At 46.3% G+C, this 1,072,893-nt stretch overlaps 7 protein-coding genes and 2 long non-coding RNA genes across 22 annotated transcripts; 5 read left to right on the top strand and 4 right to left on the bottom strand.

Annotated features, from left to right (window-relative positions):
- Window positions 1–67,669: 67,669 nt before the first annotated feature.
- LOC147732512 (palmitoyl-protein thioesterase ABHD10, mitochondrial-like) lies at window positions 67,670–149,423 on the bottom strand. Of its 3 annotated transcripts, none has more exons than XM_086957045.1 (5): window positions 149,349–149,423; window positions 127,691–127,885; window positions 109,308–109,419; window positions 106,057–106,194; window positions 67,670–68,043 (listed from the first exon to the last, which is right to left on the bottom strand). In XM_086957045.1, exons 2-5 carry the CDS (start codon window positions 127,861–127,863, stop codon window positions 67,687–67,689), a joined length of 780 nt encoding a protein of 259 aa, XP_086813171.1. In that variant the 5' UTR covers window positions 127,864–127,885; window positions 149,349–149,423; the 3' UTR covers window positions 67,670–67,686. The 3 variants fall into 3 exon arrangements, with proteins under 3 accessions (XP_086813171.1, XP_086813173.1, XP_086813172.1); XM_086957047.1 differs by lacking the exon at window positions 149,349–149,423 and adding an exon at window positions 149,251–149,340; XM_086957046.1 differs by lacking the exons at window positions 106,057–106,194; window positions 149,349–149,423 and adding an exon at window positions 149,251–149,334.
- Window positions 87,221–89,290, top strand: LOC147732513 (zinc finger protein 862-like). Its single transcript, XM_086957044.1, has one exon. The coding sequence runs from the start codon at window positions 87,221–87,223 to the stop codon at window positions 89,288–89,290; it is 2,070 nt and encodes a 689-aa protein (XP_086813170.1).
- Window positions 149,424–244,472: 95,049 nt separating the features above from the next.
- Window positions 244,473–287,981, top strand: TAGLN (transgelin). The gene is made up of 5 exons (XM_086957043.1): window positions 244,473–244,533; window positions 276,339–276,538; window positions 278,034–278,211; window positions 278,663–278,765; window positions 286,242–287,981. The coding sequence occupies exons 2-5, from the start codon at window positions 276,359–276,361 to the stop codon at window positions 286,384–286,386; spliced, it is 606 nt and encodes a 201-aa protein (XP_086813169.1). The 5' UTR covers window positions 244,473–244,533; window positions 276,339–276,358; the 3' UTR covers window positions 286,387–287,981.
- A 2,469-nt stretch (window positions 287,982–290,450) lies between these two features.
- On the bottom strand, window positions 290,451–595,979 carry PCSK7 (proprotein convertase subtilisin/kexin type 7). Of its 6 annotated transcripts, none has more exons than XM_086957038.1 (18): window positions 595,924–595,979; window positions 554,319–554,395; window positions 548,062–548,120; window positions 484,011–484,490; window positions 478,214–478,348; window positions 473,219–473,384; window positions 439,383–439,473; window positions 432,420–432,474; window positions 424,860–424,998; window positions 423,822–423,922; window positions 415,079–415,246; window positions 407,613–407,720; window positions 406,891–406,984; window positions 396,059–396,215; window positions 392,378–392,472; window positions 303,995–304,088; window positions 303,135–303,252; window positions 290,451–292,220 (listed from the first exon to the last, which is right to left on the bottom strand). In XM_086957038.1, the coding sequence occupies exons 3-18, from the start codon at window positions 548,077–548,079 to the stop codon at window positions 291,831–291,833; spliced, it is 2,409 nt and encodes an 802-aa protein (XP_086813164.1). In that variant the 5' UTR covers window positions 548,080–548,120; window positions 554,319–554,395; window positions 595,924–595,979; the 3' UTR covers window positions 290,451–291,830. The 6 variants fall into 6 exon arrangements, with proteins under 6 accessions (XP_086813164.1, XP_086813163.1, XP_086813167.1 ...); XM_086957037.1 differs by lacking the exon at window positions 595,924–595,979 and adding an exon at window positions 595,613–595,771; XM_086957041.1 differs by lacking the exon at window positions 548,062–548,120 and having other exon boundaries at window positions 595,924–595,951.
- On the bottom strand, window positions 375,518–377,158 carry LOC147732510 (uncharacterized). Of its 4 annotated transcripts, XR_015308671.1 has the most exons (4): window positions 376,912–377,155; window positions 376,674–376,805; window positions 376,452–376,542; window positions 375,518–376,348 (listed from the first exon to the last, which is right to left on the bottom strand). It is a non-coding gene; the product is annotated as an uncharacterized LOC147732510 (long non-coding RNA). The 4 variants fall into 4 exon arrangements; XR_015308669.1 differs by having other exon boundaries at window positions 375,518–376,805; window positions 376,912–376,969; window positions 377,104–377,158; XR_015308672.1 differs by having other exon boundaries at window positions 375,518–375,758; window positions 376,246–376,805.
- On the top strand, window positions 377,279–378,895 carry LOC147732509 (uncharacterized). 2 transcript variants are annotated; one of them, XR_015308666.1, is made up of 3 exons: window positions 377,279–377,372; window positions 377,479–377,610; window positions 377,742–378,895. It is a non-coding gene; the product is annotated as an uncharacterized LOC147732509 (long non-coding RNA). The 2 variants fall into 2 exon arrangements; XR_015308667.1 differs by having other exon boundaries at window positions 377,479–378,038; window positions 378,526–378,895.
- Window positions 595,980–596,275: 296 nt separating the features above from the next.
- RNF214 (ring finger protein 214) lies at window positions 596,276–829,148 on the top strand. 3 transcript variants are annotated; one of them, XM_086957033.1, is made up of 16 exons: window positions 596,276–596,433; window positions 603,338–603,461; window positions 604,424–604,859; window positions 605,974–606,033; window positions 608,460–608,600; window positions 678,814–678,953; window positions 679,631–679,699; window positions 695,367–695,463; window positions 696,018–696,106; window positions 703,515–703,608; window positions 721,272–721,379; window positions 722,890–723,200; window positions 813,793–813,928; window positions 815,198–815,305; window positions 816,293–816,388; window positions 828,912–829,148. In XM_086957033.1, exons 2-16 carry the CDS (start codon window positions 603,352–603,354, stop codon window positions 828,975–828,977), a joined length of 2,061 nt encoding a protein of 686 aa, XP_086813159.1. In that variant the 5' UTR covers window positions 596,276–596,433; window positions 603,338–603,351; the 3' UTR covers window positions 828,978–829,148. The 3 variants fall into 3 exon arrangements, with proteins under 3 accessions (XP_086813159.1, XP_086813161.1, XP_086813160.1); XM_086957035.1 differs by having other exon boundaries at window positions 596,301–596,433; window positions 703,518–703,608; XM_086957034.1 differs by having other exon boundaries at window positions 596,321–596,433; window positions 603,315–603,461.
- A 108,311-nt stretch (window positions 829,149–937,459) lies between these two features.
- On the bottom strand, window positions 937,460–1,072,299 carry BACE1 (beta-secretase 1). Its single transcript, XM_086957032.1, has 10 exons — window positions 1,070,718–1,072,299; window positions 1,054,281–1,054,369; window positions 1,019,373–1,019,589; window positions 1,018,071–1,018,208; window positions 1,017,791–1,017,925; window positions 1,008,415–1,008,516; window positions 1,007,404–1,007,553; window positions 985,012–985,183; window positions 940,009–946,404; window positions 937,460–938,470 (listed from the first exon to the last, which is right to left on the bottom strand). Exons 1-9 carry the CDS (start codon window positions 1,070,994–1,070,996, stop codon window positions 946,163–946,165), a joined length of 1,524 nt encoding a protein of 507 aa, XP_086813158.1. The 5' UTR covers window positions 1,070,997–1,072,299; the 3' UTR covers window positions 937,460–938,470; window positions 940,009–946,162.
- Window positions 1,034,495–1,052,040, top strand: LOC147732506 (uncharacterized). The gene is made up of 3 exons (XM_086958993.1): window positions 1,034,495–1,035,287; window positions 1,035,832–1,036,310; window positions 1,052,023–1,052,040. Exons 1-3 carry the CDS (start codon window positions 1,034,495–1,034,497, stop codon window positions 1,052,038–1,052,040), a joined length of 1,290 nt encoding a protein of 429 aa, XP_086815119.1.
- Window positions 1,072,300–1,072,893: the final 594 nt, after the last annotated feature.

The raw sequence follows: 1,072,893 nt of genomic DNA, 5'->3' as shown, positions 1-1,072,893 counted from the left end.
TGGAGCGTGCCCATTGCGTTCCGAGTGGACGGCCGAAACCGGGCGCCCCTCCAAGGCCTATCATCGCCAAACTTTTTCACTTCAGAGACCGGGATGTTATCCTGCAGGCCTAGAGGGTGAGCGGCCCGGTTAAATTTGAAAACTCCACTGTCAACTTCTACCCAGACTTCACTCAACTTGTCCAGAGACAGAGGATTGGTTTTCAGGGTGTTAAGCGCAGACTCCGAGACTTGGCATTGAAATATGCGATGCTGTTTCCCACCAGGCTTCGTGTGGAGTACAATGACCGGAAATTTTTCTTTGACCGACCAGAGAACGTGAGCGACTGGCTGGATTCTCTGCCTGCCCGGAACAACAGATCTGAGCGCCCTGGTGGTGCCGAGGGTGGTGAGCCGGAACAGAAACGATGACTTGGCCCCTGAACTCCGAACATTTTACTTTGCGCAGCTGGGTTCTATAAGCTCCTTATTTTTGTAGTTCATTATCGTGTGCCCGAGGGTGGTGGGTCTCTTTCCTCCTCCAGGGTCTTCTTGTAGATTGGGTAATGGTAAGGCGACAGGCACACTGCAAGTTGGGGTGGCTTTCTAGTCTAATGCAGGGGTGCAGGGAGGGGGGAGTTGTAACGGGATTTGGTCGGGGGTGGGGAGGGTTGTTTGTAAGTTTGTTTTTCTTTTTCAAGGCAACGTAATGTTATTCTCTACGACTCAAAGGTTGTACTCTTTGTGGGGCGAGTTCTGTATCGCTAGTTGGGATGGGGGGTAGTGGGTTGAGGTTAATATCGTGGAATGTTAACGGGTTGGGTGACAGGATAAAACGTGGTGTAGTGCTACAATTTTTGCGTCGCCTGTCCCCCGATGTAGTTCTTTTACAGGAGACGCATCTAGTAGGCAACACGTGTCACGCTATGAATAGGTGGGGTTATCGCCTTGCCGCACACTCTGGTTTCACCACTGGCTCTAGGGCGGTGGGCATTCTCATTCGGTCCTCTCTCCCCCTGGAGATAGACGATGTAATTCTTGACAACAGGGGGCGCTACGACGCCCTCACTGGCAGATGGGAGGGTAGGACCATTTCGTTGCTCACAATATATGTTCCCCCGGGCTTCCAGACCTCCACTTTTTCTGATATTGGGCAAGTAGTGCTGAGAATTCCTGAGAGTATTTTGGTTATGGGCGGGGATTTTAACTCTGTTGTCTCTGGTACCATAGATCGTCACCCCCCAGGGATCTTCTCAAATCCCAGTCATGGCTTAGTGGGTTTTTGGACACTTTTGGTCTGGTGGACGGCTGGAGGTTGATGCATCCAACGCAGAGTCAGTACACTTTTCACTCTGGGGCTCATGGGAGTCTCTCTAGACTCGATTACATCCTCATGCCTGCTGCCCAGTCCCCTTCCATTAGAGAGATTTGACATCTTGCCCGGGGCATTTCGCACCATTCCCCAGTGTGGCTTTGTATGGATGCTGGACTGAGTAGCGCGGGGCGAGTCGCTCCCATAAACCCTTGGAACTTGCGGAATCCCAAAACCCGCGCCAGTTTGGTAAAGTCCCTAGATCAATACTTCCTTGAAAACGAGGGGTCTGTGTCTTCATCTGTGTCCCTATGGGAAGCTTTCAAGACTGTCATTCGTGGGCAGGCATTATCCTTGATCTCTGAAGCTAAGAAAATTAAGAATCAAGAAGTTGTGCGTCTTGAGGCCAAAATAATCGAACTGGAGAATGACTTAGAATCAGGTGTTACCCATGATAGACTCCACGCCCTTGGTCTAAAGCAGTTGGATTATAAGTCCCTTGTCACGGATGCTGCCAAAACAATGTACAGGGAGCAACAGGGCAGGTTGTATGATGTCGGGGACGAGGCTGGTAAATTGATTGCGTGGCTGGACAAGAAAGAAAGGGTGAATCTTGTGGTCCCCGTTATTCGGAGTTTGAATGACGAATGTGTGACTGAACCGAGTGAGATTGTTGAGTGTTTTGCGGACTATTTTTGTACGGTGTATTCCCCTGTGTCTGATAGGGATGAGGAAGACTCCCATTAGTTGCTACGTGATATTACGTTGCCGTACTTATCGGAGGTGGACCGTGACCTGATGGAAGCTCCTTTGTCCGCGGATGAGATTGCGGTCGCTATTCGCTCTGTTCGCTCTGGCAAGGCCATGGGCCCGAATGGTTTGCCCATTGAATTATATAAATTGCGCCCTGATAAAATTGCACCATAACTCCGGGATATGTTCATGGAATCACGAGACCTTGGCACCCTCCTTTGTGATCAGCGCTTGGCTACAATTGTGGTAATTCCCAAAGAGGGTAAGCCTCGGGATCGTTGCTCCTCGTACTGGCCCATCTCTTTGTTGAACGCTGAACCCAAAATTCTAGCTAAAGTTCTGGCCAACCGGTTGATCACGGTGATTGCTGACCTGATCCATCCTGATCAGTCTGGTTTTATCCCGCACCGTAACACCGCACTCAACTTGCGGCGCTTGCATGGTGTTCTCGCGAGGGCGGGGTCACTTCAAGAGTCGGCCATCTTGGCTTCCTTGGACGCCACGATGGCCTTTGATACTATCAAATGGCCTTATCTCTGGGCCGCCCTCGCGAAATTCGGTTTCGGTTCAGAGTTTATCGGGTGGGTGCAATTGCTATACAAGGACCCTCTGGCTCAGGTGGTCGTTAACGGCCGGGTATCTAATTCCTTCACGTTGGGGAGGGGTATAAGACAGGGGTGCCCGCTGTCTCCCTTGCTCTTTGCGCTAGTCTTGGAGCCCCTCGCAGTTTGGCTCCGCTGGGAGCCTTCGATAAAAGGTATTCAGTGGACACCCGATTATGAAGACCGGATCTCGCTTTACGCGGATGACATCCTTTTATACCTCACTTCCCCCCGAAAATCGCTTAACGCCTTGTTCGATGTTCTTACCTCGTTTGGCAAGAACTCAGGCCTAGTGATCAACTGGACCAAATCCTGTGTTTATGTGATTTCGGGTGGTCTTTTCCCCCTGCCGCGTAGATTTCCCATTCAGGTTTCACACACGGGATTCAAATATCTGGGGATCTTAATATCATTGGACCCTGTTGCTCGTTATGAGCGTAATTTGCTCCCCCCTCTCCAGAGGCTGAAGCTTGACGTGATTCGTTGGCTTAAATTGCCATTGTCGCCGCTCGGTCGTGCTGCACTCTTTAAAATGATGTCCCTCCCACGGTTTTTGTACGCACTCCAGAACCTTGCTCGACACCATCCCGACGAGTTACTTCCGGGAGGTGGAAAGCTTACAGAGGCGGCTTATCTGGGATGGGTGCGCAAGAATCGCTCTCGCTAGGCTAACCCTCCCCTGGTATGACGGGGGCATGGCGCTCCAGGATATCAGGCGCTATTACTGGGCCTCCCAGTTGAGCGCGATGAATCACGCGACGTATGCACCTAGCCCAAACCCGGCATTTGAAATGGATAAGCATCAGTTGCCGAGTGGGAATTACAACAGGGTGCTCTATTCTAAGGGTGCAGGGAAACATTTAACAGGACCTACTAAAATTGCTGTGCGAGTCTCGTGTAACGCAACTGCTGCTTTAGGTTGGAAGGATCGATTGACACGTGCGACTCCATTGTATGCGTCGGAGAGATTGGGATGCCTCTGGACAACGAAAGGTTTTGAGAAATGGGACATGATCGGAATTAGTAGAGTGGGTGAACTTTGGGCTAAGGGTGCGGTCAAGACTTTTGAGACATTGAAGACTGAATATGACCTGAGTGACAGGGAGTTTTTTCGGTATGCGCAGGTTCGTCATGCTTTGACCGCAGTCTTCGCCTCCGATCCTAACATCCCGGAGTCCTCCCCGTTGGAAGATCGTATACTCGATGGTCATCTGCCTGATAGTACGATCTCACTAATATATAAAAAATTGATTAACAATCGGGCGGATCTCCTCGTACGCCTCAGGGAGGCATGGACCGAAGACGGGCTGAAACTGGATGATGAAGACTGACAGTCTGCACTATCCTCCCCTAACGAGGTGGCCATTCCCGCCCGTCTCCGCCTTGTACAGCTTAAGATTCTTCATTGTGTGTATGTCACTGGTCCTCGGTTGATCACCATGGGTTTTTCTGCGGATGGGTTATGCAAGCGTGGCTGTGGATTGAGTGCTACCTTCCTCCATATCATTTGGGAATGCCGGGAGGTGGCCGCATTTTGGAATCTAGTGCATGCTGTGATGGAATGTGTCACCGGGATTGCTTTGCTGCCTGAGGCCCGGAGATGTGTGTTGAATGTGTGGGAGCCGAATGATTACAACGTTGCCCAGACTCGATGGGCGGCCCTTGGAAACATGATTGCAAAGAGAGATATTGAGCAGCTGGCAGGTTCCTGACGGACGCCCACCGTGTCAGTATGGAAGGAAAATATGGATTGGTGTATGTTCAGGGAGAAGACTGTGTATTTGGCTAGGGGCAGGCCTAAGGCGTGGACTGCAATTTGAGTCAGTGGAACACCTATCGAGGGAACATATGTACAACCCCGTTCGAGGACACTCCAGACACCTCCTTCTCCCCCTGATCCGGCATTCCTTGTCTAATTCTTATTTACTATTGCTTTTTGATCTCCCCCACTGTCCCCCCCTGACCAACTCCACCGCTTGCAAAATTTCTTCATCTAGCAATTGAGGCTCCCCCCCCCCCGTATAAGCGCAACTTCATGTTCAATGTCTTTTTCCTTGAGACTTGTTTCGTTCCTTTTCTTTGTTCTTTTTATAAAACACAAAATACTACTGTATCCTGGCTTCATCCTGAGTTGCTACGAGCATTATCCAGCACCGCTGCCGTACCTCTGGGTGCCGGCGATGGAATTGTGGTGAATGTTAATTGCTATTGCCTTGTCTAGCGGCCGGCCCCTGTGGTTGTAGACCCATAAGTGTAACTATATTTATGTGCACAATAAAGCTTTTATAAAAATAAAAATTAAAAAAATAGACAACACCAAAGCCAGACTCTCATCATGCGCCTTCTCATCCACACCAAAAATTGATGTCATCCTGGAGGCATCTCACCTTGTTGATGCATTTGAGCATGGCCTCAGTCACATGCTAGAACACTGATGAGGCCAAAGCCAACCCAATGGGCATTCGCTTAAATCTGAATGCTCCATTAGGTGTAACGAAGGATTTTAGATGGCATGAGTTTCTATGCAACGCAAACTGATGGTAGGCAGAGGACATATCCAGAGTTCTTCAAACTCTTGCCCCTTTTAGCACTGTCAACATTTCGGTAATGTTGGGTAGAGGATGCCTATCGGCCCATATTCTCATTAAGGTCTCAAGTAGGTACACATCCTCAATGTACCATTTGGCTTCTAGTCAGCATCACTTGCGAAAGCCACTTTGATCTTTCTATCGGCTCAATAATATTTTGTTGACATAATTTCTCAAGTTCTCCTTCCAACTCCTACCTCATAGCAATTGGAATATGTCTAGCCTTATGTTCTACAGGTTCCTTTTTTTTCAAATATTTTTATTGGGATTTTCTGGTGCATTATAAAAAAAAACATAGCAATTCATTAAGCCAAAAAAAAAACAGTAGACAGGGCTGATGCCCGGCATTTGAGACATACAAAAAATACAAACTCATTGCAGATAAATACACTAATATACATAGGAAGGATACACAATTAATAATAAGAGCCTTAATGATAAAAACATTATACACCCTCCTAACTGGAGATGCGGATTTAAGCATGGCATACTATGCCCTCAGATCATAGTCTGGCCTCCCTCCATTTTGTGATAGGGGCCCAAATACGTCTTCCGATATCCAGAGTTTTCAAACCCTTCTGTTCATATAGACAGGACTCTATATTATGTATGCCCAGAAATCTAGAGAGCCACATTTGAAAGGAGGGGGCAGTAGCATCTTTCCACCCTGCCGAAATTAGGATCCGGAATACCGCCACTGAGATAAAGATCAAAGCTTCCTCATCTTTCCCCAGTTTCAACTTAACATCTGTACCCAATAAAATCAGGGTAGGGGATAGATTGATCTTATGACATAGCAGCCCCTCCCAAAATTGTTCTATCTCGTACCTAACTGGGGCTAGCAGACTACAATAGAAAACATATGCATTAGGTCTGCTTGTCCAACATTACATCTGGGGCACCTATCGTCCTCCCTAACCCCCAAGCAAATAACTTTACCGGCGTGTGGTAGAGATTATACACCGTTTTGTAATGCTGGGCCCGCAGATTTGAGGACCGAAATATCTTTTTGTTTAAACATAGGGCGAGATCAAGGTCAGCATCGGGATTGCCAAATTTCATGGCCAAAGCAAATTCGGTCTTTTCCATATCGTCTTGGGTACCCATTAAAAGAAGATTATACACTCCTTATATCTTCTTGCACCCCTTACTTCATAATTCAATCAAGGGGATATCCACCGTAGGCGGCGGTTTAGGTCTTAATGCCTTCAGGGTTCGCACAATTTGGCCATACAAAAGCCAATGGTTAGATGGAATACCAAACCTACTCTGCAAGACATCAAACCCCACCACACCATCACCCTCCATAATATCCCCAAGTGTCTTAATCCCCATCCCCTTCCAAGCCTGAAGGTTCCTATCTGCGCCCAACTGTGGAAAGAGGCTAGAGTTGCACAAATGAAGGTATGGGTGTACTACAGGTTCCACTACTGCTTTTAATCGAATCTAGTGTGTGAAGCCTTTAATTTTTCCTAATCCACCATCAGACTTCCAGAAATGCTTCTGACCAGGCACATTTCCCAACAGACATCACACCCACCATTTCCTTAAGTAACGCGACCTGTTCTGGGCTTTTGGTATCCAACATAATCCCAAAGTTTTTCTGGTCCACCCAACCCAGAAAATGTGACCCTGCTACAGCCGCATACACGGTGCCATCTGCCACATTTTCTCTAAAGTTGAATCTTGCATCAAATTCAATCATCAATTCAATGGGTTTGCCTCCATACGCTACTAGTTTTACCTTGGACTTTCTTAATTGCACATTCTGCAATTTTTCCCCAATCTTCCACACTTATCAATGTAAACAAAGAACCAGTATCTGCCTTCATATTGATCCCATTGGCTTCAATTATGCAAGAAGGCTTCCTAATGATAGATTCACTCATTAGAGAGACTTATTCACTCTCACCCGCGGGCTGGCTCAGTTCCTTTTATTTTTTTTTTGCCCCTCACCCACCATTAATGCCACACTCTTCATCAGAATCCGTTTCACTACTCATGTCGAGACTAATTCCCACTGTATTCACACTCCTAGACAGTTGTGACTCTTTACTCCACTCTACAAAAAAGATGATAAAAACTATTTTTGCCTTTTTATAGAAAGAGTCTGTGTGAGACATGGCTAAAATTCTGAATGATCTTCTATAGGAAGCAAAGATTTTATTGCAGTCATACATTTCACAAAACAGGCAGCCAAGTGGGCAGAGTCACCCTTCATGCACTCCTCCAGGGCCTCTTGGCATGTTTGTACATTGAGATTGCGCCAGATAGGGCGCAGCCAGAAAATTCGGAGGGGACACAGGTTCTTGCAGATACATAGAACGTGAATTAGGGGTTCTTCTCCTTTACCACAGAAGCGGCACTGGGTGGCTGTGCCTTCCCTGTACCTCTAACCATACTTGTATGCCGTCAGAGGGATTAGTCCAAATCGTAATCTCATTAAGTGGCGTTTCATTGTTGGCTTAAGGGGGGGATGTTGTATAGTGAGTTAATCTTCCACAGTAATAAAGTTTTGACACCCACCTGCTGTGGGAAATAATTTTCATAGCTAATGCATAGTGTTCAGCTGAGATTATGTTTGCTTGTTTAATTAATAGTTTTGGAGCCACATCTATGGGTAGCGAGCTTGACCAAATTTCATGGGCTTCCAGTACTTCTAGACCGTGCATTAAAAATGTGTTCCAGGTGGACGCTGAGTTGTTGATCAGTGACCAAATATGGCTCTTTAAAGTATGGTCTAGGGCATTTCTAGTTTTTAAGCAGGAAGCACAAATCTTGCTTTCAAAATCCAATGTTGAGATGATAGGTTGAATTCCATACGGATTTGAGCACGTAAGGTCGAGTTTGGGAGTCAGAGCACTCTGCGGAAGCAGGCTGGTTGCACCTTGTCTAACCATGTGAACATTTTGTCTTTAAAAATCATCGCTTCTGTAGGCCGCTGTCTTCAATAATTTGGCACCCATTACGCAGATTAACAGTGATAAGCCCACCATACTCAAGGCTGAGAATGCCCCATCTAGGCAGTAGACCACTCCCTGCATTGCAGTGATGTGCTGTGCTAATCTCCCTCTGTAGTCTATCCAGACTCACAAATACTTGTATGCTGCCAAAATCCTTTTCTTGCGTGTTGTCTTAAGACCATCATCGCCTTGGTTTTTGCAATTTATTTGTAAAGTTTTATATAGCGCGAAAATGACCACCGAGGGTATCCGAGCGCTTTACAGATTATGCAGCAAGGAAGGGTAAAGGCAAACATACAAAGTCAACAAAGGGAAAAGTGCAAATTTGAAAAATGTCCAACAATCACGCGAGCAAAGCCTCTGGGCTACAAAACAGCGGCCATGGACCCTGAGTCAAGTGGGGCAGGCGGACTGGAGCAGATATTTCTTAATCAAGAGTCCTTTAACTTCCATTTTCAAGCGGACAGTGGAAAGGATCACCTTGACTTCAGGGGGGGAGAGCATTCTAGATCCTCAGCGCAATGCCTGAGAAGGCTCGATTGTAAGTCTTTTTTTTTTTCTTGAATTTTTGTGGTTTGAGTAAAAGGGTTCAGGCACTTCTGGAGGCTCTTGTACCACATGAGAGCTCCAGTGTCTGAGCAAGGTACAACAGGGTCTTGAAGTGGATGGCTTTGTGTGCCATGCAAGCAATTTTTAACTGTATCCGAGCGTCATATGGGAGCCATTTCAGGGCAAGCAGGTCGGGAGGGATGTGGTTGTATTTTTTATTACCCGTTAAGAGCCTAGCAGCAGAATTGAGAGCCACCCTAAGAGTAGCCGTTTTCACTCTGGGCAAGCCACAAAGTGTTGCACTGCCATAGTCCAGCTTTGCGATCACTAATGCTTGCACTGCAAACTTTAGGTCATGAGCTGGGAGAAACGGTTTGAGCTTCCTTAGGATGCTGAGTGGGGAATTCGCTCGTGTGGTGAGGGAGCTGATGTGCTTTTGCATGTTCAGACTATTGTCTAATATAATACCCAGCAAGGATGCCTAGTCCACGAGGTGAGGTCTACAGTTTAAAGCAGTAAGCTGATTCAGCCATTGTTCCATGAGCGGGGATTGCTTCTGGGGTGAGATTAGGAGGAATTCTGTTTTTAGAGCATTTAGCTTCAGGTGGTTCCTTGTCAGCCAGCTTTGTGTTTCCAGCAGGACTGAATTGAGGGACTGAATGTTCTCATGGGAGGCGATCTTCAAATATAGTTGGGTGTCATCCACATACATGTGATAGTGAATGCTGGATGATTTCAGATTTTCTATTAGAGGCCCCATGAATAAGTTAAAGAGCGTGGGAGAGAGTGCTGAACCTTGTGGAACCCCCATCGTAACCGGTGCAGGATGGGACAGGGATTGGTTCACCTTGAAACTTTGAGATCTATTTAGGAGGGAGGAAGTGAACCAATTAAGCACCAGCCCAGACAACCCTATCCTGTGTTCCAGGAGGCCAATTAGGTTATCATTTTTGACAGTATCAAATGCTGACGAGAGGTCAAGAAGGATCAGTAGGCATGACTCGTTGTGGTCTAGCATTCTTAGCGCATCATCGACAATGTGCATCTGATAGAGACTACTAGCCCCAGATTCCTTAACGTAGAATATCCCCCAGGCGTGAGACTGGACCTGGAAAACTTTCTTGCCCAGCATCCCTCGCCACTGGGGGGGGGGGGGAGGTTTGGGGGGGGGGGGGAGGTTTGGGGGGGAAAGGGGGTTCGGGGGCGGTGCCGGTGCCACGCAACTCCGCCCACGTCCTCAGCGGGCGTAATGTCAGCGAGGTCCCATAAGCCCCACCCCAGCGCGCTGACATCACTTTTCTTCTTTTCCGCGTGCAACGCGGACCCGGATAGTGTTACTGGCCGTTCAGGCCTTTCCCTTTTTGCTCTTGAGCGTTTTATCTGGGTACAGTGTGTGAATGCCTTTGGGTTTTAAAGAGTGCTCGTCTTGTGCACGCCTGATGTCGGCGATGGATCCCCATTCAATCTGCATGTGGTGTTTGGGGGAGCACCACGACTCCATGGGCTGTGAGGCGTGTCAGCAGTTGAAGCTGAAGTCCTGGCAGGAGCGTCAGATGAAGCTCCTCTCGGCTCGCATGTCCAGGTTGGCGTCGTCACAGCGGCCGTCCCTGGCGGACGGCTTCAAGAACTGCTGCTTACGCCTCCAACATCGTTCGTCACCCGTGCTGTAGGAGCGTCGCTCACCTATTGGTAAGTGTTGCAGTTTGAAACTGCGGACCAGGTTCCGGCCTGCTGGGTGCATGGGCTCTCCGTGGGTGGTGCGGCCCGTGCGTCGTCCCCCTATCTGCTGTTCCCCGGCGCGGGGGCGACTAGAGCCCAGATGGAGGCCTATGTGGCAACCTTGCAGGCCATGTTGGCTCCTCCATCTCCTCATTCACCTCCTGGGACATCTGCGGATCCCTTGACGTGTGCAGGGCCCTCCGCAGCGTCGCCAGAGGCTCCGGCGCTGGCGGGTTCGGCTTCAGGTTCGGAGAATGTGGTGTCGTCTGGGTGCGGCCCTTCGGTGTTCCCTCCTTCGGGCCACGGCGCTTCTGCTTCTCCACAAACCTCCGCGGGGGTCCCTGTGGTGTTAGGAGAGGTTGCCGGGGATTGGGCGTGTCCCCGAGTCCTTCTTGGTCCTCTGGACAGACAGCGGCCTTGTCCGAGGCCGAGGCAACGCTGCTCAGGTCCCGCCGGCTACTGGCCCGTGCGTTGCTGCAAGAGCTGGCTAGGGACCGGGGCATGTCCACAGGCCCCCCTCGTCCCTTTACGTAGGCGGCTGCCTCGTGGGAGGTCGAGTCAGCGCCTTTTCGGCACCGGCCCGCCCTCGGTCTACTACACCGAGCGGTGTGGCGGAGGTCGTTCCAGCGTCTCCTTCGGTGCAGGTCGACTTTGACCAAACTCCGGTTGAGGACTCTACGGTGCCGGGTCATCAATTCCTCTTCAGACGCCTCTTCGTCGCCAGAGGTTCGGCGGTTGATGGTGTCATTCTCCCCGGAGACGAGTCGCCGAGTTGTGGTTTTTTCCCTGGCGTCGTCTAAGGATGGTTCTTCGCCGTCGCCAAGGCCGCAGTCTTCACCAGAGGCGCCTCAGGTTCCTCATTCTTCAGCCCCCTTTCCCCTTTCCGGACTTGGCCTTTCCTTCCCCTGGTTGGCCTGGGGGACGGCTGTCTTAGTCTGCAGCCGTCACCCATAGCTGCTTTCCCCACTGCGGGGCCCTATCGAGGCAGGTGCGGTCTTCGCTTGTGCTGTCTCCACGGCTGGGGGGATCTTGCGCATAGGACATCCAGCGGCCAACTTCCCCACGTATCCTCTTCTGGAGGTCCTCCATCAGAGCTCTGGTGGTCAGGAGCTGCTTTTGCCGTTCGAGGCTTCACTCCAAACTTCCCACCTGGGGGATTGGGGTCGACATGCCACGGGGCACCCAGTGCCGCAGCACCTTCTGCACCGCCACCGTCCTGAACCTCATGATCCTATCTGTATTTCTCTTCACCCCTCGACCAGGGGCAGTCTTTTGCAGGCGGCTTTTCCCTCTCTGTCAACGGTGTACCCCCCCCCCCCGTCACGGGAGGCGCGCTGGTTGGAGTCCTGGGGGCGGAATATCTTTGCCTCCACCAGTGCGGCATTGAGTGCCCTTAACACTCTGTGTTCTGGCAAGGGCCACTTCTTGCTTGTGGTATTCGGCTGAGTCCCTTCTGTCTGCCGCTTCTAGTGAGGGTGCCAGGGTTGATATTCGGCACCATGTGTTAGATAGCCGGAGCTGGCGGCCTTCATTCTTCACTCCGCTCTGGATGTGTTGGAGGTGCTTGGTCATGCCATGGCCTCTTCTGTGGACCTTAGTCGCCATGCATGGCTCCGGCATGGTGTGTTCCCGGAGAATGTTCGGAAATGCTTGGTGGACCTTTCCTTTGATGGCACCCTTTTATTTCACGCCCCTGCGGACTCTGCCATTCAGAGGTTTCTGGCGGGGCTCCGCCCTCCTCCTCCTCCTCCTCCTCCTCCTCCTCCTCCTCCTCCTCCTCCTCCTCCTCCTCCTCCTTCTCCCCCTCCCTGACTGGGGAGCCGGTCAAATTTTGGGAGGTGTTCTTCCATTGTTTTCTGGGGCCTTGCTGCGAGTGGATGTTCTGTGTGATTGCTGTATCTTCCAGTCCCTTGTTGGACTTTGGTACTATTAGCTGCTGGTCCAGCCCTTTTTTGATTGTGGTTTTGGCTGTTGGTCAGCCGTGTTGGCCTGAGATTATGCCTTCTGTGTATTCTTTCTGGCTCATTGGCAAGCCGTTTGCGGTTTAGCGGCAAGTCTTTTTGGTTGTTGTCCTCTGATGCGGATACTTTTTCCTAAGAGGGGTTCCCATGTTCTTGGGACGTAACTTGCCCGATGTGTGGCAGTGGTAGCTATTACATAGCTCTCTCCTGTGCTAGGGAGGTGTGGTCGTCCTTCGGGCCTCTGCTCTCCGTGGCGTTACGGTATGTCGAAGGTGCGAACATTCTCTTCTTCTTCTTCTTCTTCCATCAGCACTTTTAGTGGTGCAGCCGTCCCTGTCTTGTCCTCTGCCTATGGCCGGGGACCCACTACTAGTGGATTGGTTCCATCCGAGGCGATCCCCCTTGGGGCAATTCGAGACGTTTACTAGCCTTGCCCTTGTTCTGAGCCTGACATGGTCTGGGTGTTTAGTTTTGTGACATTGTCAGCAGCTGGCTGCCCCCGCCTGCTCTTCTGTTCTGTGGCGGCGGCCTTGGCTTGAGCCCTGGCACTCCTGTTCTTGTGCCTTATTGCTGAGGCACTGGTCAGTTTTGACTTCAAACTGTGAGGGGCTCGGCTGCACTTTTCACTGGGTTGTTTACTGGTGGAGGGCTTTGCTGTACTTGTACCCCTCCTCCTTCTTCTTCTTCCGCCTGCCTTATTGCTGAGGCGTTGGTCAGTCTTGACTTCGAGCTGTGAGGTGCTCGGCTGCCCTTTTCACTGGGTTGTTTCCCAGTGGAGGGCTTTTCGGTACTTCAACCCCTTCTCCTTGGAGTCTGTAGGTGGCTCTTCTTCCTCTGCTTTGTCTGTACCTTGGAGCTTCCGGTGGAGGTCCTTGGTATGTGGATGGGCTTGGGTATTCTGGCCTCCTTCGTTTGACCCTTGCTTCTCCAGTTGGTGGAAACTGGGTTGCCTCTTTGTCGTTATGGCACATCCCCTGTGGGGCTGGTGTTCCTCCTCAATGCTGAGGTGTTCTTCAGTTCAGGACCTGTGACTCATTCCCTGTTGCGGTGGACAGGGCTATTTTTCCCTGTCCCCGTGACTGGTCCCCTGTTGGGGGTCTTGTGCTCGTCTGAAGTGGGAGACCCTCCTCCCCTTTGGGTATGGCTAGGGTATCTAGTCTACGTTAAGGAACCTACGGCTAGTAGTCTCTATCAGATGTATGAGTTACTTACCTTTGGTAACACTGTATCTGGTAGAGATGCACATCCCTTCATGACCCACCCTTCCTCCCCGTTCTACGAGGACCTTTTGCTTGGGTTTACTGCAATCGACTCCCCTTCGGTGTCTTGTCTTCCTTAGGTGTCTTCCTTTTCTTCTGGTCAGGCGTCTCTCCTGCTGGTTTTTCTCTAGCGTGAGGGCCTACTTGACTCTTTTCTCTGTTTTGGAGTTCTGCTCCCCTGCTGGTCTTCCTCGTTGGGGGTTCTTTTACCTGTCCTTGACCTCCTCCTTCTTTCAGGAGGTATGGCCGCCATTGGCAGTATAGTCCGGGACGGTTTACCGTTGCTCCTCTGTTCTGGGCTTGTGGCCCTTATCCTTGTGGTTGTAGTTGTCAATTTTCTCTCTCTCTTCTTTCTGTCACAGCGCTCTCTCCTGCTTGTGCCTCCAGGATGGCTCTCGCCTTGGCTTGCCAGGTGGTTCCAAGGAGTGGTGCTTTACGCTTTTCTTGCTATGGCTTGCTGCTCTGGCCTTCTGGTGTTTTACTGCCACTTGGTGCTCTCGCCTTGGTTGCACCAGCTGTTCCTCACAGTGGTGCTCTGTCCCCTTTTTTTTTTTCTTGCTCTGGGCTGCTGTTGGCGCCTTTTGGTGCCTTTGTGCCACCTGGCAGTGTTGTTTCACCATTTGTTTCTCTCTCTTTTTTGTCTGTCTGGTTTTTTCACACACTGTTCCCATGCTCTCCTCAGTTTTGTTGTGATGGCTCCGCGTTGTGGCGCGGAAAAGTTCTCCGAAGCAAACTGATGTCAGCACGCCAGGGTGGGGCTTATGTGACACCGCTGACGTCACGCCCCTAGAGGACGTCGGGCGAAGTCACGTGGCACACACCGCCCGCCGCGGTGAACAGGGATGCTGGGCAAGAAAGTTTTCCGGGTCCAGTCTCACGCCTAGTGGATATTCTACGTTAAGGAATCTGCAGCTAGAATCTTCTCTACCAGATACATCGTTACCGAAGGTAAGTAACTTGTACGTTAGTGCCGACTCTGGGCTATGGCCCGGGCAGAAACCAGATTGGCATTGGTCCAGGAGTTGGAAATGGTCGATGTGGTTGCAGAGATGGGCAAGCACACATTTCTCTAGGAGCTTTGCCAGGGTGGGGATGTTGGAGATTGGGCGAAAGGCATGCAGGTCCGTAGGATCAGCAGTTGGTTTCTTTAGAATCAGGGTAACTTGCCCCGATTTTAGGCAGTCTGGAATATCTCCCTACTGAAGTGATGCATTGACGATCTTAGTCAACAATGTTAGTAAGGAGGATCTAACTTCCGGGAATAGATTTGATGGCAGAGGGTCATTGTTATGATTGGAACGTTTCAGAGGCGACAGTGTTTTGCGTATAGTGCACTCATCCAGGGTTTGGAACACACTCCCAGATGCATTGTTTTAAGGGGGGTCGGGTTGCACAGGGTCAGAGATAACCACACCTAGTGGACCTAGGGAGGTCAGTGGACTGATCGACAGTTGGTCCCAGGCAGATTGTAATTCAGTTTCAATCTTACTTGACTTAGCAGTGAAGAAGTCTGCAAATTCTTCACAATTAGGCAGTGCCCCTTGACCCAGTGATGCGGAGTTCGGATGACTATTGGCTTGGGACTTGATGAGTTCAAACTGGTTTTTTGGACCTTTTTTTGCTTGGTCTAGTTTAGTTCTGAAAAAGGGGGCCTTCAAGCATCTGATGTGTTTATTATATATGCTTCTCAGGAATCTCAGGTGGTAGAGATGCTCAAGGGAGGGATAGGACCCGCCATTGCCTTTCGGCAAGCATTACGTGTCTTATTTCAGAATGTAGACTATCACTAAACCATGGTTTGGAGCGTTTAGGGGACATTCTTTTAAGCTGTGGTGGTGCAACAGAGTCTAGTACGTTCAGCATTGCGTGGTTATAGTGGGCCATAAGGTCGTGAACATAAGACCTGTTCGGTGGGGAGGGGGCAAGATGTTCTCTCAGAGAGCAGTCAGATCATTCCGGTTGATGTTGCATAGGCATCTATTCAGCTGTTTTGGGTTCTTAGCCTGCGCTCTGCTTGCTCTTACCGAATCAAGGATGCGGAAGGAAATGCAATAATGGTCTGTCTAATCACCTGGGAGGATCGAGCCCAGGAGGATGGAGTTGGGCTTACCAATAATAAGATCTAAGGTAGCTCCTTTGATATGAATGGGGCTGTCACATATTTGGGTTAGGTTGAGGTCAAGAAGCAAGGATTTAAGGCTATTGAACACCACATCATTTACATCGTCCCAGTGGAGGTTGAAATCTCCCAGGAAGATCTGAGTGCCCTGGGAGTCTGCATGGCCAAGATAATGTCCATGATCAGTTCTGAGAAGGGAAGGTTGTCGCGAGGGGGTTGGTAAAATGTGTGCAGTTTGCAGGAGTGATTATTGCCACCAGACACTTCAATGCCTAGGTATTCAAAAGACGGCAGGGGGTCAGTCTTTAGTACTTTCACTGTAGGATTGGTACGATGTAAACATGCTATGGCTCCACCTTGACCAATGGATCTGTCCAGCCTAATGATATCATAATTGGGAGGTATTAAAAAGTCCAGGATGGGGGCAGCTGAGTCATTTCGTCAGGTTTCAGTCAACATTACAAGATCAAGATCCTGCGCCAGGGTGAGGTCGGCAATATCCGCAGTGTGCTTAGCCGCCGATCTACAATTTAGGAGCACACATTTGAGACTTATGCTGGTGTCTGTTAGTGCCGGAAGAGTGGTGGTGACTCTCATGAGGTTGTTCTTATTTAAGGTTCTGGTGTTTGATCTAGGTTCCCTGAAGGGGTCAGTGGGTATGGATTCAGTTTGTTGGAAATTTGCTATGGTGGGGGGATGTGATGGAACATAAGAATGTAGGAGAGAATGAGTATCCATATCAGACAGAGTCTCTGCATCTGGAGGGGCGAGCAGGGTTGTTAGGGAGCGGAACAGTGGACCACCTATAGAGGTGTGTGGGTGATGTGAGAAGGTGACCGCCGAGCATAGTGGGTGGAAGGGGGCCTGGTACACCTGCAACCTGGGAGCGAGCGAAGATGGTGATTTTTCTTGGTGGAGCCGCTTAGTCTGGAGTTAGGTGACAAAGCCTCCGTGATATGTAGTAGACTGCGAACCTCTGTCGTAAGTTGTAGGCAGAGTGATATCTCGCTCAGATGGCCTTCTAGTGAGGTGTGAAGATGAGATTGGGAGGCTAGGTCCCGGGGACCTTGGAGCTGGTGAGAGCAAGGGAGGTCAGGGGAAAGTGGGGCGGGTGGCGACTGAATGTGCCCTGAGGCAAGAGATTCTGGGGAATGGAGCTGCACACTCAGAAGGATGGGTAGGATGGGGGGGGCCTTGTGGGGTTGGGGGAAGTTAGGGCAGTTGGCGAATTAATGTGCCCCGAGGGAAGGGGTTCCTGCAATGGAGTGGCAAGCACAGCGGGATGGGTAAGTAAGGGGAGGATAGGACTGACGGATAGAGACCCTTGAAGGCCGGTGGGAGCCTGATGGGCTTATGTGTTGGACTGAAGGAAGGTGTCTTGAGGAGAATCAGGGCGGTGCTGTATCAATGGCGTTAGTGGAGTTGGGGCTTTCTAATAATGCGGGGAGCAAGAAGCTTAGCGTGATGACTGTGCTGCAGCTTCTCACACATTGCATGTATGGCAGGTGAGTTGTTATTAAGAGTTAGGGTAGGTAGAAGGTGCCCTTTGAAGAGGATGTAGGATCAGAGGATGGAGATGGAGAAGTAGGAGATAGAGATTGCGAGGGTTGGGGTGGAGAGGTAGGAGAGGTAGGAGAAAGAGATTGCGAGGGCTGGGGGACAACTGGGGGTCCCGCCCTTCAGAGAGGGGCGGAATTGGCGTTAGCCACTGTATACATGATGGGGGGAAAAAGTTTGTCAAATAACACTAGATTGCGGTATGAGGCGTGTGTAAGGATGATTCCGCTTTTGTAGAGGGAGATGATGGCTTCAGCTCTGAAATCCAAAGAAGGCACCACTATCCATCTAAGACCATGTGGCGTTTTCAGAGAAGTGGAAATTTTGAGCAGAGAGTAAATGGCCTTAAATGGCGGTGTTTGTTTAGAGAGTTTATCCTGCAATATGAGGTATACAGACAAAATATCGATTCCAAAATATAGAATTGCAGTAATATCCAAGTGAAAATCTAGAATGGACAAAATATCGAATGGACAGAATATAGTCAACAAAAATATCGAATTTAAGGTAAGTAATTTAATATCGATGTTCATAAATATAGAAAGTCAAAATATCGAAGTATATAATATAGGTCTTAAATAAATCGAATTTTTAATAATATCGCATTTTTAAAGTGTTTTGTATGTTACTATATGTGTGAAAAGTGTAAAATAATATTATAATTTATTTTAAGTAATGAATTTTATGTTATTTAATTTTTGCGTAATTTAATTCTGTAGCGGGTTTTGAGTTTAAAGGGGAATAGGGTGGGAAGTAATTTAATTATAATTACTTAAATATCTAAATTTATTTATTGGTATTTATTTTGAATTAATTGTTAATTAATTTTTAATTGGTAATTAATTAAATTTAAAATGGAAATTAATTTTACTTAATTGATTAATTGATAATTATGTTAATTTTATTAATTTATTTTCTGTAGCGGGTTTTGGGTTTATAGGGGAATAGGTTGGGAAGTAATTTAATTATAATTAATTAAATATTATAATTTATTTAATGGTATATATCTTAAATTAATTGTTAATTAATTTGTAATTGCTAATTAATTAATTGGTAATTAATTTGTATGTAATGCATTTTAATAATTCATTTTTATTTGTATTTTTAATTGATTAATTATTATATTATATTAAATTGGTAATTACTTGTAATTAATTTTTTATTGGTAATAATATTTATTTTTATTAATATATGCAGTATTTACTTTCCATACTGTGGCACTCACTGGAGTGGGAATAGTAATTTGTACCCCTACGCTATCCAACGCTTTCCCTACTGTTGCACTTCCTATAGTGGGAATAGTAATTTTTACCCCGACACTATCCAACGCTTTCCCTACTGTTGCACTCACTGGAGTGGGAATAGTAATTTTTACCCCTAAGCTATCCAACGTTTACCCTACTGTTGCAGTTGCTGGAGTGGTAATAGTAAATGTTACCCTCCCGCTATCCTACAGTAAAAATATTGTATATTATTAATAAATATTATGTTAAGATATATATATGTGTTAAAAAATTTAATTGTATGTTTATGTTTTTTTAATTTAAAGTAATTATTTAATACTTTTAAAGTTATTTAAGTATTTTTAAGAACATTTAAGTTAATTAGTTATTTCATTAATTTTAAATTACCTTTAAGACATTTAAAAAAATTCGAGATTTTGACTAACTATATCTTTTTTTCTGATTTTTTGATTCGATATTTTTGTACTTACCTGTTTGTAGATAGGACTTCGATATTTTTGCTTTCTATATTTTTACTTCGATATTTTTAGTATTCTATATTTTTGTATTCTATATTTTTTCAGTGATCCCAATATGAGGCCAATGAGTGAGAAGCCTCTGGAGGCACACTGAGGTTCGGTCGAAGAGGATCGTATCGTCCGCATATTGCATTGATTGAGCCGGCAAGTTTGGGGAGAAATGCCTGAGTATCTGCCAGCCACTCTGCCAGGTTTGCTAGATACAAATTAAAAAGTAATGAGCCAATATGCACCCTTGCTTTAGCCCTCTATTGGTCATGAATTTGTTGGTCGTAGACCTTCCAGTGGAAACTCTTATTTTCACCCAGGTATCAGATGACAAGGTGATGAGAGTGTTTAATAAGGTTTGCGGAGTGCCCCAATTGTTTAGTTATTCCCATAATCTCAGGCGAGCCACACTGTCAAATCCTGTTTGGAAGTCAATAAACCGCAATTACAAAGACATTCCTTTTATTAAAAGCGTATCCATGATCATGTGGGTTAGGTAAACCAGGTTATCTTCAATGTGACAGCCCTTTTGAAAACCAGTTTGGGTATATGGGATCAATTTACACTCTCCCACCCAGATGGTCAGTTCTTGAAGTAAGGTGCTAGCATAGCCCTTCCCCTCCAGATCAAGGAGTGCAATCATCCAGTAGTTTTCAGGATTGGATCAAGTGCCTTTTTTGTGGATTGGGACGAGCAGGGAGCCTCGCCAAGAGTCCGAAATAGATACACCCATTCTGCATTCCCAGAATAGGAGAGTCATAATTGAGGCCCATTTTTGCACCGGGCCTTTGTACTCCTTTGTCAGGATGCCATTTGGGCCGGGCGCCCCCCTGGGCGTATTTTTTCATTGATATGAGCGGCTTGAGTAGATGTTATGTTTACGGTGGACTCTGTTCCTATGTTAAAGTTGACACGCTTTGACCTCTGGCTTCCGATCTGTTTATCACTGAGGGGCTCTACATAGAGTGTTTGAATGTGAGCCTCCCATTCGGTGGGAGCAATGTTTGCGGCAGTTGATGGTTGGTCCGGTCTGACACATTTGTTCATACAAATCTAAAATTTCCTTTGGTCTTTTGATTTTATAATTTTATGTACAATTTCCCAATGATGCTCTTCCTTCAACTTCTTGTAGGTGAATCTTGCTTTCCTGTTCTACTTGCGAGTAGTCAATTCCTTCCCTTGTAGCATTTGTATTCGATGTTATCATGGGTGTGTCTACGCTGTATGTTATTTAATTTGCATTTTATTTTCACTATTGTTTGTTTGTATTTGTTAAGACGTTGGGTTTTTGGCGAAGGTTTATATGGTCCAGGTATTGTCCTGGTAGCTAGGGTTTTCTTAGATCTTCCACTACAGTTTCCATTGCGGTCAGTGAATTGCTTTGTTCTTGTATTCATTTATCCAGGAAATGGTCCACCATCTTGTTGATCATTCCCTGGTTATGCATTGTCCACCGTACTTTTTTTTACTGGTTCTAAGTTGTCTTCTTTCTCAGCCAGAAGGGTTGCTGAGCAAAGGCATTGTGAGAGGGGCACTTTGCACGTGAGGATAGCGTGGTCACTTGCCAATGAAAGTATTACTGCAAATTTCTGGACAGAATGGAAGTGAGTGGTCGAGACCCAAATACAGTCCAATGTGACCATTCTGGAGCACAAAACATGCATGTAGGTGGTAGTCAAGTCAGATTGTGATCTTCCGTTCAAAATGCAAAAGCCTAATTGGTTTAGATAAGCTGCTAGTTTTGTAATTTTACAATCTTTCTGTTGATAATGACAACTTGTTTCCGGAATGGCCCTCATTTGGCCATCCATTGAAGTTAAAGGAGACTCCAAATCTGGTTCAAATAGGTTGGCATTAAAATCTTCCATTATTAACCACATATTATTTGGGAACTGAGAGAGAAGGTCCCTCATAGCTGGGAGCATTTTACTCAAAGTTGCTTCACGTTTGATTCTAGATGGATGAAGGTAAATGCTGCAGAGGATCACTTTTTGTTGTTACGGGCAGCAAACTTTCGCTTGCTGAGTCTGGGCCTTGAGGATTATATAATCTCTCTGCCCTTTGCATAATAGAGTAACGTGTAGGGCCAGGTTGTTCTTCACATAAATTGACACACCTCCCGAGAGTGGCCTCTGCTTGGGACGCTATTGCAAATGATTCATAAACCACGTAGTCCTGCCATGGAATAGTCTGCAGAGCCCAGGTTTCTTGTAAAGCAACAATGTCGTAGCTTCATCTTTGGTAAGGCCTCGACTGTTCCATGAACAGGCATTTAAATTAAAGGTAGCATCCTTATTGACTTTGTTTTTTAATGGAATGTTAGGGGGTTCGTCTGAGGGCCTGTGAAACTCAGGTCCAGTCTTTGGAATATCCCTGTTGAATGGCATTCTGACGTGGACCTTCTTCTTTACTCAGTGATTTGTAGCATGCCATCTCTCCTAGGCATATGTTTTGGTCCTTCTAGGGTGCCATACAAGACTGAGCCGGAAGGGGGTGTGATCATATTACTATTGTTCGCCTTTTTTTTATCTGTCAAAGTAGTATCAATTCTTTCTTTTAGGATTGCCGGGTACTTTGCTGAGGCAGCGTGTCTGACCTGAATTCCCTAATCACCCAAATGATTTTTATTTTTCATCAAGGCAGCGGTGGCCATGTCTTTACTATAGAAGGTTACTTCCATGGCCTTGTTTATCTCACCCTGTTCTGGGGCAATAAATGCCACACTTTCAATGTCTGTTGTTTTAATTTTCTCTAGACCCGGCAATTGCAAGCAAAGCTTCAAGATGTTTCCTCTGTTGAGGGGGTCCCATTTAACTTGAGACACGCACTCTGGATATAATTTCAGTTTTAGCCTTCCTGGTTCGATTGTGCATTCTTTGTGAAGTTCGTTTTTTGCTTTGCTCTGTTGTGAGAATTTTGCGGGTGAGCCGTCATTAAGCTCCCTAGATACAGGAGACAGGCTTCGCTGGTCTGATGCTACTTCTTGTGAGCAGTTTGGTAGAGCATTTCTTAGTGGGTACTGCAAGCTGTCATGGGCTATTCCAAAGGGATTTTATGCTTTCTCGTTTTGATTTATTTCCAATCAGTCCTTATGATTTACTTGGGTTGCAGTCTTTTGAGTGACTATTTTCGATTTTCCGCCTTCACCATCTGCTTGAAGTGGCTGCGATATCTCTTGGCAGATGGTGTTTTTATGTTGAGTGCCCCTATAGAACCTGACTTTGGCATTGTACGGAGTATGAACCCTACCTTTTAGCAATTCAATAGGCTTTTCAAGAACCAGGAAGATCTCTTTGGAGTCCTCAGGTCTATTGCATTTCTTTGGTAATTAGTTCGCCTTTACTTTTTCACAGTTCTTTACCGTTCCGGGGTAGGTATTCATTCAATACCTTCAGGTTTTTGGCATACTCCTTGCTCTTTGATATTGTGCTCTGGAGCATGGGTTGTTGTGGAGCATTTGTCTTGTGATGCCCATTTGGGTTCTGCCAGTTCCTCTGTTGTTTTGGTTAGAAGGGGGCTCTAATTGAGCTTTAGATACCTTCTCTTCCCCCTGGAGCCAGCACAATAGAGCGCCTTTCTTGTTTAATTTTGTTAGTTTCTTCTTGTTTTTCCTGGATAAATAATGGCCTTCTCTGGGAGTTATTTTTGTCGTATTTATTACTTCAACACAGAGTCAAATTGCTTGCATCTCTTTCAGTGTTTAGGTGTACAGGTTTGTCTAAGTCTTTTATTATTATCTTTGGGTTAGGACCATATTCTCGTTTGTCATCTGCGTTCAAGGTGCCGGCCTGATCCTGCTGCTTATCTATAATCCTTTGAACTAGGACCTCGAAAGACTCATGGCTGGACGACTTAGTTCTTGCCATGGCTCCGGTTGTGTAGCCTCCTGGACACATCCTCTGATGAAGATGTTCTCTATTTGACTTAGACTATGATTGGTGTTGGTTGTGTGGCTGCAGGAGCGGAGGGGGGTTGTGTGTGACCGTCTGTGTGCCACTCTCTTTTGGTCCTCAGTTAGGCTGGTCATTAGATCCGGAAGCATTTCTAGTTTCTTTAGTATGGGGCTGCAACTACATTCCTTGTGCGTTTGAGGTTGTGCTGAACTGGTATGATCTCTGCGTATCAGGGAGTTTAATGGATCAAGGTTGGTGTCAATTCCAGTTATTAGGCTTGCTACCAGATGGAGGATATTTATTTGGACATCTAACTTGTCAGCATGCATGTAGACTGCTTTAGCCATTGAACTCAGTACTTTATTGATGGTTATGAGAAGGGTCTCGACCTTCTGGACCGATGAGGCGTGGGTCTCCTTCCTGTGAAGAGATTCTATTTTCGAGGATTCATTATCCAGGATTTGGGAGCATGAGTGTATCAGGTTTGAACACCAGCTTGCTAGCTAGCATCGTTCCCCTTGCGCATTTTTCAATGGCTCTTGTTGTGGCTTAGTTACTTTGTGGTTGTCACTTGTATTATTTGTTCGTGTCTGAAGATTAAGGACCCCAACGAGGAGTTAGCTATAGAGCTTGTGGGTTCAGGGTGGCGCAGTGCCTCAAAGCTGTTATTGTAGATTTGCCTGCAAATGGGCTGTGGGGACAGGGATAGGGGTAAAGGCAAGTCAAACCTATATTCTTGAGTGCAAGATTTCAGTTGGCCACTATTTGCTTTGCTACTTTTGTGGGAGGCATCTGGCTTGATGAGCTGTTAGGTGAGCTTCCTGGGCTCTTTGGGCTGGTAGAAGAGATCCATATTGGCGATATCTGGCTTGTATGCTGGTTTAAGGGGAGGTCCCAGCCATCTCGAGAATCTTGAAGTTCCAAGTTCGACCAGGCCTGTTGGCAGTCCTCTCTGGGTTTCTTGTTGCTAGAGCTTCTGGCTATGTCCATGGATAATTCTTCCTTTAAGGATTCGTTGAGTCGGCTTTCTCTGGTTTCCCTTAGAGACATAGTATGGGCGGATCATGGTGCTATTGGGTCTTTTCCTAAAATAATTATTTCTGGGGACAGGGGAATTGGAGGATATGTTCTTGTTTGGTTTTCCTCACTCTGGTTGCAGCTGCTGAGGGCCAAGACTCCCATAAAAGAGAGACTGCTTGAATAGGTGTTTGTGTATTCTTAGTTGCCAAGTCAAGATAGTTCCTGATATCTCTGTTGTTGTTTTTGTTGTTATTTTAATTTTTAGGCACGGTTGGAGTATTTCCTGGTTGGGGCTCCTCTTGCTTTCCTTCAGTTGGGGATGTCAGCTGATTTCCTCGCCTTCCTCCTTGAAGGGTACAACATCTTAGTTTTTTCTCTTTTGGCAGTCTTGTGTGGGCGTTGGGAATTTTGTAGCTGCATAGAATTTCTTGTTTGCATTGTTTTCCTGCCCTTAACTGATGATTTTTATGTGAGGTTAACTTTCTCTCGGGGCAGGTTGCAAATGATTGTTGCGGGTGGCAAGCGGTGAACAACTGGCTAGACAGCGCAAGAGCGAGAGCAGGTTGCAGTGGGTGAGTGAGCCCTACCCAATCCAGGGGCCCTCCTCAGTCTACAGACTCAAAACAGCCAACACACTCCTTCCTCACCTCAGGTACTCCTTGGTCTGCTCACTCAGCTCAGCTCCTTCGCTCCTCAACTCTGCTGGGCACTCCGCTGGACCCTCGGGCGTGCAATCTTTTCTCTCTCCTCCTCGCTCTACTTCGGTGCCACAGCCAAACACCGGTGGAGGTCAGGTTCTGTTCACGGGTCAGGATTCCTCCAGCCCTCACTTACCCACAGTTTATGTCCCAGGGGGTCTGGTTAGTTGTTTATCGAGGTATATAGGAGGGATTGTGTAGTGCAATTGTGCAGCGCGACTCCCCCGTCGCAACAGTCTTAACTCAAATTGGGGCGCGTCCCAGCCGTCTCACTTACAAACTCTCTGGGTCAGTGCTGTGTGGTGAGGTCTGCGGAAGTAATTGGGGTTTCACACTATGCGGCTGGTAGCTACAATACTGCTGCTGCTTGGTCATCCCTCCTCCTCACCTCACCAGTTTGCCACACCTCCCATGCCTCTTCTGGCTCTTAGCTGGGGCCTGGTATAAGCCAGGAAAGCCTGGTAAGCACCAGGTGGGAACCTAATGGGAGCTGGGAACCGGCAGCTGGGAGCTATGAGTGGGTGGGGCAGGGAGCAACACTGCTTTGCAGAGGGAGTTGGGGACGAGTCATTCAAGTGCAGTCAGGAGCAATTCGCAGGTCAGGAGCGCAGGGTGTCCTACAGGTGAGAAACAACCTTTACAACACAGTCATTATACTGCAATACCTTTACAGCGTGGTTGTTACAACGACGCGTTGTTAGTATGCAATGCATTTACATTGCAAGTCTTTACAACGCATAGTAAAGTGCTATATACCCCACAGGTCCACCGGTAATGTTGGGGTCCTTCGTTCAATACCTAACTACTGCCTGAGGAGCTCATATGCTTTCCCTGCTCCACTCCACGCCACCTCCACCACTATCTGCTCCTCTCTCCTCGCCTCTCTGTGCTCTACACTCCTCTGCTTTCTGCACAAATCAGTGGACAGGCTACCAGGTAAGGAAAGCATAATGTAATTAACGGAAACAACCATTCTGAGGAAAATTGGAGAATCGACCAAAACCTGAGTATTTTCCTGGTTGTCCTCGTAGAGCTGTGATGCAGATGTCACAACATAAAGCCCTAATGCTGTTGCAGGATATGTAGGCGAATTCCCTAAATTATTTTTACACCCACACTGATGACACTCGTGTTTTGTTTACCTCAGATTTTGGCACTTTTTCATTGCCTTGTCTTGAGACTGCAGCTCATGCACTTGTACACTCATGGACATCTGTTTGATTAATTTTGTTGTCTTCTCTAGACCACTCATTATTTCAATAGCTTAGACTAATGTGAGTATTTCTACTATTAACAACTTTTTCTGTGCCTTTTTACTGCTGGACTTCTCCACCACCTGGTGTTTTGAATGTGGCTTCTCACCAATAAGCCACACCCAATCACTGCACTCCCACCTGGGAGGAAAATATATCATTACACCTTTGAATAGTATACACTTTTAGCATGTCTTACCAACCCCTGGCACAGCAAGACTACAACACAAAACAAACAGCACCTTTCACTTTTAGAATAAGACTTGGGGTTTATTACATAAAACTCTGTAAACAAAGGCTGTCTCAGATACCAAACACATAAGATTGAAATATATGTGGCAAACCTATAATCTACAGGCATGAATCAATAACTGAGGAAACTTATAATACTGATTGTTAAACAAGCAATAACTGATATAAGATACACTGGACGTCCTGCAAGAGATCAGAAAGATATATATACAGTCAAAGTCAAAGTCAATTTTATTGTATAAAATTATTAAAAATCATTACAAAAATGCATATTGACCATCATAGGAAATAAAACACTTTTTAAAAAAAAATTTTTTAGCAGTTAAAACGGTTTGTCAAGTGGCAAAGTAAGTGTCAACATTTCAGTTTGGAGGTATAGTTCCATGGTCAGCTTGCTGTAAGAGAGATTCGGCTTTCATCATAAATTTGACCCCCCTGCAGGCCAACATAGGACATGATCCATCTAGCCATCGAATTACGGCTTGCCTGCAAGTCCGAATGTTCAATTTGTTAAAAATGTTCTTTAAAAGACGTCTCCTCAGGTCCTTAAGTGCCGGACACACACATAGTAAGTGCGTTAGGGTTTCGTTTTGGTATCCACATAGACGACAATGGGGGTCAGTATGACAATTTTTCCAGGCTGGTAGCAAGTCCTTTGAGAACTGTAGACCTAGTCGGTGTTTTATATATCTTTGTTTTAACAAACTGTTAAAGTGACTTTCTAAGTAGGTCTGTGGTTTTATCCAGGAATATGAATTAATCACAGTCCACCCGTGTCGTCTTTTTGCGATATTTATCTTGTCTTCGAGGTAGGATTCCCATTTTACCGCATTGTTTACAATTTTATCAAAGGTGGATCTATCTGGCTTCGTGTCCCAAGTTTCTTCAATTCCTATGCAATTTAGAGATTGAGACAAGTAACCTCCCCAACTGTTTGAAACTTGCTGTTTCTGCTGGGTTTCAATTTCTTTCCAGCACAGATTGTCCAATGAGTTGGCTTCCGACAAACGTATTTTATGGCAGAGTTTCACAAAGGTTCCCATATTGCGAAACTTCTGATTTAGAAGGCCAAATTCTAGACGGACCTGTGCCGGAGCCGACGAATTTGGTAGGTTTAGGACTGCCTTGTATACCTTTGTTTGTAGGCTGTTTAGCAGCCCTGCTTCTTTGCCACACCAGGTGGCCAATGCGTATGACAAGGTTGGTAAGGTTTGAGCTTTTATTACTTTCAGCAGGTGTGTATAATTTGGACAACTTAGTTTCTTTTGTAGTTGCCGGTATGCATAGATCAAAGACTGTGTTTTTGCTTTTAGCTCGGTTTTATGTTCTTTGTTCGTCGGACCTCGCCCCAGTTTCAACCCTAAGTATTTGTATGATGTTTCCTCCTTTATTGGAGAACTATTTGCATACCATTTGAATATTTGCTTTTTTGGGTCCACAATGCGAACAACTTTAGTTTTATCTTTATTCAGTTCCAGGCTTTCGTGCTCCAAATAAGTTGTCAAGTTGTTGATCGATCTTTGCAACCCTATCGGTGTTTGGCTCAGAACAACAATATCATCTGCATACTGCAGGAAGGGGATAGGGATTTTTGACATATGGGGTGGATGACATTCCCCGATCTCCATGTGGTTGACTATATCTGCCATGTACAGGTTGAATAAACTTGGGGCCAGTACGCAGCCTTGTTTTAGGCCCTGTTGAGTTCTTATTTCGGCCGTTACGCTGCTACCGTCTCCCAGTTTTACTCGAGCCCAGGTGTTGCTGTGCAGGACTATAATAGCCTCCAATAACTTCTTCGGGATACCCCATGATCTTAATTTTTCCCATAGCCGGGCTCTGTTCACTTTATCAAAGGCTGCTCGCAGGTCTATAAAGCAAGCATACAGTCTTGTTCCCCTTTTTGCAGCTTTTTCTTTCAAGAGCGCCAGGGTTGTCAAGTTTGTCAGAGTACCCGTTCTTGGCCGGAAACCAGTTTGGAACATCGGTATTATGTTCGTGTCTTCCATCCAGTCCTGGAGGAGTGATAATAGGCATGATCCATATAGTTTTGCCTCGACATCCATTAGCGATATCAGCCTGTAATTCCCTGGCTCGTTGTGGTCACCTTGTTTAAAAATGGGGTGAATTATGCTCCCGGTCCAGGATCTTGGTGGTTTGTTCTGATTGTAGATTGCATTAAAGAGTGGAGTTAAATATTCTGCCCAAAATTCAGGTGAATATTTAAAGATAGCATTTGGAAGCCCGTTTGGACCCGCCGCACCCTCTTTTTTCAGGCGAGTTATCTTATCTTTGAGCTGGGCTGTTGTTACTAGGGTGTCGGTCACAGCATTCTGTAGATTTTCTGATTTGCTGAGCTGTGAGTGTTCAGGATTGTTCTCATTTCCACTACCCATCGATTGCTTTAGCTTGTCTCCTAGTGCATTATCTCGTTTTCCTTTTAAGTTTCCTGCATGTTCGCTGTTTCTAATGCATACTTTGCACTCCAATTTGCAGTATCTTTTCTTACCTCCCGACCTGTCGCTGAACATCTTTTCGACATGCTGGGTCCATATACTTTCTCCGATACCTGCCTCCTGTTTTAGGGTGTTCCCCCTTGTCAGTTTGTTGATAATACCCCAAAAGGATCTGGCATTTTTGTGTTTGCTAGCGATTAGTAGGTTAGTCCACATTTCCTCTTGGTACAGTGTTTTTGCGCTACTCAGCATTATCTTATATTTCTTCCGCATAGCTTTCAATTCCGATTTGTTTGTTTTTTTACCATTTTTTATCAATCGTGCCTGCTTGCGGACTTCTCGTGCAATTTTTCTTTTTTCTTCCCTCAGGGTAGTTGTGTACCAAGGCTTTTTGCCAGTTTTAAATCTTATGGAATTTTGATCTTTTCGTGGTGGGTTTCTTGTTACTGCTTCACATAGATGTTCCCAAGTTTTTACCAGGTTTTCTTTTACTTCCGGTGTTAAACTAAGCAGTTTGTTTTTGAGTTTATCCATTATTGGTTTTAAATCCTTTCCTCTCCATTTTAGTTTACGTAGGTTGAATTTTTCAGTATACTGGATGACGGTGTTTTGTTTTTCCGTCTTAGTAACCATTATTAACATTTTGGTAATTAGAGGGAAGTGGTCGCTTTCCACACGTTGCTCCACTGAAAATGCACACACCGTTGATAACAAGTTGTTACTCAGTATTGTGAAGTCTATTGATGACTTTCGGTTACCGCTTAAGAAGGTCATAGGTATACCATGATCCCCACTGACTTTCTTATTTAGGATAAAAAGGCCCAGTTCTTCAAGAGCTTGCATTGTTTTCTCCTCTTTTGTTAGATTGCTATTAAAGTCACCTGATATAATCATGGAGAACGCTTCATGAGTGATTTGCAAAGCCCTGATTAAAGTTAGTAAAGTAATCAGTTTTTCATTTTTCTCCTTCTTTTCCGGATGAACATAAACATTAAGCAATAGAAGATTACAGGAACCTGAACCGGTGACCAACTTTCCCGTGAGTTTTATTACTTGTATCCAATTTACCATAGAGTCTACTTTTTCCGTGTGCCATCTGTGTTGTTGGGTGATGTACGTCGATAGGCCTCCTCTAGGGTGACCAAAGTTAGAAGGTTTTTCGGCGAGGACGTGAAATTCGATATATCCCGGGATGGAGATTTGGCGCAGGTTCCAGGTTTCTTGTAGCAGTATTAAGTCATGTTGATCCAAGAAGTTTGCAGTTTCGTGGTCGTGACACAAGCTGTTGAAACCGTGGACGTTCCAGGAACAGAGGCTGATCGTATGCGGTTTCGCTGTAATGGATTCCACTTGATTATCAACTATTATCCGTTGGTTTAACGTGGTGTCTTTTTCTAAGTGACTCGTCGTGTTAGGAGCATTTTTTGCTCAAGGCCGAAGCCACCCAGGTCCAGTCAATTGCCTGTTCATGGGCGCCTCCTTGAGCCACTGCAATTTCGTGTCTACTTTGTGATGTATTTTTTTGCGGAGATACCGCACACGCTCCTCTTAAACATGATTTTTGGCTATTCCCCTCTGTCTTTGACTTTTTACATATAGTTAGATTTTTTAAAAGTGGAAATGGATATTTTTTCCGATCGTCTCGCCTCAGTTTGATACCCCAGGCTTCAAATGACAGACTCCTTTCACATATTCTATCAACTATTTCTTTGGTTGACCAGGTGGTTAATGACTCTTCCACCTCTGACATGTTTTTGGTGCATCTAAATTCTACTGACAAAAGATCTTGAGATTCTATGTCATTTAATTCTGGGATTTCTCTTAATAGCCTCATTATATTGCCTCTATTAAGAAAATCTTGGGGTCCTGATGTCTGATATTCCGGTATAAATGTCAGTTTGTTTTTTATTTCTGCTTGTAGTTGTGAACTCATTTTAACTTGTGTCTCTTGTTCTAGGTTTATATTTTTTGTTGGTTCCTGTATTGTGATTGTTCTTTTCCCTTGGCTTAGTGTTTTTATTATTAGATCTTCGTAAGTACCGTCCATTCTTTTCAGATAGGTGGTTGGATCATTAGTCCTGTCCGTATTTTTATCGATGTTCGAATTTTGTGGTATGTGTGTGCTTCTTATTTGTTTGTTTGTTTGATCAGTACTGCAGGTTCGTCCATCTTCGTTTAAGTTTATTTTTATTGGTGATCTTTTATATACCTTTTCATCTGCTCTTTTTATGGATTGACTTTGATTATATGTATCTGTTATGTTTTGTTCAGTATCTACGAAGATTGGGCCATTTTGGTGCATTGATTCCTGGTTTGTTGATTTGACCTGAAGTGATTGCGTTTCGTCTGTCTGGTGGATCATTACTATCTTGTTTACATTAACTTCTTTATTTAAGACCCTTTCACCAGACTCATCTTGCGTCTTGTCTTTCTCCTGTGTTCCTGGAGGTTTTTTTTGATTCTTTGTCTGAATTTTCAGTTGTGTGATCCCTTGTATCTGGCTTGGTTTTGGGGAGGTTTGAAGGGGTGAGGATTCAGTACTCGGGCTAGTCCCTTTCACTGCGTTTGACTGGTTTGTTTGAACCGGGGGCGTGTTGATATGTTTTGAGACAATTACTTCAGGTGTTGGTTTAATTTTCCTATTAGCCATGTGATGAAAGATGGGATAGGTGTGTGTATCTGTTGAAGGTTGAAATTTAAGTTGAACCCTCCCTTTTCTTGCGCGCTTCCTTTGTCTTTTTGTTAACTTGATTTTAGACTGGGTTATTGCGTGTTGTACTTCCTCTTTTTGACCTTGTTCGTAGTCGGATTTTTCTATATATATACAGAGTAGAGGATCACTCTGGATGTGCACCTCTCACACCACAAAGAAAACACCTCAAAAGATCACAGCCACTGGCTCACATCACAATGGCAATAATCACAAAACTCAATACATCACCTGATGCATACACTGCCCACTTCTGGCCGGGGGAAGTCTTCACGCAGCCGGGGATCAGAGCTCCGCAATCAGGGTTCAAACCGAGATGGACACGTCTACCCTCACTCGGAATCCAAACTCCCAAAACTTCAACTTCCACCAGAGCAGTGGAGACTCCCCTCTAAAATACAAGTGAAATCATTGGTCGAAGCTTCTAGCAAGCCCTGCCTCCTTTCCCATCAAATTCCTGTACCATTTCGTACCAAGGTCACACCTCCGGTTTCTACTAGCACACAGAGTGCAGAAAACAAATGAAAGCAAAACATCACTTCTCACCTAGAAAGGCTCAGAAGATGGAGTTGCTTAAGCATAATGCAAGATGGCATAAGATTATGCCAAAGCCAATAGGCAAGCCTGCCTTTAAGCAAGATAAAGCCAGAAAACAGAATGGTCAAAGCCAATAGTAAGAACTCCTAATTCTCACCACTGACACATTCCTACACAACTGCACACCTTCAAATGCACATCCCACACGCTCTGCTCTTGGCAAGACTGTTCCACTCAGTAACAGCTCCCACTGAAAGACAGCAAGATTACAAAACAGAAGAGAAACAGGCAAAAGCAGGACCATCCTACATTAAGGCTAGGGTAAAATAACACGCTAAAATCAATTAAAATGGTGATAGTTGGAGGTCATCGTAATGTGCCAGACTACAAAAGTGGCTCTTTCACTACACCTGGTCCCGTATCACTTCATCCTTCAACATCTTAAAGTCACACAAAGCAGCTAAAAGTCTTAGAATACTTACAACATTTTCAAATGACTCATCAGTCAGTTGATGCCTCCTGTAAAATTTGGCGCTCCATTATGATTTTTTTTTTTAAACATAAGTCCAACAATTTTATGGCTGAATCATACTCAATTCAATCAAGCTTTATTCAGTATATAATATGCAACCATACGCATTAAAAAATGTCTCCATTATTAATCACAATAATCATGTAAACAAATTAAAAACAATTCGGTGCATTGTAATTCTCAATCTAAAAGATTTCTCAGCCTATAACTTCTCCATTATTAATCACAATAATTATGTAAATGAATTGAAATCAATTCAGTGCACAGTATTACTTAATCTTAAAAGTTTCTTGGCTTATAATTACAATAATTATATGTAAACATGAACTCACAAACACAGTACAAAGTGCAGTGCATAATAATACTTAATTCCAAAAAGTTTCTCAGTTATTAATCGCAATAGTTATGTAAAGAAAGCTCAGGGATACGGGAGTCAAAAGTACAGTGCAGTTGCTATGCTCCAGCGAAAAAAATTTCGGGCCTTAACAAGTATAGAGAGCCTAGGTGTTTTGTATGTTAAAGCTTCCACACGGGAATTATCTTTCCTTTTCCTAATTGCCATTTGTATAAATACAATAACTGCATTACAAACTTTTTCATTTTCCAGGCTACAGATCTAATTAAAAGCGGATTTATAAAAATAAAATTTGTTAACAATAAATAAAGGTTGTAAAACAAGTTTCCTAATGTCTCGATAAAAGTTACAGAAGAATATAAAGTGCAGTGCGGTCTGTAATGACTGTCCATCACTAGGGCAGTTTGGAAGATTATGATTCCACTTGCCCATTGTGGGGAATGCAATTTGGTAATGTAGGATGCCCATCCTTAACCTTGCTAAATAAAATCTATGTTGCAAATTTTGTTATCGAAATAAGGTGTGGTTGGGTACCCGACAAAAGCAGACTTTCACAAAATGTTCTAACAGTCGATTTTGAGCTTATTCCTACACCTCTTGCAGATTCCCTTGAATTAGCTATCCTCATTTTTAGATCCCCTTTACTATAATTCCGAATTAACTTTGGATCATAGAAGTCAACACCCACCTTCCACTCTATTAAAAGTTTGTAAATATACTGTAGCAAAGGAATTCTATTGCAGTAATCAAGGAAGGGCAAGGCAATCCATTACTATTTCCTTAGTAAATTTGGTCTCTTCCTTGGTCCGAATCCCATACTAGATCAAAAGGGCTGCCGTACTGATATAATCACTAATATAAGGTGCGGACAGCTCTTTGTGAACTATATATGATGCAGTTGAGTTAGGGACTGCTAGGACCCTCCTTAGGAACTTGTTTTTGTGAATCTGCAGCAAAGTAGTATTTGCCCTCCCCCATAGCTCTGCTCCATAACATGTACCTGTGATGCACTTACTCCTATATAGTGTAAGGATTTCCTGTACTGGCTTGTTCCCAATTGTTTTCTGAAAATCAAAAAATACCCTCACTCAATTGTATGCATAAGTCAGTGTGTGCACCCCAAGTTCCATTCCCGTTAAAAAGGAGTCCTAAATGTTATTATTATTATTTTAAAGCTTATAAAGCGCATGGTTACTCCAATGGATTGTCCCCGCACTAAGACATCACAGTCTATGACAGCCGAACCCTATCCTTCCCCAAGGGACCACAGGCCCCAGCATACGCGGTAACTTCACAACTGGTGTGCTTAACACCAGGGGTGACTGGAAAAAACAGGTTTTAAATTTTTTACGAAACATTGCTTCAGATGGATTTATCCTCAATTCCAAAAGTAGGTTATTCCAGGCCTTAGCTGCGAGAAAAACAAAGGATCTACCTCCTGAGCATGCCTTTTGAACTATTGGCACTACCAACTTAGCAGTGCCCATAGACCTAAAATTCCGGGTGGGTCTGTAAGCAGTAAGTAGCAGGCGCAGGTACCTCAGCCCTTTTTCATTGAAAATCCTGTGGCAGAAACACAGAGCCTTGAAGGTAATTCTGGCCTGTACTGGAAGCCAGTGTAATTCCCTCAAGGCTGCCCCCACCGATGCACACCTCGGAATATTGAATATCATCCGGGCAGCTGCATTTTGGAACTTTTGTAAAATATTCAAGTTACTTTTTGCGACCCCCAAATAGAGGACGTTGCAGTGGTCCAGCCGAGATGTGACCAGGGCTTGCACAATGGTCTTTTCGGCATCTAATGGAAGTATATCCAAGATTTTGCACAACTTTTTTAGAATGATAAAGCATGCTCCTGCCACAGCTGATATCTGCTCTGCAAACAATAAGGTGTTGTCAAACTAGACTCCCAAATTTTTTAGCTTAAACTTGGGAGTCTGGGTTGGTCCTAATTCCTCCAGCCATCACAAGTGTGACCATATGGAGGGCTGTTTGCCAACCACCATCACCTCCGTCTTACCTGCATTTATTTGCAGACAGCTGAACTTCATCCAGTTCACAAGATCACTCAGGAAGGCTTTGAATTTAGGCGCAGCCTCTTCCTCCTGTTGCTCCAATGTGACAATCAACTGGGTGTCATTAGCATATGACACCAGTTTCACCCCATGTTTCAGTAAAATGTTTGCCAGAGGGCGCATGCACACATTAAATAGAGTTGGACTGAGGGCAGAGCTGTGTGGTACCCCTTGAGACAGAGGACATATCTCGGACTTGAAAGGACGTTATAAGACCTGGAAGGATCTATTCTCCAGGAAGTACTGGATCCATTCCCATGTGTTACCTCTGAAACCGGCCCCCACAGATGCTTCAAAAGAAGGCCATGGGAGACCGTATCAAACGCCTCAATCAAGTCCAGCAAAATCAACGCTGCCATCCTTCCATCGCTCGCTGCTATTTTTAGCGCCTCAGAAGCCAGGAGTAAGGCTGATTCAGTGCTGTGAAGCACTATGAAGCCAGATTGAGTCTCGTGGAGAACCTGTTTTTCTTTTCAATTGAATATTTAGAAATTTCTCTGCAAGTTTTGCAAAATAAGGAAGGAGAGCTTCAGGTCTCAGATTTTCTGTTAGCGCTGGATCTAAATATGGGTTCTTCAGTAATGACACGAGCATGCGTGTTTCCAATTGCTTGGAACCTGCCCTGAGCAGAAGGACATCTTCAGCAAATTAGTAAGTACAGGTACAATAGCTTCCTTCCCTCGCAGTAACATATTTGGAGGAACCATATCCAAGGGGGAGCCTGATTTGACTACTGTCATACGTTTTAATATGTAATTTTCCTCAGGAGAACGAAAAACAAAGCTTCCCTTATCCAGTGTTACATTTTTTTGGTGGAGCAAAGATATAGTTCCTGCTGTTTTCAGGGAAGGTGGCATATATTTTCTCTCACTATCCCAAGAATAAATCAGCTACTTTATTACAGTAGTCTGCAGATGCAGGCGCTACTGCTGTGAGGCGCTCTAAGGAAGTGAGTTGTTTAACAATAATAAAGATGTTCTTTGAGGTATGTAGAACTCCCTCTGCGCTCTCCTAATTTGTTGGTGATAGAGCTTGAGTGCGTCTGAATATTTTAGCTTATTCTCAGTCTGATAATCCTCTAATGGTGTTCAAGGCATTTGCATTCTGTTCTAAGCAATGCCAGTTCCTCTGAGAAGCATTCTGCTGACGGAGTTTGGCGGGCACTCTTACAGGGTTTCAGAGGTATTAAAGAGTCCACTACCTCCTTAATCTAACGAGAAACTTGTTTATCTGCTATCTGGGTGTTGGCCATTAAATCCGGTGCGCTAGAGGTCAAATTATCCATGAAAGAGTTGTGAGTAAGTAGCGCCCATTTCCGGGTCATTATGGACTCTGGACGCTTTGTGGCGTTCTAATCTAGGATCCTGATCGATACTGTGACCTTATGCCCCTATTCGGCTATAAATCCATTTATTCCCTGTATTGGCATAACCGTTCGAGTGCAATATTCAGTAACTCATCTCTGGCCTCACACGAACAGAGCCACATTCCAGAATAGCTTTCTCTGCCACTTCCTTTGCAACCAATTAGTGCAATGACAGAGCAGAAGTCACTATCTGAGATTCCTAGATTAACACTGAGTTCTTCAACAAGATAAAAACTCAGCAAACCTGGAAATCCCCGCTTGCTGTGTTTTGATTAGTAATAGCACTCTAATGAGCACTGATAGACGATCACTTCCTAGTGACATCTTATTGACGTCTTATGTCCAGCAAACTTACGTCAAACAAGGCACCTTTCAGGTATAAATATTACCAACATGGCCTTAAGCAAACGCTGCTGTCTCGTTGCTGTTGGTGAAGCAACCCCTCTGTTGCCCGTCGCCTGAAGCTGCTGTTATGCTGAAGGTATCATAGCTGCTATCGCTACTGCTATCGCTGCTAACTAGCGAACGATGGTGTGGTGAACCTAGGAGCTGAACAGCCGTCCCCCTGCAAGAGCCCAGCAGATGTAAGCTGCCCGCGGACGCTGTCCCCCCTCCTTCTCCTCCTCGACGCGCTGAAGAAGAGACGCTGCCTTTCTCCTGCCGAGAAATCCAGCTCCAGCGTTTCTGGTCTACCCTTGCGGGTGACTGGGATATCGAGCCCTGAGGGAGATACCAGACCTCCATCATTCTATTCCAGAGTTATGGTGTTGACTAAACCCTTGAGAGAGAATTCTTGAAGCAAACCTTGGCAAAACCAACTTAACTTGAAGCTACTTACTTACTCCCCTCCCAAGTATTAGACTTAGGTCAGGTACACTGGGGTAGGCGTAGTTAGAAGCACCAGTTGAGTATTTTAGCCTAATGTATATATGAATGTATATATGTTTTATTACTTTTAAACCATTGTATGGCTAAGAAACCATATCAATGCTTTTACAGTATTATTTCGCAATACTTATCTTACTGTACGTACTTTTTAAAATAACAAGTCTTGCAATTGTGGCAATTCATTTCTCTTGTACGAGAAGAAAGACTGTTCAATAAATGTTAACCCTTTATTGACAAACGCCCGTCTCTCTGTTCTCTACATATTGTGAAAGTAAACTGCACCAACCTGACTGAGTAAAATAACTGTCTATTGTTTCACACGACCCTAGAGATTGACTCTTGATCTGAGGAGCAAAGTTGTCATGTTGCACGGTTGTTGGAAAACTGAATCCCTTCTTGTCTGTGCCAGGGAAGCTGATCACTTCCTATTTCAGTCAAGAAAGTTTCCAGTGACCTCTGAGCTAGTTGGTAACAAACCCAATTACGTTTAGCATAGTCAGTAGAGGCCTGGAAGATCCGCACTTCTACGTCGATACTACTGTTTATGTTATTCCAATGCGCAGGGCCTATTGGGAAAATAGGAACTACGCTACATGGCGCCCAACGTTTGGTAAGGCGATAAACTAACGCAAGACGTTAGAGTAACTCAGTCGTGCATATTTCACACAGACCCCTTTCTCCCGTAAATACTCCAATAGACGTCTGGAGTGGGTGAAAGGTTAAAATCTGCCCGAACTCAGTAGGAAGAGATTCCTATGTAAAGCTCTGGTTTATTCAACGTTGAAGGATACAGTGTTCCAAAATATTGTGCACCTAATCTTTGTCTCCTTGGAGACCTACTCTGCAAAGCCTGCATTTATAAAATGTCAGACAGTGAAGAAGAAAGGGAAGCAGCTAGGCTGGCAACCCTACTAATAGAGGAAGACTCGAGTCTCCTACAGACTGACCCGGATGCCATCGACATCCCGGTCCACTTAAGAAAATCTATAACTTTAAAACTTATAGAAAACGGAATGACACCACAAGGTGGTACAGTAATTTTCGTGATAGAGGCTCACGAGTATCGGCAGACAGAGGTATTCTATTCATGGATAAACTTTCCAGCGGCAAACGCTAGAACAAAAGAGTTTCACTATTACAAAATAGAGAAACCTCCGGAAGTGCACGCTCCTTTCGAGGAGACTGAAATCCCACTAAAATTCCAAGAGCACCTGCTCTGGTTTAATGGCGCCCTAAAACATAATGATCATATTACCAGGCTCGGTCCACTAGGTAGACCAGGAGCAACGTGGCCGGTTCTAGCCAGCTACACACCACATCCGGACATTGCAAAAATGTCTAGAGAAGAGCTGTTTGTACAGCTAAAAACATTAATAAAAATACATAGGCAATTAGTCCAATATGTAATGCGGACTGCAACAGTCCAGCCAGCATGATAACGTACCACAGCTGACCCCTCATCAGGGGAACACTAATAAAATTACACCACAGAACATACAGTCATGTCTTGGTAAAATGGGAACAAATTCCTTTCTGTCTAGCACAGAAAATCACTCAAATAGAGGCAGTATTTCCTGATACTACCCCTATAGAGAAACACAGAATCTTGACCATCTGCCTTCCTATGGGAATCGCACCACACGTGGAGGACTGTGACACTTGGGGTACAGTCTTTGCTTCCATTTACACAAAAACACACGGTGTTCCGTCTATGGCGGTAATACCAGAAGTGCTAAAACAGATTCAAAATGAATACGGTCCACAGCCCGCTTTAAATCTTGGTATGAAATTACTGAAAGACTTCAAGCAGGTCTCGGCTATATTATTAGCCAATGTAAAAGGAGAAGCAGCATCTGTGGCGATCCGCCAGAAGTTGAAGGAAACAGATATAACAGAGCAGCCAGTTGAGCTTGCCAGAATCATAGAAAAATGCTATGAAGAATTAGGTAGAGACAGCTTGGGTGGGAAACCAGTTAAGCCCCAACTGCTCGAAAATCCTGAAAAATTATTTATTAAAAATAATTCAAATACTCCTAAAAAGAGCTGGGATGGAAATAAACAATCCACTCCCAAGGAAAAAGTTTTCCAGTCCAGAGGAAGGTCTCCTCGACGGAGGGAAAGAACTCCGACTCGAGAACACCTGTCTCCCCAGAGGGAGCCCTCTGAGAAAAAATATAACCTTAGAAATAGGGATAATTTGAAAAAACCTGATAGATATCAAAGTATTGATACACGTCCCTCTCGATCTTTTTCGCAGAAATCGGAAAGAAGAGGACGGTCAGACCCAGGAGAGCATACGAAGTCCAAAGACAAGGAACCTGCTCAGAGTAAAAAAATCTCAATTTCCAAAAAAGAAGGTAGCCAGTATTAGAGTAATCAACCATGCCGAGAATACTGAGGACACAGTTGAAAAACAGGGAGTGGGCATTGACAATGTTGGACAGTGCAGCAGAAATCAGTATAGCCCGCAAGATCTTGATGAGTCATCTGGAGACAGAGGACACGAATAAATACATTCAGGTTGAAACTGCCGACACCAGACTTAGCGAGCCCCATAAGATATACAAAATAACATTGCGTATAGAGGGTGATAAGACTAGGAAAATAAAGGGTCTATTTTGGTATAAACTCTCAAAAGGCTATGATATTCTGTTAGCTGAAAAAGATTGGCCCCCAGAGTTTGTCAGGGAGGGCCCTCGGGGCGAAGAAATGATTATGCCTGCCTTCTCGAATCACATTCCGATTCACAAAAAATATACTTATGCAAGGAAATGGGCAGTAGCTCAGGCACCGGCATTATATAAAAATCATGTAGGATGGGATGAGGATTCTCCTCCTCACAAAATCCAGTTACAAAATTAACCAACTGCCCAACGGCAGTATCCCATTAAGCAAGAAGCTAAAAAACAAGTCAGGGAGATCTTAGATCAACTTGAATACCAGGGGTGATTGAAACATGCACCTCTCAAATGAACAATCCTTTGTTTCCTGTCTCCAAGCCAGACAATTCATATTGTCTAGTTTTGGACTACAGACACCTTAATACATGTTGTAAAACATTTGCAGTACAAAGCTCGCACAGTGCAGCCCTAATGAATAACATAGTTAGAAAAAAATATAAAACAACATTAGACATATCTAATGGTTTCTTTTGTCAAAACATTGCACCAGAAAGCAGATATTTGACCGCTTTCTCAGCATTTGGGTCGCAGAAAAAATTCTGTCGACTCCCACAGGGGTTCAAGAACAGCCCAGGACTAATCTCAGCTAGGGTAACAGAGTTACTACAAATATATGATGATGAGGCATTATCGTACGTAGATGATATTTATCTCACAGACGACGACTTGGATACTCACTTGAAAATAGTGAACACCATTATACTTGGGTTCGCAGCAGAGGGTTACAAATTCAACTTTAAAAAGTCTCGAATTGCCCATCTGACAGTACTATTCTTAGGGTACGAATTATCAAGTGAAGGAAAAAGCCTAGCGGACAACTTCTTAGAGAAGTGCGCTGTACTCCAAGCTCCAAAAACGCTGAAGAATTTACAATCCATACTAGGTTTTCTGAATTTCGGAAGAACTTACATTCTAAATTACGCGGAGAGGGTTAAACCTCTCTACGAACTAATTAAACCTGATTTTAAACAAATCAATTGGACTCAAAAACACACAGAAATTTTGAGATCACTGCAAACAGACATGTTAGCTAAAACAAAATTAGATACACGTGACAATACACATGGTCTTGTAATCCGAGTCATCCCAGGAAGATGCGGATTCACGTACCTAACCTCTAATGAGGGAGAAAAGGTACCAATTTCAATTAAATCTCACTTGTACACACAAGTAGAAAAAGCATTCAGTCTCACAGAAAGAACTTTGAAAGCAGTGCAGATCGCATTAGCAAATGAAAGAGAACTAGCACACGGCAAACGGATTAATATCCTCACAGCGAAATCCGCCTTCGAGGCGCTATTCAGCCCAGTAAACCTGCCTACAGTATCACTGCATCCGAAATGGATACAGTGTGTAGATTCTCTAGGAGCGGAAGATGTGAAATACTATTTCGCTCCGCAATTCGAAGAACTGAATGATTTAGAATATGAAGAAGAATATCCTCTGCCAATCGAAATTCTGCCTCTCCCACAATATGCCTGTATAATCTATACAGATAGATTTGTACAGCATTTCAACGTAGAGAGCAAATCCTACGATGCAGCCTGTGCGATTGTTAAAGGTCGTTGGCTGTGCAGTAAATTCAGACCGAAAGTAACAAAAACTGAATCATTGAGAAACTGTTCGGCTCGGAGAGCTGAAATCAGATGTTTGAAGATGGCGCTCGAAAATGCAGAACGTGAATTCCCGACACTTATCGTGTGCGATTCTCATTTTTGCGCCAACTCTTACAATAATAAACTGCAGAGGTGGATTGAAAACGACTACAAAGATGACACAGGTGCCACAATAAAGCATAAATTGCTCTGGAAACAGGTAGCTCTTTTACACAAAGAACTACAAAAGACTCACGTGATTCACGCACAGAGTCTTCAACGTGATGGCGTTCACGTTGCAGGGAATTCATTGGCTAATGCAGCCATAGCGGAAGCAACTAAACCGGCTTCCGTAGCCACAAAAAAGCGTTCAGAAAAATACATGGACGGGGAAACCATGCTGGCGGTAAAAACAACCGTAAAAGGCGACTGTGCAGCACTACCCGTGAACTATCCACTCAATTATGCATACGTAATTGATGCAAACTCCGTTCCTTTTGCTCGAATCCCTGGAGTGGGGGATAGGGTAATTCCAAACAGGGACCGGAGGGGCTTCCTATTACAGGAAGCACATATGGGATTGGGTCTGAGACACCAAACAATCAGGAACTCTCTGAGAGAATTGGAATCAGAGTACTGGTGGCCGGAAATGAGTGAAGGCATTCATAAGTTTGCAAAAAACTGTGAAGACTGCAATAGAGATTGCAGTGGAGAACCGGCCAGTGTAGTGTCAGAAGCCATGATAAAAAGCATCAGGCAATCTATCTGCGCTATCAAAAAAGAGAAGCGCGTCCCATTGTACATCATAAAGGCTAAACACACTTAAAAAATGTGGCCTCCAGCGCTCGGCTGACGCTAGAACGATTATAAAAGATCTGCGAGTCTTTATCGGCACATATGCAATTACCACGTTCCATTCTGACCAGGGTCCTGCTTTCAGCTCTCGAGCGTATAAGGAGGCCATGGCCAGCATGGGAATTGGGTTGCGGTATTCTTGTCCGTCGCACCCCGAAGGGAATAGTGTGGTTGAAAGAAAAAACCGGGACATAAAGCGATCTATAACAGTGAAGGTATTAGGTTCAGGCGCTGGGTGGGTCAAACATTTAATAAGTGTCCAGTCCAGTCTTAACAATTTGCCAAGAAAATCTCTAAAAGGTTTCAGCCCATACGAGCTATTGTTCGGAATTAGAATGAGAATTCAGGACTTAGATAGTCAGGTATCAGTGGTACAAGATAAGAAAACAGACTTTGACATCAAAGATCATTTGGCTGTTTTACAGGAACTGAATGAAACAAGAAAATCCTTAAGCAACATCAAGTTAAAGCAACAGCCAGATACCACTGACGAGGCACCACAAGCAACAGCCCCAGCAAGGCCTGTCTGGATTCCAAAGATTGGGGATCTAGTCAGAGAAAAAATCGCGGTGAAGAAGGAATTTGGGCCTTCTTACAGAAAAGCAGTACCTGTCTTGGCAGTCACCGGAACAAGATCAGTAGTACTACCGCCACTTGCTGGTAAAAAGGAGAACAGAGTCGTGTCCATCGACCTGGTAAAACCACAACCATGTGGCCTATAATCAACAGTAGGCCCAGTGGACTCCCAAGAAACAACAGAATACCCAAACTTGCAACAATCCAAGAGGTTCAAACTGAAAGACTAATCACATTCGATCAGCTTGCAGTGCACAGAGAAGGACTATGCAATAATGCCATGGAACTCGTGCCTCTTGAGACACAGATTGAAACAGTTTGTCAAGAAACACCAGTCTACAATAATGTGGCATCAGAAAATGCTACCGAGAGACAGATTGAACAAACAATCCCAACATTTGACAGAACTGACTCTGGTTATTTTATCAACTTCGACAACTTCTCTGAAGATCAAAACAACCCCGAAGTGATGCCAGAAACAAAAAAGACATTTAAAGAAAAAGCAACGGAACTCTTTCATCAACTGAAGGAAATCTACCTGATTTCCCCTTGGATAGAGTTCTGGTTCGGTCTAGGTGTATTTTTCCTCCTGCTTTGGCTCATCATGGTACTTTGTTTGGGAAAATTCATTGAGGGAAAATATAGTATAATGGACACAGCAAGTCAGAACATCAACTTAGTCCTCAAACCACACAGATCATCACACGTGAAGAAAAGAGAACTGTCAACAGTAAATGTCACAGCAATTCCAATACCTGGTGGGGTAGTATGGGAGAAAACTGACTATGAGATCTATGGTCCGGTCGAGATCCTGAAGTATCCTCATCAACTGAAGGTTTCCTTAAGTGACTTTGTAAAACCTAGCACATTCTCTGATGATTGGGACTTTAACAGTATTAATGACATGATGTCTGATTTAGTAATGTCAGCTAGATTCACAGAACATGATTATTTACAAGGTTCGTCTAGTTATAAGCAAACATTCTGCTACACACATTATGGCGATCATTATTTGCATAAATCTGCACAGCCTAGAAATGTTTTTAAGTATAATCAATGGGAACATTGTTCTGCACCACCTAAAAGCAGTTCTAAAGCATTTTTTGAGAAATTCAAATACTTCTCAGGGTTTAACACCAGTGATGCAGAAACGTTTTATTAGAAACTGTTAGATAAAACAGGAATGAAAACAATGCTGACAAATTCTAAATTGATATATTCAGAAGCATTTTATGAAAAAATGATGACATTTGATTTTGATTATTGGAAAAATAACATTGAAACAAAAACCATTTGGGGTACAAAAGATTGGCAGGTACTAGGTCTTGAAGCACTATTCAGAACCTGCATGATACCAGAACAAATTATGTTTTTAAATGACAAAATACACCAAACATCCTGTCTTGGCCTAGCTAAGATCAAAGACCTTAACAAACCGTCTATTCCAAAGCCAATACCTGAGAATGCAACAACAGATACTGAAATAGACGTATCACAAATTTTACATTTTAACAGAACACATCCTGATTGGAAAAATTAATCTGGCCTACTGACACAAACAGCTGTCAAGATAGATTCCTGAACAAAACACAGGGGTTAAAAATGACCAGACAAGACCCTAGATACTCCCAGAGACAACATCTAGGGATAGTAACAACATACAGTGTAGGGAAACTCTGCCTTGAATGGCTAGGAACATCCACACTGGCTGAAATTAAGCAACACTTGTCTTTACTAAAAGATGGTGCTGATTTGCACGATTTCATTCTTGGACCACGCAAACAGCGTCAAAAGCGTTTCATAGCGACCGGTATCTATGCTGCGTACAACGAGGCTTGGAAAGTCACACAAATTGAAACAGCAGAAAAAATACGAGAAATTGATCGTATTAATTTGGAGAAATCACTTTCTGTAGTGGACAATGGGTTAATGACTCTGTCCTCCAGAATATATTCGTTGGACAATATTGTATCTTCTGCCTTTGACATAATAGACAGAGACTTGCTAATGTTACAGCATGGCCAATCTCAATTACGTTCTATTGTACAATTAGGCTGGACGCTGCAAAATCTTCGTTCAGGCTATGTGCCTTGGCGTTTAATCAACACAACATCATTATTTTCCATTTTTAACCTTACTGATAAACAAATCAGTTTGGTACAGAAAGGAGCAGACTATACAATCCTGAGCATCGAAAAACTTGAGAGATTACCATTGACAATGTCAGAGAGTCCTGTCATTGAATGGATAATACACGGAATTATCACAATTCCGATAACAACTTTCCGATTTAAAAAGTGCCTTGAGTACATACCTACTGGCCAGTATGAACGATTGGGTAAAGGTTATGTAAAATCAGAATGGAAATTACCATACACACATTCATGCTACAGTGACAGCGACAAAAATGTATTTCTTAGTGGTGAAAATTGTAAACATTCACTAAGCGGTATACTTTTGTGCCAGGGTATTAATTTACACGTAGCATGTGAAGGAAATTCGAACAACCTTTCATGCCACCAGCTAGTCACACCTACAACTCAGATAGAGCCCTTCTTTATGCAACTTGCTAACGGGAGTTACATTCTTAGAACGGATCACAGATGTTGTGGCCTTGTGCCAGGGAAAAGTTATCTAGTAAGCGTAACATCCATGGTCAAATGCTGTATGCAAACATTGTTTCCGAGTGGGCCTGTAGACACAGAGACTCCCATTTGGCCTCGTCTGAATCTCTATTCTATACGAATTGATACTTTAAGCAAAATGAAGTCTGTGCTTTTACAGACAACAGTGCCCATAACGTCATCAAAAGAGACGTATGATCTTCTAGTTGCAAGGACAGCTACGGAGGTTCATGACCTTTTATCAACAAATTGCCCCGTGCATTTCGTAGAAATGCTTAGCCAACTCCTTAACATGTCTAGTGCCACAGGCATCCCAGGCATATTTAAGACGATTTTTATGGGACTGCTAACACCGTTTCAAGCAATTCTGGGAATATTTCCAAATTTTGTCTACTCTGTTTTTGGCTGCATACCCCTATTTTTGGGACTTGTAGCAGGGATTTTGTTTTTGACCCTTCTGCTTCGTTATGGCAAGCCAAAGCTCAGACATAGCTCCTATGGGAATGGAAGAGACAATCCTAGCAATCCGCTACCGGGACAGAATAACTAGAGTCCTTGGATTGGCCAGGCTGAGAGATCTAAACATGACCTGGTTCCTTTCATTCAGACCTATATGGCAGAACTGTGTCTTACCGGTACTTCGATGTATGCTATGCGGAGATGAGTGCGTGTTGGACATCTGTCTTTCACTTCCATCAGCAGTACCAATGGACGTCGATACTTTGCTCAGTCCGATAACGGCTCACACATTGTGTTGTCCCCAGTGGCTACCAATCCTGATGACGGCATTCGTTGAGACTCCTGTGCTACGACTAGGTGGTAACAGTGGAGCGAGTGACAAAAGCAGCATCAACCAGGTACGACCTTCTGTGAGCATTGCTGATCCCGACTATGATGACGGCAATCATTCTCACACTTGCCAAGTTACAGCACTATCGAATTTGGTCGAACTGTCACCTGATTTTGTAGACCAATTCTTTGAGAGCCTGTCTGATATGATGTTCTCACCCGAACAGAAATAATAACTTTGGAGAAGCTTTCCGACACACAGCGTTCCCATGAACTCTGAATTCGGCCTTCAGTTTTGATCAACAAAAACTGCTAAAAGCGTTGGAACTCTATTTCCCTGTTCAAGCAATAATTCTTTTGAATTGAACACTTTTTAATATTCACCCTTTTTTTTGGCACGAAAAATTCTTTGCTTAAAGTAAAAACTATTCTTAGAGAACAGAAGCTTCAACTTCTATTTCTAAACACATCTAGAGACATAACAACTTACACCAGCCTCTAGCACATTTATTGCAATGCATTTATATGTGATGATTTATCTCGCCCTTCTTCTGTTTCAGAGATATTTCATGTGTAATTCTTTTTGCATAATCGTTCATTGATTTCATATGCAATAATTTTTGAATGATTTCTATGCTTCAAAAACGTACAGTACCTAAATTTTCACGTATTACAATATACGCCTATTTCAAATGCATTTATGTATTTTGGGGTGGGCAATGTTACACATGCATCTTATTGCTCTAGTTTTAGTAATTTGATGGACATGAATTCGTGGAGTGGGTGTGGCGTTCTAATCTAGGATCCTGATCGATACTGTGACCTTATGCCCCTATTCGGCTATAAATCCATTTATTCCCTATATTGGCATAACCGTTCGAGTGCAATATTCAGTAACTCATCTCTGGCCTCACACGAACAGAGCCACATTCCAGAATAGCTTTCTCTGCCACTTCCTTTGCAACCAATTAGTGCAATGACAGAGCAGAAGTCACTATCTGAGATTCCTAGATTAACACTCCGAGTTCTTCAACAAGATAAAAACTCAGCAAACCTGGAAATCCCCGCTTGCTGTGTTTTGATTAGTAATAGAACTCTAATGAGCACTGATAGACGATCACTTCCTAGTGACATCCTATTGACGTCTTATGTCCAGCAAACTTACGTCAAACAAGGCACCTTTCAAGTATAAATATTACCAACATGGCCTTAAGCAAATGCAGCTGTCTCGTTGCTGTTGGTGAAGCAACCCCTCTGTTGCCCGTCGCCTGAAGCTGCTGTTATGCTGAAGATATCATAGCTGCTATCGCTACTGCTATCGCTGCTAACTAGCGAACGATGGTGTGGTGAACCTAGGAGCTGAACAGCCGTCCCCCTGCAAGAGCCCAGCAGATGCAAGCTGCCCGCGGACGCTTTCCCCCCTCCTTCTCCTCCTCGACGCGCTGAAGAAGAGACGCTGCCTTTCTCCTGCCGAGAAATCCAGCTCCAGCGTTTCTGGTCTACCCTTGCGGGTGACTGGGATATCGAGCCCTGAGGGAGATACCAGACCTCCATCATTCTATTCCAGAGGTATGGTGTTGACTAAACCCTTGAGAGAGAATTCTTGAAGCAAACCTTGGCAAAACCAACTTAACTTGAAGCTACTTACTTACTCCCCTCCCAAGTATTAGACTTAGGTCAGGTACACTGGGGTAGGCGTAGTTAGAAGCACCAGTTGAGTATTTTAGCCTAATGTATATATGAATGTATATATGTTTTATTACTTTTAAACCATTGTATGGCTAAGAAACCATATCAATGCTTTTACAGTATTATTTCGCTATACTTATCTTACTGTACGTACTTTTTATAATAACAAGTCTTGCAATTGTGGCAATTCATTTCTCTTGTACGAGAAGAAAGACTGTTCAATAAATGTTAACCCTTTATTGACAAACGCCCGTCTCTCTGTTCTCTACATATTGTGAAAGTAAACTGTACCAACCTGACTGAGTAAAATAACTGTCTATTGTTTCACACGACCCTAGAGATTGACTCTTGATCTGAGGAGCTTGTCATGTTGCACGGTTGTTGGAAAACTGAATCCCTTCTTGTCTGTGCCAGGGAAGCTGATCACTTCCTATTTCAGTCAAGAAAGTTTCCAGTGACCTCTGAGCTAGTTGGTAACAAACCCAATTAAGTTTAGCATAGTCAGTAGAGGCCTGGAAGATCCGCACTTCTACGTCGATACTACTGTTTATGTTATTCCAATGCGCAGGGCCTATTGGGAAAATAGGAACTACGCTACAGCTTTTTCAGACCGCAGGAGACCTTTCTCGGATTCACAATCCTAAATGGGAGAATCGAATGGTCAGACCAGACTATGTGCACAGATGGCAGCGCTTCTACTTGAGTACTGTTGGAGAAAATATTATCTAAAATATGGCCCTTAATGTGCGTAGAGGTGTGAACCAGCTGTTCTAAGCCCAGGGCTTGTAGTCCCATTGTCATTTTACCATGTTCTCGATTTTCTTTATTGTCCAAGTGTACGTTCAAGTCCCCCAAAATTACAAAATTGGGGTAGCGGATGGCATAAGGTGGCACTGTCTCAGCTAACTCATTAATAAATACTCTAGCCGGGCCCAGAGGTCTATAAATAAAGAGACCAACAACTGACCACTCGCTATTAAGAGTCATGTTAAAAAGGGCAACTTTGCAACCAGACATCGGCAGTTTAGACATTTTTATCTGGTATTCTGTTTTAAAAATCATCGCTAGCACCCCCCCTCCTACCCGGATCAGTCGACCCTAAAAATAGCATATCCTTCAGGCAATGCTTCCAGAATATTGGGTGCTGATTGTTCATGGAGCAATTTTTCCACTAAAAATAACCCTGCTGTCTTTTGATCGTTTAATAAGTCATGAATTTCATGGTTATGTTTACTAAGAGACCTGCAGTTCAGAGACAGGCAGAATATGGTGTCTTTCGCAGATTCCAATGCCCCCCCTCTTCCTTTCCTCTGTGACTGCCGTCAACAAAAAGTTACTTTTCCTACAACCCTTCATCCTGAACCCACAGCGATGGAATGTAAACAGTCTTTATCAACTGTATTCCTAAAAGCCAGAATCTCTATTGAGGAGTAGTGAACTGTGTCCCTTGTGAAAGAACCAGGGGTCAAGGCGCCGTCCAAGCACGGACGGGCGTGGACGGGCTTGCCTTTGACACACCTTCGGCATGGCTGCAGTGTGCCCGCTGCGCGTGTCCGGTGTGCACCCGCCTTCGCATGAGATTAAATAGTGTGTAGGCTGGGAGAACTCCACCGCTCCACCAGCACTACACACACTACGGATGGAAGTGAGGTGGCCGGAAGTGACGCCAGGACCTGAGGGTACTTAGGAAAATCAAGGGTCTGGGAGAGGCCACTTTAGTCCTCGTGTAGCCTAGGCTACTAAGTATTTTAGAAAGCGCTAGTCAGGTAAAACAAAGTAAAGTAGTCCAGGTGGGACTGAACTATGCAGTATATGCTGGGCCACAAAGAGTGGTATGACATCACGTTCATTAACAGCATAAATGGAGTATCATAGTATAATTCTAGTAAAAGTTTTGGTGCTCTTGCAAGAAGTGAAAGTGCGTGAAGTGAGGGGTGTTTGTAACATTAAAATTTACATCGCATTGACAACAATATTGCACAAAACTCGAAAGTAATTAGATGCAGTAATAGAGTTTTGGTTATAAGGGTCATCGGCGTTTCGATCTCATTAGTGTGAGATCATCATCAGGACGAGACAAGTGTGAGCAGGTAGAATCTATTAAGAGGAAAACCAGAAACCAAACAATGTTCCTGAGAAGCACAAGTAAAATCAACAGTTTGTCCAAACAATTCTAGTAATTAATACCTATGCGTTAATCCTTATAAGAGACAGTACTGATTGCTTACTGGTGATTTTGAACCATTAATTTATAGAAAAAAGGAAAGCAACGGTAGCTAGCTATTAATTGGATAATTAGGAAAGTGTTCAATCAAGCCATGAGCCAGGACTGGTTGCTAAACACTGAATTTAAAACATTAAATTAAAGAAAATTAACAACAATTGCTAGCTATTGAGAGGAAGGATACAACTTAGGAAGAAGAGCTCACGCAGGGACTGACAGTAACTCCACGGTGGGGGTGTGCACGGAAAGTGCCAGTAACTACAAGGTGAAGGTTTGCACAAGAAAGGAGCAGCCCTTGCGGTGAAATTAGGGCTAAAATGCAGCTATTGCGAATTAATTAAATGCTGGTAAGGCTAGGTCTCCAGTGAAAGTGTTTCACTCAAAACAAGCACAGGAATGGAATGACGGTACCACTATGGTAAACTGACGAGCCCTTAAGCTGGAATCGAGGCTGGCATGCGACTGTAGAAGATTAAGGGGAACGCGCATAAGTCAGGGTGGCCGGAGGACAAGGGCTGGGCTGATACTTGCCGGAGTGGGCTACGGTGCCAGTATGTAGAACCACAATTCAACCACAAGCGAGCGTTCAGATTACTCCGAGTGTGCGGTGGTAGCTGAGGGGGCCTTTAAGAGAGGCATAGAGTCAATGCTAGATCAGCTCCATACATTTGGTGCTCTATATGGGCTTTTGGTAACTGAGAAAAAATGTACCTTACCCCCACTCCCTAGACATAGGACACAAAGTGCTGCTGATTAAATTCTCTTGAATTTGGGATGAGAGCTGCATAATTTAGGGTACATGAAAGTACAAATTTACCACCTAACGGAAGACATTATAGTGTGTTAAGTTATCAAAGTTCTAGCTGCAGATCATGCTTCTGTTAATTTTTGAAAATACCTTCCTTTGCCCAAAATTGTGAGGAAGCCTTGATGAAGTTGGTATTTCTCCCAAGAATGCTGTGCCTCCTTGTTAATATACTAGTGGTCCTTGGGCAGCATTATTTTCCATGGTGATAGATGAAGGTGTTCTGAGTGCACTGAATTTTGAGTCCTATTACCTGGCAGCGTAACTTTAGTGGGTGACAAGATAGTTGCAGTAGCCACGTTTTTGTGGACCTGTACAGCATTGAGCATGCAGACTGGGGCAGACGACCTAATTGTAGGCATCAAGTTTGATTCTCCTTGTCCTGATTTATAAGGCTTTGATATTTAATGTTGGAGAAGATACCTCCTCAGTGCTTGTCCCAAGGAGAAATATGACCTGAATTGCTTCATTGGGCTTCACTAAGTTTTGCGAGCTTGCCGGAAATGCCCATGTGGAGCCTTGTAAACCGAAGGCCAAATTCAAGTGAAGGCCTTATGTAACTCTGAATATTTATGAAACATCTCCAGATCGTAGAGGAATGTATGCTATCCTAGTGGAGCAATTTCTGACTCAAGCATCATTAACTTCAGCACCTGACACAAATGTAGTGCTCCATGCATTGTTCAATATGAAAGGGAGAAAAAACGGATCCCGCCTCTATATTAGACCATCAGAAGGACCATTAGGCGATACATGGGAATGCTGAAGGTGAAATATGACAGATTGAGGTGGAAAGCTCTGGTATAAGGAATGGGGTGCAGTGCTGGGGTACATATCTAAAGTTTCAAGAAGTGCAAGATTCAAGCCACTTCAGTTTGACTATACGCACCATATCTATTTAATGTCTACATTTGTTTTGCAGTTTCTGCCCACAGGTCCTCACATTTGCCCACAATCCACTGCTCAGGTAGCTAAATTCTTATACCGTGGACATGCCGTCCGCTCTGTACATTCTGGACAGTTGTGACCTGTCAAATATTGGATTTCAGACACGTTGGGATTTATGCAGTCCTGAGATGTATCTTAGGATTGATGCACCTTCCACTGTGGGTTTGCTGATTTAACCATCTTAAGAGCAAAGAGGCTAATATCAATAAACTTATACTCCCCTTGACATCCTTTGGGGGCAGTCTAGAAGTCAGAGACACATAACTGGGCATTCATGGAGAATGAGGACCGTATGCTGCAGCACGGGCTGGTGGTATAAGCTAACAATCATGAGCTGGGACTCCATAGACCTTCTCGCTAAATCAGTTGTAAATCGCCCACAAATAGGTTTTTAACGCTGTAAGCACCCATATTTAGTAACAAAAATAACGTATGGCGGGTGATTTTAGTCACAATATAAATCATTTGTTGATGGTGTTATATTCATTTTAGGAATTCCAGTGAGTTCTTATGTGAATGTTCTGTGTAGAAAATGCTCACTCTCTGCTGAGAATTGATGAATTATGTTTCAGAGAATACAGTTTTCTCTCATGGTTTTCTCATTGAGGTTATGGAAGGTGCCCAGATGCTAAAATAACATCATATTTTTTGTTCATTCTATCTACCGCAGGCATGTGGGAATAAGATCTGATATTCTGAATAAAACAAGAACTTCCAACAGAAGTAGCAGGGTGCAAGTTGATTCCCTGTGTTCTTCTGCAAAAATTCACAGTGTCCTTCTGAACTACTGAACAACTAGAGCACTATCAAACCTTATTTTTGACATAATTGTGGCACACCTGAACACAATTGTGATGGAATCAAACCTGTAAAACTTCAAACATTTCCTACAGAGGCTACTGCAGTACATGAACAGAATAAGGGGCTTATTTTAGTCATAGAGATTATGGTTAGTGCTGTAGAAAGCGAATATTAGGACAATTTTGCTGTGAGTTCTCAATCATCTTCCTCATCCATTTCAGTAAAACATTCTGACATGCAGAGTGAAACATGAATTTGGAACAACAGCAGCAGTCTCTTAGGTAACTGGACAACTGGAGCTTCACCACAAAGTTTGTAAGGAACAACTAGAATGTTTGTTTTAGAGACCTCTAGTCGCTGATTCCTTATTTTAGAATTATCTTGAGGCACCAGCTGGACCTGGAATTTTTTTGTGAGCAGTCCCCTTGGGAGCGGGTATGTGGTAGTGTTTGGCTCCATGTGGATTTGTTGGCTCCGTCCGCACCGGAAGTGAAGTGGTGGTGCCTATATAGATGCCACCCCAGTGCACTGACTTCAGTTCTTTTCTTTGTGCACCAGTCAGAGCAGCTCTGGAGAGAGCTACCCCCTGATTTCTTTTGACTCACCTTTCTTGGCTTATTTGTTGAAGTTTTTTTTTTTTTTTAGATCTTTCTCCAGGTGTGACAGGGATGTCACCTCTGAAAGCTGGCTTCAAGCCCTGCAGCGCCTGTCGCCAACAGATGTCGATGATGGACACTCATTTTGTTTGCCTCTTGTGTCTTGAGCGTGACCATGACACGAAGACCTACCTCTGCTGCTTTGCTATGAACCACAAGGCCTTGAGGGTGCAGTCCCTCAAGTTCCTTGCCACCCGACATGCGGCCCTGCAATGGTCTCGATCCCAGTCAAGAGGAAGGTTACAGGATCGGTCGTGGAGCCTTCGATCTTCATCACAAGTTGTCTGGGTAAGTTCCATAAGAAGAAACAAAATAAGAAGTTAAAGAGGTCTTCAGCTTCCCCCCATCTGTCAAAGTCATCCAATGAGACAAGGGAGTGTCATCATTCGAGGTCTGATTCTGCGGTTGAGCCAGCCCCTATGCAGGTGCCGCGCCTTCCCAAGATTCGGGAGCTGGAGTGCCCCCGCCCAACTCCACGAATTTTATGAGGCCATGAACCTCACATTTGTGAGGCCCATCCCCACGAGCACGGTGTTGGGCCATGCAGGTTCAGGAGGGGCCCACTGGTTATCCGCCGACGGGTCCACCACCCGCACCAGTCGGGCCCCTTGGATCCACGGATGGATCCGTTCTGGCACCGGTAGAAACCACCTCGACCTTCCCTGACGCCGTTCCTGATGTAGACGCTCCTGATACCGCTGGCACCATCTCCATTCTCATCCCTGATTCCGACACTGAGCTGGAGCAGCGTTGTCCGACACCAACAGGAGCCATACCCTCCAGACCATAGCCTGATCACTATTCCTATGGGCTAGGACTTGGGGAATAATGGGAGGGACCACTGGACCCTGAAGGATACCAGCTCCTAGACCCTAACATAGACTGGTGTGAGGGCATGACAGATTCCAGTGGCCTGGACACCCCACCAGATACTAGCATGGTATCTCCTCCTACCATAGCAACGGATGAGGGAGCCTATTTTGCTATGGACCTTCAGCAGGGAGTGAACTGCTTCTCACATTTATTGAAGCCCTCGCGGATGTCCTTCTCGGGCCTGTTTCAAGCCCTGCACAGGGGCTCCAGTGGACAGGACAATTGTCCACCACCCTAACCCAGGGGACCCCAGTTTACTCACACAACACCCTACCCCAGAGAGCTTGGTGGTCCAAGTCCCCACCTGCTGGGTAAATCCTGGTGTGGAATCAAGAGGCTGGACACCCAAGTCAAGAAAATGTTTTTTCCACCAGCCTGGCACTGTGGTCAGTGAACACCTCGTACCTTTTGGGCCATTACTCCCATGCACTTTGGGATTCAATAGTGCAGGTGCTGCTCATGGTCCCAGAGGAGGACCGAGCCATACTCTCTGAAGCTATGGCAGATGGGAGAGATGCAGCTAAGTTTATGATCCAAAATGGGCTGGACACAACTGATTCGCTGGGCAAAGTGGTTTCCTTGTCAGTGGCCTCAAGATACTACGCCTGGTTGAGGACAACTGGCTTTTCAGGGGAAGTCGAAGCTTCTCATATGGGCATGTCCTTTGATGGCTCCTGTCTCTTTGGAGACAAGGTGGACTCAGCAGTGGAGCACTTCAATGATAGCATAACTACGGCCAGGTCCTTGGGCCTTCCCGTGTCCCCTGCCAACCCCAGTCTGCCTTTTCTGGCCATAGAAGAGGCTTTCAGCTCCATGTTTACCCACCCAGCCACCACACCACGCAATCTCCCCAGCCTCTGAATGGCCCAGGATGTGGTACCCCTAGACCCTGTGGGTCAGGCAGCCAAAGGTTTGGCCAGTTCACCGCTCCGGCAGATACAGCCTCCCAACTTCTTTAGTTTGTAATGCAACTATCATAGGCAACCAAGGGGAGGCAGTATACATCATCACCTGCATCTCTGGAGGGCGATAACATCAGAACGCTGGGTTCTCCAGATTTTCTGAAGAGGCTACTCCCTCCTCTTTGTGACTACCCGTCCACCCATGCCACCCCTTGCAACAGGTTAATGGAGGACCATCTCTCCTTACTCTACCAGGAAGTGGCGGTTTTCTTGGCCAAGTGAGCCATAGGGAGGGTGCCGATGCCACAAGTAGGTTGTGTTTGTTACTCCCGCTACTTTCTGATGCCCAAAAAGGACGGAGGCCTTCTTTCTAACCTAGACCTGCACCCTCTCAATTTCTTCCTCAAAAAGGAGAAATAAAAATGCTCACTCTCGCTCAAGTCCTGTCTGTCCTGCACCCAGGAGACTGGATAGTAGCTTTGGACTTGCAGGACTCCTACATCCACATTCCCATCCTGACCACCCACAGATGTTACCTGTGGTTCATGATGGGCCACTAGCACTTTCAGTTTGCATTGCTCCCTTTTGACCTGACTGGCGCCTCTCGTGTTCACCAAGGTGATGGTGATGGTTGCAGCTTATCTGCCGAGATCAGGGGTACCAGTCTTACCCTATCTCAACTACTGGCTGTTGAAGGTGGGCTCGCCCCAGGCAGTCGTCTCCTACCTCCAGACTACAGTGGACCTCCTGCTCTCACTGGGGTTCACTGTCAATGTGCCAAAATCACACCTGACTCCCACTCAGATGCTCCTTTTAATCAGAACTGTTCTGGACACTGTTCAGTTTCGAGCTTCTCTCCCTAAAAAGGCTATGATACAGATTTTTCAGTCTCTATCCTGGATTTTTGGGAGACTTACTCTAAGGCTGCTGTGCCGAATGTCCTCCTGCATCCTGCTGGTGACACATGCCTGCTAGCATATGTGGGCTCTGCAGTAGCACCTGAAGTTCCAGTAGTCACAGCATTAAGGGAATCTCTCCAACATGCTCCAGATCCCGGAGGGAACTGCAAAAAATCTGACGTCTTGGTTAACAAACTGCTATTGGGTCAGCGTCAAACCCTTCTCCCTTCTCCAACCTAATCTGACAGTAGTGACAGATTCAACACCTGGCGGGATCTCTGAATGCCAAGGCAGATGAACTTAGCCAACCATGCCCAGTGGATTGCGAATGGCTTCTCCAGCCAGAGGTGGTGCAAGGTCTCTTTCAGAAGTAGGGAGAGCCTTGGTTAGCTATGTTTGCCACCGCTGAGAATGTGCAATGTCAGTACTTCTGCATTCTGGAGTTTCCAAGGCTGCTCTTGCTTTTCATCTCAAGTGGAGCTCAGGCCTCCAGCATGCCTTTTGGCCCAAACCACTCCTGCCTAGAGTTCACAAGAAGATTAGGATTGACCCAGCCCAAGTCATCCTTTTGGTTCAGGGCTGGGTTCGGAGGGCTTGGTATCCTGAGCTATTAAGGTAAGCTATCCATCCTCAAATTTGGCTGCCAATTCAGGAGAATCTTCAGCAGGGAAGGGTTCTCCACCCAAACCTGTCAACACTCCACCTTCGTGCATGGAAGTTGAGCAGTGACAGTTGACCACTTTCAACCTTCCTCCTGAAGTCTGCAATGTTACCTTGGCAGCCGGGTGTTCCTCCACCAAGATAGTATACGCCTGCCCCTGGGGCAAGTTTGTGGCACTATAGACAGCAAAGCAAGCTGACCCCCTTTCTGCTCCCCTTTCTCAGGTCCTTCTATTTATTCTTACTCTTGCCTGGCAGGGCTCTGATGTGGGCACCTTAAAGGGCTATCTTCCTGCCATCTCAGCCTTTCTGCTGTTGCCAGATAAACCATCCCTGTTCAAATCCTGTGTTTTAAATAGATTTTTGAAAGGTCTGCAACTCATTTCCACCTTCATCATGCCTGTGTGGAACCTCAATCTTGTACTTACATTTCTTATGTGCGCTCCTAAGGAGCCACCACACTACTGTCCTCTCAGGTTTCTTACCATCAAGACAGCCTTCCTAGTGGCAATAACATCTGCCCGGAGGGCGAGTGGGCTCCAGGTTTTGTCATCTAAGCCTCCGTACCTAAACATCTTCCCAGACAGGATAGTTCTTTGCACTAGAGCGTCCTTTCTGATGAAAGTTGTCACTCCCTCTTATGTAGGCCAGTCCATCACCCTGCCTACCTTTTATGCTCCACCGAATACCTCTAAGGAAGAGGAACAACTCCACTGACTAGACCAAAAAGAGCACTGTTGTTCTACCTTGACCACACAAAAGATTTTTGGGTAAACAACCAACTATTCGTGGGGTATGTTAGAACCAAGAACGGAAAGGCTTTGCAGAAACAGGACATCTCCTGATGAATCGTGATCTGCAATAAAATCTGCTACGCACTGGCCAAGAAGCAACCACCTGAAAGTTTACATGCTCATTCCAGCAGAGCTAAGGTCCTGGACAACTGCCAGGCAGCAACGCGGACTTCTCTGCACATGTTCACCAAGCACTATTGCCTGGACAGTTATGTAATTCGGGATGGTAACTTTGCCAGTTCGGTCCTGCAGGACGTTAGTGTGAAATTGCTTTGCAGACCCATCTCCAGGGAGCTATTGCTTGAGTTTCTATTCTAAGGTAAGGAATCTGCACCTAGAAGTCACTATCAGATGTACAAATTACTTACCTGCGGTAACGCCTTATCTGGTAGAGACTTTATCTTTCAAAGGCTGAGAAAGCACCATTCGTAGGAACATCCAGAGAAAATTCAAATACTACCAACATCCTGTCTACTACAGACTGACCAAACCAAGAAACTAGACAAGGACCACATGCAAAAATAGAAAGGACAGAAGATCTCAGTCACTGGTCTAGACCTCTCGAATGCCCTTCCAAAAAACAGATTAGGGCAAAGCTGAAAAGTCACTTGTTCCGGCTACATCTCTCACTTACTTTGCACTTATTGACAATACATATCTAAAATCCATTTGATGTACTCTAATCATTTATTTACAATCGTCTCCTTTCATAGCAAGAAAAAAACATAAAAAACACAACTTTGGCTCTGTTAGGGCTCTGACATGCAACTCACCCAGGAGCCGTGGGTCAGCAACACTTTATTTTGAACAAAAGGAACTTTATACCTGTGCCTTTTTGATCGATAATCTCATTTAATCCTAGACCGTGCACACATACATTTCAAATAGTTTTCATTGGAATGAAACTACTGAAATAAGTTACACTTGGATCTGTGATTTATAGTGTTTGTCGCTGCTTTGATAATCTGAGGTGATACTCCATTCTTACCGCTAGCCTCCTGCTCATCACTGTTCTTCCCAAACGTGGTGCCATTTTCCAACATGCCGCTTTCAGAGAAAGTGGGATGGGTAAATTTGCCTCCAAAGGAGTTTGTTTTAAAAGTTGTATTTAGTTAGTTATGCAAATAAATTGGATTCAGGTAGATTAATAATCCTGAGTGAGATTAATTTCAATGAATCAGATAAACAAACATATAATTAAAACTGAATAAACATGACAATACTTAACATTAAACAATAACCAGTAGACATGTGTATAGGCAAAACAGTAGATTTTATCAAAATTGAATCATAGAGGGAAAAAATACAATACAGATAAATATATGTACAAACAGGAATACAGGAAAAATATCTGAAAACAAATCAAATTCTCTGTAAAGCCTGTAAACCGCCTATCCAAAATACAGATGTATAAATTCTTCTTTGGATAAAGCTGAAAGTCGACGTTTCGGTCTTTATGGGCAACTCTTTAAGACCATCATCAGGACAGAAGAAAATTAATATTGTAACTCCCTTACTTCAACAACCACCAATTGATACAATGAAAGAGGAGACAATTTGTAAAAGGACTCAGGAGGTGGACAGAGGTTAATCTTGAGAATAGCGAAATGGTAGGCAATTAAAGCTCTCCACCTGGTTAGTCGCGCCTCACACACTCGTCAAAGAGATCGCAATGTGTTTTGGAATCGTCAAACTGAACGATCTGTAGGAATCCTGAAAGTCCGAATAGCGGGGTGTGCCAGCCGTCACTCTGCAAGCAAGACTTGCTTGCAGAGTGACGACTAACCAGGTGGAGAGCTTTAATTGCCTACCATTTCGACTTGCGCGCGGAAAGCTGATTGGCTCTCGGGTGTCTGTAAACATTCTAAACAGTCCGGATCGGCCGCCATCTTGTCTCTCGGTGAAATCGAGACACAAGAGGTGGCAAAAATAAAGGGGGGAATTGATCATAAGGGGGCAGGGTAGACCCCCCCTGACCCCCTAGGTTTGATGTGGGGGCCATAAAAGGGCCTCCCGGGGCAATACATTTTTTTTTTCGATTTGCGCCGGGGGAGCGCCCGGTACGCGCACCGGGGAGCGGACCGAGGAGCGTACCATGGGAAAAAAAGAATGACAGAGTTTTAAAAAAATTTAGCATTTTTTTATAAATTGGAGGTAGTTCTAAAATGAACTGTTTTTTTGCTTTAGTTTTTAATTTTTTTTACTTTTTCCGAATGTTTTAAAAAAAAATTGGTATTTTTTTCACAACAAAAACAAAACTAGGGAATGCAAAACTGCTCAACAGGAGCAAAAAAAAAGGGGAAAAATTAGGGCTGAGGGGCGCAGCGGTGTTCCTCCCTCTTTCGAACAATCAGGTCAACGCTCTGCTCTCCATAACATAGCAGTTGGTCACACTGCTTACAACGAAATGTAATATCAGCAAAAACAGGCTGAATATTTTGGGTCATCACTGCTGGTCTTCCTCTCACCGATGATGTTGATGTTCCGGTGGAAGTGGAGGGGCAATCGGGTGGTGGATTGCGAGCCAGGGCCCTGGTGCTCTCCCGTGCAAAATTAATCGGGTGCTTCCTCTCAACAGGCCTGAGTAATGTTGCATTGCCAAAACTATATTTCCGGGTGGGATTTCCACGTGAGAGAACAGTGTCACAAATTTTACACGTGACTTTTGCTGCATTGCATTTTTTCTCCCCCTCCGGAAAAGAGAAAAACTTCCAAATGAAGTGGTCCTTCACTTTTCTCTGTGGGCGGACCTCAGGCAGGAATCCATCTGAAGAGTCTGAGGACTGGTCCTGGGAAGGGTTCTGGGAACCAGACATGGTTAAATTTGTTTTTTTGGAAGGAACAGACAAGAGGTGTTGTCTCAGCAAAAGCAAACAGGTTGTGAGGGAAATGGGTGGGGTGTTTCCCTACTTGTGAAAAAAAACTGTTATTAACCAATGAAAAGTGTTATTTTCAGGTCACATGACCCGACGCGCTTACGCGGCGCGCCCAGGGGCGCGTCGCGTAAGCACATTGCGCGATCGTATTCGCTCGAGTGCTTCCGGGTGCGCTTACGCCGTGCGTATCACACGGACGCGGCTACGCGATACGTCACGATCATGAGATTGGCGCTTACGGGACGCTCTCCGGTGCGCGCCCCGGGGCGCTTCATAGAACTACGCTTTCCGGGGCGCGCACCGTGAGCGCTCCTAGGCAAAAAAAAAAATGAAAAAAAAAAATCTGCCTTTGCTATGTCTCAAGATATATGCACAAGTGGTTTTTACAAATGTAGCCCAATGTAGCCCAAATATCAGCCAGATGTAGCCCAAATATAGCCCAATGACAGAATGCCCCAGTGTTCTAAAGAACAACTAGAGCGCTAACAGTCTTACATATAAACTGAGACTTATAGTTAGGAATTAGCATTTAAAAAACCTTTGAAATTCACTGAAAAAAACATAGGTTTCACACCAGTTATAGTTAGGAATTAGCATTTAAAAAACCTATTAAATTTACAGAAAAAAACATAGGTTTCACACCAGTTATAGTTAGCTGGAAATTTTACTGACATAAAACCATTGAAATTCCCACGTTATAGTTAGTTGGGCTCACTATAACTTGCGCGTGTAATGCCTGCTGATGACATCACATATTACATCACTCATGACATGGTCAGTGACATCACTCATGACATCACTGATGACACCATCCAGTGAATGTGTGTCTTTCTGAAAAATATACATGTTTTATATATGTAAATGTAAAGGTCAATGTAAGAATAAATGTTTAAATAAGTGTCTAAATTGATGTTTTTTTTAAAAAAAAATGATTGGTTAACTAGCTTATTAAGTGTTTCTTAGTGAATACATATATTAGCGAGTAATGTTTAAATATTTAAATATATGTATCAGTGTTTCACTTTGTGTATAAGTGGCTGCATGGGTTGGTGAGTAGCTACATGTGTGTTTATATGGGTTATTAGATTTTTTTTAGTATCTTTATAATTGTCTGTTTGATTTGTTGGGGGTGTTACTTAGCACATAGACGCATCAATGACTGAATCACTGTTTGTATGTGTTTTGAAGACAGCATATGTGTCGGACTGTATGGGTGAATGAGTGTGTATATGTATGTGTTAGTAAGTGAATGACTGTCTCACTAGTGTCTTTATCAGTAACTACATATGTTTTAATCTAGTATATGTGAGTATTGATGTATATAAGTGAGTATATGTGAGAGTGAGAGATTGAAAGAGTTCTTGTTTTTATAAGTATGTGTTTCTATAAGTGATTGTTTAAGAGAGTAAGTATGTGTAAGTTTCCTTAGAAGTAAGGTGGTAGTGTGTGTATAGCTGTATATGCAAACAAATGGATGTTCAATAGTTTATTTGCATGTGTGAGTATGTGTGTGAGCAAGTTTTGGAAGACTGTCGGTGTGTTAATGGATGTAAAGGTGTCTCACTACATATGATAAGTGAGTATATGTATGAATGACTATATAGAACTGTTGGTGAATGAGCGGATGTTTATATAGATGGTGGAATTACTGAATTGGTTGTTGTAACTGGTATAGGTATCTCCACTTTTTTGTAAATGTTAGTTTCTATTTTTGAATATGTGTTTCAAGGGTTACTTTACAGTGAAAGGAGGTCAGTCACTCTGTCACAAGGATGGTGTCATCAGTGATGTCATGAGTGATGTCACTGACCATGTCATGAGTGATGTCATCAGCAGTGCATTACACGCGCAGGTTATAGTGAGTCCAACTAACTATAACGTGGGAATTTCATTGGTTTTATGTCAGTAAATTTTCCAGCTAATTATAACTGGTGTGAAACCTATGTTTTTTTCTGTGAATATATATATATATATACACACACACACACACACACACACACACACACACACACACACACACACACACACACACACACACACCTCCCCCCACCCTCTGGCAAAAGCAATGCTGCACATACACGTGCTTTCACAAACATACAGACACACACACACACACACACACATATCAGGTACAGTACAGCAATATCAGAACAAGCTTCACACGCTCGCTCGCTCACTTACATATGACATGTACAGTCAGGCAACAGCAGCACAAGCTTTACACACACACACATAGCAGGTACAGTACAGCAGCTCATGCTTCATACACACTACATGTACAGTACTACCACAGCAGTGCAAGGTTCACACACACAGAATGGTCACAGAATTGTCTCAGTAAAAGAAGCGGCAATGCAACCTACACACAATCATAATTACATATACTGATTATAAAAGGTACAGTTGTGCACACCGTTCGTTCAGTTTAAGGAGGCAGTTGCTAGAACTTTTTTTAATTTTAGACCCCATGTCTAATTGCATGTAAAATAATTTTGTATTAAAGTGCACTCTTTGAGTATATGTATGAATGACTATATAGAACTGTTGGTGAATGAGCGGATGTTTATATAGATGGTGGAATTACTGAATTGGTTGTTGTAACTGGTATAGGTATCTCCACTTTTTTGTAAATGTTAGTTTCTATTTTTGAATATGTGTTTCAAGGGTTACTTTACAGTGAAAGGAGGTCAGTCACTCTGTCACAAGGATGGTGTCATCAGTGATGTCATGAGTGATGTCACTGACCATGTCATGAGTGATGTAATATGTGATGTCATCAGCAGTGCATTACACGCGCAAGTTATAGTGAGTCCAACTAACTATAACGTGGGAATTTCATTGGTTTTATGTCAGTAAATTTTCCAGCTAACTATAACTGGTGTGAAACCTATGTTTTTTTCTGTGAATATATATATATATATACACACACACACACACACACACACACACCCTCCCCCCACCCCCCACCCTCTGGCAAAAGCAGTGCTGCACATACACGTGCTTTCACAAACATACAGACACACACACACACACACACACACACACACATCAGGTACAGTACATATCCAGCTTTGCCCGATATTATTTACACCCTTCAACAATGGCGCCGGTTTACGATAGACAAATACATGCATACACGCATGCGCGACAATTCCAGCGTTCTAAGGTGAATATAATCGCTTATCTACACCTTTTAACAATGGCGCCCACGTCCGCCAGGAAATCAAATGCTTCTACGCATGCGCGTCTTCCCCCTAAAAAAACGCAGCTGTAAACAATTACCAGAAAGGGCGTTTTTATCCACATATAGACGGCTACGCTACAGCCTCACTCCAGCAGAGAGGTAACAGAGGACTGGACGTACCCGTGGCTGCGCGTCACAGCACAAGACCGAAGGTAAGCGAAAAGAACGTTCCGTTTTCGCTTTCATGGCGTGTAGAACAGGTCCCTTTGCCCCGTATTATTTTCACGAGGCGCGCAATATAGCGTCTGTGGTTCTTTCCTGATAGTCCCAAAGGGTAAATCCTTTTGCCAATGGGAGGACTGCCTATTAGCAGGGGACACGTGGGATATTTTCAATTCAAACCCCAAAACGAGCGGCAGTACGAGAGTGCTGAAGAGGCTGAATAGAATAACGGTGGATGCGCCACCTCTGATATCAACGGGGATTTTACAAGACTTAACCCTTTGACAATACTAGACAACCTAAAATACGTAGAGGATAAGACCAGCAACACTTAAGCCAGAAAAGGGAGTTAGTAATAGGATGTCATTAGTAGATAGAATTAAATAGTGAAACTTACCCAGAATTCTGGCTGTTTAATAAGGGGGTAACAGGTATTAATGAATATACAGTCTGAAATAAAAAAAATAAATACAATAAACTAGAACTAAAATCTAAAAACTAATCAGAGGTAACATTTGAAAATTTGGGTTATAAATTGCAATTTGCTCCCCATACAGATTAAACTAGTGCTACTACATATCCCGTTACCATTATCCAGAGTGGAATGGGAGTGAAATAAAGAAAAGTAAACCACGGGAAGGAGGAAACCCCTGACCTTTGTAGGTATGTATACACCTACTGGGTGATAACGGGGCAGAAATGACTATAGGTCATACTTACTCCAAAGTAAATGTCGGTATTATCATATATAGGGGCTCCATTGGACTAAGCAATACAAGGAACACATGCAAGTCCTATGATCCAGAAGGCCTGAAACAGCGCCAAATATTCTAGACAACGTTCCATCGAGAAGCAAGGGAAAGCTAAACTTCTTAAGGTAACAGGAAGACCGTATCCCTTTAGCCAGAAATGTTTTCATATTATGAGGGATTGATTCAAAGGAACATATAGAATCCTCATAGTGATAATACTATCCCATGTGCATTTTACCATCAGATTTTACTCCTCAAAGAGAAGATCAAGTATAATATCCAACACTACGTGGATACGACTCTCATATTAGATATATGAGCCTTTCTAGTCAAGGTCAGTAACTATGGTGTGAATGGTGGGATTTAGTTCATCTATGCAAAAACTGGTCACAAACTAGGTTATAACGGAGGTTGTAACACAAAAGCTAGAAAGCAACTTTAAAGGCAAGTCTAGCTTCACGGGAGGGTTGACAATAAATGGAAGGAAATGGAGGATTTATATAGACCCAGAATGTTTGTTAGAATGGTGTATACATGGTACGAATAGAACCCTAGATGTTATAAATGTACTTAAATAAGACAATTCCAATGTACTGATTAATCCTTTTCTATACACAGGAAGGATACCACATTTTAAACCCCTAGCCATCTTGAACTGTCTTGAAGAAGGTGTGCCAATATCCAAGGGCAATACACCGAAACGCGTCGACGCATTTCTTGTCTTGTAGAATTCAAGCCCAGGAAATTCCTAACATCAGGCGTACTGCCATATAGGATATATATGAATATGTAAATAGGGCTTTTGAATCTTATGATCATTAACAGACATAGATACTTTGCTTACATTAGGGGTTTCAGTTTCTGTTTTGGTTCATAGGAAACATCTCTTGCCTTAGATTAATATATTGTTCCCACTTATTATTGAATATGTTGACACTTTTGCATTTGTAAAAAATTGTTTCTCTCCCTGCCTCATCTGTATATGTTTATGAATACTTTTTAATGTTGCCTTTTATTGTGTGCACAAATTGATTTTATTTATGAATTGTATTGTGTAATGAATTTTCTCTATATGTATGTTTTTAATAAAAGTCTGTGAACGGTATAAAATAGTTTCTGACCAGTTACTTAGAATAGGGAGTGTGAGTGAATGTAACAGTTTTCCAGGGATTATCTTTAGACTTTACAGTACAGCAATATCAGAACAAGCTTCACACGCTCGCTCGCTCACTTACATATGACATGTACAGTCAGGCAACAGCAGCACAAGCTTTACACACACACACACACACATAGCAGGTACAGTACAGCAGCTCATGCTTCATACACACTACATGTACAGTACTACCACAGCAGTGCAAGGTTCACACACACAGAATGGTCACAGAATTGTCTCAGTAAAAGAAGCGGCAATGCAACCTACACACAATCATAATTACATATACTGATTATAAAAGGTACAGTTGTGCACACCGTTCGTTCAGTTTAAGGAGGCAGTTGCTAGAACTTTTTTTAATTTTAGACCCCATGTCTAATTGCATGTAAAATAATTTTGTATTAAAGTGCACTCTTTTTAAACATTTTCACAGAGGGGACAACCTCCAAATCCCCTTTTGTTGATCGGGCTTGCTTGCTTTGCTTGGTTCCGATGTAACACTCATCCCCAACTTTTACGCCTCACTACTTTCAAAAGTCACCAGCCGCCCCTGCTCCATTGCCTAGCTGTAAAGAGGCGTGTGTTGACGTGATAGTGTGGCTGTGTGTGTGCAATTCCCTCAGCAAAAGAACAGTCACTTTGCTGAAGTTACCCCTTATACCTGGAACAAGCCAGCGCCAAATTTACTCTGCGGATCGGCTGTGCAAGTGCCGCGCGTGGCAAAGGGAACGAGGCTGCGCACACATGTTTGCCTAGCGGTCTCCATCTCCTTTCTCTGTATACTGCGTCACAAACGGTGAATAGACCGCACATCGTCGCGTGACACACCCACACATGGCAGGCGACACAGTACTGTGTCGCGACACAGAGTTTGGAAAGCTCTGCTCTACCAGATAAGGCATTACCAATGGTAAGTAACTTGTTCTTTAAGGCACCCATGTATACAATTTTGTTGAAATGGGAGCTGTTCAATTTGAAGCCGTTTCTGAGGAGCAGGCTGAAATGAATGAACATTAAAATGTTAATGCATGTATTAAACCAATTGGTTAAAATATGAGGGGAAATATGTGTTTTTAGTCATCTGAGGCATTATGTATATTTAAAGGGGCCAAAAATAGCTTAAGAAAGAGCTGCCTGCAAAAGTGCAGCTTTCCACATCTGTTTACACACACTACCCATCTTCTCAGTCACTTAACAGCTCCCTAATTTTATAATGGTAACTTATATATAGTAATAGTACATGTTGGTAGACCAGGTTTGTGCACATCAGGAGTTGGCCATCCGTGCAGTGATAGGTGCTGGGTCAATTTAAAATATGATTAAAAAAACAGGAATTCACTGAAAAACAAAGCTCAAAGTGATACTATAGTTATGTTGGATACTAAGGGCCTAATTTAGAGTTCACTGGACTGGCTTTACTCAGACAGGGCAACGGAGTAAAGTATGCTGTTGTCCTGAGGGAGTACTCCCCACCAAGTTTAGAGATGTCTGTCACCACAGCGGATATCTCTTGCATTGGCCGGAACCACAATCATTGCAGTTCATGTAATTGCACTTAAGGTTTGAAGGGCGTCTCTGTCAACATGGTGGAGTCGTATTTTTTTTATTTTCATTTAAAAGGTTTTATATAGCGCTGGCTAGATCCGGAGGTATCAGAGCGCTTTACATGGCTATCACACAATAAATTGCAGGTTACAGCTTTACAAAGGTTACACAGATATTAGAGCATAGCAATTTTAGTTACAAGTAGTAAGGTTGAGACAAACAAAAAGCAACATATAGGTAGGGGAAAAAGCTGGCAAAGGGAGATAATCCGGGGAGTGGGGGGGGGGAGGGGAAGTAGACAGAGAGTGGAGGAGGGAAAGAAAAGGGGAGGTTTAGAGACACGGCATGGCAAGAGGGGGGGAGGGTGACAAGGACACAAACCAGTAGAGTCCCTGCCACCAAATGATCCCCACAGACATGGTGTTTTTAGCTCTTTTATTCAACTAGAGGTCTCTTGCTGGTGGCTATGGTCTGTGTGAGCTCCTGGACAATGGCTATCAGTTGCCTCAGGCTGTCATCATCTGTTAGAGCATGGCCACCATGAGTGCGTAAGACAACAGAGACATCCTGACTCTCAAGATTTTCTGCCAACTGTACAGCTTTGCTCCATGGGGCAGAGGTGTCATCCATTCCATGCAGCATCCTGATTGGGCATGTGATTGGGATGGGGCGCTGTTTGATGGTGTGCTTTTGCGCCTCCTGGAGGAAGCTGTATTGTATCCTGTAGTAGCCCGTGGTGCTGAGTGGTGTAGGTAATCTGTAGAAACCTTTCCTTGCAGTTTCTTCCTTCACCTAATGGGGAAAGAATGAGCACAGGCGTTACATATGGAAGGAGTTAGTGACCTCATCGCGTCTTAAGAAATCGTGGCAAAGGACTCCTTCCCATTCCCCTCCCCACCCCTCCCTTTTATGGCCTCAATATTATGGGGCTTATTTATAAGCCTGTTGCTCCATCGGTAGGCCACTTTTCCCCATATTAAAAATGATGCACCGGCAGTGCAAAGGGCTTGTAAATATGCTCCTGTACGCATAAGGTCTGTGAGGAAAAAGCTCACAGCCCTCTCAATAATGGAGGGTTGTCAAAAATGCAACCAAAGAATTACAGACAGACAACATCTCCATAGCTTTTGCCCTTCCTCCTTACTTTACCCTGGCCATTCTGCCCCCTCTTTAATTTCTGTTCTCTCCTCCACTCATACCTAGTTGCTTCCTTCCTTTTTGGTTGTGATTCTTCTTCCCCAGCCATTCCAGATACATTTAGGTGCCTGGGAATATTCAAATGGTGAGGAAACCTACACTGAGAATATCCACCAGAAAGAGTGTTACTAATGGTAAGTAACTTGTTCGTATATTTTTTTCATTTTTTCATAAAGTTCTTTAGTCTGTTTAGTAGAATGCTGTCAGTAGTACTTCCTTGAATGTTGAAATTTTCAAGAAGTTGGATCTGGGAGTATCAGCAGGACTGTTTGAACTTTTTTACACATGATAGTATTTTCTTTGGATCACACTTTGGCCACTTGATTCCAAAGACCTGTTACAAGTCCAACTAGTCCATTGGCTGCAGACTGGAGACAGCGGAAAAGAGTGTGCCAGCTTCCACTGGGTTTCCACATTGTGTCTTCAAACTTTAGGTGCCTCTAACTTGAAATCTTCGCTGTCGTAGAAAATAGCACCCACTACTCACCAGACTGACACAATGAGTTTGGTGAATCCAGATGAAGATGTGTGAGAAAGACTATCTTTTTGAGTGTCATCAAAGAGAACTAGTCTATTTTTATGTGATACAGAACTCAGAACTGTATGATGGGTAATAATAAAAACTCGAATTTCTTTTTATGAAGCCCTCCCCCACCAACCTAGTTGGTGGCATGCTTCATCATCGGGCCCACCCGGTGACACCGAATGTGTTCAGAGTGAGCTACAACGCCTGTATTACAGCAGACCAGGTATATTGCTGAGTGTGCAGTGATGGTGAAGTGCAAGTGAAGTTTAAAAACTGTCCAGTGCTCCCATTACCCAGAGCGTTTACTTTTAATATTTGGGCCTAAAATGTGTTGCACGCGCTAAAGGGCACTATGTGCGAGAAGGTGATTCCCTCTCAGAGCATTCCTGTACACAAAACATACAAGACGAATAGACATACAGATAATTGTTTCTTAGCATGGTTAGCATATACATATTGGCCAATTGTGTCCCTGAGGGTATCGGAAAAAGCGGCTAAGTAAGACCGTGGTGGTGGTACAATGTGGTGATTCTTCCAATCTTAGGGGCGGCGAGGCAGCTGATAACAAAGTCCCTGATCTTGATACTGTCCCAGCTTCTATCAGAACATCCAGGATCAAGGAAACACACACCATCAGGGATAAGCAAACTGCCCAGCCACCAGTAATATGTGATTCTGGTTCAGACATGCTTCCTGTGATTGACTTGCCCCCCATCTCTTCCCCTACGTTATTCTCCTGGCAAATGTTTCCAGACTCACAGTTGGCAATCTCGAAAATACAAGGGAACTTATGACTAAAACTATCTACTGCTTGAACACGAACGTGCCCAGCCACTGGGACATATCTAAAGAGATACTGTTGGCAAGACATGGTTGAGGGGTTGGCAGGTTGGAAAAAGGGTGCAAGGGGGATGATATTGTGGTTAACTTTCGTAACTCTTGGTTGTAATGGAGATCCTGAGGCAGGCCAAGGCCGGACTGGTTAAAATCAATTCTGTCAAGATTCTGCCACTTGGTTATTTTTATAGGCACTTCTCAAGCTCATACTGTAATGTTGATGGGTTAGTTGGCACAAAGTGTGTTTTTCCTAGGTTTCCCTCCAAACCCTCCCATCCATTTGTACCTCTTAATAACAGATTTGCAGTTTTGGGTGGGCTACAGGACAATGATTGACGTGCAAGCGAGGAGTGCGTGGTAGGCGAATGCTCGGGCTCCTCGGTTGATGGTGTTTCTTTTAGGTTTATTCCTGTTGCACAACTGATTACTAATGCAGCCCAGACTAATCCTCCAAAAGGTTCAGAAGCGATTGTCCCAATGGCAGAAGGAGGCCTAGATCAAGCCTGTATTACATTTTTAAGTTGAAATGTGGCAGGACTAGCTTCCAAAATCTTGATTGAAGACAGGCAAATTTTCATCTCGAAGCATGATATAGTCTTTATGCATGAAACATGGGACTAGAAAGAGACAGCATTTGATGGTTTTCTTTGTTTTAGTCTGCCAGCGATACCATCTCCTGCGGGTAGAGCCAAATGGAGGTTGACAGCTTGGTTCAAGGAAAATATTGGCTGTTCTATCTTTCCAAAGTTGTGGGTCTAAAGGATCTCTAGAACCATCCCTTCGTAGGCACTCACAATATTGTCTTCATAATGATAAGAAGACTTCCACACGCACTTCAATTCATTCATTGATCATTTTATTTGTAATCATTGAGTATGATTCATATCATTTTTCTTGTTTCATTTAACTGATTATTGGCATTTTCATCATCGAGTCAAACATTGTCATCTTAGTGCATCCAATGCATTTCGGGCATGCAAATATGCCCTTCATCAGGGACAACGACACTGTTAAAAATAATAATTGTAATCAATAATATATATCATATTCTGATGTACATAAACAGTCATATTGCAGTGAAAAAACGTGATTAAAAAGAGGGGGGTTAGGTGCAGTACGTGAACGCATAGTGAAAACGTGACGACCTGTATAACATGCATTGTATCTAACCAGTCAATGTGGGTAAACAAGGGGGTTTGTATGGACTCACATGTCAGAGGTTTCCAAAGGTGGGGAAACCTGTAAAAAGATAAAGAAAGAACCAAGTTCTGGTATCTGTACACCATGTTCGTATCTAGAGTGAAGTTCGCACTGCTCTAGACAAACGTCTCAGTAACTAACCTTCTTAGCGATGGGAATGCCGGTTCACTGTGGGTCCTCTCGGAGTTCGAGCTGGTACACGGAACAGCCGCGTTAGCAATGTTTTCAAGGGAGTTCCGGTCATGTGACAAATGACGTGTCACAAACATGAAAAAAAGACTATGAGCACGACGATTCACCGGTAATCGCGTGCAAAATAGATATACACGTCGAAATAGTGTTCTGGCCAGAGCGAAATGTATCACTCAGTAAACAGTGATATTTAGACAAAATAACTTGAGAATTCAAAGAATAAGTTGCCGCAAAACGAAAAAACGGGATTCGAACTCATTTGGTTCACAATGGTATTTAAGGGGATTAATGTTGTGAGCCATGGGTGAAGTTAATAAAGAATGAAAATAATATGTGAGTATGAGTGTCTATAGAGTATGTGAACACCACACAGTATATACAAGATACAGTCAAATAAGAGCAATTGATGTAATTTTATAGGTAACATGCAAATTCGATTCTATCATTTAGTCCCATTGGTTTCTGGGTAGACAGTTTATAAATCCAGTAGTTCTCTCTCATGAGTAGATATTTGTTGTTGTTTCTCCCTTCAACTTTTTGAACTGTTTCCAAGATTATGAATTTGATTTGTGAAACATTGTGACTTTCTTCTGTGTAATGGAGTGATAATGCTGATTTGGTGTTCTTTAATTTTATGTTAGATCTGTGTTCCGTTAATCGCACTTTGATGCGTCTTTCGGTTTTACCCACGTAGATCTTGCCACAAGGGCATCTAATTCCATAAATCAAATTGCTGGATTCACAGGTCGCATTGACTCTCAATTTTATTGGGTATCCTTTGGAGGGATGATTGATTGTGTTGCCTCGAATCACACTGTTACAATTCCCACAGCTTAAACAGGGTTTTGTTCCTGTATATGATGAATTATCCATGGTTTTCTGTTGTAGAATCTCTCCTAGGTTTTTAGCCCTTGTAAATGCAAAGATGGGAGGTTCCCTGAAGGATTGATTAAAATCAGGTTCCATATTTAGAATTGACCAGTGCTTCATAATTGCTTGTTTGTATTTCTTACTCACTGTAGAATATTTAGATACTACAACTGTTCTTGTCTGTTCTGGTTTGGTTTTGCTGGTTAGTAACTGTTGTCTTCCAATTTGATCAATCTTCTTTTTGGATTCATCTAGTAGAGATAGGGGGTAACCTCTGGATGTGAACTTGTTTGTCATTTCATCAAGTCTAATATTCAGTGTGTTTTTGTCAGAAGTGATTCGTTTTACTCTAGCCATCTGTGAGAATGGTAGGTTTTTGATTAGATTTGGTTGATGAAAACTTGAGTATAGCAACATGTTGTTTCGGTCTGTTGGTTTGACGTATAAGTCAGTCGCGAGTCCCTCAGTGGTAATGGTCACCTTGACATCAAGAAAATTTACAGAAGTATCTGACATATTCCATGTCAGTTGTATTCTTTGGTCATGATCATTGAATTTGGTTAATTCCATCTGTAGTTTTTCTTGTGTGTTTGTCCATACAATGAAATAGTCGTCAATGTATCTAATCAACAGTTTTAAGTTTTTCGTCCATTCGTTGTTGGAGAATATGTGTCGGTTTTCATACCACTGCATGAAAATGTTCGCATACACAGGGGCTGCTGAATTGCCCATAGCCATTCCTGATAGCTGTTGATACCATGTTTCGTCAACTTTAAAATAGCTATGGTATAAAGTAAAATACATCAGTTCCATCAAGAAAGTTTGAAAATCATGATCTAATTCTGAATTCAGAAGGGCTGCTTCCATCGCTTCAATGCCCATGTCATGGGGGATACTGGTGTATAGGCTGCAAACGTCAGCTGTGCATAGTATACTTTTTGTGTTGAATCTAATTGAAGTTGTTGCAGAATTTGTAAAAATTGAGATGTATCTTTGACATACGTACGCATAGATTGTACTATTGGTTGAAAGTACCGGTCAATCAGTTGGCCTACTGGTTCATGCAGGCTTCCTCTCGTGGATACGATTGGTCGCATTGGTGGGTCGTTGATGTTTTTGTGTATTTTTGGTTGCATTCTTAGTGTTGGGCTTTTTGGATCAGACGTCAGTAAAAAGTTCTTTGTTCTTTCTAGAATGATACCCTGTTGTATTGAACCATCAATAATGTTTTTTAGTGTTTTGGCATATTCCAATGTAGGGTTTCTATCCAGTTTGCAATAAGTTTTGTCGTCTGAAATATGTTCTTTAACTTTTCGATTATACATTTCTGTATTCATGATGACGATAGCGCCACCTTTGTCCGCTTTGGTGTATGTTACTTTGTCGTTCCTTGCCAGCTGGTATAAGGTGTCAAGATCCTTTTGTGTGATGTTTCTATTTTTCGGTTTAACATGTTTGATTTTCTTTATTTCTTGTTTTACTAGGTTTTCAAATAGATCAAGCGTCTTGTGACTGGTTGGAGCTTGGAAGGTACTGTGAGGCCTTAACCCTGCTAATTGATCTTTTTCTTGTGGTGGTCTCTCCGGTAATGTATTGTCAAAGAAATGTCGTAACTTGAGTTTTCGCATCAGTTTAAAAAAACTGACTTCAAGTTCTAGATTGTCAGATGTAGTGGTCGGTATGAATGATGTTCCTTTTTGTAGTAAGCCCAATTCATATGGGTTAAAGTGATGGTCACTAATGTTAATGACTAGATGTTTTGTGGTTGGTTCTTTTTGGATTTCTTCTCCTTCTCTTTCTCTTTGGCGGTCATGGTTGTACTTCTTGTGTTCGGTGGATCCCTTTCTTTGTCCTTTGCCTGATCCTCTCCTGGGTCTCCTTTTTGTGCTTGGCCTTGGTCTAAAAAAGGACTAGTTTCAGGGACTTTACTGGTAGTCGGTTCTTCTGCAGGTGGTTTATCATGGGTGGCAGGAGTGGGTTGTGTCTTGCGTGCTCTTTGACTCGTATCACTGTCTGATGAAGATGTTTCTGTGTTAGAATTGTATGGACGGGTTCTGCGTTTCTGGGCATATACTTCTGCCCACGTATATACTTCCCCTAAACGATAATCTAATGTATCTCTTCTAAATTTGCGAATTTTTCGCTCATTTATTTCTTTATGATGTCGATCAATCTGACTCTTGATGTCATTTAGGGTAGTATTTAATTCGTCCTCTGTCATCATTTTCGATAACTCAGTTTTTGTTTCTTCAATTTCTGCGGTTAGTTCATCTAAGATGGTCGATAATTCTTGAATTATTAAGAGGATTAAGTCCAAAGAACATTTGTTAAGAATTTCGTACCAGCGCTCCTGAAACTTTTTAGAATGTTTACACAAGGATGGTTTGAGTGCAATTCTAAGTCCACGTGGTATGCGTAAGTTCCGATGGTATCTGATGAGAGTACTTGCATGTAATTGTTGATTCGTTCTCCTTTTGGATAAATATAATAATTGTTTGATATTTTGCTCTTTCGACCGTCCTGTAGTTTCCTGGGTGAGTTCTTCCCTGATTAAAGAGTAAATTTGATCTGCATCTTTGGATTCGAATGCAAAGGTTGAAGCTCTGGCTTCAGTGCTTTTTGAGATTTCTTCATAGTTGCTCATCTTGTGAGTTGCAATTTATTTCCTTGATTGCGTGCTATTCACCCACGGGACACTGTGAGCACATAAATTGATTGGGATGGGATGAATGCACTGCTATAGTTTTAATTTTCTTGTCTCTCAGTTGTTTTCTTTTTTTGGTGCTCTAGAAGGTAATATCGTTGTCCCTGATGAAGGGCATATTTGCATGCCCGAAATGCATTGGATGCACTAAGATGACAATGTTTGACTCGATGATGAAAATGCCAATAATCAGTTAAATGAAACAAGAAAAATGATATGAATCATACTCAATGATTACAAATAAAATGATCAATGAATGAATTGAAGTGCGTGTGGAAGTCTTCTTATCATTATGAAGACAATATTGTGAGTGCCTACGAAGGGATGGTTCTAGAGATCCTTTAGACCCACAACTTTGGCAATATATTGAATACCGTTGGACCCTCGGTATTACCTTCTAGAGCACCAAAAAAAGAAAACAACTGAGAGACAAGAAAATTAAAACTATAGCAGTGCATTCATCCCATCCCAATCAATTTATCTGTTCTATCTTTCCCCATTTTTTGGACCAGGGGGAGGTGCAAGTTTTCTGCCTTAGCTGGAATAATATATTTACGATTTACATGGTGAATTTTTATAATAATCATTTTTCCAGCAAGGGCAAGTGTAATTTTCAGGGCCTTTTTGCAGTTATTGATATGCTGATGGAAAAAGAGGTTCGGGCAGACCGTCCCCTCAATCTGTTGGTGGCTGGGGATTGCAACGCCAAATTAGAGGTTTCACCTTTCTTATCCCCAATTATTCTTGATTCCTTTATTTGTGAAGCAGATTGCAATACGATGGGCACCAGGGGGCGAGTCCTATTTCCCTACTGGCTGAACGGGGTACGGTCAATATAACTGCTAACCCCTCTGGCTGTGACATTGTAACTTTTACAGGGAGGGGGGCAGGGAGCACCATAGATTACATCTTCACTTATAGGTGCATGTCTTCATGTATAAAAAACAGTGAAGTCATAGATCAGATCCACAGTGACCAAAATCTGATTGTTACACAAATATTGACCCCATTTACAAATCATAAGCCTAAGCTACTATCGCCCCAGGGCTTAAACATAAAGGATGCAGGGTGCAAATTGGTCTGGGGTACTGTGAACGTTTGAAGCACATCATGGCCCAGGTAGTTTGTAATAGTATAGCTTTGGTGAATAGCTGCTACATGGCAAGTCGCAATCATGCCATTATCCTAGCCCATTTTACAAACCTTTTGCTTTGGATAAAAGACAAATTGTCTAGACCCTATGAACAGCCATGCCACCAGGTTAACTCTTGGTTCGATAAAGAATGCAGATCAGCCAATGTTTCCCTACATAGGGCTTTAAAGCAATCCCCTATAGATCAGAAAGTCATTACAGCTAGCAGGAAAATCTACCAACAAGCAGCAAAGAGAAGGAGAGGAGACATGCCATAATGGAGGAGAAAGGGGAATCTGTTGTTTGTGCTTGTTAACTAAAAGACCCACAGGCTTTCTGGAAAGCCGTGCAATCTGTATTATCTCCCTCATTTCAGAAAGATAAAGTTACGGTTCACATCCCAGGGGAGGCTTGGGTGGTGCATTTTTCTGGGATGTATTCCATTGACAGTGGGTCCGACGATGTACCCCAGCCGCTGGTCCAACTGGGGCTAAACCTGAAGTTCAATGAGGAAGAGATTCTAAAAGCAATTGTTGATAGCAGGTGCAAGAAGGCTCCAGGACCAGATGGTGTCCCGCTTGATCGGTTTATGGATGACCCAGAGTTCTGGAATCCTGTCCTCATCTCTGTATTCAACTCTGTTTGCAGCTTGGGCGCTCCCAGGTCTTAGTGTTTATCCATAATAGTGCCTATTTTAAAAAAAGGTAATGTGCATGACGTTAAATGTTATCGCCCAATATCCCTTTTGGACTCCACAGCCAAAATTATCGGGAGGGTAGTCCTGGATTGCTTACTTGACTGGATTAATAAAAATAGAATACTCGCCCCAAGTCAGTATGGGTTCAGAAAGCAGCTTGGGACTATTGAGCAGTGCCTCAACCTTCACTTAATTGTAGCTAAGTACAAGGAGGCTAAAGGTGTTTCAACCCACTTGGCATTTATGGGCATGTCAAGTACCTTTGATTACGTAGCTAGAATAAAGCTGTGGTCTATTTTAGAGAATATGGGCATCAGAGGGGCTAGTGAAATTTTTAAGACTTCTTCACCATGATCTCACGGCAACCGTCAGGTATGGTAGTGTTGGTGAACATACAGAATCGTTTAGTATTAAGCAGGGAGTATTCCAGGCATGCGAGCTTGCTCCAATTCTTTTTCTCCTTTACGCAAATGATCTGGAAAAAACTCTGGTACACATTGGGCCAGACGTGCTGTGTGTGGAGAAAAAGCCTGTACCAGCACTTCTATATGCTGATGATGCGGTGCTTCTGGCAAGGACAGCCAACAACCTTAAGAGGCTCACTTTTAGTTATGTTAGCTTCACGAAAGAGCTTGGTTTGGAGACTAATCTTAGGAAACCTTTTTCCATGTTCTTTGGACGGAGAAATACGAAAACACGCACCTTCAACATCGCTGGCAAAACATTAGACAGGGTTAGTTGCTTCCCTTATTTGGGCTTGGACTTTGATAATGGCTGTACTTGGTCTACCTGTATCAAAAATAGGATAATGTGTTTTACTCAAGCTGTTGGTACCACCTCTTTGCTTGCCATGTCCATCGGCAAAACACCCATTGCGCCGAGTTTAGAGATCTATAATCGGAAATGCTTGTCAATTTTGACATATAGAATGGGTACTTTGGGATATAGGGATGCTCTTGAAGAAAGATAGAAACTGGATCTTGGACTGTTTTCTTAAGCATAAGCAAGCAACTAGAGAACTAACGGAAGTGGCCAAACTTGCAGCTAGAGATTATTGCATCATTCAAATGGTTCCAACTACTGCCCCATACTTATTATACGTGATTAATGTGTACGAGAGAACACTACTGGCAAGGTTCAGGCTATGCTCCTTGCGCTGGCTAATTTGTTTTACCCCGGGCCAGTATTCTTCAGATTCTATTTGCACTTGTTCACCTGATGAACATTCGAGCCAAACCATCGAACACTGTTTTCTTTTGTCAATTTTATTTGCCATTCACAAGGAAATTCTTACTACCCTTATTACGTAGACATACATTTTCTAAATGTAAAGCCGCCCTATTTTACCTGTTGCAACTTAATGACCACTTTGTATGTTTTGCAGTTGATAGCGTCTTAAAGTTTGTTTCAGCTAAAAGAAGGTGGATGTTGTTTTGACGAAATTACTTTTATTTCTAATTCTAAAAAGTGTTGTGGGCCTTTTATTGTAAAGCGTACGTTTGTCTCTTGGCACCTTATTTTCTATCCATTTTATCCTATTTTTAGCTTGGCTGTCCTTGGATTTATAATGTAGCACTGTCACTTTACATATTTCATTATATAATTTTTAGCTCTTTTAACATATGTGTCTAATATTGCATGATTCTTTTTATTGTATGTATCTTTTGTGATCTGCCTCCATGAGATCGAATAAAGACTAATGTGACTCTGGCAAAGGCCGAGCAGCCACCCAATGGATGACTCTCACCCCAAAAAGGTGGTGAAAGATTGTCTAACCCTAAATTGCATAAATTATAAAGTCATAGAAAGATGGCACAGATATTGTACCCATGGCATGAACATTAAATGTCCCATGTGGGTTGCAGTGTACACTTACACTTCTGCCCCACATAAGCGACATTCTAAACATGTCTGTCGGTGCAAAAGCAGCCCTGGGGACTGCAACAGCACATCAAAACAAATCATTTTTAACATGAAGATTTGTTTTTATATATATAAATAGTGCCTTGAGGCCTTAAGGGCATGGTGCTTATGTGTAAAAGGCTGACATATGCAGTATGAAATTGGCATATCCGTGCAAAGACGAGCCTCTTGGAAGAATGAATAGCTAACCAGTTGGCACAGAGATCCCAGTTTGAACCCTTGCTGGAGTGAGTGCTTACGCCTGTCTTCCACTGTTGTCTGCGACTAGCTACCTTAGAATCGTCCCATGAAAGTCTGGGGTGGTAGGGAGGAAGCTCCTTAGCAGCCTCAGAAATCAGGAAGCAGCTTAATGCACCAGCCCAGGTCCCGACTGTTAAGTCCAGGCACCGGGCAATCCCCCGGTAGGCCGGTTTTGTGGCAAGGGGCCGGTTCTGTTGCTGGGGCCGATTTGGCCGTGTGGAACCGACCTCTGCGTGAGTCAGAGTTAGTCATTACATTAAGAACAGTCAGGCATTACCTTCTTTTTCCTCCTTTCGTTTATTTGCTTCCCTGTGAAATGGATCCAAAAAAGAAAAACACGTTTGTATGGAAACGTCTCTTTTTCTGGCACATTTCAATTTCTGTGTGGAGCCTTGGGGTGGAGTGAAAAAAAAATTTAGAATATGAAAAATACCTAACTAACAAACTAAAGCCAGACAGGGAGGTTGTAAGGTGTCCAGTTTGATTTATTCACACCTAAACCCATTAGCGCCACTTTACAGTGTATGCCAATGAAGCACTACTTTTGTTTTCTCATCTCTCAACATTGCTTATCCTGGGTGGGAAAGTGCAATATTTCTGGAGGTACTGAAATACCTGCTTGATGGGTGAATTGGAAAACAAAATATGTGCAGCGGCTATCTGTTCAGGAAGGGGGTCTTTTTAAACCATACTGCTTATGTTTTGTAAGGATATTAGCAATGGGCATTGAAACGGATCCTTTCTACGCCCTGTAGTCATGGCCTTAACTTTTCAGGCAAAAACATTCACTCATTTCTGAATAATGAGTGTAAAAAGAAAACGGTAACCATGTTGTTTCCTGCATACATTTCACATGCTTTACTTAATCTTGTATTCCCTAGGAGTGTTTGTCCTTTCTAGAATGTTGTTAATTTTTTTATTTAGGCAGTGTATTGCTCTTGTCAGTCTGCGATTTGAATTGAGTACATCCAGGTGTTTATAGCGGGTCAGTGCAGTGCAAGTTTCTCTCAGTGGGGCAGTATGATGTTCAGTGGGGGAGAGTAGGAGGCACTATGGTCAGAACTGCTGAATTTGGAACTGGAGAACTAGGTTCAGCCTTCATGACCAGTCCACCAGACCACTCTCCTGAGGGAGCACATTCACAGGCTAGACCTTAGAAGCCCTGGTGTCTTAGCACCATCAGGTGGACCCTAGCAGTGGCAAGTGTGGGTTAACCTGGAAGGCCTGTCCTCCACAATTCATTCATTCTAAAGTTCACCTTCAGTCTTCCAGGCAGGCCTATGAAGCAGCACACCATAGAGTGACAGTGACTCTGTCACTGAGGTCACAGGACCCTTGAGCAGGGTGGCTCTTGGGCAGTGCGACTGCACCAGGCGCTGACCAGCTGCGGTCCGTGCAGGTAAGAGCAGTGGGCAGAGGGGCCGATTAAAGGGGGATTTCGAGGGATGATGCAGAGGGAAAATTAAATAAATAATTAATTTTCTCCCTGCATTGCCCCTCAAAATCCCCCTTTACCCGACCCCACCACCCACCGCTCTTACATGCACGGATCGCGGCTGGCACTGACTTCAGGTGGGGGCGTCTTGTTTGCAAGTATAATATGGTTTTAAAAGCACTTGCTGCCTCCTTCCAGGCCACCAACAATTTTCGGCAACAATAACAATGTCATGATAACTCCAGTGATTCATGTTCTTAGTAGAGACAGAAGGTGTTTAGTCTAGTAGACTTTTTGACTCGTGGAAAGAGGGTTAATGTGCCTGCTGCTAAGAACATGTACCATACTGATCACAAAGTGCACATAATGTAAATAATGTAACTGCAACAAATTATACTGGTCGTAGGATGCTTGTTTCCAGTTCAGGGAGGGCCTGGCCTGGCAGTTCGGGCTGGACTGTTCCCATTGGGCACAGGGTCAAGACTGATTTGCATATGTCTGGGTTCAAACAGGAATTGCATGGTGAGCAAAAAAACAATGGATTTAGGCCCAGATCAGGGGCGTAACACAGGCCCCCGCGGTGCGGGGGGGGGCCCCTAGCTCCAAGAGGCCCCTTAGGCACTGAACTCTGGCCGGGAGAGCTCCTAATTGAGCCTGGACGGGGCCCCCCTAAGTTTCGTGCAGGGAGGCCCCCTCACTTTTCGTTACGCCAGTGGCCCAGATCTCTGTTCTGGGGTGAATGCATGGCATTGGTTTGCATTCTGTTCATCAATTGTTGTTTTTGCATAATGTAAATAGGTCAGTGGGTTCCTGCTTTTGTCAGAGAGGCCCTATTGTAACTTGCAGTTAATAAGTTAAAATCCTAACATAGAACAGTGAGCTATTAACTGTCATGTTAGAGCTGCATGCAAACTGCAAGGCATAAATGAAAGTGTTATGGTTTTTTCCCCAGTCTTTGATTATCCTAATGTTACAAAAAGGGTTCATTTGGGTAGAAGCCAATTCTGATTATTTAAGAGAAGCCCCAACCATGGTATTACGTTTTAAATTCTGAGTTTGTTTTTCTCCAGACCAATCACTATTAAGCGATGCTGTTTACCAGAATGGTTGCCATGTGACTCCCACACCTTGCTGTCCTTTTTCTTATGTAAATTTCCTATACAGTGATTTGCACACGTATGATTGATTGTCTCTGTGTAATATGTGTGATGTAAAGCGCTCTGACACCCTACACAGGTATAAGTGGTGCTGTAAATTTTCTGATACTTAATTATTTTGACATTTTTACACATGCTAATAGCCTCTGCAAACATTTTTACTTATTAGTACCAGTGGAACATACAACTGCAGCAGTGAGTAAGGTTACTAGTCAATCTTTTCATGGGGCCCTCCACTTCACGTTTCTTAGTAACTTTTGATACGTTTGAGGTATAAACAATTTATTAGTTAAAATCGTCCGATTATTCAGCAGATGATGTATTATGTGTCAAATATGACAGAGCCTTAATTATGTGGAAAACATTTGCAAACTAGGATATTTTGCCATTCATGTTTGAACTGCTCTTGTGGAAAAGGTAGGAAAAGTTCTGATGATAGAAACGACATGGCAGGGAGACAAAAGGCTTGCGATTCCACTTGTAAGGATATTTGGGACATTCTATGATTGGAAACGTATCCCACTTTGTGAATGTATTTTAATGTCAATAACTAATATTAAACCTTAAATAAACATGTGTATCCATTGGTTAAATTAAATAAGGTAATAAGCTGTAACCGGTTAGTGAAATGAGAAACAAATACTAAAAATTGGGATATTTTGCTCTTTCTGCCACACCTCTGACTCCCCCCACTGACCCAATCCAGAGGTTATTCCTGCCCTCTGATTCTCCACCCACAGTTCCCCTACTTTTTTCCCCCCACTTCAACCACTGGGTGGTGAGCGTTGGGTGGCGCTACATAGGGGCGTCGCGGCCAGGCCAGAGAAATGAATTAAAAGCTAAAGGGGCAAGGGGCAGCAGAGCTAGGCCCCGGCCTGATTCCGCAGCATAGTGGTTTTGTTTGTTGTGAGCAGGGGCGGAGCGAGGTGGTGGCTGGCCGCAGGCTCTAGGCCAGGTAGGTTCTGATTGATGAGCGGTTATCCTTCCCAGACCCCATAGCTCCATGTAACTTAGCCAGCCTTGAGCCATGACCAAGGCTCAGAGGTCGAAACCTGCTACATGCATCAACCTTGAATTCAGGAGGACCTCGAGGGCATGTGGTGAGCGGGGGGCAGGAGGATGCGGAGAGCCTTTGCTATATTTAGGCTAAGGCATCACTCGGGCCTTTTCCAGAACTCATTAGAGAATACATACACAGCAAAACTAATTGGCAAAACGTACATTGCCTCACTCAGGGGAAACCTAACTGGTCTTCTGTTACTTTTTAAAAAAATTATTATTATTATGGTCCTTTTTTCCCTCAATGAACTGAGAAATTCAGACACTTCCCTTTTCAAGAACTATTCAGTGAGTGCACCCTGAACAACTCACCCCAAAGGGCACCCAAATCTTACAGTTGCACAAGACCACTACAAAGATCAGTCATTCTGTATAAAAAGCAAACAAAAAATTCCTCAGCCCACACACAGCATTGCTGCCAACGGGTTAGAAAAGGTTTAAAATAAATAAAGTGGGTGCTCACTGTCCCATATTGCTGCATTCACCTAAGAAGTGCAGTCACTGACCTATCACATTTATTACACCCTGCGAGTGACGTGCTGCAACAAGAAAGGAAATCAGTCCTCTTTAGAAGTGTTACTTCTGGTCGCACTAAAGAGTAGCAGCTCTTTGCAAAAGCGTTGGTACCACAAGGGTTGAAGTACACATTGTCTTGTACACTTTTTACTATGAACCTTTACACAATTGTTTGAAGTCAAGTGCGTTTTAAATGACTTCATGCAATTTTATATGAAGAATAAATTGGTTATATTTAAATTCATATTTTGTGCTCGACATTTCATTTTTTAGTGTTCTCTGTAGGAATGTCTGATTTATGACTGGGTATTCTGGTGCTCCATAAGGTATTCATTAACTATGCTTTAAAAGTTAATGCAATCTAATATGTAATGAAAAATGTGTTGAAAAATGCTTTGTTTTGGCCTTTCTGTTTCAAGTTTTCTTGGGGAAACAACCCCCCAAACTCCCCCTAGTAGTGGTTGCTCACTACACACAATGTGGGGCTGGTCTCACTTTTACTTTGTTCTCTCTGATTCACTACTTGTGTTTATTTTTAGTGCTCTCTGAAAGAAGGTCTACGGGTGCATATGACTCAGTGGGTAACCTGGTGCTCTTTAAGGTCATCATCTACTATTTACTGTGCTTTGAAATTTGATACAATTGAATATGTAATGAAAAATGTGCTGTAAAATTCACCACTTTGGTCTGTCTTTTTCCAAACCCCTCTAGTAGCGGTTGGGCTCGCTCGCTGCACTCGCTCGCTACGGGCCAGCCGGGGGCTGGTCCTGAAAAACTTGCCACGGCTGCTTTCAGTTCCCAGTCCGGCCCTGCACCAGCCAGCAGGTAACTGACACTGCTTTACAGTGGCAGCAGGACAGGGCAGTTGGCCTGTGACTCCTTTTCATTTCCGGTGCAAGAGTGGCCACAGGTGACCTACATTGACACGTTTCAGCTTCTCTATGCTTTTTGAATTACACTTTAAAAAAACATATGTTTGATTCCCTAATCAGAATATGACCATTCTTCTGTTAGTTTCCCTGTTCATTTTTAACCTTTTAACTCAAGTGGTTTGGGACTTTTACTGCATTGTATCCTAACTTTAATCAGATACATTTTAAGGCTTGGGCAAAGTGGGCTGTGGCCTAGGGGCCCAGCCTTTCAGGGCCCCCCCCCCCCCAATATAGCCAGAGAGTTTTGCCCGGATGACCTTGAAAAATTGTTAAACACATTATTTTAAATACCGTTTCCTTTTAATTAATTTTTGATGTGTGTGATGTGGGAGAGTCTATTAGAGACATTTTGCAGAGGAATGTTGTGTTTACGTTTCATGATTAACCATAAAAAAAGTTTCTTTTAGATCCGAACCTCACATATGAGAAATCGGAGGGTGTCACAGAGATTACTTGCAGTGATATTAGTGAGCTCCTATGTCACAATATTGAAAACTCACCTCGCTATCCTTGAATATTAAATGAAAACACATTTAGAATTTGGACGAGTGTGCCTGTACACTGTCAGTGAAATGGCCAAAGAACGCATGAAAGGGCTGAAGTTGTATAATAAATTCAAAACTGTTCCAGACAGTGGACCCCAAAATACGTTTGGCCCTGGGCCCCCAAAATCACCGACTTTAACCCCTCTCGTGCTCATGACGAGCTGAGCTCGTCATGAGCCACGATTGCCGTGTGCTCATGACGAGCTCAGCTTGTCATAACGGCTCCAACGCTCGCACCCGGGGCTAATTCCCCCGTTGTCCTGAGCGTTCTAAGAAAACGGGTGTGGCCATGACGAGCTCAGTTCATCATGAGCACATGGCCACCGTGGCTCATGATGAGCTGAGCTCGTCACGAGCACCGGGGCGCTGTGCGCGCCCCGCGCCCCCCAGCACAGGAATTACCCCCGCGACCAAGGGGTTAAGGCTATTTTGTCGTGGCTTAAATACCTACCACTCATTTTTCTGGGGGAAAGACTGCTGCTCTGTACCATACCATTGCCATCATAGGTTAAGTTAAAATGTTCTTATTGAAGCAACTATTTTCCTAAAAAAGGCCTTGTATTTCTAGTTTAGGGGGGAGTCTTCCTGCAAGCTAATATGAAATGATTTTACAAGTTGGACTACAATTTCAACCTATGATATCTCCAGTACCTAAAAGGGTCTAGAATCATGGGTCAACCTCCTACAGCATTCAAAGTCAGTGCCATGCCTTCTGTTAGGTAAGTACAGACACTCTACCTAGTTCAGGCTCCCTCTGGCATCGCTCGGAGGCTTGGCAAGCTCAACCTTCTGGATCCTGGCAGGTGATGAAGCAGCTCCTCGACTCATATCCTTCCTACTGTTTCTGGACACTTGAGCTGTGGTGACCACAGGGCCGCTGGCCCGCAAGCAAACATCATGATGTTCTTGGGCACATACTGCCAGTCAGCTGGTCCTGGTGCAGGACTTACCAGAAATCACTCCTCCAGTCAGGCCTAGTCCAGCTAGTTATGCAGGCAGGTAGGTGACGCCCCAGGTATTTCCGGGCCTAGGCCCATTTTTGAGGTGGCAATCTGGCATAGATTCAGTTATGCTAGTACAGCTGTCACCAACCTTTTCCGTAACAAGAGCTACTTATGTTCAATGAAAATCATATCGAGCTGCTAATATTTTTAGTGTGGTATTAGTGGTCTTGTCAGAAAAGATTACATAAGTGCACACTCCATGCAAGATTACCCACAGTATCACTTCAGTACATCAGACATGGTTGCCATCAGTTAATGTAAACAAGGCGTTATCTGTTTGGACTACTTCTACATGGGTAACTCAGGACAGGCGTAGCTGCAATGCCCTGGCTCCAAGGGTTTTAACATTAGTAAAAAGTCTCTCTAATGCCCCATGATTTTTTACTCAAACATCACCTTATCAAATATGTTTGAGAAATCCAACACATTTTCTCCAAATATCAGTTTTAAGTTATGAAAATACACACAATTTCATCCTAAATACACACTTTTAAATTTTGTGACATATATTAATTTAACTAATTCAAGTAGGCGGGCTACTTATACATAGTTAGAGAGCTACCAGTAGCTCACAGGATACTAGTTGGAGATGCCTGTGCTAGTATATGACAAGGGATCACACAATTCTTTCCAGAAACATTTTGGTAGTAGAATGATCAACTTATAAAGTTAAAGTGTGGGGTTTTAGTTGCTACATATTTTGACTCACAAACTCACCAGCGATACCTGGTTTATTACTGCTTGTTAGGCAAGTAGTTCATTAGCGTACATTTTCAGCTCCTACAAATATTGCAGGTAATCGGGCAATGCTGGTATAATGATAGTAGGATCTTTATTTATTGGCAGCCTTTCACGGTTTAAAATCACCGTATGATATATTATTATTTTTTAATCGTTTTTCATGAAAAGCTACATAAGGCACAGTAAGGATGGTGTGTGAGACAACTGCCAGAAACCAAACCAAATTTTTACCGGGTGGTAAGCTTTTGTAATATTGCTCTTAGGAAATGCTTTCATTGGAAATGTAGAAGTGCAGGTGCTCGCTACTCAGAGTATCTTTTTGCTCCTAACTGAGTGCAGGCAGAAGAGGTAATTGTTGGGTTGAGTTAAACTGTGGTGCGTCTTGAACATTGTAGTACCATATATACTTACCGATGTTTTCTTCTGTTGCAGGTTTAACAGCCAGAACCCCATACATTTAAAGAGGCGCACGTGAGTGCAGGCAGAAGAGGTAATTGTTGGGTTGAGTTAAACTGTGGTGCGTCTTGAACATTGTAGTACCATATATACTTACCGATGTTTTCTTCTGTTTCAGGTTTCACAGCAAGAACCCCATACATTTAAAGAGGCGCACGTGAGTGCAGGCAGAAGAGGTAATTGTTGGGTTGAGTTAAACTGTGGTGCGTCTTGAACATTGTAGTACCATATATACTTACCGATGTTTTCTTCTGTTTCAGGTTTCACAGCAAGAACCCCATACATTTAAAGAGGCGCACGTGAGTGCAGGCAGAAGAGGTAATTGTTGGGTTGAGTTAAACTGTGGTGCGTCTTGAACATTGTAGTACCATATATACTTACCGATGTTTTCTTCTGTTGCAGGTTTAACAGCCAGAACCCCATACATTTAAAAAGGCGCACGTGAGTGCAGGCAGAAGAGGTAATTGTTGGGTTGAGTTAAACTGTGGTGCATCTTGAACATTGTAGTATAACAGTTTGCATTCATGAGCTAGGCGTCAACGTAAGCCATGTTTCCTTATTTTGCAGGCTTTGTGGGACAGCAGGCTCAAACCGGCGGGTACGGAAATGTTCAAGCGCAAAGCTGTAACTTTGGGAGAGTGCAGTGCTTCACCACAAAGGAAGAAATGTTGCCTTGTATTCAAGGAAGAGTGGATGAAGGAAATTGTGGAGGCTGAGACACAGAAGTCACGAAGCAAGGTCCGCATGCAACTCGGGGAACTATTTCAATACAGTCCGGATGTGGGCTTGATTTGCAAAGCATGTGCCGAAGCCAAGATTGTTGGGGACTTTTCCACAGGGAAGAAATGGAGTGATGGCTGGAAACTGGACTACATGAAACGCCATCTACTTAGCAAAGTACACGAGTCTGCCATGGTGATATTGAGAAACAGAAGTGCTGCTGCGAGGTTTGGTTTTGGAGTACGGGCAATGCTGACAGAAACTGCCACAGACAAAGCAAATAGAATGGAAGTAGTTGAACGCCAAAGATCTATGCCTGAGGAGATAAAGATTCTCATCAACAACGTGTTGCTGGCAGTCAAGATGAACACTTCAATGTTATCTGTACAAGACATCCATGACCACTTAGCTTTGTATGTGAAGATACCAGACAGCTGGAGGAGCAAGAACTATGCCTTTGAGTTCCTTGAGGCCATCAATAGCGTGATACACTGTGAAGCTATGACAGAACTTCGGCAAGCTTTGTATCACACCTTGATAATTGATGAGAGCACAGATATTTCTGTTTCAAAAATGCTCATCCTGTATTTCAAGTTCCGCCCTGTAACATCAACTGAGCATAAAACGCAGTTTGGGGGCATAGTGAAGCTGACTAGCTGTAATGCTGAGGCTATCACTACTGCCGTGAAAGAATTCTACACTGCCAATGAACTGGACCTCATGAAAATGGTCATGTTCACATCTGATGGTGCATCTGTGATGCTGGGGAAGAATAATGGTGTTGCTACTCGCCTTAAACAATCCATTCCTCATCTAGTTGAGCAGCATTGTGTCACCCATCGAGAAGATTTGGGAGTTGATGATGCCTGGAAGAGGGTTCCAATGATTAAAGAGATGGAGACATTATTGAGGACTGTCTACACTGTGTTCTCCAGATCTCCTGCAAGGAAGTCCAAGCTGGATGAAATTGCATCGGTCACTGAATGTGAAGTTGTCTCTTTTCGACCACTGAATGAAGTCCGGTGGCTTTCAAGGCATTTTGCTGTTGGTGCACTAATTCGTAATTACGAAACTGTTCTTAAGTACTTTGAGCATGAGAAAGTTGAGGAGAATGATCCAATTGCTAAATATTGTTATGAAAAGCTATCGGACTCCAACTACCATATTTCCCTTGCAGTACTTAATGACATTCTGGGTGAATTTGCATCTTTGTGCAAACTATTCCAAAAAAGTTCTTTAACTACTGTTGAAGCCGTACAGTATGCAAGAGCAAAGATTGGCCAAATTAAGCAACAGTATTTGGGGGACACTGTCTTTTGGAGCAGCAATGTAAGAGAGCTGATGGTTTTGTACAAGGATAGGCAAGAGTTTGACAGTGGGCCTATTTTGTCTTTTGTTTCCCTTCTTTGTGAGCACATGCAAAAAAGGTTCCCTGAAGGTGAGCTAAAAGAATGGGCAAGTTTTGAGATCCAGGCAATAGCCACACAATCTCATTTTGATTTTGGGACTGAGAATATTGAAAGACTTGTTGAAAAGTATAAAAATGTCTTGGCCCTGGGTGATTGTGAAACACCAGAAGATGTTGTTCGACAGTACAGAGACTATAAATATGTGGTGGCAGAACATGTTAAGGGTGGGTTATTTACCACCTTTCAAGACATGGTGACTTTCACTGTACGCAATGCTGCTCAGTTTAGTGTCGTGTCTCAGCTTGTTGATGTCTGCGCAACATTTCAAGCATCTAGTGCAGACTGTGAACGAGGATTCAGCCTCATGAATACTATCAAGAGCAAATTGAGGAATAGACTAGAGCAGAAGCATTTGGACATGCTGATGAGGACAAAGGCCTACCTCCTGAACGGGAAAGTTGACCTAGACAGAGTTTATCAGCACTGGAAAAATGGCAAGGATCGCCGTGAGAAGCAACCCTGTCACCCATCTAGTGACGCCACTTGACTTGTCTGAACAGCCCTCTACCTTCTTGTGTATATGTGATATTGTATAGGCTCGCAGCATTTCCCCACCCAATGAACTGTGCTCCAGTTAAGAATATTTATTAAAATCTAATGATGGTACCACCATTGAAGTCTTGTGCTTTTGTAAACTTGAAGTGTACTTGCCAGTGTAACCAGTTCATGTCATGGCGTGCTTATCCAATATTGCAAACTGCCCTTAAGACCCTTATTGTGGCGCTGTATGTGTGAAAACGCACTTTTCGCTTTTTAAAGAAAAATTTTGGAGTGCCATTTGGCGCCGCAGACGCGCGCGGTTTGGTTCCTGGCGCACATAGCCATGGTTGCAGCGCACAGAGACCCTCCACTGCCGCACACAGAGGAAAAAAATTAGAGGGAACATTGCTCCTAAGAAGTGCTGGTGGTACTGTACCATTAAATGTATTGCAGGAGTGCTGAGTTGTGCAGGTACTCAGTACCGGATAGTACCTGCCCATTTAAAGCACTGCTCTTGCGTCATCGAGGACTGCCACCCGACAGAATTACACTGCCCTAACTAACCAATGTTTTAGATTCTGTTAATTGCCCGTTTTGGTTAATAAATCATGGCATGATACTTGAATTCATTTTAGTGATTTTCACACTGGGATATCAAGATGTGGACTTTTTTTCTTCTTGCTATGCTACTATTAGCAGCAGTTGCGTTTATAGTATGTTATAGTGAAATATATATTTGTTTTGACTAGCAAAGGACTGCTCCCAGATACCAGTACCTAGTAATTGACAGAAGACTGGTGTCCAATCAAATGTCATACTCAGAGTTTCTAACCAAAACAAATTGGCCACTTTCAACCCCTTCTTCCCGGGCAAGCTAATGGGAGTATATAAATTATGATTTTAAAAGAAAACATCATGGGTATACACCGCTTTCACCAGAGCAGTTGGGCACAAGCAGGTGTAATGTAGAAATACTGGGGATCTACATCCCATTGGTTCGGTAGGCTCCTACTTTAAGGGATCCTGATATGAACAGTGTTGTCTTTAATGTGCATAACCTCCCAGAAGGATGAGCAGGGCCCATATTGCTGTTGAGAGCCTGATGGGTTGGAGTTGGGTAGTTGTTTATACTAAGGAGGTTCAGAGAAACAGGTGGCCTCAGATCATAGGAAAGCGGTAGGACAATTTGTAACCAGCTCTAGGGGTACCAACAGGCAGTGGCAGCGAACAACTGCCTTGCGCAATTTGCAGGAGGAGATTGGTAGAACAGCTTGGGTCCATCAAGCTACAATAGAGTGTAACGTGCACAGCCATAACCCTACTGGCTGTGGGAGGCACGGTACCCCACCTGGTAATAGGATCAATTAAAAGAGTGAGCATGTAGGTCAGAGCTAATTAAAGATACCTTTAACCCTGTATTTGACTGGCACAGGTAATTTTAATATGGTTGAACAAAGCAAGGAATTTACTTGGTGATGCACAAAAGACAATTATCTACTGGAACTGGATTATAGCACAATATGGGTTCAAGAGATTTGCATCTGTAAAACGATGAGAGGTGCAAACTTAGTGGCCAGTCAATGGACATGTGCTCTCAGCAAAACCAGTCAAATAACAGTGTATGCCTCGAGATGCCTCACTTAAGTTAGAGACTGCTGGCCCCATGACTAGCACAGCTAGGTGGTGTAGGAACAGTTGTCCTAGAAAGGGTAAATATTGTTAACCACGAAGGTTTAACAACGCGGTACCTTTAGCACGCATCCCTTACAACGCAAGTCGTTACCACGACTTGCGCTGGAGGGCACTAAAGGATTACAAATAGTAAATTTACTATCCTAACACCTTCCCTAGGGTCCACGGGGACTGGTGTTAGAATAGTAAATTATACTATTCGAAATCCGTTGCGTTGTAAGGGATGCGTGGTAAAGGGATGCGTTGTGACGGTACGCGTTGTACCGTCATACATCCCCTAGAAAGAGGGGCACAGTTCTCAAGGTTTTGGGAAAACAGGTTGAGAGGAGAACGCCTGACAAAGTATTAAAGCAATTTCAATAATTTAGGAGAGGGCAGGCAAGATCTGAGCATCCTTTTACCCAATGTTTTTATCAAGCACAAAGCATTCCCACTTGACTGTATCCAGGCAATATCTGTATCAGAATGTTGGTGCTGCTGTGCCAACTATTCTAGGGTTGTTGCATCAGCACAGCAACTCCGCATCAAAAGACAGTAGTTAGACTGGGGTTTGATTCCAGGCAATGTAAGAAGCTGGCTCTGTACATGCTATACCAAAATGAGATATAGTGGACAGAGAGTCCAGCGAGTCCCCAAGGGTATAGCAGAGGCCAAAGTAGAATACACCTCATTCTGTTTTGTGGTAGTGTGGTTGAGCAGACAGGCTTATCAGAGGGTAGTGTAAGCAATTGTGTACATACTCATGCAAGAATGATCTCACAGACCCAAAGATTGCTTCCAGATCAATTGTTTGCCCTACTGAATGAGAACATGAAATGAAGCAGAGCGCTTGAGGTGCATTTATGGGAACCTCTGGTTACACCCCTATTTCAGGTGCACCCTTGACTTATGTTAGGTCGTAGAGGCCCACTAGTTGTCCATGAAAGGGCGGGATACATCCCCAACACCTGGGGACCTGCTAACAATTGGCTGGGTGTTGTGAGGCCTAGACCTTTTGACCCAGCACGAGTGATGCAACTGTATGATCTGGCAAAACAACCTACTCTATCGTAGTCATGACAAGCAAATATCATCCTTGGAGGTCTAATTTTTTCCAGTGCTGTACTAAAATACAAACGGAGGTAAGTGGGTAAAGATAAGTGTATTGTGTTGGCCACAAACAATAACTTATTAACAAATATACTCATGGCCTTGGAGGCGAATACCAAAATGCTTACCAGCGAATCCCGAATTTGGGGCCTGGGCATTGAGGGGTAATTACAGGGCACAAAGAACCCCTAATCAGAAGGCACAAATCGGCACAGAGGGCACTATAGGGACATCACTCGGAACTGTGGTTATAGAAGGGAAGAGTAGTTCCCTACTTCCAGGGAAGCCATCGAACATTCCTACTGAAGGGCAAATAAAACCATGTGGAAGCCCACCAAGCAGATGGGCTTGGTTCAAATCGCATTCAAAATCAAATAAAATATGAAGGGCTTGGTACATTAGGTGTGGCCTCATTAGTGCAAACACCACATGGTACCTCAATAGAGAAGGGGCACACCTGCCAGAGGTATATAGGGAGTTTGTCTGACTAGAAGGACTGGTAACTGCAGTTTGCAGGAAGTTCTGGAACCTGCCATGGTGGGGGGGGGGGGGGGCCCGGATCCGACGGTGACCCCATCAGGGCATTGGCAGAGTTACAGCGCGATACGGAGGCTGAATGGTACATAGGGGTACCCTCTTCAGGAGCAAGCACGGATGCCAAATGCCAAACCTCAGGAGTCTTTAGGGCAGGACCCTGGATGAAAAAGTCAGCACCCTGCTAGTCCTTCAGACGGTTGTAAGCCTGAGCAACCAGGGGCTTTCCTTGCAATGGTCTACCCCTAAAAAGGTGTGGGTAAAGTCATGGACTGGTGGTCCACGGTAATGAAGGGGATAATCCCCCATGAAAGGGTAGCACTGATTGGGTTGGCCAAGGTGATGTTTGGCTCATCAAGCAGACAGGCAGCTTAGGTTACCACTGCCTGTTATTGGATCACCGCAAGTTAACCCACCACGTTGGCATACTTCATATATGAAAATAAACCTGCAGCAAACTTTTCCCCAAAAACTGGTGTTGGCTGGGAGGCGTGGCCAGCAACATGGCCGAGTGAGCCGCACTTCGCCGCAGCTCCGGCCAGCCGACATCATCCGACAGCACTTATCCCATCCAGCAGACCCTAAAACGTACAGTACTGGTAGTGGGCAGAATATAGACCCCAGAGGCCGCTTCTGACGTCTCCCGGGGGCCGAATTGGGGACAGAACACATCGGAAACCTCCGACCGCACGGAGCCGCAGCCGGATCCAAAATGGCGGCACCCTCGGCAGAGTAATCGGAGTTGGAGGCCGGGACAGACGAAAGTCCGGAGGAGATAGAAACAGCGGTTACACGCGGCCTGGACCCTTCCTAATAGCGAGTGCACCTCGGGGAGCCTGGCCTGGGACTCCGGGAGGGTGCGCCTAACGAAAAGAAGTAGCTGGGCTGAACCGTGCGCACCCTCCACGGCAGGCCTCGGACAGCAGGGTGCAGGGTCCCGAAGACAACGCCCGTGTGAGGAGGGAGCACCTGGTTTGGCTCCCCCCCCCCTGCCCCTGAGGGCATAGCGGCACACCAGAGGAGCAACGAAGCTGGTGAGGCGGCGCGGATCGGCCGCTGCTATTCTCCCCCTCCGCCCCCCGCCCGACACCAGCGGTAAGTGTGAACAGACGAGACCACGCCATAGGAACCATGAGGTAGCCGAGGCCACGCACGGGGGAGATTGACCCCAATTACATCCCGGGCGCTTGGGGGGTGAGGAGAGTGAACAGTGAGCGGTGTGGCGGTCCCCCCCCCCCCACGCCTTCCCCGACCCTCATGCAAAACAGACAGTCCTCATACTGATATAACGCCAGGGACAGGCTCGCATAAGTCAGACCACAACGACATGGCGCTGGACCTGGATTAGGCCGTGAAGGAACACACAGGCACCTGTAACACCGGGACAATTGGCAACACCAGGTTAGGAATGAGCTACGGTCCTAATCGCGCTGCTCATTCTCCCTACACTGGGGTACCCTAACCACGAGTCGGTCCCGCCATTCCTCGTGCCCTTGATGCAGCGGAGAGCCCTATAACGCCGAGGGAGACCCCAGAAGTGTGGAACCCTAGACACCCACAACTACAGTGTACGGAGGGCAGGGTTGGCACCTATAACACCGGACGGGGCCCGCTGAGAAGCGGCGCGGTGGAGGGTCGGAGTGGAGGCCGGAACGCCGCGAAGACCACAGACCCCACCCTCCCTCTCCTCCGGCTGCGCGATCGGGCCGGCATGGGGAAGAAAGACACGGTCCCTAAGGCCCCGAAGCATGGGCCCATAGACAAATTCACAGTGGCGCCACACACCAGCACTATGGAGGGAACAGGAGCGAGCTCAGACACGGCCCTTCTGATGGGAGCGATAGAGGCGTCTAGGGAAAATATTCAGGCCTCTCGAGCAGCCCTAGAGGTGAAGATAGGAGAGGTGGGAGTGGAGGTCAACCTTCTACGACAGGACTTCTGTAACCTCACGGAGCGAGTCACCACGGCGGAAACGAGGCTGAGCGAAGCGGAGGATGTCATACATGCCCTACAGAAAGATGTTACAAACTAACGGACTCCCACAAACAATTGCAGTGGAAGGTGGACGATGCAGAAAATAGGGCGCGACGCATCAACCTCCACTTTGTGGGATTTAGGGAAGGAATCGAAGGGTCCAACACGGCGGAGTTCCTGCGCACATGGCTAATCGGAACGCTGCCCCAAGCGACATTCTCCAATTGCTTTATCATTGAGAGGGCCCACAGAGCACTCATGGCCAAACCGCTAGTGGGGGGACGGCCTAGGCCGATCATTGCGAGGTTCCTCAACTTCGCCGATTGAGACCTAATCTTGCGAGAAGCCAGGAAGCTGGGCGAGATACGAGTCGAAAACTCGCAAATAAAGATTTTCCCGGATTACAGCCAAGAGCTGCAGTAGATGAGGCGCTCCTACGACACGGTAAAGGCTAAACTCAGAGACCTAAAGATACAATATATACTCCTCTTCCCAGCTAACCTCAAAGTAATATATAAAGACAAGACGTACTTCTTCATCCATCTGGATGATGCATGGCAGTGGCTAGAGGAACGCCCGCCAACCCGGAGACACGAGGAGTGTGCGCTGAATACGGCAACGGAGGGCCCCCCTACTGGCAACCTCTGGGAGATGGCGAAGCCACAGAGAAGACGCAGATTAAGGGGGACGAGGAAGACACAAACGACGCCGTACCCCCTGCAGAACAGGACCCCTAGGAGGCAACAGGACCCGCCCTCCCCAGGACAGGAAAGTCAAGCAGGACCTAGATTTCGCGCCCTTGCTGCCAAGAAATGCTCGGAGGAGGAGGAAGACACCGGAGGTGGCACGACAGGGAGCATCCGTTGGTGGCTGCCATCAATGAACTGGAGAATGACCCCGCTACATACAGTGCCCCAGTACAGGGCGAGAGCAAGGACCTCAATACCTTAGCAAGAAAGTAGCTGGATGGACGAGATATCAGCTGGACCAACTGGCGGCACGCAAGTGACTCACACGCCACCTAATGTTTATTTTTATACAAGTGCTCTTTGATTGCTATTGTATCTTCTTTTTCTAATAACGAACCACCACACAGAACTGTGGACTTTGTGAGAACGTATCTTTACTAGTTATTGTTCGACTGACTGGTTCGGGTAGGTCAGTAGAGAAGAGGGACACTAGGGGGGACAACAGACCTTTTCCTGCCAATAAGTCCTATCACAGAGGGAGGTAGATGGTGGGACTGAAGGGGGAGGAAGGTGGGAGGGGGAGCGGGGAAAAGTTGGGGCTGTTCAACGAATCTGAATGGAAGGGAAGTAGACGGAAGAGGGGGGAAGGGTTGGGGAGTTGGGGGAGGGGGGGGAGGGGGGGAGTTGGGGAGGAGAGGAGGGTGAAATCTTGTCATGCTAGCCGCACACTCAAGTATTCCAGAATACACCTTCTGGCAGGAGACCGACTATACTATGCACCACGTACATCAGACTGTCCGGTGACCACATGAGAAATCACAGCGACCAAGGGGGATTCAGTGTCTTAACATGGAATGTAAACAGGCTTGGTACTAAGATTAAGAGAGGGCTGGTGAACTCTTATATTAAACGGCTGAGCCCTGATATAACACTACTGCAGGAAACGCATCTCAAGGGGACGAATTGTGCCTTCCTGGCTAGGGGACAGTGCAAGGTATTGGCACATGCAGGATACGCCACGGGCTTGAGAGGGGTGCCCATAATTGTAAAGAAGACTACACCGTTCCACATTGCTCAAGCATGGACAGATACACAGGGGATGTATGTGGGGGTGAAGGGGACGTGGAATAGACGTGAGTACACAATACTTTCAGTGTATGCCCCCCCAAAACTGCAGGCCAACACACTTAAGAGAGTAGTAGATATACTCCTAGACACAGCTGACACTATACAGATCCTCGGGGGGATTTTAATGATGTTATGGACCCAGGGCTGGACCGGACAGGAACGGCGTCCAGGGATCTGACCCAGACCCCCCTATCCCAAATGATTACAAACATGGGACTCACAGATGTGTGGCGGTGGCTACACCCCGATCAGAAGTTCTACTCCTTCTTCTCGGGCTCACATAGAGTATTCTCGAGGCTGGATTACATCTTTATGTCCAGGCAGAACTTGACAGTAGACGACACTGCGGAATATAAAGCAAGAGGGATCTCTGATCACTCCCCACTCGTAGCAAGAGTGGGATTGGGAAGGGGTAGGAGCAGAGGGTCCTGGAGACTGACGGCATGGGATCTACAAAATGTGAGTGTATTGAAGGGTCTGAGAGCAGACGTGAAGGTTTATGTGGCCGAAAATGAAAGGGCGGTCCACTCCAAGGTAACATTCTGGGAGGCACTAAAAACGGTAATGCCAGATAGGGCACAAAACAGACTAGCGTACGAAAGGAGAAAGCTCCATGCTGACACAGTGGCACTGGAGGCAAACATTTTGGATCTAGAGAGGAAATACCAGACCTCGAAGGAGACGGGGACTCTCAGGAGACTCACAGACATGCAGAAACAATATCGAGAGTTGGTCACGGGAGAGGCCAAAACCCAGGCATTTGCTACGTTGCACCGACTATATGATGTGGGGGATAAGACGGGCAAATTAATGGCGTGGCTAAGTAAAAAGGAGCGCGCAGCCAGATGGGTGGAGCAAATCAGAGACCCCAAGGGGTCACTGATTAGGTCAGATGCACACATAGCAGAGACGTTTGCTGACCATTATGAACTCTTCTACCGGGCTAGAGATTTAGGGACCTGTGAGGAGGCGTTATAGTACATGGAAACAATTGAACTACCGACCCTGACCTCTGAGGCCCATCAAGGCCTGGAGGCTGACATCACTCTAGACGATATCTCTGAGGCTCTGGCTAGGATGAGACCGGGTAAAACCCCGGGCCAAAACGGGTTCCCGGCTGAGTTTTTTAAGCGCACGGCGGATCTCTTGACACGCCATCTGAAGGGACTATTCGAGGAGGTGTTACAAGAGGGGAGGCTTCCCCCAGATTTAAGTATGACGATAATAATTCCAATACATAAGGAGGGGAACCGCAAGACGACTGTGCGTCGTACCGCCCCATCTCCCTTTTGAATATAGAGGCGAAACTCCTAGCAACTATCCTAGCACTACGAATTCGGTCGGTGATATCGTATCTAATACATCTAGACCAAATAGGGTTCCTTCCGAATAGGGCCACCAGGTAAAATCTCCGGCGCACTCACAATTGGCTGCAAGAAGTATGAGGGATGGAGGATCCACATTGGTTTCTATCCCTTGACGCTGAGAAAGCATTCAAAGCTGTCCATTGGCCATTCCTTGAGGGTGCCCTGCAGAAATTCGGTTTCGGCCCCAAATTCCGGAAGTGGGTTCAGTTGCTCTACACAGAACCCAGAGCCAAAGGTGAGAGTGAATGGGACTCTGTCGTGGGAATTTTCAGTCCGGAGGGGGACCCGACAGGGTTGCCCGTTGTCTCCCGTCCTGTTCGCTCTCACGTTAAAGTGTGGCCATTAAGGGATTCAGACGGGGGCGATAGACTCCGCAGAGGAAAAAATATCGCTCTACGCGGATGACATCCTACTATATATCACACAGCCAGATACCACGATACCGGAGATGTTTTTGGAACTGGAACGGTACAGCAGGTATGCAGGTTACCAGATAAACTGGCACAAGTCGATCCTCTATGATCCGAAGGGGCAGGGAAGCTGGCCGGACCTCCCGGGACGGTTGTTGACGACAGGGGCGGGATCTAAATATCTCGGAGTGTACGTCACCCTGGATCGCAAACAGTCCTACCAACATAATTTAGAACGAATTATATTGAACTTCATATAGGACGCGACCCACTGGAGGCAGCTCCCACTCACCATATTGGGTCGGGAGGCTATGTTCAAGATGATCACATTACCCAAATTTCTATACGCCTTACAGAATGAGTACTACCCACTCCCAAAAAAAGTATTTGAGAGAATACATGCGGAACTTAGGTCCTTCCTATGGCTGGGTAAACAATCCAGAGTTGCACTAAACACACTCCAACGCCATCAATATAGCGGAGTGATCTCGCTCCCGGATCTAGAGGCATACTATTGGGCGGAACATATGGCCCCAATCAATGATTGACTACACGCGCAGGCAGATCACCACACATATGCTCTTGAGAGACATAGGATGTCCACCAAGCCGTTACTGTACTACCTATACAGGGGTGCTAGGCGGGGACAGCTTCTCCCTGCTACGGGTATCACTCTACAGCTGTGGAACAAGGCGACGAGCCGCACGGGCTGGGGAAAGAAACCCACTCGACAGACGCCGATCTGGCACCGTGTGTAGCTAACAGAATTGCATACGTTGAAAGGCTTCCAGAGATGGGATGATATAGGTATCTCCACCTTGGGAGACATAGTGGCCAAGGGAGACCTGAAATCATTTGCGGCCCCGAGGTCGGATTTCGGACTGCACCGCACACAGTTTTTCAAATATGCGCAGTTAAGACATGCCTGGCGAGCAGAAAAGATCCAGTTAGATGAGCTCCCGGATTATGCACCCCTAGAGGGAAGGCTGTTACAGGAACAGATACAGGAAAAAGCGGTATCACTTACATATAGAACACTAACAAACAATATGCTCGGGGACTTGGGTAAACTTAGGGGAACATGGGAGAATGAGGTGGGCGACATGGAAGATATTGATTGGGATATTGTGTTAATGCACCCCAGGGAAGTGGCCATTAAGTCCCGGCTGCGACTCATCCAGTTCAATGTGCTACATAGAACATTCTATGACAGAGTGCGGCTACATAAAATGGGACGGACGGAAGACACAAGGTGCCTTAGATGCAAGGAGACGGGAGGGGACTTCTACCACATCATATGGACATGCCGTACGATCCAAGATTATTGGGGAAAGGTATTTTCAGAGTTGAGCGAGGTGCTGGAGACCTCTCTCTGCCCGGAGCCCAAGCTGGCCCTTCTAGGCATGACAAATGACGTAGACCTAGCATGCTCCCTACTGACCTTTCTGGTTTTGGCGCTGTTGATGGCAAAAAGGGACATAGCTAAGTACTGGGGTGCGCCAGAATCACCAGGCTTGGAAGAATGGAGGCGAGGGCTAGACCTTTACATGGCCGCTGAAAGGGTCACTTACAAAGCGAGGGGATGCCCGAAGAAGTTCCGTAAGGTCTGGGGAAAATGGAGAACGTATCAGGCTGGATGGTGGGCTATGAAGGTTGCATGAGTAGAAGAGAGTTAAAACAGTGTATACGTCCATTCCGGAGAAATCAAAGGCTTGAACCAAGAGACTATTCCACCATAGCACTTTGGACTCTGGGTCAGATTGGCATGGAACTTACCAGAGAAATACGGGGGAGGGTGGAGAGTTGGAGAGTGGGAAGTGCATGCAGATGATGATATGATTGTATTGTTGAGTTATAATAAAATGCAAATAAAAATGTTTTTAAAAAAAATGGGTGGACTAATTATTTATTGCAGCAGGACCAATTACTGCTAAGCAGGGGGGTGGGGGGGTTTGCTGATATCGGCACTATGTGGCTGTCCACGACGCAAGCAGTGTGCCTCTTAAGAGGGCAGCCACCTTAGTGCCGCATTCAGGCACATCTCCGCACACCATTCTCTGGGACACCACGGGAGTCCCCAATATCCGGTGCCTTGGTGTTAGACCTGGCATCATTGGCGTGAGTCTCCCTTCCATTTTTAGTGATTGCCTCCTCTGTTTTTGATATGTTTTTTCTGGTTATATGATTTGGGCACTGTGCCACTGCTATTCAGTGCCACAGTGCAAGTGCTCCCTATGTTAAATTGATGTACTGATTAGTGATTTCATGATTGGGTTATTTGATTTACTTGTTAGACCCTAGTACAGTGCACCATGTGTGCCCAGGGCTTTTAAATCAAATGCTGCTGGTGGCCTTGCAGCACTGGATGTGCCACCCACAGAATCAGCTTGTAAAGTGTGACTCAGGCCTGCCATTGCAAGGCCTGTGTGCAGTCTGTGACTGCCATGTCGATTTGGCAACTGCGCCCACTTACCAGTCCTTAAACCTTCCCCTTGCATCATATCAGACACCCCTATGGTAGGCCCAAGGGCAGGGTGCATTGTAAGTATAAGGTTGGTGGTGTGTGTAGCATGTCCTAATAGTGAATTACAGGCATTTTCGTTTTTCACTATTGCAAGGCTACCTGTTCTCCATAGGCTAGAATGGGCAGTTAGATTATTACAGTTTATAATCCTAACTGACTCAGTGAACATGGTAGAAATTCGAATTTAATATGCCTGAACGTAGAATAATAAAAATACATCTTTTAGTAACGTTGGTTTTAATATTCTGTGTTTCAAAATACCACTTTTTGAAAGTAGGTATTTTCTTGCCTAATTGTCCAGGCCTGCCTCTGCTAGGTTGTTTATTCCTTGTCTGGGTTTGTGAGTGACAGGGCTGGGGGATTCCAGGAGACAGGCTGGGGCAGCCCAGTGGTGAATAGAGAGATCTGCATCTTAGATGGGAGGGAGGAGTTGCTCCTGGGACCTGAATAGGGCTGGGCCTTCCCTCCACAATACTGGCTCCACCTCCTGTAGCTTGTCTGATGTCTCTGCCCTGCACTGTGAAAGGAGAGAAGGAATCTTGTCAACAATTGCTCCAGGGCTGTGCCTTCCCTCCCCTGTGCTGGCTACACCTCCTGTGGGGTGTCTGATGCCTCTGCCCTGCACAGTGATTGGAAGGGAAGAGTCCTGTAAACAAAGTGATCAGGAACTGGTTTGGACCAGGCAGAGGACTCTTTGCCTTCAGAGAACACAGGATTTTGGGGTATAAATATTGGGACTCGTTCCCAAGAACTTTAGATCACTTCTGGAACAAGAAACCTTTTGCCAAGGAGAAGAATCAAGGAAGCTGCAGGAGGACTATCCCTCCTCTACCAGTGTGCTGTTTGCTGGGTTGGACTGCAGTGGTGCTTCATTTCCAAGGAAAGGAGAAGAAACTTTTTAAGGACTTTCATCATCTACAGAATATTCTCCAAGGGCCTGAACTGTGCTTGCCTCCTGCTGAAGTCTCAGAGACAAAAGATTTCACCTCCAGCTCCCCCTGTGAATGTCCTTGCTGAGAATTCTATCTACAGACATTTGCGTGTTGCTGGGAACTGGCAGTGTGACGCACTGAGAGGAAGCGTGCTGCCACTGCATCTCCCAGGAAGCGTGTGTTCATCGAAGCTGCCTGCTGTCGCATCACCGGAGAAGCATGATGCCATTGAGAGAGCGCCATTGCATCAACCGGAGGAGCGTGTCGCAGGGCCTGTCGTGGCTCAAAAGTACAAAGTTGTTGCAAGGCTGCCAGGGCGTCTATGCATCATCATCGCATCGTCGCATCAAGGGCGCCATCTTCTTGCATCGCAACCGGATGTTCGCATCGCATCAAGATGCCATCTTGCGCAACGCAATGGGCCCGCAGGCCGAGAATGTACGCATCACCTCCACACCGGTAAGGATCAAGAGCCTTTTCTTCACTTTGCGTTACGCATCCAGGTACTTTGTTGAGAACTTTGTCGCATTTATCATCAACTTGAATTAAGCAACTTTTATCATCTTTAAGTCAACTTTAAGTATAGTGTTGTGGATTTTTGTCTTTGTGGTCTTGTGTTAAGTCTATATAAAGAATACTTATTTTTTATAAAACCTGTGTTGTGTCCATCTGTAGTGTTTTCACTGTATTCCTGTGTATATTCACAAATGCTTAACACAATCCCTCTGAGATAAGCCTGTCTGCTCGTGCCAAACTACCAAGGAGGTTAGCAGGGGTTATTTAGGAGTGTAATAACCTTATCCTGACTTAGAAGTAAGGGTCCCTGTTTGGACAAAGGTGAATACCATTGCCAGCTAGAGACCCCCAGATCTAACACTTGGCATCATCATTTCGGGAGCTCGGTGGGCTGCCGCCAGGTACTTATACCTGCCCCCACCCACTGGCCACCTCTTTGTTCCACGCTGGGCACACAGACACCCTCCTAACCGCATACCCTGCATGCCGGCAGGATGGTGGGGAAATGGATCTGAACATTTTAATATATTATTTGTGTTTCGGCGGAGTTACAGGTGATCTGGAGGCAGATTGGTACATAGAGGTACCCTCTTCAGGAGCACAACAGGGGTGCCCTATCCCAAACCCCAGGAGTCTTTACAGCCGGACCCTGGATGAAAACGTCGATACCCCGCTAGTCCTTCGGGCGGTTGTAAGCCTGAGCAACTTGGAACTGTAAAGTCATTGACTGGTGGTCCATGGTAATTAGGTGGGAAATCCCCCAGAAAAGGTTAGCACTGATTGGGTTGGCCAAGGTGCTGTTTGGCTCATCAGGCGGGCAGGCAGCTTAGGTTACTCACCGCTGCCTGCCCTTAGATCACCCGTAAGTTAACCCACCACGTTGGCATACTTCATGTATAAAAATAAACCTGCAGCAAACTTTTCCCAAAAATCTGGTGTGGACTGATTATCTATTGCAGCGCAACCAATTACTGCTAAGCAGGGGAGGGTTGCCGATATCGACGCTAGACATAAGGTCCTGTAAGGATGGTGTGTTATAGTAGCCAGAGACCAAACCGAATTTTTCACAGGATGGTAAGCTTTTGTGGTAATGCTCTTATGAAGTGCTTGAAATGGAAATGTTGAAAGGCAGGTGCTCGCTATTCAGACTATCTTTTTGCTCCTAAGAAGTGCCAGTGGTACTCTCCCATTAAATGTATTGCAGGAGTGCTAAGAAGTGCCGGTACTCATTACGGTATAGAACCCGCCCATTTAAAGTACTGCTCTTACGTCATCGAGCAATGCCACCCAGCAGAAATAGTTTGCACACACGTTCACCGTCTTTGACTGTCTCGTTCAAGTTGAGCTTACTTCTCGTTCGAATTGAGCTGTGTATCAATTTTAGGGGAAGTTTACGATATTGAAGGACATTGCCGATGACTAACTGATGTTTTAGATTCTGTTTAATCCCTGCTTTGGTTAATAAATCATGGTATGATCCTTGAATTTATTTTTGTGGTTTTAATATGGTGACATCAAGATGTAGACTTTTTTTTAAATCTTGCTATGCTACTGTTATCAGTTGTTTTTATTGTATGTTATAGTGAAACAGGTAATACATATTTGGTTTGATAGCAAAGAACTGCTCCCCGAGCACCTGTACCTCTCTAAAGTTTGTGTAATTGACAGAAGATTGGTGCCCAATCAAATATCATACTCTGGTAGGATTCTGAGTTTCTAACCAATCTGGCCACTTTCAACCCCTTCATCCAGGAGCTTTCTATATCATGAAGGAGGGGAGATCAATAGATATATTGAGTAAGACGTGCATTTGGTATCCCAACCCAGACTTCTGAAACCAAGTGGAAGATAGTTTGGTGACGTTCTCTGGTCTGTTGTTGTTCTTCAAGTTAGCAGGTATGCAGATACCAGGGACCATAAAGAATTTTCTGTCGGGATAACTATGTTGTCGCAAAGTACACCATTTGCAAAATACACAAATACAACAAGGAACCCTTACACTTGATGGGGGGGACTGAAATACATTGTATCCAGGGTACAGGTCAAGTGGACACGGGTGTACGGAGTAGCCTCCCCACAATTTTTTTAGAGCAGAGACTCTGTTCCTCGTATCAGAGGCTGAAGGAGGTGAGAGGTGTCACTTTGTATCCCAGCTGCTTGCATGTATAAGCACTGCATGTGGGTATTAGGGTTACCACTGTTCCCAGAGAAAAACACCAGACATATGTTCTCACAAAGACCCAAACAAGATACTTAAATAGAACTTTCTATAAAATCACCTATAATCATTTCTACCATGGTTTTTCTGTCGTTGTTTACTTTAATTATCAGTCAGGGATCGTTAAGGCAGGGATTGTTAAGGTGCTTATCAATGAATCACCTTAACAATCCCTGACTAATTATTACATTATCAGTGGTTCTCCCACTAAGATTTTGAGGTCCAAACCTTGCCGGGGTCCCATAAAAAGATGCCCTTATCAGATCTGCATGACATATGTCAGGTGGTCCCTGGGTTCTGAAAACAACCCTGTGCTGTGGGCCTCAATTTCATTGATGCAGCTGAATACCGTCAGAGAGCTGAGGGCCAGACAAGATACTGAAATAGAGCTTTGTATAAAATCGCCTATATTCAATTTTAACATGGATTTTCTGTCTTTTTTACTTTAAATATCAGTCAGGGATCATTAAGGCAGCTGTAGCCATTGCTTCATTGAGCGGTGGTTGATGGTGAGGGACACCAGCTCTTATTTCCCTGCAACCGATATTTACAGAGTGCAAGATAGGGAGAAACACATATATTGGAAAGACAGAGGAAGAGAAAACAGGAAAAACCATAACAAAGAGATGAATCAGGAACCTGCAAGAAAAAGGAACAAGGGGTGTCTGGAAGTGGATTAAATACTACTCAGCCTTGGTATTGGATGCCCCGACATTTAATTGTACCGGCGCCGGCTTCTGAGCAGAGTTTCAGGCACCAGTACTATTTCTTTCATAAATTAAGCACTGGGAACAACACATTTTAAAGTAATTTTGTCTAATGCTGACCGTTTGAAGTATGTACTGATAAGGGGAAAATTACTGACTTTAGATGATTTTTGCAATCAGCCGGAACACAAAAACATACTGGTCATGCCTTTAAAAAACAAACTGCTGGCAACCCTAGTGGGAAACCTGGTCTCAGGGGTTTTTAAATACCTTTTGCCATTAGCAGCATCCTTTCATTTGTGAGAAAGACTCAGTAGGGGTCATCTTTGAATACGTTATTTGAGGAAGAACAGAGAACTTCACAACATAAACACTTCATTAACAGTAAGATTGACAGTTCAAAAATGCACCCAGCACATTTTGTTTACTCTCTCTACGTATTTAAAGATGTTATACCAGGTTCAACTCAAAAAGAACAATTGATGGACAGAATGCAGATCAACGTCATACATTCACCCCAGTACAGAGATCTGGGCCTTAATCCATCGTTTTTTTTGCTCCCCATGCCATTCCAATTTCAACCCAGCCATATGCAAATCAGTCTTGACTTTGCTCCCCATCCCCTTAGCTGCTTCTGTCGGCTCCGCCCACCTAATTAAACAGCCGCACCGCGGCGAAATTCGCGCTGCGGTCAAGCGGCTAAGGGAACAATCCAGCCCAAGCTGGCAGGCCAGGTTCTCCCTGACTGGAAACAAGCATCCTGAGAGCGGTTTGGGGGTAACACCCATCATCAGCCAGGCTAGCTTGACTCCAGTGGCATGGACAGCACAGGACCAACGTCTGGGCATACCAATCCTACTCGGAGTGACAAATGCAAAAAGATCAATTGATGGACAGAATGCAGAACAAGGTTCAACACCTCATCTTGGTTTAAAAGAAAAATTGACATGCAGACGGTACAGTGAAGAGGTCTGTGAAAAATGCAGTTCTTACCTCTGCCGACATGGACTCATACATGTTCACAAAGGGATCAAAAATAGTCCCAGTGCAGGCCAGTCCAGCAACCCTCTGTGGCCGATCCAAAGTGACTAAGACCATTAGCCATGAACCCATACTGCTGCCAACGAGCATCTGTAAATGAGGAGAACTGCAGTGACCTCATTTTACTAAAATGAGAAAAGTGGAAGTGACATCACACCAATACCGTCACAGTATATGATATTTCGTGACCATTGAAAGATGACTTCATAAAGAAGTGATTTTACAGGCACTATATCGCCCACTTTTTGACATCATGGAAAGTGACATGACAGATCCTCTGCACCATGATGACATCACAGGAAGTAACATTCTGTGAACATTGACTCCTAGTGATTGGCCATTGTAACCTGTAACTCATGCCCCTGAGAAATATTGCAACAACAGAGAAGTGACAATGAAGAAGTTGTAGATAGTAGAGGATGGGAAGGAAGATGACCAGAACAGGAGAGGAAACGAACTGTGAGGTGATAAAAAAGACAATTGAAAAAGGAACAAATATGTGAGTAGCTGCCTCAATTCTACAACAGCACGAGACCAGAGGCTAGGATTATGCATTGTATCCTTCAGTAGTAATTATAACAGCCTCAGCAGCAACTAAACCACAACACACATAAATTCATGGAGTGAAAACTGCAGAAATCATGGTGAAAACTAGACCAATTGACTCAACTTCAGCCTACAAAATGGCTGCATATTTTCCTCTTTGGTTGCTGCTTGTGGCCGCCAAGATATAAACTATTTTTATCTTTTAAAACGTTCTTCTTTTGTATGATGATGTGCATTAACGTTCGATGACTCTGACTGTATACTTATTCCTGCAGATTTCTCGCCATATGAATACTCTCCAGGAGTCAGACTGGATCTAGAAACCTTATCTCCAGCAATAGCTCCTGAGCATTACTAGGTGGCGCCAAATGGCTCCAGCCACGACTCTGCCTGGCTGGAGCCATTTGGATTAAATCAAATCCCAGATTATAAGCACCAACTGGAACACTGACAATGTATGTTTTTCTTGACCTCTTCTACTACATAATAAATCATCAAACATATTTCAGCTTTCAACAATGCTCGAAGTCAAATGTCTCCCCCTAAGATCTTGAGGTTCAAACCTTATCGCATGTGCCACAAAAAGATGCCCCTCTCAGATCCGCATGACATATGCAGGTGGTACCTGGGCTCTGAAAACGACCCTGTGGCATTTTCATTGATGCACCTGAAGGCTGTCGGAGAGTTGAGAACCAAATTATCTTTGGCCAAGACCGACAGGTATATTGAAAGCATCCTATTGAGAGATCTGTTGTACCTCGGCACTCTAATGTTTGTTTCTCATAGAAGCAAGTGCTTCTAAGGAAGTTAGTTTCCTATCATGACCTGCTTAAGGAATCACAACTACCAATTACTCATTTGAACAACACCAATATTTAACCGTATGAAGAGAACATCAAAAACGTAAGATTCCTTTGATGTTTTAATCTTATTTCACACAAATATTGTCTGTACAGTGTTTTTTAACAGTACATGATACAAAGATCGTTGTTTAAATGTTCTTCTGTATTTGGATCCCAAAGAAAATGAAACAGGCAGCCGACAAGTGTTTCGTTACTGGAACGTAACTTCCTCAAGGTTTATATGTCACGTGGTTGGGAAACATCAAAACAGGGAAAATATTTCTCAAGAACGAACTACTGTAGAACCTTAATTAAAAGGATGAGTTGCCTCCCAATTCTGTAAGTAAAACTGCTGTACCCCCAAACGTCACACGAATAAAGTTCTTTCCTCGAAAATTCGCTCATCTGTGTGGAATTTTATTTGTCCACAACCAAAAGGTACATAGTCAGAACGATCATTGGGTAGACATATGTGTGAAAACTGTAAAAGCGACGGCGTATGAAGTATGTATCTCCAAAGTTAAGATTCCAATCAGTTCTATGTGCATATATGAAAGCACATTGCCAAGTATGAGGTCTCAGTATGTGTATCCTTCGGCGAAGTTGTGGGAACTATAATATGCCCTGAGAGAGCCGCCGCGCGATACGGAGATCCAGGTGGTTCGGAGGAAGGTAATTGCTACTATGATAAACAAACATTAGAGTGCCTAGGTACAACAGATCTCTCAATAGTTTCTTATACCTGATCCCTTCTGGGACTTTAGTTGAAGTCGACATCTGTGGTAGTGGGATGTCAATGCTACCTCGAGGGGCACCGTTATTACACAGAAAACAATCTGCACAGATATAATCAGTTACAACAAAAAAACAAATTCTAGGATTGGCAGTGCGACAGTCTAAACCACCACTACCTTCGCCTTATTATATTGAAAGCATCCTATTTTCCCCTTGATAAGACCCCTGACAGGGAACAATCTCCCAAAAAGTGTTTCCACAAAAACTCCAAAAGCACCAAAGAAAGCAGAAATCCTCTTCTTCTTTAAGGAAAAGGTGATGTTAGTGGGCCATTCTGAGCCTTAATACCATCCCCCAACACTGGGATTGCCCTCGTCTTTGGGGCGAATTTAGATGCTGAAAAGGATGAAGCCAAGATTTCTGACCTAATCCACTGACAAGGTGCAGCTCGAGGCAGTAAGGCAGGCTGTGCTGTTGATTTTTAGCACTACTTCCCAAGAAGGAGTCCCTTCCTGCGGGCTCGGAAATTCCAGCAGCCTCTACCCCGACTCCACACCTCCATGGGCCTTTGCTTCGTCTCTTATGATGCCTACACCCTCCAAGGATCCAACCACTGCATGTTCAGCACGCAATGTCGACAGATATCCGGTCCGCTGAAATATAAATCCTATGATATCCTACGGGATTTATATTTTGACGGACGGGATATCCATCACCATTGTGACAGAGTAACCCGTCCATCAAGATCTAAATCAGGCGCTCCGTGTTGACAAGTAGAATGCCATCTGCACATTACATAAAATACTCCAACAATCACATGATGTGAAGCCATTTTGAGGATAGATTTTGTTTTGATTGCTCTAATGTCTACCAAGTGTTATGCAGTTTTCAGCCGATGTTTTTATGTTTTTTTTGTTACTTTGGTAACTCTAATCAGTAATGAAGGATACTCCCTGCCTCTATGTCCTTACAAGAATTTTATCTGTCATTTACATTAGCTTGAAAATGATTCAGTCTCATCTCAATGTTAGTGTTTGTCAGTGATTGAGTCACACATGCTGAAACAGCCCTATTCCATACCTGCGGGCCAGTGGTGAGTTCATCCAACACTGCTAAGACGTCATCTTTCCACTCCCCTAACAGGGAATCCTCAAAGTTTCCTTCTGATTGTCCACACCCCGTATAATCAAACCTGCATTAGAAGAGAGAAATTTCTCACTTTATTTATTGACTAGCAGCCCGTCCAGACGTTGTCCGGGTATGAATTGCTGCCGACCAGTAGTATATTGTTTTGTAGGATTTTGTTTTGATAGCATTTCTTATCTGTGACAGGCCTGTGAAACGCTCTGATTCACAGTGCACTGCTGATGCACTTAAGAGTGCGCGTTCAGTAGTGTGTGAACTCGAGTTTCCCTGCTTTATTTTTCCTTGCAATATTATTTAGCACGAACTCGACAACATGGCATGAGCACAATTTACATTACAGAAGAACACATTCATTTGTGGTAGGCACGGGGAGACAAAGCGATTTGCCTGGAATCACAGGATGTTGAGCTGATGCCGAGGTTCGAACGTAGCTCCCCAGCTCTAAAGTTCGCAATTCTAGAACTTGTGGCGGGAGGTGTGTCTAAAAGTGTATGCCGGTGCTGGCCATCAATGAGAGAGACCTGTGCATTTTTCAAATGGGTGGTGAAAAAATATGAGTATGTTGCTGGAGATGTGGGCCGCCGTGCCACCAATGTACTTACCGGGGGAGGGTAAACACCCATTATTCTGCAACTTTCTTTCCGCATACCATCATTCTGCATACTTTCATTACGAAAGTACCATGACTCCGCAATGCCATTATAACGCATGGCATTACATTTTATCTGCTTTTACCACGCATACATTTACAACGAAATTCGCTGTAAATGCATGAATGGTGAAAGCGTGTTTTTTAAAATGTTTGGATAAGGTAAGTATGGGTATATGTTTTGGGGTACTGAGGTATATGTTTTGGGATGTTTGGGTATTTTAAGGGTTCAGATATAGTTTTGGGTTATGGGGTACAGGGGTAGTTTTAGGGTTTAGGGATAGGTATGGGTTTTGGGGTAAAGGGGTATTTTTAGGGTTCAGGGCTAGGTTTGGGTTTTGGGGTATTGGGGTATTTTTAGGGTTCAGGGGTAGGTTTGGGTTTTGGGGTACAGGGGTATTTTAAGGGTTCAGGGCTAGGTTTGGGTTTTGGGGTACAGGGGTATTTTTAGGGTTCATGGCTAGGTTTGGGTTTTGAGGTATAGGGGTATTTTAAGGTTCAGGGTAGGTTTGGGTTTTGGGGTACAGGGTTATTTTTAGGATTCAGGGCTAGGTTTGGGTTTTGGGGTACAGGGGTATTTTTAGGGTTCAGGGGTAGGTTTGGGTGTTGGGGTACAGTGATATTTTAAGGGTTCAGGGCTAGGTTAGGGTTTTGGGGTACAGGGGTATTTTAGGGTTCAGGGGTAGGTTTGGGTTTTGGGATACAGTGGAATTTTTAGGGTTCAGGGCTAGGTTTGGGTTTTGGGGTACAGGGGTATTTTTGGGGTTCGGGGTAGGTTTGGGTTTTGAGGTACAGGGGTATTTATAGGGTTCAGGGCCAGGTTTGGGTTTTGGGGTACAGGGGTATTTTTAGGGTTTAGGGATAGGTTTGGGTTTTGGGGTACAGGGTATATTTATAGGGTTAAGATGGGTTAGTGTTTAAGGGTGTAGGGGTATTTTAAGAAGTAAGGGTGGGTTATGATTATGGGGTGCAGGGGTATTTAAAGGGAGCAGGGTGGGATTAGCACACGATATGAGACATGGCATGAAGGGCGGAAGGTACCACACGCCCCCAGCGTTTGTCACGCCCCCAACACACACCCACAGCACAACACAGACACGCCCACAAGGGACTACTTTGCTGGCACGGTTCTTTTACCTTTTAAATGTATATGGTGGGCGTCTGCATAGCCTATGTCCTTCTGCTGCAACTGCCCTTTCCAACGCTGTATTGGGTGTTGTGATTGGTGCTGTGGTTCCTGAGATTACCCGCCTCAAAGGTTTGGGCTCTCTCTTTATTATATTAGTATAGATATAGATAGATAAGGTGATTGTTTATTTGGGAATATGGGTCAATACCATCACAATGAAAGTACCAGACAGAGTAAGGAGATGCCAAGGAAACACTGAAGCTATTTTAGGAATGGTGTGCCCATGCTGTGAGTTAGTAGATCATCATTTAGGAAATATGAAATTTTCTAAACATAGCTCATGAGTTCAGGGTATTATAACTGCTTAAATGCGATACATCTTTTAACCTTCATCATGTTCGGACAAATGAGAAGGTAGCTCAGCGGCGGCTCCTCTGCATTGGTAGAGGAGCTTTGCCCGACTGGTTCAGAGACAGCAGCTGAAAAATAAAACAATATTTTACTATTGTTGAATTTTTCAGCTGCTGGCTCTAAGCCAGGGTTTGCAGGGAGGACTATGGGAGGTGGGACGAGGCGTGGTAGATGTGCACTTTTAAGTGCGCATGTCTTTTTGTCGGGCATCTCAGGCGACCAAACTGGCATTGTACACTTAGGTTTCTCCAAACAAGCTGTATTCCAGAGCACGTTGGAGAAACAACGCAGACTCCCTGTGCCTGAGTTAGTATTAATCCAGCCCACTTAGGCCAATCCAAACGCTGCTCTCATGCTTGGGAGCAGCACGGGGATTCAATGGGGAGTCCATGATGCTGTCCGAGGGACTGCTGGGACCAGGAACTGAGATGGCCAACAGCACCAGGTAAGTCTTATTTTTTTAAATTAATTTTAATCCCCCTCCCACGTGCTCCCCCCGGCCCCCTCCACCTGCTTCACCACCCATCTGTGTCGGCCGCCATTGCGGTTGCTTAGCCTATGGTTGTTTTCAGTGGCATCTTTGAGATGAGAGCTGCAAGTTAATCAAAGAGTGCCCCGGTAGACAGACCCACAGCAAGCAAGTGAGTAGAGCTATTGTGACTATTCTATTGTTTAGTGTGTGTTTTCCTGACCTCTGCTCTAGACCTTTAGTTTGTTCACAGTTATAGAATGGCACAACTGGTAGAAAGCAAGACTAGGCAGCATTGTTTGATTACAATAATTGGATTGTGAAGTGACGCTGATGTGTTGAAACAATTCGAGAAATATTCCAAAACTCTCTCCCACTTTATGAATGTCCTCTATGATATTCTGAATCGCATGGCACAGCATTCCTCCTTCCCTCTGGCTGAAGGTCTTGTGTTTTCCCAAGTCCAGTCTTGTGGTAGACCATATCACTTTGCATGGTAGTAGGTCCAGCTGAGGGAATTGCTGGTCAGCCATTTCTAGCAAGCATTAACACACCAATGAAAGAAAACAGACACTTAGGAAAGCTCTTAGAAGTCCTACACGTTTAGCGAAAAAATAGCCAGCTAGCACCAAAATATTTTAAAAGCACTTTGTCATTTCAACCGGTCAGTTTGATCCTGTCATGATAAAGTCTATACATTTCAGCATTACATTGATATACTTTTCTCTCAGGAAAGAACTTGTAATACAACTAAAACTACAGGTGGGCACTACAGAGCAGGTGTCTGGCTCTTCTCCTGGGAAGAATGCGAGAAGACTATGACGAGGGATAAAGTAAGCTAGGGTAAAATCTTCAGGTCTTGCTTCGTTGCCAACTTCAGAACGAGGCTATGCTAACTAGAAGAGCTAGGCTAAATGTGCATTGTACATGATGGGCCCTATACCTAGAAATAAAAACAAATTCGAAATGTCTAATTGACACAAAACAATATGAAAGTATATGAACAATTAAGTCCTCACACCAAATGTTGGCAATCTTGTGCCCAGTGATTGTGTGACCTTTCAGTCTCTTACTTAGGCGACTATACTTTAACATAACAGCTGTGCATTTTAGTGCATCCTCATGACGAATGAATTTGGAGACCATGACATTTTAACTATGATGCTATACTATTTGATTTAGAATAACTCCTCATTCTTTCACATGTATACATTTCAGATCAAAACTCCAACAGTTGTAACGTACATTGAACATATTTTCTGACTTTTTTCAGCTGTCATATAGCTTGCCATCACTACATAGAATGATTCGAATGGGACATATCTCTTTTTCAGTGCAAAAAGAGATATCAGTCATCAAGGCAACATAAAATGTGTTTGCATAATCCGTTTGAGGAGAAGATATGGTCTGTAAACTGGACTATTTTTTCTCCATGGTGTCAATGAAAAAACAGTAACTTAATGGCCTGTCTTGAGTTACAACTTTGGGCCTCATTTACGAGGACCTAGCGGCACTTTTGCGCCTCCAGAGCATCACTTTTTTGATGCTCAGGAGGTGCAGTGTGCCTCAGTAAATTTACCAGGTCACGCAAAGCCACCCTGCATGGATTTTCATGGCCTTGCAAATATGCACCCCTTTCATGCAGAACAATGGTTGAAAGAGGCATTCCATGGGTGTTGCTGTGGGTGTTCCCACGCAACACCCCTTGGAATCTGAAGTATTCCCAGATTTAAAAGGAATCGTAAACCTAGGAATGCGTCAGATTCCTACACCTCCCCAGGTGATGGCACAACAAGGAGAAATACTTTTATTTCTCCTTGTATTTTCCTCTTTCTATGAGTGCTGCGTTGTGCAGCACCCATAGAAAAATGAAAATGCCATTAATTATTATTTTTGCGCAGGAAGGTGTCCCTTCCTGCACAAAAACAATCTTCCCCGCAGCGCAGGCACCCTTGCAAAATGACGCAAAAGTGCCTGCGCTGGCGAATGGCAGACAATTGTACACCAGCGCAGTGGAAAGCACAGGAATGCATTGTGGTGTTGCTAATAATATGCATCCCTGTGCTTTTAAAATGGCACAGCATGGTGCAGCTAATTGGCTTGCGGGACAGCTCTGCATCATTTTCTTGTAATGAGGCCCTTTGTTCCTAGCCTTTCTGAAGATGCTATAAATGAAATGTGTTATTGTGAGCCAAAACACAGTTGACACTTTTTTCTGTGAACGTTTGTATTGAGTTCAATTAATCATTAGAATACTTGACTACCAGGTTCTGATTGATACATCTAATCATATAATCCTTGTAAATCCTCTCCAGGCACTAGACTAGAGGCCTGATTAACAAAGGTAACTTACACTTTAGAGTAATTTACAATTATGAGTAAGTTTACTACTTTTTGCTTATTCAAAATATCTGTTTCTAAGTTTCTACAAAAAAACAGTAGTAGGTCCAGCACCACATATGGCCAACCTCTGGTTCTGGAACACTCTCCAATAGAAAGCAATGGCGAAGGGAATTAAAATAAAACCCTCTAGAAAATATAATCAAATTAAATTAAATAGCTTAAAGCAGTTGGTAATGTAAATAACCATAGTTTACTGTAAACAAATACATACAAATAGTACTCTCACCTGCCCCAATGGACACAACATGCATTTAAACTCATGTTATTTAACTTGCCTCTTTGTCAGTGAATCTCCTGTTACATCTCATGTGCTCCGTTTGTACAGATAATATAATCTATTATACATTATTGATATAATAATAAAAATGGACAGAAAACAAGAAGGGAGGAGCCCTCACGCCCACAAGGGTGACTGCTCTGAGTTCTTGCCACTAATGTAACCACTTCAGAGACCAGGGAATAGCAAAAGCAGTGCCAGGAGTTGCAAAGGGCAATAGAGGACTTGCAACTGCGACCAGTGAGAACCCCTAATCAATGTCCATTTGTCCAGTCCCGACCTCTCAGCTATTCTTTCAATCCTGTTTATCTTGTACTCTCCTCCCTGTCTTTCAAGTGTATCCTCCCCTCTCTTTCTCTCTGAGTTATCCCACACCATTGCTTCTCTAATACCTGTCTCATACTCTCTCCTCGGGGAGAGGTGCTAACCCCAATTAACATCAAATACATTAAGAGGAGAACTCAAAGCATGAAGAGCATTGTAATGCAGGTATTTTTCTATATTTTTATGGGTATATTATACCCCATTACGTCAGACACATGTTCTTTTTTTAAAACACCCCTTTATTTTTAGAGTGTATTACAACCGTCCAGCTGTTGTCATTCATATTAATCATCTTTTCTGTTTTTCACTGACTCTTCCAAATGATTTCCCCTTTTCATCTCCATCCCCTCTCTCTTACTCGCGCATTGACACACTATACAAGTAATGACTTAATTGGCAGGTACTGGTTCACATTTGCAATCTGTGCCCCACTGATGGCCTTACTAGCTTTCTCTTTCTTCAGCCGCTCGTGCGGCGCTTATGAGGTTAGTCCGTTCTCCTCGATTCTCTGGTGTCCTTGATCAGCATCCATTTGGCCATATGCCTACTCATCTGGTGCTATTCCTTTTGCTCTTATTATCGTATGTCGCTTCTTGGTCATTGTGCTTGTACATACGGGGCCAGATTTACGAAATTCCATTTGTGCATTTCCTAAATAGCGAATCCTAGGAAATCACTAGTTAGGAAATACAAAATGGAATGGACAAAAATAGAGATTTCCCAATACCGATTCCTACTATATTGGAATCGCTATTAGAAAATCGCAGATTTGGAAATGCAACACCATTCGTACCCATGGGGATGCCCCCCCAAAAAAAAGATACGCATGTAAAGCGCACAACTGCCCTAAGGGCAAGTGTCGTCTTTATGTCAGTTTAAACACGCGTTTTAAGGGGGTATTTTTCTCAAATTGCACATGGTTAACATCGGCCTTCAGTCAATGGTAATGGCATTTCCTAAATTCCCATTTTGCATTTAGGAAATGCTTTGTACATGTGCTTGGGAAGTCGCTAATACGAAATCCCTCTTTGCAATTTCTTACGTGCCTTTGTACGTATGGAAAGGCAATTTAGCATTTATTAACTGACCGAAATGGCGATCTGGTCCATTGACAAATAGTAAATCGTTTCATTCATCTGGCCCTAGTTGTTTATATACTGGCGCTTTCGTCATTTTCTCTGGAAATCTGTGTATTTGGAAACCTAGCAGCCCTTCCACTGGCAAGTTGTCACTCGCTTTTTGGCTGTCAAGACTTCGGAGGGTGATTTGTTGTTTCAACAGCTCCTAAGATAGCTCATGGCCACTTTTGCTATGTCCTCTATTTGCTTCCTTATTGGGGTGCCCTAAAGTAGAGTGCATGTAAAAAGCCTTGTTCCTGCGCAAATGTTTTTGAGGACCACTTATTCTGACTTAGTCTGTTTCCCACAATGTAACACTTGCACCTCTTCACTAAAAGAATAAAACCTAGACCCGCTTGATCTTACTATAGAAAGTTTTTGATTTGAGTCTTAATGTGTGTGATGTTCCTTCCATAGTGGAGCTCCTCTCTTGGGCAACTGTCAGAGGAAACTTCTACGCAAAATGTATGATTTATGCTGGGTTTTTTTTTAAATAAAATTATTTTGCAGACTCATCCAAGCACAGAATGCAAAGTTGTCTTCAATAGGAGTTAGCCAATATGAACTGTGTACAAACACAGCTTGATTTAGAGGATTGCGGACAGGTTATTTCCTCACAATGGTGATGGGTATCCCATTCGCCGAAATATAAATCCCATAGGATATAATGGGATTTATATTTCGAGAGGCAGAATATCTATCACCCTTGTGACGGAGTAACCCATCCGCCAAGATCTAAATCAGGCCCACAATCTCTTTCTGTATTTTGATGTTAGTTAGGTTTCTGTACCTTGACACTGTACCCCTTCTCCATGCCTTAAGAGAACTAATACAATGTGAGAGGACACTCTTAACGAAAGAATTGTACAACCTTATAGCCAGTCTAAGGAGGAAGTGAAAATCCCTTAAACACTTTGAATAAGGAAAAACTATTGATACTATGCATGGTACTATCCAGTCCGGGATTTGCGAGCTGTTGCCAGACGCTGCAAGCAAGCGTTGAGCAGTGCGAGGAGGCGAAGGACGCCGCGCCGCTCCTCGCTGCTTTAACTTACTTTAACTTACTTTAACTTACTTGCCGGAGCCGCCAAAACATTTCTATTTTGCGGTAGGCCGGAGCCACTAAAAAACTTTGCCGCTAAACATTTCTCTTTGCCTAACGCGGACGAAGCTGCTAAACAATTCCCTTTGCGGCCTGAGCAGAGCACGGGAAAGCACGAGAGTACAGGAGCACAGGAGAGCACAAACCTCGCTGACGGGAGAGTCGGGAGAGCCAGGGCAACTTGATCGAGGCGGGGAGGCGGAGAGTGCTGAGAGTGCTGAGCCCCACCCCTGACGCCCTGACGCCCAGACCTCGAGTCTCCGCAACCTCACACGGCAGGCTGCTCCGGCGTCGGCAGACCCACCCCACCTCTCTGGAAAGCTCGACTTACAGAGTACAGCGGAGGAGAAGGGGCGGACAGCAACGGCGTGCCAAATGTGACCTCAAGCGTGAAGCGTGAGCACTCGAGTTGAGTTAAGCCCGGGAGAGCGGAAGACCACGGGAGACCGCGGACCTGGGCGGATCCGAGGACCTGAGTGGATCTGAGAGGATTTTTGGAGATTGACGGCGGCGGTGGATTTTGGTACATTAGCCGCGGCCACCCATCCCCGCTGCAAAAAGCCCGACTGACAGAGCTCACCGGAATAGACCTGAGTCTTAACAGCAAACGGAGCAGAGCTGAGGAGCAGGTCTTGACAGCCCTTCCCTGCCCTGGCTTCCCTGTATTGGAGTGGAGGAAGAAATGGAGCAGCTAGGGTGAGTCTTGATTTGCGAGTGGTAAACCCCTGTAGGAGCACCGGATCTGGTCAAAAAAGGGAAGGAAATAAAAGGGATATAAGGATTGGAATACCTAAAAGGGGGTGAAGAGACAACTTGTGATTGACTATCTTGACTGTGTTCCTTTGCCCGGTTAACTGCACAGCACCTAAAGCCCTCCATTATCAGTCTCCGACGGCAGGTGCTTTATACCCCTGTAATAGCCCTTATTGCCCCGGAGCAGAGTGATTTGCCTACTTGCCTATCTGCCAACTGATTATCAAATGACTGCTTGTTTCATTCTGTGCTGTGTTGAGCTGTGCTGATCTTGGTAACGATTCTGGGTAACCTGGTGACAGCGACACTAGCGGCATTGATTCTGGAATAGGCATTGGCGAGAAATTGTGTGACGGGATTCGGGCTCACAGAGGATAGGAGCACACGGGCTGGAGCAAGTGGAGGGTGTGTCACGACGGGACCACGGCAGAGTGGGCCCAGGGGGAAACAAGATCCAATTGAGGAACTATACCCTTTGGATGACTCCCTCCCGGGTACAAATTGAATAAACAGGGCATTGGTCAATAGTCATGAAAAGAGCGCAGGGGAGAGGTTAAGGAGTTACCACTATTATAAAAACGGCTTTCTATTGAAACAATCATCTTGTGTTGTGACAAACCAACTACTACACTAGCGGTATAAAATTCTGGGCAAGTGTATCAATAAAAAGTTAACTGGGGGGACGTTCTGGGAAGGAAAGAACATCAGGTCCCCAGATAAAGAGGGGAACAGAAAACCCAAGCACCTAAGGTTCAAAAAAAGGTAAAAGCACAGGTGATCTCACCAATTGCTCGGATGTTCGAAAGATCGACAAAAATACCACAGAAATTCAACTTCCTGGTAGATTCGACCGGAGTACTCATGTCAATGGAATCAGACACAACCAAAAATCGATTACAGACCCCAATTGAACCGTTAAACATCCTGGAAGGAAACAAAAGGGAAATATCAGAATCAGGCGACGAAAAAAACGTCATAAGTGAGGTGAAACAAAAGGACTTATTATGTGAAATTTTGGATCTAAGAAGGGAACTAATAGATAATACCCCAGTGCAGCTAGGACATGCAGAAGGAATAAATATGGACAAAAGTGAGATAGAAGAGTTAACACAAAACTTGCAACTACAAGAACACTTTACAGAACACCTTACAGGAGTAGCAACACGGGATACTCCAATACCATTAGACGTTAAATTTGAGATAACGAAAAAGCGGAAACTAGTAGATGTAACTAATATCGACACAATGAATGCGCTTGTAGCGGAATCTACACCATTAAAAAAACTTGGAAATATGGAAAAAATCAACACTGTGTCATCCCAAAACTTCTCAATTTCTCAGAAAAAAATGGGGATGTGAATTATGTAAAAGCAGACTGTATCACCTTAAGGGATACAAATGTTGAAATTGAAGGCCAAGGTGTACACACAGCATATGGTATAGGCAATTATGATCACTCAGCAAAAAAGAAAAAGTTGGAAGGAGATCATCACATTGATGAAATGGACAATAAAAACCAGCCTACTAAGACATATTTCGATCAAAAACCAAAAAAAAAAAATAAGTCAAGATCTAGGAGCCACATGGGATATATTTTATCAAACATCAACTTTAACATTAGAGGCATTGACATATCAGTCAAACAAAATAGATACACAAATTGAAATACTGGTTTAACAACTTAATCAACAAAGCCCAAAAAAATGCAGCCTCTAATTACTTTTAATGCGCTTGGGAACCAATTATAAACAAACTTTCAACTATCCCAGAAGTAGTAAACACCATACTGGAGGATGTCAAAGACTTAGTATACAAAAAATATGACAATAAAAAGAGGAGGTAGGTCAATCTCTGGAGAGCAATTATGACCATATTAATAATTCAGGAAGAAACCAATTGGAACTTGTGGAAGTCAATGAAGCGAAGCAAACGGAAAAAAGAATAGTCCAGAATGTGGAAATTGAATTGATAACTAAATCTATGCAAGAGGCACACGGAAAAATAAATACAGAAAAGGAAAATTATTAAGTTCAAAAAATATCAAAGAGGCAAAGGAAAAAAATTTGTAAGTCTAGAAATAAGGTAAAAAATGAAAATATAGTAAAAGTATATCCAAATTTGGAGAAATCAGTAGAAATGAACAAGGAAGGATCTATGCAAGAAGAATCAGAAATAGAAAATAGTGAGGTAGTGGGGACCCAGTCCGTAACGGCAGAAAGTAAGGAAAAATACTATGACATCTTTTCTAAGTCGACAAAAGTCCAGATAGAAAATAAACTACAGGCAATCAATACAACTACGTTAGTAGGCACTACGGATCAACAACAACTTGGCCAAAGGCAAACTAATGATAATAAAAAACAACATCAAGATGAAGAAAAATTCAAGATGGAAAAGTAACATACACTCAAAAAGGAAATGGATGTATATTTTGGAGCCATGCAAGTGATATCCAAAGTAACCCGAAGGGAAAAAAGAACGAGTTGACTTCAGTAGAGTCTAACACATTATTAAATGGGGATAAAAATCACTTAGATTTAAGACTTCAGCAAACAATTCGACAAGATCAAAATATTTCACTGAAACCAACCGTAAATCTCTCGCAACAACGAAAACATTCAGATCCTACAGAACAACAGTTATGTGAGTCCTTGACTAACTCAGTTCCACCAAAAAAAAAGATGGACATTAGAGACTGTAAATGTAACCAGGAAGAACTAATTATTAGAAAAGTTGGTCAAGAAAAGCAAATCATCCATAAAAACTATCACAATGGTAACGAAAAAAAGACAGACTTGTTACCTTCAAAGATAATGGCTCAAATAATTCTTACACCATTATACGATTCAAGAGGCAACAGCGACATTCTGAATAGAAGTAATATTCTACAACTAATGAAATCTATACCTTCATTAGAAAAAGTAACAACAAAAGATATTGAATCGGTGGGCTTTGTACAAAATCTGGAAGGCATTCAACCAATCACACTCCTAACGGTAAATACAGTCTCCAAAGTGGGGGATAGTTGGGGGATAAAAATTAGTCAACCTGTGTCTAAGCCATATCCGAGTCCATTTATAAAGGAAGAACTTCCAACAAAAAAACCTAAGGAGATAAAGAACAACCCAGTGTATTCAATAAAAAAAAAAACCTTGGGTAGTACACATCAGGATGAAGAAAAATGCATGGAAGAAATAAAGGCTGTAGAAACTAAACAAATACACGAAAACTGGATTAGGACAGCACTACATGAGCACTGACAGAACGCAATACAAATTAGAAGAAGGGAAGGACGATCAGCGACCAATAGGTATATGCTCCTGGAACATAAATGGATTATGTAAAAAAATAAAAAATGCTGTAATTCCTTGTCAAATCTCTACCAAATCATATGCCTACAGGAGACATGGGAAACGGACCCTTTCTTTCTGCAAGGGTACAAAGGGTACTATGCGCCCACAATCAGATACTGCAAATTCGGACGTCCATGTGGAAGATTGGCAATATTTAATATGATTGATTTGCAAATTGAACATGAACAGTTGGATACTAATAACGCAAATATTCAAGCAGTTAAGATAACATATGTAACCAGTGAGCAAAAAAAAAGGAATACGTTAATAGTACTCAATATATATATTCCACCAAAGCATTCATCGCGGAAGAACATAAGTGTCGACTTAGTAGGATTTCTATTGGAGCAAATAATACTTGATCCGACTGTTAGCTTTCTAGCTACAGGGGACTTTAATATAAACTTGCTAATTCAATTGGCATGGGATGATTTTATCCAGTCCCAAAATTACGAATGGTCCATCCCGGAACAAACGCTCAACTTTAGCATAAATACTAAACAAAATCCAATCGGGAAAAAACGTTTGATGGATGTCGAACCAATGGGACTAAAGGTACTAAATGGCAGGTTCCCAACCGATCAACCGGCTGGTTGGTCATTTCAAACTGAAAAATCAAAATCAAGAATAGATTTTACATTGTTATCAATTAATATTTTTGATAAAATTGGCTCCTATAGATTAAAAAAAGTGAACGAGAGTGACCATAGCCAGCAAATATTAGAAATGGACTTGGGCCTTTCAAAACGCCAAAATTATCTAACTACACATGGCCAGATCAGTACGATCAACCATAGAAAACTTATTTGGAAACCGGATAAAAAAGATGATATGGAAAAAAAGGCACAAAAATTAGTACAAGAGTGTTTTAAAGAACATCCTACCCAGTCTGCACTTAAACAATGGGAATTGTTATGGAATGAAAAAAATATTATTCAGCAAGAGCTATGGACAAAAATCTTTCACGCAAGTAATCAAGCAAACTCCAGGGAATTTTGGAAAATGATTAATGGTTTGAAGAGACCTAATAAATTTGTGGTAGGTTCGCCAATAACGGAAGAGGATTGGCTAAAATTCCTCAAAAAGACCCTATATGCTGAACCAGAACTCCGCCCTCAGGGTGACAATCAGACAATGAAGGTCGAAAAAGAACAAGAAATTGATCTGGTAAATGCTTTTTCGGACACCGAAGTAGCTAATTTAATAAAGGAACAAAAGGATGGAGCACCGGGACCCAATGGAATTCCGTTTACACTGTATAAAGAAGATCCTGATCTATGAGCTACCTATTTGACAAAGGTGTTTAATGTAGTGGTCCGAACAGGGCAAATACGGGAATCCTGGAGAGGATCATTGATATCGCCCATCTACAAAAAGGGTAACTGGCAACTACCTGAGAACTACCGCTTGATCACTCTCCAAGACACGAATGCAAAGTTATTTGCGGGTCTTTTATTAGCAATTTTATCAGATTGGGTCAAAGTAAAACAAATATTACCACCAAACCGGGTTCATCAAAGGCTTAGGAACTTCAACAAACATATTATCTCTATCAGTGTTAACGGATAAAGCACTCTTAGCGAAACAGTCCCTCTATTTTTGTTTCGCCGATTTTAAATCAGCATTTGATCTCGTAAACAGGAATTTTCTATGGAAAAAACTTAACAATTATGGAATTCCGGACTCACTACTAAACCTTATCCAATTATTGTATTCCGAAAACTGGGTCAGGGTGAGGATTGGTGATGACCGAACATTATCTAATAAAATACCAGTGACACGAGGACTAAAGCAGGGTTGCATCCTTGCCCCATTACTTTTTAACTTATTTGTAGCCGACCTCACCATTGCACTAAATGAAGTTAACTCACATCCACCGAGGCTAGCAGGAAAACAAATGTCAAATTTGCTGTATGCAGATGACGTGGTGCTGCTGAGTCAGACCAAAGTGGGGCTGCAAAGATTAATTGATCGAACATCGAGGTATGCAAAAGATAATCAAATGGTAATAAACGAGGCAAAGACAAAAATAATGGTAGTCACAAAGAACAGAAAACAGAAAAATAAATGGATGTTGGAACAAACTCAGCTAGAGCAGGTTGATAATTACCGGTATCTCGGTGTCTTATTTAATGATAGTGGAATTTTTCTCCCTCAGAGCAAAGATATTACAAGGAAAGCAAATAGTTTGGTGGCTGCATTTCGAACCATACAAAAGAAACTAACTACACTGTCATATGGTCCTCTATTAAAGATCATATCTGCTAAATTATTACCAACCTTGACATATGGCTCTGAAGTCCTAAACGGTAAGGATGCAGAGTTAATTAACAACGCAGTGGCGAAAACCTACAAGATACTATTCCAGCTACCATGTAATGCCTCACAAGCACAGGTATGGCTGGAGTTTGGGATAAATAATCAGCAATATGCCCGGCAAGGTCAAATCCTGAAAGTCTGGAATCGTGTAAAAAATGACCTGGACAATCAATTGTCTCAAACATTATGGCAAGAAGTAAGAGACAATCGGAGGCTGCAAGCTTGGGCATATTTAAATAAAGCAAAGGAAGAATTTGGAATAATACCGATTTGGGAAAACACAATTACACAGGAAAGTTTAAAAAAAACAATTAATAAGCTGACTATTCATCTTTCGCTGGTAAAAGATAAAGAACTATTGGTAAAAAGAAGGCACACATGGCCAATTATAAATGATTACAAAAAAAAGCAAGTCCAAAAATATCTTGAAACTCCTTGGTCACAGCAAAGTGAGCAAACTTTTATAAAAGTACGTTTTGGACTCTGGCCAGGTTTGTGCCATTTGCCACCATGAAAGACTATTGAGGACAATACGATATGTAGGTTATGTAGATGTGGTCAAGAAGATATTTTGCATCTGCTATGTCTGTGTCCTGCAATAGAGGTAGAAAAGAAAGTTACCCTTAAGAGATTATTTAATGCTAGAGGTATAAGAACATGCACACAAGCGCTAATGGCATGTCTAAATCCGAATGGTGTATTAATTAATTCTACATTTATAAAATTTGTATCTGTGATTGGTAAAAACCTTAAGGAAAACATCATTTAGATTTCGTTTAAATTATGTAATATTAGAATAACTACGTGCACAGTGTTTTTAAACTTTTTACTGCTTGAAGATATTTTAAAATGCATTTTTGTAAGATTTTAATTAATCAAACAAATAAACTTGACTTTGAATTTGATACTTTAGAAACAGTTTGGGAAAAGGAAGGGTATCAATTTTTACTTTGTCCGTTAACCCCGCATTAATTCTAATTGCTGCACTCGGGTCTCTATATAATGTCTTTATCGCTGTCAGAAAGCCACCGCCAAATCCCATTTTTTCCAGAACGTTCCATAGATATACCCACGATACACAGTCGAAAGCTTTTTCTGCGTCCAGTAGTAATACCGCAAATGGATCTCCATTAGCCTCTGTCATATCCATGAGGGTAATTAATTTCCTTACATGGTGCGTAGTTCCCCGACCTGGTATAAAACCATGCTGAGTGGTAGTAACTAATGGTGTTATTACACTGGCAAATCTAATTGCCAGTGCCTTTGAATAAATCTTTGTGTCCGTGTTCATGAGAGTGATTGGCCTATATGACCCCGGGTCAGTCTGTGTTTTCCCTTTTTTAAGAATGACCACAATTTCAGCCTCAGACCAGGTATTCGGTATTGAACATCCCTTCTGTGCCTGTTTAAGAGTGTAGAGCATGTCTCCTGCTAACTCCTCCCAGAACACCTTATAGAACTCTAGCGGGATTTTATCTGGGCCGGCAGCCTTTCCTGATGGTAAACTCTTCATAGCTGCTTTTACTTCCTCTAATTCTAACAATGTGTCTATCCTCTGCTTCTCTGTTTCATCCAGTTGTCCCCCATCATAGTGGTTCAGATACTCCATTATGTCTACCCGAGTGCAGCAATTAGAATTAATGCAGGGTTAACGGACAAAGTAAAAATTGATAGGGGTACAAGGCAGGGCTGCCCATGCTCCCCGCTCTTGTTTGCTATATATTTAGATCCGTTAATTAGAAAACTGCAGTTAAACAGGCATATCCCCCCAATTGTCACACTCATGGGGGAGTGTAAGATTCTGGCATATGCTGATGACGTGGCGGTTATAACATCTTCACCCACAGAGGCTATAAGATACGTGGAACAAGAGGCAAAAGAATTTGGGAAAGTGTCTGGGTACTCCTTGAATACTGGAAAAACACAAATTATTAAAAATAATAAGGCTGTTTGTCAAGATTCTAGGGTGGCGCTGACGGGAACGTATCTGGGAATAACTATAACCTCAGCTCTAGAAAAAATAGTAGAACTAAATATTGACCCTATTATACAGAAAGTAGGGGGAGAGCTAGACAGATTGAACAACCTCCATCTTACGTTGGTTGGAAGAGTAAACATTGTAAAAATGTTAATTATGCCAAAAATTTTGTACCTCTTCCGAACAATTCCCCTATGGTTTGACAATGTCTGGTTTAAAAAGATTGAGAATATGATCAACAAGTTTATATGGGCCAAAGGTAAAACTAGAAGGGCGGCGAGATTCCTGGCACTTCCGCGTGAAAGAAGAGGCTGGGCATTACCAGATGTCAAGCTTTATTACTGGGCCGCTGCTTTGCAGTATATGATGGGATTAATAGGGGGTGCCGAAGCAGAAGGAGAGGATCATCTGGGGTCATTAGCAATTTACGGTATTTTAATGGGTGAAGAAACCAAAAACATTTTTTTGAAAAATTTTGACACGGCATACTTTAAAAGAACACGCTTTAAGACTATAATGGGAGCTTATAATTTATGGAAGGCTTTTATGAAAAAGTTCGGTTTGGGAAAACTCAATAGATATACGAGGATATATGAGAATAAGGCATTTCCGGGAGATATATTTTCTGACCCAGTATACAGAGAGTGGTATAGAAAAGGAGTAATAAAATTGGGGGACATTATGGGGACACAAGGGGTGAAACAATTTGGAATAATACAGAAGAAATTTAATTTGCCAAGTAGTCAATTCTATAAATACTTACAAGTAAGAAGTTTTCTACAAAATAAAAGAGGGGGGACGGGAGGATTTGGAAAAAACAATATTCTCGAAATAATAGAGAGTGGAGTAGATTGCACTATTAAAAGGTTTTACGCAGAGCTAAATGAACACAGATCAGATGACATGGCAAAATGGGGGGAAACTTGGTCAACAAAGCTGGGTATAGAACAAGAATGTTTTAAAAATTCATTAGACTTAGGGATAAATATTCTTTGTTCCGCATCACTACAGGCACAGCAATATAAGACTTTGTATTGGCTTTATTATACCCCGGCTAAATTAGCACAATGGGGAGCGACAACTGGTATATATTGCCCTAGGTGTATGAGTGTAAATGCAGATGCTATTCATATGTTTGCAACATGCCCAAGCTTAGCCACACTACTTAAGGAAATAGAAATGTTCTTACAAAGGGCATTAAAATTAGTTGCTAACTTAACACCTGTGACTATTTTACTAGGGGTAGATGATTGTAATGAAGGCGAAGCAGGGAAATACTGTATTTTTATTGCTATGGCAGTGTACAGACTATGTATTGCATCTGCATGGTTAGATCAAATGGCACCATCATTTCAGCAATGGCTAGCCAAGTTGCTGAGTATTTATAATTTAGAAAGAGCAATCTACTCTAGAAGGGGGAAAAACCCGAGGAAACTAGGTTTGAAAATATGGGAGGCAATAACGAAATGGAAGGAAGAAGGATGATGTATATAGAATATGTTTATAATCTGTATTTTTATATAAATTGTATATAATTGATAGTAATACCTAGTGTATATATAATGTATATAATGGATATCGTTTTCAATATATAAGGTTTAGGATGTTGAGCCTATCCCAAAAGCGATTGTTGTATTATTTTGCATCGAAGAAAAAGGTTTATTATAATTATTTTTATCTCTTTTTTCTTTTTTTTCTTTTTCTGTTTCTGCCTATGGTATATGGAGATGTGTTGTATGATTATTTCATGGTTATGCAGTACTGTTTACTTGTTCCACGCCCCCTCTGTGTTCCAGAGGGTGGAAAATATTCAAAATCTTTTAATAAAAAGAATTTTAAAAAAAAGGGAAAAGGAAGGGTAATTCCAGTGAAATGCTCCAAATAAAAGAAAGGCAATACAATATAAATAGAGAAACTCTCAGAATAAAAGTGATGCTAATTTTCATCAATCAATTAAAAATAGTGTAATAACTTAGGATCACCCAAAATTAAAGAAATAGATATTATAATAACCTTGTGGAAGCATAAATACCTGACAAAGGCACGCCCAATTGAGCAGCAGTATTTCTCTAAAGCCAGACATTTCTCGTTGTTCATATCAGACTTGTACCCAGGTAGGTATATGATGCCAGGGCCACACCCAGTAAGCTTGTGGTAGGCCAATCGAGGTAGTCCATCCCTAGAGAGGAACTGCATCTGAGACATGGTTGAACAGGATTCAACTGGGCTGTGTGAGATTAAGAAAGAAAGCAGGCCTTTAGAATATACGCAGGATTATTTACCAAAAGCAGCTGAGGTGAATGTCTTGTAAGTTTGACGTATGACTCGGTCAAACATGGCACAGCCATATACAGCAAGGCTGCACAGATTTTTTTTTAATGTTTTTTATTTTCAAAAACAAAACCCAAAAGTAGGATTTTGTTTTCGAAAATAAAACAAAACATTGCCCCCATCGCCAGGGGCGCCATCTCTTATGGCAAGGTTGGGCATTTTTTTTTGTTTTTATTACCCCCGACAGCCAGGACATTCCTGGCTGTGGCAGGCAGTAAAAAACAGCCATATGTCCTCCCATCTAAAATGGGCAGGTGGACATATAGCCAATCTTCTGATGGTCCTTCAACTGGGCATGTTTGACTTTGGCGGTCCTGGAGTGGGCCGCCATGCTGCTGCCCCGCTCCAGGACCGGCAAAGCCATCCGCCCACCGCCCACCAGTGTATAAGTCAAAAACCAGCAAGCGGTCCTGTGGTGGCTGGCCCATGGCACTGCCTTTCAAAGGCTCATAGGAGAGCCTTAGAAAGGCAGTGCCTTGGGCAGCCACAGGGGGTTCCAGTACGGCATGGGCTGTAAAGTCCATGCTGAGTGTGGCTCACCCCATCATATCTTTTTTTTTAAAAAAAGGTTAATATTGTGAGATTTGAAAGAATACAAAATATTTGGTGGATTTATTTACAGTATTCTCCCATAACAGCTACTTGTGAGACGTAGTAGGAAATTGTGCCAGTAAGAAAAAAACATTGGGACATTTTTCTGACATGTTTGTTATTTTTAAAAACATTTCTCAACAATAAAATTGATGAGAACTGAAGAGAATAGAAATGCAATTATACATGGGGTGTGTATTCTCCATCGAGGCACCTTTGTGGAAATGTGTGCAAATGCTGGATTTCTGCCCAGATTAAAAAGAAAAAGCAAAAGAACAATTGATTTAACCCAGATCTCTTGATTGGTGGTGAATGATTTATTCAGGATTCCATCCATCATTTGATGCTGCAGCACTTTTTGCCCTAAGTGAGAAGGGTATGCCCAGACGTGGTCCCTTGCTCGCTGTCAAGTCAAGTCAAGTTTAAATTTGTATAGCGCACTACTCACCCAGAGGGTCTCAAGGCGCTTGAGGGAGGGGGGAGCTTTACTTATCAAATAACCAGGTTTTTAGTTGTTTTCTGAAGGAGAGGTGGTTCTGAGTGAGGCGGAGGTGAGTGGGGAGAGAATTCCCGGTCTTGGCCGCTAAGTAGGAGAAGGATCTTCCTCCCATGGTGGATCTTTGGATGCGTGGAATTGCGGCGAGGGCTTGATTGGACGATCGGAGTTGGCGGGTGGGGGTGTAAAAGGACAGGCGCATGTTGAGGTATTCGGGTCCTAGGTCGTAGAGGGCTTTGTGTGCGTGGGTGAGGAGGCGGAACGTTATTCTCTTGTTGACGGGGAGCCAGTGGAGGTCTTTCAGGTGACTGGAAATGTGAGCTTGGCGGGGGATGTCTAGGATGAGTCTGGCTGAGGCATTTTGGATGCGTTGGAGTTTTTTCTGTAGTTTGGCTGTGGTTCCGGCGTAAAGGGTGTTTCCGTAGTCCAGTCTGCTTGTGACCAGTGCATGTGTGACCGTCTTTCTTGTTTCGGTGGGGATCCAACTGAAGATTTTTTTGAGCATGCGTAGGATGTTGAAGCATGATGATAAGACGGCGTGGACTTGTTTGGTCATCAAGAGGGAGGAGTCCATGATGAAGCCCAGGTTACGTGCGTGGTCCGTTGGTATGGGTGCGGTTCCCAGGGCCGGTGGCCACCATGAGTCGTCCCAGGCGGAGGGGGATGATCCTAAGATGAGGACTTCCGTTTCGTCCGAGTTCAGTTTTAAACGGCTGTTCTTCATCCACTCGGCTACTTCTTTCATCCCTTCGTGTAGGTGGGTTTTGGCGGTGTTTGGGTCTTTGGTGAGGGAGAAGATCAGCTGGGTGTCGTCTGCATAGGAGATAATGTTGAGGTTGTTTTGGCGCGCAATGGATGCGAGTGGACTCATGTATACGTTGAAGAGAGTGGGACTGAGGGAAGATCCTTGGGGTACGCAGCAGATGACTTCGGTGGCCTCTGATCTAAAAGGGGGGAGGCGGACTCTCTGGGTTCTTCCGGCAAGGAACGAGATTATCCAGTCCAGTGCTTTTCCTTGTAGTCCGACGTTGCTGAGGCGTTGTATAAGGGTGCTATGACAAACTGTGTCGAAGGCTGCGGAGAGGTCAAGTAGGATGAGGGCAGCAGTTTCTCCGTTGTCCAGTAGAGTTCGAATGTCGTCTGTTGCTGCGATGAGGGCGGTCTCGGTGCTGTGTTTGGCTCGGAAGCCGGACTGTGAAGGGTCGAGGGATTTGTTGGATTCGAGGAAGGCGGCGAGTTGACTGTTGACGGCTTTCTCAATGACTTTGGCAGGGAATGGGAGGAGCCAAATGGGGTGGTAGTTCAGTGGGGTCTGCTGTAGGTTTCTTCAGGAGGGCACTGAGTTCGGCATGTTTCCAGCTTTCCGGGAAGGTGGCGGAGTTGAGGGAGCAGTTGATGACGTCTCGGAGATGGGGTGCGATAATGGAGTCTGCTTTGTTGGAAATGTGGTGGGGACATGGGTCGGTTGGCGATCCTGAGTGAATGGTGTTCATCAGGTGAATGGTGTCTTCAGTGGTAATTGGGTTCCAGGCGCAAAGGTTGTTAGAGGGGGTTTTTAGTTCGGAGGTAGGTGGGGTGGGCTGGTCTCCAAAGCTGTTATGCATGTCAGCGATTTTGTTGTGGAAGAACGAGGCTAGAGAGTCGCAGAGGTCTTGGGAGGGAGTGATGTCGTTGGTGCCGGCGGTGGGGTTGGTAAACTCTTTGACGATGTTGAATAGTTCTTTGCTGTTGTGGGCGTTGTTGTCGAGTCGATCCTTGAATGCTGATTTCTTGGTGGATCGGATTAGTTGGTGGTGTTTGCGGGTGGCGTTCTTGAAGCTAGCCTGGCTGACGAGGGGTGATACCTCAAAACCGGTCCCAGGATGCTTGTTTCCAGTCCAGGGAGGACCTGGCTTGGCAGTTCGGGCAGGATTGTTTCCATGAGGAGCAGGGTCAAGACTGGTTTGCATATAGCTGGTTCCAAACTGCGAGTATGTAGTGAGCGAAAGAACAATGGATTTAACCCAGATCTCTTAACTGGGGGTGAATAGTTGATCTATGCAGCATTCTATCCATCATTGTTGCTGCAGCGCAGATTAAAAATATGGCAAAGGGTGCAATTTTTGTTCCAAACATTACTAATCTTTATATGGCAGCTTTCAGGTACACAACAATTTATACTGACTCCAATTCATACAAGACACATATTATAATATAGCTCTGTTACTTCGATGATGAACTATTGATTTGGAGAGGTTCACTAATGAATCTTAAACTGTTCCACAATTAGCTCAATAGTCAGAATATGCAGTTACAGTTTACTTTGGATTACAACATCAATCAGATACATTTTCTAGGCCTTAAAATTACAAATGATTCAGGTATTTCATACACATTTGTATACACTAAGCCCACTGCACACAATACTTTACTCAAAAACAATAGCCACCATTCTAGTACCCTCAGGAATAACCTGCCCTTTCCGTAATTCCCATCTATTAGTGGAATTACACAAACAAATGATTATTTCAACGAAGAAAAATCATGCATCTAAGTTAAATGCAATGGTCTACCCTTACAGGATAGAAAAACACGTTGAAAAGGGCTTAGTGCACCAACAGTGGACTACACAAGGTTAAACAAAGAAAAATGGGCACCTGTCTAGTCTGCGTCTAATGGTATCAAGAAAATCCTCTTTACAAAATTGGCATCTATTACACACATTTAGTATTGAAAAATGTTTGTTTACATTTAAAAGGGCTAGGAACCTTAGACACAGATTCATAAAAGCATACAAGGAACCACAAAAAGTGTCTCCTTCCTAGCTGTGGCGTCCTGATCCTATTACGGGTCATCATCTACTAACAAATGTATGGTATGCAGTATTATGTGAACTGTAAAAACATCTAATCTCAATGGCAGAGAATGGAAACTCAAACTGTGCTTCTAAAAATGTAATACATTATACTGAATATCTGTATAACCCCAAATACATTGGAAAAACATAACAAGAGGGACGATGCCACAATCTAACATTTTATGTAATATACAAAATGCCCCCTTAGTGAAACAATGTAAAACTTTAAATCACTCTGGAAATTAAATTAAATGGTTTGTGTTGAAAACAGTGGCAAAGCGGGCGGATGCCCTGGGTGCAAAATTCTTGCAGGCATTTTTAGGGGCGCACAATTTGGCTTGCCCCGGGCGCTGGCAACCCACGCTACCCCACTGGTTCAAATTATCCACAAGTTCTACTAGAAGACATGATGTTGATCGGTTACTCGCAATGAAAGAAAACAGATGAATATGCCAAACTGACACTGTTAGAAAAGACCTTAAGTAAGCCCTACCAAGGGGCACGCTCCCCTGTTCACCCTGGGTGTCCTCCCCACAAGCGTCCTTTCCTACCCCCATTAATTATTCCAGTGACTACATGATATGGTGCATAGAAAGGCCACAGTTTTATTTCACACATGAATTATACATATCCCAACTTACTGGTTGGTCATTCATATCCTCTATGTCAATATACATCCTACATTACTTTCTGTTTGGTTCAGTCTTTTGTGACAGCACTAACCTTGTCCAATGTGCCCCTTACGCAAGTTTTCAGCATTCATGGTTTCAGGCTTCCCTTGCTACCGATTATTGTGGGTGTCCGTTAGGACCGGCCCGGGCTGCAAGTGCCGTTGTGCTTGCTTGAACCCTTTGCTGGACACTCGCCCGCTCCCAAGTGTCCCTGCAGTGTGGCATCCCAAGGACACTGTGCGAGCAACATCTACTCTGCCTGTGGCTGCGTACTAAAACTTTAGGGGGGCGGGGCTAATTCTTCAAGCAATAAGCAGAGTGGAGATGCAGGAGCTCTAAGAAGGGGTGAAAAACAACAAAGCGTAGCTAACAAGTAAATGGTCTTTTAAAGACCTGTGAAGTACTCGGGTGCGGCTGCAATAAGACGGGCGCCAGACTAGCCAGCCTACAGCAGCTCAAAAACGGTGTGTGTATGTGCCCGGGAAGCTGTCTCAGCGGAAGCCCTTTGAACCCTATGGGCGTTGCGCACCTGACTAAAACTGATATTGAAATGATTGATTTATTCTCCTAGACAGTCAAGTACAATAATCAGTTTCCTTGTGATTTTTCTGTTTCATGATGGTGGGTCCCATTGCATTATTCCGAGCCAGGTTTCTGCCCAATTTAAGATGAAGACTGTGACACACGTTATTTAGGCATCTCTCACCCTCTGACCTTAAACTTCATATTTGTTCATGCTTTGGGCTTTTGGTGGCTGATTAATTCTGTGTTAATCTCAGTCACTGATAATTGCTCGGGCCAGATCCCAATCCCAAAATGATGGACTGAAGTGCAGCCCCAAGTGATTGCCAGTGGCTGAGATTAATTAAAGCATTCCATCCATCACCTTGTTGTTGTTACTGTTGCCACCTTAAGCATGACGGTATGCCCAGACGTGGGTCCTATGCTCACTGTGCCACTGGAACCAAGCTACGCTCAACTGAGGAACCCCAATCAGAGCAAAACCAATCTTGGGTTGCTTGTGTTCCAGTTCAGTGAGGATTTAACCCTGACAGTTTGGGCTGGACTGTTCCCATTCGAGCAGGTACAAGACTGATTTCCAAATGGTTGAGTCCTAACTGTGGTGCAATGGGGCGCAAAAAATTATGGACTGAAGTGTGGCCCTAGGCAATTACCAGTGGCTGAGATTAATTCAAACATTCAATACATCATCATCTTGTTGTTGCAGTATTTTCATCCTGGGCATTGTTTTTTTTCCTTAATAGAGACGGAAAGTATTTGTCTCTTGTGGAAGTATGCATATGGCTAATTTTTGGTATTAGCTTCACTCTTTGTGGTTAAGGTCCCTCACACAGTATTTTACCCTACAGGAGGACTAAGCGACTCTGATCATATCTTCTAAAGTTTCACTTCTACCTTGAGTACCCAGTGAGCTAAATACATTTCTTTACATTATTGTCTCCTGGGATTTTGTTCTTAATTAATAGATCTTTGTGTATACCCAGTTTCCTGGGGGATTATTGACTTGGCCTATGATATATACTACATTTCGTGGTTCATTTTAATAACAGCCCTTGATAATAATTGAATAGCTTTCAAAGGCAGTTCTAAACACATTGGAATAGTTGTGAGTACACAGACATGATGTATACAAAGATATAGTTCCGCTGTCTGTCAGCGCTGTGATGACGGTACCTGGCTCCTGCGGGGGAGACCTTAATGGAACAGTCACCAAGACTGAAAGATGAGGTAGCGGTACACAGGGGGTGGTAATGGATGGAGCATCTGAACCAATCAAACACTCACACACAGTCAAAAAATCTGGGTTTAATCCATCACCGTTCTTTAGCCCACTCTGCCACCCCAGTTCAGACATGGCTATATGCAAATCAGTCTGACCCTGTGCCTCATGGGAACAGTCCAGCCCGAACTGCCAAGCCATGCCTTCCCTGGACCGGAAACAAGCTTCCGAGGACCGGTTTCTGGCATTCCAGCCGTCTGGACTGTTCCCATGAGGCACAGGGTCAGACTGATTTGGATATAGCTATGTCTGAACTGGGGTGGCAGAGTGGGCTAAAGAACGGTGATGGATTAAACCCAGATCTATTGACTGGGTGTGAGTGTTTGATTGATTCAGATGCTCCGTCCATCACCACCCTCTTTTGTACCGAAAGATGAGGTAGGCACAGGTTATTTGGGGAACACGTGCTCAGCTGAGAGAGTAACTGTCGTAAAGTGACAACTTTCACTACTCAAACGGAGCTAGAACTAGCCAGACAGCCACCCATCCATCGTGCCAGAGCCTTGGGCGTGTGTGTGATTTTTGTGGATGGTTGGAGGTGGATGGGGATGGCAAGCACTCGTTTTTGGATATCCACATTTAAGTTTCATCATCAAACTTTGACCCAGACCAAAAGAGGGCAAGCGATACCATAGCCAATAGAGGAAAATAGGGAAACGGTGACAAAGAGTAAGAAAAGAGACAGGAAGTGCATGGTAGTGGAAGGAAGGGGCATGAGTTGGAAAAAAAAAAGCAGTCTAGGTATTTGGTAGTGCTGGCATTCAGTAACACTGTGATGGCCTCCTAGTAAAACACATCCGGACCCTGTGCCAATATCTTTACAAATTAAGCACTGCTTGGATCCCAAACCACTGACAGGGCATGACAGTGATACATTTTGAGTCTAGATCCTCATTCTGTACTAGAATCTTTCTCTTTAGTTCAGTAGCGGCTGCTACCAGACCCAGATGGTGGGGGATAGGTGGGGGAAATTAAAAATATAAAAAATAAAATAACACTTACCTAGCTATGGATGGTGTTGCAGCCCACTCTCCTCTGATCCTCTTCATTTTCTTGTCTGCTTCCTGTCTGGAGTCCGGCAGCAGGAAGGACCTGGGTTCCCAAGTCTTGCCCAATCACAGCGTTGTGATTGGTCTGAGCACCATAGTTCGGCGCTCAGACCAGGGGCATGTTCTCCACCAAGGCTGTAAAGCAGCCTGGATGGAGAACTTGGCAAGTGGGCATGACTGTTTTGGACGGCCCGAGCGGGCCATTCAAAATGTCATGCGCACTTGGAGTGTCACCACTCTGCCCCCTGCAGTGCTCTGGCGTCATGGGGCCAAGTCCTGCCCCCTGGAGCCTCGGCAGTAGGAAAAAGAAAATGCTAATAACGTTATGTTATCATAATGTTTTCCTCTTTTCACTGCTCGGAGAGCAGTGGGGTGACGCTCCTCCGCCTCAGCGGAGGAGCCACCACTGCTTTAGGTGGCTGCCTGCAGAATGCTACGTTATTGACTGGCAGTCTGCAGGCATTCTAATTTAAATGATGGAGAAAGCTCAAACAACAAGGGAAAGAGTACCCCTTCTCCTCTTTCAAGGGCAGCATGCCTGGCCGGATTGAAGCCCCTTTTCTTTTCTTAGTCGCAAAAAGCATGTGGCCTTCTCGCTGTGCTCGAAACCGACCAGGTGCATTCTGGGAACCTAACTTGGCATAAGGAAGGATTTGCGTTATTTTGTGCAGGAATGAGGCGTCATTGTATTTGGAAGATGCTAGCCTGCTTTTTTTGTATAGGAATAAAAAATTAAGAAGTATTGCTGATGAACAGCATTTGCTAGGATTTTTGCTTTCTTGGTCCTATGGGTTGTTAAATAACAATGTTTAGTGGGTACCATAGACTTGTTTGCTCTTATGTCATTGACCCAAGTGGCCATGGTCTCCTGGTCTATTTCACATGTCTAGTCATTTTGTCCACACGTTTGTGTCCCTTTGGTATCCTGTCCCAGTGCCAGTGACTTTGTGTAACTTTCAGTGACCTTGTTAGGGACACTGAGAACCCCCATGTCTTAATATCAGCGTCACAGTGTGCCTCCCAATGGCAGTGTCAGTGACAATATCTGTGTGATCAGTGTTCCCACATCATTGCCAAAATGTCACATTTCCTGTAAGAGTGCCAGTGTCTCCATATCATCGTGTCCCTGTGCAGTTTGTGCCTCGTCAGTGTCCCAGTGCCAGTAGTCTCACATCAGTGTCTTTGACAGTGTCCCAGTGTCCTATGAAACTTTAATTGTCCCAGTGTCAGTATCACACACAGCGGCGGTTTCTTTATGAGGGTTTTGGGGCTATGCCCACCTATTCTCGGCCTTTTATTACCAGTAAAAAGTTAGATGCTTGTGCAAGCCTGATTGAGCCTCTGCACTATGCCATGGAAACCAGCCAGCCCTGCCGATCCACCTTCACTGCGACATGTGTGGAGAAAGGCAGAGATTAAGCTTTTTCAGCCCTCCATTCCACAAAGAAACGGCCAAGCGAGCAGTTAGAAAACTCTACTTTAAAACCCCTCTGGGCGCAGGGATCACCAGCCCTGTCGGGGTCCCTAGGAGACATGTCACAAATCTGCCTTTCAGGGCAGGCTTTAGGGCAGTGCGACTGGTGCGCTCACAATGGACGCTGACCTGTGGAATGGGCGCTGACTTCAAGGGGGAGGAGGGGCTATATTTAGCAATAACTTACGATTGGAGAGATGAGGGGCACTTTTGCCCGGTGGTGGTGAGAGAATCCGAGGAGGCGGTCATGGGTTGTTGGGGGCGCCAAAAATTATTGTATCACTGGGCGCAACCAGCGCTAAAGCCGGTCCTGCTGCCTTGCACTTCACCTTTTCTTCTTCCGTCAAAGGTCGGGGTGCGGTCAGATTATGATAGCCCCACCAGAGCCTTTGATGAAATAAGAGATGGTGGAGTAGGAGAAATGGCTGCCCTTTCTGATCTTGCTACTGTCTAGTCAAGTCAAGTCAAGTCAAAAATTTGTATAGCGCGCTACATACTCAGAGGGTCTCAAGGCGCTTGAAGAAGGGTGGGAAATTATTTGTCAAATATCCACGTTTTAAGTTGTTTTCTAAATGCTAGGTGGTTCTGAGTGAGGCGAAGGTGAGTGGGAAGTGAGTTCCAGGTTTTTGCTGCCAGGTAGGAGAAGGATCTACCTCCCATGGTAGTTTTGTTGATGCGAGGTACAGTGGCAAGGGCTTGGTTGGAGGATCGTAGCTGGCGGGAGGGGGTGTAGAAGGACAGTCGTGTGTTGAGGCATTCGGGTCCGATTCCGTAGAGTGCTTTGTGTGCGTGGGTTAGGAGCCGGAAAGTAATCCTCTTATTGATAGGGAGCCAGTGGAGGTTTTTCAGGTGACCAGAGATGTGTTCTTTACGCGGGATGTTTAGTATGAGCCTGGCTGAAGCGTTCTGGATGCGTTGGAGTTTTTTCTGGAGTTTTGCGGTGGTACCGGCGTAAAGGGTGTTTCCGTAGTCCAGTCTGCTTGTGATCAGAGCGTGGGTGACCGTTTTTCTAGTTTCGGTGGAGATCCAACGAAATGTTTTTTTGAGCATGCAAAGAATGTTGAAACAAGATGAAGAGACGGCGTTGACTTGTCTGTTCATCGAGAGGGAGGAATCCAGGATGACGCCTAGGTTCCGTGCGTGGTCTGTCGGGATGGGTGCTTTTCCAAGGGCCTCAGGCCACCAAGAGTCATCCCAGGCGGAGGGGGAGGTGCCTAGGATGAGGACTTCTGTTTTGTCTGAGTTCAGTTTCAGACGGCTGTGTTTCATCCAGTCGGCTACTTCTTTCATTCCGTCATGCAGGTTGGTTTTGGCAGTGTTAGGGTCTCTGGTGAGAGATAGGATCAGTTGAGTGTCGTCGGCGTAGGAGATGATGTTGAGGTTGTGTTGGCGTGCGATGGCCGCGAGGGGGCTCATGTATACGTTGAAGAGGGTGGGGCTGAGTGAGGATCCTTGTGGTACGCCGCAGATGACTTTCGTGGCCTCTGATTTGAATGGTGGGAGGCGGACTCTCTGGGTTCTTCCGGCAAGGAACGAGGTGATCCAGTCCAGTGCTTTTCCTTGGATTCCGATGTTTCTGAGGCGTTGTAGTAGGAATTGCAGTGTCTGAAGGTGGACACTGCAATTCTGACATCACCCGAACCTGTGACATACAGAGAAAGGGTTGGATGAAAGCAGTGCTTCATTTGTAAAAAGCATAAGTGCCAGGACCCTTGGCAGGAGGCCTCTGCACCTTGCACCACCCATTGCCGCTACAAACAAGAGTACCAGCACAACCACTAGCCATCACACTCCTACAAGTGTTACAATTCAGATTATTCCAGACCTCCAAAGCTATAAGAATGGTCTGGAGGGCAGATAGTAGTCATTTTTAGGGCTCGGCCTACGTCAACCCTGCGTCAGCAGTGGAGGCGGAGCTCCGAGCTCTTATGTTATCAAAAAAAAAAAAAGTTTCTTTAGGGGTCCGGGCTGCCACATTCCTTAGTGCGCACGCGTTTTTTTTGGCATCTGCATAGTGATTCGTCTTCGCTGTGCTGTGTTTTTATTATCCTTGACGCTATAGGCTTAATGTAATTTGTCGGTCGCCATGTTGGCATTTTCTGTGTGGTTACACGCACAGCAGTGCATTAATTTCAATTAGGAGCTGTCAGGGTGCCGAGATAATGTAATGCAGATGTTGTGGGCGCGTTCACCAGTCTGCAGTGAATGGCGCGCGTTCGTGCTTTTCTTGTGTTTTCTTTCCGTGTAGGGCAGACGTGAAAGGCTTGGTCTTAAGAGCAGAAGGCCATATATCTTGAATTATCTCGTCATCACGGCGGAGATAATTGAAAACATATGCCTGGAGTGGCGCGCTCGCGAGGCCGAGAGCTGAGCAGGATGACTCCATGCCACAGTGTAAGCAGTGCTTAATTTGTAGAAAAATAAGTCCCGGTGCTCAAAATCTTTCTTATGCGGCGCCCGCAACTTTTCACAGTTATTCACCTGGTTAAATTACTACGCAACCCAATTGTACCATTGTTATGGCCACTGCCTACACTGACAACTCGGAAGCAGCCAGAATCAAAAATAAACTACTGCTTGAGCATCACGACATCGATTATAACAGTCTACTTATTTCACAACTGCATTCATTCAAACAAAATGCATTTGAAAGTGCGTTCCTGGGCAAATTGCTTTCATGTGCCGAGCATTACGATCCGCTTCAATAAAGAGGTGTTTTTTAGAAACAAAGTTGGGTAGACTGTTAGTTGCTATATGTAACAAAATCAGACCATTCAGTTCAGCGTGTAGAAGCAATTTACTTGAGAATGTTTTTGCATGAAAGTATAGCCATTCAAACATGTCAAGGCACTGGATTGTCCAGAGGGGATTAAACAGTCCACCTAAATACCTTTTTATTTATTTTGTAGTGAATTTATGAGCGTTTATGTAGTGAATGCCACCTGGTAGGCATATGCCTTTTGGTGCAAGAGCTTTACATTCTTAAAATGTATTAGTTTGTAAGGGTAGTCCACTGTGCCTCGCAGCGCTTTGGTCGCCTTTGACTATAAACATGAAGCAGCTTTGGAAAAGTGCGTTTTGCCTACTAGCCCCGAACTAGTTATAAGTACAGGGCCAGTGTAATGCCCCCAATAAGTAGCGGGTGCTGGTAAAAGGTAGCAGTGGGCATTCTTGGCACAGTGGTGCAGTGTGCAGCCTGCAGTGGAAGGTAACCATGAGCTCAGGCAAGTGAGTGTGCCCAGCACCTGTCAAAGACTTTAATGCCTCTGGGCACAGCCCGGGTAACTTGCCGTTATCGTGTGTGTAGTGAGTGCAGAGTGCAGAGTGCAGAGTAGTGAGTGCAGAGTAGTGAGTGCAGAGTAGTGAGTGCAGAGTGGGGAGTGCAGAGTGGGGAGTGCAGAGTGGGGAGTGCAGAGTGGTGAGTGCAGAGTGGTGAGGGAAGAGTGGTGAGGGCAGAGTAGTGAGGGCAGAGTAGTGAGTAGTGAGGGCAGAGTAGTGAGGGCAGAGTAGTGAGTAGTGAGGGCAGAGTAGTGAGGGCAGAGTGCAGAGTAGTGAGTGCAGAGTAGTGAGGGCAGAGTAGTGAGGGCAGAGTAGTGAGGGCAATGTAGTGAGGGCAGAGTAGTGAGGGCATAGTAGTGAGGGCAGAGTGCAGAGTAGTAAGGGCAGAGTAGTGAGGGCAGAGTAGTGAGGGCAGAGTAGTGAGGGAGAGTAGTGAGGGCAGACTAGTGAGGGCAGAGTGCAGAGTAGGGAGGGCACAGTAGTGAGGGCAGAGTAGTGAGGGCACAGTAGTGAGGGCAGAGTGCAGAGTAGTGAGGGCAGAGTAGTGAGGGCTGAGTGCAGAGTAGTGAGTGCAGAGTAGTGAGGGCAGAGTAGTGAGGGCAGAGTGCAGAGTAGTGAGGGCAGAGTAGTGAGGGCAGAATAGTGAGGGCAGAGTAGTGAGGGCAGAGTAGTGAGGGCAGAGTGCAGAGTAGTGAAGGCAGAGTGCAGAGTAGTGAGGGCAGAGTAGTGAGGGCAGAGTAGTGAGGGCAGAGTAGTGAGGGCGGAGTAGTGAGGGTAGAGTGCAGAGTAGTGAGTGCAGAGTAGTGAGGGCAGAGGGCAGAGTAGTGAGGGCAGAGGGCAGAGTAGTGAGGGCAGAGTAGTGAGGGCAGAGTAGTGAGGGCAGAGTAGTGAGGGCAGACTGCAGAGTAGTGAGGGCAGAGTAGTGAGGGCAGAGTAGTGAGGGGAGAGTGCAGAGTAGTGAGTGCAGAGTAGTGAGGGCAGAGTGCAGAGTAGTGAGGGCAGAGTAGTGAGGGCAGAGTAGTGAGGGGAGAGTGCAGAGTAGTGAGGGCAGAGTAGTGAGGGCAGAGTGCAGAGTAGTGAGGGCAGAGTAGTGAGGGCAGAGTAGTGAGGGCAGAGTAGTGAGGGCAGAGTAGTGAGTGCAGAGTAGTGAGTGCAGAGTAGTGAGTGCAGAGTAGTGGGTGCAGAGTAGTGAGTGCAGAGTAGTGAGGGCAGAGTGCAGAGTAGTGAGGGCAGAGTAGTGAGGGCAGAGTAGTGAGGGCAGAGTAGTGAGGGCAGAGTAGTGAGTAGTGAGGACAGAGTAGTGAGGGCAGAGTAGTGAGTGCAGAGTAGTGAGGGCAGAGTAGTGAGGGCAGAGTAGTGGGGGCATAGTAGTGAGGGCAGAGTGCAGAGTAGTGAGGGCAGAGTAGTGAGGGCAGAGTAGTGAGGGCAGAGTGCAGAGTAGTGAGGGCAGAGTAGTGAGGGCAGAGTAGTGAGGGCAGAGTAGTGAGGGCAGAGTAGTGAGTGCAGAGTAGTGAGGGCAGAGTAGTGAGTGCAGAGTAGTGGGTGCAGAGTAGTGAGTGCAGAGTAGTGAGGGCAGAGTGCAGAGTAGTGAGGGCAGAGTAGTGAGGGCAGAGTAGTGAGGGCAGAGTAGTGAGGGCAGAGTAGTGAGGGCAGAGTAGTGAGGGCAGAGTAGTGAGGGCAGAGTGCAGAGTAGTGAGGGCAGAGTAGTGAGGGCATAGTAGTGAGGGCAGAGTGCAGAGTAGTGAGGGCAGAGTAGTGGGGGCAGAGTAGTGAGGGCAGAGTGCAGAGTAGTGAGGGCAGAGTAGTGAGGGCAGAGTAGTGAGGGCACAGTAGTGAGGGCAGAGTAGTGAGTGCAGAGTAGTGAGGGCAGAGTAGGGAGGGCTGAGTGCAGAGTAGTGAGTGCAGAGTAGTGAGTGCAGAGTAGTGAGTGCAGAGTAGTGAGGGCAGAGTAGTGAGGGCAGAGTAGTGAGGGCAGAGTGCAGAGTAGTGAGGGCAGAGTGCAGAGTAGTGAGGGCAGAGTAGTGAGGGCAGAGTAGTGAGGGCAGAGTAGTGAGGGCAGAGTGCAGAGTAGTGAGGGCAGAGTGCAGAGTAGTGAGGGCAGAGTAGTGAGGGCAGAGTAGTGAGGGAAGAGTAGTGAGGGCAGAGTAGTGAGGGCAGAGTGCAGAGTAGTGAGGGCAGAGTAGTGAGGGCAGAGTGCAAAGTAGTGAGGGCAGAGTAGGGAGTGCAGAGTAGTGAGTGCAGGCGCAGAGTGGTGTGTGCTGTTGAGTTCAGAGTGGTGTGTGCTGTTGAGTGCAGAGTGCTGTGTATTGACAATGTAAATGACAATGCCATTTATTTATGATTCAAAGAAAAAAAAAGAAATGTCATGAGCAATGCCAATAGCTCTACCTTTAATGATGCCGAGACCATTGCATTGTAAATGCTTGTTTAATGTGTATTGAATTAATACACAACGTTGTGCTCATCTCTAAGTTAGATAAGCAGTGGCACCATGTGGCAGACTGTCATAAGTGCAGGTGTTGAAAATTAAGTGCCGGTGCCGATTACCGGAAACTACCGGCTCACTGCTCAAATTAAACACTGGATGAAACGCTGTTCCAGTCTCCCCATATGCCGAGTCCTACTTTTTCAGAGAATAAGACAGATGACAACACGCTAGAGAAAAGATGATGGCAGCATTGGGTTGCTGTACAGCGGTCTCCGCACGTTTTTCACAACTTCTGGCTGAGCTTATCAGCTAAACTGCAAGCCTTCGAACAGCTGCAGCACTCACAATCCCGTGCTCGTCTTTCAATAAGGAATCTGCATGCCACTGCCGCCATGTTCTTTATCAGGAGGAACCAGATAGGATTGCGTATGAAGGACTAAACGGGTTGACTACGGCTACAGTCTTTTTAACTGAAGAATAAATAAAGAATGAGCTACAAACAACACCACTGATTCTGCTACCGCTGATTTATATCTTTGCATAATAATTGCGGTTACTGTTGAAAACTTGTGATATAATTTGTGTGCTGGACCAAGTTGTGTTATATGTGTGAGTAAGACAGTTTCTGTCTTAGGAGATTTAGGGGCTTTTGAAAGGAGATTTAGGGGCTTTTGAATCTCCGATCCGTGGCACCTAAAAGATTATATAAAACAGTACTTAGGATAGGTGCAATTGTGCTTAACCCCATTCCCCGGCCTCTTTTTTCAATTGGATTGCGTATGAAGGAACTGGTGGTTGTCGAAGGGCATACGAGACACGTTGAAAAGGCATCTAGTCAGAAAAGTTTCTGGCAAAAAACAGGGACATCTTAAGGATTTTGGGGGCCCTGGACCAAACGTATTTTGGGGGTCTCTGTTCGGAACAGCTTTGAATTGATGATGCAGTTTCAGCTTTTTCATGCCCTCTTTGGCCAAGTCGCTGACAGTGGACAGGCACAGTAGCCTATATTCTAAATGCGTTTACATCTAATATTTATGGATAGTGAGGTGTGTTTTCAATATTGTAACACAGCGGCAGCTCACTAAAATGACTGCAAATAATCTCTGTGGCATACGAATATGTGAGGTCCTGCTTTGATCTGAAACAATGAAGCATAAACGCAACATTTCTCTGCAAAATGTCTGTTTCAAATACCATTTTCCTTTAATTTATTTTGAATATGGGTGAATCGTGAGAGTCTATTACAATCTGTTTAAGAATTATTTAAGGTCATCAGGACAAGACTATCTGCAGAACAGAGGTGTCTCTATTAGGGGGCCGGCGGGCCCCCTGAAAGGCTGGGCCCTGGGTCAGAGCCCACTTTGCCTTAAAACGTCTCTGCAAAAAACAGAAAGCATCTCTTATGGTGCTCGTTACGGCTCACCGTTTATGGCCCAGACGGGTTAGATAAAAACAACCTTTTCAGGCTGTTTTACTTTAAACTTCTGGAAAACAAAGACAGCAGCAACACAGCTCCCTGCACCTTGCTCTCTTCTAATTCTAAACAGCTCTGAATAGGAACTGGCGGCATTCAGCCCATTCACAGGAAGAGGGAGTATGGATAAGGGTGGAAGAATATGTACTCGGGACAGAGAGGAAAGGGGTAAGAAGAAAGAAGCCCTCTGAGGGGAATTTAAACAATGACAGAAAAGTTGAGAAGGAAAATTGGGAGAAATAGAAAAGATCATGTTAACAGAAAAGAGAGAGAGGAGGAGGAAACAAAGGGAAAGTGTATCAAGAGACAGGAAAATAGATGGTGAGATTGAGAGGTAGATGATGAGCGAAGGGGAAGCAAGAGCCCGAGTGTAAAAGCGTGAGTGATTTAAACGAGTAGAAGCTACATGGCAGAGCATATGGTAAATACAGCAAGAAAATAAACATGAACAAGAGAGTGGTGAGAGAGAGGTAGTTCACCCCAGATAAAGGGGGGAAAAGATGGAAGACAGGATTGAGAGAAAGCCATGGTGAGAGGAAGGGAGTGAGAGATGAAAAGGAGACAGGGAGAGAGAGTGAGATAAAGGCGAGGAGGAGTGTGGCAGTGGCAGTCAGGCAGAGGGTGGCAACCACCTGCAGGCAAAGTCCTCTAGCAGACGTTTGTTTGACATGCTGTCCATGGTGAGACAGGCTTTGTGCGCTAATCAAGCTTCCAAAGCATGATGAGCAGGGCTGGCTTTAGCGCTGGTGGCACCCAGTGCTACAATATTTGTTGGTGCCCCCCAATGACGATCTCCACCACGGATTCCCTCTCTAGCACCCTTTAACAGTGCTCCTAAAGTCTCCATAAGCACACCCCCGCAGATGCATTTAATTAGTTATATAGCGCCCCTACTATCAGTGTAGGGTGTCAAAGCACTTTGCATCAAACATACATTACACAGAGACAAACAATCATACATTTGTAATTCAGCGTATAGGAAATGTTACATAAACCAGAGGGATACAAGGTGTAGGAGTGAGGACATCCATACTGGTGAGCAGAATAGTTTAAGAGTGCTTGTATAAACTCTAGAGAAGCACAAACTCAGAATTTAAAAAGGAACACCATAGTTGGGTTTCTCTTTAATATTAAGAATCGATTTCTACCCAAATTAACCCTTTTTGAAACATTAATCTGTGCTCCAATCTAAACTTTCCAGTGTGCATGTAGTTCTTTGATGCAAGCTAATAGCTCACTATTCTATATTAGGATTTTAACTTCTAAATTGCAAGAAACGAAAGGATATCTATTTTAATAGCAATAACCCACTGACTTTATAACATTACTAGCAGCCCGTCCTGACGTTGTATGGGTATGAATTGCTGCCGGCCAGTAGTATATGGTTTTGTAGGATTTCGTTTGATAGCATTTCTTATCTGTGACAGGCCTGTGAAACGCTCCGATTCACAGTGTACTGCTGATGCACTTAAGACTGCGCGTTCAGTAGTGTGTGAACTCGAGTTTCCCTACTTTATTTTTCCTTGCAATATTATATAGCACAAACTCGAAAACATGGCATGAGCACAATTTACATTACAGAAGAACACATTCATTTGTGGTAGGCACGGGGAGACAAAGCGATTTGCCTGGAATCACAGGATGTTGAGCTGATGCCAAGATTCGAACGTAGCTCCCCAGCTCTAAAGTTCGCAATTCTAGAACTTGTGGCGGGAGTTGTGTCTAAAAGTGTATGTCGGTGCTGGCCATCAATGAGAGAGACCTGTGCATTTTTCAAATTGGTGGTGAAAAAATATGAGTATGTTGCTGGAGATGTGGGCCGCCGTGCCACCAATGTACTTACCGGGGGAGGGTAAACACCCATTATTCCGCAACTTAGAATGTTTTTATCAATGCCCCAGTGTCAGCATCCCTAGTCATAGTTCCCCATTCATCCCTCATGTGCAAGTGTTGGTGCCTCAATATGTGTCTCCACTGTTAGTTTAAACACACAAAAGGTGTCATGAGACTGCTTTCAATAACAATAGCTCCTGGACATCCCCCGTCGCAGCCACATCTCCGGACACCTGAGAGATCTGCATTGGCTCCCGGTCAACAAGAGAATCATCTTCCGTCTCCTCACCCACGCACACAAAGCCCTACACAGCCAAGGCCCAGGATACCTCAACAGCCGCCTCAACTTCTACGCTCCCAAACGCCAGCTTCGTTCGACCAGCCACGCCCCCGCCGCCGTCCCCCGCATCCGCAGAGCCACCACAGGGGGACGGTCCTTCTCCTACCTCGCCGCCAAGACATGGAACTCCCTCCCCACCCACCTCCGCCTGACCCAGGACCACCTCGCCTTCAGAAAGCAACTCAAGACCTGGTTGTTCGAGCAGTAGCGGATCCCCCCCCCCCCCCCAGCGCCTTGAGACCCTCTGGGTAAGTAGTACGCTATATAAATACGATGATTGATTGATTGATTGATAGCTCGGGGTACCACTCCAACCCATCGTTCTTTTGCTCACCGTGCCACCTCAGTTTGGAAGCAGCTATATGCTAATCAGTCCTGACCCTGCTCCTCATGGGCATTAACTGTGATGGGGTAACCCTGTGTCCCTCAGAACCTGGACATTTACACAACACACTACAATTGGTTCTGTCAGATGAAAAATTTCTTAGCAGCAGGCCATAATTGATATGTACCAAGAAACATACCGAGAATGTTATTGTATGATTTAAACAAACAGTATAATATTCTTTTTTATTTTTATATATGAGGCTGTCACATAAATAATTCAAACAATAAAGAGTAACTAGTGAGTGACTTGTGGTGAATAAGTGAAAAAGGTGACAAAGTGATAAAGTGTATGAAAGGAAAAATTGCAACAGAATAAAATGTATGAATCAAGGAACGTCTATCCTTGTACAAATTAACATCAAACCCCTAGACTAAATCATATTCCAACTTGGGGGTGATTAAAACTATAGGACATGGATTGATAAGAGGTGTTGACATTTCAACCCATGAATCGGTGTTACTCAACAAATGTCACAGTGGGTCTTTTTCAGGACAATGAGGAGGAAAAGGACAACCTAAAATGGGCCCAATGATTTATAGAATCAATCAGGAAACACACAAAAGGTGACAGGAGACTGCGTGCAATAACAATTGCACAGGGTACCACTCCAACCCATCGTACTTTTGCTCATCATGCCACCTCAGTTTGGAAGCAGCCATATGCTAATCAGTCCTCATCCTGCTCCTCATGGGAGCAGTCCAGCCTGAACAGCCAAGCCAGTTCCTCCCTGAACTGGAACACAAGCAATGCAGGACCAGTTTTACCTTAGTTATGGGCTCATCAGCCGAGTACAGCTTTGTTCTAGTGACACAGTGAGCATGGGACCCAAGCCTGGGTATATCCATGCAATGAAACACACGAAAGGTGATGAAAGGCAGCTTGCAATAAGTCTTACCACGGGCAATATCCTTAGGTAGCACTCCAACCCATTGTTCTTTTGCTCACCATGCCATCTCAGTTTGGACCCAGCCATATGCAAATCAGTGTTGACCCTGCTCCTTACGGAAACAATCCAGCTAGAAATGCCAAGCTAGATCTTCCCGGAACACAAGCAACCCAGGACCGGTTTCACTCTAGTGATGGGTACAGCTTGTTCCAGTGACATAGTGAGCAGGGGCCCACGTCTGGGAATACCCATGCTACTTAGGGCGGTACATGAAACACACAAAAGGTGATGAAAGGCAGCCTGCAATAAGTCTAACCACTGACAATAGCCCTGGGTAGATCTGTAACCCATCGTTCCTTTGCTCACCATGCCACCTCAGTTTGGACACAGCTATATGCAAATCCGTCTTGACCCTGTTCCTCATAGGAACAGTCCAGCCTGAGCTGCCAAGCCAGATTCTTCTTAAACCAGAACATGAGCAATTTAGGACTCGTTTCGCCCTAGTTGTGGGCTCATCAGGTGGGTACAGCTTGGTTGCAGTGGCACAGTGAGCATGGGACTCACTTGTGGGCATACCCATGCTACTTAGGGCAGGCAGTACATCAAACACACAAAAGGTGATGGGGGGCTGCTTGCAATAAGTCTAGCCACTGGCACTAGCTCAGTTTAGCACTACAGCCTATCATTCTTTTGCTGACCAGGCCACCTCAGTTTGGACCCAGCCAAATGAAAATCAGTCTTGACCCTGTTCCTCATGGGAACAGTCCAGCCCGAACTGGCAAGGCAGGTCTTCCCTGAACCAGAGCATAAGCAACCTAGGACCGTTTTCCCCCTAATTATGAGGTCATCAGCTGGGTACAGCTTGGTTCCAGTGACATAGTGAGCATGGGGCCCACGTCTGGGCATACCCATGCCACTTAGAGGGGTTCATGAAGCATGCCAAAGTTGATAGGAGGCTGCTTGCAATAAATGTATCAATGTTTTCTAAACAAACCTTGAAAACAAGCACTATCAAAGCAAATACTTTGGCACTGCTTTGCAGAGGTGAGACCGGATGGCTTTGAAAATGCTTGTTTTTTTTAAGCAAACAATTTGACAGTACCACAAAGCAAATAAGACAGCTATAGCTATAGCTAAAAACAACACTCCAGTATAGTTCACTAGGCGTCATGTATTACAGCAACACCAGCCCTAAATACAGTGCACGTGACAAATTAATACCTTTCTTAGCTGATTGATAGCAGTGGTATCGGAGCACAGAGGTTTTCTTGAAGATTTCCGAATTTGTGTTTAGAAGCAAATATTTTTATTAAATGTAACGCAGGACACAAATTAAATTGAAAACCTTCAAAGGGTAGAAGAAATAATCTTTCTTTGATTTCAAAGCATTTTTTTTTTAATTCTGCACATTACATTTGTGATGTCTCGACTTGTGCTTTGGCAGTGAGGGCTGAGCCAGACCCCCTGCTGGCCTCTGGCTTGGCTTTCTCTATGAATGTGGCTGTTGGTCCATCTCCGTGCACCACAATGCAACAATACTTTACTGCGCCTGACCTGGGGCGGGGCCATGCCCACCCTCAAATCCGCTTCGCCCAGAAGCTCTTCTTTATAGAACAACATAACATAAAAACAGTAAATTGCTTTGCTTGGTCTGGAGGCAGGGCTTGATCATCCACAAAAACACTCCCACCCCAGATCAATATGGAATACTTTACGGAGGCAGTGAAAGGATGACACAAATCGGGGGTGGTCCATCGGTGCACCGCCAAGACCCTGCCTCAGACCTGGCCCAGTTTGAAGCTCGCTCACTCACCTCAGATCGGATTTCTGCTTTTAAAAGCAATTGTAGAGGGATGAGTGTGATTGTGCAGGGACGGGAAGAATGTCGTACCCTGAACCTTGACGCACTCTGGTGCAGAGCCAGCAGTTGAATATTAACACAAGTAATCTGTGTGCTGGACACACACACTTTATGGGAGAGGAAATCATAAAATCGTAAGCCTAAAATGTTGGAAATTAAATAGCACTTGATTTTACATTGCTGCCAAATTTTGAGCTTGGCGATGTGTAACATTTCGATGTCTACATTGTGATTGTGTATGACACTTCAGTGCTTTCCATGTTCCCCTGTGAGTGACACATTTATGCATATAAAATGAAGCAGTTATGTTCTTATAGTTAAATAGATATCCGATACGACTCTATTAGCACTCAGTGTTCACACAGTCCCTGTGCTGTTGGATTTCCTGGGCTTCTCAACTGCAGTTATTATTTTTGCTATAATGTAAGTTTTGAATTAAAGACCAGCTTCAGGTCAAGGGTTCTAAAGTCTTAGGGATGGACAGGAGCTCCCACTCTTTCCAATAGAAGGGAAGTGGAAAAAGTAGGGCCTGATTCATATCTTAGTGGGATAGATAGATTGGTGGAAGAGGTGTGGTGCAGTGGCCAGGGTGGCTGACTCAGCAACGCTGGGACTCACGGTTCAATCACCGGCCCTGGTGGCAGGTTAGCCCAGCACCCTGTGACTCTGGGCAATAGTTCACTTAATCTTCCCGACCGCCCCCAGCGCTGGGACACCTCTCCGGAGGTAGCTGTGCGCTTTACAAATGCTGGTATTTCATTTCATATTTCATATTCAGTTGCAAGGGCAACAGAGTTTCCATACCACCAAGACTATGGTTCACCCACCAGATTTAAATATGGGTGGAGAGTTGGTTCCATTACGGCAGAGTCTACCCTGTCTCCACCATGATTAAACCCCTCTGACGGACCAACAGAGTAAGGGACGCCGAGTTTTACCTTTAGCTTTGTTCACCAAATTTAGATTTAGAGTTTCATTTTCACTGCACGCTACCTCCAGGAAGACTGTGGTGGTAAGGCGCATTGAAAATTACAAAATGCTCCCCTCGCCATGGGAGAGGACTCCTATAATGAGGGGAGCATTTTTTTTTTCTTTTCAAAAAGAAAATCCTACTTCAGTATTTTCTTTTTGAAAATACAAAAGAAAACAGTTTGCCGTACAACGCCATCATACTTGGCAGATTCATACAGCAAACTGTAAAAAGCATTCACAGGAACCACAGTGAAGTCGTTTCCTGTCGCTACTTTAAGAAACGACTGTCAGTTTGGCGGTCATTTCATAATTTGGTGGGTGGAGGTGCAGTGCAGTCAAAGCAATGGAGTAAATTACTCCTTTATCTTAACTATCAAACCTCTATCCGCCATATTATAAATCGGCCCATAGTTCCTGGATGAGTGCATTTTCAATGCCTGGTATCGTTAATGGTGAGATATGCTCCAAAGAGCAGAGCCGCCCTAAAGCCCAGCACCCACTGAGCCTGAAGTGCCCCATAAAGAGCCCTTAACATGCAGAAAAGTCCTAACCCCAGAACCACTCCTGACAGCTTTGCATAGCTAAGAGTGCTGCTGTCTTGCTGGATCAGTGCTACTGCTTGTGCAGTGCTTCTGAAGAGCAGTCAGAGGAGGTTAAATCGTGACGGGGGCAAAGGGGTACGGTAGCAGGGCAGGGCAAAAATTGAAAATTTCATGTGATATCACTTACCTTGATGTCACATGGGTGAAAGGTGGTCTCTTACTGTTCAACTCCACTTTTGGAGAAATCTGGATATTGGCTCCTTTCAACCTAGCCATATGGTCAATGCTATTGACATTAACTAAACACTATTGCTTTGGAGAGTTAGGCCTAAGCGCTAAGGATTAGCCTCACAGTGCCAGAATGATTAGAAGAGGTAAGTAGTGTTCTCAAACACAATATCAAATATAATTACGCTTGTGCATGAAATACTTGCAATGCATGCCATACATCCACTGGCCGAACATTTCATTATAAAGGGTTGATAAAGTGACAAACATTGTGCGGCCAACCTTTTATTATTAACCATTCATGGTAAGATCAAAAGACCGCTAGCTTTCAAACTAAGCAAGCATACATGGCCGTCTCTAAAATTCTGGGAAAGCATGGCTTTGCAAGCCATGCTTCGTTAGACAAATAGTTCATTGTGTTGTGTTTGAAACGTTTAATTTTTCAAAGGTAGAGAGACAATGGAGAATAAGAAATAATTGCTACTTAATTGCTGTTTGAAAGCGGAGCGGGGTTGAGACATTTGTGTTGTTAATTAGATCGGTGGCTTGCTGGGATAGCGCCCTGGGCAGAAAGAAATCATTTGCAGAGGCCTGTACAAGCCGTGTACGAGCTATATCGAAAGGTAATGTAGCAGTGTGGAATAGGTAGGTTGGGGGAGGTAGTGATTGAGTTGCAAAATGACACTAAAGTAATACTAGAGTCTCGCCTTTTGAAAATATTGATGTTACATGCAGTGGCGTCACGAAACTTGAGCCCCCCCCCCCCCCCTGCAAAGCACATGGAGCATCCCCCCGCCCCCCGGCGTGGCCCACCATGTACCACTTTGCCCTACCATGTCACAACGTACTAGCGCCCTTAGCATCCAGCAGGCACATGCATGCTTGATGACTTGATTGTACACATGCATAAACACCATGCGCGTGCCTACTAAATGATGCGGGAGACATTTTATTTATCTTTTTATTTACTGATCCAAGATGTGTAAATAAAAAATAACAAAAATCAACTGCGCAACAGGGCTTTTCTGCAAGCGGAGTGACCCCGCAACAGTGCGACGGTCCTCCTCGCCCCCATCCGAACCACTCCTGCCTAGGCTGGGTCAGATGCAGACACTCACTCACCTGACGTCCTGACCTGTGACTGTGAGGGCTGGGGGGGCCTCCAGCTCAGAGTTAGGGCGGCGCCAGTGGATGGGCAGAAGGCAGGCAGGGGCTGAGGGGGGGTAGCGCAAGGTTAGCCAGGTGGGGGCCGGGGCCGGGCAATTTAAATTATGGCAAATAAAGGCCCCGCGCTTTATAAGTCCTGTTTGATCGATTGAGTGATTGAACTCAATCATGTTCAGAACAGTCAACCGTTGAAATAGATTATGACTCTTCTTTACAAAGCTGTACGACGGTTGGCCTCAGATCAGCTCTCTAACATCTTATCCCAAAATACATCTATTATAAATCTATGATTCATTAACTCAGCCTTGTAATCACACTCAGGTCATCTTGTGGCATATCAAAATTCTGGACCTTGCACATTCACAGCACTTTACATTGGAACTTCCTGCCACCAAACATTCATGCTACTTCCACTTTACAAGCATTCCAAATAGTGCTAAAAGACCACCTTCTGAAACCTAAAACCGAGGTATGATTCCGCTCTGCATTTTGCTGCAAATGTGCACATTTCACACCTATATGTTCCATTAGTTAGAAATGCGTTTTGGCATTAGTTATGTGCTGTCCAGCACATCTACACACTGGTGTAACTCATCCGTTTAAGCGGTTCCACTTGTCTAGATTATGTTAAGAACCCTACCTTCGTTGATAAATGTACTGTGTTCGCTGTTATGTAAAACATTTCTCTTCAAACGCTAACATTGCTAAATAAAATATTCAGTTCAGAGGCATTTCAGACCTGCCCCTCCAAATTCCTTGTGGGCCCAAAAGTATGTATTACTTATTGAACCTGCACACATATGGAAGATTACCCTGCAATGAAAGCGCCATAATTACTTGCCAACTAAAGCATCTTTCGAACCGGCAAATGAATGGATGTTCACTTAGCCCTTCCCAGATAAATCAATCGATCAATCATTCCACCCATCACTGAAAAAAGGAAGCCAACAGCACTGACACAAGCTAAAAAGACCGTAAATGAAAATGTACTCTAGTTGTAATACTTGTTTTGCTTCTTAATATCTGGGTCACATATCCGTCTCAAATCTATTCTCTATTTACAAGATGCTTTTGAAGTAATTTCTGATTTAGAAATAACACTGTAATGGTCGTTATGAAAAAAACAACAAGCATAAAATACTGCTGGTCACATGAAACCTACATTATATATGTTTACAGTGTAGACAGCAAAACAACAGCCTTAAATTGCGCTTTACCTTTAGGCCAAGTTTCTGCAAGAAAGGAAAGCATTCAGATGTTAGGTAAAGATGTTTTATAACAATGCCAACATGAAAAGAATGAGAGCGCTTAATTTGAGCCGGTGGTTGCCAGTGGGTACCCACCAGCACTCATTTATGGAGACTGGCACTGATTTTATCTTCTCAAACATTTCCTGAGAGCACAATGAGAATAGAAGGAGGAAGAGAAAGGCAGAAAACAGTACAAAGGGAAAAAAAAGGAACCCACAAGAGTGAGATAAAGGTGAATGGAGAGCCTGGCAATGGATTAAAGACGCCTGGGGCATGGACTTCATTTAGGGGTTGCAGCTGGGACAAACTCCTTAACTGGCAATTTCTACACCTTAGACAGAAATGCGGCAATGTTAGTGACTATGATTTACAGGCCAGGCCACTGAACTTAACACCAATCTCAGAGCGCGCAACTAACCCCCCAGGGCCATGACCAAGGTACGCAAGAGAGCTAGAAACAGGTCCTGGGCAGCAATATTAGAACCCAAAACCAGGCCCAATGATGATATTATCACATCTTCACTTTCACTCCCAACTTGAAGCGTTTACAAAGGATTGTACAAAAACACTGGCTGATACTGCACTCTGGTTCCTTCAACACCCTCCTTCCACGGTTTGCGTTTAAACAGACACAGCAACTAATGTTGATACATGCAAGACCCCGGGCAATTCCCAGGTCAGAATAACGCCCACTTTGGACCCGCCATCCAGTTACTGACACTCCCCCTGTGGGTTATGTGGTGTATGCCATCTCACCAAAACAACAAAAGAAATCAGGCTAGATCATTCATATATATGGACGAAGAAACAGGCGTGGTTTGTCCATTGGGGCGTGGGGGCGTAGCCCCCCCTGCCCGAAGCCGCCCGCAGCTCCCTCAGCGTTTGTGATAATCATGTCAATGAATCAACATGACGTCAGACCGCCCTGCCATGGCGGTCTGGCGTCATGTTGATTAATTGACATGATTGTACAGGCGGCAACACAAGTGCGCATGAGTGGGGACGAAGGGTGAATTTTTATCCGTGCCCACGCATGCGCACTTGTTTTTTTGCGACGTTGCGCATGCCCATTAGGAGCCCTAATGGGCATGCTGCGGGCGAGAAGGTACCTGTGCCCCTGGCGCCAGGATTGGCCAGAGGCGCTGTGAGCCTGTGACATGTGGGGAGCAGAGCCCAGAGGTGGCGCGGACCGGGACCGGCAGCAAGGTAAGAGTGTTTGTTTTTCTTTTATTTTAAAGTGTTTGGTGCGAGCGTGCGTGTATGCATGAATGTTTGGTGGAGAGTGTTGCGAATGGATGTGTTTGTGTGTATGCCTGAGTGAATACATTTCTTTGAGTGTTGTGTACGTGGGGGGGGGGGTCGCCGCCGGCCTGAGTGGCCTGGTGCCCGCACTCGCTAATCAGTTTGCGCCCCACCACTTTAAAATGTCACCAGCCGCCCCTGCACAGAAATGCCATACCAACTGCAACACAAAGAACTGCGCACATCACATCACCTGTCCTTGGATGCTTGGATACATTGGATGACAAGCAATGACAAGACAAGCAGAAACTGGGGTCACAGAGCACCGCTGCACATGCAGTGCAAAAACGAAGCACCACCATGATGAGCGCACATTTCCTGGCCAACAACTACACCCCTGATGGCAGGGCTTTAAGTGGAATGAAAAAACTGGGGGGGTCTCTCAAATGGGCGTGGTCAGTGTAATTAGGGGCGTGGCTTTAAAACACGCTAAAAATCTGTGTTTAGCATAGTTTGCCATCCAACTGGCATTTTGCTGTTTCTGTCATTGTATCCAGATATATGATACAACAAGTAACATCATACCTACAAGTAAGGACTATTGGCTTTGCCAATGGTTGTTAGTTGCATAAGATAAATAAGCTGCAACTATGGCTTGTTACATATAATATTGAAAAAGCTTCCAATTTAAGCCCTGGTGACACTACCACAATGTTGCTGCTCCTGAATTTCAAAAAGAGAAGGGACCAGAGAGAGAATGACTCTCTTTAAGGGATTTCCCTTCCCCCACAATACTCACCTGGCATGACGTCATGCCGTTACTTCTCCACTAGTGAGAAGTGAGCAGTGTGAGCATCGATGTGCTTGCTGTCTCGAAACGGGTCTCTATCGGGCTGTTTTGCGCCCTGGCACTTTTTTCGGGACTGCAGTGACACCCTAGGCTGGGTCAGACTCAGAGACTCGCTCACCTGACCTGTGAGGGCTGGGGGGCCTGCTGGGCCTCGCCTGCAGCTCAGAGTTAGGGCGGCGGGAGTGCCGAGGATGGGCAGAAGGCAGGCAGGGGCTGAGGGGGCGCAACGCTCAAGGCTAACTAGATAGAGGTCGGGGCCGGGCAATTTAAATTATGGCAAATAAAGGCCCCGCTGGTGACGAAAATTCGGACAGTACTGAGCGTGCCGTGGTTTTGTCTTCTCTTGGCTATGCGCGCCCCTGATGCCACACCTTAATCGAACGCGCATTTTTTATTGCGTGTGCGCATGTGTTGTTCCTGTCCCGACAAATGTAATGAGGGCATTGAAAACCAGCCAGCCCTGCCCCCCGCCCCGCGCGCATACGCGTCACAGAAGGCGGAAAGTTAGGACTGTCAGGACTCGTCTCGGAGTAAACAAGTGCGCGCCGCGCCAGCGCGCACCCACCCCGCCGCCATTGATTGATATAAAGAGAGAGAGCCTGCTCAGGGGCGGCCCGGCACCATTTCTGAAGAGCCTCAGGGCCCTGGCCGGAGCCCATGCACCATTTATAATTGCCTCAGGGCCCCGGCCGGGGTCCCCGCGGCCCCGCACCGTCCACTCCATTGAAGAGTCTCGAGACTCGGGCGCCCGCAGTCAGTCCTGCTCGCAGTCGCACCATTAAGAGCCTTAGTCAGTTCTCAGTTAGTAGTCACACCCGGGCCCCGCCTACCATTGGTATCAATTTCAGTGGCCCGGCCGGGGCCCCCGCACCATTCCTGCATCAAGAGCCTCAGGGCCCAGGCCGGAATAACCATTTACAACTGCCACCCTCACGGGCCCCGGCCGGGGCCCGCCTATCATTGTGTCAATTTCAGGGGCCCCGGCCGGGGCCCCCCGCACCATTCTTCAAGAGCCGCTGCCAGCCTCACCGGCCCCGGCCGGTGCCCCGCACCATTTAACAATTTCAGGGGCCCCGACCAGGGCCCTCGCAGCCCGCACCAGTCCTCAAGAGCCCTTATAACATTTATAAGTTGCAAGTGCCTCACGCATGGGCCCCGGCCGGGGCCCCCGCACCATTTCTAAGACCCTCAGGGACCCCGGTCGAGGCCCGCACCATGTCTAAGACTCGCAGGGGCCCCGGCCAGGGCCCCTGCTGCTGCAGTGCGCACAGCGCACGGTCCATTACATCAATGATGTATTTACAGTGAGGGAGGGGCCCGGGGCCCCCTGGAGCACGGGGCCCCCGCAACGGGGGGGCTGCAGAGGCTTGTGTTACGCCCCTGGTCACATGTCCTTAATATCTGAGAAAACACTCGCCAAATTGCAAAGGGACCAGGACCATACAGCTCAACTCATATTTAGCGTAAGAAGTAATAACCAAGTTGTGCCTGTCCTCAGGGAAATCTACGGGATCTTCGTTAAAGAGATACATTAATGCAAGACCATTTCCATTATCCACAAGTCAATCCAGCCACTCCTCAGGTACTTAACCAAACCCTTTTGGTCTTCCAACCACCAATGCAAGATCTCTCTCCCTGAACTTACTGGCTACCTACTCGCAGAGGCTCAGTGTTTGGTAGATCACTCCAAGTGCATTATTGCCAGCAGGCTAGCTCTAAAATATTTTTCATAAAACTATGCCTAAATTGCAGTCTTTTGGGATACGCAATAAGTGTTTCTTGCAGACATACATTATGGGCTGCATATCTATTCATCTCACTCTTTACCAACCTTTGCTTGTGTCTTCAATTTGAACCATTGACATTCCGGCTAAAAAATATATAATTTTCAATTTTAATGTTTCTATTACCCATAATGTGTAAAATCCTTAAATGCTAACTCTTGATTCCCCTTTTATAGCCCTCATTTCATATAACCAACCGGTCACTATCACATTTTTCCTCAAGCCATTGACGCGTTACGCTCTTCCCCTCTAGAACTCCCATGTATACCCGCACTCTCCCTTGACTGTTGGTGACTTCCTACCAGCGGGCTAACTAATAGTCAATCCCCTCCTCCTCTTCTTTGACAAATACGTTGGTATGTATCCTGCTCTGTACTTGAAGGAGGATCAACGATCACTTTCTACCACTATCTCCTCCTCCTCCTCCTCCTTACAAGCAATACTTAAAGAAGACCCCAAAAATTCTTATGAGCTACACTTTTGAATATTTCTTCACTTTTTGAGATAAAAGCCAAAGCCTCTTCGACATCCTGCACCAATGTATATACGCCCCACCTGCCTTAATTTCAGGAATTGGTGCCCACATATGCCGTAGCGTTGTGCAATCTTAAAAAGTAAGTCTGGGTATAACACTAAATGAGAAAACTGTTTTAGTTCTAAAGTTTCGTTTTTCTCTAGCTATGCTAAGCATTCTCTCCTTCATTAGGTAATCTGCAAAGCAAACCAGTATCATACGAGTATCAAATGAGGTTTTAGATTTAATTGAAAGGATACCTATTGAGCCCCTATTATGACAAATCTTGCTTAGTCTGGGTAACCAGACCTCTTCATTTATCAAATCCTTTGGAATGTCAATGAATGTGCTCCTCCGCTCTGTTCCATTAGGGACTCCAACCATCCACAGGCTACATCTTCTAGATCTTTTTTTCCAAATCCTTGTTTTCCCCTTTCGGCTTGTTTATAGCTAGCAGTGTACGTTGTGCTAGTTCTTACAGTCACATTATCTTTAACAGACCCTCTAAAACATTCCAGATGATTTGAAAATGAGGCAGTCTTCTTAGCTACCTCTTCCAACTTACTCTATATGTAGTTGCTGTCTTTCCCCAAAATCTTGCTGGTCCAGTCTTGTATCTTCAATATCAGGTGCAGCAAGGTATTCTTACTCTGGCTGAAGGTACTTGATGTATTACTTGGTCTGTTACTTGCAGCTTTGCTTTTCTCTTCCTCATTCTCCTCCGCCTTGTGCCCAGACACTCTCTGTCCTACTGACTCATTCTTCGACCCCCTGGTTCTGTTCAAAGTATTCTGTCTGGAGTCCTGCTTCACTTCGTATCTCCTTGATAGCATGCATGTGTGGTACATCTGAATGCAAGTATGATGGAATCAAAGCTGTAAATCATACAGCACTTACCTTAGAAATCAACAAAACGAGTGAGTCTCTCAAACATTCTAAAATGGTGACTGAAATATGTGCTTTCAGCACCTGCAGCGTTCTGTCAGTTAACTTCCTAGTGAGCAACAGCAGCTTTAGCTCTGAATTTGAATAAACAACCGGTGTGCTAACATTCTGTATTTATGACAAAAGTGAAGACATTGAACGCCATGTTAATGTAACCAAAACTGTCAAACTGTCAGCATTGCCTACAGAGGAGACTGCAGTAAAGAAACACCATGAGGGGAACTCTTTTTGTCATAGAAATTATGGATAGTGCTCTAGAAAGCAAAAATGAGGACCCATTTTACAATGAGTTCTCAAATATCTTCCTGTTCAATGTCACTAAAACATCCTGAAATGTAGAGAGAAATGTATACTTCCAAAACGAGCAGCATTTTCTACATTAATTCCATAATATTCAACTAGATCAGCACCAACTAGAAAACTAACTAACATTGTATATTCAAGACAGTTGTGAGACGCTCTTGAACGCTATTGAACGAAATAGGAACTGAAACTGTTGAAATTAGGGTTGCCACTGTTCCAAGAGAAAAATACCAGCCATCTATTCACATTTTAAGATTCTGCAAAGGGTTGAATATTATTCTTAAGTAGAACTTCATGTGAAATAGTGTTCAATTTTAACATGCCTTTCTGTCTTTGGTTACCTTAACTGTCCTTCAGAGTTCATTAAGGTTGCTGAAGAACACATTTACACATTTTCTTACATGTACTCTTTAAAGTATGTGCTGATAAGGGTAAAAAATACCAGCATTAGGTGACTTCCTTAATTTTTGCCCTGGCAGGAACACTAAATTACAGGTCATTCTGGTATAAAAACATCTGGGTGGGAGCCCTAATTGAGATATTAATGCAGGCATGAAACCAGTGGGAGATATGAGTTTTTAGTAATTGTAGACACCATGCATTTTAAAGGGGTTAAAAGTAGTTATTATATATATAAATTATTGATATTATAATGCATAACGGTTAACCCATGTATAACTGTTCTCTTTTGCTGGTTCTGGTGACAATATAAACCACAAGACTGAAGGCCGAGGGATTAGGTCTTGTCTATGCAGCACACAAGCGCTTCTTAGGAGGTGACCTTTCGCAAACGCTCAAGACTTTTGTTTAAACGCATGCATGTTTTGCACTGGTCTTTATTGGCACTCGTGCACGCTTGGTGTTTCCCTTGGGGTAGTGAGCAGCGGCGCCATCTGTTAGCAATTATTGCGCCTGCCGCTGCTCACTCCCATAAGCGAAATGCCAAACGTGCATGAGTTAAACTTTTGCGGCCACTGTCCGTGCTTTTTTCACCAGGTAAGTGTTATGCTTATATAGTTTCTGGATGTTTTGTAGGTATAATGATGGACTTGTCCCCGTCTGTTGGACTGGTAGTTGCTGAATAAGGTCTGCTTGTGTGTGTGTTTCTCAGCGCCAAGTTGCGGGCAGGCATCAATCACAGGCACAGAGAGGGCTTCAAGGTTGGCAGAGGTGTTTCGATGTTGCCAGGCTAGAGATGTTTAGGGGGCAGTAGATATTGATTGATGCAGATGTCACTCGAGGACCACAGGCTGAGTGCGGTGGGGTTGACGACGATGGATACCATCGATCCGTTCACTCGTCCTCCTGTACATGGTTTGGTACTTGTAGTTCTGCGCGTGGATTTGACAAAGATGGGTTGAGGCGCGCGCTTGCATTGTAACTGGTGGTTTGGATTTGGTGTGACGTGGCTTGCGACATCAAGCTTTTTAAGGCTGCATGTCTCAGTACTGTACGGGTTTTGCATAAATCCTGGAAGGATGTGTTCATGGGTTTCGCCCCCCCCCCCCTTACTAGTGCGCCTCCCTCGGATTAGACACTAACCGGGCCTTTCAGTGAAATGCTACGGAAGACAAAGGGTCAGCGTGGGTGGTAGCAGTTGTAAACATGAAGTGTGAAACCCTCATCTCCTCTAGAATGCAAGGCCTCCTTGTCGCATGTGACCGTGCCCTCCAAGGTCTCCACTGTGGCAGTGGCCTTCGAGGTCTCACCCTCTTGCACATTGAAGGTGCCCTCCAAGGTCTCCCCCTCATGCACATTGACAATGGCAGTTACCTCCAAGGCTTCCCTTGTACATTCACGGTGGCAATGCCCTCCCAGCCCCCCTGGTACATAGACAGTGCCCTCCAAGGTCTCCTATTCTCGCACATTGACGTTGGCGATGACCTCTGGAGTCACCCGTCTCATACACTGAAGTGACAGTGCACTTCGAGGTACCCCTCTTGTACATTTACAGTGACCTCCCAGGCCACCCTCTTGCACATTGACAGGGCAGTGCCCTCCGAGGTCTCCTCTTACACCCTGATGGTGGCAGTGCCCTCTGAGGTCTCCCCTCTCGCACATTGACGTTGATCGGTCACAGGTGCCCTCCATGGTGTCCCTGCCCCCTGCTTACCCCGCTCAAGGCAGCCTGCGTGCACCTGCCAACCCCCGCACTGGTGGATTAAGGTATCCCCACTTCCCCTCTCTGCCCATGATCTTCTGTGGCCCACCCAAGTTCAACTCTTTGCATCTTTTACAGTGGAGCACCGACCAGAAACAAACCTGCTTGCTGAACAGCCCCTGTCCAGCCGGGCCCCCATCACACACAAACACACACCTGATGCGACTGCAGTTCCCCGGTACAGAAAACGAAAGTCCCTACTGTACACACTGTGCCTAGAGCCGAGGCTTGGACCCGACATTTATCCTGAATCCCCATTCTAATCAAATCAAATCAGGAATATTTATTTAGCGCAAACATATCACCCGAAGGTCTCATGGAGCTTTGCAGAGGCTCAAAAGTATGGTTGGGCAGGAGCTGGTTAGGTGTCAAATAACCAGGTTTTCAATTCCTTTAGAAAACTATGATGGTCCGAGATAATGCGCAAATGTAAGGGTAATTTATTCCATAGGGCAGGTGCAAGAAAAGAGAAAGATCTCCCTCCCATTCTCATGGCCCGGATTTTGATAGGTGTTAGAAGGAATTTACTACTAGATCTTTGAGTCCTGCAAGGGAGATACCAGGTGAGTTTCTTTTTCCAGTATCCGGGGCCCTTGCCGTGTGGATTCTTGTGAGTTAGGTAGAGAATTTTAAAATGGGTCCGTTTCTCCATGGGAAGCCAGTGAAGAAGTCTCAAGCAGGGGGCTGAAGGGGGTCTTGGAGGTAGATTCAACACCATTCTGGCGGCAGTATTCTGCAGAACCTGAAGTTGAGTAAGAAGTTCTTCATTTATTGAAGACAGCAAAGCATTACCGTAATCCATACGGTTAATAATTAGGCCTTGGACTAGTGGCTTCCTGGCTTCCAACGGAAGCCATGTAAAAACTTTGCATAGATTTCGCATAATGCCAAAACAGGAGCTAATTAGATGGTTAACCTGATCTTTCATAGACAATTGATTGTCTATTTGAATGCCCAGATTCCGAACTGATTGTTTTGGCACTGGACAAAGTCCCAGGGATTGAGGCCACCAGTCATTTGACCAGTGTTCATGAGCTTTGCCAAAAATGACTATTTCAGATTTTCCTCCATTTAATTGTAGATGATTTAAATTCATCCACTTGTCAATGTGGGTCATGCAATTTTGGAAACGTATCATGGTGTCTGCTGGATCTGGGCCTAAGGTGATCAAGATCTGAGTATCATGGACGTATGACACTACATCAAAGCCGTAGGATCTGATCACCTTGGCCAGCGGAATTACGTAGAGATTGAAAAGCGTAGGGCTCAAAATAGAGCCTTGCGGCACTTCCATCTTTACCGGTCTGTTATTAGAGACAATGTCATCGATCTGGATAGCTGTAACTCAATCGGTTAGGTAGCTCCTCGGCCATTTAAGGGCATTCCTTCAGACACCAATCTCCCAGAGTCTTAGATCTAAAATACTGTGGGAGATTGTGTTGAAAGCAGCGGATAGGTCTAGTAGGACAAGGATGGATGATAGGCCTCTGTCCAATGCTAGCCTAATGTTATCAGTGACTTCAACCAGTGCAGTTTCAGTGCTGTGAGCAGCCCTAAAACCTGAATGGGATGTGTCCAGAAGACCATGGCTTTTCAGGTGAGCAACGAGCTGCCTATTGACCAGTAACTCAAGCATCTTCCCAAAATATGGGAGGAGCGAGATGGGGTGATACTTTATTGGGAGGTTGGGATCTGCTCAGGATTTTGTCAGGATAGGCCTCACTCTAACGGCCTTCCATATCTTAGGAACCACTGCTTGTGATAATGAACAGTTAAACAGATTAGTAAGATGATCCACAAGTACAGGTGCGATATTTGGAAGAAAACATGGTGATATGGGCTCCACAGGTGAGCCGGATTTATTTTTTTTCATTGCTCCCAGCACGTCTTCCAGCTTACATGGAGAGAACTCTTCTAGAATAGGAGGGGAACTGGTAGGAGAGGAAAGATGACTCAGTGAGATGATTGTATTCTCTTTAGATGGAAAGGAGCTATGAATTGCATTTATTTTGTCATCAAAATATTCTGAGAGAGAATCCACCCAGTTTTGTGAGATGGATATAGGTGTCTATACTGGGGATGACGTAAACTCTTTTAAGATGTTATAAAGCTCCTTATTAGAGTTCACTGCAATTCACTACACTTTCTAACTCTGATCATACCCCCAGTCCCTAACAATACCCCAACAGTTGTACGTTTGAGTGCATATTCTACCTATGGCATGTACAGACATATAACCCTAGCACCTTGTAAACCCCGAAGCTGCCCTTGGGCGCTAGGTTCTTGGAATGTAAGTGCCCCAATAAAAGTAAAATAAGGTCCCATTGGCACAGATTCCCTCGAGCGCCGAGGTGTATTTTAAGATTTTAGAAGGCCAGTGTGCATCGTACTTGAGGCTGGCGCCCCCATATCCTCATATGTGAACGCCCCTGGCATCGGTCACAGTTTATTACACCCCAGTCAGGTACCGTTCCAGCCTCGAGTACATTCTGGTGGTCCTGCTGTTGTTGGCGCTAGGTGATTTTGTGAAGCGCTATTGCTGGTTTTGTGACCGTTGTATTTGCTCTGTTCACATTGGTTCAACCTTGGAAGGCGGATGATGCAACCGCTGCACCAGCCTTCAGCCATTGAAGTCCACAGCCGAATGGGCCAGCCCTCCAACCTTGATGTGGCCTTTGTCTCCTCTTCTTAGTTTTGGGAATGTCCTGGTGACCCCCTAATGTAACAAGCGCCCAGACAGTGGCTTCTGCGCTCTGTGGCAGACTCCAAAGCTGCCTTGAGCCCCTCTGGAGTGTGTTCACATCTCGACACCTTCGCTGCTGGCCTACTGCCTGGTGCCAATGGTCAATCCTTTTGGTGAGTGCAGTGTGGCTGCACCCCAAAAATGCCTTAATGTGATATATTGGCTTGGAACTCCCTTGTAAAGCAGATCCTTGGTGCTCCCTCACCCAAGTGTTGGAGGACCCTGTGTGGGTGGTCTCTGCATACTTGCTGACTGCAGGTGGGACTTGAGAGGAGTCCGAACCAGCCCAAAGAGTGGTGGGGGCTACTGCAGGGCGCCCTGACACCGTGGTGGCCCTGTGACAGAAGCCACTGAGAGGGACTGCAAGTGCAAAGTGCAGAGTGCAGGGAGCTGCCCAGGAGGTGGGACTCTGAGCGCTATATACTAGTCGCTGCACCATCAAGTGATCTTTCACTTAGTCTTCACCGTAGTCTGGACCCCTTGCCTGACTCTGCTGCGCCCGTTGCCTTACTCAGCTGCACCCGTTGCCTGACTCCGCTGTGCCCCTGTCCTGACTCCGCTGCCCCCCTGGCCTGGCTCCGCTGTGCCCCTGGCCTGGCTCCGCTGCGCTCCTGGCCTGGTTCCGCTGTGTCCCTGGCCTGGCTCTGCTGTGCCCCTTGCCTGACTTTGATACGCCCCCTGCCACCCATGTAGCTGGGCTGTACTCCGTCATTGCCTGACTTCACTAGCCATGCAACGGTTGATGTTGTTGCACCAAAATATTGTGCTGCATAACTAAATACTTATAAGGTCCCAAAAGCGAGACCTATTGGCTATGCCAATGCTTGTTTTTATGTGTCACCTGATCCCCATGATTGCAATTGAGGAACATATTACAAATATTACTCATTATGTGATTCATATTCCATGATTTAGTAATTGATTGTAGTTATCCTTAGAAAGATTTGAAGAATTTAAATGACACCCTCCGTTTGATTTTCAGTATTCATTGTTTACGTGAGTCTGTAGATAAGTCCCTGTGGAAAGGGACCATGTCTCGCAAGATGCAAAGCCTCGAGTGGGTCAGGATGCTCCTCCTATCCCATAACAATGGCAATAAATAGCATATCACACTCTAAGCATCTGTATATATGGCTCATGGCATGGCATTTTGTAATGTTTATTTCTTAAAATTTTTTTTTTAACCAAAACCTGGAATCAAGTGGTTTAAATTGAGCAGTAAGGTAAAATCTTAACACATAGGAATCCTTTTGACGATTACGAGAAATGTTTTCTTGTGCTATGCAATCCATGAGACAGTAAACAATGTTTTTCTAAGGTGAATTTTGCTCTACTCTGGTAAAAACTGCAATGTCACATTTGTACTTTGGTAATAAGTGTGTGAGTGTGAGTTCATTAGTCCAGTTGCATACATAAAGCTAATTGCTGAGTGATAATCACCACTGAAGTCTGATACACCAGCCTGTATGGCTGGTATCACCTGCCTGCTGCCCAAATCTGTGAGGGACAGCACTGATTTATCCACATGTAAAATCTGTGCCTGCTGTCTATGGCATGAGATTGTGAGATGTAGGTATTTTTTTTATTTTGCCATCATTCTTCTCCCAGGATCATGAAACAATGCTGACGCAAGATGGAAAAATTGTAAAAAAATAAATTAAAAAAATTAAATATTGAAGTGCAGAGAAATGAAAAGCCAAGTGAAATAGCACTTTATAAACTGACTATCACTCAACTCAACAGATTAACTAACTTCTCAAGCAACGTAGCACAGCAACTACATTTGCTGTGCTGCTTGGGGGTGGAATAGGGCAGAGCCATATCCACTAAACCGGAGTCATCCCCTGCACCAGGCTGCATTGCATGATGCAAAGCCTCACACCGTGCTGCAGAGCTGAAAGTACACTGTATTGCATAGGGTTTGTACTGGAAGCATGCTCTTATACTACAAATTCCTATGCCTAGACAAACTCAGGAGGACAACACACATTGGATTTGTGCTGTGTACTGAAGCGTGCGTGCATTTCTTAGAGCTAACGCCTGCTTAAAGAAGGTGTTGGCTTTTGACGCTCGAAGTCGATTGAACTTTGCATCAAAACCTGGTGTAAAACGATCCAAACAGCTTAAAGCAGGGTTTGCACTTCGAAAATTGCACCTTTTCCACTGGATAGTAAATACGCTAGTGAGACTTAGGGAGGCTTTATTAATATTTTGTGCCGTGTTTGCGTAACAAAAGTGACGCAAATCAGTGCAAAAACTTTTTTTATAGCTTACTTTCCAGCACTAAACTTAGCTCTGGAAATAACATGAAAGTAACATGAACCAGCGCATAGCGCTGCTTTGCATTAGTTAGCGCCAAGTGGGCATACCTTGGGTGGTGCATTCGCAACCACCCAAGTTTCTGACGCTAAACCCAATGTACTAAGCAAAGTATACTGATTTTAGCTTCAGAAAACTGAGCTCTTTTAACCCCGTCCATGCTCATGACAAGGCCAGCTCGTCATGAGGCACGGTTGAGCTGTGCTTATGACGAGTTGACCTTGTCATGAACAATGATAAATACCACTTTCAGCACAGGAGGGGGAAACCCCCTAGCAGCCATAGGCGCAAGGAAGGAGACATGCTTTCATTTCTCCTTCCTTTTCCGACATTGTTGGGTGCTGCACTGTGCAGCACACATACAAAGTCGGAAAAGGGTTCAAGTCAGTCTATGTATGGTATTTTGTATTGGACGGGTTCCCTTCCAGTACGGAATATATGCTAGACTCATGGAGACACCCTTGCACCCTGGTGTAAAGGTGTCTCGGTGGCATACGTAAGCTGATTTCAGCGCCGGCACTAGGAAGAGAGGAAAAGAGTGCCATATTTCAATTAATTTAGCGCTTTCCTACTCTCTCATCACACAGCACATCATTTACAGTTGCTGCACTTTGCTGCATGAGAACTTAGTAAATCTGGCCCTTTGGGTCAATTTTCACTGCTTTGTGCCGGTGCAGAGTTATAGTAAATCTGAGACAAATGTTAGGTAGTACTTTCATGAGACAAGTGTGCTGAAAACGTCACAATGTTGCCACCATTTTCTGGATAGTCTGAGCAGCAGCTCAATAACAGATACAATCCCAAGCATACAATTTTGGGAGTTGAGACACATTTAGGAGTTTAAAATGTTTGCAAGCTTCAAATTTTGGTAAGATCATTATTCCAGCACTACATAGAGGCAGCGACTCTGGGGCTTAATGTGCTGAATAGAGCCTTCTCTATGCAAGATGTTGCTGTTTCCCATTTTTCTTATTTTTCGTTCCTAAAGAAACTTTCATCCTGATATTTCTGTATCACTCCTGGATCCCCCCTTCCATCTACACACTGAGAGGCAGGTTTATGTTAACTGGCGCATCCCCAGGGATGCGCCAGTTAACGTGCGCCACAGCTCCGCCACCCATGGTGCGCCGCATTTATAATGCGGCGCACCATGGTGCAAAAACGGCACAGATGTGTGACGCATCTGTGCCGGAAATGTGGTGCATTGCTGGAGTTATGTCGCAAGCGCGACGCAGCTCCAGCAAGGCTCGGGGGTGCCCCATCTTTACAATGCTGCGTCAAGACCTACGCCTGCTTCAAGCAGGCGCAGGGTTTTGACGCAGCATTGGCCTGAAAGTGACTGAGTGAAATTTCATAGATTTCACTCAGCCACTTTCAGGAGGCGTTCCTGCGCAGGAACACCCCCCCCCCCCTCTGCGCAGGAACGCCTCCTTATGGCGCAGGGCTTTACAACGTGACGCATCTCCTAGATGCGTCACGTTGTAAATAGGGCGCATTGTTTGCGCCGCAGTTGCGTCAAATAAAGTGACGCAATTGCGGCGCAAGGGCATCATAAATCTGCCCCTTAGCGTTCAGCCGACTTACTCGCTCCCTGTGTGACAAACTTGCTGTACAATAATTCAATGTGACATACATCACATTCCCTTCTTCTGTCTTCCGTTTTAGGTCTTGCATATCAGACAGCTTTTAGCTTCACAATAAATGTGCAGTGGGCTTTGTGTTCACCCATTTATTATCGCTGGTAATATTTTGACAGTAAAGAGCTAGGTATTACATTTAAATATATACTGTGGGGCACATTTATCAAGAAACTGCACAGAGCAGCAAGCCACCTTGCTGTACTACGTGATAGGGAACAGGCAGGAATGCACTGTATTTAACGTTATATGGCACATTGCTGTCCTTTCCTTGTGTTTGCGCACTAACTGCTGCTTAGTGCTGACGCAGGCACCCTTGCGCCATGACTCAAGGGTGGCTGAGTTGTGGACAGGATTGATTTTGTGTACCTTCCTGGGCAAAAACAATCCTGAGAGGCATATTCCTCTTTCTATGTGTACTGCAAAATGCAGCACACATAGAAAAGGGAAAAACGAGGAGAAATAAAGATATGACTTGGGAAGGTGTAGCATTTTAACACATTCCCAGGTCTACCAGTAATAGTAAATCTAGAAATGTGCCAAAAATCAGTGGGTGGATGTGTGGGAATAGACACTCTCCACCCATGGAACGCCTCCTGCTTCAACAATGAACAAAAACTAGATATCATGATGCTAACTAAAACCTGGTGCTCAACCTCTTTTGGAAATAATTTCCCCCATTTGATAGGAGCACTTTAGATTAGGCTGAACTGGACATGTGTGGGGTGTGAGGAGGGCAGACACTTTAATTCATAAAATCTCACTAGAAAGTACTAAAACAAATAGCAGAGCCTCCATTGGTTTCACTTCCTTCCAGTGGAAATTCTTATAAAAATGCGTAAGCCTCCCATACCAGGTGGCATAGCAAAATTTATCGACAACTGCCATAAGTAGATGACACATCAACTAATGATGCAAAATGATAATTTCATTCCCTGTTGGGGTTTATCGCTCCTTTGATAATCAGAAAGGCACAGCTACCCTAATCCCAGCTATGTTTGTGATTGATTTACCTCTGAGTAGTCATATCACCCTGTGATCCATTTTTTCCTCCTGCAAATACCTGCCAAACCTTCTGCCCAACTAATGATAAACAATTAGTTGGACCACAGCTCTATGAAAACCAGAGGGGCAGAATTTACAAGAGATGATTGGACCACTGTGTTTTACCCTTCAAGACTTCTGGAAAGGAGGCCTTCAGTGAGTTCAACTCCCTTCTTTCTCGCGGCACCGGATTTGCAGCATCCTCGCTTGACAAGGTAGCTCCACTGAAGCTAAACAATACTTCCTGGCGCTTTGCCAATCGAAATAATGAAAGAGGAGTATACAAGGTAGAAAGTGGAGAAAACTCCCATCTACCTTTAACAGACATCTATCAAAATCAAAATAAGCAGTCTATACAATGTTCTAACAGCCAAAGGAATACCTTTTAGCAAATTATTATACCAAATAAAGAGAATATACCCAAAAGGCCATTTCAAATGTTGGAAGTCTACTGCATTAAATTCAGTAAAACAGAGATCAGGATAAACAAATGTAATGAATTTGCCAATTTCTCCGGAAACAAAATATTTTTGTCAGGCAAAAATATTTTCGTCAGGCATGAAGTTGACACATCGGCTATGAAAATTGGGCATAGCTCAGACCGAAAAAAAGTCAACACCACTTGGATACATTTCAAATAATTATTAGAGGACTGTTAACTTTACAAACCCCTACTGTTACGAGGTTAACAAACTCCCTCTAGGTCTAGCTTAAAAAGAAATCATTCGTACACTGATTCCAAACTGACAAGAAATCGTAAACTCTTCCCTTAGAAATGATGCTCTTGCTGACTCCTGAAAAACTGAATATGCCATACCCCTACTCAAAATAAACAACATTGGATCCAGACCCCCTCAAAATTTCTCACACAGTCACAATGCTTCCATTTTACATGAAAAACTCTGTTGTCTCGCGACACAAGAAATTTTGAGAAGTAAGCAAGCGCCTAGAGGGCTTTCGATTACAAATTCTCCTATGTAAATGTAAATGTAAATGAATTTATATAGCGCAAATCACTGAGCGGTTTCTAAGCGCTTGCTTAGGGAACCCGTCCTGGTATTCCCCTGTGAGATAACCCCAGCAGGGTATCCGCAAGGTGAAAGCCAGGCATCCCGCCGCGAGGGGCCGTTGTGGAGATTAATCAAGCTATTGCCCAGAGTCGCAGAGTGTGAACCCGTGAATCGAGTAGGCACCGGAGCTAGAATTGTCGAGTCCATGGACATTTTAGGACTCAAGACCCCGCCGAGCCGGGAATTGAACCCTGGTCCCGGGCTGACCTCTGCTTCCAGGTCTGCCTCTTCTAACCAGTGAGCCACACTTCTCCACATGCTATAGCCCCACACTTGTGCTGATAGTGGCGGCTCCCTCTCTGAAAATGGTCAACAAATATCAAAACTGGCTTTTAATTCTACAATTCTTCTTCTTGTTCTTTGACACATTTGGCCATGAAATTTTACTCCCACTCAAAGAAAGGTTCTGAGTTCAAACAAGGGGGTAGCCAGAAAATTATAATACCTCCCACTTTAAATCAAAGCTCTTATTACACCAAACAAGTGAAGTAACGAATCACAACCCTCCCCAAATGAGTTTGCTTGTCTCTTCCATTCAAGCATCTATTTATTCATCTTTTCATCCTTCCATCCACCCACTGATAATCACCATTTCACCTTTATGTTCTGTCATCCATTCATCTTTTATCCAACATTCAGTCTGTGACCATTCCGTCCATCCACCTGCTGATCCATATCCAAATCTATCCACCTAGCTTCAAACCTATCCATCAAACATATCCATCCTTTCACTCAGTCATCCATTCTTTCACGTATCCATGCCCTTTTCATCCATTCTTGCATCAGTCCTTTTAGTAGTCCATCCATCTTTTCGCTCATTCATCCTTCCTTTTACTCATCCACCCATCCCTTCACCCTTTCACTCATCCATCCACCTTTTGACCCATCCACCCACTCATTTATTTACCATTTACCCTTTCAATCATCCATCCTTTCACTCACTCATCCAACCATACTTTTACTCATTCCTCCATCAGTTCACCATTTCACTCATCCATCCATCCTCCCCTCCATCCAGCCATCAATCTACCATCCATTTCACCCATCCATCGATTCTTTCACACATCCATCCTTACATCCACCCTTTCACTCAGTCCATCCATCATCCACTCATCAATCTATCCATTTTCCTTTTCACTCATCGATCTATCCTTTCACTCACTCATCCATCCATCCTTTCTCTAATCATCCTTCCATTCACCCTTTCACTCATCCATTCACCCTTTCACTCATTCATTCACCCTTTCACTCATCCATCCTTACACCTATCCTTTCACTCATTTATTCATGCATCTATCTACCTTTTCACTCAGCTATTCAACCACCATTTCACTCACTCATCCATTCATCCATCTCACCCATCCATCATTTCACTCATTCATTTATTCATCCACCCTTTCACTCATCCATCAATCCACCCATTCATCCAGCTATCCATCTATACTCCCTTTCACTCATTCATCCATTCTTTCACTCATCCGTCCTTACATCCATGCTTTCACTCATCCATCCATGCATCCTTTCACTCATCCAACCGCCCTTTCAAACCTGTCCCTCCATCCAGCCTTTCACTCCCTCCATTCATCCACTCAGTTTTAATTTCAGTTTTAATTCACGTTTATTTGGACCATTGGTCCTCAAACATTACATATATTTGATAAAAAATACCTTTAAAATAACACATCCTTAAATACACCCAAACGCATCTTAAAACACATACAGTTATGAAACCCTCCATTAATTAAATCAGTATGAATTATTTGCTAAAACTTATTTAAAAATACATCAGAAGAAGTGTCTTCACTCTTTGCATGAATTTCACAATATCAACAGCAATATCTAAATGGCTCATTTCAGTCACCAACCTTACAGCCTGGGCCCTATTTTTAATCTCATATTTCTTAAATATCGGTCTTAAAAACAGAATTCGAATATCGAGAAACTTCTGACAATCTATTAAAGTATATAAAAATTCACAAGCGGTGCCCCTGGTGCAAGTACATCTTCCTGTTTCATCAATCATTGAACTTTTTACCACTTTATTTACATAACAATGGTTCACCCCAATTCTTACCCTTAAAACCTCTCTTCGTAAATGGCAATCGGGTAACCTATCCACGTAGGGAAAGCATTGATCATTTTTCCATGCAGTTGTCATAAAGCGTACTGAGATTTTGTTTGCAAGGTAGTTTTGATCCTGTGCCTGCGATATTTCTTTGCCCTGCGTCCTAAGTACCTTTTTATCAATATTAATCATGTAAGTAATGGGGCACGATTTAACCTTCATCCTACAACACAGCTTTGTCATAATAGCTCTAGTCTCTCTTGTCCATTTGAATTTGCTAGTCAGAATTTCGTTTTTACACCATTGTGATATTTTGGTATTCTCGCCTGCTCCTAAGCGTTGCCAGAATCGGAGTGGGGCCATACCAGCTAAAATACCCCATGAGGTCAGTCCTAATTCAAGTCTTACTGCCTGTACCATTGCCGACAAAGAGAGTGGGAATAGGTTCATCCACTCATCCACCATCAATTTCCCTTTCACTCATCGCCATCCTTTCACTCACCCATCCATCCTTCCATCATCATCCATCCACCCTTTCCCACATTCATTCATTCATCCATCAATTCATTTTTGGTTTCACTCATCCATCCTTTTACTCATTCATGCAGCTATCCATCCACCCCTTTACTGACCCATCCATCCACCATTTCCCTCACCCATCCATCCATCCTTTCACACACTCACCTTTCCACCCATTTGTGTTGCCTTTGTCTGCCCAGCTGCAGACATAACAGGCCCATCAAAAACCCCCTGACGCGCTTTAGGGGGGTTGAGGACCCCCTATGTTCAAACCTATTTCATAGTGCGATAATTGATGAAGCACTCTAAACCTGGTCTACATCAAAGTTACCTCTAACTCCAATCATAACTAACTAAATAAAGTCGGAAAAGTAGACATCGGAACTATAATGCGGTTAAAATGAATTTCTCCTATTCTCATCCAAACTTCCCCATATATGAGAACTGGACTAATACACTCCAATCCGTTGGGTTCCGACCTCAGCTTGTACAATCAGCCACTCTTGTTGGCTGCTTCAAACCAAACAAAAGCTTCATCCCGAAGCCTACATTAAAAGAATGACAATGAAACACATTGTTAACCAAACTACTTTGTAACTGTAAACCTTTGCTACAATCTGAAGAACTCAAAACAGGTGCACTTGCTTATAATGCAACAAAGTCCAGGGTCGGATTGGGACAGAAAATAGGCCAGGGCACCAAAAATAGAAGTTGTCACCTTAAAGCCAGTCCATATTAAAGGAATTTTGAGGCCCTGGGCAAGACATACTTTGGGGACCCATCATCATAACAACTTTAAAATTATTACACGTTTTAAGGTAATTCAGGCACTCATTGGGGTAAACAATATGGAATGGTGGCATACAAAAACAGAAAAATCCCAGGATGTTGGTGTCCATCCGCCAAACGGTACTAGAAGAAAGTTGGAATAAGCATCAATAAACTCATTTATTGTTTTGCTTTTATGTCGTTTTTTTAGATCCGAGCTAGAGGCAGCTCTAGCTGATTTTCCAGACCTATTACTATCAAGTACATCAACACAGAACATAAAACATAAAGAGGACTCTGGATCCGCCCCCTTCAGGCATTGGTTGATGGCATAGCTATACACTTTCAGGTTAAGTCCACAGTTGGCATACATGGACTGGAGGCCATGGGCAGCCAATTCTCAGTTGGACTTAGTAACCTTTTGGATCATCCCACAGGACAGCTATTTCGTGTGTCGCTGTCAGTTATCCTGAGTGATAGTGTTTTGCCCCATTACATCAGAGTTTGCATTTCTTGGAAGGAAAAGAGTACATTTCCCTGTGAATTGCATATTGGCTCTCGAAGGAGCTCTTTTGTATAGAACAAGTGACGTAGTAGGATTGAGCAGCTCAGAACACGGGCACAAAGTACTACTAAAAAAACACAAGACCACGGTGCCTCAAACTGAATAGTATTAAATAACCTTATGTCCAAAGTAACATAGCTGCTGTAATTGGAAATACCACTTCACTGTGGTCACCTTCTCAGACAGAGCATAGCCTGGAGTGTTGGCTTAGGAACAGCTGGAATGAAATAAACATTGGCAAAGCCTGATTTAATTGATTCTATACATGGTGGAGAATTATGTATATTTCTGCGAAATGGTATAATTGTTTCTTATACCATACACAACACTTTTGTTTACTATTTTTCATAGCAATAAATTACAAAGCTTCACAACCTAATGCGTACTGTAAGATTCTCTCAGGTTTTCTCCAACCACGAATGACTCCTCCAGTCCAGGTTTACGTTACAGTGCATATAATGAGCACCTCCATGTATTGCATGTTTTCCTTTAAACTCTGTAGTTATAAACTGTTAATAGAATTCTAGAATTGAGATCATGGTGAGGTAAGGCTGGTCTGTGGCATTATCTCCTGGGACTAGTACTGTTCTGCACCTAATAAAGTTCATTCTGAACTATTTGCATTGTGGAGCTTCCTGTGTTACCCAAAAGTGGCGATGAGCTGGAGAAGCACGTGTTACTTTGCAGCACAGGAGCGTTGCATTCTACATTGAACCCTGAAATATGGAGCCTACCTTTGTTGGAAGGAGGATTACTAAACGAACATACCGGAGTATACAGGAAGAGCATACACAACTGAGGAGCAAGGAACTGTGATTTTGGGTGATTTTACAGTATTTACTGCTTACATTCGATACCTTCACCCAATTGGGATATGGTAACCTACTATTTGTATTTGCAGTTATGGCACAGCATTTTTTAAACTTACTGCGCTCTCTTTTTTGCTATGCGAGAGTTTTGCCCTCTGAATTCCCTGTAACACATCATTGTGAACGCCTGTACGAGCTTTGTGAACATCAGCTTGGTTCTGCCAGCTTCATCCCCCAATTGTGCGTCATCACATGAGGATGCTCATGCGGCGCAGCCATATTGGAAGTGCCTAAAGTGTCCCCGTTACTAACCAGGCATTCAGCTGTGTTGATGGCACATTTGATACAGAAAAGGTGTTGCAGGAGTATCCGAACCTGGGACAGGACTATATTATACCTTATCCTTTCACATCGTTACCTTTTGAAAAGGTACCATGATCTAGACAAATTTGTTTATGCTATAATACCGGCACCTGTGACAGTAATATATCATGCCTCATCGTTTCACATTGTTTCCTGTGTTTTATACTATACATTTTCATGACTGTGTTATTTGGAAAAAATATGTAGTTTGATCCACCAGCAAATTTTCTACAACAAAGGGTGATCTACCAGTTCCATGGATGCATTGGAAGGAAGAGTTTTTGACGTCCATGAAGGCAATTGAAGGTGATGATATGTCTCAAGAGCGACAAAATGTTGCTGCATTGTTTGGGTTCGGAAGGCCAATTAGTGTTCCAGACATTACCACAAGTAGCAACTCAAGAAGATCAAGGAGACATACATATTTTCCAAGTGGCCCTGATGAGGATTGAAAATTGGTTCAAGCTCACCTTGTGTGTAGCTTTAAATAGATTGAAATTCTATACCAGGGCCCAGAGAAATGTAGAAACATTTGATGAATTTCTCACCTCTTTACGGGTACTTTCAATGCATTGTAATGTTGGTGCAATGTCAGGTGAGATGATTTGACATCGGATAATTGTGCATGTAAGGAATATGAAGATTCAGGAGCAACTGTGGTTAATGGGGGGTCCTAAGCTACAGGATGTCATAACCACTGCCAAGGTTCTGGAGAAATCTGAGAAGTGGATGAAATCTGCATATGATACCGATAAAGTGAATGAGGGTGCGTGTAAGAATGTGTGGGCGTTAGCTGGTAGCCACTCCTGTAGTACACAACAAGAAAGTATGACAAGTATGATAAACCCTCATGTTTTTGTTGTGGGAATAGCAGTCATTTTGCTTATTCGCCTCAGTGTCCTGCCGTAAGGAAGGCGAGTAAAAAATGTGGTAGGATTGAACATTTTACCCGCGTATGCAAAGATTTGAAGAACGATAGTACAAATGTGAAAACTAAAGTGTTGTATGTGAATAAAGTGAGACTGCCGTAAAAAGTGAAATGCAAGTGGGAGTATGATTGCAGTGTGGAAAGTGAGAGTGGAAGAGGTGTGGTGTTATCTCTTAAGAATCTGGAAGAGGAGGAACAGAGTATTGAACTGCATAATCCTCCAAAGTGTAAAGTGAGTATAATGGGTAAAGAGCTTGAACATATGGCCGATTTGAGGTCTACGTGGACTATCATTACCCGTGAGTGTTTTCTGGAGAAGTTCAAGAGTATATGGAGTGCGCAGGATTTGAGAGAGTTTAACATAATGACTGAAAGCTTTGATGGTACCCCATAGACATTCTGTGGTACAATGAAGTTGACATAAAGGTAAAAGAGAGGTTTGCAAGGATAAATTTGTTCCTTGTGCCTAAAGTAGTAAATGTGGAAATTGGAGATAATGCTAAATCCTAGAAGCAGAGAGCCAGTATTAGTGATTGAGAACTGATGGGAGAAAGAATGGATGGTATCTCAGTTCCCGGAGGTATGTGCTGAGAAATTTGATAAATTGCAAGGATATTCTCATACAATGAAGTGAAGCAAATACTAAACCAGTGGTGCAAAAATGTAGGAATGTGCCCATCAATTTAAGGGAACAGTTGAAGTAACTGTTATTGGAGAAGGTGCATAAAGGAGTCATCGATGAGGTTGAATTGTCTGAGTGAGTATCTCCGATAGTCTTGAACCACAAGACTGATGATTCCTTCAAACTGTGTGTGGACCTCAGGGCTGTTAATGCTAATATTATGGTAGATTGTCTTCCTCTACCTAATATAAGTGAGGTGGTATACATGCAGGATGTAGCAAAGATTTTCTATATCCTAGATTTAAGGATGGCGTACCACCATATAGAATTTACTGACGACTCCTGCCACCTTAGAGCATTTCTCATACCGTGAGGGCTAATTTAATATAAGAGGATGCCATTTGGATTAGCCTCTGCGGCGTCTGTGTTCCAGAGAGCTATGTTTCTTCTATTTAAGGATATGAAGACATTTGTAAAATGCTTCCAAGATTATGTGCTTATCTTCTCTAGGAACTAATATAAACATATGGAACATCTTAGAAAGTTTTGTGAGGTGATGAAAAAGAATGGGTTAACCCTGAAGGAGAAAATACTGCCATTTTATTTCCATATCAGTGGAGTATCTAGAATATACCTTGACTGGGAAAGGAGTTGTACCAAAGAAATTGTTGGTAGATGTTATTATTAAAGCTCCTGCTCCTGATAATTGTGAGATGTTGCTATCATTTGCAGAGCTATGTGAATACGAAAGCAAATTTATAAAGGCTTTCGCTACAAATATGGACCTCTCAGAGAGCTTACACGGAAAAATGGTGAGTTTGTATGGAGTGAAATGCAGCAAACTGCTTTTGAGTTGTTAAAAACGAAAATTGCCAGGGCACCCACGTTAAAACCTTTTTCCTTGGGTGTGGAATGCATTGTCACTGTAGATGCTAGCATGTATGGCATTGGAGGGGTTTTATCCCAAAGGTGTGGAAATGAAATGTGACTTCTGCTACTTCTACGCTCACTGACACTGAGAGAAGGTATACAGTAATAAAAAAAGAGTTAAAGGCATCTAGCTGGGAAATTTAGCACTTTTTCTGTCTGTAATAACATGGGGGTTTCATGCTTTGTAATTAGGATGGACTGTAAACTCTTGGTTGGGATTCTCTCTCCAGGTAGTGGTTGGAATGCCACTGTGCATATTGCAAGACTTCTATCGAGATTACATGAGTACTGTTTCACGGTTGAGCATGTGCCAGGCAAAAGCAATCGTATGGCTGACTGCTTACCACGTTTCCCTCATGAAGAACCCAAGGACTAACTTAAAGGGGTTGGGGTTGATAGTGTTGCTACTGTGTCAGAATTTGTTGCAGATCAGTTTAGAGGTATTGAGGAGGAGAAATAGTAGGAGTGTGAGGAAAGTGACACGTTATTGCAAACTGTAAGAAAGTATGTTATGGAAGGATGTCCTTGCAAAAAAACCATGCCAGCAGAGTTTCTGGCTTTCTAGAGAGTGGCTGAAGAATTGGATTTGGAAGGAAATTTCATTTTTAACAATGGAAAAGGTGTTCCACCTAAAGGCATGCAGGATGTAATTTTGTGGTTGGCTCACAAAGGGCATCCTGGAATGTTCCCCATGAAAAGACTTTTCCGCACATGTTTTTGGTGGCCAGGTCTTGATAGGATGGCAGACAGGGTGGTGACAGAGTGTGAAGTTCGTGCCAACAGTGAAAAAAATGTTAAAACCTGCTCCTGCTCCCCTTCAACCGGTACCATGGCCAGATTTGCATAGCAGAAGGTTGGATTTGATGTTTATGGACCATATTATGCTCCACCATGTGATTCTCAGTTTGCATTAGTTCTTGTGGACTACCATTCGAAGTGGCCAGAAGTGAAATTAGTATTCCAAGCTACAACTAGTACTATTGTTAAGTTCTTCAAGGAGGCCTTTGCAAGAGAAGCTTACCCAGAAGTGTTGATATTCGACAATGGGCTGCAATTGAAGTCTAATGAAATGCAGAGTTTTCTCAAGTACCGCAATATTCGTCATGCCCCCATGGCACAGTATGAACCAAAGGTAATGGATAGGTTAAGAGGTTTAACTGTGTATTAAAGGAGAGTATTGTCTGGGCATGTGGTTTTGGTGGAAGTTGGAGGGACAGATTGAGGGAGAAACTGTGGTGGTATTGCATCACCTCTCAGAGTAAAACTGAGGTTAGTCCTTTTAGGTTGTTGTGGGGGAGACATCCAGTGTCGGAATTGTATCCATGGTGGTTCAGAAAGCAACACAGTAAAGGTCAAGAGGAGTTGAGTGGAAAGGAAATTAGTGACAGAGTGAGGAGGAAGCAAAACAAAGTCAAAGAGGTCCATGACCTCAAATGGAGGGTCAAAGTACATTCTTTTGCAATTGGTGACAGTTGGCCACGGTTTGTAACCAAGGGTACACCCAAATTTGGTAAAGCCATGAAGGTGATTAAAGTACACAACAAGAGTGTTGTTACTCTGCATGGTAAGGTCTGGAATGTGAGAAGACTGGCCAAGTGTGGTAAACAAGGGGAAGAGAACACCAAACAAGGACAAGAAGGACAGTTGGTGAAAATATATGGGAGCCCTCAATGCACGCTTGTTGTCACAATATGCCTATGTCGGTGACTCTCAGAACTGCACCTAGTTCTGAAAGAGGATAAAGAGAAGAGGTTGAGGACAGTGGTGCTATGGTGTCAAGGAATGAGGATTCAATACCTTCAAGAGTAATGGTTGATGGTCGTGTGAGACGCCCTTCCACTAAGTTTGGAGACTTTGTATGAAGGTCATGTGAGATGCCCTCCCACTAAGTTCGGAGACTTTGTATAGTCCATTATTCATCTTTATTGTATTGATGGAGAAGCGACTTGCTTGAATTCATGAACCTCGACTAACCCTAACTATGTAATCAACCTGTTTGTCTTACTAATTTACCCCTTTTTTTCGTTATTGGGTATCCAAGTGAAGCTTGCTTATGTGTTTACTAATCCTAATACACTTGCAATTAAAATGGCTGCTGCTACGCAGGAAGTTCTACTGCGCATGGGTCTGTCATACCCACGTGACATGACGTACTCGCAGCTTTGGAGGGAACTCTGTCGCATCTGCGCACTAGTGCTAATATGGCTGCTCTGTGTTCTCACATGCGAGAGGCTTGCACTGCTGCTTTTGCTAAGCTGTTCGTTCTGCCTAATCCTAATGCTATAGTTTATTATAAAGTAATGGGTATAGTGTAGAGATTCATGGTATACAGTGTATTCATTTTGTTCTGTGTTCTAAAATTGTTTCCTTTACTTTGCATGTATCGTAATCTTTGGGCCTGGGAGGTGCTTATTACTCCATCTTGGAAGTCCTTTCACTGCATGACAGTCTGCAGCGAGAAGATGAACTCTGTGTTATTGAATCCAAGCCGGATAGCAGTCACAGCCAAGATGTGCCTGGGAATTCATGTCTGACCCTACTAGAAGAAGCCAAATTGCATACAATGTATTTGTCAATAGAACAACCATTGTTAGGGGAAAATGCAGATGTCATGTGAGAGAAATTGATGAGGGCGGGAACGAAAGAAATTAACATTCAACACTGAAGTCTAAATTTTAGGTGGTGTGATGACCTGTCCTCCTCCTTTGTCCAATTGAAATTGGGGATCCTTACACTTGCAACATTTGGGGGTGGTACACTGACCTGGAAAGCAGTATAACTAGCGTAGGTTTAGCTAGAGAAATTGTCCGACTTGTCCGAATAGCTGATCTGTCACTGACCCAACGCACTCAATAGGTGATAAAGAGCAGAGGGCTGCGGAGCACTCTGTCGGGAGGTTCGAGGACCCAATCGAGGTTCTGGAAAGTTGAAGTGCTGGCGCAGCACTTTGCTGGTGATTGCTGTAACCCAATCAGGGTTTCGGCTGATTCCTTGCAGAGAGGGAGTAGCACAGGCGTTGCAACCGAAACTGCGGGTGCTGGTCTTAATCTTTGGTGGTCCGGTCCTGGTCAAAATCCTGGGGTTATCCTGTCCTGATTTTCTGATCTGCACCTACTGGCACTGAAATATTTTGGGTTCTTCTGTCCTTTTCAACTGACCCGTGGCCAGGGTTGCTCTTCACACCATTCTAGGTAAATATAAATCTGTGTGGGTAATTGTCATTCTAATTTGCGTCCTTTTCTTTACCTTCCCTGATTTGCAAAGCTTTGATTGCATATGTTCCTTTTCTTACCCTTCCCATTGTAAATGATAAAGTCATGTTTTGCTGTTTATTAGCGTGTTCCATTTTCTTACCCACCTTTTAGTCAAATGCTATGTTGGTGTTTTTCATGATAGATTAATTGTTCCTTCTCTTGACCCTCCCTTTCAGGAGTTAAACTTGATTAACTGAATTTATAGCATGTTTCAATTTTTACCTTCCCTATAGTTATGTGCCAAAATTGAGTTTCAATATTGCATATTAGGTTCTCTTTTTCCAAACTGTCAATAATTGTGAAAGCGGTTTGTTTAGTATGTTCCTTTTCTTTACCCTCCTTTAGTCAAGTTGCAAAACTGTGTTTATCTCAAAATAGCATGTTCCTTGTTTCTTACCTTCCCTTTATTTCGTGATTCCTAAATGGTTGGCATAATAAATCTTTTGCATAGTTATACACTGTTTCTAATCTTGGTTATTGATAGTTTAATCGCTTTTAATTTGTGGATCATGACTTTGATGATGATTAGATAAAGAGTTTAAACCTTTCCAGAGTCTGTGGTTATTGTATGAGTGCAAATGTTATTGTATTTTGACTGCCTACCTTACATCTAACTCCCTGATCCATGTGGTCATAGGTATCAGTGACAAGGATTGGTAAATCAATGGTATAGGAATTAGTGGAAATTAAAATAGACTGGTAGTAGAGTGTGGGTTACCTGATTGAATAAATGTGTAATTGAACTATGGGCCCAGGTGAGTATTGGTAGAATTATAGTCGGGTGACCTGTGCCGCGCGCTCTATCAGTGTGATTAATACAAATCTTTACCATAGGTGAGTATTGGTAGAATTATAGTCGGGTGACGTGCGCGCTCTATCAGTATGATTAATAAAAATCTTTACAATATAGGTAAAACATTATGCATAAAAATAATATAACCCCTAAAGGTAAATTAAAAGAGAAAAACTGTCTCAGTGTGATAAATACTGGGTGAAAAGCTAAGATCAACGAGTGATAGCAGCATCTAAGTTCACAATAAATAAGTGCATATTTTTCGCCACTTTAGAGCAGTTAATTATAAGCCAAGCAGGTATCCCAGATGATGCGATCCAGCCCATTCTTAGTCTTTCACTTCTGCGTGGGGGTATTTGAGTTTTGCTAGTTCTTACCTTTTTTTTTTGTTTAACGTTTGGTTTTACAGGAGGGAAATTTATTACATTGCTTATATTGTGCCCCTCCATTTATTGCATGTTTTCCTTTAAATTCTGTAGCCATAGCGGCTTATTTATGAGCCCTTTGTGACACTTTTGCGCCACTGTTGCGTCACTTTTCGTGATGCAGAAGCGGTGTAAATAATGAGCCGCATTGCAGCATATTTACAAAGTGACGATTCTAGGCAGATGTGTCACTGTGTAAACCCATGCGCCACAGTACACCTGTGTCAGGTATAATGTATGCAGGGTGGGCCTTCCCCTGCAAGAAAGCCTCATAGAAGTGTTGCAGTGAAATCGATCGGATTTCACTGCACCACTTCTGGGATGCCACTGCGAAAAAACCTTACGCCTACCTCATAGCATGCGTAAGGGTGACACAATGCAATAGGTACAGGCCTCCCTCATGTATTGCTGGAGTTGTGCTATGCTTACGATACAACTCCAGCAATGCGTGAGTTTTGCGCTGACAGATATGTCAGGATTCCTGACACATCTGTCATTCCTTGCGACATGGAGCGTCGTACAGTAAATACAGAGCATCCATGGTGTCTCAAGGAGGGCGCAGTGAAAAGTGTTGCATCGCTGTTTTACCGCAGCTATGCAACACTTTTCATAAATGAGGCCCATAGACTGTTAATAGATTTCTAGAATTGAGAGCCTGGTGATGTAACACTGGTATGTGGCATTATCTCCTTGGACTAATACTGTGCTTCACCTAATAAAGTTCCCTCTGAAATATTTGCGTTGTGGACCTTTCTGTGTTACCAAGCAGTTTATTCTTTCAATTCTGAGACATGCTGTCCTGATTTTCTAATTAATCAAGTTGGACTATACATCCCAGAATGCAAAGGAAACATCTGGACCGGATGAGTTATTCACGGAAGGCCCTCGGAAAGTTGAAGGCCCTGCATTTTTCTGGAAATGTGGTGGAACAAGGACACAATTTCTGTACACTCTAAGTAATCTTGCATTGTGGGAAGTGACTTTGAGGCCTAAACAATTTTAAAAAGGTGTTTATTGAGGTTATATTTAATGTGATTTCAGACACGAGGGTGAGTACTGCACCTTCTCTACACAGGGTGTACAAACAGATTTGAAGACAGGGCAAATAGCAGAAGCGTCTAAAATGTCTAAACTCGTTACCAGTCCCCAGGAGAGGTTATTACCTACTGCCTACCAAAGAACAATTTCAGAGCTTTGAAGTTTCCTAGGTCCCTGCATGGGTGTCTTAGAGAGCTCTTGGTTTTGCTCTGCATTCTGGGACTTTTAGTCTTGCTTCTGGTTGTATGATGAGTTACACCGGACTACAAGCCTCAGAATGCAAATTAATAACCTGGGGGCATATCAGCAACAAACAGCGATAATTATTCATAAATGTGCTTAGCGAATTTTTTTTAATCGCCGGCTATCACCGGATATTATCGCAGACATAACGTGCTCTTAGCAACATTTATCTTCAAAGCAATAAAATATCCGGCGATAGTGGCTCAATGCGTGAATATCGCTGGAAATTCAGCGATATTCAGGCATCATCGCTAATGGGTACTTAACCTGAATATCCACCTCCCATTGGATATACAGGTTAAGAAGTGGTCTGAGCAGGCATTAGGTTTTGGCGATAATCGCGCATAGTGCGAGTTTTTTTATCGCTTCGCCTGGCTTGCTTATAGGCGATAGCTGTGTTAGTGACTGCTTTCAGTCGCTAACAGGTTGGGTACGCCCACTTTGCATGTCATTAGCGATAAATATCGCTGACATGCATATAAAACTTTATAATTAAAATAAATAAAGCGGGCCCCAAACCTGTAGCTATCGCCTACAAGCTGTCGCTAACTGCTGTTAGCGACAGCTTGCTAATAGGGCGATAAAAAAAGTCTGATAAGTTACACAAGCTCCTTGGAACTTTAAGAGTTGTATTTTCACAAGCCATGGCAATTAGGTCAAAAAAGCAATTCAGCTACGGGTGGACGGAGGGAGCTCCTTGATTAGGGTTGTTTGGAAATCACACTAGTCTTTCTCAAAGTAGCTGCCCAGACCTATCTCCACTAAGGAACCACTTCAAGCACAATTCAAGAGGCCATCACACCATTTGTGGACTTCCACAGATATGTGGTTAGTACCTCTCAACACCATTCGCTTCCGAGAGGAAGAGGTAGGTACAGAGAGATGGGTGAGGCGGAGAGGTAGAGACAGAAGTGGGTACAGGGAGATGATGAGATAGGGAGCGGATGATGACAGAGAAGATGTGCAGAGAAATTATATAGAATGTAAATGATAAAGACAAGGAGGTAGAGAAAGAGAGGCAGTGAGAAAGGTGAAAGGTCATGAGAGAACAGCAGTGAGATGGAAGAGATAGAAAGAGAAAATGGGGTGAGGTGAGGTAGCAAACGAATTGCGAGCTAAACTTAAAGATTGTATAGTGAGAGAGAAGGGGGGGTAGAGAGTGATGTGAGCTAGAGAGATCAATGGGTAAGAGGTGAGGTATAGAGTGATGCGGGTAAAAGGGGAGAAGTTACGGTGAGGTATAGACAGATGTAAAGAGGGACAGAGAAGTGAAGTAAGGAGGTGGGATGGAAGGGGTGAAGCACACGGAGGTGAAATACAGGGAGGTCAGCTGAAAAGAGCTCTGAGGTATAGAAGCGCACGGTGGTGAGAGGGGAGGAAAAGGTTTTTTGAAGCGAGGTGTGGTGGAAATGATGGAGCAAGTATTCGCACGATTACGCGACTTGCTTGTATTCAAGAACCTCAAATAACCTTAACTTTGTAATCAATCTGTTTGTCTTACTAATATTGCACATTTAACACTACACGGGGTGTCACAGTGAAGCTTGCCTATGTGTTTACTAACACTAATACGCTTGCCTCTAAAATGGCTGCTGCTTGGCAGAAAATTAGTCTGCGCATGCGTCGGTCATACCCATGTGATGTGACGCACTCGCAGTTCTGGTGGGAATTTATTGCTCATGCGCAATGCACTTAAAGATGGCTGCTTTGTTTTCTCATATGCTCCGAGCTTGCATTGCCGCTTTCGCAAAGCTGTTTGTTCTGCACTTACCCTAATGCAATAGTTATTATAAAGTAAGGAGTATAGTAAAGCCATTTCATGGTATACAGTGTAACCTTTTATTTTGTGTTTCTAAATTGTTTTTGCTTACTTTTCATGTATCGTATTCTTTGGGCCTGGGAGGCGCTTGCTACTCCATCTTGAAGAGCCCGTATGGTACTTGTCATGTGATGAGGGAAATGAACCCTGCAGCAGTGGAACTCAGCCAGATGGCGGCCGAAGCCAAGATGCTCCTGGGAATCGACCTGTTACCCAGCAAGACGAAGCTGACTTGTACCTGAATTCGCAACATTTGTAATACACTGCTGTGTACCCTATTGTTCTCTGTAAAACATATGCCATGGGAAGTTAGAATTTAAGGGGTGGGCACGAAAATGAATATTAAGCCTGCGAAAGTCTAAAATGAAGGTGGTGTGATGACTTAACCTCCTTCTCTGTCCAATCAGAATTTGGGGATCCTTTCAATTGCAACATTGGTCGGTGGTACACTGACCCGAAAACAGTATAACTAGCCTAGGTTTAGCTAGAGAAATTGTCCGACTTGTCCGAATAGCTGACCTGTCACTGACCCAACGAACTCTATAGGTGATTGATACAGAGTGCTGCGGAGCACTCTGTCCGTATTTCCACAGACTCAGTCTTGGGTTTGGGAAACCTTAAGTGCTGGCGAAACCCTTTGCTGGGAGATTTGAGAACCCAATCGGGGTTATTGGCAGATTCCTTGCAGAGAGGGATTAGCGCAGGCGTTGCAACCGAAGCTGCGGGTGTTGGTCGTACCCTTTGGTGAACCCGGTCCTGATCCAAATCCTGGGGTTATCCTGTCCTGACTGTCCATGAGCTGTACCTGCTCGCCTACTGGCAACCTAAGTCCTTGAGGGTCCTTTCCCGCCTTTCCCAACTGACCCGTGGCCAGGGTTAGTCTTGAATCTATCCTAGGTAAATATAATTCTGTGTGGGTGTTCGTTTTTCTAAAACTTTCCTTCCTATTGTCCTAAATAAAGCATAATTGCATACGTCCTTTTTCTCTGTCTATCCATAAATGAGGTTTTCATGTTTTCCTGTCTATTAGCATGTTCCACTTTCTACCTACCTTTAATCAAATGCAGAATCGTTTGCATATATAGTTTGTTCCATTCTTACCCTCCCTATAGAGAATAAGCACATCTGGATAAATCAATTTGCATAAGGTTCATTTCCTTGAACCGTTAGTGAATTTCGAAAGTCTACTTTGATTAGTATGTTCCTTTTCTTTACCCGCCTTTAGTGAAGTTGTGAAAGTCTGTTGATCTAAATTAGCGTTTTCCTTATTTTCCCTTCCCTTTTACTTTTCAATTTCTAAATGATTCTTACTCTCATTCATAGCTATATGACATTTCTAATTCTAGTTATAGATAGTTTGATCTGTGTAAATTTAATGCTCATGGCATATGATGATGATGATGATTAGATAAAGGTGTTTAAAACTTCTTGAGTCTGTGGACATTATAAGGAGTATAAACATTATTCAATGGTATATGGTATTGTGTTGTTTACTTACTCCCACAGCTAGCTCCCTGGTCCATTGTGATCATAGGTACCTGTTTCAAGGATTGGTAAGCCAGGTACACCAAAACAAACAGAAATGAACTGAATTACTGATATTAGTGTGTAGGTTACCTGATTAAAGTATAGTGAAATATTTTTATGGGCCCAAGTGTGCATATTTGGTAAACAAAGTTAGTCGGGTGACCTGCACGCTCTATCAGTAATTTTCTGGTAGCAGTAGTATGGTTAGGGACTAGTTAAGATAGGTAGATAGATTACTTGTTGATAAACTGTGAAAAATAAGATTGCTGCTAAAATTTTATTGCTGCTAAAAGTATCGATCGATCGAATATAAAATTGCTTTGAAATGTTATGAAATGTTTTTTGAAATGTTTTGATGAAATGCTGCTATATTGTTATATGTATTAACAAACTCGTTAGTGATTGTTTTATGTTTGTCTGGAATCCCCGGGGGCAGAATAGTGGGTGGTGAGGAGAATCCACCTCGCAGTGAGGCCAGTGGCTCGAGGAAAATGAGTGCATGGTTAGGCAGAACTGGAAGCGCTAATTAGGTTATCTGTATGAATAGTTGAATAAATGATAGCAAAGAGTTCGTTGGCAAAACTTCTATTGTGATATAACCTAGTAAGGGTCACACGGGAGGAGTAGCAGGTTCATCTAAGCTTGATTGATAGCAAAGGAGTTCGCTAGTGAAACTTTAGGCTTAGTATATATCCCGGAAAGAGTGGATGAGTCAAAGAAGTAGCAGGTTCTCTAATGCTTGTGTGAAGGATAGGCGGAAGGGATCTATCCGCAGTATATGAAAAGTAGACAGAAGAGGTTTACTTGCAGTGAAGCAAATCTTTCCTTTCTAGAGACTTGAGTACAGTGGCGAATGTTATACATTGTAAATTAAATAGAGCACTTGCACTTTAAGAAAGAAATCAAGTTTCTGTTACCTTGTGAAGGAGGGAGTCAGTCGCGGAGCTGCGCTGACGTCACTCTGTGCCAGTGGCGGCTGGTGACATTTGAAAGTGGCAGGGCGTAAAAGTTGCGTGAGTCTTACATTGCGAGCGTGCGAAGTGCGCAAGGGTGACCAACAGAAAGGGTGTTTGGAAGGCTGCTGAGAACCCCTTACCTTCAACCCGCCCATTTATATATTGCCATATAAGTGTTGGTGGAGATTCTGCCACAGAGCACAGGGTGCCAGCTACCCAGAAAGGGGTGTTGAGGGGTAAGGAAACTATCCTCACCTGGTCCCTGGTCACCTCTGCCCGCTGTTTGATCCTCAATGATTGGTGCCGGATGCTGCAAGAGAGGGCCAGCTCTCAGACACCCTCGTTCTTCCCTCTCTGGCCCGTCTTCGCCTCTGCCCTCCTCGTGGTTGTACCAGAGCACTCACTCTCCTGGGCGCACCTCCCCGCCGGCCCCACACTCCCTGTTCAGTACGACTTGTGGATAATGTAAATGTGGATTATGCAGTTCGATGTGTGCTGGTGACAAGCATGGAAGGGGTTAAAGAAACATAAACATTGTGAGACATTGAGGTGACCGCGTGAGGAAAGAGAACGGGGTGCCAGCGCGGACTCGCACCAGCTGATGTGTTCAAGTGATGGGAGCGTCGAGCGAATCACGGAAACAGAAACACTCGAGACACAGGCGGGACAGGAGCAGACACCCGTCCAACCGCCCAACGCATGGCAGTGTCATGTGAGGAGTGCGGGAAGGGGTGACTGCAAGAGACGCTGCAGTTTGAACTCTCTGAGTGGATTGGTGGTTGACAAATATGTGTCGTCTTCCGTAATCACAGAACAATACACATAATAAACGCATGCTCAATACTGTAACCAGCCTGCATTGAAACATAAGTGAGGAGACAATCCCAATAAAAGCGCGGTCAGGAGGAGGCACCAAGATCATTCACTCTCATTCCCTCACGGCGGAGGTCAGAGGTCAGCCCAAATGGCAAAGAAATATAAAAAACTTACCTTGGCTTCCCGACTCGAGTCCCGTCCCGAGCCTGCAGTGCAGACTCCCGCCTTCCTGGATTTAGAATGCCTGTGCCGCCGCTGCGTCTGACCTGGTCGTGTGGGCTCTCGTCGTCACTGGAGGCTGCAGGCAGCCTCCCTCCCCTCCATGGCAGCCGGCGCTGATTGGTTCTGCCGGCTGCCCTAACTGAGTCATTTCTCCGAGTCTGCATCCTGCAGAACGAAGAGTGGGAGGAGGCTTGGGGGAGCGGCTTGCCCACTGTTGCTAATACTGTCTGTTTGGACAGCCTCTCAGGCTGTCCAAACAGTCAGTATTAACCCCTTCGAGGCTATTGACGAGCTGGGCTCGTCATCGCGCTTACCTGTCCTGCGCGGATGACAAGGCCAGCTCGTCACGTAACGTGGTAATTTCGAATCTGCCGCGCACAGCGGGAAAAGCCGCCGCAGCGATGCGGTTAATAACAGTGGGCAAGCCACTCCCCCAAGCCACTCCCCCCTGCCCTGAGGCTCGAGTTAGTAACCAGGAAGTTCGCTGCTTTCTCGCCGTGCGAGAAGGGCAGGCAGAAACAAATGGTAGTTATAAATAAATAACTACAATTTGTTTCTGCCTTCTTCTCGCACGGCGAGAAATCAGGTGGGGCGGCGCCCAAACACCCCATGTAGAAACCGCCGCTGCTCTGTGCCGCACTGGTATGGGTCGAAACAGCGGGTGTTTAACGGAGCTGGTGTTGTAAAGGAGGGGTGAGCGCAGAAGCGTGAGAACCTGTCTCACGAAAAAGGCGCGCTCCCATTTGTTGAAATTATTTGCAACCACAGTGTTGATTGGTTGTTGAAATTTACAAGACGCGCTAGCATTGGAAGAAAAATAGTAAACAGAAGTACGTAATTCACGCACAAACTAGGTGTTACGAAGTATATGTGGTATCCAGAATTTTTACCTGATCCGAAATACTTAGGTTTTGGTAAGGAACAGATGTTAAAAGGCAGACCTTATAATATGTACGGAAGCAAGAGAAAAATGACTCTAGTAGACAAAGTTAAAAATTACTTCAAGAAGGATAAACCCATCAAAACTAGAGAGGGTATAATCATTCCACCACCTAATACTCCCGCATCATTCATGTTATTTGACAAAGGGTATCATACCTGTGTATGGTTGGAAAATTGGGTGGAATATACCAAAGATGACGGAGTTTTAGCATTCCCTCTAGACGGTACCTTTAATGGTAGAATTTTGTTTAATTTGAGGACCCAAATGAATGATTTACATCTCAGACCAACATTGACGCAATATGAGGCTTTAGAAGAATGGGAGATTGAGGCCTTTGAGCGAGATAGACCTAGAATTGACAAGGGAATAAGCAAATGGTATCCGAAAATGCATGGAGAAGCAAAAGAGAAAAAAATGAAGCAGTGGAGACAGAACATAATGATAGAAGGACTGTTCCCAGTACGTACTGTAGACAAACCTGTAGGAGGAAAAAGGACAGAGAAAACCAGACACTTAATGACTGCTGGTGATTCTGAGGATGAACACCTGGAGGATTTATTAATGAAAAGTCCACCGACATATGATGAGGAGTCTAGGTCCCTGAGTACGAAAAATCCATTCTTTAGGCCTCCCAGTAATAGAAGGGCAAGTGCATCTGATCCGACAGGTCCAGGTTATAGGCCTAGTGGTAATGAGGGGTCGAGCATGCCCGATCCGACTGTTCCATATTATAGGCCGTCTTCTGGTGAGGGACCAAGTATGACAATTCCAACTGCACCGAATCTTTACCCTCCTTTAATTCCACAAGTAATACATGAAACCTCCATGGAAAAGGTTTTACAGGAACGAGAAAGAGAAGCTCTAGTTAAACAGAGAACGGAACTTATTCAAAAAATATCCCGGTTAAATTCAAGTCCTGAAGCTCTGACAATTCCAGTAACTATTGGCCCAGTTGTTCCTCTTTACGGGGATAAACAGGCTAGTCCAAAGACTCCAGTTATTACTCCAGCTGTGGTGCAGCCAAGAAAAGAGCCCTTAATAGTTGATGATCAGGCAAGTGAATGCGATTCTGTAATTTCCCTGATGGATTTGCCTATAAGGGAACCAGAAGGCAGCTCACAGAGAAAGAGCACTCATATTGGTGCAAGAGAAGTCCAGATAGAGTCATCTACAGGTACTAGACGTGCCACAGTAGTAACTCCGGAAAAAATAGATCGATGGACCCGAGAACTAGAGAAAATAAATCCTCAGCCAAAACCATTAGATATTTACAAATTAAGAATAGATTTGGAAGAACTGATGGCTGGGAATGTGGGACTAGACAGGCTGAACACCCTTAGTGAGGAAGAATTACTATTCATTTGCAAAAGTATTACCAGAAACACCAGCGTGTTCCATGAGAAACTAATGGACACAGCAGCTAGCATGGGAATAGACGTCAGCAGATCTAGAGTGTGTTGCAAAAGCCCTACAGAGCAGAATTTTCGGACAAAGACTTAGAAAACATGAATGTGTCAGGGAAAAAGTTTCAGATAAGAGAATTATTGAATCTGTTACAGAAATGGGGAGACCTAGAAAAATGGAAAGCCAGGTGGGCAAAGAAAAAGGAAGACAGTAGATCCAGACAAGTGACTTCTGAATATCTCCCAAAAGAAGCTGACAAGGCAGAAACATTGTATCCTATGCGAGAAGTGCCAGGTGGAGGATATGTACATGTGCCATGGTCCCGACAGGATATTGTGTCATTCACAAATGATTTCCCAAAATTACGAGAAAAACCTGTAGAATGGTACAGACAGGTTGAGAGATTTATTAGGTTCAAAAATGTCTCCTGAAAGATCTAGATGGGTTCTTTAACATTGTAGTTCCCGTAGATTTATGGACAGAATATAAAATTGCTGTTGATTAGCCAAGTGAAGAATATGCCTGGGACCCAAAGACAGGAGCTCCTTCGGGAGAAGTAATGAGGAAATACAACCAGGTAATACTGTACTTGAAAGGAAAGGTGCCTGCTAAAGAAACTGATTGGACTCGCATAGATAGAACTACCCAAAATCGAGATGAAACTGTGCATTCATATTATGAACGTTTGTTACAAGTGTTCAAAACGTACAGTGGGCTAGATTACATTGAAATGAAGGACATGACTCACTTCATTTATCGGTTTGTGTTAGGGTTAAGACCTGAGATTTCTCAGTGGATCAAAGACAATAAAATCTGTTGGCAAGCTAAACCTATTGATGAAGTCCTGAAGTATGCCAAATATTGTGAAGATGAGCTGGAAAATAAACGAAAAGAATTAAAAGAAAAAGTTATGTGGGCACAAGTAAAATTAGCAGAGCGCCAAGAACAACAGTTAAGTAAAATGAATAATACCCTGGGGGTGGAGGAAAGCCCCGAGTAAAAATGAGCCGAGAAGAGGCTCGAAAAAAGTTCCCCTGCCACGGGTGCGGAAAGATAGGGCACTGGAGGGACGAGTGTAAGGCTGTGCAGAATGATAGTGTACAAATTAATGATTTAAATCCGCAGGTGCAGAATGAGGAACCACGAAAGACACAGCAACAGGTAAAACAGCAACAGTTGCCTCGTGCCCCTAGGCCAAACTATAGGAGCAAAGCACAACAGGGTGAGGAAGCAGAGGTTTGGGAAGGAAGGGAGGATAGAAATGCACCAACTTCGCAATTCCTGTTGAATTATACATTCCTCTGTGATGAACCTTACTGACGGTGCCTGAGGGGGAGGACGAGGAGTGCGTGCTTGGCGCCTCCTTGCCGGTGGACCAGTCAGGGCCATACAGTGAAGGTAAGGTTGAAGGAAATGATGTCACCTTTCTGTTGGACACTGGTGCTACCCGTTCTACTGTGAGAACAGCAGATGCTCCAAACCTACCCCTCTCGGGAGAAGCCATCCAAGTAGTGGGTGTTTCTAATCAATTAATTAGTACCCCAGTTACCGAGCCTATGGAGATTACAATAGGGAATTTTAAAGAAAAGCATAGATTCGTTGTCTGAGACTCAAGTCCTGTGAATTTACTAAGACGAGACTTGCTGTGCAAAATGAACTGCACCATCTTTTGCACACCAAAAGGCGTTGAAATTCAGACCCCAGATGAAGACGGAATTTACAAATTAATTTTAATAAGGCCTGACTCAGAAATCAAAAGACTGACAATACAAGACTTACCTGAAGAACTCCAACAGACAGTGAAACCAGAGGTATGGGATTTTACTGGAAAAGATGTGGGATTAATGGCAAATGTTGACCCAATTAAAATTTCCATAAAAGAAGATGCAGTTTACCCGAACACTAAACAGTATAAAATGAGTGCAGAAGTAAAAGCAGGGGTTGCCATTGAAATAAAAAGATTGCTAGAAGCAAACATTATACAAGAAGTGATGAGCAGTCCTTGTAATTCGCCTATAATTGGAATCAAGAAACCTAGTGGGAAGTACAGGGTAGTACAGGACCTGCGCAAGGTTAACAAAATTGTCGTTCCTTGTTGTCCTATTGTTCCAAACCCTGCAGTGATTTTGTACCAAATTCCATGGAATGCTGGATGGTTTACCGTCATTGACCTATGTCACGCATTCTTTTCAATTCCATTGCATCCAGACAGCAAATTTCTTTTCTCATTTGAATTTGATAGTCATGTGTATGTCTGGAATCGTGTCCCTCAGGGGTACACAGAGAGTCCTTCGATTTTCAATCAGATTCTGAAAAAGTGCCTTGAATCTTCGGCTGACTAAGTATGAGAGAATTCTAGTGGGTGCAGCAAATGTAACCATTACTCGATGTAACATACTGAATCCAGCTACTCTATTACCAAATTCAATCATGGCAGAAGTAAAGGGAGAGGTCGAGCATGATTGCCTTGACCTGACTGAATTTAGTACAAAACCACGCCCCAACATCAAGGAAATGCCCCTGGCTGTTGAAGATTTCGAGCTGTTTGTAGATGGCTCATGTCCGAGACATGTGGTTGGAGGCCTAAGTGCTGCCTATGCCGTGTGTACATTAAGAGGTCCAGTAGAAGCATCCTATTTGTTTGGAGTTAAGTCTGCACAAGTAGCCGAATTGGTTGCATTGGCAAAAGCCTGTAAAATTGGGAAAAATAAGAGAATAACCATATACACGGATAGCCAGTATGGTTATGGGGTTGTGCATGACTTCGGCCAATTGTGGCTCTAAAGAGAGTTCCTGACTTCTTCAGGTACTCCTATCAGAAACGGAAAAGTTGTACAAGAACTACTGGAAGCAATCCAGTTACCTAAAGAATTGGCAGTGGTCAAGTGTGCTGCTCACAAATCTGGCGATGACAATGTGACAGCAGGTAATCGATATGCTGACCAACTGGCCCAACATTGTGCAAAACATAGAATGTCGGTCAATATCAAATTGGGGGTCGGAAACAGCTGCCAACTTATGGTGTTTGAAGATGTACAAACATGGAAGAACTGAAAGAATTGCAGAATGCAGCAGGACCAAAGGAAAAGAAAAGGTGGAGAAAATTTGGTTGTCAGAGAAGGAATGAGGATGGTGTCATTGTTTCCAGTGATGATATGCCTGTGTTGCCAGACAGCTTGCTTGCTCCTATGGCTAGGTTAATACATGGAGATGCACATGCAGGAAGAGATGCAATGGTCCGTGTCTTTAGACAGACATGGTTCAATTCAAAGTTCAGAAACATAGCAGAGGCACTCTGCCAGAGGTGCTTGACCTGTCAGCAATTCAATCCCGGAAAGAAAACAGTAGTTTTACCAGGTAAAATTGGGAAAGCAGAAGGTCCTTTTATCAGATTACAAATTGACTTTATTCGGTTACCCCCCTGTTGAGGAATGAAGTACGTCCTTGTCATTGTTTGCCTATTTTCAAAGTGGGTAGAAGCTTATCCTGCAGAAAACCCGATAGCATCACTGTAGCCAAATTGTTACTGAGGGAACGAATACCTAGGTACGGTTTTCCAGTCACAATTGAATCAGACAGAGGTGGGCATTTTCAGAATGAAATAATAGGTCAAATCTGTGAAGCATTCAAAATTACACAAAAACTACACTGTGCATATTGCCCAGAGGCTTCTAGAGTGGTAGAACAACTGAATGGCACTATCAAGTCAAGATTGGGAAAAATGTGTGAATCTACTGGAATGCAATGGATAGACGCTTTGCCCCTTGTCTTGATGGGACTCAGAAGTATTCCAGATCAGAAGACAGGCTGAGCCCCCATGAAATTCTGATGGGAAGAGTAATGCGGCAAGCATGTGTACCAGGACACAAACTGATAAACATTTCTGATGATTTGGTGCTAGAGTACTGCAAGCAACTGGGTGACTAAGTGCGTTCTATCTCTCACCAGATTGGGGAAGACGCCGTCGCCAGGCCAGCAACTCCAGCCCATGATTTGAACCCTGGTGATTGGGTTGTAATTAAGAAACATACTCGGTCGAGTTGCCTTGCACCGAAGTGGGGAAAGAAAAGACAAGTGATTCTTGTTACCACAACTGTGGTGAAGTGTGCGGATGTGCCACGGTGGATCCATGCCAGCCATACGAAAAAGGTGACAGAAGACGAAGAAACTGAGGCTGAAGGTTGTGCAGCTGAGGGGTCTCCAGACGTTGGTCCTGAAGTAGCTGAAGAAGAACAACCGAGCACCAGTCAAGATGATTGGGTCCGAGTAATCGACCAAACACTCGACCCAATAAGAACCAGAAGACAAACCTACTTCGATAGAGAGTGGGATAGTGAGGATGAGACAGGAATAGAAGGAGATAATCAGATCATCGAAATCCACGTCAAAGCAGATGATGAAGGTCAGATAGGGACAGAACAGGTTATCCACACACCTCCAAGAACTCCTGAGACTGAAAAGGGACAGATAGAAAATAGGGCGGAAGTTCAAGCGGAAGAAGATCAAAAGTTCAAAGTGCTTGAACAGGATCAGATAGAGCTAGACGAATGTGTTCAGGAAATAGAAGTTGAAACAACCAAAAGTCAAAATCAGCATATGCCTGAACAATGCCAGTTTAGTAACCAGGCAGAAGAAACCGAAATAAGACCTGGGACTAGTCAGACAGAAAGGGAAGAAGACGACGTTGAAACAGATGTGCCACAACTGAATGAAAACAAAAGAACATTAGAAGAAAGCCAAATAACAGTGCCAGTTAAAAGATTAAAGAAAAAGAATAGAGAACTAAGGTTCGACAAAAGACTGAGACTAAGACTAAAGACTGTAGAGGAAAAACTTGAGCAAGAGAATCAAGACTACAGCGAAGCTGAGCAGTCTGGAGCAAAGCCTAAGAGAAGAAGTGCCCGAATAAAGAGACTGAACACTAAATGTCAGAATCCTGAATGGACTTATCTGGTGTTAGAGGAATTTGAAAATCTTGATATAAGTGACGAAAGTGATGAAGAATTGATTGCTGACCAGACTACCGAAGAAGAAGAACCAACCTGAACGTTGCCCTGTGTAAGCAACCTGTGCAAAGTTACAAAGAGGGGTTGAAAAACTTCTTTTGAGCCAAAATGTCTGATTCCAATGTGACTGATTCCAGGTGACTGCATCCAGACTCTGGAACACTCTCCCCATCGAGATTAGGGCCACTAATGAACTTATGCAGTTTAGGAAAAAGGTAAAAACTTGGCTTTTCCCTGGCTAGCCTTCGCTCCCCAGGCATACTTCGCTGCCTTCTGTAGTCTGGATTCTATTAGCGCCAGGATGCCTGCAACGGTGACAGTCGCGCTCTATAAATTCTTAAAATAAATAAATAAATGGAAGACCTAGACGCAATTGTTGTAAAACATGCTGTAAAGTATGTTTGTGTAGTATAGCATTAGTACTGATATTATGGATAGGACTAACAATTACTATTCCTTACATGATGAGTAAAGATACTAATTTGTATCCTACTAAACTAGTGACAAAAGACATAGAAGAGCTGCAAACGAAAGATACACCACAAAGAGTAGAGACACAAGAGAAAGCACTTAGCCTTAGACAAACTGGAATGGACTTTGATGCATCAGATGAGGAAGGACTACACAATCACAGAATCAAGAATAGAACTCACTTAAATGTATTTGCAAACCTGTTAGTACACTATGTAGAAGCAATGGAAATAGAAGACTGCTACGTCTGTATGAAGCTACCTACTTCAGTAGCTGAGGGTGTGACCTACCATCATTTACCACTAACCTATGGAATTTCTTATAGTATTTTAGCTAGTTTATTCTATAAAAGAGGACTGTTACAGTACTAATATTCTAACTCAGACGTAATATTTTCTGAACTTACTAAAATTGATGTAACATGTTATATGGGAGAATACTTTCTAACTGTAGGCACAATAGATTTAGGTGAAGCACATAGAGATAACTTAACATGTTCATTACATGAACAAGAGAAAATGTTTCTAAATATGGCAGAGAAAAGAAGAGAAAGTTTCCAATGAAAAGCGAATGATAAAAGACAGAAAACTCCTAAGTGGGCATAAAACATGGGAAGCACTGTGGTAAATTAATTCAATATTACCTCATCTCAGAATTTCTATACTTAATAATCATAATTTCAGTCAAAGCAAGGAGAGGAGTCCGTGGTGCTCGAGTACAAAAAAAAGGGTCCAGTAACTCGAGTTAAGGGGAGAGCTCCAGCACCAAGCGGGTACAGGAGTGGTCTGCAGCTTTATTCACACATCAGAATATTTATACAGTTTTCAGTCAATAGGCAAAAGAAGAAAAGAGAAGTGACAAGAAAAAGGGAAGTGACAAGCAGTAATTTCCAACAGATGTGTCAAGGTAGGGGCGTGTCTTGTGTCTCGTGAGAGAGCATGTGATGTGTGGAAATGTGTTCTCTTTCAGTTGAAGGCCCTTACTCATTCGGGGTTTATCTCTGGCTTAGAGTCAAGAACAGGAACCATCTTGTGTAAAACAGGAACTATCTTGCTGGTTCTGGGAATTGGCTGAACCACAAGAGTCAAAAAGAGGAACTATCTTGTGTAAAACAGAGACCATCTGCTCTCTGGCTTGCAGTCAAGGACAGGAACTATTTCTTGAGACAGGAATTGTCTGCTGGTTCCCAGAATTGGCTGAAGCACAGGAAGGGGTGGTCAATGAACTAAGATGCCAGGTGCAAGGTGTCTTACAGTTAAGAAAACAGGAACTATCTGCTGCTGGTTCCCAGAATTGGCAGAACCACAGAAATGTGTGGTCAATGAACGGGGGTGCCAGAGGCAGGGTGTCTTGCTTGTGGGTCTGAAGACAAAATGGATGTCACACAAAAATGGGTGCTTGTCTGAATAAAAAAATGACTGTCAGGCAGAAACAGGGAAATGATGGGGCACAAAACAGACATGCCTTCTCTCTGCTCAGCCCTGGCCAAAACCAGCCCTGATTTATCCGGCCTTGCAGCTACCTCTCAGCTGGCCGCTATTAACAACTGGCTTACTGAGGCGGGTGATAAATTCACCCCCTTAAGGCGGCTTACAGTCAAACGGGCCCACGCAACCAATCGCTGGTTCACTCCCGAACTCAAAGTGATGAAATTAGCTGCAAGGAGGGCCGAGCGAGTCTGGAGAAGCACTTACGACCCCGCACAAAAGGCTACTTATCTGTCTGTCTTGCAAATTTATAAAAAGGGCATTCTTGAAGCAAAAACCGAATATTATACCAACAGGATAATGACAGCTGAGTCCCAATCGAAGGAAATTTTCTCCACTGTCCACGAACTAGCATCTTCCAGCAGAGCCACGGTTACCATCCCCCCTTCCCAGCCCCTCTGTGACTCGCTCAATGAGTTCTTTATAGATAAGGTGGCCAAAATTAAACACAACATTCCCCTGCCCTCCCCCACTTTTGTCAACCCGTCCCCACCCACTACTACCGTTAAATTGACTAACTTTCCACTTTTAACTAATGACACTCTCCTTCCTCTGCTTCACCGGGTCAAATCAGGCTCTCCCCTGGATTTTGCCCCTGCTCGTATCCTTAAGGAAATTTACTCAGCCTGCCCTACACCACCTCTGACCCTTCTTAATGACTCACTTACACACGGTTCTGTCCCCAGTCCACACAAATCGGCGATTGTTATTCCAATTTTAAAAAAACCGGACGCCGACTCATCCTCCCTTTCCAATTACCGCCCCATTTCACTCCTGCCTTACCTTGCTAAAGTTCTCGAAACCCATATCACCACCACTCTGAGCACCCACATTGAGGCAAATCATTGCCTCTCCCCCTGTCAAGCCGGTTTCCGTCCCCTGCACTCTACAGAGAAAGTGGTCATCTCAGTAATGGACAAATTGCGTGAAGGTATCGACACCAACCTTCCGCAAGCCTTGATACTCCTAGACCTGTCCGCCGCTTTTGACACGGTGGACCACCCCATCCTTCTCAACCGTGTCAGGGCGGCGGGCATAGAAGGCTTGGCCTTCTCATGGCTTGAGTCTTTTCTCGCTGGGAGAACTCAAGCGGTCCGTTTGACTGGCTTCGCTGCGGCCTCCCGCAAGGTAGAGTGCGGGGTCCCCCAGGGCTCATCACTTCCCCTCTTTTGTTTAACCTATACATCTTTCCCCTCATTTTTATGTTACAGCAACTGGAGGTCACCGTGTTCAATTACGCGGATGACCTCCAGCTAATCTTCAACCTGTCTCATCCATCTTCATCCGCCCTGAACGTCCAGACAGTAATGACGTTCATTCAAGATTGGATGAACTGCAACCACCTCAAACTCAATCCGGACAAGACCGAGTTGGTCCTGACCGGAGGTGGTTGCAGTCCATGGTCCCCCTCTTTTTGGACCCCTTCCCTTGGTGTTCCCCCACTCCCTGTGTCCAAAGTAAAAACACTGGGGATCCTTCTTAATTCTCAACTCACTGTCCATTCACAAGTTAGTTCCGTGGTTTCCTCTTGTTTTTTTTTCCCTCAGAATAATCAGGAAAGTTTCCCGTTTTTTTTCTCCCTCTGCTTTAAAAGTAATTGTGCTGGCCATGGTACTGTCTCGTATAGACTATGGTAACATATTCTATAATGGGGCCCCCGCCTACGCGATCCATCATTTGCAATTGGTGCAGAATCAGGCGGCTCGCCTGATTCATGGCCTACCCAATTACCATCGGGTCACCCCACTGCTCAAAACATTACACTGGCTCCCAGTGAAAGAGCGTGCCCTTTTCAAACTCGGCTGCCTCACTTACCAGGCTAGATCGGGCACTGCTCCCGAATTCATTTGTTCTGCCATTAAGCCCTACTGCCCCGGCAGAGAACTTCGCTCCGCTCATTTGGCCCTCCTTACCATTCCTCGCTTTAAAAAACAGAGGTCGGGTGGAGCGAGATTCGCTGTCTTGGCTCCAACCTTTTGGAACTCCCTCCCGGCTACCCTGCGCACCTCACCTTCCTACCTCCTGTTTCGGAAGAATCTTAAAACCTTCCTCTTTACGCAAGCCTACCTGACTTAAATCCCTCTAGTTGCTGCCGTCCACTGTTCACCACTAGCGCCATGAAACCGCTAGGTAAACGAGCGCTGTACAAATGTTTTTAAATTCAAATTCAAATTGTCAATTTTATTTCCACATTCCCTCCTTGCCCCAGAGTGTACCTACATTATATCTCAATTTGCATGAGATCATCTATACATTCTTGTAGCATAATTCTTTCCCTTTCTCTCTGCTGGACAAGTGGTTTAGGAATGCAGATTGCAGCGCATAGACCGCACAGGGCAGGACCACATTGGATGCAAAGGCAGCATCCAGTTATTATCAGGAATATTATACCTGCTGCTGACAGCAATTAGCATCCCCAGGACGATATTATCTTCCAGAACCAATCAGACCACGTCCAAGTGCCAGGTTCTTGATGTAAACTTAAGGCTATCTTGTGTAATTTTGTTATGGCCGTGTATACAGATGGGGAATTATCAGGAATAAATATACAGCGGCTAGAGCCTATAATTTTACAGGCTCTGCCTCTGTCAGCCAGGATGATGTCAAGGACAAGGCGATTTTGGAGAGTAACCAATCGTATGGCGGACTGCTCCTGGGTTAAGCTCCCCAGGGCAGACGCCGTCTGGTTTACAACAGCCTCTAGGGTCCTTGTCAATCTGCGTATAAGCTTGCTGTTCTGTACAGGGCCAACAAAGAAGAAGAACCCTTTGTTAAAATCTGTATACTGTTCCCATGAGGTTTCTGTTTGGTCAACTAAGGAGGTATCGATCGTTCTTTTATGTCTGACATGGGGCACCAGGAGGTCTCAGTGGTAAGTGGATGGAGCCACAAAGACAGGGGGTAACAGGAATGCTATATAGCAAGTTCCCCCCCAGTTCAAGGGCAGCTGCACATAGGCCGTTTGGCGACAGATGAAATAAGTATGACGAGATGCTAGAAATGAGGACTTTCCTCTGTCTTCAAAACTTATAGTGGTATGACAGTCACTGTGCCCTAAAGGAACAGAGCCATTTTTCTGGATGCACAGGTGTCCTTTTACTGGTGAGACCGAGATGGAAGGGGGACCAGCATTCTTTTTAGGTTTGGTATTTAACATCTTGTAGGACATGGTCATGTTCCCTTGCTTGTATTCTTCACTTTCTAGGACTGTACCTGTCGCCTGAGGATTTACATTCTTATTTGGGTAACAGGCAGCATTAAGTACCTTGTTTAAGTCCCCCTAAGGCCACCCATTCTTGCATGAATTATTTCCGTCAGGGCAGGAGGTGGGGGTAGTATTGTCAGCTGTTATTAGGGCGAACCAGGCTTCACAAGTCCCATTATAGGAAAATGGAAAGGGGAAAAGAGGCATCCCTCCCTTTTTCTGATGAGGTGGGAGGCGGCCACATATCCAGCAATTTGTGTTATTGCTGGCCTGATGAGTGTAGTGTAACATCTGTATAAAGGTATTGTTTTGCAAGGCTAGTCTATGGGCTTGTTCATGAGGGGGTAGGTCATGATATGTGTGTTCCTGAGTGCTGTTGGGTGCATGAGAGGTGTGTGGTGTTGGAGGAAAAACAGTGTGGAGGATCCAACCAAAATACGTCATAATGGTTATGAAGAAAAACAATATCATTAAACATATGATAGAACCACTATGCAAGTTCTTAAAGTTCTTGTTTCTGCGTTTCATTCTATCTTTTTCCCACATAGTCAAGGTGTTTAAATCCATCCCCATGCTCCAACTGCTTCACCACTGGACCTGCGCCCAGTGGACTTAATTAGCCAGAGTCCGGATGGCAGACCTCAACTTTGATTTATATTCTTGTTGTGGGGTCAGTTCCAAGGGCACAAAAGATTTTTCTGTTACAATGTCACTAGGGTTGGCAGCGTCGCCAGCAACAGTGTCTCTTTGTCCAAAATATTTCCGGCAGTGGCTCGCGTGTAGCCAGCCCTTCCTGCCTTTGACCTTCACCGCCGTCCACGTGGTTAGGAGCGCGAGCTTCGGAGTCTTCCACCTGGGCTGAAGAGGACTGGTCCTGTCGAAGTTTCTTATCATCACCCAGTCGCCGGGTCGGATGGTGTGTTCTCCAGGGGCGGTTTTGTCAGGGAAGGCTGCAGCGACCTGTGAACGACAAGATTGGAGTGCAGACATCAAGGAAGCCAGGTAATCAGTCAATATTCTGCTGTCTACATCAGTAATTCTTTTAGGCATTGGCGTACCCCACATATTTGGTGGTCTGCCAAAGACCACCTCATACGGAGATAGACCAGTTCTGGAATGTGCTACCATACTCATGTAGAAAAGGGCAACCGGTAAGGCTACCATCCAGTCCACGCCTTTGTCTGTACATATCTTGGCCAATTTTGTCTTCAAAGTCTGGTTGTGTCTCTCTACTAGACCTGCTGCTTGAGGATGTCTTACATAGTGAAATTTCCAAGTGTACCCTAACAGAAGAGACACTTGCTTCATGAGTTCAGAGGAGAAGGGCTGGCTGTTGTCTGAGTAGATGACGCGGGGCAACCCATATCTCGGGAAATATTCTCTAACTAGTTGCTTAGCAGTTGTCGTTGCAGTGTAATCTGGGACGGGATAGGCTTCTGTCCATCTGGTCAGAGCACATACTACAACTAGCACATACTTGTGACCTCTACATCTCTCCATCTGGATATAGTCCATTTGGAGAACTTTAAATGGATGGTCAGAGGGTTGGAATCCACCCTGCTCCACCTTTGTGCCTTTACCTGGGTTGAACTGATTATAAATCATTCACGTTTTGACTTTTTGTTTGGCTGCAGCTGTCAAATGTTTGTTGTGCCATATGTTCTGTATGCTGTTTAACATTGCTTTTTCTCCCAGATGCGCTGGTCCATGTTTGGTGTTTATTATAACCTGTACCATAGCATCCGGCAGAAACCATACTGCTCTTTCAGGTGTCATCCAACCCTGATCTGTAAGGACCCCTCCTTTTTCCTTCCATTCTAGCAGTTCCTGTGGTGTGGTGTGACTTTGGACATCCTGGGTGTCAGAAAAGGGGTCTCGTATTGCGTATTGGCGGTGTAGTATATTCAATTCTGTGTTTGCTGCTAATTTGGCTGCACTGTCTTGCGAATCATTTCCTTTTGATATTTCATTGGTTCCTTTTGTGTGTGCTTTACACTTTAATACTGCAACTTTCGCTGGTAACTGACTGGCCTCTAAGAGGGCAGTGATGAGTGTAGCATGCTGTATTTTAGACCCATGTGATGTGAGGAATCCTCTCTCTTTCCATAATGTGCCGAAGTTGTGTACAACCCCGAAAGCGTACTGTGAATCAGTGTAAATGTTAACTGATTTTCCTTTTGCTAAGTGACATGCTCGTGTTAGTGCTATGAGTTCGGCTGCTTGTGCCGACAGTTTCTCTATCTTGTGTGCTTCCAAGGTATTTGTACCATTTGTGATGGCATAGGCTGCTGCTAGTTCTCCAGTGGGGAGTCTCATGCAAGAACCATCAACAAAAAGTGTCATTTCTGCCTTAGAAAGGGGAGTATCTTGTAAATCTGGTCTGGGTTTGGTCACTAAATCAATTATGTCAATACAATCGTGAAGTTGTTCAGTAGGAGAGGTCAGTGGCAACAGTGTTGCTGGGTTTAAAATGTTGCATCGTCTAATCTCAATATGTGGCTGAAAAAGCGTCATCTCATATCCGGTGAGTCTGGCTATTGTCAGATGCTGTGTTTGCATTCTGTTTAGCAGAAGTTCTACAGCGTGTGGGACCTGGACTATCAGATGATGTCCCAATGCAATAGCATCGCTTTGTCTAATAGCTTGTGCAGTAGCTGCTACTGATTTTAGACATGCAGGTAATGCTTGTGCTACTGGATCTAATGTACTTGAAAAATAACCACATGGTCTATGTCTGTCTGCTTGAAGTTGGGTCAGGACTGATCGTGCTGTACCTGAGTTTTCTGTTACAAACAAGGTAAAATCTTTGGTGTAATCAGGTGTTGCTAACACTGGGGCTTGACACATAGCCTTTTTAAGAGACTGAAAAGCTTGTGTGTGTTCATCTGTCCAGGGTAATTGTGGAGTAGCGCCAGCTTCTAGTGTTGTCAGCTGCACTAATGGTTTAGAAATGAGTGCAAATTGCGGGATCCACTGTCTACAATATGAGGTGAGACCAACAAAAGCCCGAACTTGTTTCTGTGTTGTTGGTTGTGGTATTTGTTGTATGAGCTGGATGCGTTCCTGTGTAAGCTGCCTACCCTCCTTTGACAGCAAGTGTCCTAAGTATGCCACTTGATGTAAACAAAATTGGAGCTTACCAGGGGAAACTTTATGGCCATTTGCAGCTAGGAATACTAGTACTAGTAGTGATGCTTCAGCACATGCTACGTCAGATCTGGCCGTAATGAGGATATCATCAACATATTGTAGTATGGCTGTATCCGTGGGCATTTGAATAGTATCCAATTGTCTTTTCAGCGCTTGGCTATATACACTTGGACTTTTGGTGAAACCTTGAGGAGCTCTTGTGAATTGGAAACTTCGTCCTTGTAAGGAGAAGCCGAAAAGGTATTGACTGTCTGGGTGAATGGGTATACTGAAGAATGCGTTTTTTAAGTCAATGACAGAAAAATGCGTTGCTTCTGCATCTATGGCTGTGAGTAAAGTGGAGATGTCTGGGACCACAGGGTGTTGTGGAATGACACATTTATTGAGCTCTCTCAAATCCACCACTAGTCTGTAGACAGGTGGTGTTCCTGGTTCCACTTTTTTATGAACTGGTAAAACAGGGGAATTGCAAATGTTCGAAGTTGTTTCTTTAATCACACCTGACTGTATTAGGTCCTGAATAATTAACATTAATGCTTGTTCAGCTTGAGGTGGAATTTTGTATTGTCTTATACGTGGTAGTTGGGCTCCCTCTTTCAGTGTAACCTTGTGGGGTGTTATTTCAATACATCCTACTGTGGTGGAATCAGTTGCCCAAAGGGTGTGTGGCAAATCTTTCAAACGCTCGTCTAATTCTCTACTTGTGTAGTGGCCCTTAAAATCTTGTAGAAATAATCTGACACCTTTAGGTGAGCAAACAATAACAGCTCCTAATTCTTTCAATGTTTTTATACCAAGCAAATTTTCTGGACATGATTTTGTCAATATAAGATCTGTAGTTGTCGTGAGGGGACCAACCTGCAAGGGCAGTGGTTTTGACGTGGCGTTTGTCCCAGGTTGTCCGGAGAAACCCAGAGAAATACTTTTTGAACCCGAGAGAGGAGCCTCTGGGACCTCTTGATGGCTTATTGTTGTTTTACTGGCCCCAGTGTCTAGTAGAAACTTTCTATCTTCCCCAAGAAGTCGGACCTCTATAAATGGGCCTTTCTGATCTACTGGGATGGGGATTAGGCGCAGTTTGTCCTCTGCTCTCCCTGGGCAACATCATGAAAAATCTGGGTAGTATTCAGTGTAGTCGCTGTCTATAATGTTCATTTGGGCCATTTGTGTTGTCGGTGGAACTGAAGGTGTTGAACTGCCTTGGGAAACATTCTGTTTTGGCTGATATGGACGAGGCTGTGTCTTACCAGTAGCCAAATTGTGCTTTAAGACAGGGCAGCCTTTAACGAAGTGTCGCGTCTTTTTGCAATAATTACAAGTGCTCTTCACGTTTGTCTGGCTACCTGTGTCTGTTGGCGCTGGGGTGCAGTTTGGGCTACTAATGCTTTCATCTTGGTGTCTTTCATGCGTTTCTTATCATTTTCTTTTTCATCCCTAATGCGATTTTGGTGATATTGTAGCATTTGTAACATCTGTGGTGGTGTATGTGCTTGCCAGGTATTTTCTACTTTTAGTACTCTTTCCTTAATAGCTGGCAAGGCGTTGCCTACTAATTTGGAAACAAACAGATGCGGGTAAGCTTCGCTTGTTGGCGTAAGGCCGCTATTTACCGCAAAACATTTTTCAAGTCTGGTGTAATAATCTCCTATGTCTTCACCATGTTTCTGTTTGCAGGAGGAAATGGTATCCCAGTCCTCCTTTTTCACTGTCAGTAACTGTGGTAGCACCTTTAAAATAGTGCCAGGAAGTGCTTTTAGTCTGTCTCCTATACCTTGACCTGCTACTCTAGTATTTTCGTCATTCTGAAGTTCGGTCCATCTAATGTGTTCACCTGCTACTTCCCAATCTTTTTCTCTTAGTTTGTCATATATACCTGATGGCAACAATAATTTCAGAATTGCTGTGATATCAGAAAGAGTATATGTTCCCATCATTAATACATCTCCTAATTCTTTAAAGAATCCAGCAGGATCCTTTGAGTGGGAGGGAACCATCTCTTTTATCCTTAGTAACTCAAGTTTTGTCAAGGGTACATAAATAAAAACGCGTTGTAGCGCGCCATTCGTGTCAGCTCTGGGGTGGACCTCTCTCATGGGGAACTGGCGTGTTTGAGGAAGTCTATTAATTGGTCCACAAGTATTATTGAAAGATTTCTATTCAGTCGTTTTCTGGTATTTCTGTCTAAAATCTATAAATGTGTTGAGAAAAACTGAACTATTGTGGAGGAACATGTTATCAGCGCAGTCAGACAGAAAATCTTCGAGTCTGGGATCATGTTTAAAATGAGTGTCATTGAGTGTGATGAGATGTTGTACCATGTAGAGAATTGCTAATCTTTGATGTGAGCGTGGTAATGCTAGAAAAAGTTGGGCTATGAGATCATTGTCATAGATCTTATATTGAGAGACCCACAGGGTCGCAGTTCTGGCTATTTACTCCTCCTCCGGTGTAAGCGGAGGTTCCTGGTCTAACCAGTAGTCTAATGCATTGGATGTTTTTTCAAATAACTCATCTGGAGATGACCGTTCAGAGTGACCTTGGAGGAATGTAGGCGGGGGTGTTCGTGAATTAGGGGCGGAAGAACGAACGGGTAGGACTTTTTCAGTAGGTTCAGTAATTTCCTCCTCAAGTTTCTTATTCTCTTCATTTGTTTGCAAGTTTTGCAGAATACGGGTCACCTTACGGGTGAACCTGTCTAGTGCATCATTTATAAGTTCTAGACTAGTATGGTCGGATGCGGAATCTAATAAGTCAAAAAGTGAAACTGGTACATTTCTTACCTCTGCTTGTATGTGTTTTATGTAACAGCAAAGTAGGAACCTATACATGTGCATTTTTACAGGGTGTGATCTTCTTGTAGTCATAGCGTTAATGGCTCGTGAGTTCTCTCCAGTACGAAGAAACTCAGAGGCCGCTTGAAGAAACGTGTCAATTGCTGGTAGATGTCTTATTTCTTCCCAGGAGTCATGAAGTATTTTACTTATTCGGGCCGCCTCCCCTGTGTTGCTCGAAGTCGGGTCATAGGGGCAGTCGGGAATTGTTTTACTTGGGTCTGGACCTACGGCACCCCCTTCTGGAGTGAGAGGTGGTGTGTTATGTTGTAAAAGGGGTGGCGGAGGCAGAGGGTGTTGAATTACTGGAACCTCATATGGAGGTGGAGTATCAAAGAGGAAATTGGTGAAAGTATCCTCTGGTGATGGGGCGGTAGGTTGTGTCTTAGGTGGTGCAATGTTAACGTTTTCAGGTGTAGATGGTAATACAGGATAAAAACCAGTAGAAATGGCTGATTGTTCCCTTTTATTCCTTTCACTAACTACCTCTTTCCCTATTTCTTGTAACTGTTCTTTCTTGGCCTGCTCTGACATTCTCTTACCCTTTTCAACTTCATGCAATTTCTTCTGTTGCCTCCTATGGGCTTCTTTTCTCCATAATTCCACTGAGTCACTTTGTGACTGGCGGACTCCCTTTTTCTTCCACAACTGTTCCTCTAATTTTATAATACATTCCATGTCAAAAGTACCATTTTCAGGCCATCTATATCGGTGTTCTAGGTCTTTAGTATAATCCACCCATAAATCACAATAAATAATTGCACCGACACCATGTTTTGCATACATGAAGTGTCCTGGAGTATCCCGAGGAGGAAGGGGAATTTCCTTCTCAAGAATACTCCTTTTGGTTGCTATCTTACGTATTTTCGAGAAAATAGGCATGATGGCAAGACTTTTCAAAGATTTAGAATTGAGAGAAAAAGAAAAACAAACAGAACATATATCTTTACCGTACCCACAAAACTGGTGAGTCCGTCTTTTATACTAGTTTAGCAGTCCTCACAAAATAAGTGAGAAACCAACAAAAACATGTATCTTTACCGCACCCACAAAGTGGTGAGTCCGTCTTTTATACTAGTTTAGCAGTCCTCACCAAAGATAGGTGAGAAACCAACAAAAACATGTATCTTTACCGCACCCACAAAAGCTGTGGGTTCGTCTTTATACTTTTCAGCAGTTCTCACCGAAAAAATAACTGGAAGGCCTCTTGAAGATCTTGAAATGCGCGCAGCTTCTAAGGTGGGACTCGCAGAACCTCGGACTCGTCTCTTCACAGGTTGGGCTCTGGTTCAGGACGTTCCGCAATTTTCCTCACCGCCTCGTGTGGATGCCGGGCCGCAGTTGGTCCCCCTCTTTGCCACGAGGGAGTTAGCAGGAATTCCCCGCGTTGTGCACTTTAAAGTCCGTCAAAGGTCAGGAGGGGACAGTACTGGGTCCAATATCACCGGCGCGTGGGGAAAAGGGAACGTTCCTGTTTGGGCGCCAATTAATGTGGTAAATTAATTCAATATTACCTCATCTCAGAATTTCTATACTTAATAATCATAATTTCAGTCAAAGCAAGGAGAGGAGTCCGTGGTGCTCGAGTACAAAAAAAAAGGGTCCAGTAACTCGAGTTAAGGGGAGAGCTCCAGCACCAAGCGGGTACAGGAGTGGTCTGCAGCTTTATTCACACATCAGAATATTTATACAGTTTTCAGTCAATAGGCAAAAGAAGAAAAGAGAAGTGACAAGAAAAAGGGAAGTGACAAGCAGTAATTTCCAACAGATGTGTCAAGGTAGGGGCGTGTCTTGTGTCTCGTGAGAGGGCATGTGATGTGTGGGAATGTGTTCTCTTTCAGTTAAAGGCCCTTACTCATTCGGGGGGTTATCTCTGGCTTAGAGTCAAGAACAGGAACCATCTTGTGTAAAACAGGAATTATCTTGCTGGTTCTGGGAATTGGCTGAACCACAAGAGTCAAAAAGAGGAACTATCTTGTGTAAAACAGAGACCATCTACTCTCTGGCTTGCAGTCAAGGACAGGAAATATTTCTTAAGACAGGAACTGTCTGCTGGTTCTGGGAATTGGCTGGAGCACAGGAAGGGGTGGTCAATGAACTAAGATGCCAGGTGCAGGGTGTCTTACAGTTAAGAAAACAGGAACTATCTGCTGCTGGTTCCCAGAATTGGCGGAACCACAGAAATGTGTGGTCAATGAACGGGGGTGCCAGAGGCAGGGTGTCTTGCTTGTGGGTCTGAAGACAAAATGGATGTCACACAAAAATGGGTGCTTGTCTGAATAACAAAATGGCTGTCAGGCAGAAACAGGGAAATGATGGGGCACAATTGTCAATTTTATTTCCACAGCACCTCAAATGGTGGAGCTAATCCTGCTTTGTTGCTGGTTTTCGAAAGGAAAGGGAAACTTTGTCTTCACAGAGAAAAGACTAGTTATTAAGTTAAATGGAGACAAGACCGAAATTGTGATCCTGGGCAAGGATAAAGATCTCTGGGGCCCTCAACATTGGCCCGAGGGTATGGGTCCTACCCCGCAACCCGCGACCCAGGTTTGCAATCTCAGATTTTTAATCAATGAAAAGCTTACAATGCGACAACAGGCAGTTATGGTGGCTTCTATTTGTTTTGCTACCTTAAAATGGCTTCAAAAATCTTGTGGATGCTCCCTGTCTCCACACAAAGGACGGTGGTCCAGGCTCTGATAACATGCCCGCCTGGACTACGGGAACGTCCTGTACCTTGGTGCCGATTTGACAACTTTGAACAAACTTCAGGTTGTTCAAAACGCGGCCGCACGGCTGTTATGCAATGTTCCTCGAAAAACATCTGCCTCTCTAGCCCTTCGTGATCTGCACTGGCTAAAAATAACGAACAGAATTAAATTCAAAGCCCTTTGTTACATCTTCAAGATAAAACAGGGCTCTGCTTCTAGGTATCTTCATAATCTCATTCATGCTTACATAACTAGTCGCAGTCTGAGATCCTCAGGAAAAGGAGATTTCATTGTTCCTAGATTTAGGCTAGTGAAGATGGGCGGCCGCTCATTTTCTCATCTGGGCACCAAATCCTGGAATGCCCTGCCTGTGAGGCTGATGTTGGAAACTAATCTTCTTCGGTTTCGCAAGGGTTTAACAAGCATTTACAATGCAATGGTTTTGCCTTTGTTAAAGTTAGAGCTATTGGCATTGCTCTTGACATTATTTTTATTAATGTTTTTTTAACATAAATAAATGGCATTGCCATTTACAATGCCACTAGCTTTATCTCTCGCAAATGACACACACAAACACACACAGAGCCCCCCCACACACACACCCACACAGAGCCCCCCACACACACACCCACACAGCCCCCCACACACACAGCCACACAAAGCTTCCCACACACACAGCTACACAGAGCCCTCCACACACACCCACACAGCACAAGCAGGCAACAGGGGCACACGGAGGCACAAGCAGGCAACAGGGGCACACGGAGGCACAAGCAGGCAACAGGGGCACACGGAGGCACAAGCAGGCAACAGGGGCACACGGAGGCACAAGCAGGCAACAGGGGCACAGGGAGGCACAAGCAGGCAACAGGGGCACGAAAACGGAGGCACAAGCAGGCAACGGGGGCACACGGAGGCACAAGCAGGCAACAGGAGCACACGGAGGCACAAGCAGGCAACAGGGGCACACGGAGGCACAAGCAGGCAACAGGGGCACACGGAGGCACAAGCAGGCAACAGGGGCACACAGAGGCACAAGCAGGCAACAGGGGCACACAGAGGCACAAGCAGGCAACAGGGGCACGAAAACGGATGCACATGCAGGCAACAGGGGCACGAAAAGTGAGGCACAAGCAGGCAACAGGGGCACAAAAACTGAGGCACAAGCAGGCAACAGGGGCACACGGAGGCACAAGCAGGCAACAGGGGCACAAGCAGGCAACAGGGGCACACAGAGGCACAAGCAGGCAACAGGGTCATGAAAACAAGCACAAGCAGGCAAAAGGGTCACAACCATGAATTGTAATTTAGACGGGGCTGAAGTGGAGAACGGTCAGTAGGAAAATCTGGAAAGGCTGTGATACTTTCACATGGTACTGTGAAACTTAAGATGTCTGGGTGACTTGGGATTAATTAACTAATAAGTTGGCAAACGGGATGCAAGTTTGTTTGGTGACCAAGTTAGTCTTTTTCCAGTATGAAAATCTAATTTCACAAAGAAAATAACTGTCACTCACCTTCAACATGACGTACACGTTCTCCAGGGGGGGCTTGGGGCCTTGTAAGGGACATGAACCCCTCTGGAAATGCACATTACAAGACTACTTGTTCACTACCACTCAGTGCTTTAATGGAAATATAGCTGTGCGGGTACTCACTCCTTAGAGTACCTGTTGTCTCCTGAGAAGTGCCTGTTCCCTCCCATTAAATGTATTGCAGCAGTGCTGAAAAGTGCAGGTACTCTCCCTTCCAAATTAAACAAGTGCAAGTACTCGGTACCGGACAGTACCTGCCCAGTTAAAGCACTGCTATCACTAAATTCTAAGGGGGGAGCTCAGCCCTACCAAGTTACCCAGGTCTGCTCATGACGTTCTGTTCCAGTCCAGGTTTTTTCTTTGACTTGTAATCTTGTTTATTCCATTCCATTATTAAACAGGACTACAAGTCCCAGACTTCAAAGGGGGAGCCCCTGAACTAGAACAGCACATCCTTCATGGACCTGTAAAACCTGTCTGCTATGGGATCCACGGTGGTAGAGAGGATGGCTTTGTTTGAAGACAGGTGTGACGCAAGCCCATCCTTTATTGTTGTAACTGTGGTTGCGGATTTCTTCCTGGACGTTGTCCTTATGGGACCCCTGCAGCAGACAGCTGTCTCATGGGACTGCTAGTCTCCAGACTGCTGGATGCTAGTACGTTTACCAGCTCCGTGTCGCCTAGTACACACTAACCCGTCCAGTCCTGGGTTTCCATTCTGCATTCTAGTGCTTTATGGTACTGGTAACGTTGATTCACTGTAGTTGCTTGCTATCGAAATAAGAAACCTGAAACGAATGACCTGCGAAAGAAAAACCCAGCACTGGGGCATGGCGGCCTCGCTGACATGGAGTCGTCTGGTAGACTTCTGTGTGAGGCAGTGCTTGTGATAGAGCGCGCAATTCTCCCGGGTCACCTGAGTTACCAATTCTTTACACGCACTGGGCCCTTGGCGTGCAAACCTTTACTACCACACTAATTAATTTGGGTGATCCGGGTGAGGATTTCTCCTCCTGCACGCTGCTATGAGTAATTAATGTTTGGTTTCACCTCTGCTTACCATGCACCTGACTTACCACAGGCACAATTCATATGACAGATCTGGAGCTAACAGGGAAAATAGTAGACAGGCCTAACATCAGATACTCTTTATAATCAGTAAAATACTTTCCACAATTCTGTAAAATGACCACAGACACCTGAGGAGTTTTAAAACTTTATATAAGTTTAGAGAGAATATGACAAGGCAATAAGTGATAGGCAGAATAATGCGTCTAACATCCAAATCAAAACCATAAAATAACTATATATTAATGCTAAGACCATTTGAGTATATGGAAAGACTAGAGGTAGGAATTCTAGAACAAACTAGCCACTGCAACTTTATACTAGAAACAGTAGGACGTGGATGGGACCTAGAACATGTACTTAACCTATGTGCACTAGGCTATTCCTGCTAAGATCACTGCAATCGGCTAAAAGGAAGGGAAAAATTGGAACATACTAATACAATATAACAATTGGAAATTCTCTAAGGGTAGGGAGAGAAGGGGAACAATTCTAATAAACAATAGCATATAACTTGTTCTCAATGTGATAGAGCAATCTCTCGGCAAGAGTGCTTTATTTAGAAAGTAGAGAATGAAGACGAGAAAGAGAGAGAGAGACGCAAACCCACAGGTTGATATTTACCTAGGTCTGAGAGAAGACTAACCCTGGCCACGGGTCAGTTGGAAGGACGGGGACAAGGACCCTCAGGAAGGAATGCCAGAATGCGAGCAGGTACAGCTCACGGACAGTAAGGACAGGATACCCCTCAGGATTTGGGATCAGGACTGGGCTCACCAAGGTACGACCAACACCCACAGTTTCAGAAGCAACGCCAGCGTTACCCCTCTCCGCAAGTAATCCGCCAGTAACCCCGATTTGGGTTTCGAATTTCCCAGCAAAGTGCCTTGCCAGCACTTAGGATTATTTCCACCCCTTAGGAGTTTGTGGAAAGTATGGACAGAGTGCTCCGCAGCACTTCAGATTGAGCACCTATAGAGTTCGTAGGGTCAGTGACAGGTCTGCTACTCGGACAAGTCGGACAATTTTCCTAAGCTAAACTAGGGCAGTTATACTGTTTTGGGGTCCCTCAGACCACCCACTAATGTTGCAAGTGACAGTTTCCCACATCATGATTGGTCAGGAGAGGTGGTGCGGTCATTACCACCTCCTAGAATTCACTGTTCCCATCATAATTATTCAATTTTGCACACCCGCCCCCCGGGTTCACGTTCCCAGGCATAGGAATACAGAAGACGATGCAAGAGTACAGCATATAGCAACAGTGTATGAAATTCAAGGTGCAATCTCGCATCTTCGGGATGGGTTCCCAGGCGCATCGGGCTTCAGGAGCCAGCTGGCTAGTTTTAGCTTCTGCGCAGTTAGGACTTTCCCCGGTCACCTGACAGGGTTCAGAGGAGCCTCATCATGGCGTCGCTCATGTATGCCCCAGCCCACAAAGACGCGGTACATGAAAAGTAAGCGAGAACAAATTAAAATCACATATAAAATGATCACACTGTATACCATGATAATATTCTAACCAACCCTTACTTTATAATGACTATAGCATTATGGTTTAGTGCGAAAAGATAGATAGGCTAAAGCAGCAGTAGCAAGCGGAGAGCGTGGTGAGAGACAAGCGGCCATGTTTGCAACAGTGCGCATGAGCACAGAATCCCTCCAGAATGCGAGTGCGTCACATCACATGGGTATGACCGACGCATGCGCAGACTGAATTTCGGCGAAGCAGCCGTTTTTAGTGCAAGCTTCGTTTAGTACGAGAAAAGACAAACAAGCAAGCATCCTGGGGACACCCGCGTGTTGGGAAAAACACTTTATGAATGACGAACAATGATGTTAATATTATTATGCAGTTTAGACAAGGGTTTTGCATACGAGCAAGGCGCGTCACGTGCGAATCCCAGCTCCATCAATCCCCTCTTTGATGATATTTACTATCATCACCACATAGAAGGAAACAGATGCCAACTTTTCTCATTCATCCACATCGTTCATTTCAATTTCAATAAACTTATTGTTTAGTTTTCTTTCAGCTTCCCTATGTGAGTGGTGATTTTTCGCCTTTTTGTAAATTGCACTCTTTAGCTCTTCTAGTTCTAATTCATCAATGTTTCTTTTCACCCCCCTCTGATTTACTGTATATTTCTTTTTGCACCTTTGGCATTTGCAGCAGATAAAAATGATCAAAACAATTACACCTATTACAACTATTGGCATCAGTATTTTCCACAAAAGATTTCTACCTAGGTTAGTAAACCAACTACCTATAGAGGAGAGACCTCCAGTCAGTCTCGTCCAGGCACTGTCAACCTCCAATGGTTTGAGTTCTTTTTCCAAATTAGTTATGTTCTTCACATATTGTTTTAGTTCGATACTTTTATCAGGAATGTAAGTGCAACAATGTTGCGCTTTCAGCATTCTACAGACCCCGCCCTCTTTTGCTAATAGGGTGTCAAGGGCAAGACGGTTTTGTAAAACCATTGATCTGATCGCAACCATTTCAGTATTGACCAGCAGGAAACCAGCAGCAGTGTCCGTTGATAACCGGTCCACTACTGTAGACAATTTGCAGATTCTATGAGTGTTCAGAACTACCCCCATTCCAGGTATCAGTGCACTAAAAATATCACCTATAATTTCACCTACACTTTCACGTCTACTACGCACTAAGCCATTAGTTTCTTCATCGCTTCCAGCTGCGTTACTCACATGGTATATTTTCGGGAAAACAATGCCAAAATAGCAGCTTCCATACCAGTGATCCGGCAATTTGAAATAGGCCTTGTTCCCACATATATAATATATTCCGGGAAACACAGGTTCTGACCCATTTTTGAAACCCCAACCTCCAATTACCTTGTAATTATGTTCACACTCGCTGGAACCGATGAATACATTGTTATAGTACTCTGTCTTCTCCCTATGGATACAAAGTTTCCCTTTTCGTTCAAAATCCAGCAACAAGGCAGGACTAGCTTCGCTTTGCGAGGTGTTTTCCAAGTGCCCAGCCCACCTAGGGACTCTATCCTTTTCGTCATTTGCCTTTTTCTGAAACTTTTCTCTCCTTCTGTCTGCCATCTTTATAAACATCTTTTCCTGCTCTTGCAGAGAACAGGTCAGATTATCTTCTCTTGCTTTATCTAAATCTATGTTACCTATAGTCAGGAAATATTCTCCCATATAGCGGGTCACGTCACTTGTAGTATGTACACGGTTCAAGTGTCCTCTAATAGGAAGTTCAGAAAATACTACGTCATCATTTGAATAATAGTACTGCAAGGTGCTTCTATAGAACAAGCTAGCTAATATACTACAGGAGATTCCATAGGTCAAAGGTAGATGGTGGTATGTCACACCTTCAGCCACTGAAGTTGGCAGCTTCATGCAGACGTAACAGTCCTCTATTTCCATAGCTTCTACGTAATGCACTAACAAGTTAGCAAAAACATTTAGATGCGTCCTGTTTCTCATTTTGTGGAAATGCAGGCCATCCTCATCTGGTGCTTCTAAATTAGGTCGTGTGTGGGTCAGTCCTACTCGTTTGTCGCGTCTTTCTAGGCTTCGTGGTGTTTCTGCAGTCTGCACAACCCCTACGTCTACTGCTTCGGGTTCAGTAGGGGACAAGTTAGGATTTTTACTTATCATAAAAGGTAGAAAAACGGTTAGTCCTATCCACATTACTATTAACATGGCTACACTACACAGGCATATTTTACAACAGGTTTTAAGACACCCACACCGGGATCTTCCAGAGACATTCGGATCAGACATTTTTAGCTTACGGGTGGTTTTTGCTACCCCTCTTCGTTTCTTTGCACCAAAGGCTCACTTCGGGGCTCTCTCAAGGAGGGTCTTCGTCCGAACTCCGATCAGCAATGGACTCGTCGTCACTGTTGCCACTGTGGTGTGGCTCGTCAATTTCCTCCAACACAAAGTACGTCCACTCAGGGCTCCGATACAGTCGGTTCTGTTTCTTTATTCTGTCGCTCTTTCTTAGTGATTTGCCTTGGGCTGAATTTCTTTCACTTTGAGCCCTTTTTCTGTCTTTCAGGTTTTCTTCGACTGTCTTTAGTCTGAGCCTCAGTCTCTTGACGTATCTGGGTGCACTTCTGCCCCCGTGCCTCCCAGTCGTTGAGGAAACTTGGCCTTCTTCGTGCACTCTCTTTACCTTTTGATGTGGCACCTCTATTTCCCTGCCTGTCTGACTTGTTCCAGGTCTTTCGTCTATTTCTTCTGCCTGGTCCCTAGTCTGTCCCTGCTCAGATTCAAATCGTACTCGCTTTTTATTTTTCGTTATCGTTGTTTCCGTTGTCTGAGCACTTTGATCTAGTTCTATCTGTTCCTGTTCATGCTCTTCGATCTCTTCGTTTTCTTCTGCATGAACGTCAGCTCTAATTTCTAACTGTCCCTTTCCCACTTCTGGAGTTTCAGGAGAAGTTTCGATGTCTTGATCTGTCCCTACTTGGCCTACGCCCTGATCAGGTGTGTTGTGGCTTTCGTTGACCTGACCTTCTTCTTCTATTTCTAACTCACCTGGACTATCCCACTCACTGTCTAAGTAGGAATATTTCCGGGTTCGTATTGGATCATGAACCTGGTCGTCGGCGGGGTACCATTCAACGTCTCGACTTGTGCTCGGCAGTTCAATGTCAGCTAGCTCCGGACTCTCCTCCTCGGAAGCTTCTTCAGCTGAGCTGCCTTCAGCTCCAGTCGCGTTTTCTCCAGATACCCGCTTTGTGTGGCTGGCGTGGATCCACTTCGGTACACCAGCGCACTTTACAGCAGTAGTAGTGACGAGGATCACTTGTCGTGGCTTTCCCCACCTTGGCTTCAGGCAACTGCTCCGGGTGTGTTTCTTTAACGCCACCCAATCTCCTGGTTGCAGTTTATGCGCTGGAGTCTTTGGCCATTCGTCTTCTGTCTCTCCAATCTGCTGAGAGAGAGAACGCACTTGGTCACCCAACTGCTTGCAGTACTCTAATACCATATCATCAGAAATGCTTAGCAGTTTGTGTCCGGGCACCCATACCTGTCGCATCACTCTTCCCATCAACACTTCATGGGGACTCAGGCCAGTTTTTCTGTTTGGGATACTTCTCAAACTCATCAGCACAAGGGGTAAAGCCTCTATCCAGTTCATCTTTGTGGAATCACACATTTTTCCCAATCTGGATTTCAGGGTGCCATTTATTTGTTCCACTACCCCAGAAGCCTCTGGATGGTAGGCACAGTGCAATCTTTGCTTCATTTTGAATGCTTTACAGAGTTCTTCTAAGACATCGTTGGCAAAATGCCCACCTTGGTCCGTTTCGATTGTCTCTGGAATTCCGTACCTAGGTATCAACTCCCTGAGCAATAACTTGGCTGTGGTGAGAGCATCATTTTTCTTAGCTGGATATGCTTCCACCCACCTGGAGAATAGACAAACTATGACTAAGATATATCTATATCCTTTGCATTTGGGCATGGTTATGAAGTCTGCCTGCATTCTAACAAAGGGACCTACTGCCTTTCCAATAGTACTCTGCTCCACTACAGTCCTCTTTCCTGCATTGAATTGCTGACACACTAGGCACCTCTGGCAAAGCCTTTCCGCCTGGTTCCTGAACTTCGAATTACAGAACACCTTGTCAAACACCCGACACATTGCGTCTCTTCCCATATGTGTTGGCTCATGTATCATTCTGATCATGGGGTCGACCAAGCTATCAGGCAGTACAGGCACTCCAGTCGAGTTTATCACCACACCATCATCTCTCAGTTTGCATCCATTTTCTGCCCACCTTCCTTTTTCTTTCCTGTCTGTGGCCTGTTGCAACTCTTTTAATTCTTCCCACGTTGACACATTCTCAAACAACATAAGTTGGCAGCTGGTTCCATCCCACAGTGCAATTTGTAGGGACATATGGTGTCGGGCACAAAACTGTGCATTTTGGTCAGCGTACCTATTACCGGCAGTCACATCATCATTTCCAGATTTGTGAGCCGCACACTTGACCACAGCCAATTCTTTGGGTAATTGGATAGCTTCCAGTAAGTCATGCACCACCTTCCCATTTCTGATGGGTGTGCCTGAGGAAGTCATGAATTCTCTTTGTAGCCACAACTGGCCGAAGTCATGAACGACCCCGAAACAGTACTGGCTGTCTGTGTAAACAGTTATTCTCTTGTTCTTACCCCTCTTACAAGCTCTGGTTAACGCGATGAGCTCTGCCACTTGTGCAGATTTCACCTCGCGCATGTAAGATGCTTCTATAGTTCCTGTCAGTGTTACCACAGCATAGGCAGCACTCAGACTCCCACTCTCATGTCTCAAACACGAGCCATCCACGAACATTGTTTTATCCCCATCAAGTAGTGCTATTTCACGGATGTCTGGACGGGGTTTTGTGCTAAATTCAGTTAGATCGATGCAATTATGTTCCCCTTCCTCTTCAGCTTCTACATCCAGAGGGATAGGTAACAGTGTCGCAGGGTTTAGGACATTGCACCGGGAAATAGTTACATTTTCAGCACCAATCAAAATTCTCTCATACTTAGTCAGCCGACTAGGTGTGAGGTACTGGGTCTTAGTTCTAGTCAGTAGGATGACAACAGAGTGAGGGACATATACAGTGACGTGATGTCCCATGACAATGTTCTCACTCTGTTCCAAACTGACGCAAGTAGCAGCAACTGCTTTCAAGCATCCAGGTAATCCAGCTGCCACCGGATCTAGGGTGGCCGAAAAGTAGGCCACTGGTCTTCTAACTAGTCCGTGCTCCTGGGTCAGGACTGAAAGAGCACAATTCTCTCTCGTGTCACAGAACAGCTCAAAGGGCTTAGTGTACTCAGGCATACCCAATGCAGGAGCGGTACATAGACAGTTTCTCAAAGCTACCCAAGCATTCATGCTTTCACTGTCCCAATGGACGGGGTCTTCTATTCCTTTCTTCGTCATATTTATCAGGGGTCTGGCTAGAGCCGCAAATCCTACAATCCATTGTCTGCAGTAACCCACAACTCCCAAGAACATTCTCACCTCCTTTTGAGTTCTGGGCAGTTCCATGGCTTTAATTATTTTTATTCTTTCGGTAGTAACTTTCCTGATTCCTTTTTCTATCTGGTGCCCCAGATACTTCACTGAATTTTTACAAAATTGCAACTTGTCAGGTGACACTTTATGTCCTCCTTTTCCTAAGTGATTCAGCAAGGCAATGGTGTCAGTGACACAGTCAGTCTGGGTTTTAGATGCCACTAACAGGTCATCTATGTACTGTACCAAAACAGACTCTCTTGGCAGCACTAGGGATTCAAGGCACTTTTTCAGTATCTGGTTGAAAATCGATGGACTTTCGGTGTACCCCTGGGGGACACGATTCCAGACATAGATATGGCTGTCAAATTCAAAACTGAAAAGGAATTTGCTTTCTGGATGCAATGGGATGGAAAAAAATGCGTGGCACAGGTCAATGACAGTGAACCATTCCGCATTCCAGGGAATCTGATATAGAATCACTGCAGGGTTGGGCACAATAGGACAGCAAGGCACAACAATTTGGTTTACCTTGCGCAAATCTTGAACCACCCGGTACTTTCCACTAGGCTTTTTGATCCCAATGATTGGCGAATTACAGGGACTGCTCAGCACTTCCTCTATTATTTCGGCTTCGAGCAGCCTGGTAATCTCCGTCGCTACTCCTGCTTTTACCTCTGCACTCATTTTGTACTGTCTGGTTTTTGGGTACATTGCATTAGTTTTTATTGCTATTTTAACTGGGTCCACATTTGCCATTAAGCCTACATCTTTTCCGGTGAAATCCCACACTTCTGGAACTACTCTTAACTGGAGCTCTTCAGGTAAATCTTCAATTGTCAAAGGCTTAATATCAGAATCTTGTCTGACTAACATCAGCTTGTACAAACCATCTTCATCTGGGGTCTGAACTTCGACGCCCTTTGGTGTGCAATAAATGGTACAATTCATCTTGCACAACAAATCACGTCCTAGCAGGTTCACAGGACTGGAATCACAGACCACAAATCTGTGCATTTCTTTAAATTTTCCTATAGAAATTTCCATTGGTTCAGTTACTGGAGTGCTTATTATCTGATTGGAGACACCCACTACTTGGATCGCTTCTCCCGGGAGGGGTAGGTTAGGAACATCCACTGTTCTTACAGTAGATCTGGTAGCACCAGTGTCCAACAGAAAGGTGACGTCTTTTCCCTCAACCTTTCCTTCAATGTATGGTCCAGTCTGGTCTACCGGTAAGGAGGCGCCAAGCACGCACTCCTCATCCTCCCCTCTCAGGCCCCGTCAATCTTGATCTTCACAGAGGAAGGTATCATTTAACAAATACTGTGGAATGACTGCGTTCCTTTCACTCTCGACTTCCCATACTTCTGCCCTTTCATTTTGCTGACCCTGACTCTTAAAATTCTGTCTTGGAGCGCGAGGTACTGGAGGTAATTTTACCTGTTGCTGGTTCTTTCTCGTCCCCTCTTTCGGTACCTGTGGATTTAAACCATTTACAGGGGCATTACCGGCCTGTAGGTGTGGACACTCGTCTCGCCAATGCCCTATCTGGCCGCACCCATGGCACGGAAACTTTTTCATGGCTTCTTCCCGACTCATTTTAGGTCTGGGCTTTCCTCCCCCCCCCGTAGTGGTTTTCTGAACATCATTATCAGAAGTCAATTTACTTAACTGTTTTTCTTGCTGCTCAGCTAATTTCACCTGTGCCCACATGACTTTCTCCTTGAGGGCTTTCCTTTTATTTTCGATTTCATCTTCGCAGTATTTAGCATATTTCAGGACATCATCTATGGGCTTTCCCTGCCAACTGATTTTGTTATCTCGAATCCATTGTGAGATTTCAGGTCTTAATCCTAGCACAAATCTATAACTGAAATGGGTCATGTCCTTCATGTCTACATTATCGATCCCACTGTAAGTTTTAAATACCTGCAGTAACCTTTCATAAAATGAATGCACCGTTTCATCACGTTCCTGGGTGGTTCTATCTATTCGGGTCCAATCTGTCTCCTTTGCTGGCACCTTTTTCTTAAGGTACTGTATGACCTGGTCATATTTCCTCATTACATCAGGTGAAGGGGCTCCCGTTTTCTCATCTCTGGGATATTCATCATTAGGCCAATCAATTTCTATCTTACATTCCGTCCACAGATCTACAGGGACCACAATGTCGAAAAACCCATCCAGGTCTTTCAGCAGACACTTCTGAACTTTTATGAAGCGTTCTACCTGCCTGTACCAGTCAACTGGCTTCTCACGTAATTTCGGGAAGTCGTTTGTAAATGACACAATGTCCTGTCTGGACCAAGGGACATGGACATATTTTCCTCCCGGGACCTCTCTCATGGGGCACAATTTTTCTGTTGGTGTTACTTCCTTTAATACGAATTCTGAAGTCAGTGACCCAGCCCTGCTGCTTTCCTTTTTCTTTGCCCACCTGGTTCTCCATTTCCCCACTTCGCCCCATTTCTGCAGGAGTTTCAACAATTCTTTTACTTGGATCTGTTTTCCCATCACATTCAGGCTTTCTAAATCCTTGTCTGAAAAATCCACTCTGTAGGGTTTCTGAAGAATTTTGGAGCGACTAACATCAATTCCCATTTCTGTTGCTGTATCCATTATCTTTTCATGGAGCAACCTAGCACTCCGGGTAAGACTTTTACTGATAAACAGTAACTCTTCTTCATTATACGAGCTTAGGCGCTCAACTCCTACGTTCCCAGCCATCATTTCTTCTATTTCTATTCTTAATTTATATATTTCCAATGCTCTGGGTTGGGGAGTGGTCTCCTTCTCCAGCTCTTTTGTCCATTTGTCTAATTCTTCTGGGGAAACTAAAGTGGCACTTCTAGCCCCAGTTGCACTTTCAATCAACACCTCTTTTGTTCTAGGCTGACTTCTTGCCCCTGCTATACTAGTCCTAGATTCTCTAATGGGCAGATCCATCAGAACCACAGATTCACACTCACTTTCCTGATCCTCATCTATGAATACTTCCTTCCTCGGGGTCGGGATGCTAGGAGTAGGCAGTATTGGGGTGATAACAGGAGGATGGGGACTAGTCAGGTCATTTCTATACAGTGGAATAGCTGGACCAATAGTTACTGGAATAGTCAGGGAATCAGGATGGGGATGCATCTGGGCAATGGTTCGAACTAAATCCTCTCGCTGTTTAGTCAGGGCTTCTTTCTCTTTTTCCTGCAACCCCCTTTCTGCAGAATTGCCATGCAATACCTGAGGTACTAAGGACGGATAAATACTTGGGGCAGTCGGAGCAATCAATCGAGGTGGACTTTCTCCGAATGGCTGATAATTCGGGACTGTGGATTTAGGTCTGCAAAACCCATCCCTTTCACTGGTTTTACTGCCTGTACCGGTTCCATCTGTATCACTGTCCCTCCTACATCGGGGATAATTTGAAAAGGGATTTCGAGAATGCACAGGCTCTGACTCTGCAACATAGGGAGGTGGATTTTTCATTAACAAGTCCTCCAGGTGCTCATCTTCTAAGTCCCCCATAGATTCTAGGTGATGGGTTTTTTCTTTACATTTTCCTCCCTTTTCTTCTGTTACCCCCATCATGGGAAACAATCCTTCAGTCAACATAGATTGCCTCCACTGTTTCATTTTCTGCTCTTTGGTCGGCGTTTGAAGCCTCGGATACCATTTACTCACTCCCTTATCCATCCGGGGTTTATCTCGCTCTGCAGCCTCAATCTCCCATTCCTCCAGAGCTTCGTACTGGGTCAACCTAGGTCTAGGGTGTAATTCATTCATGCGGGTCCTTAAGTTAAACAGGTTCCGACCATTAAATGTACCTTCAACGGGGAATGCTAGGACTCCGTCATCTACAGTATACTTTGCCCAATTTTCTAACCAGACACAAGTGTGATACCCTTTATCAAACAACATGAAAGAAGCAGGGGTATTTGGCGGGGGAATAAGTACGCCTTCCCTCGTTCTAATGGGTTTGTCAGTTTTGAAAAAATTCTTTATTTTATCAGAGAATGACAGTTTCCTCTTTACTCCATACATCATGTGCGGTCTACCTCGTAAAATCTGCTCCTTATGAAATCCTAGGTACTTTGGATTTGGTATGAAATCTGGATACCACATACAACTCTCCAGACTCGCTTCTAACTCGGCTTGATTAATTTTGTTTACCTTTGTGCTTCCAATGCTAGCGCGACTTATTTTTCGCACTACCCAATCAGGTCAGAGAATACAAATACTGTTAACCAATGGGTGCGCGGCCTTTTCGCAAGACAGAGTCTCACGCTTCGGCACTCACCCCTCCTTTACAAATTCAGCTCCACTACCCACCCGCTGTTTTGACCAATACCAGCGCGGCACGGAGTGACGTCAGAGCAGCTCTCCGACTGACTCCCTCCTTTACAAGGTAACGGAAACTTTTTACTCTCTCTAAAGTGCGAGTGCAAGTTTTAGTCAATAACACACAACGTTTGCCACTATGTCTGAGTGTTCTAAAAAGAGAAAAGACTTTTCTTTCACTACTAGTAAACCACTTCTGTCTACTTTTCATTCACTCTGGATAGACTTCTTTGCCTGTCCCTTCACACTAGTAACATAGAACCCGTTATTCTTCTGACTCATCCACCTTAGTCGGGGATATGTACTGAGCCAGGATTTCACCAGTGAACTATCTTTACTTACCAGACAAGCCTCGGAGACCCTACTACTCCTTTCTTATGCGACCCTTACTAGGTGATATCGCAATGAAAGTTTTATAAAGGACTCGTAGCTATCATTCACTCCAGAAAACAAAAGGTCCTAATTAGTGCTTCCAGTTATTCTTAACCCTGCACTAATGCCTCAAACCTAGTGACTTTCAACAGCTAACCGGATTCTGCTCACCGTTAGCTAAAATACTTCCCCGGGGATTCGGACTACACTGAACATTCACAAACAATTTTGCGTTAATATAACATTTATAGCAGCAATGCAAAAATCATATATTTTTCATATAAGTCTTTAAAACATTTCAAAAATATTTGACAAAATACAGTAGAAAATCAGCAGCACGTTTTATATTCTCGGTTTGTTTATGAACTATCCTGTCTACCTAATCTAACTAGTCCAAACCATCCTCTGGCTGCCAGAAAATTACTGATAGAGCGCGCAATTCTCCCGGGTCACCTGAGTTACCAATTCTTTACACGCACTGGGCCCTTGGCGTGCAAACCTTTACTACCACACTAATTAATTTGGGTGATCCGGGTGAGGATTTCTCCTCCTGCACGCTGCTATGAGTAATTAATGTTTGGTTTCACCTCTGCTTACCATGCACCTGACTTACCACAGGCACAATTCATATGACAGATCTAGAGCTAACAGGGAAAATAGTAGACAGGCCTAACATCAGATACTCTTTATAATCAGTAAAATACTTTCCACAATTCTGTAAAATGACCACAGACACCTGAGGAGTTTTAAAACTTTATATAAGTTTAGAGAGAATATGACAAGGCAATAAGTGATAGGCAGAATAATGCGTCTAACATCCAAATCAAAACCATAAAATAACTATATATTAATGCTAAGACCATTTGAGTATATGGAAAGACTAGAGGTAGGAATTCTAGAACAAACTAGCCACTGCAACTTTATACTAGAAACAGTAGGACGTGGATGGGACCTAGAACATGTACTTAACCTATGTGCACTAGGCTATTCCTGCTAAGATCACTGCAATCGGCTAAAAGGAAGGGAAAAATTGGAACATACTAATACAATATAACAATTGGAAATTCTCTAAGGGTAGGGAGAGAAGGGGAACAATTCTAATAAACAATAGCATATAACTTGTTCTCAATGTGATAGAGCAATCTCTCGGCAAGAGTGCTTTATTTAGAAAGTAGAGAATGAAGACGAGAAAGAGAGAGAGAGACGCAAACCCACAGGTTGATATTCACCTAGGTCTGAGAGAAGACTAACCCTGGCCACGGGTCAGTTGGAAGGACGGGGACAAGGACCCTCAGGAAGGAATGCCAGAATGCGAGCAGGTACAGCTCACGGACAGTAAGGACAGGATACCCCTCAGGATTTGGGATCAGGACTGGGCTCACCAAGGTACGACCAACACCCACAGTTTCAGAAGCAACGCCAGCGTTACCCCTCTCTGCAAGTAATCCGCCAGTAACCCCGATTTGGGTTTCGAATTTCCCAGCAAAGTGCCTTGCCAGCACTTAGGATTATTTCCACCCCTTAGGAGTTTGTGGAAAGTATGGACAGAGTGCTCCGCAGCACTTCAGATTGAGCACCTATAGAGTTCGTAGGGTCAGTGACAGGTCTGCTACTCGGACAAGTCGGACAATTTTCCTAAGCTAAACTAGGGCAGTTATACTGTTTTGGGGTCCCTCAGACCACCCACTAATGTTGCAAGTGACAGTTTCCCACATCATGATTGGTCAGGAGAGGTGGTGCGGTCATTACCACCTCCTAGAATTCACTGTTCCCATCATAATTATTCAATTTTGCACACCCGCCCCCCGGGTTCACGTTCCCAGGCATAGGAATACAGAAGACGATGCAAGAGTACAGCATATAGCAACAGTGTATGAAATTCAAGGTGCAATCTCGCATCTTCGGGATGGGTTCCCAGGCGCATCGGGCTTCAGGAGCCAGCTGGCTAGTTTTAGCTTCTGCGCAGTTAGGACTTTCCCCGGTCACCTGACAGGGTTCAGAGGAGCCTCATCATGGCGTCGCTCATGTATGCCCCAGCCCACAAAGACGCGGTACATGAAAAGTAAGCGAGAACAAATTAAAATCACATATAAAATGATCACACTGTATACCATGATAATATTCTAACCAACCCTTACTTTATAATGACTATAGCATTATGGTTTAGTGCGAAAAGATAGATAGGCTAAAGCAGCAGTAGCAAGCGGAGAGCGTGGTGAGAGACAAGCGGCCATGTTTGCAACAGTGCGCATGAGCACAGAATCCCTCCAGAATGCGAGTGCGTCACATCACATGGGTATGACCGACGCATGCGCAGACTGAATTTCGGCGAAGCAGCCGTTTTTAGTGCAAGCTTCGTTTAGTACGAGAAAAGACAAACAAGCAAGCATCCTGGGGACACCCGCGTGTTGGGAAAAACACTTTATGAATGACGAACAATGATGTTAATATTATTATGCAGTTTAGACAAGGGTTTTGCATACGAGCAAGGCGCGTCACGTGCGAATCCCAGCTCCATCACTTGCAATAAATGAAGAGTAGTGCAGGTAGTATGGTCCAAGAGTAGCCAAGCCACTTCCATCTGACAAGTGTGTGTAGAAATGCGCCCTCGGTCAGAAGTGCTGGGCCGGGAGATTTAATGAACTGAGTGCTGTGCAGGCACTGAGAGCCTGACGTTTAAAGAACCGACCCCGAGAGACTTGCACAAAGCTGAAAACCACTTCACTGCTAGGTTCCTTCAGTGCCTGCGCGTGCAGTTGCCAAACAGGAGCGTAGCCAGGACGCCATTTCTCCTGGTGCAAGCAAGAAGAGAGCTACTTTGACTGCTGTTGCGTTAGTAAAATGCAGCATAGCGAGGGCTCAGTGAGCCCGTGAGGCGTATGTGCCCAGTGCCGCTGCACCACAGCTACTCCCCTGTTGCCAAAGAAGACGAGCTGATATATATAAACTGTCAGGACGGAGTAAAAAAAAAAAAAACTTTGAATACCCGGAGTACAGCGAGTGACACAACAGGCATGGTGGCCGGCACACATCTGCTGTCCACAGATAAAGCAACCACCCCACCCCACACACCCTCCCCCTGGGTCCAGAGCATGTGGGGGAGGCGGGGGCCAGCGGTACATACAAAACAAACATTTTCTTAGGTAGATAGAGGAGCTTGTTACGGGGATCAGCTCGCTCTAGGCCACCGCACGTGGAGACATGGTTTTTAACCTGCAAGCAAAATGCACGCTGGGAGTTGTAGTTTGGCTTCATTTCAAGTTGAATGACGGGAGAAACACACCTGAATGATTGATGAAATGAAAGCCCGGGGCTGTCATCTAATCCTTCGGCGTGTTAAAAGCTAGGCTGCAAACGTCAACATTTTCGGCGCCATCTTGCCCCTTTATGAGCCCATTCGTGCGCGTAAGCGGCAGCCATTTCGAGCACCATGGCCTCCCTGCCCCTCGCTGATAGCCAGCGCGTCTCTCTCTCTCTCCTAACCTCGCAGGCATCCCCCACACGCTGACAACCCCCGCTCTCACATGCCTTGGGTCATAAACCCCTCTTCAGCGCAGCTCTGCCTCGGAATCCCATCCTGTTCCCAGCGCGACACCTCCCTTCATTCCTTTCATGGTCCCAGGTCCTTTGATACAACCCCCCCCCCCTTTTTTTTCCTGTGTGCCCGTTTGTCTTCCTCGTTCCCAGGCCACCACCTGGCCCTGCGGATACTGTTTATTGCCCCCCCGTACAGTAGGAAGCTTCCCCCCATTAAAGGACCCTCGAATTGATCAAAGCCCCCACCCTATGAGATCCGATCAACCCCACACATTCCCTGAATCGGCGGAATGTCCAGCTGCGTGATAATAATCACCTGTTGTGACCGGGGTGGGGACTTCAACTGTAAATGTGTGTGGGAATGGGCCTGAAGGGGAGATTCCGAGGATGTCCTTTCATGCTTCAAAGCATTGCAAGAATGTGTTACATGCAATAAAGATCATAAACTTGTGTATAAGAGGCCAGGCCTCAGAGATGCGGTGAGAGCACCTCGAGAAGATACCCTGTTGTCTGATTTGATGTGTTCTGCTCCGTCGGAATAAAACTTCTGTTTCCTGCCTTCCAGTCTCCAGCGCCTGCCTTTTTGTTTGGTAAACTTGAGTGGGTATAGAGGCGGCTAACGCCGGGCAACTTCGGAAAAGGTCTCCTGCCTGTACCTTTTTCAACAATTGGCGTCCCAAACGTGGGGCCCATCAGCGACCGGTGGATCCCGTGGGAGAGGTCCTGACGACAGAGTGAACGACTGCAACGATCGGGAGTGCACCTGTCCGATAGATCCTCGTCTGACAGCCGATCATCCGAACTTCACTGGTTCCGAACAGACCTCTCTCGAGTGATCTACGGTCCTGACTGGGAACCATCAGGAGTGCCGCGAGGAATACGAAGAATAGAGGACGATCGGGCGCTGGATTCGGAAGACAAGAAACTGTCCATGCGGTCCGGGTAAGGTCGTGTAAACACGACGAATTGCGAAATGATTGTTTGGAAAATACTAGTATTACTCTTTGATTGATTTATTTGGAGATTCACTGTCTGCAAACGGAGAAACAACAGGCTCTCTCTTTGCAAGCAGTGAAGGATAGGTAACGCAGCCGTCGTGTATATCTTTCTCCCCCACTGATTAATTGATTGAACCCGAACTACTGTTCGCGGATTGCTTTCTGGAGATTCTCTGTCTACAAACAGGAAAGAACAGGTTCCCGCTTTGCAGGTAGTGAAAAGGTAGGGAACGCAGACCTTTGCGTGCCTATTTATTCTCCCCACTGATTGTTTGATTGACCGAGCATTGACTGTTTGATATTGGTTCTTGAGGTATTCACCGCCTGCAAACAACGTAGAATAGAAATATTCTGTCTAGTCTTTGCACGCAGTGATAAGATAGGTAGTGCTGACTTTTGTCCCCATTGTGATTCGTCATGCCTGTCTTCTCCCCACTGATTAGTAGCCTGTTTAGCCCGGACCGCTTATTAGAGATGAACCATCCGGCTCCACTGGAGGGCACCCCTAATAAGGACATGTTCATGAAACATGGATTGATCGCTATAGCCTATAGCAAGCTGTGGCATAAATATACGAAAAAGGATCGAGAAAGTCAGTGGCCACTGATAGGATCCTTCGATGATGATAAAATGAACGCGCTAGAAACAGCCCTTGGTAAAAACAAGACAACGCCCACTATGCTCGATAGTTTCGGCATGTGGCGCAAAGAAACTGAACAACGTAAAAAGAAAACCGAGAGTAGGTTGGGAAAAGAGCTGCGAAAAGCAGCCCACCTAGCTGCTCAGAAACTAGAAGAAGAGATAAAGGAAAGAGAGGAAGCCAAACAGAAACTAGAAATAGAAACATCAAACCAGTGTCCGGTTAGAACGCCCCCTACGCTCTATCCTGAATTACCCTCGAAACAACGAGCCAACGATGATCTGCTGTTAGGTCCTCCGATCATCTACATGCCCCCTCCATATGCCCCTTCCCAACTCTTAGCACAGCACACACCACCCCCAGGTACAAACGAGAGTAGTGCCACAGCTTCGGCCCCCATGGCCTCTGTGCCGGCCGAACTCCTTGTATTAGATACTACACAAACAACAACGTTAGGCGACCCCGAGACCCGAAGGGCTGGTTCTGCAAGAACAAACAGATTAAGCAAAGATGAGTGAGCAGGGATTGACAAGATAGCAAGGGCACTGGTAGAAAGAAAGGAAGATGAAGAGTATATCACAGATATGTTTAACTCGTATACAGGAAGTCACAGACGACATTTTACCGTTCGACTGTGTTACCATGTCTTAAACGCATACGAGGACCGATATCGAGACAAAGGTCCCGGGAGCCTAATGACTCTGTACCGGAAGGTCGATATCGGGGGTGAGGGCGAGTGTGATGTGACGGACCTCCTTATGCGTACGTTTGAGGTTTTCCGCCACCTCACTGAACAAGAATCGGAAACTAAAACCACGACATCCGTAGTGACCGAACCACAAACTGGGTAATCTAACGCCATGATGCCGATACGAGAAGCTGCCCCTTACAGGGTTCCTCCACGAGGTGAAGGGACTAACGATGATGCAAATCACAAAGATGCAAAAGGAAGGGTAGTGTACAACTGGGTCTACCAGCCATGGGACCGGCAAGAGATTCTGACATTCCGGAAATCTCTGCCTGATCTACGTGAAAACCCCACTGCCTTCTATACTGAGTTAGTTACAGCCCTAGGTTCAACGATTATGACCCTGGCTGAATTCGACTTGTTTTTCGGGTTATGTCTACCAGCTGATGTGTGGAAGCAAATCCGGAAGGTCGACCACCTTGAGCTGTTTGGACATACCTGGTCACAACTCGATGGCATTGACAAACAACGAGAACCTGGACAAAAGCCTTTGAAACCCATTTTAGACCTACCAGATAAAATCGTCCAGAAATTAAAAACCCTAATTCCAGAAAAGAAAGTGGACTGGTCGATAGTAACGGCCTGTCGCCAGAAACCCCAGGAGGATGTATCGGACTACTTCTCCCGGTTCGAAACGGTGTTCTCCGATTACAGCGGCCAGGACATGACCACTGCAACCGGACACCATCTGTTTGTCCAGAATTATGTTAAGGGTCTGTCACCAGAGGTCTCCCAGAACTGCAGGCCAGCGAGAGTAGTTGGGCAGCCTCCAAACCTACGGCTATCCTCCAAATGGCCCAATATTACGAACATCAGAAAAATGAAAACGATAGAGCAACAGAGAAAAAGAAGAAAGACTTGAAAGAGAGGGTGATGATCGCACAACTGCAAGGGGTGACTATAGGACGTGACCAATACAGGGGAAACTATCAGATGAACGTCCCTAAGACTGCACCTCCCAAGGACCGTACTTCGACTCCCCACATTGGACGTACAGACATTAGAGAGGACCAGTGCGCTTTCTGTAAAGGAACTGGCCATTGGAAATCCCAATGCCCGATCCTTTTGGAAATAATCAGAAACAAAGACCCCAAGGACATAGCAAGTGGACCGAGAAATAAGGGACAGCAGCGAGGGCCCTCAAATGACACGACTAATGACAGATCAGGCAGACCAAATACATTTGATCGACCCAGACAGAACCAATGCCAGCAATCTGACTATGATGACGCCCACGACTTTGCATAGGACTGCCAAGGGCAAGGGAGGGATCCAGTCGAGCTCTATGTTGACCAGCAAGGCCCTTACGTCACTGCTAAGGTCTTGGGTACAAAGTCTCCATTTCTGGTAGACACTGGCGCAACACGTAGTGCGTTATCTAAACGACTGATTCCAAGGGCACCCTTGTCTGGCTCACTCATAACATCGACAGGTTTCGATGGAACGCCCTCCACTAACCCTTTGTCCGCCCCGATCCTCTTCGACTTAGAGAACAACACTACTGACACCACGTTTTTGCTTTCCTCCAATAGCCCTGACGCCATTATGGGACTTGACTTATTGAAACACTTCAGAGCGACAATTAGATGTTCTCAAGACGGAGTTCGAGTTTTCCTTTACGACAACCCCGTCCTGCTTAGACAGTGCCCTCCCCGACGCATGTTTTCCATCACTGACGCTGACACATCCCTGCTTGACACTCTGCCTCCGCATCTGTGGGACAAGACGGATTCGGACGTAGGGCGCATGATGATTGACCCAGTGCACATTACTGTCCGACCAGACGCAACACTCCCAAAACTTCCACAATATCGGATATCGCCCAAGGGCGAGAAGGCATTGGTAAAGATTATTCAGTCACTGATAGATGCAGGAGTGGTAGAGGAAGTGGTTAGCAACGTTTGCAACAGCCCTATCTTGCCCATCATCAAGAAACAGGGAGAGGGAGATGAGAAAGCATACCGCTTTATCATTGACCTTCGAGAGATCACAAAGTGGTGGTACCCCAGTACCCCGTGGTCTCAGACATCACCACCATCCTGACTTTGATTCCTTCTACTGCCACCACCTTCACTGTCATTGACCTCAAAAACGCATTCTTTTCCATTCCCATCCACCCAGACAGCCGATATCTCTTCGGCTTCACCCTAAAAGCCCGCTCATATAGGTTCTGCCGAGCACCCCAGGGCTACACAGAAAGCCCTAGCATCTACAGCCAGGCCCTCAAGAGACAACTGGATCAAATCCAGTTACCCGATGAAGTGGTGTTAGTGCAATATGTCGATGACATCCTTTTGGCAGCCGACACCACTCCATTAGCAGTTACAGCCACCATTCAACTCCTGCACTTCCTTGCGGAAAACGGCCACAAGGTCTCCAAGAAGAAGTTGCAATTCTGCCAACCCCAGGTCACTTACTTAGGCCACCTTTTGTCCAAAGACGGAAGGAAACTCACTCCCGACCGAATCCAAACCATTCTCGAAACACCTGTCCCTAAGACTCAGAAACAGGTTCGCTCCCTACTAGGCCTCACCTCCTTCTGCCGACAGTGGTTACCAAACTTTAGCCTCATTGTGAAACCGCTACTTTCTCTGCTAGCCAAAGACGTCCCCTTCCCACTCCCTTGGACCCCTGAATGCCAAACCTCCTTCACGGAACTACGAGATGCCCTTTGTTCGGCCCCTGTCCTAGGTACCCCCGATTACACAAAGCCCTTCTCCCTTTACACTCACGAAAGGGAGGGGTGCGCTTTATCTGTCCTGACCCAGTCCATTGGCCCAAAGCAACGACCGTGCGCTTACTTCTCTGCCACTCTTGACCCTGTAGCCAGAGCCTTGCCTGCCTGCCTTTGAGCTGTAGCTGCCGCTGCAATCTCTATCCGACAGAGTGAGGGGATCGTGCTCTCGAATTCCCTTACGGTACTGGTACCCCATGCAGTTGACACCCTCCTGAACCAAACCAAGATGCAACACCTGACGAGTGCACGACTGACTGGATACGAATTGACTTTGCTTGCACCCCACATCACCCTGAAAAGATGCACCACACTGAACCCGGCAACTCTGTTACCCTTACCAGAGAACGATCCCAACGTGCACCCTGTACATGACTGCGTGACTCTTACGGACGAACAGACTAGAAGTAGGGTTGACCTCAGAGACACGGCTTTTCCTGACCCTGACGGAGAGCTGTGGGTGGACGGTTCTTGCATCAAACTCCCCGATGGCACCACTTCAGCTGCCTATGCGGTCACCACGGCTCGAACTGTAGTCGAGACAGCCCGCATCACGCAACGATCTGCCCAGGCAGCTGAACTGATTGCCCTGACACGAGCCTGCATTCTAGCAGCAGGAACCACAGCGAACATTTACACTGACAGCCAGTACGCCTTCGGGGTGGTTCACCATTTTGGGCTCCTTTGGAGAGAAAGGGGATTCTTGACCTCACACGGCACCCCCATCTTGCATGGAGATCTAGTCTCCGCCTTGATCGAAGCTGTCCTTCTCCCCAAGAGGCTTGCGGTCATCAAATGCCAGGCACACAAGAAGGTGACGGACATTATTGGACAGGGAAATGCACTAGCCGACATCACTGCCCGAACGACAGCCGAAAATAGGACGACAACACGTATGTACGTGACCAGGTCACAAGCAGAAAAATGGACTGACGCTAGGGACACTATTAGAGACATTCAAATGGCTAGCACACAACACGAACCGACTGAATGGACACGGGTGGGATTAAAAGATGACGAAGGCTGCTGGCGGACAAAAGACACAAACAAATGGTTGTTACCTGACTCGTACCTGATTCCCATACTGACTATGGCACACTCCCCTGCTCACATAGGATCAGCCCCCATGATTGAACTTGTCTCCAGAGTTTGGCACAATGATAAAATCACAGACTCTGCCAAACGTCTGGTCCAACAATGCTTGATATGCCTGCAACACAACCCCGGGAAAGGAACTGTAGTACCCCGGGGAGGGTTTGGGGTCCCAAATCACCCGTTTGAAGTCCTGCAGATGGACTACATCCAGCTAGACAGATGCCAAGGCCTGAAATACGTACTTGTAGTAGTATGTGCATTTAGCAAGTGGGTGGAAGCATACCCAACCCGTGACAACACTGCTATGGCCACTGCAAAAGTACTATTAAAGGAATTTTTCCCCCGCTACGGCCTTTGTCGAATTTTATGGAGCGACAATGGCCCCCACTTCATAGTCGAAGTCATCCAGCTCATCATAAAGGGGCTGGGCATCAAGCAGAAGTTCCACGCAGTTTTCCACCCCCAGTCTGCGGGTCTCGTTGAGCGACACAATGCCACCCTAAAGCTCAAATTGGCCAAGATAGTGGCTACCACGGGTCTGAAATGGCCAGACGCCCTCCCACTGGCATTGCTATCGATGCGTTCCACCCCCACCAAACACCACTTGACACCTTACGAAGTTGTTTTTGGCCGACCTATGAGTGTCTGGTCTGCACCGAAACCAACTTCCATTCATGACGTCCCGGACGTCCTAATGTCTGATTACCTGTATAAATTGACTGAAACTCTGTCTGTCATTCATCAGCAGGTGCAGCAGGCCATCCCCGATGCTTCCAGGGGTCCGGGTCACGCCATCCAACCTGGAGATTTCGTGCTGATCCGAAATTTTCAGCGAACGAAAAGTCTGGAACCCAGGTGGACGGGCCCCTGGCAAGTGCTGCTCACCACCCGGACAGCTCTTCGTGTGGAGGGGAAACGGCACTGGCTGCACGCGCACCACTGCAAGAAGGTCTCCTCGACCCTGACCACGACAGAAAACATCGACAACCAAGAAGAGCTCCTGAACAAGGACCGACCATCTTTAGCCTGCTATCCTGATTCCGAAGCCCTTGAACTTGCAAATTTCTCTGATCCTACTGTGCCATCCAGAGAAGGGTATTTCCTGCGACGAAAGGAGGGAGCTTCGGCTAAGTAGACCACGGACTAAGTTAAATCTCAGAACGGTGACCTAAACACCACCAAGGGTCACCCGGAGAGACGCTAAACGAAGTCTGTGGTTCTGCCCGCTACCGAGCACCTTGAAGATGATGGAAGCGCCAAATAAGAAGATGATGGAAGCGCCAAATAAGAAGGTGATGGAAGCGCCAAATAAGAAGGTGATGGAAGCAACAGGAAATACCCACTACAGAAACCCGAGAGCAGACAAGCTCCACAGCTCAAAGACAATTGCACTTTTCATCACGATCCTTTTCTGCTTTCTCCTCATGACCACGCTCTGGATTGTGGAAGAAAATGCACCTGCTCACGAAACATTTCTGACCACTGCTCAGCCTACCACCATGAAGGAACATTACCTGATTTCGCTCTCTCCTCAACTCAGAGAGAGGCGAAAGGAATTTTGGAATAACTCCTTTGTACAGTTGCTGCACCAGCACAATCTTGCCACCAACGCCACCAACTGTTGGATCTGTGGGTTGCTACCTCACGCCACTGGACACTCGATACCATTCATCCCTTCACCCTTCTCAGTTCACGGCTCTTGCCTTGCTTGGCTGATCCTCTTGCAAGAAAGCTATAAGGACAATGCCACCTCCAGCAAAACTGTAACGCATTTCTTCCACGAGGTCTGGCGAAACAAAACAAAGACACACTTCTGCCCGCAGACCTCCAACGACTCAATCCACATGGACATCCCTGCTAAAGAACGAATTGAAATGCAGGTGTTCAACAATCCAACCAGACCCACCTTCTCCTACCTGCGGAAACGAACGGCTGCCACTCTGACTGTGGCGCTGTCAGTCATCAACGTCACAGGCCACATGTGCATAGAAGGGCTTGGGACACAGCTGGTAGGCCGCAGTGCTTGCCGTTTTACCAGAACTTTGGACTCCACTGATCCACCTTCCTTTGTGTCGTCCCCAAATATGTATTTCGTCTGCGGCACAAAAGCTTACACCTGCCTCCCCAAAGGCTGGGGGGGCACTTGTTTCATCTCCTTCATCCTTCCTCCGACTTATGTGGCTCCAGCGAATCATCATAGACAAAAACGAGCCAAGGACATTGAACAAGCCGACTCAACAGGAGCGCAGTTCCTCGATGCTATGAAGGGACTTGTTCCACTCTGGGGCCCGATGGCAAACAGCCGTGCCATCCGACATCTGACTCAGGCAGTTGAGACAACAATGAACATCACAGCTGGTATCCTTGCTAACAACACCGCCGAACTTCAAGCGGTCCGCTTGGTGGCCCTCCAGAACCGCCTTGTCCTAGATGTGGTTCTTGCGGACCGTGGTGGAGCATGCCGCATTATTGGGTCCAGCTGCTGTACATACATACCGGACAACTCACCTTCAGTGTATAAGGCCATCGAACATCTTCACAGACTCTCTTCAGAAGTCCACCAGGAACAGGAAGAATGGTCGCTTGGTGGTTGGTTCTGGAACACCATTAAGAACTGGGGCTGGAGACTGTTCACCATTATCCTGATTCCTGTAGTTGTAATATGCGGTCTATGCTTAGGAATTCAATGTCTGCCACCTCTGTGTTCATTATGTACAAATTGTATTTGCCCTAAGACTGTGGACTTTGGAAACGAACGCATGGGAGCATTATATGATGCCGAGGTTAGGAATTTGATGAAGATTGACATCGAGTAGGCAAGTTGGCTAGATATGTTGAAAAGGGAGGACTGTTAAAAGCTAGGCTGCAAACGTCAACATTATTGGCGCCATCTTGCCCCTTCTTGAGCCCATTCGTGCGCGTAAGCGGCAGCCATTTCGAGCACCATGGCCTCCCTGCCCCTCGCTGATAGCCAGCGCGTCTCTCTCTCTCTCCTAACCTCGCAGGCATCCCCCACACGCTGACAACCCCCGCTCTCACATGCCTTGGGTCATAAACCCCTCTTCAGCGCAGCTCTGCCTCGGAATCCCATCCTGTTCCCAGCGCGACACCTCCCTTCATTCCTTTCATGGTCCCAGGTCCTTTGATACAACCCCCCCCCCTTTTTTCCTGTGTGCCCGTTTGTCTTCCTCGTTCCCAGGCCACCACCTGGCCCTGCGGATACTGTTTATTGCCCCCCCGTACAGTAGGAAGCTTCCCCCCATTAAAGGACCCTCAAATTGATCAAAGCCCCCACCCTATGAGATTCGATCAACCCCACACATTCCGTGAATCGGCGGAATGTCCAGCTGCGTGATAATCATCACCTGTTGTGACCGGGGTGGGGACTTCAACTGTAAATGTGTGTGGGAATGGGCCTGAAGGGGAGATTCCGAGGATGTCCTTTCATGGTTCAAAGCATTGCAAGAATGTGTTACATGCAATAAAGATCATAAACTTGTGTATAAGAGGCCAGGCCTCAGAGATGCGGTGAGAGCACCTCGAGAAGATACCCTGTTGTCTGATTGGATGTGTTCTGCTCCGTCGGAATAAAACTTCTGTTTCCTGCCTTCCAGTCTCCAGCGCCTGCCTCTTTGTTTGGTAAACTTGAGTGGGTATAGAGGCGGCTAACGCCGGGCAACTTCGGAAAAGGTCTCCTGCCTGTACCTTTTTCAACAGGCGTTATGACTCTCCATCAAGGATTAGGGAGGGGGATGGGGGTCTTCTAGAGCACACCGAGACGCTCGGCGTTCTCTCTCTCTCTATGTGTGCAGCCGTCCCATCTGACAGTTCCGGGCAAAGTTTCCGGCAGCTGTCAGATGGCAGCTGCACTGCCCGGGCGAGGGAGGTTGAGCGGAAGAGGTCCCACCGCACACATGCAGTGAGTTGTCCTGTGTTTGCCACTGGAGGCTGACAGCTTTTTTGGGGCTGAGGCGCGCACTCACCTGCTCCTCCGGACCGCCGCTCGGCTCTCCTGTCCCGCTCCCCGTCGCTGTCTCAGTACTGGTGTCTCTCTGGCTGCTCTCATGCTCCGCTCTCGGCGAGCATCTCCCTCTGGGCTCGCGGGGAGGTTTCCCGAACTTCCTCTTCCTGTCCTCCCTGCCCCCGTCCCTTCTGCTCCTCTCCGGCGCCTCGCCCCTCTCTCTGCTCACTTTCCTCCTGTCATGCCGCGTCCTCCCCTCTTCCTGGCCGCAGAGCCAGTCTTCTCTCTCGCCCCGCTCTCCGATGGCATCGCTCTCGTTCTCGCTTTCTTCCAGTCTCTTTCCTTCACCAACCGGCCCACTTAAAGCCCTGCTCCTCCATCCACTACTATACCAAAAATTCACCCATTTCGCCTTTCATTTTCTCATGAACAATTAACTTTTGATTTAGCAACCCCAGAGGGCAGAAAACCCCGATGATCATCTGCTCATAACCTAGGAGCGTGTGCCTTGACGCTGCCTCCGGGCGCTATTCCTTCCGTGAAAACACAGTGCAACTTGCACGCGACGGGACAGGTTGTTTGGGAACTCCCGTGATACATCGCCTCTTCTTTTTTTATACGTTCGGGAAGTTCTGTTATCGAAACTGGAATGTAACACGATTGGCATTCAGGGCACGGTCTGAAGTAATGCGAGGGTTGCACAGGTCTCTAATATGGCTGGCGTGCTGCTGCTGCAGACTCTGCGATTGGCTGCTAGGACACAGTCCCATGACGCTAGGCTAGCAAAATAGGGTTTCATTTTTAGGCAGAGGCAAGTGCTGTGTAATGATGCATTTGAAGTGTACTGAGCTCAAAGGAGACGCAGGCGCAGTCAGAAACAAGCAACACAACAGCGCTCCAGAGAGCGAGCCACAAAGCCCGAAGAAACCCACGGGCGGGGATCGAGCAGGAAGGGGGTCGGGGGGGAAGGTCACTCACCTCCAGACCTGGGCAGCAAGGAACAAAAGAGGAGACCCGTCCCGAGCAGCAAGGGAGGTGCCGGCAATGCCGGACCAGATTCGGGGGCGTTCCCGGCTTTTGGCTGACGTCGCGTGACGTAGCCAAAAGCCAAAAATTCTCGGGAACGCCCCCGAATCTGGTCCGAGATTGACGGACGGAGCCCTCTCCCAATGGCTAGCCTCCATTTATGGAGCTAGCCAATTGGAGGAGGGGGCGTTTACCCGACCCACACACACAAACTCAAGAGGTTTTTTGGCGCATGCGCAAAGCGCATCGCCAGCCAAAACCTAAAAACGTGGCTTTTCCAGCAATAACTCTGTACAGTCTTCTGGCAGCTCCACTTACTGATGCCTGGTAGTTCTTTCTTCTCCAGTCTATCCCTTGGCGCCGGGAAACCCACTGCGGGTAGCTGTGCACCTTATAAGTTTAAATAAATAAATAAATTATATTAACATATTCATTGGTTCCAGTGAATGCGAACACAATTACAAGGTAATTGGAGGTTGGGGTTTCAAAAAAGGGTCAGAACCTGTGTTTCCCGGAATTTATTACATATGTGGAAACAAGGCTTATTTCAAATTGCCGGATCACTGGTATGGAAGCTGTTATTTTGGAATTGTCTTCCCAAAAATATACCATGTGAATGAAGTCGCTGGAAGCAATGAAAATACTAATGGATTAATGCGTAGTAAAAGAGAAAGTGTAGGAGAAATATTAGGTGATATATTTAGTGCATTGATACCTGCAGTGGGAGTGACTCTGAATACACACAGAATTTGCAAATTGTCTACAGTAGTAGATCGGTTATCAACTGACACTGCTGCAGGTTTCCTGATGGTAAATACCGAAATGGTTGCGATCAGATCTATGGTTTTACAGAATAGACTTGCTCTTGACACCTTACTGGCAAAAGAGCGCGGAGTCTGTAGAATTTTGAAAGCGCAACATTGTTGCACTTACATTCCTGACAAAAGTGTTGAAATTAAGAAATATGTGAGAAACATAACTAATATGGAAAAGGAGCTCAAACCACTGGAGGTTGACAGTGCCTGGAAGAGACTAACTGATGGTCTCTTCTCTGTAGGTAATTGGTTTTCTAACCTAGGTAAAAGTCTTGTGAGTAAAATACTGGTGCCAATAGCAGGAATAAGTTTAATTGTGCTGATCATAATAATTTGCTGTAAATGTTGAAAACACAAAAAGAAGTATGCTGTGAATAAGAGAGGAATGATACGAAATGTTGATGAACTCGAATTAGAAGAACTGAATAATCAGATTTACAAAAGAGCAAAGAATTTCCATCCTAATAAGGATGCAGGAAAAAGGCTGAACAAAAAGTTTGAAGAAATTGAATTGGGTGAAATGTGAAAAGTTGGCATCTGGTTCCATTAATAGTGATGATAGTAAATATCATCAAAGAGGGGATTGATGGAGCAAGTATTCGCACGATTACGCGACTTGCTTGTTTTCAAGAACCTCAAATAACCTTAACTTTGTAATCAATCTGTTTGTCTTACTAATATTGCACATTTTACACTACACGAGGTGTCACAGTGAAGCTTGCCTATGTGTTTACTAACACTAATACGCTTGCCTCTAAAATGGCTGCTGCTTGGCGGAAAATGAGTCTGCGCATGCGTCGGTCATACCCATGTGATGTGACGCACTCGCAGTTCTGGTGGGAATTTATTGCTCATGTGCAATGCACTTAAAGATGGCTGCTTTGTTTTCTCATATGCTCCGAGCTTGCATTGTCGCTTTCGCAAAGCTGTTTGTTCTGCACTTACCCTAATGCAATAGTTATTATAAAGTATGGGGTATAGTAATGCCATTTCATGGTATACAGTGTAACCTTTTATTCTGCGTTTCTAAATTGTTTTCGCTTACTTTTCATGTCTCGTATTCTTTGGGCCTGGGAGGCGCTTGATACTCCATCTTGAAGAGCCCGTATGGTACTTGTCATGTGATGAGGGAAATGAACCCTGCAGCAGAGGAACTCAGCCAGCTGGCGGCCGAAGCCAAGGTGCTCCTGGGAATCGACCCGTTACCCAGCAAGACGAGGCTGACTTGTACCTGAATTCGCAACATTTGTAATACACTGCTGTGTACCCTATTGTTCTCTGTAAAACATATGCCATGGGAAGTTAGAATTTAAGGGGTGGGCACGAAAATGAATATTAAGCCTGAGGAAGTCTAAAATGAAGGTGGTGTGATGACTTAACCTCTTCCTCTGTCCAATCAGAATTTGGGGATCCTTTCAATTGCAACATTGGTGGGTGGTACACTGACCCGAAAACAGTATAACTAGCCTAGGTTTAGCTAGAGAAATTGTCCGAATAGCTGACCTGTCACTGACCCAACAAACTCTATAGGTGATTGATACAGAGAGCTGCGGAGCACTCTGTCCGTATTTCCACAGACTCAGTCGGGGTTTGGGAAACCTTAAGTGCTGGCGAAGCACTTTGCTGGGAGATTCAAGAACCCAATCGGGGTTATTGGCAGATTCCTTGCAGAGAGGGAGTAGCGCAGGCGTTGCAACCGAAGCTGCGGGTGTTGGTCGTACCCTTTGGTGAACTTGGTCCTGATCCAAATCCTGGGGTTATCCTGTCCTGACTGTCCATGAGCTGTACCTGCTCGCCTACTGGCAACCTAAGTCCTTGAGGGTCCTTTCCCACCTTTCCCAACTGGCCCGTGGCCAGGGTTAGTCTTCAATCTATCCTAGGTAAATATAATTCTGTGTGGGTGTTCGTTTTTTCTAAAACTTTCCTTCTTGTCGTCCTAAATAAAGCATAATTGCATACGTCCTTTTTCTCTGTCCATCCATAAATGAGATTTTCATGTTTTCCTGTCTATTAGCATGTTCCACTTTCTACCTACCTTTAGTCAAATGCAGAATCGTTTGCATATATAGTTTGTTCCATTCTTACCCTCCCTATAGAGAATAAGCACATCTGGATAAATCAATTCGCATAAGTTTCATTTCCTTGAACCGTTAGTGAATTTCGAAAGTCTGCTTTGATTAGTATGTTCCTTTTCTTTACCCGCCTTTAGTGAAGTTGTGAAAGTCTGTTGATCTAAATTAGCGTGCTACTTATTTTCCCTTCCCTTTTACTTTTCAATTTCTAAATGATTCTTACTCTCATTCATAGCTATATGACATTTCTAATTCTAGTTATAGATAGTTTGATCTGTGTAAATTTTATGCTCATGGTATATGATGATGATGATGATTAGATAAAGGTGTTTAAAACTTCTTGAGTCTGTGGTCATTATAAGGAGTATAAACATTATTCAATAGTATATGGTATTGTGTTGTCTACTTACTCCCACAGCTAGCTCCCTGGTCCATTGTGATCATAGGTACCTGTTTCAAGGATTGGTAAGTCAGGTACACGGAAACAAACAGAAGTGAACTGAATTACTGATAATAGTGTGTAGGTTACCTGATTAAAGTATAGTGAAAATATTTTTATGGGCCCAAGTGTGCATATTTGGTAAACAAAGTTAGTCGGGTGACCTGCGCGCTCTATCAATAAGAGTAGTGATAGAGAGCTATGGCGCAGCCAGAGGTGGGTATAGCGGGAGGTAAAGACATGGGTCTCGGGTACCAGAGATGAGGTAAAGTATGGAGAGACCGGAGTCAGAAAATGAATGATAGTGGTAAACGAAGTATTAGATGGGAAGGGTAGATAGAAGTGAGGCTGGGAGAGGGGCGAGGATTTAGGGGTTGGTGCCAGACGAGAGGAACCAAGATAGAGAGGTAGAGACAGGCGAAGTAGAGAAAGAGATGTGAGGTAGAAAGAGGGCAGAGGTAAGCTAGATGTAGACAGGTAAGTAGAGAGAGGGGTAAAGTGAGAAGAGGTAGAACGAGGTAGGTGAGGTTGAGAAAGAGGTAGAAAGGTGAGGGGTACGGGTGGACACATAGTCAGCTGTAGATGTAAACAAAAAGAGGGCGAGGGACCTTCTCCAGGGTGGGACCTTGGAAGGCGGGGCCCTGGGCAGTGAGTTGCCCCGTTTGCCCGTGCCTTAGAAGGGCTCTGCGAGTTACTAGAGGCCCGGGGGTTCTGTGGGCGTAGAATACACATGGACAGGTCTGAGGGTCCTTCTGGGCTTACGTGCACATGTTACCTATGAGTTGATGCCCCGGGGTCCCAATGTCTTGGAATACGCGCCTTAAATGGCTTTTCCGGAGAGATACTGGATTGAAGCATTCCACGGGTATGAGGTCTTTATTTCTTGCCTTGGCTCAGACCCGCTTCCCCTCTTGGCCGAGTGAATAACAGCTTCGGCTGCGGTTTTCCTTTTGGGGGAAGCGCGGCACTGGGGTCTCTTCTGCAGTACAACAGGAGCCGAGTGTGAGCTCCCCCACCCCCAGGCGTCACTGTCCAAGCATCCCGTCCGCGAGGCACCTCTGTTCCTGTATGGCGTGCAGGGACACAGGGGCGGGGGAGGGCATCCTAGCCCTGGGATAGATGCGTCCCTTGGCATGGGATGCAGGGGCAGGAGGAAAATGTTTATGAGGTGGGAGGGGAATGCAGGGTCGGGGAAAGGAACCGTTCCAAACCGCAGGAAGGAAGAGAGGGGGCACCGCTGGCGATGCAGGGGATGGGACGGGGTGCAGGGCTGGCAGGACCTACCTGGCAGAGGTCACAGAAGTAGGGAGGAAGAGAAGTAACCCCTGGTCGAGGGTGTAGAAACAGAAAGGGGACCCCTGGCAGTTGATGGTGAAGCAGGGGGCATGGGAACTGGTAAAGACAAGACATTTCGACACACATCTGTTTTAATGACGACTGTCTCGGAGCTTGCGTGAATTATTTTGTCTTCTTTTCATCATAGCGCATGATGGCTATCTCAGAAGATTTTCTCACCCAAGTTTTGAGTGGACCTAATGAGTTTTTTACTGTGCGGTGTTTCTATAGCGCCACGAAGCCAAGTCATAAGTTCGCCTAAATGAGCATAACATACATTAACAGGGAGGGGTTTACGGCGGCTGGCGCGAGACCCCTGACAGGGGATGCTGAGGCTGGGAGCATATCAGCATCCCTTGGCAGGGCGCGCTGACACAGAGGCAGGGTGGAGACCCCTGGCACGGCCGGCAGAGTCGGAGTCGCGCCTCTGTCTATAAAAGGACTTGCCGCGGCGGATCGGGGCTCCTTGAGGCTGCCAGCAGCTCCTTCCTGCAAACATCTGGGGAATGTTCTAGCAGAGAGGGAATAACTGGCTTTTAGTCACTGTCTCCCAACTTCTTCCTTTCCCCAAATAAGGTGTCTGCCTCCAGAGCCACTGGCCCGAGAAGGCCCAGTCTCCTCCCTGCCAGGGGAGGAGTGGAGGGGGCAGGGTCGGGTGATGTCACCCCCAGAAGCCTCCATTTTAGCTGCCCATCCATCCTCAGACTGGGCACTTTGAGGAGTCCAGCGGCTGAGAGAGCATCCTTACCCAGACTGACCCACCCTCGCGTAAGTACCACCTGAACAGGGTTTTACTGTATGTGATGGGCCTTGGGGGCATGTAGCTGCCAGGGGGGCGCTGCGCAGAGCATCAAGCAGAAGCCACGGGCACCTTTGCCGAGTCCGTCAGTTGAGTTCTAAAAAAGACAAGGAGTGAACTGCGCACGCACAGACGGTGTCTTCTAACACGGCTTTAAGTGGGCCGGGTCTTGCCGGTGCTCAGCACCTACCGTTCTTAAAAGCAGGTGCTGGGACGGGTCCCTATCGGGCTCTCCCTTTTTGCCCTCAACGTGAAAAAAAACAAATCTTAACTCTGCAGCAGTGCCACCCTTCACTGCCTCTGATGTAATTTCAGAGAGACTTCTTATAGTTTGTTCACAGTCCCACCATTTACGAAACTGAAGCATTTCCTATATGCTATACGACGAAGGCATGGTCGTTGCTCATTTATTTTATGCAACTAACAACCATTGACAAAGCCAATAGTACTGGCTAGTTGTAAGTGTAATGTTACTTGCTGTATGATATATATGGATGTAATGACAAAAGTAGCAAAATCCCAGTGGGGCGACACAGTAAACTAAGCATAGATTTTCAGTTTACATCCTTTTAAACTGCACCTTTAATTACATCGGCCACGCCCCTTTGAGAGACCCTGCCGTTTTTTAATTCACTGCTTGTTGAAGGCTTTCACGGAAGGCATGCGGGGACTGGTGCGTTCTCCATAGCGGGCACGCGGCTTCTGTTAGTGCCTATTATAGAGGATTTAAGGTTCTCTTCTAATTAATTACCCAGATACTGAGACTGGGGGAATGTAATTGTCGAGCATCTGGGAGGGGTGGCAGAGGTGGGTGGGCGGAGTGCGGCGAGTACTTGTGGTAAACACTGTGCTGTGTGGGATTGGCCGTTTGGGGTTTTTCTAAGGACAGTGTAGACCGAGTGTACACGCTCCTCGAGGTACTGCCGCTGATGGTACCTCGGAGGCGGCCAGGTGAGATGGGGCTGTGAGAACAAGTGCTTCGAATCTACCTGGCACTAAAGCACTCTGCTTTTAGAATGCACGAGGCGGTGCAATGCTTCAGTCTGGAGGCCTCCATATTGCAAGAAGTCTTGGAGGTCGCTAGAGCTCGTGCCCTCGGCCTGCACGTGCGACTGCCATTGGCATGCAGAGCTGTGACTGGCAGTGATTCAAGGGCGAGGGAGCTTCTGGTGAGCCTGGAGAGCAGCAGGGGAGGCTAAATCACAACCTACTCTGGATACACTACAGTCGAGCCTATTTAAAGCAAGGTGGCTGTTTGTCCAGAGCCTAATCCGCCCTAAAGGAAGCGCCAAAGCACCGAGATTGAATAGTATCAGAAATAAAAGAGGCTATTGGGTGGTGGGCGTGGCTGCCGCGAGATGAGACGAGGAGACCCAACCACGGAGGTTGTTGATAGCATGGTATGATGTCTCACCGAAGGGCGCTTCAAAGCACTGAGGCGACAGAATGGACAACATGAGAGGCAAGAGGGAGGCGGGTACCAGATTATGCGGCAGGGCTGACTAAATTGTGCAGCACGAAAAGGCAAATCATGCGGCAGAATGTAGAGTATTTTGTGGTAGCATTACTTGATTACCTTGAAATGTTTACACTTAACATTTTCAGAGCAAAGGTTTCACTCAATTATATTCCACCCAAATACAACAATAAGCAAAAGAAGGGTGACCACTGACCAGTCCACATTTACAAACGGCCTTCCACTGCGCTGCAACACATCACCGCTTTTTTAGTAACCTTTGATCCGTTTGAGCTAGAAACCAACTATTTATTGTCAAAATCTGAAGATTATGCAGCAGCTGATGGATTCTGTGGTATATACGGCAAATCTATATTTATTGGAAAAGGCCTACACGCAAAATCACTTAATTCCAGTGGCCCTGCTCTTAGGCCAGGGGCTCCGTTGCATCCTCGATCTAGTCGCCAGAACATCGTCTTGTCCTCTGCCGCATAACTCGGGTAGCCCTGGATAAAAGCCTTGCACAAGAGTGGCCGTCGGAGATCAGAAAGACTGACAAACGGCCGACAGACAGCATGTAGAGACGTTTCAAGTGTACTTCATGCTCTTAGCAGTGGGAGGACAGGTTTAACTAACCCCCTGCATACCACCTGGGCCCCAGGCGAGCTGTCCCGGACAGAAGTTAAATCTACGCAATGAGACTCATGCAGGCTGTGGTGTCAGTGAAGCCCGAGTACTTTTGGGGATGCAACCCGAACATTTTGGAGTATCCAGGCAGTGCTTTAAATGGGGAAAAATAAGTGCAAGTACTCATTAAAATGAGCTAGAGGTGTAGTGAGGGGGCGGGGCTAAGGGCAAGACACGATGATGCTTAACAACTTCTATATTAGTTGCAGCACATACCAAAACACATGAGAAATGTGTTTATGTAAACAAAGCAGGTTAACTCATAGCACAAAATGAAAGAGAAATGCAATAATATGTTAACATTTCCTTTATTTGTAAAATGTAAATCCTTATTTGTAATGCGCGAACAACTCACCCTTACAGGTCTCAAGGCCCTGGGGGCCGTCTTGGAAATTAAGTGAGCTATTGCCCAGAGTCACATGGTGCAGAGCTGAGTTGCCGCCGGAGCCGGGGATTGAACCGTGAACCCTGTGCTCCAAGTCAGCTGCCCTGGCCGCTGCATCACACCTCTCCACTTAATGGTTGCACCTTCTTAATGTCGTACTGTTAATTGCTGTTTGGCACAATACTATATATTTTTGAGTACGCGAGTAGGAAGAAACGGAAAATAACCCCACGTCGCACAAAAGCTCTTATGGCACCAAGCAAATGTAGCAACTCATAATAACCCTCCCCAGAAGATATCTCTTGTCTCTTCCATCAATCTAGCCATTCATCCTTTCATCCTACCATTTACCTGCTGATGTCCACCATTTAACCTTTACATTCTATCGTCTCTTCAGTCTTTCATCAATCATTCCGTTTTTCACCATTCCGTCTGTCCACCCTTCATATACAAACCTATCCATCAATCCATCTCCAAACCTATCCATTCATCCTTTCCCTCATCCATCTCTTTATCGACCCTTTCCCTCATCCATCTATCCTTTCGCTTATCCATCTATCAACCCTTTCACTCCATTATTCCATCCACCCTTTCACTCCAATCCTCCTTTTACTTATCCATCATCTACCCTTTCATGCATCCTCCCTACCTTTCAGTCATCCATCCAATCTTTCACTTATCCACCCATCATCTGCCCCTTTATCCATTCATCCACCCTCTTTCACCCATGCATGCTTTCACTCATCCATCCATTTATCCATCTATCCATTAATACATCCACCTTTGCTCACTCATCCATCCACTCACTCATCCACTCCCCACCCACCCACCAACCCTCCCTGCTACTTTATTTATGAATTTTGGTAGCTGAGCAGACATGTACAAACAAAGTGCCACACATTTTCTTTAAAATAACTGCTGAGAGTGTCTTGATTCTCTCTTTCTTTCACCTTTTTCTTACAAAAACAGGCATACACACAAACATAGCAGACACACAAAAGACTCAGGTATGATAAAAGCAATCTTTTCTCTTCACCTACCATGGCTTTTTTAATTGCCATCAGGGCCGGACGGCCTTAGCCCGATTGCCACTGCCAGGGGAGTGACATGATTCCTGTGCTTGCACGAATGCACAGGATAGTGTGAATGTGATTGACAGCACAGGGCCTGAATTGACCCTGCTTTGCCAAGCACAGCGTGATGGTGAGCACCTGATATTATTCAAGTGAGCCCTGCTGAATAGCTCAGCTGGGTCTCAGATCGGGGCTACAGAAGCAGTGCTTTGGCTGCCAGTGACACCTTCCACTCCTGCTCACCAGCATAGCTAATGAGCCTACCTTTTCATGAGTATCGGTACTCTCCAGAGCAGTAGAGAAGAGCCGGTACTCAGAGTGATAAATGAAAGAAGTGCCTGTACTCAGTACCGGTGAGTACCAGCCCATTTAAAGCACTGATCCAGGCACATTATAATGGTTTTCAAGAGGTTTCTATACTGAAAATGAAGTAGCCATGCATAGATCAGCGGGTCTATGCACACGCGGCAGGTCAGTGTGCATTGCGCGCGGTGCAGCTTTAAATCCACGAAACAACAGAAACGTGTTATAGCTGCAATGGCAAAAAGACACACTACTGCAGCAGGAGACGCTGCATAAACAAACATGAAATCATTGCTTAGACTCGCTCACAAGTTCAGTAAGACTCACAAGGACGTTCTCAGGTGGGTGCTAATGTAGTTAGCAGGCAGAAGTGTAGCGCGCAGAGTTTTGCACATAGTGGGGGAGATTTTCATACCTTCTGCGCTGGTTTAGCGCTACAAAAGCGACGCAAACTAGCGCAATTTTTTTTCTCGATTTTCTTTCCAGCGCAAAACTTGTTCTGCACTGGAAAGTACCCTGTAAGTAGTACAAAGCAGCGCAAAGCACTGCTTTGCATTACTTTGTGGGGAGGGGGCGTTACATGGGGGGTACAAGGGCATTCCCATACAACCACCCATGCCTTTTGATGCAAAACCATATTTACAAAGATTTGTTATCATGGTTTTGAGCAAAAAGTTAACGCCCCTTCAAAGGAGGCGCTGACAGGAGAAATGCATTCATTTCTCCCTGCTTTTCCCACTTTCCATGCATGCTGCACTATGCAGTACTTATGCAAAGTGGAAAAAGCTTTGCATCGTGCCTAGCATACTATTTTGTACAGGAAGGGTACCCTTACTGTACAAAACCTATGCAACACTCATGCACACACCCTAGCGCAGCGACCCTAAGCTGAAATCAGCGCCGGAGCAAGGGAAAGGGGCGGAGAGAGCCATATCTGTGAAGATATGGTGCTCTCCTCCTCCCTCCATGTAGCACAATGCAGTGCAGCCTTGTGGGGAGGGGAGCGGGGGGGGCTGCGCTGCGTAACTTTAAAAAAAAAAACCCACTAAGGCTTATTTACAAGCCCCTTGCGATGCAGCTGTGCCACATTTTATATGGGGAAAGGTGACGCACCAGTGGCGCAAATGGCTTGTAAATAAGCCCCTATGCAGCAAATTTACATGGAAGTGCCTCAGAGCGGCAACGCAAGCCCTTTTGGCTGCGCCACGCTGCGGCACTTCCAAAGCACAGGAATGCACCATATTTACAATAATATGTCACATTCCTGTGCTCTACCCTGTGCTGGCGCACAAACTGCTGCCATGCGCCGATGCAGGCACCCTTGCACCATGGTGCAAGGATGCCTGCGTCATGGGGAGATTGTTTTTGTGCAGGAAGGGGCACCTTCCTGCACAAAAACAATTACTACAGGCATTTTCCTCTTTCAATGTGTGCTGTAGAATGCACCACACATTGAAAGAGGAAAGAACGGGGAGAAATGAAAACTTTTTTGCCTTGTTGCGCCTCGCTACGCCACCCCTAGGGTGACGTAGCATTCAGACGCATTTCGAGCTTCACAATTCCTCGTAACTCTGGACATATGTCTTGTTCCATGGGTGTTGCGTGGGAACACCCACAGCAACACCCATGGAACGCCCAGTTCACGCAAAGTGCTGCCTGTAAAGGGGCCATATTTACAAGGGCAGGAAAAGCCACGTAGGGTGGTTTTTCCTGTGCTTGTAAATATGGAGCAGTAACGTGCGCCACCCAGACGTCACAAAAAGTGACGTACTGGTGGCACAGGGGGCTTGTAAATATCCCCCTCTATGTTTTGAAGGCAGACTTTTAAAACAATGTAATGGGGGTCAGGATGAAGGCAACGAGAAAGTGGTGTGGAGGGACAGGAGACTTGTGGGGTGGGGTAGGGGGGTGCTATTTTTTGCAGAGGCCCTCGGTTGTAAGGATTTTAGGTGTAAGGGCCTCCTATTTATAAGGGGGACTGCGATTTCGCCTAGGAGAACGCCCCATAGTGGCAGAGCAGCTGGAAGGATCAGACCTTCACCCTTAAGGGGTCACCTGGGTCTCTAGTACCCTTAAGAGCTGGCGCTGGGTGCAGTGCGGGGGAACCGGTTGAACAATGCATGGGAGTGCTTTCCTTTGGACTCTGGACATTGTGGGTATTAACCTGTACTGTGCCTTGGCTGCAATTGACAGGTTAGAGATTGGCTTATATAGAAGCAGATGGTGGGAGATCTTGTGGGTAGGGCAAGTTCTACGGTGGCGGTGGCCTTGTGGCAAAGGAGATGATTTTGTCACGGGGAAAAGAAACGCACAGCCAGCAATCTGTCACAGTAATCCCTTGCATAATAAACCTTTTTTTTCTCCAAATATAAGCCATATCATCACATCACACAGTGCGCTTTGAAGAGGCATTTCAACAAGCACTAGCAAAGCCAATAAGTTTGGTGTGGGCCAAACCCCTTTTGGTTTAGCAATTGCTTTTTTGTTTTGTCATGCTTTTTGCTAAACTTCATAAACAGGCTGCTGTTTCTTTACCAATCTAAAAAGAATTGGCTAAAAGCAAAATTACTTTTCTTCTCAAAAGGCACACATTACCGTAGTAGTACCTGTCACTTCCTGGAACTACCTTGTGAGTGAATGTGCTTCTTGTGAAAGGCAGAATGGCTTCCCTCACCCTGAAGTTAGCAAATGTTTGAAGTGGCGTGATTCATTGCTGTGTGCTGTAATGGGCAGGATACACATGTGAATGACACAATAACACACCAATGGACGAAGAGGCCTGTCTGAAAGCTCCGCAAAGTATTTTACACAAATAATTGTAGAAAAATCAAAAGATCTTGGCTAAAACCAGACATAAAAAGATAAAATGGATATATACCTATGGATAATAAAAAACATCCTTTTATACTTGGTCCTAAATTAATTGTATGACATTTCAACAGCCTTCAGAGGAAGATCAGCAGCACTAAAGCCCCCATTACAGAGATGACCAACCCCTCAGCTCGTTCTAGCATTTTAAGAGCAACCCTAAAACTGGTGGTGCCAAGGCTCTTAGACAGAGACAAGCACCTTTAACTTCCTACGTTACAGGATTTTGTACAAAAGCTATAAAGTGCAGTTTAGCTTCTTTTCCACAGATCTCGCATTCACAACGGCCATTTCGTGTCACAGAAGAATTCCAATTTGCTGTGTAAGTTTGCAGAATATCCAATATAAATGTAACATGCATAGGATGGTAGTATGTTATATTTCTGGAGTAATCTCACCCAGAAATGCCTCATATCCATAATATCCTTTTACCTCTAAACAGCTGGATAACTTAATGCTTTGTAACATTTTCCTGTTTACTGCCCCAATATTTGTTTTGAAACTTGTATGATCTGATTAATCAGTGAAGAGGTTACCCATATGTCCTTACATCTTATTTCTTTAATAGCTCTCCTCAACATGATCTGTAATTATAGAATGATAATGCACTGAGGGAGGTCTTAAGGTAGATCTTCCTGTGCATATTTCGCTGTAATTTAACCCAGTGTAAGACAGGAAGTAAGGAACTCGTGGCAGAGATGAGGTGGGTACCCAGCTCCAGCCTCAAGACAGCTTAAGGCCTACATGGGTCCAGGCGTACAAATGACTCTAGAAAAGAGTCTACTTAACACTTGACCCATGTTTGGGCACGGAGACCCGCCCTGGTGATCATTTCTGACATATGTTATGTATTTTGTTGTTGTTGGTATTTCTAAAGCAGGAACCTATCTGGCTAGTAATGGGACTCTGGACGGGGGCAAGCCAGGGCCGGACTGGGAACCAAAACCGGCCCTGGCAAAGTGCTCGGCCGGCCCCCTACCCCGGAGTTGGGGGTGCCGCCGAGCTCTTTGCCAGGGCCGGTTTTCGGCCGATTTTGGTAAAGGGCCGATTTTGCAGCTATGCTGAAAAAAAGGCCCTGTTACAAAATCGGCCCCCAGGGACCCAAAACCGGCCCCCACCCGTGCGGCGCATCGGGGGATTGCCCGGTGCCCGCTACGGCCAGTCCGGCCCTGGGGCAAGCCCCAGTGGGTATAAACCGGGACAGGAGGTAGAGGAAGGGGATAGATGCAGCGTCTAGCACATTGAAGCTGGCAGCTTTGAATGTGCAGGTGTTCAAGGACCCCAGATGCACACAGGACTATAACTGTGCTCTAGATCTCCTGGGAGAGGGCGAAGTAGGCGGGGTGAAGATACTGAAATGAAAAGGGAGGGTGCAGGGGTCTGATGGGGCAGGCAATAGTGATTTCAGTGGAGAAGTGTGGCTCAATGGTTAGAAGAGGCAGACCATGAAGCAGCGGTCAGACCCGGGACCTGGGTTCAATTCCCGACACGGCAGGGTCTTGCGCCCAAAATGTCCACGGACTCGATAATTCTCGCTTTGGTGCCTGCTCGAATCACGGGTTCACACTCTGCAACTCCAGGCAATAGCTTGCTTAATCTCCACTATGGCCCCCCCGCGGCGGGATGCCTGGCTTTCACCTTGGGGGTGCCCTGTACGGGTTATCTCACAGGGAAAAACCAGGACGGGTTCCCAAAGCAAGCGCTTAGAGACCGTTGGTGATAATGCGCTATATAAATATAAATTACAATTTCTGGTTTAGGATTGAGCGTGAGGTGGCAGACACCCACCTAGTGTTGGATGGCTGTGAGAGAGAGTGATTTGTGTTTCAGGGCTGGGATGAAGCAGAAAATTTAAGCATCATCAGCTTACAAAGGCAACCAACCAGAGGCTACTCTCCTTCTGCTCTGAATTTGTCACAGGTGACACATGATCCCGGCATCCCAGTGAGAGAGTGAAGGTGGTTGGTGAATACTGCGCAGTCAAATGCCTGTCCTGAAATCAGACAGGCGGCTTGCGGCATTTGACTGCGGGAGTGTGAAAGGAAAGTCTGTAGGAGGCCAGTTTTTTTCTCTAACACACACTTAAATAACTGTAAAACAACTGTACAAATGTGTCAAAACATATCAGTAGTTAGGAAGTAAAAAACGAAACACTTTTTTTGTAATTCTGAAGTGTGATGGAAACAAATATTTTAATATGATCAAAACAAATCAAGGCACTTTACTTGTGATGTGAAAATGCTACATATTTGCTGAAACCTATTTGCAACATTATCGTTTGTGAGTTATATAGTTTTATCCGTTAAACTGCATGTCAGTGCAAATTTTGTAGACATATTATTGGAAAATGAGCTGTCTGTAAATGACAGTGCGTTACCACACCATGCTTAGTAATATATTTTTGACAGCGTGCTCCATATGCACCGGTGGCTGCTTGCCACTCTCCTGCTGAGAGGGCATGACTCATTTGCTACACTTGTTCTTTGTGTGATGCTTGGTTTTTTCACAATTCCTATGACTTCAGTGATTTAACATTGATGCCAGCACCCGTACTCCGAAAATAGTCCCAGCACCACTGGGACAGAGCCGCGTTGGCTGTAGGCTTTTTTAGAGGGCAGGTCTCTCCGAGGGATTTGTAACTACACTGTAAATCATTCTGGTAAATTGCGTCCTAATTTTCTCTTTAATTAGCAGGTTTATACACTCCTGCAGGTACTTGGCAGGAAGGTGGAAAGCTGGTCTTCGTCCTATTAACAAATTTGTCTGGATGGGACAGGTAGGAACAGGTGCCCCTGTTTGGCTTTGGCCTCTCCTGCTAACACCTGAAAGCCAGGGCGCAGTGTGTGGTCTCAAAGGAAGGAAAGATAGGCCTGGCCTCGAGCTGGAAGCCACCTTACATGACTGGCTGTCAGAAAGGACAACTGCGCACACTTCCGCACACTCCCCTGTCAGTACAATCCCGCAAGACTGGATGTGAATTCAGAGACATCTACCAACATGGCGGAGAATTAGGGTGGGTAAGTGACTGCTTTAACCTAGAAGGCTTCAAATCCATGGACTTCTGCAGGCCGTCTGTTTCTCAAAAGATTTGTTGTTCCCAGCAACATTGATTTAAGTGGCAATAACAGGAAGGGTTGGACTGGGTCAAAAAATTGTCTCCGGAACCAAAATAAAAGTAGTCCCCATTAACCAAGTGGATAGCTAAAAAAAAAAAAAAAATTGGTATTATTATGGCAGCTGTGAAAACCGGCCCACCTGGCCATAAAAACCAGCCAATTACTAAAAAAACAACGTTTGCAATGCAATACGCAAGTGTTTGAGCTATTGACCTTTTTAACCCGTTCGCTGCGGCGCAAATTTCCCCGCTGTGCAGGCGGACTTTTACGCGTGTGTGGAAATTGGACGGCCCCCAGCCGTCCGACGCACACTCCCACGTGACGTCAGACGTCCGGCGGCCGTCTGACGCATGGAAGGCGTTAATTATGTGTTGTTTTTAAAGTAGATAAATAAAAGGCATTGTCATTTACCATACCAATAGCCTAAACTCTCGCAAATGCGAGACCGACTGCATTGCAAATGCTTTTTTTTGTAAAAGCGCTCCATGCCGCGCTTTCACTTTAATGGTGACAGCATCCCTATCTTTAGATGTGGCTCATCTAAAAAAAGGGTTGTAGCCGCCCGTAAAGTGAAAGCGGGATATGGGGCACTTTTACACAAAAAAGCATCTGTTTGTCAAGTTGACAAACAAATGCTTATTTTTTGTAAAAGCACCCCATGCTGCGGTTCCACTTTAATAGAGGCCACGCACGTTTCTTTAGATGCAGCAAATCTAAAGAAAGGGTCGCGACCACCATTAACGTGAAAGCGTGGCATGGGGCGCTTGTAAATGGAAAAAAAGTGAAGAAATAGAAAGAAAAAAACCCATGGTGGCCACAAATAAACCAAATGTGCGGCTGCCACTGTATCAGTGTGGCGAATTGTGCTATAAAAAAAAACCTTGCAGGCGAGCGTGTCCTCCCTGCAACAGCAGGCATGTGAAAACAATTTAACAGAAGATATAGCCTGTGGCTAGGGTGGTAGCCTCGAAGCTGTGGAACCGGGTTCGAGAGCAGGCATGCCAACATACTGTGATTCTGGGCAAATCACTTAATCTCCCAAGCCTAACAAATAATAAAAACAAATATTCTGACTGTGTAACACAACTGGTGCTCATGTAAAGCGTTCTGATAGTTTGAGCTATATAAAACAAAAAACAAAAAATTGTGCTTGGAGGCTTTAATTGAAGCCTACAGAGTAACAACACATGCAACAGGGAGTGTCCTCATGGGAGGCTACAAAATGAGACAAGGCGGTACTAAGGAGGGACTACTAAGCCTATTGACCAATGAAAGGCCACAGTTTAGAAAGGACAATGAAACAAGCCGAAGAAAAATATGGGCGGAGAGTGGGCAGAGCTTTAAGTCCATACAGCATGCCTCCCAGAGCAGCGCATGTGCTGCCCATGCTTGACCTAAAAAATGGCACGCACACAGATCTTTCAGACCAGCCCATCGGGCACTGCCTGATTGCCCTGAAGGCCAGTCCAACCCTGATAACACACACTTTGTGTTCCATTATCCTTTTATAATGTTCCCTTCTCTGGCAGGTCTTTCTCAGAATAAAATCAGTTGCTTCAGGATAAAAATGACATTTATTGGGATTTGTCTTGCCATAATACAATTAAGTATAACGTTTCTTAAGCAAAGTGTGAGACCCTGATAAAGCACCATACATCTTTTATAAAGCACATCAGCTTCATTCAAAAACAGAAGAAAAGAAGCACAGTACCTCAAAGATCAGGCACAGCACTTTCTTACCATTTGCTACCTATGGGGACAGGTAGTCAATTAGACTTTCTGCTTTTGTTAAAGTGTTTTAGATCACTACTACACACAGCTTTCAGTGTCAGTTGTCAAAAGCCTTATTGCCTACCACGCCCCTAACTAAAGTGGATTTAGGGTCGGTCCACTGCTCATCATTTGTTGCCCTCCTTGTCAATCACATTTGCTTGCTTCTTGTGGCTTTCCTTCGTCTTTCTGTGTTTGCCCTGTCCTTGAAGCACAGATTCTTACAATCTTTTGAAAGGATGACTTGCATTCTTCCACTGCTTAGATTAATTTAACCACTTTTTTCTTTTCATCAATCCACAGTGAGCATGTGTTTTCTTGCTCTCTCGCCCTCGTCCCCGTGTTGAGGCTTCTCTTTCAGCTTCACATCCCTAGCCCCACGCTCTCCATGTTGCTTTCCCATCCCTATTTTTATACACTCTGCCCCACCCACCGCTTCTGTTGCTTCCCTGCACCTCCCAATCCTTTTTTTTAATGACTTTTTTTTTTACATTTTAGGAGGGCCCGGAAGCAGCAATTTGCTACCCAGCAGTTACATTTTCTATATGCTTTCATGCACTTTTTATTTTTTCTTAATTGACTGGTCCAGCATAGCCACCCGCCATCATGGAATGGTAAAGAATAAAACATGTCTGCCTCATTACGACATGTGCCTGGTGATGCATACCTGTGCACCTGTCATCGAGATGGAGCCCAATTTTGCCTTGTTAGGTTTTTTGATTATCCTCTCCAGCACTGACTACATGCAGTGGGGAATGCAATAGATTGGTTACTGCCTATTAGAGGTGAGGTGAGAACTGTTGGCTTTGCCAGTGCTTGATTAGTCCTAGCAAAAGATGTAGAAGGAGATGGATAGAGGGTGTGAAAGGCCCTAAATTTGACAGAATTGGCACTGAGTTGTGGGGAGGAAAAGCAATTTGCCAAAAGTTCCATAATTGGGTTAATTGGAGAGCCTGGAAAGACTCTAGTATGGCATGGGTTACATACCAGTCACCAACTTGAGTGTTTGGCTGTAGTTTAAGCACTAGCAAATCCAACAGCCTTGACATTGGCACTCACACACTAACTAAACTAACCAAACATTCCTGCTGCAGTCAAAAACAAAAAAAAGGTTACTTTGTGTAAGCAATAAATGGATGGGATGAAAAAAAAAGATTATGTGATGACAGAATGTACACCCAAACAGCCAACAGAAAATGCCAGCTAAAATTATTGCTTCAGGCTGATCCCAAATGTGATTGGCAATGTCTCATGCCAGGGGCTGGAAGTTCCTGAGTCAAAGAAGCCAATAACTGATGAGCCTGAAACAAAGCCTCTTAGTGTATGCACAGTATGTAGTTTGTTCACCAGCAATTACGCAAATGCCGTTACACGCCCCAACAGCTCTGGACCCCGGAAAGGCTGGAGGGCTGACATGGAGGGAGAGCCAGACACGTGTTCTTCGACACAAGGGCTGCAGCTGGCTCTTCCACCAGACGCATGATGCAGTGCCGACTTAACTAACAGGATCTCCTAGTCCTTACAGGCTTCCAACGAAATCTACAAGATTGTAACTTCCTTCTTGAAACCCAAAGTTGCCACCCCTCCAGGGAACGTTGAGAGGAACTTGCAAAGTTCTTTATTAACAAGGTCAGTCCTATTTATGACTCCCTGGAGGGGATTCGGTTCAGTACTCTGCCGCTAAAGGATGCGTACTGGAAAGTCATGCCACGCCTACCCTATCGACTTTCCTGCTGCTAAGCTGCAATGGCATCAGGGAAGTAGCAAATACTCTTAAATCCAGATTTCCCGTAGATCCAGCTTCCGTTGATGTTTTGCTGAAAGGAGGAGACATCATTTTACCAGTCTTGACCACCCTGTACAATCTGTCATTGGAAATGGGACAAATCCCTGACTGCTGAAAGTAAGCGATCATCAGCCCACTACTGAAGAAACCTTCCTTAGACCCTAATAAGGCACATCATTATATCCCTGCTCCCAGGGGTCAGTAAGATCATAGAGAAACTGGTCAATAGTTATTTGTCCATTTTTTGGGAAAAATACAATCTACTTCATTAGACCAAACCAGTTTCCTTCCGGGATACATTATGGAGATAGCCCTACTACTGGCCACTGAAGAACTTAAGAAAACATTAGATCCCAGTGGCTCAGCTGCACTCATTCTTCTTGATTTGAGTGCAGCCTGCGATACCGTCTCCCACTCTATCCTGGACACAGGCTAGAGGCGCTTGGAATCAAGGGCAATGCATTAAATTTCCTGACCTCTTTTCTGAACAAGAGAAGTTTCCAGATTAGGGAAGGGCCATGCCTGTCGGGGACTCATCAGCTCAAATACGGAGTACCTCAGGTCTCATCCTTGAGCCTTACTCTCTTTAAGGCATACATCCCTTAGCAGATATAATCTGCTCAGCTAACTTTACTATGGTTTCGTATGAAGATGACACACAGATCATCGTATCGTTGGCACCCAACACCAATCTCACTACCGCAAATCTATGTACCTGCTTGGAGCAAGTAAACAGCTGGATGACAGTTGTTTGCCTTTCATTAAATGGCAACAAGACAGAGGTTATGGTGGTTGGGAACAACCCATCATTCTGGGGGCATCATAGCTGGATCACATGTCCGAGGGACTACCCTTCCCCGTAAGTGAAAGTTAAGAGCCCGGGAGTTCTTTTCGATAAAGACCTAACCACTGCTATGGCCTTCTAAGACCATCAGATGACTCCCTGCAGAAACCTGCAGAATAGCGATACAATATCTAATTTTGTTGCGGTTAGATGGTGGCAATAGGCTATATCTCAGTAGCCCTGGGTATGTTACCAGGAGGTCGTAGATTATTCAGAATGCTGCACACAGAGTCCTGCCGAGCATTCCAAGACCACAGTCTGCACGCTCGGTCTTGGTTAGCCTCCACTGGCTACCAGTAAAGAAAAGGATAGAATTTAAAACACTCTGCATTGTACACAAAGTAAAACATGCTCAGACACCACATATCCTTAGTCATCTCATCATCCTGTACAATAAAGCACGAGATCGAAGGTTGAACAATCACATTCTTCTGGCTTCGACCAGAATCAATAGTGCCAGAAACAAGGGCGAGCTGTTGCATATTTAGCATCTCAGCCCTGAAACTGCCTCCCTATTCAACTAAGAGCTAACTGTAACTTGCTAAGTTTCAGAAGACAGCAAAAGACCCAAATGTTTGCATAAGCAGCGTATTTTCTCTGACAACTCCTGTTAGCACTGGTAAGCCCGTTTCTGGGTAGCCACATACTCTAGAAGAACCAATAACATATAATGACATAACATAACAGTGCAATACTTAAGATCGAATTCAAAACTAGATATACCCTGGCACTCATAGTGTTATGATGACTTAGTAATATTTATGGAATCAAAACTGGAACATTTTACAAGCACTCTAAACACAGGAAATACAGAGTATCTCGTTTCTCAATAATATTTGCTGATTTATTGACTTATATCATTGGTTTACTTAGGTAGGTTTAAAGATTGCACAAGTATATAACAAAATATATACAGCCTGGACATTTTTCACAAAAGTGATACATACAAAGTTTAAAACATCACAATGGAGTAATTATAGTCCAGTGCTTGATGAAGGAAACATGAAAACATCAAGAGCGTGTTTCGTCACATCCGTGACTTTTTCAAGGCTCATAAATGAGTATCGAGAGTTGTTAAGCTGCTTGTTCATTCAAAAGATCAATGGATTGGCGTAGGATCGTATGTTTCAGAACCTCATTGAGGAAAGTCGTATATTGGCTACCCTTCATATGGTATTCAGGAGAGGTTGCAGATCGATAGCTGATGATTACACAGCAAGTATTAGGATCTCAAAATGTACTTTTGAAAGGGCAGGAACATCAAAATGTTGAAAGCTGTAACACCAATTTAGAACGGATAGTGTGAGGACTATGATAAGTCCCTTTCTGTACTGTCGACTGCACAATGTCAGCGTCTTCTCTCGTCTGTATCGCTACAATTTTTTTTCCAGTTGTGATTCCATAAATATTACTAACTAAGTCATCATAACACTATGAGTGCCGGGGTATATCTAGTTTTGTAAGCTAGAACACAAATTACCCTTGTCACCTGTGTATACACACCCAATGTAGAGTGGCGCCAATACTATTTTTCTTAGATTGTTTGACTATTCTGACACTTTCCTACTCACCCACATTTTGTTGCTGGTATTGATGTGCGACCTTTCTTTCCACCACTACCTTCAGCCTGTTTTGTATACTTAAGATGGAATGTGGCCTGAGTTTGCAGTCATTAGTCTTCGGTTCTATATAGAGCAGAATGCAGCAACACTGGTTTCACATAGTAAACATGGGATAGATAGGCAATAGAAGAGTTCAGAGGATTTGAGTATTTCCTTCTAAGACCTATTTAAAGCTCACAGGTTGCATGTTTGAGTTCCAGTAACGTAAATTCAGTTTTGTATCCTTCAAAAGTAGCTACCACTGTACAGTAACAGCTACATTTGTAGTACCAGGATACTTCAGGACGAAAATGAATGTGTCATTTTGTAGTGCATCTGGTGTCCATATAAAGCGCTCCGGTACCTTCAGGGAGTGGTTAATTTGAGCCATTAGTTTCCAATACTCCGCACCAGCACTTGATTGTCAACACCAGGGCTTGTGACAGTCTGCCACAAGGTGGCGTTGTTTGAATAATTTCAGGATGACCACAACAACAGTTATTATTTAATTCAATATACATAAAAAATGACTATTACCTGCCGCCCAGGGCCTTCTTATAGCTTTGGGAAACCTGAAATAGTCCGAATTGTCTCACTTGTAGGGCTATCATGGTCAGAGTTGTGGTTTTACTATCACTGGCAAGACCAATGTCTGGTGCAAGCTGCAGTGGCCTCTTGATGAAAGCCCTGAATTATTATTATTTATTTATTTGCAAATTAAGCACTGTCAGGTTTCGGGTCGAGCTCGCGCTATATATAACTGGGAAAAATATATGACCTTGTGTGGAAATAGAGTCAGTCAGCATCTGGCCCCATCTAGTGGCATTTGCATGTTCGCAATTTCGTCATCATTAAGAAAGAGGACAGTTTTGCTCTTGAGTGTGTAAATAAAAGTTGCACGAGCGTAGGGGCACTCAAAAAGTGTGGAGGGGGGGGGGGGGAGAATGAGCCCCCCCGCACGCCAGTGCCTTATGATCAGGCTTTAAGGCGGTAGGGTCGAGGTGATGTCCTGCAGACAGACTTGAGATGATGACCAGCCATAGACCTCCCTGGCATTTGCATTGATTAACAATTGGCCGGAACTGAATCTGAGATACGTAAAGTCAACGAAAGCACTACACAGGACATATACTTCATAGTACAAGGTTCCATGAGACCAAACCCATTGCCGGGCATGTAAAGGGTTAGGGCCCTAGGCCCCCGTACAGTAATAAGTATCACACAGACACAGTGACTTGGTATCTGGAACTGGCCCAGAGCACGTGAGCCTGCCCCCTTGTATTGGAAGGGTCACATGTCCTGTGACATCTGTGATGGATGGGTGTGGGGTGGTAGTGTAAGCCAGCCCTTGGAGAGTGGCTGGTACATACATCCAATTCGGAACATTAGATACGTGACCAGCCGGTCACTACAGGGCACAACTAGGTCGAGTGGACTGGTGAACAGGTGCCCACAGAGCAGCTACGTTAAGGGCAACGTGGGCACAAGAAGGGACCTCCTACACTGTATGATTGATGACTGGTGACAGCCCAGCCACAAAGCAGCGTGGCAGATAAACCAAGGGGGAGATTCACTGTATGTTACATTTCAACTGTAACATAAACATAACATGAGTATTTGTAAAGCGCACGTTCACCACTACGGGCATCTTGGCGCTGAAATAACAGATGTTTGTTGTTACCCAACTCAATGGTACTCATTTTATCGACCCCAAATGGATGAAAGGCTGAGTGGACCCGCCGGGATTTGAACCTGTGACCATGAGGTCGAACACAGGCCCCTGCAGTAGACGCATTAGTCCACTGAGCCACCAGAACTGTACTTTGCTCTGTCTGGTATTTTTTAAGTGTCAGGGGACATTAAGTTAGTTGTCAGCAAACCCACGTACATCCGCGAATTAACAACAGAGGGCAAGGTGTACAAACGCACTCTGGGAATCTACGATTGCATTCAGAGGACATGATGAGTAAAAAGCATTCGTCCAGCAGCACCTACTGATTTCCACATGAACGTCTGTGTTCTCCTAAAATTTTACAAGTATGACTTTGCCTCGAACGAGCTACCCCAAGTTGGACAATCCTCAGCAGAACAGCGTCAAAAATACGTTGAAAGCAGACTTTGAAGACAAACACCAGAACCCAGGGCACACTCCTTCCAACGATGCAAAACTATCTGCACTATAGAGTACCATAGAAAATCAAACAAATTAAAAAAACCATGGGGGCATATTTATGAACCCCTTCAGCCACGCAGCATCACTTCTTGTGACACTCCAGTGGGCCAAACTAGCAAATCATATTTATGAGGCCACGCAAAGCCACTTTGGTGTGGCTTTCAATAGAGATGGCGTAAGGTCAGGCAGCGCAAATCGGAGTGGTGCCTTACTCTGCACTAAGGAGGCGTTTCATGGGAGTTGCAGTGGGTGCTCTCATGCAAAACCCATGGAGTTTGATGCTTCCCCAGAATTAAAAGACAATGTAAGCCCGGGGATGCGCCAAAACCTTACACCGCCTGAGGTGAGGTGTAACAAGAAGAAATAACTTTATTTCTCCTCGTTATTTTCCTTTTTCGCAGTGTGCTCCATTCTACAGTTCACATAGAAAGAGGAAAACACCTCTTCGGATTGTTTCTGTGCAGGAAGGTGCCCCTTCTTGAACAAAAACAATCCTGCCAACAACACAAGCACTATTTCACCATGATGCAAGGGTGCCTGCGTTGGCGCTAGGTTGCCGAAACAGCACCAGCACAGTGGGAAAGGGCAGGAATACACCATATTGGATAAATATGGTCCATTCCTGTCCTTTCACTTCGCCAGAGGGCAGCGCAGCAAGGTGACTTGCTGCTCTGCCCTGTACCAAATCCCCATAAATATGCCCCCAATTGTTTTCCTTTCTCTGAGTGATGACTTTTCCAGTCAGGATTCGTGCCATGGACCGTAAAACATATTCCCTACGGTGTATCCTTCCTGTGATACTACTGCATCCAACTTTTCTTCCTGGCAGAATGTCCTCTTAGTCCAGAAGTGTTCCGAAGGTATGGTGGAATAGCTCTAGAGGTCGGTCTGAGACATGGTTTCAAGGCTACTCGTGTGGGTGGCACAATCCGTGCTGCAGAACTGCTAGTAGCATTTGAATTATAGGCCCTGGGCACTTGCCATGCATTTTAATAGGGACTTACTAATAAATCACATATGCCAATCATGGATAAATCAATCACCAAGACATTTTACACAGGGAGCACTTGCACTTTGGGCACTTTACCACTGCTGACCAGTGCTAGAGTCCTAAAACCATAACTAAGTACAAAATGTCCCAATAGGAATTGTTCACACCATTAGTTTCAAATCATTGGTTCGCCGCCACAGCGGTCATTCGTTTCGTAGAAACAAGGAGAAAACAGAATTAAACTGTTCTTTATTTTTCTTTTATAAAAATGTTTTTTCTTCACACTCAGTGTATCATATGGCAACAAAAATACTACTAAATTTGTAAAATCAATTGACAGTAGTATATGACAACTTTTGCTGATGACATGGAGAAAACCAATACCATGATCTAGAAATTACTTTCCATGCTAAAAAAATAGACATTCAAATGATGATACATCCATAAGCAAAAAGATGTCGAGTGTCGACGTTTCGGTCCCCGGTGATTTACAAAATCCATAGGACCATCTTCAGGACCATACGTTGCACATATAAATCTAAAAATAAATGTATATATACATATAAATACAATAATAACCTTGTAAATTTGGTATCGTCTACTTAGCCAAAGAAAATGGAACTCTGACCCATCCACTACGTGTGCAGCAAGGATCAGCCACCACCAAAAGACACCAATAACTATGTGTATGCTAGCGAAAAAATACCATCAGTGTATTAATTCTATCTACCACCACCGGTCAAACAACAAAAAACACACTAATGTGCCTGCTATCTACAAATCAATAATTACAAGCCAAATTGGTTCTTACCAGAAAACCTCCAGCCGGAAGTCCTACGGTTTCCAAGAACTCTTGAAAAAATTCTATTTTCAGTATTCTAATAAAACGGAAAGAAACCAGCAACAGATGAATGACACCGACCTGTTGTCCATTTCTACATCATCACTGCCATACAGCATTTTAGCAGTACACATCACATAAAAGTCAGCACTTACAGATATAATAGAAGTGTCAATATCCAAAAACGTCCTGGTCGTCGGAAGTGCCCAAATGAAGGAGCTTTCCACGTTATCTATAAATCAAGGTATATACCCCCGTTAGTGTCAGACACGGCGAACACTATGTCGATACACTCAGTAACTCGTTGTCAACCCTAGCCGGTCGAAGCACTTACTTGATAACGTCCTGGAAGCCTCTCAGTTACCGCTCACTCGACTGCCCCTTCCAGGAAACCACAAACCGCCACTTCTGCGTATATACGTAGAAGGTGTGATGGCGTCAAACGTGTCTAAATTGCGCCATGTTGGAAAAGGTAGTAAAGTACTTTTACCGCTGGGCACCCGGTCTAGACCTACCACCGGTGCTCACCAGTGAATGTATGCCGCGACTCTACTTCGATATCTTAGAGCCTCATTTTATCATTACATTACAAACCGCCACTTCTGCGTATATACGTAGAAGGTGTGATGGCGTCAAACGTGTCTAAATTGCGCCATTTTGGAAAAGGTAGTAAAGTACTTCTACCGCTGGGCACCCGGTCTAGACCTACCACCGGTGCTCGCCAGTGGATGTATGCCGCGACTCTACTTCGATATCTTAGAGCCTCATTTTATCATTACAGTGGCCATCTTAGGACGGAGCCACGCTTATGCATATCTCTATCACAACCTCATGTAAACTTTTTAAACCATATAAAACATACTAGAGCCACACTCCACACGGTTCAAATCACCACTAAGAGCAGCAAGAGAGCGTCATTAGTAGCGTACTAGTGGACTCGGAACGAGGTTGTCCTCTCATATGTAAATAAAACATGCATAACAGCGTCGTCTCGGCGGCCATCTTAGAGCGGAGCCCCGCTCACACATATCTATGTAGGCGCTCCATTAAACATATTTGAGACAATTGGAATAACGTGATGCTACGCTCAATAATTAGTGACAGACGGTCAGAGGAAAGGACCAAAAATCTATATTCGCCGTATCATATGGTGGCCCCAGTATGCCACTCAATCAGGGAATTAAGGCCCTGATCAACTGTATTACACATCCAGATCCATTTATTTTCCCTTAGGGTAAGTAGACGATCCACATTATGGTAACGATTGTTATTCCTGATCACATCAATAACGAACCATTGCATTTCATTAGGCAAATGTGATTGTTGCTGGTAGTGTTCTACCAAAGGTGCAGTTGTAACATTACATCTTATACGGGACTGATGCTGTAATATCCGTTTTTTCACTTCTTGTTTCGTTTTGCCTATATATGATAGCATGCATGGACATTGTATACAATAGATTACATTTTTGGTGTTACAGTTTGAATGATGAAACAATTTAATATCTTTGTCATTCACTTTACAGTATTTTAATGATATTGTAGTAGCACATGCCGCACAATTACCGCAAGGGTAATGCCCCGTGACTGGTGGCAACCCCCACTGTGATTGTATCTTGTTCAATGCTGGCTCCTTGTATGCTTTCACCAAGAGGTCTCTTAAATTTCTGCCTCTTTTAAATGCAAATCGAGGTTGCGTCAAATGAGGTTTAACTTTCCTAATCAGATGCCAATTGTTGTTAATGATCCCCCTGATCTGGTGTGACTCAGAACCAAACATTTTGATGCCATATGATACACTGAGTGTGAAGAAAAAACATTTTTATAAAAGAAAAATAAAGAACAGTTTAATTCTGTTTTCTACTTGTTTCTACGAAACGAATGACCGCTGTGGCGGCGAACCAATGATTTGAAACTAATGGTGTGAACAATTCCTATTGGGACATTTTGTACTTAGTTATGGTATATACCCAGTCCCTGTGGGAATATTGGGTGGCTCTGTTTTGTAAAACGGAGTCCTAAAACCAGCAAAAACGAAATGCAGCACACAGTTAAAACAAGCACTGGAGTTGCCAATAGGTGTCGCAGTAGGAAAGTTGGAGCTATTGGTTTTGTAAATGACATTTTATATTTATGTTTTGTGATTTACAATGCCAATACTTTTAACTTTAGCATATGTGACACTTTTAGTATTTGTAATGTCACATGTTTTGTATTGCCTTTACTTAGATGTATTGATATTACAATTAACATTGGCTTTTAATTTTTTTAAATAATTAATACTTAAATAAAAGTGATTGTAATTTTTAATGGCAATAGCTTAAACTTTTGTAAATAACTGTTGTGAAGATTATGTTCAGTGACTAAAATCCAAGAACAGAAGTGAAATATTAACATTTTTTTGTGACATTTGCAATAAAGCTTCGAACATTGAGAGAACATATTTGAACCAGTGATGCTGTGGTAGTGCTGAGTGATGCTGTGGTAGTGCTGAGTGATGCTGTGGTGGTGCTGAGTGATGCTGTGGTGCCCCTGAGTGATGCTGTGGTGCCCCTGAGTGATGCTGTGGTGGAGCGATAGATAGAGGGCGATAGATAGACAGAGTGACGGCGATAGATAGATAGACAGAGTGAGGGCGATAGATAGAGTGAGGGCGATAGATAGAGTGAGGGTGATAGAGTGAGGGCGATAGATAGATTGATAGAGAGTGAGGGCGATAGAGTGAGGGCAATAGATAGATAGAGTGAGGGGAATAGATAGAGTGAGGGCGACAGATTGTGTGTGTGTGTGATGTTGTGTGTGTAGTTGTTTGAGTGGTTGTATGTGTGAGTGGTTGTATGTGTGGGTGGTTGTATGTGTGAGTGGTTGTATGTGTGAGTGGTTGTATGTGTGGGTGGTTGTATGTGTGAGTGGTTGTATGTGTGAGTGGTTGTATGTGTGAGTGGTTGTATGTGTGAGTGGTTGTATGCGTGTATGGTGGTGGGGTTGTGTGTGTGTGTTTGGGGTGTGTGTGGGTTTTTGGGGTTGTGTGTGGGGTTGTGTGTGTGGGGTTGCGTGTGTGTAGTTGTGTGTGGTTGTGTGTGTGGTTTGTTGTGTGGTTTGGTGTGTGTGGTTGTGTGTGAGATTGTGTGTGTGGTGTGGTTGGGTGTGTGGTTGTGTGTGTGGTTGTGTGGAGGCTAGCCAAAATGACTATGTGAAAGTTTTAGTGATGGGAAAACGACTTTAATAAATGGCCCAAAAATAAGCTATACAAATGACATAATTAGTTGGCCACAAACCAGCAAACCTTCTGAAGTGAGAAACCTCTAAAAAACTGCAAATTGTGTTCTGGCTTAGTTCAACTGCTGAGTGCCATCTAATAGTCTTTATTGATATTTGAGTGCCTTCTCGTTGCCCAGCAGCAGGCAGTCCCAAGGACTGATCCCAGCCTCTGCTCCTGCTGTGTGATGAGCACTGACACGAACTTCAAAGGACCTGGATATGCTTGCAACCATCATTTTCTTTGGTGGTTGCTGAGGTTGTGGCTTTCTGTTTGTTTGATGCTTATGGTCGTATTCAGTCAGTGTATTGGCCAACAACACCGTACTTGTTTCCACTGTTTGTGCATGTCTGTATAGGGAAAGATGCATGTTTAATAGTAACTATGGAAGGTTCACTGCATATCATAATATCCTTGCACATCACGCGCACCTATTAACGCTGTGTCTCATTGTAAGGATCTTCATGCGTTCCTGTTTCCGCGCATCTCTTGCACGTCCTCTGCATAGCCGCATGCGCGAGCATCCCTCACTGGGTATTAGCTGTATGAAATGATTACATCAATTCTTCTCAAGCATCTGAAGGGTTTAATGGAGTCGGTCCCAGCCCACTTTTGCTGGCGCTCAGTTAATTGAGGATTGTCTGTGTCTTGAGAGGAGGAAGCCTCTTCGGTCCCCAGCAGATGCTGACACCTCATTACCTCTCGGAGAAGCCCCGCACAACTTCAAGTAGATTAATACATTTCATAAAAAGGATAATGCTAATGGATAAAGTGGTTTGTATTCTGTCTTGGGTTTTGCTTTAATAAGCTCGGAAGTGAAAGAGTCAAGCAAATGCAGAAAACAGAAAAGAGAGCCACGAGGGGTGACATCCTGGCACATATGATGAAAGAAAACAAAGGGACGAATAAGACCGACAAACTGAAATGAAACAAACGGGTAGGCAAATAATCTGGAGAGAGACACAGTTGACACATAAAGATATAGAGAAAGAGGGAGCTGAGAGAGGAAACAGTACAAGAGAGGGCACGTGATAGCGTGAGAGATAATTAGGGAAACAAGAGCGGCCGGGAAACTGAAAGTACGGCCGGCCAGCCATGAATAACAAGCAAATGCAGAAAACAGAAAAGAGAGCGATGAGGGGTGACAGTCAGGCACATATGATGAAAGAAAACAAAGGGACGAATAAGACAGACAAACTGAAATGAAACAAACGGGTAGGCAAATAATCTGGAGAGAGACACAGTTGACACATAAAGATATAGAGAAAGAGGGAGCTGAGAGAGAAAACAGTACAAGAGAGGGCACGTGATAGCGTGAGAGAGAATTAGGGAAACAAGAGCGGCCGGGAAACTGAAAGTACGGCCGGACAGCCATGAATAATTATGGGAGGAGAAGCCGCAGAGCACACGCTGGGAGAAGCCCTTTGATGTGGTGGCGGCCGTGAAAAAATGCAATTAGGAGGGAGGGAGGGAGGCTGATGCGCGTGCTTGTTTGGTCACGTGATTCACGTGAACTCGAAGAAAACTGCACAGAAAAAAGCCTTAGTTTGACGAGTATTTTGAGCACTAGAATTCTCTCCATTTTCCATTCCTGCGGAATGGAAAAGGCGAGACCTAAAAACAAGAGGTCAGAAGCAACAAAAAAAAAGGGTAAAAGCACGCCAAAGATGCCAGGTCTACATCCCTGTAATAGACAAGCACAAGGTTTGTCTGCCTGCTTAATTCATGGCCCCAAGGTCCGCAATTCAATTAGTAAATTAATTGACTTAGCAGGGATCCATGAGTTGGAAGTCCCCCCACATACAAAACCCTCAGAGACGGAGGTCAGATCTATATATATTCGCTAAGGATGAGATGGCCACTATCAGGCGCCCAAAGTGAGTGCTAGGCACTATGAGTGTGGACTATGTGGTACTAAATTGGGGAATAGCACGGTTCTAGAGATGCTGTTTTTCCTGTGGGGGCATGCCTAGGCAGAATGTGGGTGGAATTCAGGAGATGTACATACACACACCTTCAGAATTTTTAATACTGCAACATCTTAGCACTATGTTGAGCTGTTAAAAGGGCATATTTGCAGAATTTTCAGTGCATTCGGTCTTTGTTTCTCTAGTATTACATTTCTTGTATTACTGCAGAATGATTGTCTTATATACTGTCTGTAACTCCTCAGATGTGCTCCTGGGGCCTAGCACTGACTTGAGGATTCCTGTTGCCATGTATGTGATATTTTGCTAATGTTAGCTTTAGGGGGGCCCTGACAGGAGATGCTTAAGTAGAATGTCTAACATGCCATCTTATGGTTGTGTATGCAGCACAAGCTGCCATCAGTGTGGTTTAGCGGTTATAACTGAGCCTGGGTACCTTCCATCCTTAGGTTGGAGGTATTCATCGCTGAACAGAATGATTTGTTGTGGGGGCTTTAACATCAGTGGTGTGTTTGTAGTTGTGTTACTGGTTCCATCAAGCATATCTTAGTTATTGTGATGCCAATGAGTTATAGTGCTCCATGGGGGCGGCTGGAGGGCTACCGCACAGCACCTGTCGAGGAGACTGTTGTTGAGTCTTCGTACACTTTAATCTTTTAACTTGGATTCGTCCTAGGGCTCAGACACAAAAACCACCACCCAAACAAGCTAGATGCTCACCCCTCATGGTCTTGGTGAAAGCTTAGTTGTGGATGAACGTCTCTCGGTCATTGTGGTACTCGTGGTTCTTCTTGTGAGAACTGAAAACTGTGGTCTGATCTTCCTTAGTGCTGCATGGCTTCTTGATGCTTTTCTTCTGCAACACACCTTGTAGGACACTAGATCCTCTGTACTCCCAATCTACGGGGTTCACATTTATACTCCACCTGTGGGGACTCTTTGGGATCCTGGACCTCATCCCTGTAGAGTGGTGAAGGTCCTTTCTTTTGCAGCAGTGGATATCTTCGGCACATCCCACCTCAACCCCATCATCCCCCCTTCTTCTGAGTAGCATCTTCCTCATGCAAGGACACCTCCAGTGCTCCTACTGAGCTGCTTGCCAGCTCTCTCAAGTTCAAGGTTAATCACGTTTATTTGGACCAAAGATCCTCAAACATTTTCAGCCAGCTCTCTCCTTGGATGCAGAGCCTAGACAGGCTCTTGCGGCTTTCTTAGATAAACTACCCAGATTTCTGGTCCCAAAACTGGCCAGGGGAGTTGATGGTGAATAATCCAGTTCTGAAGATCAGAGTTTCCCTGTTGTCACTGGCGTAGAGACCCCCGGTTCCTGATAGATAAATATTGGAATCGGCTGGCAGTCTCTGCCCCATCATTATACTGAACTGGCTGGCAGGATTTGTGCATTCCAATAGTTCAGTTCTGAGACCAGTTCTAAGCAGTTCTGCTCTTTTGCCTATTCCACTCAGACTGGTTCAGGCAAGGTCGTTGTCAGAAGGTGTGAGTAGGAAGGTGCTGTGGAGCTGGTAGTCTACAGACAGAAGAAACCAGAAACAAAGGCAAGAGTGACTGCCCCACCTACCTATATGTAAACCTATGAGGCGCAGCCTTTCCAGTCCAGAAAAGGACAGGGGGGGGGGGCTCCCTAACTTCAAAGGGGCCTGCTGTCTCCTTTCTAACAGTCATCAGTCCAACCCTCTAAAGGGATGGTTGCTATGTCCCAGGGGAGGCCTGCAACTCAAATTAGCTGTATGGGGTCCCACCCAACTGGAAATCTTAGGTACCACTTGAATGCAGAAAACACAAAATGGATACCAGTGCGGCTATAGCCACCTGTGTCATGCACACATCTTCTACACATGTCAATTGATGCAGGCGTGACATTCATGTTCCACATGGATGGGTGAAGGACCTGGTGGTAGGAGGCTGGAAGACTAATTTAAAACAAGTTAGAAGAGGCCAGTAGAGGACTCCCCCCGCATGGAGAGGGCAGAAGACCTGTTTTACCACTATAAACAATATCAATGCCACTGCTGTCAACTCTTTAAAGCCTGGCAAAGAGAGCAGTAATGCTCGATAAAGAGGGCCAATATGGTGTGCTCTTTGGACCACAGATCCCCACCTTAGGTCTCAATCTGCATCACAAAAGTACTTCCGGCACACATGTATGATCATCATGTGCACTGAGGTGTGGCTCAAACCTCAACAGATTGCTACAGTGAAATCAAGGCAGGGATGCATGACCCCTAAAATCATCGGGGTGACCTTTCTCTGTTCCAATACAGGGTGAGGGATCTTGGTAGGAACATCCAATGGGAGTGATTTGACCAAAGTGGGACCCAGACTGCATAGTGGACGTCCTCATTCCACGCTGCACTTTGCAGGGAGGCGAGAATCACTCTTCTGTCAAAGGGACAAAGCCCCTTTGAAGGCAAGTCATTTCGGGGTTTTATGGTGGATGCATTTGTGGTTAATACAAAGTTTCGGTTAAGGTTGGATGAGTTGCTTCTACTGCAGTTTCTCAGGGAGGGTGAAAGAGAGGCTGCATCAGAGAAAGGGAAGGCAATGGTGAAAGGTGCTGGTCATGGAAATTGTCTTATTGCCGAGTGCAGCTTCTCCCAGGTTTTCCTCATTGTGAAGGGGGGCTGACTCATACAGGCTAAGGGAGGCATTTGGTGTGTTTTGTGCTGAGGAAGAGTAATTTAGTGGTGCTTTCGACAAGTTTAAGGAGATTCCCTTCCACCTTTCAGTGTTTACTCAATTGCATAAAGTTGGTCTCCAGGCTAACTGGAAAGGAATTTAATGATTATGAAGCATAGGTATGAGCAATGTAACCTGAGGGCAGGAGTGGTATAAATAGTTATTAGTGCTTAATTTGAGCCGCTGGTTTCCGGTGCTCGGCACCAGCACTTAACTGTCAACACCGGGGCTTGTAACAGTCTGCCACATAGTGGCACTGTTCAGTCTACTTTAAAGATGAGGACAACAGTTGTTTTTTAATTCAATATACATTAAAAATGACTACTAACTGCCCACTGAAGACAGTCTTGTAACTCTGGGGGGCTGGAACAGGTTGAATTGTCACACTTGTAGGAGTGTGATGATTAGTAATTAAGCACTGATGGTCCTGCCGGTGGCGGGGGCAATGGGTGGTGCAAGCTGCAGTGGCCTCCTGACGAGGGCCCAGCACTGTTCTTCTCTCGAATTAATCACTGTGTTTGGTCACCCCTAATCATAACAAGGTGGTGGAGTATGGGCACCGAGGGATCCTCGGGGAACTCCGTACCAGACTTCTCCCAACTTAAAGAGGGGAGACATCGAGACTGGCTGAAGAGTGTGGAAGGGAGTGTCAAGAGACTCCTGCTGCATGTGAGGGGTGGTGGAGCAGATGGCCTGGTTTACACTGTCAAAGACCACAAAGCATGGGGAGACCTTTCATCTGTTGGCTCTTTAGTCCCAGTTTCTAGAGAGGCAGTCTCTTGTGATGTACCCTGGACACAAACCGAAGAGGCAATCCCAAACGTAGCTGCCTGGAGAAGGACGACAACTGAATTATCCAGGATCGTTGATGCCTTCAGGGAGGCTGCAATGGGCTATAGTTATTGGTGAAGGTTGATAGAGGGATCCTTTGTAGAGCAGGAACATGGTGATGATACACTTTTTTCACTTTGCTGGACCGGTTTCTTCTTTAAGGCACTAGACTATCCGATTGTTGAAGGGTGTGCTCCAAGTTCTCAGTCTTATCTTTGAATATTTTTTGGGCTTGGATGTCACTGGGTGAAACATTGTGATCTTTACTTCGAACAATGTCAAGAGGTGGTTATAGGAGTGGGAGGGAGACAGAAAGAGTGAATTGGGGAACAGTTCGTTTTCTTGGAATTTACTTGGTGCTTGTTTGGCATCAGCTTTGCCGCTTTTATGAACACTAACACATTTGTCGGATTTCTTTCAATGAATAGGTTGACAATTCATCACAGAATCACTGGGAATCATTTTATGCTCAGGCTGAACATGTGGGTTCCATGAACTGCTGGATGGTTTTGAACAGATGTGGGTATGATCTATGGCTGTAGGCAGCTTTCTGATATTCTTGTAATGTGTCCATTAAGATGAAGTAAGAATTATATAAAGCTGCTTTGCCATTCCTGCTTAATACTCACTAAAGTAGCTGTCATGTTTCCTACGGAGAGCTTTGAATGCTATGTTGAGGATTTAGTTCTTTGGAGAGCATAGATTGCTCTATGAGGAGGAGTAAAATTTAGTTTGGAATACTTTAGGTAGCTGGCCAAGCATGTGGCCGCTCTGGGAGTTGCTTGTTGAGGTTTGGCAGTATGATGGCTGTTGAGATCCCACACTTGCTATACCATGGAAGGGCTCTGCAGACCCAAGTCTTCTGAAGGGACCAAAGCTTGGGTGCCTCCATAGGTGTGAGCAGCTCCTCGTGCCTCAGGGTGCTTTGACGCAATATGAATCAGTGCTGACTGGCTTGGGGTTTTGATCATCAGTTGCAGCCTCCGAACTGCAGAATGTTTGCTTTCATTGAGTCCCTCCTGATTAAATTGGCAAATGCTTTTCAAATTGGGTTTAGTTCCTGTTGAGGTAGGTACCAGATGAACTTTTGTATGCTCCTACTACAAGGCAGGTAAGTACCACGCAGCCTATACTCAGCAGGTAAGCATCACAAGGATGGGTTTTTGGTACCTCAGAACATGCTAGTGTACTTCACAGATATGTAATTATTTGTAAGGATTTCAAGTCACTATATATATATATATATCATTTTAAAACTGATTAGAAATATTTGTGTTGTTTTATTTGAAGGTTATGCCCCTTAAAATGGCTAATAAGGCTTTTTAGACTCCATGGATAGGTAGCGTGAGGGGCAGTAAGGGTCTATTTTAAGGGTTAAGGGATCGGTAGTAAGGGGCTTTCAGAGTTCAGGGATGGGTAGCCTTAAGGGGTAGTAGGGTTTTTTAGGGATCATGGATGGATAGTATTAGTGGTAGAAGGGGATTTCAGGGATGGGTAGCTTTAAGGGGTAGTAGAGGTTTCTTATGGGATCAGGGATGGGTAGTGTATAAGGTTTGTAAGTTTTTTTAAAGGTTTAGGATTAGAGATAGTGAAAGGGCTTTTAGTATTTTGGGATTGGTAGGTTAAAACAGTGTTAAGTTTTTTTTCTATAGTTATAGGTAGTGATAGGGGTGTGTTTATTTTTGGTAAGGGATTTTTAGCTTTAAGCAATGGGTATCAGGAAATATAAAATTAACACAAAAAAAACCCTAGTAATTTATTAAAAGGGCTTTAGGGGGCTTACTGCCTCTGTTAAAAAAAGATAACAAGCATTGTCAAAGCCAATCAGCCTCGCCTTTGAGACCTATTGACTTTGCCAAAGGTTTTTGGTCAAGCTATAAAAAAACATCCCATATACTCTGCAGCATGACTAAATCAGAAAAAAAGTGTATCCCTCGGGCGGCTGCATCGTTTTACAGGCACATGCACCACGAACTATGAACGCATGAGTCTACAAAATGAAAGGGCTGTTTCCTTTTTCGGTTTTTTGTTAGCTGATCCAAGAGGGATCAGCAAATAAAAAGAAAACATGTGTGGAAGCATGTTTTTTGAAGTGCGAGTGGATGGGAGCAGTAGAGATGGTGCGAGTGAGGGGAGGAACCAGGGGATGGGGAGGAGAAGTAATGGGTGACAGAGAAGGAGAGCGAGGTGGGTCAAGCATCATGGAAGGTAGGGTGGGAAGGAGAAGCAACAGGCGACAGAGTAACATGGAGCTAGCATGGGCAGAAGCACAGGGGCAAGAAAAGAACACGGGAGGACGCATAACCAGGCATGTGCAACATGGTGGAGATGGGGAGAAGCACACTGTTTAGAGAGCAACACAGAGTGCAGAGGAAGAGAATTATACAAGGGAGACAGCAGGAAAACGCATGCACTCCAATGGAGTGCTTAACCCAAAAGAACAAAGTAGTGCTTGAAAAGCAAGCAGTGGAAGCACAGAAGGCAGGCAATCAAAAGAGATGGCAAAGAGGCTATGCTCCAAGGGAGGGACAAACATGTGATTGACAAGCATAGACACAAATAAGAAGCAGGCAAATGAGAGTGACAGAAAAGCCAATCAATGGTAAGCAATGGGTGGACTCCAAGCCCCTGTATATTCTTGATAATTTCACATTAGATCTTGCAACAGACCGAGAATACACGACCTAAAAAGGGTGGGTGGTATAATTTACCACTTGAGCTACAATATAAACATTCCACAAAGTAATACCACATGTTGGAGTTGTAAAGTACCAGATTGCAACGCATTGCATTGTAAAGACTGACATTCGAATATGTGGATGCTTCTGGACATATTGGGTTAAAGATGCAGGTGAAGAGTTTCCAGTAAGTGGAGCATTGACTTTTCAAGTACATTTACTGAGACTTGAAAAGAACTGCCGAGATACTGCAGCCCCCAATCAGAATCTGAGGTATGTCATCATGGACCAATGTCCTGGGGTTGGATCAACTCATGGGGTGTTCAGAGGAGCCATGATTCTGTGTCAACAAGATAGGTGAAAAAGTTACACAGTTTTGTACGCTTGTGATTTTCGGTCACTGTTAAGATAGAAGTATGACACCTTTTTGTGCAGTTTCAGGAGCCTTTATCTACGACTTTCCCTCAATTGAACTTTGCTTTCTCCAGGTCTCCTCTCAGAGTCAATCATGGCCAACGTTGGTCCTGCTTACGGTATGAGCCGGGATGTGCTAGCCAAGATCGACAAGAAGTATGACAGCGAGCTGGAGGGACGCTTGGTGGAATGGATTGTCGCTCAGGTGGGGGCCAAAGCCGGCAGGCCCGAGGAGGGCAAGCCTGGCTTCCAGGCCTGGCTGAAGAATGGCATAGTAAGTACACCTTATCACCCTGCAACCCACCTGCACTCATTTAGGCATTCCCTGATCATGCCTTACACTTAGTGTGATGACCTGGTCTACCTAGACTCCAAGGGTAATTTAGAAAAAGACTGAAAAGTAGGTCAGGTAGCCAGGTTAAAGCACAAGCTGCAGATATTGCCACATATCTGCAAGACTGTAACACAATGTAAAGGGCTTCGAGAAAATATTTTAATACGATACTTTTGCCCACCAGGTTCAGCTGAAGTGACTCAAGACTACAATTCTTACAATGCCTGAAGTTGTAAAATGAACGTCCATCACAAGCATACATTGCCCCCACTGCCATACAGTGGGCTTATATTGTATCCCTTTTGGAATGGGGAGTGGGACTGTGGCCTGAGAACAGGTCAGAGTTTCCAAAATCGAAATTCTTTCAAAATACCCCATGAAAGAGAGTGGCACAGTTTTAAAGAGGTGCTTCCACCACTGGCTCACAACATATTTGTTGAGAGGTTCCCACCTCTCGGTCGTTTCACACATACCCACTCCGACCCTTCATCATAATCAGGAACTTACACACTTCCCAATAGGCAGCCATCGTTCCACCAATGAGCAATTATCTCAACTATAAGAAGCTAGAATGTTCACAATACTTAAGAATTGAGAAATTGAAAGCCTCAGGGACCTTGTATGACTTAATGTCTAAGGAAAGTGACAAATACCAGAGATGTACCACAGATGTAAACCAGTCATTAAGCAGACCTGTTGTCAGCAGCCTGATCAAAGGTTTAAAAAGGTGATAACCGTGATTTAGACGGATTCTACGTGCCTCATTTTCCAGTCCTAATGGCACAAATCAGCCTTTACTCCCTACAATCAATAAAATTAAATGAGCTTCCATTACTCCTGCCGACTACAACATTTGAACATTATTGGGGTGGGGGGAATTTGACCTAGAACATTTAAACATTCGTCTCACAATTTTCTTCTGCCGTGGTTATCGGGATTAGATTCTTAAAGGGGCGGCTCCTCCATGCGGGCGGAGGTGCGTTGCCCCACTTCTTTCTCGCAGTATGAGAAGCAGAAACATAAAATAGTATTTTAAATACCATTTTATGTTTCTACTTCTCGCACTGCGAGAAAGCTGAAGCAGGGTTTGGTTGGGCGTGTCTGCTGGAGGGCAGGGGAGTAGCGGATTGTCCACAGTTGCGGGCGCTGACTGTTTGGTCAGACCCAGGGCTGACCAAACCAGTTATATGCACTCTGCATTTTCTCTATGTAGGCTGATTGTCCCCATAATATCATATTTCCTGGCACAGAACAAATGTTGAACGATAAAGTGCATTGATTGGGCAACACCATGTATGGCATTTGATGAGGGTCTCAACAAAATGGCACAATTGTCAATGTTTTCTTTTCTTTACACTTTACTAATGTTGTTGTTGATGCGTTCTAGTTTTGGGATATGAACTGGCTCTTGACTTTACAATTTACTCACCCACAGGTGCTGGGAAAGCTCATAAACAGCTTGTACCCCGAGGACACCAACCCAGTGAAAATCACAGAGCCGCCTCCCACTACGGTCTTTAAACAGATGGAGCAGGTCGCTCAGTTTCTGAAGGCAGCTGAGGGCTATGGTGTGGTCAAGACTGACATCTTCCAAACCGTAGACCTTTTTGAAGGTAATGAGGGTGTGGTGTTGGCAGAGTGAGGGAAATAGTGAAATGAGAGGAAGACTAGGCCTAGTCAGTACATAGAACACCATTGACTTGTTAAAATATAGTCATATTTAAGACAGACGGGGGGGGACTTGACAGATGGTAGGGTAAATTGGGGAAATCAACTGCTTCAAAACGGTTGACCTGCTTGAAAGTATTACACACCTAAACAGACAGGGGAGGGCCATAACATGGCCAAAGTCTTCAGATCACTGTGTTCCAAACCATGTACTTGTTCTACAGTGAAACGCTGAGATGGGGGTGAGTGAGATTTGAGACGGACAGGTGGGAGATGGGAAAGTATTAAGCAGTCTAAAAGAGAAAGCTGTTGGAGTGAGGCGAGGAGGGTTTAGAGAGGCTTAGGGCAGCGACGCTTCCTTCAGCACTGTAGAGCTAACCATCCCTTATCATTCAGGAAAAGACATGGCTGCTGTGCAGAGGACCCTGATGGCACTTGGCGGCATTGCAGTTACAAAGCAAGATGGCTGTTTCCATGGGGATCCCTCCTGGTTTACAAAGTGAGTAATGATGAATCTTTACTTAATTGATTCTCACCTCATACTATGCCACAGCACCACTATCCTATTCCGCAAAGGCATCCTTCTTCAGATAGCATATACAACCCGAGGCCCAAACAACGATACAACATAAATGCTTGCAGCATTCCAGGTCAGAAATTTGATGATAATGTGCAAGTGTTCAAAGGTGTTCAAGCTCATAATTGTGAGAGTTAACATGTTTTCACGTATACAAGCCCAGCCGCTTGACAAATTGAGAACTCATAAGTGTTCAATACCAGAAGCGTGATGCAACAAGTCAAACGCTATTTTCACAGGGCAGATAGGGACTACTAGGCCCCAACTACTAGTGCCATGTGATCAGTCCTACAATTGCTCTAAAACTGGGACACGTACATCTATTTCAGCACTTCACTCACATGGTGGCAAGGGCAAGCAGTCAAAGGCTTCTCATGGAGGTAGTCTGGGGTGGGTAAGCTCAAAACTAACCAGTGAACCCAGAGATACAATAATGTAATGCCCAGCCCAATGCTTATTGTTTATGGTAAAAGGAAGCACTTAACTCTCACAGCAGAAAAAAATACTACAAAATCCAATAAATACTTCATAAGCGTTGTTGCAAGCTGCACTTAACAGTGAGGCACAGCACACCTTTTCCTTCCCTTCCAGATAACCGTACTTGCTGCCGCTATTCTCAAGATCTAGCTGTTACCATCCCCAATGTGCAATAGGCATAGGCAACAGTAAGGCTCAGGTGCATATAACTCAAAAGGTTCTCAGGAGTTAAATGAGCAATTCAGTTCAATGTCTTTTGCAGTTCTTTTACAAAAAGTCTTAAGAGGGCACAATAGATATGCCTCCAGGGGTCACTCTCTCGTGACTAGGAGGTGCAGGCTAAGCCCCATGGTTTAGATGCTGGTAGTATGTGGAAATAATTTCTGTGCACTCAGTGCAGACTGTTTTACAGGGTACCACAGCATCTGCCTCACTCCGAATGGTCTTTGAGGGACAGACTCTGGGAGATGGGTCTGCGCAGAAGCACCAGTTTTCAGCAGCGATAGCCCTCTGGGGTAGGCTGTAGTTTGACACTCAACTTGTGGCAGTTGTGGTATCCACACCCACTTGTTACAGGGTGCTGTTTTTGAATTAGTTGCTTCCTCCAGACCAATCAGGACTTTCTACTTCGGGAGTGACTATCTTCTTGTCCTCGTCGGAAGCAGCCGCACCAGTCTCTCAAACCCTTGTTACGGCTCACTCAGGGACTGTGTGGAGAGACCCAGGTGACACCTTCTTAAGAGGAGGAGTCACCCCAGGATTGCACTTTTGTGGTCATTCGAGTACTCTGGGTGCTCTTCACACCAACACCATATTGGACCTCTGCTCCTACATGACCAGACACCTAATCCCTCTCTTAGCAGGCAGACTTCTAAGCTGTTATGCTATTTAGATAGATCCTAATCTCTTCCGGCAGTGTTAACTTTAGGGAATATCCTCTCTACTCTGAGATACAATACGTCAAGCAGACAGCAGCCTTGGTTGCACAACAGTCCTAAAATTACTCTGTGGAGCACTCCCTTCCGTGGTCAACAAAGTAGGGTCGTTTGAGCCCACTTTTATATCCATTCCCCAGACAGAGAATGTGGACCTACTATCTACAGTTTCAGAACTGGTTTGGGTTGGATTCTTTCAAACGTAATTTCCAGGCTACACTCCAAACACAGCTGTTGTGCAAAGTGATGTCTCTTAAAGCAGGTCGAATGGGACAGCTCCAAGCTGGAGTACCCAAAACACAGGCACAAGGAAGTGGGAGTGTTCTCCACCTCGCTGACAGCCTCACTAAAGCAGTAATCATTGATATACATAAAGGCATGCCCTGCCCAGTAACTTCTACATCTCAAACAGAATCTGCAGTCGCACCCCCAAGCATACACAAAACGGCACTGCTCAGGAAGAATTAATTAAAAAGAACAACTGATGGACAGAAAGCAGAACAAAGTCATACATTCATCCCAGGACAGAGATCTGGGCCTAAATCCATCGTTTTTTTGCTCCACCTGCAATTCCAGTTTTGACCCTGCGCCCAATGGGAACAGTCCAGCCCGAACTGCCAGGCCAGGTCCTCCCTGGACCGGAAACAAGCATCCTAGGGCCGGTTTCAGGGTTTCACCTCTCATCAACCAGGATAACTTGACTCCAGTGGCATGGAGAGCACGGGACACACATTTGGGCATACCCGTCCCACTCGGAGTGACAAATGCAAAAAGAACAATTGATGGACAGAATGCAGAACAATGTCATGCATTCACCCCAGTATAGAGATCTGGGCCTAAATCCATCGTTTTTTTGCTCCCCATGCCATTCCAGTTTGAACCCAGTCATATGCAAATAAGTTTTGACCCTGCGCCCAATGGGAATAGTCCAGCCTGAACTGCCAGGTCAGGTCCTCCCTGGACTGGAAACAAGCATCCTAGGACCGGTTTCAGGGCTTAACCCCTCATCATTCATCAGGATAGCTTGACTCCAGTGGCATGGAGAGCACAGGACCCACATCTGGGCATACCCGTCCCACTTAGGGTGACAAATGCAAAAAGAACAATTGATGGACAGAGTGCAGAACAATGTCATACATGAGGCACAGGGTCAAGACTGATTTGCATATGGCCAGGTCTAAACTGGGGTGGCATGGTGAGCAAAAGAATGATGGATTTAACCCAGATCTCTTGACTGGGCGTTAATGTTTTGATTTGTTCTGCATTCCGTCCATCAATTGTGTGCCTCTTGCAGGAAGAACTAATCAGGAGCTCTTTGCTCACAAGACCGTCAAGGAATTTCTAAAGGCAGCCCTGTCTTCGTCCTTCTCACTTCAGTTTCTAGGGCTCCAGCCACAGGAATGCAGGTAATGCACCTCCACTATCTGAGGAAGCTATCCTCGTCCTTCTTCTTGTACTATACTAAACCAATAGCATAAAGAATAGACCCCAATGGTACTAATGCTCAGACTTGTAAAACACAGTGCTACTACCTTATATGTGCTGCACACACGGTATAAATACACACTGAATCGACATACACGAAGAATGCTAGCACAAGGTTCTTGGTTTCACATAAAAGTGGAACTATACAACAGAGTGATCAGTAAATTGCATTCTCATTAACTCAGAGAAAAAGGCCTGGTCACGCTATAACATCACAAAACTCGGTATGCTGACATCACCACCTTAAGTGATGTTCCAAGGGCAAGGACAGTAGTCCATTGCCTACCATGATGGGACTCTAGGTGGATCGCTTCAGACCAATAGACAGGTCGTAGGTCTCAAATTGTTTGGGACAGGCACAGGCCTCCGTGACACCAGGATACCAATTTCGCATGCAGCTGAGCTCTCCGGGCAGAGGAACAAGCCAGTTTACCAGGCAGATGTACAATTAAAAAAGGGTGTCACAACATGATTGGTCTCAAGTGCTCGAACTCAGCATTGTGCCCAGTTCAATATCTCCTGGAATTATACAGAATAAGAGGGCGGACCACTTGTACGTGTTTTGTATGTTAGGGATAAGCACAGGTGGATGAGTCAAACATTTGTGATCAAGGTAGCGACAATGAGCTGGATAAATCAGGATGTGAAAGTAGGCATCCTTCAGGTCAAGTGTGGCCATGAAGTTGTCTTACTGAAGCAGAAGGATTACATCCTGTACGGTGACCATTTGGAGATGTTTTGACAGGATGTATCTGTTGAGAGGACAGAGATTGAGGAATGGTCTGAGGGAGCCGTCCTTTTTTGGGGATGAGGGAGTATAGGGAATACAAGTCTTTCCCCTGGTGTTGCGAGGGAACCAGCATTATGGCTCCTTTTGAAAGTAGAGCTATAACCTCCTCTTGGGGCTGAGGGTGTGGGTGTGACGGGGAATGTTTGGCGAGGTGGCTACGAATTCTAGGCAGCACACATGCTCTATGATATATAGGATCCATTTGTCCGTAGTGATCTCTTCCCAGAGAGAAAAAAAACTCAAAAGTTTAACCCCAACAGATGTTGTGTGATGGAAGGGGGATGCTGGGTAAGTCAGTTTTGGGAGTGGAGTTTTCCTTGCATGGGGTGTTTCTGCCTCTACCCTTTGAGTTGCCTGTAAAGGAGCTCCGAAAAGCCTCTACTTACTGTGCTGTTCATAGACCCGCTGCCTCCCTTGGTAGGAGTGGGTGGGTTCTGGGGAAGTGGTCTTTGAGATTCCTCTGAAGTGTTGCAGGTGAAAGGAGCCCAGTTCTGAGGAGGTCTGCACAGCGCCCATCGCCTTTGTGTCCTTTTTAATCTCTTCAAGGATTGTGTCCACCTGAAGTCTTAAAAAGTGATCCTTATTGAACAGCAGGTTGGCGAGGTGCTGTTGCTCCTTAGGCTTGAAACCGCTCATTCAGTGCCAAGAATGGCGCCGCAAGATGATTGAGGCGCTATCCATGCCTATCCAGGGCATACCAGATGTTGGCATTTGAGATGGCCTTCCTGTTCTATACTAGATGTCACCCCCCTTACTGGTTGAGGAGGTGCTGCAGGAGCCCCTCTATTTCCACCCAAAGGGCCCTGTCGTACCTAGACAGTAGGCCTACCGAGTTGGCAGTGTGCGAATGAGTAGCCACACCAACTGCAACTCTTGTCCCTGCAGCACTGTTTCACTTACCCTCCTTATTAGTCCCAAGTAATTTTTGTTGTTGCCCTTTTCCTAGCAGTGGTCACCACTACTGAATCAGGACAGACATGGCCTCTGATATAGAGAGGGCCTGAGGAAGCTACTCTACTTTATCTCAATGCGTTGCATAACCACACATGATTTCACATGTTCCTTAAATAGGTTGGGAGCAGATTTGACCATCCCCTTGAGTATAGGGAGGTACTGCATAGAGAGCTGTTTTTGAAAGAGACTAGCAGGAAATCTTCTTCATCCTAGGTAGTGTATAGGTGGTGTATGTACCTAATTTCTTCTTCATCCTAGGTAGTGTATAGGCGGTGGTGTATGTACCTCATTGTAGGCAGCCAAATGCTGGATAACACTATAGAACAATGAAATGCCCACAGCGGGTGAAGCCCTGGCCGGGATATGCTCCAAGTCTTGGTCTGGGGGGTGAGGTGTGCAGTCTTCAACATAATCCTCCCAGGGATCACCCGAGGCACTTGGGTATCCAGGTGCTAAATATTCGGCTATTTTCTCAGTTCGTAGATGGATAACATTTTCCGTTGTCTCACATCCAAAACCTCTCGAAAATGGGACATTCTTCAATGTCAAGGGCAATAGGCTTGGATGCCGAAGATGGCTTTGGAAGCACCTGGTGCTGGTACCCGGGAGTCAGTTTCGTGATGAGTTTTGGGGGTCAAGACCACTCAAGGATCTAGAGTTCTGACGGAGTCCAATTTCGGATCCGAGGCCTTACTTTTTTGTTGACCAGTGCTGAACAGCCGTGGTACCTGAAGGTAGCAGCAATTTCGACAAAGACCTCGACGCCCGTTCCCCAGAAGGGCAGTGATTGACTCAACCTGCCACCGCTTGTGATGGGTGAGTGAGATGGGAACATCAACAATACTGAGAGCACGGTGTGGTCTTGATATGTGGGCTGGAGCCAACCAAGGTCTATGGGGCATCTTCTTCCTCCTGGTAGAGTTCTCCACCAGAATCCGAGGCGAAGGAGTCGATGTATTCAGGGCTGGGCTAGTGGCCCACTTGCTCGGGTAACTCACCCAATGACTTTTCCTGTTCATCGGCACCCAGGGATCAGCTTCTCTGAAGAGGTTGGGCAACTCCGGAGTGGAATGGACCATTCTGCTGTGAGCCCATCATCGATCTTGACGTCCGCATAGGGTATTTTGATGCGGAATGCCGAGCAGCAGCCACAGTGGATCTTGTTGTGGTCCAGTGAGAGACAAAAATTGCAGACGGTGTGGAGGTCAGCTCAGGTATACTTGGTGACACTTGGGGCATCTCTTGAAGGGTGTTCATTCCTTTACCTCAAGAGCATCTTCATTCTCTAAAGGGGGAACAGCGTGTGTGGTGGCCCAAAAGGCCCCAAGGAGCGAGAGCCCTGGACACTTGTCAATGGAACTGATAGATGGAACCAGAACCAAAGTTGAAAACTGCACACTGAATATTGTTCTCATGATGAGGGGGAAGCCAGCGGAATCGCAGCCTTGACGGGAACTGATGGACTCACCGAGCCTGGGAGTACACTGGATCACGTTCAAACACGATGCTGGAGAAAAACAATTTAACAAGGGAGTCTGTGACCATCTCCACCTACATTCAAAGGTGGAGTCACTGACACCTTGTGATTTGAAAAATTCCTTCAAAGGAAAACAACTTCCAATGTCCAAGCCAAACACTTGATGGAGAGCATGCACAGCATGTGTATCCACAGTCACACACACATGCTACAACCAACAGGTTCTGGTTCCCGGTCCAACAGAAGGTGAGATCAATGTATTTTGTGAGCTAGAGTCTCTTTACATACTATTCATCTTCACAGTATCAAGTTTAAATCCTGGGTCTTCATTGGAGAACGCCTAACAACACTGATTATGATAACTATTCAGCAACAATTCTCTTGACCTCATAGTTAACAAACCCTTGCATGTCTTGCTGGACATGGTCTCTTATTTTCACTAAAGTAATAGGAGATAGAGGTATAGACTGTGGCAAGAGGGAAGTACTTTTTTGTTTTTGTTTGCTGAGACAATAATATCAACTGAAGCTTCTCTATGTTTGCCTTCTTAGGGGGACTTTAAGAGAAGTGTGAAGGTGGAATTCAAAATGAGAGGTGTTGTTAAAAAAGGGAATGAAGGTATAATTTGCTAAGGATAAAGTGAGAAAAAGTCCTCAGGACCCTGAAGAAAGCTTGCTTTATCACAATCTTGCGTTGTCCCTTCCTTAGAGGTACATTGGATGCAGGAAATAAGAATCTGGTACAGGCAATGTAGGAAAGGCGAGGTCCCACAGGGCCAGGGGCTCTGAAAGATGTCCAATTTTGGGACTAGAGGGATAGTATTCCTCTGGGAGCTGAAGCACACATCGACTATCTTTTTCACTTTGGATGGAGGTTGTGAAATAGTAGATGGTCTTCGGCCTAGCCATGCATGCATTAAGCAACCCGTTTTGCTACTCTGTGCCTGTATTGTTAGAGCAATGCCTCAACCCCTCATTGTTTTGCTTCAGGGTTTGCAGCCAATTCCATGGTGCAGAAGCTGAAATGATGCACATTCTCAGTAAAAGACTTTATTCTGGGAATTACCCTTTTTAAAACATAGACAAATTACAGTAAAGGACAGTTATACAAGCATATATTCTCAGGAATACACACAAAGGTCTACAAATAAGACATTTTGCAAACCTCAATCCAGTTCTGAACTAAAAGAATTATCCAAATTTAGGGTATTATGCGCTAAACAATTTCTCATAATTCAAATAACTCAAATGTACACTCTTGTTATCCTTTTCCTACTCTAGGAAAGCCCAAGAGCACAAGCGTGACTTCAGTGACCAACAGCTGAAAGACGGCAAGAATGTGATTGGGCTACAGATGGGCTCCAACAGGGGGGCCTCTCAAGCTGGCATGACAGGCTATGGGCGACCAAGGCAGATCATCAGCTAGATAGCCACAGTTCATCGACTGCTGCACCGCCTCCAGAACCAGAATGTGTCCTTCCACCCCTAACACAGCTTCGCGTAAAGAAACCAGAGTGTCCAGCAGAAATGGCAAGAGCTACACCAGATCGATGGCCATGGACTTTAAGAGCAGCGCCTCGTTCAATTAACTATTTGAGACATCATAATATTTTTGTAGGAGGGGGCTCCGGTGTTTTCAATGGTAGTTTAAGTCTAAGAAATCTGGAGAGAAAAAATTGAAGTTCAACCACATTGTGTAGGAAATCATACAACAAATGAGTGTACTTGCAAGTACACAAATAATTTGGACCGTTCCCCCAGACACCGCACATTCAACACCGCCCTACTTTATGCAATGTGCATTTGGATTTTCTAGCTAGAACTTCCCACAAATCCCCACCACCCAAGGTATACAAATCCGGCATTATAGTGAAAGATCACATGGCAACCCCAAAACTACTCACAATATTTTGGGCAATATCATCTTTATGAATACCCAAATACCACAAGAGGTTGATTGATGGGGTCTAGCCCAAATGTTTTTTTGCCAGGAAATTGTGTGACTAACAGCTAGCCACATGCCAGAACTTCAATGTGAACCAGGGGCCCTCATTGTGGGTTGATGTGACTTGGTGCTTTGGTCAGACTATCAAACATTTCTAACCTCAGTCCAATGTTGTAGTGTTCCTAAAGGCTTTCACAATACATGCAGTTAAGCTGAGCAAGACAAGCTGTGCTTTTGGTTCTCTAGCCCTCGTACAGTGTTGTTTCAGTAAGCGAAAACAATCCCCACAATTTCTCTGTTTTTCTTTTATTATCTTGGTGTTGAGACCAAGGACCGAACTGAAAAAGATACGACACCAGTTGAAAAGGGTGCATTAGCAGCCGGGCATAGCTCCAAGCCAAGGCACAGTGTTGGGGGAAGCTTGCAACTGAAGCTGCAGCTGTGCATGCTCTACCTCACCTGTGGTAGTTTCCAGTTCAGGCCAAGTTGTTGGTTTAGGAGTGACTAACAATAAGCCTTTGTTGCTAAGCGAACGTTTAAAAAAAAAAAAAAAAGCTGTCGGCAATCATGAACCTTTTTTAAAGGGGTGGCTAATCACATGATTTAACACCAAAACTAAATCTAACGAAGTACCGGCCAGACAGTAACAAAGGGTCTGTTTCTCAACGAGAGATAAATGGCCTGAGCTGATCAAGCAATTAATCTGTTCTAATCCGAGCAGTAAAAGGGAACATGTCAAATGTAACTCTCCAACCCAAATCACGTGTCCAGAGGCCACAGAGCTGTGCCACTCAAGCTCCTTTAACCAGGGTTAGATCATGGGACCTTTTGCAATTATACGTGTACTCTCTTGCCCCACCCACCTGTGCCCAAAACAATACATTTCCCTGCTCGGCCTGTCCCACTACTGCATGAACACAGTTTAGTCCCAGCATTCCTGGAACACAATGAAGCGGTCTCTCGGAGCCCCATGTAATCCCAGATTGCACAAATTTGTGTCAGAACTCCTGACAATTACATCTAAAATAATTAACATTTTGTACTTGATGTCCAAATAAAGAAAGAATTAATGATTCCATCTGGGTTTTGTCTGTTTTTGCTTCTCTAAGCATTTTCTTTCAGGAAAAATCATGTACTCCATTCTACCTTGATTAAAATATTTTTTATTTAATTTGTGTCATGTCAAGTCCAGACATCAATAAGTGGCTGTGAATCATGCATCAAGTGGACTCAAGCTAAGGACAAGTTCCCTCATGCTCTTATTGTCCTTAATTGACACAACTGAGGATAACTTCTGATTCATATTTATTAACTTTTTCTCTAATTTCAACACATGAGTTGACCTCTCTATCTACCATGCAAGGGAACTGCAGTACATGTCTCTTTGGCATCTTTATCAGGTTATAACCTAACTCTGCCACAATGACCTTCAGGAGCGAAAAAAACATTTGGTTCTTTTCCTTAAAAACCAGGGCAGGGTCTAGGAAAATTCGCGGTGGTAGGAAGAGATTTGACTCCAGCTCAAAGCCTAATTTCTAGAAAGAAGAGGGTGGAATCCTCGCAAATAACACGAGTTCAGGCCCCATCGGTGCCTGATCAGTGCAACCACTGTCTGGCAGTCAGTGCATCAAATGATCAGACAAAAGCCAGGGCTCCAAGCCTTGTCAGACCTACACCTATATCCAAGGGTCACCCTCTCAATGGAGAATCCCAGAGCTAGTCCTCCAATATCTCACCATATCCCAGGGTCAAAGGCTCAAAGGATGAGAGACAAGCTTGAACTTTAAGCTTTATCTTCCTTGCGGTATCCCCAAAGTCATCACCTCAGAAGACAAGAAAATAATCTGAACTTCAAGCGTCATCAATCTCCACCACATCACAGGATCAAATTCTGAAAGAATGTGAGAAAAGCTTGGGCTCCAATCTGTGTCAATCATCACAGCACCCTGAAGGGTCATCATCACAGAGGAGCCTCGTGCCAGTCAATCTTTAGATCAATTTTCGCCTAATGAATTTGCTTTAGTAACTGAGAGCAATAGCAGTGCTTTCATCTCTGGTTTCTAGGCTTCGGTTACAAACAAAGCTGTCTAGTTGCACTGATAATGCTGGAGTTCAGAGAAACGTCAGCATCAATGGACCTGCCGAGATGAACACAGGGACATAGAGATCACAAAGGCGCCAGTACAAAGGAACTTCAGGTTAGAGGGAGGTAAACAAAATGCAAAGGTAATCATTTCAGGAGAAGTGACAATTTTGTGGGATGAAAAGCTATAAACGACTGGGCTAAAGTTTTCAGACTGAAATAAATAAATGGAAGCTTACAACACATCAAGCATGGCAGAATTGGCAACAGGCTTCAGGTAGGTATAGGACAAGCAGGGGAGAATTAGGTGTTAGAAACCGTGACTGAACATATAATAGAGGGTGCACACTACAAAATACTAGGGATGAAGAGAGAAAATCCAGAAAAGTGGGTCTGAAAGTAAAGGACTTTGAGTCATTTGGTGATGGGGGATAACCTTACAAACACAACTCGGGCCATTCACCCTAAAGATAGAATTAAGTGGATTCTGTACAGTAACCCAACCACATTCACAACACAAAATAAGGTACAAGTGTCCAAGAAAACACATTTCACTGAAAGACCAGCTGACCAGATTTTGAAGTTTGGCAGACTGCCCCGCGCACTAGGAATTCCACCAAATCAAATGCCACTTGAGCACTGACACAAGCAAGGGCACAACAGACCACAAGACACATTCAAGACAAAACACACTGAAGCAGAACAGGTAAGCACTCTGTGAGCGCAATCACTAATCAGGGCCTGACTCAAATCCAAATACACAGCTTCTCAGAAAACAGATAACAATGAATGAATTGGAAGCAAAGAAAATAACACTGAAATGAGTAGACTTATATTATAAGGGTACACTTCTCTACCAAATCTACAAAGATGTGGAACGGGAACAAACCAGCTTGCAGCCAATACAGAAAATGCTTAGAAACAAGCACTACCAAGCCAACAAATGAATTTAGGAAGTGACAGGTGCAAGGGCAGCTCGGGAATTGGCAAATGCTTGTAACAATTAAAACACTGGACTATGGAAAAGGTGGTATTGGGATAACACTGTTATTAAGAGCACTGGGAAAACTTCACGTGTAACATACTGGCAAGATAAAGAGGTCTTCGGAAAGGCTATAGACATCCTCATTGACCCTGTAATATCATTCCTAACAAGCGGTACTTGACATCTGATGCAAAGCTTCCCGGCAGGAAGGCCAGTATTTTGGAAACTAAACAATTGATGCTATTTTTCGCAAACCAACCAGGAAAAACATTAGTTATCAGTTCTCTCTGGAAGTTATAAAACGATATGAAATTGAACCGACTACTGCCACAGAAATTTGTGAACACACGTGACTACTTCCCAATCTCACCAAAGACTCCGAAAAATTGATGGGAATAAGAAACAATATGAGATCAAATAAGAGAATTACATGAGAAGTGAAATAAATATGTTCTTCAAGAAGTCCAGGCAGACACGTTTGCAAATTAGAATCCATTTATTTATCATATATTTAAACACTTATTGTATTCACCAAGGTCCTGTCTAGGTGTCGTAGGTTTCCCCTACACCTCTGAATATCAGAGGTGGGCTTGCTCCCTTCCACTATCTATGTGTGCTCTATGCATGGGTACTGGTTCTCCCAATATTTTGATCAACTGAGGCCAACGAAAGCATGTGTCAAAGCTGGCATCCCTTACAACCCCGTGCATTAACATGCAGCACCCCCCGAACAGCTCTAACAAAGTTCTATCACTTGCTCCATAACCTATTAGTGTGCAGACAAGTTAAATCTCGCCTTGCATCAGCCCAGGTAATGTTCTCTCTCAGGGGAGATAAACTGGAGCTTCCAACTGTTGATCATTAAGGGTTCTAACACCTCCCAATTTAGAAAGGGCACTTGCGGCAAATGTGTCATACAGGCACTGCCCATCCACAGATCCAGGCGTTTCTAGGAAAATACTGCTGAGGTCTACAGAAACAAGACCTATTAAGTACCAACAACCGGAACAGTTCGCCAACTGTGCTGAGCACAATTACACATGATTAAATGTTTTTTCTTTACCCCTACCACACACCGCTCCTTGCTTCTCTGCCCTTGCTGGGTTAAGGCAGCGTTTCTTCATCAGATACAGAAGTTCTCCTTTCCCACCAAGCAGTGAAAGGCTGGGCCCGGATGGCTGTCCCGTCATGGAATGCTGGATGCCCGTAGAGGGAGCATAGTCAGTTGAAAGGTGGTTGTTCAGTTCTCACAACAATCTCAGTCATAACCACAGCAATTCCATGCAGAAATGAGGTACCATTGTAGAGAGTAGACGGAGAAGCCTTATTATCCTCGTACCACAGAGGTCATACAGATAAGGCTTTGAGCAAAGAGCCTACACTGTGTCCGCAGCAACAGGAACCAGGCTCCACCACTGAGGATATGAAAGCTGCTGCCAGTGACACCTGTGTCCTGACACAGCCATGAGCCACACTCCAAGAGAACTTCAGGGAGGGTTAACTTGTGGGGCCGTGCTGTAGTATATTCTGAGCTCCCACAGGAAGCAGCTGTATAGGTCTCCTGCACTTTTGTATAACTGATGTCCCATCTGTAGGGGACATGGAAGTTTCCTATCGAACATACCCTGTCTTTTTTGTCCAAAGGTCTCTTGCATGGCAGTGCACAGCACCGCTCTGCAACCATTGATTCTACAACACTCCATTTGAATTTTAAGAAAATGTAAGCAGCTTAATGTGGTTAGAGGAAGCTCCCAGACTGCAGGGCTCCCTGTACAGTTCTTCCTCAGATTATTGGAGAAGGAACGTCCAATACCGATTTCATCAACATTACAATTTTTGTACCCAGTGAGATCCCTGCTAGCACTCCCGGGAGCAGCTGTGTGCAATGAGTGGGGAAGAAGTTGGTATTGGCCCATTGGACCCCGAGACCTGTAAGCATGCTTCTTCACCACTTGTGCATTCCTCCTGGTTGCTGGAGCCCCCAAAGCCAGTAGAAGGTGGTGCATGCTCTGGGTTCTCATTGTGTAGATTGTCTTTGTCCATGCACAGGGGCAGAACCTCCATGTCGATGCCACTCTCCAGGTCTGTTCCGGAGTTTGCCAGGCGATAATCACCTCGACCCTTGACCCACCCACAGCCAGAACGGCGGCACGTCAGATCCAAATCCAGATTCTTCTGGGTCAAGAACACCTCCAGCATGTAGTATACAGACCAGAATATTGTGAAGCATCCAAGCAGTAACAGTGTCTAAAACGAGATAATAAAGAGTGAATAGCAGGTTGCATACTCAAAGCAATAAAATGCACAAGGCGCAAGTGTGTACCAGAGGGTATGTCATAACAAATGAGGCACAAGGCGGAAGCGTGTACTAGAGAACTAGCTAAAACAAATGAGGCACCTGGCAGAAGTGTGTACTAGAGAACTAGCTACAACAAATGAGGCACATGGCAGAAGTGTGTACTAGAGAACTAGCTACAACAAATGAGGCATTAGTGTGTAATAGAAAGTAGCTACAACAAATGAGGTACATGTCGAGCATATTTATATAAAGCACATTGAGAAGTAGAAGAGGGTCAGAGGCCTAGGCTTAACAACTCCACAGGATATATAGCCCCAAATTAACGTCACAATAAACAAAAGATATCCTGCAGTCGACAATTAACAAGACGAAAAAGAGACCGTGTAGATCCATGTACTGATCGGCCAAAAATACGCAAAATTTGTGCGGATTCCCATCACTCACCGAGCCCGGTGACATGCTTCATCATCTGGATCTCCTTTTTAGGGCTACAACTCCACCCTAATGATGGAGGAGCCCAAGGATGTTTTTTTGAGGTATAGTATCTTACAGATGTGAGCGAGTATAGTAAACAACAGGTATGGGAAATTAGTGCAGTGCAAAAAATACGTGATGTGAATTTAAAATTGAAGCAGAATCAGACTGTGATTTTATTCTTGTCTGACCCTGAACACATATTAAAAACAGTGCAGGGACGATTTTCAACAAATAATCGTCCATTAACAAGAATAGGTCGACATGTTTCAGCACCTACAGGTAAAGAAATAACCTAGTGCTTTCATCAGGACCTCTTGGATATAAAATGCTACTGCAATCAAGTGATGTGATAAAAATTAAAAGTGAAAGGATACACCGCGAGCTTGATTTCTCACAGATTCCGTTCCTCGCGCCTCTTGGACAAATCTAAAAGAAATATAAGAGGTGCATATAAACAGTTTAGGAGCACAGTCTATAATGGTCTTAAACCAATACATGTAGCGTAAAATAGCCATTGTATGTGTGCAGAAAATCTGCAAACCACTCCAATAAAGTCGTACCTCAAGAGATTGGAGGAAAAACCTCACCCCACCTGGCAACAGCTCAGGACAAAAGGAGGCACCGCTCTATAAGAGACAAAACAACCAGTCCTACTTCAGTCTGGTGTATAGGCTCTTCTACACGTTAAAAACACAACCAATGCCCACTTGCAAAGTGAGACCCTACCCTTTCCTTACCAAAAAACCTCTCATTCCTAAACCAATGGATAGACCACTTCAAATAATATGGTCATATGTCATCATGGTAAAACGATACTGTCAAACAAGTTGTTCCTTGATAGGACTTTATAGTCACCTATTTGATGGCCGAAATCCACATGTTTTGAAACAGATAGATCTGTATACTACATATGTTGTCATTGTACTGGTATATCAAAACGCCAGGATGTCCTAAAGTCTATTGGTGTAAATCTCCAAATGCTATTCGATTGTATATTCATGATTGTTGATGAATATACAATCTGGCCCATGTATATTGCCAAGCAGTGGTGCTTGCATGACAATGTCACAATGCTGTAATGTCCCTTGTTACCGAACAACCATGCCAGGCAAAACCCCTTTAAAAATATGCAAACGCGCGCTTTTCTACTCACCTAACCGTCGGTACCTCAGGCGTGCATCTCAACCGCCGGGGAGGTACCGCCCGGAGGTGTCTCTGTTGTTTATATGGAGCCTCGGATTATCACCGGGACTCCAAATTGCTTCCGCGTAAACTTGACAATCTCGCGAGACTACGATCGTAGTCACACGAGAACACATCGAGAACTACAAAACCACCCCAGACTCAAGGGATTTGTAGTTTATTCGTACATTTCTTGCGTTGGATGAACTTTAATCAACCAGTGGAAGCGACAACTAGCCATAAATACATAACAGCGGCCACTCGTAAATAATTTATATTTTACGAGGCCAAAATACACCTTGTGTTATGCATTCTGGTAAAACAAGATCGCGCAGTTAAAAAAAGCAAATGGGAGGCTAGGGAGTGTGGTCTGACACGCAATGGACAGGACATACTAGCGCTATAACACATGCTGTATTATATCGGACTGGGATCGCCACCCCTTTTGAGGGTTGGGAAACCATTAGGTTACATTCACTCCAACTTTTCTAGTATACAGCACTTGTTCGAATTAACTATGTATGACCTTTGAGTTAGTTCAAGTCTATAGGTCACACATGACTTGGTACTGAGTTAGTTCAAGTCTATAGGTCACATATGACTTGGTACTGGACTTGCAATTATCTATAAATAAGCGCTAGTAAAAGCGCAGCTAAAAGAGGACAATCCCATAGAATGTGCGTAAGCGTACCCCGATGTCCGCACCCTCGCCAGCACGGGTCTGCCTTACTATGGTCGAACTCGTGGATCCGCTCAGGCGTGTAGTACCAGTAAGTGGACACCTTGGTGAAGGTATCAGTGAGGCCCATATGGTATGCCGAGTGGCGCGCCCTATAAGAGATGTGGTCCCATTCCCTGGGGCTCAATGTTCTCCCAAGTTCTCGCTCCCATCTAGCCTTCCCGGGGTTATGAAAGTGTGTTGAGGGCAGTTATAAGAACCTATACAAATCCGAGATTAGTTTCGAGTCTGACGTACGTGACAGCAACCATCTCTCACACGGTGAGAACAATCTATCCGCCATGTCTCTCACTTGTGGCTGAAGAGCCCAATGTCGGGCCTGCATATAACGGTGCCTCTCAGTTTCGGGGAGAGAGAATTCCTGACGGAACTGCGTGAATGGGATGACCCCCTCGGGCCGTATAGATGACATAAAGCTCTGCACCCTGCTTGCCGCCAATGCGTAAAGGCTCCTTTCTCCATTCCGGGAGTAAAGGCCGGGTTGTCCACCAGCGGCGAGAGCGGCGACGGGAACGAGGTGAGGTCATACCGAAGGGAAGTAGCGTCCCAAACCCGCAAAGGCTCTCTAGTGATAAAAGAGGAGTAGAGATTCTTAGGCCGATGGGACCGGTGCAGAAACGGTATCTCCTGCAGAGGCCGACCCGCCACTGCCTGGTCCTGGAAAAGCCAATGCTTATCCGACTCCCATCTGCACCATTCTACTAAATACCTCAATTGCGTTGCTTGAAAGTATTTACGGAAGTCGGGAATGCCCAGACCTCCAGCATCAGGAGACAAAAGGGAGAGGGCCCTGCGCAACCTGGGCCTTTTCCCTTGCCAAATGAAGCGAGCCACATCTGACTGCAGCTGCGGGATCCACCCTGCTGGTGGTTGAAGCGGCAGGGCCCTGAACAGGTAGAGCACCTGCGGCAGGATCGTCATTTTAACGGCAGCAATCCTATCTAACCAGGAGAGGATGCCGCGATTCCAGCAGCCCAGTTCCTCTCTGATCTTAACTCCCAATGCCAAGTAATTAGCCGAGACCATAGCCGGCAATGTGGGCGCTATCTAAATCCCCAGATACGGTATCGCCTCCGAGGACCAAAGCAATGGGAATCTGTTCTGCAGATACGCCCTAGTGGCTGGTTCAAGGGAGATATCCAAAGCCACTGACTTCCCCATATTCATTTTAAAGCCCGAGACCGAACCGAACGCGGTCAGTTCCTCTATGCAGGCCGGCAGTGCTGTCCGGGGTGTAGCCAACGTGAAGATGACATTGTCAGCGTAGAGACTGATCGCATGAGTAAATCCACCCATCCGTATCCCTTCCACTGCCGGTTGAGTCCGCACCCTTTGGGCGAACGGCTCCATGTATAGAGCAAAGAGCAAGGTCGAGAGTGGGCAGCCTTGCCTAGTGCCTCTCTCAATGGTGAAGGCCGCGGAGGTGTATCCGTTCACTCGGACCACGGCCGATGGTTCTTTATCGCAGTTGAGGACCATGGAGCGAAACTTCTCCCCAATGCCCGCCTTCACCAACACCTGCTCCAAAAAGGGCCAGTGTACTCGGTCAAACGCCTTCTCTGCGTCAACCGCTAGCATCATTCTTTCACCAGGAATCCGGGAAGCCTTTTCCAACAGATGGACCACCCGCTTTGTATTATCAACTGTCTGCCTCCCCGGGACAAAGCCCGCCTGATCCGGGTCGATTAGACCGGGCAAGTGGGGCACCAAGCGACTTGCCAGGATCCCGGTATAGAGCTTCAAATCTACATTCAAGAGGGATATCGGTCTATAGGACCCACAATATTTAGGATCCTTCCCTGATTTGGGGATGACCGTGATGGAAGCCCTCAGGAGATCAGGCGGGATGGCACCAGGTTCCGCGAAAAAGTTGAAAAGGCAAGTGAGGTCTGGGGCTAACGACGTGCAGAATGTCTTATAAAAGAGGGCGGAGTAGCCGTCTGGACCTGGTGCCTTGCCATGTTGGAGTCTGGCAATGGCCGACACTACCTCCTCAATTCCAATATCCCTATTCAAGTGGTCCGCCTGTAGAGGCTCCAAGGATGGCAAGGTAACCGAGTCCAAATAAAAGGTCATAGCTGGTATGTCCGGTGGGTCGCCGGCGTAGAGGTTCTCATAGAACCCTCGGAACACGGCTGAGATACGGGCATCTTCCGTCGCCACACTTACCGTGGGGTCGGAGATTTCCTTCACCAGCTGGCTCTGCCTAGTGACCCGGAGTCTATTGGCCAGCAGCTTACCACAACGATCCCCCCCGGTAAAAAAGGCGTGGCGCAGCCGAAGGGCCGCGCATTCTGCCCGATCCATATCCAAGGCGGCCAGAAGTTTTCTTGCCTCTTTGAGCTGTCCTACGGTGGATCAACTCAAGCTCCCGGACTCTGTCAGTAAGCTCATCCCTCTTGACCTTTCGCTCTTTGTTTTCGGCTGCGGAGATCGACAAAAACTCCCCCCTAAGGACAGCCTTCAAAGCTGCCCATTGCGTGGCCCGGGTGGTATCGGTGTTGCCATTGTGAGCCAAATAGTCACGGAGCACCTTTTCAATACGGTCCACCACCACTTTCCTATGTAGCAGAGTATCCCGGAGGCGCCAAGTCCTCGTCGGAGAGGTGGAGGGGGGCAGGCAAAACGAAGCCTCAACCGGGGCATGGTCCGATAAGGATAGGACTTCCATGTCCACGGCAGAGACCAGTGCCTGCACTGGCGAAGTGACCAAAAGATGATCAAGCCTCGCGTAGGTTTTGTGCGCGTGTGAATAGTACGAGTAGTCCCTATCCGTGGGGTGCATATGACGCCAGAGGTCCAGAAGGTCAACCTCCGCAAGCCTTGCCTTACAACCGGCTGAGAATTCCCCGACCTGCAGGGAGCGCTGCGCTGATCTATCTACAACAGAATCGAAGACCATATTAAGATCTCCCCCGAGGATAATATGTCTGTCTGGCGAGGCAGTGATCTCCTCCACCGCGGACTGTAAGAAACGTTCCTGCTTGTCGCTGGGACTATAAAGGGAGCCAATCGTAAAAGTAAATCCCCCCACTCTGAACCTGTGTGCCAGCAACCTCCCCTTTACTTCAGTGAACTTGTGGATGTGTTCCCCTCTAAAGTGTCGGGCCACCAGAATCGCCACCCCAGCTGTCTTGGTGGCGCCAGAGGAAAAGAACTGTGTCGGAAATTTATGAGAGCGCAGCCTGTGTGTATCCTGTGGTAACAGGTGTGTTTCTTGAAGGAGGCATATGTCCGCTTGGGTATTTTCCAACAGGGAGAGTACTGCCCGTCGCTTGACGGGGTTGTTCAGACCCCGGACATTCAAGGTCACGACTTTAAAGGTGTAAGGAGGCATAATGGAAGGTGTATGTGAAGGCGTGGGCATCCTGTGTGGAGGTCATGGCAGGTATGTGTGCCCCCCCCCCCCCAGCTCAAGTAACAGAACGATTGGCCAAAAACAACAAGTAAAGCCACCTCTCCCTACGCTAGGTAACCCGCCACCAGCTACGAACCCCAATGTGTCCGTGGCTTTCCTCACACCCCGGCCAGCCCCCCTCTCCATCTCCGCACACGTTCCCCATGCCACTCTGGTCAAAACAAGGTGGAGAAAGACAGTTAAAGCAATAGATGCCTGCGTCGTGCACTGGACAACCCCTTCCCCCCCCACACCCAACTCCCGCCTCCCCTCCCAATTCCCCCACACCCCAACAAGACCCCCCCACCCCTCAAACCCCGTCCCCGCCCCCCAAAAACTGAGTCGAAGGAACCATTGTCCAAGCCCGGCCCAAAACAGGCAAGTCTATGGAAAGTCACAGAAGTGGACGTCCAGCCACCGCGCAACCCCTGCTCCCCCCCCCCACTCTCCCAGGCCCCCAAACCTGCAGTTCCAAGAAAGCGATGTCGATCTCCCCCCGGAGAACTTCTTGGGCGGTCAATGCAACCTCACCAGTCGCAGTTTCTCTAGCGACTCCTCTCACAGCACTATCCATTTCAGCCCGGATAGTAGGCGAGTAAGGTCTCGCTGAAGAAGTCGAAAGCCTGCGGCCAGGGACTGATTGCCAGCCATCTCTGGTGACGCGACGGCGGCGTGGAGTGGGTGCGTCCTCGTCGGTCGCTGTGATGCCCAGTACCACACAGGTGTCTTGGAGAGAGCGCAGCTGGTGCAACGTTCCGTTCCAGCGGAAGATGATGCGGAAAGGGTGACCCCAAGAGTACTGAGTGCCATGTTCCCGCAAGAAGTCGGTCGCAATTTTAAAGGACTTGCGTTTCTGTAGGGTGACCACCGATAGATCTTGAAAGAGGGTCACCCTACGGCCCCTGAACTCCAACGATGGCTTGGTGCGAGCCACCCGGAGAATTCTTTCTTTCAGGGGGTAATCCGGCAGGTAGGCCAGAAGGTCGGGAGGGGGCGCCGGGGATCTACTTCGCGGACCCACTCAATACCCCCTGTCGATCCTGACAAGAAAGTCAGTCGGTTCATCCAGGATGTCCCTGAACAGATCCTGCAGGTAGCCCGCCCCATCCTCCCCCTCTTCTCCGAGAGGAACACCCCGGACCCGGATGTTGTTCCTCCGGGAACGGTTCTCAAGGTCCTCCATGTGCGACTGGAGATCGATTTGTTGGTCTCGAAGTCTGATCACCTCCTGCTGAAGCTGCGCGAGTTCCTCATCTCAGGCATGACCAGGCTCCTCCACAGAGGTCACCCTCTCCCCCAGGCCATCAACCTCTCTCCGCACCTCTCTCACCTCTCCCGCCACCTCCTGCTTGAGTGTCTGGAAATCCTCTCGGAGGGAGCTGAAGAGCGACTCGAGAAAGGACCTGGTAACTGGCGGCTCCCCTCCGTTCGCACCCTGGGAGCCGCTCGACTGTCCCGGGGAGTGCTGTCCGCGATCTTGCCGTGCAGTGCCCCTGTTCAGCATTTCCGGCAGGGTGCGGTCACCTTTCCTATTCCCCTTGTTGCCGGCCATTTTGGGCAGTAGATGGAGTTTCCCAGTCACCACCAGCGACAGCAGCGCCCACTGCACCACCTAGCCACCAGCCGGCCGATCCGCCCTAGTAGGCTGAGCCTTCCGTGCGCTTACCCCGTCAGCTGCTATCTGTATTCTCCTGATCCAGGTGTCCCCCGGGGGCCCAGCGGTATGCGCCAGTCCTGGCCTCCAAGCAACAAGGGCGGGCCTAGACTCCCGGAGTGAGGCACCACTCTCCCAATGCGCCGAACTGCCCTCACGCACTCCAACCACGTCCAGGGCCACACCAAGAGCAATCACTCTTGCTCGGACCGGCCGGGAGCGAAAGCAAGACCTCGTGGTCCACGACCAGACAAGTCCCAAGGTCAGGCTGGGCCCACAGCAAACTCTCCAGTAGGCCAGGCACAGATCCCCAGTAGTTCGGGCCTACAGGCTTTCCGCCACTCCCAGGTACTGCCAAAGGTAGGGGTCGACCCCAGCCCTGCCACCAGACCCCGCTGGAAACCAATAGCACTGGGTCCACTTACTGCGGCTGCTGTGTTGTGCCAAGTCTTCCGCCAGCAGGCCACCTGGCCCTCCGCCACTCATTGAGGCGCTGCTTCCCACTTCTCCGACAGCACGAGGTCAGGGGGATGGGGTCTCGCTCCCCTGTTGTGGCCGCACACCACCGCCAATGGGCCCACGAGCCACCGGCCTCCCCAGCCACAGGGGTGCACACCGGGCACCTGCCCCTTTCCACCTCGACCTCCACGGGGCAAAGACTCCTGCCAATACGGCCCTTGTACCAGGCCTCCAGTGTCCCCAATCTAGGCGCGGTCGCCGGTCCCGGGGTAGTATCCCCAATCACAAGTGGGCCGGCGCCAGTGCACAGCGCGGGCAGCTCCCGGTCAGCTCCCTCCCGGCTCTCAGTAGGGAAGCCTGTGACCCGCAGGGATCGGCCACGTCAATGGCGCGCAGATACACAGCCGGACCCGAGACAAGTCACCTCGCTGGGCACACGCTGTCGTCTCTGTGGCCTGGGTGGGGGGGGGGGGAGGACGATTCCGCACCCCGCTCCGATCTGGGCAGGCCCCCGGGCCCTCTCCGCACCACTCAAGTCCCTCTCGCGGCCGCGACTCGGCCTCGCTCCGTTGTGGGACTCACCCACGCTGCTTCGTACACCTCCGATCCGTGCCGCAGCCAGTTGTGCCCTACCGCAGCAGCGGTCGGACTTGACCAAGGCCTCACCCCGCTCCAGGCAGTTCCGGCGGCCTCCGCGCAGCGCCCCAGGCTCGAGTAGTTTCACAGGGCGGGCCCAGCAGCACTTCCGGTCGGAGCCGTAGCCCTCGCAGATCACGGTCCGGCGTTCAGGGTTCGCCGATAGCGCCCTCCGGCTCTTAGATTTCCCTCGAAATGTGGTCTACTAGTCCCCCACCTCTTCCACCGCCGCCAGATAGCAACGGGAGGGGGTGGGGGGGGGGGGGGGGGTGGGTGGCGGAGATCGGCGATGAAGAAGCTGTTTAGGGGCCTGGGCCGGAGGAGATCGCCGAAGTCGCGTCCACCTACTCCGCCATCTTGGCCACGCCCCCCTTTGCATATTTTTAAAGGGGTTTTGCCTGGCATGGCTGTTCGGTAACAAGGGACATTACAGCATTGTGACATCGTCATGCAAGCACCACTGCTTGGCAATATACATGGGCCAGATTTTATATTCATCAACAATCATGAATATACAATCGAATAGCATTTGGAGATTTACACCAATAGACTTTAGGACATCCTGGCGTTTTGATATACCAGTACAATGACAACATATGTAGTATACAGATTTATTTGTTTCAAAACATGTGGATTTCGGCCATCAAATAGGTGACTATAAATTCCTATCAAGGAACAACTTGTTTGACAGTATCGTTTTACCATGATGACATATGACCATATTATTTGAAGTGGTCTATCCATTGGTTTAGGAATGAGAGGTTTTTTGGTAAGGAAAGGGTAGGGTCTCACTTTGCAATTGGGCATTGGTTGTGTTTTTAACGCGTAGAAGAGCCTATACACCAGACTGAAGTAGGACTGGTTGTTTTGTCTCTTTTAGAGCGGTGCCTCCTTTTGTCCTGAGCTGTTGCCAGGTGGGTTGAGGTTTTTCCTCCAATCTCTTGAGGTAAGACTTTATTGGAGTGATTTGCAGATTTTCTGCACACTTACGATGGCTATTTTACGCTACATATATTGGTTTAAGACAATTATAGACTGTGCTCCTAAACTGTTTATATGCACCTCTTATATTTCTTTTAGATTTGTCCAAGAGGCGCGAGGAACGGAATCTGTGAGAAATCAAGCTTGCAGCATATCCTTTCACTTTTTATTTTTATCACATCACTTGATTGCAGTAGCATTTTATATCCAAGAGGTCCTGATGAAAGCACTAGGTTATTTCTTTACCTGTAGGTGCTGAAACATGTCGACCTATTCTTGTTAATGGACGATTATTTGTTGAAAATCGCCAGTGCACTGTTTTTAATATTTGTTCAGGGTCAGACAAGAATAAAATCACAGTCCGATTCGGCTTCAATTTTAAATTCACATCACATATTTTTTGCACTGCACTAATTTCCCATACCTGTTGTTTACTATACTCGCTCACATCTGTAAGATACTATACCTCAAAAAAACATCCTTGGGCTCCTCCATCATTAGGGTGGAGTTGTAGCCCTAAAAAGGAGACCCAGATGATGAAGCATGTCACCAGGCTCGGTGAGTGATGGGAATTCGCACAAATTTTGCGTATTTTTGGCCTATCAGTACATGGATCTACACGGTATCTTTCTTGTCTTGTTAATTGTCGGCTGGAGCATATTTATATGACAGAATGCCTCAACCTATGTCGTGACAAAAAATTAAGTATACAAAAGTATACACCCTCAACCAGTGGCAAGCACAGGTCGAGCATGTTTATCAATAGGGCTTTCATCTACCAATTAGCAGCAAAGGGTAATATTGAATGCTGTCTCAAGAAAAGAGAGGTATGAATGGAGTGTGGGCATCCAAGCCATCTGAGAGGACAAACAGCATATGAGGGCTGAAGTGATAATCAGAGGACCTGGTTGGCACCAATTGGAGGTGCAGGGCTAACATATGTACCACAGGCTGACAGTGATCCTCCTCTGACAACTCCTTAACAAAGCAAATGAATCATATGTGGTCAAAACTGCTCATTCATCTGCCCCTGCCAAGTCAACTTGCTTATCTGCAAACAAGGCTAGAGCCGTTCTTTCTGTTCATTCTCTACCCAACACCAAGTTATTTTTCCATCTCAAAACTGCCATGACCTGACATTCTGATGTGTGCTCTTGAAGACTTGCAATGTCTTGCAATGATGTGGCATTGTAACACTGTGACCCATTAGCCTTGTCCACAGCACCTCTACGCCATACCACAAGTTCTCATCTGTCTCTTTTCTATTACAGTCATTCTAAGAGGTTCACTGTCCGAGGTGTTAATACAGTGAACAGTACAGTGAACAGATAACTCACCTTCAGGGTATTGCTTGTAATTCTGTATGTCTCTTGCTCCGAGATCTCAAGTCCCGGAGGACAAGTAAGAGAAAAGCTGTTGTCCAAATACTGACCACTCATGGCGTGCTCCACCAATCTGTCGACAAGTAGAAGATTTGCAATAAATATGGGGCGATTGTGGAAGAAAATCAGAGAGGAAGGAGGCAGCCCTAAGCCTGTGCGGGATACAAAGCAGAGATGCGAACTAATGCATGGGAAAAAGCAGAAGTGCAAAATAGGGGGTGTATGGTAAAATAAACAGTGTGTGAAGCAGAAACAGTAGATGCAGTAGCAAGATAGCAGTATCTGTGGAGAAAAAAATACAATTAGCCAGGGAGTGTGTGAAAATAGAAGAAGCTAGAGGTCAGCGGACAAAAAGAGAGAAGAACCAGGTAGGGACGAGCTAGGGAAAAACAGAGGAGAGACGAGTGCTATTTAGTCTTGTGGAGAAAGAGGTCATGGCCTGCAACTCAAAAGAGTGCTCTACTGTCTGAGTGTCCCAGTAGGTGGAATGGAAGGTCTTCTTTCTGGGGTGGATACTAGCTTTCTGTTACTACTAGAGCCAGACCACGGCAAATTTCAGAGTGAGAGTTAGAGTCCAAATTCGTGTCAGATTGCTCTACAGGTGTAAAATAGAGAATGCAGGAACAGTATTCGCCCCTCTAGGTGTGCGGGTCTAGCACAAGTGCATAAGGACTCATCTCTATATTAACAAGGAGCATGGATGTCATGTACCCACCCATATATTGATTTATGCGATGTGAGAGTGCCAAAGGAGGCACATCTTTCTCTTGGGTGGTGGTGTGGGGGGGGGGGGAGGGGAGTGCTACAACCCATACCTTTGCCTAGCTAGTACTTCATTCAAGGTCCATGAGGAGCCATAGAGTGTCAGATGCCACTGCTTCACTGTTCCTTTGGCCATCGACTTCTCCCCTGCACAAATAAAAAGCTATTACTTTAAAACACAAGTCAAGTCATGATTGAAAAACACAAGCCATGAATTAGAAACACGATCTGCAAGAAAGAAAAAACACACACCAGTCGAAAAACACAATAGCCCACAACTAAAAAGTATAACCCCTAGATCTTAAAAACATCAACCATACCATAAAATACAAAGCATGCACTAAAAACTAGAAGTATAAAAACAAGTCAATCTATACAAAATTCATGCAACAACATGAAAAAGCAAGTAGTATCTGAAAACTATAAGACAAACTAAAAAACACAAACATAACTGAAAAAACAGAAGTCTATTCATAAAGAACAGGACAAAATCTACCAAGTACAAACTAATTACTGAAGAAAATGCAATTAACAATGAAAAACAAAACAATAACTGCAATTGGCAAGCTGTAAAATACAAATATAAGAAATAAATGAAAACTGGAAGTAGTAAAGGAATAAGAAAACATAAGGCTTAACTGTGAAGGACAGGGAGTTTCTGAAATATAGGACCTCCGCTCATAGTAAAAGAGACAATTGGTAATTCGACTGCAGCCCCAAAAGGCCAGCGAGAAGGCTGTAATTACAGTCCAACACGCCAACTTACCACCCGACTGCCATCCATTTGTTGTTGTCCTAACGGGGGTACCCCCGCTTGCATCAGGCAAGCAGGAGTCTTATAACGAACTGAAAAATAAAACACTCTTTTGGCTTAAGGAAAATAGACCCTTACCTAACTTTCTGGATGGTCGGGTTATGCATGTGAGAAAGGTTAGCTGGGTAGGCACCAGGCCTAAAGATCTAAGAGGAGACTGTATTTTGGTTAATTTCAAAGACCCTAGGTTAGTTAGATTCATTTGTAATCCGGAATCTAGTGGTGGTCTCTGTAATTTTAAAATTGTGCACCTACCCCCAGCCACTGCAACCACTTCCCTCGCCAAGGCAGGCACCCACATTCAGCGGAACATAGCGCTGTTGGGAAAGGGAATCGGCTCACGGACGCCATCACTGGGAAACGAGAGGCCACGCCCACACGAGAGGCCACGCCCATTCCCCACTCTATGTAAGCGCTGATCCAGAGCGCCGGCTAGAGAATTACCTGACCTCTGAGGCGGAAGCCGGAGGTGCCCTCACACTCGTTTTTTTAAAGATTTAAAACTGTGATTTACTCTGTAATTTTAAAATTGTGCACCTACCCCCAGCCACTGCAACCACTTCCCTCGCCAAGGCAGGCACCCACATTCAGCGGAACATAGCGCTGTTGGGAAAGGGAATCGGCTCACGGACGCCATCACTGGGAAACGAGAGGCCACGCCCACCCTCTCTCCATAAATGTGTATCCCACGCAAGCGCAGCGGACGAGCGCAGCGGGAGCGCCTAAGGCAAGCCCGTCTGCGCCCGTCCGCGACCAGACGGGACCAGGGGCCACCCCCCCTGTCTATCCCGTCTTTCTTGCCAGGACTTACAGCCCCGCTGCTCTACGCCAAATAGGAAGCAGAGCCACCGCCCATTGTACCTGCACTTTTGCAGCCACATCTCTCCCTCCTCGTTGCTCCGAATGCAAACATTCCTTTCAAAACACCCTGGCAGCTCCCTCGACACAGAAATATTGCATGCTGGCTTTAAATTGTCGGTCACTGCCAAAGCATAGCATCCAAATGTCCATACTGCTAGAGGACCACAAGCCAGATGCTATGTTTCTAACAGAGACCTGGCTCTCCACCCACTCTGACCCAGACATAGTCGCAGCTCTACCCAGCGGATACCACATCGTTAGATCGGACAGACCAGTAGGAAGGGGCGGCGGTCTGGCTATTATTTACAAAAACCAGTACCGCTGTCGCATCACAGCAGAAAGTATCCCCGAGTGCGAAAGCATGGAATTTTGTATAGAGTTCAACGCCAACACCTCCTTCTCGGGCACGCTGATCTACCGTCCCCCTGATCCAACAAAACTGTTCCATAGGGTACTCCCGGAGATCATAGCAAAAAGAACTCTATCTGCGGCTAATTATATGGTCCTAGGAGACCTGAACCTCCATTTCAATTCCCCCGCTGATAATATTGCTAAGGAGCTAATAGACGACCTTGGAGCTCTTCAGCTGGCTCAGCTGGTTACAGCTCCAACCCATGAGAAGGGTAATCTGCTCGATCCTATTTTCAGCAGCTGTAGCGACCTGAATGTTGACTCTCCTATCCCCCTCCCATGGTCAGACCATTTTTTGATTCCGTTCTCTTGGGCTATCCACAAGGTCCCCCAGTAACCCCCCCGGACTACAATCAGGAGGAACTGGTCAAAACTCCAGCTGGATCCCTGGATACACAGCCTGGACTCCACCCGCCCGCCTCCCTGCTCAAACCCCAGTGTAGCAAACGAAAATTATGTCAGCTGGATCACTAACTCATTAGACACGATCCTTCCCCTCCGAAGATCCTCATCTAAGAGAATGCATAAATCCGCGCCCTGGTTCTCCAACTCCTTTAGAGAACTAAAACGCTGCTGTAGGCAACGAGAGAGAGCCTGTCGCCTAGACTTTCTCCCGGAAAAAAAGGTAGCCTACAAAGAGGCGATAAAAGCTTACAGAGACGGGATTAAGACGGCGAAAGCGACCTTTTACTCTGATAAAATCCTAGAGGCTAAATCCAAGCCCAGGGAAATTTTTCAGATAATAAAACACTGCTCAAGTGTCACTACCGCCCCCTCTCCGAGCAAAACTCAAGACCAATGCAACGAGATTGCAGACTTTTTCCACAACAAAGTCCTGAAAATATATTCCACCTTCCAAACGGGAGCCACAGCTCCGGAGACAATTGACCTACCCTCTCCCAAAATTCCCCCTTCCCCAGAACAAGCAACCCTCGAGCACTTCCCTCCCCTAGACCTCGACACCCTGGGCAAAATGGCACGCCAAGTTAAAATCGGGCTCACCGCGTGACCCAGCCCCACCAGAAGCTCTGATACAAGCACACGAAGCCACCCTGCCTGTTATTCTGGAACTTCTAAATACTTCCATAGCCTCATGCGCTGTTCCCACAGCATGGAAACAAGCCATGGTACGGGCGCTGCTGAAAAAGCCTACCCTGGACCCGGATGATTACTCCAACTATCGTCCCATTTCACTCCTCCCTTGGGCTGGCAAGGTGTTGGAAAAATACATAAATGCCCAGCTGGTCCAGTTTATTGAAAATCACTCCCTACTGGAGGTATCCCAGACAGGTTTCAGGCCGAAACATGGCACCGAAACTGCCTTACTAGCGGTCGCCGAGGAATCCCGAAGGGTCCTGGATCAGGGAGGATCAGTGGCAGTGATCCTCCTTGATCTAAGCGCCGCTTTCGATACGGTCAGCTATACCACCCTGCTGAACCGTTTCCGGGACATCGGAGTCTCAGGCGACGCTCTTAGGTGGTTCGACTCCTTCCTGTCCGATAGATCCTTCCAGATCTTCGAGGGCGACATAACATCTACAAGCAAGCCTCTTAGTTGCGGAGTACCACAGGGCTCCTCCTTAAGCCCTGTGCTATTCAATGTCTATATGAGACCACTGGCGGGGATCGTCGAACCGTACGGCATTAAAATAGTGTCGTACGCCGACGATACTCAGTTAGTTGTATCATTAACTCAAGATAACATCAGTCAACTTTATGGAGGCCTGCTGAGCTGCCTAGAAAATGTCAAGGAGTGGATGACCAGCTCCTCCCTCAAACTGAATGGAGACAAAACAGAGCTCCTGCTTCTAGGCCCAGCCTCGCCAACACCTTTTACTTCCTTGTGGCCCCAAACTCTAGGCACTCCCCCCACCCCCAAGGAAAGTGTCAAGAGCCTAGGAGTGTGGCTGGACAGGAAACTTTCCTTTGCCACCCAGGCTACCAAGCTATCCGCCACCTGCTTTGGCATCCTTAAATCTCTAAGGAAGGTCCTTCCACTTCTACCTCTAGAAGCCAGGAAAGTGGCAGTACAAGGCCTCATTCAGTCCCGCCTGGACTCAAATAACGCCCTATACGTAGGGGCCCCCGAGATGACTCTTCGGAAACTCCAGGTGGTGCAAAACTGCGCAGCACGCACCCTGCTACAGATTCCACGAGCCCAGTCAGCCAGACCTGCATTAAGAAGTCTTCACTGGCTACCAGTTAAGCACAGGGTGACATTCAAGGCACTGTGCATCGCGCACCGGGCCTTCTGGAAAACAGGACCCGCAATTAACAGCAACCTTGTCATCCCCTATTACCCAAATAGGAACCTCCGCTCCACAGAAGCCTTCCTGGCAGTGGTGCCTAGAGTGAAGAGAGCTAGATCCGGGGGCAGGCTGTTCTCACTGAACGCAGATAAACTTTGGAACACCCTCCCGCTCTCACTCCGTTCCAACCCGGACCTGCTCGCATTCCGCAAAAAGTTGAAAACCTTACTATTTGCCAAAGCCTCCGAGCTTTAATCTGCCATCCAGTACGTCTATCCAATTCTCACTTCAGCGCTTGGACGCCCTTGGGCAGCAACCGCGCTCAATAAATCTATTTCTATTCTATTCTATTTCTGGTCCCTCTGGTATTAGCACTCGTGACCTCAGCTACTCTAATCCATGTCCAATAACCCCTTGGCCAAGTGACTGGTTTTACGGGGAGGCAAGGAGAGGTGGGTATCCCCTTCACGACCCTGCTCCCTTTAGCTTGATGCATCAGAACACAGGCCCTAGTTCCCACTGGCCATGGTGGGGTTGCTGACCCGCTGGCCATAATTTGATTAGAACCTCACCTGCTTACACTAAATCAGCTACGAGTAGCGGTATGACCAGTCTTGTGGACATGGTCTCCTTTGGCCCACACGAGCCCTCTATTCTTCTTTCCCCTGGCCTTTCACACACGTCTGCTCTTGGTGGCCTAAGCTTGACTAATTCTAGTGTAGTTGTAGCGGCGGAGGCCGTAACAAAGGAACCTGGCCCTGAATCCAACTTGATTATGCCCCGACACCTAGATGAGCATGTGGCAAGGGACAATGAGCTAAAGATTGTCAGCTGGAACATAGCGGGCCTTTCCCATAACCTAGAGTCATCAGAGTGGAATACCTTTAAATAGTCCTTTGGGATATGTATCTTCCAGGAGACTTGGTGCCTGGAGCCACGTCATAAGGTCGGGTACACAACCTATTTTGTGCCCGCTACTGTTTCTCCGACAGGAAGGGGTCGCCCCTCTGGTGGCCTACTTGCTTGGGTCAGCATCTCACTGGGTTGTCAGATTAGGCATATAGATACCAGGTCTCCTGATTTACAGAGAATTGCTGTGAGAGGGCCCCATGGCGGGCGCACCCTAGAAATCTTTAACATATATGTAAGAGGCCCCAATGGGGGCTTGGCATCCCCGACTCTAGCGGCCCTCGAGGACGAACTTAGAACTTGTAGCCCTAACGGTTATCTTTTGGTTGCCGGTGACTTTAACTGCTCTTATGAGCCCCTGGCAGCAGATGATATTTTGGGTACCTTAGACGAGGACACCAGGAGAGGAATCCCACCTCTAACTGTAGCACCAATCAAGCGGTGGTCCAATCGGGTGGTGCAATTAAACGCCCTCACATCGCAATTTGGGCTAAGGGCGACTAACGGGAGTACAGTCTCTGACCCTGATGGCGCCCACACGTTCAACAGGATTGGCTACTCGTCCAGAATTGATTACATCTTGCTGGAATTTAAGCTTTGGACCTACCTGCTGGATATGGTAGTTCAACCATCTGTGGACAGTGACCATAATCCACTTATTCTATCCCTAAGCACCTTATGGAGGGCAAATAAAGCCAGTCAGGCGCCTCACATCTCGAGGTCGACAAATTTTGTCTGCCCCGCGAATTGCGGGAGACGCCTGAAATGGGCCAAGGTTGCCATCGACGAGGAGAAGGTTTTAGAAATAGGGTTAACTATGTTTGAGACCGCAAATAGGCTGCAGCTCACTAGTATGAATCCCCAGGAGAGATCATCTCTTTTTTGCCTTACCACTAAAACTTTAGGGGATCTTTTTATTATAGATAGTCGAGGTGGCAGAGCAGGCAAGCAGGGGCGTCCTAAGGGCAACCCAGGATGGTATTCTACCCCTTGCAGGAAGGCAAAAAAGGATCTAATTAACGCAGTTAAAACCAAGGAGATTGGGTCGATTGGTATTGCTAGCAAGAGGTATAGGGCCTCAATTAGTGAAGCTAGGAAGGGGTGGGAAAATCCGTTCTTGTGTGACCTGAAAGCAGCAAGTGCAGGGAGAGATTCTAGGGGTTTTTGGGACTTAGTGAGATCTAAGAATAGGCCCATTGACTCACTCATAACTTGTAATATCACCGAGGGGTCATGGTTTGAGCATTTTGCTCGCCTTTACACTATTACTGTGGAAGATGGGCCAGCCCCCCTCGAACCCTTTGAACTCTCAATGTCGGGTCCCCCTGGGTTGAGGGAGGGTATGGCATTCACTGCTAAGGAGGTGGAGAATGCCATTAAAACTCTTGTACCTAATAAAGCTGCAGGGCCGGATGGTTTACTGGGGGGATCTGCTTCGCCTCAACTTGTCGGAATGGGGGATTCTCATCGCCGCCCTGCTTAATGCAATCTACCTCGGTGCCACTCTCCCTGAATCCTGGATGGGCGCTGAGGTCGTCCCAATTTTTAAAAAAAGGGAAGCGGGACGACCCAGCTAACTATCGCCCCATAAGCTTAATTGATTCATCCCAGAAAGTTGCAGGGAAGGTGGTCCTTGGGAGGGTGCTCCAGTGGGCGGAAGAAAATAAGATTCTGTCCGACTTTCAAGCAGGATCTAGGTCCGGCATGGGGACTATCGAGCAGTCGTTCCGACTGCTGATGTTGTATTGGAAGGTGGTGGTACTGGGCAAAGGCAGTTTGTATCTTGCATTTATTGATCTGCGAACTGCCTTTGACCTAGTGCCCCGGGACCGCCTATGGAGGTTATTGTTCGATTTGGGAATGCCTCCGTATCTATTATCATTAATAACGAAGCTCCACGCTGAGAATTTTGCTCAGGTGCGGTAGGGCAATCAGGGCCAAAAGACTGCCCGGATAATAGTAAATAGAGGAGTTCGACAGGGGTGCGTCCTTGCCCCCACTCTGTTCTCATTATATGTGAACAGAGTGGTGGAGCATCTGTTAAAAAATTCTGCTGACGCACCATCCCTCGCTGAGAGGAGAGTTCCCCTTTTATTATTTGCAGACGATACCCTTCTAATTTCAAAATCCCCGGTTGGTCTTCAGATCCTTCTTGACAATTTTCAATCCTTCTGTGAGACTAGGGGGCTAAAGATCAACACAGATAAAACAAAATATTTGGTCTTGAATCCTCCTAAAAAACTTGGTCGGCCACCTGCATTAAATATGGTACCCTTGGATAGAGTCAAGGAGTTCCACTACCTTGGTATCCGCTTTTGCGATACTATGAGGTGGAATAGCCACCTCTTTAAATTGTTACTAAGTCACAAAAGGGTGGTGGGGCCCTCCTTAAGGAACAGAGGTTATTTACCCTTAAACCTATTGCCCCGGTGCTAGACATTTATATGGCAAGAGGCGTTAGTGCGGCGCTATACGGGGTGGAGCTTTGGGGAGCCCAGAATATAGATCACCTATCCTGCTCTGAAAATAAATTTCTGAAGGACTTGATGTCCCTTACCAATAGCACTCCCATCCTCCCATTGCTCTTGGATATGGGTTGTCGCCCCATCAAAGATTTGGCCCGACTAAGACCCCTCCTCCTTTGGGCTCCCATAAGGAGGGTACCTGAATTTGGTAGTTATGTAGAGGGGCTGAAGGAAATATTATCCATGTCCGGTTGGCCAAAAATAAGGTGGTTAGTGGACGTAAAAAACTTGTTAGAAGAGCTGGGCCTCGGAGAGGCCTGGCACTCTAGGTCCGCTCCTCCTAAGGTGGTTTTGAAAAGAGTGTACTGGAATTGGGTAATGAACAAGATAAATATTTACCCTAATCTATGTAAATCCTCTAGTGCTTTTTTTATGGTAAAGGACGTAGCCCATCGGAAACCCTATCTCGACATTATTTTAAAATCAAGAGATAGGGCCTTATATTTTAAATTTAGAGTAGGTGTGCTTCCTGTGGGTGAACTGACGGCACGCTGGAAGATTCCGGCCCAAACTGTCCCTTTTTGTCGCTTCTGCCCTTCCAGGATTGAGTCAGTGCCCCATTTTTTGTTCGAATGCCCTGCTTATAAAACGCCTCGAAACAAATGGTTAAAACCATTGTGTAAAGAGTTGGGTCCCAGACACTACAGTGTGGCTATGCGAATTTTAAAGTCTGACATGCGGCCCCTGTTTGTTTTTGGTATAGCGAAGTTCTTAGGCTGGGCATGGTTAAGTAGGTCAAAAAGGCTTTTGTACATTGTTTAATTTAGATCATCTGGTTTGATCGTTTTTAGATAATTTATTGCCGCTATTTTAATTGTATTATATTTGCATTTTGCCTAAATGTATTGTATGGCTATGCTTCTTACTTTTTATCATTATTGTAATATGTATGCACTGCTTTTTAAGATATTTTGCATATCGAAATAAAGCCAATTTGACTGACTGATTGACTGACTGAAATATAGGCATGCATTTGAAAAGCACAAAGCATAATTGAGCAGCAGAAACCAATAACTACACAAGGTAAGCAATAAAAAAAAAGAAGCTAAAGTGAACAAAAGCAGCATGTGAAAAAGCATCAACTGTTCAACAAAAGGTCACAAATTAAACTTTCATGCCAACAACAGAAAAACATAAGCAGCCAATAACTGAAAAACGTAAACAGCAGCTCAAAAACACAATGGAAAAACATAAGAGACAACTGAACAATACGCCCGGGCACAGCCTATAGGTTTGGATTTGGCTGTCAACTATTGGCTTTGACAATGTTTGTGATGTTTTTTTTTTAAGGGGACCACTTTTGTGTCAGTGCACATGGTGTAAGAGTAGAATACAGTCACTCACAGAGAGGTAAACCAGTGGCTGAAGCGGGTTAACTGTAAAGACTGCCACAACATGTGGGTATATTCTGTTATCTCCCTTTTATAACAATACTTTATCCATCTTCTCTCAAACGTTGTTCATAAAAATCCCACCAAAGTATCAGCATTTTTTAAGGGTAACATCCCTTTAGAACATACCACAATTCCTAAAATTAGTATGGTACCACCAACAAAAGATTTATATTATGAATACAATTAGATAATAAGATCATCTCAGATATTCAATATGGGTTCCGACCAGGGCACTCTACTATAGCCCAATGTCTCAACCTTTATCTGATCCTCGGGAAGGACACGGTTGCCCGAAAAGGGACAATCTACATGGCCTTCATGGATCTCTCCTCTGCTTTTGACTGTGTCAATTTGGGGAGAATGTGGCAATCCATGAGGGACATGGGGGGTGGGGGACAACCTGGTGGACTTCCTAAGGGATCTGCATAGTGATACGAGGGCAAATATTAGGTTTGCTCAGGACCTTGGGGTCTCCAGGGATTTCAGTATTGAAAGGGGTGTACGACAGGGGTGCATCCTTGCCCAGTTTCTTTTTAACCTTTATATCAACGACTTAGATAGGACTTTGTTAGAAATAGGGGCTGATTTTCCGTATGTGGGGCGAAGGGGTCTGCCCGTTCTGCTTTATGCGGACGACGCAGTTCTCCTAGCCCGTACCCCAAGAAGTCTGCAAACCTTGTTGGATACCTTTTGCAGTTTTATGGCAGACCGCGATTTGTCCGTAAATAATTCTAAATCATTTGTAATGCAAGTGGGGTCATGCCCTAAGAAGCAGTATTCCTTTAGGGTGAATGCAGCGAAGGTGCCTATAACCCCAACCTTCTCTTACTTGGGCGTCCTAATGGACGATTGTTTGGATTGGAGTGCCCTGGTTAGGAGAAGGAAGGGGGAAGCGACAAGAGTAAATACATCTATTCTCAACTTTGCCACAAAGATGGGCAAGCGCCCAATTACGGCATTACTGAAAATGTACCAGGCAAAAAGCGTAGCAACTGCCATCTAGGGAAGTGAATTATGGGGATATGAAACCTCGGAGGGAATTCATGTGGCTGAGAATAATTTCTTAAAACAACTGCTGGGGGTTCCCAAAGGTACTGCTAACCTAATAGTACATGAAGAGACTGGGACTGCATTTATTTCTGATACTCTGGCTATACGTCCATTGCTCTTCTGGCTCAATTGTTGGCTGAATAAAGACTTAAGCCTTAACCATTAGCTACTGAAAGAAGTAATGAGTCTGGACCATATGCTTGATATCCCATGGCCAAAATATATAATGAATATGCTACTTACCAGTATGCATCTGTTCTTGGCATGTAGGGCTGCTAACATTCATATCTTAGCATTAGATCGCCACCTAGTGTTGGGTCCGGATGATCGCACATTGTTGTCCTGGAAGAGTCTTCGAAGTATCCTGAGATGGGTGGCTCCTCCCCTGGACTACAGTGCGCATGGGCATCGGCTCCATCCCCAGATTGTTTTTCGCCATTGTGGCAGAGGATGGAGTGAAAAGTGTAAAGGATGTCCATGCTAATGATTGAATACAATAGTATATCTGCAGCTGCGACAGGCACCGGGGAGGAGGGTGGGCGATATGAATGTTAGCAGCCCTACATGCCAAGAACAGATGCATACTGGTAAGTAGCATATTCAGTTCGAGGCATGTGGGCTGCTAAATTCATATCTTAGCATAGAATACATAGCAGTCCCTCCATCAGCGGCGGTTGCCCGTGCCAGCTGCAGAAACCTGAAAAAGTGTCTTGAGAACAGCCTGCCCAACAGCCGCTTGCTGTTTGGAATGTACATCAACACAGTAGTGTTTTGTAAAGGTATGTGGTGTAATCCACGTGGCTGCTCTGCAAATGTCCTCTAGAGGAATGTTTCCTAGGAAAGCCATGGATGCCCCCAACTTGCGTGTGGAGTGTGCTTTTGGGGGTATTGTTAAAGTGCGCTTGGCTTTATGATAACAGATTTGAATGCACTTAACAATCCATCTGGCTATTCCAGCTTTGGAAATTGGGTTGCCTTTGTGTTGTGGTGAGAAGGCAACAAAGAGTTGTTTCGTCTTCCTAAAGTGTTGTGTCCTGTCTATGTAGTACATCAATGCCCTCCGTACGTCTAACGTATGGAGCATTCTTTCCGCCACCGTTTGTGGGTTTTGGAAGAATGCCGGCAAATCGATAGTTTGGTTGAGATGAAAATGTGACACCACCTTTGGAAGGAATTTGGGGTTAGTACGTAGCACTACCCTATTTGGATGAATCTGAATGAAAGGCTCTTGTATTGTGAGCGCTTGCAGCTCACTAACACGCCTTAGTGACGTAATAGCAATCAGGAAAGCAACTTTCCACGTTAGGAACTGCAGTTCACATGAGTGCATTGGCTCAAATGGTGGTCCCATCAGTCTGGTGAGGACCACATTGAGGTTCCACACCGGAGCTGGCGGTGTTCTTGGGGGAATGACTCGTTTCAGACCTTCAAGAAACGCTTTAATGGCAGGCACCCTGAAGACTGAGAGGTGCTGCCTATTTTGAAGGTAAGCTGCGATGGCGGATAGATGTATCCGAATAGAAGTGAACGCTAGCTTGCACTTATAAAGGTGTAACAGATAGCAAATGATGTTAGGGATAGATGCATCTAGCGGGTTTATGTCATTGTCTGCACAGTAAATGACAAAACGTTTCCATTTTGCGGCATAGCATGCCCTGGTTGACGGCTTCCTCGCCTCCTTGATGATGTTCATGCATTCAGGAGGTAGGTTGAGGTATCCAAACTCTAAGACTTCAGGAGCCAGATCGCTAGGTTGAGCTGTTGCGGATCTGGATGCTGAATTTCTCCATGGTTCTGCGTCAGAAGTCTGGGCGTGAGGCGCAGTCTTTGATGCGGCACCACTGAGAGTTCGAGGAACGTGGTGTACCAGGCTTGGCGCGCCCACGTTGGAGCAACTAGGATGAGTGTCATCGAGTGTTGCCTTAGTTTTCTCGCCACCAGTGGTATCAGAGGTGTCGGGGGAAAAGCGTAAGCAAATTTGCCTGACCAGTTCATCCATATCGCATTGCCCTGCGATTGGGTGTGTGGGAACCTGGCGGCGAAGCTTTGGCATTTTGCGTTCTCCCTTGTGGCGAACAGGTCTATGTCTGGACGACCCCACCTTTGGAAGTACGGCTGGAGTACCGATGGATGTATCTCCCACTCGTGCATTTGATGACTGTATCTGCTGAGCAGATCCGCCATCTGATTGTCCTTCCCTGGGAGGTGTTCTGCCATGAGGAAGATGTTCCTCTGAATGGCCCACTTCCACATGCTCTGAGCCAGGTGAGACAGCTGTGGTGAGTGGGTGCCTCCCTGCTTTTGGATGTAGTACATCGCGGTCATGTTGTCCGTCCGGACTAACACCACCTTGTTGCACAGATGTACAATGAAGGACTTGAGTGCCATGAAGATCGCCATCAGTTCTAGATAGTTGATGTGCATCTTCTGCTGCTGCGTCGTCCATAGTCCCTGCACCGTGTAAGTGAGCAGATGAGCTCCCCATCCCTGGAGAGATGCGTCCGTTGTCAGGATAACCTGTGGCACTGGCTCCTGGAACAGTCGGCCCTTGCAAAGGTTGTGTGGAGTCCACCAATGCAGAGAGTTGTATGCCCGACTGGTAACCAACACTAGGTCTGTTAATTGTCCCTGAGCCTGTGTCCACTGATTTGCTAAGCACTCCTGGAGCGGGCGCATATGCAACCGTGCGTGAGGGACTATGAAGATGCAGGAGGCCATCATGCCTATCAACTGCATGAACACTCTTGCTGGAAGTGAGTGTCCCGGTCTGAACTTCTGGATTAAAGACTGTATGCCGTCTATCCTGACCTGGTTTGGTTGCGCCTTGGCCGTCAGGGTATTGATTGTCGCACCCAGAAACTGCCGGACGTGTGCCGGCTGAAGGTGTGACTTTGGGTAATTCAACGAGAAACCCAGGTCGTGAAGGAGGTGAATGGTAGTCGACATGTCCGCGGCGCACTGCTGTTCCGACCTGGCTTGAACGAGCCAGTCGTCGAGGTAGGGGTAGACATGGATGTTCTGCCTCCTGAGGTGCGCTGCTACTGTCGCCAGACACTTGGTAAACACCCTTGGGGCAGTTGTGACTCCGAAGGGTAGGACTTTGAACTGATAATGCGTGCCCTGGATAGTGAACCTGAGGTACTTTCTGTGGGACGGATGTAGCGGGATGTGGACATAAGCATCCTTGAGATCTAAGGTTGCTAAGAAGTCTCCTTTGTTTAACATAGGAAGGATCTGTTGCAGTGTAAGCATGTGGAAATGCTCTGACAGTATGTACAGATTGAGGGGACGGAGATCCAGAATTGGTCTGAGAGATCCGTCCTTCTTTGGAATGAGGAAGTACAGGGAATAAACCCCTGTTCCTTCCTCCCCCACTGGCACGAGCTCGATTGCCCCTTTTTGCAGCATCACCAACACTTCCTGCTGCAATAAGTGCAAGTGCTCTGCGGACATAGGTCTTTGCCTTGGTGGAATGTTGGGTGGAGTGGACTTTAACTCTAGACAATAACCGTACTGGATAAGCTGTCGCACCCACCTGTCTGTGGTGATGTTGATCCAGACGGGCAGGAACTGCTGTATTCTCCCCCCGACAGGTGTTAAATGGTCGGGGGGCAGTGACAGAGAGTCACTGGTTGCTTGGGGCAGAGGAGCGTGAATTGTTGCCTCCTTTGCCACGTCCTTTGTTGCTGTTTCCCCTGTAGCCCCTCTTGTTTTGTTTGGGGTACGAGGACTGTGCTCCACCTCTAGGGAACTGTGACTGTTGACCCAACTGTCCTCTGGTGACTCCACGGGCACCTGAGCGACGAAAATTATTGCCACGAAACTGCTGTGATTGTAGGGCCCCCATAGATTTAGCAGTTTCAGTGTCTTTTTTAATTTTTTCCAGGGTGGTGTCAACATCTGGACCAAACAGTCTATCCGGATTGACTGGTTGATTAAGTATGGTTGTTTGAATGTCAGGTTTGAACCCCGATATGCGGAGCCAAGCCTGTCTTCTGAGCATGACACTGGTGTTAATGGCCCTAGCGGCTGTGTCCGCGGCATCAAGTGCACACTTTATGGCCGCGTTGGAGATCAGTTGTCCTTCTCGTATAATCATTTTGGTGCCCTCTTGAAACTGCGGAGGCAGGTGTTCCACAATCTGCTCTAGTGTGTCGTAATGTGATCTATCATAACGTGCCAGTAGTGCCTGTGTATTTGCAATACGCCAGAAATTGGCAGCCTGTGCAGCCACTCTTTTGCCTCCTGCCTCTAGCACTTTGGACTCCTTATCCGGGGGAGGAGCTTCACCCGTTGTTTGGGAGTTGGCCCTCTTGCGTGCGTTTGCTACCACCAGGGAGTCAAGCGGCAACTGTCCTCGAATGTATGCAGGGTCTGCAGGCGCTGGTCTGTACTTTTTTTCAATACGTGGGTTGACCACCCTCGCCCTGGTAGGCTCTTTAAAGATGTCCGCAGCATGCTTGAGGACCCCTTTGAGCATAGGCAGGGTCTTTACAGTTCTTTCCGAAACTGAAAAGGTGTCGAACAGAAAGCCTTCCTCAACTGGGTCAGCATGCATGTCCACATCATGATTAGCAGCTGCCCTCTCAATGAGTGCATGAAAACCTGCAGAATCCTCTGTAGGGGATGCAAGTGTACTGAAAGTCTGTGGGTCTTGTCCCACATCTTGGGTGCCTTGGTCCCCCATGACATAATAAGAATCTGGCTGTGCATCAGGTTCATTTACTGGGAACGTGTATTGTTCATCTTCGCCATAGCCCTCACTCTCCGAGTGGTCTGGAGACGGTGTTGGGCTCCTTCCCAGAGGAGGCTGGATAGGTTCCATGAGGCCTGAGGCGTCCTGTGGAAACTTCTTCTTCTTTAGGGGATGACATAGGATTCCACCGGCTGCGAAGTGATCTTCCTTTTGTAAAGGGTTAACTTCCCCGTGTCCGCGTCTATGAAACACTCCGAATCCTCTTCTGGGTCGAGCACTTGACCCGAAGATGCCCCTGCCGTAGAAGATTCCGACTTCTTTGGCGTCGATTTCGATGAAAAGGCCTTCGGCGCCACTTTTGGCGGTAGAAGGAAGAGGAGTTTACTTGCGGGCTTGACCGGGACGTCTGCCGCCTTCTGCGTCGATGGCGTTGGCGTCGACGAAGAGAAAGCCTTCTCCCTAATTCTTTGCAGTGAAGCAGCCACGAGAGATGCGTCGGTGACCGATGTCTTTGGCACCGACGAGGTGGCTTTGCCTTCGGATGCGACGCTCCGTTGGTCTTTTGGAGGGATGGACGGCGCCGACCCCGAGTCCTTGGAGCGATGCGCAGATGCCCCCGTTGGAGCCGGGGCTGTGTCTGTTGCCTTGGCTGGCTTTGCCTGCGCCGGCGCGCTTGTCTTGTGCGTGCCACCCTTCTTGGAGGATTTCTCCTCCGGCGCCGATTTTGACCCTGTGGAATCGCCGTGTTTCTTAGGCTTCTGCGAACCGGAGGTCGACGGAGTCGATGAGGGCGCCGGTTTATTTGTTTTTGCCGTTGCGACCGCCATCTTAGGGACGATTGAGTCCTTTACTTTCGGTTTCGGTTTCGGGTCGGCCATTTTAGGTGCAGTTGAGACCGTTGCTTTCAGTTTCGGTTTCGAAACCCTCGGCGCAGCAAGTATGTCCGTGGCCGGGCCAGCAGGCGGGGCCGTGGCTTGCGCTACAGGGTCTTGGGTAAGGCCGACAGGCGATCCCGCGACCCTCTCCAGATGTCCGCCAACTTCGGGGCATAGCTCGTCCCCTGAGCTATCTTCCGCGGCCCCATAAACCATATCGTCGTCCCCTACCTCGTCGACGTATTCAAGGCCTTGACCCACGACTCCGTCGTCGTCGTCATATTCCGGATCAGCCTCGACCTCCGTCTCAGGCGGGGAGATTTGAAGATGATGGCTCTGGTCCTCCTCTTCTTGGTCGTCGAAGATGTTCTCTGGATCCGGGGCCGCCTGTTTGGCCACAAGGCGCACCGCGCGCCGAATCGTGAGAGTTTTCTTCGACCTGAAACTCGCACAGGCCCTGCAACTTCCTTCGTCATGGTCTGGCGAAAGGCATTTATTACAGACCGGGTGCACGTCTATATGTGGGTATTTGGACCCACAGAGCGGACAGAGCTTAAACGGGCTCCGCTCCATGTTGGGAACTTAGTGTCGAGTCGCGATGAGAAGGCCTCGATGTCCGAAGAGTAGTAAAAACTCCGCTGATTCCGGCTCCGAGAGACGGAAGAACTCGAGACCGTACGCAAACAATACCGACGTAAAGAACCCAAAGCCTTTTGGCCGTTAAATTAGATGTTTATTCGGTTCCGACGGAGAGACGTCGAGACCGCATCCGAACCCAATGGCGGAAAAAAACAATCTGGGGATGGAGCCGATGCCCATGCGCACTGTAGTCCAGGGGAGGAGCCACCCATCTCAGGATACTTCGAAGACTCTTCCAGGACAACAATGTGCGATCATCTGGACCCAACACTAGGTGGCGATCTAATGCTAAGATATGAATTTAGCAGCCCACATGCCTCGAACAGGGTTGTTTTGGTGATCTGGGGCGCCCAGACTTGTTTTTAAGACCTGGTTTTATAACTGCAGAAGACGTGGCGTTTGAAAAGGAATCTTTTATCTTGCTAAAAAAAGCAAACAGAGATGGGGTAGAACTATCAAAAACTAGCGTCTGGAAATTCGTAATGCTAAAAACTATTCCGAGTACTGAGCCTTATCTTTTAATGCCCCTGTCGAACCACGAGCGGTTCTTATTGACCAGGTTTAGAATGGATTATTTCCATTTTTTACTTGCTGTTCCTCTGGGGTGCCATAGAGGACAAGTGCTAGCACCCTGTGGCTGCGACGGAGTGTCTCCACAGGACCTGCTGCACTTCATGTTTTTCTGTAGTTTCTATGATGCTCCCCAGAGGTTCTTTTTAACCCCATGGCTGCTAGGCGTTTTCCCGTCCTGCGCTGGGGATTATTGTTTTACATTATTTTATGACGAGCTGGCCTTGTCATCCGCGCACGGCAGGTAAGCGCCATGACGAGCCCAGCTCGTCATTAGCCTCGAAGGGGTTAAAATCACTTTAAAAAAAATAAAATTTTTAAAAAGTGCGCCCAGCCCTTTATTTTCTACAAATGTTAAAGCCTGAATGCATCCCATTTGTGGTTGGATTTTTGAAATGTTCATTGAAATATAGAAAATGTATGGAAAATTTATTTTTAACTGATGGCTGTTTTTCTGTAATACAGTGTTGAGGCCATATGGCCCATTCAACTGGTTAATTAATTCATCTGTAATGCTGGTATCTCATTTTATTAACTGGATGGCCCACCCATTCTGTTACAATAGTGTATTTTTAAAGATTTTTTATATACAGCGTTTATTTATCTTTATATATCTTATTATGTATACAATGGGATTGTCGTTTAATATGTACAGGATTTGGATATTTCAAACAAGAAAAAAGTGTAAAAACTCTAATTATAACAACAAGAGCAGGGAAAGTATGAATACACAACCCAGTTTGGTTTGTATAGAAAGCCCTCACTCACCAACCTGGTTGGTGACATGCTTCATCATAGGGCCCCACTGGGAGAGGCCGAATGCCTCCCCAGTGTGCTTCAACGCCAGGTAGTGTGAGTTGGTGATTGATAAGTGATAGTGGTGAAAGTGAAGTTTAAAAATGTCTAAGTTGTATCAAAAATTATTTATTGCTTGATCAATTGGACATATTAAAAACAATGTGTAGGACAGTAAACCAAATACATTGTTTGGTTGTTTCCAATAGCTTATAAGTGGGTCTACATGTTTCTGCCATAGGAGGTGTAATTTTACCAGGCATTCGTCAGGACCATGAGTGGACTAAACCCCGGCGGTATGAGCACGCTAAGGCCCACCCTAACCTAGGGACGTGAAAGTGAAAAAGTTGTAAAAAAGTGCATGTGAATGGAAAAATTCCTTCTCTGGCACTCTCGATTTGAGAAACCAAAAAATAAATGCACCTGTATAGGAAGTGACAAAGACGTACATAAAAGAGACAACAAACAATTAGTTTTCTCAAATCATGAGTATATCTATTGTAGTCTAATCTGTGAAAATAGAAAGGTGCTCTAGTTGCTAAATGGCTACCAGCCGGTATTTTAGCAGTATTGTTAACACCAAAAACCTGTCAGGAGGGTAGTTATCCGCGCCAGGGGTGGATCAGTGAAAATACACACAGCGATATTCACATGCTAGGTGACCCACACGCGTGTAGATGGAGGGATCCATGGACCAAAATGGCTAGTGACCCCAACAGAAAGTTATGGATACGTAAAAGATTAAAAATTATTCTCACTTGGGTGGTGAGAGGTAATCACACCATGGATCTCGGGAGGGGGGTGGTGGCGAAATCGGCACACACTTAAGGATAAAAAAACACACCATTCAGCACTGTTGACATGCATGCGGTACATAGCTCTCTGTATCAGCGATGATGGCGTATGACTTACGCCCTCAACGCTAGGCACCCACTGGAAACCTGCAATCGCCCTCAGTTACCGGATCCCGAAGATGGTGCCCGGTGCCGGTAGGAAAGTATATGTAGGCGAGTAGGAAGAGCCGCTCGGTTCCGGGGTGGGCGTGGTTACGGCAGGGACGTCTGCCCAGCCAATCTGGGAGCACGCTTCGGGCTATGGCTTGCGTGTGTGGGGATAAACAACTAGACCAGCAGAGGTCCGCGTTTGCTCAAAATAAAACTTTATTGATGTGAACGGAGTGGACCAGAGGACAAAGTGTGTACCTCGGACCCTAATGATAAAAGGAGCGTGCCTTAGGCGGGTGCATTTAGGAAGGGTTTATTTATAGTATTGACAGAGCTGTCAGGCAATTATGAATCGAGGGGTTAATAGGATTCATGTTAGCTTACAGGGACCCGACAGGTTCATGGCATTGGGAGCACGCTTTGGGCTATGGCTGGCGTGTTAAAATTAAAAATAACAGTTTATTGATGATAATGCAGTGGACCGGAGGACAGCGAAGTGTACCTCGGAGCCTAATGGTAACAAGTGTGGGCCTTATGCGGGCACAATTAAGAAGGGTTATATCTAGTATTGACAGAGTTGACTGTCAATTATGATTACTACTGTGAGGCTCATAGTACTTCTATCACAGACTAATAGTTATTGATACCGCCGTGCTTGATGGCTGGGACAAACTAGAACAGGTTTTATTTCAATATTGACGACCATGGGATTTCGTCATTCAGGCCTTGTTTATGAGTTCCAAGACGGTAAACCCATCTTTGCTCTTTCTCGAAGAGTCTCTGTGTGATATTTCTGCCCCCACTGATCTGCTCAATTACCGTCCACCTGCGATCATTGGTGGTATGGTTGATCTGGAGGAAGTGTTCGCTCATTTTCGTTGTTACTTTCCGACATCTTATATTGCTCCTGTGTTCACAGATTCTTTGTTTGGTCTTCCGGGTAGTCATTTCATTGTATCGTAAGTTACAGGGGCACGTGATCAAGCAGATAACGTTGGTGGAGTTACAGTTTGTATGGACTCTTTGTGTCCATATGTTCGAGGCATATGAGCTGCAGATCGTACACTTAGCATTAGATCGCCACCTGGTGTTGGGCTCGGATGATTGCAGGTTGTCGTCTTCTTGGAGAAGTCTTTGTAGTCACGATATAGGTGACTCCTCCCTTGGACAATACTGTGCACGGGCATCGGCTCCATCCTTAGATTGTTTTTTTCCGCCACTGAGTTCGGATGAAAGTTTCTCTGCTCCGGCTAGAATTTTTTTTCCAGCAACTTCAAAGCGAAAAACTTCCACAAACTTCAAAAAACTACCTTCGACATCGAAGACAAGGCTTTTCGACGACATAACTTCCATTCCGGTCATCGAAGTGGGCCGTTAGGCCTATCGACGCCGTGTGGCCTACACCACATGGAAAGAACTCAGTTCAAGAAATGCCCGAAATGCCAGGCAAAATTCCCGCATAGCGATCATCACGAGGTTTGCACCCTCTGTCTATCGTCCGACCATAACGAGTCGACCTGCACAGCTTGTGCGTCCTTCCGATCGAAGAAGACCATCCGGGATCGGAGGGCCCGTCGACACGAAATGAGATCAGCCCCAGCGCAGACAATATCTTCGACGACAAGGTTCCGCTCGTTCCAGAAGAAGATGACTCGCCGGATCTCCAGATTATATCAGAGGTAGAGGACTCGGACGACTCGATTCATCACGTCAACCCGTGAGTACCTCTGCCCCTGCACCTCATACACTGCCCAAGCCAAAGGCGAAGGTCAGCACTCCGCCCAAAGGGCCCAGTCGAGACCAAGCGCTCCCTCTTAAAGCCCAGACTTCGAGCTTGGCTCTGAGGAAGACAACTACGCCGTCAGGTGCTTCGGCACCGAGCTAGCTACACGTGCCGATCCCACCACTTCCAACGGCACCGAAACCGAAAGACTCTTCGGCACCGAAACCGAAAGACTCTTCGGCACCGAAACCAAAAGACTTTTCGGCACCGAAACCAAAAGACTCTTCGGCACCGAAACCAAAAGACTCTTCGGCACCGAAACCAAAAGACTCTTCGGCACCGAAACCAAAAGACTCTTCGGCACCGAAACCAAAAGACTCTTCGGCACCGAAACCAAAAGACTCTTCGGCACCGAAACCAAAAGACTCTTCGGCACCGAAACCAAAAGACTCTTCAGCACCGAAACCAAAAGACTCTTCGGCACCGAAACCAAAAGACTCTTCGGCACCGAAACCGAAAGACTCTTCGGCACCGAAACCGAAAGACTCTTCGGCACCAAAACCAAAAGACTCTTTGGCACCGAAACCAAAAGACTCTTTGGCACCGAAACCAAAAGACCCTTCAGTACCAAAATCAAAAGAAGCTTCGGCTCCAAAGCCGTCGACTTTTAAAGATAAAGATGGAAAGTCAGCTTCCACTCCGAAGACTGCCGTTCCGGTGACAACACCTGCAACGCAGGATCCAGAGGTCCCGAAGCCCTCGGACATGCCTGGCAAACCGAAACTAACACCTTCGGCACCAAGGACTTTGCCACAGGACACTGTAACACCTCCCAAGGCAAAACAACAAACACAACCTCGCCGAAGAGGGTTGTAGAGGAGGAGGAAAAATAATGGTTTAGACTAGACCCTAAACAGAAGAAAATCTACATAAATCCATGTGGGTGCTATACCTCTTAAGAAGAGACCAGCAGAAACGCCACCTACACCTGTGGTTCCTGCCAAAAAGAAGGACTGTGCAACTTCCCTTATGCACCCTCCCTCTCCTGTATCTCCTTCCTCTCCTATCCCTCCTTACATTTCACCTCAAATCTCTCCTGTAGCCTCTCCTGCATCCTCACATTCACCACAAACTGATGAGGAGTATGACCTAGGTGATGGGGAGGATCCGAATACAGACCCAAATACATATCCTTTAGATTAGGATGTCTATACCTTTCCACCTCATAATGTGCCTGATATCCTGGATCCCCCATTTATACCCATCAAAGCCCTCTCCTCCAGAGGACAGCATTGGCTTTAATCACACAGGGCTGCTATCTACCACAATGTTACAATGCACTCTGATGACATTGAGGAGGATTTTCTGTTGGTTACTTTTGAGCCATCACACAGATCCACTCACATTCTTCCCATGATCAAAGGAGTCATTAAGCACACTCCAGAAATATTCAAAGATCCTGTGCGTGCTAGGGTACTGAATCCAAGGATAGAAAAGAAATATAGGCCTGCACACTCGGACCCAACCTATATTAAGGGACATCCTCCATTACTCTTTAGTAGTGTCCAATGCAAGAAAAAGGGCGAATTCACAGACTTCTGGGGAAACGCCCCCACCTGACAAGGAATCCAAAGTTATTGATGCGCCAGGTAAAAGGATTGCTGCACAAGATACAAATATATGGCTCATTGCCAATACACAAGCCCTTCTCTCACGTTATGACAGGGCTCGTTACGACCAATTAGAAACACTAATGCAGCACCTCCCAGATCAGTATAAGGATCGAGCAACTGAGCTTATTCAAGAAGGCAAATTAATATCCAATGCCTCAATAAAATGTGCACTAGATATCGCAGATACAGCTGCTAGAGCTGTAAATAGTAGCGTGATACTCAGGAGATATGCATGGCTGCAAATTTCCGGCTTCAAACAAGAGGTGCAAACCACAATTTTGAACCAGCCCTTTAACCAGAACCAGCTATTCGGTCCAGAAGTAGACACTACACTGGAGAAAATGAAAAAAGACACGGGCACGGCAAAGTCAATGGGAGCCCTGCAGTCCAAACAAACTAGAGGTTCCTTTTGTCGCTCCTTTTATAGAGGAAGCTCCAAGCAGACTGGAGCAGACACAGCAACATCTTTCAAAACACAAACACAAACCTCCTCTAATAAGGGATATTTTAGAGGAGGATACAGGGGGGCAATAATAACAAGGGAAGAGGACGCTGTAACAACAGAAATCGCTCCTCCTCCACAACTAAACAGTCACTTCCCTCTGCTCCCCCAACAGCATTCCATTCTTGTGGGGGGCAGATTAACACAGTTCCTGTCTGTCTAAACTCCATAACAATGGACAGGTGGGTGAGACAGATTATCCAACATGGCTACTGCCTAGAACTTACAACAACCCCCCCCCAAACATACCACCCAGGCAGCGTCCTATGTCTACAGATCACCTGACTCTGCTTCAATAAGAAGTCCTAGCACTTCTACAAAAAGATGCTATTCAACTAGTCCCATTAGAGGAACAGGGGACGGGGGTTTACTCGCTGAATTTTCTAATTCCCAGCAAGCATTTGCAATGCAATAGGTCTCGCATTAGGAAAGTTTGAGCAATTGGTTTTGTAAATGACAATTTTTTTATTATGTGTTGATTTTGAAAATAGCTATATTAATCGCTTTGTTATTTACAATGCCAATAGTGATAACTTTCGCAAATGTGACACCTTTGGCATTTGAAATGCAACATGCTTTGTATTTACGTGACTTAGATGTATTGATATTACAAATGACAATGGCTTTAAATTTTTTTTAAATAATTAATACTTAAATAAAAGTGATTGCAATTTATGATGGCAATAGCTTAAACCTTTGTAAATAACTTTTGTGAAGATTATGTTCAGTGTATTTTATTGTGACGAAAATCCAAGAACAGAAGTGAAATATTAACATCTTTTTGTGACATTTGTAATAAAGCCTGAAACATTGAGAGAACACATTTGAACCAGTTGTTGTTGATTGGTTGCGCAGATTGATGCTGGGGTGGCGCTGAGTGGTGCTGTGGTGGTGCTGTGGTGATGTTGAGTGGTGCTGTGGTGATGCTGAGTGATACTGGGATGGTGCTGAGTGATACTGGGATGGTGCTGAGGGGTGCTGAGGGGTGCTGCTGAGTGGCGCTGTGGTGGTGCTGAGTGGTGCTGTGGTGGTGCTGAGTGGTGCTGAGTGATGCTGTGGTGGTGCGGAGTGATGCTGTGGTGGTGCTGAGTGATGCTGTGGTGGTGCTGAGTGATGCTGTTGTGGTGCTGAGTGATGCTGTTGTGGTGCTGAGTGATGCTGTTGTGGTGCTGAGTGACCATGTGGTGGTGCTGAGTGATGCTGGGGTAGCACTGAGTGATGATGTGGCGATGCAGAGGGCAGAAAGGCACAAAAAGCAGTCTAACAGAGGGCAGAAGGGCAGAAAAACAAGGAAAAACAAGTATAACAGAGGGCAGAAGGTCACAAAAAACGAGTCTAACAGAGGGCAGAAGGGCACAAAAAATGAGTCTAACAGAGGGCAGAAAAACAAGGGAAAAATGGGTCTAACAGAGGGCAGAATAATGAATAGCGGCCGGGAAATGCAAGCGGCCGGGAAATGCGCATTCCTTTGTCCACACTGTGCACCATCTACTCAGAAGGTACTAATGTGTATCCCTTAATGTTCTCAAACGGCAACCATAAAGTAAAAGAAGGATATTGTGCTGCATAACTAAATACTTATAAGGTCCCAAAAGCAAGACCTATTGGCTTTGCCGGGATAATTTGTAGTGGGTTTCAGTGACACATCAGGAAAACTTAGTAACCCTATCTTAACCTGAGTTAATCCTGTCCAGAGACACAAGTGCGCTGGACTCAGACCCCAGTCAAGGCAATCTTCTGTAAATGCCATAAATACGAAATATTGGTTTATTCTCTGTGTTAATGCCATTAACTCCTTTGATCAAAATATTTGACGTATATATTTCATTGCTGTGGCCCTGCTCCCCAAACTGCGCCTGTTCCTGCAGCACATTATGGTGTTTTAGTTGAGTATGAACAGATAGCGGGTAATTATTTTTAATGAAGTATGCACTTGATTGCTTACAGCACTGTGCAAAGTGCTTGAAAGGCTGCAAGTTAAGTGGCTCAGCTTGCAGATGACCAGGTTATGTTGAGAGTTCGGTTTATCAGCATTAGTTTCCAGGAGACAATCAAATTTGAAAGTTCACTTTCATAATTAGAATTCTTTTGAAGATTGGCGTGGTTTTAAGGGTATTTGATCGTTTGAGTAGTGATCACGTTCCTATCTGGTCTTTCCTTCAAGGAAAGATTTCAAATAGGCATAAAAGGTTTGTACTCATGGACTTTGGTTTGCTGCCAGTACGGCTTTCAGGAAATCTTAGATCGGAGTCGAAGATTGTGAGATTATATTCTTCATATTTTTAAAGGGTTTCTTTTGCCCGCCGTCTCGCTAGGTTGTTGGTGTTCTCTTTTAATCTACCTTTTGTGTCATCTCCTTTGGAAAGATCTAGCATTGAATGTTTAGAGTATGTTGATCTTAAAAAACGTACTCTTATGCTGTGCAGCATGGCTAAAGTAAAACAAAAAAATGTATGCAGCCGTCAGTGTTATTTTTCTAGGTGTGCACACCGTACATGAACCTGAAGCAGTTTTTAGTTTTTAGTTGCTGATCTGAGTCGGATTGGTAATTAAAAATGAAACAAAACATAGAAAAGCATGCAGGGGAAGGGAAATAACAGGGGGGCTAACAATAGCAGGATCATAGAAACAGCATGGGAGAGGGGAACGGGGGCACAGAAGCAATGCGGGTAGGGTTGGGGAATGCTGCACAGAGTAAGGAAGGGGATAGTGGGGGATGCAGAAGCAAACCTGGAAGGGCAGGGGGACTTGGAAGCATTATTGTGGAGGGCTGGGCGGATGCAGTACGGAGAGCACACAGGTAAGCACAACAGGGAAGTGGAAGGGAGAAGCACATGGAGACAGACCGCAGCATGCAGGGGTAGAGAAGCACACGAGGAAGACAGCTTTGAAAACACATGCTCTCTCTGTTAATGTACACCAAAAGAAACAAGCGCTTACCCTGTGCATCAGCCCACACGCTCGCCCCCGTCAACCTCCAACGCAGAGTCCAGACACGACTCCATCCCACCCCTCTGACGTATCGCGTCGTTTGAAGCGCGCACCTCACCCAAAGCCATCCGTTCCAATTCTGCCAGGGCCGAGCGCGCTCGGTGACGGCACAAAAGCCGCCAGGCGCGTGGCCCGGGCGTGCCCTTTTGCCTTGTCGGACTGTTTGGCGCAGGTTACGGGATATTTGGAGAAGCAAGTTTGTGCCTGGGGACTGTGTCACGAGAGCCTGTACGAGCTAACCAGGCAGCTGATCTCAGCCAATCGGAGTTGGAGTTGCAGACGAAGCCGGTAGTTGATTGTGTAGTTACAGGTGTGTGTGTGTGTGTGTGTGTGTGTGTGTGTGTGTGTGTGTCTGTCTGTCTGTCTGTCTGTCTGTCTGTCTGTCTGTCTGTCTGTCTGTCTGTCTGTCTGTCTGTCTGTCTGTCTGTCTGTCTGTCTGTCTGTCTGTCTGTCTGTCTGTCTGTCTGTCTGTCTGTCTGTCTGTCTGTCTGTCTGTCTGTCTGTCTGTCGACGTTCTCTATGTGTGTGGGTGTGTGCGTGTGTGTCTGCTTACAAGGTGCCAAGGGAGAAAGGAGATTGTGAACGCGCGCGCGACCTGATCCAATTCCGCAAGGTAGCGCGTGCACATCACTTGTCACCGGTCTCCCTTGACTCCTTGTAAGCAGAAATGATTACAAGAGTCTCGCAACGACGGTCGCTTCGCGATCGGTTCGCAGGTGCGAGACCTAAAAAGGACGGCACACAGACCAATTCTCGACCTCCGGCCCCTCAACCATTACATACAATCAGATCATTTTCATATGATCACTCTGCAACAAGTGCTCCCACTGCTGCAACAAGGCGATTTCCTTTCAACACTAGACTTAAAGGACGCCTACTTTCACATCCCAATACATACTGTTCACAGGAAGTACCTACGGTTTGTAATACAAGGACAGCACTATCAGTTCAAAGTCCTTCCATTTGGTGTCACAACAGCTCCAAGAGTGTTCACGTAGCGCTTAGCCGTGGTAGCAGCACATCTCAGAAGACAACAAATACACGTCTTCCCTTACCTGGACGATTGGCTCATAAAAGCCAAATCATTCCACCAATGTGTACAACACACTCAGCTGATAATTAAACTGTTGCACGACTTAAGAGTTTACGATCAACTACACAAAGTTGCACCTAGAGCCTTCGCACGTGCATCAGTATCTAGGAGCTACCATAAACACATCTACAGCTCTAGCGTATCCCAGTTCAACCAGGATACAGAGCATTCAAGCCCTAGTCTCAACTTTTCAACACCAGCAGTCTCTCCAAGCAAGAGTGTTCATGAGATTAATAGGCATGATGGCATCTTGCATCTTCATAGTGCCACACGCAAAACTGCAAATGCGTCCATTACAAGAGTGTCTAGCACGACAGTGGAATCAGGCTCTGTTAGAAATGGCTATTTCTGGTTGGCTATGGCTGACGCCAAAGCTAGGCAGAAACCACCATTCTAGTCAGGGCAAGGGAGTCACACGCCAAGATAACACCTGCTCACCCCCTGGTAGCTTGGCACGAGCAGTAAGGCTAAACTCGGAGGAAATGTGTAGAGTATTTGCGCCAGCGCACAACAGCAACAACATACTAGGCACACCACAAAAGGAACTCCACACAAGGTTATTATAAAATAACTTTTGTATTGTAAAAACACATCAGATAGTATCACACAAAATACATGGTGCCAACTGGCACGGGCAATATGCACAAGGGATTATTTATAGGACAGGGCCACACATGGGCCACTGTCAGAATCCACACTTTTAGAAATAGAATAAGTATAGCACAAAATAACAGTTATAAATCACAACCAGTAACTACTGGTAAAGGTAGGTACACACTACGCAATACTAATAACCATAGGCCTAGATCACGTATGGACACATAACCTCTCTAGTATAACTATACTAGGCAAAATACCACCACCTAAGAATAAAATACATTTAGGGGTATACACAAGAACAACTTACCCATGATGCATGAAACACATTCAGAGGAGTAGTAAAGGGAAAACACATGATGCCTAAAAACATTCAGAGGTGTAAGACAAGGGAAACACATGATGCATAAACCTACACATTCAGCGGTGTTCAGAACAAAGCACATGATGCCATAAAATACATTCAGAGGTGCAGCGCAAGAAGACACATGATGCCTAAAACATTCAGAGGTGCAGCGCAGGGAAAGAAAGACACATGATGCATAAAAACATTCAGAGGTGTAAGACAATACAATAGCGCAAAAATCACACGATGTCTAAAAACATTCAGAGGTGCAGGAATAACACATGATGCAAGAAAACACATTCAGAGGTGCAATAACCATACAATTGCGCAAAACTTACATAAGCCACCCTCTGTGGCAGTCACTAGGCCAACTGGCCTTGTTGGGGCTCGGACGCCCTGTGTCCAAATGTCAGGGCGCGCTGCCTGCAAAACCTAAACGTTGCAGGTGCCCACTACTTGCTGGGCACCTGAGGACAATCCCAAGCGCCTAAATGGTGCAGCTGCCCACTAATTGCTGGGCAGCTGGGAACTCCAAAACTGTGCCAGGGCCCTCACTGACCCTTAGGCGCAAACTGCGCCACTGCTGGAGCCACACAGGCTCTGAAACCAGACACTGCGCACGTTGGAGCCCCTCAGGCTCTAAAACCAATGGTGTGCCCAATCGTTGGGAGTCCCACTCGGGGGACTCAAGGGAAAATGGCCCCCAGAGCCTCTCTAGGCTCGACACACAAATGTGGGCATGGGAGCCTCTGGCTCCGTTAACACGTTGGGGCAGCCCACTGCCATCTGGGTCCGGCCTACCTCCACTAACGGTATGGTGCCGTCTCCCGGCACCAGCAGCAGTCCCTCTGGAGCCCCCCAACCCTCCCGCACTCACCGGCTGCGCAGAGACTCCTCCGGTGGCGGTCCTGGGCAGCGGGGCTCAGAGCGGCGGCACCTTCCCTCGGCGCCGGGCTTCCCTGGACTCCGGGAGCCCCGCCCAGCCGTTGGCGGCCTCAGCCGCCATTTCAGCTTCACCCGGGCCCCCTCCTGGGACCCTGGGCTTTGGGACATCACCGCGGGGTTCTCCTCTCGACATGGGAGCCCCTGCGGAAGCTCGCGCCACCTTCCTCCTCTTTTCCCGGGGCTCTCTCAGCACACGGGAGCCCCAGCAGCAGGCCACGCTTCTTCTCTCGGGGCTCCCTCTCGGTCACGGGAGCCCCGCAACGGCCGCCATCTTCTTCCTCCTTCACCGGGCGCTGGCCAATCCCAGCGCGGCTAGTCGGTGCAGCCTCCAGCGCTTCACCAACCACAGCGCGGCCTTCAGGGCGAGCCTCCCGCAGCCCGCCAATCACAGCGCGGCATTTGCTGAGGGGGCTCGTCCGTCTGGACCATTCAGGGCTCCGCTCCTTCGGTTCTCGGCGATCTCAAGCCCAGGGCAGCGGCGGTGAATGGGAATCAAATGCCGGGTGGGCTCCGGCTCCAAATAATTAAATAAAAACAGGGTGGCACCCGTAAATTAATTAAATAGACAAGAATAAAAGCGCTACCAAGCGCTAGAGGACCAACAAGGTCCCAGTGGAAATGAAAGCGCTCCCAGGCGCTTAGTGCAGGGATAAAGCCAATAAGAAGTCCTTCAGCAGTCCAGGACCTCAGCAGTCCAGGAGTAAGGGGAGGGAGCATCATAGCCCCCAGCAGGAAAAGTCCATCAGGTGTCCAGGGGCTGGGCGGGGCCCAGGGATTCCCCTGAGCCCAAGCAGCAGCACGCCCCTGGCAGATTCAAGTTAGAAACAAGAACAAATTGGAAGGGGACACAGACCCTTCTTACACAGGGAAAAGTCTTTGAAGTCTTTGTGCAGGCAGTGTGCCAACCAGCTAGTACTGATTATAGGAAAATCCCTTCAGTATCAGGGACAGAGGTGACAGATGCCCTGCGGGGGAGTGGAGCCAGCATTGTGGTCAGGCAGGCACAGCCCTTCACTATCAGGTGCCATCCCCTCCCACTTCCCTGGCAGCAGATGTTGACTTTCATCCACGGGCTAACTCCGACAACCACCTGGGCTCTCCAGCCCCTGTCACCCTCAAACCAGACAGTCAATTCACAAGCAGGCCCAGGCACTCCTGGACCAGGCTCACCAGCCAATCACACGCCAGACACAAATTACACAAATATGCCAACTTCTAAAAGTGGCACTTCTAGACTAGACACATTCATGCCGCATATATCATTACGCAGCATTCACTCTCACGAGTTTGTACATATCAAACTCGCCCCTGCACTCCCCACACATCAGGAACTACCATGGGCATACATAGTCCCCATTCATTCCTATGGGAGGGCAGGTCACTCACCACACATACACAGAGAGCTCAAGCACTTTACACTGTACCACAGTGAAAAAGTGCGCAGAGGCCTAAAATCACCACCACCAGGTTCCAGAAACAGGCTAGGAAAAAGCAAAAAGTCTCGGGTGAACCTGCCTAAAGGGCCGGGTCCAACAGGCTCAATGTCAGCTCACAGACCTGGTGTTGGTAGACAGCCGTACGCATCACTCTCTGCAATGGTGGAACACCAAAAACTTGACAAGAGGACGGCCGTTCCTCGAGCCTGTTCCACAAATAGCGCTCGCAACAGACGTATCCCTCATAGGATACACCACACAACTCAAGGTCGATGGAAGAACCAACAAAAGCTGTTGCATATCAACCATCTAGAGTTGCTAGCAATATTCTTAGCACTCAATACCATTCAACTTCAAGTACAGAACAAAGCTGTCTTAATCTGGACGGACAATATGACAGCAATGTACTATATACAAAAACAGGGGACACACTCTCTGCAACTGTCCCAGCTCGCACAGAACATTTGGATATGGGCCGTTCCTCAAGACATCTGTTAGCGGAACACCTTCCAGGAGTTCACAATCAGATAGCGCATCTGTTGAGTCGGCAGTCACAACAGATTCACGAATGGGAACTGCATCCACAAGCTCTTCAACCATTCTTCCAATAGTGGGGGCACCCACACAAACTTGTTTGCCACCCATGAAAATGCAAAATGCCCAGCCTTCGCTGCCAGGTTCCCACACTTAAGGTCAGAGGGCAATGCAATATGGATGAACTGGTCACGCAGATTTGCGTACTCTTTTCCGCCTCTCCCCCTCATTCCTCTAGTGGTGCCCAAGCTCAAACAACAGTCTCTCAAGCTAATTATAGTAGCTCCCACATGGGCACGCCAGCCGTGGTTCACCACACTATTAGATCTCTCCCTGGTTCAACATCAAAAGTTACAGCTCACACCCTCAATGTTAACACAGAACCATGGAGAAATCAGACACCCAGACCCGAACCAACTGAATTTGACGATCTGGCTCCTGAAGTCTTAAGAGTTTGGTTATCTTAATCTACCACCCGACTGCATGAATATCATTAAAAAGGCGAGAAGACCCACTACTAGAGCGTGTTATGCCGCCAAATGGAAAAGATTTGCAATATATTGCAAACATAATCACATTGATCCACTGGATGCTTCCATCCAAAATATAATTTGTTACCTGTTACATCTACAAAGGTCTAATTTGGCATACTCTTCCATACGCCTACATCTTGCAGCAATTGCAGCCTATTTACAAAACAGACAACACTTGTCTCTTTTTAGGGTACCTGCAATCAAAGAATTAATGGAAGGATTAAAAAGAATAATCCCTCCCAGGCTGCCACCTTCTCCTGTATGGAACCTAAATTTGGTCCTTACGAGACTCATGGGACCCCCTTTTGAGCCTCTGCATAAACGTGAACTGCAATTTCTCACATGGAAAACTTCTTTCCTGGTTGCCATCACCTCTCTCAGAAGAGTAAGTGAAATACAATTGTTCACTATACAAGAACCATTTTTTCAAATACATAATAATAAAGTGGTTCTCGGATCTAATCCAAAATTTCTTCCAAAGGTTATCACACCTTTTCATTTAAACCAATCTGTAGAGTTACCTGTGTTTTTCCAAAACCCAGACTTGACAGCAGAAAGGGCCTTACACACGTTAGATGTTAAAAGAGCTCTGCTATACTACATAGATAGAACTAAATCCTTTAGAAAGACAAAACAATTGTTTGTATATTTCTCTCCTCCACACAAAGGCAACCCTATCTCTAAGGGTGGGATTGCCAGATGGATTGTAAGTGCATACAGATATGCTATCAAAAAGCTAAACGCACACTAACAGTTCCTCCTAGAGCACACTCCACTCGCAAGCTAGGAGCCTCTATGGCATTTTTAGAATATACCATTAGAGGACATATGCAAGGCAGCAACATGGTCTACACCACTCACCTTCACTAAACACTATTGTGTTGATGTGCAAGCCAAGCAGCAAGCTGCAGTAGGCCAGGCTGTCCTTAGAACATTATTTCAGACTACTGCAATGGATACAGGCGACCACCGCTAGGGGAGACACTGCTGTACAATCAATGCTAAGTGTACGATCTGCAGCTCATATGCCTCGAACTGAAAATGCTACTTACCAGTATGCATCTGTTCTTGGCATGTAGAGCTGCAAATTCGTACACGCCCTCCCACTTCCCCGGACCTGTATCCATTCCAGTTCTCATCTTACTTAGATGCACATGCATGGACATCCCTTTTTAGGTCTCGTGGCGATTACCCCGCGAAAGCACGGTCTCGCCAGAGACCTATAGTCACCGGCTCAGCTTCCCAGGAGACAAGAGATGGCCACGCGCATCTTCAAAAATGGGATCGGAGAGGGCCGGGCGCATCTTCAAAAATGGTATCGAGAGGGCCGCGTGTGCACATCTCCTGTGACGCTCTAACACACACAGCCACACCTCCCCCTGCCTACACATGCGCGCACACACACACACGAGCGCACACACAGAGACACACACACGAGCGCACATACACGCACGCACACATACAGAGACACCCCCCGCCGCCGCACACACACACACACACGAGCGCACAGACAACCCCGCCGCCCCCCCTCCCCCCTCCAACTATACCCCACTCACCGCATCGGCGCCACTCCTCCCGGCCCAGGTGGGGCATCGGATTCCGCCCCACCAGCCACATCTCCTAGGTCCCGGCGCCCCGCCGGCGTTAGTCCGGCTTCTTGCCTGGAGACTGCTGGTCACACTGGCATTTCCTACCCAGGGGAGGGGCATCACGGGGGCGATACGGGCACCATGAGAGTCAAGACCGCACGAGAGAAGCAATACTGGAGGGAAAGGCACATGCGAGACGTACTGAAGTTCGCGCCAGGCGGGGGAAAGGGTCTCTTGCAGCCGGACTCTGTGTACTGCCCAGAGGCGGGACCGGCGCGCGCTTGTATTATTATTAGGTCTCGCCTATTGTTGCCGACTTGAAGTTAGAAGCGGGACAGGACCTGTGCACGCGCGTACCGCAAGACATGAGCTGTGCACAAGCGAACCGCTAGACATGAGCTGTGCACGCGTACTGCTCGCGATGCTCCTGCTGGCACCATACGCGTGCACATCTCCGGTCTATGTTTGGGGCGCGCTTATGTGAACACCCTCCGTTGTGCGCTCTACGCCGTGCTGGTTGTACTGCCTATTGCATAATCATCCCCACTGCCGACGCTGCCGCACTCAGCCGCTGATTGCAGTAAATTGCTGGCCGGATCCGGGATGCCCAGCAGCCCACCGCTCACCGGCACTCGGCCCGTCCTCCAGGCGGTCTCAGCCTGTATGGAGTCTTCAAGGCCCTGTGGGAGGCAAGGCACATGTACCGGGAGCCCCGCAGGCCACGAGATCTGCAGCTGGTCACCCCGGGCCTGCTGGGCCACCATTTGCGACCAGCTCCACAGGCCGCCGCAAGGCAATTCCGCAGGAAGGCTCCAGCGGCGTCCTCTTAATGCCCGGCCCTGGTGATCGCCAATCACTCTGCGGCCACAGTCAGGCCGCACCACATCTCTGAGCGCACAAGGTCGGCATGCACAACTCCACCAGCAAGGCGTCTACAGTGGTTTCGCGGTGGCAGGTCTCACAGCCGCCGTGACTCGATGTCGCTTTAAAGTTTCGGAAACAAATGTGGTTACACATTTTTTATTAACTTGTTTGTGTGCAGCGCCGTCCCACGCTTGTAATGACCGCTCGGACAGCCTCTCCTTGCTTCATCCCAGCAGCCCTCGCCTCGTATCACACCTCCACTCAGGGAGCCTCTCCTCACTTCAGCCCCCACCTCGGAGTACATATAACTTGTTTGTTTTTTCAAATGTAAACAAGCAGCTGTCTTTGTTTCATTAAAGTGAAAGCGCGATGGAGCCCTGTGGTTGTACTGCTTAGTCTGGTCGCCATGTGCTTTCAAGACCACTCATAGGAAGACCTTCGGTAAACGTGTGCACAGACCGCGCTCTCGCCTATAGATTACAGGGCTGAATACCCGGGCAGCGCTTCCCCCAGCCTTTAAATTACATGCCTGCCGGGCAGCGCTGCAGGTCCACACTGCTTCTACGGGGCAGAGTGAGCTTCCAGAGGCGACTGCCTTTAGCGCAGAGTTCCCCACAACGCAAAACCAACATCCGGGCTCGTCCCTCACACAAAATAAACCTAGCTTGCTGGTGATCAAAAACTATGACGTGATCATTAATAAAAGAGCCATTTAAATCTAAGAAGAAGCTGTTGATGTTTTCTTTTCATTTAAGGCCAGCATGTCAGTAACCATGTAGTTTTAGACACTAGGTCAACATCCTTCCCAAGTGTTAAGTTTTTTACTAATATCTTACAGTATTTCAGAAACACGCGTCACGCTAGCTGGTTGTGTCCGCCCCAGCTGTTCTTCGGGACCCAGCCGCCACCGAGTTTTCTCCCTTACCCGAGGCCATAGCTGACCTTCCTCCCATCTCTGCTGCCAGGTATAAGCTTCCTCCCACTCCGAGCCGTACAACCCGCAACTCTGCTTCCTTCCAGAGCTGGGATCCACGACTCTGCTGCCTGCTGGCCCTAGCCCCACTGAACATCCCACCAAACACAGGACCCGTCGCCAAGCAGCTCTTGGGCCCATTGGACTCCAGAGCTCGACTCTCTCCGGCAGCAGTGCAAAAGCCACGCATGCCGTCTTGGCAACATTTTTTCCTGCTGCTGGCCAGAGATATAGAAAATGGCCAGCCTGCGCTTGTGTGACAGGAAGGAAAGGGATTCGGGGAGGTGGGGGGGGGGGGGGGTCAGTAACTCCAGATACCGCTTCCAAAGGAAAGGGTACCCCACCCTCCCTCTAGAAACGACTCCATGGGCCCCCACCAAGAAACAGGAAAGATACAGCATGGGTGTGTAACAACATCAGTTCATTAGTTTGCTTCTCCGGTTTTTCTTTTCTTTTTTACATTTATTTTTGGGGGGGGGGATTGCTTGTTTGACTATTGAGATGGGCATAGTTTTAATATGGCTGGAATTGGAGTGGAAAGCAATAGTACTGCTCCTTGTACTCCTGTTTTCTCAGGCTCGGCATGAGTAAACAGATGCCTCTGTTTTCCACGATAAAAGAACCCGTAAAACGATGGGTAAGTGAGTGTTTATTTGACAGGTTCAGTGATAACGAGCCAACAATGGTCTTCCAAGGGTGCAGTCTGATGCATGCCCTGGACGCTCCATTATCGGGAGAGCTGGTAGCCTTACGTTAACTGAGACCATCAGACAATGTAGACATGAAGGAGGCAAACACTATGCAAGGGGTGCAAACAGACAACAGACACATGCATGTGATGAACGTGTTGATTCTGGGTGCCAGGTAGCTGATAGAAACTGTGTTTGTAGGCGCGCAGCACGGCAATCATTTGCAATGCAATAGGTCTCGCTTTTGCAAGAGTTTAAGCTATTAGCATTGTAGATGACTATGCCTTTTGTTTTAAAAAACAAAACATAAATGAAAGGCATTGTAATTTACAATGCCAATAGCTCAAACTTGTTTTTTACCTGTCGCCTGCCCAAGATCAGGAAGCAGGCATACCGAACCGGCACCTCCTCAACCACTTCCTGTCAGTCAACAGCAACCCCCATGCCCAGCCTGCACAGAGAACTACACTGCTATGGCACAGCACTACCAACTGCCTGCCTTCCTGCCCCTACACTGTTACCCCGCGGTGCAGCCACTGGACAGTGGCTACATTGCCCGTGTCTGCCCCGCAACACATTGTTCCTGCCATGGAGGTTTCCCACAGCCGGGTGCAGTTAATAAATACAGGGACCCAAAGATATGTGGCATCGCAGAATAAGAACCGACGTGGTACAGGTAGGCTTTTTAAACTTTATTTATTAGTTTTCACTTTTATATAGCGCAAACTTTACCCGCAGGTATCAGAGCGCTTTAAATCAGCATGCTTATAACAAGCAAGGCTAGCACTCTATATTACTGTCAACTTTGCTTTGCATAAGCAACAGTCAACCATACACAAACAATGTTTATATACCAATTGCAAATTAAAAACAAAAATTTATGCAAAGCATTGTCATTTACAATGCCGGTAACTCAAACTTTAATGCTGCGAGACCTATTGCATTGTAAATGCTTGTTTTCTTACTGTATCTTTACTAACTCCATCATTTCCCATCAAGGCGAAAACCAATCTAAGGATGGAGCCGATGCCCATGCGCAGTATTGTCCAAGGGAGGAGTCACCTATATCGTGACTACAAAGACTTCTCCAAGAAGACAACAACCTGCAATCATCCGAGCCCAACACCAGGTAGCGATCTAATGCGAAGTGTACAAATCTGCAGCTCTACATGCCAAGAACAGATGCATACTGGTAAATAGCATGTTCCTTTCCCTTTCCTGTCCATATTTTCCCTTGTTCCAGGACTAATTGCTTGGTATGAGTTGTTAAATGACAAACACTGCAGTCGGAGCAAGGGAAATGGCACACTATTCTTGGTAAGCCCCAAGTGTCAGTAATGGTGCGTGTAACTTGTAAAGTAGTTTCCTTCGGTCGAGTGTGGACTAGGGAGTCCTTTAGATTTGCCCTTGCTCCGACTGCAGTGTCTGTGATTTACCAACTCATACCAAGCAATTAGTCCTGGAACAAGGGAAAATATGGACGCAAAGAATCCATACAAACTGCAACTCCACCAACGTTATCTACTTGATCACGTGCCCCTGTAATTTACGATACATTGGAATGACTACCCGGAAGATCAAACAAAGAATCTGTGAACACAATATAAGATGTTGGAAAGTAACAACGAAAATGAGCGACCACTTCCTCCAGACCAACCATACCACCAATGATCTCATGTGGACGGTAATTGAGCTGATCAGTGGGGGCAGAAATATCACACAGAGACTCTTCGAGAAAGTACAACGATGGGTTTACCATCTTGGAACCCATAAACAAGGCCTGAATGACAAAATCCCATGGTCGTCAATATTGAAATAAAACCTGTTATAGTTTGTCCTAGCCATCAAGTACGGCGGTATCAATAACTATTACTCTGTATTGTTTGTTAGAATCAGTCAGTTGTATCCCCTGGAATACGCTTCACTGTGATATAAGTACTATGAGCCTCACGGTAGTAATCCCTCGTTTCATAATTGACCGTCCGCGCGTTACTAGATATAACCCTTCTTAATTGCGCCCGCATAAGGCCCACAAATGTTACCATTAGGCTCTGAGGTACACTTCGCTGTCCTCTGGTCCACTGCAATATCATCAATAAAGTGTTATTTTTAATTTTTCTTTTTGTGCTGAAATTCTTTATTAAAAGTTTTAGATGAAAATACAGAAATACGTACATATGTAAATGGATAATAAAATAAGATATTGATAAATGAATCATAATACAGGTATGAAAATAATAAGATTATACATAGGATATAATGGATGTGGAGAGGTAGGAATAGCAAATATCAGCCTCAGGGGGGACAGACTCTCTGTCCAGGTATTGCAGCTTGCCCAAGCAGTCCGTCAGAGGAGAACAGAGGAGTCAGGCTGCGAGCTGCGTGCAGGTGTGAGCGCTGAGTCCCGCGCTGTGAGAACAACACCGCCGCAAGCCCGCAGCCGCAGGGAGGAACTTTAACGCCAGGAAAAGCCACGGAAAAGTCGCCAGGGAAGCCGCAAACAGCAGCAGCAGCCGGTACTCGGTGAGTCTGGGTGGACGGCAGTGCTAGCGGTCGGCAGCACATACGTAGTTGTGCGCGCAGGCGTGTGATCCCAGGCTAATGCGGACATTGCACCAACACTGTGTGAATAGAACCAGGCCGTAGCCCAGCCCAGGCCGTTGCCCAGGAGTCCAGAGCACAGAGAGCACTGAGAGTGGAGTGCCAGTGAGGACGGAGGACTGGTGCCCGCTCCCATACCTGTGCTCCAGCGATCCTGCAACCTCCTGTAGCCGCGCATAGATTTCTGCCCCCGACCCCCCCCTCCATAAAAGTTGCGGGGCTCGGTGGGGGGGGGGGGGGCTCAACCAAAGGTGGGAACAGCATCAACTACAGCGGCCGAAGAGAGCAAAGAAAAAAGGGAAGGACGCGGGCTCTCCCAAAGAAACATCTGTACACTTCTTCACCACCATGAGATCCGGGAAAATTAGAACAGACCCCTTAATCAAGAAAATAAATCAATCACACTCGAGAAAAATGAGCGAAGGAACCCACGATTCCTCCGATGAAAACCCAGGAGAAGTGCAAGACACTATTCCAAACACCCGCATAGAAACAATATCACAACCAATTTCACATCTAAAAAATTCCAAGATCACAGACTTTTTAATCCTTCCTTCATCGCCATCAGTGCTGCAGAAGCCCACACTCGCTAACAGCAATAAGAGAACATCTCAGTCAGTGGGTTCGATGTCGTCAGTTTTGCAGCCTCTGAGCAACACCCCACGAAAGATCAGTTATAACCCTTGGAAAACTCCCAACAAACTCAGTCAAAGCACAAATTAACCTAACAGAAGCAGCAACCCATGCAAACGTCCATGCGGCGGCATCAACGGAAAAAACATCAAATCTGCCAACGAAGCATCGCTCACTAAGTCTGGGTTCCTACTTTTGTACGACAGAGACTGACCCTGGGACCGCAAACCCAGCCAGCCTCAAGAATGGACATTAGTAACATACTAGACAAGGACATAACCGGCACAGGAATGGTCGAAAGGCATCAAGACGACCAGGACTATCGGGACGAACACATAAAAGGCAATGTTCCCCCTAAACTGGAAGGAGTCACGGTTCAGCAGGGACGACAATGCACAGACGGCCTCGATGGCCAACCGAAGGAACAAATAACATCCAAACCTCAATCCCCCCCACGTTCAGAAACTCGGAAAGCTAAGAACTGCATCCGTTCAGGCAGCCTGACAATTGACCATGAAGCAAATTGCCAAACACCGAACGGTCCGTCTGGACTATTCCCCCTTCATTACTCTATTTGTTCACCGACCAAAACAACCCCTCCTAAAGGACCTGAGCCCAGAAAAACAAGGGAACATGGAACAATTACCCCTGGCACAGGTCAGGGTGGAGATCCTCGAGTGCCGGTTCGAAACAAGCCAGGGGTCAAAGTCAGGACTAGTACACAATCCACCAGCAACCACATAGACAACCAGCCACTAGCGCAGCCACCGCTGTGGCCGCCATTCATCAGTATTATGGAAACCATTTCCTCAGCACTACTACGACACTCTGAAAAATTAGAGCTACAGATAGATCTCCTACAAATTTGGGCATCTCACCTGGTTGGTATAGACAGCAAGATACTAGAGCTTAATTCTCTCATAGCGAGGGTACAGAAAGACCCACACACAACGTTCCACGAATGCCAGTGTTCGGAAACAATGAACCAACTAAACGTCTTACCGACCATTCTAACAGACATTCTATGGGAAGTCCAAAACAAAACAAAAGAGCATCAAGACATCATTGAAACTCACCCCACCGATACTCTCTCTGACAACTTGACAAGTACAACCAACGGCGACATCTCAATTGGTGAGGACTTTGGGCCAGACGCAACGGAAGGACTCCCAACCACAGATCATGCATCAACAGCACACATTGCACTTTTAGAAGACCCCACTCCCCAAGACAACCGCACTCAGGACCCAGCTAACCTAGGGAGCGAAGATCCTGGCCACTCACCCCACGGGCAACAAAATCAATTCACCTCCCTAACAAAACGAGATCGCAAGATATTAAGGAAATCCAGGCAAAAGAAGCTGCCAAGAAAACAAATAGCACTACAGCCTAACAGGCACCAGGGCCAAGATTCGCTGGGGGCCTGCAGTCAAAAACCGAATTTGACCTCAGAAACAACACCGCAAGAACCAAAGTTCAAAGACGCAAGCACTAAGGTTTAGGAGGAGCAAGGGGAAACCTGGCAGGGATCCTTACCTCCAACTTCGCCCCACATAGTCACATCAATAGAATCGGCTAGACGCCAAAGAGTACATACTCCAACACAAGACCATCTAAAAATGCAACCGGAGTGCGGCTCTTCTGCGCAGAATCCCCAGGCAGAACAAAAAAGCATTATGCACTACTTCACGAAAATGACAAAGGCACAAAACGAAAATCCTCGCCCTAATGTGCAGCACCAAAGACTCTCTACTGTAAGCCGCGACCTCCCAAGATCCCTCCAGTCTGCTCCCGCCCCTGAACTAGCAGCCCAGTCCATCATCTCATTCCAGGGCAACTTAGTTAAGACAGCCAAAACAATCACTGAAACAAGGAATAAGGAGCAACAAGAAGATCTAGACAATGTATCCAGCAGGCTCACTTAAACATGAAATTATTCCGCATTATAGTTCAAGGGGGAAGCATGATATTCTTAATCGGAGCGCCATCTTAAAATTAACCAATCTGATAGAACCTCTGAGTCATCTGAACACCAACCACATTGAAAGCATCGAATTTCATCCAATTGCAAATACTAACGGGAGAGAAATGACAGTGGCAACATGGAAGGACCCCAGGACAGCCAAGGAATTCTGGCAAAACAGAGACATATTCACAAAATGGGGAATAGAAATCAGACCGGTACCACTGGAGAGATATCCGGGCCTGTTATCCTTGCTGGTTGAGGATCGTTCACGTCCAGGCAGTGGAGTACTTCGGGGGCAGTCGGCTGCTCGGAGAGTACCAAGGGAGGATGGTCCAACCTACGAATCATCCACCACGGCACGTCAGGTGGACCAACAGAGAGACGCAAAATCTTACCCCCAACAGCCAGTCCTGCAGCCCATATGACGAATGAAGCATGAACACAAAATCTGAAAAGATGTTCATGGAATATAAACGAGTTGGGAGGCAAAACAAAAGACGCTGACTTATTAGCATTTTTAAATAAATTCGACATTATCTTACTCCAGGAGACTTGGTCCACCACTGCGGAACAAATTGATGGCTTTAAAGAAATTCAACTACAGGCCATAAGAAGAGGTAACACAGGCAGGGCTGCAGGAGGCCTATTGATCTACCTGAATCACCAGCATTCCTTGGACTCACGAGACCATTAACACAGGACTAACATGGATCCAGTGTATCAAAATCAAGTTACCTCCCGATCCGTCTTTAAGTCCTTTTGGCCCTAAAGAGTCACGGAAATTGGTAATCTGTAACACCTACATACACCCAGATGTAAAGAAGAAACCAGAGAAAATTCTGACCCCGAAGGTGCTAAATAAATCAATGCAATCCACTTACCCACAGGCGGGGCTGGTGGGGTCAGGATATCTGAATATGTTCCTCCTACTGAAGGACTACGCCCTCAACAGCAATCAAAATAAACGGAATGACAAATCCATCCCTCCAATGGTATCAAACCATCAAAAAAAGGATAAGCGCGGCCAGCAGTGCGCGCAAACGCTCACCGACGCCGGACTTATCGTCCTGAATGGCCGCTTTCCCCAAGACCAACCAGCGTCCCCAACCAGAATAACCAAACAGGCCCAAGCTGTTCTAGACTACACCATAGTGGACTTAGAGGTTTTACAAACAATAGTATCCTTCAGCATAATTCACCAGTTGGAGAGCGACCACAGCCCACAATCAATTGAAATCAGTCACCAACACATTAGGGCATCAGTATGCAACGATCTGACCGTACCTTCGTGTCCATACAATCTCAAGCGATTCGTATGGAACGGAAAGAACGCTGAAGAAATTACGGCACATGCGAAAAGAGTGCATACGGAGGTTACCGGGAACAGTCAAACGTCTCATCAGGACAACTGGGTAAAGATTATCTCCACCCTAACGGAAAGATTTGGCCACCAAACACACATAAACACAAGCATTGGAAATGCAATAGGTCTCGGATTTATTTGAGTTAGAGCTAATGGCATTGTAAATGGCTATGTCTTTTAGCCATGTGTTATGGAGTGTATGCATGTGGTGTGTAATGGAATGAAATTATGTGGTGTGTAATGGAATGGAATTATGTGGTGTGCAATGGAATGGAATTATGTGGTGTGCAGTGGAATGGAATTATGTGGTGTGCAGTGGAATGGAATTATGTGGTGTGCAGTGGAATGGAATTATGTGGTGTGCAGTGGAATGGAATTATGTGGTATTGAATTATGTGGTGTAGAATGGAATTATGTGGTGTGCAATGGAATTATGTGGTGTGCAATGGAATTATGTGGTGTGCAACGGAATTATGTGGTGTGCAACGGAATTATGTGGTGTGCAACGGAATTATGTGGTGTGCAACGGAATTATGTGGTGTGCAACGGAATTATGTGGTGTGCAACGGAATTATGTGGTGTGCAACGGAATTATGTGGAATTGTTCACCCTGCACGCTCACACACTGTTCACCCTGCACGCTCACACACTGTTCACCCTGCACGCTCACACACTGTTCACCCTGCACGCTCACACACTGTTCACCCTGCACGCTCACACACTGTTCACCCTGCACTCACTAGTCTGCACGCACTAGTCTGCACGCACTAGTCTGCACGCACTAGTCTGCACGCACTAGTCACTACTGCACTCACTACTCAACTCCATCCACTACTCCACTCACTACTCAACTCCATCCACTACTCCACTCACTACTCAACTCCATCCACTACTCCACTCACTACTCAACTCCATCCACTACTCCACTCACTACTCAACTCCATCCACTACTCCACTCACTACTCAACTCCATCCACTACTCCATCCACTACTCAACTCCACTCACTACTCCATCCACTACTCCATCCACTACTCAACTCCACTCACTACTCCATCCACTACTCAACTCCACTACTCCATCCACTACTCCATCCACTACTCCATCCACTACTCCATCCACTACTCCATCCACTACTCCATCCACTACTCCATCCACTACTCCATCCACTACTCCATCCACTACTCCATCCACTACTCCACTCACTACTCCACTCACTACTCCACTCACTACTCCACTCACTACTCCACTCACTACTCCACTCACTACTCCACTCACTACTCCATCCACTACTCCACTCACTACTCCACTCACTACTCCACTCACTACTCCACTCACTACTCCACTCACTACTCCACTCACTACTCCACTCACTACTCCACTCACTACTCACTACTCCACTCACTACTCACTACTCCACTCACTACTCACTACTCCACTCACTACTCACTACTCCACTCACTACTCACTACTCCACTCACTACTCCACTCACTACTCCACTCACTACTCCACTCACTACTCCACTCACTACTCCACTCACTACTCCACTCACTACTCCATCCACTACTCCACTCACTACTCCACTCACTACTCCACTCACTACTCCACTCACTACTCCACTCACTACTCCACTCACTACTCCACTCACTACTCCACTCACTACTCACTACTCCACTCACTACTCACTACTCCACTCACTACTCACTACTCCACTCACTACTCACTACTCCACTCACTACTCACTACTCCACTCACTACTCAACTCCATCCACTACTCCACTCACTACTCTACTCCATCCACTACTCCATCCACTACTCCACTCACTACTCCACTCACTACTCCACTCACTACTCCACTCACTACTCCACTCACTACTCCACTCACTACTCCACTCACTACTCCACTCACTACTCACTACTCCACTCACTACTCACTACTCCACTCACTACTCACTACTGCACTCACTACTCACTACTGCACTCACTACTGCACTCACTACTCACTACTGCACTCACTACTCACTACTGCACTCACTACTCACTACTGCACTCACTACTCACTACTGCACTCACTACTCACTACTGCACTCACTACTCACTACTGCACTCACTACTCACTACTGCACTCACTACTCACTACTGCACTCACTACTCACTACTGCACTCACTACTCACTACTCTGCACTCACTACTCGCGACTGCACTCATTACTCTGCACTCACTACTGCACTCACTACTCTGCACTCACTACTCTGCACTCACTACTCTGCACTCACTACTCTGCACTCACTACTCTGCACTCACTACTCTGCACTCACTACTCTGCACTCACTACTCTGCACTCACTACTCTGCACTCACTACTCTGCACTCACTACTCTGCACTCACTACTCTGCACTCACTACTCACTACTCTGCACTCACTACTCACTACTGCACTCACTACTCACTACTCACTACTGCACTCACTACTCACTACTGCACTCACTACTCACTACTCACTACTGCACTCACTACTCACTACTCACTACTGCACTCACTACTCACTACTGCACTCACTACTCACTACTCACTACTCACTACTGCACTCACTACTCACTACTGCACTCACTACTCACTACTCACTACTGCACTCACTACTCACTACTGCACTCACTACTCACTACTGCACTCACTACTCACTACTGCACTCACTACTCACTACTGCACTCACTACTCACTACTGCACTCACTACTCACTACTGCACTCACTACTCACTACTGCACTCACTACTCACTACTGCACTCACTACTCACTACTGCACTCACTACTCACTACTGCACTCACTACTCACTACTCTGCACTCACTACTCGCGACTGCACTCATTACTCTGCACTCACTACTCTGCACTCACTACTCTGCACTCACTACTCTGCACTCACTACTCTGCACTCACTACTCTGCACTCACTACTCTGCACTCACTACTCTGCACTCACTACTCTGCACTCACTACTCTGCACTCACTACTCTGCACTCACTACTCTGCACTCACTACTCACTACTCTGCACTCACTACTCACTACTCTGCACTCACTACTCACTACTGCACTCACTACTCACTACTCACTACTGCACTCACTACTCACTACTGCACTCACTACTCACTACTCACTACTGCACTCACTACTCACTACTGCACTCACTACTCACTACTGCACTCACTACTCACTACTCACTACTCACTACTGCACTCACTACTCACTACTGCACTCACTACTCACTACTCACTACTGCACTCACTACTCACTACTGCACTCACTACTCACTACTGCACTCACTACTCACTACTGCACTCACTACTCACTACTGCACTCACTACTCACTACTGCACTCACTACTCACTACTGCACTCACTACTCACTACTGCACTCACTACTCACTACTGCACTCACTACTCACTACTGCACTCACTACTCTGCACTCACTATGCACTCACTACTGCACTCACTACTGCACTCACTACTCTGCACTCACTACTCTGCACTCACTACTCTGCACTCACTACTCTGCACTCACTACTCTGCACTCACTACTCTGCACTCACTACTCTGCACTCACTACTCTGCACTCACTACTCTACTCACTACTCACTACTGCACTCACTACTCACTACTGCACTCACTACTCACTACTCACTACTCACTACTGCACTCACTACTCACTACTCACTACTCACTACTGCACTCACTACTCACTACTCACTACTCACTACTGCACTCACTACTCACTACTGCACTCACTACTCACTACTGCACTCACTACTCACTACTGCACTCACTACTCACTACTGCACTCACTACTCACTACTGCACTCACTACTCACTATGCACTCACTACTGCACTCACTATGCACTCACTACTGCACTCACTACTGCACTCACTACTGCACTCACTATGCACTCACTACTGCACTCACTATGCACTCACTACTGCACTCACTACTCACTACTCTGCACTCACTACTCTGCACTCACTACTCTGCACTCACTACTCTGCACTCACTACTCTGCACTCACTACTCTGCACTCACTACTCTGCACTCACTACTCTGCACTCACTACTCTGCACTCACTACTCTGCACTCACTACTCACTACTCCACTCCCTACTCCAGTCACTACTCACTACTGCACTCACTACTCACTACTGCACTCACTACTCACTACTGCACTCACTACTCACTACTGCACTCACTACTCACTACTGCACTCACTACTCACTACTGCACTCACTACTCACTACTGCACTCACTACTCACTACTGCACTCACTACTCACTACTGCACTCACTACTCTGCACTCACTACTCACTACTGCATTCACTACTCTGCACTCACTACTCACGACTGCACTCACTACTCTGCACTCACTACTCTGCACTCACTACTCTGCACTCACTACTCTGCACTCACTACTCTGCACTCACTACTCTGCACTCACTACTCTGCACTCACTACTCTGCACTCACTACTCTGCACTCACTACTCTGCACTCACTACTCTGCACTCACTACTCACTACTGCACTCACTACTCACTACTGCACTCACTACTCCAGTCACTACTCACTACTGCACTCACTACTGCACTCACTACTCACTACTGCACTCACTACTCACTACTGCACTCACTACTAACTACTGCACTCACTACTCACTACTGCACTCACTACTCACTACTGCACTCACTACTCTGCACTCACTACTCACGACTGCACTCACTACTCGCGACTGCACTCATTACTCTGCACTCACTACTGCACTCACTAATCACTACTTCACTTACTACTCACTACTGCACTCACTGCTCTGCACTTACTACTCACTACTGCACTCACTACTATGCACTCACTAATCACTACTCACTACTGCACTCACTACTCACTACTGCACTCACTACTGCACTCACTACTCACTACTGCACTCACTACTCACTACTGCACTCACTACTCACTACTGCACTCACTACTCACTACTGCACTCACTACTCTGCACTCACTACTCTGCACTCACTACTCTGCACTCACTAATCACTACTTACTACTGCACTCACTACTCACTACTCTGCACTCACTACTCACTACTTACTACTGCACTCACTACTCACTACTGCACTCACTACTGCACTCACTACTATGCACTCACTAATCACTACTCACTACTTCACTTAGTACTCACTACTGCACTCACTAGTCTGCACTCACTAGTCACTACTCCACTCACTACTCTACTCCATTCTCTACTCACTATTCCACTCACTACTCCATTCACTACTCACTACTACACTCACTACTACACTCACTACTCACTACTACACTCACTACTACTACACTCACTACTACACTCACTACTCACTACTCTGCACTCACTACTGCACTCACTAGTCACTACTCCACTCACTAGTCACTACTCCACTCACTACTCACTACTCCACTCACTACTCACTACTCTGCACTCACTACTCTGCACTCACTACTCTGCACTCACTACTCTGCACTCACTACTCTGCACTCACTACTCTGCACTCACTACTCTGCACTCACTACTCTGCACTCACTACTCTGCACTCACTACTCTGCACTCACTACTCTGCACTCACTACTCTGCACTCACTACTCTGCACTCACTACTCTGCACTCACTACTCTGCACTCACTACTCTGCACTCACTACTCCACTCACTACTCACTACTCCACTCACTACTCACTACTCCACTCACTACTCCACTCTCTACTCACTACTCTGCACTCACTACTCTGCACTCACTACTCTGCACTCACTACTCTGCACTCACTACTCTACTCACTACTCTGCACTCACTACTCTGCACTCACTACTCCACTCACTACTCACTACTCTGCACTCACTACTCCACTCACTACTCACTACTCTGCACTCACTACTCCACTCGCTACTCACTACTCTGCACTCACTACTCCACTCGCTACTCTCTACTCTGCACTCACTACTGCACTCGCTACTCTCTACTCTGCACTCACTACTGCACTCGCTACTCTCTACTCTGCACTCACTACTGCACTCGCTACTCTCTACTCTGCACTCACTACTGCACTCGCTACTCACTACTCCACTCACTACTCCACTCACTACTCACTACTCTGCACTCACTACTCTGCACTCACTACTCTGCACTCACTACTCTGCACTCACTACTCTGCACTCACTACTCTGCACTCACTACTCTGCACTCACTACTCTGCACTCACTACTCTGCACTCACTACTCTGCACTCACTACTCTGCACTCACTACTCCACTCACTACTCACTACTCTGCACTCACTACTCCACTCACTACTCACTACTCTGCACTCACTACTCCACTCACTACTCCACTCACTACTCACTACTCCACTCACTACTCCACTCACTACTCACTACTCCACTCACTACTCACTACTCTGCACTCACTACTCCACTCGCTACTCTCTACTCTGCACTCACTACTGCACTCGCTACTCTCTACTCTGCACTCACTACTGCACTCGCTACTCTCTACTCTGCACTCACTACTGCACTCGCTACTCTCTACTCTGCACTCACTACTGCACTCGCTACTCACTACTCCACTCACTACTCCACTCACTACTCACTACTCTGCACTCACTACTCTGCACTCACTACTCTGCACTCACTACTCTGCACTCACTACTCTGCACTCACTACTCTGCACTCACTACTCTGCACTCACTACTCTGCACTCACTACTCTGCACTCACTACTCTGCACTCACTACTCTGCACTCACTACTCACTACTCTGCACTCACTACTCCACTCACTACTCACTACTCTGCACTCACTACTCCACTCACTACTCCACTCACTACTCACTACTCCACTCACTACTCACTACTCCACTCACTACTCACTACTCCACTCACTACTCTCTACTCTGCACTCACTACTCCACTCGCTACTCTCTACTCTGCACTCACTACTGCACTCGCTACTCTCTACTCTGCACTCACTACTGCACTCGCTACTCACTACTCTGCACTCACTACTGCACTCGCTACTCTCTACTCTGCACTCACTACTGCACTCGCTACTCTCTACTCTGCACTCACTACTGCACTCGCTACTCTCTACTCTGCACTCACTACTGCACTCGCTACTCACTACTCTGCACTCTGCACTCACTACTCTGCACTCACTACTCTGCACTCACTACTCTGCACTCACTACTCTGCACTCACTACTCTGCACTCACTACTCACTACTCTGCACTCACTACTCACTACTCTGCACTCACTACTCTACTCCACTCACTACTCCGCTCACTACTCCACTCACTACTCCACTCACTACTCCACTCACTACTCCACTCACTACTCCACTCACTACTCCACTCACTACTCCACTCACTACTCCACTCACTACTCCACTCACTACTCCACTCACTACTCCACTCACTACTCTGCACTCACTACTCTGCACTCACTACTCTGCACTCACCACTCTGCACTCACCACTCTGCACTCACTACTCACTACTGCACTCACTACTCACTACTGCACTCACTACTCACTACTGCACTCACTACTCACTACTGCACTCACTACTCACTACTGCACTCACTACTCACTACTGCACTCACTACTCACTACTGCACTCACTACTCACTACTGCACTCACTACTCACTACTGCACTCACTACTCACTACTGCACTCACTACTCACTACTGCACTCACTACTCACTACTGCACTCACCACTCTGCACTCACCACTCTGCACTCACTACTCACCACTCTGCACTCACTACTCACCACTCTGCACTCACTACTCACCACTCTGCACTCACTACTCACCACTCTGCACTCACTACTCACCACTCTGCACTCACTACTCACCACTCTGCACTCACTACTCACCACTCTGCACTCACTACTCACCACTCTGCACTCACTACTCACCACTCTGCACTCACTACTCACCACTCTGCACTCACTACTCACCACTCTGCACTCACTACTCACCACTCTGCACTCACCACTCTGCACTCACCACTCTGCACTCACCACTCTGCACTCACCACTCTGCACTCACCACTCTGCACTCACCACTCTGCACTCACCACTCTGCACTCACCACTCTGCACTCACCACTCTGCACTCACCACTCTGCACTCACCACTCTGCACTCACCACTCTGCACTCACCACTCTGCACTCACCACTCTGCACTCACCACTCTGCACTCACCACTCTGCACTCACCACTCTGCACTCACCACTCTGCACTCACCACTCTGCACTCACTACTCTGCACTCACTACTCTGCACTCACTACTCTGCACTCACTACTCTGCACTCACTACTCTGCACTCACTACTCTGCACTCACCACTCACTACTCACTACTCTGAAAGCAGGCAAGGCTACCGACTAATTTTACACTGGTCACGGTTAACACTCTTTTCTAGAAGAGAATAGACACGTTTATCTTGGTGGGTTGAATTAAAAAAAAAAAAACACATGGCGCACCCTGGTGTCCAATAAAGTATAGGCGATCAGTAACGTGCACGCTCAGAGAGCAGACTGTACTGAATGTTCTGTGTACATTCGCAGAATCCTTCAAAGCACATCTGACATCATTCTTTGCTCCCGCCATTCCGGTCCTTTATACTGCAAACACTCCCGCAAGTCCATGCAATTAGAGGACAATATTCTGAACAAGCACCTACCTCTCAGTGCCCTCACTGCGTTGCGAAACTTCTCGATGCCGGCCACGAAGAGAGCAGTGATCGGCGCGCGGCGGGGAGGCCGGCGCCGTGAGCGTGCGCGCGACTCAATCTGCGCGTGGTTAGCACTTGTCGCTCCCTCTCCCTTTAGGATTGCTGGGCGCGCCGTGAGCGCGCGCGCGACTGAATCCACGCGTGGCCAGGACTTGTCGCTCCCTCTCCCATTAGGATTGCTGGGCGCGTGCCCAGCTCTCGTCTCCTTTTGTCGGCTTTGGAGAACGATTACAATAGTTCTCTGCCGAGAACGCGCTTCGCGCTTCTCTAGGCCGAGACCTAAAAAAGGAAACCATGCAAGGCACTCCAGGCGCCCTAGGGCTCAATACTGAGCAAAAAAAGGATTCTAAATCAAGAAATAAGAAAGTTATCAAGTAAATGCACGATAAAGGATGACGACATCAAGCGTCAAATCTATAATCTACGGCAAAAATATAAAAAAGACGTTTGGCTCGAAAAGTCAAAACAACTAACAGAAACTTGGCAACAACTACTAGAATCAAGTAAATCAAACAATAATAGGAAATTTTGGGCAGACATCAACAAAGTAGCAAACGGAGCCGCACAGACCATCAATTCAAACATTTTACAGGAAGACTGGATCCAGCATTTGGAGCTAACACAAAAGACCAAACTTCAATCACGGGATCCAAATTTCTTCTCGCACCAACAACATGAATATCAAGAAGCGGCCCACAACTGCGAAGAACATCGGATCACTCCATCCCAAGTTCATATGGTCATCAAAAAACAAAGGTCAAAAAGTGCGCCAGGCCCAAACGGTTTGCCAAACGGCCTTAAAATTTGACCATCCTTTTGGGCAGAATACCTTACTCCCTTGTTCAACAATGTCTTTCAAACAGGAAACATTCCTACTTCATGGAGAGGGAGCATCTTGCACCCAATATTTAAAGCAGGTGCAAGAAAAGACCCCGCAATTATAGGCTGATCGCTCTAATCGACGTGGAGGCAAAAATTTACGCATCTAATCTCCTGAGAGATCTGGAAGACTAGGTTAGTTCCAAACATATCCTCCCAATCACCCAGACGGGGTTTAGGCCCGGAACCAACACCACATGCAATCTTCTAGCACTAAACCTCCTCGTCGAAAGAGCAAAGGAAAGGTCAACAAAATTGTACACCTGTTTCGTAGACCTAAAGGCGGCGTTCAACACTGTCCCAAGGGAGATCCTATGGCAAAAGATGGACAATGGGGGCACTCCTCCGAACTTGTTACGAGCAATAATAGAACTATACTCATCCACCTGGGTCAAGATCAAATTATAGGCAACGGAGACACAACAACAACAAAAAATCCCCACCCTAATTGGCCTGAAGCAGGGATGCGTACTAGCCCCAACCCTTTTTAACATCTTCACCGCCGACCTTGACAAGTGCATTGCGGAGACACAAAGTGACCCGCCAAAGTTAGCTCAATACAAAATAAGGAGCCTACAGTATGCTGACGACATAGTTCTTTGCAGCCAGACCCCCTTGGGTCTACAACGCTCTATCACAAGATTGCATGAATACATCTCTGCGAATGGCTTGCAAATTAACTATAATAAAACAAAGATCATCTGCTTCTCATCCCGGCAAGGGCGACAACCCTCCAAATGGTACATCGCGGGCAACACTATAGAGATAAGTAACTCTTACAAGTACCTGGGGGTAGTGGTCAACTCAAGTTGGTCACTAAAAACTCACCAACTAAGCGCAGTCTAATAAACTACGGTTTGTGTTAAAGTTACTGAAAACAACATTGAAATGCTCATCCAACCTTTACCTCTTGAAAGTCATTGAGGCAAAGTTTCTACCATCCCTCAAGTACGGCTCAGAGCTATTCAGAGGCAAAGACGCAAACTTCTTGAATTTACAACAGTCAAATCTGTTCAATTACATCTTTCACATACCAAGGTTTGTATCACAAGCGCAAGTACGCCTGGAATTCGGGCTTTCAAACCAGCACCAAGTCAGGCAAGCCGGGATACAAAAAAGGTGCTGGAAATTAAGGGCAGCAAGTGAGGACACGCTGATGGGCCATTGTTGGCGTGAAATAAATAACCTAACAAAAATGCGAAAAATGTATGGAAAACATCTTTGGAAGACGCACTGACAACTCAACATGCGAGAGGCATGGAATACAAACCACCCCTTCACGGCCTTCAAAAAAATTGCCAATAGTACAGCAAAACAAAAATCCATGATTGCTGACAAATCCGCCCCCGCAAAGAAAAAACATGGCTGGGCGGTGCTAGTTACGTACGAGAGAAGTGCACCACAACCATACCTTGTCAACTATATAACACCGTCCACACAACAAATGCTACTACGCATACGCCTGGGCACCTACATCACAAAGGATAAGATCCCAAGTATGGAATCAAACATGGCCAATATCTCTATGTAGACTATGTGGCCGCTCTGAAGAAACACTGACTCACATTCTGTGCATTTGCCCATCACTGACTAGTCTGAGACGTTATTACCTATTACAAATATTTCGTTTTTATCAAATCAGATCATGCAGGCCAGCCGTTATGTTAGCACTGAAAAGCTCGCAGTTGCAAATGGCCTGTAGGGCCTCCAAATTTTTACAGAAGGCGAGCCTCCTAATTCAGAAAACTGAAAAAATGGTGCCGGCCTAGTCCGAAGGACTGGCATGTAAGGAGAGGCTCAGGCCGCAGACGACGCAATATTGTTTTTTAAAAGAACTCGTTTTTTAAAGAGCGTAAACGCATTTTAACCAAGGCTAGTTTGAATACTGTTTTGTACTTAACTTTGTAAAGGTTTTAATTAACCATATGCAATAAAATATTACTTACTGTAAATTTAAAAATAAAAAAATAGTAGAAAAGAAGATAGCGAAAGAATGAAAGGAAAAGAGAAAAGAAAAGAAGAAAAGAAAGAAGAAGAAAAGAACAGAAAAGAAAATCCCAGAGTAATGAGGGAAAGGAGAAAAGGAGATGAGGCCGAGACACAGGAAAAGGATTAATGAGCAGAAAAAATCTCAGGAAGAGTACACAAATACAAAATAAAAATAATTAAGAAGGGATAACAGACGTTGGAGAGGGAGGAGTGGAGACAGGGTCACTATCCACCGTGGCTTCTAGGAATGGTGACCATGTTTGAAGAAAAACATTAGCCTGATCTTGCAAGTTATAAATTACACGTTCATAAGAGGCTGTTTGTACCATAGCCACTAGCCATTCTTCCTGAGAAGGAGATAAAGAGGACTTCCAATGACGCAATATACATATTTTGGCCGTAGCCAAAGCAGTATGAAGAAGACGAGTCTGTGGTTTAGATAATGTCGGGAGACCTCGAAAATCATGTAAGATAATATTTGCAGAAGTAAATGGTAATGGTAATGGTAATGACATAGTAGATGCCAAAGTCTTTCTTATAAAAAGCCAAAATGATCTAGTACGGGGGCATTCACAAATAATGTGTGTAATATCACATCCAGAAGCAGAACGTCTCCAGCACAAAGAGTGTGTTATCAATTTAGCATGATGAAGTTTATATGAAGACCAGTGCCATTCATGGATGATTTTGAAAATGCAGAATTTGAGACAAGCCTCTCGGACACCCTTATGTAAACCTTCCAGGATTTGATCCCATTGAGCAATGGAATATGTAACTGATAAGCGAGATTGCCATTTTAATTGAAGAGCTTTCGAGAGAGGTTGCGAAAAAAGAGGATGCAGGAAAGTTTTATAAAGACCAGAAGTCACACCTTTAAGATTACCCCACAAATGTAAATAAAACAGAATAGGAGACGTGTCCAGCAATTCAGGTGGAGAACCTAAATGTTTTGTGATAGCTTGTTGAAGTTGAGTATATTGACGGGAGTGTGTGGATGGCAATTGGAATTAGTCACTGATTTGAGAGAAAGATTTAAAGTTGTTGTCATGGAACAATTGTTCCAAAGAGTGAACACCAGCCTCCTGCCACAGAGGCCATGATAGCATGCGACCATGAACACGAATAGCCGAGTTGGACCATAGAGGAGCTTTAACATGAAGCCACGGATTGGATTTAAGTAAATGATGACCTCTGTGCCAAGATTTATACATAGCAGATAAGATAGGATTTTTGGGGTCAGAAGAACTGGAACCCTTACCATATAAAAGGGACAAGCCAAGACTAGAACATAATAAGTGACGTTCGAGTGGGACCCATTGAGGTATGTCTTTAGACTTGGGCAAAAAGAAGGAAAGTTGTGAAAGTTGGAGGGCGAGTGAGTAATGCTCAATGGAGGGAAGACCCAAGCCACTGTACAATTGGTGAGATTTTAATTTGGCCAAGGTAAGACGCGGTTTGGCCGTACCCAAGATAAAAAGATTAACTTTGGAGTCAATGGACCGAAGAATAGTCAGGGGAATGTTTAGAGGAAGCATACCTAGAACATAAAGAAATCGCGGTAGGGTGACCATCTTAACCGGCTGAACCCGCCCCCAAAGAGAGAGGCCTAGGACTTTCCATTTATCGCAATCTTTTTGCATTTGTGCAATCAACGGTGTTAAATTGTCCATAACTATATTATCCAGACCTATGTTAATCAACACTCCTAAATATTTAAGGCGGGAAGATTGCCAGTGAAATGGAAAACCAGAAATTGCAGCTTTTGTAGTACCAATGGACATGGGCAATGCTTCACTCTTATCCCAGTTAATCTTATAACCGGAAAAAGAAGAGAAATGATTTATGATACGAAGGAGAGCAGGAAGAGAGAGGGGAAGATCAGTAAGTGTGAGAAGAATATCATCCGCGTATAAATCAATTTTTGAATGACCAATTGGAAGAGTAACTCCAACCACTGCGGGCTAACTGAGGTATTGCAGCAGCCAAAGGTTCCATTGCCAAAACAAAAAGAAGAGGGGAAAGAGGACAACCTTGGCGAGTTCCCCGTCTGATTGGAAATGGAGTAGAAAGAAAACCGCCACAGTTAACTTGAGCTGAAGGACTATCATATAACAGATGCACTTTAGCTACAAATTGGTCGCCTAAACCAAATTGTTGCATTATGGTAAAAAGATACTCCCACTCAAAACGGTCGAAAGATTTTTCAGCATCCAAAGAAAGGAGTAGGGCATCGTTTGCAAGATTTTTGGCCGACCATAAAGCATGAGAGAGAGTACGTAAATGATTTCGAGATGAACGACCAGGAACAAAGCCTACCTGTGAATTGTGTATTAAAGAAGGTAAAACCTTACGAAGACGAGATGCGAGGATACTTGCAAAAATCTTAACATCAGAGTTTAAAAGGGATATGGGGCGGTAGCTACCACACAGCAAAGGCTCTTTACCAGGTTTTGGTAAAACAGCTATGATGGCCTTGTTGGAAATAGAACCAAGAGAAGATTCCTCTGTGGCAAATGCGGCATGTAGAGTATCAACCATACTCTGACCAGTCCACTTGAAAAATTCAGGGGGGAAACCATCCTCGCCCGGTGCTTTATGGTAGGGTAAGGCAGCAATAGCCGAGGGAATTTCCTCCTTCGTAATAGCTCCATCAAGTAGAGCTCTACCATCATCAGAGAGTCGTGGAAGATGTATCGTATCCAAAAATGTCTACATCTCTGAAGTGTCTATGTGAGTGCTTGGTGAATAGAGAGATCTGTAAAATGAGCCAAATTCATCAACAATGTCTTGCGGTCGAGTAAGCATATCGCCAGAACTTGATTTATTAGCGGGAATTGCCATAGCAGCCTCCCTCTGGCGTAGTTGTGTAGCCAGCAGTCGGCCAGCTTTTTCACCCTGCTCATAGTGACGCCCTTTCATCTTTTGTAAGGCATATTCGGCCTTAGAAGTAAAAAGACTATTAAGAGACATGCGTGCCTGCTCTAACAATTGACGGTTTTGAAGGGTTTGTTTTGAGACATATAATTGGGAAAGTCGGCAAATGTCTTTTTCCAAATCAGCCTGCTTGGCAGCGTTTTTCTTATTATATAGAGCAGCGTCCCGCATAAGTTGGCCTCTGATAGTTGCCTTAGCAGCTGCCCATACCGTTCGTTTAGAGGAAATTGAGCCCTAATTATTCAAAAGGTATTCCCACATGTGTGACTGTAGAAGAAGTTTACCTGTTGGTGTTTTATATTTATTGATGTTCAAACGCCAGGACTTGCGCCCTAGACTGGAGAGGCCCAACTCAAGAGACAAGAAAATAGGGGAGTGATCAGAAATGGCTGCTTCTAGGATTTTCGATTCTGTAACTAGCCGGACTGTATGTTGCGAAAGAAGAAAGTAGTCAAGACGGGAGAATGTACCGTGAGTAGAAGAAAAGAATGTATATTCTTTATCTTGGGGTTGACAGTCTCCAATGATCAACAAGCCCAGTATCAGAAAGAATGTCATGCAAAATGGCTCTATTGGATGCATTGACGGTATCAAGGCAACCTGTTCTGTTAAGGGCAGGATCTGGAGCCAAGTTCCAGTCACCTCCAATGAGAAATTAGGTAGCATTTATTTCTGTGAGGAGGCGATTGAGGCAGAGAAAAAATTGCTTCTTGGAACCTAATGGAGCGTAGACAGAGCCAAGACAAATGAAAGAATTTCCAAGTTTCAACTTAACAAATACATACCGACCATCCAACTTCAGTCCATGTCTTGATAATCGTAAAAGGAAGTGACTTTCGAAAGAGAATGGCAACCCCACATTTACCAACAGGGTTGGGATTAGTGGGATCTGGTTTAGAAACACTGCTATAAATGACTTTACCAACCCAATCCCTGCTAAGTTTACTAGATTCGATATCGTCCAAATGGGTTTCCTGCAGTAAGGCAACATCTACATGTTTAGAATGTAAATAAGAAAGAACCTTATTTCGTTTAATATAATGGGTGAGGCCATGAACATTCCAGGAAATCACCGACAACGGATGGATAGAAGACATGACAATAAAATTGAACAAGAAGATGATAAAGAAAAAAGAAAATACGTAAATAGAGATAAGAGAAGAAGTTTGTTACTCTGGGCAAGAAGGAAGAAGAGAGAAGGAAAAGAAGAGGGGAAAGTAGATTATAAAGCGAGAGTGAAGAGTGGAAGAGACACAGCAAATATGAATAGAGAGCGAAAAAGTATTAAAAGGTACAAAGAAGAGAATGAGAGAGAAAGAAAAGAAAAAAGAAACCTAGGCTGTTAACTACGGGTCTGGGTGCACCTACAGCAGCACCAAGGGAGACCGGACCCCCTTCAAGCAAGGAAGAATGGGGATTCTGGGAGCAAGTAATAAAACTGAATCTGTAAAACGCATTTAGAGTATGATTACAACAAGAAAAATATGGAAAACTATATACCATTATCATGAAATATAAGCATTAAAATGGAAAAAATCATGATATAAGAATCATACAATAAGAGAATAACAGGAGGAGAAAAATAAAAAGGGAAATGGAATAAAAGCGAGACATATTGCATAATGAAAGAGGTGAGAAAGATAAAATGAAAGAAATATGAAAGTTAAATGAGAGGAATAGAAAAATCCAGCACAATAGAAAGAGGGGAAAAGAGAATAGAAAGTACAGATAATAATGCATGGGAATGAAAGCATAAGAAAATACCAGAATCTATTTTAAGAAATATATAAAAATATCCAAAGCGGAATGACCACTGAAGGAAATGAATAACGCCGCGTTAAATAACGAGTACAATAACATAGGGAAAGAATGCATTGTAAAAAGAACCACCATAGTAAAGGTGACAGTTTTGAGTCAAGCCTACAAACCAAGATATACTGTGAGGAGGCCGAACGGGTAGCGTGAAACCATGAAAGAAAAGGGGGGCAAAAAACACAATATAAAACAAGAACAGAAGTTATCACACCACAGAAAGAAAGATGGCTTTAGAATAAGACCTAGACGAGAATATTAGGATAAGGAAAAGAAGAAGAAAAACACGAAAAGGAGACAAACTAACGATGGCACATAAAAAGAGGGAGAGAGATATCATGTAAAGACAAGGAGGAAAAAAAACCCATAAAATCATGCAATGAAAGAGAAACAAAAGAGAATGATCAGAAACAATCGAAACATAGAAAACAATGAAACAAATAGACATCATTCAAAAGTGAAATAGTTAATAAATGAAATATTGAGTGATTACCTGAACAACAATAACATCACTATAACAGGGAGAATGCATACGAAGGAAGAAAAACTACCTACAGGAAGATAACAGTCTTATAGTATATAATAAGCAGAACCGGAAAATGAATAAATGACTGTAAAACTGAAAATCACATATTAATAGCGAATATATAATAATAGTAAGCCATGAGGCATTGTACAGAACACTAAGTACAAGGAACAATATTATACCATGCATAAATGTTTCAGTGGACTAAACAAACAACAAAAGCATTATGAACAACAAATACTGCTATAAACTTATAGAATAAGAAAAAAAGAAAATATTAGAGCATAAAAGTAAATTCAGTCAGCATCAGAGGGCGTCTTAAGAGGCGATCTAGACTTGTCTCTTTGCTGCGTGGTAGTATGAGAGGAGACAGAGCGTAGAGCTGAATCCCTGTCCTCCTGAGAACGAGACAGACGAGTAAGATCCCTGCCACGTTGTCTAGATTCAGGAGAGGTGTATGATTGAGATGTTGGTAGATTCATAGAGGAGGACTTAGACTGAGAGGTTGGGCAGAGGAAGAAGACTGAGTTTCCATATCATTGGATTTGATATCATCCAGAAACTGTTGAAGAAGTGCAGGATCATAAAAGTCTTTGGACTCTCCATTCCTGGTAAAACGAAAACGTGCAGGTTCAAATAAACCATATTTAAAGTCCATTTGACGTAACTGGGGCCGCATAGAAAGAAACGCTTTCCTCCTCTCATTCGTTTCTTTAGAAAAGTTTGCGGCCATATGTATAGTATGACCTTGAAACAGGAAGGAGCCACGAGTGCGAGCCAATGATAAAATCTGTCTGGTTTGCTCATGCCGAAGAAAACAAGCAATAATTGGCCTGGGTCTTGCCGTAGTACTGGAACGTGGTGGGCCCAGTCTATGAGCACTTTGGAGCTCAATAGGAGGAGTAAAAGAAATACCAGTCAAAGTGGGAAGGGCATTACTAAGAAAGGACTTCACATCCTGCTTTTCTATATTTTCTGGAAAACCAAAAAAGCGGATATTGTCTCTACGACTGCGATCTTCCAAATCGATGATCTTACTATGTAAAAAGAGCAGATCTTGATCTGAACCCTTAACAGAATCCAGTCGGCCTTTTATACCCACTATCTTAGCGTCAATGACGTCAATCCTTGTATGGAAAGTAGTGATTTCTGCCCTAATAGACTTGGTCTCTGTAGTTAATGAAGTCATAGCAATATCCAGACCTTCCAGTCGTCGGTTAACTCCAGAGAGTTCTTGCGAAATGCGTTGCATGGTATCAGATAAGGATTTGTCGCTCTGAGGTGATGCAGCTTGCGGTGCAGGAGGTGATGCAGATCCATTACCTTTAGCTGTCGAAGCAGAGGATTGTTTAACCACATCAGTAAAAAGTGTTTGTTTAGGTCCACGACCACCATTTCTATTATTAGACATTTCCGTGCACCGTTGTAGTGGTGGTCTACAATAGTGAATAGAGGGAATATTGGAATATGAGGCAATGATGAAATATATCAAATATCAGGAAGATAATAAAATATGTGCAAGTGAATGACCAAAGCGAACAGCATACAATTAATGCCTGAGATTTGAAAAAATCAATACAGCATTGCCACAAAATAACAAATAGTATGTCACTAAACCAAAGTAGTGTTAAAGTATCAAGTCATGCGTGCCAAAAGTACCTCAGAAACAAAGAATGGAAATACAGTAAATGAGTACGACAATGGACTAGCAATGCAGCAATGACAAAGTAATTGCACATAGTGTGAAAGTACACACTGAATTTGAAGGTAAAGTATCATACACTCAAAACTGCCACAAAGAAAACATGAGTATATGGTGCTAGCAAATAAAGCAAGTGACATAAGCTAATAACATATAGCTGTGATTGTAACTGAAAATTCAGCCCTTTTGTATTTATCCCCCATCTGCCTCCAACTTTTAAGCGGGATTAGCAAAGCGTCACAGCAGAGAGACAGGATGACATATTAAAAGAAGTGATAAGACTGATAGAGTCAAGTAACTCTGACCCAAATGTCACATATGTCTCCCAAATCAGCTGAATAAAAGTGCCAAAGTCAGGTGGTTAGAGTCAAGGAGGAAAATGGAACAGTACTTCTGCAAGTAAATCTGCCTGTACCGTCAACACTGATTTCGCAGGGGATATTTATATCTGCTTCTGTATATAAAAACACTCCTTAAGGAACAATAAGTCATGCAGCTGTAACTGTTCAAGTTGTGCTATTTCATCTGGTCACTTGTACTCAGTTGACTAAAAAGAAAACGCTCTTCAGTACAGTGACAAGTGTGCCAGTCGTGCAAATGTCTTTTTCTTTCCCCTTTATGGTGCTCTCTTTTCCAAATTAATATTGCTGGTAGCTGCAAGACAAATTATGTAGCAAAATGCTGAGGAGGGCGCTGTTTGCACAAAAATGCAGGCAAAGGCATTGAGGAAGACAAACTGTGGCCTCGGTGAAGCGCGCCCCCACCGTCTGAGGGGGCGTGACCTACAACATGAGGGGGCGCGGCCCTGTAGTGTGGGGAACGCCGCCCTCGCTGAGGAGAGGCGCGGCTTAAAAAGCGCGCGAACACCGCAGAGCACGTCGCTGGACCAGCCGTCTCACCGTCATCCTGCTATCTCGGGAACAGGAGCCGCCATCCGGAAAAGAGAACTACCGCAGAAGTCCTCATGGGCCTCCGAGTGCAGTAATCGCCCCAGAGACGTCCCACACGAGCAGGTAGGACTAGGAAGCTCGTCAGGGGTCCGTCCCTCAGCGGAGCTCTCCTAGCAGGCGGCCATCTTCCTGCGTGGCCAGACCATCCCCCGTTATTTTTAATTTTAACACGCCAGCCATAGCCTGAAGCGTGCTCCCAATGCCCTCTACCTTGGCCTACCAAAAACCTTGATAAATAGGCTACAGGTGGTGATGAATGATGCCGCTCGTCTTATCTTCAGACAGCCAAGACACACTAAAGCATCCCCCCTGCTACAAAGCCTCCACTGGCTCCCTATTAAGGAGCGAGTGGAATTTAAAAATCTGTGCATCGCCAATAAAGCCATCTATGGCATGGCACCTGCTTACATCAAAGATCGCATGGCAATGTATAGCCCAAAGAGAGCTCTTAGGTCCTCAGACTCTCAGCTATTAGTCTGCCCTGGGTACAAACTTGCCACCAAGGGCGGTAGAGCCTTTTCGGTGCTGGTTCCGCATTTATGGAACACACTACCTGAGCCACTACGAAAGGAAGGAAACCTCCTACGTTTCAGAAAGGGGCTGAAAACGCTGTTGTTCAGGAGAGCCCTGTGAGCCACGTAGGCTAGTGGATGCCCTCTGTACTGTCAAAGTTGTTGTTTACCATCGATTCCCGAGCGCTTAGAGGCCTGTAGGTGATTGAGCGCGCTACAAATCAAAAATAACAATAACAATAACAATGCCATGAACCTGTCAGGTCCCTGTAAGCTAATATGAATCCTATTAACCCCTCGATTAATAAATGACCGACAGCTCTGTCAATACTATAAATAAACCCTTCCTAAATGCGCCCACCTAAGGCACGCTCCTTTTATCATTAGAGTCCGAGGTACACAGTTTGTCCTCTGGTCCACTCCTTTCACATCAATAAAGTTTTATTTTGAGCCAACGCGGACCTCTGCTGGTCTAATTGTTTATCTCCACACATGCAAGCCATAGCCCGAAGCGTGCTCCCAGATTGGCTGGGCAGACGTCCCTGACGTAACCACGCCCACCCTGGAACCGAGCGGCTCTTCCTACTCGCCTACATATACTTTCCTACCGGCACCGGGCACCATCTTCGGGATCCGGTAACTGAGGGCGATTGCAGGTTTCCAGTGGGTGCCTGGCGTTGAGGGCGTAAGTCATACGCTATCATCGCTGATACAGAGAGCTAAGTACCACATGCATGTTAACAGTGCTGAATGGTGTGTTTTTTTTATCCTTAAGGGTGTGCCGATTTCGCCACCACCCCCCTCCCGAGATCCATGGTGCGATTACCTCTCACCACCCAAGTGAGAATAATTTTTAATCTTTTACGTATCCATAATTTTCTGTTGGGGTCACTAGCCATTTTGGTCCATTGATCCCTCAATCTACACGCGCCCCTCGTGTGGGTCACCTAGCATGTGAATATCGCTGTGTGTATTTTCACTGATCCACCCCTGGCGCAGATAACTACCCTCCTGACAGGTTTTTGGTGTTAACTATACCGCTAAAATACCGGCCGGTAGCCTTTTAGCAACTAGAGCACCTTTCTATTTTCACCGACTAGACTACAATAGATATACTCATGATTTGGGAAAACTAATTGTTTGTTGTGTCTCTTTTATGTACGTCTTTGTCACTTCCTTTACAGGTGCATTTATTTTTTGGTTTCTCAAATCAAGAGTACCAGAGAAATATTTTTTTCCTTCACGTGCACTTTTTTTTACAACTTTTTCACTTTCACGTCCCTAGGTTAGGGTGGACCTTAGCATGCTCGTACCACCGGGGTTTAGTCCACTCATGGTCCTGACAAATGCCTGGTAAAATTACACCGGTCACCAACGAGGTTGGTGATTGAGGGCTTTCTATACAAATCAATTTGGTTGTGTATTCATACTTTCCCTGCTCTTGTTGTTATAATTAGAGTTTTTACACTCTTTTCTTGTTTGAAATAATATCCAATCCAATCCAAAAATTCTTTATTTCGGCCATATAGACCATAAAAGATACAGTACAAAAACACAATACATACATTTAAAATACATTTTTAAGACAATACATTGTATAAAATTCTCTTCTCATCCAGCGAGGAATAGGGAGTGTCATAACAGTACCATGGTTCAGAGGGCTTTTTTCTTTCTGATTAGCCATACTGCCATTAGAAATTTGGATAAAGCGAACACAATGGGACCCAAAGTGCTGGTTTTCATTACTCTGAATGACTGTGTGTACTTTCTGAACCCCAGGTTTCTACAGAGCGGCGCTATCCAATATTTTCAGGGTCTGTGATAGGCGGGGCATACAAACATGATGTGGAGGTCATCTTCCTCATGGATGTTACAGCATGGACACATTTTATCAACCCCCTTGGTCCATTTGTAGGTGAATGTTTTAGTGGGGAGTGTGCCTAGCCTCCATTGTACAAACAATTTCCTCGCCAGGATAGGGAAAATAAAATCCATAAAAGGTTCGAATACATAAGAATTTTTGGATTCCAGGAATCGCGCAGTAAGGGTGCCACTGTTTTGAGCATTCATCATAAGTGAGAGGCTCCTGTCTTTATAGATTTGGGTCAAGGCTTTACGTGAGATCCTTTGGCAACCGCACACGGGATCCTCCCATAGCTCCAATAGGTTCATGGTGAGCAATTCATTTTTTACGAAAGCAAGCCAGGGGATTTTACTATTGCGGTTCAGGCTCATGACATGGATAAGGTCCTGCCTGTAGTGGTGTAGTTCGTTTGTGGACCAAAGCCTGTGCCAAAACTTCACTGGCTTTGGCACAAGCTCCTCAGCAATAGGGGGAAGACCCATGTCTAATCTCAGTGGCAGGAGTGGCGTGCCTCGTGGAAGAACTAATAGGCGCCTTAGAAAGCTGTTTTCCACTCTTGCCAAATCTTTACCTGCTTTATACCCCCATTGCTCACTGCCATACATGGCCGCTGCCTTGGCTTGAGTCCTATAGGTTTCAAGGGCCGGGCTTATGGGCTTGAAGGTGGAAGTATTGGCCACCTTCAGAATAGCGCCCGACAGCTGGGACAATTTAACCCTTGATCTTGCTATCTGACGGTCCCATGATAGATTTTTCTGTAGTGTTACCCCCAGATATATGAAGGTAGGAACCCTCTCGAGGCTGACAGTACCCAGGGTGGGATTGGGCCTGGCTTTGTTTGGTGGATTGAAAATCATGAACTTGGTCTTCTCTGTATTCACCTCCAGACCGTGTTGTCGACAGAAGAGACCAAATCCATCCAGGATCCTCTGGATCCCCATAGGGGATTTGGAAAGCAGGAGGGTATCATCGGCAAACATGATTGCCGGAACCCTCCTGCCTGCCAAATATGGGGCGTCATTGTCCTTAACGTTTTCTAGATGTGATATAACGTTATTAATGAAGAGACAGAACAGGGTCGGTGCCAGGACACAACCCTGCCTCACCCCTCGACGGACAGGGAACCTGGACGAAAGGTTGCCATCCCTCCCGCACCTGACCTGCGCATAATTGTTCTCGTGCAGCCTGGTTATGATACTAAGTAGCTCGGGGGGCACTCCTAACTTTTCCATAACCTCCCAGAGTTTCCTGCGCGGGACTAGGTCAAAGGCTGACCTCAGATCCACGAAGACCATGTACAGCCTTCCCCCCTCTAACCTCACCGTCTTCCAATAAAGGAGGACGAGGCGGAAAATCTGATCCATGGTCGACGTGTTTTTTCTAAAGCCAGCCTGCAGGGGGCTCATGATATCATTATCCTCCACCCAGTCTAACAGATGGTTCAGGATGAGGCGTGCAAATAGCTTTTGGGGAACATCTATAAGGCTAATCTGCCTGTAATTGGCCGGGAGCAGAGGAGACCCTTTCTTGTATATCGGCACAATCTCTGCCCCCAGCCAAGAGCAGGGGACCGCCATACCTCCTAAGATAGCGTTAAAAAGGATAAGAAGGTACGGACCCCAAATGTCAGGGTGATGTTTAAAGAGATCCCCCGGTAGCTTATCCAACCCCGGCGCCTTTCCCAGCGCTAGGCGCTCCAGTGCAATCACCACCTCACCTAGGGAAAATTCCAGGGCCATATCCGGGGTACAGGGGGGCTCAACCGCCGCTCCATCGGGCCATAGAATAGTATCTTGGTAGAGTGCCCCAAAATGGGCCTCCCAGACAGAGGGGGCGATGTTAGGTTCTACTGCGGATTTGAGTTCCCCCGTCCCGTTGTTTACCAGGGCCCAAAATTTCCTAGAGTCTTTAGCTTTTAGGGCTTCAGACAGGTCATGCCAGTGGTTCCAATCCCACTCTGCCCTTGCATTGGCCATTGCTACTTTATACTCCCTCCTGAGATCTGCAACCTTAGCCTCATCAGTGCCCTCTTTGATGGTAGCAATTAGCTCGGACTTGATTTTCCTACAGGAAGAGGTGTACCAAGTAGGGGTACGAGTCTTTTTCCTTCGTGATTGTACCACCGGATGGAAGACCTCTGCAAGGTCCCTCACTAGTTCCTGGTGAATGCTGGCTAGTCTCATTATAATCAAGGGGTCTCGGTTGATTTATGAGAGCATCCACTTCCTTGAACCTGGGGAGTGCTAGGCCATATAACTTGTTTATAGCATCTTCTGTGTCAAGCAGCTTTCCCCATTTAACACGGCGCCTATTTGTGGAGAGAAGCATGTCCCCCTGGTCGTCTCCGCAGGCATTGGTGGGCGACCCTGCTAGGGGGACTGGATGCTGGATCTCCAATTGGAGAGCATTGTGGTCACTATCTGTCCTTGGTAGCACCCTGAAGTCATGAACTTTGGGCCACATGGTGATATCTATTAATATATAGTCCAGCCTTGACTCATGGTCCTTTCTATTGAAAGTACACAATGAGGGAGTATCAGATGGGGTACGCCTATTGCATGCCCTCAGTGCGAAGTTCAAGGTAAGGGACGTAAGTTGTACTGCCAGCGGGGACCAAGCTTTGGGGTGGGGAGAAGACGAGGGTGGGACTCCCCAATAGTCGTCCTCAGCGGTGAGAGCACCCTCCTTTAGTCCTTCTAGGGGTTCGAAGTGGCAATTAAAGTCCCCTCCCATCACTATCTTGTGGTTACCTGACAATTGACCTAGGAAGGAAGACAATTCATCTAGGGTGGGGGATTCATTGGGCGCGGCAACTGGTCGAGAGTAAACATTGACAATGGCCCATGATGTTCTACCAGGCCATCTAAGCAGCACACACTGGATGTCCTGCGAAAATGTGTCTAACTTTTCCGCCTGACACCCAATGTGACTCGCTACCCAGATCGCCAAGCCTCCCGAAGGCCTCCCCGTCCCGTTCCACTTTGCTGGGATTTCAAAAATTTCGAACCCCCTTCTAGTCTGTGGTTCCCTCGCCCATGTCTCCTGAAAAAGGAAGATGTCGCTACCATTTATCAGGAGATCCCAATCTGGTATACCTGCCTTATTTGTGATCCCTGCCACATTCCAGGAGAGAATTCTCAGCCCTGGACCTTGTGGTGGTGGTCCTGGCCCACAGGAGAGGGATGGTGCGGTAACTGAGGGGGGGGGGGGGGAGGGGGGGGGTCAGGGTCTCGCGGGCCAGTTGTAATAGCCAGAGTGGTATGCGATACAGCCACCTCCGCTAGTTGCGAGTTGAGGGCAATCGGGGTATTGGGTGGTGACTCTGCTTGACCCGAGATGCTTCCAAGGGTAGCCCTTCCCTCTTTGGCGAGGTCCTGCGCCCTATTATCAGTTACGGGGACAACTCTCACTTCCCCCCTGCCTGGGACCCCGTGAGCAGATTTTTCTGGAGACTGTTGAATATCACCCTTTTGTGGTCAATCCACCTGATCAAGGCAGGAAAATCTATTCTGGTGGATGAAATTACCATGAGCGGGAAATACATTGTGCTTGGGCCTGTATCGTGAGCCATCCACTGCAAAGCCCACTCTAGTCCAGCCCTGTTCCCTCCCCACCTCTGGATTACAAACATTTGGATAGAAGTGTGAGAGAGACACTAATTCAATGGTGGACTTATCAGGCCTTACAAGCCAATTACAAATATATGGGGCAACCTGTGGGCTTTTGAAGCTGACAATGATACAGTCCCCCGCCCTATTCTTAGGAGTAAATCCAATCCATGGAATCCTTCTGACCATCAAAACATCTCCTTTTAGGTTCGGAGGGAGGGGCCTGTTGATGTTAAGCCAACTAATTACCTTATTACGTAGCGAGTCCTGTGGCTCCCTTGCATCACCAGTAAGCTCAGGCACTCCCACCATAATCGCCGTGTATGCCACTGCCTCGGGGGGCAGATTTACCACCCTGCGCCTAGCGTTAGGGCTAATGGGGCGGCCAGTATGGCCGTTGGCAGAGCTCTCCTCTCTCATTTGTTGAGAGGGTGCGGGTTGCTTAGACCTTCTAGGAGCAGGAACGGGGGGCCTTGACGTTTGGGATGACGATGGGAGCATTTGGGGGGCAGAAACACTATTGTTGCTGTGCAGATCCCCTGGCTGGACTGGTGCCACGTTTGGGGCCTGGGTAATCGTTACAGGGGTCGGAGGTCTGTTCCCAACTGTCTCCCGAGGGACCCTCTGTGCATTTGGACCCGCCCCCGGACCAAGACTGTTTCTTTTATGAGTATTTTCCAAAGCCATCAGTCTAGCCTCTATAGAGTCCAGTTTTACGGACAAAGGGTTCAATAGGTTCTTAAAGATGTCCGTAAGTGAGCTGATAAGCAAGTCTGTGGTGTTAGGAGGGGCCCCACCAAATATAAATGGCCCTGAACACACTGGTACGGCTGTAGCTGGAGGAGGGCCAGAATGTTCCGACCTGTTTCCCGGGGAGATGACCTCAGGCGAGGCCGAGATGTCTGTACTAGCATCCAGGTTTTGCTTGGTTGAATCAACTTTGGCCCTCTTTGCCCCTCTTAACTTCCTTGACCTTTTTCTTTTCGATGGTTGGTCCCCTCTACTGCTTGCGGGTTCTGTTAGAACTACGGCCTGGCCCACATCCTGCGACTCAGTTTCCGTGCAATCCACATTAGGAGAGGGATCTACAACCCCAGAGAGGCGTAATGACTCTCTATCCCTCTGGAGGTTTGACGGGGTCCCGAGTTGTTGTAGGACTGACTCAATAGTCTGGTCGATACTATCCATGATTGACAGGTGGGTGGCATCAAGAAGTAGTGGGGTGCTAGCATCAATTGAGGAATCCGGGGAGTTCAGTGACAAGTTTTCTGTGCCCACCTCGGGGTGGTTGTCTAGCACGGTTTGTCCTTTATTGGCCACAGCACTGGCCTTGGGGAAGAATTTTTCAAAAGTGCTAGAGCAGTGTTGAGCAGCCTTGCTCCTGGATACCCTGGTAGCCATGTTGAGTTGGAGTACACAGGGACCACGAACTTAAGGAGGAAAAATGTTCTTGGAAGGAGCACGGTGTCAGAGGGATGGCCCGGTCCGGTCTCTACCGGCCTCTAACGGCCTAAAACGGCCCGCTCTTTGCCCGGTCTTCGCCCGGCGTCCGCCCGCGTCCCGCGATGCGCGTCTGTGGCTTACGGATATGGTGGTTAGGAGTAAGGGGCGTGGCCAGCCGGGAAGAGTCTCCAGGTGCGGCGTCTCAGCAGCCGCTGGGGAACCTGGGACTCGCAGTCCCGCTGCGCCAGTGATATTACTCAGTCCACTTCTCCGCTCAGGGTAAGATGATGGCCCCACTGCTGCCTCCTTGGAAATGCGATAGGAGCTACTTTCTCCCGGTGATCCTTAGCCTCGAGCGGCACTCTTAGTTGGGGACTAAGAGTGTATTACGTTCTCCCTGCCTCTCCTTTTGATGAACAGGATTTGGATATGCTATTTTTTTAATGAGATCTATAATCTTTTATGGTTTTCTATTTTGTAAACCGAATAAAGTCTTTGAACTGAACTGAATACAATTTGTTATCATCCTTCATCTGTATTCCTCTTTGTAACCTTCAAAAACAAGCATTTGCTATATTGCATTTCAATGGGGACATGCACCAAAGTCTGTAATAGCTGCCACAACAGGCTGTCTATATTGTTGCTGTGTTGGGGACTATGTCCCCGAGTCCTGTACAGGTTGCCACAACATATTTTGCTCATGTTGTGGCCAGCCAATCTGAGCTGAACAGTCTCCTTTAATGTGGCCAATCAACAAAAATCATAAATGTTTTCTTGGTCTAATCTGAGGTGGCACAGTCAGCAAAAACTCAAAAAACTGTGACGCAGCCCCAAGTAATTAACAGTGGCTGAGTTGAATTCAAGCATTTCACCCATTATTTATTTGCTTAATTCATGGGAATCTCCAGCCCTAAACACTATAAACAGTTAGCTACAGAGTAACATTTTCCATTCATATCATGTATTGCTGTAGATATCCATGCTCTGAATAGTTTGTAAAAGCATTCAGTTTCCAAAGAGGTGGCTAGAGAGAAGACGAGGCAGATGTAAAACAAGGTCCTAACTATAACTACCTACTGGCAACCGCTAGGTAGGACCCAGTTTCCATAGGAAAAGCATTTTATCGCTTTGCCAATAACTCTGGCACCCATTGACGAATCTTCACGAAATTTTCAAAATTAGTACGCCAATAACTTCAGCTGCTGTGTTGAAAGTTTTGGGGTGATCCGTCAAGTAACGGCCGAGAAAAAGGGAGATTCCGAAAACACGTTTTCTCCATTCAATTTCCCATAGGGATTTTAAATACGACTACACTCACTGGATGATGGAATCAGTGATGTAATTTGAGATGTCATCAGTGACGTCACTGACCATCTCATTAGTGATATAATATGTGAGGTCATAAGCAGTGCATTGCGGGGACTTACGTTATAGTTATCTTTCGTTACTATAACTGCTGAATTTCGCTGGTTTTGTACGAGTGAAATCCTTGCCTAACTATAATGTCCCTGTACACACATATATATATATATAAACCCAAGATGGTTCCACTCTCCTCTTGTATTTGGGCGCTGCTGGCAAGTGCGTCGCTTCACGCGGTAGAACCAAACCGCAACGTATTTAAACTGCGTTTGTCCCCAGGGCCTCCCGGGTCCAGAACAAAACGACTTTATTCGGCTTCTTTTGTTCTGGACCCGGGAGGCCCTGGGGACAAACGCAGTTTAAATATATATATATATATATATATATATATATATATATATATATATATAAAAATGAAGGATCCCAACCGCTTCTGGCAGCGGTTTAAACGGGCGCAGACCTCCTCTCCAAAGAACGAATGGATATCAGATGTTAAATCACCAAGAAAGCCATCACACTATTCAAAGTGCCAGCAGTGCATGTTTATTTTGCAAAATGTGTCAGAGCTAGTGCCCTCCCTGACGCGTTTCGCTCCGCGAACGGAGCTTGGTCACATGACGCGTCAGGAGTAGGTGGTGCAATAAATGGTGATTAAAAGCCCAAGCGCCTAAAGAATCAGGACGCAAGGGTCACAACAAAGCAAACAAGCAAAAAGTTGAACACAATGTTGACAATAAGAGCTAAAGTGCTTAGAGATGTTTAAACAGAGAGACACAGTAAAAGCATAGTGCTCAAATGTGATAACAAGGCCAGATGTCAAAATGCAAACATTTAAATAAAAATCAAATCAATTTCAATGAAGAAGTAGTTTGCCGTGACAACATTTTCCAATAAATTATGGAACATAACCACAACATATGTATTCCTTATATACTCTCCTATGAATACATAAAAAAGTATAGCATGGAAAAAATGTATCTATTGCAAGTGCAAGATGTGGTTAAAAAACCTAGTCCACAGGCCTGAATCAGAAAAATTGTATAAACCAATGTCTCAAAGTGCTTGAATGTTAAAGTGCAAGTGCTTAAAAAAACCTCATATTCAGATGTTAGATACATGGAATACATTTTTAGGCAATAGGAAACTCCTATGAAAACCTGTAGAAAAAGTGTAAATACCACAGAACAGCAACAAGTGCTCATCAAGCACATATGAACTTGTCATAATCAGACACATAGAAAATATAGCAAAAGGAAAATGACTATCTAAACATGGTTAAGCAAAAAAACAAAAAACATTACAGAAAATGATGTAATTCATAAAAAGCATTTAATTTGATATGTATCAATCTAGGCAACAGAACGTAATAAGTGGTCGAAATGAACTGAGCTAAAACATAGGTTGTTTGTAAAAAAGGGGTAGTTCAATTTTATTCATAAATTCTTTTAAAAAACACATTAAAATAATAATACATATTCACAAATTGTATGCGACATAATAAATCAACAATACACAGCAACACTTTAAGAGAGAAGGACAAATAATCCAACAAATGAAGGTTATATAAAATGAACACAGTTTTTAAGAGAGAAAGGTGTGGCTAAAATAATCTCTACGCGCGTTTCGGCGAACCAGCGCCTTCTTCTGGAGCAGCCACGATAGTATCTGAAATGGGAAAATTCCATAAAACAAAAAATATTATGTACAATAATGCATCAATTTATATTATGTTACACAGAGAAAATTAAAACAAACCAATGTTAGGCTAATAGTCTCAGACTTTCCATTCTATTGTGACCAAGCTTATTAATATTACAATAATACTTTGACGGATTTCTTTTCCTTGCCTTAATGATCATCAAGAAAAATAGAAAAATGGAGTGAATCCTTTTAACTCATATATTCTTATATGAGATAATGGCCAAAAAAGGGAGAAGGAGTGGATACCTTTATACTAAATAGATTATTCCCAAGTTTTGGTGGTGAGGAAGCAGGGTTCTTACATAGGATGGCAAATGCGAGGAATCAAATGATTGATATTAGTGATGGAAAATACGAAATATTCTAAATGGTGGCAATTCGCAGCGTGCTATCAACGCGGGACTTAAACAATGGTATACAATACATTCATATCATAGATAAGGTCACTTACTTAAAAAACACGGAGTATATTAATGCTATTTGATGTTCTCAATCTGGATTATCTGTATAATGACTTTCTTTTCTTTGGTTAGGTGACGAAGATATTCTAGACCCTAAAAAACATAGACATTTCATGAACATTGATTGTTGTTTTAGTGTAGTCTATGATTTTCTAACCAGCCCATATTTAATGAAAGGACCAAGCTAGTGTTTTACCTATTTTAGTTAAGGTTTGCAGATAGATATTCCATAGTCACACGATGTAATTTGTTTGTCTTGATTGTTGATTTTTGAATTTCTATATTTCCTAGAAGAAATTATGAGTTCTTTTAGTTTATTGAATCTTTTCTATTTTTGATATTTTATATTAACTAGACAGTTAGTGAGGATACATTAGTAGTTTTTTGAAAACATTTTCATTTTCGAGGATGAAGGTACCTTAAGTGAGGAGTGGGATTTCAGTTAGACCCGCCTGCCGGAGTTAAAATTTATGGCCACGATAATGAATATTTTTGTGGATCCCAAAAGATATAGTCCTCCTGATGTGGAGATAACAAATGGCGAGATTGCCTATAGAATGGATGGAAAGAATTCTGGCATCAATTTTTGGAGAACAGTCAATGCATGGCGACTTCATAGACTTACTGTCTCTTAAAGAAGAAGGACTGATAGTTACCTTTTTACTTGTGCTCAAGGAGCGATGGATTTCAAAGTGGTTTAAAATAACTCCCTGTCTGTAAAATGAACAAACAGGGGGGGGAAAGGAGAGAGAGAATTCTGTTACCCACTGTTTACTTTGGAGATTATCAGTTAACTAAACAAGTGATCAGAGTAAAATTACCGCATAGGGATTTTAGCGAACACTTACCCAATAGATATCAACAGGGCTCAGAGATTCCGGCGGCGGGACACGGGGGTTCTATGCTCCTTCCACGAAAGACGGCATTTTAAAGTGCCTTTACTTCCTGTATATATACCCTACTCTGATCACTTGTTTAGTTAACTGATAATCTCCAAAGTAAACAGTGGGTAACAGAATTCTCTCTCTCCTTTCCCCCCCCTGTTTGTTCATTTTACAGACAGGGAGTTATTTTAAACCACTTTGAAATCCATCGCTCCTTGAGCACAAGTAAAAAGGTAACTATCAGTCCTTCTTCTTTAAGAGACAGTAAGTCTATGAAGTCGCCATGCATTGACTGTTCTCCAAAAATTGATGCCAGAATTCTTTCCATCCATTCTATAGGCAATCTCGCCATTTGTTATCTCCACATCAGGAGGACTATATCTTTTGGGATCCACAAAAATATTCATTATCGTGGCCATAAATTTTAACTCCGGCAGGCGGGTCTAACTGAAATCCCACTCCTCACTTAAGGTACCTTCATCCTCGAAAATGAAAATGTTTTCAAAAAACTACTAATGTATCCTCACTAACTGTCTAGTTAATATAAAATATCAAAAATAGAAAAGATTCAATAAACTAAAAGAACTCATAATTTCTTCTAGGAAATATAGAAATTCAAAAATCAACAATCAAGACAAACAAATTACATCGTGTGACTATGGAATATCTATCTGCAAACCTTAACTAAAATAGGTAAAACACTAGCTTGGTCCTTTCATTAAATATGGGCTGGTTAGAAAATCATAGACTACACTAAAACAACAATCAATGTTCATGAAATGTCTATGTTTTTTAGGGTCTAGAATATCTTCGTCACCTAACCAAAGAAAAGAAAGTCATTATACAGATAATCCAGATTGAGAACATCAAATAGCATTAATATACTCCGTGTTTTTTAAGTAAGTGACCTTATCTATGATATGAATGTATTGTATACCATTGTTTAAGTCCCGCGTTGATAGCACGCTGCGAATTGCCACCATTTAGAATATTTCGTATTTTCCATCACTAATATCAATCATTTGATTCCTCGCATTTGCCATCCTATGTAAGAACCCTGCTTCCTCACCACCAAAACTTGGGAATAATCTATTTAGTATAAAGGTATCCACTCCTTCTCCCTTTTTTGGCCATTATCTCATATAAGAATATATGAGTTAAAAGGATTCACTCCATTTTTCTATTTTTCTTGATGATCATTAAGGCAAGGAAAAGAAATCCGTCAAAGTATTATTGTAATATTAATAAGCTTGGTCACAATAGAATGGAAAGTCTGAGACTATTAGCCTAACATTGGTTTGTTTTAATTTTCTCTGTGTAACATAATATAAATTGATGCATTATTGTACATAATATTTTTTGTTTTATGGAATTTTCCCATTTCAGATACTATCGTGGCTGCTCCAGAAGAAGGCGCTGGTTCGCCGAAACGCGCGTAGAGATTATTTTAGCCACACCTTTCTCTCTTAAAAACTGTGTTCATTTTATATAACCTTCATTTGTTGGATTATTTGTCCTTCTCTCTTAAAGTGTTGCTGTGTATTGTTGATTTATTATGTCGCATACAATTTGTGAATATGTATTATTATTTTAATGTGTTTTTTAAAAGAATTTATGAATAAAATTGAACTACCCCTTTTTTACAAACAACCTATGTTTTAGCTCAGTTCATTTCGACCACTTATTACGTTCTGTTGCCTAGATTGATACATATCAAATTATTTGCTTTTCCCTGGTCTAGGAACTTCATTTCCATGTACTCAGGGGGTCCTTGATAAATATTTACACAATAAAAAGCATTTAACCCATTAGGAGATCTGGTGTCGAGCAATAGAATAAAAAACGCTTCCCTTTGACGCAACAGTTTCTCACGATCGCCACCCCTGCCCGGATTAGCTACAGAACACAGTAAAGTATATTTCAAATCTTTTAATTTTTTATCATGAACTGCTTTGAAGTGGCGAGCCACTGGATAATTCATATCAGAGTTTACTATGGCTCGAATATGTTGCAATATCCGTTGGTTGGCTTGCAACTTAGTACTTCCAATGTAGGAGAGTGAACATGAGCAGGTAAGTTGGTAAACTACATAGTCACTGCGACATGTGAGAGGTTCTTTTATTGGAATAGCTCTCTCATTGAAGGCAGATGTGTAATGCGTACCGTTGACAGCAAAGGTACAAGCACGGCATGAAGTACACCTATAAAAACCCGGTTTGTTGAGCCAGGTAGTTTTGGGTGGGAGCTCAGGTTGGGTTCTATCTAAGGAGTCTTTCATAGAAGGAGCCCTCCTAAAGGTGATGGCCGGCAATTTAGGCAAAAATGGACCAAGAATCACATCTGTTAATACTATAGGCCACTCTGATCTGATGATCTTACTTAGCTTAGAAGTCTGGGAACAGTAGGTGGTGATAAAACGAATTGAGCCCATAGTAGCGGAATCAGGGATGATTTAAATTTTTGGAGTGAGGAGTTCCTCACGAGGACGAGCTAGTGCTTTAGCAAGAGCCCGATCTAGAATCACTCGATTATAACCTCGCCTGAGGAATCTTTCCCTAGATTCCAATAAACACTGGTTAGTGGTGTCTGGGCTACTGCAAATTCGTTTAATGCGAATGAATTCTCCCAGAGGTATGCTGTTGATGGTATGTGGGGGGATGGGCACTGCGGGCGTGCAAGATGGAATTGCCCGCAGTGCTTTTCCTGTGAAGTTTTGTCTGAATGGTGTTATGATCGATATAAACCTGGACATCCAAAAATTCTGCAGAGTTTGATGTAATGTTAGCAGTGAATTTTAGGTTCCTGTTGTTAATATTGATGTCATTAACAAACAAAGCTGCTTGTTCTTGAGATCCCTTCCAGACGATAAAAATATTGTCGATAAACCTCCAATAGTGAACAAGGTGAGGAAGCCAATGTCCATGGGTGACCCCAGAACATGCCTCTCCCACCAGCCAACATGGAGACATGAGTAGCTGGGGGAGAAGCATGAACCCATGGCCACTCCGCGCTCCTGATGGTAAAAATCCTTGTCAAATTGGAAGTAGTTATTAAAGAGGCAAATACGTATCATGTCAAGTAACATGAGGTTGTGATCTCTCATGGCAGCCTCACGAGAATCTAAGAAGTATTGAACAGCTTCCAGACCCTGTAGATGGTTGATGCTGGTGTAAAGTGCCTCAATATCCATTACCAGGAAACAAAAATCAGGACACCAAGTGATTTGACTAATCTTAACCAAAAAATCAGTGGTATCTTTAAGAAAAGAAGGGAGAGAAATCCTATGGGGCTGTAAGAAAAAATCCACATATTTTGAAATATTTTCATTCATACTGCCTTGGGCAGAAATGATGGGACGGCCTGGGACAGGAACGGTGCATTTATGAATCTTAGGTAAAAGATAGAAAAGGGGCGTGATGGGATGTGATACATTAAGGAATTTTGTTTCATCCTTGGTGAGTAAGCCACGTCTGTGCCAGAGATTGATATCTTTTCTAGTTTTTTCATGGCTATTAAGCATCACAAACTTAGTAGTTTTGGTATAACAAAGGGGGTCACCAAGTTGGCGGGCTGCCTCTAATACATAATCAGTTTTTGCCCACAATACTGTGTTACCCCCCCTTGTCCGCACTCTTCACTATCACCTGGTTATTACCCTGAATTTTTTTAACAAGTTTAGTATATTGTACATTGTTAAAATCACATTGTTTTTTCTTTCCAAGCACCGATTTGTTAAGTGTCTTAAGTTCTGTAATGATCCTGTCACTGAAAACATCCAGTGCGTCTTTGGGCATCAAAGGCAGAAATGTGGATTTGCCCCGAAAAGCAGTAGTTGATGATTGGTTCACAGTAATGACTTGACTGACTGTAAGGTTAGTTTGCGAACTTTCTTCATTGGCTAAAGAAATCAAGGTTTGTAGTCCTTTTAAATTCTTAACCTGCAATGATCCTGATCTGATGTTGTCACTGGTACATTAGCACGGATATTTGGATTTTCCGGATGTAACAAAAAATACTTTTGTAATTTAATTTTTCTAATAAATTTGAATACATCAATGCGTGCTTGGACATAAGAGAAGTCATTGGGTGGACAATAAGAAAGTCTCAAAGAGAGGAGTTGTTCCTCCGCCCTAGAAAGTGTCATATCAGTCAAGTTAATTACTGTATTATCTTGTGCGCTTGTCACTTGTTCCAATTCCTGCGCACTCTGCCTCGCCCTCCACCTCTTTTGGCAATCCGTTTCCTGCAGCGGCGTTTTTGACTGCCGCTTTGCCTGCTTGTGGAGGATTGTTCCGTGAGCGCAGAGAGTATCTCCGGTCCTCGCTGACAAAATTTAATTCATCAACTACTGAAAAGTTTGTAAGGTCGGCAGAACCCGCAGCAGCAGGTGGCAAACTTTATTTTGAGCCGCTGAATGATGCTACTGATAAGTTATCTTCATTGGTCACAGTAGAGCATAAAGGTGCCGTTTGATCAGTAGTCACACCCGGTTTCTGTTGGACGGACATAGCTTTGCGTTTATAGGAATCGTATTTACGTGAGAAGGTAAAAATACGCCCTGTCGCATAGTCTTCTTTGTCTCTTGCAAATTTATGAATTTTACGCTCTTGAATAGTTTGCTCCAACTTTATGAGTCTGTTAGACGGACCGGGAGGGTCGGCCGAGATTACGGGGAGAGGTCTCCAGGGAGAGCCGTCTCCAACGACTGTACAGATAAGTAACTTCCCCCCCCACAGACGGACACCACACAAGATTGAAGGTTAACGAGACTTTATAGGCAATTCTTAGGTTACGTTGATATGATACAAGGAGGTCTGGACTCAGGGGTCCCCTCGGTTCTGATCTCTGGTTGAGGAAAAAGGGGTAGCGGGACAGTCTTAGTTGCCAATGAGTTAAATAGCTCTCAATCCTCGAGCTCGGTGTGTTTGCTGATCGGGCCGTGGAGGAGCCAAGCCGGTCCCGAGATGGACGAAGGATGATCGACGGGCCGTGGAGAAGCCAAGCAGGTCCCGGGATGGATGACGGATGGTCGACGGGCCGTGGAGAAGCCAAGCAGGTCCCGATGCAGATGACGGTTACAACGGTCCGCGGCCTCGCCAGCAGATCCGGACGACGATGAAGGATGAAGGTTACGACGGCTGTGGCAGCGCCAACAGGCAGGACGATGGTGCACAGGACAGAGCTACGGCAGCGCCAGTAGTCCGTCCAGGGTGAGTTCCTCTTTACGTCTCTCGACTCCAAGATACAACTGCCTTCCTGCTCTGGAGCTGCCCCAGTTATAGGGCTGGCGGGCTTTGATGTCCGGACCCTCGCACTTGGAGGTCGGGAGGTCCGGGATGAGGGAGTCCAGACACCCAGCGGGGGGGTGGAGCCAGCGCCCGGGGAGGCGATGGGCGAGCGGCACTGGCCGGGGGAGAGCCATCGACACCTCTTTCTCCCATTGACCTGCCAAGTAGCTCGCTCACCTCCTGGGTGGAGGGTGGTGCCGGAATGTCTGAGGCCGGGCTAGGCCCAGGGTTGAGGTCGATCGGGGGCCAGGCGGCCTCGTGATGAAGTGTCCAAGATGGCGGCCCAGGCTGAGCGCATGGGTCGGCAGTGGATCGGGCCCATGAGGTGATCATGTTCGAGGGCAGGTGTCCCTGAGGGGACGTAGGACGTACAATGGTGGTGTGTGGTGCTTGTATGACTGGGCTCGGGCCTGGTCGAGCCGGGGGAGAGCGGCCCGTCATGTGGCCTGTCCAACATGCGTCCCCCCCAGCTGAAGGCGGGGAGAGTTACCCATCCTCTTGGGGACTCTCTTCGTCGAGGCGGAAAAACCGGGACAGGCCATCCGCGTTGGCGTGGTCGGACCCAGGCCGGTGTTCAACCGTGAAGTCCATACCTTGCAAGGAGATGGACCAGCGTAGCAGTTTTGGGTTTTCCCCCCGCATATGCATCAACCACTGCAGGGGTCGGTGGTCAGTCTGTACCCGAAAGTGGGTGCCAAAAAGGTAGGGCCGGAGCTTCTTGAGGGCCCATACCACAGCGAAGGCTTCCCTTTCTATGGTGCTCCAGCGTTGTTCCCGGGGTAGGAGTCTCCGGCTGATGAAGGCCACCGGTTGATCAAGGCCTTCGGTGTTCACTTGGGACAGGACTGCCCCAATGCCCTGGTCGGAGGCGTCCGTCTGGACGATGAACTCCCGGCTGTAGTCTGGGGCCTGGAGCACAGGAGCGGAACACATGGCGGCCTTTAACTGTTCGAATGCCGCTTGACACTCTGGGGTCCAATTCACTTTCTTGGGCTGATTTTTTGATGTGAGTTCGGTGAGAGGCCCCACGATGGTACCATAGTCTTTCACGAACCTTCGGTAGTAGCCCGTGAGGCCCAGGAAGGCTCGCACCTCAGTTTGAGTGATAGGGGGTTGCCAGTTCTGGATGGCGGCAATCTTCAGCTGTAGAGGGGCCACTAGGCCGCTTCCCACCTGGTGTCCGAGGTAGGTCACCGACCCTTGTCCAATTTGACATTTGCTGGCCTTGATCGTGAGGCCAGCTCGCTGAAGGGCTTGTAGTACTGCTTGGAGGTGGTGGAGGTGCTCGGTCCAATGGTGGCTGTACACAGCGATGTCGTCCAGGTAGGCGGCGCTGAACTCTTCGAGCCCCGCCAGGACCTGGTTGACGAGCCGTTGGAAAGTCGCTGGGGCATTTTTCATGCCGAAGGGCATGACCTTAAAATGATAGTGGCCATCGGGGGTGGAGAAGGCAGAACGTTCTTGTGCTCGGGATGTGAGGCCGATCTGCCAATAACCTGCCGTCAGGTCGAAGATGCTGAGGTAGCGGGCAGCGCCCATTCGGTCGACCAGTTCATCTGCCCGGGGGATGGGGTGTGCGTCCGTTCTGGTGACGTCATTCAGGCCCCGGTAGTCGACACAGAACCGGAGTTCTGGTGTGGTTCCGGGGGCGGCCGCTTTGGGGACCAGTACGACCGGGCTGGCCCATGGACTGTCTGAGGGCTCGATGACCCCGAGCGTGAGCATCTTAGCTACTTCCGCCTGGATGCAGGCCCGTACCCGATCAGGTACGCGGTAGGCCCGGTGGCGGATAGGAGGGTTGTCTCCGGTGTCCACATCGTGCACACACCAGGAAGTGACACCTGGGGTGAGGGAGAACAGACTGGCAAATCGTGATAGGAGGGCTTGGCACTCGTGGCGTTGTTCTCTGGTGAGGGACTCCGAGAGTCGGACCCCATCCACGGAGCCGTCTTGCTCCTGGGTCCGCAAGAGGTCAGGGAGAGGTTCGGAGTCGTCTTCAACCCCATTGTCTGTGGCCATCAAGAGACTGAGTTCTGTTCGCGCAAAGTGGGGTTTCAGTCTGTTGGTGTGGAGGACTCGGAGCGGATTCCGGGCGGACTCCATATCGATCAGATAGGTGGCAGGACCCTTGCGCTCGATTACCTTGAAGGGTCCCGTCCATTTGTCTTGGAGAGCGCACGGTTCTGTGGGGGACATTACCCAGACCTGTTGCCCCGGCTCGAATTCAATAGATGAGGCGTTCTGGTCATACCATTTCTTCATGTCCTCTTGACTTGTCTCTAGGTTGGCTTTTGCTAGGTCTCTGAACCTTCGGGACTGGTTGCGGAGGGTGAGGAGGTACCGGAAGACATCGGGCGGACTCTTGGCCGGAGGCATCTCCCAGCCTTCTTTGATCAGGCTGAGTGGCCCCCGTACTGGGTGCCCATAGAGCAGCTCGAATGGGCTGAAGCCTAGGGACTTCTGTGGGACCTCCCGGTAGGCGAAGAGGAGGCACGGCAGCAGCACATCCCACTGGCGACGGAGGGGCTCTTCCAATCCCCCGATCATCCCTTTTAGCGTGCGATTGAACCGCTCAACAAGTCCGTTTCCTTGGGGGTGATAGGGGGTCGTGAAGCGGTAGGTGACCCCACACTGTTGCCAGAGGGACTTCATATATTTGGAAATAAAGTTTGTGCCTCTGTCACTGACGACTTCTCGGGGGAACCCCACACGGGAGAAGATCCCCATCAGGGCCCGGCCGACCACTGGGGCTGTCACGGTCCGGAGAGGAATAGCCTCAGGGTAGCGGGTGGCGTGGTCCACTAGTACCAGGATGAAGCGATGGCCTTGTCTTGTACGCGGGTCTAGGGGTCCCACAATGTCTATTCCGACCCTCTCAAATGGGGTCGTGACTACTGGAAAGGGTTGCAGGGGGGCCTTTAATTTGCGGCCGCTCTTCCCACTGGCTTGGCACGTGGGGCAAGATCGGCAATGCTGGTGCACATCGTTTCTCATTTTTGGCCAGAAGAAGTGGGTCACTAGGCGGCTGTAGGTTTTATCTTGTCCCAGGTGCCCTGCCAGGGGGACATCGTGGGCCAGATTTAGCAGGAAGTCTCTAAAGCGGAGGGGCACCACTAGTACTCGGTTGGCCCCTAGCTCGGCGATTCGTTGCTCGCTGTACAATAGGTCATTGTCCCAGTAGACCCAATGAGTTCCGGAGGTATCCCCTGCGCTTTGGGCGAGCGCTTGTTGTCGGAGTCCCTCAAGGGAGGGACAAGTCTCCTGCTCCTGACGAAATTGTTCTTGTGTGGGTCCCCCTTCTTGAGCCCACTGGTCAAGATTAGCAAGGTCGGAAGGTTGGGCAAGTTCGAGGGGGATACCATGGTCGGGGGTCTCGGCGGGGGCGACCGGGGGCGGTGGCGCCGGCCATTCTGGTTCTTCGGGGTGAGGGTTGGCACGGGCGGCCATGGACCGGGTGGTGACGCACGCCCAGTCTGGGACGCCCAACATCCCCAAGTGTTCTTTTCGCTCCACGGCTGCCCACGGGGAGCTTTCCAGGTCATTTCCGAGGAGGCAGTCCACGGGGGCGTCGTCTCGGACCGTTACCTTCAGCATGCCGGAGACCCCTCCCCACTCAAAGGGGACGCAGGCCATCCGACACAGACTCTCTGAGTTGTCGGCGGATCGTACAGGGCAGAGAATGTTCGGTAGATATTGTTCTGGGGTCACCAGATGACAGCGGACGGCTGTCACACTGGCCCCGGTGTCTCGAAGGGCTTCGGCCCGTTGTCCATTGATGCTCACCCATTGGCTGTACTTCTGGGTGTTAGCGGGTAGGGGGACCCGCGGGACCATGTCTCTTCCCCCTAAGCACGCGAGAGTCATGGCTGCTGGCTCCCACTCTTGATACTCTTGCTCGTCTGTTTCTTGTTCCTCGGAGATCTGTTCTTCCCCTAGTGCCGCGGCGGCCACCTGGCGGGGTCTTGGACTCTGATACTGCGGGCAGCTTGGGTCGTTTGCATAGTGGCCGACTCGTTGGCATCGGTGACATGTAACATTGGCTCTGTATCCCGGTCGCGCCGGGGTGCTGCCCCGGTTGGCCGGGGGGGTGGTGCTGGTAGTGGGGGCGGCCGGAGTGTTGTCTCTTCCTCGTCCTTGGCCCCCTCCTCCTCCTCTGGGTCGGGGGTGACCATTGTTGTTCCTGTTCTGCTCGTAGGACCCATTCCGGCCCACTCTGGTGATCTCCCACCGGTCAGCTTCGGCTGCGAGCTGCCGGGGATCGGTTAACTTGCTGTCGAGGAGGTGTTGGCGTAGTTCAATGAAGCAATTGTTGGACAGATGCTCCCATACCATCAGATTGAACAGCTGCTCGTAGGTCGTGACGTTGTTCCCTCTGATCCAGCCTTCGAAGGCTCTGCTAAAGTACGTTACATAGTCCACCCAAGTTGTACCTGGAATGCGTGTGCAGTCTCGGAACCGCTGACGGTACATCTCGGGCGTGAGGCCATAGCGGGTGAGGAGGGCCGCTTTCATATGGTCGTAGGAGGTCATCTGGTGGTCTGGGAGCTGTAACAGAGTATCGCGGCCCTCATTAAGGAATTTGCCCCATAGGCCGGCTCCCCAGTCGGCTCTATCGATCCGGTGCGCAGTCATCGCGATTTCATAGGCCTTAAACCATTGCTGGATGTCGTCTTCTCGAAAATATTCTCGGACCACATCCTTGGGGATGTGCACTTTTTTCTCCGTGGTCCCTGGGGTGGACGGTCGGTCAGGCACCCCTAACTCTTTATTCTGTTTGCGCAGGTTGATCTCGGCTAGGTTCCGCTCGTGCTCGTACGTTAGTCTTTTTTCCTCGAGCTCCCTTTGCCTCTGTTTCTCCTCTCTTTCTTCTCGGAGGCGAAGGTGCTCTAAGTTTATTTTTTGCTCGGCCAATTTGAGTTCTATGTCCATCTTGAGTCGGGCCATTTCGAGTTCGTGTAGTCGGGCTTTTTCTCTTTCTTGGATCTCGTCTTGCGAGAGACTGGTTCTTTGCCCCTCAGGGCCCGTGCTGGTATTTTTCGCGGTGCTTTGCTCAGGGGCTTCGACATCCCCGGTCTCTGCCCAAGATTCTAGGGCATGCTTGAAATCGTCCTTGGTACTTAGTCCGGTGGTAGCGATACCTAGTTCGATGCAGAACTGCTTTAGTTCACGATGGCTGTATTCCTCGAGTTTTTCCATTTGGAACTTCTCAGTTGATCCGCTCTCTTTAGTTGACATTGTTGTTCGTTGTGGGGTGAGCTACTCTCTGTACGTTATGCGGTGATTCGGATCGCGCCGCTGGCCACCAATGTTAGACGGACCGGGAGGGTCGGCCGAGATTACGGGGAGAGGTCTCCAGGGAGAGCCGTCTCCAACGACTGTACAGATAAGTAACTTCCCCCCCCACAGACGGACACCACACAAGATTGAAGGTTAACGAGACTTTATAGGCAATTCTTAGGTTACGTTGATATGATACAAGGAGGTCTGGACTCAGGGGTCCCCTCGGTTCTGATCTCTGGTTGAGGAAAAAGGGGTAGCGGGACAGTCTTAGTTGCCAATGAGTTAAATAGCTCTCAATCCTCGAGCTCGGTGTGTTTGCTGATCGGGCCGTGGAGGAGCCAAGCCGGTCCCGAGATGGACGAAGGATGATCGACGGGCCGTGGAGAAGCCAAGCAGGTCCCGGGATGGATGACGGATGGTCGACGGGCCGTGGAGAAGCCAAGCAGGTCCCGATGCAGATGACGGTTACAACGGTCCGCGGCCTCGCCAGCAGATCCGGACGACGATGAAGGATGAAGGTTACGACGGCTGTGGCAGCGCCAACAGGCAGGACGATGGTGCACAGGACAGAGCTACGGCAGCGCCAGTAGTCCGTCCAGGGTGAGTTCCTCTTTACGTCTCTCGACTCCAAGATACAACTGCCTTCCTGCTCTGGAGCTGCCCCAGTTATAGGGCTGGCGGGCTTTGATGTCCGGACCCTCGCACTTGGAGGTCGGGAGGTCCGGGATGAGGGAGTCCAGACACCCAGCGGGGGGGTGGAGCCAGCGCCCGGGGAGGCGATGGGCGAGCGGCACTGGCCGGGGGAGAGCCATCGACACCTCTTTCTCCCATTGACCTGCCAAGTAGCTCGCTCACCTCCTGGGTGGAGGGTGGTGCCGGAATGTCTGAGGCCGGGCTAGGCCCAGGGTTGAGGTCGATCGGGGGCCAGGCGGCCTCGTGATGAAGTGTCCAAGATGGCGGCCCAGGCTGAGCGCATGGGTCGGCAGTGGATCGGGCCCATGAGGTGATCATGTTCGAGGGCAGGTGTCCCTGAGGGGACGTAGGACGTACAATGGTGGTGTGTGGTGCTTGTATGACTGGGCTCGGGCCTGGTCGAGCCGGGGGAGAGCGGCCCGTCATGTGGCCTGTCCAACAGAGTCTTTGGTCAATTGCTTTGCGGGTGTTAGCTATTAATTCAGTTTCACCAGTGGCTTCCAAAAGTGCATTCACCTTGTCGATTTCAGTTAATAATGCTTCTCTATTTGAGTGGGCATATTTGATCAAAATCAGTAGCATGTTTCTGGATGATTGCAAATTATTCTCTGCCCATTCCTGAAGCATTTTAGGATCCGGGTTTTCATATGTGGGAACAATTATTACTCTCAAACCACGCGGAACACGGTTGGCTTCAAGATACTTTTCTAATGATTTCTTCTCCCACCACTTCGATAACTCACTACGAAGTAGTTTGTCCAATGTCTTTAGTAATTCCCTAGTGCTGGTATTGGTGTTCGTGGTACGATTTTTGTGAGTGGTTGAAGACGTTGCAGTAGGCAGGTTTTCGTAGAGAGCCTCCGCCGCCGTTTCCCTACTCCTAAGCGCGTCGTTGGAAAACATATTTGCATATAAAGTAAGCGGATATGAATGCGCCGCTAGACTGCTGTTAGGCTTAAATCAGTTCAAAGTTTTAGTTGGAGTCAAGCCCAAACCCGCTTCAGTTCAATGATGTAAAGGTAGTTCGCACGCTCGGTGCCTTACCGGATTCCGCCTCGTAATGCCGTTAGAAGTCCGCCGACCTCTCCAGCTCCTAAGCTCCTCTCCGGGTCCGGTCACCACTTGCACGAATAGATGAAATAAATCAGTCCATGAACTGCGGGGTTCACGGCAAACAGTACTTATTCAGTCCAACTGTAGAACGCCGAGGCGTTTTGGGTTGCAACAAACGCCGTGCCTCAAAGATTGGGCGGGTCCACGAAACCGTAAGCAAACCAATCCCGGTATTGAAGTAAAATGAAGGATCTATCTTCGAACCCCTATAGGCTATCAGTAAACAAACCATGGATAAGCTCTAATTAAGGGCTAAGATCTTGAAAATATTTACTGTGGTCTCAATAAGCTTCTCCTTGGGGCCATGCTCTTACTCTGAGCCAATGTAAATAGAAAGAAGCACTAGAATGGGAGCGAACTGCATTACACTGGTGAACGTAATTAAGATTGTCAAGCATCTGGTGGGCCTACAGGGAACAAACTCCTACTTTAATGCATTTTGCAGGTTTGATAACATTGATGCTTTATAAGGCCTTCACTTATTAGCTTCAACAGGTTTCAGTTGCTACTCTTCACTATGCTCCAAGGGACAGATTTATTAACATCTAACGCAACACAGCAACCAACGTTGCTGCGCTGCATTGCATAAAAGAGCATCATATCAAAAGGACGCTGAGGGTCCTTAGGAAGACATTGGACTATCTACCTGTGACTGCTAGGAAGACCATGGTCCATGCACTAATCACATCGAGGCTGGACTATGGAAACATCATATATTTAGGAGTCAATGCTAAATGTTTTCAGAGGCTGCAGCAGGTACAAAATGCAGCAGCCTGTCTGGTTCTAATGCTGCCAAAAAGAGCCGCTTCTAAGAGAGCACAGAGAACACTGCACTGGCTTCAGATTAGGGAACGTGTGGCGTTTAAAGCACTTTGTGTTGGTCACCGTATCCTACAAAGGAAAGGACCCACTTACCTTCACAATCTGCTCACGCCATACCAACCGACCTGTCAATTGAGATCTAGCGGGACAGGGAGGGTGTTGGCGCCTAAGTTCAGTTGAGTAAGAATGGGAGGACATTCCTTTTGTGTCCTGGCGGCTCAAAAATTTAACATTTCTCTGGAGCTCCGGCTGGAGAAGTCAGAGCTCAAGTTCCGCAAAGAGTTGAAAACATTCCTGTTCCCTAAAGACTAGGGCCATGCTCTGTTTGGTTATGTTCGAGTGGGCAGTATTAGCAGCTAAGTGGCTAAACGTGGCAGTCCATAGCGCGGGGACACACTAGTATAGTGTAACCAGGCTCTTTACAAGCTTATTAATAATAATAATAATATCTACTAAGATATTACTCTATCTGTACCTCCTGCGCTCGTGCCCTTTTAGCAACCCTGCACCATACATACACCCTTGCACCAACCTTAGTTGATCAAACCAGACCTCTAACAAGAGCCAATTCTCAAACACTAAAGCAGTAACCACAAAACGCAAATGTTGTAACTGAAAATAAAATCTGTAACTTAATAACTGAAAATCACAAGCTAAACTCAAAACTCAGGAAATTCCTATTAACTGCAAGCCAACAGCAAAACAATACTAGTAACCCACCTCTCAACACAACGCAGTAAATGAAAAGCACAACAAAACAAATGACAAAATGTCAGGACTGAAAAACACAAGCAACAGGCAGATAATACTTGTCCCTACCCGAGAAAGAGGAGAAAGGGTCACTATGCTTAGATCAACAGCTTCACTCTCTGATGATTCAGATGCAAAGCACTACACTGCAGTCTTTTCACAGCATTCAAAAACCTTGCCAACTCCCTCATGGCACCCGTGGACTCATTAGTTGCTTTACTGCACCCTCTGCCTACTCCTCTACTCAACACATGTTGTTGGACTCGCAGGAAGAACTTGGAGCCCACACAGCCCTGCACTTAAAAGAGCCTTAACCTCCCACACATGCTCTTCTAGATTTCTACTGTACAACAAAGCCACCACTGAAGCCCCATTATTTCTTCAATGCGATCAGAGGCCTGCACCTTTGTACCATCAACTCATTTGACCTTCTTTAGCATGTAGGAACCTTTACATTGCCCCAAAGTGGACTGTTTCATTCTTTTTACTGCTATTATAGTCCCTTACATCCTTTCTGCGGCACCACTGACTCTCTTCGCTGTCGCTACAAACCCATTTGGCCCTCTTCTGAAGTAATGGCTCCTCCAGAGCATCAGAAAGCTCCTCCAGCCCCTGCACTGACCCCACTCTAAAAACGTGCCCTGCAGCACTAGCACTGAACTCACGGTCTCTCACTTTACTGTACACAATAGTTTCTAATGCATCTACATGGCCTCCATGGGCCACTTCATGACACTGAATGGCATCTTTGCACTCCATCATTACAAAGAAGCGCTGTAAGTGCTTATCAGTTGTCAGTTTGCCGAGTCTGAAGGAACACAAGACTCAAGGTGAGTTCAAGTGTTTATTTTCAAATGAAAGAAGCTCTGGGGAGAGAGATAAAATGGTCAATCACTCCCACTGTGTCAGGCGCCTCACTCAGTCTCCTGATCCGTAAATCCCTCCCCAACTGCACAGCATCGAGAAGCGAGCCACAGAGCGCGAGCGAGGAGCCGTGTCGCGTGAACAGCTCTAGGCGGAAAACATTGCCCGGCTGCCACGCGCCACAGCACAGACCTTCTAAGGCAAATACAAAAAAATCTCTTCTCTTCTAAACATACGAGTTCCCTTCACCTTCACGGCAACTATCTTAGCTAAACAAACATGCCCGCCATACACAGATCAGAACACCCAACCTGATGTAACAAACTTTACCAACCCTCAAATACTTCCTCCCAGAAGATATTAAGCAGCGAACATCTTGAGCCACAGTTAATGCAGTAACCAGGGGGTCATGCGCCATCCATGCTCACCTGTGTCTATGATGGAGATCCGGTAAGTGCCTTCAGCCTCCTCCCCCCAGCACCTCACTGTAGAGAATGTCCAGTCAATGTAGCCTGAAGGATCCCTAGAAGGAGGTAGGAGGCAAACATTACTGATGGCTAGCTGATCCTAGGAACATTGGCAATCAGGATTCGGTTCTGGGTGAAAGATCTAGGTCACTGTAATGCAATTTTTGGACCATAGTGGCATGGCTTGGGATTAAGGAGACAAGCCCCAATTATTTTAGTGTTGATACTGCCCCATCTTAGTTCACTCCGGGTTCATGTGATTGTTTCCAATTACTATAAAGTTAATACAGCAGCAATTATGAGAAAATGCCCAAGAAGATTACCATAATCTTGTATTTTTAAATATGTGCAGGTTCGGATGTGTTTGTTTGCTAATAAATATGGCATAATTTGGTGAATCCACATGAAATTTTGCAGACATTAACCATATGTAATCTTCTGAGGGCATGGCACGTGTCCGTCAAAGCCATCGAGGAGCGGGTGCGGGGCTGGATAAAATCCTCAATGATGTAATTTAACGTCATGAGTGATGCAAAATGTAAGATCATAAGCAGTGCATAAGGAGGTGCAACTCTTGGTTAGTTTACTGAACCATAACTGGCAAATATCAGTGGTTTTTAGGTCGAGATCTGACAAGACTTTTAGTAAGGGGTTCAGAAAATGTGGCCTAGAGCTTGCGTGCACGTGTGCGCTCTTAGGAGAAGAGGCGCCATATGGCTTTTCTCTCTCTCATGGGTCACAGGCCCTGGCTGTTCTCTCCTCTCTCTGCATTCCATTCTCATTATCTCCAAAGTTGAAAACAACCCAGGCAGACCTTCTCCAGTCTGCTATTTCCCCTCTCGACCCCTCCGTTTGGACAGGGAGGAGGGAAACTGCTCCTATTTGCAAACCTCACCACTATTCATGCTTTGGAAGTTTGTCAATAGGGCATGAAGAGTGCATTTAGTTTCTTGAAAACAAGTGTCCCTGTCTCCCTTTCTACTCTGGGCTGCTCGCTCCTCTGGCCCCCACCTCTAGGCTTCAAAGTCAGAGTCTGCCAGCAGCTTCACTCTGCAGCTCTTCCCTCCTCCTCCTCCCCCCCACCCCCCATTTTCAGAGGGGAGGGGAAGGGAGGCTGGGTCCATTGCAAGCTTCTCAACCAGCAGCTTTAGGTGTCATAGAAGCGGCCACTTTACCCTTAATATGTAGTGCTTACCCCCTCTGCCCCTGCTCTGTCCTAACACTTATCATCAGGTTCAAAGGACACCGTGCTAACCCACCCGGCCCCCGCTCTCTTATAACACTGATCATCAGGTTCAAAGCTCGCCGTAGCACCCACCCTGCCCCCGCTCTGTCCTAACACTTATCGTTAGGTTCAAAGCTCGCCATGCTTACAGCCCTGCCCCTGCTCTGTCCTAACACTTATCGTTAGGTTCAAATCTCGCTGTGCTTACCCCCCTGCCCTCCGCTCTGTCCTAACACTTACCATCAGGTTCAAAGCTCGCTGTGCTTAACCCCTGCCCTGCCCCCCGCTCTGTCCTAACATTGATCATCAGTTTCAAAGCTCGCCGTGCTTACCCCCCTGCACCCTGCTCTGTCCTAACACTTATCATCAGGTTCAAATCACACCATGCTTACCCCTCTGCCCCCGCTCTGTCCTAACCCTTATCATCAGTTTCAAAGCTCGCCGTGCTTACCCCCCTGCCCCCGCTCTGTCCTAACACTTATCATCAGGTTCAAAGCTCACTGTGCTTACCCCCTGCCCCCGCTCTGTCCTAACACTTATCATCAGGTTCAAAGCTCGCTGTGCTTACCCCCTGTCGTACGCTCTGTCCTAACCCTTATCATCAGGTTCAAAGCTGGCCGTGCTTACCCCCCTGCCCCACGCACTGTCCTAACACTTATCCGGTTCACAGCTCGCCGTTATGCAGCACAATATCCTTGGTGCAACAACATCAGCTGTTGCTTGGCTCAACACTTATAAGGTCCCAAAAGCAAGACCTATTGGCTATGCCAATGCCCGTTATGTTTGGTTTGTAAACATAAGTGAACGTTAAATGTTTATAGTTCAGTGAATTTCAGAGTTTATTTTAAACACACTATGGTCTTATAAATGAATCATAACTTCACTTTAACCTCTGATTTTTTGGGGGGTGGGGGTAAATATTTTTTATGATTTTTCCCAAGAAAGCGTGAGGGATTCAGCTAAAGCTTCCTCTAAGCTACATCTAAAGAAGTTGAACATGCCTTGTCGTACCAGTGCCTAGAATATCCGTCGGCCCACAAAACCAACTGGAGCAGCTGTCCAGGAAAAACATCAGTGACACCCAGCAGGCAAGCTTAGCTGTCTCTGCTGTCCTATAGCAGAGAATAAGCAAGCTCAAGGAGCCTTGTTCATTGCTGCAAAGAGAATTCTTGTGTCCCACAATCCAGATGAAGCGCACGACAGCTCAAAGTACAGAGCAGTGTGTGTGTGATACCATTCTGGCATCAGCAATGCCAAGTGAAGGTACACAGCTGTGAGTATGAACCTATGTCTTGTGCTGCTTTTGGCCGGCTTAAATTTTCACTTCATGTACAGTTACTGTGTCTGTAGGGGAACATGCATTTTCTACTTTGTGCATTCATTTTTTACTGTCGCGCAGCCATACTGGGGCACCTGTAGTGACCACGATTCCTAGACCAGTAACTAATAGCTTTTGCATGGCAACACATCTGTTGATAGTTGTGAAGGCCTGTGTTGTGATGTCAATAGGGAGTTTCCTGCCCACTTGCCCTGTTGGGTGGCTGCAAAACAGAGTCAAATTACCCGGGAACTGTTCTGCTGTTTAAATGTATTCATGTAGTCTCATTCTGGCTGGGACTGTGAAGGTCAAAGAGGGACTATGTAGGCTTACCTTTCAAGCCTCATTATCATCATTGACTAAGTTGCAATCCTCATATGCAATGCTGTTTTTAATGTTTTCAATCTCAAATGTTACAACAGGAGTACTGTTTAAAAACATGTATTTCACCTTGGATTATAAGGGGACAATGAAATTACAGGGAACAGTTAAAAATGTAAGTAACATAACTTGCTCGCTTCAAAGTGCAAACTGACTCTGTCGTTCTAGATTTGTTAAAGTGGAATGTTAGTGCTTTTTTACCGGTCATTTACTGAAGGTCAAAATAATTTTTAGTCCTTTACATGCGAGAAAGTGAGTGTGAGGTTTTTATCACTTTTTTGTTGTTTGGCAAAGGTTTATTTTATTTTAAAACCTGTCATATTGAGAACAATGTAAATGTTAAGTTGGGAAATACACAGTTTGCAAGGTGGTTCTATTCTTTGTTCTAGGACTTCAAAGAAATAGTTCAATTGTAGGGAATTTTGTTATATGTTTATGTGTACAGACGTACCTCTATATTAAGTACTTAGGAAGAAAGGTTCAAATGCACTTTGCTGGGCAAATTTATGCATCAAAGTAAGTGTTTTGTCATATTGCAACAATGTGCGGCAAGTACCATGGTGCGAAGGACACTCAAGGTTAGATCCCACATTCACCGCTAATGTCATAATGCAAACTACAATATACTACAAAGTGTGGTGAAAGCAGGAGCCAGGGTCAGGGTGGCACACACATATGTAGTCATAGCTTATGCAGTTTGCAGTTATGGGGTACTTACGTGTCCATGCTACGGGCGGCTCCGATGAGAGAGGAGATGCCACTGGGACAGAAGAGTTTGATCTCCAAGTTGCCACGACGTGGATGAGTTATCGTTACTGTCACAGCCACATGCTCAAGGGTCTTAATGGCAGACTGTTCCAGATCGGCAGCTGTCACTAGGATCAGGTGAAAGAAAGAGGTTACTGATGCTATCCCAGGATCAACCACAGCTGGCCTACCAACAGCTGCCATTTCCAGGAACCATCCTCACTGTAACATGCACTCGCTACCCACACCAGTTGTCCACGCTAGCAATGAGGGTGCCTTCCAATAAGAGACTGCCTACCAACTGTTTCCATGCAAACAAGACCCACCCCAACATCCACGAGCATTAAAGGACATCTCCACCGGTTCCTTCCATGACATTCTCTCCAACTTGCATGACATTCTACCACATAAGCTTCAAGTATGCCCCACCCTCAAAATGACTCAACCCCTACAACAAAACCCAGACTTTCCAACAACTGACCAAGTCAACAGCAGTTCAAACGATTTTACCACCAAATAACCATGCCATCAATAACCGTACTTACCTGCCATAACAGCTGGTTGGTGTGCCTGTTTCCACGTTTGCTGGAAGACCAGCCTTGCACTGGCCAGACAGCCATGAATGTATCACATAGAACTACCAATGTGCCTGATAAGGTATGAATGTCACAAAGAGACTGATTTGCTCCAATATGAACTTTGGATTCTCTTTACTTGAAGTCACTAAACATTTCTAGGCTGCAAGTCCTAAATCTGCCACAACTTGTTCCCCTATGAGCAAAACACTTTGAATTTCCATGGGCTAAATCAGACTGTCCTGTGGGTACATTTTCACGTGACCACTTAACTCCTTCGACGCTCATGACGAGCTCAGCTCGTCATGAGGTACACCTCTTGTACACTGATGCCGAGCTGAGCTCGTCATGATTAGTAGGAATTCCAGATTTTCAGTACAGGGGGGGAAAACCATGAGCGTCGATGGTGTTAATGGATTGTGGGTGGCGTATTAATGGTTTGCTTTTATTAACCAAGCTCGAATAACACTGAGATTGCAGTGATTTGCAGATGAAAAGTCAAAGACTGAAAACCGTGTCCATGATGAGATGCAGTGAGGAGGCCAACCTATAGGCCTGTAGTGCTGAACCACGGCTCCCCCGGTCTCCTTGCCTTTACAGTGGTAGCTGAGGTCAAGCAGACAAGGCCAACTCAGGAGGTAGTGCAAAGTCTGGCCAATACTAGGTAAAATGTACCCACAATCAATACAGGTCAACTTTTAGATGCAGGCATTGGCCTTAAAAGCAACACTTCTTAAATTTACAAACGAAGGACTTGAAGAAACGGATAAAGAAGCATCAAGGCATTATAGCTCCCAAACAGAATAAACACACTGTAATCAAGATGGTTGCTACGCCATATTAAATTCACAAGTCCAAAAGTCATCTGAGACTTTGCAGAGTGTAGGACTCGCTCAGGTCCCAATGTTTGCAAACCACTAACTGATTAACTAACTAGCTGGTAACTACACTAACTGGTAGGCAGACAATGAGCCAATATTACAATACAGGGGTGCGGGGGTGGGGAAACAGTCACAAGAGGCGATAGTTCTGCATGATGCTGCACTGGCAGGACTGTAGCACTCCAAAGGAACGGTGGTTTGTAATGTGGCAGTGGGTTTTTACTGCTGTAATGGCAGTTTGTGCGTAACAATCAGAGTTCAAGTACTAAAAATGTTTACTTGTAGTTACTTTGGTTTCTATTGATAGAGCATATGTGGATTGTGGTTGCCGTCTGTAGGAGCCCAGGGCACAAGACAATAATTATCCGTCACTGTGGAGTTCTTCTGTGCTTGTATAGTCCCCAACATGCTCAGGCCAACAATGGATAAGGTTACACGGGTCTACGGTCAGGAAAGTTTTGTTTTCCAATATGGTCAGCTAAACTTGACAATCACAGCTGGGCCACAGCTTCACAAGGGTCAGAAGAGGCATCAATTGTCCCCAGAACTCTTGCAGCACAAGTGAGGGGTTTGGGTTTGAAGACACACCAGGCAGAGAAAGTGTATAGAGTTGGATAAAGTGATTATGCTCGCCAGGCACAATCACGACACAGGGCTGTTTATTTGCACTTGCTGTTGCGGCACTCAACATCATGCGTGATAATCTTCGGTGCTCCCGCTTGACTACTCATGGGTTGGGCTTATGTTGCCCTTTTGGTGTCGATGCTTCTACTTCTGCAACATACAGCTCTAGAGTTTATTATACACCATGAGCATTAATTTGCTAATCAGCGTACCATGAATTTGCCAGTATATGATAAAGGATTTATTTCCTGAGAATGTAGGAGTCTGCCAGCCTACGATTGAGTGAACTATAGGGCTGCAGCCTGTCTCTGGTGTTTTTTTAACAGGTCCACTCGCTTATTCTCCGACTGGCTTGGGCCGGGAAGCAGCCCCGGGTCGCGTGGGACATCCTCATTCGCCCCTATGAGGACGGCGGACTGAATGCCCCGGATCTCGAGCTTTATTACCGAGCTGCGCAGGGTGCACATACGTATCAATGGATACACGGCCCTGCTAATATCCCGCACATACGCATTGAATCAACCGTCGCTGCTCCGACCCCTCTGCCCGCGTTGTTATCCCAGCCGAGAGACCACCGGACAGGCTATCTAGATTCACTGAATGCCGTCACACACGCCTGGCATCACCTGTTAGACTCTCAGGCCTGTTCGCTTCTGTATGCTCCTAAGGCGCTCTTGTCTTGGTGCTCGTGGCTTGCCCCCTGTAGGGACAGGTGTGTGCTGTCTGCGCTGGAGGCTCTGGATATACATCATATGGGAGACTTATTCACGGAATGTAGAGTCCGCACTTGGGGGGAGTTTGAATCCGATGAAGTCACCCGCCCTCTCCTTCAACACTTTCCTTTTCACAGGGTTCGGCATGCGCTTAAGGATCTGCCGGGGGAGGACTTGTCAGAACCTCCGACGATTACGGCATATGATTTCATTGTCAATGCCAAAACCTCAACTAAGTTGATAACACACCTATACCGTATTACACTCACCGAAAGATTGACGGAATACACTAAGCCCCGGCTGGCGTGGCAGACTGATTTGGCCATCGAATTACCAGACGATACCTGGCGTTACTGCTGCGCCAATGTCAAGAAGGTATCGCTAAATGGTCGCCACTGTTTGCTGCATTTTAAGTTTTTAAATAGGGTTTATTACACCCCAGGGCGGCTGTTTAGGTATGGACTGCGCGAGAGCCCTAGCTGTGAGAGATGCGGGAGCGTATGGCTGATTTTTTGCACCTCTCCTGTTCCTGTCCGGGGATCTCTACCTTTTGGCGTACAGTTTATGGTGAAATGAACAGAATCACTGCTCTCTCTCTGGCCCCTACTCCTTTGCTAGCTGTTTTGGGATACTCTAAGACAATAGCGACAGAACACAGAAGGATTATTGACATGGCCTTTCTAGTCGCCAAGAGGTTCATTGCGCTCTCCTGGATGCGGGGCCCGGTGCCAACTCTAGCTCAGTGGTCTAGAGAGATGCTATATTGCTGCACGCAAACTGAGCTATGCAGTGACTTATTACCGCCTCATAGTAGACCTAAGAACTTTTGGCCCATTTACATGGAAAGTAGGACTAACGGAGATGCATCCCATACTCTTGAGAAGCCTCGGTGGCGGCGGAGGGGGGGTTGCAGGTGGACTCGCCCATTGATACAGAAGAGTAGGTATTTGCTGGGGGGGTGGGTCTCTGGACCGATTTCCTTTTCTCTATATGTCGTGTACTCTCTGAGAGCTCCTTCTGAGGGAGATGTAGATGAATGTGATGCTATTTTAAACCAGAATTGTGTATTGTTCACTCTGCCTTTTTATTTAACTAATGTCCTTTTTTTATTTTGTCTGTAATGTGTATACGATTGGAATGTAGTTGCCTACCACTGATCACGGTGCTAGCCCTCTGTCTTGTTTCCTTTGCTTTTTGTCTGTTTTTGAAATGCCAATAAATAAATGTAAAAAAAAAAACTATAGGGCTGCAGCCATGAAAAATAAATCTGATAGTACATGTTTATAAGCGATAATATTGTCACCTTATAAACCAGCATCAACTTGTGGCAAATTTCTTTTTACAATGAAACTATCAGTTTAGGAGTCAAGGCACAGCCCAAGTTACACATTTATAAAACATTTTGTGTATGTATAAACCATATTTTCCAGCACAGGAGGCAAAATTGTGTCCACTGACTTTGCCTGCGTATAGGTAAAACAGATTTCCCACACAGGAGCTAGAAAACCACGAACGAGCTCACAGAGCGAGGTCTAGGAGGAGAATAAGATCGCTCAGGGAACAGCTGTCAGGCTTCAATAGATCAGGGAGCACCACCGCTCCACAAGAATGTATGCACCAATGCTCACTTTTCATACATTTCCACTAGTTAGGGCTCGCCTAGCGTTGCAGCGCATGCGCTGCTCGCTCTGCGTGGCATATTGTAGTAGGGACAGATGTGGAAGTGCCATGGAAGCTCCACTCATATTTTTCATTGGCTGGCGTCATCGTCCATGGTAAATGCTGTCTTCTGATTAAATATGAGGCTTCTTAGCCCTTCCTTGTTACTGCCCTGTTTCCTTTTGGGACAACCCATAAGGACTGGATCTTTTACTTGCGGCAATACACTGTAAGCACTTTTACCGACCTCTCCCTGATGGATGGGGCGTCAGACTCTCTGCCGAGATCTGTGAGCGCCGGTGGGGGCTGGGTCTCGGCTCCCTCCCGTCCCACAGACAAATGGCTTTTACAAGGCCCTGGTGGGGCTACGGTCTTGGTTTTGCCTGATTTAGAACATTACTTTTGGATCACTGTTTTTGCCCTCAGTAGTCAGGGACTGGAGTCACCCAACGGTGCTACAGCCGAAGAGTAGGGGAGTGAGGCACAAGAGTAACCTCTCTCATTTAGCTCCTACAGTTAGCAACCCACCCCACCTCGCATGGCCTGCGCTGCATCTTCTGTGACGTCTGTGCCGGGGCCATGCAAGGACATCGAGCCGGAATTATTTATTTATTTTGTGATGGGAACTGCAGGATTCCCCTCTCTCCGCTGAGCCCGTTGTTTGGCCTGGCTCATTGTGCTGTAGCTTCCCTCACGCCGGTTCCAAGATGGTGTCGGGAAGCTGGCCCCGGTGTAGGAGAGCGTGCAGGCCGCCCCATCCACGTGTATGAGTGAGTGTGATCCCGGGTCCTCCCTTCCTCCTTAGTGTCTATTTGAGCTTGGCCCCCCTTTTGTGTCTGTGAACCGCCCCTCTTCTGTGTGCGAGTGCGCGAACCGCCCCTTACATCCCTCCTCCATGAGTGTGTGAGCTCTGGCCCCTTCCTCTCGGATCTTCAGTACTATGGGGCTAGCGTGATGGGTGAGAAGTGGGAGCCGAGCCCTCCATCTACCCCTGGCTGCTGCCAGTTTATGTCAGTACCAGCATTAGCCGGGCGTGACTGCTGAGAGTTTGAGGGTGCAGCCTTTGGAGGAAGGGAGACAGACACAGAAAGCGATGAGGCGGGCATCCTGGCTCAGCAAGTCCAGGGTTGTAGGTTGAATGCGGGAGAAGTGTGCTGTTTTGGGCAAAATAGTCAATAGAGTGAGCAACCCAGTAAACCTTTGGGGGCTTGGGTAAAACGTAATGGGATGGGTAAAGTTGCCTCCAAAGGAGTTTGTTTTGATATATCAATTAAATGACTTATGTAAATTAATTTACTGCAGGTAAAGTAGCCATTAGCCATTGGCCATATAGCGTAAAACACTCGACTAACCAGTGTATTCCAAGTCTTGTATACTTTTTGAAGTAATAGGTGATCAGATCATATGCGTATATACATTGGAGGTAATATGGTGTCTTAGATAATGTCTTCTTTCTGATTCCATAAATTCATTAGGAAAAGACTATATGCATTTATGTATATATGAGGAAACAGGTCACTGTAGACAATCTCATTTCGACTCTAAATCATCGTCCATTGCCTAGTATTGTTGTAGGCAGATATCATGATTCATCTTGTCAGTGAAATTCCCGAAACTGTGTTTATATAACTCACACACATGAGTGAATATACTTAAATGAATTGTGCCTTTTTGTAGGTCATCCTGTAAATTTTGTCCCTGTAATGTTTTTAGTACAGTGTATTTATGTTGTGAGAGACTTTTTAACACAGCTTTGTTGTTTATTGTTTGTAATAATGTAATGATGTGTATAGTGCATACAAGATTTTTGATTAAGTTTACATGTTTTAGTAAAAAATGTTTTATTTATTTTCAATAGGGAGTTACAATATTATAACTCTTCTGTCCCGATGATAGTCTTATAGAATTACTCAGACAAGACCGAAACGTCGACTTCCTGCTTGATCCAAAGGATAATTCAGTCATCTATTTTTGGATAGGCAGACAACAGGCTCTACAGAGATTTTGTGATTTATTTTCATACATTTGTCCTGTATTCCTGTGTATAAAAAATTTTTGTATTGTACTTTCCCGCTTTGATTTAAAATTTGATAAAATCTAACACTTTGCCTATACACATGTCTATTGGTTATTGTTTATGTTGAGTATTGTTACGTCTATTTAGTGTTGTTATATATGTATACATTTGATTTTTTAATCAACTTGGTTCAGGACAATTAAGTTACCTGCAGTAAATTAATTTACATAAGTCATTTAATTGATATATCAAAACAAACTCCTTTGGAGGCAACTTTACCCATCCCGTTTTGGGCAAAAGGCAAGTGGGATTTTTGGGTGCTTTTAAAAGGGAGACTTGACTTCAGTTTCCTGGAGTACTGGAGTTTGAGGAGTGCAATTTACAGGGAGTCGATTCTTGATGAAAGGTGCTTTGTTCATGGTTGAAGGAAGAGACTGGGGCGGGGGTAATAGGGTGCATTTGTGGGAATATTTATATGATAGATGTGTTGCTGTGGTGGAAAACCGTATTTTGGGTTGACATTTCTTTTAGAAAGACTTAGACACCCCCCTCCCCTGCCCCCAACTGATTACTTACTATTGTTTTATTAAAAAGTGCACACTTATGCAAAGGAAGCGGCAAACTGCATCTGAAATTCAAATGTCTGTTTTTTCCCCTCCCCGGGGGTTGCCAGCCAGCTCTTCCTGCAGGGTGCTGGAGGCTGGAACATGGCAGTTGCTGCTTGTTTGATTTGAAGGAAACTGCATCAGTTTAAGGATGTTCTCTCCAGGCTGGATTCTCACCGATCAGCCTGTGTACGTGCAAGTGGGGGTGGCTCAGCAGCCTGTGTATTCACCTTGAGTCAGCAATTACATGACCTAAGCCCACCCCTCGAAAAGCCAGCCCTCCTCCTTCACACAGCTCTGATTGCATACCTCATTGTACTTGTGTGGCGAGATTAATACGAGTGTTGTTTTTAACTTGGTAGAAAATGTAACAATTCAAGTCAGCAACCTTGTCGTCCATGATTCTTCTGCTTTACTGAAATCTTAATAGTTGGAATAGCAACGAATACACAGTGCTGAATTTTTGTATTTTACTTTACTAATAGCACTAAAGCACTCCCTCCCTCTCCCCCAATACATGTAAGCCGATTTGGCCACAATGAAGTCTTAGAACTCTGCTCCGACATGGCTCTGTTCCATTCTATTTTGAAGAACAACAAAGCAAGTATGCACTTTTCCCACAAGTGCTGAAGGTTTCATTCATTTTCTTAAGTGTAAGACGCAGAGGTGTGTTTCACTAAATGGTTTAAGTGTTAAAATGAGAGAATAAAGAACGAGTTCCCATACCTAGCATAGCGTGTTTGACTGTTTCAAGTCCTGTTCATTTTTTATATTGTGTGCACTGCATTTTGTACACTTGTGTTTATTAATCTTCAAGTGTTGAGTTTGCTGTACATGGTAACAAAACGTGATGGTATCAAGATTCAAATTATTTTGGCCCATTATCTTTTATCCTATGCACACTGTCAAACAGAGATCTCTTTACAGCCGGTTATCAATTGTTTTCTCACCAGTTGTATTCTGTGCTGGTCAGGGTTTGACAGATAGACACGTTGTGTATTGCCTAGTCAGGGAGCAAAGGTAATGTTGTATGTTGGGAACATTACTTTAAGGACTAAATGGTGCCAATTGGGTTAAGAAACGTTCACGATTTTCATTTACAATGCACTTGTGAGTATCTTGATAAATTTGCATTTAGACTTATTAGGCTTTTTAGTCTATAAATGAACTACAGGTTTGGAGCAGTGGCTTTTGTTGTGATTGGTTTTGTCTCTTTTGCCCGCTTCATAAGCTCTGTAAAATAGCTGATGGTGATCACCTACCTACATTTCTATATCATTTTGCTTTTGTTGGTGCCAGTCTTGTCGGTGGCTCGTTTGTTTCCCAGCTGTTTGGACTGTATAATGTTTCTGTGCCGCTGTCTATGTATGCCTTAACACAGGTGATCTTATGACAGGGCAAACATGCCACCGTTTACATGTATCCTAGATTGAGGTATATGTCCGGAGTGTCGCATACGTTATCAGGGGCAACTAGCAAACTTCTCATTTGTTCAGTTTATTCCTCAATCTTATCATTCCGCCAGAAAAAAAGCAGCATACTTGGGGAACAACTTGTATTATGAAGGAAAGAAATCCCCCTGCTGCGTGGGATTCAAGTTAACGCCCAGCACTGTTCACATGTAAATTGTTTTCCGACTCCCTAGCTGGAAAACCTGGTTAGTACAGAAGTGTCAGCTCTGCACTGAATATTTCTTGCAATGCAATAGGTCTCGTATTTACGCGAGTTTGAGTTATTGACATTGCAAATAATGCCTTTTATTTTTGTTTTAGTTTTTAAAACAAATAAAAGGCATCGTCATTTACAATGCCGATAGCTTACACTAGCATAAATGCGAGACCTATTGCATTGCAAATGCTTGTTTTTACTACTGAGGTGAAGTCTGTTGTACATTTCCTTTTAGGAAAGCGATCAAATAATGTGGCCTATGTCACAGTCGAAGTCTAGTGTTCTCAAAATTTGTAAACCTGTTAACATCATTGGGAAAAACAGAATGCATTGGAATGCCTCTTGTTGGCCTAAGGACCATTATTATTAATGGTGGCCACTGAGTGTCCTTTGGGGTCAAGGCGCACTGAGCGCACAGGGGAGGGACATAGGATTATTATCCACTTTATGTATCACCGCACAGTACAACATGAATGAACCGTGCTGCACAGCAAACTTTCCATCTAGCGCACAATGTGAGTTGAAACACCGCTCTACACGTGGACTTGAGAAAGTGAAAGATTAAGCCAGGAGAAGTGAAAAACTGAAGAGTGACTTCATGTAGCAGACATGAAGAGAGTGCAGTCTTGCATCCTTGGTGATGGCCTCAACCCCATGCCACTCCAATCTCTTTCATTCCTCTGCACTTTTTTCTAGCCTCCTCCCAGTGCCACCCACACCCCTGCCACGTCGGTGCCCTGCCCACCACTAACTTCACTGAACTTTAAGTGGTGACTCTGCACTTGTAACCTTTTCACATCGTCACAATCGCATTACCTCAACTTAAACCTACCAGTCAACAACTCCACGTGTACCTACCTGCCCTTCCAATCAAGCCCACCTGATCCCCCTCCCCACCACTTTATGTTCCTGTAACCCAGTTATGTATTCTCCCCTAGTGTGTGCACCTCGACTTGGATAACTATCGCACCCTACTCTTCCCCCAGTAGCTCTTACTCAGAGATGTGCTGTTTACAGAAAGAACTCCTATTTCAACTCAGAAGCCCTAACATTGCCTAAAATGGGAAGAAGCCCGACAGAGAGCGAGCCTGGCATATGTCCAGGGCTGGCAGCCAGAGGACTCGTGTACAGATGTTTCAGAGATCAGGCTGCCAGATTACAGGCATTTATTACAACGTTTAAGAGGGACTGTAAGAAAAACTGCGTGAAAAGTTGGGAGAAGGTGGATCCAGGTAAGAGGTACAGAGAGGTGAGAAAGATACAAAAAGAGATAGAGAGTGCTAGATGGGCACAGATGTAGAATGAGAAAGATGGTTAATCAGAAAGACAAGGGGAATGTGGCAAAAAAGGCATATAACTAGGTAGAGACAAACAAGAAGACCGTTAAAGAAAGGAGGAGTAGGACAAAAACACAAAGGGGTAGAGAGAGCGAGTGAAGTACAGAAAGAGATAAAGGGTGAGCTTAAGTGGTACCTATGGATAAAAGATAGTGAGAGGTGCGCCAGACAAAAAAATAAAGCGAGGATCTGGTAAATAGGTAGCAAGAAGTAAATCCAGAAGTAGGAAGAGAAGAGTGGTGGCAGAGAAACAGAGAATTAAGGTGCTACAACGAGGTGAGGAATAAGAGAGGGGTTAAGAGCTAGAGATGTGTGTAATACAGAAGGGGAAACATTTGGGAGAGAAATAGAAAGGGGATAAGGCACTACAGTGAGAGGTGAAGTGGTGCACAGATACAAGCTCTCAGAAAGCACAAGACACTACAGGGCAGGAGTGACTGGCTAGGATAGAGGGGTAGGTCAGAAATGAGGGACTAGGACATAAGTGGTGCCGCACGTCAGGCCTGAGGGACTTTTGAGCGGTGCCTCAGGTCAGGACTGAGGAACCAGGAAAGCAGGCAGGACAGAGGGTCTGGTGCAACAGGAACTGTTGAAGGTCAGAATAGCAGAGGTGCTGCAGGCCTGGAGCAACAGAAGGTGCTCTATTTAGGGCAGAGGGGCTGGGACAGCAAGGGTGCAGAAGATCATGGCCAAGATGTTCTAATAGTAATAATGCCCCACTCACCATTCCACAACAGTTCTAGGCTCTGCCCGATGCTGCGCTCCTCCATCAATGTGGGGCTGGTGTAGGAAGCCAGGTATGGAACAGACTCCCAGATCTAGGTAAGGAGGGCAGAGAGGGACATGAGAGGCGGCACTGTAGCTCGGTAGTACTACCTTTTACTGCCAACTTGCTACCCCACCCCACCCTCCCCCCTCACCTTACAAGGGCAGGAGAGCCTTCATACCCCCTTCTGTGTCAGCAAGGTCCCCTTACCAATATCGAAAACGCTAAACATAAAGATGGCCCCTCTCGTCCCCCCCCCACCGTTGCAACACTGCCCCACCTCCCAGTGCATGATCCCTTTTAACTTGGCAGTTGGTTCCTCTGTCAGCCAGACTCTCTCTTCCAGTTTCCATCGCATTAACATGATAGATGATTAACTCTTGCCTCCTTATCTTGACCGCACTGCGCCCTCTTCTGATGTCCAATTCCCCCATAACACTGTAGGTCACTCCATCAGTCCTACTGCCATGGTAGCATGGCCCCTCCAGTCCCTGATGCACCCTATCAGGTCACATGACCTTTTGTCCAGTTTTACATGCGAACATTGCCTCCCTCCAGTCTAAGAAGCCCTCTATCATGGAGGGCAAGTCACACAGCCTCCTACCTTGAAATCAATAACCAGACTTCACAACTACAGTCCTCTCCATCATGGTGGATGACCCCACCCTGAAGCCCCTCACCTTGGCTGCGTTGACCATCCTCCAAGCATTGAGCAAGCCAAAGCCATGCTGGTGGCTGTGGCTGAAGCCGGCTCCGTTCCGCTCCCATATTGCATGGCGGTCCTCATACTGAAAATGAGAAGGGACAGTTTAAGAAAGTGAGGGGCAATCCGGCCTATAAATAAGTGAATGAGTTAAGTTAGAGCGAGAGACAAAACAGGGAGCAAGTAAGGTCTGCAAGCAGACAAACGACATGGATGGGGAGTCTGAGTAGGTCAGAGGTCTGCTCTCAAAGAAACAACGAGCACAGTTGGAGACTTGAGGTCCGAGGTAAGAAATACCTTGATCTCGTCTGCAGATAAGGGAAGACGTGACAGCCTCGACAACCATAGGACTCGCACCTTCATAGTCACTGTCATCTCCTATTAGCATTCAACAGAATGAAAGAAACGTGTTGATCTATTTATAAACTCAAACTAAGGCAAACTCAAGGCAGGGTGATCTACGCCTGTGCGTGTCATTGTTTTTGCAATAAAGGTCTCAGACTGTGGAAAAACTTCTAAGCGGCCAAAAAAGTAACCACAGGCTTGAAGCACGGTGCGGTGTTAAATTGCATTGTAAATCTTTGGCCTGAAGTCTGTGATTGTTTAATGCCTGTTCAGTACACGGGAAGACACTATGGCATGGTAACGTTAGTAATAGCTGTGGATAGTCTGAGACCTGTCGAAAGGGGAGCAGCAGAGATCTGAGCATAGAAGGAATAAGACCAACAACTATCCGTTGCACGGATGGCAAGAGACCAACACATATCTGCAAAGACAAAGATGCCACCCTACCAATCTTTCTGTACTCAGACACAACAGTACCAAGCTCCGTGCATGAACACAGTTATATTTTTGTGGGCACACTGAAGGACTAGTGAACAGAGCAAATGCTAAGCAATTGTGACAGCCTAACCATCTCCTTTGTTAGCTCGGTCTGAAGAGTTTTAGCTCTGTGAAGTCAGAGCCCTTGTTGCACAGTCGAATATCAAGGAGGAAGGTTTGGAAAGTGCAAGACAGGTGACAAACAGCCATTACCACAGGGAGACGGGGGCTACGTAACAAACTTTCAAAGTGTGTCCTTCTCATATGCAGTTGTGGTACTGAAGTGGAAATAAGGGGATGTTTAAGGTGAAAGGGATATACATATTTCCCTTGTCTGTGTTTTAAGAGTATAGTCAATAACACCAAAAAAGAAACAGCCCGGAACGGTTTTTAGTGCAGTCGAATAACGGACTAGCCGTCATTCTTCATAGCACAGCCACATAAGACAAACCACAAGTACTGAAAGTGTACCATGTAGCATAATTTTTCCAAAAGATGTGCTCAGTGCAGTAACTGAGCAAACAGTAGTTATTTATTATTTGCTCTGCTCTGCTAATAAGCGCCAGCACCATGCCAATAAAACTCCACCAGCCTCGCCCATAATTGTTTGCAATGTTGCATTAAAGGCAAAGTAGCCCTGGTCAGAAATGCTATGAACATCTGATGTTGTCTTCCAATTTAATCCAAGGTTTTTCATATGAGACAATCATCAAGTGCCAGAACCCTCGTAAGGTAGGAATTGACTGGAATAAGCAGTTGTGCATACCTTCGTAGTAGGTCAGACAGGAATGAATACGTTTACAGTACAAATGCACCCATTTTAGGTCAAAGATCTTAAGAGTGTTTTAGGCTTAACAAATATGTTGATCTTGGCAGGATTATGCATTTCATCCACACAACAGCAGCGATCAAGAGAAATAAGTGCATCCATGCACATCTCATGTGTAGTTATTAGAACAAATCTCAGCTCTTCTCCCAATGCATTGGACTTTATCTGGTCATCTGGCCTCCCTGAAATGAGCCTATGCAGGTGATCCAGCCTCAATGCAATCTTCTCAGTCAAACTGCAGCTGACCCAGCCTGACTGCATGTCCTCAAGATCTTCTTAGGTGACTGTTGCCAGCCCTATCCCATGTTGTGGGTCCCTTACTCGCTGTAATACTGGATTCAAGATAGCTTGGCTCGATGAAGGGTGATACCCCGAAACTAGTCCTAGGATGCTTGTTTTCGGTCCAGGGAGGACCTGGCCTAGCAGTTCGGGCTGGACTGTTCCCATGAAGAGCAGGGTCAAGAGCAAAACAATGGATTTAACCCTGATCTCTTGACAGGGATGAGTGTTTGAAAAGTTTCAACACTCTGTCCATCTTCTAGATGTATTTTCTATGTTCGCCCTAAGTGGCTACGGGGATGCCCATCTCGTGGGTCCCCTTGCTTGCTGTGCAACTGGATTCAAGCTAGTTTGGCTGATGAGGGGTAAAAGCCTGAAACAGGTCCCAGGATGCTTGTTTCCGGTCCAGGGAGGTCCTGGCCAGGCAGTTCGGACTGGACTGTTAAGTCAAGTTAAGTCAAAGATTTATATAGCGCACTACATACCCGTAGGGTCTCAAGGCGCTTGAAGAGGGTGGGGAATTACTTGTCGAATATCCAAGTTTTAAGTTGCTTTCTGAATGCTAGGTGGTTCTGAGTGAGACGAAGGTGAGTGGGGAGTGAGTTCCAGGTTATAGCTGCGAGGTAGGAGAAGGATCTACCTCCCATGGTGGTTTTGTTGATGCGAGGTACGGTAGCAAGGGCTTGGTTGGGTCCATTAGGAGAAGGGTCAAGACTGACATGCATATGGCTGGGTCCAAACTGGGGTGGCATGGTGAGCAAAAGAAAGATGGTTTAACCCAGATCTCTTGCCTAGGGGTGAGGGTTTGAAAAGTTTCAGCACTCGTCCATCAACTTTTTGTGTTTCCTACCCAGTTGCAAGGCTTAGTATGGCTCTAGAACAGAAAGAGCTTAAAACCTAAAGGTGGGCATCTCTTCCATTATTCACTTGTTCAAAAGGCAGATGGGGGTGCTGGACATACTCCTGGAATTCCTGTCACCTCAACAGGCTCTTTGTGACACTAATCACCAAGACACAGAGGCTTTCTGAGAATGATGGATTGTCATTGGGTTTACTTGGTACCTTTACTGAGGCACATTCACAGCCAACTCCAGCGTCAAGGGAACTTGAAATGTCTTGTGTCACTCAAAGTTCCCTTAGAGAAAGAGGTCAATGAACTTGAAGCATTTAAATATGTTTGAAATGTAGTAAGTGTCCACCTGGTACAGGTAAGAGTGAAAAACTTACAATGACCTAGTTTGCGATTCATTTTCTGGTCTGACATATGGATCAGTTGTGGCAGGTTTAAATGAGGAGCAAGGCACAGGTATACTGGAGAGTAACAGTGATACTGCAGCAAGGTACGCTGAGCCGAATGCCGAGGTAGACCAGAGATACCCAGAGAAGCACCGGGTCCCAGGAGGGGGCCCGGGGGACGACGGCCGATGCCAGCGCGGGGCTCCCGGGAGGAGAGGGAAGCCCCGCGCCTAAAGTGTCCCTGCCGGTGTACGGGGCCTCTGCTAGTGAGGAGAGAGCCCAGTGGACCCCCGGCATCAGGGAGCAAGCCCCGGGTCCCAGGAGGGGGCCCGGGTGAACACACCTGGCGGCGAGGCCGCCGACTGCAGCGCGGGGCTCCCAGGAGCCCAGGGGAGCCCCGCCGGAGAAGCGCTGCCACACCACGGGAGGAAGAGACCCCGCCCACACAACAGCCCGGAGTGGCGAGCCGGGGACGATGTTGCGGCACTCTTCGGTCGGGCAGAGGGACAGCTGCGGATTCCCAGAGGTGCGTGAGAGGAGAGATGCAGGCCCGGGTTTGAGCCGCTACTTGCAAGTAAGCGCTGCACCGTGTGTGGATTTTGGCCTGCATCCTAGAGCGAGCAAATTGCCGGAGTCCGTGAGCTATGTCCTGCCTGAGCTTAAGATGGCGGCTCGGCTGTGACTGTCCCTGCAGGAGAATTACCGCCTCCATTTGCCGTCCTCCAGACACTACACGAGCCGGTGGGGAGCGAGGCTCTGAGACAAACGTTGTGCCCCGTCTCCCACCCTGGATATCTTGTTGGCCGCGATCGCACAACCGCGAAGCTTACTCTACTACACAGCAGAACTGGCGCTATTAAGAACGTGGCGGATCAGGCGACTGTATATGGCGGGACCAGGCTGGTAGGTGCTGCCGCGCATGAACCAACAAACTGCTCCCCAGGACAACGCAGCGCAGGCACCGCTCCTCTCTTGCACTGGGCGCTTTGATAACCTTTACTGTGGTGACATCTGCATGATCAGGCCTGGCCTGGGAGCCACACCTTTCATTTCTCTCAGCATTGTCTCCCGCTTTGAACTGCTACGTTGTGACTCTAGCACTCCCAGGGTCATGGGTGAGGAGGGGGGACCTTTCTCCCACCCGGTAGCGAAGTCAGCACAATGAGAAGCCTGGATTTGGTACCGGAGGGCTCTAAGAGCGACACACGAGACCCACGCAATGTCTGACAATAGGATAGCAGCTAGCACATACACGCGATAAAGTGGGGGTGGCTCTCCCCCACCTCTGCACCCTTGCACAGCCGAAGTAATCAAGGAGGCTATTTCACGGCCGGTTCCTGAGCTACACAACACACCACTTCAGGGTTTACCTCCTGCTGGGACCATATACCAATACAAAAACACCCTGCAAAAACGGGCAGACATCTTCAAATGGCACATTAATCATTAGCAACCCTTCAAATTCGGAAACAGACACCTGGAAACTTTGGGAACAAGCTTGTTAACAAGAAAAACTCCATATTCCGCACAACTCTAAATTAGCACTAATCAGAATTATTTGCAAAAATTGTACTTGTCCCATGACATTATTTGGATTTTTCTTGTCCCTGGACATCGAATGGTCGGGAGCGTCTGACGCTGTGGCTGCCGTTCCTACCGGTCATAGGAACACAAGACTTCTGGCATAATTCTCACCCAGCGTTTTAACCTCAATACGGCACCTGTGAAGAAACGGACCTGCTTTTTGAATGCCTCACAGCAGATCCATGGGAACTTTTACCGAACTACCTACCCCCTACCCCTCCCCCTCCCCGCTCTACTCCTCTCCTCTTTCCTGCTACTAACTTTTGCCCTCACCTGTCCTTGCCCTAGTCCCCACCCTGTTTACCTGTGAATTTCCAGCGTCTTTTGAGAGCTAGCTATTTTGTCTGATCCCTGATGGAGCTACTTGGTTTAGCTATAGGGGAGACAGGTCGGGGATTCCCTCCTTGGACGTCACCTACCAAGTCGGTCTTTAGCCAGACTTTCTTTTGTCTCTTCCCGCTTCCTCCCTCTATTTTTATCTCTCCTTCTCTCCTCTCTCAATGTACTGAGACTGAAATATTTTGTCTGATGCCCGATGGAGCTACCTGGTTTAGCTATAGGGGAGATGGGCCGTGGATTCCCTCCTTGGTCGTCATCTACCCAGTCAGCCTTTAGACAGATTTCATTTTGTCTCTCCTTGTTGTCTCTTCCCCTATCCTCCCTTTCTCACCTTCTCTGTTCCCTCCCCTCTACGCTCCATTTACTTTGCCCTCCATGTTATTTAAATGTTTCCCATTGAGACCTAGCTATTTGGCCAAAGAGCTACCTGATAACTATGGAGGAGATGGGTTTTGGGACTTCCCCCGACCGTCACCTACCTAGCCGGTCTTTGGGCAGACTTTCCTCAGTCTTTCTGCCGTTATCTCCCTCCCATCCTGTTTTTCTGCGAACCTCTTCCCTCGACACTTTATACCGAACTACTTTGTCTGATGCCCGATGGAGCTACCTATTTTAGCTATAGGGGAGATGGACCGTGGATTCCCTCCTTGGTCGTCACCTACCCAGTCGGTCTTTAGACAGACTTCCTCTCGTCTCTATGGTTGTCTCTTCCCTTATCCTCACTTTCTCACCTCCCCTACCCCCACTTCTTTTCTCTCTGCTTTCTCTCCTCTCCTAAGTATTGCTGATTGTTTGATGTAATGTGTAATTGTTGATCTTTTTCTGTTATACTGTTAAACCACATTGTTGCTCTTCGTTTCGTACCTCCTGTCGTCTCCTCCCGCATCCTCCCTCTATTTATGTCTCTTCTTCTCCCTTCTCTCAATCAATTGAGACTGAACTTTTTTGTCTGATGCCCGATGGAGCTACTTGGTTTATCTATAGGGGAGATGGGCCGTGGATTCCATCCTTGGTCATCACCTACCCAGTCGGTCTATAGACAGACTTCTTTTCGTCTCTTCCCTTATCCTCCCTTTCTCACCTCCCCTGCCCCCTCCACTACTTTTCTCTCTCCTTTCTCTCCTCTCCTAATTGTATTGCCTATTTTTTGGGGATTTATTGTGTAACTGTTGAACTTTTTCTGTTACATTGTTGATTTTCTGTTATATTGTAGATTTCCATGTAAAGCGCTCCGATACCTCCAGGTCTAGCCAGCGCTATATAAAAAACTCTTTAAATAAATAAATAAATAAATTCACATGCACGTTACACTTATTTTTAGATGTCTACCTCTGCCATATGGCTGATGCCCAAAAAGCAGCTAGGAGCTGCAAAAAGGCGAGAGTGGACCTCTGAAATTATGCAATAGAGAAAAGACAAGAATGACAAATCATCTGATACAATCAGAAAATAAACTTTGGATTCCAGGTCCTCGTTAACAACAAAACTATGAAATTTGGACAACAGTCTCATTCTCAAATATGAAGTCACAGTTGGGATACTACCATCCGAGTTAGCATTTGTTGGTGGTCACATAAGCAAGTAGAGATTGGAGATTTACAGTACTTGTCATTGCTATAAGTAAATATCGCATTCCTGTGGTAAAAAACTAAGCTTGCTTAGAATTTGTAGAGTCAGGAACTGAGTTGCAGAGTATTTGCTTAAAGTCACAAAGATCCACATTCCCAGGATAATCAGAGGATTGAGGTTGCAATTGCCTAACAAACCATGACTGTCAGAGACGTATGACAGAACAATGATGAAAAAAAAAACATAAATGAAGCCTACATTTTTAGACGTGGAATCGAGCAAAGTGGAAAACGAGTACCAATATGTTGAATTATATCATTACTATATCTCTTGTGAATGAACATGAATCAGGCATACTTCCACCAACATCTTCACTCTCAAGGATATTTTGAAACTATTTGGGAGGAAAATGCATGGTTTTATTAATTGTTTTGCGGTGTGATGCCAGAGAACACAAATATTCAACAAAAGACGTCAGTAAGTGGAACTACATTGGCGATAATTCCCAAGCAACATCATTCAGAGCAATGGCCGTAGTAGACCAAAGCAAAAGTCATCAAGTTACTTCCAAATGTTTCAAAGTGAAGCAGACTGGTACACAATGAGATCAGGTAGGCATTACCTCTGCTAGCCAGTAGGGATATTAAGGACTAAAAGAAATCCTAAGGGGTGCAGCGTCCAGTGGTGGTTAGTGTAGGTCTCTGGCATGTGAATATTGTTTATACAGAAGCTATAAACCCCTGTGTACCCACAGATCAGGCCAGCAGGCATCCAGGTGCCCTTACCTTGGTGGATGTGAAGACGATGATGTGCTGGACGTCTCTCCAGGTGAGACATGGCCGCACCTGAAGCATGAGTGCGATCATCCCCGCAGCAATGGGGGCTGCCGCAGACGTCCCGGTGTGGCCTTCCGTACAGCCTGTTCCCTTCTGTAAATCCCAGTCTGAGGTCACCTACAAGAAGGCATTGCACGAGGTGAGAACCAGGAGCCACACAAGTTAAACACATATAAAAAAAATCACAATGACTACATCCCTTTGAGAATCAAGTCCTAATATGAAAAAAACATCACTGCATATGTTTTCGAGATACACACGTTACAATAACAAGAATTAAAAAAACGGAACCCTTAGAGGGACAAGCTACAATATGCATAAACAAATTGTACGTGTCTCTGACAGACAAGTGTTCTAACTAAAGACTGCGTCACTTCGAGAAACAAATGATCTTTTTGTTAAAAAAAAAAAAGTGTTCAAATGTCTGCTGGATTAATTCCAAACTGAAAGAAATAATGAGCACGTGGTCCTTCAAGAGAGAAGACCCATTGTAATAAAACAACCCTGGGCGCGTGTCCCTTTCGAGACAAGCCTGTTCCAATAAATACAGCATACCACACGCTCCCCTTCAAGGGAAAACACAGTTTGGAAAAAACAGCATCGGGCACACACCCCTGTACAATCTGAGGAAAAGGCGCACTTTGCATGTGTCCTTGTGAGCTCATCGTTGCGGCCGGGTGGATGCTGGGACAGGAGGGGTGCGGCACGCGGGGTCTTGAGGCTACGTCACGCGGCTTCTGGAACCTTCTTCCCAAGAAGGGAACGTCAGAGCACGAATCTTCACAGCTTGGATGGCATTCAGCAGTAGAGACATTAGCGCTGCTGTGATTACTAGGCATTTCCAAATATTTATCAAGCAGAGGTAGCGTGATGGCAACCAGGCACGCTTTGTATACGGTTATCTGTATTTATGTATACACAGGTTTAAAGGTTTAAGTCATCGACAAGTGAGGGAGGTGCAGCATGGGTAATATCAGCTCAAAGTGTCCGACCAGGCCTGGAGGATTAAATATGCGCAGAGTCGTTGCAGGAGCCACATTCTTGCCCCACTAAACGGGAAAGGTGGCCATGTTACCAAGGGGGTCAAAGACTAGTGCAACCCTCACCATCTAACAATACAATCAGCTTTAGCAATGCTGGACGGTATGAATGACTGGCGGGATCATTATCAAGAATAATACCTTGTTTTTACAGAATTCTTCATTCCACACTACTGTCATGTCTACATGCTGTAAACAACGTGTTACTATTACCCAATTATTGGTACTCAGTTTACCAACCTAGGAGAGGATGGGAAGCCGAGAATGCATTGCAGGACTCCAGGACATGGTATATATCGGCTGCTATCTTTCAGCTCATTGAACCACCCTTGCCACTTTCACCAGAAACTTCCGACTTGCTGTGGTTGAAAACCAGAAGAAGTGAAATTAATACCCCGGTAGGGATCTGAGGTTCTTACATGTATTTATTTGAAACGTTTTATATAGCGCTGGCTAGACCCGGAGGTATCGGAGTGCTTTACATGATATGCAGAGAAGTGTGGCGTCCTTCAAGCAAAACGCAAAGAACCACGGAAGTTGGATGCAATTATATCCCTGCAGGAGCCATAACAGTCAAACTATGGCCCAGATCAGCAACGGATGATATCTTATTTATTTTTCAACTTCTCCTGGGGTTAGTGTGCTTGCTGCTGGCACTTGAGCAGAAAGCACTGCAGATTGATTTTCTTGACTGGTTAAGTGTCAGCTTTAAGACTGGTATTCTTCACAAGGAGAAACACCACGAAAACCTGGGAGTACAAAAGCTTCAACTTAAAGTTCCAACTGAACATAAAATACTCTTTATTGTTTTTACAACTGAGTAGAGAAACTCAGAAGCAGCAGAACAAGGGCAAACGTGCCTGGAGATGCACAGTGATATTTGGTTACATTGGCAAGTGCCTAAACTGCACACATGTTGTTAGCATGGTAGGTGCCCAGCACCGTTGGATAGGCATGCTGCCCATGCTCCAAAGAGGCAGCTTGTTTATTTATAGACTTTTGTATAGTGTAAACACGACCCAAAGGTATCAGAGCGCTTTACATAGTTGGTAAAGTAACAGATTACACAAGTTACATCTGGGGTAAATATCATTACATGTGGTAAGCACAGACACATAGGAACAGTATACACAAGAAGTAAATGATAAATAGCATTTTTATGTGTTACATATGGAACAGATCCAATTACATGGTGTAAGCACAAGTGCTTTACATATTTGGCAAATAAACAGTTAAAAAAATTGCTATGGGGTAAACACAGTTACATGGAATTAGCACAGATACAATAGCAACAGTATAAAAAAAATATACAATGAACAGCAGCAGTTGCATGAGTTACATATGGAGTAGATACAATTACATGGTGTAAGCACAGATACAAGGCAACAGCTTGGTGCCCAGCACTGTGTAATAGACCCAATCAGTCTTCCTTGCTGTGTGAAAGGTGTGGCAAGTGCACAACATGGTATGAAAGATCTGCTTGGTACCCAGGGCTTGCAGGTGTCAATAGCTGTGTGTCAAACACTGTGTGATAAGCATAACAGGTGTCCAGATTCGCTAGATGCGGTACAATTGTCTGATGTGTGTATGGACATTTTCCAGCTAAGCATTGGGGATGCCCTGGAAAGAGCTGGCTGTGCTTAATGGAAATGTGAGGGGAGCACAGGTAGGGGGCATCGGTTATCGCAAGGTGTCATCCACTAGGCTTGGCAGAGTTACAGATGCAAAATGTACAATTGATGGACAGAATGCAGAACAATTGTATTGTATGAATGTTTTGTACCGCGCATACTGTCACCCTACGGGTATCCTGGCGCATAGATTTCACAATATCAGACTCAGATGAAGAAGAATCAAGGGCACAGAGAAGCACTAACAAGTCGGTGGAAAAAGCCAGGTTTTCAGGCTTCGCCTGAAACTCATAAGGGACTGACTGTCTAATGCTCAGGGGAAGTTCATTCCACCGGCGCGCCGCAACCACCCGGAAGGCCCTGCCCCCCAGCCTAGCCCGCTTGACTCTTGGAACTTCCAGCAGACCTGCACCAGCTGAACGGAGTTGTCTCTGTGGCCGATACCATGAGAAACACCCCTGCAGCGGAGCTGGGTCTTGTTCATGCGTTGCTTTAAATACCATACACAGAGACTTGAAAAGTACCCTCTCCTTGATCGGCAGCCAGTGCAGATCCCGTAGGGCTTGGTGAGATGAGGCACGGAGATTTCTTTTTAGTGCCAGCTTTGCCGCTGCCGATTGCACTCTCTGCAGCCTGTCAATGACAAACTGAGGCGCTCCCAGATGTAACGAGTTGCAATAGTCCAGCCTGCTCTGGACAATGCTCCTCACCACCAGCGACCGTTTGTCGTCTGGCAGAATCGGGAGGAGCCGGCGCAGCATCCGTAGGAGACCGAAACACACGCCAGCTATCCTATTGGCCTGTGACTCCATTTGTAGATTTTTGTCAAGCAAGACCCCTAGAAATCTTAAAGTATCAGACGGTGGCACTGGCTCCTCCGGGGTAAGTCTAAATTCCCTCGGTAGGTGCTTTGTTAATCCTGCTGGGGCACAGTACAACACCTCTGTTTTCTCCCCATTAAACTGTAGGGAGTTCTTCCTGAGCCACCTGGCTGTATGGCGCATACATTCCTGGAATGGGTCCATTGTGACTGCGTGCTTCCCTTCCAGGGAGAACGCCAGCTGCGTGTCATCTGCGTAGTTTACTACCTCCACCCCAAATGATTTAATGAGGGGGAGGAGCGGCTGTAGATATACATTAAATAAAATGGGGCTGATGGCCGACCCCTGAGGGACCCCATGATCTATTGCCGTTTTATTAGCAGCGAAGGGTGCCAATGTGACCACCTGCTGTCGTCCTGAGAGGTAGGACCCCATCCATTGTAGTGCACATCCCCGCACCCCCATGCTCTCAAGCCTTCCCAGCAAAATAGAGTGGTTAACCGTGTCGAATGCGGCCGACATATGGAGAAGCACTAGCACCAAGACATTCCCGCTGTCGGCCCGCATTCTCAGTTTGTCCAGCATCAGGGTCAGCGCGGACTCCGTCCCATGTGCTGGGCGGAAGCCAAACTGATCTCTGTCCAGCTTCTGGTTTTCCTCCAGGAAGCCGGAGAGTGACCTGCCGACTGCCCGCTCCAGTATTTTAACCGGGTAGAGGAGCAGGGAAATGGGTCTGTAACTCTCCGACTTGGCAGGGTCCAGAGATGTTTTTTTTTAGCAGGGGTGTCACCACTGCCTGCTTCCAGGCATCCGGAACCGCTCCCTCCTCGAGGGATTGATTACAGATACATTGCAGCCATGGGTGGGTTACACGACCAAATGTTTTCCAAACTCTTACCGGCATAGGATCGTCCGGAGAGCCCGAGGATACGCTATCTGCCATGCTGTTAAATGTACAGTCATTTAGGCTAGGAAATCTATCCAAGGTGGCTAACTGAAGATGGATTGGTTCCGCCTTATATTCCACAGGTGCAGGGTCACCGGGATCTTGGCCTTGAAACTTGTCAACAATCTTAGCCACTTTATCTGTAAAGTGGCAGGCTATATTGTTGCACAGGTCCTGTGACGCAATGGTCTTATTACCAAGACAAGCCGGGGCGGAGAGCTCCCTAACTATTTTAAACTGAGCTTTCGTGCTGTTAGGGGCTTGTAGAATAGAATTGGCGTAGTACTCAGCTTTACACTCCAGGATCAGCTTCTTATATTTCCCCTGTAGCGCTTTTAATTCCTGTTTTTCCCCCTCTAAGTAGTTCAAACGCCACTTTCTTTCAGCTTTCTTACATACCCGTCTCAGCTCATCCGTGTACCAGGGAGCGGATGGTTTCTTCCTACTTTTTATCCTTTTAAATCGGGATCATCCTATCCAGAGCTCCTGTGACAAATTCCCAGTAAGCCTTATAGTTCCCTTCTACCGTACCCTAGGGATCAAACCTCTCAACATTGGGGAGTGTCAAATGAACATCCATTCTATCCAGTTTTGCCCACTCCCTGCCTGTTCGAACTGCCGCAGAGTGGCTGATGGGGCCAACTATCCCTCCTACCAAGATTTTAAAGCGGATTAGGTGGTGGTCCGTCCAGCTTTGCAGAGTGATATCTATTACTTCGGTCTCCTGCGGGTTGGCAAATAGGAGGTCAAGCATGTGACTACCCTGATGGGTCACGGAGTTTACCAGTTGTACCAGATTTAAATTCTTACAAGTATCCAGTAAGTCTCTCAAATGGGGCCCCAACACCATTGTCCCACAGGTTGAAGTCTCCCAGAATCACCATTCTGGAGTGGCTTAGGGCAAGGCTCACCACTACGTCTAGGAAGGCCGTATAGGATGTGGCACTCCCTGGCAGTCTATAGCAGACAAGGCCTGTGAGCAGGTTACCCCCCTCGTCCCTGAAACGTGAGGCCCATCATTTCCATTCCCACAACCTCCTCTACCTGCAGGGTGGTGCAATTCAGTTCCTCCTTAAAGATAACACCAACACCCCCTCCTCTGCCCTTCCCTCTTGGGATGTGGCGGATATTATACCCTGAGGGACAGGCCAGCCCTAATTCTACCCCATTATCAGCGCTAGTCCATGTTTCGGTTAGGAACAGGGTGTCTAGACCCAGAACTTCTATCAGGGAGGCCACTTCCGTGTAGTGCTTTACAAGCGAGTGTGTGTTTAGTAGCCCACATGTCAGTTCAGTATTCCTGATATCCCCTTGCTGATTCCGCGGGGTTTGCCTAAGACCTCCCCTCTTACCTATTTCCAGGAGTTCTTCTCTTGAGTATAGTATTCTCCCGGTCTCTACAGTATGATGGGCAGCGTGACTGGCCCTAGGCCCGTCCGAGGCGCAGACGGGCTTTCCTCTGGCGAGCCTCCAGCATGCCACCGGCGCGCACGCTGTGCGCTGCGCGTTTGCATCTCCCGCCTTAAGTAACTCGGGGCTGCGGACCAGGCACTAGAGCGCTCACCACAATGGCGCCCGACAAGTGTCCCGTCCTCCCCCAAGATGTCAGCCCACAAGTGCAAGGTGCAGGGCCTCCCGCTCTAGCAGCAAGGGAGATGTGCAGGGATCGTTTTTTAAAGTGCAGGTGAGTGGCGGTAACTAGCAGCACCTAAAATACAGTACAGTACAATGCAAAACAAGCTATTTAATTATACACCTTTTAAAATGGTAAAACATCGTTACGAGCAGCCTTGCTTTTAAAATGCTTTTAAAACTAAACAGCAGCGGTAGAGCAGATCCGAGCCAGATGAGCCCCCAGAACAGGTCAGGATCACTCCCTCTGCCTCCCAAACCTAGAGTCGTGCGGACATGGCCCGGGAGTCAGTAAAAACATATAAAACAATGTCAAACATTCACCCCAGTACAGAGATCTGGGCCTAAACCCATAGTTTTTTTGCTCACCATGCCATTCCAGTTTGGACCCAGCCATATGCAAATCAGTCTTGACCCTACGCCCAGGGCAATCCTAAAGCTTTAAACAACCAAAAGCCCGCCAGATAGTGGATCTTGGAGCCAAAAGCAATCCCTCAGGTCACTGGAAGTCATTACGGCAGGGCCTGGGATGACACAAAGGCACTCCTGAACACCTTCCATGCTCATGACAAGGTCAGCTCGTCATGAGGCACGGTTGAGCTGTGCTTATGACGAGCTGACCTTGTCATGAACAATGGGAAAGCCTTATGAGCAGCACACAGCGGGAAAACCCTTAGCACCCAAGGTGTTAATACCTCAAGGGACCGATGAAATCCGGAGATTACCCAGTGTCTCACTCTCACTTGTCAGGAGCATGATGCAAAGAAAAAGTAGGGTGGCAACCCATTGTAAATGAACAAGCTGTAAAGAATCTAAGTGTGTTGGTGCTGAAAATACCCACAGGACAGCTCTAGCTTTCTCAGGATGGGTGTTGGCTGTTCAAGGAACTTACAGTCGACACATGATTGTCCGTTAGCTAACCCAACCTGTGTAATCAATAAACGTGCAACATATTTTATCCACAAAGAGTGTCACTATAATTTAATATGTTGCATGCATTTTATTGTTGTAATTTCAAGGGTCCTCACATTTTAAAGGGCTAGATGTAGCAATGCTATATTTCTATATCCAATTTCACTGCAGTGATTTGGGGCATTCAAAGCTGCTGCACCATCCACTGTTTCCGCTTAATAACAGTTTTGTACAAAACCTTCTGCACTGCACTAAGCAATACTGTGCACTTCTGATGACAGTTCTCGTTTCAATGTTTTCTCCTATGCTAACCTTTTATCTGTATGTGGCTTGACTACAGCCTACTTAACACAATGTTCTAGCCTTGTTAATCTGCTGCTGCTTATGCGACTGCTGGAATGGAAAACAGTACCTACCTGTAAGGATTGGTTTGCTGCATGTAGCATTATAAGTAGAAATGCAGTGAACATTCATCTAGTTTTGTCTTGGGTTGAAAATCCCTGGTTATCTTGTTCCTAGCCCAAGCAATGCACCACAACAAAGGCTCCACAGACAATCAGGTTTTGTTTTGTTATAGTTTTACATGTCTTTTTTTTTTTTACTGCACCGCCGTAGCTACTTTTCATAGGCTTTCTAAGTCAAAAGCGGTTATCCGCCTCTCAACCAAGTTTCTTTTTATCCTATTATTTCCAGCTGGCTTGTTTAGTTCAGTTCTCGACAGAACTGATGTTCTGTCATTTCAGTGTCTGGCCCGCGTACCACTACTACTTACCGGAGTACAACTAACTTAAACATTTGCATAGGCTAGGACTACACTTTCTTGCTTGTGAATGTCTCTTGGCACCAGTCACAAGCCTCGGAGATTGCTATCTTAACTCTGCCGGTGAAAGTAGGTAATCCATCATTTGTACCAGTAGGTCTTGCCCAGTGTGGGAATGAAGAGCTACACACCAGATTTCCAGGTACGCAAACTGGGCTGTTCTATTTGGTACACACCACAGATACATAGCAGGAAAAGAAACACTGTTGCAGCTCCTCGTGACTTCGCTTCAACTGACAAACTATGTACGATCCTTCCCCAAGATTCCAACATGGCATACCAAAGACTTCATCAACATACCTACCCCATCTAACAGACTGCTACCACACCCTGTTCTCATGGATCAGATGGAGCCATGCTGGACACTGTCACCTCTATGACTATTACCCATTTATTGCACCAATACGTCACTGCCCATTTCTCTTGGTACCCAATGTCACCACGTTTGGAGTGTTAGGGGTGCATGGATGTCCAACCACAGGGAAATCTGTATCTCATTAGGCGCAAACAGAAAATTAATCTGCCTTCCAACTGCAGAAGCTACCTGCACCATGATTTTGTAAATCGAAGCCAGCTGCCCCTTCTGCATCAATATTTTGTTCGGTCTTCCACTGAATTGTCGACTACAGATAGGAAAAACTACATTTCAAGGAGAAGAGGAAAAGAGCGAAAGGGGTAGGAAAGCTGAAGTGAGACAGCAAGGGACGAAGCAATGAAGGGAGAAAGCGAGACGGTGGAAATAAAAGATAGGAAGAAAAAAACTAATCAAGGCTGGCAGGAGAAAGAACAAAATGGAGAGTGTAGGACACAGAGAAGGATAGAGAGAAAAACAGGGCATGCAAGAAAAGCACTGCAGGGAGAACTGCATGTAATTTTCTTCCACTACTCACAATGCTTCTCATCAGCTTGTCTCCGCTGCTGAAGGTGACGGCGAGCATTGATGCGCACTCCTCAGCATAGAAGGGCATGTTACCCTCCTCGTCCACAGCACCTGGAAAACAGATAACAATCAGGTCTTGGATAAATCAAACAAGTAGTCAATTTATCCAGAATACTCGAGATAATCAAGAATACAAATAGGGGCATAAATAATGCTCATCCGAACAGAAGGAAAACACAAACAGCTTCCAGATTACTCTCTATACCCAGAACAGGCACCTACCCAGCTCAAGGTGGTACTGGGACCATTAAGTACTTACAACTATCCAGGACCATGCCAAATCACCCTCTTGAGAGGAAACCTTTGCTCAATAGAAGTCACCATCCCTGGCAAGTGTTCCCCTGAAGACCACCAATCACCCACTGCCTAGAGACCAGCCAGTACGAAGATTTACTCCACTTCCACCATCCTGAATATCCAGTAACCAAGCTCCAAGCCAGAAATCACTCACCAGCTCTACTCCTTGGGAGACAGCTATGGTAAAAATGCAGCATCAGATATACACATGTTCACAGCACACTCCCTCACCACCCACAGCAGCAAATAACAGTCATATCACACGCATCGCGAGAGTCGCACTTTCAAAGACACTGCAGACCACACTGTCTGCAGAGACAAAGTAGCTCCATAATGCCACAGACCACTTACAGAGTCACTGCAGGCTCTCGCACACAAACTTTTAGCGCGAACATTAGGACACACAAACAGCCATAATGCTCTCAGTTGCAATGCAGGGTGACTAACATACCTACCCGGCCATCAGTGATACTGCAGGAACACACTCAGCCTTTAGTGTCACTGTAACAACACTCCCTCAAAGCATCCAGTGACATGGGGGGTAGCACACTACCATGATAAGCAGAGTGATGATATAATACCCATGTCATGTCTCTCCCCCCTTTCCTTGTAGCCTAGTCTGCTGTGACACACATTGGTTGGACACTCCCAGTCTGTCCACAGCAGCACGGTATAGACCTACAAATATTACCTATTGTGACCGTGTAGATGGAGTTGGCGTAGCCATCATAGTTGCAGTTATCTTTGTACTGTCCACCATTTCCGCTGGCCACCACAAAAATGCTTCCAAAGCCCCTGCGGCCGGCTATTACCCCTTGCTGCAGAGCAATCTGTGAATATGAAGAGAGTAGTAAAAAGAGAAGCTCCCGAATGTCCAAATATTAGCAGGAGTTATTGCACTGCAGGCTCATGCTCCAAGACCAAGGAGCTTGGCATGAAACAGCTGCGTATCCAGGATTACAGACAAGGGCATGCTTTAGAAAGGCTGCTGATGTAGGGACAGAACCAGATATGCCACAAATAGCTTAACATGTGTCTCAGTCTGCACCAGTATTTATGTCCTTAGATTCATTTGCCTCAAACCCAAATTGATTCCCCTATTTTTTTTAATCCAGCAGTGTCCCCATTCTAGATCTGAAAGGCTTTCCCAACATTGTCTGGCTCCGCCTGAATGAGCCTTTGTCAATCGTGTGTAGAACGAAGCGGACTTGGGTTCCAGTAGAGTAAACAGCACTAAGGCCATTAATGAGAGCTCTAAATGAAACTACAAAACCAATTCAATCCCAGCCCGCCAAAAGAAGAAAAATGGGGCTGCTGGGCAGAATAATAAGTGCAGCCCTGGCTCCCTGCTTAAAAGGGAATTAAGATTCCCACCTCGCATGCCTCCTTTCTCTCCATTCTCATGGGCAACGTGCCACTGTCTGGGAAATCTAATGTCTGGGAGAACTTTCGCATTCCTGGATCTGGGCCAGTGACTCACTTTCCAAGATGCCCGTCATTTGCGTGTTTCCTATTCTCTGGAAATACCCTTCTGACCCAGCACTGTGCTCAGTTATGTTGTTAAGAACTTTAGTTCTTGCACAATAAGGATAATGTTACTTACCCAGTAAGCATCTCTTCTTGGCATGTAGAGCTGTAGATTCACATGCTTTGTATACTCCTGCCATCTAGTGTTGGGTCAGGATGTTTGCAAGTTGTTTTTCTTCGAATAAGTCTTTTCTAGTCACAAGGTAAGATGACTCCTCCTTTTGGTGATAGTGCACATGGACATCGACTCCATTGTTAGATTTTCTTCCCACAAGAGGATAAGAATGGAGTAAGAAAGTGTAGTATATAAATGTCCATACGTATAAATGTGTAATGAAGAACTGCAACAACTATAGGTACCCATGGAGGCGGATGGGTGCATGTGAATCTACAGCTCTACATGCCAAGAAAAGATGCTTACTGGGTAAGTAACATTACCCGTTCGAGGCATGTGTGCTGTAGATACACATGCTTTGCATAGACTATAAAGCAGTATACTCCCAAAGCAGTGGCTAACCTGAAGGGGTTGAAGTTGTTTAGAACAGTGTTTTAAGTACTGCTTGACCTACATCAGCTTGTTGACGTGCTAACACATCTAGGCAATAATGTTTAGCGAATGTGTGTGGTGTAGACCATGTAGCTGCCCTACATATGTCAGCTAGCGGAATGTCACCTAAGACGGCTACAGAAGCCGCTATTTTGCGAGTGGAAAGCACTCTAGGGGGAATAGTTAAAGTTATTTAAGCTTTAGCATAGCATGTTTGAATGCATTTAACAATCCATCTGGCAATACCAGATTTAGAGATAGGATTGCCTGTCCTAGCTATGTAGTAAGTAAAGCTCTTTTAATGGCAAGAATGTGAAGAGCGCGTTCTGCTACAGAATCAGGTTGAGGAAAGAAAACTGGTAATTCAACTGATTGGTTTATGTGAAAGGCAGAAACAACTTTGGGAAGGAATTTAGGGTTGGTGCAGAGAATATCCTGTATTTATGTAGCTGAAAGAAGGGTTCTTCTAAAGTTAATGCCTGTAGCTCACCAACTCTCCTCAGTGATGTGATGGCAATGAAGAAAGCAACTTTCCATGAGAGGAATTGCATATGGCACTTGTGCAATGGTTCAAAAGGTGGACCCATGAACTTTATGAGAACAATGTTGAGGTTGAGATTCCACACTGGGGCATGGGGAATCCGTGGTGGTTTTACTCTTTTTAAGCTTTCCATGAAAGCTTTTATTACTTGAATTCTAAACAGTGATAGATGTTGCCTATTTTGAAAGTATGCAGCTACTGCTGCAAGATGCGAACTAATAGACGTTTAGGCTAGTCCCGTTTGCTGTAAATGTAACAGGTAACAGATAATGTTTTGTATGGAAGCATCTAAAGGATTGATTTTGTTATTGCAGTATAATGCAAATCTTCTCCATTTTGCTGCATAGCAAGCTCTGGTGGTAGGCCTTCTTAATTCTTTTAGAATATATCCATACAGTCTGGTGGTAAATTTAAATAACCAAACTCTTTGACTTCAGGAGCCAGATTGCTAGATTTAGTTCCTTGGATTTGGATGTCTGATTTCTCCATGGTTCTGTGTGAGGAGACTGGAGGCGAGGTGTAGCTTTTGATGTGGAACTATTGATAGCTCCAACAGGGTGGTGTACCTTGGTTGAAGGACCCATGAGGCAGCTACTAGAATTAGTGTGAGGAATGTTTACCTGAGTTTCCGAACAACACACGGAATGAGCGGGAGAGGGGTAAAAGCGTTGGCAAATATCCCTGACCAGTTCATCCATAAGGCATTGCCCTTTTGAGAGCAGGTGTGGGAACCTGGAGCCGAAGCTTGGGCATTTTATGTTTTCGACTGTGGCAAACAGGCATATTTGTGGAAAACCCCGTTGTTGAAAATAGGGAAGGAGATTAAGTTCCCACTCGTGAATTTGATGTCTCCTTCTGCAGAGGAGGTCAGCAATGTGATTGTTTACTCCTGGGAGATGTTCTGACAGAAGATAAATCTTGTGATAGATTGGCCACTTCCAAATGACTTGAGCAAGTGTTGACAGTTGGAGAGTGTGTGTCCCCCCCCCCCCTCCCCGCTTGTTTACATAGTACATTGCTGTCATGTTGTTCGTTCGGACTAAGACAGTGTTGGTGATGAGATGACTTTGAAAAGCTTTGAGTGCCAGAAAAACTGCTAAAAGCTCTAGGTAATTGATGTGGAGAGCCTTGTGCTTGTTGCCCCAAAGTCCTTGTATTGTGTAATCTTGGAGATTGGCACCCCAATCTGTTAGAGATGCATCTGCTGTGAGCACGATGTGTGGAATAGGGTAGATGAAAGGCCGGCCTGTTGATAAGTTTTGTGGATGTATGACGTTATAACGCATACCATTACAACTACCTACCATTACAACGCGACCATTACAACGCATACCATTACAACGCATAGCGCTTAGAGGTGCTGGATAGTGGTAAGTATAATTTACTATTCCAACTCCAGTCCCCGTGGACACTAGGGAAGGTGTTGGATAGTAAATTAAACTTATTCCCTATCCTAGAGCGCCCCCCAGCGCAATGCGTTGTAATGGTATGCGTTGTAAAAGTTGCGTTGTAATGGTAGGTAGTTGTAAAAGTTGCGTTGTAACAGGTGTATACCAAGTTTTGTGGATTCCACCACTGCAGAGAGCGATGGGTACGACCATCTATCAACATTAGATCAGTTAATTTGACCCTGTGACTGATTCCACTGACGTGCTAAGCACTCTTGTAGCGGACGCATGTGAAGCCTTGCATGGGGTACAATTGCGATGCAAGACGCCATCATTCCCAGCACTTGCATGAACACTCTGGCTGGTAAAGTTCGATTGGGTTGAAACTGTAGAATCATAGCCTGAATATTGCGAATTCTGGCTACACTGGGATAAGCTAGAGCTTGAACTGTGTCTAGACTGGCTCCAAAGTAAGACTGCATCTGTGACCGATTCAGTGGAGATTTTTGAGCATTGATGGTGAACCCCAGGTGACGTAGTAGATCTATTATGATCTGTGTGTGTTGTAGACAGTTCTTGTGAGAGCTGGCATTGATAAGCTAGTCGTCTAGATAGGGGAAGAGCTGAATTCGTGGTCTTCGGAGATGAGCAGCTACTACCGCCGGACATTTGGTAAAAACTCTGGGCTCTGTAGTCACTCCGAAGGAAAGGTCCTTGAATTGGTAATGCTTGCCCGCTATCACAAATCTGAGCTATTTGTGATGAGCCTGATGAATTAGAAGGCAAAAATACAAGTCCTTTAAATCTAGGGTAGACAAAGTCTGTTCTTTGTAAAAGTGGGAGTACCTGTTGAAGTATCTCCATGTGGAAGTGGTCTGACAGCAGGCCCGGACTGGCCGTTGCAGGCACCGGGCAATCCCCCGGTCGGCCGCATGGGTTGGGGCCGGTTTTGGGCCCCTGGGGGCCGTTTTTGTTACAGGGCCGTTTTTTGCACCATAGCTGCAAAAACGGCCCTGTAACAAAATCGGCGAAAATCGGCCCTGGCAAAGAGCACGGTCGCACCCCAATCCACCCCCTGGGGGACGAGGGGAAGGCCGGCCGGGCACTTTGCCAGGGCCGGTTTCGGTTCCCAGTCCGGCCCCGTCTGACAGTATATAACAGTTTAGCTCTCTGAGATCCAGAATAGGTCTTAGGGAACCAACCTTTTTGGGGATGAGAAAGTATAAAGAATAAACCCCCGAGCTGTGGTTCTGTATTGGAACCGTTTCTATTGCCCTGTTCAGAAAGAGGGACTGAACTTCTTGTTTCAGCAAGTGTATGTGTTCTGGAGACAACTTGTGAGACCGAGGTGGAATGTTTGGGGTATTGCTGGTAAGCTCCAGGTAATAACCTTGATGGATAATTCCAAGCACCCATTTGTCTGATGTTACAGAGTGCCAAACAGGGAGAAATTGTTGACGTCTTCCCCCGACAGGTGTGATGTAATCGGGGGGAAGCGTGGGCAAGTCACTGTTTGTTGGGGGAAGGGGAGTTACAGGGTGTGTTGCCCTTACCCCTACCCTTGAAGTTGTTGCCTCTATGACCTCCTTAAAAAAACTCTGGAGGGAGAGGACTGGTTGTTACCTTTGTAAGTGGAGGTATTTTGATCTGGTGATGGTGTTTTTGACCCTCTTCTGTAAAATGAACGACAAAAGGAGCCTCTGCTGGAGGTAGTCTGGAGTGCTCCTATAGATGTAGCTACCTCCTTGTCCTCCTTCATTTTCTCGAATGCCTGGTCGATGTTAAGACCAAATAGGTGTTCCTTATCAAAGGGTGTGTTTAGGATTGATTGTTGGACTTCAGGTTAAAACCCTGAAATCCTTAACCAAGCTGGTCTCCTGATCAGAATGCTGGAATTAATCTCTCTAGCTGGGGCGTCTGCAGCCTCTAGAGCACAGCATATAGAGGATTTAGAAATGAGCTTACCCTCATTTACTAAGTCTTAAGCCTTTGCCTTATGCTCATATGGGAGGCATTGGAGCAATTGCTCAATTTTGTCCCAGTGTGCCCTGTCATACCTGGCTAAAAAACTCTGCATATTTGCAATGCGCCAATGATTTGCAGGTTGAGCATTTAAGCACTTGCCAGAAGCATCAATTAATTTGGACTCTTTATCTGGCGGAGAAGCATCTCCTGATGTTTGAGAATTTATCCACTTACAAGCATTAGACATTAATAGGGAATCTAACAGTAATTGTCCCTTTATAAATATAGGATCTGTAGGAGAGGCCTTATATTTTGTGTCCATCCTAGGAGTCAGAATGCATGCTCTGACCGGGTCTTTGAAAATTTCATCAGCATGTCGCATCATGCCTTTAAGCATGGGAAGTGTCTGTAGAAGCTAAAATCTCAAACAAAAAAACTTGTTTTAACGATTCTTTGTGCAGTTCGACCCCAAGGTAATGTGCAGCCCTGGCAATGAGTTCTTCGTGTGACGCATAGTCGTCTGGAGGAGATGGTTTGGCTGGGTAAAAGCCTGGATCAGTATCACCTGGGGATCAATTGTGTAATCTGTCCATAGATCTATAGGAATATTAATCCCACATCATCTGCATAGTCATTGTCATGCTGTGATTGTGGGGAATCTGGAGGTGTAATATGCAAAGGATTCTGAGGTGGAGATGGAGGTGCTGGAGGAGGTAATGGAAGATGGAAATGGCTTGGTGCGACTGATTTTTTCTTCAAGGGGCTCTTTCTGTTTCGGTGCCTATGGAGGATGGCCTTTTAGTATGGTAGGTTTTGGCTCTGAAGGAAGCTTGGATTTCGGCAGAGAGGATTTCGGCTCTGAGCCGGACTTCTGCTTGGAACCGGGGGATGCCGGCTCCAAGGAAGACTTTTGGCAACTCGGTACGGAGCCGGAATGCTTGACTGGCTGTTTCGGGGCCGGGCCCAAGGGAGGGGCGTTGGAAATGTCATCTCAGTGGCGACATTGGCCAGAAGGCAGAGGTGGTGCAGCAGCCTTGTGTTTTTTCGGTGTTTGAGGGGGCAAGGGGTCTTTGGTACTCAGGTCACCTTGTCCCTGCGGCAGTACTTGGGCGTTGAGGTCTATCTCGAGCTCCGAGTTTGAGTCTTGTACGGAGAAGGATTCCTCCTCTTCCGCCGCTGATGCCTTGATATCTTCTTGTCCGGAGTCTTCACCAAACATGTCCGGCGTGTCTTCAATGCTTTGATGCTGCATGTCTCAACATGAGTCAGACGGTTGCAGAGACTACCGGGACGAATTGCAAGCGTCACAGTTTTCTTCTTTGTGCTCGGGAGATAAGCATAAGTTGCGCAATTCGTGTGAGTTGGTGTGTGGATTCTTCAAGTGGCACCAAGGACAGAATTTAAACGGAGTCCGATCCATTGATGGAAAGCTAACTGGGGGCGGTTAGGCCTCAAAGGCTGTCCACAAAGCTTTCAGATGGAAGGTCGATTCCGATGTCGGAACGATACGCGGAGAAGTGGAAAGCGTACGGAAACAATACCGTCGAGGGCAGAGAAGATTGCTCGTCAAAGGGAACCCGAGGAACGGGTTCGAACCGGAGCACAGCAATACACGTCCGAACCTGATGGCAGAATGAAAATAATCCAACAATGGAGTCAATGCCCATGAGCACTATCACCGAAAGGAGGAGTCACCTTACCTCGTGACTAGGAAAGACTTCTTTGAAGAAAGACAATTTGCAAACATCCTGACCCAACACTGGACGGCAGGAATATGCAAAACATGTATATCTACAGCACACATGCCTTGAACGGTTAGTTTCTAAGAAAGGTAAGGTGGTAAGAACATCCATTACACACCATTCTGGGAATCCGAACATTCTTTAATATCACTTTGGGAATGCTTGTTACGACCTCTCTGATACGGAGACCAAAGTGTCATGTGCTTGAAGGCGGGGTGAGATTCGCGGTGATGGAATGGTACAACCCTTAAGTTTCTATTGAGTGTCCATCTAAAAAAGGCTAAAACAGCAAAGATCACATGCCAACTCTAAACCTGTTCCTACAAGAGTCAAACGGTACAGCTCATTAGAAGCCCTCCAGAGTATTAAATGGAATGGATAATTCTTGTGTAACCAACCTAAGTGTAAAATGGTGGAGCAGACTTAATCCCTCTGGTCCCACAGCTCCCCCATTTAAAAAAGATTTTAACAAATGGATGGTGCAGACTGTCATGTCCAGAACGGAGCGACAATAAGCAAAACAGGAGTCTGTGCACTGTACCTTTCCGAGGTGGTGTGGTCCATCCACCGTCTTCCCATCATCATCAGGACCCCAGCTGTAAGAGAAAGACGACCATCAGTGGACCCCGAAGAACGACAATTTTGCATATCACAAAAGCAGAGAGAAAGAGGAAAAGAAAGAAAGACCTCTTCAAAGCGCCTCCCTCAAACCTTTAACTGTCCAAGGCTAGATTACATTGAATGTATGGTCTTGGGCCATTTCGAAGCAAATTACCAGAACAAAAACACCATTTTACACCGTTCAGTTGATGCAAATGTCTTTTTTGCACATGGTGGTTTTAAAAACGATTAAGAAATTAGTACTTGTGCAATACATGTGATCCAGACCTGAAAGTGTAGTCTAGAGACAGTGTAGAAATTAATCTAGGGAGGCTCAACTAGCAGACAGGAACTTGACTTCAATGAGTTGGTTTAATCTGCACTGGGTATCACCCTGTGGAGGGGAAGCTAGATTGCACCAGTTACAACCAGTCATCAGAGAGGCCACTGCGCACAGGGGGTGGAATCAATTTTATTGGTGGTTTCAAGCTGCACTGATGACTATTCCGCGATAGGGGTCAGAGATACTAAAATGTACCAGGAAGAACCATGCACAAGTGAGATGAGCTGCAGGGGAGACTTGACTTTCACTGATGGGGGTTCAGCATGCAGAAACCTACACTTGGAAGAAGTGGGAAGCACTTTTCACCCTGTACTACAAGGGATTAACCCGAAGATGGGACCTGGAACACTGTGGAGCTAGCCTGCACTGAGGACCTGCTGGCTGAAAGCCCCATTGGTTGGTGGCACTAAGTCTTCTAGAAGTGGAAGATTCACACTACATCAACATGCAGTATTTCATCAAATTTAAATATCATCCAACTGAAAGCAAAGTATCGTGCAACTGTGGAGGGAACATGCACTGCACTGTCTGTATGCCACTCAAACAAAACTGCAAAAAAAACTTGCCTTCTTAACTCACTTGTCAATGGCAAGCATCCTTAGCGTGAAGCATCAGACCAACTTCTCTCAGTGGGGTGTGTGACCTTAATATAATATTATTCCCTTCACAATAGTCTCTACAGAAATCTCTGCTACTCTTTAAACTAAACTGTTGAGTCGGACCCAAATTGCTGACATTTTTAGATCAAATTAATTAATTGAATTGTTAACCTGTAAACCATTGAACTGCATTCCCCTAATATCTTTCGATGACTTTACTGAGAATTTTGCTTAGTGTTTATTTAGTGGTATAGCAAATTGGTTTTTTAATTATTTTGTTGTACTTCATTCGTTTTTGCATTATAATTTATTATTCCAAATTAGGGCTGATTACGATGCCCTAATAAACGGCTCCGACACTCGGTCGGAGAAGTTCCAACAGCATCGTAATCGGCTGTTTGGATTAATTTTAGACCGACCCATTTGGATGGAGTTGGTTGGAAAGTCCGAACAAACTTTTCGAATGGCTTCCGACGGGCTCGTCTGCAATTCGGAAAGCCTCCATTAATCTCAAGGGCAGCTCTTTTCACCTGAGGGATTACAATATCGGATTCCGTCAGCATTTCTGTGCCAGCTTTTCCGACAAAGAAAGGCTGTCGGAAGTCACTGTGAGAGCAAGGCCTCCACTTGGAGGCCAAAGGGGCACCTATGGAGCACCCCTTTTGATCCCTGCACCCCGTGCCAGGCACCTTGAGGTGCCTACCACGGGGTGCAGGGATGTACTGCACCTCTTTTCTTTACAATGAGAGCATGCATTCTGATTGGAATGCATGCTCCTATTGTAAAGGATAGGAGTGCGACCGAACAGTGTTTGATTGCATCCTAATTGCTGGGTTGGGACCACCGACAGGAGGTCGGTCGGTCCAAGTACCAAATCTGTCCGACAAAGAAATCGGGCCTTAAGTGTGTAATTATTTTTTCCTATTGGCACTCAGGGTACTTACTATGAGGTGGAAATCGCCCAGATCCCCACATGCAGAAATATGGCAATCTGACTTGCTGAAATGGGGTTAAGCTGAATCCGCAGCGCTGCGTGGGGAGGAGGAAAAGGGTCTTTGCAAATACCCTATAGAGCAAGAATGGGACCAAATGCTGACAGAAGTGGGAGAGGTGGACCTAGACATATCGGAAGACCCAGCGGTATGACTACACACACACTACAGTAGACTGCCAAAGTACACGGGCGCGGTTAAAAGATGCAATGGATAGCCAAGCCTACGAGCTGTAACACTCTCTGGATAGGCGGAAGCTTACAGACCCGACATGTAGAGTGTATGTAAGTGAATGACCAGGAGACAAGGGGAGGGAGGGTAGGGAGGGAAGTGTAGTTGAGGTTTAGCAGAATATATAAGTCATATATAAGACAATTAAATGCTGTAAATGAGAAATATCCGGAGAACTGTAAGACATACGGAAGGTGAACTTGAAAGATATGCTACCAAAAGTTAATGTTAAAGAAAAAGGAAAAGACTGATACAATGTATAATGATTGAATGTAATGTACAATAACTGCTGCAGTCACGAATAAAGAGATTTACAAAAAAAAGTGTGTAATTATTTTTAATATAGTTTACTTAATATTTTATTTGGTAATATATTTAAAGTTTTTTCATTTTATTTGAACGTACTTATTGGCGGGTTGTTGGATTTGTAAGGGAATAGGGTTTTTGAAACAATTTTTTTTTAAATAAATACTTTTAATGTTTAATTTGTTGATTTGATGTCAATTACATTTATTTTTAAATGTATTAGCCAATTCTAAAGTCAATGATAATTGGAAGTCATAATTGTTAATAGGTCAGAGTGATTTTGTCGATTATGTAATCAAGTTTAATGATTTTTATATTAATTGTCCTACGTTTAAGTTGTATATAATCTTTATTTGATAGTTAATTAAAACCCTTACAATATTGTTTAAACATGTACATTTCATGTGCAGGAGAAAAAAAATTATTGTGTTAAAAAAATATATACTTTAAAATCAGTAAAATTTAAAAAAAGGACATGATACGAAGATAACAGCAAACTATTACAAAAAAGCAAAAGGTTGGGAATGTAAGTAGAAAACTCTGAATGCCTGAAGAATTTGCTAAGGGCATAGTGCAAAAAAATTGATTATAGTGCAAATAGGGTGCTCCAGGGTTTCTCTGTTGGGCAATTTTAGCAGCAACTTTGTCCATAAACTTCACAAAACTCAGCTTTTTCAGCTTGCAGTCCTTGCCCTGGAAGCAGTGAGTGACTGTCTCTTGGTGCAGACAAATGTTCAGATCTCTAAATAGTGGCTTTAACCAGAATCTTCTTTCCCACTCAAAGCAGGAACAGGTGTACATGGGCCAAGGATTCCTTTGGATAGCAGGTGGTGTCAGCACGTGTCAGTTCCCATCTTTGGGCTACTTCCCCTCCATTGAATAGGCTCCTCCAAAATCTTAAAAATCTTAGTTTGGTATTGACAAGGGCAGTGCCAGCTAGGGTTGAGTCTTCAGCTCAGCATAGGTTGCTGCAGCAAACTATCTTGCATAAGAAGGCCACTTTTATATAATCTAGGAGTATTTTTTATATAAATGTGTTTTGATTTTTTCATGCATTATTTTAATAATTGTTTTAGCAGTTGGACTTTTTTGTGGCAGTAGGTCGGGTACTGTTTGTTCTATTTATTTATTTTATTTATTTATTTATTTTGGAATTTTGTAAAGCGCATGGTTACGCGCTCCGGCGTGTCCCCGCGCTGAGAGAGAGCCTGTAAGAGGGATAGGAAGTTACAGTAGTGCTAGGCGGAAAAGGTGGGTTTTGAGGGCTTTACGAAATTTGGTCTCAGAGGGTTCGAGGCGCAATTCAGCTGGAAGCAGGTTCCAGTGCTTGGCTGCAAGGAGCCTGAAAGATCTGCCCCCCATCCGAGCTTTACGGATTCTGGGGACAACAGCCAGACCCATGCCAGAGGATCTGAGCATCCGCTCTGGTCTATAGTGGGTGATGAGGCTGTTCAAAGAGCCGGATGCTCTACCTCCAAAGATGCGATGGCACATGCATAAAGCTTTGAAGGTAATCCTTTCACGGATTGGTAGCCAGTGAAGGGACCTCAAGGCGGCTTTAGAGGGTGCTCTCCTAGGAAGCCTCAGCACCAGCCGGGCATGTGGCGTTTTGCAGTACTTGGAGACGGTTGAGACTTTTAGCCGTAATACCCAGATATAATAGGTTGGCATAGTCAAGTCTCGATGTAACCAAGGCATGCACAAGAGTTTGTCTTGCACCGACCGGCAGTAGGTCAAGGACCTTTCGTAGGCTCTTAAGTATGTCGAAACACATACCAACCACCCGATTTACCTGGGGAGCGAAAGACAGATCAGAGTCGAATAGAACCCCAAGATTTTTCGCCTGTTGACCCGGCACGGGGGTTGAGCCTAGACAGTCAGGCCACCATGCTGAGGACCACACAGACGGCCCCCCCCCCCATCACGAGCACTTCCGTTTTGGACCCATTCATCTTCAGGCAGTTGTTAGACATCCAGGAGGCAAGCTCCTGCATGCACGCACTGAAGTTGAGTGCCGCGGTTTCGGGTGCCCGTGACAGAGAGATGACCAGCTGTGTGTCGTCAGCGTATGATACCAGTTGGATACCATAACTTTCTACAATGGTGGCAACAGGGGAGGCGTAAAGGTTAAACAGGGTGGGGCTGAGGGCAGAGCCCTGGGGAACCCATTGATCGAGATTGAACACACGGGAGTAGTGTTCTCCCTGTCTGACCTGAAAGCCCCTCTCAGTCAGGAAGGAATGCATCCAACTGAGTGCCACCCCATTTACTCCACCATTGTTAAGACACTGTAGCAAGGTGGAGTGTGCTACAGTGTCGAATGCGGCACTTAGGTCGAGTAAGATGAGAGCCATGGTATGCCCCTCATCTACTCCTTGCCTAATGGTCTCAGTTGCCAGAAGCATCGCAGACTCCGTTGAGTGGCGTGCTCGAAATCCAAACTGAGTCGGATGGAGAAGGTTGGCTTCTTCCACAAAAGTCATAAGTTGGAGATTGGCCACCTTCTCTGCCACTTTGGCCATGTAGGGAAGAAGGGAAATAGGCCGAAGATTGTCTAGCCTATCCCAACTGAGATTAGGTTTTTTTTGGAGCGGGAGCACAATCGCTTGCTTCCACTTTTTGGGTACGGTGCCGGTTTTAAAAGAAAGATCCAGAACATCTCTGATGTAAGGCTCCAAAGCTTCCATACTCCCTCCAAGGAGTTTCGGTGAGGCCGGATCACGGGGGGAACCTGACTTAATCGAGCGGCAGATTTGCTGAAGCTCATTAGATGGTGGAGTGACAAATTTGCCTAGCCTATTTACGCCCTCATCTAATGATGAGTTTTCACTGAACTCTATTGCCTTCTCCTTTCCCCCTGTGAAGGCCGAATAGATAGTGGCCACTTTGTCGAAGAAGTAGGTAGCAATGCGGTTACAGGATTCCACTGAAACCAATTATTGAAGTAATTTGTTAAAATACATTTCCACTAATGTATAAAACATTAATTTGTTAAATTTATATTTCGTTTTTTTTAATTACAGTCTAACACTATCCATATTGCTGCTTAGTTTTGAATGTGATTAGTGACTGTGGGCCCTACAAACGTACATTTTCCTAATGTAATTTTTTTGTTTTCACGTTGTCTATGACTTATGTTTTGCGATTTAAGTTTAAAAGTTATTTTAATTTACATTTTTAATTACGTACTTTATTTTTTCAGACTAATACTTTTCTTAATTTTTTTAAGAGTTGATAAATTTATTGTAGGTCTTATTTTATATTTGCAATATTGTGTTTTAATTGTTTTAGTATTGTTTAATTATTCATGTTTATCATTATTTAATTTGATAAATTATGTATATTATTGCATTTATTTTAAAGTACCTGTTTTTATTTTATGTCTCCAAGTTATCAAATTAAATTTTATATTTTCTGAATATATATTTTAAGTTAATATATTTAAAAAAATACAGTTTAATATTTAAAATTCAAAAAAATTACCTATTTTGGAATAATATTTTGGTCTTCTATATTTTTGTAGTCAACATTTTGCACTTAACATACAAGTATGTAGCATGCAAGTATGTTAAGCTGATATGTGTGTCCTCTGTTTTTATGGTGATATTCTGTATCACAATATTTTTGCTGGTGATGTTTCTTAAAACAACCCACAGTGGAGTGGACATGGTGTGGCTTAAGGAATCTATCGAAAGAGAATGTGGGTGTGGGAGGTGTTTCGTGCGTGGAAAATGGTGATTTTGATCTTCTTAAATTAAGATCATCGCTTTCCTACAATTTGCAGTTCGCTGGATAGAAAATAGGCTCAGCACTATTCATCTAAGGCCGTCAAATCAAACTATGATGAGCCACTAATTTAAAGACATCAGTGATATCATCCATTGAAATTAGTCTAACTTTGAGTAAGCATATTTAACGTGCGCTTCATTTCTGTTTTGCAAGTAACTCTGCCAAGACCTGAATATTTCTTTTTTTCCCCCCTAAATTCTTGCTACACATCCTAAGAAATTGGGTTGATATTTATAGAAGTTTTAAAGAGAGGAAGAGAAAAACAGTCATCTGTGACCACCTTGATTTTGTGATAAAGCAAACAGATACACTGCCAACAGATTCTGTAGAACCCCATCTACCTTCCCTTCTATTCCTATGGGCAACACCAACCATCATGCTCAAGTCCACCGTGTAGCAGCAGCAGTGGACTTGCCAAATGCACCTTTAAGCTACACCTGTAAGCTCATGCAGCTTCTAACCAGAAGCTGTGGGCTGCACAATGTCTGCCTCCTTGCAGAGCGGTGGACTATGCCCATCACTCACCAGAAGAGGTGTGGGCTATGCCCACAGCCCACTAGCAGCAGGAGATTTGCTACGTCCCCCTATCACCTTCGGACACCACCTACTCCTCATCAGAAACAAAGTCTCCATCCAGCTCTCACCTGCAGCTGTAGATGTCATTGATCTGGTAATGTTTGTTGAATGCTGTGGCTTCCATGCTGTCTGTCAAAGGCCCATCCAGTACCCTAATACCTGCGAAGAACCAAATGTGAAAAGCAGAAATAAAGTGAAGGAGCCTCTTGTCACACAAGGTAAACAATAAACCCACCAAGATAAGGTAATAACAATTTCCCAAGGAAATAGAAGTATGGACAAAGTACTGTTACCTCAACTAATTTGCAGGCATGTTGGTTTATGTGACAAAGCAAGCGCTGACTGACCCTCCCCAGCTGCCATATGCTCTACCCACCCAGCACCTGCTGCTGTAAATTACACCCACCTAATCTGCAGCTGTAAGTTTGGCTGTCTTGCACCTGAAGGTCTCGGCTTCAACCTTACCCGTGTACAGCTGTAGTTCTACTCTCTTCGACCTGCAGCTGCAAACTCAAATCCCCCATAAGCCGCAGCTGCAAGATTCACCCACCTCTCATCTGCAGCTGAAGGCTCTGCCCAGTCTTTCCTACAAGTGTATGGTCTAACCCCTCTAGTCTGCAGGTCTAGGCTTCTCTCCCTCAGGCCTACATATGTCGAATCTGCTCCCTTCTCTCCTGCATGTATTGGTTCCAACCACCTCTTATGTGGAGCTTCAAGCTGTGTCTGCCTCTCACTTGCAGCTATAGACTCATCCGTACCTGCTGTGGTAAGCTCCCGTTCAACTGAAGCAATAGATGTTACCCACCTATCACCTACTAAATCTTCACCCGTTTGAAATCCTTAATCCAATTATACTCACCTTCCACATATTTAAGATGGGATTAATTTAATAGTGAGTAACTGCTTGATAAAGGGGATATGCGCAGGTCAAACGTTTAAGCCTGTGCTATGTATGGTGGATATTTTAGTAGTCTAAATTTTTGAATCTATAAGTTTGCAATCTTTATTTTTCAGTCTGTGGTTTGACAAACTACTGTTTATGTTTTTGCTCCAAGAAGAAATCATGATTTCAGAAAACAGCAACAAAAAGCGAAGAAATACTGAAAGCGCCTAGTATTAAGTAAAGGCTTCACCGTACCAAGATGATGCCCCAATAACCAGGCCTAAATACCTCTCACGAATAAACAATAGTTGCTTTTCTGCTGTTCCTAAGTGAACACAAGAGCACATATTCTATTGCTGTTTTGCTGCCGCATGTCAAATCCATTACTATGATCACTCTTGTGCTCGGACTCCTGAATATACAGCATGGCTGTTGCATAATTCCTATTGCTTTTGGTTGCTGCTCCCTTCTTAGTGGACCCAAAACATATAGTAAGGCTGATCATAGACATAGGAGACACTAAGAGGTTGATTACGATGCAACCCGGAAAGGCTCCTTGGTTTACTTTTCAACCGCCGCATTACAATGCTGGCGGTCGGACACTAAACCGACAAGTCATTCAGGCTGTCTTCCCGGGCCTTTCCGCCCTTGGGATTATGATGCATGGTTCCCATGCCGCCCTGTTGGAAAGCGTGTATGGGGGCCCCCAGCATGGCCCCCTTGAGTGTGTGGCCTCCGGTTGGGGGCAGAGGGGGCACCTATGGTGTCCCTCTGTTGATCTCTGCACCTGATGATCTCTGCATCAGATGAACAGCACCTCCCATTTCCATATGGGAAAATGTATTACAGGCGGTTTACAGCCATAATGCATGCTCATATAGGGAAATGTAGGAATGCGAACGAACAGGGTTCAGTCGCATGCTAAGTATGCAGTCGGGACCACCGACCAAAGGTCGGTCGGTCCCAGGACCAAGATTGTAATTAGGCCCTAAAATTCTTGGGGCGTGGGGGGGACGACAGAGTTTTGGGGGGCGACAAATGGCATACTTTCATAAGTTAGTACCAATGCAACCCAAGTTGTTAATAGCAATACAAAGGAAACAATGTTTCTGCTAACACGTTTAGAACTCCGTAATTTGAATGCTTAAAGTAAAATAATGAAAAAAAGCAGTTGTAGTGTACAGAAAAAGCTGTTATAATGTACACTTATAGGTACTGCATTGGAGCCGTTTTTGAGGGGAATGTAGAGCTCTCTGGGATCCTAAAACAGTGAGAAGCCGTTATTGGAGGAATCTCCCACTTCTGGAGACCTCCATTACTGTGTAGGCACAGTTCAAGGAAGATGATCACTGGTTTCGAATATGCTACTTACCAGTATGTATCTGTTCTTGGCATGTAGGGCTGCTGACATTCATATCTGTGCATAGATCGCCGCCTAGTGTTGGGTCCGGATGATTGCACATTGTTGTCCTGGAAGAGTCTTCGAAGTATCACGAGATAGGTGGCTCCTCCCCTGGACTACAGTGCGCATGGGCATCCTCTCCATCCTCAGATTGTTTTTCGCCATTGTGGCAGAGATGAAGTGTAATGCAGTGAGTGATGTCCATGCTACAGAGTAATTCTGAATGCTACAGCTGCTACAGGCGCCGGGGAGGAGGGTGGGCGATATGAATGTCAGCAGCCCTACATGCCAAGAACAGATGCATACTGGTAAGTAGCATATTCGGTTCGAGGCATGTGGGCTGCTGAATTCATATCTGTGCATAGATTATATAGCAGTCCCTCCTGTTAGCGGCGGCTGCCCTTGCCAGCTGCAGCAGTCTGAAAAAGAGTTTTGAGAACAGCCTGTCCTACAGCTGCCTGCTGTTTAGAATGCACATCTACGCAGTAGTGTTTAATAAATGTATGTGTGGTGGACCATGTGGCTGCCTTACATATCTCTTCTAAAGGAATATTCCCCAGGAAAGCCATGGACGCTCCTAATTTACGTGTGGAGTGTGCTCTCGGTGGAATGGTTAGTGTGCGTTTAGCCTTAGCATAGCAAATTTGTATACACTTAACGATCCACCTGGCTATCCCTGCTTTGGAAATGGGGTTGCCTTTGTGTTGTGGGGAAAATGCAACAAAAAGCTGTTTTATTTTTCTGAAGTCTTTTGTTCTGTCTATATAGTACATAAGAGCCCTTTTGACTTCTGATGAGTGTAGGGATCTCTCTGCGACATTTTCTGGATTAGGAAAGAAAACTGGCAGTTCTATGGTCTGGTTCATGTGGAACTGCGAAATCACCTTAGGCATGAATGTAGGGTTGGTGCGTAGTACAACCCTATTTGCGTGGACCTGTATGAACGGCTCTTGAATGGTTAGGGCCTGGAGTTCACTAACTCTTTGTAGTGAGGTAATGGCTACTAGGAAAGCCACTTTCCAGGTTAGAAACTGAATCTCACAAGAGTGTAGAGGTTCAAAAGGTGGTCCCATCAGTCTGGTGAGGACCACATTGAGGTTCCAGACTGGTGAAGGCGGGTATCAGGGAGGGATCACTCTTGAGTCCTTCCAGAAAAGCCTTAATGGCAGGCACTCTGAATAGTGCGAGGTGCTGCCTGTTTTGAAGATAAGCTGCTATTGCGGATAAATGTATACGAATGGAACTGTACGCCAGATTACACCTGTATAAGTGCAACAAATAACAGATAATGTTTTGAATAGATGCATCCAGTGGGTTAATGTCATTGTTGTTACAACATATGACAAACCTTTTCCATTTAGCCGCATAGCATGCTCTGGTTGTGGGCCGTCTTGCCTCCTTGATGATGTTCATACATTCTGGTGGCAAGTTGAGGTAGCCAAATTCTAAGACTTCAGGAGCCAGATCGCCAGGTTGAGCTGTTGCGGATCTAGATGCTGAATGTCGCCATGGCTCTGCGTCAAAAGCCTGGGTGTGAGGTGCAGCCTTCGATGCGGTACCACGGATAGTTCTAGAAACGTGGTGTACCATGGTTGGCCTACCCACATTGGAGCAACCAGGATGAGTGTCATCGAGTGTTGCCTCAGTTTGCGTGCCACTAGCGGTATTAGAGGTGCTGGGGGAAAAGCGTAAACAAATTTGCCTGACCAGTTCATCCATATCGCTTTGCCCTGCGACTGTGGATGTGGGAACCTGCTGGCGAAGCTTTGGCATTTTGCGTTTTCCCTTGTGGCGAACAGGTCTATCTGTCGATGACCCCACTGCTGGAAGTACGGTTGGACTACTGATGGATGTATCTCCCACTTGTGCATCTGGTGGCTGTGTCTGCTGAGCAGATCCGCCATCTGGTTGTACTTGCCCGGGAGGTGTTCCGCCATGAGGAAGATGTTCCTCTGAATGGCCCACTTCCACATGCTCTGAGCCAGATGAGACAACTGTGGAGAGTGTGTTCCTCCCTGCTTTTGTATGTAGTACATGGCAGTCATGTTGTCCGTCCGGATCAACACGACTTTGTTGGACAAGTGTACTTTGAAAGCCTTCATTGCCATGAACATTGCCATCAATTCCAGAAGGTTGATGTGCATCCTCTTTTGCTGTGCTGTCCATAGTCCCTGCACTGTGTAATGGAGTACATGAGCACCCCATCCTTGGAGAGACGCGTCCGTTGTCAGTATTATTTGTGGTACAGGCTCTTGGAACGGTCGGCCCTTGCTAAGGTTTCGTGGGTTCCACCAATGCAGAGAGTTGTATGCCCGACCGCTCACCAACACTAGGTCTTTCCATTGTCCTTGAGCCGGATTCCACCGACGTGCTAAGCACTCCTGAAGCGGGCGCATATGTAGTCTCGCGTGCGGGACTATGAAGATGCAGGAGGCCATCATGCCGATCAACTGCATGAACACTCTTGCTGGAAGTGAGTGTTAGGGTCTGAACTTCTGTATCAGCAATTGCATGCTGTTTATCCTCGCTGAATTTGGCTGAGCTTTGGCTGCCAGAGTGTTTATTGTCGCGCCCAGGTACTGTCGCACGTGGGCGGGCTGAAGATGTGACTTTGGATAATTCAGCGAGAATTCCAGACTGTGAAGAAGATGAATGGTGTGGGACATGTGGCTGGCACACTGCTGGGCCGTCTTTGCTTGAATAAGCCAGTCGTCCAGATAAGGGTAGACATGTATGTGCTGTCTCCTTAGGTGTGCTGCTACAGTTGCCAGGCACTTTGTGAACACCCTGGGTGCCGTCTTTACTCCGAAAGAGAGGACTTTGAACTGATAATGTTGATTTTGAATAGTGAACCTGAGATACTGTCTGTGTGATGGGTGTATGGGTATATGGAAATACGCATCTTTTAGATCTAGAGTCGCGAGGAAGTCTCCCTGACTGAGTAACGGTAGAACTTGCTGTAAAGTGAGCATATGAAAATGCTCTGACAGAATGTAGCGGTTTAGAGGCCTGAGGTCCAGTATGGGTCTTAGAGACCCGTCCTTTTTGGGTATTAAGAAGTACAGAGAGTACACCCCTGAGCCTTGGTCTTCTACAGGCACGAGCTCTATTGCCCTTTTTTGCAGCATGCGGACGACCTCCTGCTGCAATAAGTGTAAGTGCTCTGCGGACATAGGACGGTGTCTTGGTGGTATGTTGGGAGGAGTGGATGTTAACTCCAGGCAATACCCGTACTGGACAATGTCTCTCACCCACCTGTCTGTGGTGATGGATTTCCAGACCGGCAGGAACTGTTGTAGTCTCCCCCTGACAGGTGTTAAGTGGTCGGAGGGCAGTGACAGGGCGTCACTGTTTGGTATTGGCAGAGGATCTGGAACTGTTGTTTCCTCTTCCTCTGCCCTTGATGTTGTTTCCACGATATCCACCCCTGTTGTTTTTATTGTAGGTGGACTGTGTACCTCCTTTACTGTATTGTGTCTGCTGTGTGGATTGGCCTCTTGAAGGTCCTTTAGTATTTGAGCGACGAAAGGAGCCACCCCGAAACTGCTGGGACTGCAGAGCCCCCATAGACTTTGCACTCTTTGTGTCTTTTTTAATTTTTTCAAGGGTGGTGTCAACCTCAGGTCCAAATAAGTAGTCCGGGTTAACTGGCTGATTGAGGATAGAAGTTTGTATTTCTGGCTTGAATCCCGAGATTCTTAACCAGGCATGTCTCCTTAACATGACGCTAGTGTTAATGGCCCTGGCTGCAGTGTCAGCTGCGTCTAGCGCGCACTTAACGGAAGCATTGGTTATAAGCTTTCCTTCTTGGATTAGTAGTTCTGCACCCTCCTTGTACTGATCTGGTAGGTGTTGCAACAGTGTCTCAAGGGTATCATAATGGGACCTGTCATATCTGGCTAAGAGTGCCTGAGTGTTGGCAATGTGCCAGATGTTGGCTGCCTGCGCTGCCACCCTTTTTCCTGAAGTTTCCAGTACTTTCGACTCCTTGTCAGGAGGAGGAGCATCACCTGTAGTCTGGGAGTTTGCCCTTTTTCGTGCATTAGAAACAACCAATGAGTCCAAGACAACTGTCCTCTTATACAAGTAGGATCCACAGGTGCCGGTCTATATTTCTTTTCAATTCTTGGGTTTAATACCCTGACCCTGGTGGTTTCCTTAAAAATGTCGCCAGCATGCTTAAGGACCCCTTTTAGCATGGGCAGGGTCTTGACTGTTCTTTCTAAAGTGGAAAAGGTGTCGACCAGAAAGTCTTCTTCCACAGGGTCAGCATGTAGTTGCACGTCATGGTTACTTGCCGCTCTTTCAATAAGGGCATTAAAGGCAGTAGTGTCCTCAGTGGGAGATGTTTTTACACTGTATACCTGTGTGTCAGGGGCAGTGTGCGGATCTTTTGGGTCAGCTGGGTCAGCCCATGGCTGGTTTTGATCATCGGGATCAGTGTCCACATGATAAATGTCATCCTCATTTTCATCATCCCCTGCATCTACATCTGAGTATGTAGGTGAAAAAGTCTGAGGTTCTTGACCATAGGATTGGAGAGGTTCCACAAGAACTGGCGATGTTGTTGAATCCCTTTTCTTTTTTAAGGGAATCCTATATGACTCCATGGGTGTCTCTGGTATGATCTTCCTTTTATATATGGACAGTCTACCAGTTTCGGAGTCGATGAACTGCCTCGACTCCTGTTCTTCAGGCTCCTCTGTAGCCTCCACTACCATCAACACTTTTTTGATGGCTCCGATACCTTTCTTCGGTTCGAACATCTTCGGACGCACCGTTGGTGGCAACCCGAATTTGATCGGTGTCGATGCGGGCTGAACGTTTCCGACCAGCTTTGGTGTTGGGGCCTTCTTCGGCCCGACTGCTGTAGCCTTATCTTTGATGCGTTGGAGTGACTCCGACACCTCTTTGGCTATGAATGGGCTAGGTTGCGTCGACTCGACAGGGTCCTTGGAGCCAGTCTTTGTCTTGTCCGCAGGCCTCGACCGAGGATCAAACCCTTCTTTTGGTCCTGGCCTTTTGTGCGTGTCGACTCCCTTCGGTGCCGGCTTCGTCGGTTCGACAGCCTTGACTTTGGCCTTTGGTGCCCCAACCATCGGCTCGATGACCTTTTTGAGTTTCTCGGTATCGACGGCCTTTTTCTGTTTCTTCGGCTCAGAGGGGTTTGAGGCCTTGGAGCCGACCAGAGTTAGCTTCACTTTCTGTTTCGGTTTTGGCAGTGATGCTTTTGGTTTTGATGTCTTTGTATCGACCGATGGCGGTTTCGAAACCGATGGCTCTTTATATATGTTCGAAGCCGGGCCTTTATGCGGGGCTGTTGAACGAGTCTGTAGATCTCGGGTAAGGCCTTGTGGCGATCCCTCGACCTGAGCCTTAGGGAGCGCTTCATCGTCGGCCCCCGTATAACCGGTTGGGCCTAGCTCCTCGCCTGAGCTATCATCTACGGCCCCAAGGGCCTCTGCGTCGTCTCCTACCTCCTCGACGACGTTTTCGTCTTCTTCTAACACCTCTTCGTCTTCGGCGTCATACTCGGAGTCATGGCCCGATGCCGGATCAGAGTGTTCTTCTTGATCCTCCAGATCAACGACCTCTTCGTCTTCGGTCCCGAAGATGTTTTCTGGAACAGGCGCTGATCTCTGCGACTCCAATCGAGCCGCACATCGAATCCGAAGAGTTTTCTTTGACCTGAACCGGGCACAGGCCATACAGTTGGGTTCGTTGTGATCCGGGGACAGGCACTTGTTGCACACAGGGTGGACATCGATGTGCGGGTACTTTGCATTACAAAGTGGACACCTTTTAAATGGGCTTCTTTCCATCGTAGATCGAAGATCGGGTCGATATTGGAAGAAAAACCGTCTGATTCCTCGATGTCCTCTCGAAGCAAAGGGATCGGTACCGAACGAAACAATACAGACGCTGTAGAAAGCCTTTTGGCTTCGTAGAAAGTTTTCCTAACTTGAGCTAAGACAGTAACATCCCAACCCAATGGCGGACAAAAAACAATCTGAGGATGGAGAGGATGCCCATGCGCACTGTAATCCAGGGGAGGAGCCACCTATCTCGTGATACTTCGAAGACTCTTCCAGGACAACAATGTGCAATCTTCCGGACCCAACACTAGGCGGCGATCTATGCACAGATATGAATTCAGCAGCCCACATGCCTCGAACACTAAAGCATTGACAATGCAATATTGGAGGAAAGACACTGTTTGAATGCTCTAGCAATGATTTTTAGATCCCAAAATCACAGAATGTAAAAATACTGAGAAGGCACTGCTAGAAGAGGAGAACATTGCTGGTGCCCACTGGCACTGGAAAGGTACTGTTGGAGAAAGCTGTCACTATCCTCCATCCTAAAAACACTAATAATTACTAGAGGAAGGTCACACTGCTAGCATTGGAAGTTAACAGTCCTGGACATCTCTAGAGGTACGAAGGCACAAGTAGGAAGCTGATAATTTCTGGAAATTCAGTAGCACATTGAAGTCACTGATAGATGAAGCCCTCACTAAGAATGATAGGGCGATATAAGTGAGAAAACACTTATAGAAACTCACGCTGCTACATTTTTAAAGTCCTTGAAGGCACTGCCAGCAGAAATAGGACACTCGGACTGTGGGGTAGGTAGAAGGCACTCCTGGAAGAAGCTCACCCTGCAGGAGTGCCCTACTACTGAGACAGTCTTCCCTCACTTTTTCTGCCAACCGCTGCGGTATCAGAGAATTCTCTCCTCCCTGCGCACCTTGTAACTGCAAGGTAAACTGCTGCAGAGTGTGGCTAGCCTTCACCCCATTTCTGTGTGCGAATTGACACCAGAAAGTGACGCTTTTGCTGCGTTATACTTAGTGATAGTGGTTCAGCACACATCGCTCTTCTGTCTAGCTGATTGCAGCTAGACCTGTGCAAAGGTGTTTACTCCCAGGAGTGATTAAAAAGAGCATTATATTTGTCTGGGGTCTGGTTTATGTACCTTATTGTTAGCCTGACTCACTATCTCTACTTTGTTTTCATTTGCCAATACAGGCCCGCTACCTGAGAGAGTATTCAAGTTTTCATTTCAACATTTGAATGTGTATGTGTACCAATCTGTATAGCTTGTCACTCTTAATCCCCATTTTCCAGGACTATCAGGTAACGCCCTGCATTAAATACCCTAATAAGCCACCTCATTTCAGCCACCTTTACTTACCTATTGTTCCCATTCGTTCCTTCAGGATGTCCCTCTATTACCTTAGTCCTGATTACACACTAGTATCTTAGCCAGAGGGTTGAAACATCGTCGACACACCTAGTAAGTAACAAACAATGAGGTTTCCCAAATGCAATATGGAATAACTAAAGGAATTTTTTTGTTGTTTTTGACTCATAGATTAGCCTTCTTTTAAACTTTGACTGTTGTTTCTGTTTGGCTTTGTCACTGGGTACACACTGCCCTGTGCTGTAATCTATAATGGTGACTTCTTGTGTATGCAGTTTAGTTTTTATACATATAAATAACTATTAATCTTAAGTAAGGCAGTGTTGTGTCATTTTATTTGCATGCTTTTATAAAGCATATAGGCTATTTAGTCTTTTCCAACTAAAAACCAATTTGCTAAATGATACCAATGAGAACCATTGTTGCCTTAAGATTGCTACATACCGGGTTCCCATGGGCTTAAGGGTTGCTCTTGTAGCCTGATTAGAGTGAATATTGAGAGCTCTTTTATCTTAGCTGCATGGCTGCTGTCTGTATCACATTGGTTCAGGTTGGTGTTGGTTGGTTGATGTTCATAAAAACTACCGGCCCATCTCTCTCCTCCCCTTCGCTGCCAAAGTCATAGGGAGACTAGTAAATGCACAGTTGACAGCCTTCACCGAAGAGAACTCCATCCTAGACCCCTTCCAGTCTGGATTCCACAGCAACCACAGCACTGAGACCGCCCTCCTCGCCGCCGCTGACATCCGCATGCTACTCGACCAGGGCCACACTGTAGCCCTCATCCTACTAGACCTCTCCACAGCCTTCAACACCGTCTCACATCGCACTCTCACAGCCAGACTCCATGAAGCTGGGATACGAGGAACCGCCCTCAACTGGATCCAATCCTTTCTCTCCGGCAGAACCCAGAGGATCAAACTCCCTCCATTCCTCTCCGAACCCACAAAGATCAACTGCAGAGTACCCCAAGGATCATCGCTTCGCCCCACGCTTTTCAACGTCTACATGGCCCCCCCCTCCCAGCCATCGTCAGACAACATGGACTCAGCATAGTATCATATGCAGATGACACCAAGCTCATCCTCTCCCTCACGAAGAACCCTGAAAACACCAGACTCTGCTTCCAAGATGGAATGAAGGACGTCGCAGACTGGATGAAGAATAGCTGCCTGAAGCTCAACTCGGAGAAGACTGGTCCTCATCCTCAGACCCTCTACCTCCGCCTTGGCAAACACCTGGTGGCCCGCCGCCATCGGGAGCCCACCCACTCCCACAAACCACACACGGAACCTTGGCATCATCCTCCAGTCCTCCCTCAACATGACCCACCAAATCAACTCTGTGGCCTCCACTTCAACTGCCTTCGCATCCTCCACAAGACCTTCAAGTGAATACCCCCGAATGCAGAAAGACAGTCAGGCACGTACTCAAAACCAGCAGATATCCATATCCATGGGGCTGAAAAGTAACTGAGTTCAGACTGGAGCACAGATGGAGTCTGAAGACAAAGACAGACAAACCCACACAGGTTTGCTTGTTTCAGGACTTGGGAGCGGATGGAATCTGCTTGTATTGGATGTTGGGGTGTGACCCACTTGACTAAGACATGTGTTTTATTCTACACAAGGTTCAATGTCAAGATTGATCCCCCCCTAGTTGGCTCAACCGAACAACCATCAATGAGCACCTAAGGACTTGTCTTTTGAATCGGAGTTGGTGGAAATTTGTTTTAGGAACTAGAAAGTGAGTCGCAAAGCTGCTTTACGCTACAGAGAATCAGCAACCAGAAAGAAGAGAACTCTCGTGAGGATGTTTGAGTCAACACCAAGGACTGGGCTGGTAGCAGAGGAGGGGGTATTATCGACTGACTTAGGCAGACTTGGAAAAACCGGAGTGACTGTCTGCAATGGAGATGCATGCCACAAACATCACAGCAGCAGTTTAGAAGCTGCGAACACTGCCTGCCTGCACATGATGACTGACTCATCCAGCCCCTACGACCTGACTGGAGGGTACAGCAATACTGGAGTAGAGAGTTGTACTGTGTCACTGGATTAAGAAGCCTCCTCCAGTGGCCACCTAGCAGTTTTGTGCAGGAGCATTCATTGAATGTCCTTGCAGAATGGAAGAACCATGTGGAATAGAATGGACACTTAAAGAAGCTATAACGTTCCAGTAATTGATTTAATTTTTTGTTATTTTGTCATTATTTTGATCATAAAATACTTTTTCATTTTACTAAAAGGATGTTGGAGCTGTACTGAGTGGTTTCTTGATGCAAGTGTTGGTTGTGCTGGTACTGTTAACTCTTAAACACATTCTCTGAAGTTGCTTTCTATCTCTCTCCTGAGCTACCAAGGGTAGACGAGGATGTCTTAAAGAAACAGTGTTTGCAGAACTAGCAGCTAGTTTTGTACAGTAGAGGTAAAGTTTCCCCCACTGGGCAACCCAGCTTCCTACAAAATGTTTCTGAAGAGAGAGTAAGGAGTGACTGAGAATGCAAGGACAGTGTGTTCCACATCCTTGCAGTAGTGACGTAAAAAGCAGAGTGGCCAAAAGAGGCAGCTCCACTTCTGGGAACACTGGACGAGATTTTGACATAAGGTTATGAGAGAACTTGTGCCAGTTTAATTTCAAAACTGGAAAAAGAAGATAAACGGCACTATGAACGACCATTGTATAAAAGACAATTCTTTGGTGGACTGGAAGCCAGTGAAGTTGTTTCAGAAAAGGTGCAATATGGTTGGGATTTCGAAACTTTGTAGATCAAGCGGCCAGCTGCATTTTTGATTAACTGAAGTTGATTTACGGACTTAGAAGGGGCTGATCGAGGGGCAAAATTTACATAGCCAAGACGGGATTGACCAAGAGCGTTGATGACAAGAATATGAAATCTGGATTTAAGAAATGGAAGAATATAGTGCAGAGATTTTTAAATGATAGAAGCAGGAACTCAAGATTTTAGAAACATAAGAGTCAGAGGAGAGGTGAGTCCAGATGAATTCAACGGTTTCGAGTGTTGCTATATCTTGGACCATCAACAGTTTGTTCTTAGAAGGATTTAATTTCAGATGATTCCGGGACATCCACCATCAATAAGCTGTAGACGAGGGACCACATGTATGTTGAATCACTCTTTAGCCCAAAGATCAGTTGTGTCTCATCTGTGTCCATAAAGAATTGTGTCCCAGCATGAGTCAAAATTTGGGCAATGGGACCAACATAGAGCATGAAAAACAGAGGTGATAAAATTAAGCAATGAGGGGCACCAAAACTGAGAAACATGGGTTTGGATTCAGATCGGGAAAGATGAGCTACAATTTGATGGTGGTCTGCCAGAATGGAGGTTAATCACTTCAGAGTCATGCCAGCAATACCAATAACCCTGACAGTACTGTGGTCAATGGTGTCAAATGCACCCAAAAGATCAAGAGGTCCCACATCCACTTTATTGACCAATTTTAACAAATCATTGATAAAGAATAGTATAACACCAGCTCAGTGCTTCTGCCTCATCTGAACTTAGTCTGAAGGAGATTTAGTAGACCAAAAGCTTCAATATATTATCGATCATAGATCTTCAAATTGGCATTGGCCCAAAGAAGTTTTTTTAAGGGAGGCTTTACAGTGGCTATTTTTCCAAAAGTTTACGGCAATGCCAGAAATGATTGATTCATTAATGAAATTTTCAACTTCTTCTATTAACAGAAGGTCAAAATTAAGGAGCTTAGGTGCCAGACCTAAATTGAGGGGGGAGTCTGAAAGACAGCTGCCTTCAAATATTTCTAATAGTCCTTCTTTAGACATATGCTCAAAATCAAAGAAACTAGAGAAGAGTCAACTGGTGAAGAGAGTACTCACTGAAGGCAGGATCAGGAATAGGATCCGCCAAGATGGACTGTCAAATTGACAAAATTTCGTTTGCAAAAAGGTGGCCTATTCAGTACAAAGGTTCTATGACAAAAATATCTCTTTAGACGCAGCCACGGGGGATTGTAGTTCATGAACAATATGAAAACATTCTTTTCATAAATTAGAGGCTTTAGAAATGAGAGCATTATAGTAGGCTGGTTTGTGATGTTTTCATTTTTATTTGTGGTCTTTGGCCTGCAAGATATCAGTTTCTCCACTGTCTTTCGGCTTGACCGCTTTCAAATTGGAGTTTAGTTCGCTCTGGGGTGAATCAATGATTATTCCCGAGTTTACGAAGTGAACATTTAATACTGGTGGGGAACTGAGTGTTCTGACTCCATAGCATGGTTTGAAGTGAGAGTGTCATTGAGGATGGAGGAGCCAAGTTTGAGTGGGAGGTATTACTTAATCCGATCACCACAATGAGCATAAAAGCATGTAGCAAGGTTTTGTTCACAGTCTTTCAGTATGGGCATAGGTGGTTGAAGATGAGCTGTTGACCCAAGAGAAGAACAGCTTAAAAGAACTTAGGAAGCAGTTGGTCCCGGCTAGGGGAGACACACTGCCTTGTATGAGTTCACTGTAGTTACAAAAGCAGGATTAAGGATGTTAACTTTTACACGGGTTGCTGCTTTAAAGTAAACAACTTAACGTTTTCTAATGATGCCTTGTATTGGAGGGCTGTGTTCTGGGCCTCCTTCAGCCACAGAGTTACATCTCCAAGAATGGCAACACTAGTTCTTATTCTTTGAATAGGAACAATATCTTCAGCCAGAGAGAAAAAATACTGTCCGGTGTATTTGGAGGGCAGTAAATCACTAAATCCAGGAAAACAGTCTTCAGAGTCAGAACAAATGACATATTGTGATCAAGAATGCCAACACTCGGCTCTAGCCTTGCTTCCTCAGTTCATTATTTTCAGGTGAGCCTCAAAGATATTCAAAGTGCCCTAACTTGATCACTTTCAGCATCCCAAAATCAAACCATGGGCGAGACTTTCCCCACTCCTGCTCCAACTTCATCCCCAAGCACTTGATAGGTATGCACTAAATAAAGTATTGTAATAATTTTTGGGTCACGAAAATTACCCTTTTGTATGTTAGATTGTTTTAGGTAGAAAAAAATGGACATTTACAAATTTAGAATGATCCAAATTAGGAAGGTATAATACTGCAAAGCGGTGAGGCTGATTACTTACGCAGGTTTGTAAAGTTTTGTAATTTAGGTGGTCCTTGCATGTACCGATTAGATGAGTTTCCATGAAGCTGAAAGGCATGTGAACTAATAGTGTGTAGGCATTTAGGCACATACATATGTGCACATAGAGGGGTGTGTACTTTCATGCACAGCCGCCCTGTGTGCTCCCGCCTCCCCTGTTGGATGAGCTGGGGATAATTCCATCACATCCTCATGTTTATCGGACGCAACAGCTCAGTGTTTTTTAGGCTCATGCCTGGTTTCTGAATGACATGTAGATCATGGGTTCAAGACTTAGAAGTATGGTGTCACACTACTGTGCTAGCAGAAAAAAAGTGTTGACTTTTACCAATCCACAAAGCATTCTTGAAGTATGTCTGAAAAAGCAGTGCATGCCAATTCTCCAAGACATACTCTAGGAAGGTTTTTGTGAATTTTGTCAATATCTGCTTACATTTCGACTGGCCTTATTGTAAGTAGTGTACACATTTGCCGTTTAAAATGTCACTGTCTTTATGCAATGGCCTATTTTTATGTTGTTTTGTTTCTCTGTTGAGAAACTCCTTCCCTTACACTCCTACCAATGTTTGAATTGCACACTTCCTCTTCCTACCCTGGAAAAGAGTAAATCTCCATCCAGTTCCAGTGGCAGAAAGTTTTGGAGTGTTTGTGAACAGCCATACAATTAAGTGCTTGTGGACCGTCACAAACTTTCAAGGTTGAGCATACCATGAAAGAACCACCTCCCACCCCTTGCACGGATTTTACTCTTGCATAATATTACACTGCTGCAGGAGGACAAGGATTTATGGGCCGCAAGGTCAACCTTTGTGAATTCCGTGCAGAACCAAATCCTGCCATTTATGCTATAGAATCTGCCTGATCAGCACAAATGGCTGTGTGAATCAGGACTATTGACTCAATACATGATGCGGTTAAGAAGTTGTATCTTCTTTAAGTTAACACCCTCGACACTCCTGGGTGGACCTACAGAATCGTAATACCTGTTGGCTTTTGGAAACTGCAACTCCCAAAGGGTTGTGTTCCTCCTCCCATTGGTGGAACAACTAAGTTGACTGATTAAGGCTCTCTCATAAGCATGTCGATTATCTGCGACTACCCCCAATGATGTCACAAAGCAAACAGAAGGATTTCACTTACCCTCAATCCTATGAGACGCATATCTGCCTCCTCCCCTTTTTCTAATCACCAATCTCCAACTTCCTTCAAACCGCACTATCCCACCTCTTTCCCCCTCATACACTCAATCACTAATTTTCTAACGTATTCATATCCGTTTGAGTCATACACACACCCTCCCTTACGGACCTCATTCTCTCACCTCGTTCCTTTTCGCCTCCCCACTCATAGAACCACTGCTGCCCCCACAAGGATTCCAGCTCCACCTTCTTCTGCTCCTTTAATGCATCTGCTCTACCCTCAACCCCTCTTCACCTGTATCTTTTCTGCCCCCACCACCAAGGCACCTGACAGCACAATCTCCCACTAGGACATCTCCTCTCACTTCAAAATTCACACCTGGTTTTCACTCTTTCAATCAGTCCTACAATTCCGCCACAGAATCTCTGCACTAAAATACTCCTTCTACTTTCCCTACTTTGCTTACTTATGCCCTTTAGTGGGACTACTGGCATGAGAAATGGTCAAGCCACTCCACTCCTTCCCACCATAACCTTCCTCAGAACCATCACTTCTGCCCATCTCATCTTCTCTTCTCTCTCTGTAACCATCTTGATTTCCTTGCCCTCTCCTGTACCTCCTTCACTTTTCCTTCTTCACCCTGCCAAAATATTCTTCTGCTTTCTGGATTCCAATGGTGATAGCTCACACATCCAATTTAGCTCTCTATCCCTCCATCCATCCATCCCAAGTGAAGCCTCCCTCTATAACGCCTAGCTAGAAGCATGAAGAACAAGTGCTCTTTCCCTCCATCTATAACTTCAAGCTAGAAACATGTAGAACAAGCATTTACAATGAAATAGGTCTCGCATTAGGAAAGTTTGAGCTATTGGTCTTGTAAATGACAATTCTTTTATTTATGTGTTGGTTTTGAAAATAGCTAAATTAATAGTTTTGTTATTTACAATGCCAATAGTTATAACTTTCGCAAATGTGACACCTATAACCTGGGGTTGCGCTGAGTGATGCTGTGGTGGTGCTGAGTGGTGCTGTGGTGGTGCTCAGTGATGCTGTGGTGGTGCTGAGTGGTGCTGTGGTGGTGCTGAGTGGTGCTGTGGTGGTGCTGAGTGGTGCTGTGGTGGTGCCGAGTGGTGCTGTGGTGGTGCCGAGTGGTGCTCCTGAGTGGTGCTGTGGTGGTGCTGAGGTGGTGCTGAGGTGGTGCTGAGTGATAATGTGGTGATGAGTGATAATGTGGTGGTGCTGAGTGATAATGTGGTGGTGCTGAGTGATGCTGGGGTAGCGCTGAGTGGTGCTGTGGTGGTGCTGTGCGATGCTGGGGTGGCGCTGAGTGGTGCTGTGGTGGTGCTGAGTGATGCTGTGGTGGTGCTGAGTGATGCTGGGGTGGCGCTGAGTGGTGCTGTGATGGTGCTGAGTGATAATGTGGTGGTGCTGAGTGATAATGTGGCGATGCTGGGGTGGCGCTGAGTGGTGCTGGGGTGGTGCTGAGTGATGCTGGGGTGGTGCTGAGTGATGCTGGGGTGGTGCTGAGTGATGCTGGGGTGGTGCTGAGTGATGCTGGGGTGGTGCTGAGTGATGCTGTGGGAGTGCTGAGTGGTGCTGTGGGAGTGCTGAGTGGTGCTGTGGGAGTGCTGAGTGGTGCTGTGGGGGTGCTGTGGGAGTGCTGAGTGGTGCTGTGGTGGTGCTGAGTGGTGCTGTGGTGGTGCTGAGTGGTGCTGTGGTGGTGCTGAGTGGTGCTGTGGTGGTGCTGAGTGGTGCTGCTGAGTGATGCTGTGGTGCTGCTGAGTGATGCTGTGGTGGTGCTGAGTGGTGCTGTGGTGGTGCTGAGTGGTGCTGAGTGGTGATGTGGTGGTGCTGAGTGATAATGTGGTGGTGCGGAGTGATAATGTGGTGGTGCGGAGTGATAATGTGGTGGTGCTGAGTGATAATGTGGTGGTGCTGAAAAAATGCGTCCAGCACCCGAGCCTAATGTCGAGGCTGCCGTCTTTAGTTATTTCAAAAATATTCGCTATTAAAATGGGATCATAGGCGGTGCAGTTCCAATGTTTATAAACATAAAACAATATCCTGTGTTGGACAACTGTAGGGTTTGCAGCTTCGTGCCAGAGGACAGAAATAATTACCCACAGTCAAAGTATAACAGATGAACAGTTGGCAAAGGTCCACCAGAGCTCACATAACTGTAGAATGACTCGAAGCTCCCAGGGCCGCCAAGGAATGAGTTGTTAGGACCAGCAAGTGAGAAAGGGTTTCGCAGGCTTTACTACACGGGGAGGCTGCACCACACCAGCATGAAATAAACAGGGAAAACATTTTCCAGAACAGCAAAAAACAAGTGTTGGACACATTATTTTAACTCGGTGGAAAAACTGAACTTGCATATGATACTGTATGCAGTGGAAGATAATAGGAGCGAGCGTTTGTGCCACACAACATTTTAACTATATAGTCAAAAATAAGTCTAAAAGTGTATAACAATTCCAAATCGGAAACAACCTGGTCAAACTCGCTTCCTACATATGTACAGGTCGGTCCATATTTAGCTTACATGGAGTACAGCCAACAGACACCAACCACGTGTGGCAGAGAATGAAGGTGAGAATGTGGCAGCATAACATGCTTTTGGCATTGCTGTGGCGAGGGGGAGGGGAAATGCGAGACACGGCCTCCAAGACAGGATGTGGCATAACGGCTAGAGCGGTCGCTTTTGAAGCTGGGGAACAGAGTTTGAGTTTCGGCGGGAGGGTCAAGATCCTGTGAATCTGGGCAAATCACTTAATCTCTCCATGCATAACGAGCTAATGGGTGCTCTATATATTTTAATCATGTCACCAGGCCCCTCTGGTGCACTTATTGGATGTTACCTCAGTTGTCTCTTGTGCATGTTGTGTTTTAATCCTGGCTTAGTTTGTAATTGCGAGTGACCTGTAGTGGCAATGATACAGTATGAATTATATTATAAATAAATGGCCTTCCTTCTCACATTGCATCATTCGGACATGTTGGGGCAGTGATGGAGCACAGCTCCACATTTTCTTACAATCCTAATTGCAGGAGTATTTTAAAGGTATTGACTCCTCGTCGATTCAAAAGAATGGATCATGTTGGCAAAGATGCAAAATGTGGTTCAAAAACATTTTAAAAACGGCAGATGATTTGGAAATTGAGAAACAAGATGTCACTGACATCATGTCAGTTTAATATATTTTGGCAAACATATTTATTCTCCATCTTGTTATGGTGTACATGTGTCAACCTTCTCCTTGCTCAGAGGGTGTATGGATCTGGGGGATATTTGTTTCTTAGCTCAGTGGCCTAATGCACCTGATGCAGCGAGAGGCCTGACACCACCCTGTAATGGGTTTGGACACAAGCAGGGCTCACTCAGCAGCTCATCTTTCCAAGGTGCTTACGATGAGTACCTGGTGGCAGCAACGATGCTTCGAGAGAGTTCTTCTAAACAGTAGATTTTTAAATTGTTCCTTACTCCCCTTCGGTACACTGTTTACTATAGTCATGGGATTTCGATTAAAGATGATTTCTACTTCCAGAGGTTTCTTGTCGTTGTTTCAGTTCGGCGCTCTAGGCCTGTGCTATCATGACAATTGTTTCCCAGTGCACCTAGTCCTAGACATTTCCTTCAAGTGCACCGTGAGTGTTTTGGATTTATGAATCAGCGGAGATAATGGTTGTATAGCTAAAGTGTATGTTCCTAGAGTGTAGTGTGTTAAAACCTGAACTTTACTTTCTTGCTGCGTTGTGTATCGCAAGTGTTTTTTTAAATGTCTTTATTTTTTTTTAAAGACATGTGTACATGCCTGCATTCATGCGATTGCTACGGCTGCCAGACTTGTGAAATGCTGCTGATCTTTTTAAATGACCTGATGCTGGGAGCCTTTGATGTGCTCTACAAAGAATGAAATAAAGTGCTTTTTAAAAGTTCTTCACCCTCTACATCAGGAGAGCACTCCTCTAACTGGAGAGAGAGCCTGCGCCCTTCCTGCCAGAAGCCGTCCCTCCTCTTCTTCAATGAATGCCCCTAGCTCGCGCTGGTGTTCACGGTAGAGGGGTGCCGTGGGGGAATGGGGGGGGGGGGTGATGGGTAAGAACCAGTGTACAGTGAGGCCATGGAGAGTTGCGCGGGAAATTGGCGCCGGGCTACAGTGTGATCCGGTTAAAAACTGAGGCAATCCTCAAGTTTGTAACAAACAATGAGCCTGCATTAGGAATGCTGAGAAGCCCCAATCGGCGCTCTTTATCTTTGCCTTGGAAGAATCTCATTCTGTGAGCCTGGTTGTTGTCTTGCTTTGTGTCAGCGAAGCTTACCTCATTCTGCTGACGGCCTCCGTGGAGCGTCACACACGTTCAAGTCCTTCCAGAGCTCTCCTCTAGGAGCTCTTGCACCCTCCATTCTGAGGGGAGACTGCGGGTCTTCTTTAACCTCTCGTGTCTGTGGGCAGTGATCGAGCCGGGCATTTTGCTGCTTACCTCTTATGGCGGTCATAAATACACAAACAATGCATAAGGGCATCCATACTAGGACTTTCCAGGCAGGCGGAACCGACACAGCCCCTTCATACGAGCATGTTTCCCAAGTCTCTGAAAGGTGTTCCCGTCAGCAGTGGGCCTGCACTGAAGCGGGACACAGTTCCCACATAAAACAAGCATCCCCGCTGCCCAGCCAGAAAAGTCGTCTTTAAATGCATCCTACAGAAAATCTGCATGGCAACTCGCAGCTAACCCGAACCTGGTAAAGTAACAGTTTCCACCGTGGCTGGGGTCCTTGAAGGACTGCCTTGGGCTAGCCAGAAATGAATGTTTTTAGCATAGCATCAGCAGACTGAGTAACAAAAGTGCTTCCAACACACGAGCCAACGTTAGAACCAAGCTGTATTTTATTTATTAACTTAATCCAAATGTTCTTTTAACGTGAGGGTTGTGACGTAGTTTCCAGAAGGCAGTCAGAATTATAGCTCTGCGGCGTGGAACGCAGGCGAGAGAGGCGGGCTCTACTTCGATAGGCAGGAGCCTGCGAAGTTCCGGCAGATTCCCCGCCTCTGTAGCAGGGTAGCGGTGACGTAGGTCGCCCGGAGCGCGGCACCTTGGAGACAGAGGGAGCCCACAAGCAAGCAGGGATTCCGGGAGAAGAAAGCAGGGATTCCAGGAGTGATGTGGTTCTCGGTAGAGAGCAGGAAATGCATAACGGTGCGAGGAAGCAAGAAGAGCCCGGTGAGAGGGGGGGTGGGGCGCGTGTGTGGGTGTAACTGTATGTGTGCGCGTGTGTAGCTTTGCGTGTGTATGTATATGTGTAGCTGTGTGTCTGTTAGCTGTGCGTGTGTATATGTTTGTCTGTGTGTCCCGATGCATTGTGCCTGCGTGGGTGTATGTGTGTGTGCACGCATGCGTGAGTGTGGCTGTGTGTAATTGAGAGAGGCTGTGAATCGGAGGCAGGGGATGTGTACGGTGCCGTGGGCGCCCTCGAGGACAAATCTGAGACAGCAGAGGCGCGCGGCCGAACGCTGTCTCAGATTCCCAGGAAAGTGAAAACAATAGGTCTTTCGCCGACACGAGACCTAAAAACGAAATGGTTACTTACCAGAATAAATAGTTTTGCAGCAGCTTGGAGATCATGTGCTGTGCTTTTTCCGCCATCTTCTCAGTGGGTCTGGAATGGTCTCCTAGAACCCTCTAGCTCTTTTTATCTCTCCTGTGGGTTTCGGCCATCTGGGCCTAAACCCTCCTTGAGTGAGACAGAGGTATGCCCCGGAAAACCCCTCAACATCTTCAGATTATTTTTCCTTCTTTCCTTTTTAATTTTGCGATGCAACATGTTGATTTCCTTAATCTTTATTGATGTTCTCTCGGTTTTAACTTTGTAAATACACCTCTACTGGTGGAGGTGGGTGGATCGCACGTGAATCCAGAGCATTCTTCAAGCGGCAACACAACTCCTACTGGTAAGTAACCATTTATTTATGCAGAATTAATCTTTTCTGGATTCATATCCTGTCCATCTGGCAATAGTTTCTTTGGAGGCGGGGGAGCCTCTTCTTGCACGTGCAAAAGATACAAAGAACTGTTCTCCACTTCTATGCCTGAGCCTTCAGTTGTTGGAAAAAAAAGCAGGTAAGTGGAAGGCCTGGTTGACATGGAATTCTGACACCAATTTTGGTGTGAACCTTGGTTTTGTCCTCATCACCACATTGTCCTTATGTATTCAAAGATACGGTTCTTGGGTGGGGAGCGTTTTTATTTCACGGACTCTCCTTAGCGAGGTGATAGCGATTAGGAATGCTGATTTCAGAGTTAGGAACTTGGGCTGTGCGTATTGCATTGGTTTGAAAAGTGATGTCATGTGATGTGTAAGTGCTACATTCAGGGTTTATGAGGGCATAGACCCGCTCCTTGAGGGCGGCATTTTTTTGTTGTTGCTCCCTCTAGGAAGAGTTTTATCACCTGTGTAGCGAAGAAACTTCTCCCTTGTATGCGTATTATGCATGGTACAACGACCACTAGGTTAACCTTGTTTGAGGCATAGGAGAGGCGCTAGTCTAGCAAGTACGTCTTGTGCCCAGTCTGTGGTCCCCTGCTTTGTTGCACCACTGTACAAATCTCTTCCACTTATTCCATTTCCTTGTTATTGGTTGCCTTGCTTCATTCAGGACCTCTTGGTCAAATTACGGTGACCAAACTATGTCCTCAGGAGCCATGCTGACAAACTGAGTGTGTCTGGCTCCAGGTGACATTCCTGACCCGCCTGGATTGTCAGCAGGTCTTAATGCATCGGGAGTCGGATGTATTGTCCTGTAGATACCTCCATGCCTGTCGAGGCCACAGTGGGTTTATCCGAATTAGGCTGAAATGTTCCTGACTGCACATATGCTTTACCTTCTGTATCATTGGGATTGGGGGAAAAGCGTAACCAATTCTCCCTGACCATCTTATCACCTGGGCATTGCCAAGTGACTCTGGGTGGTAGAACCTGGGTGTGAAGCTTTAGCATTTTGCATTCTTGTGTGTTGCGAAAAAGTCTATTTGTGGAGTTCCCTATAGTTGCAAGATCTGCAACAGCTCCCACTTGTGTGTGGTGCTGGTTTTCCCGATTACCCAGTCCGATTCTGTGTTTAGCTCTCCCGGAAGGTATATCGCTATTAGCAATATCCCTTTTTCTATCACCCATCTCTATATTCCCTACCCTAAGTCATTGGTGGGTATGACTTTGTTTCTCCTTGTATGTTCAAGCAAAACATTGTTGGCGTGTGGTCAGTTTGAACTAGAACTGTCCTTCTCCTTAACTGTATCTGGAAGGCATTCAGTGCTCTGAAGACAGTCTTGGGCTCCAGTCTATTTATGTGCGACATAGCTTCTTTAAAGTTTAAAAAACCTCTGACGTTTAGCATGTGCATGGGAGATCCACATCCTATGTGGGATGTGTCTTTTGTTATGGTCACGGAGGGAGTTAGGGGTTTGAATGGCTTTCCCACTTTGAGGTTCTGTAGCTTCCACTATTGCATTTATTTCTGAATGTTGTCTGTAACAACCACTAGATCGTCCCAACTCCCAGTTGTCTGTGACCATTGTTGTAGGATACATTCCAAATTTGTTCTCATATGTAGTATTGCATGAGGTACGAGGGGGATACAGAGGCCATCATGGCCATCATTTTCTCCACTGTCGTCCTTGTCAGATGTTGCCCTTTGCGGCAGAGGCAACTGCTCCACAATCACTTTGACTTTCTTGTCCACTGACGTTGCCTTCTTGGTCGGAGTTCAATCTCTTTCCCAGGAATGATTTTTCATGTCTAGAGTCTGTGACGATTTTTGTAATTGATTGAGAATCCCAGCTTGTGTAGAGTCTGTATGACCTTGTTGATCTTCTTGTACTGGGTGCTCGTCCTTGCTTTCATCCTAGTATGGGTAGACCTGTATTCCCCTTCATCAGTGATGAGCTGCAACCACAGCTAGGTATTTTGTGAACATTGTGGAGCTGATTTTATCGCCAAGGATAGGACCTTGAATTGATGATGTGCCTTGTCCACCACAAACCTGAGGGTGCGTTTGTTCAGTCTTTTCACTGGTATGTAGAGGTAGCCAAACTTGAGATCTATGGTTGCCATGTAGTCAACTTTTCCTATCCGAGGGATAACTTCTTGCAGCGCTGTCATATTGAATTTCTGTTTTATTATAAACTTGTTTCGTGTCCTTATGTCCAGTATTGGTCTTGGTGCCTTGTCTGGTTTTGGTACTAGGAAGTAGTTAGAGTACACCCCTTCGAGTCTTTCCTTTGGATGTACTATTTCGATAGCTTGTTTGCCTAACAGGTCTTCCACTACCTGTTGTAGTCGCTATTTTTGGTCTTCCTTTAGTCTCTTACTTTATTGGTGGTATTGTTGGAGGTGATTTTGTTAACTCTACATAATAGCCATGTATTATAATATTCTTCTTCCTACTAGTGGCCAGTGTAGGATATTGTTCAGTAAGCAGTCACTTGTTTATATGGCTTCCCACTTTGGGGTTCCTGTTTTCCCTTCTGCAGCCGCAATAGAGCTTCCTCGCACTTGCATGGTACTGCCATTGTGTAGTGGTAGCCTCGCTCCGTTGGTGGCTCAAGGTTGAGTGTGTGCTTGTATAGCTCCCCTGGTGGGTGCTCTTTTCCTCTGGGCAATGTTTCCTCTGAATGGTCTCTTGTACTCCAAGTCTCCCATGGCCTTGGCAATATCATTATCTTGTGTCATGCACTGCAGCGCTTCTTCATCTGCCTCTCTAAACAGGTTGTCCCTTGTGAAAGGCATGTTTATTGTTGCTCTCTGAACCTGTTGTTTGAATCTGAAGATCCTCAGCAAAGCATGTCTGCATAAGGTGGTTTATGGCGAGGTGAGCAACCCAATATACCCTCGCGGGCTTGGGCAGAGTAATGAATTGTAAGTTAGGCCAGCAAGGGATTTTGTTTGTATTGTACAAAAACAACTTATGTAAAATTAAACTTAATCTTGCGCTCGAATTACTTATGAGCGATAAATGAAAAAAAAATGATTGTTCTGTATCGATAATGTTACCACACTAACATTAGACTATTGAGTTATTTCTTGTAATGATACAACAACCAGGTATATTGATGTCAAAAATACGTTTGTTATTTTATTAGAAAATAAAGAGTTGATCATTGGATAAAAAAGGGGTACTGAAATTGCAAAGAAAGATATATTGGGAAAAGATTACATATTCCTCTGATATATCAAACAAGGTCTAAGCTGCTAAAACCATTTCTCAATATTGATTCCAACGGAACAGATAGAAGAAAATCAATAACAATGAGTCAATCAAATGCAGATTTAGACACTGTGGTCGACGTTTCGGTCTTTTAGTATTTCTTTAATAAGACCATCTTCAGGACACAGAATAAATGCAAAGGTTGAAGACCCTATGTAGTATACGCATACACTTCCTTGTCCGGTAAGTGCTATCAATTTGTGACTGACTTGTACTTGATTCAAATGGTTTCAAGTTCCTGCAGGTGCTTTTTGTTTGAACTTGATGGTGTTAATTCGGGGTTCTTATTGTTTCCATTGCCATGGTCAGGGTTCGATATAAATTGCCCGAAGCCTGTGTTGCGAGTAGAAATTAATTCTCTCGTTTTGGGAGTCAGCAAAAACTCGTTCGAATTTTTCAGGTCGGACGTGGCCGCAGGTTTATCAGCTGTTTTTCGGTGAACCTGCGGCCACGTCTGACCTGAAAAATTCGAACGAGTTTTTGCTGACTCCCAAAACGAGAGAATTAATTTCTACTCGCAACACAGGCTTCGCGCAATATATATCGAACCCTGACCATGACAATGGAAACAATAAGAACCCCAAATTAACACCATCAAGTTCAAACAAAAAGCATCTGCAGGAACTTGAAACCATTTGAATCAAGTACAAGTCAGTCACAAATTGATAGCACTTACCGGACAAGGAAGTGTATGCGTATACTACATAGGGTCTTCAACCTTCGCATTTATTCTGTGTCCTGAAGATGGTCTTATGAAAGAAATACTAAAAGACCGAAACGTCGACCACAGTGTCTAAATCTGCATTGGATTGACTCATTGTTATTGATTTTCTTCTATCTGTTCCGTTGGAATCAATATTGAGAAATGGTTTTAGCAGCTTAGACCTTGTTTGATATATCAGAGGAATATGTAATCTTTTCCCAATATATCTTTCTTTGCAATTTCAGTACCCCTTTTTTATCCAATGATCAACTCTTTATTTTCTAATAAAATAACAAACGTATTTTTGACATCAATATACCTGGTTGTTTTATCATTACAAGAAATAACTCAATAGTCTAATGTTAGTGTGGTAACATTATCGATACAGAACAATCATTTTTTGTTCATTTGTCGCTCATAAGTAATTCGAGCGCAAGATTAAGTTTAATTTTACATACGTTGTTTTTGTACAAAACAAACAAAATCCCTTGCTGGCCTATCTTACAATGCATAAGGTGGTGGCAGTGCATAGTTGCCTACATGCTGTGTACGTTGCATCCAAAGTGGATTTGAGGAACATGTTGATGATCATCTTGCCTTCTTGCAGCACAGTGTTCAACTTTTTCTTGAACTCCTCTGGCAGCTGTTTCCTGAGCTCTTCCATCTCTTCCCACTTCTGGTGGGCGTACACGTTTAGCAGGGCATTCAAGTTGGCTATGCACCACTGCACTGCTGCTGGCCAGTCAACTATCTTACTTTCCTTGTCAGGGGGAGACCCTTTAGACACTGGAATATTTGCTCTCTTTCGTGCTTTTGCTACAATAAGTCATCTGGCACATTTTCCCTGATGTAGGGTGGGTGCGAGAAGCTGTGAATCTTTTCCACCCTTAATGTTATGGCTAGGAGTAATTGGTTCTTTTTCTGGTCAAGAAGGAGAGTCTTTAGAAAGAAACGTGCTTCTGACTGCTCCTCTTCTATTTGAACCCTCTATGTGTTTGCAGCTCTCTTGATAACTGTGTTGTATGTAAGGATGTCATCCGGTGGTGATGATTTAGATGGGTAAGATTGTACCCCTTTATATAGGAAGTCGGCATAGATGTCCTGCCACTCGTCTGCTGGTTTTCCAATTTGCAAGAGTTCTTATGTTCTTCCTCGACCTCGAAGAAATCCTCCTCCAACTAATTGTGTTTTCCAACGCCTCTGGCTCTTTGCATGTTTGTGAGTGCTGCTTCAGAGGAATTCAGTGTCCCTGAAGACAGTCATCAAATGCCTTCCTTTTCTTAATCAAGTTCTTCCTCGAGTCACCACCTTTTTGTTCGACCTCGAGTGACTTCCTGTCGGTGGCGAGCTCGGCGGCTTCTTTTCAGTGTTTCGACATCAAGATCTTTGGCGTTAAAGTCAAGTGTTTCCCTGCCTGTGGGTCACCGCCCTTCGGTGCTGGTGCTGGGCTGCTTTCCACTGTCGAAGTGGACCCAGTGTTTATGGCCAGCGCTGAGCTGCTCTTTGATTTCTCCCTCCTGTGCTTTTGATCCTCTCTCAAGTTTGAAGCAGGTATCAAGGGTCTGCCTTCAGAGGCGTCATTTGTCTGGGACCAGTGTGGCACTTTGGGTCAGTCTTTGCCTTCCGGCACCGAAGATACCAACTATACTGCTGGTCTTTGGTGTCTCGACCCGGAGGGTTTACCTTTAACCTGGCATTGTCTCTTGGTGCCTTCTTGTGCCCCTTTCTCACAGGTAACTAGACCACCTCCTTGAGGCCTGGGTCCTTTCCTTGGAACTCCTCTGTCTCCTCCAGGACGTCTTGCTCCTCACTGGATAAACCAAGATCTGTTTTGTTTGTGGTGAAGTTTTGGAGTAGTGTGCCCACCTCAACTTCCTTTGCCTGGATGTTCTTCAGCAAGGATTCTGCACATGTGGCACAGTCCTTCAAATTCTCCGAACTATGATCCTTTGGAAGGCAGAGGTTACAGATGTAGCAAGTGTCTTTTCAGGGGCGTTTGTGGTGGCCTTTTGGGCAAAACCTAAAGGGGGTACATACATCCATTCTCATTATCTGACCATGTGGTCTTGATGCATTGGTCTTCTCACTTTTGGCACTCCTCGGTGCTTTTTCAGTGCTTTCGTTCTCTTCACCAGCCACGCAGATGCTTTCCCCTCGACAGTGGTTTCGATGGCAAAAACCATTCTGCGCAGCACAGATTCTTCTTCCTTGACTCAGGAGCTCTCCCTTTAGCTTCTAGACTGAACAAAATAATAATTTGAAGAGGACTGCGAGAAGGGGTTTCCGGGGCATTTGTCTTTTGTCATTAGGCCCCACGAGCCTTTCGACGTTAGGCCCAAATGGTCGACTATGTCCATAAAAAAAAAAGGAGAGACTACAAGCAGACAATTCTGTTCCCAAAAACTGGGTGGTGGTATAATGCACAGCATATGAATACAGAAAAGATTCACGCTGCAAAATTGTCTGAGCATTCACAACTTAATCAGATTCCAGGCCAGACATCCTCTGGATTGTGTGCTAAGAGAGGATGCTGCCCCTGGACTCTAGAAGGTCATCACACCCCATCAGCAAATACAAAACAGGGACAGAACAGCAAACAAAGTGGTAGAGAAGGAGCAATCTTTTTAAATATTTCCTCACTTACCATCAGCTTCCCGGATTCCTCATCACAACTCATGCTCTCATTTGCCCACTTTCTTCAAGTCATTTCAGTTAAACACCAACTTAAGCATCATGGGTGACCTCAACATCTGGTTAGCCAAACCCAAGCTTCCTCAAACCATATCCCCCCTATTTAACCATGAAGCCCTGAATCTGCATAAACTAATCTCTGGCCCATCACACTGAGCTGCTCACATTCTCGATACAATCTTGGCCACTCCATGCAAGGTGATTTTACCTGGAAAGACAGACAGACTATCAACCACCACTTGCAGCTTGCTATTACTCTGACTAGGCTATCTTCATCAAAGACGAGAGGCCCGATGTAGGTAAATCCCATTTACCGATTTTGAAATACCGAATTTTACCGATTCGGTATTTCAAAATCGGTAAATGGGATGTAGGTCCCAACATCTGGATTAGTTACCGAATCCTTAACAATTCATTAATTACCGAATCGGTAAATACCGAATCGGTAATGCCCATTCATTCCTATGGGCTTTGAAGCCCATAGGAATGATTAGGCATTACCGATTCGGTATTTACCGATTCGGTAATTAATGAATTCACAAGGGTGCAGGGGGTGTCACTTTGACACCCTCTAGCATCCCCAAAACGGGCATGTGTGCAATGTGGCACACAGACATGCCCTAAGGGCACGTCTGTCTGTCACATGGCACATGTGTACATGCACAGATGTGCATGTACACAGGAATCGGTATTTTACCATGGATTTGTATTCCATGGTAAAATACCGATTCTGTAAGCCATGTGCCAATGGAAAATTGGCTACCCATATAGCATTTTCGGTAATTTTACCGAATCGGTAAATATTACCGATTCGGTAATTATTACCGATTCGGTAATAATAACGATTCGGTAAAATTACCGAATATGTGCACCTACATCTCCCTAGCCCTTTACCGATCGGAAACGGCCGAAAATCGGTATTTTCGGCCGATTCCGATCGGTAAAGGGCTACCTACATCTGGCCCCAAGTCCCTTGTTAGAGCGAGGAAGGAAGTTAACCTCAATGTTTCATACATCTGCCTGTAAGCTTCCTAAACTAGAATTTAAATTAATCTCACAGGCCAAGTCTGACAAAAAACCTCCATCAGACAAGAGTCAACATCTTAGGTCAAAGGCATGTTCAATATCTTCAACCTGTTTTTCACAAACATCCTCAACAATTAATTGAAGCAAGTGGCATAGCTTGCCAAGCAGCCAACCACAGAACTTGTGCACCTGAGATTAGTCCCCAAAGACCTACCTCTTTTGAGCTGCACTGACACAGTGAGCGGGAGCATCCCCAATCTTGCTCAATTCCAGGAACTTTGCCAACAACCTCAAGACAGCACACATCAAACCTATTCTTCAGAAACAATGATTGGGCTCTGAAGACATCTCCAACTTCAAACCAATCTCCAAGAGCGCTTTCCTTGGTACACTCATCAATTCACTTTACTCTTCACCTTACTCCAGGAAAATAACTTACTGTCAGACTGTTAAATCAGATTCGGAGCTGGCCATTGCACAGAATCCCCCAATTGCCCCATGGCAAGCCATTCTGTCCTCTGCTGACTAGAATGAACTTTCTACCCTCCCACAACACTGTGCATTGGCTTTCAGCACGGGTCACCTTTCGATCTTAATATAAAGACTAATTAATATCTCAGTTGATAAAAGTCCTCTGAATTGGTCACATCCAGCCTCGTCAAAAATCTCACATAGACTTGCTTCCTCCTTTCACATTTAATGTGGCTCAAGTGCTCTTTCTCCTTGCAATGAACCTGTGGATGTCATGCCATTACATTAAGCTCATCTCTTGTTAAAGAGAACATCCAAAACTGGGTGAACTGATTCCACCACTCACCCACCATCTAGGAAACCCATTCTTTACGATGTTTAACAGCTGCTGCCATCAAGGTGATTAACATGAAAATAATCACACTCCAACTTGTGCCTTAAACCCCAAGCAAATTATGACAAAATCCTTCTTCATATGCATGAGAAGCCTTCGCCGAATCACCTACAGTTTTTCAAAAGGGTAGATGCCATGCCTCGATTATACAAATAGTTTACACTCAGGCACAGGTCTTGATACTCAGTTGGGCCAAGTGCATTCAGAATGCAGCTGCCAGACATTTTCCACTCCGTTTAGAGCATGACTAGCCTCCATACCGGGGTTCACTCTAAGGCCTTTCACTACCCACTGCCACTTCACTCGCAGGGGTCATAGGACTCAGGATTTAGAAAACTTAGAGAAAATCAAAGTTATATGTATATTTTTAAGAAAACAGAATTGCGTAAAATGGTTGCACAGCTCTGTCCGGCATAATCTTCACAATGCAGGCTCCGGTGGTGACCGATCAAAGCATAATACAGGTAGCTCTATTATGCCCATTCCTATAGACTGTTACCAGATACACCAGGGTGTACTCCATAGGCATATACTGTGTCTGGTTGCGTCTGTCACTGTATAAAGGACCCATCCAGGCATACACTATGGCTGAATGTATAAAGCCCACTAGTTACTCCCTTGTCCATCCTGGATAAAATCCTCAGAGCATATCATTTAGATCAAGTGTCTGTAACAGTCAATCGCAAGCAGCAAGTAGCTACGAGATGCCTTCAAAGTAGTTCACAGCCTTGAGTATTTTTAAATAAGCACAGGGTCAAATTTTTCTTTTAACGTTAAGGGAAGGCTGTGTTAAATTTACATTATTATCATCAGACTACAGATAGCAGGACCTGATAATGAGCAGTGCTCAGTCTGCTTTATAGGCTAGACTGGGTCATAGAGGCGAAGAACTATAGAGCTGAAGTATTTAACTTTTAAATAAAAGTCTTTGTCGGCTCAATATTGGAGCATGAGAACAAAATTATGTTTCTGAATGCTTTTGAATGGGAGAACATTTAAATGAAAAGTAACCTTAATGATTAAGTCTTCATTTTAATTGTATCCCATTTTAGTGTCACATTCACAAGCAGCAGGCCTTTTTCCCCCAGTGACCAGTAGACAGTGTGCCAGATTTGTAACTGAAAAATAGTCATTTGTTTTCAGATGGGAGAAATTTAAAGTGAAGGAAACGTTTTCTGTGAAACATTAAGTATTACTGTCTTCTCCCACTTTCAATTAAGCCAAATAATGTTTTTGAAGCACGTGTATTCACTTAAAATTCCCCCCCATTTAAATAAGTGTATTTTTGTACTATAAATGTGGCACCATGTCTACAGGCCACTGGAAGCAATATGCTTGGTGTTTGTGAACGTGAAACTTGGAAATGGTAGGAAATGTAAAGGATGAGTTTTATGGAATCCACATAAACAAAGTTAACTCTACTGTTTAATTTTCTCAATACAGTGCCATATTTATACGTTAAAAACACAGCCATTATTCTAAGTTGGCGAAATTTAAAGAGCAGAAAAATGTTCAATATTCTGAACATTTTTGCAGAACATTTTTCTAAACTTAAAATTTCTCCCATTTGTGTTATACATGTAACAGTTCCACATATGGTAAAAGGTATGTCCTGTGACACAAAAACATACGACACAGTCTCAGTTACCCGTACACATATATCCCATTCATATGCACACATGTTCATACATCGCCAAAGACCACGCTCTCACTAACACACACGGCAGCCCTGTTGTTGTACCCCATGTCAAAGTATTTTGTTCAAACCATAGAATATGGCTATATGGACATTAGGCGCAAGTCAATTAAGCTGGGTGTAGGGGCATCCGGTAACAATGCGCTAGTTGCTCAGCCTTGAGTAGCTCACGATGATTTTCACTGATCAGAAGTAGCTCCCACAACAGAAAAGGTTGGGGACCCCTGATTTTGATGATGGAAGAAGATACACCTTCCGCCGAAACGTAGCATCATGTCACCACTGGGCGGACTTAAATAATGTCAGCAAAATTAGCATGTGAAGTTAGAAACATGGCCCTTTGTTTTCTTTATATTTCTATCCTAGCATAGGCACTTGGAAGCTGCAGAGATAGTGGTGGGCAGGCAATCGCAACAATGTATGAGCAACTGTCTATTAGCGATAAGTTGATGTGAGATAATGCATGCGAAATCGTGCTGCTGTTATGGGACCAGCTATTCTATTATAATGTTATTATGATGAGGTTACATGCAGATATACACTGTATTCTTCGCATTTTTGCTTTGCCATGTATTGTAAGAGAATGGAATAATATGAAAGACCAATAAAGATATTTAAAAAAATAATAAAATAATCATGTCACCTCTGGGCACGTCCCTAAACCCATATTCAATGTATTTTAAACTTTTGTACATGTCAATACAAATTTGGTAGATATCTGCCTGCATCCATTACTATGTCTTTTCGCTTCCATCCTTGCATAGGGTGCAACTACAAGATACCTGATCACAGTTTGAGCACTTTCGGACAGGCATGCACGACCCAAAACCTCTACAATCATAGGTGGAAATGCTCTTACATACTTTCTATCTATCCATACGCATGCATAATGCTTAAACCTCTATCTCTCACATCTTTCATCTTCAAATTCAAACATAGGACCAGCAATAAAACATAGTACATCCACAACTCTGGTAATCAAACACGTAATCAAGACTATCCCTAGAGGACACATGAAAGACAAGCATGTGTGCAACCCTTTAAAAAATAAGCTGGGTGCCGTGTCAGGGCACAACGTGCTACAGAAATACAACTACAATGCAATATAAATCTACAGTTTAGCATCTGTAGCACAAAGCTCTTCAACAGGACCAAGTTGCAAGATGAACCTCCTTTATGGTGCACTTCGTTGGTCAGTCCAACAGCACCAAGTTGATTCTCTTTTAAAACAAACTGTGCACCTACTACCAAAGAAGGCTCCTCAGACCGAGACTGGGCCTACCCATGAGTACCTGCAAATATCAAAAGTCTTGCTTTTGCACGACCGTTTCTGTGGCATAGACACTCCAACTATGGAACGATTTCCTAACAATAAAAAATCCACACTTGCACCTGGAATTACAAAGTGCAGTAAAGACCTAGCTGATCACAACTACTACCTATGCAACACAAACACAATCAAAGCGTCAACATATGTCTGTTGTGCAAATACCCCAAGCAATCTAGCTGGACAACAAATATGGTGTGCTTGATCCGTCGTGCATCAAACTCCCTTAACCCTTATGGATCACTGCTAGGTCTACCTCAATACACTTGGACTATCCTGCATGCACATACACTTTTGGGTACACTTTGTTTAATGTTTGGAGGGTGGCTGTCGGGATTTACACCACTAAAGATAATATTTGTTCTACCGCCTTTGACTTTAGCATTAAACATCTGTTTACTTCTAAAGTGCTACGCACAAACATTCAACAATAAGACATTTTAGAAGTTTTTGATACTAGTGGGGCCAACTGGTCAGGAATTCTGGGCCCCACAGCAGAAGAAAGCCCTTCTGGAAGACCAGGCCAGCAACCCCTCTAGGCTCTCCAAGAGGTCTGGGTCTCATACCTGCGATACGACTTCCATATGCTACTCCCACTGCACAGAAGCTGTTGTTGGGAACAGCAGCAATTTCTCCAGCACAGCGTGTCCCGTGGTGGTTGTCGTTATCATTGTCTGGGTGTGGCATGGGGTCAGCATCGTTGGAGTTCAGGTCGTAGCTTCCTTCAGGGCTCTGCAAGACAAACAGGGACGATTAATGTCCTTATGAATAACGCAAACAACGAAAGACATGAATTATGGAAGAAGGTCGGCATAGCGATGCATGTATGAAGAACAGTGATGATCTTTATGAAAATGCATGTGTTTCAAATGCAGGCCAATCAGTGCACTATGGAACCATCCTGTCCACAACTTCAGGAAATGCCACCTCTCCCGAGGGTTGACACCCAGCCATTTTCTTACTAGCATGACTGGTATTATAATGACCTGGCCTGTAAATAAAATTAGAAGTATCATCCACAGCTGTTATTTTATCCCCTTATCAGTATATACTGTAAGCAGTAAATATAAGAAGAAAACACGTTAAAATGTGTCCTAGAGATACCTTAATAACTAAACTGATAATTAAAGTAAAGACACACAGAAAATCCACATTAAAAATGAATACAGACAATTTTATATAACGTTTTATTCAAGTATCATGTCTTGGCTTTAGAAGAACCTTAAAACATGAACAAATAGCCAGTATTTTTCTCCTCTGGGAAAGGCAACCCTACCCTCCCTCCGCACCAGCCAGCCATGGTGATAAAGGCTTGGAGGGAAGCAACCAAAACGAAGGGTTGGACAGGTAAAATCACACTGGAGACATCCTCCACCCCCCCCCCCCCGTGGGACACAGAAGCACTGGCCTGGTTACATATAGTGGAGGGCAATACGAAGTGGGATTTGTTGGGGATCTCGAAAGTGGGGGGGGGGGGGGGGGACATATGGTTGGAGGGGGCATGATGTAATTCGCAGACCTTGTAACTCAAAATGAGCTTACAGGGGCCCAATGGTATATGCAAGTTAAGCACATTCTATCATAATATATAGATGCCCTTGAGGGCATACCGGATGGACATCCCCTAGAATAAAGAGTACCTAGGGCCACTTCTACATCGCCAAGCCATCTTGTTTATCTATAGAACACTGTGAGAAAACAATTGCCCTCACTCCCTCCCCCTCCTCCCACTTCCCCATGGCACTACAGGCAAGTGGGAGGGGGGGATCTGGGAGTCATCAAAGACAATAAATGGAGCGAAGCCTGTAGATACCAATGTGAGATCGCAATCTGTGCTGGGTTCACGCTCATCCAATTCAAAATATTACACAGAGCATACTACACACAAGCACTATTAGTTTCAGTGGACAGGACAGCAGTGGATCGATGCCTGAGGGGGTGCGCACAACAGGGTAGGAAGACATACACTGAGGGACTGCCAGAAATTACGTCCCCTTTTGAGGGGGGTCCAGAATAGAATCACAAGTTGGTCCTGTTGGGGATCTGGAGGTAACAAACACTGGGTAGATATGCTCATCTTTTTTGTAATGTTGCAATTATGATAACCAGGCAGGCCATCATTTAATTGATGGGGGCACCCAATGTACTGACAGTTGCCAAGTGGGAGATCAATATGGACTGGTGCATGAGGGCTGAGTAGCAAATATACAAGGCCAGAGCTTGCCCGGCCTAGTTTACTAAGATCTGGCAAGGCCTGATGAAAGACCTAAAACTAGGTGTCCTATCTACGACTACCTGGATGGAACTTTCACACAGTGAAGGTGGCCTCTATGTACTGCAACAATGCCTAGACGTTGAGGTACACACACGTTCATAAATTTCTCTGGGAAGGATCCCCAGAGGAGCGACAATTACTGTTCCATTTATACTGGGCTTATTGCGGGTGGGGTAGGGGGACTTATGTAATGTCAAAACCTTGAATAAAAAGTTTAAAAAAACACTAGTAGCCTTTGACCACACCAGCGGCGGCCGGCACCAATCGGGGGTGGTTTGGGGGTGGTGAAGGTCAAATTAAAAAAAATTAAACCTACCTTACTGCCGCGGCCTCCTTGCCGTTCCTCCTGGTCGCGTCTCTCCTGCTCCCGTCGGCAGGAACAGAAAGCAGCCCGGAAGCACTCAGGCTTCCCAGAGCCAATCACAATGCTGCAATGCAGCATTGCGATTGGTCTAAGTGCTATAGCTAGGCGCTCATACGGGGCATGGGGTCCTGGGCATGTTCTTCACCTAGGCTGTAATGCAGTCTGGGTGTATAAGAGGGTAAGTGTGCATGACTGTTAACAGTCATTGAGCAATTAGGAGTGGGGGAAAAACCCACTCATCGGCTGCTAGGTCAGCCCCGCCCGCCTAACAATTTCACAAAGCTTAGCTGCGGTGCACTAAAAAGAAAATGATAACTGAATTATCATTCTATTTTTATTTTTAGTGCTGAAAAAAACTGTGGGGTGATGCTCCTCCGTCTTAGTGGAGGAGCCGCCATTGACTCCCCCGCTGCAAAGCTCGTCCAGTCTCTGCCGTGTTCTCTGCCCTAGGGGCCTCAGGTTCGGTCCAGCTGTCGGGGACTGCTGCCCGACTTGGCTTGATTTTCACTTTATTTTACTTCTGTTGCTACAACAGTCTGAGGTAATCTTTCAGGCGCACATTTGGTTTCGTTTTTGTCTTGTCCAGCATTGTTTTGTCTTGTTCAGCTCTGTTATTCGTTTAGCTTGTTCAGCCTTGTCTACCTCGCTTAGTCAGTTTGGTTTACTGCTCAGCTCACTTCTGGTTAACCCGCTTATTCAGAGGTTGATTACTACCCCCCCTGCTTCCGCTGTTTCTCGTTCCTGCCATTTCCCCCACTCCTGAGGATCCTCGCGCCCACCCTCCTGCCTCCCTGCAAGCCCCTCCTACACCTCCCAGGACTACTTATGGAGGCCGCCGGCTTGCCAAAGGCAAGCCTGTCTCTGCCCGTACGCGCTTGGACTGCGCCCAGTGCCAGGACCCCATGTCCACTCGCCGACAGACCGCCAAGTAGCTCCAGGACCCCGAAGCAACATCTGCTTTACTACCTCCCCACGATGAACCAGAGGACGCTTCTCTTGCCGAACCTGTAGCTTCTTCTGCGATACAGCCCGCATCACTTCTGCACAGAAAACCAAAAACAACTTGCAACTGCTCCAATGCACCATGATCAATGCACGCTCACTCTGCAAACACGACACAGAAATCAGGGACACCATCATCACACTCTCCCTTGACGTGGCCTTAGTCACCAAAACGTGGTTCAACCCCTCCTAAAACTCCAACATCGACACCACCACTCCAGACAGCTAGAAGACGATACACCACGACCACAACAACAAATACGGCGGGGGCATCGCCATCATCTTCACGGAAACCATCTGATGCACCGCTACCAACGATGATCCAACATCTCTTATGGAACACCTCAACTACTGACTACAGACCGACGCTAAAACCACGATTAGAAGCACCCTTGCTTACAAACCCCAGAGCCCGACCTGCCTTCACCGATGCCATCTCATCGCTCCCCTAGCCACCGACTCCTACCACAACGTCCTTCTTGGCAACCTCAATTTACACATATATGACCCCCAACTATGCCAATTCCACAACCCGCCTGGAGAACCTGAATAATATCAGCTTCACCCAGCTGGTCACCAAACCAACGTACAGCCGGACACACTCAAGGATATCTTCACACCCAGTGGCAAAGTCAAATTCACCCACATCACAGAACTCACCTGGACCGACTACGCAATAGTTCACTTCATCATCACCAAGCACCACAGCAGCTGGGGCAAGGTAACCGAGCCTCAATGGACACATGCTCTCAGCACCACACAACCCGAAAACTCAGCAAACCTTCCACGGACTCAATATAATCCCCTATGCAGACGACATTCAACTTATCCTCTCGCTCACCAAGGAACCCGCCAACCCCAAAACCAACTTATGCAATGCCATGACGAATGTAGCCAAATGGATGAGAGACAATTGCCTCAAACTCAACTCCGTCAAAATAGAAATTCTCATCCTAGGGAAGATCACCTCTGTATGGGACCACAGCTTGTGGCCATCAAAGCTCGGACCAACACCCACACCAACAGATTATGCACGCAACCTGGGCCTCATCCTCACAACCAATTGACCATGAAACGACAAGTCAACACAGTCACATCCTCCTGCTTCCACACCCTTCGCATGCTCCACAGGATTTTCAGATGGAACCCAATCAACACCAGAAAGACAATCATGCAGGCCCTCGTCACCAACCGCCTCCACTATAGCAATGCCTTCTATGCCGAAATTTCCACCCAGCACCTCAGAAAGCTCCAGATCATAAAGAACATTGCAACCAGACTCATCATGGACCTCCCCCAATGGACCCACACCACCCCCTACCTCAGAAACCTCACCATCCAGAAAAGATGCCATATCAAGATCCTCATGCATGCTTACAAAGCCCTACACGACCAAGGGCCATCCTACATCAACCATCGACAACTTCCACCTGCCTTCAAGACACCTGTGCTCCACTTCACTCGCCCTCACACAAACACCCACATCCACTGCAGAAGGGGCAGCTCCTTCTCCTACACTGCTGCCAAATCTTGGAATGACATGTCCCTCCACCTCCGTGACAGACTTCAGAAAGAGACTCAAGACATGGCTTTTTGACGGAGAGATGGCACCCTCAGCACCCAGATACCCCTAGGGGTGACTGAGTGCACTATACAAATTACTGATTGATTGACTGACCCTTCCCTGACTTTCAACCCTCACCACCAACCAAGTCTTGAGACTGGACGTCCTGGAGCTGTGGCTCCCCAGCCTCTGTGCAACTTTGGACTATGTACCAACCGCAATTTCAGGCTCTGCACCAGCCTCCTGGCTTTGTAACACCCTCCACTTCAGATCGAGGTCGACCTTCTCCCCGGGTCCCTTCTTAACCATGCACCATGCTGTACAATTGCCGCCCACATGATAAGTTGAGTACTCACATAGTTTGGGTGGATGTCGGCCAATGTGTGTTCTACCCCATCATCCACCACCACCACAGTCACCCCTCGGCCAGTCACATTCCGCTCCCAGACACCTGTCACATTGATGTCCATCCCCGGTCTCCGGGCATTGTTCTAGACAAAAGAAAATACGAGTTACTAAATAAGAAGACTCACATGGCTCCCACAGTAACTGGCAGTGAGAAAGGTGTACAGTAAACACCAGAGGTACACTTCCGTAGCACAGCCAGGGACACTGTGTATGTAGGGGCTCGGAAAGTTATACCTCACTATGTGTGAAGGCCCAGAATACATATATCCTATTGTGAAGGAGGGCCCTAGACATCTAGACTGAAGTGTGAGCAAGGGTCATGGTGACCCATGCATTACTGTTAGTAGTTCCAAAATTCTTATATCCGAATTTGAGCGAGGGTCCAGGATACCAACATTTGAGTTTTATTAGCAAGGGCCAATGATAACTATACAAGAGTATGAGTGAGGGTAAGGTAACTATATCAGACTACGAAAGTCCAGGAAACCCATGCCAAAGTTGAGTCAGGCGTGTAATAATTTATTGACATATTAATAAAAACCATTACAATACAAAAACAGAAAAGAAAATACCACAATATGACCAATATTCCCATACCAAAACCAAACTGATTCCTTAAAAGTCTGATCGAATTAGATAAGTAAACATTGGGCACTATATTAAAGTCCATTATTTCTAAAAGTCAATATAATTTCATAAAAGATTTCTTCAAGATAGGCCATTTAAAACATCACAGTGCTTTCAGGGTTTACAATAACTATAACAATATGCAGTAAGCACTGCTTGTAGGCTTCACTTAAAACCACCCCAGTTCAAGCTTCAATTTGACAGATTGGCATCAGCAGGCGGTTGGATAATAGATCGAATAGTCTGTCAGATCTAGGATGGCTCCAGGACAAGTTCATGAGGGTATCTGTGCGGAGGCAAAACAATTCGCAGATGGGCTAATGTTTTGAAAGACGTTGTTGTAGGGCTATTTAAAATGACGCAATTTAACTATCATCAAGACAATTCAGGCACTGGAGATTTTTGGCTGATTTCTCCAATAAAGTTATTGCTAAATCCATAACCTTTGCCTGGAACAGACGTGCAGCTTCTGACTAAATTGCCAAACATTGGTCGAGGGCCGTTTTGGTTGATCCAACTCCTTGATACGAATTGAGTGTTTCAGATTGATCAGTAAATAAGGTTGTGGAGAGGGAGAAGTAAATAATGGAAATAAAAGATGTCCTCTTTGTAGATTTCTAAAGGCCTCCAAATTCGTTCTGAAACGTAAATTCCTGTCATCTGTTTAGCCATTATCTTGACATGGTTAAAGTCCTGATTGGACTCCTTCAACTCCCTAAAATGGGAATCATTCAATAGGCCTTCAAGGTGCCGCAACTTGGTGGATGTTAGGAAAGGCTGCCAGTTTGTTCCAGTTCAAACTTTTTAGAGACTCTTCAGGTGCCATTCTCAGAGTCTGAGATTGCTGCACTAGCTGACCTCAGCTTTTTAAATTACTATCTGGTAAACTAAACTCAAGCCATAGCCAACTGGTGGGCGTGATTTCTGGTAGTGCAAAGATAGCCTTGATTGCTCCAAAGTAAAACTGCTAAAGGTTCTTATGCAACAATGATGCCCAGAGTGGAGCATTTCTTTGGGTCTAAATATTTCCAAGGTGCATGTGCCTTTAAGGCATTTTAATTGGATAGAGATGTTCCTCAATTGATCTTGCATGAAAGATCATGGGGCTGACCGAGCTTTTTTGTTGACAATTGAATTTTAATTGTTCATCTCTCCATACCCCCTAAATACAGAGAGGACTCAGTTGTTAAAATCGTTTGAGAGTTAAAACTCAATGAATGTTTTGCCTTGCAGCTGCCGAATTTCACGTGTTTTGTTTTGGACAAATTTAGTTTAAATTGATTTTTAAGAATGTATATGGTAAGACCATTTAGGGCCCTTTAGAGGCCGATTTAGTGTCTGATCATGCCCCACAATGTAATCAGCATATTGTTAAAGCAGCACACATTGACTGCTTAGTTTTGGTGGGTAGGTCCTTAAATTAGCAAGTGATGTTAATAAATCAGCTGTATAAAGGTTAAAAACTACAGCGGCCAGTACGCTACCTTGCTTAAGGCCCCAGTTAGTTAGAATTTTCTTAGAGAGCGCAGACTTGACCCAAACCCATCTATCCACATGCAGAAGTCGGACTTCCTTTAATAGCGGCTCTGGAATACCCCATGTTTGCAGTTTCGCCCATATGAAGGCCAACAACACCCACATACTGTTGTGTGTGAGGGACAAGTATACCTACATCTGGGTGTGAGTGAGGGCCCAAGACATGTAGACCCATGTGGAAGTGAGTATCTAGAATACATCCAAATGTGAAAAAGGCTACGGGAGGGCACCTACGCCTGAATGTTTTTAAGGGTCAAGGTCAACCAATATCTAAGTGGGAATGAGGTCCCAGGATACCTAGATCCTTGCGTGAGGGCTCAAGAGTCCTGTACCGGTGTGTGACTGAAGAAACCAAATAATTAACTACAGTGTGGTGAATCAGCAAATTATTGCATTCCTTGAAGTGGCCTGTAATTGACCTCATGGTCAAAGGTTCAAATCTTGGTAAGCATAATCAGCTTTTCATGCTTCGGATGTCGATAAAACGAGTACCACTTAGTTGGGTAACAAACCTCCGTTATTCAGCACCACAATAACCCTCTAGCTGAGCATGCACTTTGCAAATATGCATGTTAATTTAAACCGAGTATTAGGAATGCCCAAGTGTGGGGATCCAGGACACTTATATCCTAGTGGGACTGAAGTGTTAACATATCTTGAGGGCTCTGGACACCTTTATTTTAAAAAAAAATAAGGATTCAGTGTACCTTCATCAGAGTTTGCCTTATTCCAATAGAACTACTTTGTACGGAATAAGAAAGCGTATAGGGCTGAGTATTCACAGGCTGTCCGCATTCAGCATCACTGCAGTATAAAATCTTTCATTGTGCAACAATTGCTAGAGTTTGGTCTCTATTTTGTATGAACTCTGCAAGCATAGAATCCCATAAAAGAAACAACTAATGCCCAAAGAGTTCTCCAAAGATCAGTGGCTTACTGATAGGAAAGGTAGTCAGGACCAAGTAAACATCCTTTCCTGAGACAGACCTTGTTAAATTCCTCTAAAAACAATGACATTCATTTACTCAACCTGTAACTAAACGTTTGAGTCTAGAGACTATGATAATCATCTAATATACGTAGGAAAAAACATGCAAATGTTGGGTCCTGCTTATTAAGAGGTTTTAATACTTCTATCTATGAACAAAGTTCTTTGTCGTCTGCATCTTGTAAATTCTTCTTTATCATCATGGTCTTATTTTCTATTCAAAACAGCTGTAGGTCGAGGGCATTGTAAATACCATGCATACATTAATAAGCTGATCTGCTCAGCTCACTATATGTTTCCAATTGTGAATCAGATGCTGTCCACCCCTCCCATTCTGAGAAAAGTGTAAATATTTTATGACAATTTTTTTCTGATGGAGCATTGTTCACTTTAAGAGTGTGAGGTGGGGTCGGGGTACCTATGTCAGAGGTCCCATGTTCTCAAGTCAAGTCAAGTCAAAATTTGTATAGCGCACTACATACCCGGAGGGTCTCCAGGTGCTTGAGGAGGGGGGGGAGGTTTACTTATCGAATATCCAGGTTTTAAGCTGTTTTCTGAAGGCTAGGTGGTTTTGAGTGAGGCAGAGGTGGATGGGAAGGGAATTCCAGGTTTTGGCCACCAAGTAGGAGAAGGATCTTCCCCCCCATGGTGGCTTTGTGGATGCGCGGGACGACGGCGAGGGCTTGGTTGGACGAACGCAGCTGGCGGGTGGGGGTGTAGAAGGAGAGGCGCGTGTTGAGGCAATCCGGTCCAAGTTTGTAGAGGACTTTGTGTGCGTGGGTGAGGAGACGGAACGTTATCCTTTTGTTGACGGGGAGCCAGTGCAGGTCTTTCAGGTGACCGGAGATGTGGTCTTTGCGAGGGATGCCTAGTATGAGTCTGGCTGAAGCATTATGGATGCGTTGGAGTTTTTTCTGTAGTTTTGCGGTGGTACCGGCATAAAGGGTGTTTCCGTAGTCCAGACGGCTAGTGATCAGTGCGTGGGTGACCGTTTTTCTTGTTTCGGTAGGGATCCAGCGAAATGTTTTTTTGAGCATGCGTAGGATGTTGAAGCATGATGATGAGACGGCGTTGACTTGTCTGGTCATCGAGAGTGAGGAGTCCAGGATGATGCCCAAGTTCCGTGCGTGGTCGGTCGGTATGGGGGCTTTTCCTAGGGCCGTTGGCCACCAAGAGTCGTCCCAGGCGGAAGGGGATGTGCCTAAGATGAGGACTTCCGTTTTGTCCGAGTTCAGTTTCAGACGGCTGAGCTTCATCCACTCGGCTACTTCTTTCATCCCTTCACGTAGGTTGGTTTTGGCGGCGATTGGGTCTTTGGTAAGTGAGAGGATCAGCTGGGTGTCATCAGCGTAGGAGATGATGTTGAGGTTGTGCTGACGTGCGATGGTTGCGAGGGGGCTCATGTAGACGTTGAAGAGGGTGGGGCTGAGTGAAGATCCTTGCGGGACGCCGCAGAGGACTTCGGAGGCCTCTGACTTGAAAGGTGGGAGGCGGACTCTCTGAGTTCTTCCGGCGAGGAATTGATGATCCAGTCCAATGCTTTTCATTGAATTCCGATGTTTCTAAGGCGTTGTATCAGGGTGCGATGGCAGACTGTGTCGAAGGCTGCAGATAGGTCAAGGAGGATGAGGGCGACTGTGTCTCCGTTGTCTAGTAGAGTTCGGATGTCATCTGTTGCTGCGATGAGGGCGGTCTCGGTGCTGTGTTTGGCTCGGAAGCCAGACTGTGAGGAGTCGAGTGATTTGTTGGTTTAGAGGAAGGCGGCGAGTTGATTGTTGATGGCTTTCTCAATGACTTTGGCAGGGAATGGGAGGAGCGAGATGGGGCGGTAGTTTTTGAGTTCGGTGGGGTCCACAGTGGGTTTCTTCAGAAGGGCGCTGAGTTTGGCGTGTTTCCAGCTTTCTGGGAATGTGGCGGAATTGAGGGAGCAGTTGATGACGTCTCGGAGATGGGGTGCGATAACGGAGTTTGCTTTGTTGAAGATGTGATGGGGGCATGGGTCTGTAGGGGATCCTGAGTGGATGGAGTTCATCAGGTGAATGGTGTCTTCAGTGGTGATTGTGTTCCAGTCGGAAAGGTTATTCGGAGGAGGTACAGGTTCGGAGGTGAGTGGGGTGGACTGGTTTGCGGGTTGGTTGTCAAAGCTGTTGTTAGGAGCCACATTCTCAGTGCAACTGATAGCTCAGGATACACAATTTTGAGCAAGGGCCCATTACACTATTTGGAGTGTGATGAATGGCCCAGGGCACTCCAATCGGAGTGGGACTGAGAGACTACAATATAATGTTCTAAATGTGAGTAAAGGCATAGGGTGTTCTAGTCTGAATAAGAGAGAAGGAGTAGGCTACCCCATATAAAGTGTGATTGTGGTGCTAGAATACCCTATTCTTAGTGAAAGGACCTGATATTACCTTCTATCTGTGAGAGGAAGCACAGGATAACATATTGTGTGTGTGAGGGAGAGTCAGGGCCTTTTTGTTTCGGATAGAGCCCCAGATAGGTGTGAGTGTGCCCAGAAGACTACATTATGAGCATAAATCAGGTCCCATCCTTTACTCCTAATGTATCATCTCAAGAGATTCTGCACTTCTCACCAAGTGCCACTGGTGGGGATACTTGGGGTCATTGAATGTCACACTGCGCTTAGAGCGTCTGAGGTGCCTCTGCTCCGTGTACCACAACACATGGTTGTGCCGTTCCAAGACATCCTCCACTGCTGCCCTCAACCTAGACTGGCTGTCCCGCGCCAGGGCATCCCCATTGCCTGTGAAAAGAAAGTGGTCCTTCAGCTCCCCTATCTGGCCCTTATTCACGAGGCCTGCCGTTTGTGCCAGTTCATCCGCCACACGTGCCAGCTGCTCCGTGTTCGCCACCTCGTTGGGGATCTGTAGACACACTGCCCAGGACATTGGCTGGATGTCCTCTTCCGGGCCCTGGGCAAGTCCACATGATGTTGACACAAACATTAAGGCCAGGCACATCCATAGGCAGGTGGAGATGCGTTGTTGGGAGCCTGTCATTGCAAGGCTGCACTGAAGCACCAAGCCTTTCATCAGAGGCATCAGAATCCAGTGCTGCAGGGGGATAGAAAGAGAGGAGTATAAGAATGGCTCTGACAAATCACAAAAGCAAACTTTTCACAAATATTAAAGGAAATAAAAAGTGCTGACGAAGAGACCTAGTACTGCAAAAACAAAAATTAGGTTTTAAAATCTTAGTTATTTGATCAACCAATGGTTGGAACGGATAAGAACCACTTTGAACATATTACATTTTACAAAAAGAGCATCCTTGAGAGAATGCGAAAATGTGAGATGTGTAGTGCTGTTTGGCTTCAGAAAGTAATGTCAAGGAGAGCTGAACTTCGTTAACCCCCTTCACCACAAACCCCATTTTCAAAACCCCAATGACATCACAGAAAGTAACATCATATAACCTTGGATCCCGACAACATCCAAGTTAGTCAATATATCCAAGCAGAAGACTTTATCCCACAAGAAATTTTAACAAAAACTTCTAAATATAAGCAAAGCAGCGACAGATATACCCAAATAGAAATAATTCCATCAAATCCCACCTTTCAGTACTGCAGTTTGTTAAGGAACCCTAAAAAAGGCTGGTACGGAACCCTAAATGCTGCCAGCTGGAGTTGAACATCCAGCACTGCAGGCCCGAGTGGATCCCTCAGCAGGGTGGGGAAGAGCCATTAACACTATAATCTCGGCAATACCCTGTATTTTTTTTTACTAATTTATGTGCGTTAATTACTTTAAACGTTGGTTCTTTGCACAAATAGAATAACTATTCTATGGGTATTAAGAAGGAGTGGGGGGCACAGAGCAAACAGGGACTGTTTGCTTTACACGTTGCCTCTACATAAAAAAATAGATCCCTCATAGTGCCTCTGGGTACGATCAGTCCACATCTGCTTATAAGCACAATGATGGTGCCTTTCTGTGACTGGCTAGCTTACTACTGTGAGTAAAGTAGCCATCCTGTAATGACGACTATCCTTGTAGATTACAACAGAAGCCATTCAAGGAACAAGAGTAGTACACCAATCCTGCGAACAGCATCCGACAATCCACTAAGTCTTCACTATTTGTAAAGCCAGTAGCAAGTATTAGAAACATATTCATGCTATCAATAACTATAAAAGATGTCAGTATCATTTTTTATAGAACTGTATTATTTTTATTATTATTAAAGGCATCCTGGAATGTGTTTCAAATTGGAGTAATAAGTGGTCCTGTAAGGGATATGGAGCGTTAAATAGAAATAATACAATTATTTTTAATAAGAGACTTGTAATACTGTTAAATTATATTGATCAAGTTAGGTCAAAAGTGTTTATTTTTTATTTTTGGCAGGGCAAGAAAATGAATGCTTTTGTCAAGCATTCCTCCTATGAACACACTGGTCATCCACAAATCTCACTGTGAAACTGAAAGGTTCAGGCCGAAGTAGGCCGAGTGAAACCCAGTCGAGTCTCTAGGTTTCTCACTGCCACTCACTTGAGCATGGAAAGAGAAGAATGGGCTTCAAATTGTGAGGCGAGCCATGCTGTCTTCCGGCCCAGTCCGCTATATATGCAGAGCAAGACGAAGTGAAAGGAGTCGAATTTCAATTTGTAATAAATTTGCCCTCTTCCACACACAGAGGACTAAAACCACCAAATTACAAATTCATAAGCATATTTGAAACTTTGAAAGACAATTACATATATTTACAGAGTACATAAAACAAAGCAACTTTTACAGTCCTTACAAGGCTACTCCAAAAGACAGGTTCAAAAAAACAATCTTGTTGCTTGGGTAAACTCTCACATACATCATGGGGATACACATGCATACACATCATGCATTTCCAACAGGCAACTACGCTCATGATTGGCTCCCCTATCCATGCTCCTAAATGATTTACCAAAGGTAATCTGCCCTATTTAACATTTAGTTATGACCAATGAATTTTAGGATCCAAAGAAACCTTTAAATAAAAAGTTCAGGTCTACCATCTTGGCCTTTTCAAAACTGGAATGAAGTATCATTATCATTGTACAGTGCAAAATGCCTTGTTCAAAAATAGTCTGGCTGGTGGTTCATTTTAGATAGAATGTAATTTATTCACGGCACCCCCAGACATCTTTTTTAGCATCCAGACATCATTATTAGCATCTAAAAAATGTATATCCAAACACAATATACTAAAACGCTCTCTTAGCAAAAGTAGAATCTTGATTCTCAGAGCCCTGCCTAAATCCTGGATCTTGAATGTGCTGCGACGTCCCAAGCCCCTGTCACGCCAAGAACAACTACCAGGCAAGCTAGGATGAGACCCTACATTCTGGTAATAAAATCCCTTAGTGCACAGAGAATTTTCTAGCACATGTGCAGCCACTTGTGCAACTTAGATGACTGCCCGGATCGTTGCATCTGCATAGAACTCATTTAATGTTGTTTGGCATATGATCGGATGTCACGGTGCACACTTGTGGTCAAATGTATTAGAGAAAACATGTATTGTGTTTGTGGTGTGGATAAGCCGTTTGCTTTTAAATGTCATTGTCTACTAATAAATAGGGGATCAAAAATAAAGAGTGCTATAAATCTCCTTTTTAGGGCTCGCCTGCTGATGCGCTTCTGCGCATCGCTGGCGAAGCTCTATTATGGCTTATCCAGTGTTTAACCACCACTGGCGATTCCACTGGCGATTCCTTCAAGTGCATGTGCTTTGTAGGTCATTGCGCAAGCGCAAGCCCTAAAAAGCGCGTGCACAATGCCACTAGCCGCCTGCCTGCCTGCCTGGCATTACCACATCAAAGTCAGCCCAGCCCCCCTCCCAACAAGCTTCTCAGCGTGTGCTCTGCCTCAGGCCGGCATTTCTCCTCCCCATATTATTCACTGCTCGGCCTGCTGCTCCCCATGTGTCTCGTCACCCTTCCTCCCTCGTTGGTTTTTGAACGCCTATTTATAACAGTGAAAGCATGTTGAAACTTGAGAGGTAATTTTAATGTGTGCGTATCATCAGCTTTCAAGCACAGGCGGATCAAAGGTCGAGTACGGATAGGAGATTCGGAAAGACAACACATATTGCATTACAACAATAATATTTCCAACTACCACTGAGACACGAGGCAGGACATACCTCTCCGTTAGCTGTGCAACACCCATTATTCCCCAAACAAACTGTTATTTGTGTACAAACCCGCTTCAGAGTACAATCTGCGGGATAGAGGAAAAAGCAGTAGATTTTATTATGCTCGAGGGCGCGCGGCAGGCACATCACTTCTACAGAGCAACCCGGTCTATTACTACGCAGCAGACACGTACTTCGAGGGACGGCATTCTTTAGGGAAGGGCCTGGGAGCTTTCTAGCAGACAATTTAAAAGGATGCTGGCTGCAAACACACTTCTTAGCACCATTTCCACACCACACTGCTCTTGTTTACCCAAGGAGTTTACCGCCCCCCGGCTGCTTGTTTTCTCTTGTTCTGGACTCGAGTGTGTGTCCCTTTGAGACTCCTCACATAATGGAGGGCTTGTCTGCCCCGAGTTTAAAATTATGGTGGACTATGCCGCTTCCTTCCCAGATTCTTCGCCTTACTGCTTTACTTAACTTTTTATCTGCTTCCCTGTATTTGCAAGCCATTTGCTTTCCCACACCTTGTTAGACGCGGGGTTGGCCAGCGCCAGCGCCAGCAGCGTCATATTTCTTCTCCAGATGGGGGCGGGGTGTTGGGACCACTAACGCACTGAATGCACTTAGCTTTTTTTAACCAAGGAATTTACGATCTGTTAAAGCACCAAGCACGTTACATACTGTGATGTTTGCACACTTCATCTTTGTACTGTAGTTATCTTATTCGTCCAGCACTTTCATCCAACAGGGCGCCCTTGACTCCCTAACATCAGTACTGTACCTCACCATAAAGCTCCAAGCATACTGTATCCCAGGGGCGGCTGGTGACATTTGAAAGTGGTGAGGCGTAAACTAATTTGCATATTGCACCGCAAGCGAGCGAGCGAGCCCGCACCACCTTGCATCCATCCATACATCATTCATGCATCCACCCATCCATGCATCCACCCATCCATTCACCCACCCATCCATCCATCCTGCATCTATATATCATTTATTCATGCATCCACCCATCCATCCATCATGCATCCACCCATCATGCATGCATCCATCCATACATCATTCATGCATCCACCCACCCATCCACCCACCCATCCTGCATCCATACATCATTCATTCATGCATCCACCCATCCATCCATCCACCCACCCATCCTGCATCCATACATCATTCATTCATGCATCCACCCATCCATCATGCATCCACCCATCATGCATGCATCCATCCATACATCATGCATGCATCCACCCATCCACCCATCCTGCATCCATACATCATTCATTCATGCATCCACCCACCCATCCTGCATCCATACATCATTCATTCATGCATCCACCCATCATGCATGCATCCATCCATGCACCCATCCACCCACCCAACAATCATTAATGCACCCACCCTGCATCCATCCATCATTCATGTATTTTTATGACCATATAACTTGCACACAGCTTGTCAGTGTTCAATACCAGTCTCGAACCTTGTACTCCAGCACCAATGATACATGATTAATATTAACTGTTTTTAAAACATGTATTTATTCGACACCAATTTCACACCATTTTTATTTGTTTTTTAAAACATCTATTTATTTAACACCAAAGCAATGTATAAATTTTGATGGCTCGATAAGAGGCTCGAACCTGGTTTCACAGCACCCAAGTTGGCCGCGCTAACCGTCAGACCACATCCTCTCATCCTTTGGTGTGGCCCTGCAGTTTTGATGGTACATATTCATACCAAAGTCATGTATACATTTTTACAACTTCGTGCCGTGAAATAAACAGGTGACCTGGAATAGACGCACACATTTCTGCAGCAGATGCTTTAACACACTGAACTATCTCAAGTCATTTCAGCTTGCGGAGTTAATGTGTGTCTGAAAGGGTAAAGAGAACCGTGCCAAGGAAGTGCGTCTAGGTCCAAAATAGCTGTCTATTCGCTACTGGTCAAATTTCTACGCAGACGACCTTTGACATATGTACGTGGCCAAAAGCAATATATTAAATTGCATTTGCTTACAGATTAGACTATTGATTAAAGAAACAACTAATTCTGCGTCCAGCACTCCTTGCAGGACCCGGGCTTTAGTATTGACCAGCCAATCGGATTGGCTGGGGGGGCACCATGACTGCTCGCCCAGTCGCCCTGTTTAACCCCGGGGGCTGCGGCCCGCCCCCTGGTCCTCTCTCTAAGGGGAACTGCACAGGGGAAACAATCTGCGCATGCGCGGGCTAGTTTCTGCCCAAAAATACACTTGCGCAGCAGGCCCAGCCATCCCCAAACCCCCCCCCCGCGCGCACTCCGGGAAAGTCGGGAGTCTCCCGGATTCCCGGCCGGCGGGTAGCGCAATTATTTTAATGTTAGCATTTGTATATTAGTTACGATGCGGTGGGTCCATGGAGCTTAGTGGGGCTACGCCCCTACGCCCCAATGGACGCACCGCGCCTGCAGTGTATCCCACCATAAAGCTCAAACGTTTGGTTAAAAGTAACCCATCACATACCAAGATTGCAGCAGTGGTTCCCTCTGAAAGAAAGCATCGCTCTGTATATCAAGGCAAGTGATGAAAACATGGCTTGCACTTTGCTTTGTCTAGTTTCAGTCAAATAAGGATCTCCCTCTACACATCTCCCCCTCTGCCATTACAAATTATATAAATTATTTAAGTATTAATTATTTAAAGAAATTAAAAGCATTGTTATTTGTAATATCAATACATCTAAGTCACGTAAATACAAAACATGTTGCATTACAAATGCTATTGGTGTCATATTTGCGAAAGTTATAACTATTGGCATTGTAAATGACAAAGCTATTAATTTAACTATTTGAAAAAAGAACACAAACAAAAAAACAAATCATTTATATAACCAATAGCTCAAACTTTCCTAATGCGAGCCCTATTGCATTTCCAATGCTTGTTAATATAGAGACTAAAGCGATTGATTGCATGAGTAAAATGGCTTGTTGTATTACACTTTGCACTCAGTTTTGTTGCCCTCCACATACCAGAAAAAAATTCCCACACCACTATGCGCACCATACAGCGCCAATACTATTTGGTTGGTAAAGCGATTCCAAATCAATGGCACGGGTGTGAATTACAATGAACATGCACGTTAGAAACACACCATCAAGCAAACATGGCATCCTAAGACATCGACTTGTATTGCTGGTGCTTCATTAGAGAGTACTATACTCTGGCCAAGTAATGGGAAATTGATATCTCTCAAGAGGAAAACGTCATGCTGAGTCCATCAGTACACCACCTATGCACAAAAAACACAAAAACACAATCAAGAGCCCCCTAAATCAAACTAATTTAACTTTCAGGCTAACTCTCACATTTTTTAATCTTTACACCATAAAAATTCTCTTCTAGCCAAACAACCACTGCCTAACAAAACAATGCACATCAGTGCTGTAAATAAAAAATATATATTAGCAATGCTCCTTGGACCAATTTATTAAACTTAAATGTAGATAAGTGTCAGACTGTAAATGCGAACAAATTTAGCTCTGCACACTTTGCGGATCGCAAATACTTAACTGAAACATGACCTTATAAATAATTCAAGCACACAGTTTAAAACGAGCCCCTTTTGTGTCTGAATGTAAACGTACTGCCTCCAACAACAGACTAGTCTTAAACACTAGATACGATCACCAAAGATGTTCCTCAAACGTATGATATCTTTTTTGCATACAAACCAGTCCAATTTAAAAAACGGTTGGCATTTTGGACATATGGAAAAAGTAACTTACCCTGTAAAGTATCTGTTTGTAGCATGTAGTGCTGTAGATTCTCATGTTCTGCATATGCCTGCCATCTAGTATTGGGTTCTGACAATTGCAACTTTTTTATTCTTAGAGGAAAGGCTTTTGAGGCAAGCGATGCACTGCGACTACACGCTCAGCAGGCAATGCACATGGGCACCTACTACATCTTAAATTGTTTTTCACACAGAAGGTGAGAATAGGTAAGGAGGAGCAAGTGACTAGAGGATTGTGCACCGTGTGTATTGTGAAAGGAAGTCAAATAATCAAAGCAGGGATATGAAAGTAGACCCGCATGTTTCCGGGGAGAAGCGTAGGTTAATGTGACTTTACACATGCTTAAAGGGCGAGTAACATTTTCTGTTTCAATTATTTGTTGCTGTAGATACACAAGCTATTCATAAACAGTCAGTCAGTAAAGCAGTACATGTTACAGCAGTGTAAAGCGTATGGATAACGCAGATGTCTGAAATAATGTCCTGAAGTTGTCCACACAACAATACACATTGAAAGTGTGTGGGGTTGACCAAGTGGATGCCTCAAATATGTCAGCAAATGGGATGTTACTGAGGGAGGCCATGATTGGTGCCTTCCTGGGTGAAGAGTGTGCCCTGGGGGTAGCAGGGATGGGTCTTTTATCTTTATTGCAGCATGACTGAATGCACTCGAATAGCCATCTGGCAATACCGGGCTTGGAAATAGGATGTCCTTTGTAAGGATTCGCAAAGGCTAAAAATAGCTGCTGGGACCTGTGGAAGGGGTTGGTCCTGTTGATGTAATACATGAGAGCATGTTTAACATCTAGCGTGTGAAGGGCTCTCGCCTCTACAGAGTCTGGTAAGAGGAAAAAATCTGGCAGCTCTATTGTTTGGTTGAGGTTGAACAAGGAAACCAGTTTGAGGAGGAACTTTGGGTTGGTACTGAAAACAACTTGAATGAAAGGTTCTTGGAATGTGAGAGCCTGTAACTCTCTTATGAGTCTGAGAGAGGTTATAGCTGCAAGGAAAGCTACATGCCAGGGGTGGAATTGCAAGGGGCAAGATTACAAGGGCTTAATGTGTGGTGTCGGAGGCACTCCCATAAGTTTGGAAAGGACCACATTTAGGTACCATTATGGGGAAGGGGGATCTGTAGGGAGATGACCCTCTTGAGGCCGTTCATGAAATCCTTGATTACTGGGATAAATAGGCATTTGCAATGCAATAGGTCTTGCATTTACGCAAGTTTAAGTTATTGGTATTGTAAATGACAATGCCATTAGCATAAACTCGCATAAAGTAGAGATCTATTGCATTGCAAATGTTTGTCTAACTTTAAAACTGAGCATGGCACCTCTTCAAGGACACCACATTCGGTTTCCTTTTTGTTTTTTTTTACTTTGAGCTCAGTGTTCTTGAAGCAGGCGCCGCGCTGAGTCTTAAAGTTAAAAAATAAATAAATACAGAAACCCAGCGAGATGTCCTTGAAGCAGCACCGCGCTCAATTTTAAAGTAAAAAATAAAATAAACAAACAAAGCGGGGAGCAGCTAGGCTCGACCTAAAAAGAAGTATGACTGTTCCTTGTTTTGCATGTATGGGCTAATAGCTGCTAAATGCGAAGTGAAGGCAAGGCCTGAATTCTGCAGATGAAGAAGATAGCAGATGTCCTAGACAATGTATTTATGAGGGTCCAGATGGTTGGCAATGCAATAATGGATAAACATATTACGGTGTAGTAGGCCTATGTGGTAGTTCAATGAAATTCCAGCAGGTAGTCCATGCATTCATGTAGGAGGCGCAAGTAGCCATACTCTAAAACCTCAAGTGCTGATAACTAGATTGAGCTGTCTGGGGTCTGGCTGCCAGATCGGAACAGTAGGTCCAGCCTGTTGAGAAGATTCCCGTGGGGGTGGACTGACATCTTGAGGAGTGTTGAGTACCAGGGCAGTGTCATCGACCAGTATAAATGCCAGAGATGTCAGTCACATCTTCCGAACCCATGTACAGAAGAGTGGGAGAGGTGGAAAAGCATCTGCAAAGATCCTGACTAGTTAATCAAAAGTGCATTGTTCATGGACTGTGGGTGTATGAAGGAGGAGGGGCTTCAAATGCAGGTTTCTGCTCAAATGCCAATCTATTTTGAGGCAGAGTCTCTGTCGGTTTTGGCCCGAGTGGCTTCACCATAGACTTCCCAGTAAGGGAAGACTTTAGCCTCACATCGAGCTCCTCCTTCACCCCTTTGTGGAGTGGGTGCTCCTAGTCCTTTGAAGTGTTTGTCAAGGGTGTTCTCAATGTCAGTGATGGCTTTGAATCAACAGTGGCCTAGGTGCCAGCGTTGAAGGGGCCTTTGGCTTCGAGTTGAGTGGAGGATTGTCTATGGAGATGGGCACTGACAGCCGAGAGAGAAAGACACCCTTAGGTGGATCTTTTTTTCAGACCGAAGGCCTTCGTTTGGTACCGACTGGAGCCCCGGAGACTGTGGCACTCTAACGGACTGCCTTGGAGTGGTGCTCTGCCTCGGTGGGAGGTTTCTCTGGAGAATTGGAGTAGGCATTAGAGCCAACCATACCTACGACCCTAACAAGGTGTTCTTTTGAGGGCAGCTGGTCTTGGAGGTAGTGTGATACACCTCTTTTTTCCCATGGTCAGAGCCATTGAAAAGATGACCACTGGACTGGGCAGTGGCTGACTGGGTAGATGCCAGAGGGTCCGGCTTCCTCACAGTCCTCAACACTGAAGAAGTCTCATTTGTCGATGATGTCTCATGTGTCGACTGCTGGAGCATTTCAAGGTGCTCCCAATCCCTCTCGTTTCAATTTAGTATTTGTCAACTGGAAGGCAAGGTAAGCTTCAACGAGGTGTCTTCATGGTCATTGAAAGGCAGAGGTTACAAACCTTAAGGTGGTCCGACCACAAGCCCTTTGCGTGGCACTGGGGACAATGTCTTTGAAAGTACAACTTATTTTTTTACACAAATTTGCATAATCAGGCTTCCCGTCAAAGAAAGAGGAATTAACCTAGTGACAATACAATTAAAAAACATGGTACGCAAAATGTTAGCCCAAACAAGAGAATTTACCAAGATGGTAATTGGAAAGCTACCAATGACTTGTACACAAAACGATTTTACTTTACAGATGAAATATGCTGCCATAGTAAGTTAAAAAGACAGCACCAAAAACGCTGATTAAAATATAAATAATTTTCAGTTCTAGCATTATAGTGTTCTTCATACAACAGGGATATAAGTCTATAAACAGAGTTGTGCTTTATTTCCCTGACAGTGGCTAAATTTTGATGGTAACTTTTATTATCTAGAGCTGATTTAGCATTTGCTCATCCTTTTGCTCATGCTTCCGGTCTACTCCCTTGGATCACGGTTTTAAAATCATTTTCTAGACGCTGTTTAATATTCGTCCTTAACCTATTATCAAGAAGGCAAAGAAGACTATTTTTATCTCTTCTTAAGTAAATCACCTTACATAGGGAGGTCCTAACAACAAATGTAGTGAAGCAGACAATGTCATTTAAAAAAAATATATTTTCTATCATTTAAATTACATGGTCGGTAGATGAGATCGCAATAATCAAATTGGACATGGTTAGAACAGCAGTAGGGCACAGTTGGTCATATGTAAATCATGAAAGAGAGAAACAGTGTAAGAAAGAAAGAGGTGAGGGGGAAGAGATGTTATGAAGATTTGATGAGTGCACTATCGCTCAAGAGGGCATCCTAGTGCCGAGCAGGTGTGAGTCTAGGCAAATCTAGGATCTAGTTGGTCTTCATCTTCTTATGGAATTCAAGAAGTGAGGAGGAGGCTCTTTTGCATTGTGGCAGGATGTTGCACACTTTAGGAGCAATGTAGGAGAAGGCGAGAGAGAGACTGATGGAAACAAAGATAGATAAGGGGACAGAGATACGTGCAAAGATACAGAGAAGGAGAAAAAGAGGACGGCTACTAGGGATAGAAATAAAGACAGAAAGAGACAAAGCGACAGACCCTAAAGAAAAGCATTTTCACCATACAAAAGCTGACATTTTGTTCTATCAACATCTTTTGTTATGTTTCCTTGCTGAAAAGAACCTTAACTGGACGTGCTGTGCAGTATTTGCTCAGATTGTTTACACGTACCGTAGCTTACTGAGGCTTTCACCGTAACAGAGTTTATCAGGTGATGAGCCACCTAGTGAGCCGAATGCTGACACGAAGACAAATCAACTCAGGCCCATCGCTCTTTGGAAATTGATAGCATGGCAACTACTGAGCCAGCTGCGATAAACCCAAATTAGTATTCTACGGCCTACAAAAAGTTTATCTTTTGGTGCAATCAATGTATGGAGCCATCTTAGGTGGACAGGTTTACAGAGAACTACAGAGAGCCTACTCAATCTTTTATATAACTGCTCTACTCAAATTAGGATTCCACTTATACCCACAGTTTGACGGTCTAACGATCATTTCATGGGAACAAAATCATAGTTTTTCTGATGTGACCCTTCAAAATTTTACCATGGATAACTTGTTTTGTAAATAGCACTTGCAGCAGCAGTTTTGCTATTTCGTGGCCCTGCAGAGAACACATGTTACTATTACCACACAACAATTCTCACTTTTAATGAACTAAAAAGGGAGAAAAGTTGAGCGAGCCCCGTCAAGAAATGTCCCAGCACAGAGATTTTGGGAAGAGTAGTTTAAGTCTTTGAGCTCTGGTGGTGTCATGTTTATCCAGTACTGCCCATTTTAGTTGAAAGTTTAACTTAGAACAGCATTTTCTTTTCTAGTACCATGGCCTCATTGTAACTTTGAGTGACTGTCTTACTCCTGAATTTATAGAGTACTGAATATTTATAGAAAAACTTTATTGTGGCAGCGACATAGTGCGGCTGGGCATACGCAAAAGGGATCCACTCATCACAGGAGTCACAAAGCTGTTAAGGTGGGACACAAGAGTAGAAACTACAAACGTATTTATTAACAATGATACCTGAGAACTAACTATCTGGCCTGACACCTACCATGATGCCCACCACCAGTATACACCTGACCGGGCACAGGCACTTTGGGAACCCTCAAGTCATTGGCAGATCAACAAAGCCAGCACAAGGAGATGATGGACGGAGGGCTGAAACTTTTCAGACACTCGACTCCAGTCACAGACCTGGGTTGAATCCATCATCATTCTTTAGCTCACTTCGCCACCTCAATTCAGACCCAGCTGTAAGCAAATCAGTCTTGACCCTGTGCCTCATGGGAACAGTCCAGCTCGAACTGCCAAGCCAGGTCTTACCTGAACCGGAAACAATCATCCTGGGACTGGTTTCTGGGCAACACCCTTCATCAGCCAGGCTACCTTGAATCCAGTGGCAAAGTGAGCAAGGGACCCACGTCTGGGCATGCCCTGCCAACCTAGGGCGAACAAAGCAAACACAAGCCACCAAAATCAAGACAAATAAGTAGTCCACTCTTTTCAGTTGCTCACAGATTTGACAAAAATGTAACAGACTTAGCAACACTAGAAATGCAGGTGCACTGTACAGCAGCACTGGTGTGTGCTAAATGTGATGGGGAAAACTTCTCTGGTTTAGAAAACAAAAGTGAGTCTCGTAACATTAATTACATCGAAGAAATGCTTTACTTACCTGTTACTGCAGTTATCCAGTATTGGTATCTTTCATAGATTCACTAGCCTGAATCATTCCCCATCGCCGGGATGGGAGTCCCCGGTACATAAAAAAAGTAAGTCCCATTAGACATATAGAGTAATAGGCCAAAGGCCTCACATTAGTAACATATCCAGGTCCTTTTGTAATAAGAACCAAACTCTAGAAAGCAACCAATCAGCTGCCACCACCCTCATGAACCTTCCTGGAAGGAGCTCTAGTCCCTCAGATTTTCGTAAGCACAGTGGTATATAGAGGTACAACTGAGAGTACTAGGTGAGCCCTTCCAAGGGAGGCGTGTGGGTTGCATGTGAATCTATGAAAGACACCAATACTGGATAACTGCAGTTACAGGTAAGTAACACATTTCTTATCCAGTATTAGGGTATTTTTCATAGATTCACATGCCTGAATTAGAATAGAAAGCAATGATAAGCACATTTCATTTAGCATAAAGAACATAAAAGCATTAGTTAATAAAGAAATATTAGAGTGGAGAAGTGTGGCTCACTGGTTAGAGCAGGCAGACCCTGAAGCAGAGGTCAGACCCGGGACCAGGGTTCAATTCCCGACGCGGCAGGGTCTTGAGCTCAAATGTCCATGGACTTGATAATTCTCGCTTCGGTGCCTGACCTAATCATGGGTTCACACTCTGCAACTCAGGGCATTAAGCTTGCTTAATCTCCACAACGGCCCCCCCGCGGCGGGATGCCTGGCTTTCACCAGGACGGGTTCCCAAGGCAAGCGCGGAGATACCCCTTCGGGGGTTGATTCAGGCGCTATATAAGAAACATAATAATAATAATAAATTATATATATATATATATATATATATATATATATATACATACATACATACATATATATACACATATCTATACTACTATTATAAAGGAAGAACTTTGAACCTTTGAGGCGGGTAAACTCGGGAACCACAGCGCCAATCCAAACACCTGATACATCGTTGTAATCGTCAGGGTGTGCAGATGGACATAGGCTATATAAACGTAATAAATATACGTTATTTAAAAAATTTACAGAAAAAAAAGTAGTCCCTTGGAAGAAGCGAAGGCCGCAACGTGCGTGCCAGACGTGAGGAGCACGGGGAGGAGCGGCGTCCAGGAGCGCGAGGAGGACCGGCGGACATGGCGCGGGGAGGAGCGGTGAGGAGCGGCGGACAGGCGGTGAGGAGCGGTGAGCGGCGGATGAGGTAGGTTATTTATTTAGGAGCGGTGAGCGGCGGAAAAATGAAGCAAAAATGATAATCGTGAGCAAGAGGAAGCAAACGGAGCATACAAAAGTGAGCCAAACGGTGCATTACAGGAGGAAAAAGGTACGTGTGCAAGAGGAAGCAAATGGAGCATTACAAAAGTGAGCCAAACGGTGCATTACAGGAGGAAAAAGTGACGTGTGCAGGTTACAAAAGCGTAGAAAGTAAACATAGAGGTATAGGAGGAAAAAGTGACATGTGCAAGTAGCAAGAGGAAGCAAACGGAGCATTAAAAAAGTGAGCCAAACGGTGCATTACAGGAGGAAAAAGGTACGTGTGCAGGTTACAAAGTAAAGATAGAGGTATAATACTGCAATATATGGAGGAAGGCTCCGGGGGACCCACGGACAACGTCGGGGCGGGCGGGGGCCCTGAAGCCTAATTGCTCCCGGACAACGTTGGGACGGGCTGCTAGTATATATATATATATATATATATATATTATAAACACACCAGGAAAGCCCTTCGGAATGACGCCACAGGAAGGCAGAGTCGCACTGTTTAATTATTCCACCGCATGCCAGCAGACGGTACAAGAGAAAATGTCTTCAAAGTTACAAGTGAACAGCCAGACGCGTTTCTGGATAAAACATCCTTTCATCAGTGGCTTGTAGCAAGGAATGAAAGCCCTGTTTGTTGCACACGTGTTTTAAATTTCAATGTCCTGTCCAAGTGGGAGTGGCTTACTGCAAAGCCATCTGGACATTGTAGTGCGACAGTAGTTTTCCCCATGTGGGGTGGCTTGAATTCCCTCTGGATAGGCTCGGGGTGACTTCCAAGTGGAGAGAGGCAATTTCTTTCTTCCATCTGCCCCGCTTTGCTGCGGTAAAATCGCGTGTTGCAGCGCAGCGCCACCCTGTATGGCGCCGCACTCACCTTCCTCCCAAAGGTTGCAGGTATTCGGATCAGCCTGCAACAGGCACGCCTTCAGCGTTGGGCCGTCTTCCACGGCTGGGCAACAGCCGTATATTCATTATAAACACACCAGGAAAGCAATTCGGAATGACGCCACAGGAAGGCAGAGTCGCACTGTTTAATTATTCCACCGCATGCCAGCAGACGGTACAAGAGAAAATGTCTTCAAAGTTACAAGTGAACAGCCAGACGCGTTTCTGGATAAAACATCCTTTCATCAGTGGCTTGTAGCAAGGAATGAAAGCCCTGTTTGTTGCACACGTGTTTTAAATTTCAATGTCCTGTCCAAGTGGGCGTGGCTTACTGCAAAGCCATCTGGACATTGTAGTGCGACATGGCTGTTCACTTGTAACTTTGAAGACATTTTCTCTTGTACCGTCTGCTGGCATGCGGTGGAATAATTAAACAGTGCGACTCTGCCTTCCTGTGGCGTCATTCCGAAGGGCTTTCCTGGTGTGTTTATAATATATATATATATATATATATATATATATATATATATATTCCAAACTCAGCCTCAACGCGGGATACGAAGAGGAGACGACTTCAAATGTGGTGAAAACTTTTTTGTTTTCCTTTATCGCCATGTGTATATACATATATATATATAATGGTTGATTGCTTTATTTCGATATGCATATATCATAAAAGCATTACAAAGAATAAAAACAGCATGTCGAAAAATGTGACTGTACAAGAAGTATAAAAAGAATAAAAACACAATTGATCAGAATAAATTAACTAAGACGGAATTAAATTGATATGGACAGTCTTTTTAGTCGAATCAACCAAGCCCATTTTAAAAACTTGGAAACGGCACAGACAATGGGAGAGGCTGTATTAGTTAATAGAATCCGGAGGGCGACCGTATGCTGGCGAGTGCCCAGTTCTCTGCAAATTGGTTTGAGCCATCGAGATCTAGGGCGCCCATAGTCCGGACATTCGAAGAGAAAATGTGGCACAGTCTCTGGTTTGTCAGAACATAGGGCACAATGGCGTGATGCTGGCTGGGATTTGTTCCACCTGGAGCAAAGGTCGGCAAGGGGTAGGGTTCCTAACCGGAATTTAATGTACAAAGACCGGTCCATGGCGATGGTAATTAAATCCATGTAGGGCTCGAAGGCAACAACATCTTTTGTTAGCAAAAAGGCTGCAGTGGCTTTGCAGTGCTGCTGGTTGCTGATGCGCTTCGCGAAGACCCATTCCCAATATAGTTTTTTTAGGGACTCCTTTGGGGGGGCTGAGTGGCTGAGCCAACAGGAATCCAGACCTAAATCCCCTAGAAGTTGTATAATGTCCTTGAGCCATTTGATCTTCTGCCAGCCATCAGAGCGCATCACCTCTGCTAACCCGTCAGCGTAGGATTTTAGCTCCGGAACCCTCCACAGGCGAACCCAAAGCAAGAGCGGGCGAAGGCGTGCCTGGTCCCCAATTGCTTTGCAGCCTACATCCATTAAGACCGGGACTGTCGGGGAACTCATCGGGATGGCAAGGAGGTCTTTAATGAATTTGTTCTCAGCCTTGCTCAGTGAAGCCACTTTACCTAGGCCCCACAGTTCTGCTCCGTAAAGTGACGCGGATACAGCTCGGGCTTTGTAGATGTCTATTAATGGGGCAACACATTGTTTGGTTGAATTGTTGTACTCCTTGAGGAGGGCCCCCCCCACCCTTTTGTGACCGATTGTCATTTTGTTGATGTGGGCGGACCAGCTCATCGCATCACTTAAGCGAATTCCCAGGTAATCGAATTCTGCCACTCTTTCAAGGGGGGTGGAGTTCAAAATAGGGGGACGGCCAAGTTTGCGAGGAGGGTGCATGACTAAATACTTGGTTTTGTCCACATGGATGATTAATCCTCTGATAGTGCAAAAGTCCTGGAAGCGGTTCAGGAGTTTTTGGAGTCCTTGGGGGGTTTTCGAAATGAGGAGGGTGTCATCGGCGAACAGCAATGTTGGAATTTTTACGCCTCCCAAGGTGGGGGCGTCTGCTGGTTCGCCGAGCAGGTGCTCTACCACCCCATTGATGTAGAGGGAAAATAGGGTGGGAGCCAGAACACAGCCCTGCCGCACTCCCCTCTCGACCCTGATCTTTTCGGTCTTTTCCCCATTCAAACCCCATCTAACCTGGGCATAAGTGTTATTATGCAGTTTGATGAGGAGGTTTAGGATGTACCGGGGCAACCCTAGGCCATACAACACCCTCCAGAGTTCCTCCCTGGGGACCAGGTCAAAGGCAGTCTTCAGATCTATAAAGGCCAGGTAAAGACTGCCTTTACCTAGCTCCACCACCTTCCAGTACAATAACATGAGCCTGAACACTTGTTCAATAGTTCCGGTTCCTGAACGAAACCCGGCTTGCATATCAGACAGAATGTGGTTGTCATCCACCCATTGTAAGATCCTCCCCAAAATGGCTTTCCCCGCCAGTTTCTGACTCGAGTCTATTAGGCTTATGGGCCTATAGTTCCCAGGTAAGTCCCGGCAACCCTTTTTGAAAATTGGGACTACCTCGGTCCCTTTCCAGGAGTCTGGCACAGATCCTCCCTCAATGATTGCGTTAAGGAGGGCCTTATATATATCAGCATTAAAATGCAAAGCAATAAGTTACAAGTCTGGCAAAAGGCATAACAGTGACAAAGAAATGTACGAAGAAAAATAAGAGAAAGGATGGTGGGGAGGAAGGAAGGCTCACCTCTATCGAAATAGATGACATATCACCACCTGTCCCACTGCAGCATCCTTTGTTAGCTCGATAGCCAAACAGTAATGTTTGGTAAATGTATGTGGCGTCTTCCAAGTCGCCTCTCTGCAAAGGTCTGTGATAGGCACACATGCAAACAGTGCCATAGAAGTAGAAACTGCCCTAGTAGAATGGGGACGAATTCTTGATTGTAAAGGTTGACCTGACCAGCTTGTAGGTGACAGAAGACAATAGCACCAGAGCTCCATCTGGAAATACTTTGTTTTGTGAGAGGAAAACCCTTTCTGGGCAAACTGTAAGCCACAAAAAGTTGGTTGGACTTGCGGAAAGTTTTTGTTCTGTCAAGGTAGAACTTAAGTGTATGCAAATGGGACATGTTCATGCCCCAGCCAAATGCACAGCTGTACACCGCCCTTGCGGCATTCAAAAGTTATATCATTATTTATCCAGTCTTCATTCACTAAGTGTTTCATATTTCTCCAATATTTATCTGTAATGTTTTTTCACCATTGCGAGTGTCCACGTGTGGAACTTTTTAGGCCATTGTTTTCAGGTTTCTAATACTCATTGTGTGTCCATCCGGACTAATTCAATAAATACGATTAGTGCCAGGCTCATCAATAGGCAGTATTTATTCCATAAAAACCCAATGCATTTCGGGCGACGCAGCGCCCTTCGTCGGGGGGTCACTAAAAAATAATCAAACATGCACCAAATTACTCATCCATACTTCAAATAAAATTTTTCAAATGATGCAATGGACATTCTTATTCATAACGAGATATAGGCAATTCTAGTAATTTCTGCACTGTGAGATATCAAGCGTCATATTTCTCTGGCTATTTAATCATGCTAGTCCTTGTTACCCCTCCCTGTGCTCATGAGACCTTGTAGCACATTATGCATGCGTCTCTGTTCCTTTCTTTACACCTCTACCACCCCCCTGTGTGTTAACTCATAAATCACCCCTTCTCTGTAAGGCTCTCCAACCCTCTGCCTATGTTACGGAAAAAATCTTTACACAAACAAGCGTGAACCTAATAGCACACCTTCACTCTCTAATTTGACCCCTTTTAACAAGCATCACATTAGCTTCTCCCTCTATATTCCCACATCCGTAGTTCCTGTCTTTGCTCTCATTACTCTTTTCACTACTCTTGTTTGTTAGGTATTCCAAACATTTAACGTACCTGCCGAGTCAGTTGAAAAGCTTCACCATTCACTAACGGTGTCCGCGCTAAAAGCAACCCCTTTCACCTGCATATTTAAACACCTACGCCGCGTTGTTATTGGCCTCAAGTAATCTAGCTCCTGATTAGCCCAGAGGTCTTTTTCTCCCGCCCCCTTCTTGTTCGATACCCACAAGTGAACTCAACTCCCCACAATGCTATATCACAATCAGTGTAAACGATGTTAGTCCAATTGTCACAGAATATCCATTACGTTTAAAACATTCCGCCGATTTCGAATCAACTAGAATTTTTGTCTCTTGATACATGTCCTTTTTCAATGCTTATGACGAGCCTTCAGATGTGATGCCCAGGGTTTGCACCCATAAAGAACTAAGAGTAAAAGAATGAAGAGTCTAAACAATATGTTTGAACCCACGTGATTGGCATCACATCTGAAGGCTCGTTATAAGCATTGAAAAAGGACATGTATCAAGAGACAAAAATTCTAGTTGATTCGAAATCGGCGGAATGTTTTAAACGTAATGGAATTGTGATATAGCATTGTGGGGAGTTGAGTTCACTTGTGGGTATCGAACAAGAAGGGGGCGGGAGAAAAAGACCTCTGGGCTAATCAGGAGCTAGATTACTTGAGGCCAATAACAACGCGGCGTAGGTGTTTAAATATGCAGGTGAAAGGGGTTGCTTTTAGCGCGGACACCGTTAGTGAATGGTGAAGCTTTTCAACTGACTCGGCAGGTACGTTAAATGTTTGGAATACCTAACAAACAAGAGTAGTGAAAAGAGTAATGAGAGCAAAGACAGGAACTACGGATGTGGGAATATAGAGGGAGAAGCTAATGTGATGCTAGTTAAAAGGGGTCAAATTAGAGAGTGAAGGTGTGCTATTAGGTTCACGCTTGTTTGTGTAAAGATTTTTTCCGTAACAAAGGCAGAGGGTTGGAGAGCCTTACAGAGAAGGGGTGATTTATGAGTTAACACACAGGGGGGTGGTAGAGGTGTAAAGAAAGGAACAGAGACGCATGCATAATGTGCTACAAGGTCTCATGAGCACAGGGAGGGGTAACAAGGACTAGCATGATTAAATAGCCAGAGAAATATGACGCTTGATATCTCACAGTGCAGAAATTACTAGAATTGCCTATATCTCGTTATGAATAAGAATGTCCATTGCATCATTTGAAAAATGTTATTTGAAGTATGGATGAGTAATTTGGTGCATGTTTGATTATTTTTTAGTGACCCCCCGACGAAGGGCGCTGCGTCGCCCGAAATGCATTGGGTTTTTATGGAATAAATACTGCCTATTGATGAGCCTGGCACTAATCGTATTTATTGAATTAGTCCGGATGGACACACAATGAGTATTAGAAACCTGAAAACAATGGCCTAAAAAGTTCCACACGTGGACACTCGCAATGGTGAAAAAACATTACAGATAAATATTGGAGAAATATGAAACACTTAGTGAATGAAGACTGGATAAATAATGATATAACTTTTGAATGCCGCAAGGGCGGTGTACAGCTGTGCATTTGGCTGGGGCATAAACATGTCCCATTTGCAACGGTGGCAATAGGGCATGCCACACACCAATCTGCACGCTAGCAGGAATCCAAGGACTACGAATAGAGAGACAAAATGGTTAAAATTCGGTGTGCATCCCTTAACCTTCAGAAACACAAGGTAGAACTTAAGGCAGCGTTTCAAATCCAGTGAATGTAGAGCTCTTTCAGCTGCTGTTTGAGGATTTGGAAAGGAAGTCTTTAAGACAATAGGCCCATTTAGGTGGAAGTCCGACGGGACTTTTGGAATACATTTTTGATTAGTCCGCAGAATTACCCTGTCATTCTTGAATTGAAGAAAAGGGTCTTGTATTGTGAAAGCTTGAAGGTCGCTAACTCGTCTTGCAGATGCAAGGGCTAGAAGGAGCGCAGTTTTCCAAGAAAGTAACTAGAGATCAGCTCTGTGTATTGGCTCAAAAAGGTGCTTCATTAGCTGAGTAAGTACTCTGTTTAGTTGCCATGTTGGTGATGGGGCCTTTACAGGAGGGAAAGCACTAAACAGACCTTTAAGAAATTGCTTTATCAATCTGTTTAACCAAAGAGAAGGCTCGGTAGAAGATCTTCTGAAACAGGATATTGCTGCCAGGTGAACTTTGATGGAAGCATGGGCGAGGCCCGAAGAGGCTAAATGAAGGAGGTATGGCAATATGTTATGTTATGTTAAAATAGATTTCTAGAGCGCACAGCTACTCAAAAGAGTGTCCCAGCGCTTAAAAGACAGAAAGAACCAAAAAGCAAGGGGAAACAAGAGAAGGGAAAAGGAGGAAAAAAATGGGGAGGACCAAGAAAGTTATAGTGTCTGTTGAAACAGCCAGGTTTTCAATTGTTTCCTGAAAGCCAGCAGATTAGTGACTTTCCTAAGTGGCAGCTTATTCCAAAGTCCGGCCACTTGCACTTGAAAGGAGCGACCGCCTTTGCGAGCTCTGAGATATTTAGGGGTGGCCATGAGATGTTGGTGGGCAGATCTTAATGATCTACCAGGTATATAAAAACTCTTCTACAGATGTATTTAGCTCCTATCCCATGCAGGGCCTTGAAGGCCAGGACCAGGGCTTTGAAGCAGATTCTACTGCGCACCAGTAACCAGTGTAAATCCCTGAGATGGCGAGAAGTCCGATCTCTAGGCCCTAAGCTCAGAACAACCCTGGCTGCCGTGTTTTGTACTACCTGCAGTTTGTTCAGTAAGAACTCCGGAAGGCCCAAGTAGAGGACGTTGGCATAGTCCAGCATTGAGATGATAAGGGCCTGAATAACCATTTTTCTATGCTCAGTCTGTAAGAGAAATAAAAACCTCCTAAGCATCTTCAGGAGACCAAAACAGGTTCAGACTGCCGATTGCACCTGTGGTAACAAAGAGGGCATCATCCATTTTTATTCCCAAGTTCTTTATGGTCCTGACCACAGCCTGGGGAGGATATCTATTCTGGAGAGGATGTGAAGGGATGCACCTTAGCAGATCTGCACCAAATACAGAATCTTTTCCATTTAAAGGAGTAAGTCCTGTTTGTACTATCCGCTCAGGCGTGAGATAGGACAGCTCTGCAGTCCGGAGGAATGTTCAAATTCTAAAATTCGTTGAACTCAGGCCGATAATCTGAGAAATGCTGGATCCGGGTGTTGGCATTGTCCCTGGTCCATTGTGAGGAGGGATGGAGACAGTGTCAATGGAATTGGTGTTTGCAGGGAGAGGAGATGAAGTTCTGTAAACCAATGTTGGCGAGGCCATGCTGGTGCTATTAGAATCAGTGTGCAGGGCTCTGCCTTCATCTTCCTGAGGAGCCTGGGAATCAGGGGAATCGATGAAAAGGCCTAGGCGAATACGCCAAACCATGCTATTGAAAATGCATTCCCCAGAGATCCCTGTTGGGGATGCCAGCTTGTGAAGTGTTGGCATTTGGCGTTCTGTCACGTGGCAAACAGATCCAACAGTGGCCAATGCGATAAGTTTCAGCATTATGGACAATAATATTAGCGTATCATATCAGAGTTCAAAGAACAGTAGCGCAAAAAGAAACGTCCAGATCCAGGGTGTGTGTTTCTTGACGACATTTTTCAATTTATTTTTCACAAATAGATTTTCTCTTTAAAATTCCATATATCATAGCCAACGCGTTTCATCTCCAAAGAGACTTCTTCAGGGCTTCATCGTATGGCATACAATGTATTCCTTGATTGATCGTAAGGTTTCAGATCCAATGGTCATGGGATAGCTATAGATGTCAAATGCTCGGCAGCAGCATAGTAACTGCCCGCTTAAGTAGTCAGCATTGGGTTTTCTTAGAAAACCCAATGCTGAATACATAAGCAGGATCTGAAACCTTACGATCAATGCATTGTGTTTCCCTGGGATGTACTCCGCTCGCAGGGAAACTTTGTGTTGAAGAGAACAGTTCCAAATTTTTTGAGATTCTTGAGAGTAAAAGTGAATGAGTCCCTCCTTGCTTGTTCAGGCAGTGCATTGTCGTAGTATTGTCCGTTCTGACAAGCACTTGTAAATCTCTTATCCTGGGAAGGAAAGCCAGGAGAGCTAGATAGACAGCTCTGAGTTCTAGGAGGTTTATGTGCAGTTTGCAGTTTCCGCTCGGAAGACGGCCACTTCCCCCTGATCTGAAGCTCCTGAAGGAAGGCTCCCCACCCTTCTAGAGACGCATCCGTGGTTATAACTTGAGGGGAGGCTTGAATTAGGAAGGACAGGCTTCGAGATTGATTCTGTGGCTGAGTCCACCAGTTGAGAGCGGCGACCATCAGAAGAATCACTTTTATTACGTTGTCGAAAGCTCTGCTGATTTGAAATCACTGAGCGGAGAGAGCCTCTTCAAGAGGACGCATGCGGAGACGACTGTAAGGAACTAGAAGGATGCAGGAAGACATCATTCCGAGGAGGGATTTGAATAGGCGCATTGAAAGAGATTTTCTCCTGCGTACGCGTTCTGACAAACTTAGGACTTTTTGTTGTCGCTCCTGCGATGGGTAAGCTTGTTTCAGGACCGTATCCAAGACAGCTCCCAGAAATGTTATCCGCTGAGAAGGCTATAGAACTGATTTGTCTAGGTTGAGGGTAAGACCTAATCTTCTGAAAAGCCGAAGACAGGCTTTGGAAGACCTTCTCGCGCGGTCAAGAGAGGGTGCCTTGACGAGCCAGTCGTCGAGATAAGGAAAGATCTGGTGAGGTTATTGTCTGAGGTATGCAGCCACTAGAGAAAGGCATTTTGTGAAGATGCGTGGGGATGATTTGAGCCCGAAAGGCATGACCCGGAATTGGTAACGTCTGCCTGCCACAGCGAACCTCAGAAACTTCTTGTGCCTTCTGTAGATAGGAATATGAAAGTAGTCATCTTGGAGGTCCAAGGATACCATGTAGTCGTTCGCATTGAGAAGTTGTAGGACTTCCTGGATAGAGACCATGCGAAATTATTGCTTTTTTAAGTATTGTTGAGACTTCTTAAAACTAGGATCGGTCTCCATTTCTTTTCCTTTTTTCTCACCAAGAATCAGGAGTAAAAACCTTGTCCTCTTTGACGAACAGGAACCCGTTCTATAGCTCCCTTCTGGAGCATTGATGATATTTCCAGGAGTAAGTGGTGTAAATGTTTGTGATTCATATGTTGAGGAGGTGTTGGCGGTGGCGTTTGCACAAATTCCAGAGATGTCCAAACTGCACCAGCTGGAGAACCCAACGATCCGTTGTGATATGATTCCAGTTTTGAAGATAGTGGGAAATTTTTCCTCCCACTCTGGAAGGTCAAAAAAGAGACGTAGTCTGGCGGTAGAGAGAAGTCATTGGCGATGCACGGAATCCTTTTGCCGTACGGCTTTTCTGCTAAAAGAAGACTTGTAGTACGAAGTCTGCACTTGTTGTCTCTGTTGAGCATACCCTGCCAAATTAGGGCGAACAAAGTGATACAAAAGGGGATGATGGACGGAGCGTTGAGCAAATCAAACACTCACCCCCAGTATCGCTTTGTTTGCCCTAAGTTGGCAGGGTATGGTGAGACGTGAGTCCCTTGCTCACTTGGCCACTGGATTCAAGATAGCCTGGCTGATGAGGATTATGAATCCGAAACCGGTCCCAGGATGCTGGTTTCCGGTCCAGGGAAGACATGGCTTGGCAGTTCAGGCTGGACTGTTCCCATGAGGCACAGGGTCAGACTGATTTGCATATGGCCATGTCTGAACTGGGGTGGCTGAGTGAGCTAAAGAATGGTGATGGATTAAACCCAGACCAGTTGACTGGGGGTGAGTGTTTGATTTGTTCAAACGCTCCGTCCATCATCCTCCTTTTGTATCGCTTTGTTCGCCCTAAGTTGGCAGGGTATCCTCAGACGCGAGTCCCTTGCTCACTGGCTTCAAGATAGCCTGGCTGATGAGGATTATGAATCCGAAACCGGTCCCAGGATGCTTGTTTCCGGTCCAGGGAAGACATGGCTTGGCAGTTCGGGCTGGACTGTTCCCATGAGGCACAGGGTCAGTCTGATTTGCATATGGCCATGTATGAACTGGGGTGGCTGAGTGAGCTAAAGAATGCTGATGGATTAAACCCAGATCAGTTGACTGGGGGTGAGTGTTTGATTTGTTCAAGCACTCCGTCCATCATCCCCCTTTTATATTGCGCTGTTGGTGAGAAGGCATTGGCAATTGGAACCGTTGTGCTGCTCTTTCTAGGAGATTATGAAAACCTCCTATATCTTCGGGAGGCCAGTCCACCTGAGGAGGCAATGGCGATGCTGGAAGAGGGATAAAATAGTCGTCCCATTCGTCGTGGTGTGACTGCGTATCCTGAATCTCCCCTTCTTGTTGTTCATCATCGTCATCATCAGTAGATGGAAGATGCGGCACAGGTGCCTCGATGGTAGGAGGCGGTGGGGCTTGTGCTCTCTGTGCCGGAGAGAGAACTGGAACAGGAGACGACGCAGAGGTAGGGAAACTCTTTTTGTAGTCAGAGATCATAAATTGCAGGTCAGAGACCAAGGCTGAAGGAAGACAAACCATCTGTGGCTGTTGATGATGGCGGTCGTCATGATAGTATGCCTGTTCATCCATGTCTTGAAAATCATAATCAGACTCTTCCTGATACTTAACGTTAAGTTCAGAGGGAATTCTTGCAGCTCTAAACATACTGTCCTCAACCGACTCCTCATCTTCATCCAAAAGGTGAGAGGGAAGTAATGGTTGAACTCTACTGGGTGATGTAAGAGAAGGCGTCAGCCTCCGTTTCGCAATTTTTTGATGAAAATATGTAATTTCTGCCCTTGATTTAGGTATCGTCAACGAGGCAGTCTTCAGTATAGACGTCATCGATGAGTAATCATCGATGGTTACGACAGACACTACCGTCGATGAGGGACTTCTCGTCGAAGTGGTCGTCAACGGGATGGTCGTCGACGGTACACTCTTTGACGTGAGTATCATCGGCGAGGCACTCGTCGAGCGAGTCGTCGACGCCGTGGTCGCCGAGGATTTCTTGATTTTTTATCGGCGACGACAAAGGTATACATGCCGTTGACGAAGATGTCATCGAGGAAAGGGACGCCGACGAGACTGAAAGGGTAGAAATGGTCATCGTCGACAAAGTCATTCCAATGGCTGTATGAGGAGATTTTGTCGTTGTCAAGGCCATCATCGACGAGGTGGTAGTCGACGGGGCTGAGGAAGGCTTTTTAATAGTGTGTTTCACCCTCGGCGGGGGAGTTAGAGGGTCTGAGACTGCTTTTTTCGACCCTTGAAGGGGAAAAGGCTCCCTTGCAGGTAAATCCTTAAGCTTTAGAGCCTCTGGAGACATTTTCTGCCTCTTCTTTTGAGGTTGCTGCATAGAAGGACCTGGAGAAACATCGCTGGGCCTTTTCCGAGGAGTCTTTGAAGAGGATTTCGAAGAGCTCTCACTCTCCTCAGAGGACAAGGGGTCTTCTTTGTCCTTAAGCCTCTGCAGCCAAGTTAAAAGCCTTCCCTCACAATCTTATAAAGTCTTTGCGGAAAAAGAACAACATACCTTGCAGTCTTTAGGAGTATGGTCTGGATAAAGACAGTAGAGGCAGTCCTTATGCTGGTGGTCAACATGCAATCTCTTCTTTTTGCAAGTATCACAGGGCCTAAAAAGGCCTTTTTTAAGAGTATCCGACATGAAGACAGGAAAGACTTCACTCAGATACAGAAATATCCGAAGAAAAATACCTTCATTCCAAGAGATAAGGAAAACCTGAGCAGAGCTCAGTGGAGACTCCCTTAGCACGATGTGTGGTAGAAAATCTGAGGGACTAGAGCTCCTTCCAGGAGGGTTCCAGAGGGTGGTGGCAGCCGATTGGTTGCTTTCTAGAGTTTTTTCCTTATTACAAAAGGACCTGGATATGTTACTAATGTGAGGCCTTTGGCCTATTACTCGATATGTCTAATGGGACATTACTTTATTTATGTACCTGGGACTCCCATCCCTACGACGGGGAATGATTCAGGCATGTGAATCTATGAAAGATACCCTAATACTGGATAAGTCTGACTTCCCTATCATATAGCTATGAAGCCGCACTAGAGTTGTAAGTGCACAAATCACCAAGTTACATAAAAGAAACCACTGAGCTATCTAATATCAAGGAGGCTGTTGCGATTAATTGATGCGAAGTATAATGTTTCAATCAAAACCAATGAAGAAAGGTGATTTCCTGAGAAGGGTTTTGTCAGTGAAATGGTATGAACAAGGAGACTGTTTCACCAACAGAAGGCACAGGTTGTGCTGTTCATGGGCTGGAGCATTGTACTTCGTTGTTGCCTATTCATACATAAGACATCAGGCAAGCCATCCTGCAGTAAACAAATCGGAGCAGTTTGGGGTTATCAATAAAAAAACACTTTCAACAGACAAAGAAACTGTTACATTTGGAGGGTTCAGATGGATGTGAAGAGGATTCAGACCAGACTGTTGAAGCATTAGACAACAGCGGGTTAGCATGCAAGGGATTTCTTCTGTGGAGGGTTTGATCCAACAGTCATCAATCAGATAAAGCAAAGCTAATGAAACAAGCATTTACAATGCAATGGTTTTGCCTTTGTTAAAGTTAGAGCTATTGGCATTGCTCTTGACATTATTTTTATTTATGTTTTTTTTAACATAAATAAATGGCATTGTCATTTACAATGCCAATAGCTTAATCTCTCGCAAATGCCACACACAAACACCCACAGAGAGCCCCCCACACACACACACAGCGCCCCCCCACACAACCACACAGCGCCCTCCACACATACACCCACACAGAGCCCCCCCCACACAGAGCAGAAGTATGCTACATTTAATGCGAGTCACAGGGCTTTAGATCTCATCCACAGAGGATACCAGACCCTTCTGGTGTGCATTAGTTATCATTCTGCGCAGTCTGTATTCGATCCATCAATCTCGGCGTCACTGGAGAGCGCGAGATACCCGGAAAAATAAACTGCGCGCGCATGACGCAGCCCCCACCTCCCAATCCTGACAGGAGCCGTTCAACACCCCCTTCGTACGCTGCGCTAGCCTCCAATTTTAAAGAGCAGTTTAGCTAAGAAATGGCACTTAAGTGAGGCACACTGATATATCCGCGGTAAACACAAGTACAATAACCGAGAATATGAAAATATTTTTTTTTTAAACCCAGCAATAGAAGCTAAAGAATTGAAGCACTGAACATACAAAGTAAACTGTCGTAGTAGGTGAATGCACAACAATACACAGTGGGCAAAACTGGACTGCAAACCACAGGAAGACTGTCACAGATTGGGACGTCCTCCAGGATGTGAACAGGAGATACCACGCCACCAACAGAGATAAGAACACCACTTGGCCGAGGACACAAAGCAAAACGCACTTTAATAAAAAGCTGGCAACAACAACATTACTGTTTAAGCCGGATTTGTTTATTTTTATTTGTGTGCCTGCCAAAAAAGCTGCATTTCTAGCGCGACTACCACGCCCCGGGTAAAATTATTCCCTATTCTGCTTAAAATAACGTTTCCCATTCAGTGAAGTAATTTTCGGGGGGGGGGGGGGGGGGGGGGGCGGTGGCCCCTCCACGCTGAATGTGTCCCTTTATCCATTTCAAAATTCAGATAAATGTACTAATAAACACGGTGACTCAAAGTGGAGCATTTCCAGAATAACAGTGAAAAACGCAGGCAACGCCTGATGACAGATCTCAAGTGGTCACGTCAGGTGTGTCAGTGGTATGAAGTATTGTAGAAATACAACTACTATACAATACTTAGTGTCCTAATGCATGTAGTCACTTGGTATCCATACTCTACATGACATTCATTTTGGAGCACATAACAGTCACGTAATCAATGCAATACAACGTTCAGCATCTCTCTACAGTTAGTACTACACAATCTGAGCTTCATAACCAGAGGTATGGTCAGGTATTAAAACTTAAAACTGACTCTTAAAATTGTCAGAAAGGAAACTGGGTCAGCTAACTTGTTTTAATACTCAGTTTAATATTGCATGCGACATCAAAAAGTGTGTCTTAGAAAGGACAGGCTGCAGAAACAGAAATACTACTTAACGTGTAAGGTAGGTGCTCGAAAAAGCCGGTTCTATTATTATTCCATGTGTTTCTAGTTTCGTTAACAGCAAATCGGTTCACGCCCAGGAGAGCTGATCATATCTCTTAAAACACTGGACTGAGTTACTGGAAAAAGGATCAATCCATTGCGGAACACAACAGGTGTAACACAGACTCATAAAGTGCATCGACTTTACACGGGGAGAGAGGGCCGTCACATGTCATGCTTCTTCAGTCGTTGGCCCTGCTGCAAACAGTGGCAGGCAGAGTGCCAATTATAACGAGTTTTACTTAAGTGGACGCCGGCATACTGTGTAATTGCGTGAGATCACCACCTCAATTCACAAAGGCCTCGGTGTGGGCTGGCATACGAAAGGACTTTCAGTGCCCGTCAATTAGCAATAACCCAATGGCCTAGAAAGGCGGAGACTCCTAAACGCTGGTCAAAAACGGGTGAACAATTCATCCATCACGCATACAATTCCAAAAAAGCACCTGCCTAAATAGCTCTTTTGAACTACAATTCTACACATGACAAATCGAAAGCTTCCCGAAGCAGACAAATTGTGTTGTCTTTTTTTATAATACTTAGATTAATCCAATCTGTTTTGAAAACACAACATATTGATGCAATTTGAAGAACAGTAATTTCGAGCACATTGGTCCAAAAGTGCGGCGAAATACAGTTGATTCATTCTGGGTAGTGGTAAAGCTTTCGCGGTTAAAGGGTGTCTCAAATCTGTGCCACCGTGTTATTATGCCCCTGGCGGCAACCAAAATCATGGGTTTGCAAAAAAAAAAAAAAAAAAAAAATCAGTAGGAGGCACGGGTTTAACAAAAAAAAAATATATATACCCAGTCGGCCGATCTGCGGTCTGAAAGACAAAAGAACCGAAGGGGTGTTCTGAGCCACAGCACCTTTGCCTACTGATCAAACACTGCACCATACAGCAATCCTGGGAGCGTGAGATGTATAGCTCAGCCGCCCCCCTCTCCAGCTCTGCCAATGAACCTCAATCCTGGGCCGTCGTAAAAACACCCCGCTATAATTCACATACTGGGATCTACTGAGCAGGGTCTGTGCACCTCAAACCTAAACTGCGGCTCGTCCTGGGACTCCGGACTTATGGGTGAGGCAGACTGGGCGAGGGGTGGGTGGAGAGAGTCTTCAGTTGCACTTGCTGCGAGAACCGCGCCATCTCAATAACTAAAACAAATATACACGCACAAACGCGCCCGGGACTACTGAAAAAGCACTCAGATAGATTACGGTCTCACACGAGGAAGTAACCAGGCTATTAAACTATCCCCCACTTCAACCATACCTACGACCAGGAGAAAGCCCGACTCAAGTCTTCGGACAGTTCTGTGCACCCGTTCACCCTACTTACAACTATCTTTCGCCCTTCTATCTGTTCATCCGTCCATCCCTTCACATCATCCACCTATGCATCCGTTCACCCTTTCACTTATACATCCACCCCTCCAGTCACCCACCCATCAGTTTACCCATGCATCCATCTATGCGTCCTTTCACTTCTCCCCATCTGTCCATTCGTCATCCTTCTACCCACCCAATCCCATTACTCTTCCACCCTTCTACCCTACCTTTCACATGTTCTTCTTCATTTCCTTTCAAATGTTCTTCTTTCTCTCTATCCTTCCTTACCCCCCCCCCATTCTTTCGCTTAATATCTCCCCCATCTTGCCTCTTACCTTTGTTTTTTCTTACCTTTCCATCTCATGCTCACTTTTCTGCATCCCTCTAGTATTTTCACTATTTTCATTCATTCTCTTAGTCGGTTTTCTTTTCTGTGCATGACAGCACCCACGCCCTCTGTTATGGTGTTCCTCAACGGTGTTATTCATGAGCATTTTGTCAGTAGACATAAGAGGCCCATAAATAACTAATTAAGGTTTAGTAGGGTCCAGTTATATAATCCTTAAAGCCCACTAGCTTCCCTGGTTTAAACTCCTTACGAGGGCAAGGTGGGGGGCACTACGCCACTGGGCTCTTACGTAGCGGTACACAAATATTCAAGCAAACGCAAACCATGGCCTATTTGCCCTTCCACTTCTCGGCCCCTCTAATGGCATCCCCTTTACAGGTGATACACATCCTCCGGGTTGACGGTCTTCTCTCTGTAGCAGCCGTGCTGGAACGTGTATTTAAACACAGGCCACGCTTTTCAACACTGTCCACGTCAATCGGGTCACTTCGTGGCCAACTCCTCTTGACTGCAGCAGTTGCATAGCCAGAGACACGAGGTCCCCCTGGGGCACAACTCAGGGACGGGGGGGGGGGAATACAAAGGGACGGGCACAGACCGGGCTTGTTGGGCCGCGGCTGGGTTTAGAAGAGGAAATCTCCGACGGGAGAAACGAACGCAGAGTGTGGTGGGAGAGATCGAGCACGCAGGCATCTGAGGGGCAGAGGTTACTTACTCTCTGATGGACAACAGAGGTTTGGGCGAGAACGTGAGGAGAAGAGGTGGGGGCAGAGGCCTGTGAGAGAGAACGAACACCGAGACCTCGGAGGGGGGAGACACACTTGGTAACAATGCAGTAACACAAAACGGTGGTGGCCCTCTGCCGAATGGGGTGCGGGCCGCTGTAACCCACAGCTAGTCACCCATAGGCAATAGACTGAATTACGCCCACCCACCCGCGCAACAGCCCTCTGCAGCACGATTCCAGAAGCATCCCCTTTACAGGTGATACACATCCTCCGGGTTGACGGTCTTCTCTCTGTAGCAGCCGTGCTGGAACGTGTATTTAAACACAGGCCACGCTTTTCAACACTGTCCACGTCAATCGGGTCACTTCGTGGCCAACTCCTCTTGACTGCAGCAGTTGCATAGCCAGAGACACGAGGTCACCCTGGGGCACAACTCAGGGACGGGGGGGGGGGGGAATACAAAGGGACGGGCACAGACCGGGCTTGTTGGGCCGCGGCTGGGTTTAGAAGAGGAAATCTCCGACGGGAGAAACGAACGCAGAGTGTGGTGGGAGAGATCGAGCACGCAGGCATCTGAGGGGCAGAGGTTACTTACTCTCTGATGGACAACAGAGGTTTGGGCGAGAACGTGAGGAGAAGAGGTGGGGGCAGAGGCCTGTGAGAGAGAACGAACACCGAGACCTCGGAGGGGGGAGACACACACGGTAACAATGCAGTAACACAAAACGGTGGTGGCCCTCTGCCGAATGGGGTGCGGGCCGCTGTAACCCACAGCTAGTCACCCATAGGCAATAGACTGAATTACGCCCACCCACCCGCGCAACAGCCCTCTGCAGCACGATTCCAGAAGCACATTTTCCCCATTCAGGGATAGTGCCGGCAATGCCGGACCAGACACGGGGGCGTTCCCGGCGTCCCGTGACGTCGGCAAAAGCCAAAGAATGTCGGGAACGCCCCCGTGTCTGGTCCGGCATTGACGGACAGGCCCCTCGTCCAATGGCAAGGCTCCGTTTACGGAGCCAGCCAATCAACGACGAGGGCCGAACAAAGCCACACTATTCTTCTCATCAGGTTTTCGCCTGCGCCGAAAAGATGCGCAGAGCGCATCTTTGGCGAGGCAAAACCTAAAAAGGTGGGTTTGTCAATAAAAAACATGAGCCCATCCCTATTAAGGCCACTTCAACGCTTTAACTCTAGAATGATGCATCTATAGCAAAAGCTGGTATGGATCCATCTCTCTCTGACACACTTCCAACTGTTTTGCTCTTTCATCCGGAATATGGAGAGCAGTTCCCTGCCCAAAAGACTAGCCTCAGCCGTGTCTGAACATGGTTTTGTGAAATAATGGTGTGTTTTATTTGGCATCATCGGTTTGAGGGCGGCTGCACCTACTGTATTTAAGTACTAATTGTGAGGCAGATGGAAACAAATGCTTAGCAAGCATGTGAACTGGTATAGACCTCTCCAGTCTGTTAATCTGGAATACTGAACTCAATGCCAGCTAGTACTTTACTCCACCTGGACAGTGTGGCTGTGAGGGTGTGAATAAGGCGGCATGGCCAAGGCGTGAGAACTTAAGATCAGCAGGGTGACCCCGCTCCTTGCGACAACAGCCCACCCTATCCCACTGTCCATTTTTAGTTTCTCCTTAATTATGTAGGACTTGGAACCAGCAAACATGATAGTTCCTCTGTGGGAGTCAAGGTCCGACTTAACAAGAGCCAATCACTGGTATGTCTTCTTCCTCTCTGGCACTGGAAATGGGTTTAGAGACCCATGAATTTATCTCCCAATCAATCAATCCTGGTCTTTAACTGCCCTTGGCATGGCACCAACCAGATTATCTCTACTTGGCTCTAGTATATTAATGCTATATCAACATTCAGAACCAAACCTAAAAAAGGAAGGGGAGAGTCCAAGTCAGCAAAATCAATGTGATTTATAAAGATCATCGGATGACCAGCATTAACTGTGTAGTCATCACGACTGAATGGACGACATGAAGACGGCATAAGAAACACAAAGAGGCTTTTCAAAAGGCTGGAATCTGAACTGGCCGATGTTTAGATTTCCACATATGACTGAATAATTTGGAAAGTAAACAAGCACTGGCAAAGCCAATAGGTCTCGGATATGCAAGAGCTGTTGGCTTTGCCAATATGTTTTAGCCGTATTGTACACCAGTGTGACTGCTGCCCAGCATGACTAAATAAATGTTAGTGGCTTAAAGGAGAGTGTTGTAGAGTGTCAAAGTAGAGAGTTGTGGAGTAGAGTGGAGTGCTCTAGAGTGGCGTAGAGAGTCATGAGTGGTGTAGAGTTCATTGAAGTTTAGTGTCAAGGATTGGCGTCGCGTGATGTGGAGGGAGCAGAGTGTCATGGAGTGGTGTAAAGCACAGTGGTATGGCGTAGGGGGTGCTGCGAAGAGCGGAGTAGTGGCATAAAGTGGAGTAGAGTGTTGTGGAGTGTCAGAGTTGCGCAGAGTTTAATGGAGCAGAGCATCATAAAGTGGAGTGCTGTAGAATGGAATGTCGCAGAGTGGAGTGGCATAAAGTACAGTGGTGCAGAGTAGACTGGAGTAGAGTGCAGTGCCGTAGAGTGAATTTGTGTGAGTAGAGTGCATTAGTGTAGATTGGCGTAAAGTGGCATAGAGTTAAGTGGGGTAGCATAGCTTGCAGTGGTGCAGAGTAGAATAGCGAAGAGTGGAGCGGCTCAGAGAAGAGCAGGGTAGAGTGGCATAGAGTGCAATGGCACAGAGTAGATGTTTCAGAGTAGAGTGAAATGGTGCAGAGTGGAGTGGTGTAGAGCGGAGTGGCGCAGAACGGAGTAGAGTGCAGTGGCTTGCAGTACTACATAGTAGATTTGAGTGGCGTGGAGCGATGCAGAGTAGAGTGACGTAGAGTGCAGTAGAGTGGCTAGAGTTCAGTGGCATAGAGTGCAGTGGTGCAGATTAGCATAGAGTTCAGTGGCAGAGAGTGCAATCTTGTACTTTGTAGGAGTGCAGTGGCATAGAGAAGAGTATTGTAGAGCAGAGTGCTGTAGAGAGCACTGGCGTACAGTACAGTGATGCAGAGTAGAACAGAGTGGAGTAGAGTGCAGTGACGGAGCACAGTGGTGTAGAGATGTGTAGCATGCAGTAGCGTAGAGTACAGTGTTGCAGATTAGAGTATAGTAGAGTGCAGTGGTGCGGAGTGAAGTGTACTTTCATACACTAGGTTTCACAGATTTTTAAGTTGAGAATTTTGAGGATGGTTTTTAATTGATGTGCATTTTATGGATTATTTTGTTTTTATGGTTGTTATAAAAAAAAGAATAAAGTTTACACTGATTGATTGAGTAGAGTGCACTGGTGTAGAGTGGTGCAGAGGAGAGGTGTAGAGTGAAGTGTCGTAGAATGCAGTGTCCGAGTGCAGTGGTGCACAGTAGATCAGAGTGGCTTAGAGTGTATTGGCACAGAGTGCAGTGGTGTAGAGTGGAGCGATGCAAAGTAGAGAGGCGTAGAGTGTAGTGGCGTCCAGTGCATTGGCATTGAGTGGCACAGAATAGAGTGCAGTGGCACAGAGTGCCATGGCAGAGAAGAGTGATGCAGAGTAGAGTGGCAGAGAGCATTAGCATAGATTGGTATAGAATATAGTGGTGCACAGTAGAATGGCATACAGTTCAATGACAGAGTTTGGTGCAGAGTGGCAGAGTAGACTGCTGTATAGTGCAGTGGTGTATTGTAGAGTGTAGTGGTGTAGAGTAGAACAGAGTGGCGTAGAGTACGCTCGCAAAGTACGCAGTGGAGTGCGGTGGTGCCGTGGCATAGAGTAGAGTGGCGCAAAGTAGAGTTTAGCAGAGTGTAGTGCACTGTTGCACAGTACAGTGTCAAAGTGCAGTCAGTAGAGTGAATTGGTGCTAAGTGCAGTGAAGTAAGGTCGAGTGGTGTAGAGTAAATTGGTGTGAAGTGCAGTGGCGCAGAGTGGAATATAGTTTGGTACATTGTAGTGGTGTGCAGTATATTGGCGTCAAGTAAAATAGTGCAGAGTAGAGTGCAGTGGTGCAGAGTAGAGTGGCAAAGAGTTGAAGGGTGCAGAGTAGAGTGCAGTGGCCTAGAGTGAAGTGATTCAGAGTGGAGTAATCCAAAGCAGAGTGGCAAAGTCTGGTGGCGTAGAGTGCATTGGCATTGAGAGGTGCAGAGTAGAGTGCAGGGGCGTAGAGTAAGGTGGCAGAAAGTGCAGTGTTACAGAGAAGACTGACATAGTGAAGTGGTGTAGAGGGGGGCACAGCAGAGTAGTGTAGAGAGCAGCGACGAAGAGTACAATGGTGTAGAGTGGAGTGGCATATAGTGTTGTAGAGTACAGTAGCATGGAGTGCAGTGGTGCAGAGTAGACTACATTGGTTTTCAGTAAAGTGGTGTAGAGTGCAGAGATTAGAGTAAAGTGTGGTGGACAGAGTGCAGTGGCATAGAGTGGCGAAGAGTGGAGTGGCATAGAGTGGCGAAGAGTGGAGTGGTGCAGCATAGATTCCAGTGGAGTGGCGCAGAGTAGATTGTTTCAGAGTAGAGTGAAGTGGCGTTGATTGGAGTGGTTCACCATAGAGTGAAGGGGTGCAGAGTAGAGTGGCGTAGAGTGCAAAGGTCCAGAATAGGTTAGAGTGGCGTGGATTGGCACAGTTCACTGGCACAGAGTGTAGTAGTACAGAGTAGAGTGCGTTGGTGTAGAGTGGAGTGGTGCAGAGTAAAGTGCATTAGTTTTCAGTGAAGTGGTGTAGGGTGCAGTAGTTAGAGTAGAGTGCAGTAGACAGAGTGCAGTAGCATTGAGTGGCGCAGTGTGGAGTGGGGTAGCATAGACTGCAGTGGCGTAGAGTGGAGTGGCGCCAAGTAGTTTGTTTCAGAGTAGAGCGAAATGGCGTTGAGTGGAGTGGTGCACAATGGAGTGGAGGGGTATAGAGTAGAGGGGTAACGTGTAGAGTGGCGTAGAGTGCAGTGGTCCAGAATACATTATAGTGGATTAGCAGAGTTCACTGGCATAGAGTGGAGTAGTACAGAGTAGAGTACATTGGTGTAGAGTGTAGTGTTGCAGAGTGAAGTGGTGCAGAGTAGAGTGCAGTGGCAAAGAGTGCGGTGGTGTAGAGTAGAGTGGTATAGATTGCATTGGAATAGAGTAGAATGATGAAGAGTAGAGAGGAGTGAAGTGGCATAGAGTGGAATGGTGCAGAGTACAAATAACGTTTTTTTTTTAATGGTGCAGAGTAGAGTGCAGTGATGCAGTGTGGAGTGGCGTAGTGTGGAGTGGTGCAGAGTAGAGAGCCGTGCAGTGGCTTGGAGTGACGTGGAGTGGTGTAAAGGGGAGATTCATGGTGTGTTACCACACTTCCTTTACAAACAACAGACCTTCAATTGAAATGGGCCATTACATTTGCACAGACACAGTTATACTAATAAAAATATACAGCACTCAAACGACAATGTGTGGAAATGTCATCACCTAGTGTATTCATTTGGTTTGATTGTATTCAAATAATTGTTTCCACCACACTTCAGAATTACCTTCAATACTCAGCATGATTGTCACATAAATCCTTTCACTTTGAAGTCTGAGAAAGAAAAGTAAACACCAAGCTCCCTCAGAACATAGAGCCTGACACTTGACCTTTGGCTATCAATGCACAGTAAATGTTACAATATAAAAACAAGATTTAAAGGTCTGTTTACAGAGAGGGGGCACTTAGAAGGATACAGTAAATAGGGTATGGGCCACGGAACAGCCTAAAACAATTAAAACCAGAAAAGAGAAAGCAAGAAAATGTAAGCTTAAAGTTCAAACGTGAGCAATGGTCGGAATGCATTCCCAGGGAAGATTTCCGGATGGCCTCAAGATGTCATTAGCAAACGAGACAGCTGCATTGTGCGGTACATTTAAACCTAAAAATATTCAATTTCAAATTGCTTGAAAAGACCAAAGTAAATCAGACTCTGTGTAAAACAGTAACAAACCAACACTTAAAGGAGAAAAACCTTAGAATAGACTTAACAGTGGTTAATTCACAAAACTTCAAAGGAACACTTGCCCCAGACCACCTAGCCAAGGTAAAGGTCAATTGCAGACGGTGAAGAAACTGTTTTGGAAAACAATAAAATGGAGGTTTAGGAAAACAATGTATTCATGTCAATCAATGAAATGATGTGCAAGCAGCGGGAGCCTATGCGTCAATCAATGATAGGACCTACAAGCACACTTGTACATCTAGCTTGATTGTTCAGAATGTAAGGGACTGGGACACTTAATATGTAGTACCTAGAGTTCAGGAAAGAGAGGGAGATAAGCAAACATATATCAATCCTAAAATAGCAGGATGAAAGGAGTCAGTTGGTGGGTGCAGGAAACAATATCCTCCAAATAGCTTATATACAGAAAAAGAGAGTAAATACTACCAACATTGATTTATCCTGTGAAGAGATTATCCTCAGCACACAGGACCTAAAAGGCAGAACAAGTAAGGAATCCAGAACACGAAAAATAATGAGATAAAGGGCTCTCTACCCACAAAAGAATACATTAAGTAACAGTCACAGTGATGGACTTTCCAAAAAATGCAATAAGAATAAAAAACTTGAGAAACTGGTTTGATTGGACTGAGTTTATTGGTTTAAGCTCCCTATTGCAACTTTGTTTTCATCATAAATATTATCAGCTGAGGAAACATTTGTAACATTACGGCTAATACAACTATGATTGTGCCATTTGCATTTCTTATGCTAAGCACCTTTTACTTTCTTGTACTTACTGGTTGTGTATTTACCATGCTTTGTTGTTACTTCCTTGGTTGTAGCTTTGTCTACAACTCCTCCTCTTATATGTGAAACTGCTGAAGAGGGGACAGAGATATAGGCAGTGACAGAGGATCAGCTACAATGGATGGAACATGTTATTTTTATAGCGCATACCGAGCCACTAAGGGGCAGAAGGCCATTATACCAAGGAAAGAGTACAATTGAATGGGGGAGGCTCACATAAACAATTATCATAGATTTATTCAAGCTCATTGGTGGATTATAAGGACAGGTGCCGCACCAGAAATAAAACCCACAAGATTGAAGCACAGGATACAAGGGTTAGCCACAGATAAGTAAGAATGGGCATACGGTTTTTGAAAAGCCATAAATGGGGTTCAAGACAACATCAGAGAATACCAAAAACAGGCAAGCGATGCTGGTCCAGGGAGAACATTGGCATTGGTGATGCCCACTGCGGCAATCTTTGTTGGTGTCTCCACCCACCCATGATCTTCTTCCTCACAGTCTGCTTCACTACCAGCAGGCCTCGAAAAATCTACTCGCCCACTCGCAATTGCCAGTAAAAATATATCAGGTCGAGCTATTTTTAGCACCTACTAGTTCCATCTGAGTAAACTTAGGCTGAAAAGGAACAGGTGTTCTGTTCATTCAGAAAGTGAGTGAGCAATAAAGATGCCATTAAATTTTGTTTTTTCTGTCTTTTAAATAATTACTGCTCAGAACATTAGGTTTATTTTTAGGTCTCGCCTCTCAATGCGTATGCACATTGAGCAGAGCGAGACTATAGGGGCTTAAACAATGTTTAACCCCTTCCATGGTCATGACGGAGCGGTTCTGTCATGAGCGTCGGTTGAGCTGTGCTCATGACGGAACCGTTCCGTCATGTGCCGATAGGCTCATTAGAACCTTCAGCACAGCGCGAAAATTCGCGCCGCGCTGAAGGGGTTAACTAGCTGGCGATTTACTGGCGATTTGATGCAGTGCATGTGCGCTTTTAGCTCAATGCGCAAGCGCAATGAGTTAAAATGCATGTGCACAGCATCAAATCGCCAGTCTTCGCCATCTGTTCCCCAGCCCCCAGCGGCCAGCACCTCCCCTCTCTCTCCCCGCACACAGCCAGGCTCGCATTTCTCCTCCCCCTCCCCAGCCGCCAGCACCTCCCCTCTCTCTCCCTGCACACAGCCCGGCTCGCATTTCTCCTCCCCCTCCCCAGCCGCCAGCACCTCCCCTCTCTCTCCCTGCAGTTTCACGGCCATGTCTAGTCTTAAACCCGCATTTGAGATCTTCGCATTGAATACTACAAGAAGTTGGAAGCCTCATGTTCTTAAAAGAATTTGTCAGTTTGAAGCCCTGCTCTTAACTCTGCAGCCTCGACACTCGGTACAAACGGAATAGCAGCAGAAAGGAACGGGCTGCAACTTGCAAAACTCCACGACTCCAAGCGCCACCGCCTCAGCCTGCACAACTCATTTTTTTCCCAGTGAAACAGACTATTTTTTTAAAAAAATTGGCCAGTCTTCGCCATCTGTTCCCCAGCCCCCAGACGCCAGCACCTCCCCTCTCTCTCCCCGCACACAGCCAGGCGCGCAATTCTCCTCCCCCTCCCCAGCCACAGCACCTTCCGTCTCTCTTCCTGCACACAGCCAGGCTCGCATTTCTCCTCCCCCTCCCAAGCCGCCAGCACCTCCCCTCTCTCTCCCTGCAGTTTCACGGCCGTGTCTCGTCTTAAACCCGCATTTGAGATCTTTGCATTTAATACTAAAAGATGTTGGAAGCCTCATGTTCTTAAAAGAATTTGTAATAACTAACACACATTAATTAGCCTTGTACCGAAATCAATAAATACACTACCCTAAATGTGTGGTAGTGAACGGCAGCGTTCCAATGCTGGTGAGCCCAACAAAATCAAAATAAAATGGCAGCCCTCTATCTGTTTCGTGTGCCTTGATGGGGTGGGGGGCTGAGGGGGCTTTGAATGCGGCTTCCCTTTGCAGGCTCAGTTTGAAGCCCTGCTCTTAACTCTGCAGCCTCGACACTCGGTACAAACGGAGTAGCAGAAGAAAGGAACGGGCTGCAACTTGCAAAACTCCACGACTCAAAGCGCCACCGCCTCAGCCTGCACAACTCATTTTTTCCCCAGTAAAACAGACTATTTTTTTTTTAAATTTACGTCGTCCGTTGCAGCTCTGTCGAACGCAGCTTGTGCGTTGGAGCATACAGGCCGAGAAAAACGTCAGCGGCGAGAGCGGTCGCAGCAAACAAAACGGGTCTAGTACAGCCCACCCGCCCCTGCAGCACCCGGGACACAGTCCAGCTACACAGACTGACCTCCCACCTGCAGAGTCTGGCAGCCGCAAGACACGCGAGGCGAAGTCCAATGCCACCCAAAACTTGACTCCTGCACGGGGCCGTAGCCACGGGGTGGGGCAATAGAGGGCCGGCCCAGCTCAGATTAATTTTTGCATCCCCCCCTCCACCCCCCCCATCCCCCGTGACAGCTGGCAAAAACAGTTTAGTGGAGAGTCTGACTGCAAAGTGAGAGGATATAGTAAAGTGACCTATGTGACAATCTTTCTGAGGTAGGGACAGGGCCACTAGAATCATTCTGAAATGATGCGGGAGGCCCAAATTATTCGGCAAGGTTGACACAAAATTATGCAACAAGAAAACATAAATGATGTGCTTTAATGCGGCACATTTTTGATAGTGTTACTTGAAATATTTCGTAATTTTTACACAGGGTTAAAAGATTCACTTCATTAGTACCAAAGCTACATCCATATACAGCTATAAGTAACTAAAAGGTAACTAGTTAACCTTCCACTGTGTGGCAGCACGTGCTGCAGTGTTTTTAGTAACTTCCGTCTGAGTTACAATTTTCTTTACTTTTTAAAAGAATCGGCAGATGATGAATTATGTGGCAAGTGCAGCAAATTCATAATTCTGCCAGAAACATGGCAGCAGAATCACATTATTCCAGTACCCCTGCATATAGCAAGTGTGAAAAGAATGACCGTAGGATGGCAATTTGTTTCTAAAAATATGTGAATACCTGTAAATAAACTGTACAAATATTTCAACATAAATCAGCAGTTATGAGGGCTCAAATGAAGCATGTTTTGTAATTCTGAAGTGTAATGGAAACAAATTTTGATAGGATCAAAAGAAACTTGGTGATGCACAAATGATAAACATTGTATTGTGTTACAGCATTGGTATAGTGTTTACTACCCCATGTGTGGAACTGTAATGCTTACATACATGGGCAGCAAAGTACACCATATATGGTTATGTGTGTGGAAGAGTGTTGTGTGGCCCCTGCATTTTGGACTAGTTGGAGTTTATTAAGAAGTCCTCTTGGTAGTCCAACTCACACCCTCACCCACCCTCACCCTCACCCCCTCACTCATCCTCACCCCCTCATCCTCACACACCCTCACTCACCCTCACAACCTCACCCTCACTCATCCTCACCCCCTCATCCTCACCCCCCCTCACTCACCCTCACACCCTCACCCCCCCTCACAACCCTCTCACCCTCACTCAGCCTCACCCTCACCCCCCCACAACCCTCTCACTCAGCCTCACACCCTCACCCCCCCTCTACCCCTCACCCTGGCACCCTCTCACCATCACCCCCCCACACCCTCACACCCCCTAACCCTCACCCTCACACACCCTCCCCCTCATACCCCCACACCCCCCACCCTCGCACCCCTCACCCTCACACCACTCAGTGCTACAACACATATTGTGTTACAATAGGTGTCACATTTGCAAAAGATAAAACTATTGGCATTGTAAATAACAAAGTTATTAATTTCGCTATTGTAGGAGAGTAGGGTCTGCTATCCTATGGTCACCCCAATTTTTGCTTTTTGCTTCACTGGTTTTCGACTTACTGAGGCTGTGGGCCTGCTAATCAGACCCCCAGCCTGCTGTTCTCTCTCTAAATTTGTAATACATGTGCTATAGGTACATACCACAATTGGAAATGGACTCCTTGTCAGCCCCTGTACCATGCACTATAGGTGCTCAGGGCATAGGTGCCACCAAGGCCTACCAGGGGCTGAAGCATAGCTTTTGCCACCCCTGGCTGGTTCTTAAATTGACACAACTGGCTGATCACTCAGCTGGGGCAAGTGGGTGTAATCACCCCTTGCTTAGATATAGTATACCTATATCTAAACCTATATCTGGACACATATAAACCTGTGAGTCACTCCTATGGAAGGCCTTATCAATCCTGGAGGCAGAGTGCGTGGTTTTATGTGATATGGAGCTCTGGCATGAGCAGAGCCTGTCTGCAGCTGTCGGGAACAACTCCCTAAGCTGATCCCGGATAATGCCATACCATATACTATTAAGTGCCTTATAATCCTCACGGTTATATAGCAACTTTGGTTTGGCTTTATCAAAACATGTCGTGTAAGGTGTCATACGAATTGGAATACTACCCCCTCGCCAGTTCTGGCGATGGGGGTAGCATTCCACCCTTCTAGAGGGATAAGACAGGTTACTTTACTGAAACGCGGTTGATTTAAAATGAGCCTCGGATCCACAAAATGGATGCCTCTGCCACAGACAAGGGTCTGGCCTCCTGCTGCTGCCCGAAACTCAGCAAATGGTGGCCTGGACAAAGGGTTTCCTGTCACAGGGCGGTGTCAAACCACCCCAGACAGGAGATAGTGGATTGTAGCAGGGAGGTTTCAAAGAAACCAGACACTGCCTGGGGAGCACAAGGCTGCCCCTTGCATAATCCGGCCAAACCGGTTCTGGGGCACACCAGCCCCAGACCCAGCGCGGCCTGGATCAAAGGAAAGGGGTGTAACCACCCCCTTCCTGGGTCCCACCCATAGGAGGGGACCTAGCAGGATGTCCAGCCCACCAGATTCGAATAAGAGTGGGAGCAGTGCCAATGCAACTCAGATCATCCTGAAGAAACATAAGAAACGAATTCTGGACCCTTCGACATCCTACTCAACGTAGAAGACTGAAGAATCTCCCTTGTGGTCAAGGAGTGACCACCCTGTGCAAACAGGCAACATCCAGCCCTCGACCCTTGCTTTGTTGCAGTTCCCGCCGGAACTCGAGCGACAGAGATCGACGAGATCAAGCTAGCCTGCCTTCTCCCAGCCCGATCCACAGTCCCTGCAGAGCTGAGACCCGTGGAGGCGACCGGAAGCGTGGGGCACGCCATCTTGAAAAGGCCACGAGACGCTGACCGTGCAGCCCACGAGTGACCCTCGAAGCTGTACACCGGGGTTTGAGAAGCCCCAACCCTGAGCTACACTTGCACCAAAGCTACCCCCCTCTACACTTGACGAGTGCTGCGTGGGGCCCTTCTGCTTATGTTGGCTCGACGCGTTGGCCCGGTCACTTGCCAGCTGGCTTGTGGCCCCTGTGCCGACGAAAACTTGAAAACGACCTGCTTTTCTGGTTGCTCCAGATCTGCACCAGCTCCTGTGAAAAGGAGCCCCCACTCTGACCCTCCTGGTCTGAGTAAGAAGCAATCTCCCGGTTCCGCGTGGATTGCTTTTGCCAAGTGCTGTTTGCTGCAATCTTGAAGCCGACGGTGCTGACGGCGAGAGCCTGCGTGGGACAGATCGTGACCTGCTCCTGGACGTCGCAGATGCCCCAGAGCCCACGTGACAGCGGAGAGAAGCCTCTCGACAACCATCTGATTGCGCCCGACATTGCCTGGTTCCGTCCTGGTTCCACCCTGGTCACAGCTGAGTGACCTAGACTCTGTCCCCTCTGCTTTCAGATTCATCTCGACTTCGATCCACCCTTGGATCACACCGGACACTTCTGCTTCCCATCGCCTGCAGCATCTCCTGCTCCAAGCACCAAGAGCCTGCGTGTCAAAACCCGACGCTACTTCGACCCTGTGCACCCACTTCCTGTGGGTGAGGTAACATTGCAACGCCGGTGTCCCTACACTGGTACACACCTCTAGGGTCTGTGTCTTAAGTTTTGTTCCTCTAGGTTCAGCGGAAGTATCTTTAAACTAACTTTGTGTAACTTTTACGCACCATTGACTTTACATTGGTGCAAGCCGCACTTTACGTGCTGCACCCGAATCCCGCGGGCTTCTCCCGACTTCAGCATTGCTAGTCCTGACTGCTCCCAGCGATTCTCTAGGCCCTAGGCCTAACCACTGTTCGATTGGTATCTCTTATACCATTTTTTTAATATATGGTTTGAGTGGCCACCCGCCCTCATCCATAATTGTGCAACTTTGTATGTTATACTGTGCTTTTGATTTAACGCTTGTGCCCCTTTCCTCATAAAGAGTACTGGGGATTAATTTAGAAACATATATTTTTATAATATATACTTGTGTGGTGTCCTTTCATTTGGTATTACAGGATTGTATGTGGTAAAACAGCTCGCTTAACACGACCTCTTAAGTTAAGCCTTCAAGGCTGCTTAGTCCATGCTACCCCTAGGATAGCTTGTCTACAAGGTTGACTTACAACCAGATACCATAAGGGATTGTTTGGACTGATACAAAGTGGTTCCAGAATTGGAAACACTACATATCAGGCCAACTTCGCACATTAGTGCGCAGCGGTGCGGATTTGAGCTTGCTGTTTGTTTTACCATTGCAATCTTTATATCAAATTGAAAGATCACATCAAGTACCGTAGGTACATATCAAATCAAAAGCTTAGCATATTAAGTTCTACTGAACTTAGTAGTTGTAGATTAAAGGGATTAGCACACCCTGACTACAACTCACTAGCAAGGTACAGTAGGAAAACACTTAGTGTAGGTAAGTGCACCACTTACACCTCACTAGCAGTCATGTCTGATACAGGTGGAGCCTCAGGCTCTGCTCCTGTAATAGTTGACCCTACCAAGGCAACTTCCAGATATGACAACCTTAGCCACAAAGACTTGGGTGCCTTGTGCACAGCAAGGGGGCTAAAAAAGGGCAGAGGCCCTACCATTCCTTCCCTGATAGCTATCCTGGAAAAGGATGACTTAGATAAGGTGAGTCAGGCTCCCTTAGAGTCAGGAGAGGGACAGAATTCCCCTGAGAATGAGATTCTTCCAGAAGAAGAAGAGGAGGAGGAAGAGGAAGGCTCAGATGTAGAAGAGCCTGAAGATCAGGATCAGAGGGTGACCCAGGTACAGATTGGCAGGCTTAACCAGGCCAATCTAGACCTACATGGGGGTGGAGAGGGCCAGCACCTCCCCAGATCCCATAACCTAATTCTCCCAGGCAACAGGAGGGTGAGATCTCCATCAGGGGACTCTCATGTTTCTAGTGTCTCAAGAGAATCTCAAAGGGGAATGACTTCCCCCCCAGAGGAAAGAGCATAGGGCCAGGATGAGGGCTGTCCAACTCCAGATAGAGAGGGAAGAGATAGCCTTGGCTCAAGCTAAACTTGCTTTAGCAAGAGAAAGAAAATTGTGTGGCTTAGATGCCACTGGTGGCAGCAAAGTTCCTAAAGAGAAAGACAGGGCCTATGATAATAGAAACCAGACAAAAAGTGTGCCCCCCTACAAGGAAGGGGATGACATCCACAAATGGATGACTGCTCTTGAGAGGGCCTGCATGGTACAGCAGGTCCCCGAGGATCAGTGGGCGGCAATTTTATGGTACTCCTTTTCTGAGAAAGGGAGGGATAGGCTCCTCACTGTTAGACCTGAGGATGCCAAACACTACTCTGTCCTGAAGAGTGCTCTTATTGAAGGGTTTGGCCTAACCACTGAGCAATACAGGTTGTTGTTCAGAGACACCCAAAAAGCACAGACTCAGGACTGGACTGATTTTGTTGATTGTGCCACTAAGGCTCTGGAGGGTTGGCTGCAGGGATGTAAAGTCTCAGACTATACAGGATTGTACAATCTTATAATGAGAGAGCAGATCCTTAATAACTGTCAGAACCAGCTGTTGCATCAATACCTTATTGACTCTGATTTGACCTCTCCCCAAGAATTGGGAAAGAAGGCAGACAAATGAGTCAGAACAAGGATTAACCAGAAACCCCAGAACCGTGGTGACCAGAAGAAAACAGACCAGAAGGGTGGGAGTCAGAAAGATAAAGAAAAGGACCAGAAGTCTTCAGGCCCCCAAACTAGTAATAAGGAGGGTGGTTCCCAAAATGACAAAAAGAAAAAGAAGAATGATGGCCCAAAGAAACCTTGGTGTAATACCTGCAAATCAGTTTCACACTGGGGCAGTGAATGCACTAAGAAAAATCCAGTTCCTGCCACTGCAGCTCCTAAAGCAACTCCTTCAGATCGGTTGCTCCCCCACGCTCCTGCTGACCTGCAGCTGCCACGCTCTGCCGATTCAGTGGTATCGTTTTCTCTCCAACTTTCAGCTTTGTGTAGCTGAGCCTCGCATCACTGCAACGCTTTGCTCGCGTAGCGCTGCATTATCGTATTTATTTAATTAATTGCGCGACCTTGCTGAGGCTGTAAGAATTATTAGCGCTACACTGAGGCTGGTGTGCTTAAATTTCATTATCCTGCACGCTCAGCGCATTTGTGCATTTGCTGCCCCTGTCTGTGTTCGCCTTTGACCCTCCATTTTGTGTTGCTTTCCCCTGGTCCGCCCCTCCTCCCGCCACCGCCTCCCAGCTGCTGCCCCTCCCACGCTCCACCCCCTCCACCATCCATTTATGACCAATGCCCCCACGCGCAGCGTCCACGCGCTACGGGTGCGCCTAAGGTAAGCCCGTCTTCGCCCGTCCGCGCCTGGACCGCGCCCAGCGCCAGACCCCCTGGCCCCCGTCCCAGCCACCCCACCCGCATTACTTACGACACCTCCACCCTCCTAGCCCTTAACCCCGGACGACTCTCCAACTGCGCCCAAGCCGCCCCTGGTCACACCCATGGACCCTTCTCTTGCAATTCATGCAAGTTCGACGGCACCAAGACCAACTCCTCATCCACGAACACCAAACAGAGCTCCGACACTAACCACCTTAAATGCATCCTGCTCAACACCCGATCGGTCCACAGACACGCCATCGACCTCTGGCATCTACTAGACACCATCTCCCCGGACGTCGCCTTCCTAACAGAAACATGGATGAACGCCTCCTCAGCCCCAGACATCACCATTGCCATCCCGGAAGGATACAAGATCATCCGTAAGGACCGCACCGACCAAACTGGAGGAGGCATCGCCATCGTTCATAAGAACTCCATCCGCATCTCTACCAGCTCAGACGTCAACCTTGACAGCGCCGAACACCTTCACTTCCAGATCCACACCGACCCCAAGACCACACTCAGAGGCACCCTCCTCTACCGACCTCCAGGATCCCGCGCACAATTCAGTGACGACATCACCGACTTTATCACCCCACACGCTCTCCCCTCCGAGGAATACATTCTACTTGGAGACCTCAACTTTCACCTGGAAAAGAGCTTCGACTGCAACACCACCACCCTCCTGGACAATCTCGCCAACCTCGGACTCAAACAAATTGTTAATACCCCCACCCACATCGCAGGTCACACACTCGACCCCATCTTCACCTCCAGCAAACATATCTCCTTCAGTCACACCACAACTCTACACTGGACGGACCACAGCTGCGTTCACTTTACCTACAATAAGACCACAACTCACAACCTCCCTCAACCTACTCTACGAAGAAACTGGAACAAAATCACTATCGACCAGATCTCCTCATCGCTGCTTCAAAACCCCCTTGTCCACACCTCAAACCCCGACCAAGCAGCCATTAACTTCACCCAATGGCTATCCAACAGCGCCGACATCCTAGCACCGTTGAAAAAACGTCAAACCAAACTAGGCAGCAAAAACGCCTCCTGGTTCAACAATGATCTTAAGAAATCTAAGAAACTCTGTCGCTCCCTCGAGAATGCCTGGAAAAAAGACCCAAACACCAGCACCAGGGACGCCTTCAAAAACGCCACCCGCATACACCACCAACTGATCCGGACTGCCAAGAAAGCCGCATTCAAAGACTGACTAGATAACAACGCCCACAACAGCAAGGAATTATTCAACATCGTCAAAGAATTTACCAACCCCTCCGCCAACTCCAACGACATCACCCCCTCTCAAGCCCTCTGTGACTCCCTAGCTTCGTTCTTCCCCAACAAAATCGCAGACATCCACAACAGCTTCGACAACCAACCCGGAGACCAACCCTCCCAACCCTCCGCCGTACCTTCACCCCCCTTGAACATCCTTAATGACTGGAACCCAATCTCCACTGAGGACACCATCCGCCTGATGAACTCCATCCACTCAGGATCCCCCACAGACCCATGCCCTCACCACATCTTCAACAAAGCAGATTCCATCATAGCACCACACCTCCGAGACGTCATCAACTGCTCCCTCAACTCCGCCACCTTCCCAGAAAGCTGGAAACACGCAGAACTCCGCGCCCTTCTGAAAAAACCCACAGCTGACCCCACCGAACTCAAAAACTACCGACCCATCTCGCTCCTACCATTCCCGGCCAAAGTCATCAAGAAAGCAGTCAACAACCAGCTCGCCGCCTTCCTCGAAACCAACAAATCCCTCGACCCTTCACAGTCCGGCTTCCGAGCCAAACACAGCACGGAGACCGCCCTCATCGCCGCAACAGACGACATTCGAACTCTACTGGACAATGGAGACACCGTCGCCCTCATCCTCCTCGACCTCTCCGCAGCCTTCGACACAGTCTGCCATAGCATCCTTCTACAGCGCCTCAGAAACATCGGAATCCAAGGAAAAGCACTGGAATGGATCACTTCGTTCCTCACCGGAAGAACCCAGAGAGTCCGCCTCCCACCATTCAAGTCAGAGGCCACGGAAGTCATCTGCGGCGTACCGCAAGGATCCTCACTCAGCCCCACCCTCTTCAACGTATACATGAGCCCCCTCGCGGCCATCGCACGCCAACACAACCTCAACATCATCTCCTACGCAGATGACACCCAACTGATCCTCTCACTCACCAAAGACCCTAATACCGCCAAAACCAACCTTCATGAAGGAATGAAAGAAGTAGCCGAATGGATGAAGCATAGCCGTCTAAAACTTAACTCAGATAAAACAGAAGTCCTTATCTTAGGAACCTCCCCCTCCGCCTGGGATGACTCCTGGTGGCCAGAGGCTCTTGGAAAAGCACCCATCCCGACGGATCACGCACGGAACCTGGGCGTCATTTTAGACTCCTCACTCTCGATGTCCAGACAGGTCAGCGCCGTCTCATCATCTTGCTTCAACATTCTTCGCATGCTCAAAAAAACATTTCGCTGGATCCCCACCGAAACCAGAAAAACGGTCACCCATGCACTGGTTACAAGCCGCCTGGACTACGGAAACACCCTATACGCCGGCACCACCGCAAAACTCCAGAAAAAACTCCAACGCATCCAGAACGCATCAGCCAGACTCATACTTGACATCCCACGTAAAGACCACATCTACAGTCACCTGAAAAAACTCCACTGGCTCCCCGTCAATAAGAGGATTACTTTCCTCCTCCTAACCCACGCAAATCCTTCTCCTACCTGGCTGCTAAAACCTGGAACTCACTCCCCACTCATCTTCGTCTCAATCAGAACCATCTAGCATTCAGAAAGCAACTTAAAACTTGGATATTTGACAAGTAATCCCCCCACCCTTCCTCATGCGCCTTGAGACCCTCTGGGTATGTAGCGCGCTATATAAATCCATTTGACTTGACTTGACTTGACTACAGTCAGCAGTGGTAGTGCACAACCTAAAGGGATAGTAGGGTTAACCTTAGGTACTGAGGTGGAATCTGGCCTAGTCAGAATCCCCACACAGGCAGTTCTCCTATATGATGTGGACTTATCTTTGACCACTGCAGTGAGCCCCAGTAACCTGGGCAAATATAGGCAGACTCCCTTAATCAATGAGAAACTGGCTCAGGCCTACAGGGACACTTGTGCCAGTGTCACTATGGTGACACCAGACTTTGTGGACCCTGGTCAGATTGTACTAGGTGAAAGTTACCTAGTGACCAATGCAAGCAACTCCACTACTTCACATAGTGTGGCTGTTGTGAACTTCTCCTGGGGAGGGGTAAATGGCCTAAAGAAAGTTGTTGTGAGTGCAGACCTCCCAGTAGACTGTCTGTTAGGCAATGATCTTGAAAGCTCAGTTTGGTCAGAAGTGGAGTACAGGACTCATGCAGAAATGCTAGGGATTTCAGCTCATGTCCTTGCAGTGACAAGGTCTTAGGCTAAGAAGTGCCTTCCTGAACCAGTGGTGGATCTTGAAACATTAGACCAACCACAACCCAAGAGAAGGAGCAAGAGGGTTAAGGCTGTGCCTTCCCACTTGCCCCAGTTTGAGGATCAAGTTTCACAGGAAACTGATTCTGCAGTCCAAGAGGAGACTGTCTCTGAGGAGCTTGAACCTGACCAGGTTGAGTTTCTGGGGTCAGGGGGACCCTCAAGGGCAGACCTGGGGCAGGCCCAATTAGATTGGCCTTCACTTGAACCCATCAGACAGCAAGCTGCTGCTGAGGCTGCAGAGAATGCTCAAGGTGCCCATAAAGTTTATTGGGATGAAGGACTCCTTTATTCAGAGGCTAGAGACCCCAAGCCTGGCACAACCAGGAGGTTGGTTATACCTTTGAAGTTTAGGGGATTTCCTTCTCACCTTGGCCCATGATATTCCCCTTGCAGGACACTTAGGCCAGAACAAGACTTGGGACAGGCTTGTTCCACACTTTCACTGGCCTCACATGTCAGAAAATGTCAACGAGTTTTGTCGCTCCTGTGTCACTTGCCAAGCCAGTGGTAAGTCAGGTGGCACAACAAAGCCCCCCCTGATACCACTACCTGTGGTGGGGGTACCCTTTGAAAGAGTTGGAATAGATATTGTGGGTCCCATGGATCCTCAAACAGCATCTGGGCACAGATTTATACTGGTGGTAGTGGATCATGCCACCAGGTACCCAGAGGCAATTCCCCTGAGGACCACCACAGCACCTGTGGTGGCAAAAGCCCTCATTGCAGTGTTCTCAAGAGTGGGCTTTCCAAAGGAGGTTCTTTCAGACAGAGGTACCAACGTTATGTCTGGATACTTAAAAGCAATGTGGAAAGAGTGTGGAGTAAACTATAAGTTTACCACACCCTACCATCCACAGTGCAATGGGCTTGTTGAAAGGTTCAACAAGACCCTAAAGGGAATGATAAAAGGTCTACCAGAGAAGCTTAGGCGGAAATGGGACATCCTTTTACCCTGCTTGCTCTTTGCTAACAGAGAGGTCCCACAGAAGGGGGTTGGCTACAGCCCTTTTGAACTTTTGTTTGGCCACCCTGTGAGGGGTCCATTGTGTTTGGTGAAGGAAGGATGGGAGTTACCTCTCAAAAAGCCTAAACTAGATATTGTGGACTATGTACTTGGTCTCCGCTCCAGGATGGCTGAATACATGGAGAGAGCATCCAAAAACCTTGAGGCCAGTCAAGAATTACAGAAAGCTTGGCATGACCAAAAGGCTGTTCTGGTTGAGTTCCAGCCAGGGCAGAAGGTGTGGGTGTTGGACCCAGTGGGCCCAGCAGCACTCCAGGACAAATGGACTGGACCCTGCCCTATCATTGAGAAAAAGGGAGAAGTCACCTATGTGGTTGACTTTGGAACCCCTAGGAGCCCCCACAGGGTGCTCCATGTAAACCGTTTGAAAGCATTTGTTGACAGGGAGGACATGAGTCTCCTCATGGCCACAGATGGGGATCAGGAAGAAGAGAGTGACCCTCTCCCAGACCTGCTTTCCCAGAACCCTGATGATGGTTCAGTTGATGGAGTAGCCTTGGCAGGCAGCCTCACTGAGCAGCAACAGGTGGACTGCAGACAGGTGTTGCAGGCCCACAGGCATATGTTTTCACTCACACCCAGCCAGACTAATTGGTGCACCCATGAGGTGGACACTGGTGACAGTCTGCCTGTGAAGAATAAGATCTACAGGCAACCTGACCATGTCAGGGATTGTATAAAGGCTGAGGTGCAAAAGATGTTGGAGCTTGGAGTGATTGAGCCATCAGAGAGCCCATGGGCTAGCCCAGTGGTCCTTGTGCCAAAACCTCATACCAAAGATGGAAAGAGAGAAATGAGGTTTTGTGTGGACTACAGAGGTCTCAATGCTGTCACTAGGACAGATGCACATCCCATTCCAAGAGCAGATGAGCTCATTGATAAATTGGCTTCTGCCAAGTTTCTGAGCACATTTGATTTGACAGCTGGCTACTGGCAGATCAGGTTAGCTGAAGATTCAAAAGCCAAAACAGCATTCTCTACCCCTAGTGGACATTATCAGTTTGTGGTAATGCCCTTTGGTTTGAAGAATGCACCTGCCACCTTCCAAAGGTTGGCGAATCAAGTCCTTGCTGGGTTGGATGACTTTTGCGCAGCATATCTAGATGATATTGCTGTCTTTAGCTCCACCTGGGAGGATCACCTGATCCACCTGAAGAAGGTTCTGGAGGCCTTGCAAAAGGCAGGCCTGACTATCAAGGCTACCAAGTGCCAGATAGGGCAGAGCAAGGTTGTGTACCTGGGCCACCTAGTAGGTGGGGGTCAGGTTCAACCACTGGAGAGCAAGATCCAGACCATACAGGACTGGGCTCCTCCAACTACCCAGACACAAGTCAGAGCCTTCTTGGGCCTGACTGGGTATTACAGAAAATTTGTAAAGAACTATGGGTCCATTGTGACACCATTGAATGACTTGATATCCAAGAAGATGCCAAAAAAGGTTCAGTGGACAGTTAGCTGTCAAAAGGCATTTGATGACCTGAAGAAGGCCATGTGCTCTGCACCTATCCTGAAGAGTCCTGACTACTCCAAACAGTTCATTGTACAGACAGATGCTTCTGAGTTGGGGGTGGGAGCTGTGCTTTCACAACTTAATCAAGATGGTCAAGACCAGCCCATTGCTTTTATTAGCAGAAGGCTGACCCCCAGGGAGAAACGTTGGTCAGCTATTGAGAGGGAGGCCTTTGCTGTGGTTTGTGCCTGAAGAAGTTGAGGCCATACTTGTTTGGTACTCACTTCCTAATTCAGACAGACCATAAGCCCCTCTTGTGGCTAAATCAGATGAAGGGTGAAAATCCCAAACTGCTCAGGTGGTCCATTTCCCTACAGGGGATGGACTTTACAGTGGAGCACCGCCCAGGGACTGACCATGGTAATGCAGATGGTCTCTCCAGGTACTTCCACTTAGAACATGAAGACTTATCTGGTCAAGGTTAAGTTTAATGTCCCTGCGTTTGGGGGGGGGGGGGGTTGTGTAGGACAGTAGGGTCTGCTATCCTATGGTCACCCCAATTTTTGCTTTTTGCTTCACTGGTTTTCGACTTACTGAGGCTGTGGGCCTGCTAATCAGACCCCCAGCCTGCTGTTCTCTCTCTACATTTGTAATACATGTGCTATAGGTACATACCACAATTGGAAATGGACTCCTTGTCAGCCCCTGTACCATGCACTATAGGTACTCAGGGCATAGGTGCCACCAAGGCCTACCAGGGGCTGAAGCATAGCTTTTGCCACCCCTGGCTGGTTCTTCAATTGACACAACTGGCTGATCACTCAGCTGGGGCAAGTGGGTGTAATTACCCCTTACTTAGATATAGTATACCTATATCTAAACCTATATCTGGACACATATAAACCTGTGAGTCACTCCTATGAAAGGCCTTATCAATCCTGGAGGCAGAGTGCGTGGTTTTATGTGATATGGAGCTCTGGCATGAGCAGAGCCTGTCTGCAGCTGTCGGGAACAACTCCCTAAGCTGATCCGGGATAATGCCATACCATATACTATTAAGTGCCTTATAATCCTCGCGGTTATATAGCAACTTTGGTTTGGCTTTATCAAAACATGTTGTGTAAGGTGTCATACGAATTGGAATACTACCCCCTCGCCAGTTCTGGCGACGGGGGTAGCATTCCACCCTTCTAGAGGGATAAGACATGTTACTTTACTGAAACGCGGTTGATTTAAAATGAGCCTCAGATCCACAAAATGGATGCCTCTGCCACAGACACGGGTCTGGCCTCCTGCTGCTGACCGAAACTCAGCAAATGGTGGCCTGGACAAAGGGTTTCCTGTCGCAGGGCGGTGTCAAAACACCCCAGACAGGAGATAGTGGATTGTAACAGGGAGGTTTCAAAGAAACCAGACACTGCCTGGGGAGCACAAGGCTGCCCCTTGCATAATCCGGCCAAACCGGTTCTGGGGCACACCAGCCCCAGACCCAGCGCGGCCTGGATCAAAGGAAAGGGGTGTAACCACCCCCTTCCTGGGTCCCACCCATAGGAGGGGACCTAGCAGGATGTCCAGACCACCAGATTCGAATAAGAGTGGGAGCAGTGCCAATGCAACTCAGATCATCCTGAAGAAACATAAGAAACGAATTCTGGACCCTTCGACATCCTACTCAACGTAGAAGACTGAAGAATCTCCCTTGTGGTCAAGGAGTGACCACCCTGTGCAAACAGGCAACATCCAGCCCTCGACCCTTGCTTTGTTGCAGTTCCCGCCGGAACTCGAGCGACAGAGATCGACGAGATCAAGCTAGCCTGCCTTCTCCCAGCCCGATCCACAGTCCCTGCAGAGCTGAGACCCGTGGAGGCGACCGGAAGCGTGGGGCACGCCATCTTGAAAAGGCCACGAGACGCTGACCGTGCAGCCCACGAGTGACCCTCGAAGCTGTACACCGGGGTTTGAGAAGCCCCAACCCTGAGCTACACTTGCACCAAAGCTACCCCCCTCCACACTCGACGAGTGCTGCGTGGGGCCCTTCTGCTTGTGTTGGCTCGACGCGTTGGCCCGGTCACTTGCCAGCTGGCTTGTGGCCCCTGTGCCGAAGAAAACTTGAAAACGACCTGCTTTTCTGGTTGCTCCAGATCTGCACCAGCTCCTGTGAAAAGGAGACCCCACTCTGACCCTCCTGGTCTGAGTAAGAAGCAATCTCCCGGTTCCGCGTGGATTGCTTTTGCCAAGTGCTGTTTGCTGCAATCTTGAAGCCGACGGTGCTGACGGCGAGAGCCTGCGCGGGACAAATCGTGACCTGTTCCTGGACGTCGCAGATGCCCCAGAGCCCACGTGACAGCGGAGAGAAGCCTCTCGACAACCATCTGATTGCCTGGTTCCGTCCTGGTTCCACCCTGGTCACAGCTGAGTGACCCAGACTCTGTCCCCTCTGCTTTCAGATTCATCTCGACTTCGATCCACCCATGGATCACACCGGACACTTCTGCTTCCCATCGCCTGCAGCATCTCCTGCTCCATGCACCAAGAGCCTGCGTGTCAAAACCCGACGCCACTTCGACCCTGTGCACCCACTTCCTGTGGGTGAGGTAACATTGCAACGCCGGTGTCCCTACACTGGTACACACCCCTAGGGTCTGTGTCTTAAGTTTTGTTCCTCTAGGTTCAGCGGAAGTATCTTGAAACTAACTTTGTGTAACTTTTACGCACCATTGACTTTACATTGGTGCAAGCCGCACTTTACGTGCTGCACCAGAATCCCGCGGGCTTCTCCCGACTTCAGCATTGCTAGTCCTGACTGCTCCCAGCGATTCTCTAGGCCCTAGGCCTAACCACTGTTCGATTGGTATCTCTTATACCACTTTTTTAATATATGGGTTGAGTGGCCACCCGACCTCATCCATAATTGTGCAACTTTGTATGTTATACTGTTCTTTTGATTTAACGCTTGTGCCCCTTTCCTCATAAAGAGTACTGGGGATTAATTTAGAAATAAACACATATTTTTATAATATATACTTGTGTGGTGTCCTTTCATTTGGTATTACAGGATTGTATGTGGTAAAACAGCTCGCTTAACACGACCTCTTAAGTTAAGCCTTCAAGGCTGCTTAGTCCATGCTATCCCTAGGATAGCTTGTCTACAAGGTTGACTTACAACCAGACACCATAAGGGATTGTTTGGACTGATACAAAGTCGTTCCAGAATTGGAAACACTACATATCAGGCCAACTTCTCACAGCTATTTTCAAAACAAGCACATAAATAAAAAATGTGTCCTTTACAAAAGCAATAGCGCAAACTTTCCTAATGCGAGACCTATTGCATTGCTGAGCTTCTCTCCCCTGCTGCACTCTCCTGCTCTCTGAGCTGCCATCTAAGTCACGTAAATACAAAACATGTTGCATTCCAAATGCTATAGGTGTCACATTTGCGAAAGTTATAACTATTGGCGTTGTAAATGACAAAGCTATCAATTTAGCTATTTTAAAAACCAACAAATAAAATATTTGTCATTTATAAGACCAATAGCTCCAACTTTTCTAATGCGAGACCTATTGCATTTCCAATGCTTGTTCTCCCTCTTACTAGGGTTAGAGATTACCGTCAAGTGAGCTGTCGGAAAGGGTCAGTTATTTTTCTCTAATATGTTCCATTAATTTACAGGCTATTTATTTTAATATTACAAATATTTCAAATATATCAGTAATAACAAAAGCACTTTTTTGTAATTAAGAAGTGTGATGCAAACAGACTTAAACAGGAGCAAAACAAACTAGAACACTTTACTTGGTGATGTGCAAATGACACGCATTTGCAGAAACTCTATTTCCAAAAATGATTGTTTGTACACTATATAGTTTTATCAGGAAAGCTGCGTGTCAGTGGGAAAGTTTGTGGGCATTTCAAAGTAAAATCTGCTGATTACAAATGACAGTGTGCTACCACGTCATACCTTGGTTATGTATTTAATAAAAGTGATAGTTTTTAAATATGATTTGAGAAACATTCCTGCCCCCGGCCAGATAAAAATGTTGTGAACATCCTTCTTGGTGTACAATCGCACCTTGTGCTACTTTGTGTTATTTTAGGGCAACTGTCCAACTGAATTCGTAAATGTGTTTTGTGATGGAAACCAGGTGCAAAGTTTTAGTAAATCCGCCCCATAAATGTTACACAATGATTGAGGAGTAATACTAATAAAATTATATTGCTACCCAAAAGGAACCTTTTTAGCAACTTTAGAATAACCTTAGGAGGACTGAGGGCAAAACAAACAATAAGATTCTAAACCTATGCCTTTCAATTTGAATGCTATTAGAAATAATGGCGTAACCCTGTGTCCCTATAGAACCTGGGTATATGTGATATGTATAGAAGTGGATCTGTCGGGTTGTGGCAATTCCTTTGTTCAGAATAGCTAATATATCATAGACTTACTATTCACAAATATTACAGGCTTAATGCAAGACTCAACAAAGATGGTCCAACTGAACTTTTCTAGAACCAAATAAGGATAAATAGAACACACTACAAACGGAAAATTGTTTTTTTCAAAAATGAATATTGCATTATATGAATGTGGTATTTATATGGTAATTCTTATGGCTGTCGATAAGGCAATACAATATCCGGCGATAATGTGAATAAAGTGCAAACAAGGTGACTTGTGGTGATTAGTGAAGAAAATGATATACACATAAAATACAGACAAACAACAATTATGTTGAAATGTCCGTTCTTTTTCGCATGAATCCTAGGCCCAATATGACCTCAAAGTGGGGTCAGAGAAGCTGCATGGACCAGCAGGACTACAATGTTGACGTTTCGACCCTGGGTGGACGCGCAGCTAATTAAGCGTCAGAGGCGGGTCTTCATTAGGACTGGGGGTGGGGAAGCAATTGTTGACAGCTGCATGCACCACAAGTCACCTTGTCTGCACTTTATTCACGTTATCGCCGTTATGACATATTAGCTATACTGAACAAAGGAATTGTCACACCCCGACAGAACCACTTCTATACACATTTCAATTTGAATGCAGCACTTTGACGCCAGTTCACAGCTCAATGTGCTATATTTGAAGTAATGTTACTTTTAAACTCAAAATAACATAAGGATCTCAGTGACAAAGCAATAATTCACTGACCTGGCTGCATAAAATACTAATCTGTGATCTGCATGTCACACGTTGTGCTTTGCAGCAGAACATTAACCCTCTATGCTGCTATATTATGAGCCAGAACTGTGACTAAACACTTAAAGATCTCTCTCTTAAGTGCATTAACCACCAAAGCTATCATGCCATTGTAATTAGCCAATTAAAATGGCACACACACAAAGATCTCTGCAGGCTGCTCTGCAGTCTGTCTTTTAGAGGGTGCCCCCTTGACCTTGGCGCCCAGTGCCATTTCACTGGTCGTACCTCCCTAAAACTGTACTGGGCCAAGGACAATACTTCTTACTTACTTGAATAACTGTGGTAATGCGCCTGCCTTCCAGGATACATGCATTTATCAGACCAAGGCCAATACGGGTTCGCCTGGCCACTTTGGTGATTCTAGAAAATGACTAGATAATGACTCTGGCAATACGATGACCATGGGTAAGTGGGAATCAGGGTTCGATTACAGAGAGGGAGCCTGAGAAACAGCTACCACATCCAATGAAGTCAGCAAAAATGCAAATTACCCAATCTGACTCGGGAGGTAGTGATGAAAAATAACTGCATAGGACTCTTTTGAGGCCCTGTAATTGGAATGAGTACACTTTAAATCCTGTATCGAGGATCCATTGGAGTCCAAGTCTGGTGCCAGCAGCTGCAGTAATTCCAGCTCCAATAGCGTATATTAAAGTTGCAGCAGTTAAAAAGCTCACAGTTAGATCTTAGGATCGAGATGGTGGTCCTTTGCAAGGCAAGTTACCGCCTGTACCAGCCCTTGCCGCACAGCACCCCCTTGGTGCTCTTGACTCAGTGTCCTGGGGTCCGAACTCTTAAAAGCAGCCTGGTACCTGAATACTTCAGCTAGGAATAATGGGATCGGACTCCGGTTCTATTTCATTCATTTTCAGAACTGAGGATAACATTAAGAGTGACGGCTGGGGGCACTCGTACTAAGCTGCTAGATGTGAAATTCTTGGACTTGCGCAAGATGAACCAAAGCAAAAGCCTTTTCCAGGAAGGTTTTCATTAATGAGGAACGGAACTTAGAGATTTGAAGACGATCAGATACCATCTAAGTTCCAACAACACTTCTATCAAAACTCATAAACTTCCATTTTTTAAGGAGGACTTTTAAAATATGATTGGTAACTGTGCCATAGCACGAGAGGCTTCAATAGCAAAACTGTCAACTAGTGCTCTCTTCTGTCAAATCAAAAGGGCTTTGCACATTCTGACCAAAAATGAGGTGCAGTTTGGAAGTTTCCTCTCTATAGTTAGTATCTGAAACAAAGGCTTTAATTTACAGGCAAAATTCTCAGCTATCACCAGCTCTAAAAAGGGATCCTTGAACCAAGGTCACCCAGGGCTCTGAGATTTGCAAACTCATTGCATATCTGCCTTAGTCGTCACACTGCAATGAGAAACACGGATACTGTACTCTGGGGTGGTCCCCGATTCATGGAAGGAAACTAATATTATAGTCTTTCATAAGAAAGGCAAACCAACAGAGAAGCCGGGGTCATATCGACCTATATCCTTAATAAATGCTGATACTAAGCTATATTCAAGGATTTGGGCAAAGAGGTTGGGCAGGATCATAGGTGATCTGGTCTCCCCATGGCAACATGGTTTTGTCCCTGGGCGTGGTACGACAGATCACATATCTAGAGCAATAACTCTGTTTGATGCCCAGGAAGCCGTGGATGGCCATGATCCTGCTCAACGCAGAAAAAGCTTTTGACCGGGTGGAGTGGAGCTTCCTCTGGAGCATTTTGGCCGGGAGGGGTTTTGGGCCAAATATTGTTAGGGCTATTAAATCTATGTATACTGACCCAGAAGCGACAATTACGGTAATGGGAGAGAAATCAGACAAGTTTAAGATAAGTAGAGGGACACGGCAGGGTTGTCCCTGCTCCCCCATACTATTTGCTCTATACATCGATCCGCTCATTCAGAAGATTCTAGAGAGCCCTAGAATATCTCCTGTGATTTATAATAGTTATGAAAACAAGATTTTAGCCTACGCTGATGACCTGGCGGTTATCACAACAGACCCGCAGCAAGCACTCCCAGAATTGGTACAGATGGCTAAACTTTTTGGCCAAGGTTCTGGATATCTCCTGAATGAATCTAAAACCCAGATAATTTGCTCTAGAAACATATCAAGACCCGACCCTAGGTATGTTGATTCTGCTTTATATTTAGGGGTTAAGATAAATGCTACAGTGGGTAAGATAGTGGAAGAGAATTACCCTCCCCTTATTAAATATATAGAGGTAGAACTGAAAAGGATGGATGCCCTTCATCTTTCGCTGGTCGGGAGAGTAAATGCTGTAAAAATGGCGATGTTTCCAAGGGTGCTATATCTATTCAGAACCATTCCCCTATATATTGAGGAGAAAATTTTGAAGAAACTAGAGTCTGTCTTTATCAAGTTCATATGGCAGTATGGCAAGGTTCGACGCTCAACGACCCTTATGTCCCTTCCGTGGGAAAGGGGTGGGATGGCACTTCCGAACCTGAGATTGTATCACTGGACCTGTCTCCTAATACAGATGTCAATTCTGTTTCAATCCGACACTGATGCGATTATTGAAGACAACCAGGGTCCCCCTTCCATCTTTAATTTACTAATGGGGGAGAAAGCTATGGGATTACTGCTAACCGAACTGGAATATAGGTTCTATAGAAAGGCACGATTTAAGATCCTGCTAGGTGCATGGCAAGTATGGAAATCAATTTTAAAATGTTATCATATCCCTAAAGTCAACCCTTCTCTTCTCTTGGTTAATTCTAGCCTTTTTCCTCATTTGAACAATGACGGGATACTACAAGTCTGGAAGGATTTAGGGGTTAAGACTATTGGAGATCTAATGGTAGGAGATAGGATAAGCGGGTTTGACATGCAAAGGAGATATGGCCTCCCCTCAAATCAATGGCTTATATATGGCCAAATCTCCGGCATCTTACAGGCTTGTAGACCAAAGCTCAAAACCCTTGCAGACTTTCCTGTGGTTGAAGGTATGAGAAGAAGATGTAGGAAGATAAAAGATATTTACAACTGAGAAGAAGATGTAGGAAGATAAAAGATATTTACAACATGCTGGTGTCCAGATTACAGGACGATGTAGGAAAAGTAGAAAGTGATTGGGCAACTAAATTGGGAAACCCGGATGTAGATTTGGACCTAGCATTAACCTTGAACAAAAAGATTTTTCGGGCGTCCAATTTACGAGCACAACATTTTAAAACAGTCTTTAATCTATACCATACACCGGCTAAATTATTTGCCTGGGGTGTCAGGAATGATGATTGCTGCCCGAGATGCGATAAGGGACAAGCTGACCTACTACATATGTTCTTTACTTGTGAACGATTGACCCCCGTCCTGGACGGAATAACAAAATTCTGGGAGGGGTTGCTAGGTCATAAGATCGATCTATCCCCAACACTAATGTTATTTGGCTCAGATTCTAAACTGGTTTTAACAGATGACGAGGCTGCTTTGGTTTTTATGTCGGTTGCCGTACTCAGAATTATTATTTCGGCCGGTTGGAAGGCTGTAACAGCCCCGTCTTTTCAGATGTGGATCTCTAGATTCTTAGCTATTTACAATATTGAGTCTAGCCTCTACGAATTTAAAGGTGTTAAAAAACGAGAAATGGGAAGACGATTATGGGCCCCGGTTAAGAAATGGATGGACGATAGAATAAGAATTTGAAATCTACTGTATTGTTATATTTATTGATTGATTTTTATACAATTTTTTACCACCACATAAAAATATTGTGTTCTTTAATTGCTCATATATGTATCCGATGTTCTTAAACCTTGCTTATGGCAATGTATTTATGTATTAACTTATTGCACCATGAACTTCAATAAATAAAATTAAAAAAAATTTAAAAAAAGAGAAACACGCATTGCATCCCATGCCAGGACTGCTTATTAACCAAAAAACTGTTTACACAGTAAAAATGCAATTTGAAAAATCTCCAACTTATATGAAACGTTGGTTCATTTAGTAAGCTGCAAATGTAGTGAGTCCCTATTGCAAGATATTTTAATTAAATATACATACGCCTTCTGCTTTGTGCCATTACTTGCCCCAAATATACTATGTCCCCATGGCCTTTAAATATACCTGCCTAAACTTGTGCCACAAATGCTGCCACAACATACTGACACTAATTATAAATAAATATTATTTAAAGCTAGGTCATTGTTGCAAATGAACTGCAGGTTTTGGGTAACTTCACTTGGCTCATCGAAGTCGCCCACTAGTGATAGAGTGGGGTTCAAAATCTCTCCTGAGACCGCTATTCAAGAAGCAACCTATCTCGATTCTATAACCACTCTCCCGCCGAAAACGGCAAAAAATAAAATCTCTCTTTCAATCACTTGCCTCGGGTGTTCATTAAGGAATGGGCGATTTGAAATCGCTCTCCCTGCCATTGCTAATACAAATCTCTACCTATCCCACAGGACTGAAATAATCCCCTCTCCGAATTGTGGATCTCACTATCCTAGTTTGGGATCAAAGTTCAAGCTCTATGGTGAATCTACGAACATTCGTCACCGCCCACGTGCATCTCCGTGGCAAGTAATACTGTACGATCGAAATCAGCCGCCCCCGCCATGACTGGATCAAATCTTACTCACAGCATAGTTTCGGATTAAACGTTACTTCTGTCGTGAGGGCACTTAACATCGGAAACAGGCGCCCAGCCCCGCATTCCACACACCTCTGGGTCACTTCTGGTCTACAAGTGACCGACCCTTGGATGTACCTTCCCTCGGCCACCTGACAGGTTTGCTAATAAAGGAGCCAGTCTAAAACACACGCAACCAAAAACACCTGTATATCGTAATTATTACAATTGAAGGCTGAAAACAATAGACGATAAAAAGGCGGCCAGCACCTTTTAGTGCAGATTAAATAAAATACTAATCGGGGCTTTATACAACCTTCCCTCTCATCCCCCACCCAAAGGTGAAACCTGTCACAGCGGCCTTTCCAGGCGAAAAGGTTTGCCATTGGGGAGCCCCTTGTGTTCCCGATGCCCGTAGACTATCCCCAGCATTGCTGGGAAGAGGCCTGGGGCTGGCAGAGCTAAATTCTCAAAAGATTAACTTCAGGCAGGAGCTCGCTGACGTTTCTAGTGATACGGAAGTAGAATTAGAATAGGGGGGGGCGAGAGCTTGCCGCAGATATCTAACTGCAACGTGCAGGTCATAGGTTCTCATATCAGCAAGACAGTAAGAAGTTCAGTGGGATCACTGCTGAGTTGCGTGCAACCTGCAATTTGACCCTGGGCATAACATCATTACAACATGTGATTGAGATGGCTGTGTGGAAACCGCTGGGCGCACGTTTTAATTTCACTAAAATACATTTGTAGTTTGAGAACCAACTGCAAAGGCCAGTGTGCACTCCGCACGGCGCATATTGGATAGTGGATAGATAATTGGGTTCGTTCGTGCATCTGCTGCTGAGATCTGAGTAGCTTGCAGATCACGCATTTTAAAGCCCAAAGAAATAGCTCAGTAAACTAATACACTTCTGACCTCATGAAGAGATGGGGGTGCACATTTCCACTCACTGACCCCCACCCTAGTGAGTTCAACGCTCAGTTTGGTTCGGCTGACCCGTCGCTATTCCTCATCGGTCGCTAGAACTCGCTATTGACAAAACAGCCATTTCTAATCCGACATTCAGTCGAGGAAGGGACTTTACTTAGTGTTGCTATTGTAAATATTGCGTCAGACGCAGACGACGTACCTGGGTAAGACTTTCCATGGACGCCAGCTGCCGCGGGATGCATTTGTCTGCAGGAAGTCCTGGAAATAAAACGCACGTCAGGGATGACTCGTGCTTCAGCAGAAGACCCGCCCCACCCCCGACTGGTGAAGGCCTTGACACATGAATTTAAAGCACGTCAACAGCACCCTTACAACCGGCACAACCGGGTGAGGCTCACAGTCGCTCACAGCCACACCCCAACGCAACCACTCCTACAAACTCACCGCCCCCGAAACGCACACACATGCATCGCCCAGACACACGAATGTGCAGTGCAGCCTCTGTATATGTTCTGCGACACGTCATGGCTTTTATTGGTTCCTGTGCTGATCAGGTTCCAACGAAGCACCTTTCCTTTTTCCTCGAACCCGGTGAACACCCTTTCAGAGAGGTGGATGAACTCCTGGCTTTTAGACCCCGTTACGCTAAATGCTCTGCTTGCCCAGCGCCTTGTTGGCATTTCAGTTTTTGTCTTTGGCGTTATACAAGATTTACGGTTGTTTGCACTCTTCCACCTAAAGCCTTATTACATTCTCTCAATCTTTGTACAGGGGTGTAATGTACCAGCTGCTGAGATCGGCGTTCAAAACGCAAGTTCTAACCTTGCTGGGGCCAACTCTGCCTTTCATCCTATACAGTTTGATAATTTCACTACCAAGGACTTGGGCAAATATGTAACTTAATTTGAACTAGCTAGAGTAAATTCGACTTACAGTGCACACTCAATAAAAATATAAATATAGGTATTTTGTGAAAAGTTCAAATGTTTATGCCTGGCCCCTGGCCAGGGTTTCTGCAAAAATAGTTCACCCTCATATACAGCAAGAGTTCGAGTTGGAGAAAAAAGCTCATTAAACTGCATCGCATTATCCAGCTAGGGATTAAAATGAAGATACACTTTAGGAGGCCTGCTCATTTGCCAGGACCTACTGGCTGAATTATGCGTCTCAACCTAAAAAAAAGTGGTAAAACACTAGTAGCACCCCACTCCAAAAAAATTAATAAACGTGGATGCCCAGTAGGACAAGGACTAAACCTCTTTTGTGTAACTGTCCCAGTCTTGTAGATAGCCCTGGATTCTATTGGTAAACATTGAAGAGTTAGCAGCCAGTGGCGGGAGGTCGTTATGTCAAGGAGGGGGCGGGTGAGGCACACACGCACACTTATACACTCACTCATTTTCACCCGTGCATTCACAAACACTCACAACAAATTCACAAAATAATACATGCGCACACCAAACATTGAGAAACATAAAGCGTACCTGTACTGCAGCTCCGGGAGAGGAAAGCCTCAGAGGTCACAGGAGGGTTGGAACTGCCAATGAGGAAAGGCAGCAGTCCCTCACTCATCACAGAATGGGATGGGCTCATTGAGACTTGCTGACCGCACCCAACTCTGTGTTGAGATGTCACTGATTCACACTCGGCCCTGGGCACTTCACGGCTTAAAACTGAAGATCCCAGTTCCGAGGCAATCAGTCACAAGGAGAAGGGCCTCAAAAGAGCTTTACCAGGTAGAGGAGGTCACACCCAAAGGGCTGTGAAACCCTCGCTCAGCCCATCAAAGTTCAGCTCAGGTAGCCAGGAGCATACGCATTTAGCCATGTCTAGCTCCTGGCTGCCTGACCTAAACAATAAGAGTGACTGTCAGGCTGACCTTCATTCAGCTGGACAGACACTCTTCTCTGGAAAAAGGAAAGGGGCGCGGCCCCATCGCCCATATGGACGGTCTGCAGCTGTTTGTAGTACTGGTGAGATGTGATGAAATGTCTTAGTTGCAGAGATAAAGTGCTCCAGGGGGGTGAGGCGAGTCTGAAGAAGTCCAGTCAATAAAGAGTTGTAATGATAGGTCATTGGCAATGCTTTTGATTGAACCAGGGTAGTCCGATCAGATTTAGGGAGAACTACACATTTCACACAGAAAGTGCATTTGGGAATGCACAGAATCAACCATACCACGAATATGCATTAATAGGTTAGCCTTGCTGTCAAAAATGATGATTGTCAGGGATAAATGACTTGCAACCAAGGAGTCTGTCTGCCATATCCAGGTAAGATATGCAAGAATCCTGTTTTTAGGAACTTAAGTTTCAGATGGCAAGAGGTCATATTGCGCAAGAAATAGAACATCCTTGAAGGAGGAGATCTTTAGCTAGACATGTGCATCACTGGTGCATTGAGGATGCTTGATCCCGGAGGAGGACTCTAAGTGGTTCAATGATAGGTGAAAAACTGGCAAACCATAGGAGCCAGGCTGGAACCTTGAGACACCCAGATTTTAATCAAAAGGCCTATACATGCAACTGTCGATTTTGATCTGCTATGACCGATGTGGTAGTCAAGAAGCAAACCATTCACAAACTACACTGTCAAACCCCATGCATTCATGGAGAATCAGGAGGAGCACAGAGAAATTCATTGTATCAGAGAGAAATGCATCATCCAGGAACTGTGGAAGATTGGTCTGTGAACTGTGACTTGGTCTAAAACCCGATTGGATCTCCTCAAAAAGATTTTTTTCAAAGATATGATGAGCGAGCTGTTCAAGAAAAGGGAGACCTGAAACAAGATGCAAGTAGTTGAGATATCCTTCATCCGCTGTTGTGTTTTTGTTTTTAACCCTTTCGATGCTGATGACGAGCTGGGCTCGTCATGGTGCACAGTGGTCGTGTGCTGATGACGAGCCCAGCTCGTCATAAAACAATGAAATATAGCAATTTCCAGCACAGGAGGGGAATTGCCTTAGCAGCGAAGGTGTTAAAGAAGTGGATTGACCTGGCTGATTTTGAGGCAACCTTGTCGCAGAGAAAGGTTAATTTCCTTTGTCCAGTGAGGCAATTGTAGAATTGCTAGTTCTTTGATAAGGTTGCCCTGACCATTGGTTGCTGAAGTGGTTTGAAGGTTTAACCTTGGTGATCTTTTTTTGAAGATTTTCAGACACTTGATCAAAGAGCAGCCAGTTCATCTTGGATTTACATTTGAGAGGAATGTGATTTCAGGAATGTGGAAGTTGGGGCAGATTGTTTAATAGATCAAAAGTTGAGATCAAAGAATGTAGCAAACTCTTCAGATTTCACAGCAAAGGTTCTTAAATTTGAGTGAAGCAGGCGGTGGGTTTGCCATTCTATTACAAATAGTTCTTTTGGGCAATTTGTGCCAAGGTTCATAACAGATTTATTGAAGGAGGACTTGGCATTTGAACTATTTTCCTTGTAATATATCCTAGGTGTCCTGAGGAAATTGGGGAATTGAGAGACAAAAGGAGAAGATGGTTGCCTCCATAGGTTCTCTAATGCACTGAGTGATTTCCTTTCCTCAAGGAGATCTATGGTGAGCCAAGGAGCAGAGTTTGGGTCATTTCATTTCATTTTGCTTTGAAACAGTGCTAGGACATCCAGAAGCTTAGTCATCTAGAGAAAGGAGTGCATTCACCTATAATTGACCCACACAAACACCGTTGTTTAATCCATTATACAGCATTCGTCAGGTTACTCACACACAAAAGAAAATATGTGACACATATTTACAAACAGTAGCATTCAATGCTTAAGATAGTGATTGATTTCATTTTGAAAACAGCCTTAGTTATTTCTTTTTTGTTGATGAATAGCCAATAAGTGTTCCACCTCCGTGATAGGTCGCAGGCCAGAGGCTTTTTCAAGCATGACACTTACAGGGAAGTGCTGCATAGTTATATCTCAGATGAGCAGCCTAGTAAGACAACATTCTTAAATGTGAAACTGAGTCATCTATTCTTCTGAGTTGGATTACCAGAACACATCTTATTTGGTAGTCCCAACTCATTCAGATAGTAGAAACAATTGTACCTTCAGGCAATTTATCCCTTCAGTCTTTGTTAAAGGTAAACTAAAGGTGAATTAATTCCTTTCTCTATATTAATTCGCTATGGAGTAATAGGGCCCAGCCACCCACCCACCCACTTCCGAAGAGTGCAATAACTCACAACCACAAACTTTCTTCAAATACTAAAGGCATGTTGAGTGGTACTTAATATGCTTGGCTTTTACATTCAGAGTTCAAGTTTGGTCATGCATCTGTTGAGTCCTGAGGTGGAAGTGTTTATGTCATCATGAGGACTGGCTGGGGCAATTTGGTGGGAGCCCTTAATCACTAATATCATATGGTTAGGTTTTATGATATCTCAAAACCAGATATGATATCTTTAGATATAAGCAAACATTTTGCTGCGACCTAAAGCTAACGAGAAAAGGATTAGTAGGTGATGAGCCTAATACACAGGGATTGGGACATCAGCGGGGATCATGCCTACCTTCAAAAAAGAAAGTTCACCGTTAAAACTTTAGTGTGGGTGGGCATGGTACAGTGTTGCGTGATATCCTTAGAGACGAGGAATGAGGAGAACATATCGGCTGTACTGTCACTGAGTTTTCCATTGAAGACTGAAACCTCATAAAATATATTAGAATCAGAGGATAAGCTGACTAGTAATGTGTTCCATACACTTTTCTGTGAAATCCAAATTGTCACCGGGAGAATAATAGGCGACATCAAGCTCGAATGACCGGGCTTGCATTTGTAGGATTTCAACAATCGAACACTAAAAAGAGGAGTAGGAGTCAGTGGCAACTGTCCTACATTGGCACTTGCTGATAGAAGTGATTTCTACTCTTCCTTTCACTAGGCCTACTTTTCAAGTGAAAAAGAAGGGAAACAGAAGGTCTGTGACAGTGCAAGAAGTGTTGGCGTACCAGGTTTTCGTAATGAGAAGAACACAAAACGCTGGTCCAAAAACTCAACAAATACATGAATGAGTGCAATTCATATTCTACAGCCTTTAGACACTCCCAACGCGGTACTATGCACCACTTTCTACAAATACATATCCTGTCCTCAAGAGGTCATGTCTCCTGGGGCTACGAACATGGGACAGACTGGCAATGAGCAGTGTGCACAGATGGGTTTCCATAGTGCGAAAGTAGAGTGCAACAGAGAGCGGTATAAGGTGGGGGTAGAGGGAAGGTGTACAGATATTGGAGGTAAGTGGCTAAAATATGGGGACGCGAGCTAGGGTTCATAATCTGAAGGTTACAGGAGGATCAGATTTTGCTTTAAGAGGAGGGACTTCATTTGCATTTTCAAGTTCAGAAGAGAGCATGTTTGCCTCATCTGGGAGGGGAGGGAGATCCAACTCCTTCAGGTATACCAAATGTTGTCATTTTCTTGTCTCGATACGGATAATGTTGCTACTGACAGGGTTTTGTTTCCCACTGGAAACCTTCATATTGCTTGGCAGATAAGATGGACTGCTCAAGTTTTTTCACTTTGCAACTGATGACTCAGGCTGGCAGAGCGAGACAATGGAGTTCTTCAGGGACGGTTGTGTTTCTCTTGAAATGTGATCTGCTTGTGTCCATTGCTAAGCTGCCCAGTGCGTTGAAACTTCTTTTTTCTTTAAAGGTACGTTGAGGCGTAGATGCGATTCTCAGATGTCCACAAGCAGGACATTGTCTGCATCGAAGTGAGACAAGAACCAGGGCTCAGAATACTCTTATCGAGTTTTCTGTAGTTAGAAGAGTCTTCATGCTGCACAGCACTATGAGTCTGTGTCAAGCAGCCCAAGAAAAGCGTATGGTGGCTGATTCGGCCACTTCCTGAAGAGTGCTAATCTGTTCAGGACACTGTATAAGGACTTCAGGAGTGTGGACTACAGTTTATACTTTTCTAATTGCATTGCAAGCAGTTCTCACAAACAATTCTCGAGAGCAGCTCAGCGAAGATGGTGTAAATCTAGCTATACAACAGAATCATCCCTTCACAAGAGCCTCAAGGTCTCTGTTGAAGGCAATCCACAGCACAGCATGGGACACACTAGAACACATAAGGGAGGTCTACCAATAGCAGACGCTACCCAAGGCATACGTCTCTTTAGTTGGGCTAGGGTTTAACATTGGAGGGGGCAGTACACCCTGGCAAGGCTGTACTCCACTTCGGGGTATCCTTACACCCTTTCCATATCTGACCACTACACTTTTGTTATTTTTTAGAGTCACAAAATATGACCTCTTGCATTAGCACTAAGTGCAACTACAGCAGGGATTTGAAGGGTATAACTACATAGATTTAAAGGACCATTCACTTGCAGTTAATAGTAACGTTTACAGCAACATATAAACATTCGTTGAGAAGTCACGGCCTACGTAAACAAGATTTATTTATTTACGATCAAACAAGTGTTTAAAGAAATAAACATACCTGTTTACAAATAATCAGTATGAAAAGTTGCAGCTCTCAAAACCTTCAATATGACAGCATGATTGAATCATCAACACCTAAAAGAGAAATAAGGAATTTCTGAACCGGGGGGTACACAACTCATCCTTTTCAGACCAGATGATAGTTGTTAAATGCTGTGCACAAACGAAAGCAATGCTTTTGATATTCCAGTATAGTATTCCCGCCAACCACAAAGTGATCTGGTGGATTCTCTTAAGGATTTCAGCCATTCACTTTGTGGTATGGTTATGGAAATTGCATTTCTCAGCTAATTGATGTCCAGGACCCACAATGTAATAAATAAATAAAAAAGTGAATGTTTAACTGGCTTTTGCAAAGCCGGTAGGCCTTGCCTTGCCTTTTGGACCTATTGGCTTTGCCAATGCAGTTTGCCAATTTAGCTTAAAATAGGCAAAATCGTTTTTTGCTGATGCTGTGCAGTGTTGGGTAAAAGAACATTAAAATGGTGAGGATGTAGCCGCATCCTTTTGTAGCCACACTTAAGCATGATGACGTTTGCCGTGGTTATCACCCATGAACATCTACGAACTGACGTGGGTGTCTTTTTAGGCCTAGCCTGTGCTGGGCATGCACTGCTGCAAGGCATGCAGTATTGGAGCATTCACTTGAAGCCACGCCCATTCTCCGCCCATATTTGTCATTGGCTTGTGTCATTGTCCTTCGTAAATGCTGGCTTCTGATTCGTAAAGAGGCTTTGTCTTCCTTTGTAACCTCCCATGAGGACTGGCCCTTTTACTACTGTTGTTACACCGTATGTCTTCTTTAGTCTGTAAACACTATTTTCTTTAATGAGTTTTTCTTACTGCAAGCACGACATGCGCTGCTTCAGCTGGTTTTGAAAGTAGCGGGCACACCGTGCTTTAACTTCAATAATGGTGGCCTGCTGACTGCTCAATATTATTTCTTCTCTCACAGCACTGCACCCGCTTATATATTATCAACACGGGTGCCTTGCTTTAATCACCCATAACGTCCACACTACCATCCCACGCAGCTCTTCAATAACTATTACTTTGCAATATTTTTTTTACAGTAGTTTTTTTACAGCATTAACAACAACACGGGCGCCACGCTTAATATTTTAGCAGGCGCCTGTTTTTATTAAAGTTTTTTTGTCAATTGCTGTTAATATGCATTCGTTTCTACCTACAATACTGACGCGGCATGTGCCACAGTGAAGTCTGCACCAATGGCTAACACTCGGAACCTCACCCTACTGCCCGGTGAGCTCCTGGCTACTTCTGGAATGTTCCCGCAGTGCGATTTGCGAACCTAGGCCTCCGCAGGCTGTAGTTGCAAAGCAAAGCCCAGTCAGTAGCCTGGCCTGCTTCTCTCTCATCCTACCAAAGATAGGGGCCCATGCCACCCCCGCAGCACAGTCTTCAACCCCCCCAGCCCTGGCCCACCGCCTCCGACCCCCTACTATCAGGATGCTTGTTAGACTACTGCTCTGTGGGCATAGGTGGCCATGGGTTCATCGCACCCAAATCAGTGTGTGTATTTGTTTCTTTCGTCCTGTGTCTCAGGCCTATAATGTGCCTTATTTAAAGGTCATGCTTCCCTCTGTTCCAACGGTAGTGCCTGTGATTTACGCATTGACGCATTTCAGAAGTGCAGAAGACTACACGTCTTAGTGTACCTGCTATGCTGTTGATCGTCCCGTGCCGGATGAAAGTATTCCCCTAAATCTCGTTTCTTTACAATATGCAAACATTTGGTGTTTGTGTGCGCGCTCCTAAATGTATTCACGGCTGTGACTGAAGGATCACAATTCTTGAAACCAGTTAGCACAAACTGTGATTGGCAAATGTGACTTCCCCATGTTATCCTGTAAGTTCATGGGACTGATTTAGAGGAACCTCATGACTTGTCCTCACCAAGCAGAGGGGGCTAAGGATTTTAGGGGCAGTCTCCTTCTGAATGCATGGTCGCCGGCTTTGTGTCCCCCCTCTCTCTCATATCATTACAAGCACAACTTGTGTCTGCTGGCTTGAGTCCACATGGCTAACCTTGGTCACCCTTCTTTTCTACAGTTCTTTAGAGATCCTACAGCAAAGTCCTCCTGCTCAAAAGCTGGGCAGGCAGTGCTATAATCAATTGATGTTTAGCAATAGGAAGTCTCCTGAGTCACTTGAAATGACACTTAATGGCTATGGCTATACAAACAATAAAAACAGATTGGAAGCCTCTAACCCCAAACATGCAGAACAGACCAATATCAAATTAAAAAAGTCTGTATGAAAAAAAATATCAGCATACATAGAACATTACAGCCTGTTCTTGAACTATCAGAATGGATTATGTCCAGGGGGTATTACTGAGTTATCATAGGTTGCAATGTGCAAGGATATCAACATAACTGTAGGTTATAATGAAGAAGCTACCCTCTTTCTACTGGATCGGTCTTAAGATTTGAGCATGGTTCAACATCCCCCTACTACAGACTTCAAAACTTAACAGTTCAAGGTAACTTCCTGAATTAGATGACTTCATTCCTTGCAGGCAGGATGCCCAATATATCATACCCATGCAAATCACAGATGAAGCCGAGTGTATTATTTACAGTGCAAACTACAGAAATGGACCTCTTGTCCTAGTACTCTGCAATCAAACCTCTTCCTCTTTACAGACCGTGGATCACACATCAGCGGAGCCTCCCTGTGCGTCCAGCATGCCACACTAGAACTTAATGCCTACCTAAAGAAGCATTTGCAAGGCAACAGGTCTTGCAAATGCGAGATTTTGAGCTACTGTCATTGTAAATGACAATGCCTTTTATTTATGTGCTTAAAAAAACACATAAATAAAACGCACTGTCATTTACAACACCAATAGTTCAAAGTTTCAAAAATACGATAAATATTGCATTGCAAATGCTTGCTTTGCTTATCTGAGAGGGATCAGTAATAAAAAAAAAGCAATTAAAGTTTTTAAAAAAACAATTATTTTTAACAGTGGCGAGAAGGCATCCGTTGCCTTGCCCTCCCCAAAAATGTTAAAAAAAAAAAAAATTATAATATTATATATATCGACCCACGCTCCCAAAGCACGCCGCACAAACAGCACCTTCGAGGAGAAAACGGACACTTCAATCCGGTCCAGTTGCAAAGTTTTCTTTCTTTTTTCAGTGAATTAGGAGTGCCACGATCTGACGCGTTTCGGCGAACTCAGTCTCCTTGCTCACCAGATGAAAGTGGTTGAAAATCACACACTATTTAAAATACAAACGACCAATGAAAAAAATCATCTCAGATTGCCATGCGACCATAATTGCCATCGAAAAAGGACTAGATATTCTTTTTGTATACAACACCAGGAGTGGAAGCAACGGAGAGTGGGCGAGGGAAGGGGATAAGAAAAGGCCTAGTGTAGAGAAGACGGGAAGGAAATAACAGCAGACAAGGGAGAGAGCAGCATGGAGCGTGGGGGAGCTTCTAGGGGGAGAAGCACATATGAGAGAGCAAAACAAGGCACAGGAGATATTAAAGGGGGAAAAGAAGGAGGAGTGCAGAAAAATACATGCACTCTCAAGGAATGTTTAACCAAAAAGAAAAAAAAATACTCACCTAAAAGTGAGCATTGTAAGGATACAAGCCAGCCAACCATAAAGATACGAAAGTGGCTATACTCCGAGGAGGGACAAACACAAGAAGAGGAAGGCAAGCCATTGAATACAAACTTAGCTGGTGATATTGTCAAAAAAATCACAAATGCTAAGTAATGGCAAGGCCTGTAAACTCACTGTAAATTCTTGGTAAGTGCACAATAGGTCTTTCACAATTAGGCGAGGGGCAAAAGGATTTCGTGAAATATACTAAGCCTGGGCAGTCTCAGTATGCATTGTTTTTAGGTTGAGCCAACAAGACGCTGTTGTTGAGAGAAATATTATGGCTTACCAAGATCAGAGGGGTTTGAAGCTTGACCATTGTTTACCATTGGTTTACTTCCCTGTCACCGATTTGCCTGCGTCTTATTAGAATCTCAGCTTATCAATCTTATTTGTCCATCCCAAGAGCATTGCCTCTTTAAAATCTCTTTGCATGACTGGCATCTCTGCTTCCACTGCTACCTCCTAAAGCACTACTTTTTAGGTCTCGCCTGGCGGTAGCAGCGCGCATGCGTTGCCCTCGCCATGCAAGTGCCTTGTGCAATCGATTCAGCCAAAGCTCGTACAGATGGACAAAGATGGCTGCTCTCCCCATTCAGCCAAGGTAAACATGCACGCGTACGTGCACGCGTATGTACGGACAGTGAACAGTCCGACGCCATCTTTTTTTGCTGGTGCTAATAGCTTTGTATTGTCATGCCAACCAAGCTGCAAAGCTAAAGGCGCCCGCGGTGCAGCTTAACTCTCTTGCGCGCAGTCTCCGAGCCCTCATCATTGTATTAAAATTAGGCCGTCGCCAGCACTTCAGTAGCTTAACTCTATTGCGTGCAGGCTTCGGGCCTCATCATTATATTAAAATTCCGCCGTCGCCAGTCGCGGGTCTCCACTCCGTGTGTCCTTGGTGCAGCGTGCTCCTCTGGTCAGGTCTCTGCCCTTTCTACTCTTCCGAAGGCTCTGTCCCAGGTAGGGCTCTCTGCCCAGTACTCTCTCTCTCTCCCCACGGTCTCTCGCTGCTCGGAGTTTGAGCGCCATGAAACTCTCTGCTCTGCCCTTGGTCTCTGAATGCTCGCGGACGCTCTCCGCCCTCCCTTGCTGGCTCTCTTGGGCTCGCGGACACTCTCTGCCCTCCTATGCTGGCTCTCTCTGGCTCACAGACACTCTCCGCCCTCCCGTGCTGGCTCTCGGGCAAGGAGCCATCCCCACAACCTGCAGGAAGCAGAGGGCAAAATGTATGATCAAAGCCAGCTGGGTCCAGGGGCTCAGCTGTCATCCCGCAGCTATGCGAGTCATTACATCACTGGGAGGCAACTCAGTGTGCTGGGACACCGTGGCCAAGGGGGGGCTGAGAGGGCAGGGCAGACACAGGGCTGGGGTCACGAGCAGGAGGCAGGCAGGGTGAACGGGGCACCGGCAGCACCCAGGCAGGGGGTGTAGGAAGGTGAATATCTGACTATATGGTTACCCCAACTTTTTGCCTTGTGTATTACTGGTTTTCGACTTAGTTGGCTTGGGATCCTGCTATTCAGGGCCCCAGGCTATCTGCTCTCTCTATAAAACGGACTCCATGTACTTTAGGTACATACCAAATTGGATATTGGGTCACCTCTGTGAGCCCCTGTATAGTGTACAATAGGTACCCAGGGCATATGTGCATCCAAGGCCTACCAGGGGCTGAAACATGTATTATGCCACCCCTGGCTGATCACTCAGCTTGGGTAAGGTGGTGCAATCACCCCTTACTTAGTTATAGTATACCTATATCTACCCACATATATAGTCACATATACACCTATAAGTCACTCCTATGGTAGGCCTCGACAATCCTGGAGACAGAGTGCTTGGTTTTATGTGAGAGGGTGCCCTAACATGAGCTGAGCCCCTCTGCAGCTTTCCGAACTATGTCCTTGTAGCTGTTCTATGATATAGCCATACCATACACTCTTAAGTGCATTATAATCCTCGCGGTTAATGCTAACTTTGGTTTGGCTTTATCAAAACATGTTGTGTAAGATGTCAAACACTTTGGAATACTACCCCCCCCCCCGCCAATTCTGGTGGCGGTGGTAGCATTCCACCCTTCTAGAGGGAAAAGACATTTATGTTACTGCTTTACCCGGTTAAAGTTAAACAGAGCCTCAGCATCACGAAATGGATGCTGCTGCCACAGACACGAGTCTGACCTCCTGCAGCTGGGGTAAACTGTAGCAAGGGAGGCCGGGAAAATAGGTTTCCTGTCGAGGGAGGTGCTAGCACCTCCCCAGACAGCCTGTAGTGGATTGGGGCAGGGTGGGTTGAATGGAAAGATGCTTTTCCAGACACTGCCTGGGGCACACAAGGTGCTCCATGCATAGCCCGGTTCAAACCAGTTGCTGGGGCACTCCAGGCCCGCTCTGGCGCGAAACTGGACAAAGAGAAAGGGGTGTAACCACCCCCTTCCCAGGTCCACCCATAGGCAGGACCTAGCAGGTAATCCAGCCCCTAAATCAGTATAAAGTTAGGAGCTGTGTCTAGAGACATTAGATTATCCTGGAACGAAACTCTGAAACAAAACTCTTTGACCTTCGACATTCTATACCGACTAGAAGACTGAAGACATCTCCCTTGTGGTCAATGAGGGACCACCCGGTGCAAACAGGCACCACCAGTAACTTGCCGGTCTGCTTTGGCGACGCTCCCGACGGATCCTGAAGACTCAGCTACTCAGGAACTGGACTCTCAGACTTCTCTGACTCCAACCCACATCCACAGCAAAGCTGAGACCCGTGGCGGACACGAAAGACGTGGGACCGGACACCCTGGACATCCTGCATTTTGCTAACTGCATTGACTCCTGAGGTAACTCGCAGTTGTGCATTGGTGTAGGAGAGTAGGGTCTGCTATCCTATGGTCACCCCAATTTTTGCTTTTTGCTTCACTGGTTTTCAACTTGATGTGGCTGTGGGCCTGCTAATCAGACCCACAGCCTGCTGTTCTCTCTCTAAATTCACAGACATGTACTATAGGAACATAACCAAATTGGTACTGGACACCTTGTCAGCCCCTATACAGTGTACCATAGGTGCCAAGGGCATAGGTGCATCCAAGGCCTACCAGGGGCTGCAGCATAGCTTTTGCCACCCCTGGCTGGTTCTTAAATTGACACAACTGGCTGATCACTCAGCTGGGGAAAGTTGGTGTAATCACCTCTTGCTTAGATGTAGTATACCTATATCTAAACCTATATCTGGACACATATAAACCTATAAGTCACTCCTATGGCAGGCCTTATCAATCCTGGAGGCAGAGTGCTTGGTTTAACGTGAGATGGTGCTCGAGCATGAGCTGAGCCTGTCTGCAGCTGTCGGGAACAACTCCCTAAGCTGTTCCAGGATAATGCCATACCATATACTCTTAAGTGCATTATAATCCATCGCGGTTATGTGCTACCTTTGGTTTGGTTTTATCAAAACATGTCGTGTTAGGGGTCATACGATTTGGAATACTATCCCCTCGACAGTCCTGTCGACGGGGATAGCATTCCACCCTTCTAGAGGGACAAGACATGTTACTTTACTGAAACGCGGTTAATCCTAACCAGAGCCTCAGCATCACAAAATGGATACTGCTGCCACCGACACAAGTCTGACCTCCTGCTGCTGACCGAAACTTGGCAGAGGAGGCCTGGACAAAGGGTTTCCTGTCGCAGGGAGGTGCTACACCACCCCAGACAGGAGATAGTGTATTGGGGCAGGGAGGGCTGAATGAAATCAGACAGTGCCTGGGGCGCACAAGGCTTCCCCTTGCATAATCCGGTCAAACCGGTTCTGGGGCACACCAGCCCCAGTCCCAGCGCGACCCTGGACAAAGGGAAAGGCGTGTAACCACCCCCTTCCTGGGTCCCACCCATAGGAGGGACCTAGCAGGTAATCCAGCCCCCTAGATTGGTATAAAAATGGGAGCAGTGCCAACGCACTCAGATTATCCTGACTGAAACTTATGAAATGAAACTCTGGACCCTTCGACATCCTACTTGACGTAGAAGACTGAAGAACCTCCCTTGTGTTCAAGGAGTGACCACCTTGTGCAAACAGGCACCATCCAGCACCTCGATGTTTGCTTTGTTGCAGTTCCCGCCGGAACTCGAGCGACAGAGTTCGACAAGACCCAGCGTGCCTGCCTTCTAACAGCCCGATCCACAGTCCCTGCAGAGCTGAGACCCGTGGAGGCGACCTGAAGCGTGGGGCCCGCCATCTTGGAAAGACCACGAGGCGCTGACCGTGCAGCATCCGAGGCCCCCTCGAAGCTGTGCACTGGGGTTTGAGAAGCCCCAGCCCTGAGCCACTCTTGCACCGAAGCTCACCCCTCTACACTCACCAAGTGCTGCGTGGGGCCCTTCTGCATCTTTTGGCTCAACTCGTTGGTCCGGTCTCTTGCCCGTTGGCTTGAGGCCCCTGTGCCGACGAACCTTGAAACCTAAATTGTGAGTCTGGTTGCTCCAGACTTGCCCTCGCTCCACTGAAAAGGAGCACCCGCTCGGACCCTCCTGGTCCGAGTGTTAAGCGATCTTCGAATCCTGCGTGGGTTGCGCTTGCCAAGAGTTGTTTGCTCCAATCCGGAAGCCGACACCGAGAGCCTGCGTGGGACAGCTCGTGATCCACTCCTGGACGCCCCGGTGACCCAGAGTCCACGTGGCAGCGGAGACAAGCCTCCCGTCAACGACCTGATTGCGCCCAACATTGCCTGGTTCCTTCCTGGTTCCACCCTGGTCACTGCTGAGTGACCCAGACTCTGTCCCCTCTGCTTTCAGATCATCTATATCTTCGATCCACCCTTGGATCACACCGGACACTTCTCTTCACGACGCCTGCAGCATCTTCATCCTCAGGCACCATCAACCTGCGTGACAAAACCAGACACTACTTCGCACCTGTGCACCCGCTTCCTGTGGGTGAGGTAACTCAGCAACGCCGGTGCTCCTGTACTGGTATACACCTCTAGTATATGTGTCTAAAGTTTCATCCTTCTAGGTTAAGCGGAAGTCTCCTTTTGCAGTAACTTTATAACTTTTACGCACCATTGACTTTGCATTGGTGCATGTGTGTGCTTTAAGCGCTGCACCCGAATCCCGCGGGCTTTTCCCGACTTCAGCATTGCTAGTCCTGACTGCTCCCAGCGATTACCTAGGCCCTAGGCCTAACCACTGTTCGATTGGTAACTCTTATACCACTTTTTTAATATATGGTTTGCGTGGCCCCTGGGCCTCATCCATAATTGTGCAACTTTTATATGTTTAACTGTGCTTTTTTTTTTTAAACGCTTGTGCCTCTGCACTCATAAAGAGTACAGAGGATTATTATAGTAATAAATACACATATTTTTTTAATATATAACTTGTGTGGTGTCCTTTCATTTGATATTACAGGATTGTGATTGGTAAAACAGCTTGCTTAACACGACCTTTTGAGTTAAGCCTTTAAGGCGGCTTAGTCCATGCTACCCTTAGGATAGCTTGTCTAAAAGGTTGACTTACAACCATAAGGGATTGTTTGGACTGATACAAGGTGCCCCCAGAATTAGAGACATCATATATCAGGCCAACTTCTCACAATTGGAGTACGAGAAGTCCCAGACCTGAGCGCCATTTGCACCGAAGCTCAGCCCTCCACACTCCACGAGTGCCACATGGGGCCCGCTCTTGCATTTCAGTTCAACGCGTCTTCCCAGTTGCTAGCCCGTTGGCTAGTGAGCCATCTGAAGACGAACCTTTGAAACTAAACTGCTTTCCTGGTTGCTCCAGCTTCCCTACAAAGGAGAAGCTCCCCAGACCTTGCTGGTCTGACTTGAAGCCAATCTTCACTTCCTGCGTGAATTGCGTTTGTCAAGGCTTGTTGGGTCCAATCCGGATACCGACACCGCAGTCAACTAGATCCTTCGTGGGACAGCTGGAATACAGCTCCTGGTCGTCGTGGACACCTCCTGGTCCTCGTGGCTGCAGAGACACGTTTCACCTCTTCACCTGATTGCATCACGACATCGCTTTGTTCCTTCCTGGTCACTGGCTAGTGACCCAGACTTTGCCCCCTCTGCTTTCAGGTTCTCAGTTCCTTGATCCACCTGGACACTCTTCCTTTGGTCGCCTGCAGCACTTCTTTTGCAGATCTCCATTGAAAGCATCAATGAAACCCGACACGAAAAGACACCTATACACCCGGCTTCCCTGGGTGAGGTAACTCGAGTACTAAGGTGCTCCCGTGGGTATGGACTCTCCAAGTGTCCTAGTTTAAAGGGGTTTAGTCGTAGTCCATCCGGAAGTGCCCTGAAACAGTAACATTGTAACTTCTTCGTTCTCCATTATAAGTCAATGGTAACTTGTGACTGTGTTCCCACACTGCACGCGTCTCCCATGGGTCTCCTACTTCCTAACATTTGGTTGGTCAGTGTAGCCCCAGCGATTCCCTAGGCCCTAGGCCTATTCACTATTCCTGAAGTGGTTCTTATACCACTTACTTAGTATATGGTTTGTGAGGCCCCTAGGGCGAAACTGTATTTGTGCAACTTATCGTATGCTAATTGAGTAACTTGTGATGTACTTCAATCTCTGACCTCATATAGAGTGCAGAGGGATTGTGTTAGAAATAAATACATATATAATTGATATATATCTTGTGTGGTGTCCTTTCATTTGGTATTCAAGGGATTATAATTGGTAAAACAGCTTGCTTTACATGCTCTCTGAAGTTTTAGCCTAAGACTGCTGGTCCATGCTACCACTAGGATAGCTTGTCTACAAGGTTGACTTTACAACCACCATCAATAAAGGTCGTTTAGACTGGTGCAAGGTGCCCACTAGAATAGTGGACATCATATGTCAGGCTAACTTCTCACAGGGGGCAGGGTATCAATAGCACTCAGGCAGAGGGCGGGGTTCACAAACAACACAGAGTGGGGCACCAACAATACTCAGGTGGGTGCCGGGCACCAACAGCACTCAGGCAGTTGGTGGAGTATCAACAGCATTCAGACAGGGGGGTGGGGCACCAGCAGTACTGGCAAAGATGGAATACAAAAAAGTAACAAAGAGTAACAAGCATTAAAAATGCAATAGGTCTCGCCTTTTATTAAATTAAAGCCATTTGCTTTGATATACAATACCATTAGCAAAGCAAATGGTTTTAACTTAATCAAAGGCCAGACATATTGCATTTTCAATGCTTGTTTCTATTGTGTTGAGGACTCCATGAGTGTGCACGCATTTTCAAGAAGTCTCCCTCATGCACATCTCTCCCTCTGCGCTCTGTTGCCAGTCTGATTCATCTCCGCTGCTGTCCCTCTTGCACTCCCCTCTGTGCTTCTCCTCACGGTCTCCCACCACCCATGCTGCCCTTCAAACAGGTGCTGCTTGTTATCTTCTGGTGGCCCAGTCGTTGTGAGAGGTTTCATTGAGAGACGCAGTCATCTTCTTTAACATCGCCTCTCTTCTAGCTCATTTCTATTTCTATCCAGCACTGCTTGATACGCAGTTCAGTTCTCTTAAAAATGGAGGTAAAGATGTCCAAGACTCCTACCGGGCCTATGCTTTCCTTCTTTCTTGCCTCTCCATTGTGCCCACTTTCCATGTTTGCAAGGATGGGTGGTGTTCAGTGCTGACCCTAAATGAGGGAATATTTGGGGGATGGTTGTGATTCCCGGGATAAGTGCTGGAGTCTTTTCATTTGGGGTTATTTTGATGAGTTGGGGGGTGGGGGTTGCAGTTCTTATAACTCTTCCATTACTTGGGCTGTCTCCCAGTTACCAGACACAGATTTGAATGTGACCAATTGATGCTAGATCACTGAAGTCCACCTCTAAAGCATTCTATTTGCCAGCAGTTCCGTAATTTTAATTTGTCCCCTTGTCAAAGGGAGAACATCTGCAGGCTTCTGGGCAAGTTTGTTTGCAGGCGTGGATGAGGCACTGGGTCACTTAATACTTTGAGCTTCTTAACCCTCTTGTATGATTTAACTGTTGACACTTTGCTCCCTTAAAAGCATTTATTTGCATCAATGAACAGTTGAGGAAGCCTCAACAAAAAAGGGGAATAAAATGGAAGTAAGATACTTTGGAGATAGGAGGGGTTGGATTGGATACCCAGCTAATCAGTATTGGAAGGGCAGGCAAATAAGTACAGCTAGGAGAATACAGTGGGTTTCAAACCACCGGACATGCTTCTCACACGTTACGTGCCCCATAACAGCTGGCTTTGTGCCACTGGCCAAAAGAGCTTTCTTAATCATCGATCGCCCCTAAAACCCCTAAAAAATCTCCCGCACTCCAAGACAGAAATGGCAATAGGGTGAAGGAAATAGTTTGTTGTAAAATAGTTTAAATTACTCGAAAGACCATATTTAGCTTGATAGCATTTGAGGTGTATTGTGTCAAGTGCCTCTTCCACCAGACCTCTCTTTCCTTTCTCTCCATCTCTCCCCTTTTCTATATATTCTACTGACCACTGGAATATCACACTTCTGTATATGATAGAGACTTCTAGCTACAGATTACTTACCAAAGAATCATTTCCAGGAGTCAGACTCTTTCCGTAAATTATTTGTGAGCAGTGACCCAGCTCGCCAGTAGAGGGCGTCGTCAGCACCCTGAAACTAACGTATGTGGTGCCTTTATAGATGCCACCCCAGTGAGCTGACATCAGTTCTTTTCTTTCCGCGCCAGTCAGTGCAGATCTGGGGATGAGTTGCACACACTTTTCGACTGACCTTTTGTCAAAGATTTTTGAGATATTGTCTCTTGGTGTGGCAGGACCTCCACAAGGAAGGCTAGTTTTAAGCCCTGTGCAGGCTGTCACCGGCAGAGGTCGGTGATGGATTAACACCCCGTCTGCCTCTGGTATCTCAAGTGCGATCACTGGGACAATACCTGTGTAGAGTGTCCCACCATGCAGCCCAAGGCCGGAAGCGAGTGGTTCCTCAAGTTCCTTGCCGCTCTACGTGCGATGCAGCAATGGTCTCAATCCCTGTCGAGAGTTAGGTCCTGGGATCAGTCGCAGAGCCATTGATCTTCACTGTAGTCTAAGTCATATGGGCATTTGGGCAAGTCCCACAAAAAAAGAAAAAAATAGAAAAAGTCGAAGAAGTCTTTGACGCCACCTTGTCTGTTGTAGTCTTCTGACGAGACGAGGGAGCGTTAGTATTAAACGCCTGGCTACATGGTTGAGCCTGCACCTGGGCCATTTTCACGCCTTCCCGAGTTTCCTGGAATCGGAGCGACTCCGGTCCGGACTTTTATGAGGACAAATGGTGTGAGGATTTGGCATATGTCAGCGGACTGGACACCTCCCCAGATACTGGCTTAGCCTCTCCTCCTGGCTAAGCAGGAGGGAGCCTCATTTGCAATGGTGGTGAGAAGGGGGGCCGAGGTCCTGGACATTACACTACCCTCTGTGGCTGTCAAGACGAACGTCTTGATGGAGGTGCTAGAACCAGGAGTCACCCCATACAAACAACTTCTCCTTTTTAACAAAGCTTTCAGGGATGTCCTACTCATGTTTAGTCCAAGCCCAGAACAAAAACACCTGTGAAGAGGACAATATCCCTTTGCCATCGCCCCACCCTAGGAGACCACGAACATCCACACCCATCACCACACACCAGAGAGCTTGGTGATCCAAGCCTCCATTTCCAAAAGAAATCCTGACGCATTCCCTACCACTCCACCAGACAGGGAATCCAAGAAGCAGGACACCTTAAGCAAGAATATGTTTTCTTCCACCAGCCTGGCACTACGGATGGGGAGCACGGCACGCCTTTTGGGTGGATACTCCCACTCACTCTGGGACCTTGTTGCACAGGTTCTGGTTTTGGTCTCTGAGCAGGCCAGAGTCATATTCTCCCAAGCTATTGCTGATGGGAGGGACGCATCAAACTTTGACATTCGCTGTGGACTGGATACGACCGACTCACTGGCCAGAGCAGTTTCATCGTCAGTGGCCCTTTGGCGCCATGCCTGCTTGAGAACCCCTGGCTTTTCAGGGGATGTCCAGGTCTTGCTCATGGACATGCCTTTGATAGCTCCAGTCTCTTCAAAAGCAAGGCAGACTCAGCGCCAGAGCGCTTCAAGGACAGCAGAGCTACTGCCAGGTCTTCAGGCTTTTCCATGGCACCTCGCCAACTCCAGTCCGCCTTTTGCTCCTTTTATGGCTTCCAGCTGCTACCCACCCAGCCTTCAAACCCCGCAAGCTTCCCAGCCCGTGGGTGGCATAAGACGCTGCACCCACAGGACCGGTGGGTCAGCTACCCGGAGGTCAGACCAGTACATTACTCCCCCGGCAGCCGCAGCTTCTAAGCCTCTTTAGTTTCCCCTCCGAACATCATGGGCACCCAGTGGAAGGTGCGATACTCCATTACCTGCACCACTGTGGTTGATAAAATTCACCCACCGGGTCCTCCAGATTTTCCGAAGGGGATACTCGATCCCCTTCGTGCCTACCCCTCAATCCCCGTCACCTATTTGCAGCAGCCTGACGGAAGGCCATATCTCCTTATCTAGCCAGAAAGTGGTGCCTCTCTGAGCCAAGGGAGCTATAGGAGGGACCTGGCACCAGAAGTAAGTTGTGGTTGCAAATCCCACAACTATCTTCTCCCCAAGGACGAATCCTAGTCCTATCCTAGGCTTACGCCCTCTCAATTTCTTACTGAAGGGGAAATTCTAAATGCTCATGCTCGCTTAAGTCCTGTCTGAATTGGACCTCAGAGAATGGATGGTAGCATTGGGCGTGCAGGGCGCATACTTCCACGTCCTGCGAGACCACAGGTGTAGGAAAGTGGCTCTATATATAGTGGACCAAAGTAAGGTGCAGTGTGTATAGAGTCCCCAGAGGTTTGGCAGAGGCTAAAGTTAGATATAACCTTACTCTCTAAAGTAGTAGCTTGGTCGAGCAGTAAGGCAGTATCAGAGGACAGTGTAAAGCATTTGTTGTACACACCCTGTGAGCAAATGGTCTCACACACTCAAGAACTTAACTCTAGGCCAATGGTTTTTTATCAAAAGATATAGTTGTTTTATTTTAGAACCAGCAAGGTATCAACATATACTTTCTCAGGATGAGCTGCTTTAGTTAAATACTTTTCAAATAGGCAATAGACTTTTTGAATGCAATAGTTACAGTTTGTTGCAATAGGCAACTTAATTTCAGACACAATGCAACATTGAGCTCAATGGGAATTTCTGGTTAAATGCAATTAGTTACTTTGAAGATTATTTTTCTAACCACAGGACTGGATCTTAGATTCAGTCCTGGGACATGAGAAGTAAACAGTTAAGTAAAAGCGTTAGTTACATTAGTGATTTTTAAGGAATATTATTGTATTTTAAAAATTGACACAAACTTTTTCAGCTGGAATTACCAATGTTATCCTATGGAAGGAAATTCAATTTGCAGGTAAGGTAGGTGCTCGTTATTTTTGTAATCCAGTACTGGACTCCTAGGTTCAGCACTGGCCCCTCTATCTAAAACAGGTAAGTAATTAAGTTTTGGTTGTTGGTACCATTTTTAAGGAATATTTGTAGTTTGCAAAAATCGACACTTGAAAGAAATTTCACAGAAAAACAGTCAATGGTTTCCTACGGAAGAAAATTCAAGTTACTGGTAAGTACGGTTAAAATTACTTTTCAGGGTTTGTGCTGGGCTAAAAGGTGCAGCACTGAGGTCTCTCCTGATAACGGGTGAGTAAATCAGAATTAGTTGTTTGGCTGATTTTAGGTGAATATTTTAAAGTTCCAAAACTCAACACTTAGAAGAATTTCCAAGTGAAACCAGTCAATGTTAGCCTATGGAAGAAAAGTGAGTTATTGGCTTTTAGGTGTGTGCTCGACTGGCAGAGTTAAGGTTCTGGGCATAGACTCAGGGGTCTGTCAGGGTCAGGTAAGTACAGTTGGTACACCCTCAGAGGCACAGGGCAGCCGGGTGCAGAGGTCGTTAGGCCCAATGTTATCCAATGAGAGGCAGGGGGCCTTCGGTTGGTGGCAGCTGGCTAGCAGGCCAAGCGGCTGTGGGAGCTGGGCTCATGGTCACTTGCTCAGGGCAAATGGGGAAGTGGGATAGGACACAGGTTGCACTGTCAGGGGCATTCGGGCGGCTGGGTGCAGGCTGCTTTTGAGCCGTCAGGCGCTCAATCTTATCCAATGGAGATCTTGAAAAGGGAACAAAGGCTGCAGGCCCGGGGACGGTGGATCTTCTGGAGCGACCAACACTTCGAGGGGTAAGTTGGGATCTTGGAGGGTAGGTAGGCACCCCAGAGTTGGGCACAGGAGGCCAGTGGGCGCCGGGTGCAGGGGTGTCTTTGGACATCGGGAAATCTACCCTCTGCTGGTCGGGGTAGGAGGGGTCCCTGGTTCTGAGTCTGCAGGCATCGTCTGGGTCGTCGAGGAGGGTCCTTGGGCACTGGATTTCAGGTCAGAATCGCCGGGGGGACGTTCTCAGGGTCTTTGTCTACTTGGGCACAGGCCGGATTTGGCGGGTGCAGAGTGGGCTGGATTTGCGGTTCCTGGCTGGCACCAGTGGTATTACTGTTTGAACAGAGCCACTGCTCGTGGGAGTCCCAGTCTCTAAGAAGGTCAAGGCATGCAGGTCCTCCGGGGTTCTCGAGGTTGCTGTCCGCAGGAGACGCCAGGATTTTAGCAGGAGCAGGTTCAAGGATCAACAGGCCTGTAGGGCTGGGGCCAAGTCAGTTGGTGTCGTCCTCTTGTTAGCAGCTGCACGGAAGGTCTTCTTCTTGGTCTTCTTTCTTGTATCAAAATCAGGATCTCAGGAAGGAAGGTTCAGGGTGCCCCTAAATACTACATTTAGAGGCGTTACAGGTAGGGGAAGGGCAGGGACCAATAGGTCCCTGTCCTGGGGTGAGTACACCCCCTATCCTGCTCCTCTCCTGTGGGAGGGGGGCAGGTCCTATCTCTTAATTGGACAGGGCTCCCCATCTTCAAGATGGCGGGTGCCCGGAGTTGTGCTTCACCTCGCCTCTCAACCCTGAGGGGTGGAGTTGGCACAGGCTGGCACACCCTCTTCCCTAGCGTAGGTTTTCCTGACAGTCTTCCCACCAGAGTGGGGGTCAGAACTGGTGGGGGCCAGTTGCTGAGTATAGCAAGTGGTCTGGAGAAGCTCACAAAGGTGGTATGCCTTTGAAGCTTCCCCTTGCCCATCCAGGGCGGAGGAGGCCTAGCACCTCACACGGGATGTGCATTGTTGCAGGCCCAGCAGAGCGGGGGCTCTCCAGCAACATGTCCGCTGTGTGGCAGCATAGGCAGCCTCTTAGACCAGACGTGGATTGTAGGTTAGGTTTCATGGGGCATCTCTAAGATGCCCTCTGTAGTGCGTTTTACATTAAATCCCACACTGGCATCAGTGTGGGTTTAATGTGCTGAGAAGTTTGATATCAAACGTGTCAGTCTTCAATGTAGCCATTATGGTGCTGTGGAATTTGTAATGACAACTTCCCAGCACCATATACTGTTAATGGCATCACTGCATTTACAGTGCCCAGGAATGGACCTGGGTACTGTAGGGGCACAGGGCTCCTGCATCTGTGCCCACACCATTGGCATGGGCAACCAGCTAGATGGGTGACTGAGGTATGCCAGGGCAGTGGGTGTGTGGGCATGGCACACAGGGATCTGCGCCATGTCGAGAGTTTGGTTAGTTCTGCACCAGGCTACTCAGTCTGCAAAGGCAGTGTGTGGGTGTCAGGGTGCAGGGCCCCTAAGGGTGGCACAATAAGTGCTGCAGCCTTTAGGGGTCTTCTCTGGTCACAAGGCCCTGGGTACCTACGGTACCATTTACCAGGGGCTGACAGGTGACCAGAGATGCAAATTGGGGTTCAGCTTCAATACAGTTTTTGGGAAGGAACACCGGCCCTGGGTACCTGATTGGCAGGAGCCCAGGGCACACTCAGTCAAAGCACATCAGCAATTCAGCAAAAGTGGGGGCATACCAATGCAAGAAAGATGGCACTTTCTCACAACATGTGTTATCTGCAGGTTCAATGTAGGTCACGAGCACTTTCAGTTCACTGTGATCGCCTTTGGCCTCACCAGTGCCCTACGGGGGTTCACCAAGGTGAAGGCAGCTCATCTGCAGACATCAGGGGTGCAAATTTTCCCCTATCTCGATAAATGGCTGATGAAGGTGGATTCGCCCCAGGCAGAGGCCTCCCACCTTCAGAATACGGCAGACTTCCTGCACTCGCTGAATTTCACTATCAATGTGCCAAAATCACACCTGATCTCTTCTCAAAAGATCTCTTTCATCGGGGCGGTTCTGGACACAGGGCAGTTTTGGGCTTATCCTCCCGAACTGCAAGTCCAGGATATTCAGACTACGATACCAATGTTTCAGCCTCTATCCTGGATTTCAGTAAGACTAACTTAGGATGCTGGGCCTCATGCATCCTGGGTCCCGAATTTGGTACTTATTTTTCTGATGTGCGCTCTCTTTGAGCCACTTCATACCTACCCTCTTAGGTTCTCACCATCAAGTCAGCCTTTCAGGTGGCAATTACATCTGTCCGGAGGGCCAGTGAACTGCATATACGGTTATCTCAGCCTCAATATGTGTCTTTCTTCTCAGACAAGCTGGTCCTTGTGGCTGAAGTGTCCTTCTTCCCAAAGATAGTCTCCCTGTTCCACGAAGGCCAGACCATCTCTTTGCCTACACAGTACGCTCCTCCTCATCCCTCTACAGAAGAGGAGAGACTCCATCGGCTGGACTCAGAAAGAGGGTTATCGTTCTACCTTGACCATAGAAACCCGTTCCAGACGGACGATCAACACGTTGTGTGATATGTCAGGGCCATGAAAGTTAAGGCAGTGCAGAAAAAAACCATCTCCCGATGGACCAAAATTTGCATAAACATCTGCTACACATTGGCCAAGAAGTAGCCTTGGAAGGGCTTAGGTGCTCATTCCACCAGAGCAAAGGCTGCGACCACTGTCTTAACACACAGAGTTCTGGTCCTAGACATCTGCCAAGCAACGTGGGTTTTGCTGCACACATTCACTAATTTTTGTGCCTTCAAAGACTCTTTGGACCAAGGTTCCGAGGGAGATTGCTTAACTGTGTGCCTCAAAGTCTGGGGGGCCAACTGCTGTCCGGCGAGGTCGATCCAAGAATGATAGCTCCTCGCTGCCTCATCCAGGTCCGTAGGGATGGACTGACTGGAATGTTTAAGTATCTTACTTAGTTCTTCTCCCCCAACCTTATGTCATTGTCAAAAGCGAAGTGAATTTTTTGATACCTTAATATGCCTTTTAGATGGCAAAGTGATATCCAACATTATAGCCTTAAGGTCCGACCAAATAATTGGCAGAACTCTGTTACAGCACAGATTAGGGTGATCAGAGAAGACCCCGTTGAGGCAATGTCCAGCTGAGTGTGTAGCCTCATTGACCAACTGAGTAAGTCCTGCACTGGCCAGTTGGTTTAAAATGGCTGCAGTGTCTGAATCAGCGATATTATCAAGGTGAAAATTGAAGTCACTTAGAATTGTAAAGTTAAATTATTTTGCCTTAAGCTCCAGAAGTTGGCCTAAAGAGTTTAAAAAGTACACTCTCTGTAAATCTAGTAACGTTCTAAGAAGGCATCAGGCCGAATCGAAGAACCTGGAGTCGGGTACGACTTCAGTCGATTTGAAGACAGACGCCAAAATCTGATGTGTACGAGTGCAGAGAAGCCGCGTACTCTTGGTATTGTGTTCCGGTATGGACTACGATACCAGGAGGGCGCGGCTTTCGATTCAGCCTGATGCCTTCCTAGAACATTACTAGATTTACAGAGAGTGTATATCTCATCATCTACAAACTGAAGATTTCTTCACCCATCAACTATACTTAAAGATACATGACATTGTGATCCCCAGTTACGTTACACTTGGTGTGGAGGTCACTTCCCTGTTGATTTTCCACTTACGGTCACGGGCCCGGCTGGGTCGGACGTATCACCAGCTATGCGACCTTCTGGTTCTGATACAGCCACATATAGCCCTGAGGATTCGCAATAGCGATGAAACACATGTCGGCTGGCTGTCTTACACAATAAAGGACTCCATCGGACTACTCTCCCACTGGAGTTTCCTATAATTTTCTGTCGCTCTGTTTTGTGTACATGACTTTTTAAATGTTACATAACTTGTTATTTACTGTTTATGAGTGCATTGGGTAACCCCGCAATTCCTGTAGTTGGTAGTTCACTCTACTAATTGTTGAGTGGTTCAAAGGGCTCTCCACTCGCCCAGGTGCAACACCTACACATAGCGAACAAGTATCCAGTGCGTTTACATAGGGCAGTGCACCCTTTTGCGTTTCTGACATTAAGCCTTTCGGGATCCTTCTCTTTTGAAATGTATCTCTCTGGCCCCATTGGGCTGATTTTCATGCTCTCTGACTCGTTTTTAGGTCTCACCTGAGCAGAGTCGCATGCGTGACTCTGCAAGACATTTAGTAAGGGCGGTAAACTTTGGAACACACGCTCGTGCGTGTGCTTTCGTTTTCTTCACCCGCTATTGGCCTTTGCCTGCGTCTTTCTAAGAAAGACAGCACGCAATTGGCCAAAGGCGGGTGCAAGCCCCGCCTTCTCTCTGCCCTAGCCTAGGGTCCACGGGAGCGATCGCGGCTTTCCTCCCTCGTCTTGGCTCATTGAGCACAGCGTGCACTTTCAGCTCCAAACAAGGTTGCTTTCACTTTCGTGTACCGTGCTAGTTTTATTTATTTATTCTTTTCTTTGTGAGCCACTCTCACTGCAGGAACTACGTTTTTTTTTTACCTCCACCACCACATCCACCACCACCACCACCACGTCCACCGCCAACACCACGTCCACCGCCAACACCACGTCCACCGCCACCATGTCCACCACCACGTCCTCCACCACATCCACATCCAACAATTCCACCACAACCACATCCACCACCATAACCACGTCCACCAACACGTCCACCACCAGCACGTCCACCACCACCACGTCCACCACCACCACGTCCACCACCACCACGTCCACCACCACCACCACGTCCACCACCACCACCACGTCCACGTCCACCACCACCACGTCCACGTCCACCACCACATCCACATCCAACAATTCCACCACCACCACATCCACCACCACGTCCACCACAACCACTACCACGTCCTCCACCACCATGTCCTCCTTTACCACATTCACGTCCACATCCGCCACCACCACCACGTCCGCCACCACCACCACGTCCGCCGCCACCACCACGTCCGCCGCCACCACCACGTCCGCCGCCACCACCACGTCCGCCGCCACCACCACCACCACGTCCGCCGCCACCACCACGTCCGCCGCCACCACCACGTCCGCCGCCACGTCTGCTGCCGCCACGTCTGCCGCTGCCACCACATCTGCCGCCACCGCCTCGTCCGCCGCCACCACCACCACCACGCCCGCCACATCCACCACCACCACAACCACATCCACCACCACAACCACATCCACATGTCCATCACCACGTCCATCACCACCACGTTCAACCACCACCACGTTCAACCACCACCACGTTCAACCACCACCACGTTCAACCACCACCACGTTCAACCACCACCACGTCCAACCACCAACACGTCCAACCACCAACACGTCCACCACCAACACGTCCACCACCAACACGTCCACCACCAACACGTCCATCACCACATCTACCACGTCCACCACCAACACGTCCAATACCAACACGTCCGCCACCACATCCACCATCACCACGTCCACCACCACCACGTCCACCACCACCACGTCCACCACCACCACGTCCACCACCACCACGTCCACCACCACCACGTCCACCACCACCATGTCCACCACCACCACCACGTCCACCACCACCACCACGTCCACCACCACCACGTCCACCACCACGACGTCCACCAACACGTCCACCACCACCACCACGTCCACCACCACGTCCATCACCACGTCCACCACCAACACGTCCACCACCAACACGTCCACCACCAACACGTCCACCACCAACATGTCCACCACCAACACGTCCACCACCAACACGTCCACCACCAACACGTCCACCACCAACACATCCACCACCAACACGTCCACCACCAACACGTCCACCACCAACACGTCCACCACCAACACGTCCACCACCAACATGTCCACCACCAACACGTCCACCACCAACACGTCCACCACCAACACGTCCACCACCAACACATCCACCACCAACACGTCGTCCACCAACACGTCGTCCACCAACACTTCCACCACCAACACTTCCACCACCAACACTTCCACCACCAACACTTCCACCACCAACACTTCCACCACCAACACTTCCACAACCACCACCACGTCCACAACCACCACCACGTCCACAACCACCACCACGTCCACAACCACCACCACGTCCACAACCACCACCACGTCCACAACCACCACCACGTCCACAACCACCACCACGTCCACAACCACCACCACGTCCACAACCACCACCACGTCCACAACCACCACCACGTCCACAACCACCACCACGTCCACAACCACCACCACATCCACAACCACCACCACGTCCACAACCACAACCACCACCACCACCACCAACACCACCACGTCCACCACTACCACCCGTGACAGGTAAAGTGTCACTGGAGGGCAGGGGTAATAGGAGTGTCAACCCCGGCTGTACATGGGACATTTAAGGATGCATTGGGTGCGAGAAGAATGGAATAGAGGCTAGAAGTATTACACCAGGCCCAAGATACATTTTGAAGAGGCACAATGTCACAGGGGCTACTGTAAAAGCACTCGCAGCATCTCTACCTCACAGTGACATACCTGCACGAGCCACTCACTCAAAACAAGCAGTGGCATAGCCAAAAGGTCTCGCCTTTGGGACCTTATAAGTGTTTAGCCATGCAACACTTGATGTTACTAAACACTTCTAAGGTCCCAAACGCGAGACCTATTGGCTATGCCATTGCTTGTTCTACTAGTGGCCAGGCCTAGTCACCAGGAGCAGTTTTATCAAGTCTTCAAAGGAAGCAGACATTTCTAGCTCCCTGTGCCAGTTTTCTTCACTGCCTTGTTCCTAGCGCCCCAATCCTGCTGATGTGGGGAGGGGGTCTTGCACAGCCCCTCGGTTACCAGCCAGAACAATGCAACCCTGTCTCACACCCCAGGTCCTGGAGCCTCTTGGCTATCTTGAAAGGCATATGTGAGGGGGCAGTGGTGTCCAGGCCTTCCCCCTCCACCCCAACTGATCCTCAGGGAAGGGAGCCAGAGCAACTGGACCTGGAGAGAGGCCAGAGCAACTGGACCCAGAGTGACCTATTCTCAGCTGGTGTCAATGTCCTAAGTCCATCCTTATAGGGCATCAGAAGGCTTTTCCTTGAAGCTGTAGATCCTTTCTGTTAAGGTCGCCTCCTAGTCTCAGGGCCTTCTCCACTGTCTCTTCATTGAGCAGGGGTTTTCAAGTAGGGAGGGATAATGCATTGGGGTGAAGCACCACTTGCCAATTCTGCAATGCCACATCATCCCTCCACCCCGTCCCAATCCTCCTGCACAACATTCGGGGACAATCGAAAATAGTGACTTCAAGTTTTCATTGGTAAAAGCCTCTCTGAGGGCCTTGGCTCACATCACTGCCTGATTCCTTCCCATCAAAACATCAAAGGGGAGTCCCTACCAGAGGTCTGGCCTTCCTCCTTTGTTCTAATAGGCCTTGGCAATCTTAGTCCATGTGCAATGCGACATGCTAATTATCTGATGCAGATTCCCTCACCCACTCCTTCCTTCCCCAGAAATTGAGTCAATCACTGTTTATCGCTCCTTGTGTGGGGAGACCTTTGTTCACTCAGCTCGAGAGCAGAGTTATTAATTTGGCCCACTAAAAAGGACAAGGGCCTGGAATCAGATTATGAGCTGAGCTGCAGAAATATGATAAATCGTAAAGATCTATTAGATGTGGATGTGTATAACTGGGAACTGCAAACTCAAGCTCTGCATGCAGGTTTTACTCCAGTTTCGCACCTCGCTGTACTTTGCCTAAGTGGCCTACAAAGTGCAGTGAGGTTGAATTTGAGAGTAGAACTCTCATATATTTATATAATACATTGAAAACACCAAAGGTTTCCCAGTAAGCGCTACAGACCTACTCTGTGAATTCTATTACAGGACCGGAGGCTGCGGATTATGCTATCTCTTTCTTTACTGTATAAATCACAGCAGCCAATAAAACATACAATTTAGTAAAACAAACGACATTGTCATGATGCTTTGCATCAGCCACGCCTCCTTAGCCCTCCATAAGAGCCCTGGTTACTGTCCCATCATCCTCTTTCTTTGCAGCTCACAGCAAGAGATAAGTACCCTTTATGATAATATTAATCATCCATGTATTGGTTGTATGACAGAGTTTACAGAGCGCGCTGCGCTTAGAACTGTGGTATCACTGTAAATTGTTACTTGACTTTATTTAATTGCATTTGATGATAGAACTTACTTGAGGAGATATCTTTATGCCGATTTGCTGCTTTTTTCAGGCATGTGTAGAGGGCGCGCTTCGTGACGTGTGAAGGAGCTCCGCTCAGATTGCCAGCGCTGCTGGACCTAGGATTTAATTTGCACGCCTCTCGGCGCCAGAGTACCAAGCCGCACAGCGGCGAAAAATGGCCGATTTCGGAAAGCGGGCGCTTCAGGCGCCGGTGTTTGGGGCTCCCCTAATTGCCCGTATACACCGCAGGAGCCAGGTGGCTTTCGTCCGATGTGCGCAGCTCACGCGACCCATTGGGCTTGTTTTGGGCTTGCGTTCGGCTGCGCACGCCGGGATCGGCCCGCGTTTGCATTTTCAGCCGTGTTTTGAGCACAAATTTGCTGAGGGGGCTTAGTACTTATAAGTAACTTCTGTGCAAATGGGCTGACCCCCATTACTCCATATATATCATATTATATAGTTATTTTGAGATCTACACTGCCCCACTGTAATATTGCGTTAGGAGGATGAGGAAGATGTCTAATATGAGGGACAGCAAGATACTGTCACTGAGGATAATATAGTGGAGGCTCTGGACGCCTCCGTCCAATCCTCTCTGAACAGGGCTATTGAAAGCACAGTACCCAACACTGTGCAAAAAAGCATCGGCAGCTGCTCTTAAACCAATCACTAAGCTGCTTGAAAGCTTTGCAAAGCGTCATGGGTTCACAAAGGACAAGTCACGTAATGTTACTCCACCAGCTACTGAAGCAGTGAAAGAGATTCAATGGCTGCATGCTAGTGCCCTGAATTCGCTTCCCCCAGCAACTAGTGGCGATCAGGAGTACTCAACGGGAGGCAAGGCGAAGAGTAAACAGAGGGTCTATGTGCATACTGATACTACTAACACCAAGACTGATACTACCAGAACTGACGAGGAGGCCCCTCCCAAGAAGAAAGCCAAGAAAGTTGCTTCTTCTACTCCGGAGGCTCCATCTAATACCCCTTTCACTTTTAATCCTAGCGATATTGTACATACCAGGTCATCGGACTGGGCTTCGGCGCCAGAAGTTGCTGAATATTTGCACGAAAACCTTCGGAAAGGATTTGATAAAGAGGTACAGAACCGGCTTAGGTTGGAATGCCCTCGACCAGACCTACCTGATAAAGTCGCTGAAACTCCTGAAATAGATGTTAGTTTGCTTACATTTCTAAAGAAGTTCGCCAAAGACCCAAAGAAGAGGATTGATCGCGCCTGGTGCAGTTGACAGGACAAGCTCCTTGACGTTGTAGGCCCACCCCCAAAAATTCCCGAAATGGCCTTGGTGGCCAAGGAAACAACGACCCCAGTGGATCCAGATATCCTCGCAGGATGAACACAGAGAGCCATTTCCCTGCTGGGCAATTCCAATTGTGCCATATCCACGGAACGGCGTAAGTCCTTACTTATGCGGATGAACACAAATCTTACCAATCTGGCAGCCGCTGAACCAGGACCCCTTGCTGAGGGCAACTTCTTTGGAGACCGTTTTGTGAAGGATGTGTCGAAATACATAGGGACCTTCACATCACTTGATAAAGCTCAACCAGGAATCAAGCGCGTATTTCAGCGGGGCCGGACGAGGCAGGGGACGCTCGTCAGGCCGTTTCTCTAACCAAGGTCCCCCTAGAGATGACTACGGTCGCAGAAGAGGAGAGTGGGACTCTACTAGAGGGGGCACGTTCTACCCCACTTGTCGCTTCAACAGGCGCCAGTTCCACGGAGGTGGAAACAGAGCAGGCTTCCAAGCACAGAATTCCACAGGTGAGCGTGACAGATGTGTCTCTTTTATCGTTGGGGGAGGGGTCGCACACAATATTTTCTACACAATTGGCGCAACCTTACCCAGGATCCGTGGGTAATTCAGACAGTTCAGGGGTTCCCCTGGAATTTTACGAGCCACCCAGTCAGGACACATTCCCGAAACCTCTACATTGTTCCCCAACAAGAGTGCTCTTTTATAGACGCCGAAATAGCAGAATTTCTACAAAAACACACAATAGCGTTATGAAACGGCAGGCCTCACGGTTTTTGCATCAATATCCTTCTGGTCCAGAAGAAGAAGGGTGGCGGACACAGATTGGTCCTAAATTTGAGGGAATTGAATCATTACCTAGTTTACAATAATTTCAAAATGGACGGAATCCACCTTTTGGCAGATCTGTTAAAGCAAGGGAATTGGCTGGTCAGACTAGACATCAAAGATGCCTACCTGTCCATCCTTATTTTTCCTCCACACCGATGTTTCCTTCAATTTCAATGGAAAGGTCGGTGGTTCGAGTATTTGACCCTTCCTTTCGGGATTTCCTCAGCTCCTTGGTGCTTCACAAAGGTGATGAAGCCGGTGGTCGCACATTTGCGGGAGCAGGGGGTACGCATGATTATTTATCTGGACGACATCCTAATCATGGCTCACAGTCCAGAAATGGTTTTGCACCACCTCCAGATGACCATCTCTCTCTTGCAGAGTCTGGGTTTGTAATCAACCATGCCAAATCGGCTCGGACTCCGTCGCAGATGACGGAGTTTCTGGGATTTGTGATAGATTCCAGAAGGGCAAACTGAGTCTTCCCAAGGCGAAGCTCAAGGACCTGAAGAAAGAGATTGTGGCACTTCTCAGCAAGCAAGTAGTTTCCCTCAGAGTTATTGCCAGAGTAGTGGGTTTATTGGCATCGTCCATTCAGGCGATTTTTCCGGGACCACTACACTACAGAGCATTACAGAGGCTCAAGAGACAACACCTACAGAGGGGTCTGGCTTACACAGACCTGCTTCCCCTGTCACAGGAAGTGAGAGACGAGATGCGGTAGTGGCTGGCCCACGTGGAAGCTTGGAACGGAAGAACCATTTTCAGCTTGCAGCCCGAGGTTGTTATCGAATCTGACGCCAGTCATTGGGGTTGGGTAGCGCGCTGCGAAGATGTTTCCACAGGTGGAAGGTGGTCTCCCCAGGAACTGTCACTGCACATAAATTGTCTGGAACTCCTAGCGGGTTCCTTTGAGATTCTGACTCTGTCCCCCAAGCAGACCTCCTGCTGCATCCTTCTACGGATGGACAACGTGTCGGCAGTGAGATACATAAACAAGTTGGGAGGAACGAGATAGTCTCTGTTAGTGGAGATTGCCAAGGATTTCTGGCATTATTGCCTGAATCGCCAGATTACAGTAATAGCGGAATACATTCCAGGCCAGTCCAACCTCATAGTGGACTGAAATTCAAGACATCTTTTGGATTACAGTGATTGGAAATTACTGCCGAGCATATTCCAATGGCTGCAGAAACTTTGGGTTCCGTGTCAGACGGATCCGTTTGATTACAGGCTGAACCGACAACTTCCCAACTTCTTCAGTTGGAGGCCGGAGCCAGCAGCGACGGCGACGGATGCCTTCCTTCAGGATTGGTCGAGGTCAGTGAATTATGCATTCCCACCTTTCCTTCTCATCCGAGAGTGACATCTCACATTCTCAGACAATAGGCCGGGGTGATTTTAGTGACGCTCCTGTGGAGATCACAACCATGGTTTCCGGTACTGTTGGAGATGAGCTACGATCTTCCCAGGATGCTCCCATGGTCGGTGTCTCTACTCCTGGGACCTCACAGGGAACAGCATCCACTAATTCTATCGGGGCGGCTGCCGCTGATGGCATGGAGGCTTTCCGGCAACAGTGGGAATTGCCAGGGTTTTCAGAGACAGCTTCAGACTTAATCAAGCAGGCTTGGACCCCTTCCACTAGGAAACGGTACTCTTCAGCCTGGAAAGGCTTGATGGGTTGGTGCGTGGAACGGTACCTGGATCCCGTGGGGGCAGCCCTACCCAATATTGTAAATTTTCTTTCAGAGAAGGCAGCAGGTGGTTTGGCTTATAGGTCAGTGAATAACTTTCGGTCAGCCATTTCGGCGGGGCATAACCAGGTGGGTGGGAAGCCGGTTGGCATGCACCCTAGGATATGTAAACTTCTTAAAGGCATAAGGGTAGCAAATCCCCCCCGAACCTAAGTATTCAGCTTTATGCGATGTCTCTTTAGTCATTTCTCTCTTCGATAGTTAGCCAACGAATAACCTATCAAGAAAGCAGTTGTTTGCAAAGTTAGCAATGCTTTTATGCCTGTCAGCTTGCAGACGTCCATCGGATGTGCGGGCATTGGAAATTTCAGGTAGAGTATTTACTCGAGAAGGAGTTTCTTTTACTATTACAGGTCGTACAAAGACTCTCTCCAGACATATTGAGTATAATGCTTTTCCTAGCAATGATAAACTATGTGTTGTCCAATGTTTGAAAACTTATGAGGAATGTACTCGTCCATTGAGGCCCGAGGGTTCTACTCAACTTCTGATTGCTGTGAAAAAACCCTTTGAGTCAGTGTCTGCTGCGACAATAGCCAGATGGCTTCGCTATATTATGAAGGAAGCTGGTATTGATATTCAAATGTTTGGTATCAAGGTACTATACGTTAGGCTCTAACATTCAAGACATTAAGCGTTGTGCTGATTGGTCGTCTGAATCAACTTTCAAGCAACTTTATTATAAGCCGGTGGGAGATTTAATATATGTTGTTTTTGATAAAGTGTTAAACTAGCATAATCCGAAGACTCCGGTCTTGTAATAGAATCAAAAATTAGCTAGCTTTCGCACCAAGAATTTTCAATTCTATTGACACCATCAGTGCTGCAGCAATTCCCCCTCTCTGCTGAGAGGCTTTGAAGCCCATTGTTCATGACGAGCTCAGCTCGTCATGAGCACAGGAGCACTGTACTACATGACGAGCTGAGCTCGTCATGAGCATCGAAGAGGTTAAGGACACGGAGGTGAAGATTATCCCACCCGGCTATGTTACAATATGATTGTTCATGCTTACCCACCCGTTGATAATATAGAGTTCTAGTAATAAGCAGAAATTACGGGTTGTTCATGTTTGTTTTTCCTAGGTGCCGATAATAAATCTGAATAAGAAATCTCTTCAAGTTGAAGTCTTTCGATGGAATTGGATTTCCTGTTAACTTCCATGTTGGAGGATGTTTGTGAATATTGTTGATTTAGATGACTTTTATACAGTTCGAGCAAAGAAAGAGGATGTAGGACAGTAACCAGGGCTCTTATGGAGGGCTAAGGAGGTGTGGCTGCTGTGATTTATACAGTAAAGAAAGATAGCATAATCCTCGCCTCAGTGTCCTTAATAGAATTGAAAATTCTTGGTGCGAATGCTGGCAAATTTTTGATTCTGACTCATATTATAAGGTCAACCTCAGGTCAGCACCTATCCTTGCAGTGCCTCTTCTGCAACAGGGCTACCTATGCACAGATACCAGGCTGTGCACCGCAGTATTCTCACATGCACAGCCGGCACACATGTAACCAGGTCAGTGCCCCTCACTCTAGCTGAACAGCAGCAACCACATCTTAAACGGCGGAAACTGGTGGTTAACATGCTCAGTCCAATTACTGTGAATTTACTGTGAGCGAGTTTCAAACCACAGTAAAATTCGAAAACGGGTACTTATTTGCAAAAGGCATGGCAAACTAAATAGCTGTAACCCATTTGTTACAGTACTTACTATACTGCACGATTTGGATAGCACAGATTACCCTTATGTGGGGGCGCTGAAGCGCTTGCCCACACAGATAGAACACTACACTGTGTAGGGTGTTAGGATGTTGTTTTGAGCCTATATGGGAAGTGTGCATGCAGGCCACTGAGGTGCGATTATCGTGTTATGGGACGCAGCACCAGGCAGTGCGATAGGAGAGGGTATGTGAGAGACAGGTGTGTAAATTATAATAAGGTCTAAGACGCTTAGCCACAGGGAAGTGGCATGCTATGTGCGCGTACACTAAAAAGGCAGATAATCAGAAAAAGGCCCAATAATCCCTACATACACATGTGCCAGACACAGATGCTGTTGAATTGGTTAAAGTATAACATAAGGACAAGAATGCAAATTGGTGACAGAAACAGTAGCAATGCACCATTTTATTTATGGCATGCTATCTACTAATGTCTTGGAGGAAGGATGGAAAAGAACAATCAAGGCTGGCAACCTGAGCAGAAACTACACAGACTACGATTCCACCTTCTCCTGCTAGGATAAAGAAGGCAAACATTTGCGCAGGAGTTCACGCAACTGGCCCTCTCAGACTCTCAAAGGCAGACAAACACAAGAAGAGCAAGCTCTAGTCCTGCCACTGATGAGGGGATCGCAGACCTTGAATGGTGAGATTTTTCATGTAGGCTTACAAACTGTAAATAGGGTGCCCTTGTTGATGGGTATGTGCGGCTGTGTGTTGAGAAACCATATGCCCAGAAACAAATTCCCTTTGCTCCACCACTGCAACTTACGTGTTGGGCTCCGCCACCACTAGGTCCTCACAGTCCTGAGTTACTAGTCACCATTGTCTGGCAAGACATTCCTGTAAGTGTGCATGCAGGATTAACGCAGTTCATGATTTCAACACTCCTATAGTTTCATGATGGTTCTAGCTGTCAGATGATGTGACCCCCTGGTAGAGGGGAATTACCCTCTTAAAAGTCATCACTCGTTGTTGGCTTGGGATACGCTTTGCCTTTTTCATCCCATTTACAGCACTAGCCCAGACCACAAATTATATATACATACATACATATATATATATATATATATATATATATATATATACATATATATATATTGGTCATGTGATCAAGCCTCGTTTGGGAGGTGAAACGTGTTATGGCGGATGGCTGGTGTGATTAAGAAATAAAATCACCGAGAAATTTTGCACATATTCTGGGCTCACTCTCGTTATTCCTGAGAAATCTGGTGAAGAATGACGTTTTCATAATATATATATATATATATTCCAAATGAAAAGAGCACACCGTTGGAGTACCTCACGCAGCTTGCCTTTATTTTAAATCCGTCGGCAGTACAGCTTAAACACACTTGCGGATGCTGCTAGTTTCCAGCCACGATAGTCCCAACATGTTTCTGATGCTCACGCGCCCTTGATCATGGCTAGGCTTAGGGAGAAGCAGCTGGCTGATGGCTTATGAGGCAAAGTAGTCCCGCCCCTATGGCACATTGCCCCCTGGTATTTGTAGTCTGTTGTGAAACTTTTGTAGAAGCCGCTGCCTGTTTTCCACACACAGTTTAAATACCACAGTGGGTTGCTTCATCCAACAAAGCTTGCCGCTGTACTATTTTCCCCCAACGAGAACACACACGCTGCTCGTTGTCGCGTTGATGAAGTATCAGCGCACAAACTGCACATCCGCAGTGGGGTTCCTCCGCGACCTGGCTTGGCCGCAAAATATTCCAAATGAAAAGAGCACACCGTTGGAGTACCTCACGCAGCGTGACTTTATTTTCAATTCGCCGGTAGTACAGCTTAAACACACACGCGGATGCTGCTAGTTTCCATCCACGATAGTCCCAACATGTTTCTGGCGCTCACGCGCCCTTGATCACAGGTAGGCTTAGGGAGAAGCAACTGGCACATTGACATGGGGGCAATGTGCCATAGGGGCGGGACTACTTTGCCTCATAAGCCATCAGCCAGCTGCTTCTCCCTAAGTCTTGTGCAAGTTTACGGTTAATAAATCCGTTGAACAGCCCCTGTGAGTGCTCCTTTCTTCTTGACGGAAGTCTTTTGGGAGGAGAGTGGAGAATATATATATATATATATATATATATATATATATATATATATATATATATATATATATATAAACAAACAGTTCCGGTAACTTGCCAGTTCCGCTCACGGGTGGGTCGAGGTAGGGCTCCCGGACACCCTGTATATTTAAAACAAGTTCCCATACTTGTAAAAAGAAACGTACTCGACACTCCAAAATTGCTGGTGCATGTAGAAATTTAATGGCAGGAAACAACGCGTTTCACCTCTCGGCTTGATCACGTTTCAGCCGTGAAAACCCCACAGTGTCATTTAAATTTGTTTGTAAACAGAGAAATAGGACTATCCCAATGTGACAAAAACAAACAGTGCAGAATAGTGGCGGCCATTACTGACTGGTGTAACATATCCTTTCTCAATCGTGTGATACAATACGAGAGTGTGGATGCAAAGTCCAGATTATATATGTATCTTCAACATACAATAACAATAATGTTTTTAAATCAACATTGTAAATGGACCTTGTAAAAGGGTTATCGAATGTCGCACTGTTGCATCTAACACGCTGTCAGTTAGTGGAACGATACACATATTTGCAATTGCGTCTTAGTTGACATTAGATGATAAAGTTCATCTATCCACTTTATTAGAGTCCCGCCCTAGTGGGCATATTGACAAATCGATAAAATTTCGTGTGTCAACAACAAACATTCGACATTTCACATTTCAACCTGTGCTAGGGTCCCGCCCAAGTGGGCATGTACCCCGATTTCCAAATATCATAGCACGTGTCCATAGTATATTGCTTCAACCCAATCTTTGCAGGTTAATCCACAAGGTATTTTTCAAGTTAATGGTCCAACCAAATCATTCAGAAAGCCTATAAAAAGTTAAAAATATAAAATCAGACACCAGGAAGGCACACTTTAGATACATGTCAATTCAGTACATCCATATTTCATTATTTTCTCATGCAAGATGAACAGCCAGTTCTTCATTGAAGTTTAACCCATTCGGGGTCATGCATTCAAAGTCTATTATGTATCTCGACTCAAGTTTGCGTAGGGCCAGTTTCCTGTCGCCTCCACGCATTCCCATATCAATCATATCTATTACGACCATTCTCAGATTGTTTGCATTCTGGAAGTGATGCTCATAGAAATGTCGTGCCACAGGGTACTGTTCGTTATGATTTTTGATTGCCCTTAGATGTTCCATAACTCTCTTTTTGGCTGTGTGTATTGTACTGCCTACGTACCATTTGTTACACGGGCAGACAAGTACATAGACACAGTACATGGTGTTGCATGAGAGTGATTTACGAATAGCAAATTCCCTGCCAGAAGTGGGGATGGTTAAAGTTACACAATCCTTACTGTTTCTACATGCCTTACATTTGCTACAGCATTTGAAACCTGGCTTACCCTTTGTCCGATTCTTACTGGTAACAGAATTGTGGCTCATCTCATCCTTTAAAGATCTACACTTCCGAAATGTAATCTGGGGGTTCGTATTTAGATGCATTTTGAGGTGGTTATCCGTTCAGAGGACGTGCCAATGTTTTCTAAAAATCTTTTTAATTTCATTGGCTTGACCTGAGAAAGTTGTGATGAATCTTACTTTCTCGTCCTCAGTTGTTACACGATTAGGATTCAGCAGTTCATTTCTAACAGTTGCATCTGCCCTCACACCACGTTCTCTGAAACGTACACACATTACGCGGGTAACAGCCTTTTGAGTGCTAGAAGTTCTCATCCGCGTAATCTAGTGGATAGTATACCTTACGGGGAACTTCTCCGGGCAAAGAGAAACTGTAACACCAATGAAGCATATGAAGCTGAAAAAGAGAAAATGTGTGTACGTTTCAGAGAACGTGGGTACAAGAACAAAACCATCAGGCAGGCATGTGTGAGGGCAGATGCAACTGTTAGAAATGAACTGCTGAATCCTAATCGTGTAACAACTGAGGACGAGAAAGTAAGATTCATCACAACTTTCTCAGGTCAAGCCAATGAAATTAAAAAGATTTTTAGAAAACATTGGCACGGCCTCTTAACGGATAACCACCTCAAAATGCATCTAAATACGAACCCCCAGATTACATTTCGGAAGTGTAGATCTTTAAAGGATGAAATGAGCCACAATTCTGTTACCAGTAAGAATCGGACAAAGGGTAAGCCAGGTTTCAAATGCTGTAGAAAATGTAAGGCATGTAGAAACAGTAAGGATTGTGTAACTTTAACCATCCCCACTTCTGGCAGGGAATTTGCTATTCGTAAATCACTCTCATGCAACACCATGTACTGTGTCTATGTAACAAATGGTACGTAGGCAGTACAATACACACAGCCAAAAAGAGAGTTATGGAACATTTAAGGGCAATCAAAAATCATAACGAACAGTACCCTGTGGCACGACATTTCTATGAGCATCACTTCCAGAATGCAAACAATCTGAGAATGGTCGTAATAGATATGATTGATATGGGAATGCGTGGAGGCGACAGGAAACTGGCCCTACGCAAACTTGAGTCGAGATACATAATAGACTTTGAATGCATGACCCTGAATGGGTTAAACTTCAATGAAGAACTGGCTGTTCATCTTGCATGAGAACATAATGAAATATGGATGTACTGAATTGACATGTATCTAAAGTGTGCCTTCCTGGTGTCTGATTTTATATTTTTAACTTTTTATAGGCTTTCTGAATGATTTGGTTGGACCATTAACTTGAAAAATACCTTGTGGATTAACCGGCAAAGATTGGGTTGGAGCAATATACTATGGACACGTGCTATGATATTTGGAAATCGGGGTACATGCCCACTTGGGCGGGACCCTAGCACAGGTTGAAATGTGAAATGTCGAATGTATGTTGTTGACACACAAAATTTTATCGATTTGTCAATATGCCCACTAGGGCGGGACTCTAACAAAGTGGATAGATGAACTTTATCATCTAATGTCAACTAAGACGCAATTGCAAATATGTGTATCGTTCCACTAACTGACAGCGTGTTAGATGCAACAGCGCGACATTCGATAACCCTTTTACAAGGTCCATTTACAATGTTGATTTAAAAACATTATTGTTATTGTATGTTGAAGATACATATATAATCTGGACTTTGCATCCACACTCTCGTATTGTATCACACGATTGAGAAAGGATATTTTACACCAGTCAGTAATGGCCGCCACTATTCTGCACTGTTTGTTTTTGTCACATTGGGATAGTCCTATTTCTCTGTTTACAAACAAATTTAAAGGACACTGTGGGGTTTTCACGGCTGAAACGTGGTCAAGCCGAGAGGTGAAACGCGTTGTTTCCTGCCATTAAATTTCTACATGCACCAGCAATTTTGGAGTGTCGAGTACGTTTCTTTTTACAAGTATGGGAACTTGTTTTAAATATATATATATATATATATATATATATATATATATATATATATATATACACACACACACACACACACACAAAATGTCCTGTCGCAGCCGGAGCTCGATCCAGTTGGTGCCAGCGATGAGACCAGGACGGTGTCTCAATTGATTCCATACAAAAAAAGAAATCGCTGCACACTCCTTGATATTTCATGCAGTTACTTTATTTTTCAAACGTGAGAGAACTCCCTACGCGTTTCGAACCGTAGTTCCTGTTCACGGTAGCTTTAGTGATTTGTCCCTCTACTATTTCTATGTTTCTGCCTGTATCCACACCCTATGATTAACTAGGGCATGCTGGGACTTGTAGTTTTGTTAAATTTTAGCCTAATGCTTTACATTACACTTTTGTGGGTTTTTACATGACGCGAGGTGTTATTTTAGTTACCGCATATAAAAGCGTTCCCTCTTTTTACAGGGATGATGGCGCTTTTTGACGCTCGTGAAACTCACGTGCGTGTATAATCAAGACTCAATGTACCTGAGAGTTGATTAAAATGCGTAACTTTACGGACTATAAGGTCCATTGACAAATATGGGCTGAGTGCCCTACTTCCCCGCTGTATGTATTAACCCGCAACCAGTGTTTCATTGTAATCATTGGCTGTGTATGCCCAATTTTTCAACAAAATAAATCAGTTTCTAGAGACTGCTATTTACAAGTACATTTCTAGTTCTTTTAGAGAGACAATTTGGATAACAGATGTCCAAATATTTCGCAAGATTGTCAATTTCTTAGTTTTTATAAATGAACATAAAGTTCTTCATCACCATTGAGGCCAGCGGGCTGCTTCGTTCTGAACCTCATGATTAGCTTTGATTCCAATCGCCTGGAAGTTTATAAAAACTAAGAAATTGACAATCTTGCGAAATATTTGGACATCTGTTATCCAAATTGTCTCTCTAAAAGAACTAGAAATGTACTTGTAAATAGCAGTCTCTAGAAACTGATTTATTTTGTTGAAAAATTGGGCATACACAGCCAATGATTACAATGAAACACTGGTTGCGGATTAATACATACAGCGGGGACGTAGGGCACTCAGCCCATAATGGTCAATGGACCTTATAGTCCGTAAAGTTACGCATTTTAATCAACTCTCAGGTACATTGAGTCTTGATTATACACGCACGTGAGTTTCATGAGCGTCAAAAAGCGCCATCATCCCTGTAAAAAGAGGGAACGCTTTTATATGCGGTAACTAAAATAACTCCTCGCGTCATGTAAAAACCCACAAAAGTGTAATGTAAAGCATTAGGCTAAAATTTAACAAAACTACAAGTCTCAGCATGCCCTAGTTAATCATAGGGTGTGGATACAGGCAGAAACATAGAAATAGTAGAGGGACAAATCACTAAAGCTACCGTGAACAGGAACTACGGTTCGAAACGCGTAGGGAGTTGTCTCACGTTTGAAAAATAAAGTAACTGCATGAAATATCAAGCAGTGTGCAGCGATTTCTTCTTTGGTATGGTATGGAATATATATATATATATATATATATATATATATATATATGATTTATTTTGAGATGCAAAAACCGGTTTGTGCCAGACATAGAAAGTGGGACTAACGCCTTTAGTCTTACTTCTATAGCTGGCCTGTCCCGGTTTTTGCTTGGCCCTGTTATATATATATATATATATATATATATATATATATATATATATATATATATATATATATATATATAGGCACATGGTGGGGATACTGATATAGTATATGTTATGTAATGTATATATATATATATATATATATATATATATATATATATATATATATATATATATATATATATAGTGACCAAACCAAGCTTTCAATCAAAAGAAGGCGCTGACTCCGTGAATCAAAATCCAAACGATATTTAATTACTCAGTTGCTGCTTAGACGCGTTTCGGCGGCTTGCTCCCGCCTTGTTCACTACATCTGCATAAACATTTTGTTACGCTATATATACAGATACATGATCACATGGGCATGCGATTGCCTTACAGGTTTCAACTGGCTAGTGGTTGTTATGGTTACAGGGTCGTGACACTCATGGACGGACATAGAAGAGTTCATGACTTGCACATTACAAACTCATGGCAGTCTTTTTACACTCTTTCCAGAAAATTAAAAACACAATGATTGCAGTTTTTTGAATTCGTCCCCAATATGCTTGATGTTAACATTCACACACGCATATTTGAAAAGAACACCCTTTGTTAGGTGGAAAGTGCATTACCACTATTTTCACAAGTCAAACTCAATACCTGCTACACTGCTCGTAACACGCTTGTGTGCACTGGGTTTTTGTGAGGCTGGTCGTAACATTGCAGTCGATTTCCTAACATTAATGTTATTAGAAAGCGATGTAAGCGACTAAACTATCAATTGCGTACTAGTAAACACTCCGGAATATATGCCTTAATTGACAGGTAGACATTACCAATACCTGATTTTATGTCTTTTTTACATGTTACATGTATATATTTTAATGTTTTTAATATTCTTGTGTGTAATATAATTGTGTGATCATTTTTATGATTTTTAGTAATCGAAATAAAGTGCTATTGACTTGACTTGACTTGACTGGTAGACATAAGTGATGCTACATGTAGTCAATACTACTTAAATAATGAGCTCAGTTCGGCATTCGTTAGATAGGTCAACTATATCATCGGCCTAGGGCATGTACATCTGCAGTATTTCCATTCATACTGACGGTGCTGCGCACAACGTTATACCCTAATGGTAACTCACATAGTGCTGCCCGTGTATAACAAAACCCGTTCAGTTGCCTTGATGGCTTCCCTCGCTTGTGTTTTGAACACCACACCCACTGCGCATGGGAATCTCGTCTCCAAGTGGAGTTAATGACTGGGGACTTGTGTAGTGAGTGTTTAATGTGAGTGGTGAAAAAGGTGGACATAAAGAGTGAGGTGAAGTGGTGAATTCTCGGAAAAAGTGAATGTGGTGTCCTTATGTACATGTGATCTAAGTTACTAAGTTTGTAGTAGATGAACTGCAGATGTTTTAAGAATGGTACACAGGAAAGAGACAGTACAGACTGGCTTACAGATGTACATTAAGGGCTTCATCCACGTTCAAACCAAACGGGATTTTAGAGTTCAGAAGGATTATGTATCTGGACTCTAGGCGGCGTAAAGCCAGTTTGCGATTCCCTCCTCTTGTGTTTCTGGGTACGCTGTCAATGACGTAGTAGGATAGGTTCTGGGCATTCCCTTCATGTAGCTGATTGATGTGCCTAGCTACTGGGTATGTTGGGTCTTTGTTCGCTATTGCCCTCAAATGTTGCAGGATTCTGACATGTGCTGGATGGATGGTGGACCCCACATACGCACACCAACACGTATACCGCGTATTCTGCTTTGCACGAATATTGTGCTCTGATGGTGTACGGTTTTTGCCTGAAGGGTACATTGACATCGGTCGTGTTAATGCCATAGTTACACGCTTTGCATTTGCGGCATTTTTTAAAACCTTTCTTGGTTTGTAACCAGTTGTTGGGCTTTTTAATGGCAGGGGCATTGCAAACCAACTGGCTGTGCATTGATTTGGCTTTCCTGAAGGTTACAAGTGGTGTTTTACCCACCGCCTGACCGATGGTTGGATCATTGCGTACCAACGGCCAGTGCCTCCTAAGGATCTTACGGAGGTTTGTGTGGTACCTGTTGAGCCACGTGATCAATCTGGGTGGTTGCCGTTCCCTATTGTCAGTGCTGGTGCTTTTATTTGGGGAAAAGAGGAGTTCCTGCCTAGATTTGGTGCTGCATTTCAGTTCTGCACTCCTGCAGGTTTTGTCAGTGTATCCCCTATTCTTGAGTCTGGAAAAAAGGTTATTTTTGGCCATTGTCAGTCCTTCTGTGGTACTGCAATTCCGGGTCATCCTTAAGCATTCAGCATATGGGATGGACTGCTTAAGTGGTGTGGGGTGAAAGCTTTGTGCTTGCAGGAGGGCATTGCCTGCTGTTGGTTTGCGGTACGCACGTGTCTGTATTGTATTGTGGACAAATAACTAAATCAAGAAACTGGATGGTGGTGGTGGTGCTGGTGTTACATGTGAATTTTAAATTTAGAGCATTTTCATTCAACTCACATGCAAATTGTTCTGCACTCTCAGGACTGCCCTGCCATAGGATAAAAATATCATCAATGAACCGTTTGTACACAATAACATTGTTGGTCATGGTTTCTGAATGAGTTACTTGCAACACCTGCTCCTCCCACCAGCCCATATGCAGATTCGCTTAGCTGGGGAGAAGCAAGTTCCAATGGCTGACCCCTGCATTTGTTTGTAATGTAGTCTGTCGAACATAAAAGTGTTGTTTGTTAAGCACCACTCAGTCATTTCAAGCAGCATGCAGGTGTGCTTGTACAGGTTGATTGGCCTTTTTCCAAGGTAGTGTCTAAGGGCATGGAGGCCATCCTTGTGCCGGATGCTTGTGTACAATGATTGTACATCCAAAGTCATGAATAAATAGTTCTCTTTCCATTCCACATCGTAGATTTTGGCTAGGAAATCCCCAGTGTCTTTGATGTATGCAGGTAGTTCCTTCACTTTGGACTGTAAGAAGTGGTCTATAAAAACACTGGTATTTTCGAAAAGGCTCCCTATTGCCGATATGATCGGCCTGCCTGGGGGTACTTTGTCATTCTTGTGAATTTTGGGAATTAAGTAAAGTTGGGGAGTTACCAGGGTCATTCTTCAGGAACTCAAACTCGTGTTTACTGAACAATCCCATTCCTTTCCACTTGTATAGTTTGTTGTGGTATTTTTCTTGCGTATGTATGTATGTATGTATATATGTATATATGTATATATATATATATATATATATATATATATATACACACACATATACATTTACACACACAAGTCATATACATGTATAGCTAATATATATATATATATATATATATATATATATATATATATATATATATATATATATATATAAATAAAACATTAGCTAGAGCAGGACAGCGCAAGGTGGATGTCCTGCCATAGCTAAAGTTATGATATATATAGTTAGTTATTGTTTATTCGATTAATGATCACTCACTAAAAGACAAGCAACTCAATTCATACATTAAAACATTCAAATGAAATATATAAAATGTACATTATAATTATAGGCTGTGTTAGAAAGTAAAACATACAGTATATATCAGGCTAGGATTCCTATAGCAACAACCTCGTGAAAAATAATAAAATATTCATTTAAAGAACTCCAGAGAGATCACCAAGTCAATTACAGTCAGATACGTGCATTATGTCCAAGGTTTTAAACGAGGAACCATTCCTCTTTGCATCATTTCACACGTGTCCTGCTGGGTAGCTGACATTTTAGACCTGACCCACCAAGCATACAATAAGTATCTCTAGATAGTGTAAATACGAGCCATTTAGTCGTGTCAGATCTAAACATACGCAGTGCACCTTCGGGTCGCGTAAATGACAGACGGCGGCATGCAGGTATTATCCACCTTTTTCTAATGTGAGCGTAATGAGGGCAAATCATATTAAAATGTTCTATAGTTTCAGGACTTAAACCGCACACCGGGCACAGTGGAGTTACAGTAACATTCATTCATCTACTTTTCGTGGCATTCAAGGGGGGAGCCCCAGTCCTAAATTGTAGATTAAATGCACGTGCCTGAGGGGGGTTTATCTTCATCCATGATGTTTTTAAACTGAAAGAAATGTTTGTAATTTAAAAATCTATCTGTTAAAGTGTCTGGTGACATAGCACTAATGCACGAAGACTCAATTTAAATCCAGATTTATTTTCTAGTTGGGAAAGCACATTATATATATATAATACATAACATTAGTTAAGGTAGAGCCCCTCTGCCCTGCGCCCCCTTACTCTCCCCACTCTACGATGCTGGAAGCATGCAGCGGACTTCCTTGTGTGCTGCCTGCAGAAAGTTACATTACTTTAAATCTTCTTCATCAATTCAAATGCGTCCAAACATTGGCAATAACGTATACTATCATGCCAATAAAGCAGTGGCGAAAATTGTCACTTCCTCAATAACCACTCCAGTTTATTTGATCTTTAAATTGCTACTTGCCAAGTAATGTCACTCATGGTGTCAGGTGTGCAGCGACCGACTGTCAGGTATGGCGTGTGCACAGCAAAGGCTGTCGGAGGAACGCATGTACTGAAAATGTCTCTGACTGCCAGAGCATAAACATTGCACTCCGAGGCGCTCTTTAGCACTGAGCTGGACTCCGGGCGCAGAGCCGCAATGCTCCTGAGGGCGGGGCCGCAGAGGGTGACACGTACTGGCCGGGTGGCTATCGGTGGCGGACAGTACCACGGAAGCTCCTCCGTGGGGGAGTCCACTCATACTAACGTCGCCACTCCGCAGCGTCTACTCACCGGCACTGGCCCTGGCCCTGCGTGTCCCCGGCCTTCCCCGTTGCATTAGACCTAGATGTCCTCTGGCAGAGACGGACAGGCATGATCACCCAATCCAAACCAGCCCACTGACGGAAGTGGAAGCGCTGTAGGTAATTTCTGCTCAGGGGCACATGCTACTTCACACATCCAATCAACGTTCTCCTATCCAGCCGATCACAAGCCGTGGTTCGGCTTCGTGATACCCCTACAGCCAATTGTTAACTGACAGGAACTCTCTTAGCCAATGACAGTTTTCAGGCCCGCAACCAACCCAGTATTTTGCCACGATTCGTCATGTGTAGATTATGTCTCCTTGTGTCTGATTGGTTACCAATATTTTGGGATTCCGTAAACTCTTGCTCGCTCACCATGCTATTCACGGAACTGAACTCGTGTTTAGGGAGAATACATGATAACAGGCTTCAAGCTCAAAGAACGAGTTGTCCACATACCGTCGTCCTAATTTGAGCGCAGCGGTTTAGAACAGAGGTACAGCGGGGTATATCATATGGTCGAGTAAATTTGTGTCTAGTAATGTAGAGACATGCATGTGGTGAGTGGGGGTTAGCAACGTATGCATTTTTGCAGTTGCAGTTCTTGCTCACTTCAGGTGTAATTGAACGAACACTTCTAATTATTATTTGTAAAGGAAATGGCCACGAACGAAGAAATGTCTTTTAGCGATATATGACGGAGTCGTCCAGTCGTTTTACGTTTAGTGAGCTATATTGGGCTCGAATTTGTGCTATTAGAAGTTGTATATCGCATAGACTGCCATGAGTATGAAGTTGCACTGTAATGCTGTAGGTAAGCATGGTGTTAGTGAGACCCAAGATGATTCAGCGTGTCGAGGGGTACGATGAGGCACGTTTTCATACAGATGCAGTGAGGTGTGAGCGAGAGGATACCCGGTCTTCGATACAAGGGTACTTGGATATTTGGGCTATAGTTTTACTCTATCAATGTCCATCAGGGCATGGATGGTGTTAATTCGCTTTTATAGCACGCAGTTTTCACAAATATACCATGCACCAGTATGAGGTACTTTATGATGGAATATGCTAAAAGGTACAGTGCAGCTATCTAAGCGCATTGGCATTGAGCCAAGAGTCCGTGCTCTCCAGGCTTACTGCAGAGACCCCTTTTTAGGTCGAGGGACCGTAGGGCTTGGCCGTAGGCCAAGACCGGAAGTCCGGAGAATTATTGTTGTGTGGTAGCTTAAACCCGCCTCTGTCCTCGTCTCTCCTCCATTGGCTGGCTTCCTAAACGGAGGCCGGCCATTGGAGGAGAGAGCCGTCCCTCCAAAGAAGCTCCGTCTTTTTCGGATTTGGGGGCGTAAGTTTTGCTGTTCTTTAGACCGTGACGTTGTCTGTCACTCAAAACAGCAAAACACGCCCCCGAATCCGAAAATGTTTCGAGCTTTGCGGCCGCCATTTTGCTGTTCGTTAAAGATGAGGTAGGTCGCCTGCTCCCGCTGTCCTCGTTCCCGCCTCCTCCCGCTGTTTGCTGCTCCCGCTGTCCTCGTTCCCGCCTCCTCCCGCTGTTAGTGGCTCCCGCTGTCCCAAAGTGTACACCTTGTGCCCTGACCCTGACTGCAGCGTAGCGCCTGAAAGATACGGTTCGCACGCCGCCCTTGTGCCCTGCGCATTGTTTCCCTTGAGGCCGCGCCGCACGAGAGCCGCCCTATACCCTTGAAGCGTACAGGCTGCTCGGTGCTGCCTCCGGGGGTCCCTGGCTCAACACAAAGGATCTCCGACGACCTGGACCTTCCCAGAGCCCCTCCAAGGTCCCGCCCGGACGCCCCGCCCTGCGGCGCTTCTCCCCGGCCAGACCCCTGCACGGACCAGGATTGTCTCCGCTTTGGCCTACAGCTGCTGTATGTCAATAAGGTATAATGTGCACAACACTCCCGGGGGCCGCAGTAGACCGGAAGGTCCGTATTGATTCTCCTAAAGCCTCCTGCCTGCCTGGTAGGGAGCCCCCGTGAAGCAGATCCACACCGAGCGCTATTTACAAGCACAGCACCATCTAAGTTAAAAGGATTTTCCAAGTTGCTTCCCGAGCTGAGACGAGCAGGCATCGCATTTGGCAATGGTCCTTGGAACAGCAGTCTGTCAGGCGCGCAACACCCATAGGACTAACCGGGCTTCAGCACCAACCCCCCCCTCCCCCTCCCGTCGTGTGTGTGGCAGCCCGGGATGAGACGGATCCCGGGCACACACAGAGCAGCACCCGAACGTTTAACAGGTCTTTAAAAGACTATTTGAATGTTAATTAGGCCATGCAGTTGTTTCACCCCTACTAAGAGCCCCTGCAGCCCCACTCTGCCTACTGATTAAAGGTTCAGCACCCCCTCCTCCGAAATTTCGCTGTAGTTGCGCCTCTGGTCTCAGTAGATTGTTAAGTAAGCTGCAGCTCAGCGAACACACCACTTTTTGGTTTGCTTGCCCATATTACCCGGGACCTTACCACAAATACCTTTCCAAGCAAGTTGTATGTGATTAAGTAGGCAGTATATAGACCTCAGACCGGAAGTCCACTAACATCTGTTTCTTTCCAGAATTCTAAGTTTTTATTCAGGCAAAAGCGATGTGGTCGACTGAAAACTTTCTGCCTCAAAGGGATCCTTATGCGGCGAGACGCCTCCACGTCCAACTAACATTGCATGCCCTTCAGGTTGGGAATGACAATTAGGAACACATCTTGGGGTGGTTGGAGAGCCTTTGGCATGCTGTGCCATGCTGCCGTTTTGCTATTATTCCACAAAACAGAATGCACGTCTTCTTATGTTGCTCTTATTATTAAAGTCTGTGATGGTGGTGGCTTGCAGACCGGAGCATTTTTCCTGTTTTGTGGAATCCAATAATAAAACAGCTGCAATTCGTGAAATTGTGTTTTCACGTGCACTAAACAGAATAAAAAAGGCAGGACATTTCTGGAAAGTATCAGGATTTCATTGCGGTACGTGACCCACCACAAAAAAACGAAACAGACATGAAATGGCACCAAAACAATGCAACCACAAAATTCCGTGAAACTTCATGAGACAGAACAATTTAGTGAAACATTTAGTTAAACATCCTTAAGCCCAGTCCATGCACGAAATTTCTCTGAGAGCAGAACAGTGCCACGCTCGACAGAGGGCCTAATTTAGGGATTTGTGGACAGAGTAAAGGCAGACAAGGTGGCTGAGGACCCTGCCTGCAAAATTTAGACATGTTTGCCTGCCCAGAAGACATCTCTATACATTGGCAGGAACTGCCTTCAACGGACTGTTCCGTCAAACATGACAGCCGACCATCAACCTTTTGAAAAGTTTCTATTTTTCAAACACTAACTTCTAAAGCGGGAGTTTGTTTCAGGAAAGTAAAAAACAAATGCCCCCTACACCATGGGAGCAATCTACCATGTTGTGGGGGTCCTGTGAGGGAGAGAGAACGCACGGTCTCTGGTGCAGTCTAGTGTGTGTGCTGACTCTGGTGCGGTCTAGAGTCCAGCTGTCGGTCACATGATGTACTGTGCGCGTGTGTATGTGTGTGAGAGAGCTGTCTTTGGCACAGTCTACAGTACAGCTGACCGTCATCTACTGTGAGAGAGAGAGCTGCCTCTGGTGCACTCTAGAGTACATCTGTCTGTCACGTGATCTACTGTGTGTGTGAGAGCGCAGTTTCTGGCCCAGTCTAGAGTACAGCTGTCCGTCACGTGATGTAGTTTGTGTGTGTGTGTGAGAGTGCGTTCTCTTGCCCAGTCTAGTATACAGCTGTCTGTCACGTGATGTGCTGTGTGTGTGTGAGAGCCGTCTCGATGTCTCGTCTCTTGATGAGTCTTGTCGTCCAGCGCGGGTCTCCGCGTAGCTCTCCCAGCTCAGTCCAGCAGACCCACGTTCAGCCCAGATCGCATTTCCTCTGCACTGCTACTCTGGAGACATCACTGCCATCTTGTGTCTCTCGGGCTCCCTGGGGTCACAGGCCTCCAGCACGGTTCCACCGCTCGATCTGGTAAGTCTGTGGATGGATTTCGATACCGGTTAGTTACCTTGGGGCTGTGGTCATGTGTTTCGTGGGGTTTGGAACAACGTTCAGTAGCGGATTGGTGACGGATATCAGGCATGGGCTTTGGAGCCACGCTAGTGTACAGCCTTTCCCGTCGGCTGCTGGCTACCCCCTGGGAACATACCATTTTTGAAGAGGATGCATGATTGAGATTTATATGATAAACAGAATGGATGGTATCTTTTAGAAGAAGCATAAAGTATAACTTGTACATAGATTGATATGAATAAATTTATTATTATTTTGTATACCATATATGTACTGTATTTGACTATACTCTGGGTTCTGTTGGGCACAAGTTAGTATGCCCCAAGTACAATAGAGTATTATGCCAGTAGTATTGATATGTATAGTTGCCTAAGAATTGTTTTAGTACAATTGGGGTTAAGTGATGGCCAATCCACTGATAGCGAGCTCCACAACAGGAGAAAAGTATTAAAAGATTAGGGGCATGCGAAATTTGAAATTCAACAGAGGAAAAGTTAAATTTGCTCATGGGCACTTCAAGGAAGGGATATGCTGCAGGATATCCCTAAAGTAGGATATGCTGTGGCAAGAAATCATGTGGCTTAACTATGGCAAGCAAAGCTCCTGGCACCACACATTCAGAGGTAAATGCATGGCAGTAAAACCAGAACCAAGAAGGAGGAGCTGTTAAGAGTCGTCTCACTCTGGGAACATTAGGTCACCGGATCCGTTGTTCATCAAGTTATCTGAACAGCACCATCTGCTGCTGCACATTGTTATCAGAACATATGGGAAGAGTCGCTATCTAATGCAGAAAAGAGTACCTTTTTGATCCCAGACCACATGTGTGCTTTAGGAACACCGGTGTATACTTTCCAGTTACCTTTCAAAGTCTTGCGGACAGTGTGTAAGTGTGCAGGGTGAACATTGTGTAAGTGTGCAGGGTGCACAGTGTGTGACTATGCAGGGTGAACAGTGTGAGTGTGCAGGGTGAGCAGTGTGTGAATGTGTAGGGGCAGTGTGTGAGTGTGCAGGAAACGAACACTCAAACTAAGTCCACCACACACATACATAACACCACACACACCATACACACATACACCACACACACATACACCACACACACACATACCACACACACCACACACACACTGTAGAGTGCTGTGTGCTGCAGAGTGCTGTTGAGTGCAGAGTGCTGTTGAGTGCAGAGTGCTGTTGAGTGCTGTTGAGGGCAGAGTTGTTGAGCGCTGTGTGCTGTATGTCGAGCGCTGTGTGCTGTCGAGCGCTGTGTGCTGTAGAGCGCTGTAGAGTGCTGTAGAGCGCTGTAGAGTGCTGTAGAGTGCTGTGTTCTGTGTGCTGTAGAGTGCTGTGTGCTTTTGAGTGCAGAGTGCTGTTGAGTGTGTCTGTGTAAGGGTGGCTCTGTGTAGGGTGTAGCTATTGGCATTGTAAATGACAATGCCATTTATTTAACTATGAAGCTATTGGCAATGTAAATGACAATGCCATTGATGATTTAAAAAAAAAAAAGAAATGTCATGAGCAATGCCAATAGCTCTACCTTTAATGATGCCGAGATCATTGCACTGTAAATGCTTGTTAGCTAAGGTGCTGGAAGCCCCAGTTGCCAACTGCCTCAGCTCTTTTATCGAACAGTCCCAATTCCTTGACTCTCACCAAGCGGGCTTTCGCCCCTCCCACTCAACTGAGACAGTAATTCACGGCTCCCAAAGTTAATTGACCTGCGGCTTGCCGCAGGAATCTTCCCTGATCACGCACCTGTTCAATTTGTACCTTCTTCCATTAATTCTTTCTCTGGGTGAAAGATTATGCAATTGATCTTTTCCATCGAAAATACTCCTGACTCCATTTGAATTTCCAGACAACTATGCTACATATACATACCTGGATGAATAGAAACTACTTGAAATTGAACCCAGACAAAACAGGACTTGTTTTAGTCGGTGGCTTTCAAAATCCTTGGAACTCAAATTTTTGGTCTGCTGAGCTGGGTACGCCACCCCTACCATCAACTCCAGCAAAGACCCTGGAGTTACAATTGATAGCAACTTCTCTCAGAAGTCCCAGATCAGGTTGGTAGTCTCCACCTGTTTTTCCAGCTTTGCAAGATCTGGAAAATTAGTAGATTTCTTACTTTTGAAGCTCTTGTTCAGGTTCTTCTATCTATGGTCCTCTCCCACATTGATTGCAAATTTACTCTGCTTTGGCCTCCCGGTGCATTTAACAAGAAGATTGCAGTTGGTGTAAAACCAAGCAGCTAGACTGATTTCCCATCAGCCAAGATGGTACCACGTCACTCCCTTAATGAGGAAGTTATACTGGTTTCCAGTAACACAACGTTGTGCATTTAAGATTGGATGCCTTATTTTTAAATCCCTTCACGGCTCATGTCCGGAATTCATCTCGACCCTCATCCAGAGGTATGTCCCTGCCCGGAGCTTAAGGTCATCCCACCTTAACCTCCTGGTTATCCCCACCTTCAAACTGAAGAGATTAGGTGGATCTAGATTTGCTGTTCTGGCACCTCGATTTTGGAATTCTCTCCCCTTCAACATCCGATCCTCAGCAAGTTACCCTCAATTTAGGAGCTCCGTAAAATGTGGTTGTTCTCCCGGGCATATGAATAAATCAACGAGCAGTAGGCTGCCTCCTATATCCAGCACCAAGAATCCATATGATGTACGTGCGCTCTATAAATATTTTTATCATAAGTGATCCTGAACCTGCCTGTAGGCAGCAGTTTTCAAGGTTAATAATGTTTGTAGAGTAAACTGTGACGGTAATACCTTTACTTATTTTATTATGTATTACTTCATACCACAGTCCTGTAATTTCTAAGCGCTGTAAATAATAGTCATTACTTTGATCTAATTAAGACATTTGATAATGCAGACGTAAGTATGAATTATCCACAGTAGTCTTTTATAGAGTGTAATTTAACAACACACTTATTTGTTTACCACTGTTTCAAAGCTCTTCCCATTTGCTGTACTAGGAGCAAATTAATTTTCAATTATACGTTATGCGACACCTCACACCTTAATGCTATTGTCCCCTTAAGATGTCTACTGCGACCCTTGTACTACCACTTTACTGTCACCTGGAATGTGTCTGTCCATCTCCATCCTTTTTGGAGTGGTATCTTCCCTAACTGGAATAATTACTGTAGGTAGGCACATTTTTCAAGTTCTTTACTGTGTTCTGTGAAGTTAAGAAATATTCTGTTTTTCTGTGACGTTTTTCTATCTTCCACTAACTTCTCTGTAGGTACATGTGTGACGATTTTTTTGTTTTACCTCTACGCGTTCGTTTATGTCTCTCAATATGTATCAGTTTCTTTTTACCGTTGGCTGCAGAAGCCTTGCCTGCCATGGAGGTTGAAGAGAACAGGGCTCTTACACCATCTGAAGTAATACCCCTCTCCGTGGAAGCTCATACTGAGATGACCCTTGAAGATCAGCCGATGAACCTACAAACACAGTAAGAATTGCATACATGAAAACATTTCATAACTACATTATAAGAAAACGTGTTTAACCCCCCAGAAGTACAAGGAGTCTCTTTTCTATACACTCGAACGTAGTCTGGTCCCTCATCTTTAAAAACAAACAAAGCATAATAATCATTCTACACGCGGCTGCCAAAATGCATAGATGTAACTGGCTTTGACACGTTTGTGTGAAACCAGATGTTACTTGTGAGAGTTTTTGCATAAATTATAGCCCCCCCTACCATGATGTACATTTAGATAGGAGCTATATACGTGCATATTTATCTGCCAATCACCTCTTTCTCATTACTCCTATTACTTTGGGAGTATGTAGAAGTATCTAACCACCAAATCTTTACAGAGCGCGTCCCTGGCGCTTCAGAACATAGACCACATCCAATGATGGCGTGCTCGTTTTAGATTGACATGCTCCTAGATCACATTCTCCATAAAGACCTTAAGTACACACCGGGCCTCTTCATAGATGAAGATGGAGATGTGCTAGACTTCTTCAAGGCAGCTGCTAACAGGCTTGGGGATGCCCTGGATATTGTACCAAAGCACTTTCCTGTGCCTCTTGGCACCCCTTTGCTGACACCTCTTCCTCTTCTGTGGCCTACAGGCATTCTATTCTCTTGCTCAGAACAGGACTAAAAATATTGTAACTTTTTTTCCTCCTAACGTTGAGAATAGGTATAGCCAGTGTAGGGGAGAAGGAAGATTCATGGTGGAAGGAATATACTTTCCTTTTCAAATCCATTCTTTTTCTATATTTATTACATCTGTTTAATAAATTAATATTATTAAAAAGCGGTCTTTATTGTTCTACATGTTAGCTTTTTGTAGGAAGCTTTTTTTTTTCCTTTTCTGATTTCCGAGTATGCTTTAAAGGCGTGCGCTGCAATTTTCAGTTAAGTAACATGTTTTGACGGTGTGCATGCGCTTGTTGCAGAAAATCAAGCGATGCTGTTGAAGAATACCACTATGCTTTCCAAGCACTTGTCGATTGGGAAGTGTCGCAGCTTACCGCAGAGAAGCTTCTGGACCCAGATGGTGGCAAGAGCAACAATGCATCGGCGCAGACTGACTTTGATGAGGCTGCTTTCGATGCCCTTGTGGACGAGGGGGAAGGCACAGAGGAGCAACCGGGGGATTGCCTCGATGATGAGATGTTTTACTCGTTACCAGATGAGTCCACAGAGGCGATGGTGTCGAACAATGGACTTATAGGGCAGCTGCCCTTCATTTGCCCCATGGACTTGTACAGGCAGGCGTTTGGTCGTGACCCTTCACCCACATACTTCCCAGTGGGTAAACCACTTACAAGAGGAGGGACCCAGGCTGGAAATTGGACAGAGCTAAAACCCTGTCACAATATCGCGATCCAGGTTTAGTGTTACTCAGATGTCTGCTTCTTTGCCTCCCTACAGACTAGCCAGCCCGCTCTCTGTGTGCTGTCCTCAGTACTCTCTTCATGTAGGCTACCTTCTCCCTCATCATCATGTCTTCCTTTTGCCCTCGCTGATGGTCTGTCCTCCTGTCCCATGCCTGTCTATCTCTGGTCTCCATGCCGCCTACTGTGCGCCAGAACAGTGCTTTGTGATTTTCTCTTGTTTTGCCCCTATACATTCTTGCTTACCCCATCTACATAGATCCACTTTGAATTTTGCCCTCTGCTCTGCGTGTCCCCCTGCTTGCTTTTGCTTCCTACCTTTCTCACCCCTCTCCCTTTCTCTCCCCTCACATAACTTCCCTGGACAGGAAGGCTGTTTGTTTGTATGTCTCAGTATGTGTCTGTCTCTAGTGAACCAGTTGACTATTCCCCGGAACCCTATTTCGGGTGTTTCTGCGTTAAGTACACTTATTATAAGCCCACTGAAAAGAAGCTCAGCTCCCCATACGTTCTCCACTAAATAACAATAAACTGAGGTCGTCAAAGTGCTTCATTCTCATTCACCCCACACTGAGATTAAGCTGAGTTCTCCTGTAGGCTTCCCCCATCTACATAGCTCCACTTTGCATTTTGCCCTTTGCTCTGTGTGTCCCCCTGCTTCCTTTTTTCTCTCCCCTCGCATAACGTCATTGGACTGGAAGGCTGTTTGTTTTTATGTCTCAGCATGTGTCTGTATCTAGTGACCCAGTTGACATTTCCTCGAAACCCTATTTTGGGTGTTTCTGTTTTAAGTACACTTATTATAAGTCCACTGAAAATAAACTCTGCTCCCCATACGTTCTGCCCTAAATTACAATAAACTGAGATCATCAAAGTGCTTCATTCTCATTCACCCCACACTGAGATTAAGCTGAGTTCTCCTCTACAAGAGACACATCTGTCCTGCACCCACTGACAGATTAAGAACTTTCCTAGTTGCTCCCTATATCCCACACTCCTTGATGCCAAGCCATGCTCTGCTACCCTACTAGGCGTGTAACTTTTATTGTAATGTATCTCATATCTTGCCTAATTACTGCAATGAATGTTGTTGCTTGTTTTGTTTTCAGACTGACTTTGAGAGTCGAGATTTTGGCATCAATACAGAAGAAATTATCGAAAAGAATTTGGTATGTCTGTTAATTTTGCAAGTATTATGTGTTATGCAGCATTTATTGTTTTATAAAGTGCAACATTCATCCACCAGGTTGCATTCCAGACTGAAAGCACTCCCCGAAGAGTAGAATCTCCGACTTGTCTGCATTTAGTTTCAGACATTGGCCGGACATCCAGGTTGGCATTTCCGAGAGACAACTAGTGAGTCTTACCCCCGTGTCTTCGTGTCCAACGAGAGCAATTATCATTTGTGTATCGTCTGCGTAAGAGCAGATTCCGATGCTCACTTGTCGCTGATTTCAGCTAGTGAGGACACATAGGCGTTAAAGAAGGTGGGGCCCAAGGAGGCTCCCTGTGGCACTCCATACTTGATTGATTTTGGGGTTGAGACGCTCTGTATATCGCACAAAATCTTGCACGACAAGGGCCCCCCAATACTCAGATCCCTGATGAAACCACACCTGTCTACCAAACATCTAAGATCTGATACACTTGCCCTGGCTTACATCCCAAGAATAAAAAAGGCAAGATCCGGCGGCCGCTTGTTCGCCTACAACGCGCCAAAGCTCTGGAACACCCTCCCATTAGCGATGAGGAGAGATCATAACCTCCTCTCCTTCCGAAAACAATTAAAAACTTGGCTCTTCCCCTAACCTCCCTGTTTTTCTGACCTTCCCCATGGAAAAAACTAGGTCCTCTCAGCGCTGGGATGCCCAAGGGTAGCTATGCGCTCTACAAATCCACTTCCAAATTCCAAATTCCAAGGCGCCCAACTGTATGGTCGGTGTACGGTTGCTTAAGAAAGAGCAGATCCACTGAAGGGCTTTAGAATGTATGCCTTACATGTGTAAAGTTTACAGCAAGAGGTAGTGTGAGACAGTATCGAAAGCCGCCGACAGGTCTAGTAGAATCAGGGCGGCGGCTTTGCCCTGATCAACCTCAGATCAGATATTGTCTAGCACTGCGAGAAGGGTGGTCTCCGTGCTGTTAGGTGTGAAACCAGTTTGGAAGATATCCAGGAACTAATTGGTCTCAAGGTAGTTGGTTAATTGCTTATTTACCAGCTTCTCCATCCCTTTGAATAGGTATGGAAGCTGGGATATTGGTCTGTAATTTGCCGGATTTTGAACATTGGTGCCTGCTTCTTTTAGCAGGGGTACTACCATGGCTTTCTTCCAGATCTCTGGAAATACTGCAGAATGTAGGGATTGGTTAAATATCTGTGATGTAAGGGCATATGATTGGTGCAATCCGTGAAAAGATTAAGTGAGGGCAGGGGTCTAGTGGGGACCCTGATTAAACTTCCGCTATTGCTTTGGCCACCTCTTCCTCTGTGAAGGGGTCGAAATTGCTGAGATGAAATTGGGCATCTGGATGAGGACCTAAAGTTTCCCAATCTATATCATCTGGTGGATGTTGATCTCTAAATGAAGAATAAATCAGAGATTTTACTGGTAAAGAAACTGCTGATGGTCTCTCATCCCTCAAGAGAGGGTGCAAAGACTTGGGACAGACTGGGCTACAGAGCTCTTTAACTATTTTATTGAGTTCTTTCAGTGAGTTGCTATTTTCATTCACATGTTTTTCAAAGTAAGTCTTCTTGGCTTTTTTGACGGCATTGTTGTAGAGCCTCAGTTCTGTCTTCTATAACTGTCTGTCTATATCCAATTTGGATAGTCGCCCCTTGTGCTCTAGCGTTTTACACTTTCTCTTCAAGACTTTGAGATCTATTGAGTACCAATTTTAAGATGGCTCCTTAGTTTGGGGGCACAGAGGTTGAGGGTATTAAACATTTATGCTTGGAGGCTTTCTATGCTTGTGTGTACGGGCGGGGCATTGAGACATCCTGGTCAGTCAAGGAAAAGTGGCGCTTAAATGTGTCCGGGGTTACTAGTCTCCAGGCTCTTCTTGCTCCTGCTTATATCATTTGGGAGCGGGTTAATTTCGCCAGTAGGCTGAGGGTGAAAGAGATCAGGGAGTGATCTGTCCACAATAGGGGACTGATTTCCACTATATTGGTGGAATCTCTATTGGAAAACACAAGGTCCAGGGTATGACCGGCAATATGTGTGGGTTCCCCAAATCCATTGTTTTAATTGCAGGATCTGCATTTCGCTATCTACGTGTTTAGCCGCAGAGTCTTAGGAGCATGCACAACATAAACTACACCCTTGTGATTGGATTGCCCTAAAATAGTTACTACCTGGAAGATTGCACTGTATGGCTGGTACTCCACCTGCTCATGTGTCACCTGTTCTCTCTGTGCGATTAAAGTTTACTTTGCTGCAGACTGTGTTATACCTGCTGTGTGATAAAGATAAAATCTTGCACTTCAACAGCTCGTTCTGCACTTTTTCGTCCTGTACTTTAAAGCAATCGGTGAGTAATGTTGTCCACTGATGAGGATGCCTCCCTCATTATGGCCCTGTTTTCATCTCAGGAGAAGATGATATCTGAGCGCGTGAGACTGAAGGAGAACTACCAAGAGGTGCTGGACAAGCAGCGACAGGTGGAGAGTCAGCTGCACGTGCAGCTGAGACAGCTGCAGCAGCGATGCGAGGAAGAAAAGAAGATTCACAAGGTGAGGAGGTGGAACTCTTGTAGGCGGTCTTCGGTTATGTCTGTCTTGAATGCCATCTAATCCACTATTCAGTATCTCACCAGGCAAAGAGGTGGTAGGCTGGTGATTGCAGGTGTCCTCTGTCACTTCATTTTTGGCATGACTAGGTCAACACGCCACACCATACATGTTGAAGACCTGGTTCAGAGAGCTCTGGATCAGCGTCACATTTATTAGTAATCACATGCACATGGGTCAGGAAGGCATGCTGGATTTTTTGGAGGGTATAGATAAGGGGTTGTACCCAGAAAGTGTCACTGGGACCTGGGCTATCAAAGTAATAAGAGGAAGGGGTCCCAGTAATCAAGGAACAGTTTACAAAATAATTACAAATAAATCAACCAAGAAACAAATCTGTCCACATTGTTTTAATCACAATGTGAATGTATATACCAAATATATAATTTATCTCAGAGCGTGAACATGCTTTCGCAGTGCCCCAGGTATAGTAGAGAAACAAGGGAGGGGGGAGTGATCCTGTGAGGAAAAAGTGGAGGGAAGGAGGAAGAAATTCTCAGGTGACAATTTAATCAGTAGATATACATCATTTGTCCATACTACACCATGTGTGTAGAGATGGGGACCACAAGGTTCAAATTATTATTTACACAAAACAACATACTCCACAAGGTTCAAAGAATGAAAGCAATGGGGCGTGGAGTTGATAATGCGAATAGTAGTCGACGTTTCGACCCTCTAGTATGCAGGTAGAGTTGCTATCCTTGCTGTGGGGTCTTCATCAGGACAGGGGTGGGGACACACCACGAAATGGTATTCAAAAGACCGTGGTACAGTCTACCGGCATGGTCCGAATATGTCGTCAATACTGGCGATGCACAAAGTGGTATAGGGACGACCCCAATTCAATCTATTAACATGGTCCGAGGTACCGTCAATTCAAGCGGAGCTGGAGAGTCTAAGAGACTGATGAACGCGATCAAACTAAGATCATGTGGAGGTCTGGTCAAGTCAGACGAGGGCTTCGTAGTTATTCTCATCCATTGTTTGCGACATGGCCCCCAAAACAGCTTCTATGTCGCTAAAGGGGCACCATCTGCCACTATTCACCGCAGCGACTCCTCAAAAAGTCTTGTTCATCCCACGAAGTCATGGATTTTTTTGAGGGGCTTCCATGCCACATAGAAGTCATTTGTGTCATACAAGTTTATGGAAAGGCCCTAAGTTAATGGTGGCCTACAGCAGCCCTGAAAACGGATGCAAATATCTGCATTTGGTGTCGTCAGAAAATACAGTCTTTGAAATGATAAACTACTTTCTCTTCGTATTCAGAGATACACCTCTTATGCACCTGTGCTGCTATGGGATAGGCCCAGGTTACACCAGACGTCCGTCCCATTAGCCACTGTTAGCCAAACACCTATGAAGAGCTACTCATTTAGTACTTCTAGGAGCGGTATCATAGCAGAGTTGTTCTGCGACTTTTGCTGGGTCACACTTATAGCTTCACTCATGTATTAAAATGTTTCATTGGGCTGCACGATACTAATTAATACAGACTTCATACATACTTTACACACATAAATTAGTAAGTCTTGAACTGTGTTCAGTGAAGCAGCTTCACATGTATCCTTTCAATTTCCAAAAGCAGGTCTACTAGCGCACCAATGACAGTCGTGCTCACTGCAACAACACTTTTACATGTCTCTAAGCCCAATGTTTGGATTTCAAGTATTAGTCATAACATTTCTTGCCTTAAGGGATCCTGTCACATAGTAAAGATAGCTTCGATAGTGACTTTTCTGACTCCCTTCTTATGTCTTCCTCTGCATATTTCCTCTGTTAACTCTTTTGTGCATTATTTATATGAATCTATCAAGCAATTGTATATTTATTTGCTAAAAGTATTTGTCCCATAGAACATATATAATGTGAATGTGTGTGTATATATTATATGTATGTATATAAATATATATATTCACTGAAAAAAACAAAGGTTACAGGGATGTTATAGTTAGGCTCATATTTCACTTGTACAAAACCAGGAAAAATTCAGCAGTTATTAGCTAACTATAAATCACGCCCGCAATGCACTGCTTATGACCGCATATAATACAGAACTCATGGGATGGTCAGTGACATCATTGATGATATCTCAAATGACCTCACTGATGACATAATCCAGTAATTGAAACAGTTTTACAAAAAAAAATTTATTTTTTATTTTTTATTTATTAAACCAGAACAGTACATTGGATACACATCATTTCAAAAAAGAAACAAGAAAGATCTGTTGGTGTGATTTCCACCAACACACAAAATTTGACATAAGCAGGGAAAACCAATAGCAGTATGACAAAACATAAAAAGACATTAATCCACAAGAAAAAGAAACATTACTGACGACCACTTAAAGTTGGATTTATACCATCCCGCCAGCGTAATACAGGACTCCAAATAGCCTCGCCCAATTTCCTAGCCTTCAATCCCCTGGTAGCATAAATCGATGTCTCATAATTACAAACCCGCTAGGAGGCGAGCTAGCCACATTTGGAAGCTGGGGGGAACAGAGTCTTTCCAACAGGCAGATATAATTATTCTTAGTATAGCCGTACCAATAAAAACAAGTCTTTTTTCGCTTCTGCTAAACGTTAGGGACCCATCAAGACCCATTAAATATAAGCAGTCAGATTCGGGTAATCTGTGGCCGAATATTGCCATCCAATAGTCTGAGATCATACTTTTTATTAAATCGAGCTTACAACTACTAAACATATGGATACTATCTGCAGGTCCCACTGCACATCTAGGACAAAGATCATTTTCTCTTTTCCCCCAGGTGTATAATTTAGCAGGGGTATAATACAAGCTAAACACAGTTTTATATAGCTGGGCTTTAAGATTACTAGACATGAGCAGGCGATTTGATAATTCAATGCATTTATACAAATCAACATCGGGATTCTCAAACTTCACTGCCCATTTTGCTTCAGTTTTCTCAAGATCGTCCCGGATTTCAAACCTAAGGGTATCATAAAGGGTGCCGATTCTTATATTGGATCTATTCACTAACTCCAATAGTTCAATATTTGAGAGGTCCACAGTTGATATATTAGCTTTAAGTTTAGCAATCAGTTGAGCATACTTAAGAAAATCTCCATTGAGCAGATTATATTTCGTTTTTAATTCAAAAAAGGAAGTTTCAAAACCTTTAAACAAAAAGTCATGAACCGTTAAAATACCCAGGAGTTTCCATTTTCTTGCTGTAGAATCAAAACCGATATTGGAGGTGAGAGACGAATGCCACAAAGGTGTATATATGGTAATCTTGCTAATATGCATATGTTTGTGAATCTTTTTCCAAACTTTAAGGGCATTAGTTATAGTTGCATATTGTCGATAGTTTCTGTAGTAAGAGGTGTATGTGTAACGAAGGAACAAGCCGTCAACATTGCGCCCCAAAATAAGCTCATAAATAGATGGAATTGAGGTAATTACGCTGTAATCAGTTACGCTTTTAGTTTTGATCAGAGGGGCAAAGATCTGCATAAAGGCAGCCCAATGATACAAAGTAGTGTTGGGGAAAGCTAAGCCTCCTCTATCTAAAGGTAAAGACAGCAGTTTGTGTGACCTCCTGATCTTACCGTGTTGCCAAATGAACTTGGACATAAGTGAATTTAGTGATTTTAAGATCTTATCGTCAATGGCTAAAGGAATAGCCCGGAACAGATGAAGAAACCTTGGTAGGACGTTCATTTTTAAAAAGTTGGCTCTACCTATAATTGTAAGATATAAGCTATTCACTTGATCAAGATCATTTTTAATTCTACCTAGGAGAGGGTCAACATTTATTTTAATAATACTTTTAATATCTGGGCTGATCACAATTCCCAAATATGTAGCATTATTCATCACCCTAGGATCGATGCAAACTATGTTGTTAGTGCATATAATTAAAGTTTTCCCCTTATTAAGAGAATATCCTGAGAATTTACCATATTCGGTAGTCAGGTTTTCAATAGTAATAATAGCCTCAGAAGGATCAGGAGTGACAATGGCTATGTCGTCTGCGTAAGCTAATACTTTTGTTTGGTATTGACCGCAGACCACAGGCTTAATTAAGTGAGTCTCTGAGAGTTTTAAAATTAAAGGATTGATATACAATGCAAATATTAAGGGGGAACAAGGACACCCCTGTCTAGTGCCCCTGGATATACTGATGTAACCGGAAACAGACCCTGATACCTGAATCTTAGCTTTGGGCGAGTGATACATGGTTTTAATTGATTTTATACATTTGGGGCCGAAATTAAGGCGCGACATAACCGCCCATAAGAAAGACCAAGAGACGCGGTCAAAGGCTTTTTCGGCATCCAGCAGGATCATTGACATCCGGCCACCCGTAGCAGACATGGAGTCAAACAAAGTAATAACTCTATTAATATGGTTGGTAGTCCCTTTCCCTGGGATGAAACCATGTTGCCACGGGGAGACCAGATGTTCAATGACCCTACTCATCCTGACAGCCATCACCTTAGCGTATAATTTGGAGTCCGAATTAATTAATGAAATGGGACGGTAGGAGGTAACCAGTTCCGGGGGTTTACCTTTCTTTGGGAAAACAACAATATTAGCTTCATTCCAGGATTCGGGAGGTATCCCGTTGTATTGAATACCTAAAAATAAATCATGGAGAAGCGGCCCTAGCTGGTGGGTCAGTATTTTTATATAAATCAATTGGAATTTTATCAGGGCCTGCAGCCTTACTGGAAGACATTACTGATAAAGCAGCGAGCACCTCTTCTATTGTAATTTCTTTTTCTAAATCTCTTCGAGAAACGTCGTCAAGGCGTTTTTCATCGTCTGGGGAGTTAAGTAAGTTATGTAGGTACGTAGCGGAATCCCTTTCCGTATACACAGCGTCCTCAGAATATAATTTCTGGTAGTATTGTTGAAATTTCTTAGCAATATCTTCAGTTTGGGTATACACCTGTCCACTATCATGAATAGAAGTGATATTGTTGGAAGTGGTCTTCTGTCGTGTGCGTAGTGCTAATTGTCTGCCAACTTTTTCTCCACTCTCATAAACATCCTTTCTATGTACTCTGTAAGTTTGGGCCACATTCTGACTAAGATTGTGATTAAGGTCTGTTTTTAGAGCTATGACCTGATACATCTCATGTTTTGCATCACAACCTCTTGATATTTGTAAGATATGTTTTTGCTCTGCTATCACTAGAGCTTGCATCTTTAAATTAAAATCATTAAATTGCTGCTTCCTAGCATGATTTTGAAAACTAATAGTTTCGCCTCTAAGGGAAGCTTTAAAGCTGCCCCAAACTGTATTCCTCGAAGCACTAAAGCGATTGGCCTCAAAGAATTGTGTTGTCCAGTGTTTTATATGAGAAATATATTGGGTATTCGTCAGCAGTTTACGGTCAAATGTCCAGGACCTGCGTTGACTGATGGGGTCGGGTGTATTTGTTAAAAGGATGAGAGGATTATGGTCCGAGATGATCTTTGGCTGTTTACTAATTGAAGAGTGTGCTAGAAATTCATGTGATACAAAAAAATAATCAATCCTGACGTGTTTCTGATGAGGGTGCGAGAAATAAGTATACCCAGGGTCATCTTTGTTTGAATAATTCCAAAAATCGACTAAACCTAAACTATTGGACAATCTGACAAGTGCTTTGAAAACCTTAGGTTTACGACCTGTGTATTTCTGCTGAAGTGGAATTACGACAGGTTGTACTTTAAGAGAGATGTTGAAATCCCCACAGATGATGAGCGGGCCTTGCCAGGTTGGAAGCTCTGTTTCTAAAAATTCAAAAACAGCTGGTTCATCTTGATTAGAACCGTAGATAGTGCAGATTGTAATTCCCAGGGCCAGTTTAGCCACCGCCCACCTGCCATGCGGGTCTGACATATGCCGAACTGCTGTCCCAAGATGAGTTTTTGCCAAAATCGCTACACCCCTTATATTTGAAGTTTGTGTTGAGCTTGTTAATAAATTATATCCCCTTAATTTAAACAGAGATCTTTTCTCCCAGGGTATATGCGTCTCCTTGAGACATAGAACATCGACAGGGTTTAAGCGGACTAATTCAGCCAGGAGCAATCGTTTATTAGTAGTCAGTAGCCCCCCTACATTCATTGTTTGAATCGTTAGCTTACCCATTATCAAAGCTGTATGTTTGCCAACGTATAATACCTGAACATATTTGATTATAGATAATGTGCATTGGCATCTCCTTCTGCTTAGAATTTATTTTATTATAGTTCATACAAGCTGTGTATCCTTTTATCTGGCCTGGTTCTTTTTTGTTTTTGATGCAACCCCCCCTCTCCACCCCCCCTTCCCTACCACCCTTGCCCGACCCTCCCCCCAGAACCCCCCCCCCCCCCCCCCCCCCCCACAACAAGAGGCATTCAGACTCTACCAGAGTCTGGGTGATGAGGAGCAGAGCAAAACCTGAGCTACCAACTTAAATTTATAGAATATATAAAATCCCCACAGGGTCACCTACAAAGGGAGCAAGCCTAGTGCGATGTGAGAAAATAACAACAAAAAGGAGATTCAGGCCTTAATATTATAACTCAATGGTCTAATTACTGAATCTCATCTAAATAAGCTTTGGCTTTAATCTCTGAGGTAAAAAAAGAAGTCTGTCCTGCACGTACAACTTTTAATTTAGCAGGATTATTCAAATAGGCTTGAGCTCCTTTATCCTGAAATGGCTTGATCAATGAGCGTAGACGCCATCGCCGCTCTACAGTTGCATGACAGAAGTCAGGTCTTGTGAAGAAAGAGCAGTCTTTGAACTTCAATTTACGATCGGGTCTGGCTTTCTCTGCGACTATCTGCCGCAACAAAAAGTTCCCAAAATAAACTAAGATGGCACGTGGGTATACACCAGGTTTAGCAGGTATTTTAAAAGGGACTCGATGTGCACGTTGTATTTCCAAGTCTAAGTTCCAATCATTTAGTTCAGGCATTGAGTCTCTAAGCATTTGCACTACAAATGTGCGGATGTTCTCGCCCTCAATTTTTTCTGGAATTCCCAAAATACGTAAATTGCTGCGGCGTTGTCGATTCTCAAAATCCTCGAGTTTCCATTTCATATCTATTAATTCAGCGTCTTGTAGCTTAATATTTTCAATATTAACCATCACTTCGTTCTCATTGAGGAGCACTCTTGACTCGATCTCGGTCACTCTCTCTCCAAATGCAGTGCAGGACTTAGTAAGCTTTCTGACTACCCCCTGAACTTTTCGTAATGCAGCTCTAGATTTTTTACTTTCTAAGGTAGTCCCTTCCCTATGGGCTGCAATAGCTTGCAGAATGGTCTCTACTGCTGCTGAAGAGAGCTCGCTAGGATTAGGGTGGTAAGAGTCATGAGCAGGGGAGAGAGACAGCTTCGGAGGAGGATAATCCCCCTCAGTGCCACTATGCAGCGGTCTAGAACTTGCCCCTGGTTTAGTGCGAACAGTATTGGTTTTAGAGTGATCTTCGTTGGTGCCTTCAGAGGCACTGCATATATACGCTGAGTCCTGTCCCTCCTCTAAGTCGGATGAAAGCTCTGGGTCTGATTCAGTCTCAAGTTCTATGGAGCCATCCGTTTCAATCTCTATCCCCGCTTCGTCAGAAAATGAATAAAATTCAGAACGTTCTTTATCCCCGTCTGCAATTATGCGTATTTCCTGCGCTATGGTTGCTGGTAGCTCAAGTTCAGGGATAGCAGGGGGTAAGGAGGGTTCTAAGGCTGTATTTAGCAAGCTGGCAGTAGTTAGTTCAGATCTCGTCTTGGCGTTAATCGGTGTTTGCTCCAGCATAGAGATATTTGTATCCTCCGGATGAGTCAAGTCTTGACCCTCAGTTTGAACCTCTAGCTCATCTTGATGCTGAACTCCCAATATGTTTGCACTTTCACCTGAGAAAGACATACAGAGCCCTGCAGTTTCAAGTTCATGTTGCTCATTCAGCTCTATATTTTGAGTAGGATTAGAAGAGCCCCCCGACTCATTCCTGGCAGTATTAGCCTCACTCATCACTGTCAAAGACCCAGACCTCACAGTTTGTAACGTCAGCTGTGGTGGTGAAGTGGAGAACTCAACTGCCGTTAAATTCTGAAAAGGCTGACTGTTGTTCAAGAGCTCAGTCTCGTTCGGTGTGGCAGACTGATTCCTGTTGAGGGCGCCTTGTTTTCGCCTTAGTAAATCAATTACTGAGCCACCTGGAGAGGGCTGAGCTAGGGGGGTCAATTTCCTTCTGACAGCGAGAGCCTCGTGCCTTGGAGAGCACTCCGTTAGTAAAGGTTTCTTGGCTTTTCCCCTATGCCGCCCTGTCGAAGTAGAAGCACTGTCAGATCCGGCTCCATCTTTCCGAATCCGCTCCGTCTCTTCCCTGACTGTACGAGCTGCTTTTGCGAGTCTCGCACGAGCAGCAGCCGAGGAAACCGCCGAGGCCGTCTTTGGAGGCATATCGGGAAACTCCTGTGAGCAATTGGATGCAGAAGTCGAATATTGCAGTACCTTCCCGCAAGCTGATGAGTCTGACTGGGCTGCAACTGACGAGTCGTGGGTAGAGGAGAATTCCTCCGGCTGAGCGGCCACACCCTGATCCGATGAGCAGGAAACAAGCTGAGCCCAGAGTGAGCTCGTAGGCAGAACGGCACAGAGAGACCTCAGAATGGCGTGATTGAGGCAAGTGAACAAAGATCGCTGCTGTGCTCCTGCAGCGCAAAACACACAGGTCGGTAAGTCTTTCACGGGGTCACTTGGCATTTTTCTTTTTAAATTATTTGTTTTGAAGTCGACCCCCTTGCTGGAAACTGTGTTTGAAAATCGAAGCACTAACTCATATTAGAAAAAATTAGTCAATTGTTGTATAAGCAGCCTGTATTCACGGGTGGTGATCGCTGTTATCCAAACGGCTTCTGGAGCTCAGGTAAGCTGCTGCTATGTGGTTTGAATCAAACCGCCATCTTGCCTCTTACAAAAGTTACTGAGCATTAAATATAGAAAGGAAGGTAAGTTGCTGAAAGTGTCTTTATGGGTGAGTCAGTGTGTGTGTATATGGATTATAAAAGAGTAAGTATGTAATTATGTCAGAGACTGTAAACATAAGTGCCTGTGAGTTTTTGTATGGATGAGTGAGTGGTGTCTCAGTAGGTGTATGAGTAAGTGTTTAGGTGTGTGTGTGTGTATGGGTGAGTGAGTCTGTGAAAGTGGGTACAATGGTGAATGAGTGGCTCAATGTGTGATTGTGCGGGTGTGTTACTGACTGTAACTGTGGAATAAGATGGTGCATGAGTGACTATGGGTCAGTAAACACGTATGTAAGTGTGTCTGTGTGAGTGAGAGAGCATTATTGGTTCTATAGGTATGTGGTTGGGTGTATAACTGCATATATGACAGACTGAGTGCCTCTGTGGTGAGTGAATGGTTATGTTAGTGGCTGTAAAGGTGAGTAATTGAGTGTGAGAGATTGTGTGAGACAGTTTATGCTTATGACAGTGACTGTACAGGTGAGTGAGTGCATGTGTTACTATATGGATCAGTAAGCAAGTGGGTGTGTGAGTAACTGTATGGGGAGTGAGCAGCTGTGTGAGAGTGTATTGGTGAGTAGATTTGTCAGTACCTGTGTGAGTGGGTGTATGGGTGTATAAGTGGGTGTGTAAGTGTTCTGAGTGGCTGTATTAGTTACTGAATACAAGTATCAATGGTTACATATGTGAGTTAATGGTTGCGTTAGTAACTGTATGGATGAGTTCATCTGTGAGTGTCTTTATGAATCAGTGAGTAGGTGTGTTTACTGTTTGCTTCTGTCTGTCATATATATGTGTGGTTGAGTGAGAGTGGGTGTTCGAGAGGTTGTATGGGGGTGTCGGTGTGTAAGTGATTCTGCGGATGATGTCATCAGTGATGTCATTTGAAGTGTCATCAATGAGGTCACTGACCATGTTATTAGTGATGTAATATGGGAGGTCATAAGTAGTGTAGTGCAGGGGCTTGAGTTATTGTTAGCTCAGGTAACTATAACTAATGCATTTCACTGGTTTCGTTCAAGTGAAATCTGAGCCTAACTACGTCCCTGTAACCTTTGTTTTTCAGGGAATTTGTAAAGTTTTTTTTTTATTCTATTTTTATAAGTTGTATGCTGCTGTAATGTTTGCTTTTTTATAGTTAATTTGTAAAGTTTTAAAGATATATATTTTCTAACTGTAACATCCTGTGATTTATGCTTTTTTACTGTATTACATTTTTCATTTAAATATTGGATAGTGTTGATTATAGCTGTGTTACAATCAAACATTTTATTTATCAGTATGAGTGAGTTCCTCTAATTTGTTTTAGGTTATTAATATATTCCTTTTTTTGTGTGTGTGTTTTTTTTCTTTGTTCAGCGATGTGAGTATTGCTGTACCGTTTTTGAACACTATAAAAATTACATGAATATATATATATATTTTATAGTATGTTGGACATTAGGGGGTTTATTAGATTAACCTTTAAAGTTGTGTTTCTTAAGGAAGTTTCACTAAAAGCATTCAATCATTTATGCACCATTTATATCCTCATTCTAACATCACGCCTTTTTCATAAAGTGTAAAGCACATACAAATACACATTTTATAATACTTTGAACACTAGGGGTTTGTTAATGTACTGTACTGTATAAACATGTTTTTCTACTGAGTTTCTAAGGAACCCGTCTTTAAAACAAATGTAGCCTTTTTGTGGTGATGCTGGGCTTCGCGACAATCGTGAAGATGTCGCGTAGTTGCAAAACAAAAGCAGACCTTCAATACCCACCAACACATTAAAAATCTATAACTATAAATCAGATTCTAACCATCACACTAGATATATTATATCTAAATGACTATAAAATCATACAACTCCCTCAATGTGTCTAGCAAAGTGTGGAAGACTCTTTCACTGGGATCTGTGCCTCGCTGCATCTCTGAGTCAGTAAGTCTTTCCTTCGGCTTATAAGTATCTGAGTTTGTCTGTGAGTGGGTGTGTCAGTCTCTAATTAGGTCTCTGAGTGAGTGCATTACTGTCTGAGTGGGTCTATAACAGTATATCAGAGTCTCTGACTGCATCTGTTACTGGGTTTCTCACTCTGAGTGGGTCTGTAAGTGGCTCTCTAAGTCTCTTGAGTGGGTATGTGACTGGGTGTATAATTGTTTGAGTGGATCTGCAAGTCGGTGTCTCAGTACCTGAGTGGGTCTCTGAATAAGATGTATCAGTGTCTCAGTGGCTGTCTCAATATCTTAGCGAGTCTCCAATTCGATACTTCAGTATCTGAGTGGGTCTCTCGGTGTGTGCATCAGTGTTTGAGTGGGTCTATCAGAGCGTGTATTAGTGTATGAGTGGCTTGAAAGTGTGTGTCTGAGTATCTGAAAGGTCCTCTCAGTGGGTGTGTCAGCGTCTAAGTAGGTCCTTGAGGGATTGCATCTGTGTCTGAGCGGGCTTCTGAGTTAGTGGATCAGAGTCTTAAGTAGTTCTCTGAGTGGATCCGTCAGTGTCTGACAGTGTCTCTGAGTGGGTGTGTCAGTGTCTAAGAGAGTCTGAGTCGGTGCATCAGTGTCTGAGTTCATCTTTGAGTCAGTGTCTGACTCTCTGAGCATGTGCATCAGTTGTCCACTGGGTCTTTAAGTGGGTGCAACAGTGTCTGAGTGAGTCTGTCAGTGGTTGCATCAGTGTCTCAGGGGTTTATGAGTGAATGCGTACATCTACGAGTGGTTGCATCAGTTTCTAAGTGGGACTCTGAGTGTTTGTGCAAGTGTTTCGTCGTCAAACGTCACAAAAATTATAGGCAAATCAAAAATGCTTTTCCTACGGAAACATGGTCCTAATTAGAACTACTTACTGCCAACTACCAGTAGATATATATATATGCAACGCACAGAGTTTGCCTGGAATGAAGAAGCCCAACGCAGGTGAGTGAAAGTAATCCCCCTTTTAATGGAGAAACCAGCAGCAGGTAACAGCACGCAGGCACCCAACTTGAAACTAAGTCCTGTGAAAACACCTGACGCGTTTCATGTTAACAAACATTTCTTCAGGGGCTCATAGTTGCAAAAGAGTTACTGGGCACAGCAGTTTAAAAGGCACTTATTATTACGTCCTGCCCTGATGGGCGTTGCCACGAGCGTGGCCTCCTGGATCATGTAGTACCGGTTTCCATAACTCATGTGAGCCGCCGTGCACAGTCTCCAAATGTCAGCAATTAATTAAAACCCAAGTGGGTAGTGAAGGTTCACCCACGCCGTTTACTGCTGCTCCAGTGTGTAAATCCATTGGGACTCTCCTGTCCTTACGCTGTAACCTCGGTTGAAATAACAGCAGGAGTGTGCAAGACACAGTGGGGGCCTCACTCGCGGCTCAGGCAGCGCTGCTTAAATCCAACACACAGAGTTTGCCTGGAATGAGGAAGCCCAACGCAGGTGAGTGACACACGTGCTGTTACCTGCTGCTGGTTTCTCCATTAAAAGAGGGATTACTTTCACTCACCTGCGTTGGGCTTCCTCATTCCAGGCAAACTCTGTGTGTTGGATATATATATATATATATATATATATATATATATATATATATATATATATATATATATATATATATATATATATATATATATATATATCCTACTGGCGGTCGCCAGTAGGTAGTTATAGTTAGGATTTTTTTCAATGCAAAATCTCAAAATTCTATTTGGAATAACTTTGGCGCAGGTTGACGAATCTGCCTGAAAACTTCCTCAAATTTGCCTCGCGGAGCTCTGGTCCTTCCTTGAAAGTTTCGGGGGGATTCGTCAAGCGGGGGACGAGATTAAAGGGGGGTCCCAAAACGTGTTTTCCCCATGTTAATTTCCATAGGGCGGTCAAACTCACTTTTAGCCTGAACGGCTGAATGGATTTGCACCAAACTTGGCAAAATTGTAGGGACTGGTAGCCCGATGTGCCTTTGCTATGTCTCAAGATATGTGCTCCAGTGGTTTTTAAGTAATTTCGGTTAAAAAAAAATATATATATCTATGGCAGCGCCCTCGGTACGCGCTCCGGGGAGCGCCCCGGGCGTGCCACGCGACTTGCGCACAGAAAGCTGATTGGCTCTCGGGTGTCTGTAAACATTCGAAACAGTCCGGAGCGTCCGCCATCTTGTGTCTCGGTAGGATCGGGACACAAGAGGTGGCCAAAACAAAGGGGGAAATGACCATAAGGGGGCAGGGTAGACCCCCCCCCCCGACCCCTTAGGTTTGATGTGGGGGCTATAAAAGGGCCCCGCGGGGCAAAGAAAATATATATTTTTTTTCGATTTTCGCGGAGGGAGCGCCCGGTACGCGCACCGGGGAGCGCACCGGGAAGCGCACAAAAGAGAAAAAAGAATGCCAGAGTTTAACATTTTTAGCAATATTTTATAAATGGGAGGTAGTTCTGAAAATAACTTTTTTTTAAATTCTTTTTGTTGTTTTATATTTTCTTTATTATTTTTTGAACATTTTTTTTTTGTATTTTTGAACAATTTTATATTTTTTGTGTGTTTTTTAAGAGAACAAACAAAAAACAGGGAATTGGAAATGGCTCAACCGGAGCAAAACAAAAGAAAAGAATTACTGCTTCCTTTTCTTGCTGCATTGGTGCTTGTCCACAGCATTATTTATTAAGGTGACACTAAGTTCACCATAACATAATGTTTTGCCACAGAAAATGCAAACGATTTTGATGGTGCCAAATTTTTGTTGAATATTTGGCACCATTTGGCGTCCTTCAGGACCAGAAAGTGAGTGTTCTGTAGAGGAGGTGCTGGCCACAGGGGGTGGGTTGTTTCAAAGTTCCTGGACTTCAGCCTGGGCTAAATTATTGGGATGCCACCTCTCCATGTGGCGGATCATGGTAAAATTACCAAAAGAATATTTCCTTTGGGGATTGCCCCTGGAGAGGACTTTGCCACAAATAAGACAGGTGACTTTGGGGGCGTTCACCTTTTTCTGGTCTTCAGGAAAAGACAAGAATTGCCAAATAAAGTGCACTTTAACGTGCCTTTGCCTTGGTTCTTCAGGCAGGAAGCGCCTTGGTTGTTCCTCCTCCTCCTCTTCTTCCTCCTCTTCTTCTTGTCCTCCAAGAAACTGTGGTGTTGGACCTTCTTTTCTTGTTGGTGGTGGTGGTGGGGGTGCACCAGCTGCAGCTACAAGTGATGCCATGGTTTGCACAAAAATAGCTCTTGCTCTCTTAATGAAGAAAGTTAGAATGAGGAAAAAAGGAGGGGGCTTTCATTATTTGGAGAAAAAAAATGATGAGAACCAATGAAAAGTGTTATTTTCAAGTCACATGACCCGATGCGCTTACGTTACGCGCTCCGGCGCGCTTACGTTACGCGCACCGGGCCACGCCGCGGAGCGCTTCCGGGTGCGTTTACGCAGCGCGTCATAAGACACATCGCGCGGCTACGCGATACGTCACGCTTACGCGACGCGTCACGATGTTGTTTTTGATCGCGTCATTGGCGCTAACGGGACGCTTCCCGGTTCGCGCACCGGGGCGCTTCAAAATACAACGCTTTCCGGGGCGCACACCAGGAACTCTCCAAAGCAAAATTTTTTAACAATATACAAAAAAAAACATTTGGAAAATTGTAGGGACTGGTAGCCCGATGTGCGTTTGCTATGTCTCAAGATATATGCTCCAGTAGTTTTTAAGAAAATTAACTTTTAAAAAATATATATTGGGCTACATTGGGCTATATATATGTTAGAGCTCAAATGTAGCCCAAATGTAGCCCAAAGATGGCCACCAGAGACAAAAAAATACAAATGTAGCCCAAATATCAGCCAGATGTAGCGCAACTATAGCCCAATGACAGAATGTACCAGAGTGTTCTAAAGAACAATTAGAGCGCTAACAGTCTTACTTATAAAGTGAGACTTATAGTTAGGAATTAGCATTAAAAAAACCTTTGAAATTCACTGAAAAAACCAAACCATAGGTTTCACACCAGTTATAGTTAGGAATTAGCATTTAAAAAACCTAGGAAATTCACTGAAAAAACATAGGTTTCACACCAGTTATAGTTAGGAATTAGCATTTAAAAAACCTATTAAATTCACTGAAAAAAACCATAGGTTTCACACTAGTTATAGTTAACTGGAAATTTTACTGACATAAAACCATTGAAATTCCCACGTTATAGTTAGTTGGACTCACTATAACTTGCGCGTGCAATGCACTGCTGATGACGTCACATATTACATCACTCATGACATGGTCAGTGACATCACTCATGACATCACTGATGACACCATCCTTGTGACAGAGTGACAGACCTCCTTTCAGTGTAATGTAACCCTTGAAACACATATTCAAAAATAGAAACTAACATTTTCAAAAAAATGGAGATACCCATACCAGTTACAACAACCAATTCAGAAATTACACCATCTATATACACATCCACTCATTCACCAACAGTTCTATATAGTCACTCATACATATACTCACTCATCATATGTAGTGATACACCTATACATCCTGTTACACACTGACAGTCATCCAAAAGTTACTCACACATGCAAATAAACTATTCAACATCCATTTATTTTCATATACAACTATACACAAACTACTACCTTACTTCTAAGGAAACTTACACAAACTTACTCACTTAAACAATCACTTATAGAAACACATACTTACAATCTCTCACTCTCTCATATACTCACTTATATACATCAATACTCACAAATACTAGATTAAAACATATCTTGTTACTGATAAAGACACTAGTGAGACAGCCATTCACTCACTAACACACACATATACACACTCATCCACCCATACAGTCTTGCACATATGTTGTCTTCAAAACACATACAAACAGTGAGTCAGTCATTAATGCATCTATGTGCTAAGTAATACCCCCACCAAACCATACTGACACTCATACTGATACTAAAAAAGCATCTAATAACCCATATACACACACATGTAGCTACTCACCAACCCATGCAGCCACTTATACACAAAGTGAAACACTGATACATATATTTAAATATTTAAACATTACTCGCTAATATATGTATTCACTAAGATACACTTAATAAGCCAGTTAACCAATCAATTTTTTTTTAAATATATCTTTTTAGACACTTATTTAAACATTTATTCTTCCATCACCCTTTACATATACATATATAAAACATATTTATTTTTCAGAAAGACACACATTCACTGGATGGTGTCATCAGTGATGTCATGAGTGATGTCACTGACCATGTCATGAGTGATGTAATATGTGATGTCATCAGCAGTGCATTGCACGTGCAAGTTATAGTGAGTCCAACTAACTATAACGTGGGAATTTCAATGGTTTTATGTCAGTAAAATTTCCAGTTAACTATAACTGGTGTGAAACCTATGGTTTTTTCAGTGAATATATATATATATATATATATATATATATATATATATATATATATATATATATATATATATATATATATATATATATATATGTATATGTGTGTGTATGTGTATATATATATATATATCACCAATGAACCCCTCCGGTCCAAGAAGGCACACAGCACTCTCCCCACCTCCGGCATGCGTGCCTTTCTGTCACACGAGATTACATCCTTCTTGAAACGCGTCGACATGGAAATGATATCAAGGCGGGAATGCCTCTTCATCAGGACTCTGCATAGGAAAAGAAGGAGAAGATCTCACCACTCCATTCATTGCACGTTTTTATTCAATGAACAACGCCCTAAGAGGGTGTGGCAACATCATGACTACCAGCGGCATGCTGGTCTTTGAAGTCCCATGAGTAGTGAGTTCTATTTTATCCATTTAGTAGGTTCCTATTTTCCTATATTTGTTGGTAGTCATGATGTAATCGCGTGTGACAGAAAGGCACGCATGCCCGAGGTGGGCAGAGTGCTGTGTGCCTTCTTGGACTGGAGGGATTCATTGGTGGAATATATATATATATATATATATATATTTCACTTCACTTTGATAACTTTATTTCGGTCAAGGGCCATAAAAGTGCAATAAAATATATACAAGCACAATATTAAAACATAAATACATCAGAATTAAAAAGTTATTAAACAATGGTTATCAAAGGAGTAGTAAAAGATAAGAGCTATAGTCCCTTATTCCTTATGGATTATTGTAGTTCTTCTTCTCCACATGCCGAATAGAAACCGGGAGACGGCAAAGACAATGAGAGGGGCAGTGTCATAAGTTAGGACTCTACAGGCATGAGCACAGTGTCTAAAGCCCAAGTTTTTGCATAATGGGATAATCCAGCACTTCCGGATTTCATTGTATGCTGGGCAGAAAAAGATATGTATAATGTCTTCCCTGGCGTGATTACAGGCGGGGCAGTTAACCTTCGATTTTGTCCATCTGGATGTAAATGCCCCAACCGGTAAAGAGCCATGCCTCAATTGAATGTATAGCTTTCTTGCCAGTGGAGGCTGCACCAGGTCCAAAAACGCCTCCATCCTGAATTCAGTTTTTGTTATGAGGAACTCATTGGACAATCTGCCCAGGGAAGTAGAGCAGTGTAGCAGTTTGAGGTTATGCGATTTTACAGCTGCCACCAGAACATTCCTTTGCGTCCTCATACAGCTATCCTCCGGTGTATCCCAAAGTTGGGGAAGACCAATTTGGTAAAGGAAAGGCTTAACATGTGCCAGCCATGGTATGTTCTTGTTCTTAAGCTGCCCCCAGATAGTTTTGAATTCTGCTCTAGAGCCTTCTCCAATAGAGCAGGGGTCGAGCTGCCGCCAAGTCAGTAATAGGTTCCAGACCCAAGTCCAAGCGTAATGGGAGCAGGGGCGTGCTTTGCGGAAGACCAAACAAATGACGCATAAAAGAATGCTCGACTTTCATTAAATTACATGTATTAGTGTGTCCCCAGAGTTCAGCAGCGTATAAGGCTGCAGACCTGACCTGTGTTTTATATATCTCTAGGGCAGGGGTAGCCGGTTTAAAGGTTGAGGCGCTATGGAATCTGCCTACGCCACCCATTATCTGTGCAAGTCTCAGGGAGGATTTCGAGACTTGCTGGTCCCATGTAAAGTGTTCAGTTAAAGTCACTCCCAAATATATGAAGGTCTTGACTCGCTCAAGAGGGGTTCCATTCAATGGGGGGTTCGGGCGGGTGTGCCTCGGGGGGGTTGAAGATCATAAACTTGGTTTTCTCCAAGTTGATCTCCAGACCCCGCGAGGCACAGAAGGAAACAAACCCATCCAGAACCCTCTGGATGCCCGTTGATGTCCGCGACAACAGCAGAGTGTCGTCCGCGAATATCAGAGCGGGCACCCTGCCAGTGGCCAGGTGTGGAGCATCATTATCCCTGACACAATTAAGTCTAGCTATCAGGCCGTTGACATACAAGCTAAAGAGGGTAGGGGCTAGTACGCAACCCTGGCGTACTCCTCGAGTGACAGGGAAATGATCGGATAATTCCCCGTTTTTTCCACACCTCACCTGGGCGTAATTCCCAGTGTGATGCCGAGTTATGGCATCTAGTAAGTAAGGAGGGAGACCAAGTTCCTCCAACACCGACCAAAGCCTCTCCCTCGGGACCAGATCGAATGCGAGATATATATATATATATATATATATATCTCCATATATATCCAAAACTCTCCAGAAACAAACAAGTGAAGGAGACCAGCCTGGAAGTTTTAAACCATGGACGCAGGTGGTTACTGTCGAAACGCGTCTGGTTTTACTTACTGTGAAGAGGTCTCCCCAAGGGTTCCGCTGTCAGCCTGCTGCTAATAAACCTGTGTCCATTGTTTAAAACTTCCAGGCTGGTCTCCTTCACTTGTGGGTTTCTGGAGAGTTTTGGATATCAGCGGCTGTCCCGGTCGCGAAGAAGACCGCCCGTGGCTCCACGGACCTTTTCAGCTTCGGTGAGGCTTGACTGAGAAAAGATGGAAGGAAGGTGAGCACTATTCCAGTGCGTGTTCGCCACGACGCTATTCTCAGCAACAAAGCGGGACTGCAGGACGCTTAGCACCCCTTCCCACCCACTGGGGATTCATCGTTTTGCTCATTTCATCCGAGCTGCACACCCACTTGGGATTTATGTATGGTGGACTACAGTACCCAAGAGGCCGATGGTTGGCCACGCCCCCCTCCCAGGGGCAGGTGCTGCGCTCCGTTATTAAGACTGCAGCGAGGCTGTTTCAATGCAATCAAAACCACTGAAGAAGAGAGCTGGTTACACTCGAAACGCGTCTGGTTTTACTTACTGTGAAGAGGTCTCCCCAAGGGTTCCGCTGTCAGCCTGCTGCTAATAAACCTGCGTCCATTGTTTAAAACCTCCAGGCTGGTCTCCTTCACTTGTGGGTTTCTGGAGAGTTTTGGATATACATATATATATATATATATATATATATATATTTATAGTGCTCCATGCTACCTCCGCTGTACGTCAAAGGATAACAACAACGCCTTGTGTAGCTGGCTGAAAATTACTTTATTTCGGCCTGACTTTGCGGCCTTGCTCACCGATATTTTACAAAAGTCAGAAGCAGCCATTTTTAAACGAATCACCATGCGTGTCACGTGAAAACTACAGAAGAACAATCAATAGTGTAGACAGATTTATAGTTTCTGGGTATTATTTCGCAATACATTAAATTCATTGATTGACAATAAAGTTATATTGAAAAACTTTGAAATCACTTTTTGCCAACATAATTTCAGCAAATAAATAAGCAGTAAAAACGTTTTTTTCTCAATTGCCTGCACATCACGCATTTGAAAAGCGCTGCTTCCCTTTAATCTCGGAGCTGCGCGTGCTTTTGTCTTGTTTATCAAGCCACAATCGTACATTACCTTGAAAAAATATTTGCTGAAATTATGTTGGCAAAAAATGATTTCAAAGTTTTTCAATATAACTTTATTGTCAATCAATGCATTTAATGTATTGCGAAATGATACCAAGAAACTACGAGTCTGTCTACACTATTGATTGTTCTGTAGTTTTCACGTGACACGCACAGTGACGTGTTAAAAAAGTGACTGCATCTGACTTTGCAGCCATGCTCATCGATATTTTACCAAAGACAGCTGAAACGCGTTCGAGTCAGGCCAAATAAAGTAATTTTCAACCAACTACACAAGGCGTCGTCGTTATCCTTTGGTGAAAAGCGGAGGTAGCGTGGAGCATATATTGCGGGCCTACTCCTGTGGGGTCCGGTTTGACGACGCGACTCTCAAGGCAAGCGGTGGTACACACGCGGGAGAGCGTTACGGAGTGTGTGTATATATATATATTGCAGTTGTTTATTGTGCAACCAATCTATTCTTTAAAAATTCATTAATTGATTTAATTATAACTTTCAAATCTGTGGACCGGTTTGCCCGAAACATGCTAGTCTGCTAACTCTTTAAGCCATGTTTTGTGAAGATCTAGCCACTGGAAAACAAGTTAAGGGTGAGATTAAAAAAAAAGTGTATTCTTTCCCATATTAGCACCCATAAAAAGTTTGTTGAAAGACAGAGTAAAAACTGCTGAATGGGCTTACAACATACTTGTGATGATAATTGAACTTTACTCAGAAATCATGCTTTTATCGATTTGATGTAAGTCCATTCAGAAGTTCTTTGGATATTCACATTTAACAAGCATTTGCAATGCAATAGGTCTCGCATTAGAAAAGTTTGAGCTACTGTTATTGTAAATTACACATTTATTATTTATGTGTTGGTTTTGATAATAGCGTAATTAATAGCTTTGTCATTTACAATGCCAATAGTTTTAACTTTCTTGAATGTGACACATTGTGACACATTTGTAATGCAATATGTGTTTTATTTATGTGACTTGGATGTATTGATATTACAAATAACAATGGCTTTTTTTATAATTAATACTTAAATAAAAGCTATTGCCATTTATAATGGCAATAGCTTACACTTTTGGAAATAACTTTTGTGAAGATTATGTTCAGTGTATTTTATTGTGACGAAAAGCCAATAACAAATGTGAAATATTAACATCTTTTTGTGACATTTTTCATAAAGCTTGAAACATTGAGAGAACATATTTGAACCAGTTGTTGTTGAATGGTTGCACAGATTGATGCTGTGGTGGCGCTGAGTGATGTGGTGGCGAAGAGTGATGCTGTGGCGTTCAGCGATGCTGTGGCAGCTCATAGTGATGTTGTGGTGCCCCTGTGTGATGCTGTGGTGGTGCTGAGTGATGCCGTAGTGATGCGATAGAGTGTGTGCGATAGATAGATAGAGGGAGGGCGATAGATAGGTCGCATGAGGGCTGTGGTAAATAAAAAACTAATTATTTACGCCGTTCGGAATTTCTATAATTACCCAAGAAAATGGTAATGCATAAAATGAGGAGCAGAGTCCGTGGTCTTTGAGTTGAAAGGGTTTTATTCCAGAACTCGAGTTAAGGGAGAGCTCCTTCGCCAAGCTGGTTCAGGAGTAGTCTGCTTTACTTGGAACATAACAGCACTTATATACAGTACGAGTACAATCAAAAAGAAGGAGTTCCCTTAGACTTGATTCAATCATTCATGATGTAATCATACGGAAGGCATAGCATGCTTGTTCTCGTTTAAAGAATAACCTGAATAGCATTTACACATAGACATAATTTCAGCAAATAAATAAGCAGTAAAAACGTTTTTTTCTCAATTGCCTGCACATCACGCATTTGAAAAGCGCTGCTTCCCTTTAATCTCGGAGCTGCGCGTGCTTTTGTCTTGTTTATCAAGCCACAATCGTACATTACCTTGAAAAAATATTTGCTGAAATTATGTTGGCAAAAAATGATTTCAAAGTTTTTCAATATAACTTTATTGTCAATCAATGCATTTTAATGTATTGCGAAATGATACCAAGAAACTACGAGTCTGTCTACACTATTGATTGTTCTGTAGTTTTCACGTGACACGCACAGTGACGTGTTAAAAAAGTGACTGCATCTGACTTTGCAGCCATGCTCATCGATATTTTACCAAAGACAGCTGAAACGCGTTCGAGTCAGGCCAAATAAAGTAATTTTCAACCAACTACACAAGGCGTCGTCGTTATCCTTTGGTGAAAAGCGGAGGTAGCGTGGAGCTTATATTGCGGGCCTACTCCTGTGGGGTCCGGTTTGACGACGCGACTCTCAAGGCAAGCGGTGGTACACACGCGGGAGAGCGTTACGGAGTGTGTGTATATATATATATTGCAGTTGTTTATTGTGCAACCAATCTATTCTTTAAAAATTCATTAATTGATTTAATTATAACTTTCAAATCTGTGGACCGGTTTGCCCGAAACATGCTAGTCTGCTAACTCTTTAAGCCATGTTTTGTGAAGATCTAGCCACTGGAAAACAAGTTAAGGGTGAGATTAAAAAAAAAAGTGTATTCTTTCCCATATTAGCACCCATAAAAAGTTTGTTGAAAGACAGAGTGAAAACTGCTGAATGGGCTTACAACATACTTGTGATGATAATTGAACTTTACTCAGAAATCATGCTTTTATCGATTTGATGTAAGTCCATTCAGAAGTTCTTTGGATATTCACATTTAACAAGCATTTGCAATGCAATAGGTCTCGCATTAGAAAAGTTTGAGCTACTGTTATTGTAAATTACACATTTATTATTTATGTGTTGGTTTTGATAATAGCGTAATTAATAGCTTTGTCATTTACAATGCCAATAGTTTTAACTGTCTTGAATGTGACACATTGTGACACATTTGTAATGCAATATGTGTTTTATTTATGTGACTTGGATGTATTGATATTAAAAATAACAATGGCTTTTTTTATAATTAATACTTAAATAAAAGCTATTGCCATTTATAATGGCAATAGCTTACACTTTTGGAAATAACGTTTGTGAAGATTATGTTCAGTGTATTTTATTGTGACGAAAAGCCAATAACAAATGTGAAATATTAACATCTTTTTGTGACATTTTTCATAAAGCTTGAAACATTGAGAGAACATATTTGAACCAGTTGTTGTTGAATGGTTGCACAGATTGATGCTGTGGTGGCGCTGAGTGATGTGGTGGCGAAGAGTGATGCTGTGGCGTTCAGCGATGCTGTGGCAGCTCATAGTGATGTTGTGGTGCCCCTGTGTGATGCTGTGGTGGTGCTGAGTGATGCCGTAGTGATGCGATAGATAGAGTGTGTGCGATAGATAGATAGAGGGAGGGCGATAGATAGGTCGCATGAGGGCTGTGGTAAATAAAAAACTAATTATTTACGCCGTTCGGAATTTCTATAATTACCCAAGAAAATGGTAATGCATAAAATGAGGTGCAGAGTCCGTGGTCTTCGAGTTGAAAGGGTTTTATTCCAGAACTCGAGTTAAGGGAGAGCTCCTTCGCCAAGCTGGTTCAGGAGTAGTCTGCTTTACTTGGAACATAACAGCACTTATATACAGTACGAGTACAATCAAAAAGAAGGAGTTCCCTTAGACTTGATTCAATCATTCATGATGTAATCATACGGAAGGCATAGCATGCTTGTTCTCGTTTAAAGAATAACCTGAATAGCATTTACACATAGACAATCATATTGCATCGGGTGATTGTGGTGACAAGATACAGAGTTGCTAGTATCTGAGGACAGAGAATCGAGGCATTGTTACAGGGTCATTTCTGTCGGAAAGGTAAAGAGGACGAGGCATTGTGCGTTCTTTACTTCTTACACAAGGGCGGTGATGTCTCACAATGGTATGTGTGTGCAGCTGAGAAGAAGGAGAATGGGCTGTAGTAAACTATTCTTCTTCGTGGCTGTCTCGTGTGCTTGATTAGGTTTTCCCTTAGTTGTTAACCCAACCCATGGCTGTCCTCGCAAACTGGGAGATCATTGACGGGCGAGAGCTGCTCGTTTTTGGTGACAGAGTTTAGGGAGGGGGGTTTTTGAGTCAGCCATCTGACTGACTCCGTTCTGGTCTAAAGGAAAATATCGAACGGGACGGAAACCCGTAGGATACATGGTAGCTGATCATTATTCTTTGCATGTGCTAGTATTATAAGAAAAAGAGCAGGCAAGAGGGGGGTATAACAGGATTTGTGCTTGAAGTAGGAGAATCGGCTTGCCTGGTCGATGTTAGGATGGATAGGGTGCATGATGGGACACCAGGCGGAAAAGGGAGTTTTTTAGTCAAATTCCACATTCCCTCCTTGTCCCATAGAAACCCTATTACAGAAATTCTTAATCAATTTCTATATTCATCAGATCGTATACTTGTTCCTGTAACATGATCATTTCATTTCTCTTTCCTCTGTTTCGTGGACTAGGAGTACAGGAAGTGGCACACAGTCCGCAAAGGGCGGGGCCACACTGGACACAGAGGCAACAGGTGAAGATAGTGGCCAAAGCGAGGCCCAGGACTGTTAGTGCTTTCCACCCCCAGGTGGACAGGAGGTCCCACAACCAGCCAGTCAGGGACCATGTGCCAGTGTCCATATCCAATTTATCGGATAGTACATGGAGGCGGGATATAGCAGAATAAACTGATGGGGCGTTGTCTGGAATAAATACACAACAACTAGACCCTATTACCTTACACACACCACCACGGTCGGCTAACAGGACATCTAAAACTATACGGTGCTGCAGTGTCATGAGCCTGTCTGCAGCTACCTCAGCTGTAATGTTATTTAAGGCGCCAGTTGTTTCATCTATGGCGGCCTGTACTACACGGGTTAGTTGCCGGATGTGACGTCTATTTGCCATAGGTCCCCAGAAAGGGAGGAAACCTTTAAAGAAGTCTCCAGCTTCTTGTCCTGTAGTATCTTCTGCATCTATGACCCCCCTTCGCTGTCTTCTGGCTTGGGTCAGAGGGTCAATCAGGTGGTAATTGGCAGGGGCTGTGTAAGTCGGTGGTAAAAGGAATGCGATTTAGCATTTTCCAGACCAGCCTTGAGGCAACCAAGTGCGCGCATGGGGTCCACAAATGAAATAAGTGTTTGGGGCAGTTACTATGGTCGGAAAATCGGGAGCGGGCAGTGTGTATGTCCTATCACACTCGCTGTTCCCCATTACTTCCCCTTTTCCTTTCCCCCTTATGCAAAACCGGCCGTTTTGCGGTACTACCCAACCTCCTTGATCTGTCCGTCTTTGATCGACGGAAAACATTTCCCTGAAGGAAGCAATGTCATGGAACTGAGAGTAACTAATGTTTTCGTGATCTTCAGCCCTCCCCCAGGTCACAGTGAGATCCACCATTTTGGAAACAGCCCTTACTCTTTTAGTCTTCACTTCGTTGCAATTACTCTCGTTTTTCAATTTGGTCGGGGGAATGTTTCTGACTGAGGCAGAGAATATCATGGCTAAGGCATAGGCGGACCCTGAATAACCAAACGGGAGGGAGAAAAAAGGCATTCCCTTATGTACGGAATGTGGCATCAGGCCACAAACCCAACAGTTTGTCTTGTTGACTATGAGTTGGTGTTTATGGAGGGTGGAAATGAATGTATTATTTACAAATTCCTTTCTTCTGTCCTCGAGGTGTGGGGGAAGATCAACATTGGAATGCATAGTGGTATTCTTTACAAGTGTGGAAGAATGCGGAGGGAAAACTGTACATAAGATCCATCCCAGACAGGCTGCTACACAGCAAACAAGTAACATTGTAAATAGAAAGATCGAGAACCTGCTATGCAGTAATTTTATATAATTAGTCTTTTTCCATTGGCGCACCGCGTCATTTCTCCTCCTAATGTTTATGGATTTAATATCAAAAATGTCTCTGGACACGAGATCAAAACGTCTCCCAGCAGCCGCTTCACCAAGAGCTTGTTCCTGGGCTTAATTAGCCACCGGTGCGTTACGATCAGGTGTAATGTCTTTAGTCTGTTTTTGGTGAGATCGCAGCCGCGATCGGTATTCCTGTTGAGGAGTGAGTTCTGGAAGTGGTGAAAGTATATCCGGGGCGTTTATAGCCGTTGAACAGGGCACAGTGTCTGTAGGTGTAGGTCCAAACAATTTCCGACAGTGGCTAGCGTGGAGCCACCCTTTGCGTCCTTCTACTTTGACGGCCGTCCTTGTGGTCAGGAGGACTAGTTTGGGAGCTGTCCACCTCTTCTCCAGGGGGCTGGTACGATCGAAGTTCTGCACTAGGATCCAGTCGCCGGGCCTGATGGTATGTTCTCCAGGCGTGGTGTGGTCTGGAAATGCTGCTGTAACCTGTGAACGACAAGATTGGAGTGCAGACATCAAGGAAGCCAGGTAATCTGTCAAAATATTAGAATCAATGTCAGTCAGTTTTCTAGAAGGGACACCCCAGATGTTAGGAGGTCTCCCGAATGTTATTTCGAAGGGGGACAGTCCCGTCCGGGAATGTGCCACCATCCGCATGTAAAAGAGAGCGACCGGGAGGGCAGTGACCCAGTCTATCCCTTTTTTTCTGCACATACTTTGGCTAGTTTTGTTTTCAAAGTCTGGTTGTGCCGCTCGACTAGGCCGGCTGCTTGAGGGTGTCGGACACAATGAAATGTCCAGGAATATCCCAATAGTAGAGAAACAGCCTCCATTAATTTGGAGGAGAAGGGCTGTCCATTGTCTGAATAGACGACCCTCGGTAACCCATACCCGGGGAAGAATTCTCTCACTAGTTGTTTAGCGGTTGTCTTGGCACCATAGTCTGGGACGGGGTATGCTTCAGTCCATCGTGTCAGTGTACACACTACCACTAGTACATATTTGTACCCTCTGCATCTGTCCATCTGGATATAATCCATTTGGAGGACTTCGAAAGGATGATCAGGAGGCTGGAATCCACCCTGTTCTACTGGGACCCCTCTACCAGGATTAAATTGGCAACATATCATGCAAGTTTTTACTTTTTGTTTGGCTGCAGCTCTTAGATGTTTGTTAAACCAGATATTCCGTAAACTATCCAGTATACCTTTCTCGCCTAGGTGAGCGGGGCTATGGACCGTGTCAATTATGACTTGCACCATGGAATCAGGGAGAACCCATACTGTTCGGTCTTTGGTCATCCAACCCTGATCAGTCTGGACACCTCCTTGTTCAGTCCATTTCTTTATTTCATCTGTGGTGGCATGTGTCTGTATGTCTAGCACATCTTTCAAGGGGTCCCTCACTATCATAGTGACAGTCTGTGTGGGTAACTGAGAGTCTGATGTATTCACTGGATTCTGGGCTGTCTGTTTAGCAGTCTGGTCTGCTAAGTCCTTTCCTTTAGATATGGTGTCTGTAGCTTTGGTATGTGCTTTGCACTTCAGAATAGCTATGGCTGTAGGTAGGTGTATGGCATCTAGTAGGGCTTGAATCAGGGGACCATGCTGTATTTTGGCCCCATGTGAGGTAAGGAAACCTCTTTCTCGCCATAACACTCCAAAATTGTGAACTACACCGAATGCGTATTGGGAATCGGTATAGATGTTCACTTTCAATTGTTTTTCCCATAAGCAGGCCTGTGTCAGAGCGATGAGCTCTGCTGCTTGGGCTGACAGGATGTCAATTCTTTTGGTCTCTATAACTTTACAGTCCGTTGTTACTGCATAGGCTGCCACTAACTCTCCAGCACTTGTCCTCATGCACGACCCATCCACATAAAGTGTTACATCAGGATCTGGGAGTGCAACATCTGTTAGGTCCTGTCTTGGTTTTGTCACTACATCGATCATCTCCACACAGTCATGTTGTGTCGTGTCATCTGAGCTTGAGGGCAAAAGGGTAGCGGGATTCAATATGTTGCATCGTCTGATCTCTATGTGTGGCTGAAAGAGCGTTAGTTCGTATCCTGTCAGTCTTGCTACAGTCAGGTGTTGTGTCTGTGTTCTGTTCGGAAGGACTTCCACAGAGTGTGGTACTTGTACTATCAGGGGATGTCCTAACACTATTGAGTCACTTTGTCTTATGGCCAGGGCTGTAGCCGCAACAGATTTCAAGCATGCAGGCAAAGCTTGTGCTACGGGGTCCAATGTGCTAGAGAAATAAGCACAGGGTCTATTTCTTCCTGCTTGGTCTTGAGTGAGGACGGATAGTGCTGTTCCGTCACGTTCTGTTACGAACAGGGTAAAATGCTTGCTGTAGTTCGGGGTGGCCAAAACTGGTGCTTGACACAGAGCTAGTTTCAGAGCTTCAAATGCTTGGGAGTGTTCTGATGTCCAAGGGAGAGTTGTATGAGTGGCTGCTTCCACTGTGGTTAACTGTATGAGTGGCTTGACTATGTGGGCATACTGAGGGATCCATTGTCTGCAATATGAAGTGAGACCAATGAATGCACTGACTTCTTTCTGTGACTTTGGCTGATATATTGTCGAAATCAGTTGGATTCGTTCTTGTGTCAGTTGCCTACCCTCCTTGGACAGCAAATGTCCTAAGTAAGCCACTTGCTGTGCGCAGAACTGCAATTTTGAGGGAGACACCTTGTGACCTTTGTCTGTCAGGAAATGTAGAACTGTGAGAGATGCTTTTTCACAGTCAGGTTCTGTCCTTGCTGTGATGAGGATGTCATCTACATACTGTATCAATGCTGTGTTGGTAGGCATATTGATACTGTCAAGTTGTCTTTTTAGTGCTTGGCTGTAGATGCTTGGGCTTTCTGTATAGCCTTGGGGAGCTCTAGTGAACCGGAAACTTCGTCCCTTTAAACTGAATCCATAAAGATATTGACTGTCGGGGTGTATAGGGATGCTGAAAAACTCATTCTTCAAGTCGATGACTGTGAAAAATGCAGCTTCGGGATCTATGGCAGTCAATAGTGAGGAAATATCTGGGACCACTGGATATTGTGGGATCACACATTTGTTCAGTTCTCTGAGATCAACCACCAGTCGGTAGACCGGGGGTGCCTGAGGATCAGTCCTTTTGAGGACTGGAGGAACTGGAGAATTGCAAACATTTGAATCCGTCTCTATCACCACTACATGTTCTATGAGTTCTTGGATTATTTTTACTAAGGCTTGTTCAGCCTCGGGTGGAATCTTATATTGTCGTATACGAGGTAGGACTACACCCTCCTTGAGCGTGACTTGATGTGGGGTGATGTCCATGTATCCGACATCAGTCGAGCTTTTTGCCCACAAATGTTGTGGGATGTCATTTAGTCTGGGGTCGAATTCTTTGACTGTGAAATGTCCTTTGAAATCTCGTAGGAACAATTTTACTCCTTCCGGTGAACAGCATATTACTGCTCCTAGTTCTTTGAGTGTCTTGATTCCTAGTAAATTCTCTGGGCACGTTTCTGTAAGGACCAAATCAGTAGTACGTGTCAGAGGGCCTACTCCTAAAGAGACTTGTTCAGATACTTTGTTTATGATTGGTTTTCCTGAAAAGCCCAGAGATATATTATGTGAGCCAGAGAGAGGAACCTCTGGGACTTCCTTATGACTTATGGTAGTCCTACTCGCCCCGTGTCTATGAGGAATTTTCTGTCTTGTCCCAGTTAGTGAGCTTGTACATATGGACCTTTCTGATCCACTGGAACTGGGATAAGGGGCAAGTCACTTTCTCTCTCAAGGCTGTCTCATGCACATGGTTCAAACTCGGGGTAATCTGACTGTGCGTACTGGTACATCTGTGTGGCAGCAGTAGCAGGCGTCTGAACCTGTGGCGGCGTAATGGTTTGAGGCTGCTGAGTGTTACCTGGTCTAGGAGTGTGAGGGCGTTCTTTCGTCTTTCCTGTCGCTATGTTATGTTTCAGAACTGGACATTCCCTCACAAAATGGCCCTGCTGCTTGCAGTAGTTGCAAGTACCTTTATTGGCCCCCACATTACCTTTGGGGCCCGTATTTACTGGTGCCGTCTGTGCAACCAGTACCTTCATTTTTGTGTCTTTTACTCTTTTCTTTTCCTGTTCCTGTTCTTCCCTTATTCTGTTGTGGTGGTACTGTAACATCTGCAAAAGTTGCGAAGGACTATTTGCTTGCCAGGTACTCTCAATTTTCAACACTCTATTTCTGATGGGGGGGTAAGGCGTTGTCCACCAATTTGGACACAAAAAGATGAGGATATGCCTCGCTACTATGTGCGAGTCCACTATTTATAGAGAAACATTTCTCTAATCTGGTGTAGTAATCGCCCGTATCCTCGTCTGGCTTTTGTTTACAGGCAGAAATGGCATCCCAATCTTCCTTTTTCGTTGTCAATAACAGAGGCAAGACCTGTATGAGGAGACTGGGCAGCTCTTTTACGTATTCACCTAGACCTTCACCTGGTTTTCTGTCTGTCTCTTCTTGTTCTAGGGCAGCCCACGTAATCTTTTTACCACCCACCTCCCAGTCCTTTTCCTTCAATTTGTCAAATATGCCGGTAGGTAGAATTACCTTGAGGAGTATTATTATATCTGGATATGTAAAACTACCCATTTGGAGGATATCTTTCAACTCCCTATGAAATCCTCCGGGATCTTTTTCGTGGGAGGGCACCATCTTTTTCATTTCCAATATCTCTAGCTTGGTTAGGGGAGTATACACATGTATTCGTTGCAGTGTACCATCTGGCTGGGGTATGGGGTGGACTTTTCGTAAAGGATATTGGCCTATACTGTAAGGTTCATGATCTGATGAGGCTGAGGTAAGTTGGAGGAAACGGAGGCGTAGGTCCAGAATGGTGTTGATCAATTCCGGTCCCCGAGACCTCCATCTATCTGCCACTACTTCCTGTAACAATTTGTATAGCTTGTCTGGTCGGTGGGAGTTATTCTCGTATAAGGTAGCCAGGTGTTGGACCATATAAATACCTGCTAGCCGTTGTTCTGCTCGGGTAAGAGCCAGAAACATTTGCGCTACTATGTCTGGGCCATATACCCGGTGCTGTGATATCCAATGGGTGGCAGACCGGGCCAATTCTTTTTCTTGTTGGGTAAGGGGAGGCTCATTGTGCATCCATTCATCTAGAGCTCTTTCCGTGGACTGAAAAAGATCTTCCAAAGAGGGATCTAATCTTTTAATTTTTTTCGACATTCGCGGGGTTCGCCACTTGGGGCCAGGACAATGTCGCGCTACACCCAGGAAGTTCATTCTATCTAGTGTCAGACCCTCATCTTCCTCTGAGTCGTCCTCCTGTGTGACTTTCTCAGAGTGAATAGTGACAATTTTCTTAACCAGTCTTTTAGTTATTTTGTCGATCTGATGTCCCAGATCGTGTGCTCCTCTGTGTATCTGATCACTAAGGTCTATTAACTCAGAGTCTACGCTTCCATTACCCGGGTCTAGTTCCCGGATCAGGCAATTTATGATGAACCGCAGGAGCAGTCCTCTGATGGGAACTTTTCTGTTTTTCATGACCTGGACCAGCCTGCTAGGACTTTCTCACCTTCTTCCTGTAATTGCTTTTCTTTAGCCTGCTCCGACATTCTCTTACTTTTCTCGACTTTCCCTAGTTCTTTCTGGGCCCTCCTATGCGCTTCCTTACGCCATAACTCAATGGCTTCTGTCTGTGAGGGCCTCGCCTTTCTTTTCCATAGTTCTTCCTCCGCTCTCATAATGCATTCTATATCCCATGTACCTGTGGCAGGCCACCTATACGCCATTTCTAATTTCTTTGTATAGTCTGCCCAAAGGTCTAAAAATAATATGGCACTCAATCCATGTTTGTTGTACATGAAATATCCAGGCATATCTCTAGGCGGGACTTTAACTAGTTTCTCTAACAGATTCCTTTTGGTGCCTATTGTACGTAATTTGGAAAACAGAGGCATTCTTAAACTCAACAAATTACGGTTTTAAAAGACTTGGAATATACAAAAACAAAACAAACACTTTATACACTAGAGTATAGAGCAACCTTACCGGGTCTCACGAATGAGACTCGTCTTTACCGTTTTCCAAAAAATGGAACCCGTCTTTATACTATCCCAGTGGTACTCACCAAGAAGCAAAACTTGAAGACCTGGTCATCGGATTCTTGACGCTTGCGCACAAATTCGGGGCTCCAAAGACCTCGGACTCGGCGCTCTCACTGGTCGGGCTCTGGGTTGGGACGCTCCGCTATCTTCTTCACCGCCTCGTGTGGATGATCAGTCGCAGTCTGCCTCCTCCTCGTCTCGAGGGAGTTAGCGGGAACACCCCGCTGTCGTGCACTTGAAGTCCGTCGAAAGTATGGAAGGGACAAGGACCCGACTTACATCGCCGGCGCGTAGGGAAGAGGGAGCGTCCCTGTTCAGGCGCCAATTAATGTGGTAAATAAAAAACTAATTATTTACGCCGTTCGGAATTTCTATAATTACCCAAGAAAAAGGTAATGCATAAAATGAGGAGCAGAGTCCGTGGTTTTCGAGTTGAAAGGGTTTTATTCCAGAACTCAAGTTAAGGGAGAGCTCCTTCACCAAGCGGGTTCAGGAGTAGTCTGCTTTACTTGGAACATAACAGCACTTATATATAGTACGAGTACAATCAAAAAGAAGGAGTTCCCTTAGACTTGATTCAATCATTCATGATGTAATCATACGGAAGGCATAGCATGCTTGTTCTCGTTTAAAGAATAACCTGAATAGCATTTACACATAGACAATCATTTTGCATCGGGGTGATTGTGGTGACAAGTTACAGAGTTGCTAGTATCTGAGGACAGAGAATCGAGGCATTGTTACAGGGTCATTTCTGTCGGAAAGGTAAAGAGGATGAGGCATTGTGCGTTCTTTACTTCTTACACAAGGGCGGTGATGTCTCACAATGGTATGTGTGTGCAGCTGGGAAGTAGGAGAATGGGCTGTAGTAAACTATTCTTTGTGGCTGTCTCGTGTGCTTGATTAGGTTTTCCCTTAGTTGTTAACCCAACCCATGGCTGTCCTCGCAAACTGGGAGATCATTGACGGGCGAGAGCTGCTCGTTTTTGGTGACAGAGTTTAGGGAGGGGGGTTTCGAGTCAACCATCTGACTGACTCCGTTCTGGTCTAAAGGAAAATATCGAACGGGACGGAAACCCGTAGGATACATGGTAGCTGATCATTATTCTTTGCATGTGCTAGTATTATAAGAAAAAGAGCAGGCAAGAGGGGGGTATAACAGGATTTGTGCTTGAAGTAGGAGAATCGGCTTGCCTGGTCGATGTTAGGATGGATAGGGTGCATGATGGGACACCAGGCGCAAAAGGGAGTTTTTTAGTCAAATTCCACAGGGCGATTGATAGATAGAGTGAGGGCGATCGATAGAGTGAGGGCGATCGATAGAGTGAGGGCGATCGATAGAGTGAGGGCGATCGATAGAGTGAGGGCGATCGATAGAGTGAGGGCGATCGATAGAGTGAGGGCGATCGATAGATAGATAGAGTGAGGGCGATCGATAGATAGATAGAGTGAGGGCGATCGATAGATAGATAGAGTGAGGGCGATCGATAGATAGATAGAGTGAGGGCGATAGATAGAGTGAGGGCGATAGATAGATAGAGTGAGGGCGATAGATAGATAGAGTGAGGGCGAAAGATAGAGTGAGGGCGAAAGATAGAGTGGGCGCGAAAGATAGAGTGAGCGCGAAAGATAGAGTGAGCGCGAAAGATAGAGTGAGCGCGAAAGATAGAGTGAGCGCGAAAGATAGAGTGAGCGCGAAAGATAGAGTGAGCGCGAAAGATAGAGTGAGCGCGAAAGATAGAGTGAGGGCGAAAGATAGAGTGAGGGCGAAAGATAGAGTGAGGGCGAAAGATAGAGTGAGGGCGATAGATAGAGTGAGGGCGATAGATAGAGTGAGGGCGATAGATAGAGTGAGGGCGATAGATAGAGTGAGGGCGATAGATAGATAGAGTGAGGGCGATAGATAGATAGAGTGAGGGCGATAGATAGATAGAGTGAGGGCGATAGATAGAGTGAGGGCGATAGATAGAGTGAGGGCGATAGATAGAGTGAGGGCGACATAGATAGAGTGAGGGCCACATAGATAGAGTGAGGGCCACATAGATAGAGTGAGGGCGACATAGATAGAGTGAGGGTGACATAGATAGAGTGAGGGCCACATAGAGTGAGGGCCACATAGATACAGTGAGGGCGACATAGATAGAGTGAGGGCGACATAGATAGAGTGAGGGCGACAGATAGATAGAGTGAGGGCGACATAGATAGAGTGAGGGCGACATAGATAGAGTGAGGGCCACATAGATAGAGTGAGGGCCACATAGATAGAGTGAGGGCCACATAGATAGAGTGAGGGCCACATAGATAGAGTGAGGGCCACATAGATAGAGTGAGGGCCACATAGATAGAGTGAGGGCCACATAGATAGAGTGAGGGCCACATAGATAGAGTGAGGGCCACATAGATAGAGTGAGGGCCACATAGATAGAGTGAGGGCGACATAGATAGAGTGAGGGCGACATAGATAGAGTGAGGGCGACATAGATAGAGTGAGGGCGACATAGATAGATTGAGGGCGACATAGATAGAGTGAGGGCGACAGATAGATAGAGTGAGGGCGACATAGATAGAGTGAGGGCGACAAATAGATAGAGTGAGGGCGACAAATAGATAGAGTGAGGGCGACAAATAGATAGAGTGAGGGCGACAAATAGATAGAGTGAGGGCGACAAATAGATAGAGTGAGGGCGACAAATAGATAGAGTGAGGGCGACAAATAGATAGAGTGAGGGCGACAAATAGATAGAGTGAGGGCGACAAATAGATAGAGTGAGGGCGACCAATAGATAGAGTGAGGGCGACCAATAGATAGATTGAGGGCGACAGATAGATTGAGGGCGACAGATAGATTGAGGGCGACAGATAGATTGAGGACGACAGATAGATTGAGGACGACAGATAGATTGAGGACGACAGATAGATTGAGGACGACAGATAGATTGAGGACGACAGATAGATTGAGGACGACAGATAGATTGAGGACGACAGATAGATAGTAAGGGCGTTAGATAGATAGTGAGGTGGCCTCGTGGTGGCCGTGGTGGTGGATGTGGTGGTGGTGGTGGATGTGGTGGTGGTGGTGGATGTGGTGGTGGTGGATGTGGTGGTGGTGGTGGACGTGGTGGTGGTGGTGGACGTGGGTGTGGTGGTGGTGAACGTAGTGGTGGTGGACATGGTGGTGGTGGAGGTAGTGGTGGTGGAGGTAGTGGTGGTGGAGGTAGTGGTGGTGGATGTGGTGGTGGTGGGCGTGGTGGTGGACATGGTGGTGGGCGTGGTGGTGGACATGGTGGTGGTGGGCGTGGTGGTGGACTTGGTGGTGGACTTGGTGGTGGATGAAGACGTGGTGGTGGTGGCGGACGTGGTAGTGGCCTCGTGGTGGTGGTGGTGGCTGTGGTGGTGGACATGGTGGTGGATGTGGTAGACATGGTGGTGGTGGATGTGGTGGACGTGGTGGTGGATGTGATGGACATGGTGGTGGTGGACGTGGTAGTGGTGGTGGACGTGGTGGTGGTGGTGGAAGTGGTGGTGGTAGGGTGTTGGTGGACGTGGTGGTGGAAGAGGTGGGTGTGGTGGTGGTAGAGGTGGGTGTGGTGGTGGTGGTGGTGGACGTGGTGGTGGTAGATGTGGTGGTGGTGGTGGTGGAGGTAGGTGTGGTGGTGGTGGACGTGCTGGTGGTGGACATGGTGGTGGTGGTGGTGGATGTGGATGTGGTGGAAGCAATCTGGCATTCCAAATGTTACCTTATAAAATTTGACTTAAGAACCACATAAGTACATAGACATACGTACCATCTTTTGAAAATAATTAAAGCAGAATCCCGTTTTCATAACAACCCATGTAAATCAAGCTATTGAACCAGAATGAAGCAAGACGTTGATGCAATATATACATAAACTTCTGGATTGTAGATACTAAGTGATTCCACTCTGTAATTCCAGAAAGTTATTCCTCATAGAGTTGTATTTATCAAGTTGCCTTTTCATACATTTGCTGCTGTTAGTAATAGAATAAACTAAAACCTTAGGTACCAGTGGGCAATAGCAGTTAAAGCTCGTCCCCGGCCTGTTAAAATAGACTTGGCTGTTTGTGGCATTGGTTTACATTGCAGACAACAGATTACCTTGGTTCAGGGTAATGATGGGGTTTTAATGCGCAGTGAACCTGCCTGCATTGTCAAGTAAATCTTTTCAGTGAAAGGGCTGCAGAGTAAATCCCAGCTGCGTGAAATTGTACATGGAGTTCACATAAATACACAGCGCTGAAACAAAACTGAGGGCCTTCGGAGCTTCACTTTCACTTGCATGCTAGGAAAGGCGCTTTTGTAGTTCAAACACTTGAAGTTGTAAGCTGTAAATAAACATCCACCAGAACATTCCTTTTAACACGATGGGTAGAGTTTGAGATAACTTGATTTGAGTGAAATGTGAGACAGCCTGAACATTTCGAGCGGATTGTTTGTAAATACCGATGCCCCATGCGAAGCCTCTTTTGGTGATTTCCTCTGAATGACATGTAGAGCTGGGTGCAGTTGTGCACCCTGAATAGCTTTGGTGAGGTCTGCTGGCCCTTCAGGTGTTATGTGTCTTTTTGGGAATCTCCTTTTTCTGTTGAATAGTTTGCCTTTGCATGAATTCAGTACTTGGGGTGAGGATTTGCATTTTGAATATTTGATTTAGGTTTAGAACCAAACTAATCGCTTTGTTTGCACAAATATGTTTGGGATTTGTAAAGGACTGCATTTGCAGATCACCTGAAAGCATTACTTACTTGCACGTGAGTAAATACCACAGAAATATCTGCTTTACATGCGAGACCCACAAGGTAGATATGTTTTTCCCGCCACTTGGCGGATCTCGTTCTAAGAATAGTTTTTCTCAGGCATGTGATATTGGTGGGAACTTGTTCGGAAGGTTATGTCCCAGCCTGGGTAATAAAAGCCTGCATGGTGAGCACCACTGAGTGACTTCAGAATTTGCCACATTGTGCATTTTGTTTACTATAAAGGTCAATTCCCCGGATAGATTACCGTATGACCGAGATTTTACATTCCGCTTGAGTGAGTCATCAGTGAGGAATGCCGCGGTGTTGCACTTCCTGCTAGATTAGGCTCTGATACACGTTGGGAGTTCAGTGAACATTGGACCTCGTGAAAACCACATCTCCACGCTTACACGTTATCAACATGTATGGAATGTTTTGGGGAGTTCAGATAAAGACTTCTTGCAAACTATTTCCGTACGATTTTATCAGTTTCAGAAAGTGAATGCAAGTAAATTGCTAGTTTGACATGCTGGTACGGAAACTGGGAGTTACAAAGAAAAATCTTGGCTGCATATTTCAGATATTGAAACTATAAAGCGTGTTGTTCAATACTATTAAACACGCAGGCGGCTTGCCAATCTCCCAGCGCTGCTTTACTATGCCCATGTAGATGACAATGACATTGTACTGAGCATTAAAATTACATAGACCATACCGTTTTGTTTGGAAAATAGAGAACCACATAGCAACTATATAGTAAAACAAGCATTGGAAATGCAATAGGTCTCGGATTTATTTGAGTTAGAGCTAATGGCATTGTAAATGGCAATGTCTTTTAGCCATGTGTTATGGAGTGTATGCATGTGGTGTGTAATGGAATTATGTGGTATGGATTGGAATTGTTCACCCTGCGCACTCACTGCTCTGCACTCACTACTCACTACTCTGCACTCACTACTCACTACTCTGCACTCACTACTCACTACTCTGCACTCACTACTCACTACTGTGCACTCACTACTGTGCACTCACTACTGTGCACTCACTACTGTGCACTCACTACTGTGCACTCACTACTGTGCACTCACTACTGTGCACTCACTACTGTGCACTCACTACTCTGCACTCACTACTGTGCACTCACTACTCTGCACTCACTACTCTGCACTCACTACTGTGCACTCACTACTCTGCACTCACTACTCACTACTCTGCACTCACTACTCTGCACTCACTACTCTGCACTCACTACTCTGCACTCACTACTCTGCACTCACTACTCTGCACTCACTACTCACTACTCTGCACTCACTACTCACTACTCTGCACTCACTACTCACTACTCTGCACTCACTACTGTGCACTCACTACTCACTACTGTGCACTCACTACTCACTACTGTGCACTCACTACTCACTACTGTGCACTCACTACTCACTACTCTGCACTCACTACTCACTACTCTGCACTCACTACTCTGCACTCACTACTCACTACTCTGCACTCACTACTCTGCACTCACTACTGTGCACTCACTACTGTGCACTCACTACTGTGCACTCACTACTCACTACTGTGCACTCACTACTCACTACTGTGCACTCACTACTCACTACTCTGCACTCACTACTCTGCACTCACTACTCTGCACTCACTACTCTGCACTCACTACTCTGCACTCACTACTCTGCACTCACTACTCTGCACTCACTACTCTGCACTCACTACTCACTTCTCTGCACTCACTACTCTGCACTCACTACTCACTTCTCTGCACTCACTACTCTGCACTCACTACTCACTTCTCTGCACTCACTACTCTGCACTCACTACTCTGCACTCACTTCTCTGCACTCACTTCTCTGCACTCACTTCTCTGCACTCACTTCTCTGCACTCACTACTCTGCACTCACTACTCTGCACTCACCACTCACTACTCTGCACTCACTACTCTGCACTCACCACTCACTACTCTGCACTCACTACTCTGCACTCACTACTCACTTCTCTGCACTCACTTCTCTGCACTCACTTCTCTGCACTCACTACTCTGCACTCACTTCTCTGCACTCACTTCTCTGCACTCACTACTCACTACTCTGCACTCACTACTCACTACTGTGCACTCACTACTGTGCACTCACTACTGTGCACTCACTACTGTGCACTCACTACTGTGCACTCACTACTCTGCACTCACTACTCTGCACTCACTACTCTGCACTCACTACTCACTTCTCTGCACTCACTTCTCTGCACTCACTACTCTGCACTCACTACTCTGCACTCACTACTCTGCACTCACTACTCTGCACTCACTACTCTGCACTCACTACTCTGCACTCACTACTCTGCACTCACTACTCACTACTGTGCACTCACTACTCTGCACTCACTACTCTGCACTCACTACTCTACACTCACTACTCACTACTCACTACTCTGTACTCACTACTCTGCACTCACTACTGTGCACTCACTACTCTGTACTCACTACTCTGCACTCACTACTCTGTACTCACTACTCTGTACTCACTACTCTGCACTCACTACTCTGCACTCACTACTCTGCACTCACTACTCTGCACTCACCACTCACTACTCTGCACTCACTACTCTGCACTCACTACTCTGCACTCACCACTCACTACTCTGCACTCACTACTCTGCACTCACTACTCTGCACTCACTACTCTGCACTCACCACTCACTACTCTGCACTCACTACTCTGCACTCACTACTCTGCACTCACTACTCTGCACTCACTACTCTGCACTCACCACTCACTACTCTGCACTCACTACTCTGCACTCACTACTGTGCACTCACTACTGTGCACTCACTACTGTGCACTCACTACTGTGCACTCACTACTGTGCACTCACTACTCACTACTGTGCACTCACTACTGTGCACTCACTACTCTGCACTCACTACTCTGCACTCACTACTCTGCACTCACTACTCTGCACTCACTACTCTGTACTCACTACTCTGTACTCACTACTCTGCACTCACTACTCTGCACTCACTACTCTGCACTCACTACTCTGCACTCACCACTCACTACTCTGCACTCACTACTCTGCACTCACTACTCTGCACTCACCACTCACTACTCTGCACTCACTACTCTGCACTCACCACTCACTACTCTGCACTCACTACTCTGCACTCACTACTCTGCACTCACCACTCACTACTCTGCACTCACTACTCTGCACTCACTACTCTGCACTCACTACTGTGCACTCACTACTGTGCACTCACTACTGTGCACTCACTACTGTGCACTCACTACTCACTACTGTGCACTCACTACTGTGCACTCACTACTCTGCACTCACTACTCTGCACTCACTACTCTGCACTCACTACTCACTACTCTGCACTCTGTACTCACTACTCTGCACTCACTACTCTGCACTCACTACTCTGCACTCACTACTCACTACTCTGCACTCACTACTCTGCACTCACCACTCACTACTCTGCACTCACCACTCTGCACTCACCACTCACCACTCTGCACTCACCACTCACTACTCTGCACTCACCACTCACTACTCTGCACTCACCACTCACTACTCTGCACTCACTACTCACTACTCTGCACTCACTACTCTGCACTCACTACTCTGCACGCACTACTCTGCACTCACTACTCTGCACTCACTACTCTGCACTCACTACTCACTACTCTGCACTCACTACTCACTACTCTGCACTCACTACTCACTACTCTGCACTCACTACTCACTACTCTGCACTCACTACTCACTACTCTGCACTCACTACTCTGCACTCACTACTCACTACTCTGCACTCACTACTCTGCACTCACTACTCACTACTCTGCACTCACTACTCTGCACTCACTACTCACTACTGTGCACTCACTACTGTGCACTCACTACTCACTACTCTGCACTCACTACTCACTACTCTGCACTCACTACTCTGCACTCACTACTCACTACTCTGCACTCACTACTCTGCACTCACTACTCACTACTGTGCACTCACTACTGTGCACTCACTACTGTGCACTCACTACTGTGCACTCACTACTCACTACTGTGCACTCACTACTCACTACTCTGCACTCACTACTCTGCACTCACTACTCTGCACTCACTACTCTGCACTCACTACTCTGCACTCACTACTCTGCACTCACTACTCACTACTCTGCACTCACTACTCTGCACTCACTACTCTGCACTCACTACTCACTACTCTGCACTCACTACTCACTACTCTGCACTCACTACTCACTACTCTGCACTCACTACTCTGTACTCACTACTCTGCACTCACTACTCTGCACTCACCACTCACTACTCTGCACTCACTACTCACTACTCTGCACTCACTACTCACTACTCTGCACTCACTACTCACTACTCTGCACTCACTACTCACTACTCTGCACTCACTACTCACTACTCTGCACTCACTACTCTGCACTCACTACTCTGCACTCACTACTCTGCACTCACTACTCTGCACTCACTACTCTGCACTCACTACTCTGCACTCACTACTCTGCACTCACTACTCTGCACTCACTACTCTGCACTCACCACTCACTACTCTGCACTCACTACTCTGCACTCACCACTCACTACTCTGCACTCACTACTCTGCACTCACCACTCACTACTCTGCACTCACTACTCTGCACTCACTACTCTGCACTCACCACTCACTACTCTGCACTCACCACTCACTACTCTGCACTCACCACTCACTACTCTGCACTCACCACTCACTACTCTGCACTCTGCACTCACTACTCTGCACTCACTACTCTGCACTCACTACTCTGCACTCACTACTCTGCACTCACTACTCTGCACTCACTACTCTGCACTCACTACTCTGCACTCACTACTCTGCACTCACCACTCACTACTCTGCACTCACTACTCTGCACTCACCACTCACTACTCTGCACTCACTACTCTGCACTCACCACTCACTACTCTGCACTCACTACTCTGCACTCACCACTCACTACTCTGCACTCACTACTCTGCACTCACCACTCACTACTCTGCACTCACTACTCTGCACTCACCACTCACTACTCTGCACTCACTACTCTGCACTCACTACTCTGCACTCACTACTCTGCACTCACTACTCTGCACTCACTACTCTGCACTCACTACTCACTACTCTGCACTCACTACTCACTACTCTGCACTCACTACTCACTACTCTGCACTCACTACTCACTACTCTGCACTCACTACTCACTACTCTGCACTCACTACTCACTACTCTGCACTCACTACTCACCACTCACTACTCACCACTCACTACTCTGCACTCACTACTCTGCACTCACTACTCTGCACTCACTACTCTGCACTCACTACTCTGCACTCACTACTCTGCATGCACTCACTACTCTGCACTCACTACTCTGCACTCACTACTCTGCACTCACTACTCTGCACTCACTACTCTGCACTCACCACTCACTACTCTGCACTCACTACTCTGCACTCACCACTCACTACTCTGCACTCACTACTCTGCACTCACCACTCACTACTCTGCACTCACTACTCTGCACTCACCACTCACTACTCTGCACTCACCACTCACTACTCTGCACTCACCACTCACTACTCTGCACTCACCACTCACTACTCTGCACTCACCACTCACTACTCTGCACTCTGCACTCACTACTCTGCACTCACTACTCTGCACTCACTACTCTGCACTCACTACTCTGCACTCACTACTCTGCACTCACTACTCTGCACTCACTACTCTGCACTCACCACTCACTACTCTGCACTCACTACTCTGCACTCACCACTCACTACTCTGCACTCACTACTCTGCACTCGCCACTCACTACTCTGCACTCACTACTCTGCACTCACCACTCACTACTCTGCACTCACTACTCTGCACTCACCACTCACTACTCTGCACTCACTACTCTGCACTCACTACTCACTACTCTGCACTCACTACTCACTACTCTGCACTCACTACTCACTACTCTGCACTCACTACTCACTACTCTGCACTCACTACTCACTACTCTGCACTCACTACTCACTACTCTGCACTCACTACTCACTACTCTGCACTCACTACTCACTACTCTGCACTCACTACTCTGCACTCACTACTCTGCACTCACTACTCTGCACTCACTACTCTGCACTCACTACTCTGCACTCACTACTCTGCACTCACTACTCTGCACTCACCACTCTGCACTCACCACTCTGCACTCACCACTCACTACTCTGCACTCACCACTCTGCACTCACCACTCACTACTCTGCACTCACTACTCTGCACTCACCACTCACTACTCTGCACTCACCACTCACTACTCTGCACTCTGCACTCACTACTCTGCACTCACTACTCTGCACTCACTACTCTGCACTCACTACTCTGCACTCACTACTCTGCACTCACTACTCTGCACTCACTACTCTGCACTCACTACTCTGCACTCACTACTCTGCACTCACCACTCACTACTCTGCACTCACCACTCACTACTCTGCACTCACTACTCTGCACTCACTACTCACTACTCTGCACTCACTACTCACTACTCTGCACTCACTACTCACTACTCTGCACTCACTACTCACTACTCTGCACTCACTACTCACTACTCTGCACTCACTACTCACTACTCTGCACTCACTACTCACTACTCTGCACTCACTACTCACTACTCTGCACTCACTACTCTGCACTCACTACTCTGCACTCACTACTCTGCACTCACTACTCTGCACTCACTACTCTGCACTCACTACTCTGCACTCACTACTCTGCACTCACCACTCTGCACTCACCACTCTGCACTCACCACTCACTACTCTGCACTCACCACTCTGCACTCACCACTCACTACTCTGCACTCACTACTCTGCACTCACCACTCACTACTCTGCACTCACCACTCACTACTCTGCACTCTGCACTCACTACTCTGCACTCACTACTCTGCACTCACTACTCTGCACTCACTACTCTGCACTCACTACTCTGCACTCACTACTCTGCACTCACTACTCTGCACTCACTACTCTGCACTCACTACTCTGCACTCACCACTCACTACTCTGCACTCACCACTCACTACTCTGCACTCACTACTCACTACTCTGCACTCACTACTCTGCACTCACTACTCTGCACTCACTACTCTGCACTCACTACTCTGCACTCACTACTCACTACTCTGCACTCACCACTCACTACTCTGCACTCACCACTCACTACTCTGCACTCACCACTCTGCACTCACCACTCACTACTCTGCACTCACTACTCTGCACTCACCACTCACTACTCTGCACTCACCACTCACTACTCTGCACTCACTACTCTGCACTCACCACTCACTACTCTGCACTCACCACTCACTACTCTGCACTCACCACTCACTACTCTGCACTCACTACTCTGCACTCACCACTCACTACTCTGCACTCACCACTCACTACTCTGCACTCACTACTCACTACTCTGCACTCACCACTCACTACTCTGCACTCACTACTCTGCACTCACCACTCACTACTCTGCACTCACTACTCTGCACTCACTACTCTGCACTCACTACTCTGCACTCACTACTCTGCACTCACTACTCTGCACTCACCACTCACTACTCTGCACTCACTACTCACTACTCTGCACTCACCACTCACTACTCTGCACTCACCACTCACTACTCTGCACTCACTACTCTGCACTCACCACTCACTACTCTGCACTCACTACTCTGCACTCACCACTCACTACTCTGCACTCACCACTCACTACTCTGCACTCACCACTCACTACTCTGCACTCACTACTCTGCACTCACTACTCTGCACTCACTACTCTGCACTCACTACTCTGCACTCACTACTCTGCACTCACTACACTGCACTCACTACTCACTACTCTGCACTCACTACTCTGCACTCACTACTCTGCACTCACTACTCTGCACTCACCACTCTGCACTCACCACTCACTACTCTGCACTCACTACTCTGCACTCACCACTCACTACTCTGCACTCACCACTCACTACTCTGCACTCACTACTCTGCACTCACCACTCACTACTCTGCACTCACCACACACTACTCTGCACTCACCACACACTACTCTGCACTCACCACACTGCACTCACCACTCACTACTCTGCACTCACCACTCACTACTCTGCACTCACTACTCTGCACTCACCACTCACTACTCTGCACTCACTACTCTGCACTCACCACTCACTACTGTGCACTCACTACTCTGCACTCACTACTCTGCACTCACCACTCACTACTCTGCACTCACTACTCTGCACTCTGTACTCACTACTCTGCACTCACTACTCTGCACTCACTACTCTGCACTCACTACTCTGCACTCACTACTCTGCACTCACTACTCTGCACTCACTACTCTGCACTCACTACTCTGCACTCACTACTCTGCACTCACTACTCTGCACTCACCACTCACTACTCTGCACTCACTACTCTGCACTCACCACTCACTACTGTGCACTCACTACTCTGCACTCACTACTCTGCACTCACCACTCACTACTCTGCACTCACTACTCTGCACTCTGTACTCACTACTCTGCACTCACTACTCTGCACTCACCACTCTGCACTCACCACTCTGCACTCACCACTCTGCACTCACCACTCACTACTCTGCACTCACTACTCTGCACTCACCACTCACTACTCTGCACTCACCACTCACTACTCTGCACTCACTACTCTGCACTCACCACTCACTACTCTGCACTCACTACTCTGCACTCACCACTCACTACTCTGCACTCACTACTCTGCACTCACCACTCACTACTCTGCACTCACTACTCTGCACTCACCACTCACTACTCTGCACTCACTACTCTGCACTCTGCACTCACTACTCTGCACTCACCACTCACTACTCTGCACTCACTACTCTGCACTCACCACTCACTACTCACCACTCACTACTCTGCACTCACCACTCACTACTCTGCACTCACCACTCACTACTCTGCACTCACTACTCTGCACTCACCACTCACTACTCTGCACTCACCACTCACTACTCTGCACTCACTACTCTGCACTCACCACTCACTACTCTGCACTCACTACTCTGCACTCACCACTCACTACTCTGCACTCACCACTCACTACTCTGCACTCACCACTCACTACTCTGCACTCACTACTCTGCACTCACCACTCACTACTCTGCACTCACTACTCTGCACTCACCACTCACTACTCTGCACTCACCACTCACTACTCTGCACTCACCACTCACTACTCTGCACTCACTACTCTGCACTCACCACTCACTACTCTGCACTCACTACTCTGCACTCTGCACTCACTACTCTGCACTCACCACTCACTACTCTGCACTCACTACTCTGCACTCACTACTCACCACTCACTACTCTGCACTCACCACTCACTACTCTGCACTCACTACTCTGCACTCACCACTCACTACTCTGCACTCACCACTCACTACTCTGCACTCACTACTCTGCACTCACTACTCTGCACTCACCACTCACTACTCTGCACTCACCACTCACTACTCTGCACTCACCACTCACTACTCTGCACTCACCACTCACTACTCTGCACTCACCACTCACTACTCTGCACTCACTACTCTGCACTCACTACTCTGCACTCACTACTCTGCACTCACTACTCTGCACTCACTACTCTGCACTCACTACTCACTACTCTGTACTCACTACTCTGCACTCACTACTCTGCACTCACTACTCTGCACTCACTACTCTGCACTCACTACTGTGCACTCACTACTCTGCACTCACTACTCTGCACTCACTACTCTGCACTCACTACTCTGCACTCACTACTCTGCACTCACTACTCTGCACTCACTACTCTGCACTCACTACTCACTACTCTGCACTCACTACTCTGCACTCACTACTCTGCACTCACTACTCTGCACTCACTACTCTGCACTCACCACTCACTACTCTGCACTCACCACTCACTACTCTGCACTCACCACTCACTACTCTGCACTCACTACTCACTACTCTGCACTCACCACTCACTACTCTGCACTCACCACTCACTACTCTGCACTCACTACTCTGCACTCTGCACTCACTACTCTGCACTCACCACTCACTACTCTGCACTCACCACTCACTACTCTGCACTCACTACTCTGCACTCACCACTCACTACTCTGCACTCACCACTCACTACTCTGCACTCACTACTCTGCACTCACCACTCACTACTCTGCACTCTGCACTCACTACTCTGCACTCACTACTCTGCACTCACTACTCTGCACTCACTACTCTGCACTCACTACTCTGCACTCTGGAAACTCACTACTCACTACTCAGCACTCTGCACTCAGCTGGTGGTGTCTGTGTGTGCATGGCAGTGGTGGTGTGCGTGTGTGCATGGCAGTGGTGGTGTGCGTGTGTGCATGGCAGTGGTGGTGTGCGTGTGTGCATGGCAGTGGTGGTGTCTTTGTGTGCATGGCAGTGGTGGTGTCTTTGTGTGCATGGCAGTGGTGGTGTCTTTGTGTGCATGGCAGTGGTGGTGTCCGTGTGTGCATGGCAGTGGTGGTGTGCGTGTGTGCATGGCAGTGGTGGTGTACGTGTGCATGGAACCTACTTGCAATCAGACGTGTTGGTTGTCACCAGAATGCTTCGTTACTGCTGCCAGTAATGCTGCTGGATGCTAGGACGTGAAGAGCACACCACTCACTTGAGTCGGGTCCAGCAACGTTTTGAATATCCGACCTCACTTCCTTCCAGAGGAGGATGCGAGGTCACAGCCACGACACACATAACCACTGCCCGGGTCTCCATACTATTAGGCAGTGAGTCAGTGTTCATCTTTCTTTTCCCGCTCGCCAGCAGTTAAGTCACCCATTCTTTCAGCTCAGTTTGATTCTGGTGGTTAAGTGACACCGCGGGAGCATTTCTTCATCGCTCCAGCGGTACTTAGTAATCGTCTCGGGCGGCATCAATGCTGTAGCGGCTGGGAGCCGACAGAGGGCGCACTAACAGCAACAGTCAGTGAGGTAATAAATAGCATGTGAATAAATGTGACATGCAGTAGACACGGCCCTGATAGGTAAGTGCCGGTGCTAAGCACCAGAAAGCACCGGCACAATTAGCAAAGCACTCCCTATGTACTGGCGACCTTAGGCCTGCTGCTTCAGCTGCGGGGGGCGCGCGCAGCCGTGAACGGCGGCTGCGCGCGAGCACTAGCACGCAATCTGAGAGTGTCCGGTGTGTCCTGTTGAAAGAGGGTGCCCCTCCTTAGGCGCTCGGTGACTTGTTGGGGGCCTGTTGACGACTGTGCACCTGCCCGTCCTTGTGCAAGACAGTCTGTCCAGTGCTCACCCTCATTTGGCGAACGTCACCATGGAGCGCAAAGACACGCCGAGACGAGGTAGGAAGGGGGGGGGTCTCTGTGTGTGCTTGCGCATGCGCTGCGGCGAGGGGGGGATGTTCTGTATGTGTGTGTGTGAGTGTGTGTGGGTGAGTGTGTGTATGTGAGGCGAGGGGGGGGGGGGGGGTCTGTATGTGTGTGCGTGCGTGTGAGTCTGCTTCCAAGGAGCCATGGGAGACAGGAAGCGCGCGCGACCTGATCCCAGTTCCAAGGTTGCGCGTGCACCTCGCTTGTCCGTCTCCCTTGACTCCTCGAAAGCCAGAATGATTACAAAAGAGTCTCGGAACGACAGATTGCTTCGCAATCTGTTCGCAGTTCCGATACCTAAAAAGCACCATTAAAAAAAATAAGCTTTTTAGATTTCTTGACAGTCTGTAGTAATTTGCTGTTCATCACCATCGCACCTTTTCCCGCAACAGCTGCAGCAAGACATTTTAATTGCCCTTGCACCTCACGTGTAAAACAATCAATGTGAATTGATGGAATAACACCGCGGTCCATATAGAACAGTCGTCTGCAGCAGCTCTTCCCTGACGTCCTTCAAGCCAAAGCATCTTCCTTTTTGGAGCAACAGCTCAAGATGTATGCAACTGCAATGGATTGCAGAGCCAGAGCGAATCCTTGCCATTACTTACAGATGGTAATTGTTCAGTGGTGGCAGTTTGTGCACAGTGCTATACCATTCACTACAACACATGTCACCCTGACGAAGTAGCCTTGGGCTCGCATTCATGGCATTCCACATTTTGGGCCAGTATGTTGTACTTTCATCAGGTGCTGGCATAGAAAATAGACGTTTGGCACAGTATCCCTGCATAGAGATCGTCTGTGCCTTGACATAGAATGTGTTTTTTCTGCATGTTTGTATACTGAAGGCTCGACAGAACCATGTCTTCCCTGGCGTTACCTTAGATGTGCAAGGTGAGAGGCCGAAATATCGGGTGAAAATCTCCTCATTTACGCGTAATGCAGCGTGTTTGTAACATGGGACGTTTCAGACCGATTGCCGGACTGCAGCATGGCCCCTTCACTACTTTACTTTGTGCAGTAAATGACATTGTACACTCCCATTGGACAGTAAGCGTTACAGATTCAAAACAAGATCTCAAGACTCGGCACACTGAAGAATGAGGCCTGACACGCAAATCGGATTTCCGGCCGGCAGAAAGGAGAGGCGTGACACGCACGAAGGAAGGAAGGGGTGGAGAAACAACGGAGCGGACTGCCGAGTCTGGACACAGGGAGGAACTGGACGAGAGGAGTATAACAGACCCGGTGAGGGGGGGCGTCGGGGCACATTGACGGTGCCCGCCCACCCCCCCCCCCCCCTCCCCCCCAGTGATGGAAGCCCTGCATGTGCCCGGTGAGTGGGGTTGGGAGGGTGTGTGTGTGTGCGCGTTTGTGTGTGATTGTAAGCCCTGCGTGTGGGGGTGGGTGCGGGGAGGCGGGGGCAGGGGCGGGGGGGTGAGTGTGTGCGCGTGGGAATGTGTGTGCCCATGCGTGACTTTGCCTGTGTGTGATTGCGAGAGCAAGTGAATGGCAGGCAGGGGATGTGCACGTCGCGCCGTGCGCGCCCCCGAGGAGGAATCTGAGACAGCAGAGGCGCGAGCCCGAACGCTGTCTCACATTCCTCCGAACACGCCGACAATAGGTCCTTCGCTACGCTCGACCTAAAAAGGTGTCAGGCGGGATTTAAAGGGTTAACACATTTGTATTTCTTGTCAGTTGAAAAGCCATTTGTTAATGTGATTATAACCATTTGAATCATATTTGAAATTTGTGAGACTCAGCACATTCAGATTGCTGGTCATATTTTTGAGTTTGTTCATGTCCGTAAAAAGGCAGACCTACTTGAAAAAAGCTGGGCGGTAAAAAAGTGTTAATTTGCTAATAGGCTTGGCACTGTGTGATGAATTTGCACAAACCGTAGCAGAAGCTAGGAAAGATTAGTTTATCTATTTGTGTGTCAATTTTTTCAGATCCATGAATGGGGGAGGAGGGGTGAATATGGCATAGTTAAAAGGGGAGTGTGTCAGTAACATTTTCATTTGCTTATAACTTTGTAGGGCTGTTTAATCAGTCTGTCAAATGTGGCAAGCAGTTAGCAAGCAACACTCAGTACAAGTAAATCAGGTTGATAAATCTGTCAAATCTCATTCTTGAGAAACACTACCACCATAATTTTGTACTGAAATCTGACAAGCAGTTAGCAAGCAACACCCATTACAGGTAAATCAGGTTTTGTGTATATCCAATCCAGGCAGTGTTGGTAGTGCAAGAGTGGGTCAAAACATTTTTGATTTACTAATAACTTGGTACAATTTGATAGATCTGCATGACATTTGGCTGAGACTTGCAATGTTTAGCCTACTCTTGTGTTTTTGGAGTTGCATGACAGTCTATAGGGAAATGGGTTGTCAAGGTAGTGCCAAATGTATTAGTGAATGAACTCTATTTGACGACTCGTTTTTGAAATTTGGCAGCCAGCAAATTAAACCCAATGCAGAGCCAACAGGCCCTGCTACCACCCTTTTTTTGTGTACAACCTAAGTTGATTCAGTACCGGCCGAAGGAGTGCACAGTACAGAAAAGGCCCATGGCAGATGATTGTGGTACATTATAAAAAAGACAAACCTGAAAATTTACATAAAAAACACAGTGAACGGTCAGTTTGGTTTAACAAACGCAAAAAAATGAAAAGCTATGATATTTGCCAGTTACTGTGTGCAGCGCACACCAAAACTCACACTCCCGACATGCTCAGTACACCCTTAGCCAATAGAATGTTACAAAAAGGCTGTCTACTAAGAATAAATCATTTCAAGGACATGAGTTATGGTGCAAGTGGTGAATTTCAGGTGTTTGTGTTCAAATTTATGTTCACGTGTATGAATATTTAGGCCATGTTTATGAAAATAAAGTTGGCCAAAACAAACATGTTTTCTGAAGCAAATGTACTAATAAAAATACTTTCACACATTTCTTACTACAGTGCACACTTCAAATTCTAGTTTATTACTGTGGTGCTGCAAAATTGATTGGGGAAAGACACTGGGCACTGCTTCACTAATTGCATGTTACCATTACTTCACCTGAAAGCAACTCTCCTAATAGTCAGAAGACTTCTGCATGATTTATTTTAGTCCAGAAATGTAACATCTTGCATCCAGGCTTTACTGCATTTTCAAAAAGAAATATATTTGAAAAGCAAAATGGCATGGCACAAACCATACATGCAGATGCACAGATTGTAATATGCACCAAAACTCACACTCCCGCCATGTTCAGTACGCCCTTAGCCAATAGAATGTTGAAAAAAAGGCTGTCTACTAAGAATAAATAATTTCAAGTACGAGTTATTGTGCAAGTGGTGAATTTCAGGTGTTTGTGTTCAGATTTATGTTCATGTGTATAAATATTTACGCCATGTGTATGAAAATAAATTTGGCCAAAACAAACATGTTTTCTGAAGCATATGTTCTAATAAAAATGCTTTCAGACATTTCTTACTACAGTGCGCACTTCAAATTCTAGTTCATTACTGTGGTACTGCAAAATTGATTGGGGAAAGACACTTGGCACTGCTTCACAAATTGCATGTTACCATTACTTCACCTGAAAGCAACACTCCTAATAGTCAGAAGACTTCTACTTGATTTATTTTAGTCCAGAAATGTAACCTCTTGCTCCAGGCTGTACTTCATTTTAAAAGATAAATATATTTGAAAAACAAAATGGCATGGCACAAACCATACATGCACTTGCACAGATTGTAGTATGCTTACTGCTATAAGACTTGAAATCCAATTGGAGGTTGGGATGCGCACTCCTTGGTTTGATATATTGATAAGTTCATTAAGGTGGGTGGTGCCTCTGAGGTTGAACCCACTGTACTTGGGTTAGGTACAACTCAATGATGCACTGTTCTATCGAGAATAGTGTCTCCCCAGGGCACTCGAAATTAAATGTTCAGTAGTTTGTTCAATAAAGTTCAGAAAAAGTTCAATTCACAAGTCATTTTATTTCAAAGTTTTTCTTTGCAAATTTCATGATTCATCTCATGGTATTCAATTGTTCAAAGAGTTAATGCATTTCACATTATTCCACAGTTATTTTCAGTACAATAATGAGTTTTTTGGACAATGTAACGGGACCTCTATGGGAAATTGTGCCGCCCCGGCATATGCAAATATTTTCATGCACTTTTATGAAACAGAGCACATCCTTAATAACCCTTCATGGAAAGAGAATCTCATTTTGTACAAAAGATACATAGACGACATCTTCCTACTGTGGAAAGGATCAACCACCGAATTAATTTCAGCAATTCAAAATCTCAATAACGTCAATGATCGGATTCAATTCACCCACAACATCAACCAACAACAACTATCATTTCTGGACGTACTAATAATCAAAGAACAAGACAAACTACACACTACAGTATTTCAGAAATCGACAGACAGGAACAACTTGTTGCATTTCCAAAGTTTTCACCAACCTTCACTAAAAAAGCATCTTCCATACTCTCAACTCCTAAGAGTAAAACGTATTACATCCTCATCACAATTGTATGAAGAACAAAAAGAAAGTATGATGAAGAAATTCAGTGACCGGGGATACCCTGCAACCATACTGGAACCAGCTGTGGAAAGAATTAAACATATGAACAGACAACAACTCTTGTCACCATCTATTCCAAGGGAGGAACGGAGATCCGTGTTCATTTCAAAATACTCCACCAGGAGTTACAACATTAAAAAAATCATACTAAAACACTGGCCGCTATTGGCCTTGGAAGATGATTTTAAGGGAATTTTTTCTTCAAATCCAAGATTCGCATATGAACGGACGAGAAACCTCAAAGAATTATTGAAACCCAAAAATATGCAAACTCCTACTACATACAAAGGCACACTGCCCTGTCACAATTGTGGAAATTGTAATTCCATCATCAGAGGGAATGAAATTAACCATCCTTCCAGCGGAAGTAAAATCAAATTGAAAGTCAACGGCACCTGTGACAGTGCCAACCTTGTGTACATGCTCAAATGTCCATGTGGACTCCCATACGTGGGCAAGACATCCAGAAAAATAAAAATCAGACTAACAGAGCATCGCAGCAACATTCGCCTCAAATCAAGTAAATCTACTGTGGCAGTACATTTCAATGAACATTACCACAATCCTAGTCAACTGAAGTTCTGTATTTTAGAAACAGCACCATTACTTCCAGGAAGAGACAATGACCAACACTTGTTAAGACGTGAACTATATTGGATCAATAGACTGTCATCCACAGCCCCAAGAGGTCTTAATGAACGTTTGGAATTCAGTTGCTATTTATAGAGAATCGTCTCATCATAAACTGTTAAAATGAACTCTCAAAATAAGGGGTGAAATTTTATAGACATGAGTCTCATGATACCTATCAGTATCGAAACAGTATGCATTTATACCTTGCCTACCTCTTTTTTCATGTAGTTATGTTTTATGTTTAAACCCTGTTTTCTTCCTACCAAGTATTGTACCCCTGTGAACGATCACCAACCATCACACTCAGATTCCTTTGAATACACATGCGACTCGTACACCGGCACGGGTTGTTTACATCACGTGACCCTCGAGTAGCCAATCGCAACCATCGGCACAAAGCACACATCCGGCCAATCAGCTTCACGCTGATAATAAAGTAACTCTCCGCCCGCTTTCAAACCGAACGCGGAAGAAGCATTGAACGCGTATCACCGGAATCCCTTGCAGGATTCAACGAGAACCCTTTACTCGGTAAGCTTACTTACGAAATGGAAACGAGCACCGTTTCCCGACTTTTGTTTTTGATTCAGGTTTAGCGCACAGAAAGATAACAGCACACGTCTGCACCTTTCTTTTTCGTTTTTCGGTAACAGATTTACCTGACGCCTGGGAGGCATTACAACCCGGCAGACCAGGTTAGACTTTATGAACTTTTTTTGGGCACTCATACACCGTTATGCACATTCCCTAGGCACCCCCTATGCACCAGTATTCACGACCATCATTGCATACAGAGTACTCACCTCTTCACAACTTAGTGTCCCTTTACCAGCGACACCCATTTCCTTCCTCCCCTGCATGCATAGTAAACAAGTATGACGGTTTGTTTGATTAAGCTTGCTCCTACATGAATCAATGTAGAGATATCATTTGTTGAAACTGTACTTTATTTGTCAATTACAGAATTGCACAGGGCCCCCGATGAAGGGCAATGCCCGAAATGCATTGGGCCAATGATTTGAACAATTGAATACCATGAGATGAATCATGAAATTTGCAAAGAAAAACTTTGAAATAAAATGACTTGTGAATTGAACTTTTTCTGAACTTTATTGAACAAACTACTGAACATTTAATTTCGAGTGCCCTGGGGAGACACTATTCTCGATAGAACAGTGCATCATTGAGTTACTGCTATAAGACAACATGCCTCTTGCAAGCCTTGGCCGCTCCCAACACTCAGCAGTGGTAGTAAAGAGCAAATTTTGGACTGCACATATATTGACTGACAAACCCAAAGGTTAAATTGATGTTATAGTTGAGTGTTGAAATGAGCTAACGTTTAAAAACCTAAAACCCCATTAAATTCTCAAGTTATAGTTCAGTTAAATAACTATAACTTGAACTCCTGCCATGCACTGCTTATGATCTCACATATTACATCACTCATGGCATGTTAAATTGCATCTCAAATGACATCATCCTTGATACTGTTGTGCAGATTACCCCATAAGCCCTTGCATCATAAAAAAAGTGTTGGTAAAGTCTCAATGATCATATACAGCATATCGTTACTGTGAGTACATGTGTGGGTGCATAGAAAGAAATTAGCATAAGCCCTGGAGGCAATTGTAGTTGCCTATGTTGAAAGATATATGGTTCACCATTTACAAAAACTCTAAAGTTTGGGGTGGTGGTAGATAGTTCACCATGTTAAATAATGTAAAGGCTGAGTGTACCTGTTGTGGGTTGCAGAGGCATATTTTAATGTAGTTTGTGCCTTAAACCAAATCCTTTTGCAACAATCTGTGACCAAAGCCAACTCTTCTGTTGAGAATAGATTCATCCATCATGGGATGTCTGGGTATGTGCCCATATTAATTAGTTACGAGGCCGTACTACAGGCAAGTTCTTTGTAACAAGGATATTTAAAATGTGTAGATATTAGACCTAGGGTACGGAGGAACAACATCTTACCGCTTGACTATCGTGGGGTAGGACCTTGTACTGGGACTAGCCTGGAGGATTCCGCAATTTTAACCTCTGTTTCTCATTTGCCCTCCGGCTCCTTGCGGTTTCCTCCCCCCGTCGGGGGTAAGTGTGAGTGCAATCAATGTTAAAGGCCATATAGATAATGCTTGTTTAAAAATTCTAAATTGGAATATAGCAGGTATAGCCTCAAAGATTGTATTGGAGGGATGGCCGTCTTTTATTACGAACTGATATGGTTTTCATGCAAGAAACGTGGGAGAGTAAGGATATTGTTTTTGATAGATTTATGGGTTTTAACTTGCCCACTGCTCCTTCTACATCCGGCAGAGCTAAGGGGGGGGCATGTCGGCCTGGTTTAAAGTGGAAATTGCTGGCATGATTGTTCAGCTATTCCAGGAGCAGTGGGAGGTGCAGGTTTTTTGTTTTGTCTGGAAAGATACTTTGAAGCTGTACCTGGTAAATTTTTATAATAATAACTTTACATCCAAAGGCAGTTTTCAAGGGCTGTTTATGCTGATTGACAAGACTGTGGAGTGAGTGGCTCGAGTGAATTGTCCTTTTAAGTTGTTGGTGGCGTGGGATTTTAATGCGAAATTGGGGCTTCCGTTACCGCTTTCCCAGTCCACCTTTGATCCAGCCGCTTCTGAGCTGGACCAAAATGTAATGGATGCCAGGGGACGGGTTCTATTCAGCCACCTGATAGAAAGAGGTATGGTTAATATGGCGCCCAATTTTACTGACCACTACATTCCCACCTTTACTGGACAAGGTATAAGAAGTTCTATTGATTACGTATTTGTCTCTTGGGGCATGTTTCCCCTTATCAAGGATAGTGACGTCCTTTATGGAACCTTATAGTGACCACTATCCTGTTGCAGCTCAGTTAGTGTTACCTTTTAGGGGACTGAAGTCCATGCCTTTAACCATTCAGCCATTATCCACTAAAGATGCTGGGCGCAGGGTTGTCTGGAGTTCAGGGAACATGAATAGTATTACGTCGCAGGTAATTTCGTTTAGCTCTGCCCTGGTGTCTAGCTGTAATTGTATACTACGTGGCCAACTCTCATCTTACAAGGTTTTGCAACCTTGTTAGACAGTCAAATATCTACTTTCTTAACCCAGTCCTGTAATCAGGCTCATTCCTGGTTCGACATAGCTTGTAGAGAGGCTAAAAATACCATACACAGGGCTTTAAAACAATACCCTCGAAGGCCGATTGTGATTAGGGAAAGTTGGAAGCTGTATAAGCTTGCCATTAAGAAAAGAGAGGCATCATTGAAGGAAGAAAAGTGGGATCTAGTGGTGAGCTCTTGCCTTTCACGAGACCCTCAGGCCTTCTGGAAGGCTGTACAGTCTGTTTGATCTCCCACCCTACCAGCAGACAAAGTAACTGTCCATATCCCCCCTGAGACTTGGGTGACCTTCTATGCTGGTCTTTATTCAGCTGACTTTGCTGCAGAGAATGCCCCACTACAGCTGAATCTAACTCGTCAAAACCTTGTTTTTAATGTAGGGGAAGTCCGGAAAGCAATTGCTAACAGTAAAGGTAAGAAGGCACCGGGCCCAGATGGAATTCCTCTGCATTTATTTAAGGAAGACCCAGCATTCTGGTCCCCGGTACTTACTGCTGTTTTTAATTCAGTTTACAGTGAGGGAGTCCCAAATTCCTGGCGTACTTCTGTTATAGTGCCTGTTTTTAAAAAGGGTGATGTGCATGATCCTAAATGCTATGGTCCAATATCTCTTTTATCCTGTTCAGTTAAAGGTATTGGGAGAGTTGTACTAGACCGCCTCCTGTACAGGATTAATGCAAACCATATTTTGGCTATGTTAGACGGACCGGGAGGGTCGGCCGAGGTTACGGGGAGAGGTCTCCAGGGAGAGCCGTCTCCAACGACTGTACAGATAAGTAACTTCCCCCCCACAGACGGACACCACACAAGATTGAAGGTTAACGAGACTTTATATGCAATTCTTAGGTTACGTCAATATGATACAAGGAGGTCTGGACTCAGGGGTCCCCTCGGTTCTGATCTCTGGTTGAGGAAAAGGGTAGCGGGACAGTCTTAGTTACCAATGAGTTCAATAGCTCTCAATCCTCGAGCTCGGCGGGTTTGCTGATCGGGCCGTGGAGGAGCCAAGCAGGTCCCGAGATGGATGAAGGATGGTCGACGGGCCGTGGAGAAGCCAAGCAGGTCCCGATGCAGATGACGGTTACAACGGTCCGCGGCCTCGCCAGCAGATCCGGACGACGATGAAGGCTGAAGGTTACGACGGCTGTGGCAGCGCCAACAGGCAGGATGATGGTGCACAGGACAGAGCTACGGCAGCGCCAGTAGTCCGTCCAGGATGAGTTCTTCTTTCGTCTCTCGACTCCAAGATACAACTGCCTTCCTGCTCTGGAGCTGCCCCAGTTATAGGGCTGGCGTGCTTTGATGTCCGGACCCTCGCACTTGGAGGTCGGGAGGTCCGGGATGAGGGAGTCCAGACACCCAGCAGGGGGGTGGAGCCAGCGCCCGGGGAGGCGATGGGCGAGCGGCACTGGCCGGGGGAGAACCATCGACACCTCTTCCTCCCATTGACTGGCCAAGTAGCTCGCTCACCTCCTGGGTGGAGGGTGGTGCCGGAATGTCTGAGGCCGGGCTAGGCCCAGGGTTGAGGTCGATCGGGGGCCAGGCTGCCTCGTGGCGAAGTGTCCAAGATGGCGGCCCCGGCTGGGCGCATGGGTCGGCAGTGGATCGGACCCACGAGGTTATCATGCTCGAGGGCAGGTGTCCCTGAGGGGACGTAGGACGTGCAATGGTGGTGTGTGGTGCTTGCGTGACTGGCTCGGGCCTGGTCGAGCCGGGGGAGAGCGGCCCGTCATGTGGCCTGTCCAACATGCGTCCCCCCCAGCTGAAGGCGGGGAGAGTTACCCATCCTCTTGGGGACTCTCTTCGTCGAGGCGGAAAAACCGGGACAGGCCATCCGCGTTGGCGTGGTCGGACCCAGGCCGGTGTTCAACGGTAAAGTCCATACCTTGCAAGGAGATGGACCAGCGTAGCAGCTTTGGGTTTTCCCCCCGCATATGCATCAACCACTGCAGGGGTCGGTGGTCAGTCTGCACCCGAAAGTGGGTGCCAAAAAGGTCGGGTCGGAGCTTCTTGAGGGCCCATACCACAGCGAAGGCTTCCCTCTCTATGGTGCTCCAGCGTTGTTCCCGTGGCAGGAGTCTCCGGCTGATGAAGGCCACCGGTTGATCAAGGCCTTCGGTGTTCACCTGGGACAGGACCGCCCCAATGCCCTGGTCGGAGGCGTCCGTCTGGACGACGAACTCTCGGCTGTAGTCTGGGGCCTGGAGCACAGGAGCGGAACACATGGCGGCCTTTAGCTGTTCGAATGCCGCTTGACACTCTGGGGTCCAGTTCACCTTCTTGGGCTGATTTTTTGACGTGAGTTCGGTGAGAGGCCCCACGATGGTACCATAGTCTTTCACGAACCTTCGGTAGTAGCCCGTGAGGCCCAGGAAGGCTCGTATTTCAGTTTGAGTGATAGGGGGTTGCCAGTTCTGGATGGCGGCAATTTTCAGTTGTAGAGGGGCCACTAGACCGCTTCCCACCTGGTGTCCGAGGTAGGTCACCGACCCTTGTCCAATTTGACATTTGCTGGCCTTGATCGTGAGGCCAGCTCGCTGAAGGGCTTGCAACACTGCTTGGAGGTGGTGGAGGTGCTCGGTCCAATGGTGGCTGTACACAGCGATGTCGTCCAGGTAGGCGGCGCTGAACTCTTCGAGCCCCGCCAGGACCTGATTGACGAGCCGTTGGAAAGTCGCTGGGGCATTTTTCATGCCGAAGGGCATGACCGTGAAATGATAGTGGCCATCGGGGGTGGAGAAGGCAGAACGTTCTTGTGCTCGGGGTGTGAGGCCGATCTGCCAATAGCCCGCCGTTAGGTCGAAGATGCTGAGGTAGCGGGCAGCGCCCATTCGGTCGACCAGTTCATCTGCCCGGGGGATGGGGTGTGCGTCCGTTCTGGTGACTTCATTCAGGCCCCGGTAGTCGACACAGAACCGGAGTTCGGGTGTGGTTCCGGGGGCGGCTGCTTTGGGGACCAGTACGACCGGGCTGGCCCATGGACTGTCGGAGGGCTCGATGACCCCGAGCGTGAGCATCTTGGCTACTTCCGCCTGGATGCAGGCCCGTACCCGATCAGGTACGCGGTAGGCCCGGTGGCGGATAGGAGGGCTGTCTCCGGTGTCCACATCGTGCACACACCAGGAAGTGACACCTGGGGTGAGGGAGAACAGGCTGGCAAATCGTGATAGGAGGGCTTGGCACTCTTGGCGTTGTTCCTGGGTGAGGGTCTCCGAGAGTCGGACCCCATCCACGGAGCCGTCTTGCTCCTGGGTCCGCAAGAGGTCAGGGAGAGGCTCGGAGTCGTCCTCAACCCCGTTGTCTGTGGCCATCAAGAGGCTGAGTTCTGTTCGTGCAAAGTGGGGTTTCAGTCTGTTGGTGTGGAGGACTCGGAGCGGATTCCGGGCGGACTCCATATCGATCAGATAGGTGGCAGGACCCTTGCGCTCGATTACCTTGAAGGGTCCCGTCCATTTGTCTTGGAGAGCGCACGGTTCTGTGGGGGACATTACCCAGACCTGTTGCCCCGGCTCGAATTCAATAGATGAGGCGTTCTGGTCATACCATTTCTTCATGTCCTCTTGACTGGCCTCTAGGTTGGCTTTTGCTAGGTCTCTGAACCGCTGAGACTGGTTGCGGAGGGTGAGGAGGTACCGGAAGACATCTGGAGGACTCTTGGCCGGAGGCATCTCCCAGCCTTCTTTGATCAGGCTGAGTGGTCCCCGTACTGGGTGCCCATAGAGCAGCTCGAATGGGCTGAAGCCTAGGGACTTCTGTGGGACCTCCCGGTAGGCGAAGAGGAGGCACGGCAGCAGCACGTCCCACTGGCGACGGAGGGGTTCTTCCAATCCCCCGATCATCCCTTTTAGTGTGCGATTGAACCGCTCAACAAGTCCGTTTCCTTGGGGGTGATAGGGGGTCGTGAAGCGGTAGGTGACCCCACACTGTTGCCAGAGGGACTTCATATATTTGGAAATAAAGTTCGTGCCTCTGTCACTGACGACTTCTCGGGGGAACCCCACACGGGAGAAGATCCCCATCAGGGCCCTGCCGACCACTGGGGCTGTCACGGTCCGGAGAGGAATAGCCTCAGGGTAGCGGGTGGCGTGGTCCACTAGTACTAGGATGAAACGATGGCCTTGTCTTGTACGCGGGTCTAGGGGTCCCACAATGTCTATTCCGACCCTCTCAAATGGGGTCGTGACTACGGGAAAGGGTTGCAGGGGGGCCTTTAACTTGCGGCCGCTCTTCCCACTAGCTTGGCACGTGGGGCAAGATCGGCAATGCTGGTGCACATCGTTTCTCATTTTTGGCCAGAAGAAGTGGGTCACTAGGCGGCTGTAGGTTTTATCTTGTCCCAGGTGCCCTGCCAGGGGGACATCGTGGGCCAGATTTAGCAGGAAGTCTCTGAAGCGGAGGGGCACCACTAGTACTCGGTTGGCCCCCAGCTCGGCGATTCGTTGCTCGCTGTACAATAGGTCATTGTCCCAGTAGACCCAATGAGTTCCGGAGGTATCCCCTGCGCTTTGGGCGAGCGCTTGTTGTCGGAGTCCCTCAAGGGAGGGACAGGTCTTCTGCTCCTGACGAAATTGTTCTTGTGTGGGTCCCCCTTCTTGAGCCCACTGGTCAAGATTAGCAAGGTCGGAAGGTTGAGCAGGTTCGAGGGGGATGTCCTGGTCGGGGGTCTCGGCGGGGGCGACCGGAGGCGGAGGCGCCGGCCATTCTGGTTCTTCCGGGTGATGGTTGGCACGGGCGGCCATGGACCGGGTGGTGACACACGCCCAGTCTGGGACGCCCAACATCCCCAAGTGTTCTTTTCGCTCCACGGCTGCCCACGGGGAGCTTTCCAGGTCATTTCCGAGGAGGCAGTCCACGGGGGCGTCGTCTCGGACCGTTACTTTCAACATGCCGGAGACCCCTCCCCACTCAAAGGGGACGCAGGCCATCCGACACAGACTCTCCGAGTTGTCGGCTGATCGCACAGGGCAGAGAATGTTCGGTAGATATTGTTCTGGGGTCACCAGGTGGCAGCGGACGGCTGTCACACTAGCCCCGGTGTCTCGAAGGGCTTCGGCCCGCTGTCCATTGATGCTCACCCATTGGCTGTACTTCTGGGTGTTAGCGGGTAGGGGGACCCGCGGGACCATGTCTCTTCCCCCTAAGCACGCGAGAGTCATGGCGGCTGGCTCCCACTCTTGATACTCTTGCTCGCCTGTTTCTTGTTCCTCGGAGATCTGTTCTTCCCCTAGTGCCGCGGCGGCCACCTGGCGGGGTCTTGGACTCTGATACTGCGGGCAGCTTGGGTCGTTTGCATAGTGGCCGACTCGTTGGCATCGGTGACATGTAACATTGGCTCTGTATCCCGGTCGCGCCGGGGTGCTGCCCCGGTTGGCCGGGGGGGTGGTGCTGGTAGCGGGGGCGGCCGGAGTATTGTCTCTTCCTCGTCCTTGGCCCCCTCCTCCTCCTCTGGGTCGGTAGTGACCATTGTTGTTCCTGTTCTGCTCGTAGGACCCATTCCGGCCCACTCGGGTGATCTCCCACCGGTCAGCTTCAGCTGCGAGCTGCCGGGGATCGGTTAGCTTGCTGTCGAGGAGGTGTTGGCGTAGTTCAATGAAGCAATTGTTGGACAGATGCTCCCATACCATCAGATTGAACAACTGCTCGTAGGTCGTGACGTTGTTCCCTCTGATCCAGCCTTCGAAGGCTCGGCTAAAGTACGTTACATAGTCCACCCAAGTTGTACCTGGAATGCGTGTGCAGTCTCGGAACCTCTGACGGTACATCTCGGGCGTGAGGCCATAGCGAGTGAGGAGGGCCGCTTTCATATGGTCGTAGGAGGTCATCTGGTGGTCTGGGAGCTGTAACAGAGTATCGCGGCCCTCATTGAGGAATTTGCCCCATAGGCCGGCTCCCCAGTCGGCTCTATCGATCCGGTGCGCAGTCATCGCGATTTCATATGCCTTAAACCATTGCTGGATGTCGTCTTCTCGAAAATATTCTCGGACCACATCCTTGGGGATGTGCACTTTTTTGTCCGTGGTCCCTGGGGTGGACGGTCTGTCGGGCACCCCTAATTCTTTATTCTGTTTGCGCAGGTTGATCTCGGCTAGGTTCCGCTCGTGCTCGTACGTTAGTCTTTTTTCCTCGAGCTCCCTTTGCCTCTGTTTCTCCTCTCTTTCTTCTCGGAGGCGAAGGTGCTCTAAGTTTATTTTTTGCTCGGCCAATTTGAGTTCTACGTCCATCTTGAGTCGGGCCATTTCGAGTTCGTGTAGTCGGGCTTTTTCTCTTTCTTGGATCTCGTCTTGCGAGAGACCCGTTCTTTGCTCTTCAGGGGCCGTGTTGGTCTTTTTCGCGGTGCTTTGCTCAGGGGTTTCGACATCCCCGGTTTCTGCCCAAGATTCTAGGGCATGCTTAAAATCGTCCTTGGTGCTTAGTCCGGTGGTAGCGATACCTAGTTCGATGCAGAACTGCTTTAGTTCACGATGGCTGTATTCCTCTAGTTTTTCCATTTGGAACTTCTCAGTTGCTCCGCTCTCTTTAGTCGACATTGTTGTTCGTTGTGGGGTGAGCTACTCTCTGTACGTTATGCGGTGATTCGGATCGCGCCGCTGGCCACCAATGTTAGACGGACCGGGAGGGTCGGCCGAGGTTACGGGGAGAGGTCTCCAGGGAGAGCCGTCTCCAACGACTGTACAGATAAGTAACTTCCCCCCCACAGACGGACACCACACAAGATTGAAGGTTAACGAGACTTTATATGCAATTCTTAGGTTACGTCAATATGATACAAGGAGGTCTGGACTCAGGGGTCCCCTCGGTTCTGATCTCTGGTTGAGGAAAAGGGTAGCGGGACAGTCTTAGTTACCAATGAGTTCAATAGCTCTCAATCCTCGAGCTCGGCGGGTTTGCTGATCGGGCCGTGGAGGAGCCAAGCAGGTCCCGAGATGGATGAAGGATGGTCGACGGGCCGTGGAGAAGCCAAGCAGGTCCCGATGCAGATGACGGTTACAACGGTCCGCGGCCTCGCCAGCAGATCCGGACGACGATGAAGGCTGAAGGTTACGACGGCTGTGGCAGCGCCAACAGGCAGGATGATGGTGCACAGGACAGAGCTACGGCAGCGCCAGTAGTCCGTCCAGGATGAGTTCTTCTTTCGTCTCTCGACTCCAAGATACAACTGCCTTCCTGCTCTGGAGCTGCCCCAGTTATAGGGCTGGCGTGCTTTGATGTCCGGACCCTCGCACTTGGAGGTCGGGAGGTCCGGGATGAGGGAGTCCAGACACCCAGCAGGGGGGTGGAGCCAGCGCCCGGGGAGGCGATGGGCGAGCGGCACTGGCCGGGGGAGAACCATCGACACCTCTTCCTCCCATTGACTGGCCAAGTAGCTCGCTCACCTCCTGGGTGGAGGGTGGTGCCGGAATGTCTGAGGCCGGGCTAGGCCCAGGGTTGAGGTCGATCGGGGGCCAGGCTGCCTCGTGGCGAAGTGTCCAAGATGGCGGCCCCGGCTGGGCGCATGGGTCGGCAGTGGATCGGACCCACGAGGTTATCATGCTCGAGGGCAGGTGTCCCTGAGGGGACGTAGGACGTGCAATGGTGGTGTGTGGTGCTTGCGTGACTGGCTCGGGCCTGGTCGAGCCGGGGGAGAGCGGCCCGTCATGTGGCCTGTCCAACAGGCTACAACCCAGAATGGGTTTAGGAAAGGTCTAGGCACAATCGAACAGTGCCTTAATCTCCACCTTGTTCTGGCTAAATACAAATATGCAAAAGGCACCTTTACTCACTTAGCATTCATGGATTTAACCAGCGCGTTCAACTATGTTTCACACTCTAAGTTGTGGGAAAGTTTAGTAAATATGGGTGTCGATGCGGGTCTGCTTTCCTTTCTGAGGCTCCTCCACCACGATCTTTCGGCCTCCATGAGGTATGGTAATGCTGGTGAATGCTCAGAACAGTTTAGTATTAAGCGAGGGGTGTGCCAAGGATGCGTCCTCGCCCCTATCTTATTTCTCCTTTATACAAACGACCTGGAGAAAACATTAGTTGCGGTTGGGGCTGATGTACCGCAGGTTGAGAACAAGGCTGTGCCACCGCTTCTTTATGCGGACGACGCAGTCCTTATGGCAAGGACTGCGATCGGTATAAAAAACACATTTCCAGCTATGTGAACTTTATGAAGGATTTGGGGTTGGATCCAAACTATAAGAAAACTTTCATTCTGATTTGTGGCCCCAAAAACACTAAGTCCTGTAGCCTGAATATAGAGGGTAAAAAGCTGGAAAGGGTTAGCTTCTTCCCGTATTTAGGCCTGGACTTTGATGAAGATTGTACGTGGCATACCTGCATAAAAAGTAGAATAACAAGATTTACACGCACAGTTGGTACCACTTATTCACTTGCAACGACCATAGATAAAAAGCCCATAGCCCCTATTTTAGAGATCTATAAGCGCAAATTTCTATTCCGATTTTAACATATGGTATGGGGATCTGGGGATGTAGGGACGTACATGCTATGCAGTTGGAGAACAGATTTTGCAGTCGTTTTAGCAGTGGCTCCTTCTTTGCCGCACTTTCCCCTCCATTTGGAGTTGGGCATCGAGTAGGTCCAAGATACTATAAATGTGGCACCTCTAGCCACCTGGTGTTCCATATGGACAAATCAAGAAGAATATTTTAACCGGGCAATTTTTAGGGATTGTCTACACTGCACCTGAGGCCTTTGTATCCCTTGGCTCCAATACATTAAAATCTGCTTTACGAAACTTGGGTATTCCTCCCTGTTTGAGCATCCAGATCAAATTGTTAAAGGGGATCGACCGCAAGTTTTGGTGAGCTTCTGACAACGCAAAGAATTGTCCAGGGAATTGCCTGTAGTAGCCAAACCCACGGTCAGGGATTATTGCTGTATACAGGTTCCTCCCTACATTGCCCCGTATCTAACATATGGAAACTATGTGCATGAAAGGTATTTGTTGTCTAGATTCAGGCTGGGATCTTTTTGTTGGTTGATATGCTTCCCCCTGGGTCAGTATTCATCAGAATCTATTACGGTTTGCCCCTGTGATGAACCTTCGAGTCAAACCATTTTACATTTTGTATTTTTTTGTCAATTTTATCTTCATTTTACCAGGAAATTTTTAATACCTCTCTTAGGAAGACACACATTTTCAATTTACAAGTGTGGAGTGAGTGAACCCCAGGCAGCATGACTCACTCACACAGGAGTTCTTGCACTGCACCTGCATACTCAGCATGGTTTAAGGAAACTCGACCCACTCCCTCCCAGGCATCGAACACATATTTACCAAGAAACTCTGAGAAGAGCCTGCCTGCTGCACTGACGGCTGGTGGTGTGTGTGTGCCTTGTGAAAGTGTGCACTGAAGGCTGGTGGTGTGTGTGCTCGGTGAAAGCGTGCACTGACGACTGGTGGTGTGTGTGCCCGGTGGAAGCGTGCACTGACGCCTGGCGGTGTGTGTGCTTGCTGAAAGCGTGCACTGACAGCTGGTGGTGTATGTGTGCCCAGTGGAAGCGTGCACTGACGGCTGGTGGTGTGTGTGCCCGGTAAAAGCGTGCACTGACGCCTGGTGGTGTGTGTGCTTGCTGAAAGCGTGCACTGACAGCTGGTGGTGTGTGTGCCCGGTGGAGGCGTGCACTGACGGCTGGTGGTGTGTGTGCCTGGTGGAATCGTGCACTGACAGCTGGTGGTGTGTGTGCCTGGTGGAATCGTGCACTGACGGCTGGTGGTGTGTGTGCCTGGTGGAATCGTGCACTGCGGCTGGTGGTTGTGTGCCTGGTGGAAGGGTGCACTAACGGCTGGTGGTGTGTATGCTTGGTGGAAGCGTGCACTGACGGCTGGTGGTGTGTGTGCCTGGTGGAAGCATGCACTGATGGCTGGCGGTGTGTGGCTGGTGGAAGTGTGCACTGACGCCTGGTGGTGTGTATGCCTGGTGGAAGCGTGCAGTGACGGCTGGTGGTGTGTATGCCTGGTGAAAGCGTGCACTGAGGGCTGGTGGTGTGTGCTTGGTGGAAGCGTGCACTGAGGGCTGGTGGTGTGTATGCCTGGTGGAAGCGTGCCTTGACGGCTGGTGGTGTGTGTGCCTGATGGAAGCGTGCACTGACGACTGGTGGTGTGTGTGCCTGGTGGAAGCGTGCACTGACGGCTGGTGGTATGTGTGCCTGGTGGAAGCATGCACTGACGGCTGGTGGTGTGTGGCTGGTGGAAGCGTGCACTGATGGCTGGTGGTGTGTATGCCTGGTGGAAGCGTGCACTGACGGCTGGTGGTGTGTATGCCTCCTGAAAGCGTGCACTGATGGCTGGTGGTGTGTATGCCTTGTGGAAGCGTGCACTGATGGCTGATGGCGTGGGTGCCTTTTGGAAGCATGCACTGACAGCTGGTGGTGTGTGTGCCCGGTGGAAGCGTGCACTGATGGCTGTTGGTGGGTGTGCCGGGGGAGGCGTGCACTGACGGCTGGTGGTGTGTATGCCTGGTGGAAGCGTGCACTGACGTCTGGTGGTGTATGTGCCTGGTGGAAGCGTGCACTGATGGCTGCTGGTGTGTGTGCCTTTTGGAAGCGTGCACTGATGGCTGATGGCGTGGGTGCCTTTTGGAAGCATGCACTGACAGCTGGTGGTGTGTGTGCCCGGTGGAAGCGTGCACTGATGGCTGTTGGTGGGTGTGCCGGGGGAGGCGTGCACTGACGGCTGGTGGTGTGTGTGCCTGGTGGAAGCGTACACTGACGGCTGGTGGTGTGTGTGCCTGGTGGAAGCGTGCACTGACAGCTGGTGGTGTGTGTGCCTGGTGGAAGCGTGCACTGACGGCTGGTGGTGTGTGTGCCTGGTGGAAGCGTGCACTGACGGCTGGTGGTGTATGTGACTGGTGGAAGCGTGCACTGACGGCTGGTAGTGTTTGTGCCTTGTGGAAGCGTGCACTGACGGCTGGTGGTGTGTGTGCCTGGTGGAAGCGTGCACTGACGGCTGGTAGTGTGTGTGCCTGGTGGAAGCGTGCACTGACGGCTGGTTGTGTGTGTGCCTGGTGAAAGCGTACACTGACGACTGATGGTGTTTGTGCCTGGTGGAAGCAGGAGCATTCACAGTGATAGAAGACACAAATGAAACTGACGAAGAGGGAGGGGGAGAAGGGAGGGGGGGGAGTGGGAGCAGAGGAGCATGATTCACAGCTAGAAGACACAAATGAAGCTGACCAGGAGGGAGGGGGGGAAAGGGGGGGTAGTGCAAGCAGAGGAGCCCGATTTACAGCAATTAAAACACAGATGGCAGCTGTGCACGTGTACGAGCTCGTGAACGCAAGCTGTAGGCCAGCAAAAGCCTCTGGTGGCACTTTTAAAAGCCACTTACTAAATGTCTCGAAGAGACCGCGCATGCGCTGTCTCAGGCGAGACCTAAAAAGGGTAACGTGCACCAAATGTAGGTTATTAAACCTGTTCAGCATGTGGTCACAGTTTGTCCATTAACACTTGATAGAAACTTAACCACATTTGTAGTGTGTTGATTACCTTAAGTCCACAAACCCTATAAGACACCCGTCACAATGACTGGATGTCATCAGTAATGTAATTTGAGATGTCATGAGTGATGTAATTTGAGATGTCATGAGTGATGTAATGAAAGGTCATAAGCAGCACATTATGGGCACACTAGCTATAGTTACTTCACTAAACTATAACTAAACTATAACAAAGGAATTTAAATGTTATTTTATTTTTAATTTTAAATGTTAGTACTTGGTTTCAACACCGAACTGTAACGTCACTTTTAACAATTGGTATGGTGTGTTTTACAACTCACGACCCAGCAATGCAGTGCTCATGATCTCACATATGACATTACTTGATGTTTTAATTTCTCTATTCATGTGGAAGACAATTTTGTTATTGATATCATCTTCATTGTAATGATTTTTTATAATGAGCTATTTTAGACTTATTGCTTTTATTTCCTACTTTTGAAATGTTACTGAATACTTTATCATTGGTTATCTATGGTATATAACTGTGGGTCTTTTTTGTGCTAATAGTTAGTGGTGCCTGAAGGATGTTCTTAAGATGAGCAATCTGTAGAAAGATGATCTACCAATAACATTGTTACCAGAAATAAGTAGCGGTACAAAAGGGGGTGGTGATGGACGGAGCATCTGAATCAATCAAACACTCACACCCAGTCAAAAGATCTGGGTTTAATCCATCACCGTTCTTTAGCCCACTCTGCCACCCCAGTTCAGACATGGCTATATGCAAATCAGTCTGACCCTGTGCCTCATGGGAACAATCCAGCCCGAACTGCCAAGCCATGTCTTCCCTGGACCGGAAACAAGCTTCCGAGGACCGGTTTCTGGCATTCCAGCCTTCTTCAGCCCGGCTTGCTTGAATCCAGTGGCAAAGTGAGCAAGTGACTAGTCTGAACTGGGGTGGCAGAGTGGGCTAAAGAACGGTGATGGATTAAGCCCAGATCTTTTGACTGGGCGTGAGTGTTTGATTGATTCAGATGCTCCGTCCATTACCACCCCCTTTTGTACCGCTTTTGGCCGCCATAAGTGTGGCAGGGTATGCTCAGACGTGAGTCCCTTGCTCACTTTGCCACTGGATTCAAGCAAGCCGGGCTGAAGACGGCTGGAATGCCAGAAACCGGTCCTCGGAAGCTTGTTTCCTGTCCAGGGAAGACATGGCTTGGCAGTTCGGGCTGGACTGTTCCCATGAGGCACAGGGTTAGACTGATTTGCATATAGCCATGTCTGAACTGGGGTGGCAGAGTGGGCTAAAGAACGGTGATGGATTAAACCAAGATCTTTTGACTGGGTGTGAGTGTTTGATTGATTCAGATGCTCCGTCCATTACCACCCCCTTTTGTACCACCAAAAATAAGTAGGTTTTTCTTCATTTTTTGGGAGGGCATGGTGTTTTGGGGGTGGCGTTCTCCTATTGCCCATCATTTAACAGCTTTAGGACGTGTTTAAATTTTTCTTACAGTTAAAGCATCTCTTCTAAGCTTTGCTTCATTTGGGTTTTCAGTACCTTTAAACTCAACTGTGAGTGTGCTTCTCTCACTCCCATTTTGGAATTGGAACTTGTAGTTATTGCCAAGAGTTGGTGCTGTTCCTTGGGGCCTCTTTCTACCATTACACCGCTGTTTGTTTGTTCGTGGGTGCTGTGGTATTTGGGGCAGTGTGAGCTCGGCTTTTCTGTTGGTCTTCGACAGATGCAATTATTGTATACCTTTTTCTAGCTGGATTCTGATGGCTGGTCAGTTCTAAACGAAAGCTTCACCCATCTCTTCTGCACCCTTCCATCTTGTCTCTTTTGAGCTTTGTCTACATGCCAGCGTAGATTCTCACTTAGGGATCCCTTGACTTAATTATGCTTTTGCCACCTTCTCTAGCCTTTGACTGGTTTTACATTGCCCTTCTCAGGTCCTGTCCCTACCCTTGTGCGCTCATTGGCCACACAAATACTGGTGATGCTTTCTGCATGGCATGGCACTCGGTTACGTCAGCGCTCCATGGCCACCATGCAGTCTCAAAGTGCCATAATTGACCTATTTCCATTTGTACTCCTGTACTTTGGCAGTTTCTTTCTAAGTTTTTTTGCAAGGGTTAAGGCATGGCCCTATGGGTTTGTGACCTGGCTACAGGGAAACACAAATTCACGTGTTGTAGAAATTAGCTATTTTCTAGACGCATTTTTGGCTTTTAGGGGTGCGCATGTGCGGTCGTCCGAAAGTGCATGTGGCATGTACAGTCTTTCAAGCAGGTTTTTCTTCTTTCAGGAGATTCTGAAAGGAATTCAGGATGTGACCATCAAACGGGAGGAAACCAAGAAGAAAATGGAGCGGGAGAGAAAGGAATTCTCTTTGAAGGAGCCAGATCTGAAGATAGAAACTGAGAAGCTTCGTGAGAAAAACGAGAGGTAATACTTGTGGCTTTGGTTCTTTAGGGCCACTTATAGTCCCCAAAAATTAATTTGTCGAATAACAGACAATAAACCCAGACCATGGTAAAAGCCCTGTAATTGTCCTTGTGAAAACATTGCAAGTGCTTCAGGAAAAACATTATAAATGCTCCCTGAAAACTTGTAACCATGCTGGCAAAAACCCTGCAAATGTTACCTGTATATACTTTCATATGCCTCCTGGTGTGATTTAACTAGAGCAGTGGGAGAAAAAAATTAAACACTAGACACTGAGCCTTTGGGGGGGGAGGGGGGAGGAGGGAGGTGTCCTGGTCGCCATCTAGAAAACAGAAAACTACTTAGCCTTAAGGAAATCACTTGCAATCTCCATAGCTCCATTTGCAATGATTGCATTTAAAGTTTGGTATTCAGAACTACTCCTTCAAGACCAGACCACGTCTGGAAATGGATTTTGGAAGGCATCACATGCTGTGTTTCGAGGTTGGAGAGTGCCGCATCTTAAATGTTTGCCCCAGTTCTCATTTTTGAAGGAGAAACTACTAGATAGGTATTTTGTGGTATTCTAACATTCCTATGTAGTGATGAAGAAGCACTTGTTACTGTATTTCCTTTGTTGCATACACTATTTAGGCACTCTCTTCTTATATTTTTTTACTTTTCTTTCTCCATTGTAGACTATTAAAGGAACAGGAAGAGAAGGAAAATAAAGTGGTGTCCCTTGTAGCAGAGCAGTCTGAAGAAAAGTAAGGCTTTGTGGAGGGCATACTTTGATTATGATCTACTTTTGTCCCTCTTTTGTATTTCTCCTGTATTATTTTTTATTGTGGTTCAACCTATTCCTGTGAAGAACTGGATGCTGTAAATGTCTGTCAAGTTTCCTCCTTGATTGCCTCAGGAAAGGGTTACTTCTAGTGGCATTAGTGCCGCCCTGCAGTTAATAGTACACATGAAATGTTGCAAATGTCTCCTCAAGAGGTGCTAGTTGAGAGGAGAAGGTCACAAATAAGAGAAAGCATGCTTGCCATGCACCCCTTGCTTGTTAATGTTTCTTTTATAAATGATTTAAACAGGAACTGACGTCATAGGCAAAGATACAATTTCGTCTTGGATTGAGACCGTAGGCACAAATATTTGGATAGACCACCTTCTTGAAAAGTACAATTTCTTAGGATTAACCATTCTCCTTTCATCTAACATATGGTGTTGATTAGGCCCATGAGGAAGAAGTTTGACTCTGATGCGGAACAACACAGGCTTGCCGCCACTCATCTTGTCAGTTGCTTATCGCAAATCACGGCGCAGTCCTCTCGATAACCACAACTGTGGATATGCCTTTGCAGTGTAGGCCGCTTGGACAATCCACCCACTGAACATGGGAGTCCTGCCACAAGCTGCCTGACTGGGTGATAATCGCGCTGTCGTCTTTTGAGCACTAAGCTCTTCTGAAAAACCCTCAGTATGGCTGTAACCGTGTGTTCCCCTCTTGAAAATCCACGTTTAGTAAGATACTGCTGGAGAAAATGACGAATAAACAAAACAGCACAAAAAAAATCTGTATCTTTCAAAGAGCCCTCATTACATAGATACTTTTCAAGTGATTCAAGAATATTAGATGACATCAAAAGATCAGCCAAACACATATTCCAGTTGTCCTTGTATCATGTTTAGCAGAGGTTCAGATGGATCAGCAACGTATTGTTTCTGTTGGAAGGAAAAGAGACAGATTGCATCTGTCAAGTGCAAATCAACTTCACGAAAAAGCCAAAAGATTAATGACAAATGGATCAAAGTATTATGTTAGAATGTTTACTGGCAATGTATGAAGAGGAAGAAAATGCGAAAGCAAACATTGTCTCCTGACACACAAGGAAAGAATGTGAACTTGATCTTGATTTGTCATTATGTTTCTTCATCTTAACTTGAGAGTTGCAAAAACTTTCAGAAAAAACTGTTTATGCTTCTGTAACTGAACCAAATAATTAGTAGAGCTGGAACCACAGGATCAATATGAGGAGAAGGCAAAGCACTTTGGTGACAACCTTACATACATCTTTATTTAAAGTTTGAAACTGTTAACACAATAACAAAATCTGAATCCCAGCGCTGCTCCAATAACCATTCATTTCATTTTATTCTTTATTTTTATTCACAATAAAACCATAAAAGTCACATAAAAAAGACAATAGAAGAAAGTACATTTCATGCTGGCATCAGTGGGGGAATCAGAAAATAGGAGCTGAACATCTCTATTTAGAATTTAAAAAGGCGATCGTGATCAATAATACAATAACTCGTCGACCCAATGAATCCTATTAAAAATACTTAAAATAATTAAAATCTAGACATAAAATATTTTAAAAATGATTAATTCGATCAAGAAACATGATTTCTACAGGGCATATTATTTCCAACAATCCCATTTTTTTGTTGTTTTTTTGTTTTGTTTTGATGTTTGGGCCATATATTTTAGCTTATAAGCATGTAGAATGATGCAAATTAATTTAAAATCATTGTTTTTTACTCTATTCTTTCCCCCAAAAAGTTATTAACATGTGAGTTTTAGGAAACTTGTAATCCCTTAGAATTTCAGTGCCACTTTAACTCTTATAAGACTCACATTGAATAAAAACCTGCTAATACTAAAAACAATTTTTTGGGATGTATCTGTTTTCAAAATTCTTTCTGCCTCGGTGTATGTTCTGATATTCAAGTTAAGACAAATTGGTTTAATCCATTTATTCCTTGCTTTGCCATATGCACGGCAGAAGAATAGAATATTCAAATCGTTCTCCTTTGAGGTATCTTTGCATAGTTCGCACCATTCATTATTATTTTTATTCCTGTTTACTGCCCAATTTGATGTATTTGCATTAATATTTAGTACAGCATACTTAAATTTCATGTATAGGGCTTTAGCCAATGGGGGACGTATCATGTCTATAAACATTTCAAAGCTGGCTATTCCCTTATGGAAAAGGAACTTAGATGTTAATGTACCATTATCTGCACTATACATAAACTTATTTTGGATGTAAGTAAAAAAAAGTGGCTTTTAGTAGTGTTTTGCTGCACCCAATCAATTGTGTCGGTGCTTCCCAAAAATTTGTGAGACCTAATTCCTCGAACCAGAAGGAAACCTGTTTTATCCACGGAGTACCCCTGCCTTTGTCAATTTCTAAAATCTCTTTGAGGCCCTCTTTGTAACTGGTTAATTCAGGGGTTATCCAGAGTCACAACCAAAGTAATAGGGGTCTTAGTACTGCGTGGTAATCCAAACGTTTAACATTTAGATCCATCAGAATGGGTATTAATGGTGTTCTTACTGGTAACCCCAGCACCCTCCTAATGATTTTGTTTTCTCCCGGGTTCAAAGGTCCTTTTGCAATGTGGTCTCCAGATTTCGGCACCATATAATGCAGCTGCTTGTACTTTGTATTTATATACTTCCAGGGCAGGAGTCATTACTTTAGAGGTGCTCCTACCATGCATTTTTATTATTGGGAATGAATTTTAAAGTTGGGCAATTTTTTTTTCCAGCTGCTGCTCCAGGACAGCTTTGCATCCAGTGTTATCCCTAAAAAATTAAAACAATGTACATACTCTAGCTTTTGGCCTCTGATAGATAGATTCTGCTTAAAGGACTTGTGTGGGTTTATGGCCATGTACTTTGTTTTGCCAGAATTTATTTCAAGGCCCTTTTCATTACAATATGTATCAAAATAATTCAATAAAGATTGTAGACCTTTGGGGGTTCGGGATATAAGAATGGTATCGTCAGCGAATAAAAGGGCTGGCATGAGATCCCCCCCCCCCCCCCCCCCAGTTTAAGAGAATCATGTGCACAGCCCAATAGATAACTAGGGATGTCGTTAACATAAAGAGAAAATAGAGTGGGTGCCAACACGCACCCATGGCATGTCTGACAGGAATTACCTCCCTCAATTCACCCCTTGGGCCCCATCTTACTTTTGCGAAATTGTCCTCATGTAATCTTGTTATTTGCTTTAATAACTCTGCGGGAACCCCCTGTTGTTTTAGAGATTCCGAAGGCAAATTCCGAGGCACAAGATCAAAGGTAGCTTTAAAGTCTATAAAAGCTATATATGTGGCCTTTTTTTATATTTATGTATTTCCAGCATAAACATAAAAATCTAAAAACCTGGTCGATTGTGCTCGTTTTTATTCTAAATCCCGCGTGGAATTTTGAAATCACCTTATTTTCATTGAGCCAATCATTTAATCTCATTAACATGTGTCTAGAATACATTTTTTGTAAAATGTCGATTAAACTAATTGGTCGGTAGTTTCCAGGATCATTACGATTACCTTTTTTAAAAATGGTGACAATTTCCGCCCCTTTCCAAGTTTCCGGTATCGGCGAACCACCCGCTATTGCGTTACAAAGACAATTAATATAAGGTCCCCAAACACTGTCATTATGTTTTAATAAATCATCCGGGATTTTGTCAAGCCCTGGGGCTTTGCCTGGTTTGACTGCTTTAATTGCTAAAAGTGTTTCTTCCAAGCTAAAGTGCAGAGTGTTTATGTTTGAACTGGGAACCACTGGTATGAGGCCGGGTAGTTCTTCTATTTGATTGTCAGCATATGTTATGTTATGTTATGTTATTATCGCTTGTATAGCGTGCAGATGCCGCAGCCAAGAGGCGTCCCGGCGCTTTCAGGAGATGGTAAAACACAACACAGCAAAAGTGGACCAAGCAGAAAGCTAAACTGAAGAGAATAAGAAGGTTTTCAGAGCCTTCCTAAAAGGGAGCAGATCAGAAATGGAGCGGAGAGTGGCAGGTAAAGAGTTCCAAAGTACTGCCGCCATCACTGAAAAAGAGCGGCCGCCCATTCTAGCTCTTTTAAAGCGTGGCACCATGGCAAGATTTGAGCCTGAGGAACGAAGGGCTCTGGAAGGAACATAGTGCTGGATTGTCTGCGATAAGATGGGGTGGGGAAAGCAGACTTAAGAATTTTAAAAGTCAAGCAGAGAGCTTTAAACTTAATTCTTTGCCCCACAGGCAGCCAATGGAGGTCTTGAATCGTGCGGCGAGCAGACACAAATTTTGGGAGGCCGACCAACATCCTGGCCGCCGCATTTTGCACCCTCTGAAGGCGAGCCAATTCAGCCTGATTTACACCCCAAAACAAGGAGCTGGCATAGTCCAATCTGGTAAGAACCAGAGCTTGGACTATGATCTGTCTGGTGTCCGCATCAAAAAACTTGAAGATGGGTCGGAGACACTGCAAGGCACCAAAACAAGTACCAGCTACGCGCTTTGTGTGGGATGTGAAAGAGAGTTTGTCATCGAGCCACACCCCAAGATTCCTGACTTCGGCCACGGGGATGGGAACAGGGCCTAATTCAGATGGCCACCATTGATCACCCCAGAGTCCACTTTCCCTACCAAAAATAATGACCTCGGTCTTAGAGGCATTAAGTTGGAGTCGGTTGTTAGCCATCCAGCCAGCCACAGCTTTAAGGGCTGACTGAAAGGTAGGGGCATCCATGTTGGATCACCATTGAGTGCCACCGCCAGCTGTGTATCATCGGCGTATGACACTATGGTGAGACCAAAGCTATGGGCTACCTCCGCCAGTGGCTGAACATATAAATTGAAAAGGGTAGGGCTGAGGGCCGATCCCTGCGGGACACCCTGATGGATGGAACGAGAGGCCGAAACAAAGGGGGGAGTGGATACTTTAAAGGTTCGATCCGCGAGGAAGGAGCGGAACCATTCAAGTGCTAACTCTCCAACTCCAGCCTCCATGAGACGGTGTAGGAGGATCTGGTGGGAGACCGTATCAAAGGCGGCACTAAGATCCAATAGGATCAGTGCCGCCGTCTGACCCTGGTCCAACATCCTCCTAATATGTTCCACCATGACCAAGAGCGCTGTCTCGGTACTATGGCCCGCCCAAAACCCATTCTGGGAACTGTCCAAAATATTAGTTTCTTGCAGATGGGCAGACAGGATATGATTAGCATGAGATTCTGCTAATTTAGCGAGCCAAGGAAGAAGGGAGATCGGCTGGTAGTGTTCAGATTTAGTAGGGTCAAGGGCAGGCTTTTTGAGAATCGGAATGACAGTCGCCTGTTTCCATGCCCTAGGAACACTGCCGGTAGTAAAGGACAGATCCATCAAACTGTGCATTGCAGGGTAGCAGCACTGGGCGAGTTCCCGGAATTGAGTAGGTCTCATAGGATCATCCGGGGAGCCAGTTTTGACTTTAGACGTCAGAGCTAAAAACTCCTCCAGAGTAGGGCTAGGGATGATAAGCAATGGCTTAGCGGCCGTGGATACAATGATGTTCTCCCTGATAGGGGACTGCGAGAATGACCTATAAATAGCTTCCACCTTTTCCACAAAAAACGAGGCCAGATCCTCACAATGAGCTAGTGAGGCTTCAAGAGTAGTGGTATCGGTCTTTCTGCTTGTAAGGTCATTGCAAACTCTGAAGATAGCCTTGGTGGGATTGGTGCTGTTCTTAATCTCCAGCGAATAGAAGGCAGCCCTAGCCGAACAGATGGCCCGATGGTAGACTCTGGTGCAGGCCCTATAGGCTGACTTAAGGTCAGCATCATAGTTTTTGCGCCATGCACGTTCGGCTTTTTTGCAGGAAGATTTAAGCTTTTTGAGAGATTCGTCATACCAAGGACTAGAGGGACTCGATCTAGTCTTACTCCATCTGGCCGGTATAAGGGTATCTAATGAGTGATTTAACCAATCACAGAAATTATCATACCCACTGGAAACTTCTGTAGGTGGTTGGGGATGATGTTTCGCCAGTAACTGGTGAAAATGCTCAAGATCTAGATTTCTCCATGGGCGTTTGAGAATGACAGGAGCATTATTTCTGGGGGTAGGCGTAGAAGTGAAAATGTGAGCTTCGATCATATAATGATCGGTCCAGACCATGGGTCTCGGTTGGAGCACCGAGATATTGGTGGTGAGGTTCGTCACGAAGGGATCTAACAAGTGTCCACCAATGTGAGTAGGTGATTGTACTAGTTGGCTAAGTTGGAATGCTTCAAGATCCGCCAACAAGCATTGGACCGAGTTGGAAAGAGGAGCTTCCATGTGCAGATTAAGGTCGCCAATGATCGTGAAGTTAACCGTTTTCATAATTAAAGAGGCGACTACCTCCGGGAGGCTGTGGCGGAAGGCGCCCTCAGGACCGGGCGGCCTATAGATTAGTAGTCCCGAAAAGGTAAAATGGGGGCTCACCGTGATGTTGAAATGCGCGCTCTCACACCCTACTATGGTGGTAGGTTTCCAGGCGCAAGGATAACAAGATTTAACCGCCACTGCGATGCCTCCGCCTCTAGTGTTCCGGTGGTGTGAGTACATGGTATAGCCTGCAGGGAGGGCTAGATTGATAATCGCCATGGATTGATCGTGTAGCCAGGTTTCAGTGAAGAAAAAGATATCCGGATTATCATCGGTAATCAACGAATGCACTTCCTGATTGTGACAAGTCAAAGATCTGACATTCAGATGAAATATTTTAAGGGTAGTTTGGGAGGCACCGCCTGAAACAGAGTCAGGCTTGTGAACACGGGGCGATCTACATTGGAGACTTAAAATGGCTTAGGGAGTTTGAAAAGGCAGGTGGGGCAGTGAAAAGGGCCACTAAGCGGATCCAGGGTGCCATGATGGCAGTCTCTTACCTCCTGACGCAATGAACGCAGGCTAGCAGCAGATATCATACTGAGAAAGCCAGAGTCCCCTGCCCAAGCCCTGCCTAAGCGCTGACGGGCGCAGACGGGCAGGACTCTGGCTTGACTCCGGCGCGAGTCAGGCGCTGCCGCTGCGCGTCACCGCTGCATGACCGATTGAAGGCTGAAATAGGCTCTGCAGGCCAAAATCTCGCGAGAATGCGCGAGAGTGCCCCAGCCCGATCCAAGATGGCGCTCCGATAAGTCCCCCGGTACCCCGTGATCCCGGACCCGCCAAAGGCAGTGGTGATGGTCCCCAGGGGGGGTTTTAAAGTGCAAGAATGAGGCCAGGGGGGGCGCTACGATTAAGAACAAGGTAAAGTGAACAAAAGTAAAAATAAAATACAAAACGGGAATTTAAAATTGCAGTTGAGCAGGCAAAGAGCGCGACTAGCGCAAACGAGTTCGGTGTAGAGTGGTCACCTTCTCCAGGCTGACCTACCGTCACTCGCTGCCTGAAATAGGCTCTGCAGGCCGAAATCTCGCGAGAATGCGCGAGAGTGCCCCAGCCCGATCCAAGATGGCGCTCCGATAAGTCCCCCGGTACCCCGTGATCCCGGACCCGCCAAAGGCAGTGGTGATGGTCCCCAGGGGGGGTTTTAAAGTACAAGAATGAGGCCAGGGGGGGGCGCTACGATTAAGAACAAGGTAAAGTGAACAAAAGTAAAAATAAAATACAAAACGGGAATTTAAAATTGCAGTTGAGCAGGCAAAGAGCGCGACTAGCGCAAACGAGTTCGGTGTAGAGTGGTCACCTTCTCCAGGCTGACCTACCGTCACTCGCTGCCTGAAATAGGCTCTGCAGGCCGAAATCTCGCGAGAATGCGCGAGAGTGCCCCAGCCCGATCCAAGATGGCGCTCCGATAAGTCCCCCGGTACCCCGTGATCCCGGACCCGCCAAAGGCAGTGGTGATGGTCCCCAGGGGGGGTTTTAAAGTGCAAGAATGAGGCCAGGGGGGGCGCTACGATTAAGAACAAGGTAAAGTGAACAAAAGTAAAAATAAAATACAAAACGGGAATTTAAAATTGCAGTTGAGCAGGCAAAGAGCGCAACTAACGCAAACGAGTTCGGTGTAGAGTGGTCACCTTCAGCATAAAGGTTGCTAAAATGCTCCTCCCACGTCTTTGCGTCTAAAAAGAGGTCCTTGGCATCCCTACTTGTCTTGCTACCCTTGGCTATTATACGCCAAAAGCCTTCATGGTCTTTAGATTTAGCCGCTTCAATTAGCTCTGTCCAAGGGTCATCCTCCCACTCTCTCTTTGCTTTTTCTTGAATTTGCTTGTATTTAATTCTCTTCTCTCTTGTTTCTATTACATTGTTCTTTTTTATTGCCAGTAAGAGATCGGCCTTTGCCTCTCGACACTCCTTGTTGTACTACAAATTGGCACCTGATTTTACTCCAATTCCTGCTCTGCCTTGTTCGCCTGGTATTTTACGAAATATTGGTACTAGTGCCTCCTGTAACTTAAGGTGTGTAGCTGTTATCGGGAATTCCACTTCTAGGGCGTCTAGGTGTAACTGGATAGCGTCTGACAAAAACATTATATATTTGTGTCGTGGATTCCACCTTGCCTAATATATTCGGCCACTTTAGGGCGCGACGATTGTTACTCACTATGCTACCATCGTACAGAGGCATTATTCCCTCTTTGTTCAGAGCTTTACCAACAAAGAGGTCGGGTTTTATGAGCAAATGCAAAGGTCGATGGTCGCTCTAACATCTACTTTCAAATCTAACATGTTTGACCAAAAATTAACAGATGCTATTATATAATCAATACAGCTCCTAAAAGCGCCACTGCAAAAAGTAGGACTATTAGGTTTATCTGATGATAAACGGCCGTTACAGGCTCTGAGCCCGCGCCCTGTTGTTAATTTCATTATCTGAGCAACTGCTACAGTGCAGGAAACTGACGGGCTACTTTGCAGGGCAGGAATATTGTATAAAGGGTTTCCTCTCTGGTGTTCAAGAGTGATCTAACCTTCTGCGGCCAATAGAAATTTACTATTATGCAGTCTCCGTCTATTTTTTGGGGGGAATCGACAACCCATTCCACTCTTCAAACCATCAGTATTTATAATAACCATTCTACATAGACATGTTGTTTTACAGTCTCGTTCAGGCTATACAGGCTTCCAAAATATATAACTGAAAGGACATGGGCTTTCCAGCTTCATTGTTGTCCACCAACATAATTCTTAAATCTATCAGCACCCTTCCATCCTAGATCATCTTCAAACACACTTGTCATCTTCTACAGAACCTTCCGATGAGTCACTCTACTGTGCATATGGTCCCACATAATCCTCAGCAAAACATGTAATTATTTCTACCCAGGTTTGCAAGTCCATTACCGACCCTTCTTCCCTCCTCAACTCTTGCAGTCAACATTCCTCCCCAACAACCCATTCCATAAAGTCCTGTGTCAAATCTGAGCTGCAGGGGGGTGAGGAGAAAGCCAGTGGATGTTTTTTCACCTTTTAGCCAACTACAGAATGAGTGCTGCAAATCTATTTCATAGTTTGTAATCTTCCCTTGACTCAGTTGCATTGTTACTAAAAAAAACTTCTGCCATTGCTAAATAGGAAGCCCAATTCTCTAGAGTTTCATTACAGTAGTTTCCTCTGTTTTCTCATTAGACTTGGCATAATGAAAGAGAAAAAAGTGTCATAAATTCCTTATCGCTTACACAGAGGTTATTCTAAATGTGAAAGATATTGATGTCCTCTCTTATAAATGGTACGAGCCAACCTTGCAGATACAAAATGTCTACCAAAACATAGAGCCATTTCTTCTTCTCAAAGTGACTTGGGCATGGGAGAAAAATTGTCCAACTTTAAAAAGCTGTTTACTGTACCTATTCCTACTTGAGATCCTTCTGAAAGTGGAGGATCAGCAGGGGATAAGGAGGGATAAAGTGGCTGAACTACTTACCAAGTCACTTACAGAAGAAGTGTTTTGATATTATTTGCCAAGATTCCGAAGTCACTGGTAGTGGCTGTAAATCTCCAAAAGGCTAAGAATGTAATCATTTGTGTTGGACACGAACAGGACAGGCAAGAAAATGTTTTCAACATCGGAATGAGCAGATGGCTGCCAAAAGATTGCAAAACGAAATCTAACCTCATCTTAAATACTTCTCTGTGACCCGAAATGGCATAGTCATGACACGTTCTTATTATATCAACTTATAGTTCTTTGTTCAAGACAAACATGTTTGTTAACTGAAATAACTGATTTATTTGAACCAAATCAGTCTTAAGATGAAGGTCCTTTGAGTCCTTCAGATCCATTTGTTCCTGAGTGTAGGAAGGTGGATACCAGACTATGGTTACCCCAGATTTTTTGCCTTGTGTTTAGCTGGTTTTCGACTTAGCCTGGGACTCTGATTAGCAGGGTCCCAGGCCAACTATCTGCTCTCTCTGTAAAATGGACTCCATGTACCCTAGATACAACACCAATTTGGTACTGGACACCTTATCAGCCCCTGTACAATGCACTATAGGTTCTCAGGGCATAGGTGCATCCAAGGCCTACCAGGGACTGCAGCATATCTTTTGCCACCCCTGGCTGGTACTTAAATCGACACAACTGGCTGATCACTCAGCTGGGGCAAGGTGGTGTAATCACCCCTAGCTTGGATATAGTATACCTATATCTAAACCTATATCTGGACACATATATACCTATCAGTCACTCCTATGGCAGGCCTTAACAATCCTGGAGGCAGAGTGCTTGGTTTTATGTGAGATGGTGCTCTAGCATAAGCTGAGCCTGTCTGCAGTGGTCGGAACCATTTCCATACTGCTGTTCCGGAATATTGCCATACCATATACTCTTAAGTGCATGATAATCCTCGCGGTTACTTGCTAACTTTGGTTTGGCTTTATCAAAACATGTCGTGTAAGGTGTCATACGCTTTGGAATACTACCCCCTCGCCAGTCCTGGCAACGGGGGTAGCATTCCACCCTTCTAGAGAGAGAAGACATGTTACTTTGCTAAAACGCGGTTAATCCTAACCAGAGCCTCAGCATCACAAAATGGATGCTGCTGCCACGGACACAAGTCTGACCTCCTACTGCTGACCGAAACTTGGCAGGGGAGGCCTGGACAAAAGGTTTCCTGTCGCAGGGAGGTGCTACACCTCCCCAGACAGGAGATAGTGGATTGGAGTAGGGAGGGCTGAAAGAAACTAGACACTGCCTGGGGCACACAAGGTGTCCCATGCAAAATCCAGTCAAACCGGTTCTGGGGCACTCCAGCCCCAGTCCTGGCGCGAAACTGGTCAAAGGGAAAGGGGTGTAACCACCCCCTTCCTTGGTCCCACCCATAGGAGGGACCTAGCTGGTAATCCAGCCCACAGGTTTGGAATAAAGGTGGGAGCAGTGCCAACGCACATCAGATTATCCTTACTGAAACATATGAAAGGAAACTCTGGACCCTTCGGCATCCTACTCGACGTAGAAGACTGAAGAATCTCCCTTGTGGTCAAGGAGTGACCACCCCGTGCAAACAGGCACCATCCAGCGCCTCACCGTTTGCTTTGTTGCAGTTCCCGCCGGAACTCGAGCGACCGAGATCGACAAGACCCAGCTTTCCTGCCTTCCAACAGCCCGATCCACAGTCCCAGCGAATCTGAGACCCGTGGAGGCGACCTGAAGCGTGGGGCCGGCCATCTTGGAAAAACTACGAAGTGCTGACCGTTCAGCTCCTGAGGCTCCCTCGACGCTGTGCATTGGGGTTTGTGAAGCCCCAGCCCGGAGCAGCTTTTGCACCAAAGCTCTCTCCTCCACACTCACCGAGTGCTGCGTGGGGCCTTTTTGCATTTTTCTGCTCGACGTGTTGGTCCGGTCGCTTGCCCGTTGGCTAGCGGCCCCAGGACCGAAGAACCTTTGAATTTACACTGCTAGTCTGGTTGCTCCAGACTGGCCCTCGCTCCCCTGAAAAGGAGCACCCGCTCTGACCTTGCTGGTCCGAGTAAGAAGCGATCTACGAATCCTGCGTGGGTTGCACTCGCCAAGGCTTGTTAACTCCGATCCGGAAGCCGACACCGCCGACAGCGAGAGCCTTCGTGGGACAGCTCGTGATCCACTCCTGGACATCCTCGGTGCCCCAGAGTCCACGTGGCAGCGGAGACAAGCTTCTCGACAACCACCTGATTGCGCCCGACATTGCCTGGTTCCTTCCTGGTTACACCCTGGTCACTGCTGAGTGACCCAGACTCTGTCCACTCTGCTTTCAGGTACTCTACATCTTCGATCCACCCTTGGATCACACCGGACACTTCTCTTCTGGTCGCCTGCAGCATCTTCATCTCCAAGCTCCATAGATCTACACGACGAAACCCGACACGACTTTGCACCTGTGCACCCGCTTCCTGTGGGTGAGGTAACTCTTGAACGCTAGTGCTCCTGTAGTGGTTTACACCTCTAGTGTCTAAGTCTAAAGTTTTGTACTTCTAGTCCAGTCCTAAGACTCCTAAAACTGTAACTTGATAACTTTTACGCACCATTGACTTTGCATTGGTGCATGCTTGTGCTTTTAGCGCTGCACCCTATTCCCGCGGGCTACTCCCGTCCTAACTACTGTTAGTCCAGTTTAGTCCCAGCGATTCCCAAGGCCCCGGGCCTTACCACTGTTCGATTAGTGATACTTATACCACTTTTTTGATCTATGGTTTGAGTGGCCACCGGCCTCATCCATAATTGTGCAACTTTCATATGTTATACTGTGCTTTTGTTTAAACGCTTGTGCTTCTATACTCCTAAAGAGTACAGAGGATTATTCTAGTAATAAATACATACATTTTTATAATATAGAACTTGTGTGGTGTCCTTTCATTTGATATTACAGGATTGCATATGGTAAAACAGCTGGCTTCACATGCCCTCTTGAGTTTACCCTGAAGGCTGCTTAGTCCATGCTACCCCTAGGATAGCTTGTCTTTTTAAGGTTGACTTACAACCACCACCGTAAGGGATGTTTGGACTGATACAAGGTGCCCACAGAATTGTGGACATCATACATCAGGCCAACTTCTCACACTGAGCCATCTTAACAGAAAGACTGAACAGTTCCTGCCACACAATGAGAAGGAATGACATATTGATCATAAGGGAGTGATGGCTCAGGACAATGATGAGAAATCGCATTTGCCAAAATGGCATTTGCACTAGGAATTAAAATTGATATTGAAAAAGATACTATAGGTATTAACAACTTTAAGTATCCATCTAGCTTGACAATTTTTCCTGCATTAAAGATTTTGAAAACCATACCACTTACTAGAATCTGTTTGAATTTCAGTGGTTCTCTAGTGCCCATCAAAAGATGTCTCCATTCAGTGCCAGCTAAAAGCTCAAGAATTCAGGAACTGAGTAATTTTGATAACTCTATCAAAACATGAGTTGAAAAGGCTGTTTTTGCCTTTCATATTCTTGTTTTTGTGCCAAAACTACTCCTTTAGCTGTTTCAGAGGTGTCTTTTTCCATAATAAATTTGTAGAAGTACTACGATGAAATAAAATTGGTGCTTGAGTAAAAATCCTTTTGAACATATTAAACACTCTTTCAGCTAGATCCTTGTTCAAGACAAGGATAATGTCACTAATTATCTCTGCAACATTCTTATTGAATTAACAATCAAAATGTTCAAATCAGAAGAAGCTTTACATTTCATTAACAGCGAAGGCTTTTGAAAATAGCTGATAGCGTCCTTACATCCATAGAAGACCAGAAGCATTCAGTGTAAATCTTAGCTACTCAGTCTGTCCTTCTCAGATTCACAAGTCTCAGGTTTACAAGACAAATGATGTTGCTGAAGTCTTGCTAACACCAAAGGCACATATTCTTGATTATCTACCAGGATCTTAGAAACACCAAAATATCATCTAGATAAAGCAGTACAGATGGATTCAAAACATCAGACAATATTGAATCAATAATTCAATCACTTGTTCGTTTGTTTATCTGCCTGCTTGAAGCCACAGTGGTTTTGTGGATGTATTCGACAGTGAGGTCGCACAACCATACCATATAATACACCATGTTTTCTCACATAACCTAAATCCCCAAATTATTGATGCACTCCCTTCCCCACATGTTCTGCTGTCTTCTGGATGTCATACAGAATTGAGTATCGGCGTCATTTTACTTAGCAGAGTAGTCACTGTGTCCTCCGTCACAAATTTTTCTTTCTGCTTCGGTAACCACCACATTATGGAGGTCCTGGCAATGGAAGGTGAAACAGAGGCCTATTTCTCCAACAGTCACCTCCAACGATTGAAGAATAATGTATGCGTGGAACATCTTGGTTTCAAAGTCCTCTGGGCTTGCTCCAGTGTGGGGTTCAATTCTCTGGGCAGGACCTTTGGTTATCTTTATGAACTTGTCAATCTTAAACTGCTGTGAGTGACCGCTATCTTTATCCTTCCCATGGCAACAACTAGCTGACAGCTACTAGGTGAGATGAGGCAGCTGTCTTTGGGGTGATTTATGCCAGGGTCAGTGCTACCAGCAAATTTCAGAATAAGTCCTAAACTTTGTTGGGAAAAAAAGTGGTGGGAAATAAAAATGATCACTCCAGGTGTCAGTCCTAGTCTCCATGTAGCTTTGTCCATAGGCTCACCTACGATTTTGCAGGGGAGTAATGGTAGTCACAGGCCCCTTGGGTCTGTGTTTTCCTAAATCTCAACCAACCTTTGTCTGTCACTTTGTTTCCTTCATCAACCCCCTCCCTTTCCCCAATTCAGCAGGACACACTAACTGAGTGTGGCGAGGGAGGGGTGGGGTTATTAGGAAGCAGCAGTGCTTCCTGGTCAGTATAGTGTTGGTCATGACCAACCCTTAGTCATCAGCTAGGGGTTCGATCAGCTAGTGAGTCTGCAGCAGAGGCCCCAATACCCCTTCTGGCGGTACAAATCATCAGTGGTGATAGTCAGCTGACGGCAGTCAGGGAAGCGACTCCTTTCCCCGTCGAGGCCTTCTGTGATGCTTACTTTAACACATATATCAAGCAGTGTAATGTCTGTGTGGGCCTGACTCCACGTGGATTGAAGACATCGTTTGGTGGGGAGGGAGTGGGGCCCACCCCTTAGATCCCCACAGTGCAACCCCGACAATGAGGTTACGACACGCTGGAACAGGCATTCACAGTGAAGGTTGCAAAACAAGCATGCGTCCCGGAATCACACTAGCTGATGCCTCTCTTCATCTGTGTCAGTTCCTCCTTGGGCCCAGATGTGATTAAACAGCTGTGTGGCAGGACATCAAAGGATTTGAGGCGGAGAGCGGGAGCTACTTTCCAGAGCAGCAGTCATGTTGTGCATCATGCCACACCCAATCGTTGCTTAACATGGGTAAGCAGTTCAGAGTCAGTGCTACAATTTGGGGTTTTTGGGCTGTGGCCTTTCAGCGGGCGTCAAAACCTACCGTTTGACCTGAGTGCTGTTCTGCTATTTACTTAAAACTCTGGAATTTTGTTCATAAGGTTAGTGTTTCTCTAGTGGATGGATTGATATTTTTCAATAGTCTGTGCTGGTCTGTCACTGCTGAGTCTGCTTCTATATGTAATTTGCTTGTACACACACCTGTGTCTGTACACTCTTTTTATAGTGCTCATTCCTGTGTGTCTGTGTATTCTGCTTGTTCACAAATCTGTTTTTCTCTATCCTTCTTTGTCCACAGGGAGGCTTGGGAGGAGGAGCTGGTTGAGTTGAAAAAACAGTACAGTGAAATCAGCAGGACTGTTCTGGAGGAGACTGAACGAGCCCTAGAGGCAGAGGTGAGAGACTAGTACCCAGCCCATGTGTTATTATCCGCAGCTCACATTCATATACCCATCCCACTAAAAAAGCTAAGCAGAACATATTCACCTACAAGGTAATCTCTTGATGCCATTCTCAGATAATGCATTTTGTTACACAAACTCTATGGGACTCATTTTATCGACCTTGCTTTGTCAATCTCATACTGAAAGGTTGAACGTCTGTCCGTGTGATCAAACAAAGGTCCCTATATTGGATGGTTTGGTCCACTGATTGAACCTTAAGACCTAGCCACATACAATGGCCCACAACATTGAAAGAATCACTGGTCCCTAAAGTATCTTGCACTGTCACATGTTTTGAAGACTAGTGCGAAAGACACAGCCAAGTGTTTATATAGAGGTTATGTCTGGAGCATATAATGATTGTCAAAATCGCTCTCTACTCCCTAAGTCAGAAGAAATTGTTTGATTTGGTCACCACTTTTCCTCAGATCTGTAAATGTCTGTATTTAGCACTGTGACGAAAGGTAGCATTCTCTGTTTCACACCAGCTGTTTCTCTGCCTTTAGGTGATGTCTCTGGAGACTCGGAAAGAACTGATATTCCTGAGGCTCACCGAAGCAGAAAATGAGGCCAAGATGCGACTCACTATGCTCAGGTGAGTGTGGACACTGTAGTACTTTGCAGAGGATCACCCACGGCAACAGTATAGAATTGAGATTCATGACTGCATGTTGACCATTGGTAATTGGATGAACAGAAACTGTCTAAAATTGAAGTCCTTGAAGACTGAGGCCATCCCATTTGCAAATCATACCTCCCTTTGGTCACCACTGTGGTGGCCAGAGAAATTAGGAACCTTGCCCTCTTCTGTGAGCAAGGCTAGGAACCTAGGAGCTGTAGTGGATAACAAACTCACTTTTTATCAGCTGGTGAATGCGGTTATCTCATCCTCTTTACACATGTTGAGGATGATAAAAAAAAATCCTCCCCTTTATTCCCGTTTATACACAAAAAACGGTGGTAACAGTATTGGTTTTTATAAAAAATAGATTATAATGGCCTGTATCTAAACATGCAACACCAATATCTGAACAAACCGCTTGACGGTATCCACAAATATAAATCTACCTCGCAAGCCATTTATAAGCTGCACTGCCTCCCCATCAGGCAACAAATTAGATTTAACGCTCTATGCCTAGCCTACAAAGCCCTTCATAATGAGGGTCCAGATTACTTGAAAAATAGTTTCAAATGGTATGAGCCAAGTAGAAATCTGCCACCTCCGGAGCCAAGAAACGTGTGGTCCCTTAGTTTATACGGACCAATTGGGGTGGAAGAAGCTTTGTGATGAGCACTGCAAAACAATGGAATTATCTAACCCCTCACCAACATATGAGGGAGGTATCCTAGTACTTAGAAAAGGGACAGGTATATGTAACACAAAGCTTTTCTTATTCTTTTTTGTTGATTCTATCAAAAGATCTCTTTGTGAGAAGCTTTTAGATACTATATCACATAAGCCTTAGATTTGGTTTGCCGGTGTTATTTATTGATTGATAAGAATAGGCTTGTCTTTTGATAAATGAAAAGGGAATTATTGCTTTGATTTTCTACCTCCTTACATCAAAGCCATGCCCAATTTGTTGTATTAAAAACCTGGTTCTTCTCTAAGTAATGACTCACGTGAGCCCACTCAACAGAGCTAGCGCCAAGACACCTCCGGGTGATTCTGCATTTTAAAGGTTACTTTAACATAATAACCTAAGAACTCTGAAGTGAGAATGAATCACATTAAAACTGTGAAACATTTACCCATAGCAATTGCCATGTGGGATCAGAAAAAAACTGTGAATAAGGCCATTTTTTATGACATCAGACACAACCTCACAAACACTGTTGACAGGGTTCACATGCAATAACACCACTAAATGAATCGGCAGAGTAGACTCGGTTTAATCAGTGCACCATTGTTGAAAGTTTAAACAATTAATGTTTACACAAGATGCCTCACTAAGCAGGACACATTTCTTCCAGTGGGCGCTCAATTTAGATTGTTGTAATAAGATGAATAAATGATGAGTAGACCAGGTGTAGCATTAGAAGGATGCTTTATTCATCAGATGGTAAGTATCTAGGGGGGACCCCACCAGGAGCAGCTCACTTGTTGCTCAGCCCAACTCTAACTGAATCCTCACGCTCACACACAAGCATTCCAACACTCCACTCACACGCGCACCAACATTCCACTAACATTCATACTACTTATGGCTGAGCAGCAAGAACTAGACGACTACATCACCTTCCCCCTTTTGAACAGAAACAAAAGTACATTAATAATATGAATCAACATTGATGTAAACAAAAGTACAATAATAATATGAATCAACATTGGTGAAAAATTGCAAACACAGAATGAAGGAAAAGAAATATGCAATAATTCGTAAAAGAAAATACATTGCATTAATTAAGACGACAAGGTAAGGTGTGGAATAATGAACCACAACCAAAAAAATAAAATCACACCCTGTCACAAAATTACAGAAGCCGTAGAATCTACACAGAGTGGATAATTAAACCCAATAAATTGAAACAAAATAAGTAGAGACACAGCAGGTGATATATGCGCGAAAAAGTGAATATCACAAAGTGACCTATCCACACAAAATGGAAATCGCCGTACACAGGGAAAAAAAAGTGGCAACCCCTTAACTAAATGGAAAATCCACAAGCCAGGAAGACCACATAGCCGTTAAATTAAATAACGTACATTAATAAGTTATGTGGCATATCCAGTATGACTAAAATGACACGGGCAATGAATGCGTATTATGAAAATTCTATTACTGGCTGAATTAAGAAGCTGTAGGCAACAATCTATACTTGCATAAGGCACAAAACTGTATAGGGAGAAGTCAGTGTAAAAAGGTGTGCGCATCACCCACACTGAAGCATAAAAACAAGTGTATGGAGACCAGCTACCATACATAACTACCCTAAAAACAGTCAAAGTTTAGAGCATTGATAATAAATAGATTGGCCAAATCCATATCATATAAATGCATTTCCTGAAAGCAAAACACTCGACTAATGTATGAGTTATGAATAGTATATCCTACAACCTATAAATAAAACTGTAGCACCTATGTAAATACTTGCATAAACTATCACAAGAAAATCAAATGGTTAACATAAACAGAGACATATAAAGCTTAAAGCTTGGTGTTGCTGTAAGTACGACACAGGCCAAACCATTTTTCTTTTACCTAAACCTAAACAAGTTACCAAGCTTTGTGTTGCTGTAAGCACAACACAGGCACATTAATACATCTTTTAAACTACAGAAGCTAAAAGCTTGGTGTTGCTGAAAGCAAAACTGCGCAACACAGGCAAATTCACAACATTTCATTTTTTAAATAAACCAAAAGCATGGTGCTGCTGAAAGTGTAACTGCGCAACACAGGCAAATTCATCACAATTCTTTTTTAAACAAATAAGCTAAAAGCTTGGTGCTGCTGAAAGCGTAACTGCAACACAGGCAAATTCATTACATTTTTTTTAAAATAAAGTAGCTAAAGGCTTGGTGTTGCTGAAAGCAAAACTGCGCAACACAGGCAAATTCATTACATTTTTCTTTAAATAAATAAGCCAAAAGCTTGGTGTTGCTGAAAGTAAAACTGCGCAACACAGGCAAATTCAACTTTTTGTTTCTTTTTAAAAAAACGAAAATTACCTCCAACTCTCTTTCTAATTATTTTAAACTAAAAACACAGAAAAGCAAATAGGATAGCTGCCGGTAAGCGAACCCTCTCACCCGAGAACTTTGTCAAAGAAGAAAGTTCTGTGAACAAATCTTCTACCCTGGCATTTCTAGCAGGTCATGTGATGTGTAGATAGTTGAGAATGGTCCGTTGTGTCAGTGAGGAAATACATTTTAAATAAGATGTGAGTTCCTTCTGAACCCTGATCAATTCTCACCAATAAAGTGGACTCCACAATAAGGGTTTCCTTTCACAATGTAATGAGGAGACACTCGATATTTCCAAAATGGGCAGAGCGTCATGTAAACACCAAAAGAAGTGGTAGGCAAACCCATGAAAATGGTTTGACACTGAAGCTGGCATCACGTCTTGTAACGCTTTGACCGGGTGGCTCTCGGTAGGTGCGTGCTCTTAGAGACTCCACCCACGTCGATATGGACTGTGTAGAGACTCTTGTGACGACGCCTCATGAGATGGAGGCTCGAGGTAAGAATGAGTCTCGTGGTTAATTCGAATGACGCATGATACATGCCTGCAACTGCCAGATTTCCACGACGCTGAGGATGAGCCCATCAATAATATTAAAGCCATCCAAGTATGAACTAAAACACAGTCTGACCTGTATTAGACTGCACTGACTTCCGAACACTGATCTTTTGTCACTGAACAGATAAAAGTGACGAATAAACCTCTGTATTAACCGCATGTGCGCTAGCGGGTTTTCCCGCTGCGCGCTGAAATTTCAAAATCGCGTCTTTCGTGACAAAGCCAGCTCGTCATGCGCCCAGCTAGATGGCGCTTGATCCTCACACTGTCAGCCCCAGAAATTCAATGTTTAAATATGAATAAACGATCTATTCATATGCATGTTTGAAGGCAGAAAGTATAATTGTGAGCAGATTGTCGTTTGATCCTCATGCTACTAGAAGGTCACTGATTATGCATAGTTAACCAATTTCATTTTATGCTCGATGAAAGGCAGGTAGCTGTCAACCATTAACTCCCGAGTAAATCACCCAGCTCACTGACCTGTCCAAACATGAAGATCGTTTTCAGCCACTATAACCGTTGAGCACTTCTCCTCAAATAGCTGTGATAGATCTGAAGGCAGCCGTCGGCAAACTGTAAAAGGGCAAGTTTGCATAAAAGCTTCGAGTCCTGACACACTACAGCAGGCGACAGATGGAGGTCACTGGTGGGGTCCCAGGTGTCAGGCTCTTAAATACGGCTTCAAGGCAGGTGCTTTACCTTAGTCCATCTTAGATTTCAGTTTCTTTAAGGCAGCACAGGCAGGTTCTTCTGGATCGTCGCCAAATGTAATAAGATGAATAAATGATGAGTAGACAAGGTGTAGCATTAGAAGGATGCTTTATTCATCAGATGGTAAGTATCTAGGGGGGACCCCACTAGGAGCAGCTCACTTGCTGCTCAGCCCGACTCCAAGTGAATCCTCACACACAAGCATTCCAACACTCCACTCACACGCGCACCAACATTCCACTAACATTCATACTACTTATGGCTGAGCAGAAAGAACTAGACCACTACAATTGTGTTCAATAATCCGCGGATTAACGCCAGCCAAATACTCCTTTCTTTATACACACTTTCATTTATTATAATGAAACAGTACACAATATGTAACTATTCTGGCCTGCAAAATCGAAATATTCAGGTCCAACACTTGATTGAGAAAGAATCATCATAGTGCATTAGCAAAATGCTCAAATCATAGAAAATCTTGCTCTCTCACGCAGCCTCACTCAGTAGCATATTCCGTACCCCTCAGAGACTTCGTTAATTTAGATTTTTTTCCTGGCGAGCAGAAAGAGTTTTTACAGCATTTGTTTGCTTCAGACAGGGTCTTATAACATGATATATTTCCATACTATGTCCTTAGGGCATAGACCACTGTTTCAGAGATTCATTTCTCCTACACGTCTTTGTTGACTAGGCCATCCATGACCTGAAATGTGAAAAAGAACACATGCTATTTCTAATATAATTCTTTATTAAACAACAGTACATAATATTAGTTCCAAGTATTAAATGAACTCAAGTGTACTTGGCAATTAACACAATTCAGTAAATCCCAATAATCCCTTTAGCTTCCCTCTGCAACCAAATAATGTATTATCCCATTGTCGACTGATCTCCACTGCTCTGGTGCTGAGATCTCCCGTTTTTTAGCTTCTACAAAATATTACAATAGTGAAAGCTAAAGCCACATTTTAAAAAGAACTTTTGAACAATAAATGCTGCAATATATCTTACAGTTTACAATTCCTGAGCAATCACTCATGTGAAATCAGGAATGTGGTGGTTGTTACAGCATTTTACTTTCTTTAGAATCGAATAAAGAATACATAAACATCTGTTAAAAATGCAGGTGATGAAGATATGTGCTCAAATATATTCAGCTGATGTTAAACTGAACAATAAAAATGTATAACCTTTACGTTAGGGTATGGTAATCTGCTGCATAGGGAAAATAGTTATCGTCGACTAACAGCTGAAAGCAGTAAAAATAACTTGCACAATAAGCCTGTTCCTAGACGGGGTTCCTAGATGTCTGCTATATACTGCAACTACAGTCCTTATTTTCTTGTGAATGTATATCTTGTAAAAACATAGGGTGATAGTTAAAGGATTGACTAACATGTTAATAGTGGCATAGCCTGAAAAAACGTTAAGAAATGTTCATGGTAAGGTACATCCTTCACCTCGTTGACCAAGCAAATTGTTCTAAATCAACGTTGACTCCCACCATTGTCATTGTTCGAGAAAGCTTGAGTTAAGATACATTTGACAAAGGACAATGGTGGTAAGGAGAAGTATCCTCACCACAAGCATGTGTGCTAGAATTTTATTATCTTCATTTGTCATAGCATATTAGTCAACCTTAACTCCATTTCAACTTTATCTTTTAGGATTTTCATTTCTTTGTAATGTTGATGCTTTCATCCCACTTTCCCAGGCTAAGAGCCAGGCCTTCTAACACAAGTCTTCCTCCTTAGATTAGCTTTAGGCTCTGTTCTCTCCTTCTAACAATAAATGAACGCAAACACAAAATGTGTGCACCTGCTGTCAGCCAGGTGAACATTTCCCCTTTTTTGAATGAATCCGTCTCATACCAAAAATGGAGACAAAATGGCAAAATGGTGACCGACAAACAAATTCTGGGACAGCAGAGAAATGACCATGTAAAGAACCAGCTAAAATACTCTGTGCCGGCTCTGTGGTGGCGAGTTCATGGAAAACTTTCTACATGTAATGCGTATTTACACTAAGTCAACTACATTGCCTAGAACATGGTTCCTTCCCACATTTAAGCACTATGACACTACAGAAATTAACTATGCACTTGCATTTTGTTATAAGACTGATCATGTTCTGATACTTTGCATGGTTGCTACATACATTTGACAGGTTTGGGTACTTACCGGCTCGGTAGACAAGTAAAATCTGTAATGATGTTTGCATGCTTGTTCATACCTTCGCCTTAATGACTCCAGTAATCTGAGAATGTGTGTATATTTTGGAAATGTGTTTTAATTGATATTATGCGATATGCAGAGCATTGATCTTTGCAACGAGATCTTTAATATTAACTGCTAGGTTTCTTTTTTTGAAACATGATTTGTATTGATGTAAGATAGACCACGTATTGTAAAACATTTGGCCTACTTGCAGTTTTTATATTATTGTTATGGCTATGCAGAGAACAATGAAGATAAACAAGTTAATGACCATGTAAATGTAGCCCTGCATTAAATCCCCCTCTGGCGGAGAATGTCTGTAAACCTAAGCATCTGACTCAAAAACTACTGGTGATGGGCCACGTGTAATGTCTGCCAATTAGTTGTTTTGTACTTTCCCCAGTGAGCCCTCTGGTCATGACTAGACACAACTAGGAAAGCTTGAATATTCCTGTCTGAAAGGAAGATTTCCCCAGTGTGTGGCCCAAAAACTTTAAACTCTCTTGTCCCTGAGCAGAAAGCAACGTTCTTATGATCAGGGAGATGCTTAAATCAATGCTTTCACTGCCTGGGCTCTACCCACCATCCATCACGGATTGAACAAATTTACTTTAATTGTCTTGAACAGTAACTGTCTCTCTGACGTGTATATATGCTTGTATAGTTGATCACCCTCAGATCGTACAAGACTTGTAGGCCAACCTACCAGTGTCATAATTCTGTTTCCATCATGCGCATTTGACTAAATTACTGGCCCTTGAATTTACCTCATGTGGGATGGAGTACCATGCAAATCATTAGACTGAATTAAGACTTTGTCCTTTAGTAGGTCAATACCTGAGAGACGTGAGATAAAACAGCTGAAACATGACTGGGAGCAGAGACTCATGGCCATACTGACAAATAAGGAGAGGTTATTGGTAAGTGAAGTTGAGTTGCCTCCACCCCACACCAATTCATAGGCTCTGGTTTTGGCAGTGCTATTCCTAAAGCCATATAATTCATACATCTCACTTTTTCACTTTTCTGTAAGTTGACAAAGGATGGTATCTCAAAACCAACTCAGTTTGTCTGTGGTTATTACAAGAAGGAACTTTGATCTTTGCTGTGTGATGCCTAACACATATTTCTGTTGGAGGGGATTTCCATATATAGTCATTGTAAGAAAGTGGCTCTGTATATGCTCGACCAAAGTAAGGTACAGTGTGCACAGGTACGGAGTCCACAGACCCCAGAGGTATGGCAGAATCTAAAGTTAGATATAACCTTACTCTCTAAAGCAGAGGTCTTCAAACTTTTGCCGGCTGAGCCCCCCCATCTAAACCTTTTTACACGTCGAGCCCCCCCCCCCCCCCCCCCCCCCCCCCCCCCCACCACCACCTGACAAAAAAGTTCTGGAAGCTGGTACTCTGCATCATTGATGGCCATTCCCTCCTGCAGAGCCCACGTCGTGTAGGGCAAATAATATTAAATAAAGTAAGAGTGCTTAGTAAACTAACATTTTTGTAGTGCATGTGCTTATTATAAAGTTCAAATGAATAGTCACCAAGAAAACCTTAGCCCCAAAAAATTACATTGGTGCTTTATTTTATTTATTTATTTTATTTTACAGAGTTATATATAGCACAATCTTGACCGAATCGGGTATCAGAGCGCTTTATATAGCACCAGTTGCATTACATGAGGACACATTAATTTTTTTTGTTAGGCACGGGGAGATTAAGTGATTTGCCCAGAATCACAGGATGTTCAGCGTCATTGCTGAGACTTGAGTCCAGATTCGAGGTCGACCAGCTTAGCCGTTAGGCCGTAAATAGCTGTAACATTTTTACCTTTTCCAGTGAAATGAACAACACTGTTTCAAGTCTCAGATTAAGCAATTCAAGTCTGTATTTAAAAATCAAGATATCATCTTACTGCTACCCAATCGATGTTACCAAACAAAATATACATCCAATTTTGGAACTATTAAAAAATATATGGAGCCTTCATGTCAAGTAAATTAAGAAGCAAGGCTTTGCTTCTATTGGAATCAAAAGAATTGCTGTAATTACCACAAGTTGTCAATACAGGGGCAATACCTCATAAATATGTGGTATAAGTAAAGTGTAGTTTTCATGCAAAGTGAGCATTTACTTTAGTGACCGGTAAAGTCTAGGTGTAAAGAGCATGAGTTAAATCAAAAATAATTTTTCACATAAAACAAAATTTAGGATAGATTAGTAAAAAACACTTCCAAAACACAGGTGAGGGGTGTGCTTGTTTTTCTCCACAGAGACAGTCAATGTGTGGATGGATTCTTGCTTCTGCCATCCTTAGGTTGTGCTCCACTTCCAGTCTTTGGCAGTACCCGGAAACGGGAGTGCTCACAAAATTTTGTAATATATTTTTTGCTGTTTTATATAGTGCAAACATGACCCAAAGGTATTGGAGCGCCTTACAGGTGCATCTTTTACATTACACAAGCACACATTTTTTGTAAGCACAGGTAGATTAAGTGATTTGCCCAGAATCACAGGATGTTGAGCAGACACCAAGAATTCAACCTGGCTCCCCAGCTCCACAGTCTTCAACTCTGGCTGTGGCGCCACATCCTTGGGGGTTCCACAAAACATGCCTTCTGACACAATTCAAAAATCTGTGGTTATGTGGAGTATGGCCAGTGCCGTGCCAGTAGGAGCTCAGCCACATTTTTCCAAGAAGGCCTAGGGGACGTTTACATCATCCACATGTGATATAAGTGGAGCCTGGGTACAGTGCTAAACATGTAGCCCTGCCCCTTTACCTGCGACATTGAATCAGTAGTAAAGGTCAAACAAAAGCCTGAACAAAAAACACTACATAAAAAGAAAAAGTTACATTCTTTTCGGTTTTCTCTAAAGGGATGCCTATTCTGTTAAGCCTACAATCATGCCTTTTATGACCGGAGTTTAGGAAGTTAGAAATGCCATTCAAATGTAACAGGAAAGTTTAAATGGTTCACTATCAATTGGTCAGTCTTCGGTTCAGACTACGCCCAAGCATATTTAAAAAAAACCTGACCAGTTTAGCAGCCATTAACCATTCTGAAATTCCCTATCGAGGCAGCATAAAATGGGTCGCACTCGGGCTGTGCATTTTGTGCTCCTTTCTTTTTCCTTTTTGCTATTTTCTGCTTTTTGTGCCCTTTTTCTGTTATCTGTACCCTTCTTTGAGCTTTTTGTACTAGTTAGTGCTCTTTTGTGCTGACTTTGAGCTCTTGTTTCGCTCTTTGTGCTCTGCTTTCAAGATATACATGGGCTGCACAGGTCTTTAAAGACCTGTGAAAAACTCGGGCGTGCCGTAGATAAGACTCCAGACACTGCCCAGACGAATCTCCAGCAGCCCGAGCTGCAGCAGCAGCTCCGGCTGAGAGACACGAAGCCTAATTAATAGGCCTGGAAGGAACAAAGGCATGTTAAGTGGTGGGGTGGAGAGCGCGCCCCCCCCTGTGAGGATGCTGTGTCCCCCCAGGGGGGCACGCCCCACAGTTTGAAGACCTATGCTCTAAAGTGGTAGCTTGGTAGCAGTAAGGCAGTATCAGAGAACAGTGTAAAGCATTTGTACACACTCAGTCAGCAAATGGTCTCACACACTCAAGAACTGAACTCTAGACCAATTGTTTTGTATATAAAAATATATTGTTTATTTTAGAACCTCAATTAGGTATCATAAATACTTTCCCAGAATGAGATGTTGTAATTGAATACTTTCAAATTTCAAAAGACTTTTAGATGCAATAGATACAGTTGCTGCAATATGCAACACAAGTTTAAACACAAAATAACATTTAGCTCAATGGGAGTTTTAAGTAAAATGCAATATCAATTACTTTGCATAGGTTTTTCTTACTCTGGGCTGGGTCCTGGATTCAGCCTTGGTGCATCTCCTGTAAACAGTTGGAAGAAATCGTTTTTGTTACACAGGCAATTTTTAAGGAATATTTGTATGTTTTGAAAATCGACAGAAGAAATTCTGGCACAAACCAGGCAAGGTTATCCTATGGGTAGGAAATTAGGTTATCGGAAAATCACGGTTGTAATTACTTTTCATGTTCAGTGCTGGGCTTAAAGATACAGCACTGGAATCTCTCCTGATAGCAGGTGAGTAATTTTGCTTTAATTGATCGGCTGATTTTTAAGGAATATTTCAAAGTTGCAAAATTTGACACGTAGAAGAAATTCTGAGTGAAACCCAGCCAATGTTACCCTATGGAGAAAATCAAGTTATCGGTCTTTGGATAAGTACTCGACTGGCAAAGTTAAGGTTCTGGGGGTAGACTCAGGGGTCTCCCAGGGTCAGGTAGGTACAGTTGTTACACCTCAGCGGCACAGGGGCAGCCGGGTGCAGAGTGAGTAGGCCCAATGTTATCCTATAGAGGATAGGGGGCCTTTGGTTGGTGGCTGCTAGCAGGCAGGCCACACAGCTGTGGGATTTGAGCTCCTGGTCACTTACTCTGGGCAAGTGGGGAAGTAGGATAGGGGGCAGATGCTGCACTTCCAGTGGCACTCGGGCGGCTGGGTGCAGGGTGCTTTTGGGCCTTCGGGCGCCCAATGTAATTCAATGGGAAAGCTGGAAGTTGAACAAGGGCTGCAGGCTCGGGGACGGAGATTCTTCAGGTGCGACCACCACTTTGAGAGGTGAGTTGGGATGTTGTAGGATAGGTAGACACCCAGGAGTTGGGCACAGGGGGCCATGGGGCGCCGGCTGCAGGGGTGTCTTTTGGTGTCGGGAAATCTTGCCCTTAGCTGGTCGCGGTTGGAGGGGTCCATTGTGAGACTGCAGGCGTCGTCAGGAGCATCGAAAAGGGTCTTTGGGTGCTGGGTTCCGGGTCACAGTCGCCGGGGGGACGTCCTTGTGGTCTTTGTCCACTCGGGCACGGGTCAGGCTTGACGAGTGCAGAGTGTGCTCGATTCGCGGTTCCTGGCTGGCACCAGGGGCTGTTGCTGTTTGAGCAGAACCACTTCTCGTGGGAGTCCCAGTCTTTAGATGAGCAAGGCAGTCAGGTCCTCCGGGGTTTTCGAGGTTGCTGACCACAGGAGATGCCAGGATTTAGCAGGAGCAGGTTCAAGGATCAACAGGCCGGAAGGGCTGGGGCCAAGTCAGTTGGTGTTGTCCTCTTGTTAGCAACTGCACGGCTGGCCTTCTTTCTTCTTGTTCTTCTTCTTGTTTCAAAATAAGGATCTGATGAAGGAAGGTTCAGGATGCCCCTAAATACTAAATTTAGGGGCGTTACAGGTAGGGCAAGGGCAGGGACCAATGGGTCCCTGTCCTGGGGTGAGTACACCTCTGTCTTGCCACTCTCCAGTGGGAGGGGGGCAGGAGCCTAGCTCTGATTGGGTAGGGCTCCCCAGTCTCAAAATGGCGAGAGCCCAGAGTTGTGCTTTACCTCGCCTCCCCCACCTGAGGGTTTGGGTTGGCAGAGGCTGGCAAACCCTCTTTCCTCCCTTTGTTTTTCCTGAGTACAGCAAGTGGCCTGGAGAAGCTCAGAAAGGCGGCATACCTTTGAAGCTCCCCCTGCCCATCCTGGGGGAGGAGACCTAGCACCTCTTCACAGGATGTGCATTGTTGCAGGCCCTAGAGAGCGGAGGGCTCTCTACCCAGGGGTCCAACAACATGTCTGCTGGGTGGTTGCCTATGCAAACACAACAGGTGATGGACCGAAGGTGGTTGCCTAGGCAGCCTCTCAGTCAGGACACAGGTTATGGGTTAGTTTCAGGGGGCAACTCTAAGTTGCCCTCTGGTGTGCACTTTACATTAAATCCCACTCTGGCATCAGTGTGGGTTTAATGTGCTGAGAAGTTTGATACCAAATTCCTCAGTCTTCAGTGTAGCCATTATGGTGCTGTGGAGTTCGGAATGGCAACCTCCCAGCACCATATACTCTTAATGGCATCACTGCACTTACAGTACCCAGGAATGGCCCTGGGTACTGTAGGGGCACAGGGATCATGCACCTGTGCCCACACCACTGGCATAGTACACCCAGCTAGAGGGGTGACTGAGATATGCCAGGGCAGTGTGTTTGTGGGCATGGCACACAGGGATGTGTGCCATGTCGACTCTTTATTTAGTTCTGCACCAAGACACTCAGCCTGCAGAGGCAGTGTGTGGGTGTCAGGGTACAGGGCCTCTAAGGGTGGCACAATAAGTGCTGCAGCCCTTAGAGGCCTTCTCTGGTCACAGTGCCCTGGGTACCTAGGGTACCATTTACCAGGGACTGACCTGTGGCCAGATATGCCAATTGGGTTTAGGCTTCAATACAGTTTTAGAGAAGGAACATAGGCCCTGGGCACCTGATTGGCAGGAGCCCAGGGCACACTCAGTCAAAGTACATCGGCAACTCAGCAAAAAGTGGAGGCATACCAATGCAAGAAAGATGGCACTTTCTGACACAACCCCCGCCCGTGCCCCCCCCCCCCCCGCCCCCCAACTAAAGGTGATGAAACTAACCTTGTCCTAGGGAGTATTCATTGTCTAAGTGGAAGTACATGGAAAGTCTATCTGCATTGGCATGGGCAGTCCCAGGTCTGTGTTCCACTTCAAAGTCCATTCCCTGTAGGGAGATGGACCATCTTAGTAATTTTGGATTCTCTCCTTTCATTTGCATTAGCCATCTGAGAGGTCTGTGGTCAGTTTGAACCAGGAAGTGAGTTCCAAACAAGTAGGGCCTCAACTTCTTCAGGGACCAAACCACAGCAAAGGCCTCCCTCTCATGGCACTCCAACGCTGCTCTCTAGGGAGAAGCCTTCTGCTTATAAAAGCAACAGGTTGGTCTTGGCCTTCATCATTGGTCTAGGATAGGACCGCTCCTATCCCTAGCTCAGGGGCATCAGTCTGCACTATGAATTGCTTGACATAATCTTGTGCTTTTAGAATTGGTGCTGAGCACATTGCTTCTTTCAGGGTGTCAAAAGCCTTTTGGAAACTAACAGTCCAGTTGATTTTCTTGGGAATCTTTTTGGAGGTGAGTTCTGTGAGGGGAGTCACAATGGACCCATATCCCTTCACAATCCTCCTGTACTAACCAGTCAAGCCAAGGAATGCCCAGACTTGGGTCTGGGTTGTTGGAGCTGCCCAGTCCAGGATGGCCTGGATTTTCGGTTGTAAGAGTTGTACCTGGCGTCCACCAACAAGGTGGCCCAAGTACACCACAGTGCCCTGCCCTATCTGGCATTCGGATGCCTTGATAGTTAGGCCAGTTAAGTAGAAAGAAGCTCCTTGAAGAATTATTTCAAATTCTTCAATTAATTTCTGTTATGTCTTTTATAAGTACATCAATTGGGAAAGGAACATAAGAAACGTGATATCTCAAATCAGTTTTATGTATTATTTGATAAATAATTCTTTTGGCTTATCACAAAATTAGAGAAAGGTACATATGCTAGGCAACAAAACAACACTACAATACTGAATACATTTTTTCAGTAGCGTAATATACCGTCGGTACAATATGTATTATACATATATATACATAGAGTGCTCCTGTAACAACAGTCAGCTAATCCATCAGCTTTTTATACAAATCCTTTCATTGATGAATGTAAACCAATCGGTATAAGAGCGTCGACGTTTCGGTCTTTAACATACAATTTTCACCAAGACCATCCTCAGGACTATGTGTTGCACAAGATATCTACAAAAATATATACAATATATACACATTAAGTACATAGGATCCACCTACTTATGTCCAATATACTTGATTGTCTGCTTACATTAAACTACCGTCACCACACCCAGTGTGACCATAAAGAAAACTATATACAACTATCTACACCATTTTAAGCCCAATAGGGCATTAAATACTCACTGGACAGGTCTAGCTGTCTCCAATTTTCAATCGACCACGGCTTCACAAGGAAGACCATAAGTGTGGCAGGGTATGCTCAGACGTGAGTCCCTTGCTCACTTTGCCACTGGATTCAAGCAAGCCGGGCTGAAGACGGCTGGAATGCCAGAAACCGGTCCTCGGAAGCTTGTTTCCGGTCCAAGGAAGACATGGCTTGGCAGTTCGGCTGGACTGTTCCCATGAGGCACAGGGTCAGACTGATGTGCATATAGCCATGTCTGAACTGGGGTGGCAGAGTGGGCTAAAGAACGGTGATGGATTAAACCCAGATCTTTTGACTGGGTGTGAGTGTTTGATTGATTCAGATGCTCCGTCCATCACCACCCCCTTTTGTACCGCTTTTGGCCGCCATAAGTGTGGCAGGGTATGCTCAGACGTGAGTCCCTTGCTCACTTTGCCACTGGATTCAAGCAAGCCGGGCTGAAGACGGCTGGAATGCCAGAAACCGGTCCTCGGAAGCTTGTTTCCGGTCCAGGGATGACATGGCTTGGCAGTTCGGGCTGGACTGTTCCCATGATGCACAGGGTCAGACTGATTTGCATATAGCCATGTCTGAACTGGGGTGGCAGAGTGGGCTAATGAACGGTGACGGGTTAAACCCAGATCTTTTGACTGGGTGTGAGTGTTTGATTCAGATGCTCTGTCCATCACCACCCCCTTTTGTACCGTTCACACTCTGTCAGCAAATGGTCTCACACACTCAAGAACTGAACTCTAGGCCAATTTTATTTGTATATAAAAATATATAGTTGTGTATTTTAGAACCACAATTAGGTATCCTAAATACTTTCTCAGAATGAGATGTTGCAATTGAATACTTTCAAACAGCAATAGACGTTTAGATGCAATAGATACAGTTGTTGCAATATATAACACAAGTTTAAACACAAAATAACATTGATCTCAATGGGAGTTTTAAGTAAAATGCAATATCAATTACTTTGCATAGATTTTTCTTACTCAGGGCTGGATCCTGGATTCAGCCCTTGTGCATCTCCTGTAAACAGTTGAAAGAAATCGTTTTTGATACACAGGCGGTTTTTAAGGAATATTTGTATGTTTTGAAAATCGACACTTAGAAGAAATTCTGGCACAACCCAGGCAATGTTATCCTATGAGAGGAAATCAGGTTATCGGAAAATCACGGTTGTAATTACTTTTCAGGTTCAGTGCTGGGCTCAAAGATACAGAACTGGGATCTCTCCTGATAGCAGGTGAGTAATTTCGTTCTCGTTGATTGGCTGATTTTTAAGGAATATTTCAAAGTTGCAAAACTTGGCACTTAGAAGAAATTCTGAGTGAAACCCAGCCAATGTTACCCTATGGAGAAAATCAAGTTATCAGTCTTTGGGTGAGTACTCGACTGGCAGAGTTAAGGTTCTAGTGGTAGACTCAGGGGTCTCCCAGGGTCAGGTAGGTGCAGTCCTTACACCCTCAGCGGCACTGGTGCAGCCAGGTGCAGTGTGAGTAGACCCAATGTTATCCTATGGAGGATAGGTGCCCTTGGTTGGTGGCTGATAGCTGGCAGGCCACGCGGCTGTGGGAGCTGAGCTCCTGGTCACTTACTCGGGGGAAGTGGGGAAGTAGGATAGGATAGATGCTGCACTTCCAGTGGAACTCGGGCGGCTGGGTGCTGGGTGCTTTTGGACCGTCGGGCGCCCAATGTAATTCAATGGGAGAGCTGGAAGTTGAACAAGGGCTGCAGGCTCGGGACGGAGATTCTTCAGGTGCGACCATCACTTCTAGAGGTAAGTTGGGATGTTGTAGGATGGGTAGACACCCAGGAGTTGGGGCCATGGGGCGCCGGGTGCAGGGGTGTCTTTTGGTGTCGGGAAATCTTACCCTCAGCTGGTCGCGGTTGGAGGGGTCCATTGTGAGGCTGCAGGCATCGTCAGGAGCATCAAGGAGGGTCTTTGGGTGCTGGATTCCGGGTCACAGTCGCCAGGGGGACGTCCTCGTAGTCTTTGTCCACTCAGGCACGAGCCGGGCTTGGCGGGTGCAGAGTGTGCTGGATTCGCGGTTCCTGGCTGGCACCATGGGTTGTTGCTGTTTGAGCAGAACCACTGCTCGTTGGAGTCCCAGTCTTTAGATGAGCAAGGCAGTCCGGTCCTTCGGGGTTTTCGAGGTTGCTGACCACAGGAGATGCCAGGATTTAGCAGGAGCAGGTTAAAGGATCAACAGGCCGGTAGGGCTAGGGCCAAGTCAGTTGGTGTTGTCCTCTTGTTAGCAGCTGCACGGCAGGTCTTCTTTCTTCTTGTTCTTCTTCTTGTTTCAAAATCGGGATCTGAAGAAGGAAGGTTCAGGGTGCCCCTAAATACTAAATTTAGGGGCGTTACAGGTAAGGCAAGTGCAGGGACCAATGGTTCCCTGTCCTGGGGTGAGTACACCGCCTATCCTGCCACTCTCCAGTGGGAGGAGGGCAGGAGCCTAGTTCTGATTGGATAGGGCTCCCCATTCTCAAAATGGCGAGAGCCCAGAGTTGTACTTTACCTCTCCTCCCCCACCTGAGGGGTGGGGTTGGCAGAGGCTGGCACACACCATTTCCTTCCTTTGTTTTTCCCGCCTGTCTTCCCACCAGAGTGGGGATCAGAACCAGTGGGGGCCAGTTGCTGAGTACAGCAAGTGGCCTGGAGAAGCTCACTAAGGCGGCATACCTTTGAAGCTCCCCTGCCCATCCTGGGGGAGGAAACCTAGCAACTCGTCCAAGGATGTGCATTGTTACAGGCCCAAGAGAGCAGAGGGCTCTTTCTCACAGTCATAAGCAATGAATAGGTCCGCCCACGTGTGGGCCCTGGAGCACTTTATTCAATATATTTTCTTAAGTGTAGATGTTCGCCTTTTTCTGGAAGGCCTGCAGAGTCACTTAAAGAAAATATTATGCAGCCTGTAGCAAAAGGCTACAAAGGGCAAATTCTTAATTTTGTATATAAAAAAAGCTGCCAGGAGAACTGTCCATGCTTATAAATGAACACTGTTTTTGTAAAACAATACAAATGTCTGTCACAAACCCTTTTTTAGTAGAGTATAGAAATGAAGGAGCATAGGACCATGTAGCCTCATAAGCTGCCATTTTAAGAGCTAAAAATAGACGTGGTGCCTTTAAGGCCTCAGGGACCTCCAGTATCCCATCATGCTTGGATAGAGGCAGTTACCTCAGTTCTCTTTTCTGGCACCTGCTGACAGGACGTAGTAGCACTAAACTCTGCCTTTCTAAGGCTTTTTCTTCAAAATTCACTTGTGAACTTTATCAAAAACCTCTTCACTCGACATCTTGCAACTATCCCTTGCATTTAAAGCAATTTCCTGACAGGAATGTGGGGTGTTGTATCCTTTAAAATGCCACCTTTATCCAATAAATACCCTTCCTGTAAGAGAAAGCAAGCCAAAACAGGCTCTCATAGTGTCTGTATTCTTTGTCTTCTGGCAGTTCCTCTTCCTGAAGACTGTTAACACTGCAAGACATTTTCCAGGCGAACTCTATGTGATAGAGAGAAGATTCGCCTCCAGGGCACGGAAGAACAGTGCAGGTAGCAGATGCAGTCTGTACATAATCCTAAAGAGCATGAAGAGATTCAATCCTCTACCAGGGCTCTATCATCAACCTCTGGTGGACGAGAAACATCCAAAAAGAGGTCTTCAACTAAAAAACAGCATCATTCCCTGTCGACTTCGAGAACATCACCGTCGAGGCAAGGTACAGCACTCATCTGTTCGAGGTCAGGAACCGGTTCGCCGTGGCAAAGAGACGAAGATCGCCGTTGAGACTGTGTAGGTCAATGTCCAAAATTCTTCAAATGTCAACATAGAGCCTCTTATCGCCATGGAGGAGTACATCGACGTCGAGGTAAACCATTCTTTCAGCATCAGGAAGCGGTTCAAAGTCTAGGAGCCTTCGACATCGAGAAGCAGATCTCTGATGCACCATCATGAGGTACTGGGTTTTTAGGGACCCGGCGGTGCCAGGGGAACACCCAGAGACCTCTTGAGTTCTTCCTGTTTTGGACCACAGAAACGCAGAGTCTTCTAGGTGATGTCAAGGATCAGGTTTTATTGGCTGCAACCAAGTAACAAGTGTCCTAGAAGTACAACAGCACGGTGTGTATATTCTCAGGAGACTGTTCGTTCTTACAGAACCAGCCTTCTCCTTTTATACAAAAATATCAGCTTCAGGCAAGAATTCTTTGTTTTATGGTACAACCATAGACATATTTTCACAACAAAAGAAAAGCAAAGTCATGATGGCCAGCCCACATTTTCGTATGTCCAGTTTGTGATAATTACCCAGCCAGGCCCAGAACTTCCATCAGATATCGATGAACCCCCAATAAAATCGGGCACCTCTTCCTTGTAAAACTAGCCATAAAGAAGAAACAGGGACAGGTGTGTGTATGATAAAGCGTGGTTTGTATGCGGTAAATGGTTTATGACATGTTGTGCCTTGATGCTAATCTCGCTCGGCCATTGGGCCGGGGACTGCCCGAACAGGTTTGGCTGGAGGCAGTGGAGGCAGCTCGCCCAGGTAACAGAGGAGTCAGGAAAGGTGGACGTGTCCTTTCAGATCGAATTCGGCCTTGGCCAATTAACTATGTAAGGGCAACCACAAGATGGATGCCGCTCACAAAATGGAACCCGAGGGTTCAAGACAGAAAGTATGATTTAAGGGTGTTTTCGTCACTCAATCGTGACGCAAATGCACAGGCATAATGTCCTAATCATTACCGGTCTGCCGATACCAAATTTGTCATGGTATGATGATATTTTCTGACACGAGTGTTGGGCTTCACCACATTATAGCAGGGTCCATCATTTTCAGAACCACAATCACAGGACGTTGAAGTTGAGGAGCAGGCCGACGTCTACAACACGGCAGAGGAAGAGGAGACACATTTATTCCTCATCAGAGTCTGACTATTCCAGGATGGATTCTTCTTCTTCTTCAACCAATAGTCTTGCCAGGTACTCCTCCATCACCACCTCCTCCGCAGCCTTCATCGCCAATTCCATCTGCTTGAACATCTTTCACCATCTTGTCCAAAGTCAAGATCGCTTTCCAGGATGTGGCATTGTTCTCACAGTCACCATGCGTCATAAAAGAAGGTATCATCATCGCCATAGGTCACACAGACCCAGATCACGGTCACAATCTTACCATTGTTCCAGGTATTGACCTCCACCTCTACAGGACGCTATTCGTGTACATTAATAGACTCTCCACCACATAGAGTCTCCCCAGTAGATGACATTAACACCTTTCACAAGGTCTTTGTGAGAGTATCGGAAAAATTGAACATCCAGATGTGAGTGCCTACTCCAACCACATCAGTGATCTTTGAGACTCTCAAAAACTCACAACGTCCAGACCACTCCTTCCTCTAGTGCCAGGCCTCTTTGAACCGGCTATGGAACTCTTCTTGACTCCCACTACAGTCAAGTCGTCTCCATCGGGACTGCTAAAAAAGTACAGACCCTGTGAGCAAGATCCACTCTTCTGTGGTCGGACCCTCCCCCAGACTATGTGGTAATATTAGCAGCAAAGAAACTTTGTGCTACTACTCCTGCCTCCTCACTTTCACCAAATAAGGAGAGCAATAAGTTAGATTTGGTGGTACAGCAGCCACTTCCATAAAGGCAGCAAGTGCACCTTTGTTTCTCAGATGCTACTGTCGGTCCAGAAGTTTTCCGAAGATCTTCTAGAGTTAAGTGGTAGGATTTTTGGGGAAGTTGAGAACGAGGGTTTGATGGTATCAAACTAAATAATAAGTGCAGCGGCTGAATCCTCCCTTCTTGCTGCTCATGAATACTGCCATGGTGCGGCCCGCCTTAGACACGTGTGGCTCAGTCTCACATCTTTAAAACCGGAGTCACAGCAACATAACATTAATCTGCCCTTCTCCAGTTCTACCCTATTCAGAAGCCACACAGATGATGAAATGGCCCGTATAAAAACCAAAACAGACGGTGGGCCTGGAACGGTCCAAGGAACAACACAAATCACTTCGCCCTTACCAGGTTACGCTACTATTCCCAGAGAGTTCAAACCCCTTCCTGGTATCAGGGATGACATCAACAACAGTAGCATCACTATACCCAACAGCAAAGGCAGCCTCTCAGCAAACAGTACAAGGCAGAAAGCCTACCGCAGTCACAAAACCTTGAATTGTTCCTTCTCAGTCCGGTAGGGGGAAGTATTTCAATTTTTTTGGGCAGAGTGGCAACTAATAACAAAAGACGCCTTGGTAGTGAATATTGTTTGGCATAAATACTATCTCAAGTTCATAAGTCGTCCTCCTCCTTAACCACCAAAGTCATCCAGTCACCATCTGAAAATGTTAAGATCGGAAGTCAACATCTTGTTTCAAAAACATTCAGTGGAGGCTTTTCCTCACCAATAATGGGGAACAGGCATTTATTACAGATTCTTTCTGGTGCAGAAAAGGGAGAAGAACAAATTGAGACCCATTCTCAACCTCAAATACTCCAACAAATGGTTTCATCGGGAGAAGTTACGGATGCTGTCCTTACATCAGATCTATCCTCAATTTCAAGGGCATTGGCTCTGCTCCATCAACCTCCAGGATGCGTATTCTCACATCCAACTGGTACTGAAACATTGGAAATTCCTGAGGTTTGTGGTAGGGCAGGACCATTACCAATTCTGTGTACTGTGGTTTGGCCTCAAGTCAGGACCCAGAACATTCTCGAATGTCATGACAGTCGTAGCTGCCCATCTCAGGGAAAACTGTGTCTTCGTCTATCCCTTTCTAGACAATTGGCTCATAAAGGTGTCGGCGTTTCAGGAAGCACAGCTTAATTTCAGCAGGGCATGCAACCTTTTACGCTTGGGGCTTCAGGTCAATCACAGCAAATCCCAACCAATCCCAGTTAGGACCTTGCATTATCTGGGAGCTGACATCGACACCGTCCAAGCAAAAGTGTGTCCTTCAGAGGAGAGACGCTAATCGATTCTTCAGAAATGTTGCTTTCTTAAGATAGCATCTCATCCCAAGGTGAGGACTGTCTCATCTCTCCTCAGTTCAATAGCCTCCTGCAACTTCTTCACTCTGAATGCCCGTCTCCAAGAATGCATAGAGGACCAGTGGGATCAGTTCACAGGTAGTTGGGACGGCAGGATCCAATTGTCCCTCCATGTGAACCATTCCCTCAAATGGTGTTGCTTCCCAGCCAATCTGCTTCAAGGAATGCTTTTTCATCAAGTTCCTTCTCAGATCATTGTGACGGATGAACCACTTCAAGGGTGGGGAGCCCAAATGGATCCTCTACAAATCCAAAGCATCTGGTCTCCAAAAGAGATGTTGTATCACATCAACCTCTCGAACTTCGAGCAGTCCATCTAGCTCTCAAGGGCTTCTATCTATTATTTAAGTCACAGACAATACCACCACAATGTACTACCTCAACAAACAGGGGGGGACGAGGTCCAGGTCATTGTCACCGGAAGCCCAGTCAATATGGAATTGGTTGATCACCCAAAACCTATGAATCACAGTGACTCACCGGCGTGCAGAATGCACAGTTGGATGCCGTCAGCAGAGTTCTGCAAAAACAACACGAATGGGTCTTGCACAAGGACATAGTTCAGTATGTCTTCGAGCTCTGGGGCACGCCCACCATAGATTTTGTTTGCTACTGCACAAAACAAAAAATGGCACGGCTTCCCCTCTAGGTACTACCAACCAGAGACACTGGGGAATGCCCTATGGTTCGGCATGTCAAGCAAATTCATTAACGCCTTTCCACAGATCCCCCTGACCCCGGCTATTCAAATTAAGCTGACCACTCTACTGCCAAGATGATACTCATAACACCAGAGTGACCACTTCACGGGTCACACACAGGGTCCCCATCTCAGACCGCAATGCAACAACGATCTGCTGACAGAATTCGGAGGCCAGATGGTACATCCCAATCTCTCCTCCTTGAATGTGGCTGCATGGCTCCTGAGCTTGTAATGTATGGAGTGCATGGAGATCCTGAAAGAAGTCAAGCAACCATCCATCCGGTCAGCATATGCCCTAAAGTGGAAGAGATTTTGCATCTGGTGTTCCTTCAAAAGTGTGGATCCTACTACTTGCCAGGAAGATGTTATTCTTCCATACTTATTACATCCTGCAAAATCTGGCCTCCAATTCTCTTCCATAAAAGTTAACTTGGTGCCTCTTACTGCATCAATAATTTCCTAGAGGATTTGAAGAAGGTGTTAACTGCCATTAGGTGTCCTTACCATCCATGGGAGCTTAATGTAGTCCTTTCCTTTTCCTCTGTAACATCTCTCTTGGAAAACAGCTTTCCTTGTAGCAATCTCATCAGCATGCAGGGTTAGCAAAATCCAAGCTTTATGTTCTCATGAACCATACAGTCTTCCATTCTTCCAATGTGGTTACAAGAACTCACCCAAAATTCCTCCCTAAGGTGGTGTCAACTTTCCATGTTAATCAAACTGTTTCCTTCCCCACATTCTTTCAGAGCCCATCTACACCAGCAGAGAGAACACTCCATTCTCTAGATGTACAGAAGGTTTAAAAGTTGTATCTTGATAAAACGCACAAAATCTGCAGATAAGACCAATTATTGGTTAATTATGGTCCAGTCCGCACCAGTCTTGCCAGTTCCAAGCAGTCCATCTCAAAATGGATTGTTTCTTGCATCCTGTTATGTTATCAGAAAGCTAATTAAACACTTGAGACCAGACCTAAAGCACATTCCACTAGGGGTAAAGCAGCCACTGCTGTCTTATTGCATAATATCCCCAATACAGAGATTTGCAAGGCAGCTACATGGAGGTCTATTCACACATTTACCAAACATTACTGCCTTGATTCTTATGCTACGGCAGGTGCCCAAGTAAGGCAGGCTCTTCTCAAAAATCAATTTGCTTAAAGGGCTTCTGGGGTTAACTTTTAGTCTTTTCCACCGCTATACGTTGAGATGGGCCTGCTATTGTATTTAGTGCTTATAACTATACATGGATATTCCCTATGAAAGAAGGAATATTTTCTTACCTGTAACTCCAGTTCTCTTGTAGGGGAATTTCCATGATAAGTTATAAGCAACCCTCCCTTCTCTTCGGTGGAATAGACAGAGGACTCATGGGCCTTATACATAGCATCATTCATTGCCTGAAAAAGAACTGAGGTAACTGCCTCTAGCCAAGCATTATGGGATACTGGAGGTCTCTGGGGCCTGAAAGGCACCACGTCTATTTTCAGCTCTTATAATGGCAGCCTATGAGGCTACACTGTCCTATGCTCCTTCCTTCCATACTCTACTAAAAAGGGTTTGTGAAAGACATTTGTATTGTTTTACAAAAGTATTGTGCATTTATATGCAAGGATCATTCTCCTGGCAACTTTTTTTTATCTACGAAATGAAGAATTTGGCCATTGTAGCCTTCTCCTACAGGCTGCATAATATTTTCTGTCTTAAGTGATTCTGCAGGCCTTCCCGATGAAAAGCGAACATCTATACTTAACCGCATGCGCGCTAGCGGAATTCCGCTCGCACGCTGGGTTTTAAAAAAATGCACTTTACGTGACGAGCTGGGCTCGTCATCAGCGTGCGAGGAGGCTACACCATGACGAGCCCAGCTCGTCATCAGCGTCGAAGGTGTTAAGAAAATCTATTGGGTAAATTTCTCTGGGGTTCCCCCACGTGGACAGGACTATTCGGTGCATATGACTGATCATGGAAATTCCCCTATGAGAGAACTGGAGTTATAGGTTAGAAACTATTCCTTTTGCCTCAGTTGAGGTCAAGCTTGCCTCCCTGTATAAGTGTGTGAGCACATTGGAGAATTCAGCGCTTGTCATTGGCAACAACACTTTTTATTTTATGAAACCATACTTCACACAGTAAGGGAATTAAAGGAAGTATTCTTACCAGTCAAATAAAAATGCACGCACTGGAACCGAATAAGGGTTCATCCATTCTTATGGCCCTATTTGAGTACATTCATTCTATTACCATCTATGCATGAGTTGGCAACTCTTACTGTACCAATCCCTTCAGCAACAAGAGTCTTTTATTTGCAAGTTTGATAAGCTCTGCACCTTCTTTTGTAGGAATAAAATAGCCTGGATTCTGCTCCCAGTGTTTGATCGGTGGGTATCTGATTACTACATTAATCGTCATTAATCATCCGAAGGCTCTCTCAGTTTTTCTTCCATACCCACATTCACCTGTAGAACAAACAATTGATAGGCTCTGTGCAAGAAAGAAAGAGTTTACAATACTGTGTTGACCAAACTCAGAACTATTGAATAAAGATCAGTTGTGTGAAGTGCAGTTCCAGAAACACTTTTAACAAACAGTGGTGCGACGAGAAGGCCAACAAGTAGCTACCAACTATTACAAACAACATCCCAAAAGCGCAAAGGCATTAGGATCTACACTTTTCTGCAGCATTTCACAGGAAGAAATATGCAAAGAGCAATGTTGTGCATGTAAATGATCCATGATACCCAGGCAGGGCATTCAACAGTAAGGATTCTATTTGGAAAAGTGCCTACATCACTGTCATATGTGCCAGTCATTGTACATACCCTGGATCTATCGCTGGGCGTTGCAGTATCTGTAGCAGCCAGGTGTACTGCGAAACCCCATCCACTAGGTGGTCTTTTCTAGACTGTGAGGTTTGTAATTATTGTTCGGAGATTGCCCAGACTGTTCTAAAGGAAGACCTCTTTGATCCCATAGGAACAGTTTAAGCAGCATATCGAGCTGGTAAGGAATGGAGCTAAACTGTGCACACTGCCTGAGCTGGCCTTTCCCGGGCTGCCGCCAAAACCTGACCCTAGGTTAGAGGTGAGTGTTCACTTATGCAATGTGACTATACTGCAATACCATATTAATAAGCGATGATTTTACTCTATGCATATGCTAATTAACAATAAAATTATAACGAATATACAGAAAATCTGCCTGGTTTTGTCCATGCTGCTACAGAAGGTGAATCCCTATGTGATGTGTAGGTGAGTGTGCATAGAAACTCAGAGCCCCAGCCCCTAAACACCAATAGACAATCATGCACTCCAATGCTGTAAACAGACTTGCACTCAAGGGAGGAGCATAGAGCCTCAAAAGAAGAAAACCATGACAGCTCTGTATGAAAACATCAATTCCCCACTTAAACTGGAAACATGTCCCTGTGTGAAACTGTGTGTGCCCCCAATGCTCAGTAGAGAAATGTGCCCTCCGCATGTTCGCCAAATACTGATCCCCTTGCAATGGTGAATAACCGCTCAAATACCACCCCTCTGATACCCTGTACGAGCCCTTTACTCTCCATACTCCCTTACCAATCCCACCCCTTCACCCTCTGAATACCAAGATCTGACACCTCTTTCTGTCATTAAAACACTGATGTCTAGTGACTCCCTAAAGAGACTGAGTCTACAACACCACGAAAAAATACTTTCCCTATATTGCCACCAATGTCAGATAAGAATTCCTCCATCCAACATTTTAAAATCAAAACGACCCTATGCAGTTGTGGATTCCCAAATCCATCAGATAAGAGCAATCTATGTATTCCCCAAGCATGTGCCATCCCCAGTATGCTGAGACTAAGACACCCATTATATTGTTCTGTTTATCCTGCTAGTGAAGCCCGAAGTCACTAAAGAGTTGAGGCGGTCTTCGAGGTCCGACTAGCTACTACTTCCTCCCAGAAGATTTTGAGATCAAGATGCTCAGGGCAAAATGGATCATTGATGACTGACCCCAGTAAGGAGATGAGTGCACCTCCTCCGAAACAAGGACCTGCTGACAGTTTGTACAGACACAATCACTGCCAACTTTCTATTGAAGCAGGGCCTCAAACAGAAGCGAGGCTTCCCAATTACCCTAAACTCCAAGAAACCTTTCAGGGATGTGTGTTCTTGTAATGGAAATCTCACTAACATATACAGTGGAGAATCAAACTGCTGAACACACAGGCATGCTAACAAACACTAAAAACACAAATCTAGCCAGAGACAGTCATACACTCACTATTACGTGCACAAGCATGATTCAGCAGTGTATGGTATGTATCCCAATGTAACACATACACTTGCATAAACAAACACACCTACTCTACCCGTAACAAATATAAACACAAAAATTCATGGATATTAAGACCTGTAACAACCCACTTCTGTGGTCTGTGTCCATATACTAGTAGAGTGCCTGAATACATGGGGATAGAACTCTCTTGTGATAGTTTCTGTGAATACATGAATAAGCTGTGTTGCAGTGACTCCATAGGAAACCTAGACCATACCATGGCCTTGGTGCTTCTAACCACCCCTCCTGTCCTCTGGTTTCTTTACAGGCAGATCTTATGCTCCAGGCTGCACCACAGTTGAATCCTTCCTCCCAGCAACGAGTGCCTTTCCCTGTGTCTTCTGCGGCTCAGATGTTATTGGGTCAGTCTGTGCCCCTACACTCTGGTACCCATGGAGTGAACCACCCAGGTCTGGCTTCTGCTGTCCACAACTCTCAGCTGCTGCTGCCTACTCCAAATGTGCCTCCACCAGTCCAGGGTGCAGGCAAGGCTCCAAATCCTGGGGTTTCTGGGCCCCCAGCCAACAAACTGGGAAAGATCCTGGAGCGGCTTATGGCCCGGTATCCTCAGTGTAACCAGTGAGTTAATCTACTTTGTCTTATTACAATGCACTGTTGCTCTCTTGAAGGTTTCCTGTTTCAAAACACCCTCAGTGTTGCATCTCCTTAATGTCTGTTTCTGATAACATCTCCCTCCCCCTGTCTCTGTGTCACAGAACAGCTCTCAATTGATGCAGCCCCCTTTTGTTTGATGGACATACTTACTGTATCGAGTTCCCCTCCTTGTTGCATGGCCTTCCCTTTGGGAAATTATGTGATTAAAGCATCACCTCTGGGGCCCATTTTGGGATCCAAAGTGTAAGAGAGAGAGCGACTGAGAAGGAGTGAGTGAGTGCACCTGAACCTGCTTGTTATTGTGTTTAACCATCCTGCTGTTTTCCAAGAGAGCTAGGCTGCAAGGCCTCTCAAGGAACTACACATTACCTCCTCATCACTTTTTCATCCCAGTGCTTACCTAAAAAGGCATGTCCACACCCTGTTGACAGACGTACTACTGCTTTAAAAGGAAAAAAAATAAACTCCTTCTCCTGCTGATCATTTGAGCTTCCTGTCTCGATGGCTGGTCAGTTCTTGCTTACTTATTACTATGTTGGTGCCAGTTCTCCTTGCTGATAGAAATTTGTTTACACTGTGGCTTGTGTTCCTTCCTTAGCTAGCTGCCGCACCCTTACAGTACTCGTGACCAGTGTCCTACTGGAAATGTGTGCACCCAAACCTCTTGCTGGGTATGTTTAGGGTCCCCTGGTTTTGTTTCCACCTTTTATTCTGCCCTTCACTGGCTGCCTGCTAGGAATGTAGATGGGGTTGTCAGAGAACTCCTTGATGTAGCTGCTGTCTTTTCTTGATGAATATGTGTGGTGTGGTGAGTCTGAAAGAAACAGGAGGCAAACAACCAGAAACACGAAAAAAGGTGTAAAGGCCCCCTATTCTCTTGTGTCACCAAAGGCAGATCAGTTTGCAGAAAAGTGAATTATTCCATACACATCTTGAACCCACACAAGGTCCTAAGTACAAGCAGGTCAACAAACAAGGATGTCATGTCAGTTGTGTAAGCATGAGTGATAAACCCTGCATCATTAACAATCCAGAATGCCGTCCATCATGCACTAAAAAGGATTTCTGTAATGCAGGCAAGACTGGAAATGCTCTGAAGGATAAAAGAACACATAAGCCTACTAAGATTTGAGCCTGCAATCTGCAGCTTGCACACAGAACCCTGCATGCTGCAGGCACAGAAACTAAATGAACTGAGGTTGTATTGAACACTAGGCAGGGCACAGGAATACAGAGCAGACAGGGACGTGAGGCAGGCATAGCACAGAAAAAGGAGGAAGGCAATATACAGGACTGGCACCCCAGAGGTTCAGAATGCAGACATAGCAAACAGGGAAGGGAGGATACAGATAAACCTGGCAACCAGTGCACAGCATTAGAAGGCTTGCCAGCCAGGACAAAGATACACTTGGCAGCCAGGGCACAGGACCTAAGGGAATACTGGACATTGTGCAAAGAATAGGGTTACCAGATGACGCCATCCCATTAAGGCCACGTGATCTGTAGTCCTGTGACTTACCTTAACAAATCATTGTTTTTGTGCATATCAACCCCAGCACTTCAATTGAACGGAAGCAAGACTAACATTTTTGGAATACACCGATCTGTTAAAGAAAGCCTGGGGTCTGAAAGGGGTGCTCTGAGGTAAGGGGGTCATAAAGTGACCCTAACGAGACAAGAGCGAAGCCAACCGGGTAGGTTAAGCACATGCACAATGGAACTCCAGGACAGAGTAGGCATAGCACAAAACACAGTAGTAGGTGGTGCATTGGAATAGAAGACAGGCAGGTCAAAGTTTCAAATGGCTGGCAGAGGACAAGTTGGGTAGACGGACACCAGACAGCCAGCGTTCAAGCGTGCTGTGGGCACAGACACGGTGGGGAAGGTATGGCATGGGTCCACAAGGAATAGGGTCATAGCTTCAAGTCACTAGGACGAAACTTCTCCAGTCCTGGGATCGCCTTTGACAAAACATTGTGTTCGAGGCATGTGGGCTGCTGAATTCATATCTGTGCATAGATCGCCGCCTAGTGTTGGGTCCGGATGATTGCACATTGTTGTCCTGGAAGAGTCTTCAAAGTATCATGAGATAGGTGGCTCCTCCCCTGGACTACAGTGCGCATGGGCATCCTCTCCATCCTCAGATTGTTTTTTTCCGCCATTGGGTTCGGATGTACTTTCTCTACTCTAGTTCGGAAACTTTGTATTGACTCTTTCCTAAGGCCAAAAGGCCTTCAAAGCGACGGTATTGTCTCGTTCTGTGCCTGTTTCTTTTCCAGTTCTTCGAACCGGACGTCGGAGGCTGCTTCTCGCTTTCGACACCAAAGGCCCAGACTACGACGACGATGGATCGGAGCCCGTTCAACCGATGCCCCGTCTGTAATTCGAAATACCCCCACATTGATGTGTACCCAGTGTGCAATAAATGTTTGTCCCCCGAACACGACGAGGCCAGCTGTATGGCCAGCTCGAAGTCCGCTCCAAGAAGACGCTTCAACTGCGACGCGCAGCAAGACAGTCAGCGCAAAAGTCGGCGCCCGAGCCGGTCAACATCTTCGAGGCCGGTGACGAAGAAGGCGTCGAAGAAGAAGAGGAAGTTCCTGACGAGCAGTCGGAGCATGACTCCAACTTCGAGGTGGACGAGCAAGTTGAGGAGTACGTCCACGAAGAAGACGTCGTCGAGGTAGGGGACGACTAAGGGGCCATCGGAGCCGTCGATGACGACTCCAGTGATGAGCCAGGCCCAACCGCAGTAGCGGGGCCTACTACTGACAATACGCTCCCTACGGCTCAGGTCGAGGCATCGCCAAGAGGCCTTAGCCAAGATCTTCCTTTACATTCTATAGCCCCGCGTCCAAGCCAGGCTAAGAATACTTCGAAGGAGCCATCGGTCGATTCTTCAAAATCGAAACCGAAACGAACCGAGCCAAAATCGAAACCAAAACTACTTAAGATGGTCGTCGGTTCGACGTCAGTCCAATCGAAGACTATCGACGACTCTTCGGCGTCGAAAGGGGCCGTCGCCTCGAAGACTGGAGCGTCAAAGCAGAGCTCAACCGTCAAACACGTTACCTTGACGCAGTCGGCGTCGACGCACAAACATGGCGACAAGGCCAAAGGCCTCCAGACCAAGAAGGCCTTCGAGCCGAAGATTTCAGCGCTCAAGCCACTACTGAGCAAACAACTCGAGTCGAAAACCAAAGCCGACCCGAAACAGCAAGTGACGTCGACGCCTAAGGCCGTGCATGCCACACACCGGGAGCTCGAGTCGACGCAATCAAGCAGGCATCCTACTGAGTCGCCGAAGCAGCTCGAATCGACCACTACGGCGAGCTCCAAAAAGGTCGGCCAACCTCCGATTAAGTTCGGTCTTCCGCCAACGGCTCGAGCAAAGTATCTCGAACACCACAGAGGCACCGAGCCTTCCAAAACGTTGTCGGCGCCTTCCAAGCCCACCCCTGAAGGGGTTGTGTTCCACGAGCCCTCGAACGACAACCAGTCGAAACTCTTCATCGACTCGGAATCGGGCAGGCTAACTATCCATAAACGGAAGAGCGCACCTGAACATCCCTTGGAGGGTTATAAAATTCCTCTTAAACAGAAGAAAGACTCGGCCACCTCACCAGTTCTCTTTCAACACGTTCAGAACTATCCACAACAAATGGCATATTCTCCAGCACAAAGCGAGGAGGACATGGGTGAAGATTATGGTCAGGCGGCCTTCACTTATCACGCTGACACTGATCAGGAGGAACCTCACCAGTGGTCTGAGGCTGTAGATCAAACTGTAGATCCTGATGATCCACAAGCTGCACCGGACGTTCAGTCCTACAACGTCAAAACCTCGCCAACTGAGGACACGGCGGCGTTTAACGCTCTGATAGAGAGGGCAGCCCTCAACCATGACGTGGAAATGCACGCAAAACCTGTGGAAGAAGATTTCTTATCTGACACTTTCTCCACCTCTGAAAGATCCACTAAGACTTTGCCTATGCTTAAAGGAGTCCTCAAGCATGCTGCGGACATTTTCAAAGAACCCACAAAAGCAAGGGTTATCAACCCACGGATTGAAAAAAAATATAGGCCTGCTCCAGTGGACCCCACCTACATCAAAGGCCAACTCCCATTGGACTCCCTCATAGTGGCCAATGCCCGCAAGAGGGCAAACTCGCAAACTAGTGGTGACGCTTCTCCTCCGGACAAAGAATCAAAGATCTTGGAGGCGTCAGGAAAGCGAGTGGCAGCACAGGCTGCTAATATTTGGAGGATTTCAAATACACAGGCCCTATTGGCTAGATACGATAGGGCTCACTACGACACATTAGAACAGTTGTTGCAACACCTGCCTGATGTTTACAAAGAGGGAGCAGAAATGATCATACAGGAGGGAAAGTTAATTTCTAATGCATCCATCAAATGCGCACTGGATGCGGCAGACACGGCAGCTAGGGCCATTAACACTAGTGTAATGCTAAGACGTCACTCATGGCTCCGCATCTCTGGGTTCAAACCGAGATTCAAACAACTTTGCTCAACCAGCCGGTTAACCCAGACTTCCTTTTTGGTCCCGAGGTAGACACAACCCTCGAAAAAATAAAAAAGGACACTGAGACAGCAAAATCCATGGGGGCTCTGCAATCTCAGCAGTTTCGGGGCAGTTCCTTTTGTCGCTCCGATAATAGGGGAGCCTCTAGAGGACAGGCTTTACAGCAGGCCCAGTACACCAAAGGGAGCACGCAATCCACCTATACAAAGAATACCAGGGGTGGATACCGTGGGAACAGCGCCAAGGGCAGAGGACGTGGCAATAACAACGCCAGATCCTCCGCTCCCAACAAACAGTGACGCCTTGTCACTGCCCCCCGACCATCTAACACCTGTCGGGGGAAGACTCCAGCAGTTCCTGCCGGTCTGGGAAAACATTACCACGGACAGGTGGGTGAGACAACCTATCCGTTACGGCTATTGTCTAGAACGAACCTCCACCCCCCCCAACATACCCCCAAGGCACCGTCCTATGTCCGCAGAGCATATGCACTTATTGCAGCAAGAAGTACTCTCCATGCTGCAAAAAGGGGCAATAGAGCTCGTGCCTGCAGAAGAACAAGGTACAGGAGTGTACTCTCTGTACTTCGTAATCCCAAAAAAGGACGGTTCCCTGCGGCCCATTCTAGACCTCAGGCCCCTCAACCAATACATACTGTAAGAACACTTTCATATGTTAACCTTACAACAGGTCCTGCTGTTGCTCAGTCAGGGCGACTTCCTAGCGACCCTGGACCTCAAGGATGCATATTTCCACATTCCCATTCACCCAAGTCACAAGAAGTATCTCAGGTTCACCATCAACCATCAGCATTACCAATTCAAGGTCCTGCCTTTCGGGGTCACCACTGCCCCCAGAGTGTTCACCAAGTGCTTAGCGACTGTGGCTGCGCACCTTCGAAGACAACACATTCATGTCTATCCCTACCTGGACGACTGGCTTGTTCAAGCCAAGTCAGCCCAGCAGTGTGCCAGCCACATGTCGCGCACAATTCACATCCTTCACAGTCTAGGGTTCTCACTAAACTGCGCAAAGTCACACCTGCAGCCCGCCCATGTGCAACAGTACCCAGGGGCAACATTGAACACTCTGACGGGAACCGCGCAGCCGAATTATGCCAGGGTCAACAGCATGCAGTTGCTCATTCGGAGGTTCAGGCCTCAGCAATCGCTCCCAGCGCAGGTGTTCATGCAGCTCATCGGTATGATGGCATCCTGCCTATTCATAGTCCCGCACGCGAGACTGCACATGCGTCCCCTTCAAGAATGCTTAGCACGACAGTGGAACCAAGCTCATGGCCATCTAAAAGACCTAGTGTTGGTGACCGGTCGTGCATACAACTCTCTGCATTGGTGGAATCCACAAAACCTTTACAGGGGACGACCGTTCCAAGAGCCTGTCCCACAGATAGTGCTAACGACGGACGCATCTCTCCAGGGTTGGGGAGCGCATGTCCTCCATTACACGTGCAGGGACTATGGACATCACAACAGCAGAAGATGCATATCAATCTGTTAGAGCTGATGGCAATCTTCATGGCACTAAAAGCGTTCAAGTTGCACCTGTGCAACAAGGTCGTGTTGATCCGGACGGACAACATGACTGCCATGTATTACATCCAGAAACAGGGAGGCACACACTCCCCGCAGCTATCTCACCTAGCCCAGAGCATGTGGAAGTGGGCCATTCAGGTGGAGTGGTGTGGCTCACTGGTTAGAGGTGGCAGACCCGGGAGCAGAAGTCGGCCGGGACCAGGGTTCAATTCCCGACGCGGCAGGGTCGTGGACTTCGGTCAGCAGACTCGATAATTCTCGCTTCGGTGCCTACTCTAATCAGGGGTCCCACTCGGCAACTCTGGGCATTAGCTAGCCTAATCTCCACAACGGCCCCTCCAACGCCGGGGATGCTTGGCTCCACCTTGGGGACTCCCAGCAGTTACACAGCGCCAGGAAACCTCCGGGTAGTGCGCTTTACAAGCTCAAACATAATAATAATAATATCTTCCTCATGGCGGAGCATCTCCCGGGCGTAGACAACCAGATGGCGGACCTGCTCAGCAGGCACAGTCATCAAATGCACGAGTGGGAAATTCACCCCTCGGTACTCCAGCCATACTTCCAGCAGTGGGGTCATCCAGAGATCGACCTCTTCGCCACAAAAGAGAACGCAAAATGCCAAAGCTTCGCCGATAGGTTCCCACACCCGCAGTCTCAGGGCAATGCGATATGGATGAACTGGTCAGGCAGATTTGCGTACGCTTTTCCCCCAGCCCCACTCATACCGCTGGTGGCACGCAAACTGCGGCAGCACTCCTTGACGCTCATCCTGGTTGCTCCAACGTGGGCACGGCAAGCTTGGTACACCACGTTCCTGGAACTTTCAGTGGTGCCTCACCAACGACTGCGCCTCACTCCCAGCCTCCTCACTCAGAGCCATGGAGACATTCAGCACCCAGATCTGCAACAGTTGAGCCTAGCGATTTGGCTCCTGAGGTCATAGAGTTTGGCTACCTCAACTTGCCCCCTGAGTGTATGAACATCATCAAAGAGGCAAGGCGACCTACAACTAGGACGTGCTATGCAGCCAAATGGAAACGTTTTGTCATATACTGTTCCAACAATGACATTAATCCGCTAGATGCGTCCACGCAGAACATCATATGTTACTTGCTGCATCTGTATCAATGCAATCTAGCGTATAGTTCCATCAGGATACATTTGGCTGCTATGGCCGCTTATCTTCAGAACAGGCAGCACCTTTCCCTCTTCAGAGTGCCTGCCATCAAAGCTTTTTTGGAAGGCCTTAAAAGAGTGATCCCTCCTTCGCCTGTCTGGAACCTAAATATCGTTCTCACCAGGCTCATGGGGCCCCCCTTTGAGCCTCTCCATTCTTGTGAGATACAGTTTCTTACATGGAAAGTAGCTTTTCTGATAGCCATCACGTCGCTACGAAGAGTCAGTGAGCTTCAAGCCCTGACAATTCAAGAGCCCTACCTGCAAATTCATGCTAATAGGGTAGTGCTGCGCACCAACCCCAAGTTCATGCCAAAGGTCATCTCGCAGTTCCACATTAATCAAAACATAGAACTGCCAGTTTTCTTTCCAAACCCAGATTCAGTGGCAGACAGAGCACTGCACACCTTAGATGTCAAAAGAGCTCTCCTGTATTACATCGACAGGACAAAAGACTTTAGAAAAACTAAACAGCTGTTTGTTGCCTTCTCTCCACAACACAAAGGCAACCCTATGTTCGAGGCATGTGGGCTGCTAAATTCACATCTAGTGCATAGATCGCCGCCTAGTGTTGGGTCCGGATGATTGCACCTTGTTGTCCTGGAAGAGTCTTCGAAGTATCACGAGATAGGTGGCTCCTCCCCTGGACTACAGTGCGCATGGGCATCGACTCCATCCCCAGATTGTTTTTTTCCGCCATTGGGTTCGGATGTGATTTCGACGTCTCCTGTTCGGAATCGATAAAACAACTTTATTAAGGCCAAAAGGCTTTACTCACTCGTCGGTATTGTTCGCGTTCGGTCTCGTGTTCATTCCTACTCTTCGAGTGGGATTTTGTGTGAGTCGGTGACTCTTCGATCATCGAGGCCCTGTCGACGCAGCAAGACCCCGACGTTGATAAGATGGAACGGAGTCCGTTCAAGTACTGTCCCGTGTGCGGTTCAAAGTACCCACACATAGACGTGCACCCAGTGTGCAACAAGTGCCTGTCGCCGGACCATGACGAGGCCAACTGTATGGCCTGTTCGAGATTCCGGTCGAAGAAGACCATCAAGCTTCGGCGCGCGGCGCGCCTTGAGGCCCAACGATCGGCTCCGGCGCCAGCGGACATCTTCGGCGACCCCGCGGCAGATGAGCAGCTTCACCTGCAGATTTCGCCGGCATCGGCGGAGGTCGAGACCGACTACGGAGAAGCGGTCGAGGACCACGACCTCTAGGAAGACATCGAGGAGGTAGGGGACGACGGAGAACCTTTTGGGGCCATGGAAGATAGCTCGGAGGATGAGCTATGCCCCGTCCCAACTTTTACAACGGCTCAGGTCACGGGATCGCCACGAAGCCTTACCCACGACCATACGCCTCGATCCTCCGCCCCGCCTATCGGCCCGGCTATGGACACCTCTGCGGAGCCGCCATTACCAAAAACGAAACCGAAAGTGAAACCTTCGGGTTCGACCAAAACCAAGATGGACACCACTCCATCGGCACCGAAGACGTCTGCTACGTCATCGACGCCGTCTTCTTCGGATACCTCAAAGCCAAAAAAGACTGTTGATGCGGCTAAGGTACCAAAAGTGGTTGAGCAGTCAAGCTCAAAGAAGGCCTCGGTGCCGCCTAAGGTCAAGCCCACCGCGTCGACAGACAAACCGGTCGGCGATGCCAAGAGGGGCGCCGTGCCAAAGCCGGGTGTCCCGGCACCAAGGGAAAAGTCGGTCGATCCAAAAACATCGACAGCGACGCATGGAGACTTAGACGGTGGCGAGAGCTCGGCCGGCGGCGCATCGGCAGCTCCTAAGCCAATAAAGGTGTCATCCACGCTCCAGTCTTCCCCAGGGGGTGGATCGAAGTCTACAGTCGGATCGACGAAGCCGTCCGCTTCTTTTACGAAGCAGGTACAGGACTCCCTCAAACGGATTCGGGACAAAGAATCCACTTCGGGCCCGAAGACGCCCTCGGAGACTACTCCGGTTGTACCGAAGAAGCAAGCCTCGATGCCGCTTCACTTTACCTTGCCACCGAAGGTGGTGCCGAAGGCTTTTGCGCCTCGGTCGATGCCCAAGGGCTCGGTCGAAGGGGGGCATACTCAACTAAGTGGCGGTTCTGGTCGTCAGCCCTTGTTGGATGAGGAGTCGGAACACTTTATCGATGCTGACACTGGAAAACTGACCCTCAAGAAGAGAAAGATTACTTCACAGCCTCTGGAGCCGTTCGTAATCCCTCTAAAGAAGAAGAAGCCACTCCCAGGGTCCCCTCAACTGGTGGAGCCTATTTACCAACCAACCAGAAGTCCAACCCCTTCACCCACTTGTTCAGATGGTGGAGAGGGCGACCTGGAGGAACAGTATACCTTCCCTGAGAACACTGACCCTGATGAACAACAGGACTCATGGTTGCCCTCAGGGGATCAGGGGGACCACCGGCCTATCTCTGACCCACAAGCCTATGGGCCTAAAACTTCTCCAACGGAAGATTCTACGGCATTCAATGCCTTAATCGAAAGGGCAGCTGCGAACCACAATGTAGAGATGCATGCTGACCCGGTAGAGGTGGACTTTCTATTCGACACTTTCTCTACTGCCGAAAAGACTGTAAAAACACTTCCTATGCTTAAAGGAATGATGAAACATGCCACTGACATTTTCAAAGACACTACTAGGGCGCGAGTGGTGAACCCTAGAATTGAGAAGAAGTACAGGCCGGCACCTGGGGACCCGACTTTCATTCGGGGCCAGTTGCCTCTGGACTCTTTGGTGGTCTCTAATGCTCGCAAAAGGGCGAACTCTCAGACGACGGGTGAAGCGCCTCCCCCGGACAAAGAGTCTAAAGTGCTGGAGGCGTCAGGGAAAAGGGTGGCAGCGCAGGCAGCCAACATACGGCGCATCTCAAACACACAAGCTCTGTTGGCCAGATACGACAGGGCACACTACGATACATTAGAGCAGCTTCTACAACACCTCCCTGATGAGTTTAAAGAGGGTGCGGAGATGCTCATCCAAGAGGGCAAGCTCATCTCCAACGCTGCTATTAAGTGTGCGCTGGACGTTGCGGATACGGCAGCAAGATCCATCAACACTAGTGTGATGCTAAGACGCCAAGCATGGCTCCGCATCTCGGGGTTTAAGCCAGAGATCCAAACCACTATTCTCAATCAGCCTGTTAATCCAGACAGACTATTTGGCCCAGAGGTGGACACCACACTTGAAAAGATTAAGAAAGACACTGAGACTGCGAAATCGATGGGTGCACTTCAGTCTCAGCAATTTAGGGGAAGCACTTTTCGTCGCTCAGGCAATCGAGGTGTTACCAGAGGACACGTGGCACAGCAGGCGCAATTTACTAAGGGTGGTGCGTAATCCTCATACACTAAACAAAGTAGGGGTGGTTACAGAGGAAGCAACGCCAAGGGCAGAGGCAGAGGCAACAACAATTCCCGCTCCTCTGCCGCTAACAAACAGTGACTCCCTGTCACTGCCCCCCGACCATCTAACACCTGTCGGGGGGAGACTCCAACGGTTCCTGCCTGTCTGGAAATCCATCACCACGGACAGGTGGGTGAGGAAACTTATCCAGTTCGGTTATTGTCTGGAGCTAACGTCCACTCCACCCACCATTCCCCCAAGGCACCGTCCTATGTCAGCAGAGCACTTGCACTTATTGCAGCAGGAAGTTCTTGCGATGCTGCAAAAAGGCGCCATAGAGCTTGTGCCAGTAGAAGAACAGGGCACAGGGGTTTATTCCCTGTACTTCCTAATACCAAAAAAGGACGGCTCACTCAGACCCATCCTGGACCTACGCCCGCTCAACATGTATATTCTTTCAGAACACTTCCACATGTTGACGTTGCAGCAAGTACTTCCACTGTTACAAGAGGGGGACTTCCTCGCAACCTTGGATCTCAAGGACGCTTACTTTCACATACCACTCCATCCATCCCACAGAAAGTACCTCAGGTTCACCATTCAAAACAGGCATTACCAGTTCAAGGTACTACCCTTCGGAGTGACCACTGCCCCCAGAGTGTTCACGAAGTGTCTGGCGACCGTGGCGGCGCACCTCAGGAGACAGAACATACATGTCTACCCCTATCTAGACGACTGGCTGGTTCAGGCCAAGTCAGCACGGCATTGCGCCGCGGACATGTCCAGCACTATTCACATTCTTCACAGTCTGGGGTTTTCGCTCAACTATCCGAAGTCGCACCTTCAACCTGCCCATGTGAGGCAGTACTTGAGCGCGACAATCAATACTCTGACTGCTACAGCTCAGCCAAATCCAGCGAGGATCACCAGTATCCAGTCGCTCATTCAAAAGTTCAGGCCGCAACACTCACTCCCAGCGAGAGTGTTTATGCAGTTGATAGGCATGATGGCCTCCTGCATCTTCATAGTCCCGCACGCGAGGTTACATATGCGTCCTCTCCAGGAGTGCTTGGCACACCAGTGGACTCGGGCTCAAGGACAGTTGAAAGACCTAGTGTTGGTGACCGGTCGGGCATACAGCTCTCTGCATTGGTGGACTCCACACAACCTTTGCAAGGGCCGACCGTTCCAAGAGCCTGTGCCACAGATTGTCCTGACGACGGACGCGTCTCTCCAGGGATGGGGAGCGCATGTACTCCATTACACGATGCAGGGACTATGGTCGACACAACAGAAGAGGATGCACATCAACTACTTGGAGCTGATGGCGATCTTCATGGCACTGAAGTCATTCAAAGTACATCTGTGCAACAAGGTCGTGTTGATCCGGACGGACATGACGGCAATGTACTATATCCAGAAGCAGGGAGGAACACACTCTCCACAGCTGTCTCATCTGGCTCAGAGCATGTGGAAGTGGGCCATTCAGAGGAACATCTTCCTCATGGCGGAACACCTTCCAGGCAAGGACAATCAGATGGCGGATCTGCTCAGCAGGTACAGCCACCAACTGCACGAGTGGGAGATACATCCATCAGTACTCCACCTGTACTTCCAGCAGTGGGGTCATCCAAAGATAGACCTGTTTGCCACAAGGGAGAACGCAAAATGCCCAAGCTTCGCCGCCAGGTTCCCACACCCTCAATCGCAGGGCAATGCGATATGGATGAACTGGTCAGGCAAATTTGCGTACGCTTTTCCCCCAGCACCTCTCATACCGCTGGTGGCAAGGAAGCTGCTGCAACACTCGATGACACTCATCCTGGTTGCTCCAACGTGGGCACGCCAACCATGGTACACCACATTCCTGGAGCTCTCCGTGGTACCGCATCAAAGACTACGCCTCACACCCAGGCTCTTGACGCAGAACCATGGCGACATTCAGCACCCGGATCCGCAACAGCTCAACCTGGCGATCTGGCTCCTGAAGTCCTAGAGTTTGGCTACCTTGATTTGCCCCCGGAATGCATGGACATTATCCGGGAGGCAAGAAGGCCCACTACCAGAGCTTGCTATGCAGCAAAATGGAAGAGGTTTGTCATTTACTGTACAAACCATCATATCAACCCGCTAGATGCATCCATTCCTAATATCATCTGCTATTTGTTACATCTTTACAAATGTAATCTGGCGTATGCTTCCATTCGGATACACTTATCCGCCATAGCGGCTTATCTCCAGAACAGGCAGCCCCTCTCTGTTTTTAGGGTGCCTGCCATTAAAGCTTTCCTTGAAGGGCTGAAACGAGTTATCCCCCCCAGGACCCCACCAGCTCCTGCGTGGAACCTCAATGTGGTCCTCACCAGATTAATGGGACCACCGTTTGAGCCCCTACATTCCTGTGAGATTCAATTCCTCACATGGAAAGTGGCCTTTCTCATTGCCATCACGTCTCTACGGCGCGTCAGTGAGCTACAGGCGCTCACAGTACAAGAGCCATTCATTCAGATTCATCCTAATAGGGTGGTGCTGCGCACTAATCCTAAGTTTCTCCCTAAAGTGGTGTCACGGTTTCATGTTAATCAGACCATTGAACTGCCCACATTCTTTCAGAACCCCGAAACAGTGGCAGAGAGGATGCTTCACACGCTTGATGTCAAACGAGCGTTAATGTACTACATTGACAGAACCAAACACTTTAGGAAAACACAACAATTGTTTGTTGCCTTCTCAGCCCAGCACAAAGGCAACCCCATTTCCAAAGCTGGAATAGCCAGGTGGATCGTTAAGTGTATCCAGATTTGTTACCACAAGGCTAAGCGCACCTTAACGGTTCCGCCCAGGGCCCACTCAACACGCAAGTTGGGGGCCTCCATGGCTTTCCTGGGTAATATTCCTTTGGAGGATATTTGTAGAGCAGCCACATGGATTACACCAGACACGTTTACTAAACATTATTGCGTGGATGTGCATTCTAAACAGCAGGCAGCTGTAGGACAGGCTGTTCTTAAATCTCTTTTTCAAACTTCTGCAGCCGGCACGGGCGGCCGCCGTTAATGGAGGAACTGCTATGTATTCTATGCACTAGATGTGAATTTAGCAGCCCACATGCCTCGAACTGAATATGCTACTTACCAGTATGCATCTGTTCTTGGCATGTAGGGCTGCTAACATTCACATCGCCCGCCCTCCTCCCCGGCACCCGTAGCGGCTGCAGACCATTCTTGCATTCATTCATTAGCATGGACATCATTTACGCTATTTCACTCCATCTCTGACACAATGGCTAAAAACAATCTGGGGATGGAGTCGATGCCCATGCGCACTGTAGTCCAGGGGAGGAGCCACCTATCTTGTGATACTTCGAAGACTCTTCCAGGACAACAAGGTGCAATCATCCGGACCCAACACTAGGCGGCGATCTATGCACTAGATGTGAATGTTAGCAGCCCTACATGCCAAGAACAGATGCATACTGGTAAGTAGCATATTCATTCCAAATCAGGTATAGCCAGATGGATTGTTAAATGCATTCAAATCTGTTATCAAAAGGCTAAACACACTTTAACAGTTCCCCCAAGAGCGCATTCCACACGCAAGCTAGGGGCATCCATGGCTTTCCTAGGTAACATTCCTCTAGAGGATATATGTAGAGCAGCCACATGAACCACCATACATACATTTACCAAACACTACTGCGTAGATGTACACTCCAAACAGCAAGCTGCTGTAGGACAGGCTGTTCTCAGAACTCTCTTTCAGACTGCTGCAGCTGGCACGGGCAACCGCCGATAAGGAGGTAACTGCTATGTTCGAGGCATATGGGCTGCAGATGGTACATTATGAATAGATCGCCATCTGGTGTTGGGCTCGGATGATTGCACTTTGTTTTTCTCTTGGAGAGTCTTTTGTATCTTGGTGACTCCTCCCTTGGTTGGTAGTGCGCATGGGCATCGGCTCTATCCTTAGATTGTTTTTTTCCGCCATCGGGTTCGGATGAAGATCGAGACGCTCCAGATCAACTTCAGAAGAAAGTGATTTTTCGGCGCGTATTCCCTTTCCAATTCGACGGTATTGTTATCGAACGCGTTCATTTCCATTCCGACGCGTTACAAATTCAAAATAGAAGAGAAAAACTTGGATCTACGTTGAAGAAAAGGAGGCCTTTCTCGGCGCAGTCAAGCCCGGAGTCCATGGAAAGGACTCCATTCAAAAAATGTCCAACGTGTGGTGCTAAGTTCCCACACAAGGACCTACACGAGGTGTGCAACCTCTGTCTATCGCCTGAACACGAATCCAGGGACTGCGAAGCCTGCGCAGCATTCTCCTCCAAGCTAACGATTAGAAATCGCCGAGCTCGAAGACACGAGGTTTCCAGAATGCAGGCGGAGGCGATCCCGGAGCTGTTCGGAGACGAACAAATTGAGGAAGAAGAGGACCAGTCGGGGTCGGAAGGGGACCAGTCGGAGGTTGAAGAACTCTTCGAGCAACAAACCGTGAGTGACGACGTCCCCTTACCGAAAAACCGACCCCGTGCGGTAACGACCCCGCCCTTGGGCCCGGTCAAACCGCTGAAAAAAGTTTCCGACGCCCCGCCCTCGGGCCCGGCAACGAAACCGAAACTGAAACCGAAACACTCGGACTCCCACCATGTCGGATCCGAGAAAAGGGCGACATCGACTTCGGCACCGAGGCTACATACAAAGGAGAGCTCGGTATCGAAACATTCCATGTCGAAACATAAATATGATTTATCGCCCAAAAGACACTCGATACCCAGAAAGTCGGAATCGAGCAGACATTCGGTGTCGAAAACAACAAGATCTGACGATCGAAAACAAAAACAGCTCTCGGAACCAGGACCCTCGGTACCGATTCAGGAGCAACAGACAGATCCCAAACAAAAGATCTTGTTTATTGATCCACAAACTGGGAAAGTGGTCACAAAGAAGAGAAAGAGTGAACAGTCAGAAGATAAACCTCTTCCTTCAAAAAAGAGAACAATGGGGACGAATATAACTCCTCCTGCTTCTCCTCGTCCTAGAGTCACACCCTCTTCTCCTATTCCTCACAATAGGCCAAATATTCCTACACCTTCCACACCAAGACCAGCTACACCTCAGTCAGATGTAGACAGTGATCTAGGGGAGGGAGAACCTCAAGGGGATGACGAAACTATCCCAGATGAGGAGGATCCATGGGAAAATTATGATGTAGGGTCAGATGAGGACAACGACCCAGAGCTATATCCATCAAAGCCTTCACCACCTGATGATAACACAGGTTTTGTGCAGCTCATTAATAGGGCAGCAAAATATCACAAACTAGATATGCATACAGAACCTCAAATAGAGGATTTCTTATTAGAGACTCTACCTAATGCACAGAGAACATCAGGTACTCTTCCTATGCTGAAGGGTCTTCTTACTCACACAGAGGAAATATTCGAAAACCCAGTGAGAGCCAGGGTGTTAAACCCAAGAATTGATAAAAAATACAAAGCGGCTCCAAAGGACCCAATATTTATTAGAGGCATGTACCTCTAGACTCGCTGGTGGTCTCAAACGCTCGTAAAAGAGCAAACTCATTATCTACAGGAGAGGCTCCTCCACCAGATAAAGAGTCGAAGTTAATAGATGCATCAGGCAAAAGAGTAGCATTACAGGCAGCGAATAGCTGGCGCATAGCCAATACACAAGCACTACTCGCACGTTATGACAGGGCACATTACGATGAGTTAGAAAAACTTCTCACACATCTCCCAAAAGAACATCAGAAGAAGGCAGACCAATTAATACAGGAAGGTAAAATAATAACTAATACTTCCATTAAGTGTGCATTAGACGCAGCAGACACTGCAGCAAGGTCTATTAACACTAGTGTCATGCTAAGAAGGCACGCATGGCTTAGAATCTCAGGATTCAAACAAGAAGTACAAACAGCCCTACTGAACAAACCATTTGATCAGAAGACATTGTTTGGTTCAAGCACAGACGAGACATTAGAAAAAATGAAGAAAGATACGGAAACGGCTAAGTCAATGGGAGCATTGCAACAGCCAACACACAGAGGTTCCTTTCGTAGATCCACCTATAGAGGGGGCTCAAAGAACACAGGAACGAATCAGCAATCCACATCTTTCACACCAACATCACCCAGAGGTAATTCAAGAGGCAGTTACAGAGGTAACAACAATAAGGGTAGAGGCCGCGGAAATAATAACAACCGCAACGCCTCAACACCAAAACAGTGACTTCATAGAACTCCCCCCAGACCACATAACACCGGTCGGGGGACGTCTATCACAGTTCCTACCTGTCTGGGAGAACATCACGTCAGACAAGTGGGTGAGACAAATTATCCAACATGGTTATTGCCTAGAACTCACAGCTACCCCACCAAACATCCCCCCCAAACAGCGTCCAATGAGTCAAGATCATCTGACATTGTTAAGAGAAGAAGTTCTAGCACTTCTACAAAAGCATGCAATAGAGAAGGTCCCAAAAGATCAACAAGGAACAGGAGTATACTCTCTATACTTCCTGATCCCCAAAAAGGACGGGTCCCTAAGACCAATATTAGACCTCAGACCTCTCAATGCTTACATAAATTCGGAGCACTTCCACATGGTCACGCTCCAACAAGTACTCCCTTTACTGAAGAAAGGGGACTTTCTTTCTACACTGGATCTAAAAGACGCTTACTTTCATATCCCAATTCACAAAGCCCACAGAAAATACCTAAGGTTTGTGTTAGAAGGACAACACTATCAGTTCAAAGTCCTTCCGTTCGGTGTCACAACAGCACCAAGAGTTTTCACAAAATGCCTAGCTGTGGTGGCAGCACACCTAAGAAGACAACAAATACATGTCTTCCCATACTTGGACGATTGGCTAATAAAGGCCAAATCAAAGGAAGAATGTCTTCACAACACACAGAAGACAATTCAATTGCTGCACCACCTAGGGTTCACGGTGAAATACAAAAAATCACACCTGCAACCAAACCAGATTCAGCAATACCTGGGGGCTACAGTAGACACAGAAAAGGCAATAGCATACCCCAACCCAATCAGAGTACAGACAATGGTCGGGTTAATACAAAGATTTCAACCACAACACTCACTACCAGCACGAGTGTTTATGCAACTATTAGGCATGATGTCCTCCTGCATACTGCTAATACCACATGCCAGACTACAAATGCGCCCACTACAAGAGTGTCTAGCGACACAGTGGAATCAGGCTCAAGGTCAGATTACAGATCTGGTGTTGGTAAACGACCGGACGTACCGCTCTCTGAAGTGGTGGAACACAGAAAACATTTCCAAGGGACGGTCGTTCCTAGAGCCAATTCCACAAGTAATAATAACAGCGGACGCATCGCTCTCCGGATGGGGAGCGCATATGGACAGATACACAGTACAGGGGAAGTGGAGTGTGCAGCAAAAGAAACTGCACATCAACTACCTAGAACTATTAGCAATATTTCTAGCACTAAAAGCTTTCCAAATGCAAATAACAAGCAAAGCAGTCCTGATCAGAACAGACAACATGACTGCAATGTATTATATTCAAAAACAGGGGGGACACACTCTCTCCAACTGTCCAGACTAGCACAGGACATATGGAGATGGGCCATTCCTCAAAAGATCTACCTGTTAGCGGAACACCTACCAGGAGTTCAAAATCAAATAGCAGACATCCTAAGCAGACAGTCAGAACAAGTACACGAATGGGAGCTGCACGACCAAATATTACAGCCATTCTTCCAAAAATGGGGGCAACCAGAGATAGATCTGTTTGCCAATCATCAGAACGCAAAATGCAAAGAATTCGCATCCAGGTACCCACACCAAAGGTCCCAGGGCAATGCACTGTGGATAAATTGGTCCAACAAATTTGCTTACGCGCTCCCTCCTCTACCACTAATTCCATTACTGGTTCGGAAACTGCAGCAACACTCAATGACAATGATACTAGTGGCACCCACGTGGGCAAGACAGCCGTGGTTCACCACGCTGCTACAACTCTCACAAGTACCACATCAAAAGCTAAGGTTATTACCCATGCATCTTACACAGAACCATGGAGAAATAATGCACCCAGATCCCAAACAACTGAACCTAGCGATCTGGCTCCTGAGGTCATAGAGTTTGGGTATTTAGATTTACCACAAGAATGCATGGAAATCATTAAACAAGCAAGACGTCCTACCACCAGAGCATGCTATGCAGCAAAATGGAAGAGGTTTGCTATACACTGTAACAGTAAGCACATCAACCCTCTGGACGCATCCACTAAACAAATCATTTGCTATTTATTACACTTACAGCAATGTAACCTAGCATATACCTCTATCAGAGTTCATCTCGCAGCCATAGCGGCGTACCTACAAAACAGGCAACATCTGTCACTGTTTAAAGTACCAGCAATTAAAGCTTTCATGGAAGGACTCAAAAGAGTCATTCCACCAAGAAGACCACCTTCCCCAGTCTGGAATCTTAACATAGTGCTTACCAGACTAATGGGGCCACCCTTTGAACCTATGCATAGGTGCGAAATACAATTCCTCACATGGAAGGTGGCCTTCCTCATAGCTATCATGTCACTTAGAAGAGTAAGTGAACTGCAGGCTTTTACGATTCAAGAACCATTTATGCAGCTACACCAAAATAAAGTGGTTCTTAGAACAAACCCAAAATTCTTACCGAAGGTTATTTCAGCATTCCACATCAATCAGTCTGTGGAATTACCGGTTTTCTTTCCAAAACCACAAACAGTAGCTGAAAGAGCCCTACATACACTGGATGTTAGAAGGGCTATATTGTACTATATAGAAAGAACACAAACTTTCAGAAAGACAAAACAGCTATTTGTTGCGTTTTCTCCCACACATAAAGGCAATCCCATCTCCAAAGCGGGCATTGCTAGATGGATTGTAAAATGCATTCAAATATGCTACTTAAAGGCAAAGAGAACATTAACTGTTCCTCCTAGAGCTCACTCTACACGTAAACTAGGAGCATCTATGGCATTTCTGGGAAACATTCCATTAGATGACATATGCAAAGCGGCTACCTGGGTTACACCGCACACCTTCACAAAACACTATTGTGTAGATGTGCACACAACACAACAAGCTAGAGTGGGACAAGCAGTATTAAGAACATTATTTCAGACAGTTGCAACAGACACGGGCGACCACCGCTAGGGAGAGAACTGCTGTATAGTCTATTCATAATGTACCATCTGCAGCCCATATGCCTCGAACGGAATATGCTACTTACCAGTATGCATCTGTTCTTGGCATAGAGGGCTGCAGAGTGGTACATGCCCTCCCAGCCTCCCCGGAAACCTGTGTCTGTTCCAACATTATCTTATTTAGATACACTTACATGGGCACTCTTATCTGTATTCTACTATACTACTCCATCTAACCCTACTATGGCAAAACAATCTAAGGATGGAGCCGATGCCCATGCGCACTACCAACCAAGGGAGGAGTCACCAAGATACAAAAGACTCTCCAAGAGAAAAACAAAGTGCAATCATCCGAGCCCAACACCAGATGGCGATCTATTCATAATGTACCACTCTGCAGCCCTCTATGCCAAGAACAGATGCATACTGGTAAGTAGCATATTCCTTATTCTATGCACAGATATGAATTCAGCAGCCCACATGCCTCGAACGGAATATGCTACTTACCAGTATGCATCTGTTCTTGGCATGTAGGGCTGCTGACATTCATATCGCCCACCCTCCTCCCCGGTGCCTGTCGCAGCTGTAGCACTCTGAATCATTTTCAGGCATGGTCATCACTTACTGTATTACACTCCATCTCTGCCACAATGGCGAAAAACAATCTGAGGATGGAGAGGATGCCCATGCGCACTGTAGTCCAGGGAAGGAGCCACCTATCTCGTGATACTTCGAAGACTCTTCCAGGACAACAATGTGCAATCATCCGGACCCAACACTAGGCGGCGATCTATGCACAGATATGAATGTCAGCAGCCCTACATGCCAAGAACAGATGCATACTGGTAAGTAGCATATTCCTTCCATTTTGGTAAGCCTATTGATTCAATGGAATGGACCTAAGTCTTTATTTACAGGGTAAATGGTTGTGTTAAATTAAAGTTTGCTGGTAGAAAACAGGTATCCGGTGGGCATGGTGTTATCGAGTGACTATACATGAATGGCAGCTGGCCAGAGAGCAGGTGGGGTACAGGCACATAAAGCAGGCAGTACAAGGGCGTAAGTACATAAAATGAACAAGATATAAGCAAACCGAGTGATATAGCCAAAAGCACACTGTAAAGAGTAAGACGGAGCAAGCTCAGAAGAGGCAGGGAGGACTTGGGCACCCCTAGCAAGTAAGATATGGGAAAAGCAAGGAGGCAAGGACAGCATGCAGGGCCTGCATGATCCAACGTAGATAGCATGGAAGACAAGCAAGCAACGGGAAGACTGGCACATCAACATATCCACGTCTGCGCCCGTCCGCGCCCATATGGGCCCAGGGGCCATACCCCCTGGACAAATCTTGCGGCCCAGACTTTGCTATGACGCCGACCAGATCCTTGCTCTTAGGCCCATGAGGGATCATATGACAGCCAGGTTTAACATGCGGGACCAGTTCCCACAATGCTGCCCTCACTGTTCTTTTCATTTAGACATTCCACAATTGTGTCGTAGCCTAGCACCACGAGTGGTGGTTCCTTCTCTTCCTAATTACACCTTTTTTAGCTTGAACTGTCGACCTTGCCCAAACACAAACATGAGATTTTCGACCTTCTTACGGACGAATCTCCTGATGCACTTTTTATTACGGAAACTTGGCTCCATGATAGTTCTGGACCTGACATTGCAGAAGCTTTGCCTGTTGAGTACGCTCTTGTGAGGAATGATCGGCCCAGGAAAACAGGGGGCGGTGTGGCAATAATATTTAAAAATACTTATCAATGCCAATTTGATCCGGTCCCCTTAGGCAGTTGCGAGGCAGCGTATTTTAAGCTGGCTCTCCATCCCAAAACAACCCTCTCTGGACTGCTAGTGTGTCGTCCCCCAGGTCCTGTTAACTCTTGGCAGGTGCAACTTTCTGAATTTATAGCATCAGTCCTCACATCGTCCAGCAATTTTTTTGTTGTCGGCGATCTCAATGTGCATTTAGATGATCTTAAGGACAGTTTGGCCTGCAATCTCATTGCGGACCTTGCCTCCATGAATCTTATCCTACAAAATACGGGTCCTACCCACAGGGGAGGACACTTTTTGGATCCGATCTTTTCTAACAGTGTACATGTAAAGTGTTCTCCGGCGGTGCCGGTCATCTGGTCTGATCATTATCTAATTAAGTTCACTGTCACGAGTAATGAGGTTATATTTAATCATAGACCCGCCATGAGCACACGGAAGAGGGACTGTAGAAAACTCGACGTTGTTGCTTTTAATAAAGCCTTGGCTTATTTGGAGCCCATTAATCTATCTGATTCTGATTACATGGATGTGGTGGCTAGCTCTGTGAACGCTTGGCTCCTTGAAGCCATAAATACCTGTCTTCCTTCTGTCCATAAGAAAGGGATTACTCACAAATCTCCCGCCGAATGGTATAACGAGACACTTCGCATCGACAAATCTAAATGTAAGAAATTAGAACGTGTTTGGAGGAAAGACTATTCTTTCGCAGCCGGTATTACTTACAAAACTGAGCTGAAACGTTATCATAAGGCGTGTGCCCTAACAAGTGCTAATCATGTCAATAGAATAATCAATGAAGCAATGAATAAATCCAAAACATTGTTTAACGTCGTTAGAGAGCTTGCTGGTTCACAGACCACGGTGGCACTTCCTCCTTTATCTAGCAGTAAATGCGACGAGCTCGCCCAGTATTTCATCTCCAAAATTGTGAATATACACCAGGACATTTCTGCCCAAGGTAACAATAATAATTTGACGATTCCCCTCCTGACTAGGGGGAAGGATGCCAACTCTTTAGTGCCCCCCTTGGCTCAACTTTCGTCCTGGCCGGATCTATGCCCCTCAACTCTCCTGGAGATTTTGAGTAAAGTTAAGTCAGGCTCACCGCTGGACCCTTTGCCTGTCCCGATACTATGCTCTTTGGATTCCCTACATCTTTCTACAATCTGCAAAATGTTGAACCATTCACTGGGCACTGCCACTGTCCCCAGTTGCTGGAAGCACGCAATGGTTACCCCGCTGTTGAAGAAGCCCTCTGCGGATCCCAAGGTTGCCTCTAATTTCCGTCCTATTTCGTTATTACCAGCATTTTCCAAAACTTTAGAAAGGCATTGTGGAGTTGTGGGCTGGGCGGACCGGAATAACAGGCTGGGAGGCCGAATGTAGTGAGCTATGGTTAAGGATTTATTTGGTGGAAATGCACACAAAGTCTTGTTCACCAGAGGTACAGAAAAGAAAGTCCGGAGGGAAGCGTCGAGTCGGGTGAGTTCTGATGCAGGGTAGATGTCCTGGTTGTGATCCTCTGCGGGGCTGTTGTCATCAGGGTACGGTCGGGTGATGGGTCTCCTCGGAGATATGTAAGGGAGAGAGAGTACAGGGGTTAGTCCAGTCCAGTAAGGACTACCGAGTACTTCCACCTTCACCGGGGAGTGAATGGGCCAGAAAAGGAACGTGGGGAAGGTGGGAAGGGTAGGAGGGGATAAGACCAATACGAAGGCGGGAGGGGTAAAGTGATTGAAGGTGTCCGGGATAAGTGCGAGGTTATATATATACAGTGCTCGTGATACTTCTCTTATTGACTAAGGCTAGTGCAGGGTGCTCGTGAGGCTCTATATACAAGGCTTACAGTTACTTACAATATTTACACTAAGGGACACGGAGAAAGGATAGAGTGTACTCACATGCCCCGCCGCAACGCTCATCCGAGTTGCGGCCGCTCTCCAGCCACCTCCGGAGGTCGCCACCAGTCCTCCGACCACAGGTCCTCTTCCTCGTTCTCCTCTCCGCTTTCCGCCTTCTCGCCGTCCTCCTCCTTCTTTCCGCTCTCCGTCGGGGGTTCCGCGCCGTTCGCTGTCTCCTGCCACGAGTCTGCTGGGCTGAACGATGCTTCGTCTGTCCTCCCGACTTTTCTACGCTCCCGGCGGACTGCCGTGGACGTACTTCCGGTTCCGGATGGATCGGGTTCCGGGTCGTCAACAGGGGTGTCACTTCCGGTATCCGGTTTGACTGTTTCCGGGTCTTCGTGGGTTAGCGGATCCTGTGGGCGAAGAGAGGAAGTCCGATGACCAAGGGACGCTGTTCGTCCCGGTGTGGGGGCGTGGGACCCCTGACCAGACCGCCCTTCCGAGGTAGGGACTACTGATTTTCCACAGGCATATTCATGTACATTTGTCAAAATTTGTGACAGAAAATAGTCTTTTGCATCCCTCCCAGTCCGGCTTTCGTCCGGGCTTCTCCACGGAGACGACCCTCCTGGGCGTCACAGATAATCTTCGCCTGCTTTTGGATCGAGCAGAAACGGTTGTGCTGATTTTACTTTATCTCAGCGCAGCCTTTGATACTGTATTGCACAGCATCCTTCTCAGATCCCTGGCTTCCATCGGCATTGGTGGTAAAGCCTTGAACTGGCTTAAGTCTTTTCTGTCTGATCGCACCTTTCAAATCTTTTCTAATTCATCCTCTTCTAAAAGTTACCCCTCCCCGCACGGTGTGCCCCAGGGATCAATCCTTAGTCCCCTCCTTTTTAATTTGTATGTTACACCCCTGGCCTATGTTGCACAACGTTCTGGATTAAATTTATTCACTTATGCAGATGATTCCCAAATTGTTTTTTCACTATCTCAAATAGATTCCACTTCTCCCTCCCCCCTGCAAGCAGGCCTCAGCGAAATATCCGGCTGGATGAATCGCAGCCTGCTCAAAGTAAATAATGGAAAGACTGAGGTGCTGGTCCTCGGAAATAAACCTGACCTTTGGAGCCTGACACATTGGCCAACTGCTATGGGTCCCTTCCCAACACCGTCAGAACGAGTGCGGTATCTGGGAGTAATTATTGACAGGGGACTATCTATGAAAGATCAGGCTAATAAAGTCGCAGCCACCTGTTTTTCAATTCTACGGTGGCTACGTAAAATCTTTTGGATACTTCCCTCCAACACTCAGAGATCCGTTGTGAATGCCTTGGTAACCTTGAGGTTGGACTACGGTAACGTGCTCTACCTGGGGTCTACCAGGGCCGTCACCCGCCGCCTCCAATTGGTACAAAACGCTGCGGCACAGCTTCTTTGTGGTTGTCGGAAACGAGACCACATTACAGAACGCCTGAGGGAGCTTCATTGGCTCCGTGTTGAAAATCGGGTAAAGTTTAAGGCCTTGACCTTTATGCACAAGATTAAAATTAGAGTAGCTCCCCTTTACCTTCAGGCCCTTGTCACTCCTTACATCCCTGCTCGCTCACTCCGCTCCTCATCGCATCATCTCTTTAGTGTACCTAAGTTTAGGCTCACTAGAGTGGGTGGTGGTTCCTTTGAGAACTTAGGACCCAGACTGTGGAACTCACTTCCTTTGGACATTCGGATGGAAAATTGTCACATGCGTTTTCGCAGAGCTGGGAAAACTTGGCTTTTCGACCAATAACATCCTTGGCTGGAGTCCTGCTGCATCTGTCTTTTTAGCGCCGGGAAACCCTTATGGGTAGCTGTCGCGCTCAATAAATAAATATAAAATAAAATAAATCAACATATGAAAGGCATACAGAGCAGGGATGGTGACATATGAACACAGAGCAGGTGGGTAGGGTGCGATCGGCACTGTATGGTTTAACTCACTGGCAGTCCCCTCACTCAGCAGCAGCAGCATCGGTAGGAACGCAGTGGGGATGGCCATTGTAAATATGTTCAAGGGTAGATTGAAGGTAAAAATAAGTATTTAAGCGGGCGTGGCTTGGCGGGCGATCATGGCGGACGTGGCTTGTTAGAGCTCCCGCCGGCCCAATACTTATCCTGGGATTTCTCCTGGCCCCCGGACCCGAATTGTACACCACTTCTGGGGCAACAGTAGCGGACGACACTGGGAGTCATCCGGTGCCGGAAAGGACGCGCTGAGACCTCTCTCAACGGTGAGGCGGCTCGGAGAGGTGGGCGGCCTGGTGCCGGTTGTGCAAGCCGGGGCCTCAATTTTGATACGCCCGGACCGGAGGACTCGATCCGGGACCTGCGGCGCTACCCTTTGGCCACAATCCAGGGCTGCCGGCGATCTGCTGCGGGACCCCCTGCCTTTCCTCGCAGTGTCTGCGGTGGGGGCCGGTGCCCGGTGGGGGCTTCGGAAGACCTGCGGCCTACCTGGCCTTGGTGGAGCCGGGACCCCGAGTTTGGTGGTCCCCGCCTGGAGTCGCCGGCCCGGAACCTCTGGCTGGTGCCGGGAGGGACGCGCTGAGCCCTCGCTCGGCGGTGAGGCAATTCGGAGCGGTGGGCGGCCTAATACCGGTTGCACAAGCCGGGGCCTCAATTTTGGCAAGCTCAGGCCGAAGGACCTGATCCGGGGCCTGCGGCGCTACTCTTTGGCCGCGATTTGGGGCTGCCTGCTGCCGGCGACCTACAGCGGGATCCCCTGCCTTTCCTCACCAGACCTGCGGTGGGGGCTCGTGCCTGGAGGGGGCCTCGGACGATCTGCGGCCTACCTGGCCTTGGTGGAGCCGGGACCTCGAGTTTGGTGGTCCCCGCCCGGAGTCACCAGCCCAGATCCTTTGACCGGGTGAGTGGACGCAGCGGAGCCCCCGGGGGCTGAGGTGTCAGTCGGGCACCGGGCCCGGATACTTGCTCTTCCTTGCTCCTGTGGTGGCCGGGGCAGCGGCCGGAGGACCGGTGGACTGGACTAGAGTGGCCCATATCTGCACCGTGCCAGGAGTGCCAGTGGGCGCGAAGACGATCTAATACATCTTGGCGAGGCGGCGTTGCCTGGGGGCCTACCCGATCTGTGGGCCAGTGGCGAGGGGATCCTGTGTGGCTTGGTGTGCTCTGGACGCCCCGGCAGAGGCCTGGTTGGTGGACTATCGCGAGGTGCGACCTCGATACAGGTGCGTGTCACTGATCTGCCGTCTCGGCGGCCGCCATGACTAGGGGCTCGGCCGCCACTAAGACTGGACCCATTGATAAATTCACCGGCCCTGGTGGTGGAGCAGGAGCGGCTGGTGGGGGTCAAACTGCTGGACCGGACAACGCGGCGTTGCTGACGGCCATTACATAGTCCCGCGACATGCTGGATGCGAAGATTGGCGCGGTGGGTGCCGATGTGATGCTGCTGCGTCAAGATCTTCGTAATGCGGTCGCTCGCATTACTGAAACTGAGACCAGGGTCACGGCAGTGGAAGGAGATGTTGGTGTCCTTAAGAAGAAGGTTGCCGACATGGAACAGACTCAACGGGGCCTGGTGCTTCGGGTGGAAGATGCCGAAGGGCGGGCGAGGCGGAACAACCTGCGCTTTGTTGGCTTTCCGGAGGACTGCGAGAATGGGCCCATGGACGCTTTTCTGTCCCGGTGGCTGGAGAGCTGGCTACCCCCGGATTCCCTGTTGCGATGCTTCGTGGTGGAGCGTGCACACCGTGCCTTGACTCAGAAGCCGCCGGCTGGGGAGCGGCCTCGCCCGATCATCGCCAGGCTCCTCAACTTCCACGACAGGGACGTCATCCTCCGGGAAGCGCGGCTTAAGGACACCCTGCTCTATGACAATCATAAAATTATGATATTCCCGGACTATACCAAACTGGTCCACCAGCAGAGGCACTCCTTCCTGGCAGCCAAGGCCAAGCTGCGTGGCCTGAAAATCCAGTACTCGCTGCTCTACCCGGCCCGCCTCCGGGTGATCTTCAACTCCAAGACCCTCTTTTTCGATACGCCGGAGGCCGTCTTCAACTGGACCGATGAGGCAGTCAGAATTCGACCACATGTCCAGCCAGGGCTGCACTCTGGGTCGTCGCGTGGCTCGTCACAGGACCGGAGCAACCCATCAGGCAAGGGGAAACGTCACCGCAAGTCCCGCTCCCGGCGGAGGTCCCTGTCCCGGGACCCCCTCTTGGGGGACACACAGCCCGATACGGATCAATCTGATAAAGGCTCCTGATCACCGTTCACTGGAACTGTCTGCTGGATGCCTTTCATGTGTGCCTATATGTTGCAGATGCTGAGCTGTGGACGGTGGGACAGACATTGGCTGGTGCAGTATTGACTTCTTCTTTGGCGAATGCCAGGGCCTTCCCGGTCTGATGCTTTCCTGTGGTGCTATGCTTATGATTCTGCTGTATGTTTGTTGGGGTTCGGGGCACGTACTATGGGCTGCCTCCTGGGACTGGGGGGTGGTTCTGGGAGTGTGCCTGGTTTAGGGGGGTTGTTTGGGATCCATTGGCATGTCTGACTTTTGGCACTATGTTTTGGGCCTGGAGTACTGTATGCCGCGACAGATGCTTCATTGTTTTTTGAGGTATTGGGGTGGGGGGAGGGGGTTTTGGGGTGTTGGGTGGTTAGGTGAGGGGGTCTTCTTCTGGGGGATTGTGGGGTTTGGGGTTCTGTTGTCTGGGGTGCACGTGGTCTTTGTAAATTTTGCAACGGTGGGGTCTGGGGCATGGGCCGGGAGTCGGGGATTGGGGGGCTGGGTGCATTGTGATAATGGCTAATGTCCCTCACTCAGCGCCCTCTGGCGCTTCCATGCGTGTTCTTAGCTGGAATGTACGGGGTCTATTGGACAAGATCAAGCGGGGGGCGGTGCTCCGCTGGGCTAAGAGAGACATGGCGGATGTGCTCCTTCTTCAGGAGACACACATGCTAGGTACAAAGGCCCTGAGTCTACAGCGCTTTGGCTTTCATCAGGTGTTCCATGCCGGGTTTGCTAGGGGCTCCAGGGGAGCGGCCATTCTTATTCATAGACGGCTAGCGTACGTTCATGAGCGTCAATGGCTTGACCCCCAGGGCCGCTTTGTATTTGTTCAAGGGAAGGTTGGTGCAGAACCTGTTGTGTTTGGCTGTGTGTATGCCCCCCCCCCCTTTGCAATGGGCCTTAGCGGAACGACTATTTGCCCTATGGACTGAACTCCCCCACTCCATGGCTGTGATTGGTGGCGACTGGAACGATGTGTTGGATGTGGCTTTGGACCGGCAGAGGAGGCCTGGAGAGGCGCTTGTGTCCTCACCTACACGATTAGGAGCTATGGTTGATGGTCTGGGTTGGGTAGATGTGTGGAGACATTTGCATGCAGAGCGGCGAGAGTACACCTATGTTTCGGCTGTCCATGGCTCCCTTTCGCGCTTAGATTGTGTGTTTGTTCCGAGGGCCTTTCTTGACAGAGTGAAGGGGGCAGCGATTCGGCCCCGCGGACTCTCTGACCACTCCCCGGTGGCGGTTCAATTTGACTTGTGCAGAGCGCGCCCCCCCTTCAGATGGCGGATGTCCACGTGGCATCTGCAGCGCCCTGACTATTCCAAACATCTACGTAGCGCGATTGCCCATTATTGGCAGGACAACCTTACCGAGGGGGATGGATGCAGTGACCGTCTGGGAGGCTATGAAGCCCATCCTGCGTGGAATTGATATCGCTTGGTGTGCATCTGCTCGCCGGACTCGGCTGGGTAGCATTGTTGCGGCTGCAGAGCGGGTGGAGGAGCTTGAGGCTAGGCACAGCGAGGCACCCGATGATATGGCGCTGCGGCTACTCCTGCAGGCACAACAGTCTTATTCCTCGGTTCTCTTAGACGAGGCTCGCCAGGCGTGGTTGGCCACCCGTAGCCGGGTTTATCAGTGGGGTGACAAGTCTTGCACTATGCTCCATAGGTTGTGCCAACAGAACCTGCAGCCTCTAACATTGCCGGGCCTTGTTGATGGTGCAGGAGTGGCGATCACAGACCCGGCAACTCTTGCAACGAGTTTTGCGCGCTATTATGGGCACCAGTATGCATCCCGAGAGACCCTCTCCCCCGCCAGTATCGCAGATTATATTGCGTTGGTTCCCCCCTCTGCTGTGTCCGATGAGGTGCGCGATGCCCTGGACCTTCCCCTGACGGCTGAGGAGCTGGGTGATGCGCTGGGTCAGCTGAATGTGGGCAAGGCGCCGGGGCCGAGCGGATTCCCCAGCGAATTCTATAAGAAGTTCCATCTGCAGCTCGGGCTGCAATACTTGCGGGCCCTGGAACAGGCACGAGAACATGGCCGCCTCCCACCGGATTGGCGCCATGCCGAAATCGTGGTGTTTCTGAAGCCGGGTAGGCCCCCTGATCGCCATGAATCTTATCGTCCCATATCCCTCATTAACTTCGAGGCCAAGCTCCTGGCCAAGGCGCTGGCGAACCGCTTACTTCCACACATCTCGGCCCTTGTCCACCCAGACCAGGCAGGTTTTATGCCGCGCCGGGCTACGAGACACAATATACGGCGGGCGCAGGCCGCGATACAAGCCGTTGAGTCCTCGGAGGATCCGGCGGCACTCCTGCTGGCTGATATCGATAGTGCTTTCGATTCGGTCAGCTGGACGTTTCTTTTTGCCCTATTGCCGCTGCTGAACCTAGGCCCGACCTTCCTCTCCTATGTCAGGCTGCTTTACACCGAGATCACAGCCTCGGTGCGTATCTCGGGGACGGCATCCGCTCGCTTTCCGGTTTCCAGGGGCACGCGTCAAGGGTGTCCGCTCTCCCCTTACCTTTTCGCGCTGGCCATGGAGCCGCTGGCTGCCAGGGTGCGCCGCGATGAGCTCTACCGTGGCTTCGTCTGGGGTGCGGATCATTCGGACCGTATAGCTTTATATGCGGATGATGTGCTATTTTTCATGACAGACCTGCAGCGTACGGGTCCTCGTGTCTTAGAATTGATGCAGGACTTTGGTCGGGCGTCGGGGCTCTACCTTAACCCGCGCAAGTCGACCTTGTGGGTGCTGGGGGGTGCCGCAGTGGCCTGCCCTTGGGCTGCATCCCTTCAGATGGCTGTGGAGGGTGTGAAGTACCTGGGTGTCTTCCTCTCTGCTTCGCCCACAGTGGCGTGGGACCGGAACGTCTTGCCAGTGTGGGATCGGGTCCAACTGGACGTCAAGACGTGGACGCGCATGCCTCTTAATATCTACGGCCGGTCGGCCATCTTCAAGATGGTAGCTTTGCCCCGTCTCCTTTACCAACTACAGAATCATCCCTTCCAGATTGACCCGCAGTGGTTCCGTACTGTTAACTCAGTGCTGGGCCGGTTTCTGTGGGCTGGGGGTGCCACCAGGGATAGCGCTGCGCACATGCTTCCTCTCTACCTACTGCGGCGGTTTGGCGGCTGCGGATATTCTATCTTACTATCAGGCCTCCCATCTCCTTGTGCTTAACGAGTGGTGGTATGGGGACCGTAGTGATCCGGCTTATGCTCTCGAGCATTCTCTGATGGGTGGCGCCTCCCTTCACACCCTGCTGTACTCGGCTAGGCGGAGGCGACTGCTTCCACAGGTCACCCAGGTGGTTTTCGCGGTCTGGCGGCGGGCCCTGCACCGGGTGGGCTGGTGGGGTCGGCTCACGGCTGAAACCCCGTTGTGGCGTAATGGCCTGTTACCAGCGTTGGCGTCTCTGTCCGGATTTGACGGCTGGGATGCGATCGGGATCTCGTCCCTCGGTCATGTCCTCGCTGGTACTACCCTAAAGTCCTTTCAGGACCTCAGTTCTGAATTTAGCATGCCCAAGACCCAGTTCTTCCGCTACCTTCAATTTCGCCACGCTCTTACTCCTAGCCTGGTGGGCCTGGAACAGCTTCCTGACTTTAGCCCCATCGAGGCGAAACTTTTTATGGGAGACCTGGGTGACAAGAAGGTCTCACAGATCTACCGATCTCTGGTCACTCACTGTTCCCCTTCGCTCTCGGCGCTGAAGGCCTCTTGGGAGGGCGATGTTGGTCCCTTGGATGACGACGATTGGCGCGAGGCCCTTGAATCTCCCCGTGGTGCAGCTATAGCTATCCGCCTCCGCTTCATCCAGTTCAAATACCTCCACCGGGCTTACTATACTAGACACCGTCTATGGCGGGCGGGCCTTATCGCGACTCCGGAATGCCTGAGGTGTGGTTCTGAAGAGGGCACCCTTTTTCATACGGTATGGTCCTGTGAGAGACTGACTCGATTCTGGGCCGGGGTTTGGGACTGCCTGTCCGAGGTGTTGGGATGGGACCTGCCCCGTTCCCCTAGGCTGGGCCTCCTTCATGTTCTGGAAAGCGTTGGGGGCAATGTTTACAAACGCCATTTGCTATTGCTGGGGCTAGTGGTAGCGAAGAGAGACTTGGCGCAGGCCTGGAAGAGCAAGCGCGCCCCCCCACTCGGGGCTTGGAAGGCGGGCCTGGACTTCCTTATGGGACTGGAGCGACCTGTTTTTGAAGCCCGGGGATGTCCCCGCAAACATTACAAAATCTGGAAACGGTGGGCGGATTACCGGGGCCTGCTCCTTGACCCCCCCGTAGACCTTGATGATGCATTACAGCTGGATGTGGATCCCGCACTCTAGGCTGCTGGCCGGCTCCACCCTTGTAGGTCTTCTCCTGTTGCTGAACTGTGATCACGTGCACTGGGTTAGGGTGGGATAAGGGGTGGGTAGCTGCGGGTGGGGTTAGTTGGCGTTCTAGGGGTTGGGTGGGTGGGGTAGTTTGATATTTTTCGATCTATAATGCTGGGCTCAATGCTGTATTAATGCTGTGTCTCCCTCTATCTGTTGTTGACAGTCTCCTCCTGACTGTGGAGGGCTGTACTGAACTTTGCTTGAACTCATAATAAAATTGGTTTTGAAATATATAGAATAGGATCCCATCCACAGGATAGCTGTCAGCAGTAGAAAGATCCAGGCTTAACTGCCTACATAGTCTAAATCAAACAATCTCAGAACCTGTACACAGTATTCTAATGCATGAGGCAACCTGGCAACAAGCTGCATTAGCAGGATGCCACACATCTCCCTTCTTATAACAAATAACAAAATAAAGAAAAACACTATTTAACAAAATCATTGAAATGAGCGGGTACACGTGAAATCCTTGAAGACTTCCTGGCGATGGGAGGACCAATGATGGCCCGATGTGACGAGGTACTTGCAGATGGAGAACTTGACACCGGAGACTTAGAGTTGTCCACAAAGTCCTTCTTGATCACCACCACCCTGTTCAAGTTCCAAATGCGATCAGATGTTTTGATGGCATTGCCTGAAACCTTAATAACCTGTATAGGTTTCAAAAATGAAGCAGATACCATTTTGTTCTTCTTACAAGGATTTTTTATGAGAACCCAATCACCCACATGCACCACTGTTTTTTAACTGAATTTCTCAAATCATGAATCCTCTTCCTAGCCTGAAGTTTTCTTTCTTGACCTAGCCTCCACTCATCATTATCAGTTGAAGCTTTCAGATGTAACCCATTACCCAAGGTGGAGTAACCATAGTGTTGGCACGCCTACATCTGAAGAGCTCAAACGGTGTTTTACCCGTTGTGGCATGTGGGGATAACCTGTAAAGCTTAACATTATTAAAAACATCTGATCTCCAATCTGAGCCTGCAGATTTAGACATCCTAATTGTCTCTTTGAGCACACGGTTAAATCTCTCCACAGTACCATTCGTCTCTGGGTGGTACAAAGATGATTTTTTATGCTTTATACCATGTTTAGACAAACATGATTCCATCTCCCTGGAGACAAGTTGACTCCCATTGTCCGTTAAAATGATGCTAGGAATACCTTCCCTAGCAAAAAGTTTTTCCAAAAAAACTATCACATGCTTAGACTCTATGCCACGAGTAATGGCAATCTCTGGCCATCTAGAAAAGAAATCTATTAAAACTAGAACATACCATTCAAATCCTGCTGAATATATTGGCCCAAGAATGTCTAAGCCAACTTCTTCCCAAGGCTTGTCAGGAAGTGTTCTGATGATCATGGGCTGAACTTTGGGTTTCGCTACCTTCTCACTCAAAGCACACTCCATGCAATCTCTAGTTTTCCTCTCCACCTCCAAATCCATGCTAGGCCACCAGTACGACATCCTCAAATTCTCTTTTGTCTTTGAAATGCCCATATGTCCACTATGAGCCAGTAAAATGAGCTCACTCCTAATAGACATTGGAGGAACCAACCTAGTGCCTCTAACAAGCAAGCCTTCATGTTCAGATAGTTGATCTTTAACATGCCAAAATTTCTCTAACAAATCATCATTTTTTGGCTTGGCCTTCCAACCAATTTTTATCAACCTCAAAATTTCCGTAAGACTCAAATCTTGTAAAGCTTCCAACCACATGCACTTATCAATGACACTTTCACCTACAGCACATACCATTTCATCTTCACCTTCCCAATCATCCTCCAAATCTAGCACCTCTTCAGAAACAAGGCGAGATAAAGCATCTGCCACTTTATTCTCAACACCTGGCAGGTACTTGACCTCAAAATCATAATCCTGTAGTCCTACAACCCATCTTGTGATTCTACTAGACACTGCATCAATCCCTTTGGGTTTCAAGATTTCACATAACGGTTTGTGATCAGTTCTCACTTCAAAAGTACTTCCCCATAGGAAGTTCTTTAATTTTCTTATAGCCCAGTAAACAGCTAACGCTTCACGTTCCACTACGGAATACCTCAACTCTGGGCCTCTTAAACTTCTTGATAAAAACAAGATGACTACCTCCTGTCCTTCAATTACCTGTGTTAAAACTGCCCCTAATCCTTTTAAACTTGCATCTGTTACCAAAATAGATCTTCTCTCAGGATCGAAACTGTTCAATTTAGGAGCATTGTTTAATTTCCCTTTTAGAAAGATGAACTCCTTTTCACACTCATTACTCCACACAAACTCACACCCTTTCTTCTACAACGACCTCATACCAACGCACAAAGAAGCAAAACCATTTATAAACTTACTATAGTACTCCGCCATACCCAGAAAACTAACCAATTCTTCCTTGTTCTTTGGAGAAGGCATCTTCATCATGGTGCTGATTCAGCTAGCTTTCGGCGAAATACCACCCTTCGAGATTGTGTGACCAAGGTAATTTATAGACTCCTTTTTAAATTTACACTTCTCCATCTTTACTGTCAGGCCAGATTCACTCAACCGCTTCAAAACATCACCCAGTCTATGATCATGTTCCTCATCACAAGCTCCAAAAATAAGAATATCATCCTGATATACCCTCACACCTTTTAAACCTTTTAAAACACCTTCCAGAGCTCTTTGGAAGACTGAAGCAGCTGACACCAGACCAAAGGGAAGTCTCACAAAGCGAAATGTGCCTAATGGTGTTACAAAAGCAATCAAATCTTTAGAGTCCTCATCAAGTTTTATCCGGTGATACGCGGATCTTAAATCCACCGTGCTAAAGACTCTAGCCCCTTTTAGTAACATCAACATGTCCGCAATTTTAGGTAAAGGGTAGTGATCTATCACCACACTCTTATTTAACTCCCTTAGGTCAATGCATAAACGAAGAGAGCCGTCCGATTTTTTTTAGCGGCTACAATCGGAGCAACCCATTGAGTTGCTTCAACCTCCTCTGATACCCTCCTTAACTAATTTTCTAACTCAGCTTTAACTTGGTCCTTAACAGCAATAGGAACACTACGTACCTTACAACAAATAGGTATGGAATTCTCCTTTAACTTGATATGGTGGTTATAGTTCTTTAAACAACCCAACTTTTCATTAAAAAACATTGGGAAAATCTTTTTTCAATTTATCCGAAAAAGACTCATCAGAGTTTTGATTCACATTGACAGCATTGGTATTAACAATGGGAAGATCTTTCAAGATGATGGGTGGGGAGGAATTGGGATCAAACATCACTCCCAAATCCTTTTGATCAAACCAACTCAAGATGTTATCTCCTTTCTGTGAAACATAGATTTTCGAGCTGGTAAGCCTTCCTTTGTAATCAATACTTCCCAGAAAGTATCCTAAAAGCTCTATAGGTTTCCTACCATAGGCAAGTGGTCTTATATCAGGGCGAAACATTTTAACTCTTCCCTGTAAATTCTTGAGATAAAACTCTTTCGCTACAATGGTGATTTTGGCACCTGAATCAAATAATACCCTAATGGAATGACCATTGACTAAAATTTCGTCAGTAGGACAATTCTTTGTTTGAGGACCAAAAACCACTTGAACTAGAATTTGACCACAAACAAGATTTTCATCACCTTCACTTGTCTCATCAAAATCATAATAAATTTCACTAACTTTGCGTTTGTACTCTCTCCTCTTGCAAGCGACAGAGAAATGCCCCTTCCTTTTGCACTTACTACAAGTAGCTTTCCACCAAGGACATTGTCTGTCGTTTGCAAAATGTCCCATTTTGCCACATCTAAAGCATTTTACTTGCGCAAAATCAAATTTCCCACTCGGTTTATCATTGAGAGGTTTGTTGCTAGTCGCACCACTTCTCTGATTGGTATTCTCTTTTACTGCATTCGAAGTTTTAGCAAGACTAACAGTACTTTTGTCTTTGCTTTCACCATTCTTTTTTATAACTTCTACACACTTAATAGAATGCTCAATCATCTTTGCTATGGTTATTACATCATCTAAATCAGGTTCATCTTTCTGCCATAACTCTTCCCTAACACGTTCAATGCTACATCCCAGCATGAACTGGTCCCTTATTCTTTCATCAATAGAGGCTGCAAATTTGCAAGACGATGCTAACTTTCTTAGCGCAGTTATAGCCCGCACGCCCTCCCCTCCACTGACTACATCCTCCTCGGGGACCTCAACTTCCACCTGGAGAACAACAACGACCGCAACACCACCACCCTGCTGGACAACCTCGACAACCTCGGTCTCAAGCAGCTGGTGACCACCCCCACCCACTACGCCGGACACACACTCGACGCCGTCTTCTCATCCAGCAAGGACATCGTCTTCAGCCACGCCACCGGACTCCACTGGACGGACCACAGCTGCGTCCACTACGGCTTCAGAAGAACCACGACCCACCACCAACAGCAACAGGTTGCTCGCAGAAGCTGGAACAAGATCACAGCCGACCAGCTCGCCGCATCCCTGAGCCAGGAACCACCCACCAGCTCAGCGAACCCCAGCCAGGTCGCCAACAACCTCGCGAAGTGGATCAGCAACTGCGCAGACGACCTCGCCCCTCTGACCCGGCAGCAAGAGAGCATCCTGTTTCACCGACTAACTCAAGAGCTCCAAGAAGAACTGCCGAGCCCTCGAGAAAGCATGGCGCAGAGACCCAACACCAGACAACATGACCACCCGAAAACACCACCAACTGATCCACGCCACCAAGAAAACTGCATTCAAGGTACGACTGGACAACAACCCACACAACAGCAAGGAACTCTTCAACATCGTCAAAGAGCTCTCCAACCCCAACGCCGGAAACAACGACATCACCCCATCTCAAGACCTCTGCAACTCCCTCGCCTCCTACTTCCACAACAAGATCGCAGACATACACAACAGCTTCAGCACACAACCGACGCAGCCCACGACCGCACCAACGCCCCCCACCACCACCGTCTGCGCCTGGACCCCGATCACCACCGAAGACACCATCCGTACGATGAACTCCATCCACTCCGGATCTCCAACCAACCCCTGCCCTCACCACGTCTTCAACAAGGCCGACGCTGTCATCGGACCCCATCATCAACACCTCCTTTGACACCGCCACCTTCCCGGAGAGCTGGAAGCACGCCGAACTCAGCACTCTACTAAAGAAACCATCAGCGGACCCCACCGAACTCCAAAACTACCGTCCCATCTCGCTCCTTCCGTTTCCGGCCAAAGTCATCGAGAAGACCGTCAACAAGCAGCTGGCCGCCTTCCTCGAGACGAACGGATCCCTCGACCTCTCGCAGTCTGGCTTCCGGGCCAACCACAGCACCGAACCCGCCCTCATCGCAGCCACCGACGACATCCGAGCCCTGCTCGACAACGGAGAAACAGCGGCCCTCATCCTCCTGGACCTCTCCGCGGCGTTCGACACTGTCTGCCACCGCACCCTAGTGCAGCGTCTCAGCAACGTCGGAATCCAGGAGAAGGCACTTGAATGGATCATCTCCTTCCTCGCCGAAGGACACAGAGACTCCGCCTACCCCCGTTCAGCTCAGAAGCCACCGAAGTCATCTGCGGCGTTCCTCAAGGCTCCTCGCTCAGCCCCACCCTCTTCAATGTCTACATGAGCCCCCTTGCAGCCATCGCACGCCAACACGACCTCAACATCATCTCCTACGCCGACGACACCCAGCTGATCCTCTCACTCACCAACGACCCCGCCACCGCCAGAGCCAACCTACACGAAGTGATGAAAGACGTAGCCGAGTGGATGACAACAGCCGCCTGAAACTGAACTCAGACAAGACGGAAGTTCTCATCCTGGGCTCCTCACCCTCCGCCTGGGACGACTCCTGGTGGCCCCCCGCCCTGGGCAGCGCACCCAAACCAACAGACCACGCACGCAACCTGGGCTTCATCTTGGACTCCTCCCTCTCCATGACCAGACAAGTCAACGCCGTCTCCTCGTCATGCTTCAACATCCTGCGCATGCTAAGTAAGATCTTCCGTTGGATCCCCACCGAGACCAGGAAGACTGTCACCCAGGCCCTCGTCACCAGCCGACTGGACTACGGCAACGCCCTCTACGCCGGAACCACCGCCAAGCTCCAGAAGAGACTCCAGCGGATCCAGAACGCTTCAGCAAGACTCATCCTCGACATCCCCCGACACAGCCACATCTCCGGACACCTGAGAGACATGCACTGGCTCCCGGTCAACAAGAGAATCACCTTTCGCCTCCTCACCCATGCACACAAAGCCCTACACAACCAAGGACCAAGGCCCAAGATACCTCAACAGCCGCCTCAACTTCTACACTCCCACTCGTCAGCTTCGATCGACCAGCCACACCCTCGCCGCCGTCCCCCGCATCCGAAGAGCCACCACAGGAGGAAGGTCCTTCTCCTACCTGGCCGCCAAGACTTGGAACTCCCTCCCGACCCACCTCCGCCTGACCCAAGACCACCTCGCCTTCAGGAAGCCGCTCAAGACCTGGCTGTTCGAGCAGTAGCGGACCCCCCCCTCCCCAAGCGCCTTGAGACCCTCCGGGTGAGTAGTGCGCTATACAAATGTTTTTGATTGATTGATTAATTGATTGATAGTTCTCTATACTCTCCTTCAAGTTGTATCCTGCGACCAAAGTGGTATCGCTCTAAAATAGTGGATACTTTAGGGAGATAATGTTTATCAAGCATTGCTATGCAAATCTCGTACTCAAATTCCGATCTTGCAGTTCAGGAAGATGATCAAACACCTCCTGACCCTCTGATCCCAAACAGTGCAGCAATAAAGCTGTCTTCCTTTCTGCACTTAAGTTGGCTCCACAAACTTTTGCATATCTCTCAAAGACCTTACACCAGTTTTTTCCATCTGATGGGAGGATCCCCAGGAGATTGCAAAAAGAAGGGAGGTGCTGTCACATTCTGCATTATACAAAGAAAATTATATCAACTTTACAGACTAAATAAAATTATGGCAAAGTACTCACTATATAAAGCCAAAATGTAAGGAAAGATAATGTTAAACCAAACAATAATACACATCCCTTTTTAGACCATCGATAAAATATAACCACTGTGAGTTCCAGATGAAAGTTTTCTTCCACTTAGTGAAACTGTATATATAAAAAAAAATGAGGTCTTCTCCTTTTGTTTTAAAAAACAAAGTATATAGTTCGATACCTCTTTGCTCTGCAATTGTCAGTTTGATCAGTCGATACTCTGCACAGCCTTCGAACAACTCCGAAGTGAAATTGACAGCAAGAAAGAAATTTTTTTTTGAAGAATCTGCCAAGTAACGTAGAAAATAGCTCAGAAAATGCCCCTGTGGTGAGAAAATGGCTGCCACGTCGTCGTGATTACGTCATGACGCTCCTGCGTGATGACAATTTACCCAGAATACACTTCTGCGCTGATGACTGTGAGGTCGTGATGTCTGTGAGAAGGAACGCTGTGGCGCGAACGCTGGTGCGCTGATGAGGAAGAACGTTGCAGCGCTCGAGCAGGAGACACACACGGTGAGGCTTTTTAAAAGATGCCAAAGTAAAGGCTGTACTGTCAACCTCCCGTTTTAAGCTGCCAGCTCAGAATCATGAGCGCTGTGCTGATACACTGAACACCACCAAACAACCAGAATAAGATACGATGAGACAGCAAATGTAAAGCGGAGCGCTTTCTTTTTTAAATGGGGCAGAGCAATTGTCATGAAAAATGTAAAGCGCTTTCCTCGAGAGAGAAAGAAGAGCTGCAATCAGTTTAAAAGTGGCGCTGTGACAAGAGTTAGAAAAAAAAATTAGCTGTCATAAAAGTAGTTCCTTAATTCAAGAAAGGCTGCTGGATTGACAAGAGTTTAGAGGTATAAATAGATTTGGATGTTTAAAAAAAAAAGTACAGTACCTTTTGCGAATTTTCAAAATAAAGTAAATGAAGATATCCTTGTTGAGATCCTTTCTTTCTCTTCTTTGTATCCCGCCCTGTCGCCAATGTAAAGAAGTTCAAGGGTAGATTGAAGGTAAAAATAAGTATTTAATATAGAATAGGATCCCATCCACAGGATAGCTGTCAGCAGTAGAAAGATCCAGGCTTAACTGCCTACATAGTCTAAATCAAACAATCTCAGAACCTGTACACAGTATTCTAATGCATGAGGCAACCTGGCAACAAGCTGCATTAGCAGGATGCCACAGCCATGCCCGGGATCCTTGCTCCAGTCTGCCCTGTCTCTGCTGTGGCCTCCTCTCACCAGGAGACTCTGCTCCATGTACGACGGAAACAGACCCATAGCAGCCTCTGTTTACAAGCCTGGGAGCAGAAACGGATCCGACTGGAACCAGCCAGAGCGCATGCGCAGACAGACGCCAGTATTTGTGATCTGGGTAAACTTTCCTGTCCGAGGTGCCTTATTTAGTTACTAGACTTTTAGCAACCACCTCGGACCTGCTGTTATTATGGAGACAGTCGCTCTCCATGGGATTTTTATTACTGCAGTATTTCTGTTCCGAATAAAACAAGCGGCAGGGAAAACGTTTTCTTTCACTTCTGCTTGAAAAACTAAGAAGCGCGCGAGTGGTGCACGCCACTGCGAGCCGTGTGCTTTCAATTATCACGCCCGTGTCTGGGCGCGATAATTGAAACCAAATGGCCTATTGGTGTCTATTATGCACCTGATTCTATGTGTCTTCTGCTTGGCAGGGTGAGGCCTATCGCTACCTGGACACAGATTCTTACGAATGCTGGGAGTACTCCAGCCCCCAGTTTTGTCGAATCAGGAAAGATGCCGAAGTTTTCAGTGGCACTCTGTCAAAGGTCCTGGAGTCAAAGGTCCGGAATTACTTTGGTCCATTTTAACCTATGTCCCTGGTCAGTAGGTTTTAGACAGGTGTCAATAGATATTTTTCCGTGTTTGCCCTTTAAGCCAGTGCCCCCGCCTAGCACAAGATGGATGGGATTGTGGTCACTATAATGAGACCACTGTGCGTTATAAGAAATCTCCTGAGATGACCATACAGGGGATATAAATATATAATCTATTATGGAGTCCCGTCCTCTTGCCTTAAAAGTTGGGATCCTCGCCTCACTACACTTGTGCTGGATTGGATGAGGTCTATTGTAGCCAAAAGATCCTCCAGACATTCCCCTTGCAGTGTATGCTCAAAATGGGAATTAAAAGAATTAACCAGCCCTAAGAAATCTGCAACATGACAGTTCATAATACATAAATCAATAATAAAATCGCCCAAGATTAAAACAGAATAAAAAATGGTTTGCTTCATTCTATAATCCTTCCAAAAACTTTTCAGATTACATTAATGTTCATTAAAAAAATTCCTCACATGAATTCTAAAAATTGACGACACTGAACAATTTTGTTGTATTAGTAGAGGTCATTTCTTTCGCTAAACAATTACAAGTTCCAGCGTCCACAATACAGTGGGTTTCTAGCAAGTTGAGTGAGAGTAATGTTAAAGACCCCCCCTTTTCTCTATTTGCTGGAGAGGGCCTTGCGGGTTCACCATAGGACTTATACCCATCCAGCCCCAAAACAAATTCCCTGTCCCATGTCTCTTGTATGCCCACTATATCATATTCTCTTAAAAGATTAAGCCACCTGAGATAATCTCTTTTACTTCTTAGCCTTGCTATATTCCAGCTAAGAATCTTGCAGTTTTGGTTGTTGCCCTCACTAGTCCCAGCACCCCTAGTTCTGTCAGTGCTATGACTCCGCTGTAGGAGTGGAGGCTCCAGTCAATCATTTTCATCCAGGTGGCTTAATGGGAGGAATCTATTTGCACACATTAGACTGCTTTCCCTTTCTTCCTCCCCTGAAGGCTTGATTGGCAGTGTGGGTGGGGTCGGGCCCTATGTGAGATTGTGTTAAAACACTGGTCGTCCCTAGAACTTGATCTTGGCAATGAGCGCGCCCTCCTATTTGCTGGTACAAAATTCCCCTGCTCAGTCCTACTGAGTAACTGTAGCCCCTCTGTTGTTGGATAAAAGAACCCCAGGGGTAGGGCCCTAATGCCCCGGGCCCTCATTGGAGCCCTCCTGAAACAGATTCCCCGCTATTCCTGCCTGGTCAAAATTGAGGACAATACAATCTCCCTCTGCCTGTTTTGGCCTATACCCAACCCAGCCGACTTGTCTAGCCATTATGATGTGAGAGGAAGCCTGCGCTCTGTTGCTTGAACTTGGTTTTACGTAAAAGTTCCAGGGTGGAATCTAAACAATTCTCTTTAAGCGGCGGAACACCTACAAGAATTGCAAGTGAGGGAGTAGCATCTGGAGGCCTATTTATGGGGGGTCTTGCCCTGTCCTACAAATTGTTGATTGGCAACAGGGATTCATTCAACATGTTTTCAGTGCTTGCCTGCTTCACAACGCCCCAGAGTTGCTACTGGCTTGTCACTAATTAGGGAGCCCAGGCTCGTCTGTGGCGGGGTGCAATTTGCACTCTTCGAAGCCCCCTCTTCCTTTTTGGCTGCAGTCTGAGTTTGAGAAGTCGATAAAACACATCTATCATTCGACACACATTTATTATTCAAGCCCATTAATTGAGTCTCTAGATGCTCTAGTTTCCCCATTACCCCATTTACCAATGTTTTAAAAAGATTGGAAATGTCTTTGATAGCAGTAGGCGCAAATTAAATAGGTCCTCCATGGCTTGTCTAACAGCTGTGTGTATGAGTCATTCAAGGCTTCGATCTGATCTACCATCGTAATTTATGCTGAGTTCAGCTGGAACCAGGCCAGGTTTAGTTACTCTCCTTTTCCCTATTTTTCTGAGGGTAGAGACAGTTCCTTTTGCAGGGGTGCAACCTTTCCCGTAGTCTCTCCCTTTGCAGACTGAGGCCCCCAAATCAAATCAAAGGGCCCCTTCTCAGGACTCCCTGCACACTGGGGATGGCTAGAGTCTCATTAAGGGTTATAATCCGGGGGGGAGTAACTAGGGGGACACTCGACCCTGGTTGATCAGTTCTCAAGCCCAGCTGGTCCTCAGCATTTTGGATTTCTTGAGTTAAGGCCCCCGCTGCGGACGTTAGATATGAAATTATGGAGGCAGAGTTCCTAGGCACTTTATCTTTTAATTTCCCTGAGTCAGGACTACAGGGTTGTTTGCTCTTACCCATAGTAGTAGCAGAAGAGCAGATGAAAGGGGGGGTGGCCCAGCCAGCCTCTTCCAGGCTCTGACTGGTGCAGATGGGCCCGGCCATGGGCCGCGGGAGCCCAAGATAACCTTTATTCGCCTTGGGTGTGATGGGGAACAGGTTGGCGCCTCCTGGTGCTATGGGGGATGTAGTCCCCGAGGTAAGGTGCAGAGTGCTGTGGCCGATGCCGACTCCCGCGCTCCGGGAGCCCGAGAGAACCTTTATGTCCCTCTGGCGCAATGGGGAACAGGTTGGCACCACGAGGCGCTATGGGCGATGGGGGATGTAGTCCTCGAGGTAAGGTGCAGACTCTGCTGTGTGTTGTTGAACTGCCAGTAGGATATATTTTTTCCACAGATGCCCCTGAAGCCCTGGAAGAAAAGTTTTTCAAAGCTTCCAAACTTTGTTCTGGAGCCCAACAATCGCAGGAGTACACGTCTAAGGCCACGAAGACCTTGGGTAGGGCACATACAGACTCTAAGGGTGTCAGGCAGAGGTCAACAGTAAAGTCCAGTCTAGATCCAATTGCCAGATGTCCGCAGGTTGCTTCCATGAAAAGGCCTTGTGCAACTTGTTGTGCCCCTGTAGGTACACAGGTCAGCCAACTAACCCATCGAGCCCACTTCTTTGTCATGAATACAAAGGGGAGCAGGTCCAGTCCTTCAGGGCTCCTCTCAGGTACGAGACAGCTCGTAAAGTGTTTTGAGGAGGGTTTCTGGGGATGCCACATTTCTGGTAATTTCTTTAATATTTAAAATCAAATGTTCTACTTGTCAGAAGGGCGATTTTTGTCAGGTATGTGCATCAAGGTCCAAGCAGATGCTGCTGTCAGGCTATACATGGTAGGCCTTAAGCCATGTTTTCACTGCCATGCCTTAACAATAGGTGTTGTTTTTGCCAGTGGTTCTGGTCCCGCCTGCCATTGTAAATCTTCATGATGAAAATACCGGGATAAGGCAGGGATGAGGACATAATGCTCTGATTACTCACTTGTAATCTCGTTACTCCAGTACAAGTTCCTCATTGAGCTATTACGATTGCCCCCGCCATCCCTGTGTGTGCTTGGCTTCCATTGCAGTCTGTTGGACTGCTTTGGTTGTCGAATCCGGAGGTTTCTGGACTGAGGCTGCCCTCCCAAGAGAGGGCATTGAAAAAATTATTGTATAGGAAATGGAATCAAAACAATTACATTAGCGGTAAGTACTTTAATCAAGTTCATGCTGCTGCACTGTCATAAATAGTTTTAAACTGGGACTGGGGTGTAGGCTAGGTTTGTTCTGTGGCAGTACATTTAATTCCATTCTACAGCACTTCCTTTGCAACTCATGATATAAAACTAGATAAGACCACCTTTCACATATACTATTTGGATACTTTTGTACCGAAAACCAAGGTGAATTCATACAGAACTGCAGGACTGGTACTACAGCAGCTAGCAATAACAAATTAATTGTATAGTAATTTGCTAGAGGCTCATTGCATGCTGTAACCGGAATAGATGAGTGACCTCTCAGGAACCTCTGTGAATGGGTTATTCCCAAGTGACCCCCGCATAGAAGTCAAGCTCTTAAGACGTGATGGAAATAGAAAGGTAACAGTTAGAACAACACTTGGGGGGGGGGGGGGGGGGGGGGGACTAGGGAGAATGTAAAAGTAAACTTGCAGAAGCTTAGCAGAGCCTGCTAAGTACAAATCATTCTTAATCATATCCTGACCACAGCACTAAACTCCTAAAAGAGGTTTGTATTAATGAAGGTGGCCTAGATACTAGTGCAGCCACAGCAAAATATAAAGAGGGACCAACAGTAACTCACAGAGAACCATCAGAGATGGCAGATGATTAATCATTGGGATAATGTGAAAGGATGCAGTATAGTTTAAAGAATTGAGAGGAAAATGGTGTGTTAAGAGGAGCGCCTGGCGATAGCAGCAGCACAGATAAAGTACTGGGCGCTGGATAACAAAGAGATGACACCAACGCTTGGAGCTGCGTAGGCCTAAAAAGGAAGGAAATGCATCCCGAAATGCTGCTACATTGGGGATATGCATTGGATTTGTAAACTGAATACAAGTTGACCTTGCAGTTCACAGAAAAAGCACTGGCTATCCAAGTGTTCTTTGTGATGACACTGGACATGGTTGTGTAGAGCATATTGCTTGATATTGAGATGTAGAACCTAATTGATTGATTGGTGTTGAATTGAATTGAAGAGGTTCTTGTATAGCGCATGGCTACTCGGAAGCATCCCAGCGCTTGATGTTGAACAGAAGGGAAAAACAAGGATCTGAGATGAGGCTAACTCATCTGTATCTTGGGAAACAGTGCTGTTTTAAGCTGTTTTCGAAATGCCAGCAGGCTGGGTTCTAGGCGAAGTGAAAGCGGGAGGGCATTCCACAGCCTTGCTGCGTTTCGGGAGAAGAGACGGTCCCCAGATCGGGCTCTGTTGGTCCTGGGTATTGTAAGGAGATTTTGCTGTTTAGAACGAAGAGCCCTAGATGGAATGTATGGTCTGATCATATTGTAGTGTAGTTCCTAGTTTCCCACTAGGCCCTGCGCATTGGAATAACATAAACAGTAGTATCGACGTAGAAGTGCGGATCTTCCAGGCCTCCACTGACTATGCTAAACTTAATTGAGTTTGTTACCAACTAGCTCAGAGGTCACTGGAAACTTTCTTGACTGAAATAGGAAGTGATCAGCTTCCCTGGCACAGACAAGAAGGGATTCAGTTTTCCAACAACCGTGCAACATGACAACTTTGCTCCTCAGATCAAGAGTCAATCTCTAGGGTCGTGTGAAACAATAGACAGTTATTTTACTCAGTCAGATTAGTGCAGATTACTTTCACAATATGTAGAGAATAGAGAGACGGGCGTTTGTCAATAAAGGGTTAACATTTATTGAACAGTCTTTCTTCTCGTACAAGAGAAATGTATTGCCACAATTGCAAGACTTGTTATTATAAAAAGTACGTACAGTAAGATAAGTATTGCGAGATAATACTTTAAAAGCATTGATATGGTTTCTTAGCCATACAATGGTTTAAAAGTAATAAAACATATATACATTCATATATACATTAGGCTAAAATACTCAACTGGTGCTTCTAACTACGCCTACCCCAGTGTACCTGACCTAAGCCTAATACGTGGAAGGGGAGTAAGTAAGTAGCTTTAAGTTAAGTTGGTTTTGCCAAGGTTTGCTTCAAGAATTCTCACTAAGGGTTTAGTCAACACCATACCTCTGAATAGAATGATGGAGGTCTGGTATCTCCTTCAGGGGGTCTCGGTATCCCAGTCACCCGCAAGGGTAGACCAGAAACGCTGGAGCTGGATTTCTCTGCAGGAGAAAGGCAGCGTCTCTCTTCAGCGCGTCGAGGAGGAGGAGGGGGGACAGCGTCCGCGGGTAGCTGGCATCTGCTGGGCTCTTCGCAGAGGGACGGCTGTTCAGCTCCTAGGTTTCACCACACCATCGTTCGCGCTTTAGCAGCGATAATGGTATCAGCAGCTTACATACAGCAGCTTCATCAAGCGACGGGCAACAGGCTGCAGCAACAGTCTATTGCTTAAGGCAACGTTGGTAATATTTATACCTGAAAGGTGCCTGGTTTGACGTAAGTTTGCTGGACATAAGACGTCAATTAAAGATGTCACTAGGAAGTGATAGCTATCAGTTGCTCATTAGAGTTCCATTACTAATCAAAACATAGCAAGCGGGGATTTCCAGGTTTGCTGAGTTTTTATCTTGTTGAAGAACTCGGAGTGTTAATTTAGGAATATCAGATAGTGACTTCTGCTCTGTCATTGCACTAATTGGTTGCAAAGGAAGTGGCAGAGAACTATTCTGGAATGTGGCTCTGTTCGTGTGAGGCCAGAGATGACTTTCTGAATATTGTACTTGAACGGTTATGCCAATATAGGGAATAAACGGATTTATAGCCGAATAGGGGCATAAGGTCACAGTATCGATCAGGATCCTAGATAAGCACGCAACACCCACTCCACGGGTTCATGTCCATCAAATTACTAAACTAGAGCAATAAGATGCATGTGTAACATTGCCCACCCCAAAATACATATATGCATTTGAAATAGGCGTATATTGTAATACGTGAAAATTATAGGTACTGTACGTTTTTAAAGCATAGAAATCATTCAAAAATTATTGCATATGAAATCAATGAACGATTTTGCAAAAAGAATTACACATGAAATATCTCTGAAACAGAAGAAGGGCGAGATAATTCATCACATATAAATGCATTGCAATAAATGTGCTAGAGGCTGATGTAAGTTTGTTATGTCTCTAGATGTGTTTAGAAATAGAAGTTGAAGCTTCTGTTCTCTAGGAATAGTTTTTACTCTAAGCAAAGAATTGTTCGTGCCAAAAAAGGGTCAATATTAAAAAATGTTCAATTCAAAAGAATTAATGCTTGAACGGGGAAATAGAGTTCCAACGCTTTTAGCAGTTTTTGTTGTTCAAAACTGAAGGCCGAATTCAGAGTTCATGGGAACGCTGTGTGTCTGAAAGCTTCTCTAAAGTTATTGTTTCTGTTCGGGTGAGAACATCATATCAGACAGGCTCTCAAAGAATTGGTCTACAAAATCAGGTGACAGTTCGACCAAATTCGATAGTGCTTTAACTTGGCAGGTGTGAGAATGATTGCTGTCATCATAGTCAGGATCAGCAATGCTCACAGAAGGTCGTACCTGCGTGATGTTGCTTTTGTCACTCGCTCCACTGTTACCACCTAGTCGTAGCACAGGAGTCTCAACGAATGCCGTCATCAGGATTGGTAGCCGCTGGGGACAACACAATGCGTGAGCCGTTATCGGACTGAGCAAAGTATCGACGTCCATTGGTACTGCTGATGGAAGTGAAAGACAGATGTCCAACACGCACTCATCTCCGCATAGCATACATCGTAGTACCGGTAAGATACAGTTCTGCCATATAGGTCTGAATGAAAGGAACCAGGTCATGTTTAGATCTCTCAGCCTGGCCAATCCAAGGACGTTAGTTATCCTGTCCCGGTAGCGCATTGCTAGGATTGTCTCTTCCATTCCCATAGGAGCTATGTCTGAGTTCCGGCTTGCCATAACGAAGCAGGAGGGTAAAAAATAAAATCCCTGCTACAAGTCCCAAAAATAAGGGTATTCCGCCAAAAACAGAGTGGACAAAATTAGGAACGATTCCCAGAATTGCTTGAAAAGGTGTTAGCAGTCCTGGTAAAATCGTCTTAAATATGCCTGGGATGCCTGTGGCACTAGACATGTTAAGGAGTTGGCTAAGCATTTCTACGAAATGCACGGGGCAATTTGTGGATAAAAGTTCATGAACTTCAGTAGCTGTCCTTGCAACTAGAAGATCATACGTCTCTTTTGATGACGTTATAGGCACTGTTGTCTGCAAAAGCACAGACTTCATTTTGCTTAAAGTATCAATTCGTATAGAATAGAGATTCAGACGAGGCCCGATGGGAGTCACTGTGTCTGCAGGCCCACTCGGGAACAATGCCTGCATACAGCATTTGACCATGGATGTTACGCCTACTAGATAACTTTTCCCTGGAACAAGGCCACAACATCTGTGATCCGTTCTAAGAATGTAACTCCCGTTTGCAAGTTGCATAAAGAAGGGCTCTATCTGAGTTGCAGGTGTGACAAGCTGGTGGCATGAAAGGTTGTTAGAATTTCCATCACAAGCTCCGTGTAAATTAATACCCTGGCACAAAAGTGTACCGCTTAGTGAATGTTTACAGTTTTCACCACTAAGAAATACATTTTTGTCGCTGTCACTATAGCAAGAATGTGTGTATGATTTTACATAACCTTTACCCAATCGTTCATACTGGCCAGTAGGTATGTACTCAAGGCACTTTTTAAATCGGAAAGTTGTTATCGGAATGGTGATAATTCCGTGTATTATCCATTCAATGACAGGACTTTCTGACATTGTCAATGGTAATCTCTCAAGTTTTTCGATGCTCAGGATTGTATAGTCTACTCCTTTCTGTGCCAAACTGATTTGTTTATCAGTAAGGTTAAAAATGGAAAACAATGACGTTGTGTTGATTAAACGCCAAGGCACATAGCCAGAACGAAGATTTTGCAGCGTCCAGCCTAATTGTACAATAGAACGTAATTGAGATTGGCCATGTTGTAACATTAGCAAGTCTCTTTCTATTACATCAAAGGCAGAGGATACAATATTGTCCAACGAATATATTCTGGAGGACAGAGTCATTAACCCATTGTCCACTACAGAAAGTGATTTTTCCAAATTAATACGATCAATTTCTCGTATTTTTTCAGCTGTTTCAATTTGTGTGACTTTCCAAGCCTCGTTGTACGCAGCATAGATACTGGTCGCTATGAAACGCTTTTGACGCTGTTTGCGTGGTCCAAGAATGAAATCGCGCAAATCAGCACCATCTTTTAGTAAAGACAAGTGTTGCTTAATTTCAGCCAGTGTGGATGATGTTAGCCATTCAAGGCAGAGTTTCCCTACACTGTATGTTGTTATTATCCCTGGATGTTGTCTCTGGGAGTATCTAGGGTCTAGTCTGGTCATTGTTAACCCCTGTGTTTTATTCAGGAATCTATCTTGACAGTTGTTTGTGTCAGTAGGGCACATTAACCACTTTTTCCAATCAGGATGTGTTCTGTTAAAATGTAAAATTTGTGATACGTCTAACTCAATATCTGCAATTGCATTTTCAGGTATTGGCTTTGGTATAGACGGTTTGTTTAGGTCTTTGATCTTAGCTAGGCCAAGACATGATGTTTGGTGAATTGTGTCATTTAAAAACATCATTTGTTCTGGTATCATGCAGGTTCTGAATAGTGCTTCAAGGCCTTGTACCTGCCAATCTTTTGTACCCCAAATTGTTTTCGTTTCAATGTTATTTTTCCAATAATCAAAACCAAATGTCATCATTTTATCATAAAATGCTTCTGAATATATCAATTTAGAATTTGTCAGCATTGTTTTCATTCCTGTTTTATCTAACAGTTTGTAATAAAACGTTTCTGCATTACTGGTGTTAAACCCTGAGAAGTATTTGAATTTCTCAAAAAATGCTTTAGAACTGCTTTTAGGTGGTGTAGCACAATGTTCCCATTGATTATACATAAAAACATTTCTAGGCTGTGCAGATTTATGCAAATAATGATCACCATAATGTGTGTAGCAGAATAATTGCTCATAACTAGATGAATTTTGTAAATAATCATGTTCTGTAAATCTAGCTGACATTACTAAATCAGACATCATGTCATTAATACTGTTAAAGTCCCAATCATCAGAGAATGTACTAGGTTTTACAAAGTCACTTAAGGAAACCTTCAGTTGATGAGGATACTTCAGGATTTCGACAGGACCATATATCTCATAGTCAGTTTTCTCCCATACTACCCCACCAGGTATTGGAATTGCTGTGACATTTACTGTTGACAGTTCTCTTTTCTTCACGTGGGATGATCTGTGTGGTTTGAGGACTAGGTTGATGTTCTGACTTGCTGTGTCAATTGTACTATATTTTCCCTCAATGAATTTTCCCAAACAAAGTACCATGATGAGCCAAAGCAGGAGGAAAAATACACCTAGACCGAACCAGAACTCTAACCAAGGTGAAATAAGGTAGATTTCCTTCAGTTGATGAAAGAGTTCCGTTGCTTTTTCTTTAAAAGTCATTTTTGTTTCTGGCATCACTTCGGGGTCGTTTTGATCTTCAGAGAAGTTGTCGAAGTTGATGAAATAACCAGAGGCAGTTCTGTCAATTGTTGGAATTGGATTTTCAATTTGTCTTTCGGTAGCATTTTCTGATGCCACATTATTGTAGACTGGTGTTTCTTGACGAACTGTTTCAATCTGTGTTTCAAGAGGCACGAGTTCCATGGCATTATTGCATAGTCCTTCTCTGTGCACTGCAGGCTGATCGAATGTGATTAGTCTTTCAGTTTGAACCTCTTGGATTGTTGCAAGTTTGGGTATTCTGTTGTTTCTTGGGAGTCCACTGGGCCTACTGTTGATTATAGGCCACATGCTTGTGGTTTTACCAGGTCTATAGACACGACTCTGTTCTCCTACAGCAAGGGGCGGTAGTACTACTGATCTTGTTCCGGTGACTGCCAAGACAGGTACTGCTTTTCTGTAAGAAGGCCCAAATTCCTTCTTCACCGCGATTTTTTTCTCTGACCAGATCCCCAATCTTTGGAATCCAGACAGGCCTTGCTGGGGCTGTTGCTTGTGGTGCCTCGTCAGTGGTAGATGGCTGTTGCTTTAACTTTATGTTGCTTAAGGATTTTCTTGTTTCATTCAGTTCCTGTAAAACAGCCAAACGATCTATGATGTCAAAGTCTGTTGTTTTTTCTTGTACCACTGGCATCTGACTATCGAGGTCCTGAATGTTCATTCTAATTCCGAACAATAGTTCGTATGGGCTGAAACCTTTTAGAGAATTTCTTGGCAAGTTATTAAGACTAGTCTGGACACTTATTAAATGTTTGACCCACCCAGCGCCTGAACCTAATACCTTCGCTGTTATAGATCGCTTTATGTCTCGGTTTTTTCTTTCAACCACACTATTCCCTTCGGGGTGCGACGGACAAGAATACCGCAACCCAATTCCCATGCTGGCCATGGCCTCCTTATAAGCTCGAGAGCTGAAAGCAGGACCCTGGTCAGAATGGAACGTGGTAATTGCGCATGTGCCGATATAGACTCGCAGATCTTTTATAACCGTTCTAGCGTCAGCCGAGCGCTGGAGGCCTCATTTTTTAAGTGTGTTTAGCCTTAACTGTGTACAATGGGACACGCTTCTCTTCTTTGATTGCGCAGATAGACCGCCTTATGCTGTCTATCAGGGTTCCTGAAACTACACTGGCCTGTTCATTACTGCGATCTCTGTTGCAGTCTTCACAATTTTGAGCAAAACATTGAATATCTATGCTCATTCCTGGCCACCAGTACTCTGATTGTAATTCTTTCAGAGAATCCTTAATTGTTTGATGTCTCAGACCCAACCCCATGTGTGCTTCCAGTAAGAGGAAGCCCCTCCTGCTCCTGTTTGGAATTACTCTGTCCCCCACTCCAGGGATTCGAGCAAAAGGAACGGAGTTTGCATCGATTACGTATGCATAATTGAGTGGATAGTTCACGGGCAGTGCTGCACAGTCGCCTTTTACGGTCGTTTTTACTGCCAGCATGGTTTCCCCGTCTATGTATTTTTCTGTACGCTTTTTTGTGGCTACGGAAGCCGGTTTAGTTGCTTCCGCTGTGGCTGTATTAGCCAATGAATTCCCTGCAACGTGAACGCCATCACGTTGAAGACTCTGTGCGTGTATCACGTGAGTCTTTTGTAGTTCTTTGTGTAAAAGAGCTACCTGTTTCCAGAGCAATTTATGCTTTATTGTGGCACCTGTGTCAATTTTGTAGTCGTTTTCAATCCACCTCTGCAGTTTATTATTGTAAGAGTTGACGCAAAAATGAGAATCGCACACGATCAGTGTCGGGAATTCACGTTCTGCATTTTCGAGCGCCATCTTTAAACATCTGATTTCAGTTCTCTGAACCGAACAGTTTCTCAATGATTCAGTTTTTGTTACTTTCGGTCTGAATTTACCGCACAGCCAACGACCTTTAATAATCGCACATGCTGCATCGTAGGATTTGCTCTCTACGTTGAAATGCTGTACAAATCTATCTGTATAGATTATACAGGCGTATTGTGGGAGAGGCAGAAGTTCGATTGGCAGAGGATATTCTTCTTCATATTCTAAATCATTCAGTTCTTCGAATTGCGGGGCGAAATAGTATTTCACATCTTCTGCTCCTAGAGAATCTACACACTGTATCCATTTCGGATCCAGTGACACTGTAGGCAGGTTTACTGGGCTGAATAGCGCCTCGAAGGCGGATTCCGCTGTGAGGATATTAATCCTTTTGCCGTGTGCTAGTTCTCGTTCATTTGATAATGCGATTTGCACTGCTTTCACAGTTCTTTCTGTGTGACTGAATGTCTTTTCTGCTTGTGTGTGCAAGTGAGATTTAATTGAAATTGGTACCTTTTCTCCCTCATTAGAGGTTAGGTACGTGAATCCGCATCTTCCTGGGATGACTCGGATTACAAGATCGCGTGTGTTGTCACGTGTATCTAATTTTGTTTTTGCTAACATGTCTGTTTGCAGTGATCTCAAAATTTGTGTGTTTTTGAGTCCAATTGATTTGTTTAAAATCAGGTTTAATTAGTTTGTAGAGAGGTTTAACCCTCTCTGCGTAATTTAGAATGTAAGTTCTTCCGAAATTCAGAAAACCTAGTATGGATTGTAAATTCTTCAGCGTTTTTGGAGCTTGGAGTACAGCGCACTTCTCTAAGAAGTTGTCCGCTAGGCTTTTCCCTTCACTTGATAATTCGTACCCTAAGAATAGTACTGTCAGATGGGCAATTCGAGACTTTTTAAAGTTGAATTTGTAACCCTCTGCTGCGAACCCAAGTATAATGGTGTTCACTCTTTTCAAGTGAGTATCCAAGTCGTCGTCTGTGAGATAGATATCATCTACATAAGATAATGCCTCATCATCATATATTTGTAGTAACTCTGTTACTCTAGCTGAGAATAGTCCTGGGCTGTTCTTGAACCCCTGTGGGAGTCGACAGAATTTTTCCTGCGACCCAAATGCTGAGAAAGCGGTCAAATATCTGCTTTCTGTTGCAATGTTTTGACAAAAGAAACCATTAGATATGTCTAATGTCGTTTTATATTTCTTCCTAACTATGTTATTCATTAGGGCTGCACTATGCGAATTTTGTACAGCAAATGTTTTGCAACATGCATTAAGGTGTCTGTAGTCCAAAACTAGACGATATGAATTGTCTGGTTTGGAGACAGGAAACAAAGGATTGTTCATTTGAGAGGTGCATGTTTCAATCACCCCCTGGTACTCAAGTTGATCTAAGATCTCCCTGACTTGTTTTTTAGCTTCTTGCTTAATGGGATACTGCCTTTGTGCAGTTGGTTCACTTTTTAATTGGATTTTGTGGGGAGGAGAATCCTCATCCCATCCTACATGATTTTTATATAATGCCGGTGCCTGGGCTACTGCCCATTTCCTTGCATATGTATATTTTTTGTGAATCGGAATGTGATTCGAGAAGGCAGGCATAATCATTTCTTCGCCACGAGGGCACTCCCTGACAAACTCTGGGGGCCAATCTTTTTCAGCTAACAGAATATCATAGCCTTTTGAGAGTTTATCCCAAAATAGACCTCTTATTTTCCTGGTCTTATCACCCTCTATACGCAATGTTATTTCGTATATTTTATGGGGCTCGCTAAGTCTGGTGTCGGCAGTTTCAACCTGAATGTATTCATTCTTGTCCACTGTCTCCAGATGACTCATCAAGATCTTGCGCGCTATACTGATTTCTGCTGCACTGTCCAACATTGTCAATGCCCACTCCCCGTTTTTCAACTGTCCTCAGTATTCTCGGCATGTTCGATTACTCTAATACTGGCTACCTTCTTTTTAGGAAATTGTGATTTCTTATTTTGAGCAGGTTCCTTGTCTTTGGACTTGGTGTGCTCTCCTGGGTCTGACCGTCCTCTTCTTTCCGATTTCTGCGAAAAAGATCGAGAGGGACGTGTATCAATACTTTGATATCTATCCGTTTTTTTCAGATTATCCCTATTTCTAAGGTTATATCTTTTCTCAGAGGGCTCCCTCTGGGGAGACTGGTGTTCTCGAGTCGGAGTTCTTTCCCTCCGTCGAGGAGACCTTCCTCTGGACTGGAAAACTTTTTCCTTGGGAGTGGATTGTTTATTTCCATCCCAGCTCTTTTTAGGAGTGTTTAAATTATTTTTAATAAATAATTTTTCAGGATTTTCGAGCAGTTGGGGCTTTACCGGTTTTCCACCCAAGCTGTCTCTACCTAATTCTTCATAGCATTTTTCTATGATTCTGGCAAGCTCAACTGGCTGATGTTTTATATCTGTTTCCTTCAACTTCTGGCGGATCGCCACAGATGCTGCTTCTCCCTTTATGTTGGCTAATAATATAGCCGAGACCTGCTTGAAGTCTTTCAGTAATTTCATACCAAGATTTAAAGCGGGCTCTGGACCGTATTCATTTTGAATCTGTTTTAGCACTTCTGGTATTACCGCCATAGACGGAACACCGTGTGTTTTTGTGTAAATGGAAGCAAAGACTGTACCCCAAGTGTCGCAGTCCTCCACGTGTGGTGCGATTCCCATAGGAAGGCAGATGGTCAAGATTCTGTGTTTCTCAATAGGGGTAGTATCAGGAAATACTGCCTCTATTTGAGTGATTTTCTGTGCTAACCAGAAAGGAATTTGTTCCCGTTTTACGGGTGTTTTACCAAGACATGACTGTATGTTCTGTGGTGTAATTTTATTAGTGTTCCCCTGATGAGGGGTCAGCTGTGGTACATTTACAGCTGGTTGGACTGTTGCAGTCCGCATTACATATTGGACTAATTGTCTATGTATTTTTATAAGTGTTTTTAGCTGTACTAACAGCTCTTCTCTAGACATTTTTGCAATGTCAGGATGTGGTGTGTAGCTGGCTAGAACCGGTCACGTTGCTCCTGGTCTACCTAGTGGACCGAGCCTGGTAATGTGATCATTATGTTTTAGGGCGCCGTTAAACCAGAGCAGGTGCTCTTGGAATTTTTGTGGGATTTCAGTCTCCTCGAAAGGAGCGTACTCTTCCAGGGGTTCCTCTATTTTGTAATAGTGAAACTCTTTTGTTGTAGCGTTTGCCGCTGGAAAGTTTATCCATGAATAGAATACCTCTGTCTGCCGATATTCGTGAGCCTCTATCACGAAAATTACTGTACCACCTTGTGGTGTCAGTCCGTTCTCTATAAGTTTTAAAGTTATAGATTTTCTTAAATGGACCGGGATGATAATAGCATCCGGGTCAGTGTGTTCGGGACCCTGCTGAGTCGCATCTGCTGCGGCCCCAGTGGTTCCGTTGTTTTCTGGCATTGTATAAATGCAGGTTTTGCAGAGTTGGTCTCCAAGGAGACAAAGATTAGGTGCACAATATTTTGGAACACTGTATCCTTCAACGTTGAATAAACCAGAGCTTTACATAGGAATCTCTTCCTACTGAGTTCGGGCGGATTTTAACCTTTCACCCACTCCAGACGTCTATTGGAATATTTACGGGAGAAAGGGGTCTGTGTGAAATATGCACGACTGAGTTACTCTAACGTCTTGCGTTAGTTTATCGCCTTACCAAACGTTTGGGCGCCATGTAGTGTAGTTCCTAGTTTCCCACTAGGCCCTGCGCATTGGAATAACATAAACAGTAGTATCGACGTAGAAGTGCGGATCTTCCAGGCCTCCACTGACTATGTTAAACTTAATTGGGTTTGTTACCAACTAGCTCAGAGGTCACTGGAAACTTTCTTGACTGAAATAGGAAGTGATCAGCTTCCCTGGCACAGACAAGAAGGGATTCAGTTTTCCAACAACCGTGCAACATGACAACTTTGCTCCTCAGATCAAGAGTCAATCTCTAGGGTCGTGTGAAACAATAGACAGTTATTTTACTCAGTCAGATTAGTGCAGATTACTTTCACAATATGTAGAGAATAGAGAGACGGGCGTTTGTCAATAAAGGGTTAACATTTATTGAACAGTCTTTCTTCTCGTACAAGAGAAATGTATTGCCACAATTGCAAGACTTGTTATTATAAAAAGTACGTACAGTAAGATAAGTATTGCGAGATAATACTGTAAAAGCATTGATATGGTTTCTTAGCCATACAATGGTTTAAAAGTAATAAAACATATATACATTCATATATACATTAGGCTAAAATACTCAACTGGTGCTTCTAACTACGCCTACCCCAGTGTACCTGACCTAAGCCTAATACGTGGAAGGGGAGTAAGTAAGTAGCTTTAAGTTAAGTTGGTTTTGCCAAGGTTTGCTTCAAGAATTCTCACTAAGGGTTTAGTCAACACCATACCTCTGAATAGAATGATGGAGGTCTGGTATCTCCTTCAGGGGGTCTCGGTATCCCAGGCACCCGCAAGGGTAGACCAGAAACGCTGGAGCGTGATTTCTCTGCAGGAGAAAGGCAGCGTCTCTCTTCAGCGCGTCGAGGAGGAGGAGGGGGGACAGCGTCCGCGGGTAGCTAGCATCTGCTGGGCTCTTCGCAGAGGGACGGCTGTTCAGCTCCTAGGTTTCACCACACCATCGTTCGCGCTTTAGCAGCGATAATGGTATCAGCAGCTTACATACAGCTGCTTCATCAAGCGACGGGCAACAGGCTGCAGCAACAGGCTATTGCTTAAGGCAACGTTGGTAATATTTATACCTGAAAGGTGCCTGGTTTGACGTAAGTTTGCTGGACATAAGACGTCAATTAAAGATGTCACTAGGAAGTGATAGCTATCAGTTGCTCATTAGAGTTCCATTACTAATCAAAACACAGCAAGCGGGGATTTCCAGGTTTGCTGAGTTTTTATCTTGTTGAAGAACTCGGAGTGTTAATCTAGGAATATCAGATAGTGACTTCTGTTCTGTCATTGCACTAATTGGTTGCAAAGGAAGTGGCAGAGAACTATTCTGGAATGTGGCTCTGTTCGTGTGAGGCCAGAGATGACTTTCTGAATATTGTACTTGAACGGTTATGCCAATATAGGGAATAAACGGATTTATAGCCGAATAGGGGCATAAGGTCACAGTATCGATCAGGATCCTAGATAAGCACGCAACAATATCGTTTAGAATGGGGGGGCCATTCCCATAGAGAGTTTTATGGACCAGACAGAGGGTTTTGAAATGGACCCGCTCTTTTATTGTAAAATAAAAAGACTAGAGGCCCGATTCACAAAGGTAAACTGAGACAAAACTCTAACTTTATGAATTTCGGTATTCACAAAGGGCATTTACGAGTAGTAAAGTTAGACTTTTGTCTCCGTTTAACTTAAGGGTTGGTCCTAAGTTTACCTCAGACTAGACTTTTGGTCTCAGTTACACTTAAGACCAAAGCCTAAGTTAAACTGAGACAAAAGTCTTACTTTACTACTCTTAAATGCCCTTTGTGAATACCTTTAGTCGTAAAGTTAGAATTTTGTCTCAGTTTACCTCTGTGAATCGGGCCCCAAGTTTGCAGACTGCATGTAAAGTCTGGTAGGCACACCTTGAACTCGCCGGATGGAAATCCCCTACTGTCCAGGCCTAGCTTTGTAGCGTAACATCTCTTGTACTTGTCATAATGAAATGCTTTCCCACTCAACCATCAAAATATAGGGATTTCATTTTTTGGTTGCATTTTTCCATAATTAATGCATCAAGAATCTTAGGAAATGTTGTTCTTTCTTTGTTTATATATCAATAAACTACTATGGGTACCAGCTTTTGAACGGAAAATCCGTATGAATAACTGCCACTGATGTCTTAGTGTTCTACTCCTAGTACTCCTTAGTGCTTGTTTTCTCTTAGAGGGAACCTAACATTTCTACTACCTGAGTTGAACTAGTTCTGTTTTAATCTGTCGTTTACATCTTACCTGACCAATAAGTAAGGTTGTCTAAATGAGCATTTCTATACCAGACCCTACGTATGTGACCTTCAGGGGCTCCCAAGGACCTGACCTGTGAAATGTAATCTCAAGCCAAGGATGCCTTGGAGACCTCCTCGCTGACCAAATCATTGGCTTACATTAGTATGCAGACAACACCTAATTCCACCTAAAAATCTCATTGGGACAAGTGAAATTGCATCCCATACTAATATTACCTCATCCATCATTAGTGTTCAGAGACCTACCTTGTACTCAAAGTATAGTTTGATAATGGCAAGCAGCCTACATCTGCAGAAATTAACTTTGATGTTTCACTCTATAACTGGCCATTGCACCAGATCCCTAGACTTTCACATGATTATCATCCTGCCCTTCAGAACATGTGTCTCAAAAAAGACAACAAACCGTGAAACTCCAACTCATTCTACATTGAGTTAAAACATTTCTTCTCAAAGCAGCCATCATAGCGATCATCCAAACCCTGGTTCTATTTCACATTGATGGAGGTAACACCTTGCGGTAGGGCATCTTAGAATCACATTGATTTCCATGAAGAGCATTCTTCACACTCCTGTGGGAAGATTAATAGACTCTTGCTCAGCCTCAAAAACTCCACTGCCTGCTGCCGCTTCTGCAAATGTGTAAACGTGATCACTATATTTAGCAAGCAGGATGAATCTCTCCAGAGGCCAACATAACATTCACAGCAGTATTATTATGAGGACTGAGATGGATGAATGCCGAAAAGATATGATCTTATCTTGCCTTATCTTGTTGGGCATCTGTATTTGCAAACCAGACTTTGTTAGCTCCCTCACATGTGTACTTTAGGAATGCCTCCTCTTCGAGAAATATGCCATCCACATGTGCTCCTCTATATGATATTCCTTAACCACCTGGATGCTGCACATATTTCTCTGCTGTGCTGGGCCATAATGTTAGAGGGTGTGGTCATGACGAGCTCAGCTCGTCATGAGCACAGGAGCACTGTGCCTCATGACGAGCTGAGCTTGTCATGAGCATCGAAGGGGTTAACTGTGGTTCCCCGTGTTCACAAACTTTTTCTAAGCATATGGTTTCCAGTCCTAGGTCAGTAAATTCTTGTCAATTCATGAAAGTCATAAATCCGTACTAAAGCAACAACATATATAGGCTTTCCTGTTTTCAGTTTCTATTTTTGGTAAATTCTGGTGGTTTTTTGTCAGTGTTTTTCAGTGATTTCAATACCTTCAAAAAACAGTGCTTTTCAGTGGTTACTCATTTTTGCGCCATAAAAAATAGAAGGAACAGTGTTAGACCAGTGTTTATGGAATGCTTCGCTTTTATTATTGCTCGCTTTCTTCACTGATGCATGGTATATAGACAGTGTACCTCTCTGGTTTATGCTCTAATAATCAGTATATGTGTGCCAGTGCCGTGAACAGGAACATGTGGTTTCGATATATGGTAATAAAGACGTGCCATGTCATCCCCATATAAGAACTAGTAGTAACATTAATACTAGGCACTTCACAAAACCGTTTTTGCAAAGTCGCATCCTACCAACGTACAAGAAATGATTTCTAAGATCTGTGTTTACTCCAAATGTGAGGTTATCTTGCCAGCGTGGGAGCAAGACATGGCTGGCCCAGGAAGCTGTGTCATGAGCCCCTAAGCAGGGGGCCCTGGAGGAATGGGGCTACAAGTTATTACATCCTTTTAATCAAAGGTGAGTTGGGACCAGAGCAAGGACAAGGCACATGTGTTTCAGAAGTAAAAGTTAGATGCCACACCTGAGGCATAACATGTTTTCTACACTTAAAAGAAGCACATTCATTGACACACATTTTTATGCTCTCAGATGTGCGATCCTATTGTACCTTTCTAAAACACAGATCTGTGATTGAGAAACACTTTAAATGTAGGTATTTATGGTAGGAAACCGCAGTGAGAACCTGCTATTCAGGGGGCATCAAGGGAGGACACATTTCTTTTAACATTTATTTTAGCTCAAAAAGTCTACTACAAAAACAATTTTACGGGAAAGTATTTTCTGTGCACAATATAGTTCACAGGATTAATGAGCCGTAAATCCCACCACATGGCTTCTCTCCCACCCCCATAGAGTCTGTTACTATTCTCCTACATTTCTTGTCTTAATGTGCTTCCTTTTCTTCCCTATGTTTCAGAAACATATATTTTTCCTAAAACTCTGCCCTTTGCTTACTTAGTAAACAAAAGTTGTTAATATCTTTTCTGGCAGGCAGTACACTTGAGGTGACCTGGATTCCCACGTTTGTTAAAAAACGCAAGCAATTTTTATATTCTCTTGCTAGTCATCAGGGTTGTTAGGCAGAATGCTTCTGTAACAATACTGTGCATCACAACGTTTTATGATCCCCAATTCATTAGATCACCTCATGTAAAATGAAACCATTCTATAAGACAAAGCCCTCGTATCACATGCCCACAAGCTGATAATGATCACATGTTGTTGGGGGCCAGGTGTTGCTCTGGCTCTCGAGCCATTCACACCTTGACCCCCATGTGTCGGACCTGCCCAGCAGCATTGTTTTCCAAACCCCCCTCAGGCTGCTGCATGCAGGCAATTGTGGATGGGGAGGAAGAAGTATGCAGAGCCTCGCTGGGGGCCAGGTATTGTCACCTCGGCCCCAGTGTCTTAGGCTTTGGTGGAGGGAATGTGCCTTTGCTTGGACCTCCCTTTGACGCAACAGAATCCCAACGTCTGCTCAGCATCCTGTGATTCTGGGCAACTCACTTAATCTTTAAAGGCCTACAATAAAACTAAACTTTATCTTGTATGTAATCGGCACACAAGTAAATCACTCTAGTGCCCTTGGGACGAGATCACACTCTATAAAACTACACAAAATATCTAGTTAGATATGCTACTTTGACAGTTGAGAATGCTCTCCAGGTTTATTCACTTGCTATTTTTGGCCCAAAAAATAGATGCTTTTTTGTATGCAATTTTTTATAGCGCAAACGCCACCCGAAGGCACTGGATTGCTGTACATGAGCGCCATTTTGTTGTTGTAATCTTGCTCTTTGAATCTGTGTTCTGTTCATTTCTAGTGTGCCCATCTGTGATTACTAGTGTGCGCCAGTCACGTTCAGTAGCTCCCAAGCTTCCTTGGTGTCAGGCATGGCTATGTCATCCTTATTAGATATTAAACTAGTTTTATGTAATAGTTAATCACCATCATCTTGCCATTAGATATTTGCCACCGCGAACAGCAGTGTTTAAAATATTGCTTCTGATGGATACATCTGCCAGTGGATTCCTCACCTTGTGAATATCCCCTTGCGTCAGCAACATTCGGAAATTCTTTTTGTAGCTTCGCGCCGACGTGGACGACGTCACAGAAGCACGGCATCGCGCGCGGCTCCGCTGACGTCACCGACTCCCTAATAGACCCACGTCGGCGTGATGACATCAGTTCCCTTTTTTCCGCCTTGTCGACGCTAATGGTTTTCGAGAGATCCTCTGTAGCTGTTTAGTAACTTTGTTACTGTTTGTTTCTACTGGTGTCTTCTTGCTTCTTTGTCACCTGTCGAGATGTCCTCGAAGAAGACCGGGTTCAAGCCGTGCTGAGAGTGCGGGAAGATGATGTCGATCACGGATCCGCATGAGGATTGCATCTGGTGCCTGAGTTCGGACCATGATGTTCAAGGTTGCTCTTCCTGTAAGAAGATGAACCTGAAGGCCCTTTGTGAAAAAGAGGCTAAGCTTCTGGTAGCCAAGTTAAAAGGTAAAAAGGAGAAGAAGTCTTTGCAGACGAGGTCGAGGTCTCGCACAGCGTCGCCTTCGAAGTCATCGTCGGGGCATGCTTCTACATCAACAAAGAAGAATCACAAGAAGAGAGGGCATGAGTCTCGACATCACTCAGGCAAAGAATTCGGATTCGAGACCGAAGTCGCCAGGTAGGAGACGTCGTAAAGAGCGGTCTCCAGTTGTGGATCCGGTAGGTGAGGTTTCGCCTGTGGAGTCGCCGGAGCATTCACTGGCCCCGGTGTCGAATCCCTCTCCGGCGCCGTCTCGATCTCCAGTTCGAGAGGAAGAAGAGGCTCCCTTACCAGAGGGTTCGACGACTCCGGCTCATCAACCCGAGGAAGAGGAGACTAATCCGGTACCTCCTCGAGGGCAACCTGTGGTTCCATACCCACCTTTTCCGGGCCCAGGTCAAGACCCTACACAGTTTTTAAACGCGGTGTATGGAGTCTATTCGAGAGCTATGTACCCCTCTTGTGCACCTGCGTGTCCCATGGGTCCGATGGCATACAACCTGGGAGTTCCCCAGTCTTATGCTCCAGCTCCCTTTATTCCATATATGCCGGAGCCGACTCCGCCATGGCATTTCTCGGCGCCGCCGAGGTTTTCGACGCCGATACCTTTGTCACCGGCGCCGGCCTGACCTCAAGAGCATCGGCCTATGCATCCGGATCCGATCTCGACTCCGGATCCGCCGACGCCGCTCTTGAAGGAGAGGTCGAGGCGTGATGCTCAGCGTCTTCTGGAAGAACAAAGGTATAGAGAGGCTGAGGTTGAAGGTGAGCTGCAGGATGATTACTTTGATGAACACCGCCCAGAGGTGTACATAAGTTGCCCAATCACCCACAGCTCAAAATTGATTTGGCACAGGAGGCTCACAAAGGATGAGGAAAATACCCATCAGTCACCATTCGGATCCGCCCTTCATCATTTGGGATTTTATCCGAACCACCCGTCTGAGAAAATAAGTGCCACAATCAAAGGTCGACCCGGTGGTAAGGGGGTTCCTTTGGTGGTGTCTACAGTTACAGTGTGGTCTACCACTCGATGTTAATGAGTGGAAAAAACATGGGACTGGGGTGTGCAGTGCACGAAAAAGTGAGTGATAAAAGAAGAAACCAAGACAAGAGTGTGTTAAAATTGGTTTAGAAAAGCACAGAATGTTATTTATTCTATGTGTGCTTTAAATACCAAGGTTAAAAGTATCTGTGGCCTTAAGCAGTCTGGTTATGTAGACTGCCTGAGGTGAGGTTGGTCGACATGTTTCTGCAATACATGGACTGTTGCGTCCTTGCTTTCATCAGGACCAGAACTATAAAGTTAGGGCTACAGTCGGCCAGGACGCCGGCCTTGGAGTACCGACGGAAAGAGCGGTGCTTCATCTTCCCCTGAGCCGCTGCCAGGTGGGGTGAGGCCAGTCTACCTTACAGATCAAGTGATCGACACAGACTGTAAGGGCATTTGGATTATTCAGGTGACCGTGTGCACTTGTCTTATATTTCCTTTTGTCACCTTTTTCACCTTATTATTATTTTTTTCTCACGTTGTGCAGTAGCCCTAACTTTATAGTTCTGGTCCTGATGAAAGGGAGTCTGTGAGGATCTCCAGAGAAGCTGCGGCAGATCCGTCTTGGTGGAGCGTGGAGTGCAATCTGTCTCAAGGAAAGCCCTTCCATCCGCCTCCATCGGTTGCCACAGTGATAACGGATGCATCCACCAGTGTGGGGTGCTCATCTGGGGGATCTGGAGATCAAGGGTCTTTGGTCTCCAGAGGAAAGGTTGCTTCACATCAACCTTCTAGAGTTGCGGGCGATACGTCTGGCTCTCAAAGCCTTCCTCCCTTCGCGGTCAGTCAGTTAAGGTCCTAACGGACAACACGACCGCGATGTGGTATGTCAACAAACAGGGAGGAGTGGGGTCGCAGTGTCCCTGCAGAGAGGCTCTGCGTCTCTGGTCCTGGGTTCGGGATTATCAGATTTGTCTGATGGCAAATCATCTGGCCGGAGTTCTGAACGTACGTGCAGACAGTCTCAGCCGGCAGTTCTCAGCCGACCACGAGTGGAGGCTTCATCCAGAGGTAGTTCGTCCCGTCTTTCGGACGTGGGGAACTCCTCAGGTGGACCTGTTTGCCACTCACGAGAATGCTCACTGCCCATTATTCTACAGCCTCCGGTATCCGATGCAGGGAGCGTTGGGGGATGCGTTTCAGTTGAGTTGGGACTCACAACTCCTTTACGCATTTCCTCCCATACCTTTGATTCCTCGGGTTCTGAGGAAGATTCGTCAAGACCGGGCCCAAGTCATATTGGTCGCTCCGGATTGGCCAAGAAGGGTGTGGTACACAGATCTTCTCCACCTCTCCTCGTTACCGCCGCTCCTTCTCCCTCTCAGGGCAGATCTCCTCTCTCATATGGAGGGGCAGGTTCTACACCCCCAACTCCAGACCTTACACCTTCATGCCTGGAGATTGAACGGGGCAATCTGAATTCCTTTTCTCTTCCACATGATGTGGTGGATGTCATTTTATCGGCCAGGCGTGACTCCACCAAGTCTATCAACTATTATAGGTGGTCTAAATTTGTTTCTTGGTGTGGAGAGAAATCTATCGATCCTTTGAGGGCTCGTTTGTCAGACATTCTTCAGTTTGCGCTTTCTTTGGCTCAGCAAGGGTTTGCTGTGGCTACAGTGAAAGGTTATCTTTCGGCCTTATCGGCATTTCTCTGTTTGCCGGATCAGCCGTCTTTATTTAAATCTCCTGTTGTTTTAAGATTTTTAAAGGGTTTTATAAATACATTTCCTCCTACTCCCTTTATTGTACCTCAATGGGTCTTGAACCTTGTTCTTACATTCTTAATGGGTTCACCTTTTGAACCTTTACACAAGTGTCCCTTGAGGCTGTTGTCTTTTAAGACGGTCTTTCTGGTTGCAATTACCTCGGCAAGGAGGGTAAGTGAGCTTCAAGCTCTTAGTTCAAAGCCCCCATTCTTGACCATTCATGCTGAACGAATGGTACTAAGGACCAGGGCTGCTTTTCTGCCTAAGGTGTTTACTCCCTTCCATCTAGGACAGTCTGTTACCCTTCCTATTTTCTCAGCCTTCCAAGGAGGAAGAGAGACTTCACCGCTTGGACCCAAAGAGGGTGGTGAGCTTCTACCTGGACAGAACCAGAGAGTTTAGAGTGGATGACAAGCTCTTTGTGGGTTTTGTTGGAGCCAGAAGAGGCAAGGCGGTGCACAAGCGCACACTTTCAAGATGGATTGTCTTGTGTATCAAGATATGCTACTCTCTGACGGGTAAGGAACCTCCTGAAGGTTTAAGAGCTCATTCAACTAGAGCAAGATCTGCTACTTCTGCTTTGTCTAGGGGTGTACCTGTGGAGGACATTTGTAGAGCGGCAACTTGGGCCTCACTCCACACTTTCGCGAAGCATTACTGCTTAGATTCCGAAGTGCGGAGGGATGGTCACTTTGCTCGCTCTGTCCTACAGGATTTCTTGGTATAGTAGAGTGGACACCCTCCTCCGGGAGAGGGGACTGCTGTGGAACTCTATTCACAAGGTGAGGAATCCACTGGCAGATGTATCCATCAGAAGAACAGGTTACTTACCTTCGGTAACGCTTTTTCTGGTGGATACAGTATCTGCCTGTGGATTCCTCACTGACCCACCTGCCTCCCCATGGTCTACTCTTCTATACCTAAATTATTGGCAATGTTTTAATGCATATGTGTTGCTCTCAAAAGTAGTGTGTTATTCTACTTGGTTAGCTTCATTGTCTTCACACTGTGTGTGTTATCTTGACTATTGTGTACTGTGTATATATATACTGTGGTCTGACCGTCCGTGTGCCTCGAAGGCACATAAAAAAGAGCGGAACTGATGTCATCACGCCGATGTGGGCCTATTATGGAGTCGGTGACGTCAGCGGAGCCTCGCGCGATGCCGTGCTTCTGTGACGTCGGCGCGAAGCTACAAAAAGAATTTCCGAATGTTGCTGACGCAAGGGGATATTCACAAGGTGAGGAATACACAGGCAGATACTGTATCCACCAGAAAAAGCGTTACCAAAGGTAAGTAACTTGTTAATTTCATAAAACCTTTTTTTGGTTAAAAGTGCGCTCTGTAAAATGGAGAATCTTGCCACACTCAGGCTTTAGTTGTTACTTACTGAGACTTGGACTGCCAGCTGTGCACCAGCCCCAAATAGACAGATATCAGACACAGGACTATGGGATCTTGAGAAAGACTTAAGTTGTGCATGCAGTCCTCTAAGAAGTAGCTTAACTTGCAAGCGCAGGCCCATGACACGGACAAAGGGGCCACGTGCCATGGAGGCTGTCTCAAGTGCGTGACATGCAAAGGCCTGGACATGATAATTAAAGAGGACTCCTACAAACCTCCATATTCATTTTAACTTCGCTTTTCTGCCCACAAGCCGATCACATGTTGGCTAATTGTTTTGGTTTTTTTTTGTCGCCCTAGTGAACAAGCCCACAAAACCCTCCCTGCTGTCCCATTCCCCTGCCGTACTGACAAACTGAAGCAAGACAGTGGGGAAGGGGGGGGGGGGGAGTGCAGCAGCGTCCGTTGGGCCATTGTCACCTCAGTCACCCCCTCCCTTCCACCTGAGCCAGGCTGGGGGCCAGGTGTTGCTCCGGCTCTAAAGCCATTCACACCTCAGCACCTCATGTGTCGGACCGGGCCAGCAGCAGTGTTTTCCAACCCACCCCTCCCCGTCAGGCGGCCGCATGCAGGCCATAGTGGGTGGGGGAGAAAGAAGTATGCAGGGCCTCGCTGGGGCCCAGGTATTGTCACCTCGGCCCTAGTGTCTTAGGCTATGGTGGAGGGGGTGTGCCTTTACTGGGGCCTCGCTGTGAAGTGACAGAATCCCAGCGTCTGCTCAGAATCCTGTGAATCTGGGCAACTCGCTTAATCTTTAACAATGTCTACAATAAAACTAAGCTTTGTCTTGTATGTATTCGGCACACCTGTGGGCAGAGCTCACACTATGTAAAACTACACAAAATATCTAGCCAGGTTTTCATGTTAGTCAGGGAATTCTAACGCTGATCAATCCGTTAAAAAAACTGCAATCCATAAAGTCCCTATCTGAGAATGCTGGCCATTTTTCTCAAGTGCCCGGCTCTAACTGTGATCCCAATTCAACCCTTATCCCATCTCGGCATTCGCCATTGCAGCCAGATAAGATGTTGCTGTGCGAGGTGCTCTGAAGATTTTGGAGCAGATGGGACGTGCAGAGTGAGGGTGGAAGTGAGGATTTGCTTCAGATTGCTGTTTCCAGTACAGTTCTGTTTGTACTGCTTTGGCTCCCTCAAGTGGTCACGCTGTGCAATAAATGTGAAAAATCAGTGACCTTCGTTTCAAATCAGGTCCGCTGATTTTCCGCCTGTAGTGCATTGTCAGGTACAGTCGGTTTTAACCGATTTCCGGACAGCCTAGACAGATACCATGGGCACACTTTTGTGACTTTTTAATAGTTGGGCCTCTAATTATGTCTGGGGTTAGTCAGGATCTTTTTTTGTGATATATATAAATCTATATATCTATTTATATCTATCTATATATATCTATCACAAAAAAAGATTCTGACATACATATTCTACTGGCGGTCGCCAGTAGGTACTTATAGTTAGGACCTTGTTTCTATTAAAAAAGTTTTTTTTCTTTTGCCAATATCTTTGGCGCCGTTTCACGAATCTTCTGTAAATTTTCAAAACTAATACTTTGCTCCGGTCAGCTCCGAACTTGAATGTTTCGGGGTGATTCATCAATCGGGGGCCGAGAAAAAAGGTGGGGTCCCAAAACGCATTTTCTCCATGTTCATTCCCATAGGAAACTTTAGACAAAGCTACAGCCCGAACTGCTGAACGGAATTACACCACATTTGGCAAAAAGGAAGCCCTTCATTCAGAAAGTGACTTTGTTTTAAAATGGTGTAAATCCGTTCAGTAGTTCCTGATAAATTCAAAAATAAAAAATATCGATATCTAGTGACCGCAGTGGATCCACGAACCCTCCAGAGCACGAGCTTGATTCTGATTGGCTGCCAACACTTCAAACAAGAAAGTGTTTGCAGCCATCTTGTGGCTCGGTAGGACCGAGTCACAAGAAAAGAGGGTATAAATGAAGAAAAGGGGGCAGGGTAGAAACACCCTGACCCCCTAAGCCTGCTCAAGGTGTCTCACAGGGACCCCCAGGGCCAAAAAAAGCATTATTTAAAAATAATTAAGGCGGGAATCGCGCTGGGTTCGCAAATCTGACTGATTTTTTTTTTTTTTTTTAATAAAGAGATCTGAAAGAAACAGGTTAGTATTAGATTCCTTACCTTAGAATATCCCCAGGTGTCAGACTGGATCTAGAAACTTTTACGTAGCAGTACCCTTGCGCGTCGGTAGGCGTCGTCTGCAGCTCTGCGTCCGTCGTCGGCGCCGGGATGACGTCACCGGAGTACTTGGACGCCGCCCTCGCGCGCTGACGTCAGTTCTTCTTTTTTCCGCGCCAGCAAGCGCCGATCCAGAAAAAGTTGTACCCTTAGTGAATTTAGGACTAACTTTTTCGATCCTTTTTGATCATCTTTCGAGTCTCTCGACTCAGGCGGTGCCGGTAGGGATGCCCCGGTTCAAACCCTGCGTCGATTGGAGCCGACTGATGTCGGTTACTGACCCCCATCGCCGGTGCCTTCACTGTCTGGGCCCCGACCACGACAACAAGTCCTGCTCCGACTGCCGGGCCCTGATGTCCAAAGCTAGACTGGAGCGGCCCTGCAAGCGACTCGAGCTCCGGCAGTCAACCCCTCGCCGCTCGAGGTCCCGGTCCGGAAGGAGTTCGAGGGACCGGTCACGGGGCCAGAGTCACCACAGTTCCAGGAGTAGTCATCAGTCTTCAGGCTCGAAGTCGCACAAGAAGTCGAAGAGGCGTCATCGCTCTTCTGACTCCCCCCGACGCTCGCACGACGCGGCTGGGGGTTCGGGCGACGCCGCAGGCGTCGCGACCTGCTCCATACCCGTCGGTCCCTGGACAGAACGCGACGCCGGAGGAGATCGAGGCCTTGCTCATGGCCATGAGGTTGCTCACTCCTCCGTCGGGTTCCGCGGCGCCTTCGGTCCAAGCGTCCCCGACTGGGTCCCCAAGCTGGCTGGGTGCTTCGGCCCCGGCGCCGTCGGCGACTTCGGTCCCGACGCCGCAGGGCCCCGCCGGATCCGGGTCGTCGCCGATCGACCTCGCCGGCGCTGGCCCCCAGGGTGTCGCCCCCGGGGCTGACCCAGGACGACGCCGGCGTCGGAGCGGCGCCGCTTGGCACCGTATTCGACGCTGCTGAGAGATTTCTACTTCTACGACACGGCCACATCCTTTGAACCTGTGTACCAGGAGATGGGTGGTGAGGAGGATTGGGAGGGGTCTGAGGACCCTCTGGCACGTTAGTGCCAGTCTTCTCAGGACTGGGCAGGTGAGCTAGGGGAGGCCAGTGGTCTGGACACTTCGCCCGACACTGGTTTTGTCTCCCCTCCTACCGTGGCTACGGAGGAGGGGGCTGCCTATAGTGTGGTGTGACCTTGAGCTCCCTGTCGAGGCCCTGAGGAATAACCTCCTCACTGAGGTCCTTAAACCGCAGGCAAGCTCGGCTGAGCCTCTGCTGCCGTTTAATGAGGCCCTGTCAGACGTCCTTCTGGGCACTTGGTCCGAGCCCGCTACAGGTCCGCCTGTAGGTAGGAACGTGGCCCGGCGCCACCATCCGGCTCCGGGCAACCCTTGCTTCCTGTTCACCCACCCCACTCCCTAGAGCCTGGTCATCCAGGCCTCTAACTCCCAACAGCTCCCCCCGATCGGGAATCCAAGAGGTACGAACAGTATGGTAAAAAGATGTTCTCCTCACTTAGTTTGGGGTTGTGGTCAGTCAACACTGCGTGCCTCTTGGGCCGTTACACCAACTCTCTGTGGGACACGGTCGCGGACGTGCTGCCACAATGTCCGGAGCGGGTCCGGACTAAACTCACCCAAGCCCTTGTGGAGGGTCAAGATGCGGCATGGTATTCCATCCGGTGTGGGCTGGATACCAAGGACTCGCTGGGCAGGGCGATGGCAACGACAGTGGCGATTCATCGCTACGCCTGGCTGAGGTTCGCCAACTTTTCGGCTGATGTCCAAAACACCCTTATGGACATGCCGTTTGATTGCCGTCGCCTCTTTGGCGACAAGGCAGACAGTGCGCTTGAGCGCTTTATGGACTCCAGGGCTACGGCCCAGTCCTTGGGCATCTCAGCCCCGCGCCAGCAAACTGTTGCCTTTCGCTCCTTTCGTGGCCAAGGAAGGGGCGCCCCCACATGTCCTGCCAGCCACGGCCCGCAGACTAACATCCAGCGCGGTGGTGGACGTGGTAACCGCTGTGGCGGCGGTCGGGGACAACGGCGAGGTCAGTCCGCACCTACCCCTGCAGCATCCGCCTCGACACCCTCCTAGTCCGAGCTTTCAGGCCCATGTGACACCAGTGGGGGGCACGGTTCGCCATCACCTCCTCCACTGGCGCACCGTCACATCGGACAGGTGGGTGCTACAAATCGTCTGACGGGGCTACTCCCTCCCCTTCGAGGCGACCCCTCCAGCCATGCCACCGCAATACCACCGTGTGTCGGGGGATCACTTGAATCTTCTGCGAGAGGAAGTTACAGCCCTCTTGGCCAAGGTGGCCATCGAGCGCGTTCCTGGGCCAGAAGTAGGGTGTGGCTATTACTCCCACTACTTTCTGGTTCCCAAGAAGGGCAAAGGGGACCTACGCCCTATCTTGGACCTGCGGAACGTCAACAGCTTGCTCCGGAAGGAGATGTTCAAGATGCTGACTTTGGCTCAGGTCTTGGCTGCTCTGGACCCAGGAGACTGGATGGTAGTGTTGGACTTGCAGGACGCTTATTTTCAAATCCCCGTCCTGCCGGCCACCGGCGTTAGCTGCGGTTCACGGTAGGCCACGAGCGCTTTCAGTTTACTGTGCTCCCCTTCGGCCTTACCAGCGCCCCACGGGATTTCACGAAAGTGATAACGGTGGTCGCAGCTCATCTGCGCAGGTTCGGGGCTTCTGTCTTCCCCTACCTTGACGACTGGTTGTTGAAAGCGGGCTCGCCCCAGACAGCAGTCAGCCACCTCCAGACTACGGCCGACCACCTGCACCTGCTGGGGTTCTTCATCAATGTGCCGAAGTCACACCTGTGTCCCTCTCAGAAGCTCCTCTTCATCGGAGCGGTTCTAGACTCGGCGCAGTTTCGGGTTTATCCTCCCGAACAGCGGGCTCGGGATATTCAGGCTCTGATTCCGATCTTTCAGCTGTTATCCTGAGTCTCGGTCAGGTTGACGCTGCGGCTTCTGGGGCTGATGGCCTCCTGCATCCTTCTGGTGCATCACGCCCGGTGGCGGATGCGGGCTCTGCAGTGGGACCTGAAGTTTCAGTGGGCCCAGCATCAGGGCAACTTGACCGACCATGTCTTGATCTCGGAGGGCCCTGCAAGACAGTTGCAGTGGTGGCTCACGGACCGCGATTGGGTCAGCTGCAGATCCCGCTCCCTACCCCAACCGGAGCACGTAGTTGTGACGGACACGTCCCTCCAGGGTTGGGGGGCGGGGGGGGGCACATGGGAGAGGCGGAGATCAGAGGCCTCTGGTCTCCGGCGGAGTCCCGGCTCCACATCAACCTTCTGGAGCTGCGGGCGATCCAGCTTGCACTGAAGGCATTCCTCCCCTCTGTCCGGGGGAGTGTAGTGCAGGTGCTCACGGACAACACGACTGCCATGTGGTACTGCAACAAACAGGGCGGGGTGGGGTCGTGGACCCTATGCCAGGAGGCTCTGCACCTCTGGCAGTGGCTGGAACATCAGGGCGTGACCCTGGTGGTTCAACACCTGGCAGGTTCTCTGAACGCCAGGGCGGACAAACTCTGCCGTCGGTGCATGATGGATCACGAATGGCGTCTGAACTCGGACGTGGCGCAAGGCCTCTTTCAGCAGTGGGGAGATCCTTGGTTACATCTATTCGCCACAGAAGAGAACGCGCAATGTCATCAGTTCTGCCCGTTGGACTTTCCAAGGCGGCACTCGCTCGGAGACGCTTTTCGTCACGAGTGGAGCTGCTGTCTGTTGTACGCCTTTCTGCCTATACCACTTCTGCGCAGAGTGCTTAAGAAGATCAGACGTGACCAGGCCCGGGTTATCCTTGTGGCTCCGGACTGGGCACGAAGATACTTGTATCCCGAGCCACTCAGCATGTCTGTCGATCCCCCGATTTGTCTGTCTCTTCAGGAGGACCTTCTGTCGCAGCAGCAGGGATGGTCGTCCACCCAAACCTGTTCAGTCTCCTCTTACATGCGTGGAGATTGAGCGGCGGCAGTTGAGGCCATTTGACTTGCCTCCTGAAGTCTGTAATGTGATTCTGGCAGCCAGGCGTCCCTCCACAAAATCGTTATACGCCTGCAGGCGGAACAAATTTGTGGCGTGGTGCACAGCCGAGGCTGTGGATCCCTTTTCTGCCCCTCTTTCAGAGGTTCTCCTCTTCCTTCTCTCTCTTGCCCAGCAGGGCTCTGCTCTGGGCACTATAAAGGGCTACCTCTCTGCTATTTCCGCCTTCTTAAGGCTCACTGATCAGCCCTCTTTGTTCCAGTCCCCAGTTGTAAATAGGTTTTTGAAGGGCATCACTCATATGTTTCCTCCTGTTCCTTTTGTGATGCCTCAGTGGGATTTGAACCTTGTTCTGACCTATCTGATGTGCGCTCCTTTCGAGCCACTTCATAACTGTCCTCTTTGTCTCCTTACTCTGAAGACTGCATTCCTGGTTGCCATCACCTCTACCAGGAGGGTGAGTGAGCTCCAGGCTCTTTCCCCTAAACCTCCCTTCCTTTCTGTCCATCCGGACAAAGTTGTATTGCGGACGCGACCCTCTTTCCTGCCCAAAGTAGTCACAGCCTTCCACATCGGGCAGTCCATCACCTTGCGTACCTTCTTTCCACCTCCGCATCCCTCGAAAGAGGAAGAAAGGCTCCACCGTCTGGAACCAAAACGTGCGCTCTCATTCTATTTGGATCGCACACGCCAGTTCCGGGTGGATGACCAACTCTTTGTTGGTTACGTGGGCACTAAGAAAGGTTGGGCGGTGCACAAGCGGACCATTTCTCGGTGGGTCGTGTTGTGCATCAAGGTACACTACTCCTTGGCTAAAAAGGAGCCTCCTGTTGGGCTGAGGGCCCATTCCACTCAGGCCACAGCGGCTACTACTGCCCTGGGTCGGGGAGTCCCCTTGCAGGACATCTGTCAGGCAGCTACGTGGGCCTCGCTGCACATGTTTGCAAGACACTACTGCCTAGACAGCCAAGTCTGGAGAGATGGCTTCTTTGGCCGTTCCGTTCTCCAGGACTTTCTGGTGTGATCATTGGTTTGCAGACCCACCACCGGGGTTGGTATTGCTGGGGTATCTATTCTAAGGTAAGGAATCTAATACTAACCTGTTTCTTTCAGATGCACAAGTTACTTACCTTCGGTAACGATCTATCTGTAAGAAACAGTAGGTAGTATTAGATTCCTTACTGCCCCACCCATCCTCCCCGTTCTGCGAACCGATACTGAGGGTTAAGGACATCCCTTTCAGGGCCCTAGTTTCATGGCACCAGTGTTGGTTTTTATCATGGCTCTGCGTTTCTAGCGCGGAAAAGCTATGTATAAGAACTGACGTCAGCTCGCGAGGGCGGCGCCTGAGTACTCCTGCGACGTCATCCCGGCGCCAACGATGCCGACGGATGCGGAGCCCCAGACGTCGCCTACCGACGCGCAAGGGTACTGCTACACAAAAGTGTCCGTATCCAGTCTGACGCCTGGGGATATTCTAAGGTAAGGAATCTAATACTAACTACTGTTTCTTACAGATATATCGTTACCAAAGGTAAGTAACTTGTGCTTTTAAGCCCCCGGGTGGGCCAGGTCCCAGGCACAATCCAGATTTATGTAGCGAGGGCTCGCGGGGGCCCCCGCAGCCTTGGAGACCGCCACCTCGCCGGGGCTTTACTCATAATGCGCAGGAGCACACGGCCCTCCCACAGCCCTGAGGCTCACCACCTCCCCGAGACTTCATAAAAAAAATGTGTGGGGGGCACCTTCCCCCAACACTACCCCTGTGACCGCCACCTCCCCAGGGCTTCAATTTATATAGGGTGGGGGCCTCGCGGGCCACCCAGGGGGACCGCCACCTGCCCGGGGCTACTTTAAAAAGGTTTGTGTGTGGAAGCTCGGGTCCCCCCACACACTGCCTCGGGGACCGCCACCTCCCCGGGGCACACTGCATGCAAATACGGGGGTGCACTATGTGTCTAGCATATTAAATGCACACAAACCTAGTGACCAGTTGACATTATCGGTGGCACAGGGGTAGTCTTTGACGGTCTGGGCTGCTATAAATGAAGACTGAGACAACAAGATGACGAGGCCCATGAGTGAAACCTGAAACCGGGTGACTCAGTGAGTACAGCCCCTAGTGCATTTGAGTAGTAATAAACTGTGTTCCACACGGCAGCAAAGGAGGGAAGGAGTGCCCCCTCACAACCGGGCAGCAGCGTAGGGCTGGGGAGTGAACATTAGACGCTACCAACTATCAGAAGAATTGCAGCTACTCTGCCCGTGACAGCAGTGAAGGGAACGGCTTGGCTGACCAATCCACGCGCCGTGAGGAGAACTGCTTGAACTACTCTACCCAGCAGGCTTTGGACGCTGCTTTACGCGCCCGGAGGCACGATAAAATCCTGCCAGTAATCACTATTGTACCAGTTTGTGATTGACTTATTTAAAGGTAGTTGTCTATTACATCATGGAGAACCGGAAGCCCACTATGACCCCGGCTCAGAAAACCACAGATACCACTCTTGATGGCTTCTTCAAAAGGCGGTGGGAGCTATCGATAAGGAGATACAGCGTGCGGAACGTAGACTCTCCCTGGCCCCCACACTTATAGTATCATCTGATAATCAGCCTTTGTCCACTACCTATGTTCCCCGCATTGATATAGTGGATAACATACTGGAGGCCAGGCGCCAAGTCCCTATCACGCCAACTGTGACTGTCCTATCCTATTCTAGATGGCCACAGGAAGGTGAAGCCAGCCCCTGTTCAATATCGAAGGACTCTGGCAAACCGTCCACAAATGGAGGAAAGAGGAAATGCGCAGAGAGAGCGGGGTCTGCTCACAAGAAGAACAATCAGTCGCCTACCACAAAGAGACTTAAACAAACCCACATTGTAGGAAAAGTTGTTAAGCCACCTATTGGAGGAAGAGAGAATGATGGGCAGGATGGGCATGAAATTCTATTTGGTAAATTGTGTAATTTAGTGCAGGAAGCTTTGGCGCCTATTTTGGTGAGATTAACCTGCATTGAGGATCAGCTAACTGTTGCTTGTAAAGCATTTGTATCAATAGATGTAATCCCGTCACATAATACATCTGAGAGTGGTTTACTGCCAAGGAGTGCAGCCGCAGGCCACGGGGGCAATCAGGTGGCAGTTCTATCTAAGGACACAGCCTCTAGTAAGATTCCATTTACCACCAGTGTTATCCCTTTGCATTGCAGTGGCATACAAGAGATTACAAATTCGAGTACACTGACCTAGATAGGAAAGATTACTGTTCCTCCTGAACCCCCAGCCCCGGCAGTGGCAAAATCAGGGCCAGGGTACGGTGTCTCGTCCCTTAAAACCCCCATTTTATGGGCTGGGAGTAGGCTCCTCCCCTGGGACATAGTGCCTCAGAAAGTATTGAGATGGTTGGTTACCAGGCCTTTGAGGTGCCCGCTACAGCATCATTGTCAGGGAGGGCTAAAGGAGGGTTGGTAACCCTACTCCAAGTTAGATTTGGCTCTCTAAAAGTCTCTTGTGTAGGATCCTCTCAGTGGTTCCATTTGATTATGATCACTAATATGCTGCAGATGAGTCCTTCTTGTAAACTGGTATTATAACATTATTGACCCAAGGAATTGTGATGTTATAGAAGCCCTGCAAATGGAAATTTCTAATGTTTCTAGGAAGTGGCAACCTTTATGTGTTTTATGGGTGGGAGATTTTAATTGTACATCTTGTGAATTTAGTAGCAAATGAGTTTGTGGTTTCTTGGACACTGACAACCAGCCATTGGCGTATTTCATTCACAGTGAAACACAAGGGGATGATGGACAGAGCGTTTGAGCAAATCAAACACTCACCCCCAGTCAGCTGATCTGGGTTTAATCCATCACCATTCTTTAGCTCACTCAGCCACCCCAGTTCAGACATGGCCATATGCAAATCAGTCTGACCCTGTGCCTCATGGGAACAGTCCAGCCCGAACTGCCAAGCCATGTCTTCCCTGGATCGGAAACAAGCATCCTGGGACCGGTTTCGGATTCATAATCCTCATCAGCCAGGCTATCTTGATTCCAGTTGCCAAGTGAGCAAGGGACTCACGTCTGAGCATACCCTGCCAACTTAGAGCGAACAAAGAGATACCAAAGGGGATGATGGACGGAGCGTTTGAGCAAATCAAACACTCACCCCAGTCAGCTGATAAACCCAGATCAGTTGACTGGGGGTGAGTGTTTGATTTGCTCAAACGCTCCGTCCATCATCCCCTTTTGTTTCGCTTTGTTCGCCCTAAGTTGGCAGGGTATGCTCAGACGTGAGTCCCTTGCTCACTTGGCCACTGGATTCAAGATAGCCTGACTGATGAGGATTATAAATCCGAAACCGGTCCCAGGATGCTTGTTTCCGGTCCAGGGAAGACATGGCTTGGCAGTTCGGGCTGGACTGTTCCCATTAGGCACAGGGTCAGACTGATTTGCATATGGCCATGTCTGAACTGGGGTGGCTGAGTGAGCTAAAGAATGGTGATGGATTAAACCCAGATCAGTTGACTGGGGGTGAGTGTTTGATTTGTTCAAACGCTCCGTCCATCATCCCCTTTTGTTTCGCGTTGTTCGCCCTAAGTTGGCAGGGTTTGCTCAGACGTGAGTCCCTTGCTCACTTGGCCACTGGATTCAAGATAGCCTGGCTGATGAGGATTATGAATCCGAAACCGGTCCTAGGATGCTTGTTTCCGGTCCAGGGAAGACATGGCTTTGCAGTTCGGGCTGGACTGTTCCCATAAGGCACAGGGTCAGACTGATTTGCATATGGCCATGTCTGAACTCGGGTGGTTGAGTGAGCTAAAGAATGGTGATGGATTAAACCCAGATCAGTTGACTGGGGGTGAGTGTTTGATTTGCTCAAAAGCTCCGTCCATCATCCCCTTTTGTTTCGCCGTATTTCATTCACACCCCGCCAGGAGAGGCGCTGAATACTATCATCATCGAGAATAACCTGGTCGGCCTGAATAATAGTTTTCCAGGCCAGTGCCCAACTTTTGTTGGTGGGGATAGGGACAGTTAGATTGATTTAATGCTGATTTCTATGGAATGCTCCTCTCTGGTGTCCGATTTTCATGTGGCTCCAAAAATACAAGAGACCACAACCTGCTAATTGTCTCGCTTAAAGTAATAGCAAGAACCTCAGGGGGTGATGGTAGTTCAATTGATTACAATCGTAATTGAGGCATAAGAGTAAACTGGGGGAAAATAAATCCAACACTCTTTGAGGAAGAAACAGTCCGTTCTAATTTAGGCCGGATTATGGCTTGCTTGGAACAGGATTCTTCCTCATCCATAATTGTTCAGAACTATGCTCTGTGCTAATGTAGCTGAAAGATTAACCTGTCCAGCTAGGCCTAAGCAGCACCTTTAGGCAAGTTGGTTTAATATAGAATGCTCTAGAGCCCACAAAATCTTAAAAAAATTGATCTACAATCACACACTTGAAATACAGAACAAATAAAACATGCAAGACATCTATATAAAACCACCATCAGCGCAAGGAAAGAGGAGTTGAGGCCCATAGCGTGGGATGATTTGGAAAGAGCAAGTGCTCTTAGAGATCGCAAAAGTTTCTGGGCCATTATCAATCGTCCCCAATTCACTGACGAAGTGGGAAAAATGGAGACTATGATCCTAGGTGATACCTGGGAATCGCACTTTGCGCCCATTTTTAATCCAATTGGTAGGGAGTTGTTGATGTATAACAAGGATCTTCCGGCCGACATGACACAGGCAGTAGAGCTTAGTGTCTCACTCATAGTGACTGAGGTGGAGGAGGTACTTCGGAAGGGGATAAGTAGGAAAGCTCCAGGTCCAGATGGAGTGCCATTAGACTTTAAGTTAAATATACATCTTTGGGCACCACTGTTTACTCAGGTTTTTAATTCAGTAATGACTGGCCCAATTCTACTATCCTGGAATGAGGCCATAGTTGTACCCGTGTTCAAAAAAGGGAACAGAAATTATCCTGCCTGCTATAGGGCCATTTCCCTAATCGACTCCACCGCCAAAGTATTAGGTAGGGTAATCCTTGCCCAACTGGAGACCTGGGCGACTAGCAAGGGGATAATTACAAAAACGCTGTATGAGTTCCAGAGGGGACTTGGAACTACAGAGCAGTGCCTAAATTTATCCCTGATAATGGGCAAGTACATGAGGGCAAAGAGTGGTTCCATCCACCTTGCCTTTATGTACTTGTCCTGTGCATTTGATACTGTGAACAGGGGTAAATTATGGGCACTAATGACAGACATGAGCTTTGAAAGTGCTCTAATCCTGCTCCTCAAAAGGTTACATACCTACACATCGGTTTCTATAAGATTTGGCTCACAGGTGGAAGAGACGAGGCCCATTGCCTCAACAGAAGGAGTCCGATAGGGGTGCATTTTAGCCCCTTTTCTTTTTTTAATATATACGAACGGCCTGGAAGTTTTTTATTGGGTAAGAAAATTGATTTCCCACGCATCAAAGGACAGCCAGTTCCGCTACTTTCATATGCGGACGACACTGTACTCATGGCCTTGATGGCCAACCGCCTCCAAACCGCCCTGGATGTCTTTACAAACTTTATGGCAGCACTAGTCTTGAGGGTTAATTTCTCAAAGTCCTACGTAATGGTTTGCCGCCCAAAAAAGACTAAAACTAGAGGTTTTAACGTACGGGGCAAGCCCATTGAAAGGGTGGAACAGTTTGCATATCTGGGTAACACGTTTAGTATGGATATGAAATGGGTTTCGCTGATCACGGCTAGAGCACAGCAAACAAGTAGAGTAGTAGAGGGGCTTTTTAGGTTTGCTTGTAAGTTAGGCCACAAGCCAGTGCTTGAGCTTGTTACCTTATACAAGGCAAAATGCATTGCGTTGCAAGTGGTGGAGAACAAGTTTATAAAATGCCTGTTGATGATGCCTAGCAGTGCTGCCACCTCATTTTCTCATCAAGAAGTGGGAATGTAATATATAGAAGATCACATCGGCGCTGCCCCCTTTCTTCTGTGGGCCAAAATCTGGGCCTCAGAAGAGTTCTAGTTTTCAAGGGAAATCATCGAAGACTGTATTAACTTGGACAAATCTTTGAGGATCCCTTGGCTTCGGTTTGTGAGGGATAGGTTATTCCATATCGGGCTGGATGAGTATTTTGATACTCTGTCTAGCATCCCCACTAATGCGAAGGGCAAAATTAAAGAGTATGGTGTCTGGGCAAAAGTGCACCATTTACAATTGGAGGCACCTGGCCCCAGATGCCCTTTCATGCATAAACAGCAGTATTATCTAGGGGTGGGCGGACATCTATGTTCCGCTCACGGAATGTGCGGAGATTTGCCCCTTTCGCAATGAAGGCGGAGAAACGGGGCAAATCTCCGTACACTCCGGACGGATCGGAAGTTGGCCGCCCGCGTCCCGCCCGCAATATTAAATGACTTTATGCCTAAAATAAGATGTAAATAAGAACTTACCTTATTGCGGGGTCATCTTTCTTGTCCAGATAGCCGTCTTCTTGGAACTGCGCTTGCGCGGGAGCCTGCACATGCGCATTCCTCGCCAGGAATGCGCATGCGCAGGCTCTGTTCCAAGAAGACGGCTAGCTGGACAAGGAAGATGACCCCGCGATGAGGTAAGTTCTTATTTACATCTTATTTTAGGCTTAAAATAATTGAATATTGCGGGAGGCGGGGAGCGGGCGTTGCGTAACGAAAATATGCGGAGAGGCACGGAGATTGGTTTAATCTCCGTGCCTCTCCGCGTAAGTCCCTTACGCGACTTCTGCCCACCCCTAGTATTATCTTTCCTTTACCACGAACAGCCAATTTCGTTTTCTTTTAATAAGATTCCGTCATAGCACGTTGCACTTTCTGGTAGGGTTCACTAAACAATCCGGGTGGAGAGACAACCCTACTCTTTGCCCATGCGACAATAGTACTACCCAGAGCACTTTGCACTTTAATCTTTTTTGTGTACCTTACAAAGATCCAAGGAGCAGATTTTTGGTGCCTTTGTTAAAGAACATTCGCCCATGTACATATTTAGAGGGCTTCAGACATTTGCAATTATTGACTAATCCTGTTATTTGCACTGCTGTATTATATTTGATCAAATCAGCAATGAGCATTAGGAAACAATATGAAGTGCAGTAATTAAAGGGGAATGAGGAAATGAATCATTTTAAATTTGAATTGTGTATTTTTAACTTGGACTATCTTTTTGGCTGAAACTTTTATGGCTGCGTGCCGAATAAAGTCAATTTGAGAGATGTATACATTGGACGGGGGCAAAGCGGCACCCCTCCTGAAGCCCTTCTTGGCCCTGGGGACTGCCGCCCCCCAGGGTTGGGTCGGCAATGCAGTTTACAATGGCAGGCAGGAGTACTGCTCCTGCCCTGTCATTGCAAAGTTCTTCTTCACTGCATGAAAGCGTGAGCAGGACATCTGCGTTTGCTTCCGTGAAGCTAAGCAAATTGCTTTTGGACAAGGGGAGCTGCATGTCAGCACTCCCCTTTTCCAAAAGCAATGCCGGCTCCCGCAGGAGGTGTGGAGCCAACTGGGACCGCAGGGCATTGGGGCTCCCCGTGATCCACAACGTGAGGCCAATCCCTGGGGCATGGGGTCCGGGGCCAAGGGAAGGGCGGGCACACGCCCCCCCCCCCCCCCCTCCCGTAAAGTTAAAAAAGAAAATAGGAGGCAAAGCCCCAGGGGATGGAGTCCCCGAGGCTGGAAAAGTCCTCAGGAGGGGGACCGCGCTGTCCCCCCTCCTTTAAATGTGTTTTTTTATTAATTAAAGAATTGGCCATGCCCCGGGTATGGGGGTCCTCTGGCCAAAATCGGCCTCAGGAGGGTGGCCGCGCGGCCTCCTTCTTGTATTAAAAATAAATGGCTCAGGCCCTGGGGGGTGGGGTCCATAGGGCCCCCAAAAAATTGAGAAGGGGGCCACACAGCCCCCCTTCTTAAAAAGGAAAAAGAGAAGCCGGCATCTTGCTGGAGGCCCCACCCCCTCCGTACACCACTCTGCATACGTGCCTCCTGGCACGTTTTGGGTTGGGGGGATTAAGTCCGCTTGATTCCTTAGGGGCCAAGTAGCCCACCAGGTACCTCCAGTAAGCCACGGACAGTGGAATTGCTGAGAGGTGATCTGAGGCCACGCCCCTTTTTACACCACTCTGCAAATCTCCTCTTGGCGCATTGGTGGTGGGGTGATGAGGTGCTCTTGTGTCCTGAGAACCTCAGGACTAAAGTGGATTTCATCCCTCGAGCAGCAGTGCGCCAGGAGGTGCGTTTGCAGAGTGGTGTAAAAAGGGAGTGTGGCCTCGGACCACTCTCAGCAATCCAGCTATGTGGGGCTTACTAGAGATAACAGGAGGGGTTGTTGCCCCCCAGGGACCCTGAGGAGGTAAGGGACTTCATCCCCCAACCAAGAGCATGCCAGGAGGTGCATTTGCAGAGTGGTGGAGAAAGAGGGCATGGCCTGTGTCCACCTCTCAGCAATCCTACTATCTGGGGCTTATTGGAGATATCAGGTGAGCTAGTTGGCCCCTAAGGTCCCTCAGGAGGCAAAGGGACTTCAATACCATCCAAGAGCACGCCAGGGAGCGCATTTGCAGACTGGTGGGCAATGGGGGTGTGGTCTGCAATGAACACTTACCAATGCTGCTGTGTGGGACTTACTGAAGGTAATGGGGGGGGGTTGGCCCCCAAGGTTCTTCTTGGGGGCCAACTACCCCTCCTGTTACCTCCAGTACGTCCCACACAGGTGGATTCCTGAGAGGTCTTCGGAGGCCACACACCCCTTTCTCCACCACTCTGCAAATTTCTGCACCCCTTGTGCCTCTGTGCACCTCTCTTGCCTCTTTCTGCACCTCTTTTGCTTTTTTCTGCACTTCGGTTGCCTCTTTCTGCACCCCTCTTGCCTCTTTCTGCACCCCTGTTGGTTCTCTCTGTACTGCGCTTGCTTCTGTCTGCTACTCTTGTACATTTTTGGACCCCACTAGCCTCTTTCTGCACCCCTGTTGGTTCTTTCTGGACTGCTCTTGCTTCTGTCTGCTACTCTCTTGTACATTTCTGCCCACACTAGCCTCTTTCTGCACCTCTGTTACCTCTGTCTGCAGCCCTACTCCCTCTTGTGCCTCTTTCTGCACCTCTCTTGCCTCTGTCTGCAGCCCTATTCCCTCTTTTGCCTCTTTCTGCACTGTGTGGCTCTTTCTGCACCTCTGTTGCTTCTTTCTGCACTTCTCTTCTTTCTAATCCTATCTTGCTTCTTTCTGCACTATTGCCTCTGTCTGCACCCCTGTTCCCTTTTCTGCACCTCTTGCCTGTTTCTGCACCCCTGTTCCCTTTTCTGCACTTCTTGTGCCTGTTTCCGCAACTCATTCTCTTTCTACAGTTCTCTTGCCTCCTGCACCTCTGTTGCTTCTTTCTGCACTGTTCTTGCCTCTTTCTGCACCCCTCTTGTATATTTTTGGACCTCTGTTGGTTCTTTCTGTACTGCTCTTGCTTCTTTCTGTACCTCTCCTGCAAAGTTCGGCACCCCTCTTGCCTTTTTCGGTACCCCCTCATGCCTTTTTAGGTACCCTTCATGCCACCTTCTGCACCTCTGTTGCTTCATTCTATACTTCGCTTGCCTTTTTCTGCACTCCTCTTACCGAATCTCTGTTGGTTCTTTCTGTACCACCGCTGCTTCTTTCTGCACCCTTCTTCCCTCTTTCTGCACCAGTCTTGCCTCTTTCTACAGTTCTCTTGTCTCCTTCTGCACCTCTGTTGCTTCTTCCTGCACCTCTCTTTCCTCTTTCTGTACCTCTCTTGCCTCTTTCTGTACCTCTCTTGCCTCTGTTTGCACCCCTCTTGCCTCTTTCTCCACCTCTTTTGCTCCTTTGTGCACTTCTCTTGCCGCACCCCTCTTGTCTGTTTTTGGACCTCTGTTGGTTCTTTCTGTACCTCTCCTGCAAAGTTCGGCACCCCTCTTGCCTTTTTCGGTACTCCTCTTGCCTCCTGCACCTCTGTTGCTTAATTCTGCACTTCTCTTGCCTTTTTCTGCACTCCTCTTACCTCTTTCTGAATCTCTGTTGCTTCTTTCTTCACCTCTGTTGCTTCTTTCTGCACCAGTCTTGCCTCTTTCTGCAATTCTCTTGTCTCCTACTGCACCTCTGTTACTTCTTCCTACACGTCTCTTGCCTCTTTCTGTACCCCTCTTCCCTGTTGCTGTACCTCTGTTAGTTCTTTCTGCACTGGCCTTGCTTCATTATGCACCTCTCTTGCAAATTTCTGCTCCTCTCTTGCCTCTTTACGCACCCCTGTTGTTTCTTTCTGCACCTCTTGTGCTTTTTTCTGCCCTTCTATCATCTCTTTCTGCACCCCTCTTGCCTCTTTCTGCACCTCTGCTGGTTCTTTCTGCACTGCTCTTATTTCTGTCTGCTACTCGTTTGCACATGTCTGCACCCCTCTTGCCTTTCTGCACCTCTTTTGATTCTTTCTGCACCTCTCTTGCCTCTGTCCGTACCCCTCTTTTTCTCTTTCTGCACCTCCTTTTGCCTGTTTCTGCAACTCTCTTGCCTCTTTCTGCACCTCTGTTGCTTCCTTCTGCACTTTGCTTGTCTCTTTCTGTACCCCTCTTGTCTCTTTCTGCACCTGTTGCTTCTTTTTTGCAGTTCTCTTGCCTCTTTCTGTACCCTTGTTGCCTCTTTCTGCATCCCTCTTGCTGCACCCCTCATGCCTTTCTGCACCTCTTTTGCCTCTTTCTTCACCCCTTTTGCTTGTTTCCGCACTTCTTTTGCCTCTTTATGTACCCCTCCTGCCTCTTCCTGCACCTCTGCTGGGTCTTTTTGCACTGCTCTTGCTTCTCTCTGTACCTCTCTTGCACATTTTTCTACCCCTTCTTCCTTCTTTCTGCACCAGTCTTGCCTCTTTCTGCAGTTCTCTTGTCTCCTTCTGCACCTCTGTTGCTTCTTCCTGCACCTCTTTCCCCTTTCTGCACTTCTCTTGCCTCTTTCTGCACCCCTCTTGTCTGTTTTTGGACCTCTGTTGGTTCTTTCTGTACTGCTCTTGCTTCTTTCTGTACCTCTCCTGCAAAGTTCGGCACCCCTCTTGCCTTTTTCAGTACCCCTCATGCCTCCTTCTGCACCTCTGAGCTTCATTCTGCACTTCTCTTGCCTTTTTCTGCACTCCTTTTACCTCTTTCTGAATCTCTGTTGCTTCTTTCTGCACCTCTTTTGCTTCTTTCTGCACCCTTCCCTCTTTCTGCACCAGTCTTGCCTCTTTCTGCAGTTCTCTTGTCTCCTTCTGCACCTCTGTTGCTTCTTCCTGCACCTCTTTCCTCTTTCTGTACTTCTCTTGCCTCTGTTTGCACCCCTCTTGCCTCTTTCTCCACCTCTTTTGCTCCTGTCTGCACTTCTCTTGCCTCTTTCTGCACCCCTCTTGTCTGTTTTTGGGCCTCTGTTGTTTCTTTCTGTACTGCTCTTGCTTCTTTCTGTACCTCTCCTGCAAAGTTCGGCACCCCTCTTGCCTTTTTCGGTACCCCTCTTGCCTTTTTCGGTACCCCTCTTGCCTCCTTCTGCACCTCTGTTGCTTCATTCTGCACTTCTCTTGCCTTTTTCTGCACTCCTCTTACCTCTTTCTGAATCTCTGTTGCTTCTTTCTGCACCCTTCTTCCCTCGTTCTGCACCAGTCTTGCCTCTTTCTGCACTTCTCCTGTCTCCTTCTGCACCTCTGTTGCTTCTTCCTGCACTTCTCTTGCCTCTTTCTGTACCCTCCTGCCTGTTGCTGTACCTCTGTTAGTTCTTTCTGCACTGGTCTTGCTTCTTTATGCTCCTCTCTTGCCTCTTTCTGCACCCCTCTTGCTTCTTTCTGCACCTTTTATGCTTTTTTCTGAACGTCTATCACCTCTTTCTGCACCCCTCTTGCTTCTTTGTGTACCTCTGCGAGTTCTTTCTGCACTGCTCTTATTTCTGTCTGCTAATCGCTTTCACATTTCTGCACCCCTCTTGCCTTTCTGCACCTCTTTTGATTATTTCTGCACCTCTCTTGCCTCTGTCCATACCCCTCTTTTGCCTGTTTCTACAACTTTCTTGCCTCTTTCTCCACTTTGCTTGCCTCTTTCTGTACCCTCTTGTCTCTTTCTACACCTCTGTTGCTTCTTTTTTTTCAGTTCTCTTGCCTCTTTTTGCACCCTTCTTCCCTCTTTATGCACCACTCTTGCTGCACCACTCATGCCTCTTTCTGCACCTCTTTTGCCCCTTTCTTCACCCCTTCTGCTTGTTTCTGCACTTCTTTTGCCTCTTTATGTACCCCTCCTGCCTCTTTCTGCACCTCTGCTGGTTCTTTTTGCACCTCTGTTGCTTCCTTCTGCACTTTCCTTACCTCTTTCTGTACCCCTCTTTTCTCTTTCTGCACCTCTTTGCCTGTTTCTGTAAACCTCTTGCCTCTTTCTGCACTTTTCTTGCCTCTTTCTGCACCTCTGTTGCTTCCTTCTGCACTTTGCTTGCCTCTTTCTGTAACCCCTCTTGTCTCTTTCTGCACCTCTGTTGCTTCATTTTTGTAGTTCTCTTGCCTCTTTCTGCACCCTTCTTCCCTCTTTATGCACCCCTCTTGCTGCACACCTTATGCCTCTTTCTGCATCTTTTTCCTCTTTCTCCATCCCTTTTGCTTGTTTCTGCACTTTGTTTGCCTCTTTATGTACCCCTCTTGCCTCTTCTGCAGCTCTGCTGGTTCTTTTTGCACTGCTCTTGCTTCTTTCTGTACCGCTCTTGCAAATTTTTATACCCCTTCTTCCCTCTTTCTGCACCAGGCTTGACTCTTTCTGCAGTTTTCTTGTCTCCTTCTGCACCTCAGTTGCTTTTTCCTGCACCCTCTTTCCTCTTTCTGTACCTCTCTTGCCTCTGTTTGCACCCCTCTTGCCTCTTTCTCCACCTATTTTGCTCCTTTCTGCACTTCTCTTGCCTCTTTCTGCACCCCTCTTGTCTGGTTTTGGACCTCTGTTGGTTCTTTCTGTACTGCTCTTGCTTATTTCTGTACCTCTCCTGCAAAGTTCGGCACCCCTCTTGCCTTTTTTCGGTATTCTTCTTGCCCCCTTCTGCACCTCTGTTGCTTCATTCTGCACTTCTCTTGCCTTTTTCTGCACTCCTCTTACCTCTTTCTGAATCTCTGTTGCCTCTTTCTGCACCCCTCTTCCCTCTTTCTGCACCAGTCTTGCCTCTTTCTGCAGTTCTCTTGTCTCATTCTGCACCTCTGTTGCTTCTTCCTGTTCTTCTCTTGCCTCTTTCAGTATCCCTCTTGCCTATTTCTGTACCCCTCTTGCCTCTTTCTGTACCCCTCTTGCCTGTTGCTGTACCTCAGTTAGTTCTTTCTGCACTGGTCTTGCTACTTTGTACACCTCTCTTGCAAATTTCTGTACCCCTCTTGCTTCTTTCTGCACCTCCTATGCTTTTTTCTGCACTTCTATCACCTCTTTCTGCACCCCTCTTGCTTCTTTCGGTACCTCTCTTCCTTCTTTCTGCACCTCTCTTGCCTCTGTCTGTACCCTTGTTCCCTCTTTCTGCACCTCTTTTGCCTGTTTCTGCAATTATCTTGCTTCTTTCCGAACTTCTCTAGCCTCTTTCCGTACTCAAATGGGAAGTGCAAGCTGTCCAGTTTAAAGGTCTGCGTGCTCTTGTGACTGAGGTATATGTCTACTTGTACATGTATTCTTACATGTGGTATGCATCTGCAGATGGTAGGTTAAAAAGCGGGTAACTACTCCTATAGGTGGTCAAATCTTCAGCTCTGTCATTCAGTTGCACAGACAGACATGGCTTATGTATATATGTGTTATGGAGCCCCTCAAATATACTATTAAATACCCATGTGCCCTGTATTGTGAGCAGAAAGAAATGCATACACCTTTTTGTACACAGATTTACAGAGTATGCTGTTTGAAACACAGTTATTCAAGTATGTGTATGTTTATTTTCATCTAACATGTCACTAGGTAAAGGCATAGACATGCATGCATACCTTAACACACTTGGTCAGAAAACAGTGATATGCTTAGGATTGCTGTTTTATATTTGGTAGACCGAACATTCTGAGCAGTCGATTAATAGTCAACTTTCAAGAGAATAGTGAGGTTTGAGACATCTTGGGAGAAGGATTAAGGATTAGGCCACTTTGTATGAGTTTCTTCTAAGGTGCAGTCAAAGGAGGCCTCTTTCTGCACCTCTGTTGGTTCTTTCTGCACATCTCTTGCTTCTTTCTGCACCTTACGTCCTCTATCTGCACCTCTCTTACCTCTTTTTGCACTTCTCTTGCTTCTTTCTGCGCCTTTCTACCTCTTTCTGCACATGTCCTACCTATGTAGGCATAGTACGAAATTAGCAGTTAAAAAACCTTAGAAATTCACCGAATAAACTATAGGTTTCAGGCACGTTATAGTTAGTAATTAGCATTTTAAAAACCTTTGAAATACACTGGAAAAAACCATTGGCTTCAGGGACGTTATAGTTAGAGATTAGCATTTAAAAAACCGTAGAAATTCACTGTAAAAACCACAGGTTTCAAGGACATTATAGTTAGGCTGACATTTCACTTGTACAAAACCAGAGAAATTCGGCCATTCTAGTTAGTTGAGCTAACTATAACTCGCACCCCTGCAATGCTAGCCTGCCACTTCTTTTTTAGTCTTAACTCCAGGACTGCTGCCAAATCTGATCTTAAAGATTTTAACTTCTCTAACCTGGCAGGGTTTTACCGATGCATCCTGTTGGATATCAGCTGACTTTTGATCTGGTTCCCCGTCCGTCCTCCCCAATTATTATATGGATGGGCCCGGTGGGTGGATGGGGTCCCTGGCGCTGTAATCGTCCCGGGGATGGGGGGCTAAGTGCCCTCCTTCAGGATTGCCAGTATGTGGGGGGGTTGGCTACAGGCCAGGCCCTGCGGCCAACCCAGCCATGCACGGTGTGGGGTTAGGTACCTACAGTAGGGTTGGCCGCCAGGTCCTATGGCCAACCGGTCATGGAGTTCTGGAGTTGGATTAACGTAGGGTAATTAAATATTACTTAACATTAAAAAAAGTAGAAATTCACTGAAGAAAACACAATTTACAGGGATGTTATAGTTAGAAAATAGAATGTTTTTTATAGTCGAAATTAACTAAGAAAACCAAAGGTTAAAGGGACGTTATAGTTAGGTTCAGATTTTACAAGCACAAAGCCATAGAAATTCGACAGTTACAGTTATACTTTGCTCCAGAAACTATAACACGTCCCCGAAGGTAGCTGTAACTCGCACCCTCGTCATGCATTGCTAATTACCCCACATATTACATCAGTCCTGACATCTTCTGTGGCATAATATCACTGCAACATTTGCAATAAAATGATTGATGAGAAAACTGTGCATGGCGGGTGCGCGAGTAATAGTTATTCATGAGTCAGGTAACTATAACTTCCGAACAAGTAATCTGTACCTAATTTTAACGTTGCTGTAAAATTAGTTTTTTTCAGTGAATATATATCTTCATATGTGGCTACCGTCACTGTGAATGAAGGCATCCTGCTCTGTCTCAAGGAACACATTAGCACATAACGTTGTTTCCTTCAGTGCCAGGGACTAATATTGCAATTTGTGACTTTTACAACCACAACAAAATTGTTGCTTTCAGCCAATGTTAGTGTTCTATTCGTAAAGGCCCAGCAGCTCCATTAAGAATGAAACTTTACAAAAATTATGTCAAAACAAAACACTTATTGACAAATTCAAAAGGCTTGCAACCAAAGCCAGACCCATTGCCTTTGTTTGTTTATTTCTTGTTTTCCAGAATCTTGGCAAAACTGGTTTTACACTAATTTTCCGTTATTAATATTTTTGGGAAATACTAGCATGCATCAAATACATTTTATTAAATGATAAAGAAACTGTACTGCAAATTGCACAGCAGTTGAGCAAAACATTTTCATCTATCCTGGTTTAAAGCTTCTGCAAATAATTGCTTCAAATCAGAGAGTATTAATGATAGCATTATAGGTAGACTAAAACTGTTAAACTTTGGAAACGTGTGTACACATATTTATACTGGAATCACTGCCAGTAGTGTAAGCCGAGCTCAAAGCATTTCTTTAAAGTGGTCACTCTAATAATAAAGACTTTGCACTAATGCATTATAAATACAAATCCAACCTGCACAAACATATGGAAACAAATCTTGACTTAATTGTACAACTTGCTCTTTCACAGATCAATAATGCATTTTGGTGAACTGGCATTGCGTTTGACTTGCTTGTCCAGAGGCAAAGTAATCATGAAAGCTTGTTGTCATTGACCCAAACCAATATGTCCTGGGAGTCGAGTGAAGGAATTCCACACTTCCATAGCTGTCACAGATGCTGCAGGACGCATTACTGCTGCCATGCTCTACTGTCCGTCTGGTATCTATTTCTGACGTGAGGGAAGCTTTCACTGTTAATGCTGTGCCTGCTCGGTGAGAGTATTTTCCCTGGCTGTGTGTCCCTCACATGATGTTTTTCCCTTACAGGACTCAGCTGACTCAAATCCTACAGCAGATCAAAACTTCACGTGGAACTACAGCTGGGCTCTCCTTTGATGATCTTTGCAAACTGGTCGGTATGCGACTGGCAGAGCTCCAGGACAAGGCACCGGGAATAGGACAGGTGAGTATGAACAATTGGGTTAAGAACCCCACCACCTCTCTGGCACCCATAACACCAGCTGGGGACTGGTCCATGAATCCACTATCTCTGCTAGGGGTTATACCATTAAACCACTGCCTTACAGGAGAATGTTCTAAAACAACAGTTACCAGGCTCCAGGTACCAGTCACTACAGTAAGTAACTTACTCCCTGATGCATCTGGTTCTCTTTCTTCCATTCACTGGAGCACACAGCATCTACAACTAACACTAAGGCTGAAACAGAACCACCCCAAATCACACAAAACCATAGAAACCACAGAGCCGAACAAGGGCTGCCAAACCAAGAAGCAGACCAAAGGAGATGATGTCCTATATCACAATTGAGGCCTGGAGGAAACTTTCTTCGCTTTGCACCCTACAATAACAATAACAGACAGACAAGACTGCAGTCAGCGACACTGAGCAATGAACTTCCAGAGTCTAAAAAATGGAGGGAGCAGAGAATCATCCTTTTTAGGTATGCACACGGAATGCCAATGATTAAGGGTCGTCAAGACTTGAAACGCGTCTGGCATTATGTTTTAGATGCCGATTTTCAACAAACCTGTTTGCAGCCTCCGTGAATAAAATATTTGGAACAACAACTACCTGCTGAGTCTCTTCCATTGGGGGTAACCTGTATTGGAAAAAAAAAATATATATATATATATTATCCTTAAATGCCCTCGTCAGGCAGACAGAAGACTTTTATAGTGCTCTTAATGGTGACACATTGCCAAAGACACTCATCTTCTTATCAAGGAAGGTGATGGGTAGAAAAGGGGTCAGACTCATTCGTAACAAACAACAAGACAATAGAAATAAGGCAAGTTTGAGAGAAAAAAAATATGATGCAATCTTGCCTTGTATACAATTTTAGAAAATGGGGACATCAAAAGAAATATGTTTGCCTTATGAAAGTGTAGGACAGTGATAAGCCACCATGCACAAATGTCTCTGAAAACCCAAGGCAGATGTTTCTCCCAGAATTTCCATCAGACAAAACTGTATTTTGCTACTTATTTCTCCTTCAATTTCCATGGATTGAGTCTTGTGTGCACTAGGTAGTCTTAATGGGGAGCACCTCTGCAGGCAATGCCTCTGTAACCCCTTGTGCCTGAACCATAGTCATGCTTAGCCAGACCTACCAACTCCTATCTTCTCACTTGGCATGTTTCGAACCAAGTTCTGATTTCTTCATGTTTAGCGTTGTATCTTATGCAAAGGTTTCATGTTTTTCTCCTGCAGCCACTCGGCCAGATCGGATCCCATGTTTTCAATGCTCCTCACTCCCGGATGAACCCAACCACCTTCCTCCAAGCCACACAGACTATGCATCTTGGACGACCCCTTCAGGTAGGATCAGGCACCGTCTGCTTTCTCTTTGTGCTGCAGGATGAGCAGAGGTCACCCAGGAAAGCCTTGGGGTTCCTTCTCTTACTTCTGGTTGTGGAGAGCAAAGGGCAAGACCACCGCCATGGCTTTTTCTAGCATCAAGAGTGAGCTCTTCCTGACTCTAGATGCCTCTGCCCTAAGTACTGAGATTCTTACTGGCTTAAAGCAGTTTCTGCCCTCCAGGCTAGTCCCTAGCTCAGCGCCAGTTTTTATTTTACTCCATCTTACTGTTTAGGAAGGTCCTGGCCTTCGCATTTCTGAACACTGTCCCCGGGGTATAAAAAAATATTTTCATATTGTCCTGCTGGAGTCAATAGAGATAGTGTACCATAGTAGTAGAGCAAAACCAAATTAGACCACTGTCCACAACCTGGAAAGGAAAATCAACCTGCAGTCAGTTTTTCTTCTTTCTGAGCATATGTAATCTCATGTTTCTCTGACTCATACAGTATTGTAAGCCTGTTTTTTTCTGCAGACTTATGAGCAGCACACTACCTCTATTTTCTTTCTCTCTCAGTCAAGCATTGTACACTAAGTCTTTTTGTTCACCTTGCATATAGTAAAACACTCAAACTGTTTTTGAGGTTTTTTTTAATCCTGACTTGTGTGCTGCTTTTTAGATCTGACTTCTTGTCCTGGATTTCATTGAGTGTTCCAAGTCTATTTTCTTTTTCTGGCTCATGTATAGGTTTTGAAGTCGATTTTCTTTGCCCTTCAGGATCAATATAATGCTGTTATGTAGCACGCTGGTTAAAGTTGTAACGGCTTATGCAACATTTTTAAAGAATTTTTGCTTAAATAGTATTCAGTAGAGTGCTGTGCTTTAATTCGGCTTATGTTTCGTATACATGGTTCTATGTATATTTTCTTTTCCTGTCTTATGAATAGTGGTGTCTGTTTACTACCACATACACAATACCCTGTCTTGTTTTGTATCTGATACTGCAGCCTACACCCAACTGTAAGCTTTGCCTGATGTGTCAGAAGATTGTACATCCAAAGGATGTCCACCCAATGGCATGTGCCCATGTGCTGCATAAAGAGGTAGGTGCCCTCTACACACATTAAAGTAATCTAATCCTCAGTAGCACCTAGCCAGACACTAAATGTGTTGTCAATCAAGTCCCATCAGTGACTTGAGTTTTCCTACCATTGATTGTTCAAAGTCAGTTAGTTTTTTAAATGACACATAAATGTGTTGCCATTTGAATAGGCTAGGATCAAGCTCATTACTATTCCCATGATTTATTTATAAAATAAATCCGCTAAAGAGAATTGATTATAATTCAATACTAAAACTAAAAACATAAAAGTTGACAACCTTCCCTTTCAGTACTTATGCAACTCTCTCACCCTTTTCCTACCTCCTGTTTATATTTTAATGTTTAACTCTAATTATCCGGTGGAACCTATTTGTTACCAAAGGTGAATTGCAGATTGTGTTTTCTATAAATTATTGGATACTGGTATCTTAGCACTGTTTAGAACTTCTTTACCTTCTGAAACAGTTAGAATTTGAGTTATTCAATATAAAATCTTACAAACTTTAAAGCAGTAATAACACTATACTTTGCAACATAATAGACTTGATAGTATCTATGCCAGTCCTTTTTAGGTCTCTCCTGACCCAGAGCATGCGCTGGTCTGGCAAGACTTTTAGTAAGGGTTTCAAAAAATGCTGCCATGGCCGGCCTAGCGCTTGATTGCATGTGCGCGGGCGCGTGCTTTGCCTGCCTGTCGCCGCGCTTCAATTCCCTCCCCCTCCCCCACTACAGATCTCGTTACTCTGATGGCCTCATTAAGTGCATAGCCATCGCGATCATTCTCACTTTCGCACACAACTCCCAGGCTTCTTTTGCGTTTCTTCGCCCACCGTTCTTCCTTTAATTTCCGCTTCTGCGTCCGCTCTTGTTTTTTCTTTCCTACCATTCCCCGTACTTCTCTTCACCTACTGCCTCTCCCTCTCACCTGACGTCTCTTTCACTGCTGTTTTCTCTCGTCCTGTACTGTTGCTCTTCCCCGCTATTACCTCACTAAAGTAATAGGTGCATCTGTCCATCTCGTTTTTCGCTCTCCTTTCCGTTGCTCTCTTGCTTGCAGTTTCTGCCCCCTTATGTTTGTCTCTCCCTGTTGTCTCTCCTTTTTCTCCTCCCACTTCTGTTTCTCCGCCTTTTACTCTACTCCACCCCGTATTTTTTGTGTTGCAGTTTCCCCCATTCCTTTTTTGCCGCCTTTCTCTACTCCACCCCAGTATTTTTCTGTTGCAGTTTTTATATGGCAGGAACTCATCCCGAAGGTACTGTCGCGCATTACATAAGCACCAGTTACATTACGCAAGGACACATTCATTTTGGTAGATAAGGGGAGATTATTGATTTTCCCAGAATCACAGGATGTTGACTCCATGCCGAGACTCGGATCTGTTTCTGCAGTTCCAAAATCAACTCTTCTGGCCGTTACGCAACACCTTCACTCACCTTTTCCCTTCTTTTCCCCGCCCCTCAGTCTGCTGTTTCCCTATCCTATGTAAATTCCGTGAACTCTACTCCACTGCTGTTCCTGTCTTTCCTATTACTGTAGTTTCCTTGCTGTTCTATCGCTCTGCGCTGCCTAGTTCGGCCGTTTCTCACAGCCTACCTTTGCTGCTTCTCGACCCATCCTCTCTGTTGATTCCCCCTGTCCTGCTGTTGCTATTCCTTTAGTGCCCTCACTTGCTCTGTGTCTCCTCTGCTGGTACCCTTTATTGTTCAATATATCTTTCACTCTTCCTCCATCTGTTGCCCCCACACTTTTCTCTTTCTCTCTCCTTTCTGTTTATATCTCTGTCCTAATGACTCCCCCTGCTGTTATTATTTATTTCTCCTATTATTTTTCAGTCTTTTCCCTCCCCGAGGAGTTCTCTGTCTGTTTTTGTCTTCAATTTCCTGTGTTTGCTTACCATCCCCCCTCCTTGCTGTTTCTCTTTCCCATGCTGTTGTTATTTTCGCCCGGATGCTCTTTATCTTTCTTTCGTCATTCCTCCCCACCCCTCCTTTCCGTGCGGTTCCTCACCCCTCTTTACATACATACATATCCACACACCCCTGCCCAATACTCCTCCACTGTTCACCTACCTGTGCTGTCAACCCATCACACTCTACTGTCCCCCAGCCTGTTCGCTACATACTCCTCTCAATTACTACTATCCACCCGTCCCTCTGTACAGCTAGCCACCCATTGCTGAAGTCCATCTACCTCTCCCCACTGTCCACTCACCCCTCTTTGCTTTCCCCAGATTTCACTTCTATCTACCCATCTCTGTATGCTGTCCACCTACTCCTCTCGGTCTGTGCATCTACCCACTGTACAGCCAGCTCATCCATTTCTACTGTCCACCTATCCTACCCTATAGTCCACCCACCTCTCTCTACTGTCCATCCATTCCTCTCTTCTGTCCTCTGACCTCTCTACTTTCCACCCATATCTTTAAAACATCCACCAGTTTTTCTCTGGCATCCACCCATACCACTCTACTGCCCCAAACTTTTCTTCAAGCCTACCCATCTCTCTATGCTGTACACCCATCCCTCTCTTGCAGCCACCCATACCATTTCACTGCCCCAAACCTCTGTTCAAGTCTACCTGCCTCTCTATGCTGTCCACCTAATCCTCTCTATTGTCCACTCACCCCTCGGTAGGGTCACCCATACACTGCTAATGCCCACCCAGCAGATTCTTCCGTAGACACGTCTCTATCTGTTATCTACCCTCACATCTCTTCTCTCCTTTGAGGCACCTACCTCTTTCTACCCTTTTGCTGCCTTTCTCATTTGCTCCTTCAACCCTCTCCCCTTCGCCGTCCTTACTTAATTGTATTCCGTTCTGCCCACCTCCTCCGCTCATTCGTACTTTTTGTCTCCCTATTACTTTCTTAGCTTGTGTCCACCTCTTTTATCTCTTTCGTTTTTTCATCCCCCTTCATTGGTTCTCACTCTACTCCATTCACAATAGCAATCTACTTTGTTGCTTCACTTCACTATGCATCATTCTCCCCTCCTGCATTGTTTTCCGTCTCCTGTCTCTCTCTTTCTGTCTGCCTCTATGCTCGATTGCGTTTCTTCTCTCTGCTCCTTACATCTCTCCCATTCTTTTTCTGACTCCGTACCTTTCCTTTGCCTCCCATCTTCTGGGCGTCCCTCTCTGTACATCGTTCTGTATCGCTTTCAACCCTTCTTTCAGTTATATTCCTCCCTGTTGACCTGTTTATTCAGCCTCTCCGGTGCCTGTCTCCAGTGTTTACCCAGGTTCTCCCATTAATGCCTCCTCCCGAACCTGTGAATCTCACCCTCTGCTGCTTCTCTTACTCACACTGCCATTTCTCCTCCCTACCCAGATGTTTGACATATTCTTTCATTTTCCCTACTCGAAAGTGATCTTATCCCTGCTGTTTCTCTTACTCATCCCGATGTGTCATTTACTTTCTTATTTCCGTAGCTCTTTAGAGGGGATCTTCCACCCGCCGGTTTCTCGTGCTCTCTCGCTCGCCCCATGTTTCTCTTAGCTCTTCTGCAGCCAGATGGTTTGCTTATTCTCTCATTTTCTTTCCTCAAAAGTTATTGTACCACTACCCCCTGTTGTTTCCCTCCACGTGGCTCTCTCTACAATTGACACTCTCCCTCCCACATTCATGCCTTGCCCTTAACTCGTGCTGCAGCAAGGGTCTCATGCGCCCTAGTGCAACCAAGGGAAATGCCCCCCCAGCCCCCTCCTTTCCTCAGTGCGCTCAATAAGCCTCGGGGACCCGGTGCCACTGCACCTGTTGTACCACTGATAGCTACACCCCTGCATGCGACCCAATTCAACTGGACTGTGTCTCTCCGCGTTCTGATCATCTATTCCTTGCATCTATCTTGCTCAGACTCCCCGTGTCCCCTCACTTATCGTCCCCACGACCCCCTGTCTTTCAGTTGCATACCATTTTATCTTCCATTGGAAAAAACATTCTACCCTATTTTTAGTCCTCTTCTGCCATCCTTATTCTCTTTACTGCTATCCAGTATTCACTCTCACCTTCCAAAAGGGTATTCCCAATCCTCCTCATCCTGACTCCCTTGTCCATATACTTTAATGTCACATGCTTAAGATTTATCTAGAGAAGTGTTCATCACTACAACGAACAATGGTAAACAGAATACACCGCCAGTCTCTGCGTGTTCGCCGAATCTTCCCGTTCTACTTCCTATTGGTCCTCTTTGTATCAGCCTCCCTTCTCTGCTGTCCAATTGTTTGACCCTCGCCACATAATCCAGCCACTTCATTGCAACGAAATGATCGCTTATGTATTGGCTCCTTACCTGCCTTTTTTTCTTTAATTTGCCATCTATTGTAAAGCAGACCCTCTTTCCAATTGGTCCTTTGAGGGCATGCCGTCCTCTCAAAGTTCGCAATTGGTCTTCCTTGGATTGTCCCGCCCTGTGACGTCTCCCTCTTTTATTCGAACTCCTTGCTTTCACTCGATTTTATACATTTGTTTCCCTACGTTTATTTTACTTTTATCTCCCCCTCTTCCAATATTTGGTCTGCTCCAGTCTCTTCTCTTTTTTCTCAATCAGTAGGTCCACGGTTCCTGTTTTAATGTGCTTACAAATATACTGTGGTGTTTCTTTTTCCAATGAAACCGCTGCACAATTAGGTTGTTTGCACACTTATTTATTTAACAACAATATTCCCTGAAGAGCGCCGAGCCGGCGCTGCCGCTTGTATGCTCCCGCGCCTCCTAATGAGTTACGCGCGCATCGCTCCCAAGATGGCCGCCGCACGTCACGTCATTACGTGACGTGCAACAACTAGTAAGCGCCACTACATATCTCCCCTTTTTCCAAACAGTGAATGAGTCACTTACAGTTCGCTGTCCATATCGAAATCTCGAAACCTGGAGGGTCTCACCACAGACCTTCCGCTCCGTGTTACCCTGGTCGGGTTCGCCGGGGCCCCTTGGCTCTGTATCTCGATGCTTCTTCCCTCTCTCGGCGCAGCCGCGCCCTCGTCCGTATTCCTCCTCTGTCTGTCCGTACCAGTTCCTTGGTTACCGTTCGTGCTTCTCTCCTCCAATCGTTCATCTCTAGCACTTCCCTCTTCTTGCTGCTCTCCTGCGCGTTGTTCCATCTCTACATTCGGATCTTCCATGTCCTCCCATTCAGTTCCATTTTGCTCCCATTGCAAGATCTTGTTACACCTGGCCATGCGATCCTGGGACCACACGTTCCCATCACTCAGCAGGGCCGCTCGGTCGTACACTTCTTTAACTTGCATGGGTTTACTATATTTACTGTCTCCTTTCTTCTGTAGCGTTGCCAACTTTACTCTTACCCAGTCGCCTTTTTCCAACTTTGTCCCTTTCACATTCTTCCGTTTGTTGTAGTGGTTGGCATAGATGGACTGTGCCTTTTCCAGGTTGGCTCTTACCACCGCGGGAGACCATTCGCTGGTGATAACTTTCTCTTTCCAAATCCGGTTGTCGTGCGTGAAGGGTTCACGACCTCTCAAGATCTGGAAGGGGCTGTATCCAGTTCCAGTGGGAGTGATTCTGTAGGCCCATACCATGTTCCATATAGCTCTCTCCCAGTCCTTGTTGCTGGAGATCGCAGCTTGTACGGCTCCCATCACAACCCTATTAAATCGCTCCACCAAGCCATTGCCGGCTGGGTGGTAGATCGCCGTGTGTTTGATTGTGATGCCATTTCTCTGCATGAATTTGTTCCATCTTTCAGACGTGAATTGGGGGCCATTATCACTTAGGATGGACTTGGGGATGCCCTCTCTCCCAAAAGTGTCCGACAAAAATTTCAGTATGTTTTCGGTGTCCATGGTCTCATCTACCTTTACTTCCGGCCATTTGGAGTATCGATCCATGAGGACACATACGTACTTCTGGGTGCCCTGGTCATCGAGGATTGGCCCTAAAATGTCTATCGATAGTTCTTCCCATGGGTTCTGTGGGGGGTCGAACTTTCCTAACGCGGGACGCAAGGGTTTGAGCGTCTTGTCAGCTCCTTGGCACTGTGGACAATCTCTGACGTGTCTCTCTGCCCTTATGTCCATGCCTGGCCACCAGTAGTTTTGTTTGGTTCTTAATTTCAATTTTCCTATGCCCAGGTGGCCCTCTTGTAGCATGTCCAGTAACTTGGTGATGATGTTTCTTGGGGGGACCACTTTGTCTCCTCTGTATGTGAATACTCCCTTGTCCCCTACCGACAATTCTTCCCTTACTTCGTAATATGGCTTGATGTTTTCACTCACATGTCTTTTGTCTGGCCAGCCCTTGACAATGTGCATCTTCACTTCCTTGATGATGCTGTCCTCCTCGTATGCCTCTGTCCACTCCTGGTAGCTGATGACTTTCTCCTGGTCCTCCACAAGAGCTACCAACTCCCCTTTGCAAGTTGGGTCTTCCTCTCCTGGCTCCTTGGCAGCTGCTCTGCTCAGGTAGTCTGCTACTCGGTTCCGATTTCCTGGAATGTACTCTACATCATACCTGAACTCAAGTAGTTTCAGAGTCATTTTGGATATTCTGGGAGTGGCATTGGCATGTCCACTCGATGTTAGCACCTTCACCAAGGGCTTATGATCTGTCTTAAGCAGGAATCGGGTTCCCCATAGGAATTGCCGAAATCTCGTCATGGCCCACACCACAGCCAACATCTCTTTTTTAATTACACTGTATTTCCTTTCGGTATCGGTCCATGCCCGGGATGCAAAACTGATCGTCTCCATCTTCCCTTGTCCGCGGTCTTGCATGAGCACCGCACCCAGCCCCTTGTCGCTGGCGTCAGTTGTGAGCACAGTGGTGCCTTGTGGGTCATACCCTTTGAGCGGCACTGCTCCTGTGACATCCTTCTTGATTGTCTCAAACTCACTTTGTGTCTCTGGCGTCCATTGGAAACTGGTGCTCTCCCTGGTCAGCATCCTCATATGATGTGTCTTTGAGGCAAAGTGTACCACAAATTTGCTGTAATACTCCGCCATGCCCAAAAATGACCTGACCTCTTCCTTGTTGGTGGGGGGCGGAGCTTCGGCGATTGCTTTTACGTTTTCTGCCTTTGGTGTGATGCCTTGTACCCCTATTTCATGGCCTAGATATGTCACCGACTCCAGGCCCAGTCGGCATTTTGTCCATTCTGCTGTGAGGCCCTTGACTTCCAGGGTTTCCAGCACCTTGCCGAGCTTCAGGTCATGGTCCATTTTGTCACGCCCCATTACCAGGATGTCGTCCTGGAAATATTGGACGCCTGCCATGTTCCTAAACAGCTGGTGCATTAGCTTCTGGAACACTGCGGCTGCCGAGGCCAGTCCAAACGGCATGCGGCAGAACTGATAGCATCCGAATGGGGTGATGAATGACGTGAGTTTTCTGCTGTCCGGGTGCAATACAATTTGGTGGTAGGCAGAGGTCAAGTCAATGGTGGAGTACCATTTGACTCCCCTGGTTTTCGCCAACATTTCGTCGATCCTTGGAAGGGGGAATTTCTCCACCACGATGTTCTTGTTTAGTTCTCTCAGGTCAACACAGAGCCTGACCTTCCCGTTGGGCTTCATGACTACCACCAATGGCGCGAGCCACTCTGCACAGGTGATGGGTTCAATTATCCCTTTTTTCTCCAAGTCTTGAAGTTCTGTTTGAACTGCCTCTCTCACTGCTATGGGTACATTTCTTACTTTGTGGGCGATTGGAATGGCGTCCTCCTTGAGTACTATCTTGTGTGGGAATCTCTCCAGTTTCCCCACTGTACCTCCAAACACCTTTGGGTAGTCTTCTTTCCATTTGGTCAAATTTGGCCACACTTCCGGTTCCGTGAGCAGGATCTGTTCCTTTCCTCCTGGGTCCAATTTGATTCCCAGGTCGCCCTGGTCTAGCCATCCCAAGCCGGACGGTCCCCTCTCTGAGATGTACAGCTTGCAGAATGCTGACCTGCCTCTGAACTCGAACTTCAAGAGTCGGAACCCCACCATCGGGATGCGGTCGCCGTTATATGTGACTGGTTGGATGTCCAGTTTCTCCTGTTCTGGGCCTAACTTTGGTCTGAATGTTTCGTCCCACACCGCTCTTTGGACTATTGTGTAGGGGGAGCCTGTATCCGCCACTACGCTGATGGTTATTCCGCCAATTGTCATTTCTAATACAGGTTTAGTTGTTCTTTTTCCTTCCACGCATAGTACCTGGTCATAAATACACAAGACGGTGACTACTTCTTTCTCTGTGGTTCCTTCCTGGTCTTCCTCGCCTTGGTCGATGTATTTCACCACGCTGTTGGATACTTTCTTCCGGCACACTTTCTCATAGTGGCCAATGATGCCACAGTGTAAACACTTGGCCCGGAACACAGGGCATCTTCTGTCATGTGCCTCGTGGGACCAACTTCCGCACCTGTAGCACGTTTTCTTGTTGTCGTTGCCTGCTTGTTTCCCTTGCGGTCCGGTGTTGCCCTGCCATTTGTTGGGTCCCTTTGGTGCGGGCCCCTTGTACTTCTGGTCTCTGCGATGTTACTCCTTGTATATCCTGTTTACCATGGTGCTGGGTGCCGTTTCTTTCTTGGTTGCCTCGGCGCACCTACGTGCTAGTTCTGCCCTTTTGACGATAACCATTACATCCTTGAGTGTGGTGTCTCCACTTGCCCACAGCTTGTCCTGAACGTTCGTGCTGGAGGTGTGCATCACTATCTGGTCTTTGATAAACTCCTCCTCCCACGCTCCATACCTGCACGTGGCCGCTAGTTTCTTCAGAGCTGCTACGTATTCCTCAATCGACTCTCCAGCCCGTTGTTTCCTCTGCTGGAAGTTGAATCTGTCAACTGACACACATACAGTGGGTCGGTAGTGGTCATTTAGGTCGTCGATGGCGTGGGCATATACGTCATCGTCCGTGCTTCCTCTCTCTTTGGGCACCAGGCTTTTGTAGATTCTGAGTCCTTCTGGCCCTAGATTGAGTAGTAGTATGCGTTTTTTCCTTTTGGGAGTGAAGTTTTCTTCATTCTCGTCCTCCAGGACCCCTATGAAGTTGTCTATATATTCTCTCCAGTCCTCCCACTTCATTAGTGGTTCCCCTGGTTTCGGTAGGAACTGGACTGGCGCAATGGCATATCCCGCTGGTGTGCTCATCTTCTCTTCCTTGACTGTGGGTGCTTTGTCCCCTTTGCTGGTGGGGCTACCTGGGGTGCTGTCCGTTTCTTTTTTACTAGGTTGTACCTGGGGACTCTGTGTCAGCCCCCTGCCCCTCCTTTGTGGTAGCCAGCTCGGTTCCTCGCGTGTGTGTGGGTGATTTAGATTTGGCGCGCTCGTCTTGGCTGCTCTGGGGTCTTTGTGCCACCTCTCCTGCTGCTTTCCCCGTGTGGGCAGTTATGGGCCCTGCTGCGCTCTTCAGGTGTATAGTACCTTATGTGGTGCTTACAGTCCGGGCTCTGTCCGGTTTGTACTGTTCTGGGTCACTTAGCCATGCTGGCCCGACCTCCAACAGGGTCTGGACTGGCTGGAATTCTGCTGACTCCCTCGGAGTGACCTCGTGGTGGGTCCGTTTTTTTTTTCGTTTTTTTTTTTCCTTGCAAGCCTGCTGGTCGCATCCCGACCTCGTCGCCACTGTGGTGTTTTTTTTTCCAATGAAACCGCTGCACAATTAGGTTGTTTGCACACTTATTTATTTAACAACAATATTCCCTGAAGAGCGCCGAGCCGGCGCTGCCGCTTGTATGCTCCCGTGCCTCCTAATGAGTTGCGCGCGCATCGCTCCCAAGATGGCCGCCGCACGTCACGTCATTACGTGACGTGCAACAACTAGTAAGCGCCACTACATATACTTGTGCAATGCTTTTTTTACATCAATACAGTGGGATTTGTCGGTCCCCGCACAGATGTATCCCCTTGATGCATGCTAGAATAAATTGTTCCTCTATGGCTACCGTCAGCCTTAGGCGTTGTTTATGGTCAGTTCCCACCATTGCCTCGTCTATCTGGCACCACGTCTCCAATAATATCCCTGCGTTTAACAGTCACTTCTGCCCGCTCCCTCCACCCACCTGTTGGCAGTTCTGCTCTCAGTCACCTCATGGCGATCATCGTCATCGTGAATAAACAGCGCAGCTCTGGCAGCGGAATTTAGATTTTTTTCACACCCTCTCTGTCTTTTTCTTCTCTTTACTTTCCGAAGTCTGTTTTTATTTATCATGTTTATTTATCCTGTCTCTCTTTCTGTCCCTATCTTGCTTGCATTTTTCCCCCCGATTCTTCATCCACCAAGGTCTTCATCCGCCATGTAATTACCAATACGTAATTGCTTTTTGTTGTATTATATGTCCTTTTACACCACCACCCCCTCCCTCTGCTACCAGCTGCAAAGCTATAACAATCGTGTGTTACGCTTTTTCATAACCGGGGCTCAGTCACATCTTAGCACACAACTACCCCTCCTACAGTCCATAGCCTGCCCTCAAAAAAACACCCAGCGGTGACCGGGGCAGAGTTAGATCTTGGCAGTCACATACCCCTCGTACAATCCATAGCATGCCGTCATAAACACAGCCAGCTTTGACTGGGGAAGAGTCCGATCTTGGCAGACACATACCCCTCGTACAATCCATAATGTGCCCTTAAAAACACAGCCAGCGTTGACCGGGGCAGACTGACAATTTACCAAATCAAAAGCTTTTTCGGCATCTAAGATACAAATATGAGCTGGAATATGTTTGGTGTTAAGAAAATCTATAGCTTCAACTAAATGTGTGTTAGTAGACAACCATCTTCCTGCTATAAAACCGTTTTCATCCTGATTTATCAACAAACCCACTACCTGATTCAATGTGTTTGCCAACAATGTTACTATTTTCTAATAAGAATTTAGCAAACTGGTCTGTAACAGTTTACATTTTCCTAGTGTTTGTTCTTTTGGAGGAAGCTTACAACAATCACAGTGTTTGTTCTTTTGGAGGAAGCTTACAACAATCACAGTATTAACAAGCATTTGCATAGCCTATAGGACTCGCGTTTGGGGCCTTATACGTGTTTAGCCATGCAACAGTTCATGCTGTTGCAGGAAGGATATTGTGCTGCATAACTAAATACTTATAAGGCCCCAAAAACGAGACCTATTGGCTATGCCATTGCTTGTTGGATTTAAGTTTCCTGTGCATGCCCACTTCATAAGGATGTACATCATGTGCCCAATGTCCAAATTGTATATAGAGGAGGGGGTGCCATCATTTGTTGTCCTAGAATTAATAGGTGTGTATGGTACCTGGTGAAACGTGCTCTGTATCATTGTATATTCTTGTCTCTTAGAGAAGAATGTACTGTGCCCTCTGTTTAGATGAATATTGTAGCACTACTCACAGCTCTGCCACTGCTTCTCAGGCTGAACATGCAGCACCCTATCCTTTCAGCAGTGTGACCCACACACAGCTCACCACTCACTGCACCCCAAATGGAGCATGTAGAACCTATTGCTTTATTCTTAAACACTATCAGATACAGCACCTAGGAGAGATGTGAGGGTTTAGTTTAGCGCCTATAAGAGATGGAAGGCCACTCTGATTCTCCCGCCCACAGTTTACTACTGTCACTAACTTACTTTGAAAACTCTGTGAGTGGTCAGTTTGAAGCTATCAGAAGGTCACACTAGTAGCGTTCAAAAGCCGGGCAGCCTTCGCATAGCCCATTTATATTGATTCTCTCCCATGGAAACCCATGGCTGGTCTCAAACTGGGTTGGTGAGCCATGATCATAAGCTTCCATGAAAGAAGAAGCCATAACCTATATTTACCTTTGTATCCTTTAAAGATGCCCTATCCCAACCCATAAACCGTTTTTTCAGGGTTTCTTAGAAGGTGGCTGTCAACCCCGGTCAGACCCTAGTGAAGTTGTGCAAAGGAATCAGCCTTTATGCAGCTCCCTCATGAAAAGAACAGGCGGATTTCGCACCTGTTGCTGAGAAACTAAATGTAATGAAGTTACATGCCAGGAAAGATACACTTGCAGTGAAAAAAAACATACAGCGGTTTCTCAATGCACAAATTCTGGTAGTATCTAGCAGAGAAAACAATAGGGAACCATGCAAACAAGCAGATTTCCTTATGGGCTGTGTATTTTTTTAAATTATTGGTTTTCTAGACTATCCTGGACTAATGACGCACAACATTACTTAAAAAAAAAATACAATTTGTACATTTAAGTTACGCTGTCAGTAAAAAGTGTACATTTTAATTGTTTTAGCGAAGGTAACATGTTAATTTAAAATGTTTTCATTTTAAGTGGGTCTTAAGCTTTATTATTCCTTTGCATGTGAAAGATTAATGTGATTTACAGTATTTTAAAAGAATAATGCATTTGGTTGTGTATTGGGAAGGTAGAAGTGAGAGGTGGCGCTTTTTGGCATTTTCGACTAGGGCAGCTAAACCCCAGTGGCTGGTCTGCCTTCTAAGTCAGAATTCCGCACTTCTACTACACCCTCAGATATGCTAATTGTCTACTACATCTGCCCAGAAAGTTAGTTGAAAGTAGTCTGCAGTCGTATAAAATACTATCTTTTTTTTCTTTTTGCTTCTAGTGTATACAGTTTTGGGCCGAAACAAACCAGAACGAAAGCTGCCCCTTCTGCCCTACTACAAAATGAAGCTGTTAGGGGACCGGGATCATGGACTTGAACTCAGTAACCTTATTGTATACAAAAGCAATGCGGTACAGTTCCAGCTTGCACCCTGCTATAAACTGCCCAGCTGAGAGGGTCATATGACCACCTCCTAACTTACTTTGGCATATGGAAATAAACTTATTTTAAAAAGTGCCAATGTGGCTGGTTTCTACAGTTAGAAGGCTCTGTGACCATTACGTTTGCCATCTGTTAATGTCCTCTATCCTCCCGTGACCACTCTTCGGGCCTCAAAAAAAGAAACTGTAGTAGGCCTTCCTTCAAATCACCTTTTGTAAAAGGGCGGTATCCACTGTGACCTCCTCTGATGCCCTCAGTAAATATCCCTCATCCCTGCTGATCATTCATTTTCTGTGGTTTGTACTGTGCCAACGTCTTACTTTGACCACCGATGGACCGCATGGAAATCTTTGGGATGTTGGGTGCATTGAGCGGGGGACGTTTGAGGAAGATATGGCGAAGCCGGACAGGCAGTTGACTTCAAATTTAGATGATGGAATAAGAGGCAGTGAGATACTGAAGTAAATATGAGAATGGAGCGAGTCAAATCTAGGTGAAAATGTGGAGCATTACAACAGACCATTGGGGAAATGGAAGACCAGATAGTGCGTGCAGGAGGACCAAGTGCAAGAAAGAAAAGCCCTAGTCTAATAGACGTTTCTCCCCACAGATTCACAATCTATGAGAAGATCCTCAGATGTCTAGTATATTTTATCGTAACAATGAGCAGCAGATGGTGCCAGAGCAGTTCCAGTAAGGGGAGGATCACTACATGTGATGATTCTGCTTTACAGAGGAACTATCCAATGTCTATTAAATGTGTTTCTTTATACCATACACCACAGACACTGAGAATGGGAGCTCAGCCCTGTCCTTGTTGTTTTGCCTTAATTTGTCAGTAAATTATTCTACTTAGTTTTAATTTTTTTCTCACCTACGCCTGTATGGCCACCGACCATGCAAGCATTGTAGAAAACAAATGTCAGCCACTGACCCCACAACCGATTGTTGTGGGTTCTGGAGCTCGTTCATAAATCTGAAATCTGCTCCACATGCCATCAGATGCCCCTGAAAATACTGGATGAAAAGGCCACTGATTATGCATTCACTACAGTCTTGCTCCAAGGTGGACTGGCATGGGGAAATGTGTAAAGCTACAGGGACAGAGCCCTGGCATCTGACCTTTTTTGTTCTCAGGAGCCACCTAGTATACTACAAATTCCATTGTGACCTTCGTTTGACGCAGAAACCATATATCGTTTCAAGAGATGCTGGCTGTTTTGTGGTTTTCCTGCATGGCTCTCCTAATGCGCCCGCTGGTTCTGGAAACGTCATAGCCCTGCCCAGTTGAGCATCGTTCTGTCATCTGCATTATCTCCTGCTGTTTCAACCCCTGTCTCAGCCTAATTTAATGCTTCCAAACCATTTCTGTCAGCTTTTTGACAGCAACTTCTTGTACTAAACCTTATTTGAAGATATTACTGGTGATATTGCAGGTGGCCCCTTTTTCTACTACTGGTGTAAGCCTCAAAGCCAGTGCAGGTGGTGCTCGATGACACTTAAACAGAAGGCAACAAATGCAAGGTTGAAGAATGACCAGCATACCTTGCTGCATATGCAGCATAGCTGACACCTAAGCAGTGTTTTGACGTTTTTGGAATTGTCATCAAAGCTTTATTTCGATATACAAGATATCATAAAAGCACATAAAAGATATAAAATCACAATTCATTGGCAATACATTTAAAAAAAAATTATAATAAAAATCGTTTGTTACAATAAATAACTTAAAAGTAGATTAAACTTTAGCAGCTTTGTGTAGATTTATAATTATAAAAAATTCAGCTAAAACTTTGATCATTAGATAGCCTTCAGCCTAATCAACCAGGCCCAACTAAGAAATTTGGCCACCCCACACACTAAGGTTGTGCTAGCATCAGCCTTAGTATTCTGAGTGCAGTGGAGTGGTCCCTGGTTCCAAGCAACAGGCACACAGGTTTAAGCCATTTCTGTCTAGGTTTAGCGTAGACTGGGCATACAAAAAACACATGAGGGATACTTTCAATGACACCTTCACAGAAAGGGCAGTCGGGAGAGGTTTGGTGCGGGGACTTACACTTACTGGTATAATCACGAAGGGGGAGTGTTCCCAACCTAAACTGGATGAAAAGGGATCTGCCTCTTGGTTTCTTGATAAAATCTAGGTAGGTCTCCAGACGAGGCTTTAATTTATGCTGTCGAAACTCCTCAGTCAGCCTACCTAGGTTTGGGTCCCTCTGGTCTCGATCATCAACCCATGACCAATAGGCTCGCTTGGTTTCAACCCTTGGATAGCGATACCCCAGGCTCCCAAGCAGTTGGCAGGCCCGTTGCAAGAAGGAACTTCTTTATATTTCGAATCCAACTAATTTTGTGGGCACCATGAATATTCATGACTTCTCTTAGGCCATCTACATACCCTTTTTCTACTACTGGTGTAAGCCTCAAAGCCAGTGCAGGTGGTGCTCGATGACACTTAAACAGAAGGCAACAAATGCAAGGTTGAAGAATGACCAGCATACCTGGCTGCATATGCAGCATAGCTGACACCTAAGCAGTGTTTTGACGTTTTAGGAATTGTATAAAGCAGTACTGCTGGAATATTGCCACTCCCTCAAGAACGATACCCACTCTGCGCATGATCACCTTCTCCGTCTCATTATTCCAACGTCTTTATTGCTAACCGACCTGCAAATTGGAAGCGGGCAGGATACTCCCTCATGGCGGCTTGTTCTGTTCCCTTTCAAGTCCTCCCTCCTTTTTTGCAAAAGTCGCTGGGCATAACTCTTGTCACAGGAGAAACAAGGACAGATGTCCTTTTAAAAGACATCTCTTCTGCAGGTTAGAAACCAGAACATCTGCTTCTTGTGCATTTTTTTTTTTAACAAGCCTCTTCACAAACTGATTTTGGGCTTAAGACTGAAGCTCTTGTCTGCCTCAGCAGGAGCTTGGTAATTCAAGCTTTTGCCAAAACCTACAATACTTCACGAAGGGAGCCAGAGAGGCTAGGCACCAGGGTAGGAAGGTCTTTTCATCAGGAAGTCTGGCTCGGAGAGCTTGCAATCCAATCTACCTCTTACAATCTGTACTTGCACACATTGTCAGAAGGGAAACAATTTGCCTTAAACAGTCTGGTACAGCAATTGCAGTCTACCTTTGAGTGGCTCATTTGGAGTGAAATAGAGGTGTTGGATTATGACTTTATGTGGCATTCTAACATAGTACTTCATCTATATTTATTCCTACTGTAGGTAAGCCTTATGTGATTTTATTGGTCATTCTTGTGTTCCATTCTGGTATGTATTCTGTATTGTTTGAAATGCTGTGTGAACGTTACACTCCCTGGCCCCTTTGTACCGGCAGCATCTCGACGTGAAACTTCTTCAATAAAAATTTGTATAAAACCCACACTTTGGATAGTCTCCTGCTATATGCTACAGATTTGGCGACGAGGATGGGATTTCGGCATGTTTGGAGATTTCCACTCATCTGACATTTTCATGAGGTACTGTTTGTAATAACATTTTACAAAAAATGGGAAGAAGAAGAGAGGAGAGAGGGCCCAGTAACTGGCTGATCACGCTGCATGTTTCATGTTGCCTCGCCTCTGTACTGTGTTTTGGTCGGCTGAGGCACTCGGTGGAGATTCAACTGATCACCCCTTCATTTGTGCGAGCACAAGTTCCTCGCGCCTGTAGCTTCGCATATTACGTTTTCCCATTGGAATTACAAGCGAGTAACTATTGCATGTGCCTGCTGTGTGATTCTATGAAATTTGGCATTTAGATTGCCTTGGGGGCAAGATCTTATTGTGAATGTGTTTTGTGGCGCACGTTTCTATGAAATCGTGACATTTACATTGCCCCAGGCGCACGCTTCCTCATACTTCGTTTGTGCTGCCTCACAGTTTGTAGGATTCGGAACCTGACTTTTCCTACTGAGACAGTCGGTCTTTTTCCACCCACCGTCTGCTCTACCATCTTATTAATTACCGGATCCTTGAGTATTTCCTTGGTGCCACCTGCTGGTCCCAGTGATTAGCACACTGCCTTTCCACAAAGATTTCACAGTGATTAGCACCCTTTCACTTGGTCTACATCGCCACCTGCTGGTCTCAGTAATTAGCACGCCACCTTGCCTCAAACAAGTTATTAACCAGTTTACTGCGATATTTCATTTTGTGCATGGTTTACCATGCAGTCTGTTAAACCACCAAGGACTTTTCTGCAAGATCCTGGAGAACCTCCTTTAAAATGGAGGTTGTGGTATAGAGGGTTCAAAGCCTACTTAGGAGCTATTGATGGTCTGAAGTTTAAGCCTGATCGCAAACGCAATTTACTTTACTACTATTTAGGTGTCGAAGGCCAAAATATTTTTGACCATTTTCCGGAATTTGTAAGTGATGATGACTATGATTTGTTTGAAGTGGCTGTAAAGCAATTTGAATCTCCTTTTGAAGGGGAAAGTGAACTTGGTGGTGCGTCCTCATAAGTTTGTCTTGTGTTCAAGCCCCTAATGAATCCATGGCTTCCTATGTTACAGCTTTAAAAGAACTTGCAGCATACTGTAACTTTGAAGGTTTCACCTCTCGGCTAATACGTGATCAAATTGTGGCAAGATGTCACTCAAAGACTTTTAGCTTGTAAGAATCCTTCACTCGACAAAACACAGGACATAGCTAAAAGTATAGAAGATTCTAAACAATTAGGTGCTGTTGACACACACACATTTGTTGCAAAAGTCAATACGCAGGACCAGAATGTCTCTCATAACAAACCTATCACAACACAGTTTTTCAGGCAATTGTAACGAGAGGAGCGGGTTCTATCGGGGAAAATGATTCTGTGGAAGTTGCACAAGATGAAATTGAAGGGTGTATAATTGCTAAAGTTGAAGATCAAGTGATTTGTGCGGACATGGTGGAGTGGTGTACAAAAATAAGAGGATCTGGAGCTAAGCAAAGTGGTTTCATTGTTAAATTGGGATGGCTGAGAGAAAAGTCTCTTGATGTGTCATTAGCTGTGGCTGCCTGCCTGCCTGCTTGCTCCTGTCTCCTGACTGCCGCCCCCTGAGCTCCCTGAGCCGCGAAAGTCGTGAAAGCCTGTGAACGCTAAGAACGCCGAGCCGGCAGGAAGAAAAAGCTCGGACACGGGAGGCTCCAGCCCGGCATACTCACGGTCGCATTTATTCACCACAAGCGTCAGGTGAGCGGCTGAGCGGGTCGGTGTTCAGGCGGCACACAAGCGGAGCTGGGGATAGAGTCATCCAGGACTGGGAGCCGGGGGGGGGGGGGAAGGGGGGCAGCAGAGCGCCAGAAGCAGGCTGGGGCTCATCTCTCCATCTTCCTTCATCTCACCCCCAGCACCTGCATTACCTGCCACATTAAAGTCATCCCCCCAACGTGGCCCCTCCACAGCCAGAGACCCGTGGCAGGGTTCCTTGACGGGGACCCCTTGGAACTCCGCCGCTCCCGCTTCCCCCCCACCACAAACAAGTGTCTAGCAAGGAAAGACCCCACTAGAATTGTATTGAATCGACTCTGGCAAAATCAGCGGGTCTGAGAGACTGCGAGCGCGGCTGCCGTTAGAGGCAGCTGCGAAGTAAGAGCCCGGGGGCGGTGGCCTAGGCCGGTCTGACTAGGTCCGACCTCGCCAGTGGTCCCCCCCTGTGTGCCCCGCTCGCCCCAGCCAGATCATCAGTGGTCGCCAACAGAAGGGCAGACACCGGGGAAAACCCCTTGCTGTTTGTCACTGATACATCGCAGCGACCTCCTTGCTGCAGAAAAAAAAGTGACAACCAAAACAGAGAAACAGAGAAAAACAATGAGGACTAGAAACTCGTCCTTATTGCAGGCACAAGAAAAGCCCCGACCACACAGAACAGCCAGAAAGCGGAAGGCAAAACTCTTCTACCCCCCAGGCGTGGGTGGCCTTTACTCCGGACCTGGGCTGTCGGAGGGGGGTACCCCGGGAACTCCGGGTGCGACTGGTGCAACACCGACGTCCCTAGGATTACAATCTGCGTTCCCCGCACTGTCATCGTCGCAAGCTGGGCAAGATGGGAAACGTCACAAACCGGTTCACCCTACTCTCAGCACCGGGGCAGACATCTCTCCAGGAAACAGAGACATAAGAAGCTTCTTTAACCCACTGGCCACAAGCCCAGGTGCACCAATCAGATCCTCAAGCTGTACTCCACCTAACAAAGCCACAGAGGACAGCCCACCCTCCAGCCGCACTGCCTCACGGGCCCCAGGAAGGCCCCTGTCACCAATCATAACTATGCTACAGGGTGGCATACCTTCCAAGCCAGAGGCTTCGGGTAGGGTTGCACCTACACTCGACTCAGATAGACCAGCAACGCCCTTACATCGCTCATGGGAAGATTCTCACTTGAACTCGATCCTAGACGGGGCCCTCACGGCTGATATATTGATCAGCACATGTAGTGCCCCCCCGGCAATCGGCGGGACACGCCTGACGCAACCAGCCACACACATGAAATTTTTGAGGGAGGAACCATCACAGATATACTGGCCCGGCACTCCCCACGTGCGAACTTGATGCCTCGGAGCACGCATCCCCAAGATAAAACGACCTTGTCACCATCTTCAATGAGTAGAAGCTCGGATAGGGGGGAGAATCCCCCAGTGATCACAGACCATCTAACTTTGATCAATGAGACACTCATCTCTATGACAGGTGCGGCAATAATGCACGCCGACAAGCTCGATGCCCAGATAAATATCCTACAAACTGTCGCAAACTTAATTTCTGGAATCGACTGTAAATTGGACCATCTCAACTCTCTGATTCGCAGAGCACAGGACAGCACACACTTCAAGCCCGTACCGTGCTGCTGCAGTCCAATCCTGAACAAGCTAGGTAAACTTCCGGACATCATGACCACACTAGTTGAGGACCTCAAGAATGAAGTCGGCAAAATCAAGGACCCGATCTCTCAGGAACCACCTCCGCAACCTTCAAAAACAGAAGGTTTAAGAAACCCAACAAACCACTTTACACAGATTAACAAAGAAGATATAACAGCCTGGGAGGCACCATTACCCATGCCCAGCATGAGCAGGCCAGACGCCATTACAACCAAAATACAAAATCATGCGCTCCAGCATATTACCACATCAACCAGCCCAGATGTCCCCATCTTATCTAGGAAAAACAAGAAAAAACTAAAAAAACTCAACAAGGTAAACGGAAACAAAGCTCTCGCTCCCAGAACTATCCGGGACTGGCTACGGCCTGAGAATGCGATGTCTTCCCACATCGTGAAACAGGAAACGACCAAACTGGGAGCAACAGTGAAAACACCTGAAACAAACAAGTCAAACGCTGAAGACACTCACGTGACCAACCCAGCAATAACCTTGCCTGTCACCCCCCAGCCAGTCTTAACAGCATCACACCTAAAACAAGCAATGGAGCCTTATGGCCAAAGCTCCGCTGAAGCAACTCAAGCAAACCCAAACAGATACGACCCTCAGGTCGCTGCTTTATCAACATTCGCAAAGGGCTGCGCAACACAAGCTTCCCTGACTATCACGGATTTCAGGGAAATCGAACAGCCGCTACTAACCGTAAGCGCCCCCAGTCTGTCACAGATGGAGGCCCACTTGCGACACTTGGGACCATTGGGGTTAAACAGACAGGACACAGTACAAATACCACAAATAGGAGGCCATGGGGCGGACTCCCTCTGCCAAACAAGCCACCCCCAGGATCGCAAGATAACGTTGTACCCTGACTACGCCTCCCAGGGGCCGTGGGATATTCTTAACCGTGGCAACTTATTAAAACTTTTTGCAAATATCCCAGGATTGGAGGGAACTAATACTACAGACATTGACACCATCTCTTTTCTCGAGCCAGAAGCGGTGGAGAAAACCGAACCCACGGAGCTAATCTTCGTGAGCCCGCACAAGGCCGAGGTCCTGAGAAGCCAGTACAAGCTATTGGAAAGCTGGGGCATAATAATAAAATCTACGCGCACACAAAAATACCCATTCCCTCTAAAAACTCAAACCGCACACTCCCAGATGGGAAGCATAGTTCAGCGAACTGGAGGGACCTCATGCCTGTATGCCCCCCCCCATTGATGGGCCACATATATGGTGTCCACCCTCCAGGGGTCCAAAGGTGCTAGAAATACTGGACCAACCATCAGCACCCCAATTAAAATAACAACTAACACGAACCAGGGCACACGCATATGCGCAACCTTGGGATGCGCAAGTAAAGATTGGTCTTGGCTGCCGCTAGCATTAAACTCAAGACCCTAACACAGCCACTATGCCTCGAGCCACCTCTCTGCATCATGATTATCGCCCAATAAAACCCTCCAGACAGGGACCATCCCTGGGCTGTCTGAAAATCATGACCTGGAACGTCGCAGGGCTCAGGAGGCTGCTCCTTAATAAAAACGCTGTGACATTCATGGAAGAGGCAGACATTCTCTGCACACAAGAAACCTGGCAGCTCCAACCACTTTCAATAAGAGGATACGCAGAATATGGAAAACCTGCAAAAAAGCTCAACATATTCGGAAGACCTTCGGGGGGGTTATGTGTTTACATAAAGCATTCACTCAATCTGGAATTTGAGGTAATTCCTAATCTCCCTGACAATTTACAGACAGGCATCCTGAAAAGCTGTCGCCTGACAAATGGTCATAATGCGCTCTTATTAATCAACCTCTATCATAACTCACATGGGCCTATATTTAATCTGGCCACCCTGACAATGCTCCTTGAGACCTTAATCCTCCAACATCCGGCCTTGGAATGCATCATCCTCGGTGACTTCAATACCCATAATATAGGGATATTAACCACACGAAGACTTCAGCCAGGGGCTACCAATGCTCTGAATGATCTATTAAAAACTTACAAGCTGGCGACAGCCCACTCGGTCCTCTTAAATCTGAGCCCAGGGTCTTTTGTCGGCCCTACATATAACAACCAAACAACGATTGATTACATTATCCTCAGTGAAAAACTGCAACCTCTCGTCAGACTTCACTGTTCAGCCGCGCAACGATAGCGACCACGCTGCCTTAACCATCACATTGAACCTCATCGCGGATACTCGCCACAGGCTCGAATACTTTGGCGCATCAAACGGCGAAGATCTGATAATGCTGCCCAGAAGAATTAAATGGGCACAGACGTCTATCACATCCTTTAACAACTGGGCAAATCAGTGGCCAGGCTGGCCACCGAATGAACAGGTAAAGGGTGCAATAGCAACCTGGAATACCACCACTGAGACCCTGGCTGCGATCCTTCGTGGAACCTCAAACAGCACATTTAACAGGGACTCCCAATCCACATATGGTTACAAGGCAGAACTTAAAATCAGCGCCAAACAACTGAGCAAGAAACGTAAACTCTTCTATAAACATGGCACTAGCCCAATGAAGAAACAACTCCAAGAGGCCAGCAAAAGTCACTCAAAGAAGGTCTGGGTGGCAAAACGAGAACACTGCGAAGCACAATGGCTGAAAATCTTTGACCTACTGAGCCCAGGAAAATCGCAGGAGTTTTAGCACTTTATAAGCACACTCGGACGATGTACAAACCACCGAGAAAACTCCTTCGAAGCTCCTATCTGGGTCGCTCATGTAAAAGCACTCTACATTGAAACCGGCCCTGTCATCAAGCAAAATGAAACAATCAATGCTGGAGCTGACTTAGATCTAATCACTGAGATGACTGCCCCGCCGGGAAAACTGTTGGTGTAAAAAATCCTAAAAAACATCAGACAAAATGGTGCCCCGGGGCCTAATGGCCTTCCTGGACACTTATTTAGGGCTAACATCGACTTCTGGTCAAAGACCCTGACCCACCTGTACACCGAATGCTGGCTTCTGGGGGATGTCCCTGACTCATGGAGAGGCTCGCTACTACAGCCAATCCACAAAAAGGGCCCCAAATCTGAACCATCAAACTATCGCCTGATTGCCCTTCTAGACATCGAGGGCAAAGCATATGCCAGTGCGATCCTGAGGGACCTTACAGACTGGACGAACGCTGAAGGTCTCCTGCCATTCTGTCAAACTTGATTCAGACCAGGGTCCGCCACAGTTGACAACATTACTGCACTCGCTTATCTGGTCCACCACGCTCGGACACGCAAAAGCCCCCCCTTATTCGCCTGCTTTATTGACTATTCGGCGGCGTTCGATGGGGTAGATCGTGCAATCTTGTGGAGAAAGCTGGCCCAATGGAACATCAACCCAGCTTTGTTGAGGGCGATCCAATCTTTGTATCACAAAACGTGGGTAAGAATTAAACTCTCGAGGGACCATGCATCAGCAAAGATCAACACGGATCGTGGGCTAAAACAAGGGTGCGTGCTAGCTCCAATGCTATTTAATCTATATACAGCTGACATGCAGAGAGCCTTGTCTGGGGCATCACTGCATATCCCAAAGATCGGCGGGACAAAAATTCACTTCATGCAATACGCCGACGACCTGGTGCTCTTGGACCACACGAGAATTGGGCTACAAAAGGCGTTGACGGCACTCGCCGCATACAATGACAAAAATAAGCTTGTAGCAAACTCGTCCAAGTCCAAAATCATTATCTTTGGAAAGCACCCAAAGAAAAAATCATTAAAATGGCGGCTTGGCAACCTTTTGCTGGAAAGCACTCAGCGGTACACTTACTTGGGCATTTGCTTTCAGGAGTCGGGGCTCTCTAGCGCACACCTAAAGAATATTCAAGACAAAGGCAAATCTATAACTTACGCCATTTGCAAGCTGCACGCTTCTCTATATAGCCCGTCCACAATGGCTATCCAACGTGTACTCAAAGCAAAATTAATGCCGGCCCTAAACTATGCACTCCAAGCATTTCCAGGGAATCTGCATAAAGAACTAGAAAAAATCCACTGTAGAGCCTACAAGAGATTATTCCATCTTCCGAGGTGTGTCAGAAACACTCTCATCCGATTGGAGTTCTCACTCAATCAGCAATACTTGGAAGAGATGGCAGCCCTAAGCAAGTACTACTTTTTAACGACGACGGCCAAGGAGAACACACTTAAGGCAACACTGAATTGCATCTTCAGTGAATCGGGGAATCCTTGGTCGGCCGCTCTCAAGGCGGCGAAGGACCAACTCAATCTTGCCTTTGAGTCTTGGAATCCCGAACATGTCAGTTACAGTGCAATCAAAAACTCCATCAAAAAACAAGTACGGGCACGGTCAATAGAATTGGACCTGGAGTCGCTGGCAAAAAAGAACCTACACGGGTCCTTGGTCCTACCACATATCCTGCATAATCCCAAACATCACCTCAAGCAGGCCGTGGGCCGCGCAGCCCTTCATAAGATCTTAGCCTACAGATTACACCCGCTGCCTCTCAAAGAACTTTATGCCTTCGCCACGGCCTGCTCAGGATTTCGGGAATGCAGGCTCTGCAGGTACAAACGTGAGTCACTGGCCCACTTACTATTTTGTTGCCCGGCCCTGCGCGTGGCCCGCAATCTCTATCTTAGGCCAATTCTAAGACAATCAGGACTACGCACGGCAAAGGAGGCGACCACCTACCTCTACACCTTGACAACGGTAAAGCACATGGCCTCCTTCGGAAAGTTCATTTATCAGACACGAACTCTGCTAATGGCACGGGAGGGCCTCCCCCCATAGAGACTTAGAAGACCCATGCCTTAATGTGACCCTCCCTCTTCGCCATCCCGCCCCATCGGAGGCACAAACTTCTTTGGTTTTAACTTTTGTAATTTTATAATCTTGTATTTTGTTTTAATGTAATGGTTTTGAGTAACCAAACAATAAAAAGAATTCATTCATTCATTCATTCATTCATTCGTGTCATTACAACCATACTGTAAAGTAGCGGAGGAGCTATCTTTGGAAGGTGAAGTGTTGGTGAGAGGTGATAAGCTAGTTCCGCCTTCATGTTTTTGTCAACAGATCTTAGAGACTGCACATGTGGGACACTTGGGCATGACGGCCACTAAACACAGGATAAGAAACGATTTTTGGTGGCCAGGTGTTAATGCTGAAGTAGACAGTTTGGCGAGAAACTGCGCACAATGGTGCTATAGTGACAAGCATTTGTCTACCACTGTGCCTACTCCCATTCCAGGACACTATCCTAGTAAAGTGTTGCAGAGAATTGCCTTAGATTTCTTGGGGCCGTTTAATATCCTGCTTTCTAGGATGATGTATTTCATAGTCTCTTAGCTGATCATCTTTCAAGGTGGGTGGAAGTGTGAGGAGTGGCAGTGCCTAATACAGAGTCCGTGATTAATTTTTTGGGTGATGTTTTTTCCAGGGAAGGAACACCAGAGGAACTCCTCACTGACAATGGAGTTCCGTTCATGTCTTTGGCTATGAAAGATTTCCTGGATAGGAGTGGTGTGAAACATCTACGCACTCCTCTTTACCATCCTCAAGCTAATGGAAAGGTGGAATCGTTTAACAGAGTGTTGGTGGAGTGTATACAAAGTGCAATCCGATTGAATATGGGTTGTGGTATTGCGTTCAAGAGAATTGATTTGTGCTTACCGTTCTACACCTCATTCGATCACAGAGGAGGTACCTTTTGAACTTATGAGAGGGAGAAAGGTTGTATCCTCGTTGTGTCCTTTTTGGAACGTGGACATGACGGGTCAGAGTTGTGATATTTTCAGTAGATGTGGAAAAGCTAAGATTTTGAGTGACAAAGGCAGTATGTTGCATTGTCATAGAGAAATAATGTTCAAGGACAGTTTCTGCAAGAATTTTAAGATAAGGGTTGGGGACATGGTTCATATTAAAGATCCTGTGTTGCAAAGAAAAGGATTTTCAAAATGTTGGGATCCTGTTTGGGTCATTGAGTTGAGAGACATTGATGTGCCTGTGTCAAATGGGTAATGATAGTACTTGTCTAGAATCACCACGGTATAAAGAAATGTTAATAAAAATTATGACTGAGAGAAATTACAAATATAATTTTGAGATGGTATTCAAAACATATCAGACAACAAGCACGGAAAAGTGGTTAGAGATTCTGAGAGTTTAGTGTTGAGAAAGAGTTGTAGAACTGTTAGACTGCCCAAAATAGATATACAGAATAGTTCTATTCTTGAAGTCTATATGTTTATCCTGGGGGTGTTACTATTATGTTACATTTTGTTTGTTGTGTATAGTTTTGTTTTCATATTGTTTTTCAGCGTTTTCAGAATGTTTTTTTTTGGTTAAAAGAAGGGATGCACGACTGTTTAGATTAGAAGATTAAATCATGTTAGCAAATTAAGTAAGCAAAGTTGAACATTTAAATCTTTCTGTGAATGAATTTAAAATTAGAGGCAAAAAACTTAAGTTGGTATCTCTAGCTTAATTCATGGGAGCAGTGCAAGTACTACAAAATGAATCTAGAATGGGCGACGGGTAGCCTCAATTGAAGCACTGCTATGCACTGACAAAAAGACATCATGCGTTAGCCGCAAAAAAGACAAAGTGATATGTTAATGTATAGTATATCACTTCATCTTTAACAATTAAAAAACAAGTTTAGAAAAAGCCCCTACCTTCCCAATACAATTAAGATGTGTCTATATTTATATTTGAATTAAATAAAACATTTACTTTTGGTGTATACTTAATTCTGTATTTGTGTGTATTGTTTTGAGGTTCAAAACATAGAAATTGTGACTCTAATAACGACTCAATGGTGGTCCACAGAAGTCAAAAGGTTAAGATCTGCTGCTCTAGTCCACAGGTACAGACATGGTGATGAGAAGATATGCCTAGATTAGCATGTATTAAAGAAAACAGACTCTAGTGAAAGGTCATAGAAGCCTGAAGTGCTTAATGTAAAAATAGCCAGCAAGCACCAAAATATTCTAAGAGCAGATTGCCATTTCAGTCGACCAGAGCTTGAACCCCTGGTCAGTTTCAGTATGTAATGCTAAAATCAATGCGCTGCAGCACTACATTTGTAAACTTTACTCTCGATGCAATGATTGGAGGAAAGAAGATGTGATACAACTGAAACTACAGATAGACACTAACAAGCAGGTGTGGGGCTCTTCTTTGGGTAAAAATGCGAAAAGACCTTGATGAGGGATGCAGTAAGTTAGGGCAAAATAGCGGGCTTCACCAAATCTTACCTCTTTGCTGCAACTTCAGAACGAGGCTACGCTTACTAAAACAGTTAATCTAAATGTGCATTGAACAATATGGAGTAACAAAATTGCAGTCTCCCTCTGCCCCTTTGTTGAGAGGAAACAGTCTTTTTTCATTTTATTCTGTACGAACATGGCTTTCTGGGTTTCCAGCTGACCAGTTATCAGACCTACAGAAATGGCTTTAAGACTGGCTACTACTTCAAGTATTTGAGCATTATCTCTTGTATCCCTGATGGTCCCTACATCACAGTGGGAACACAATATGGAGAAGACTCTGCTTGTTTCCAAGACCGCACAACACACCTGCCGTTGTTGAAAGGAATGAATGGCAGATTGTCGATGACAGTGACCATATACCCAGCATAACAGGCCCCAGCCTAGTCTCAGGACAGCCCGAAAAACGCATTTTTGCCACAGATAAAATGTACCTATTTCTTTTGGTAAAGACATTTGTGAAACAGCATGCCAGTGAAAAGACGTAGGGGGTCGCTTTATTTTGTATGATCTTTGAAACTGTGTCAAACTTAGTTTGGCCCACAAAGACTGTCCATTTAGTTTTTCATTGCTGTTCAGGAAACTGCTCATTTTCAGATTGAGAGGTGAGGCCCACCAGACAAATAGTAACTGATGAGATTTTTAAATACGTCAAGACCTTGCCAAGATTCAGGGAAAATACTGGCACATTCTAGGAGTCGGTGCCAATGGTAGAGCAGGTCTAGTCAAGTTTCGGATGTGCTGAGAGCCACTCTGATTAAAGGCACACCCAACACGACATCAGAAGGCAAATGAGCGCTTAAGTGGCATCTCTGTTCAGGGACCTGTGCAATACAGTTTGGCTTTCCGACAACTCGCCATTACACAGCAATGAGCTATCCCACCAGAAGCCAGAGGTTGTGGGCTTCAATGAAGTTAGCAGGCCTGACCTCCAGAGCGTTCAACTTTCTATGAAACGATTACTCTTCTTGAAAGGGTGTGGAGGAATAGATGGGCCTACCAATGACCTTGAATGTCCAGCTTTTAGGTCGAGGACTCGTCGCACTGCTGTAAGCAGTGAGGGTGGAGTCCGAAGATTTTATGTTTTTTAGTTAGGGGGCTTGAACCTGCCCCTCTTCTCCATTGGCTGGCTTCCTAAACAGAGGCCAGCCATTGGAGGAGAGGGGCGTCAGTCGGTTCAAGCCCCGTCTTTTTCGGATTTGGGGGCGTGTTTTTTGCGTTCTTTCTATCTGTGACGTCATCCGTCACTCAGAATGCAAAAAACACGCCCCGAATCGAAAAATGGCCGTGTGTCTCTCCGAGGCATTTCTGCTTTACCTCGGAGAAACATGGTGGTGGTTTCCGGAGCTGCTCGGCTCCTCTGGCGTCCCCCCTTCCCTCTGCCCGCAGCCCTCCTCCGTCCCGCTCTAGCCCCCCCCCTTACCTCCGCCCTCAGCTCTCCTTCGTCCCGCTCTCGCACCCCCTTCCCTCTGCCCGCAGCTCTCCTTCGTCCCGCTCTTGCCCCCCCTTCCCTCCGCCCGCAGCTCTCCTTCGTCCCGCTCTCGCCCTCCTTACCTCCGCCCGCAGCTCTCCTTCGTCCCGCTCTCGCCCCCCCCTTCTCTCCGCCCGCAGCTCTCCTTTGTCCCCCGCTCTCGTGCAACATTCGGTTCTCGGATGCAGCTATCGAACTCCATGCCTTAAAATGGAATCATTTATTGTCGGCATCCCTGCTTTCAGGCTGCTGCACTGCCTCCCCTTACTTTTTTTTCACCATTTCGCATTCAGGGTCCCACGAGGCTCCCTTATTATTTCAACCAATGAACTTGCCAGACCAAATCACCTACTTGTCTCGGCTTCTACACTTCTGACCCTGTTTGGGCAGCGGTAAGCACTCATCGCTGATGAAGCGGCCATTATCAGCCCTTGGGCCGTCCATTGTAATTCTTAGAGGTCACGCGGTCAGAGCCTGAAGCTGTTATGTTACCCCGGGAGCCCCAATTAGGGGCAGGTTGGTAGCGGATTTCAATTAATGAGTTCATACGTACACAAAGCGGCTGTATCTGCAATGTCAGACACACATCATCGAGACATAAAGAACCCCGCTTACAACATGGGGGCAGCAGAGGAAAGCTGGACGCAGACCTCTTTCATGTGAAGCATAAGTTGAGCATATTGGGGATAATTACTCCTGATCGTGACCCCAACTGGCACGTCCACGCAGCAGAGTCTGCAGCTATGTGACGTGCCACAGGGGCAGCTTCACAGTGGCTGCCCTGAGGATGCCATGCGGCCTCTGGTGACCAGCACCGGCTAGTGCGCCCACTTGCCACCGCTTGTCACCCTTGGTTAGGCATGCAGCACTGAGGCCTGATTTCCACATGTGCTCTCGCCCCCCCTTCCCTCCGCCCGCAGCTCTCCTTCATCCCGCTATGGCCCGCCCTTTCCCTCCGCCCGCAGCTCTCCTTCGTCCCACCCCCCCTTCCCTCCGCCCGCAGCTCTCCTTCGTCCCCCGCTCTCGTGCGGCATTCGGTTCTCGGATGCACCTATCGAACTCTGTGCCTTAAAATGGAATCATTTATTGTCGGCATCCCTGCTTTCAGGCTGCTGCACTGCCTCGCCTTACTTTTTTTCACCATTTCGCATTCAGGGTCCCACGAGGCTCCCTTATTATTTCAATCAATGAACTTGCCAGACCAAATCACCTACTTGTCTCGGCTTCTACACTTCTGCAGGAGACGGACTCTGCAGCAATGGCACTCTGACACCCAGCAAACAGGAGGACTTTGTCAATATATGACTGCCTCCAGTCTGGATGAGTTTGAACGGACTGAAACTTTACGCAGGCAAGATGAGAGACTGGGATAAACCTTTTGGCCAGACTATTCAGGCCCTCTTCCACAAGCAGTCTCTCGGATTGTTACTTCAAACTGACTTTTGGAATTACATGTATTTATGGAGCCGTTTTGTCAGCTTGGATCCACTTTGGCGCACTAACTATATGGGGCGTGTCTTTATTGTTTATTACACATTATTTGGGCATTTGTGCTTTCTCCCCTGCCCCCTGGCTGTGCTTGCTCCCCTGCCCCCCTGGCTGTGCTTGCTCCCCTGCCCCCTGGCTGTGCTTGCTCCCCTGCCCCCTGGCTGTGCTTGTTCCCCTGCCCCCTGGCTGTGCTTGCTCCCCTGCCACCTCGCTGTACTTGCTTCCCTGCCCCCTCGCTGTGCTTGCTTCCCTGCCCCCTCGCTGTGCTTGCTTCCCTGCCCCCTCGCTGTGCTTGCTTCCCTGCCTCCTCGCTGTGCTTGCTTCCCTGCCCCCTCGCTGTGCTTGCTTCCCTGCCCCCTCGCTGTGCTTGCTCCCTTGCCCCCTCGCTGTGCTTGCTCCCCTGCCCCCTGGCTGTGCTTGCTCCACTGCCCCCTGGTTCGCCTGCCACCTCGCTGTACTTGCTTCCCTGCACCCTCGCTGTGCTTGCTTCCCTGCCCCCTTGCTGTGCTTGCTTCCCTGCCCCCTTGCTGTGCTTGCTTCCCTGCCCCCTTGCTGTGCTTGCTTCCCTGCCCCCTGGCTGTGCTTGCTTCCCTGCCCCCTGGCTGTGCTTGCTCCCCGGCCCCCTGGCTGTGCTTGCTCCCCTGCCCCCTGGCTGTGCTTGCTCTCCTGTGTGTGTATGTGGCTCTGGGTGTGTGTGTGGCTCTGGGTGTGTGTGTGGCTCTGGGTGTGTGTGTGGCTCTGCGTGTGTGTGTGTGTGGGTCTGGGTGTGTGTGTGTGTGTGGCTCTGGGTGTGTGTGGGGCTATGGGTGTGTGTGTGACTCTGGGTGTGTGTGTGGGGGGCTCTTTGTGTGTGTGTGTGTGGGGCTCTGTGTGTGTGGGGCTCTGTGTGTGTGGGGGGCTCTGTGTGTGTGGGGGGGCTGTGTGTGTGTGTGTGTGTGGCTCTGTGTGGGTGTAAATGCAAAAAGTCATGCATTTGCGAGCGATTAAGCTATTGGCATTGTAAATGACAATGCCATTTATTTATGATTTTTTTTTAAAAGTCATGAGCAATGCCAATAGCTCTACCTTTAATAATGCCGAGACCATTGCATTGTAAATGCTTGTTGTGATTGGTTGTAAATCTGTTCAGTTGTTTTTGAGAAATATAGGGAAAAATGTATTGTATATTGAGTCAGTTGGGTCTGCGAGTGTCTCTCAAGACTCTTGCAGAAGCAACAATTTAAAAATAGAGAGTTCAGATTGGCCCAGAGAGGTTTATTTGCCTTAGGCTATCTCTCCCCCACCGGTGTCAGGCTCCCTCCTGAGCGAGCACTTTGATTGGCTACTAACAACATGAGAAAAATTTTGCTGGCAGCCATTGCAGGTCAAGGGGATTTAGTACATTGTTGCACGAGGCTGACGTAGAACAGATATGGTGCACACTTATTTAGGTGAAGCACCTTGCACTAATCCAGGCAACCCTTATTGTGATTTTAGTGGTCTTTGATAACCGTAGAACCTTTTAAAGTGGTAACTGTGGAGGGCAGGCTTCAGGCTTATCTTGGAGTGTTAAGCAGCTTGTTTTACCAGATCTAATCATGTAGTGTAGGTTAAATAAAAAAGAACCACATATTGTATATATATATAAAGATGTAATTTTATTAACAACACTCACTACCACATTAGTATATCTCCTACCCGGAGATGTAAACACAAATACACAATAATACATCAGTTGTAAACAAGTAAGTTAGCACAAAATACAGTGGTTACCACGGGGAAACCAAACCATATACTAAAAAAAGTGGAATGCGAACTCAAAACCGCTTGGCAAGACTGTTCTACTCTGTGACAGTGCCCACTGAAAGACCGCAAGATTATAGGACAGAAGAGATGCAGGACCATCCTATATTAAGACTAGGATAAAATAACACACTAAAGTCAGTTAAAATGGTGGTGGTTGAGGGTCATCATAGGGTGCCAACATCATAAGATTGGCTCTTTCATTACAAGAGGACCCAAAGACCCAGGAGTTACAAAAGGACCTCAAGCAGCTCACAAAAGATTAAGGCCCACGGTACAGAGGATGCAGTGAGGGAACTTTACTTGGCAGGAAGAGATGCTGGGGCTTCTTGTCCAAAGATCTCTGGAGTGCAGAGCCAACAAGCCTTGGTAACAGCAAGTCAACGCAGTGCACAGGGGTTTGGTCCAAACGGTTCAGACGAGGGATACTGGCCTCAGAATTGCAGAGAGGATAGACCAGGCCTCAAGAACCAGCACCTATTTTGCGGAGCCTTTCGAAATCAGTGAGACATCAGGAGCAGCAGACTGGTCAGCTTATTTGCAGTGCTTGCAGAAGCAGGGGAGTGACTCCTTCACTCCAAGGGGGATTACTTTGGGTGTCCTTGATGCCCACAGGTCTGTTGTAGGTCCTAGAAGAAGCACAAACACAGACGACGAAGACGACTCGCAGAGCAGCGAGACCAGGAGCAGCAGGAGTCTTCCTTGATACAGCATACCAACCAATCTACATCAAACACAATCTGTGCAAGCTGTGCAGGCCTTACCTTTATCTAGACGAGGTGTGCATACTCTTGTTTAGATTGACAGTATCTTGTAAGCTACAGAAAGTGTTTGTCAGGTGAGCTTTATACTGTTTCCGTTTGACACTATTTCATTTAGGGTATGACTTTTGGACATCCCATTTAAATAATATTTTTATTTATATCTTAGAAAATGAAATCTTCAAAGAATAAAAGAAACTTTATATGCTCCCATACAGCGTCAATTGATTTCTCACTGCACCATCCAAATATAGTTTTTTAAATAGAATATGACACTGGATTTATTGTGTACTCTTAGCTTATTCACTGATATTATTTTATTAATGGAAAGTTATCATTATAGCCATATTTTTTATCACTCTGGGGCATTTTCCAAATAACCAAAAGATTTGTTGCATCCTTTGTAGGATTCACTTCCTGAGTTATAGGTCACATGCTATCCATTTATGTTAGTCTCTGGCTACATTGTGGAGGTCTTTACTTATTGTTCTATTTTTCATGGATTGGTTCACATTACATAATATGGCACCTTTGTACTTTTTGTTAAAGGTTCCTCCTACAAAGAGGCACAATCATCATTGATTAGGAGAGCAAAATGAGAACAAACAACAATTTGTTAAAGTATTGTAACCTATTTTTTATATTTTAATTTCATACATTTCTGGCTTTGTCCAAGAGCGCATATGTTAGCAATTTGCATGCGCAGAGGTAAGAACAAAAATCCTATCCATCACTATACTATCTATATAAACATGTTCTGCATGGAAGGGTAAAACATGTCTTTTTGATATATTGTAGTACTCTACCATCATCCTGTTGTCTTAATAAAGATTCTATGATTAATCAAATTCTGGGGTTGAAACATTGATATATTTAATTCATTTGCTGAACATCCATTGTCCAATAATTTTAGAAGCCTGAACTAATGTTGTGGTTGAAGTTGTCATATGAATTCTCTTTTCAGACAATAGTTTGTTTCCATCTTTATCTCTGCACCTTCACATTTTTCTTACTGGTCAATTGCACATAGAATAGCTACTTGTTTTGTTATGATTTGCTTTACAGAGGAGAACTGATACACATTTATCTTGTCCTAGAGATTATTGTGACTATGTTTCACTTTTTGTAGGGGGGGGGGGGGGGGACAGCTGTGTTCCCTCCTGATTGATCCAGCCTTTCTCCCAAGAAAATCTGATGGAACCACTGTTATTGTTTGTTATCAACAAGATGGCCAGCAATGGCTACAGAGCTTTTACAAAGGAAGCCTTACTGCTACTGGGGCTAAAGCGGACGAGTAGTATAAAGGGCATTCTAAACCCCATTATCTTGTACCCTTACCCCAAAGGCAAATCCCATCACGTTTGTGACAATATAGAGTCAACGGTTTTGCATGATTAGGGGGCCTGAAAGCAGATGCAAGCGTTTGCTACATTTGTACAAAGGGATATTTGGCCTCTCTAGACCACGGCAAAGGTAAGAGGTTGTTTTCTTTAACATAAATCTGCTGGGCCCTTGCCATAGAGGCATACACAAGGATCAATTGTCTGCAGTACCCAACCAGACCTAAGAAGGTTTGCATCTGGAAGATGGTCACTAAACAAGGTAACTTGCATATTACTTCAATCCATTCCGACGATAAGTGGCACATTCCAGCAGAAATCTGATGCCGTAGATAACACTCCCGGGCAAGGCAAAATTTCAGTTTCTTCTTCGAGCTTTATGCCCATTATTAGCCAATTCAATGAGAAGGTAGAGAGAGGCAGCTTTGTGGTGATCCAGAGTATCAGAGGCATGTAAAGATTGTCACCTTACCACATTAGAGTAGAGACCCTGAGGTAAAACCAAAGTGTCAACAATTTTTAGGTTCGGGAGAAGACCAACAGATATTCTGTAAAGCCTTGAGGGAGCCTCCATCACGCAAGCTGAGATCTATAATGTTGCTCTATAATAATCTGGGCCACCTATATGGTTTGCAAGACAACTGTCTTGCCTCTTAGTTCACTAGTGGTTCATGTTTAAAACTATAATTTTTAACAAGAACTTCTCAGTGCATTACTATAAGGAGAGGTATTCATCTCAATGCTTCCTCATGTTAACCCCTTCAATGCTCATGACGGAACGGTTCCGTCATGAGCATCGGTTGAGCTGTGCTCATGACGGAACCGTTCCACATGACCACGCCCGTTTTCGTTTGGGCTCCGCACCGGCGGTAAATCTTACCCGCACGGATGTGGTTAAAGATGTTTGTATGATTTACATAACAAATATTTTCAGAGCGTGACTCATGCACGTGCTTTAAGAGCCAAGCCAGACCCTTGGCTCGGCTCTGGTTTGGCTCTACCTGTTAATATGTTGAATCGCCCACTTTAACCTTAAATAGTGCGAAAGATCCTGTGTGCAGCCTGATTGTAGATTTTCTGCCATTAAAATCTACAAATGTGCGTTATCTTCTCAATTTTTTAATATGATATTAGTCTATTCCCTGCTGAGAACATAAATGCTCACCGTGTTTGTCTTGTGATAGAGAACTTTATTACTGCTAATCTGCAAATAGCTCTGTGTGTGTGCTTTACTGATATTCAGGCTGCTTTGACTTTTGCTTAGAAAACTGTAGGGTGATGACTTTATGGCGACCTAATGACTTAGTAAAGCTGCTGCTCTGTTATATTATTAATACATTTAAAACAAGCAGATACTGGTTGGATTTTTAAAAGCATTTACTGGCTGATTTGTAGACATATGTACTATGTTGAAAAAAAAGATGGCTGGTGTTATTCTTAAATTAGTAATCAGTAAAATTGTTGAAGTTTGTTTTTCCACTTGCAAGTGGTGTAGTGCAGCCTTGACAATTCTCACCTCATGCAAGATGCAGCAAGATGGCCGCTACATAGGAGCTCTCTGTAAGAGCTCCTGGGTTAGGGATAACTAGATCTTAGTTTAAATCCCGGAAAACCTAAGCAAAAGCCATCTTCGCCCCCACCTTCCCCTCCACACAACACGAGGAACAAACGCCAACTTACCCGAAGATACCGGGCATCGAGAAAGCAAAATCCATCGAGACTGCTCCTGGCTGAACTGTAGATTGTCCGCCTGGGAAATCGACTGGACAGCCGGGATGGACTGAGGATCCTCGGCCTGGAGGATCGACCGGGGCGCCTTGGACGGAGGATCAATTGCCTTGAACAATTGCCCGGAGGTCTGACTGTGGCGTGCCCGACCCACGCTGTGTCGGTGGCCACGAAGAAAGGGAGGCGTCCATGTTGCCCAGTTGCTGGATGTCCCTGGAGGCGTTTCGGGAGGTGCTGAAGAGCTGGTCAGCCCTGGCGCCGACGCTTGTTGCAGCGCACCACTGAGACGGGGGCCCCGGGACCGGGGGCTGGCCCCGGGAGCGGTGCGGTGCGAGGAGCGGTGAGTGTGCACTGCCGACGCGGCTGGAGGCTTGGAGAGAGGAACGGATGAGGAGGAAGAGCGACGTCAAGGAGACTTGGAGGTGGAGAGAGCCAACGGGTGAGCGACACGGCGAGAGGAGAGCGGAATGGAATAAAACCTACGTGGGAGCTCTCGAAGCGGCGCGCCTGACCTTAAAATGGCGGCCGCTCGAGACATTTAACTTGCACACAATAAATGAAGTAAACAAACTTGGAGACTAGACAGCGAAGAAGGACAAAGAAAAAGGAGAGAGACAGAGAAAGGAGCCAAAAACAAAGTTAATATGAGGCGAGAAAGGGAAAATGGACCAATGGAATAACGAAGGAAGTAAACAACCTGGTGACTAGAAAGTGAAAAAGGACAAAGAAACACAGAGAAAGGAGCCTAAAACATAGATAATATGAGGCGAGAAAGGGAAAGTGGACCAAATTGATTAAGTATAAAGAGAAAGTCCCCTGACTTTAGCAAGTACAAAAACGGCGGACATCTTGGAATATCTAGTTTTTAACCGATATACCTCAATAAAGGGCCAACTATTATTAGTGTTACCAGTCACCGCAAATACAAGGCCCCAAGAACACCTCTGGAAGCGCATTTAGCATCACTGACATATCGAAATAAAAAGTGTGTAGTGTGTTCCAGCAGGGAACTACGTAATACAACTTAGTCAAAGGCTTCTAGGGAACTACGCAATACAAATAGCCTAAAGGCTCCTGGAGACCCCAACGTGAATACGAAACGGAAATGGAGGGAAGTTACCGAGGGACGTCCGGGTCTCATGCAAAGAATATAGAATATCCTTCCACCCTATCCAAAAATGCTGCCAAAAAATTCAAACATACTACACTGAGAAAAAATCCGGACACTCTGTTCGCGGACCCTTATTTTGATAGAGTTAAAGGTATCCTGATGAACGACCTGATATTCTACACAGACAAAACCGCCAAATGGCGTGATATCTTTACAAAAATGCTGTTCACAAAAGTGGTGAAAAATATACCACATGGCACAAAAATAACGACCTCAATAACCAAAAGAGGTAATTCAGAAGTATGCATTACTATATACAAAACGGGAATAGTGTTGATACAAGCAACCAACAAAGAACTCGAGAAATTTGAGATAACCTTCCAAACATTAAAGGAAACCATAGTAGGACCTAATCTCCAACATAATATAGTAAGAACAAATCATCAACAAAACATGACCCCACCAGACATCACACCCTACAACAACTACCCTGTCACTAGAGATGTCAATCTGAATGACAATCATATCTCCAACGACGGAGCTTTATCTGTTACGGCGATGGCAACACCGGACAATCAAATTTCTAACACCGGAGCTTTATCTATTACGGAGATGGAAACACCGGAAAATGAGACTGAAATGATAACGGTGTATAATATCATTGCAAATGAAGAGACAAACCAGACCGTAAGAGAAGAACCACTGCCGCCATCTCACATGGCCACTCCAACGGAAGAGGGTAGCTCAGATCTGAGTGAGCGCCCCTATGATGAGAACAATGAAAGGAACCTAGTAGAGGCTATACACCCTCCCCAACACCCTTCGAATACGAGACTAGAAGTCCACGGATCCACACCTACAAAAACACCCCCTACTCCGAACAATATAAGAAACAATGATGACACCCTCAACAGAATCAGGAACCACAACCAAAGTAAGGATACAACGACAAGGTATGGGACAAAGAGAACAGACTACGCTCAGAGGAGAGCAAATGGCAGAACGCAGACTGCCAGATCTATCTCCCTTAAGAAATCACCCAGAACACAGAAAGAAACCAAGGAGCTAAAGAAACTAATAAACAACATGGCACAAGACTCGCGGAAAGTTTCACAGACAATTGGGAAAATCTGGGAGATGACGGTAAACACGAATTCCAAAATCACCCACATCCAGAATCTAATACTCCGACCCAACCGACCAAACCGGACCAACCCCATTCCAGAAGAAGTAGCTCATGCCCTACTTCGATCTTATAAACAACAGGCTCCGAGAAAGGAAGAGACTATCGAAACTGTACCTATCGAAACTGTACCTATTGACCCGAATAGATTGTCCCGAAAGAATGACAGGAAAGCAATCCACCATAACCTACAACATATTCAGGTAAATACAACCGAAGTAGAAAATGGAAATAGCGTCAAATCACAGAAAACATTGAACTGCCTACTGCTTAACTGTCGCTCGGCAAATAAACACGCATCAGACATAGCCGCCTTAATCCTCAACAAAGAAATCGACCTGGCCATCTTCACTGAAACATGGCTCAACGAATCATCCTCTCCTACCATGGATCTTCTAGTACCACCACAATACAACATTGTCAGGTTGGACAGACCCAGGAAAGTGGGAGGAGGGATAGCGTGCATCCATCGCTCGGAGATAAAGGTCAACCAATTCCAATCCGACCATATAGATTCATGTGAATACCTTGGTCTTAACATAAGATCACCAAATAATCAAAACTACAACCTACATGCGTTTTACCACCCACCAGGAGATAACGCAAAGTTCACAGAGCATCTTATGGAGATCATAACTGCTAACTCTAACCCAGATGCCAACAACATATTCCTAGGTGACTTTAACCTCCACTGGGACGACGGCAATGATAATATGGTCAATTCGATCAAAGACTTCCTCAAGGAGCTAAACCTCTCGCAAATATGCACCCAGCCCACTCACTCACAAGGAGCGACTTTAGACTGGATAATTTCTAGAAACAAAGAAATCTCAATTACCGCCATAGACCCGTGTGATTGGTCTGATCATCACGCCATAACATTTGTGATACCGACAATGAAAAAGGGCAGGAACACACAACCTCGCAAGGTCAAAAAACTGATACGAGATACAAAAGAAGCTAATATTGAACGATTGGTTGAAAGATGTGTGAAAGACCTGAAGCCAGGCATCAACGAGCAGAATGTAAATGAGCTGACTGATCATTACATAACCTCAATCGGTAATATAGTCAATGACACCCTACCGCAAAAACTGAAAAGTGTCTCGGAAAAGTAAAAAAATCCTTGGTTTAATGAGGCTTTGAACGAGGACAGGCGAAAACTGAGAATGGCAGAAAGGAAATGGAGACAACATCCCTCCTCCCCCGAACTGAAGGCCCTCAGAAAAACAAGAAAACAATATAATTTAAAGATAACTAATGCCAAAAAAGAATTTATAAGGGCTGAACTGGACAATGCCATAAACAGACCTCGAAAACTCTTCGAGATCTTAAAACAACAGTCAAACAAATTAACCAAAACGGCCCAAGAGAACCCAAAGAATCCCATAAGTTGTGAAAAATTCTCCTCATTTTTCATGGATAAAACTAAACTGCTAGAAGCTGAGCTCACAAATGCAGCGGCTAACCTCACGACCCAGCCCGTTACCAAAAATAAGGCGAACGCGACAACGGAAGATCCCCCAACAAAAAATAAGGCAAGCTGGGATACATTCGAACTATACAACCAGGAAAAGATCGCCAAAACTCTAGCGGAACTTAGACCCAACAACCACTACCAAGACCCGCTACCGGCAAAATGTGTAAGAGAAATCAGCCACACTCTAGTTCCAATCTGGACCGAGATAATAAATGCCTCACTATCACAAGGGACCCTACCTGACTGCCTAAAAATGGGGCAGGTAGTTCCCATCATCAAAAAACCGACAGCGGATGCAACTGACCCAAATAATTATCGACCAGTGACCAACATCCCTTTACTGGCCAAACTTATTGAGAAATGCGTGCAAGGCCAACTGAGTCAACACATCGCTAAGTTCTTACTATTAGATGACTGCCAATCAGGTTTCAGAACAGGACACAGTACTGAAACTGCGATATTACATATTGTTGATGACGCCCTACAAGCCCTTGACCAAAATCATGCATGCTTACTGATTCTACTAGACTTGTCATCAGCATTTGACACGGTAAACCATGAGATACTGATGACCAGATTACACGACAGGATGGGTCTATCTGGAAATGCTTGGAAGTGGTTTAACTCCTTCCTGCAGAACAGGACTCAGCTATTCCTAGTCGACCAAGCAATCTCCTCCCCTTGCCCTAACACAATAGGGGTCCCTCAAGGTTCAACGCTATCCCCAGATCTCTTCAACTTATATGTAGAACCTCTCACAGAGATCCTTCGGAATACACAGATCTCCTACCACATGTACGCAGACGACACACAAATATACATGAAGATTGCCTGCAGTGATGACATTGACCTTATGAATGAAACTCTAAAGAAAGCGTTGCATTGGCTAACAGCCAACCATTTGAAACTTAACGCCAACAAAACAGAATTCCTGTTAATCTCACCGACAAGAAGTCAACCAGAGGTAAAGGAATGGGCTAAAATGATAACTGCGCTTAACTGCACTCCGACACTTGTTAATTCAGCCAAATCTCTAGGAATTACACTAGACGAGAACCTAGACATGAAAGAACACATCAATGCAATGGCTAAGAGCGCCCGTTTCCATTTGAACTATCTAAGGAAACTGAAACCCTTTATCTCAGAAGCAGATCTAAAACTTGCGATCCAATCACTAGTTATCTCAAGGATCGAATATGGCTGCACTACGTTAGCTGGCCTACCAAAAACATCCACTGCCCCGCTAAAAGCCTGTCTCAATGCAGCGGCAAGACTTATCACGGGAACGAGGAAATTTGATCACATATCCCCCCACCTGAAGGCACTAAACTGGTTACCCTATGATGCTAGAATTAAAATGAAGATGGCCTGTATTACACACAAAGCGGTCCACTACAACACGCCAAGATATCTAGCCAAGAAAATCAAGCTATCGGGAGGTAACAGATCAACGAGAAGCGCTAAAGAGTTGCTCCTACGGCCGGCCTTCTTCCGGAAAAAAAAGACCTATGACCGAGCTTTTTCGGGAGCCGCCCCCAGAGTCTGGAATTCACTCCCACCCTATATCAGGAAGATTCAAAATATTGCAGCATTTAAAAGGGAACTGAAAAGCCATATGATGAGTAAATACCCTACATAGAGATGACCACAGACCAGTGGCGCAAACTTTTTTTATGCCAAAGATGTCGGGAGCCATCACAAACAATTGGAAGACCAATAAGACAAATGTCTAAACACTCTAGTTATGACTATGACTATAACGCAAGCTTCGGCTGTACACCCTATCGCCACCTCATATTTAGGTGTTATCTGCACTATGTATCACACCAAAGTTACTACCCCTACCTTGTCATGTGAATATTTATAATCGTTACAACTAGCTATACCCATTTTACCCTTTGGTAATTACTCTGACACTGCTCTGATAATAATTTACAATCCTACCTCATCGAACTTGACTGTACGACTATGGCACAACCTAAACCATATGCACCACTTATCGCTAAGTGATCAGGCGTTAAGAATATATTTACTCAATCACCCTAGATAGCACATTGCCTCCTTCATTCCATATTTGTTTTGTTGTTATAATTGCTACTATAATGTCAAGTTATTAACTTCATATGTCAGTTTGTATCCATCCTAGATAGTATATCGCCTTCTACCTTCATATATGTTTGCTGTTATAATTGCTTATATAACGTCAATCTGTAATCTCATATGTAAAGCGCTCTGATACCCACGGGTCTTGTCCGCGCTATATAAAACACTATAAATAAATAAATAAATAAATGCACAAGTCAAAACAGTATGTCCAAAAAGCTCAGTTGTGTTTAACTTGCCCAGCATTGTTTTGAGGACTGCTGATCAAGAGTAACATAAGGAAGTTCATGACAGGAGGGTTGGTAAAGCAGACAGTCTTTGCCTCTCCACTCACAGTGCACAGGTACCATACCTGTGCAGGGCCATGAAAATGATTTCTCTCCTAGGAGTTGAAATTAAACCTTCACACCAAATCACATGCCTTGTCCTCTACATACATTGCATTTTTCCCTCCCTGAGCCCCGTGCTAGATTGGATGTATAGATTCTTACTCAGGATGCCCTCCAGAAACATCCTTTGTCCAAAGCAATGTTACTCACAGCAGGAATCACTGGGGCAGGCTTTAAGCTGGAGCACCCACAACATGGGCACAAAGGAAGTATGAGATCTCAAAATCTGGCTGTCATCATCCTTCCTGAAGCAGCAGTGAGGAACAGACAAAAGACAAACCTGACCTAGAAACGTCCTAGCCTTGAAAACCAAACTGCAGCCAAAACTCTTCTCCTTGCCATTCCCCAATAAGGCAGGGCTCAAGTAGATTAATCTGCATCTCCTTGTTAAATTAAAAGTGTTGTATAATTTTTTAAGTAGTCCAGCTTCACCCTCCTCACTTCATTGTCTTGGGTTCCTCCCTCCAGCTACAGGAATGGAGGCAATGCACTTCCACTGTTTGGGAAGCTGTTCTATCCTCCACCCCATTCCATGCTAAACCAGGGACATCCAGATGCTTTCCTTTCGTTCTTAAGCAAAGAATAAGTGAGGCACATTTTAAGGGCAAACATCAGAAGACATGGTCCCCACATTTGCAGAATCTCCTTTCTATGCGTTATTTATCCTGTATATTCTCTCATGTTGCTTTGATCATGAAGGTATTACATCATTCTTGCGTAACTTAAGGTGCTTGATAGTTCCCTGTGTATGCTTTCAACTCAATAACAATAGGAGAGGTAGGGAGAATGAGGCACTCTCTTAGTCCCCGGTTAGTTATACAAAAACAAGAAAAGAGAGGTCAGATCAAACACTTGATCAATCTAAGCGTAAACTATACAGACCACAGTTCAAGGAGTCAACACAAGATTAGATTATCACATCCGATTTGGGTGATAAAGAAAGCCCTCACACACTGACCTAGTCAGTGTCATGCTTCATCATCGGGCCCCACCGACAGAGGCCGAATGCCTCTGCGGTGTGCTACGACGCCAGAAAGACTGCGGAGCAGGTTTTTGTGTATGGAGGGCGTGCTCTTGTTTACAGTGAAATATTAAAAGTGCCTAAAAAAAGGGTATCGAAAAAATATATTTAATAAATGATCCCTGAGGCACAAAGTAAAGAGTATTACGTGTCTGTATTTATATGCCAAGGTTCAAGGATGGTAAAATACAGAATATACTCAATTCCTTCCAGTCAACATGTTTCAGCCATAAGGGTGGTATATTACCGTGGCATTCATCAGGACTATACCCCGGCGGTATGGGCTCTCTAATCACCCACCCTGACCTGGGGACGTGAAAGTGAAAAATAAGAAGTGAAAAAAGTGCATAAAAATTAGTGGAAGAGTAAAATACTCGATTCCAAAAAATACTCCGTAAATTTGGAGTGTCACTGCACCTGTAAAGTGAGAAAAACACACAGACAGACAGAAGACAAACATAAACATTGTTAATATGAGCCTTACTGAGTAGTCATAGTGCTCCATGAAGTGTGGCTCAAGTGGTATTTCCCAAAATAAACATAGATTTTATGCACCATCCAGATAGCCCCTAGAGGATGATAGCAGATATCTCTGGGAAGTGATGTGCTAGAGGTGTGCTATTTACAAGAAAAACGATTAAAATGGGGGATTTAAAAACGCGATTGCGTGTACTCCTTATGAAGGGATCAATGGACCTAAAAGGTCTGTGCCCCTTCAAATAGGTATTAAAAGGTACATGTCTCACTTTCAAAAGGGGCGCTACTAGCACCATGGGTCTCGGGAGAGGATCGGAGCGACCTGGCACATCCTAAGGAAAGAAAAAATATGGTACATTGGCAATGCCTCTACAGGTACTTAGCTCTGGTGACAGCAGGAGCAGCAGCATGCGTGTCGTCGTTACTCACGCCCTCAGCGCTTCCGACCCGCTGGTCAACCTAGTTGTGACCTCCAAACCGGACCCCGAAGATGGAAAAAACGGGGCCGGTAGACTTGTTTTTAAGCAGAGCGGTCGCGTGTGCGCCCTGTTTCCGGGTGGGCGTGTCAAGCCGATAGAGAGGCTAGGAACGCACACGCCCACCTCGGATTGCCCCGTCTCGCTCAAAGCGAGGCTTGGGCACTTCAACGCCCTCACAAGCATGTTAGTTCGAGGCTTGGGAGTCGGCTTGGTCCCAAAGGACGGGTAGCGCAGTAGCGCTAATGTTGATTAAAATGCATTACAACACGTAGTGCAAAGCATGCTTACCATTATTACTGTGTACATAAACTTAGGTGTGTACATAAATTTAAGGGAAAGTAATATGTGATGGAAGCAATAGGTTGCACATGGGAGCGTAAGTGTTTATTCAACCATTTGAACACGCAGTGCTAATACTGCCTATCAATATTACTGTATAAATGAAATTAAATACATCTATATTGGAGGCAATACATTGTACATGGGAGCATACCCTATAGGTAGGGACTAATCTGTATGTGCAAGGCTAGTCAATGGAGTGAATCATAATGGCTATTTACAAGTAGGCAGAAAAAACCGGTTTGGTTGTGATAGGTGTATAAGGAATACTATTTTCAAGATAATACTGAGCTCCATGGAATGTCATCGTTGAGCCCATTGACATGGGTGCCCAGACGATACACCCAACGCTGCTCCTTTTCAAAAAGTCTGCTGGTAATGTTCGTTGTGCCCTTCACTTCCTCGATTACCGTCCACCTCATGTCATTAGTAGTATGGTTGCTGTCCAAGAAGTGGCGGCTCAGCTTGGTAGTTAGTTTTTTACATCGGACATTGCTCCGATGTTCGCAGATGCGTTGTTTTATTCTGCGCGTTGTCATACCAACATACCGTAGCTGGCACGGGCACGTGATCAAATATACCACATTCATGGTGTTGCAGTTAGTATGTTCCCTTTGGGTCCATACCTTGCCCGCTTCAAGTGAAAGGGTTTTGGTTGCCTCTGTCAAATGACAGACACTGCAATTGGAGCACGGAAAATGCCCTACAACTTTGGGCATCCCCCATGAGCTGGTGACTGTCGGTGTGGGTTCAAAGACTTTCTCTTTAGGACGGGTGTGCACCAGAGAGTCCTTAAGGCTGCGACCCCTTTTAAAAGAAAATAGCGGTTTCTCCCAATTCTCTCTAAAAGAGGTCAGAATACTCCAATGTTTGTTGATGGTTTTCTTCATCATGTTAGACAAACTGTTGTATGTTGTCACACACGTGAGGGGTATTGTATTCTGGTTGTTGACTTTCTCCTCTAGTAGTGCCTCTCTTGGTTGGTTCCTCGCTCTCTTGAAACCTTTGCTCAGGATTGGTGTCGGATACCCTCTGTCTTTTAATTTCTCAGTGAGGCTCAGGGACTGTTCTTTAAAGTCCGAGATGGAGGTGCAATTGCGCCTAAGTCTCAGAAATTGCCCATAGGGGAGGTTTTCCTTCAAAGGGCGTGGGTGGAAGCTACTGAACTCGAGGAGGTTGTTTTTTGCGGTAGGCTTGTGATGTGTCTTAGTCACAAGGCCAGTTCCTTGCACAGAAATCTCAACATCCAGGAAGACAATCTCAGACCTACTCTTGGTGTTTGTGAACCGCAAATTCCGGTCTAGGGTGTTGATCCAGTTGAGAAATAGATCGAGATCAGTGTCATTCCCAGTCCATAGTAACAGAATGTCATCTATGTAGCGCTTCCACAGAAGCATTGAAGATGAAAAGGATTGGGAGGTGGGTAGGATGTGTCTAGCTTCAAAATCAGCTACATACAACCCCGCCACGCTTGGAGCAAAAATGCTGCCCATGCTGGTACCTGAGCATTGAAGGTAGAGTTTGTCTTTAAAGGAGAAGTAATTCTCTTTCAGGGCAATTGTTGCACATTCAATGATGAAGGTTTTCGGAGTTTGAAAATCCCATTCGGTGGAGTCTAGTGATTCACCCAGGACTCTGATCGTATCGTCCTGGGGGATGCTGGTATACAGACTTTCGACGTCCAGTGTAACGAGAGTGACCCCTTTTCTTATAGCCTCGTTCGGGTCATCCTTTCCTTCGAAAAAAGCTTTGAGTTTCAGTTTTCTGAAAAAACTGGCGAGTTCGCAGTGAAGCTTAAATTTATCAGGTCTGGCTTTTGGAACAAAACCCAGGCCTCTCTCAAGCACCTGTACTTCAGTGGGTGTTAGTACTCTGGTGGAGGGGTTGGTCACTAGGCTTACACCCCGCTTGTTCCTGGTTGTTGGTTGCCGGGGACTAAGAGAGTGCCTCATTCTCCCTACCTCTCCTCATCCGGAACTATCCTCCACTAACAATAGACCCCACCGCAGCCCTTACGAGCAGGATCAAAAACCTTGTCCATCGTGCAGAGGAGGAGGGTCATGTGTCAAAAAACGAGGCGGCATTTCTGACGAATTCTAAATATGTAATTCCTTATTTTTACACACTACCAAAAATGCACAAAAACAGGCTTCCACCTCCTGGGCGCCCCATTGTCTCGGGTATCGGTTCCCTCCTTGAGCCCTTATCCGAATTCTGTGACTACTTCCTGAAACCCTTGGTGCAGTCGACTCCAACTTACCTGAAGGATACAAAAAGTCTCCTACGTCTACTATCTGATGTCACCTTCCCTGAAAACTCAGTCACTCTCGTTACACTGGACGTCGAAAGTCTGTATACCAGCATCCCCCAGGACGATACGATCAGAGTCCTGGGTGAATCACTAGACTCCACCGAATGGGATTTTCAAACTCCGAAAACCTTCATCATTGAATGTGCAACAATTGCCCTGAAAGAGAATTACTTCTCCTTTAAAGACAAACTCTACCTTCAATGCTCAGGTACCAGCATGGGCAGCATTTTTGCTCCAAGCGTGGCGGGGTTGTATGTAGCTGATTTTGAAGCTAGACACATCCTACCCACCTCCCAATCCTTTTCATCTTCAATGCTTCTGTGGAAGCGCTACATAGATGACATTCTGTTACTATGGACTGGGAATGACACTGATCTCGATCTATTTCTCAACTGGATCAACACCCTAGACCGGAATTTGCGGTTCACAAACACCAAGAGTAGGTCTGAGATTGTCTTCCTGGATGTTGAGATTTCTGTGCAAGGAACTGGCCTTGTGACTAAGACACATCACAAGCCTACCGCAAAAAACAACCTCCTCGAGTTCAGTAGCTTCCACCCACGCCCTTTGAAGGAAAACCTCCCCTATGGGCAATTTCTGAGACTTAGGCGCAATTGCACCTCCATCTCGGACTTTAAAGAACAGTCCCTGAGCCTCACTGAGAAATTAAAAGACAGAGGGTATCCGACACCAATCCTGAGCAAAGGTTTCAAGAGAGCGAGGAACCAACCAAGAGAGGCACTACTAGAGGAGAAAGTCAACAACCAGAATACAATACCCCTCACGTGTGTGACAACATACAACAGTTTGTCTAACATGATGAAGAAAACCATCAACAAACATTGGAGTATTCTGACCTCTTTTAGAGAGAATTGGGAGAAACCGCTATTTTCTTTTAAAAGGGGTCGCAGCCTCAAGGACTCTCTGGTGCACACCCGTCCTAAAGAGAAAGTCTTTGAACCCACACCGACAGTCACCAGCTCATGGGGGATGCCCAAAGTTGTAGGGCATTTTCCGTGCTCCAATTGCAGTGTCTGTCATTTGACAGAGGCAACCAAAACCCTTTCACTTGAAGCGGGCAAGGTATGGACCCAAAGGGAACATACTAACTGCAACACCATGAATGTGGTATATTTGATCACGTGCCCGTGCCAGCTACGGTATGTTGGTATGACAACGCGCAGAATAAAACAACGCATCTGCGAACATCGGAGCAATGTCCGATGTAAAAAACTAACTACCAAGCTGAGCCGCCACTTCTTGGACAGCAACCATACTACTAATGACATGAGGTGGACGGTAATCGAGGAAGTGAAGGGCACAACGAACATTACCAGCAGACTTTTTGAAAAGGAGCAGCGTTGGGTGTATCGTCTGGGCACCCATGTCAATGGGCTCAACGATGACATTCCATGGAGCTCAGTATTATCTTGAAAATAGTATTCCTTATACACCTATCACAACCAAACCGGTTTTTTCTGCCTACTTGTAAATAGCCATTATGATTCACTCCATTGACTAGCCTTGCACATACAGATTAGTCCCTACCTATAGGGTATGCTCCCATGTACAATGTATTGCCTCCAATATAGATGTATTTAATTTCATTTATACAGTAATATTGATAGGCAGTATTAGCACTGCGTGTTCAAATGGTTGAATAAACACTTACGCTCCCATGTGCAACCTATTGCTTCCATCACATATTACTTTCCCTTAAATTTATGTACACACCTAAGTTTATGTACACAGTAATAATGGTAAGCATGCTTTGCACTACGTGTTGTAATGCATTTTAATCAACATTAGCGCTACTGCGCTACCCGTCCTTTGGGACCAAGCCGACTCCCAAGCCTCGAACTAACATGCTTGTGAGGGCGTTGAAGTGCCCAAGCCTCGCTTTGAGCGAGACGGGGCAATCCGAGGTGGGCGTGTGCGTTCCTAGCCTCTCTATCGGCTTGACACGCCCACCCGGAAACAGGGCGCACACGCGACCGCTCTGCTTAAAAACAAGTCTACCGGCCCCGTTTTTTCCATCTTCGGGGTCCGGTTTGGAGGTCACAACTAGGTTGACCAGCGGGTCGGAAGCGCTGAGGGCGTGAGTAACGACGACACGCATGCTGCTGCTCCTGCTGTCACCAGAGCTAAGTACCTGTAGAGGCATTGCCAATGTACCATATTTTTTCTTTCCTTAGGATGTGCCAGGTCGCTCCGATCCCCTCCCGAGACCCATGGTGCTAGTAGCGCCCCTTTTGAAAGTGAGACATGTACCTTTTAATACCTATTTGAAGGGGCACAGACCTTTTAGGTCCATTGATCCCTTCATAAGGAGTACACGCAATCGCGTTTTTAAATCCCCCATTTTAATCGTTTTTCTTGTAAATAGCACACCTCTAGCACATCACTTCCCAGAGATATCTGCTATCATCCTCTAGGGGCTATCTGGATGGTGCATAAAATCTATGTTTATTTTGGGAAATACCACTTGAGCCACACTTCATGGAGCACTATGACTACTCAGTAAGGCTCATATTAACAATGTTTATGTTTGTCTTCTGTCTGTCTGTGTGTTTTTCTCACTTTACAGGTGCAGTGACACTCCAAATTTACGGAGTATTTTTTGGAATCGAGTATTTTACTCTTCCACTAATTTTTATGCACTTTTTTCACTTCTTATTTTTCACTTTCACGTCCCCAGGTCAGGGTGGGTGATTAGAGAGCCCATACCGCCGGGGTATAGTCCTGATGAATGCCACGGTAATATACCACCCTTATGGCTGAAACATGTTGACTGGAAGGAATTGAGTATATTCTGTATTTTACCATCCTTGAACCTTGGCATATAAATACAGACACGTAATACTCTTTACTTTGTGCCTCAGGGATCATTTATTAAATATATTTTTTCGATACCCTTTTTTTAGGCACTTTTAATATTTCACTGTAATCAAGAGCACGCCCTCCATACACAAAAACCTGCTCCGCAGTCTTTCTGGCGTCGTAGCACACCGCAGAGGCATTCGGCCTCTGTCGGTGGGGCCCGATGATGAAGCATGACACTGACTAGGTCAGTGTGTGAGGGCTTTCTTTATCACCCAAATCGGATGTGATAATCTAATCTTGTGTTGACTCCTTGAACTGTGGTCTGTATAGTTTACGCTTAGATTGATCAAGTGTTTGATCTGACCTCTCTTTTCTTGTTTTTGTATGCTTTCAACTCCTCAGCTGATCAGCTGTCCATACTGAAACAGTGGACTAACAATAACCTAGAAGTTGGATTTCTATTCACCTGATTCTAGGGCCTATCAAAGGTGCCTAATATAGAACTATCTCACATGCAGATAATGATGTTTCTTTTTACAGGTTCGTATCCTTGGAGTGCATATTATGTCAAATGTTCAATCTATGTGCCTAAAACCCTCCCTGAAACTTATGACTGTGACTTAAACTTTCAATTGTCACCTCTCTTTTTTTTCTTTGAATGGTCCTTGCTGTTGATCCTCTGCCTGTCTTCCCTCTGAGTCATGTGCAAGTTTGCCTTAAACTCAATTATTGTATTTGTGCAAATTGCCCACACCACCTCTAAGCTTGCAACCTGTCCTTCTTGGTAAATCAGACCGTGCAACCTAGCAATACCTAATCTTCTCTAGCTCATCTACTAATCCCACGGCCAGCTGCATGAACTCATATACCTGCCATCTCTAAAGATAATCCTTAACTGATACTCATTTAGACCGACCTCTTTGACAGTGGAGTGGACAGGGAGACATGGAAAGATCTCCTGAAGAGAACTAGACTAAATCCCTTACAAAAATTACTACTGGATTACCCATTTAGCTTGGTTTAGTGCAAAGCACTGCTTGGCATAAAGCACGTCAACACCTTGCTAGGGACAATAAGTGCTATATAAATGTAATTGCAATACAATACTTAATAAACAATCTGTTAACTTTACTTAGTGTCCGATCCTGGTCCTTCCATCCCCTAGCGACTCCTCAGTAGATGGCAGCTGAAGGGCGAAGTGTCAGACAAGGGGTCTGCTCTGTGGTGTCATCTTGGGTTACAGGGTGAATGATCTCACGTTTGCAAATACCACTGATTCTGGTCGCTCACTCTTCCTTTCTTAGTGAGTTGTCACATGTCTTAGACGCACATGGCCTTGACTGCAGTGCACAGAGACCATTCACTGCTGCACACAGGGAAACAAATTGAGGGAACATTGCTTGTGACCTCTTTAATCAATCAATTAATCAATACATTTGTAGAGCGCGCTACTCACCTGTGAGGGTCTCAAGGCCTGAAGGGAGGGTGGGGTGCCATCTATTGCTCGAATAACCAGGTCTTGAGGTGTTTCCTGAAGGTGAGATGGTCCTGGGTCAGTCGTAGGTGTGCGGGGAGGGAGTTCCATGTCTTGGCTGCCAGGTAGGAGAACGATCTTCCTCCGGTGGTGGTTCTGCGAATCCATGGGACGGTGGCGAGGGCGAGGCTAGTGGAGCGGAGCTGGCTGGTGGGGGTGTAAAACGAGAGGCGGTTGTTGAGGTATTCGGGGGTAATGTTGTGGAGCGCTTTGTGTGCGTGGGTGAGCAGCCTGAACGTGATCCTCTTGCTGACGGGGAGCCAGTGCAGGTTTCTCAGGTGGGCGGATATGTGGCTGTGGCGAGGGATGTAGAGGATGGGTCGTGCGGAGGCGTTCTGAATGCGCTGAAGACTTTTCTGAAGTTTGGCTGTGGTTCCTGCGTATAGGGTGTTCCCGTAGTCCAGTCGGCTGGTGACGAGGGCCTGGGTGACCGTCTTTCTGGTTTCGGTGGGGATCCACCGGAAGATCTTTCGGAGCATGCACAGGGTGTTGAAACATGAGGACGAGACTGTGTTGACTTGCTTGGTCATCGTGAGGGAGGAGTCCAGGATGAATCCCAGGTTGCGTGCGTGGTCCGTGGGTGTCGGTGCGGTGCCCAGCGTCGTAGGCACTTACTGATTGGGTGGACCTCAGACCTGGAAGATATTGGAAGCCAATATGGCAGTCAGAGTATTTGCGATCTCGGTGAAAATACTTCTCATACAATTCAAATATTTCCAATGCATCTACTATAAGCCAATGAGACCATACAAAATTAGCACACCCTTTTGCACTCAATGTCAAATTTCGATCGGGACACATTATTACACATGACTTGGGATTTCCTGTATACACATACTTTACAAACAGTGATAGGAATACAAATACTACGTAATCCTGAAAGTGCAATGTTGGGCATACATTTTGACTGGGATGGATCCAAGTAAGACAAAATGCTAATGACAACAGGCTTCCTGATTGCCAAGAAAGATATTGCTCGCTTTTGGAGAGCAAATCAGCCCCCACCTTGGGTGAGACTACTATCTTGCGCAGTCCAGCATTTGCAAACGTAGTTTAACACACAAGGGACAATATAACAATTGGTGCTGACCTGGAGTTTGCATTATACTATGATTGGCATTTATAATGTAGGTCTGTAGGACATACTGGAAAATCTGTGGTTCTTCACTGTATTATAAATCATAGGCAAAATCTACCCTAAAGTACCGTTTTGCTCCATTCAGGCCTACAGGGTCCAGCAAGATACCAAACTGGTATGCACACTGAGATTGAATTTGCATTCCCAAAAAAACCCATCCACATGTTATAGGATTTCTGGATCTGTCTTGTTTCTATTGCTCAGTTTATAATCAGATTCCAAGTCTTTGTTCCAAAGGGGCAAGTTCAGTACTCTGCTTCCCAGCAGTGAGATCAAAGGCCTCCCCACACAAAGAGGAAATGAACATTTATTGACTCAGTTCCTGGGAAAGGAAGAGGTGGGCAGGAAATATGCATCTCATATCTGAAAGAAACAGGTTAGTATTCGATTCCTTACCTTAGAATATCCTCAGGCGTCAGACTGGATCCGGAAACTTTTGAGTAGCAGTACCCCTGCGCGTCGGTAGGTGTTGTCTGCGGCTCCGCGTCCGTCGTCGGCGTCGTTTGCGCCGGGATGACATCGCCGGAGTACTTAGACGCCGCCCTCGCGCGCTGACGTCAGTTCTTTTTTTATTCCGTGCCAGCTAAGCGCAGATCCGGAGAAGTAGTACCCTTTTAGTCATTGTTTGACTAAATCTTTGATCTTTTTGATCTGTTTTTCGAGTTGATTGACCCCGACGGTGCCGGTAGGGATGCCCGGGTTCAAACCCTGCTCCAAGTGCAGCCGATTGATGTCGGTTACCGAACCCCATCGCCGGTATCTTCAGTGCCTAGGCCTCGACCACGACGACCGAACCTGCTCCGATTGCTGGGCCCTGACGTCCAAGGCTAGGCGGGAGCGGTCCCGCAAGCGGCTTGAGCTCCGGCAGTCGGCCCGCGCCGTTCAAGGTCCCGGTCCCACAGGAGGTCGAGGGGCCGGTCGCGGGGTCAGAGCCCTCGTAGTTCCGAGAGTCGGCATCGGTCTTCGGGATCAAGATCCTCAGATAAGAGGCATGAGAGGTCGGAAAGGCCTCAGATAAGAGGCATGAGAGTTTGGAAAGGCGTCATCGCTCTTCCGACCCACCCTAACGCTCGTGCGTAGAGGCCGGGGGTTCGGGTGACACCACTCATGCGTCTCCGACTGAGTCGCGGGCGTCGCAACCTGCCACATACCTTCCGGTCCCTGGGCATGACTCGACGCCAGAGGAGATCGAGCGCTACCTCATGGCCATGAGGTCTCTCCCTCCTCCACCGGGTTCCGTGGCGCCTTCGGGCCCAGCGGCCCCGGCTGGGGACCTAGCGGGTCGGGTGCTTCGGCTCCGACGCCGTTTGGAGCTTCGGCCCCGGCGCCACCAGCGACTTCGGTCCCGGCGCCGCAAGCCCTCACTGGATCCGGATCCGGGTCGGCGCCGGTCGACCTCACCGGCGCCGGCCCCTAGGGTGTCGCCCCCGGCGACGCCGTCCCCAATCCTGCCCTCGATTTGGTTCCGGCGCTGGAGCGTAGCCGCTGGGCGCCGCTCTCGACGTCGTTTGGAGACTTTTACTTCCATGAACCGGCCCCATCCTTTGAACCAGCATACCAGGAGATGGGTGACTGGGAGGGGTCTGAGGACCCTCTGGCACGGGAGTGTCAGTCTCAGCAGGACTGGACAGGTGAGCTTGGGACTGCCAGTGGGCTGGACACCTCGCCAGACACTGGTTTTGTCTCCCCTCCCACCGTGGCTACGGAGGAGGGGGCTGCCTACAGTGTGGTGCTGACGCGGGCGGCCAAGGCCTTGGGCCTGGAGCTCCCCGTCGGGGCCGTGAGGACTAACCTCCGAACTGAGGTCCTTAAACCGCAGTCAAGCTCGGCTGAGCCTCTGCTGCCGTTTAATGAGGCCTTGTCAGATGTTCTTTTGGGCACTTGGTCCAGGCCCGCTACAGGTCAGCCTGTAGATAGGAACGTGGCCAGATGCCACCGCCCGGCTCCGGGCGACCTTTGCTTCCTGTCCACCCACCCCACCCCCGAGAGCCTGGCCATCCAGCCCTCCAACTCCCAGAACTCATTCCCGATGGCCCCGCCCTATCGGGAATCCAAGAGGTACGAGCAATACGGTAAGAAAGTATTCTCCTCCCTGAGTTTGGGACTGCGGTCAGTCAACACCGCGTGCCTCTTGGGCCACTACACCCACTCTCTGTGGGACACGGTCGCGGACGTGCTGCCACAATGTCCTGCGGAGTTCCAGACTAAACTCACCCAAGCCCTTGCGGAGGGTCGAGATGCACCACGGTTTTCTATCCGGTGTGGGCTGGATACCACCGACTCACTGGGCAGAGCAATGGCAACGACAGTGGCGATTCATCGCCATGCCTAGTTGAGGTCCGCCAACTTTTCGGCCGATGTCCAGAACACTCTTATAGACATGCCGTTCGATGGCCGTCGCCTTTTCGGCGACAAGGCAGACTATGCGCTTGAGCGCTTTAAGGACTCCAGGGCTACAGCCAAGTCCTTGGGCCTCTCGGCCCCGCGCCAGCAAACGGGTGCCTTAAGCTCCTTTCGTGGCCAAGGAAGGGGCGCTCCCACACGTGCTGCCAGCCACGTACCGCAGACTAACATCCAACGCGGTGGCGGCCGTGGAAACTGCCGTGGTGGCGGTCGGGGACAACGGCAAAGCCAGTCCACACCTTCCCCCGCAGCATCCGCCTTTAAAGCCTCCTAGTCCATGCTTTCAGGCCCATGTGACGCCAGTGGGGGGCAGGGTTCGCCATCACCACTTCCACTGGCGCACTGTCACTTTGGACAGGTTTGTGTTGCAAATCGTCCAAAGGGGCTGCTCCCTCCCCTTCGAGACGACCCCTCCAGCCATGCCACCACAATACCACCGCGTGTCGGGGGACCACTTGCAACTTCTGCAAGAGGAAGTTACGGCCCTCTTGGCCAAGGGGGCCATCAAGCGCGTTCCTGGGCCGGAAGTAGGGTGTGGTTGTTACTCCCAATACTTTCTGGTACCCAGGAAGGGCAAAGGGGGCCTACGCCCTATCTTCGACCTACGGAACGTCAACGGCTTCCTCCGGAAAGAGAAGTTCAAGATGCTGACACTGGCTCAGGTCTTAGCTGCCCTGGACCCAGGAGACTGGATGGTAGCGTTGGACTTGCAGGACGCTTATTTCCACATTCCTGTCCTGCCGGCCCACCGGCGCTACCTGCGGTTCACGGTAGGCCACAAGCACTTTCAGTTTACCGTGCTCCCCTTCGGCCTTACCAGCGCCCCACGGGTGTTCACGAAGGTGATGGCGGTGGTCGCAGCTCATCTGCGCAGGTTGGGGGTTTCAGTCTTCCCCTACCTCGACGACTGGTTGTTGAAGGCGGGCTTGCCCCAGACAGTCGTCAGCCACCTCCAGACAACGGCAGACCTCCTGCACCAGCTGGGATTTTCCATCAATCAAAGTCGCACCTGTGCCCCTCTCAGAAGCTCCTCTTCATCGGAGCAGTTCTCGACTCGGCGCAGTTTCGGGTTTATCCTCCCGAACAGCGGGTTCGGGATATTCAGGCTCTGATTTCAGTCTTTCAGCCTTTATCCCGGGTCTCGGTCAGGTTGACGCTGAGGCTGCTGGGGCTGATGGCCTCCTGCATCCTTCTGGTGCATCACGCCCGGTGGCGGATGCGGGCTCTGCAGTGGGACCTGACGTTTCAGTGGGCCCAGCATCAGGCCAACCTGTCCGACCATGTCCTGATCTCGGAGGGCACTGCGAGACAGCTGCAGTGGTGGCTCACGGACCGCGATTGGGTCAGCGGCAGGTCCCTCTCCTTACCCCAACCGGAGCACGTAGTTGTGACGGACGCATCCCTCCTAAGTTGGGGAGGCCACATGGGAGAGGCGGAGACCAGAGGCCTCTGGTCTCCGGCAGAGTCCCGGCTCCATATCAACCATCTGGAGCTGAGGGCGATTCGTCTAGCAATGAAGGCATTTCTCCCCTCTGTCCGGGGGAGCGTAGTGCAGGTGTTCACGGACATCACCACCGCCATGTGGTACTCCAACAAACCGGGCGGGGTGGGGTCGTGGACCCTCTGCCTCTGGCAGTGGCTGGAACATCAGGGCGTGACCCTGGTAGTTCAACACCTGGCCGGTTCTCTGCACGCCACGGCTGATGAACTCAGCCGGCGGTGCATGATGGATCACGAATGGCGTCTGAACTCGGATGTGGCGCAAGGCCTCTTTCTGCAGTGGGGAGAGCCTTGGTTAGATCTATTCGCCACAGAAGAGAACGCGCAATGTCATCAGTTCTGCGCGTTGGAATTTCTAAGGCGGCACTCGCTCTGAGACGCTTTTCGTCGCAAGTGGAGTTGCGGTCTGTTGTACGCCTTTCCGCCTTTACCACTTCTGCCCAGAGTGTTGAAGAAGATCAAGCGCGACTGGGCCCAAGTTATCCTTGTGGCTCCAGACTGGGCACAAAGGTACTGGTATACCGAGCTACTCAGTATGTCTGTCGGTCCCCCGGTTCGTCTGCCTCTTCAGGAGGACCTTCTGTCGCAGCAGCACGGGACGGTCTCCCACCCGAACCTGTCCAGTCTCCACCTACATGCTTGGAGATTGAGCGGCGACAGTTGAGGCACTCTCAAGGGCTACCTTTCTGCCCTTTCAGCCTTTTTAAGGCTACCCGATCAGCCATCTTTGTTCAAGTCCCCAATTGTAAATAGGTATCTGAAAGAGACACGTTAGTGATAGATTCCTTACCTTAGAATATCCCCAGGCGTCAGAATGGATCCGGAAAATTTTGCGTAGCAGTACCCTTGCGCGTTGGTAGACGTCGTCTGCGGCTCCGCGTCCGTCGTCGGCGTCGTGGGCGCCGTGATGACGTCGTCGGAGTATATAGACGCCGCCTCCGCGTGCTGACGTCAGTTCTTCTTTTTTCCGCGCCAGCCAGCGCAGATCTGGAAAAAGCAGTTCCCTAGTCATTTTTTGACTAACTTTTTGGATCTTTTGATCTATTTCGAAGTCTTCACGACTCCGACGGTGCCGTTAGGGATGCCCGGCTTCAAGCACTGCGACGAGTGCGAACGCCTCATGTCGATTACGGATCCGCACCGCCTGTGCCTGACGTGTTTGGGCGTCGACCATGACGACGAGGCCTGTTCCGACTGTCGGGCCCTCTCGAGGAAGGCCAGGCGGGAGCGGTCCCGCAGGCGACTCGAGATCCGCCAGTCGGCCCCGCGCCGTGTGAGGTCCCGGTCCCGGTCCCACGGGAGGTCGAGGGACAGGTCGCGGGGGCGGAGCCGTCACAGCTCCGGGAGTCGGCGCCACTCCTCCGGGTCCAAGTCGTCAGGTAAGAAGCATAAGAAGTCGAAGAGACATCATCGCTCTTCCGACTCCCCCCGACGCTCGCGCGATGCGGCCGGGGGTTCGGGTGACACCGCCCACGCGGCTCCTCGTGAGTCGCGGGCGCCGCGTTCGGCTCCATACCCCCCGGTCCCTGGGCTGAACGCGACGCCGGAGGAGATAGAGCGCTTCCTCATGGCCATGAGGTCCCTTTCTTCTCCGACGGGTTCCGCGGCGCCTTCGGGCCCAGCGAACCCGTCAGGGGGCCCTAGTGGGTCGGGGGCTGCATCCCCGACGCCGTCGGGTGCTTCGGCCCCGACGCCGCCGGCGTCTTCGGCGCTGGCGCCGCAGGGCTCCACGATCCCGACGCCGCCGCCGCCGCCCTTGGGCTCGGCGCCGCAGGGTTCTGCGGTCCCGGCGTCGTCGGTGCCTTCGGGCCCGGCGCCGCAGGGTACCGTTCGGCCCTCGTCGGGCGTTGGATCGTCCCCGGTGGACCTTACGACCCCCCCGGGGTCGGTCCGTGTGGTGTCCCCTCCGGCGTCGACCTCGGCCGACGCCGTCCCCACTACCTCCTCTGTATGGGTTCCGGCGTCGGGTCGGAGCCTGTCGGCGCCGATCTCGACGCCGGTTGGGGAGTTCCATCCCTATGACCCATCCTCATTCACTTATGACCCTGAGTCTCAGGAGATGGGGGAAGAGGAGGATTGGGAGGGGTCTGAGGACCCTCTGACAAGGGAATGTCAGTCTAACATGGACTGGACAGGAGACCTTGGGGAGGCCAGTGGCCTGGACACCTCTCCAGACCCTGGATTCGTCTCTCCTCCTTCCGTGGCTTCGGAGGAGGGCGCGACATATAGTGTGGTGTTGATGAGGGCTGCTAAGGCGTTGGGCCTTGAGCTCCCCGTCGCGGCCGTGGGACTAACCTCCTCACTGAGGTCCTTAAGCCGCAGTCATGCTCCATGGAGCCTATGCTGCTGTTTAATGAGGCCTTGTCGGACGTTCTTTTGGGCACTTGGTCCAGGCCCGCTACAGGTTCGCCTGTAGATAGGAACGTGGCCAGACGCCACCGCCCGGCCCCGGGCGACCCATGTTTCCTGTCCACCCACCCCACCCCCGAGAGCCTGGTTATCCAGGCCTCTAACTCCCAGACCGCCTTCCCGACGGCTCCCCCTGACCGGGAATCCAAGAGGTACGAGGCCTTTGGCAAAAAAGTGTTCTCGTCCCTTAGCTTAGGACTGCGGTCTTCCAACACCGCATGCCTCTTGGGCCGTTACACCCATTCTATATGGGAAACGGTGGCGGAAGTGCTGCCAGAGTGTCCGTTGGAGGTACGGGTCAAACTCGGCCAAGCCCTAGTGGAGGGCCGGGACGCAGCGAAGTATTCGATCAGGTGTGGACTGGATACAACTGACTCGCTGGGCAGAGCGATGGCTACGACGGTGGCGATTCGACGCCACGCCTGGCTCAGATCCGCCAACTTCTCGGCTGATGTCCAGAATACACTCATGGACATGCCGTTCGATGGCCGTCGCCTCTTTGGCGACAAGGCAGACCACGCGCTTGAGCGCTTTAAGGACTCCAGGGCTACGGCCAAGTCCTTGGGCCTCTCGGCCCCGCGCCAGCAAGTGGGTGCCTTTCGCTCCTTTCGTGGCCAAGGAAGGGGCGTCCCCACACGTGCCGCCAGCCACTCGCCGCAAACTGTCGTCCAGCGCGGCGGCGGCCGTGGAAACCGCCGTGGAGGCGGTGGGGGAGGCAAGCGGAGCCAGTCCACACCTGCCCCCGCAGCATCCGCCTCTAAACCCTCCTAGTCCGTGCTTTTCGGCCCATGTGACGCCAGTGGGGGGCAGGGTTCGCCATCACCACTCTCACTGGCGCACAGTCACTTCGGACAGGTGGGTGCTGCAGATCGTCCGAAGGGGCTACTCCCTCCCCTTCGAGACGACCCCTCAAGCCATGCCACCGCAACACCACCGCGTATCGGGGGATCATTTGCGGCTCCTGCAAGAGGAAGTTTCGGCCCTCTTGGCCAAGGGGGCCATCGAGCGCGTTCCTGGGCCAGAAGTAGGACGTGGTTGCTACTCCCACTACTTCCTGGTACCCAAAAAGGGCAAAGGGGGCCTACGCCCTATCTTGGATCTGAGGAACGTCAACGGCTTCCTCCGGAAGGAGAAGTTCAAAATGCTGACACTGGCTCAGGTCTTGGCTGCCCTAGACCCAGGAGACTGGATGGTAGCGTTGGACTTGCAGGATGCGTATTTCCACATCCCCGTCCTGCCGGCCCACCGGCGTTACCTGCGGTTCACGGTAGGCCTCGAGCACTTTCAGTTTACCGTGCTCCCCTTCGGCCTTACCAGTGCCCCACGGGTGTTCACGAAGGTGATGGCGGTGGTCGCAGCTCACCTGTGCAGGTTAGGGGTTTCAGTCTTCCCCTACCTAGACGACTGGTTGTTGAAGGCGGGCTCGCCCCAGGCAGTCGTCAACCACCTCCAGACTACGGCGGATCTCCTGCACAGGCTGGGATTTTCCATCAATGTGCCGAAGTCACACCTGTGCCCCTCTCAGAAGCTCCTTTTCATCGGAGCGGTTCTCCACTCGGCGCAGTTTCGGGTTTATCCGCCCGAACAGCGAGTCCGGGATATTCAGGCCCTGATTCCGATCTTCGGGCCGTTATCCCGGGTTTCGGTCAGGCTGACGCTGCGGCTTCTGGGGCTGATGGCCTCCTGCATCCTTCTGGTGCATCATGCACGGTGGCGGATGCGGGCTCTGCAGTGGGACCTGAAGTTTCAGTGGGCCCAGCACCGGGGCAACCTTTCCGACCATGTCCTGATCTCGGAGGGCACTGCGAGACAGCTGCAGTGGTGGCTCACGGACCGCGATTGGGTCAACGGCAGATCCCTCTCCCTTCCCCAACCGGAGCACGTAGTTGTGACGGACGCGTTGTGGAAAATAAGTACAAACTTGGTGAACATTATCGGCGCCATCTTGCCCCTTTCCAAGCCCATTCGTGCGCGTAAGCGGCAGCCATTTTGAGCACCATGGCCTCCCTGCCCCTCGCTGATAGCCAGCGCGTCTCTCTCTCTCTCTTAACCTCGCAAGCATTCCCCCGCACGCTGACAACCCCCGCTCTCTCATGCCTTGGGTCATAAACCCCTTCTCGGCGCAGCTTCACCACGGAATCCCATCCTGTTCCCAGCGCGACACCTCCCCTCATTCCTTTCATGGCCTCAAACCCTTCTGATGCAAACCCCTTTTCCTGTGTCCCCGTTTGTCTTCCCTGTTCCCAGGCCGCCACCTGGCCCTGCGGATACTGTTTATTACCCCGTACAGTAGGAAGCTTCCCCTCCCCATCAAAAGATCCCCGAACCGATCAAAGCCCCCACCCCATGAGATCCGATCAAACCCCATGCATTCCGTGAATCGGCGGAATGCCCTGCTGTGCGACAACCATCACCTGTTGTGACCGGGGTGGGGAATCCAACTGTAAATGTATGTGGGAACGGGTCTGAAGGGGAGATTCCAAGGATGTTCTTTCAAGTACTAAAGTATTGCGAGAATGTGTTATGTGCAATAAAGGTCGTAAACCCTAGTATAAGAGGCCAGGCCTCAGAGATGTGGTTAGAGCACCTCGTGACGATACTTGCTGTCTGAATTGATGTGTTCTCCTCCGGAGAGAATAAAATCCTCGTTTCCCGCCTTCCAGTCTCCAGCGCCTGCTTCTTCATTGATTAATATTGGTGGGTCATAGAGGCGATACCGCCGGGCAACATAAAAGGGTCTTTGGTTACCGGTTGTCTTTGGAACCCTTTTTAACAATTGGCGTCCCAAACGTGGGGCCCATCAGCGACTCGTGGATCCAGTGGGAGAGGTCCCGACGACAGAGTGAACGACTGCAACGATCGGAAGGTACCCTGTCCGATAGACCCTTGTCTGACAGCCGATCATCCGAACTTCACTGGTTCCGAACAGACCTCTCTCGAGTGATCTGCGGTCCTGACTGGGAACCATTAGGAAGTGCCACGAGAAGTACGAAGAGAAGAGGACGATCGGGCGCTGGATTCGGAAGACGAGAAACTGTCCATGCGGTCCGGGTAAGGTCGTGTAAACACGACGAATTGCGAAAGTGATAGATAATTGGAAGTGGTTGATAATTGTTGAGAAAATACTAGTATTACTTTTTGTTAATTTATTAGAGATTCACTATCTACAAACGGAGAAACAACAGGCTCTCCCTTTATAAACAGCGAAGGATAGGTACGCACCCATCGGACCCATCTTTCTCCCCCATTGATTAACTGTTATAGATTGTTTTCTGGAGATTCTCTGTCTGCAAAAAGGGAAAAATAGGTCCCCTCTTTACAGATAGTGAAAGGGTAGGTGACGCGAACTTTTGCGAGCCTACTTATTCTCCCCATTGACCATATTGATTTTTTATTTTCGACCTAAACATTGATTAACTGTTATAGATTGTTTTCTGGAGATTCTCTGTCTGCAAACAGGGAAAAATAGGTCCCCTCTTTACAGATAGTGAAAGGGTAGGTGACGCGAACTTTTGCGAGCCTACTTATTCTCCCCATTGACCATATTGATTTTTTATTTTTGACCTAACGTTGATTGCTCAGAATTGGTTCATGAGGTATTCACTACGTGCAAACAACGTAGAATAGAAATATTCTGTCTAGTCTTTGCGCGCAGTGATAAGATAGGTAGTGCTGACTATTATCCCATTGCGATCCGTCATGCCTGTCTTCTCCCCACTAGTCAGTAGCCTGTTTAGCCCGGACCGCTTATTAGAGATGAACCATCCGGCTCCGCTGGAAGGCACCCCTAATAAGGACATGTTCATGAAGCATGGATTAATTGCTATAGCCTATAGTGAGCTGTGGCATAAATATACGAAAAAGGATCGAGAAAGACAGTGGCCACTGAGAGGATCCTTTGATCTAGACAAAATAGAAACGGTAGAAATAGCCCTTCGTAGGAATGAAACAACACCTATTATGCTCGATAGTCTCGGCATGTGGCGCAAAGAAGCCACACGACGAAGGGAAGGCGACGAATCTAGAAAAGATGAGGGGACACGACGGATAACCCTCCAAACGTCTAGTAGGCAAAGGGAAGGGCCAGCGATGGCACAGTCCCGAGGAGTAGACATGGAAAGAGAACGGTGTAGAGGGATGTGCCGACAAGCCAACCCCGGAACACAACGACCCGAAGGTAATCCCCCGACATTACGCACAGGACGAACAGATGTAAAACAAAACCAATGTGCTTTTTGTAAATGTCTTGGACACTGGAAAGCCCAATGTCCGATTCTGCAAAGCATAGGTAAGAATGGAAGGTTGACAGAAAGGACGGACCGGCAGAAAGGAAAAAGGCGTGAGATAAAAACCAATCAGACTAGTACAGACAGGACCACCCCGTTTGATTATGCTCGATGACACAGATTTCGTCAGACCAATTTTAACGACATGTTAGAATTCTGGGACTGATTGCTCTCTGTTGCTCCCCCACTCTGAAAAACAAACACAACTGCAGGTCAGTGTAAACAACCCCCCCGTTAGAGAAAAGACTCAAGGAAGCCAAGCGTCTATTATATAACTTAGGATTTAATTACGGTAAAACACACAACCAACAGTAAATAGAATAACTAGTAGAACTCTTTAAAAAACAAACTTTACTAATAGGAAAAATACAAAACATATTATGCTCACTCCGGAAGTCTCCCAATGTAACAGTTTGATGGTCCCGCCCATCCGAAACACATAGCATGTGTGGGGCGGGGCCTGCCAGCAACCATGAGCCAAAAAGAGATTGCTGGCGAGAAGGTACTGGAGACCCCACACAGCGGGCAATGAAATGGTCTTCCCATACTGCCCTTCCAGGAATGGCGTCCCCCGGACCGCGAGTAGGGAGGGGGCGGATGAAAATGACCCCCTCCCTTGTATCTCCTGGTCCGGCCATCACAAATTCCTCCATCGAACGGATGCAGGGTGGGCAGGGAGGAAGAGGCGACGCGGACGAGCCTCTTCCACCTCCACAGGTAGGAGGCTTCCCTGCCCTGGCCCGACGCCGATGTCCTCCAGCCGGGCGACGGCCATATTTCCGCAACACAGGACACACAATGCCCGACTCGTATATTTTCTCAGTACAGGATATACAAGACCCGGCTGGTATACTTGCGTGGTACAGGACACACAATGTCCGATGGGCATATTTACGGAGCACCGGATGTACAGTGGTCCCCCAAGAGTCGGAATCAGGGGTGTAGGGTGGTCATCATGTGCGCCCCTGATTCCAAGGGACGGTGTAGGATGCGCCGGGAGAGGGAGACGGCACGGACGAGCCTCCCTCACCTCCCCAGACGAAGGCTCCACTGCTGCACCCTGGCGCCCCGAACCAAAATGTCCTGCTCCAGCAGCATGATGCTCTGTCTTTTGCCATCACAAGAAGTTTCTTCCACTCCTGATGGATACGGCAAAGGTGGCTGCCACAGGGTCTCAAAATGGCGTCTGGGCCCTCGAAAGGCGGGTCTAGGCCGCCGGAGTAACTTTGTCCGAAATTGCAACTCGGGCACTTGCCCACCTGGGCGCAAGCCCCCACCATCGACAAACATCCCCTCGACTTTGAAGATTCTACCAAAGTCCCAAGGGCCCTCGGCCCCTTCAGGCTTCCGGTGAGGAACAGTTGCATTGATCTCAAATGAAATAACCACGGCACAGCAACAAGATGGCGGTGCTCTCGTGTCTGCATCAGCCTCCGTCTGAACCACCCAGGAACATTATGGGCTAACGAACTCGAGCAAGTTCCGGCTGAACATCAACATGACCCGGTAAGAGAGACTTTACCCCCTCCCTCTCTTGATTGACGGTCCACACCACCAGCCCCTTTGTTAGCACAGTTTTCTTTTGGACTGCCGAAAGGGACTCTGGTCCAACCGCCAATTGTCGGGGATATTTTGCCCCTGATGCTACTTCCGGACTAAAACCGGCCTCGCCCAAAATGGCGCTGGTATCAATGAAAACTAACGGATGCCTCATGGTGTTCCTTAGCTAATGAAACTTGATGTACTAAGATATATATATATATACGAACCATTGCGCACTCGATGTTAAAGGGAGGAGGGTTCACTTGGCGAACATTTAAGAAGGGTTCCGTAAAATGTTGATTTCAATGAACAATTTATTTTTTGATATTTGTTGTAACTGATACATAACGTCGCTCATGATGCACACCCGCGGTTTACATCTAGGAAATGTGATTACGATGAGCTTGACTGTGTTTCCATTTATGAACTGAAATGCCCCTGATTCCTTCGTCACGCAATGAAATGTTTTTGGTTACTTGCAAATAATTAATTAGACCTTTTTACATGTTCTTGTGCTACAAAATAACCCCCTACTGTATGTGCTTCCATCGACGACATGTCAGACCGAAATATGAATTGCGCTCTCACATTTTACGTACTGAATAATTCTACAAATAAAGGTCTTAAAAAAGGCTATGGATAGGCATCGCATACTTTTGTAAATGCGGGTATCGGAGGGAGGGTTTTTCTGTGCGCAACTGTTCTGCTCTTTTTTTAAGGTTATCCGAGAAATGGTTGTTCGGCCCTGGGTTGATGGTCGAATCAAAGGTATGATACGCTGCCTCCAAGATATGCGACTAAGCTCAGGAACTGACGTATGAAGAAGGACCTCGACTTCTGAGAATGGGTAAAGTAAAACGGTGTGATCGATGAAAAGTTATAAAGATATGGTGGTCGAAGGTACTAAGGTACAGGGTTGAACGAAGAGCTGATATGCCTTAGAACATCACAGCTTTGGGAATGATTTAGGGATCCCGATGGCCGGATACATCTCACTACACACGATCCTTAATGCCATCCTCGAACCTCCCCATGAACCACCTATCACATTGCCTGCCCCCATGACTTTAGGAAACCAGAACCCTAAGGGATTATATCCCGAAGAGATAAGTACGAGTATGTGGTAAGTAAAGGACTTTCGTGCCTATACATTTGATGTGTTCGAATGTTGTCCCCCTACCCCCCCCTTTTTTTCCCCCTTTTTCCTCTGCAGGTTACATTAGAATCCCGATTAGAGTATCATAAGGGATCTGGAACCACGTCACGCCCGATGCATGAAAACGGACTACCGCTGCAAGACGACACAAAAAGGACGCCCTGCCCGATGCACGACCTTTTTGTACTAGATCTAATGCTTTTCTGTCCCAAAACTGCATGCCTTTTACATCCTAACACAGACCCGAAACGTCTAACGTTGGGTAACGCACTGAATAGCCCAAACAATACACGGTCATTCTCTATGTCCCATGCGTACTGTTTTGCCTATTCTCTCTCTCTCTCTCTCTTCTCTCTCTCTCTCTCTCTCTCTCTCTCTCTCTCTCTCTCTCTCTCTCTCTCTCTCTCTCTCTCTCACTCTTTCACCCCTCCACACTTTCCCTCTTCCTAGCGACTGGCACCTAATTGGCGAACCTGGTGCACCTCCTGATTGGCCTCAAATACCACAAGTATTTGCAAAAAATTTGTCCTAAATAAAATTGTATCGGTACCACGTTACTGCCTCTCCTTTTCTACTAAAATATGGATGAAATTTAAATTGACCGATAAGAAAGGGACAGGTAAGACGACTAAGGTTCCCTAAATTTGACCCACTCCCAGGGAACTATTTGTCAGTGGCTTCTGTGATAAAATGTGTCTGTGGTAATGCGACCATCCCCATTGAAAATTGTCTCCGTACCCCAAGCTGTAAGAAATGATCGGGACACCCCCATCTACCCAAAATGCCCCCAGTTTGGTATCAGCTGCCCTGAACGAGAACTTGAAAAACGCCCCTTGCTCTCCTAATCGCTTTTCATAAGATCCCACCTTCCCCGAGGATAAGTTTAATAATTATCGCAAACCACCCCCCGAGTTTTTGTAGTAACCAGGTTGCGAGGATTTATATAGAAAGTTAGAAAGATGTATGCAAAGTTAAAAATTAGATCGAAAATCGAAAGACCTTGTTGCTGTAAGCCTTGCTGAAAATAAGATGTTTTGATGTAATGAGGACTTGTTTAGCCTATGTTCTTCCCTCAGAAGGATGCCTATCAGACTATGGTGAATAGCACGTTGCACTTTTTGTAAAATACAAGGCCCTGAAGACCAGCCTAGCCCTGCAAGACTCGTACTAGGGAAATGGGTCTCTGCCAGAAGAACTGACATCTACTATAATAGACATATGACAAATGAACGTAATAATCATCAAAGCGTCAAAGAATTAGCCAACAATAGGAAGTTGTAAGGAATCCAGCAAAATCCATCATCAATTGTTTATACGTAAGCCACAAAAATCTCAAATGTAGCGAGTACTTACCCCAGTTGCTTGGTGTTGGGAGAGAAAATAGACTTATGTAATTACCTTTTTCTGCAAAATCTCTAAAGACTGTCTTTTCAACACTCATTTAAGGGTATCACTGTCGGAGGGGAAAGAGACCGGATGTGGGAGCACGCGGCCTGACTGCGGATTGTGGAACATCAGCGACGGAGGCCGAGGCGAGACCACAGCAGTAAGGAGTCGCAGGACGGGGCACTGTTTCAAACAAAGCTAAGGAAAGGGCTGACCTGAAGCCCCTGCTCTATGATCAACGTGTGCCAAAAAGTCCCCGCTCTCTGAACATGGTTACGGACCCGCCTGTCGCAAACCCTCCGTCCCCCCGATCTGTTCCCGACTCGGCCTTGCTCCATCCCCTCCTCCTCCGACCTACCATAAGGACTGTTCACACCCGCACCTTTCCACCCGAACTCCCAAGTTCCTCCAAATCCTACTGAGCTACCCAGAGAAGAGTACTCCCTGCGTCAGAAGGGAGGGAGCTCCGACTAAGTAGACCACGAACTATGTTAAATCCCAGAACGGTGACCTAGAACTCCACCAAGGGTCGCCCCCGAAGAAAAGATAAACAAAGTCTGTGGTTCTGCCCGCTACCAAGCACCCTGAAGATGATGGAAGCAACAGGAAATGCCCACCACAGAGACACAAGAAACGAACAGATCTCACAATTCTGGAACAATTGCACTTTCCATTGCAAAATCTATGCTCTACATTACGGAAGAAGATGCACCTGCTCCAAAACCGTAACGCATTTCCCCTACGAGGTCTGGCGAAAACCAAACAGAATGCACCCCTGCCCGCAGACGACTCAATCCACATGAACATTTCTGTTGATAGGTAATCCAGGTGCTCCACAGTGCCGACAGAAGACGACAAAGGACAACGAGAACTCTGATATATATATATTTTTTACTGTATCTCATTTCTCTCCCAACCACCATTGGACTGACTATGCACCCGCCGTATACAAAAAGGACTTACTTATATGATAACTTACCAGTTCTTATTCTATGATCTGTACCCAACGCCCTCGCTACATAATTCTAGTCTGATATTGCATTACGATGACTTTTTTGCAACCAACTTAACGATGAACCCGCCTACTAAATGATGAGATTTTTCAATATGATGTTTATAATGTGATGTTTATGTACAGTTCTTTCACCTAAGTCCCCTCTCCCTTACTTATGACCGCTGCATATAGGTGTAGATAGGAAATAGGCCAGCAAGATGTCTTGGAAATGTTAAAGGGAGGACTGTGGAAAATAAGTACAAACTTGGTGAACATTATCGGCGCCATCTTGCCCCTTTCCAAGCCCATTCGTGCGCGTAAGCGGCAGCCATTTTGAGCACCATGGCCTCCCTGCCCCTCGCTGATAGCCAGCGCGTCTCTCTCTCTCTCTTAACCTCGCAAGCATTCCCCCGCACGCTGACAACCCCCGCTCTCTCATGCCTTGGGTCATAAACCCCTTCTCGGCGCAGCTTCACCACGGAATCCCATCCTGTTCCCAGCGCGACACCTCCCCTCATTCCTTTCATGGCCTCAAACCCTTCTGATGCAAACCCCTTTTCCTGTGTCCCCGTTTGTCTTCCCTGTTCCCAGGCCGCCACCTGGCCCTGCGGATACTGTTTATTACCCCGTACAGTAGGAAGCTTCCCCTCCCCATCAAAAGATCCCCAAACCGATCAAAGCCCCCACCCCATGAGATCCGATCAAACCCCATGCATTCCGTGAATCGGCGGAATGCCCTGCTGTGCGACAACCATCACCTGTTGTGACCGGGGTGGGGAATCCAACTGTAAATGTATGTGGGAACGGGTCTGAAGGGGAGATTCCAAGGATGTTCTTTCAAGTACTAAAGTATTGCGAGAATGTGTTATGTGCAATAAAGGTCGTAAACCCTAGTATAAGAGGCCAGGCCTCAGAGATGTGGTTAGAGCACCTCGTGACGATACTTGCTGTCTGAATTGATGTGTTCTCCTCCGGAGAGAATAAAATCCTCGTTTCCCGCCTTCCAGTCTCCAGCGCCTGCTTCTTCATTGATTAATATTGGTGGGTCATAGAGGCGATACCGCCGGGCAACATAAAAGGGTCTTTGGTTACCGGTTGTCTTTGGAACCCTTTTTAACAGCGTCCCTCCAGGGCTGGGGAGGCCACTTGGGAGAGGCGGAGATCAGAGGACTCTGGTCTCCGGCGGAGTCCCGGCTCCATATCAACCTGTTGGAGCTGCGGGCGATTCGTCTGGCACTGAAAGCATTCCTCCCGTCTGTCCGAGGGAGTGCAGTGCAGGTGTTCACCGACAACACCACTGCCATGTGGTACTGCAACAAACAGGGCGGTGTGGGGTCGTGGACCCTATGTCAGGAGGCTCTGCGCCTCTGGCAATGGCTGGAACATCAGGGCGTGACTCTGGTGGTTCAACACCTGGCAGGTTCTCTGAACGCCAGGGCGGACGAACTCAGCCGTCGGTGCTCGATGGATCACGAATGGCGTCTGAACTCGGACGTGGCGCAAGGCCTCTTTCTGCGTTGGGGAGAGCCTTGGTTAGATCTATTCGCCACCGAAGAGAACGCGCAATGTCATCAGTTCTGCGCGTTGGAATTTCCAAGGCGGCACTCGCTCGGAGACGCTTTTCGTCGCGAGTGGAGCTGCGGTCTGTTGTACGCCTTTCCGCCTATACCTCTTCTGCCCAGAGTGCTGAAGAAGATCAAGCGCGACCGGGCACAAGTCGTCCTTGTGGCTCCGGACTGGGCGCGAAGGTACTGGTATCCCGAGCTACTCAGTATGTCAGTCGAGCCCCCGGTTCGTCTGCCTCTTCAGGAGGACCTTCTGTCGCAGCAGCAGGGGACGGTCCTCCACCCGAACCTGTCCAGTCTCCACCTCCATGCATGGAGATTGAGCGGCGACAGTTGAGGCCATTTGACTTGCCTCCTGAAGTTTGCAACATCATTCTGGCAGCCAGGCGTCCCTCCACAAAAACGGTATACGCCTGCAGGTGGAACAGATTTGTGGCATGGTGCACAACAAAGGCTGTGGATCCTCTCAATGCCCCTCTCTCTGAGATTCTTCTCTTCCTTCTTTCTCTTGCCCAGCAGGGCTCTGCTCTGGGCACTATCAAGGGCTATCTTTCGGCTCTTTCAGCCTTTCTGAGGCTGCCTGATCAACCTTCTTTGTTCAAGTCCCCTATAGTAAACAGATTTCTGAAAGGCATCACTCATACCTTTCCTCCTGTTCCTTTCGTGATGCCTCAGTGGGACTTGAACCTGGTTCTAACATTTCTGATGTGTGCTCCCTTTGAGCCACTTCACAACTGTCCTCTTCGCCTTCTTTCTTTGAAGACTGCCTTCCTGGTAGCCATCACCTCTGCCAGGAGAGTGAGTGAGCTCCAGGCCCTCTCTTGTAAGCCTCCTTTCCTTTCAGTCCATCCGGACAAGGTTGTTTTGAGGACTAGGCCCTCCTTCTTGCCTAAGGTGGTCACAGCCTTCCATATGGGGCAGTCCATCACATTGCCCACCTTCTTTCCGCCTCCGCACCCCTCGAGAGAGGAGGAGAGGCTCCACCGTCTGGACCCAAAACGTGCGCTCTCGTTCTATCTGGATCGCACACGCCAGTTCCGGGTGGATGACCAACTCTTTGTTGGGTACGCGGGCGCTAAGAAAGGGAAAGCGGTGCACAAGAGGACCATTTCTCGATGGATTATCATGTGCATCCAGGCGTGTTACTCCTTGGCTAAGAAGGAACCACCTGTTGGGCTGCGGGCTCATTCCACTCGAGCCACAGCCACTACAACTGCCTTGGGCTGAGGTGTGCCCTTGCAGGACATTTGCCAGGCTGCCACGTGGGCTTCGTTGCACACGTTTGCGAAGGTAAGTAACTGGACAGTCAAGTCCGGAGGGATGGCTACTTCGGCCGTTCCGTTCTCCAGGACTTTCTGGTGTGAATATTGGTTCGCAGACCCACCACCACGGGGATGGTATTGCTGGGGTATCTATTCTAAGGTAAGGAATCTATCACTAACGTGTCTCTTTCAGATGCACAAGTTACTACTTGTGTAACGATATATCTGTAAGAGACATTAGTTAGTGATAGATTCCTTACCGACCCACCCATCCTCCCCGTTCTGCGAACTAATATCTAGGGTTAAGGTCATCCCCTTTCAGGGCCCTAGTTTCTTGGCACCAGTGTCGGTTTTTGTCATGGCTCTGCGCTTCTGGCGCGGAAAAGCTGTGGCTAAGAACTGACATCAGCACGCGGAGGCGGCGTCTATATACTCCGACGACGTCATCACGGCGCCGACGACGGACGCGGAGCCGCAGACGACGCCTACCGACGCGCAAGGGTACTGCTACGCAAAATTTTCCGGATCCAGTCTGACGCCTGGGGATATTCTAAGGTAAGGAATCTATCACTAACTAATGTCTCTTACAGATATATCGTTACACAAGTAGTAACTTGTGCTTTTGAAGGGCGTCACACACATGTTCCCCCCCTGTTCCATTTGTGATGCCTCAGTGGGACTTGAACCTTGTTCTTACCTATCTGATGTGCGCTCCCTTTGAGCCACTTCATAACTGACCTCTTCGCCTTCTTACTCTGAAGACTGCTTTCCTGGTCGCCATCACCTCTGCCAGAAGCGTGCGTGAGCTCCAGGCTCTTTCTTCCAAACCTCCTTTCCTTTCTGTCCATCCGGACACGGTTGTGTTGCGGACAAGACCCTCTTTCCTGTCCAAGGTTGTCACAGCCTTCCACATCGGGCAGTCCATCACCTTGCCCACCTTCTTTCCGCCTCCACATCCCTCAACGGAGTAAGAGCGGATCCACTGTCTTGACCCAAAACGTGCGCTCTTGTTTTATCTGGATCGCACACGCCAGTTCCGGGTGGATGACCAACTCTTCGTTGGTTACGTGGGCGCTAAGAAGGGACGGGCAGTGCACAAACAGACCATTTCCCGATGGGTCGTCTTGTGCATCAAGGCTTGTTATTCACTGGCTAAAAAGGAGTCTCCTGTGGGGCTACGTGGCCATTCTACTCGGGCCATGGCGGCTACCACTGCCCTGGGTCGGGGATTCCCCTTGCAGGACATCTGTCAGGCAGCTACGTGGGCCTCGCTACACACGTCCGTAAGACACTACTGCCTGGACAGCCAAGTCCAGAGAGATGGCTTTTTCGTCCGTTCCGTTCTCCAGGACTTTCTGGTGTGATCATTGGTTCGCAGACCCACCACTGGGGTTGGTATTGCTGGGGTATCTATTCTAATGTAAAGAATCTAATACTAACCTGTTCTTTCAGATGCACAAGTTACTTACCTTCGATAACGATGTATCTGTAAGAAACAGTAGTTAGTATTAGATTCCTTACCGCCCCACCCATCCTCCCCATTCTGCGAACCGATATCTAGGGTTAAGGTCATCCGCTTTCAGGGCCCTAGTTTCATGGCACCAGTGTTGGTTTTTATCATGGCTCTGCGTTTCTGGCGCTGAAAAGTTGTGTATAAGAACAAACGTCAGCGCGCAAGGGCTGTGTCTAAGTACTCAGGCGACGTCATCCCAGCGCTGACGACGGACGTGGAGCCGCAGACGATGCCTACCGATGCGCAGGGTTACTGCTACGCAAATATTTCCGGATCCAGGCTGACTCCTGGGGATATTCTAAGGTAAGGAATCTAATACTAACTACTGTATCGTTACCGAAGGTAAGTAACTTGTGCTTTAAAGGAAGAGGTACAGGATACAAAGACAGTTCTTGTGTATCTACTGGTTGGTTGATCATGAACTCTGCTTTTTGCCTACCAGACATTTGTCCCTGGGTTTATTTGGGGTACAGTGGCTGTTTCTAACAAGAGTATGGTATTAGATGTGGGAGGACACTATTACTATCATAGTACACGCCCCCACAGAAGCTTTGTGGTGGCTAACGACATTTACTATCTTGAAAATGCCCACAGTATATAGGGTTGGCCCCAGGACCTTAAACCCATTGGTTAGGGCATGACCAAGAGTCATTCCCACTTACTAGCCCATGACAGCCATAATGTGGCATCTCCAGGCACCCATGTTCGAACACTGCTGGACCTGAGAAATAACAGAAAAGGACAAGACCTGCTGTCTCTGACTTGAGAGATGCCCTGAAGGACTTGCTCTGTCTTGTACCCAGGATAAAGAAGTGGACTCCAAGGGTCATAATGGGGGACCTCCTGTTCAAGCTACAGGGATACAACAATCTACAAAAATCTTTCCTGCAACTGCCCTGGTGACCAGTGGCAACTAGACCCTACCTTGCTGGTGGCCTCTGCCTGACACCCAGTGAGTCTCTATGTGTCTCCCCTGAGGTCTTGCAGCTTTAGAAGTATACACCTGTGGTGGAATAGGGCTTTCAGGATTAGCTCAGAAGGCAAAATCTTTGACCTGAATGAACCTGGCTGGTGTATCTGGTCCGCACTTTATGACAGTCAGCCTTAAACTGCGGCTAGGTCCCGGTCTACCATGGCCTTTGACTATCACTGGAACTTTGTGCTTTTTGACACAATTTCTACTTAAAACTTTAAAAATACAGATCTCTGGTTTTTGTTATCTTGGTGTAATTTTGTTTAATAAATCCTACTCTATTTTTCTACTTTTGGGTGGGATTTTGTTATAAGTTGTGCATTTTGACTGTTTGCTTGTTTTGGTACTGCATAAATACTTTGCACATTGTGCTAAGTTAAGCCTGTCTGCTATATGCCATAGCTGGTGAATGAATGAGCTCATGTTAATTTAGTGACTTTACTGGTTCACCCTGACGAGGGTAATGATTATTCCTCGAGGTGGGAAGTCACCCACCCCAAATAATAATCCAATTTCTTACGGCAGGCAAGGTAGGGTGCTGCATTTTCCACATCCAATCGAGGTTTATAGAGAGGAACTAAAACACCTGCAATGAGGGAAGCAGAGTAAACACATTTGTATACCTTGGGAGCTTATTATAAATGAGATAAACTCTGGAATCTGCAGAAGGATATAGTATTCATCAGAATTATTGTTTCCGAAGGTAACTAACTTTTTCTTCTGGATGGATACTTCTTCTTGCAAAATACTCACTTTGTGAGTTTGTCTCAAAGTAATACCTTCTCAGGATCTGGGATTCAGTAGTGCCATCCAGAAAATGTCATCCATCCTCAAATGTGCTAAGGCCCTTATCACAGACTGTGTAAGGCTTTGCACCCCTATTTTCCATTTAACTCTGAGATAGAATGGCCAGCAAAAAAGCAGAGCTCAAGCCCCCTAACAAAACTGGCTCCCCCTCCTGAAATTCCAAAACTTGGCCTACTAGAAGAGAGATGTCAGTAGAGGAATGATACACAAAACGGAGGATCAACATCAAATGAGAATCTCCTTTCGGCTAGCTCTATTTCTTACTGATGACCAGGGCCAGACTGACCGTAGCGGGCACCGGGTGTTTCTCCGGAGGGCTGCCCGGATGGGGCCAGTTTTGGGCCCCTGAGGCGCTGGTTTTGTTACCAGCAATATTGCCCCCTGTAACAAAATCGGCTGAAACCGGCCCTCGCAAACAGCTCTGCTGCACACCCCACCCCTGGGGCGGCCGGCCGAGTAGTTTGCCAGGGATGGTTTCAGTGCCCAGTCCGGCTCTGCTGATGATGATAGAGCACACATGTCACCCAATCCTTATTTACCAAATATACACTACTGGGCCCATAACGTGTTTATCACTATATTTCATAAATCAGGTAACTTTCACACCGCTATCAGCAATTTGAGTTTCCCTTTCTATTTATTTCCGTGTACCTGACTTACCAATCCTCGAAAACAGGTACCTATGATCATAATGGATCAGGAGCTAATAATGAGATTCCAGCAGATAATACCAATACCATATACATTTATATTTTGTTTATACCTTGTAATACCACAAACGCAAGAAGTTTTAAAAGCTTTATCTAGTCAAGGAAATCGTCATATGCCATGAGAATGAAATTCACACAGATCAAAACATCTATGACCAAGATTAGAAAAATAGTATAACTATGAATCAATGTAAGGAACATCTAACAATTGAAATTTATAGGAAATGGGAAAAAGGAACACGCTAATTTTGTCTAACAGATTTGTATCACGTTACTAAAGGTTGGGTAAGAACAAGGGAACATTCTACTAAAAATGCTAATGTGAATATACTGAAACGATTTAGGAGAAATTATACTTTTCAAGATGCATTTAATTTCTATAGGGAGGGTAACAGTGGAACATACTAGATAGGCAAAACCGTTCAGAGTTTGAGTAAGGGTAAGGAGAAAATAAGGAACATGCTAAATAATACTTTTCACGAGAGTCTAAATGTCAGAGATAAATCACATAGGCAAGATTGTTTTATTAGGAAAAATAGGAGAGAAAGATATAGATAGACAAACACCCACATATTTATATTTACCTAGGACAGAATGAGGACTAACCCTGGCCACAGGTCAGTTGGGAAAGGCGGGAAAGGACCCTCAAGGATTTGGAATGCCAGTAGGCGAGCAGGTACAGCTCATGGACAGTCAGGACAGGATCACCCCAGGATTTAGGATCAGGACTGGGCTCATCTAAGGGTACGACCAACACCTGCAGCTTCGGATGCAATGCCTGTGCTACGCCCTCTCTGCAAGGAATCTGCCAATAACCCCGATTGGGTTCTCGAATCTCCTAGCAAAGTGCTTCGCCAGCACTTAAGGTTTCTCCTCCCCAGACTATGTTTGTGGAAATTACGGACAGAGTGCTCCGCAGCTCTCTGTATCAATCACCTATAGAGTTCGTAGGGTCAGTGACAGGTCAGCTATTCAGACAAGTCGGACAAACTCTCTAGCTAAACCTAGGCCAGTTATACTGTTTTCGGGTCGATGTACCACCCACAAATGTTGCAAGTGAAAGGATCCCCAACTTCGGATTGGACAAGAGAGGCGGTTAGGTCATGACACCACCTATAATTTGAACTTTCCTAGAATTAATATTCAGTTTTCGAACCCACCCCTTACATTCCAGTTCCCATGGCATAGAAATTCTGAATACAATGAGGCATACAAATTTATCGCAACATGTTACATTTCAGGTACAGTCGAAGTCTTCTCCTGGAGCAGGGGTCATGTTCCCAGGAGCATCTTAGCTTCGGCAGCCAGCTGGCTAAGTTCCACTACTGCGTGATTCGCTTCTCCTTCATCACGTGGTTAGTACTACACGGGCTTCAAAGATGGAGTGGCTCACCGCTCCCAGGCACACAATGAGCGATACATGAAAAGTAAGCGAAAACAATTTAGAAACACAGAAAAATTGAAGACACTGTATACCATGATTGGCTTCACTACACCCCTTACTTTATAATATCTATAGCATTAGGAGTTAAGCAGAATAAAACAGCTGAGCAAAAGCAGCGGTGGCAAGCGAAGAGCATGTTAGAACAAAGCGGCCATTTTAGCAGTACTGCGCATGAGCGAAAAACATTCCCTCCAGAACTACGAGTGCGTCACATCACATGGGTATGACCGACGCATGCGCAGACTGGAATCCCGCATAGCAGCAACCATATTAGCTGCAAGCTAGTTAGGATCAGTAAACACATAGGCAAGCATCATTGGGACACCCGCGTGTAGTGTAAAAGTGCAATATTAATAAACAAAACAAGTTGATTATTACGTTAACATTATGCGAGGTACTTGAGTTCAAGCAAGTCGCGTAACGTGCGAATCCTTGCTCCATCACTGACACCTACAGCACAGGCAAGAAAGTCATCAATGGTCAAAGTTTAGTGCACAGCATAGGAATTACCCGTTACTTTCCTTTTTCCCATCTTCTCAAAATATGTGATAACACTGGAAAGAGCCTGGGCTCTTCTAGGCACAGGTGGTCTCGCACTTGACCTGATCTTCACCAAGGCACGTCCTGCGCTGTCGGCTCCAATTGCAATTTAATAGCACCATAATGAAGTCTACCTGCCTCCAACACAGCAGGATTTTGGGCAAATGAGTTCGCATGCCCAGACTAGTTTAGCCAAAAAAGAATGAGACTCAAAAGGATTAAAGTCCTGTGACTCACACATGCAACAATTTTGGACCAGTGACCTGTATAGCCAGTTTTTGTAACATGTTTTTAGGCACCCAGTTTTACATCTGCAACATTTGGTGGTTAAAAAACGGTCTCTAATTCGGTGCCCCCGTGATCCAGTTCTAACATCAAAATTGCTAATTTAACTCCACTTCTTTTGCCCCTCCATACTAGGGACACCAGACAGCTATTTAATTTGGTGGATGTGGACCTCGATATGCTACAAAGTTAATTTTATAAAGTATATAGGCATCTAGGGAGCAGTACCATTTTGCTCAGGGCCACCCTAACAATTGCCAACACTGGCAGTTGGTTCCAGAACCAGATGGAGGTTCCTAGTTTTCAACTACTTTGCCCATATTCAGACGATATTGATCCTTCGAGGAGTGTGCTCTATGAATTCCCAGATAACGGAAATGACCCGTTCCCACAGGAGCCCCGTCATTGGGAGGTCAGCGGGAGCCTGACCCGCCAGCAGGAAGTGCACTGTTTTATGCTTATTTACATGCAGCCCGACACCCTGCCAAAGTCATACATAATCTCCAATAGGAGTTTCACTGATGTTTTCGGGTTTGTGACATATACGAGTGCGTCTTCTGCATATAGCGAGATAACATGGGTGCTCTCACTGACTCTGATACCTCACTCATCCATATCCCCCTGCAGCCTAATTGACAAGTGCTCCATCACTAAGGCAAAAAGAAGCGGTGTCAGGGGGCATCCCTGTCTCGTGCCCCTCTCGACTGAGAAGGAATCTGAGACCTATTTCCAGTGAGAACCTGTGCCACATGAGTATAAATTAGTTGTAAAACACACACAGATGATGGACGGAATGCAGAGCAAATCAAGCATTCACCCCCAGTCAATAGATATGGGTTAAATCTATTGTTCTTTTGTTCACCATGCCACCCCAGTTTAGACCAGCCATATGCAAATCAGTCTTTACCCTGTGCCTCATGGGAACAGTCCAGACCGAACTGCCAAGCCAGGTCCTCCCTGGACCAGAAGCAAGCATCCTGGGACCGGTTTCGGGGCATCACCCCTTATCAGCCAGGCTAGCTTGAATCCAGTGACAAAGTGAGTAAGGGACCCACGTCTGGGCATACCCTCCCAACTTTGGAGCGAACAAAGCTAACTCAAGGAGATGACAGATAGAGCACTGAAACATTTCATACCCTCATCCCCAGTCACAGATCTGCCAGCCAGGCTAGCTAGAATCCAGTGGCAGAGTGAGCCCAGGACTGGCTAGATATATACTTGGATCAGTCTCAGCCTTAAGTCCTACTTTTATTTTGCGGCTGTCCTGGTTTTTACTCCTCAAAATCTGGTAACCCTAACCAAAGGGCCTAGTCAGCACCACAGACTCACAGATTCCAGGTAGTGCAAGCTACTCTGGACCTATCCCTGCCATACTTGCTCAGGCACACTTTGTCCTCTCCACTGACCCGCGATCTCCGGGGCCAAGGTGGGAGGCAATGCAGGGGCCAGGTCGGATCCAACAGACCTAGGTTTTCCTCCTACTTCGACAAATGGAAGACCCGTGTCTGTAGGGCACCGCAAAGGGCCGTTCACAGGCGAGGGAGTCAGCAGTCCCCCCCCCCCCACGCTTCATCCAGCTCCACAGGGGTTACAGGTTCAGAGGCCCTCTCCCACCTCGATCTGGGCAGACGGGAGCCCCATGATCCCCAATCGTCTTAGCGGTGCCGCAGCCGCCCTGCATCATCAGGCCGCCACCATCCCCCTTGCAGCCTCTTCCCTGCTCCGGCAGCGTCTTTCTCTGTGGTGCCCACTGTCCTGTCCAGGACAAGGGCACTAGGACCCTGGGACAGCGCAGGGGCGAGGGGACACCGGACACCACATCCGGTCAAGGGGCGGGGAGAGGAAACATTCTGAAGCTGGACCTCGAGGAAGGAGGTCGTGATGCATGCATGATGTAAGCCAACCAATAAAGAGAATACCTGTAAGATCCACATCGTGTCCCGCGTGAGTTCCTGGGTGGTAGGACACGACATCTGGCGACGAAGGACGGATCCGGTCCCTGCGTGCAGAAATCGCGATTTGAAACCAGGAGCCCACCCTGGATCGCGTCGTGGTCAAAAGGAAGAGGGAAGAGTGAAGCGCCATCAAGAAATCAGCAGCGACGTGGGAGCCCACCCCGACCGCCGCAAAAAGGAAAAGCAACAAAGCCGGTAAGCACCAGCAACAGAAGCGCGAAGTTCGAAGAGCTGAAAAGCCAGCGCGAGCTCTCGCGAGAGTCTCGGCGGCCATTTTGGGGCCAGGCGTGAGAACCAATAGAAAGGAAGAATAAGCGCGGCGGCCATCTTAAAGTCAGGCGGCATTGTAATTGGACAGGAAGTCTCACGAGAAGATCAGCGGCCATCTTAAGGTCAGGCAAAATGAACTAATAGGAGCGGAGAACAGCGCGGCGGCCATTTTGGAGTCAGGCAAAGGGCGAAAAACATTAGAAAGTGCCGATCAAAGAGGAGAAAAGGCACAAAGAATGATAAATAAGGACAACAAGTGGGCATAAGAGAAACACCAGAAGAAAAGGGGCAAATAAAAGGACAAAAGAAAGAAAAGAAAGGAAATTAAGAAAAAGGCACAAACAAGCATAAGCAAAGGCAAAAAGAGGAAAAATAAGAAAATAAGGGTCGAACAAGCAGCAATAGAGCAAAGAACAGAAAAGAAGATGACAGCACAACGAACAGGTGCAAATAAAGAAGATACAAGAGAACAAAGCACAGACAAAGAAAAAAAAAAGAAAGAAAGAACAAAGGGTGACAAGGACGAATAAGAGAATCGAACTAAGGGAATTGAGCGCTAATAAAGAACAAGCAAAGACAAAAACAGTAAATAAGAGAAAAAGACAACAAATAAAAAGAAAGAAAGGAAAATAAAGACACATAAGAGAAAATAAAGAAGATAAAGTGCTGACCAAAAAAAAAAAGAGAACGAGTGCCGAGTTGAGCACCAGGAAAAGAAACAAGCACAGGAGATAAAGAAAAGAGGACAAAAGAAAAAGATAACAGAAGAAATAACAAAAGAGTGCCAGGAAGAGCACGGAGAATAGAAGAGTGCCGGAAGAGCACGGAGAATAGAAGAGTAGAAAAGAGGACAAAAGAAAAAAATAACAGAAGAAATAACAAAAGAGTGCCAGGAAGAGCACAAAGAATAGAAGAGTGCCGGAAGAGCACGGAGAATAGAAGAGTGCCAAGAAGAACACAGAAAACAGAAGAGTGCCAGAAAGAGCACCTAGAAAAGAGAAATAAAGAAAAGGAGAAGACAAAGAAAAAAAAAAAAAACAAAGAGACAAAGAAATAATACAAGTGCATAACAAAAAAAAAAACAAAGGAGAATAAAAAAAAATAAAAAGGACTAAGAAAGCCCAGAAGAGGCGAAATAAAGTAAAACAAAGGAAGAAAATAAGTGCCAAAAAGAGCAAAAGGACAAAATAAATGACAGAAAGCGCGAAGAGTCAGTGAACAAGTGCTAGAAATAGAAAAGAAGAACAGGTGAGGCCTCACAAAGCGAGGCTCGTGCTCGACAGCGGCGCCACAAACATCTCAAGAGAATATCATAAACAAATAAGAGGACTAGGAAAGCTGAAAGGGAGAAAATCACTAATGAGTCAAGAAATCATCGAGCCGGCAGACGGACCGACAGCCTGGGTAACACCAATGGTAGATCACCTGGAGTACAAAGCAGAAAAAGAATCACCAAGATCACCAGTAGTGACGGACCACCAATCGCTAAGAAAGATTTATGGCAACCGAAAGGCAAATATACCACCAAGGACAGAAAGGTGGGGAAGAAGGTTGATGGACTACGAAGTGAAAATAATTAACAAGCATGAAAGAGAACAAAATCTAGCAGACTACATGTCCAGACATCCACGGCCATACAAAAAAAAAGACGCAAGAATAAGGGCAGAAGATCACCTAAACTACATCCTAGAGAACAACGCACCGATATCAGCAACAACGTCAGAGCTAGAACAAGAGACAAAGAAAGACACAACCATGGAAGAGGCATGGATAGTAACACCCGACAGACTGAACAAGACGAGACGGCCACCAGTGGAAGACAAAATAAGTGCAGACCGAAGAGACTTACCAATAAAAGAAAGGAGAAATCGCGATGGTCAAAGAAGGACAAGCGAGGAAATGTGGCAACGAGATCCCGGAGGCAAATTGAAGATGACAAAAGCAAAAGAACGGATGGCAAAGGCGGCAGCGTGGCCAGTTACACGTCACAGGGCACCTGTCGTATGTCAGCAAGGCAGAAGCAAGAGAAGCGGAAAGGTCAAAGCAAGAACTGTAGAAAGACACACAAAAGGAAGAAGCTCAAGCGGACATCAGAAAACAGCGATCAAGAAGGAAACAAATGGAACAAAAGAGACTAATTGAGGAGGTGTAAATGAAGAGGCCTATGGGCCATCGAGCAACATCTCTCTCTCTCTCTCTCTCTCTCTCTCTCTCCTTCCTCTTTCAAAAAGAAAAATGTTTGTTTTGCAACAAGGGGGGAGATGTCCTTTCCAGGACAAGGGCACTAGGACCCTGGGACAGCGCAGGGGCGAGGGGACACCGGACACCACATCCGGTCAAGGGGCGGGGAGAGGAAATATTCTGAAGCTGGACCTCGAGGAAGGAGGTCGTGATGCATGCATGATGTAAGCCAACCAATAAAGAGAATACCTGCAAGATCCACATCGTGTCCCGCGTGAGTTCCTGGGTGGTAGGACACGACATCCACCAGGCCAGCAAGGCGTCTCGTCTCGAGGTGACGTGGCAAGGGGTCTTTGGGGGAGCAGCCGACCATGGGAGGCTTGCGCCCCCGGGGATTTTGGACCAGTGGTGCGGTCCAGAGCCCAATTGGTCTCGGGTGTGTGTGTTTTGGGCTGGGGATGCGGGGAGGTATTTAAACTGACATTTTGTCTACGCCGTCACCATTTTAGTAAGGTGACATGGCAGTCGGTCTGGGGTACTTTTATTTAGCTTTTGTGTGTAGCTTTATTGTGTTGAGCATTCTTACCTGCTCTGATGGGCGACCCATGAGTTGCTGAAGCCATGCGTCTGCTAGCTGAAGCAGGGGGCATCAGGGGCGTAACACAGGCCCCCGCATCCCCCGCAGTGCAGGGGGGCATCAAGCTCAAGGGGGCCCCCTCAGCACTGCACTTCGGCCTGAGAGCTCCTAAAAGAGTCCGGAGGGGCCCCTCCACGTACCTGGCAGGGGGGCCCCCTCAATTATCGTTACACCACTGGACTGGGGGGCATAGAGTTAGTGGTGCTGGTGGCGCAGTAGGTGCGGCGTGCAGCTGAAGGGGTGGCGGCAGCAGTGTGGGTCAGCTTGCCGCTGCGGGCTCGTCGCAGCACATCGGCGAAAGCGGTAGGTGTGAGCGGCCCCGGGCAGAAAGCAGCCGCTCCGAAATCGCAAGCAAAGGGCAGGGGACAGGGTGCCCCGCGGCATCCCGAGCTCGATTTTGTACAAGGAAATGGCGGGACAGCTGTGGCAGGGCACAGCCATGAGGTCTCCACGGCCAGTGAGGCCACGTGTGACACGTCAGGGGAGGGGGTTGAGCAAAAGCCTTCGGCAGGAGGAGGCTGGTGGGCTGGTAGGGCAGAGTACAAAGGGGGCCGGGCTAGGCCACCAAGCAGGGGGGAAGACATAGTGTCTCCCCTCAAGGAGAAGAGGTCTGGAGGGAGCCAGGGAGGGTGGCCAAAGGAAGGGAGAGGGGTCGAGCAGCATGGGGAGGGAAGGGGGGTCCATGCAGGCACAGATCAAAGGGGATGCAAAGAAGGACAAGTCAAGGGAGAGGTCTGACAACAAAAGGGCACAGGTAAAGCCACGTTGGGGCCCCCCCTGCCTCCTTGGCTCTGGGGAGCTGGCTAGACAGGGCCTCATGGGGGCTCAGATATCGCTGGTCTAAGGAGTGGGGATGGCTACAGGAGGATAAGAAAGGGGCGACCGGAAGCAGGGAGGGGGTGGGCCGGGTGGTGGGACAGGGGTGCAAGGACAAGCCCCAGCATCGGCTTTAGTGGTGGCCATGTTGGAGTGAAGTGACAGGGAAGAACAAGAGGTGGTTGGGGAAGAGGAACGGGTGACAGTGTTTCCCAGGGGTCGGGACATACATGCCTTGGGGAGCCGTGATGGGGGGCCTGCACGACAGGGAGGGCATTCATCGGGGCAGAGAGGAAATGTGCATGGCAAGCAGGCGCAGATGAGGGGGACAGCGGCAGGTGGCTTGGGGAGTCACGTATGCGGGGCAAGACATGGCGGGGTTTTGGCAATGGTGCCCAGGGCCAAAGAGGGTAGGTGCAGAAGGGGTCTCTAACCCCGGCTTGCCGGATCTTCATTTTCCTTTACAGGCGTGGCAGGGTCAAGAGATAGAGTACTCGGGTGAGTCACATGCGGCTCCGCGCTCCTAAAGAGAAGTGAAGGCCCAGGCAAAGGCGGCCAGCCGGAATACGTAGCAGGACAGTAAAATCACTGCCACACAACGGTCAGATGCGACCAAAGCGGTGCAACAACCCCGCTGGGTCAATGCGGCCACAGGAGCGGCGTGAGACGGCAATCACACATGGCTGGGGCAGAAGGATCTTTCTCACCACCACGTTCCCCAGTGGTGGACTTAGAGGAGATATTATGCAATAAGCGGGTCAGCGCAGAGGCGCGGGTGCACAAGTGGGCAAGCAATGAGGGCCTAGAGGGGTTCTATAGTTAAATCATGATGAGGATAGTATTGAGGAAGGGGAGATTGTGGAAGAGGACGAAAGGGGAACACAGCAAGGATGGGGGAGACATAGTAACAATGTGCCTAGTGTGTTGCAGGTCCGGAAGCATGGAGATCTCTCGGCCTGGGACAACGTGGTTCAACCCCCCTGCAAGACTGGTTAGGAGGTGGGATCCGGTGCGGATGCCGACTTTGACGCCAGGTAAGTGCGCAAAAGGGTGTGGTCCGCCTGTAATGCCCCTGGGCAGGGTCTCAGTGGGGACTGATGCATGTAACGGTGAGGCCGAAGGGGCAGTGCGCTTGCGCAAAGGCCTGTATGTCAAGGATATGGGGGTAGGCACTGAGGGGCAGACAGCAGTGGCAGGAAAGGCAGAAGGGGACCTAGCAGACGGTCGTTGGGATGAGGGACGGGAGACTGAGTCAGGCACAGATAAAACCCCAGCAGAAGGACGGGACAGCGAAGGGGCCCAGGTAGGAGCCACTAAAGAGAGTCATGACATAAAATTTAAGAAGCTGCCATACATGGGGGTGACGAAGCAATGGGGGGCACATCTTATGCTGTCGACTAAAGAAATAATTTGGAAAGGTGAGTACGTGGACATGCGGAAGTTACTGCACAGGGAACTTAGGGCAAAAGAGGGTTCAAAGAAGGAGGAGCTAGAGTTATCCAAGAGGCCTAAGGTACCGATGACTATTGAGAATTGGACGGCACTCTTCTTAATATTTGCAAGCGTTTACTGCAAAAAATACCCGGAGAGGTCTGTCCTCGCTTTTTAGGTTTTGCCTGGCGAAAGCTGCGCTTTCTGCGCAGCTTTTTCGCGCAGGCGAAAACCTGATGAGAACTGTAGTGTGGCTTTGTTCGGCCCTCGTCATTGATTGGCTGGCTCCGTAAACGGAGCCTTGCCATTGGACGAGGGGCCTGTCCGTCAATGCCGGACCAGACACGGGGGCGTTCCCGACATTCTTTGGCTTTTGCCGACGTCACGCGAGGCCGGGAACGCCCCCGTGTCTGGTCCGGCATTGCCGGCACCCGCCTTCCTGCTGAGTCGCTAGTGTGATCTGTTCTCCCTAGTAAATTCTGCTCTCAGCTCTTCCTGTTGTGTTTTTGTCGCTCTTCCCGTTGTTTTACCCCTCTGGGGTATGCTGTATGTCCATCTGCATGTTCAGCTATCTCTGGCGTGTGCTTTCCTTGCTGGTATGTTCTGCTGACTCTGGTCTGCTCGTCACTCTCTGCTGTGTTCTTATATCACTGTGTCCTATGAGAGAGCAGGGGGCGGGTAGAAGGCTAGGGCGGGCCAGAAGGAAAGGGGCGGAGAGAGGGAAAAGTTGGAGGAGCGCGGAGGCCCCTGTACATTGTTCTTAGTCCGAAGTTTTCTGACTGCAGGGTTTGGGCCGTATTCTCTACTTGACTCTCTTTTTGCATTACGATTCAATTCGGAGTTAACGCGCCCGAGTGCCTGCGCCCCCTTATTGGAATTGGAGATCGGGGCTGCCTAGAAGGAGATCGGCGTGCTCCTCTCTCACTCGGGCTGAGGAGGGACTCGCAGCGTCCGTCCCTGGAGTGGAGCCTAGTGCCTGCACAGCTTGGATCGGAGCAGGGACCTGGCCATCAGCCGTGGACGTCTTTGAGGAGGTCGGAGAGTTCTGCCCATCGGGACCTCGCGGAGGGGCTGCGAGGGTCGGCCCCCCTCGGAGCGGGGCTCACTCACTCTGCCGTGTCCCGTGGGAGGACCCGTACGTGCAGGAGGCTCGGGCGCACAGGAGCCCCGGGGATCTCACCCGCCGGCACCGATGTGGCTCTGTCCCGGGGGGCAGCGGCGGCTGCTGGGAGTCCCGTGGCCCGGCCTGCACCTCTGGGTGTTGGCGGTGCTGCTGTGCGGGGCACGCGGTCGCGCCTGCCCGGCCTCATGCCGCTGCTTCGGGGACCTGGTGGACTGCAGTCGGAGGAGGTTAGCCCAAGTACCCGACGGACTGCCTGGATGGACCGTGCAGCTGTGAGTATCTTGGGGGCTGCCGGGACTGCTGTCATTGCGAAGCTGCACTGTCTTTCAGTATTTCGAGAATGACCCGGGACTGCTGTAACCGGCGGTGGGGGGTAGCTGGGAGTACAGCAGGAACAGTAAGCACCTGATGGGCTAGCGGGCAGCTGTGAGTATGGCGGGGCCCATTGGCGTGAGGTGTTGTGTCTTATGGGGCGAGGGCTGCCGTCCTCAAGGTCCGGGGATGTTAGTTTTGAGTAGCGAAGGTGTGTGGACTGGACAGGTACGTCTTATCGATGGCAGTTGCATGAAAGAGGCAGGCTTACGGCCTTGTGAGTATCCGAGGTGAGACTGGGGCTGTGGAAGTATGTGAGAACCAGATGCGAGTGTCTTCTCCAGAGGGTACGTCTGGGAGTAGCCGAGGGAGCTGCGAGGCGGCATGGTTTGGGAAAGTCCAGGGGTTCGGACGCGCCCTAGGAAAGGCCTTGTTGGAGTCTTGAGTATGCCTGTGGGTTTATGAGTGGTACATGGGCGGAAAAGTGAAGGGGTACCACCCACCTGTATCTTATGTATTAGTGGCATAACCCGAGTGTCAGACGTGTGTTGCATACTTCAACTGCCCTCTCGGGCCAGTTGACACACATCTCCGTGTGTTAGCGCCATAACCCCCTTGTCACCTCGCAGTGTGGTGGTGCTCGCAGTGTGTTGGGGGCTCTCTGTAGGTGTTTGTGGGTGTCATTTGCAAAAGATAAAGCTAGTGCCATTGCAAATAACAAGGCCATTTATTTATGTTAAAAAAAAAGATCAAGAGCTTTGCCAACAGCTCAAACTTTAACAAAGGCAAAACCATTGCATTGTAAATGCTTGTTAAATATATGGACGTGATCAGAAGGGCTCAGGTGACATACAGGGGCTACACTTGGTCAGACTACGATGAGGAGTTTAGGGCCAGGTTGGCTTGGAACCCAGAGGCAAAATAGGGGGAGATTGAAGCAGATTTGTACCAGCATACCATGGGGGCAATAAAGTTTGGGAAAACCACGTACACTGCCAGAGGGTTGCCACTGACTTACCGCCTCTTTCAGAGCCGCCCACCCTGGGTGGGGGGGTACACAGTTTAGAACTCGAGGAGTGCAGGGGGCTTGCCGGGATTATAATAAAGGAACCTGTACACAGGAGTAATGTAGCTTTAGGCACGAGTGCTCCAAGTGCGCAGGTTGACACTCACTGGTACAATGATTTGAGGCAGGATACAACGGGGAAGGTCAACAGCATAACCAGCATAAGATCTCCTTTCAAGGACAACAGGGACAGCAGACGGGCTAGGGCAGGGGAGGGAGGGGAACACAAGGCTTTATGGGAAAAGGCTCATACACCCATTAAGCTGGAATGCTTAGAGCGCTGGCAGGCACAATATCCTTGTCGGAGGGACACCACATTACTGAGCTGTGGTTTCCGGGAGGGGTTCAAGTTGGGGTATGAAGGCCCAATGTTAGTCAGGTGGGCTGAGAATGTGAGATCAGTTAAAGCACACAAAGCAACAGTGTGGGGCAAATTGTACAAAGAAGTGGAAAAAGGGCGGATGGCGGTACCATTCGAACACCTTCCTATCAAAGAGTTGATAATATCACTGATTGTGGTAGTGCCCAAAAAGGAACCAGGTTAATTTCATTTGATTTAGCACCTCTCTTGGCCGGAGGGGTCCTCCGTGAATAATTACACAGCAGAGGACTTGACATCAGGGTCGTACTCGTCAGTAGATGTAGCTAGGGCATTAGTGGAGATGGTAGGAAAAGGTGCGAGATGGTAAAATGCGACATTAAGTCGGCCTTCCGTATACTGCCTGTACACCCAGATGATTTCCAAATATTGGGAATACAGTTTAAAGGACACATTTTTGTTGACAAGGCATTGCCTAGGGGATGTTCTATTTCATGCGCCCTGTTTGAGCGTTTTAGCTCGTTCTTGCAATGGATTTTCAAATGGCAGACAGGCAAAGATACGGTGACGCACTACCTGGACGACTTCTTCCTGGTGGGTCGGCCCGGTTCAACAAACTGTCAACAACAGTTTTCAAGAGCTCATGGGTTTACTGTGAGTGCCTCTGGCACCAGATAAGACACAAGGTCCAAGTTTGGTGTTGTCATTTCTGGGCATTGAACTGGACTCAGTGGCGATGGAAGCACGCCTGCCTACAGATAAAAAGTTGAGCATGATTATGCTGATTGATGACATGCTGGCCAGACGGAAAGTGACAGCAAGGGAAGTGCAAGTGCTGCTGGGATATCTTAATTTTGAATGTAGAGTAGTACGAGCAGGAAGGACTTTTTGCAGGAGACTTTACAGGTTACTAGTGGGCGTCACGCTCCCACATCACCACATGCGAATGTCCGCAGGGACGAAAGAGGATTTACGCATGCAGTGAAAATTTCTAGAGGACTTTAATGGCATCCCAATGGTGATGCCCAAAGAATGAGAATGGGGTGTGCCCATATACTCAGGCACAACAGGGGCTCATGGTTTTGGACTGTATTGGCAGGGTAGATAATGCGCAGAAGAGTGGCCACTACATTGGAAGAACGGGGGCAGGAGCATTGCCTTTTTGAAATTATTCCCACTATTGGTAGCAGCAACAATATCTTGCCACACAAGAGGGTTATCTTCAGGATAGACAATATGGCAGTGGTGCAGGAGGTTGAAAGGCAAACTGCTAGGGATGCACAGGTACTCAAGTTGATGAGAGTGTTTGTACTCCGTTGTTTGAAACATGATATTACGTTTCAAGCCAGACAAGTGCCAGCGGTGGACAATTACAATGCAGACGCTTTGTCTCGTTCACAGTGGGAGAGGTTCCATGGTCTGGCCACGGAGACGGACACCTGCAAGACACCGGTGGGAATGTGGTCCATTGGAGACAAGGGATGCTGCAATTGATGGTAGGGTCATTGGCTCTCTCAACTAGGAAGGCATATAGGCAGACACGGCTGGAATTTATTGGCGGGGGCCCAGAGAAGGGAGGAGAGGTGGGCAAGAGAAGATGTTGTGCAGTTCATTCTGGATATGATTGACAGAGGCCTGTCCAGAATTACGATTACAGGCAAGTTGGCAGGGATCACCTTTATGGGTAAGCTGTGGTGGGGGTATGCACCTTCCGCAGGCAAGCTAGGTAGGCAAATCTTGGAAGGCTAGGCAAGAGAAAAGGGGGCCAGGCCCCGAATTAGGAGGCCAGTGTCTAGAACATTACTGGCCGCCATGTTACAGACGATACCGAGGATTTGAATGACCAAGGAGACAGCATTATTTGTGATATTAATGTCTTGGATGTATTTTCTGGGCCTTTCGGGTTTCAGAGTTGGTGGGCAGGAAAGGCCTCACAGGTCTTCAATGGAGGGAGGTGCAGATGACAGAAGGGGCGGTTGAGGTGACGTTAAAACAATCAAAGATGGACCCAAGGGGAAGCCTCAAAGGATACGGAGGTATGCCCAGTGAGATGGGGGGCTCATTGAGGGGTATTTCGGCGACGGCCATTGGGGTGTGTTTAGAAGGTTTTCTAAAAAGGGGGTCATGGCAGCTCAGCTGCTTTGAGTGATGCGGAGAGTATAGGGGCTCTTGGGGGAAACTCCGGGGGAGTACCGCACTCACTCCTTCCGGATCTGGGTTGCTATGGATGCAGCAAAGCAGGGTTGGGGGGAGGACAGGATCATGCGCTTGGGGAGGTGGAAGTCTGATTGTTTTAAAACATACATTAAAATGGGGGAACTGGGGCATGGTGATGCTTAGTGTACCCGTCTTTCAGGTGCAGTGGCTGGGCCACCTTCGGCGGAGCTGTCTATATGGATAGTGGATTTGTTAAATGGGCAGAGCGACATGAAATCCAAACAAGCCAGGGGTCGAAGCTTCGACCCTCAAATGACGGCCTTGCAACTGAGCCATCTGCATAAAAATACAGTTGGTTACCTGCATGGTACACATGCTGTGCACATATTAACCCCCCACACTTCTTTATTATGAGTCAAAACTGCCACTAGACAACACTCCGATCTCTCTCCAGCAGGTACATTATTCACCAGATTTAACTTAACATTTTTATATTACCTGAAAATTGCTGGGCAGACAAGGAATCTTCAGCAGGTGCTTTTAAACCCATGACATAGTTCAAAACACACCAGTGACACATGTTCCATCGCCCTAAATCTGACTGTGCAGACTGATGAGATTTTAATATGCCTTTCCAATGATACCTATTCTTTCTTCCAGAGCATATAAAGATGTTATTGTCAAGATCATCAGTATACTGACAATGTAGGTTTAATTGGTAGGTCATTCCGAGGGCAGACTGCACCTGCTTCTAGGCAAAAGGAGCTAGACTGGAAGAAAGGCAGCAGATAAACGTACTGCTTGGGTCTACTTGCTAAAGCATCCAGTTTTAATGGCCAAGTACGTGCACTGGTTTTATTTGATGGTTAGTCTCTGCTGTTGCTGAGTGGGGAAATGAAAGAAATATAACAGCTCTTTTTCTCAGGAAGCACAGTGAAACCTGTTATTGATTGGAACTTAAGTCACCGTACAGCACTCACCTTACCATAAACTTTTCTTCGGAAATGAAGGATGGATGCTGTGATGATATTTTTCATTTCCTGGAAGCGTTGCAGGAGTGCACTGAGAAGGGTGCTGCTCCGAGAGGGAGCCTGAAGGCTGGTGCCGCATGAACTGTCAAGCTGTTAAAGTGAGCCCCCCCCCTCATTGTCTGCACTCACTTTGGAAAAAATTCTCAATTTCGGTAATTTTCCTAGCACAAAGAAAGCTATAATCATTCAATACGTAACATATTTTAAAATTACTATTCTCTTCTGAAATGCCAATTACAAAATATATAATGTGCTTCCAGAACCTACTAGTTACCCTTGGGGCGTCTACTTAACTGTTCAATCAGCTCTGATTTAGCCTTGTGTTCTGAGCTGCGGCCACACATATATTATTAGGGTGTAGCAGGACCGTAATTTAATTTGAGTAAATGTACAATGAATGGAACAAACTACTCCATGATCCCATAAACAACCAGTTGGAGTGGCGACAATATGGAAGTTAAGTCCCCAAATACGAGAACTAAAATTAAACAAGCATTTGCAATGCAAGAGTACTCGCATTTATGAGAGACCTCTTTAATTGCGTGCGGGAATGTGGGTGGGCGGACGTGAATAAGGCATGAACAATGGGAGGGGGAGGGGGTGGGAGAGAAGGCACGGACACCGGGATTGGTGGCAGGACACAAAGTAGTGCTCAGGAAATATGCAGTAAAGGGGCAGATAGCCATGGAAGGAGACATGGCTGACATAAGGAGGGACTAGCAGCCTCTAACCCAATCAGAAGGCAGCATTTAAGAAGGCCAAAGCCACAAGCCAATGAAAAAGTGGGCGGGGGAGTGGGCGGGACTTCCCTCACCCATAGTGTATTCTGCATGTCTCGCAAAGCGAGCAGCGCATGCGCTGCACCGCTACGCGAGACCTAAAATGGAAAGATTTGAATCTTGGGTTATTTTAATCTTTATTCAATGTTTCTTGGCATGGAAAGGAGGACATGTGCGGGCACGAGCTGATACTTTCCCTGAACAAATGCATTCAAAATAACGTTTGTCCGGATCTGTTGATGGTGCACCTGGGTGATAATGACCTGGTGGTGTGCAAAGGTTTAGCGCTTCTCAAACAGATGAAGTGGGATATGTTAGAAATCAAACAGCTATGGTCAGGGTGTTTTACTATTTAGTCAGAATACATTCCCAGGAGGGACATGAGGAACTTTTGTGAAAAGCAACGGATAGGGAGAGTATAACACCCAGAATTGAAGTATGTGGTGGATATTTATTCAGGTACGATGGTATACATTGGTCACGCTTCGGGATAGAGTTGTATCTGATACAGATGAAAGAGATCCTAGCTAGATCCTTCAATAGTTGGGGATATCCTAAGCACCCTAGGTTGGGGGGGGTCAGAAAAGTCATAAGTGAAGAGCAGACGTAGGTCTTTTGTATTTTCTGAGTGGCATGAGTTTTCTAGTGTTTTTACAGGTTACATTTATGGTTGGCAACATTTTAATTTGGGAGCAGGCAATAAAAGGAAGTTAAGTAGGAGGTGTTTAGGTAGGTAGATGTTTTATAAATAGGTAAGAGGTTACAGGGTTAAAAGTTCAACAGTTAATGATTGTATAAGGGTTGTAAACAGTTGCAAAGAATTGGAGAGGGGGGAACCTTAGGGGTGGGGGGAGGAGGCAATATAGTTAAAAAATGTATAGTGAGGATTAGTTTTGTACGGCAAAGGCCAAGAGTAATGTTTTGTGAGGTGCACCTGTCTTCAATAAAGTGGCCTTTTTCACACTTACCTGAGTGTTTTGGTGGTCTGTGCTGTGCCTTCCCCTTTGGCCCAAGGGGTCTTAGGGGGAGCAGCCAACGATCGGGAGGCTTGCGCCCCCGGGGATTTTGAGCTAGTGGTGCTGCCCAGAGCCAAATTGGGCTCCGTGTGCGTGTTTTGGGCTGGGGGTGTGGGGAGGTATTTAAACTGACATTTTGTCTGCTGTGTCCCCATTTTAGTAAGGTGACACAGCAGCGGTCTGGGGTAGTTTTATTCAACTTTCCCGCCCACACACCCTTTTGGGGGGCGGGGGGTTTAAAAACTTTTCGCCAGGTAGGATTTTCTTTGAGGGTATTAAAGGCCTTTTTGTTGCAAATGTTTGCTGTGGGAAGAAGCATGTAAATGGTTGTCACTAGAAGCTGGTGCAAGGTGTGTGTTTTCTTGTGTTTTTACAGGTTTCACAGGTTAAATTTATGGTTGGCCACAAGTTAATCAGAGATCAGGTAATAACGGGAAGTTAAGTAGGAGATGCTTAGGTAGGTAGATGTTTTGGACATAGGTAAGAGGTTGCAGGGTTAAAAGTTCAACAGTTAATGATTGTATAAGCGTTGTAAACAGTTGTAAAGAATTGGAGAGGGGGAACCTTAGGGGTGGGGAGAGGAGGCAAGATAGGTAAAAAAGTGCTCCCAGGTACGGAGCCGTAATTTAGATTTGGATTTGCTCTGGGTCTACAATAGGAACCTATAGAGACAGTGGCATAGCATGGGCGGGGCCACAGGGGTGGTTGCCCAGGGCACAAAAACTCTTAGGGCCATCATTAGGGGCGCTGGGGCATCCTCAGGGGTGGAAAAATGAAAAAGAAAAGTGGAAGGACCCTTGCCTTGCCCCGGGGGCTGGCAGCCCACGCCACGCCGCTGTATAGAAGCACCTCGTTTACTGGGTGTCTCGCAGGAGGCCGCTGCAGATTTAGGACACCATTCTTTAACAAGCATTTACAATGCAATGGTTTCGCCTTTGGAAAAGTTATACCTATTGGCATTGTAAATGACAAAATTTGTATTTATGTGTTGGTTTTGAAAACAGATAAATAAATGGCATTGTCGTTTACATTGCCATTAGCTTAATCTCTGCAGTCACTCTGCACTCCCTAGCACTCTGCACTCCCTAGCACTCCCTAGCACTCTGCACTCCCTAGCACTCTGCAGTCACTCTGCACTCCCTAGCACTCTGCAGTCACTCTGCACTCCCTAGCACTCTGCACTCCCTAGCACTCTGCACTCCCTAGCACTCTGCACTCCCTAGCACTCCCTAGCACTCTGCAATCCCTTGCACTCCCTAGCACTCCCTAGCACTCTGCAATCCCTAGCACTCCCTAGCACTCTGCAATCCCTAGCACTCCCTAGCACTCTGCAATCCCTAGCACTCTGCACTCCCTTGCACTCTGCACTCCCTAGCACTCTGCACTCCCTAGCACTCTGCACTCCCTAGCACTCTGCAATCCCTAGCACTCCCTAGCACTCTGCACTCCCTAGCACTCTGCACTCCTTAGCACTCCCTAGCACTCTGCAATCCCTAGCACTCCCTAGCACTCTGCAATCCCTTGCACTCCCTAGCACTCTGCACTCCCTAGCACTCCCTAGCACTCTGCATTCCCTAGCACTCTGCACTCCCTAGCACTCCCTAGCACTCCCTAGCACTACCTAGCACTCTGCACTCCCTAGCACTCTGAAATCCTTAGCACTCTGCACTCCCTAGCCCTCCCTAGCACTCTGCAATCCCTAGCACTCCCTAGCACTCTACACTCCCTAGCACTCCCTAGCACTCTGCACTCCCTAGCACTCTGCACTCCCTAGCACCCCCTAGCACTCTGCAATCCCTAGCACTCCCTAGCACTCTGCAACCCCTTGCACTCCCTAGCACTCTGCACCTACTAGCACTCCCTAGCACTCTGAACTCCCTAGCACTCCCTAGCACTCTGCACTCCCTAGCACTCTGCACTCCCTAGCACTCTGCAATCCCTAGCACTCCCTAGCACTCTGCAATCCCTAGCACTCTGCACTCCCTTGCACTCTGCACTCCCTAGCACTCTGCACTCCCTAGCACTGTGCACTCCCTAGCACTCCCTAGCACTCTGCACTCCCTTGCACTCTGCACTCCCTAGCACTCTGCACTCCCTAGCACTCTGCAATCCCTAGCACTCCATAGCACTCTGCAATCCCTTGCACTCCCTAGCACTCTGCACTCCCTAGCACTCTGCACTCCCTAGCACTCCCTAGCACTCTGCACTCCCTAGCACTCTGCACTCCCTAGCACTCCCTAGCACGCTGCACTCCCAAGCACTCCCTAGCACTCTGCACTCCCTAGCACTCTGCACTCCCTATCACTCTGCACTCCCTAGCACTCTGCACTCCCTAGCACTCTGCACTCCCTAGCACTCCCTAGCACTCCCTAGCACTCTGCACTCCCTAGCACTCTGCACTCCCTAGCACTCTGCACTCCCTAGCACTCTGCACTCCCTAGCACTCTGTACTCCCTAGCACTCTACACTCCCTAGCACTCTGCACTCCCTAGCACTCTGCACTCCCTAGCACTCTGCACTCCCTAGCACTCTGCACTCCCTAGCACTCTGCACTCCCTAGCACTCTGCATTCCCTGCACACCAGTTGCTGAATTGAGCTGCCCAGAAGACAGCAGAAAAGTTTTCATTCTTGCCAGGTGGAGGATTTATCCTGCTATTCTCAAACAGATAGAGTACCCTTCAGCACTCTCATGACTCACTGAGCACCACATCAATGCCATGTCTAAAATCATGAACACCCTTGCACCCAAACAACTAAAGAGAACTAAACACTTATGAAGGTCCCAAAGGCGAGACCTATTGGCTATGCCAATGATTGTGTTGAACAAGTGTCTAAGGCTATAGCTTGAAAGGCATGCTATAAATAGAGGAGGTCCCTTGAAGCGAAATCTTCTTCGCTGCTGTACCAAGGCAGAATCCAGTTTTATTTTTTGCAAGGCACCAACCTCGCTCAAGAAAATAAGAGGGCTTCAGATCAGACGCAGACTTCGTTAGAAGTTGTTTTTTTAGCTCGAGAATCAGGGGCTTTTCCTGGCCACCGAGATATGCCTCACAGATAACAGACATCCCCGCAGACCTGCCTGCCTCGTGCGCTCCATAACACAAATGCTACAGCAGAGAGGAGGAGCACGAGAAGTCTGTCTCTCTGCTGCCTTCAAAGAATAATTTATTATACATGACTATGGTGCAGTGCAAGATTAATTTATCCCATGCTCAAGAGGGGCAGAGCCTCCTGTTAACCTTCAATCCTGGCTGTATCACCGTGCCTCAGATGGAGTAGCACTATTGGGCCCAATTTGGCTTACTTTTTTTGATAGACTTTATTTCTATGGGGTCTTTGTAAATCTCTCAACACTTCCTAGAAAGTAAAACGGGCAATGACTAAGGTAAACGGTTTGCCGTAGCACTCTATAAAGTAAAGACGTTTTGTACAGTGACAATATACAAGCATGTTCCAGAGCACAAAATGACAGAAGTTGACAAGTTCCACAAGATGAGTAAATCTTGGCGTCTTTAATGAAGATTACAGCCAGCCGACACGTGTTTCATCGCCTTCGCGATTCATCAGGGCTAGACGGCCGTGTCAACATCCGAAGGTCGCTTAGCTGGTGATAATTCCAACCCAGCCGGGCCTTCCCTGGTAGCACTAGTGTGAGTGCGTCCAGAAGCGGTGAAAGTCCTAGTATATCTGTTTAGACAGCATATACTTTCAAGGACGGGCTCGGAAATCACTCGAAATTTTTCATCAAACTTTCGAAACTTCTATGGTTAGAAGTGTGCCATATTAATCCAGTAACAGGAAAACCTGGTGCGGTTCCCAGACTGGTTATTGTCGTAAGCCGTGTGCGGCGTTTCCACGGAGCAGCAAGTGAGTGCAGCTCTTCCCGGGCCCGGTTCCGTGTAAGGAACCGGGCCCGGGAAGAGCTGCACTCACTTGCTGCTCCGTGGAAACGCCGCACACGGCTTACGACAATAACCAGTCTGGGAACCGCACCAGGTTTTCCTGTTACTGGATTAATATGGCACACTTCTAACCATAGAAGTTTCGAAAGTTTGATGAAAAATTTCGAGTAATTTCCGAGCCCGTCCTTGAAAGTATATGCTGTCTAAACAGATATACTAGGACTTTCACCGCTTCTGGACGCACTCACACTAGTGCTACCAGGGAAGGCCCGGCTGGGTTGGAATTATCACCAGCTAAGCGACCTTCGGATGATGACACGGCCGTCTAGCCCTGATGAATCGCGAAGGCGATGAAACACGTGTCGGCTGGCTGTAATCTTCATTAAAGAAGCCAAGATTTACTCATCTTGTGGAACTTGTCAACTTCTGTCATTTTGTGCTCTGGAACATGCTTGTATATTGTCACTGTACAAAACGTCTTTACTTTATAGAGTGCTACGGCAAACCGTTTACTTATTAGGAGTAGTTTCTTGCTCACAGGAGTGGTTTGGGTTTGTCCACTCGCCGTTTAGCACCTAAGAAACTCTTGTTGTCTGGAACTGTATGCGTCTAAACAGGCAGTGCACCCTTTTACTGATAAAAAACCTTCGTTCTTCTAAGGCAATGACTAAGGTGTCCGGTAGCCACAGGGCATGTACGGCGCCGTCAGCATGTCCCTACTCCGGCCTGGACTTATTTTGCATTCTGGGATATAACCCGTGGGCAGCACCTGGGCGTTGCTCTGGAAGAAGGTGGGAGTGCCCAGCTTGTGACTCACCCTGAGGGGGGGCAAGGCCGGGCTAGAGCTCCTGCTGAGTGGGTGGGAGGCCGCGGTGAGTCCCACTGTCTCTCCCGGTAACACACCTCGCCCATGACTCATCTCTGGTAATAATGCTGCCCTCTTGAGAGTCACTGACGTTCCCCCAGCGGTGCCCTCCTAAGGACAGTCCGTCTCAGGGGGCCTGGGACATCAGAAGAACAGGGTCGGTAGGTGCTGCGAAAAACAAAACATCTCTAGTGCTATTAACAGCCACAATACGTGTTTTAATGTACCAGCGGGAGGTGAATAATCGTCAGCGTGACAGCGGGAGGGGCGTGAACGGGCACACGCTGGTTCAAGACGGCACGGCGGAGCTTCTCAAGTAAGCTACTGCCCGGCCGCCATCTGACCAAATGACCAAAACAAACCTTCCACAAAAAAAAACCCCCGCCCACCGCCGCACTGACGTGTCCAAAGGGGCCGGATGAGAAAAATTAGCCAGAAACGCCCACGAGTCGCCTCGCACAATGACGGACGGCTCTGTTTTCCAATGGCTAGTCTCCATTTATGGAGCTAGCCAATGAAAGACAGAGGCGGGACTAAGCCCCAACTGTAGGAAACATAAGATTTCTCCTGGGCGGGCCTTCCCTGGTAGCACTAGTGTGAGTGCGTCCAGAAGCGGTGAAAGTCCTAGTATATCTGTTTAGACAGCATATACTTTCAAGGACGGGCTCGGAAATCACTCGAAATTTTTCATCAAACTTTCGAAACTTCTATGGTTAGAAGTGTGCCATATTAATCCAGTAACAGGAAAACCTGGTGCGGTTCCCAGACTGGTTATTGTCGTAAGCCGTGTGCGGCGTTTCCACGGAGCAGCAAGTGAGTGCAGCTCTTCCCGGGCCCGGTTCCGTGTAAGGAACCGGGCCCGGGAAGAGCTGCACTCACTTGCTGCTCCGTGGAAACGCCGCACACGGCTTACGACAATAACCAGTCTGGGAACCGCACCAGGTTTTCCTGTTACTGGATTAATATGGCACACTTCTAACCATAGAAGTTTCGAAAGTTTGATGAAAAATTTCGAGTGATTTCCGAGCCCGTCCTTGAAAGTATATGCTGTCTAAACAGATATACTAGGACTTTCACCGCTTCTGGACGCACTCACACTAGTGCTACCAGGGAAGGCCCGGCTGGGTTGGAATTATCACCAGCTAAGCGACCTTCGGATGTTGACACGGCCGTCTAGCCCTGATGAATCGCGAAGGCGATGAAACACGTGTCGGCTGGCTGTAATCTTCATTAAAGACGCCAAGATTTACTCATCTTGTGGAACTTGTCAACTTCTGTCATTTTGTGCTCTGGAACATGCTTGTATATTGTCACTGTACAAAACGTCTTTACTTTATAGAGTGCTACGGCAAACCGTTTACTTATTAGGAGTAGTTTCTTGCTCACAGGAGTGGTTTGGGTTTGTCCACTCGCCGTTTAGCACCTAAGAAACTCTTGTTGTCTGGAACTGTATGCGTCTAAACAGGCAGTGCACCCTTTTACTGATAAAAAACCTTCGTTCTTCTAAGGCAATGACTAAGGTGTCCGGTAGCCACAGGGCATGTACGGCGCCGTCAGCATGTCCCTACTCCGGCCTGGACTTATTTTGCATTCTGGGATATAACCCGTGGGCAGCACCTGGGCGTTGCTCTGGAAGAAGGTGGGAGTGCCCAGCTTGTGACTCACCCTGAGGGGGGGCAAGGCCGGGCTAGAGCTCCTGCTGAGTGGGTGGGAGGCCGCGGTGAGTCCCACTGTCTCTCCCGGTAACACACCTCGCCCATGACTCATCTCTGGTAATAATGCTGCCCTCTTGAGAGTCACTGACGTTCCCCCAGCGGTGCCCTCCTAAGGACAGTCCGTCTCAGGGGGCCTGGGACATCAGAAGAACAGGGTCGGTAGGTGCTGCGAAAAACAAAACATCTCTAGTGCTATTAACAGCCACAATACGTGTTTTAATGTACCAGCGGGAGGTGAATAATCGTCAGCGTGACAGCGGGAGGGGCGTGAACGGGCACACGCTGGTTCAAGACGGCACGGCGGAGCTTCTCAAGTAAGCTACTGCCCGGCCGCCATCTGACCAAATGACCAAAACAAACCTTCCACAAAAAAAAAACCCCCGCCCACCGTCGCACTGACGTGTCCAAAGGGGCCGGATGAGAAAAATTAGCCAGAAACGCCCACGAGTCGCCTCGCACAATGACGGACGGCTCTGTTTTCCAATGGCTAGTCTCCATTTATGGAGCTAGCCAATGAAAGACAGAGGCGGGACTAAGCCCCAACTGTAGGAAACATAACATTTCTCCTGGGCGGAGCTAGTGCTCCGGCCCCAGGCGAAACCTAAAAATGTATAGCGAGGATTCGTTTTGTAAGGCAAAGACCAAGGGTAATGTTTTTGTGAGGTGCACCTGTCTTCAGTAAAGTGGCCATTTTCGCACTTACCTGAGCGTTTTGGTGGACTGTGCTGTGCCCCCACCCTCTGGCCCAAACAAGCATCACTACCTGTGGGGGTGGGGGGTGGGGACCGGTGACCTCAGGGGTTCGAGGCCCAACACAGGCTCAATCAATCAATCAATCAATCATTGACACTTATAAAGCGCGCTACATACCCGTAGGGTCTCAAGGCGCTGGGGGGGGGGGGGGTGCCGCTACTGCTCGAACAGCCAGGTCTTCAGCTTCTTCCTGAAGGAGAGGTGGTCTTGGGTCAGGCGCAGGTCGGACGGGAGGGAGTTCCAGGTCTTGGCGGCCAGGTAGGAGAAGGACCTTCCTCCTGTAGTCGCTCTTCGGATGCGGGGGACGGCGGCGAGGGCGTGGTTGGCTGATCGGAGGTGGCGTTTGGGAGCGTAGAAGTTGACTCGGCTGTTGAGGTAGCTCGGGCCTTGGTCGTGTAGGGCTTTGTGTGCGTGGGTGAGGAGGCGGAAGGTGATTCTCTTGTTGATGGGGAGCCAGTGAAGGTCTCTGAGATGTCCGGAGATGTGGCTGGATCGTGGGATGTCGAGGATGAGTCTGGCTGAGGCGTTTTGGATCCGCTGGAGTCTCTTCTGGAGCTTGGCGGTGGTCCCGGCGTAGAGGGCGTTGCCGTAGTCCAGTCGGCTGGTGACGAGGGCCTGGGTGACGGTCTTCCTGGTCTCTGTGGGGATCCACCAGAAGATCTTCCGTAGCATGCGTAGGACGTTGAAGCACGCCGAGGAGACGCTGCTGACTTGCTTGGTCATGGAGAGGGAGGAGTCCAGGATGAAGCCCAGGTTTCGTGCATGGTCAGTCGGTTTGGGAGCGGTGCCCAGGGCGGGAGGCCACCAGGAGTCGTCCCAGGCGGAGGGAGAGGAGCCCAGGATGAGGACCTCCGTCTTGTCCGAGTTCAGTTTCAGGCGGCTGGTCGTCATCCACTCGGCTACCTCTTTCATCCCTTCGTGTAGGTTGGCTCTGGCGGCGGCGGGGTTGTTGGTCAGGGAGAGGATCAGCTGGGTGTCGTCGGCGTAGGAGATGATGCTGAGGTGGTGTTTGCGTACGATGGCCGCGAGGGGGCTCATGTAGACGTTGAAGAGGGTGGGGCTCAGGGATGATCCTTGGGGGACGCCGCAGATGACTTCGGAGGCCTCTGACTTGTACGGTGGTAGGCGGACTCGCTGTGTTCTTCCGTCGAGGAAGGAGATGATCCATTCCAGCGCCTTGTCCTGGATTCCGATGTTGCTGAGGCGCCGTATTAGGGTGCGGTGGCAGACCGTGTCGAATGCCGCGGAGAGGTCTAGGAGGATGAGGGCCGCTGTTTCTCCATTGTCCATCAGGGCTCGGATGTCATCGGTGGCGGCGATGAGGGCGGTCTCGGTGCTGTGTTTGGCTCGGAAGCCGGACTGTGAGGGGTCGAGGGATCCATTCGTCTCGAGGAAGGCGGCCATCTGCTTGTTGACGGTCTTCTCGATGACTTTGGCTGGGAACGGGAGAAGCGAGATGGGGCGGTAATTCTTGAGGTCGGTGGGGTCCGCTGTTGGTTTCTTGAGTAGAGCGCTGAGTTCGGCGTGTTTCCAGCTCTCGGGGAAGATGGCGGTGTCGAAGGATGTGTTGATGATGTCTCGCAGGTGGGGTGCGATGACAGCGTCGGCCTTGTTGAAGATGTGGTGAGGGCAGGGGTCGGTTGGTGATCCGGAGTGGATGGAGTTCATCGTGCGGATGGTGTCTTCTGTGCTGATCGGGGTCCAGGCGTGGAGGGTGGTGGTGGGGGGGGGTGGCTGATCGGTCGTGGTGTGCGTTGGTTGGTTGTTGAAACTGCTGTGTATGTCTGTAAGGCTGTTGAAGTCCTGCTGTGCTCCCAGGACCTCGCCAGGCTACCTTGAGGTGAATTGCAGGGCGCAGCAGCTCCCCGTGGTTCCGGTCAACCCCCAGCATCTCACCATATGGGATGTCATCCGTGGCTATTCCTGCATAAATTCCAGTGTTCAGGAGAGTTTTCGAGTAGCAGGCATGCCGCATTATGTAGGATGTAGGCAGTCTAGGATGGGAGCCATGAAAACTAAGTCCTGGCGGACATCTTACCAGGCCACGCCCGAGGATATTTAGAGAATGGGTGACATCTGCTCGAAGAAACATCTATCAAAATTATTTTCATTATTATGGTTCATTAGCACCTGCATAACCCAGAATGTGCCTATCTCGGAATCTGGCTGTTCCTTTACTAAACACTGTGCTGCATAATGCGGCCTGGTGCTGCTTTTTTTTGTTGCTATATGCTATAAACCACCTCTCGGTTTCTAAATTGTGAAACTGCCCCTGATGAGATTATCTGCAGAGGGAATTTTTTCAGTAAATGATAAATCTGCAGGAAAAAAGCCAGTGGAAGAGAAAGGTACTTAACTTGAATGGCATTTTTTGTGATTAGATTTACTGTCACCATTCTTCCACTCTCTGAATACTGATGGGTTCTATTTTTGAGTGCCTTTCTATAACCATAGCCCAGTGGATCCCCATGACACTTTGGAGCCTGTCTGGGGCCTTTGGTGCGACTGCTCAGTGGTGCCCGGGAGGGACGGTTGCTGGGCTTTCGGTGCACTGCGGTGTGGGTGGGCTTCAACTGGAGCGGCCCGTCGGCTAGGACTGCCAGAAGGCCCTAAAACGAGAATGGCGCTCCCCTGCCAAACTGCCATAAACTCTGTTGAGGTCGGTGGGGGCCCTATCTTCCTGGTGCGTGCTTGGATCTCTGGAGGCTGCATGCCGCAAACCGGCGGGGTTTGTGGCTCCTGGACCTGCCATTACTGTTGATCACCAGTTGCAGCTGAGCACTGTGCGGACTCCTGAAAGGTGGATGGCCCCCCAATACTCTTAACCTTCAGGAGAAGGTGCATTCTGAGGTTTATGTGGGCCCCTGTGGAGAGTCCTACGCACTAACAGGAGGCGTGGATGCCCCGGAACCCCAGGCAGGTGGCTGTGATCCTGAAGAAACCGTGAGGGATATGTTTGCTTTCCCACTACAGGGGCCCCCATCCACTGAACAATCTACTTGGTCTGGTGCTGGGGGCGTGAACGATGACCCTGAGCTATCTATTGTTTCAGTAACGAATACAACATGTTCTGCTGCTTCTACGAGCTGGGACCCTATGGCCTGGTGATCTACTTCCCCCTGGGCTCGTTTTCATTGGGTCCTGTCGAAGTGTGTGGCTGTTGTTCAGTTGCGCCGGGTAACAAGCTGGGGAGTCCCATGGGGAGCAGAGTTCTAGAATCCTAACTTGGGGCTCCAGGACTGTTGTGGGTGAAGTGGTGGTCCACTTGACATTTGCCACAATATAGTTGTTTGTGCTGCCGGGCCGCGCTTGCCTGACCATAGAAGTGGCGAGATCCTGAATCTAAAGGGCCACACCCAATAGACCACCTAACGCCTCTGCGCCCCTATGTGCGGAAGTGTATGATCTTGGATTCCTATGGTGGACAAGGTCCTGGAGTCTTCACTCGGAATTTAACTTGAACCACCTGCAAGCAAGGGAAACAGATTCGAGCCTCCTGAAAGCACATCTAGCCCTCTCAGTGTGGGCTATACTCCACCACCATGGTGATAGACAAGGGGCCCAAACCCATTCAGCAAAATAAAATCATTCATCATACGCAATCCATCCCCCCCCCCCCCCGGAGAGCCAGCTGAGGGAGAGTCCCTTGGTTGACAAACCTGTAGAGGTGGAATCCGGAGCTGATACATCTCCGTCAGTGGTGGACTTACTGGCAGCAATTCAAAACTCACGAGGTGAAATGGTTAGCTTTTAATCTCTTGCACTCTGATTAACGTAAAGTGGCAGATCGACTAACGACCACAGAACAAAATGTGGATACCCTACAACAAGAGGTCCACTTAGCAAGATACTGTTCTCAAACTCAAAACACTGACAGCCTGTTTGGATGAAAGAATGGAAAACTCCAAGGGGCGCTCCAGCAGAAAATAATTTAAGATTTGTGGGATTTATGGGAAGAGCGGAGGGAGTAGTCTACCTAACTCTTCCTTGAGGATCACATCAGTCCTTAAGCCTAAGAGACTCTCAAAAAGTTCTATGGTTGAAGGGGCACACAGGGCTCTGACTCCTACACCATGACTGGGAACCCTCTGCTCAGAGCGATTATTTTCCGATTGTTTAACTTCCGTGACTGTGACGCCATCCTGCAAAGTGCCCGCACCCGTGGCCCACTGTAGTTCGAAGACCACCACAAATCTATATTTCCTGACTATACACAACGGGTACAGAAACAGCGGAAAACCTTTCTTGAAATCGAGAGGAGGCTCCAGGACCTCAATATAAAATACAGTCTAATGTACCTGGCAAAACTGAGAGTACAATGCGAAGGGAAGGCCCTGTTCTTTTTCTCTGCAGAGGACGTCTGCAATTAGTTAGATGCTTTGCCCTGTTCGTTGGACCGGAACTCAGATCAGCCTGCTCTATCCTAGTCTCATACACAGCGTCAGTGGGCACTTCTCAAGTGCCAAAGGGGTCGTTGGAAAAGCCTGGAGGATGACTGCAGGTCGGAGAGAATTGTAGTCGGCCCAATGGCACCCTGCAGACCACGACGGCGCTCCTGGACTCAGGAGCAAACTCCCTGGCACAAAGAGAGGACCAGGGTTCACCCAGTGACAAGCTGACTAGCATTTGAGATGCAAACTAACCTTGTTCCACCGGAGGCTGGGTTGGATCCTTATGTGGTGGACTAATACAATAAGGTACTGTGAACTCTTGACTCCTGATGAGACTGGATGCTGGGGAACATTTTGCTTGTCATTGATGATTGAGACATTATACCTTAACGGCGGGACATACCATAATTCAGAGGCTAGTAGCCACAGGGGAGGAGCTTGAGTGCCTTTGCCTCCCATATTTTCTAACAATCTATCCTTTTGTAAAGCATCGAATTTTGAATTGAGTTGGGTGGGGGTGGGTTTTCTTTTTGCACTATTTTCTTCTTATTAAATTGCATTAATTGGGGAATGGTGCAGTGTTCACGGACTACCGAGTTGTCTGTCTTTAGATGGGGTGGGTTGGTCACACAGCCCAAGGGGTGGGGGAAGTACTATGGGAACAGACGTTTTTAGGTCGAGGGACCGTAGGGCTTGGCCGTAGGCCAAGTCCGGAGAATTAATGTTTCTTAGAGTGGCTGCTTTATCCCACCTCTCTTTTTGTCTCTCCTCCATTGGCTGGCTTCCTAAACGGATGCCAGCCATTGGAGGAGAGAGCTGTCCCTCCAAAGAAGCTCCGTCTTTTTCGGATTCGGGCGCGTACATTTTGCTGTTCTTTAGCCAGTGACGTCATCCCTTACCCAAAACAATAAATACACGCCCCGAATCCGAAAATTTTCGGCCGCCATTTTTTTGGTTGTTTTTGCTGTTGCCCGGAACGGTACAGAAGTTGCCCTGCTGCCGGGCGGAGGAGATGAGGCTTTGCAATGGCACCTCCGGCTCAACGCTGCCGCAACATCCGTGGAGCCAGCGGGTGAGTAATCTGTGCTGGTGGGATCGGGTCGGATGCTTTGCACCCCTTCAGCGCTGACCCCGAGGAATATGCGAACTATGCGGAGGCGACACGGCCACAGCGTGCGGATTCGCGAGCAGGGGACGGCCACGCCTGAAGAGCTGAGGGTGAGAGAAGGAACCGGGAGCAGCAGGCGAGCCCGGGGACGCCATAGCACCAGTTTAGCTGCGAGCCCGGGGACGCCATAGCACCAGTTTAGCTGCAAAAGAAGAAACTCTGATCATGTTAAATGCTAACAAGTAAGAACGCTACGTGTGAGCATTCGAATATTACATTTAACACCTCTCGCCTTGTTGACTTCCACGTGTGCCGGAAGGCCACGTTTACTGTGGGTGGTCTGTGTTTAGAGGGTGGCACGCTAATCCACTGGAAGCATTTGGCGTTTCGGAAGGGTGTTCTGCAGGGGTCCCAAAAATGGCTGCACGCAAGGTGAGGGATGGTCCTTCCACGCGTCAGCGTGGTGCGTTCTTCAACACCCACCTTTGTTATCCTGCTTCCCAATAGAAAGGGTTATGCGGCTTTGCGTGGGGGCGCAGAAGGGTATCAAAAATCATTGTGTGAGGGTGGAATTGAAATGGCCGTTTTATACATTTGTAACCCGTGGTGTCACTGTCACCATATCTATACTGAACGAATTCAGTAACTGTGAAGTACTTTTTCTTGTGGGGCTGCTTGTTTTGTGTGTATGCAGGTTTTTTGTGTGTTAGGGATCCTGATTTAACACATTAATTTGGGACATTCCAATACACCCTTTCCAACACAGTTCTCTCTATTTTCTGCATTACATGTACCAACCATCTGAATCCTGGCGTGTACTTCAGAAACAGTGAGGCATGCTCATAAGTTCAGCAGTCCATTATCTGGAATTCGTCATGTACCGAGTTGAAAAATCATTGTGTTACAATTAAAGGTGTTTTTTCAATGAGTGGTTCAAGTAACGAATAAGGTATGAATTCCGTGTGGTTAACTACCTAGTCTGAGTAGAACTGTTGTATTATGAACGTACATTTAAGCGTCGACTGCCGCCCCCCCCCCCCTTCAGTCAGGACAGCGTGTACAAAACTGCTGTACTTGAAGTTACCATGGACGCAAGCTACGTTACTCTTCCCGTTTCAAAATAGATAATTACCAGTTATGGGGCTTTTTTGGTAAAGAAACTACATCGCGTACGGAATACGAGAAAGGAATACAGTCCTAGCTGTATCATTCAGAATCACCACAAAATGTTATTGAGTTAAGCCTGTATTTTTCGTTTTATAACTTAGCCTGTATTTGTAAAGCACAGTATCACCCAAGGGTATCAAGGCGCTGAGTAACAGATGTTTATTGTTACCCAACTCAGTGGTACTCATTTTGTCGACCTCAGAAGGATGAAAGGCTAAGTGGACGACTGGGATTTGAACCTGTTACCTATAGTGGAGGCGTTAGTCCACTAAGCCACCAAACCCTGTTTTATCAGTTTGTACGCAGTGCTCTCTTTGAGATAATGTTTTGTAAGTGCCTTAATTGAATTTGGTACGTTTCGGAATGTCTGGTTATACTTTGCTCCCATTCTAAGCTTAAATCCTATTGAGTTTTTTTCTCCGGTATTTTGTGCGGGTACTGTTATTTTCTTCTATATCAGGTCTGTTGACTTTGCCAGTTTGCTTGAAAGCGAGCCAGTCATGTTTGACATAAGTCTTCAAGGTCGCCGTTGTTTGAGTTTTCATTCTTGGCTTTGGAAACAAATTGAAATTATCAAAACTTATGCTAACGTCTTCCTTGGTGGCCGGCTTAACTTCCGTGTTACCCGTATCACCTCTTTGCACAAGATGTTTGTCTAATTCTTCCAGGTGCAGTCTACCTCCGCCCCTTCCATAAAAAACTGAAATTTCATATTGTGGTTTTCTAATAAGTTCTGTGGGCTAGAAGGAAACAGCGGTTGCTAATTGGGTACGGTTGCATAGTCCAGATTTCACGATGGACTTTATATTTGCTTCAGTCTAGCGGCGATAAAGCTAGTTCAACAGCCGTCAGAAACCATTGTGTGACATCTAGGTGGTTGTCCTCAGAGTAGCTTTACTCATGAACAGTTAACACCAGGGGTGTGGGGTTTTATGAAATACCTGCTTGTTCAAGAGACGGAATGTACAGGAATCTGCTTTTCTGTAAACAAAAAAAGTCCACTTATCCCTTATGTTATGACTTCCATATGTCTCAACTACATAACTGATATGTAGTTGAGACATATGGCAGTGTTCTCATCTATGAGCCCCGATAGCCTGTCTGATTATGCGTGAGGTTACGTTTTTGTACATATTATGAATGGCTAGCAATTCAGTTATTTTGACACCTTTCAGACAGTTTACATATAAGGGCTGGAAGCAGGGTTGGAACGTCCCGTGGGTCTGTGCACATCCACAAAATAGCATGTTCAATAGTATTCACCATTTTCTCTCCAGTCTGTTTGCGCCCTGAAAGGAGGTTGGAAATTACTCCTAACAAAGGCTGCAGGTATCAAAATTTTTCCAGGGTGGGGGAGGGGGATCGAGGGGAACTCTTAGCAGATTTTATATAAGCAGCTGTACGCCTATACCGATGTCCTCATGCAAAATAGGAATACAACAAAAGTTTGCTAGGAGTAGTTTCTTGACTCAGTTCTCTAAATTGTTGTAAATTCCCTGCAGCTGTGAACTTGCTCCAATGCAAAGATATATACCTGCAGGTGCACTTTTGTGACTTCTTTAAACACTGGAACCCTAATTCATTTTCTTGCTACTGTAATTCTCAAACACGATTCTCCTATGTTAACCTGCATCAAACAATGTTCAACTGCCCTAGAAAAACAGCTCACATGTGGAGCAAGTCCTACTTTCTAGCGAAATGCCATTTATTTATGTTTTAAAAACATAAATAAAAATAATGTCATGAGCAATGCCAATACTTTACTACTCACTCTTTCACTCTTTAATACTCACTCTTTCACTTTTTACTACTCGCTCTCTAATACTCTCTTTACTGATCACTCTCTCCTACTCACTATCAACTACTCACTCTACTACTTACTCTGTGTGTGGGTGCAAATGCAATAGGTCGTATTTGCGAGCGATTAAGCTATTGGCATTATAAATGACAATGCCATTTTTATGATTTAAAAACTAAAAAAAACAAAGTCATGAGCAATGCCAATAGCTCTACCTTTAATAATGCCGAGACCATTGCATTGTAAATGCTTGTTGGTTGTGGGTGAGAGTTCAGTCACTGATTTCGCTCTCGTGCATGTGTCCTGTGTAATGGTCAGATATTACTCACTGTTAGCAGTACAAAACTGTGGTGGTAGTGTTTCTCAAAAGTGAGAAAGCGTCCGCACATATAGGCAATACTGACAGCAGTGGAGGTGTCAGGGTGACGCTACGACTTATAAGTGACTTATCATGGTCATCAATCAGAATTAAGAATAATTGAATCCACCTCTACGAAGCATGGCTTATATTTGATTAAGTCTTTCCTTTCTTATTCTCAACTGTTGCCCTGGACATCATTTCATGTTTTTCAAGATTTCACACCAGTAATCCGTACTATAAAGATTGTGTTCTCAAGATATATCTCTTCCAGGACCGAAACTACTGGTGTGTCCATATAACTTGGCTTCATCTACTTTTGACAACAAGATTCGTGGTATTTGACACCAGTGCTTTACTTCCGTCTTCTTGGCCTTGAAAAAGTCTCCAAAGAGACGAAACACGTGTCGGCAGGACAAGCTGGAAACAATTTTTAAATGATTATGAAATAAAAAGATTTGAAGTCTAACACCTGGCTCTGGATCCGTGTTTTGGAAGTCTTTCTCCTATCAATGAACTGTTTTCGATAAACTTATGATAATTACTTGAATGATTACATATTTTGTGAGGGTGCTTGATCTATGCCTGTTCTTTCTTTATTACTCACTGTTAGATTATGTGTTGTGGGACAGTACCAAATGTATGGCAGACTGTATGTGCATTTAACGTATGGCTGTTCCTATGCAGAAACTGATTACCTGGAACATTAGTGGATTTGCCTGATTTGAGAAACGCAGACGTGTCCATGCCTATTTGAAACAGTACATTCCTCCAAGAAAATCCTATATGGGGGGGGACTGTATTCAAGGACACATGTATGCTACCTCATATTTAGGCTCTGCCCTTGGGGCACTAATGTGTGTGGGTTCCAGGGTTCTCTTTTAGCTATAAGACTCATGTTGTCGACCCGGAGGACTGATTTGTTATTCTGTTTCGAATCTTAGACGGCAGGGAGATTTGCTCCAAATATTGACTGCCCAGATTTTTATGCGGAGGTTATAACAGAAGCTTCACCATACTTGAGCACACCCATTGTACTTGCTGGGGACTGTAATTGTGTCCTGGATGGCATATTGGATTGGGAACTCCACCAGAGGCCACACTAAGCCCCATTTGATCTCAGTGCTCCATGACATGATACATGGCTAACACCTCCGGGATGTCTGGGAAGACACCCAATCGAAAGAATGTTCTCCTGTTACACCCTGGTGGCAAACACCCATAGTCGGCTGTATTACTGCTTTGTCCCTGGTGATCTGGTCCTATCTGGCCAGATACATTTCAGACCACTCCCCGATCCTAGTGAGCTTTGGAGATCTGCCCGGAGGTCCTACGATCCTCTCTGGCTCCTCCACGCTGAGCCCCTGTCAGATCCCCTATTTGCAAAGTCCGTTACTCAAACGCTGGAGCAGTATTTTGCCGACAACTGTGGATAGCGAGCCCTAGATTGGGAGGCTATGAAGGTAGTATTATGAGGGGCCTGTATTAAAACATCCTACGGGGTCCGCTGGAACGCAACATTGATGTACATGAATGGGAACGGCAGGGAGTGGATGCACTACTGCCTTCTCAACCACTGCAGTTGTCTGTGACAGGTGGTCAGAACCGAACTCTTGGAGGGAGCACAGGCTGGAGCAGCATACTTACACAGCCTATTACCAGAGGCTTCATGTGGAAAGGGATGAAACTGGTGCCATATTGGCCCGGTTGATTCGACAGGAGGCCCCCGACCCCCTATCATAACTCTATATAATAACGTAGGGACTCTGGTCTGTAGTCAAAGGGCTGTTAATTATGTTTTTCACGCCCATATGATGAACAGCTGACCCTCCACAGTAACTTTGTAGCAATTCCTAGTATATAATCCTCCTCAAAGTCTCTTTCCAGAAGACAGAGAATCTCTGGAAAGTGCACTCTCCAAAGAGGAGATACTTGCTGCAATCCAATGCCTTTAATCAGCGAAAACTCCAGGTAGTGATTGGTTACCTTCGGAGTATTATCACAGATTTGCGGAGATGATGGCTGACAAGCTCTCGGAGGAATAGGAAGAGGCAATGAGCATCAGTAACCACGATGCGTGAAGCACTGATTGTGATGGTGCCGAAACCTGGTAGAGACCCCACAAAAGCATTAGTATACTGCCTATATCACTCCTAAACATTGATGTGAAATTACTGTGTAGCGTGCTAGCAGCTCGCCTACTTCTGTTGCTGTCTGGGTTGGTCCTTACTGACCAGTCCGCAGTGGCGGTTTTACCGTTTGGACGGTGGGGTGTTGCCCCACTAATAATTATCGGGCAATTTATTCGAGAGGCGTGTTAATAAAAGTTTTATAAATTAACGCGCCGCTCGAATAAATTTCCCAATCATTATTGCCCTGTGGCCGTGGTGTCAAGCTTCACTCATGTCACAGTATGGCCAAATCACTGTCTGACACTGGGTGGCACTGGAGTGCCGGCACAGTGCGCACTGCGCATGTGGTGTTTGCCCGGCTGCCTTTCTGCAGCTCAGTGGATTTTAAAAAGCAAGTACTACTTTTAGGTTTTTCATTCTGGAACTTTATTTTTTATCATTATATATGGGAACAATAATTCACAGGATGCAAGGAAAATATGAAAAGGAATGTGTGAAATGTCCGATAATCACGGTGACATTTTGAAAATCAAAAACCCTAGTGTTCCCCGAACATAGACTTAGAAATATAATTTTGCATGGACCCAGGGCCACTGCATACCATAGGTACCTTAAATGCCAGATTCCTCCAACACAGACTTCGTCAAAGTAAGAGAAATTCAATGCCTTATGCCAAGCTTTGTGGTGGTAATATATTATATATGCAATTCTCATTTCAAGATACGAGATGCTCTGTTCTGCACTCAGATGGCCGAACTTTTTCACATTCATAATCATACCGCTTTGCAAACGAGACCGCCAATATTTATAATAATTGAATTATTTGGAGCGTTGGACGGGGACGTGTGAATTTCCGACCGGGCTGGCTGTGCAGGTATGGTGGTAAATTTGTACAGGTGGAGCCTGCACCTGTCATTTCTCGGAAACAAATGCTACTTGTTGGAACTAATGTTGACCATCGCTAAAGAAGTGGGAAACAAATGCTACTTGTTGGAACTAATGTTGACCATCGCTAAAGAAGTGGTGAGAGGTTATGTGGTTCATAGACTGATGTTTTGTAGGCAGCGGGGCAGGAACACGTTATCGGGGTTTTCCTGGGTGGCAATGGCCATGAGCAAGAATTGTTCACTGGGCTCCTTGAAGGGCATATGATTCTAGCCCGGTTGAGGTTTGGAGGGACTACAGGGTGATTAAGGTTTAAAGCAGGAGAAGTATGACAGAGGCTTTGAGGATGACGTTAGAGAAATAAATAAAATAAGGTTGTGTGTGGGTGAATGTTTAGGGGGATGTTAGGGTAAATTAAAGTGCCCACTTACATGCCCACCGAATGCGAGGGCAATGGCCATCCTCATGCCAGTTTCCTTAACCTCTCCAGAACATCTGGCCTGGTCGTGAGTGACAGCTTTATGCAACAGATTGCATGACACATTATTTATTATTTACTGACGGTTTGACCACTGCATGGTAAACAGCAAGCCAATCATAGGTTAGAAATACATGGGATACGTGATAAACAGCGTTACATCTTTAAATCAGTATGCATGAAAAGTGTGTGATATATTTGTAACTAGAAATGCATGAATAAACAGCATTACAAATGTGTTAAAAAACAACTTGGCAAATTCGTGGTTTCAGACCCCCTATGGTTCAAGTTGCACATAATGATATAGTTTTGTACCTGTCTCACCACCCACTCCTACTTGTCCCAAAAACGCAAAGGCCTGGAGACCTGGGAGGTTGCTTGAGAAGCCTCAACGAATACTTTCCAGTGTGTATCACATGACGAAGTAAGAGGCTCATAGAATCATTGGAACCTAGTTAGGCCAAGATCTTATGATCCGGTTTAAAAACACTCCAGGGAAATGATATCTACAAGGAGAGTTCACAGCGTTTTTCTGCCAACATCATACATCGAGCATATACTGGGAAATAACGTAAGCCAGCAAACAGTATTTGTGCATGTTTTGTGTAAAGAATTAGCCTATTTTCAATTTTGGAGGGGCAGCAACATTGTCATGGTGTCACCAGGGCTTTATGTGGAAGTTTTTTCATTGTTATATACAAGCCACAGTATCTGCTTATTTATCTTTTTCAACTTACAACCATCGACAACGCCAGTAGTCCTGACTTCTTGTTTTGTTGTATCATATATCTGGATGCAATGACAAAAACAACAAAATACCAGTTTTCAGTCTTCCTTTGAATTTGTATTTGTTGCATATTTTCCATAGTGCATGTATTGTTTCAAAGGAAGATTAATTTTCACTGGAGAAGATTTTACCTCTATAATTTATAGATCAACTGCTAACTAAGTGCTACAGCTGTTGTGTGTTAGGCAGTACTCCAACATCCTACGCAGAATGTGTTTTTATCGTTATCGAAATTGTGCCAAAGTGCAAAGCTGTCCTCCTGGTTCCAGTGTCCGTTTTCCTAATGGCATGTCTATGACTGTGACTGTGACATGTTCATCTCCAGACTACAGAGCTTATGCCAGCTTGCCCACGTCAACCTTCTAGAAGTACACATGGCCTACAAAAGCAATGCTAAGGCAGGCTTAACCACTTTTCCGGAGTGTGATCTGAGTCCCTCAATAATTCAGATGATCGTCGTCTGCATGTAGACTAAACATAGGAACCAAAAGTGTGCCCCCTAGACTGTACTGGTCAATGCAAAGAATTCCATTAGCCCACTTAGTAAAATTCATGTGTATTGTTATAAGAAGGTGAAACCTGATGTATAACCCAAATGTAATGTGCAGTGTACAGGGTCAAGTCTTTGTGGATCACTTAAGCCAGGGTCTCCAACTTTTTCTGTAATAAGAGCCACTTATGATCAAAGAAATGCATCGTGATGTGATCACTAAGGGGTGCCTCAGCACATTCTGCAAGGGGGGGCTCATTTTGCGTTACACCACTGTACATGCCTGCCCATATTTTACAGTTTGAATGCTTTTTTTAAAAGTCTGTGTGTTTGGTTGACACAACTACATTTTGTTGTATTTGCTTTTCAGCATTTGGTAAAGCCTCAGGCTGCCGAACTAATTTTTGGGCAAATCAAGCAAAGAAGAAGAGGTGCCAACCTCCTTTTCTGCTACAACACAGCCAACAACCCGAGTGTTTAAGGTAAGGAAACTGCTGCTATATTTTACATTCTAGTAGTCAAGGGCTATGTAAGTTGTGTACATGGTGGGTGGCGTCTAAATACATGCACCAAACCTCATACGTTGTACTTTGATTATTGACAGGTAACACTAACATTGGTAACACCATGAATACAGTAGAGCAACTACTTGCAAAGCCGTTCATTGGACTGAAACGTGAAGAGAAACTAATTGTAAAAAAATTAGGACCTCACCGGCCAGACCTAAACCTACAACAAAGTTCCCTAGACAGAGGGAAGCTTTACACACGTTGTTTCTCAAACACCTGTACACAAAAGTTGATTGGCTTACAGGATGTCCTTCAAAAAATACTTTGTTCTGCTTCCCCTGCCAGCTGTTTGGTGGTGAAACTCCTTGGAACAAAAAAGGAGTGAAAGACTTGCAGCATCTGTCAGATAAAGTAAAGAAGCATGCACACACAAAAATACATATGGAAAACCTGACAAGACTGGGAATGTTGGGAGATACACTGATTGAAGCCCACATAAGCGAGGCCTACCGAAAAACAATAAAGAAACACAATGAAGCAGTTGATAGGAATAGACACGTACTATCAAAAATCATTGATTGCATTTGTTTCTGTGGTGCTTTTGAACTGGCTTTACGAGGGCATGATGAATCGGAAGGTTCTGCAAATCCTGGGATATTTAAAGGAATTGTGGACTTAATAGCAAGCATAGACCATGAAATGGAAGCACATCTATCAAGTGCTACAGTCTTCAAGGGCACCTCTAAAATCATACAAAATGAACTGCTTGAGTGCATGCTAGAGATTGTAAAAAGCACTATCGTACAAGAGTTGAAAAACACACTTTGTGGCTATTCAGGCTGATGACACCACTGATGTGGCCACTAAATCACAGTCAGTATTAGTCTTTCGGTACCTTAACAGTGACAACAAAGTTGTGGAAAGGTTCTATGGTTTCACCCATTTAAGAGACTCTTGTGCAGAAAGCATTTCTTCAGCTATTCTACAGGAACTAAACTTGATTTTTCCAGAGCAGCCTCAAAAACAAAAACTGATTGCACAAAGCTACGATGGTGCTGCAGTAATGAGTGGAACCTCCGGTGGAGTACAAAAAAATTAAAGATGTGTACCCTAATGCCCATTACGTGCACTGTTTTGCCCACCAATTAAATCTGATTATGCAACAATCAGTAGGAAAGATCTCTGAGGCAAAGATATTCTTCATGGATGTAGGAGGAATGGCAGCATTCTTCTCACTCTCCCCCAAAAGAACGGAGGTACTTCATACCATTGTTAACAGAAGGATTCCAAAGGGAGGCCCAACTCGTTGGAATTTTCACATTCGTACAATCTGCCTAATATACCAATATAGGGTTGATCTTGAGAAATGTTTCAACACCATAGAAGCCAATGGAGAGTTTGACTACAAAAACCGGAATGAGGCCGTGGCTTTGCTAGAACACTGCAAGACAGGACATTTCAATCAATCAATCATGGACATTTCATTAGCGCGCTACTCACCCGGAAGGGTCTCAAGGCGCTGGGGGGAGGGGTCCGCTACTGCTCGAAGAGCCAGGTTTTGAGGAGCTTCCTGAAGGAGAGATGATCCTGGGTCAGCCGGAGGTGGATCGGGAGGGAGTTCCATGTCTTGGCTGCCAGGTAGGAGAAGGATCTTCCCCCGGCGGTGGCTCTGCGGATGCGTGGTACGGCGGCGAGGGCTTTGCTGGTTGATCGTAGCTGGCGGGTGGGCACGTAGAAGGTCAGGCGGTTGTTGTGGTACTTGGGGCCCCGGTCGTGGAGGGCCTTGTGTGCGTGGGTGAGGAGCCTGAACGTGATCCTCTTGCTGACGGGGAGCCAGTGCAGGTCTCTCAAGTGGCCGGAGATGTGGCTGTGTCGGGGGATGTCTAGGACGAGTCGTGCGGAGGCGTTCTGGATGCGCTGGAGTCTTTTCTGAAGTTTGGCTGTGATTCAGGCATAGAGGGTGTTTCCGTAGTCCAGTCGGCTGGTGACGAGTGCCTGGGGGATCGTCTTCCTGGTTTCGGTGGGGATCCATCTGAAGATCTTACGGAGCATGCGCAGGGTGTTGAAGCATGATGATGAGACGGCGTTGACTTGTCTGGTCATCGAGAGGGAGGAGTCCAGGATGAAATCCAGGTTGCGTGCGTAGTCCGTTGGTTTGGGAGTGGTGCCCAGGGCAGGGGGCCACCAGGAGTCGTCCCAGGCGGAGGGTAATGATCCCAGGATGAGGATTTCCGTCTTGTCTGAGTTCAGTTTCAGGTGGCTGTTCTTCATCCACTCGGCGACGTCTTTCATCCCTTTGTGTAGGCTGGTTCTAGTGGTGGCGGGGTCGTTGGTGAGGGAGAGGATTAGTTGGGTGTCGTCGGCGTAGGAGATGATGTTGAGGTTGTATTTGCGTGCGATGGCTGCGAGAGGGCTCATGTAGACGTTGAAAAGGGTTGGGCTGAGTGATGATCCTTGTGGTATGCCGCAGATGACTTCGGTGGCCTCGCATCTGAACGGGGGAGGCGGACTCTCTGGGTTCTTCCGGCGAGGAACGAGATGATCCACTCCAGTGCCTTCTCTTGGATTCCGATGTTGCTGAGGCGCTGTACTAGGGTGCGGTGGCAGACAGTGTCGAATGCTGCGGAGAGGTCCAGGAGGATGAGGGCCGCTGTTTCCCCGTTGTCGAGCAGGGATCTGATGTCGTCAGTGGCTGCGATGAGGGCAGTCTCGGTGCTGTGATTGGCTCGGAAACCGGACTGCGAGGGGTCGAGGGATCCGTTCGTCTCGAGGAAGGCGGCGAGCTGTCTGTTGACGGTCTTCTCGATGACTTTGGTAGGAAAAGGGAGGAGCGAGATGGGGCGGTAGTTCTTGAGGTCGGTGGGGTCCGCTGTTGGTTTCTTCAGGAGGGCGCTGAGTTCGGCGTGCTTTCAGATCTCCAGGAAGGTGACGGTGTTGATGATGTCCCGGAGTTGGGGTGCGATGATAGAGTCGGCCTTGTTGAAGACGTGGTGGAGGCAGGGGTCGGTTGGCGATCCGGAGTGGATGGTGTTCATCGTGCGGGTGGTGTCTTCGGTGCTGACCGGGGTCCAGGCGCAGAGGGTGGTGGTGGGGGGCGTTGGTTCGGTGATTGGGTGCATGGTTGGTGCGCCAAAGCTGTTGTGTATATCGGCGATCTTGCGGTGGAAGAACGAGGCGAGTGAGTCGCAGAAGTCTTGCCAGGGAGTGATGTCGTTGTTTCCGGCGCTGGGGTTGGAGAACTCTTTGACGATGCTAAAGAGTTCCTTGCTGTTGTGGGCGTTGTTGTCCAGTCGTTCTTTGAATGCAGTCTTCTTGGTGGTGCAGATCAGCTGGTGGTGTTTGCGGGTGGCGTGCTTGAGGGCCGTCATGTTGTCCGTGGTCTGGTCGTGGCGCCAGGCTTTTTTGAGGGTGCGGCAGTTCTTGGAGATCTTGAGTTCGTCAGTGAACAAGGGGGCTTTCTTGCTGCCGGGTCTGCTGGGAGGGTTCTTCAGTGGTGCAAGGTCATCTGCGCAGTTGGTGAGCCACTGTGTGAGGTTGCTGGCTGTTTCGTTGGGGTCCGTTGTGCTGGCGGGAGGGTTTTGGCGGAGGTATGTGGTGAGCTGCTCGGCGGTGATCTTGCTCCAGCTCCTGCGAGGAATCTGTTGCGGGTTCTGGTGGGTCGTGGTTCTTTTGAAGCTGAAGTGGATGCAGCTGTGGTCAGTCCAATGGAGTCCGGTGGAGTGGCTGAAGGAGATGTGCTTGCTGGAGGAGAAGACAGGGTCAAGTGTGTGGCCGGCGTAGTGGGTGGGGGTGTTCACCAGTTGCTTGAGTCCAAGGTTAGCGAGTTTGTCCAGCAGGGTGGTGGTGTTGCTGTCCTTGTTGTTCTTCAGGTGGAAGTTGAGGTCCCCTAGGAGGATGTAGTCTGCGGAGGGGAGGGCGTGCGGACTGATGAAGTCGGCGATGTCTTTGCTGAATTGGGTGCGAGGTCCCGGGTGTCTGTAGATGAGGGTGCCTCTGAGGGTGGTCTTGGGGTCGGTGTGTATCTGGAAGTGGAGGTGGTCGGCGGCGTTGAGGGTGTCATCGGAGTTGGTCGTGATGCGGATGGTGTTCCTGTGTACGATGGCGATGCCTCCTCCAGTCTGGTTGACGCGGTCCTTCCGGGTGATCTTATATCCGTCCGGGATGGCTATGGCGATGTCAGGTGCTGAGGTGGCGTTCATCCAGGTTTCTGTGAGGAAGGTGACGTCTGGTGAAGTTGTGTCGAGCAGGTTCCAGAGTTCGATGGCATGTCTGTGGACTGAGCAGGATGCACTTGAGGTGGATGCTGCTGGTGCTCGGCTTGTCGGGTGCGTTGCAGGTCCGGAGGCAGGTGTATTTGCAGGCTTTGCAGGTGAAGGGTCCGTGGGTGCGTTTCGGGGTGGCTCGGTAGCAGGCGGGGGTTCGGCCTGCGTTGAGTGCGTAGAGGGCGGCGGCGTCGTAGGTCCGTCGTGTGGTGTGGCGGCGTCGGGGGCCAGGGAGTTTCAGTTTTTCTGTTTTTGTTTTATAAAATAATGCCTCAGGTTAACACACTGTATGAAAAGTTACAAAAACGTGAAATAGATACTATCTATGTGGAAACAGCTATCAACGACTTTGTCACCAGCATGAACAAAATCAGAGAAGGGGTTGACAATTTAGACAGCACACTGCCAAATGATTCTACTTTCTCTAACCGCAGAAAAGACATCAGCAGTCTAGTCCGAATTTCCAAAGAGATATGTGACACTATAATTATGCAGGCAAAGGAACGCTTTTCTTTTACAAAGCATTTGGTGAGTGCCACATTACTACGAAGTGATCTGTTTGCTAAATATGATATTTCCTTCCCTGAGCAAACACTGAATACCACTGTGGATGCTTACCCTATGCTCAACAAAGAGGATCTGAGAACAGAATTAACTGTACTGTATGGAATGCATGTATACCGGCAGGCCACTAGTGCAATTTCTTTGCGTGCTTTAATTCTGAACCTTAACATGGAAAAGACACTAACCGAAACAGTGACTTTACTAAAAATACTCATCACCACTCCGATGACAACAGCAGAGGCAGAACGTTGCTTTTCCGCTTTGAATAGAATTAAAACATTCCTGAGAAATACCATGATTCAGGAAAGGCTGAATGCCTTAGCGATGCTTTCCATAGAGAGTGACTTAGTTAAAAGAATACCAGACTTCAATGTTCAAGTCATTGAGGAGTTTGCTTCCATTAAAAACAGGCGTGCTGATTTTAATTACAAAAAATGAACACTTTATTTAAATGCTGCTAGTTTGCGTCCTGTTTGTTTGTTATTAAAATACATCTGTGAGGTACTCAGCAATGCATTGTGTTTCAAAGTCTGTTATGAAGCTCTGTGGTTATGCTGAATAAGCAGCCACCTATGTTATATGACACCATTTTATTAATGTAATAACTGCACTTTCACAATTGCTTTTTTAACCTTCCTGCTTTCACAAATTTGCTTGAAAATGCACCATTTGTCCACTCTTTTTTCAAAATTTTCTCGGGGGGAAATCCCCCCGAACTCTCCTTAGGGGGTTCAGGCTCGCTCGCTCGCTACGGTGCAGTATGATTATCTTTTTACGCCTCACCACTTTCAAATGTCACCAGCCGCCACTGCCAGTCCGGTTTCATGTTTATCATGCTCCACAGCTTCTGGATGACACCCTTGCTCTCTTAGACATTGAGCAGGCATTTGATTCCCTCAATTGGACTACATTTGGCATGTGATGAGTAGAATGGGTCTGGGCCCGAAATGTATCGAATAGGTCCATCTTTTTTATTCTGATCCCTGTGCCCGTATACTCTCGGGTGGTGTAGTGTCAGAGTCCTTCCGCCTGAGAAGGGGCACCAGACAGGGGTGTCCTCTTTGCCCCCTGCTGTTTATCCTGGCAAGGGAGCCCTTGATGATGGTCCTGCGACGTTACTTTGGGCCTGGGGGGCGTTAAGATTGGGCAACCAATCATGTTGTTTACCTTTATGCTGACGACGCCCTGGTATACCTGCGACGTCCAGCTGACTCAGCACCTGTCTTTCTACACATGATGCATGATGAACTCAGGGAAATATCCAGACTCTGCGTCAAGCCGGAGAAATCCCAACTTTCCACTAGGGATGATGAATAGGATCCCACTGGAGGAGCAAACAAGGGTGGGATTTCCTTGGACAACAGATGCTGTTCGATATTAGGGCATTCAGATAACACATTCATCCCCAACGTATCTAGCTCTAAATATAGGCAGGGTGATTGAGGGACTTCGAGCATCCGCACTCTTCTGGAGGGACTTGCCGCTTTCCGTCATGGGCAGAGTAGCCATTGCTAAGATGATCGTTTTACCGCAATGCCTCTATGCACTCCAAGGCACCTTATATGCTATTCCAAAACATTATTTACGTACATTGAATAGTCTTCTTGTGGACCTTCTCTAGGGCCCTAAACGTATCATGGAGGCCTCGAGGTCCGGAATCTTGAACTGTATTACACGGTGGCACACCACCAACATGCAATACATTGGCTTCACCTGATTGGCAACGGGGGAAAACGCCTTTTGCAGGGCACACATGAGGAAAAATCCCTACCGGTCCTGTTAATGAGCGGTTCACAGGTTCCTTCTGACTTCCCCAACATCATTCGATTGGTGGCGGGTGTGTGGGACGGAGTGGTTCGCGGAGTGCTTCCCCGCTCCCCTTATGCCCCAGATTTGGCACTATGGGTGCTACAACCTTTCCTAAAAATTGCTGATTTAACGTTGGTACAAAAATGGCGAGATAGAGGCTCTGCTACTACCGGGGGCCTTTATCCCGAAGGGCAGTTCCTCACCATGGAGGATGCCATGGAGTCCTTTTCTTTGGGTACAGGACAATATTTACAATACATTCAAATTTCGACCAAGCCCGCACGCTTTGGCCGACATTTCCAGAGGCACCGCCTCAATCTCACACCCTAGTCACGCTGCTGGAGATGGCACAGGGTCGCAGACTTATCTCCCACATCTGCAGAGCGGTTAGGAATGATTTGCTACTCTCACCACTTCCAGTACATGTTAAGTGGGAGGAGATCCTGGAGGTCCATTGTCAGCTAAGGAATAGACTAAAATACATGAGGGAGTGGAGACAGTTAGTTCTAATGCGCATTTCAAACTCCTGTAATATAACTTTATACATCAAAAATGCCTCACCCCATGGAACTTACAGTCTATATATACCACCTGATCTGACTGCTGTCCGTGCTGTAGGGCCACAATAGCGGACTTTATCCATATGGTATGGTCATGCCCGCCCTATCCTCGTTCTGGCAGGAGGTTCTACACAATCTGAATGGGACTTCAGGTTGGACTGTGCCATTAGATATCCGTCAGGTGCTCCTGGGACTGCTTCCTTCTCCTGTTAAGCAGGAAATGTGTTGTTCTCTGCTTAGTTTTGGTGAAACATTGCATAGAAATAAGTTGGCTTAGCCCAACTCCCCCTAATATTTGTAGTGGTTGAGATGTCTCCAAATGGGCAATTGCTGAGGAGATGTGCATAAGACACGTACGTAAAGATGACTGACTTGAGGATGACCGGAGAGCTTGGTCATCCATGTTACACTGGGAACACTCTGGTTAGCGGTGTATTGCACCACGAACACCCACAACCTCCTATTTTCGGTTATTGTGATATTATGTGATATGGAGAAGAAGGTTTCATACGAGAGTGGGGGAGGGGAGGAAAGGAATGTTTGTTCGTAGGTTTACCTCTTTTCTTTTTAAGGGTTGTGCTATAAACAATTGTTTGTCACACATCACCAATGATGTTCAACTATAACCAATACTGATGTCATCCTAAGATGCTATTCATTTGGAATAGCAAACTAGAGCCTGTAAACCATATTACATGTCTGTTTATTTTCACTCAATTCCATTTGTGAAAACGGTTTGTCTCATCTATATTGCACTTAGAATCTGTTTACTTTTATGCTTATATTACCTGGGCTGTAGAATGCGACACTTAATGTTAAAATAAAATTCATAGGTTGTACTGCTTATACATCATTGACTAAAAAAAACAATACAAAAAAGAAGCATAGTAACTCATGGCGCTTTTAATCACTTTATTGTAATAATTTATCATGTTAACATTCATATTTCTTAAAGATACGCCTCACGTTAATGGAATAATGAAACATTTACAATGGTAAAGCTCCAGGTTTAGGAGTAAAAATGTTGTTTTCCCTCCCTACTTTTACCACCCAGCTACCCCATGCCATTCACTGTGGCTTCCTGCGCTTTGTTGTACACCGACCTCCCTAAGCCCTACACACACCAAGGGGCAAGTATAGTTTTTTATTTCACCGAGCCTTTCCCCAGTGGGCGTGGGCGATTGGAGGCCGGTTTTGAAAGCCTTGGGCCTGTCCTTGTGCCCCTTCACTTTCTCCAGCTCCCTAAGATTAATTGGAGCAAGCAAGAAGGCGCTTTAAGACAGGTAGAAAGGGGAACGGTAGAGAGATAACTTTCAGAGAGAGAGGATAGAGGTTGGATGGATGGATAGAGAGAGAGAGAGAGAGAGAGAGAGAGAGAGAGAGAGAGAGAGAGAGAGAGAGAGAGATTGCGCGACTAAACAGAGGGAGTGGGACTGCTGGAAGTATTTTTGTCAGGGCTGCTTTTGGTTCCTTTGTTCGACCCTGGCCAAGTATGCCCGGGTAGGAGAAAAGCAAGTTTACCTGCACCTGAAAGGTCTTTTTATTTGGCATGGTTATTCTCTGCAGTTTGGCTACGACCGACAATATCCCACTTGTGGTGTTCAGAAAGGCAAGCTGGCCCCTCACAGGTTAGATGGACGTTAGCGTGTTTCATATGGGAAAATCGCCCAGCACAAATGTTCACTTATAATGAGGACATTGCCCACGAAACGGGGTCTGTGATTGTAGGACGGGTTGCAAAGGTCCGGATCTATATGAGGGTGCACTGCAATTAGTATAGACGAGTCGTCCAAATAACTTGCTCATACATTTCTTAAAAAAGTAAATACAAATTTGTCAATTCAAAAGACTTGGGGGCTCATTTACAAGCTCATTATGCTGCCGGCGCGTGACTTTTTTGACACACTGCTGCTTTGGAAGAACAATGGTTCGGGGTAGGCCTTAAAGGGTCCTTAGTAGAAAATAGAACAGAAAGCGAATAATTAATAAATCGCTTGGGAGCAGGAGTAGTAGGTACAAGTAGGAGTATTTTATTTTACTCTTTTCTCAAGGATATACATAAATAGTCATACTCTTTTTCAGGTGCTCAAGTGAATAGTGTGGTGCAGGAAGTGACATAAGTGATCAAAGTGAACGGACTGTCACACAACAACAACAAGGATAAAAACACAACAATTATATACAGATAGAACAAGTGAAATTCCTTGGGTAGGTCGACGGCGTTTCGATCTATTTTGCTTTAGATCATCATCAGGACAGATGAGCCTCCTGAAAACTTGCCTTTGCTTGTATAGGCAAAGAAGATTGTTTGGTGGTGCAGCTGTTTAACTGCCGTTGTTCTCAATGGGATCTTGCCTTTGCTTGTATAGGCAAAGAAGATTGTTTGGGGGTGCAGCTGTATAACTGCCGTTGTTCTCAATGGGATATTGTATTAGACGGTCTTCTAATGATTGAAAACAAGTAGCGCTCAGTCACTGCTACTGGGACGAGGGTCCTACTTGAGTTAATGGATTTATGCAAAAAAATGGAGTTAGTTTGATGGGGTCCGTTTTAGCGCGTTCGTCACTATTGCTTTAAGGGCATCCAGTTGCCTGAAATGAATTCAAGCAGGGCTTCGGCAGGACAAGGGGGTCCAAGAAGCCACGGAAGCGGTACTTGGACCCCCTTGTCCTGCCGAAGCCCTGCTTGAATTCATTTCAGGCAACTGGATGCCCTTAAAGCAATAGTGACGAACGCGCTAAAACGGACCCCATCAAACTAACTCCATTTTTTTGCATAAATCCATTAACTCAAGTAGGACCCTCGTCCCAGTAGCAGTGACTGAGCGCTACTTGTTTTCAATCATTAGAAGACCGTCTAATACAATATCCCATTGAGAACAACGGCAGTTATACAGCTGCACCCCCAAACAATCTTCTTTGCCTATACATGCAAAGGCAAGATCCCATTGAGAACAACGGCAGTTAAACAGCTGCACCACCAAACAATCTTCTTTGCCTATACAAGCAAAGGCAAGTTTTCAGGAGGCTCATCTGTCCTGATGATGATCTAAAGCAAAATAGATCGAAACGCCGTCGACCTACCCAAGGAATTTCACTTGTTCTATCTGTATATAATTGTTGTGTTTTTATCCTTGTTGTTGTTGTGTGACAGTCCGTTCACTTTGATCACTTATGTCACTTCCTGCACCACACTATTCACTTGAGCACCTGAAAAAGAGTATGACTATTTATGTATATCCTTGAGAAAAGAGTAAAATAAAATACTCCTACTTGTACCTACTACTCCTGCTCCCAAGCGATTTATTAATTATTCGCTTTCTGTTCTATTTTCTACTAAGGACCCTTTAAGGCCTACCCCGAACCATTGTTCTTCCAAAGCATCTTGTTACCCCAGGTTCTATTGTATGGGGTCCCCTTGTTTCTAACAAACATTTTTTGACACACTAGCACTGCAGTATGCCTGCCCATATTTATATGGCTACGTAAAGTCACCCTGTGTGACTTTTCATGGCCTTGTAAATATGGGCCCCTTTCACGCATTACTCTGCATAAAAGGGGCGTTCCTTGGGTGTTGCTGTTGGTGTTCCCATGCAAAATCCATGAAACTTGAAGAATTCCCAGATTTACAACATTTTGTAAAACTGGAAATGCGTCCGAATCCTACGCCTCAGGCCCCAGGGGAAGTGTAGGAATTGTGCAAGGAGTAGAAATACTGTTATTCCTCCTCGTTATTTCCTTTTTCTATGCATGCGGCATTCTGCAGCACACATAGGAAGAGGAACTTTACATTAATGATTTTTTTTTGTGCGGGAAGGGATGCCTTTCTGCTCAAAAACAATCATCCTCACAGTGCAGGCACCCGTGCAAAATGACAGAAGGGTGCCTGTGCTGGCGCATGGCAGCCAATTGTATGCCAGCATAGGGGAAAGCACAGGGATGCGTTGTATTTTTGTTAATACGACGCATCCCAGTGCTTTGAAAATGATTCAGCACGACGTAGCTAAATTGCTTGCGGCGCTGCACTGCTTAATTTTCTTGTAGATAAGGCCCCTAACCTTTTCCGTTCATTGATCACGATAGTAACTCAAGTTTCTCAACATAGCTCACCACTTCTTTGGGGCAAAATATTCAAATTCCCTCAAATGGTTTTGCATTCTGAAAATTTTAAAAAGAGACATGTCTTTTGGATTCACGGACTATGACGATTTGGTCTTCTGTTCATGAAAGTAAGTTAATTGGAAGAATCGACTTATTGTAGTGTCCCCTTCCCATATGTCCTATTGTACTGGTGCATAGTACGGCAGCATCCTCCCAACTGTTTAGAACAAGGTGTCCCAGAGCAGCTGTTGGTACACAGAGTCCTGTGTTTCATTGTGCCTCATTAGTATCCCAGTCACAGAGCTAAAACAGAAAGCCCTTTTCTGTTGTATATAGCGTAAACTCGATTCAAAAGTATTAGAGTGCTTTACAAGAGCACCAGTTACATTACGCTAGGACACATTCATTTTATGTAGGTACAGGGAGATTAAATGATTTGCTCAGAATCACAGGACGTGGAGCCAACTCTGAGATTTGAACCTGGTTCACCAGTTCAAAAGTCGGCAGCTCTGGCCCTAACGCTGCATCTTACCAATGATAGTTGTACCTGGAAGGGGTCTGCTGATTAATATAATCCATGGTTCTGTAAAGGCCTTTTCACCACTGCACAGGACTGGCAATATGGGTTGCAATAGGGAGTGGCTTATCTGACGTTAAAAATAACCAGTTGTGGGTGGAGTAGTGCGTACTTAAATTGTTATACTAGTGTTTGGTTCTTTCGGGGACCAGTTTTAGACTCGCCTGTTCGAGTAAAATATCAATAAAATGCAATAAGCAGCCCGATCAACATACGGTATGATGTTTTACAGAACATCTTACCTGTCATCTCTGAAAATTCAGGTCACTTTGTGGTCTTCAGTGCCAGATGCGCCGACTTCCGAAAGGTGACCTGTTTTTGCTCTTCCAAAATGCACACAATAAATTCACCAATTTCCACCAACAGTCATTCTTAGCTCCGGAAAAAATATGCCATCTACATAAGGAGGCAGGTGGTGATGTTGCTCAGCCTTGGTCGCGTCTCCATAGTAGCACCATCAGCAGAGTGCTGTTGTCATTGGACCATGTCTTCGCAATATGTCAAACAGTTTTGGCTGCTACGATAGGGGATTATGTGTGCTTTGTGTAGCCTCATACAAGTGGGCAACTTTATCGAAATTAAGATCAGAAGAAACTGCAAGAAAAGTTCTCAAAGAGGCAACGGGGGTAGTGTAGATAGCAAGGAACTTTTTCGGGTGGGCACACCAAATGAAGGCATTGCCATTACGCTCCTGGACATCTAAAAGCAGGGGCACACTGTCCATCTTCTTGGCTTATTCAAAGACGAGGTAGACATCACTGACCATCTTCTCGATGAAGATATCAGTAGACCTGGTATAACAACGTACCTTCATAATGGGGAAATCCTTGGGACGGGCTGCAATGTTTAGCTTCACAGGCACAATATCTCATGACATAGCCGAAGAATAACTTGCCCAGTGAAGGGGCCTAACAGACAGTACACCTTTCCATTGAAGGGTACGTATGATGTTCCTTTCCCAATGAGAACACTACTGGAATTGCCAACCCTGTCCACATTTCCAGTGAAGAAGTCACTTGGAATGGCAGCCTTCACAGTTAAGACACCACACGGGGGAGCAAATTTTAATATCCTACAATGGGAAAATCACCAGCCAAAGCAATGCTGATCATGCCACCACAGTTCAACTTCCCAAAGAAGACATTACTGGTCTTGTCCCCACTATTTTTCATGGGAAGCTATTGTAGGATATGGCAGCAGAGTTCACCCCTTGAGTGATGACGGCACTGGCCATGGCCGTAATGTCTTACTTGGAAGAGCAAGTGCTGTTGCTCTGGTGCCTTCCGACTTCATCTAGCACTGGGATGCCTCCGAATAGGCATGCGCTTTAGATGTCTGCATAGGATATAATAGATAGAGGTGCTCTAACGGTGAGGTAAGGTAATGATGGCTGACAATTTTACATAAAGACACCACCGGCTCTTGTGATTGGCTGCCGCTCTCCAAGGCGGCCTAAGCCATGTAGGATTCCTCTGCCTTCTTGGGGCAGCACCACTGGGAATGCGAACAGACTCTTTTGTCAGTTAAGTTCCAAACTGCAGGTGGTGACGCCAAGCATTCAACAAAAAAATGTATGAATTATGTATTGTAATCCGAGTCTCCAGAAAATTGCTCGCCAACTTCTAGAAACGCAATACCAAAAAGCATTTACCCACACCATAAAAAAGGGAGACTTTTGCGTTGTTGGCCATGCCATCTAGAATAGTGCCACATTAACTTTCTTCCACAGAACACAAACCGATAACTGTACAAAACAGTAGCCAAGTGGCAGAAGGGGATGCTATTAAATAATAAATAAAAAAAACAGCAAATGACAACTCTTGCCCTAAACTTCCCGGTGCATTAGTGGTCTAGATATGTCGAAGTTACATACTACAGCAATATATACAACTGACTCCGTGAACATTAACATAAAAAGTGAATTAAGTTAAGCTAATAAAACATAACAAAGGAATGGTAAAGAAAATTCGCTAAAGTGCCAGATTACTTTACATCTTGTACCATGCTTAAGGGAGTAACCTGGAGCTGATGAATGAGGGGTTTTGGGGAGATGTTTTCTCCAAGGCTGTACCTGAGGCTTCTTCCTGTGGAAAGACCGGGGCGACTCAAGTCCGAGAGGTCTAGAGGACAATACCCCTGCCAACTGGAGGTGGGGGCAGTTATGGCTTCTGATACACCCTGATGAAGCTGGTAAGGTCTGGGGGCTCCGGGCTTGACACTCATTCCTTTCTAGTGGTTTTTTTCACAACAATGCCCTTGGCCAGTTGAGGCAACATATGGTTCTGATGCGCCTTCTGCGATGCTGTAAAAAAGCCTAGTTTCAGATGTCCCGATTTGATTGTGTTGCTTCTTGGCTAAATGGATGGTCCTCTTTGGAGTGTTGCAGAAGAGTCTGTTCTGAAAGGTTTGATCCATGGACACCATATTCTTCCTGAGACAATCTTACTTCATAGAAAAGGCCGCAGTCCCTGTGAAAATTGCTTGTAACTATAGAGTGGTGCTCAGTCCAGTGGCCTTGAGACTAACTGCAAGCGGGGCACTTCTTTTTAGGACATTACACAAATTAACGGTTTAACGGGGTGGCTCTGGGGACAGAGTACTGCATATACAAGAGCATTATTTAAAAGAATGCTTGAAAACACATGAGGCACCTCGTCCATCTTAAAAGGTGCTTCCACAAAATGCATTCAGAAATAACAATGCTCTGCATTGCATTATTAAATAGTGTGCTTTGTGCCATGCAGCTTGCTAGAACAGGTCCCTTTCAAAAACTGTGTTCTCAGCATAAACATTAGGGTTAGGAGCAAGAAGGCGGCTTCATACCAGGTTCTAAGGAAAATAGAGGGGGGGTGGATGATGCAGGAAAACCAAGTGTTTTTGTGCGGCTTCTAGGGGTGCACCATGAAAGTTTCCACCTCTTGGAATTTTTGGCAAAATGTAGTTATTGTCACACAGTTCGGAACCAGATCTGAGTGGGCAAAGATTTATGGCCAAAAGTAAAGTTGGACACGCCTCCCACTGGGTTTACTGTCTGGGCCAGATTCATCTGCCACTTGTAATGACTCATGGTTTGCTTGAAAGAGAGTGTGCATTTCCTCCAAGGTCCACCAGAATTAGCCAAATCACGTTTCTACTTCCGAATTCTCCAAACATTTTCCTGTGCTCTTATGTGATGCTGCAAGAACTTAGTGTGAGCATGGCTCAAGTCCACTATCCTAGAGACCAGTCTGAAGAACACCAGAGATGAATGGGATGTCAAACCTTCTGCATCCACCACACCAGTGGCCCCAATGCAGAGTCATCATCACAGAGACCAGGGTGGCAATGTTGGAAATCATATGTACAACACACAAGAGAAATTGAAACAACATTGAATACTCTGCATTACCCATGTCAGAGATCAATGTGATATCAAATCTTCGTCAATCAGACTAGACCTGACTTCCAAATGTTTGCATCGAGCACAACAAAGACCATGAAGTCAAACGATCGACTTTAACACTAGCATAGATCGTGGTACAAAACGTTCTGCATCAATCGCACCAGAAGCCTAATGTCAAAATCCTTTGCATCAACCACAACAGAGAAAATGACAAATAACTTTCACCATCATCCACGCGGGATACTGACACAAGACCAAACTTTCTGCATTAGCTACACCAGAGACCAGAACGTTAAACTTCCTGCATTGACCACATGACCTATGATGTCAACCAAGTCATCCAAACCTTCCCAATCAACACCAAAGACCGCAAAATGAAACCATATGCATAAAACACACCAGAGGCGGACATGACAGTAAATCTTCAGTATCAATACCAATGCAATTCATGACTTCTAATAATTTCTATCAGCTACACAAGAGGTTGGAGGCCTGTTGTGAATTCAATTTGAATCCCCCGCTACAGATATTGTAATTACATTGATCTGTTGCCATCTGCAGCACTAGGTGCGGATAGAACACCACCATCCACACCAAAGACTGTCAAGCTATTGAACAGCCACCATCAGTTACATCATCTACGTGAAGGGGTAGAAATATTCACACTCATCAGCACCAGAGGCTGAATGGGATGGCGCACAAGCTGAACTGTTGAAGGTTATCTTAGGGGGAAGGGTTGTTTGGAGGGGTAGTCATTTTGAACAATTTTAATATTTAACAGGATGAGCATTTATGGGTAATCTGTTGGTTCAGAAGTTGCCTTTGATACAGATGAACGTAGTATTTGTGTTTTGCGGGAAGTAATAATGGCTGCACAAGAATTGGAGGAAACGTGCAGCTTGTGCACTCTGAGGGTACTGGCGGCCACATATAGGAGGCACACTCAGGGTATCTTGTCGGGCACAACTGTAATCCACCAACTCAGAGAGACTCCTGCAGAAAATTACATTCATTCTCACAGACTCGCTCAATATTACATCCACCTTCACACTGATACCATTTCAACACACACATGCCTTCATACTAATGGAATGACCAATCCAAGCCACCAATACTTGGACTATCAGGAGTACAAAGGTTGTTACTCTGCAACAGATAAAACCTTTCATACTCACACTGTGGTATTTTTCACTGATGTGCCTATGCTTAGGAACACAACACAACACACTCAGTCACACATCGAACTCCTCGTGTTTAAAGTAAGACTTCCATTGACGCACATAGCCACTGCATAGATTCAGGACAGGGAGCACACATTCACGGAGTGAGGTGAAAGACTCTTACTACCCCATGGTTTCATGACAGTAATTGGATGAGCCCCACTGGCAAAGTATGGTGTTCCATAGTCACGTCTCTCCTAGGATCTATCCCTTCCCTAGTTCATAACCCCCATCGGTCTGGGTACCAATGCCACCCCCAGCTGCATGAGTCCGTCTTTCCGAGCAGCATTCTGGTGGCTGTCAGGATAGGAGGGGCAGTATTCACTTGAGCAGGGAGATGTCATCAGCAAAGTCATCACCGCCACGGCGTAGACAACGACAGCAACGCCACTGGAACACCATTAGGCATAGAGGCAGCATGAAAAGTGCACAGATAGCTGCCATGATGTAGGCGATGGTCATTAGTGTGGACTCGTCTGTCTGTGGAATGTTGTACCCACAGTCGTCCATGTCCGAGCCGAAGAAGGGGCCAGCCACTGCCGCCATACGGTACTCGTCGTGAGCTGCAGAAAAGAGGAAGTCTAATTAATACAGGGCATGCCTTGCTGCACATTATCTCTTAAGGTGGTGGGTAGTTCCAAAGCCTTTCAGCCAATTAATGGAGAGATCAAATTGCTAGTAATGAAAATATACTGAATTCTATTCAAAATGCCGAGCCTCTGATTTACAGACCCACATTATCAACAGACAGAGCATTCCCTAAAATAATAGATGACGACTGAAAACAAGCCTTTGCAGTGAAATAACATCAAAATATTCAATCATCAAGCCACTAGGTATACTGTGGCCTGAACATTATTTTGTTTAAACTTTCTGTAAAATGACAGTACCACACTGTTAATGTTATTAATTAGCAATGTTATTTCTAATTTAACAAACAAAAGAGCGCTTTACACCAGTCTTTGTAGTGCACATTTAAATATATTCAATTTTTTTTATTTTTTTAATAATTACCCTTCTTTTTGTTCATAAAATACAACACATACACACAAAAGCAAACATGAATTAAAACAAGTCTTCTAATTACAATACTAGCTAAAATATACATCCGGTAAATTAAATGCAAAAGAATCTTCACAGAGACAAAAATAATAAATTGCTTGCAAATCATGTATGTCAAACCTAATAATCTTTTCTCTTGTTGAAGGATTGACCCTTTCTTTACTATTTATCTATTGTTTCCTGCAGTTTTTTGTTTTTAAGAACCAAAAGCATCCAAACATGCTTGCTACAGGAACCTGTTAGTAATTAGCCCGACTTTAAGGATATGTCATATACCTATATTATTTTTTCTAAACGTTTACATTGCACTATGGATGTTATTCTTAAAACTCAAAATTATCAAAAATGACCTGGTAAGGTACCCATCATGTTTCTAAGTGTGGATGCAAATGTCTTACCGAGACTGATTTTATTTCATACAAAGGCTCCTACAGGATTTCACTCGTTTTACGGTCATGTGACATACCAAGGTTAAATAATGCATATTTGTTAAAATGGTGCATCTTTACTATTTTATTGAAATAGTCACTGTGGGAAAGTGCCTCTTTTGGACGTTTAGCCCCCACGTTTTGCCTGGGAAAGAATGTAATTTCGACTGGAAGTGCACAGGGTCCCTGCCAAGCAGGTCCCCTGTGCTAGGAACTCTTTCCCTAAACTGTACTGGTTGTTTCCCAATTGGCAGAACTTTAGTACCCCTTGTAAGTCCCTAGTAAATGTTGCCCCTAATATCTAGGTCATTGGCACTGAAGAGGGACCCCAAGGGTAGCCGCACTAATTCGGCACCCTAGGGTCCCCTTGCCAAGGCAATGCTGCTGGGCATTAGCTTGCCTCATCTTCACTAACGGCCCCACCAGACCGCCGGGGATGCCTGGTGTCACCCTGGAGATACCCATTAAGGGACCATCTCTCAGGGAAGCCAGGAAGGGTTTTGCAGCGGTCGAAGCGCCTTGGGACCCTACGGGTAAGTAGTGCGCTATATAAATGCCTATACATACATACATACATACATACATACTGCCATCACAGACAAAATGCCTTGGTGCACACAAAACTGAACAGTCAACATGGCACATATCCCTGTGGGATTGGTGTCACTACAACGCAGGCTATTACAACACCTGCTGTTACAACGCAATTTTTACATCGCATACCACTACAACGCATAGTGCTTTTAGGCGCTGGATAGTGAATTATTTAATTTACTATTCCAACTCCAGTCCCCGTGGATAGTAGGGAAGGTGTTGGATAGTAAATTAAATATATTCCCTATCCTAGAGCGCCCCCCAGCGCAATGCGTTGTAATGGTTTGCGTTGTAATGGTTGCGATGTAATGGTAGCGCGTTGTAATAAATGCGTTGTAAGTGATGTTCCCCATCCCTGTGTGCCATTCCCAAAGACACTGCATGGGATATAGGTAAGACAACCAGGCAGGGTGCCCTATATCTCCTGTGAGGACATATCTGCATGAGCAGATATGCCCCTGGAATATCCTTGTTGATTCTTGGATATTGTAAATGAACTGGGAAGCCTTAGAGAGTACATGGGCTAAACACTCGTAATTAAGAGTTCCCCCAGCTCCATGATGGCTTCTCTGTATTATGTGATGTTTGGTACCAAACATCTTGTCTTAATAAACCTGCACTGACTCCAGTGTCAGATTTCTTACAAATTACACACAGAGGACCCTGCCACCATCAGACATAGTTCTGACCTCATAGGGTGAACACCAGCATGCTCAGAGGTCGAGAACAAAGCTGGTTCTTGGCGGAGGTGTTCACACCTTCCCCAGTCAGGAAGAGCCATCTGTGGCGGGAAGCTTCAAAGGCCTTGCTGCCTTTGAAATGTGAGCCCAGCCTCTCCTGATAGAATGACAGTCCTCCCCCCTCCTTTCCTCTGCCCAGTTTGGTGGGGAGATAGCCGTGAAAACTTAGAAAGAATAGGAGGTGTGCCCCCTCTGCCAACTCACAGCCCTCAGGTACTAGAGGCAAGGTGAAGCACATTTTTCAGTGCTCACCATCTTGAAGATGGTGGGAATTCTAAAATCAGGGCTAGGGCTACGTCCCCCTCCTACAGGCGGTGGTTATAATAGAGGGTGTAGACATCCCAGATAAGACGCCCATTGGCCACTACCAGTCACTCCCTTGTAAACGCCCCTAAATTTAGTATTTAGGTGGCATCCCCAGATCCTGAACTTAGATTCCACAAACACAAGAAAAAGATGAACAAAGAAATGCTGTTGGACTGAGAACTTTAGTCCTCGTGGTGGACTTTGAGGGCAAAGTCCTTGCTGCCACCATAGAATTCGACAATCGCCATCCTCCACTGTGTGGCCTCCACAATCCCCGGAAGGTCATCAGCACTGCGCAAATCACTAAAGAACTCACTTGAGATAGAGGTACAATCTCTCTGCAGCCGCAGGCACTAAATACAGCAAAGTCTGGTCCAGCATTGTCTAACTTCCCAGCCCGACCAACGTCTCTGAGTACTAGCGAGAGGTACACCTGCTCTGGAGGGTCAGTTCGGCCTCTGCACCAGGTCTTGAGGCCCGAATACCCGGGTTCCGGACTATGTACCTCCTGCAAAAAAACTAAAAAGCTGAGTGCAGGCAGACTCCAACTCTACAGAGAGCCAGCACAGAACGAGGGACATCAGGACTCTGGAGAGCCACCTGAGTAGTAGCCCAGCAGCACCAGAATCATCCCTCAAAAGTGCCAGCCTCTGACCACACCTTTGGCCAGCCGCACATCTTCACTACACCCAGCCTTCCCTGTAGGGGCATCTTCAAACCAACTGTGGTCCCGAGGCCCCAGAGCCCTTACGACAACTATTCTCCTGTGAGAGCTCTAGTGCTTGCCTGCAAATCCCCCCTTGCTTTGCTTTAACAGGAGGCCCCTTTCCTTTGTAGAGGGCCAGCTACAAAGTCCCTTTGTTCCTTGTTCCCCAAGAGATCCGGAAAGCTCCTGAGAACTTCTCATTGGCACTTTGGACTTTGGCCCTGACCCTTGCGATTTCCAAAAGGGTAACCACAAAAATAACTGTACTGCACTGCTTTTTACAATTACCTTTTTCCTTCCATAGGAAATGTATTGTGCATAATTGGGCACAACTGTATCTATTGCATTTACTGTGATTTTAGTCATTGTGAAAAATATTTACCTTGTACCCGAAGATCTTGGTTTAATATTTATATAAAAATAAGTATTATTTTTCTAATTTGGTCTTGACTTCACTCATTAAGTGGGTGCATCATTTATTGCCTTGGTGTGTACAACAGATGCTTAGCACTATCCTCTGATAAGCCTAACTGCTTGCCCGCACTACCATAAAACAGAGCGTAAGTATTATCTACTTTTGCCTCTGTAAACCAATAAGAGTCTCTTAGACCTCTCTGCACAGTGTATCCCATTGTGGTGCCTATATAGAGAGGTGGGTTTCTGTGGTGACTTTATTACCGCCTCTCCGCCTCTCCTTTCTTTCACTTTCATCTTCCCTGCTGCTCAACCAGGATGAGTGCTGGAATGTGTGATGAGGTCATGGAATGCTTGGTTGCTTGGTTATGTGTACATTCAGTTGATGGATGCAGGCGGAGCAGCAGGGAGACTTACCATCTTATTTATCATCTAATTGAATTGTAACTGGAACTTAATAAAGCACCATCTTGGAATCTACATCTTGACTACATCTGTACCTTTTGTACTACGACATTTTGACATACTTCTTTCCACTACAAATTGTAGATGAATTATAATTTTCCTGTTTTGATAGACGTGGTTAAAATATGAGCCTTTTATCAGAGTATTGCCCCAAAAATTATTTTGTCTGTTATATAGATATTAAGTTTAAATAAAGGAACTCTCACTGCTTTTAAAACACTAATGCAGGGCAATGTGGTATCCGGTTTGTGCTAACCACTTTACCAAAATGTACTCAAGAGCTCATATGATACAATCTTCAGGTCAGCAGCAGGAAAAAAAGCAGCCTGTTCTACTCTTTCCATATATACTGCTCTTGATGACACTAAACACCTGAGCTCTCTCTGCTCTATCTATACTTCCTGTGATTGGATTAGAACAACAACAATATTCCTAAGAGTCTTATTTATCAACTATATTGGATATCCAACAGCCATAGAATGTCATGCTGTAAAATGTAGATTTGCAGCCATTTTTTTCATTTGTGCTTATTACTCTGTCATCAGCTATAGTGCGTGGGCGAAAGGACTAAGATTCACCCCAGACAATATGTTATTTAGGAATCATGGATTTACCGACATAGGCCAACATAGAAAAATAATTATTCCAAAATTATTATGAGGTGCTCCTGTAGGTTTTTTTTTTTTTTTAAACCTTTATTTGGAGACAATCAAGGACAAAGGAAGTGCATACACAATACATACACTCGCATATGGCCATCACAGTGGTATGTCAGATTCGAAAAAATGTGATGAATCAAGTACAGGGGAACATATCAGTACATACATATAACCACATCGAAATGTACTATGCATATAAGAAAGCAATGATCCAGTTTGCACAGACAAGCTAGTAATACAATACATAATGGTCATCCTCTATGAGCGCTCGGAGAATAGAACAAAGGAGAATCAGATAGAAGGGCCAGGAGGGAAAAATAAAATAAACCAAATAACAGAAAATCCTGACATGGGTATGACCTCAATCCCCACCCATCCACTTGCCATAGGAGGAGGCACAGCTCCCAGAATCTCGCAGTAAGAGGAAGCAGCCCAGCCTCTCCCCCGACACTCGAGGATCAACAGGTGTAAAATGAAAATCCAGCCCACCATGCTACCATCAGCCAACCCCAACGCGGTCCTCATGTTCAGAATCAGAATCCTGCACAGCTCTAGTTAGGAGATACACCTGGAGCGGACTCCAAAAGTCCTTCGGTCTGCACCTGACAGGCATCAATTCAGAGTAGATATTATATTGGTCCTGACAGTATATGAGGTCAGTCAACCAATCCTGGAATCGCGGTACCCTGCCACGACCCCAGCAACAAGCAACCCTTCGTTTAGCCAACAGCAAGGCCACGTCAACAAATCTACGGTGAGAGGCAGGCACGTCCTTAGAATAACCCAGGAACATCACCAAGGGGTCCAATGCCACCCCTTCCTCCGCCATAATCTGCAGGGCTTCGTGGACCTGAGTCCAATATTCCAGCACCCCCGCACAATTCCAAGCCAAGTGCAGAAAGTCAGCGCCTTCTGCACGACACCTAGCACATCTGTCATCCTCCGCTAAATGAAACCGAAGTTTCCTCGCCGGGGTGTAATAGTACCTCTGAACAAATTTGTAATGGATAATTTTAAGCCGACAACTGGAAGAAACATTGGCGGTGAGTCCACAGCAGTACTTCCATTGCTCGTCGGTAATAGGGGCTCCCAATTCAGCGACCCACTGCTCGCGCACCCGATTGGCCGGAACCGATCGCTGTCTGCGAATAGCACCGTATAATTTCGACACCAGGTGTCGCCCATCTGATACCAACAGCACGTGGAGGGGGAGGGTAACCTCCGGCTCCGAAGGGAAATCTGGTAACAAGGCACGCATGCCCTGCCGCAAGCGGACAAAGTAGAACAGCTCTAAAGGGGAGCAGGCAGCCACTCCGAAGAAATGAGCCTGCGTACGGAAGGTACCGTCATGAAACAAGTCACCCCACGAAAGGATACCGAGCCGCCTACACATTCGTTGAAACCCCGTTTCTAGCAGCAGAGACAAATCAGGGTGATAAGACAGAGGCAGGGCCGGCGAATAAAGAAAGGAGACGCCCAGCACTTGAGCCACCCGTTTCCAAGCATCCACCGTGCACGTCACCGTCGTGCGAGGCGTTTCCTCATCCGACACCTTGCCCAGTACCATCCCCTCAAGCGGGAGTGGGTGGGCAACCCAATGTTCAGCAGCAATTTGGGGCATAAACGGCGTGGGGCGCATCCAGTGGTAAGCGTAATGCATCTGAGCGCTAAGATAATAAAGCTCAAAGTCAGGGACATCGAAACCGCCATCAGAGTTGAGTAATGTAAGGGTAGCCCAAGCCACCCGCGGCTGCTTGCCTCCCCAGAACAATCGTATGAGCTCAGAACAAAGTCTGCGAAAAAAATAAGCACCAGGATGGTACGGAAGGTTTTGAAAAAGGTACAGAAAGCGAGGCAGAACCACCATCTTGATAAGTGACGCCCTGCCGGCCATGGAGAGAGGCAGGGACATCCATCTGGTGACATCATCTGCAAGTTTACTAATAGCCACTCCATAATTAAGCCGAACCGTCTCTTCTCTATCCAAGGACACGACAATGCCAAGGTATCGCAGCTCCGAATCACACCATTCCAGAGGGTAATCAAGGGGAAACCTAGCTACAGCAGCAGTGAGGGGGAAAAGTTGGGACTTCCGCCAGTTAATATGGACACCGGAGACACCCCCAAAAGCAACCAACTCTCGCAGGAGCGAATTAAGGTTGTTCTCAGGGTCTTTAACATAAAGTGTAACATCGTCAGCGTATAAAGAAATACCGACCTGCCGCTGAAGACAATTAAAAGCGCTCTGCTGGTGAAGCTGACGAATCCTGCAGGCCAGCGGCTCAATGGCAATGGCAAACAAGAGGGGCGAGAGGGAGCATCCCTGTCGGGTCCCCCTTGTGAGAGGGAACGAGGGGGACAGCACTCCATTCACCACCACCTTCGCCATCGGATCAGTATATAAGAGCTTGACCCATGAGATGAAGATCCGGGGGAAGCCCATCCGACAAAGAACATCAATAAGATAGCCCCACTCAACTGAGTCAAACGCCTTAGTGGCATCCAGAAAGATAGCGGCAACCGGGACATCAGGAGCAATGGTCGACACAAGCGAAAACAATGTGCGAAGATTGTGGGAGGTAGCACGGCCGGGCACAAACCCCGACTGATCAGGTAGTACAATAACGGGCATGAGCTCGGCAAGTCTCACTACCAAGACCTTCGCAAGAATTTTGACATCGCAGTTGAGCAATGAAAGGGGCCTATAGGAGCCCACATCCACCGGATCCTTCCCCTGCTTGAGCAGTGACATAATGGCGACCTCCCGCATGGAGCACGGCAGACGCCCCTCCTCCAGGGACTCCTCAAACACCTCGCGGAGAACAGGGGCCATGGTGTCCACATAACACTTATAAAATTCAGCAGGAAGGCCATCCAGCCCGGCGGCCTTTCCATTATTCAACGACATGATGGCATTCCTGACCTCCTCCACCTCCAGGGGTCTACCTAAGAACGCTCGATGATCATCCGATAGCCAGCAGAGCGCCAGCTCATCAAGAAATCCGCCAAACCGCGTCTCACCAGTCTGCTGTGTCGTGTACAGGTGTGCGTAATGGTCAACAAAAGTACGCTGAATCTCCGCAGTGTCCCGACAGCGAGTGCCATCCGGCGACACCAGCTCCAACACGTCTGACCCATGCCTCGGATGCCTAGTAAGGGCAGCGAGGACCTTACCGAGCCGCTCCCCCTCACAGTAGCGCCTCGCTGTCCAGTACTTTCCCCGATATCTAGCCTCTCTAGCAGCCTCCTCTTCATATTCGGAGAGTTTAGTACGGAACTGGACCAGAAGATCGGGATCCGAGTCAACCTGCATCCTGCGTTCTAAATCTCGCAAGTCAGCTTCCAAGCCCTCGAGGGTCCGAACGATGAGCTTGAGGATGCCACAACTTTTAGAAATAGTGACTCCCCGGATCGTAACCTTGAACGCCTCCCATATAACCTCGACGCTTTCAACAGAGCCCTTGTTTCTAGGAAAGAACGGCTCCACCTCCTGGCCAAGCTCCTCCTTGAACACCGGGTCAAGCAACGCAGTCGGAAAAAGGCGCCAAGGCGGGCGCGGCCTACGCAGCCCAGGTACGGATAGAACAGCCTTCACCGGACAGTGATCAGAATACGTACGAGCCAGATGTGTAGCCTCACGCAGGCCAGCCACCAACCCTCTAGACAAAAACACATAGTCCAGTCTCGCCCATGAACGAGCATGTGTAGTGTAATGAGTACCCTCCTTAACGGCAGGGTAGGTGTACCTCCAGCTGTCGATCAACCCAGCCTCCTCCACAATCCCACGCAGTACGTCCCTAGCTTGCACATTATACTGAGGGCTCCCTTCCGATCTATCCGACTGGGCATGAAGTGCAAGATTGAAATCCCCCCCCCACACAATGTAAGTGGCATCAACAGCAAGCACATGACCCCACAATGTAACGAAAAAGGTTGGCGTATCGACATTAGGAGCATAGCAATTAACAAACAGTACAGTGTTCTGCCCAAGCCGCCCCCACAATAGCACATAGCGCCCCTCAGAGTCCCCCATAGAACTCAGTTCTTGAAATGCGAGCGACTTTTTAACAAGAATGACAACCCCCCGAGCATAAGAAGAATAGGAAGCAAACACCCTGGCCACAGCCCACCTCCCACCAAAGCTGGGGGAAGGGGCGGGTCGCAGATGCGTCTCCTGGAGGAGGGCAACATGAATAGCATGCCTGTCCAGATACTGGATCACACTGCGACATTTCCTGGCATCATTAAGTCCCCGTACAGTCCATGACACAATCGATATCTGATCTAGAAGAGCAGTCGACATTAGCCAGTTTCCGGGCCCCACAGGACCCAGTAAGCAAATACGGACCATCCAACTCCCAGCAACAGCCAGCGACAGGACCAATCCCTAGGGAGCAGTCGTCCACCCGCATACACTACACACACATCCAAGCCATCTCCAACCCCAACACCCAGAACCACAACACCCCCCCCCAACTGAAGCATCCATGCAACAAGCACTCAGCAACCACTACGCGCAGCACGCAGCCAATCCAGCCCAAGCGGCCCGCGCTTAGCACACGTGTTCCTCGTGCAAAGCATTCTCCGCCACGCGGCTGCCAAAGATGGCGGCCATCTCTTCCGGGCTCAAGGCGGACGGCGGCAAGGGCCCCAGGATCAACTCCGCCGAGATGATAAATGGGCCAGCCTAGGTAGCAGGCACGGAGCCGCGCCTGTGCAGCCATCCAATAGCAGCCATCCAACCACTGATCCCCGAAGCCCGGGCGAGCAAGTGCAGTCAGCCTCCTCCCCACCCCTCCCACCCACCTGATGCCACCCCAACTATCAGGCCATGCGTACCCCCACCCCCCCGTTCCCCAACACACAACCAGTCAACCAACAAAGGACTAGATTCCAAATCAAAGATAAAAGTGGGGCACACCCTTCGGGGAACCTTCTAGAGGTGCACGATACCACTCCCTCACACCACGCCAGTGTCTGAGCCAGCAGGTCTCAAACGGCCCCAGGCGCAGCGCGTTGCCCAGAGCGCGACACCAGATAGCACCATCCTGCGGTTCCACACCGACCCCAAAAATCAATACGTACACTCTCACCTCAGACATGACACGACCCACGCACCAACAAAAGATAAAAGCGGATATCACTTAGGCCACTAAAGCGGACAAGAAAGTCAGTAGAAGTCATCGTAAAAGACAGACGTCCAGAGTGTACCATCACCAGTAAAACAGAAACAAAGACCAAAGTCATCCCAATCAGGCGACCTCCTCCTCAGCCGCCGAATGTTCATCCTCAGGGTCTCGATCGCCTCCCCGATCTGCAGCCGCTCGTTCGCGCTGGAGGCGCTTTGCAAAATCCTCAGCATGCTGTGGGTTGGTGAAAAAATGTTGCTTAGCCTGGTGCGTCACTCTAAGTTTGGCAGGGTAAAGCAAGGCGTAGTCCACTTGTAGTTCCCGAAGTTTCTTTTTCACCCCCAGAAACTTACGACGCTGGTCCTGCACCATCGGCGTGAAGTCGGGGTACATGGTGAAAGACACCCCATCGAAGGAGAGGGCCCGATTAGTGCGGGCAGCTCGGAGGGCTGCGTCCCGGTCACGGTAGTTCAAAAGGCGCGCGATGATGGGGCGCAGTGCGGCCCCAGAGGCCGGCCGAGGTCCCAGTGACCGATGCGCTCTCTCAACGATGAACTGGGACGAGAATGCTTCCGCCCCAATGGCGCCCACCAGTAGTCTCTCGACATAAAGTTCCATTTTGCCCACATTTGTGGACTCCGGCACACCTACAATGCGAACGTTATTGCGCCTACTCCTCGCCTCCAACTCCTCATTCTTAGCGGCAATAACACGCAATATATTGTCCATTCTCGCCAGGTGGGTGGTATGGGTGGCCGCCGTGTCGTCGTGGTCCGAAATGCGCTGTTCCGCCGTTGTCAGGCGCTCCTCATGCACGTCCAGCTTCTGGACGACCGCATCCATGCGCGACGATATCTTGTCCACCTTGTCCACTATCGTGGCAAACCCCTGCCTCATCTCCTGCATCATCTGGGTAAAGTCCGGTGGTGGTGGCTGCGGCACATTATCAGCGACAGGCGGGGGGGGAGACCTCGAAGTCCCAGCATCTTGGAGCAACCACGTACCCCTCCTAGCTCCTCCAGAGTCAAAGGACAACTTGGATTGCTTAGTGTCCGGCTTCCCCATGATGGTGTGCTAGTAGCACAGCAGGGGACCGGGGCAAGTAAGAAGTAGGATGTAGGCCGGTCACAGGGCACGGACAGCAGCCGAGTTCGTGGGGGCACGAGCAGGCCAGCGCGCCCGCCACTCCCAACGACGACAAAAAATGGCCGTCCCCGCACCCAGGCCCGAGAAGCGAACTCCAGGTAGCCAGAAGGAGATCCGCTATGCCTCCGTGAGCAATGGGATCCGGGCAGGCAGATGTAGGAGCCAAGAGACCAGTCCGATAGCAAAGAAGTAGCAACCCGCCTGCCCAGCCAGCGAGCAGGCCCGGTGGAGAGGGGCAGAGCAGGGCCTACACCCCACGTGCAGAGCCACGGGCTGGCATGAATGATGACGCCGGGCCGAGGGGCACCAGACCTCCAGAGCGCAAGTCGGGGAAACTTGAAATCCTCGTAACTTCGGCCAGCAACCTCCGATCGGCCCAGGAGTTGGACCGTGGGTGGTCAGTCGATATCCAAGTAGATCTATAGGGTCAGATCAGGGCGCATCGATGGTAATCAGGATCCCTAGACGGATAATAGCTCCGGGCAGCAGGAGCCTCACGACAGTGCGGCCATTCTGCAGTAAGCCCTCTAGCGCCCCCCAGGTGCTCCTGTAGGTTCACTGTTAAACATACTACTTACTCACTTACTCCTTACTTAGTCTGTACTCCAGAATAAGCATGAACACGTCTTAATCCCATTATATGATGTGGCAATCTTAATTATACAATCTGTTCTCTATTCTCATTTCCCAATTACAATAGGTCGATGAAATGAATCGTGCAGAAAACCATATACTCTTGCGCATTTTACAAAACATATTCTCTAGAAGAGGCGATGATATGAATAGAAGCATACACAAAGGAAGCTATTTTGTATGTATAACTTTTGAAGTGAAAAAAGTTGGAAATCTGAGTGGCAAAATGCATTGGGTGAATGAGAACAATGGGAGGAAGTTGGAGTCTCTCAATTGAGAGATTTTGGGGGAATTATTGCCACAAGGATTTCAATTGGAAGGATTCTGAAGGAGATTTCATAATAAACATAACCTATATAACGATCAGAGAACATAAGCTGGATCGTTTCCTTTTTTTAAACACCCCCTTCCTTGGTTTGTCACAGGAAGGAAAATCTGCATTGGGCAGACATAACCTCTTCCCTTTGGGCTTTGACCATCATTACATGGTGAATGATCTACTTTGGAGTTGGGATTATTTGTGCCTCATTTTCCATGCTGGTTTTGCCAGTATCCACTATTTTACATTCACATAGACTCAAGCAGATTGTTGACCTGGGTGACCTTAGGCTTTGCCAAAGCAAGTGGTTTTGGAACATATATTTTTAGCACAGTATAATTGTTTTTAGCCGTTTGGCAACTTAGCAGACATTCAGCACATAAATTACTAGCTAGAAGAGGCAGATACGCGTGGAGAGTGAGATTAAAAAGTTCAAGATTGTACCTCCCTGCTATGGCCCGGGTTTATGTAGAGTTCTGCAGCTGGAATGACACTGTGAAAATGCTGCACTGATGGTAGTTCTGCCAGTCTTTGAGATTGGACTATGGGTCAATTAAATTCAAATTTTAATAAATTATTTGAGGAAGCAGCGGCCCTCACAAAATCTTCTGACAATCATCCTCCTCACTTTACCCCAAACTCTCTGTGCTGTATTGCCAGGTTAGTTACAGACTCTCAGATGTACTTAGAAAGAATGAAACTACTTTGTAAATCGTGACCATCAACATATTTTGAGTGTCTGCCATCTCCCTGTAACTTAGGGAACATGGTGTGTTTTGAGCTACTTTCAGTATTTTGGCATCTCTGCCTATCAGCTCACTGACATTGATCAGGTCCTACTCTTTGATTATCACTGCCTGGTGCCCTTCACGTATATCTCAAAACCAAAAGGTATCTAAGGTGAAATGTACAAAGCATTTTTCTGGTCGCAAACGGCCCAATTCGCAGAATCGGGTGATTTGTAACCAGAAGATTGCTCTTTGAATGTGCAAAATGCAACATGTGATTCGATAACCTGTTACCAATCGGGTTTTGCATGTGCAATTCGATATTGGAATTGGGCATGTTAGGGAATCCCTTCCAAATACCAAATCAGTATAGTATGGGTAACTGTTTTGTGATTGAATTCCAGTCGCAAAACAGTAATACTTTACCACCAGTTTCAAACTGGTGGTATCCCATTTGCAAAGAAGACAGGGGTCCTCTGAGGACCCCTTTCCATTTGAGAATGTAAAAAATACTTTTAAGAGCAAGCAGTGCCTATTCTCAATGGTCTCGCTTTGGGACCTTATACGTTTTTAGGTTTCGCCTTTCGAAAGCTGCGCAAGCAGAGTTTCGCGGAGGCGAAATCTTTTGTTTTGCAGTATGGATGTTTGTCCCGCCTCTGTTTCCGATTGGCTAGCTCCATAAATGGAGGCTAGCCATTGGAAAACAGAGGCATCCGTCATTCTGCGAGGCGACTCGTGGGCGTTCCTGAGAATTTTTCTCATCCGGCCCCTTTTGTCACGTCAGTGCGTCGGTGAGGGGTTTATTTTTTTGGTCGTCAAGGTTTGTTTTCGTCGTTTCTCTTAAGATGGCGGCCGGGCAGTAGCTTGTTTGTACAGGTCAGGACATTATTATGTTTGTGCCGCCCCCCGTCCCATGGTCCGTGCCTTTCCTGCCCTCCCTCCCGCTGTCCGGGTCTTCCCCCCCTCCCGCTGTCCTTGCCTTTCCCGCCCCCTCCCGCTGTCCGTGCCTTTCCCGCCCCCCCTCCCGCTGTCCGTGCCTTTCCTTGTTTTTCTTCATTTTAATGTTTCCTGTCAACATGTTTATCCAGTCCCCGCCCGAGATCATTAAAGTCTTATCCATGTTTGCGAGTCTACAACTGCTCATTTTAAAGGTATGTGCACAGACAGCCAGATCAATGTCGCTTCTCTTGAGATCTTCTGAGGTGAGGTAAAAAGCTGCAGCTGGCCTGGATTCTCGAGGAGGGAAGGGGAAAAACGACGTTACCAAGTGCCTTGCACACAAAGGGTTCGCCATCTTCCGAAGCTACACAATGCTGGGACTCCCAGATTGATCTGTATACTCACCCTCCTTAATAAGACGACATGTGAATACCCCTCCACGTGATCCCAAGTTGGTCATTTTCTTTCCGCTTAAATGCCTAAGAGCGCTTCTCTGGTAATCCAAAACAATAGAAAATAAGATAAAGCTGTTCAAAAGATCTAAAGTCCTGTTTCCAGAGCGCAACCAAAAATATAGGATTACGATTAGCTGATTGCACAATAGGAACATCGTTAACTAGCAAAGTTGCACTGTGCAGCAGTCTCTCAGTAAAACATTCCTATCCGTCCCATTAGTTTACGGCAGTGCAGTTTCACGTTTGAGGGTTTGACAGTGCAGGAATGAAACTAAACTATTGCTAACAATATACATAGTGAGTGGTCTTTGAGTACAACCGATTCAACCTCTGGCTTCGACCTGCTCTTTCCGTGACTTACTGGAGACTTTGCCAATCTAACTTTGACTTACCAAGTCCAGGTCCAGGTGAGTGTTGTCCGTTCCCGCCGCCCCCCCCTTCCGCTGTCCGTGTGCCCGTTCCCGCACCCCCCTCCCGTGTCCGTGCTTTTCCCGCCCCCCCTCTCGCTGTCCGTGCCTTTCCCGACCCCCTCCCGCTGTCCGTGCCTTTCCTGCCCCCCTCCCACTGTCCGTGCCTTTCCCGTCCCCCCTCCCGCTGTCCGTGCCTTTCCCGCCCCCGCTGTCTGTGCCTTTCCCGCCCCCCCCCCGCTGTCCGTGCCTTTCCTCCCCCCCACTGTCCGTGCCTTTCCTGCCCCCCTTCCGCTGTCCGTGCCTTTCCTTGTTTTTCTTCATTTTAATGTTTCCTGTCAACAAGGCAGGTTCTCGACCTTGTTTTGACCTCTGCTTGTTTATCCAGTCCCCGCCCGAGATCATTAAAGTCTTATCCATGTTTGCGAGTCTACAACTGCTAGTTTTAAAGGTATGTACACAGACAGCCAGATCAATGTCGCTTCTCTTGAGATCTTCTGAGGTGAGGCAAAAAGCTGCAGCTGGCCAGGATTCTCGAGGAGGGAAGGGGAAAAACAACGTTACCAAGTGCCTTGCACACAAAGGGCTCGCCATCTTCCAAAGCTACACAATGCTGGGACTCCCAGATTGATCTGTATACTCACCCTCCTTAATAAGACCACATGTGAATACCCCTCCACGTGATCCCCGGTTGGTCATTTTCTTTCAGCTTAAATGCCTAAGAGCGCTTCTCTGGTAATCCAAAACAATAGAAAATAAGATAAAGCCGTTCAAAAGATCTAAAGTCCCGTTTCCAGAGTGCAACCAAAAATATAGGATCACGATTAGCTGATTGCACAATAGGAACATTGTTAACTAGCAAAGTTGCACTGTGCAGCAGTCTCTCAGTAAAAAATTCCTATCCGTCCCATTCGTTTACGGCAGTGCAGTTTCACGTTTGAGGGTTTGACAGTGCAGGAATGAAACTAAACTATTGCTAACAATATACATAATGAGTGGTCTTTGAGTCCACCCCGTTCAACCTCTGGCTTCGACCTGCTCTTTCTGTGACTTACTGGAGACTTTGTCAATCTAACTTTGACTTACCCTAGTGGAGTATATTTATCTTTTACCTAATGCAATTGTCAGTTTTTCGCTTGGGTACTTGCACTGAACTTCAAGTATAGCGTTCTCTGCTTCTGTTGAGTCCCATCTGTGTGTCTCAGTATTATGTGTGAACGCTTTTGAAGTGGCAAAAAGTTTGAAATAGCCTGCAGCTGCCTAAATGAACATAAGTCCAAATGTGGAGTTATCTGCACATACATCTACACTTCTTTTCTATAGAGTATATCACACTAGGCGACATGTAAGACAGCTCTCTGATAAACGAAAAACATTTGTTCCCATGTGGTCAGTAAAAGGCAATATCATAAACTAAAAACAAATACTATTATTTACTGTTATAAAGGTTTATATCACTCTGAAATCACTGCAGTCACCCTCCTTATAGCTGCCATCATGGAATGCTTTAGGATCCAGGCACCCCTGGCCAATCCAAGGGTGCCATATCATCCCTCCACCCTTGTCCACACCCTCCTGCACAGAATTCTGGGGCAAACCAAGACGGAGACTTCAAGATGTCTTTGGAGAGAGCTTCCCTGTGAGCCTCTGCCCGCCCCTTCATGACATAGCTACCTGAGCTCATCTCACCCTAACTTAAAAGGTGAGCCTCTCCAGTGTTCGCTCTAGCGGTCTGGCCCACCTTCTTTGTTCCAGTGAGTCTATGTGACAATCTAATTAACAGGTGCAGTTTTGTCCCCAACTCTTCCTTTTTACAGGAACTGGGTCAAGCACTGTTAATTACTGTATTGTGTGGATTGTGTAAAATGGTACTCTCTCTCACATACACAACCCGCACAGGTGCACCCAGGCTTGGGAGTGCTAGGGAGTGCAGAGTGACTAGGGACTGCTAAGGAGTGCTAGGGAGTGCAGAGTGCAAAGGAGTGCAGAGTGCAAGGGAGTGCAGAGTGCTAGGGAGTGCGAGGGAGTGCAGAGTGACTAGGGAGTGCAGAGTGACAGGGAGTGCAGAGTGACTAGGGAGTGCTAGGGAGTGCAGAGTGCTAGGGAGTGCAGAGTGCTAGGGAGTGCAGAGTGACTAGGGAGTGCTATGGAGTGCTAGGGACTGCAGAGTGACTGCAGAGATTAAGCTAATGACAATGTAAATGACAATGCCATTTATTTATCTGTGTTCAAAACGAACACATAAATACAAATGTTGTCATTTACAATGCCAATAGCTCTAACTTTTCCAAAGGCGAAACCATTGCATTGTAAATGCTTGTTAGCTATGCAGCACATTATCCTGGGTGCTAAGAAACATAAGAAAGACATCAACAGTACTGGAGCCTGCAAAGACTGCAACAGCAGAACACAACGTTTGAGAAAATTCCCTATTGGATCACTAAATTCAGACCTTCCAAAGCAAAGAAACAAACAATTACAATTAATTATTGCTCTGTCATGTTCTGATTGTGATTTGAAACTAACGTGCCTAATGCTAGCAGATGTGTGCAGAAAGAAACTTTAAATTGTAAATCTTTGCTGTGCCCCCGACATGATTGGCTAGACACTTGTCTGTTTTTGCCAAATATTTTATACACTCGCAGAGCAGGTAATCTGATGGGCATGTTGTACATTTCAGAATTAGGTCATGCAAATCGTTCTGATCGTTGTCCATAACAATAAGCTTCTGAAATAAATACCTGCTCTGCAAATAAAGCCCGTCATGTTTGCATCTGGGGGAAAAAAATTATTTATTTCTTTACAGAGTCATCACCAGTGTCGCTTCAACAGTTCCAACATACCATATCAGGAAGGACGACATAAGAATGACACACAGCAATCTGGGGGGAGGGGGTGGGAAGGCAAGCGGTGTTGTGGGAAGGTTAAGGGGTGGGGGGAGACAGACAGTAGTACAGCAGTGCCAGCAAAGACGCGGTAGCGGGTGTAAGGGACGTGAAAGAATATATTTGTGTGTTTGTTCAAATATATATTTGGGATGGATTGTAACCAGGGTGTCTTTTGCACCCGCTACAACTTTTTTTGCTATGTCAACAAAGGGACAGGATGAAGGGCAGCGGTCAGAGCTACCCTTCAGGAGCTGGGGATCTGTGTTCGAGTCTTGGCATCGCCTCAAAATCCTGTGATTCTGGGCAAATCACTTAATTCCACCCGAGCGCCTGATAGCTACTAATGCAATTCATATTAAGCAAAAGAAACACGCTTCTGAAGTTTGTCTTGTGCCTGGTTCATATGAATAGTTTTTAGGTCTCGCCTTTACCATTCCGCAGGAATGGGAAATGGGGAGAATTCAAGTCGGCAAAATGCTCTTCAAACCAAGGGCTTTCAGCCCGCGGTTTTCTTGCAGTTCACGTAAACATGCACGCGCATTCACGGCCAGGGCTCCTCCTCCCCTAGCAGCACTCCTCCCACACCAGCACCTCCCCCCTCCCACACCAGCACCTCCCCTCTCTCTCCCCGCAAACACAGCCTTGCCGTCTGGTTTACTTCCATTTTCTTTGCTTATGAAGGGGAAATCCCTTGAAATTCGCACGCAGAACTCCCAAGCTACCTTCTGAAGAGGCATCCGAGCTGACTGGCTGGCGGTCTGCCCTCTACCACTTTCTATTTTCTCTGTGGTTCTGAGTTTCTCTCGCTCATTCACTTTCAGTTTCTCCATCGCCTCCCACGACCTCTCTCTGGTTGGCCTCGCTATCTCTCGCACTCCCACGTTTTTTCTTGAGTTTATCCCTCTTTCTCGCGCCTCATCTCTTTCTTTTCCCACTCTTTATTCATTTCCCTCGTTCTCTTGCCTCCTGACTTTCCTTCTCCATGCTCTTTCCTTCGCAACCCTACACTTGTTACTTTTCCCTTCTACCCTTCTCTAGCTGTCTCCTTTCTTGCCTTGCATTCTCTTTCTCTATATTTTCTTTCTCCTGCTCCCTTCTCTCACCCTGCATATCCTCAATGTATATATGTTGTCCATCAATGTATATCTGTCGTCCACTCTCTCCTACACCCCACTCCCTCCAAGACGTACGCATTTAGTATATAAAAGTATGCAGATGCATTTGCATAAATATTCCCGATTCTGCGTGTTTGCAATATGTGCGAGATGAGCAAGACATTGGAAACAGAAACATCAAGGCATTGTATTTCCAGTGATTGCTTGCAATACGCCATTTTTTTTTCTATACAATAAAGAGGTGCACGGCAAGACTCTGCATGTAGAAACAACGGGGCGCTCTTGTTTCCACAGAAATGTGGACATATCCAAATGTTTACAATTCACCATTTAAACATTTAACATATTTTTGCCGTCTGGTTTACTTCCATTTTCTTTGCTTCGCAAACACAGCCTTGCCCTATCAGCACTCCTCCCACACCAGCACCTCCCCTCTCTCTCCCCGCAAACACAGCCTTGTTTTCATTCTGTGCTATTCAAACAATGCCATATGACATTACCTTCGCCCTACACAAAAGCAAAATTCTTACTTGCGATATTTTTTAATAAATGATTGCACACCATTGTACTTCGCCTCCCATTCACATGTAGTCCAACATAACAACATTCAGAAAGAAACTCTTTAAACCAAACATCTGAGAACCTCCTCAAAAACAAAAGATTAAGGGACACAGTCACAGCTGCACGTTCTGGCAGATTAGCTTTTGCACGGATACAATTCGAGGTTCAATGTTCAAAGTTAAAAGGCCTGTTGTGCGATGACCTCATCCCGTTCCCACTCCGGCTCCCCAGGGGTGATTCATGTGGCCTTCTTTTATGAAACATTATAGCGCTGCTGTCTCGGTGGCTTTCAGGTTCCGTCTCCCGCGCGGACAGCGCCGCCCCTCACCAAGGGCACAATGAACCGGAAGGGCAAGCTCGCAAAGAGAGGAAAGACAACTGCCTTGCAAACGGGCTAGCAATGCAGCCCTTGTTAGTTTTATATTTATTTTTATTTTTTTTAATATATTTTTATGGTGTTTTACAGCAACATAACAACGTTCAGAAAGAAACTCTTTAAACCAAACATCTGAGAACCTCCTCAAAAACAAAAGATAAAGGGACTCAGTCACAGCTGCACATTCTGGCAGACTAGCTTTTGCACGGATACAATTCGAGGTTCAATGCTCAAAGTTAAAAGGCCTGTTGTGCGATGACCTCATCCCGTTCCCACTCCGGCTCCCCAGGGGTGATTCATGTGGCCTTCTTTTATGAAACATTAGAGCGCTGCTGTCTCGGTGGCTTTCAGGTTCCGTCTCCCGCGCGGACAGCGCCGCCCCTCCCCCCCTCACCAAGGGCACAATGAACCGGAAGGGCAAGCTCGCAAAGAGAGGAAAGACGACTGCCTCGCAAACGGGCTAGGAATGCAGCCCTTGTTAGTTTTATATTTATTTTTATTTTTTTAAATATATTTTTATGGTGTTTTACAGCAAAACAGTAGTTGTTAGTTGTATCTACTTATTATTAGGCGTTAAAAGTTACAGTGTACAAAGATGAAGTGACTAATAGGATATGCATCACATTCACTCACACGCAACACCACTCACACACGCAACACAACTCATCCACGCAACCCCACTCATCCACGCAACACAACTCATCCACGCAACCCCACTCATCCACGCAACGCCACTCATCCACACAACGCCGCTCACCCATGCAACGCCGCTCACCCATGCAACGCCGCTCACCCACGCAACGCCGCTCACCCACGCAACGCCGCTCACCCACGCAACGCCACTCACCCACGCAACGCCACTCATCCACGCAACGCCACTCACCCACGCAACGCCACTCACCCACGCAACGCCACTCACCCACGCAACGCCACTCACCCACGCAACGCCACTCACACACGCAACGCCACTCATGCAAATCCACTCACACCCACGCAGTGCCACTTTTACCCACACAGCACCACTTTCAGACACACAACGCCACTCACACCCACGCAAGCCCACTCTCACACACGCAACGCCACACTCACCCATGCAATGCCACTCACACACGCAACGCCACTCACACACACAACGCCACTCACACACAACGCCACACACAACGCCACTCACACACACAATGCCACTCACCCACGCAACGCCACTCACCCACGCAACGCCACTCACCCACGCAACGCCACTCACCCACGCAACAACACTCACACATGCGACGCCACTCACCCACGTTACGCCACTCACTCAAAGCCACTCACACCCACGCAGTGCCACTTTCACACACACTGTGCAGTGCACAATAGGTCTCGCAGTAGAAAGTTGGAGCTATTGGTTTTGTAAATGACAAAGCCCTTTATGTTTTTAAAATGAAAACAAAAATAAAAGGCATTCTTATTTGCAATTGTAATAGCTCCAACTTTCCTACTGCGAGACCTATTGGCAACGCCAGTGCTTGTTCTAAATTGTTCATGTGGAGCACTACTAGATTTGAAGCAAAAAAAGCTACCATAGAGGTACTCAATCTTAATCTGTAAATGAAATTAATTTTCAACAAACATTAGCAACACCAATCAGTCTCTCCGATCCATCACTCATAAGCTAGAGTCACTAGGAACAAGTGAACAATTCATATTCAATTTATCTAGAGTATGACCCAGTGGGCGCTACAGGGATTTGAACCCATGACCTGCTCATCACCACTTTGTTCTAAGTGACAAGCATTTAACTCACCGAGCCAGCCCTCATGTATGCCAACAGATAGTTTTACACCATTTAGAAAAATACAGCAGAGAGTTCCTGCGCTTTATGTACTGTAAATATGTTCTTACGCAGGTACTTGGTTTACTGACGTTCAGGAGTCAGCGCTGCTTGGATTCAAACTCCTGGTCTGATGTCCACCACTTTGATCCAAGCAATGAGCATGCATCAAGGGCATCCCTTCGCTAGCTGACTAATAACTTCACAGCGCTTAGAAAAAGTGAAGATCGCGCCCATATATAAAAATAATACACGTTTGTTTAATGCCATAACATTTTAATCACGGTTAACACAGAGGATGCTGTGGTGATGAATAAATAAAATAACGTGGGCAATCAATAGGAAGGGAATGGAGGGGGAAGCAAGAGCGCGTGGAAGTAGGCTGCTGCACAGCTTTGTTTGATCGTGGAGGAGCGCAAGGGAAGCCACTTAATGCGATAAACTAACATGGCCAAGCAACACGAAGGGTATGGATTGGGGGAAACAATGGCATTTGTGAGATTGCTTCTACTTTCTGTAAACAATAAAGCGTGGCGTCCATGAAGGGCGCACCACAATGAGCCAGGAAAACCCGTGCAAAGAGTGTGCAAATACAAAGGGAAAAACCCTTTTGTGAAAAGATACTGTAATAGGCCAATACTCCAGGGGAGGAGCAAGACACAAGAAGGAGGGGCACAGAAGGCAAATAAACCATTGAGAAGCAAGCTTTTGCGAGCGGTGCTCTCCTTAAACAATTCGATTCAGAAAAGGGGGTGGAACACTCCTACCCAGTCAACAGATCAGGGCTTGATCCATCACCGTTTTTTAGCTCACTGCACCATACCAGCTCAGAACCTGGCTACATTCAAATTAGTCTGTCCCTGGCCCAGTGCATCATGGGAACAGGGCAGACCAAACTACCAAGCCAATTCTTTTACTGGAAAGGAAACAAGCTTCCGGGGACCGGTTTCTGGCATTACAGCCGTCTTCTGCCCGGCTTGCTTGAATCCTGATGGTGCAGTGAGCAAGGGACTCATGTCTGAGCATACCCTTCCACGCTTATGGTGGACAAAACGATTCAAAAAAGGGGGTGGTGATGGACAGAGTATCTGAATTAAGCAGAACACTCCTACCCAGTCAACCATCACCGTTTTTTAGCTCACTGCACCATCCCAGCTCAGAACCTGGCTACATGCAAATTAGTCTGTCCCTGGCCCAGTGCATCATGGGAACAGGGCAGACCAAACTACCAAGCCAATTCTTTTACTGGAAAGGAAACAAGCTTCCAATTGGCAGCGAGGGCATGGCCAAAGCCCTTAGAAGTGAATACAGCGTGCCTTGCAGAGCAGCGCATGTGCTGCTAGACTCGGCCTAAAAATGAAACTGCAAAGTTTAATTTTTATCTTTTGAAACTCATCTGATTTTCCTTTAAGGAAAACAGGCAGCATTTATATAAATAAAATTGCATTATTTAAAAGCAATCACAAACAGGGCGGTCTGCTGACCCCCAGCAGGCCACTATCCAGGTGAAGGCTGTGATCCCTAATGGGTCGCAAATTGCAACCTACCTCATTAATATGCATGAGGTAGATCAATTTGCGACCCACTAGGAATCAAGTCAGTCAAAGTACCTTTATTCGGTTCCAAAGACCATAAAAGTTTTACTAGGAATCACTAATGAAACTCAAAAGAGTTTCATACAATGTGACTACTGATTTGCTAATTGCGTTTCGGAGAGAATCGCAAATAGGAAACCGTTGTTCTTAATGTTTATATATCTGGCCCCAAATCCCTGAAAAATAGAGGAAAGGTCCCTGTCCATTTAGTCATGAATGTGTCTGCAGGGATTCTAAAGACAGTACCTACTGCATAGCGGCAGGTAAAAATGGAAGTCAAACACCTACCTAAAGTTGCATGCTTCATCACTGCCTCTGTTCCTCGGCATAGTCTAATGCACATGTCCATGATGGACTCCAAGCGAGCTACTAAGAGATGGTGAGTGGGCAAACATGCATCTCGTGTGTCTGAGTTGTGCACCTTCTTCCCATTACAAGATGCTTTTATGTAAACCATGAAGTAAAATTGTATCCGAGAAGAACATTTACAGTACCTCCCTCTAACATATTTAAAAACATGAGAGTCTACTCAGACCCTTCATATCTATTCACTTTACATATGTCCACCTATCTAGTTGGTGTTGCAAGTCTTAGGCAGTCATCAGGACTATGGTCGTTGCCTAGAGGTATCCCGGATTAATTTGCCAGGTGTTCTAGCCAATGCTGTTGAACATCAGGTGCCTGACCTGCAACTTATTTAGAACATGCATTTGCAATGCAATAGGTCTCACATTAGGAAAGTGTGAGCTATTGGTATTGTAAATGACACATTTTTTAAATATGTGTTGGCTTTGAAAATATATAAATTAATAGCATTGTTATTCACAAAGCCAATAGCTTACACATTCCTAATGCAAGTCCTATTGGCTATCGGTAGCTTGTATGGGTATCGGCTTGTTGGTAGCAAGCAAGGACAGTGCTGTTGTGGTGCTGAGTGATGATGTGTTTGGGCTGAGTGATGTGGTGGTGTCCCAGAGTGATGTGGTGGTGTCCCTGAGTGATGTGGGGGTGTTCCCAGAGTGATGTGGTGGTGTCCCAGAGTGATGTGGTGGTGTCCCAGAGTGATGTGGTGGTGTCCCCGAGTGATGTGATGGTGTCCCCGAGTGATGTGGTGGTGTCACCGAGTGATGTGGTGATGTCCCCAGAGTGATGTGGTGATGTCCCCAGAGTGATGTGGTGGTGTTCCCAGAGTGATGTGGTGGTGCCCCCGAGTGATGTGGTGGTGCCCCCGAGTGATGTGGTGGTGCCCCCGAGTGATGTGGTGGTGTCCCCGAGTGATGTGGTGGTGTCCCCGAGTGATGTGGTGGTGCCCCTGAGTGGTGCCCCCGAGTGATGTGGTGTGCCCCTGAGTGATGTGGTGGTGCCCCTGAGTGATGTGGTGCCCCTGAGTGATGTGGTGGTGTTCCTGAGTGATGGAGGGTGGAGTTAGAGGGTGGAGTTGGAGGGTGGTGTTAGAGGGTGGAGTTGGAGGGTGGAGTTGGAGGTTGGAGTTGGAGGGTGGGGTTGGAGTTGGAGGGTGGGGTTGGAGTTGGAGGGTGGAGTTGGAGTTGGAGGGTGGAGTTGGAGGGTGGAGTTGGAGGGTGGTGTTATGGCAGAGTTTTTGGCTGTATTTAGCAGTGATATAGACCTTAGTCTTGCTCACATCTAGTATAGGTATTCTTAGCCTGTGTTGGCCCTTTTAAGCCCTTTCTTCCAGACCTAGAAGAGGATAGCTGCTTAATATGCCTTTATTCTTACTTTAACCTGTCTATTGCCTATTGGCTTTGACATACTTGACACATTGGTATGGTTTATGTAGGTATTCTGGCAGAGCTAAGGGGCATTTCATCCCTTTCAGGCCTACAGGCCTAGAGCTAGAGGGACTCCATTTTGAGGGAGCTGAGAGGCTTTTCAGGGTAAAGTTAAAGTTTATAGTTAAGGCTGTTGTTCGCTTGGAGAGAACCGGCTCAGGCTGGCCCTTATCGAAGGAATGTATTTTTCTCCACTCCGAAGACACAACTTCAGGCTGGCCAGCTGGGAATGTGTCCTTGGTACGGGGAGGTACAAGAATTTGGTGGGCGGCAGGTTACTGGCCGTAACTTTCCATGAAAGGACAAGCTTCCATATTAGTGAGCTACAGGAGAGGAGGAGTGGTCAGTTCAGTTTGGAGTTCAGTTCAGCCTGGAGCTCAGAACAGCTTGGAGCTCAGAACAGCTGGGGGCTCAGTTCAGCTTGGAGCTCAGAACAGCTTGGAGAGAGAGAGAGAATGTCTGCTGGAGCTGCAGAATAGAGTGCAGTTCTTAAATGGAGAAAGAAGGCAGACGATTGCTGAAGATGAGGAGAGAGAGAGAGCAGTGCAGAGGGCATCAAAGAAGGCTGTCAGCTGGAGCAACTGAACCAGAGGCGTGGTGATGTGGTGAAGGAGGGAGAGACAGAGAGAGCCCTAATCCCACCAGAGGCAGAGAGAGCCCTAATCCCACCAGAGGCAGAGAGAGAAATCTTCCTTCTAATAGGTGAGGTAGTCTGAATTAGTTACACTTACACTTACACCTTAATCTTGTCCTTATTCCCTAAGCTATTGTATGTTTAATTCTTTTCTCTTTCAGCGGTGTGTGCTATCTATAGTCTTTGTCAGTTACAGATCTGTGTAAATGTTTATATTGTTCTAATAAAAATAACCCCCAGTTTGTAGTAAACTGGCATGTGTCTTACATTCTTGTTCAATCTAGGTAAATGTATCTCCTAGGTGTTTACTATTTTGTTATGAATGGACGAGTAACCCCAATCAGGTAAGTGGTGATCACATAAATAGGGAGTGAGTGGACCTATGATGCCAAGAATAAGAGGTACATTATATTAATTGGCTAACTCCTAATATTGTAGTAGCAAGCCCTTAGTGAATAGGGAGAGAGACTTCCCAACATATAACTGAAGGTGTTCATAGGAATGTGGTCGTCGTTGATATGCGGCGTTAGTGAGAACGCTGGGTTGGACACCAGCGTGTATACCCACAAGATTGTGGCTTGCATAAGTGAGAGCGTCAGGTGGGAGACTGGCGTGTAGGTTTGCCGGATTGCGAACCGTTTGGAAAAGAGAGCATTGGGTTCTGCAGGCCCATGTGTAGACGCACCGGATTGTGTGTCATATCTGCCCTAGGGTAGACCCGTCTGGTGCGGGGTGGCCGCGAGACCAACTGATGTGAATATAAGTGTGGTGTAGGGTATGGATATCCCTAGTAATCAGTGAGTATTCTTAGTATCCCTATAGATTTAGTGGTGTTTTTAATAATATGAGCTTGTATATTGCGAGTTCCCCATCCTCAGGTAGGTACCCAGGTGCCTGGATGGATGGTCCTGAGGAGGGAGGTGGTTACGTTCTGGCTGGGTTGGAGGGGCCCCTAGGGGCTGATCCCATCTAATCAGAAAATCCAGCCATAACATCTGGCGTCACGAACTGCTTACCTATCCTGTGTGTCCTGGCCATGTGCTTAGAGAGTTTCCCATGTGTTCTGAGGGAGTGCCCTGAACGCCAGTTCCATCTGGCGTAATGTTGGAGTTTATGTAGCCTGTGTGACCTATGGGCTTGAACAGTTGCAGCGTGAGGAGATTGCATTACATCATGGCATTTGGTTTATTCAGGGTGGAAGGAATGGTTTTCATCTTGGTGTTTAAACTGTCAGGGTTGAAAGATGGCATCACATGAGGGAGCCAGTTACATCTTTGTGATGGTCCAATTGTATAAATGTGTATAAAAATGCTTTTAAATTGTCCATTAAATTGCTTGCTGCATCTGCTTATGCTGTGCAATGTGAAATGTGTTCATTTTAATATGATTTGTGGAGTTCTTTGAATATAGCTCCTTGTAAATATGGCTTGTGAATAGCGCCATGTTAATGTGGCTTGTGAGGTGCATGTTCTCATGTTGATCTGCTGTGTTCCTTGTGCATTGCGCCTTGGATATATTGTTTGTGAAAAGCTTGTCTTGTAAATATGGCTTGTGAATAACGCCATGTGGTCATGGCTTGGACAGGGCATGTTATCATTACGTTAGGCAGGAGAGAGCTGGATCTCTCTCGGGTGCTTGGGGATAACGTTTTGAAAATGTGTGTACGTGTTATCTGTAAACGTGAAGAGATGTGCTCATGATTTTCCCATGTATCCATGGACATTGGGGAATGATTGTGCTTGAGCTGCCAAAGGGTTAATATCTTGAATTGAGATGGCAGTCTTTATTGTTAACATGCTGTTAACACGCATGGTTATCTGACCTGACTATAAAAGTCAGTGGATTATTTGATGGTTTGATTTTGACTTTTACTGATTCCTAGGTCTGCCTACGTGCTTTGTCAGCTTCTTGACGGAGAGGTAACATCTTGTGCTTTGCAAAGGGTTCTGTTCATTTCACATTCTTTTTGAAATGCGTCTACGAATTTGTGTGGGTTTGCCTTGGAATTGATGATTTCATGTGTCTGGCTCGTAGGGGTCGCTAGGTTATAAATCAACCAGTCGGATTGAGATAAGGGTTTGCACGGAGAGAGCTGTGTCCTTTTAAATGCGCTTCTTAATATGCATCCACTGACATGTGGAGAATTATTTTTGAATGCATGATTTAAAATGAGTGAAATGTTAAAAAGATGGCCCTGTTAGAGTGCACGCTACGGGGCTGTTTTCATTAATTATTTCTTTGAGGGTTTTCCATCTAGAAAGGAATGTGCTGGTTGCAATTATCACAGGTTGAGAATAATCAATCTTGCCCGACAGTGCATGGTAACATGTGCTTTTAATTAGTGAAAGGCAACCGGGTGCTTTTGAAAAAAAAATGTGTGTGTTCTTATTATTATTTTCCCAAATGCAAATTGAACCTTTTTTTTTAAATATGAAATGTGTCAGCAAAACCGGCATTGGTAAGTCAACCAACTCAGTTAGAAAATAAATAGCTGTTTCATAATATATGAATGTGGCCCTTTTATTAGGTTGGATTAAATAGCTTGCATGTTTAATTACATTGTAATGCAAAATTACATGATGCCCCTGGTTGAACTAAACACAATGGTGAAATGTGTCTGCATTTTATGTTGTTTTAAAATTATTTCTCTTTCAACAGCTGACAATGGTCCATGTTAATTCGTTTTTTTTTGCAGACTGTATAATCTTGTGTGCAGACCTGAGTTGCCCCTTACTAAATCAATGCCCATATTTTAATGTCTTGCCTTTAGCTGAATTAGTTAGACAAAAGTCTTTTTAGAAACTGGAGCTTTTAAGTAGCAGTACATTGTAATAGAATTGTTTTTTTTTTTAAATGCTAGCTTTCGTTAGTTAGAGCAATCAGGCCTGGGAACAAGCTTACAAGGAATTTGTTTGTCGACCTTGGCAGACCAGCTGGTTTGTGAAGACGAGTTTTTTTTCCTCTGCAGGCTTCGGCTGCAGCCTGTCCTGTTTTTGATTGGCCATAATCCAATTTTGTTCCGCGGACGGCTTGTTTATGTAAGGGTGGGGGAACTCGCTCTTCCTGGCTGTTGACGCAGGCAGCTTCATTGCCTGCTGATAAGGGATTCTTGTAGACTCTTGCCCTTGGAGTTAGTTAGATACAGTAGGCTTAGGCGGGCTTCTCTGATCTGGGAATTGGAGGCTTGCAGCGCCCTGCTCCTGCTGTGAGATCATCATTTGGCAGTGATTCAAATTACTTCATACTGTAGCCTGGCTCCTGCTCTGAAGGGTGGGGCTGTCTTAGTAAGGATTAGGGTATGTTAGGTCCTACTCAATGTCCTTAAAAATTAGATTTTGAATGTTTTTAATTAATTAGGATATTTTCTTTTCAATAATGAAAGGCACCCGGGGTGCTTTTTTAAATGGAAAATTTTGTCATGCAAGATTAATGATACTTGTTTTCTTGTCCCTAGGATTGCTGGGTTGTGGTGTCGGTGTGTGGGTCGCCCCCCCGCCCCACTCCCTTTATTGTTTTAGTTTTTTACTTTCATGTTTTTATGTTAGTTTATTATTTTTGGAAGATGGAACCAGACCAGACCAGACCGGAAGGGTGGTGGATGGCCGCATCGGAGGAAGTGTCCGGATACCGAAGATGCTGGGTGGTGACCTACACTGATGTCCACAATTGACATTGGACTCTTTTTTTTTTTTTTCAAAAGGATTTTCTTACATGATTCCTTGGCCTGCATTGTTCCCATGAGCAGGCCCCACTTTAAAAAAAAAAAAAAACACAATCATGTCACCTATTATAGTTTTCTGTTTTCTTCAAAACAGTTTTTGCCAATGAAGGACTTTTTTTTTTTGAATGGTGGTGCACACATGTGTTCCACAGTGTGAAGAAACTAAGTGATATATATATACACCAGTTATCTTGTAGACATGGGGTTGTCTTTTACTGTTATTACATTTTCACCTTGATTGATCAAAGGGTGGTTACCCTAGACTTTAGGTTGTCCTGGGAGGTGTGTCTTTTAGTATGATTATGTATTAATGTTTGCCCAGACCTTGAAAATAATTTGTCATGTCTATTTCTCGGATTTCACTAAAATGTTTCCTTAAATTGACAAATGTCAGTAGGCCTCATTTAGGCCCATTGTTATTTTCATCCCACAAACAAGCCCCTACACCACTGAATTTCATGAGCCATCATTAGCTTAAGTTAACCATAGTAGGTAGGCCTCATTTAGGCCCATTGTTCCTACACCAATAGATTTCATAGGTAGGCCTCGCTTAGGCTTAAGTTGTCCGAAGTAGGTAGGCCCCATTTAGGCCCCTTGCTGTTTTCATTCAACACATAAGTCCCTACATCACTAGATTTCACCAGTTATCACTAGAAGTTGAGGCACATTTAGTTTGAGGATGCTTTGGTTAGTTTCTGTTGTTATCAGATCCAATCTCAGATATGTATCAGCATTCGAATCAAGGGTGCTTTGATTTGTTTTCAGTTGGTTGTTAGGTTTGTATTCCCTACAATTGAGTTTCAGGTGGAATTTCCTTAAGTTGTCATTCTTTTTAGAGAGTTTTTTAGTTTTTGATTTGTTGATAGATTGTGTTGATGTTTGTTTATATGGATGTTGTTGTTTATTGATGTTCGCAAGATAAGGATCTAAGGGTGGAATGTTATGGCAGAGTTTTTGGCTGTATTTAGCAGTGATATAGACCTTAGTCTTGCTCACATCTAGTATAGGTATTCTTAGCCTGTGTTGGCCCTTTTAAGCCCTTTCTTCCAGACCTAGAAGAGGATAGCTGCTTAATATGCCTTTATTCTTGACTTTAACCTATCTATTGCCTATTGGCTTTGACATACTTGACACATTGGTATGGTTTATGTAGGTATTCTGGCAGAGCTAAGGGGCATTTCATCCCTTTCAGGCCTACAGGCCTAGAGCTAGAGGGACTCCATTTTGAGGGAGCTGAGAGGCTTTTCAGGGTAAAGTTAAAGTTTATAGTTAAGGCTGTTGTTCGCTTGGAGAGAACCGGCTCAGGCTGGCCCTTATCGAAGGAATGTATTTTTCTCCACTCCGAAGACACAACTTCAGGCTGGCCAGCTGGGAATGTGTCCTTGGTACGGGGAGGTACAAGAATTTGGTGGGCGGCAGGTTACTGGCCGTAACTTTCCATGAAAGGACAAGCTTCCATATTAGTGAGCTACAGGAGAGGAGGAGTGGTCAGTTCAGTTTGGAGTTCAGTTCAGCCTGGAGCTCAGAACAGCTTGGAGCTCAGAACAGCTGGGAGCTCAGTTCAGCTTGGAGCTCAGAACAGCTTGGAGAGAGAGAGAGAATGTCTGCTGGAGCTGCAGAATAGAGTGCAGTTCTTAAATGGAGAAAGAAGGCAGACGATTGCTGAAGATGAGGAGAGAGAGAGCAGTGCAGAGGGCATCAAAGAAGGCTGTCAGCTGGAGCAACTGAACCAGAGGCGTGGTGATGTGGTGAAGGAGGGAGAGACAGAGAGAGCCCTAATCCCACCAGAGGCAGAGAGAGCCCTAATCCCACCAGAGGCAGAGAGAGAAATCTTCCTTCTAATAGGTGAGGTAGTCTGAATTAGTTACACTTACACTTACACCTTAATCTTGTCCTTATTCCCTAAGCTATTGTATGTTTAATTCTTTTCTCTTTCAGCGGTGTGTGCTATCTATAGTCTTTGTCAGTTACAGATCTGTGTAAATGTTTATATTGTTCTAATAAAAATAACCCCCAGTTTGTAGTAAACTGGCATGTGTCTTACATTCTTGTTCAATCTAGGTAAATGTATCTCCTAGGTGTTTACTATTTTGTTATGAATGGACGAGTAACCCCAATCAGGTAAGTGGTGATCACATAAATAGGGAGTGAGTGGACCTATGATGCCAAAAATAAGAGGTACATTATATTAATTGGCTAACTCCTAATATTGTAGTAGCAAGCCCTTAGTGAATAGGGAGAGAGACTTCCCAACATATAACTGAAGGTGTTCATAGGAATGTGGTCGTCGTTGATATGCGGCGTTAGTGAGAACGCTGGGTTGGACACCAGCGTGTATACCCACAAGATTGTGGCTTGCATAAGTGAGAGCGTCAGGTGGGAGACTGGCGTGTAGGTTTGCCGGATTGCGAACCGTTTGGAAAAGAGAGCATTGGGTTCTGCAGGCCCATGTGTAGACGCACCGGATTGTGTGTCATATCTGCCCTAGGGTAGACCGGTCTGGGTCGGGGTGGCCGCGAGACCAACTGATGTGAATATAAGTGTGGTGTAGGGTATGGATATCCCTAGTAATCAGTGAGTATTCTTAGTATCCCTATAGATTTAGTGGTGTTTTTAATAATATGAGCTTGTATATTGCGAGTTCCCCATCCTCAGGTAGGTACCCAGGTGCCTGGATGGATGGTCCTGAGGAGGGAGGTGGTTACGTTCTGGCTGGGTTGGAGGGGCCCCTAGGGGCTGATCCCATCTAATCAGAAAATCCAGCCATAACAGGTGGAATTGGAGGGTGGAGTTGGAGGGTGGAGTTGGAGGGTGGAATTGGAGGGTGGAGTTGGAGGGTGGAGTTGGAGGGTGGAGTTGGATTCAGAAAAACAAAAAATAAAAAACACGTCTAACACGAAGAAGCTTAATTAGTGGTGTGCCACGATTTCTGTACGCAGTTTATTGCAAGCATGTGGGTCTGCAAAGGGCATAAGGGGATACAACAGGACGGAGAATCCTCTTGTCCATTTAAAAATGTGCTTGATCTGCAAGTAAAACGAAATGTAAGCCCTTTACTCCTACACAACAGAAAGTCTATGTGAAGTTGTGCCCGCATTTAGAGCACTTCCATAATGGGTGCATGGTCTTCCCTGGTCATTCACCTGTTCTTTACATTTTAAGAAAAGTTAGCAATGTCCTATAAAAGAGCAGCATTCTAATGACAAGAGGGACTGGGTGTCGCTGGGGATGTTTCTAGCCTAACGTAACATTGGGCGACTGTGGGGGTTACAACAACACCGACACTCCAGACGGGACGAAAGATATGGACTGGTGTATGGTGGGCGAGAAGGTGGGTTATGAAAGTAGGGGCTGGCCCTAAAAGTGGGAGCAAATCTGGGGTAAAGGGAATGTAAGTAGGGGGAGCCCATGTATACCCTTCAGGGGACCTAGAGATTGTTCACGGGAGAGCGAGTTCATGCAGGTGGCTGGTGGGGAATGGGAAATGGCCACTACAACGCGGCAGTTTCCAAGAAAGGCTTAACACGCATGCATTTGAACGCATGCGTGGTTACCACAGAAGCCTTTACCACGCATACCTTTACTACGAGATGCGTAGTAAAGGCATGTGTGGTAAAGGAAAAAAGGGGGCATCGGAGGCATACCCAATAAAAAAAAAAATGAGAATAAAAAGGGGGGTTGGGGGGGGGGGGATCTCCCCCCCCCATAAAAAGAAATTACGAAGCAAAATGGAGACAATCGGCGTCGTTCGAGAGGAAACGGAAAAAAACTTGCGCTTCCTCTTTACGACGTAGAACGTCATCAAGGAAGATGAAGGCGAAGAAATACGACGTGAAGAGGTAAGGGGAATTAAAAAATAAAAAAATATTGAGGGGCAGGGGTAAATAGACAAAGGTTTGGGGGCTGTGGGACACGTAAGGGTACAGGGGAGGGGTATAACCTTTCCCAAGAATATGCCCTTACCATACATAAATTAACAACGAAAATCGTTGTTAATCTATGCGTGGTAAAGGAATATTCGTGGGAAAGGTTGTGCGTAAAAAAAGAATTCCGTTGTATCGCATGCGTGGTAAAGGCATGCGTTGCAACGGAATTCCTAGTAACGACATATAACCATTTGAGTAAAGAAAAGGAGATGCATTATATCTGGGTGAACAAACATATTCAAAAGCTCTAATGGTCTCGGAATGTTCTGATGTAACTGCTTCCACATGCCTCGTTATATTGATAGTAAATAGAAGTTTTCATCCCTTAAGCGCTGCGCCCGTCCAGCGGCCGACGGCACCACTACCTCGGGAGTGCTGCCATTGGCCGTTGGACATTCCAACTGCACCTGCGCAAAGGAACGTTCAGCACTGGAGCAAGACGTTCCAAAGCAGCTAAGGTGTTAAAAAAGTGACTCCTCTCAGATTGACATGGCTGTTTCCTGGAAGAAGCGATAGAGTGCGGACAGTGGTATGCAGTGCGGGCAGTGGTATGCAGTGCGGGCGGTGGTATGCAGTGCGAACAGTGGTATGCAGTGCGGGCAGTGATATGCAGTGTGGGCAGTGGTATGCAGTGCGGGCAGTGGTATGCAGTGTGAGCAGTGGTGTGCAGTGCGAGCAGTGGTGTGCAGTGCGGGCAGTGGTGTGCAGTGCGGGCAGTGGTATGCAGTGCGGGCAGTGGTATGGGGTGCGGGCAGTGGTATGCAGTGCGGGTAGCGGTATGCAGTGCGGGCAGTGGTATGCAGTGTGGACAGTGGTATGCAGTGCGGACAGTGGTATGCAGCAGCCCCTCGTCTGTGCAGGAGGCGGAAGTAAATCCAGCTGCAGACATGCTGTCTTCCGGACCCTGCCCCACCGAGCAGGTTCTGCCAGTGCTTCTACTCAACCGGCTCTCAGGACCTTAGCCTCCGCTCCTTATTTGATTCAAATCTCTCTGTTGCCCTTTCAAATACAGGCTGTTGTTAGCAACAACCATTCCACGGGGCAACTCCCAGGCTGTCACAGGTAAAGAGCAAACTCTGCTGCCTTGCTGTATTTCCACAAAAGCTGTTCTTCCTTCTGAGGCCACCGATCACACCAGAGAGGAAGCAGCAACTCTTGTTGTAGTCCCGGCTTCTCCACTTGACTAAGCTGTGTGCTCCTGGGTAGATTACTTTACCCTTCTCTGGCTCCATTTCCTTATGTGTAAAATTGGTAGGACCAACAGTAGTCTTACGTCATTGTTAAACAATGTGTACAAATGCCCAAGATACTATGCATTCACCATGGACAGTTCTAGAGGTACCCCCACTCTCTTCACAGGCGAGCAGTATGAGCACATACGAAGAAGGTGGGGCGCAGCGACCAGAGCTGCCGTCATTGGAGCTGGAGGGACCCAGGGTCCTGTGATTCTGGGCAGATCACTTGATCTATGGACAGTGCCTGGATACCCTCATGGGTGATAAGCTGCGCTATATAAATCTACGAATTACAATACATCTCAACAGAATCAGTCCTTTGGGGAGGCCTGCTTGGGTGTAGCATGGAATCAACCTTGCCATATGATGCTGCCGAAGCTTAGTCCCAGTGCACCAGGCATAGGGTAGCTCAGATCGCTTCTTGGGCTTTAGGCCCCACAGCACATACGTGTCTTCCTAGCCAGGGCTTGTCTTCAGAGGGGGAGCACCAGTGTTTGTAAACTCCACCTGCCTTTTCCCAGCTGGTAGTGTATGGGTTTAGGTGGCTAACTTGGATCAGCTTGTCTGCCTTATTTTTGGCAAGCTGGCTCAGCGAGTTTAACACTCACAGCAGGCGCCTGTTGTGTTTACACGGTCATGATTTTGAATAAGAGTAGGGCCATTTCTGCCATCCATCCGTCTGAGGTTGATCAATAAATACTATGGACTGGGTAATAGTAAGACGCTACTAGCCGATGCCTACCTTGCACAGTTTTGTATCAACGCTGTTAATAGAGAATCATCGCGACAGCAAATTTAACACCAAATACAAAAAGAAAAGACGTTTTTGAGTTTCCAAAACTTTTCTTAGATGTGTATTTCACCAAATAGAGGTCTATTCCAGTGAAAAAATACAGAATTGTTATGTTAATCAGCAACAGCTATAGCTTTTCGCGTGTTTGTGTTCATGAACTATTTCCCTTCCAGAATTGCAAATTATAAACAAAGGGTTGGCTTTTACTCTGGAAAAAGCCAAACTTAACATAAATTCACCTGAAACAGAAGGCATATTTTGCATTCAGCTGGACGAGCTGCTGGCCCATGCTGAGTTGGTTGAGCGCCTGCTGCGGAGATGTGTGTGCTCTGCTCTTGTTACACTGCCAGGCCTGCCCAGCTTCCCCGACACCCCCTCCACCTCTTCTGTGTTTGTGCCCAAGGCTCGGCCCCTGCGTGTGGTAACAATTACAAAAATCTCCGCCTCAAGGAATAAACAGCGATAAAAAGGTTGTAAATTGGAAGCGCGTTTACTCCAAGGCTGCTCGGCCAGTAAACGTGAATCTTTAGTTTGTGAGGAAACAACAAGTGTTTCTGATTTGTGTGCCCTCGGGCTGGGCTTGTGCCTTCCGTGAACCCTGCGCAGCTTTCACCCCCAAGGAAGTCCTCTTCCCTTCACACTACAGGCAGCGAAAGCTTTCTTGAGACCACCCAGGGCGCCGAGGCAGGGCACACATGTGGCCTTGTGAGGCAGTCCGGGCGTTCACTCGGAGGCAGCGGTGCCGGTTTCATCCATTGCACCTGCCGCCATTTTTTCGGGAGCCAGAGGAGATGCACCTACCTCCAAGCGGCCTGAGAAGGAGGGATCGGGAGCAGAGAGCTCGGGACTGCTGCCGATCTGACCTGAGATAAAGATATATACAAGCATTTGCAATGCAATAGGTCTTGCATTTACGCGAGTTTAAGCTATTGGCATTGTAAATGACAATGCCTTTTATTTATGTTTCAAAAAGCAAAACAAAAATAAAAGGCATTGTCATTTACAATGCCAATAGCTCAAACTCGCGTAAATGCGAGACCTATTGCATTGCAAATGCTTGTTTTGTTATTTCTTGGAAAGGTGGCAACCCTACTTCCCATGAGGAACCCTTGAGACTGCACGCGCCCGACACGGAGCGGATCCCAACATATCTTAGAGTGAGGCAAAGAAGAATCTCATTGGAGTGGAATGGGTGTGCTGCTCACCGCTCTGTTCAGTCTGCCTGGGCAGAAGGATTTCGCTCTCCTCGGACTTAGTCGCCTCCTCATCTCTGTCGCCCGCCATGCACTGATTCAGTCTGGGCCCAACTGGTTGACGTGTCCTCCTTTTGAAGGGGGTGAACTTCTGGGCACTTGGCCTTCACCTCTTTCGGCTCACCCCTTAACCCATGACCAACTCACTCCTATGCCAGACTCGAAGTTTAGCTGTGGGAACGACTGGGGAGAAAATTAAATAGTGTGCGAAATCTTGAGAGGTGCAGAGTGTGAGACCTCTGAGATATGTTTGCTGCAGTTTCCATCTCCACTATTCCACTATATAATACTGGAAGTACGGGTGCGTCACGCCTGTCGTGGGGCGGACCTCCGTCTTCTATGGGAAGCCCACGCCCACGGAGTGGCTGGCCCAGAGCAGCAGTTGTGACGCGGGGCTCCCCTGTCTAAGGAGAGCCCTGCGGTGGCGGCAGAAGTCAGGAGTGGCGGCTGAGGCCGCCGATGCGGTGAGTGGGGGGGTGGGGTGGGGCAATGCGCGCGTGTGTGTATGTGTGCGCATGTGTGTATGTGTGCGCGTGTGTATGTGTGCATTGTGTGTGTGCATGTGTGCGCGTGTGTGTGTGTGTGTGTCTGGGTGTGTGTGTGTGTGTGTGTGTGTGTGCGTGTTTGTGTGTGTGTTCAAAGAAGGGGGGGCTGGCTGTGTGTGTGTGTGTGTGTGTGTGTGTGTGTGTGTGTGTGTGTGTGTGTGTGGGGTGTGTGTGTGTGTGTGCGTGCCGTTAGTGCATGCTAGCCAAGCGAAAGCAGGGGCTGTGTGTGTGTATATGGAAGTGCATCTGCGCAAGCGCGACTCTTTAGAAGCGCGTCCACAGACATCAATCGGCGCGTGCCCCAGTCTGTACCACTTGGCAGGCAAGACGAACACAATAGATCTCGCTGGCGACAGCGCTTGAGCGCTGCATCACCAGCGAGACCTAAAAAATGCCTATTTTCAATGCTAACTTGACCTCACATCAGTAAGAACTCTTTTGCACCCTCCTTGGCATGCTATTTACTTATCAGCTTTAACTTTAAGTAATGGAGAGAACCCACTTTTGCTAACGAGAAGGCTGCAGGAACTATTCGGACTCACCCACACCTAGTGGCACAACATACAGTACAACTGTTAATATCCTGGCAATGTAGACTGGATTGTTAGCTAGTACTAATTGGACCCTTTATCGTCATTGTGCCTAATCTATTTAGTCTAGCTCACTGGCCTTTCTTACTGATGTGTGACAATGAAGGTTAATGGATGTTGCTACAAGCTTCTCTGGTGGGGAAACAGAGATGGTCTGTCATTACATATTTGTGCAAGGTGTGATGTTTAGTTTCAAATGTTCCGGTGTTTTGAAGTTGTGTGCAAGAGTCCCTGTCAATAAATAGGGCATTTGTTTTGCCTACCTAGTTTTAGTATTCCTAGGGTCTGCCTTTGCCCTATAGTGAGGATGACCAACTGGCATCACCCAGAAATGTTGTTTGTGAGGTTACGTATCGACACTGAATGCCTGCATGATAGCGCTTCAGTCTAAATAGGTGCCCTCTGCCTGCTATTTTTTGGTATGCAAAAATCATTCCTCTGAGCTTCAGGCAGGAATCTTGCCTGTCAAACAAGCCCAACCCTTTTAATGCTATCCTGATGTGTACTGTACAATAATCTTTCATCTAATATTGAAAGAAGGGGTAGGAAGATCAAGTGGTTTGATGTCCTTTTCACTTACAACAGTGCAGTTGGTACTATTGGCAAAATATGTGAAAATCAATCTTGTCAATATTGACAGAGTCCTTCCCTGTCGTTTTAAAGGCCTTTGATACCTTTTGGTGTAGTGGTGGAGTTTCTTGGGAAGATATAGCACAGTACGCTTGCATTCTCACATAACCTGTCATAACAGCCTTGCTCTGGACATCACCCTCCTTTACACCAAAAAAGATCTCTGATCCTGGCATGAGGTAATTTTGAACATTTTCTGCAAAAAAGAGACACTATGGCTTTTGGTACAAGCTATTAGATTATATTGGATACGAGACCAAGTTAAATGTTGCATCTTCGAAAATGTTAACAAACTAAAATGTAAGTTTCAAACAGTTCCTAAGATGCACTAGATGTGAATTTTCCTTCCAAAATGGCCCCTTAATAAACAACACTCATGAGAAGAACCATGTAACCGCTTCTCATCAAAACAGCTATATTCAAGTTGATCTCACCTTTCAGTACTCTGTTTACTGCAAACATTAGGACGTTCTCTTCATGATCTGCAAGACTCATTATCCGCATTTTATTTGCCAAGTGCCTGTTCTATACTTCTTCTCCCCATTGGCTTCCCCCTCACTGCTAAATAAGGTCCTCACCATGGCAGGAGCTGACTGCAAAACCGATCCGCTTGCGAGCACGGTCAAAGACCACATAGAAGCCCTCCATGATCACGGCTCCCATCACAGTTCCAGTGGATGATTGGGAGATGGCAAACTTGTAGCAGTCGTCTTGAGAGGTTGCCACATCCTCCACAGGTCGCAGATATTGCTAGGAGAAAGGAAAGCACTGTCATTAGTGACATTATATTTGCAGAAAAGAGAATCCTTTCCCTAGCACAGGAATGTATCGTGTTCCTGAACACTCTGCCATCAATAACAAAATCTGTGAAGGGGACGCATTCACCACGGAAGAGTGCAATAGCAACAATACATTCAATGAGGCCACACACTTCAGATAGCGTTCCACAGCAAATCACATGTACATAAACACGCCCGATACATTTCCTCTCTCTGCATGACTCCCTACAACTCCCATTCAGAAGTTTCACTTAATGTACAGACCCAAACAGGCCATACAACTCACCATAACAACATTAAACAAGCTCCAACAACAAACACACTCTTCCCATCTCTTTCTGCTGCACACAAAACCACAGACCCCACAACCCATGTGACTTACTTCACACACTTTTTTGAAGATGTTTCCGCTGCACATCACACATTACATTTGTACTTCTCCACCCTGTTGCTGAACACTCTTTTTTTAAAATCTTTGTTCGTGGAGAAACGGCTGCCTGGCCCATTATGCGTCTGGGCCTCACTTCTATGGCCCTGTGAGAGCGGTACCCTTATGACACCGTAAGTACTGCCGTCCGTTGCATCCTGAAACACCTGAGAAGAGGTGTGGGCAGGGCAGAATAGTTGACAGTCTGACTGTGCAACAAGGAGAGGAGGTGCATGGCCAACTACGAGCATGCAGGGCAAGTGCACTATACATTATCCGCAGTGCACCACAGAGTCCCTCACTCCGCGGAGATACATTTAAACCACCACCGTAAGATGGTGTGTAACACTTACAACTCAACTTTTACGTCGCATTCCGTTACAACGCTGATTTTACAACGCAGGATCCATTACATCGGATGCCATTACAAAGCATGGCATTACATAGCAGATGGTATTACAACGCATACCATTACATCTTAAGTATTGGTAAGTATATAATTATTTTTTATTTTATTTAATATTATATAATTGTTTTAATTATTATTAATTATAAATAAAAATATTTATTTATGTTTTTAAATATTATAAATTAAGTATATTAATTTAAGTAATTTTTTAATAAGTATGAGTATAGGAGTATATGTTTTGGGGTACTGAGGTATATGTTTTGGGGTGTTTGGGTATTTTTAGGTTTTAGGGCAGGGTTTGGGTTTTGGGGTACAGGGGTGTTTTTAGGTTTTAGGGTAGGGTTTGGGTTTTGGGGTACAGGGGTGTTTTTAGGTTTTAGGGTAGGGTTTGGGTTTTGGGGTGCAGGGGTGTTTTTAGGTTTTAGGGCAGGGTTTGGGTTTTGGGGTACAGGGGTGTTTTTAGGTTTTAGGGTAGGGTTTGGGTTTTGGGGTACAGGGGTGTTTTTAGGTTTTAGGGTAGGGTTTGGGTTTTGGGGTACAGGGGTGTTTTTAGGTTTTAGGGTAGGGTTTGGGTTTTGGGGTACAGGGGTGTTTTTAGGTTTTAGGGTAGGGTTTGGGTTTTGGGGTACAGGGGTGTTTTTAGGTTTTAGGGCAGGGTTTGGGTTTTGGGGTACAGGGGTGTTTTTAGGTTTTAGGGCAGGGTTTGGGTTTTGGGGTACAGGGGTGTTTTTAGGTTTTAGGGCAGGGTTTGGGTTTTGGGGTACAGGGGTGTTTTTAGGTTTTAGGGCAGGGTTTGGGTTTTGGGGAACAGGGGTGTTTTTAGGTTTTAGGGTAGGGTTTGGGTTTTGGGGTACAGGGGTGTTTTAGGGTTCAGGGGTAGGTTTGTGTTTAGGGATAATTAAATTATATTTACCATTTTTAAAATAATTAAAATATATTTAATAAATTAAATTAATTATTTGACATTAATTACATTTTTTAATTCAATTAATTAAATTAAATAAATTAATAAATTACATTTAATTTCTTTTCAATTTTAAAAATATGTACATAAAACTAATTTCATTATTTTAATTAAATTAAATTAATTACAATTTTTATTAAAATTACATTTATTAAATAGATATTATTTTATTAAAATAAATTAATGACTATTTTAAAATGTATTTTATTTTAATTGTTTAAATAAAATTAATTAAATTAACTTGATAACATTTTTAAAAAAAGGTATACTTACCTATACTTACGATGTAATGCCATGCGTTGTAATAGCATCTGCTATGTAATGCCATGCGTTGTAATGGCATCCGATGTAATGGATCCTGCGTTGTAAAATCAGCGTTGTAACGGAATGCGACGTAAAAGAGCGCGTTGTACTGACACCAACCCCCGTAAGATATTCCAGAGGGTCTAGGGCACCCACATCAATCCCTTATGGTAACCGCCATTGCCCCCATTGAAGGAAAAAAATGCATCTCTCTAAGTCTCCCAGGAGGGAGAAGGCAAGTTTAACTTTTGTCAAGGCCCTGGGTCAGAAGACACCTGCAACTGTTGTAGGGTCTAGGCAACAGCTAAAGAGTCACAAAGGATGTGTGGCTCCTTTGGAAATAAAATGTATGTCTCTGTAATTACCATTGGTCTCTCGAGGGAATGCACTATTGTATATTTAGCACTAGCCACAACACTGTTAGCCCCTTTTCTACAACATCTTATGTTAATTTGTTATGCAGTTTGAGGACTGCCTAAAGTATGGTTTTTCTCATCAATAAGGGGCCGAATGCAAATTACCAAATTCATTAGGCCTGATATTATTTCCTGTGAAAGTGTTTGTTAAGGGCTATAGATCTCCTTTTTAAATTACAAAAATCTGGTAACGTTTGTAGGCTTAAGATTTATGTGTGAAAAGTTAAATACTAAAATCATTGACTTATTTAAGACATGTTGCTAGTTTTGTATGTGTTAGGCAGCACTGGTGCGTTGTTTGCTTCTTGGTACCTCGCAGATGATACAAACATGCTAGGGCTAAGGGGTTAGTTCTTGCTGTGATGAATCCTTGGGGTAGGTGAGTGCCACCCTGGTTATGTGCTGGGTTGGTTTTAGGAGGGTTTTAAGTTTGTATTCCCATCAAAAACCTGTTTTCTATTGGGAATACTGTTTTGCCAACTGTATATTGTTTACTCATTTGTAATTTTTTACAAACAGTATTTAGCTCTGTGTATTATTTGGTAATAAACGTTCTAAGTTTTGCCCGCCTCTGGGGCTCTGTAGGCTTTCGGTGGCCAAGCATTGCTGTTTACTCAAATGTAATTTGGAAATCTCATTTAAAATGATTTAAAACTGCTCTTCATGCAACAAGTGGACTTATACAATTTAATCAACTTCTCGTTGGTTATTACATTCAAACCATTAGTTCATCTGTATGATTGCACAGTGCTCATCTTTATTAAATTCCTGACTCTGGGAAATTGGAAGGGACAAGTCTGTAGAAAACTCTACTTTTGCCTATGTTGGCTAGCACTGAGTGGTTAACACTCGAGTTAAGCCCCAGAGGCTTCAATATGACGCCAAAGTCTTGAGATAGAAATGTAACATTCTCTTGACCGGAGAGAATCTTCTCTCATTACTACCTGTCTATAGCAGTTTTTTTAGTGATTTGGTATGGACTATTACAAAGAAGACGATTGCTATATCTTTGTTTGTGAATTCTTATATTTCTCCCCTTTTTAATCCCTCAGACATCAATTTTAATAAGAAACATGCTTTATATTATTCTATCGGGAAACCATTCTTTTAGAAGCGACTTTAGTTATGTTGAAAAAAAGTATTGAGCTAGATATATCAACGCAAAACTTACTGTTGACGGACATAATGGGTTTAGTTCCTCAGCACCTATACATATCAGTAAATGCTAATTACGAATACAATGATAAAGTGCAGTCATGTGTATGAACCTTCCAGGCTAAGTGCATAAGGTTTTTGTATGGAGCTCCACAGTGCTTGAATTTGGTATGTAAATTGAAATGTAAAATGTAAATTGATACTTGTATAGGGCACTACTCACCCGCAAGGGTCTCAAGGCGCTTGTACGAATACCGCTGTGGAACCCATCCTTGCTTACCCTGGTCCCGGGCTAGACCTCTGCATCAGGGTCTGCCGCTCTAATCATTGAGCCACACTTCTCCGTATGTCACGCATGTGGTTAAGTACTGTATCAGGATACGTGCAAATGCTTTTGTTTTTTGTACTAGGTAGCATTAAATGGATATCACAGCATCAGTTCGTTGTTTTTTAATAAGGTGTACTGTATACATTATTTAATTTATTTTTTGTTGGTCTTTTCACTTTGTCTTAGTAAGTTTTAACATAATTGTTTTTATTTTGTTTGAATTGGCATTTGTTTCTTTCAGAAATAAGTAGACATATAATTAAACATCTGGCTGGACAAAGATATATTGATATGCAAACATAACAATATCATTGTGAGAAGCTAGCCTGGTACATGATGTCCACTTATGTAAGTGCAAAAAGAACAATTGAGGAACATTGTTTTTTGCTCACCATGCAATTCCAGTTTGGACCCAGCCATAAGCAAATCAGTCTTGGTCTTGACCTTGCGCCCAATGGGAACAGTCTAGCCCGAATTGCCAGGCCAGGTCCTCCCTGGATGGAATCAAGCATCCTAGGACCAGTTTCGGGCTTTCATCCCTCATCAGCCAGGCTAGCTTGAATGCAGTGACATTGAGAGCACAGGACCCACGTCTGGGCATCCCCGTCCCACTCAGGGTGACAAATGCAAAAAGAACAATTGATGGACAGAATGCAGAACAATGTCATACATTCGCCCAAGTACAGAGATCTGGGCCTAAATCCATCCTTTGTTAGCTCACCATGCCATTCCAGATCTCTTGACTAGGGGTGAATGTATGATTTATTCAGCATTCCGTCAATCAATTGTTTGCGTTGCACTTAAGTAAGTGGGCACCTTGCACCAGTCCAGACAACTGTTATGGTTATTTAAGAGGTCTCAGACAACCTTAGAAAGCTCTCTAAGTGGTATCTGTGGAAAGCAGCCTTCCGGCTTAGTCCAGAAGGAGTGTAAAGCATCTTGTTTTACCAGAATGCAATCTTATAGTATAGATTAAGTGAAAAAGCACCACATAAAGTATTTATAAAAATATGTATTTATTATATAATACTCTCTAACACATACAAATATCTACTACCCAGACATATACACAATGCACACTTTGCAAGAAACACAGTAAATAGCACATAATACACAGTGGACCCCAGGGGGACCAAACCATATAATAAGAAAGTGGTATAAGAACCACGACTCGGGTCAAGACAATGTTGAGAGGACGTAGAAATGCTGGGGACCCAAGGAACCACCCAGGGTGAGTGATTAGGAACCCCACTGAGAACGTGTGCACCGTAGGAACATGACTGAGTGCTCTATACAAGTCTACGTGTAAGTCGCGGTTGGATTTTTAAAGTTTAAGGACCCTTCCAGTGTATCCTGAAGAAACCCTGTGGAAGACAGAAGATTGGAGAGCCACCCCACTCGTGGATACCCTAGTAACCACGTTACCTACACCAGGGAAGTCGGGTGCATAAGTGTGAAGTGGTGTCGGAAACTGCTGTCAAACCAAATGGAGGACTTTAGGAAAGTGCCGCTGCTGAAGAGGGAGAAAGTGTCATGTGGAACCCGAAGGCGGATTCTAGGTGAGGGGTACCTGCAAGCAGAGGAGACAGCGTCTATGTCACTCAGGAGTGACCAGGAGACTTGGAAGATGAATGCCCTCTGATGTAGGGTGTTGCAGGAGAGTTGACGATGACCATGACTCTGCAGCTGTGAGGACAAGGCAATGCTGAGGAAGACCAGGAGCAGTGCACGTGCTGTCCCATAAAGGATGTCGAGTGCTGAGGGGTCAGTGTCCAACAAGCCTTGGCAAATTCAGCCAACGTAGGAGCTGAAGACGGCGCAACGTCAGGACCATCAATGTCCAGGGGACTCACCATAAGCAGGGGAGCCAGGGCAGGCCCCGAACAATCAGGGAGCCCAAGAGAAGAAAAGGTGACCCTCAAATGGACATGCGACTTGAGTGGCTCCGGCCAATGGGGCCGGAGGCAATGGAGTCGCGAGAGGAACTCCAGCAGCTCACCAAAAGATACAGGCCATGATGCACACGATGCAGTGTGGCCCAAGATTCTGGCCACTGGAGATGTTCGAGGATGGGGCTACTTGGAGCCCAAAGATCTTCTTGGAAGGAAGCCATCAAGCCTTTGCAACTGCAAGTTGATGCGGTGCACAGGGTTTCGGTTATTGCAACCCCCACAAGGGATACGGGCTTCAAACTTGAGGAGGGGTCAGGGCAGGCCTCGGGAGTTGTGGAGAACCATCACCTGTATTGCAGAGCCTGCATAGTCCGGAGGAGCTCCGGATCAGCAGACTGGTCAACTTAGTTACGGTGCCTGCAAATGCAGGAGAGTGACTTCTTCACTCCAATGGAGATGTCCCTCCAGGTGACTCCAGGTGTCCTTGATGCCCACAGGCACAGACGATGCAGCAGACTGGAAGGGAGATGAAGATGAGCCTGGTGTCTGATCTGAATCTTATCCCACAATGAATCTAGGGACCCACCCACATGTAAGCCCTTCAGTACCCTTAGGAAAGGGCTGGGACGATTCAGTGGACCCTGCCATGGGTTACTCCCATGTCCTTTGTCCAGTTTCGTGCCAGAGCGGGAGCCAACGGCTCCCAGAACTAGTTTGAACTGGACTATACATGGGGTACCAAATGTACCTCACATGCAGTCTGAGTGGCGCTGGCAAGCACACCCACCCTGCCCCAATACACTAAATCCTGTCTGGGAGGTGGTCACACCTCCCTGTGACAGGATGCCTATTATTCTGCCTTCCACTGCTCTAGCTTGGCTCAGCAGCAGGAGGGCAGAATCGGGTCTCTGGTCGGCAGCAACCATTTTGTGCTGTTCAGGCCTGGAAGACTGGTACCGGGGACATGGAGAGCCTAATGGAGGGCTCTTCCAGTGCTTGGAATCATACCATCCACACGGTTTACGGTGTGGAGGGTATGATTGCAACATTTTTGATACCAAACATGATAGGATTTGTTGCAGCAATTTCGAGATGGTCATCGCGTAATTACGCAGTGCCCCTCTATATGGTATATGGCCGCTTCACTGAAACCCCTGGAGAATGGACTCCGTAGGCAGTAGGGGTGTCCTGCTTTTGTAGGAGCACCCTCTCACGTAGAACCAAGCACCCTTCCTTCAGGATTGTAAAGGCCTCCTATAGGAGTGACTGATAGGTTTTAAGTGCAGTGACCCTTGATCGCTGAAACCTATATCTTTAGTAAGTGGTGCTAGCACCAGCTTACACAGTCTGCAATGGCAGGCCTGTAGTTCTATTTTGAATGGTCTCCCATGGGTGGCATAATGCATGCGTCAGCCCATGGGGGACCTCTGGGGTACCTATGCTCTGGGTACCTTAGTACCATATACTAGGGACTTATAAGGGTACCCCAGTATTCAATCTGGGGACATGGAGAGCCTAATGGAGGGCTCTTCCAGTGCTTGGAATCATACCCTCCACACGGTTTATGGTGTGGAGGGGTATGATTGCAACATTTTTGATACCAAACATGATAGGATTTGTTGCAGCAATTTCGAGATGGTCATGGCGTAATCACGCAGTGCCCCTCTATATGGTATATGGCCGCTTCACTGAAACCCCTGGAGAATGGACTCCGTAGGCAGTAGGGGTGTCCTGCTTTTGTAGGAGCACCCTCTCACGTAGAACCAAGCACCCTGCCTTCAGGATTGTAAAGGCCTGCTATAGGAGTGACTGATAGGTTTTAAGTGCAGTGACCCTTGATCGCTGAAACCTATATCTTTAGTAAGTGGTGCTAGCACCAGCTTACACAGTCTGCAATGGCAGGCCTGTAGTTCTATTTTGAATGGTCTCCCATGGGTGGCATAATGCATGCGTCAGCCCATGGGGGACCTCTGGGGTACCTATGCTCTGGGTACCTCAGTACCATATATTAGGGACTTATAAGGGTACCCCAGTATCCAATCTAGGATGTACTTAAGTACTTGTCACAACAATTTAAGGGAGAAAGCAGAGAGACTGGGGTCTGGATTAGCAGGATCCCAGCCAGACTAGGCTAAAAACAGCTTAGCACCAGGCAAAGAGTGGGGGTAACCATGCAGAAGGATCCTACCTCCCTGCAATCGCGATTGCACTTGACAAAAGAATTACACTATCAGTGTGAAAAATGTACTCTTAGCAGATTTTTAAAAAAGTGTCCTCCTCATCATCACTTAATCTCAGATTACAACATCAGTGATATGCTTCACCTCTAGGCACAGATTTTGAGGTAGATGGTCCCACATATTGCATGTTCTTGCCACAAGATGTATGAGTGTACTGCAGACATGGCACTACAATATATAGGATCAAATAGCTTCTCTTTTTTGTTCAGTGAGGTACCTTCAATTTGCCTTTAGTAAATCCACAGCTGTAAATCCGCTATATGATTTGAGTATATTAGCTACACACCCCAGAAACGCTGTAAGCGGGTAAAATGGATATTCATGGCATTCACAGCATCAAAAAAGTGAACCGAAAATTATGTATCATCAGCCACATCCAGGCCAAATGTCTTGCTTGGATGTCTGCTTCATCTACAACAAACAAATCATCTTGACTAGGGTCACATTTAACAAATCATCTTTAACAAATCATCTCGACCAGGGTCAAATTTGGGCACCAAAACAGGGGTACCTAAAAGGAGATGCACACATTTAAACTGCAACTGCTTACTACTCAGGACACGTCTTTGATCTCATTGCAACAGGACTCTTTGCTGTTACCCATTAATTCCAGACCACACTCTGCCACAGCAATATTTAGCATGCTTGCTCTGTTGTTGTTGCAGTGGCTCTAAGAGCCTCGTCATATAAAAAGGAATCTATTTGTCTGCATCTCCAAGGAACACATTGCAAAAAACACTAAGACAACCTGGCACCAGTGCTTTTATTCTAAAGAAAGTGAAACCGTGACATGAGAACTTCTGCCCATCCCCTCGTACTGGCCCTGCTGAATTGTGTTAAGTCCGTATTCCATGGCATTCAAGACTCCATACCAGCACTCCTTAAGGGCATCCTACATGCCGCATCACGTCTCATCCGGGGCATGAAGAAAAATAGTCACATCACCCCAATCCTCATAGAACTCCTTTGGCTCCTCTCACCGGCCCGCACCATCTTGAAAGCCTGGAGCATAATTTCTAAGCCCATAACAATCAGCACCCCGCTTATTTTGCTTTCAAGTTTACCATCTCGGTTGGTTCTCGGCATACACATAGCCAGAACACTATCAGACGAAGACATAAAATAAGCACTGGCAAAACCAACAGGTCTTTGGAAATGTATTTTAGCCATAGGTACACCAGTGTGGCTGCTGTTCAGCATAGCTAAAAGTGACGTGAAGTGGGTGTGGTAGAGTGGAATGTGGTTGATTGGGGTAGAGTGGAGTGGGGTAGATTGGCGTATAGTGGAGTAGGGTAGAATGGAGTGAGCTAGATTGGAGTGCGATGGAGTGGAGGAGTTGGGTAGATTAGCAGGGTAGATTGGGGGGAGTGGGATATTCTGGGGTAGAATGGAGTGGAGCAGAATGGGTAGATTGGGTGGATAATAGTAGGGTAGAATAGAATGGAGTGGGGATTAAGTGGGGTAGATTCAGGGTAGTGTGGAGTGGGTAGATTTGTTGCTTTTATGATTTTAAATGTAATCGAATAAAGCTTGTTTTGACTTGACTTGAGATTTGAGGAGTGGGGTAGATTGAAGTAGTGTGGGGTAGATTTGGAATGGGGTAGTGTAGATTGGAATAAAGTGGGGTAGATTGGAGTGAAGAAGAGTGGAGCAGACTGGGGTAGATTGTAGTTGGGTAGATTGGAGTCAGGAAGTGTGGCAGATTGGATTGGGTTACATTCGGTAAAGTGGTGGAGTGGGGTAGATTGGAGCAGAGTAGATCGGAGTAGAGTGGGATATATTGAAGTAGACTAGAGCGGGAGAGATTTGGGAAGGGCAGAGTGCAGTGGATTGGGATAGATTTGAGTGGACTGGAGTTGACTGGAGTGGGGTAGATTTCGGTGGAGTGGGGTAGAAAAGAGTACATTGGAGTGGAGTGGGGCAGAGTGGAGTAGATAGGAGAGGGATAGTTTGGGAGGATTATGGTAGGGTAGATTGGAGAGAAGTGGGGTAGATTGGAGTGGAGCGGGTAGATTGGAGTGAGATAGATAGAAGTGGGGTAGTTTGGTGTGGGGTAGATTGGAAAGGAGTTGGATAGGTGGTTGTGGGCTAGATGAGGTGAGGTAGGCTGAGATGGGTGAAGTAGACTGGGGAAGATTTGATGAGATAGATTTGAGTTGGCTGGATTGGTATGGTGTGGGGTAGGATAGATAGGAATAGGATGGAATGGGATGGAGTGGGGTAGATTGGGGTGGTGTGGTTTAGACTGGGCTGGAGTGGGGTGAAAAGGAGTGTGTTAGATTAGGGTAAAGTGGAGTGGGCTGGAGTGGAGCTGGATAGATTGGAGTGGGGGTGAGATTGGAATGGAGTGAGAGAGTGGGGAAGAGTGGAATGGAGGAGTGTAGATTGGAGTGTAGTGGGGTAAATTATGGTGGAGTGGAGTGGGGTAGATTAGAGTAGGGTAGATTGGAATGGAGTGAGGTAGATTGGAATGGGGAGATTGTTCGTGGGTATCCCTGCCTACGAAACCCGTCGTCTCCAAGCAATCCAAAATCAGGCTGCCCGACTTATTTTTCATTTTCCCAAAACTCACCATATCACTCCCGTCCTCAAATCTCTCCACTGGCTCCCCGTTCTACAGAGATCCCTGTTTAAACTAGGGTGCCTAGTCTTCCGGGCTGTTGATCGCTCTGCTCCGGCGTTCATCAATTCTTTGATCTCCACTCACACCCCTGCCTGTACCCTCCGCTCATCTACCTCTGCCCTCCTCACTGTTCCCCGCTTTCGTAAATCTCGCACTGGTGGAACCAGATTCTCTGTCCTTGCCCCCCGGTTCTGGAACTCCCTCCCTCTCTCCATGCGTTCTATTCCCATTTTTTCACACTTTCGCAAAGCGCTCAAAACATTCTTGTTTGCCCAGGCCTACCCCTGCTAACTTCCTCGGCCCTGTCTGTTCTGTTCAGTAGAGCTCTCAGCGCCAGGAAGCCGTTTGGCCACCGTGCGCTCTATAAATACCTTATTTCATTTCATTTCATTTCATTGGAGTGGGGTAGATTGAAGAGGGATTATTGGAGAGAGGTAGATTGGAGAGGAGTGGGTTGGATTAGAGTGGGGTGGGGTAGAATGGATTGGGGTAGATTGGAGTGGGGTAGATTGGGTGGGGTAGATTGGGGAAGAGTGGGTTAGAGTGGAGTGGAGTAGGGTTGTTTTGAGTGGAGTGTTGTAGAAAGGAGTGGGAAGATTGGAGAGGAAAGATTGAAGTGAAGTCGGGTAGTGTTCCGTAGAGTGGAGTAGGATATATTAGAGTGGGGAGGGGTAGATTGGGTGGATTGGAGTGTGGTAGATTGGAGTGGGGGTAGATTGTGGTAGATTGGAGTGGGGTAGATTGTGGTAGATTGAGTGGGATGGATTGTGGGGGGGGAGTAGAATAGAGTGTGAGGAGTTGGATAGACTGCAGTGGAGTTTGGAGTGGGGAGTGGGGAACATTGGACTGGAGTGGAGCAGAGTGGGACAGATATGGAGTGGATTGGAGAACATTGGAGTGGGGTGGATTAGGAAAGTTTGTAATGGGGTAGATTGAAGTGTGGTAGAATGCAGATGGGAAGACTGGAGTGAAGTGCAGTGGGGTCGTTTTGGGTAGAGTGCAGTGTTGTAGAGTGGAGTAGGGTATTTTAGAGCGGAGTGGAGTGGGGGGAAAACTGGGTGGATTGGAGTGTGGTAATTTGGAGTAGAGTGTGATAGACTGGCGTGGAGTGGGGTAGATTGTGGTAGATTGGACTGGAGTACATTGTGTTAGATTGGAGTGGGGTAGATTGGGGAGGGGTAGAATAGAGTGGAGAAGAATTGAATAGATTGCAGTGGAGTTTGGAGTGGGGAAAATTGAATGGAATGGGGTAAATTGGACTGTAGTGGAGTAGAGTGCGGTAGATATGGAGTGGATTGGATTGGGGAACATTGGAGTGGGGTGGATAAGGAAAGTTTGGAGGGGGTGGAGTGGAGTGAGTTAGACTGGAGCAGAGTGGGGTAGATCTTATTGGAGTACTGGTGTGGAGTGGGTTAGATTTAGTGGATTGTGGTAGTGGAGTGAGGTAGATTGTAGAGGAGTAGATTATAGATGAGATTGGTAGTCTGGATTGTAGAGGAGTGGATTTAGTATAGATTGGAGTCGGGTGGGATAGATTGGGTTAGAGTGGGGTAAATTGGACAGGGGTAAATTAGAGAAGAGTTGAGTGAGGTAGGTTGCAGTGGAGTAGGGTAGAGTGGAGTGGATTGGGGTACATTGGAGTGGGGTGGATTGGAGAATATTGGAGTGGGGTAGACTGGGGTAGATTGGAGCAGAGTGGGGAGTTCTGAGTGGAGTGCAGTAGATTGGTGTGGAGTGGGGTAGAGTGGGGCAGATTGGAGTAGATTAGAGTGAGGTAGAGTGGAGTGGGGTAGAATGGAGATGGGTGGATTGTATCATAGTGGAGTGGATTGAGGTAGATTGGAGTGGGTTAAAATGGGGTAGACTGAAGTGGGGAAGATTGGAGTGGGGTAGCTTGGAGTTGGGTAGGGTAGACTGGAGTGAGAAAATTGGGGTGGGTAGATTGGAGTGGTGTGGGGAAGACTGAGTGGAGTGGAGTAGGGTATGTTGGAGTGGAGTAGATTGCAGGGAAGTGGGGTGGGATATATTGGAGTGGAATGGGGTGAGAGTTGGAGAGTGGAGGGCATATAGTGGAATGGCATGTTGTGTCATGGGGGAGTGATGCAGATTGGAGAGGTGTGGATTTGAATGTCATGGTGAGTCAGAGTGGAGTCGCATATGTCAGAGTCGAGTGCATCGTTGTAGAATGGAGCGGTGTGGCATAGAGTGGAAGGACATAGAGTGGAGTGGCCTAGTGTGGTGTATGCATAGTGTGGTAGCGCACTGCCATTATAGACAACACATTTTCAATTCAAATGACCATTACACTGGCAGCGAAATAAGGTTTTACTGCACACAAGTGATGTGTGCAAATGTCATCAGTTAGTGTATTGATATGTTTTCATCATATTCAAATATTTGTTTCCATCATACTTCAGAATTACAACAATAATGTGCTTCCATTTGTAATAATTCTGATATATGCTGAAATATCAGCACAGTTCATTTTTTTGTTGCATGATAGAGAAAAAAAACATCATACACCTTCTCCTCTAACATGGATACTTAGCAGGATTGTCACATAAATTATCTCACTATGTAGTCAACGAAAGAAAAGTAAACACCCGGCTCCCTCAAATGTAAGAGCTTGACATTTGATCACGGTCTATGAATGCACAGCAAATCTGACAAGATAAGAACAAGATTTAAAGGCCTGTTTACAGAAAGCAAGTTTGCATAAGAATACAGTAAACAGGGTTTGGGCAACAGGAGAGATTAACTAAAACCTGACAGCCTAAAGCTCATAAAGACAACAAAAAGAAAGCAGGAGAATATGAGTTAAAAACCACAAAGACAATGGTAAGCAACGGGCGAAATGCATTCCTAGGTCAGCTTTCTGAATGTCTGCAAGATGTCTTTAGCAAACCAGATAGCTGTACTGTCTGGTAGACTGCGACCTAAAAAACTGAAAAAAAGCACCCAGAAAGTGGAACAATATCCCTCTATGTTATTTTATGTGTATTTGTAACGCGTGTTATCACCTGCAAGGTTATCCTAGTGCTGAGCAGGTGTGTGCCTAGCTCTGCCTTTGGTAGGTTGGTTAATTGAAAAGCCAGGTATTCAGCTCCTTGCAGAATTCAAGAAGGAAGGAGGCTCTGATGTGGAGTGGGTGGCCATGCTATCAGGACTTTCCCAAAGCTGTAAAGTTTAGTAAAGAGTTCAAGACCCAACTCTTTAAAGAAGAATACATCATAATGCACTGCTAGTATACAAGCAAGCTACCTCTGTTACCACTCCTTGACTTTATTTTTTTCTTTGAACCTGTACATTGCTTTGCTGCCTTTTGACTCTGTTCACACTACAGAAATACTATATACATACATACACCATCTACAACAATAATTTTAGTAGCCGCTCTAATCCATACAGCAGACCTGTGAAGGTTTCATAGGGATCATTCAATCTAAAGAGCAGTCAGAAGTACAATACAATCATATTCTCTATCATATTTTACACTTAATTGTATGATGCCTAGGATTTCTTAGATACCTGCCTCTAACGTGAGTTAAATATTGGTATTGTTAGTGAGCGTTATAATGAAAGTTTAGCATCTAAAGGCCAGCAGAGAAGTACTCCTTTAGAGTTTTTCCAGATCCAGTCTGACGCCAGAGAAATATTAACAAAGTGACGAACCTGGGGTTAGATAGAATATCCACCATAAAAAGCATTACCAAAGTTTAGTAAATTGTTCTTTATGAAGGTAACATTTTATGGCTTTGTGTACTGCCATAGTAAAATCTGGGAACAAAATTTGGCCTCTTCATATTCTACGCTATTGATTTCCGGCTCTACGTTTGTTGCTACATCCCTGTCTTGATAATTCATCAATAAGGTGATTATAGACTATAGTGACTGACTGAGATACAGCAGCGGCTTAAGCATGCTCTATGCTTGTTCCACCACAAATTTGTAAGCAATGCCTCACTCTCAAACAATGATGTGTAATAGTTCCTCTGCAAACATTTTTGTTTTCCCCATAGCTGTAACCTTTGGGATTTTAATAGCTCGAATATTATTGCTGTCCGCACACTCTGCGTTGTCCTCTTTACTGACTTGTACAACCTCCAGCACCTATTCGATCTTCAGTAGTTTGCCTTCTGACATCTTGCTGTCATCAGCATTTGAAATCTTCCTTTCTCTGGTTTGATGTTTGTCCATTCTGTTTTTTTACTTGGATCAGCCTAAGAGTTAAGGGTCAATTTTATCGTAACGTCAGATGAATGGAAACTGACATTCAGTAATCAGTTCAGTAGTAGGACATCAGCATAGCATAATGGGAAAGCAGAGTGTGCAGTACAGCTGTCAGACAGCTCAGTGAATCAGTAATGTGATTACATAAAATGTTCTCAAACTTGTGTTATTGTCCCAATGGCACCAAGAATTCAGTCCATTTCACTCTGTCACTCCAATCAATTCTCATCTTCATGCAAACTCATACTCTTACAAGCACTGGCATTATGGGCTAAAAATAAGTATCCAGATTCCACCCACCAATATCAAGGGTCAAAGTTTACCAGTGGCCTCTGGGGGGCCGGCGCTGCATCGCCGAGTACGGAGCCCGCTGCCACTCGGGGCTCCGTGCCTGCAGGATCTGAGGGACTCTGGCCGACCCTGCTGTGCACCTGCCCTACCTGCCATCGGTTCCGGTGCGGAGGCAGAGGGAGCGAAGGCCGGTTCTACCCCCTGGCGACTCTCTTCCTGGGGCGTGGGGGAGCCTGGGCCTGGCGGCCGCAGCCTGCAGACAAGACCCTCTATGTCCCGGGGGGCCCGGCGGACTGGGGCGTGAACTGAGGCAGAGGGCCCGGGAGCAGCCCTGAGTTGGAAGGGAGACCTGACCTGCAGCACTTCTTTCTGCTGAGGCGGTGACTGGAGACTGGGTGAGCGAGGCCTTTGAGAGTGGCGGAGGGCACCGGCCGGACTGTCCTGTGGCTCCCTGCGGCCTGGACGGCTCGCCGCGACGGCCTGCATTGACTGTGGCCCCTCCGCCGGAGAGGAGTGCTGAGTGCCCCAGAGGCCGTGAGTGCGTGAACCGAGGGGAGAGGAGACGGCTTGAGTCGCCTGCTTCTGCCTGTGAGCCTGAGTGCCCCGGGGACCTGTCGGTGCAAGGTGCCAGTTTCCGGCAGTGCCCCGCACGCTCTGACCGCCAATACCGCTTCCTGACTTTTACTGCTCTGCTGGGCCTGGCGGGACGAGCGCTTCCTGGAGACTTGGATCCGAAGCCAGCTGTGTCCGCGGGGCCTGTCGGAGTCTTCGTTATCGAGCGGGCCCATCGGGCCTTGGTCCCGCCTCCGCGCCCGGGGGCACCTTCGAGGGCACTGATCGCTAAGATCCTGAACTATAGGGATCGGGATTGCATCCTGAGGGCGATGAGGGAAACGGAGGGTCTCACCATTGAAAACAGTCGAGTGTCCATTTATCCTGACTACACCCAGCAAGTTCAGGAGCAACGGAAGTCCTACCTGGGGGTTAAGCAGAAGCTTCGGGAGATGAAGTTGCAATACATGCTGTTGTACCCGGCCAAACTCAAGGTGCTCTCACAAGGGAGGGCGCACTTCTTTGAATCCCCAGCGGAGGTATGGGAGTGGCTGGAGGTATGGGAGTGGCTGGAGTGGCTCAAGGTGCTCTCTCAAGGGGGGGCGCACTTCTTTGAATCCCCAGGGGAGGTATGGGAGTGGATGGAGATAAGGGGCGACGACCTTACCCCGGGATAACGTAGGGGGCCACGTGAGACGTGGGGGACCCAACCCCCGAGGAGACGCCGTGGCAGACGGAGACGCCGGCTGGGTCGGAGGTCTCCGAGGAACCTAGAGTCACAGTGGGTGAGGATGGTGCTCTGCTTTTGGAACCTTTGCCGGCGGAGACTGGGCCATGGACTCCGGGCTCGTCTGCCCCTTGGGATGTTCTGGTCCCGGACACTTGGCAGGATACAGTGCAGGGTACGCTCTTCACGGCTCTGGTGATCCCGGAGACTGGAGGTGCTGAGTCGTTGGCGGAGACGGTTCGGTCCTGAGGTACTATCTGGTTTACACTATGTTGCGCTCCAGTCTGAGGGGCCTTTTTGGCATGTCCTGAGTTCGCTATGGATGCCTGTGGCCCGAGATGTTTGACCTTGGATGGCTGAGGGGGGCGGAGGACTTGCACCTTGCTGAGTGGGGATTGTACGGAGGGGAGTGGATATGTCTGGTTGGGGCGGAGCCCGACCTGGGGCTGCTCCATTTGGCTGAGCCTAGTGACTGTCCTGTAGAGCTTAGGTCCCGCGAGGAGCTGGAGGGTGGGGGGTGGTTTTGGTTTTGTTGTTTTGTGAGTGAGTGTTGTTTGAGACGAATGGGGTGGCTGTGTACGTCCTGGCACCAGCAGGGGGAGGGCAGGGTAGCATATTTTGGTGTTATTGCCATCTTGCTCGTGGGTGGGGGTGGGGGAATGTGTTCTACGGGGTTTGTGGGATTGAGGACTCTGGAGGGGTGGGGGGTGTTGGGGGGGGGGGGGTGTAGGCATCAAGTGTACAATAGTTCAGGCTCATGGGTGGCAGAACATGGAGGATAGACCTGGCGGCCTGGATGGGCGGGACCGGCGATCATGGGATATAAGTTTTTGACCTGGAACGTGCGGGGGCTGGGCACTTGTACCAAGATACACAGGGTCCTTTCCTTCCTCCGGCGCCATGGAGTTTCCATAGCGTGTTTGCAGGAGACTCACTTGAATGAAGAGGGAGCTCAAAAGTTGTCCAAAAAATGGTGAGGCCAAGTATTTCGTTCCTCCTTTTCTACCTATGCCAGGGGGGTTCTGATCTGGGTGGCGCCTGGGGTTCCCCTTGCCGTCCAGTTTGTTGAGACAGAAATTGAGAGCAGGTTCCTGCTACTGCGGGTGAAGCTCGATGGGCGGGATCTTTCGATATTAAATTCATATGCGCCTAAAGTTGATGACCCCGATTTCTTCTCCCGTCTCCAGGAGGTCCTTGATTCGGATCTCAACGTCCTTCTCCTCTGGCTTGGAGACTTTAATTGTGTACTGGACCCGGAATTAGATAGACACCCTCCCCGTGCAGGCACAAAACCACGTATGACGGCGAGACTCCGGGAGGTGATGCACAACCTTGGGGTCACTGATGTGTGGTGACAGGGCAACCCCCTATAGAGACTATACACCTGTTATACCCCGACGCACAATACTCATAGTAGGTTGGATAGGGTCCTCGCCGCTAATATTGACGCGTCTCTCTCCTTGACGGTCACTCATCAAGCCCGTTTCTTCTCGGACCACTCACCGGTGACGTGTGTTGCGCAATGGGTCGCCCCTCCCTCCCGTCCCCGGACGTGGAGGATGCCGATGGACCTTTTACAGGACCAGGTGGGGAGAGACCATGTGGCGACGGCCCTGACTAACTATTTGGACTTGAACTGGGAGGGGGGAGATATACTCTACTCGTTTAAGTGGGACGCCCTGAAGGCGGTGGTGTGAGGCGAATGTATGGGCCTTGCCTATGGGGTGCGGAACTAGTTGCTCCGTGACTTGCGGGAAGCGGATGATCGCCTTCGGCATTGTCAGACTGTGTCGGATCCTGATGACTCGGACCTGGAGTCGGAACGGACGGCCCGTGTGTGCGTCCACGACCTCCTGACCCAAATGGATAAATACACTCTGGGCCAGTACCGACAGTGCCTCCATCGTGAAGGGGACAAGTCTGGGCATTTGTTGGCCTGGAATCTCAAGAGAGAGTTTGCCCCGGCGCGGATAGTTGCCCTGAGGGCCCCGCGGGGGACATGGTGCACTCAGAAGCAGGTATTCTCGGAGTCCTCCAATCGCATTTGCAGACGGTATATACTGTGGACCCCTCGGTGACGGAGATCTCCTATCAGCCTTATCTTCGGGGATTGCCTCTCCAGGCCCTTTCGGGGGAGGCTGCAGAGGAGTTGGACGTGGCTCTCTCGCTCCGTGAGGTCAGGGTGGCGCTGGCCAGTCTACCACGGGCTAAGACCCCTGGGAGTGATGGGTTCCCGCCTGAATTTTACCAGGCCTTTGAGGAGTTCCTGGCCCCCCTGCTTCTACAGGTTTACTGTGAGGCGCTAGATTGTGGCGCTCTCCCGCCTATCATGAATCAGGGTGAAGTTTGCATGATCCCGAAACCCGGTGGGGACAGCTACGACCCCGCGGCGTACCGGCCCATTACTCTGATCAACACTGACGTGAAAATCCTAACTAAATTATTGGCCGCTCGACTGGCGCCGCACATGGCGCACTTGGTACATCAGGACCAATGCGGGTTTATCCCAGGCCGCAACACCGCAATGAATCTACGGCGCCTGAACCATATCCTCCATGAGGTGCGAGATAGGGAGGACCCCCAGGTCCTGGTGTCCATTGACCTGGCCAAGGCGTTCGATACGGTTAACTGGGGGTACTTGCTGGAGGTGCTCCGGTTGGTGGGCCTGGGGCCTGTCTTTTGCGACTAGATCCGGATCCTATATGGGGCGCCACGAGCCCGAGTTCGGCTTGGATCGGCGCGATCTGAGGATTTGCCTTTGGGTAGGGGCACTCGGCAGGGTGTCCCCTCTCGCCGCTACTTTTCGCCCTGGCGATTGAGCCTTTGGCTGTCTCTGTTCGCACGGAAATGGCACAATGGGGGATCAAGGTGGGCGATACTGTGAATGTGCTTTCATTGTACGCAGATGATGCTTTGTTCTACTTAACGTCCCCGAGTGAGTCACTCCCCATTCTGCTGCAACTTTTGGACCGCTTTGGCGCAGCCTTGGGTCTGCGAATGAATCTTGGGAAGTCCCTAATCTTCCCCCTGGCGGGTTGCGCTCCGGACCCGAGGGTGGGCCTCCCGCACCTGGGGTTGAGATGGGAACTGGAGGCCTTCCGGTATTTGGGCATCCAGGTGGCCTCGTCAGATGAGCAATTGCTGGCCCGTAACGCCGGGCGGGTGCTACGATCCCTCCAGCAGTCTGTGTCTTTCTGGAACACGCTCCCGCTCTCCCTCATGGGACGACTGTCTGTGGCTAAAATGGTCATGCTGCCGTGAACGATCTACATCTTACAGAACTCTCTGTGTCCGCTCCCCCCACCTATGTTTCGCACGCTCAACACCTTACTCACTTTGTTACTCTGGGCGGGAAGGCGCAGCAGAGTCGCTCTACACACCGTTGTCCGGAGTTGGGAGGAGGGGGGCCTGGAGGCTCCGAGGTTTGATTTGTATTACTATGCGGCGCAGCTTCTACCGGCTGCGAGGTGGTTCGCGAACGCGGATACTTGGGAGATGATACTCCTGGCGGGTAGAGTGGATGAGAGGACTCTGCAGGTGGCACTGATGCGGGGGAGGGGAGCGGATGCGACCTTGCCATATATCGTGAGACACGCTGCAGGGATCTGGCAACGGTTTGTTGAAAGGATTTTGAGACGGGCCCCCTTTCACAGGGAGTTGCCAGTCTGGATTCTGGCGCCCGTGGTGCTTATGGAGGACCATATGTCCTTCCGGAACTGGCGTGAGGGTGGCTGTGAGACCTTAGCGGACCTTCACCCGGCCGACTCCTTTGTGTCCTTTGAACGAGCTACGGAGGCCTTCGGACTGGGTGAGGGGCAATTCCTCCACTATAGGGGACTCCAGGAGATGGTGAGGGCGAATTGGCCGCAGTTCCCGGAGGCGCCTCCGATGTCTCCCACCCTCAACATCCTCCTTTCTTGCGGCCGGGGACGGCGGCTGATCACATTGCTGTATTCGGCCATGCAGCGAGACTCGGACCCACCGGTTTCACCATCCTGGGTGGCCTGGGAAGCGATCTCGGTGTTGCCCTGGAGCCCGGACAGCGCAAACGCATCAGAGCTCTCACCCGTAAGGTGTCATGCAACGCGAGGTTTAAATTAATTCATTTCAATTTTGTACTTCGCACCTATATCACCCCGGTCTCCTTGCGGCGCATCTCTGGAGACAGACGGGACGACTGCCCTAGGTGTGGGGTGGAAGGGGCGGTATTTCTGCGCTTGGCCTGGGAGTGCCCGCTGGTCGGGGACTTCTGGAGGCAGGTGTGGAGCACATTTGGAATGTTACGAGCCTCCGGATCACCTTGACCCCTCTTCATTGTTTGTTTGTTTTGGTCCCCAAGCCCAAAAAGAGAAATGTATCCTATAAGATGTTGCAGCTGCTCCTGGTGTTAGCACGGCGAAGGGTGGCTATTACCTGGATGGGACAAAGAGCCCCTGAGATATCATTGTGGCTTAGGGATGTCAGGGAATGGTCCTTAGCTGAGGAGACACACATGCAGCACACCCGTAGGGATGAAAAGCTGCAGGAGGACCTGCTTGCATGGAGGATGATGTGTGCAGTGGGGTCGTCCTGTAGTGACTCGGATGCCACCAGTGCTGAACTGTTCACCCCAGAGGAGTCTGAATCCGAGGGAGAGCGAGGCGGGAGCGGGGATGGGGGACTGTCCTGGGGTAGTGCCCTGCTGATAACGCACGTATAATCACTGTTGCAATTGTGATTTGCTTTGTTTCCCGAAAGTTTGCTTAGCATTCTGATGCCTGTGCTCGAATGGGCCCTGATGAGATGAACGAACTGTACACACATGTTTTGCTAATGATGCCTAGTTTGGGGGGGGGGACTGTTTCGATGTTCCTAAAAGTTTTTCACCGATAAAAATGTCAAAAACGTGTTGATACCATCTCCTGTATGTCAAGTGGTTATGGATGCGGAGCTTCTTAGCTCATTACCATATTGCTGCCCGGCCCCCGGGATGTGGGCTGAATGGCTGTGTTTATCTAGGTCTTCTGGACCAAGTCCCATTATGTGCTGTGATCTCGCTCCACTGTATTTTTTTCATCGCAATAAAAAAAAAATAAAAAAAAATGCAGCATCAGGCACTGGCCTCCACAACTCGTCACATAACCGGTCATTCAATGCTATGATGAAGCCCAGCAGAGGCAGCCAGCTGCTGGCAGACGAGGAACCTCCCCTTCCTGGACCTACTCCGTTCACTAGGTAGATTCACAGAAAACCCAGCAGCCAGCTCCACTGGCTCCAAGGCCAATGTGTCTCCATTGGAAGCTGGACAGAACAGGACTCAGCAGCCCCCTTAATTCAATGTCAGGATCGCAAGGATTTCACTAAAGAAAGAAGTTACCTGAAGCCAACTCCAGTTCTAAGTTACCAACATTCAATACCTGGACATCTGCTCACTCCTCTGAAACTCAGTCACTCCTGAGACACCCATTTTCTCCAGGTCCCCACTCACTTGGCATGCCCTATTTATTTCCACACTCCTTAACACACCTATACAATGCACCAAACAATCCTTTGTTCTAACAGTCCAAATCACTTCTTAGAGATACTCTCTCACTCCTCTGTGACCCTCCCTAAGCCACACCCTGCTCCCCCATACTCTCTCGATTCTCCACTCACCTGTGGAAGGATGGTTATCCGAAAGGACTGGTTTGTGGCCTCGCCCATTAAGTACAGAGAAATGACTGGAAAGATGTGCCACGGAGTGGTGCCCACCTGCCAGCACACAAGTTGCTCCCCCAACCAGAATCCATCGGGAAACTTCTCTGTCTGTCAGAGGCAAAGGAGAGAGCAGTGGTCAGGGAATAAGTACTCACAGTATACCTTGTATATCAACTTCTAGTCTACGGATACTCACTGGGATCTATTGTGAAATGCTGGGCTACTGTGGGAAGGGACTTAGCAAATGAAGACCAGGGCAGCGGTCTGAGCTCGCTGTGCCAAAGGTAACAAGCTGCACCTCACTAACAATAACCAACCAGGCCAAAACAGGGGTGGGGCTGCTAGAGTTCTCTTTGAAAGCGGATGTACAGTGATCTGAGAAACAAAGTACACACGCTTAAGAATCTACGGTTTTACATATTAAGAGATATCTGACCTTAACTTGTCCTCATGAAGTCCTAACAATAGGTACATATAATTTCATACGACAAATAGTATCCTCAAATGTAATGTTGTCATCATTCATTAAACAAAAATATTCAGCCAACATTCAGAGATTATTCAAAGACGTATCTACTGCTAGAACTTGATGAAGGTCAGCAATGTCTCTTTATGTAAAACCCTATAAACTTAAAATTGTGCCAATTAGACAGGCCTGTTTCTAGTGAAAAAGAGCTAAGACTGGCTTGGCTATAGTTTTGTCCCTGATTACTGTGGCACCATGAGTAATTACCAGTGGCTGAGATTAACTCAAACACTCAATTCATTACGCTTTTGTTTTTCTTTATAGCCAGGATTTGAGAACATAGATTGATCTGCCTTGGAATTATTTGTAGGATTTAGTTGGCTGACACTACAAAGTGAAACACATCTTTGCTCCTAAAAACTGAAAAAAGACAACACACTAGTGAATGTAGTCCAAGGTTGGTGAGCTGCCCTGCTCTCCGGGGATGGTCGCCATTTACTTACCGAGGACGCCATTTTAATGGCACTAACGGCTGCCTCAAACACCTTCTTTGGCAACCTCAGGTTTGTGGTCCCGCTGTCCACAATGCTCTTGTCGTAGTTGTACTGCAGAGAGGGAGGGGGAGGCAGAAGTGAGGCACAATGCTAGGTTAATATTGTTCACTCAGTATCATAAACCCCCAGAACAGCCATAATGCCCAAGACACCACCATTCTTAACAGGTGCAAGTCAGTCATAATTACTACAGAGCCACCAGTCCCATGGACTCCTCTACTGCAGGTTGGAGACACATAAAAGACAGAATGATCTATGGGGTTCCCCCAAATCCTCTAACCTCAGAAAGGCCAGCAGGTAGCGGCGGGAGATTTAATGTCAGTCTCAGATCTGGAAGTCTAGTGAAAGTCTGGCCGTTTTTTGGTGTTCTGATGCAGTCAGAGGTTACCAGGCAGTACCATAATTTGTCAGTGGTGATCACAACTTGTGTCCCAGGTCCACCAAACTAATTAGATAGCCAAGTTAATCAGTTTGGGAAAATAACTCTCTCGGTGTAGCGAGGATGATCGATGGATGACTTATTAGAGTGGCAGTGGCTACAAAGAGGAATAGAGTTTTTATATTAAGGCTAGTAAAATGACCAGGTAAAATATGAAAGCAAGAAATCAAGAAGGTGGTAGTTTTTAAGGGGCACATATATAAACCCAAAAGATGAGGCTACATTTTTTTATATTAAGCCAATTCTATCCAATATGAAATTAATCGAGGGAGTCTCTGCATTCTTTGGGGCTTGTTGAATTTACTGTAGTGTTTGTTAACAAAATCTCAGTCAAAAATAGAGGTGGCAGACTTAAGGAGAAATACTGTCTGACAATTGTGAATAACAACCAGTTTTCCATCTTTTTTTTAAAAAATTTTTGGTAAACCTTTATTGGTACTTAAAGCAGTTACAATCAAAGCAGTGCAGACCATCATGGTCAGCCATCAGGACGGGAGCGGATAAAACAAGACAAATAGTCCATTGCAGCACGAAGCTCCGCTCCACAAATACTCGGTTGTAACCCAGGAAAGCGTTCTTACCAGAAGGTAACAGGATTAAAGAAGGTTTCATTTTAAGATTAAATAGGAAGAGCAGGATCTGTGGCATTACACGTAAAACATGACCAATCAAGGGATATTCGAGAAGCAGGATGTTCACAGTCAGTTTTCCATCTTGATAGCAAACTCATTGTTTACTCCAGGGAGGAATTAAGCTTGTCTTTGGTCCAGCCATCACGTCCACCTACAAATCCACAATGCTTTTTGTTCATGTGCAGTCCGCATTGTTGAACAATACTGGTCTTGTGTTAGTTTAGCCTACCTGTCCGCACAAGGGATAAGTAGTTGCTTAAAAGTAGACCAAAAAATTCTGTCAAAATTGTGCTGCTGTCAAAGATTATAAGGAAATTCCCATTTCTCGTTCTTGTATTTTCTCTCTCTGTGTTTGCTGGGTTTACATGCAGTGTGACTGGAGAATAGTCTACTATTTATGTATTACAAAACCCCTTTATATGTTTCAAGAGCTTTTAAAAAAAAATGTCTCTTTATATCCGAGCCTAAATATAGGAACAGCATTAATATGATCCATATGTGATACACTATAGGGCATCTCTAAATTTATCGTGCCAACTATGACAATCTATTTTACACTCTTCAAATAAGATTCTTCAGTAAATATTTTTGCAATAACATTATACAGGTCAATGTACATAACCAAAGGAAAAGCATATAAACCCAATCTCTGATCCAATCAAGCGCAAAGTTCCCATCATTAGGCCTTACTGTCAGCTCCAGGATCTTCTCGACTGAATCTGATGCTCCTACCCATTATACAAAATATGTAACAGGGCATTGGTACTTATAGGACCAGTTATTTTCGTCTGCATTCTGCCACGGAGCTCAGTATTATGAGAGTCTATATGGTAAGAATTGCTCTTGTGTTTGTTTCCTCAAATATGGATAGTTGGTCACAAACTTTCTATATTAGCTGTTCATGATTCGCCACAATCACTGTAATATCCATCTTTACCCAGAGAGCTCCTAGATCTCTCGTATTGCAAAATCCATAAGGTGGCCACAGATAAAGCTGTAGTGTACCGTCTACACCTTTGAGCTGTAAGGCCAACAATATCTGAGAAGTCAAATAACATCACCACAGGCTTTTAGAATAATATTTCCTCCACACTGGACTCTTATTTCATTTTGTGTGGCTGCCCGGTAAGATGCCAGCAATGGGATAGGACCAAAGAATATGCAAAACATCTCCACCTTCTTCGTCACAATGCCATCATTTTGTGTCAGGACTCAAGTTAAACCTAGATTAATTTCTGTGGTGTCCAATGCTATGCATAAAGGGTCTTACAGGAACTGTGTTTAAGCCTTGCCTCACGTAATCCTTCTATCTGGTGACAGAAAAGTATTTCCCAATATTTCTGTGGGTAATTTATGCCTAGCTTTTGAGTCCAGACCTGAAGAATTTGCTTTGCCACATACACAGAGAGTAAAGGGTCAATTACAGCGCCACACAGATCGGAGAAGACTCCACTGCACTTCCCCCAAATTCTCAATTATGGATTTCTGAGGGACATATCGTTGGGGGTCCAGGACTCTTCTCAGGCATTGAGTTAACTGAAGATATTTTCATTCCTGATTGGTCGATATGAGATATTCTGAGTGCATTTCCTCAAATGTTTACAATTTACCATTTAGTATTAAGTCTCTGATGTAGAAGATCGTGTCCCGGCCTATCCTTAACATAGCATTTGGTCACAGTTGAGCATCAGCATATGTGTTAGGCTTAAGTTTAAGCAGTCTATGCCTCGCCTTTCAGCTGTATCATATTGACATCAGTACCAGATTTTCTATTTCTTGTGAGACTTTGATCACTCCGCAGATTATGAGTAACATGTCAAATGCTTGAGTAAGATCTTTTCAATAGTAACCCATGTGGGCATCCTTCCCTCATCGTGAAATATCTGAGGTAAAGGTACCACGCTCTGTGCTAAACAAAATGAGTATATTTGAGGCCGTGGCAAACCACCAGCCGCCGGAACTGCCCGAAGTGTTTCTGCTTTAAGTCTATGCTTCTCCTTGTCCCAAAGGAATCTTTTAATAGAAAAGTCAATTCTCTTAGCAAAGGTCTCAAGTATTAACATATATAATTGAAATGCGGGGCCACGGTCTTCTTTATGGCCTGGTCCTGCTTCAAAAGAAAGAGGAAGGAAAGTCCACCTATCCATACTCTAGTCACTATACTCAGAAGATGCTTGATTTTGTCTTGTGCCATATTATGCAATCTATTGTTAACCAACTATGCATAGGTATTTTATGTTTTAAGGGCCTAAGGAAAAGAGTAATTTTCTACGTAACATTTTTCAGTGTTGAATGTGAATGGGAGCACTGCACTGTTTGACCAACTGATTTTTTAACCAGAAAATTCAGCTAAATGACAAATAATGATGAATAAGTCTGGTACAGATAAAAGGCAGTTAGACAGAGCTAGCAGACTATTATCTGTAATAAGAAAAAGCTTCTGAGGGTCTGCTATGGGCCTGGTCAAGGTGCATTCCACTGTTGTATTCTAATAGCTGCAACCATTGGGTCTAATGCCAGAAGAAACAACATCGAGGACCGTAGACATCCCTGACTGGTATCGCATAGTACTTGGAGACATTTCTACAGAAACCCTCTACAATTGATCCTAGTGCTCAGTGACTGCTACAGCCATTGAACTCTTCAGATAAATGCTGGATTAATTCCTAATTCGAATACCACCCAAAACAAATAAGCACATTTTAGGCAATCAAAAGCTATTTCTACAACTGTTAAGTTGGCTACTATTCCTAATTCCTCCTGGTGATTTTCCAGTTGCCATTTCCTCTTTAGCTATTTGGATCTCATATAAACCAATCTCTCCCTGTATATCCCCTTGCAAATTGTCTGCTAATTTTGATACTTTAACAAAGGCAAAAAAACTGTCTTCCAAGTGACCTGTGTCAGCATGTTGGGAGCAGGATAGCTGACTAAAATATTTCCTAAGTTCCCATACATTATCCAGTGTGTGTGTAAAGTGCGTATTATTCTGGCCCCTACTTTCTGGGACGGCTGCGTTAATTTCCCACAGTCACACTTGTATAGCTAACAATGGGATAGCTTTTTCGCCTTGTTCATATTGCTTCCATTTGATACACAATAGTGCATATTTAGCCAGCATAAAAAGAGTATTTAGATCATATTAAGTGGCTGTGAGCTCTCAGAATGTCCTCTATGGAGTAAGCATTATACAGAAGTGTGAGCATTTTGATCTTTGCCTCCAGCTTTTTCTGAGTCTCACCTCTTGTAGTGCTGCACCTCGCATCAGTTCACCACTAAGCGCTGATTTGTTTGCTGCCAATAATGTTTGTGTTGACTACAACAACAATTCACTGGTAGATACAAAGTCAGTCAAGATCTTTTGCAATAAACTATTTTCCGTAATCACAGTATGTCTGCCCATGGGCATTCTCCAAATTTTGGGTGGGGCGAAACCAAGCCCATTTCTAAATGCAGCTGCATGTGTTATAATGCGAAATAGTGCCATTTAAAATATCACAAGAGGTCACTCTCTGCAACATTCCATGAGACGACAAAAAGTAATCTACATGCGTGCTGGAACACTGTACAGAGGATAAAATTGTATAAACCCTCTATCTAACGGGGGAGGGGGGTAACAGTCTCAAATTAACTATCTGGGAGTTTTCCTATAATTCCTTTTAATGCACCCGTGTCCTTTCCATTACCAAACTCAGGCTTTCATGATGTGTGAAATATTCGGTCAACCGTGATATTCCAGTACCCATCCATGGCTAGTGTAAGTTTCCCAAAATATTACCCTCTCGGGCCTCTCCAGATTTTAATTATGTGGCATGGAAAATATTAATGAAGATGCAGGACCACCCCCAACCCCCACCCTCTTTAATAAGGTAACTTACCACTCTTCATTACTGTGTTGTACTGAGCATGTACTGTGTGTATTACAGGCATGGCTGACCTTGCCAACCCAATTCCTCTTTAACTTGCCAGCTTCTTAGGAGTAAAGGTGAGTTTCTTATATTACTGCTGTATTTGGATGTTTTGTGACCAGTATGTCAATGTTTTTTTCCTTTTTATATACTTTGTGAATACATTGTTATTAAGCGAAACACAAAAGAAATCCTTAGTGGCCATAGTGGGGGAGATAGATGATTGACTTGGAAGTAGCTTCAGATACCCTAATTGATCACTCATTCTCTCTTACAAATATCTCAGAGCAGAGGTTTTGGAGAACAATCGGGGCAATATTATAATATGCATGTATTATCTAAAAGTGTATATGGTACACAAACGACAGGGCCCAAAACAGGCAGTGGTCTACTGTAATATACTGAAATAAAGTATGTTATCTTCTTTCACTAGTATAGAAAAACTGGCACTCTTGAATCCTACTTTCACCTTACTTTAAACAGGTGGGTTATTGCCTCAGTACATCTCTTCCCTGCCGGGAGATACACTCAAAGACCATAAGGAATTGCATTAAGTAGCATTCTCATAACAAGGTAAGCCAATAAGCAATGGATAACATAAGAAAGAAGGAGTGGTGGAGTGGAAGGAGGAGATGACATAAACAATGAAATAAATATTCATTTGAATATTCATTTGAAGTTGTAGACTGAATTCTCCCCACAGTGTGTCAACCAAAGCATGCTTTTAGGGGGAATCTTGAGTTATCACTTTCTCTGTCTTTTCGTAAATCACTGGTGTGTTATTTTCCGGGTCATCTTCTCATCACTGCATCCAGTTTGAGACTCTCTGAAAATATGGATCCAGTATTAAGTGCATTTTCATGTTCTTCTAGTCTAGTTTGTTTTCTCATGAGTCAGTTTGCTCCTGAGATCACAAGCATATCAGTCTCTTCCAAAGTATCAAGGAACCTCTCTAGATCTTCTGATTCATCAAACTCCTTGTTCTTTCAATTGTACATAATCAGCATAGTTGCAGGCTCCAACAAACCGTGCTTTACGTCTCGCTTCCAGAGTCACAGACGTGGAGTCAGAAATGCCCTCCACTCCGTGGAAGTTTATAAGGAGAAGTCCGCAACAAAGAGGATTTGTGTCCTTGATACTTACATCGATCATTGTGTTTTGCAGGCCCAATCAGCTGCCTAGCATGATGATTATGAGCAAAATATGAAATGATGGACATAGGGAAATATTTTTTTCTGGTGAACCAAGTGGAATCCTGTAGCCTTTCTGAAATTCCAAGTGAGGGTGAAATGTATACTTCAGAACTTCCAGAAAAAGCATTGACAGGAACTGCGGTGCATTACTTTTTTTCAAACCTTCATGGACACCCATAATGTGTTCAGTTTTTAACCTGCTTCTGTCCTCTAGGTCAACAATCTTATTACAGATATGTACAACTGCGGACTCCCATTCAGGTCCGCTATTTATAGTCTCCAGTTGTTTTTCCCAATCTGTGAGCCTGCAGTCCATTGTGTCCACTGCGTTTGAAACTTTGCAAGGTCTGTACGCAAAGTTTCACTCTCCCATGCTGTTGCAGCTATACTTTCTTTCACCTCACCAATGAATGTGCTAATCAAAGTTAGCTCGCCCAGTAAAGTGCTCAACAGGATCTCCATCAATGTTGATTCATCTTGAGCTTGCGTCAACGTTTTCCTAATCGTCCTACATAAGGCCTCCGAAAACAACAATTGCCTTTGCCTAAGGTTTAGGAGCCATGAGTGCAGTATTATCCCTCTTCAATCAGTACAGTACAAGCATGAAACCCATAACATAACGCAGCTTCATTTCGTGTATCCTTGTCATGCAAAATCACAAATTATTTAGAGTCTTGCTTCATCAAATGCTCTCCAGCTAAGCACCACTCTTCAAAATTGTGACAAAATCTGAAGTATGTTCACAAAAGTAGTGCACTGGAATTAGTCCTTTTATGTCTTAGCTAAGTTTATCGATATTGTTCTGTCAAAATTCAGGGAGCACGCCACTGGGCCCTGTGTGGTAATAGGCAAGGCATTACCTCTGTATATATTATGAAGATCGTGTCAGGATGCATACATGTGTTATTGCCGACACTCTTGCAGTCAGTGGCATTAAATGAGATCCCTCACTCCTTTCTCCTCATCTTCCCTTCCTCCAGTAGCGCCTTAGCAAAAAAACTGGATGACACTCTCTCCAGGTTGCTGCTGCTTTCTCTTCACCGCCCTTCTGCAGGACACACAGTGTCCAAGACATACAAGTCTGCAGCTCTGGGTGGAACGAAATGTCCTCTCAACCGTCAAGTAATGCACAGACCAGGAGTCAGGTACTGAGGACCATCAAATTTGCTGAAAAGTCCAACCACTGAGGAGCTGAAGCGTTTGTGCACTCCTGAATCGCTCCCAATCAAATTGTGGTACTCGTTCGACTTCACTGGCACATCTCCACGGCCCAATCCCAGTTTTGTGAGGGGACACTCTCAGGTAGGCCGATCTGAGCTAATCAGAGAGCGTCCATCTTGGGTGACTTCCAATCCCCTCCTCCTCGTAGGGGCATATCAGAATTAAAAGGTTTGTGTAACTGTCGATGAAATATCGATTCTGAAGTTAGTTTAGCACTATCATTAGGTCAGTCGTTTCTAATGTAAATATGTCAGAGTCTGACTTGAATGGAGATATCCATTTGTTAACAGATCTTTAAAGCCTTTCCCTACCTGGGATGCATAGCTACTTTTAATCTGCTAATCACTGGCTCTGTAATACCCATTGGAATCCAAAAAAGCAATTTTGGCATTATGCCCAACACAAGGCCCTTTTCTGCTGCCTCACCACTGGTTTCTCCTCGAACGTTAATACATAAAGTAAACAGATAATTTGCTATACAAGCAAGTACCAGTTTGGGTTTGAAAATCCTAAAATAGGCTGAGATATGGCCCTCATGAAAGCAGCGTAATCTGAATCTTAAAATGCTACAATGCAGGAAAGTATCTTTAGGCCAGCCTCTGAGGTGCTATTTAGCCAAAAGATTCCCATTAAAAGAATGGCTGGGCCTGAACTGGGGTGGCAAACTGAGCTGAAGAATGATGATGGATTCAACCCAGATCTAATAGTGACCAGGTGAGTGTTTGCTTTGCATTAAAAGAATGACAGAATTTCACTACTTTTTTGTCATTTTGCCACCTTCTATTTCAATTGTGTGAGCTTGATGAATAGCTTAAATTTCCATTAGAAAACAAGAACAGCTGGTCCTGGCTGTCTGGTGATTTTTTTTAAAGTGAATAGGGACCAACACACATAGGACAGGAAGGTATTGCAATGCACACTGGATAGTAAGATAGTAACATGCACTCTGGGAAGAGGTGACATTAACTTTGGGACAGGTCCAGCTGTGAAACACTACTACTGATGGTAATGTGAGACAACTCTAATTTTTGTCTCACATTTCCAAACACATAGATTCTCGAACAACTTCCTTCCTGACCACATATCCTACAAAGAAACACACTCCTGTTTGCGAGCATTCCTAGTGCAACCTAGTGGCTGCAAATCCATGACCACTGACAGACCCACATGACCATACCAGTGGTTGAAACCTGCTACCGGAAAATCAAATAAACATAAATACTGAATATGGCATTGGGAATTCTGAAACTTGCATTGTAAGTCCTTCATTTTACAATCTCTCCTTCACCTCCAGAGATTTAGTCTCAGTGACCTCACATCTAGATATATTTTCACCATTATCCTATACTAGGGAGTTCCTGCCTAGAACCAGTGCATTTAACTGTTCCGTGGCAACAAGTATTTACAAAAGCTGGGGTCACAGTGAAAGTAATTGTCACTAACAAGAACAGTAGAATTTTTCCAGCCCAAGCCTCTGTTCTGCTTTTTTGGGTTTCCATTATGTGGATGACATGCTTGAGGGCTACCTTTAGTGCCCTAAACAATCTCCCCTTCCATTCTCTGTGAAGCAGATGGTGCTTTCCTATGTTCAATGACCAATAAGCCTGACCTTGCTTGGTTACTCTTTGTTAAGGTCACCAAACAGCCTTATTTTGTTTAACCTAATATTTAAAGGCCTCACCAGGCACTTTTTGGACAATTGTATAAACATCAGAAAAATCAGGATCTGTCACAAAGAATAATGCACCCTCTTCTGTACTCTTCCAGCAGGAGCATATACCCTTCTCCTGGGCTCTTACAGGTGGAGCATGGTGTCCTAACTGAACTCTCCTACTGGTGAAGATTCCCTGCTCCATGCTACACCTAACCTCTTCACCAACAACCCAGTGGGCTCTTCCATCTCCAGTGCCCTCACCAACAGGTGCCTCTCACCTCTTTGCAGTCCATTTTCAGGTCCTGCCCGTTGATCTCAATCCTGACAATGACCACCTCGTAGTACCACTCTTTCCGTATGGGGGTGTACCAGATGCTGCCGGTGTACAGCGAATTGTCGATCCCACCAATGATCTGTGAAGGGAGTAAAGTAGCAGAGTGACTTACTCCTTGTGGGTTCAAAGTCTGAAACAATGCATCTAAACACTGGCAGTGAGGGTCCTAGGCCTTTCATGGAGTGGGTGTTCTATGCCGCAGACCCTCGCACACGTACACTCACCATGGTTCCCCCGACAGAGGACGTCACTTCAGATTGGTTGAGCGAGAAGCCAGCCCCGCACAGCTGCAGTGAGAAGATGTTGGGAACCCGTGTCTGTTTCACTAGTGAGTCGAAGAATGGTTCCAACGAGTCATCTGGCTGCGAGAGAGAGGTAGAGGGAGCCAGGAATCAAGGACAGGTGGAAGGCCATGAGCTCAGGCAACAGAGAACACATCTCTACATTTTAACATAAAGAAACAATGCTGTATCCTATCCAGAGGGTTGAAACACCCAGAATAGAAGGTCAAACAAAGAAGCTCCCCTCTGGAGAACAGTCTCCCTCATCAAAGGGTTCCCACATGTGAGAAAACAGACTACTCACTGGGTGGTTCGTAGGTGGTGCAAAGAATCGCTTGCTGCATGCAAGTTTCACCCTTGGTGTTTTATTGTTGGTAGTTGAATTTCTTATTAGAGGATGGTTCTCCTCTTGTGTACATCTGACTACCTGTGTGCCTTTGTATCCTTGCGCTACGGTAAAGTATCTGTATCTCTCAGTCTCTCCCCAAAATGCAGAGGTTTCTGTCTCTTTTCTTCCTTGTAAACATAAATAACCTCTGTATGTCTGGGTCCCTGATAGTCACGTACTACCTTGTACTATGTGCGTTTCTTCAGTGGCTTTCACTCTTTGCACTTGTCATTGCGCATGTCTGTCTGACCCCAGCTCATCATTTTCTACAAATATTTATTTTTCCTGTCTTGCCCTGTGTTTCTGCCAATGTCTAACTACTGATGTGCTTTAGGTAGGTTTGCCTTCCTTTCTTTACCTGTTCTGCACGGTCTCTCTGCATCTATGATGTATATTGGTCTGTCAATCTCTGTGCACATGTTTCTCTGTTTGACTGCATGAGTCTCTATCTCTGTATGCACTGTCTTTGTCTGTCATTCTTAGCGAGGCCTTCTCATTCTGTATGCACATGGCCCTGGCCTCCATGTCTATATGCCTTTCTCTGTGTCTCCGTGTGCAATGCCTTTGTGTCTTTTACTCACTCTTTTATGATCATCAGTGTGTGTTGTTCTCTTTCTGTGTTCACATATGTCATAAGATGCACCCCAAGTCACCTTGCATTGAGAAAATGACTACAGCAATATCTGATGTGCTTCCTGTAAATAGGTACTGAGGAAACCTCTTAATACATTCTCCCCTGTCCCCTTAAGTGACGAAAGCAACCATTTAGAAATCGAGGCAAGATTTATCAGAAACTACCAAAAGAATGAGCGTTAGTTACTGCTGTCGATGCTAAAACACCCTCCCATAGCACTCACCCTGGCGATCTCTGCATAGGCCAGTCCCAGAATTCCTTCCCAGTTGGAGCCGTTGATGAAGAACTTGTCGGATTCAGTGATGGCTGCAATGTTGGCCCTCACCGTGACGTTGGGGCCATGAGGGATAGAAACCAGGTCTGTGCCCAGGTCCCCTTCCCACTTGCCCTGCGTGTAGGGTACATAGACACCCTTCCTCAGGTCGCGGTATGTGCTCGACCTACAGGAAAGCAAACACCAGGTTAATCAATGTTATTTCACTTTGCTTCCCACGAGTAAAAGGTAATACAATTCTACAGAACATTTATCCAATGGGATTCAGAAAGGTTAGACACAGCCCTGAGGAAAGCTATCAAGATGCAGAAGAGGAGTAAAAGAACTAAAAAGAGGGAAAATGCAAGAATGTAAATTGGCATAGTCTGGAGGGAGAGGGGTGAAGAGGAGGCATGTTTGATATTTACATAACCTACAGGTATCATTAGGGATCAGAAGGGAGGAAGGAAACAGATATAAAAGAGACATCTAAATATCTCCTCGCTATGTCCATAGTACCAGAGAAAGGCATCTAAATATGTAGATATACTGATGGTGTAAGTGTGGTGGGAGAAAAGTTTGAGTTGATAAAATTCTAAGCTACTTTATTTGACAGCTTCTGAGTATAGGAAGACATGATGCCAATACAAAATGAAATAAACAAAAGGGTTAATCCAAAATATGTAGCTAACTTTACAGCAGAGGTAAAGCAAAACAAACATAAATATCTTACGCATAAATACATTAAATGAGCGACAAGAGAGAAGTAAGACAGACACTGAAATACCTCCGGTCAAAAGAAAATACAGTGTCAGAAGTAAACAAATTCCACAGTGTTGCACACTAAGACTATAGGGTTATTTCTTCTTCGCAGAAAAAGTGCTAAATGGATGTAAACGTCATCCAGTGGGAGTGGGGGAAAAGAGTTATAAAAGACCTCAGGAAGACAAAACTTAAAACACAGCTTTGGACTGATTAGAGATGGCACAGCGGGCAGTGGAATGAAGAGGCTGCATAGGCCCAGGGGGCTTTATCTGTAACAAATATCTACATATCTATTTGTAGACTGAAGTTGTCAGTACATAAGAAGGAAAGGTACCAGAGAGTATGACTTGGGAGAAAGCAAACCTCCCAGGAAGTCTCTTAGGATAATTTTAGACTTGAAGCATTTGGCTTATATCACAAGCAAAATATATCAATATACAGTTAAATGTTGGGTCATATCCACAACCTAAGGTCCATTATAATCCACTGCCTTTTGTCAATTACACTTTTAGCGAGCTACGTACTTACATATTTAACACATAGTTATCATAATACAAGGGTCTGAGTTTTTTATATTTTGACCATCGAATACCATATTCTTGCTTCTAAAATACATTAAAAAAGGGGGGGAATAGATGGGAGGTACAGATGAGCAATCAAAATACAAAGTGTTTCAAGTAATTCCTCCACGTGCATAGTTCCCATCATTGGTGTAAATCAAATTAGTCCCTTGTATTAACATAGTAAGAACAACTTGCGGTTAGGGGTATGACCCAACTTTTTAACTGTATATTTAAGTATTTTGCTTGTGATAGATTTTGTACAATGTTATATTTACGGTTTGTATATATTTATGTCATTTACAGCCCTAAAGAAGTTAATTGAAGGAAATGCACCAGCAGTGTGCAGTTTTAAAAGAAACTATGAAATGTACCCAATTAAGAAGAGATATGGAAATCAATAGACTATTGTGAATATATTAGATGAGATTGAGTATATCTGTTTTGAGTGCCCCCTAATCCGGAATTCCTCTTTAGGAGTATGAAGCACTGTATAAATATAACAATAATACAACATAATCCAACCCTACAGCGGTGCAAGACTAAATTAATGGCAATACAGAGATAGGCAAATATCTATTTACAAAACCTATCCCTGCCTTTTATTAATGTCAGACTTTTCTTAGACCCTAAGCCTGAGGAATTCTATCAAGATAAAGTGCTAAGATATAAATGCAAAACATGCAGTAATTGGAATGGTAAACACATATACCACTCGTTAGGCTTCAATCAGAGGTGATGAAATCTGGAGAAGTTAATTATGTAACAAATTAAATACCAACACCGGGGTAGTGGTAGTTAGGTGGAGTGGTGTGGCTCACTGGTTAGAGGCAGCAGACCCAGAAGCAGAGAACGGCCCGGGACCAGGGTTCAATTCCCGACGCGGCAGGGTCGTGGACCAGGGTCAGCGGACTCGATAATTCTCGCTTCCGTGCCTACTCTAACCAGGGTGATTCAGAAAAGGGGGTGGTGATGAACAGAGTGTCTGAATTAAGCAGACCACTCTTACCCAGTCCAAAGATCAGGGCTTGATCCATCACCGTTTTTTAGCTCACTGCACCATCCCAGCTCAGAACCTGGCTACATGCAAATTAGTCTGTTCCTGTCCCCGTGCATGATGGGAACAGGGCAAACCAAACTACCAAGCCAATTCTTATACTAGGAAGGAAACAAGCTTCCGGGGACCGGTTTCTGGCATTTCAGCCGTCATCGGCCCGGCTTGCTTGAATCCTGATGGTGCAATGAGCAAGGGACTCACATCTGAGTATACCCTTCCACGCTTATGGTGGACAAAATGATTCAGAAAAGATGGTGGTGATGAACAGAGTGTCTGAATAAAGCAGACCACTCTTACCCAGTCCAAAGATCAGGGCTTGATCCATCACCAATTTTTAGCTCACTGCACCATCCCAGCTCAGAACCTGGCTACATGCAAATTAGTCTGTTCCTGTCCCCGTGCATGATGGGAACAGGGCAAACCAAACTACCAAGCCAATTCTTATACTGGGAAGGAAACAAGCTTCCGGGGACCGGTTTCTGGCATTTCAGCCGTCATCGGCCCGGCTTGCTTGAATCCTGATGGTGCAATGAGCAAGGGACTCACATCTGAGTATACCCTTTTGGCCACTATAGGTGTGGCAGGGTATACTCAGACATGAGTCCCTTTCTCACTGCACCATCAGGATTCAAGCAAGCCGGGCCGAAGACGGCGGAATTGCCAGAAACCGGTCCCCGGTAGCTTGTCTCCTTTCTGGTGAAGAATTGGCTTGGTAGTTTAGTCTGCCCTGTTCCCATGATGCACTGGGCCAGGGACAGACTGATTTGCATATAGCCAGGTTCTGAGCTGGGATGGTGCAGTGAGATAAATAACGGTGATGGATCAAACCCTGATCTTTGGACTGGGTAAGAGTGGTCTGCTTAATTCAGACACTCTGTTCATCACCACCCCCTTTTCAGAATCGTTTTTGGCCACTATAGGTGTGGCAGGGTATACTCAGACATGAGTCCCTTTCTCACTGCACCATCAGGATTCAAGCCAGCCGGGCCGAAGACGGCTGAATTGCCAGAAACCGGTCGCCGGTAGCTTGTCTCCTTTCTGGTGAAGAATTGGCTTGGTAGTTTAGTCTGCTCTGTTCCCATGATGCACTGGGCCAGGGACAGACTGATTTGCATATAGCCAGGTTCTGAGCTGGGATGGTGCAGTGAGATAAATAACGGTGATGGATCAAGCCCTGATCTTTGGACTGGGTAAGAGTGGTCTGCTTAATTCAGACACTCTGTTCATCACCACCCCCTTTTCTGAATCGTTTTTGGCCACTATAGGTGTGGCAGGGTATACTCAGACATGAGTCCCTTTCTCACTGCACCATCAGGATTCAAGCAAGCCGGGCCGAAGACGGCTGAATTGCCAGAAACCGGTCCCCGGTAGCTTGTCTCCTTTCTGGTGAAGAATTGGCTTGGTAGTTTAGTCTGCCCTGTTCCCATGATGCACTGGGCCAGGGACAGACTGATTTGCATATAGCCAGATTCTGAGCTGGGATGGTGCAGTGAGATAAATAACGGTGATGGATCAAGCCCTGATCTTTGGACTGGGTAAGAGTGGTCTGCTTAATTCAGACACTCTGTTCATCACCACCCCCTTTTCTGAATCGTTTTTGGCCACTATAGGTGTGGCAGGGTATACTCAGACATGAGTCCCTTTCTCACTGCACCATCAGGATTCAAGCAAGCCGGGCCGAAGACGGCTGATTTGCCAGAAACCGGTCCCTGGTAGCTTGTCTCCTTTCTGGTGAAGAATTGGCTTGGTAGTTTAGTCTGCCCTGTTCCCATGATGCACTGGGCCAGGGACAGACTGATTTGCATATAGCCAGGTTCTGAGCTGGGATGGTGCAGTGAGATAAATAACGGTGATGGATCATGCCCTGATCTTTGGACTGGGTAAGAGTGGTCTGCTTAATTCAGACACTCTGTTCATCACCACCCCCTTTCCTACTCTAACCAGGGATCACACTCGGCAACTCTGGGCATTAGCTTGCCTCATCTCTACAACGGCCTCCCACATTCACCGGGGATGCCTGGTTTCACCTTGGAGATACCCAGTAGGGACCATCTCACAGGGATAGCCAGGACGGGTTCCCCAGCGGTCTACAGCGCCACGACGCCTCAGGGCAGCAGTGCGCTTTACAAGACACATTACATTACATTACATTACAATGTGCACTAACTTTCACCCAAACTGTACATAACCTAGAACCATGGCCTTAGTCCCCAAGTTTGCCTTTGCACTTCTATCACGATGCTATCCATACAGGTACATAGCTTACAATATATTAGTCTCAGTTTGGGGCCACCAAGCCCACCTAGATTGCCCATTTTTCTAACTTCTGTAACTTCAAAGCTCTAATAAATCACCCCCTCTGCCTTTTCCCTGACAATAGTGTTATATATTATACACAGAGGAAGAAGGGTTGGGGAGTGAGGCGTGTATGTTTGTGGTTGCGAGAGTGGCAGAGCCCATCCATGCTGACCATTTTCTTGGAGTCACCAGTTCAGTCTTTGTTCATAGATGATAATGATACACAAAAAGAAAACCAGACTCGACTGATATGTCAAATGCCCAGCTTACAATAACCTTGTACACCATGCTTAGGTGGATATTAGGAGGACATTAGCACCTGCCCTATTTTAAAGATTCCCACATGCCTGGAAGAGATTTCTGTGCTGTGAGAGCAGCTGTTGGCTTGCTGAGCGGGCACCATTATTAAAGTATCCACTTGGAAAACTTTGCACTGAGGAAAAACCATCTCAAAGATAGAATTTTTTTCTCAGTAAACTCACAGCCTGACACACAGGGAGTTTTCTTCCAGAGTCTAGGGGCCACCTCACATTTTCCCAGCCTGTACCTACCATGCCCTGGCACAGTTACGCCCCTTCTTTTTTGTTGCTTTCTCTATTTGGAATGCTCATAGTCTTGACCTGTGCAAAATAGTGGATCATTCTATGTTTAGGGATGCTACTAAAATTAATCTACTTTAATGATTATCTTCAAAGGTTTTCTGATGTTGTTGGTTCAGCTTCAAGATGCCTTAGGGTGTTCAATGCACTTTATAAGTAACAACTCAACACATATCTTGCTTGTATATGTATTTAATACATTTGTGAATGGCTGAAATAGTGTGTTGTGCCTCCTGCCCTTTGGTGGTGAGGCAGTGTCACCTGAGGGATAACTCAGGCGTGTGGCACCTGATCTGTATGTAGACAGAGACAGCACAGATATGTGAAGCCTGAACATAAAATGCATTTCTAACCAGAGGCATTCCTCTGCCTCCAAAACCAAACGCTTCTATGATCAGTTTCTCAGAGCGTATTGTTACACAGGTGTAGAATTCACTTTAACATACCGCTACAGTATTTTTCCTCCGGGGTGGTGACTCTGCAAACAAAGCATACCCACACTACCCTTGTGTTGCCATAGCTTCGCTGTGTCCTGTTTCTTCAAACTAGTGTAGTTTTGCAGCAAAATTTCCATGCAACCTTATTCCCTGTCAAACTAAGACTGGGTCTGTCATAAGAAGCAGTACTCTGATACTGGGCATATCAAGCTACCAATACACATGTGTTGTGCACAATGAAAACACTACTTTGTACACTACTTGTTCCAGTGTTACAATGACAAACTGGTTACCATGTTGTCTCTCTTGTTCTCCATTAAAGGCTGCCCCTTTCTCTGTCAATGCCTTGCTAATGGCTGGAATTAGTATACACCTTTAGGAACAACCAACATTGAGAATGACATTCTTCTCAAAAGAATTTTGGAGAAGGTTGAAACAAACATTGCATTTTATACTACACATTACGCCTGAAGGATTTAAAAACAACATTGATATTTTGGTAGATTTTGGCCCTTTATGTGCTGGGGGCTTCAGAAAGGAAAGCATGTGTTTTGAGTATTGTAACATATACTATGAAAAGGCACAATTTCAGTTTCTGTTGTGTGAACTCTGCAGGGTATAGACCACTACCAACATATTTTGTATATTCCAGAGCTTGAAAGAATACTTGTATCCTTTGTATACTAGGACACCATTTGCGGCAAAGTTATTTCAAGGCAACCACCTTTTTACCAGTTCTTCAGGCCCGTGGCTTAGTTCACGGATATAGCATATGAGAACTGCTCAATGTGATATGCTATTTTATTTTGGTTAAGGATAGCGCAGATTCCCGTCAGAGTAATTAAAAGGTGGTGATACTGGCAACTGATTGACACTCATTCAACCTCAGGAGGAATAGAATATGCATTTGGAATGAAACACATAATTCAGGTGTGTTACCTACTAAGCTCAATATTCTCAGACCTGCGTGTAAGTGCGCCCTCAAACAAGCATATGTTGCAACAACCCGATAAGCAGACTGAAAATGTACCCGAGGGGAAAGGTCAAGCAGGAGCATCTTTATGAAGAGGGAATTACAGTTATATCATGAGTTCACTATAATTTCACAGAACGAATTCTCAAAAAAGTTGTTACCTTGAAATAGCTTTGAACAAACTGGTTTTAAAGTGATTTGTATTGAAATATGCAGAAGCTATTTTTATTTGTCAAATCACTCCTTACTCTTTGTAAAGATCTCGGCCAGGGCCTACCAATATTTTCTAATCCACTAAAACATGTTTGTCGTAATTCTATTTTCCCTCATCATCCACATGCACTCCTGAAGTGACACCTCTGAATTCCCCAACATCCATATGAATATGAAGTGGCATCCCTGGACACCACTGTTTTTCCCATCATCCATCTACACAGGAATTACATCAATTCCTGCCTTTTCTCTGCTTGAATTAACTCTTCAGGGCGACCTGTCACCCAGGAGTCAACAACCTAGGATGCACACAGATCAGGGTATTGCCTGTTAGGGCCAGAATGCCTATTCCACTGAAATTACAGCGTAAGATACAATCATATGCCTCGCCAACAAACGTATATTGCCAATCCAGATGTAGACCACCCCGGCACTCACACAGCATTTGCACAACACATAGACCAACCTTGTACACATCCCACTAACTACCACACAATCTCAAACTACAGAACACACATTCCAACTGATGATCATCAACGCACGCTCTGCAGTACTAGATGCCCCAGACACTGCAGACCTCATCACCTATTACAATCTTGGTGCCCTCTTTGTCACAGAAACATGGTTCACTCCCGCACCTTCTAGACGTCCTTCTTACCACAGGCTATAACATCCATCAAGTTAACAGCACACATTGGAGGGGTGGTGCCCTCCCTGTCAACCATAAGCCCTTCTGGTCTTGTATCTGAGGCAAGCAAGTAACGCATTTCCATGGAGTTGTTGATATGCCATTTCCCACTCTTTGCAACTCAGACCTCCATCTTCCATCGCATCAAGAGGCCTCCCGGGCAAAACAAGGATGTCAATTATGAATTTTCAAACCTTCTCACCACCTCGCCCATCCTACATGCCCACTCCACGCTCTTGGGTGACTTCAACTTCCCAAACTATACAGGCAAAAAGAAAAAAAAAACAAGGGACACCTTCTTCAACCTCATTGTTACACTCAACGTGGTACAGCATGTAACATACCCAACACACTCCAAAGGTTGCTTCATCGACCTTGTCTTCTCAACATCCCCAATAAACCAATGCAAATCACCCATACCACTGGACTGGACCAACCAATTTGCCATCCCTATTTCCAAGCTTAGTGTCTTACCAACAAACCAATCTGTGAAAAGGAACAAGGGAACCCTGCAACTCGGAAGGGACCAAGGGTGGTAATATATTACTAGAAACAGCGGTCCCTGTCACAGGACGTATAATGTTATAACCACAAAACTGTAATCAGCGTTGGGTGTACAATTGTCCCAATGGACCTTATTTAGTTTATTTTGCTTATTCAATAAACATGAAAGAACATACAATAACATAAAGTGAGCAAAAAGTGAAGGGGTTCTGGAAATCAAAAGATTTCCTGACCTCAGACATGTTCAGTGCTAGAGAATACAGTAGTCACGATAGTGAAAACACATCATGTACTCCACAACAATCGGGAATTAAGAGTTGGAGTTAAGATGCTGTTGTCAATGACGTTTCGATCCCCAACAAGGGATATGGGATCATCATCAGGACAGGTCAATCTAAATGCCTGAGAGGTCGCTGAGGGTCTAAGCTGTAGACCGCAATACTAGTTAATTTGGGGGACGATGCCCCACCAAGGCAAGCTGGGGACCACAGTCACAGTGGCCGGGGGGGCAATGCCCCGCCAGTGGATCCTAGTATACACGGGGTGTGAGATATGTTGTAGGGGCTGCCTCCGTGGCCGATAGTGGAGGCGTTGAGTTTCGTGCCAAGCTAATGGTCTCAAGGCTCGAAATGGAGTGCGATGTGAGAAATGCCTATGGCGAACTCAAACAACAAACCGAGGCTAACACAAAAGAGAATATCAATCCTTCAGAACCTTCAAGGACTTTTCAATAGACAACATAATGCTTGAACTCATCTCTCACCCTATCAACTCCACTTTCAGTGCCAACACTCTTCTAAACAACTACTACAATTTTTGGAAAGCTATGTGAATATGAAAATGCCTTAATTACAACATGCAAGTGCATCAGCACCCTGGCATTCCAAATACCCTTCCGACAATAAATGATCACTCCACAGAAGGAAAGAAAGTACAAGAAAAAACGAACTCCTGATGACTCCTCTTGGTACTGAAGTACCTCCACACAACACGTAGACAGCTCATCGCATCAGACTAAGCAAAGTACCATACTAACACCATCAAAAAAGCCACCAACAGAAGCAGAATGCTGTTCAAGACAAATAAACACCGCAACAACCATCTTTCGGGCTCGCCTATTCCTCCCCCACTTGCTCTTTCCCACTGAATTCCGCAATGTTGGGCCTTCACAGACCTATCTCTCCCAGATTTCGCTGACATATCCAACTCCCTCCAATTGATATCATCTTACGAAGATGATATCTTATCATTGTCCTTTATCAAACCTCTCTCTGGAGAGGCTCTCTTACCTCTATTTCACATTGCTAATGACTCCCTCCTTTAAGGCAACTTCACAGAAGCTCTTAAGACTGACCAGATCATCCCACTCCTAAAGAAAACTATACTAGATCCTGAATACCTTGCAAACTACTGGACCATCATTCCGCTATTATTCATTGGCAAGAACATACAAAAAGCAGTCTGTGTTCAACTCTAAGACCACATCAATGCTAACCATCTCCTGCACGACTACCAGTCGGGCTTAAGATCACGCTACAGCATATAAACTGCTATGCTACAAATCTTAGACAACATCCTATTAACCACAGATGAAGATGATTGCTGCCTTCAGATACTACTGGGCCTCTCAGTAGCCTTCATCACCTAGGCACCCTAGAATCTGGATTGGGATTCACTGGCAAAGTCCTTCCCTGGTTCTAAGCCTATCTTTCCAAAAATCACCAGTTTGTTCACATGGGCACAATCAGGTCACAAAAGATCCCTTTCACCTATGGAGTTCCCAAGGGCATCATAGTATCTCCTGTGATTTTCAACAGATACATGGTGCCGCCTGGCGCTCTTCTCACAGATAACAGTACCAAGATTCACCAATATGCCGATAATACGCAACTCTATTTGAGAGTCCCCTCTACTTCAGACATCCAAAACTTCAAGAACTGCTTGAAAATTCTACAGACCTGGATGACCAGTAAAAATCCGGCTCAGTGATATGAACCTTTGTGACTTCGAACCTCAACTTTCACTGAATGCCAAGTCCCTTGAGTCCACCCTGGACACCAGTCTTACTCTCTAGGAACACATCGCCAAAAAATGCAAAAAACTATTGTTACCAGCTCTCTTATAAAAAGAGTCACACCATTTCCCTCCATAAAACCACTTCAGAACTGCTATTCAAGCCCCTCTATGCTCTCGTCTTGATAGTGATAATGCCTTACCCCATGGCCTTCCAGGCTCCTCACTGGCACCCTTTAGGGGCATCCTACAAGTTGCAGCACGTCTCATTCATGGCTTGAAGAAATATGATCACATCACCCCTATCCTGCTGGAACTCCATTGTCCCCCCTTGCCAGCCCGCACTATCTTCACAACCAGCTACATCATTTACAAAGCTGTCACAACCAGCACACCCTGCTGTCTTGCAGACATGCTCATCATCTCTGGTTAATCCCTGCAAACACGCAGCCAGGACACCATCAGTCTGCAGGCTAAGAAGTATAAAAAGAAAAAACAAGACAGCAGGTCTTTTCCATCTATGACCCAGGATATGAAGCAACAACTCCATATCTATCAGGACTGCCCCAACGACACTCCAATTTCGGAATGAATAGATCCCTCACCTCTTTAGAGAACACCACCTCACAATGCATTAACCATCCACAACTCGCTTCCTCTCCTCTGAATCGCTATGCTTGCCTTTGACCATGTACAGCACTGTGCTGACTTTCAGCTAGGCGCAAATAACGCACCCGGCACATTTAATCTCGAGCATCCCCTATGGGGAGATGCTCCGTTTGCGCCAAGTGTGCAGCAACCCCATAGACCTTAAATTGGCTCAAGAGGACAGTATGAAACGTTTTTTGGAACGAGGATACTCTGGACAGGTGATTCGTAAAGCCATAGAAAAATCTATGATGCAAACTAGGGAGGAGCTCCTGACTAGGACTGTGGATCAGTCATTAGTTGGAAGTGGGGAGACCAAGAATAAGATGGATTCGGAAAAGAACAAGTTCCGCATCATAACAGGGTACAGTAGGCAACACAATGAGTTATATAAAATCATGAACAAACATTGGCCTTTAGTTACCAGTGATTCTATCATTGGAAGCACCCTACCCAAAAAAGTTTCCCTTACATTCAGCAAGGCTCCCTCACTTTGTGACAAAATAGTTGACACCAGTCCAGAACCTATCAACAAAACGTCTTGGTGGCAACATAATAAAGGATAAAGTCGCTTTAAGACCTGTAAGGCGTGCGCCCATGGGGAAAACACAAAAACATTCATGGACGGTTTCACTGATCATTCTCATCCCATCACACAGGTCTTGACCTGTAAAACCGAATTTGCGGTTTATGTTCTTCAATGCCTCTGTCCACTGATATATGTGGGCAGCACAAAGCATGCTGTACACAAGCGCATTTTACAGCATTTACGTGCGATCACCAATGGTGATACCACATACCCAGTGGCCCGACATTTCAGGGAGACCCATCAGAGCAAAAACAGCTTGCTGAAATACTGGGTGATTGATTCAGTACTAGCCAGTAGAAGGGGTGGAGACAGAGAGAGCAAGTTGAGAAGGCTTGAAACTAAATATATCCTGTTGCTCAACACTAAGAGTCCTGGGGGATTGAATGTAACGGAGGACCTTTACACATGCTTACCTTGATGAATTTTATACTAATACACTGTTGATAGGTCATCCGGAGTATTTTTGTACTTTTATCCCGGCTGGGAGACATAGATGTAGCATACAATTTATAAATCCTTGGTTTTGAATCTGACGTTGATCTGTACTTGCTGCTATTTGATTATGAATTTATTTTTAACATTTGATGGGTATGGCTGGATATAGGTAGACTAGACGGGTCCTAGTTCCCTGACAGTCTCATATATCAAACCTGCTATGCACTTAACTCATGGTGATAATTATTTCTAACGTAGTGACATTTGATAGAAGGTATCTGTAGACAGAGGGTTTTTGATAATCTAACTACTATGCTTTATTTTATCATCATCTTATCTATATAGGACTGAATATTTGACTTTATTATGAATTTTCACCATGTTTTAAAGTATATGTGGTTATTGTTATGTATGAATTTAGATGTACATTATACAGTATTCCAGAGAGAGGGACCTTCAGAAGGATAAGTTCCCCTTATGCTGGTAGTAGCAAATCTTTGCACTATTATGCGGTATTTTGCACATTGCGAGTTTTGCACTATTGCTAGTTATTGCACATTCAAATGTGCACTAATGCAGGTTTTGCACACATGAAAACAACATGCACTTGCACTTTATTGTATAACAGCCTACTGAGAATACTGTAATACAAACTTGGGTATTTTACCGTTATTAGATAATACAAGTCCCATCATACTAAAAGTGATGATATATAGATTTTGTTTGATTACCTCTGTTTAACATCTAATTGATGGTTTGTTTGGGCAACAATTTGGTATTTTACCGTAATTCTACTACCCAAATCAGTGTCTGTATTTTTCCAAAACGCTTTATAAAGACTTGCCAGTATGTTTTCTATGTCCACTACAATGTAACACTACCCTCTCATGTGACAATTATCATCCAATCACTGGCAGTATATAATGGTGTTTCTCTTAGTTGAACATTGTCATGTGAACAAGGCTCTTGCGAGCCGAAACGTCATGAGACTTCTACTGCACCTGAAATAAAACTTGGAGCACTACAACTGGTCCGTGTCCGTTGGCTTTCTTCCTGGCTGAAGTTGGTCCAGAGCGCGAGAGAATTAACGGTGTGTTCGAGATATATATATATATATATATATATATATATACACACACACACACACCATATCAGGTTTGACCAGTATGTTTAAAAAATACACTTTATCACCTGTAGAAGTGCAGCGATCCAACATCCAAGCGCAAACTTGGTAACGTTAAATGGGCAGTCGGTGGAAAACAAACTAGGTTATAGAATCTGTATTTGCTGTGAAAAAGTAAAATTAAATACACTTTATCACCTGTAGAAGTGCAGCGATCCAACATCCAAGCGCAAACTTGGTAACGTTAAATGGGCAGTCGGTGGAAAACAAACTAGGTTATAGAATCTGCATTTGCTGTGGAAAAGTAAAATTAAATACTTCTGAATTTATATTGTGGATTGTTAAATTAACGCGTTCTTAATTTTGACCTTTTGCGTACGGTAAACTGAATTCAACTTGCAGCTGCCCCGCATCCTCATCTCTGGGTGTCATTACTTCCATCTTGTCATATAGCACCGTTAGCAGGGTTGCGGCCTAACGCAGCAGCAAACTGCTGGGATTTGCCACCCGCAATGTCTTTTGTGGCAGACACACTCTCACACAATCACAAGTGCAGGAGCGGGAGCCCGTGGGGGGGGGGTCCTCTCATTCCATGGCTGGAACGACTAATCCACTCCGATGAGACTAAGGGATCTCTGGAGAGGGAGGGGAGGTCCTTTTTAATTCCTCAGGATATCACAAGCAGGCCGTGTGTAGGGTCACCTTACTGGGATTTGGATTAAAAAAAAGAGAGGCGCGTATTTGGAGCAAATCCAGGCGTCGCCTAACTGACCACTGGTAAATATCAGAGGCCAAGGCTTTAAGTGGGCCAAGTTCTGCCCATACTCAGCACCAGCTGTTCTAAAAAGCAGGTGCTGAGACAGGTCCCTATCGGGCCCATTTTTGCCCTCCCCCTCAGGGTGAAAAAAAATCGTAACTCTACTGCAGTGCCGCCATTCTATGTCAGGACCGGAGGCTTCGGATTATGCCATTCTTTCATCGCTTTATTCTCTACAGCAGCAAGAAAATATAACACAACTACTTTTCCCATGAACATTTGGGGGAAAGAATAAAGTCAAACAAGAGTCCTATTACAGTGTCCATGTACAGGTGTCTCCCATCATGCTCCACTGTACTTGTCTCCTCCTCTTTCTTCGCTGCTCGCAGCAAGTTAAGTTGGATTTTTCCTTCTCTCCTGGGTTTTGGGTTTCTGTGTGGTGCCTTTGGCCTTTGGGCCGGGTGTTGGGTTTCTGTTCTTTCTCCACAGATTCCCTTGATTGGTCGCGGGACGCCTAGTGCGCTCCTTACGCGACCTTTGCCCAGTAGTGTGCGGTGTGGTGGCGCGGCCACCAGGGGCCGGTGTCTCGTTTGCTGAAGGGGCGCTCCCAGAAGCTTCTGGAGTGTTCTGGCGCGCTCCTGTCACCAGCGGACCCGTGCCTAGCCTCCCGGCTCTGACACCCTGCGGGGTAGCAATTAGGTTTTCCCTTGCTTCTGAACGCCCTTTGGGTTGTACTCTTGACGAACACCCTACGGGGTCGTAATCGCGCTGTGGGGACGCTTTGCCGGGAGGCGCCCCGAGACTCTGTGGGCTGCAGCGTTCCCAGGGCTTTGCCCGTTCATTGTGTGCCTCTGGCCACCCATATCGCTGGGACTCCCCAGACTATAGAGCGCCCTGAGGAGGGTCATTGGTCTTGTCTGCCGTCCCGTTGCTAGAGCCTAATTTAACTCGCTATGCAGGGGAACGCGGACAATTATCCGGAGGAGGACCCCCTGAACTATGTCCCGTTGGACGATAATTTTTACCAGGCGGTCGACGACTCCATCTACCGCGCGGTCGACCAGGCTATGGTCCCCCTGGAACAACGACTTTCGCCGCGCCTGGACGAGGCCTATGCCAAGTTTGCCGCCTTGCTTCCGGCGCCTGTCCCGGCCTCAGGGCCAGATTCGTCCCCTACCCCGCCTCCTCCCAAGAAGCCTTGCACTGAGGGGGTTGATTCGGCGGCTTTCGATAGGGTAAAGAGTGCCTTCAAGGCCCTGGAGGACACACAGCCTCCCGCTCCTCTTCCCTCGGAGGCTCCACCGCTTTCTCCACCTGCGATGTCTCCGGACCCGCAGCGCGACGCTGACGACTCTCCGGACTAGGAGGAGGAGGCCTGTTCTTCCAGGTCGTGGCTCCCTTCTCAGCCCTCATCCTCCGCAGGTCCGTCGGACATGCTGGACCTGGACGATATCGTCCACCCCCGTTCATCAGAGTGGGTCCCGTGTGACAAGGTGGCCCAGTACGTCGCTAATAGGCTGAGGAAGCCGGTGGACAAGGATGCCAGAAGCCGCCTGCGCGCAGAGTGTCCCCGGCCGTCGTTGGAGGGCAAGGTGGCCATGACCCCGGACATCGATCCGAAGATGGCGACCTTCCTACAGAAATTTGTCAAGGACCCGTGGAATGGTATCGACAGGTCCTGGCGCACTTGCCAAGACAAGCTTCTGGATGCTGTCGGGCCCCTTACCAAGATCCTAGATAGGGCGGAGGAGGCCAAAGTGTCGGGTGACGCGATTTCCCCGGAGGTTCTTTCCAACTGGGCCCAGAGAGCCATCATTTTCCTTGGCAACGCCAACTGCGCCCTCTCTACGGAGCGGAGGCGCTCCCTGCTTATCAAGGTGGATCCCAAGCTGGGCGACCTCGCCTCGTCGGAGGCGGGTGCTGTAGCCCAGGGGGGCTTGTTTGGTGACCCGTTCATCAAGGAACTGGGGAAGTTTGTTGCCACCTTCACGTCCCTGGATCGTGCCCAGTCCAATATTAAAAAGGTTTTCGCGCCCCGGGTTTTCGACAAGGCCGGACGAGGCAGGGGCCGCTCGTTCGGCCGGGGCGCCAGCTCGGATCGAGGTCAAGGCTCCGGACGTGGCCAGTACCAGGATAAGGCCAGGTTCAATAATTTCTACCCCACGAGAGGGCAGAAGTTCGGAGGTCGTGGAGGTCAGCGTGGCCAACAGCAAGGCGGTGGCCGAGGTGAGTGTACTGCCTTCCGCGAGTTTGAAAGTGGGGGGGGGGCGCTTGGCGCAGTTTCTTCCTGCATGGGCCTCCCTTACCAGCGATGCTTGGGTGCTGCAGACGGTTCAGGGCTTCCAAATGGAGTTCCATGGCCGTCCGTGTCAGCTACAGCGTCCTCGCCCCATTACCTTTTCCCAGCGCGATGCGGCTTTGGTGAGCGAAGAGGTCGCTGCCCTCCTCCAAAAAGGGGCGATTTGTTGCGCTTGCGAGCACCCCTCAGGTTTTATAAGCAATCTTTTCTTAGTCGACAAGGTCGATGGGGGCAGTCGCCCCGTGATAAATTTGAAGGAGTTCAACGAGTGGTTGGTGTATCGGCATTTCAAAATGGAAGGGATACACCTCCTGCGCGACGTCTTGCGACAGTCCGACTGGATGGTCAGACTGGACCTGAAAGACGCTTACCTAACTATTCCCATTTTTCCCCCTCATCGGCGTTTCCTCCAGTTCAGGTGGGACGACCAGGTTTACGAGTTTACCACTCTTCCTTTCGGACTCTCCTCAGCACCGCGGTGCTTCACAAAGGTGTTGCGGCCGGTGGTGGAGGCATTACGGGCTCAGGGGGTCAGAATGATAGTCTACCTAGACGACATGCTGCTCATGGACCAGTGCGCCGAGAGACAGCGGTCACAGTTGCAGTCTGCGGTCAACCTTTTGCAAGGCCTGGAGTTCGTGATCAACGAGAAGAAGTCTCTCTTGGTTCCCATGCAGTGCGCTACGTTCCTCGGTTTCACCATAGACTCGGTGGCAGCCACCTTGAGCCTGCCAGCCAGGAAGATGGCGCGGATCAGACACGAGTTGCGACAAACCCTAGCGAAGCGGATGATCTCCTTGTGCCACCTGGCGAGGCTAGTGGGCCTGTTGTCCTCTTCGATCCAGGCTATCTTCCCGGGACCCCTTCATTACCGCGCCATGCAACGCTTGAAGGCGTACCACCTGCGGAGGGGACTGACGTACTCTCAACTGATTCCTTTGTCGGAGGACGTGAGGGACGAAATGCAGTGGAGGCTTACGCACATGGAAGCCTGGAATGGCCGTGCGATTTTCGGTTCCGCCCCAGATATCGTGATAGAGTCGGACGCCAGCCGTTCCGGCTGGGGGGCGCGGTGCGGAGACTTCTCCACGGGCGGCGCCTGGTCTGCTCTCGAACAGTCCTTGCATATCAACTGCTTGGAGTTGCTAGCGGGCTCCTTCGCAGTGCAATGTTGGACCAAGGACAGAGTACAATCCTGCGTCCTTCTGAGGATGGACAACGAGTCGGTGGTCCGTTATATCAACCACCTGGGCGGTACCAGGTCCAAGATGTTAGCGGACCTGGCCAGGGATTTCTGGCACTTTTTGTCTGGACCGCCAGGTGTCGGTTACGGCGGAATATTTGCTGGGTCGTCAGAACGAGGTGGCCGATTGGCACTCGAGGAATATCCTGGACGCCAGCGTTTGGAAGCTGGATCCTACCCTGTTTGTGGAGCTCTCGGACCTTTGGGGCCCGTTTTCGGTGGACCTATTCGCGTCCCGTTTGGACTACCAGCTCCCCCGGTATTTCAGCTGGCGCCCCGACCCTCTGGCGGAGGCAACGGATGTGTTCCTCCAAGACTGGTCGGGAATACAGGGCTATGCGTTTCCACCGTTCTCAATGATAACGCGAGTGTCAGCGTTGTTACGCCGCCAGTCGGCTCAGGTAGTGATGATCACTCCGTGGTGGAGGTCGCAAGTTTGGTTTCCGGTTCTTCTGGAACTTTCTTGGGATTTTCCGATCCTACTCCCCCAGTCTCCCCACATTCTACTGAATCCGGAGGGAGCGCCCCACAGGTTAGTTCTGGAGGGCTCGTTGCGCCTGATGGCGTGGAGGCTCTCCGGCGACGCTGGACATTGCCTGGCCTTTCGAGAACGGCAGAGGACTTGCTCTCCAAGGCTTGGGCCGACAGCACGACCAAACGCTACAGATCGGCTTGGCTCCGGTGGAGTCGTTGGTGTGTGCGACGGGGTCTGGATCCCGTGGGGGCACCTGTAGTGCGTGTCTTGAATTTCCTGGCGGAACTGTCTGATCAAGTCCTGGCCTATCGATCGATCAATACGTTCCGATCGGCGGTGTCTGCTGGGCACGACCTGGTTCAAGGGTCCCCGGTTGGCGAACACCCCTTAGTCTGTAGGCTCTTGCGGGGTATACGGCTTGCCTTGCCGCCGGAGCCTCGGTATTCCGCCCTGTGGGATGTGAACAGAGTGCTGAATCTCTTCCTTTCCTGGCAACCGAACAGGTTTTTAACGCGTAAGGAGTTGACGGCTAAGTTGGCCATGTTGTTGTGCCTGGTGTCCTGCAGGCGTGTCTCGGACGTGCGAGCGTTGGATATAACGGCCAGGGTTTTTTCTCCTGAAGGAGTTTCCTTTATCGTCAGCAGGCGGACCAAAACAAATACTAGGGTCATTTCGTACCAGGCCTTTCAGGACTCCCCTAAGCTGTGTGTAGTGCAGTGCCTCCGTGCTTATGAGGAGATGACAGAGGATACTCGCCCTCCGGGCGAACGACAGCTGCTTATTGCTATGCGTAAACCGTATAAGGCAGTTACTTCACCGACGATCGCCCGTTGGGTGCGTTGGATCATGCAGGAGGCGGGGATTGATACTAAACAGTTTGGGGAGCACTCTACGCGAGGTGCCATGGCGTCTAAAGCTTTTGCTCTTGGGGCTCGGTTGGAGGATCTGATGAGAGCGGCCGATTGGTCCTCGGACTCCACGTTCAAGAGGTTCTATTTCAAGCCAGTTATTGATGTGGCCAGATTGGTGGTCGATAAGCTTTGAACTGGCATAATCCGAAGCCTCCGGTCCTGACATAGAATGCGAATTTGCCTAGCCTTGGTGCTGGTAAGTTCCAATTCTATTAAGGACTCGGAGGCGAGGATTATCCCCCCCAGTGACTTCATGGAAGTGTACCCTCCCCGTATGCAATGTAAGTAAAGCGTTTATGTTCTTTTTCGAATGTGCGCTTCTGGCTCTGCGGTGTACTGCTCTTCCTGTTTTACAGCTGACGTTCTATTGGTATAGGATGGATCTGATGGTGTGTTCTTTTGCAGGATCAGATAATTCTAAACAAGATGCGTGAGTGGACGGATGTTCTGGCTTCGCGCAAAGAAAGAGGAGGAGACAAGTACAGTGGAGCATGATGGGAGACACCTGTACATGGACACTGTAATAGGACTCATGTTTGACTTTATTCTTTCCCCCAAATGTTCATGGGAAAAGTAGTTGTGTTATATTTTCTTGCTGCTGTAGAGAATAAAGCGATGAAAGAATGGCATAATCCTCGCCTCCGAGTCCTTAATAGAATTGGAACTTACCAGCACCAAGGCTAGGCAAATTCGCATTCACAGCTTTTGATGTAACTTTTAAGAGACTCGTTATAGTTCTTTCACAGTCCAAAAGTTTGTTGGGTTTTTTTTTGTCCTCATTTCCACCATGGTTGTAATCTGTCGAGCTTCTGGACAGGGAAGAAAAACAGACAGTAGATGTGACACGCAAATTCAGTGTACGATTTATGGGATTGCCAAGGCCCTAATGCTGTGTCAATCACTCTATCCATCCTCCCCCAGCAGTTTATTTGACAGATGTTTAACCATCAGCCAGTTACCTTTATTGCTTGAATCAACCTTTACACCCAACAAGGAAGGCAAGGTTGCAAAGCAGAGAAAGTATATCATGGCTTTGTAATCATCGGACGTGGGAAAAAAAATAAAAAAAAAATAAATAAATTTAAAAAACACACCACTAGCGAGATCAATCAAGTAGGTGCCAAAAAGCTCTTTTTTCTGATTTCCCGGCTCTGGCGAGATCTAATTTTGATACTTGTAGCATTGAAGTGCGCCAATCATGTAAGGAAGGGGGAGATGTCTCTTTCCATCGCTTGCAGATTTCTCTACGGGCCACCAGGAATGAGTAAAATAGCAGATTTTTGGTTGCACTTCGCTTCTGATCTACTACTCCGAAGATTATTAGCGGAAGATCGATGGATACTGTGCAACCGATGGAAGATGTAAGTTTGTTGCTGATTTGATCCCAAAAAGACCTGAGTTGGGGGCAATCAAAGAACATGTGTGCATCAGAGGCTGCCACTAGGCCACACCGCGCACATGCGATCGAGCCCCCTGATGAAAATATCGATAGCCTCTGTGTCGAATAGTAGGCCTTGTGGATTGTGAAAAGATGATTTCTGCGGAGCCAAGCAGGTTTAACCAGGTCCCACAAAACATTACACGACATTGACCATAGATCGTTCAAGTTCAAGGATGGCATCACGGACCCCCATAATTTTACGGGAGATGGAAATCCCTGTCAATCTCCTCCAAGATTAAATTGTACCATAGGGAGACTTATTTTGCTGATATTGGTTTATTGAGCATGAGGAATTCCAAATGATTGCCTTCGCCTAGAGGTCTATTGTGGAGACGAGCGTATCTATCTGGCTGCGCTTGGGCTTGAGCCCAACTTGAGATTTGCAGATACTTTAATCTAGACTGGTTTGGACCTGTCGTACTTGCTAGATGTTCCCATCGCAGCAAGAATCCATCCACGAATAAGTCACCCCAAGTTGAAATTTCAGCGTCTTTTAGTGGGATTACCAATGCATCGGTTGTCCAACCAGGAGGTGCAGAGAGATCCCATATTGGAGATCTATTTGAATAGTATCCTAATTTAGTTAGCACCTTTAATTTGATCTTCTTAAAAAATTTGGGGTCGCCGAACTTGAAAAGGAAGCCTGACTGCCTGACTTCTTCGCCCTGCAACAATGCCTTAACACCTTGGCTGCTAGGCGTTTTCCCCTCCGGTGCTGACTTTTCTAAAAGCCCCTTTATTCATGACGAGCTCAGCTCGTCATCAGCACAGCTCAACTGTGCATCATGACGAGCTGAGCTCGTCATGAGCATCGAAAGCGTTAAACATCGACCCTATGCCTTGGTCTGCTGGGACTTTTAACAGCATTCGTGCGTGTGTCATCTGAAACGCCCAGGCATATATCTGAAGATCGGGACCGGCTAAGCAACCTGTCTCCCTGCGCCGCCTTAATTTCTTCCAAGATATTCATACAGTTTTGTTTTTCCATATAAATGAAGAGATGTTGCTTTGCATCTTTGCCACTAGTGACGTGTCGAAAAAGAGTGGTATGGTGTTAAAAGTCAGTCCAAAAGTTTGTACAATTAATCCACAGTTATTGCCTATTTATCATATGCAACTAACAACCATTGATAAAGCCAAGAGTCCTGGCTTGTTGTAGGTGTAGTGTTACTTGTATTATATATATGGAGGCAATGACAGAAGCAGCAAATTTACCAGTTTGCCAGCATGCTATGCTAGGCACAGATTTTTAGCTTATGTGTTTTTAAGTCATGCCCTAATTACATCGGCCACGCCCCTTTAAGGGAACACCCCCCCCCCCTCCCCCCAGTTTTTTCATCCCACTTAAAGCCCTGACATAGGCTCACATTACTGGGATCTGTGCTAGGCCGGTCGAGATTTGGGTAGTATTATGACACATAAATGGGATTTGACTGAGACATGGGTTCATACCATCATTCCTATCTGTGACAGAAAACCATGCATAATGTGCAGCCTTGAAAGTGTTCGTGTACATTAGGGCTGGGTAGAAATATGGAAAATCCAGTTGACCGGTCAATCGTAGACACCCTAAATGGCCTCTCGGACGCTGAAAATATATATATATATATATATTTTTTTTACGGTGTTTTATATAGCGCAAACTGGACCCGAAGGTATTAGCTATCAGAGCGCTTCACACGAGCACCGGTTGCTTTATATAAGTACACATTCATTTTTGTTAGGCACTGGGAAATTAAGTGATTTGCCCAGAATCACAGGATGTTGTGCATCCCTGCCAAGACTCCGAGGTCGACCTCCCTAGCCGTGAGGCCAACTCCTCTGTCCAATATTGTTTGGAGCCCTTGGAGAACATTTCTTGCATTAATGCATTTCATAAGAAAGGCAGGGGTGTTGGCTAGCAGTGGCGGCTCGGACAGTCGAACCACTGCTACGCAACGACCGCAGGCAGACCCTAAGATCACACACCGCTGGCTCGAAAACAGGCAGAAACGCAACCGCAAACGCAAGTGGCGAAGGAGGAGTCGGGCAGCAAACCGGCGCAGCGAAACCACAAGCGAAGGGCCGGGGTCGCAAGCGATGGAATCGCAAGTGAACGAACAAGTAAGCGACCAACTCTCCGTGATTAATCTTTCAAATGCTCATTTGACTAATAATGAGATTAGAACTTTATCATTGGGCTTGACTTATTGCCCCCCATGTACATTTGATTATGCGCAAACAAGAATGGACTTTTTTAAATATATACGCAAATTAAAATTGAGAAAGTTATTCTTGCAGAACAGGTTAAAAACGCGCATGCCACCGCAGGAAAATTATAGAACTGACCCGGATTCAGGTCCATGCCTGGCAGGAGAGGTTGAGCTCTATGTGGACTTGGTTGATTTAAACAGAGAAGGGGGAACTTCAGTTGATGTTGAAAGAGAAGAGTATGTAAGAACAGATGCCCCAGGGGCCACGAACTTTAAACCCAAATCAACATTTAACCCAATAGCAGTTTTTGATAACATTGAAGCATTCAATAATCTGGTCATATCTGATTTAAAGGCATTGCATCAGGCCTCTAGGATTAAAGACACTAAATGTAACAAAAAGTGTAATAATGCCTATGGGAGCCTAATGAAAAAACTACAGGGGGAAAACACTGTGATTGTCAAGCAGTCAGATAAGGGGAGCAACATTGTCCTGTGGCCAAAAACAATGTATATGGAAGAGGCCCTACTACAACTGAATGACAGGAATTGTTATTGTAGGAGCGATTGGCGGACAGCTAGACAAACGTGGGATGCTTTCCACACCAGATTATATGCTTGGAAGGGAATGGGACTACTAAGTGGGGATGAACAAAAGTTCCTGAAAATGAATTATCCTGTAATCCCTGTGTTTTATATGATCCCCAAGGTCCACAAGAATCTGACCAAGCCCCCTGGTAGGCCTATCATCTCCGCCAGACAGGGTCCATTCGAAAATGCCTCCAAATACATTGATCACTTCTTGCAAGAGCACGTGAAGGGGCTTCCCTCGTACATCAGGGATACTGGTGATTTTTTGGATAAAATCAAAACCATTGAATGGCAGAAAGATTACTTATTGTTAACGCTAGATGTAACTTCCTTATACACCAGTATAAACCACGATGATGGCCTAAGAGCGGTAGAACATTACTTGAAACGTAGACCTGCTTGCATGCTACAGCATAATAACATGGTCATAGAGATGACAGAGATCTGCCTCAAAAGCAACTTCTTCTTATTCCAGAAGCAGAATTTCCAGCAATTGAGGGGGGTTGCAATGGGGGCCTGCTTCTCCCCAAGTTATGCCTGTCTGCATATGGGGCATTGGGAGGAGCAGGTCCTGGCAAGAACCTATGAGGATACCATGGCTAATAATATCATAGCCTGGTATAGGTTCATTGATGACCTCTTCATCATTTGGAGGGGGACAGAGGCAGAAGCGAATAGGTTCATAACCAACATCAATGTAAATGATTTGAACCTACAATTCACTGGCCAGATTAGCAATGCTAAGGTTACCTTTTTAGATGTGGAGGTGAGCGTTGTCAGTGGCAGGATAGTGACTGACCTACATCGAAAGGTGACGGCAGGCAATACGATGTTGCACGCCACAAGCCACCATCCAGCGCATTTGATTTGCAGCATCCCCTATGGGGAGATGCTGAGGATCAAAAGGATTTGCAGCACAAATGAGAGCTGTGAGAGAGCCCAGCAAGCCAGCAAGAAGAGATTCATTGAGAGGGGCTACTCACGTACGGCGGTGGAGGGTGCTATGAGACGTGCCAATTTAACTTCAGGGCATAGTCTAACAACAGATGCGGTGCCTACACCATCCGTGGAGAAGGAGTCTGGCCAACCAAGACTGATAACAGCATATAGCAGACAGCACAAAGAAATATTCAACATCATTCGCAAAAATTGGCAAGTGGTTAAGGGAGATCCGGTCATTGGGGGGACCCTAGCCAGTAGACCAGCCATAACCTATAGCAAAGCTAGGTCCATGAGCGACATGATAGTTAAGAGCAGCCCGGAAGTAGCCGATGACAACTGGCTAGGGAAGAGCAAGGGCTTTTTGAAATGTGCAGTCTGCAAAGCATGTAGGATAGGTAGAAACAAGACTACCTATATGACTGCTTTCAACAGCGAGGTGAGGACTATTAAAAAGACAATCACCTGCAAGTCAGACTTCGTGGTCTATGTGTTGGAATGTGCCTGTGGCCTGCGTTATGTGGGCAGCACTAAGCTGCAGGTCCATAAGCGCATTCTACAGCACCTCAGGGCAGTGAGCAATAAGGATGAGGCATACCCGGTCGCCAGACATGTGAATACGTGCCATGGTGGGGACATAGGATGTCTGCAGTACTATGCCATTGATATGATCCCACCTCTCCGCAGAGGTGGTGACAGAGAGGCCAAATTGAGAGTCTTGGAAACACGCTATATTCTAGAGCTTAATTCCAAGGCTCCCAACGGTTTGAATCAAACGGAAGACTTACACTCTTGTCTTTATTAGGGATCTAATTATTCAGACCGTTTTGGCCCGTACTTGAATAGCAACTGCAGTTGTCCATGGGGGTAATTATGCATTTGAGTCGAACATGTAAATAGTCTGCCTCCCGTGTTTTTAATTTAAACTCATGGTGAAGGGATTATAAATTATTTTAAATCACCAGGTTATAGGGTTTTAAGTATCATAATCATGATTATGATATTCTCTTATCGTGCCCCAGCAATTGAACCCATAGTGCAGCAGTGTGGATGCAGTGGTTAGAAGTAGCAGCAAATGCCCACTGGGGCACAATTTTAAAAAACAGTGATCCAAGCCATGTACTCCCATTTAAATAATGATGTTTTTCCTTTTTGCACAATTTGCACAAGAGATAGCGAATTTGCACAGAATGTATAAAGTGTATATATATATATATATTTTTTTTTTACATGATTTTAATATATTATGTAGAAATAATTTATTTTTCTAAATTGGTTCAATAATTTTAATCAATTTATTTATGAGGAAACAATTATGAGGAAACATTGGGAGTAAGAACTGAACGATCAGAGAAGAGTGATACTCTCTTTTTAAAATGTTTGGTTTTCTATAAAAATTATTTTAGAAGCATGGTTAAACTTAAAATGTGTTCTGGATCACTAAGCACTTTATTGAAATTGAACAAAAAGTAATTTATGAATTAAGCGCTACTGAACTAGGCTGAAGTATGTTTTTTATTTCCACAGGCTGTGGGGTCAGCTGACTGTGTACTAGCACTTTAAGAGGGATGGGTGTACGATCGACCATGTCTTGTGATCAAGGGACGGAGGTCCCGAAACGCGTCATGGCGGCGTGTTCTATGCACTACTGGATGAAATAAACTAAGATTTGCAAAATATCCGCAAGGGTCCGGCTTCGTTTTTTCCCTGGAGTGTGATTTGGGGACTTGGCGGAATTCGTGGCATATATATATATATATACTTTTTTTTGCGGTGTTTTATATAGCGCAAACTTGACCCGAAGGTATCAGCTATCAGAGCGCTTCACACGAGCACCGGTTGCGTTATATAAGTACACATTCATTTTTGTTAGGCACTGGGAAATTAAGTGATTTGCCCAGAATCACAGGATGTTGTGCATCCCTGCCAAGACTCCGAGGTCGACCTCCCTAGCCGTGAGGCCAACTCCTCTGTCCAATATTGTTTGGAGCCCTTGGAGAACATTTCTTGCATTAATGCATTTCATAAGAAAGGCAGGGGTGTTGGCTAGCAGTGGCGGCTCGGAGCGTCGACCCACTGCTTTTGATCAGTGCAAAGAACGAAACATAAAATGATAATAACTTGAATTATTATCATTGTATTCGTTCGTGCTGCTTTGCGGGTGGACGGGTGGGGCTTGCTCGTCTCTCAGAGCAGGGCAGGGGAGGAGTGGTTTGCCCACTCCTAAGTGCACAATGACTGTTAGGTCTGATAACCGGCCGAATCGCTCCAATAACCGCCTTGCCCCCTCTAGCTCGGGGCCCGCGTTAGCCAAAAACATCAGCAGATCATCTGCATACAAAGAAATGAAATGTGGCTTGCCCCTATACGATAATCCGGCATAGTGGCGGCCCAACCTGGCCTCCACAGCGAAGGGTTCCATCGCCAGGGCAAACAGGAGAGGAGATAGGGAGCACCCCTGTCTAGTGCCCCGCCGGACAGGGTATAGCCTCGAGATCAGAGCGCCCACCCGGACTCTTGCTACCGCGTCAGTGTACAGGACCTTGGTCCAGTTTATGTATCCGTCCCCCAGCCCGAAGCGCCGCATCACCTCATACAAGTACCCCCATTCAAGACTGTCGAAGGCCTTCTCTATGTCAATAGAGAGAACAAATGGAGAGACGGCGCCTGGCCAGTCTTCCCCCATCAGTCTCGTAAGCCTGCGGATATTGTGGGCGGTGTTGCGCGTAGGGATAAAACCGCACTGGTCCTTATGAACAAGGCCAGTCATGTGCACCAGCAGTCTGTTGGCAAGAATTTTACTCAGGATCTTGTAGTCCGTTGTCAGCATGGACAGCGGACGGTAAGAGGATAAGGCCGCCCCCTCTCTGCCCGGTTTTAAGAGCGGGATCATGATGGCTTCACACATGGAGCCCGGGAGCCGACCCCTCGATTGTGCCTCATTATAGACTTCTCGCAGCCGGGGTGCAAGGTACTCCAGATATTTACTGTAAAACTCGATCGGGAGTCCGTCGAGACCCGGGGTCTTATTTCTAGCCATCTGTTTTACTGCGCACCCTATCTCCCCGAGCGTAATGGGCCGACCCAGCTCCTCCGCCTCCGAGTCTTCCACCCTCGGCAGTTGTAGGCCGTCCAAGAACTCGCACAGCTCATCCATCCCCCCTGTTTCACCACTCTCATAGAGACCCTCATAATACGCCCGAAACTTATTCAGTATCCCGGGTTGAGTATGGCAGGGTTCCTCCCCTGTCTCTTGGATCATCATGATCGGCATACCCCTCCTGACTGGGTTAGCGAGCCACGCCAGCATAGACCCCGCCTTATCGCCCTCCGCATGCGCCCTCGTCATGTACGCTTTATGATCAAAGCTGCGCAGCCGTTCCAGTTCCACTGCCAGCCCCTCCCTGGCCCCACTAAGCCCCTCCTGCAACTCAGGGTGATTCGGGCGTCCCTTCTCCAGATCCCTCAACCGCGTCTCAGCCTTATCCAAATCATCCAACAAAGTCTTGCGAGCCCCAGCCGCGTGTCCAATACAGTGCCCTCGCACCACCACCTTAAACGCATCCCACTCTACCGCCCTCGTGGAGGCCGAGCCACTGTTCTCCTCAAAATAACACTCCATGCATTCTCCAAGGGCCTCCCTGAACAACAAGTCATCCAGGGTGTCAGGTTGCAGGCGCCATGTTGGTACGCAGTTAACGGCCACCATCCAGTTCAGAGACAACAACAAAGGGTTGTGGTCCGACATCGTCCGGGCCAAATATTCCGCCCCTCCCACCGCAGAAAGTACACATGAGGAACACAGAAACGCGTCCAGCCTAACATGTAGATCATGCAATTGCGAGTGAAAGGAGTAGTCCTAGTAGTGGGGTGTAACGCCCTCCATGCATCCGTGAGGGCCCAACTCTCCTGCCACTCCAGCCTGCGCTTGGCCACCCTATGCGCTGGGGACGCGCGCAGTGGGGGATGGGACCTATCCAAAACCACATCCTCAACCGAATTGAAATCCCCCCCCAGGAGCACCGGCCCCGCCAAATAACCCGCCAGTTTACCCGAGAGTAGGGACAAAAATGCGGGCAAATCCACATTGGGAGCGTACACACGGCAGAGAGACACTACCCTGCCCCTTAGCCTCCCCTCCACCGCCACATATCTGCCCTCAGGGTCCACCAATGTTTTAGTAACCTGGAAGGGAACCCCCGCTCGTACCCAAATCAGCGCCCCCCTTGCAAAGGCCGAGAACGTCGTGTTGAACTGCTGCCCCCTCCAACGCCTCTGTAGCGCTATCCCTTCTTGCTTATTAAGATGTGTTTCTTGCAGGAACGCTATGTGAACCCCCCTACGCTTGAGGTATGCCTGAACTTTATGCCTGCGTGTCATGGACTGCATACCCCGCACATTCCAGGACACACATTTCAATGCCCCGGTACAAGCCATTCCCCTTCGCACAACCAGACCGAACAATAAAGATCATTGACCTTACTCGCTGCGCGACCACGGACCAACCCACCCACCCTCTCCAAACAGGAAGCCAAACCCCCCCTCCAACAACAACACCCAGAGCAACCCCAACTGCTCTCAATTCCCACCCCCCCAGGACAGGCCCCCCCGCAACTGGAAGTACCCCCATCCAAACCAACACTCCCAACCACCCCTCAAAGAAAGGCAGTAATATTCGCAGTCTCCACTGCGATGACCTTAAGGGCCAGTAGGGCGCGGTCCGATGCGAAAGGTTCGTGAAAGCAAATCATTCCCGCACACCCCACCCCACAATCCCCACATCATAGCGCCCCGAAACCTCAAGTAACAGTGTTCCGCAGCCATGGGCCCAGCGCCCCGGTGTCCAACCAGCGAGTCCGCTCCACTAGTCCAGATTAACACGCCTCAAGTATCTCCTCCGAAGTCTGCGGCGTCACGATGGGGCCACGGGCTCCACCAAATTCCGAAAGTCCCGTCTCTGAGCCCGTGCCCGGGCCCTCCGAGGCGTGCTCTTCCCGGACTGGCTTCTGGTATTTTTGGATAAGTCCGCCACTGCCTGTAGGGACGCCTGCCTCTCCGTCTCCGTCTGCGACACCGAATGCCTGCCGGTCCTTCTACGGTTCTTCCTGATCCGTTGAGATTTCCTGATCGGTTGTGCCACCTTAGCCTCCTCCTCCCTGGCCTTGGCGCCATCTGTTCCCGCTTTATAAGTGTCCCACCAGGCCCAAGCGTCCGCCGAGGATGTGAAGAAGAGTGTCTGTTCATCTACCACCACTCTCAGCTTCGCCGGGAATAGCAGGGAGTACTGGATGCCCTCATCACGGAGCTCCCGCTTAAGAGACAGGAAATTGGCCCTGAGCCTCTGCGTCTCAAACGTATAGTCTGGGAACATAGTGACCCTGTTGTTGTCCACTTGAAAGGGTCCTGCCTCCCTCGCCCTCTGTAATAACCAGTCCCTGTCCCTGTAATGGAGCAACTTGAACACCACTGGGCGAGGCGGGAGGCCCGGGGCCGGCGGACGCGCCGGGACCCTATGTGCTCGCTCAAGGGAGAAGAAGGGGGACAATCCCTCTGGTGCCACCTCAGTTCGTAACCAGTTGTCGAGATAGCCCACCATATCGTCTCCTTCGATTTTTTCCGGCAGGCCTACAAGGCGTACGTTATTGCGCCTATTCCGGTTTTCCGCGTCCTCGGCCCTCCGTTCCAGCACCTTCAGACAATCCATCACATCCGCCACCTGCGCCTTCACCGCTGCATGGCTCGGGGCTAATTCCTGAACCGTGATTTCCACGGACTTCACCCTGTCCTTGAGCTTATCGTGGTCAGCTTTCAGGAGTCCCAAGCCTGTCGCCACCTGGGCTATGTCCTGCTGCAGGGCGTCCTTGGTGGTGGCGATGGCCTCCAGGATACGGTCCTGCATACGCTGCAGCGCCGACTGGTCTCGATCCGCTCCTTCCGTGGCTTCGGTGTCGGTCGCACCATCCCCCTTCCCTTTCGGCTTCCCCATCTGGGCTGGAAAGAGTGGTGGCCTCCAAAGCTGCTTCTGCTCCCGCTCCGCACGTCGCTGAGCCTCGCCCCTAGGAAGGTCCCCCCGTAACAGTAGTGGGAAAGGCCCGCCGCGTTCCACGCCTTGGGCACCACTCTAGTCTCCGGGGCCAAGGCTGCCTCTCGGAATCAGGGTTTTCGACCGACGGCTAATCCGGCTGGCGCCAGTCGTGCTCAGAGATCCGGGGTCATCGTCACTGGGTTGTCGCCACGTTGTCGCCGCCACTATCAAGGGTTCCGGTCCCATCCACAGCCGGTGGCGCTCGAATGGTCTACTCCAGCACCCCGAGGGAGATCCGATGCAGCCGCCAACACCTCTTATCGGAGAAAAGTAGCAGCCCTTAAAGTGGCTCCGGGCCTGCGACTCCGTCGTCTCCGTGCCTCATGCCACCGCCGCCATCTTAGCTCGATAACTTCACGCCTGAGTCCGGCTTTCAGATTCAGATACCGGGCTGGGATCGGTCTCGAGTCGTCCGCCGTCGGCGCCGGACCCTCCCTGGCACCTTCCAGTATCGGATTATATTAGTTTCGTCGGGGTCCGACCAAATATTCAGGATATTTTTCAGGATCGGGCGCGGAGCACCGAGCTCACGCTGCCTACCTCCTCGGCATCCAAGCCACGCCCCCTTCTACGTTTTCCATGACTCCTCCCTCAGGCCTCTTCCCCTTGCCTTCCTGGCTCCTAAATAGTTTTTAGGCAGGGACGTTATCAGGGCACTATTTCTAGGTCGTCCCTTTAAGTGCTATATGCAATGCTTTCAGGGATTGTGTGCAAGAATGGTCAAAGCATTGATTTGATGGAGCATCAATTTTTGGTTTAGAGCAAGTCAGAGCCTTTTTTACCTCGACAAAAAAATTCAAAAAAAGATTGGCAAGTGAATCAGGAGCAATATTAAGTTCCAAGCAATTTAAGACAATTTCCTAGCTATTAGATATAATTTGCGGGACTAATTTGCCTTAATTTTAATTGGTAGCCATTTTTGCTTGCCATAGCTGGTTTCTAAATTTTTTATATGGGCGTGCTATTATGCAGAGCCATAGCCAGCGTAGTAAAAAGGATTGCGTGGTCGCTAAAACAAGAAAATTGAATGTCAATTTGTTTAATCATTCCCTGAAAAGTCTCAGACATCAGAACATAGTCAAGGGCAGATTTGTACTCGTTTCGGGAGAAAGTATTCAAAAGATCACCCATCTGTGGATTTGCCTTGTTGATAACTATAACATTTCTAGCAATTAGCAGTCTATTTAGGATATTACCGTATTCAAGATACTTAAAGTGATGGATGGGTTACCCCAATGTATCCTCTAAGCCACAAACCTTATTTAAGTTGGACTTGCATGACTGGACATTAAAATCACCTGCCCACAGGATGTTTTTGTTTATCTCTGGATCTAAATGGGCCAATACTGTCTGCATGTTGTTCCCAAAGTTACTATTATAAAAATGAATTAAAAGCCGATCCCAGTCACTATGCGCCTCAACCAGAATAAGATGGAAGTAGGGACTCGAGTGTTCACATTTTTTGATTCTCAGTGACAAAGTGTTGGAGACCAAAGTCAATAAGCCCCCACTTGCTCTTCCTGGGGTAGATGGAAGTGCCTCCGTTTGAAATGAGCGAAAACCATCAATAAATGTAGAATCAGCCCCCCAGGTCTCTTGCAGGCAAAAATGTCCACATTTTGCCAGTAAGTTAACCAGTGAGGGTTACCCAACTTTGACCAAATACCAGCCACATTCCAGGAGGCTTATTAATACTTGCTTCTTGCTCCCTTGTCTGGCATTCAGGGATTTTTATTTTACCCTGGTTATTTTACCCTTTTTATTGTCCCAGATTCCCTCATCCATGGGGTGGGCTGAGGCCTTCACTTGCAGTCAATCACAAGCCTCCAGGTCTGTTAGGCTTGTTAGGGGCTCAAATCTATTTACTACTTTCAGTCCGCTTGGATCCCTACATCCTGGTATTACATTACCAGCCGGTCCTACACTCAAAACTCCACTAGTCGTTTTAGAGGGATTTAGGGTATATCTATAAAAGTACTCCAAAGGTAGTGCAGAGATCTGTGTCCCGGGTAAAACTGCATCATACAGTCGGTCTAAAATAGACCTTATTACACATTTGGCATATATCCCACTCTCCTGGCCATAATGACGTGCCTGGCCAAACCCTCATTTCTTCAGGTAAAAGGAAGATGGGTGGTTAATCAATGGAGTGATTTATCCGCGAGTTGTGCTCTTGATTCCCTTTGCTCCTTCCTAAGCACGGGGACATTTGACAGAACCAAAACTAATGAGGAGGCTGCGGAGGGAGGTCTAAAGATTGATATGTTTCCTTATTTTGGGCAACTTGACCTATTGTACGCCCTCTTTCCACGCCTGTCTTTTGCCCCCCCATCAGCTATATGTATACAATTTATTCACACAATGGGGCATCCCTCCATAGGTTTATTAAAAACAAACAAACAGAAAAAAATACTGCTAATTCACATCTAAATCAACACACCATCTATCATGCGTTGTCAGCATACTGATTGGAAATCTTTGCATTACCTTTTCCTACAATATCACAGTTCTCTCACTTAAGAGCATGCCTATTGCGCCACATGAAAAAAATGGACTATTTCCATAGTGATGAAAAATCCAGGAATCAAAGGGTGCACAAAAAGAATAACAAACTATAAAATTAGGAAAGCGAGTCATCAATTCTTAGAATGAAGACATTTACGCAACAAATCTATGGATCTCTGAAGTGAAACACACAGACGAACTAAAGAAAGAATTTTGAGGCGAATTTTTTGCAATAACCATCAACTGTTTCCACCTGCTTATTTTTCTATACTTCTAACAGGTGAATGACAACCATTAAGTTATGCTTTCCTATGGATGTATTTCTATACCTATGAGGTGCACAAAATAAATAATTTTAAAAATATAGAAATTGTTTGGCATACCTGTTACCCATACCTTCCTAAAGGGGTGAAATATGTTTATCTACCAATTCGTTAGTTACCTCCTAGAGGGAAAGTACATACAATACTAAATAGACTCATGCTCCACCTTTTGAACCAGTGTATAAAAGCAACCTTAAAGCAGCTCACTGTTAAGACTCCTTTCTAATTAGCTACTACATGCTTGAGAAGGGCCTGTTAAGTTCTGGCACTAATGCATAAAACAACTGTGTTTGCAGATACTTCGGATAGCCTTCTGATGAGGACACATCATAGTTTCATCCCAAAAGGTAATACTTTCATATTAATCGAACAGTTCACTTTCCCGTTTTCCCTTAAAACCCAGAATCTACAGTTGAAATAGTGTTACGTATATGTATCCTGTGTCCCGCTCTTAATTAGATAAGCCAGGCGCTAGGGAAATATCTTCGAGGATTGTGGACAGAATCGACCTTTGCTATGCAATGGCTGGTAAGACTTTACTGCCCAGACCAAAAGCGCAGCCAACTAGATCTGCGATTCACTAGCATTAGTAGAAAATGTGTTGCTAAAATAAGAATGGGAAGCTCTGCTGTCCAACAGATACCTTTACAGAATACGACTGCGCTGATACCCAGTGGCGTCAGGAAGTGGCACTGGAACAGGTGGCGTTAAAACATTTTACGCGCAACTGCTTGCTCTTCACAACCTCTACCCAAGGAGAGCTACTACTATACAGTTAATACACAGCATGTGAATCTAGAGGAGATTCATGTTATTTATGAGTAACAATAGTTTTGTAGCCGGAGACTATTCAAAGTTTATCTTTTTCCCACCGGCCTCCACAGTGAAGTAGAGCTAAGCATTAGAGAGATAAAGGATTTAAACACCATCACTATATAAGTACTCCACAAATCACTATCAAGAGGAAAAAGAAGTTTGAAGATGATGAACCCGTAGAGGGGCATTGTGGGCTCACAGTAGACTTCATCTAGCGTTATGAAGGCTCTACCTATGGGCTACACACAAAAGAGAAAAAAAAGATATTTTTTAAAATCTTTTTTCAGACTCAGCAACTTGCAGAATAATGCACAGCATATGCCTCTAGAATACTCTTCAGCTGCAAAACTAAAGTTCAGGTAAGTAACTTGACTATTAATACTATGTATCTTTTAAGACTCCTAAAAAAGAGAAAGCATCATTAGAAAAAAAGGGATGGAGAAAAGTGAGGTCACTGCTTCCTCATCAGAAAGGAGGCTTACGGAGAGGGGGCTTATTCAACACTTGCAGGAGGGCGACACAAGGGGGTGCTATGCAACACGCATGCTTCAGTGTGAGTAAAGAGGAGGCGTAACAATGTAAAATAAATCTCAGAACAAGTGGTACAATGAGTGATGTATACACTACTCATCCCTATATGAGAGCAGTGCATACATACCTTTTAAGAGTTGTAGTGAGATGGAATCATAGAGTTAATATCCTCACATAGGAGAGGTATTAAGAGTGGTGTACACTCTATACATACCTAGTTAAATGCAACAGGAGTTAGCAATGTCAATAGGTCTGTCTTCAAAGGAATGTTGTATGGTAATGTGAAGAAGTACAGGTCAATAGAATGAGAATAGATATGTATGTGTGTGCAAGCATAGAACTGTAGAATAATATTAGTTTAGGTTAAAAGGTGGGTGACAGTTGCACTGACAAGCCAGACCTAAAAGTCCAAGTAGGTTAATGAGTGCCCTCCTCCCATCTGTGCTAATATCAGAGAAAAACAACATAAATGATCTAGTTAACTAAGGCACTTTTAAGGCACTTTAATAGCATTCCATTGTGTTTGCCCATAAAACTTCAAGCTTAGGCAGCTGGATAAATAAAGAAAGTGATCACAGATGTGTGGAGGGCAGGCATTTTTGTGGAAGCACACAAAGTCTGCTCAATCAAAACATGTACCCTTCGCTCCCTTCGTGTGGGCGGAGCTAAAGCCCCTCTCTAGTGATGCTCACATAATTGGCTGGTGACAATTGCACTGTCAAGATAGACCATAAAAGGGTTGTTAGTGTACATCATTAAAATATGGATCAGTTGGGGAAGGTGGGCACTGAGCGCATATTATTGTGAAGGGGAAAAGAGAGGAGTCAACGGGGGGAGGGGCAGAAAAAGTAACAATCCTTATACTTACAGCTGCCTCCTGTAGTACCTCCGCAGGAAGGGGTGGGCTGCGGCTCCCACAGCAAAGTTGCTACTACCCGTATCCACTAGAATATTTAACTGGAAAAAAATGAGAAAGGCAACAGGTGCTGAGTTAATGAATAAAGAGGTGCTACGCTGAGAAGTGCTGAGACAGGCAACAGAAACGAAATGGAGAGATGTAGCTGAGGTGGATTAATTAGGCCAAGAAAGAAACCACAACTGCCGAAAGCAGGGTGGCTCATGTAGTATCCAGTACGTGTGCTATTAATCCTACCCAACAGCAAGCACACTGCACCCCACACTTCATGCCACAAAAATGCACCCTGCAACCCTCAGCACTCACTGTGCACCGTCCAACACCCACACCGAAGTCCACACACTCACTTTATTCTTGAGCATTCACTTGCACCCTTACACTACACAAAGTGCACACAACAGCGCTCCTGTTGCAAGCCATAACACTCACTCTGCACTAAGCAGAACGTGTCAAGCCACTGGAATCACTCTACGGCCCCCACCTAGCACTCTAGAGCACCCACACTAAACACAACATTGTGCAGCACTCGCTCCGCACCCTACATCACTCACACTACATACAACAGCACTCACACTCCAAGCCACAACACTTACTTGATACCTAAGAGAACCCAACATTCATGCCACAACCCTTACTCTGCACACTCTTTAGGCACTCTGTGCACAGTGTAGTCAGTAGTCAGCCCTGGCTGCACATTCTGAATCACATACAGCTCTCACGCCATAATTTCATCATGCACAGCACACAACTGCACCCATGCGTCAGGTCACAACACTGACACCAATGCACCCTACAGCACACTCTCCACACCCTGCAAACTACATCACCCAAGCTTCAAGCCACAACACTAACTCTGCGCCCTACAACACTCCCTGTGCAGAACACAGCACTCACACGTATTGCCAACCTGGACCGCCTTGTACAAAAATAATTTATAAATTACTGATGGCGTTTCAGTGAGAGCAACAAAGGAGCCTTTTAATGTTGGCTATGCACCGCTCTATGTGTTCCCCGCTCCTCTCCAGGGCACACCACGCGGTTTACCCAGAACCCTAGACACACAAAAGTCACGAATTAAAGAAAAACTGAATATGTTTCTTAATGCTGGATAGGTGTGGTGAATAAACGTGAGCCACCTTAATTTCGCCAGCGCTAAAGATTGTAGGTGGTACAGCGTTCATGAATGTTATATCCCAGATTGTTTCCACTTTAATATCAAATTTTTCCTAAAATAATATGCCAAAGTGAAAATATCTGATCAACCGGTGCCGCTTTCTGACTTAAGTTGGCTGCTGTTCCTGACAGATTCACTTTCCTTGTGACTACCCACCAATCTAGATTTCTTTTTAATCAACAGAAGTTCAATGCCACCCCCACACTCGTACTGCCAAATACAATATTACGAAAATGCTGAATGTCAGCTGGTGAATATTTGCCAGGATTCTAATCTCATTACAGATCCTGCCAGGCAACCAGATACTGGCTAAAGTGGCGGGGGCATTACTTGATGATATAACTAAGATCGTCTGCCAGTGCAACTCTATCATGCCCTGCAGTGCCCCTGATATCTTAGAAACATGATCCGCACAGAGCACTGCAAATGCACCTCGACCCGCCAAGCAACACCCCTTATATTCCGGTAACAGAGGTCGTACAGGGCACAGCAAATTCTCACCTCCACCTATCCAAGTCCTGCAAAAAAAAAACTATTCCAAGACTTGGCCCTGCTACATCTCTTCTGGTTCATCTCAGTCCTGCATTGCAGCCAGTGCCATTTTAAGGGGTTTGGGGGGCCTACGGCAAGACATGCTTTAGGAGCGCCTATTTGGAACAACTTTATATTTTATTACCCATTTTCTGCTAATTCAAGCCCAATGATGGCAAAAAAATATTGAATAATATGTTAAAGGTAGAAATGGGGAAGCAGACAGAGATGCAAGCACTAAAAGAGGCAAACTTTCCCAGGGGTTTCTTGAAAGGTGAGTGCCCTAGGCAATTGCTCGCTTGGCCCAATGCTTTAAAAAAGTCTCTTCTTGCAGGCTGCAGCATCCCCTTCCAGGGTCGGACTAGGCAATCTGGTAGTGCCCGGAGGGCTGGTCTGCATGGCAGTTTATGGGCCAATGTTATGGCTGTTTGTGGGCTGTTTGTGGGTCTATTTTATGGTCTGCTGGGGAGGGTTTTACTTTTGATTTCCCTGCTATTACCACAAGCATTTCCTGCGGCAAGCTCAAAGCTATGCAGTATCCCATACGTTGCAAAACGCCTACACAGCACGTCTTCATAATTTCAAAACAATCCCAATTTGCAAACTCGGGGCACCTTTGTTAGCTATCAAGTTTTGTAAAGTGGGACACTTTTATTTTGATGCCCGGCCCAACTTTCTGTCCCAGTCCGATGCTGCCCGCTTCCATTCCATTTCTGGCACGCCACGCAACCTCATGTTCAGACTAAACACCCCAATGCAAACTTGCAGCCACCTTTGCAACTTCCCTAAATAAACATGCAAACCTCTCCTAATGACCTTCAATTGTGAGCAGCAGAAAGTTCGCTTTACCCTATTGTAAAACGTACACCTCCGTCAGTCCAAGCTGCTCTTTCAAGGAACAGTTCTTCACAGTAACCACGATCACAGGATTGGAGGCTTATCTTTCCCTTTCCTTGTGGGCAAATAATAACAACCATTTGCCTCTTTTCTCCTTCGAGTCTCCCATTTCGAAAATCTCTCCAGACCAGTGCTTAGTTTGTAAATCAAAGAGTGCCAGGCAGCCAGTGCCAATTTAAATCAGCCTCTTTAATTAACGACCAAGCACTCCCTGCCAATTTACCTCACTCTTGCTGGTCTCTGCGTTCTCCCTTTGCCGCGTTTTTTCTGTCTCTCTCTTCCGCTGTCTTTCAAATGTGTATGTTGTTCTCTGTTTTACACCCAGAAAATATCTGAGGTACAGAAATAAGTGCAGCAGGTGGACCCCACCGGCTGAAATTAAGCACCACCCCAGACTTGGCTCGTTTCCCCAGGTGTTCAATCTAGTGCAAGCCTAGCAGTTCGGTCTTAGTCCACTCTTTTTTTGCGCCATGACACCCTATAGGCTAATTGCATGCATGCTTTACAAATACTGTAATCAGGGATTAAGTGGGATGACAAAAACTGGTGAGTCTCTCAAAGGGGCGTGGTCGATATAATTAAGGGCGTGGTTAAAAAAACAAATAAGCTAAAAATCTGTGCTTGGCATAGTGTGACGCCCGAATGGTATTTTGTTACCTCTGTCATTGCATCCAGATATATAATACAGCAAGTAACATTACACCTTCAAGAAGGCAGGACTATTGGCTTTGCCAATGGGCATTTGTTGCGTAAGATAAATAAGCAACAGCTATGGCTTCGGATGATTTTGAAGATGCTCATGTTCTGAAGTGATGAGCCGGTGAAAGTACTATAACGAGCCTCTGAAGTTTTATCAATGGCTGTGAAGGGTGGTACTGCTGCGTAGTTAAGATTTGTTTTTCACCCTGCGGTTGAGGGCAAAAACGGAGAGCCCGATAGGGCCCCGTTCCAACACTTGTTTTTCAGAATTGCCGGTGTAGAGCACCGGCAGGACCCGGCCCACTTGAAACCCTGACTGTAATCATCTGAATCACTCATGGCACTCGCACGGCACCCCGACCCGAACAGGAGCGCCTCTTCTGTTCCAGGCTGGTGCTGCCGTGACCAGCACAAGACCCGCTCTATGAAATCCAGTCCTGGCTTGCAGCGCCTGCTGCCCTTCCGACAGCACAACCGTAATCCTGATTAGGGCTGCTTTCGGGCTATTTAATAGCTAATTACGCCCACGCGGTTTACAGTGACTGCCATAAACCTTTTGAAATAGCCACAGCAGAAGTTTTTCCCCTGGTGCAAAGACTGAATTTCTGGGGTCAGTCTGCAGGCTGAAGGTGACCCAATACACCCCCTCGGGTCAACAATACCACAGAAAGCCCTCAGCGTCTCACCTGCCAGAGAGAATGCAACTACAAAGATAGATGTACCAGTTATTGTGCAATCAGACGGTTTTATATTTATGAATGGAATTATTTGTGTATCTGGACAAGAGAAGGCGTTAACTGGTTCGTCAGATTTCTGTTTCCCAACAAATTTCTAATAATGACGTACAGTGGTGAAGGTTAAAGCCAGCTTTCTTCCTCCATTGTCGTGTCCAGGTGTCTTTCAAATGCTACTCACATTCGGCTTCTGCCCCCACAGCATAACATATTGAGCAATGTGTTACCTCCCCCAAGCCCCTGGCTGGCTCTCTTCACTGTGAGTGACAGTATCTTGTGTGAGCAAGCCTGCCTTAAAAGCAGTCCACATAAATCTCAGGGTCGGTAAATCAATCTCTTGTTTTATTTTAGTAACGTATTCTTGTGAATTGACTTTTGTACCTTAATTGTATTCGAAAATATGCACGTCACCTTCAGGTCACTACATGCTTTACTTTTTTTTACTTTTACGTTTAACAGGAAAAAAACAATTAAAAAGGCAATTGAGGCTAGGCAAGGCCAGACCTGTTGACTTTATGCTTGTTTCACATGCTTTTAGGCAGTGCTTGAAATTGGAAAATAGAAGTGCAGGTACTTCGTACCAGAGTACCTGCTTGTTTCTGAGAAGTGCCGGCACTCCAATTAAACATATTACGTCTGTCTTGAGACGTGCCGGTACTACCAGCCCGTGCCCACCTTTCCAAATAATAGCAGAGTGTATGCGAATGTTTGTGCAACCTAACCTGCGAGGGCCGCTCATCTCAGAACGAGTGCCGAGTGTGGAGTGCGGGGGCCGGGCCTCGCACGTGGATGGGCCTGTGGAGTGCGGGGGCAGGGCCTCGCACGTGGATGGGCGTCGGACTAAATCAGACACAGGTAGGCAGATTAGCGGTATGCCGGAAAGACCCCGAGCGGGCTTCCGCTTCTTTATTATATACCCCGGAGCGAGCCCGCCCCGGGGGTGTGGGGATGCATGTGTATGTTGATACAATGTATGTGTGAGGCCGGGTGGCTCTCTACATCTCTCCTTCAATTTAGTTTGTCCCTATGGTTACTATCTCACTATGGTGAAGTCCAGGCAAAGTCTCTTAGTCTCTGGTTTGGACCTGGATTGGGCCTCAGGTGATATCGGCGGCTTCTGCATGCGGGGGAGCCGGCAACCCCACCCGCGCTAGAGACGTGGGGACTGCCAGGGTGTTTTGGGATGTGGCAGCTTGGCTGGCTCCTCCGTCAGGCCCTCCGCGGCTAGGTCGCAGGGTTGAGGCCTCAGCCCATGGTCCTTCTTCGTCCTGATTGTCCGCCTCTTCAAACGCTCTTTCGATGATGTTTGCGGGAACGCCAGCTTGGCCCTCCCGTCTTCTTGAAACAGGATATGTTTCGGGTTACTGTCTGACGGCCTCGGTGCGCCGTCGCCATGGTTCCTTGAATTTCCTCCACTGTCCATCTCTCAGGTTCGTAGGGCGTCCGGAATTTCCACCCCGGATGGCGGTCTTGGACCACCACGGTGTCTCCTTCTCTTAGGCCCGGTTGTTGGGCATGCCGAGCCTCACTCGCCTTCCGGTTGGTTGTTAACCTCCGTGACTGAATGGCTTCACCCTCCCTTGTCTCGTGTGTCCAGGTAGGTGCAGTCGGTATATTGCCTCGGGGTGCCTTTTTGAATAGCACGTGCGCTGGAGCACATTTTGTGGTGCTATGTGGGGTCTGTCTGTAGGCACTTAAAAATTGATCCAGGGCAGCTCCCGGGTCATTTCCGCTGTCTACGGCGATCCTGAGGGCTCTGTTAAGGGTTCTCATGAGTCTTTCTATTTCCCCATTGGCTTGGGGCCACAGCGGTGTGATCTTTCGGTGTCGTATTCAGAGGTTTTCCAGATAGATTTGAAAATCCCTTCCTTGAAATGGTGGCCCGTTGTCGGATTTTATCTCTTCAGGGAGTCCCATCGTCGCAAAGACGTGGTCCAGGGCTTTCCTGACTTGAGGAAACGCAACTGACGGGATGACCTCCACCACGGGAAATTTGGAAAACGAGTCTACCACTATGAGCGTGTGTCTGCCATCAGGGAAACTTCCGAAGTCGATGCTCAGGTGAGTCCAAGGGGTTTGAGGTGCGTTCTCCGTGATGACCGGCGCTGGCGCCGGGTCTCCTCCTGTTATGGTGCAGGCGTGGCAGGAGCGTACCATCTCATCCACCATGTTGTCCATGGCGGGGAACCAGACCTTGTTTCTCAGCCTGGCTTTGGTCTTGGCCATCCCCTGGTGGCCCACGTGGGCGATGGCTAGCATGTGTCGCTGGAGGCTCTCGGGCACTACAATGAGATGTCCTCTAAGCACAACCCCTTCATCTCCTACGCTCAATTAGTTTCGGATTTGCCAGATCTTTTGTCGGGCATGGCTCACTTCCGGCCTTAGGCTCTGGATCCCGTCGAGGAATCGCGTCCAGCGATTTTCTTCGAGGGCATGCTTTACTCGAATTAGTGTCTCGTCGGCGGCGGTGGCCTCTCCTATCTCCTGCAACGTCAATGTGTCCGGGCAAGCTGCTTGGGATACCATGTGGACAAACTCTTCCACCCCTTGTCCGTCAGCGAGCGGGAGAGCCTTCCTCGTCACATCTGGATGCCGGGAGAGATAGTCAGCCGGGTTGTGTGCCCCCGGTCGGAACACTAAGTTGAAGTTGTAGCCTTGCAGTTGGACGGCCCAACGCTCTATTCGTGGAGGTGCAAGCCTGGATGATCCTGTGAAGAGGGGCAGTAGTGGTTTGTGATCCGTCACAATGGTGAACTCCTGTCCGCATAGATACAAATGAAAATGTTGGCACGCCCACTTTATGGCAAGGGCCTCCCGCTCGATCTGAGTGTATCGAGTTTCGGTGTCAGTTAGAACCTTGCACGCATATTCAAAAGGTTTCCATTCATCTCCGCCGTATTCTTGCAGCAGCACAGCTCCCAGGCCCACCGGGCTAGCGTCCACAATCAATTCTGTCTTCCGGCGTGGTTGAAAATATGCCATTACTGCCTTGTCAAGAAGGCTCACCTTGATGTCCTGGAATGCCTGATTTGCTAAGCATGTCCATTCCCACTCCTGATCTTGACGTGTGAGCGCCCTCAATGGTTCTGCCAGGGCCGCTAGGTTAGGAAGGGAAACATCACTTACAACGCAACTTTTACAATGCAGTGCCTTTACGACTCCACTTTTACAACGCAAACCATTACACCGCTTTGCGCTGGGGGGCTCTCTAGGATAGGCAATAGGTTTAATGTACTATCCAACACCTTCCCTACTATCCACGGGGACTGGAGTTGGAATAGTAAATTAAACTATTCACTATCCAGCGCCCCAAAGCACTATGCGTTGTAATGGTATGCGTTGTAAAACCCGCGTTGTAAAAGCATGCGATGTAAAAGCATGCGTTGTAATGTCGTACATCCGGTTAGGAATGAATCGGCCACAGTAAGTGGCCATTCCAAGGAAACTTCGCACCTCGGAGGGATTCCGCGGGTGCTCGCTGTCCGAATTGCTTCCGCCTTCTTCGGGTCCACTTTTATACCCCCTCGTGTGAACGTGTATCCAAAGAAGTCGATGGATTCTTGGTAGAATGAGCACTTTGACTGATGCAGGGTCAACCCGTGCTCCACCAGCCTCTGCAGCGTGGCTCTCAGATGGGTGTGGTGTTCCTCCAGAGTGTTAGAGTATATGAGTATATCGTCGCTCAGGTTGATTACCCCACTCAACCCCGACAACACCTCCCTTATTGCATTCTGGAACACTTCTCCGGCGGATGATACGTCGAAGCTCAACCTCTTGTATCGTCGGAGCCCGACGTGAGTCGAAAAAGTCGTTATGTATCGACTTTCGGGTTCTAGCTCCAGTTTGTGGTACCCCGCGTTGAGGTCCAGCTTGGAGAACCACTTCGCCCCGTTCAGGTCGGCGACGATGTCATCCATCGTCGGAGTGATATTGCGCTCTCTCTTCACGGCGGCGTTGGGGAGCCTCATGTCAACGCACAGTCTGATGGCGCCAGGCTGCTTGGGTTTGGGTGCCACTACCAGCGGCGACACCCAGGGAGTCGGTCCTGACACCTTTTCAATGACTCCGAGATCTTCCAGTCTTTTGAGTTCGGCCTCCACTTGTGGCCAGAGGTTGAACGGCACTCTCCGGTGCCTGAGGGCGACTGGGCGCACGGAGGTGTCGATGTGTAGCCGCACTTTCTTTCCTTTTAGTTTCCCTAGGCCGCTGATTAGTGCTGGGAATTCCTGCAGCATGCTGTACGCATGTGATTGGTGGACTTGGTTTGCGAAGAACACTAACCCCAGGTCTTCGGCTGTGTGACCGCTTAGGAGTGTGCCTTTTTTCCTTCTGTAATATGGAAGCGAGCTTCCGTCGAGTATTCACCGTTTACGATGGTGGTGCTGATGACCCCTCGCAGTGGCAGTGGGTCAGTGCCCCCATAAGTGTAGATGCATGCGCTAGATGGAGCTAGTGCAGGTTTGGGTGACATTTGCTCATATTGTTCGGAGTCCATAACATTCACTGACGCCCCTGTATCTATGAGTGCTCGCATTTCGGTGCCTTCGACGGAGACAGTGCACATGGGTGGCGGGCTTCTCTTTGTGGACACCCTGCTGGCGTATGATATCACGTATACTTCGTCATCGTCGTCGTCCTTCATAGCGCGGTCTTCTTTCTTGGGCTTGGCTATCCAGGGGGGGAAGTTCGGGCTCCAGCGACAGTCGTCTGACTCGTTGTATTAGTGACTTGGATCCATACCCTCCACGTGGTCTCGGGCATTTGTCCTGTATCTCCCTCCTTGACATACTGCTGCAAAGTGGTTCAGCCTGCCACACTTTAAGCAGGTTTTCCCTTTTGCACTGCATGTTGCTGTCGTCGGGTGGTCCTCGCCGCAGTAGGCGCACTGGGTGCCTCGGGAATGCCATTGTCGCGGACGGTTGGCTTGCGGTCTTCTTTGCAGCGCGTCCACCCTTTCTTCCTTGATCGGCACCATTTTGGATGTTGCCGGCAATGCCATTGGGGAGCGCAACGCCATCTCCATTTCATCAGCCCGCGCATCCGACAGTTCGTGGGACCGGGCAAGGACGAGTATTTCATCTAAAGTGATCCCAGGCTGTCTGAGAATGAGCTTTCTTAACAATTTTGAACGACACCCCACGATTATTTGGTCTCTTATCTCTTCTCTCGGATTGACGAATGGGCAGCTACTGGCCAATCGGCGTAGTCTGGCGTAATACATGTCTACCGATTCCGCTTCCGTTTGCCATGCCCTCTTGAACTTGAACTTCTCGAAATCATTATTCTGTTGGGGGTCAAAGTAGGCGTTGAGGGCGTCGACCGCTGCATCATAGTCGTCTTCCCTTCCAGTGTCGGGGAGAGTCTCAAAAAGGTCATATATTTCAGGGCCTCCATATAGGATGAGGAGGGACCTCTTCACCGTTCCGTCCGTTTCGCGGGTTCCTTTGAAAAACAGATTGAGTCGGCCGAGCCACACTTTACACCGCGGCGATGCAGTCGCCCGGTCAGCCGATTCGCTGAATGGAGGAAGAGGTGCAACCCCTGTGTGGGCATGGCCGACCATCTGGGGACCAGTGGCGAGGTTCTGGGCCGGGCCTGCCGGGCCAGGTGGTGGTGGTGCTGTCGCTGCGGCTCCTTGCGCTGCGTCCATCATTGTGCTCCCTGCGGGTGTGTGTGATACCAGACAGTTCGAGCAGGTGGGGCTGGGTCACTGTAGTTTGGCGTAGCGCTGTTATTTCCCTCCAAAACGCAGTCCTCGAGTTGCCAGGGTCACTAGTGCGATCATGCGCCAGCACTTGGGCTAGCCGATGCTTGTGTGCCGTGAATCTGAGGTGCCGGCGCTTGGTTTGGCCGATGCTTGTTGCCGCGAGATGCTGGCGCTTGGTGTGGCCAATGCTTGTTGCCGCTGACAGGGGAGGCAGGCAGGACTGGGGGTTTGCGTCCCTCGCAGATCGGGACAGCCAGGTCAGCAAAAGAAGGCCGGAGCCAACGTGCTCCGTCGCTCCTCTTCACTCCTCCCCCACCGGGGCAGCGCGCGTTTGCTGCGCGCCTAGGGCCGCGTGATACGAGGCAGGCCCGTTGTGCGTGCAGGGGGGCCCGACTAGGCCGCTGATGCACCGCGTGGGCGTGGCCGCCGATGATTCACTCACCCCTGGTCACGCTCAGCGAGCCCCACCGGCTGAACGCGCTCCTCCGGAGGAGACGCGTGGGCGGGCCTCGAGCCGTCGCGTAGTCTGTGTCACGGTGCAGGCAGGCCATGGGCAGGTTGTTGGCCACAGCGGGTGGGCTCCGCGGCACAACCTGTTCGGCGTAGGCTGCGCGCTGATGTGTAGGCGCCAGCTGAGGAAGGTCGATGCTCTCAGCAGGTGGCAGGGCACGCGCGAGGTCGGTACCGGCTTCGTCGCCAATGTGGAGTGCGGGGGCAGAGCCTCGCACGTGGATGGTCGGCGGACTAAATCAGACACAGGTAGGCAGATTAGCGGTATGCCGGAAAGACCCCGAGCGGTCTTCCGCTTCTTTATTATATACCCCGGAGCGACGGTGTGGGGATGCATGTGTATGTTGATACAATGTATGTGTGAGGCCAGGTGGCTCTCTACACCGAGCATGGTGCGTTGCAACTCTTCCTGTATGTTCGGCAGCAAAGGTTGGGTGCATAGCACAGCCGGTGAGTAAGCCAGGGCTGGACTGGCGGTGACTGGCAGCTCATCCTTAGAGAAGGGACAAGTGGGAGGCGAGGTATGATGTATTCATCAGACTGGGTGATATATTACTTGGTAAATACCGCATACTTGGAGTGGAACCGGAGAAATGAGGCATAATGCGTAGAAATCGGCGCATACTTCAGTGAACGCAGAGGTAATTACCTGACATTTTTGCAACTGTAGATACAATATCAGTAAGATTTTCTGCCAGAATTGGACTGTGGAAAATGAGGGGGTGAGTAGATTATCACACCCGGTGAATATTGGTAAAGGTAAATCCCAAATATGTGGAACTGCACAACGATGGATCTTTTTGCTGGTATCGTTTTGTGCAGGTAAATGTGAAGCGTGGCTCGGTTACACTTTGCGCAAACCAATTTTACACAGTAGAATGATCAAAATATCATAAGCAAATGCTCCAGGGAACAAAAAGGCAACGGCCACCCACGTCCCCAAAAAATCTTCTGTGATAGAAAAGCACAGAGGATAGACTATAAACAGAATATTGCTCCCGAGCAAAAGAACCAATTAACAATCACATTTGATCGTATCAATTAAACAGTCTAATTAGACATCACCAAATGTAGCCAAGCAGATTGGCTACATTTGGAACTCTTACATTTGGATGTCTAATTGGACTGATTAATAGATACGATCAAATGTGATTGTTAATTGGTTCATTATATTTTTGTGCAGGGATTGGAACTGTGCGGTCCAATTGTGATCAGAGTCTATGTCAGGACCCCTGCATCTCACCGTTTCTGTCTGAAGAATCAGAACAAATCTGTAGCGTTATGCTTCTCATGCAAAGCGCACTGTCACTCAAAGGACAATGTTAATCTGTAAATAAATAAAATAGACTACGCAGGCGCAGTGCACTACAATAATAAACAGACTGTGCAACTAATTTAGTGTAAGCAGCACAGATTATGTGCAAACTGACCTGAATGCATAGGTCACGACTGAGAGAAACGACACACTGTATACTAAATCGAGCAGCATAGTGCATTTCAAATACAACTACTATACTCAACGGCACTAAAAGCTTACTTTATATAAATACCTATGAAGCTTTTTTTCAGGATATAGGTTTTATTTCCCCAATGCATTTCCCCCAGGTAAAGTTTCCGAGACCATGATTTTGCCACCACAACCGTCCCTGGTCGCCCTGAATTACCCACACCAAGAATGTAGTGCCATTTTCATCTCTAACTGGAAAAGGTCGGTTTTGTCGGAAGAAAATGTAGTGTTCAACTGTGTCAAGACTAGAGTGGCATTCAGGAGGAGCACGTCTGAAAGGAGGGGCCACTTTTTACACGTTTAGGAAACTGACTGAATTTAGGGCCTGATGTACGAAAGGGATTTATGTTTACGCTTCCGGTGTCTATGGGGAAATGTGTTGTTTCATAAGAGTAGCACACTACAATCGTAATCCAGAAATATGTTATTATCTGGTTGGTTTCATTTAGCTAAATGTGATTGTTGTATCTTTTAAAGTGTAGGTGGTCACCTGAAACCCTTTCTCCCCTGTATGCACCCCCATCATACAATGTTCCACGCAACGTGCCCCTACCCAGTGACCCTTGTTAATTATATGTAAGTGACATCCCTACAGCATGTGCGAGTCTCTGACGTGGGTACCTCCTAGTCACATAACACCTCTCATTATATGTAAGTGGCCTCACCACAGACTAATGTCTGTGATGTTGGTGTCTCCCAGTGACACAGTGACCTCCCCACAGCATGTGTGAGTCTGTGACGCGGGTGTCTCCCAGTCACATAACACATCTCATATGTAAGTGACCTCACCACAGACTTGTGTCTGTGACAAGGGTATCACACAGTGACTTCTCCACGGCATATACATGCATCCATCTATCGACAGTGGAACAAACTAAATTGTGAACACTTAGAAACACAACTAACATCCAGTACAGATCTAGACACAATAAATTCTGTTAAAAACTATAGGAGTGGCTACAGAAAGCTTTTGATAACTTGATACCACTACAAACTACACAACAGAACAAAAGAACACAAGCACCTTGGAGAAATACAGAGATAAAATATCAAATTAGGAACCTGCAACAAGCCTGGCTCAAAACAAACACCAATCAAGACAAACTTTTGCCTACAGAAAATTAACAGATTATACAAGTCAGCTATCAAAAAGGCTAAGAAAAGATACTATTCAGACAGAATTCAAAAAGCTAAGTGTGCATATACAGAATTATATAATATTCTAAATCAATTGCGGAAACCAAATTGCCTTGAAGGAGCTCATCCCATTACTCAAGATTTCACAGACAAACTGGCAAATCACTACACGGCCAAAGCTGGCATGTTGGACTCATACTTAAAACAAAAACAAAGCACCAGCGCTGACCCTTTTCCAAAACAACAATCCAAGAATACTCTAAGCCAGCCACTCCGTTCCCTCCAACACATTTCACATGATGAATTTATGGACCTCGTCAAAGAAACCAGGCCTGCTGGCAGCCCTTCTGACCCGTTCCCACTGCAAACCTTCAAGACAATTCTTCTAACACCCTCTGCTGCCATTCCAGTAAAAAGAATCATCAACAATTACTTAGCTACCAGAATATTTCCAGAAGAACTCAAAATTTCCTACATATGCCCAATACTAAAGAAGAAAAACTTGGACCCGCTGAACCCTGACAACTACAGACCTATTACTGATAGTAAGAGCAGCATTCGCTCACATGTCACAATTCATTGAAGATAATGCCATACTTTCATACTTCCAAACAGGATTTTGTCCAGGAAGAGGCACAAATTCTGCCCTCCTTGCCATCTGGTATGACCTGAAGAACACAGGTGACTACAACGGGGTTGTTGAGCTACTTCTCATGGACCTTTCTGCTGCCTTTGAAACGGTTAACCATGACACTCTGATACAAAGACTCTACAAAGCCGGCACAGAGGGGACTGCTCTAGACTGGATCACATCCTACCTTCGCAACAGAACACATTTCATCCATACCCCCCTTTCCTGTCAAACTTTACTTCACAAAAGCAGGGTTCCCTCAAGGCAATATCATCTCGCTCCATGCTTTTCAACATCTACATTAAGTCATTACCGGCACTGATCAATCATATTTCACCTCACATGCTATAACTAAGCAGATGACACGCAAATACTCCTTAAACTGGAATGCCCCAAAGACATTCGAAACTCGCCAATTTTCAGTTGTCTCAGAGACATGGACCCATCTCAAATTGAATGCTTCCAAATTGGAAATACTCACATGTGGCGATTGGAAATATTATGACCCTCTTGCCGCCTGGCCTGATGATCTGGGAACACCGCCTAAAGTGTCGAAGGAAGTAAGAAACCTCGGAATGACCATGGACTCCAAGCTATCGATGAATGCCCATGTGGACAAACTATCAGGATCAAGCTTTGTTACTATAAAAACTCTGCAACAAATCTTCCCCCATTTGGGATCTCAACACAAGGTCGAGGCTACCATCTCCCTTGTTCTGTCCAAACTCATTTACGCCAATAGCTTCTACCACGGATCACCTTTAACGACCATGTAAAGAGTACAACGGATTCAGAACTGTGATGCCAGACTACTCTTCAATATAAAACCGCAAGACCACATCTCCCCTGCATTGAAAGCCCTGCATTGGTTACTGGTGGTCAGGAGATCCACATTCAAGCTGCTTTGTATCACTCACAAAGTGATACATGGACAGGACCACTCTTCATCTGGAATAAAATCACTTAACACATTCAGCAAAGGAACCTCTGCTCCAGATTGGCACCTAGCCTCAAAATCCCAGATACAAGAAAAAAACATGGAGGCACATCCTTCTCTGTTCAAGCAGCCAAACTATGGAACTCTTTACCCCCAACATAAGATCCACAGATAACCACCTTATCTTCAGAAAACTACTCAAGAATTGGCTTTACCCCACATAACCACTGCATAAATAAATACATAATTTATCATAACTATTTATCTACAATTACTTCACTATTGACTTACAAAATATATATATAGAAATAAATAAAATGAATGTAAAGTACAACATCACTTGAAAGCCGGAGTTTATGTAATGCATTTTTAAACTACACATACTACATTTGTTTATGCATCTATATACCTTCCATGTACTTATGGATCTACATATTTATTACTTATCTTCTAATTCAGCATATCCAATGCACTACCCTATTCCTCACCCTATATCACTCTCAATATATTCTCTACCTCAACTCTCCAACTCATCTCAAACCTCTTTCTACTACTCTTTCCAATGCACTACCCTATTTCTTACCCTATACCTCTATCAATTTATCCTCTACCTCCACTCTCTCATTCATCCAAAACCCCATGCCACTACTATGATCCCCAATAAATAACCCTTCCTAGACTCTTCCCTACTCTACCCCTCCTTGCGTCATCTCATACCTCTGTTACGATTACGGTCAGCTAAAACAAGCCTTTCTAAACCCTTCCCTCTGACTCTTCCCCTCCACCTCCTTTTTACTCATTCCAAGCCTCCTTCTACTGCTATGAGCTCCAAAATAAAAATAAAAAGATTTCCAAATCCTTCCTTCTTCTATCACTCCACTATCCTTTTCAATCCAAATAACAGACATGTCCACCACTCAAATCAATTTTATATTTCAATATACTAATTCACCACTAATCCTTTATGGGTTCAGGAATAGTGTGCTACTCGCCGAAAAGGCGCTTCAACACCTCAACAGGGTAGCAAGCACTATATAAATGCAAACATTTTTCCTCTTCTATCCCTCCACTATTCTTCTAAGCCAAATAACAGACTAACATATCTACCGCTCAAATTACTTTCACATTTCACTATACTAATTCACCACTAATAGTTTATGGGTTCCGGAGTATTGTGCTACTTGCTGAAAAAGTGCTTTGACGCCTCGTCAGGGGTAGTAGGCGCTATGTAAATACAATTACAATACAATACAATACAATATACGAGTCCTAGTCACACCAATGAGATGGTGCGTGTGGCAAATGGCGCCGAGGGGCAGCTGTACGTAGTGGGAGTGCAGTAGTAGTACAGTGTTCAGACCATGGGACGTTGTGCAGGGCAGTGAGTGACCAGTGGAATAGCGAGTGAGAAGCAGTGATGGACAGTGTGCGTGGAATTGTGAGGTACGGAGCCAGGCAGTGGGATGTTCGCAGGTCTGTGGAACGGTGTGCGGGGTGGCGGGATGTGGGAGGGACGGTGTATGAGACAGTGGGGCTATGTGCTAGACTAACTCTGCCAAACAGTCGGACTGTGTGTGTAACAATGGAGAAGGCTTACGGTCCCTGTGTGAAATACTGGAAAGGTGTGTGGAAAAATGGAGCAGTGTGCGCATTAGGTGGAACAGCGGGATGGCATGTGCAACAGGAGTTCAGTGTGTAGGACAATGAGATGGTGTGTGGGAGGGGGTGTGCAACAGGCTGTTTGTTGTGTGACACAGTGGGGGGAGTGTGGCACAAGGAAAGAGTATAGTTGTGGGACAGTTTGTGGAACAGTGGGGCAGTGTGTGGCACAATGTACCACTCTAACTAAGGGGCAGTGGAAATGTGTAACAGTGGCACATAGAAGGGGTTCTCAGGATTGGACCAATGGCAGCTGATAAACTCACCTTCTGGGGCGGGGTCCCAACGGTCATCTCCACGTAGTAGCCCTGTCCGGATTTGCCCCGCAGGTTGTCAATCATATCCATGAAGTTCACTCCTCGCCTCGACTGGTCCTCAGCCTCTCGTGGGACTCTGTGCCCCTGTGGGCTCTCAGGGCCCGGCCCGTTCCTCAGGAGCACTCGAATGCCCGGCTGTGCACTGCTGGCCCCCAGCAGCACCCCGGTCAGCAGCAGCAGTAGCAGCAGGCAGGGCGGGGGAGTGGTGGGGCGCGGGCCTGGTTCCATCTAAGATCAGGGTGGGCCCTCGCTGAGGGGTTTACACGGGAATAGTCTACAGATCTCTACCCACCTCACCCTGGGGGCCAGAATCCCGGGTTTACTTGGTCTCAATGGACCTTGGGCCTGCTGCCTCTGCCTTGGGCCCTCTGGGCAGTCGGGAATGATGTCCTTATCCTTGTGGGCAACATTTGAGCACCCCTCTGACTGGCAGCAGGGCACCAATGATCCCTGGGCTCTAAAGTGGTTTCTCAATGACCAGTTTCGTGACAACCAAATCCTTTGAGCTGTGCGCCTTCCATTCACTTCTGTCGCCCAAACAAGCACTGCTCTGGCATTCCTATACCACTCCCACAGACTTGGACCAGTGGCGTGCGCACGATCCAGACTCCCCTGTGATTTGGTTGGTGCTCTGGACAGCTTCGTCCTCCTGTTCTGGCCTGCCCTCGTGCCAAGCGTCAGATTTAGGCTCCCACCAGATCCCAGGCCAGACCTGGACTATATGAGGAGTACTGGATCAGTACTAGGCCCTGTCCACTCAACACCAGGCCTTGGTACTAACCAGCTCACTGCCACGGTGATTCCCCCAGTCTTCACTCTCCCAGCACCAGGCCCTGCTCTGTAAATACCCAGACCTCTCGATCCCCACTACTGAGCCCTGCTCTCCCCCCTGCCAGGCCGTTCTCTCAATCCAAGACCCCCTCTCTTCCAATGCCAGGGCCTCCCTTCACAGAGTCAGGCACAGCTCTGCAGAAAGCAGGTATAGCTCTCCACAGCCGGGCCCTGGTCGCCCAGTACCAGTGCCTGTCCTGCTGGACCCGGCTCCGACCCTGGACAGTTCCCTGCACCGGTTCAGTCACGTCTGGCGGCCGCGCCTCTTCTCCTCCAGCCTCACCCCTCCTTCCTCAGCTGGACCCGACTCCATCACCGTGATGTCTCCTCCCGACCCTAGCCTCGGCCACCCACTCCTCCGCCGGTGCCATTACTGCCCCTTAACCCCGGTCCTCCTCGGTACAGGCTGGGCTCGGGACTCGCTCTCCGCCCCCGGTGTCTGTCCTGCCCGCGCGAGTCTCTGCACTCCTGGGGTAAGATGTATCCCTCCCGGGCTCCACAAGGCTCTGCTCTCCCAGTGCAAGGCTCCTCCCTGCTCCAGACTCATCCACGCTTCTTTCTCGGCCTCGGGTGCTCGCCGGCTCGCAGCCCACTACATTGCCCGGTACTCTCCGGCCCTCAGTCCTACATCCCCCTGATGCCTCCCATCCCCGGTCCTGGCGGAAAGGCCTGCTGGTCCTCCAGAGCTGCCTCACTTCCTGGGGGCGCCTGGGAGCTGTAGTCTTCTCTCTCTGCTCCGGAATCAGCAACATAGCACGGTCTCTGGCACCCTCCGCTGGCTGGACTAGGTCTGTGCACCAGCCGCTGTCGCTGTATCCCTTTACGACACCCATGCCAATTTGTATATTTTTATTTGATTTTCATTTTGGCCTGCCAGCAAAACTTTAAAACAGTAACACTTTTCTGTGAAACATCTACAAACAAACACAAAAAGCATCTAACCTTTACACAAATATGCAGATCTTGTAACAAAACAAATCAACGTTTTTCGGCCATCACGAAAGAAAGAAAGAAAGAAATGAGAATTATTTGAATTCCAGGAAATCAATTGAGGGACGCTTTTGTAAACAAGACTTCTAGAGGAACGTGCTCAGAGCTTAACATTGTGAAAGTACATTGTATCATTGTTTCTGGATTAGTCCAGCCTTTTCACTACACCATCTATAATCTTATTCTAGTCCTATCTGTTGTCTTTCCCTGGCTTGTACATACTACACTGACCATCTGCCACTCACCGCTGGTACAGATCAATGTTAACACTACTTGCTGTTCACAAGAGAACTGGATTTGAATT

Source organism: Lissotriton vulgaris, chromosome 2_1 (genome assembly GCF_964263255.1).
Source record: "Lissotriton vulgaris chromosome 2_1, aLisVul1.2, whole genome shotgun sequence".
NCBI classification, from domain to species: domain Eukaryota; kingdom Metazoa; phylum Chordata; class Amphibia; order Caudata; family Salamandridae; genus Lissotriton; species Lissotriton vulgaris.
Note: the sequence above shows the minus strand (reverse complement) of the source record. Positions and strands in the feature narration are given on the sequence as shown.

Coding starts and splice junctions, on each gene's coding strand:
- LOC147732513 (XM_086957044.1), top strand. CDS start 87,221: ATGTTCAAGCGCAAAGCTGTAACTTTGGGAGAGTGCAGTGCTTCACCA.
- LOC147732512 (XM_086957045.1), bottom strand. CDS start 127,863: ATGTCTCAGATGCAGTTCCTCTCTAGGGATGGACTACCTCGATTGGCC. Junction 109,420..127,690: donor ATTGGGCGTGCCTTTGTCAG/GTATTTATGCTT, acceptor CTTCTAATGCAG/GTTTGATTATACGGGGTGTG. Junction 106,195..109,307: donor AACTCACCACTGGCCCGCAG/GTATGGAATAGG, acceptor CCTCATTTACAG/ATGCTCGTTGGCAGCAGTAT.
- TAGLN (XM_086957043.1), top strand. CDS start 276,359: ATGGCCAACGTTGGTCCTGCTTACGGTATGAGCCGGGATGTGCTAGCC. Junction 278,212..278,662: donor AACCGTAGACCTTTTTGAAG/GTAATGAGGGTG, acceptor CTTATCATTCAG/GAAAAGACATGGCTGCTGTG. Junction 278,766..286,241: donor GATCCCTCCTGGTTTACAAA/GTGAGTAATGAT, acceptor TTCCTACTCTAG/GAAAGCCCAAGAGCACAAGC.
- PCSK7 (XM_086957036.1), bottom strand. CDS start 548,328: ATGTGTGTGCGTTTCGGGGGCG. Junction 439,474..473,218: donor ATATGGAAGTCGTATCGCAG/GTATGAGACCCA, acceptor GGTTCTTCGCAG/GTATTAGGGTACTGGATGGG. Junction 424,999..432,419: donor GACCACACCACCTCGGAAAG/GTACAGTGCACA, acceptor TCATATTCACAG/ATTGCTCTGCAGCAAGGGGT.
- RNF214 (XM_086957033.1), top strand. CDS start 603,352: ATGGAGGTTGAAGAGAACAGGGCTCTTACACCATCTGAAGTAATACCC. Junction 606,034..608,459: donor AAATTATCGAAAAGAATTTG/GTATGTCTGTTA, acceptor TTTTCATCTCAG/GAGAAGATGATATCTGAGCG. Junction 678,954..679,630: donor CTTCGTGAGAAAAACGAGAG/GTAATACTTGTG, acceptor TCTCCATTGTAG/ACTATTAAAGGAACAGGAAG.
- LOC147732506 (XM_086958993.1), top strand. CDS start 1,034,495: ATGCTGGACCTGGACGATATCGTCCACCCCCGTTCATCAGAGTGGGTC. Junction 1,035,288..1,035,831: donor ACAGCAAGGCGGTGGCCGAG/GTGAGTGTACTG, acceptor GACTCTCCTCAG/CACCGCGGTGCTTCACAAAG.
- BACE1 (XM_086957032.1), bottom strand. CDS start 1,070,996: ATGGAACCAGGCCCGCGCCCCACCACTCCCCCGCCCTGCCTGCTGCTA. Junction 1,054,370..1,070,717: donor TTGGGACCCCGCCCCAGAAG/GTGAGTTTATCA, acceptor ATTTTTTTCCAG/TTAAATATTCTAGTGGATAC. Junction 1,017,926..1,018,070: donor CCTCTGTCGGGGGAACCATG/GTGAGTGTACGT, acceptor CTCCCTTCACAG/ATCATTGGTGGGATCGACAA.